General features: G+C 42.7%; 10 protein-coding genes, 1 non-coding gene and 3 pseudogenes across 46 annotated transcripts; 8 read left to right on the plus strand and 6 right to left on the minus strand.

Moving 5' to 3' along the window:
* Window positions 1-6,288: 6,288 nt before the first annotated feature.
* Ptpn18 (protein tyrosine phosphatase non-receptor type 18) lies at window positions 6,289-27,052 on the minus strand. Of its 2 annotated transcripts, XM_052745190.1 has the most exons (15): window positions 26,946-27,052; window positions 23,926-24,034; window positions 23,587-23,663; window positions 23,405-23,500; window positions 23,271-23,309; window positions 14,233-14,301; window positions 12,846-12,908; window positions 12,421-12,563; window positions 11,501-11,567; window positions 11,336-11,413; window positions 11,152-11,241; window positions 10,865-10,953; window positions 10,022-10,233; window positions 9,554-9,628; window positions 6,289-9,355 (listed from the first exon to the last, which is right to left on the minus strand). In XM_052745190.1, exons 1-15 carry the CDS (start codon window positions 27,036-27,038, stop codon window positions 9,288-9,290), a joined length of 1,368 nt encoding a protein of 455 aa, XP_052601150.1. In that variant the 5' UTR covers window positions 27,039-27,052; the 3' UTR covers window positions 6,289-9,287. The 2 variants fall into 2 exon arrangements, with proteins under 2 accessions (XP_052601150.1, XP_052601151.1); XM_052745191.1 differs by lacking the exon at window positions 6,289-9,355 and having other exon boundaries at window positions 10,878-10,953.
* An 8,852-nt stretch (window positions 27,053-35,904) lies between these two features.
* Window positions 35,905-41,050, minus strand: Imp4 (IMP U3 small nucleolar ribonucleoprotein 4). The gene is made up of 9 exons (XM_052745193.1): window positions 40,921-41,050; window positions 40,687-40,795; window positions 38,547-38,630; window positions 37,947-38,056; window positions 37,739-37,871; window positions 37,511-37,665; window positions 37,298-37,392; window positions 37,136-37,209; window positions 35,905-37,021 (listed from the first exon to the last, which is right to left on the minus strand). The coding sequence occupies exons 1-9, from the start codon at window positions 40,921-40,923 to the stop codon at window positions 36,909-36,911; spliced, it is 876 nt and encodes a 291-aa protein (XP_052601153.1). The 5' UTR covers window positions 40,924-41,050; the 3' UTR covers window positions 35,905-36,908.
* Window positions 41,051-41,397: 347 nt separating this feature from the next.
* Ccdc115 (coiled-coil domain containing 115) lies at window positions 41,398-45,198 on the plus strand. Its single transcript, XM_052745194.1, has 5 exons — window positions 41,398-41,625; window positions 41,708-41,811; window positions 41,892-41,974; window positions 42,724-42,855; window positions 44,230-45,198. The coding sequence occupies exons 1-5, from the start codon at window positions 41,515-41,517 to the stop codon at window positions 44,340-44,342; spliced, it is 543 nt and encodes a 180-aa protein (XP_052601154.1). The 5' UTR covers window positions 41,398-41,514; the 3' UTR covers window positions 44,343-45,198.
* A 1,112-nt stretch (window positions 45,199-46,310) lies between these two features.
* Trnae-uuc (transfer RNA glutamic acid (anticodon UUC)) lies at window positions 46,311-46,382 on the plus strand. Its single transcript has one exon. It is a non-coding gene; the product is annotated as a tRNA-Glu (tRNA).
* Window positions 46,383-143,265: 96,883 nt separating this feature from the next.
* Window positions 143,266-580,494, minus strand: Dst (dystonin). Of its 21 annotated transcripts, XM_052745195.1 has the most exons (104): window positions 580,236-580,494; window positions 579,632-579,666; window positions 516,295-516,498; window positions 475,030-475,237; window positions 387,691-387,752; window positions 355,376-355,465; window positions 354,712-354,810; window positions 353,154-353,231; window positions 351,622-351,714; window positions 332,742-332,908; window positions 314,434-314,546; window positions 314,230-314,336; window positions 312,056-312,175; window positions 309,716-309,811; window positions 309,497-309,624; window positions 305,696-305,789; window positions 305,252-305,406; window positions 303,094-303,556; window positions 302,875-303,003; window positions 302,653-302,730; window positions 302,391-302,552; window positions 302,197-302,301; window positions 300,447-300,542; window positions 299,437-299,562; window positions 298,690-298,842; window positions 298,353-298,507; window positions 298,063-298,189; window positions 296,526-296,709; window positions 295,443-295,600; window positions 295,028-295,206; window positions 294,473-294,611; window positions 292,268-292,461; window positions 290,253-290,415; window positions 289,500-289,583; window positions 288,710-288,817; window positions 287,405-287,503; window positions 277,636-277,764; window positions 275,339-275,427; window positions 274,386-274,518; window positions 267,964-273,378; window positions 267,684-267,833; window positions 267,005-267,220; window positions 266,681-266,830; window positions 265,628-265,861; window positions 263,883-264,035; window positions 261,882-262,115; window positions 261,172-261,438; window positions 258,074-258,619; window positions 256,534-256,710; window positions 249,100-249,223; window positions 246,112-246,320; window positions 245,216-245,533; window positions 244,652-244,818; window positions 242,932-243,088; window positions 241,994-242,120; window positions 239,575-239,637; window positions 238,805-239,046; window positions 237,341-237,470; window positions 233,358-233,557; window positions 231,445-231,940; window positions 227,970-229,441; window positions 213,741-213,902; window positions 212,209-212,379; window positions 208,547-208,713; window positions 206,604-206,763; window positions 206,086-206,412; window positions 205,479-205,563; window positions 204,189-204,430; window positions 203,203-203,409; window positions 199,473-199,592; window positions 199,209-199,316; window positions 197,725-197,943; window positions 193,751-193,954; window positions 191,929-192,160; window positions 190,673-190,899; window positions 189,416-189,538; window positions 189,186-189,287; window positions 187,076-187,177; window positions 185,441-185,614; window positions 184,920-185,075; window positions 182,904-183,101; window positions 182,427-182,555; window positions 179,908-180,078; window positions 179,170-179,325; window positions 178,638-178,844; window positions 176,136-176,255; window positions 171,563-171,732; window positions 168,389-168,548; window positions 165,432-165,626; window positions 164,825-164,953; window positions 163,198-163,341; window positions 162,098-162,286; window positions 160,558-160,687; window positions 159,072-159,235; window positions 157,938-158,100; window positions 157,210-157,364; window positions 156,777-156,851; window positions 155,585-155,602; window positions 152,513-152,630; window positions 150,407-150,478; window positions 149,254-149,456; window positions 148,701-148,811; window positions 145,292-145,415; window positions 143,266-144,549 (listed from the first exon to the last, which is right to left on the minus strand). In XM_052745195.1, exons 1-104 carry the CDS (start codon window positions 580,414-580,416, stop codon window positions 144,287-144,289), a joined length of 23,382 nt encoding a protein of 7,793 aa, XP_052601155.1. In that variant the 5' UTR covers window positions 580,417-580,494; the 3' UTR covers window positions 143,266-144,286. The 21 variants fall into 21 exon arrangements, with proteins under 21 accessions (XP_052601155.1, XP_052601156.1, XP_052601157.1 ...); XM_052745196.1 differs by lacking the exon at window positions 150,407-150,478; XM_052745197.1 differs by lacking the exon at window positions 354,712-354,810 and having other exon boundaries at window positions 580,236-580,493.
* LOC128114872 (microtubule-actin cross-linking factor 1, isoforms 6/7-like) lies at window positions 218,117-220,498 on the minus strand. Its single transcript, XM_052745219.1, has one exon. It carries the CDS (start codon window positions 218,797-218,799, stop codon window positions 218,227-218,229), a length of 573 nt encoding a protein of 190 aa, XP_052601179.1. The 5' UTR covers window positions 218,800-220,498; the 3' UTR covers window positions 218,117-218,226.
* A 462-nt stretch (window positions 580,495-580,956) lies between the features above and the next one.
* On the plus strand, window positions 580,957-650,915 carry Bend6 (BEN domain containing 6). 3 transcript variants are annotated; one of them, XM_052745217.1, is made up of 7 exons: window positions 580,957-581,159; window positions 607,856-608,066; window positions 616,650-616,827; window positions 637,877-638,097; window positions 639,488-639,680; window positions 640,536-640,672; window positions 649,537-650,915. In XM_052745217.1, exons 2-6 carry the CDS (start codon window positions 607,947-607,949, stop codon window positions 640,661-640,663), a joined length of 840 nt encoding a protein of 279 aa, XP_052601177.1. In that variant the 5' UTR covers window positions 580,957-581,159; window positions 607,856-607,946; the 3' UTR covers window positions 640,664-640,672; window positions 649,537-650,915. The 3 variants fall into 3 exon arrangements, with proteins under 3 accessions (XP_052601177.1, XP_052601178.1, XP_052601176.1); XM_052745218.1 differs by having other exon boundaries at window positions 640,536-640,627; XM_052745216.1 differs by having other exon boundaries at window positions 580,958-581,159; window positions 640,536-640,655.
* A 36,963-nt stretch (window positions 650,916-687,878) lies between these two features.
* Znf451 (zinc finger protein 451) lies at window positions 687,879-749,332 on the plus strand. 7 transcript variants are annotated; one of them, XM_052745223.1, is made up of 16 exons: window positions 687,879-688,096; window positions 688,633-688,719; window positions 698,150-698,230; window positions 718,346-718,471; window positions 720,794-720,905; window positions 722,020-722,167; window positions 722,847-722,973; window positions 726,229-726,382; window positions 727,181-727,328; window positions 728,562-730,129; window positions 732,642-732,782; window positions 735,245-735,375; window positions 736,214-736,400; window positions 743,045-743,110; window positions 747,816-747,872; window positions 748,642-749,332. In XM_052745223.1, the coding sequence occupies exons 1-15, from the start codon at window positions 688,076-688,078 to the stop codon at window positions 747,824-747,826; spliced, it is 3,108 nt and encodes a 1,035-aa protein (XP_052601183.1). In that variant the 5' UTR covers window positions 687,879-688,075; the 3' UTR covers window positions 747,827-747,872; window positions 748,642-749,332. The 7 variants fall into 7 exon arrangements, 6 of the variants coding, with proteins under 6 accessions (XP_052601183.1, XP_052601181.1, XP_052601182.1 ...); XR_008219923.1 differs by having other exon boundaries at window positions 743,045-747,872; XM_052745221.1 differs by having other exon boundaries at window positions 743,201-749,332.
* Window positions 749,333-756,065: 6,733 nt separating this feature from the next.
* On the plus strand, window positions 756,066-768,481 carry Bag2 (BAG cochaperone 2). Its single transcript, XM_052745236.1, has 3 exons — window positions 756,066-756,255; window positions 765,406-765,515; window positions 766,649-768,481. Exons 1-3 carry the CDS (start codon window positions 756,143-756,145, stop codon window positions 767,056-767,058), a joined length of 633 nt encoding a protein of 210 aa, XP_052601196.1. The 5' UTR covers window positions 756,066-756,142; the 3' UTR covers window positions 767,059-768,481.
* A 111-nt stretch (window positions 768,482-768,592) lies between these two features.
* LOC128114880 (prefoldin subunit 6-like) lies at window positions 768,593-774,276 on the plus strand (annotated as a pseudogene).
* On the minus strand, window positions 772,467-810,270 carry Rab23 (RAB23, member RAS oncogene family). 4 transcript variants are annotated; one of them, XM_052745235.1, is made up of 9 exons: window positions 809,718-810,073; window positions 807,803-807,880; window positions 801,773-801,869; window positions 800,195-800,419; window positions 797,331-797,416; window positions 781,383-781,539; window positions 778,945-779,027; window positions 777,555-777,647; window positions 772,467-775,722 (listed from the first exon to the last, which is right to left on the minus strand). In XM_052745235.1, the coding sequence occupies exons 4-9, from the start codon at window positions 800,347-800,349 to the stop codon at window positions 775,583-775,585; spliced, it is 714 nt and encodes a 237-aa protein (XP_052601195.1). In that variant the 5' UTR covers window positions 800,350-800,419; window positions 801,773-801,869; window positions 807,803-807,880; window positions 809,718-810,073; the 3' UTR covers window positions 772,467-775,582. The 4 variants fall into 4 exon arrangements, with proteins under 4 accessions (XP_052601195.1, XP_052601194.1, XP_052601193.1 ...); XM_052745234.1 differs by having other exon boundaries at window positions 807,803-807,884; XM_052745233.1 differs by lacking the exons at window positions 807,803-807,880; window positions 809,718-810,073 and adding an exon at window positions 810,080-810,270.
* A 198-nt stretch (window positions 810,271-810,468) lies between these two features.
* On the plus strand, window positions 810,469-1,118,958 carry Prim2 (DNA primase subunit 2). 4 transcript variants are annotated; one of them, XM_052745227.1, is made up of 18 exons: window positions 810,469-812,041; window positions 812,983-813,154; window positions 814,424-815,244; window positions 816,614-816,682; window positions 872,993-873,076; window positions 879,048-879,210; window positions 881,063-881,166; window positions 885,514-885,593; window positions 886,852-886,972; window positions 925,616-925,711; window positions 928,474-928,611; window positions 1,018,907-1,018,974; window positions 1,045,673-1,045,745; window positions 1,050,201-1,050,386; window positions 1,080,847-1,080,973; window positions 1,088,517-1,088,599; window positions 1,108,665-1,108,733; window positions 1,118,366-1,118,958. In XM_052745227.1, exons 6-18 carry the CDS (start codon window positions 879,057-879,059, stop codon window positions 1,118,588-1,118,590), a joined length of 1,524 nt encoding a protein of 507 aa, XP_052601187.1. In that variant the 5' UTR covers window positions 810,469-812,041; window positions 812,983-813,154; window positions 814,424-815,244; window positions 816,614-816,682; window positions 872,993-873,076; window positions 879,048-879,056; the 3' UTR covers window positions 1,118,591-1,118,958. The 4 variants fall into 4 exon arrangements, with proteins under 4 accessions (XP_052601187.1, XP_052601188.1, XP_052601189.1 ...); XM_052745228.1 differs by having other exon boundaries at window positions 814,424-815,052; XM_052745229.1 differs by lacking the exons at window positions 810,469-812,041; window positions 812,983-813,154; window positions 814,424-815,244; window positions 816,614-816,682 and adding an exon at window positions 871,679-871,716.
* Window positions 817,860-820,021, minus strand: LOC128114877 (40S ribosomal protein S6-like; annotated as a pseudogene).
* On the plus strand, window positions 913,028-914,532 carry LOC128114876 (pyruvate kinase PKM-like; annotated as a pseudogene).
* Window positions 1,118,959-1,153,433: the final 34,475 nt, after the last annotated feature.

Genomic DNA, 1,153,433 nt, shown 5'->3' on the forward strand with positions numbered 1-1,153,433 from the left:
ATATGTATGGGGACAGTGAGGCATAGGGAGGTGCTGGGCTCAAGCTGGTGACTCTGAAAGTCCCTTTGCAAATTCGGTGTCAACCATTCTGGGCAACTCAACTCAATGGTGCTGTTGTCCAGGAAATGGAGATAAACTGAGAATGTGGGTAGGCTAGTTACAAACACCTTCAAACTCTTGAGCTCCACCTTCCCTTGCAAGCTCAGAGTGACTCCACACAGCCTCATGTAGAGCACCTCCTGCACGCAGGCACTCCACACGTCATCTCCCTAAACTCCATGCTGCTCTGTAAAGTGGGCATGATGGGTGATGAGTGAGAAACTGAGGCCCAGGATAGGACAGTCTGGTGTTTTGCCAAAAGCCACATTTCAAAGGAGTGATGGTCCATAGGAAGTCATCTTTCTGAATATACAGAGTCCTTCTTGCTGTGGCTCCCAGATGGCAGCAGAACAGGAACTGCTCATTGTGGCGTCAGGACAAGGCTGAGACTGGACAGCTGGCAGTGAGTCCGTGACGGAGACAGCTCCAGCAGCGTCCACTCACATGGCTGCTCCCTTGGACAGCTTTCCGCCAGGGCTATCAGGTCAGCACGGATGACCTGGAGCAGGGCTCTTGATCTCTTGCCAGAAATACAGTGTCACCCAGACTTGTCACTTAGCCCTGGTCTAGGAGTGACACAAGAAAGGAAATCTCAGCCTTTAGCTCCTCACTGCTGCTCCTCTGGACACATGCACACACAGCAGGGGTGAAGCTCGGCAGACAACGCAACAGCTCATGTGTGTCATGTGTTTCGTCCAAATGATGCTTCCCTTTCTTCCCCCAGCACCCACTACTTTGTTTTCCTATTACCTCTCTACTTCCTGCCTCCCTTAAGATCGCTCCCTCATGATCACCTTTTTGGTTTCATGACCTACAAACATACGTACATACATACACACACATGTCATTTTAAATGTAGGCTCCACATATGAGATACATGTTATTGTCTTTCTGAGTCTGGCTTCATTCTAGTAATGTAATAAGTTCCAGTCCCAATCACACCCTGCAAATGTCATACCTTCATCTTTCCCTGTGGCGGAATTGAATTCCATTGTGCATGGGAGCCACATTTTTAAAATACATTCATCTGTTGATGGACAGTTCAACTGCTCTAGTTCCTGGCTATAGTACACAGTATGGCTACAAACCTGAAAGCTCAAGTATCCATAATATGTTGACTAAGAGTCCTTCAGGGCCGGGCGGTGGTGGCGCACGCCTTTAATCCCAGCACTCGGGAGGCAGAGCCAGGCGGATCGCTGTGAGTTCGAGGCCAGCCTGGGCTACCAAGTGAGTTCCAGGAAAGGCGCAAAGCTACACAGAGAAACCCTGTCTCAAAAAACCAAAAAAAAAAAAAAAAAAAAGAGTCCTTCAGGTATGTACCCAAGAGTGGTTGGTATAGCTGGGTCATTTGATAGTTCTATTTCCAACTTGTTAAGGTGCCTCACACTGATTTCCATAGTGGCCACACAAGTTTACATTCCCACCCACAGTGGACAAAGAGTTCCTTTTTCCCCTATATCCTCACGGCCACTGGTCATTTGTTTTCTTGATGCTGGACATTCTGGCTGAGACAAGATTAAACTCTCAAAGTAGTTTTAATTAGAATTTCTCTGATAGCTAAAGATGTTGGGCACCTTGTCAAGTATTATTTTGGCTATTTGTGTTTCTTCTTATTTTATTTAACTTAGAGTATGATATGCATCACTACATGCAAAATGTAGAGCCTCCCATGGGCGTATGTTCATAGAAGTAAATATTATCAATACATATGTTTCTTAAAGTGTTGTCTGGTGAGGTGGCTGAGCAGGTAAAGGTGATTGCTTCAAAGCCTACAACCTTAGTCCAGTCCCCAGGACCCACATAGTGGAATGAGAGAACCAACTCCCACAAAGATAGAAGATGGATGGATGGATGGATGGATGGATGGATGGATGGGCGGACGGACGGACTGACAGACAGACAGATAAAGAGAGACCATACCACTGGAGTAACTCAGAAATTCCCCAAGTTGAATATTAAGGCTGACAGATTCATGAATATCCTAATGCAACTTTTTCTTTTTCAAGACAGGGTTTCTCTGTGTAGCCCTAACTGTCCTGGAACTCACTCTGTAGACCAGCCTGGCCTCAAACTCAAGAGATCCTCCTGCCTCTGTCTCCCAAATGCTGGGATTAAAGGCATGTCTACCACTGGCCCTACTCCTAATGCAATTTCTAAGGAAAGAAGAATAAACTTGTATTTGAATGAAATGATACAAATATTTTTATGATGGTACCCGGTACATCACTGGTTCTTCCATGTTTCAGCTTCTGATAGAAGAAAAGTATCTTCCTTTGTCTGTGAGCCATCTTGAATGAGTAACAATTTGGTAAAGAGCGCTGTAAACAGAGTTGAAACGTTTAATCTTCTCTCACTACATTTCCCTCCAGGACGTAGAAAGGCTTATGAAATTTTCTTTCTTTTTTTTTTTCTTTTTTTCTTTTTTTTTTCCTTCGAGACAGGGTTTCTCTATGTAGTTTTGCGCCTTTTCTGGATCTCCCTCTGTAGACCAGGCTGGCCTCAAACTCACAGAGATCCACCTGGCTCTGCCTCTCGAGTGCTGGGATTAAAGGCGTGTGCTACCTCCGCCCAGTTTAATAAATTTTTATTTATTTACTATGTATACAGTATTCTGCCTGCATGTTTCCCTGCAAGCCAGAAGAGGGCACCAGATCTCATTACAGACGGTTGTGAGCCACCACGTGGTTGCTGGGAATTCAACTCAGGACCTCTGGAAGAGCAGTCAGTGTTCTTAACCACTGAGCTATCTCTCCAGCTTATGAAGTATTCTTAATTCCATTATGATTTACATAAGTTCCACAAGATTCCTTTCTCATTTTTAGAAGACATCATGGGAAACTGAATTATGGTGTTCAGACTTTGGCTGAAAATTCTCAGCTGAGAATGATGTCGTGATAGTTAATATTGATTATCAATATGACAATGTCCAGAATTATCTAGGAGACGAGCCATGGGCTGGGGCATCCCTATGAGGGATTATCTAGACTAAGGTAGCCTCTGGGCACCCTTGGGCAGCACCATTCCAGAGCCTGGCATTCTGGACTGAATAAAAAGGAGACAGGATGCTGAGCACCAGCATCCATTGCTCCCTGTTTGCTGACTGATACTGCAGCATGACCAGATGCTGCAAGCCCCTGCTGCCCGGACATTCCTGCCACGGTGCACTGTACACTCACACTGTTAGCCAAAGAAACCTCTTTCTCTCTTAAGTTGTCTTTGTCAGGGTATTTTATTAAAGCAACAGAAAAGTAACTAATATGTGTTTATAGAATCAAGCTCTGAACAGAGTTGAGGGTCCATAGTGGACTTGACACAGCCCTTGTGGTAAATCCATCCTTGAACCTGGTGTACCACATTGCAGTCCTCAGGATAAGAATGGGTGATCACCTCTTGCTCAGCCCAGGAGCCCCTGACAATCTCAAGGGAAGAAGAAAACAAAAGTCCAGTAGGCAGTGTAGATAATGAAGGTGAGTGAGCTCTTGTGTTGTCCTTGTGAGAAGGGTAAAGGGACAACGATGTAGGGGACAGGGTTTGGAAGAAACAGTTTCCCTCACGGGAACCGCTGGACCAGTGTGTGTCAATCACTGGTTTCTAAAAGCAGAAGACTGGAGCAATGGCACAAGAGAAACCCCTGGCAGAAGTAATCTTTGCTCCATTATCACAGGAAAACCCCACGCTTGCTGGAGATGAGGAGAGATGAGATGCAAACAGATGCCGCCCTGCCCCTGTTCTGCATGAGACGACAAGGTGCACCTTTACCTGAGGGATGGAAGTAAGCAGGCAGCACCTGTATTCAGAGAGTCTCCCTGAGTTTTCCCCCAACACCTTCAAGGGGCCTCCCTTTGCTCTGTATAAACATTGCATTTGAATCTCTTGGCTAATGTCACTAGTGGAAAGTGTATAACAACTTGGCTTTCCAACCGACATATCCTTAGAAATCTAATAATATTCTTTGCAGAAAAGCTCCAGCGAAGAAGACCAAAATTGCTGGCAAGTACTGCTTGCTGAAAATATATATAAATAATCAAAGCAAATGTAATGTGTCAGACAAATGTTCTAAGCAGGGACCACACAGTGGGTATATTGGCAAATCTGATGTTTCAACAGAAAAGCACAGCCTATCCACTGGTCCCTCCCCAGACTTGTCTATGGTCTTGGTTCTGTTTTCTGCCTCTCTGTAAACCAATTATTTTCTGCCTTGCGTATTTTCAATCCTTGCCAAATTCTCAACCCCTCTGCTTTCTCCTGATATTTGCTTATAAATCTCCAATTGAGTTTCTACTTTTTCTCACACTTTCTTGACTTGGGGTCACTGAGGATTGGAGACTGAAACCCGTCTGTTCAGGTTCCCATCAGAACTCTGAAGGAAGTGTCCCACCTTGGCTCCAAGAAATAGTCAGGCCTTGGCTAGTGACACCCATATCATCAACCTAAGACCTGTCATTGCCAACCAAGAAATGCACTGATGAAGATCTTCTGCCATCTTCCTTCACCACCCAGAGATGATCTGAGGGGCCTCCATCTGGAAGCCATCCTCACTAGCTATCATGTTGTCTCAGATTTGGATTCCACCATTAAACTTGACTTTCACTTTGATTTTCATAAAAATTCTCCTCCCTATATATCTGACTAGTCATGAAGCCAACAAATACCCTCTTCTACCAGGTCTCAAAAGGTGGATTAATAGTTGCTTAATGAAGAAGGAGGAGGAGGAGAAGGAGGAGGAGGAGAAGAGGAAGAGGAAGAGGAGAAGGAGAAGGAGAAGGAGAAGGAGAAGGAGAAGGAGAAGGAGAAGGAGAAGAAGAAGAAGAAGAAGAAGAAGAAGAAGAAGAAGAAGAAGAAGAAGAAGAAGAAGAAGAAGAAGAAGAAGAAGCAGCTGGATCTTGTGGCATGGACTTGCAATTAATTCCTCTGGAAGTTGAAGCAGAAAGATTATAAACTGAAGATAACCAGGTGTGGTATCGCACACCTTTACTCCCAGCACTCAGGAGGCAGAGGCAGGCAGATCTCTGAGTTCAAGGCCAGCCTGGTCTACAAAGAGAGTTCCAGGACAGCCAGGGTTACACAGAGAAACTCTGTCTGTAAACCAACCAAACAACCAAACAAAAGAACCTCAAGATATGTATGGGCTGAAGAATGAGTTCAAGGCCAGATTGGGCAAACTTACTGAGACTATTTCTCAAGATAAAAAGTAAAAAGTGAGTCAGGCATGATTATAGGTATAAATAATCTCAGAACTTGGGAGATGGAGGAAGAATTGCGAGTTGAAGGCCAGCCTTGGCTATAGAGTAATTTCAAGGTCAATCCAAGCTACATATTTCAAATCACTAACTTAATTGTCTTATTTAGGGTTTCTATTCCCATGATGAGACACCATGACCACAGCAACTCTTATAAGGAAAACATTTAATTGAGGTGGCAGCTAACAGTTTCAGAGGTTTAGTCCATTACCATCATGGTGGAGCATGGCAGCTTGCAGGCAAACATGGCGCTGGAGAGGTAGCTGAGAGTTCTCTATCTTGTTCAGGCAACAGAAAGTGATCTGAGACACTGGGCGGTATCTTGAGCATATATGAGACCTCAAAGCCTACCCCCACAATGACACACTTCCTCCAACAAGACCATAGCCCCTAATAGTGCCACTCCCTTTGAGGGGCCATTTTCCTTCAAACCACCACACTAACTAAATAACTAGGGGCTGGACAGATAACTCAGTGAGTGAAAGCACTGATTGCTCTTCTACAGGACGTGGATTTAGATCCCAGCACTCAATTGGAAGCTAACAACCATCGGTAAACTCCAGTTCTAGGGGATCTGGTGCTCTCTTCTGGTTTCTGCAGATGGTGCAGACATACAAGCAGGCAAAACACCCGTACATATAGTTGTTTCAACTTTAAAAATAAATAAATAGTTAAAAGATGGCTGGGGATATAACTCAGTGGTAAAGCAACAGGCTACCATGTATGTTGCCTAAGGTTTAATCTCTAGTGTAACAAAGCAAACACAAAGTAACAACAACAACAACACCCCCATTTCTTTGGAACAAGATCAAAGAATGCCTAAGACTTTCTTCTGGACCAGGTTTTATTTCCTGTCTCAGTGACTTTTCTAATATTGTGACAAAACACCAGACTGAAGCAATTTAAGGAAGGAAGGTTTTATTTGGGGTCACCGTTCTGGGGTATAGTCCCTGACAGTGAGGAAGTCAAGGCAGGAGCATGGCAGCTGGTCACATTACATCTGCGTTCAGGAAGCAGCGATGAATTCAAGTGCTCAGCTTGCTTTCTTCTTATTACTCAGTCCAGGACCCCAGCCCATGGCATGGTGCTGTCCACACCGAGGGTGGGTCCTCCCACTTTTATTAACCCGATTTATAGACTCTCTTACAAAGGTGTGTGTCTCCTAGGCGATTCTAGATTCTGTCAAGTTGACATTCAATATAACTATCATTCAGGGTTCAAAGCAACAAGCCTAGCAGGCTGGCATTTTATCCTGAGCAAAAGGGAACTAAGAGGGAGGTTAGGAAAGTGACTGCAGAGTCCAGTTGGGAGTGAGCAGCAGTCTGACTTAGGGTAGATTTCCAAGGTGGAACTGACAGGACCCGCCAAAAGATTACCCGGGAGTCTTCCTAGTCAGCTGACGCTAGAGACATGCTCTCTTGTTCAGCACAGCCACTTTCTTTCTACTCAGACCGGGCAGCTAGGACCTGCACAGTGTTCGCTGAGCTCAGAACTGACCCTGTCAACCTCAAACCATCCTATCTTCTGGCCTCCAGGAGAGAACTTTGGTTGGTTTCTCTTCCGTCAGGATGAACTGTTGTTCTTCCTCTTCCTGCAACAGTTCCCTGTTTCCAGGAATGTACTGCTCTCCTTGCTGGTCTCTGGAACTGAGGAAGTCAACAATAGTTCTGCCTTTGAGATTAACCTACATGCCAAATGACACCCTATCACCCCTCTGCCTTTCATTTTTTTACTTCAGGGTGGTCATTCCCAGCCCGTGCTCTGAAAATGGCACCCTGACCCTTCTCTGCTCCAAGCTGCCTCTCAGCATGATCAGCCCAACTTTCCTTAGAGTTTTGATTCAACTGAGGTGCTGAAGGTTCTCAAGGTTTCCCTGTCATCCCTGCTTCCTGTTGGCATAAAGATCTCCCAGCACTTGCCAATAGACACTGTGGCCAAATAAGACACGTTTCATACTTTTTTTTTAACCTGCCCTTCATTGAATTCTCACAATAATCATTTTAGTGATGTGTGCCTAGCTAAGCAAGTTCCTGGTAGGAGCCTTCATCAAATTCAAGACAGCTTTTCCAAGAGCCTGAAGAAGGTACTATGTCAGAAGGCATAACCAGAGTGAATTATTTGCGGGCATCATGGTGGGGGGTGGGGGAGGATCAGGGTTAGAGCATTGTGCATTTATTTATTCATGGCTTTCCGTCTCAGAGAATCTGCTCATCTGCATCTCAAGAAAGGAGGTTTGAAGTTCTGTCTTTCTGGATGGCGCACTATTTATCTGACTGGGTGATCCATTTCTGTGACCAGCCAGAGATCTTTCTAGCTCATTGAGAGTTTACATGGGGGTCGAGCTATAGGTGTCTCTAGCTGGAGGTCTGCATGTCAACTCAGGCAGGCATCTGTCTGAGGGCTTTGTCAAGGTAGGACTCTGGGGTGCACTTTCCAGTGAAGACCTCTATCTCATTAGCCCTTCAGCTCATGACTGATGGTCTGTCACTCTGGGGTTTGGTTCATCTGTCTTATTAGGTCCGAGGTCTATGTAGCTGGCTGCAGGTGTGTCTGCCAAGTGGCAGCCTGGGTATATCTGTCTGTTCTACTCAAGGCTGACTGTCTAGCTACACTCTGAACAATGGTGTTCAGTATGTTGGACAGGTCTTCTGCCTCCCCAGGGTCCATCTAGACAGAGTCTAATTTTTTGGGCCTCCATCTGTATTGCTGGAGATGTATATATATATTCATTTGGGAGGTTTGTTGGTTCATCTAGAGGATCATCATGTCTGACTAGTTGGGGTCCACTTGGCAGTCTGGCTAGCTTTCTGTCTATCTATCTAGCTTGGAATTTGGCTGGCAAATTTTGGCGTGGAATCTAGCTCTACCTGAAGGTAGTTATTCACCCGAAGGTCCCCCTATGGGTTCCTATCTAGATGAAGGCTGGAAGTTCATCAATCTGCTAGCTGGGATTCTGCCTGAGAATACGCCAGGTCAGCTTAGCTGTGCATGGTCTAGACACATCCCACTATCCAGACCATACATGCCCAGCTAGGGATGTATATCTGCCTCTCTGGCAGCTGTCTGACCAAAAGGAGCAATATCAATGTGTCCACCCAAATAGGAGCTCTATGTAGGAGAAACTCCATCTGTCTGGATAGTTGGGAGTTTAGCCATTCTGTCTATGGCTGGAAGCTCAGTCGGTCTTCCCAGTATAACTGGGATGTCTGTGTATTGTTCATCTGGAAATTGTTTATGACTGGAGTTCTGTCTAGCTAGGAGTCCATCTGGCTGTCTACCTGGCAGAATGAGGGTCTGACTTTTGGGGACTGGTGATCACTGGCTGGAACTGGTCTTAAAGGCTATTGGTTGTTTCATTTCTCTCTGGCTGAGGTCCATCTGTTTTGCCATAGACAACCCCTCTGAAGGTGTGGGTATTTAGGGATCTAGCTCTACGTCCAGATTTGGTGAGCCATATCTTTTCCTATCTGGAATCCCCCCCCTCCCCGTCTCTCTGTCTCTGTCTCTCATCTGCTTGTCTGGAGTCAGGTCCATTTGGCTGTAGCTAGGCTTGACTTGGATCTGTCTGAACAGCAAGAGGCCCAACTACCCATCCTCAGAGTCCATCTACCTCATCCCCCTGTGATCACTTGAGTGTCTGGGCAAAGGAGACCCCAGTACTGAGGATACACCTCTCATTCTGTGGAGAGGGGAGCTGCAATGCCCACTTTGGGTGATCTTTCTTAAATTTTCTCAGGTAGACCCACCGCCGGTGACCTCGCACTTACCTCTCCAAGTCTCGGGTTTGATTGCTATAATCACTGGGGCAAAGCCCTTATTTTTTTCCGCCCTGAGAAACTTTTATTTTGATGCAGACCCACAAGTCCCATTCCCAACACAGTGCACAGCAGCATGGTGGCTGCAGAAGTCCAGCCACCACTGAGAGACAGGCCGTAACTGGCACAGCACTCACACCCGTGTCCACTCCGCTGGAGGATCCCGTGGCCCTTTGGGTTTTCCAATGCGCAAGTTGAAGCCTGAGAGAAGAAGGGCGCCATGCAGAAGCGGAGGCGTGAAAAGGAAACCTCTCCCAGACCACCACCACCAGCACCCCCTCCCCGTGGGCGCGCCCCTAGGTCCTGGTATTGAAGGAGAGCCTGAGTCCCGCACTCCAGTCCAAACTCCCAAACTCCTGGGGCTCTCCAAAGCTGCACCCTAGGTTCTAACTGACTTACCTAGACCACCACTCTGCGCTCCATCTATTACTTCTTCATAGGCATCAGGCCCGGGAGGGTTTTGATCCGCAGGAACTGCAGGCGGGAGAACCCCCACGGGTCAACTCGTGCAGCCTTCTCGAGTCCCAGGGACGCCACCTAGAGCGCAGCCACAGACTTCCCTTCCCGAGGTAGCGGGTTGGAGGCGGAGCCATGGGCGTGGCCAAGTCCGGAGGTCTGTCTTTGGGGCCCGACTTAGACAACCCAACCTCTCAACCGAGATCTGACCTGGGGTTCATTTTGGGGCTTGAACCCCGGCCGTCAGGATCCCGGGGACGCGGCTAGACTAGATTGGGAGCTGACCTCCGCGTGGCCGCTTAGACCCCCACCCCACCCCACCTCACCCCGAGCCTTAGTAGGGTGGGGAACGCGCAAACAGGTGCGCGCAGGTCGCCTGCGGCCGCGCATCCCGGGCGGGCCCCGACTCACCATGGCCCAGTGGCGTCGTCCCCCTGGCGTCCTCGGTGTGTGTCATCGGCCGCTGGGAACGCGGAGCCACGTGGCTGTAGAGCGTGGTGTCCGCGCTGCTGGGCACCCGCGTCCCCGGCCCTGTGCCCGCGGGGGCGCCACGCTTCTGCACCACAGCGTACGTGTACGTGTCGGCCATGGGAAGGGTCGGGGGCCCGGGCACCGAGATGCTCCTGCAGCAAGCAGCAAGCAGAGGAAGTGAAACCGCCGAGTACAGGGAGAGCAGGGGAGGGAGCAAGCTCACCCCAGGGTGCGGGCTTCCTTCCTGCCTGCTTGCCCCAGTCCCCAGCGCAGGAAAGGAGGGAAGGGGCGGGCCACCCGAGGGCTGAAACCGGGGTTCCGTGTCCCTAGTACCCCTACAGCAGGGGGGACAGATTGGCAAGTGGAACTAATGAAGACTCATGTAAAGCCAAACTTGGTCGTGTGTGTCTGTAACCCCAGAACCCCTACGTGAGATGGGAGACAGAGACAGGTGAATCTCCCAAAAGCCTGATGTACACAGCGAGACTAGACTGTCTCAGAACATGTGGAAGGTGAGGACCCATACCCAAGGTTGTCCTCTGACCTCTCAGAGTTTACACACACACACACACACACACACACACACACACACACACACACACACACACAGAGAGAGAGAGAGAGAGAGAGAGAGAGAGAGAGAGAGAGAGAGAGAGAGAGAGAGAGAGAATCTAAAAAAATATATTTGCCTAGTTAATTACCGTCTGGAAGAGCAAGGGGAAGGCTAACCCAGAATGTTAGCAGTCCAGAGGAAGAGTGAGCTGTGAGCGGGTCAGCCAGTACCTGAGAACCCCACCTGGTGGGCGGGATGAGGCGGGCAGGGCTGGGGAGGTCCTGAGGGACGAGGCATCCTTGCAGATTGGGGCACAGTTCTGCGGGGAAAGCAGGCGGGGAGGGTCGTGAGGCCATGCCCCTTATGATGGTCACTGTGGGTGCTGAGTTAAGGGGACAGCCTGAGGAAGGGGTCCCGAGGAGGCAAAGGCGCCTTTCACAGTGAGTCAGCTGCTGTTCCCAGGAGGAGTATAAAAGTGGATGACTGACAAAAAAGAGTCGAGTTGGGGGTTCTGTACCTCCTTGAGATTCTGATGGTGGGGGCTGGTGTTCTGGAGAGTACGGGAGAAGAGCTGGGCCACTGTGTGGTACAGGAACCTGTACTGCTCCTGTTGGGGCGAGTGGTCACTGAGAAGGTTAAATGGTGAAATACCAGCGTCTCCCCATGTCCCCGGGAAATGGGAAGACAGGCCGAGCACACACCTCCGTCTGCACTGCGGCAGGCCGCTGTTTCCGCATCTCAAGGACCACATCGAAGAGGCTGAAATTGGGTGGGATTGTCTGGGACAGAGAAGGGGGAGTGTGAACAGGACCTGGTAGGCAGGCATTGGGGCGGGCACACTGCACACGGAGAAGACGGCGCCATACCTGGGTCAGCAGCAACTGTCTCACGTAATCCACAGCACACAGGACACCGGTTCGTCCGCACCCAGCACTGACAAGCAAGAATCAGAGCAGGCTCCATCATGGCGTGCTCACAATGACCCCTTCCCCGTTATTTCGTTCTTGCCCTCCTCCCCTTCCCAAAGGTCTTGCTGTGTTGCCCAGGCTGGCCTAGACCTCTTGATCCTCTGACCTCAGCTTCCTAAGCATTGAGATGTCAGACCTGCCTAACCGTACAGATGCCACAACCCCTCTTCTACGTGGAGAATTCGGGGCTGAGCTGAGGGAGATCCCCTGCAGTCTCTCTTAAATTGCAGGATCCCTAGATTATACTTTCAAATAAAGCCTTTTTGTTTATATATATATATATATACTAGCATGCACCCGTGTGTGTGTGTGTGTGTGTGTGTGTGTGTGTGTGTGTGTGTGTGTGACAGTGTGGAGACCAGAGATCAACATTACATTTGAGACAGGGTCTCTTACTAAACTGGGTACTCACAGATTGGCTTGACTAGCTGGTTAGCAAGTCCCAAGGGTCCACTTGTCTACCCCTCACCCAGCCCTGGGGTTACAGGGGCAAGCCACCCATCCTGGCTTTTCCTGGGTGCTAGAGATCTGAACTCAAGTTCATGTACAGCAAGTACCTTACCCACTGAGCTATTTCTTCTAAAACCTTTTTCATTCACTTAGACTTGCGAAGTACCAGTTAGTTATATGCTTACTCCCCAGTCGGCAGTCTGTGCTCAACAAATGCTAACGATTCCAGCTCACTGTGTCATGAACATACGGCCAGAAGTTTCTCAAAAGAGGCAACTGAAAAGGGAGGCTGGTTCCAAACCATAACCTCTCTCCCTGGCTTTTCTGTCTCACCCTCACCAGATCCCCATAAAGCCTGTTCCCTAAACCTGCAGTGGACACAGAGGGGTCCAGGGCCAGCTCCTCGGAGGCGATGGGCCTCCTCCACCATGGTGAGAATGTGATCGGGATTGCTGGGAACCCCGTGGTCTGGCCAGGACATATACTGTAGCTGGTGCACAGAGCGGGATTCCTGAGACAGGGAAACAGAATAGAAAAGCATACATTTATCGAGCACTGATTACAGTTCTAAACATATCCCATTTAAATCCACCAGATAAGGCTTAGTGGAAGAGCACTTTCATAGCATGCACAAGGCTGTGGGCTCCATCCCCAGCACCACAAAGAAATACAAGCCCACTGCATCATAACTGAGGGGGATGAAAACTGATCACTGTCCCGAGTGTCCCATTTTACAGAGGTGGAAACAGCTCCTCCCACGCAAAAGTCCCTTCACCTTTTGCCTTCTCAGTACCTTCTGGAATGTAACCTGGAGGGTCCTGAGAACGATGTCTGCATTCACTGGTGTCTCCTTCGTCTGAGCATGTGAGAAGAGGAAAGAGAAAACAGAAGAGAAACAGAGATCTTCAGTGACACATTTCATATTTCTAGAAAGCAAAGGTTTGGGTTTTGTTTTTTGTTTTGAGACAGGTCTTGCTGTAGAGCCCAGGCTGGCCTCAAACATGAGATCCTCCTGCCTCGGTTTCCCATGTGCTGGCAGGGCAGGTGTGTGCTACCATGCCTGATGGAAGCAAAGCATTTTGATAAAAATCAAATACTAAAAAAACATTTTTAAGATTCTTTGGCCTGTGGTGCTGTTCTTACATTCCTGGGATCACAGACTTACTTCCCATGTGGCTGAGCGACAATCGAGCTTTCTGGGCATGTCTTACAGTTCAGACTCTGTTAGACTAGCTTACATAGTGTGTCCTTGTCACAATCCCCAATCCTCAGCGTACTTATATTTTCTTGCTTCCTTGTACATTCTCATTACATAGTATTTTCCTTCAGAAGAATACCTTTAAATGGTTTCACAGTCAGCTGGGCAGTGGTGGTTGGTGCACTCCTTTAATTAGGAAGAAGAGGCAGGTGGATTTCTGTGAATCTGAGGCCAGCCTGGTTTACAGAGCTAATTTCAGAATGGCCAAGACTACATAGAGAAACTCTGTCTCAAAAAAAAAAAATTGTTTTCACATACATTGATGATACAGCCATATATTTTTAATTCAAATGAATTCCTGTACTGATAATATTTTTAGATTTTCCTTTGGTCCAATCTTCTCCCAAAGCTTTCAAGGAAACTTTTGTCAGAACAGGGAAAGAGGAAGAACTATACAAACCAAATTAATCCCTTTGCAGTGAACACAGAGAATTTTATTGTTCTGAAATACAATGGTCCACTGCATCTGTTAATGGTTAACTATCTGTAGTTATTTCCTCCAGTGCTCTGGGCATGGTAAAGAAATATGAGTTGCAGAAACCTGAACAGGTACAATTTGGTTACAGAGGTAACAGTAATCATAGTCAAAAGTACTAGGGCCTGGGAAGAACACTTACCCAGCATGTGTGAAGCCCTTGATTCTCTTTCCAGCAAAACACACACACACACACACACACACACACACACACACACACACACACACACGTGAAAATAAATTTTAAAAACTTTAAATTGCGTTCTGACGATCTGCATGACAACCCAGAGAATTCTGAGTTTTCCAAGATGTAAGGGAGCTGTGAGAAAATGACTCATCCTTCCAGGTCCAGTCCAAGGCTTCTCCTTCAACACATCTTCCTTGAGATCTCCCACACTATCCGAGGCCTGCAGAAGCCACCTTGTTCCCATCCCTGCCCCCGCTTACCAAAGTGATGCAGAAGGGCCCGGTCTGCAGTGGCTCCTGATCCTGGGCCCAGTAACGTTCACACTTCTTCTGCAGAGTGAGGGAGGAAAGGCAAGAGTGAATGGGGGAGGTCCCTTCCAGAGTGCCAGGACTCCCAAGTGCGACACATGGAAGGGCCAGCAGCTGTGGCTGGAATGGAGGCCAGCTGCAGAGAACGACATTAAACACATGCACACTCCACAGAAGCAAGCTTTTTTATTTTATTTATTTATTTATTCATTCATTCATTCATTCATTCATTCATTCATTCATTCATTTTGAGACAGGGTTTCTCTGTGTAGTCCTGGCTGTCCTGGAACTCTCTTTGTAGATCAGGCTGGCCTCGAACTCACAGAAATCCACGTGCCTCTGAGGGGCAAGCTTTTGATTATGCTGGGGGGGAGGTAGTTCAGGACATCCTCCTACTGCCCGGAGTTAGAACTAAGTGCATGACCTGCAGCATCTCGTTACAGACACGTGCACTGCAGGGCGTGGTCACTAAGTGGACCACCTGGCCTACTGCCTCGACCTGTCACCGAGCAGGAACTAAGGAGCTCCATGATTCCAACGCGCTAAAGAAGCACAGTTCGTGGCCCAGAGAGGGCAACAAAGAATTCTCAGGGAAGAGAGAGCTGTGCAAACAGAAACCAGGGAAACAGAAAGGGCCGGACAATAAAATATCCAAAGGAGACTTGGCCACCTTCCTAGAAAAGTAAACCACTTGATACACTCTTTAATGAAAGTCAACACAATCTAGCCTGAACTATGGACACTTAAACCATCCAGCATCCAATAAGAATGTCCCTGACATACAAAGGTGTAGTAACACGTGACTTGTTACCAGGGGAATAAATGATCAGGGAGTAGAAAAAGATCCAGAAGAGACAGAGGAAAGAGGCAAAGACCTCAAAAGAGCAATATAAATAGTCAAAATGGAAACACAAATGTAACAAAGGATGAAGCATAAGATGCAAAACCAGCCCTAAACAGAATTCTAAAACACCTGAAATTCACTCATAGCAGGTTAAACTCCGGAAGAAAGAAAAGCCGTGAGCATGAAGATACTGCATCAGAAACAAAGCAATGAGAGAAGACAGGAGAACAAGAGAATCGGGCCTTTGTGGGGCACACCACGTGGCACTGGAGCCCAGAAGAGGAGAGATGGAGAGAACAGAAAAACACTTTCAATTAAAATTTCTTTTAATTTATTATCTTATGTGTATGGGTGTTTTACCTACATGTATGTCTGGACACTAGGTGCATGCCTGGTGCCTGAGGCCAGAAGAGGGCATTGGCTCTCTTGAAACTGGAGTTACAAATCGTTGTGAACCCACATGTCAGTTCTGGGGATTGAACTCGGGTCCTCTGGAAGGACAGCCAGTGCTCTTAACCACTGAGCCGTCTCTCTAGTTCCAGAGAGAAGGGAAATCATACTTGAAGAAATAAAAGCTGCAAGTTCCCCAAAGCTGATGAAACTAGAGATTAATAAAGTCAGTAATCTGCACTGAGGGGGAAATTCATAAGAAGACAATGTTGAAGCACACCACGACCCACCTGATCAAAAAAGGAAAAACAATAATAATAATAATAATAAAGAGAAAAAAATCTTAAAAGCAAAACACAATTTCTTTCAGAAACTCTGTCAGCCAGAAGGCAGTCATGTGATATCCTGAGAATACTGGAATTAAAAGAGAAACGTTGGGCTAGAAAACTGGAGTTATTCCCCAGGTCCCACATGGCCAGAGCAGAGAAGTGACTCTTGGGCAGTTATTCTCTGACTCATACCCCCCCAAAATAAATTAATAAAATAGAAACCTTGTCACACAAAAATTAGACAAATTCATTGCAAGCAAATCTGTAAGAAGCGTCTCATATGAATGGAACAGGACACCAGATGAAGCTTGAATCTACAGAAAACAGTAAGGAACAAAGGCAAAAGCAGATATGTGGTTACACTAAAACAGTTCTCACATTTGCCTCCTGTAAAAAGACAATCTAGCCCTGAGGTGGTGACGCATGCCTTTAATCCCAGCACTCAGGAAGCAGAGCCAGGCGGATCTCTGTAAGTTCAAGGCCCGCCTGGTCTACAAAGCGAGATCCACGACAGGCACCAAAGCTGCACAGGGAAACCCTGTCTAGAAAAAAAACAAAATAATAATAATAATAATCTAGTTACATTTATTGAACAAATAAGGCAGAATTAATACCAACCCTTCACACATCCTTGGGAAAAAAGCTAAAGGCGCATGAACATGACTCAGCACACTAAAGTCAATTATGGTCCTACCCAAACCAGAGATCACAAAACAAAGTATCCACCAATGTCTCATGAACTTAGAGCCCAAATTCTCAAGAAAATACTAGCCAAGTATTATATGCCATGACCAAGCAGGATTAACCCTAGGAATGCAAGGTGTTTTTGACAAAGAAATTCCATCAGAGCTGGGGAGATGGTTTTGGGGGGTGATTTAGCACTTGCTGCGCAAGTGTGGATACCTGAGTTTGGATCCCAGGAACCCATGAAATGCTGCACACAGCTGAGTATGTTTATGATTCTAGCACTCTTTCAGGACAGGAGGCAATGTCTCTGAAAGCCTGCAGGTTAGGAGCAAAACAAGAGACCCTGTTTCCAACAAGGTGGGGGGCAAAGTACAACACCAGAGGTTGTCCTGTGACCTTCACACTCACGCTATGGCACGAGCACACACGTACACACGTACACACACACACACACACACACAGAGAGAGAGAGAGAGAGAGAGAGAGAGAGAGAGAATTAAAAACAACCCATTGGTGTCAGGTATCATATTAATAGATAATATCATATTAATAGATAATAATAAAGCAAAAATACAGGGTCATATGAATAGATGAAGGGGGAAAAAACTTGACAAATCAGCATAGCTTCATGATAAAAACATGAAGAGAATTAGGAGTAGAAAGGAATTCCTCAACAATGCCCAGAGCATCTACGAACTCCACAGAAATGCCTGTGGTGAAATTTGGAAGCCTGGGATGGGACAGAAGCCTGTGAGTTCCACCCCCACCCCAGCCTGCGGCAACACAACTGGGGAAAAGAGAGAATCTGAGTGTGGAGAGGGAGGAAGGGAGATGAGGAAGTGACGGAGGGGGGCAGGGAGGGCAAGGGGGATGTCAGCACACAGCCTGGGAAGGAAGAAACGAAGCTTTGATTATTATATATGGCATGACTCGTTCCTATGGAGAAACTCCTAAAGAATGTGTACCACACACACTAGGCGAATAAGCTCAGCTAGGTTGCTGGAAAAGATCAACGTAGGAATATCAGTTTTGTATCATTACTCAGTATAAACTGTTCGGAGTGCATAAATTAAAACAATCCTGTAACATCAAGTATAAAATATATGACATAAATTTTCAAAACTGTAGTTTTTGTTTTGTTTTGTTTTATTTTTGTGACAGGGTCTCAACTATATAGTCTTGGGTGACTGGAACTCACTGTGTAGATCAGGCTGGCCTAGGACTCACAGAGATTCATTCACCTGCCTCTGCCTCCCTAGGGATTAAAGGCATGCGCCACCCTGCCTGGCAAGTACCATCTTTTTCACTAACCCCTACAAGGCATTTGCTGAAAGAAGAGGTCAATGCAGGTAAGTGGAAAGGCGTCTATGTTCACGGAGTAGACGACAATGTTGTAAAGATGGCGGCGCGGTCCAAACACACAGCCGTGGTGCAGTCAGTCCCTGAGAAAATCCCAGCAGTTTAAAGTATTTTATTATGATGTGCATGTCTGATGGGGCGGGGCATGAGTGCTAAGGCACCCACGTGGAGGTCAGAGGACAACTTTGTGGAGTCAGTTCTCTCCTTCCACCTTTACACAGGTTCCAGGGATCAAACTCAGGTTGTCAGGGTTTTGTGACAAGTGTTTTGCCACTGAACCGTCTCTCTGGCCCCTGGCAGATTTTTGATGTTCCTGAAAAGGTAATCTTAAGATGAACATAGAAGTGTAGGTGTGGGAGGCTATGGAAGAGCAGCTCTGGTGTTGAGAGTTTACTGGGACAGACGGGACTCAGCACACCGTCGTCCTCACGGGCACGACTTGGTCCAGTGAAAGGACACAGAATGAATTCAGCACAGGGAACAGGGATGCGGCTCAAAGCTGCTCGCCCAGGGCAGTTCCCAGGATGAACTTCATTACCCCAGCAATGAGTTGTGGCAGAAATGATGACACGTCAACACAGTGAAGCTTGACAGGGAGTCGGTTCCCTGGGAATTTTACTGGGGACTTGTCAATAGCGTACATATGCTAGGCGTCGTGAGCCTTCCTTACACAAAAGCCTCAGAATTCATCCAAGAGCCAGGTTCAAAGGAAGGCCTTTCTAAACGTGAGCACTATGCTGGCCTTGTTCACTGTTTTACACAAGGTCCATAGCCAAAGCCATCTTCTAGAACAGACAAATTCAGGGATAGGGAGATAGTTCAGAGAGGAAAATGCCAATAGGATCCCTGGGCTCACTGGCCAACCAGTCTAGCCAAAGCAGGGAGCTCCAGATTCAGTGAGAGACCCTGTCCCAAAATAAGGCAGAGAACAATAGAGGAATATGCCTGAGGTCATCTCTGGCCTCCGCACACATGCCCACACATATGCACACATACCCTCCCATCCCCATGCATGCACATAAACCACACAGCACACCCATACAAACAGAGATAGGACAAATCAGAGGACCCACTTCCTTACTGGAAGCTTACAGGGCTATGGATGTAGTCCAGGAGTAGAGACAGGACTTGCCTACTAAGGAAAAGGCTCTGGGGTTTGATGCCCAGCACTGAAAAAAAAAAATCTCAAAACTTGCTACAACAGTACAGTAATCACAACCTTGTTTTGCTAACACAAAGACAGACTAATAGATCAATGGAAGAATTTGAGAGCTCAGAAGTAAGTCCTTATAATCACTTTATTTTTCAATAAAGATGTTGTGGGAGTAATGGAGAAGGCATGGTCTTCACCAATAACACGGAAATAACTGAATACATATGAAAGAACTTTGGATTCCTTTCTTATTCTGTATACAGAAAAATTAATTCAAAAGAATAAGAAATCTAAATGTCAGATAGAAAGCTATGAAACACTTAGAAAATGCAGAAGTAGATCTTTATGCCTTCGACAGTGACTTCCTAGACATGAAAGCAAAACCACTAGCAGAATGACAAATGAGAACCCAAACATGTAAAGCATATCTGTGCCTCAAGGGTCACCGTTGAGAAAGGAAATGACAATCCATTTCCTCCTCTGACGGGAGAGACACTTTGTCAATCATATGCTGATAAGCACTTGTATCCAGAACTCCTTCAACTTAGTAATAAAGACAATAGCCCGGTTTTAAAATGGGACCTGAATAGATGTCTGTCCAGAGAAGACACACAAATGGAGAAATAAACATGAAAAACGAAACCCAAATGAGTGGTTTTCTCTTTTAAAGATTTATTTTTGCCAGGTGGTGGTGGCACATGCCTTCAATTCCAGCACTAAGGAAACAGGGGCAGGTTGATTTCTGAGTTCAAGGCCAGCCTGGTCTAAAGAGTGAGTTCCAGGACAGTTAGGGCTACACAGAGAAAACCTGTCTCAAAAAAAAAAAACCATTCATTTTTATTATTTTTAATTGGGGAGGTCACGTGCATGTAAATGGGGGTACCTTCAGAGACCAGGATTGTCCGGTGCCCTGGAGCTGGAGTTATAAGTAGCTGTGAGCCACTTGGTGTTGGTGCTAAGAGCCAAATTCAGGTCCTCTGCAACAGCAGAGTGCACTGGTAAGCACTGAACCATCTCTCTCTCCCCGGGAGTGGTTTCCTTAACGAGTGGGAAGTACAACCTAACAACCGTTGAGCTGGGGAGATGGTTCGTGGGTAAGAGCGGTTGCTGAACAAGAATGAGGATCTGAATTCAAACCCCCAGCACATGCATGGAAGGACAGGGCTGCACCTATAACCGCAGCACTGTAAGGGCAGAGGCAGGAGGATCGCTGGGACTTTGCCAGCAGCCTAGCTCCAGGCTAAGTGGAAGACCCTGTCTCTAGGGAAAAGGGCAGAAAGTTGATAAAGTAGGATAGCTGACATCCTCCTCTGGCCTCTGTATGTGTGTGCAAGAGCACACCACACCACACACACATGCACACCCAAACACACATACATGTGCACACACATGTACAAGCATATGCACGCACACAAAATAGCAAGTATTGGTGAACACATGGATAAACTGAAACCCCCAGCTGGTGGAATCATTAAAGGTATAGCCACTGTGGAAAACAAACAAACAAACAAACAGCAATTCTACTGCAGATTTATATTCAAAGAATTGAAAAACAAAACAGAGGTGCTAGAGAGATAGCTCAGCAATTACAGGTGCTTGCTGAACAGCCACAAACACTGGAGTTCAGATCCCTGCACCCATATAACAGGCCAGGCGCCCTCTGTATACCTGCAGCCCCAGCTCAGAGGCGGGAAGGGACAGGAAGATCTCTGGTGTTTGCTGGCTTCTAGGCTAGCTAAGAAAATCCAAGCACAGAGTTCAGGGAGAGATTCTGCCTCAAAAGGAGTAAGAGAGCCAGGCAGAGTGTCACAAGCCTTTAAATCTAGCAATGTAGCAGGAGCAAGGGGCAGGGATAGGTGGATCTCTGTGAGTTCGAGACCAACCTTGTCTATGCGTTGAGTTCCAGGCCAGCCAGGGTGACATAGTGAGATGTATGCACACAGGTGCACACATCCATAACCACACGTGTGTGTACACTGACACACAGACACAAGTACACACACTGACACACACACACGAAGTAAAACAAAAACCTAAATCAAACATAACTGTTTACCAGTGTGTGCAAGCAGCATTATCCATAGTAGTCTAAAAGGTAGAAGCAGCCCAAATGTCTACCAGCACATGAATGGGTGAAGGAAATATGACACAAAGCAATGGCACAGTCAGTCTGAAAAAAATAAAATTCGCCGGGCGGTGGTGGCGCACGCCTTTAATCCCAGCACTCGGGAGGCAGAGCCAGGCGGATCTCTGTGAGTTCGAGGCCAGCCTGGGCTACCAAGTGGGTCCCAGGAAAGGCGCAAAGCAGCACAGAGAAACCCTGTCTCGAAAAACCAAAAATAAATAAATAAATAAAATTCTGATACATGTGACAACATGGACACACCTTGAAAACACCAAGTAAAATAAACCAGAAACAGAAGGACACTTATTTTATAATCCCGTTTACATGATGTAAGTAAAACAGGCAATTCATGGAGACAGAACACAGGTGGCCAGGACCAGGGGCCTTATGCCTTTGTGTGTGTGTGTGTGTGTGTGTGTGTGTGTGTGTGTATGCTAAATGTGTGCGGGTGCCCAAGGAGGCCAGAAGAGGGCATCAGAACACTCTGGGACTAGAGGTACAGGCAGATGTAAGCAGAGTTCAGGTCCTCAACAAGTGCTCTTAACCTCCAAACATCTTTTCAGTCCTTTAAACGACAAATTTTATGTTTACATATATTTTTTATATGTTTTAAAAGACCCAATTAAAGACTCCTTCACATTCCCAACAATGGTTACAGAGAGAGAGAAACAGGGAAGAGGCAAGATGGCTCATCAGGCATAGGCACTTGTCATCGCCAGACTGATGACCCGGGTTCATTCCCAGGAACCCACATGGTGGAAAGAGAACCAGTCCCCAGAGTTGCCTCTAACCTCCACCCCCATTGCTCAGTAGGCACGTGCACATGTCCCCACACACAAGAAGTGCAATGTTTTAAAAAAAGAGAACAACAAATATTGGTGAGGATGTAACAAAACTGGAGTTGTCCCGCATATGGGTAGAAATGTAACCTGATGCAGCTACTATGGAAAACAGTTTGTCACTTCCTTAAAATAGAGTTAAAAATAGAGTTCCTCCGTGACCCAGCAATTCCATCCGATATACACTCAAGAAACGAAAGTTCATGTCCACTCAAAGGCCTGCATAGGAATGCTCATAGCAGTGTGATTCACTGAAACCGAAATATGGAAACAACCCAGCATCTACAAACTGCTTAGGGGAATGAAATGTAGAAACATCCAGTGGGGTACTATTCAGCAACAAAAAAGGAGTGAGCTGTGAACATGTCACCACGTGCAAGAACCAAAAACACAGAGAGAAGAAGCCAGTCACAAAAGGCACATCTGCACAATTCCATTTTCCGTGAAACACGCAGAGTAGGCAAATCTGCAGTCACCAAAAGCAGACCAGGGGTTGTCTGTGACTCTAAACATGAGGGGTGACTGCTAATGGGGTGATGAGAATGTCAGTGGTCCCTAAGTTGCCCAGGCTGGCCTCAAAAGTTTTCATCCTCTCACTTTGGCCTCCCAGGTCCCAGAAGCACAGGAGGGACCTGCTATGCCTGGCTAAAGAGGTGAACTGCATTCCAGTAAAAAGGCATTCAAAGGCAGAAACAATAGCTTGTGGAGTATAATCACACCATTGTGATGTGTAGTTCACATTTAGAATTACCCGGTGTGCTGAGGTGGGTAAGAACTGTTGAGGGAGATGAGAAACGGAAAAACACAGGATGGAGTCACAGGTGGGCGTGCTGGGGCGCAGGAAGCCATGTGAAGGTCCAGGGAACAGAATGAGCAACTGGAAAGTCTAAGGCAGAGGATGGCCATGGCACAGGCCCTCTCTGGCTCATCTGAGGAATGGCCAAGACCAGCGTAGGTAGAGGGGAGTGTGAAAAACAGCAAGGGGTACAGAAAGACCAGAGTGGAAACTGTCCAGTACAAGTCCTTGGCCATGTCGTGGGCTGGTGGAAAGCCCGGGCTGCCGGCACTGAGGGGACACCCCAGGATCAAAAAGAAAAGATCGAGGCAGAACTAGGACTAGTGGCTTCGGCAGAGCGACAATGGAGTCAGCCTGGGCAAAGGACTGGGCTCAGGGTCCTAGGGACAAGGAGGAGACCTCCTTGTCCTCCTCTCCCTCCCCACTACACAAGCCTTCCTTGCATTCTGCGGGGCTGGGGATACATACCCGTCCATTCTCTGTCTCTTGACAGGCCATCAGGATCACCTAGACGAGGGGGCAAGGGAGAGGGAGGCCATTGGTAAGGAGAAACAGGAAAGAGGGAGACTCAGAACCACGCCCCTCTGTCCCTGAAAGCTGACCTTGACCCCAAACTCCCAAACCAGGCGCCAGAAGTCCAACAGAGTGTGAGGCAGGGGTCCTTGTGTCGCGATGTAGGCCTGGCTTCCATCTGTGCCCTGGGAAAGGCCCGTTCATTAACAAGATTCTGAAGCCCACACTCCCCACCCCCGAGAGGCAACTCTTCCCTGGTCACTAGCCTGACCCGGATGAAGTTGGCATTGATGTAATCTCCGTGTCCCTCCTCCTGGAGCAAGGAAAGGATAACGCGCGTCTCATCATCTGCCAGTGGGTGAGACATATAGAGAGGTATGTGCCAAGTGTCTGACCACTTCCCCGGGCGAAAGCAAGCAGGGTAACAGAACGCCCCTTGTGGCTTCAGGGAGTAATGCAGCTGCCTCAAGTATGGGAAGTAGAATGCTTTTGGGGAGCTCTTGCCTGCCCCCCCCCTCCCGCCCGCAGTGGGTAGCCGCTGCCACCCGGGCACTGCCACCTAGCGTTTGTGCACGTGGCACCGACTCCCTAAAGATACCCACTGACTTACATGGCACCACGTCTTTGTAGCGGTTCTTCCTCGTGTTCCCAAGCCGACTGCCGACCTTCGTGGAGCACACACCTCCAGTCTTCCAGGCCAATGAGCGGGCCTTAATATCCTAGTAGAAGGCACCACGAGCCAAAGGCAGAGAAGAGGCAAGAGAGAAGAAGAAAGACGCCAGGTCAGAGTGTTGGGACGCTGAAACATGCCGAGAGTTCACCAGACCAGGACAGACTAGTGTAGACCCATCAGCACAAGGATCTGTGTAATAACATCCAGCAACAGCAAGTGAAAAACACGGCTCAGTGCTAGGTGACTCAGTCATCCAAAGTGGAAACTACCCACTGTTCCCATTGTGCAGACGAAAGCTGATGTAGGAAGTGGTGGAGCAAATCGCCAAAGGTCCCACAGGAGACTGACCTCTCAGACCTGCACACTCAACCCACGTTATACTGGACTATAATAATAATAAAATATGCATTATCTGGACCCAAAAGATTGCTCGGTGGGTAAAAGCACTTGGTGTTCGGGCCTGAAGATTTGCACTCCATCCCCAGATCCCACACCATAATAAGGAGTGAGAAGCAACACCGGAACGTTGTTCTCTGACCTCTACTTAGGTGCTGTGGCATGCACAGGACCCTCACCCCCAAACAAATGAAACCGAGGCGAGGGAGATGGCTCAGTGGGTAGAGGCACTTGCTACCAAGCCCGATGAGCTAAGTTCTATCACCAGGATTCATGAGGTAGAGGGAGAGAATCAACTCTCATAGTTGTGCACGCACACACACACACACACACACACACAATTTAAAAAAAAAAGTTCAAAATCATCCTTGGCTACATATTAAGTTCAAGACCTGCCTGAGCTACATGAGATACTGTGTCAAAAAAATTAAAGTGAGCATTGGAAAGATGGTTAAGTGGTTGAGTGCTTTCTGCTCTTGCAGAGGACAAAGTTTGGTTCCTAGCACCAGAACCGGCCAGCTCACAAAGGCCTGCAATTCCAGCTTCAGGGGATCCAACACCCTCTTCTGGTCTCTAAGAATCCCTGTGAGTGTGTGCATGCACAAACACACACACACACACACACACACCCCAAACAAAATTTTTAAATAAATGCTTTGTACAAGATACAACATGACAATACACCATATGTATGAGTTATAACATACAACATATAAGAAGATGCTACAGGTACTTTATAACTGGTACATTATTATAATTAGTGAAGAATATTACTCTTATTATCAGGTGTTCATAATTGCAATGATAATAAACGCCTATCAAGGTGCCATTGTGTTCGGGCCACCAGTCCAAAATGCTTGACTTATGTTGATCAGGTTATTCCAGCCCCCAGAGACACCTTCTTATAGTGGTGTCACTGTTGGAATTTCAATCAGAGGTAGGAAAATCAAAGCCCTGGAATGAGGGAGTGAGGGAGGGAAAGGGAGAGAGGGAGGGAGGGAGTGCAAGATTCTGCATGGAGATCTCAGAACTGCTCTCTTCATCAGCCTGAAAGATACACCACATACATATTTATGCACATTTTCATGTTTATAAACTATATATTTTAGGCCAGGTGGTGGTGGCACACGCTTTTAATCCCAGCACTCAGGAGGCAGAGGCAGGAGGATCTCTGTAAGTTTGAGGTCAGCCTGGTACACAGAGAAACTTTGTCTCAAAAAAAACCGCATATAACACTTACACATTTTTTGTGTTATAGTATTTTACATGTATAAATTATTTAGATTCACATTTAATTTACACATGTTTGTTCTGTATACTTACGAACTTAATAAATTTGGTTCTTATTAATGTTTGTTGTATGTATTGTGGTATTGTCATTCATTTTTTGTTTATTTGGTTATTTTTTTTGTCTTTTTTGAGACAGGGTCTTTCAACATAGCCCTGGCTGTCCTGGAGTTCTGTGTAAACCAGCCTGGCCACAAACTTACAGAGATCTGCCTGCCCCTGCCTCCTGAGTACTGGGATTAAAGGCGTGGGCCACCACAGTGTTGTATTGTTACTGGGTTACATAATGGTCTTTGTGTAAACTCTCTTTTCCTTTCTTGGAGACAGTCTCACTCTGTATTTCAGAGTGGCCTCAAACTCAGGCTGGCCTTGAACTCACGGTGATCCTCCTGTTTTAGGCTACCAGCTGCTGGGATTACAGGCATGTGCCACCATGCCAGGCTGTAAGTGGCCATTTAATGCCTGTTTTGTATATATTTATAATACATATTTCTAAGTTTGATACAGCGTGTTTACGTATTTGGATCATGTCACTGTGTTTAAAATACTTCATTACCTGTTACATGCCATGCTGAGTGCTATTCCCCTCTCACAAGTATGACTGACACTACCTGATGTAACATCTAGAAGTTTTGTAAGCCATGTTAAAGGCACCTATTCCGTGAGTATCCAACATGTGCTAAGAAGTGTTTCTACCAAAACCACCTAATTTCTCAGACCAACTTGGGTTTTAACATTCACATTTTCAAATCAGTTGAAATTGAGGTCAGACCTCCCAGGGCCACAGTTCTGAAAGGCCCTGGGCATAGACTCGAAACTGGAAACTCCGGAGCTCAAAGGCTAAGCTACAAAGCTTCCCTGTTCCTCTTTCTGCGGCCCCAAGCCACTTCCTCCCAGGGATTACAAGGTGACCTAGGAGTGGCCGGGGTCGGGGACTGGAGTCCAGCGCAGGTGTGCCGCCTCCTTCCCTAGCGGCAGCCACCGCCCTGCTAGGGAGAAGGGTCGCTCCGGGAGAGCGACACGGACGCCTGAGTGTGTCCCGCTCCTCCCAGACAGCGGTGTACTTCACCCTCGGGGCACCTGCGGGCAGAGTCAGAAAAGCTGAGGGAAAGTGTGAGAGCGCGACAGAAGTGCTGGGAGAGAAAACCAGAGAGTCGGAGGCGGCAGGAGACGCCCCGGGAACGGAGAGAAACAGGCAGAGCTTTCACGCTGCACAGGTGGACAGCGGTGGGGACAGCCTGGCTGCGAAGCTCGATCGCTGGAGTGTCACTCACGCTGAACTCGCGGGCAAGGATTGCTCCCTCCCGGCGGTCCCGGGCCTCCAGCTGCTCCAGGAAGCTCCGCACCAGATCCAAGTGGCGACTCATGCTGCGAGCCGCCTGCGAGGTCTCTGCACGCCGCGCTCCGACCCCCGAGAGTTTAGACACTGAGGGGCGGGGCCGCCGTCCCAGCAGCCAATGAAGGCCGGTAGTGGCTGGCAGGCCACGCCCCTCGACCAATTGCATTTAGGAGCTCACTCTGCTCCGCTCCGCCCCGCCCACAGGCGCGGGCTGCAGCCGCTGGAGCGCGTCCTGAGGCTGTGGGACTCGCAATTTCTCGATGTAGAGCGTCCTGTAGACGTTCTGCCGCTGTGAGACCCGCATTGCCCCGATGTAGGACGTCCTGTAGACGGTCTGCCGCTGTGAGACCCGCATTGCCCCGATGTAGGATGTCCTGTAGACGTCCTGCTGCTGTGGGACCCGCACTTCCCCGCTGGCGCCTCAGGTGCTTCGGCTGCAGTGCAGTAGCGGTTAAGTCCTCGCGGAAAGCTCGGACCCCCTCGAACCAGTCCCTTTCCCGGTGGCTGGCTGCGCTCTCAACGTCGCAGGCCAGGTTCCTGAGGTTGCACTGGAGTCCAAATGAGTAGCGAGGCCACCCAGCCTGTAGCATGCGGACGTCCACAGCTGCGCCACCGCTGAATATGAGGCAAGTCGGGGAAGGCAGGCTTCGGAGAGAAATACTGTCCTGCCACTGTGCTTTGGGAAAAGGGCTATTCCTGAGGGTCCTTCTCTTTCTGGAACCTGCTGGAAAAGCGGGGACACCAAGATCTTAGTCCTAACATGAGGCTTTTAATTCACACCCCTCTGGAAGGAAGAGAATTAGGGTACTGGAAAGGAATTCGCGGGAAAACGGGTCTCAACACTTGAAGACAACACCCTCTCACCCCATCCCGGTATTCAGGAGTTTGGTGAACAACCGTCACTAAAGATCTTGGGGTCCTGGAGACTAAAGACTAGAAAAGGGGCCGCACTAAGGTTGTAGCTGAATTGGTAGAGTGCCTGCCTAGTATGATGGAAGCGCGGGGTTTCATTTCCAGCACCCCGTAAGTCCCAAACTTCAAAAGGTGGAGGCAAGAGACTCAGAAATTCAAGGTCACCCTCGCTTACATTGTGATACAGGAAACTCTGTCTCAAAGTGAAAAAATAAAAAGGAATGTATTTTCCTTTTAATGATGGGGGACTGGTGAGGTGGTTCAGTGGGTAAAGACACTTGTCACCATGCATGATGACCTGAATTTGATACCTAGTACCTACATGGTGGAAGGAGAAAACTGACTCCAGAGAGTTGTCCTTTGACAACTACACAGGTTCTTTAGTGAGGGTACATCCTCCCCGACACACATAATAAAATAAAAGGGGTGGAGGGAGCTGCCAAAACACAGGCTTCCTTCCGTAGATGGGCTAGTACCACCTGTAGGGTAACCAAAGAATTCCAAGGGTTGCCTTGGGGGAAGGCTCAGAGGAAATCAGCTTGGGGTTGAGTGTGGAAGGGTAGGGCTGAGGGCGGGAAGTGCTTTGAGTCACTGAAAGATCAATGGGGTCATTGGCAATAGGCTGTCAACTTAGCGGTCATCACAGCGTTTAAGTGAAAGAATGGATAGCATCTTGAAAAGCCTGACAGGAACTGGTTTGGGCTTTATTCTTGATCTCTGTCCTATGTGCTTCACTTTGCCAGCACAAAAAGCAGTCAGATACTGTGGGGGCGGGGGCGGGGCATGACTGTATCTACAGAACATTTTCAATGAAAGGGAGAAGGGGCAGTAAGATGGCTCAGCAGGTAACGGCCAAGCCTGTCAATATGAGTTCATCCCTGGGACACGCATGGTGGAAGGAGAAAACCACTTCCATGAGTTGTCCTCTGACCTCCACATGCACAGCCTTGTGCATAAACACACAAATAAATGTAATTAAAAAAAAAACTTAGAGGGGTTGGAGCGATGGCTCAGCACTTAAGAGCACTGGCTGCTCTTCCAGAGGACCTGCGTTCGGTTCCCACCATCCACCTGGTGGCTCACAACCATCAGAAACTCTAGTTCTGGGGCATCCAATGCCCCCTTCTGGCCTCCACAAGCACCAGGCATTCACAAGGCACAGATATACAGGCAAGTAAAACACTCATATACATAAAATGAATTTCTTTTTTAGAGACAGCGTTTCTCTGTGTAGCCCTGGCTGTCCTGGTCCTGGCTGACCAGGCTGGCCTCGAACTCACAGAGATCTGCTTCCTCTGCCCCCTGAATGCTAGGATTAAAGGTGTGCACCACCACTGCCTGGCCAAATAACTTTTTAAAATGTTTTAGAAACTGCATTGACACCAATCCTTGAATTTCGCTACAATTTTTAAAATTTGTGGTTTGCAGACTTCAGTTTGCTGGACCTAGCATAAATATTGAAGATGAGAGTAAAATCAAACTGATTAAAGTACTGGGGCTAAGTGACTATTGAGTGTTCAGGCCTGAAAGGGACATCTGTACGACCCTCTCCACTGCAGGGTGTGGGTGGGGGCAGAAAGAATACAAGAGCCAGAAGATGAGGGGTGCCAGGAAACATTGTCTTCTGGATATGACATAGCAGTTGTATCCATGAGTCCATAACTCCGGGCCCATCAAAGTGCCATCATGGATGAGAAGGGCACAGGAGACCTCAGCCCTCCCTGAGAAGCTATAGGCAGTTAATAGTTGGGGGGGGGGGGTCATATTCCTCAGTGGCACAGCCACTGATAAGTTTCCCTCACTCAAGTAAGTGACCTCTCCTACCCGTGCCTGCTCAGGCAACCCCAATTCACTGCAGTGGGGGACACACACACCAAAGACAAGAAAGTGGGAGGGGGACTTGCAAAGAAGGGGGTTCATAGGAAGAGGAAGGGATTATGGAGGACAGTAAGAGGATCAAAGTACATTACATATGTATGGAACTATGGAGGGATAAGTTGTTTTAAGTCTTAAAAAGCAGGGATCTAGACTATTGTGAGTTACTGGGGAGTCACTGTTCATACTTGTGTGTTCTAAGGGGGTCAGCAGGGATGACTGAGGATGGACAGTAGCTGTGGATTCATTGGAGGTCAGTGAATGTTACTAACAGTGATTGGGAAGTTGGTGTCATCTGGGGCAGGGTGAAGGTTGATGAATCAACTGAGGGGCCACAGAGACTTGGAATATTGGTTCCCAAGGAAGCAGAAAGTGGCCGGTAAATGCCTGTGGGTTTGCTGATGCCTGGGGGATGGACTTGGGTTGCTGGCAACTCAGGGAGGCAGGACATTGGTCTATGGACTTGGTGAAAAGGAGGAGTCACAGAAGCTGAGTCTCCGAGATGACTAATGGCAGTCATTAGTTCCAAGCCAGGCACTTCTAGAACAAACGGAGGGGTGTCACTAAGGGATTGTGAAAGGTCTATGGAGAAGCAGTAGATATCACTGGTGGGCAGCAGTCACTGGATACTCGCGGTACCCAGGAGCAGTGGCAGCACTGAGGTCAATGGGTCAGCTACGGTAATAAGCAGGAGACAGGAAAGCTGACCAGTGCCTGAGGAGTCTCTGCTTTGGTGGCTAGAGATCTGTCCAAGCAGGAGATGAGAAGCCAACTGGGAGGTCCAGAAGGCGGTGTCCTCTCTGGAGAAAAGGAGTATTTTTCTCATAGGCTCAAGTTTGGCTAATAAGTAGGTCTGCCCACCTGAATCCTGACTAGGAGGGTGAGGTGGGTCTCCACTGGGGTAACTCACTTGGTGGAGATGTTTTGTCCTCTGCTTGGCTGGGATTAACCTTAGTCAGCAAAGAAGGGGTGGTTCTCTTTCTCCAGACCACTGACCTGTCTAGATGTCTATCTTCTCATCTGTCCAAAACTCTGGCTGTCCAGATGGGAGTCTGTTCTCTAGGGATTCTGTCTGTCTTGGTGGTTAATCTTGATGATCAACTTAGCACACCTGAGAAGAGGGAACCTCAGTTGAGGAACTGCCTCCATCCCATCAGATTGGCTTGTAGCTATGAATGTGGGTATATTTTTTTAATTGCTAATTGATGTGGGGGTCTGGCCCATTGTGGGTGGTGCTACCCCCGGCAGATAGGTGGTCCTGGGTGGTATAAGGAAGCTGGCAGGAAAAAAATATTATTAAAGAAAGCTAACTGTGCACGAGCAGGAGGAAGCAAGCCAGTAAGGCAGCATTCCTCAGAGGGCTCTGCTTCAGTTCCTGCCTCCGGGTTCTGCCTTGAGTTCCTTATGCAGCTTCTCTCGGTGACAGACTGTGACCTGTAAGTCAAAAACTCTTTCTTCTTCCCTTGGTTAGGGTTTCTATTATGTCATCATCATGACCAAAAGCAGCTAGGGAAGGAAAGGATTTATTTCACCTATACTTCCAAATCACTTTATCATCAAATGAAGTCAAAGCAGGAACTCAAGACAGGAACCCAGGGTCTGGAGAGATGGCTCAGAGGTTAAGAGCACTGGCTGCTCTTCCAAAGGTCCTGAGTTCAATTCCCAGCAACCACATGGTGGCTCACAACCATCTGTAATGAGATCTGGTGCCCTCTTCTGGCCTGCAGAGATACATGCAGGCAGAGCACTGTATGCATAATAAATAAACAAATCTTAAAAAAAAAAAAAAAAAAAAAAAAAAAAAAAAAAAAAAAAAGAACGATTGAAAAAAAAATTAAAAAAAAAAAAAAAAAAAAGACAGGAACCCAGTAGGCAGGAACTGAGCCAGTGACCATGGAGTGTTCCTACTGGCTTGCTCAACTGCTTCCTTAGAGCAGTCCAGGGATGGTACTAGTAGCCCACAGTGAACTTGGGTCCCTCCACATCAACCATCAGTCAAGAAAACAGACCACAGGCAAACCTGGTTGGGGGCATTTTATCAATTGAGGTTTCCTTTTCCCAGATGACTTGGGTTTGTGTCACGCTCATCTAAAACTAGCCAGCACACTCCCCAAGTTGCTTTTGGTCACAATGCAGAAACTGCTTTTGGTAATTGCTACTGAAAACAAACTAGATCAGAAATTGGTACTGGGAGTGGGTTTTTGCTGTGCTGAATCTGACAGTGTTGGTTGTTTGGGGGAGGACTGTGGAGGACTTTGGACTGGAAAAGCCATTGAGTATTAATGGACTGGTCAGTAGGACCTTGGGAGAGATTATGGAGACTGGCTCACAATGTTTCTGAGGGAAGTCTGAGACTCTTTCTCAGTTCCATTTGTGTGGTATATTTGAATTCAGAACCTGGAAGTGAAACCTTCTTTGTCCTACTGGGACAATGGACACTGAAAAAGCAGCAGCAATTAGTAAGAGGCCAGCATCATTGAGGAGAAATCTGGAAATTATTTCCTCTGGGTCAGTGTACAGAAGCTGTGGTCTGGGCTGCTGCATCTCAAGCTGGTAGCTGAACGTGGTAATCTGTAAAAGCCTCCCACATGGAATTGGTTTAGGCACGAAGGGGTCATCAAGAGCAGCAAAGACTTGGCACTGTGGCAGGGTACCAGTCTCTCCACAGAGGGGCTATTGGTAAAGGTGTAGGACTGAAGGGGTCATGGAGAGAAGCTGAAGCTTGGCACCATGTGCAAGAGTCAGAGTCCCTGAGGAGGCTGAGAAGCTATTGGTGAAGGCCCAGTCTTCTTAGCTGCCGTGGAGACTCAAGCATATTGGAGACTATGGGATATGAGTCAAGGACAGTGAACAGAGAGGAGCCAGCCTGAACTGATTAAATGAGCTTGGTGTGCTGCTGATAGCAGAGAAGTGGGGCTGTGTCTTACTGTTGTATTGCTGTGAAGAGACACCATGGCTGAGGCAGCTTATAAAGGAAAGCATTTAATTCAGGGGTTGCTTATGGTTTCAGGGAGTGAGTCCATAACCATCATGGTGGGGACTATGGCAGCAAGCAGACAGGCATGGTGCTGGAGCAGTAGCTGAGAGCTTATATATCCTCAAGCAGCAAACAGAGAAGGCAAGACTGGGTCTGGTATGGGCTTTGAAACCTCAAAGCCCACCCAGTGACACACCTCCTCCAACAAGGCCACACTTCCTAACACTTCTTAAGCAGCCACCAACTGGGAATCAAAAGAGCCCTTGGGAGTCACTCTCATTCAAACCACCACAGGCTGCCCATCCTTTGGGGCTCAGAAGATTGTGAATGAGTATGAGTGAGTACCAGCTGTCAAACATTGAGCTGCAAAATTCGAGCAATACTGCTGGACTTGGGTTTTGCTTCAATCTGATTATAACTTTTCCCTGGTTCTTCCCTTGTGGAATAAGCAAGTATTAACATATACTTTCCATTATACTTGACAGTAACTTGTAAGCCAAAAAAACCCTCTCCTCCTCAAGCTGTTTTTGGTTATGGTGCTTGTCACAACAACCAAAAGCAAACTGAAGCAGAAATCCGTCGAGGTAAAACCAGTCTGACTGGTTGCTGGCGAAGAATGTTAACTCTGACTGGATCTGAGGCACTATAGAGATAGTGCTGAGTCCTTGCTCCACAGGCCACTCAAGAGCTGAGGACTGGGTGCTGACAGGTGGTATGAGGGGCCCAGCCTGAGCTGTTGTTTCAAAGGGGAAAAGAAACCACAGTGGAAAACCTGGGAGACAGTGCTGTAACGGGAGGCTTGTGGGGAGATTCTTGGACGCTGATAGCCCTATTTGAGTATATGTCTTTGAGATTTCTTTTCAGTTTTTTTTGTTTTTTGTTTTTTGGAGACAGGGTTTCTCTATGTAGCTTTGCGCCTTTCCTGGAACTCGCTTTGGAGACCAGGCTGGCCTCGAACTCAGAGATCTGCCTGCCTCTGCCTCCCAAGTGCTGGGACTAAAGGCGTGCACCACCACCGCCCAGCCAGTTAATTCTTATAACTCAAACTTCCACATCTCACCTCCTCCTTTTGTTTCAACCATTCCTTCTTCCACATAAGCCCCCTCCTCCACTTTACAGTGACCTAAGAGTAATTACCAATCTCACTGTGGTCTTTTGTCCTTTTCTCTCCACTCATAACCACAGTAACTAATACACTAACTAGCACACACAGTGCAATTGGTGACCCTTCAGGCCCCCTAACAAGTTGTATTTAAGGAATGCTTGTTTTGTAGTCAACTGACACTCTGTTTTCACTGCTAGACAGTGCCCTGAACAACAGTCTAAAATAAGAAAATGTCACCTCAACCTTACTGGTCTTTCCTGAACTCTGAAAACATTCCCACTAAAAGCAGAAAGGCAACCTGAATTTAAATTTTAAAAATGTAATAGCTGTGTGGTGATGGAGCATACCTTTGATCCCAGCACGTAGGAGGCAGAGGCAGGCGGATCTCTGTGAGTTTGAGGCCAGCCTGGGCTACACAGAAAAACCCTGTCTCTAAATAAAATAAAAATATTAACAACAAAAATACTAACAAACAAGGATGGGTATGTCCCAGCACAAAACCCACCAGGAATGTGAAAGACTAAGACAATTTGTCTCCTCCAAAGATGACCAAGCACACAGGAGTGGCCCCCAATGAAAATGATTCACGTGAAATTTCAGACACGTAATTCAAAAGAACAATAATAAATGTAATCCAACAGCTCAGAAAGGACATGGACATACTTACTCCAAGAGAATAAAAACAGCTGAATGGAATAAGGAAGTCAATTCAGGATGTGAAAATAGAATTTGATGGAAATATTGAGGAAAACTGAACTGAGATGAAGATGGAAAGGAAAAATGCAGGTCAAATAAAGCTCAGTGGGAAGCCTCATAAATAGAAGGGATCATGTATAGGATGGAATTCCAGGGCTTCGAAACGAGGTAGAAGAATTGCTTCACCCAGTCCAGGTCAATGATAAATTTAAAAGAACATGTGAATGGAACATGCAAGATCTTTGGGACATCATGGAAAGGCAAAATTTATAGGCATACAGGGATAGGAATTTCATGCCAAATGAACAGGAAATATTTTCAATAAAATTATAGAAAACATTTCCCAACTCTAGACAAAGAGGTACCCAAAGAGATACAAGAGGTCCACTGAACACCAAATGGGCAGGACCAGAAAAGGAATTCTGCATGTCATATCATAACTAAAAACTAAACACACAGGACAAAGGGTGTGGAGAAAGCTGTAAGAAAGAACAAATTCATATATAAAGGCAGGCTCAGTGCTTAAGAACACTACATGCTGTTGGGTGGTGGCGGCCCACACCTTTAATCCCAGCATTCAGGAGGAAGAGGCAAGCGGATCTCTGAGCTCTAAGCCAGCCTGGTCTACAGAGCAAGTTCCAAGATAGCCAGGGCTACACAGAGAAACCCTGTTTTGAAAAACCAAAAAGAAAGAAAAAAAAAAAAAAGTACACTAGATGCTCTTTCAAAAAGACCGAGGTTCAATTTCCAGCATCCATATGGTGGCTCAAAACTAACTCTAGACCCAGGGTATCCTATACCCTCTTCTGACCTCCTTAGGCACCAGGCATGCAAGTGGTACACAGGCATATATGCATGCAAAATACTCTTACACATAAAATAAAATTTTTAAAAAAGTTAAAAAAAAAAAAAGACACCCTAATTCTTAGAATCTGTAACTATGAGTCCATTTGAAAGAAGGGTCTCTGCAGATATAATTAAGTTCAGAATGGTGTAAATAAGGAGATCATCCAAGATCATGGGCTGTAAACACGGTGACAAAGGTCCTTCTAAGAGAAACGTTGAAGAAATTTGGTAGACAGAAGACGTGTGGAATACAAAGGCTGGCACTGAAGTGCTATAGTCAACAATAAGGAATGCCAAGGGCTGCTGGCAACCATCACAAGCCAAAGAGAAAGAAGATCCCCATCCCCAACACACTCAGCCTTAGGAGGGAGTGAACACCCTGAACTTGTACCATGACCTCTAAAACTAACAAATTTCTGTTAAATTACCTGGTCCACAGTAATTCTTTATGGCAGTTATAAGAAATAAACACAGGATATCACATGATTTTACTTGTTTTAAAAAATTTCAAGAACACACACACAGGTTCATTCTTTAAGATTGGAGCAAGCCATGGCAGGATTCCAGAGGCCTTGCAGAGGGAACTGGATTCGTGAGCTGTAATGGTGGTCTCGTCCCAGACTTTCCCGAACACTGGCCTCCGTGGGTCCTGTTTCCCTTTCAACTATTCTTACTGGACCCCGAGGCCTTTGCCTATGTCATCAAGATGGCTTCTGTTTGGTTTTCATGATTCTATGCAGACATTTGCCTTATCCCATGTCTTGACAGGCTTCCTCAGAGGCCCCCTAACTGCATGATGATCTCATCACCAATTCTCTCTGTAAACTCTAGGGCATTTGCTGGGCCTTGACAACCACTCTACATAAACCCAGGGATGTGGGTACAGAGAGGGCATAAGTTGGGAGAGGCTGGGGCACAGACTTAGAATCTTGAGGCACCTCCCTGTGTGCTGTTGGGCAGGCCCATCTACAAGAGTTAGAGGAATGGTAGGCAGGCTGTTGGCATCACGTCTTCTGTGAAAAGGGAGGATGCACCTGCTTGGCAGAGGGACCCCGTTGAACTGACAAGTTAGGCTGGCACTCGAATGGGGTCAGCTTGCTGCTGGTGAAGAAGACTTACCCTAAACACCGAAATAAGTGTTCACAGGGCCCAACTCCTGAGGAGACAACCATTCACTTCCCAGTGGGGAATCTGCAGCACCATCCCCAGCCTGAGAGGGACTGTTTCTACTCCACACAAACCTAGGCCTGAGGACACTCCACTCCTTAGGTCTTCAGACCACAGACACTCCGTGGGCTTCATCTTTCAGGTCTGGCCTGACAGAGCGTAGGCCCACTCTGACCAGTTAGAGGCAGTTGGGTAGCAAGATGACAGAGGGTTTATTTAGATCCTTCCAGTCCCCACTTGGGATTAGTCAATCTGTCTGTGACAAGGCCCTGCCCCAAGAGTCCAAGTCTGCAGCCTACTGGCCAGCAGCAGCTCACAGTTCACTCAGTGCTCAGGAAGACCCTCTTGCGGGCAGTGTTGGTATACGGGTGCCAGCGCCACTCTACGTCTGCTGTGGCCTCCTGCTCCAGTGTGCCCAGGCGAATCATGTACACTAGGGTCAGGGGAAAGAGACGTCATCCCATGCACAACCAAGCCCCTCCTCTAGCCCCCCCCCCCCCCCCCCCCCCCCCCGCGCTCCCAGCATAAACTAAAGGCCCAAACTCACACTTCAGCTCAAATCGAGGCCCAACCTCAGTCAACTCCACATTGCGGTGGTCTGTCTTCTTGTAGACATGGTGCCTGGGGAGAAAGGAAGAATAGACAGGAATGTGGGTCAGCCAAAAGGCCACAAAGGTCATGATGCCCCCAGTTCAGCCCAGAGACCCACCGGAATGAAATGTAGTCATCCTGGTTTGCAAAGGTGATGACCCGGTGGCTGTCGTCCTTCGGCACAGGGAACAGGTAACGGAGGATATCAGACACCTGGGGCAGCGGAAAGGAGAACGCTGGGGCTGGCCCGATCCTTACTGCCCCTGCCCTGCCCTGCCCTGCCCTGCCCTGCCCTGCCCTGCCCTGCCCCCGCACAGGTTCCCCTACTTACCCGCTTGCCCAACCGTGAGGTAAAGCCATGGGTGATGAGGTGAGGCTTAGCTTCTGACATGGTGCCCAGGTCAGGGATGTCATGCCGCATAACCACATTGCACAGTGTGAAGTAAGCAGTAGGACCGAAGGGCAGATGGCTGACAATGAGCCCCACTGTAGGTGACAGGTTGTCAGACACTCTGCCATGAGAACAGCCCGAGCTCCCTTTCCCTCTGGCAGGCCTTACCAGGTGTGCCTCGGTGCTCATGGACAACCAACAGGTCGGTGACCCCATTGGCTTTGCAAGCTCGCACCAGCGCGCCAACCTCGTGCCGACCTCGGTTCATGCGCTGGGCACCTGGGAACACCAGCTTCAGTTCCTGCCCATGGACCAATGTCAAATTAGAATTGGGGCCTCAGGCCCCGGGCACTCCCTCCTCCCCACCCCCTGGTACCTTTGCAAACATCTTTAGGCGAGAACTGGGGTCTCGGGAGGTAGTGATCATGATTTTAGGATCTTCAACGCCAGCCCATCGATATTCATCGTCTACGTGGCTGGTCACACCTGTTAGGAGAACAAGAGACAAGAAAAATGCTGAGTCTGCTCAAGAACCTTCACTGATGGAAATGCGCCTCTAGTGGCCAGGACAGCTACCGCTGGTTACCAAGCACAATGGAGCAATAACATAGTCTATGGTCCCAAAACCCTGAACTGCTAAAACAAGAAGTGAGAAGACTCCTTTTCCTCACAATAAACATCTATCATATCTGTGATTCCTTTCCTGCCTATTAAATACTGCAATGAATGAGACATCTGGGTACCAGTGCCAAGGACAGTGCTCTGCTCAGCAGGCATTCCAGTGAGGGAGAGTCAGCAAAGACTAAAAGCACTCATTTAGGGAGAGCCCCTGTGGAGCTGGGGACGGGTACAGAAACAGCGCACCTCGACACTTCTGTCAGGTGGGAAACTGCCCAGTGTGGCGGAAGAGGACAAGAAGCCCAGTGAGCGGAGAAGCTGGTTCAGTATGGAAGAGGGCTGCACAGCACAGTTTTACCTTCACCGCCAGCATCGTCAAACTCCAGGGACCCCTGTAAGGCGAGAGCCTCGCGGCGTAGCTCAGTGGGAATCAGCTGGTTTTCTGCAAGGAAAAGACAGGGGGCAGAGTGAGACACAGCAGGGTCCCATCAATTTATAGAATACTGTGTGGTTTACTAGTCTGCACAAATTTGATGGAAAAGCATTGTGCTTCTTTCTTAATGAGTCAGTACAGAAATACAGGAGAAAGAGAAGTAATAAACCAGCTACTTTACTTATTTGAGACATGTGAGATGTGCATGGCTTTAGCTTCTAACTGTTGCGATTATAGGGCATGCCATGACTCCCAGCTACCAACTTCTTTTCACCTAATTGTCAACTTAAGGCACCTGGGGAGCTCATTTTCTAAAATACTTTGTCATTATCAATATATATTATTTTTATAACCAGACAAAAACTTAATGAAGTTTTGGTAACTCAATGGTGGGCAGTTTGCTTGCAAGTCTAAGACCCTGGTGCTAAGAAACACTACAAAAACAAAAGTTGCTTTTTTGAAAGAAACAGACTGCTCCTTATGTAGGAAGGAAGGCCAGTGACCCCGAAGTCTTCACACAAGGACATTAAACCGGGTGTGGTGGCCCACGCCTTTGATCCCAGGGCTTAGGAGGCAGAGGCAGATGGATCTCTATGAGTTTGAGGCTAGTCTGGTGAACATAGTGAGCTCCAAGTCAGCCAAAGCTACAAAGTAAGACCCTGCCTCTAAAACAATAATAGCAAAACAATATAAAAAGAACATTGCTAGTCGTGATGCACTGAACACTTCAAGGTGAGTGGCCTCAGCTGGTTGAGGGTCAGAGATTTCTTCTGCGGACTAAAGTGAGGTAGCGAGGGGCTAAGCTGTGGTGTGTCCACTCTGGAAAAAACACATTTGAGCATGCCATCCACAGGCCCAGTTCTGCTCTCCAGCATGTGGTGGTAGAGGGCAGGGTCCTAGCAGCAGTACTCTTTCTAGCTACCAACTGAAAATAAGCTCCTATCTGCCACAGGAAAAGGATTATCCCCAGGGATACTCACAAGGAATGTCTAGCCATACCTTTTGGATCTTAGAAACAATACTGAGCGCCCCCACCCAAACAAATAAAACAGCCAAACACATATACTAATATAACAAAAATGGTTCCTTTTAATGCAATATTTAATACAGTGATCATTATAAATGTTAATATATCAATCATTTTTTTCTTTTTGTGTGTGTGTGTGCCTGCCTGAGTTTACACATGTGGCTGCTGCCAGAGGCCACTGGAACCCCTGGAGCTGGGGTTATAAGCAGTTGTGAGCCATTCCATGTGGGTATTAGGAAATGAATTTGGGTCCTCTGTAAGAGCAGTAAGTGCTCTTAACCCTTGAGTCATCTTTACAGTCACCTCCATTTTTTTTTTTGAAGTTATGAAGATGGGTCACAGATGCTTAACATTATGCTTATACAGCCCAAGCTGATCTGGAACTCATGCAGCCAGAGCAGGCCTTGAACTCCCGATCTGCTTGCCTCCAACTCCCTAGTTTGGGATTAGAGGCATAGGCTACCAGGCCCAGTTTAGTCAGGCTGGAGGCACAATCCAGAGCCCCCTTCATGTTAGGCAAGCAGTCTAACAACTAAGGTGCAATCCTAGCCCTAACATTATGCTTCTTAACGCAAACTTTACTTAACACATATATACTTTATAGTCATAAATCTTAAGAACTGCAAAATGAAAATTTAGTCAGAGGTACCAGAGGTGATGTATTATCAGATAGGCATAAAGCTCTTTGGATACAGGACCAACAAAATAGGGATAAATATGACATTTCCAATTAAGCCTTGTGATATAGGAACTTCATTTAATGAGGCAAATGGAAGTGTGGACAAAAGAAAGGCCAAGTTTTAAACTTCTGTAAGCAAAACTAACAATCAACCTGTAAACATAGAGGACTGCAGCACCAACAGCCATACCATCATCTGGTGGGACCATTCAGAAACCAGTGAGAGGTCCTACCTAACAGGCAAAGAACGGAACGATGTTCAGCCACACTAGTACACGAAGTTCAAACGCGTTTACACCACTGTATAGTATGCTCTAGTAAGGTCTAGGACCCCACCAGACCAGAGAGGCATTAATTACCTTCAAGAGCACGCTTGACTCGCTCCTTCTTCTCCTGAACCGATCGCTGTGCATCCTCCCGGGCCTTGCGGTACAGGTACTCGCGGCGCAGGCGAGCCTCCCGACGGAGCTGGGGAACAGACAGGGTCGCTATCTACTTCCGACCACCGAGGACCACAACCCAGCAACCCAGTCCTCCATTAGTCCCCGTTCCCTCGCCCCCGTCAAGCCAAAACGCGAACTCAAACATCCTACCATGCTGAGCGCCGCTCCCACACGCGTCTGGGATCTTCAGGCAACTCCGGCACCACGCAGCGCTCACTTCCGCCCTCAACCAAGATGGCCTCGAGAGGCTTCTTCACTCGACTCGACTGCCGTCCAGAGTGCCCCATGTTAAGATGGCGGATGGCGTCGCAAGGCTATTGGTCAGTCAGGCAGCCAATCAAGTACCTGGACGCGGAAGGTCACGTGGTTTAAGACAGCCCAGATGAATGGAGTCTGCCCGCGGCTTCACTAGTCCGTCAGCTGTTCAAACCGTCGTCTCGCGAAGAATGGAAGCGGAAAACGAGATGGATGGCTTCCTGGAGTTAAGGCCCGACTGTTCATAACCATCCGACTCAGAAAATGTCCCACTTCAGGCGCTAGCCGGCGTCCTGGTGCCAGGCGTGCCCTGGCCGTTGATACGGGCGACCCGGATGTCGTAGCCTTTGACTTCCGGGCCACGACTAGGAACGCCCCCTAGAGGCGGGTCTCAGGCGCCGATTGGCTGGCATACACATGCGCTAGCGGTGGTTAGGCGGCTTGGGAGGCGGTGGCTTAGCTCCTCCGCGTCCCTACAGCGGCTGGGCGATGGCGGTCTCGGCCCTGCGAGAGGAGTTGGACTCGATGTACCTGCAGCTGCTCAGCGACCTGGAGGAACTGGAGGCGAAGCGGGCGGCGTTGAACGCCCGGGTGGAGGAGGTGGACCACGGGCACTGGAGGGAGGGAGAGATGGCGGGCCCAGGGAGGGAAACCGAGTCTAAAGTCTCTCCTGTCTCCCCAGGGATGGTTCTCGCTTGCCAAGGCTCGCTATGCCATGGGCGCCAAGTCCGTAGGGCCCCTGCAGTATGCCTCGTGTATGGAGCCTCAGATCTGCGTGCGCGCCAGGTGAGGTGCCCTCGATGTAGAGTGGGGTGGGCAGGACATAGGCCTGCGTGGCCAGAGATCCATCTTCCTTTCTCCTACAGCGAGGCCCAGGATGGACCCCAGACCTTCAGGGTGATCAAAGCTGATGCCCAGACCCCCGAGGAAGTGGGACCCAGCGAGGCATGTGAGTTCTCTTTCCTCCTGTCAGCTCTTAATGCTAAAGGCAAAACTCACTGAACACTCAGGATTACTTTCATCTGGTTAATGGAGCGCGCCTAAGCTGGAGACAATTGGAATGTGTTAGGACGGCTTTTCCTTATACTTTGATAGGAAGTTATAGGTGGGATGTTTTATAGTGGGATAGGTTTTGCAGTCAAAGGAAGTCTCATCAGCTGAACGGAAAATGTGCATCTCTGTAAGTGTTCCTTGGAAATAAACCTCTAATCCTAGTTAATCATTCCTGAGACAAAGAATGGGGAATGATAGGGTCTTCCAGAACATTTAGGGAAAAGGGACAAGGTCGGTCTGTGATCTTGTTACCAGCAGACAGAATCATCCCTTCTGGAAGTCAGTAAACACAGAGTTACCTGGATTACAAAAGGAGAGGTAGTACTATTTCTAGACACACAAAAAGGTTGGGGGAAATTTCTTTTTCTTTTTGTCTTTTTTTCTTTTTTGGTTTTTCAAGACAAGGTTTCCCTGTGTAACAACCCTAGCTGTCCAGGAACTTATTCTGTAAACCAGGCTGGCCTTGAACTCACAGAGATCCACCTGCCTCTGCCTCCCAAGTGCATGGATTAAAGGCGTGCATCACCACACTCGGCTTGTTGGGGGAAATTTCTAACCTTCAGTGTTTTCCAGAACCGTGAACTTAGATTAATAGACTCACTGTGGTCATGAAGACTGTATGGCCTTTAACCTTTCTTTCTCCAGCTCTGCGCAGACGCAAGGGCCCTACCAAGACCCAAGTGTCAGGGACCTCTGTGGTCCCTCAAGATCCCTTGAACTGGTTTGGAATCTTGGTTCCTCACAGTCTTCGGCAGGCCCAGGCCAGCTTCCGGGATGGTGAGTGGACCCTGTTGGCTTTATAGCCATGTACTGAATTCCAACCGTGTATAAATAGATAGGCAACAAATAGACTTTTATTGTAGTTCCAGGCTCTGAAAGTCATGAAAATAGTAACATGGGAGGGAGTGGGCTGGGGAGCTGGTTTATGAAGATGGGACAGGAAAGGCCTCTCCGAGGAGACGAAGAACTTTGTGAGTGATCTGGAGGAACTCTGTTCTAGCTAAGGAGACCAACTAGGCTCTATCTGGTCTAGTTACTAGGGTGGAAGCCCCGGGTAGGGGGTTATGTGGACTGGGGAAAAGCAGAGGAGGCCAGAGGGCTGGAGTGGAGTCAGCAGAGCAGGATACCAGGAGCTGGGGCCAGGGAGCCAGGCCCTAGTGAGGTTCCGTGGGTGAATCTAGAATCAGTAGGAACAACAGAGTAACAAGAATCCTTGGGATGCTGAGTGGGGACAGACTGCAGAGCAGAGAGCAGGCAGGATTGACCAGCCATGGGTTGTAGGTGGAGGCATTGGAAGTGAGGTAAACTGTGAGAACTTGCACACATTTTGAGAATGGAAGCCCCAGTGTTTGCTGACAACTTAAATGCAGGAGTGAAGGAAAGAGAAGAGTCCTCTCAGGACTCTGGGAGGACAGAGCTGTCCCACCTGTGGTGGTGGGCATCCTCCCAGGCAGCAGCTGAGAGAGAGCTGAGTGGCAGTCGTGGGTGGGTTCTTGTGGTTCGGCACCAGTGTCTGCTGGAGAGAGATTCGGAATTCCAGGGTGGAGTGCTGGCGTTTACTTTCCCAAGTTGTTGACAAGGACGCACAGAAAAATTGAGTTGAGGGCCAGGGGATACCCAAGAAGAGACTGCAGGCCAGGACCCACAGACGGGGGTATCCTAGAATCTAAGAATTTCGAGGAAGTGTTCCCTGGAGGACTGGAGACATGAGTCTGCAGTCCTGCTGCCCTGGAGGGTAAAGACAGGACGGCCTGGCCTGCTGGGTGAGGTAGAGGGATAGAGAGCAGAGGTGGGGGTAGCCTAGGGGTGGATTGAGAGGGTGGGTCATGCTCAGGTGCAAAGGAAGGGTGGAGGGGGGCAGCTCAGAACAGTGAGTTTGCAGGACCGAGGAAATGAGACCATGAGGTTTGTGTGATCTGTGAGGTGCTCATTCCTGGCAAGCACAGTGAGTCAAGGGAGGGTTTTTTGTTTTTGAGGGGATGATGGTTTAGCACAGTGAGGTGCTAAGGAGGTGAGGGTATGGGCCGATGTCATAGCTGGAACATTTAGACTGTTGTAGAGGCCAGAGAGGCTGATACTCCTGTGGTCCCTGAGGTGGGGGTGGGTAGGTCCATGTGTCATACCATGGTGACATTCTTCTTCTCTCCCCAGGCCTTCAGCTGGCTGCAGATATAGCCAACCTCCAGACTCGAATCAACTGGGGTCAGGGTCAGGTCCGGGGCCTCCAGAAAAAACTGAAGGAGTTGGACCCTGGGCCTGCCTGATCTGAACCTACTGTCAAAGGCATTAAGCATAGCGATCTTGGGTGTCACTGCCCTACTCAGGCCATCTTTCATAATAGCCCCTGTCTCAGCTACTGCCCCTCCTAGAAATGTCCTTAGTCCGTATTGTTTCCAGCCTTGTGAATTAGGAAGTTGAGTTAGGAAGTTTGTGAGGCAAGCTGAGCAGTGTTGAAAGCAGCTTGTCTGAAACCTCTTCTAGGTGCACGTTCTCATAGGGCCTCCCTCCTTGTGGGCAAGTCAGTGAACAAATGAGGAACCTTGGCAGAGCCAACATGCATGGTGCAGGGAAGAAAAGGAGTCTGCAGACCTAGGCCAGATCAGGACAGTTCCAGTCAGTAAAAATACCTCTGCCTGGGCATGTAGTGCATGCTTATAGTCCCAGCAACTCTAGAGGCTGAGGCAGGAGGATCACTTAAGCCCTGGAGTTAGAGACCCTTTAAAATTATGTAAGACCCCCCCCCACACACACACACACACCAGAGCAGACTGTCAGGTAGGAGGGGGTATTCTATTATAAAAGGAAAAAAACACTTTGACATTCTCTCAAGGAACTTGAAGGGACCTTCCCACTTTTGTTTCTAGAAGTGTAGTCCAGCCTCTTTGCTTCCTGAACTTGTATTCCTGTGTCTGGGAACTGTGTCCTGCTGCACTTTTCTACTGAGCTAACTTGAACAGTGTCTGGAGACTTGTGTTTGAGGAGGGGATGTAACCATTTATAGGGTGTAAATATTTCTTCCTGATTTAATTTTCCTTATATTGGTTTTTCTACTTCTTAATTGTAAAAATATGTAACACTGTACAGAAAAATGGAATAAAGTGAAAGCTAGGGTAACTGTCACCAAGCTCTTTCATTTCTTAAATCAATTTTATTTTATTTGTGTGTATGGGTGCTTTACCAGCATGTATGTCTATGCACCATGTGGTTGCCTCATGCCCTCAGACCAGAAGAAGGTGATGGATCTCCTGGAACTTGAGTTACAGATGGTTGTGAGCTGCCTTATGGGTGCTGGGAAATCCTGAGTCCTCTTGAAGAGCAGCCAGAGAGTGCTCATAACCACTAAGCCATCACTTCAGACTCCCTTAAATCAATCATAATTTATTTGATTTTTGGATCTGGGGTTGTATTAATGCGATAATTTACTGTGGTTTCAGCTGGGTTGTTCAGTGAATCGTGTGCCCAGCTTTTCTATAAAGTTCATGCTGTAAATTTTTCTGGCTGAGTATCTGAAAATTATTTATAAGGTTATTACCAACTTTTAATGATAAAGAGCAAAAAGACTAACAGCAAATTACAAGCCTGTGTGAGATGGGTAGCACCCCCTTCCCCTTCCAGATTCTCTGGTGCCTGTATGCTTGGGGCTATTGTAACTAAAGAGAAAAATGGTTCTCTGCCCTTCGTTTTGTTTTTAATTTGAGAAGGGCAGTGTGTAAACCAGAAGGGGTGTGACCTTACAAGAACTGAACAGTTTTTGCTTTCCGAGTTTTGGAAGCGTTAAAGACATCCACCATCACGCCAGTCGGCTGAGTTTCTTAACAATAAAGCGACATCTCTGCTTGCAGAGAGGACAGAACACAGTTGTGATGACCGTAAATTCTTTCTGCGGGAGGACCTCTCGTGGAATGCTGATCACGCCAGTGTCCACAGGATTGAGTCTAGGTCGAGCCCACAAGGGCGTTTACCGCGGGCCTGGGCTTCGGGTGTGCCCGGCTCCGGTAAGCGCGACACTGCTGCCATAGGGGGAAAACAGTGCTCAGCAAACTGCTGTTGGCTGCTGACTTCCGCCCCATTTCCATGCACAGCGAGGTTCCATCCTTCCGGCCACCAGACTGGGGCAGCCGCGGGATCCCCAGGAAGTGAAGATGCTGAAAGATCGAAGGGGTGGAGTTTGGGCAAACGTCCCTGCTGACGTAGATGACATAGCAGACAAAACAGAGACACCTGCCGTCAGCTCCCATATGGTCTAGCGGTTAGGATTCCTGGTTTTCACCCAGGCGGCCCGGGTTCGACTCCCGGTATGGGAACAGCGTGACATTTTATTTTGTCTCTTTCTTAACACCCCGCACCGAAGTAGCAGTGTGTACTCTAGCTGCGTCCAGAAGGCTCAGGAAACTGTGCTCCATGAGCTCATCAGTCTGCGAATTGACTTCAGCCTTCCTCACAGCACTAACTGCTTATATCAGCTATTCACGTCTGCTATTATCATTCCAGATGCAAAACTATAGATACTGAAGTTAAAAGTAATGTTTAATTTTTTTCGAAATAACATTGTGGGTTGTGGATACGGAGGTTCCTTCTGCGGCCCCTTCCCGGATTTTCTGGCCTTGAGTAGAAGGAAAATACGTGGTAGAAAGAGCAAAGCTGAGATCTGGGGACTGAGGGGAACGCAGGGACGGGAGGGGAGCAGACGCGGCATCCCCCAGCAAGAAGTGCTCCCTGCGCGGGGCTGTGAGCAGCAACTGCAAGCTAGCGTCTTCCTGGATGAGTTTTGTCTGTCTTATCCGTCTGTCGGCCAGTGTTCCTGCTTTCTCACCTGATTGTGCTGGGCGTGATTCCCCGGATGTATCCTAGCCCGGCCTCTAACTCACCGTCCTTTTTTTGTCTTGTTTCCTGATTACAGCTGGGCACCACAGCACTGGGCTCATGTGACCACCACTGGGTCTACACACGCACGGAGGGCCAGACCTACCAACACTCCGTCAGAGGACGACCACCTCAAGTTCCTACCCATTTTCCTTTGTTAATCCGGGAAGGTTTAATGCGGGGTTGAGGTGATCTGCTCCCGGGCACTGGAGATGGAGCTCTCTCTCTCCGGCTGCACTTCCATGAGTTTGCCTCTTTCCACTGCGCCCGCCTGGACGGTCCCTGTGCCCTGCGCCCTCTTCTTGGGCTCCTCTTCTTAACAATCTATTCCCATTCGTTGCCCTCCAAGCCATAGAGCGTCGTGACTTTGCCACCGTCCCAATCAACGTCCCATCAAAGTCTGCGACTACTTTGAGACTTGTTCGAACTGCGCGCTTTGGCCAAGGGTGGCATTTCCTGCCTCTCGCCTGGCTTGCCCTGCCTTTTGGAAGCAGCTGCTGCACCCTCCACACCGTCCCACCCAACCCGCCACCCCCACCTCCCTCCGGGGAGCCTGTGGCTCAAGCTGTCTTGTGCTGGCCTCTCTGGGTCACCTGGCTTTCCTATGCAGCTCTCAAGTGTCCTTTCACGCGCTTCCTCTCTTCCTGTGCTTGGAATATAGGCTGTTTTTCTGACACTGACTCTGTCCTTCAGGACCTGCAGGCAGCTTCTACTCCCGTCTACTCTTATTCTGGTCTGAAGCCGGTGGGTAGATAAAACTCTGGAGCCGCCTGTCTGCCTTTAGCTGCTCTAGGGCCTAAAGCGTCCAAAGGCTTAGGGGTGTTGTTGATGCGGTAAACACACCGAGTTCTTCCAGTCAGGTCAAGCTCAAAGTCATGTATAGGTTTCAGCACTCCAGGCCCTTTGTGAACACGCAAGGCTGTCTGTACTGTGTGTACTTGCTGTCCCAATCATCAGGTCTGCCAGGAGCCCCGTCAAGCAGGTGAGCTTGTCTCTCAGCTACTCTATCTAGCCAGTTTGCTCTGGGGATCTCCTGTCTTCACCTCTCAAATGCCATGTCTACCTAGCGGTTGTGTGGGTGCTGGGGACCCACACTCCGCTCCTAGTGCATAATTAATAATCACTTCTGATATCATCTCCCCAGCCCTCCCCTCACAGTGATTCATTTTTTAAAAAAATTATTTCCATTTTATTTCTCTCTCTCTCTCTCTCTCTCTCTCTCTCTCTCTCTCTCTCTCTCTCTCTCTTTCTCTCTCTCTCTCTCTGTGTGTGTGTGCATGTGCTTGCCATGTACATGCAGGTGCCCTCAGAGGCCAGATCCCCGGAGCAGGAGTTCCAGGCAGTTGTCATCCCCTGAGGAGGGTAGTAGGAAGCGAAGGCAGGTCCTCTGGAAGAGCAGTACACACTCCTAACCACTGAGCCATCCCTCCAGCCCCGCATAGCGATTCTTACTGCAGTATTTACTGGATGTAAAAGGCTTGTTTGGAGCCAGATTAGAGTTGTGTTTTCTTGTCGCATCCATTGAAGTTATTTACTGTAGGTTACCGTTATTTCCGAATTGAATACATTCTCGTTCTTTTAAAAAAAATTGAATTTATTTCATTATTTATTTGTTCATTCTCTCAAAAGTGTCATACACGTATAAAATATGTCTTAATCATACCTGCCCCCTGCTCCCTCTACTGCCCTCAGGATCTTCCCCAACGTATCTCCCTCCCAACTTTGTGTGCTCCTTTTTGCCTTGTTATATGCATACAGAAATTAGTCCATTTCTTTTAGATTTTCCAGTTTAGTGGAATATAGATGTTTTATACACTTATGATTTTCTGAGTTTCTTTGACATGTATTGCAATATTTCCCTTTTCATTTCTAATTTTGTTGATTTGAGTCTTCCTCTTTCTTTTTGGTTATTTTGGCAAAGAACTGTCCATTTCATTGATTATTTGTGTCTTGTGGTTTGTTGTTTCATTTCTACTTCATTAATGTCTACCCTGAATTAATTATTTTTCCTCATCTACTGCTTTTAAGTCTGCATGCATATAAGACCTTTGACAATTAACCACGATTAAATAAATGATTTAAACAGATCTATAGCAATGTATTTAAAACAACAATTTTTTAAAATGCCACTTTAAAAAAAAACTGGACCAGAGAGATTCACTGGCCTTCAAAGAAGAATCAAATTATTCTATAAAAAAAGAAAAGGAAGGAGTTCTTCCAGTCTTCTGTATGAAGCCAGTATTTCCCTGATACCAAAACCAAATAAGGAAAAATATGAATAAAATTGTGTGTCAGTTTTCCTGATGAATATAGACATAAAGTCTCAAAAAAAAAAAAACCACTTGGAAACCTAATTCAAATAACATCAAAAAGATTATTCATCATGATCCAATTGACTTCATTGCAAACATGCCCGGATGATTCAACATACTTATATCAATAAGTGTAATTCATATATATATAGTCAAAGACAGGAATCACATGGTCATTTCAGTAGACACAGAAAAGGCTCTTTACAAAATTTAACATTCTTTCATGATGAAAATCCTGGGGAGCCTGTGCCTGTGACTCAGTTAGGTGATGAGGTCAGTTGCTAACTCTTAAACATACAATAAAGCCCTTTAGCTGTTTTTAGCCAGGTAAGGTGACTCATACCTTTAATCCCAGCACTGGGGAGACAGAGGCAAGTAGATTTCTATGAGTTCAGGCCATCCTGGTTTCCTTTTTTTTTTTTTTTTTTTTTTTTTTTTTTTTGTTGGCAGGGGGTGAGAGTGTGTGTTGAGGGGAAAGACAAAAAACATTTCAATTAATTCTACTTTCCTTTTCTTTTTTCTTCCTTCCTTCCTTCCTTCCTTCCTTTCTTTCTTTCTTTCTTTTTCTTTCTTTCTTTCTTTCTTTCTTTCTTTCTTTCTTTCATTTTGGTTTTTCAAGACAGTTTATCTGTAGCTCTGGCTGTCCAGGAACTAGATCCGTAGACCAGGCTGGGCTCAAACTCAGATATCCGCCTGCCTCGCCTCCCAAGAGCTGAGATTAATGGCATGGGCCAAATTCTGAATATTTAAATTTTGATTTTAAGTTAAATAGCAGGCTTAATAGATGTGGACTCAGGTGGCTGGGTCCTGAAAAATAGGAGATCACAACCTTGTTTTTTTAAAAAAGAGTTTGCCAAGCCTGGTGGCACATGTCTTTAATCCTAGCACTTGGGAGGCAGAGGATGGAGGATCTCTGTGAGTTCCTGGACAGCCAGGGCTACAGAGAAAAACCCTGTCTCCAAAACAAACAAACAAACAACAACAAGAATCCATTCTTCACATAGAAAAACAATTAAAATTTATTTGGAAGAACAAAGGACCAAGAATATCCAAAACAACCCTGAACAAAAAGAGTAAGTACTGCAGGAGGTGTCATCATACCTGATTTCAAACTATACCACTGAGCCATAGTCACAAAAACAGTATGGCGCTGGCACAGAAATAGATGGACTAGAATTGAGGACCCAATAATTCTACATATAATTTTACAGTCACTTGATTTTTGACAAAGATGCTAAAAATACACAATGGAGAAAAGACAGCATCCTTAACAAATGGTGCTGGGAAAAATGAAATTTAACACGTAGAAGAATGAGACTAGATCTTTATCTCTCACCCTGCTCAAAACTCAACTCTAAATGGATTAAGGACCTCAAACATGAGGCTTGATAATATGAAACCATGTAGGAAAGTGGAGAGCACACTTTGACATATAGATAGGTACAGATTTTCTGATAGGACTCCAGTAGCCCAGGAAATAAAACCTAACAATCAACAAATGGGACCCAGGAGACTAAAACACTTCTGTACAATAAAGGAAACTGTCAGATGAGTGAAGAGGAAGCCCACAGATGGGAGAAATTTTTTATGAGGTATTCATCTGACAGAGATTTAGTGTTATAAGATTCAAAAAAAAAAAAAAAAAACTAAACATCAAGAAAACAAACTATGTAATTAAAAATGAGCCGGGCGGTGGTGGCGCACGCCTTTAATCCCAGCACTCGGGAGGCAGAGCCAGGCGGATCTCTGTGAGTTCGAGGCCAGCCTGGTCTCCAAAGCGAGTTCCAGGAAAGGCGCAAAGCTACACAGAGAAACCCTGTCTCGAAAAACCAAAATAAATAAATAAATAAATAAAAATGAATGACTGTTTGGATAAGGGAAGGGTCCCCAAGGTCCCATCCTCATGGAGGAGCTATTATTAGCTGTTGAGGGAGGTCAAGTCACTCTCCTTTGGGACATGGCCAATGGTAGGTCACCCGTGCCCATGCCCTGGTCAATGGACCCGTACCTGTGTGGATATGGGAAACATTAGCTGGTCTCAGGGGGTTGTTAATTACAATGGAGAACAGAAAGAGGACATGAAGACAGAGATAGACAGACTAGGGGCACTCTGGAGACTTAAGGAATTAGTGGTACATAGTCATGACAAAACAAGACAGTAAGACATGGGAAGAGGAAGAGGACATTGGCGGGGAGGAGAAGGGAGCTTTATGAGGACCAGAAGGAGACCATAGAGGGTGGAGGGGTGAGTGTGACCACCATGCTTGGCTACAGTTAAGTTTTTTACTTACATTTATTATGTGCGTGAAGGTTCACAGGCCACAGTGTGTGTGTGTGTGTGTGTGTGTATGTGTGTGTGTGTGTGTGTGTGTGTGTGTCAGAGGACTATTTGCAGGAGTCAGTCAGCTCTTTTATGTGGGTCCCAGAGATACTCTTTAATCATTAATTCATTTCTAAAAAATATAACATTTGGTCTAAAAGTTATTGTAGAGCACATCAATTACTTTCTATCAAAATTACTCTATGGGAGAATTTGCATAATATTTTGCCAAAATAACTTCAAGTATATGGATAAATACTCACCCAGAAGCCTTATTAAGAATGTTTAAAGCTAGCCCTCTGTATGGTACAGTTCAAGAGTTTGAGTACCATCAAACTTTGGAAGTCCAGAGCTGGATTTGGTTCTGTATGAAGCTCCTACTGTGGGTCTCCCTTTAAAATGAACCTCTAGGCCGTGTGTCTGTGATTGAGAAGCTACACCACTAGAGGGCAGCAAAGCCCCACAACACTTTTCCCCAGCTCTGCTCACTAAAATCATAGGTAGTGTCCTGGGTAGTGTCACCACATAGCACAATGATATCATTTAAGGCCCCAGACACAAAGCATTTGTTGCTGGCTATTCTGAAGGAGATATCTGTGAGCACATCCCAGATCCCTACTTAAGAACAGTGTTCTCACTTGTGAGTCATGTTTAAGGTTAATGTCTTAACAGAGGATGGTAGATAAAAAGACTTTTGATTTCAACCAAGAAACCTGTTAAATTAACCTCAATGGTTTTTTGCAAGACTGATGTTTTGTTCCTGGAGGCCAGGAAGCTGCCTCTGAAATCCTAATGAAAGGAAGTGGACGATACTCCTTGGTTTGATTTATGATCTCTTTCAGTGTGGATTTGTTACAAAGTGAGGAAGATGACGTGCCCAGAACATCACTAAGTGATCATTTTATTTGCACAGCAAATAATCGCCTATAGGAGAGAAAGTATGTTGGCGGCGCAAGAGATGGGCAGCGGCTAATAAAAGTGCCAACAGAAGGATAGAGGAATTTGTTATGTTTATCACATAATACTTTGACCACACACACACACACACACACACACACACACACACACACACACACGGGAAAAAAAAAAACTCAGAACTTGAAAAAGCTTGCTGACGTGTATCACAGCACCTGTTTCGATTTGAGACTGGTGTGGTGATGGGGACCAGTTTGAAGGTTACAATAGTGGACATCAGGACTGGACCATCAAACAGAAGCCATGCCATAGATCCAGAGGGCTCGTCATACTGAGGTTACTTCCACCTGCTGACAAACATAAGCAAGCCTTTTATTAAATGCAAACATAACCTATACCACAGCAAAATTCGCAAAGCCAAGAATTCATATCGATGATGTGGCAGCAAGAGTTCCCAAAAGTTAAAAATAAAAAAACAGGAAGTGGGAGAAGACCAGGAAACATCCTGGCGAAAAGTTGGCAGCATGAACTTAGAGGTTCAAATAACAACGGTGTAAGGCTGAAGACAGCAACCTTTGAATAATAATAATAATAATAATAATAATAATAATAATAATAATAATTCTATTAGCACCAGATGGAATTGTTTTTCAAGACAGGGTTTCTCTGTGTAGCCCTTACTCTCCTGGAACTTGCTTTGTAAATCAGACTGGCTTCGAACTCACAGAGACAGATCCTCCTGCCCAGTGCTGGGATTAAAGGTGTGTGCCAACTTCAGATGGAATTCTTGAGTTAGCAACAGCTCCCGTCTTTTTCACACACACACACACACACACACACACACACACACACACACACACACACACTGGTTTTTTGAGACAGGGTTTCTCTATGTAGTTTTGGTGCCTGTCCTGGATCTCACTCTGTAGACCAGGCTGGCCTCAAACTCACAGAGATCCGCCTGGCTCTGTCTCCCGAGTGCTGGGATTAAAGGCATGCGCCACCACCGCCCAGCTCTTGTTTATATTTTTAATATTCTTTTCCTTTGTTGTTCTGGGCATTAAACTCAGGGCCCTGCACATGCTAGACAAGTGCTCTATTACTGAGCTACATCCCTGGATTTAAGAATTGGATTTAAGCCTGGCAGTGGTGCCACACACCTTAAATCCCAGCACTCGGGAGGCAGAAGCAGGTGGATCTCTGTGAATTTGAGGCCAGCCTGGTCTACAGAGTTCTAGGACAGCCAGGGCTACACAGAGAAACCCTGTCTCAAAGAAAGAAAGAAAAAAAAGAATTAGATTTAAATATAAACCAGGTAAAGGGCACAAGACAGGAAGTGAGATGCCTCTGGTTTCAATTACTTGCTTTTCATATGACAGGAGGGGCAATTCAGCTCTGTTGACTGTAAATTTTCTCTAGGGTAGAATAAGAGGGTAAAAGTTAGCTGTGTCCTTCCAACTTAGCCTGTCTGTGGCTGAGTTCCAGCTCATGCCCCATATCAGAAATGAATAACCAAGTCACACAACTATTTGCTTTATTTTGTTTTATTTGGGAGACAGTCTCATATTTGCTGGTGTCAAATTCTTGATCCTGTTCTCTTTGATTCTCGTGTGCTGGGATCATGGATGCATGTCTCCGTGCTCAACTTTTATATTTAACATGATCAATATCACTTGAAACAACCCTAAAGTTGGGACGACACAAAATGTTCAGGGACAAGGATTTCTTTCTCATTACCATGATCTGATCAACGACTCTCCATCTGAAGTTATGTAAATAATCCAGTGGCGCACGGCTTTGTGTGTGTGTATGTGTGTGTGTATGTTGCTGCGGGCCGCAGGAATATATTATAAGAACTCAGCTGGTTATGGCAAAGTCACTACCTGGAGGGATCAGGGAATTCCTCCAGAGGAAGCCAAATCCCAAGGAGTTTTTGGTGTTATTTGGCTTGTTATATATCAGCTGTATTCTGTTATGAAAGTCATGTGTGCCTTCATAGTTTTCCCAATTGACTTCTCCCCAAGAAGGGCTAACAGTGTGGACTGATCACTCTCTGGACATACACATTCCAGGTATTTGGAGAACAGCCTCAGGAAAGGCTTTTTCTGGAATCAGATATCTCCCTTGGCCACTTTCAAGGACCAGCAGTAATAACAGTCCATATGCAAGTCTCCTGATTTAAGGTAAATTCCACAAAGAGACACCACCTAGGTCAGGTGGACGTTAAGTAATAGCTTTACACAATTCAGCTCAGACCCTCCTTTCTTACAGCTTTACTAACTTTATAGACCTCTAACTCCTTACCTAACCACTTCTAGGAATATTTAGATAACCTTTTGCGCTGACAGCTATGCTCAGCCAGAACCGCAGTTCAAGCCTCCCTGTAATTATCATCATTAGCAGCATCCGGCCAGGTCCATCCCCAGATGGAGAAGAATACTTTATCAGAGATACCTCTGTATTCTCTAAGAACAGACTTAACCATCCAGGCTACCTGTTTGAGAAGGCCTGGCGGATGTGCCAATTAAGCCTTACTTCCTCCTTTCCCAAACCTTACCTCTAGTTCCAGATCTCCCTTTAACTATCACCAGAGGCATCTAGCTAGACACAGGTTGCCTAGCGACTGAGCACACTTTCCCCCACCCTGCAGAAAAACGGCAGATAGCTTGGACAGATAGGAGCCACAGGAAAAAAGAAGACAGTTTTATTTTCTCCCATTGATCTAGCAACTTATAGATTCTTAACATTTTCTACCAATCACGTTTAAGATTATAGTTGAGCACATAAGAGCCCTCTTCCTAGATATTACCTGAATTTAGCCTTTAGTTAATTCATTTCCCCATTGGTCACTTCCTTTGGGGTTGCAAATGATAATTAACGGTTATTGCCTCCCTATGTGATTCTTATCACCCCTCCACTTGACCCTGGAAGCCTGGCTTTGCACTGCCAAGGGACTACTGCTTGTAAGTGTATATATACCAGGACTTCCAGGGCACAGGGAGAAGAGAAAAGAGAGTGGAAGAACTAGACGGGTAAGAACTTGAGAGGAACAAACTGAGATGGGGAAGAACTAGGTTGTAGGGCTAGAAGAGAGTACCAGAGGAACGAGATGGAACATGAGGAAGAGCCAGATGAGGAAGAACTAGATGGGGAAGAACAAGTTGAGGAAGAATGAGATGAGGAGAGAGAAGGAGATGGGAGAAAAGATGATATGGGAAGGAACAAGATGGATGAGAACCTAGAAGGGGCAGAACTAGATGAAGGAATTAAGATAGAACCTAGAGGGGACCGCAGACAAGTGTAGAGAGAAATCGGGCTAGAAATGAGCTAAATACAAGAGCAGAATATAAGCTTGTAACTGACTCAGAAGAATAAAGAGTATGGACTAAGGAGTTTCGTGTACATAGATTCATTTCTTCTCATCAAAGATTAATTATCAGCTGGTTGTAGATTCTTCCCGGACCCTGAGAGGGGACTATCGAGGGGCTGGACCCCCATAGTCCCCGATAGTGTGTGTGTGTGTGTGTGTGTGTGTGTGTACACGTGCGCGTGTGTGCTAGGTTGCTATAAGGAGGAAGAAATTCAAAGCACAGTGCTCACACTTTCCTTTTAAGAGATAATGGCCTCATCCGGGCGGTGGTGGCGCACGCCTTTAATCCCAGCACTCGGGAGGCAGAGCCAGGCGGATCTCTGTGAGTTCGAGGCCAGCCTGGGCTACCAAGTGAGTCCCAGGAAAGGCGCAAAGCTACACAGAGAAACCCTGTCTCGAAAAAAAAAAAGAGAGAGATAATGGCCTCAAAATGAACCCTGATGGGTAGTATGTAAGTGAAGAATGAAAGATTTACCTGGCCCGTGCCTGTCTTCCTCAGCAAGGGCTACCTATATAGCAAGACTCAGTTTCCTCAAAACAAACAAAAACCTAGAAGAGTCAGTCAATAAAAATTCAAAAGTCGCCAGGCGGTGGTGGCGCACGCCTTTAATCCCAGCACTCGGGAGGCAGAGGCAGGCGGATCTCTGTGAGTTCGAGGCCAGCCTGGTCTCCAAAGCGAGTACCAGGAAAGGCGCAAAGCTACACAGAGAAACCCTGTCTCGAAAAACAAAAACAAAAAAAAAAAAAAAAAAAAAAAAAAAAAAAAAAAAATTCAAAAGTCACTTCAGTTGTCTTTGATTTGTGGGAAGACTGGTGTGCACGAGTGTGTTTGTGCTTTTCTGCAGCACACACCGTGCAAAGACAGCCGGTATTTTTTAAAGATTGAAAAGTCCCGTGTCTACTGTGAACGAAACTTCCTGGAAGGAGCTGCACTTTGCATTGCGCTTTCTGCAGGACTGGTTAACTGATGAGACTGTCAGTGTTCGGGAAGCGTTTGGGTTTTGCAAGTGCAGAGCTAAGCTGCCTTGGGACAGCTTGAGCCCCGTTACAGACATTCAGTGCCCTTTTCTGTACCGCATCCAACATCTTTGTGAACATTAGGCAAGGCCTTTGGAACGTACAGCGCACTAATTTCTAACCAACCGAAGGGCTCAGAAGGCTCAGGTCACATCTGAGGCTGTAACAGGTTTCCCTGCTTGTTCTAACCCACCTATCTAAGGTTTCCACCAACGTAGGTGGAAAAGTGCCTCCAATTATGACTTTCTTTGTTCTGTTACCATAAAAGCTTCACCATCCCTGGGAGAGGCTAATTCTACCTCTTCTGGCAGTCCTTATTTGCCTGTAACTCTTTGTCGGGGGGGAGGGGGGGGGGTGAGACGCCATGAGCCCTCCCCCTTCTGAGTTAGTGTGTCTTCTGATACCATCATTGTTTAGGTCTTGTTTAGGCAGCCATATTGTTGAGGTATCCTGGATGCAATTTCCCTGTCATTTCTAGGAGACACAATCTCACAGCAGACTTCCTCGTCCTCTGGCTCTTACAATCTTCCTGCTCCCTCTTCCCAGATGTTCTTTGAAACTTGGGGGCAGAAGTTGTGTTATAGATGTATCCACTGGGGCTGGACTCCCCACAACCACCTGGTCTCTGCATTAGGTTGTGGTTTCCTGTGATGGTCTCTGTTTGCTGTAGAGAGAGGCTTCTTTGATGCAGGGTTGAGACCTACACTTAACTGTGGGTATAAGGATAAGTTTAAAGTGGAGGTAGCAGGTTCTCTTCTAAGACTCATGATCTCAGTAGCCCTGCCTGGATAGTTGGCTAGGTTTCTAGTATCAGGCATGAATTTCCCTCTTATTGGGTGAGCCTTAGGTCTAATTAGATAGCTGTTGGTTACTGCCAAGATATGAGTGTCATTATTGCACTTTTAGGGATATCCTGTCATACTAATCATTCCAGGGATGAGCCCCTAATTGGTTATTTAATACAAAATGGTCAGCCCTGAAATCATATACACACAAGCCACATTAAATGGACTCAGTAGGTTGTATTTAAATATTTGCGCGCCCCGCACACATGTGCATATAATAAAGAAAAGGGGCCATCCTGTTGTCCTTTGACTTAATTGTTGTTGCCTTTTAAGCCACAGCTGTCCGAATAAGCAACTGCAACTCTGCTGCTACCAGCAGGGGTCAGGCCATGAGACTCTTTCCAAGCTGTGAAGGAAACTTAACTAAATCTCTGTCCCTCTAAAGAACTCAAGATTCAGAGGTTGAGGTGGAATTCTGCTTCTCAGAGAGGCCGAATAGTAAGTAGCTCACCTCCTCTCCTTCCTGGCATCCTCCAAAAGGCCCTCAATTTCCTCCTCCACCCTCCTTTTAAAAACCCTTCTCCACCTGACTCCTCCCTACCACTTCCTGTCAGCTAGTTGCTGACTCAGCCTCCTGACTGCAGGTGAATTTTATTTAACCAAGCACATCTTTGCATCATTAAACAAATGTTCTTGAGCATAAACAAAAGTAACATACCTTAAAATAATATTCTACAACATTTCCCCTTTTTTGTCTAAACAAAAGAAATGAAAGGTTTTAACTTTAACATAATAAGACTGTACACAGTAAGAACAATTATCAAGTAAAGATTTCATTCACAATGTAATGAATTCCAGTTCATCAGTGTCTGGCAAATTAAAAGAAAATACTCCATTATCTATGCTATCTTAATGAATCTAAAGTTTTGTACCTAATTTACTCTCTATTTTAACTAAAGAAAACTGTAACTATAACTATCTAGTCTCCACCAAAGACTCTAGAAGGATAATATTGAGTAAACAAAAAGTGCATTGCAAACAACTTCCAAAACTCCAGCAATGACAGAGAAATCTGATTGCCTGGACACCATCCATTTGAAAGAGATTGAGGGGGAAGGGAATGAGTGGTGTTGGAGGGAGGTCAGGGAATAGTCAGGGAATGGGGAAATGATGTAATATCATTTTAATTAAAAATATTATCCCATCTCATAAAAAAATAAAACCAAACTTCATCAAACTGTTACCACATTGAAACATGGGATTTGGGTAACCTACATCTGCGTCCCTGGCCTGTGGTCACTCATATTTGGCTCCAGAATCAACTCTCCTATCCTTTCTGAGGTGAGAACTGTATTTTTACACTGAGATTACTGAAAATGGCAAGGAAGTGTAGCTCCATTTCACCCAAGAGCACTGAGCATTGTTTTCTAACAGATGTAACCTTTTCCTTTGTCTCACTGGCTGTTTGTCCTCCCACCAAGAGTCCACCTTCCTGGTCCACAAGCGGATATGAATCAGGTCTCCAGGTCAATAAAATACAATGGGCACTTACTCCTGGAGCTCTGACCCGGCCTGTTTCTAAGACCCATCCACCACCTCTGAAGTCCCTGATGAACTAATGGATGGCAAATTCAGCCAAGCCAGTGAGGTCCCGACAGTATAATTAGTTAATACATGTTGAAAAATGAAAATGATATTTATTTGTATACAAATGAAAAAATGAAACATTTTCATTTACTTTACTTTATTATTTTTGTTTTTGCTGTTTTAAAGAGAGCCTTACTCTGTTACCAAGGCTAGCCCTGAACTCAAAACAGTCTTCTTGTTTCAGCCTCCAGAATATTGAGATTACAGAGATGAAATTACAATTCTCAACTCTCATTTATAACAGTAGCCATGCCGGGGGGCAGCAGGTGATGATTGAAGTTCAGGGTGCTGGCCCACCAGGAGGTAACCCCCTGGTGGATCATTCTGGGGGTAGGCAAGGCCCTCAAGACCACAGACCTCAGAATGTCTTTTGCTTCTGCTGTGCCTTTGAATGTTTTCTGTGGCTGTCTCTCTCTGACATCTGGCATGGTTGAATTGGGTGTGGGGAAATTCCCCACTGCCTGTAAGGTAATGTGTTTATCTCATGGAAACTTTCTGTTCTACTGGGCATTTTAACCTGTGAATCATTATGGAGATGATTTCCTTCCTAAGCTGTACAGTCTAATTGATAATAATATTAGCTTATACAGAGCTTTGATGAATAAAAGTATACACAAGGATATGTTTCACAGCTAAGAACCTCTGAGTTCCACCTAAGGAGCTGCTTTAGATCACAGCTCAGGTTAATGATTAAGGAGAACAATTGAATTCCCTGGAAGCCAGGCTGGCCCTAATTCTCTTAATGCTAAAAAGATACAGTTGAAGATCTCGGTGTGCATGATTTGGCAGAAACAAAGCCTTGTAATAACTTCAGGTTAGAGCAGATGCTTTGACAATAGCTTTAAGGTGAAAAAACCACAGAAAATAATCTAATATCCACAAGGACACATAGCTGAGGTTAAAATACAAAGCCACCCAACTGTTAAGGTTGATTGACAATCAAAGGTGATGATTAACTCCTTATACCCACCCATCCCTGCCCTCAATCTTCTGACATGAGGCTATTGATAAATGGGTATACACCCTTAAGATCTAAAGTACAGCTGACTATGAATGTCTTTTATGTACAAAAGTTTAGGTTTGTGATTCCTTTAGGATTCCTTGTAAGATTAACTTTCTAGATAGACAGTAGAATGGTTGATTCTTTCTTTGTAGCCATGGCTGTGAAAAGATGCTTTCTGTCTGCTCATGCTCTGTTGATCTTCAATAAGCTACTTAGACGTAAATGTATATGGGATATTGGGATGACTTTGTTTTTAATCACCTGGGGAGATGAAAACCATGTTACCTGCACTCTGTGGGAATTTAGCAAAATCACTGTATGGGATAGAGATTAAAATGAACAAATGCTTTTTTAGAAGTACCTTGACCTTGAAGATTCCTTGTGGAAAACAATGATGGTTTTGCTGAGGGAGCCTTGCAGCCATCCCATGACTTTGGCCACAAGACACTTGAGGCATACCTGGAGCTTTTGTACTATTGTGTATTGCACACAAAGATTAATGAAGGACTAGAGTCATGGAGGCATATGATGCTCCCCTTCAGTAAGACATGTAAGTTAAGGTTAGGGACCCATACTTTATGTAACAATCTATAACTATGCTTTTGTATGGCTGTCCCCCAAAGAAGCCAGCCAAACCCAAGCCAGCCAAGTCCAGCCCAGTCAGTCCATCAGAAGAGGCTGGTGAATAAAGAAGGAAGCCTTCAAAAGAATGTGCGTGTCTTTTTCCTAACTCCCTCAGATAGGAAAGTAACAGTCGGGCCAAAGTCATGGATTCCCTTTAAGGCCTGAGCTGCCTAGAGGCTGGTTCCTTTAGACAGCTATGCATTTAGTATTTCTTTTTCGTTTGTTTTGTCTTGAGTTTTTTGAGACAGGGTTTCTCTGTGTAACAGCCCTGGCTGTCCTGGAACTCTCTTTATAGACCAGGCTGGCCTCGAACTCACAGGGACCCACCTGCTTCTGCCTCCCAAGTGTGCCAACACCATCCGACTATTTAATATTTCTTAAATGTATAACAAGAATAGTAATCATGTTTGAAGGATATTCCTCAAAGGGCTAATCATAACTATTTTCTCTATATGGTAGAATTATAAAGTGTGCTTATTTTCACTTATCCATCTTCTAAATTTTCTATGATAACTTTGCTCTCTCTTATAATTTTAAATAAAATGTGTTAATTTGTGAATTTAGCCACCCAATACATTAGAATTCTTCATTTGCAAATGCACGACTACAGCTAAAAGACTGAATGAGAGCAGGGCATGGTGGCGCACGCCTTTAATCCCAGCACTTGGGAGGCAGAGGCAGGTGGATCTCTGTGAGTTCAAGGCCACCCTGTCTGCAGAGTGAGTTCCAGGACAGCCAGGGCTGTTACACAGAGAAACCCTGTCTCAGGGAAAACAAACAAACAAAAAAGATGGAACGAGTTACACTACCTAGACTTTATCATATTTGTTTAAATATGTTTTTCTAGATTTATTCAAGTAATAGTACTCAACGTTTAGTGGAAACCAGTGTTCCCACATCATGCCATCCGGGATTTGTGCAGCTTTTCCAGTCCTTCCACTGAGACACCTTTCTCTGCTTTCCATACGGGACACAGCCTTCCCAATGGGACACAGCCTTCCCAATGGGACACAGCCTTCCCATTCCTGCGGAGTTTTGTGCTCAGCTTACAGGGATCAGGCCTCCTCACAACCACCTCCCGATTCCCTAGGACACCCCTCCTCCCAGCGAAGCAGCTCAGTATCTTAGCTTGCTTTGTGAGTCCCTGGTTATCTGTAAGGTTGAGCAAATACCTCAGGTCAGAGCACGTTCACAGACTTTGTGATTGTCCCACAAGACAGAGCATTGAAAAACAGCCTTCCCCAACACGGTCCCTATTGTCCTCACGACTGAGTACAGTTAGATCTTTCTCCCAACTTCTGGGAAAGTTCTCTGCCCAGAATCCTGCACAATAAAAGGCCAATAAAGAGAGAGAGAGAGAGAGAGAGAGAGAGAGAGAGGACTTAAAGGTTGTTAACTTCTGTGTGTCATTGGTGTGAGAAAAATGAAAGCTTTATATACAGCCTTATATAAACACGGGTCCTACTGTTACCAGGGAAACTGGGGTCCCCTTTTGGGTTCTTAGTGTCATTAATAAAGCACTTCATAATTACTTCAGAACAGGCTCAAGGACAATTTCATTCATGTTTGAGAGAATACACTAGGCCAAGCAAGTTGAAATCCCAGCAGCTGCCCGGGGAAGGCATTTCTGAATAAGAATGGCCCCCATAGGTGCACAGGTTTTCAAAGCTTGGTCACCAGAGAATGGCATTATTAGGTGTGTCCTCTTTGGAGATGTGGACTTGCTGGAGGAAGTGTGTCACTGGGGGCGGGATTTGGGCTTTCAGAAACCCAAACCAGGCCCAGTGGGTCTCTCTCTCTTCCTGCTGCCTGTGGATGTAGAACTCTCAGCTCCTTCTCCAGTGCCGTGTCTGCCTGCACACCACCATGCTTCCCGTCATGCTGATAATGAACTAAACTTCTGAAACTGTAAGCTAGCTCCAATGAAATGTTTTCCTTTGTAAGAGTTGCCTTGGTCGTGGTGTCTCTTCACAGCAATATAACAGTGACTAAGACACCAGGTTTTTTTGCTGATGTGGAAACTGGGATTACTAAGTTTAAACCATTCAGCAAAGGCCACACCACTAGGAAACAAGAGAATGACTCTTAAATCCAGGGTTTTTTTTTTTTTGTTTTTAAGCTCAGGCAGGCGATGTCAGCTCCAAAGGAAATTCCAGTTCCCCAAACTCCAAAGGGTAGTGCATACATCCAGAAATGACAGTCTTGGCCCCATTCAAGCTGGACTATAGCAAGGTATCTGGTTAGGTAAAAGCCAGAATGCTGCAGGAATTTGTGAGTAAGCTTTTCCATCTGCCAAAAGGAACCATTTCCCTTGCCTCTGGCAGAAGGGACATATGACTTTCCATTGATACACACCTGTGGTTGCGTGCCAAAGTCCAGGCCGACTTCCAGGCTGCCTCAGGCCCTACTCACAGTTACGTGTTATATATTTCAAAGCACCCACACTTGCATCCCCGCCCTCTCTCACCCCCTGCCTCTACCTCAAACTCCCAGACCCACTGAAGTCATGGGCTTCCCTGCCAGCAGCTACTCCTCCTCCTCAAAACCTGCTGCTCTCTCTCTCTGCGATTCTTTCTCTCGTTATATTTATTGCTATTCCAAGTATTCTCTCTTCTCTGCTCTGCGAGCCCTGGCCATGGCCCGTCTGTTTCTCTTCCAGTCTGCTCCAGACTCTTCCAGATGCCTCTAGCTTCTCTCTCTCTCTCTCTCTCTCTCTCTCTCTCTCTCTCTCTCTCTCTCTCTCAATCTCTCTCTCTCTCTCCCTGTGTGTCTGTCTCTCTCTGTCTCTGTCTCTGTCTCTGTCTCTGTCTCTGTCTCTCTCCTCTTCACAATAAAATTCTCTCTAATGGAGCAGCCATTTTTGGTAGTTTCTTTCCTGTCTCCCCTCTCAGGCAAGTGACTCTAACTTGGACCGTAGTTTGCTGTGGGAGCTGTTTTGATGTCTGTTACTTTGTGGCACTACCACACTGAATGTCTGAATGTCTCAGGAGGTGTGCTGTCCGATGGGAATATGTGGAATTCCTAGGAGGGGCCAACAAGGCCTGTGAGTTAGACATTTGAAACACGTCTTGGACTCCCCTAGGACATTTTGGGTGGGGCAATGTTTTATGGGACAGATCAATCCTAATGTGTTTCCGGAAGCTTAGAAGGCCTGATTCTTGCTTACTCAATGCCCAATTAAGACAATCTAACATGCTCTCATAAATGTCTCCGGCCCACCCTGGAACAATCACTTCAGGACCCTGAGAACCTCTGACTTGAACAAAAAAATGCCTGTGTTGCTAATAGGTGACAACTCCAAAGGACAATTAGATCAATTGGAAGGTAATTATTGGGGCAGGGGAGATAATGTGAACTGCACTGTCCTGGACTGACTCAGAGTTTGAACCGGGCAGCAGATCTGAGGATTGATGTAATCAGCAGCAGTAAACAGGTTGGCTGCACAAGCTAAATGCATTATGAACATAATGAATGTGGTATGCTTATGCTAGAATGGAAAACCAAATATCTACATCTTTGAAGGAGTATGTTGCTCTCCCCGTTGTCTCTTGGGCTAGCAATGGGGAGCAATTTAGTTGTCCAGACCCTCATTCATGCTCAATTCTTTCTAATTGGCAGAGACAGCCATCCAGACGGTACTAATGGGTCCTGGTAGGCGAAGCCCTGTCAGGTGCTGTGAATGAGCGCTCCTAGGCAGCAACTTTGCAGCAAAGGCTGACTGAGGATTCAGAGCCACAGTGGCTCCTTCACCTCCATGGAAACACACAGCTTCTGTTACCACACACAATGACCTTCCACAAATAGCATCTTCAAGGGCCGTTTTCTCCTGGATGTTGTTAACAGATAAATGAGGCTTTTCTATTTGACTAGAAAGAGGACTGTGTGCTGGACCCTTTGGGGAGACCCCTCCCATAAATCCTACTTATCTGCATCCTTAGACAGCCATCTGCAGAACACAGACCCTGGTGAGCAGGGTTTTATGCAGCTGCTCTCCCATCACAAGTCCTGGCTGGGTCTCACAGCAGAGCTTGGTATCCATGTCTTCTCCAGGCTGCCTCCAGGCTGCAGTTTGCTTTTCTCTGAGTAAGAACTGTAATATAGCAAGAGCAGTTCAGATTCTACCCAGTCTGTTAGACGTGATCTAAAGAGCCTAGCAAGAAGATATCTAGACACTAGACAGTGAAGTGATCGTTTCTCTTATTCAGAAGACATAGTCTATTTTTTTATAGCTATTACTGGAGACCTTTGCAGGCTTATGAAGGGGGATTAGAGAAGTTTCTAGAAAGTGTTCTGATTTCTGTTTTTGTTTCCGAGGCTCCGTAGGAACCTCATAGAGATGTGTAAAGTCCTTCCTCCAGTAGAGGACACTGAGATGCTTGTGGCTTCTCCAGAACTGTGCCTCGTGGTTCTCGAAGTGTCTAAGATCAAGGCAGCTGCCTCCTGTGACTCGCAAATCATCAGACATAAACTAACCAGGGGAAAAGCAATTACAGCCCCTGACCAACCTCTCCCTAGTCTTCTTCAGTCTCAGTCTTCAAGAACTCTTCAAAGTGCTCTTAACGACTGGGCCATCTTCCAGCCACCTTTTACATCATCTGAATCGTCACCGATGAACCAGCCTGTCTCCATCTTGGACTTGAAAGCCATCTTACAATAAGGACAAACTAGGTTCATTCCTGTTTATGATTAAATCTGTGTTTCTCAAAGATTGGGCTATGCCCCACCTGTAACCTTAACTACAAATAGTTCTGCTCTGCCTGTTCCAGGAAATGGCAACCATGTCTTTGCTTCATAAAGTTGCTATGGACACCTTACAACCATGCTTTTGTTTCAGGAGGTCATTATGACAGTCTTCCAACCCTCCCTTTGTTTCAAAAGGTTATCATGACCCCCTGTTGCTATGATCACCTTGTTGTGTTCTGTTTCTGTGACCCCACCTAGCTGACCACCAAATCCCGTTTGGAAACCCCTGTCCCTGAGCTATAAAAACCCTTATCTTGCTGACCTCTTGAACCCTGCCTTAGGGGAAATGCAGCCTGTGTACAGGAATTTTTTAAAAAAAGTTTTCTTTAATTAATTATTTGCTTTAATTAATTTGGCATTGATTATTTGGGTTGGTGGTCTCTCTCCTTCCATCGGTGGGATTAACAGTCACTTCTTCTAACCCCATTTTCATTTTTCAGAAGTTTCCTCTCTCGTAGAGTAGAAAGCCAGAAAGAAGAATGTGAATGCTCTCCGGATGAATTCTCATCTCCAGCAAAAGAAAAAAAAAAACAAAAACAAACAAACAAAACCCTAAAATCAACAACAGAAAACTTTATTGGCATCTATTGAAAACTGAACATCACAATTAGAGACACATAACCTTTGAATTAGATGTTAAATGTAGAACTTCAGAGGGAGGACTAATATACTAAGCATGCACTCCAGTGTGCTCACTCGTGTGAGCACGAGCACACACACACACACACACACACACACACACACACACACACACACACACACGTGTTGATGAGCTTGTTGAGTGAGCTTGGTGCATTCCTCTTCTGAGCCTACCTTTGATCGAAGGGAAGGGACAGAAAGGAGTCCATAGGAAAAACTCAGCAGGAGGGAGGGTGGAAATACAAAAGACCAGACGGTGAGATAATCTGACTCAACGTACAAACCCTTGGATTGCCAAGGCAGAGCCTGTGTGGTGTTCGCATTCCTCCGGTGACTCCCAACCCTGTCAGCGGCAGAGACCGTGGGACCCACGTACAGCTGACTGTTAGCTTTGATTGGCCAGATCCTACATCAGGAAAATCTGACCAGTGTCTGGCTGACTTCAAGTCAGTTCTCAGAATCTGAGAGTAAGGAATGAGATTACAGAAACATCCCAGTGTACAACCAAGTGCAGGCAAGCAGACAGAAGGAAGATGTCATACGAAGTCATATTTCTTTTTTCTTGGGGAACCCATTCCCCCTCCCGTGTCAGAAAGAAAACAAAGGGAGAATTCTCTACTCTTGAGCTTGTGGCAGCAGCCATTCCGTTGATGGCATTTGTTCAGAGCTCAAGGCTCACACCTCTTAAAAGGACAGAGGTGGGTTTTTTCCCAGATAGTGGTTTCCACCATTCTGTGAGTGGAAAATTGTTTCGTGGTAAGAAAATAGTAAAGCACTTCCAACAACATTGGAAGCAAGAACTTCTAAGCTGGATTCAGTCCCAGTGGGCCCGTATGTATGCTCAGAGAACAGGAAAACTGTAAAGGAAGAATGATATTTAAGTGTTTGCGTTGTTCTTTGTGATAGTCAAAACGCACGTGTATGAACGTTACCTTTATTTGTTTAACAAAGAAATACAATCTTTTGTTTTGCTTTGTTTTTGAGACAGGGTTCCTAGTGTAGCCCTTGTCCTGGAACTCAGTCTATAGACCAGGCTGGCCTCAAACTCGTTGAGATCTGCCTCTGCCTCCTCTGCCTCTACTGGGATTAAAGTCCCAGCTAGAGACACACATTTTTTTTCAAATGAAGCATGTATTGGCTCCCCACACCATATACACACTTTTTTTTTTTTTAAAAGACAGTCTTACCATGTAGCCCTGAAGCTCTGTATGTAGACCCGGCTGGCCTCAAATTCATGGAAATCGGCCTGCCTCCGCCTTCCAAGCGCTGGGACTAAAGTCATGCACCACCATGCCTGGCATATTTTTTTTCTCTCTTTTTGAGACCAAGTTGGGGGTCTCCTACTTCCAGGCTAGTCTTGAGCTCCCTCCTCACTTCATCCTGTTCTCTCAGCTACCTGAGTCTAAGGCACAGGCATGCACCATTACATCCCTTTCTTAATTGCTAGTAGAACTTCCATTTGCTTTGCAGGCTTACACCTTCCCCATGTGGCTCCAAATGTGAGCCCTGATTAGTTGAAGTATACCACAGTTGTTTTATTATCTTAGTCATGGATTAGTTTAGGACTCAATGTCCAGATCAGGCCAATGAGGCCTGAGAGGAAATCTGTGGGTGTTCTTGCTTCCTCTCAAATGGGAGATATTGTCAGGTCCAAAGGAAACTCCAATTCCCCCAACTCCAAAAGGCAGTCCACATATCCATATACCAAAAGAAGTCATGGTCCTTATCTTCAGCAAAAGGAACATAGGACTCCCGATTAGCATCCTAGCCCTTCTCACTTCCTCCTCTACCCTAAATTCCCTCCAGCTCACCGGCTTCCCTTTCCACAGCTACTCACCGTTCTTATAGCCCAGCTGTTCTCATTATTCACGCTCTGGCTTTTGCTGTTCTCACTACGCTCTCACTCTCCTCTATTCACTGCTATTCTCCCCTCTCTTACAGGTGTCCCTGGCCATGTCCAATCTTCTGGCCATGATCCATTTATTCCTTTCTCTCTGTGTTCTGGACTCCTCCAGATGCCTCTGGCTGTTCTCCCTCTCATACCCACAATTAAACCTTCCGCGGTCATATTGGCGGTTTATACAGAGATAAAGACATTTCTATCATCTACCTTATGATATTGTGTCTTCCAAGGAGTCTTTGAGATAGTGACAATAGTGGACTATGACCAGTCTTTTCTAAGACTCTGAGAGTACAACCCTGAGGAGCTTACTGATCTAGCCAACAAATTAATAGGCTATGGATCACTTCTGAGCCATACGATAAACAACAAAGACAGCAAATATCCATAGTTCACTATGACTTAGAAGTGAGGTTTACTTAAGGGTTTATTATAAATGCCCACAGATATGTAAGGTATCATTGCTTTCATTAAATAACTATGCAATGAAACCAAACATTTCTAATTTATGTTGGTCTCAGCACTTTAATCGGCAATTACTCAACAATCTCTCCTTTGGTTCAAAGAGAGATAGAAAGGTGGTATTTGTATTTTATAAATGATTCTAAAATTTAAGATAAATTATTCTAGAAGAAATACCCTTGTGAATCATTTCTTAATTTGTTGATTTATAGTGTATGATTCATGGACCAGACAAAAATTTAAACTTAAATATCTGCATATATTTGCACATCAAAATTGGATGGGGAGAGATGAAGGATTAAGATGGTGTGTTTTAAAAATGTTTTTTTAATGGATGATGCTGGAGGAAAAAAGTTAAGTGCTAACTGGTTAGACTAACCTATAGTTACAAGGGGACTGGTTAAGACAGGGGTTCTGGATATACAGGGCAATAAACACTTTGTTATTTGATTAAATTTCCAACTGGTATGAATAAAAACCAAGTCCCCCCCCCCCCACCTACTGGCAAAAAAATATACATTTTCTTCTCGTGACTCCACTAAAATTCGTTTAGTCTTCCTTTGTTTCAGAATTATTTATCTTCAGCTGCCAGGGAAAGTTGTTTATATTTCTTGGGGGCTAAGCTTCAAGGTCACTTCCTGCCATTAATTGCCTGTTAGCAAGTGTTTGGGGGCATTTCCTGTTCCCATTTTCAACCATGCTGACCAGGAGATTCTGGACGATTGCTGGTGCTTAATTCTCCAGAATGGTTTTCATCTGTGACTATTTTGGTAGCGATGGGCCACTGTTATTTCTCCAGAACAAATCCAATGTGCTTTCTGATGACACGATTTGTAGAGTGGTTGAGAGTATTTTCTTCCGTCTTGGGAAACAAGCTGGTCTCAGGAAGAAGAAGAACTGCTCAGTTATCAGTATCTGTAAGTACTAGGTCTGAATCCAGTGTACCCTCCACAGCAGGATATAAGAAACAACTGTGGTGCCCTCTTTATTAGTGAAGGCCAAAGGTGCTTTGATTCAACTAAACAATACTTAATCCTTGGTGGTTTTAATAGAGAAGAAATGTATTAAAATAATGATTATTTTCAATTTCTGGATAGATTTGTTAGGATCAAAAAATGATAATTGAAAATTTTTCAGCAAACATGAGGTATGGAAAGCTTAAAATGTCAATTGTGGTTGATACATCTGAGAAAAAGAATCTTTTTAATTCCTACTTTGATATTGTTCAAGAACAGAAACAATTCCACTCTTTTCAATAAATGCTTAGAGTATCTCAAGAGGTCACAAACTAGTATCAGCTACTGTGTTTTATTTCATCACAGCTGACTTTTGTTTGTTTTTTGGTTTTTCGAGACAGGATTTTTCTGTGTAGTCCCCCTGGCTGTCCTGCAACTGTCTCTGTAGGCGAAGCTGGCCTTGAACTCGGAGATCCACCTCCTCTGCCTCCTGAGTGCTGGGATTAAAGATGCATGCTAGCACCTGGAATCATTGCTGATTTCTTAAAAACATTGTTAATCTATTTCCATAGTATATCACTTGAAGATTTCTATTAGGAAAACTATGAATGTAAATATTTTCAAAGCCATTTAGAAGAAGGGAGATAAACAGGATGCTTCCGAGAGGAAAATTCTCCAAACAGTATTTGATCAAATGAATCTTAAATTAATCAGAAAAACTTAACTAGGACAAACAGCCAAGCAAATTCTGAAATGATAATGAAGAGAATAGATTTACCCAATCAGATAACTACAGCAAGGTCTGATGTTATCTTAGTTCAAACAATCTGACGATGGGGGAAGAGAAGGTAAAACAATTTAAAACATAAGCAAGTTATGTTTTCATACATTTAGAAGTAGTCAAAAGTCACCTACACATCACACAGACAAAGAAACCAAGCCATAGTAGAGTGTTAAATCTAACGCAGTGTCCAAGGACAAATAGGATGACAGCAAGAGGAATAAGTGTCTGATGCTGGGGCCTGCGGTAGTTTGAATGTAATTGGTCCCCATAATCTCATGGGAGTGGCACTATCAGGAGGTGTGGCTTTGTTAGAGTGGGCGTGGCCTTGTTGGATGAAGTGTGTCACTGTGAGGGCGGGCTTTGAGGTTTCCTATGCTCAGGACACTGCCCAGTGTCTCAGTTGACTTCCTGCTGCCTTCTGGTCAAGATGTAGCCAGGACAACATCTGTCTGCATGCTGCCATGCTCCTCGTCATGATGATAATGGACTGAACCTCTGGAACTGTAAGCGAGCCACCCCAATTAAATGTTTTCTTTATAAGAGTTGCTGTGGTCATGATGTCTCTTCACAGCAATAGAAACCCTAACTAAGACAGGGCCCTAAGACATCTCTGGGCACAAACGCTTATAACAATATCAAGAAAAAACCCAATGTATGTAGTTACATATGATTACAAATTTTTCTATTAAAAAAATCCTAGGCTGGGAATGTAGCCCTGTTGGTAGAGTACTTTCTTAGAGTGCACAAAGTCCTGGGTTCAATCCCCCAGTACCTCGTACACCAGGTATGATAGAGCGTGTCTGTAATCCCAGCACTTGGGAGGTGGAGGCAAGAGAATCAGAGATTCAAAGTCATCCTAGGCGATATATCAAGTTCTAGGCCAGCCCATTACTTCATCAGCGCCTGTCAAACAAAATAAGATAATAAAGAGCCTCAACCAAACGGAAAGGCAAACAACCCTAAAGCCTTTCCCAAGATATGAAAGAGAGAGTTGATATGGTTATAACATAGAGATGCCTTTCAGATTTGAAGTCACTAAACACTATCCATCCCCACCAGAGGGTTCCCCCACCAGGTGTTTTGCCGAGGATGTAAAAAGACGCACAACTTTCATGACATCCAAACAAACACAAATTAACCACTATGAACATTTACACAAACATACAACTGTTAAATGTAATCACATAAGCCACTAACACCTGTGCCGCTGGAGTTACAAGCAAGGGAAACATTGGGATATATTTTTAATTTGCAAGAGTACATTGCAAATTAGTTTACAGTGTTTATTGTTCAGAAACAAACACCTTATGTGTAAAAAGTTAGGAAACTTAAAAACTTACAAGAATTATCTTCATGCAGTGACATAGTAGGTCATTTTAAGAGTTTAAATTTTTTTTTTGTTTGTTTTGAGACAGGGTTTCTCTGTGTAGCTTTGCGCCTCTTACTGGAGCTCACTTGGTAGCCCAGGCTGGCCTCGAACTCACAGAGATCCGCCTGCCTCTGCCTCCCGAGTGCTGGGATTAAAGGCGTGCGCCACCACCGCCCAGCCCAAGAGTTTAAAATTTTTTTTTGGTTTTTCGAGACAGGGTTTCCCTGGAACTCACTTGGTAGTCCAGGCTGGCCTCGAACTCACAGAGATCCGTCTGCCTCTGCCTCCCGAGTGCTGGGATTAAAGGCGTGCGCCACCACAGCCCGGCGAGTTTAAAATTTTTAAATTTTACATGTATGAGTGTTTTGCTTGCACGTACGTCTGTGTACCTTCTGCATATCTGGTGCCCACAGAGGCCAGGAGAGGGCGCTGGATCCTCTGGAACTGGAGTTACAGGAAAATGTAAGAGGCCTCATGCGTCCTGGAAATTGAACCTGAGTTCTCTGAAAGAGTAGCCAGTGCTCTTAACTGATAAGCCATCCCTCTGGCCCCCTTAAGGTTGTATTTGTCTCTTACTTTATTCATTAGAAAACAGAAACAGAGTCAGACTCTGTGGTACAGGCCTATAAGCCCAGGTACTTCAGAGGCTGAGAAAGGCAGATTTTGAATCCAAGTCCTGCCTGAGCAGCTGAGCAAGTCCAAGGCCAGCCGTAGTGGCTCAGTGAGGCTATTTTGAAAAAGAAAACAGAAATGCTGAAGACATAGCTCATAGTTCAAGGGTAGAGCACTCACTTAACATTCGCAAGATCCTAGGCTTAATTCTTTGGCCAAATAAGCAAATAACTAAGTAAATAAATATGAATAAAAGCAAGTCCCCAAATCAACACTGTACGTGGAGCCTGCTTTCTGACTCGCCTGCCTTGTTCACCCTTCCAGTAGTGGTCACTTGAGGACACTCAGCCTCCTGCTTTCCACAGTTGAGGCTGCCATTTGAAAACTACGTCTGTTTTTCCAGCTTTCTCAAATGATTCACATGCTCTAGCCTTTGCATCCTCCTCTGAGCATATATAGTAAAAACTAATCAGAGCTTTTCTGTGAAATGCAAGAATTATCTAATACATGAAAACTAAGCCATAAAAAAATTGACACACCAGCTAAATATAAGTGGTGCTAGCTAGCATCCAGTTTAAAATAACTTTGGTCCTCAGTGGAGGCCACTCCGAATGATTGACATGGAATTTACCCAACGGCTAGCGCTAGTCCTGCATTTTTCAAATCCTTCTGCTTTTTCAAAATAGGTCGTTGAGTTGAGCTTTATGTGCTTATATGGCAAAGCTCCCCTGTTTACTGTCACAAGACCGAAGCATAAAATCTAGTTAAGGGCTCTTGCCAAAACATGAATCAGTTGCAGCCTAATATTCTGAACTCTGTTCTTTCTTTCCATTCCCTAATATTTCTTCCATCGCAACCCAAACAATTGCTCATAATTAAACTGAGTAGAGGGAATGGGCCCTGGCAAGAAATGTGCTGGGCAAGGACCCAAAGCCTCTTCATTGTCTTCCACACAGAACAATTACATCAGTTCCTTCCACCGTCAGAGGGGAAAAAAAAAATGGATTTTGCAGAGCAAGAGTTGAAAATAAGGGGAAGGAAACAACTTATTTACATGTTCCTAATCAAGCTAATGCATAATCTGTTTATGGGACAAGGAAAGGCCTTGGAGAATTGAGTGGAACTGCTTTCACTTCCTATACCACAAGCTCATCAGCACTGACCCACCAGGCTCTTGTGTCTTTAGGCTCAGAGGGAAATCCCATCGGTAAGTGTAATAAAACCCAGAGTCCGGAGGCTTCAGGAGAAATGAAACACCATCCACATTGTTTGAAAAGTTAGAGTGCTATTCACTCAGTAGCTCCTCTCCAAATCCTAGTGAAGGTGAGGACCTAGAGTCTAAATTTATAACCTTATAAACTGTCTTAGTTAGGGTTTCTAGTGCTGCGATGAAACACCATGACCAAAAAGCAAGTTGAGGAGAAAAGGGTTTATTTGGCTTACACTTCAACATTGCTATTCATCACTGAAGGGAGTCAGGACAGGAACTCAAATAGGCAGGATCCATGAGGAGTGCTGCTTACTGGCTTGCTCTCCATGGCTTTCTCAGCCAGCAGCCCAGGGAATGCACCACCCTCAATAGGCTGGGCCCTCTCCCATTGATCACTAAGAAAATGCCCTACATCTGGATCTCACGGAGGCATTTCCTTAACTGAAGCTCCTTCCTCTCTGCTGACTCTAGCTGTGTCAAATTGACACCCCAAACCAGCCAGTACATGAGTTGCTCAGACTCGGTTCATCTGAAGACCAGCGATCACAGTGCAGTTCGTTCTTGCACCCTGGTAACATGGTGACCAACAGTGTGTCACTAGTTCACGGGCATTCGAGGTGACTCAGTGTCCAGCCACCTTGGGGGTTACCAGGTGAGCAAAGGTCAACCTCTAAACTAGATTCTTCCATTCACTGGCTGCCCCAGGTCTTTCCCTTTAAGCCCTTTGCCAGCTCTAGGTAACCTGGAACTTACTAGTGTTCCCTAGGAAAGGGGAGTATGGGTTAAGGGATCATTTTCCCAACCCAAGAAGTACCAGAGACTTCCAGACTACATTTCTCAATGACATCAACTGAGAGAATCATTGTCTCCAGGAAGGCTGCAGCCATTCTTGAGAAACAAGTTTTGGACTCTAAGAAGAAATTAGACTTCTCATTCATCCCTTGTTTAGGCTCCCTGAATCTCATTTATTTTCCTGGATGAAATCCCTAAAGGCTGAAGTTCCCTGGGCCATCATAGAATAGGAGGCTGGTGGGCAGGAGCACCTAGCCCCCATGCCTAACTCCTAATCCACAGAGCTGGATGACTCTAAGAAATGGGGAGGACAGAGGTGTCTGGGTGGAGGGGGACAAGCCACAAGTTACTCTGAATTTTTGAAATGAGGGGACAGCTCCAAAATGTTCATTCCTGAAAATAATAAATTACCAAGATCCATCCTAGAGCAGAAAACTAATTATGGGTTAATCTGACCCCACATACCAACTTCTTATATCACATGCTGACCTGTGGTTCTCGGTACCAAGGATACACACTTTAGAGACAAAGTGGCTACCTTGGCATTGCAGTTGGCTTGGAGGATGTTCTGTGTATGCTGTGTTTGCTGACGGTGATGTTCTTTGAAATGCAGGCCAAATGGCCAACAGTGGAGAGAATCTGGGGATCTACACAGGCCAAGGCAGAAGCTGCTGACCAGCAAGGCTGGGGGATGGGCACAGTAGCTCCCCCCCCCCCCCCCCCCCCCGCATGTCTATGTACCAATGCATCAAGAGTATTCAGGAGGCACTGGCATAGAAAACTTGGGAAAAATTCCCTAAGCAAGTAGCAAGAAGGTCTCCACAGGAGTAATATAGCTCCAAACAAGGCAGGACTCTCTTGTTGACATGTGACAGGCAGTCAGCTCAAAGGAGAGTGTGGACTGTGAGCCAAAAATACTGTATCAGCTTATATAAACAGGCTAGGGTTTAAAGACCAAGGCCCAGGGACATGTTGATTCAGAGGTACTATAATGTAATTTGGGCTACATTTCGACTTTTCTTTTTTCTGTGCAGGCTTGCTTCTGTAGGCCAGTTCTCTCAGACACCAAGGCATTGGCTATTGTAAGGGTTGTGGTCATTGTTTTGTTCTGTGGCATCTGGAACTCCTCTCTGCACTTAGGAAATATGTCACCTCCGAAGTTTCTGGAACACATGCCCTCCCAGCATAGAAGCTGCACATCAGCTGCCTGAGATATCAAGCAGGCTCAGAACTGACACGAAAGCAGACACTCTGACCTTGCCCTGGTGAGCTCGCATTCCTGGGGCAGCCGTGGCAGCTACCCTAGGGACTCCATATGCTGCTAAATACCCTTTTAATTAGTTTCCTTTCTAGTGAAACGCAAGCAGCTGCCTAGATTCACACAACTCCCACTCAGCAACCCCATTCAACCAGAGACTTCATTCCGCTAATGTGCCTGCCAATCCAGAATCCCAGCAAGGATGGTTTGGGTTTCCGTTCCTTTTGTTGTTGTTGTTGTTGTTATTTGTTTGTTTTGAGAGTGGAGTCTTGCTCTGTTGCCTCCGCTGGCATTGAATTCAAAACTCTCTTATCTAAGCCTTTCAGTTCGCAGGAATTATGGCCCCATGCTCCTTACCTGCTTCAGCCAGGGACTCTTGTTGATGTTCTGAGGGTACCTGGGTACTACTGAGCACAGGCTCCCTTTCACCCCCAATTTGTCATTCTAGGAAGAAGCCTCTCTTTTCAGTCCAACCTGTGTGAAACGCCTCTTTCTGTGACTAAAGATAGTGGAGCTCACGGAAGACAGTTTCAGAGACCCTCTTATGGAACTGAAGGGGCGCAGCATCCCAAAATAAGCAGAGGTCTACATGACAACCACTTTCATTTCTTATAAAAAAATTTTCACTGGTTATTCACTCATTCCTTTGAAACCCATAAACACTAAACTACAAAGGCTTGAAAGAATAAGTCTTAACTTCCAGTCACAAACAAAACACAAGATCTTAAAGTAAGAAAGCAGTGACATGTGGTGAATAGAAGGGGGTCTCACTGTGAAAGTGAAAGAAAAAGATAATGTTTTCTTGTCTCTAAACTTTGGAAAGCTCATAGAAAAGATTTTCAGTAATAGTCAAATATTATTAAACCATTGCTTCTAGGCAAAAATCTCTATTCTACCCTTTCTTCCAATGAGTGTCCAATTTCCAGGCCTAGACTTGGTAAGATGCTTCTAAATCCTATTGGAAGATGAGTCTCCTGCTGGAAATTTGCCAAGAACTCAGTTTTTACTGAGAGAAATGAACTATCACCTACTAATTAATGTTGCTTTGCCCCAGGAATCAGGAAGCCCAATAAATGCCCCATAGTCCTTCAGGATGCCAAAAATTTGGGGACCTATAAGCTTAACCAGAAGCAGAAGGACAGTTGGAAAGGGAGATGAAGACAGCTCCAAAGGGGAGGAGACGGGAAGAACACTAGGGGTCAAGAGATGGAACGTGTATGAACCTATGTCAAGGGCAGCAAACCTCGGCTGTATTCTTGGTGGAGGAAATCTGTCATGGTGTGTTAGGGTTCCCTAAAGAGACAGAACTTATAGAATGAAACTATCTATCTATCTATCTATCTATCTATCTATCTATCTATCTATCTATCTATCTTATTTGTTGTCGTTTCGGGATATTTGATTGCACTATGAAACCCAAGACTGTTAATAAAATCAACCCTGGATTAGGGTGGAGTCAGCAATTAGTTGACAGGAATAGCCCTGGAGAGTAGGGATGGAGAGAGACACACAGGAAGGAGTAGGAAGGGACTTGGACTTTTTTTTTTTTTTTTTTCAGTCTGTTTGGTTTGGGATGGTTGGAGAGATACTCTCTTGTTGGGTGACCAGCTAGCTAAAAAGGAAGGTCAACTGGTTGCTTCTTGGCTTCTCTGAGCCAGCAGGTTTCACCCCAACATCTGACTCCCAAGTCTTTTTTGGTAAATAGAACAATAGAGACTTAGTTAAAAACTACATTTGGTGGCAACAGCAGAACCAGGACCAGCAGGATCTGAAATCTTGCCAGGCCATGGCCTGAGCAGTGGGGTGCTAACTTCAGGGCCTCAGATGGTAGTTAAGCTGACAGGTGTAGCCACTAAGCTGACCAAAAAAAAAAAACACAAAAAAAACCCCAGAAAAACAGATAGATAGATAGATAGATAGATAGATAGATAGATAGATAGACAGATAGATAGATAGACAGATAGATAGGTAGATAGGAAGATAGATAGATAAAGAGGATTTATTAGAATGGCTTATAGGCTGTGGTCCAGCTAGTCCAACAATGGCTATCTACCAATGGAAGGTTCAAGAATCCAGTAGTTGTTTAGTCCATGAGTCTGGATGTCTCAGCTGGTCTTCAGTTTACACTGGAATCCCAAAGAAGTAGGCTCCAACGCCAGTGATGGAATGGCATTAAGCGAGAGTGAGAGCAAGCAGGCAAAGAGAGAGCAAACTCTCTTCTTCATACCCTTTATAGAAAGGTGTGTCACAGACTGGAGCTCTTTCTTCCCATCTCAAAGACCTGGATTAGAAGTGGTTCTTCCTATTTCAGATGATTTAATTAAGAAAAAAAATCCCTCACAGGTGTGCTCAGCTGCTTGGGTTTTAGTTAGTTGCAGATGTCGTCAAGTTGACAACCAAGAGTTGCCATCACACATGGAGAGTTTCCACTTGGTCTTCCAGGCCTGCTCTCCATCCTTCTAGAGCCAGCTCTCCAATGGTATGAACAGCATCAATCAGCATCCTGTCTTCTTGATTCGAGTGGAGTTCAGCCAAGCAAAGAAAGCGGTGGGAGCTGAAAGGGTGGGAGGGAACTGAGTCTGAGATTTCCCTTCCTTGCTTCCCTCCCACCCAGATGATGACTCTCCGTCAGGCAGGCTTCTCTCTCCAGACACATTCTCTAGGCTCTCTGCTCTCCTAGCAGCAATTGTTTCCATTGCTTTCTGGTTTCTAAATCCCATCCACACTTTATAATTAGTCTTCTATACCACAGTGGGGGGTTAACATTTTATTTATTTAAATTTATGTATATGAATGCTTTGCCTGCATGTACATAGGAATACCATTTACGTTTGTCAGATCTGGAACTGGGAGTTACAGATGGCTGTACCATGTGGGAAGCCATGTCCTCTGTAAAAGCAACAAGTGCTCTTGACTGCTGAGCCATCTCTCCAACCCATACACTGTGGCTTTCATATTTCTTATTCACATCATGTGAGCATGCCATCAAGTTCCTGCTGGGACCATGACACATGCTAAATCATAATATTCTCTGAATACTGTCCTAAACGATCACATGTGACTTGGGGTAGACACAGAAAGGAACAGATGGTGAATTCAAAGGCATGAAGAAAGACAGTACAATGGAAGTGAGGACAGACATGCATTTGTCTCTGCTCAGAAGTGCCCCATGCTCTACCCATATGAAGACGTTTAGTATATGCTTAGGAAGGAAGGTTCATCTTTAGAGATGGAGGATTCCGATCACTCACTAAGAGTCACAAAATCACTCTAGCACTGAATGCAGAAAAAGAATTGCAAGCATGAGGCTAACCTGTGCTACATAAGGAAACCTTAACTTACTCCCAAACTCCTGCTGCACCACCACCACCATCGAAAGAAAAAGGGAAGAGAGAAAGAAAGAGCAAATATACTTCCTGGTTGTGGGCATGAACCCAAGAACAGGTCTTTTAAGATAAAGATTGAAATGTAGCCATTTGCTACAACATTTGAGGAGACAGTTACAGTCTTCACCAGAGCAGTTTCCAACGAGTGGGACTGTGGATACCAAGTCATTGGGAATTCCACAGTGAGGAAAAAGAAGGTATTGAAGCAAGTGAGGAGCTGTGCAGCCAGTCATGTAGGGGAGAAAAGACCAAGGAAGACATGGAGGTAACCAGAGAAATGAGAGATGAAAAAGGATTTTTTCTTTTTAGTTTTTTGAAGACAGGGCCTCATGTCACCCAGGCTGGCTTTGAACTCCTGATCTTCCTGCCTTCACTTCCCAAGTGCTAGGAATGCAGGGGTTTTCCATCAAGGGAGGATCTTTAGGTGAGAAAAATGTGAGAGACCCTGCACTTGGAGGGGGTGTGTGTAATTCTTTAGAGAGGGACAGTTTCTAGCAAAGAGGCAAGAAGACTCCCAGCAGGTTGGAGTTGGGTAGACAGGATCTCTTCCTTGATCTGTAATGGGGACAGCGAGCCTACGTAAACATGTGGATGAGATAGTGATCGAGTTAAGACATTTTACCACCTTGAATTTCTGAAAAAGTTAAGAAGCAGAAACTTTTGACAGAGATCTTTTTTTTTTTTTTTTTTTTTTGACAGAGATCTTTTTTTTTTTTTTTTTTTGGTTTTTCGAGACAGGGTTTCTCTGTGTAGCTTTGCGCCTTTCCTGGAACTCACTTGGTAGCCCAGGCTGGCCTCGAACTCACAGAGATCCGCCTGCCTCTGCCTCCCGAGTGCTGGGATTAAAGGCGCGCGCCACCACCGCCCGGCAAGAAGCAGAAACTTTTATGAGGGGTTGAAAGGGGGTATGAGTCATGAGTTTCAATAGGGACAGAGGAAAAAGATACAGGTGAAAGTACTCTGCAACTGGTCTAACAGGATGAAGATTCAAGGCTTGTGTAATGGAAGAACCAGGCACAGAAGTGTGTGGTCCCCCCCAGCCAGACAAAGACTTCAATAACTAAGCTACAGATGAATATAAATAACCAGACTAGGGCAAGATAATGCATACTTTCTGCCACTCTCCTGCCCTGTCCTGAAATGTGTGTTCATGAAAGTTAAAAAAACGTCAGCTGAGAGAAGGAGGTGGTGGGGGAAAATGCAATGGTGTCAAGTATACAGATGTGATGGTGATATTTTGTGGACGTTGACTAACATAAAATAAACTGGAAGTCCCAAAAGTGTGAAACTTTGTATGTCATTTAAATTGTAAACATATGCACAGCAGCAGCATACTGCATACACACACACACACACACACACACACACACACACACACACACACACACTTAATTACTGAAGACTGAACCCAGGGTCTCACACAAACTCTCTACCACTGAGCTATCTCCCTACACTGGGCATGATTCTGTTGTTGCTATACTGGAGAATAAGGCCAGGGCCAGGGCATGCTGGACATGTGTTCTGTCATTAAGCTATGCCTCCAACCCTACGTACTTAAAAAATTCAACATATTTTCAATATATTTTAATGAGATTTTACAATGTTATATATTGTATAACTTTGTAAACTTTACTACAACTTTCCCCCCTTAAAACAGAGAGTCATTGATTTAGGTATGGTAGTCCATACACGTAATTTTAGTCTATGGGAGGATGAAGGCTGGAGAATTATGTGTTTTGAGTTCAGTATTGTCTAAAACATCAAGTGTAAGACCTACCTGGTCTACATAACAAGACCTTGTCTCAAAAACAAAAAACAAAAAACAAAAAAAACAAAAACAAAAAAAACAGTTGAACAAAGCAGATAAACATTTAGGCTGTTTTCCAGGACCTTTGTCTGTTCGATGATGCTATGGTGAGAAGTGTTGTACACTTGCCACTTTACATGGCTGGGAGGAGGTCGACAGCTAAGACACCTGTACTCGGATTGGTTGGGCAGGAAGTACATTCGATTATTATTAACACCATACCATTTTCCTTCCCATCTCTACAATAAAATGTTTTGAAAACTTTACCTTTGCTTATTTGGTGCTTTTCAAATGTCAATGCAGTAATTTTTAGTTTAAATGCATTGTTCTTAGGAGAAAGATTAAACATCTCCTCTTATAATTAGGAGGCATTTTTCCCTGTTTTGAAATTTCTCTATTATTTGCCTTTCTATTTTCCTATTGGCCTTTTCTACTGCTTTCACAAATTATATACAACTAATACTCATTATGTGTAACTTCTATTTTTAAAAAATCAACCAACTCATTAAGAGTTGTCTAACAAGATCTCAGGAAACTAAAAGACTTTTGTTGTGGAGGTCCACAAAGGTTCCTAGTGAGATCTGAGCTTGCTTTACCCAGCAGGGCTGCATTAGATGATTGCTTGACCACGTGTGTGTTTGGTTACCAGGTGATTGGAAAGGTTCTGCACTTGGTTGTTCTAGGGGGAGGTCTTTTGCTCCACCCCTTGGCATTTCTATAAAAAGCCCTTTAGAAGAGATGGAAGGGGCCAGTAGAAAAGGATCCAGGCCCTCCTGAGCTATCCTGTGTTTCTGTTTCTCTCCCCTCTATCCTTCTATCTAATATCTCTTCTCCCTCTCTCCTCAAGAGTACCCTGTGGTAAAATGTGGGAGCTGGGCTCCCACATTCTGTAAAGCAGAGGAACTGTCAACCAGATGAGACAGTTCACAGAATGGGAGAAAATCTTTGCAACATATCTTATAGAGGATTCATGTCTAGCACATATAAAGAACTCAAAAAGTGTACGTGGAGAGATGGCTCAGCCATTAAAGGCTAGGCTCATAATCAAAAATATAAGAACTCAAATATCAAGACAATAAACAAGCCAATTAAAAGGTGTGCGATGAACGGAGAGTTCTCAAAAGAAGAACTACAAATGGCTGGTAGATGCTTAAATAACTGCTGCGGGCCGCAGGAATATATTATAAGAACTCAGCTGGTTATGGCAAAGTCACTGCCTGGAGGGATCAGGTAATTCCTCCAGAGGAAGCCAAATTCCAAGGAGTTTTTGGTGTTATTTGACTTGTTATATATCAGCTGTCTTCTGTTATGAAAATCATGTGTGCCTTCATAGTTTTCCCAATTGACTTTTCCCTAAGAAGGGCTAACAGTGTGGACTGATCACTCTCTGGACAGACACATTCCAGGTATTTGGAGAACAGCCTCAGGAAAGGCTTTCTCTGGAATCAGGTATCTCCCTTAGCCACTTTCAAGGACTAACAGTGATAACAGCCCACATGCAAGTCTCCTGATTTAATTCCACAAGGAGACACGGCCTAGGTCAGGTGGATGTTAAATAATAGCTTTACACAGTTTAGCTTGGACCCTCCTTTCTTATACAACCTTACTAACAGACCCCTAACTTCTTTCCTAACCACTTCTCAGAATGTAGACTGAGCACATAGATCCCCTTTTTGATATGCTCTCCAGTCATTAGCACTCAGTTGATCTCTTTTATCATTCCCATTTTGGATTGAAAAAAAAAGCCTGGTGGAATTCTTACCTACCTTTTTGACCCTGTAGAATTCAAGCCTTGCTCAACCAGGGGCTTGCTATAACTGGATTCTGGGGAGACTTAGGTAGGACGCGGAGAACGGAGGGCAGAGAAGAGAAAAGAGAATGGAAGAACTAGATGGGTAAGAACTTGAGAGGAATGAACTAGATGGGAAAGAACTAGATTGAAGGACTAGAAGAGAGTACTGGAGGAATGAGATGGAAGATGAGGAAGAGCCAGATGGGGAAGAACAAGATGAGAGAGAAGGAGATGGGAAAGGAGCTGATATGGGAAAGAACTAGATAGATGAGAACCTAGAAGGGGCAGAACTAGATGAAGGAATTAAGATAGAACCTGGAGGGGACAACAGATAAATGCAAAGAGAAATTGGGCAAGGAAGGAGCTAAAACTGAGAGCAGAGTATAAGCTTGTAGAGAGAAAACTGACAGAATAATAAAATGTACAGACGAAGGAATTTCGTGTACATAGATTCATTTCTTTTCATCAAAGATTAATTATCAGCTGGTTGTAGATTCTTCCTGGACCCTGGGAGGGGACTATCGAGGGGCTGGACCCCCATAGTCCCTGATAAATAACTGTTTAACATCCTTAGCCATCAGGGAAATGCAGATTAAAATTACTTTGAGATTTCATTTTATCCCAGTTGTGATGGCCATCAACACACAAATGTCAACAAATGTCAATAAAAAGGGAACCCTTATAGACTGATGGTGGGGGTGTAAAATAGTACAGCCACTGTGGGAATCAGTCTGGAAGTTTCTCAGAAAAACTAGAAATAGAGCTACTAAATGGCTCAGCGGTGTCACTCATGGGCATATATTCAAAAAACTGTGTGTCCTGTTACAGAGATATTTGCATAGCCATGTTCACTGCTGCTCTAGTCACAAAACTAGGAAATGGAATCAGCCTAGGTGCACATCAATTGATGAATGGATAATGAAAGTGTGGTACCCTGGGCGGTGGTGGTGCACGCCTTTAATCCCAGCAGAGGCAGGCAGATCTCTGTGAGTTCAAGGCCAGCCTGGACTACAGAGTGAGTTTCAAGAAAGGCGCAAAACTACACAGAGAAACCCTGTCTTGAAAAACCAAAAAAAAAAAAAAAAAAAAGAAAGAAAGTATGGTACATTTACACAATGGAATTTTATTCAGCTAAGGAAAGTGAAAGTCGCATGAAGATGAATGGAACAGGAAAACACTATACTGAGCAAGGCAACTCAGCTTCATTAAGACAAACACCACACATTCCTTCTCAAATGTGATCATAGCTTCAAATGTATAACTTTGTTTCTTTGACTTGAAATGTCTGCAGAGACCTGAGAGTAAGGCAGGAGCCGTGGTAGACGGGAGAAGAGGCTTGAAGGGAAGTAGCAATAACAGAACACGTGAGTGTCAGCATTTCAACAGGGATAGGGTGCCTTGACTCACATGGTTTAGGAACTGACCTAAAAGGGGGAGCAGGGAACTTAGAAGTGACAGACACACGTGCAGAAAAGCTAGGATCCGGCTGACCACGCCCTCTGATGGACACACACTACCAGCAGCCTGGAAACTCCGTGTGTTTATTGTATACACATGAATTAAAGAGGTGGGTTTACTGTAGACAGCTGACCAGGAAGGCAGGGTTAGCTAATCTGGATCGGAAGTCTTTATGGGGAGAAGTCTCAGGCTGTAAACACCCAGGAGAGGGAAGCTGCAGTGGATACTTTTTGCACATGGACCAGGGATGGTTTTGATGTTTCTCTGAGCCTGACTCAGGGAAGGCTTTGCCATCTTCATAGTCTGAGGTATTGGGGTTCCTGACATGGCTGTCCTCATGGCAATAATACATATTCACTCAGGACTTCATCGGCACCTCACATAGATGTGGAGAATCCGGGAGAAGACAGGGTGAGGGAAGGGTTAATCCAAAGTAGGGAAGTATGAAGAAGCTGCTGTGCCTACTACTTAGGAAGATAATTTTAAAAGCATAATTTAAAAGCATTCAAACAGAAGAACCAGGCGTGGGTGGATAACACCAATCCCAGAGGACATGGGTTCTTATAGGACAGTCCCAGCATCAGTTATGACAGTAGGAGCTGTTAGCCAGAATGGCCTCAGAGATCCCCAAAACAATACAGTCTATTCACATTCCTTTCATTGCCTACTAGAACTGGATGGTAAAATCCTCTTGCTGAAGACGCACATACCTTGGCTTTGGAACACAGAAAACACAGAACTGAGCTGGACGCTTCCTCGTACTGACTAGCCTTCACAGTTCTGGAAGTGGCCAGGTATGCATGCAGCTGGTGAAGAAAAGTCAGCGATGATCTCTCCTAGCTTTTAGTCTAGCATGCTACAAAACTAGTTTTCCAGGCAGAGATGCCTACTGGCACAATAGTGTCATGACATGGCTGTCCTGGAATTTACCCCATAGACCAGGTTGGCCTTGAACTAATCAACTTATTTCTGATTTCTGATTAGATCAGAGGTCCACTCCACAGGAGGGTTTTATGCCCAGTACTGTGTATTTGGTAAAAGGTCCATGGCCATAGACCTTTACCAAAGGCTGTATGGTGAATCTACAAGTGTTTATATCCTAGAGTAGTACTGCTTTGATCAAAGAAACTTCTTTTTGCAACAAACAGCGGTTAATGCAGTTAGTCAAGGCTGGTCCAAGTGCTGAGAACAAGTGATTGCTGAGGGACAGAGACTTTGTGAGGATGAAGGATGAAGACGGGGGTTGGGCAGTGAGATTGTTCAGTGTACAGAGGCACCTGTGGTATAGCCTGGTGGGTTATATCCCAGGGACCAACATGGTAGAAGGAGAAAAACAGCCCTGGAAGTGCACACACACACACACACACACACACACACACACACACACACACACACATAATGAAGTACTGTCTTTAAAACAAAACAAAAACAGAGCGTGGGAGATAAGAACAGTCAGAATGTAATTATATACATGCACAAAATTGTCAAAGAATAAATTAATAGAAATGATTTGTCTTCAAATCAACTCTCAAGGGCTCCCACCATTCAAATACTTGCACACAGCAACAACTGTTAGTGACTCCCATAGACACATCCCTAGCTGAGGTAGATAAGGCATACTCCACCTTTTGGTCTCAATTCTGTCAACAGCTATCCTTTTCACAGTTTGTTTAGTGGCAAATTTCCCATAATTTTGTTCTTCCTTTTAAAAATATTTATTTATTGATTTAACTTTTTGAGACAGGGGTTCTCTGTGTAGCCCTGGCTGTCCTGGAATTTACCCCATAGACCAGGTTGGCCTTGAACTCAAGAGATCCATCTGCCTCTGTCTCCCAGTGCTGGGATTAAAGGCGTGTGCCACCACCATCAGATATTTTGGTACTTTTTTAATTGGTCATTTCATTGTCAGATAGCTGATAAGCTATTTGGGGGCTGACATGTTATTTAGTATTCCTAGAAACAGAAAGACTACAGTGAGCCTTATTGGGGAAAACTAAAATCTGCGTTAGTTTGGCTTTGTTCAGGCATGAGTTTTAGTGCTGTTGGACATCAGTAGGTTAAACAAGATGTCTCTAAACGTAAACACACAAACACAGTGCTATGGACTGATTGGCTAACAAAGATGTTATGAACAAGGGGGTCACAAGAAACTAATCATGTATGTCCCCTAAGCACAAGAGTTCACAGTGATTTTACTGAAGGTAAGAATTGTAATTATTTTCCATTGGTCATTGAATTTTAGTATACACACACACAAACATACACACACCCGTATAAATCCCCACACACCTCTCTCCCATACACCTCTCCATACATACTCCTCCATATCCCCATACACGTGAACCCATATAACCATAAAACTAACCATAATTTATAAGGTCAGTTTTATGGTTATGTTTACTTATAGCATATGTTCATGTTCATGTGGCGTAATTAAAAAGGGATTGGGTATAAAATTAAAAGTTAGCTAAGATGAATGACAGGAATAAACACCTGGATCCGGATCTGGGCAATACCTGCCATCTGGTCTGTGCCCTCTGCCCAAGCAGAAACAAGCTCACATGTCATCTACTCAAATAGAAGCCACCTGGTAGGGAAGAAAGGCAAGGTCATATGACTGTTACTCCAAGGAGAAACGATTAGACTGCCAGGAGTACCGTTTCACTTTATTCTTGAAATATTCATTGGAGGATAGTGCACGCCCCTAGCCTGAGTTACAAAGATACGCTTGGAACCTTTCACTACTCATTCTACAAAGTCTGCAGGGGGATTATTGTTATGTTTTTGGTGTCACATGAGCTATCTGAGTCACTTGGGCAATCACAACAAAACTCACCTTAATCAAGCTTGGCTAGGATCATACCCAGATGAATGAGAATCTTTCTTTAAGTGAAATGAGAGGTACTCTGGCAACTCTTGGGTGAAATAATCCATAGCTGTATTTCTAAAAGGAGCTGAAAGTGGCAATCTAAACCGGAAGTCACACTTGAGCATCTCAGGTTGTCAAATCTCAGGTGGCTGGCTTTTTAAACCCTGAGAGCAACAGTTTTACACAGTGGCACCAGACAAAGGCTTCTTCTGGCCACAGTCCTCAGTGCCAGTTTTGTGACGACTTCAGCAATAGATAGGAATCTGTGACCTACATGCAAATTGTTCCTGACGACACAAACAGTGCACTGTGACGGAGACCACAAGGGAAAGCATCCAATCTGAGAGGCACTAGATTGACCCCTACGGGGGTGGGTGGGGCAGTAAGCAGTTCCCACCATCAGGGCTGGGGAGTCTACTGTGCGTGGTGTGTACAGTAATGCCTTTGAGTAACTGGGCACGTGTGAGCTCAAGTGCTCTGGAACTGCATTGGAGATGCACAAGCCTTCCTATTTAATATACATATTTACTTTATTTTATGTGTATGCATGTTTTGCCTGCATATATGTATGCACACCTGGTGTTCAAGGAAGTAAGAAGAAGGTATTGGGTCCTCTGGAGTAACAGAGGATTGTGAGCCACCATGTGAATGCTGGGACTCGAACCTGGGTCCTCTGCAGGTGCAACAAGAGCTCTAAGCCACTGAACCACCTCTCTAGTGTCAAAGTCTTCTTGTTTTTATCGATGGTTATTCCAAATGCTTGTCCTTATCTGAAACAAGAGTTCTGTATTACCTCTACAGTCCAATAATTTTATTTGAAATGTCAGATGGATATCTATTGTTATTAAAGAGTATTGATAAAGCTTATAGGTGGAGGTGAGTAGAGAAAAGAATTCTCTGCTCTTGTCTCCTTGTCTCTCTGTCTAATGTGGATTAGATGATGATTCTTCTCTCCCAATTTTACATACTATTCTTTGTCTCAAAGCAGCAACAAAATGTCTGAAAAAGAAAGAAAGAAAATTAAGGAAGGAAGGGTTTACATTGGCTTACAGTGAAATGACCGTCTTGTTCTGATCTTACCCGACTCTGTCTTGTCTGCTCAGGTACTTTTCTGCCTCTATCTCCCAAACAGTCAACACATTCAGGACTTCCCACAACTCTGACCATGCCCAGATGTACCACCGAAATATCTGCTGAGTGTACAGCCCAAACAAATGCTACCAGGTCCCCTGGCCTATACCTGATAGTGATGTCGTTTTGGTTTTTGCCTTTACAACTGCTGTACTCCTGATCTTGGTGCCAAGCTGTCAGCCACCAGCTAATAAAAGACTCTAAGTTGGCTTTCTATGCACAGTGGTCTGTAACCTTCTCACCTGGATTACAACAGGAACATAGTCCATTGTGGCAGGGGAGGTATGGTGGCAGGGGTAGGAGACAGCTATTCATGCTGTGTGCAGAGTCAGGAAGCAAAGACAGATGAATGCTTGCTTTTCTCCTTTTTATCCAGGCCAGGACTCCATTCCATGGAATGTTCTACCTACATTTAGGGTGGGTCTTCCCACTTCACTCAACCTAATCTAGACATGCCCACAGATCTGTTTCCATGGTGACTCTAAATTCCATCAAGTTGACAAGCAAGATTAACCATCGCAAACTCCAGAACACTAATCCCCAACATTACTGTGTTTAGAGACAGGGATTTTAGGAGACAGTTAAAGTAAAATAATAGAGGTGTCTTCGTTACTTTTCTAGTGCTGGGACAAGACACCAAGGCAACTTACAAAAGGAAGCATTTAGAGTATTGAACAGTTTCAGAGAGTGAGCATATGACTATTGTGGCGGTAGGCAGGCAGGCAGGCAGGCATGATGCTGAAGCAGTAGCTCATCCGATCCACAGGTATGAGAGAGAGAGAGAGAGAGAGAGAGAGAGAGAGAGAGAGAGAGAGAGAGAGAAGAAGAAGAAGAAGAAGAAGAAGAAGAAGAAGAAGAAGAAGGAAGAAGAAGAAGAAGAAGAAGAAGAAGAAAAAGAAGAAGAAGAAGAAGAAGAAGAAGAAGAAGAAGAAGAAGAAGAAGAAGAAAAAGAAGAAGAAGAGGAGGAGGAGGGAGGGAGGGAGGGAGGAAAATCTCGTTGACTAAACTCCTTTTTCTGCTTTCCACTTTAGTTTGGCTCTTTTAATTGGTTTACTGAGAACGGGCAGCCAGACCCTACTTGGCACCGTTTGTGACCCTCAAGCTTGATAACATAGGTAAGGGCCTCTTCCCTTTCCCTCCTCCTTGGTTTTGGTGTTCATCCTTACTGGACTTCTCTTTCCCACCATCCTCTGCCACAATGTTGCTCTGGCAACAAGAGGCCGCCTTAGAATACCCATCTTAGGTACTACGCGCTCACTTTCCCCATCCGCTCACACCCCTCTCACGTTCCCTCACTGCCAGGTCCCACTCTTTCCCCTAGAGCGCAATGCTTTTATCCATTTATTGATGTTCAACCTCCATTCATATGTTCAACGGTGTGTGACACACAAACTCAGTCTTTCCCTTAGAAGGAAACTGAGTCCAACTCCTTGTCTCTTTCCCTCCGAAGCACCTTCTTAGCACAGCTACGTCAGAATCCAGGAAACAAAGCAGTCCATGAAAACCGGAAGAAACACACTTATTTGGCCAGTTCCTCCGTGTAAGAGCCAAGGACCTTCCTCAGTGGTGCTCTTGGTGAAGGGTTAAAGAACTAAAAACTACAGATGGACTGAGAAACTGGACTTGACTGATAACACCCATGGCTGCTGGATTCCAAGAAGCTTGTGATGAGATCAACACCCCGACCTCTGCTGATGTTTACGTTGAGCCTTCGGGGAGCTGACCTGCCAATGGACTCTCCCACCCTGAAAGTTCCCTTTTCTGCTTTATCAAGACCAAAGTCCCTGGCTTCCTGGTGCAGTCTCCACTGCAGCAGAGAGGATGCTGCCCTTCATAGTTCTGAATAAAGGACAACCTGCTTCTAGGGAGGTCGGTTTCCTCTTTCAATCACATATCACCTCAATCAATCCCAATCTAACACTTGATCTCTCATTAGCCAAGTCTGTTGCATTTCCTTAAAAAAGGCGTCTCTGCTGCATTAGGAGTCAGCGTCTAAGAGAAAACCGCCCTTTCTTCACTTTCCTTCTCTGGGTCTTGCTAATTGCCTGGGTCCTCATGTAGATCTGGAGGGCACGTCATATTTAAAAAAAAAAAGTTCTAGTCCACAAACAACAGGTGCTGGACAGAAATAGATGATCCATTACAAGGCAATTTCCTCTCTGAATCGTATTTGGCAGCTGGGGAGAGCCCATCCGTGGCAGGGCTTTATAGCCTTGAAGGCTACAGAGGAGGCTGTCCACTTATGCTTGACTTTGCACTCCACCTTCCGTTTCCCCGGTAACACCAGAAAGGTAAACACCAGTGTTCCCATTACTTCAAGTTACCAGATGACAAGGAGGACATATCTGGGCTTTGTTGATGTCCATTCAAAGAAGCTATTTCCTTCTAGTCAAAAGAACAGAATCTAAGCCTCACCTCTGGTCCTTGCAGGGATATGCCGTTCTAAGCCACCCAAAGCATTACAAACTGTTGTCTCCTCCCTTAAAGAGACAATCCAATCACCTGGTCAGGTCCAGCCCCCAGAAAGGCAGTTCACCTGTAGACATACTAAGGGCTGATAGCCCTTAGTGAGACAGTGTGCTGGTTCTTCCCAGGAAGGCCCTGCCTTAGGGCAGACACTCAAGCTTTCATCATGCAGCACGGTAGAGCCTGCTGGCCTTTCTGAGTCATTCAGAAAAGGCCTAACTTTTCTTTTCCTTCTTTCTGACTCTTTCAGACACTGGCCCCAAATCCCAAGCACGTTTTCCCTCACTCTGGGCTTTCTTTCTCTTCCGGTGAAGCCCCCTCCTGTAACTGCTTGCCAGTCTCCATTACACGAGGTGTGAGGCACTGTCTGCCTCTTCAACACCTCCTCCAGGCAGATGCCCATCTTAAGAGCTTGCTAGCTCTGTTCTCTCTCTCTCTTAAACTCTAATAAAATTTTCCTTGGGCTTTCTTTGGAATTTGCCTTACAATTTTTTTAAGTAATGAGACTAAGATTCCAGAACACCCTTCATTTTCCTGGTAACACTGCTCTAGAAGCCGCTTTGTTAATCTTACTGGATGAGAATAAGACCACTACTAATTTTTGAGCCAAATTTAAAGCAAGCTTTATTAAATACTGGCCAGGTCCATACCTGGGATTCTCAGAGAATGGCCATCAATTACTTTAGTCAGGTGCTCATGAAGGCAAAAGCCACAATACTACGTACTTCCCACCTTCATCCAATCGGGGGCAAGCATTTATCCTGATGTACTTCCTGCCTACGTACCTCCCACCTATGTGTGATCGAGCACATCCAGTGCAGTTGGGTCAACCAACCTTGTTTATCGAAGTGAAAACGTGGATTGTTATCTTACATGAACAACAGTCCCCAACATTCCAGGAAGGTCCTTGGGCAAGTGGGGCTTATAGGTCAGAAGCATTTTTGTTTTATAGATCTTTCAAGCACTATAATTAAAACTTAAAACATAACTTTGGCTCTCACAATTTCAACTCTCTGGACTAAATTTTTTCCATTTGTTCTTTCAATAAACAGTTAAAGCAGTATTCCATGCAGGTATTTGGGGGGAAATATGGCATCCGTTTGGAGGCTTCAAAGATGGGCCTTAACCTCAAGGAACACAGAATCAGTACACACAAGCAGGAGAAGAAAGCAAAGGAATTTAAAACACGGTTATATTTGTGGGATTACAGAAAAGGGAGTGGGCAAATCCCATCCCAATCCTTACCTAGAAAATGAAAGGCTTGTGTCATTGCTACAGAATGTTCCAGAGCCAACATTAATTTTTAATAGTGGCCTCTAACAGAAATGAGAGACATTTTTCAGATAGAATTTCCTCAGGCGCCTTGTACTTATTAGCTACCGACAGGAATGAACCCCTTCTCACTTCCAGCACAGCTGAGACAGGGAAAATTAACGCCAAAAGAATTATTTAAAAATTCATTGTTAACTCATTTAAGTAATTATTTCTGGCCAAGGTAGCCTCTAAATATTGTCATTCAGCTTTGCATTTCACAAAGACCAGTGCCACAATTTGACACAGTGACTAAGGTTATTACCCTGCCAAAATATGAATAGCACTTCTAACGGGAATTAGTTTGAGAGTTGGTGCAACGGAATTTTGTATAGAGCATAACTCCTGCCTATGAAAGACCAAAGTTACATTAGAATTAAAAGATTTTAACAATATGTAGTTTTCTCCATTCTTACAGAAAAAAAAAATACTAAAGTTGACTTCCTCCAAAATTCACTTTAGACCTGACCAAATTAGAACCCCAACTGTTTGAGCAAGAGCATTTCTTCCAAGTTATAAATGCGTCAATAGAAGCTGCTTACTATACAATTCTCTAAAGTTCAGGGTTGAATTTAATTCATAGAAAAAATTTCGGTGGTATAAAAGTCAACAAGTGAGGACTCCATTTACTTATTAAAAGTAAAAGTGACCAAAGACAGGTGGATCTCTGTGAGGTTGAGAACAGCCTGATCTACATAGCAAGTTGCAAGGCCAGCCTAGGCTACACAGTAAGACACTGTCACAGTTAAAACAACAACAGAGCGGTAGTGTCAGAACGGGGAGGTAGAGGCAGGAGGGGTGTCACTTAAGGCCATCCTTGGGCTACATGGCAAGAACCTACAAGCAGTAACAATGGCAAGGAGACGAACAGGGCTGGTACGCAGCCAAGGAGCTCAGCGCAGAAGTGCTTGAGAACCATGCACAAGGTCCTGGGTTTAATCCTTAGTGCTGGGGAGTGTGGGGAAGCTCAGTTTGTTATCTGTGTTACCGCTAAATAAATGTAAGTTGTGACTTCCTGAGACTTCCAGTGAAGCGAGAGAGGCTAGAGAATGTATTCCATCACCATAACCATTGATTTAGTCAATCCTGTGTGCATAATGAAACCTCACCACTAGACTTCAGAGAGGTTCCAAATGAGTGGGCACATCCGTGATTTGGAAGAATGCACACTGGCCCCTTGGGGATAGATGTTTCTGTGCCCCAAACCTCTCTAGTCCTTGCCCTGTGTACCTCTCTCTTTTGGCAGTCCATTTGAATCTCTTATTTTAAGATTTATTTATTTATTATGTATACAGTGCTCTGCCTGCACATATGTCTACAGGCCAGAAGAGGGCACCAGATCTCATTACAGATGGCTGTGAGCCACTATGTGGTTGCTGGGAATTGAACTCAGGACCTCTGGAAGAACAGTCAGTGCTCTTAACCTCTGAGCCATCTCTCCAGCCCCGAATCTCTTATTTTAAGATGTACCTGGTCAGGAACATTTTGGCTATGGCTATACATACTCATGTTGGGGCCTTAGACCTTGTTCCACTGAGCTACATGTCTGTTTTTTTTTAGTTAGTACCGTATTGTTTTTTGTTTGTTTGTTTGTTATTTTTGTTTGTTTGCTTGTTTGTTTAATCACTATGGCTCTATAATATGTCTTGAAATCTAGAATGGTAATCCCTCCAGAAATTTTTTTTTCTTTTTGCCCAGGAATATTTTGGCTATCCAGGAACTTTTATGATTCTATATGGATTTTTTTTCTATTTATGTGAAGAAAGAGATGGGGAATTTGATTGGGATTGCATTGAATTTATAAATAGCTTTTGGTAAAATGGCCATTTTCACAATATTAATTCTATCAATCCATGAGCATGGGATGTCTTTCCATTTTCTAGTGTCTTCATCTCTTTCTTAAGAGATTCAGAGTTCTCATTTTAGAGGTCTTCACTTCCTTGGTTTGGTTTATTCCTAGATACTTTGTTTTCTTTGAGGCTGTTATGAATGGGAGCATGTCAATGGTCACTTTATCTGGATTTGTATTGGTGGTGTGTAGAAAAGCTATTGGTGTTGGAATATTTCTGGAAGAAACCCTCTAACACCACTGATAATGGAAGAGAGATGTTTATGATTTCTAGAAGTTTCATGGAAGAATTTTTGGAATCTCTTACATATAGTACATCATCTGCAAATAAGGATTGACTCTTTTTTCCATTTATATCCCTTTAATTTCCTCCTCTTGCATTTGCTCCAATTATTGAAAATCACTAAATAAATCAACAAATCAGTATCTAATAGTTGGTCTTTTCTACCTTATTCTATCTATTGCTTTTGCAAGTTGATTCAGTGTTTCTGGAACAAGCCCTCTAACGCCATTGATAGTGGAAGAGAGATGTTACAGGTGGACCAAAGCGAGGGTAGTTCCTGAAAGGCTTCAGTTTGGGGTCCAGTTTGCCTTCTCATTTTATACTCTAAACCACAAGGCAAGATGTGAAAGCAAGAGGGATTTTACAGAAGTGTAAGTGACAGCCAACAGGCTGTTAAGGGCAATGACCCATTGTTTTAGCTAATTCTCCGGGTCATTCTGTCCCAGATAGCAAGTCATGCTTGGCAAATAGGCAGTCAATCACTGCTTTAAGTAAATCACTAAATAAATCAACAAATCAGTATCTAATAGTTGGTCTTTTCTACCTTATTCTATTTATTGCTTTTGCAAGTTGATTCAGTATCCTGCCACATTGCTGAAATTGTTTATGATTTCTAGAAGTTTTATGGTAGAATTTTTGGAATCTCTTACATACAGTACATCATCTGCAAATAAGGATTGACTCTTTTTTTCCATTTATATCCCTTTAATTTCCTCCTCTTGCATTTGCTCCAATTAGTGATTTGAAAAGAAGTGGGTATAGTGGAAAGCCTCGTGTTGTTCCTGGTTTCAGTGGGATTGCTTCAAGTTTGTCATCATTTAGGATGATGTTGGCTGTTAGCTTTTATTGTGTTGAGGTGTGTACCATCTAGTCTTCCATTCTCTAGGACTTTCATCATGAAGGCATGTTGAATTTTGTCAAAGGCCTTTTGCATCTATTGAGATGCTCATATGATTTTTGGTTTTAAGTCCAATTACATGATTTGTTATGTTTATGACTTGTATATGTTGAACTATCCTTGCATTTCAGGATAAAGCCAACTTGATTATGGTAAATAATCTGTTTTGTGTATTTGGTTTACAAGTATTTTAATAAGGATTTTTAGATCTATGTTCATCAGAGATATTGACCTGTAGTTTTCTTTTTCTTTTTGTTGGGTCTTTACTGGTTTTGGTATTAGAGTATACTAGCTTTATAGAAGGAATTGGGAAAGAGCCTTCCTGTTTTACTCTTTTGAATAGTTTAAGACAGGATGGCTGTAGATCTTTGAAAGTCTGGTAGAATTATGGGCCTGGACTTCTTTTAGTTGGAGAGCTTTTTATTATTGTTTCAATCTTTTCGTTTGTTGTGGGTCTGTTTAGGTTGTTGATCTCTTGTTGTTTATTTATTTTTTTTTGTTTGACTGAATTGAAATTGTTAATTCCTTTTAGATTTTCCAACCTAATGGAGTATAGGTTTTTAATATATTCCCTTATAATATTCTGAATTCCTTTGGTGTCTGTTATAATGTTTCTCTGTTCATTTCTGATTCTGTTCATTTGGGCCCTCTCTTCCTTTCTTTTGGTTAGTCGGGTCAAAGGTCTGTCAATCTTTTTGATCTTCTCAAAGAACCAACTCTTAGATTTGTTAACTCTTTGTGTTGTTTTCTTTCATTCTATTTCATTAATTTCTGTTTTGATATTTATTATTTCTTGCCAGCTAGTGAGTTTGAGTTTAGTTTGTTCTTGTTTTTCCAAATTGAGTTGCATCATTAAGTGATTTGCTTGTGCTCTTCCTGGTTTTTGTTTTTTAATGCAGGCACTTAGAACTATAAATTTCCCTCACAGAATTGCTTTTACTGTGTTTTGTTATGCTGTGTTTTCATTTTCACTTAGTTTCAGGAAATTTGACTTTTTTATTGATTTCTTCCTTGGTCTCTTCATCATTCAGCAATGGAGTTGTTTAATCTCCACGAGTTTCTGTGTTTACTACAGATTTATTTGTAGTCAATTTTAAACCTTATTGCCTTATAGTCTCCTCTGCCTCCTGAGTGCTGGGATCAAAGGTCAACATTCTTATTTTATCTTATTTTATTTTTCATGATACTAGAGATTACACCCAGTGTGGCTTATACATCTTGGGCAAATATTCTATCACTTAACCCCAAACTCTTTTGTTTTAAATAAATGAGAAATTCTTAAATTGAAATCTAGATTTGCCCAGAAATTTGTCTCCACTATGAAGGACTAGCCTAAAATTTTAGCCTAAAATCCCAGACTTTGGGATTTTACCTAAGTAATTTCTGAGTATAAGAATCACCTTGAGCCGGGCGGTGGTGGCGCACGCCTTTAATCCCAGCACTCGGGAGGCAGAGCCAGGCGGATCTCTGTGAGTTTGAGGCCAGCCTGGGCTACCAAGTGAGTCCCAGGAAAGGCGCAAAGCTACACAGAGAAACCCTGTCTCGAAAAACCAAAAAAAAAAAAAAGAATCACCTTGGAGTTATCTAAAAGATCCAGTTCTCCCCGAAACCTGTGGTAAGCGTGCAATCGTTGTTTCACTTGATAATGAGGAACCCATCCCGAGGACAATGCTGGTTCAAAGGAAGGTGGGAGAGATTGGCATCCAAAGCAATGAAAGAAAGCCCTGGGATCAAAATCGGAAGCATTTATAGAGGTGGATAATGTCCCCAACGCAATAAAGCTTAACATGTGTGATGATCTATTTTTAGAAATTGTTTATACTCTCCCATCCAAATGTTACTTGAAATGTAACTTGTCTGCTACAAGTTAGCACCACGTGTCATAGGATCTGGCTCTAGATCAATAATAACTGAAAACCAAACACGGATACATTCATAAAGAACTGGACGGCCCTTGGGTAGGGCTTTCAGATGCTGCTCCATCAAGACAGGCGGCCACCATTCTTTCTTGTTTCTGAGTTTCAGGTGATTTTCCTTAATGGGCATCAAGTATTTAGCATGAGTCCTGCTCCATAACAAGGCTCAGAAGGTGGCGGCCCCTTGTTTGTTATTTCTATACTGGCAACTCTGGCGTTGACGCATGCGAACCGGAGGGTTTCTGTCAGTGCGTTCTTTTTTTAGCTCTATATTTGTAAAGCGAGGATAATGGAGATTTTAACCTTATAAGGCTATCAGGAGGCTTACGTGGGATTCCATACACGCTAAGCACTTAGAGTCTGGCGCATGGCGATCACTAAGTTAGTTAAATTGATGCTGCCGTGCTCAGGGTATTTGATGGCACACCGCTGCTGACATTTTTACAATATAAGGAAATAAAAGGAGGAGAAATCTTTGTTGCAATAGCAACAGGGTGGCAGAGACGGTCAGCAAGCTCAAGGACATTTGGCAGCTTGGATCCAAGCTATTTATAGCTAGGCTGGGAAACGAGTCCGCTGTTCCCAAAACATTGAGATGGATGTATTCCAGGCTTCTGATCCCAAAGATAAACTGCACACTCTTAACTGGTTTGGGTCTGCTGTGGTCCTGTGCATGGGCGGTGGTAGATATGTAAATCACCTTCCTAAGGTACTGCAAGAGGAGTCTGATATTTCTAGATCAAATCTAACCAGTTGTGCTCATGATGGCATTTCCCTGGGCAGGAACATGTTAATTCTTTTTGCTACAATCAGCTTTCCCAACTTGTTGGACTGTCTTCACTGATACAGATATATAAAGCAAATGTTACCAACCAATCAGTCTGCATAATCAAAACACAATTGCTTTTTATAATCTCACCTTGCATTATGCAAAATGAACACATGCAATGTATGCAGAGAACACTAAAAATCTTCTGGCATTCATGAACAAGGGACCACATTTTATGTTGGCATAAATAAGACACTTGATATGTATATGTGCATATGTGTGTGTGTGCTGGCTGGTTTTGTGTGTCAACTTGACACAAGCCAGACTCATCAGGGAGGAAGGAGCTTCAGTTGAGGAAATGCCTCCATGAGATTCAGCCGTAAGGCATTTTCTCAATTGGTGATCAATGGGGGAGGGGCCCAGCCCATGGTGGGTGGTGCCATCCCTGGGCTGGTAGTCCTGAGTTCTATAAGAAAGCAGGTGGATGCAAGCCAGGGGGAACAAGCCAGTCAGCAGCACTCCTCCATGGCCTCTGCATCAGCTCCTGCCTCCAGGATCCTGCCCTGTTTGAGTTCTTGTCCTGACTTCCTGTAATGATGAACAGCAATGTTGAAATGTAAACCAAATAAACCCTTTCCTCCCCAGTTGGCTTTTTGGTCATGGTGTTTCATCGCAGCAATAGAAACCCTGACTAAGACAGTGTGTACATGTATATGTATCTTTTTGTGATGTATATGAAAAAAACATGATTATAAATACCCAGATATATCCCAGTTTTTCTAAAAATATAACTAATGTTAATGAAAATAAGTTTAATTAATAGCAATTTTGGAGGGTTAAATTACATGAGGCCATGGGTCTGTCCTCCCCAAGTTTTATTTCCTAAGCTGAGAATGCAGCAGGCATGAAACCAGACAGCACACAGTCACAGAAGGTGCAAATACATGTGTATTTCAGAAGCAAGATGCAGTATATGTATCACCATGGAAACAGACAATTAGAGTTAAGTTTTTATAACCTTTCTCAGAAGTGATTCATCCTTCCCATATTTCCCTACTCAGCTATATGCACACTTATTTCTCCTGTAATTATAGACACAGTGAATGTATCACAGTTACAGATAATCCATACAACACAGAGATAACCCACATCCCCATGGTTCTACAACCTGTAAGTAATTCTGTCAACATATTTTTGTTTTATGCACTTATAACAGCATCATGTACAAACAACAAAGAGAGAGATTATATACATTATATATATGGTTTGTGACCTGCCTAAGTGGTAAGAATTTTGTAAAGATTTGTTCTAGCTACCTAAGTCTGCATAAGAAATCACCTTAAAACTTGACAGCTTTAAAAACAACATTGATTTTATCCCCAAATCTGCAATTTGAGCAGTTCTTGATGGTGACAGCTTACATTCGGTTCACTCAGCATCATGTAGAGCACGAAAGACTTGCCTCAACATTTTCTGAGCTCCCTTGCCACATATCCAGTGTCTAGGCTAGGGCATTGAACAACTGGGATCCTGCATTCTCTTTTGCTTTCTACATAGTTTTTCTTCCTGGTGCAAAGAAGCTCCGAGAGAGCCACACTCTTATGTGACAGTTTGTATGTCACAATCCCAAGGATTGTATGTGACAGAGAAAGAAAAGAGAGGAAGAAAAGACTGTCTCATTTGTGTGTGTGTGTGTGTGTGTGTGTGTGTGTGCGCACGCGCGCGCGTGTGACCTACTCTTGGAATTATACCGCAAGCCTCACTCCCACAATGCTATGTGTTAGAAACAAGCTACAGAGCACAGCCTGCAGGGCATGGGAAACTAGAACCGACCTTGTGGGGACAGCACCAAAGAGGGTCTACTACTGAGCTGCATCCCCAGCAACTCCCATATTATTGTTATTGAAATATATTTATTAACTAAAATGAATACTGTTGCTATCAATAAACATTTGTTGGCCAAATAAGATTAGGAAGTAATGAATGTTTTCTCATGTCAGTAAAGATTTTACAACACACATTTCAAGACTTGAATTATTGATACATCATAATTTATTTGATCAGTTTCATTATTAGATACATGAATAATTTATTTTGTTGTGCAGATAAGCTCTGTGACTAATATTTTGAAACAGAATCTGTTCTTTAAAAGATATATTTTTTTAAAGTAGATTCACAAACAAAATTTTAGGGTTGGGCTGGGGTTGGAGCGTAGTGTTAGATTGCTTGTTTAGCATGCAGGAGACTATTGGCTTAATCCCTAGTACTGACAAGAAAATAATTCTGGGTGAACGGGCACATATTTTTAAGGTTTCTGAGTAGCTAATGCAGAGATGTCCTAGATCTATGGCCAAAGCATTTACTGATTAGCCTGACAAGCCAAGATATAAATACAGAGTAGAATGTCAATAACATTCTGGCAGCTGATACACAGAGACAGAGGTACATTACACTGCATTGCATAATAAAATATTCTTATAGTTGATGGCCACCCTGTTCATTAAGAGAAGAAAAATCATAGAAGTAGAAATGAAATTCATTCAAAAAAGGAAAGCCACAGAATTATATATTTTTTTCTTTTTAACAATAGGCCACCAAATTGACTCATCACTTCCCAAGATGTGAGAAAATGGCAATTATTAACAAAACCCAAAATATCCTTAAGGTAAAGCCAGACTGGAGGCCCAGCAGAATTCTGCTGCCAAGACTTGAGAGAACCTTCTCTCATGGTTTCTGCACAGACACTGCGGAAGCCCATGGAGGACACCTGACCAGCTCTTAACTGACCGCCTCTGTCTCTTCAGCAATATTTAGGTTGGCCACAGAACCCTAGGGTCAGAACTAAATGCCAATGCACCTTAAGGTGATTAGAACAATTCTTGGCACATACATGCTCTCTGCATGTTAGCTATGGCATCAGAGGACAGACAGCAAAGCATTATTAGTTCAGAGACAGGTCCGAGTCACCCTGCCCAAATTCAGATTCTGATCCACCCCAGCCTAATCATTGAATGGCCTCTACTATGAACCCCAAACATGGCCATACCGGCTAAAAATAGAGATTCTATCGGTCATGAAACATTAGCTGTTGATTATGAAGCGTTCCATGGCAAATGTAGGTTTCTCCAGGGCCGCTCTGCAACAGATCCCCGCTGTGAGCAGATAGCATCACAACAAATCCTGATACAGTGAAATCAGTTAGGAAGAAGACAGACTGCGGAGCTCAGGTGTAGAACTCCCTGATAGCACATCAGAAAAGACCCAGAGGTCAAAAGGTGAAAGAGTTGACAGGCATCCAGCCAGAAAGTGAAACCTATACCAAAATTATTCGTGAATGTCACCATTTTTTAAGTCACCAAACCCACAATGCTAACCATCGAATGACCTCTATTATGAAGCCCAAGCATGGCCATACTTGCTAAAATAGAGATCCTTCCACTGTTTCTCAGTGTGCTGTTTTCAATGGGTGAATTAAACTCTCCATTGCTTTCTTACAGAAACCTCAGCTCACAACAGTTTCTTTTTTGAGTGATGCTAATTTTGTTAGTTTTGGCATATTTCTTATTACAAAAAGAGATAGAGAGGGACTGTATCTTGGAAATACTTGTAATTACTAAATATATTACGATAGACTACCTCTATTTATATTCTTGTAAATCATAATGAATATTGCTATACATATTAAACAAACACAATTAAATATTTAGAATGTATTAAAATATTGACTCTACAGCAATAGAATCATATCATTATATATATATATATATATATATATATATATATAGAGAGAGAGAGAGAGAGAGAGAGTCATTCTAACTATATGGTTTTAATTCCTCATCTAAGAAGTCATGAACATTTTCAATTTGCGTTTTCTTGGAATATGATTTCAATCTGATATCCAAGGCAAAAGTTACAGAAAATATGGTTAAAAACAATTTAGAAACACAGAGCCAATGTCAGACAAAATGTTTGTTCTGATGGCATTTCCTATCAGATGTACTTTCTCACTCTAGTATAAATTAATTCTTTTCTCTATTAGCTGCTTTGCTGTAGGTATTTCTTTTTAAATAGTGCATCATAATCTCCAGTACAATGGAATGATTATCAAGTTCATCTAATTTTAATGTTTTCCATCTGTTTCTATTCTTTGAAACAAATCCCTTTCTACTGGTCTGTTTGTGACTTGTTTAAAACCATGGCCTAGTCTTCAGATGTGTAAATATTTGTGCTGGAATTAAAAACTTTGCATCTCAATCCCAGAATTCTTGGACTCTGCTTTCAGTTAAAGTTTACGGTCACCCTTGTTGACCCTTTTGGAGAGGCATCACATGTAACCAAATCTGCACTACAGCCACGCCACAGGTACTTTTAGTTACTTGAATTCTACAATTATTCCTTTGCCCCACATTTGGTGAAATCATGTGATATTCATCTTTTTCTTAGCCTTTCAAATCCCCTGTGAGTTGTTAGCGTGACATAGAAATCACCCTCAATGGCTCTAAAGAGAATTTTATCAAACATTTTTACTTCTGGCGGCAGACGTTCTTGTTATATTCAAATGCGGAAAGTACAAATCTGTATTATTCAGCTTTACTTACTTCTAGAAGCACAAGGGCATTTGTTTATACATAAAAAGGAAGAGGAGGAATGATTTCTTTGGAATTCTTTTTTTCCTCTGTCTCTCATGTATACAGAGAGTGTGTGTGTGTGTGTGTGTGTGTGTGTGTGTGTGTGTGTGTGTGTATGTGTGTGTGTATTTTACTTTATGTATGATCTCTGTGGCCATAATTGCAGCATAAACTAGTTTAAACAAGAGAAAATTTATTTAAAAATTTTTACCCAGAACATACAAGAGAGAGTTCTTTGAGTCATTGATAAACTCAGCATCTCCATCACTAAATACCCCAAGACTCAATCTTCCTGCTCTTCCCCTATTTCCTTTCATTCTCAGGCATTTGCCTGCAAAGGGTCATCACTGCCTTTGGCTTCGGAGCTGACAGTTTAGGGATCACAATGAGACAAACCATTCTTCCTGCAGATGATCCATGAAAGCTCTGGACTGCACTGTACTTGACTTAGATCAATTGCACATCCCTGAAACAACCTCTCTTGTTCATTGCTCAGGGCAAGCCATGTGTAACCCCTGGATCCAGGAGTTGGGTCAGGCCTGCCCAAAACATTTAGAAAGATAATAGAGGTAGAACAGTGGTTCCTATTACTAAAACATGGTAGATGATTTGGGGCAGGTACAGAACATGGATGTCCACTATACTTGCTTGATGGTTTGGAGAATCAAATGTCCCCCAATACAGCTCTGACTCTGCCCTTCCCGCTCAGTTGCTATGCTTAAATAAACAAGATAATTCAGTTAGCAAGTCAGGTTAGCGGCAATCACCTGGAACTTTGCCCTGTGTTGAAATATGAGGACTCCCAGTTTATCCTTTTGAAGAGTTATGTTGTAATTCTGCACACACAGCGCCTGTGAGCCAGTTAACTGTAGTCATCAGAATCGATGGAAGAGGAGGGATAAAGTCCTACCACTGGAGTGACATATTACTCATATCTCAGAAATTTACCATAAGGGCAGGCACTCTTTTTTTTTTTTTTTTTCTTCTTTAAGCCCAAGTTCATTGCTCAAAGGGTCATAGAAAAGATGGCATCAAAAAAATTGGGAAGCTGGAAAGCAAATGTACAAGACTCAAGAAAGCTGAAATCACCAGATAAGCATGGGGAGTCCCAGAGGCAGGGTGTGTGTGGGGGGGGGAGGGGGGGAGGGTGGGGGACAAAATAAAGCAGAAAGGCCTCCAAATTTAGCAGAATCAAGCGCAGGTCATAAAGCTCACTGCCTGTGTGTGCATAGGTGTAGGACCATCCGCTGGGGCGTGGGTGGCCTCTCAGGGTCAGCATTCCTAAATAAAACCTTCTCCCTACCTCAGCAGCCATCACTTTCTAATAGCTCCTCAGGCAGGGGCGGGACTTCAGGAGCCCCTCCCTCATTCAGCCTGTGATTTTGGCTGGCTTGATCTCCTGCAGGTCCTGTGCACGTGCTCACAGCTCTCTGGGAGTTCCTATGCACAGCAGTGCCATCATGTCCAGCAAGTACTGTTTTCCACAGGCGCCCACTCTGGCTCGTTCAATGCTTTTGGCCCATCTTCTGGGATGGTCCTCAAACTTTGAGTGGAAGGGATATGATAGAGCTGTCCTATTTAGAGACAGCACCCACAGTCTCTCATTCTTTGCACGTTGACCAGTTGTAAGTCACCGATTTAGTAACATCTGCTGCAAAAAGAAGCTTCTCTGATTAGGGTTGAAAATTCCACTAATCTATACATATAAGGATAAGACCTTAGGAGGCAGTTTTTTATTATGCCCATTTAACAGAGTAACAGTATTAGGTTCCCCCCCAGGAGGCCTTTGACCTAGCAAGCCACAGGTATTTGGTACAGTTGATGGTATCGGGCATGAGTTCTGTCTTTTAGAGTGGGCTTTAAATCTAATCAGGAAGTGACTGGTTACTCCCATAACACTTATGTCACTATTCTACCAGTGGGTGTATCTTGCCAGGCCAGTCATTATTCTAGCTCATGGGGTTTACAGATGAATAAGATGGTTGATGACTTTTCTCTCCCTGTGGAATACAGAGACCCTTCCAACACCACCAAAGCTAGCCAGCAGGGATGAAGCTTCCAGGTCAGTATCAGCTTGATTTCTCCATGTCCTATGTCTCAAGTTGTGGTATCTCTATCAATAGGAGCTTGCCATCAAGTTCTAGAGGGTAACCAAGGGCAATGATAGTGAAAATCTCAGGTAAATGGATGGAGCTGGAAATAGTCGTTCTGAGTGAGGTAGCACAGACACAGACAAACGCCACATACACTCTCACACATTGATGCTAACTTTGAATGTTTAGATAAGTGTATTTAAATTGGAATATCTATAGAGGTCATCTAGAAACTAGTAAGGAGCCATTGGAGGGATTTCACGATGTAGAGGACGGAGCACATGTAGTATGGAGGGGGAAAGGGGAATAACAGAACTGGAAGGGTTAAATGGGATGGAGGGCAGGGCGGAGGAGTGAGTATGGAGAGGGATACTAACACTAAAGACCTTTGGAAAAGCCATTTGGAAACACACTACTGTAGAAGCTACCTAAAGTATATACATACACATGTATAAGAAGGAGTGTAAATGGAGTTACCCTGTAACTGAAGGACAATGCCTTTCTCAGTCATTAGATGCTATTAAATAACAGGCCAGGTGTGGGTCAACTCCTCCATAGTTGTTGGCAGTGGGTGTCTTAGTCACTTAGTTCATTGCTGTGAAGAGACACCATGACCAAGACAACTCCAATAAAAGAAAGCACTTAATTGGGGTCTTGCTTATAGTTCCAGAGGGTGAGTCTGCTATCAAGGCAGGAAGCATGGAGGTGCAGACGGGCATGGTGCTGGAGTTGAAGCTGAGAGCTACAACCTGACCCACCAGCAACAAGTAGAGAAAGAAAGAGACACTGGACCTGGATTGTGCTTTTGAAAATCTCAAAGCCCACCCCTAGTGACACATTCCTCCAACAAGGCCACACCTCCTTCAACAAGGCCACACCCACTCCAACAAGACCACCCTCCTCATCCTTCTTTGACAGTTCATCAACCGGGACTGAGCATGCAATTATATGGGGGCGTCAATCTCATTGAAACCATGACAGTAGGGTACCGTTGGTCCCCTCAGCATTACAGACTATTGTCATAGCTCTTGGTTACATTCCAGTTGTGAGTGTATGTTTATTTTTTATGAGATTTGTGGAGAAATATTCACCCACTTGGACATGGTTAGTAGCCCAGGAGCAAAAATTTGCTTTTATCTTTAGATGTGTTATAATTCTAGAATGTACCTCTAGCATTATCACTACCACAGTTTTTGTTGGTGGTGTGAGTTTTATATGTCCACTTTCTTTCTATGCAATGGTGAATATCGATTTTCATTGAGCCTTCAGCAAATATTGTTCATACCCAATTCCTTTGAGGTCAGTACCTCTAATTAACTAATTATTGATTAGGACTTTGGATTTGTATAAAGGACAGATTTATTTTTAACTGATGATACTTCCATGCAGGGAATGTCTCCCTCCTGATACAGAAGGGTTAGCTGAGGTGAGGCCAAGGATCACTGCACTGTTATTTAGCATGAAGTCTGCTTAAAGTCTTCCATCCCTTGTTTCTGCTGTGTATGCTTAATAGGGCCCTTACCGGTTTGCTATTGCCAGTCAATGCAGAGAATTTACTAACATATTTCCTTGTTTGCCAGATAAAATAGGGAGAAATGATAGAATGATATATGTGGCTACACTTCAATAGCTTTTAAAAAACCAGTGGCCACTAGAGAGAATAAGTTTAAGAAGTTCTCTTGATTATGTCATCAAATAATTTTAAAATCCCAATTGCAGCAAACTTATTTGCTGTATTTATCTTACATTCTTCCATAAAGTGATTATTCCTAGAAAATTAATTTTGATTAAACTGTATTACAGAGAAAAATAAAAACATACTATTGACATAATTTGCTTAATTCTAAATATGTTGTTTTTTTTTTTTTTCACAGTGCTAGGAATCTGTCTCAGGATCTTGCCAGGCATGTGATGCTCCACTGAGCTATGCTTTCAGCCCCTATGAGAGTCTGATGCACAAAACCAGAGACCAAATAAAAGCATATTGACTAAATTTGAAAGATATGTTTTCTTTATGGACAGTTTTAAGTCTTAATAGGCCTGTTCCAAACCCATTTTAGAGATCAGTCATGGGACTAGAGAGATGGCTTAGCAGGTAGGAGTATTCGTTGCTCTTGCAGAGGACCTGGGTTTGATCCACAACATACACATGGCAGCTCACAACCGTCTATAACTGCAGGATCCGGTACCCTCTCTGGCTTCCATGGTCACCAGGCATACTCGTGATACACATACACACACACACACACACACACACACACACACACACACACACGGGCAAAACACTCACTGTCTTAGAGTTTCTATTACTGTGAAGAGACATCATGACCATGACAACTCTTATAAAGAAAAACATTTAATTGAGTGGTTCAGAGGTTCAGTTCATTATCATTTGCTGCAGGCCGCAGGAATATCATAAGAACTCAGCTGGGTATGGCAAAGTCACTACCTGGAGGGATCAAAGAATTCCTCCAGAGGAAGCCAAATTCCAAGGAGCTTTTGGTGTTATTTGGCTTGTTATATATCAGTTGTATTCTGTTATGAAAATCATGTGTGCCTTCATAGTTTTCCTAATTGACTTTTCCCAAAGAAGGGCTAACAGTGTGGACTGATCACTCTCTGGACATACACATTTCAGGTATTTGAGAACAGCCTCAGGAAAGGCTTCCTCTGGAATCAGATATATCCCATAGCCACTTTCAAGAACTAACAGTGATAACAGCCCACTTGCAAGTCTCCTGACTTAAGGTAAATCCCACAAGGAGCCTAGGTCAGGTGGACGTTAAGTAATAGTTTCACACAATTTAGCTCGGACCCTCCTTTCTTAACTTCCTCCTTTCCCAAACCTTACCTCTAGTTCCAGATCTCCCTTTAACTATCACCAGAGGCATCTAGCTGTACACTAGGGACTGAACACACCTTACCCCACCCTGCAGATAAACGGCAGATAGCTTGGACAGATAGGAGCCACAGGAAAAAAGAAGGCAGTTTTATTTTCTCCCATTGACCTAGCAACTTATAGATTCTTAACATTTTCTGCCAATCACGTTTAAGACTATAGCTGAGCACATAAGATCCCTCTTCTTAGATATTACCTGAATTTAGCCTTTAGTTAATTCATTTCCCCATTGGTCACCTCTCTTTGGGGTTGTAAATGATAATTTAACGGTTATTGTCTCTCTATGTGATCTTATCACCCCTCTGTTTGACCCTGGAAGCCTGGCTTTGCACTGCCAAGGGATTACTGCTTGTAAGTGTATATATACCGGGACTCCCAGGGCACGGGGAGGGAGAAGAGAAAAGAGAATGGAATAACTAGATGGGTAAGAACTTGAGAGGAACAAACTGAGATGGGGAAGAACTAGATTGAAAGGCTAGAAGAGAGTACTAGAGGAACGAGATGGGAGATGAGGAAGAGCCAGATGGGAAAGTCCTAGCTGGGTAAGAACAAGGTGAAAAGGACCTAAATGAGGCAGAATTAAGACGAGAGAATTAAGATAGAATTTAAGAGGGAGCAGTAGATAAAACAGAGAGAAATCAAGCAAGAAAGGAGCTGGGCACGAGAACAGATCCAAAGCTGTGTATATAAGATGTTATGCCAGAGGAATTAAAGCAAGTGGACTATAGAGCTCGGTGTGTTGAGATTCTATTTCCCAAAAATAGTCCTCGCCGTTAGTAGTTCTCTCTCCTGAGCCCCTGGGATGTATAATATTAAGGCTGGTCCCTCTAATATTATACAAGAATCATTATGGTGGGACATGGCGGTGTGCAGGTGGACGTGGTGCTGGAGAAGTAGCTGAGAGTTTTACATCTTGATCCCCAGGCAACAGGAAGTAGTCAGTCTCACTGGGCATGGCTTGAACATATATGAAACCTCAAAGCCTGCCTAAACAGTGACACACTTCCTCCAACAAGGCCACACCTCCTAACAGTGCCACTCTCTTTGGGGGCCATTTTCTTTCAAACCCCACAATATATACATACATACTGTTAGTTTTTCGGCTGTGTTGTGTTCTTACCCTGCAAGGAAATGCCACGAAACACGACAGAATCTGCTAACAAGAGTTTTATTAAAGGTAAAGGGACAGAGAGTGAACAGGCCTGCGGGAAACACGTGTGTGGAGAAGAAGGAGGAAGAAGAAGAAGAAGAAGGAACCGGGAACATGGTGCCGGATTTTAAAGGCTGGGCGTGGACAGATCAGCGTCACTACTACACGCAAGCGCGTAGATCACATGGCCACGTTGCGCGCCTACGTAGCCAATGGAACGTCACGGATCTTGGTCACGCGAGATGCCCTGACCCAGAAATGGCTATCCTGACCTGGAACTGGCTAGGTGGAAGTGTCTGTTGGGCATATGCGAACACGCCCGACCGTGGGGGCGTGTTGTAAACCTTTCACATACATTCAGACAAAACACTCACAATAAAATAAAAAATAAATACATCTTAAAATTCAGCTGCAGCAGTAGACAGTTTGCCTAAAGATGAAGTCTTTGAGTTGCCAGATTTGATTTGCCAAGGCCTTTGCCAAATGGAGCTCTAAGGCCTGCCAGGTCTTCCCAACTGTTCCTTCATCAGACAGCTTTCTGATGGAATGTCATGCATTGCCATTCCTTTCTGTTGGAGTAATGCACGTTCCTCCATGTGCGAAGAATAAAATGTATTTTAAATCAGTGTCAGCTGAAGTCAACACATGCAAAAACAAAAGCCATCCCTTTTCACTTATAGTATACAGAATGTGGGTTTACACTCGTGTCTCTTGTTCAAGATATCTCACTACAGAATGTCATGTGGTGTTGACGTTCAGGGTGCTTGCTCTTCAGACACGCTCAAGTGAGTCTTCAGAAATTCATACACTAAATGGAGAACGGGAGCGGTTAGTTTATTTCTACTTTGACTTTTCATCAATGGGATGAAAACAGTGAGATTTTTCTTGTGTATTGAAAAAAAATCATTTGGTAGAAGTCAACATCGAACAAAAACCATTTATGGGGATGGAAAACATACATTTTAAAATCAAGTTTTGTTTTGTTGCTCAGATTTAGAAATACAAATCTGCTTGTAATGTTGTATTTTGTATATTATTTTATCAAGAGATAATAATCTCTATTTGTAAAAATATATTTCAGAAACATTTGTTTTACATAATAATTTTATCTCCACCAAGTTCTATTGGTAAGACACAATTAGTGGGATATTTTAAAAACTTCAAAAGCTCGGCAGGAAAAACCATTTCAAAGTGCCAATTCTAAAGAATCTAAACTGTTAACAGCTGTTGTTAATCCCACTGGTCACTAAGATTGCTACCATAACTTTGAGCCAAATTTGAAGCAAGCTTTAATTAAATACTGGCCAGGATGATAGACTCTGGCCAGATCTGTTCCGGGATTCCCAGAAAATGGCCACAAGCTACTTTGGCTAGGTGCTTATAAAGGCAAACCCACAAGGTCACATACTTCTGGCCTACATGTTATCAAGCACATCCAGTGCAGTTGGATCAACCAAACTTGTTTAGGGAAGTGAAAACATGTGACCTGTTATCTTTTGGAACAACAGCCTCCAGTATCTTGGGAAGTACCTGTCCTTGGGCGAGTGCTGGTTTTAGTGGCGCTCTTACCCTGTGAGGAAAAGTCATGGAACCCAACAAAACCCACTAACAAGAGTTTTATTAAGGAAAGGAGAAAGGGACAGATGTGTTCAGGCCTGCTGAAAGGACATGTGAAAAGGAGGGGGAGGAGACATGGGATCCGCCTTTTAAGGACCACCCGGGGAATGCGCACAGGAGCCCACATGGCTGCTCCACACATCCGCATAGATCACATGGTCATACCACGACGTGACCCAAAGTCCCGCTGGGGCATTCAAAATCAGAGGGGCGTGGCTGGAATTCCTATCTGCGAGGGGCTTACAGCTTAGAGGCGTTTTTGTTTTATGGATCTCTTAGGTATGGTATTTAAAACTTAAAACATAACTTTGGCTCTCACACTGTGAGTGTAAGAATAATAGGTGCGTGTACGTGTGTGTGTGTGTGTGTGTGTGTGTGTGTGTGTGTGTGTGTGTGCATGTGTGTGTGTATGTTACTTGGGATTGGATCACAGGCCTTTTATAAACTAGCTAAGTTCTCTATCATTGAACTATACTCAACGGCCCGTGACATTTTAAAATGTCCATTTCACAAATATTTATCACCCACATGGCTTTGGATGGGAAGTTATCAGAGACTAAGTTCTAACAAAACAAAGGAACTGGTCAACAGAGGAAGACAGAAATCATCAAGCTTCATCTAGCCAGAAGAGGTCTAAAAGGAACCCACAGAGGCCAATGAAAGCAAATCAAAGAGTCACAAGGTGCCTCCAGGAGTGACTCCCCAAGAAATAACAGGTGACATCTACAAGATGATTTAAATATCAGGAGGAACATTTGGGACAAATTAGAAAAGCTATCCCTGAAAACTATCTTAGGACGCTTTCTAGAACACACACACACACACACACACACACACACACACTAGCTAGCTAGATTAGAAACAAAGATTTAAAAAGAAAACATCATTGCATAAGGTGTTATCTACCCATGAATAAAGTTTACACGGGCTGACCACATACTATCACGCAAATATATCAGAGGAATAGGAGAGCGAAAGTTGTGTGAGTGTGGAGAAATCCATGCGTAAGTATCTGCAACATCTTAGGCCTCTTTGGGAGATGGTTAAGAGTGTTACATTTGCATCTTCTGTAAGTGGGATGTGACCAGAAAATTAATGCTGTAAAACCCAACATGGTATTAAGAGATACACAGATAAAGCCAAATCAGACAGGCAAGAAAGGTGTAGATGAATCACTGCCTATGTGAATCAGAAAGGGAGCCAGGGTACATGCTACACCTTCACAGTAAGCAAAATAACAAATAGGGTAACACTTGACTATGAAAACATAGAATCTTAGTTATAAATACAAGCACTGCTTTGAAAAAGAAAAATGTGAGAAAAATGTTTTCAGGATATACGCAACCTTAATTGCTATTTAATTTTTCAGTTCTACACAGGAGAGAGAAATCTTATAACAGAAACTGAAAATGTCTTGACCATGTGATGTTAAAAGTGGAAATGAACCTGTACAGCTAATCAGTGATGTTTTCAGAACCAGACACCAACTAAAGCCTGTCTACCAAGAAAAGTGAAGTTGAAATTTCATAATTATTCTTCTCCAAACCCATGCACAGAGCCTTCTCACACTAAAGCATAGAAGGCCTTGCTTTGAAGAGAATAATAAATATGCAGACGTAATGTCAAAGCCTGGAAATGGGCTGAATGAAAATGTTTTCTTCATTCATCTGATTGAGGGTCATAACATTGGCTCAGACCGCATCTTTCCTTACAAGTCTGTGGTCCCAAGCAGCTTTCAAGTTAAGCCAGCCTCTGAGATGATTTCCTGCGCTGGCTGGGTCAGAGGACCAATCGGAGGCTGATGTTTCTCTCCTGCGTGGAGCAGATTTCTTTATCTCAAAGTGAAAGGCATCGTTGGAGAGTGGGTTGTGTAGTGTCTCATCCAACAACCGTGCTTCCTTTAGTTAGAAAATAAAGGCTCCCACTTCTATCTCCTGGATGCAATTTACCCATAAAAGATTAAAGAAACCCAAACCAGATTCTTTTCACATTAAAAACGATGAAAGATGCGAGGAATTTGGCATATGAATGTTTGCAGTTAGCATCTGAAAGCCTTCAGAACACGATGAAGACAGATCAGAATTGGCTAGGAAAGCTTATTTTCCTTCCAGATTTGAGTCATTTGCAGGGGTCCGTTTTGTCACTTTTGAGACTCCGTAGAAGACATGCAAAGCAGGAAACCATATTAAGAAGTAATAGTCAAGCTAAGGCCTGGCTGGGAGTGGCCTAGAACTAGTGAACTCTCACAGTGGAATCGGACTTCACCCAATGGCTCCCTTCAGTATCTGTAACTCACATGCTCCCTGCGCCAGACTTAAAGGCTGCCAAGGGACATGAGTTGCACGGTGCAAATGTGACTGTTTCATGCTGGCAAGTCTCCTGACCCAAAAGAAAGAAATTAGTAAGATTTTGCCAGATGCGGAAGGAAAAAAAAATTGCTTGTTCTTGAGCCGTGTTGTAACCTGGCTGAGTTCCTTTTGTTTAGGAGGAGAGGGTGGAGTAATAAAAGACTACCTCAGAAAGTACTAATTTTCCATATTTGGACTTATTCAACTGAATTTCACCAAAGCCTTTCCAGTACCTTCACTCTGAGAACAAAAACCAAAGCAAAAAACAAAACCAAACAAAAACAAAAACAAAAATTTGTTGACAGGAATATTAAAAATTATTTTAGGTTAAGAAGACTCCGTTTCGATGTTTTCCCACACTTAACAAAGTTCCAAGTCTCAAAAATAAAAGTTAGAATAAATGCATATGCCAGCCACACACACATACTGAAAGTATGGGGACGTAATCACCCACCCGACTGAGATGGTAAGACCCAATTGCCAAAGACCGCACACATGGGATACCGCACACAGATAAATCAAGCCACGACTAAGATGGAAACATCCGCCCTGCAGGCTGATGGACTAGAAAAGGCGCCAATGGTCTTACCTGCCTGTGGACCCTGAGTACTGTGGTACTCGGGTTACTTCTAGGCAAGATGCTCCCGCTGGTGGACTAGTGGTACGATTGTTTCCGGGGTAACCAAACACATCCTTATGGGATTTCCTGCTCCTCCCATGAGGCCTGCTTCATGGGAGGAAATACCTACCTGGTACTGCAAACCTGGGTAAAAGCCCATGGGTAGGATGTCACAGGCCCTACAGAGTAACTTCCTGCTGATATTAAACTAAATAGATATGTAGCCTAACTGCCTTCTAAATGTTTTATGTATACCTGTAGACCAGTGCTATTAAAATCTGCTCTTTTCGCAGTGGGCAATAGTTAACACAGAGACCCATCACTAGTCAAAAATGCTAAGAATGGTTGACTATTGAGTGTTCAGCCTAATCAGGACATCTATATTACCCCCTCCAAGATCCAAGGAACACGATGGGAAATGGGGAAAGAAATATTTAAGAGATGAAGAATGGAGAGCATCCTATAATACACTTTCCTCTAGATATGATATAGCTCACATGATCATGAATACATAGCAGCTATTGCTACATGTACAAGATCTGCATAAAAAATAAGACATTCAAGTAAGAGGGGCATTCATTGGGAAGTAGAAAAGGCCCTATATAGTGGGAGAGGAAAGAGATGGTAACAGAATGAATGTATTTATGATACATGGCATACATGAATGAAGTTGCCAATAATTAAATTTAAGAAACAATTTTTTTTTAAATCCAAAAGTATAGGGATGTAATACGAGAGGCCAGATTTTCCCCCACATTAGAGGTGTTTATCCTAACAGCAACTCAGAGGAGAGAGCCTGAAACTAATTCTTACAACTTGCCATCACCAAAATCTTCAGACTTAGCTTGTGACCAGGCTGTTTTCTTTCTTTGGCCTAACTTTTCAGGTCATTTCACCTTAACTACAAGCCAGGCTAATCTAGATAGCCATTTAAAAATTATCAGCCATCTTTTAACTAACCTACCTTCATACCCAGAACAGGATAATTAATAAGGATCACTGAGAGCAGGTATAAATAGTGGGGATGGAGATGGAATACACAGGTTAATTCATTTTTTTTTTCTTTAACTGAAACAAGGTTATGCTATGTGGTACTGTGTAGTTGAGAATAGCCTCAATCTCATAGCCCTCTTTCCTCTGCCTGCCAGCTGCTGGAGTTCCAGATGTATGCACCACTTCCTACCAGGTGAGCTCTTCTCCATCCTTCTATCACTGATCTCACGGCTGTCTCCTGAGAACCAAAAGCTTCCTTGTGTGCCTGTGTACTGGATAGTAACTATGAAATGGAACAGTTGCAGCCCAGCGTGAGTTACAGTTCCCTCCCAGAGAGCACGCCCCCAAATAAAGCCAATTTCAGTCCTGTAATGTCTGTGTTTTAATTCCTCTTTACTCCAGATGTTTGAGAGACGACCACTTTCTGCCCTTTGGGTGCACACTCACCCACTTGGAACAAGCTAAGAACCTAGTTTGGCATTTTTTTACCGTTCAAAAGTCTCCCCTTGACTATCCTTCAGGGTCACAGAGGAAGTTTTGGGTCACCTGCTTTGAAGCCATTGTTCTGGTCATCACAATATTTATCTTGACAATTTACTTCCTCCAGAAGCTACGAGGGTCACCAAGCCACCATGGCCATCCTATCCCACTTGCTATTCACTGGTTTAGGCATTCTCTTCTGATACCATCTGGACCACTCTCCCCTGATGTACATGATGTCTACTCCATTGTAAAGGAGCATCATTCTTTAGCACCAGAGAAGACCCATACATACTTTCTTTGAAGACATGCTCATGCACAAAAGTAACTTCTGCAACTTTTCATTCATTTCCAGCCTGAGAAGAAAGCCATGTTCAAAGTGTGGCAGGGCAAGGGGATCAGAGAAGAATCAAAAGAGAGCCCGACTCAGTGCAGCTGCACACCCCCTCCTGTGGGTGTCACACCCCCTCCTGTGGGTGTCACACCCCCTCCTGTGGGCGTCACACCCCCTCCTGTGGGCGTCTTGCCGTGTAAATAGCGACTCTCTTATGCAGGCCAGCGTAGCACAGGTTTTCTGCACCTGTCAGCAGATGACAACCCAACATTTTCCGACAGTGGATCCTCAGGAGCCTCACGTGAAGGATGCTTTTCTTCGGTCAGCTTGTTTCCTGGCTAGTATTTTCGCAGTCCTACCCAAGAGTGCTCACAAGCCTCGAAACAAGCCGGGAGGGGAAAGACACACAGGACAGACAGAGAGCACTTAAAATGTTCCCGTCCTTGCCGGGCGGTGGTGGCGCACGCCTTTAATCCCAGCACTCGGGAGGCAGAGCCAGGCGGATCTCTGTGAGTTCGAGGCCAGCCTGGGCTACCAAGTGAGTCCAAGGAAAGGTGCAAAGCTACACAGAGAAACCCTGTCTCGAAAAACCGAAAAAAAAAAAAAATGTTCCCGTCCACCATAAGGCCAGATACCCTAAATAGACCCTCAAGATCTGCTTTGAAAAGATCTTAGAAACTGCATTATAGAAATCACTTATGGAATAGAATAGTGCCTTCATATGGTGAGCTTGTGAATGATAACTATTTGATCAATTCTTTCCACTCATGGTAGGGATTTAAAGTAAAAAAAAAATGAAATTTCATAAAACATGCAAAAATCTTACTAAAGAAGCATGGATGAAGTTGGCAGATATAAACTGAAAATAAAAATCAATATTAAATCATACAATAGAGTTCTCCCTAACTATGGGACTTCTGGTTTGCTCAGGAGAGTTCACTTCTTAGTGGTTTATTTTTGTGTTTATGTTTATATGTGTGTGCCTGCATGCATGTCACAGTACATTCGTAAAAGTCAGAGGACAACTTGCTGGAATTAATATTCCCCTAACACCAGTGCATCATGGGCATTGAACTTGGGTTCTCAGGCTTAGCAGCAAGCGTCTTCTTCACCCATGAGCTATCTCTTTGGCCCAGGAGAGTTTATTTCTAAGTAAACCATTTTCTAAAATCACAAATGAAGAATGCTCATAAACGTACTGCCAGTTGCAGTGTCCATATTAAAGTCCATAATTCAGACTCCTTTAAGGGAGTCACTGAACACTGTAGGAAAAAAGAAAAAGAATGAAAGAATGCCAGATATCTGGACTGATATCGATAGGTAAGTTTTTTAAATGAGCTAAACATGTACAGGGACTCACAGTTGGGAGTGCCGGGCCTCTGTGGGCTTTGTTCATGGCTAACGTCACATAACACACCAAGCTAGGCACAAGGGACAGTGATCCTGTGAACTGCCCGTGTCTTCCTGCACATCTGGGTGGATGCCACCCTGCTTTCTTTCAAAACGGCGAAATTGCCTCCTCATATGGGACTGATAGAAACTCAAAGACTGAGCCTAATGTGGTAAGGAACTGTTAGAGGATTAGCACAGACTCTGAGGGAAGAGCAATTACGCTGAATTACAGACACATCTGCCACACACTCACTAAACTATCAGAGAGCCCAGATTTTCCTCACGTTCTACTTCTTGGATGTTTTTCAACTTTCAAATAGTCCACAGTGCTCTACTTAATGCTTACAAGCATTTTCCTTAAATAAACTTAAAAAAAAAAAAAAGCTTAGAAGAACGGAAATTGTTTCCTGGAGACTCCTCTTCTCTTCCTCCAGCCAGTTACCTAGCAGGAAACAAAGGTAACATTTATTCTCTGTAATACTGGAGGATTTATTAAGGCAACTCCCCGTAGTTAAAAAAACAACATGTAATGGGACGCAGGTAAAGTCACGGAACATGTGGTGATACATAGATTAATAGTTATGGGCTAATTAAAGCTATAAGAGCTAGCTAGCAAAAGGATTGAGCCATGGCCATGCAGTTATAATTAATATAAGCCTCTGTGTGTTTACTAGGGGGACGAGAAGGGGAGAGATTTGTCCCAACCACCGGCAGGCCAGGACACAGGAAATCTTCCAACTACACTATAACATTTATTGGTACTTCCCAGAATTCTCTATGGGCATTCATCTGATAAATACTAGGCATTAATACACTTGCATAAATTCATCTGATAAAGAACAATAGACTTGGCAAGCTTCTTTCAGCTCTAGTCTGTAAAGATAAGAGGAGGTGACTTCGCGTCTGCCACCTCATTCATTCAATGGGATTTGATGTCCAATGTGTGCCAATCATGGCTTTAAACTGTGAGAAGGGAAGTAGAGCAATGGCTTGGTGGTGAAGAGCACCAGCTGCTCTTCCAGAGGACCTGAGTTGGATTCCAACTGTCCACACAGCAGCTCAAAACCACTGGTAACTCCAGTTCCGGGGGATCTGATGCTTTCTTCGGGGCCTTAAGGTCACCAGGCATGCACGCAGTGCACTGAATAATAAGCCCAACTTAAAAAATTGAAAATAAACCATGAGAAGGCAGCAGTACGAGAAAGATAAAAATCACCGTCCTTATAGTGCTCTCGTTCTCCAGAACACAATAGAATTTTCTTACAAAATTTCCATCCAGTTATAGAGCCATTGACACCTAATAGCTTTGGGTTTTTGTTTGTTTGTTTTTTTCCCTGCATCAATGTAGAAAGATATTTAAGTAAATAAAGTGTGGCAAGAGCCCCAAATTATGATTTCCCTTTTTTCAGTTGAGAAAGTCACTGTTTCAAATATGGGGAAATTTCATCAGCTTACAATTCAGCAAAACAACCATGCCAGGCTCCTCTTCAAGGTTACTCAAGGAAGAGAGTGGACTCCCTTAGCTATGAAGTGAGGGCATCAAAGTGTTCCTCATATTCAGGCATGGTACACAGTACTCATCACATGCAGAAAGTACCACATGTGTTCTCATCAACACGCCCACACCAACTCCCAAGAATCCAGAACAACAGAGTGAGAGTGTTGTAAAACCGCATATGGCAGCCTTGGAGGTGGCGGAGCACGGTGGAAAGTTATACCACTGCAGACACCACATCCACATGGAAAGTTTTATTATTAAAGGGGGAGGGGAGAGAGAAAAAGAGGAAGAGAGAGAGAAAGTGGAGATACGCAGGTGCGCATGGAAGGAGAGAGAGAGGAAGAAAGAGAGAGAGAAGGAGGAGGGGTTTTTTCTTAAAGAGGACTTTATGTCATCTTACTGGTCAGGACGGTGGGCGGGTCCCCCAATGGGTGGGTCTGAAAGCTAGCATTCCCTAACAGAAAGTGTGCAAAGAAGAGAGCAGAGAGACAAAATACTTGAGTCCAGAAGCACAGATTCTGGTCACTATGGCTGCAGACCCGGTTTTTCCACCCCCGCCTTGCATCTTGCTGCTCTTAAGGACCACAGCAAGCATCCCAGTTTCAAGAAATAACCAGGAGAACATTTTTTTCCCTTTTCACTGGACTTCTGAAACACGCTACCCGAGAAGCCCGACACCTGGCACATCGGGGAGGAGAGGAGGACACGGAGGCTGGGGATGCTTCTGTGTGCTTTGCCTGGGCCTTCCAACTGTTCCTCAGGGACCAGAGCCTCCAGGGGTGATGGAGATAGGACCGTGACCAGAAAAGCTCAGAGACACACAACTCAGGGTGGTCCTGCCTTCCTTCCTCTGTGAGCATAGTCTGTTGAAACCTGTATGTGGAAGCGGGCACAACAGAGGCAGAGAGAATAAACAAGCAGGAAATGAGACTCTCCTTTGGGAGAAAAGCTTGTTTCTATCCGGGTCAGCTCAGCAACTTGGAGAGCTGCTTGAGTCCTATCGTCGTTTCTCATATTTCTCCATAAGGCAAAACTTTAAAAAATTAGTTAAAATATAGCATCATTTCTACATCATTTCTTCCACATCCTCTTCCTTTCCCTGTCCCCTCCCTCCCCCAAATTCATGGCTTCCTCTTCTTTAGCCTCTGTTGTTAACTATGCATATAAACAAATCAACATACAAATATAACCTGCTGAGTCTTTGCAGTGTTATCTGCCTGTAGATGTTTTTAGTTACTAAAACATTTACTATTAGCATTCCCAACACCCACCTAGCCGCTTCCGGAGTTCCACGGCTGCATATGCGCTGTGAGCAAAATGTCTATTTACCCCAGGGTGGTAAATCCCACATAATCTATGTGCATGTATCTGCATAAGCCCCTATACACTTGCCTGAGGTCACCCTTAACCGTGGACTCCACCTGTTCCCTCCCCTCTTTCTGCCACATTTCCTTCAGCAGGCCTTCCCATTCTCCCTTCTTTCCTATCCCCCTAATAAACTCTTAAAGTGGGTTTCATTGTATTGTTATGCCCAGATCACGGGTACCCCCAAAAGACCACCACGGAAACAGAATCCTGTATGTAAAAGCAAAGAGCCTTTATTTTCAAGCTCAGAACTTGGACTCTGTCCCACCCAGCAGTGAGAGCAGACAGCCAGGCAGGGTGGGTTTTTTTTAATCATGGCAAAAGTTGGGGTGAGGGGATTTTTAGGGTCCAAGTCCCTGATTGGCTAACATTTGTCAAGGGGTACAAGGAATGTTTGGAATGTCAGGTATTTCCTCTTAGATGCAGGCACCACTGAGTAGAGTCAGCTTATGGCTTTTCTGGGGTCCAGGTGTTGCCTGCCAGAAGCTGTGTCTGGGCCTCTAAGCCTGTCATGGCAGTTGTGTGGGCAAGCTGTTTTGGTTCCCAACCCCCCCTCCCCCACCCCCAAGTATCTCGAGGTCCATTCTCACGGCTGGTAAATAACATTTACCAGGTCACATGGTCAACAATTAGAGTTTTCACGTTTTCTTACTGACCCTGGTAGACATACGATGCAGCTCCTTTGTATGCATTTTAATTTAAAGGTAACTTCTTTGAGGCTCAGCAATAGGGACATGTCAAAGGCAGACCATGTTCAGGCTTGCAGAAGTCCTGCACACTATTACCCCTTCCCCTTCCAAAAATCCTTCCTGAGAGAATACTTTTTCATGTTTATAGCTGGCTCCAGTTCTGCTAATAGAAATGACCATCTGCTGGGCAGGACTCACTGCTGCCCGGGACCACCCTAATCCTTGATGCTAAAGGGAGTCTTAGCGGCACAATTTGGCTGTCTGGACTGATGGATGTAAATTGTGTCAAAGTTCTGTCTTGGTGTATGATCTGGCCGTTGTCTGTTGGTCTGCAGTCCTCACACTGGAGGGACCTGACAACCATCTTTCTCTTCCTCAGAGCACTCCAGCTCTGGCTCTAGCCCTTCTACTTCTTGCCTGTAGGCTTTCTTCAATTTCCCCATGAGCTGGAATGCTAGATAAACTCTGGATAAGGTGCTGTGTGCCAAGTAGCTCTGACCTGCAGTGTGCATCAGGGACCCGACTGCAACCACAGCCTTTCTGGTTTTAGAAAGGAATCCCGAGAGGAGGCCAAGAAAGCTCATCTGGTGTCAGGTGGGCGGGACCAGCTTATCAGTATAAAGAGCTAATGACAAATGAAGAATTACAAAACCCTCTTAGTCATGGCTTAGCATCCATCAAGGGATAAACGCGTGCCAAACCTCAGGGGGAATCAGTTGCCCATGTCCACAGCCAGTCATACACCCACGTACATATGAGTAACACTAATTGGACTCAGTAGTATATACGAAAACACAAGTTTTAGAAGGGGATGTAGGGAGACATGGGTGGAGTTTAAGGAGTGAGGGAAGAATATGATGGAAATAGATTGTCCGTATGTATAAAATCCTCAACAAACAAACAAACAAATAAACAAACAAACAAACAAATAGGTTTATTGCCCTCCCCAGAGTAAAAGGAGGGGGTGGGCACCAAATAGTCCTAATGGACACTATTTCATAGACAAAGCATTTGCGTTTCATTTTAAGTCCTGGTTGCTGAGCATTTCAGAGGCAAAGGAAGGCAGGCCTCACATGGACTTTGCCCTTATAGAACGGATTCTTTCACCCCTTTCCAGAAAATTCTCTCTCATACGCAGTTCTTCATGGAGGCGTCACCTGGTCCTGGAGAGTCAATTTCCTGGGTACAGTTGGGATTATGACTACTGTACATTTCTGTACCCGCAGGAGCTGTTCAGAAATTAAATCACAAAGGGGATTTCATGGTGTTCAAAAGAAAAGTCAGATGCTGATTACAGAAAGCCTTGGCGACAGCGTTCTCTCCCTGCAACATTCCTGTGCAGACATTTGCGTTGCTGTGGTTTTCTTTGAATTCCCCATGTGCTAATGACAAGCACTTAGAAAGCAAACAATCACTGGATAGGCATCACAAAGGCCATGCTCTGCTCCTACCTCCATCATAAAACCATGGAGTGAGAGGCACAAGTGAAATCCCTCCATTATAGGTCACAAGTCGCCAGAGAGTATTTCATAATATAGTCAGTGCCTGTCCATCAGCTGTGCATTTTCTAGTTAATACAGAGGTGATGGTGGAAAGATTGTCATGAATAACCCCTTCTGAAGCTAACGAACATTAAAACAGCCAGGTAACAGCAAGTGGACCTGAGAGGGTTCCCATCGCCACCCTAAATATTGAAGGTTGATCATCCTTCCTACTGAAGACAGCAGTTAATCCTGAGAGAAGCCCCGGACTCCCTACAGTTCAGTCCTTACATCAGATGGGAGACAGGCAGGCAGCTTCTTTCCCGTAAATGAGATGCTATCTCATCACATCTGTTATTCTTCTAGTCCTGGAGAGGAGCCTTGAACACCACTCAACTCAGTTGTCTCTTGTCCTTTTTTCTTTCCTTCCAAGTCATACAGATGTGGCCGAGCTCTGGCCCCATGACCTACTCCTGGGGTGTGGGGAATTCCACTGTCTCTCTGAGTCTTTGTTCCACTTCTACCGATGGGCAGCAGGACTGTGTAATATTTTGTGCTGAAGGCCATAACTGAGAAGCCAAAAAAAAAAAGCTCCTACTCTTAGGATTCTGCCGTTCCTCCAGCATGCGCAGTTCAGTAGCTAAGTAAGGGGTCTTACATCTTACGTCATCAGTGTGAAGCGTGATTGCACAAATGTGTGCAGTGGGTTACACAATCAGCGCATGCCTGGTGTAGCTCCGTAAACCCTCCTGCGCATGTGCACAGGAACCGTTAAAAATTAGACACAGACTCCTCCTCTCTCTTCTCTGCTCTCTCCTCCCCCACTATCTCTCTTAATCTCTCTCTCTCTCTCTGCTCTCTGCATGTGCTTCTTCCCCAGGCCTGGTTCTTTCGTCCACGCCCACTCCCCAATAAAGCTCTGATACTGGGTTTTGTTGTGTCTCATGACCTTTTTGCCCAGTAACCAGCAGTAACCAGTGCCGCTTGTTATTTTTTTTTTTTTTTTTTTGGTTTTTCGAGACAGGGTTTCTCTGTGTAGCTTTGCGCCTTTCCTGGAACTCGCTTTGGAGACCAGGCTGGCCTCGAACTCACAGAGATCCGCCTGGCTCTGCCTCCCGAGTGCTGGGATTAAAGGCGTGCGCCACCACCGCCCGGCTACGCTTGTTATTTTTAAAACAGCATCTACTGTGAACTTTCTATAATAAAGCCTTGGCCTATCAATTGTCTATAAAACACCATAAAAGCAACTCCTTTTAGACCAGACCAAGAGCAGTTTCCAGGTTACTTGGAGTTTTTCAGAGTTGTCCCCGAGTTTGAAGGGCACTGGAAGCATAGTGTGACGGAGCAGAGGCAAAAATCAACATTAACCACAACCTTGTACCCCAGAGCCAGCTCTGGCCCAGACTTCAGTGTTCACCAAACAAGACTGCCCTCGTTTCTGTGGAGAGAGCTAAGCCTACAAAGTGGGTTCTCCTAAATGGAACCTCCACATTCTACCAGTTCCTGTGAGGCGCTCCGTTCTCTGCCCTGCTGGCTGCCTCCTTGCTGTGTGCTCAATACATCTGCCTTTTCCTATTCTGAAGAAAAACTAACACTCCAATTATAAAAGCCTGTTTTCCTTTGTGAGTCCATCTACCAGCCCAGGGGGGCGAGGCTTTTGGGTTTTTGAGAGGGTGGTACTTGGCTCGTAATCCTTTAGGGCTGTGAGGCAATGCGTGTGCCGAACCTCCTCAAGAACTGCCCCCACACAAAGTGAGCTTCCAGCGAACAGCAGATCTGTAAGGCAACCTTGGCAAAGGCAGAGGAGGGACTGGATGCCAAGTTCAAGGGGTCAAGAGCTGTGTGGTACACTCCACCCCATTGCGATCTATTTGTGGAAGGCATAATTTGGATCCTGTTAAAGGACAATCATACTCTAAGGAGAACCAAACCGCCCGTCCTGCTGCAAAAGACAAATAGAGTAAGCACAGGAGGAAAACTTCACCCGAAGAGAACGGACTTGAAAGCAGATGGATGAGAGTCAAAAGGCAGATTAATGTCGTCAGAATGCTCGACACAGTAGACAAGTCACACAGCTTTCTCAAGTGGAAAATCCCTGAAGAACAGGACCCTGCTCAAACCACCCACTTACTACCCAGTCAGACACAAACGTATCCAGGAAGAGCTAAAACTGTGTCTGGAGATGAACTAGGCAAATCAGTAAAGATAATGCATCACTTTCTGGAGTGGATATCCAGAGCTAAAAAGAGGAAAGATGGTACAGGACAAGCCAGACGCTTTACTGGACGGTGGCTCCAGATGAGTAGGAAAACGACACTGTTAACTTTCTATTTATAGGACTCCAAAAATGTTTAACTGAACCTTTTCCTCACTGTTTGCAGGGATTAGCCAGACAAATGGCTAATGCATTGAGACGTTATGCTTTTGTGCCTTCCGGAGAGGAAAAAAAAAAAAAAATCAACGTATCCAACCATGAAATTGCATCTGTTTTCTGGAAGTATCCAACACAGAACAAAACCACACTGCCTTGGGCTCTCCTCAAAATCACCAACACAGGGCCAAAGCTAAAAGTCTTAATACCTCATTTAATGAGATGCGAGATGCACCATAGTACCCTCTGGAACGAGGTCACCATTACTGCAACACCCTGGCACATTCAAGCTTTCTTCCATGTATATGCGTGTGTCTCAAGGTCCTTGGTCATAAGATATGAATCCTAGCATAACAGAAGTGCTAGCGTGCTCTCGGCTGTGTGTACCCATAACAAAACAGCATTCGGAGCAATCCCGTGAAACACTTTGAAGACCTACTTGCTTTCAAAGGGGTTTGAAAAAATATCATGCCTCTACGGAGACTTAAGTTCAGTCCACCTTTCCTCTTTCCTGGTCCCCCACACTCTCAAGTAGGAAAGACGATGGAAGGAAGATGGATCAGTTCCCGGCCACTGATTATACTAAGCTCAAAGACTGGAAGAGGTGACAGCAATTAAGATTCCTGAAAGATGAAATAAATCGACTCAACGAAGAGCTGAGCTGGGGTAGATATGGAGAACAAAAGGAGGGTCTGTAGCAGCTGGGCTGCGAAGGGCGGATCTGGGAAACAGATCATCGCAACCTCCAGAGTCCATAGCAACAGCTTCCATAGCAACAACTGGTCCCAGAAGGTATTATGGAGATGAATTATCTTGATGTGTGACAATGGGAGGAGCAGGAAATAGCAATATTGGGCTAATTGAAGGCAAAGCCTCTGCTTATGTATTTGCAAAGCCTCGTGTAAGGAATGGGATATCCGTGTCCCAGAAGTTGTCTTGGATGCTGTGGGAGGCAAGCTGACAGATACTCACAGGAATTCCCTCCAGTACAGTAAGAAAGTGAAACACAAGAACTCTGTAAGAGTCCTGGTCACACAGGAATTACGACTGCTGTACAAGCTGAGCTCTAGAATCTGTTAAAACTTCACTTATTTAGGGGCTGGGTGTCTCAGCTGTTTAGGAGCACTTTCTGCTCATCCACAGGACTCAGATTAGAGCCCTGGCATCCATATGGTGGCTCACAACTGTCTGTAACTCCAGACCCGGGGATTTCAAAGCATTCTGACCTCCAAGGGCACTGGGCATGCATGTGGTTGACAGACATGTAGGCAAAACACCCATATACATAAAAAACCAAACAACAAATAATAAAAAATGTTCTCATTCCTTGAAGGAAAATTTCACCAACTTAGCTGGGAACACTTAATTCTCAAAGTAACACATTTGAGACTGAGTGTGACTAGAGCCTCCCAGCATGCATCACAACAGTGCTTTGCGTTAGTAGCTACGTAGGAATAGGTAGTAGTGTTAATATATTTGCTTTATTGCATTCTAATGCTCTCATTCCTTGGTTATATAAAATTTGTGTGTCCTTTTTCTTTAAAAAACCAAAAAAGGTAGGGCTGGAGAGGTGACTCTATTGCTAAGAGCGTTGGTTGCTCTTCCAGAGGACCTGGGTTCCATTCCCAGCACCTACATGGTGCTCACAACTGGGGGGGGGGGGATCTGACACCCTCTTCCGGTCTTCATGGGCATCGTGGGCATGTGGCATACAAACATACGTTCAGGCAAATACTCATATACATAAAATAAAAAAAAGTAAAATCTTCAAAACAAAAACAAAAGAAGAGCCAGATATAGCGGACCATGCCTGCAGTTAGAGCTCTTCTAGAAGTTGAGGTGGGAAAATTATTTGAGCCCAGGAGATCAACACTAATTTTAGCTAAAAAGTGAGAGACAAAGGGGTGGGAGTGGAGGTAGGGGGTGGGTGCTTATCTGCATTAATCAATCAGTCAGACCAACTTTTACGTCTAGAATATTCTTAAATACAATGTCTTATATTTTCTTCTTGTTTTTATGTGGAGAAACAGGGTGGTTAGAGCCAACAGATGCTCTATGTTATTTGTGTAAATCAACATTCCTGCCTCGTAAACCAGATTTCTCTAGGACGAGAATCTGAAGTAATTCTAGAATTTCACTCTTGTTTTTCACAGTAATTTTAAATAGCTTTACTCCAATTAGGAATACATGTAATATTATTTATATTGATGGTGCATTTGGAGGAAAAGTTTCTTTAAACAAATTATTTAATTCTAAAATGGAAGAAAGGCAGGAAGGGAGGGAAAGAGGGAAGGAGAGAGGAAGACAGCTGAACATGTTTGAGGGGCAAGTTCCAGTTTCCTCTGGTCTTAGCTCCAGCGGCTGACTTGGTTCTTGTGTCCCAAAAGAAAATAATTCAGGTAGGACACAGTAGCAGCCAGGCAGCCCAGAGTCTAATTAGAACAAGTGAGGAAGCCAGAACACGTTCTAGAAAAAGAACGGGCTGAGCCAAGCATCACTGCGCAGACCCTGGCAGGCCAGGGGCTCGCGCTTCTCTTCTGCTGAGCCCCCTCCTTCTGCTCCGTCAGGGTGGGCACTTCTGAGAGAAGGCATGCTTTCCTCAGAAGCCATTTCATCCAGCCTGTTGTAAGAAAATGTATGAGATGCAGGACCATGTGTGGGGGTTTAAGCACCCCTAAAGCAGCAAAGCTCACTAGGGGAAAGGGTAGGCGTCTCTGCTCAGGCCCAGGCTCCCCTAGAGGGGGAATCTTGAAGTTACTTGAATCTTATCCAGCTTGTGCTGTGGCCTGCACAGCTCAGTCATATACCTAACGGGGGCGGGGGGGACATGGGGGGATACGGGGGGGGGGACATGGGGAGGGACGGGGCCACGGGACAGGACGGGACGGGAATGAAGAAATGATAGACACACTTGCAGAAAAGGGGGATCAGGTGGGCTGTCTGCTTTGATGAAGAGGCACCAGTAGCAGCCTGGAAATTCAGTGTGTTTATTATATAGCACCGAGCAAGGAGGAAGACATCGGCATGTAGACCAGGCTTTGCCACTCCCGTGGGTCTGAAGCATTGTGGTCCTTGACATGGCCATGCTCACGTCAACAACGTACATTCACTCACTCAGGACTTTCTTCATGTCCCATGAGCTAGAATGGACTACCATGACCCATCGTCCCTTACATTTATTTTGGGGACTCTGAGCTGGCCCATCTAGAGCTGATCACTCCCATCATCATGTTCTTGAACTGTCATCATACCCATTGATCTTTAGGTCCTGTTCTTAGGGTCTACTGGTCAGTCCCTTACAGAGCTAACCTCCTGGCTAACATCAGTTGGTTGTTAGTACAGTGGTACAGCACTTGCCTAGCGTGGGTTTGAGCCCAAATACTGAAAGGAAAATTCACAGTTATCCGGTGAGAGGAGCTTATGGGTGTCGGCCATATGCACAGGGAGTTGTCATCCAGCTTTGTGGTGTCTGAGGATTTGGAACTATTCTGGTTTTCTTCCTGTTCTGAACTGGAGACTAATAAGCAGGATTCCCATCTCCACTGGTCATTATCTGGAGCCATCTTGGTGTCACAGTTGGTAGTTCCGACATTAGGAGGTTCCAATGCAGTAATGCAAAGAATAGTCCCACGTCATATGAGGAAAAATACTAGAAGCCTTGAAGCCAAATTAGCTCTGAATCAAAACAATCAAATGAAAGAAGTTCCTACTGAGAGGGGAGCCTTTCAGACTCCTTGGGGAGAGAGCCTGTGTAAAATTGAGAAAAGCTAATTAGGCCTCGGGGGTGATAAGGAAACCAAGCCCACACAGGACAGGAAAATCGAGTTTAGATATTCCTCGAGTCTGCAGTACGTTTGCCAAGCTGATCTAATTATTGGGAGTTCTGTGGATTCTGTCCTGTTGCTGGCCTGCTGGGAGGAAAAAACTCAATTTCCGTCCACCCCAGAAATTTGGTAAGGAGAACCATCTACATAGCTGTCCTTGTCTACTCAAAAACCGAGGCTGCAAACGAGAAAATGCATTGTCTGAGATAAAGCAAGGCCTCTAAACCCTCGGGAGTCAGACTGTCTGCTCATTAATACCTACCACATCATCCAGGCTAAAGGAAAGCCCATTGACCACACATTCTCTGTATTAGTGTGTGTGTGTGTGTGTGTGTGTGTGTGTGTGTGTGTGTGTGTGTGTGTGTGTGCATGTGTGTATAAGGCTGAGGGTAGCTATCTGGAGAATTCCAAGTCATGCTAGGTTCGATATAAAGTGAATAGGTATCCTGATGTTTTAGGATACTGACTTTTTATTTGAATATGTGCATATATGTGTGCATGTGCATACACATGTGAGGAAGTCAGATATCAATACTGAGTATTTTCCTCCATCACTCTTTTTTTTTTTGAAACAGGGTCTCTACTGAACCTGGAGCCCATGAGTTCAGAAACGCCAGCCAACCAGCAAACCCCAAGGGTCTGCCTGCCTCTGCCTCCCCAGTCCTAAGATTGCAGGCACTTATAACAGCACCCGGCGTTTCACATGGGTGTTGGGGATTCCAACACAGGTCCTCACGCTTGTTCAATGGGGTCTTTATTGACTGAGATGTTTACTAATCCCTGAGAGAGAAGTGTTTCAAAATTATTATCAGGGGTTGTGGGTTGCCTGGTTCTTTTGTTTTGGTTTCATATAGTTTAAGGATACACCCATTAGATATACACACACACATTCAGAATTACGGTTTTTAAAATTTTTTAAATTAGTATACAGAGTAAAGTCTCCATATGGAGTTTTCGTGTTTTAGGGGTTGATTCTCCCCAGGATCCCATATCTTTGTTTCTCTGATCCCTTCCACCCAGAATTCCCTTCTCTACCTTCGTATAGTGTGTATTCTTTTACTTCCCATCCACTCACTCCCCTCCCCTCCGCTCACTTAAAAAAACTCTTTCCACCTCATGAGCCTCTTTCTATTTCCCTGTCTCTAGCCGCATGCCTCTCTATAGTTATATGTGACTATAAAGTAGAAGCTAGGATCCACACGTGCTAGAGAACACACACCACGTGTCTTTCTGAGCCTGAGTCACTACACTTTCCAGTTCTGTTCATTTTCTTGTTAACTTTATTTTTCTTTGCAGATGAATAAAATTCCATTTAGCATATATAGATCACATTTTCATGATCCTTCATCCGCTGGTGGACATCTAGGCGGGACCCATTTCCTGGATATTCAGAACAGAGCGGCATAAATACAGATGTGCAAGTATCTCTGGGGTAGAGTATAGCATCCTTTGGGCGTATGCCGAGAAGTCACACAGCCGAGTCACGTGCTAGTTCTACATTTAGTTTGGAGAACCCTCCATGCCGATCTCTGTATAGTGACCGTACCAACCTATATTCTCATCAACAGTGCATACAGATACCTCTTTCCCCACACTCTGGCCAGATTTTGTTATCCTTTGTTTTCATGATAGTCGTTCTCACCTTTTTCTGTTCATGGTCTTTTGAGTTTCAATATATGAATTTTGGGATTGTTTTTCTAGTTCTGTAAGTAATGTCATTTGACTTTTGGTGGAGATTTAATTGAATCTGTAGATTACATTTGGTGATACAGCCTTTTTCACAATATTAATTCTGCTCATCCTGGAGCATAGAAACTCTTCCTATCTTATCGTACCAGCTTCACTTTCACTTTTCAGCATCTTAAAATTTTCATTGTGAAGGTCTTTCCACTCCTTGGTTAGGTTTAGTCTTGGATCTTTCGTTTTATACATTGGAAGCTATTGTGAACGGGATACTTTTCCTATTTTTTCCTAGGCAAGTTCATTAGCGCTATTCAGAAAAGCAATATTTATTGGTGCATATCAACTTTGTATCTTGCACCTTGGCTGAAAGTCCTTATCAGATATAAATGTTTTCTAGAAAAGTCTGTAGGGTCTTGTAAGTACAAGATAATGCCACCTGCAAACTAGAATATCTTTTTCCATTCCTGTTTGCATCCCTTTTATATATTTCTCATGTCTTATTGTCCTACATAAGACTTTGAGCAGTATTTAATAGGAGTAGAAAGGGGATCTGACCTGAGGCTCACAGGCACAGGCGTCCCCAGCTCCCAGTGGAAGTTACAGACCCACAGAGGAGGCCTGAGATGACCCGGGAAATGGCTCCCAGTGATAACTATTTGAAAAAATCCACAGCAAAGGATCTTAAAGTATAATTGGAGCTATGTCAAAACAAAGGAACAAAAAGCAGACATCAAAACGTGAATGCATCCCAAAGGTAAACAAAAAGAACTGAATAAAATGAAAAAAAAGTCAACCTACGATTTTAAAATTGTATTCAATAGAGAATTGCCGAGGAAAAACCAAATTGAATTGATGCTGCACATGAAACACTTAATATGCCAAATCAAAAGCTCAGTGGAAAGTCTTGTCAACAGAATAGATTATGTGGAAAACGGTATCAGATCTGGATAACAAGGTAGAAGAATTGGATCATTCATTAAAGGTCAGTGAGAAAATTTAAAACTATGTTAATGGAATATGGGAGTGTTCTGGGATACCTTGGAAAGACCAAATCTTCAAGTTATGGGCATAGAAGGAGAAGAATAGCATGCTAAGAGCATAGAAAATACTTTCAATAAAATCATAGAAAAAACAGTCCAAAAATCTAGAGAAAGAGATGCGAGGTAGGTACAAGATGCCTACAGAACACCAACTAGGTTGTACATGAAAAGAAACTCCCCAAGACATATTATAGTTAAAACACTGAAAATAATCTTCCCCAAGTTGTTTTGGTCATGGTGTTTCATCACAGCAACAGAAACCCTGAGACAAGAGACAAAAGGAGGGTATTGAACGCTGCAAGACAGAAAGGGTGAGTCAGACAGGAAGACTAACACCTGATCATTCAACAGAAGACGTAAAGGTGGAAGGTTCCGAGAAGATGCATCCCAAGCTCTCCAACCTAGACTATCGCTTAGAACTGAAGGAAAAATAAAGACTTTCTGTGACGAAAACAGACTGAAGGAATTTATGACCACTGAGCCAGCTCTCCAGAGGATATTGGAAGGGATATGTCAGACTGAAGAGAAGAATAAATACACTAAAGATGTTCTAGTGTTAAGTAAACCATACCAAAACAAATAATCAAAGGAAGTCCGAGAGTATATTACAAATTCAGCAAAATAACAGAAATCCATACACATGTTTCAATAACAACTCTGAATATTGACGGCCTCAATTAAAAAAAAAGTATACAAGGACTAGAAGACTGAATTAGAAAACAAGATCTATGTTTTGACTGCCCCCAAGAAGCCCACCTCACCACCAAAGATAGATACCACCTTCAGGTAAAAGGATGGAAAAAGCCACTTCAAGCAAGTGGAACTAAGAAACAAGCACATACTGCTGTTCAAATGTCTGGACAAAAAAATAGACTTCACACCCAAAATAGAAGAGATTCTTATCAAGGGAACAATTCTTCAAGAGGACATTCAAATTCTGAACGTATCTGTACCAAATAATGGGGCATCAAAGTTTATACAGAAAATACTGCCAGATGCAGCCGGCGAGTCTACCTGATCCTTGGCTTTCCTTTGCAGGCAGACTTAATTATTGCTTCAACTTCACTGCTTGTTTCACATCTAAGTTGTTTGCATATCCGAACTTTAATTTTGGTAGATCATATCATAAGCATTTAGACATTTCCTTCAGGCTTTCTAGATTTTTGTACGTGTTCAAAGCATCCCTTAATGGCTTCTAGATCTCATCAGGATCTATTGTAACTCCTTTTGTATAATTAATTTCATTAACTTTTGTCTTCTCTGTTTTTTTAAATTAGTTCTGTAAGAGACTTGCCAATCTTGTTAATCTTTTCAAAAAATTAGTCTAATTACTCTTATGTATTGTTCTTTTAATCTCCATCTGGCTAGCTTCTGCCTCAGTCTTTATTTTTGTCTTGCCATGTGCAGCATTTGTGTTTGTCTTCTTGTCTTTCTAAAGTCTGGAAGTAAATCATTAAGTCATTTATTTGAGATCTCTGATTTTTTTAGTTAAATTAAATTCATTATTATTATTATTATTATTATTATTATTATTATTATTATATTATTTGTGTGTGTGTTCACACACGTGCACGTGTGTGCACGCATCATGAGTGCCACAGCACATATGTAGAAGCAAGAGGACAAAGATGTGGAGTTGGTCTTCTCTGTCCACTGTTATGTGGCTCCTGAAAGCTGATCTCTGGTCTGGAGACTGAACATCAGGCTTGTACAGCAAGCTTTTACCTGCTGAGCCTTCAGGCCGTTCCCTCTCTGGGTTTTGTTTGTTTGATTGTTGTTTGAAATTAGAGCATTTACAGCTACGATCTTTCCTCTTAGCAGAGCTTTGGCTGTACCCCAGAGCTTCTGGTCAGTTATTATTTTCCTTTGATTACAGGCATTTTAAAATCTCCTGCCTGACTTCTTCAATGATGCACTGTTCACTTAAAAATAACTGTTTGTTTTCCAAGGGTTTGTCTAATTTCTGTGGTTATTCTTGCCGTTGATTTCTGGTTTTATTCTACTGTGGTCTGATGGGATGCAAGGAATTATTTTGATATTTTTGTATTCACAAAAGCCTACTTTTTGGTCTTTAATATGACCAATTTTAGGAAAGGTTCTCTGAGCTGCTGAGGAAAACACACATTCCCTGTATGTCAGGTGGAATATTCTGTTGATATCTATGAAGTCCAGTTGATCTCTGGTATAAGTCAGCCTTGCAATTTCTTTGTTGAATTTTAGTTCAGACTAGAAATGAGAATGTGGTTTTGAAGCCTTCTCCCACTATTTCTGTGCCAGGATGTACGTGGCCTTTTGTACCTTTTAGCATTTGTTCTGTGAAGTCAGGAGTGCCAAGACTGAGTGCATAAACATTTGCAGTGCTTATATATTATGGATGAATTGTTCTATTTATTAATATGTGGTGTCCCTCTTTATTTTGTCCGACTAGCTTTGGTTTGATATCTACCTTATCAGATAAGTAATATCTAGTCCAGCCTGCTTATGGATCCCATTTGCTTAGCAGGTTGATTTCTAACCTTTGACTCAGTTTTTGTTACTTGTGTGAATTTGTGGGAGACAATAAGTAGTTTGGGCTTTTAAAAAATATATCCAATCAATTAGTTAATTGGTTAAGGATAATTTCATTTAAGGCTATTAGTGAGAGGTATTTTCTTTTGCCTATGTTTTTGTTAGTGGGTTTATTAGTATTTCTTTTCTTCCTCTATTGCTAGTATTAGAAGTTTACTGTGTTGGACAAAATTAATCCTTCCCAGATCTCTTCTGTTTATTTCTTTTTGTGGAATGTAGTCTTTCTTGTGTTCTCATGGATGAGACACTCCAAATTCTTCCTCTGTGTACAATGTTCTTAAAAGCACGTCCCATGATCCTTAGTCGGGTTGTCACGCCTTCCTTACTGTTCTGAAATGTTTTTATTTCTCCAACTCGGAGACAGCTTTGCTGGGTATAGAACTCTTAGTGCACAGGCATTTACTTTCAGGGCTTATACACCCTCCCCTCTCCCGGCTGGAATATTGACTGGCCCATCTTGTGCAGGTCTTGTGTAGGCAATTACAAAGTGCTGTGAGCTTGTGAGTGCAGCAACCCTGTTAGCTCCAGAAGATACTGTTTTGCAGCTCCCCTTCCCAATATTTGGTTCTTAGACTTTTTTCTGTCCTCTTTTATATGATGATCCCTAAGCCTTGAGGTGGGGGTGGGGTTGAATATTCCATGGTCACTTATTCTCTATACTTTGAACAATTGTGAGTCTCTATAGTAGCCACCGTCCACAGCATAAAGAGGCTTCTTCGATAAGGGGTATGAGGATAAGTACTTATAAGGTGGTTTGATACTGTCTCTGTAGCTAAATAATAGCAGTAAAATTTCCCCTGGGACCTATGACTTCCCCTACCTACCACAGGTCCTTGGCCAGGTTTACAGTACCAGGCATGAATCCCTTCTTGTGCAGTGACTCTTAAGTCCAACTGAAAAGCTGGTAGTTACCCTCATGGTGTTCATCTCACCATTACACGAGTGGGCATATGCTGCCAGGCTGGTCATTGGTCACTCCTAAGGTTCACATCAGGGTTGATGAGACTGCTGATGAGTTTTCTCAACGAGCAGCCTACCAAGTGCTTTCTGGACCCGTAAAGCTAGCCAACAATGAGGGAGCATCTAGGTCAGAACCAGCTTGATTTTTCCATGTTCTGTGAGGGAAGTGTGAGGTGTTTTCAGCGATGTGGTTTTACCCTCACGTTCTGGTGGCTGATCAGGAGCAATGGCACTAACTAGCCTGTATTGTTTGGGGAGTCTCTGGGACCCATGTGACTGACCAATAACCTGAAGGAGGTATTCAACATCTGTACTGGACTTTTTATTTGATGAGCTTAGCTTCTGGAAGGACCATTGTCTCTCCATGTAAGGTAATGCCAATCAAACTCAGATAGATAGACATTTGGATGTTATAAAGTAGTAGGTTTCTGTATGTGGCTTCTCCAAACATTTTTTTCCTTTTTAAAAAAATTATTGTTACTATTCTTTACATCCCCATGGCAGTTTTTCCCCCTCCTCTCCTCCCAGCCCCTCCCCCAACGACGCCCCTCATCCCCACCCCATCTCACTCCTTTGCCAGCTTTTCGAACCCTCTTTATAATACGAGGGGAAGTGTCTAGTTTAATTGTCACTTTTGATGCCATGTTTGGTTGATTTCCAAGCACGTTTAGTGCTCGTTACCTCTCCCCCACTCCTTTTTGCCTTTTCCATGACCCTTCCCAGGTCAGCCTCCCTACCCCATTATTCCTTTCCTATCACTCATTTTCTACTACCTTCCTGCCTTAATCTCTTTCTCCAAACCCTAATAGTTTCTTTTCAGTTTCCTGGCTTCTACTTGGTGCTCCAAGTTCAACACACAAATCAAAAGAATCAAACATAGGATTCACATATGAGAAGGAATATGTGGTGTTTGTCTTTCCAGGTCTGGGTTATCTTAGTGTGGTTTTTTTCATTTAATCCATGTGCGTGCAAATTTCATTTTTCCTTACAGCTGAATAAAATTCCACCGTGTATGCACAGCCCCTTTTCATTGTCCATCCATTTTTTGGATGGACATCTCAGTTGTTTCCTGGCGGAACAGAGTTTCTGGTGAACAGGGCAGCAAGCAGCATATTAAGCAAGTATCTCTGTAGTAAGACAGAGAGTCCTTGGGGTACGTTCCCAGTAGTGACAGGACTGGGTCTTGTGCTAGATCTTCACAGAGCTCACAAAAAAAAAAGTGTTATTTTTAAATGTTCAACTCCTTAGTAGTGAGGGGAATGTAAATTAACACTGCTTTGAGATTTCGTTTTTACCTCCGTCAGAAGGACTAAGATTAAGCAAACAAATTTAAAACCAAGGCTGTCAAGCACGTGAGGAAAGAGGAACACTTGTCCACTGCTGGTAGGACTGCAACCTGGTGCGGACGCTATCTCTGAACATCAGTGTGTCGTCTCTCTTTTGGTTACTTTGCCTGAGGGTCTGTCAAGCTTGTTTATCTCCCAGAGAACCATCTCTTCCTTTCTTTGTTGTCTTTGTTTGTCTGTGTGTTTCCATTGCATTGGTTTCTGTCCTGATTTGGTCCTCCCTCCTTCCCCATTCCCTCCCTCCCCTTCCTTCTCCCTCCCTCCCCCTACCCTCCCTTCCTTCTAGTGCTTTTTGGGCTTGTCTTGTTCTTATTGTTCCAAACTCCTAATTTTAATTAATTAATTTTTTGTGTGCTTTCTGATTTTGTGTGTGTGTGTGTGTGTGTGTGTGTGTGTAGGCATTTAGAGTCATGCATTTCCCTCAAAGGACTGTTTTCTTTATATCCCAGAGTATATTATATTCTCATTTTCATTTAATTCCAAGATTTTTTTTTTAAGTTTCCTTTTTAATTTCTTCAATGGCCTGTTCGTCATTCAGTAGTTTGTTGTTTAATCTCCATAATTTTTTTGGTGTTAATTTCAAGCTTTATTCTATTGTCATCAGGTACAATACAGGGTGTTATTTCCAATTTCCTATATTTGTTGATACTTGTTTTGTGTCCTACTATGTGATCAATTTTGGAGAAAGTTCCATGGTGTGGAGAGCATGGCCAGTGGGCTGTAAGGTATTCAGCAATCACGATGTTCGCAGAAGATTTATCTTTTAAATATGCTCAGTTTATTCACACAAACATTTCTTCTAATACATCACGTGAATACAAAAGTTAAACATCTCATCAAGTAGGAACAGTTACAGGAGGATCTCTGTGAGTTCGAGGCCAGCCTGGTCTACAGATCAAGTTCCAGGATAGCCGGGGCTGTACAGAGAGACCCTATCTCAAAACAACAAAAACAAAAACAAAACAAACAAACAAAAAATGCAAGGGAACAGTCATTTGGACAGAAAACGCTGCCATAGGCTCCACTTCAGAATCTTCCCCAGCGAGAGTGCTTTAAAAGCTTTACATGCTCAACCCACAAACAGAGTGACGTCCTTCAGCTGTGGCAGGCCCATAGAACGGCACCAGCAGATGTCCAGGAGGTCCTTGGGTATGGCGGCCAGCTGCTAGTGCTGACAGGTGGGCATGTGTGAGCTCAGTAATCATGCTGAGGCTCGGGCCACACACAGAGTCTCAAAGTCCTCTTGCCAATGTATATCAGCAAGTCCCAATAAGTCTCACGCTGTGGGAGAGAGTCTGACTTGAAACCCGATGCAGCAAAACTGTTGTGACTTGTCACTTGTCAGCATGGCTATTTCTTATGGTTGTCATGTGACAGGTCATTAATACCATGTGCTAAAAGCCATCCATTGAAGAATTTTCACAGAGCCAGGGATACAGCTCAGTGGTAGAGTATGTATGCTTAGTATGCAGGAGGCCTGGAGGATTCCTGCAACATCAGTTGTATCCAATATCTGACCAGAGATCTGGCATACCTTCTACCTCAACGTGCTGAGTGAGAAGACAACATGGTTCCCAGCACAGAGGTGTTAAAAGAACGCAGATTCCGTTTAGTCCTAATCAAGTGGGTGTGGGCAGAGGACTCAGAATGCTCCAAATGACTCCATGACTTTTGGCTTTTTTAAGGATCAATAAAAAGTGACAAGCAGCTCAATATGGATGGGTGGTATTTCTAACCTATGAAAAACTCCATCTCAGCGGTCGTTTGTAGATTACCATCCAATCACAGGCAGGCTGTTTCACAGCTGCTGTGAACCCTCATTGCCGAATTTCCTCAGCATTTACAAAAACCCTTCCGATGCGCTTCGAAGTGCACAGAACAGCACCTCCCCATGAAGCGTTTTGTATGCTTCAGATTTCTAGAGAGCACAGTGAAGCGTTTCTCAGAAGAGGAAAGGAAGCCGAGGTACAGCCGGAAACCAGCCAGAATGCGCACCGGAGCAGCAGCGGCCACAGGGGAGCTCAGCTTCATAGAGAAATCCTTGGCTTCGGTGGATAATATGTAAATGCTATTTAGGATTAGACTGACTCATGGCTCTGGGGTTCGGGGGAGCTATCCGATGCCAAAAATCAGCAATCTTGGCTTACGATTAGTCACCTCTTATCTGAGACACAGAACTTAAGCCTCTCAAGATCAAGGATGGCCTTGGTCTGTTTTCTGTCAGCTAGAAAGTGATTCCCAAATTATAATTGTCAGTGCCAGAGGTATAGTGATATACAGGCACATTGAACAACAGCTTTGTGGGCAGAATTCTGTCCTTAATTATGTCATCAGCTTGTGACAGCGTCCCAGCCTAAAAAGCGAGTGGGCCCTCTGTGTGTCTCTCTCTCTCCTTTCCGCTCCTTCCTTCCGCACCCCCCCCCCCCCCAATTAAGCTCTAAAAAGGTAACTATGGCTCTTGACTCTCCTCCAGCACTCACCTCTTTTGGCATGGCCACCGCAGGCAGCAGCCAGCCACGAGCAGCGGCCGTTTAACCAACAAGAACCATCAACGGATTCTAGAACATTTAGAATGCAAGTATGAAAATGAATGGAACCAGAGCTGTGGCTTCAGGAATGTCACCATGTCCCCTTAGTTCCTCCTGTAAGAAATATCAGCTTCAAGTCTTTTCTATCAAATACTACAAAACTTGTGTTTAGGACAGGGAGTTAAAGTCTTTTCATTCCCTCATGTTGGAAGACTTTCATGCAAATGTTTTAATCCTCCCCACCCAGTAAAGCCTGTGTTTACACAAAGGCCCACTGCCCAGGAAAGGAATTTGATGGCTTAGAGCAGTGACTCTCTCTTCCTTCTTCCTCCTTCATTTCCTGTGCACCAATTCTTTTCAGACTAGTCATTTGAATAAGATTGTGAGGTCTGACCCCAGCAGCCAATCAGGGAAAGACACAGCCGCCATCTCCCTGAAAAACCAAATGCACTTCCTGAAGGGACTCTAGCCAGGCTGAGCATGGCAAACATGGCTCTGGCCCTGCCTTTCTCCCCCATTCCCTCTGCCTTGCTGAAAACCATTAGATTGCATTCCTAAAGCTAGCCACCGAGGTCCATTCTCTTATTGGCCACTTCCTCCTTCTGAGGCTGACTACCAAGGTTCAGCTATCAAAGTATTGAAGTCCAGTAAGCAAAAGCCCTATATGGCTCACCTAATTAACATGCCCAACCAAAATTAAACACCTCATCCTAACATGGGATTTCCCCTTTCACCTTCATAAACTGTCATTTTCCTATGGGTCACATATCTGTCTCCTCTCTATCCAGAGGCAGTCCTTTGTACCCCCCATATCCCTTCCCCCTCTCCCTTGTTCCCCTCCCCTTCTCCCTCCTCCTCTGTCTCCTGTCTTCATCTCTTATTCCCTGCCCTTTGTCCCCCTGGGACAAGTAAATCTCCTTTGTGCTGAGAACTTGTCTTAGGGCATGTTGTGCCAATAACGGTCCCTTCACTTCCTGTCTGTGTGTTGGCTCTTCCCAATGCATCCTGAAGTAAATTCTGTCTTGTCCAGATACTTCAATCGGAACGGTGGTCTCTTTCTTTTCGAACCCCCAAGAGAGTGCCACAGTAGTAAAACAAGATTCCTATGAGGCTACAGATGATTTTGCTCAGCACAGAAAGGAAAACCTGTTGGGCCTGCCTTGCCTTGGGCAAACAATTCCAGGAAGAAGACACTATAGAGACACGTGGGCTGGGCTATGGCTGCAACAATTTCCTTATTCCCAAGCCCCTCACCCTGCCTTTATAAAGGGTCACAGCCAGCTTTTTCCCCTGGCAGACCCCTCAAGTTCCCATGGAAGAGAGGCTGTCCCTTGCTGTGTGTGCTAATAAACACAGTCCAGTCTATTTAAGGTCAGACCCTGGCCACCTTCCCTCCTGTTGTGTGACAAAACTTTTCCTGGGAGTGTTGAATTCCTAGTCACTCTGCGAGCAGTGCGATCAGGATCACGTAACTATGCATGTGCGTGGTGTATCTATGTAAATCCATGTGTGGGGGCGGGGGACCTAAAAAAGCGGGTTTCACTATGGTGATATTTTATTTGTGCTGAAATGTGGTTTTATTTGTATGTTAATAAATAAAGTTGCCTGGAGATCAGAGGTCATAGCCATTAAGCAGAAGTCTAACAGTGGCAGCACACGCCCTTAATCCGATCACATGGCAGGCAGAGTCTCTGTGTGTTCAAGGACACAGCCAGCATGGTGACACGCCTTTAACCCCAGTACCAACCATAGAGACCTGGAGGTCTGTATAGACAGGCAGTGATGAGGAAGTCATGTGGTTGAGTTTAGAGCCAATGAGAAGGCAGAGCAGAAAGGCAATAAAAAGGATGCAGGAAGAAGGTCTCTCTCAGGGGAAGGATGGCAGCGAGTGGTAAGATAAGGTGGTCTTAGCTCTTGGCTACTGCTCTAGCTTTTAACTCTGTATTTGGCTCTGTTTTTCATTTAATAAGACCGTTTAGAATTACATCTACATCCCACCTATTCCTTCTCTCTCTTCCTGCAAGGTCATTCCATAGGCCTATGCACACCTTTTCTATTCCCTTCCCTTAATAAACTCTTATAGTGGGTTTTATTGTGCCTCGTGCCTTCTCTCATATGGTAAACAGCGCCGCTTAATAAATAACAGGGAGACGCAACACAAATGTCTACTCACCCCAAATAGGGAGCCCACGACAGACCAAAGTATGGACAACACCAAAGTTCAACTCGGTGAACCATGAGTTTTATTGGGGTTACTTACAGGTATATGGGTGAATGGTTACTTACAGGAGCAGAAATGATTCAAAGACAGATGCATCACCAAAGCCCACCCCAGCATGGGTGACAGCTCACAAAAGACGGGAACCTGAAGCGCACTGCACAGCCTGCATCCAGCTCAACAGGTTGGAGTGTTCTTTCCCAGTGACTCAGTTGGTCTCAACCTCTCCCAGGGGCTGGTTCCTGCTTCTTGCAGGCAGCCGGTCTGGTCTCAGTCTTTGCAGCTTGGCTCATTCTTCTGAGAGGAACTTTCAGCCTTTATTGCTTACGCTACAGAGGGGCCCAGGGAATCTGCCTAACTTCAGGGACTTCCTGAAGCTATTTTAAGTTGTTTACTTTCTTGCTTAAGGAGCTTCCGTGAAAGAAAGAATGTTTCAGTCTTGGAGGAAGCCACAATACAACACCTCCTGCATGCCTCCACCCTCTTATAGAACACCAGATTTGAGAAAAATCCAAACAGGAACATTGAAACATGGATGGACACCAACGTTGTTAAGATAAATGTCACCTTAATGAGACTGGATTAGAGAGCTGATAAAAATGACAGAACTGAAAAAAAAATCTTAGAAGAAATTCCCATACAAATTGTTAGGTAGCTGGGCAGACATTAGCAGGCCTGGAGACTGTTGGGGATGGACCCCTATTTCCACCTGCTTCCCTGGTAGCACCGAACTGAGAAGGATCAGTTTTACCCTTAGTTAAGATTTAAAATACCACACGTAAATGTTATCAGGGCTCCATTAAGGTCCATAAAAGGAAAGAGATTTCCTGCTATACAGAAAAATGGAGTGAGTTCTACCCCTGGCCCTGGGGAGGGGGATATGATATTCTAAGTTGCCCCAAATATAGTCTTCTTCCCCTTTAAGATCCAATTGGGCCTGTCAATTACTTGGTCAGGAGACCACCCCTCAGGAAAGCAAATATACCAAAAGAAATGCTAAGGTGTTGGAGGGAATAATAATCTGAATGAGACAATGCACTTTTTTTTTGGTTTTTTGAGACAGGGTTTCTCCGTGTAGTTTTGGTTCCTGTCCTGGAGCTCGCTCTGTAGACCATGCTGGCCTTGAACTCACAGAGATCCACCTGGCTCTGCCTCCCGAGTGCTGAGATTAAAGGTGTGTGCCACCACCACCTGGCGACAATGTACTTATACATACCAGGAGAACCATAACTTCTCACTCCCACCTCTTTGGGGCAGTTATCTGTTGATGCTCACCAAGTCTCCTCACTTTCCTGACTCAGAAAGTGTAACTTGTCCCCCTCCCTGGCCCTTTGCCATAGTCACTGTTCTATTGCTGTGAAGAGACACCAAGGCAACGCTTACAAAAGGAAGCATTTAGTTGGGGACGTGCTTACAGTTTCAGAGGTTTAGTCCATTGTCGCCAGGGTGGGGAGCATGGTAGCACACATAGCTCGGGAGCAGTAGCTGAGAGCCATATCCCCATCTGATCCGCAGTTGGAGGGAGGGAGATACTGGGCTTGGCATGGGCTTTTGAAACCTCAAATCACACCCCCAGGGACACAGTTCCTCTAATCCTTTAAATAGTGCCACTCCCCCGTGACTAAATATTCCCATCTATGAGCCTATTCTTACTCAAACTACCACACTTCTCTATTTTTTGAATAGTTGCCAAAATCCTAAGCATGCTTGTCTTCACACTCTGGGCATTTGCACTTCCTCTGAGGTACCACTTCGTGAAGGGTTAAAAAAGGCCAGTGGAAGAAAACTCTGGCCCTGAGACCAGAGCCAAAGAAACACACCCTGCCCCTAACCAACTCAGGAATTGAAATTCAACCCAATCACTGAGCATGAAAACCAACCAATCCCAGAGCATGAAACCAACCAATCGCTGAGCATGAAATCTACCAATCTGTGCAAGATCGTTCCAAGCTCAGGAATTGAGATCCTACCGATCCCCCACCCTGAGAATCTCCACCTTGGAGAGCTCCGCCCCTAAGAAATCCTATGTAAGCCCTGTACCTGCTCAGTTTGGGGCCGCACTTTTTCTACCCTGGCAGAGGCAGCCACTCTGCTAGATCCCTCCCTTCCAATAAATCTCGAGTGAGGTGTGTTGTAACGGCTTTCTTTTGCTAGAGGGGAGTGGAGCAGAGATGTAACAACTTTCACCGGAGCCGAGCAGAGTCGTGACGGCTCTTGCTGGAGCAGAGTTACAACAGTAACACTTTGGCTGGGGGAAGCTTTCCCTTGCTGGAGCCAAGTGTCACATTCCTAGAAGCACCGGAAGCCGGAAGCCGGGCTCTGTATTTTGAGGAAAAAGGGAAAATGAAAAAGTAGGGAGAACAAAGAGAAGAGAAGGGCTGTGTGCAGGGGTGTGTGTGCGTGGGGGGGTGTTCTGTGCTCAGGACCAGAGTGCTCAGTACTCTGGGAGTGGCGCAAACTCAGATGGAGAAAGGAAACTCCCAATGGTTTGAGGAGGTAGGATGCTTAAGCCTTCTCTCGACTCCCTTTAACCACCCATCTTCTTCCCAAAGCTTCCCTTACCAGTTAAGAAGACCCTAGCCTTCTTGATTGTTGTTACTTTATGTGTGGAGCGTTTGCCTGCATGTACGTCACGCATGTGTGATGCCCGACAAGGCCTGAGGAAGGCATTGGATCCCCTAGAACTGGAGTGACAGATGGTTGTGAGCCGCCACGTGGGTGCTGGGAACCAAACCCAGGTCCTCTGCAAGAGCAACAAATGCTCTTAACCACTGAGCCACCTCTCCAGACCCAAGACTCCTTACCTCTTTAACAGGGGTAGCTTTCGACAGATGAAAACAAAATCATTCCTTTAAGTCTGTCTTTAAAAATAAAGACCTAATTTGTATAAAACATTGAAGGAACAGCCATTTCAGCTTCCTTTTTAGATGATGTGCGGAATCAAATGCACGAGCTCCCACATCGTCTCATGGTCAGAATTATCTCATCCACACCTTGACAAGGGCAGAGGCACTGTAGACAAGGGACCAACTCTCACGAACGATATAGCAAGCATGAAAAAAAATAAGCCTCTCTCCATGTACCTGAACAGCAACACACTACCCTTTCCTGAACTGTGTTCGGCTAGAGAGGGTGTTGTGATCCGTCATGCCCAAAGGAGTCACCTGTCATCCTTCTAATTATACATCCTCCTGCTGTTTCCTTTTTTAGGAGAACTGTGTAATTTGATTAAAAACAAACAAAAAGCTCACACAGATGGTAGAAAAATATAATACTATTGATAAGATTAGTCATCTTGTTAGATGGCTCACTTCTGTCCATGCTTTTTAGTGATTCATCATGATTCCATGAGGCCAGGACCACCGTAGCCTAAGCATCCTTAACACTAGTGGGCATATAATTAGAGTATATTAAAATACTTATAGAACAGGTGGTTCGAACTCATTCTAACCTCCTTTTACATCTCCAAACCTTCCCTGTCACACTACTGGTATATCCTTTAAAACAAACAGAAAAGCTCACTTTAAATAATCAAGTATTCCATATATTCAAGTGAATATGTTTTATTAAATGCATACTAATATCTTTCTCTAGTATGTGAGTATACATAATAAATTAAAATGCATATTTATTAAATATAAGTCGATATAATACCAGAACATGATTATTCCAGATGAGAAATCAAAATAAACCCACTTTTAAAGTATCTTTTGGTCACTCCAAATGGATACTGTTCATAAAAAAATACACCAGTTTTCCCTGGGGAAAAAAATTAATTCCATAGCAATGAAGTTAAGGGACATGTTTTATTTCATAGCTTTCTTTCTTTCTTTTTTTTTTTGCAAGCGAAATTGCTGTTACAAAATGAGTTCAATGATACAGGGCTGCTGTCCACCCAAGCAAAGCAAACCTCACGTTTATACGAATGCACTTGGCATCACATTCTTACAGTGTAGACGGCTGATACCCAGGGCACGTCTGGCTGCGTTTGAAGCAACGGATCAAGGATGCTGAGAGGTGCTCGCACACCCTGGTTACCCGCGGCTGCTTGGAGCAAACTCCTGTGAGTCTCTGTTGGTTACTGCTTGAAGAACTGGGTGTTGATGTGTTTTTCCTTTGACTTTCCTTCTGATTTACAGTTAAAGCATCTCAAAAAAAAAAAAAAAAAATTTCCCTGCTAAGTCTGTCAGATGCTCGGAATTTTCACAGAGACGAGTGTCATGAGGTATCCCTGAATGCAGCTGTGTAGTGCTGTGGCTGTCGTCGAGGATGCAGACTTACCTGTAGGACAGTAACCGACTTTAGTGTGTGGTCTACACGTGACAGTGCAGGAACACCAGTTCATGTTAAACCCTTTCTTCCTTATCACATATGATGTGACTTTTACCCCCAGAAAATCTGACCAAAAAGTGATACAGATCAAATAAAAAGACAAATACACAAATAAGGCCATCTGTAGAATTTAAAACTCGCCTCCTGCAATATTTCACAGTAATCTCTACATCGCATTTTACATCATTCACTTAAATAATAAATGCTCAGGGAAGGGCTTGCTGGAGCCAATTGCACTATCTCTTTGAAGACTTGTCTAGTTTGCTGGCAGGTGACTTCCTCTGGGGCGTGGGGATTTTTGAAGGCTTGGCTGTGGATGGCCGAGAACCTGCTCGGGGCACAGGTCTGTGCGGCTGTGGGACAGTCTCCACGTCTGAGCACACAGACTGGATTTCGGAAATGTCAAAGTCTGACGCGTCACTGCCTCGGCGGCTGCTGGCCCTACTGCCAGCTTTGCTTCCGGCTCTGCTTCCGGGGCGGCTGGGAGTCTTCCTGGATTCTGAGGAGAGAAGAGAGAGAGAGGAGTCACCTGTGTTACCTGAGTCACCTCCACACGAGTCTAGAAAACTGAACCGTCACGGCTGATCTCAACGTGCTTCTCTTGCACTCGGTAGTCACATAAGAATACTCTGGTCTTGCGGCTTTTCATGATCACACAAGGGTTGGCAGCCTCATCCTAAGTAGACATTAAATATCAACACCGAGATAGACATTCCAAAGGTAAGTCTGGACTTACTCCATTTAAAACTTAAGACACTTCCATTACAGACAGACACAAAGAACACCCCGGCTGCTGGAGGTGATGCTCTCCAAGCGTTACAGGGACCCACAGACTCTCAGGTATAAGTCTTGCCTGAGGGGAAGTGTCTTAAATAATGTGAGAAGTGTCACTAAATTCATGATTCTTTGAAGGAATACTTATGGAAGGCCCAGTAACTGGAACAGTTTCCCCAGTTGCCCAGAACAGCTCCACGTGCGCTCCCTGAGTGACAAAGGAGGTTCCCAGAGTGAAGGTCACCATGCTGGTCTGTTTATGCTTCAACCTTCTCTGGTACTTTCCAAAAGAGATAGTTTAGTCACTTGTTCCTAGGATTCACTTATCTCCTGTCTTTGTTGGAGGATTAGGGCTTCGATTCATTTCAAAAGAATACAGCCTTGTCAAAACATTTCTTTTCAAATCAGGAAGAGAGGGAACTTTAGTCCTGAGGTCACTGTTAAAGAAAGAAATGGCCCGCACTCACCAGCGAGCTGCGTTCGGACTCGGGCAGCTACGGCTGTGATCAAGGCTCTGTCCTCCCCGGAGTGGAAGCCTTTCCCTGACAGATACCCCGGAAGTCGTAGCTTGCTCCCCTGGATTGGAGTTCCCTGTGTGTGACCAGTGCAGAGAACACGTAAGACTTTGCCTGTGTTTCGTGATATTCCACACTGACATACTTTACTCATGGCCGGACATCTAGACACGTCCTCTGGAGGAGGTAGACACGCCTCAGCTAAAGCAGGGCGTGTGGCTCTCTCGTGCTTTCCCCCTCCGGTCTGTTATTATTACTCACATAAAGGAAACTTCTAAAGAAAATGGCTCCACGATGAAAGAGAAAACACAGAACCCGAAGTCCCCCACAGAACACCAAAGCCATGGGCAGGCAAACAAGACAGATTAGGCCGTGGGAGTGTTAGTGTCTCGGACTGTCAGTGTTACAGTGTTAGCTGTCCCCAGGCTGGTGAGTGTGCAGAGAGGGGAACAGAGCGCTGCAAACCCTGCGTGGACCAATGTCCCTCTGTTCTTAAGAAAAGGAGGCAGATGTAAACACAGAGATGGAATGGGGAGGTGAGAAAAAAAAAATACCTGACGATATGACAGCGTGGAAAAAGCTTAAAACTTTCCACAGCCTGTGTTCACTTCCCGGCCTATCCCTTTTCTTCCTTTCCGCTGTTTATTCTTTGTGGTCCTGGCTCAACCATACCAAATTTATAGGCAATACTTTTGGGATACTTGCTTAAAACAATCACTTAAGGAAAATGTACGGGGCAATTTTCCTGAAGTTAAAAAATAAAAAGTATGGGATTTCATATTTGTCAATGAGCACGTACCCAAGGAGCCATAGAGAAAACAAATCTATAAAAATGAGGACTATATATTTTTAAACAATCTTCCCATTAGAGTCTAAAATTCTTAGTAAAGCTATGCACAACTTCTGGTATTGATGTTATCACGTGACATTGCATTTATTGGTGTTAGTATTTGATTCCTAACCTTTATCTACCCATGTGTTCTATACTCATAGCTGGGTGCTGGTAATTTATTTCTGGTTTTAAATAGGCATGTAGCGCAGGTTATCTCAAACTCATTTCGTAGCTATGGCTGGTCTGTAACTCTGATTCTCCTTTTTGTCATACTCCGAGTGCTGGAATGACACCCTTTAAAAAAAGCTCCAGCATAGTCCCTTTTTGTTGTTGTTGTTTTGTTTTGTTTTGTTGATACAGGATTTGTCTGTGTAGCACTGGCTGTCCTGGAACTCGCTCTGTAGACCAGGCTGGTCTCTAACTCACAGAGATCCGCCTGCCTCTGCCTCCTGAGTGCTGGGATCATAAAGGCATGCGCCACCACTGCCTGGCTCCAGCATATCACTTATGCATGCTTTATATAAGTAAACACCTGCTTTTATATACATTAGCCACCGTTAAGCCCCTCCATCACCTCACCACTCAAGATCTGACAATGTGGATCTAGTGAAATTCCTCATTTAAGAAGAATCTCAACTGTCCACAGGGAGCAACCACTGATTGTGAGTGAAGCTATCACCCAGGGTTACAGAAGAGAGTCTTGTGAATGACAGGAGCACCTTCATTACACTCTGGCTGTCTGGACTTCAACACACACACACACTGCTCTACGGAGGCACACTGCTCTTTCCTTCCTTTTTTTTTTTTTTTTTTAAATTTTGTGAGGTTATCCCTTAAAATAAAGTAGACTATTGTGTCAATCCAACTGATGTACTTAAGACTTACATACGGGCGTGAGCATACACATGTGAGTCTGTGTGTGTGGAGGCCACAGGTAGACATTGGGTACCTTCCCCGATTGCCTTTCCCCCTTTTTTTTTTAGCGATTCCCTGGCTCGTTTCTGCCCCCCCCCCAACCCCAAGTACCATGCTTTTAGGTGGGTTCTGGGGATTTGAACTCAGGTCTCTTATTTGCACGGCAAGCATTTTAGCAGCTGAGTCCCTTCTTTCCCCAGCCCCTACTTTAATTGGGGCAGTTGCTACTTTTATAAAAATGTGAACACAGACACTTAGCCCCAAGTATTTAAAACAAAACACTGATCTGTCACTGGAGGTCCGTTCGGAGTTTCCCAGGTTTTACATAATAGATTCCGAACAACTAACAGACCTTTCTAGATGCACTCTATGATGCTAGTGTTTCCCACTTCGAGGGGACAAGTGGGACTCAGGAATGAGGAGGAAACAAGGACTGTTGAAAGGGAGCCTGGGTTTGTCTCACTTCTTCCACTTGGCTACTCAGGGACTGACCCTGAGGACAGAAGACAGGAACTTCCCTCTGCCCAGTAACAGAGTCAGGAAAACCATTAAGGGCTCTAGAAAGTACGGTGTTTCTTTCAGACAGGGGCTTGAAAGCCCTAAGCTGGCTTTCAAATCACTGAGCCAAGAATATCTTTTTATTTCCAAGAAAAGATGTTTAGGGACCCCTCCTCCATTGTTGTGTTTTTTTTTTTTTTTTTTTTGGTTTTTTCGAGACAGGGTTTCTTTGTGTAGCTTTGCGCCTTTCCTGGAACTCACTTGGTAGCCCAGGCTGGCCTCGAACTCACAGAGATCTGCCTGGCTCTGCCTCCCGAGTGCTGGGATTCATTGTTGTGGTTTTAATCAAGTATGTGAAATGGTGTCTTCATCGATCAATTCACACAAGTTTCTTTAACAAATAGATGGTTGACTTTTTAATTGAATGCGGACGATCTGAGATGTGAGTTAATCTTGGCAAATGTTGTCTTAACTATTCTAGATATCTTCTTCTTACACCAGGTCATTTTGAGAAGTACTAAAATGTAGTACAGATACCTTTTGAAAACGACAGCCAGCTTCCTACATTCCTACGCTCGTCCCGATGCCTGCACTGAGAACTGAGTCATGCCTGGCCAGCACGGACGAGCAGAAGTGAATGCCACAGGTGTCCAGAGGGACCGTCCACGGTGAACACTTACTAAAATCTTTAAGTAATTCTCCCGCTAATGCTGCAAAAGACACTGTTTCACAGTCTCATCTAAGGGAATGGGCTAAGCTTCTTGCTTGAATTAAATCTATCAGCAAAAGCATTCAAGTAAAACTTTCATAGGCCTGAATATACACTTTGTGTTTTATTCTTCTAAGAGACACACGTGGAATTAAGTATGAATGGGAACAAAAGCCACAGCTTTTGTTACACAGCCTGATGGTGTGAACGTGCCAAACTGCCGCTAACCCCTCACTCCCATGTCCCCTGAGGGTCTTTTCTGATAACCCCTGAATCCCATGTCCCCCGAGGACCGTTTTCTAGAAGGTGACCGGAAGATGGAATATTATCAAGAGTCAGCAGTGTTAGTAGGTGGCAGCATCAGTCAAGGGAGGCTGTTAAGACTGGAGTCTGGGGCCCGACGATACCTCTGCAGATGACACGGGACAGTCTGAGCACTCGGCTGCTTTACAAGGAGTTGACAGTTTGCTGTTTGTCAACCACGGTTTACCGTAATTGCGTGTTAAAGGGTGGAGAATCTGCGTGGAACAATGGCAAATCAAAGGTGAAGGACAGCAGGTAAAAAACAAACCCACGGGCAAGAGGGGTTCACAGCGGAGTCACGTTACACGGGCAATGAGAAAAAAAAAAAAAAACGGACAGAGCTGACGACAAGTCAGACACAGCAAATTAAAAAAGAGAGAGAGAGAGAGAATGAGGCTTTTAAACAGAAAATTCCATCTGAAAGATGACACGTGAGGCCCTAGACAGGCAACCCTGCAGTACAGACAACTGCTTCATGGGACACTGAGCAAAGCATAATAATAATAATAATAATAATAATAATAATAAAGCATGGTGAGAAGAGATAGAAATGGATGTGGCTGGTCCTACAGATTCCAGAGCGGTAAAGCACCCGACAGTATGCTGCAGTATGAGCGCCTTGGGAGCGGAGAGAGCCCGGCCGGCCCGGAGTCCTACCTTGGGTGTGCTGGCGGCAGCAGGCACCTGTGGGGAGGCTGCCTGGCCAGCATGGCTGGACATGGAAGTGGATCTGTTGGGTGAAGCCCCTCGGGATGAAGGTCGCGATCTGCGGCCTCGTGGCCGGAAGGCAGCCATGCCCTGGCTGGCACCCTCTGCTAGGATGAACTTTTCACGGAGCTCCATGTTGGTCCTTCCTTTAGCTGGATCACACACATGCAGCAAAATGCACATAAAAAAAAAAAAAAAAAAAGAGAGAAGAGAAAAAACACTCAGTCTTTGCAGGGGGGCCGGGGGTGGGGGTGGGGGGTGGGGGCACCTGACACCAGAGAGCACGCTGAGAATTTCGAGGACATCTTTTTGCCATGCCAACTCCAACTCAGCATAACAAGAAGTCAAATGCATTCCTTCACAATGCATTCCTCTCGGATACAAGGCAGCGTGGAGATGGGCAGGGATGTGCTTACTCTACCACTAGACACCAGCAAGAATAACCAGTGTGGAACAAGGTCGGCATGAAAATGGAAAGCTCATGCTCCTGTTAATCCACCAGCTACTGATGCCCACGCACTCGGTCACCCTTACACCACACCGAGTAGACAAGTCAGGGAGGCAGGGCCGTGTCTTTTGCATGTATTGCTGAGGTCCGGAGAATGCCAGTATGTAACACTGGGATTAAACAATTACACAAAATCGGAGATGGCTTGTTAGTCATGAAGATAACATAAAAAACTTCCAGAATTTTCATTGAAGTGAGGAGACTAGTAGTTTAATTTTAGGCCTTAAAAAACAAAACAAAAAACCCAAACTGTTTTACTGACATGCAGAACAAACACCAGACCCAGGAATCCACGAGGCAATCAGTGATGGAGCACTCATACAAACACATATGCACATGGAGAACGCTCCACGGGGACCCGATGGGCAACGTGTTAGCATGTGCTTGATCACTTGTATAAACACTTGCACTTGCGACATACTCGGAGTGTGTCGCATTTTCAGAATTTAAGACTAGAAGCCCCAGCTCGCTGGATGTAAGTTAAGCCATACACGTGAATGAAGCATATTATAGTAAAACAAATCATGGAAGCAAGAATGTAAAGGTAGGAAAGAGAAAAGTAAGAGGGGAGAGCCAAAGAGAGGGGTTGCCAACCTATAGTAGGCTGAGTAGTAGTAATTGAAGAGTTTGATTCCGAACGTAACATTTTACTCCCATGATGATGAACTAGAAAAGATGACACAGGATACCAATCACATTAAAGAATACTGTTAGCAGAGAAAACAAAGTACAGCAGTTGGATATGCAAAGGGTGCTCAGATCCAGCCTCTAGCACACATTTAGGACAGAAGTTGCATCAGGAGAAGAAGCCCTACAAGGTCCGACTCCACCAGGAGAAGGCAGCTGCAAAGCTTGGCCGGTCGTGCTAGCTTGTCCTCTGGGATCCCACAGAACGGTGTGCGTCTGCATCGTCGTTTCCTAGTTACGGCGGCATTTACCTTCGGCTGCATTCTTTTCAGAGTACAGCCGTGCACCGCAAACAGACATTTTGTTTAACAGCAGGCTTTAAGGGAGCTGAGAAATTCCTACCACCTGCCTCATGTTGTAGCCACCTCAAGGGCATGGTATTTGTGGCGATGCTGGTGTGAACAAGCCTACTGCAATACCAGTCAGAGAAAACCATGACACGGTTACAGATAGGACACAACGCTCCAATAGTGCTAACAGTGACTGTGACTCGTTTGCGTGTTTACCATATCATGTTTACTATTAGAGCACGTTTCTTCTACCCGTATGAAGGTTCGGGAGAACAGCACGCTGTGTCAGACCAGCGGCAGCCCGCCCTATGCATCTTATAATGGCTGCATTTCTTGGCTGCATAATTTTATCCTGTGCTCGATTTAGACTCACCTTGCTTTCTTCATCATGGCTTTTGGAGCAACAGGTAATATACCAAACACACACACACACACACACACACACACACACACACACACACACACACACCCCAGATACCCTTGGTGTGTAGGACATTACACCGGTTAGGTTTGTATTAAGTACACTTCATGTCTGTACCACAATGAAGATGCCTGACAACATGTTGCTCAGAACCTGTCCTCAGTGTTAAGCAAGCATAATTGATGGAACAGGAGAGCTTATGCCTGGCTGTACTCCTCTGTAAGCTGCATCTTTAGCTACCAAAGAGCAGGGCTGCTGTGTGGCCGCACAACAGTTCATGTTGGCCTTGTTGGACATGCCTGTTGACACTGATACATCTGTTTCCAGACGCCAGCATTGAAAGAAAGACTTCCTGCTTGGTCTTCCACTGGTAGCTTAACAGGCAAAACTGGAACAGATGTTTTTAGAGGACTATAATAAGCGCACAGATTAAGACAAATCATCAACCCTATTGTTTTCTTGTTTAAACCAGTAAATAACAAATGCTTACTGAGTAGATGGCACCTGATTAGAAACTGTAATCAAATATCCATATGATCAACTAGGAATCAAGTAACTGTAGGACATGAAAATAGGAATATTAGGGCTGGTGAGAGGGCTCAGTGGTTAAGAGCACTTACTGCTCTTGCCAAGGGCCTGGGTTTGGTTTCAGTAGCCATGGGTAGTTCACAACCACCTGTAACTCCAGCTCTGGAGGATCTGTGGACTCTGGCACATACATATACACTGCACACACACACACACACACACACATATAGTAAAAAATAATAGTGCAATCTTAAAAAGAGAAAATAGGAATATTAGAAGCTGAGTTAAAACTTCTGGGCTCGTAGAGGTGAAGAAAGCTACAATATAATATTTACATTTTCAACATTCTGTCGTTCAACTTCAAAGAGTGTTTGCTTTTGTTTTTACGCACCGCTTTTCCCTCCTCTCCCCTCATTTCATAAAAATCTGACTTTTAAACTTTTACTCTCTATTAGTTTCAGACTTTATCATGTGAATTTTCTTTCAACGACAGACAGAAGTCTGCCTTGGTGAGTGGAAATGTTCATTTTGAAAATTGTAGATAGGAGGGTCATACACAGAAATTCTAGACTATATTTCCTACCTACCTGTCTCAAATTCATTCCATCAGTGGAAAAAAAGAAGAAGAAGAAGAAGAAGAAAGAACGTGTTTTATAGCCCATGTAAAACATCAGCTGTGGGTTTCTAGTTGGGCCCAGCATGCCTTCAGTGCGGGTACACTCGGCACTACTGTGCGGTCACGGTGCCGACACCTTGACAAAAGCGTCTCCTTACCCCTGCATGGATCATTTTTCACTAAGAACTCATCCAGAGCCATCCATCCACCTCCAACACGAACCATCACCGTACTCCGCAGGATCCGGACCAGTCGCAGCTGCTGGGAGTCTCCAAACTAGGCAGTGAAGAGAGAGAGGAGCTCTGATTGTCAGGACCGACTCTGAGAGGGAGGGTGATGAGCAGCCTGCGGTGGCGTGAGCAACCAACCGAACTGTTTGCTTAGTTCACAGTGATTCATTAGTGAGCTCTCAAAAGGGGTGTGTAATGATCTACATTAGACTGCCGCATGCCGATTTAGCTCAAAGGAAGCAGTTGGAAAAAAAAAAAAAGATCACAAAGGTTAATCAAGTATAATGTTGAAGCTTTGTTCTAAAGTTACAAATTATTTTTCTTTCTTATAACAGGAAAAACACTCGCAAGGCAGGAACTGAGAAGATCCCTAGACATTAAGCGCAGCCACGAACATAAGCACAGGTCCACTTGCCCAGGACTTACACAAAATAAGGTGTAAGGACTTGACCAAACTGATTTGGAAAAACTACCTCTGAAGATAAAACGACTTTCCTGTGAGACCTGTGAGAAAACCTTAAGCTCCTTCGTTTTCCCTAGGACTTACAATTAATAAACGTTCCATACTAAACTTTCTGGATCCCTAATGGTCTGGTAAACCAATTGGCTAGAGGTTGGATTAACATGCCACTGTATGCATGACTGCAGCCTTAAGACAGGTACTGGAGAATTACTAAGACACAGCTCTCAAACCTACAAGGGCTTTCTTCAAAGCGGTTGGTACTGGCGGTGCTCCCTCAGTGACGCGCCCATCGTGGATGTGCGCGGAGTCTGCAAGTCTTGAACAAACACGAGGCCACAGGTAGTTCTGGTCATAGGCTTACTCGTTTTGAAACTAAGAAATAATTCTGTACCTGGAAATCATTTCTAAGAGGCTCACATCCACCTGTGAAAACCACCACACTGAATCCCGAGCTTAACAACTCAGTGAGCGACACAGAGAAGGAACTGGCAGTTCGTTAGATGCCAACAGATGCCTGGGACTGTTCCCTGCACCTATTACGGTACATAGAAACACCCTGCTACTTCTCTATGATCTTTAACACTGGATTTTAGGGTGAGAACCCTAACAAAGAGTCAGCCAGACTCCATTCAGAAACCGAAGCTCAGATGGGCACAGAAGCGCACCAGCAGGAACTCAGTGTTTCACAATCACATCTCTAGTCAGAGCTCTTGCTAAATTTGATTTTTAAACACTGAAACTTAAACATTCCTGTGGGTGAACTGCCTCTGAAATGTGAATTTAAACATTAAAACCTGCCTTTGTATCGTTAGAGACAAAAACTGAAGCTGCGATTGGTAAGCAAGGGAAAAGAGGGGGTGAAGGCAATTACTCTTAAGGAACCAGATAACGGGCTTGGGCGAACCTTGTTCAAGACCAGGTTCAAAATTAGACTCAAGGAAACAACTGAAAATGCTTCATCAAATGGTATTTTGGTTCTATTAAATATGGTGACTTTGGATGTTACTTTAACAAGGTATTCTCCAGCCAACTAACAGTGTCTCTAGATTCCTCTAGTTTTCTCAAGGCTAAACCATGAGGCAAGAAAAACAGACCCACATTGCTTTGTATTTTTCAGCACATAAAATTTTTGAAGGTAAGAATTTCTCTTATTTTCTCCAAAAATAAAAGATACTACCCTACTTGTTGACTCAGAAAATACCAAGCATGAAAAAGTAACAGTTTATCTGTTATAACAAATAGGTATGTTACTCTGACTTTATCCTTGCACTGTGCATATGTATTAAATTATCACACTGTACTCTCTCTATATATAAAAATATGCATATTACACATATATATTTAAAACTAGTATATAACAATTAAAGTATTTCTAGGGAAAAATCTATTCAAAGTAATGGTGTCATTTTACTCTACACTTTTTTTTTGGTTTTTCGAGACAGGGTTTCTCTGTGTAGTTTTGGTGCCCCTCCTGGATCTCGCTCTGCAGACCAGGCTGGCCTTGAACTCCGCCTGGCTCTGCCTCCTGAGTGCTGGGATTAAAGGTGTGCACCACCGCTGCCTGGCTTACTCTAAACTTTTGATTGAAATTTGCAACTTAAGATCTAGTGTGGGCAGAGAAGGAAGCAGTAAGCACAGGGCCAACCTGGGCCTTACCAGGTCCTCTGTGTATATACTGTAGCTTTCAGTTTAGTATTTTTATGGTGAGAGACAGAAAGGGAGTGGATCTGGAGGGGAGGTGGAGAGGAACTGGGAGGGGAAACTGTAATCAGGATATACTGTATGAGAAAAGAATCTATTCTCAATAAAAGGGGGGAAAAGACGTCATGTGACGTCCGATGGGGCAGTGGTCACTACCTAACATAGTACGTCCCTGACAGAAGAGTGAAGTCAAAAACATCTTCATCATGCGTCCATTAAAATGTAATTTCTCCTGTGCGTAGTTTTAAAATCCCAATCATGCTACAGCACCACTAAGCAGTCCACGTTAACTGAGATGTCAACGTAAACATTTGGCTATGGCAGCACAAGACATGGCCTGGCATGCACCGGAAACTAGTAACTCGGAACAAGCTGGCTGCGGGGAGCACGCATCATCACTCGTGGCTAAGCCCCGTGAAGACCTCTTGGTACTTTGTCTTCCCAGGGTCACTGCTTGATGCTGCTGTAGGCTGTATGACCTGAACAATCAGACACAGCGATGCATGGAGAATCAAGTTTCTGTTCCAGTGATCACTTGCGTAGTCCTTTGTTAATGGTGTTAAGGAGAAATGGGCCTTGGACATTGTGTGTGCAACACTGGAGGCAGCTAATCAGCTGCAGGTCATTATCTGGTCTGCTTAAGAGTAATCTCTTCATTCGAGACACAGAGCAATACAGGAGTCCCGGGCCAAGACTGCGCTGACAGATACAGCACACCAACCAACATTGTAGTAGCTAGCAAGACAGCATGGAAGGACCAGCCATGGCAAGCTTGAATGACTATGAATTAGAGATTCAAAAACTCATTGGGAACTCGAGATTCCACTGGTTTATACCTGATTTCCCAGGAAGAACTGATAAAAAAAAATGAAAAATGGAAGAAAGACAAAATTAGTTCAACAGGAAACTTTCTATATGGCTCGAACACACACACACCACCACACACACACACACACACACACACACACACACACACACACACACTCACACAGTTTCTCTCTCACACCATCTCTCACCTTCAGTTCACACATACAGACACACACACCCTGGACTTCTGGATACAGTATCAAGTTTAGAGATGTGCAGGTACCCATTTGTTCTGATTTCAAACCAAACTTTTTTTTTTTGCAAATTTACTGGAAAAATCTTAGGATTTTGAATTGAAGTTATAAATTTCAACAGGTAGATGAACATCTTTTTAAAACGAAAGTACACTGCGTTTGTGAGTACCCTGCTGTGTATGGGAAACTCAGCATGTCTTCTCCTAGCTGCTAATTAAAAGATGTTTCAAAGACAGAATGATAAAATCACATGGTTCTGTTTTGAACGTGATCCAAGTTCATTTAGATTTTTAATAGAAGCAAAAACAAAAAAAGCTACATAAATGGAAAAATGCATCTTTTTCGTATTTATAAAACATGTCTGTATTTTTAATTTCTAGACAAAAAGAAAAATGTTAATTTCATGATTTTGGAGTCACTATTATTTAGAAGCTTGACGCTTACTCTAATCATCATAAAATAAGAAGTAATGTGGAACAGCCTGAATATATATGACTTGAGTATTTACTTTTAGTCATTTTTCTCCTTAAAAGTGATGGGTGTGTGGGTGAGGTAACTCAGATGGTAAGGGCTCTGCCATGGAGCCTGAGGACCCGAGTCAGTCCCTAGAATGCATACAGCGGAGGGGAGCGGACTCCTACAAGATGTCCTCTGACCTCTATGCATGGTGTGGCATGTGCACACACACACACACACACACACACACACACACACAGATAAACAAATGTAAAAAAAGACTAAAGGTCATGTGCATGTCATAGATGTTACAAGTATAGCCTGCTATTCAAGTGCAAGCTATCTACACAACACACACAGTCTATAAATTTGAAACTTAGTATCATTGACGATGAGAAAAACCGTGGAGTTTCATACACCGTGACATTCTGAGATGATGTGAAAACAATGTCGGTCTGACGGATGCACACCTCAGCGTCTACTCTCGCGTGCAGTCGCCTGGCACACTCACCCTGTATTTGTTGTCGCCGATTTGTTCAACTTGGAATCGCTTTGCACATTTACACTTAGCTACTTGCCTCGTGACCTGTCCAAAGCAAAGGTGAAACAGTCACTTTAATCTGAGCATGTCATAGTGAGACCCTCAGAACGGCTGAACTGGTTGTACGGGTCACACTGACCCCCTGCAGCCCACCCGAGGACCGCTCCCACAGACCCCCTGCAGCCCACCCGAGGACCGCTCCCACAGACCCCCTGCAGCCCACCCGAGGACCGCTCCCACAGACCCCCTGCAGCCCACCCGAGGACCGCTCCCACAGACCCCCTGCAGCCCACCCGAGGACCGCTCCCACAGACCCCCTGCAGCCCACCCGAGGACCGCTCCCACAGACCCCCTGCAGCCCACCCGAGGACCACTCCCACAGAGGGCAGACGGGGAGGAGTACCTCATCTTCGATTTTGTCGGCGTCTGTGACGGGTTTGTACGCGTCTTTGTTTGGATGCAGAGCTGCCACAAACTCATAGTAGTCGATGTATCCGTCACCATCTCTGTCGAAGATGTCTGCCACCGCACTCATCTCCAGGCGACTAGTAGGGAACTCTGAAATGGACCCAACCACGCTGGTAAGGGAGTTTGTTAATTACACCTGAAGACCTATTTGACTGCGTGTTTTTATTCTTAATGGGCCTCCTCGGGGTGATGGGACAGTTAAAAAAAAAAAAAGCTGCCCCATTTGCAGTATAATAAATCAACAATATACAATACAAATTCATCTTCGAGAAGAAGGATGAGGGCTGCAGGGACGCAGTGGTTAGCGGCACTTGCTGCTTCTGTACAACTGCCAAACAAGCTAACAGGGCGCTCGTGTTCAATGAATGTAAACATCAGAATTACGAGCTAAGATGATAAAGAATTCAGTATTTGTTGATCTGCTACTATATGCCAGGTAACACACAAAAACTGTTTAGAATCAAATATTGTTAATTTACTTATACTAATAACACAGCTTGAGAATGGAGGGACATTCCTGTGGCCATACAGAACAGTGACCTCCTCGCCACTCCAGAAGGCAAGGCTTTCTTAGCGACAGGCGTTCATTAGGCCCACAATCTTCAACTGTGCTTCTTTTCTGCACAAATTCCTCTAGCTGCGGTCATCTGTCTTGGGACTTACTTGAGGAAAGGATTCCATCAATAAATTCCTGCCGCGTGATCTTTCCATCCTGGTCCTTATCGATTCTCCTGAAGAAGTCCATCACTCGAGATTTCTTATGATTCATCCACCTCATGTATTTTTTACGCCAGATATCAAAATCGAAGTTAGCAAATTCCCTCAGCTAAAAAGAGCAAACGTTTTGTGCTGAGTCAGTGCTGTGCTCAAGCTACCTTAGAACTTTTGTCTGTACCCTTTATTATAATTTTATACGTGTACACAATGAAATACCATAGTATCAACTCCACATTCTCCCTTTCAACTCTCACAGGCCCCCTAACACGCCCCCTCCCAACTTCATTTCTTTCTTTCTTTTTTTTATAATATCCACTCAATCCGCTCAGTGCTGCCTATGTGTGCACGGATGTGAGCATCAAATTCTATTTTCTATGAGTGAAAAAAGCTGATGATGCCGGGCGGTGGTGGCGCACGCCTTTAATCCCAGCACTCGGGAGGCAGAGACAGGCGGATCTCTGTGAGTTCGAGGCCAGCCTGGGCTATCAAGTGAGTCCCAGGAAAGGCGCAAAGCTACACAGAGAAACCCTGTCTCGAAAAACCAAAAAAAAAAAAAAAAAGAAAAAAAAAAGAAAAAAGCTGATGATGATCTCTCTCCAGGTGATACATCTCTCTCCCATTTCAAAGAAAGCCATGATCTTACAAACGGCTTTTTATCGCGTTTATAATCTACATCAATGATTTTTCGTTGCAAACAAAATCTCTACATTGAAAACTGCTCATGCCACCAGTCACAGAAGTGTGTGTGCCCAGAGTGCCAGTGAAGGTGCAGGCCTTGGCTGTCCTCCTGTCCTTTCACAACATCAAAAATAAAAACCTTCCACCACAGGGTGCATATTACCACATTAGAAAGCCCTTCTTGGGGCTGGAGAGATGGCTCAGCGGTTAAGAGCACTGGTTGCTTTTTCAGAGGTCCTGAGCTCAATTCCCAGAACCTACAGGGTGGCTCATCATCATCTCTAACTGTACTCTCATGGGATCAGATGACCTCTTCTGATGTGCAGACAGATGTACATGCAGACGAGGCATCCATCTACACAAAATGATCAAGCATGGAGATGAAGGCGCACGTCTCCCGACCTCCTCCAGCCGGTCCAAGGCGTCGTTGAGCTTCCTCCTCCTCTCCAGAGCCAGGAGCCACACCTGCTGCCATTTGCCCACCAGCAGGTTAACCCTGGGATTCTTCGTTTCGATCTGTGTCTGCGGTCCAGATGGATACAAGCCTGAGGCTGGGAAGCGTTTCCCTGTGAAAACACGACTCCAGTCAGGATGGCTCAGTGTCCAGTGTGCTGACAGGCTCCCAGCCGAGATGGACTTTAACTACCGTGTACTGCACAGAAAATCCCAACCTAGTTATTCTTACCCACTAAGGTTCACATTCCGATCTTACGCAATGTAGAAATGTGTCTTGATGGGGTCCCTCAGATACTGAAAATTCGGTAAATCTAATGTTTAAAACACTGTCCCACTTAAATTCATGTCATTTCAATGATGAGGTGGCACAGTGAGATGCATGCTAGGGTAGGTGTCAGAAAAGGCACCCGCTCTTCCTAGAGAACAAGGCTGAGAAGTGGCCGTCCCCGGAACCAGAGTCGGATGCTTCACAAATGAGACGCCAAGAAGATGTTTGGGTCCCCCCGCTTCTCCCAGGCCCATTCTCCACTGAGTGTGTGTGGTTCTTCTCCTATGAACACACCCACGCTTACTGAGTCAACTTTCTCCTTTCTGGCTGTTTTTAAGTCTCCACGGCAATGCTCACAACCGCATTTCCCCCATCTAACTAAATGGCAAAATAGGGCCTAGAAAAATTATTGGCCTAAGATGGTATTGCATCCAGTCTCAAATACATGAGGGTAACTACATGCTTGAAAGTCTGCAGCTGCTCCACACGCATCAGCTCACTCGGTCCAAAGAGGTTACAGAGCGTCCCTATTTTGCAGATGAGGAAATCCAATTGAACATGAGGTAAATCATTCAATATTAAGCCTCCTAGCTGGTCGGTGGTGGGGACAGAAAGGAGCCTCAAGTATTCCAGCTACAGTCACCTGGTCTCCAGCTCGGCTCCCACTTAAAAACTAAGACACCATTCAAAAAGACACAAAGTGTACAATGTAGACTGTGCTTTGTAACATTCTCGGAGCTAATTGCTAGCATTCTGAAGGCCATTTTGTGGGCTAGGACTGGCTGTTAGTCGGCAGCCACAGGAGAAGGAATGGTTGGATTCCATTCTTTACCCAGATCATGGTCAGTTTAGACTGCTCAGCTTTAATGCTATTTATACAACAGGAGGAAAGTGAGCTAATGATTTACATTCTTATAACTTTCCCCAATTTCTTCTCAAGTCTGCAAGGTATATTTTAAACAAAGTTAAGGAGAGACACCAGAGTACACCTTTTATTTCACTTAAAAAATTAGCTAAATACTTAAAGCCCACATTTTCGTTACGAAACCCTTTTAAGGTTAAGTGACTCCTGTGGAGTCACTACTTTCTCTCGGATTTCAAAGGATAATCAAAAGGAAAAGGAACTGGCTTGTCCAGCCATCTCTAAGGGATTGCCCCGCTTACTTCCGGCCCGTCCCTTGTCCAAGACTGGGATGTGAGATTGCAGAGCAGAAGGGTCAGCTGCTCTCCTCTTGTAGGTCTTGGTAACTTTGTCGACGTCGGGCTGTTTTCTGGTCATTTCTTCCATGAAGGTCTGAAAGGAAAAAATGACATCAATTAAATCAAGGCATAGATCATATCAGCATTATTAGCAAAGAATACAGGATGACAGGACTATGCTGCCATTTTTAAAGGCTCATCACCATAAACGCCTAAAATAGTGTGTGCTTTAACTGATTTCCAAAGGATGCAAAAACGGTCCACCTGACCAAATAAAAAAAAAGCAAACTCCAATGAAAAACAAAACTGCCACTTTTCAGTTTGAAAACAACGTATGCAAGCGGTCACAACTATCTGCACCAACTCGGTTTGAACTTCCAAGCTCCTCCACCAGGGATTTTCGTGAGCACCTTCCTGATGCGGAACATTCCACCCACACAGCTTCAACACTGGAATGACTTTGCACACCGTGGCAGAAGGGACTTCAAAGGGGCTGAGGTAATGAAGTTAACGCTGACTGGAGTCACATTGAAAAGGCTCACTACACTCTCCTGCCGTTCCTCATTGTGTCTCCCTGGCTTGTTATTACTGACTGGTCCCTACATGTGGGGTATGTGGCAAAGGCTGAGGACAGGCAGAGGCTGCTGGGGAAAGTGATGGGGGAAAGGTGAGGTAGACAGGTAAAGACGGAGGCAACACGTTTTTGAAACAGTTATCATGCTGGAAGACTGGAGCCACTGTGATGCCTCCGACCACAGGGAACATTCACTGAGATATTTCTGGACCACGTAACACTTTTAAATTTTATTTTTAGTTACGTGGACGTGTGTGTTGCTGCTTGTCCATATGCACAGCACCTGTGTGTCATGTCTGCAGCGGCCAGAGAGGGCATTGGAGTTTCTGAAACTGAATTTATAGGTGGTTGTTTGCTGCCCTGTGTTGTTCTGGGAACTGACGTTAGGCCCTCTCCGAGTGCTCTTCACCTCTGAGCCATCTCTCCAGCTCCAATAATTAAACAAACTATGAATCAGAGCTCATAAAACACCAGCACTTCAGAGTTTAAAATGAGTCAGGTACATGGGGTAAATAGTGACTCTGAGGAAGAAAATGCATGCCCTTTTACGTAGGCTGCATCTGGCATATTCGTGACTGGTCATCGGAGGAAACAGGAAATGCAAATATATAACAATAAAGCAGTTATCAGGCCGAGTCACAGGGATGGACGAGGATGCCCAAAGAGGGAGCGGAGTTAAAATACCAGAGCTGAGGATAAAATGGAGAAGAGGGCTGAACTGACAGTTCAGTGGTAGCTCAGGAGCCATAAGAGGCAGAGGAGTACTTCACAAGAGCAAAGGAGAGGTTCAGAGGTCCCGGAAGAGACGTGCTGCAGGGCAGTTAAGGAATAAGAAACCCACTAGCCTGGGGCTGGGAGATACACGGGAGCAGCAGCGTACTGGAAGACATCTGAGGGGATGGCCATGGGGTAAAGATCAGGTTTCTTTACCTGGTGTTCTGCAATGAGGGTTTTCACTTCTTCAATTTCCTGTGGGAGGACTTCCTTATCTTTCTCACTGAGGGTAGTTTCGGCCCACTGCAACCACGCCAGCAAAGTTTCCAACAATTCCTGCTTAGCAATGAGCCCGGCCAGGGCCCCTGCCAACCTCTGCTGATGCTGCTTCGCCCAGGCTAGCACCTGTTGCAGAAGCACATGGTTCACTGAAGTTCTTCCAACTCGGGGAGACAGGTTCATTAACATAAACACATAAGCTATGCCAATTTTAAATGTGAATTAGGATCACGCTGGGCTAGACCTATGAAGTTTTCTTCCACTCTAGACCCGGCAAGTGGCACCAAGGTCTAGCTTGAGGAAGCACCAGGACTCCTTTTAAGGGTGTTTGTCACTACCAGGACGCTAATGATGTAGACAGCATCTGGGGTTACTCCTGTTTCTTCTGGGCGCTTTGTCAAGTTTAAGTATTCTTTCTCTAAAGGACCAAAGGTGCTCATTCCAAGCAGCATTCAGAAACAGTAGAATCTAAAGTGCTAAGATCTTTTATTTATTTATTTATTTTTAATTTTTTTTTGGTTTTTCCGAGACAGGGTTTCTCTGTGTAGCTTTGCGCCTTTCCTGGGACTCACTTGGTAGTCCAGGCTGGCCTCGAACTCACAGAGATCCGCCTGGCTCTGCCTCCCGAGTGCTGGGATTAAAGGCGTGCGCCACCACCGCCCGGCTAAAGTGCTAAGATCTTAAACAGGAATTCTACCCCGCTGTGTTCTCCAGTTCACTCACTCCACAAGCACACACGGCCCCAAACACTCCTCAGTAGTGTGGCATCTCTCAGCAGACACAATGAACAGGTGGGACAAAAGCCTCCAGTGACCCAAACACCTGCCTTTTAGGGTTGCAGGGCCCAGCTGCGGACGCTGGAGCTTTTGTCACCGAAGGCACCTTCAGGGGCTGGTGTGCAGAGGGCAGGCTACAGGGCACTTTCCTGTGAAGGCCTCTCTTCCCACAGCTGTGGTGCACCTCCACTGCGCAAGCTTCCCACATCCCTGCCCTAACTCACAGCCACTGCTACCAGAGACGACGGGAGACACACTGACCTCTTCAAACCTGGCCTGGATGATTGTTATCCAGTGCTTAATGGTGGTAATGGAGTCAGGGTGGCAGATGGCCAGAAGAGCGTCACCCATATCAGTGGCCTTATTCAGTTCGGTTCTTTTCTCGTCCAGTTTCTTCATGAACTCCTGTAGCAGAACAGACACTTCCGTTAGCGGCTGGTACTTGCTGGGCACAAGGTTTTGGTGACATTCATATACTGTCAGGGTTACAAACGTAAGTAAGAGTTTCAGTCTGGGTGTGGGATTTGATGCTGCCTGGCTGTCAGCCCACAGTGATATAAACTAGATTTCTAAATACTGAGCTGAATCTAAAGTTCACCATCAGCTTGCCACCTTTTTCCTACTCTTACAGTCTGGCCTCGCATGGAAACAGTGTACAATGCATTGCACCCCTCCAGGTAATGCCACGCAGGCCTGCACCATTCTCAACAGCAAGGCAATGTTTCCGTGCTGTAGTCAGCTAACCCCTCCCTGAGGAAGGGCAGTCATTACAGTAAGAATCGGATGATGTGATACATGCTGTGCTAGAAGGATGCACGTCCAACATGACCTCGAAAGGCAAGGTTATTAGGTGGTGCTGAAGAAAATCTTGCACGTTAATCGGAAGTGTGGACATCAACACTGCACAGGGTGTGAGCACTGCAGATTCCTGACTGACTGTCCCTGACAGTCAAAGGTTAGAACACATCTGGTATGTGGACCACTCTCGGGGGGGGGGGGGGGGGGGGGGGGGGGGGGGGGGGTTCGGCCAAAGTTCCAAGCACAGCTGCAGAAACCAGCTTAGCTGGGCTTGATAACTCGATGGCCACAGTTCTGCCTGGTGAGTTGTTTAACACTATGAAATCAATGCTTTACATTTGTAATGTAAATGACAGGTGAGTTCTTATAAGAATTTTTCTAAGGCTCTTGATTAAAAATGAGGAGTGGGCCCAGAGAGACTGCTCAGTGAGTGGAGTGGGTGCTGAAGCCTGAAGCCCTGAGTTCAAGCCCCAGACTCCACACGACAGAAGTTAAGAACAAACTCTTTCGAACTGTCCTCTGACCTCCGTAAGCACAGGGTGGTCCATGCAACACACGAGATGTAAATCAAGTCAATAAATAAAATAAATTAAACCCCCAAAGTGGGAGATGCTTAAGAATAATATTCTAAGGCTTTACGTGAGTTGCTTATTTTGCAATATAAACGCCAAAATTATTAATGTACAATTCTAGTGGGATGCTTTGGAAATGCCAAGCTGTTCATTAAGGAAGCTTCATTCTTGAAATACACATAGAAGTGGTGACAAAATGGACTAACTCTGGTCAGAATCCAAATGATCCTCTGGAAGAATCAACGTGCAGCCTAGAGAGAGAAAACGGAGTGCCTAATTCTACAACGACCCCTTTCTTTCAAAAGGGAATCGAAAAAGACAGCTACCTACCTAGGTGTGTGGGTCTATGGACAGGTGTAAGCAGGGAGGATAGGGACACATTCTCAAATGTACCAGATGGTCAATTTCTTCTCAGGAAGGAACAAATTCTTGCACTTCCTATGTGCAGTCGTGGGCTTCTTCTCTTTATCTCCTTCATTTTCTCATGGTGTTTTACTCACCAACTGGAAGTTACTCACTTTATGCTGATCAATGAGAGTCCGGAGAGCATCCTCATCATCCGGGAGAGCACCGTGGAAACGCAGCGTTTGCTCTGCTTCCGCCAGCCACTCGAGGAGGGCATGGACCACAGAGTGAAATTCCTCTGCCTAACAGTTAATACATACACACACACACAAAGCAAGATATCCAATATACCTGTTAGTAACATTTACAGAACTGTAAACATGCCCCCCCATGACAAAAGTCTTAATTATGCACATTATTCCCGTTAAGAAAATAGTGATATATGTCACTGTATTTTACAAATATCAAGAGATATGTGATACACCAAGAAGGCCTACAGGAAGACTAGCTCACCATTCTTGAAGCTTAGCATTAGTTGAGTGGCAGCTAGTCAGGCTTCCAAGCTGAGACATCACTCAAACAGGACTAAGCAGAGATTAGCAGATACCCCTGCTAAGTACTTTAAGTTTTTAAAGTAGGAAGCAGGAAGAAGGGTCCAGACTTCCTTGATGACCAATCAGGAAGAAGATGAGGATGGGACCCCTGGTCTACCAGAGCTGTTCTTGCTGAGGCCCCGGGACTTCACTGACTACACCTAGCTATCGTTTATGTGGACTTTACCTGACGCAGGGCTGCTTCTAACCGCGTCTGCTTTGATATAGAAAGTGCACACACAGTCTCCCAGCGGGTGCTTAATTCCTGCATCTGGACCTTGACCCAGGAGGAGTCATCCCGGCTGCCTTCTATGAGCTCTCTGGCTGAGCGCTTCAGTGCCTGCACGCTGCTGGTCCTCTTCCCCAACTCTTTTTGGAAGACCTAAGGAAACCACATTAACTTTGACCAAAGTTCACTTTTAATTACAGAACCCAAATGGCAATGCACTGTTGTAAGACACATATGTATACAAAACACCACATATACAGGTCTACGGCCTACAGACGTATATGAGCACATTTTTGGCCGAGTCTTCACAAGGTAAGAAGTAACTCATGGCTCCTCTTTGAGGACTTAACACTGTCTCAGATAGACGTTTTTATATCCAGTAACGTTCTCATGAGGGAACAGGATTTTTTTAAATGGCATATATCAGATGTAAATAATGGTGATCTGCCTTCTCAATTTCAATTACACACACACACACACACACACACACACACACACACACACACAAACAAAGCAGCAAATCCCTTTTTTTTCTGAGTCATGTAGTGGAGGATCCAAAGTCCTCTCAGGTCATCAGTGTGGCTGCCACAGCATGCATGCCGGCTACCTACGGTTCTGAGAGACAAGTGACAGAGACAGAGGACAGAGCAATCCTGGTGCACATTACTGGGTCCAGAGAGCACAATGAACCCAACAGAGTCATGTGGTCCTTTCTTCTATAACTAGCCTTTTCCGCATAGCACCTTAAGCATCAACCTATGCTTTCACAGTTTAGGGGACTAAATTATGACCTGTTGCCTCAGTGGGAAGGCTTTGGGGGCTCCTACCTCCCTCTCTTAATTTAGGGATATTTAAAAGTGACATGCCATTAAAAAGCATGGTTTCTTTGGGCCACTCTAGGATGTGAAGTTGAGCCCAGGACTCTTCATTCTTTAATCTAAGTGTCTGTATATAAAACCAGACATTCGGAAAACCAGTTTTCTATTTACAATAAAATTGTTTTACTTTTCAAAAGAAAAAAAAAAATCATCCCCAGAGGGAGCTTATCCAAAGCAATCCAAGCAGATTGCGGTGAACAGTGACAGGCTTCGGTCTGACAGTGTTCAAAGGTATGCAGCTTCAGACAGACATACACATGATCAATACACACAGAAGGCAAATATCTACATATTCACTCAGGACAGGACTATCCAACAGTTTCAAAGTGGACTTTCCAAGGTCCTTTACATAGTTAAACTTCTGGCATCTTCCAACTGCATTACTAATCCTTAATGAATAAATCATATTTGATGATTTTTAATGTGTAAAAAGTCTGGAAAGTGCTTCAGGTAGTAAATATCTAGACAGAAAACTTTTCTTTTTTTTTTTTAATTTTTTTTTTTTCCAGAGCTGGGGACCGAACCCAGGGCCTTGCGCTTGCTAGGCAAGCGCTCTACCACTGAGCTAAATCCCCAACCCAGGAAACTTTTCAATATGGTGTTTATGGAACACTACATCAGTAGTAACAACAGTACACCACTCACTATTCACTGAAGGAATACCTAGCCATGTCTAAATTTATTACACGTAAGAATATTTTCTCCACTAAAAGTATTGTAATTTTTTTTTTAAATTGCTTTTTGTGGGCCTGACCAATGCTCTTTAATTTCTGTATTTGAGATGGTATCTCATGGCAAAAGGTACCCTAGAACTTCAGCTCCTGTCTCTACCTCCCAGGTGTTAGAATTAAAGGTGTGGGCAGTGCCAGGGCTCAAATCCAGCACTAAGCCAGCATCCAGCCAACTGAGGTACACCCCCAGCGTGCTCTTTATTTATTCTGTTATTTCTTGTTAGTGCTAAGTATAATAAACTCTTCCTCTATGGGTATAATCATAGAATAGAAGCAAAAAACAGAATAAATGTGCAAATACATCTAAAAACTTTAAACAACGGTTTAGAAAGACCAAGCATGTCAGAACAGCATAACTGGAGAAGCATGAAGGGAATATTTTAAAAGAAAATACATGTTCTGAAGTAAAAGAATCACAGCAAGGAGGACACATCGGGAAATGAGGCAAAGCACCATTAGCTGTCTGCAGATGAGTTCAACTTTGGTGTCTTAGCCATGCTTCGTGCTGTTCTGAAGGCCTGTCAAGTTGCATTTTATCTCAGGATCATAAATTAAGATCTCGGGATTAGAGGGATAACTCAGTGGTTAAGAAGGCTTTCTTCTCTCCCCTGAGAACCTGAGGTCAGGTCCCAGCACCCATGTTGGGTGACTCACATCCATCTGTAACTCCAGCTTTAGAGGACCTGACACAGTCCTCTGGCCTCTGGGTGCACCCACACACATGCGCATACGTATAAATAAAAATAGAAAAGACCTCATACTTATTGCCAGCTGGAAACCTCAAATATATCCTTAATATACAAGACCATTTGACATATGCATTAGGAAATCAAAAGGAAAGCTATTTTCTTAAAATAAATAAATCTCTGAGCATAGGCTGTTAATTCATGTATTACTACAGTTCAAGAGGATCTATTCAAGACCCCTTGGGAGTGTCCCAGATCTGCACACCTAGGTGATGACTTCCTTCCAAGTCACTAAATAAATGGTTTTGAATTTTATCACATAATTGTTTGAATGAAGATCTAAAAAGGGCCATGAAATGAAATTGCATTTCAAGTCTAAAAGAGACATAGATCAGGTAATTAAAAGAAAAGCATTTCATTGATTAAGCGACTGCTTCCACCCCCATTACTTTTAAAGATGGCTTCTGGATCTGCTCAATCCACACATTTCAGTAGGAAGAGAGTGATGTAGTAAGACACTCTCCCAGTCTGAAAAGGCTCTCTAACTGCTTGTATTCTTTTCAGTACTGTGAATAAATAATCAAACAACAAAATAAAAAGAAAGCTCTGGGTTGCAATACCTTGTGATTATCAATCAGGTTCATCACTAAATCAATGTCTCCATGGACAGGCTGGTCTTCTGCCAGCTGGGGCTCAACTCGATACAGCCAATCAATGAGGGCCTGCAGGGCATCTGTGAATTGTCCAGAAAATAATAGGGCCTCCTCCAGTTTGTTTTGTCTGGGAAAAAAAGAGATAAATTAGCTTTCTGAAGTTCCCCAATGATGGCTGGGGGTCCTGAAGCAGAAGAGTGAGTGGTCTTCACTGTTTCCTCTGTTCCCCTTAGAAAATACTTTTCTCTTTTATTCCTTTAAGTACATGCCTGGCATCTGTTACAGGAAAATTCCCTTAATCACATCACTGTAAATCACCGATCCTTCTAGAGTCTAAATAAACATATGCATTTTAAAGTTTTATTCAAAAGGATTTGTTTATTTACTTGTATGTGTGAAGCTGCCTAGAACAGAACATTCTATTTCCTCTTGATACAGGTTGAAAATCTATAATCCAGACTCCAAAACTAAAAATTCCCCAAATCTGAAAATTTTCATCACCAACATGATACCACAGAATCCCATACAATAAAACTCTGCACCATATATGCTTTTACCAAAAACTTAAAAAATCGGCTTTCTAATTTTAGCCCTGTGGCCTTGGGATCCTGTGAGGAAGAAACATGGTGGAAGATTAGCCTCGGAGATTATGACAAGAATGAGTGACTCCACATTGTGAGTCAAACCCAGGGCTGCTACCTCCCAAAACACATCATCAAGAGAAAGCCACGAAGGAGGCTGTCACACACCACCATAAAAGACACCCATCCCAACAGATGAACAATTCTCAACAGAGAAATACAAGAAAAATTAGTTGGCAGCCTCAGTAACAGATTAGATCAGGCAGAAGAAAAAATAACAGAGCTTGAAGACATGTCTTCTGAATTGTTAGTGTCCAACAGAAAGAACAAAAGAGAAGTAGAAAACCATGGACAGAAAATGCAAGAGCTCTGGGATGCCCTGGAAAAATGAAATATTCCAGTCATGGCATACCTGAGGAGGAAGAGCTACAGGCTGGGGACACAGAAAACCACTTCAGCAGAATGACAGCAGAAAACTTCCCAAACCTTGGCACATAGACATCCAGGTACAAGAAGCATTTAGAACCTTAAATACACATGACCATAGAAGTACATCACTGTAACATATTATATTTAAGTTGTTAAAAGGACAAAGAAAAAATATCATAATCTGCGAGAGAGAAACCTCTAGTCACATGTAAAGATAAATACAGTAGACTAACTGCAGAATTTCTCAGAAGGACTCTGAATGCCAGGAGGGCATGGCATGGTTTATTTTGGGTCCTGAGAGAAAATAACCCACCAACCAAGACTGTTGTACCAGCAGGTTTGTCCTTCAAAGTCAAAGGAGACGTCAGGACCTTCTGTGGTAAGGGAACTCACAACCACTAGACCAGAAGTACACCAGATGCTTAAGGGAATCCCATACCCAGAAACAGAAAGAATTTAGTAAACACTGTCATTGAGAACATGAATAAATCCCGCTAGGAGAAGGGTACGTGCCAATGAGGAAGAAAGTAATACCTGTATACAGTAACATGCACAAGGGAAAGAGGAAGAAATAAGTAAAGGACATTCAAAGTTACTAGAAGAAAATCAGAATGAGATGTAAGTTTATGTGCCAAGTGTTGGAACAGCACCTGATTTTCTAAAAACCAAACACTACTAGACATAAAAAGGAGACTTAGGCCCCATTACAACAATAGGTAACTTTAACACCAAGAATAACTTTGCATAACAGAAGAAAACATCTCCAAATTATATGACAGCACAAAAGACTTCATGTATCCCAGGAAACCTAAGCAAAACCACATTGGAGCCAAAGTAAGCCATCAAGATAAAACACTTCAGGATATTGGCACAGGAGGACTTCCGAGATAAGACTTCAGAAGCAGAGAAAACAAGAACAGACACCTGGAATTAAATCAAAGGTTCCGCCCAGCAAAGCAGACAGTCTTCACTCCCTCACCTACAGAATCAAACAGTATGTACTGGTTTGAATGAGAACAGAGCTCATAGGCTCTTATCTTTGAATACTTGGTCCCTAGTTGGCGGAACTGTTTGGGAAGGATTAGGAGGTGTGGCCTGGCTGGAGGTGGTGTATCACTGGCAGTGGGCTTTGAGGCTTTAACAGATATTCCCAGTGCGCTGCTCTCTGCCTCTTGCTTGTCGTCTGAGATGTGAGCTCTCAGTGTTCCTGATGACACACTTTTGCCCCACCATCATGGACCCTAATCCTCTGGAATTATAAGCCTAATTAAGTACTTTATTAAAAATACAAAAAATAAAAAAAAATCACCTCAGGTTATATATGTAAGGTATATATGAAACAAATGATTTCAAATTTAGACTAGACTCTCAGCCTCAAGACATTTCATGGTATATATTCAAATATTCCAAAATCTGAGAAAAAAAAAAACACTGGAAATCTGAGTATTTCTGATCTCAAGCTTTTTGGATAAGAATACTCAACTTCTCTGACAAAAGTAACTAGAACTAACGATCAATGAAGAGTCTGAAACACAGGGTGTTCAAACTTTTATACTACTATTGTACTTTCTTAAATAGACCTCACAAAAGTCATTGGGACAAAGGAAGGTTGGACATCTGAGGGAATGCTGAGTCAGATCAGCGCTGCCTTGCACACCACCTTACGGAGCCCGTTTTATGTCATATCCAAAAGCAAGTTCTTACAGGGAGTGAGAAAGAGAAATGATAAGGCTCTTACTTATATTTTAATGTAACTATTCTAACAGTTATATGGAAACTAAAGGAGCAAACACAGTCGTTCTGGGAGTCAGGCACAGTGGCACTGCCTGCAATCCTGGCACTTGAGAAGCTGAGAAAGGAGGAACAGTGTAAGTTCAAGGCTAGCCTGGGCTTCACAGTGAATTAAGAGACCACTAGACTATCGTATGGGGCCATCTGTAAGCAAGCAAGTAGACCTAGTTAAAAATAAATAACAGCCTCTTCAGTACAGGTGCTGTGTGAGTGGGTATTTAGGAAAAACAGATATTCCTCACCCAAAGGACTGTGAGGTCTACAAACTACCTCTGCAAACCCCCTACTGTGCATCTGAGGCAGGTCTACAAAGTTGCCAATGCCTGAAGGAACAGCCTACCTTTCCACAGACTTTCCACATATGGTGTCCCATTTGTCCCTGAGTTCACTCAGCATGTTGTCCAACTTCAGGTTGTCATCAGCCAGTGAGGTTTTCTCCTTCAGGGAACGTCCAGTTCGATTGGTGGTATCATAGACAGAATGTTTACCTCCGAGTGATTTCTGAAACTCCTACATATTTAACAAGAAAAGAGTAAGTTTTTGCTTGAACTATTTGTTTACCAGTAGGTAAAAAGTGTTAAGAACAGGATCTTCTTTAAGTCTGGGCATTCGGTCATTTGTTCCCAGCATCATGACCAGTCATGAATCTCCACATTAACTGTCATTCACTGCAAAGAGAAGCTTCTTTGCTCAAGGCTGAGGGCATTGGTAGCCTTTGGGTATAAATATAAATATTAAGGAGGCACTGTGACATGCCCATTTAATGAAACAAAGGTAGTATGTTCATCTTTTGTGTCTTTGACCAGATCCCTACTAAGAGACCTCACACATCAACTCTCAACTCTGCTGGTTACTCCCAGACCTGTCCTACCACTATTGCATCGGTAGGCATACTCTGCCTGGCAAGTTGGTATTGTAGCATGCAAGCTGCATATGACTCCCTCCAAGTCCCCCAAAAAATGGTGGACGAGAGGGCAGAAAGAATATGAGCTGGACAATGGGGAAGAGGGCCATGAAGCATTGTCTTGTGGGTATGAAAAGCCATGGCATGCGTAAACTCACAGCAGCTGCAGTTGCTTACACAGGATTTGCACAAGGCTAAACCCCAACATGTAAATATTTAGTCACAGGTAGGGGAGGGGCCCATGAAGCTTACCCCAATCTAGGGGAGTTATTGGTAGGAGAGGGACACTATTGGGGGTGAGGAAGTCACTGCCTTTAATAATGTAACGATTGAACTGTTATTCATGATCCACTGGCTAGATCTACACTCATGTCCTCATGGGTGGCCCTTGTTAAACCCAGTGGGTCACAAAGCAAAAAATAAAAAGAAAAGTGTGAAGGGGACTTGGTGGGAGGAGGGAGGTTTACTGGAGGTGGGAGAAACATGAGAGAAGGCGAAGATAAGAGTATAACCAGAATGCAGTGTAGAAATGTTCGAAATAACCAAAGGACAAATCACTTTCGTTTAAAGAGGCATCTCTAACAGATGGAGGCCTGCGATGGAAGACATCAGCAGGCAATCAAGCCTGATAACAACATTGTTCTGTGCAGGGATATCCCAGGACAGAACGGAATCTTAAACCTGACAACCCAGGGCTTGCTCTTTCTCTTAGAAGCTCAGGAACCCTAAGAGTATCTGTTATTATCAAGAAAATTTCAAAGCAAAACAAATCCTTTATCTTTTTGTTTGTGGAGATGGAGATTTCTAAAACCAGGACCTTGTGCAAGGTAGTTGACCATGGAGTTACTACATCCTCAGCCCAAATACTTTTGGAAACATAAACCATAAGTTCTGTAATAACCGTGATAAAATGGAACTGCCAATCAATGACTGAAAGGTTGAAAATGTGGCCACCTATGCATGAGTCCAGCCTGGACAGGGAGATCAGATAATGTAAATTTACTATAGGTTTATGTTGTTGGTCAGGCATCCTTGTTACCTAATGTGGATAGTCACAATGAGGATACAGGTAATTTTTTTTTTTTTTTTTTTGGTTTTTCGAGATAGGGTTTCTCTGTGTAGCTTTGCGCCTTTCCTGGAACTCGCTTTGGAGACCAGGCTGGCCTCGAACTCACAGAGATCCGCCTGGCTCTGCCTCCCGAGTACTGGGATTAAAGGCGTGCGCCACCACCGCCTGGGAGGATACAGGTAATTTTGTCTGTGAGCTAGTAAGTCAGAACTGCCATTCTAGGGTCTGATGGTTAGACCATTTGGAAAACCTTTATCTGTTCTCTCCAGCTGTAAAAAGTCTTATCTCCATCTTAAAAGAGTGTTAGATTACTTTTCCAGGATCAAATAGCTATCATGCTGTGGTCTTTTGAATGAAATTGGCCCCATAATCTCATAGGGAGTGGCACTATTAGGAGGTGTGGCTTTGTTGGAGGAAGTATGCCATTGTGGGGGTGGGCTGTGAGGTTTCCTGTGCTAAGGATACTGCTCAGTGTCTCAGCTGACTTCCTGATGCTTGCAAGATGTAGGATTCTCAGCTACTTCTGCAGCACCACGTCTGCCTGAATGCCATGCTCTCTGCCATGATGATAATGGACTGAACCTCTGAAACCGTAAGTGAGCCACCTCAATTAAATGTTTTCCTTATAAGAGTTGCTGTGGTCATGGTGTCTCTTCACAGCAAGAGAAACCCTAACTACAACATGTGCTAATGTAACATCTATTTGGTACCACTCTTTATCTGTTAGTTATGGCTTTCATGTGTATGTATGTATGTATGTATGTATGTATATATATGAGGAAATGAATTATATTCTTTCCACACAACTCAATAGTACTTATAGAACCAGGACTGTGTTTGTGGGTCTCTCAGTACCATTTCCTAGCTAGCAGGTATTTGTAAGTATTTACAAAAAAGAGTAGAAAAATGAGACCACTGCTGCTGAAGATGCACTCTCAGGAATAAAAAGAGAGACAGGTCCACTTAGTGCACACTTTCTAAGCTCATGGGACAGCAAGGTGACACCAGCAGAGTGACTTTCAATGCTGGCAGCACACTGGAATCACACCAGATTGTGAAGTGCTAGGTAATAGGTATCACCATCCTCTACAGCAGTGGTTCTCAACCTTCCTGATGCTGTGACCCTTTAATACAGTTCTTCATGTTGTAGTGACCCCCAACCATCAAATTATTTCGCTCCTACTTCATAATTGTAATTTTGCTACTGTTATCAATCATAATGTAAATATCTGTAATGCAAGACATCATGTGACCCAAAAGTTGAGAACTGCAGCAAATCTCAAGGTTATAACTAACCAGTTCATTTTTATTGCATTTTAAAAGCTACTCTTTAAATGTTTTTAGATGACCAAATTATTTATTTAGTCTAATAATAGGAGGTAGACACATCAAATAAATTTAAGAAAGAACACAATTATAGTATCCCACTATTTTTACAGTTTGCTACCAGTGAAGACTGTGTTTCCATGTTATTCTGAACAGAATGCTTGTGTTTAGAATCAAGGTGTTGACATGGATTGTCTCCACACAGTGGACACATACTAAACAATTTATTTGAGTATAGACAGACTAGAGCTTTCGAATGACAGAAGACCTCCAATGCTGGTTAAGAAAGTTTTTCTTTAAAATTGTTTTTATGGACTGTCTTAGATGTGTCTTGGAGAAATGGTAGACACTGATAATAAATAACGTTGGGTAAAATGGAAACTCTTATATTCTCTGCATATTTTTTTTCTGGGTTTCTCTAGCTTTAAAATGCAATGCCACTTTTGTAAGGTTACATAATATTCACATATAAATTCAAGTAAAGCATTTTATTTTGAGCAGAAGGCTAATTTTTCCATCAGAGGAGTATGTATGATGCTGGTCACTGTGGAAGTTCACAGGAAGACGCCATCAGCAAAACAAGCCAATCATAAAGTCTCATCTGCCAGAGGGCACATGTTTCCTCCTCATCCCCTGATTACGACCCTCTCGGTCGGGATTCACAGTACACATGTGAAGATGATGTCTAGATTTTTTTGAGCAAGATAAATCTTAAACTATCCTACAATTTTCTAGTCTTTTAAAATGACCATGTTCTTCTAAGAAGTAATTTACATGTAGAGGTCTGAAATTGTAAAACTATTCATAGTAATGAGGCTCAGCTGCTCACCTTCACCCATATGACCAGTGGCCACTTCACAGCACACAGGCACAGACACAAAGGAGCTGAGCAGAGGAGGTAGAAACATGCTCTTTGAATGACTCGTGGAAGGAGTATAAAAGGAAAATATTTTTTTGAAACACTGTTTCTACATTCTTCTATCTCATAAAGAAGCTGGTAAGTCTTTGAGAGAAGGAATGGAGTTTTATACACAGGCACGCATGCACGCATTCTTGGATACTGTCAACTTTTCCTACCCGTCTGTTTGGAAGGATCTGTTGACTTACGAGACAAGGCTTTGCTCTGTTCTCAGCCTGGCTCCCTGCCTCAGCTTCCCAAGTAGCTGGGATTAGAGATCCACACCTCTGCACCTGGCTCTGTACACCTTAAACTCCAGATTTTTCTCTAAGGTGGGACTGCTCCATTAAAGAATGGTAAGTTAAGAGGGCCACCCCAGAAAGCTGAGACAGCGGTGCTCAAGCGGTTCTGAGCCATACTGTAAACACCCGTGTTTTCTGACGGTCTTAGCCAATCCTTGTGAAGAGGTCATTTGAGGGGCCGTGACCCACATGTTGAGAACCACTGTCCTAGACTGTAGATGAGACGTCCAGGTTTGACTCCGTTCTTTCTTTCAGCAGCTGCAGCCTGTCTTTTTTTTCTTTTTTTTTTTCTGTTTTGGGGGCGGGTCTTGGATTGGACACACGCACGCACGCACGCACGCACGCACGGACAAGGAAGAATCAGCGGTGGTCTTGAAACGCACACTGAGTGTGCTTTTTAAACGAGAAGCTCACCTTGTGCTGTGCCAGCTGTGTTTTTATCTTGTCTGGGTCATTGGCGATTTCCAGTTCAGAATCCAAACATTTTTCTGACTCGTCCAGCCATTCCATCAGCTTACTCCAAGCTTCGTGGAACTGGTAAAGAGACCCGCGTTTATTCAGAAAGTGGTGAAGTACACAAGGGATGGAATTTAGTGTATTATAAGACAGAAACGGTCACCAATGGATATACTAGAAATCATCAAGTCAGACTTCCCCCTCAAGACACTGGGTAATGTGTCCTTAGCCAACTGCACAGTGGCCTGCTCCACTGGACACGTGACTGTGGCCTGACTGAGGTCATGCGGCTGTAATTCAGTCAGCACACCAGCTTACTGAGTCCAGGAAAGAGCCAGTTAAGGAGCTCTGGGAACCCCACCACCATACTGCCTCCTTTCGCTCAACAGTTAACATAAGCTCTCAGGAAATATCTATTTTGTTTTTTGTTTCTCTGCCTCTTTACATATCTTGAGATTTTTTCTGTGCTAAACTCCTACATTAAAAAATAGAAATAAAAGAAAAAAGTCCAACACTTGTGAATTATTCTTTAAACATGGCAAGAACAAAAAAGGCCATCTCCTTGTAATACAGGAGGCAGACTAACCCCTCACCTCTGCTCTCAGAGCCCCACTCAGCGCTGACGCACCCGTGTGGTCCGATAGACACAACCACTGCCACGCTAGCATTCTACCCATGTTTAATTCTGTTTGCCAACTAGGAGCTCAAAAACATCCTGGGTCAGCACATGTTTGATTCCAGCCAGTTTATCTTCTGCTTATCTTTCAGAAGAGCAATCAGATACAAATTCTGGATACCAGTTATGAAACTGGTTAACAGTATTTCTTATAATAAATTTAAATAAAGAGCTACATAACGAAAGCTAAATAAGCATCACATCCCCGTACACCCAAACCTGATAATGAAGTAACAAAAGCTGCATAACCTACAACAAAGATGTGTGAATTAATGCCACCTCCCATAGCCTCCCAATTAATTTAACTACTCTAACTCAGTGTGGCACGGGTCACATGGACTCACAGGCTGCAAGAGAGCACCAGAGAGCACTCATCACAGACTCGGCCTCCCTGCCCAGCACATCCCTCACATAGCGCCAATCAATTTAAATATGAAGGGGGGGAAAAAAAAAGAGCCAGGACAAACTCATGATCGTCACAGAGCTACAATCAGTACGTGAGTCAAAACTCCGAAGAGGAAAGGCATGAAAGGCACAGCCTGATGGGGTGATAGGTAGTTTGGCTCTAAAACAGGTGTGCAAACAAGCGGCTGAGTGGTGTAAATACTGGAAGCTCACCCAACCTCCAAAGCGATGCCTAAGCCCCAGAAATAGGTCAAAGGCTACCCATTCGCACTGGAAGCAGGAAAACAGAAAGCTGGTCAACAAGAGGAGGCCCTGACATTGGTTAGAGGGAGACATGGCAAGCAGCTACTAGTATCCAACAAGGCTTCGTAAATTAGCTGTTCATAACTCCAGAAATACCTTCGGAGAGGAATATGTCAGGTTCAGAATTAACATTGTCTGGCAGAACCATTAGAGACTGATTCTATTTCAGAGACCAAACTTCTCACTCAGGAAGGGCTTAAGACATTTCTAAAGCCTCTAAATTCATACTGCTACACCAAATGCCAGAATCCTGTAAACACCTTTTGGCATCACCCAGTAAGCTCAGCTCTCCAAACAACACACTCCAACATTACCAATGCCGGACAACAGGAGCCGGATGAGGGAAAGGTAGAAACCACAAAATTCAGCCTCAATATTACATCGTTTCTAGGGAAAAAAATTAATTAAAAAATTCTCTGCCAAATAAGGTGGCTACATCCCCACTGGACAGAAAGATGTGTAATTTTCCTCTTGTCTATGGTTAGTTGGGATGAATGTTAGTTAATGACAGGTTAAGAGAGAATGGAAAGCTCTCTGTGAGGTTTGTGAGAGTCCCTAAATTAAACTAAAAACAGCCCCCAGAGATTCAGATAATTCAAGTGGGATGGAGCTATACCAAAATCTTTGGGAAGAGAGGGACATCAATAAGAGTATGTCCCTCAGGAGGCACTGGGGAGGCCGTAGGTCTAGTCCTCAGCTCTGATGTGACCGAAGCTTGGCTTCCAGAGTTTGCAATAGAAGAGGGTCTGGTGCCCCTGTCTGAATAGGAGACTAGGGGTTGAAAGGAAAGGGGAAAAATAAACATACTGCAAAACAAAAATCTGTAAGTTCTTAATGGGCCTTGATGATCATCTATGAAATTGATTTAAAGCTTCTCAAGATGAGTCCCCATGGCCCAACGTGGCTGCCAGGACGAAAAGGTGATGTTGTGGAGAGTCCAAAGGCAGGCCATTGCCCTTCCAGGAAACGAACACCACGGCTTCTCATTGTTACAATAAAAGCCCCACGATCGCACATTTTTCACAGCTTCAGCTCACTGACTGCCAAGGTCAGAGAACACCACCCAAGTTTACTACCTGCTTGGCCCTCTTCCTCGCGTCGTCCAAGGACCTTCCTCTCTCCACTAACCGCTGGACCACCTTCTCCCACCGACTCTGCACACTGATGAGCAGGTTCTTGATGAGCACCACATCCTGTTTCTGACTGAAGTACTTCAGGTGGGTCCCAGTTTTGTCTAGCTCTATTATCTGCTCACGGTGAGAATTCACCTCATTGGCGAAGACCTTTCCCCACAAAAAAAGGAACATAATTAGAAACAAGGGGAAATGGATTGACTTTGAAAGTGTACAACTGTCACAATGCTTGCGGTAATGGACAAAGAGAAGTTCTCAGGTGGGGAGGGTGAGGGGTGAATCCAGGAGGAATGGGGGGGGGCGCAAGCGCATAGGAATGTGATCAAATATGCTGTGTATCTGTATGAGATTCTCAAGGAATAAAAAAAAAAATACATCAAAAAAGAAAGTTTTCCAATTCCTAAACAGATGCTTCTGACAGGAAGGCAGACTGGTCTCTGGAAGTCAGGAGCTTCCCATCTGAGTTCCCACGTACCTTGTGCTCATCGATTTGAAACAAGATTGTGTCCAAGATGAGACTTGGCCGAGAAGCCACATTCAGGGTTTGTTCGGCCTGGGTAAGCCAGTTGATGAAGTCCTGGAGGGAATTGTGGAAGTCCATCGCTAGGTGGAGGGCCTCTTCCAATTTAGCCTGTAAAGGAAGATGGTTTAGTATTTGGTGCTCGTCGTGGTTTGCGGTGTTTCAGTTTAATCAAATGGCATTCCTGGTGGGGTCGCTGCCCTGTGAGGACATGGCATATGTCCCATCAGTGATGGCTACGATCTATTAGCCAATTGGTTTTTGCTGCATTAAGCAAAATTCCTGAGATTCCCTAGATTATTTTTCTATTGTTTGAAAGAATGATAGAATGCATACAATTCTCATCCGTTTTATGCGAGAGATTATAAAACCTAAGCACAATCCTATCACTCTCTCTCGTTTAATTTGTGATTAGAATACAATTATTTGTAACCTAGAACTTGAGTGGTTCATATTTTAAAAACTGCCAGCGTACAAACTGAGTAACACCTGACCTGTGATAAATCTTTATCTGTACTGTATCTCTGTTCTCCGGGGTTAGAATACTATGTTTAACTTCATGGAACACCGAGTGTGTACCAAATATATGGACACGAATCATGAAAACGCCACTCCTGGTAGCTAGGAATAAAACCCAACCCAAGACCTAACAACAGGCAAACTCTGCTCTGCTGTACCCATCCAGGCACATACTTTCTTCTCGTTGAGTTTGCTCTTCACCGATTCCCATTTCTCTTTCAAGTTGTTTATGTCTTGGTCAATGTTTGTCTCTGCAGATTTGGGGCATCTTGCGAGCATCTGCTGCCCTTTCTGCATCAAACTCTTGTATGTTTCTTCTTTGATGTCAAAGGCAGTGCAGACTTCCTAAAATGAGATGCCCCCATGTCACATGACTTGGCAAAGAACAAAATCTAACAGTTACATCTATTTTTTTTTTTCATTTTTTAAGAAAAGATTTACTTGTGATGCACATGAATGTTTTATCTGCCTGTACGCACAAGCATCACGTGCATGGCTGGTGCCCATGGAGGTCAGAAGAGGTCGAGTGAGGGTGTTAGGTCCCCCGGGGACCTGGAGTTACAGACGCTTGGAAATGGACCCGGGCCCTCAATAAAACCAATGAGTGCTCTTCACTACTGAGCTGCAGTCCTCAGAGTCTTTTTTTTTTTTTTAAGGTCCATTCATTCTAAGCCCCTTATCACATGTTTATCTTTCTGCTTACAGAGCAACCCTGACAGACAGCTGTACTCTACTCAGTACTGAAATAGTATGTATGCTTATGGCCACACCCTGTCTACTGAGAAATCTATCACTGCATGCTGCGTGCTGAGGCCTCAAGCAATGACTGGCATGCTGTCAAGAGGGGTCTTGCTGCACACTAACAAGTGAGATCCGAGATGCTGGGCCAGCAATTTCACTTCTCTGAGTATTTCCTCCTCTGGAAACGGGGGCAAACTTCTGTGTCCTTTTTGCCATGATATAACAACTGAAAAAAAAGTTACTGGTACAGTCTAATCCTGTACTCGGGAAACATGTAATGGACAGAAAAAAAGAGTCAGTACAGAAAGATGCGCACGTTGATATAAAGATTCCCAGATTACTGGAGCCACGTTTGAGATACCATTTTCATTTATAAATTCTTAAAAGTTGCCGATTAGAATGTTGTGTATATCCTCTATGGTGAATACAGGAAAATACTGCTAAAATTCGAAGTATAAAACCAATGAAGCAATAGTTATAATTCGTTAAAAATTAAAGAACTCAATTTTCAGCACACTGATTGAATTATAACGTGGGTTGAATCACAGTTCTCATAGAAAGTTACACACTCCACATCTTACTGATATTTTCAGCTTAGGATTTTTTTTAAAAATCGAGCTAGTTTTATAAAATTAACCATTTGAAGTAGACTATTTAGTGATCTGAGTATAGTTACAATGCTCACTAACTACGTTTTCATATTCCTTCGTCCCTGAACACGTTGACAGTTTCATTTTTACAGGAGCATCACATCCCGAAGCAGCCCCAGGATGTGGCTACTCCACATTTTCTCATCTTCACTGCTAGCACAGCCAGAAGGAAAGAAAACTACTGCCACGGCACTGCAGCTTCAGCACCTGCCAGGAAAGATCGCTTATTTATTTATTTACTTGGTTTTTCGAGACAGAATTTCTCTGTTGTAGACCAGGCTGGCTGGCCTTGAACTCATAGATATCCTCCTGCCTCTTCCTCCCTAGTGCTGGGATTAAAAGCGTGTGCCACCGTGCCCAGCTTAATTTTTAAATTTACGTGTCCACGTGTGGGTGCACGTGCACCACGTGAGCGCAGGCGGCTGAGGAGGCCAGAAGGTGATATCTGAAAGCCCGGAACTAGGGCTACAGGTGGTTGTGAGCGGTCATGCAGGTGCTGAGACATGAACCCTGAGAGAACGGCAAACAGTCTTTACTGCTGGCTTATCTTTCTAGGCCTTCTTCAGATTGTAGTCGAGGGAATCATATAGGGTGGTGATACGGAGTTCATTTTGTATATCCTACCCAGACTAAGTATTTTATACACAGCAGTTTTCTGAAAGTTCTTAAGATGAGCTCTCTGCTTTCAAGTGCTTATTTTTTTTAACTGTAACACTCTGAAGATAGGATTAATTATTAATTAGTTAATAAGTTATGAACTGTGTGAAAGCTCTGTAAGCATTTTCAGGGAAGCAATGAATTACTTGAGTTAGCTGAGCTATTGAAAGTCACTCATGGTTTCACAAAGATGAGCAATCTTAGGTTACGAATCAGTAGGCAAGACAAGGGCTTTGTCATCTAGCAAATGGGTCTCGCCCAGTCGCAAGGAGCAAAACCAAACCATAGGGTCACAGGCATATGCCAAGTCTAGTCTGATCATTTTAGAGATGTCTCTTCATACTGCTTATAACTTGGGGTGTGTGTGTGTGTGTGTGTGTGTGTGTGTGTGTGTGTGTGTGTGTGTGAGAGAGAGAGAGAGAGAGAGAGAGAGAGAGAGAGAGAGAGAGAGAGAGAGAAAGTGAGTGTGTGCTACTCAAAACTGCTAGACTTTTTTAAAACTTTTTTTTTTACTGCTAAACAGTGCTGTTTCTGGCATTTACACACAAGTGATTTCTGCCACAAAACCTAATCTTTTAACCGTATCTTCTTCCGTTACTATTCATGTATTACCAGGAAGAGAGCTGTAGAAAATACTGTACATACCATATGTGCGTTAAGCTGCTCCTTGGCTGTTTCTGGCAAGCCTCCCAGGGGTTTGGATGCCAAGAGATGGCGCTCTGTGTCAGTCAGCCACTGTTGCAAATCTTCAATCTCACCATGGAACCCTTTGGCCTGCAGTGATTGGCAGTTTTAAGTTTGTGTCACAAGAACTATCACTATCACAAGGTCAAAATGGCCCCAGCCTGCTAAGCCTCTCTCTGTATGGAGTAAGAAAGCCAGGTACCAGGACCAGAGGCTCACGACCTGAGCACTCCAACAAGGAAGCTCAGGACCTAAAAGAGTATTATGCTAAGAACTGGAGCGGTATCTTCTTATCGGCTCTATTCTTTATCCCACTTAGTTTTATTCCTCTCTTTAAAGTATCAACATGAAAGCCCCATCTGTGAATTAACGAAGCAGGTCCACAAGACTTTGGACTTGAGCACCAGAACGAGCCCAGGGCTCATTCTCTTCATTCACCTGGCGCAAGGCACTATCCAACTGCTGCTTCCTTCGATCGGTTTTTTCCAAAATATCCTGCCAGCGTTGATTTAAAATTTTGAGCTTGTACTGGAGGTTGCTTGCTTCTTCTCCCGCACTCGACGCAATGAGATCATTTCCTGCTTTGTTGACTGCTTCCACGGTGGACTGGTGGGCTAACACGTCGTTTTGGAGCACCTGTAAATGTTAACAGGATCGTTAGCTGGAAGCACAGTAACGGTACTTATAATGCTTGCTTTCCTTTTTCTTTTTAGGGTGTGGGGTGGGGTGGGGAGAGGGTCTCGTGTATCCCAATCAAACCTTGAACTCAACACATAGCAAAGGATGACTTCGGACTTCTAACCCTTTTTCCACCTCCCAAGTGCGGGGAATACAGGCGTGGAATACCACATTGAGTTTGAGGCACCGCCGAGGGATCAAATCTACTCTTCACGCATACTAGGTAAGGACCCTACCAACTGAACCACACCTCTAGTCCATCGGACTTGCTTTATCTTCTGGTTGTGAAACAGTCTGAAACAAAAACCTCATAACAAAGTTTCAATAGCAAGTTTTAAAGTGACAGACTTCCTTTCCTTCAACTTTGGGGCTTCCTAGACAGACGGACCTTTAGTTAGATACCCCAGCAGCCCCACAGAGACTGTACAAACGCTGTGTGTCACTCACTAGAATGACCTTGTCATTGATGCACTACATACTTTCGTAGCGATTATAATTAGATGATTAAAACATTTTCAGTGATTCAAGTCCATTTTAATTTAATTTTAATGTTTTAAGGGATATTTTTACTCCCATATATTCATTTTCCAAATATAAAATTATCACATACTTAAGACATATATTTCATAATAACTGTTTTGAAAGAAGAAATATATTCCTTTATTCTCTCATTGAAGGGAGGCTAGAACTACTAATTTGAAAGGAGTCCTTTCCCTTATGTTAGTTAGGAGGTCATTAGAGCCCTTCCCTACCACTCACTGATGTATGCTTGGCAGTAATAAAGAAAAGAATGTCATCTCTTATCCTATGCAAGACATCATACATCTGGAGGGGAGTCCAGACCCGGGAGGCTTTCCAGATAAGGGAGACAGCCCCTGGAATACTGCCTTTCTGACTATTCAATCCGTTTCTGAGGTATCCGATGAGTCAGTGTTTTCCAAAGGCACAAGCCCAACTGAATGAGGAGTCACATTCTAGAAAGCACGCACTTTGACATGGTAACATCAGGAAACACTTCCTCAAGGCCCGAGAGTTAAACACTGCCAGTGTCGACGTTTACTGGACAATTGTACAAGATTCCTTCCTCTAATGCTCAGAGGCAGGGAGAGACCCCAAGCAGAGGGTAGAAAGTTTCTGTCAGCGTTGGTTTGGGCAATCCCTAGTCACTACATATCGATCTTTCAAAAACGAAGGGCAAACAGGCCAAAGCGCTATGTCTAACCAGTCAGACGAACAGAGTGCCAAGGTTCCCACAGATCTCCTGATTAAATAACTGGATTGGGTGTCTTAGTTCCCACCCCCGTTACACACAGTTCTGACCACTGATGTAGGCAACTTTTACGACAATTGCCAGATTTCCTACGACGTAAAAGCTTCTATACACTCACACCATGAGAGCAAACATACTGTGTTTTTATGAAGAGTCCTTCTGGCAGGCCACTGTTGGTCAGGGACCAGAGGCATTAAAGGCCACGGTAGAACAACAGCATTTTCAGCCTGGAAGTTTTTAGGCTATTCCTCACCTTAAAAAATATGGGAAGTTAACTCAGTGACAGGCATAATGAGGGACTTAAATCTTTGCTGTTTGCCACGCAGCCCTATCACAACATAGCCTTGCTACATTTGATAACTGTTGTCCCACACAGTGATTAAATATTTTCATTGTACTCTCTTAGGCAGCACATGTCAAGCAATTTAATGCCAAATAATCTCAGTTAAAATCGTAAACTTGAAAAAACTCAAACATAACAAAAACAGGCGGTTAACAGTACGTACATGATGCTTGGCAAGTTCAATTTCAATGGCTTTCGGGTCTCCTCCAACAGGTTTCTGCTCACTCAACAAGCCCTTTGTGTGCGTCATCCATGCCAGGAGCTCATCCAGGGCATGCTGGAACTGACCCAGCGCCAAGAGGGCACCCTCCAGCTTGTGCTGCCAAGAAGCAGAGAAGAAGAAAATCCACTTAGACTCTGCCGTCATGAATGATGTGCCCTTACAAAACAAGGGCACATCACCAACTGTTGAATGCTGTCCAAGTCCATCCTCACGGCTCATGAATCCAGTCCTATCAGTCAACAACTCTAGTTTGAGATACCACACACACACACACACAGACACACACAGACACAGACACACACACACACTTGTGGTTAAATATGGTGCCAACAATTTTAATAAGAAAATTCAGATGCCTCTAAGGTTATTGATACTAACTGCTAATTTCACTTTTAGTGGGTGTTTTACATTACTGTCTGAGAGTGTCCGTGTAAGGTCTGGACACAAGTCTTGCCCTTTACCTGTCTGCTCACGATTCGTTCATCCAGGCTATCCCATATCAGTTTCAGCTCCATCAACGGGTCTTGAACAGTGTGCTTGTCAACCTCCTCTGTCACTTTCTTCAGCAAAAGTTCTGCTTGATGGTTCAGCCTTTCCATTTCTATCTGCTGTTGATAAGCCTCTGACTTAAATTGCTATAAAAAAAAAAAAACAAGAAACATTTGAAAAAAAAATCAGTAACTTTAAACCAAAATATTCTAAATTTCACGTTTCTTACAGAAAACAAAAGAGGTAGGAGTTTCTCTCCTTTATGTAATGTTTTATGAAGTTATCATTTTGATGTTTCATTTTTATTATGTACAATAAACTTTAAAAAATCCCATGGAGAAACTTCTTATAATATTTTATATGATTTTATATTAATGTATATGAAACATGACTTTAAGAAATTTAGTAATTCCTGTTCTCAAAAAAAGCACACACTATGCATTCCCTCATAGTTTTTATGTTTTTACAGCTGTTTTATATTCATTAATAATTATTTCTATGTCTCACTGTTGATGCAAAATAAGTTGTAATTATTATTATTACCACTAGCAATAACTAGTGTAGCTCTGGTTGGCCCTTTACCACTATTTTGCTTAGGCTTGCCTCAAACCCATGGCAATCTTCTCGACTCAGCCTCACAAGTATGGGGGACTACACACCTGAGCCATCACGAGTGGCTTCAGAATAACACCCTTTTCCCTGGTCTTTCCTGTATGACTGACAAGCACTTCATGACCTTTGCTTTGTCAACCAAACATTTTCTCAACAATAGAAACTATTTATTTGAATCTCTGATGTTACTTAATGGCTAATATTAGCGTAATATATCAATATTACAATGGACTACTGAATAACAAAGCACATCATAAAAGCCTCAATAGTGCTAGGTGGCGGTGGTGCACGCCTTTAATCCCAGCACTTGGGAGGCAGAGGCAGGCGGATCTCTGTGAGTTCGAGGCCAGCCTGGATAGCCAGGGCTGCTTCACAGAGAAACCCTGTCTGGAAAAAACAAAAAAAAATCTCAATAGCACAATCCAAATTTGGCCCTCCCCTCTACACACACATACCCTTTTAAGATATGGGGATATTTGAAGGGCTGTACATCACATCCTAGGCATAGTTGCTTTTAAGTATACAGCTTCCGGAGTGAGTTTCAAATCTTGTTCCCCACCCACGTTTTTGCTCATTTGTCATTCTATAAAGAATAGGATTAATGAAAATAAAACAATCTCTCGTTTTTAAAAATAAACACTTCTGTAGATATCCTTCTGAAACAGTTGTAGGGCCTGTGAAATAGCTCGGTGGGGAAGAAGGTATTTGCTACCAAGTCTGATGACCTGAGCTTGATCCTCGGGACCCACGTGGTGGGAGGAGAGGGCAGCCGACGACCACAAGCTGTTCTCTGTCCTCCTTACATGTGTGGCACACTTGCGTGCAAACACACAAACAAATAAATAAATACATGGCATAGAAATAAATAATATAATTTTGAAGCCAATATATAATGTTTTAATTATGTAAATTGAACAAATGTAAGTGAGAAATTTGGTGGATCAGTAACTTAAAAATATAGGCAGGCCTATACCAACCAGGAGCCCCAAACATACCTTCAGCTCTTCAATCTGTTGCTTGACGGTCTCAAGATCCGTTCCAATTGGAGTCATTGAGGCTAATTTATTGCCTGCGATATCAACCCAGTCAAATATTGCCTGAAAGATACATTTCCCCTGTGTTATAACAGTAGCTCTGAAATGGCCGTGGTTCTGGTGTTATGGGGAAAGGCAATAACTAGAAGAAATTACAAAAGGCGCCTACTTTATAAAACTAAGATAGTTCACCTGAATAAAAGCTTTAATATAAGCCAGCTCTTCAAATGCCAAGTAAATGTCACCTCCAATTCTGCACCAAAGCTGGCCAAAGAACCCTATTCTTAAACTATCAAGCACTTTCCGAGAAAAGTTCATTTGAAAAAGTTTATATATTCAGTCACAGAAGTGAAAATTCCCATTTGCTTATATAAAAAGATCCTAAAAGGAGAAGATCCAAATGTATCGACTTATTCAAATAACCAAGAAGGTCACTGCGGGTCACCTAACCTTTCTATTCTACTCAGGTTACCATTAAAATCCTGCACACACATGTGACTATCATTACCGTGAACTGAGACAGACTTCAGAGTCCACTAGTTTGTATATTCTTTCTAGGTTTCTACTCATTCTACAAAGCACACATTTTTTTTTTTTAAAGGTAATGAACCGAATTAAAGGTATAACCAAATTATTTCACATTTTAATGAAGATGACGGAAGAAGAGAAAACTTATAAACTATCTGATATATTTATATAACCATTAACCAAACCTAATTACTTAAGCAGCAACTTGGGAAGAAAATGCATCTTATCTTTTAATCAAGCCTTGACCCTTATGGAGTACCTAGCACCACATTATAATTATAGCTACAGCCATTTAGTAACCCAAGTTGCCATTCATGACCAACAGGACCTATGATGGACCTTATGTCTCTTGCTGTTGGTGAGGAGTGTGTGTCAAATCACGGTGTCTTGCCCATGGCTCCCAAATGACCTCACATAGTAGCAGTACCATCTCTAGCCATGGAAGACAATGCTACCCAGAAGACTTGCCATTCTGACGCAGCCTTACACACAAAGATGGGAGCCCCAAGTGGCTATCATTGGCCATTGGTTATTTAAGCAAGAAATCGTTACTTTGCTTAGGGTGGGGTGTGTGTGCAAGTGTATACACATGTACAGGAGTTATAATAAGGTGTTTTATATCACGAAAAATTTCATGCATTTCCAAAGTTTAAAACCCTTTCTGCTGAGATAAAGCCTGGCTGGTGACATTTATTTTTACAAATATAGGGCGAAACGGCATAATGAAAAAGGAAAAAATGTTCTCATATGAGCTTCAAAAAATAATATTCACTTAAGTGTTATGGAAATACTTAAGAGAGGTTTTTCCATGCGGTAAGAAGTCTGGGAGATTAAACTCCTGCCAACCTGTTAGGAAATAGGACAAGGAGGGAGGAAGGGAAGAAATTCCCCTGAGCTGGCCTCAAGAGAACCCTAATATTAAAAGAACAGTTTCTATCTGGCTAATGAACTGAATGAGAACCTTGAAGAGACGCAAGGAACAACTGTTTTAACAATCACATATATGGAAAAAAGAAAGAAAGCACCTTGATACACCCAGTTATGAGCCAATAAAATAAAAATCTATTTTAGTACACAGAGAAAACACTGGCTTCACGTCAGGTCTCTTAATTCTGACTTCAGTTAAACTTGGTGGTATTTTTAGCCCGTGTTTATTTCTTTCATTTTATTTCACTTTAGAAGAGAACTCAGACTCTGTTCCATGTTACTTCACTGCCTGGTGCTCAACTGTTTTTGAAAAATACTGTGTGGGAATATTTACTTTCACTTAAAGAAAAAAAAATCAGACTACTTCTTTGCAAAGTAAATACCACTGACGTGTGCACAAATCCATGTTTACATGTGCTTATAAATCCGTATGTCTGATAGGTAAGAAATACCTTCTGAAAAGATTGAGTCAAACTAGCTGTGGCATTACAGGAACAGATTTGTCTGCAACCACACATAGAGTCACAGGATTGGGATGGTCCCAAAGCGTCAATGTACATCAATAAGCAAGATTCCTGTCTCCAGCTAAGACGAGAGGACGTGGCAACCACCTTACCTGCAATCCATCTTGGTACTGAACGGCAGCCTGCATGGCCTCTTCCAGTTTGTCAACCCGGTCTTTCCAAGCTTTATTTAGAGAATCCCAGGCTGAATTTAACTATAAAACAAATGGTCCAATCCTTTGAGTGTCAAATTTATAATTTAAACTATTTGTAACACACAGATGTTAGCTGCTAAGTCTTGAGAAAGGTATTCTTATGAAAGTGGAAAACAAGTCATCAGTACCTCGTCTATGCTTTTCTTGACAATGGGCTTATCAGGGTCCCCACAGGCAGCGATCAGCTCAGAGCCCAGTGTGGTGACCAGGTCTAGCTCCTCTTGCAGGCCATCAAATTCCTCTCTTATTGCCTAGAATTCAAAACAGAGCCTCAGAACACCATGTAAAACCAAACCAAATCCAAGAAAAGATATCACACAGAGCTGGCATAGGGATTCCTAGGTGAAATCAGCATCATTTCATTTTCTCTCATTTCTCAAGTTCCTATAGTCATCTTCTCAACAAGAAAACAAAAAAAATACTTTAGAGAAAATAATACCCTCTAATGCCAAATCTTCACTAATAAAGACAAAATACCAGAGAAGTTTAAAAAATACCCCAAATACGGTAAAGCACCGAAAGACACTGTTTTTCACCGCTAGTTTGCCTGTATGTTTTCAAAATAGACACCAGTAAAATATGAGCACAAAGATTTTTATGCAAAGTGATGTATCTGCTGGAAAACTCATGATAAGCGAGCTCTGGAGTTCCTTGTATGTCATCACCTTAGTTATCACCTGGCCAGCTGCTGGTATAGCACAAAAGAAATGAAGTGGTGGCCTACCTTGCTTTTCACTGTCACGGTTAAACACACCCACTCAGCAGTGAATATTTAATAAGCACGAATAAAGCCCTAAACCAGACACTAGACATGGAAATATCGGCCTAGCCTTCTCCAGGGACCCACAGCCCAGCAGGTAGCTCAGGTAAACACACAAGACAGTAGGTGTCTGGGGTGGGTAACAATCGAACCAAACCCTGAAGTGTATCACAGCCGTGGCAGAAAAGACATGCTGAGGTAAGGAGAAAGACTGTAAGGCACCGTGGACACTCAGAAGAGCACAGAGGAGAAGGAAGAGCAGAACGGTGCCTATGGCCACACGGGGACCATCTGGTGTGTACAAAGCCACACACCTGCCCTGCCAAGTCAGGGCTCTTTACCCAGCGGACAGTGGGGGCATCTGAGGGGCCTTATGCAGCAGGACAGAGACAGGAACACGGTCAGAGCCTGGCGACGGCAGACGTCCTGTGCTCCAGGTTACATGGGAGGGCCTGGGTCAAGCATGAGCAGTGTGGATGCAGAGAAGTGGTCTTAAGAACAATCTCCAGGTGGAATCTGCATGTCCATTATATTCTGGTACTCACGGCGAATCCCACGTTCAGAACCGAATACAAATTTCAATGGCATAATTTTTCAGTCACGTACAGAATCGGTGCTATCTTACCTCTGCTGCTTCCTGTTGCTGTTTTACTACTGAGGGATCAATCCCGGGATCTTCCAGGTCCCGGATGAAATCTTGAGTGTCTTTTGTGGTAACAATCAATGACATGTGGTCACACCAGAATTTCTCTGCCAGTTCCATAACATCCAGCAATCTGGCCTCCCTTTCTTCTACCAGCATGTGTATGTTTTCCCAAATGAAAACCATTTGGTCCAGCTTGTCCTGCACGGCTACACAGCAAAACCATGTCAGCAAAGATGCTGGTTATCGTCTTTTCAGCAAAAGCAAAACTGGAGCTCATACAGCGAGCAGTTACTTGATTTGCTGAATACACAGAACCAGGGACCCGGTTTTCACCAACTGTAGTCTATGCGTTACCACTGGGCCAACACCTATCACAGTGCAAAATCTAGGGGTCTGCTCTGGCTGAATCAAGACTTTTCCTTACCAAAGTCAATGCTTAAGGCTACATGGGCTCAAGAAGACCCAAGTTTTCCAAGTTTTAAGTTCATGAAGCTGGCCTTAATCCCAAAGGCAGTAAGTAGTTAACCTAAGACATATTTTCTTATGCTCTCCAAGGATGAATTTGCTTGTTCAGTCTCAGGAATAGGACAAGGATTTGTACTTCTGACTTGCCTCTGGAATACTCTTATTTCTGCTGTCTACACACCCTTCCTTTGACTCACAGAGCACAACTCTAATATGGATGGCTATGGTTACCATTCTGGTGGTTATGGAATAGAGTAGGCATGCTAGATACGATACTAAAACTGTATCCCCAGCCTTGGCTGATTAGCATTAACTTGGTCTGAGAGCCCAAGAGGCTCAGAGGACACATGGTCTCCATATAACCACGTTTTGTCTTCAGCCAAGTGACCTCACAAACTGAGGAAGCCATCAAAGGACTTTTGTACAGGGACACACGGCCGTGCAAACTCTTCGGAGACCTGGCAGTCTGTTACGCAGTCACGTGGGCAGTGAACAGCGTACAAATCTAGAGCTGTTTTAAAAGTCATGTTGAGGCCGGGTGAGGTGGCGTGCCCTCAATCCCAGCACTTGGGAGGTAGAGGCAGATGGGTTTCTGTAAGTTTGAGGCCAGTCTGGCCTACATAGAGAGTTCCAGGCCAGTCAGTGCTACATAGGGTGAGACCCTATGTCAAAAAAAAAAAAAAAAAAAAAAAAAAAAAAAAAAAAATCAAACCAACCAACCAACCAAATAAAGGAAAGCTGAGTTTCCTCCATCACTCCAGAATGACTACCTTTAGCAGATATGTCTTTCTCGGTGCCCTCAGACCTGGCAATCATCTCCTCTCCCCGCTGCCTCAGCGTCTCATACAGTGGCTGCAGCTTCTCCATGTCCACAGACACGCTCTTATTTTCACCAATCTGTTCCTTGATCTTTTCAACCTCTGCGGAGATGGACGGTGGCTGCCTCAGACGCTCCATGATACGCTCCAGGCTCTCGAGGATCTGGTTGATCTTGTCATGAAACTAAAAACAAAAACAAAAACAAAAAACAAACAAACAAACACAAAAAACCCAATGGGGTCATTGTAACGTCTCCTGTAAAATTTCCTTCAGTTAAAGACTAAAGACCCTTTGCCAACAATTCCATGCAAAGTTACATCCAGCTGGTGTATGAAGCCTAAGGTCATGACCTCTGTGCACTTCTGTGTGACATACTTATGAATAGAATACCGAGTTTCCCATCTATAATTGAATGTATTCATTAAGTATCGTTCCTTGGCAGCAATATGAATTTTAACCTGTTGCCTAATTTTACATTTCAACTTTTTTTTTGGGGTGGTGGTGGTGGTGGTAAGATGCACATTTGGCTGTCAAAACTGATCATTTAAAAAGATCATTTTGAAATCCTCAAACATTATACAAGTGTATGCAAAATTCATAGGTGGTTTTGATTAGATTCAAGGGATTCCTTGAGTTATATATTTCTTGAATTAAAAAAAATGTAAAATTAAACAAAATAAAAATATGCCCAAGGTTGTATCCAAAGTTTGTATCTAATTCATGGCCAAAATACAATTAGAGATAGGAAACAATTAATTTTAATTTTATATTTGTAAAAGCATCATCCACAATGTCATAAAACCGTGTTTACTGTTACATTCTCTACTAGCCTCAAAGTTGGGTGAGCCAACACTGTCCCAGGTAGTTTGAACTGTCAACTGACACATCCTAGAGTCATCTGAGAAGGAAGTCTCACTTGAGGGACTTCCCAGATCAGATGGCCTGTGGGCATGTCTATGGAGGACAGGCTTCATAGGTAATTGATGAAGGAGGGCCCAGTTCATTGTGTGTGACACCATTCCCAAGCAGATGGTGCAGGGCTGCAGGAAAGCTAGCTAAGCAGGGCCTCTGAGTAGCCGCCAAGCCGTGTTCCTCCATGGGTTCTGTTTCCAGTCCTGCTAAGCTCCTGCCCTGCCATCCCACAAAGAGGGACTGTGACCCGGAAGTAGAAGATGAAACAAACCCACTCCTCCCCTGTGCTGCTTCTGACCAGAGTGATTTCCTGTGGCATCAGAGGGGGCACTAGAACACACAACAGGATGACAGAAAATGCCACCCCCCAACGCCAGGATCTAATGACAAAAACCAAAACCCTATAGGTATTCAAAGAGTCAATTTCTTAAAAAGTGCTATTTACAAAAACTGTTGCCTACTTAATATTCTTATCTTTATTTATCTGGCTTATTGCTCAGGACTTCCTCTAAATGCCTTCTTGGAAATATTTTACTAATAATGACTGAAATACTTTCTTTTCTCTCCCCAATGTCAAAGACTGTGTTCCACTTATGATGGACATGGGAGCAAGCATCTGACCATTGCTGCAGGTAGGTTTCCTACTCGCTGAAATTTCTTTTTTATTGTACCCTGAGGCAGGCAGAGGAACCCAAGCGTTGGCTGCCAGCAAACACCATTTCTGAGAGAAAAGGCACTATACTCAGAGGCAATATAGTCAATACATCACTGAAGATGAAATTCAATCACAGGGTCCAGGAAAATGCTTTGTGTGCTTGGCTGTGGGGAAGAAATTAATATTTTCCTGGTGTAAAGGGTTACCTGAGTTGACTGGGAAATGGCTTCGTCGAGTACCACGGCTCGCTTTTTGACATCTTCTTTAATTTGGCTGTAAAGGGTGTCGGCTGCCACATACTTTTCTTGGATATAGACGCCTTCCTTTGGGCTCAATTCCAGTAACTGCGGCCCGGTCTTGTTCATCTTATCTATGTGAGGCTTGTGTTCGGCTATCAGTTCTCGCAGTTGCTATAATAAACCAAACAGCTTCTCAGTATCTCAGAGTCACACCTCCATGTTACAACCGATCCCACCTCCAACGCATGCAGCTGACAAGAAACGCTAAACAATGCTCTGCCCGCTGCAGGGCACGTATCCACGTCTCTGCAAGGAGGAGAAACCCCAACACGGGACCGGACAACTGTCCAGTCACGTGCCTTTCGGGACACAGAGGAAACGGCACTAAAGGAAACGGTGACTGTGCACGCCACAGCAAGAGCTGCCCATTTTCACGAGAGCATCATCAGCTGCAGCAGAGGAGTCTGAGCTCCTTGGCGGGGCCATGGCTTAGGTTAGGGTGCTACTTTCTGCACATTCGTAATACATACGGAAATGACTGGGGGAGGGGACGTCGAGACTAGGAAGACCGTCAGTGGGGAAGAAAGACACAATACCAGGATTTTAAAAATCTCAAGAGAGGTATGACAGTGACCTGAGCCCACAGGCACTCCATTCACACACCTGTGAACCAGTATCAGATGGATGCTCATATATGTTACATTATATGACGTATGTATATTAGAAACTATTCCATATATACATGACATACAGACACTAAATGTATCAATTCATTTCCATTAGTTAATTTATTACATTTATTTGTGTGTGTACGTGTAGTTACAGGTAAGGTGGTGAGCTGCCATGTGGGTGCTGAGAACGTAAACCAGATCTCTCTCGGAGCAGCAAGTGCTCTTAACAGCCAAGCCATCTCTCCAGCCCCCTGCTTGTTACTGTAAACTGTAAACGTTTCAAATGTAATGGATTTATCAAACACACAACCATATGTTGAGCATTATTATAAGGTATAGTTAAAGAAAATGTGTATCCTAAGAAATGTCGCTTAATTGAGAGAGACCCGCTGTTTACACTGTGGAGTAGAGCAGTGTAATTCAAGTGAATTGTTGAATTTAAGTGGAGTCACAACTGTAAATCGGCTGAGGTGCTGGGAGCCAGAACAAAGCTGGGACCTCTGAGGAGCAGTGCTTCCTGGGGCCACTCCAGAACCATTCCCACGGGAACCCTTTCTTTAAGAGTCTCTCAGGCCAGCCTCTAAGTGGAGGGCTTCCACTTGGCCCTCATCAGCAGGCCCTTGTCCTTCCCTAGTGTTTCCCCAGTCCGTGTGCGCACAGCCTCTAGAAGGAGCTTCTGAGAGGGCTGACACTCAGGAAAGGCAGTCTAGAGACAAGGTACAGGTGTTTTGCTGCTTTGAAGTTGTTCTGAAAGCCTACTGAAAATATTCCTACACACAAAGTCAATTATAAAAGTCTGTGTGTGGTATGTCTCAGCTAACATGCTGCATGGGAGAGCATGGGCGAGCCACAGTGGCAATCTACCTCATGTGTGTTCTGGTCTAGATCTTATTTTCATTCCATATTCCTTGTGCTGAATCACAGACTGGAGGTGGTAATGGCTCCATCAGCCAAAACGAAATCACACGGTAAAGAGAGCTGACGAAGTTACATGTATGTTCTACTCTTGTATTGCAGAAGGCAATGCTTGGAAAATAACTCTAAACTCAATAGCCAAGACTCTCAAGGGAAATGCAAGGCCCCAGCTGAGGTTTCTTGAACTGCCTGGCCAGCTTGTCTGTGTGGTGCTGCTGAGGTGACTTAACCTGGGGGCAGTGCGATGAGCCTTTTATATGGCATCCTGTGACAGGCCAGAGAACATTTACTAGGTGCCTACTTGGACGTGTGTGTGTGTGTACGAGCAAACAGCCTTTGCCTGGATGTGGTATTACACACCTGTAATTCCAGCAGTCAGGAGGCTGAGGCAGGAGGATGGTGAATCTAAGGCCAGTCTGGATTACATAGGGAGAACTTCTCTCAGGGGTGAGGGGTGGGGAGTGTGGAAACCACATGCCTTTGCCTCACATGTGACCAAATAATTCTTGAGGTCATGATGCTGGAGAAATCTCACATGACTTACAGGCCTATAACACTTGATAACACAGCCTCTGGAGGCCGTTTTCATTTCTAGACAGGTCTTCCCCCTAATCAGTAGATTTGGACTTAGAAAAGAAATGCTTTTTGAGGGCTGCAAAAAACTATTCAGTATGAACAGTTTGGAGACATATAAGGCTATAAAAGCTTTGTCTTTCCCTTGATATATATAACCATATGTTTGCTTTACAAGTTCAGAGATTACGCAAAAGAGAAAAATCACTCTATTTTTAAGATTTTAGCTAATTAACCATTTCTTACCATTAGGTGTTATTCTAAAAGCAGTTATTTAAATCACCTATGATAGAGATGTTTATGGTCCATTTTATACTGAGTCATTCAATGAACAACGACCAGGATTCTGAGACAACACACCTTTATACTGGAACTGAATTCAATTCGACACCATTTGTAAGTCTTTTGCTAGTTGAATGGTTTAGATGAGACTGCAAAAATTTAGTTTGGCTTTAAACTGTTTTTCTAAGCTCTCATCTGAATAAGTGTTTCAGCTACAGACAGTCTTCCATGCCCATGTGTTAAAGAGGTAAAGGAACAAGATCAACGGGCAGGAGCCGGGGAAGTGACTCTGTCTGTGCATAAGAGCATTTGCTGCTATTGTGAGGACCTGGTTTTGATTCTCAGCACCCACATGGCAGCTCACAACTGTTTAGAACTCCAGAACCAGAGGATACAATACCCTCTTCTGGCCTTGGGGCGCCGTACACACGTGGTGCAGGCAACAGACCCAAATATACAGAATAAAAGTAAGCAAATCTCTAAAAAAGTACTAAGTTCATCATATCTTCTACAAGATGTTGTAGCACATCCTGGGTTGATTCCCGCCCTCTCCTGATCAGTCTCTGAATTCATCGTGTACAGATCAAGGACAACTGGGTTCTCAAGCCCGCAAACATGAAGAACTCCAGATCTTTTCCTGAGACTCGAACCCTCTCTCAACCAAACTCTTGTGTCAAGTGATATCAAAAGTTAAGTGACAGCTAGAGGCATGGTTTCATAATGCCAGAGTTCCACTTCCACTTCATATGATTAGGTCACCTCGTCACTGTCTTACATAGTGGAAGTGGTGATGGCCCTAGCATGGACTCGCTGGCCATGCCTCCTAGCCACCAACCTGTGTTGATACCTCAGCCAGTTTCCGTCTCATAGCTTTCGTGACACTGCCGTGTCGACAGATGCATGCCCTTGTACGTTTCCTCCAAACTCAATGGCTGTGTATGTATAATGGCTCTTCTGTACACCTCCACTCTATTTTTTAATTTTTTTTTTTTTTTTTTTTTGGTTTTTTGAGACAGGGTTTCTCTGTGTAGTTTTGCGCCTTTCCTGGAACTCGCTCTGTAGACCAGGCTGACCTCGAACTCACAGTGATCCGCCTGGCTCTGCCTCCCGAGTCCTGGGATTAAAGGCGTGCGCCACCACCGCCCGGCTATTTTTTAATATTTTTGATGGCTCTGGTCACTACATATAAAGCACAGAACGTTTTCAACATACGTACATGGAACACGATTCAACATATGTAACTGAAAGCACCTCAAAAGCTTATGTTGCTAACATTTTCAAATGGTATTATTTTTCCACCCAGACAGGCTGTAGTACACACTACTGTATGAAAGTTGTGATGTATGCAGTGTGTGGCAGCTCACCAGCTGTGAGGGAGTGCAGACATCATCATCATCATCATCATCATCAAAACGCCCTGATTCTGTACGTGTCTAACGGCTCTTTACACACACCATCAACACCACTACCCTGGTTAATGGCTCTCTCTCCAGCTCTCACCCGGTGCTCTTCCTGCTGCCGTCTCAGAGTTTCATATTCCAGGGCTGGGGCAGGCAGCTGGGCGATGATTCTTTGTGTTTCTGTCAGCCACGGCCAGAGTTCCTCGTACGTCTCCCAGAACTGGCTAACGAGGGACTGTGCCCGCTCCAGCTGCAGGTGCCTCTCTGAGTTTATCTGGCAGATGGCATCATAGTTCTTCAATATCTTATCCAGTTTTTTCTAGAAAACGAGATGAGGAAGCATGTTTGCTGGGTTGGACGTTGTAGTTCAGAATGCTTTGACTAGTTCTGAATGTGTGGCACAGAGTAGGGACACAACAAATGTATACGAGATAAATAAATAAAAGGAACCTTTCATATTAACTGTTTCTGTGCACACATCCATGTTAAATTAAAGAGGGCACTCGAATTGTTACACAAGTATCACTGAATTCTGCAGACACAAGAAGCAGAATTCTCCAGTACTCTTACACTGTTCTCAGGGTTAGAAAGTAAGTTTCATACAAGTCTACCAGCATTGACATTATTATCTGGGGGGAAAAGGAAGACCATCTTTTACAAATGAAATCATAAGGACAAAAATCAATTAAAAATAAAAATCAATCACATGCATGGGAATCAACGTAGGCCACTGTGCTATACACTAGTGTTGTGAGGTACAGTTATCTGAGAGTGCAATGTGAGCTCACAATAAAATACGAGGAGGAGAAAGGATAACAGCCTGAGAAACTACAAGTCGAAACGGAAATTCTTTCATGGTGACCTGCATTTTCTATTTCTGAGTTCTTGAAAAATAATACTTAGTTATAGACTAATAACCTGCCCTTGTACAAATGGAAAAGAAAAAGTATCATTATATCATATAATCTGTAATTTTACCTGTGGTCTACCTGAAAAGGAATGTATTTTATCTAAAATGCAATTTAAGGCATGGATGTCTGTATATCATTATTTGGGGTCACACACTTAGCTGGAGGTATTAACACTCAGTCATTTCTTTAAGGTACTCAGATGTCCATTAAGGTTGAACTAACTTCTACCTGTGGATGGTTTTCTACCAATCTGAAGAATTACTAAAACTACATATACCCATTTCTTCCTTAGCCATTAGATCACTGTTCCTATTGGCTTAGAGTAACTTTAGACAGAATGAAGATCTATGTGTTTTGGATTTTATTTCAGCTTAAAAGTTGCAAATGTTCCTGAAGTGTACGGCCCATAGCTGACGAATCTCCTAAGCATCATAAGAGTAATACAGCTAATATTGATTGGATCGATTGAATGCTCAATGTGTGTCTGTGTCAGTTAATCAAGGAAACTTTTAATAGCTCAGATGCATTAACATAGACTGTCCTGATTTAAATGTAAGGATTCTGTCGCTTAAACAGAAGCTGCAGATACAGCGAAGGTGCCCTTCCGGAATTCAGTGCTCAGTGGATGCTATTCATTGGAGGCTCACTGCCTAGCATACGGACAAGGTGGTACCTTCATTGACTGCTTTTCCTCTTCGCTAGATGTGGTCATGATTTTATGTCCAGATTTAACAAGTTCATCAACAATATCCTTGTGTCTCAAAATATCCATGGTGAATGCCTGTGATTTACCAAACAAAGACAAAATACAAAGTTGAAAATAGCAAGTTACCCTGACAGAGTCTTGGGAAGCAAAACCACGTGAATGTATTTTCTAGACTCGGACGGAGCCTGGCGACGCATATCTTGGACGACAACTGAAAATGTATTTCCTCACCTTTTGAACCTGCAGCTGAGCAGAGGTCTGGTCTTGCTCAAGCCTGATGTCACCCAGAGACATTAACTTCTTCTCTATTTCAGTAATCCAGGATAACTCAGCCTCTGCCGCTTGCTCAAACTAAACAAAAGATAATAATTAGGTCAGCAAGTTCCTGTGGCTGGTGCCAGAAAAATTACCTATTTACGTTGCTTCTAAATACTCCCTTTCCTAATTGGAGACGCTCAGTTTCTCTTTTCATAGCATGCTAAAATAAATCATGAGTGACTGAGTGATAGAGAGAACTCTGTCCACCAGTCCTTATGCCCTGCTGTATGGTTAACAGACAAAGCCCTTATGCCCTGCTGTATGGTTAACAGACAGAGCACAGAGGTAAGGACAGTTGGCTCTGTGGCCTTCTGTTCAGGCGTCTCAGTATCCAAACATAACTGTTTTAAAAGCTGATAATAAGATACCATTTTTAAGTTATTTTTTCCTGTGACTTCAATTCTCAGATGGGCAGGTAGCACTGTGCCATCAAAGTCCCTGGCTCCTGATAAAAGAATGAAAGATTCCCATTTCTTTATTGTATGTGCATATACATATATATATATGCATATATAAATGCATGTGCAAATAGTTATATCTGTGTATGAAGAATACACTCAAACAATTCATGTAAACATCTCATTTAATGCTGGACTTTAAACATGCACAAGATCATTCCGAAATGTTCCAGTTTATTTTCCTCGTCGTAACATTAAATCATAGGCATGGCAGAAAATTTCAAAGCATGGAAAAATAAACAGAAGAAAATTAAAATCCAGAGTTCATATTGTTGGCAATTAAGTGGCTGGGAAAGTCAGACTTGTAAAATACCATATGGACACTCCATATCCAGTTTTTCTCATTTATTAGGAATATTCCCCACATTTCGTTTTTGTCCCTTTGTGTTGTCAAAGAGCACAAGCATTCTCAGTATCTTTTTTTTTTTTTTTTTTTTTTTTTGGTTTTTTGAGACAGGGTTTCTCTGTGTAGCTTTGCGCCTTTCCTGGGACTCACTTGGTAGCCCAGGCTGGCCTCGAACTCACAGAGATCCGCCTGGCTCTGCCTCCCGAGTGCTGGGATTAAAGGCGTGCGCCACCACCGCCCGGCGCATTCTTAGTATCTTGCATCAGATAAACTCTCAGTGCTGTTCTGAACTGAGCAGGGATCAAAAGGTGGGTGAGTGATACTGTCACCCCCACAGAGAGATGCGAAGCGCGAGAGCTTCAGCTGGAGGAACGGATGGGATGGACACCTCCTCAGCTGGAGGAATGGACAGGATGGACACCTCTTCAGCTAGAGGAATGGACAGGATGGACACTTCCTCAGCTGGAGGAATGGACAGGATGGACACTTCAGCTGGTGGAATCCAGCCCTGCCCGAGTGTCCTACTTCCCAAAGTGGGAGCAGAAGAGGACAATTAGGTAAGAAAAGAGAAGGGTGGGGCTGAAAAGTAAGTCAGAAAATAATTCTACTTTAAAGAGTCTACATTGTCACAATGTAAACACATGGGAAAATGGAACGGATCAACTTTCCTCATTCCAAGGCAAGTAGAATGCCGGCATGACATATAGAGTGCTCCTGCAACATGAGGAGGGAAGCAGAGCACCTTGGACCTTGGGTCCCGGGGATCAACACCCCAAGGGTGTATTTCTTTGTGCCTCACCTACCCAAGATGAAGCACAGAACAAGCAGCCCCCACACACCAATGGATACAGACGCAGCCCCGGGAGAGTCCTGTTCTCCCTAGCCAGAGGACACAGGCAGGGGAGGGGCAGCCTAGCAAGGCAGTAAACAGACAATACTCCCTCCAAGTCAATCGAATGCCCAGGAGCGAAATGGCAGCCCCGGTCACTCATGCCAAGAGAAGCAGCATGAGGAGCCGAGGATTTCGCTCTTGAGTCTGTGACATTGTTCCTAATATCCCCTTCAGGATGAGGTTAAGCAGGAGCCCAAGTTTTATCCCCATTGACTCAAAACTAAGTTCCCTCCTACAGTGTAAAGGGAGGATGGTACTGTGGAGTCTGGAGTCACTGTCAGGCAGTGATGAGGCACTCTCCTTTGCTCCACTCTGGTGGCGTCATAACAGACCAAGTGAAGAGACAGAGTTCTCCTCACCACTCTGTGTTAGGCCATTATGGCCTCCCTCACGGTGCAGAGAGGGGAATGACCAGTCCCACACGACAAAAATGAGACATGTGCCCTAGAGCCTGAGGGAACCTGAGCTTTCACCTCCCTGGCCGCACTCCCAGTCACTTCTGCCACACTGAAAACGGGTACAGGCAGATGAAATCAAAGTGTAAATCCATATAAAAACTAGGAAGATTCATCTGCCCCTGCCTCCGGAGTGCTGGGATTAAGGGTGTAGGCCACCATGCCTGGTCAATACTGTTTTCTTTAAGGATGGATATTTTAATAGTTTAGGTTTAAGAACAATGACATTAACCTGATTAAGCTTCAATGCATGCTAACTAATATGAACTCAACTTGTAATTCATCCTGTATCTGCTTCATATCACTCAACTAACTGAACAGTCAACTGCTCAAGAAAACAGTGCACCCAAAGGACAGAATATTTGTCTTGTTACTCAGAGAAGGCTTTGGTGCCGGCCCGGAGATGTTCAGATAAATTTTAATGGAAAAAAAAAAAGTCAGTATTTTAAAATAGCTGAATAAACTTCACAAATAAATATACCCACTTTCCTACAACAATGAGGCATACACATCCCTGAAAACTGTAAACTAGGCAGGCCAACACATTCCTCAGGCATGAATGCCCCTCACAGAAACTTCCTAGGCAGGGCCTTGCTATAGCGGTCTGCTGTCAGCCTTTGTGATCCTCGACTATGAAAGTAAGGGCAGAGCATGGAGCTTTAGAACCTACAAATTACAGTTACACAATGCTAGAAAACCAGCTTTGGAGACTCTCTCCCGCAGTCTGTCTGTGCTTCCTGCTTCTGCCTGGTGTGACTGAAGAGGTTAGTCACCCATCTCCCGCTTGAGGTATCCTACCAAATCATATAGCCCCATACAAAGTTTGCCATCCAAACCTGATGACTTAATGTAAATAGCCACAAAGATTTCAACAGAGGCTTAACTATGCACAATCAACTTCTAAGCCCACTTCACGGCCCGCCATTTCCCACAGGGCTGTGGCTAACAGCAGAATTCTCTAAAACTTGGGAGTAGAAACTGCGTAAGCCACAGGCAGGTCAGAAATTATCATTTTTTCCCTTTTAGTCATCTTTGGAAGAAAATTCTACGTCACCAAGAAAACTCTTTCCTTTCAAAAAACAAAGACTTTTTCTTGCTGTAGCAGCATACCAGCAAACAGTTAATACGGACCTACATACTAATTCAAACTATTAACTTACAGATACATCAGGTTAAGTCTAGGCACAACGCTAGTATGAGCCACATGCACATACACAGATACAAAGCATTCGGTTTGGAAAGCAGGGCTTTCCTGTGTGTGGCAGAGTGCTGTCTATGACGTAATGGGGGCAGATGGTTATTGGTCATATGCAGATTAGCAGTGCCCTCGTGCTCAGACGTAGCCCAGCAAAATTATATTAAAATCCCTGAGTTCATTTCTGAAGCACAGTGATCAGAATGGAAACGCAGCACTAGACATGCTTGTTCAGGTAGAGACCCTGGGCAGTTGGAGAATGTCTGTGGCCCAGAAAACAGGGTACTGGGGTCCTACCTGCTGAGACCGCAGAATGGCAGCATCGATCTCTTCCACTTTCTGAGTGATGGTGTCGCTCACCAATCGGTAGCGCTCATTGTCCTCAGCTACCATTTTCTCGAGTCCTTCTCTTGCCCTCCAGGGTACCAGTTCCAACAAAGCGCCGCTCACTTCATTAAGAGAATCCAGTAAGGCTTTGTTGCTCTTAACTTCTTTCTTCAGTTCCTTGAAAACATACGCACATACGGGTAAACATTTGGGCAGGCTCTCCTCTGTTCTTGGGGGTCCTCTGCTGGCTGACACAGCTGTACTTAAACGTTTGGGCAGGCTCTCCTCTGTTCTTGGGGGTCCTCTGCTGGCTGACAAAGCTGTACTTGGCCTGGCTAGTTCATCTGAGCTAAATAAACTTCCATGATTTGTAGCTATTTTGCAAAAATGAAAGTGTTTCCAGAGAAGTTTAGAGAACAGCTCATTTGTCAACATGGCAAGATTGTATCTTTGAAATGGAAAATAAATATTTACAGTTTGGAAAAACAAACCCAAACAAGTTATTATGTAAGTGATCAGGTAACAAAAACAAAACAAGAAAGCCGTTGCTTGCAGTGAGGACGTGTGCTGGTGTCCACCACTGCAGCCTCACTGAGTCCCTTCCACCCCTGTGGGATCTGAAAAGAATGCTTGGAGAGGCAGTGAATTTTTGTGATGTTGCCAGAAAACCCACCCGGGCTACCCATCTCTGATAGAAATGCTTTTCCAACCAAATTACAAATCTCTGAAACAAGGACCATCTTCTTTTTCTGTTTTTCCTTCCTCATCATTCTATCTTGGGCAGGAAACTATATTTCCAGTCACATGAGTGTGACAGCGAACTCCACACTCTGTCTGAACAGTCACCTCACTGCCTGTTTCCACCAGGGCCCACCCACCAAGACAACTATAACTGGAATCCTCACACATCCTCCCCCCATGGGTAGCCGATGCATTTGAGATGCACAGAGGCGTACTTTCTGTCTCTCTTGGACTTGGCTTGAGGCTTCTCCTTTCAGGGCCTGCGTCTCGTAGGAGAGCAACTCCACCTCCACCCTGTCCAGCCAGCTGCACAGCTCCTGGTGCATGGACTGCAACTGTCTGGCGAGCTGCAGAGCGTGTTCCAGAGTCTTGGCTACATCGGCACTCAGTTTGGTGATGTCTTTGTACCTTGCTTTAATGGCTTCCAACTTATCCTGAATTATTAAAACTTCATCACCTAAAATTTCAAAAGACACAGGATTTCTTACAGATAGAAGGATACACGAGGCGAGGGCAGAGGGTTTCTTTGGGCACTACTGATGATATGCTTTGGGGGAAAGAGGAGACATTTTTCTAAAGATGATCTGACCCAAAAGATGTCCTTACTTCCTCCCCAGGATGTCTAGCCATGGTATTATCCCTAAAAACAGAAATGGAAATGGCTACAGAAACTTCGGTTAGGTGCAGTGTTTTATGTACCTTACAAAGCTTTCTGTCTTCAAAGAGTGAGGGCTAAACTTGCCTGCACTCAGGCCACTGATAGCATGGCCTGTGAGTGGGGTTACGTCAGGCAGGATATTTAACCTTCCTGTACTTGCTCATCATTACTCACTTTCACACTCCCGGGGATCTTTATCTGCCTCTACTTCCTTTTCAGACAGACATAAATTACGCCCTAAGCTTCAGACTTCCAATTCAAAGTTCTAGATACTTTATCGCATGTCCTTAGCCACAATGAATGATAATTGCCCCACGCACACACACGTTGCTGAAATAGATAAGGACTTTCCTAAGCCAAGAGAATTGCTAAGCTAACTTATTAGTTTCTCTGAGTTGTTCAAAAGCCTCTCATGGACGTATTAAGCCATGCATCTGTTTTCTTGGTGGCTCAAGCACGGAGAAATTAAACCTGTGGACTACGTGAACAAGCACCACTGCAATGCAATCTACCCTAAAACAAAGCAAACTGTCGAAGCTCATGTCTTCCAACAGTGGAGGATTAATATGGCTGGAGTGCAGGCTTCTCCGACCAGCTCCTATGCCAAGTACTTTATGCTATGAGTAATACACACAGCGTCCACCAAGAACACAAGTGAGATCATGAGAAAAAAGTGAGATCACATTTAAAGTCTCGACTGACCTTGAGAACATTCTGCAGAATGAAGTCTTAGAGCTGTCTCAAAAAGTAAAACTTATTTTGTCTTTTCCCCCACCCCCATCCTTCAAATACCCTAGAAGCACTGTAGGATGCCGTCTGTGGACAACCCGAGCCAGGGGCATCTCACCTGTGGTTTGTTTAAGCAGCTCTAAACCATTCAGCAGTGCCTGATCGACATTCTGTTTCCTGAGGAGGATGTCTTCTTGTAGAGCCTAAAAACACAGGCACCACTTACACGGAAGCAGGGGAAAACCAATTTAAATCAGCAGTAGCACTCATTAGCCTCAGAGAACTTTCACTTGGCTCTATGGACAGATCTACAGAAACACCGACCACTTTTAAATGTCCGTTTACCATCCCCCCCCCCCCCCCCCCCCCCCCCCGCCTCCACCCACCCGTGTTCCACACCCCGGGCTCATCTACTATGATTTGCAGCACTCCCCTTTTAGAAGACACCGAGGGCCTTATAAAAATTGCCTTTGTGGGGGTACTGAGGTACTGGCTCATTATGGGCCCTCAAATACAACAGTAATCACACTGACTAAGCAGTGAAAATGTCAGCTAAATGGATGAATTCAATAATGTGTCATTAAAAGCATCCTGCATACACAAGAACAAGTCTATTGTGAGAATAATGAATCATAATGGACATAAAATAACACACAACTAATAAAAATGAATAACAACAACTGAAATGAAAAAAAAAAAAAGGTAAACGAAATAAATGAAGGTACCCGAAGTTCGGACTGCTGTTTCCATAGCGCCTCAGCGCTGTGATCCTGGACTGAGAGCTTGCTCAGTTTGCCATGCACCTCGTTCAGCCAGTTCATCAGCTCCACTTCATCTTCCCCAAAAATCTTAGCGTTACACAGGGCCTGCTGGAGGAGCTCAGACCTGCTGTGGCTTTTCTCCTGAATCTCAAAGTACCACACTTGAGAGAAGTCTAGTTTACTCTGCACCATATCTTTATCCTCCCTGGAGCTCAAAATCTTTAAGGACTGGCCAATGCTAATAGCCTGGTGTAAATGTTTATTGTGATTGATGATGTCATCTTCTAAAGCCTAAACAAAGTTCAAAAAGGGAAAACAAAACAGAACAGAAAGGAATGGACAAATGAAAACGTAAACAGAACCAAAAGGATGATTTTAAAATGGATTCAGTGTTGCAATTATGCTTAAAATAACAAACACATGACATATAACCCATGAAATAAATGAAAAACGGAGCCTCACTGACACGTGACACGTCTTACTTTGTGCTGTGCGATCTGCTCCTCAAGCTTCGGGGCCTGGGTTCCGATGGGCTCAGAGTTGGCCAGTCTCTTCTCGATGGCCGTGAGCCACTCATTCAGCGGTTCCAAGGTCTCGTGGAACTCCTGCGCTACCACTGAGATACCTTCCAACTGGCGGTTCCTGGACATTCACCAAGACAGAGGTCAGTTGGGGAGGCAGTACATGTAAAATCATCAAGGAATGTTTTCAGTTATGCGCCCTCCAGTCTATTCTAAACGTGGCTTTAAAGAAATCAACTGAGACTAAGCTTTAAAACACAGATTTTTCAAGGACATGTTAAAAGAGTTCTAAATAGCCGGGCGGTGGTGGCACATGCCTTTAATCCCAGCACTCAGCGGCAGAGGCAGGCGGATCTCTGTGAGTTCGAGGCCAGCCTGGTCTACAGAGTGAGTTCCAGGAAAGGCACCAAAACTACACGGAGAAACCCTGACTCGAAAAACCAAAAAGCTCTAAATAAGTAAGATTAAATAAGATATCAAGTACCTGACCATGATAAAGGGTGAAAGCCACCTTCCCTGAGAATATGCATGTCAATTGTAACAATTTTTAAAGGCAGCAGCAACAATAACAATGACAAGAAGCGCTACTGGAGACACACTGTATGCTCGGTCTTGCTATCAGCACTCTGGATATGAATTTCAATAGAAGTTATTCATGGCAAGATGGTCAGAAGTGGATTTTAAAACTTGAAGAATTGTGACTGCTATTAGAAAAATGCAACATCAAGTGTGTTTGTCAAAAGCAACATTTAATACTCTGTGGGCTTAAATGTCAAAAATAGGAGAGTCCCTCGGATTTATTCACCAGGTGAAGTACTTTCAGAAGCACATGGCTGTAGTGGAGCATCCAAGTACCCATTCTGCTCCTGCTGCTGTTTTGCTCATCAGCCAAGCTGCCAGTGCTCTGCTGAGATCTGGCTTCTGCCCTATCTTCCTAACACGTTGACTTTTTCAGGAATAATATTATCTGGGAAATGAACTTCCTATGAAGCTGAGAGGAATTAGAGAAATTGGCAGCGGGGACAATTTCCATATCCTTTTCTTGAGACAGGATCTCATTATATAGTCTCGGACGGCCTGCTATGTAGATCCAGGTGGCCTCCAACTCACAGATACTCACCTGCCTCTGCCTTCAGAGTGTTGGGATTAAAGGTGTGTGCCACCATACAGGCTGCATGTCATTGTATCATCAACTGTTAGCACACAACATTTAAAAATTTAAAAATCGTCCCCCTTTATTCTAGCTCTTAAGAAGTAGGAATTGATGCAGTTATTTTACTGTGAACCCAATCGCTCACTCTGGGTGATTACTCTTTCATGTCGCCATTCCTCGTCAGTTGAAAGCACAGTAGCACCACTGCAGACAGGAGAGGCTGCATTGGTTGCGATTCTGTAGTAAGAGCTGTGAGCAAGAGCCCAGGAGAGCCACATTCCAGCTCTACTGTCTTCATGGAGGGAGAGCATCATCCCGTGCTTCCTTCTTAACTACTTCCACCCTTAAAACAAGGCCATCACTTCCCTGTCTCCAAACTTCCTCCTATTACCTGCGTCCATCATGCCATGCATTTTTCCTTTAAAGCATCACACTTGCCATCATTTTTCAACAGGCTTGGGTCTATTAGTCTGCACCCATCTGGGGCAGAGGTGATCGAGCTCACCCTCATAACCCAATATGTGCCTGTGCCTGACTCATGGTAGGTAGAGAGTGACTGTGTCATACACAAATGAATGCATTCCTCTCAAGGGAAATGCTTTTGGAACGAGTAGGGATGACATCGGAAGAATGAGGAGACGTGCACCATAACCCTTGTTAGACACGACGAACATACAAACGTAGAGACTAGGGGCTCGAAGGAAACCGCTGCCCTCGTGCAGCGCTGCTCTCCCAGGGAACATGGCGGTACCTGGCTTCAGCTCGGCTAAGCAGAGCCTCCCAGCGGCTGTCCAGGAGGCTCAGTTGCCTGCACAGCTTCACTCTGTCTGCAGGTTCGGCCGAAGCAGCGATTTTCTCTCCTTCTCGTTTGATCACCTCCACCGTGGACTTCCGGTCTTCCAGCAGTCTTTGCAGAAGCTTCAGACAAAACATTCAGTATTTTAAGAGGCAAAGAATGTTTAAACAAGTAGAAAGTATTTATATCTTATATATATCATGCACTTTTGCTAAGAAATATATATTTTGTATGGGTCTACATGAAAAAAAATATGAGAATTAGGGCTTTAAAAATCATCCATTTGGGGCCAGGGAGATGGTTCAGCTGGTCAAGGCGGCTTGCCACTGAGCCTGATGACTCGAGTTTGATCCCTGGGACCCACATGGTGGAAGGGAAGAGCCAGCTCCTATAAGTTGTCTTCTGACCTCCATCCACACGCACGCTGCGGCACACGCAGACCATATACATAAATAAATGTCATAAAAAACTTCAAAAAAGGAAAGAGAAAAGCATTTGGTTGAATGATTAGCTACTGCAATGCCAGGCACTGAGGTGTGGCTTTCACAATAGGCAGCTCTCACAGATAAGGCCACTGTAATCGTCACAGAGGATAAGCACACAGGCTAAGCAGAACGAGCCACGGGGAAAGTAAAACAGCCTCCTTACTTTCCTAACACAGGAATGCCCTAAGCATCCAACAGTTATCAACTCTGCCAAAATAAAAAGAGTTCCATAAATCACGAGTGTTTTCAAAACGCCTTCCAACATGGAACAATGCATCACAGGCAGGCAGGTTACCATCAGGTCAAGTCCACAAGTCAGAGGCTGCACGGGAGGCTTCTGGCCTTCCACGGGGCAGAAGCAGCATTTCAAACCCCACATGAGGAGGAAAACTTAAGCAGAGCTCTCAGACACCCCAAAAGAAGGGTGTGGGGTGTACTGGGAATTTGAGAGCTGCCAAAAAGATTAAGATTTCAAGACTTAGCTATTAACAGGAAATTCAGTTTAAATCTAAGTGAAGGCCAGACTCAGGGTCACCTTGCCCTAACTAATCAAAACAAATCATCCCTGAGCAACGGTGTGTATAAGCACTGTGCTCCAGCAATGAGGTGCAGGAGCTCCATCAGACGGGCCTCTGCTTCCTTACTCTGATCCTGAGAAACAGTTAAGGAATAAGAATTCAACAGTTACCCGGAAGTAACATGATAGAAGAACACTATGAGATTCAGACCACCAAGCAGGGCATTAAGGGGAATGCATGCTTCCAAAGGAGAAGGATCACAGACACTCTTGACACGGTTCAGGACACAGCGTAAACAATAATGAAGTACCAGGCTTAGGTAGTCAGGAGAACTAATTGGATACTTAAAAAAAAATTTACATTTACCGTGTGTGTGTGTGTGTGTGTGTGTGTGTGTGTGTGTGTGTGTGTGTCTGTGTCTGTGTGTGCGCGCACATGTGTGCACTTGTAGAGGCAAGGGGACAACCAACTTGGGGAGTCAATTCTCTACTGCCTCCATGTGGATTTTGAGGACTTTTGGTTGTCTGGCTCATTGGCAAGCTCTTTATCCTCTAAGTCAACTTGCTAGCCCAAGTCGGTTACTTTTGGTGAACTGAAATAGCAAAACCTTTGGCAATCAAAAAGACAAAGTCAACAAATGGATTTTATTGACTAAGCATCATTAACTAACCCTGGGAGAATAACTTAAATTAGTTACCAGTAGCAGTTATATAATTAAAAACCAGACAGATACAATGGGTTTCCAGTAGGTTTCCTTAATCCTCCTTTTCTGTTGTCAGGTAAGGAGCCTGAACTAGTGTCTCATGTATCCCAGGCAACTGCACTATGATTACGTCATATCCCCAAGCCACTTGTTCATGTTTAATTTCCAGACAGGTTCTCATGAGCTGCTCACTAGGCTGTATTCCTGCAGGCTGAGAACCTGTGACCCTCCTACCTCTACCTGCCAAGCAGCTGGGATTATAGGCTGAGCCATAAGGCCTGGCTTTATTTCTCATATAACTTTTTAATTGGCTAAAGTTTTCAGAGAGTTTTTAAAGAGCTGATACAGAATACAGAATTAAAGGAAACGGTACATTGTTAAAAATCTGGGGCCAAGGTAAAGGCTTTTAAAAAGTTTAATCTAGCAAACAGTGTATGTATCTACAGGTTACAATATGATGTTTTAGTACATGTGTACATTGTAGAATGACTTAATAAAACTAATTAACAAAGCTAGTACTTCCTCTGCTTACAATTTGTGTATGTGTTGAGAATATTTAAAATCTTATTTTGAAATATACAATAGCCCAGTGGTAAGGCACTTTCCTAGCATGGTTTAAGTCCTAGGTTCAATTCCAAGTAACTCGTGGACACACACACACACACACACACACACACACACACACACACACACAATATGCATTATATTATTATTATTATTATTATTATTATTTATGCCTGCTAACTAAATTAAACCAGGGCTAGAAAGATAAATTAAAACTTGGTTAAAGGGGTTGGGGAGATGGCTCAGCAGGTATGCGTGCTTGTTCTCTAAGTGTGAGGACCTGAGTTTGAATCCCCAGGACACACATAAAAAGGCAGACAGGACTGCATATGCCTGCAATCTGAACATTCCCCAGTGGGTGGTGGGGACAGACAGCAAAGAACCCCGGGCCAGCCAGCCAGCCAGCCAGCCAGGCTGAAGTGCGAGACTCTGGTTCAGTGAGAGACCCTGCGTAGAGGAAACACGGTGAGGAAGATGAAAGGGAGACACCTGATGTCCTGTGCTAGCCCCTCCATTCATGTACTCACTTGCACACCTCACACATACTCACACATAGTTTTGATTAAAATTTTTATATGTAACGATTAATTGAATTTCAAATAATCTACTCCCCATTTAAAAAGTTATACAGGAGAAACCTTACTAATACACCACATGCTATGCCTTTTCTTGTGTGTCATTTCAAATCATAGCTGCTACATCACTGGAAATGTCACTAAATGCTTCATGTCTGACCACTGTACCATGACGAACCCAGTACTGTACATGTTGTCTCAGGCAGCTCGGTGTCCATCAGCATCAGAACATGCAGCAGCACAATTCCCAAGCATGTGTGAACCGAGGATTAGCATCCTAAGTGCTAACCTGTTAGTATTTATTCTACAAAAGGACAACTCGCATGGATAAATCTTAAGTATTAGAGAGCAATGATATTTCTGTCCAAATGCCACCTGGTCAGTGAAGGGTTTCTTGGCTATGGCTCCCAGCATCCCTCTACTCCAGGGCTTCCTGCCCTGACCCCTGGCTCTGTCACTTCCAGATTCCCATCTCCTCATCACTGCTTTGAAGTCCTTCTAGGCGATATATTGACTTTGTGTATTGGCTTTTCATAGCCTTTTTCCCCCTTAGACTTTACGTTCAACAAGGGACTCTTGTTGTTTTCATTCAGGGCTGCATTTCCTGCAGCTCAAACAATGCCTTGACCAGTAGGTGCTGGTTGAGTAGTGGACAATACCCAAAGAAACAAGAAACCGTTAGTTTGACCTCTGATTAGCATAAACAAGGAGGTACACTTATTGTCATTTTAAAGATTTCATACGAAACCACATGAAAACATCACTAATTTACCTTTTGCTCTTGTATCTGGGCCTTCACCACTTTGAACTCGGCTGATGGAGGCTTCTGATTGGCCACAAGTTCCTCGGTGTCTGCCATCCAGCTGAGCAGGGACTCCAGGGCATCCTGGAACCTGCCACAGTGGAGCAGGGCCTCCTGCAGCTGGGCTGCTCTCTGAGCCACCTGCAAAGTTCCAGTTGTTCCAACTTATTTACTTGCTTCATTAAAGGAAGGAAGGAAGGAAGGAAGGAAGGAAGGAAGGAAGGAAGGAAGGAAGGACGAAAGGAAAAAAGAAATCTGCACACTAGACCCTACTTCTCACAATTATTCCCTAACTTGGCCACATACATTTCCCTTCCCTCCCTCTCCACATGTGAATGTGTGTGCAAGGCCAGAGACAGACTTTGTGTGTCTTCTATTACTTTCCACCTTAATTTGTGAGGCAGTGTCTCACCAAACCAACAGCTTGCCATTTAGACGGGATCCGTCAGGATTCCACCTGTCTCCAACCCCCAGGGCTGGGCTACAGGTCAGCGTCACCTGTTTTTAGGTGGGTGCTGAGGTTAAACTCAGGCAGGCACTTTACCTACCATCTCCCAGCCCTTTCTTTTCTTTGTTGTGTGCGTGTGTGTGCCTGTGTGTGCATATGTATCCTATGGCACTTTCCCCTCTGTTCACAACAAGATGCCATTCTTGGACTTTGCCACTGTCGCCACAGTAAGCAGAGCAAAACAATACAGTGGCAGCCAGGTCTATGATAATGGTAATGGAGCTACGGACACTCCCTAGGGAGGCCTGGAGATCCTACTTAGGATCCCTGCTATTATGCCACCCCCAGCTGCAAGTGATCTTGGGTGACGCTAAACTATATAGAAGTGAAAGGTTAATGCCATCCATGATGGGATGGGTCTTCGTGGTGACTTAGCTATTCGGCGGTGTGTGTGTGTGTGTGTGTGTGTGTGTGTGTGTGTGTGTGTGTGTATGTGTGTGTTTGTTATTCATGCTCTAGTAAGTAACCCCTCACTTATACCCTGTTTAAAAAAAAAAACTCAAACTCGTTGATCTCAAAAAGGTGGACTTCAGTGGAATCCCACTTTAGTCAGTTGTTAATGCCTATCTGGATGAATGGATGTTCACATGCGTCACTCCAAGAGAAGTTAACACAATAGGGATCCTGCATCCCTACAAGTCTGTGAGTCACAGGGGCAAAGGAGCTACCATGCCATGAGAGGCAAAGGAGCTACCACAGTAGGAGAGGCTTGAATGTTCTTTCAACACAGGGCCATCCACCATGGCTGCCCACAGTCACACCTGCTGGGGCTGCAGCCAGGTCTCTGTTGAAGTTGAGATAATGGCAGGGAAAGTCCTGTCTCGACCCATCAACTTCTGTCATTCACGTTCCCTGTCTACTGCTATTCAGTGTATGGCAACATGAAAAGAGGAAGCATGCTTGGGCACGTGCGGCTACTAGTACAAATACGACTACTAGTCCCCAAAGATGACAGTGAACAAGTACTGAGGGGTTCAAGGGACCGGGCAATTACCTTCTTATTGAGAGTTTTCCACCGTGCGTTGACATCATCCAGGTCACGCTCCAAACCCTGAGTGCAGGTGTTTGCAGCTGCACTCTGAATGAGGCCTTGACCTAACCAGTTCACATCTTGCTGCTTCACCTGCAAGGGTTCAATTTCTTCTTTCTGGAACACCTGCAGGTTGGGAGAACCATACTGTAAGAATTACATTACCCAACAACCACCAAATGTATAAAGACCATGTTCTTACTCATTACTTAGTAGAAGCTAGCAAGTGTCACTCAAGTGAAGGGAACCACTGTTACCGAGACATGGTTTACTATTACTTTGTGAGCATGAAATACAAACTTGTGACACCTAACAATATATCTTACATACATTTCATAAGGTCACTTACAAAACCAAGATAAGTATAATGGAATTTCCTATCAGCACAATTTAACTCTATGAAAAAAAAAATAGATAAAAAAATGCTAAGGAGCAAAGGATAAGATGCTCCTTTGGAGTCAAGGAATCCTCATGGGGGCAACTGAAGCTTGAGACTCAAGTTACAAGGGGAGAGACTCACTGGCAAGACAGCAAAGTAGGTCAAGAGGCCAAGGCCATGCCGACCCAAAGGGCCCAAATACAAGAGCAGCGAGCAGAGAAGGCAGAGGCATGTGGACACAGGGTACACGGGGTTCCACAACTACCGCAGGGGAGCGCCCAAGGTGACATGGTAAGACCCATAGGCACAGGGTGTTTCATCGCTGCCAGTGGCAGAGAGAAGGCTAGAGCTGACCCTGAACCTGACCCTAAGAGAAAGGGTAGGGTTAGAGCCTCTGGCCTTGAATCTCAGTTGCCCAGAGGAAAATTAGACCTCATGCCTACTATGACATAGTCCTCTCCTGAACATTGTAAACATCTCCATTGAAAGAAGGGGTACTTGAATTTTAATCATAAAATACGAAAGGAAAACTCAGTTCGCCAGATAACTTCAGGTGCACAAGTTCTGGTGCAGAAACAAGGACAATGTGAAAAACCAGGATAACACGTCTCTTCCCAAGACTGCCAATCCGTATGCAATGCTTCCAATTGGAATAGCCTGGAAGAACCCACAGTCAGAGAATTTGAAAGAACGGTGAAACTACGTTCAAACAACTCAAAGAGGATATGATTTACCCCAAAAGTACAAAAACAAAGATCCGAATGAAAAAAAGAACATTTCCAAAATCTGATAACAGAATCTAACAGAGCCATAGAATTGCCGCAGAAAACTCAAATTGAAATGATGCTAGGAAAAAAACAAACAAATCAAAAAGCCAAATTAAGAAATCTTAGTGGGAAGCCTTGCTCACAGAATGGAACATGCAGAAGACAGAGTAGGAGTTCCTGAGGACAAGGTGGAGGAATTAATCATTCAATAGAAGTCAACGACTGAACATGAGAAAGCCTTGGGACACCATGAAAAGACCAAGTCTTCTCATGACAGTGGAGACTGAGGAGGAGAGCTCTACACCAAAGGCACAGGAAAGATTGTCAAGACAGGCATGACTGAAATGATGCCCCCCCCCACGGCCCCTCATCCCTGGATCTGGACCCACACACTGGCTATGGTTTTCTCTCTGTTCGATACTATCCATCAATCTGCTGTCAACAGTTTCCTAGCACTCTCTCCCTACTGTCCATCCTATCCAACATACGGTCGACCCCGCAGTTGCTTGTGGCTTATAAAAGATGTACTATATTAGATTAAAATGCAAATTCACAGAAACGGAAATTACTGTTTTGCGTATAACAGTTCTATACCCTGGGCCTGCAAGGGTACCTAGACAGAAATATGTACTCAAGAGTTATTTGCCAAATGGGTATCAACACAGAAAAGATACACCTATCTTGGGTGGGTGCAATCAACCCCTTTCCAGGTAACAAACCATTTTTTTTAAACAGGTAATATTAATATTTATAGTGTCGGGCTTGGAGAATGCTATGAGAAAAAAAAATCAATTATTTTTAACTCATTGATGAAAATTTTACACAGATATTAAGGAAGAATAAGGTTTGGGATTCTGAGTCATTACACTGAAGGAAGCCAAAAAAGTAATTAATGGCTGGATAAACATAACATATGGAAACATAAGAAAGGCAGATACATTAAAAGAGCACTTCAGGAGAAAATTATAGACAGAGTGTGAGAAATAACTGTGAAGGATGTTGAGGCCAAGGAGACAATTCCCCAGCCCTGGCCCGGTGCTGAGCCCACAGGATACTTCTGTGTTAACTGTAAGAGCGAGTGTATGGGCATCAGCAAACAAACGAGCCATTGTTTCCTCTGGATGTCCCCGGTAACAAAAAGTTCAAGCTGCTTTTTCCACTGAAAATGCAGAGAGACACTTCTGTGCTGGCTAAGGAGTTCTATGTCAATTAGCAGCTTTAAGAAACACATACTGCAGACAGCAGCAGATACCCAATCAGTGTGGAGAAAACGTTACGTTCTCCTAAGCCTCAAAAAAGGTGTGACTCCTCGCTAAGTATGTCAACAGAAAGCTGCAACAGGGCACTGCGATTCTGCTTCTTTTCTATGGAACATTCTAAATTACTTAGCACTTCCAGAAGCTAAGTAAGGGGATGTTCAACAATCGACAAAAATATACTCACAGGGTCAAGAAAAGGATGCACTCTTGAATGTTATAAAATGTTTCAGGGGAAAACTTTTATTTCTATCTCAGTTTTCATGACCTTATTGATACAATGTTCTAGTAAACCGTCTGCAACCCTGATCTTGGTTAAAGCAAGGGTTTGTTATCACAGCAGGTCTCCATGAGTCTGTGATCATTCTCCAATACTCTTCAAGATGACCGCACCAACAGCTGAGTTAGGGGGAAAAGCCCAACTTCACGCATCAGCTATGAAATCCTTTATAGGGAAAAGGTCTTTTGCTAAACCTTTAAATGAGCAGAGCAGTTGCTGCAGGCTCAAGGAAAGGTGTGGACAGTGGGGCACGGAACACACAGTGCTTCTGGTATGTTTAGATTCCTTATCTCTGAGTGCTAACAAATACCCATAAAGACCTGCCCCTCCCACCCCCCACCCCACCCCCTCCCCACTCATAGCACACAAACACAGAGAGCCCTAAAATAAAATGAAGTTAACTCCGAGGCCAAGTTTACCAGCAGAGCTTAGGGGAAGCACCAAAATAGCCAGCTTGAATCTTGAGTGGGAAGACAAAAATTACAGGCTTGATGGACAAGCTCCACTTATTACAAGGCTGCACTCTCTACTGTCTTACCTCATCTGCTGCCCTTAAGAGTGAGGGTCTAGGAGGCCTGAGCAAACACACCAGCTCTTCTCCCCTCCCACACAGGGCCCCTGGAAGCTGGTGGGTGGAGTGCTCTGCAGACCACAACAATGTACTACTGTGCTTGTACCTTTATGACTAAGCCTGTTGCTGCTTAATAGCCTCAAAACAACTGCCCTTAAACGGCACTATTTGAACCCGCAATTTGTGCAGAAACCGAACATTAACCTAAATTAACAGTCGGGGAACTCTGAATGGACTGCAACAGCCACTGTCTGTATCCCCACAGCCCCCCACCCCCAACATCTGGGAATGATCATTCCCCAACGATCCCTAATTAATTTGTTACACCAATGGATTTATCAGTTGCTGGCATCTGGCAGGGTGCTAATCAAAGCCCTCAAATGAGTGACCGAATCTGATCATTATTACAATCATTCTTGACCAGTCTGAAACAGAACCACAGGCAGCTGCCGCTGTGGTTTTCCAATTCCATTAATTACCTGGGCCAACTGGAGGCCATTGCAGACTGGGTCCAACGTTCCTGCCTGGACCCCCGTTTTTCTGGGCCCTGTTTTCTTTTTTACTGGCATGAGCTGGCGGGAGCCTTTCTTCTGGGTCACCGCCATCTCCTGGGCAGAAAAGGGGGCTTCTACGTCACCCCTGGATGCCATGTTGCATTCGGCTGAATCATATTGGGTCGACAGTATCACATTTTCTAGCAAACCTGTGTTACCAAAGTCTACATGCCGCTCTGCTAGGTCTGCGGGAGAGAGTTCTAAACCCTGAAGGGGTTCCTTCCTACATTCCCTACTGTGTGCGGTGATTTGGGACTCCCCTTGTCTGAAAGTTGTCTCCTCTTCTTCAGAGTGGGAAGTCCACTCGTGTTCTCCACCTCTCGGCACGACTAATGCCTTGCACTTTGTATTCTCTCTCAACTGGCTCTGCACACAACCATCTTCACCATGGAGCGCCCTTGGACCATTCACACATTTGTTCCCCTGGAGTGAAGAAACATCCTGCAGAATCACCTGGACATTGTCATCGGGGTGGGGACTTCGACATGAAAGCAGGGGGATCTTCTGCTCACTGATAGAGTTAGCAGAAAAAAGTGGCCTATATTGCTCTGATATACGAATATCTTCAGCAGAAGACAGGCTTCTAATCTGTGGCCGGTCTCCACTTAAAGTGCCCTGTTTTTCTTCTTTCTCTGCGGGGGGACTACACAAACCGGAGTCTTCTTCCTCTGAGGTCTGAGAATTGGTGCCCCCATCTGCCCTTGCCGGCCTTGGTGACAGCATCTGGCACATCAGTAGGATCAACAAAAGGACTTTCACTTTTGTTTGCCTGATCCATAAAATTGGCTGGAACAAACATCCGCCATGACCTCCTGTGCTCTCGCTTTTCTGCTTGAGACTTGGGTTTGGGCGGACCGGTGTTTCGGATGACGTCACTATTGAGTTTGAGGGCATCAAAGATCGCCTTTTCATCTAGTTTGTTAGCTTCCCGACCTCTCAGCTCGAATATACTGGAAGAGGAAAGGGCACCATTGGAGCACAAAGAGCTACCATCCAGTGTCCGGTGACTGTAGGGCAAAGTCCGCTCTGTAAAATGCCTGGATGACAGGCTCCCTTTGGAACCTGAGTCTATCTGTTCATTTAGTCTAACTGTGTCATAGATCGACCGCTGGGGGACGTAACAGTCCTCAATATTCAGGTCCTCTTCCTCCTCACCCTTCCTGACACATGGAGGATTCTGGCGTAAACAGTCTGGTCTGCTGAGTGGCTTCCCCATTTTCCAGAGAGTCAAAACAAATATTGCAGCTTCTGACACCCGAAGGAAGAAATACAGTAAAACGTTTTCCGAAAAGGTCTACTTGTGAATAGAGCTGTGGTGCGTCCAGCATAAAGGCATAAATAACAAGGCATAGTGACTGAGGTGTTCACGGTCATCACCAGTGCATCCCTGTGAAACCTGCTTCTAAGAAGTAAAGTGCAACAAGACCCAGAGTTTAGCTCCTGCCACCTTCTGCAACTCTATCAAAGCTCCCTTCACTCACTCCCAAGCCCATAAAAACAAGCACACAGCTAATGGTGGCTTAAACACTCAGAACATTCCACTCTGAGTCCATTTCTCCTTTCAGTCTAATTTTGCGTGAGGTTTCCAGATTAAAGTTTCCAAACGAGCAAGCATTTTAACAGGCTGAACGTTAACTTCGGCAGAACTCTGGTTGACTGTAATCCACTTAAAAGATGGCTTGCAAAACTCCATGTCCTTTACAGACAAACTTCAGAAACAGACAAACACAAGAGCCATGTATTGTTCAGATTGGAAGGCACAGAACAGATTCTCCGAGAAAAATAAGTTAAGTTTGATGTTGTAAAAAAGTTAAATTTTTCTTTTAAATGGGAGGGGGAGCCATATATAAATAAACTCGACCCAACAGGCAGTCTTTCTTCCCATATTAAGCTTCTTTGAGGTTATCCAGAATTACCCAAAAGAAAAAAGGTCAGGGCAGTAAAATCCAGCAACCATTAAACCGTCAAGAAGCATGTCCAAAGCTTCTCTTTAAAAAAATTTCCCCCGGGACTCTTATCTGGTCTTCCTGAAGAAGGCTTCTTCCACCTGAGGCGGCTGCAGCTCGAGCTCCGGGCTTCCTCCCAGGCAGAGGCAGTTCGTAGGCAGCCGAAGCCCCAGCCGCTGCCCTCTGCCAGGGCAGGCTGCGGCCGCTCCCGCCGGGGCTCGGGCAGCGTCAGGGCAGCGGGGCCTCGCAGCACACCCAGCCCCGGCGGCATCGATCTGATCCGGTCCAGGGCGCGAGTCCCAGGCGGCCGCTCCGCTCCCCGCTACGCCCTCCCGTGACTTAACTTCGCAGTCATCCTGCCCACTCGGCTTCTTCCCCAGCCCAGAGCGGTTTCAGGGGGAGGAATCTCCAGGCCTAGAGGCTGCAAGGCAACAGCTTGGTGACATCAGCGGGGAGCCGGCCGGGTTCTGCAGCTGGGAGAGGGCAGCCGGGTTCAGATATCCCGAAACCCCTCCCGGCTTCAAGTCCCGGAGGGACCCGAAGGGCAGCGGCGGCGGCAGAACCTGACACCGGCGGTGGCTCAGGGACAGTCATTCCCACCGCTGGCTCACGGCTAAATGAAAGTTGGGGGGTGGGCTGGGGAGTGGAGTGGGTGGGGGCGGCCAGGTCCCTGTCCTTCAGCTGAAACCGCTGCTCTCCTGCGGTGACGAATCAGTTACTGAAGCAGGACCAACAGTCCCACTTTGAAGTCGCGTGTTTTTTTTTTTTTATCATTCCTCTTTAAAGCCCAAGTTCAAAACTGACTGTTCTCCGCAGTCATGGACCCCTGAGGGCACCTCGCCCCAGCACTGCTGACATGAATATTTGTAGTTACTAATATCCACACACAAATCTCTTGAGATTAACGCAAGGCCCAGGCACACAGGGAGCCTAGAAACTGACTGGTTACTTAATAAAATCACATCTACAGATTTTTATCTGTTCAACAAATGTTCTTACAAAAATACTGTTCAGCAAGCCAAACCTTAGCCTTTTTGGCAGAAATGACAAGAATTATTTAATAAACTCTATCCATTCTTGTATGAAATAAGCCACGCTGCCAGAAAACTACCTAGCTACAAAGGCAGGCAGACTCTTAAAAAAAAAAAATCTCATAAAATAATCATTCACGAACAAAACGGTGCTGACCCCAAATGAAGAAAGCAGTTGTGGTATATCTCTGGAATTTTTACAGAAATGCTGGGTGGGGGGAACTTCTGTACCTTAGGTATCCCAAAAATATTTCATAAGCCTGTAAGTTGAATTAAAATATCTTCACAACTAGAACTCACAGCTAACAATTACTAGATGCAGCTCAGGATGTGGTTATCATTTTAAGGTGAAAAGCACATTTATGCAGACATTCATACAGAAAAATCAATCAGGTCTAAAATGCCCATCAACACCCCGACCGACATTGATGTCCTGGTCCGGAACTGAAAGGTTTCAACCAGCACATGACTCTGTGGTGTCCAAGCATAGAGAAAGGAAAAATGTGTCCACAGCTACCATGCTGGAACACCGCACTGACTCCAAGGCTGGAAGCGAGTAGAAATCAAGGGCCTTGTTCTCAAACTCCCACCACCTTAGAAGCATAGAATGCTATCTACCCAAAGAAGTAGGGATCATTTCCATGAAATCCGGGACAGTACCTTTCTCCACACTGTAAGGTCCTTATCAACTTTTCATAAAGAATGGTCCTAACTCAGCCCACCTTAGGCTGAGTCATTAGCACAGTATTAACCCATCCTTGTGAAAGGCTAAGCGAAACATATAAATTTGCCTTTGAGACAGGCAGTGCATTGTAAAAACTTCATAGATAATTCATCGCTAAATTCAAGCATTCAAAGCAAGCGCTGGGGAAATGACGTCATGTCATCACGGCCTGTCCCCATCTTAAAGCGTAATGGGAAATAAAGACAATACAATGGGCACAGCACAGTCTGGGAGCAGGAAGCACCTCGGGAAAATGTGCTCTAGCAGATTATGTGTAAGCGTGAATTCTTATCACCTTAGTGATTTCAGCTTATTGTATTCTGGTTCCAGTTAGTCACTGTATCATTTGCAGTGTTTTGAGATGTCTAGCAATAATTCACATGTATGTGTTACTTGAGATCAATGGAAAGCTACATGTAGACTAACAAAGGTCAAACACGGGCTCGTCTTTCACCTTCTCTTTGTTCTATGTAGCTGCTTCAAAAGTGATAGTCCCCACTGCTGATGAGATCAGGACATGTTATGCTGTGCTACATACCAATCATGAATCGTTAGGGCACTCACATTTTCATGAGAGAAAAATACACTGGGTAAGAGGGCTTTTCTAAACAGTCAACACTGATAGCTCACACACAAAATCACAGTGCCGCTTTCAAGATGGAACGTAGCCACGTTACGTCTCGAGACGACCAAGCTAAATTCCCTGCTGTCTACTCAGACACGTCTACAATCAGCGCTAACTGAACCATAAGCCAAACAGCACCCTGCTGTCTCTTCATACTTCTCAAGTAAAATCCTTTCAAGGGAAAGTCTCGCAAGTAATCTTATTACCAAGTGCCACAAATCACTTTAAGGGAAGTCATTAAAGGCTAATTTTATAAACTTAAAACATGGAAATTTTAGACCTGAGAGACTGGAGACATTATGTTTACTATACCACGAAGTGGAAAATATGTAAATACACACTATATTATCTAGAAAAACTGACCAAATTCTCTCTTGGCCCAACAGTTCCTGAAATCTGGTTGAGAAACCAAATGAGAAATAGGAGTTTTGTGCTGTAGTTATGAAACAGGCATGGGGAGAGCAACAATTTTGTATTGTTCTTTCTGAAGTAGACAAGCCACTAGCTGAAGGAAGCTGTGAGTACCCTCCAGTTCCTAAACTCAAAACCGCCACACAAATGACGGCAGTGCTTGAGCACAGTCCTCCAAGTACGCAGCAGCCATTTCTTCCTTGGAAGGCAATTCACGGTTATTAGGAAGCAGCGCAGAGGAGGACGTTGCAAAGCACTAAATGTTTGGTGTCTGATCTGATGCAAACTGTCCACAGCCTCTTTAACAAACACCCATCATCCTTCCCATAACCACTGCAGCACTAACAGCACACATCTGTCCCACCTTCAGTGAGGTTCCTAGGTGCTTAAAAATATCCTGCACAGAAGACAGTCATCTATACATAAATCTTACTAATTGAAATAAACACATGAAATATCTAAAAGCTGATGTTTTCAAAGGCCGTCAAGCAAGCAAAACCAGCACGCACATTAATAACCTTATTCAACTTCCTTCAGAGAGCAAGAGCCACGCAAAATCTGAAAACACTTTCCCTATCAAAACCAGGATAAGAGAAACAATGTAATCTTGCCCTTCAGACGATTACAGATGTGTGTGTGTGTGTGTGTGTGTGTGTGTGTGTGTGTGTGTGTGTGTGAGAGAGAGAGAGAGAGAGAGAGAGAGAGAGAGAGAGAGAGAGAGAGAGTCGGTCCAGACATTTTCAGCTGACATGCTAGGTTCTTTTCTGCTCATTTGCATATCATCTATTAATATTTACTCAGTGATTAGAAGGCTGGAACCTAGGTCAGGAGTACAGGGCTAACCTAGCTTGAGACACCGTACCCAACCACATGATAAAAATTTTTAAAAAGTTTGCCCATCAAAATTTCTTATCAAGAAGCAGATATATAATAATTCCATATTAAAAAAGCAAAAGCATATTTTCTTGTCTCTTGTTCTCCTTTGCACACTTGGATACACACACTCAGACTTAAGCACCTTCCCACTTTAAATACTTATGGAGCTCTCTTTTTATTTAAGGAAGGACTATAGTGACTGTAGTGGGTGGTTTTTATGATCACTTTAAAGTTGGAACAGATAATTCACTTAAGAACAAAAACAGCAAAATGAAAACTAAATCCTGTTCTGGAAAACCCTGTCTGAAACTGTCTCGAAAAAAAGCTGCTTTTTCCCTTCATCTTTAATGAACTGACAGAAGAGAGCCATGTGCACAATCACAGCATCATCAGTAAACCCAGAAGGAGGCCCCTCCCTGCCAAGCTCCTTAAACAAAATTACGTTGTGTGTGTGTGTGTGCCCGCACGGGCATGGGGAAGGGGGGGGGGGGAGAATATGTGATTCAGCATGCACACAGAGGTCAGAGGTTACCCCATGAGAGTTGGTTCTTTCCTTCACCACGTGAAACTTGGGACACCAGGCCTTGGTGGCAAAGGCCTTTCCCAGAGCAGCCATCTTGCCAGCCATCAAGCTCCCTTTGACGGTTTGTCCTGGGTGTTCCTTATGTGGTGGGGGGAAGAGGGCAGCCACGTGTTAGGCCCACTTAGGGTGGATCAGAACATGGAGTTTGGCAAGACTTCATCAGCTTAGACGTGAAAGCGTGATCTCCGCATGGGGACTAGGAGCTTCCGTCTTGCCCACCAGATGTGGTGTTCTTTCATCCTAAAATCCTAAAGGCTGCTTTGATGTGGCTAAAGAATGGGATCTTCCTGTAAGCCCGTTCTTCTGGGTAGTTTCCATTGTGAAAATGTTTTCACCTTTGTAAATACTGAAGGAAGGCACACAGCCTGCTGGCTGACGGTCTATAACAGAAACCAGTCTATCAAGACATGTCCCTTACCCCAAACCTCTCCTAAACCAGAGTTATCTAGTTTCCCTTGTTCTCAACACAAATGGGTAGATTATTCATCTCTGATCTCTACTAACAATGTGAATACTACTATTAAAACACACTTTCTGGACATTTTAATTTTGCCTTTAAAAATAATGGTGACATCACAGTAGTTATATGGGGACCATTGAACCAGTATTTTAAGAAATCTGTGTGCAAACTTCCTGGTGTCTCCAGTGCCATGATATTTTGCATTTTATTTATCCAATATTCAAATACTGCCTGGGTTAGATAATGCCTACACCTGGACCAGACTAAAGTTATTATAGCATAATTGCATGTTCTGGTCTATGTCTCTGACTTCAACTTGACTTAAAAATTCTCTGTTCTATGAAATGTTATTTCCATTTTGAAAACAGAATTGCCAGTTCATATCCACTTGTACCAGAGACACTTGTGTGGAAAAAATGAATTACAAAGGAGGCAGCAAGAGCAGCCAGAATGAACAGGAAGTAGGGTCTAGGTGTATTTTGTTTTATATCATTTTGCCATGGACTAGAGAGAGGTAGGGGTCCAGAGTTAGCTAAGATGGGACACTACATATTAATTGTTCAGTGTCTTTGATCTTCACTGAAATCAATGTGAAATTAACAGTTCATGTGGTGATACTGATTATGATGATGAGAGGATCTGACTGACTGCTAATGACATCACAGGGACCACTGTACATACTGTAGCCAGTTACATAACTGTTTCATTAAACAAAAATGTGAATGCTGGGCAGAGGTGGCACACACCTTTAACACCAGCACTCAGGAAACAGAGGCAGGCAGATCTCTGTGAGCTGGAGGCCAGACTGGTCTATAAAGCGAACTCCAGACCAGCCAGGATGACAGTGAGACCTTGTCTCAAATAGATAAGTAAATAAATTATACACACACACACACACACACACACACACACACACACACACACACACGTGCATCTATATTACTTAACATAGCTTTCATTTGAAAATAATCCCGAGTTAGGGCTCTGTAAGCAGGAGGCCCAAGAAATCAAATAGATAGTTTAAAAATTGGCACTAACTAAAGAGGCATCAGTCTCTTGTCAATTTTTTTTTTGAATCTTCTTTTGATTGAGAGTGGACTGGAATGTTTGATTTAGAATAACAAGTTTTAAGTCATTATAGTTGAGTTGATATTTTTACCATAAATAAATTTTGCCTTTTTAAAAACAAAGTCAAATTAACAGTAATTCTTCAGCTCTACTTGAGGGGAGGGGGCAGGGAGCTCTGTACTTCAGTCTACATTACATGAGGTGAATGTCGGGCTCCCCACCGGCAAGTCATGTGGTAATTAATGACCACTAAGTTTCCGTCCTGCTCTCAAGCAGTGCACTGTGTGCTGAGAAAAACCATCACAGGATTTTATCCGTGACATCAGGGGGAAGGAAAGCCACTTGGTGGATTAATGTCAAACTGGATTATATTTGAAAGTTCATAATGAAAATAGGCCCAGCCCCTCAGTGCTTTTCTGTTTCATTCTTAGACATTATAATGACTGGCTTTTCACGCAATGTAAATTATTCTACTTAATTGGTTTTTAAATTTTCAAGAAATATATTGAAAATAATTCCACAAAAGACTACGACCCAACAGAAGCTAAATTAAGATCTGCATTACAGGCAGGGTCCTTTGCCACTTTAATAGAGACAGAGATAAACACTAAGGGGACAAGCTGTCTGGATCCACCTCACCCCCAGCACATTCACTGGGATGCTCATTATCACAGCCCTCACAGTGTGGACACCACGCCAGCTTCACACACACTGAGTTCACACTGTTCTTAAGTGGGGTTCCTGATGTTTTGGACCAAAATGAACGGTAACGGTGGCTTATTACTCAGGTTCATAACTTAGGCTACAACAAAGCCAATATGAAAATTTTCCAGAGGAAAATCAGGTCTAAAACACAAAGAATACAGCTGACATATGGCATTGTACGACTTTCACCAAAATACCCAGGCTGTGATATTATCACCTGTGTGACTCTGTGCAAATCACCAGCATCCATTGGCCTGTATAATAATTAGGGATGAACAGCATCTACTTTGCATGACTGATACTGCAATGTATTTGACACAGACCAAACCTAAGGTACACACACACCTACTACTTGCTGTCAATTATTACTTTTTTAGGGTACACACAAACAAATGACATCTATGTCTGTGTCTTCTCAGTTTTTAGAATTACAGATTTTTAAATCCCAAGCGGACTGCGCTCCCAAGGCATGTAATAAACTGTGGAATAGTCCTTTACACTGTGTGAATATATGCCACTGTGATTAGTTTAATAAAGAGCTGACTGGCCAAGAGCTGAACAGAACAGGGTTAGATGGGAGAGCCAAACTGAGAATGCTGTGGGGGAAGAAGGGCGGAGTCAGAGAGTTGCCAGCAGACGCAGAGAAGTAAAATGTGCATGCTGTACTGAGAAAAGGTATCAAGCCACATGACAAAGCATAGATAAGAAACATGGGTTAACATAAATGTAAGAGTTAGCTAGTAACAAGCCCAAGCTACTGGCCGAGCATTTGTAATTAATATGAGCCTCATTGTGTTTATTTGGGAGCTGCTGGTAGGACAAAAATGTCTGCCAACAATAAACAGCAAGTAGTGGTTATAGATATTCAAAGTTATCTTCAGAGTTCACTCACTTAAGCCCCATTACTAAAGACAAGCAAAGGTAACAGTATATCAGATGTAACAACAACAACAAAGTTGGGAAGTCCACTTAATTTCTATTCTTTCCATGGGAAACAACTGAACCTGAGCATTGAACACAAGGTCTCTCATATGCTGTACATTGAGAGCCCACCCTATAGTTTTACATATCTTGGTTCTGTCTGGTCTTCCTTTATCATAGAGGATAATGGTGCAAAATCCCTGTACTAGTCTTTGACAGAAAGTAAAACACATCTCATAAACAGAACAAGACCCATGACAACTTCAAAAGGTTTGTGGCACACAAACAGCACATGCTTGATAGTTTGTTAAGGATGCTTGACATCCCTGTTTCCAGAAATGAACCTATCCTTGTACCATGCTTCTGCTTTCATTGACATAAATGGACCCAAGTCCAAAGACACTGAAATAGTCAGTGTTTTAATGTAGGATTCCATTTATTACGTATCATTGAGGCTATGACGTGGCAGACATGACTTGGTCCAATCAAAAACAATTTACTTCTAATCACATCAGGCATGAGCCTCAGATCTGTATAAAACTAGGATTACAACATGAAATACCACACTGCCTTTAAAAATATAAACTCCTACAAGAAAAAAAAGTTTAAAGAAGAAATTAAATTAAGAGGGATGAGAAGACTCATTTAAAAGAGAAAGAATGGGAAAAGACTGCAATAAATCACTAGAGAAAATTCTGGGAGACAAACATCTGAAGCCTAATTCAAAACACAGCTCTGGTCACTACAGATGTCAGCTATAAATGGCATCAGAAATGACTCCACTGAGGTCAGGTCAAGCTTGCCTGGAACTTCTTCAAGTTCTCTTTGACTTAGTGATACCATCTAGGCCTTGGGACCATCCTGCAATATCTGATTATAATCATATATACTCATCCAGGCTTCTATACTATATGCCAGTCATTCTAGAAGGTTAAAATAACAACAACAACAAACCCAGAAAATTGCCTTGCCATACTAATTAGAAGCTTCCTTTAATAATAAAAACATTCAGGGAAAAAAACGTAAACTTCCCTACCTTAAACACGTCAAGCTGCTGGTTAATTGTCTCTGTTTCCGTCCCCACGGGACCTTGTGACTCTTCGTGTTCTTCGGCCTTCCCGAGCAGAGTGGAGAACTCTTCCAGTCTGCGGTAGAACTCCTCAAGCCGCTCAGTGGCACCTTCCACCTGCTCTTCTCTGGCTTTTGCTCGGTCCAGCAACTTGTTGCACTGTTTGCTCAAGGCTTCTAAGTCCCTTTTGATTCCAATGAGGTCAGGAGAGGTTTCTTCTGTGGCCAGCATCATCTTGCAGGTTTTGTTGGCATTGCCGTTGTTTGCTATGAGGGCTTCCAGTTTCTTCAGGAAGGTCTGTATGGCTGCCTTTTGCTTTTTCAGGGTTTCTCTCTCTCTCGCCACTGGAGCCATGCTATCCAGCTCATCGTCAAACTCTGTAAACTGAGAAAACATCTCTCGGATGGTATTCTGGAAGTGGCCAATACCCTGCAGCTTGGTTTCCAGGAAAGAACACTTCTCGTCCACTTGTTGGCTTAGTCTTTCATGCTCTTCAGCTAATGTTTCTGCTTGAAACAGAACATCAGCGGTTCCCTTTGAGGCTGCAGCTTCTATCACGAGGTCCTGGGCGAGCCTTTTTGCCAAGTCTACCTGATGCTTCAGGGTCTGGAGTGACTTCTGCTGAGTCTGGAGCATGGTCAGGTGCTTGTTACTGTAGGCCTGGGGCCCTAGGGAGTGATGGGCATCCAGCTGTTCTTTTGCACACAGGAGCTGCCTTTTGGCTTCTTTGGAGACTTCCTGGAAGTCTTTAAACTTCTGGGCCATGTTCTCCAGGGAGACTTTCTTACTCTGAAGCTGTTCGGTGACCCTGTCTACCTTCTGGATCAATGCCTTATTCTCATCTGTAACCACCTCTTTATCTACCTCACAGACACTGAGTAGGCTATTGACTGTGTTGTTGAGTAGCTCCACCATACCAAAGTGGTGGTCCATTTCCTTCTGCAGAGACTTTAACTCGGCAATGGAGTTCTCTGTCTCAGCAGGATCCAGGCAGAACTTGACTTTGTCCAGACTCTGGTGACATTTGTCTACCCACGGCTGCAGAGTTTCCACCTGCTCTCTGTACTTGAGGGCTTTTTCCAGTGAGTCTTTCAACTTGTCTTCCCTCTCGTTCACCTGTTTTCTGAATCGGTCCCAGTTGGTTTTAATCGTGTTAAGCTGTAACTGTAAGGCTGCTTTCTCCGCCCCCTGTGTTTTTAATAACAGGTTTTCACCTTCCGCAATGGTTTTTTCGTAAATGTTAGACTGCTCAGTGAAAGTTTTGCTGAAGTCTTTCTGAGCTTTAAGTAATGACTCCAAGACATCAAATTTGGCTGATATTGGGGGAGAGTTTCTTTGTTCTTCCTTCTTTGTGTCAAGCCAAGCCTGAAAATCCTTAGACATTTGCTGAAATTGGTGAGAGCTTGCACAGGCTGATTGAAGGTGCTGAACATGATTCTCTGAAAGGGAAACCACAAATGTATTATTTTACATGACATTCTTAACATTATCTCTAAAAAGTCAACGAAAATCTCCAAGTGATGGTATGCAATTATCCTAAAGCAGACTTTAGCACTGACTCTAGGAACTGTAAGTGAACTTGAGCTACTGATCGAGAGGGAAAAGGAGAGACAAACATAGTATGAGGCAACTAGGGAGGGAAGGCAGCTATTGGGTGAAAGCAAAAGCCATGGGATAGTAAAAATGAAGGTACAAGGCGTGGACATGACACACCAGGCCTGTTCTCGGAATGCCTTCTCCATGTCAGCGTGAGACAGATCGACAATGGTACAGCTCTGGATGTCTTAATCACTCACTTCTTTTTTTTTTTTTTTAATATTATTTAAAACACCTTTTCCCCATAAATATATTTGGATTATATTTCCCCTTTCCTAACTCCTTCCAGATCCTCCCCACCTCTCTACCCACACAACTTCAAGTTCTTCTTACTCTCTCTAAAATAATAACAACAACAATAATAAACCACCCAGGAAAAAAGAAAATCAGTAAGACACCCCCCCCACCACCACCACCACACACACACACATTCATTGACTGTTTTTTGTAGACAACTACATCCAGGCATGGGCCCTGCCCTGGAATGTGGTTGATTTACCCAGTAATACTCCGTGGTAGAAAACGCATCATTTGCAAACAGCTTCTTGGTGAGGGGAGGACTGTGTGTACACATCCCCTTCTCAGCACTGGGCTTTTGTCTGGTTTCAACCTCTGCAGGTCTTGTGTGTGCTATCAATAAACTGTTTCATATCAAATACAACTTTCCCCCATTTCTCTGACTTTTCCACATTCTTGGGTTTCAACTCTTTGCCAGGTACTTCAGTTCTGAGATCGAGCCAGGACACCAAGACATGCAGATTCTATCTACTATCCTATGCTGTCTGTGTGTAAAAGAAGTCTGAAATGGTTGCTATAATCAATAACAAAACCGAACCAATTAAAAGACAAGTCAGATCCGACTAGAGGCAAGGCCTAGAAACTAGTGGACTTCTGGAAGAGAACAAACCAGTGAATCTTGTCCTTTGGCAGGACCTTCATGAACTCCACTTTGCCTAGTAAGTGGCCAGAAGTCTGTCACAGAATTATTGCTACAGGTGAGTGAGGAAAATAGAGAAATCCACACATTTCTCTAGAAAAGCTTTCTATGACAGCATCATACAAATTAATAACAGATGAGCTAAAGACATAAAGTGTTGTATGGTATCTTGTTTGTGTTCTGACAAATAAAGCTTGCTTGGAGATCAGAGGGCAGAGCCAGCTACTAGTTAACTATAGAGGCCAGGCAGTGGTGACAGACACCTTTAATCCCAGCACTTGGGAGGAAGAAGCAGGAAGATCAGGAGTTCAAGGCCATCCTGGGCTACATAAGATTGAACCAGTCTAAAAGAGTAGGGCAGTGGTGGTACACGCCTTTAATCCCAGCACTAGGGAGGTGGAGACAGGATTATAAGGCAGGTGGACAGGATCTGGCTGCCCCATTCAGTCTGAGGATTCGTAGAGACAGAATCTCCATTCTGTCTGAGATTTCAAAGAGGTAAGAAGTATCTGGCTGCTCTGCTTCTCTGATCTTTCACCTTTTACACTAATATCTGACTCTGGGTTTTTTTTATTGTTAAGACTAAATTAGGATTGTGCTTCAACAAAGCCTTTCAAATAACTATTCATCTACTTTTCTGATGAAGTAAGACAATATAACACAGTAGAAGTGGCTATGTATTTAAAAGATCAACTGGGAACACCCAGAGCTAGAGCATTTGCTGTGTGTGGACTGTGTGCAGAACATCTCTCTGATGTGTGCGGAACTTCCATGGAACTCTTTTTGTGCACCTGTACCCAGGGGAGCCGGGTCCATTCCCAGTCATGAATTATCACCAAGAGCTCGGGAACAGCAATTCAAGGTACCAATTTCTGACCAGGAAACAGGTATATACAAAGAGGGACAAACCTGTTTTTTGTTCAATATCCTTAAACGATTTCATGACGCCTTCCAGTTGCCTGCTCAGTTCTGCTTTCAAGTAGCTTTCTTTGACCAGCGCTGAGAGGTCCTCACAGAGTGCCTGGGCTGCCCTGAGCTGTGGGGTTTGCTGCTCTATTTCCTGCTTCAGTTTCTGGGCCGCCTCCAGCTGCTGGTTCACAGCATCAGGCAGCGTGCCCACAGTGAGGCTGCTGCTGAGCCTGTCATCCAGCTCACTCAGGGTAGTGGAAAGACTTCTCAGGAGGCCCTGGTACTGTGTGCTTTTGACAATAGCCTGGTCAATCCAGTCACACCTGTCCCTCAGTTGTTCCGTCAGGTTGTCCCACTTCTGGGTCACAGCTACCAGTTGCTCGTTCACAATTCCGTGTAAAGAAGGGTCTTCCCCGGGTCTGCTCAGGATGCCCCGGCCGGCTGCTCTGAGCTGTTCATATTGAGGTTTCCGAGTGTCGAATTCTTGAAGCAGAATCTAGGTTAACCGTAGAAAATAAACAAAGGGTTGTATAATTAGTTAGAGAAAACAAAAATTTAAGCATCCAAACACCCAGATATGGTCCTAACTTTAGTTTGTTTTGAATTTTGTTTAATGTTTTTGAGGACAGTGCGATTATCCGAAACCAATTTAAAGAGCCACGGTACTTCACAGTGAGCAATGTGTTTAAAATAAGAGTAAAAAGAATGACATAAACTGTAGCATCAGCAAATGAACAAATAAATGCTCATTCACACTTTCCAGATACACAGGAGGCATTGCTACTGGGTTCACATTACCAACACCATGTTTATCTTGCCTGAATCATCTTTTCTTTTTTGCTAGCTTAATACTTCCTAGCATTCTACATTGAAGAAAATGCAATGTTAACTGCTTATTATGCTCAAGGGCTCTTGGCTTATGAAAGTTTTTTTTTCAATAGTGGACTTACTGACATTTATAATCTTTATCATTAAAGCTTTAGAGATAAAATTTTATTGCTCAGAATGCAGAGGCTCATCGTGACTGTCATTAGAAATGACCCCCAAATGCCTTCCTTGGGGTGTACTTAATCTTTTATTATTTAATATTTTTAATCTATGTTTATATTTATTTATTCTTTTCAGACCGCTAAGATGACAAGCAAGTATTTCTCCAGATATTTTCCTTTTATCTTTTTGTTTTCTTTATATTATGAACAGTTATGAACTAGAACACATAACTCTAACCCCCTGAGACCTGGCGACACATCTGGCTTAAAGACACTCCTCCTCCTCCTCCCCCCTGCTCTGAGGCCACCCCTCCCTCTCCCTTCTCTGAGACCACCGGCCCCCTGCTCTGAGGTCACCCTCCTCCTCCTCCTCCTCTTTGCTCTGAGACCACCGCTCACACCCATGAAAACACAACAGGAAACACAGCAGACCTTGTGCTCTTCTGTCTGACTTAAATGTTATGTTTTTTTTTCCCCTCTGGGTTTATCTGTGAATGACTAAGACTCTTAGGTCCTGAGGTTCTCTCTGTCCCCACAGTCTCTGTCCTTGTCCCCACTTTGCTCTGTCTCCTGCTCAGGACCTTACTGCATGAGCTTTCAAGTTTCCACCAAAATGAATGCAGCCTCAAAGGATAATTTTATGAACAATACAAAACATCTATCAGCATCACCATCACTCAGGCAATCATGTTCACCCTTCAGAGACCCCTGATGTTTAGTGGGTCTGCAACAACAATATGACCAAATAGTGGGCGGAGGATCTGCCCCACATGCTGGCTCAGGGGAAATATTGTGGCTGTCTCCCTGATGTATATACCCCACAGCAGGAAGATACACACTGGCCACACTGATGTATTTACACTGAAAACATTTGCCTTGCTAAGTCAAGGGGCTGCACCCCAGCTGTTCCCAGATCGCACTCACCTGCACCTGCTGCCTCTGTGTGTTCAACATATTTGGGTCAATGGATAAGGGTCCAAGAACACTGACCATCAACTCTTTCTCCACAAGCCACTGTTTTAACTGGGCCTCTGTGGTCTGGAACTGGGTTAGATTATTGGAGGATTCTTCCAGCTTTTGCTGCCTATCAACTGCTAACTGGTTGAGCTCTTGCCACTTGGTATCTGAAAGAAAAAGGATGACAGTGGCATTTGGTTTTTGTACATTTAATGTCACCACTGGAAAACTGTAATCATGCGATTCAAAATGATATGTAACAGATGTCATTCCTTTTTCCCCTCTTTGGTATTAGGATTTAGACCCAGGGCCTTAATATTAGGCAAGTACATTCCCAGGAAACTACATCTCCAGTCCTTGCCCACATCTTGTAACTCTCCTTCACATTAGTTCTAAGTGTGTGAGACCACACAGCTATTCCGTATTAGACCCTGAGCCTGCCATTCTAGGAAGCTGGTCACTGTGAGATGAAGTCTGGAGACATCAGCCATAACCACCTGCAGTTTCTGCCTTGAGACAAGGACTGACAGCCCCTGCTGGGATCACACAGACCTCAACAGGTTGGCCTGGAGGGGATGTGGGGGAGCAAGCCATAGCGCCCCAAACTGTAACAGTCAAAACATCTCCTTTCTACAGGGGCTTTTTGTCTGAAGGCCGGATTCTCCTTCATGTCGTCCACAGCAGCTCTGAGAATGCCTATAACGCTCTGTCATCTCAAGGTCCTGCCATGTCATGTGGGTTCTTCCCATCTGTTGTGATGTTCAATTCCCTCTAATGCTCTCCCCCACATCAAGGCCTGATCGTGGTCTCCATGGTCCCGAGGCTCTCTTTCCTAATAATGTTCACTCTAAATGATAACAGGTCTCAGCTTCCTTCTCCACAAACCAACCACACCTACTGTTTTAGTCTTTGTTATAACATTATGTATCGAGTAATTGTGTATTAAGTCCAGTATAAGTAAAACAACTTGAACTTATTTTAGAAGGTAAAAATATTAAAATTCCTCAAAACAATCAGGTTCCTGTGATCTCTCATTCTTTCTAAAAGTCCTATACAGTCAATAAAGAGAGAGAGAGAGAGAGAGAGAGAGAGAGAGAATCTCAAGTTCTCTTATTCCTGAGCCACACCACAACCCCAAATCTTTAAAAAAAAAAAAAAAAAAAAAAAAAGGTCCTCAAGTATTTCTAGGCAAATGGCTTCCAGACTTGCATATTTACCCTCAAGCATTCTAGTAAATTCACTCAGTATCAACCAGCTGCTACAAAGGTACAGTACGAGATCTCAGCAGTCCTGTGAAGGCCAGTCTAACCCCATGACTGTGGCATGACACTGACTTCTAAGAAGTTCACACTTGAGGACAGGACAATGAACTGGCAAAGAAACACAGAAAAAAAACCCTCATCATGATTTTGGGTTGTACTGCATTCATAGCCATCACAGGGACCATTAATTATGTCCCTCTAAAAACTGATGCTTGTTCCTGTTCTTGTATTTCTTTCAAAGGCCATCCTCTCTTCCTTTCCACTGAGATGCAGTAATTCATAATGACTTTTAAAAACATCTTATTTTTAATTATGTGTGTGTGTGTGTGTGTGTGTGTGTGTGTGTGTGTGTGTGTGTGTTATGTGCAAGTGCAGGTGCCCTCAGAGGCCAGAAGTGCTGGATCCTCTAGAGTTGGAGTTACAGGTGGTTGGAGCTGCCTGATATGGTGCTAAGAACTCTGAACTCAGGTCCTCTGCAAGAGCAGTCTGTACTCGTAACCCCCGATGCTCCACAATGACTTCTGATGCCCTCTGACCTCTCCTGCTATGCCATCACAGCCTCAAGCCCCTCGTGGACATGCTCAGTGCTGTATTCTGCCATGGTCTACACCATACTTTTCCTAGACCCCAGTGCTTCCCAAACTCAGTTGCTACAGAACCACCTGGAGGGACTGTTAACCCACAGGGGCCTGATGCAATAGGTCTGGAGTGGGGGATCCGAAAGTTCAAATGTCTCACTAGTTCCCAAGTGCAAGTGCAGAGGTGTATGTGGATGCAAAGGGCACACTCTGAAACTACAGACAGAGCTTAGCACTCACGTAACTCATATCCCTGCTACTCTCAGCTACAAGCCATTTAATTCTAAAATACCTTCCCTCGAAAACTACCATTTTTTAAATATATCACTTCCCTACTCAAATCCTTCAATCAATAACTTTTCATCATTTAGGTGAAAAAATCTGAAGACATGTGTCCAAAATTCAGGGCCTGTCACACACAACTTGACCCTGGAACACTCATCTTGTGTTTATATTGACATGAATCCTCTGATCTAGCCCTTATAATCTGAATGTTCTCACCAAAGCAGCTCATGCTCACATAAGCCATACCTGGGCATTTCCTTGCAACATCTCCTATTCCTGTCCATCATTCCCAGTCCCACAGGCTCTTACCTCAGCCAGAGAGCCTTCTTGCTCTCCTAGTTTCTACAGAGCATACCTCTTGAGGTGAAGCATTAGTTATCAGAGCACCAAGTCAAGCACTTAAACCCATCTATCACTCCATAAACAATAACTACGTGGTGTGATCAGTTTATTTCAGGTGTTGTTGTTTCTAATGTGTTTGTGTGGGTACACATGACACATATGTATACGTGTGTGGAAGTTGAGGACAACCATCGCCTCCGTTCCTGGAGCTGTGACCTTTGTTTGCTTTGGGTTTTTCTCTATGAGACAGGGTCTCTCACTGGCCTGGTCCTTGCCCAGTAGACTAGGCTGTCCGGGCAGTCCCAAGGATCTATGTGTTTCTGCCTCCTCAGCACCAGGATTACAAGCTTGTGCTACCACTCTGGTGCTTTGACATGGGTTCTGGGCACTGAACTGTCCTCAAGCTCATATGTCAGCAAGCACTTTATTGACCGAGCTGTTTCCACTAGCCTCAAGAGATTTTTTTTTTTTTTTTTTGGTTGTTGGCACAATATACTAAAAAACAAACTTGAATAGAACACAGTAGGTGACTTTTATTTAATGGCACCCCTCTATATGGCAAGTTCTAATCCAATATAATCTGACTAGGGAGACTGTTAGCAAAAGCAGACAGGGTGGACAATCACCACAAGCATCAGGAGGCATTTTAGGAAACGCACACTCCCCACTCCCACCTCTATTCTAAAATGCCTGGCAACATCCTGCTCAAGTCAACTGGATATCCAAGGACGGCCACCGACTTGGGAGGAACTATGACGCAGAGGGAGTCTTGAGAGCCGGATCCTGTCTACCTCTGCACATTAAGAGCACTATGTTTCTGAGCTCGTGACGACCGACACTGAAGAAAGGAAGGTCTGAAATCAACCTAGCAGAATGACGGCAAGTCAAGTCACCCCTAGGATCCACGGCGCACGCTTCACACGTGTGGCTCCCAGAGAGACAGACCTTAACTTAAGGAAACCTCTGAACAACAGAATCAAGGGAGAAAATTTTCCTTCTTAGTCTTCTCAGTTTTGAAGAGAAGTCTGTTCCGACCAGCAGTTTATACAAAGACAGGCTGGGAGGGTCACACAGTGTTCCTTCAACACTGGCTTGAGAGAAAGAAGAGCTACGAGACAGGGCTGGAGGAGTCCTCACGGAGGGCCTCCCGGAGGAGAAGGGAGCCTGCCTTTTCCAGGTGAATGAAGGAAAGAAAACCTAACAAGGGATACCAACCATGAGCACAAAGCCAATATAAAGAAAATAAGCATTGGTGAAAACGCTCCTCAGTGCATACCATTTTATTATCAACCATCCAAGCCACCTTTTCATAAAAACAACTGAATGCCGGTTCTCAGAACAATGGACTTGGAAGTCACAGTTTTAAATATTCAAAAAACAGATGCGGAACCATTTAAAGATAATCCAAGAGCAAAGGAGATGACTGGATGTTCTCTGAAAAGCACTCAGACATCTGTGAGCTGCGGCACAAGGATACACTCACCCATCTCTGTCAGCGTCTGTTTCCAGGTGGGGGCCTCGGGGGCCTCTGAGTTTTCCTTCAGCAGCTCTGTCAACGTGTCTTTCAGCTCTTGGACCTTGTTTACATTCTGCTTCAGTTCTGCCTCAAATGACTGACAAGAAGGAACAAAAACCATCATTAACTGCACCAAACTATGACATCAAAGACAGAGAGCACAGTTATGATATAACATTTCCTCCCCTCTGGGAAGACCCAGAGAGGAAAAAATCCTAAGTTAAATGCTGGGGTGGGTGGGTGAGGACCTGGATTATGCAGCTGATAATTCTCGTTATTTCTTTGCCCATCTTCAACTGTGAGATCCAGAAAACCCTCAGAGGAACACTCTGACTATGGAGGTAATGACCGACTCTGTTCCTGAAGGGAATTTTCTACTTTCGAACTGCTAGGGAGAAATGCAGGTTGTTCTCAGTGAGACTGTAACTCCAGGCAAATCAGCCTTGGTCAAGGCCTCCAGAATTGGGAGGCCTTGGGAATAAGCACATGGTGGAAGTCAAACACAGGTTGATGATTTGCATACATTTTTGCCATCACAATGCCACCATGGAAAACTACTTTCCCAATTTTGACAGCTACAGAAATACCCGTCCATCAAAGAAGAGGATGGCATTAGCTAACCCATTTTATAATAGACAAAAAAGGCCCTTAATATAGTTAGCCCTTAACTAAATCCCCAAAAGTTAACTAGTTGATATCCCAGACTGAAGTGGATTTAGCAATGGCAAAGTTACTTTTTATACTGTTCAGTACTTTTTATAATGTCAGAGGGCAGGAAAAGTGACTATCAATGGCCCCACTCTACAGAAAGACAGATGTTAAAACTCTCAAGTCCTTTGCTGAAGGGTCTAGGTAGAAAACAGAACAGAGCCCATGACCACCAGGGCTACTTCTGAACTTGAGTCCATTCTCTCTGATGTCTTCCTTCTGTGTGCCTAGTGCAAGCATTACAGCTCTGAAGGGAAAGGTATCCTGGTAGGCGGAAGCCAAGTGTTACTCTCCAGGAAGCTGAGCAGAGCTATAATATTTCTCTGCAGGAGCAGAGTGGGGCAGAGCTGTGGCAACCTTCCTAGGGGAACCCTCCCCTGCTGGAGCAGAGGTACTACACTTGCGTTAGGGAAACCTTTCCCAGAGCCAGGACGGTAACACTTTGATGGGGAAACTGTCCCCCACTGGAACAGAGCTGTAACACTTGTGTTGGAATACATTTGCCTTCTGAGGCATGGGTAATCCTTGGCTGTCTTAGGATTTCTTTAGGATTTCATTTTCAAGGTGGAGGTTTTTCAGGATGGGGACTGGCAGGATTTCTTGCTCAGGGACTGACTGGTTTTTCAATTCCTGAATTGGTTAGGGGCGAGGCATGTTTCTTTGGCTCTGGTCTTAGGCCAGAGAATTCTTTCACTGGCCCTTTTCACCCTACACCCAGCCCACCTTATTCTGCTCGACTTGTATCTTCACAGATTCGGTGTCTGTAGGTGTTGGTGTCTGGTGCCATTTGTCTGCAGTTTTGTTCATTTTCTGTAGCCACTGCATCATCGCGCTTGATTCTTCCTGGGCCTTTTGCAACTTGGAGAGTTTCGTGTTCAGTTCAGCTATTTTATCCTTGAGTAAGAGGCCAAGGTCTTCATAACTGTGGCTTATGTCAGTCATGTCCTTTTTAATAGATGTTAAACCTACGAGCGGGAAGAAAAGTGTACCAACGCATGCTGAGGGCTTTGGAGAAGTTATAGAATTAAATTTATACTACATAGTATGTCCTTCTACTATGTCACTATTAAGCTACAATAAATCACAGACTCTTTTAGGAATGAAGATGAGGTCATACTGCTGGTTAATGACAAATAACTCAGGAACACTATATAATAGTAAAATGTAAGAGGTAGCATAATGGAATTATAAGCTTAAAGATTATAATATAGTTCTTGGGTACCAAACAATAGATTGATAGACCAAATGCTATCCCAAGTAGATATGTATCTTAAATTAACAAGAGGGAAGTAAAACCGAGTACCAGAGTGAAACATTAAAGCTTTATTAATCTCAGATGGACAGTGTTTACAGGATATTGCACCAATATATCCATGGAGACTGTGTCCACTCAATTCAAGTTTAAGATTTCAATATAACTACTGCCCTCTAAAAGGAGTTCCTCAAAAACAGCAAATTCCATTAATCATGGACCAGGTAAAGTTACTATTCACCTTTATTTGCCAAGAAATCCTGAGTATTTGTGTCTGTCCCTTCACCATTTAGTATTACTCCTCCTGCAAAAAACAAATAAACACAAACAAGCAATGAAGTAACCTTAGTCTGCCTTAGTGTTTCTGCCCGCTAACTGTAGAAGGCATTACACAAACCGTCGCGGGGTGGTCATTGAAGAATGCCATTGTTCATTCTTAGTGAGCGGTGTCTTACTTTCTTCTGCTTATCTGTTAATCAAAGTTAATTCCTAAATATTGTAGCTAAGTTGTTTTATGCTAAAGTCATTTTAATGATTAAGCCACTGAAGTTTAGAAGGTCCCAGTATGCATATACTAAATAAACCAAAGTAACCGAGAAGAGACCGTCTGCTTTACCTGATGACTGAAAACTGTCTGTTTACACAATGTTATTAGAAGCTTAATGAAGGCACAGTGATTTAAAGAGACAAGAAGGAAACTTCTGAAAGTTAAGCTGAAACAAGCTAAATCCACATATGTTGAAACAGAGGACACAGTGGTGGTAGTGCTGGGCCTGGGGTAGGACTCCTGAATTTAAATGTCAGCTCTACTAATTCTTTGCTGTGTGCCTAGATGAACTAATAAATAAAGCTGATGGGTACCAAGGTAGCTAACCTGTAAGAGCACCATGGGGACCACAGATAGGTAACCAATTGCCTATCAAGCAGAAACTCCTTAGTGGGTCATAATAGCTACTTGTCTTTTATTATCATATCCATCTGGTATTGGCATGTTTCCATAACCACACAGTTAATGAAATCCAACTTTCTCATGCTAGCAGCCACTGGCTGTCTATCACAGCAGAGATATGCCCATATAAGCACAATCAACAGAACATTTAAACATCTGAATATTGCTCTCTCTCTCTCTTTCTCATATACACACACACACACATACACACACACACACCATGCAAGGCATTTTACATGGAAGTGAAAGCATCCGAGAGTCTCCAAACTAATTCTTAAAAGTCAAGCAAAGAAAACCAAGCAGAGTACAGATTTTATTATAAATAAGAAGACTGGAGGAACTAAGATAAATTAAAGACAACAGAACTCCTCTTCTTAAGAAAAAACAACTTGGCATCTCAGGAAATCTGACTGGGGGTGGGGAAGGAGAGATCACTGCAGCATATATAAGTGGGCATCCCCTGCAAAGGGATTAATAGAGTGGAATAAATGGCTGGTGGAGAAAAGTGCAGCTGGAACATGGTGTCACTCACAATAGGGACAGCTGGAGGCCTGGTCAGACCAGATAAACCAGAGGACACTCAGAAACCCACAACGGAGACATGAGACCAGCCTTCTGTCTAGTCTCCAACTTAAAAGAAAACACAGCCAACAAAGGAACAAAACACACCTCAGTACAGCATGCTTTCCCTAAACACTATACTCGTATTAAATCAGCTTGGGAATCGCCATTTGTATACAACTCCCTTCTCTGGCCCAGGAGGGTGGGGTCAGCCAGGACTCAGGCTGAAATGCACGCGTGCAGGTGAACAGGCTGCAGAACCGACGGCTTTGGGAGCAATGCGCAGACAAGCAGACAGGAAGAGAGAGAGAGAGAGAGAGAGAGAGAGAGAGAGAGAGAGAGAGAGAGAGAGAGAGAAGAGCCCCCCACCCCCACCCCTGCCTCAGTTCTTTTTCAGGAAGCCAAATTCATGTCTTTACTACCTAGTATAACGAGACTAGAAACAGCACAGAGAGAATTTCCGTATCCCCATGTAATGACAGTAAAAGGCAAACAGACTGGAACCCGGCCGGCCCCCTTCCTCAGTATCACCTTCTTATCCTTACATGCCAGTGTGGTTATGTTCCATACGGAGTAGTTAATAAAAGCCAAACATGGGATTTAAAACTGGATTAGAACAGGTATTTTTCCATGACGGATTTGTGTGTGTGTGTGTGTGTGTGTGTGTGTGTGTGTGTGTATACGTGCTCCTACGTTTGTACGTGCACATGTGCAGGTGTACATGAACGTGTCTGTGGAGGCACACAGCAGATGTTTGGTATCTTCCACAACCGCTTTCTCCTTTATTTTTCTGAGGCAGGGTCACTCATCAAAGCCAGAGGTCAAGGGTTCAGTGAGTCCAGCTGGTCAGCCTGCTCTGAGGGTTCCCTGTCTCTGCCTCCTGAGTGCCGCGACACGTATAAAACACAGGTGTGTGTGTGTGTGTGTGCTGGGGACTTGAACTCCCATCCTCATGCCTGCTCACAGTTTATCCACTGAGCCATCTCCCCATCTCTCCGTGACGGATTTCAATGTGCTTTTAAAAGTCATTTGTCTTGCCTCTTTGACTTTGTATTGCTGAGGTGCCTTTTTATTTTATGAATTAAAAATAGACAGAATCAACAGGAGAGCTCTGATTCTTACCGACTGGTCACGGAAACGAAGCACATACCTGATTTGACTGCTGTGATGGCCTTGGCAGGGGTGGTCACTGCACTTATCAGGTTACATAGTGAGACCCCACTGTTGGTGGCTCTCTGAATCTCGGGTGCTTTCAAACTCCACTTTTCTTGTAGTTTCTTTAAACACAAAAACACATTATCCTTCAGTCTTCTGAGGATCTTCAAAGCTGTACATTATAACTGAACTTCTTAAGCATATTTCAAAGCAACAATGACTGTGGGCCCAGGTGACTGTTAACACTGTTGGCGGAGACCGGGGCAATGCCCATTCTGTGTTCTGCCCCCAGCCACAGTGGAAGCCAGGCTGTGTCCTGGTGCTACGGGAATGTTCCAGAGTAACTGCCAACTGTAAGTCTGTAGGACTGTATCAGGTGCAGGCACATCATTAGGTATGTAACAGGACAATAAAAATAAACAAGGGCATACAAAATTCCAACTCACACTGAGTTTTAACTACCAAAATTTCAGTGAAGTTGTAAAGACAGTGACTTCACTCTAAGAAAATCTGACACAATTAGTCATAACTTTTATGACTTAAGTCAGACAATAAACTACATATATACTATTTATGCAAGAGATTCAAAGAACTTGTCTTCCAACACTGGTTACCAAGCACATGAAGAAAAGGGTCTCTCTCTTACTACGTGGAGGGAAGGGATAATAAAAAAATAGAAATTAAGTTGTGATTTGATGAAGAAGGAAACTTCAATATTTAGGGGGGCTAATGGCTCACTAACACATCTTTTTTATAAATCAAATTAACAAAGAGATTATGTCCTTCCTTGAAAAGATCAGTTAATCCCATTACTGATTTGCACAGATCCTACAGGGCATTTCTGAGACGAGCTTACATGACTTTAGACTAAAGGGTTCGATGCTCATTACTAACACAGGCAAGCAGAGCTTAGTATCAGGTCTAATGAGCCACCTTGGTTTCTTCCAGAGATTTCCCCAAGGCCTCTGCACCCAAGGAAGGCTTCACGACGGGAACCTGCTTTGCTGTTTCATTTATCCAGGACTTCAGCGACTGAGCAAGGTCTCGGAAAGCACTCAGCTGCTCCTGACAAGAACTTATAGCTTCTTTTCTAATGAACAAAGGCAAACCAAAAGTTAAGCTGCAAATCCAGATGCTCCAAAAAGCCAATTATTAACCAATGGTCATTATTCCCAAACTTGGCTCAACTTTAACAACCACCTTTGGTGCACTGAGCAACTCTTCAATACCAGGCTGAAGTTTGCTTGTGTGGCAAATGCAATCAGCTGAGAAACTACTTGTTGATTCTTTAAGCAAAGCTCATAGACAAAGAGAGGAAACAGTCAAAAAAACCTGTAACCCATACATAACAATACTCTATAATGCTACATAAATTCTAGGAGCTTTGATTGATCCATTTTATATAATGTTTAATGTCAGCCAGCAAAGACCCAGAAAAACAAAACAAAACAAAACAAAACCCCAACAAACATGTATAACTGCTGACCTGAGGAGAACATAGGTCACGTTAGTGAGTAGACGACTTAACCTAGCACTTTGGACTGATGGCGTTTCTACCTCTCCAGAGAGATGTAACCCAGTGACTGGGGAGTTTTAACAGGTGCTCTTCCACCCCAGCGCACAGGTAGCTCCATTGTAAACTCTATGGACCTTTCTATATGCCAAGCACATGACTTATGAGTGCCATTACACTGGATGGTACATACGTGGATGACTTATGTGCACATATGACTTCGGATGCTGGAGATAAAGATGTATTACGGCTGGACTAATTACGGATGACTATATGGCTTTAATGTTTTAATGGACTAGATATTACCTAAAGTTAAAATTGGAACAGTTAACCTAGATTATGTAAGAAAGCCAAGAATATTTCTGCTATGAGAGGTTCAGAAACAGAACCCAGAAGTTTTAGGTAGAGAATTCTGAGGAAATAAAACTAGATGAAAGAGAAATGACCATTCTAAAACATCTTTTTGGGGCTCTTCCATATAAACATCATAAAAATGGGATGTGTGTTCTAAACATGAGATAGAAAATGAGAAGATGCCGCCCCAGGGCTCATTCCCACATAGACTCAGAGGTCCAACCGGGCCCAGTGCCCTGTTCTTTATAGATTTGTGCCTCATCCACTCATGAGAGCAGTGAGCTGTTATATTAGAAGGGTTACTAAGAACCATACTGAAATTATGCGTAGCTTCTGAACTGAGTCCCCAAGGCAAGAACCATTGCTTTTCAAGGTTATTTCTGTGTTTGCAAATAGAAAGGCAATGTTTGCCAAAGAAACCATAGGCCTTGGTGAGCTTAATCATTTCAGTAATAGTTGACCAGCACCACTGTGCTTAGAAAATGCTTCCCACTTTTACACAAGCAATGTTCAGTTTCCCACCTCAATATTTTAATAAATAGTAACTTGATGTTTTTGTTGTTGTGTTTTGCTTCTTAAGACAGGGTCTTACTACAGCCCAGATTAGGGCCTCAAACTATAGTCCCGCTTCAGCCTCCTGAGTATATTTAAGACACACAAATTCGGCAACAGTCCAAGACTCCACATTTTGGAAATCACCTCAGTCATATACTTACATAAATAAAAGCAACTTAGCTATTGAGTACCACCAAGTGGAATAAAATACATTCTGAATGAGGTGCTTACTTTTCTTGGATAGTATCCTCCAGTTCTTTGAATTTCTTTGACAAATTATTTGTTTTTTCAAACACCAGAGCTTTGTCCCCTGGTAAGCCATGGCTGGATATCTCTTTCAGGAGGCTGTGCAAAGCTTCGAGATCTTTCTTGTGTTCTAAGAATTTAGTAGTGGATTCCTGCAAAGCATTGAGATCGGTCAGTATGAATGTTGCTAGATCTCAGAATCACATTCCAGCAGAGGTGTGTGTAAGAGCAGAATACCTCCAGCTGGGGTTGCATGGAGTACATCTAGTAAAGAGACTGATTATCAATGTACAGGTAGGATGCAGTGAACATCACACTTTAAAATGCACTGTATTTTTGCTTCTCTGTGGTTTGGGCATGCGCAGTGATACTGTAACAGCTATGATATGTGTGGCAAATGTTTTATTTCTATTCAAAAGAAAAATGCTTCAAGGAGAAACAAGTATGAATCAGTTAGAATGATGACTGGTAGGTAGACTGTTGATAAATGCATGAGCTTGTCTTAACCAGTCTCCATGCTTGGCATTGTGGCTAACGAGGAATACACACCTGCATATGCTGAGACAGCTCCGGAACATCTTTTCCCGGCATGTCCACCTCAGTGAGTGCCTGGCTCTGGGTCTCCAGAAACACTTGCAGCTTTTCGGAGAGTTTTTCAAACTGCTCTACTTTGGCCTTCAGCTCCACCATCTTGGCAAGCTTTTCTTTATGTTTCTGACTCGCTTCGGAAAACCGAGCAGACAGGTCCTTCATCTTCGCTTGCAGTGAGGAGGCAGTGGATGGGTCTGTCGTCTCCACAAACATCTTCACTTTTTCATTCATGGCATTCACGCTGCTCTGACGACCTGCAATGTCCTGTTCCAACATCTGAAACACAGCCATCATTGTATGTATTTTCTAACAATGTCTACAAATAATGCCACAGAGTTTTGAAAATGATTCTTCACAGCAACATAAGCTTGAACAACCTGTGACTAAAGGCTAACAGTTGGAAATGAGTGACGTGTTTGATTTTTCCCTCGAGGAAGCCAATTCCAAAGCTCTTTAAGGGAGTGTGGGGAACAGCTGGCTGGCTGCTTGAAGAACCCAGGGGGTTTGTTGCTACCCAGTAACCCCTGGGATCTAATGCAGCCCGGGGATTAGCCATGCTCTTAATTTTTAAAAGGCTTGGCAAGAACATGATTGATCTGATGAACCCCATGAGCAGCTGGCTGAAGTAATGATAAATGAGATAAAATACAGTGTAGGTTTAAAAAGAGCACAAATCCCTTTCTCAGTGACATCACAAAAATCATTTCCACATTCGTTTGTACAAGCGCTGCTTGCTACTTGGTTGTATTCAGAAGCATCTCTTTTCTCTGTCTTTAAGCCTACCTATTCCTGAAGGCAAATAACTTGTTTTTTAACTGCAAGTGGCATTCCTTCCTTTAAAAAAGGGCACTCACGATGTTTTTACTGATGAGATCCTGAAGAGCTGTGGAGTTTAAGGGCACTTGACCTTGTTTGACCAGTGAGCTCTCCACACTTCCCATCCAGTCCAGCATCTCATCCAAGCCATCCTGCACACTCAGAGAGCGGGTCAGTGTTATCTGAAGCTTCTCATTCCGTTCATTCACAGACTTGGACAGGTCGTTGTATCTCCCAACAATATCATCTGCTCCACACAGAGAGGGGACCAGTAAGCACCAAGTTCTGTCTACCCTTTTCCTTTTCAAATGCACTCCAAGGTTAACATTAGGTTTTCATATAAAAAAGTTTAAATGATGCGTTTCCAATGAATAATCAGATCATGTATAACTTTTTATGAAGACACAGACAGTGAAAAACGAGACAGTGAAGCAGAGTCATTTAGATGCCCATCATGTGCAGTGAGTGTCTCAGAGAGATGGAAGCATGGTCTAAAGAGTGGGCCATGCAATCGCTCTTGTGTCTGACTGGTACGTCAATACGTACTGATATCTATTTGGGGGTGGTGAGTGGCAATCCCGGACAACTACTCTCAAGAGACAATACTCTGCCACATACATACTCATGCTCAGCTTTTGTCATAGTCGGAGAGAGGCTTCAAATGCACAGAAGACTCAAATGCATTAAGAAAACAGGATAACAGAGTAAATCCACTTAAAGCCATGACCGTGCTTCTACCATGTAAGCAACAGAATTCACCTACAAGTTTAATAACAGACGAAAGGCAAACAATGTGTTTAGCAGGACAGCTTATCTCCCATGATATAACTTAACTTCCCATTCTAACGATTTAAGGTGAAAATAAAGAAAAAAAGAAAAATGTTACCTTCCTGCCTAGTTTTCTCTTGAATACAAAATTCTCCATTTTGACATTTGGCATTCTATACTGTGGGCCAGCGACAGGTTCAAAGAACAGGGCTACTAAATTTCTGCCTCTCTCTTTGGAACACAACTTCTTGTTGTTGGGTTTTTTTTAATCATGATTTTAAGAACTCATTTATTATACAAAGACTCAAAAAAGCATTTCAGTTCTTTCTGAATGTTTTAGTAGAACATAGGACTGTGTTCTATAAGCTTGTGTTTGGCCTAGGGCGCAGGATTCAATAGCAAAACAATTTCTTTTAAGTTGCTGTAATGCTACAGTATGAGAAAACAGCTTGACAAATTCTCACTGAATTGGAAAGTTTACATGGCTGAGACAATCGGGGCCCTGTTGCTCAAATACAATGAGGCTGGAGAGACGGCTTAATGGAGAGAAGGAGTCAAGTGCCACATTCCAGTGCGACCTCTCTCTAAAAGTCCCCAGAGGCACTGCTTTAAATCCCAGCTTGTGACTGGCAGTGGAGCTGTTCCTCAGGGGGCAGTGCTTATACATCAGCATGATGAGTGATATGGTGGTATCGGTGACCTGCTCAGCTATGACACGTAACTTCCCATGCCAAATCAATGAGCTGCTTTCAAAACTGTAATACACTGTGGGTGTGACTGTTTGCTATGGACTGCATGTCTGTGACCCTTGACCCCCTGCACCCCCCACCCGCCTTTTATTTAGGTCTAAGGCTTAAAATGGTGGAATCTGGAGAGGACTTTGGAATTCCGAGTGCATGCATGTGTATGGTTTGATCAGTTCCCTGTGTACAATTTTAATCTTTTGTAATTTCCTAAGCAGTAAAAGTACTAGAAAAATCTTTGTTGTGGTATTTGTCCTTTGGCCCTAGTTCCTCACACAGAGTTTTTAAGTGTTTAGTAAATCCTTCATGAGTTCAAGGCTAGCCTGGGATACACAGCAAGCTTTTGTTTTTTTTTTGTTTTTTTTTTTAAATCAACAAACAGCCCAATATATATATATTTTTAAAAGCTATTGTTTTTCTTAGAAATAAAAAAAAAGATCGTATGGAAATATCATAAATTGTTTCACACATTCCTAGAAAATGGTGCCACGATCTGAAGCATAGAAGGAATACATGAAATAACAGGCATTTAATATTAGGGAAAGCCCGGCATGGCAGCTCATGCCTGGAGTTTGGCCTTCAGGAGGATAACACGGGAGGACTGTCTTGAGGTCAAGACCAGCCTGGGCTACACAGTGATTCTCAAGCCTACCTGGGCTATAGAGCCAAGATCTTGTCTTAAAAAGACAAACAAACAAACAAACAAAAAACAAATATTAAAAAAAAACATGGAAAACATCAAAAATGCCTCTTCCAATGACAGAACCACAGTGAAGACAGTCTTTCTGCTTCACACTTCCAGACTCAGGTTCCTATGGTGATGGTCTCTAACATGGGCTTATATGATGGTCTATCAGAACAGAAGAACAAAATCTTAGAACAGCACTTCTCAACTTGTGGGTTGCAACCCTCTGGGGGGGGGGTCGAATGACCCTTTTACAGGGGCCACCTAAGACCACTGTAAAACAGATATTTACATTATTATTCATAACAGTAGCAAATTGACAGTTTCGAAGTAGCAACGAAAATAATTTTATGGTTGGGTTCACCACATGAGGAACTGCATTAAAGGGTCACAGCGTTAGGAAGGCTGAGAACCACTGCCTTAGGACCTCCATTCATACTTTCTTCCTATGCTTTGAAGTTTTGTAGTTTCGTGTTTTATAATCAGATATGATAATATAATAAAATGCACATGTAATTCATAAATACATGTGCCTTGAAATGACTTATCGATCAAGGTAGATGATCAAGAACACTTGCATGTCTCTAAGAATAGAGAAGAGTTCACTTTGTATCCAGTGGCTTTCTCCCCACAGAAAACTTTACACAGATTTTAATTGAGCTCTGTTTGGGGGAAACATGAATAGTCACCTGGAAGATTTTTTTTTTTCTGTTCACACATGCAGAGATCAAAATCATACAACATACATCCGTGAACACTTTTTCTCCTTATCTATAAAATACCTCCATTTCAAACGTACCCGTGAGACAGGAAACGAGCTAAGACCTTACCCAGTGTCTTCTGGATGTCGTTCTTGGCGGGAAGGAGCGAGTCCTTGGCATCCAAGAGTACTTCTGCCGTTTTTTTCAGCTTCTCCACGGCCACCTGCTGACTTGATATCTGTCCTTGCAAAGCCTGTGGGATTAAGTCGTTGTCAATTAGATTCAGCAGGACTACCAGATTCCCAGTAAGACAAACAGATAAATTAACTAGGATAGAATAAACTATACAACGTGCAAACTTTCATCGTTGAGTTTCTTCTGGACTTCTGAGAAGAAAGTGATTGGAGAGAAAGAGAGCAGCAACCGACCGGTCCAGACGGCGAGCTCTGACACACGAGTGTAGGCTCTTAACAGTCTTCCTTCTCGAGACTTGGACCCATTGCTGTTTTCCCCTAATTTCCACTTGGATGTTTTGTACAACACCCCTGCCTCCAAATCCCAAACCCCAACACAGCAACAAAACTAAAAACCAGAGAAGCCCCGGGACTATTTCTGACTCCAGGTCCTTGGCTTCGTATTGTGTCATCTGTGTAAGTCAATAAGTGACTGAGCATCTAAAAATTCAAAAAGCTTTGCTACATTCTATAGAAAAAAAAATAGATACAAGAAGGGCGACATCCTGAAGGCCAGAGGAGATGCTAGTGGACGGAGAGCTAGAGGAGGAGCAGCAGGGACGTGAGGACCATTGTCAGCGGTGATGATGCTGGGCCCTGAATAAACTGTAGAAATGGAAAAGCAGAATCTTTCTCCACAGAGCGGACAGAAAGCACAGACACAGCAGAGGGGGGGGGGGGGTGGGATATGATAATGAATGAATAAATATGGCTGCAAAGGCCCCAAATGTTAGGCTTGACATTCTGTCTGTTAGCAATGGAGAATTACTGAAGACAGGCTTTGAAGGACGTGCTAAGGGCATGCATATAGCGATATAGGAAAAAAAATAGTGAGAAAGAAATGAAAAGCCTAGTTGGGAGTAACTTAAGTCAGAACAAGGCAGCCAGGACTTTACCAAGGTCTGAGGCCACTTCCTCTACTCAGACTGTCTGGACCACCAAGTACAGTATGGTACAGGGATGAGAAGAGTCAAGAGGACTTGTTCACATTATCAAAGCCATAACACCTAATACAGTATGACCTAGAGGACTTGTTCACATTATCAAAGCCATAACACCTAATACAGTATGACCTAGAGGACTTGTTCACATTATCAAAGCCATAACACCTAATACAGTATGACCTACTACACGGGAATTTTACACTAGAATCAAATAAAGTGAAAAAACTTAATGCCTCAGCTGTATCAGCCACGGTTCTTCAGTGACGAAGGCTATGCTGCTGGACAGAGCCCAGGACAGAAAGGCTAGTCATCACAGAGGGCAGGCACAAAGGGTGCACGGAGATAAAAGGAAACAAACAGGCTGGGTTCTGCTGAGCTCGGGTAACTACCAGAATGTATCAACTCAGGTGCGAGCAGACTTCAGAGTGCAGAAGACGTGGTTTGGGCGTGCATGCTCTTAGAACAGTGCACAGGAAGGAACCGGCAAGCTGGCGATGGACGGGACTATACAAACGGAACTTTGCAGAAAGAACTGCAACCGTAGGAGGAAACGGCAACTGCAGACAGAGCAGCAACCTCAGAGAAGGAAAATGCATGGAAGAGGTTGACACTGCGATGGGGAAGGGAGAGAGAAATAACGTGATCACGGCGGTAAAAACAGCCCAGAAGAATTCTGTACCCAGAGCTGAAAGAGGGGAGACCAGGCAAGAGTTAAGTGTGATAGGTGACTCACACGATAGTGTAAACTAACAAGCCCTGGGGTGGGGGAGGCTCCTACAGATCTCGGGGTGAACGGGTGCAGCTCCACACTGGGAGTGAGGTAAAAAGAGGGGGTTGGAGGCTGCAATTCCTAGCACCCCAGGTATTTCTGCCCATGTAGACTTGTCCCAGCCTCACAGGTTTGACAATGATTTCAAGCTCACAGAGGTACCACAGCTCTCCTTATAACGCTGCTTATAAGTCTATATCTGAGACTCACATGTCTGGGCTGGGGAGAGGACTCAATGGAGAAGGTGCTTGCTGCAAGCAGGACGGCGGAGCTCAGATCCCCAGGACCCACCTTGAGGCTGGGTTGGTATGGTGGTGACCCTTCTGTAATCCTAGCATTTGCAGAGCAAGGACTGGATCCTCAGGGCAAACTGGCTGTGCCGTCTAATTGAATTTGTCAGCCCATAACCGGACCTCAGAAAGGCAGACAGCAATCCAGGGAGACACCTGACATCAACCGCTGGCATCCAGATGCACACAAAAGAACGAACACCTGCACTCACGTATGCTGTGGAATATTTAGCTATGAAAAGATGTTACATGAGTTTGTGCTGTGGAGTATTACTTTAACTGTGTAAGGGCGTGTTACATTTGTTTCGGCTGTGTTTGTTTAAGGATGTGAGGATGTGTTACACTTGCTTATGCTGTGTTTGTTTGATTATGAAAAGATACTGTTGCTATTTCACCTTGCCTGCCTAAGGCACCTGACTGGTCTAATAAAAAGCTGAATGGTCAATAGCTAGACAGGAGAGGGATAGGCAAGGTGGGCAGAGAGAATAAATAGGAGAAAGAGAGGAAGAAGAAGAGAGAAGAGGAGGAGGGGGTGGGGAGGCGGGAGGGGAACACGACACGCTCAGGGCCAGAAGTCAGGCAGCTGCCAGCCAGCCGTGGAGACAACAGGAAAGTAAGAAATACAGAAAGAATGAAAGTAAAAAGCCCTGAGGCAAAACATCGATAAAGAGCAACAGGTTAACTTAAGTTAAAAGAGCTAGCCAGAAATGAGCCTAAGCTAGCCAAGCATTCATAACTAATAAGTCTCCATGTCATGATTTGGGAGCTGGTTGGAGGCCCAAAGAAAAAGCCTGGTACACATGTAAATACACACATACACATATATACACACCACACACACACACAAAACACCACATCCTAAACACAGAAGAATGCACCCCTGACCTTGGGCCACAGTTTTTAAATGCTCTTTGAATGTTTCACCTGAGTGGAAATAGTGACCTTAAAACTCAAAACAGCAAAGTCTGAAACCTCATTCTCCACACTGGTGCTTCCTCTGGGGCTTACATCTGAGTCTCTGAGTCCTAAGCCCGAGGCTCCTCATAGATTCGAGATGCTCCTGATTCTTCTCCACATGTCAAAATAACCAACAACCCTGCCACTTTCCCCACTTAAAGCTTTTACTTTTTTAAATCAAACTCTGCTCTGTATTTCAGAGCACATGATATTCTGAAAAAAGACTCCCACCTGAAAGCCTGGCTTCCAACAGCTTGTCACACACCCACTCACTTGTTTTACCTAGAACACATGCATGACTGCAGACCCTTGCTTCTGCTGAAACCAAGGGCTAAGACTAGAACACGCCATAGAGGGGCCAATGAAATCTCCATCTTTGGTCTCACTGTTCTCCACTTTCTATCATAGAAATGGCCAACAGCACACCTACTCCTTGCTGTCTGCTGAACCCAGTGCCTTCCGATCTCTACATACAACCTTCACATGCTGCCTTCAGGCTAGCTCCTACTTAGCCTGTACATCTACCTGGGAAGTCTCTGTACCATTCTCCTCATCTAGCCGTGTGAAGCACTACCCTTGGGTGTCTATAAATAAATACCCTGTGGATAGTGTTCATCCACCTGTCTCTTTCATCAGTTTCTCTTCTTGCCCACTTGGGGTCCTTCCTACTCAGCCTTCTACTTTTCATGGCTTGCTCAGTGTTTGAGCATACAGTTGGCCTTGATGAAAGTTTCTGCAATGAATAAGCAAGTGAGTAATAAGTGAGGATGTCAGGAGAAACAGCAGAATGGAGCCCTTCCCATGTCAGCTTTACTTGTTATTGTTACTGAAAACAAATGCCTAAAGTTGATGGCAAGTATTTCCTTGACTGTGATCAGCAACTGTGACTCTGCACAGGAAGCACAGGGATAGACTGGAAGGCCCAGCGGCTAGCACGAGGTCCACGACCTGAACGGCATCCTACAGATGCTCCCACACACGGCTGCATCAGAGTGGATCAGTTAGTTACAGAAACCTGAAGGAATCCTCCAGGATGTGAACTCTGCCCACAGACTGAAAAGTCCAGGACAGCTTATGCACATCACAAGAGATGAAATAAAGTTAAGGGTACCCCACACCTATTTTTTTCTTCCTTTAAATCACGAGTTTCCTGAGAACAGAGTTACAAAACCTAACAATAGGCCCTGGCTGTTTACATGTAAAACTTAGAATAAGCCTATAAAATACCTTGTATCACATATGTCTCTGACTGTTAAGGCCTAGGAATGGATTATGAAATAAGCATTCTCCTTAAGGAATTCTATGCTTTGCTCTCTATAATTATACCCAAGAGAGCTATAGTTATAATGACATCATTATCATTGAATGATAGTGATAATCTATCCAACTTTGAGGCAAATACATAAACTGTTCAAAAGTAGCCTTTTGAAAAGTATACTCTTTTGAGTAGACTTCAATTAAACTCAAGTGGGAAGGAAGTGTGGTTCGAGGAATATTCCAAGATTGTGACCCTGGTCTCCTTAGCTGCACCAGGAAAGGGTAGAGTCTCTATGGCGATGGGCTTTTATTCAGTGCATTGAAGTTTCCTGACTTTGCACCATCCTGGAGACCAGCACAAGCCTTCAGAGGTCCACACCATCAGACAGTGCGATTCAGAGCTGGCTCCAAACCCAGGCCTCCAGGCTGGGCACACACACCCTTCTTCTGTGTCTCTTATGAGGCGGAAGTCTTGTGTAACCTGTGACTCCCTGTGGCGTCCTTATGGCCCACTCACACCAGATGGTCAGCAGCACAGCTGGTGAATATTTGAACAATTCGTGCTAACACTCAGCCACTGGACACAAATGTCCTAAATGCACTAATTAGAAATTCATTTATGACAACAAAATACAACTGCAAGGTAAAAAGTTAATGAAGAGAATGCCGAGTTATATGTTTACATTATTAAAATAAAGGAATTTGAGATAGGGTCTTATCCTATAGCTCAAGCTTGCCTGGAACTCACTATACAGCAGGCTGGTCTCAAATTCCCACCAATCTTCCTGCTTCTGCCTCCCCAGTTCTAGGACTACAGGTGGGTGCCACCACTTCCAGCTTAGTAACTGTTAAACAATTTAATAAAAAGGAAAAAATGAAGGCTACCTAAATCGTCACAGAAGTACCTTATTGCGTACAGAGATCATCTCATATCCAGGGACACGCTAATCTGAGATTTACTCTTTCGTTACACTATGGCTGAGCTTGAGTTCATTCCCTGAGCTGTCTCTGCCTTTGCATCACGGGTTTCTTCTGCAGCACTTACCAGGTAAGCTTTGCTGTTCCAAAACCCATCCCTGTATCAGTTTAATTAAAAGCCACAGGGTTCTTTCAAGTTTCCTTCCCCTCTATTTTTGCTCTAGTTCCTAAAAATTTATCTATATAGGATGCAGCACATTTACACAGATCAAACTTGACATGTTTTATTTTCCTGTAATTAAAATATTTCACTTCCTAATTACATGTAAGTCAATCTTAATAATTATTTTAAACTCCTGGCATTTCTTAGCAAAATCATGGCCCTAAATGTCACAGTATCTCCTCTGATATCACCACGTAGTCTGTCTCTGAATGCCTAACCAAGAGGAACTAAACACCTAATAAGACAGGAAGAGAATAAAGAAAACAAAAGGAAATAAATTAATAACAGAGCCGAAAGTGCACACAGGAAGGCAGGCAGTGGAATGAAGCTGGGGATGCTGGCCTAGCCCTGGTGCCCACTAGAGTGGTGGCCAGCAATGCTCCAGCTCCGGGAGACTGTGCCTACCCTGCTCTGCACTTCCAGACTTCTTCCCTCTCACTGTCCTTGGCTGCTGACCCTGAGAGAGCCTTTGTGGTAAACTAATGACACCTGTACTGTCTTGGCAGGGATGGAGATGTTCTAGAGACGTCTGTGGCTCTCCTTTCAGTTCTGAGACCATTCACACAATGGGCCCCCAAGCATGGGAATTTCCCCAGGAATCTCATGCTGGGAGAAGGAAGAGGCTAGGGTCAAGAGGCAAGCCCAAGAGTGAGCTTGTTTCCTAGAACGAGATCTCACACAGTTCCCATAGCTTGTCAGACCACCTGAGACTGAAGCTAAGACAAGGATGGGCCAGCGATGGGGAGACCACACCCTGACCGGGCGGCTTAGCTGCGAGTATCTCTTGCCTTCCATTAAACTTGAAACCTCAGGTCAAGACCCCGAAGACGGGCCTCTGTTTCCCTTCGCAACGAAGCCACACTGAACACATCTCTGCTTTCACCGTCACTTGGTTCTATGACTGGCCTACTGAAGGTGGTAGCCAAGCCTAGCTTTTTAAGGCTGCCAGGGCTCAGGCTCTGACCCTAGCAACACCAGTGAGTAGCCGCACCTGCTAAAAGAAGCCATTTCTAGATCAATCAAACTTTTAAACTCACATTTTTATTTTATCATACCTAGTAAGAATGAAGAATTTTAAAAACTATCTATCCTTGCCTTCAAAAAGTGTTTAAATATGCTTTGTATTAAAAAAGCTAGAACAGAGACTAACTTGACAGCTGTCAGACCGAGAGCTGGTAATCCCACACTTAGGATGATGTCAAACCTGCATTTCTGAGAAGGCAGGAAGATGTTCTGTAATGAGGCATTAATAATACCTGAAGTTTGCATCTCTCTCCACCGTGAAGGAACATAATAGGATCTCCAACACTGACTCTGAGACACTGAACACTACAGTAACATTCTTCTACACTGTCCATTCTTGAACAAACACTCATTGTGCATCTGGGCCAGGTAATCCTCTAGGTCAGTGCTTCTTGACCTCCCTAATACTGTGACCTTTTAATACAGCGCCTCATGTTGCAGTGACCCCCAATTATTTCATTACTACTTCAAGACTATAACTTTGCTACTGCTATGAATCATAATGTAAAAATCTGATCTGCAGATGGTCTTAGGAGACTCTGTGAAAAGGCTGTTCGACCTCCAAAGGGGTCGCGACCCACAGGTTGAGAACTACTGGTCTAGCCACTGGGAACACAGCCCTGAACAACACAGACACAAACACCCGCCTTCACAGAGCTGAATTCTAACGGAAAGGGGAGAACAATTAAGAAACATAACAGTAAATAAGAGGCCCAGGCCTTGTTGGGGGCAGGAGGTGGGTGCAGTCAATGCAGGCAGTAACAGCAACGTCAGACCAGTTCAGGAAGAGTGGACAAACGGTGTGGGTCTGGTTGGAACCCCCCTGGTGGACAGAATGCTTTCCACATGTTTTGTGGGCCCCAAGTAAAACTACCACACAGGTGCAGAGAACGGAAGGCCTTCGACGGGACTACTGGGGGGCTGTTTCTCCCCCCCCCCCTTTCCTTACCTTGGTCTCTTCTAACTGCCTCTGCAGGTTTTTGGGGTCCACAGCAATGGGCTCCAGCAGATGTTTGCTCGCTTTGGCCTCGCAGGCCTGCAGCCCAGAAAGAAGCCCACATGAAGCGTCTTCGTAGTGTTGGTATTTATCCACCAGATCTTTCAGGTTATTCCCGAGAACGTTGCACTAAAAAAGCCAAAGAAGAGACGGGGAAGGAGACTGAAACCCGTTGGTTTATTACACGTCACGTAATCGCAAGATGTAGGAGCCGTGAGACTCAGGGAAAGAACAGACTTCAACCAAAGCTGAGTTTTTTCCTTCGTGTGGAGAAGTCAAAAGGGAACCACAGAAATAAGGAGATGTTTCTAGACTTTTTTTTTTTTTTTTTGGTTTTTCGAGACAGGGTTTCTCTGTGTAGCTTTGCGCCTTTTCCTGGAACTCACTTGGTAGCCCAGGCTGGCCTCGAACTCACAGAGATCTGCCTGGCTCTGCCTCCCGAGTGCTGGGATTAAAGGCGTGCGCCACCACTGCCCGGCTGTTTCTAGACTTTTAATTATTAAAAAGCAGCATACTGGTGGCTGCTCTTAAACGAGAATGAATCACCGGACGAGGCATATTTACCAGGGCCCATCTCCTGGGCTTTCAGACAATATAGAGAGAGAAATTTAATGAAAATAGTTTTACGGTGCCTTATAAATCATTTCTACATGTTGCACAAGATTAACACAATGAAATCAAATAACTTACATTAAAAGGAAACAAAATCCAAGCCTCAAAGGTGCCTTTCAAATCATTTATACAGGTGGGTTAAATCTGAGAAGCCTATGTAGCAAGCAGGGAAATAGGTTCTTGTGTCCCCTCCTCCCTATTTTGAGACAGGCTGACCCAAATTCACTCTCCTTCCTTAGCTTCTGGAGCATGCGCCACCACTCCTGGCTTACAGTCTTCGTTTTTAATAAGACTCTTTATTTTCCAGAGTAATAAACGAAACAACACAGAACATTCATCATTAATAAACATTAGTTATTAATAATGAGCACATACCGATCAGATACATCTGTATGACAAACAGTTCTGTAATATACGGGAAGGGAATTATCTAGCCTACAAGAAAACTTCAGTTGGCAAGACTAGAGGTTGAGCCCCTTTCTGCTTAGTTCATATACTCCCTCTGGTGGTCACATTTGGTACTGCGTAATCGCAGGACCAAAAACTTCTGGTAAACCTCACTTCTGGTAAACCTCTCTCAAAATTAAGTAACTTGAAGTTGCTCATCTTTAAGAGACATTTTCCAGAAGTAAAGGAGATGAATAAAACTACTATTTTCCCCCATGTCTGTGTATATATATATATACATATATATATGTATATATATGTGTGTGTGTGTGTGTGTGTGTGTGTGTATATATATATATATATATATATATATATATATATATATATATATATTACATATTACTTCTAAACCCAAAGCAAAAGCGAAGAGGGCAGATTGAAAATACATCACACACTGACCTCTACTCAAAAAACAAAAGGAAAATAAAATTACCTTAGAGTAGAGAGACCGGAAGCGCTGTGTAGCCTGGTCGAGTTTGGTCTGAACCTCTCTGTGGGTTGCGGAAGTGTCCACGCTGTCCCTGTCGTCCCTGTGGCCGTCTCTCTTGCCGCAAGACTTGGCGGCTTCTAACACCCTGTTTCCGGAAATGGTGATGTACCTCAAGTCACCTTTGTGTGAGATGACGTCTTCGGAGAAACTCTTCTGCCTGGCCAGCTTGTCCGTTAGCCCACTGAGGTCGTCGGCACCCGCCTCCAGGTTCTCCAGCTCTTGTTCCGACTGCTGGAGCCAATGCTCGAACTCGCTACAGTCAGCGTCAAACTTCTCCAGCTCCTCCTGCAGGGAATGCGTCAGCTTCACCTTCTTCTCGGACTGGGCCAGCGCAGTCTCATAATGCGCTTTCAGCTCCTGCATGTTCGCCTGCAGCTTCTCCCTTTCTTCGGGTGACAGGTAGTGGCCCTGTTTCTCAAGCAGTACCTGCGCAGACTGCGTGGCTAGGATGACCGCCTGGTGCTGAGCCATGATCTTTTCGTGCTGGGCCTGTGTGGAGACAAGTGAATGGCAACTTTAGAGCTGCTGGGAACACTGTGGCCTTAGGGTGACCTTAGGCTTCCAGAACCCAACTCGCTTCTCAATGCGCTTTTCAAGCCACCATATATGTAATCCTCTTTCCGGTCAATTTAAAGACGTTAGCGAAGCAGAGCAAGAGCTAAAGGAGCAGACGTGAGGGAGGCAGGCATTGGAGACATCTGGATCTTACAGTGAACACGGAGGCGGTGACCTCAGGGGGTCACAGATTTGCTTTAAGGACCATCTCAGCTCACATACAGAGAATCCCTCCAGAACCTGGCACATGCTAGGAGTTCAAGGCCACTCCGGGGCAGCAAGGCAGACAGAGTTCCCGGGAAGCGCTGCTGCCAAGAGGTCAAAGGTACACAGAGCCACCTGCGGCCTCAATTTCCAGGGAGCAGGTTGGTCTTAAAGCATCTTAAGTTCCTTCCTCTCCATCTATAAGAAGTTTCTTCAAATATGCTATCCAAATATGGCAAATAAAGGCTAATAAACCTTTTGAGCAATTTTCTAAGTTTCATGGTGAACATGGGCCTGATCTGGTTTACACCTCAGGGCTCTTTCGGCTACACCTGGTCTCTGCTTGCTCCCACTTCTATCCCCACCCACCTGGGGAGGTATGTTGGTACATTTTTTTTTCTCCTTGTGTTTTTGCCCGGTGGCAGTTCCTTCAACAGATACCCACACAGCTTTCTCCATCCCTTTTAAATATTTCTGCATAAATCTCATCAACATGGTTTTGTTGATTACAACATGGTTAACTACTTGATTTACATACTAAAAACAGAACCACATCACACTAAATTACTCTTGACCAGCTCACTAAGATCTCTCTCTCTCTCAGCACTTACTACCTTCCACCAAACTACCTAACTTAGTTACTGTGTGCTATGCTATCCTCTCCCTTTAGTAGGCGAGCACGCAGGTGGAATCCCAAGCACCCAGAACAGTGCTGACACCCGGGGCAGAATGAGAAAGAATAACGGCAGTAAAGTGATGAGGTCCTGGAATCATCGAGAGGCCACGCCCTGCTCACAAGCTGTTCTCAACCAGTCAGCGGAGTGCAGGCCTGTCCACACTTGCATTCTGACTATCCGCAGTAGTGCCCAACATCTTATGTCCCGCTGATAAATATTTTTGTTCAAACCATTTTCTTCCACAAACCGGGTCCTTGGCATTTGAATCATCTTCCTGTGTTTCTCTCCCGCAGGGCTTCGCATCTGACAGGATGCACATACAGAATACCTTACGTCATCAGATCAGTATCCCTCCTTGTCTATAAGGAATCTCAGGCCGATGGGAGGAGAGGGGCTTGGCTGACCTGGGCCCAGCACCGCTGCAGAGGGCGGACATGGCTAACTTGGACCTTCTGGCTACATCCCCACTCAGACAACACATCAGCTCTTAAGGATTCTCAGTCTCAGAAGTAAAAAATATCAGAAGGAAAATGCCACACAATGGTCTAAAGCAATGGCTGGTTTTCATGGCTTTTTTGTCATAACTCATAAACTTCCTTCAGGAGTTCATTTTTTTTCCATTAAAAAAAAAAAAAAAAAACCAGGAAGAGTGAGGTCCTATTCCCAAGCTTTTTGAGAGTGTCATCAGTGAGTACTCCACTCTTTGGGCGTAAGTTACATCTTCTAGAAAGTCTCACCGAGAGTACCCCATTGGACTCTACGAGAGTTAGCTGACCTGCAAAAGCCTCTCAAACACGGTCACCCAGCACGGGATTCCAGGCACCGAGACAAAACCATCCACTCTGGGACACGTTAAAAGAAATAATGGCTACTCCCAAACTGCCTTGGTCCTGCAGTGGCAGGAATGAAGGCTGCCACTGCCGCCATGCACCGGGCTTTCATTCTCCACAACGGCCCGCACTGCCTCAGAGGCTCAGCTTAGAATGGATGTTCAAGGCTGCACGGCAAGCCAGTCTGCGAGCATGCAGTACAGAGATTCGCCCTTTGACCGAAACCGTGGCTGAGGTTAAAGCCAATCTCGAGCTCTCCCACATATACAACAGGGGCCAGCTGCTTTAGGTATGTAAGTTGCCACTGTCTTATAAAATGGACATTTAAAACTTCAAAGAGTAGCCAAGAAGACTAAATGAAGTGCCTCAGGAAGAGGCAGGAGTGCTGGCCAGTCACTGCTCTGGAGAGGTCCACTGCCAGATTCATTTTTTTAAGTTTATGCATATATGTCTGATACGGTTGACCTTGCAGGACAGCTGGAGATACAGGCGGTTGTTAGTTGCCTGATGTGGGTGCCGGGAACTGAACTTGAACTCCCGGCAAGAGTAGCAAGCTTTCTTAGCCACCGAGCCAACTCTCCAGCCCTCTCTCATTTCTTAAACAGGCTTCACCTATGCACAGAAGCTGTGATTTACTCCTAAGAACTTCCACAGTGATTTATATTTGACACACAATGAGCCTGCGGTAGGGAAAGTCTTTCCTCTCTGTGGTTGTATAAAGCTGACTACTGATCTACACACAGAACCTGACAGTATCACTGTCCAAACCGCACACCTTGACTCTCTGGTACTGCTGGTTCAGATTCTCCTCCGTGGTCCCGCCGAGCTCCTCAGTGTCTGTCTCCAGCAGGTTACCATTGACTTTGTCCTCCTCACCAGCTGCTGACTTGCCGTCACCGTCAAGAGAATGGGTTCCGTTCTGCTCCATCATCCGCGTGTGCTTCATGCCTGCCCCCTCTGAGTCCTTCTCCACGTTCGACAACCAGTCCATAAGGTTTTCTATTTTGGTTTTGCTCTCTTCCAGCTGCCTCACAGCTGCAACCTGGGTACGGAAGGTTCGTAAATATTATAGACACAGCCTAGGCTTAACACATTTGAAAAATACTTAGGTAATCCTGAATTATAAAAACTAACACATAGTAGAAACATATGGGAACTAAACCCTAAAGCAACAAGCAGTTAGTTACTCTGGGTCTACACTGCCTTCAAACATATTATTTTGAATTTTTAACTATAACTGACAGCACTTCTCATATCCAAAGTCTCTCCGTCTGCTTCTACTTAAGGGAAGATTAAGCAAAGTCAATTCTGCCAATCTTTGTTTGTATTTGGCAACGACGTGCCCACAGTCTCAGCATTTTCGTTCTCAGAGCTAATCACGGCTCACTACCACCTGATACGCTTAACAAAAGGGAGCGGCTACCACGTTGTGTTAGCCATCTCTGGCAAAGCCACCGTGGACCATGCATGCACTTGGACAGGCACCTTTTCAGCCTCCTCCTTGATGGCGGACGTCACCGCTTTATCCAGCTCCTTTTTCGACTGTTCCGCCTTTAGATTCAGCTGCTCGCACTTCACCTTGGCCTCGCTCAGCTTCTGCTCGATCAAAGCTTTATCTTCTCGGGACAGCTCGTCGCCGCTCTCTTTTAAGAAGATTTCCGTGTTTCTCACTATGTCTGCCAGTGCCTGCGTACTTCCTCGCATCTCTCTCTGCAATTCCTTAAAACACACACGAGGAGAAAGGATGCTATTAGACCATTTCAATTCTTGCAGAACTGTAATTCTAAGAGAGTTACTGTAGGTGGAGACTAGCAAACACAGCTGAAAAAGCATACAGAGTATGGGAGTGTGAGGTTGGTTTGACTACACTTTAATTTCCATATAATTTGGAATCTCAATATTAAGAATGTATGCCGTGCGGTGGTGGCGCACGCCTTTAATCCCAGTACTCGGGAGGCAGAGGCAGGCGGATTTCTGTGAGTTCAAGGTCAGCCTGGTCTCCAAAGCGAGTTCCAGGAAAGGCGCAAAGCTACACAGAGAAACCCTGTCTCGAAAAAAACAAAAAAACAAAAACAACAACAACAAAAAAAAAGAATCTATGCTTAAGAGAAGAATATTTGTGAAACATTGAAAATATTGAGGCACTGAGCACACGGGCCGTACAAATTTGTATGAGCTTTATATAAGCACATTTACAACATAAAATTGGGATGATATTTCATCTATTTCTAAACACCAGTACATGCTTTTTGAGATTGGGTCTCACTATGCGGCCCAGGCAAGCCAAGAACGTGATGATGCTCTTCCTCAGCCTCCCAAGTGTCATGCTTACAGTCATACACTATCCTCACACCCAACTGAACACTGATTTTAATACATACCTATTCACTCAGGAAAGAAAAGAAAATAGTTCCATCAGTAAACTGAGACACTTTCTTTTTCTAACACCAGGTTATATATAATGTAGTGGGTTGTGGTTTGTTTTTTTAATTTTTTTTAAGGCAGGTTTTCTCTGTGTAACCCTGGCTGACCTGGAACTCACTCTGTAGACCAGGCTGGCCTCAAACTCAGAGATCCACCTGCCTCTGCCTCCTGAGTGCTGGGATTAGAGGTGTGCACCACCACCACTTGGCATGAAGTAATGTTTGCATCTTAGCTCCGGCCATTAGGGCACTTGAGGGAGCTCTCCCCTCAGGAGTTAGAGCTTTCCTTTGTCTGGGAAGTGGAAATTTCCCTCCGTGATCTTTCCTCTTAAAAACAAGGGAATCCTGTTTTTATGCATTTTCATTCTTTATAATATACCAGTGCGTCTTAAAAACACCTCTGTTCATACTCTGCCTTGAGGCTCCTCCAGGTTTTGAGTGTATGACTTGCATGATAGCCTGTGTATAACATTAACTGTGGTAGTGACTTGACTCAGTTACTCGGCTTTATTAAGAATGTGGCAAGAGAAGTACACTCAGTTCTTACTGAAGGAAACTGAGACACAGAGGCATGACTAACACTGAATTTGAGTCCAAAGCTACACATAATGAGGCTCTTTCTCTCCCGACATCAAAATACAGTTTTTTCTTATCTGGCATTTTTGTTATTTTATCCCTTTCCCTTCTAAGAAAAAAAAGAATGAATTACAGGAAAAGACCAGAGGAAAAGGAAGAGAAAGTACTGAGTACTGAGAGAGAAAGAACTCAGACTAAAGGCTATTTCTCCTGATTTGCAAGCGAGTCAGCCGGACATAAAGGGTTCACATTGTCAAGTATCATTTACTCCCCTGATGAAGTATGTCACCGAAGAAGTCTGGACAATGAGGTGGCCTGATTTAAGTGTGAGTCTAGCTTTCAGTACGAAGTTTAAAGCTCTTTCTCAGGGCCTCTGGGAATGCCTTGCTTCTGATACACCTGATCTGTTTTCAGCAAGCCCAGGGGCCTTCCAGACACTGTAACCAAACCTAATAGGGACACACAGATGCTGCTCCCACAGGTCTACCTCTTGCTTGGTCTGGTACTTCTTTAACTCCACTGTGCCATCTCCAATCACAAAGGCTTCTTGCTGACTGATTAGGCGGTTTTCGGTTTGGGTGAGGAGATCACACAGTCCTTGGAGTTTCTCTTTGTACTCGTGCTGACGCTCTGCCACAACCTAAGATGGAGAAAACCCAAAACACCTTCAAGGGGTGACCTTCAACTTGCTTCTGACCAAGCCTCTTATCAGAAATCACTTTCCAAACACCCTCCAGTAAGCTTTTTAAGTATGCTGTAAACACGATAGCATTGGAGTGCCAACTGAGCAAGGACAGACAGAGTGTACAGTATGAGCATGTCCCATACACACGGAAAGAGCCTGTTTGGGTGAGGCTGCTCAACAGAATACTGGCCATGCATATGTGTAAGAGATGGAACTTCTGATCGACAGGAAGAAACATCCCATGTTCTTAAGCTCTTGAACCCTGCGACACACAGAATTAATTCTGCAAAAGGACACCAAAAGAGAAGTTAGTTGTGATTGGTCAGTAAACATATGGATATGTATATACAGGTTATCATGCTACACACAATGCCTGGATGCTTCAAGAAAAACAGAAACGTCACATGCATTACTTTGACTCTGTCCTTATGCTCTTTGCTCATGACAGCCACTGCACGTACTGAATCCATGAAATCTGAACGATTAGTAAGTCAAAACTGGTACTTTTATTTTCCTCTTCCCCGGACACACTTATCTAGCTCACAGCGACGGTAAACACAGCTCGTGTTTACTGAAAGCTCAGCACGGGTCAGCACAGGGCTGCTTCATATGAGTCATTTTATCAGTGCTCATAATATTACCAGATAAACACTACTATTTCTAATTTACCAACGAGCAAAGTGAGGGTAAGTCACTTCTCTGAGTCACACAAAGCAGATAAAGTAGAGTATTTAGGACTCAAATTGAGGCAATTCAGCTCTAGACGAGTACTCCAAAGCACAAGCTCCAACTCTGTGCCCCCCTCCTTCTTCCAGGGGAAATAGTGCTCTGAACTCCAGAGCTAAACCATCATCAGTTACTCCTGCACATTTCTGAATGCGTTCTAGTTCCCATTTTCGGGGAGAGAGTTCAGACTCTCACCTAACAAAACACTGCTAGAGAACGATGAAAAAGATCAATGGCATGACAGCATCAACATGAAAACCATGCTGTGATCCATTGCAAGAAATCTGATCTGCACCCACTCAGGCCCGCCCAGAACACCTCCCTAGACCACTGCAGAAGTTAGACTCCACACCCACTCAGGCCCGCCCAGAACACCTCCCTAGACCCACTGCAGAAGGTACACTCCACACCCACTCAGGCCCGCCCAGAACACCTCCCTAGACCCACTGCAGAAGGTACACTCCACACCCACTCAGGCCCGCCCAGAACACCTCCCTAGACCCACTGCAGAAGGTACACTCCACACCCACTCAGGCCCGCCCAGAACACCTCCCTAGACCCACTGCAGAAGGTACACTCCCCACTGCAGAAGGTACACTCCACACCCACTCAGGCCTGCCCAGAACACTTCCTTAGACCCACTGCAGAAGGTACACTCCACACCCACTCAGGCCCGCCCAGAACACTTCCTTAGACCCACTGCAGAAGTTAGACTCCACACCCACTCAGGCCTGCCCAGAACCCCTCCCTAGCAGGTCACTATTTCTGGTTTCACACCGAACAAGCCAAACAGTGAGCCCAGCTCCACAAGACAGGCAGACCTTCTGATGACCGAGCTCCTGCTCTAGGTGTAAGTGAGTCTCTAACCGGTCCGCCTCCGTGGTTACCAGATCCTGCACATCAAGAAAACACTTCTGGGTTGTATTTAGGAGTCTCAGGAGTTGTCTGCTTTGGTTGGGAGACAGATCTTGAGCATGGTCGGAGATGAAGGACTGTATGTCAAAGGCCGCCGTTTCAAGCTGCACTTTGGTGTGCGTAAGGTCTCTTAGCACTTCCTGTGAAGAAAGCAGTACAAGTTGCGGTGTCAAAGCACTAGTGATACAGATGTGTGTTACCCCCCAACTTAACACGGAATCTAGGATTTAAATTCAGATCCTCATGCTCGTGCAAAAAGTGTGGCAAGCCATTTACACACTAAGCCACTGCTCCATCCCAATAATAAAGCATTTAAATATGATAGTAGTTAACATATACAGAGAAGTAACCCCAAGAACAGTCTGTCTTTGGTATAGCCTATTTAAAATGTAACTGACAAGCAAACAAACAAACAAACAAAAAATGAAGATCCCACACAGGTTCATTCATCCTAGTGAAAGGCACATTAACATCACAAAGTAACTGCTCACGTTTCCATTAGCCTTTCAACTGTGATCACACATAACAAGACCACAAACAACACAAAATGTGAATTCGACACACTATAATTTTAGTTTTCTGATTCTGAGACAAGGAACCTAACTGTGTTCATGGGATTGTTCAAGTTAAGAGCATGTAAAAAAAAATTTCACACCAAAATTAATTATCCAAGTATGACTTGTGCTCCCATACTTTTGACTAATTTATAGCTATCTTGTGCTTACACCATTCATTTATAAAAAAGACATACACACAAATGTCACTTTGTCAGTGGTAGTGAGAATTTGGTACGGTGTATGGGATAGCTTCCAGAGTTAGGGCAACTATGAAAGATATCTCTTCAGGCCAAAGACAGGCTTGAAGTCCCTAATAGTCTCAGGAAGGTTGTATTTGTCCTGAACACGTCTTACCCTAAATCTACAGGTCTTATACTTTGTCATACGGACTTTGATACTTGCCTTAAGAAACTTCACACTTTCTTTTACAAGTTCAGTATCTTGGGTGTTCACAGTTTGAATATCCTTCACAGATTTGCTTTTCTCTGATACCCAATCTGAATATGACGTAAGTTTATGTAGGAAGTCTTCATGACAAACTGTGAGTTTAGACTAGAAAACAAAATTACATGTTCATTTCTGCTTGTCCCCAAATTTCAAAGTCCTACAATGATTCTGTTTGAAGAGTTGAGAACTGTAAAACTATAATACTTAAAAAAAAAACCCTCAAAATTTTAAATAATTAATCACATTTTATTCAAAATTCACCCTTTCATAAAAGCCTACCATTTCAGAGTCGATTGCAAGCATAAGCCGTTTCTTTCTTTCTGAGGATGCACTGCTGAGGGATGAGAAGGCACTCTGTAAACCTTCGTGGCTTTTGCTCAGCTCTTCTCGATGTCTTCTGGGAAGGGCACTAGGGAAAGACTTTAAGAACTCTTCTGCCAACTTTAGATCTTTTCTCAAAAACACAGCAAGTGGAGCAAATCCCAACTCAAATGTCTGCAAAGAAACATATCCCACATCTATTCACTGCTCGGCAAAAAGCACAAACCCAAGCCCAAAACATAAGGGCAAAGCATCCCACATTTTGCAAATTGTGCATGAAATGGTACCATCCATGAACCACCCGATACGGCAGCTGGGGTCTGAATGTCTCCCAAGGCTGGTGCTCTGGACCTTGGGTTGGTGCTATAGGGGAGGATTAGAAACTTTAAGAAGTGGACTTAATGGGGGAACTTCAGATCTCAGGGCTTGGGGGACTCTCAAAGGGGACAGGGGCACTATGGACCTTCTCTCTTCTGCCTTTCAGTATGAGGTGATGAACTGCCTTGCCACAAAACTAAAAGTAACAGGACCAAGGGGTCATAGGTTAGAGCCTCTAAAACTATGACCCCATATAAACCCTTTGCTTAACTTGATTACTGATGGAAAGCTGATAGGCACGTCAGTAGATAAAACTTACCTCTAACTGCTTAAGCTGATTCTTCAAGGCTTCTAGAATGTTATCCTCAGACGGCTGACTGTCTAACGGGGGTTTCATGTCTCGAAGCAAAGCCAAATACTCATGCATTTTCTCAGTATGCTGTAAACACTGTTGCAACTCACTGGAACACTAAAAACAAATTTGGATACAGTAATTAATAGCCTTTATGAAAAAATATTAAAGGAAACAAAATGTATGGATTATTCCCACGTATTTGCTGCTGGAATTGTCATGGGAAAAAATGAATATGTCAACTCACTTTTTCCATTGAGCAGTCACCAGAGGCCATTTCTTTTGATCCAGAAACACGTTCTGAATGACCTGGAGGCTCACTGCACAGCTCTTCAAGCTTCTCATCTCCTGCCAATGCTGCTGTGTGCACAGTAGAGTGCTCTGCCCCTGTTTCTCCTACAGTTTGTGGGTTCAGAGAATGGCGATTTCCTTCTTTGCTTTCAAGACCACCACAGATGTATGACTTTTCTTCCACCACCTCAGAAGCAGCATGTGGTTTCTGATTCGAGCCTTCAGCCTGTTCTCTTTCAGCGGAATAGCCATCCAAAAGCAGCTTGTACAAAGCATTTTTAAGTTGTGGTGGAAATAATTCAGATGCAATGCCTCTTTTCTCTGGATCCCACTCCATGTGAGTTAACACTTTCATCAACTCAGATGTGCCTGAGGTTTCTTGGGTCTGTTGTTTTTGCTTCAGTATATCAAGAAGGTCCAACTGAAGACTCGCAATGCAGAGAGGATTCCCTCCACTCTCTGCCTTCGGTTCTGATGAGTTATTCGTGGGGGAAATGCCAGGACTGGGTACACTAGATACTTCATCCGGCAGCTGAGGCAAGACAACTGTTTTAATGAAGCTCTGAATTGAAATTTTGGTGCCTGCGCAAGCTGAAGGGTCTCCCCCTTCTTGGAGATTTGTATGACCTTCTAACATGCTTTTCAAGATGGCCTCCCCGCCATCCCCAAATGCCAGAGACAGCTCGGAAACATGAACCTCTCTCTCTTGGAGTCTTGGAGATAAGGCTAGTTCTCTGGGTGGCTGTTTCTCAATGCTTTCTTTCTCCCTGTTGATTTCTAACGGTGAACAGCCCCCATCTACAGTGTTACTGGAGGCATTTTTTACTCCATTCAGATGGAGCTTAGACTGCTCAGAATTGGTATTTTCTCCACAGTCCTCCATACTTTTAAGAGGTGGGGGTGACAGTGTGGTGTCACTATTTTCTGGAGTGAACTGAAGGATTCCTGTTTTTCCTTCTGAGATACTTTCTTTGATACAAGTAACACTTGGCTGGATTTTTGCTCCTGGAGGCCAGTCTTCTTGGGGAATGAGTGACATTTCCTCTGCATTATTTACTGTCCACAAATCATCCTTCGTGGGAGGAGAATCTATTGAGACAGAGCTTGGGGTGTTTTTGTTTGGTTCTGGTATATCCACTTTTATATGTTTGTCAGAGTTTTCTAAGGAAGTAAGCGGGTCACTCTCTGTCTCCAGTCCTTCTGTGAAGGAATCTTCTTCCACATGGCTCTTTACCTCAGGGGATGTGACATCTGAAGTAAAGTAGGCATGAGTCACTTTAGAAGCTGAGGTGTCAAATATTTCTGCGAGAGTCTCAGATGGAACAGGACTTTCACTGACATTTTTGAGTTCATCTCCAAGAGGCACAGTCGCTGCTTCCAGGCCCCCTCTGTGACAGAGTTCCTCGGCGTTCGTCAGTGGACGGGGAGACTGATTCTTAACCATACTGAGGCTCTCTGGTGCACCTTCATTTGGAAAGGGGCTGAGATACCTTTCTTCTTCTTCTGAGCCTTCTATCGACCCTTCCTCTTTACCCGAGCCCATTTCCCGAATGGATGTCTCATCCACCAGCTGGTCGCTTTTGCCATCTCTACCTTTAACCAGACCTCTTCCACTTTCCTGCTGATCCTTGTCACTTACGGTGGATGACAACTGGCTTTCCCCAGAAGGTCCTCCTATTAACTCGGTTTCAGAACAAATGATTTCCTCCAAAGTTGGACTGATTTGGGGTGATACATTCTCAAGATACTCGTCTTCAGCCTTCAGAATATTTGTAGATTCCGGCCCTTGAACCAACTTGACTTTTGTGCTCATTACATCCCTTTCTAATTCAGAAATCAAACCGGTATCCTTAGATAAAATACTTTCAAAGCCAAAGACTTTTTCCGAGGCGTGGTCTTTAGCATCAGGCAGCGACACATCTTGAGTTGCCATGTGACCAGCCGGGCTGACTTTGTTCTCCTCCTCAGCTTCCGTCGTAAGTTCTGGACGGCTGCTTCTTTCAGTGCCTTGACTTTGCTTACCGGTTGATTCTGGCTGCAACGCCCTTGCACAGGGCTGCTTTCCTAAAGGACTGTCATGGTGCATTTCATCCAGGAGAAGCATGGGACTGATACTTCGGTTTTCACCCCCATGTTCCTTTCCAGTGGTGGCACACAACCGGGTATCTCCAACTTGGTACATGGGCTTTCCACTCTCATCCTCCACTCCTTGTCCCCCTCCTCCTCCGTCACCACTGTCTGCACTGCTGTAGTCCCCACTGGGAGTGTCATCGTCATCATCATCATCATCCGGGTCACTCCCGTCACATACAGAATGCCTGGAACTTTCTCTACTTAGCATGGAACCTACCCGATCAGCATCAGACTGGCTTTCTTGGCTTGTGCCACACTCCTCTCTTCTCCCTCTCCAACCATCATCAGGTGTTACAGAAGCTCCTGAGCTCTCCTTCCTTCCTGTGATTTCACCATCAGTCAATGAGTCAGAATCACTACGGTCAAGGTCACCCGGGCTTTCTCTTTTGGATGTAGGTTCTATTAATTGTTCATTCACCTTGTCTGAGGCCACTGAATTTAACTGTTTCTGGTCAACTAAATGTAATTCAGCGTTCTCGGTACCTACAAGAAATTCCTGAGAACAGTGCGCTTTGTTCTTCACACTTATGCTATCAACGATTCCTCCTTGGGGAAACAAAGGACTTTTCTTCTCTTCTGAAACATCATACAGAGTATCAACAGGAGGAGGGGTTCCATCGTTTTCCTCCTGCAACATGTCATAGTCCTCAGGCTGCAAACCATCACAATCATCACCTTGAAGAACTAGAGAATCGTGGTCATCATCTTCAAACAAGGGGGTATCATAAAAATAATCGTCACTCTCAGTGTCTGTCCCTGAGTCACTCTGCTGATCAGCCAACAGTGATGTCTCATAGTCACCAGCATCAATGGCTCCTTTATGTGACAATGTGCCACAGACAGAGGTGTCGGTATTGTGTGAACCATCCCCAGGGATCATGGTACAGGAGTATTTGTCCACCTCAGACCCACTTTTCTCATTTTCATCTGTTTGTTGAGTATTTTCACTTTCACCTGAAACATCTGACATGTATTCATCACTGTGATATTGTACTTGAGGATCACTACACCCAGGATCTAAAGATATCTGTCCACAGTGCTCCCCCTGGAAGCTGATGTTAATAGCTGCAATTCCCAGAAACTGGTCTTGGAATTTTCCTCTTGTACTTCTATCAGTTGACACACTTTGGTCACTGAATGACAATGGAGAAGCTTCACAAATATATCCCGTGTTCTGTGGGGTTTGTGTGTTACTCAAACTGCTCTGACTATGCCTCAACTCATCATGACTTAACAGGGCACTCAGCTGGGGGGAGTAGTCAAAGACAGACGGGTCCTTCTGCATACTATCTTCATTCTCTCTCTCATTCCGATGACCAAGTCTACCAGTTTCTGATGTCAAAAAATCTTGAGGGCTTTTAGAATGATTACATTCATCTGGATGTGCCTTTGTTTCAAGCTCACTTTGATCCTTACTGTCTTTCAGTATGTCATCAGAGTCATGTCTGAGCATGCTCCCCCCTGCATATTCAGGCTGTGTTGAATGTGATGTAGGTTTGGGGACACACACGCTAGATGGACTGCTGGCTTTATGAACAATTGCTGTTGTATTGGTTAGGTTTTCTGCCCAATACAATTCACTACTGTTGTCATTGTTTCCCGATCTACAGAACTCTTTATTTATGGCACACACTCTGTTTTCAAGAGCCTCTTTATGTGTCGGTTGTCTGTAAGGACATTTAGCAGAACCAGCTGCTGACGTCGAACACTCATCCTTTTCTTTCCTTGAGGCACAATGAGGAAAGGCACCAGGGATGCTTAGGACAGAGAGACTTTCTCTTACGGCTGTGTCGGCTCCAAGTTCTGCACCGCAGCTTTCCAGCAGCATGTTCACAGCCTCGTCCAAGTCTCCATCATAGAGCAAAAGCCTCTGGCCCGTGTTTGCATCCATGTAGCTGTTCACCATTAAGTAAGAGAGGAATAACTTTTTAGTTTGTTCTGAGCTCTGGGTTGCCACTGACTCTTCACCATCAGAGCCATCCTCCTCTTGCCTGTAGTCATGAACTGTAGATGGTTGGAATTTACAAAAAGAGAGCCATCTTTTGGCATTTTTACAAGCTTCTAAATCTCCCAAATCTGGCATTTTGTCTGGCAGGGTTATATTTTTTAAAATGGATGCTGTGTTATTATCTATAATTCCCAGCTGCTTAGCAACATCCAAATCAATGACCTGAGAACTTTCTGGGATATAGAGAGCAGCGATTTTCTGTCTCCCATTCAGAATTTTGTAGGCTAATTCATTTGTAATCAACTCTTGCTGTAAGGAAGAAGATGTGGGAAATATTTCACCGGAGTGGGGCCAAATGAGTCCAACATAGCCCCGCTGAGCCTCCAGAACCAGAAGCGCACTGCTGGAAGTTATCAAGTCACACTGCACTGCTTCGTCTACCGTTAAGCGCTTAGCAGGGTTAGAGTGCAGGATCCCACCGGTCTGAAGCTGATAGGTGAGGATACTGCTTGCAGTGTCCCTGTCAATCATTCCTTCTGCCATGGCTTCTTCCACAGTCATTCTTTGACCAGAGTTGCAATCGATCAGACCACCAGACAGAAGCTGTGCACCTAACAACCTAAACATGGTTTCACGGTCTATGAGCCCTTCATGAGCGGCTCTTAGGACGCTGATGCTTCTTCCGCATTTCAGTGTTATTCTGCCCGCTTCCTGTGGTCTCACGGGTAAAAGCCAAATCCCGGTATTTTCCTGCAAAATGCTTCTTTGGACCATGTCAGTTAAAGATACCTTCTCGGAAGTGCATGGGTCAATAAGATCTTTGCAAGTGTTTTGCCTTTCAAGGACTTTAGAAAACAATGCTGAGGAAATCAAATTCTGCTGGAAAGCCTTTTGTAGCGTCAGGTGTTCGCCTGTGGCTGGAGCCACCAGAGCACCTGCAGAAAGCAGTATCTCAAGAACGCGGATGGCCATGGATTCTGATATCATGCCTTGAGCCAGACAATCCAGCACAGGAATCGTAGTTGGTGACGTAGTGGAAATGATCTGCTTTACTTCATTTAGCTCTTTCAGTTGGCACAGAATTTGTTCATCAATGAGGCCATGGCTTTCAGCATCTTGGAGGTCAAAACACTTTCTTGATTCTGGTGAAATCAAACCAGAAATCACTAGCTGTGCCTCAAGCAACCTGATTCCTGTCTCATAGTCAAGAAGGCCTCTTAAAACCGCCTGGAAGACGGAAAAGACCTCTCCAGTTGACTGAACGATGGTGCCCGCGATCACTTTATCCAGCTGGAAGGAAAATGCAGAAAGCTCAGGTCAGTCTGGAACCCAAGGCCGGTTCCTACCACTTAGGTGGTTTTGTTTTATAATAATGAACTTGATCATAAAAAAGTCCTCTACTTACCAGGGCAGCTTGTGAATGTTAGGCAGCTCAAATGCACAAGTGACCTATGTCAGTGATCTAGTCAACAGCACAGGATGTGATAAAGCTTTTAAAACGACATGCATCTGTGAATTGAAAACTCAATATCTGTGTATACTAACGAGGTTAGTGAGGACACGGAGTACGTGCTGACAGAGAGAAAACAGAACATGTATCTAGAAGGCAAATCATGCTATCTGCATCCAAGTGAGATTAGAGTCTAGTGACATGAAAGAGCATAAAACTCCATGCTACCAATGTTTACAGCATACAGACTTTTCCGAGGATAGTTAAAAAAAAAACTAAGGAGCCAGAAAACTTGTTACATACCCCCTAAACATGACAAATTATGTCAAAGTATTCCTAGGAGTCATGGAATTAAAAATAACACTTTTAAAATATCGGGCATTGTGTTGGGCACATTACTATGAGCCAGACAATTTTTAAATGATTTCTGGTTTTTTTGTTTTTAAGATGTGAGTATTCTCACTTTAAGATGTAGCCTCCCATCCCTCAAATAATTTTCATGGGTATCTCTGACAATTAAAAAACTCCATAGCATATCAACTGCACGGGCTCTTTTCTAACCATATTTTATACTAAAATACCTAACATAACAGTAAAAGAATGGCTTTGAAAAAGAAGAGTTAGAAAATGAATGAGTCCTCTTACACCATGCAAGGCAGAGATTAAGGAGGCAGAGAATGATGATCAGCACATGTGAGATTGTACTTTATAAACACAGAGGCCTCCCAACTCTCCACCTCTCTCCATGTATTTCCCACGTATAAACCTTGAGGTACATTACCATACATTTTCAGCCATGCACAGATCAGACTCTTGAACGAACCTCACATCTAGTGAGCAACGTTACCTTCTCCTCTGCCTTCGTATCTCCGGAGGGCTGCGGTTCCTGCTGTTTCAGGGATTCACTGAATAATAAATTATAACCTTCTTGAAGAGCTTTCACTTGTTTCTCCAATTCCTTTCTTTCTTCATCTGTCAGTCTACAACAGGCATAAAGTATCCAGAGGTAGTGTTAGCCTTCACGTGTAAAAGTTTGTAACCTGCCTCCATGTCCCTGCTTCACAGTCTTCAAATAATCATTTCAAGACCTGACTATTTCTCAGGTCTTGAAATGATTATGTACTGAAGTCAGGGGCCTATATAAAATATCCAAGATTCTTTCCTTTGTCTAAGAAAGAGACTAAAGAGTTAAACTAGTAAGTCAGTGCCCTCCCAGATAAAAGCAAACCAACAACAACAAGAAGACCAGAATAACCACTCCAAGTTGATCAGAGAAAGGTTCTTCAAGGAATAACACAAAATCATTTCAGGGTAGTCATGAAGAGGACACGCCAATAGGATTTAAGACAGGGGATGATGCCTTCTTTGTTTGAACCACTGGTTGAAATATATAAAGTAATTCGTGAAAATCAGGACCAGAAAACAGAGAGATACACCCACTATGCATACATATGCGCGCGCGTGTGCGCGCGCACACACACACACACACACACACACACACACACACACACACACACAGAATTAAAACCAGACTTAGAGCCTGCCCTGCCACTCACTGGCTCCTCATCTTCAACCTGTCTGAGCCAGTTTACTTGTCAGTAACAGATGAGGAGGAGTACACTGCAGAATGGAGAAGACTGGGAGTGGCAGGTTGTTAAGTTCACGTTCTATTAGGTAAAGTGTGGTTTGTTGGTGTTCTACTGTTAGGATGTCAGGTAAGACACGCTGCCTTTTGTCCGCTGGATGCTTTTCAGGATGTGACCCTACACCCAATGAAAGGGTCAGTGAAAGCCAACATACTTGTCTCCATGTTTAGCCAAAAAAAGCTGTGTGGCTTGAAGAGCTTCAGAGAATTGCTCCTTTTTGGTTGATATTTCTTTACTGGAAATCTGTAAAGGTAAGAAGGCACATTCAAACTCTCCACCAACAAAATGAGTATTAAATAATAATTAAAAATATATGATTTTAATCAAGACAAAAGTGACATTTGTATTTTCCAGTGACACACATAGACTATCAGCTGTGAGCAGGGTACAGGCCTGCCTAAGAGGTCAGCTCTCCCCAGCAGACATAACAAGAAGTGCAGAGTCCTCTCGGTGTCACGGTGTTATCATCTTAATGCAACACCACACAGTTCCTGCACCTGTCCTGGCCCGACCACGAATGTACCAAAGGCCAGAGACCGGTGCTGTTTCACTAACATCCTTGTATGCCACCGTTCTCAAAAGGACACTGTGACTGAGGGACACTACTTCCAAAGAGGATCTTCCTTCCAGAAGCTCCTTTTTATTGTGGTGAAAGTAGGCCTGTAGATCAAGAGATAACTGCCCCAGGCTAACACCCTCCATCCCAAGTCATCTGGGGCAACCAGAGAGGAAAACCCATTGATGGAGGGAAAAGGGAGTTCCCCCAAGACTTTTCCTTAACCCCTTTCATTTGATCAAAGCTTCCGTTCTTGTAAATGAACAGGAATGGGAAATACTGGGCCAATGAAAAGTTGCCAAGTATACTCCTTAGTCCAATGACATCTATTCCGCATGGCTGTAGGTAATCATGAAGGTAAATGGAATCTTTGAGCACTCACTCATTATGTCTATTAAACCACTTTCTCCTTTAAAAGAGAGCAAGTGTTCTGGGAGAATTCCAGGTTAAGGCCACAATCTTATTTAAAAGTGTCTGTGTACACTACATCTAAATCTTACTAACGTTTTAGAGAATGTGTAACTATAATGTGAAGACACCAGGTGTTTATAAGTCATGCTTCTGAAGAAACACATTCTCTCAAGACATCTTTGCTAAGGGTTATGTGCCTCTTTTAATGCCTTCCTATTTGATAGTGAGGAAAAGCTTGAGAATATCTTAAACATTTTAGGTAAATTACATGGAAGGGTTTTGGCTTAAAACACACCAAATGTAAATGCTTTCTGAATTCTCAGTTCTTCCATTTGAATGACACACACCATGAAAGACTATGAGCTAACTGGCTCCATTTTTAAAGAATAATATTTTAAGTAAAAACTTTCTCAAGAGAAACCCCAAATCAGATCTATTTGGCCTTATATCAAAAGCAAGATTAGACAAGAGTTGATGCCTTTCCTGACCACCCCTGTGTCAGGGTCAATTGAGCGTAAATACTAAGGCAGAGCTCGAAGAGACACTAAACACTGAGACTGAGTGACAGCTCTAGAAACTACCAACGTCAGGCAAGGGTAGGAGCTGGCCTCCTGTGGGAAAAGTGTTCCTTATGCAAAAGCTTCTCTTGGTGTCAATGTCCAGGCATGATGGCACATGCCTTCAATTCCAGCACTCAAGAGGCAGAGCCAGGTGTATCTCTGTGAGTTCGAGGCCAGTCTAGTCTACAGAGCAAGGGGACAGGCACCAAAATTACACAGAGAAACCCTGTCTTAAAAAAAAAAAAAGAAACTGAGGAGTTCAAGGCCAGCCTGTGCTGCATAGCAAGGATGAGACTAACATCAACCTTGTCTCCCCAAAACAAGCCCAATCCAACAACAAGATACAAACTAGAAGGAGTTCCTACTACCAACAACAGCACTAATAAAATTTATACCTTAATGTCAATGTCCTGAGCTTTAAGCGGTACACTGTGGGGCAAAAACACCACCCTTATGCAGTCTCCCAACTAACACTAAGCAACTATTTGCTTGTGAAACAGAAAAGATTCATGAAAGAACTACTAAACACTCAACCATGTTCACATCCTAGATGGTATTCTCCATGTCTTTCTGATATGGGTGGCATGGAGGACTGGTGACTTCATTGACCACCAATTCTAGTCATTCTAATGGGGGAGTGGATGTATAGAAGATGTGATGGGGGAGAGGATCTACGTAAGTCCTATAACCTATTGGTTTGCTGAGAGTGGGGCCAATGCAAATGGTTCTGGCTGTGGGATAAGATACCCTTTTCCAGCACATTCTAACTATGACTCTTTGGGCAAACTGACTAACAACCCCAACCTCTTGGATCTTCATTGTAAAAGCCTGTAACCCAGGGGGAAATTAAAGTACAGATTTGTGCTTTGCAGACCGTATGATTCAGTGAATTCTTCCCAACAGCATTAGAACCTCTGTGAATACCTGTTGCTTAGAGAAGAGAGGCTTCCCAGCTTTCTCCCCATCTCTCATTGTCTTGCTGATATTTGATACCCATTTCTGCAGTTCTTTAGCTTTTTCAACATGCTGTTTCTTCTCTTCTTCCAAAGACTTCTGACGGGTACAAGTAGTTAAAAAAGAGAAGATACATTCCAGTAAATGACTGATGACCGAGCTTCTCAACTAACCTATCCTTTCTGCTGAATATCAGAATGTAAAAAATGTTTTCCCATCATGCACACGGGTTACGGAGATCTTTTATTCATTCACTTAACCATGTCCACCATGTCACAGCACAGATGTCTAGGGTAGCTGGGGAAGCTTTGACAATCTTTATTCACTGCTCTGACCACCCAGCTGCTTCATGAGTAGGACAAATAAGCAAATTCAACTTTATTCATGAGACTGAGAGACTGGGGAATTGCTGCCTTTACATTAGCATTACAATCGTGAACGCCTCCACAGAAAGCTCTCAGACAACAGGAAGCAAAAGGAGAGAGAAGGATGACATACAGATGATCCCCCTCCTCCAATACACAACGGGCTTGTTAGATATTAATTCCAAAGTCTCAACTAAAATAAGAGATTACAACGGACACTTTAATATGTAAAGAACATCACAGCCTACAGGAAGCAAATCTCCAGCCTCACGGGTCTGGAGCACATCTGCCTGTTCTCTTCAATCCCGCGGTGCTCTGTGAGGTACTCTTTCCAGATGCACATTGTTCCACGTCATTAACATGCTGAATCTATTCAGTGAAAGAACTCTGAAGGACTGAAGAAATGAGTCTGTGAATGTGTGGATGGTCACCATGCTTACACCATTTTCTAGATAAAACCCATTTATTTAAGTGAGATAAGATTTCTTTTTTAAATGTAACTATTTTAGGGGCAGCCAATCTTGTGTTATCTTCTATTCAAGAATGACCGTGTTTTCTGAGCAGGGAGCTATTTCTAGCCTACAAGAAATTCTCAGTGCTTCGAGTTCGGGACACAGTTCCTAGACTGCACATTTAGCAGACACCATCTGCTCTGAACAGATGGCGGGAAGCAGCCGGCATTGCCTCTGCATGGAGTTACTTAAACGCCCTACTGGGAAGAATAGTAGAGGCTGGAAATCCCTGTCATCAAGGGTTCAGAAACTTCTAACAGCTTAAGTCCTGTGTGGAAATCAAAATCAGCTTTCTCTAAGGCTTCTTTATATGTCAATTTTCTTTTAGTCTGAGGACATGTTATATTCCTGACGTATGATTTTTGATCCTTGAGTCTGGTAGCGATGAGGACATCGATGATCCCTACCTGAAGGGCCTCTTCTATAGACAGCCTCGAGCGAACCTGTGGCTCTATCAGGCCCCCTGTCAAGTACTGGAATTCCAGGCATCGGATTCCCATCTCTTTACTTATGATATTTGCATTCACAGCTTCCACCACGGACATCGTTTTATTAGTGACAGGATGGCTGATGCCCGTGATTACTAATTCACACTGGCGCAGCTGCTGGGCAAAGCCCTCATCAACTAGGCCTCTATGCAAAGCCTCTGCTACCCTGTATTTCTTGCCAGTTAGAGGATCAATTATCCCCCCTGTACTGACTTGGGCTTCCAGGCATCTGAGGGCAGTAATCCTATCAACCAAATTTCTCCGGGAGGCTTTCAGTAAGGAGATCCGTTCCCCACTAGCAGTCAGCCAGTAGCCTGCAATGGGACTGTGCAAATCCTTCTTAGGAACTATCTTGCTCAGCAGAGAGTCGGCCAGTTCTGTTAGTGTGGTAAGGCCTTCCTGATACTTTTTGACCAAGGCTTTGTCTAGTGTTCCCTGCTCTACAGCCTCACGAATATTGAACTGCAAGCCAGTTTTGATATCAGTCAGCATGTGAGAAGGATGTCCATAGGAGTCAAAAAATGTGGCTTCCTTCCACTGGTACTGCTGCCCTGAAAGTTCAAGGTAAATACTTTTGTCGATCAGGTTTCTCTGGAAAGCCTCATACGCGGTCAGCTCTGCTCCTGTTTTCGTATCCACCACAGAAATTTTATGAGTTTTCTCTATGTTGAGGTTGGATATGTCCCTTTCCCCAAAGGGCAAGAGAAAGCACTGGCAATCTACATCAAACACACACATCTGCAGCAACTCCGCATAATACAGAGCCTGCTTGTTGTTGGGGTTAGGAAAAACTCTGGTGTTGCTGGACGGCTCGTGCAGAAACTGTAAGATGGCGTTGTTCAGCAAGCCCTGCTGCACAGCAGTTTCTGGAGGGACTCGGATGCCTCTCACAGGGTCAACGATGCCCCCACTGGCAATCTGCGCTTCCAAGATATGTTTCCCTTTCTTCCTATCAAGCATTCTATTTTCCATCGCCTGGAACACTGACAGTGTCTTAGAAGAATGTGGATATCCCAAAACTGCCTTCTCTGCCTCCAGGAGCCTATTCCTGAATTCAGGATCAACAATGCCTTGACGAACGGCATCTTCAACACAGTAAGTCTGACCAGAAATGGGGTCGATTATAAAACCTGTTGCAGCCTGGGCTTCTAAAAAGGCTAGAGCTATCATTTTGTCTATTATGATTTTCTGGGCTGCGGAAGCAAATGACATTTTTTCTTTGGAAGACTCTAGATAAAGTCCTGCAATGGAGGTGGCTTTGGTCAAAAACTTGCTAAGACTTTTCTGAACTTCTTCAACAGTCTTCAGACCGAGTCGCAGCTGCTCGACTGTTCTCAGGTCCAGAAGCTTCGCTTCAGCCAGCTGCCTACCAGACACAGTGTGCCTGAGCCCTTGGAACTGAAACTCATCCTCTCTAACTGAACATGCTTGGTTAAGGCCAAAGCTCTGGGAAGTCTCTGGCTCTACGCTTTTCTTAAGGAAATCTCCCTTGAGTCCACCAGATGTTCTGGACCCTTCCAGCATCCATCCACCAGCACTGGAACCCAGCTTCTTCTCCTGTGGTAAAGTCGTGACTTCTGTATGCATACCACATTGTTTGTTCTTAGCTATCTGCAATAGGAATGTTTAAGATGTTAAAAGTTGCCTAAAGAACAGGATGACATTTTATCAAATGTTCTCGGCCCAAACACAATCCCTTGAATTATAAGTGAGTGAAGAATGGCAAACCAAGGGTAGGGGGTAATATTTTGAGAGACTCAAGTTTTAGCAATTAAATACAGTAAAGTAGTGAATAAAATGAAACCTGGCCACAGAATATGCTAGAAGTTGAAGATAATATTTCCTTCTAGTCCCCCACCCCCCAAAGTGCTAAGACTCTGACCCACATGTGGCCTTGCACATGCCAGGGAATTCTTCTACCACTGAACTGCATGCAACACAGCCATTCTCTAGATTTTTTAAAAATATAATCACCATTAAAATATATACTCCTATAGATATATCAGCTTACTCACCACATTTATGGACAATCTCAAGCATTCATAAATCAGTGGTCATTTATAGTAAAATACAGCCAAACTGATGGAAAATTAGAGTATTATTTTCCTCTCAGGACGACTATACTATACAGCTTAGCATTCAAAACTGTTAAAAATGTAGCCTTGGAGAAAAAAAGAAATAACAGAAGCCTGGCCTGATATAGCTAAGAAGGTCGCAGAACAAGGTATACCTCCAAGGGTGTCAAAAGCTTCACCAGTTCCACTTCGAGCTTGTCATCCTGATACCTGACAGGCGGTCTGGAAGTCCTCAAGGCTTGGTCTCTCATCTTCTCTAGGTCAGTCAGTCTCGGAATCGGGTTCTTCTCATCAAACGTTATCTGCAATTCAGTGCTTGTCTGAGAAAAGTACTCCGAGTAGCATGGTTGGCTGCTCTCCGTGTCCAACAGCGTCCCTGGCTGTCGGAACTTAACCTCCTTTGGGATTTGTTCAGCGACCCTCTGCTGCCATTTTTCTTCTACCTGAGGCTGTGGTTCCTGGGTCCATCTCGACAGTGGACACTTGGCCTTTAGGTTCAGGTGTCCAGAGTTCCCCGAGGAAGTCTCTGCGGGGTGGTGGCACTCTCTCCCTGCCGTATCAAAACCCGATACGGAGGTATGCTCTCTGGCTGTGTTTTTTTCTTGAATTTCACACTGGAGCAGAGCTAACTGGTGCTCATGCTCCTTTATCTGCTGATCCATTTTCTGCTTGAGGTTTTCGACCTCCCGTCTCTGGGCTATCAGCTCCTCCTCGAGCTTCCGGCATTTCTGATAATGACTGGCCTCCCCGTGCTGCCCCTGCTGCATCTTCTCGCGGTAGCACTGCAGCTGCCGCTCGAGCTCTCTGAGGTTTGTCTCCCACAGCTTCGCGTTCTCTTGCGCGCGGCAGTTTTCTCTCTGAAGAGACACGAAGTCATGCTTAATGCCGGAAATGTCATTTTCAGTGATGACCTTGGACTCCATCAACTTTTCCATCTTCTTCCGAAACTCGTCTGCTGAGCGCTTGAACTTGTCTGACTCCTCCTGGAGCAGGACCATCTTCCTGTGGGTCATCTGCTCTTCGATGGTCTTCAAGTGCAGCTCATCCTGCACCTTCTTCAGCCGGTCGTTCAGCTCCTGCACCTGAGCCCGCTGCAGCTGGGCTTTCTGCTCCTCCCGCCGCGTCTCCTCCTTGGAAGCGCTCAGCTCAGCACTCAGGTTCCTCACCTCCTTCTCCGTATTCTGGATGATGATGTTCTGTTGGTCACACTTCTGCTTAAATTCGCTCACTAAATTTTGGCTCTGGGCTAGATCATCCTCCAGGCTTTTAATCTTCCGGTGGAAGTCCTGCTCTGTTTTGGTCTGTTTATGCAAGTGTTCGTTGGTGTTCCGTAACTGATCTTTAAAACCATCGGCCTGAACCTGCAGCACTTGGCATCTTTGCTGGATCGCTTGTTTCTCTCGGACGATGTTCTTGGACTCGGCCTGAATTCTCTGCATCATTAGTTTGGTTTCATTATTCTGCCTCGTGAGCTCGTCGACCCTCTGTTTGAGCATTTCTGCACACTCATTGCTTTTCTCCAGTTCTTCATTGAGCTTTCGGATTTTATCATTATTTTCTTTCTCCGCTTTAATATTCTGAAGCAACTGTGCATGGCTCTTCTCAAACTCTTCTTTCAGATGATCCGATTTTCTCTGGCACAGTTGTCTCCTTTCCTCCGAGAGTTCCTTCTCATTCTGTGAAGAATGAACTTGGGAATTTAAGTGCTGAATGTTCCTCTCAGCGAGAGCGTGTGCCCTGGTGATCCTGTCGACTTCTTTCTGGAGTTTTCCTTTCTCATGATGGAGAGATTCCAGTTCTAACTGGTAGTTGTGCTTTATTTTCTTGAGATCGTTAGCTTCCTGCCTGACCTCTTCAGCCTTGTCTGTCGTTTGGTTCAGCTGCCTGCCAAGTTCTCTGAGCTGTTGGGAGTAGCGTTCCTGGGCCTGATCCTTCCTTTCCAGCTCCCCCTTGAGGCACTTGAGTGTGTTATTCGTCTCATCCAGCTTGTCTTTGAGCAGCCGCGCCTTTTCCTCAGAGGAAGTCTTTTCAAGCTGGACCGCACTGAGTTCGTACTTGAGCTCCCGCATCTCTTTCTCAGCCTTCCTGTTGGCCACAGTCAGCTCGTCCACCTGCTGCTTAAGTTCCTCCTCCTTCTGTCTGTCCTGCTCCTTCTGGGGGCCCACCACTGTCCTACAGGCCGGCAGCCCGTTTTCTCTACACGAATACTGAATTTCGGTTATTTTTCTTCTTGCTTCCAATTCGATCTTTTGCTTTTCCTTCAGCTGCTTCTCGGCCACCTGCTTCTGGAACGCCAAGTCCCTCTCCATCTTCTGCACCAGCTTCAAGAGTTCCTCCTCGTGGTCTCGCTTTCGCCGGAGTTCCTCCACTAACGCCTGTTTCTGCTGTTCCAGATCGCTGAGGCTCGAGTCCTTCCTCCTCAGATGATCTTCGAGGGTTCTTCTCGTGAAGGTGTGCTCCTCCAGCTGACTCCGGAAGTTGCGGAGGTTCTCCTCCACCGCGGCTCGCCGGGCCTCGGCCTCGGAGGTGAGCAGCCTCACTCGCTCCAGCTCCCGCTCGGCAGCTTCCTTCTCCCTCACAATGGTCTCCAGCTCCCGGCGGTACTGCTTGGCCTCGCTCTCCGCCCTGAGCTTCTGCAGAGCGATGTCCTCCACGTTCCTCTGTTGCTTTCTCAGTTCATTTTCTGCAGCCTCCTTAACTTTTGGAAGCTCTTCCTCTACCCGAGATTTTTGCTTCTTTAGCTCAGCTACCATTGTTTCCAACTCACTGATCTTTCCTGTAAGTTTGCTATTTTCAACCATGGTTGCTTTCTGACGCTGCAGCAGATCTGAATACGCCCCGTGCTCAGAATTCTCCTTAGACCTTTTCATCTACAAGAAACATTTAAAGTATCATAGCCGTTCTACTGAAATAGATTCTGGAGTCTCTGAAGTAGTGCTCATGTACTCACGAGACCAAGGGAACTCATGTGCAGAACAAGCAGTGGCCACCAGCACCAGCACCAGTTTCTTCAGAGCGGAAACCTCAGAAAGCCGGCAGGGAGGAGACAGATCACCTACAGGGTGTGCTTCCCAAAGGATCCCTTTTGCCCCTCAGGAGTAATTTCATATAGAAATTAGCTGGCTTGCGGTTTTGAAGCAAGAAGAGACTACTGAACATGAAGCAGAGCCCTGAACTTTTATAGATGTAAAAACTAAGCTTGGCTCATAATGATATCCATCCACTCTGCTCTCACAACTCAATCACGTCAGCTTAGAACAAAACCACCACGCAGGAACAAAGAACACAGATTTAGTTTGCAATAACAAGCCCAGTGGAAATTAAACATGGTACTCACAGAGCCATGTTTAAGATTAAAGAAACAGAATTCCAGAACAGAGAGCCGGATTCAGAAATAACACTTTTAACAGGGGAAAGGAGAGTTACATGCATCTTGACATTTCCAAGTCACTGTTTCCGATGGCAAGTGTGACAATGATAATGATGGGGATTGCTAATGTAAAGGCAGCTCCGGTCCCTGGCCTTAGAGAAGGTGATGCTGACGCACTCCCAGACTTCACTGCTGCTGACATTGGCATGCCTCAGCTGAAACCCATTTTGTCAAGTACCTTCAGATACCCCAATACAAATGTTTTGAAGGTATATCCATCTTATCAAATAAAAATAAGAACACCTTTTAGCAGCTGGGAGGCCTGAGAAACTGAATATTAACTGAAACTCTACATGCTTGGACTGGCTTCCAGACATAGCCTAGTTCTCTTAGTAACACTGTGGTGGTAGCTTTGTATCCACTCAGAGTAACTGCAATAAGAATTCAGTAGGAATACAGAAATCATTCCATAGAAATGATTTATTTTCACGGGGATATACATGAGTTTCAAGAATTTAATTAATAACAAAGCTTTTTCTTCCTCCACTTTTCTGATCTTTGATCATTTGGGGCTTAAAAAGCTCAGCTTGCTCCATTAACCCACCCACGGTTGTTAGCACAACTCCATGGGTAAGAAAGCCTCATCACAACTGGTATGTTTCTTTGAATTATGTGTCACAGTCAACCCTCTGTCACACTGCAACGTTCTGTATGTTTAAAGTTCTCTCAGGGCACAGACCTGCACCCCTGTGATCCCAGTACTCAGACAGGAGGACATGGAGTTCCAGGCCATTCTGGGCTACCCAGAGAGCCACCATCTCAAAAACAAAAATGCAAATTTTAAAATTTAATAATTCTTTCTAAGAACCAGATTTCTTATCAAACCTTACTTTGAAACATAGCTTAGCTTTGGCCAAGGTATTTTGAGCCTTTTTCTCTTGGTCAGATTCTGCTTACCTCAGCAAAAAATTAAAATTAAAGGTTAAAATTTATTGATGAGTCTTCAATATCTTAATTAGAGTCATTTTGGTGCTTTATTAGTAATTCTATGTTATCTGGTTGGCTAGGATTTTTTTCACACATGCTTAAAATTACTTTAAATAGTTTAGGTCAATTACTGATTTTTCACCTTGTAGATAGCAAATGTACTCATAAAAAACCACTCCTTCAAAGGACCTCTTTATGCAGTGAGAATCCATTTCTAGAGATGGGTCTTTGCATCGGCTAGGGAATTCCTTCACCATATCAAATGTAGAGATAAGCCAATGTTCTAGATTTCTTTAACATATCTGGTTACTTCTGAAATTTACACAGATCTTTGCTTATATGCTGATTATGAAAAATTCTGCTCTCAGGGCAGTTTATTCTGTGGATCTTCAAGACTGTTTCAGAATTACTATTCTCTGGGGTCTAAAACTCCGTATCTTTTGAAGGACAGTTCATTAATATGTCCTTAAACAGAAGGGTATTAAATTTTATTATAAATTATAGTCTGTGTGTGTCTTCAAAATTATATTGTTTGTGTTTTCAACTCTCTATAACTCTTCAGTGCTTCAGTACCAATTAGTATTGAAGTCTTTGAAAATCTTTGTTTCTGTCATCTTCCTTCTTATTGCAAGAATTGAGCTGAGTGGCCCACATACATACAATTAGATATATACCGTGAGAATAGAAAAGGACTTAAATGATTTTATGTCTAACAACTGCATGTAAGATTTAAAAGGCATGTACACTATTTAAAATGGAATAACATCTCTCAAAATGTAGTGAAAATAAGGAAGTTCTTTCACACATAAGTGCATTATTTTTACTAAAGGAGCTACAAGCACTCTGGGCTCTTTGGAAGCATAAGGGAGGTGGTTATAAATCTTTACGTATATACCTTAGTGGGTTAGTGCAGAAAACGGTTGACTCCCAACAGACTAAAATAGTCACAATTTCAGAAGCTAAGAAAGTAAGCACCATCTCCCAGGCACTGGTGATCTTTTGTTCTTTCAATACATAAGCAACACTCTATCAGGTAGCAACACCTGTAGAACTTCAACAGTCCAATTATGATGGCCAGGCCTCAAATTTAACCATTTACACATTTTAGCATTCTTTTAACTATTTTTGTCTGTTCTGGGATGAGAAAAAGAAAGGCCATCCAAAGAATCGAGCACAGAATAATCCCTTCAAGATCAGAATCAATGGGCTTTTAGGTTATATACTTTTACAGCTAATTTCTTATTCTTCCTATTACTCAATGCAATTTTAAATTCCGGATCGAAGCTGCAGGAGTCCTTCAAATCAGAACCATACTTACCTTTCTAATCACGTATAATTTTTGGGCAAAAACACAAAGGGTAAAACACCACCAATTCTTAAAATGTCCATTCTTTTGTATAAGTATCTACTACTGTTTTTCTTTTTAATTAATTGTAATAATCTTAATTCTTAAAGATGCGTATTAGTTCAAATGCGTAACACACATCTCTACATCTCTACATCCTCCATATGAGCAGCAGGTGCCATTGAAGGAAATAATTTCTCAGCTGTTAGGAAGATGAACAAAATTCTGCCCAAATGCAAACATCTTCCAGTTGAAACGGAACCATTTATGACTCTAATTCTATCATGTTAGGGTTCTGAAGGAACTGCTTTTGAGGTTTCAGGGATCAAACCCAGAACTAAAGCATGGTTAAGCAAATACTCTAGTCCACCCAAAGTAAAAATTAAAAAATGCTTTTCTGTTTTGGAGAATCTAAAAAATAAACAAACAAACAAATGTCCAAGGCTTTCCCTCTTTCCCAGTGTAAGCCTCTAATTAACTACTGAGTATTAGCTATCGACCATGTTGGAATGAAGCCCATTTTTGCCTTCCCCAAACATTACAGATACTGCTCCACTCTAGTTCCTGTTTCCTTGCATGTCCACTGTTGATGGTTACCTCCTCCTCTTCCAGCCTTTTCAGTGAATCACCAGCAAATTTAATATACTGTGTCATGAGAGTGACCAGGGCAGTGTATCGAGTCCGCAGGTCCATGAACTGCAAGGCAGAAATGATACGATTGTTATCTCTGTTCCTAGTGAGTTGAGTGAACTCTGAGTGATGCCCACTACCACCTGGACTTTGGAGAATAAAGCACACACTTATCCAACAGTAAGAGGCATTTCAGGAGTAATGAATGAGCTTGCTACTCTCTTGTATACCACATTAAGCCATAACTTGTAAGTTTAATCATAAAGTACATTTTTTTTATGCATTAATAAATGATCTTTAGCTGGGCAGTGGCAGCATACACCTTTAATCCCAGCACTCAGGAGGTAGAGGCAGGCAGATCTTTCTGAGTTTGAAGCCAGCCTGGTCTATGGAATGAGTTCCAGGACAGCCAGTGCTACACAGAGAAACCCTTTTTCTACCCCAACCTCCCTGGCAAAAATTTAAACAAACAAACAAAAAATCTTTATTTTAAAAGGTTTTTGTTGTTGTTGCTTGTTTTTTGTTTTTTTCAAGATAGGGTTTCTCTGTGTAACAGCCCATAGAGATCCGCTTGCCTCTGCCTCCCGAGTGCTGGGATTAAAGGCATGCGCCACCACCACCCTGCAAAAGAGTTCTTTTTAAAGAGCGTTAATAAAATGTAGTGTTGCAGCACTTTCTATTGTAGAATATCCGTTTACACTATGTGAAGTTGTGTCATTGTGATAGGTTTAATAAAGAGCTGAATGGCTAATAGCCAATGGCCAATAGCAAGGCAGGAGAGAATAGGTGGGACTTCCGGGCAGAGAGAGGAACTCAGGATGAATCTAGGCATGGCAGAGACTCTAGTGAGACAATGAAGAAGCTGGACATATGGTTCAGAGAAGAGGTTAACTGAGCCACGTGATAGAATGTACATTAACAGAAACAGGTTAATTTAAGTTATAAAAGCTAGTTGAGAAAAAGCCTAAGCTAAGGCCAAGCTTTCATTAATAATAAGTCTCTGTATCATTATTTGGGAGGTGGCGGTCCAAAAAGTCTAACAAGAAAGTCCAACTACAACTTTCTGTAAGGGACGGTTAAAAAAAAAAAAAAGTATTAGAAGTGAATAGTGATGAATGTACAAAATTGTGATATACTATAATTGTATTACATCACTTAAAAATAATTAAGATGGCCAATTTTATATAAGGTATGTTTTACTGTGATAGAATAAACTGTTTTTAAAGTGTCTCTCTCTTTTCTGGCTGACCACTGCTCTTCTCCATGTGTTACCTCCTGAACAATGAGGTCTGCTGAGCTCTGGGTCCGCCGGCGTTTCACTGGAGACTTCTGCTGTGAATCCACCATGGCTCTGTAGGTCATTGTTTGCAACTCATAGTCCTGCATCCAAGAGTCAATATGAGAAAAATTAATTAAAGCAAAGCCTGAATGCTTCATTCCACAGGGACTGACCCCAGAGAACTGGAACGTAGCTCACTGAACTAAGTTTAAATAAAGACATAAATGATGAAAACCAAATCTTTAAAATCTCTTTGGTCCTAGAGATACTTGTAAGGTGGTGACATCAACAGAGACATGTACAATGATCAGCAAAGACCGCAACTGTCTTTAGAAGCCACAAAAGCATTTACTTTCGAATACTCTTGGTAGAGGCAGCCTCCACTTCTTCCACATCAACAACAGAGCTATGGAGCTGGGAAGCTAAGACTGTCAATAATAGCCTCTAAAAACATGACAGCGTCTCTCAAGTACAAGTTAAATGTTCGCTCAATTTTAAAGGAAAAAAAAGGAAAAAATAATAAGCAAGTTTCAGAGCTATATGTCTAGGGTGTGTGTACATTTTCATGCATTCATGGAGACAGTGAAAATGAGCCAGTCAGGGCTGTCCCGGGACTCATTTCATAAAGAATTATTAGCTAAGTATAAAAAGGCCTGAATAAGGTTTGAAAAAGATCTAAATGCTCTTTTAACACAGGATGAATGATTTGAATTGCTTTAAAAATATGCTACAGCACCATATACCTAAATACTAAATTTGCCTCAAGTAAGTGACTTTACTCACCTTTACCACGGCTGAGTACTGCTCGGAATATTTCTGACATTCATCCATTTTGCTCTGTTTCACCTCTATTTCTGACACCAGCATCTGTAAACACAGTTTAGAGGAAGAGAGATGGGAATTCTATACCATTCCCCCTCACGCTCAGGAACTGGAAGACGTCCCTGTCACTCCACGCTGTATGTCTCGGTGCTTCAGACCTCACATGTGCCTTGACATACTGATAAATAACATACTTCCAGAATAAGACTCCTAGCGGTTAGCCTCGTGAGGCTTTCAGAGCAGAACTGAGAATCATGCAGAGCAGATGCAGTGTCCTTCACTACACCCACCCCAGATGAAAACAGGGTTAGATGTTACTGGCTCCTAATGATGCAACAAAAAAACCTTAAAACACTCAATTTCCCATCAGGTGTGACTGGGCTTCTGTCTACTACCTCTGGCCACGTTTATTAATTCAGCAAGCATTCAACTGTGTTGCCAGAACAGTGCCAAGAAAACTAGACCCAGCCTATGAAACCAGGACGATGAGGTATGTAAAAACAACCCCAGCACACTGTTCATTTTCTATGCCTTCAAAAGTGACCTCCAGGAAATAACAACAAAGGCAGGTTTGGGGTATCGAATCCTCATACACATTGTTATTCCCTATGGTTGTCTAAGTAATTGCCCTTTTCTTCCACACAGGAGAGAAAGATGAGGCTCATGGCCAACCAAATGCAGACAGAACCTCAGCACAAGGATTTCTTTGTGTACCTTCTGTTGATTCAGCTGTAAGGCCAGGGCTTTGCTGTTTTCTGGCTGGTTTTCCTGCATCTTTCTCTGGGTAGTTTCAATTTGCTGGATCCAATCATCCAGAGGGTGATAGGAATCTCTGTAGCACTTCAGTGATTTCCCAATTCCTTCTAAGTCCCGAAGCCTGCAAGAACAACCAACAGTCAGACTGCAGCAGGAGGGGTGAAGAAGGGTCTGGGAAGAGAGAACCACGAGGTGAGACCCAAGAGCCACTAAGCACAACAGGGGAGATGTGCTGCAGCAGCTTAGGACAGACTCCTGGGGCACCCCAGACAGCATCAGGGCGAACAGAGCCGCTCTGCTCCGGGAGCTGTGAAGTTCACTGGTGCTGCTGCCCTACTATAGCACTAACACTAAAAATGAAAAAGAGGGAAATTAACCATCATTATAACCAGTTAACACGTCCTGGACAGCTGAGGCTTGCCTCAAATCATAGTTCCACCTTTGGAAGAAGAATGAAATTCAATGAATGGTTGGTTCAACATGGTCTCAGAGAGTGTCTTCCAGGAACTGAAATTAAACACCCATTTCTATGATTTTTAAAGTCATCACATTCAATGAATTCATTGTGTATCTCCCAGAGAAAAAATACATATGAATACAACTTCATTTCTTGAATGGTACTCTATCATAAAAGCATTTAATTTGTATTAATATAAACATAAAATGAGTAAGAACAGCCATTATTTATTTCTTTTAAGATAAAGCCTAAATCAATTCCATTTTCTTCTGGGTTTTAATTCTCATTGAACAAATGATTCCAGTTGTCTTACAATGTCAAAGAAAATGAGTAACAGGTCACTTCAAGTCCTTCACTTCTCTTAGGTCCAGCAGAAATTGCTATGCAGAGCCCAAGAAATAAGCTTATGATTTATTTTGCTAATTCATGGTTATTTGAACACTGTAAGTTCATAATAACTTTTAGAGCATTGTATTATTGTCTTTTAAAAAGACAGATTATACAAACGTGAGGTATGGTAGTATAAATGTTATTGGTCCCCATAAGCTCATAGGGAGTGGCACTGTTGGGAGGTGTGGCCTTGTTGGAGAAAGTGTGTCACTGTGAGGGTGGGCTTTGAGATCTCCTTAGCCCAAGCTACACTCAGTGTGGTCCATAGTTTACATCCTGTTGCCTGTGAATCGAGATGTAGAGCTCCTTCTCCAGCACCATGCCTGCCTGCATGCCACCATGTTTCCCACCTTGATGATAATGGACTTAACTTCTGAAACTATAAGCCACTCCAATTAAATGTTTTCCTTTATAAGAGTTGTCATGGTGTCTCTTCACAGCAATCGAAACTCTGGGACACCAAGATACATCAACATTTTTTGCCGGGCGGTGGTGGCGCACGCCTTTAATCCCAGCACTCGGGAGGCAGAGCCAGGCGGATCTCTGTGAGTTCGAGGCCAGCCTGGGCTACCAAGTGAGTCCCAGGAAAGGCGCAAAGCTACACAGAGAAACCCTGTCTCGAAAAACCAAAAAAAAAAAAAAAAAAAAAAAAAGATACATCAACATTTTTAATTATACATAGTTGAAAATGTTATTTTTCTGGAGCTGGAGAGATGGTTCAGCATTAAGAGCACTGGCTGCTCTTACAGATGATTTAGGTTCGATTCCCAGGACCCAAATGGAGGTCCACAACTGTCTGTACCTCCAGTTCCAGTGATCCAATGTCCTCTTCTGGTCTCTTCAGGAACCAGGTATGCATGTGGAACACAGGCACACATACATGCAGGCCAAACACCCATACACACAAAATAAAAACAGAACTTAAAGAAAGAGAAAAGATAATGTTTCTTTCAAGTTACATGTGTTGTTAAAGTGCATATGTAAGAAAGAAATATAATTAGGAAACAGTCTTGCAATTAACACATTAGCTATGGAATGTCAGTTAAAGTCTGTTAAGTTTAGACTTTGCCCTCTGTACAGAAAGGGGATCCAACCCCCATAGCCACTGAACAGAAAGGGGACCCACCTGTTGTCAATCTGTACATGGACATTCTGCCACCTTTCAACCAGCTGGTCCGCCTTTTCTTTGTGCCAGTCAAAGTCAAGGTCCCGCTCTTTGTGTGCCTTAAACATCTCATCACTGATGGCTTTTGCTTTCTGCAACTCATCCTCCAATGCATGGAACACCCCTCTCTTTTCATCTACTTCTGATCGCCATTGCTAAAATACACGCGTCGGTGAGCATCACGAAATGTATCCACAAGTCATAGAGTAAACACATAATTTACCTAATGTTACAATTTATTCATAACTACGTGATGTACAACCAGATAAAGAAAAAACCTATGATATTGAAAATGTATCAGGTATAATCTTATACAATGACAATTATCTAGCTGTGCTTTGATCTCTGAAAAAATAACATGTTACTGTGAGAGACACTTATGTCACTTAATGGGGAAAAGGAAGAAGAGGGAGGGGTAACATTTCATAGAGATATGTCAACACACACAAAAATCAAGCATGCTTAGCCGGGCGGTGGTGGCGCACGCCTTTAATCCCAGCACTCGGGAGGCAGAGCCAGGCGGATCTCTGTGAGTTCGAGGCCAGCCTGGTCTCCAAAGCGAGTTCCAGGAAAGGCGCAAAGCTACACAGAGAAACCCTGTCTCGAAAAACAAAAAACAAAAAACAAAACAAAACAAAAAAAAATCAAGCATGCTTAATTCATATTTCTCAATTAAAGATTATAAAAATCTAAAAGAAGTCTATAAATCCAGCCTAGTAGAATTTATGTGTCAACAAAATTCAGAGTATTTCATAAGCCAGGGAGTTGCCACAATAAGAAAAGCCTTTTATTGTTTTTAAATGCTTCCAATTCCATTGTTTAAAAATTAATACAAGCTTAAAATGACTGAAATAACTTGAATGTTTTTGCAACAGCCTTGCTAAGCGCTTTACATACAGAAATATAGATATAGGGACCTGTGAGAGAGCTCACTGCTTAAGGGTGCTTGATGCCATGCCTTACGAGCTGAGTTTGATCCCCAGAACCACATGGTGGAAAGCGAGAACTGACTCTTGCAAATTCTCTTCTGACTTACACAATCATGCATCATGGCATTTGAGACACACACACACACACACACACACACACACACACACACACACACACACTGTAAATTTTTTAAAATAAAAAATAGAGAGTACAGTAGTAAATATTTTTTTCTTTCTCAAAATAACTTCTGAGGCTGGAGAGATGACCAAGTGTTTCAGACCACGGGCTGCTCTTCCAGAAGACCCAGGTTCCACTTCCAGCACCCACGTGGTGGTTTACCACCATCTTGTAGTTACAGTTCCAGGGGATCCCATGCCCCCTCTGGCCTCCATGAGACCTGGCTCACAGACATACAAGCAGGCAAAACACTCATACAAATAAAATAAAGTTTTAAAAATATTAATAAAATATTCTTTTACTTCTTTGTTATCTTAGAATAATAGCCCCTTTTAAGCAAGTCAATCGGCTACAAGCAATTTAATTTTTAGTACCAACTCATCTTGCTGGCAATATGAAGCCACTCAGAAAAGCTACTGACAGAGGTTCAGATCTCAAACAAGAACACCTCTTGGGTGGTCTGAATAAGAATTACCCTTATAGATTCAAGTACTTCCATGTGTGGTCCTCAGCTGGTAAAACTGTTTGGGAAGGCTTAGGGGGCGTGGTCTTGGAGGGGGTGTGTCACTGGGGGTGGGCTTTGAGGGTTCAAAAGGTCAAGCCACACCCAGATGCTCTCTCATTCTCTCTCTCTCTCTCTCTCTCTCTCTCTCTCTCTCTCTCTCTCTCTCTGCCTTGGGCTTGTGGGTTAGATATAACTTCTCAGCTACTGCTCCAGCGCCACGCTTGCCTGACGGTTTGCTACCACATTCCTCACCATGATGATTATGGACTCTACTCTCTACAATTGTAAGCAAGCCCCCAAATGAATGCTTTACTTTATAAATTGCTTTGGCCATGCTGTCTCTTCATAGCAACAGAACAGTGACTTATGATAAAATGACTGAATATACTTATTTACAGGAAGTTGTAGAATTAGGAATACGAAATGGAGATGGCACATTCAGAAACATATTCTACGTCAGATGCTTAGTGTTGGGTGTTTGGAACTTGGGCTCTGTGCTAGAGAAGTATTTAGAACTATGACCTTGAAAACATGTCCAGAAGTGAGACTCTTACCTTTAAAGTACTCATTAGATTCTCAATATTATTCTTGTCAGCTATTAATGCTTCTTCTTCACACAGTTTGGTTTCATAGAGTTTGACGAGGGCTTCTGCCTCTTGAGTGTTTTTTAATACCAAATTAACTGTTTTCAACCTTTAAAAGAGAAATAAATATTAAACCATGTTGTTTAATGCTTTTCCTTTTTTCTTTTTTGCATACTGTAGTCTTAAAGCATCATTATAACTCATGACATGGGAACACTGGCTGGTCTCCTGTAAGTCTGGCATTCAGTTGACTCTCTTCCTAGTAGACACCACCCTATGCCCCACCCCCAGGTAGTATTTACAGATTCCAACAGAAGACAGTTCCTTGGTCACACTACCCATGAGAGGAAAACCATGAAGACTACCAATAGTGAGCTACAAAACAGAAATGTGGGGGACAGTAATCTGCAAGGTAACTCCCCCTTGACATGAGAAACATCATCAGTCCAGTTTCTGATGATGAAACACTCTGTTCATAAAAACCAGTCAGAGTGACGGTGGCATAAGGACGTCATGTTAACATACTTCTCTATGTAAGTGGAAGACATGGAGTAGATCTGAGTCATGCTCTGAAGGACCACACTGAGCTCTGACCGCAGAGTGGGGACAGATGGAGAGTCTGCCGCTTGACTGAAGAATTCTTCACACTTGTTAGTGATCGTTCCCAAATCATCTTTAAGCCGTTCCAGCTCTTTCTTTAGTTTCTAGTCAAGAGAACAAATGGAGATTACAGGTTATCGCCCCCAAGTGGGTATGTTTCTAACAGCTGCTTAAAAATACATTTTAAGTCATGGCCAACGTAACATAAACATCCATAGAACTTTTCTTTACTGAATAAACAGAAGTATGACATTCCAGCATTAGAATCAGTAATGTCTTTATTTTTCATTCCCTTGACCTAAACCTCCAACTAGGGTTTTCTAACACGTGTAACTCTTACCTCCTGTTCCGTGATTCTGAACATGCTTTCATGCAAGTCGTCTCTTTCCAGGGGAGTCCGTATCTGCCGAATTAAGCGGTCTTCACAGCTCTCCAACCGAAGGCGAATGTTCCTCACTTCCGAGATGTAAAGGTTATACACTGACTCCTCTTGCTCCTCTGTGAAAGCAAACATGTTCAGCAAGAGGCCTCTCCTCCCTAGGGAGCTCTTGTGCAAGGTTCAATACAACAGCTTTATTCTTCCTGAGGCAAACCACTGCTACCACTGTTCCTATTAGCAGAAATCCTAAAGATATAACCTTAAAACAGAAATCCTAAAATGTGAATTTTAAAACTTAAAAATTACTAATCAAATTTCCCAAAGGCCATTTAAAGTACCAAATTATCATGGAAATATCCCAAAGAAGCAATATATTATTCTGTTTTATATTCACAAAAGTATGAATTATATGCTATCAATTAACTATTAAATTGAACAAAAATCCAAAAGTAAAAAGCAGGTAAAGAAAGTGTTACTGTTTTAAGATTTTAAAAGACTAGTACTAATAAAGTCATTTGCTTTTAAATAGTATTAAGAGTTCAGACTAAGATTTATACTGAATAAAAGTTAACTAAATAAAGTATTTATTTACTAACTAAATAAAGTATTTAACTACTGTGTAAAACTGAACTGAGAAAATAATCAAATCTTTTATGAGCCTTAAGGACCTTAATTCTGAGTGTTGCCCTGTAAAGCAGGACAAACATTAAAACTCAGATGAGATAAGAACTCCTCATCTGTTCCACTGCTTGGCTGGCACTTTTAGTTACTTCATCATTTAGAGATTAATAATCTCTTCTAGCATCTTCTTACCTCAAAAGCTTTGTTTGTTATTAGGGGTGCTGGGGACTGGATTCAGGGCTTCACACAATCCTGCTCCTGAGTTATATGCCCCGTACACACACGTTTCTATAGTGCTTAGTAATCTTGCTTACATATCACAGCCCACTGATGCAATATACCTAAGACTGAGATTTCCAATGAGAGTAGAAAAAAGTCTAGATGAAACTCCTGCAGGGAAAATAAACAGGCACCCCTTTTTACCTCTTTCTGCAGACTTGAGAAGCTCTTGATAATACTTCCTACATACATTCACCTCCTTTTCTAGCTGAGATACATCCGAGACTGAAAATATTTGGGATTCCTGGCTATCCTCCAGAAAATCTTCCAAACGGGATTGCAGATTACTCAGAACCTGCTGGTGTTCGCCAGGCAACATTGTCTTGATCTGAAAGAACAAGGATCCTTCGATTAATGACGCAGTGCCCAGGGTTACATCTGAATGGGTCAGATCACAGTTGATATCATGGTATACTTCAGTTTATTCACAGGTAGAGGAAACATCTGGAATTAATATTCTATTTATTTCAGGTTTGCACCCTACAGCAGAGAAATGGAACCAACCTAATTTTCCATCAGTAGATGAATGGATAATGACATCTGGTATATATATAAAATGGAATAAAAAATTGGCTGGGCGGTGTTGGCACACGCCTTTAATTCCAGCACTCGGGAGGCAGAGGCAGGCAGATCTTTGTGAGTTCAAGGCAAGCCTGGTCTACAGAGCGAGATCCAGGAAAGGCGCAAAGCTACACAGAGAAACCCTGTCTCGAAAAACAAAACAACAACAAAAAAATTGTACAAAATGGAAAGACATATAATATTAAGGGAAGTCACACAATCTCAGAAAGATAAAAGCTCTCCCTCATGTGTGGGGCCTATCCTATAATACATATGTAGTTAAGAAAACAAATGTGCATGTGTGTACAGTATACCATGTAGAAAGTCGAATAAGAAAGGGTAAATACCACGAGTGAGTGAAGACTGAATGCAGGCAAAGGACACTGGAGTCAGGAAAGAAGACATAAAGCTGCTTGGTTTTCTGTTTCAACTCTGTCATGGCTTCTTTGGTTTTATGATGGGTAAGTAAATACAGAATGAGTTTGATGGTAAAGAGTGAAATTCAATGTGAAGTTCCACAGCTTCAGAATGGCTATTCTAACCATACAGAAGTTCCTTGAGATGTATAGACTTTGGGTGTGCTAATTTGGGGGTATGACTTTTTTCATTTGCAATAAAGTTTTAATGAAAAGAAGACAAGTAAAAACATTGATAAAATTCAATAAATGAAATTAAACTATACCCACTCTGTCTGTCTGAACACCTAATTCTAATTATTATTTTTTTCTTCCTCCTCCTCCTTTTTTGTTTTTTTCAAGACAGGGTTTCTCTGTGTAGCCCGGCTGTCCTGGGACTTGCTCTGTTGACCAGGCTGGCCTCGAACTCTCAGAGATCTGCCTGCATCTGCCTCCTGAGAGCTGGGATTAAAGGCATGTGCTACCCAGTTATTTCTGATTTCTTACCTTCAGTAAGCACCAAGCAGAACATGAGCTCCAGATTTCCCTCACCTGTAGATTGTGTCTCATCTACAACAGACCCTAACAAGAACTCACTGTCTGCCTGAATGTCAGCATCTGCTGGGCCCCATGCTTTTCCAGAGCAAATGCCAACTTGACACCACATATGACAAGGCACCCCTCATTTTTAGATACACTGGGTTAACGTGCACACTTGTACTCACCGAAGCCACGTTACTGGCTCGAATTCTGTCAATCTCATTCACTAGATAATGCCAGGAGACTACACTCTTCATGTTTATGTGAGATTCATGCCAAAGAGTGAGGACATTCTGATACTGCTGCTCAATTCTGAAAGACATGCAGGGGAAAAAAAAACATTTTAAGCCTTTTTACTCCTTCTGAAAGCATGCTGCCCCCGATGGACCAGCTCTAGAACTTTCCGGTCCTGTGGGTCCCTGACAAAGTACTGATTGCTTCTTTAACCTTCAGAAAGACCCCGAACCATACAAACCTGTTTGCAAAGTCAACTGCTTCTTTGTTTGGCGGGGGAACAGTAAAACACACCGATGGGACCATGGCCTCGTTCCCAGTAGGACTGATGACCTTCCACTTGGCGCGATGAGAATTGTTCGCCAGAACACATTCATCGTCTTTGTAAATGGTTATCTGGTTTCAAATGAAAGAGACAAAAACTGAGGTCACCACTCACTCATCTTCTGTACACAATCTTGGGAATTACTGCTTTTAGGAGGCAGAGAAAAGTCTTATAACTAGGAAGCATTATGACCTCCTTTTTAAAACATGTGGATTAATGGCAGAATCTGGCCTGCTTTAAGAAGGACCAGTACCTCAATCTGTCTGTAGTCACAGATGGCTTTGATCGGAATGGAGGTTTTGAGTAGATTGTCAGGACTCCTTGGCTTTAGCTGTACTATGGTCTTTGCTCTCCCCATGAGGCCGGCCACCGAGCTCCGGTACTGCAGAAGCTCTTCTTTTTCCTCCTAGTCAGGAAACACAGCGGGCTTTTAAAATGAATGATTCAAACTCTCCATTCCACAGGGATTTACACAAATGAAACTTCATCACCAAAGTATGCCCTGACCACTGGGCTACACTCTCTACATCTCGTCACCCTGTCTTGAATCCCTCAAATTTGTCTGGTCAAAATCCTCATTTTGCCTGGCTACATTTTTTCCTCTTTGGCATTATTATTATCTAACATTCTACATACATTTTGTTTACTACCATATTACTGTGCAGCTACCCTTTCACATCTAGGCACCACAAGGGAGAGCAATTCCTGCCTGTTTTGTTCATGGTTACATCTCCAGAACTGAAAACAGGCCTGGGCAGACACAGAAGGTGTCTACCAAGGATCTCCTTATGGAATTACTGACTACACACACCACTGCTAAAGCAGTTTAAACAATACCACATAAAGTACACTACTATTATCAAAAACTAAACCAACTAAAGGCTTAATTGAATGAGCTACTAGTGTTGATGAAATATAAATCTGCACATACAGACATATAATAAATTACTAATCTACTCAGTTATATATAGGACACAATCTACAGGTTCCACATCAGTACCATGGACTCCTGAACGAGGTCTTCTAGTTTGTGAATGCTGCTGGATCGGTCACAGCTGTACTTGCGGTGAATGGCATCCTTCAGATTCCTTAGGTAATCAGTGGCTTCTTTGGCATCATTGAAAAACTAAGGAAAAATAAAATTTGACAGCTGAACTACACTGAATGCCAGGAAGGCAGAGATTTGTTCAATCTGGGTGCTCGGGCCCTCTGTGTGGCCCTGACTAGGAGGAACAGAATCTAGGAGGAACAGAATCAAAGCACAAAGGAACTTAATAGCAACATCCTTTTTGGAACTGAAAATAACCTTTGAACTTGAATGGCTACAGATGAATATTAATTATCCAAACTGATTGGAAGTCTGTTTTACTTTAGGGCTCAACCAATCTTTTAAGTAGGTGTGGACTTGCAAAGAATACATTAAAATTTCTAAAGAATAAAATGAAGACTTTATTTGGTTGACTATAATAACTTCCCTTAATACAAGAAAATTTTTCAGAATTATTTTTACAATATTTAAGGTCTTATAAAAGATTCGTTCTGTATGTGCGTGCATGCGTGCGTGCGTGCGTGCGTGTGTGTGTAAATCAGATGTCAACAACTGGGAGCTTTTTTCACTTCTCCCCTATTTTTTGAGATAAAGTCTCTCACTGAACCTAGAGCTCTCTCATTTGGCTAGACTGGCTGGCCAGGGAGCCCCAGGGACCCTTCTGTCTCTACCTGCCCTCAGCACTGGGCAGCTCACTTTTTTTTTAAAGTGTGGTTTCTGGGGGTTGAACTCTGGGCAAACAATGTGCCAGCCGACCCGTCTTCCAGCCACAGGATCTCTTTCTTAACAGCTAAACATTCTCCTCTAAGACCAACCTGGACATCCTGTAAGGAAAGTATTGGTTCACGCCCCCATGTATTAGGCGCTTGCTTCGTGATAGTGAGATTTCTGCACCTCAGCCCATAGGACAGTGCGGTCTATGCAGGCTGCGGTCTATGCAGGCTGCAGTCCTACTCACACACCTCAAAATAGGCAGTGTTTTCCTTGATGTGCTGCTCCACACACTGGCAGAGCTGTAAGATCCAGCTCCACTGTGTCTGCATCGCTGCTCTGTATGCCTGAGAGAGAAAACACACACTGAAAGTCAGGGCAGAGAACTGAGGGACAGAGGGCTAGTCTGCCTCAACAGCTGAGCATGCACCTTGCATGCGGAACATCTGTGGTGTGATACCCTGCATGGAAAATACTGATGCATTTATTTCTTTATTTTTAGCTTTTTTTTCTTTAATTACTTTTTTTTTTTTAAGATTTATTTATTATATAAACAATGTAATGTCTGCATGCATCCCTGCAGGCCAGAAGAGGGCACCAGATCTCATTACAGATGGTTGTGAGCCATCATGTGCTTGCTGGGAATTGAACTCAGGACCTCTGGAAGAACAACCAGTGCTCTTAACCTCTGAGCCATCTCTCCAGCGCCCCCCCCCTTTTTTTTTTGAGACAGGATGTTATTTAGTACACAGCCTGGGTTATCCTCAAGCTTGTAGCAATCCCCTTGCCTCAGCTTCTCATTACAGGCTGGAATTACAGGCAGGAGCCATCATATCCAGCTCAGTGTTGATGGCTTCAAATGACAAAACACGCTACTATCCAAACAGATGGAAACAATTTTTAATGGATGTGAAACTGGGGTACCAGATTTTCTTATATGAGAGTCTTCCTTATGAAATTAGTCTTAAAATTTGTACACAATTTTAAAATTAGTCCAGATGAATTTTCTCAAATTTCTAATTTCTTGTTTCTTAGAATGAGGAAAAATTATGGCTATTTCATATGAAAAATTTACATCTGAAATAAATGCAAGCTACTCCCTCTATTTATAAAATTCACCCTTTTCTTTACTCTTTGCTCACTAACCCTGACACCTGATTTTTAAAATACTAAGTATACTTTTCTCTATGGCATCCCCAAACTCCCCATTTCTGGAGTTTTATATTACTGAGCCATACCAGGTGTGTGTTAACACAGATACACAGAAGCCATACCAGGTGAGTGTTAACACAGACACACAGATCTGTAGCTTCCTTCTGTGTTTTGATGAGGGAGACTTAGGGAGGGTAGAGAAGGCAGTATATACTCTCACATCAATGCAACTATTGGGTTTAATAACATTATAATAACAAAAATTAAGACACTCATCTATTTGAATGTTTATTATTAAGTACAAGTATATCTTTCGTGAAGGAAACTGTAGAAAGCACACCTAGATCCTCATGAATTATGAAACTCAGTTTTATAGAAGGTGCAAATCCCTGCCTCCCAGGAGAGGGAGCTCTGTGTCCATGGTGTGTTCAGCCTTTCTTCCTCCTGGAATGACCCCAGGGCTTCTGAGTTGTGCTCAGGCAGGCTTTCCTGCAGATGTGCAGTTGCCCCTGGGAATCTAGCAACATGCGATATTATTTGCTTCCTCAAGCTAAGCTACATTTCTGTTTGTTACACAGGGCAAGTACACACTCTACCACGGAACACCCTTTTAGCCTCATCGGATGCATTTACTCAAAGCAGCTTCACGGGCCCTAAAAAAAAACAGCTACTACCTTGATCCTAAGGGATGATGAAGAGAAGCAGCAGCAGGATTCACTGGGAAAGTTATCTCTGAGCTAGACTCTAGTATAAAGACTTAGTAGTTGGATTTTTTTTTTTTAAAATGAGTGAAAGAGGTTTAAGCTGACAGACCTATGAGAACTCAGTCTAGACCTCTGACTTGCTTACCTCTATAGTCAAGCGGGCTGGGTGATTTTCTAGAAGCAGCTGCTCTGCGATCTCCTGTACGGCTTTAATACTCTCCTCTTTCTGCTCGAGTTCTCTCATGAGCTCCTAGTGAGGAAGCATCAAGAAGTGTGTCAGAAGACGCGGGCGGCGAGCTCCAGGTCCGGCTCAGGCTCCCGAGCGCGAGGCCGACTCACCGCGTGGTACCCTTTCTTTCGAGCCACACCGGTGTTTCTCTCGCTCCAGTCATAAGCAACTTCTTCCTCTTCCTTCTCGTTCAACCAGATAAGCTCATTAGTTGCCCGTGTTACAAAATTATGGAGCGTATCAAGGTGCCGCTCCTGATTTCTGGATGTATTCTGTTTAAGAAAAACCATTGTTGAGCATCCGATGGGCAGTAAACAGACATGATGGAAAGGGAGAGTTTAAAGAAAACAAATAAAAAAAAAAAAACCTTACCAAGAGTTTTGCATATTGACTCTGTAATCTGTGCAACTTATCTGTGTAAGTTAACTTAAGAGGCGCCGTCATCTGAATCTAAAATAAGGTAGGAAAGCATGGATGTTAGGAATCTTAAGTTCTGACTAACACTTAAAACATTAATCATTGAGTTATAAGGTCTTTATGTAAAGAGAAAATAATACTCAACTACAATAAAATATTTTTAAAAATTTCACAGACCTCACTAAGTTTAGCTTCCTTAAGGCTAGTTTCAAATTCTTCAATGGCTCGGTGAACATTTTTATGGTTTTCTAAATGGCTTTCAACACTTGGCAAGTCTGAGCCCCATTCAGTACGGTCCAGCTGCACCTTCAATAGCAAAATACCAGTTTAAAAAAAAAAAAAAAAGAGAGAGAAGTTGTCGCAAGAGTAAGACTGGGAAACTTCGATAAACCTTACCTGCATCTCATCAACCCAGTTCAAGAGATCCTGAACGAATTTCATATTGACTTCCTCTTCTGTCAAATTCTGATCCAGCAAAGACGACTTCAGCAGGGGCTTTCTGATCTGCATTAGCTTCAGAGTCTGTAATGAATTTGGCTCTACTCCTAAACTGAAATTTGGAGCTACCACTGATGGGAGGCCAGGCGTATAAGCCGGAGTAACAGATGGAGTCAGACGGGAAGTCATCCCTGATGACAAGCCAGAAGTCACACTAGAAGAGGTCAAGGAAGGTGTTAAACTCTGGGTTAGCCCTGAGTTCAGACTGGGGTGTAAGGTCTGTGCAAATCCTGAGTTTAAACTTTGACTGATTCCTGATATCATGAGTTTCGTCTGCTCTGTGGTCAGCATGCGTCCTTTGCTGTACACTGAGGAACACTCGTTCCTTAAGGCCATAATTTCATCGCGCAGCTTTGCAACCCTGCAGAAACATGGAGAGGGATAAGGCATGATTGAAGAGGTAATGTAAACTGCTGGCTGTAGCTGATGTACCAAGACTGGCTTTCCAGTGGAATTAGTCATGTACCACTACTGCAAGCCTCTAACGGTAGGGGAGCCCAAGCACGCATACAGGAGTTCTGCTTTCAGCTGTCATTCTGCAGACCTACACTGCTCGAGAAATACCTATTCGGTTTTAAAAACATCACTGAAACCATCTTGGTAAAATTTTGCTTGATGTTTTGTTTTCACTGAATATCAGACTATAAAAACGCTCCACATTATTAGTCTTTATAACCATTATTTATAGGGAACATAATTATGTACCATAAGGTGATGGTTCTATTATTTGATATTAAGGATAATAAAATTTCTTATAAAATACTCCTGGCGTGAACATAAAGTTTTCCAATTGTATCTACTTATTATCCACATAGAGAAGAGCTCCTAACTCCTAGAAGTGAAATGATTGGCTCAAACATGATGTACAAAGTTTATTTCCTTATGTTCATAGAAAGACTACAGCTTGCCAAGTTCTATTCACTCTGCCCCCACAAACTTCTCAGAAATGTTTTCATATTTGCTGTTTACTTTTTCCTCCTTGAGACAGAGTCTTGCTATGTAGCTCTTGCAGGGTTGTGTATTTGTGATTCTTTTACCTAAGCCTTTGGAGAGCTCAGAATCCATGTGGGTGCCACCATACACAACTTGACCATTTTTTAAAAAAAATTTTAAATTTTTATTATTAGGAAAATTTTTTCATTCATTTTACACATCAACCAAAGATCCCCCTCTTCCCTCCTCCCGTCCCCCCAGCCTCCCCGTCCCAAACCACCCCCCACTCACCCCCACAAGAAAGCAAGGCCTCTCATGAGGTGCCACATCCAGTAGAGGCAAGTCCAAGCCCTTCCCCTTGCCTCAAGGCTGCAGGAGGTGTCCCATCCTAAGTAGTGGGGTCCAAAAAGCCCTCTCATGCACCAGGGATGGATTCTGATCCCACCGCCAGGGGGCCCCCAAAAAAATTATTTATTTTTATTTTTATGTGCACTGGTGTTTCGCTCGTGTGTATGCCTGTGTAAGCGTGTCAGGTACCCTGGAACTGGAGTTACAGACAGTTGTGAGTCACCATGTAGGTGCTGGGAATTGAACCCGGGTACTCTGGAAGAGCAGTCAGTGCTCTTAACAGCTGAACCATCTCTCCGGCCTCCATACCTTTACCATTTTACACACATATATTTTTCTAATATTTGGTCCTGACCATGTTTACAATAGAATAAACACAGAACTAACTGAAGATGAGAACTTTTCTTACATTTTTCCCTTTTCTAATGTTGCAAATTGTTGTTGTTGTTATTATTATTATTATTTATTGTGGTATTGGTCTGAGGATCAAACCCAGGGCCTTAACTATGCTTAGTTAAATATTCACTCTGCCTCTGGGTCACATCGAAAGACCTACATAAATATTTTACATACTGGGAAATATAGACATTTAAAATATTCATTTTAATGACTCCAGTATTTACTATGACAGTAAATATTATATTTATTGCAGATATTGATTCTACTTATTTTTGTCAAAATATTACAACTCACAAATAAAACTTGATTTCCTACTATACTTTCCCATCATGCTCTCAGGAAACAGTTCCTGAGAGGAAACAAGGAGCAGTCTTACCTCTGCACCAACTGGTCTGCCTGGTAATACTTCCCATCGATCAGAATCTGTACATCAATCACATGCTGGCGTAAAAGGTTCTCACATTCAAGTATGTACCCGGCAATTTCTGCTTCGTTCTGAAACTGCACTCCTGATTCTAATCTTTTGGAATCCTGTATTTAAAAGAACTCAGCATTAATTCTGTAAAAACAAATGTCAAGACTAGCTTTAAACTCCAAAATATTAGAAGAGAAGCTTATTTGGTCTTTATTTCTTTTGGTTCAAATACATGTTTTTCTTTCACTCACTACCTCCCAAGAGAAAAAAAATATCAATCATAATCTTTCAGAGCTTCTGCAGGGAGTGAGTACCAGGAATTGATCAAATGATGCAGAAGGTTCCGGTTTACCCAGGCACACACCATCCCTCTACAGCAAGCCCTGGCTCCTGAAACCAACTTACAGACTGGAGAGCATTTCGGGCTAGGATCAGTTTGTCTTCACAGATGACACTGTCCCTCTGAACTCGGACAGCAATCTGTTGCAGCATATCCAACCTAAAAGAGACAAAGGAAAAAAAAAGTGCTTCTTTTTGAAGTCAAAGAGCTCACCAGTCGTGAAAAAACGACCCTGCCAAGGAAGAAAAGACTGGGTCACACCGTTGACTCCATACCTGTGTCCATCAAAGGACTCATTGCCGAAGCTAATGCAGGAGTTGATCAATGTGGGGCCACAGTGAACAGACAGAAGATTGTCGTTCGAATCTAGACTAGTCCGAGTGCTGGTCGTGTTAGTAAACACAGAGTCACTGCTACGATAACTGTAGCTACTGCTCTGCATTTTCAGCCCTGGAATGGTGTCCTAGGACCATGAAAGTAGGACTGGAGAAAGTTCCACTTCTACCCGGTGAGAAGTGGCCTCGGAGGAGAGTCACGGCTTTAATGGATCCTTAAATATGCTTCAACATGCATATGCAATACACTGCAAATACTATCCTGATCGCTATTCAGAAGAATCACGCCTGAAGCCATTCATTTGCTTGCTGAGGTTTGCCTTTTGTAACCTGCATTAAAGCCTTGCAAGTAGAGACAGATCAGGATGATTGGGCGTCACTGGAAAAGATACGCCAAATATTTTCACTCAAGAGTCATCCAGCTGCAACCACCTAAAAAACAACTCCGGCACCAGGAACCCAGGAACCATCACCAGCGAAGGTAATTCTATCAATACCAACCACCAGCCAAGAGGACACAAAGATTACATTACAGCCAGACTTCTGCAAAGAGATGCCGTGTGCTGGATAACACAAGGCAAAATGCTGGAACCATCACGAACACACAAGCAAGCGGAGTTAATGAGAAACAAAATCTACTTCCATCTGACCGTCAGGTCATTTGTCCACCATATTAAATTAACTGGGAAAACATTCAATGACTTTTCTCTGTAGGATGGACTCCCTCAGTAACCTTACTTCTAAACTACTGCAGTTCGCATTTGAAAAGACAAAGAATCCAAGTAGAATATTGGCTCAATAACTGCAAATGTGTCTAAACTTGCTTCCCCTTCACACAGACCAGTAGAGGGCCCAATTCTTTCCTGTCTGTCTTCTCCACACTCCAAGCCACATCGCTACCATAATTTACAACACATAGCCAGGGCCAAAAAAATCTGTGTCAAGAAAAATAGAACAATAAAAAACAGGAACAGCTGCACCTTACACTTACTATACAGTTGTTATTTCCAGGAAGTTAAACATTTTTACACACATAACCTCACCTCATATTCATAACCACTAAATGTGGTAGGTATTGTTACATTCGGTCACAATTGAGAAAACAGGCCTAGATATTTAAGAACTCTTCTAAGATCATGTGACTTCCAAGCTGAAGTAACAAACCTAATCCAGAACAGACTGGCTCCTGAATCTTGAACTCTCAACTGCACTCTTTCAGCATACTGTTGTGGTTGGATGTATTCGTGTTGGAAGCATGATCCCCGGTGAGAAGTGCTTAAGAGCGATTAGATCATAAAGGCTCAACCCTCATGAATAAATTAATGCCATTATCACAGGAGTGGCTTGGTTACTATACCAGCGGGTAGACGGCCATGCTGCATCAGTGAGCGCCTGCTCTCTCCCGTGCCTGTCTGGTTCCCTAGCCACCATGAAGCTCCTCCACTTTCCTCCCCCTCAAGGCCTGTCCTCCACCTACCAGGGGAAGGCCCTCACCAGGTGCCAGCACCAGCATTTCTCAACTTCTACAACTCTGAGTCCCCAGTTTCCCCATCTCTTTTTCTTTCCTCAAGCACAAGACAGTCTTTATATAGTCCAGGCTTTCCATGCCCCTGCTGTCACTTCCCAAGTGCTGGGCTGACAGTAGCCATGTACCACTGCACAACCCTCGATAATAGCTTCTTTATGTTATCCAGTCTGTAGCATTCTGTTGCAGCAGTACAAGACGATTAAGACAAATGTTAAAATTCAGCTACTGATGCAGTGACTAAAATTCTTTATATTTTCTCTGTATCTTTAATTCAAATGATTCGTTTAACACCGTGTTTTAATCATTAGGAAGAGCTGCAGCCCATGCATTTAAAGCTCATTTTGACTCTTACACTCTGTTTATATAGACATGGTAACTTTATGCTTTAACAAGAGTGTAACTAGTAATAAAGGGTTGGCAAGCTGAACTTGCCTTTGTATCTTAAATACATGATTCTGTGTCAACTCTGAAGTCAGTGTGGGAGACCATAAGAACACAACTACACTGGGTTTCCTCTGTCATGTGCCTGGCACTGTGCGAAAACACTGGTAAGGGACACAAAATAACAGCTTGTCTCCACGTTATTAGAGCTACTATCTAAGAAACAGGTGGCTTGAACGAAACATGAATAAATACGAAATTACCACCAAGGCAAGCATTCTTGAAAAATACTTTATATAAATTATTAGTCATAAAAGAAGGCAGGTAACTCAGCCTGGGACACTACTGGAAGGAACAGGGAGGCTGAAATCTGAGAAGGATTAGGAGTAAAGAGAAACAGGGATGTGAATGGATTCCCTGCCAAAAGAGCAGACTACACAAAACCCCTGTGAACAGAGGGTGGAACACAGCCCAGGTGAGCTCCTAAGAGACAGCCCGAGCACCGCCTGACCACACATGCCTTCAGCTGTGAGGAGGGACACAGAGCACAAGTCTCACACACTACAGCAGGGCTGCAAAATAACGACCATATGAAAATAAATCCATACAACATGGCGGGGCATGTAGCCCAATGGTAGTGTACTTGGCCTAGTAAGTTCCAAGCCCTGGCTTAGAACCCCAGCCCTTGGGTGGGTGGGTGGTTCCTGAAGATTGGGCAGTGGGGTACAGTTAGAGCAATAGAATAATAAGCAGTCAGTGATATTTTCACGGACTAAATACACAGTAGAAAGGGAACCCAGACTGACATTCACTGTCTGTTTCTGCTGTTGTTGCTACTTGAGACAGGGCCTCGGGTGGCACAGGCTGGCCTCTTACAACATTGCAAAGGGGAATATTCTTGAACTTCTGCCTCCACTTCCCAAAGGCTAGAATTACAGGCATGTGCCACTGCACCCAGTTTTATATGATGCTAGGGATGGAAGCCATGGCTCTGTGGATGCTAGGTGAGGGCTCTACCAACTGAACTACATGCTCAGCCTCCATTGCCTTTTCAATGGAAGTACTTCTGCTGCCTCAAGAGAAGGAGGCCATTTTAAAAACTTTAGTAAGAAACAAAACAGTTAATTTCTAACTTACGAGCTTCCAAACTTGGGTCCTGGTAACAGGGTTATTTTAAGAAAGACTTCTGGGTGCTTTTTTGTTTTAAATAAACACGTTATTAGATGAGACTCCACACAGCCATCCAACCTACCAGGTCCTTTATGTAGTTACTAATTTACTCTTTAAGAGTTCTTGCTACCATTTCTAGGTAAGGAAACAGAGGAGTAAAAACACTAAGAGACTTATCCAGGGCCATCCAAACAAGTAAATGGAAAACATAATCTGTGTGAGTCTTAGGTCCCAGTGAAGACCATGTCTCCTAAAACATGGTGGGCAGTTCCTGAGGAAAGACCAAGGTTGAACTCTGACCTCTACATCCACACAAATACCCAGGTAGACATGAACACATCACAGGAAGAACAAAGTAACCAACAAAACAAAACCAACCAACAAAACAACCCAAAAATCAAGTTCTAAGAGGAGAATGGAGACTGCCTTGCCCGACGGGCCAGCTTCCCTACCTCTCCACCTCTGGTCGGAGCGCCTTCTCCCGCTCAAGCATGGCAATGATGAGCTTGCCCCACTCTTTTTCAATGTCATTTGGATGATAACCTTGAAGGAGTTTGATGCGTCCAAACTCTATCCAAATCTTAAGGAAACAAAATAATTCATATATAGTCAAGACTTGAAAGCAGTTCAGAAATTATGCTTCAAAGTACCACAGAATAATTTTGGCTTACCTCTAATAATTTATATAGTCGTTTAATTTTTGATTTCTCTGTCTCCTTTGGTGGGATTTCTTTTTCTTTGAACTGTAAATACTGATTATAAAGTGCCTGTAATGAAAAAGAAAATAAATTACGGCCCACGTTCAAAGCCTGCTCTCATCCCGTCACCAGCAAAGGCTATTTCCTGTGCCATGAGCACTCAGTAGACTTCCTTTATGGATGCAACGATCCAGCTGCCAGGCAGCTAGCTGTGTGCTGGGTTGCATAGGACTAGATGAGGGTTGAACTGCTGATGTGAGCCATGATTCAACATGTGCCACACAGGAATCTGAACAATAAATGATGACGAATGCCCAGCACTCAAACACAAAAGCACATCCTTGAGAGGCTGAGCTTCCTGAACATCACACACTGATTTTTAGTTTCGAGAAAACAGTTTGATGGAAGGAAAAGACTTGCTCCCTTCCATTCCATGGCTCTATTCTGGAACCCCATAGCAGCTAGGTAGGGCTAACATGTGCCCTTACCATACCACTGTCAAGTTCAACAGCTTTTTTTTTTTAACTAACAAAGGAAAGCAAAGGAAAGTGGATGTTATTAGTTGATATTACTATTACAGACACTCCAATCATGTAATTATTATCTCATTTGTGAACCTCTTAAAATGTTATTATATTCATTTTACAAGACCTTTCTAAAAATTGCATAAATAAAACACTTTCACATTTAATAGATGTATACTAATCAATTAAGCTTAATTTATGCTACATTAAAATAGACAGCACATTTCTACAAGATTCCAAAAAGGTTTGTGAACTTGTAGAAATATTTGCTAATTCCTAAGGATATGTTTTCTCTCCTACATTACCCACTTGCAAGTAACCTGTGTGAATACTCAGACTCCTACAACTTTTAAAGAGCTGCAGAAGTCAGACATCAGCACAATTTGCCCAATGGTCAAACAAAACCAAAACAAAACTAAACAATCCCACCTCAGGAATTCATTTAGAAATAAGTGTATTTGTACATGAAATCCAAACGCTGTATTGAACCAAAAGCAAAATCTTGTGGGTTGCTATTGGTCATTAGTCACCAAAAGTCACCATGTGCAAAACACTGTGACACCATGTTGCAACAGAAGGGGGCAGACTTTGGTGCCCTAGAATAGTTCATATCCACATAGGGAGGCATCTTATAATAAGACCCTATAAAAAGCTCCTTTCTAAAAAAAAAAAAAAATCAGCCAGGCGACAGTGGCACATGCCTTTAATCCCAGCACTCGGGAGGCAGAGCCAGGCAGATCTCTGTGAGTTTGAAGCCATCCTGGTCTACAAAGCGAGATCCAGGACAGGCACCAAAATTATACAGAGAAACCCTGTCTCGAAGAAAAAAGACAAAAACAAAAACAAACAAACAAACAAATCAACAAATACTAAGTAACTTTGTGCCAAGGACAAACACCCTGTGGTAATGAGAAACAGAGCCATGCCACAGATGTTCTGAACAGATGTGTGAGAACAACAAAGAACTTTCATGGGGCCTATGCTGTGCTACTACAGCTTTTGTGATTCCAGTCTGAGAGCTGAAACAAAGCTTATTAAGTCAAAGAAGTAAGGGTACTCTGCATTAATATTCATATTACTGATATTCATATTAGTGGTTTATTAAAAAGAAACTGCTTTTGCTATTTCAAATACAAATGTACAAAATGAGACAGGTTATTCTTGGAAAAGCTGTGTATTCATAATGACCTTATTTTGCTGTGATATCTCCATCTCAATGACCTTACCTAAGATCAAAGTATTAGCAAAGATTTGCTAAACGTTGGCCATGAACACCAGGCTATAAGCACTGATTTCAATTCACTTGCACTACAGTTGGATCTGTATTTTGAAATTCATAACATACAGGATGTGCCTTGTACTCTACAAAAGAAGTCCTCGGGGCAGTTTCTCACCTGACTCAAGCAGAGGCATGTTTCTGATCACTGTTCTGTGTGTAAGCGTCCCACTGATCTTCCTATTCCAGCATCTGGTGGACTCCTAGCACTTCCCACTCATCGTGTAAGACTTGGCAATGTTAGTTTCAGAAGCTCTCAATTTATACCTTTACTTCTCAACAAATTAAAGCTTGGGGAATGTAACTTCGTAAAGATGCTGTTGCTATAACTGTCTTAATTAATATTTACCTCTACTTTCTCTTTATATAAGGAAACAGATATTAAAAACTTTGTCTACTAAAATGCTTGGCTTGCCAATGTCAATTTATTTTGAATGCTAAGATAATGGAATTAACCTAGCATTAGTTTAAAGTTTTTGAGTCAACCCTACTGAACTTCTACGATATACCAACCTTTAGTTCTACAGGATTGTTAGGAAATGTTCTCTCAGACATTGTGACCACGTGGTGTCTAATCCACTGGATGAGGTAGTTCACCATATTCTGGTATTCGATCCACTTGACTTCAACATCCTAGGTAATGAAACAGAGGGGAAAGTTTGTGTCATTCATAATGACACTCATCTGCAACACAATGTGTCAGGCGCATTCCTGTGAATCCAGATAACCTGAAGCTTGACAGAGAGAATCAGGTAAATGTTTTCTTAGTTTCCACTCAGCTACAATTCTTTCCATACAAACAACATTAAAAACATGCTATTAACATTTGGCCACTAACCCTGGCCCAGTGAGTGTCAATTCTGGTCCCAAAACAGTGGTTGTCTGGGGCACTGCATCGAAGATGCTTCTGAGGTTTCAAAAAATGCTGTGATCTGGGAGGTTTTACAGGGCTCAACTTAAGGGGAGTAACAGCTTGCATATGGCAGGCTAGTCATCTCTGCCGACCACTGTACATCTAATTTCCCTAATATCTGACACTCAACAAAGTCACAGAGGATTTAGGGACCAGACAGGGAAAGGTTGGATATGATGAGATTTTCAAGTACTCGTTAAACAAACTCTCGTAAAATGAAGGAATCGGAAGGCTGACAAGTGCTGTGTAATTAATCTTCTGAAGATTGCTTGTTAAGTGGCAGGGTTACACTCACTGTTACAATAAAAAGAGAAACTTTCAAAGCATAGGATCTGTAGTCAGGAGTCACTGTCTTTCTAGGGATCAGAGAGAATCACTTTACGAACAGTTAAGCGCCATGGTGGGCAGTACCTAATTAAGTGTTCCAGTTCTAATTAAGTGACTGAAATGGGCAGCATAGTCTAAGAAACAGAGGGAAGGATACACACGTGCCTTGTGCAAGGGGCACCAGAGACTTCCTGGGAAGAAAGGTGGGCCCTGAGCAGTACTGCAATGAACAGTAAGCAATAGTATGGTAGGAGCAGGCTGCAGAGAGCTGGCATAAGATAGGAATCCCCAAGAATGCAGGACACTAACAGGAATGCTCTACCTATAAGTAATTGATCAATACTACAAAACTGTAGATGGGATTGTCAATAGTGATCATTAACATGCAGTTCTGACTACCAAAACACCTGAATGAATTCAACCAGTCAACCCGCAAACCCTAAGACTAAAGACGCCACAGCCTACAGAAATTAATTTGGCACGTGCAGAGTTAACGCAGAGATGGAAAAGCATAAGCTATTATCAAGTCCAGTTCTACACGGAGAAAGAAGGGGTGAAACCAGGGTGACTGTGGCAAGAAGGAAGAAGGAAGGAGGAAGGAGCCAGAGGAACCATTCTGCAACAGCAGTCAGGGGAAGGGAAATGGAAGCACACTGCCAGGACCTCCAAAAGGTTAAGATCTTCTTGTGGAAGGCGAGGGGAAGGAATAAAGCTAGATCTAGAAATAATTCCACAGAGAGGTGGCATAAGCCATCGGAAAAGGGAGCACAAGGCTTCCAAGTAATGCAAATACATCTGTGTCTATCTATCTGTGAGAAAGAAGGGAGTGGCCTGAGGTAAAGGGGCATCCCCCTCAAACAAACCGCTGCCTGTTCACTTCTAGACATAGCGTTTGTTCGGCACAGCGGGGTTCAATTCCACAAGCCTTTGAGAAACGGTGATTCTAGGGCGGTCACAATAGCCAGAGTGTGTGTCAGAAACCTAGCTCTGGCCACCTGGTCAAACACAGAGACCTTCATCTAGACAAGTCAGAAAACAACTATCTAGTCAGCTAACTTCACGGGGTCACCTGAATCAACTTTAACTTGCGTTCTACAGAGAGATGGCCTAGCTACACAGAAGGACAGGAGAGCCAGCGGTTGTAAAAGGGCAGCAAGTTAAAAGGGAAAATATTTACATTCTGGTCACTCATTACTTTCGTTCACAGATGTGCCGTGGCTCCCAAATAGTTTCTTTTATTTGTGACACAGGACAACTTAGTGACACTTCAATTTCAGTGGTGGAACGATGCTGTGAGGTGTACGTACGGTCAGAAAAATGGCACATTAGCTCAGATATTTAATTGCATTTAAAATCTATTTTTAAAGCCCTGCACTAATGAGCAAGCAGTTCAACTGCTGGTCATCAACGACCCAACAGCTTTAAGTGCGGGACAACCAATACTCACGTTTGCACCAATGCCTTCACCACCTTCGGGGACTTTGGGAAATGCGTCATACAGGGAGGACACATAGGTTATTACTGACTTCTCATCAGGCGAAGAGACATCCACATCTACAAGCAGCAAGAGACGAATTATTTCACGACGCTAATGTGACTTCTGGTGAGATGTGCGTGGCAGCGCAGGTTAAGAGTCAAGAAAATGACTCACCTTCGGGGTCCAGAAGTCTTATAACACCGATTTTTTCAGCTACATAAAAAGCATGCTCTAAATTTGCAAGGTTGCTTTGAACAGCAACAGTATTCATGTCTATCAGGTCCGGCCTAGGAAAAAGTGCACTGTGTTAAGTTTCTTCCATGCCAATTCAACAGGACAGGCGCACGTATTAGCACGTATTAGCCACCTAAGTAACGCATCTGGCAAATACTAGTACAATACCGATATTAAAACCGAGGCCTCCTTCAAACACTGGCATTGCTTGTCTCAGAGGCTTGTATGGGCCAAAAGAAACACAAGAAAAATATAAAAAGCGAGCATATGTAATTTCCCAGAATCTATAAATGCCCTATTGATGGCATCTTAGGACTCTACCTGTCCTACTCAACTGACTGAAGCTCCTTTCTTCCCATGTCATCCTTCTAAAGCAGCCAGCATCCTCTCAGATTCTCCTCACATGCCAAAGTTCTGTGCATAGCTTAATGGCATGTCCACTGCTCCCTCTGCTTAGGATGTCCTATGTGTTGGTGGTGGTTACAATCCTTTCTCCTTCCAAGCGGAGTTGGCCCACCTCCTCTACAGGACACTCGCTAACCTTCCCAACCCATCCTGTCTGAGCTCCTTGTGCTCCTAGGCTGTACTCCGAGTAGCAACAAGGGTATTTTAGACTTCTTTACCCTAGCAATCTATGGTTGGTTTTTCTTTTCTTTTCTTTTCTTTTCTTTTCTTTTCTTTTCTTTTCTTTTCTTTTCTTTTCTTTCTGTGTGTGTGTGTGTGTGTGTGTGTGTGTGTGTGTACACTTTGTTTTGCTCAATGGTTAACTCCAAGATAGCAAGGACCAAGTCCTAATAAACTTCTACAGTTTATCCTCCGACTGAAACATACATCCACTAGTAAATATCTTCAGGCATGTGAGTGAGCAGATTGGTTAGTTAGTAATTTGACTTGCAAAATCTCATTCATCTGTGCACTATAACCTCCCTCATAATCAGTCTTTCTTCTAGACACACACACACACACACACACACACACACACACATGCATGCACACACAGGCACAGACATACACGTACACGTGCATGCACACACATACACAAAGACATACATGCACATGCACAGACACACACACACACACACACACACACACATGCTCACACAACTTTATCCCTTTTTAATTTGTAAGACATGCTGCCCTATACTAGAGGGATACTCTGAAGCTAGTTCTATCTACATGAGGAAAAGACTTCTTAAATATTCTTTGTACCAAGAATGGTGGAACATGATGGTCAGAACCTCACTGAGTCTGAGCCTTGAATTTTGAACTCAAGAAGAAAGCTTTAAAAGAATATAGATAAATGTGGAAACAACAAAGTCTTCCCAAGAGCAGAAGCACATTTTCCCTCCCCACTCTCTGCAGCACCCACCCCTCACTCTCTGCAGCACCCACCCTCCCCATTCTCTGTAGCACGCTCACTCCCTACTCCCTGCAGCACCCACCCCTCACTCTCTGCAGCACCCACCCCTCACTCTCTGCAGCACCCACCCCCCACTCTCTGCAGCACCCACCCCTCACTCTCTGCAGCACCCACCCTCCCCATTCTCTGTAGCACGCTCACTCCCTACTCCCTGCAGAACCCACCCCTCACTCTCAGATCTCTTCAGAACTTTCCTATTACTTTACAGAGGAAGCCTTTCTATAACCCCACAGGCTCTCAGGGACACACACAGTGTGCTCCAGGTAATGTGGGAGGAATGAGTAGTAAGTTACTTGGAACACTGTTTAGCGGCCATTTGCACAAGAACTCAAGTACATCATCAATGTTCAGAAGAAAGGCAAACACAAATGTGTACCTCTGTTTTGTTTGTTTCCTTTTTATACCTAAAGAAAGGCAGGATTCCATAACACCCCCCGCCCCGCAAAAAAAAAATCTATGCATACTTTTATTAGGGCTTGGAAGGGAGTGTTCATGAACTGGAAATGTAGCTCCACTTCCTATTTGTTCACATTCCAGAACGTCCTCACCAACTTCTCACTGACGTCCACATCTACCAGTGTGATCACCACAATTTACCACTGACAGCATTCCAGGTAAGGGGCATCCCTCTACAAATAATACTTTAAAAAAAAAAATTCACAGACCCATGACATCTACTGATGTCAAGAATACTGAACAGGTATGTACAAAAGTCTAGACCAAGTATCTAAAGTTCTCCCAATAAAAACATTGTTTTGCTTCCACAAAATTCAAATTTCCTGGAGAAATAAAAACCAGACTCTGAGTCTGCCAATCTCTGAACAAGAAACAGCATGCTATTATGAGAACCCTGCCATTAGCAAAGAGCGTAAACACTGAGTAATCCCAAAGGGAATGAATAAAGTCATTGAAGAATGAAGTTTTTTGACCAAGAGAATAAAACACAAAACTTCCTTTAGAATGATGTCATTTCAGAACAGAAACAGCTGCACAGTACAGTGAGTCTGAACAAGCCCCCTCTTCTATCTTGAACTTAACACTTTACCACAGCAGTAACTACAGTGCTTGGCCCCTACCAAAAGTGTGAAGTAGACAAAGTAAATTAGGTAAGCAAAAATAGAAAAAAAAACACTGGGAAAAACAAAGACCTTAGGAGTCTTCAAAATTATACTGCTACCCTGCTTCATTGGCCCTTTCTAGTCTTTCAGTGGCCTTCTTCCTCTGCCCGGAGCACCCAGAGGCCTGTGCTGGGTCCTATCCACCTCCTCCTCTCTTGGTAATCTCATTGGGATAACACAGTCCTTAAAAATGTCATCTGTTTGGGGCTAGGGAGATGCCTCAGTGGGAAAAAGCATTTGATTTGCAAGCCTGTGCTGTGTTCAAATCCCTAACGCCCAAATAAAAGCTGGGCACGACTTTGTGTGTCTGTAACCTCAGCATTGGGTGGCAGAGAGAGATGGATCCCAAGAGCTTGGCTGGCCAATGGTGAGCTTTAGCTCAGCTCAGCAGAGACCTATCAAGGCAATAAGGCAGACTCCAATAGAAGATACCCAAGATCCTGCTCTGGCTTCTATATATGGCTCAAGGGCACACACCTGTATACCACACACATCATGCATGCATACACATACACACACACACACACACACACACACACACACACACACGAACGCCATACACACTAAGAAATTCAGATGCTTTTCACTTATTGGCGATACTTAGTCCCACTGTAAAGCTAACATCTCACTTTTGTGGACTGTTAGCAGGAATTTCATTTTCAACCTGGTTTAAGTACGAAACTTAGCATCAGACCACACTGCAGGCACATGGAGGCTCTATGTCCCTACATTCCACTGTAAGGTGCTGAGCACTAACTATTATAATTCCCTTATTTTATAGAGGATTTTCCTAATCATATAAAGCAATCCTGGCAAAAATATATGCTAGATTTTTTTTTTCTATAGGAAAGTGTTGTTTTATGGACAAGCTCTTGGTTGTTTTTATTACCTTACGATAATTTAATTTTTCCAAATGACCCAATCACCATAGACTATATTTTTTAGCACCATACTCCATCTTTTCTTTTAGAAATGATTACAATCAAAGTGAAGATTTGAGAAAATTACATAAATTTTAAATTGAAAATATAAGCTCAAAAGGACATAAAGTCAAGTTGAAAGTATGACCAGAAAGTACAAACCTGTCAGATGTGGTGTTACACAACTTAATTTCTAGCAAAGATGGGAAGATCTCTTGTAATGAAGCCAGCCTGGTCTACGTACAGAGTTCTAGGCCAGTCAGGGCTACAGTGAGACCCTGTCTCAAAAACAAGGGCAAACTACTACACATGCTTAACAGCCCTAATGTACTGTGAAAATATAAAGTAAAAATGTATGTAAAAGAGAGTGCTGGTGAGTGAGTTTGTTTCCTTGACACAAGCGAGAGTCATCAGGGGACAGGCAATGTTAACTGAGGAACTGCCTCCATCGGGCTGGCCCGTGAGTAAGACTGTGGGAACATTTTCTTGATCAATGATTAATATGGGAGGGCCGAGCCTCCTATGGGTGGTGCCATGCCCGTCAGGTGGTCCTGGGTGGTGTAAGAAGTTGAGCGGAGCGGGCCATCGAGGGCAAGCCAGAAAGCAGCAGGCTTCCCTGGCCTCTGCATGAATTCATTCCCTGAAGTCTCTCAATGCTGGCCTGGAAACTGTAAGATGAAACAAACCCTCTCCTTCCCAAGTGGCTTTTGGCCATAGTGTTTAATCCCAGTAACAGAAATAAAAGGAGAAATAGCTATTGCCATAAGTTTAAGTGTTTGAATAAAATTAATATTTAAGAATCTGTATAGTACCTACTTTTAAAAAGCACCCACTTTAGACAAAAATGTTTACAATCACACACACATGCGTACACATATACACACCTGAGACTTACGTACATGTGGGAACATATATGGACATTACATAATTTCAAAATATCTCTAGTAATAGCCAAAGCTATCTGAACACTAAAATTCCACAAGAGATTTTACTTGGGGCAAGGGAACAACCTCAATATTATTTTCCAAACTCCAGACACTTTGTTAGTATATTAACTCACATGAGAATTAGGTAGGATACCATGAAGAAATTTCCAATGCAGGGCTTTCTACTTAAATAGCAATTTCCTCTGAAGCTCAGGAAGCGAACAACACAGAAGTTTCAGGAAGTCCTGAAACTGACCAAATCCTCTGCTCCCCTCCCTCCCCGAGGTTTCACAAACAGAAAGAGTAACTAAAAGGACAGAGCAGCTGAGGAGCCTGGAAGGATGCAGACCAGCCCACCTGCTTAAAGGCACTCTGCAACCTGTTGACCTGTTTGCATGCCCTGCATTGAGCTGCAGACTTCAGCTTTCATAAGCTGTCACCATGCTGGGCTGGGCCTTCTGTGATGCAGCTGTCTTTGAGTCATTCTTGACTCTGTGGGTAACCTCTCACCCATACTCTTGTTGGTAGTTCCAGTGTGTGTGTGTGTGTGTGTGTGTGTGTGTGTGTGTGTGTGTGTGTGTGTGTGTGTGTGTGTGTGTGTGTGTGTGTGTGTGTGTGTGTCTGTGTGTGTGATCTCTCCCCAGGACAGAAAACCTCTCACCCATACTCTTGTTGGTAGTTCCAGTGTGTGTGTGTGTGTGTGTGTGTGTGTGTGTGTGTGTGTGTGTCTGTGTGTGTGATCTCTCCCCAGGATAGAAAGTCTCTCACAGAACGCTACTCAATCTGGATTAGGGTTCTAACTATTCTGTCAGCGAGAAGCACTGGTATAACTTCCTTTATGCAATAAGGTTTTAGCCTAAGGTGGCCTTCCAGTCCATTCTCTGTGCAGTCAGACTATGATCGTCCTTTGCAGTTATCCTAAGAGGCAGAAACCATCATGCTCAGCTTTATGTGGTGCTGAGGATACTAACCAAGCACTTCTTCTAGCATAGATTCTCACTGTGCGATTCTTAGCTGAGGTCCGAGAACTACACCATGTTAGCATTGTGCATCTCTAGTAAGTTTAATTTTCTTTTGAAGTTACAATCTTTCTTAAAACTTATGTCTTATTTTGTTCCTTTAAAATAAAATCAGTTTATTCCCATTAACTCAGAAGTAAAAACAGCAGATAGCTGTTTTAAGGAAGCCCTTCAAACATTTCTTTTAATTAGCACAGAACAGTAGAAATGCAAACATAACCAGGCGGTGGTGGCGCATGCCTTTAATCCCAGCACTCAGGAGGCAGAGCCAGGCGGATGTCTGTGAGTTCGAGGCCAGCCTGGTCTACAGAGCGAGATCCAGGACAGGCACCAAAACTACGCAGAGAAACCCTGTCTCGAAAAACAATAAATAAATAAATAAATAAATAAATAAATAAATAAATAAATAAATAAATAAATAAATAAAATTATAAAAATGCAAACATAAAGTATACACCAATACTTTTTTAATCTCTTCCAGTGTTTATTTTTATTGTTTAAGTCAGAAGTGAACATGCAGACTATTGGAGAGGGATGTGGGTTGGTCTAACTCTAAAGTACATAGTAAAATTAGAATTAAAAAAAAAACAGTTAAAACAGTGGTTTGCAATGATATGATCATCTGAAAAGACAGTAGGGAACGATTTCCTCTACCAACTTAAAGTAGCTACTAGCTGCTGGGGGAAGATCCTTTACTGGGTCACATGCAGTCACAATGACGGTTCCTTTTAATTGTCAACTTGACTCAAGCTAGAATGACCTGGGTAGAGTCCCAGTGCAGACTGTCCAGATCAGGGTGGCCTGCGGGCATGGGGGGAGCATGTTGTCTTGACGGCCTTAACTGATGGGGCAGGAGCCAGCTTAAGAATGTCCCGAAACTTGAGTGACGTTCAAACTAAAGCCAATGGAACTACTTACTGGCAAGTCAGGGAGCGTGCAGGATGTGGGGGCATTTAGGCTGAACTTAGAAAGTAGCTGTGAGAGCTCAGAGGGTCTGGAGAAACCCTCTGTGCTGCGCATGGACAACAGGAGGGATATCCTGGGCAAAACCCTATTGGAGGCTCCACTTGGTGAGATATGAGATCCCTTAAAGGAAGAAATCCTGAAGGGTTCCCTGCTCCTAGAAGGGCTCAGCACACAAGCTGATACGACTGTGGTCTAAAGGGGGCCAGGCTACATCTCAGGCTGACATCAGTATTTGGCAATCTCAGAAGCACAGTCCACCTGGTACTGACTTTAAAGGCATAAAGGACATAAGACTGAGGATGGCGGTGGAGAGCAGCCGAGGCCTGGGGCTGTTGGGAGTCCCTGAGGAGAGTCCCCGAGGGACTGTGACATGGAGCTGTGAAGCGAGGCTTCTGTTGGAATGGAGACTCCAGGACATTGCAGATGCCAGGACTGTGGGGTTCTGCCAGGGGGAAGTACAGGTGTTTTGGAATGGGCCGCTGTACATGCTGCAGGTGGGCAGGGGCGGAGGGACACAGTCACCCAAGCCCTCTGAAGCCCTGCTGACTACATGATGAGCCCCAGCAGCCTACAAAACAGCTGCGGGCAGACCTGGCATTTGCACGTCTCGATTTTACTCTTGTGTTGATCTAATTGTTCCTATGTTCCTGTCCTTCACTTCTGGAATAAGAGTGTTTACTCTGGGCCATGACATTTTGGAAGTATGTATCTTGTTTTTGATAACAGGAGCTCACAGTTATGAGACTCTGAACTTTCAAAGTGTTGAAATTTTAAAGACTTCAGGAACTTTAAAAGGTGGACTGTATCTTATAAAAAACCAACCAACCAACCTGAGATGTGGAGTATTGAGGGTGAGAGGTTATAGCTTAAAGTGATGTTTTATGTGCCAAGTTGACAAGGGGTGGAGTTACGATACTTTTATTTGTCACCTTGACATAACTGAATCACCCGGGAAGGGAGTCTCCATGCAGGGTTGGCCTGTGGGCAACTGTCTTTATGGCCTTCAGTGGTGTGGAAAGACCCAGCTGAAAGGAACATGGTACCATTCCCTGAGTTTGGGTCCTGGCTTGTACTGGAGTGAAGAGCAAGCTGAGCAGCCAGGAGGTCTGCATGTATTCTCTCTGCTCTCGACCACAGATGTGATGTGACTGGCTACCTCAGGGGCCTGTCCCTGTGGCTTCCCTGAAATGCTGGACTATAATCTAGACGTGTAGGCTAAAATCAACCCTTTCTCCACCGATGCTTCTGTCAGGGTGTTTTATCACTGCAACAGAAACAAGCCGGTCGTACAAGAGGCTGTGTGTGTGTGTGTGTGTGTGTGTGTGTATACATATAGTGGTGATGGTCACATAACAATGTACTTAATGCCACTCTCACTTAAAAGTGGGTAAGATGGGGCATTTTATGAGTCTCTTATCACAGGTTGGTCTTTTACTCATTGAAAGACAGTTTTAATATAATCAAGAGAGAAGGCCATGTTAAGGTAAAACAATAACGACAACAAAACACACAGAGCTTCGATGCTGCCGTCCTCTGATCTCCCCCTGATTCGTTCTCTGCTTCCTCAGGACCCAAATGCTGCATGACTCTGCTAGTGCGACTGGATATCAGGAGCTACACAAGCCTGGACAAAATCATCTAGAATTCCAGTTACACCTATGGAGCATCGGTAGATGTGGTGGCTGTGGCAGGTGGGGGATTCCCATCTGCCGCTGGGACAAGGCTCAAGAACAACCCATGTGGGTTTCCCAAGGTCTCAGGATGATTTAGGAGAAAGCAGTTGTAAAACCAAGCATGAAGGATAATGTACACAGGCTAAGATGTACCTAATGTCACAGAACAGGGCCATGGAAATGCAACCAGAGAAGAGGTAACTGGATGCTTTTGGTATGCGAATATACAACTCTTCCCAACAAACAAAGCGGCACGTCTACTCCTTCACACACACGGCACTCAACGTGAACTACCACCTTCCAGGCAACAAGATGCTGAGAACAGTCACGGGGTATGTGGAGAACTAGAGGACACCAGGAGGTCCTCACCCAGCAGTGAGAACGCAGGAGAAACCCCTTCTGTAACTCTGGTGGGAGGAAACATGAGTGCAGGCGGCCCAGGGAGGGCAGGAGCAGCAGCTGGGGAGCACGGTGAGCAGCAGCTGGGGAGCACGGTGAGCAGCAGCAAGGCTGGCACTAGCAAGGGGCCAAACTGAGGCCGACTCCCAGGAACTTCCTACTGGATTGCAAACTTTCTTCCCCAGGAACTACAGAAAGCCATTAAAGTGCATTCACTAGGATTCTAAGAGATTAAACGATCAGATCTGAGATCAGACAGGGAAATTAAACTGGTTCAGATATCCTCACAGAATTTAGGCTGGAGACCATGGCGGTGTGCAGGGGAATAGCAGCAGTGGAGAGAGGAAGGGGGACCAGCAGAAGACCATACCCACAGTCCTGTGTTCTGTGATGCAGCTTGCAGAAACCAAAGCTGTAAATATGGCTGAGACACAAGGGGAAGGGAGAGGGCTGGACCCACAACAGTCACACACTTCAATACAGCAGCTAAGAGGGAAGAAAAGAACGCTCAAGAGGCCAACGCTGACAAGGGAGACCAGGCCTGCCACTGTACAGATTCAGCCACGTGGAAGTCACCAAGGCCCTGCACATGTTTGAGTGGATTATGAAATCAGAACCAGAGCAAGCACGGCGGAGAAGTAAGTATTAACTGAAAAAAAACGAAGACTCAGCTCTTCCAAAAAGACTAGTCGTGAATGAAAGAAGTACGCCCCCTCCGCCCCCCATGCTGGTGTGTGCACATGCTGACACACACAAACCATGGGGTTGGGGAAGAATATTTCTATAGATTCTTTAATTAGCAGAAACTACCATCGTGCTTAAAATCCACTGAGAAAGCTCTCCTGGAGGGAATAGTGGAACACCAGGAGAACGGAGGTGAGAGGAGCCGCAGCATGGCAGCGGGGGCTCTGGACAGGCGGAAGAGGGGTCTGTGCTGCACAGGAGCAGAAGAGATGAAGACGGATGCACGGAGGTGGGTGAGAGGGTACCCGGGAGAGAGAAGAAACTCTTTATTCCTGCTGGTGTCCATTTCCCTGAGCGCAGACACCAGCTCCTCCGTTAGGGGTAAGGAGGAGAGGGGACAAAGGAAGAAGTACACCCTACGGGAAGGACACCAACAGCCAGACATCCCAGCCTGCTCCCACTCAGGCTCCACCCTGATGTGTGACATTCCACGGTGTGCATCACAGCTCAGGGACAAGCACAGACAAGGCGGACGGCTGAGCTCAGGCAGGAGCAGGCTTCGCTAGGAAAAAAACCACACAGACTCAGCAGTCTGCAAGGAACTATAAAGGGATTCATTCTATGAAGTTTAAATATAAAGACAAAGAAAACCCCACTCCAATTACCCAGAGTCCGGTCTTAACACAAACTCTGCTCGAGAACAGAGGCCCCACACAAAGACACGTGCAGCGGTGTATGTTACATAACATCATCCTTTCAACAGATCACACAGTAAGAACACACATTCCCTATGCCTCCCTCACTCCTCCCGGGACGGCACAGCAGTTACCATAACAAATTCCTGAAGATGACTGTTTGGATCAAATCATGTTCAGACTTCACATTCTCTAACTGTTCTTATTGGCGCAAACAAGCATCTCATCTCCCTCCCTCCCCACCCCCAAAGGCCTGAGAAGCTGTTTCTTCCCCTCCCCTGTCCCCCAGCAAATAAATATGGGCTTGCAGAAGAACCCCACAGAGTTATGTAACAAGGGTGGAGGCATCCCTTTAGGCTCATATTTGGGCACACATATTATTGAGAATCAAAGCCAAGAACCCCTAGGTAGCAACAGGATTATGAAGATAATTTTCTCTTATTCTCAAAACTAGGTGGCTTGGAATTTATTTCAAATATTCCTCCTTTTCTCCCCTACAAAGTACCACTCCATTGACAAGGCGGAGAACAAAGATCAGAGGCACTGTAATTTAGTGCAAGCTTTCTTGGTGCTTCAAGATTAAAATCTAACAATTGTAATAATTAAAAGGCAATTAAAGAATTAGGACTTTCAACTTACAAACAATAACTCACTTCCACACTGTCTCCTAAACCTGAGTAAATCCAGAGAAAATCGCTGGCTTTAATCCAGAGGGACCACCTTCTAGTACCTGCATGTTCATCCTGAGTGAACTGCTAAGATCTTAATCTGTGAACGATAAAAAACAAAAAAACCCAAACCTCCCACACACAGGGAGGTGAGAGTCAACTTTTTTTCACTGTGCTAAAATGAACAACTTCAATTACTTTGTATCACACAACAAGATGAGAATATGAACCTATAAACAAGACAATATCAAAGAAGTTCTGAAAGAAACCAATTGGCCTAGGGAAGAACAGACATGCCGGGCCCTGGCTCCTCTGGTGTAAGAGGATGAGGAAGGGAAAAAGGATGAAGAAAAGAGTTCAGAGGCAGTGGGAGGTTTGAATTGGCATCCATCTGTGGCTCCAGTCAGTGCTCGATTGTTACGGGCTCCACAGCAGCTCACAAGGAGAATGCTGTCGTCACAGGCTGCCTAAGTCACAGTCGGCACACTTGTGTTGTATCGTGACAGCCTCCGCTGCTGGTATTCGTGCGTGCGTGTGCGTGCGTGTGTGTGCGTGCGTGTGTGTGTGTGTGTGTGTGTGTGTGTGTGTGTGTATGCACACGCACATGTGAAAGCGAAGAGGACAGTGGGAGTCTTCCCCTACCCCATTCTACCTTGTTCTCTAAGACAGCGGCTGTTAGTAAGCTGGAAGCTCACCATTTCAGCTAGGCCGGATCCAGGATTCTCCCAGGATTGACCTGTCTCCATCACCTAATGCTGGGGTTATTGGCACATGGAGTCATGCTTCACTTTTATGTGGGTGCTGGGGATTTGAACTCAGGTCATCTTGCTTTCACAGCAAGCACCTCTGCCCACCAAGCCCCCTCCCCAGTCACAGTATTCTAACTTTTGAAGTGATCCCTCTACTCTGAAATCTGTCTACCTCACTTTCCTTCTCTCGACCCCTAATATACCTGCGTTTTGATGAACACCTTGAACACCAAACACAGAAAAACGTGCCTATGATTTCAGCTTCGGGGTGTCTTTAAGAAGCCAATATAATAAAGAATTTGGTGAGTAAAGGGGTAAAGTAGAGAACAGGAGGAAAGGTAGTTAGACCTATGTTTCTTTCTCAGAAGCCTCATGAAGAGAAATGATGCAGACCTAGGTCCTTATTCTACACAGATCCACACATTTGCCCAAAACACAAATTAAATGCAACACGTTGATGGCAAAAACCAAAAGGGTCCATTAACTATGCATTTTAAATACATTAAGTTCCATTCACAGAACAGAACGCTGTGTGGCACCTTAAAGGAAATCACAGACAGGAGACAAGGGGACGGTGTCAGGTGTGTCTACTGCAGACTGCCAAGGCTTGTCAGGCTTCTATGTGGGCAGCGGCACAAGCCACCTCCTGCGATGGCAATGAAACACCTCAGTGTTCTGCCTCAAGAATGGAAGCCGGAGAACTAAGGTGACAGCTTACTTCACATCCCCGAGGATCTCTTTTCCTTCTAGTCCAAGGCTCATCACTGGGCATTTCTGTGAATTCATCTCGGCAAGAGGGCCAGGAACACAGAAACAAAATACAACAGGCTGGAATTTCCTCTGATACTTACTTGACAAACTGTAACCCCCAAATTATGTGTAAAAATAGATGCAATAAAAATGGCAACCAGATTTATGTCACTAAGCCATATTCCTTATTTGGACACAAATGAATTCCCTTCCAGGCAGTGCACACTGGCCCTTTAAGGGCTTTAAATGTGTTAACAGCAATGACCAGTTTCTTTGAGCACAGCCGTTCTGAGTTCATTTGTATACAATTCGGGTGGCTTTACAAAATGAAATACTTTTGTTGTTGCTGTTGTTTTAGCATTAGTAACCACCCATGTCTATGGCCACAGGAACCAGAGCCTATAATGCCCAGGTGTGTGCACATGTGGATACACACCCTCCTGTATCAGGACTCTGCAGCCCGAGGACAATGAGAAGGAACTAGCCAGTCAATACCAACCCACCTTCCTCTGAGAACATTCAAACCCCGAAGGGCCTCCTCCCAGTATTAAACCAATCCAATCCAGTTCAGCTTCTAAGTGGGAACAGAATCCAAGACTGAGAGTGACTCACCAGCCTGCAGGTCATATGATTAAACAAGGTGACTCTGACCACAGACTTCTGGGAAAACTTACCCAATTAAAACATTGTTAAACTTTTATTATGATGAAGCACAGTGGTCCCAATAAATTCTAATTGAAAATGCAAATTATGAGCAAAATAATTAATACTAAATTATGTCCCCCTTAATAAGAAAATAGTTTCAACTATTGCCTAAAGTTCCCAATCTTAATTGGCTAATATATTTAAAACATGCCCATGGAAAGAATGCAGAGACTTAACAGGAGACTGAAATAAATGAGTGGATGAATTAAAAACAAGAGCAGGACAGGCAGAAACTAGTTAGCGGAAATAAGCTCTCCCAGAAATGCACCCCTACACCTAGCTTTCTAGTCCTGAGTTTTTCCCTAGGGCCCTGAAATGTCTCAGGGCCCTGCGGCACTCCTCTACGCTAGCTCCGATCTACAGATTTATAATCATTCTCATGCCTAGGTGGCTATGTTTTCACACCATGAGGCCAGTGAGGCCATGTGGAACCTGGCTTTCAGGAATTCTAGGGGAACTATCCACGTGGAGAGACTGACTGAAGGTAGCTCAGGAGCAGAACTTCAAGCACACAGTCAGAGCTTTATCTCCCTTGGACAGAGCCAGGCAAGCACACCTATGACAGGAGCAAGGCTGAAGCTCTCCTCAAATATCCTCCTCTGAGGAACAGGCAGCAAGGTCAGCAGGGTACTCTGCGGCCTCCACCCTAACTCTCATCCAGTTAGAGAACACTCCCAGGATGCCCTGGCTAGAGGCTCCTCCCCAGTCTACCTCAGCCCCTCTTGCTAGTAAGCTGACTCATCAAACGTTTCTGTGACACTCTTTTGTCTAAACCCATCAAACCCAGTCAGTCTTCCCTGATATTCTTTTGAGTGACAAAGTTCTGAGCTTATTAATGGGGAGGCATGCTTCAAATCGCTCAAGATTTTACTGTCGATCAAGGAGCGTTCCAGTTATCTGAACGGAACAAACAAAACAAGCAGGCATGTGACACTTTCATTATTTCAACTCTTTCCCCTGAGAACCGAATGCAACAAACAGAAGTTCCTAGAAGGAACTGGAAACAGCAGCAAATTCTAACAAGATTTAATTGGGGAAATTAATTGACCCGTAATTCACTTAAACAAAACCCAAGAGCTGTTCTTTATAATCTCCCTACCTTTTCATTGTTATTACCTGGACTATAATCCAGGCTCTTTATCTCTTCCAGATAATGTGACTGACATATTAACACTATAGAATTTGTGATTTTGCTCTTACTTAAGCTAAGAATTTTAATATGCTTTAATTTTTAATTTAATCACTTTTAACATGTTACATGTTTTTCATTGTTACCCAATCCTAAATTAAGCAACTAACATTGTCCATCAGTAATTCATGAGAGGAAACAAAGCCCTGGGCTGGCAGTTACGTACGCACATTTTCAGCTCCCAAGTTCACCAAGAGTTCCCACGGATCTTTGCTAACTGTCATTAGTCTTTAGGGACGCAGGACTGCACTGTGCAGGTCAACACTTCCATCTCTTAAAATCGTTAGCAGACAGAAATCATGTCAGTCATGGCAAAATCAAGAACAGTCACATTCATTATTTCTTCAAAGGCATATGATGTTGAGGATATTAATCAGCATCTGAAGATTTTTTATTATTGATAAAAATGAAGGCACAGTCTATTTCATGAGACTTTGTTTATTTGTTTGTTTTCTTTGTTTTGTGTAGCCCTGGCTGTCCTGGAACTTGATCTGTAGACCAGGCTAGCCTTAAACTCAGAGATCCACCTGCCTCTGCTTCCTGAGTGCTGGGATTAAAGGTGTACGCCAGCATGGTCCAGCTGAATTTTTTTTTAAACTAACATATTTATTTTCATTATAATACAGATTTCTGCTGGAGCAGAAACATCTACCTACATGGTTAACATTCTGTGTGTATTTTAAACTAACATTTATTTTCATTATAATACAGATTTCTGCTGGAGCAGAAACATCTACCTACATGGTTAACATTCTGTGTGTGTTTGGTGAGTGCTTATCTTCTAACACTAAATCTTTCTTACCTCCATGGATAATCTGAATTTACATAATCTATGTTAAAATTCCTCTTCATTTAATTTCACATAATAGTTCTTTGGAGATAAAAATTAGAAAACTAAACTATGTAAAAAATACTGAACTGCTAATAGCATATTGTTTACTTAGTTTAGCAAACCTGTTTGTTTTCAAATATTCTAGGTACAAAACTAATCAAAATTATGGTAGGCTATCCAAAACAATTTACTTGATCAATGGCTTTTCATAAAGTAGCTCTTACTAATCCAAAATTTTGAATACTTGTGTGCCGTGTGTGTATATGTGTGAACAGAACCCAGCCACTGCAGCCATCTACCCCAGCCACTGCAGCCATCATCTACCCCAGCCACTCACCCATCTACCCCAGCCACTGCAGCCATCTACCCCAGCCACTGCAGACATCTACCCCAGCCACTCAGCCATCTACCCCAGCCACTGCAGCCATCTACCCCAGCCACCGTAGCCATCTACCCCAGCCACCGTAGCCATCTACCCCAGCCACTCAGCCATCTACCCCAGCCACTGCAGCCATCTACCCCAGCTACTCACACATCTACCCCAGCCACCGCAGCCATCTACCCCAGCTACTCACACATCTACCCCAGCCACCGCAGCCATCTACCCCAGCCACCGCAGCCATCTACCCCAGCCACTGCAGCCATCTACCCCAGCCACTTATCCATCTACCCCAGCCACTGCAGCCATCTACCCCAGCCACCGCAGCCATCTACCCCAGCCACTGCAGCCATCTACCCCAGCCACCGTAGCCATCTACCCCAGCCACTCAGCCATCTACCCCAGCCACCGTAGCCATCTACCCCAGCCACGGCAGCCATCTACCCCAGCCACCGCAGCCATCTACCCCAGCTACTCACACATCTACCCCAGCCACCGCAGCCATCACTTTCTCTAAAGGTACCCATTTGTTTAGAAAACAGGCCCATGTGCCAGCTCAGCTAAGTTTTATTACTGAAGCAAAATGAAATCCAATAAATAGTAAAGCTTCTTATCTAAATAAATACAAGAGACGAAACCATACTAAATAGAGGTTTCCACAGAAAACTCCACTACATTAAAATTGTATGGGAATAGATAAGTAAAACCAACTATAAAGGAAACAATGCTCCTAAGTTATCATGACTGTTAATATCTAAAACCCCACTTACATTGATACTCTACTGTTTACGGCTTTGTCTTTTTGGTCTTTGGAGTATATTAAGGTTTTAAGAAGTAAGAAATATGTGCAAGTCAAGCCTATCTGCTTAATTCTTACACACACTGGAAGAAAAGCACCCAATTGCTTTATTAAGAAAGGCCCGAAAGCTTTACAACACTTTACAGACTTAAGGCTTCTTTTGGCAAGAGAAATCAAGTACAGGACACAGAACACTGTAACAGAACTTCAGCAACAGAAACCCTGCATGCACTCAGAGCTGGAATTCAATTTTACCAGGAATTCTAGAGAAGGAAAAAGCTACAATTCCAACTTCTGGGCTGGAGAGGACGGCTCAGTAGCTCTGAGCAGGTGCTACTCTTCCTGAGGAACTATACCCACACAGTGGTTTGCAACCCTGTTCTGATCTCTGAGGGCACCATGCTAGTGGTATACACACACACACACACACACACACACACACACACACACACACACACACACACAGGTAAAACACCTATACACATAAGTTTGTTTTTTTTTTTTTAAAGATCCCATTTCTCACCAAAAGCAATGACAGTGGATTTAATTTCTCTTGAAAACTGTAGGATCTCTGGTGTACAGTGACTTATTTAAGTACTTGGGAAAAAATACATATATGTATGCCAATTAGCTCATATAATCCTTAATGAGTACTGAAGAGACAGTTTTTAGAGAGCAAAGAGGGAGACAGAAAGGGAAAAAGAGAGAGAGAGGAAGAGAGAGGGAAGAGAGGAAGAGACAGAGAAAGAGGAAGAGAGAGAGAAAGGAAAAGAGAGACAGAAAGACAGAGGAAGAGAGAGGGGAAGAGAGAAGAAGAGACAGAGAGAGAAAGAGGAAGAGAGAGAAAGGGAAAGGGGAGAGAGGGAGAGAGAGAGAAAGAGAGAAAGAGAAAGAGAGAAAGAGAAAGAGAGAGAGCGTGCACACTTATTTATCCATCATCTATCCATCTAGCTACCTATTTATTTATAGACAAGGTCTTGCTATGGAACCCAGGCTGGTTTCAAATTTGTGAGTCTCCTGTCTCAGCTTCCTGAGTGCTGACATTACAAGTATGGGCTACCATGGTCAATACAGATATCAATAATTTTAAAGCAGATGATTTTAGAAAAGCTAGCCTCTAAAAATGTTTTTATGTACCTAAAAGCTTTCCAAGAAAGAGCTCCATAGTCTTCCAGTGTTCAGTCCCAGGGACACGCAGGGTAATAGTGGACATGTCTGGGTTACTGTGCTCAGTATCTGCACTGGGCACTGAACAAGGGCAGGTAAGTTGACCCAGGTTTTCTTCTTAATTCAGCAACCTCTACCGACCTCTATCTAAAAGTTGTCCCATAAAGGAAGGAGGCTATCAGACTATTTAAAAATAGGGGCTGTTGAGTGTGGATACATGAAGAGTCCATTACCAGTTTTGTATAGTTTTTATTATAGTCAATACCTTTTTCAGTTTAATAAGTTTATAGCTTACACTTAATCTATTTGTGGATATATTTGGTTCTTCAATATGACACAATCTTCATAAAATCAAGGCAAATAACCGAGGTTAAACCCATAGTTTTCAATAAACATTTTCTGTGGATTTAATTTCTAGTGAGATAGCAAAAGTAAAAGCACAGACCCAAGAGCCAGCCTGCCAGGTTTGCATCCCAAGTCCACCGCCTGCTAGTCTTGTGACTAGGCAAATATTTACCCAGTGTCTAGGCTTCATGTGTAACTAGGGATGACAAGAGGGAATGGTGTGAGAATTAAACTAACCATTGCTTAGAACAAGGCTAGACAGTGTTAGCTCAAATGTTAACAGGAAGACTTGATTTTCATAGGAAAACTGCTCACCAGGCCCAGATCAGCCTTATTTTATCAGTCACTCTTTATTTTGGACCTGGCAATCCCTGGGTTGTTAAGTCTGTGAACTACAGACCTTTGCCTCTCTACTCATCATTTCCCTATAGATAAAGTCTAGATCACTGACCTACAGATTGTAGGCATCAGAGCTTAATGCCTGTGAGGTTGTAGAAAATAAATCCAGACATAATACAGCTCTGTCGCCCTCTGTCTACTGTCATCTTCCTGCATGTGTGCCTGCCTGCCTGCCTGTCTCTGTGTGTGTGTGTGTGTGTGTGTGTGTGTGTGTGTGTGTGTGTGTGTGTGCTTGCACGCGCACACACGCACATGTATTACAGTTTAGAGTACTAACTCAGGACTGGACCTCTGCTGTCATTCATTTTATCTGGAATTTCTCTCTGCACTGCCCATGGACTGCATGTTGTGCTTCTTCCACAGTAACATGTTACTTAACATGTTAGAAATGAAAGGATGCCCGTATTTACATGAAGGAAAAGCGCACGCGCACACACACTCCATACCTGTATTTATGAATGATGGCGTTGAACAGTTTCCCATCTCTCCAGCAGGTAGTGAAATTTTCACACCGTACCCCGGCATAGCCCTCCGTTGCCTGCTGTGTCCACAGTAGCAACCTCTCTTTCGCAGACATGTCCTCGGACTCTCCAGTTACATGGATGTCAGATATCTAAATATAACGGAAGCATTAAACCATTAGGAAGGAAGCAAGCTGAGAGAGTACAAGTCTACTATGTGCCAAGTAGTTACATCCGATTTCCCTTAATCCTTATAACTCTTATTTTTATACTAAATATATTTCTCCTGTTTTACAGAGGAAAATTGAATTTCAAACAGGCTTTCAGATTTGACTTATCTGTATCCAAGTTAAAAGCATCCAATGTATTTTTTTTAATGTAAAACACACTAATTTTACAATCTTAAAAAGATAAACAACAATAAAATCCTGACAGGCAAAGAGATCCAGACCACTCCAAATTTAGGCAGCACAATGAATTGGTATTGTAAAAGAAACAAGTAAAACAAAATTCACAGAGGTCTTCATGGAACATGAAGCATGCTAACACACAAAATACATAAAATACTGTTTGGGCTTTTATTCTTGTATTTGCAATAAATTATTGAACTTCTGTTTAATGCATTTACTGTAATAAGCTTTCTCTGTTTAGCAGATGTCAGACAACTACATACGCGCTGTTACTTTACCCTGAGAGTTATAGTTCTCATCTCAAATCAACACCTTGCTTTTTACCAACTCTTCTATATAGTTGTTCCCAGAAACAGTATCTTTCAAGTGGTTCATTTTAGTCAACACAGAATATTTTACAAGCATGACTTATATATATATAAGATGAAGCTTTTATATATATATGTGTGTGTGTGTGTGTGTGTGTGTGTGTGTGCGCGCACACACACACACACAATTTAGGGTAACTATACTGTACTGTTTAAATTTATTTAGTGGGGACACCATGAACTAGGTGGCCCAGGTGACACAGCACGCTGTGGTGACCCTCATGCTCACCCCACCGACGCTGCCTTGCAGATCTGTCTGCATGCCAGGAGTGGCAGTACTAACCTGCTTGTGTATTATACCAAAACTTAGCAGCATTAAAAAGTCTACATTCTTTGCTAATGAGGCCTCTTAAAGCAACTTAAGTGAATTTTTTTCCAGATGAAAACAGATCAGAAGTAAAAGCTATAAATTACTCTATGCAGAATTTGATCCAACAAGTATTCCATGTCAAGAATAAGAGAACAGTGCCCTCTCTCATTTTTAACTATATTCTGTAACATTTTTGGCTAACAGCCTATAAATGTTTTGTGACTCCCTGCTCAGTTTTAGTAGAATTTTCATGTGTACTTTATTTGTTTGTACAGTTCTGAGAACCCCTTCCATTGAGTGACAGAAAAGAACATGGATCTCCATGGTGTGCACTGTCCCAAGAGCAACTCTTCCATCTGGGTCCTTCTTGGCCTGATGCTAACTACACAGGGTGCAAAGTGACTTCACCAGGGTCTCCTCAATAGTTCCACAGCTGGGATTAACATCAATATATAACTGTTTCCTCCATCACAGCAATGTTTGAAACCAAGAAATGATGAAGAGCAAGCAAGCCAGGACCTGGAAGAGATCTGCAAATAAGGAGGTGCGTGTGTGTGTGTGTGTGTGTGTGTGTGTGTGTGTGTGCGCGCGCGTGTGTGTGTGTGTGTGTGTGTGTGTGTGTGTGTGCGCGCGCGTAAGTATAAGGAGAGAGGGGGAGGTCACAAATTGTGGGATATTTGTACACTGTGTGAAAATGTTGCCGTTATTGGTATTATAAAAAACTGAACAGCCAATAGCTAGGGAGGAGGTCTAGGTGGGATTTCTGGGGAGAGAAAGGAAGAGGAGGAGAAATCTAGGCATGCAGGAGAAGCCAGGAGACATGGAGAGGAAACAGGAGGTGCAAGATGGAAGAGAGGTAATGCCATGTGATAGAACATAGAATAATATAAATGGTTTAATTTAAGTTATAAGAGCTAGTTAGGAACAAGCCTAAGCTATAGGCCGAGCGTTCATAATAAAAAGTCTCTGGGTCATTATTTGGGAGGTGGCTGGTGGTTCGTCACAACAAACCCCCTGCAACAGAAACAAAGGCGCAGACCAGAGCAATGAGATCTGCTTCTGGTCTGAGAGCCATCTTCTTTATTTATAAAATGAGGAGGTAGGAGGCTGTTGACAGGTTTAAGGCCTCTTTCTATATAAAATCTTCCTAAGACACTATAAATACAACAAAGAACTCAGAGGTCAAATACAGTCAAACAACTGAAAGAGAAGAACGGGGCAGTGCCAGACTCGAACAGGAAGCCCCTTGTTCTTCCCAGGGACCACAAGAGCCAAGGACCTGAGGCAGAAAGGCTGAGTACAAACCCTCTTCCCAGGCTGGCAGATGCTACCATGTCTGCTGTTGTAGATGAAGGCGGGGCTCACTCCCTCTTCACCTAGGGTCCTACAGAGGCAGTCAGTGCCCGGTGGAGCTCCAAGCTGAGCAAAGTCAGAATCACTGGCCTTAAAACGTCTTGGATTTGAAAGAGAAGCACTGTCTCCATTTTAATCATCTTCCCTAGGAATCTGTGCTAATCTCCACAGCCTGGGAAAGAATTATGTGCATGGACAGATCACATAACATACAGATGAATGATGTTTTTATTTTTCCATGTGGAACACAACTACTGCTCTTTTCGACTTAACTGCTTCCAAGCATGTTGAGACATAGTTCTGTTAGATGACTAAGTGACACTGCCCACACAAATTTGCTTCTTCATGATTACGAACTCAAATCATGTAGCTGCTTAAGTACGTCCCCTCCCTTGTAACATTATGAGAGTTATTACATTGCGTACGAGAATTCCAAATTAGCATGGTGTGATCATATCGTGCACACAGGAAATCCATGGTCAGTGTCGCTGGATGTTTTATTCAGCATTAACATGGTTTATTAACGTTTGGCACACAGGAAATACACCTTGAATATATTTTATTTGTCATGTTATTCCTTTTTACAAAGGGAAAAGCAAAAACCTGCACTTCATATTTTTTTTCCCAGTTCTCGATGTATAGAGGATTATTTCTGCTGTCTCTAGCTGATTCCAGAATATTCTGGGTCAGTCTGGTTACAAGAATAGTTGTCCATTAACTAGGAAAGACAGCACACTTCAGTGATGAGGTGCCAGTGTAAAAGGTGGGAGTGCTGGTCTACCTGAGAGGTGTTGAGGTTGAGTTCACAGATCTGCGACAGTTACAGAGGAAGACAAGGTCTGGTTATTACATCACTTCCAACACGTGAACTCTAGATTGCCACTCACACACATACTAGTTCAGACTATCACACACATACACACTATTTTTTAAAACTCTAATTAAAAACATGCACATTTAGGCCGGGCGGTGGTGGCACACGCCTTTAATCCCAGCACTCGGGAGGCAGAGCCAGGTCGATCTCTGTGAGTTCGAGGCCAGCCTGGGCCACCAAGCGAGTCCCAGGAAAGGCGCAAAGCTACACAGAGAAACCCTGTCTCGAAAAACAAAACAAAACAAAACAAAAAAAACCATGCACATTTAATTATGTCATGAGCCACGGTTTCCATCGAAGACTAGCACACTGGCTTATTTCCTGCTCCTCTGGCCATTGGCAGTGAACTGATCACCCAGTTGCTGAGCGTCTCCACCTGCGCTGTGTGTTCGCCTCACTTCTCCTGCTCTGCCTCCCACAGCTCCAGACTTGCCAGAAATCACATCCCAAGTAGCAACTGCCATCCCCACCACTCTACATGTACCCCTTCTCCAGGATGTACGATCCTAAGTTGGAAAGAGGAGTCTTCAGGAGATCTCCATCAAATACAAACGCTTTCTGGAGCCCCAGCAAACGCTGGGTTAGAAAGACCACCACCCAGTTACTAAAATGCCCACAGATTAGTTAACAGCTGTCCAACTATACTGAGCTCGCTTTACCCTCCCTGAGTGAGCACTGCAGTTTATTTATTTATTTTTTTTGTTTGCTTGTTTTTTGTTTTGTGGGGCGGGGTCTCACTGTGTAGGCCAGACTTGTCTTGAACTCACAGAGATCTTCCCGTCTTTGTCTCCAAACTGCTGGGATTAGAGATGTGCGCCACCATGCCTGGCTTAGTGTACTCTTTCTTCTACATCCACAGTTAGCCTCTGCTGAACTTTCTAGAATCAAGTGATGCCCCTGACTCTCTGCGGACGAAACTGCATGAACGCATCTGGCTATATGCATGACCTGCTCCTTTTCTCTAGGTTTGTAAGTGACGTCTACCTTTAGAACATTCTCTCCCCAGTCTGCCTACCACAGACCCATCAGGTACTCAGTAAATGACTACTGAGTGAAAAGGCATGGATGCAGGGGGTGGAGACCAGGTGTACATCGGAAACACTGCGTGTTGCCCTTTGAACCTCTGCAAACCTTGCCATTGTAGGAAACTGAGTGATTATAGTCAGCACTGCTTTCCAGGAGAAGCAGACAGACTGACCGCTGCCCCGCAGGGAACCAGTACCAAGTAGAACTTCACCTTCATCATTGAACTTCTTTAAAAACAAAACAAAACAAAACAGTCCCAAACTTGACAGGACATAACTTGAAAATGAAAGAAACTCCACTAACATATTGGGTTCTCGGATTTCATGGACAGTTGATTGCTCAATGGCCCATTTGCTGGGAAATGAGTAACAACAGTATCAGTGTGCAGTCAACGGGATCTGGAAATGAGAAAGGCCTCTGAGCAAAGTCAACACCACCAGACAACTGGGAAAGAGGGACATCCCATTTTTACAGATGCTGTCACCATCATGGCATGCACATAGCACAACTGATTCCAAAACTCCAACACTCCCTGAAAATTTATTCACATTCATTTAACTTTGCTGTGGTATGGGAGACTGAGCCACACGCGTGTTATACAAGCATTCTGACACAGAGTTCTATCCTAGCCTCAGGTATATACATTTAAAACACATGTGTATTTAATATTCCACACAAAAATCCCAGTTTTTATTTTTAATATTTAAAAATAATTATGTCATTTCAAAAGTTTTATCAAATTGATAATTACTAAAGTGTACAAAAAGTAGAAAAGTCAATCTAAGCTATTTCTTGAAGGTGAGGCTATAAATAGAAAGATCAAGGAATCACAGAATTCGAACTGACAGAGCAAAGACACTTCGGGAAATGCCATCCCTTTAGTGGCCCCCAACAAACTCAAAGTAAAATAAGACACTGTGCCCAGGGTCTAACATCTTGCTTACATCTAGGTTCCCTAAACTCTAGCTCAGGGTTTCTGAGAGTGAAATACCTCCCTCATGTTTGGAAAAATAGATTATCACTGTAACAGATGAATCTGTTTTCCTCAGCAGCCACAGCGCATGCCACTAACTCATGGCTTTGTTTATTTACACCTTGGTAGGACTCCCTTCAAAGGCATGAAGCCCCTAGGCTATGAGAGAAAGTTTTATTTATTAAAGCTATGGCTTTAACTAGCTTCACCTTCCAGTATTGACAGATACCAGGCCCCTGTTGGGGAAATGACTGTTTCACAGCCACCAGCCTATAGGGACATCCCTTTGCTCCACCTCAACATCCACTGCAGAACTCTCCTTCAGGGGAGAGTGTCAGCTTCAACAGGGATGGTGGAGCTAATACATAGGTATCAACACACATTGGCTCTCTCCCATAAATAGGAGACAGAGGGTTCATTGGAAAAAACATCTTCCAGTAAACTGGGTGTGGTGATATGTGATGACTCAGGAGGCTGAGGCAGGAAGATCACTTGAGTCCAGAAAGCCAAGGCCAACTTGGAAAACATTCCAAGAGATTCTGTCTTAAATAAGTTGTTCCAAAAGATAAATAAACATGTTGTTACCCTCCCTCACTGGCAGTCTAACTCCCCACAGACCTGCCTCTGGGATTGTTTTCTTTCTCTCATAGCCTAGGGACTTCATGCCTTTGAAGGGAGTCCTACTAAGGTGTAAATAAACAAAGGCAACCTCAAGAACCAGTTTCTCCCAGGAGAACTTCTGTTTGAGTAAGTTGCAGCTTGGGCTAACTCTGGGGTTTGAAGATGAAAACCCACTGATCTATGAAGAAAGAAGTGAGAAGATGGGAAATGAGGAGGAGGGGAGGACACAGCATCCTTACTCTGTTATGTAAAGCGCTTCATGACTACAGGACAGCAGGAAATATCTCGGTAAAACTTTTGAGAACTCAGAGCTCTTTGCTCACAGGATGGTTAGAAGGATTTCTGCATGTCCACAGATGATGAATAGATAAAGGTCATAACACACTTTGCATCCAGTCTACTTCTCCTACTCACCTCATTTAATACAAGAAGGCACACCCATTTTAGAGATGTGGATAATAAAACTCTTAAGTTTTCTGACTGAAGGTCTCTTGTGTGTTCTTTATTCTACCACACCTGCAGGAATTCTACAATTTCCTAAGAGTTTTAACCAATGAAACATCCCATTCTACTAATACGGGGCCTCACATCTGAGACAGACGGCGAGGTGGGAATGACAGCTAGTCAGAGCATCACCTATGTAGAACACAAAGTCCTTAACCCCTTAGACAGTTTTTGCTGACCTTTTGTCTTTTGTCATTTTGACATGAGCTAGAGCTATCTGGGAAAAGGACAGCCAATTGATAAGCAGTGTTCCTCCAGGGCTTCTGCTTCAGTCTCTGCTTCCATGTTCCTGCCCTGACTTCCCTAAAGGATGAACTGTGAGGCAGATGTGCAAGTCAAACAGACCCTTTCCTCTCCAGGCTGCTCACCGTCATCATGTTTTTTATCACAGAAACAGAAGAAACCCTAGACAGGGTTAGATGGGAAAATGTTATCAAACAAAAATTACATTTCTTAGCATGTTGTATTAGAATAAAGCATTCCATGTGAGAATTTAGGTAGTATGAAGAAGGGAAGCCACCGCTGGAGAAGAATGAGCACACCATGGTTCTTCTAACCCAGGAAGTTTTTCACCCAGGTACTCACCTAGGCCGCAGCTGCAGCGCCGGGCAGCATGCAGCCTGTCTCGCCCTTCCCACCCTGTGGCTTCTCTGGGCATCAGTTTCCTTCTGTATAAACGAGGAAACAGTAGCATCTCACAGAGGCCTCAGGACACAAGGTGCTCCAGGGTAAACTGAGGTCAGTGAACAAGGGGGAGTGCCACTTAAACTCTGATTTACACCACTTGCAAGTCAGGCAAAATTCGATTCCACACTGAATCGTCAACACAAGCACATAGTTTCGAGTTAAGATGTTGCTTCTAAAGACAATTCTTTCAGAAAGAATTTGACTATTTTGGCAGAAATAAGTGTAATCAACACATTTTCAGTGGCTGCTTCCAAGTTAAAAAAAATATGTGTTAGAATGCTCTACAAACTATTTTAAGTGAAAATGTTGCTCAAACATCATGAAACTGTAACAATTACAAACCGCCTACATGAAAGAAAGGGCGGAATGAAAGACACAAGTGATTTAAACATGGGCAAAAAATCAGGCTGGGGTCGTAGGGCAAAAAATCAGGCTGGGGTCGTAAGTCAAAAAAGAAAACCTGTGAAGAATAAAGTGGGAAAGCTAAACTGAAAACCACTTCAGGCAATTCCCTGATGTTCGCCCAAACATAACAAACTACCCGTTTGTCTGGTAGAAGAAAAAGAGGATTTCAGGCTTTTAGAGGTCCTCCATCAAGTTTAAAAACTAAAACATTGCAAAGCTGATTGGGGTCCAAATTCCATTACATTTTCATTAATTAAATAACTATAGTCAGTCAAAAATCAATAAATACACTTGCATTAAAAAGAGATAAAATGGTTCAGAAAGAAACAAATTACTCAGCTATAGAACAGATGACCTATAGCTTCGGGATGCAAAGTTACCCTATCATAGGCCAGAAGATAGACACTCTGAGTTTCTAACAGTCCTATGAATTCTGAAGAAACAAATTACTCAGCTATAGAACAGATGACCTATAGCTTCGGGATACAGAGTTACCCTATCACAGGACAGAAGATAGACACTCTGAGTTTCTAACAGTCCTACGAATTCTGAAGCTGAAACATAAAGAAAAATAACAAATGCCCTTCAGTGTGACTGATGCTACCGTGTTCCTCTCACACTTTGGGGTTGCTCCTAATTATTTTTAAAGCATGAAACATAAAAGTTAATGTACTAAAAAGACTCTCTCTTCATTTATCTGGAGACCACTAGTATCTCTAAAAGGGTCACTTGGCACTTTTCATCCTTCCTTCAATGATGACTCACTAAAGTCTGTCCCACTGACTGGCAATCCATCAGTGACAGAAAGGCACACGGAAGTATTACTTTCATTGGTTAGTACATCTGGCTTGTGGGAAGGAGGTTCAACCCCACTGCCATCCAGAAGCCTGCGTTTCGAGGACTTAGGCTAATCCCCTGGTCCCCATTTGTGGCACACAATGGGCTGTAACACGCAGAAAGGGTATTCTACTCAACTTGGTGTCTTATTTTAATCCAACATACAATACATAGTGAATGTTGGATAAAGGAAGGAAGTGGGGAAAAAAAAATCACTGAAAATCAATGAGTACATTTACACACGAGAATTCACAGACATGTAAAACTGGGAAAGGCGTGGGCAGGAAAAGGAGGCGTGTATCAGGCAAATAGCTCGGCTTGGACAACTTCAGGTCAAAGTGAAGTTCTCATATGTGCTAGTCAAGTGAGTTGAGCAACCCTCCTGAGCCTCACCATAACCACTTCACAGGCGTCCTCTGAAAATGAGTGCTGTGGGGGAAGTGCCTAGTGTATGGTAGGACCCAAAGAATGACATTACGATTAATAGGAGAACCATGATCTGCTCCAATAAATGAAATTACAGAACTGATAATGCCTAAGTCATACTATTTTCATTCTGATGACTGTAAGAACTCAAGACCTTCACACTCACACACACACACACACACACACACACACACACACACACACACCCCTTTATTTGCTGTTCTGACCACTAGAATCTACTGTAGAGTACAACAGCTATCCTCATTTATTATATGGGAATCACTGAAAATGACATACAGGCATCCATATTTTCAAAATCTTTCCAGATTCCTCTAACATATGATCAGGTTAGAGAATCCAAGGTCTCTAAATAGAAAAGTGAACTTTCTTATTGGCATCCACCTAACAAGACCGGGAGGAAGTGGGATTTGTGAAATTGAAGAAAGAAGAATGTTGTGGGAAGGGCTAAGGGGTGAAGGTGGAGGCCATGCACAGCAGGTACCATGCCACAGACTATACAGGACACATGAGTGTGCACAGCAGGTACCATGCCACAGGCTACAGACACATGAGTGTGCACAGCAGGTACCATGCCACAGGCTACAGACACATGAGTGTGCACAGCGGGTACCATGCCAAGGACTATACAGGACACATGAGTGTGCACAGCAGGTACCATGCCAAGGACTATACAGGACACATGAGTGTGCACAGCAGGTACCATGCCAAGGACTATACAGGACACATGAGTGTGCACAGCAGGTACCATGCCACAGGCTACAGACACATGAGTGTGCACAGCGGGTACCATGCCAAGGACTATACAGGACACATGAGTGTGCACAGCAGGTACCATGCCAAGGACTATACAGGACACATGAGTGTGCACAGCAGGTACCATGCCAAGGACTATACAGGACACATGAGTGTGCACAGCAGGTACCATGCCACAGGCTACAGACACATGAGTGTGCACAGCAGGTACCATGCCAAGGACTATACAGGACACATGAGTGTGCACAGCAGGTACCATGCCAAGGACTATACAGGACACATGAGTGTGCACAGCAGGTACCATGCCAAGGACTATACAGGACACATGAGTGTGCACAGCAGGTACCATGCCACAGGCTACAGACACATGAGTGTGAACAGCAGGTACCATGCCAAGGACTATACAGGACACATGAGTGTGCACAGCAGGTACCATGCCACAGGCTACAGACACATGAGTGTAAACAGCAGGTACCATGCCAAGGACTATACAGGACACATGAGTGTGCACAGCAGGTACCATGCCACAGGCTACAGACACATGAGTGTGCACAGCGGGTACCATGCCACAGGCTACAGACACATGAGTGTGCACAGCGGGTACCATGCCACAGGCTACAGACACATGAGTGTGCACAGTAGGTACCATGCCATGGGCTACAGGACACATGAGTGTGCACAGCAGGTACCATGCCATGGGCTACAGGACACATGAGTATGCACAGCAGGTACCATAGCACGGGCTACAGACACATGAGTGTGCATAGCAGGTACAATGCCAAGGACTATACAGGACACATGAGTGTGCACAGCAGATACCATGCCACAGGCTACAGACACATGAGTGTGCACAGCAGGTACCATGCCACAGGCTACAGACACATGAGTGTGCACAGCAGGTACCATGCCACAGGCTACAGACACATGAGTGTGCACAGCAGGTACCATGCCACGGACTATACAGGACACATGAGTGTGCACAGCAGGTACCATGCCATGGGCTACAGGACACATGAGTGTGCACAACAGCTACCATGCTACGGGTTACAGGACACATGAGTGTGCACAGCAGGTACCATGCCATGGGCTATAGGACACATGAGTGTGCACAGCAGCTACCATGCCACAGGCTACAGACACATGAGCGTGCACAGCAGGTACCATGCCACAGACTATACAGGACACATGAGCGTGTACAGCAGGTACCATGCCACGGGCTACAGACACACGAGTGTGCACAGCAGAGTCCCTCCAAAAGCAGACACAGAGACAACCTGTCCGCCAGGACTACCTATGCGTTCCTTCTTGTGTGCATCATCCCCACCCCTCATAGACGGTCTTATTTGCGCCAGCCCTTGCTCTCGTCTCTTGGAGTTTTCTTCAGTCACTTTGCTTTAAATGAAAGAACTGTGGTCTCACTATGCTGCCCAGGGTAAAGGGCGGTGGCCACTCATGGACACGACATGAGTTCTGATCAGCTCCATTTCTGTACCGGGCTGGCTTATTGCTCCTTGTGCCATGCGGTCCACATCCGCATTTGGGCATGGTGGACTGTTTCCTGGAATTCCTGAGCTCAAGCAGAGCTCCTGTCCCAGCCAAGTAAGCACTTAGGGCTATAGACTGACAACCATGCCCAGGCAGAACTTCTCTGACAATGAGATGTAACAGATTGCCATGCTACTGTCTAAATCAGCTAGTCATAATAACTGTGTTACCTTAGAACACACTGAGTTATAGAACTACTAATGAGCTTTCTTTTCTTCACTCTGTATGAGAACCACCTATTTTCACTATTTCATATCATTACTGGGGGTGATCCAAAGCCACCGCATGTCCTAAAGCATTTTCCAATTTAGGAGCATCATACAAATCTGTTACCCACCCACCTCCTTTCAAATTCACCCACTTGTCCCAATACATGTGTGTATGCTTATGAGACATACTCATCAGGCATGTATGGAAGGGGGGCCCTCAGGCTGGGCTGCCTCTCGGCATATTACTGCAAGGATTTAAAGGAGAGGTAGGCTGGTCATCTGCACGGAGAATGACCAATGTCACAAGACCAAGGGAGTTCAAATCAGGTTAAGAGGAGCTCCAAGAATTGTACCATAGTCTACTTCAAAGCTTCCTCAAAAGCCCTCAAGGCCAACCCTGCATACAACAGGAGTAAGGAGACAAACAAGAAGAATGACTTGAGGCAGATAAATAATGGTTGTGTGACTAACAAGCTATTTCTAAGGGGAAAAAAATACTAGTAAAGGGGCTGGGGCCTGTCACCTACATCTAATTATCCATGAAAAGTGGAGTCAGTCCACTGTGACACAGAGTTCGATAGACTGTTCTAATCAAACACATTTAAGCAAACTGAGGCAGGAAAACACTGTAATGATATAGGAAGAAGGATCTCAGACAACAGCCGAGCGGCTGGCTCTCTTTCTGTATCATAAACTGAGCTACTCAGATAAAAACCTAGCTGCCTCCTCCTCTGATCTACAAGACACTACACTTAGTTACACACCGCCATAGCATAATCACTTAACAAACCTAAGCGGCAGGTTGATGACTTACTTCCACGTGTATTTTCCAACAAAACTTTAAAAAAACGCATTTTATATAACAGACCACAATATACTTGGCATGAAGATAACAAAAAAGGCTTACGTACACTTAAAGAAACAGGTTTTAATGGTTTTCAATGACGAAAAACAGCAATAACAAAAACACATAGAGCTTACTTGAAGCCAAATTATGGGGGAAATAAATCTAAGATACTAAACCACGCTACATTCTTAAGCACAGGGTGGCTGATTTGCTTTCTGCTGCACTGGCCTTTATGCCAGATCTACACAGATAATGCCACAACTGGATGCTTTCTTTATAAATGCAACCGCTGCAAAATATAAACAACTTCATGAGGCAGAACATTGCTTGGCAAGGTCTGTGGTGAACATAAACAGGAACTCAGCCACCAAGGTCAACGATGACTATGCACACCAACCCTACTACAACTCCTTTCTGCCACTGTGCACTGATCTAAACCAATGACACAATGACCCGCCCGTGAAGCCAGGCATCACGAATACCACTTGCATTTGGATGTTTTGGGGTAAAAGATAAAGTTAGGAAAAATTTACAGAAAAAAAAAAATAGACCCTGCATCAGTAGCACGGAGAAGACATTAGGTAATGTACTTCCCAGGGAAATAAGTCACACTGATCCAATTACATTTGAAAGACAAGTAATTTGTCCAAAGCTAAATATCAATATTAGGGGAAAAGATCTCAGCTTCCTGGTAGCCTGGGTCATATCCCAGTCCCAATGACATGCTGCCCCAACAATTTCTGATGTCCAAACAGGGCCATGAAATTTGGGTAAGTTAATCTGTGCCTCCACCTTCAACACACAGAATAGCCGAAAGCAATTATGTCAATGTTTTGTGCATGAAAACTGATAGAGTACTGGAATTTGGCCTCTTGGACTATGGAACAGAAAGTCAGAATGAGCAGAGTACTGTACAGTGTCCCACATTGTCCTATCACTACTTATTCCTTATAAACAAGTCTTTATATTTTAATTGACACACAGTCATTGAACATATTTGGGAACTATAGTATATACATGCATAACTATCGATGATTCAATAGGCATATTTGGACAATCTATTATCTCAAATATTTATCATTTTTTTTGTGTGTGTGTTAGGAACATCAAAACCCTCTGTGCTATCTACATCGAGATACTCAGCTGTCCTAAACTGTTTTCTAATTTGACTTTTACCTACCACAGAGCTAAGTTTCTGCAGGCTATTCCAAAAGAAAAATCAAGAGCCATGAACTGGAGAAATTAAAGCGAAGTACTCTGTTAAACCAGGGCTTTCCCAAGTTATGCGACAACAAAACGTTTATGTTACTGAAGTTAAAGTGAGGCTAAGAATAAGCGACGTGGCTAACACACCAGATAAAGCTTCAGTGTTGACCTATGAAAACTCTTAACTTTCACATAAGCTGGTGTGAAGATGGCATTTTAGAAAGACACACTACAACACTGAGTCCTGTGTGAAGGGGGAGCTTTCGTCACCCTCGCCTCACTTACCTCACATCCATCATTCCCAGGTGCATCCTTGGAAACGGAGGACACACTGCCCCTGGGGGAATGGTGCCTCCTTTTTGTACACTGAGGACGGTGTGTTTCATGAGGGTGAACTCTCTCAGTCCTGTGGTGCTCTTGGATACTGCTATAACTCTTTGATAGGTTTTCCACAAGCCCATTGTTTCCGAGTGATTTCTCCGGGACACAGAGAACGGAACTTAAGCTGGCTGCCTTTTGGACAGTAGAAACATCGTCTTTTCTCTGGAATGCTCTCTGTGTTGTGTTGACATCATCTAAATGTCTCTCCCTCTCTGTGCAATATGGAGAGCTATCTTCTTCTGAAATCGTCTTGTCGGGGGCACTAACTTGTCCTTCTGAGTCGTTGTTCTGGGCAGAGGAAACTGTCACTGGGCAGGAGCCACTGTCCACAGCACTAGGCGGAGGTTTCTGTTCCCTGGGGTCCGCGGCCACCGTCCTCCCTGGCTGCCCACCAGCCTCCGGCGTGGGGCTTGGGACGGGGTCTTCTGGCACCAGTTCTCTGGATGACACAGTGGGCTGCTCCCTGGCAGGCTGACCGCCACCCTTCTTGCCTTCTCTTCCACTGCTGTGCCCCACAGGATCAGTGTCACCTACAGCTTTCTGGAACCGTTTTCTTCTGAAATATTTTCTTCCGGGAGAGGATTTCTCAGGGCTCAAGGGAGTTTTGGCAGGATCAAAATACTGTTCTTCTTTCTCAGCCCGAACACAGCCACAGACATTCCCCATTTGATCCACAGGCACTCACGGCTCCACAAACTCACTCATTTCAAAATCCGGGGCTTCCGGGGCCGGCTCCACCAAGTCCTGAGTGAGATTCCACTCTGACCCGTAATCCCTAGCAGACCGGGTGACCATCCTCTTCAGCCTGAAGCCATGTTGCTTGTGAGAAAACCACTTGCAAGAAATGCCGTGGCACCCTGCCAGCTGGTCTCTGTGTCTTATTAGGCACTGTGGCTTATTCCTGGCCACCAGTCCTCCCAGACAAACATGACTGCTCCCAGTCAAATCAGACACCAGTGAGCTTCCAAGGCAAACCCCGAGACTCACTCCAGAGACCACGGCCCACAGATTAACACAGCGCCTTCTGAAATGCACACACACTATCACCACTTGCATTAACCTCTGAGGCTGAGCAAACGGAAAGTAAACACAGCCAGAGACTTATTGGTAAAGTGTCCTTCAAGCTCCGGCCAAAGTGCCTTTCAAACTCGAGTTCCGAAAAACCTCTCCTGTGTGACTCCCCCTACCCCTAAAACTCACCAACTAATTTTAGGGCTTACACACAAAGCTTAAGAGTCTATGTTAAAACTAACTCAGAAGAAAAAAGGAATAAAACTAGGATTCCACAATTGGTTGAAGGGAAGACAAAACACTGCATGCCAAAAATACTTTAATCCTCTCTAAAGCCAGTCCTTTAACGGGGCAGGAAACAGTTTCAAATAATAACTCTCTAAGGTATCTGCTCACTGGGACTGTCACATGAGCAGATGAATACATGGAGTGATTTAAAGGTGGAACCCTGAGCCAAGGGAAGTGCCCGCACACTGGACACATACATTAGGGCAGTTAAACTTTATGCTCTGTAATTACACTTGGGTTACATATTAAACAGCTTTAGTAGGGTCACGGTGGAACTGAAGGAATCAGTGTGGAGACTGAGACTTTGAGCTGTGCATATTTCTGACACTGAGTCATCGACATGGTGCAGAGAAAATCAGTGGCTGACACACAGGCCAAAGTCACTTGGAAAGTGGACGACTGCCTTTCAGAGGTAGTCTTCCACCAATCAAAGCCGGAACTCACTGTATTTCCCTGAGGAGGGCTATCCACTGAAATGGTCAAGTTCACACAGATGGTGCAGATGTCTGTCAGTAACACAGCTGTATTGTAAGGGTTCTCTTAATTATTTAAAAGGGAAATTAAACATTATCCAGTGACAGTCTTGGGTTGGTATGTCCTTTGGTTTCCAATGTCTTCAACGGCAATGGATCAGCATTTAAATGTAGGATGGCTGCTATTTGTACTGACAGGGTGGAGAAGCAACCCGTGATTGGCACTCCCTCCACCCTTCCTCTGGCCCTGCCAAACTAAGCAACTGTCCATGGTTAGGTCACATGTTCCAAAAATGGCTCCACTTTTGTATCTGCCTGGTAACTGGTACCTCTCACTGTCTTCTTCTCTAATACCCTGCCAGGCCTGGAACTGCCTCTCAACTTCTCTTCCTACACTTCAGCTTGTATTTTTATTGCCAATGGATGCAACCCCCTTGATTACATTGAACTTAAAATAATACTTTAACAGATAGCACAACACACCTCATCATGATCTAGCATACAGTGCTTTAGGACATGAGACTGTCGGGAATATAATTCCTACCTTCCAAACGCCAGACTAAAAAACAGGTTCAATTTGTAATGCTCAACAGCAGTATTTTTAAAAACAGACCACTGGTTCTTCTGAAGATTTTGCCTTATTTATGCAGCGAGTATAGGAAACAAGAGGCTGGGCCACCCTGGGCGAGGGTGCTCACCACTCTTCTCTCTGGGCACAGCCAGAGGTGTTCGAATCTTCGATTAGCACAGCACTAAGAAAAGCTTTATTTCATTTACATTTTACCCATACAACCATATTCAAACCCTTGATCCTCCTGCCTCTGATACAGGCTGAGATACAAGCAGTACCACAATGGCCGGCTTAACATGTAATTCTTCTTAAATGACCCCTTGCTTTAAGTTCCCTCAAATACAGAGTCTACACATGCTGCTTCTAATTCCTGCTTGCCCACATTCCCATCTGTTATTTTCTTGTTTCTGCTGCAAGCAGCTGGGGAATGTTTTCCCCACAATCTCAGGTGGCATTTCAGACTGTCAACTACCCTTTTCTCCTCTTGTTCCCTTCCATGGTTCCACCAGTTCATTTCCTGTTGCTTCGCACATCTCCCTGAATAGTCATTCCTGTTCTGTTTCCTCAGCAAGACCTGCTCCCGCCCGTCATCAGGGGCTCACCACAGAGGGGACCCTTTCTCTCCGACAGTCAACAACCACTTTCGTGTCCATAAATCCCTGCACCTTGACTTCCCAGGTCTGCTCTGCTCAGCGGACTGGCACACAGGCTAGCTCACTTACCCTTCAAACCCATACAGAAGGTCAACCATTTTTCCCCTACTACCAACCCTAGATCTCACAATTTGTTTTCTGATGTCTTAAAGAGTTTAACCTGGGCCCTTGTCTCCATTTCCTATACCCTGTGGCCAAATGTCTTTCTTCCTTTTTCAAATTGTCACCTCTTGGATACACTTTTCACCGCCACCTGGCCGATATCCCTCCCTCTGAAATCACTTCTGTTTCTTGGCTTTTCTCCCTCACTCTGACTACCTAGTGCATCCCCATCTATTTTACATAGAATTAGAGATTTAAAACATCATTACATTTTCGTTCTTTTTCTTTTTTTTTTTTTTTTTTTGGTTTTTTTGAGACAGGGTTTCCCTGTGTAGCTTTGCGCCTTTCCTGGAACTCACTTGGTAGTCCAGGCTGGCCTCGAACTCACAGAGATCCACCTGGCTCTGCCTCCCGGGTGCTGGGATTAAAGGCGTGCGCCACCACCGCCCGGCTACATTTTCTTTCTTAGAGGGGGTACACCTGGAGGTCGGGGACCGCTGACTCGACTCAGTTCTCTCCTTCCACCACACGGGCTCCAGGAATCAAAGTCAAGCCTTCGGGTCTGCCAACAAGAGCCTTCACTCACTGTGCCATCTCGCTAATCTATCAGGTTTGATTTATTAAAACATTTCTTCCCTCAAGCCCAGTCAGAGTGGCCATGACAAGAAAGAGTAAAAGAAGCCAAGAATGAAATTCTGTTTCCCTCCTGTGAAGTCCTTTCGACTGCCCCATGGCGACCACTAGAGTGCTATTCACCTTCAGACACAGCCTGCCTTATCAGCTCGTGATGAAGTACCTGGCCCCCTCCATCAGGGCCGCAGACTTGTCCACCTGGGTCCTCGCAGTTTCAACCCTAATTTTAAAAGTCCTGGACCTAATGCACTGAGCTCTAGGAGATAACAGCCAGGGCACTCTCCATGAAAATAATTCTCGGGTCACTTCTACTTTATATAATTCTGGTAACACGGTCTGGCTTGTGTCCCACATGCAAAGCCTTGCCTTGGTTTAGTGCTGAGGATTCTTAGTTCTTTTCAGGGTGGGCTCTTCTGGTAATGACGACCCTTAGCGCTCTGGAGTCTTGGCTTGCACTGAGTTATTTCCTGGGTTGCCCTGACTTCACAACCCAGGTGACTGGACATCTTCATTAGCAGTCCTATAGGCAGGCTGGTTAGCACTGTCCCCACTTTCCCAGCTGCCTCGATTCCCTACTGCTGGGACAGTTCAGCTGCCTATCAGGCCCTGGTGCTTCCCTCCTAAGAAGGCTACTTCCTCTCTAGAACTTTTCATATGGCTCAGATCCATTCCCAAATGAGCTCCTTTATTTCCCATTATTACTTTAATACATTTTACCTGTTCCCCCCTCAAGATTTAATTTAAAATCCCACTTCCTTTCTGAAGCTAGTAAGCTGTTTATTTTCTTCCTTTAAGATCCTTTAAGCACAGTATTACCGAGGGTTGACAAAAATTTTGTGAGATGAGCAGCTAACGAACTAAAGCAAGTTACAAAGGTGAGTCACCGAGAATCCAACTACAGGTTTCTTTCAAAATGTTTCAGATCTCAGATCTACATAAGGCATGGCTGCTATGTGATACTTTTCTTCTAATCTGGCTTTCTGGAATACCTCTACTGCCATCTAGTGTCTACTAGAGGAAATTTGAATTTATTTACAATATGGATAAAATTATTTTAAGTAAGGATTTGAGTCATAAAATCTTTACATAGCTAAAATAAGAAATACTGCCCAAAGAACAAAAGAAACGTGTTCATTTAGGAAAAAGAGATCTCTACCCCTCAAATCTAAGATTACAAGAGAGGGCCTTTACAGGCAAATATGGAAGCTCCCAGAGACCAGGAGACAAGCCGCCAGGCTCACGGTGTTACTAGGAAGAATAACTGTAGTGCTGCTATGAAGTTTGCTTTCCACTCAGAGGACATAAAACACCTTCCCGAGAACCACCTGAGACCCAGCCGCAAGACACAGAAACAGCGACGGAGACAAGCGGGACTTACCTGAAAGTGCAAAATTATTGTCCATATTAATCCCAAAGTCAGCTTAGGATTTCCATCTGTTATGTCATCGTTTCTAATATTCACTAACTTCACCTGTTTTATTGAAGAAGGAGAGAGAAACAGTTTATTACACACTTGTCACGAGCTCTCTTTACCGACAAAGGAAATGCGAAATCATGCAAAGAGTGCAAAGATCACTGAATACTGTTCACCCTCCCCTTCGGTGGTCTAGAAAACAAACCAGTTTAAACTGGGTATTGCTGTGGTTTTCTAGAACAAGTGCCCACTTGTCAAAAATGCAATTCAAACAATGGGGCCTGGGTAAAACTCTGTGACCTTAAAATCAGGGGGCACTTTCTTTTGAAATGAGCTTACTTCACCCTTACCATCAAGCAGAAAAAGACCCGAGCCATCAACAACTTCAACAGCTAGTATGTCTACGATAGAGGACTTTTTTTTTTTTTTTTTTGGTTTTTCGAGACAGGGTTTCTCTGTGTAGCTTTGCGCCTTTCCTGGAACTCACTTGGTAGCCCAGGCTGGCCTCGAACTCACAGAGATCCGCCTGGTTCTGCCTCCCGAGTGCTGGGATTAAAGGCGTGTGCCACCACCGCCCCGCTGATAAAGGACTTTTAAAAACTACTTTCTAGCGTAAGAATTTAAATCGCTGAGCGTCTAGAAGCTGAGCAAACATAAAAGAGTAGTACTACACTCAGAAACGAAGCTCATCAACTGCTCAACCGGGACATTCAGGTACATACATGTAATGAGCTCAACACTGGCTTCTTACACAAAGAGCTAAATACCAAGACACGCCATCATGTTGAACATTGTTTCCTTATTTGATAGAGAATGATGAAGCAAGGGAGATACTTTTCCACCTCTCTGTCCCTTCTGTCATGTGAGAATACAGGCCACCCTTGCCAGCGCCAAGTGTTATTGTCTTGACCTTCAATATCCAGCCTCTAGAGAGTCTAGAACCACAAGGGATGAATTCTGTTCTTTATGAATTATACAGCTACTCTATGATGGAAGCACAAAGAAGGCCGAGCCGGTTCTCTACTTACAACGAATAGAAGATTGTTGTACCACTAGTAAGTAGAAACACCACTAGCACTGTTTCTAGAAGTAGGGTATAAACGATGAAAATATTCTAATATATGCAGTGTAAAAAGTCAAGTGTTGCCTCACCCCTGCCTGGAACTGTCGCATTGACAGGCATTCTTGACATCCTGTTGCTACTCAAATGTCTCTAATTGCCTAGGCAGAAGCATTCTAATGCCATCAGGGAGAATCGGTCCTCCTTATTCAAGGGGAAATAAAGCACGCCCCACTCTTCTGAGCTTACACTCAATACTAACTTCCTTTCCTTAGGAATAGATGTTTGAAAACACCATTAAACATTGGCCTCAGCAACGGGCAAGATGATTACCATAGTTCAGGCCCAATTAAACCTTTACATTCCCTGACATAGTCCTATGTAGATTTATTTGATCTCTTATGTTCACGAGGCTAGAGTCTAGAAAACATCATACCTGGCGTCTTTTCAAATAATCCAGTGCAATCTGTACATTCTGCAGTCTGTGAAAGCGCATCCGACCCTTCTCTCTGGGCTAAGGATAGAAAATTGAAGGCGTAAAAATACAACAGTTTACAACACCTCTGACCATGCTAATTTAAATATATTATCCGTTCATCTTAATATTTTTAAACTATTTTTTTGGTAGGCTTGTCCTTTTTTTTTTTTTTAAAGAAGTTTTAAACTCTTCTCTATCATCTTGGACTGAATTTCAAGTCTGAGGGACTTTTTCTAAATATGTTTTAAGCATATGCTTTATTCTAGATGCTTCATTTAAATAAGAGGAAAACCACAGACCAGGAAGACCTTCTGTGTTCACTAACAGGACAATCTTGGCTAACTGGGGCCTAACTATAAAAATAATAAGTAATAACTCTCCATTTTACCTTCTTAATACACACTATCAACAAGACAGTTTTTCTAATTGTATTCATGGATTTATGAAAATGAGGTAAAACAGCATGCAAATTAGTATTAAAAAATGAAAAACCAAAACCACCAAGGAGAAAGACAAGAGGAGCTGTGACTGAGGAGAGGAAAAAGCAACTTACACTATGCGATACTTTTCCTCTGTATTTATTTCAGCTTTTACACAAAGGTGGACTTAATATTAGGCAGAAAAGACCTGTACTTTTGTGTTTCACTGGATGTGATGCAATTGTTTTCCCAGTGCCAGAAAAAGTGTCAAATCATAGTTATTTTTTTTAGTGTCCTTTTCCTTAGGAAATGGTACACATTATCAGAGAGAAGAAAAAAGGAACAGACCTGGAAAACCCTTAAGAAACATACAAAGAATGGGGCTGAAATTTATCACATGAAATAGTCTAAGAGCAAAAAGGGAAAAGAAGCCAAGGGCTGTCTTCACTTCTGAAATATAGGCCACTGACATCCAAGGTGCCATGATAAAAGAGAAAAGATAAACGGGAAAAATCATTTTGGCATCAGGGTAGAAATGATGCTGAAAATTCACAAATTTGACACTATAGAAGCATGATTTCCAAGGAAATCGGGGGTGGGATGCAGATGACCAGAGCAGTTCAACTGTCTCTGTGAAGGTAGCTGGCCCATGTCAGCTAAGTGTCGGTTAGATGGCCCCGTGATTATATGGGCTACAAGACTTAAAATCTTGCCCCTCTGCATCCCACAAATGGGTATGATTTAAGGAAACTGATAAAAGTCTCCTTATGCCACCCCCCAAAGTTGACAAGTTTGAAATATCAATTCCAGAAGGAAATGAATGTGCATAAAAATTAGTATACTAGTTATCAGGATTCTAAATTTATAAACAGTGTTTAAAAAAAAAACAACCCTAACATCTAAATAAGTCAGTCATTTCAGCTCTGAAGATAACTTTAAAGAGAAAATATTCCTTTTGTCCAGTTTCTTCACACACGTCTGCCCTGCTCTAGGGTTGGGTCCCTGTGTTTCCTCTCCAGGAGCTGTGAGTCACTGGCCTATCCTGTTAGCGCTGCACGCACCGCCTGGCAGGTTAGTGAGTTACGGGGGACACCTACCCCCTTGTCCTCATCCTCCACATCCTCATGCTGCGCACACTCGCATGCTGCTGTTGCACTCACCAACCGTAAGTTCTTCAAAAAGTCTCGCTCCCTTGGCTAGTGAATATAACAGACAGAAGACAGGACAGCAAGGAGACAGACAGACCGGGAATGAAAAGAAGAGCATGAGCAGAACGGAATGAGGGAGAACGGATAACCGAGAAAGGGAGTAATGGTCACACAGGAGGAGGGAGACGACACCTGGGTTAGCCCCCTTCTCAGAAAGTGAAGTTGGGTTCCTTGCTATGTACGAGTCTTTCCATGTGTGGTTATATTGTGCATCTGACTTCTTTTAAAGCAAAAATAAAACAAACAAACAAAAAAAAAACAAGAAAAAACCCAAAGGTATTAAAAAAAAGAAGAAGAAAAAGAAGCAGCACAAAGACCAATAGTATGTTAATTATTGAACCTATCACAAAAACAAAGACATCTCCAGGTCCACATTCACATCACGTGAAGACGGGATGCGGCAGCCACTGGCCAGAACGCTTTCCTTCTGGTTGAAGTTCATAATTTGAAGAAAAAAATGCTACAAAAACCTAACATCTATGCTGCAAACGCCTGGTCACGTGTGTACAGAATTATAGGCTCCGCAAAATAAATTAGGAAGCTTCTAACTCACCAAGGTGTCTCCAGAAAGGACCTCCAGAAGGGAGATCAAATTGTGCCCGTCCCTCAAGTCTTCATAGAGATCATTCACATGTTTCCGAACCTACAGGGAAAAACAACGCTTTAGTCCTGGAGCTCAGAACCAACCTTCCCATTCCTAACCAAGCAGGGCCATTCACAGAAACATGCTTCACGTGGTGTTCACCTGTGCACCTATTTTTCATTTTTATTCCCCCATTACTTAATTTAAATGAAAATTTAATTTAAATTTAAAACCTTAAAAAAAAGAAACTAATAGAGTAACAATTCGTAAAGATGACCGGAACTACTAACTTCTTAACACCTCAGACTAAACATCATCATGAACTACTATATGGGCTTACCAGTTTTAAATGCAAATCATATCCTAACTTTATTCATGATCCCTGACACACTGGTACTGCCTTAACAGACTTGTGTTTTTACCTCCACTTGCTCTTCATACAAACACAGTAGTTCTCACCCTTCCTAAGGCTGCGACCCTTTAATACACTTCCTCATGCTGTGATGACCCTGGCCATAAAACTATTTTCCTTCCTACTTCATAACTGTAATTTTGCTACTGTTATGAGCTGTAATGTAAATATGTGACACGCAAGATATCTGATCTGTGACCCTGCAGGTTGAGAACCGCGGACCCAACACGCAACCAGTCAAGGGGCACTGTGTAAAAACCATAAGCTGGAGGACCGTATACAGAACTCTGTGTGCTGTGTCTACAGCCTTCTCTCAGCCTCTACTTTAAATAACTAAAAAAAATAAATAAATAAAGGATAGATTAGCAGGCCTCTATGCAAATCATTTTCACAACGTAAATTTTGTGGCGGAGAATATAAAAAACCCGAGCATGAACTTGGCATTCAGTCTGTAACGGCTTCCTCTATTCCCCAACCTGCCCAGAGCCTGTGACTTTAGAACTAAAGGAGGTGGCAAAGGATCCAGGAACACCCTGGCTGACTCTCCATCTTTACAAACTGGAGCTATATAGTATGATCTCCTAATTCCCATGGAACAGCACTGGTATCGCAGATCACACCACATAAAAGGAAGTATTGAAATATTTTCTCTTGTGCAGAAAAATGTGACTTGAAGATAACTTTAGGTAATATTCATTTATAAAACCTGTAATTACCCAAAGCAGTTATAAAAGTGTTACTGTTCTGTTAACATATTGACCTCAAGATGTCTTTGACAATCCCCTTAGGGTCTTAACTATAATTCAGAAATGACCCTTATTCAAGGGCCTTTTCAGGAACATACATGACACATACATGATGTACACACATCACCCTATATGCCACACACACACATCAAGGACTTTTGTGGGAACATACATGATACACACAGGCACATCCCTTAATGAAATGAAAGCAGTGTATTATTTTCTATTTGCACATTAGAGCCCCATAAAGATTCTCAGTCTCCTTCCAACGTAGACTTGGTTTTGTAAGGCCTACTTGGTGCTCGGCCTGCCCACTGTGCATCTAAACCTGGGCATTTTCACTGTATCTCTGGTGTAGCCAGGAAGCAGCCTGACTATAAAGAGCCTGACCAGGGCCATGGAGTGAGCAGAGTTACACAGTAACATCATATAACTACTGATGCTCAGCCAGTTCCTTCAACTCTCAAAATAAATGAACTTGTTGTGCAGATCTGACATCCTCCGCCCACAGGACAGTGGTAAACACGCATATCCTTGGGACAGAACTCCCAAGGGCAGTAACACAGTGTGCAGGGTCCTGCTGAATCCTGCCAGACTCAGGATCCTCCTACATTCCATTTCCTGTCCTCCTCCAGGACAGTTTAAGCCGGGGTGTGATTTTGACACTTCTCTCATAGAAAGGCAATTTCACAACTTGCCTTGCTAATAGACTGCACCAAGCCCTCCTCACCAGAAAACTTCTCAGAATTAAAGGTCTCACTATTTTATTTATGCTACAATAAAAAAATTGAACATACTTCAAAAGGAAAATATTGTATCACATAAAACCAAATTAGGAAAAGAAGAAACTAAGTCTGAAGGAAAAGAAAAATTTAGAACTTGCATTTTAATTTTGCTTCTCATTCTGACCCCATGACCTTGAACCCATTGCTAAAGCTATCTGGGCCACTTTAAGATAAGCAGGGAACTAAACAGTTAAGTATAAACAGAAAGCTTGACTATTTTATTTTGTCCAAAACCTGAGTCATGGACATTTGGCCTGGTAACTTCACGGACAGCTGCTGTAACTGCCGATACTCTTCTGCTTTCCATTTAAAATTAAATGGAGTTTCTCCTTTCTTTGGATAGTTTTCCCTAAGAGGCAAAAATCTGTCTGAATAAGTAAGAGTCGAGGAAATGATGAGCAACATAAAGGCACTGAGAAGCCCTGAGGGCAAGTCATCCAACCCGAGTTACATAGCTAAAGGGAAGAAGTACCTTCTCTGCGTTCCACACCATCTTCCCAGAATTTCCCAGGGCTCTCTCTCTCTTTTTTCTTTCTTTCTTCCTTTCTTCCTTCCTTTCTTTCTTTCTTCCTTCCTTCCTTCCTTCCTTCCTTCCTTCCTTTCTTTCTTTTTTGTTATTGTTGTTGTTTTTTGAGATAGGGTTTCACTGTGTACTCCTGGCTGTCCTAGAACTCACTCTGTAGACCAGGCTGGCCTTGAACTCAGAGATCTTCCTGACTCCCAAGCACTGGGATTAAAGGCGTGTGCTACCGTGCTCACCCGGCTTCCGGTCTTTCTACAATGTGTGTACTGCCTGGAATCTATTACGTACCCACAGGGGTCAGTCACGCTGATCTCGTTCTAAAGAGACTAACCTAAGGAAGGAGATAGACAAGTAGACAAGAAAACAGTAAAAGGGAGAAAAACTCAAGGGGCTGGAGGTGACCTAGGAATGAACAGAGGTAAACATGCCAGACCTGTGTTAGCCACACAGGGATTAGCCAATAAAAAGGCACAAATGGAAAAACAACAAGGCCGGGACTCAAGAGCTCCATGTTGTTAAACTTCCACATAAATTAAAACTCAAGTCCAACTCTGGAGAGAAGGCTCTTCATATACCTGCTTATTCTGTATTCAAAAGGGGCTTTCTCAGAAGTCTGGCGTTGTATTAGTTCTTGTTAACGAAAAACTCCACAAGAATTTTGAATCTCATACTTGTCAACACTTTTGTGGCTAGGAGAAACACACAAGAGAAGCAGTGAAAGGAGCTAAGATTTGGGATGGAGACATGGCTCAGAGACTAAGAACACTGGCTGCTCTTCCAGAGGTCCTGAGTTCAATTCCCAGCAATCACATGGTGGCCCACAACCATCAGTAATGAGATCTGGTGGCCTCTTCTGGCATGCAGGCAGAACACTGTACACATAATAAATAAATCTTTTTTTAAAAAAGGGGAGGGGGAGCTAATGTTTACTGTTACTTATGGTCTTGAGGCTATAGTTCATCACAGCATGGAGGGTGTGGCAAAACTAAGCACGTGACATCATGAAAGCCAGACAGCAGAGGGAGAACATCTATGAAGGTAGGGAGGGAGGCCATGGATGGGCTCCAGCCTTTTGGAATGGGCTGCCCACAATCAGAGCTAGTCTTCCCCCTTTGTCTCTGGAATTGCCCTTATGGATACACACAGACTAATACGGTAGGTATATCTCAGTCCAATCACCAGCTCGTCAAGATGAACCATCACAGCATATGTGCAGCTGCAGTTCGGCTCACTAGGCATGCACTGGACATTCACCACAGGCTAAGACACCCTGAAGATGGAGAGAAGCACCCAAGAGAGTACCATCTCCTGGAGTCTACAGTCTGAGAGGACACAGTAAAGAAACTGCAGCTCAAATGGAGAGACTCGCATTACATGGAGTCCCGTCCTGCCCCGGCTCTAAGACCTCTTAGCAAAGGAGATGGAGTGTGTCAGGTCAAGAAGAGAGAGGGGAGGGACAGGCAAAGACGTTCAAAACCGTGTAGTAGGTACCGAAGAAAGGAGGCAGCTGCCCACTCAGAGAAATGTGAGGTGGAAGTTAAGGCAGGAAGGGGACCACGAGACCTGGCAACTTCATACTTTACACATTAAGAAGCGCTGAAGGCCATTAAGCAAATTAGGGAGCCAGAAAGCCTGGTCCATACATGTAAGGGACACTGAGCTGAGGACAATTAGGGCGCAGCAGAATCATGAACGATCTCAGCCTCCCTTATTTGAAGCCTAAAAGCAGGTCACAGAGTTATAAGACAAAAAGCATCTCCTAATTCAACCAGAGAGAAGAGCACTGGCCACTGAAGACTCCTGCACCTTACTGTGGATGGTAACCACAAGTTGCAACAAGAACAAGTGTCAATAACTAGCCTCCGCCTGTCACTTATGTGCTGTTCCTGAGGTGCCACCCTTGAGACCCAGGGATTTATGTCTGTCTTGTCACTTTAAAAATCGACCCTTCTCTGCTGAATATGCTCGACAAGCTGGAATCCAAGCTCCCTCACTCCCCACCCCATGCATACATGAAATATGTCAATAATTTTATTTCTTCTTAATCTTTCGTTACAATGGTTGGTTCCAACTAAGACCCACTGAGAGTTATTCTTCCCTACACCATTTCTCATAAGTTTCCTGTAAACTGTCATCTTCAGTGAAGTCAGATCACAAAAGCCAAAGGCCAGATCGTTCAGCCCTGACAAGGGTCCTTCGGAAAAAGCAAACCAGAAAGGACATTGAGTCAGTGAGCCCTGGATACAGCGCACACAGCCCAGAAGCGACCATCACCAGATAAAGGGCCCAGTCTTCCCTTAAAGGACACAGGATCCTCAAACACAATCGGCCATCTTTCAAAGGGCATAAATGATAAAAGAAGGCTTGTCCCGAGAACTCTTGGCTGCCTTGTACCAACTAGTGAAAAGGAGGGGCCGGTTGGCTTTAGTGAAAACTATCAATTAAAACGCTTTGATTCCCTTTTCAGCTTGCACAAATACATGAGAAATGGGCCAACCAGTCCTCCCAGGCCAGCTCCTTTAAAACCCTTGTCCAAAAGAATTTTAAATATTAATATTGCTCTATGAATTATGGATCCTTTTAAAAATACACAGGAGGGCTTAAAAATATTCTCAGGAAGTTGTCTGAGTTGTTTTGTGAATTACAAATTTTAGTGTTATTTCTTCAAGAATTGTGAAAGAATAAAATCAACACCCCCCCCCCGATTTTCCCTGTTATTATGAATTCTAAGTTGGTATATTTAGGTATTATGAGGAAATATCCCATTTGATGTCATGCAAATTCATGCTGGCAGTGAGACAATGGAGACAGACAGCACAGTTACATCATAGTGAACTCAATTAGTTCTTTGAGGGGAAAGGTTTCTTTTTCCAACTTTCAAGTGCAGTTATCAACTAAACAAACAGACGTCTTCTCCTTTCTCACCACCAGGTGGAACTGTGGTAGTTAAAAGCATTAACAGCATTGACAAATGCTAAGATTCAGGGAATTTTAGCCAGTGTTTACAGCGATCACGTACATGTCAAGAATATCTCTCAATAGTTTTACTGTAGTCTTAGAAAACTTAAAAAGAGATGCTTCTTTTTTTTTCTTTTAATCAAGTAACTCTTCTGAACCAGGATGGGATTTTTTTCTGTAATTTTGACTCTGGTTTTTGTTTGGATTGGGTAGTTCTTCCTTTTCCTCTAGCTTTTTCTTTTCATATATAGGAAAGCTGACAAAAATCTCCTTTGCATGAGTTTTCCCCTAGGTCTATATATCTTTTACATAGCTATGTGGACCTTGGTGATGAGAAATTTTAACTGAAAGGGAAAAATCAATTCAGAAACCAACATGCTCTGCAGACTAGCATCTTTCCTGGTCCCTGTCCACTTTCTCTGGAATTGACATATATTACGGATATGTTCTGAATGTGCTGCACACTTCAGTGTGAAACACACAAGCACTGCTTCACAGAGACAGGGAGGGGGTGGGAACAGGGGTGCGGGTAATGGTCAATCAACATGATTATGTTGTAATAATACAGAAAAGAAGTAGAGGACATTTTAGGAAAGACAGTCCAGCATTCTGTGCTGAAGACTGACACCCCGCCATATTGGGCAGGAGGCTAGGTTCTCAGCTTGTAACTGTTTCTTCAGGCATCTTCCTAGCCCAGTCCCCCTACAGATGTTTCTGTCAAGTGCTTCTGTCCAATCACCATGGTGAGCGCTACTGTGTCAAGCTCAGTTTTAGATGACCACTTAAGGGATTGATGAGGACTCAATTACTGGCATGTTTTGTAACGTCTTTCACATTCCTCCCAAGTTCTTACAATGCAGACCCTAAAAAGAAAAGGCTGAAGAAAGGGGAGCCACGATCACTTCACACTCTTAATAAAGAAACAATGTTACTCAGCGAAACTGGATTTTGCTATAGAAGCAATCCTGTGGGCACAGTAACATGACAAGACAAATGAGGACAACCTAGGAGAACGCTGTAAGAAGAGCTAACGTGCTCTATCTGTGTCCTAGAAAACGACACTAGAAGGTACGTGGGGTGGCACATGCCTACAGAGCCAAGAGCAGCCCGAGCCCCACTGTGAGAAATTTCCCAGATGAGGAAGAGGAGGGGGAGGAGGAGGGGAGAATCACCGCAGTGTCACAGCCCTGTCATTGAACACAAACTTTTCAAACAGATCCCCTTGCAGTTTCAGATATTCGCTCTTACTGAATTTTTTTTCTGAAACAGAATCATCAAGTTTTACAGTAAAAAATCACATAAAAGCGAAAGAATTTAAATTGCTTTTACTTAAAATATACTCACGACCAAAATTCGAAACTGGTTAATAAAACATGAATCTCTTCAATAAATTCCCATATTACTCAGTAGTAATAATACATCAACTTTATAAATCGGGTCCAAATTAATCACTAGAAATTAGAGGTGAGCTTAGGCAAGTCCACTCGGTTCTTCTCTGGTGAAATGGGCAGCTTTGCCTCTTCATACAAGGTCACTTTACCAGCCTGCCTTTGCCCTTTACAACTACTTATCAGAGAGTCAAAGAAATCCGGCTGGCACCAAGGTAGGATAATGCAGAGGAGAAAACATGGCAGTGCAGGGCACGGTGGGACTCCAGAATAAAGGAACCCAGTCCGAAGATTCCCGGCAGCTGCCGAGTGGGCCCTAAAGAGAAAGAGCTTGAAAAAAACGGGTCATAATCACTTTATGTTCCTAATACGCTACTCCACAAACAAAGCTGATATAAACCAATTTTGTGATCTCGGCACAGGAGAGGAACATAGAGAAACAAACAGTAAGGATTCTAATTAAGCAGCAATGCCCGTCACAAAGCTGAGGTTGGTAACTGTCTGAATACTGCTTAGCCGAGTCACCTCTAGGAGCTTTGTCAAAGGAGCCACAGGATGTGGATGTCTACCTGCCACACAGGAATTCAACAGTGAAATGGATCCTTATCCCATGTAACAATCTTTATAGGTGTTATACGACATCCAAGGGAGAAATCTTATCACATATCGCACACTTGGAGATTAATAAAGGTTAATAATCGCTTTACTATAGCTCACGCCCAGCTCTGGCTAATGCCCAAAGAGGAGTTGGGCATGAATAGAAGATTTCAATAACTTACATACACTTTAGGCTTAGGCATTCCACATACGCTGCCATTCTTATGTCCCTCTCAGGGTTCAGGCCCAGTTCACACTTTGAACAATTTAAACATAGACCGGAGCCTGCAAGTCTGGCCACTTGGGCAAACAGGAGATTTATACAGCAAAGATACTGCCAGAATGATTTCTTACGTATTGCTCTTTTTGAATAGTTGCTACTTTGGCTCATCTTGCCTGTGGCAGAATTAATGATTTTTCTTGTAAGAGCACAGGGGACTAAATGACAGACCAGGCAGGACTCAAGTCCGTATGACCTTGAGCTGCCCTTAGAGGCTGGTCCTTTGGGAATAGTCCTAATGACTGGTTATAGGTGAGAATTGTCTCCTTTTGTTACGGGAACTGAGCCTAACTGGAGGTCAATCTTCATGAATAAACAGAAACTTTCTCAGCTACTCTAAACTTAGGGTACAGAAGTTTCTTTCCCACAGTTTCTAACAAGCCTGGTCATTAGCCCAATTATCTTCCGGTCATATGTAGGCAGTGCTCCTTTAGCTAAATTCTACTGTGGATAACAATATTTTCTAGGCAAGTTTATTAGCCAATCCTTTATAGTACCTGTTTTACTACTTCCAGTTTCTCCTGCATCACTTGTACTACTTAAGTCCTGACCTGGAGAATGGCAGATCTAAGTGAAGAGGAAGCCTTATACACTGCTATCGGGAGTACAAACCAGGGCAGCCATGAGGGAAATCAGCACAGAGACTCCTCAAAAGATGAACAATAGAGCAACCATATGACCCAGCTACACCACTCCGGAGCATTTGCCCACGGGACTCCACATCCTACCACAGAGATACTTGCACATCAATATTCATTGCTCTTCTAATAACAGTAACAGGGGAATGGAATTCACCTAGACGTCCATCATCAGATGAGTGGATAATGAAAATGTGGTACATGTAGATTTTATTTACCAGAAATAATAATAGAATTTGCAGGAAAATGGGTGGATGGGAAAAATAGTAAGTGATGTAACTGAAACTCAGAAAGACAAAAACCCATGTTCTTTCTCATATGTAGATCATAGCCTGGAGAAGGTGTGTGTGTATAAATGTGGATAAGGCCTAAAACACTGAAAAAGACCAAAAGAAGGTAAAAATAGGTGCTGAGGAAGAACAGGCAAAGGGACATATGACATGAAAGAGGAAAAGAGACTGGGGGTTATACAAGGGAGAAGGAAAAAATCCATAAAAACACAATTTCATTAAAAATGCCACAATGATACCAAATATCTTGTGTGCTAATTTTAAAAATGAAAAAAGTTCATCTACTATAGCACAGTTGTTGATGGTGTAGGGTAAGCTATACTTTCAAGGCACCCCACAACAAACCCAACTTTTCCTGAGCCCTTAGAAGTGAGCTTCATGTACAACCTAGATGATGTGGAATGGGGATGCTCTGTTGGTCTTCCTGCACACGGAGCCACCAGCTGGGATGGCTGCACAGTGACTCCAGGCTCAGGAGGAAGCTTGCCCTCACAGAAAAGGCAGACGCTGTGTAGACAGGGCTGAAGAATGGCATCTCTAGCCACTGCAGGGGACACTTCCCCAAGAGGTGACTTCATCTCTCTCTTTCTTTCCATTTTCAAGTCTAAAGCATAGAAAGACTAGAGCCCCCTGAGCACCATCACTGATGACTTCCAGGCCTTCTTAGCATTGACGCTTCCTGGTATTTATATTTGAACTGAACTTATGCCCATTCCTCCGGTCCTTACAAATAAGCAGCTAAGAACAATTGGATACATCTTCTTAGTAAACCTATTAAGTACCCAGGACTACGATCAGGACAACTGGTGCAGGGAGATGGACATGAGAACTACTTTTAAGGAATGTCCAGATAACAAGATCCCATGGCTTCTGCTACACACAGCTCCAGTGTTTCAGTGACCTCTTCTGGCTGTCAATTTTCTTTCCACAATGAAGCCAGCAACCCAGAAACTCAGTTCCATGATTTACATTTTCTAAAGCTGTATCTGAGGAACTGATGTTTGGAATTATATGTAAATGTATGGGTTTTTTTTTAATTCCTTTTTCAAAATGGTAGATGTGTATGTGTGTGCTTGTGTGAAAGAGCGATCTTATTAAATGAATTAGTCTCCGTGGTAGACATACCCTTTTTGTAGCAGAATCAAAACTGAATTCAAAGATGCCGTGAACGTCTTTGACCTGATCTCTTCACAGGTGACATCCCAGCTATAACAGCTTTCCAGACTCCAGTCGGCTTAACAGAACCCACAGGTCACAAGTGCTTGCCAACTAAGTCTTTCAGTTGTGCGGAGCTGAGTCAGAAAGGATATGCCTTTGGTCCTATAATGAGGCTTAAATCTTAATTCCTCCCCTGCCCTTGTTCTGAGTGCACCCCGCCCCCCCCCCGCCCCCCCCCCCCCGATTTTCACAGGAGCAAGTATCCCCAAGGGTAGGCTTGAACTAAGTAGCACTTAGCAAATCAGAGACCACACTTCCACAAGTGAACCACGCAACATGACCATGGCACACTCTAAGACCCTTAGCCCCATTGGGACAGTAGAACTTCATTTCCAATCCTGAAGGCTAGGACCATTAGAGAAGAGAAACTGCCTTGCTGAATAGCTAAGCTGCCGCTCTCCTATGAGTAGACTCATGCATTCCTTTCTTCACCATGGATTCTGTTCCCACTTCCCCTCTGGCTCTCCAAATTGTGTCTTCATTCAAGTTCTGTACTATCATACTCCTTGGTTCAGGATGTTTATCATTCTCCTTTTAGAACAAGTTTTATGTTCACACTATACATTAATGTGAACACCTTAAAAGAACAGGATTCTAATTCCTGACATAGGACCTTTCAGAAACACAAAGAATGCTAGTTGAATAAATAAAACATCAATCATTGGCACTTTGCAATTAACTTTGGCTATGCTCTCAGCTGTGAACCTTGGGTGCCTGCTCAGCCGATGCAAAAAAAGAGAAACTCAAGAAACAGATGCACAACCTACCAAGCCTCTTCCATGATGCACAGGCCTGGTGTTTGCTCCCAGAACCCATCATGGCATCCAGAGTGGATCTGTATAAATGCTGCTGAGTCACTAACTTCGCAGAGAAAAGTGTCCATGTTTTCCTCTGCATTTTCTATTACCTATCTACACTATTTTAACAAATGATGAGCAAAGAGGTGTTTAGAAAGGGTCTGGAGACAGACCTCAGCAGTAAAGTTAAACAGAATAGAGCCTGACAGTAATCTTTAAAAATATATTATATATGCAATATGACATATTTTTAGTAATATGATAATGGGTTTTCTGATAAAATAGAAGCAATTTAGCAGAGGGCATTCTTTTCAGCAATGATGCTTAGACAAGACTCAGTGAGTAACCACATGCAAAAGGATTCATTTGAAGCTTTTCCTCAGACCGAACCATACACTCAGCTGCAGTAGCTAAAATTACATAATTACTAGATTAAATTACAGCAGTGCATTTGGTTCAGGGAAGACTATTTATTTATTTATGATAAGGTCTTGCTATCATGCAGCCCTGAATGGCTTCATACTCTTGATCCTCTTGTCTCAGCATCCCAACTGCTGGGATTACAGGCAGCGATCACCATGGCCAGCTCGAAAACTGCTTATATATGCCAAGAAAAGCACAGATGGCAAAGAAAACCCCACCGTAAGTGTGCCTGCCTCCAGTCACAGGCAAATAACGTGCACAAGCACTTTGTCAGAGAACAGAGACAAATGGATAAGAAGCACATGAAAAGATGTTTAACATCATTAGTCCTTAGAGGAAATACAAATCAAGATCACATGGAGACAGCAACACACACACACACACACACACACACACACACACACACACACACACACACCAGAAGGACAGTGAAAATGAGAATGCAGAGTAATTAAACCCTCACACATTGCTCACGGAAATTCGAAATGCTACAGCCAGCCACTCTGGGAAACCAGTTCAGCAGCTCCATAGTTGCTAAATTAGATTTACAATATGACCCGGCAATCACACTCCGAGGATTGAAAACATATCATTCACAGGATGAGATACACACTTATGTTCACAGTGGCATATTAGTGCCAGAAAGAGGAACCCAAATGTCTGTCCGCTATTAATGGGTAAACTATGCCACACATACAGGTTGGATTACTATTCACAAACAAAAGGGAACAGAGAATTTATAACACGGCTGACCCTCAAAAACTGTCACTTGAGAAAAGTCAAATACAAAAGATATATTACTTTATGTATTGGCCAGTTTTATGTCAATTTGACACAAGCTAGAGTCTTCAGAGAGGAGGGAACCTCAAATGAAAAAAAAAAATGCCTCCATAAGATCTGGCTTTCTAAGCAAGCCTGTAGGGCATTTTCTTAATTAGTGATTGGTGGGTGAGGGCCCAGCCACTGTAGGTGGTTCTATCCCTGGGCTGGTGGTCCTAGGTTCTATAAAAAGAGCGAGTTCCAGGACAGGCTCCAAAGCTACAGAGAAACCCTGTCTTGAAAAACCAAAAAAAAAAAAAAAGAAAGAAAGAAAGAAAGAAAGAAAGAAAGAAAGAAAAAGAGAAGAAAGAAAGAAAGAAAGAAAGGCAGGCTGAGCAAGCCATGGAGAGCAAGCCAGTAAGCAGCACTCCTCCATGGCCTCTGCATCAGTCCCTGCCTCCAGGTTCTTGCCCTGCATGAGTTCCTGTCCTGTCTTCCTTTGACAATGAACAGTGATGTGGAAGTGTAAGACAGATAAATGCTTTCCTCCCCAAGTTGCTTTGGTCATGATGTTTCATCACAACAATAGTAACCCTACCTAAGACATTCTATTTAGTCAAAATGTAGAAAGCAAATCTAAAAAGAAAGAGTGTCAGTGATTGCCTGAAGCTCAAGCCAGGCAACCCAGGTGGGTCAGGGCAAATGGATGTAGGGTTTATTTTTCCAGGTGACAGAAATATTTTTAAATTGGACCATGGTGGTGGCTATACAATTGTGAACCTATAAAAACAAAACGAAACAAAAAACTCCACCTGTCAAATCACACGAGTTCAAACAAGTAAATTTCATGAATGTAAATTATATCTTATCAAAACTATTTTTGTGTATTAAAAAGTATGAGAGCAATGCATTCACACATATATACATATGTGTATGTATACATATCAATATATGTATACATATGAGTGTGTGTGTGTGTGTGTGTGTGTGTGTATCAGAATCCAAGAGCAGTAACAGCAGTACCTAGGATGTAATGAGGTTCATAAAGCACATGGACCCAAAAGGAACTACATTTTAAAAAACACATGATTTGAGCCAGGCATGGTAGTGCACGCCTTTAATCCTAGCACTTGGAAGACAGAGGCAGGTGGATCTCTGTGAGTTTAAGGCCAGCCTGGTCTACAAAGTGAGTTCCAGGACAGCTGGGGCTATTACACAGAGAAACTTTGTCTCGAATCCCCCTCCCCCCAAAAAAGAAAGAAAGAAAAAAACCCACGATTTGGTTTACTGAAAAAGGTGCCATGTTTACACAATAATACTTAAAAGGTCAGATCATAATATTGATAAAAATACAAAAGCTGTGTCAATCACTATAAACATTCAATCTAGACCTAAGAGGGGTCTATGGCTCAGAGTGAAAGTAAAGGGACAAGCTGTGTCTACAAGGTACCAAGGTCTACTTTAAGTAAAGGGGGAAATGTCTGCTAAGGTTTGTTCTGCAGACTCCAAATCTTGATGCTTGCTGAAATCTTAGTTTAGAGCCACTTTTCAGAGATTCTGCACAGGTAACCATGCATTCTAGCTTGCTTCCTCGACGGCTATGATAAAACACCAACCCAAAGCACCCTGAGGAGGAAGGGGTATTTCATCTTACATTTCTAAGTGACAGCCCAGCACAGATGCATACCAAGACAGGGACTGAAGCAAGACCACGAGGAACACCGCTCACTGGCTTGTTCTTCATGGCTTGCTCATTTTTCTTTCTTTGAGAATTTTATACACTAGTACTCTATCTCTCTCCCCACTTCCAATTCCTCCCATGCCCACTCCTCCCTCTCAAATTCATGGCCTGCTTTTCCACACACACACACACACACACACACACACACACACACACACACAGCTGAATCCGTTCAGTGTTGTACATACACCTATATGTCATGGGGCTTGGCCCTGGAGGAGATTGATTTTTCCCTCTCTTAGCTGCCAATAATTCCCTGTAACTCTTCCTCTGGTGGGGCTTATGGTATTTCTCCATTCACTTTGGCAAGTCAACTGGTGTCATTATTCAGGTTCTGTTTAGGAGACTATGTCGTTAAGATTTCATTAGTGCAGCTTTCCTGTCTCACAGCAGACATCGGGTCCACTGGCTCTCACAACCTTCTGCCCATTCTGTTTCCAGAGCCTAATGTATAAGGGTTGTATTGTAGATTATCAACTGGGGTTGGGCACCCCATGGTCAGTTGTTCTCTTCATCTTGACCAGTTGTGGGTTTCTGTAAAAGATTGCTTGCTGTGAAAAGCAGCTTTTTTGATGAAGGGGGAGAGCTACACTTATCTGAGTATCAGAATGCAACTGAGAACTATAATGTTGTTAGTAACTGTTTCTCCCCAGGTTGAAGCATTCCATCCTTCAGGGAAACTTTGTAACCCCCAGGTTGAAACATTCCATCCTTCAGGGAAACTTTGTAACCCCCAGACTGAAACATTCCATCCTTCAGGGAAACTTTGTAACCAGAAAGATAAATAATTCAAGATAGCGTCAGGAAGTCCCTGAAATTGACCGGATTCACTAGGCCCCTCCCTACCAGAGTAAGCAGTAACCACTGAGCATCCCCCAGATGAAAAGATGCTGAGCTGCAAAGAAGACTCTCAGAGGAGAAAAACATGCAAAGAAGACTATGAGACCAGCTTCCTAGAAGCAGCAGAAACCAGCTGAGCTGCCTGGAAGAGGTTTAGACCAACTGAGTCTCTTGTAAAGGACTCTCTCCAACCTGTTGAACTGACTGCAAGCTGTGCAGCACTGTGCTGCCTGCAGGCTGTGCAGTGTGCTCCAGGTTCCCAGCTTTGTGAGCTGTCACTCATGCTGGGGTGGCTTTGGTGATGCAGCTGTCTTTGAGGCATTTCTGCTCCTGTAAGTGACCCCTCACCCATATTCCTGTAAGGAACCCCAATAAAATTCATTGGCTCACTATTGGACTTTGGTAGCTTCTGTACTTTGGTCTGTCATGGGCTCCCTATCTGGGGTGAGAAGACATGTGTTTACCACTAACTTATTCTGTCACACAACAAATGATCTAGTGGTAAGTAGTAGGTTCTCCTCTGGGGTCCATGACCTTGCCCATGGGTAGCTAGCTTGCTTCAGAGTACCAGGCATGAAGTCCTCATATTGAGCAGGCCTTAAATGTAATTAGATGGCTGTTGGTTACCCCTGAGATATGTGTCACCATCATACCTTTGAGGATATCTTGTCATGCAGGTCATTGTAGTGGTTCACGGGCATCACAGCTGGGTAGGACTAGTGAATGCTTTACTCCCTAGGCAAACTGCATAGCACCGTCTGATATATAACAGCAACAGTCTATACTCTTTTGAGAGTCTCTTGACTAGCAACTCAAAGGAAGAGAAGTTTCCTATTGGGTCGTTACATGGTCTATGGTTCTTGGTGAGAGCATTATCACTTAATGTCATTGAAGCTGTATGTATATAGTTTATAAAACTATGTGTACAGATAAAACAGATATATACATATACACTTACATATTATTTTAAGTAAATATAAAATAGTATGTTTTCTGAAAATCTTTAGTGTTATTTACCCTCCTTTCTCCCCTTCCTAAAGTCCCCCCACCCTGTGTTTCCTATTTCCCCTTCACACCCATGTTCTATCATCCGCCTCTCTAGACCCTACACATATGACCCCACACACACATACCACCACCACTCTAGCTTGGTTTCTTATACAACCCCAAACCACCTGCCCAGTACTGGAACTACCCACAGTGAGCTGGGCCCTGCAACAGCAATCTTAATCAAGAAAATGCTCAACAGACTGGGCCACAAGCCAATCTTAAGGAAGCAGTTCCTCAGATGAAGCTTCCCCCTTCCCAGGTGACTCAAGTTTCTGTCGAGGTGACAAACACTAACCAGCAGACCATACCTTGTCTCAAAGGTGATGACCACAGAAATACACTTTTACCTAAGCAGCAAACCAATGTATTGAACGGCATATGTAAGGAGAACTCTGAAGTAAACCAAAGAAGAAGGACTGCCCAGAAAAGCAGCCGCAGTAGAACTTCACATTCTCATAGGAAGGAAGTCTCCTTTACGAAGGAGTTCTGGACACACAGAACGTGATCCCTTCCTCACTACAGAAGCAAATGTACACATAACCCTGTCCCAAATCTAATACAAAACCCTATCCTGAGACAGGGATCCAGGCCAGGCATGTAGTTAGTCCAGTAGAGAGCTTGCCTGGCATGCACAAGGTCCTAGGTTCAATACCCAGGGCTATAAAAAAGAGAAAAAGAACAAGACAAAAGTCAGGAAACTCACTTTATGAAAAGTCAGGTTGGAAGTGTTTGAGGGGTTGAGGATAATACAGTATGACAATTCATAATGAGTACTGCGCTGGGGTTTCATTTTATTCATGAACACTATTCTTCAGATTTTATAAATTTTTCTCATGCATCATAAAATACTCTTCAATTTGTTTTCAATTGTTTGAAAAGCTAAAAACTATTCATTATTCAAGACCCATATCAGAAAAGAGGCTGTGGCAGGCTTTGGTCCACAGTCCATAGCATGCTGACGCCTCTCCAAACAGCCTTGGGTTGAAACAACAGACAGCACGTGAATCGTTATCAGTTCTTACCTCCATCAAAGCAGATGAGCTTTCCCATTGTTTTCTAGCACCGTGGGAAAGGCAGAGTGAAAAAGACCAAGTTTCCACAAAATAACAATAAGAACACAATTTTGTTCTTTCCATGTGTGTGCACACAGACACATACGTATGTATGTATGTATGTATATAAACATACATATTCTTTGTAGAGTGAATGAAGAATAGTTAAGTCTTAAGCACTGTCTAAAGCATGGCAAAACACTTCCTAGTGTGAAAAGTCAACAGCTCCACATGGGTGGAGGTAGGAGGATGAAGGCCAGAGAGGAGGATGAAGGCCAGAGATAACAGGATTAGCTGGGGTCACTATTCTGACAACTTCCTGGTGCTCTGACCGCACGGCTGACTTTCCTTCAATCTTAACTTCAAGTGAACATGAAAACCAATGGAGAAAATCTCATTAAAATGATATAAAATGTTTTATCACATGTAGAGATTCTGTCTCAAAAGTAAGCAGATTGGAAAAACAACAAAATAAACAAATGTAGGCATGTCGGGGAAACATCAAAAAATAGATGTCCAGGTTAAACTGTGGGGCAGAGAGGGGTGCATTTCCAATGCGGAGAGATGACAAATGTGTCATAAAGTGTCACTTTGATCACAGCATGTGTGGACATGTCCTGAAATGTCACACTGAACCCCTACGTACATATACTTACTATGTGTCGACTAAAGATGAGAATTATTTTTAAGATAAAAAAGATCACATGTAAGTGAAACAAAGGAGACAGAATTGCTTGATTCACAAGGGGCAGGGGACGGCGTCTTCAAATACTGAAGAGCTTGCACAGAGGTCTGCTACCATTAACGGGGTCTGGGATCTGCCCGAGAGAGGGAGGAGAAGGCAGAAAAGGCAAATTGTAAACAGTGGAAGTAGCTCAGTGACAGTTCAAGTGCGAACTACAGTAATGAACCACAAAAAGGGCTGCGGCACAGCATGGCCGCAATGACTGTCAGAATAACCACCCGCAATTCCAGACTCTATTCCTTTACAAGCCATCACTTTAAAGCTCTCCCAGAGCCTTTCCCAGAAGGATGTTCACAGCTCCCATCAGACAAAAGTAAAGCAGGCTTGAGAAACCCTGGGTTCTACAGTTTGTCTTCCCGAAGAATTCGTCAGTCTTTCATATGCTAAGATGGAGCATAAGTCTTTCAACTGGAAAATGTTTCTCTCCAAATTCCTCTTCTGCAAATGACACCTTTTTATCTCCTCCCCCTGCCTCCCCCACCTGGCTCGCCCAATGCTGGTTTCACTGGGAAGGTGATTTGGGAAGGGCTGCTCATGGGTATGTGCACTTGCACTTGAGTGCTTGGTTGATTTGCCAACTCTGGGGGGCGGGGTGAGGGAATCAACAAAGTAGTCATCAGAAATTAAAAAAAATTGAAGACAGAGAAGATTGAAATTCAATGCAATTACCTAGAAGAAACAGTAAATCGTTACACACAGTGCTCATTAAAACCAAAACGTGAGCAGAGCTTAAGTTTATATAAAATACAGATGTTTTGGAAACCAACGCAAACCGTGATAAACTAATACAAATTATTAACTCCCGTTAACTCAGACAACAGAGCAATGACAATTGTTTCTACCTTTAGAGTACACAGTAACACCTACTGGTATTTAATCTAACATTATTTAAGAATTCAGAAGGCTGTGTGTGATGTTTTCAGAGATCTAACACACCAAATTGGCAGTGGGGAGTGGGGAGACTCAATTTTTTTTTTTAACTGGCCGGTGGAAACCCTAACTCATGTAGGAAATCCTAACTACACCACACGCCACAGTCTCTGCTCAGGCAGGAGGCCAACACAGCCTGCATGCTGTGGCTCTCCTGGGCTGTTACTCTGAGAAGTCTGAGGCTAAGCTCAGCCGTGACACCATGGCTCACAGCATCTCACTGCAAACCATCACAGTCACGTGATGGGAAAGCAGTGTTACCACAGGCCTTGTCCAGACTATGGAAGACACTTTTCTAATTTAGAACCCACCATTTAACTGGTATGATTGACTGCAGGGTCATTATAAAACCACCATAGCTGGGCATTATGAGCTATGAGCTCCTAGTTCAGTATCTAAGCAACAGTACTCAAACCCATTAAAAAAAATATTAGGACCACAGCTGCCATTGCTATGGAAAATAGGAAAGTGTAAAGCTTTTGGGAAGATGAGTTTAAAGATCAACAGTTAAAGGGAATAAATCAGCTTGTTTTACATGAGTATACATAAAACCTTACTATGTATCAGACATTGGGTTCAAGACGTTACTTGCATTATTTTATTTGATATCTTTTTATAACTATAGTAAGAAGAAATGGTTTTTAATCTTTGCTTTACAGATAAGAAAATGGATGTCTACAAAGGGTCCAAGATCCTACCACAAAAGAGCAGTCTAGAGCAGTGGTTCTCAATCTTTCTGACGCTTCGACCCTTTAATACAGTCTCTCATGTTGTGGTGACCCACAACCAAAAAATTACTTCATTGCTACTTTATAACTGTAATTTTGCTACTGTTATGGACTGTAATGTAAATAGCTGATATGCAGGATGGTCTTAGGTGACCCCTGTGAAAGAGTCATTCAACCCCCAAAGGGGTCGACACCCACAGTTTGAGAACCACTGGTCTAGAAACTGTGCTCATAACTAGTACACTGTACCACCTTCACTGGGTTCTGGGGCATAGTGAGAAGAGATGCTACACAGAAGTAGATACCAGCTCATAAAACAGACTACTGGGGGGCTGGAGAGATGGGTCAGTGGTTAAGAGCACTGACTGCTCTTCCAGAGGACCTGAGTTCAATTCCCAGCAACCACATGGTGGCTCACAACCACCTGTGTAATAAGATCTGGCACCCTCTTTGGCCTGCAGGGACACATGCAGGCAGAACACTGTATAAATAATAAATAAATAGATAGATAGATAGATAGATAGATAGATAGATAGATAGATAGATAGATAGATAGATAGACAGACAAACAAACAAACAAACCAGACTGCTGGGGCCTATCCAGCTGGCTGGCTATGCCCAGGCTCCTTCTAACCCACAGGTGCCTTTTCTTCTTGCAATGTCTGAAGTTCCACCAGAGATATGCTTTCCAAGAGGATAGCTAGAGTGCTCCACAGAGACTATGACGGATGGATTAGGTTCCCCTCACTGTTTACTATCAAGTCTAAGACCGTACTTGAATTCAATATGAACTCTCTGAAAGAAAGGCTCAGGAGGAGAGATAGATCCATGCAGGCAAAACACCTGCCATGGACCCCTTCCAAGACAGCAGTGCTAAGAAATGGACCAAGAAGTGTAGTGAAGCATTTGAAACCTGAACCTATTTAGAGATGAAGGGATGGGACCTGTATTAATTAGAATTTTCTAGTGTAACAAAATAGATGTAATGGAAATATTTATCACAAAGGGAGTTTATCAAGTTGGCTCATATAATTTGTCATGTCCAGCATGGCTGTGTGCACTCTGGCTGTCTGCACACTACCGTAAGAACCTAGTCGCCCCTCAGTCCAAGGCTGGGTACCTAAGCACTCCTGTTGTGGGATATTTGTACACTTGTGAAGGTGTATTGCAGTGATTGGTGGAATAAGAAGCTGAACAGTCAGTAGTTGGGCAGGAGGTATAGTTGGGATTCCGGGAAAAGAAAGGAAGAGGAGGAGGAATCTAGTTGTGTGGAAGATGCCAATGAGACATGGCGGGAGCTGGACATACAGAATGAAAGAAAGGTAAATAGTCACATGGTAAAATGGAGATTAATAAAAGCAGGTCAATTGAAGTTATAAGAGCTAGTGGGACAAGCCTAAGCTAAGGCCAAGCTTTTATAATTAATAAGAGCTGGTGGCCCAAAGAAAAATTCTATTACACATTCCCAGTCTGGCAACTGAGGCTAGAGCAGCAGGGTCACCTGAGACCATCAGAAAATACAGATGGTACGTTACAATTCATAACAGTAGCAAAATTACAGTTATGAAGTAACAACAAAAATAATTTTATGGTTGGAGGTCACCACACCATGAGGAACTGTATTAAAGGGTCTCAGCGTTAGGAAGGTTGAGGACCCCTGGGCTGGAGGGTTCCTAGAGAGCCAGAGCTCTTCAGTCCATGGTGTAAGTTAAGGAAGACAGGCTCCATGCCAAAAAAGGATGGCAACAGCGGGGGCAGAACAGGATAGATACACTCACCCAAAAGGACTAAATTCAGGAAGCCAAAGGAAGGCCTCCTTTCCCCTCGGACTTCATTCTATCTAGGCCAAAGGCCGAAGATCTCTTCCATGGTGAACATACATACATGCAGGCAAAATACTCACCTGCACAAAATACAGTAGATAAATCTGGGAGAAGACAAAGAGAATCTGAGCACTGAAGGAGGGTGTAGTCTCTCCCTTCCGTTACTCCTTCTAAGAAATACCCTCACAAGGGCCAGAGAGACGGCTCCACAGTTAAGAGCACATATTGTTCTTGTAGTGGACCTGAATTTGGTACCCAGCAACCATGTTGGATGGCTTTCAATCATCTGTAAATGCAGTTCTAGAGGAGGTACCACCTTCTTCTGGCTTCTGTGAGCACCCACGCCACATGTGCATGCACACCACACACACACACACACACACACACACACACACACACACACACACACACACACTCTCTCTCTCTCTCTCAATTAAAAGAAATATTTTTTAAAAAGTAATATCCTCACAAAGCCATCTAGAGGCGTGTCTCTTAAAGTGATCCCAGTCCCATCAAGTTGACAGCCCAGATTAACCCTTACTAGACTCCTTTTTATTTTCTAGGACATGGTTTCTTGCTCCTAGGGATTAAGCTCTTAACATGTGTAAAACATAATACGCATCAAGTAAGGTCAAATGGGCTAGCCTGTAAACAAACCAGTATTAATTTTACCCACTGAAAGAAATGAAAACTGGGGCCTCTAAAAATGACTTATAAAAGTTTCCATTCATATATTTAAGACTATATATTCAGGAGCAAAACCTCTACTGATTTTTATCATCATATTAAAAGTTTCTCCTTTTAAGCTACAAACAAGAATCTCCAAATAAGTGTGCTTTAAAAGCACTCTTCAGCCAACTATCCGTCAGCAGCCTCAAGCCTCCCTGACCTCTAGCCACACTCTACTTTGTCACGTCTTCCTCCATCAACTCTTCTTGTGCTACTCTCTGAGGTCTCCTGAAGTCTGCAGTACAGCAAACCCTGACTAGAAAGAGCCAGGAAACACATGCGCATTTGACTGTATGGAAAGGAATATCCCAGTCTTTGAAAGAAACTCGGCTCCATCTGCAGTGGCAGAGAACCTGCCAGATTTATCTATTCAGCAGCAGAGAATTTCCAAATAAGAAGAATTTAGTCTTGCAAATATTTTTCTAAATTCAGAACTAGTCACAAAAAAGCAAGGCTCATTAGTAACTGTAGACAAAGCAAGTCACCACATGTGTGAAGGAGTGAAGCTGGAGACCCTGGAAAGTTCATGGAAGGGGTCAGACCTCCAGGTTGGTCCTGCTGCCTTGACCTCCTTCACTCCAGTACTTGGTTTCTTTTCAATTTTTCCCCTAGGTTTATTCATTTTTATGCATTTGAGTGTTTTGCCTGCATATATGTATGTGCACCATGTGTGTGCAGTGCCCACAGAATTCAGAAGCTGGCATTGGGTGTCCTGGAATTGGAGGTAAGGATGGTTGCTAAGTCACCATGTGGGTGCTGGGAACTGAACCCAGGTCCTGTGCAAAAGCAACTACTGCTCTTAAGTACTGAGCCAACTCTTCAGCGCCAAGGGTGCTCAGTTTCTAAGCTATTATGACTTGGACATTAAAATATCCCCGAAAGTTCATGTGCTGAAGTCAGGACTACTGAGCGCTGAATGGCTCTGTAAGAAGCAGGCCACTGCCTCTGAAGGGTTTATCTTGTCCCAGCTCCATCTTCTCCTGTGGTCTGCCCTCCTCTCTTCTCCTCCATGATTATTAGGAAGGAAGGAAGCAGCTTTTCTCCCCCATGCCCTCCCATCATAATGCTTCTGCTTTGCCACAAGCCTAAACGCAACGGAGGGAGCCAATCATGGGCTGAAATCTCTAAAACCATGAGTCCTTTTACGTTGATTTTCTTGGGAATTTTGTTCTAGCAACAAAAATGTGACTAGAGTGAAATGAGCTTTTTCAGCTTTAAAAGAAGGAACTCATCATGAGTTGGTCTCCCGGTAGACTCTGGGCTCACTCCCAGCAAACCAACCCTCATAATTCCGTGTTGTAACAGTTCTACTTCATAAACTGGATATAAGGAGGATTAATTTGGTTTTTCCTTCATTCATTAAGCAAGACATTCTTTAGTGTAGGGGAAGGGTAATGGCAGTGTATCTAGCAGTACACTAAGTGTTGGGGATGCATGCACTGTGAAATGAGACAGCAGTACCCCATCTTCAGGCAGTTTAGAGTCCGGCATTAATAACACGCCAAGTCCTCTTCAGTTCACTAACTACAGAGTGCTCAGACTTCCGGTGGAGAGGGCTGAAGAACAAGCTTTGGGAACGGCAACACCATTGATCACAGTATATTTTTTCTCGTCTTTGAAAATGTCTTGGTCATTACTTGTCTCTAGCTAGAAGACTGACCTTCAGGAATGCTGCCTGGCTTCTTTGCATACTTCTATCTATAGCTCTAGATTCTTGTAAAGTATACTGATTAAAGAAGAATGCAAACAGAAGTCACGGCCTTGCAGAGTAGCTCTTTGGAGTCGGAAGAACCAGCTACATTCCAGCTGGGACACATCCTAGCTATGTCATGTCAGATAACTAACTAACTGTCTTCTCCCATGAGCCTCAGTTTCCTCGTGGTACAATGAAGACTGAGTGACATGTCTACTGCATCCTAACCGATGCAGCATCTGGCACTCAGCAAGGAGAAAGAGCAGTGGTAATAATGACAATAATGAAAGTGAAGAAAAGGAAAATTAAGATCGACAAAAATGAACTAAAATTATCTGACTACATCATGGAATAAAATGTTGATGCTCTTAGTTTAAAACAGTAGTCTACAAATATTATACTCATTTAAAAGTTCTTAAATCACCCTAATAGACAAAAAGGAAAAGGCAATCTTCATGTTAAAAGATGATTTTAAATTCAGAATGTATTTTATAATTCACACATTTTCCATACTATAAACCTCTAACAGGATTCAGAGCAGAGACAGGTCCCGGGGGCTTCCTGCCAGCAGGCAGCTTTTCTTTGCACAGGCCCTGGCTCAGTGGGCTCCCATCCAAAGGCCAAGCCTGAGCACTGCAGGGCGTCCATACCCTGATACATACTTTTAGCCTAATCTGTTCCCCTCACAGAGGTTAGGTCTGTGACACTGGAGCCACAGGAACACGTAAGACTGGCATGCAGACACAGATACTGATTAAGCCATGGGTCTTCTCTTTGTCCTAAGAGGCCCTTACTGAAACCTATATTCTATAATACACTTAGACCTGTTTGATGTCTACACAAAGGTTATTAAACTATTTCTGGTTAAACCAAGTTAAAGGGAAGTGACTAAGCACAGTCTCAGTGTTGAATGGATCCTGCCCTAAGAGAAAAAGCTACAAAGGATCAACCAGCAGAAGACAGCACTCAATATGATACCAATGTAGATTCACATAGTTGATTACCATGTGGCTACAAAGACAAGTTCCCAAATACTTTCAAGTGTTTAGAGGTAAACAGCCAGGATGTATATAACTTTTCTTCCAATGATTCACATTATTGGAATACACACTGGGGCTAAAGAGGTGGCTGAGTGGCTAAGAATACCCAAGTTCAGCTCCCAGAATCCACACAGAGGCTCACAACCATTTGTACCTACAGTTCTAGGAGATGTGATGCCCTCTTCAGGCGTTTTATGGCATTGCGTGCAAGTGTTACATATGCATACATGCAGACTGACTATTCATACACATAAATAAATAAAATGTTTAAAAATATGCTCAAAACACAAGAGTCAATAACAGACAAAATAATGTGACATTAACAAAAGTTTAGGTTGCGTAGAGTGTACCAGTGTTACTTGCATGTATGTAAGTATATGTACATCTAAAGGGCAAACAAGTTGCCCAGACTCCATTCATCTTTCCATTTCTAGCTTTGGTCACTCAACTCCAAATTTATCCTCAAGTATTTAGCATGGTAGAAAGAACAAAAGACTCAAGTTACAATTTTCACTTTTTTTCCAGCCCTTTGGACCCCTCTTAGCCTTATTTTTTCACCATCCTGTGGATTACTTGGGAAATTATAGGGTCTCCCTGTGTATCAGTTTACCATCTGCAATACAAGGGTAAGGGCAATCACGGTGTCCACAATTACTATCGTGAGAATGAAATACAGTAAGACATGAAAATAACTGGCTCTAGCATGTGGCCTCAACCAACATTAGATAAACTATGACTAATATTGATAATAATGTGGTAAAGCATCACATGGACAGCTGTATACCTCTACTCCTGGGATTCGATAAAATATAGTCATTATTTCTAATATATATTAGCTATTATTTCTAATATAGCTATTATTTCTAATAGCTATATTTTCTAAATCAAAGTACTTATGAATATGCCAAATGTGTCCATGTATGCAGTTTCTCAATACATTTCATAATGAAGACTCTTGATGGGATAGTATGACGGAAAGTAAAAGAGGAAAACACTCACTACTCCTCTCAGGCCCTTGCAAACATCTGAATAAGCATGCACACCCACACGCTCACACGGTCATTTGCATACTGATCCATTTATCCATGGCAGGTTCTAAAAGCACAGCCCCAGCCCGGGCGCTGCAGCATTTGGTTAGCAATGGACATTCAGCAACTTGCTAGAAATACTATTTTTCAGGCCTCATTCCAGGACTAGTGATTCATCTATTTTAACTGCCTAGTCAGTGAGTCTGGGGCAGTTGGCATTTAGGAACAAAGGGTGTTGAAGAAAATCTCATTAGTAGATTTTAAGAATCAAAATAGTGTAGTTGCTGTGTTTTCACTGGCCCTTCATAAAGTCAGTGATTAAAAAAAAAATCTCTGTCTGTCCGTTGCCTGTCTGTCTGTCTCTAGGTAATCTCTCTCCCTCTCTCCCCCCTCCCTCCCTCCCACCCTCCCCCCCTTCTCAGCTTGGGGGTTTAGATGGCCTTCCTTCCACCAGACAATATACAAAGAGTAGACAGATTGCTTCCGTGGAGCCACAAAATCACTGACTTCTCTGTGGCAGAGGACATTCTTGTGTGAGTGAATTCAGCTCTGCAGAGACATGACAGAAGAGAGGTGAAAATATGCAGTCACTCGCCTGTGTCCCACGTAGTATCCCAGCACATACAAACAACACACAGTGTGGCCCAACCCTGGAATCCAGGGGCTCTTTTCCAAATAAACCAATTAGTTAGGTATCAATCAATTAAAATTGGAAAAAAGGCATTCCAACAAGCATCTTTCGCACAGTACTGCAGCAGAATAAACACGGTTTAACTGTGGATCCTGAGGAACCCGTGTAACTGGCAGGGTTGTGGACCTTAGAGAGGGCACATTGCATGGAGCGCGGGAGACAAGTCTTCTGAGAACTGTTGCCCCTTAAAGGAATCCTCCAAGAAACATCTGCTCTCTCCTGGCTCAGGTTCTACTTCTGGGGCCAGGTCCACATGTAAAGGGAGCGATGTGACCTCTGAGACAGCTACATTGGGAACGAACGGCTTCCTTCTTTCCATAGGCAGAACTAAACCGTATGGAGCTTGAATCTCTGGTGCTGTTTCTCAGATTATTGTCCTATGAGCTGCTAGATAGCAACATAGCAAGTGGACTTGCATGGGACCAGTAATTACATGTAGTTATATGCGACTTCCAGGGTATAAAAACACAGAGTACCCTAGACAGGGTGGTCACAGACAAAAATGTATTCTTAAAAGAATGCCAGCAATTCTGCATTTTAAAACAATCCTCCAGGTAATGTAGCTAAATAAGGCCACAGTACTTTCAGGAACGACCATTTTACTCATGTTACAATGCTGAAGTTTAAATTATGCTAAAACACAGATAACTGCTCCCTAAACAATTACAGTAGACAGGAATGTGCTGACCAGATTTTGTTCCTTTAAGTGTTTGAAAGGATGGTGAATCAGAAGGATACACTCTTACCAGAATAGTCAGTGAGCATCAGACATGGTCATTCACACAGTGAGGCATGAGAACTCTAAAATTCAAGTGTATTTGAAAGAAACTCCAGAGACAAAGACACTGCGCCCCAGCAAGTAAGCTTCACCTCATCTGTCCATTTACTTTAAACAAGAATCATTTTAGTTTGGGTAAATACAAAAAATAAGCCTAAGAAAAATTACTGGGGTAGTCTGAATAAGAATGGACCCCATAGGCTCATATGTTTGAATGCTTAGTCACCAGGGAGTTGAACTCTTGGAAAGGATGAGAAGGATTAGGAGGTGTGGCCCTACTGGAGGAAGTGTGTCACTGGGGGTGGGCTTTGAGGATTCAAAATCCCATGCCAGACCCAGCCAGTCTCTCCCCACCTCTCTGTCTGTCTGTCTGTCTCTATCTTTTTCTTTCTCTTTGATGATGAGGATGTAGCTCCCAGCCACTTCTCCAGCACCATGCCTGCCTACCAACCACATTCTCTATCATAGTAACAGACTCTGCCTCTGAAACTGTAAGCATGCCCCTATAAGAAAATGCTTTCTTTTATGAGTTGCCTTGGTCATGGTGTCTCTTCACAACAGTAGACTAAGACAATTACTTTCTTCAGAAAACATTTTAAATCCTCATCAAACGTCATAAGGAAAAGACGTCTCACATATGGATGCAATAGTAACAGGCATCATCAAGTAAAGCTCCATGACGCTTACTTTCTCAGTATCACAAGCTTCTGAAGACTGACCATGCCAGATAATTTCTATCGTCTCATTTTTAATATTTGCCCTTTTCCTTAACACTTAAATAACCTGATTTGATTTTTATAAAATCTTCTCAAATAGTATACTTTTCATTAATTTAAGGGAAGTGAAGAAAGCAAGAATAACACAGGGCCTCCCAGCCCCCACCCCAGTCCTACCCTGAGCATCCAACATGTCCAGTGAAGAAAGAAGAAAATCAGCAGAGGACTAGTTCCCCAATACCAACATGTCTTTCTAAACATTTTATAGCTCCTCCTAACTAAATTATGATCACACAGCCACCTCAAATAGCACTCATTCCAATGACAGAAACAGGTTCATCACTCTTGCATAATATTAGAGGGACCAGCCTTAATATCATACATCCCAGGGGCTCAGGAGAGAGAACTACTAACAGTGAGGACTATTTTCAGGAAATAGAATCTCAGCACACCGAGCTCTATCGTCCACTTGCTTTAATTCCTCTGGCATAACATCCTTTATACACAGCTTCAGTTCTGTTCTCATGTCTATCTCCTTTCTTGCCTGATTTCTCTCTATACTTATCTATTGCTCCCTCTAAGTTCTATCTTAATTCTTTCATCTGCCTCATTTAGGTCCTTTTCAGCTTGTTCTTACCCAGCTAGTACTTCCCCATCTGGCTCTTCCTCATCTTCCATCTCGTTCCTCTAGCACTCTCTTCTAGCCCTTCAATCTAGTTCTTCCCCATCTCAGTTTGTTCCTCTCTAGTTCTTACCCGTCTAGTTCTTCCATTCTCTTTTCTCTTCTCTGACCCTCCATGCCCTGGAAGTCCTGGTATATACAGCCAGGCTTCCAGGGTCAAACGGAGGGGTGATAAGAATCACATTGAGAGGCAATAACTGGTAATTATCATTTGCAACCCCAAAGGGAAGTGACCAATGGGGAAATGAATTAACTAAAGGCTAAATTCGGGTAATATCTAAAAAAAGGGATCTTATGTGCTCAACTATTAAACTCTTAAACGTGATTAGTAGAAAATGTTAAGAATCTATAAGTTGCTAGGTCAATGGGAGAAAATAACACTGCCTTCTTTTTTCCTGTGGCTCCTATCTATCCAAGCTATCTGCCGTTTTTCTGCAGGGTGGGGAAAAGTGTGCTCAGTTACTAGGCAACCTGTGTACAGCTAGATGCCTCTGGTGATAGTTAAAGGGAGATCTGGAACTAGAGGTAAGGTTTGGGAAAGCAGGAAGTAAAGCTTAATTGGCACATCCGCCTTCTCAAATGGGTAGCCTGGATGCTTAAGTCTGTTCTTAGAAAGTACGGAGGTATCTCTGGTAAGGTACTTTCCTCCATTTGGGGATGGACCTGGCCAGATGCTGCCAGTGGTGATAATTACAGGGAGGCTTGAACTGGGGTTCTGGCTGAGCATAGCTGTCAGTGCAGAAGGTTATCTAAATATTCCTAGAAGTGGTTAAGTAAGGAGTTAGAGGTCTATAAAGTTAGGAAAGGAGGGTCCAAGCTGAATTGTGGAAAGCTATTACTTAACATCCACCTGACCTAGGCGGTGTCTCTTTGTGGAATTTACCTTAAATCAGGAGACTTTCATGTGGACTGTTATTACTGCTAGTCCTTGAAAGTAGCTAAAGGAGATATCTGATTCCAGAGAAAGCCTTTCCTGAGGCTGTTCTCCAAATACATGGAATGTTTATGTCCAGAGAGTGATCAGTCCACACTGTTAGCCCTTCTTGGGGAAAAGTCAATTGGGAAAACTATGAAGGCACACATGATTTTCATAACAGAAGACAGCTGATATATAACAAGCCAAGTAATACCAAAAACTCCTTGGGATTTGGCTTCCTCTGGAGGAATTCCCTGATTCCTCCAAGTAGTGACTTTGCCATAACCAGCTGAGTTCTTATGATAAATTCCTGCGGCCTGCAACACACCACCCTGCACAGCATTCCCCTCATCCGTCCACCTTAGGTGAAACCCAGACAAGGTGGTGGAGACAAACTGCCTCTACTTAACGGGCCAGAATGTTTGTGGTTATTTCTTTTTCTTCACTTCAGGATAATGATGCGACTTTTAGAGAGAAATAAAAGTGTATGTGTGTATGTGTGGGTGGGTGTGTGGGTGGGGGGGGGTTGTCTTGAGGCTGGAGTTTGGCATCCGCAGCCTCAGTTCATAGTTCTCAGGACTCTAAGAACAGCCCAGCATGAGCTGCTCGAAAACCAGTTGATGGTGAGAGTCAGCCAAGGCCACATTCCAGCTTCCCACCTCCCCAGTGTGACTCTACATTAAATAGGAGATCATTTCAATTTAATTTTGTTTTGTTTGTGAGCTTGAGCCTGAGCCCAAGGTCTCGTGTGTGCTCAACAAGCACTCAACCATTGAGCTATACCCCAACCACGAGTTAATTTCAAATCCTTACCTCTAACGGACTCCACCAAATAAACTAGCCTGCTCTTACAGCATGAAGTGGCTGGACAGGCATCAATCTACCAGCTGTGTAAATTACTTACTTTACCATGTAAAATGCTTATTTTGTCAAGTGTTACTATATAGAGCACAATTCAGTCTTAAATCTTTGAGATTTTCATTTTATATACAAGAAAGTCAAATACTCTAGCCAAAGTTAAATATTCTAGGAGAAAGCCCAGGTTAAAAAAAAAAAAAAAAGGATTCTGAACCCTGGTGATGTATCAAATTCTAAAGGTTATGTATGTGAAATCAGGAGACTAAGTCACTCGCAGGGCTTTCTGCAGAAGTGAATGATTTAATACATACAAGGATTACACAAAGGATACATGTTCTAGCCACACACAATGATGGGGCTTAAGAATGAGTCCACAAAGTACTTCACTAATATTTGGATACTTTTAGCAAAATGTTCTTATACGTAATCATCTAGCTCATGATGAGTGCTCATCTGTATGATGAGTAGCCCCAGTGCAGCAGGGCTGGCACACATGAGCTCCCCAGAATGACCTGTCTAGTGCCAGGCTTTGGTCCCCTTGATAGTCATCTTTGTTTGTACTTCTCTCTTGACACTGGTGTGACTTGATGATCAACATGGAACACCTCCCATAGCTCTCTGCGTTCTGGAAGATCTGGGGAAACCTTCTATTGCCCTCTACTCGCTTATCCATCCCCAGATCACCACACCTATGGAGAGCCGCGTCCATGGCAACTGCTCTGAGATGGGAAAACTGGTCGCTTGGATGAGAATGGCACCCATAGACTCGTATGTTTGAATACTTGGTTCCTAGTTGGTGGAACTATTTGGGAAGGATTAGGAGGGTATGGCCTTGTTGGAGGAAGTGTGTCACTGGGAGCAGGCTTTGAAGTTTCAAAAGACTCCCAGAATCAATCAATCAATCAATCAATATCTCTCTCTCTCTCTCTCTCTCTCTCTCTCTCTCTCTCTCTCTCTCTCTCTCTCTCTCTCTCTCTCTCTGCCTCATGGCTGTCTGAGGATGTAAGCTTTCAGCTACTACTCCAGCACCACACCTGCCTGCCTGCTCCCAGGCTCCCTGCTATGATGGTCATGGACCTAACCCTCTGAAACCCTAAGCTCCAATGTAAAAGTTTCCTTTTACAAGTTGCCTTGGTCATGGGGTCTTGTCACAGCCAACAAAAAAGTAACTAAGACAGAAATCCTCTTGGAGCTTAAGCTCGAAAGTTCCATACCCTACACCTGACTGACTGCAGCCCATCTCCGCCCTGTCCTACGGAAAAGATTACACACAAACTTAGTGCCTGGTACACACAGGATGAGTCGAAACCTTGGTAGATGGCAGATAAAGCTCCTGGTCTCTTTCACCAGCCCGTGATGCATTTCCTCACAAAAGTATCATAAAGCAGGTCTCCACCTCTACTCCTTGTCAACACAGCAGGTTCCCTATGACTCTCAACTAGACATCGAGTGACGTGCTCACTCTGAAAATGATCATCAGACACGGGGTGCTGCTGGGTAATGGGAGAGGAGGCAGTGACTGGTAAATCTCTCAGGTAATTCAGATATGTCACTGAAATTAAAATTATTTAAAAAAAAAAAAAAAAACAACAACAGGGTTCCATTATGCAGCCCTAGCTGGCCTGGAACTCACAACGTACAGGAAGGTGCCTTGGCATTTATAGAGATCTGCCTGCCTCTGCCAGCAAACACAAATTTACGAGTGCTGGGCTCAAAGGTGAGCTAAAATCACTTTTTATACTGTTGTTGCCTCTGTTACACTGTATGATAGTTTAAATGGTAAAACTCGTCCCACCCAGAAGAGTTTCCTATTGAAATTCCAGAGGTCCTTAGAAAAATAGGGGGGAAAGTGACCAACAGTGCATTTTAAAAGCACATAAGCTTCAGTGGAACTCAACAACTCTGCAAATAATGAGGAAAATTCTGTGTGCTTTTCTGGAGTGTCTATCAAAGTCTCAAGGTGACACATAGCTCACAGATAACATTAATCTAAGAACCACAGCTATTTCTCAGAGCAATAAAGATACAATGCCGAGACACAAAGAAAACGATTCCCAACTTCTCTTCACAATCCAATTTCCTTATCACCTGACCCCCTACTATCCAAAAAAGTCTGATTCCAGAGCTGAGTCTTGAAAGAGAGACAATTTGTTCCAGAATGCAGCTTTCCCAATCCAAATAAATGATATGAAAGACTCCTTGAACTGCTAATATTTTTTGCATCTAATAATAAGAGGTTTTACTAATGTCACAAAATACGCTGTCGTCGGGGATACGTACCTTCCCACCTCCACCATCATCACCTACAAGTCACATCCCAGACAGCACAAGTGCCTCAGATGCCAGGTGCCGTGGGCACACATTAGCAGTGTGTGACATCCACAGCTCTGCCCAGTGCAAAACAGCTCCGGGCTGTGAGCGAATAACTCACCTTCATGAGGTGCTGATTTATCCATTTTGTAAAGGTTTTCTTTTGAACTTTGTCCCGCTCATCTGGAAGATAAAAAAGAAAACATAAAGTAAGGTTGGTATGACCCATGCACAGGAAACTTCAAGTCTTAGAGTCAAACAAAAATGGGGTATACGAAGGATATCCTCCTGTGCTCACACTACCTCAAGGTGCTGGTACCTTTCAAATGGAAGCCAAGGACTCACCCCAGCACCAGCACAGACAATGCACTTGGGAGAGGGGGTCCTGCAGGGCAAAGTGAATGATGGACAAATTACAAACTGTAGAGACCCTGCATGGAAGAGCAGCTCTCACATCACAGGATCTGCTGTCTCTCTCAGCCTCCAGCAGCAAGAGAACAGAGGACATGACGTTCAGATCCAACTGGCAGCCTGGGACCCTAATAGTAAGCCCTCTAGAAAACTGTTTTTAAATGCCTTTTAAAAAATCTGGGGCTGGGAGTGTGGCTCAGTGGAGCAAGACCCTGGCTTTAAACTTGAGCACTGCAAAAACAAAGCTCAAGGTTCAAGAAAAGGAAGCTTCCATATTACATTACAAAATGAAAACTTAAGGAATTCCTGTAGCTCTCCTCTAAACTGTATTGATTTACCTAATCTTCACATAACAATAGGAACTCCTACAATACCATTAAAGTCAATGTACTATGTGTTTCATCTTAAACTCTTGTTCTCTTGGGTATGAATGGTGACCAAAATGGGATATTTAGTTTTCTAAATTAAGCAAATACCAAGCATACAGGTTAAGAAGCATGAACAGGAAGAACCTAGGTCCTAAAACTGGACTGGCTGACTTCTTACACAAATGGTCTACCCGGAAAGGTAGTTTAACCAAGTACTTTACTTAGAGACTATAACCATCACCAGGGGCTGGCCCTAAGTGCTGCACGGTTGATGGCCAGGCTCAGAAGCACCACTGGAGACCGAGATAATGCTAAAACCTCCAGGAATGATCCACAATGAAACGCGCTCGAAAGAGTGAAGGACCAAAGCTCACCTGGTGACGTGTACCACCTGGATTCTGCGGCCATCCTCTAATGACAGAAGCCCAAACCTTGTCTTAAGTCATGGTAAGCCTAGATGCGCCTTGCAGTACCCACGAGACCCTCACCTAGAAAGCCCCTGCAGCAGCTTTCTTCAAGACAGTAACTACCCTGCAGTCAGTGAAGAACTTAAGCCTGGGAAGAACGGGCAATTTTACCACCTTATGCATTATTTCAAAAGGGAATCATTTTAAAAGGGAGTATGCCGGATTACACCATCTAATTTTCCAATTACAAGTCTCATGGTGATTTTCCTCGTTTTAATCAGGGATGCTTAACACTGAGATTTATATTTAGGGCACTGTTGCCATGACAACAAAGAGGAGGGCCATCATTCCTATGTATTAGCCAGATCTGTTGGTTTTATGCACTGCCCAGTTAGTACTCTAAATCAAGTTTTATAGCATTCCTCTAGTTAAAATTATCTTATTTACAATCAGCCTTAAATGAAAACATACATTTATGCTCAACTTATGAAGTACAAAGTAGCTGGAAATATACAAAAACACCTGAATACAAATAATAATCATAGAATTTAAGAAAAAAATCACATAAAGAGCAGTTATTACAGCTCACCCTGTTCACATTTCCCAGGAATGAGCAATCAAAGTTAAAAGTACTTAGTACCACACACAGCAAATGTCAGTGCTACATAAAGACTTATCCTATGCGAAACCATACGAAGCAAAGTCCTCCTAGGCAAGCAAAAAGATGATCCAGAGTCTACCCAGATCCCTCAAGGCACTCCACCATCACCGGCTCTGCCCTGCAAGCCAAAGCTGGTAGCACAACTTTCCTTTCCAGGTTCCAGAATATGCGAGAGGCGGGGTGGGGCGACTGTACTAACCCATACAGCACATGAGTCCCACCAGCTGGGCGCTCCAGTCCTGACCACTTTTCACAAGCTGCCCCATCATTCTGGGGGAATCGGTGCAGACGGGTCCTGGACACTCTCGTCCCAAGTGTGATGGGTCGGGGTGCTGCTAACTTTCTCCGCAGAAAGGAAAGCTCTGACTAGACACTCCTCCTTGCAGTGGAAACTAGTCAACACCCCTTTTTAAACAAACATTAGCAAGCCGGAGGACTGTGCAACTGTGACTGCAAACAGGCTAAATTGTCTGTTTCTCTCCGAAGGGAGCAATCAGAAGTCTCTTTAAAGACGGAGTCCTCGGTCTCCTCCCCCCACCACCCCTCTTTACTCTTTCAGAGGGGACAGTGAGGCAACTAAGAGGTTGTTCGATTTTGCAGGAGAAGCAACTGAATACTGCTTTCTAACCCGGCAAGCAGGATTCCCTTAGAGTCAAAAGCAACACGCAGCTGGCACACCTCACCTTTGCTACACACATGAGATTTGGAAAGCTCGCCTTTACAGGCCAGACATACTCTTCAGGGAGAAATGTCACCATCAAGAATTCCTGTATGTATTCACTTGAATGTCAAAGCAAGTCTCCTAGTGTGTGTGTGTGTGGGGGGTACTGTAAACTTTAAAGCTGCAGAAGCAGACTCTGTACGCCCAGTGCACACCTATGATTACCAGTCTGAAGCCAACCAGTGGGATAGAACAGAGAAGGAAGGAAGGCAGCAGAAAGGAGGGAGAAAGGGAGAGAGGGAAGGTGGGAGGGGGAGGAAGGAGAGAAGAAAAGAAGGGAGAGAAAAGGAGAGGCCTGAGGGAGATCTTAAGTTTGATCCTAAAGCTTACTTTTTTCTTGGTCAAACAACAGAAGCCCTAACCTTACAACTCAAGAAAACATGGAATTCCCAATTTCTCAGAACCTCACTTCTAAGCATGAATAAATAATGTCAAGAGTCGGGCGGTGGTGGCGCACGCCTTTAATTCCAGCACTCGGGAGGCAGAGCCAGGCGGATCTCTGTGAGTTCGAGGCCAGCCTGGGCTACCAAGTGAGTTTCAGGAGAGGCGCAAAGCTACACAGAGAAACCCTGTCTCGAAAAACCAAAAAAAAAATAATAATAATAATGTCAAGAAGTGAGAACCCTTGTTCTGAACACACGAGAGATCATCAGCACCTCCATGTTTATGTGAAACATCAAAACAATTTTCCCAAACAGAAGCTATACAAACAGTAATTCCAAAATAAGTAAAAGTGATCACTCACTTACTTATTTTCAACAATAGGGAACAGCGAATCTGGTCATGAAAAGACACCCCAACATTGCTAGACTCCTCCTGGTGAAATGTTCTGAACATCCTCAGATGCTGTCTAACTCCATCCTCATCAGACTGCACAGGATAAATGGTGAGGGCTGCCGCTGAGAGTTCAAAGCACCTGCCCAGAACACAGCACTTTACTGTTTCTTCCCTTTTCCAATAGGAAAAGAGGCCATCTTCCTGGACAAAAGGCGTATGGAGATAGAGGTCATTTCCCTAGACAAATGGCATGTGGATACAGGTCAGAGGATCCTTCCAATAAAGATATGGGGACGTAGTCAAGTACTCTGCTACTCAAAAATGAATATAATGATCATTTTCTTTTCTTTTTTTAAATTTTGTTTTCTTTGAAATGGAGGGTCTCAAGTAGCCCAGGCTGGCCTTGAACTACTCATCCTCTTGCCTCCTTTTCTGAACTGCTTGGGTTACAGGTATGTGCCACCACACCAGGCCAAAATAAATAGAGAGACATACAGATAAATAAGCAAACTTTATGCTGGCCTAAATTTATGAGAATGATTAACAGCAAATGCAGAGAAATGGGTAGTGCTTACCCTACTATCATACAGATAGGTAGATTATAGCATTTACTAGGATAATTTGGTAGTTTGTATCATATATTTAAATGAATATACTTTCTGAATCAATAACTCTACTTGCAGGAACTGGTAATGAAATACTTGTGTAGAGTGTGTGATTGGTTCACAAGGATGTTTACTGTGGCCTAACATTTGAAACAGTTTTAATTAATAGGAGACTAGATAAATGAGTCATAATTCACTCATGCTTTGAAACTTCAATTTTAAAAACTGGCACATACTGACATGAAAAAAGATTTCCAAGACAGAGACAAAATGAAAACTAATCAATGTTGAGATGCATGTATCTATAGAAGGCAAAACGTCATCCGAAGATGTGGAAGATGCAAGAGGGTGCTGGTATGCTGTTCCTCATGTCTCATTCCAAGCATCTCTGCATTCCGTGATGCTTTTATAAGAAAGACATTTCTGCATCGTCACTGATACTAACTGCGAGGAAAGGGTGGGAAGCTCCTGTACTCACTCATGTATTGAACAGCCTAGCAGACGGCATAGAAGACACAGGAAAAAGACCAAGGCCAGGCCCCAGTGCCCTGTTCAGGTTTAAAGATGGAGCGGCACAACAGGTGTGCCGGGCTTGTGCCTACGCTCATGGCTGAGGAGAGGGCAGGAGGAGGAGGAGATGAAGGCTTGCACAGAGCAGCAGACAGCAGGAGTGGGTGACAAGGTCCTCAGAGAAAGGCTGCCCATCAGGGATGCAAAGCTGCAGAAGGCCTCTGCAAAGAGGATCTGGAACTGAGAACATATGCAGACATCACCCTGCTTGGAGGCTTTCCTTGTTTGAAGTTTGGTTACCACATACTAAAATACAGTATGGTTGCACAGGCCTTTGTGAGGAATCCAGAAACAGGACATAGAATGTGCTGTGTAAGCTGAGATGCTGAACAGAAGCCTAAAGCTCTCTCTACAAATGCTTTTGTGTTTGCCCTCTCCCGGACTGATGATCAGAACACATGCTTTCCTGTCGGCGCAGTTCTGGCCCCACGGTACTAGAAGCCGGAACAGAGGTATTAGGCTCTGTTCTGAAGAGGGATTTACTGGTTCATATTTGTTCTTATGATTGACCAAAAAATTAATACAAAATCTGCTCTTCAATCTTTCTTCTCCTACCAGGGCAGACTTTAAACATATGAGCACAAAGGGACTTCTAATTACTGTTACATTGCTCCATTTAACTGTCACACAAGATCTCTTTGCCATGCCAGCCCATGTTAAGGACAGAACATGTTTACGACTCTTTATCTGTGTTATACTAACATTAGCTAACACAGTTTGCTCTAAAATTCAAACAACGTAAGAGACTACAGGGTAAAACCCAGGAACTCATACACAACATGAACACCAGGACTCCAGTACACCTCGAGAGGACAGCATTCGCCGATCAGGCTCCAGGCACCAAAGTGCCATGCTCTGCAGAATTTCACATTGCCACCAGTAATCCTGCTACTATACTTACCAATCTTCATTGTACCAATTAAAAAACCAAAACCTAAATTTCCAAGAACTTAGTCTGGCCAGAGGTTTCTGTCAGTGAGAAAGCAGAGCAGCTGGGGGCTTCCAAGAGTCTCCACTGCCATTCCCACTGTTCAGGAACAATGTAACACCCATGCGTGTAACGTGGAGAAACCAGGATGGACAGGGAAGTGCTTAATTCTTCACTACACCAATTCCAGAGATGAAGAAAAACAAAGCCTTCTGCCTGGGAAGGAATCCATCTTTCACCAAGCTGAATACGGAAAGTGGGAAATGATACCGAGCGATTCTTCACTCAGCTCCAGACGGGAGTGCAAGTCTGACAGAAACTGAGAGCTCTTGGTTCTAGTGCAGCAGAAGCCTGCACAGCGGTGCGCTCCCCTGGTTTCCCTGAGGATACTTTGTCTTTCCTGGTACTAACGGGTGCCATGAATTTGTCAAAAGAGCCAAAAGAATAAGTCCTAATAGGCTTCAGTTCGTGGTCTACCACTCACTCACTCATCTAATAGATTTTCATTTTTCACAAGGCATACTGACATGGAATTCCTAACAAATCCTTTCAAACTGTTGTGGCCTCTTGTCACCAGGTTGTGACAAAGTTCTCAAGGCAGCAGAGGTTACAGCCATGAGTCATATGTATAGCACTTTTCACTCCAATAAACACAAAGGCAGCCACAGAGTGAGTCAACAGCAAGGATACAAGGGTGGGAACACCAAAGACATCTATCTGAACCACTGGAAAAAGTGATGGGCCTGGGCTTGCTTCCTAACGATAGCCTCCCACCCAACATTTCTTATGTAAATGCAGTTTGTAGCTGGCATCGACAACTGCCTACTTGTAGAATCACCAGGCATGCCCTTGTGCCACAGAAGCCAACACCCCAGCTCACCCAACCCTATCCCAGAGCCCTGTCCCAGCATTACCTCCATTACTGCACTCACCCATGAGCACTGAAGGGAAAATGCAAAGGTGCACAGACTAGTTAGAGAGATGCCAGGTGCCGGGGGACATCTTTCTGGGGCGCACTTCCTCTTGGGAAAAGAGATCTCATATGTCCATCCAGAGACTCATTCTCCCAACCAAAGTATGAGATGTAAAACAGATCAAATCAGAGCTCTGATCAGTGACAGGATTTCCCTGTACATTCACCCTCTAGAGAGTTTAAGCTAAAGTCAACTGTCTACACAGCTAATGTTTTAGAGCAGTAGTTCTCAACCTGTGGGTCGCATCCCCTTTGGGGACTGAACGACCCTTTCACAGCAGTCACATATCAGATATCCTGTATATCAGATATTTACATTACAATCCATAACAGAAGCAAAATTACAGTTATGAAGTAGCAACAGAAATAATTTTATGGTTGGGGGGGGTCACCTAAACATGAGGAACTGTTTTAAAGGGTCACAGCATTAGGAAGGCTGAAAACCACTGTTCTAGACAATGCTGCCCTTGTCTACTTGCATTTCATGAAAACTAGAGGCAAATTTTAAAGAAGTGGATACCCTGCTTAGATATCTTTCCAGGCATTTCAAAACACCTTAGGTACCTCTACTAGATGAGTGGTCTTAAACTAAAATTCTATGACCACCCTGGTTATCTTTGTGAGTACACACGTATCACCACCTAGTCCCTAAAGATTACTGATGACTAAATAAGTTATTCAATAAAAATAAGAGCTAGGAAAGCAAAGAAAACAGACTGGTGATGTGTATAAGGGAAGCTGCATCTGAGGAAGTTTTATTAATGTCTTGATGTGTGCAAAAATGGGCACCTTGAGATAGTGCTGAAGCAGGATGGGGCCATCATTGGTACAACTTCTGGGAATTTGCCATTTAAAATGCTCATGTGTTGGCTATTGACAATACTTACCATTCACTCAGCACTTAGACACACAAGGCTTTGACCTAACGACCGCACGTTTTTAATATAGGTTTTACAGATAGAGAAACTGATGCACTGAGAACTATTTGTTCAAAGTTAGAAAACTAATAACTCCACCATGTGGTGGTGGCGCAAGCCTTTAACCCCAGCACTCGGGAGGCAGAAGCAGGTGGATCTCTGTGAGTTCGAGGCCAGCCTGGTCTACAGAGCAAGATCCAGGACAGGCATCAAAACTACACAGAGAAACCCTGTCTCAGAAAAAAAAAAGAAAAGAAAAGAAATGCACTCATATATACCATACAAAGAAAACTGATAAGTCAAGCTCCAGGATTCAAATCCAGGGAAGTAGCCCAAGAACCTGATCTCTTTATCCTAAAACTAGCAACTCTGGGGCAGAGGCTAAAGACAGCCAAAGTTCAGGGTAAGTAAGATTCACAAAAGAAAATGTTCATATGGACATTAAACGCAATTCTTAATGATCACACTCAATATTTATTTGCTATTAGGTACTAGTAGAAAATGTGAAATAGGGGCTGGAGAGATGGCTCAGAGGTTAAGAGCACTGGCTGCTCTTCTAGAGGTCCTGAGTTCAATTCCCAGCAACCACATGGTGGCTCACAACCATCTGTAATGAAATCTGGTGCCCTCTTCTGGCCTGCAGGCAGACATGCAGGCAAAACACTATACAAAATAAATGGGGTAAAAAAAAAGAAAATGTGAAATAATCAAGATAAAGACAAATAGAAAAGCATTCAAGCCATTCACAGTGTAGTCACAACAATGAAATGGTTCACACTGGAAAGGAGTGAATTTACACAAGTCCTGGTTTGGTTTTGTTGTTTCCTGAACTTCTCAACCATACAGACTTTAAGATGTCTTTTACTTCCTGGCTTCTACTGGTGCTACCTTGAAAATCTGGGATTCCAGGCAGTCATTCCAAGTGCTGAGGAGTCAGGAATGTTTGCTCATGTGCTTGGTAGGCAGAGGCCATGAATTCTATTCCAAGCCAATCAGAGCTACAACTCTCAAAAAAAGCAGTGTTAGTATATTTCCTGAGAGGCATGCTGTTGGGCTCTTTCAGAGACAGGGCACCACCAAGTGGCCCATTAGCCCTAGATGAAATGGGTATTCAACAATCTTTACCGAAATGAAACTTGTAAAATTTTTTTTTTTAATAATGCACTGAGGTCCTCTCAGGTAGGACTAGAGGATCTGATCTAGTGTAAATCTCTTCCAAAGAAAAGATGAGGAAGGAGGATGGAGTATGAAATTACACAATTTTAAAATTCATCTAATTTTATGTCTGACATCTATTGTTTGAAAACCTCAATGCAAATCTCCAAAACCACATAAGCTCATTCTTTGTTTTCATATAAAAACTTCTGTAAGTTAATAATGGCTCAGACTGCAAATCCTGTGGAAGCTTAGATTTATATATACATGAAAGGATTAAGCAGTTTTATGGATGTATGGGCTTAGATGTTTGTGTGGGTGTGGGCATCTGTGTATGCACATGTGTGTGTGCAATCATGTGGCGGTCAGAGGTCAATGTTAGTTTATTTCTTTGGTTGTTTTCCACCTTATTTTTCTGATACAGGGTCTCTCACTGAACCAAGAACTAATCAACTCTGCTAGACTAGCTAACCAACAACCCTCAGGGATCTTCCTGTCTCTGCCTCCCCAGCACTGGAGGTTTAGATACATGAGCTAACTTGGCCAGATTTTTAATTTGCATATTGGGGAGGTACTTTACTGATGGTGCCTTCTCTCCAACCCCTCATCATTGTTCTTTGAAACAAGCCCATCTTTTTAAGAAGGCAGCATGCCACTGATTCATCAAGGCATATGCTGAGAACTAACTAAGGCAAGAGCTAAGCACTGACCATGCAGAGAATAAACCACACATCTTGCTCAGTCCAACAGGAGAGAGATCTAGAAGCCATAGTTTGCATGACTGTATGACATGTGTACAGGGGACTTGAAAAATGGACGCTACAAGCCTAAGAGATTGCTTGGCATACCGTGAAATTCCCTCCTCATGCGCCCTGATGGGCTGGAACGCACGCATCTAACCCAGGCCATGGCAACATCAGAAGCATCTATGAGGGCTTCAGCTAACTCAAAGTACTCTACTGATGACATGAAAATAGATCAACGGGACTTCCAGCAACTCATTTTCCATTAAGTTTACCAAAGTCCTCTAACAGAAACTTTTTAGGACACACACACACACACACACACACACACACACACACACACACACACACACGAGGACAACTATGAAAACGAGAAAGCAAGAACAGCACAGGTGCCAGGTATGCACACTCACAAGCCAGACACTTGTCACAATCCCCCGCCACTAACGGGGAAGACGGAAGTCTGGTTGCCCAGCTACAGTAACAGACGAGCAGCGGCAAGAAGCATGGCAACCGGCTGCACCAGGGCACTCTGTTCACATGACCTAAGTCACCCAACCCCACTGCTGAGGACACGGTCAGTCCAACAGGACTGTCTGCTCACCTCAGCACGAGGAACGAGAAAGGAACTATGAAGGGATTCAGTACGAGAACCGTGCAACCTGTCTGTAAATGCTGACCTTTTAAAAAGGGTAGACAAAACTCCCTGACCTCACAGTGACGGAGGGTTTCTATCCGACCCGGGACAGCTTCCTACACAATCTTAATTTCTGTAGATGCGGTGGGTAAAACCGACCCTTCTAAAAGTCTCCTTCATTTGCCTTTTGTACCTCCTACTAGGGTCACCTGATCTGAACATGGACCATGCTTCTTCCCACATGATGACCTGTGAACAACCACTGCGCTCGCGCTCGCGCGCTCGCTCTCTCTCGCTCTCTCTCTCTCTCTCTCTCTCTCTCTCTCTCTCTCCATATATATATATATATATATATGAAATCCGAAATGGCTTAAGTACAATACCAAAGACACAGCCCCCAAAGGTCCAAAAGCTATGACCACCCAAATAAAAAGGACCATTTGCTAGATTTTTTAATTTAAACAAATTCAAATTTTAATTTAAAAGATGCACTGAGCCATGAATATTTGAGTGTGATCAAAGAAATGATTTCATACTTCTAAGATAAATTTCCTAAATATAAAGATTACGCCTAGAACTAGCTATGGAAGAAGTATTTAAATTAAAACTTATGTTCTTTATTTCATAAACTTTGAATAATTTCAGCTACTTGCAAGTTAGAGGATAAATGCTTTTCAGAACCAGAAAAAGATGATAGAAAATAAGACTAAAGTCAAAACAGTTGGAAAAAAATATCCTTTCTATTTTATTAGAGTACAGTAGTGCCATGCAATGCTGTTCTTTCCTATTCTTAAATACGTTCCAGAGCTACAGAAAAGCACTAAGCATATAAAAGCACTACAGACCCACCGCATGGCCTTTCACACCTAAGAGAGATGCCAAGTGGGGCTCTCCTGAAGGCTGGGGAAGGGGACCCGGAGAAGACTGACAAGACAATCCTGAGAACCAGGACAGCCTGAGGGGCACACGGGAGGAGCTATACACCCGAGGGGGAGGGAACAGTAGGATCACACACAAATGGAATGAGCATGACAGGAAATGGGAAGCCAGCGTCAGCAAATCACAGGACATCCCATAATCACCCAGCTTTCTGATCATGTGTACTTTTGACCTTTATAGATGAGGAAGATAAGGGACTTGTAATTGAGAACAATTTATCCAGCACCTAGCGGGTGAACACAGGTCTATGGATCACCCATCCTTTTCTTGCTAAATAATATCAGCAGGAAACTGACTGCAGAGATACAAAGCTCAAAAAGATAAGCACGTTGGCTCACCTTGAAGTACACATAATGATATTCTGAACTGTGTTCACATATTGCCTTTGGCTTTCAGTATAACTACATGAAAAGGAAATTATAGAAATGTCGCAGAAGAGACGGGCAGTGGTGGTGCACGCCTTTAATTCCAGCACTCGGGAGACAGAGCCAGGCAGATCTCTGTGAGTTCCATCCTGATCTACAGAGCGAGTTCCAGGACAGGCTCCAAAGCTACACAGAGAAACCCCATATCGAAAAAAAAAAAAAAAAAGAAGAAAAAAGTCACAGAAGATAGAGTAATTATTTATGATTTCAAAACAGAATTATTCAGCAAGACTTCGAGCTGTGCTGTGGGAGAATTTCCCAAAGTGCTTCACTCCTGCCTCCCCTCACTGCCTCTACTGATGAGAGCCGTGATGAACCTCTCCTCTAGGTCTAAAAAGATATCCTTTCCTGTTCTGACAGAAGAGCCATGGTGCTTGCAGAGAGCAGCAAATGATCTGGAGAAAGAAGATAAAGGCGTTGGCCCCCAGCACACTGCGTGAATGACAGAAGAGGGCCCTTGACTCTGCTTCCTATTTGGTACCCCAGGCAAGGGCTCAGGTACCTGGCTCTGCCTGGTACAGACTAAACACAGAAGTGAGTTTGTCTGAGGCATCTGCCCGATGGGTCTTCATAGCAGGAAATGGGTTCTGGAGCAAGCACAGGCCACCGAGCAGGTTACCTGGTTCAAGGGCAAAGGAGCCTCCAAGTCAGACCTGGGAAAGTGACTCAGAATGGGCTTGCAGTGGTTAATTTTCTTATTGCTGTGACTACACACAAGAGACAGCTCAAGAGAAGGGTTCATTTCAACTCATCTATTTCAGGAGTAGTCCATCATGATGGGTTGGCAGGAGTGGTTCTCCCCTGTGGAGTCAGGAATGTGAGGTAGCCCCCTACTCTCACAAAGATGGACCAGGAAGCAGGGCTGGACTGCAAACGTGAAGGCCAAGCCCAGCAACCCACTTTCTCCAACTAGGCCTGAATTCCAAAGGTTCCACTATCTTGCAAAACAGTGCCACCAGCTGGGGACCGAGTATGTGAACGCTCACACAAGGAAAATCGAATATCCAAACTATACCGCTCCAAGTTTACTGGGTGCTGTCTTGAGAACCAGTGAACCAGGAAGAAATGAGGCAGAAGCCACCCAAGGGTACTGAAAGGCAGAACGGGATGAAGACCCGGAAGGCAGAAGTACCTCGACTTTAATCAGAAGGGCACAACCACAGAAGTCACATTCCTCCCCCAGATGCCTGGAGAAAGAAGGAGAGCAGGCCACTAGGAGGAACCAAGCATTTCCAGCCCAGAGACATAGAACAACCATGAAGACCTCGATTCACATCATAGGCTGCCGTACCATTTCAGTATGTTTTCTCCATGCCAACCAGAGGCTGCGACTACTCTAGACAAACCAAAGGAAACATTCCTGCACATTTCTAAGTTCATCAGTGAAACCTTTCAGCGCAGGACAGAAAAGCTGGTGGAACACAAAGAAGAGTCATACCTTTTATCAAGAGACTCAAGTTCTACAACAACTGGCATGACAGGGAACAAACCATGCATTACAGCAAACCCCAGCTCTTCCAGGAAGGCAACATTCGCCATGGGCTAGCTCAGTTATAAAGTGAGAAATAAAAATACTTCTGGGATCCAACCTATGTATACTTTTAGAAAAGCAGATCCTCCACCAGGCAACAGTAGCAGATGGCCCTACTATGCATGTACCAGAAATGGAACTGCAATTGCCCAGGAGAGAGTTTGAGCACTGAAGCTGAGACACTGGGTACCTGTACATAGCAGTGGGTCTCTGCCAGCAAATAGCAAGTGTTTCTTACAAACCCAGGAGCTTACAATAATTAAGAAAGTGGAGCTTATGTTAACATACGTAGAAATTACTTTCTTAAACCTACATGTAATTTCTGGGTATTGTTGTTGTTGTTGCAAACAAACAAAAGACAAAACTGAACTCTCTTCAAAGCAACAGTGTGGCACTGCTGGCTGAGCACTCTGCCAGTCCTCAGGACAGAAATGCTCACTCTCACAGGGTACGGGTGAAAATAAAAAGCACACTTCGGCCATGCTGTCAGTGAGGTATGGCCAAATGACAACACTCGAGCAAAGGAAATCCAAGGTGAAGCACTGTGTGGCACTTCTTAGAACCTTTCCTTCTCCTGCTTTCCTTCTTCCTCTTTTCTACTGGCCAGGAGGCAGGCCGGAGAGATGGAGCCATCCTAGGCCACAGGTGGCAGCTGAGAGCAAGCTGTAAAGAGCCTAGGTTACTCCTGATGGCGCGTCTATCCAGGCTGGCTTTGCAGTGCCTTCTGCTGGGATTTACTGTCTTTTAAGATGCATCGTGTGTGTGTGTGTGTGTGTGTGTGTGTGTGTGTGTGTGTGTGTGTGTGTGTATACACATATGTGCACGCACACAAGAGGGTATTAGATCCCCTGGAAGTGGAAGTTATGGGTGGTCGTGAGCCACCTGATGTAGGCACTAGGAACTAAACTCTGGTCCCTCACAAGAGCAGCAAGCATTCTTAATCTCTGAACCATCTCTTCAATCCCTGAACTTTATGTGAAGGAAAACATAGGTGAACGTTCCCTTTCAGCCATTATGATTTGGTTTTACATTTCACACTAGTATTCTCATTAGACAACTGTAATCCTACCCCGAATATGATGTTTTCCAGCAAACCTGCCTCTGAAAGCTTGGGAGAAACGCAGACACCATTTACAAATCAAAGATAAGTAACTTGCTATTCTCAAGCCAGCACAGGAACAGAAAGCACACGCTTTACCCATGCATATCAATTTCCCTCTCTCAAGGAAACAAACTCTCTAAATTAACTAAAGGAATGTTAGCAGGATCATACACATGTTTCTCAGCCTTCCTTGAGCAGACATGCTCTGCCTGAGTTCTGACTCCCATGGTGTGAACAAAAGTGACAGTATGATTTCAGAGAACCGTTTTCACAGGGAAGGACAGTCCCTTCCTTGCATGTACTCTCACCCAGGAGGGCTGGCACGCAGTACATCCAAGAACCATGTGGGGGCAAAGCAGCAGGAGGGGGGGCTTGGGTTCCTCCAGTTACTACCGCTGTGTAACAAAACACCCCAGAACTTAACTGTATAAAGCAACCATATGGTTATGAATATAAATTCTGTATATCAGAAATTCAAACAAGGCATAGTGGGGACAGCTTGTCCCATGCTGTCAGAGCCTCAACTGGTAAGGCTCAGGAGCTGAGAGCTAAAATCCTCTGCAGGCATTCTGACTCACATGTCAAGTAGTTGACACTCACTATCAACAGGGACATTGGGGGCAACAGAGCACTCACAATTTCTGTGTGGCCTGACTTCCCTAGACAATGAATGGCAGCCTCAGGGACCTCAGCCACAGGTATCAACTACAGGAGCTTTCCCGACCTTTCCTGACCTAAGCCTGGAAAACATAGAATGCCACTGATCCTCTATTCCACTAGATAGAATGACGGAAATACTTTATCAAATTCAAGGGGAAGGGACAGCAAAGACACTCCACACATTTAAAAAGCACAGGCCTCTCAGTGTGAGCATCATGCCCCCGTGATGACAGCATGGGCTGCATGCGACCCTAAACTCCCTTCTCTGGACTGCTCCGTGAATGGAACCTGAAGTGATCTTTTTAAACCACCCTTACTGTGGGTCTCTGTAGAAAATTTAAGTATCTATACAACTCCAGTATTTAACAACAAATCATCAAACAAAACTAGTGAACATATTTATCCCAAGAAATTAATTTTATAATAGAAGTGACTCTGTGGTCACAGTTTATTTTAATATGTCAGCTGCTGGCATATTTCCTCCATTCAAAAATTATTAACGAGTATCAGAAATGCCTAATGTAATAATATAATCACTTTACTAGTCATTTGCATGCCAGAGACTTCCCCTCCCTGGCTTAGTACACCGAAGAGATTTCTGAGTGGAAACAATAAATATGCTGACATGGCCAAAAAACCGCAGTACAAAAATTAACACTCCAGATGTGCTGTGTGTGCATCTAAGTGGATATGCCTGGGACCACTCATGTCACAGCAATGTCCCCCCCCAGACAAAGTGCCTGAAGCTGTAAAGTGAAGAAGCTAACACGCTCACAGCACAGTTCCTGTCTCAGCACTCACAGTGCACTGGACACATCATCCTTTCTGGTTTTTAAACTAACACACAGTGCGGTTTCTACTGCCTCACACCCTGTCACAGTTAAAACACGGAGGATCCTTAGTTCCTTCAGGCAGTAGAAATCGGTTTGAGAGCACACAAAACTAACAGAAGATTGTAAAAGATTGTGTCACACATCTCCAAATACATTCAAAACCTGAAATCTATTGAGTAACACGCACAATTCAGGAAAATAAGGGCTTTGGAAACAGAGAAAGTCAAAATTCAAGTTCTAGAAATAACCAGCTTCATAAGCCAAGGAAAATTACCCTTCCTCAATAAGAGTCCACAGTGGAACCAAGAGCCAATAACCACCACAAGGATTAAGTAAAATACCTGGCCCCGAGCAGATGTGGCACACACTGCTTCTCTGTGAGTTGAAAACCACTTGACCACTCAGTGGGCCTGTGTGCCACCCAATCTCTCTGCAGATCTCTCCACACATCACAAAACCCCCACTCTCACTTCTCAAAGGCTGTACAAGACTGTGGTGGAATTTTAACAAAGAGACGACAGGGCGTGTTATTTAATTATTTAATGAGAAGAAGCACGGGTTCCCTGCTAATAGACCATCCCATAAGCCCCTGATGGCAGGGAAAGCATCCTCAAGAGAAAGAGCTTTCTCTTTTCTGTCTTCCAAACTACAATCAGGGCCTGACACTGTGCAACACAGTTTGATCTGCAGGCTGGCATGGAGCACAGTGACGGCCAGAGTGTGGTGACTGGGATTAAAAAGGTCCTCAGTACAGGCTTGTATTTGGACACTCAGCACCCAGTTGGTAGCGCTGTTTGGGAAAGTTATAGAACTTTAAGAAGTAGAGCCCTGTTGGAGGAAGTAAGTCACTGGGAACAGACTGAGAGTATACTACAGCCTTGCTCCACTTCCTGTTCCCCCTCTCTGCTTCCTCCTGTGTACATGGGGAAAAAAAGTGATGAGCCAGCTTCTTGCTCCTGCTGACATGCTGTGTCTCCCCGCCATCAGGGACTCTACCCCTCTGCTGACATGCTGTGACTCCCCACCATCAGGGACTCTATCCCTCTGCTGACATGCTGTGTCACCCCACCATCAGGGACTCTATCCCTCTGCTGACATGCTGTGTCACCCCACCATCAGGGACTCTATCCCTCTGCTGACATGCTGTGTCTCCCCACCATCAGGGACTCTACCCCTCTGGAACTGCAGGCCAAAGTGAACCCCTTCTTCCTTGGGTTGCTTTAGGTCATGGAATTTGACCACAGCACCAAGGGAACTAGGCCAGGTGGCCAGGTACTGACAGCACGGCTCTTCTAACGGCGCTGTGGTTTCCTGGATGACCACACCTGCACAGAGCAGGGAGAGTGCAGGTTGTGATTGTGGTCACCACAACCCCACCTGTGAAGGAAGGGCTCACCTGCAGGGGAGATCGCCGCATACTTAGCAGCTTAGGAAAGGTCTTAACATTACTCTTTTAGGGAATTTCTTATTCTGGAAGAGCTCAGCAATTATCAATTTATAATCTTCTATTTCTAGCTCTCTTCATTTTTCCCTGCTGTAAATTGTTTGGAAGTCAATCACAGACAGCTTAATGTGTCACAGCAAAAACTGCTTCATATCATGGGCAAAGTGTCTAATCTCCACCCAGTAACCTATTCTACTTGTGGTATTTGTTTGTCTCTGCATCCCAATGGGTCAAATGTCTCTAAGTTAACTGATGCATCTCTCTAGTCTCTTTCAAACTACAGGCTCCCTTCCCCTCCCTCCTCTTCACCAACTCTCGTTGCCGTCTATTTGAGATACATTTATGCTATAGATCTCAGGCTAGTCTTGGAGTCTGATCTTCCTGCCTCGGGCTCCCGAGTGCTGAGACTGCAGGGGTGTGCCAGCATGCCCAGCTAAATCACATTGATCCTCACGCTCTCTCTCTCCCTCCATCTCCACTAGCAATCATGGCCTAGATAGCGTTAAATATTATAAAATAGTAGGTCCTTTGTTTATCACTCTTTCTTTGCTTAACACTAGACTATTCTGTAAGGAGAACATCACATCTTTTCCCTCCACAGAGCAGGTTCAGCTCACACAGGTAAATGTCTGATCCTTCCCTTTTCTTCCCAGTTTAGAAAATGATGAGTTGTTTTCTGAAATCCTCCAGTCTAGAGAACAAAAGACAGTGGGGAGAAAAAATAACAACAGTGGGGGACGCCTGAGACTCCCAAATTTCTAGACTGACAGCCATGTTTTGAGTTGAAGAAAACACAGGAGAGGAAATAAACAGTATGCTTAATTATTAATATACCAAGCTTAAATAAAATGATATAGTACTCTAATTTTCTCTTTTATATTTCTGCTTCTTGGTTCTGGTATAATTCCTTTGGCTTGTAACTTAAATCTTTGATAAAAATGGACGCTGTTAAAAAAAAAAAAAACTGGGAGACTTGGAGAAAAACAAATTTTTTCCCTTTTAAGAAAGAACATGTACTGTCCACGTTAGAGAGAACTCCATAGCATCAATAAGAGAATGATCTAATATAGTAAGCAAAAAGAATTCTTTACAGAACCAAAATAATCTTATTTTTCAAAAAAAAAAAAATGAAAACACAGAAGCACAAATACATAGCTGCATATGTATGAAGAGCACAGAGAAAGGCCGGGATGCATATGTATGAAGAGCACAGAGAAAGGCCGGGATGCTGAGTAACAAACTGCTAAAGCTGATAGGAAAGGAAGAGGTGAGATGCAGAGGAAAAGAACCAGCATCAGTTCGCTGTCCCAGGGTATCTGTGCTGCACCCTAAGTTGACTGATGGCCGGAAACTCACAGCTCCTTTACCTAAGTGAAACATTCCCAAGGTCCAGTGAAGATTCGGATTCCTCTGTTCCTACCCAGAGACATGAAGACATGGCACAGCAGCAATGATGAGGCAGAGGAAGGTCACATGACAGAGCAAAACTGAACACGAAGAAGAAGGTCGCCAAGTCCTTGTCGGGCACTTCTGAGGGAATGATTACCAGGAAGTGAGAAGACTACAAAATCATGCCCTTAGCCATGAGCGGAGCAGGCTGGGACTATTGATTAGTTAATGCCTTTTACGCTCTCCCTACAAGCCATGGAAGGAATAACAAGCTTGGACTTCTCATTCTGCACACAGTAGCCATGAAAGGAATAACTGATTTATTTTAGGAAGGCATCAGGATGTTTCATTACCAAAAAGTATGCACCACAGTTCTGGAATTCTTCTGCTCATTTACATTGTTATACCCTTAAATTACTAAGTGATTTTGGTAACTTATTTCAATTTTTAAGGACAGAGCATTTCATGACTATCTGACTCAGCCAGAAAGCTATAATCACTGGTTTTGAGCCACTAAAGAAGAGTGTTACAGAGGCAAGGCAATGCCAAACCATGGTAATACAGGCTGATGAGGCCACACAGGGCCCGCCACCCTCCTGGCTCAGCATCTGTGAGAGGAAGAAAAATGAGGAAAGAATATAGCAGTGCATCAGACCTTCAGTTATGACAGTGTGGATATAAAGGAAACTTTACTATCAGAAAGAAAAGGTGAATATTAATTCTGAGCCTTCCAACATGAATATTTTCAATGAAAGTGTACTAATAAACAATTCAAGTGTAAACACAGCCTGTAAAAACAAATTCAGATTTAATCGTATAATGCTCACTAACAGATCTATTGAGCGAGAGTGCAAACGGTACAAGGTGTCAGCCCCTTCCTAAAGAAAACAGTCATGACTAACGAAATACGGGTGACGTCCCAGGAGTGATGTGTCAGGAGCTGTCCACTAAGTCCCGCCCTCTCTGTGTCCCTGGTCTTTCCATCATAGCAAGAGTCTTTAAGTGAAGGACTAGCCTTCCTAGAAGCCACAATGATTCCTGTTGGGTCCCAGGAGCCAAGCTACCTGTGGATTTCCACAGAAAATAAAGGCTAAGGGACTGGATATAAAGAAGCCAGGCACACAAGGTCACTTATGACACGATTCCATTTATATCGATGTCTAGAACAAGCAAATCTCTCAGAACAGGATATAGACAGCTCAGTGTTGGGAAGAACTAACAAAGGGTGTAGGGTCTCTAAAATGCACTGTAGGAGCGGTGTATAGTTCTGTGTCATCTGAACAGCTCTGTAAAGTTATAAGGGTATCACTTATTAAGTTATAAAGGTATATCACTTATTAAGCCATTTTTACAGACTAGAAAATGTGCTGCATACTTTTCATGTACCAAGTCAATGAATCCTCCAGTAACAACATGGAAGGGTATTATAACTGAATCTCTCTTTTGTGGATGAGGAAACTAAAGCACAAACATTTAATAAAATTAGTCAGGCATAGTGGCTCATGCCTGTAACCCTAGCAATCATGAAGCTAAAAGAGGAGGAGCCCTGTGAGTTTGGGGCCTGAACCTTGGGACTACAAAGTGAAATCCTGTCTGAAAAACCAACCCACCAACCAAATAAACAAAAAAATCCATAAAACTTAATATAATACACACAAGTGGTGTGTTCCTAAAATATGTCCATAAATTGATATATCTACCTTCAAAGAGGATTCATTCTAATCCCCAGGAGTGTGGGGGCTGTGACCGTGAAACAGGGCTGATGTGACACCCTGAAATAACATCCCCAAAAGCAGTGTGGTTTCCTCTTGCTCTCAGGGCCATTCATTCTGAAAGAAGCCAATCACAGAGTCTTGAAAACACTTAAAACAGCTCTCAGGAAGGCTCAAAGAAAAGGGTCCCTCCCTGCCTGTGGTCTGTTCATGAGTCATAGTGGAAGCAGATCCCCTAACCACAGTCAGTCTTCAGATGACTGCAGACCTGGGTGACATCTTGGTGTTAATCTCACTCAACTTGCTCCCAAACTAGTATGTATGTATGTGTGTATGTATGTGCGTGTATGTATGTGCGTGTGTGTGTGTGTGTGTGTGCGCGCGCGTGTATGTGTGTATATATAAACATAGATAACAGACAGATGATAGATGATTGATAGAAGATAGGTATATCAATAGTTACTCTAGTGCTATAACCTTATGAAAATATTTCAATCTCCAAGAGACTGGAATTTTGGCAGACCTCACAGCAAAGTTAATAATATGCTGAGAGATCACTTAAGGCTTTACCTCCTATGCTAATGTGTACTTTTAAGTTTAACCTACCTTTAAGAGAACAATGCAACCAGCCTTCCTTGACTTGGATTTCCTATGCAATCAGCATTTATAATCTAAGCTAATGCAAAATCTTATGTGCTCCTGATCTGGAGTAATGCATGTATGTGTTGTGAATATCCACCGAAAGCTGCCAAAAGGTAGAAAACAACCTTACACGACAAAAACATTCCCCATAAATGTTGAAAACAACATATGGATATAGCTTGGTAAGGAATGTCCGCTGTGCTGTTTGCTTTTTCTGAGTGCTGCAGAGTCAGTCGCAGTCAGCACAATGCCTTTCCTTGTAAAACTCTGCTAAAGATTTCTGTAAAGCATTCCTCATTCCCTTCCCATGCCATACTTTCTGTGCTGTTCAATAAAAACAGAGCACAGCCTTTTGTTAGAGACAGAATACACAGACATGAGACAGCATTCAGACAGGCACAGGCACACACAACACACAGACTACACACCGTCCAGTAAACACAAGCTACAGATGGATGAAGCCACAGGGAGAGAAGTGCAGAATTTGTTTTCACTCCTTAATGCATTAATCAATGCAAGATGATTAAAGTTTATCATCGACAAAAAAGAAGGCGGGCAGTGTGGCTCATGCCTGTCACTCCACCTGGGTGAGAAGCTATGGTAGGTCCTCGGTCCTGGTGAATATTAAAATCAGTTGTAATTGGTTGTATAACTTCTGGAAAACCAGAAGCCTGGAGTTCCTTCTGACAACTGAGGATCAACCAATCTTCACGGGTTGACCACTCAAGTCAAAACCATACGTCACAATCGCTTTTTAACAATCACACAGAAACTGATTGGTCAGTTTGGACTTTGCTTTTGGTCAAATTCTCTTGTGTTCCCTGCTTGCCTTCCCTGAGCCCAGGGAAGAACGCAGCAGAGGTGAGTCTCATGGGTAGCTCACCCAGATCCCAAGATCCCTGTTGTGGAATATTTCCTTACACAGTGTGAAGATGTGTCACTGTGAATGGTTTAATAAAGAGCTGAATGGCCAATAGCTAGGCAGGAGAGAATAGGTGGGATTTCCGGGGGGAGAGAGAACTCTGGGAAGAAGAGAGGCGGGAAGACCCCAGGGGAGGCGGAACAAGTTAGACATAAGAAATGGAGAAGAGGTAAAAAGGCTATGTGGTAGAACGTAGATTAATAGAAGCAGATGAAGTTATGAGGGCTAGTTGGGGACAAACCTAATCTACGGCCAAGCTTTCATAATTAATAAATCGCCATGTCATTACTTGTGAGCTGGCGGTCTAAAGGAAAGTCTGACTACAGATCCCCGCAGGTGTTGCCCCCTGGCCCCTGGACACAGCTGCTCCAGCTGTGGGTGCTGCAGCCCTGGACACTGTATGCACTTCTGCCTCCTCTTCTTATGAACTTCTTTAAAACTGAAACTCCGTTGTTCTCCCATTCTTCTACCCCTCTCCCTAATTTTGTTTCGTTCCCAGCACCTTTCTGCTACACAAGTCCTCTCCCCTCACCTCTGTCTCATTACATACTTTCTCTCTGAGGTTTCGGCCTTTTTAATGTGAGACTTTTTGTTGTCCGATGAGTTCTGCTGAATTCATCCAATAAAAGAACAAGGATGTATTTAACAGCTACTGTGAACAGGAACCATGAACAACGCAGGTTACTCTAAGATGGAGGTTTCTAGAGTTTACCTTCGGAATTTGCTGTTCATAGTCACATCTTCCCATTACATATTCTAAAATATTCACATAAAGGAATGCAGGCTCTATCTTTCTACACACTAATTAACATGTCAGCTCTGTCTGCCTCAATCCATCCCATCATATCCTACTTTTTCTCTACCATCAATTAATGGGGGAGGGGTGAGAGATGGAGCGGAAATGGGGGGATGGGGGAGAGAATGAGTATCTGAATGAACTAGGAGAGGGAAAACAGAGTTTCTCTGAACAAAGTACCATTTACCTCAAGGAATGGTAGTCCAGCCTCACAAGGCACTCAGGTGACTTAGCACCTATATTTTCTACTACTGAACAATGTGCTTAAGGTGTAGTGCCTGGATACCTAAAGCTCAGAAACACTTTTGTGACCTGGCTAACAAGAGTTCCCACTAATAAAATGGTACACTATAAACAGATTAATATATAACTCAGCATATCAGCATAGCAGTAATTATAGCCTAGTCATTACTACAGAATAAGAAGTGTCCAGGAAAAAAGAAAAGAAGTATGTGTTCCTGAGCACCCTTCTTTTATAGGCAAAACCTTCTGTAGACAGACAGACAGACAGACAGACACACACACACACACACACACACACACACACCCTGAGGAAGAGGTTGTCTCTGCACCCGGAGATGCTTAGATGCTTTCCACCTCCAGGGGCCTCTGAGAACTTCACTACCCAGCGTTCCTATGCTCCCAAGTGGCTGAAGGGAAAACTGCAAGTCACCACCCAGTCCTGTAGGATCACCTCCTCCCAGAGGTCCTCTGGACAAACCACTTTAACGCAGATATCATTCATTAGGTTTTCTGGCAGGTAGCCTTTGGTTCCTCCACCTCCTTTAGTGACTTTGAATATTCTGGTCCTTGTGGTTCCCCTAAGACAGTTTGACTTCTCTAATACACGTTATATTGGTACTCTGTCATGTGCTGTTTAAGCTTATTAAACGTGAACCTGGGAGTAAGAAAGCCCTCCTCCTGTCTCCTCCAAAATTCCTGTCATAGGCTGGTCCCCTAACTCTGTAACTAGAAAGGAAAACTGCTAAGGATATTTAAAAACCAGATCCTTAAAAACAGCTAAAATGTAAACTGTTCCCAACTGAGGTTACTATTGTTCATCCCATGATGGAACAATGTCTGCAGTAGGATGGACCAGGAAGAGGGAAGTCCAGCCAGGAGCTCATCAGTCTGGAACTCCAGCTGACTGCAGCTTCCTGGGTCAGACTACGGACGGATGACTGCAAGCGCCTGGTATGAGATTACCTTGCTGCTGCTGTCTGTTCTGTTACTGGGAAGTCTCATTGGAGAGGATGCCCTGAGTTTATTCCAGAGCTCCAGATAACAGCCGCAGTGAGGCTTCCCGAGACATTGCTGGATGTTTGGAGTCTCTGATTTGGCAGTGTTTTGCTGTCTGTTACTCTCTGATTATTCTTTTACTTACTTAATAAACTCTCTCATTCAAAACCAAAACCATAGCTATTGTAGACCATTCTCTAGATTAAGCAAAACAACTTATGTTCCCATGGCAACAGCAGCCTAAGATCCCAGGTTGCAGGTCAATTTCTCTGCAAGAGTCCAACAAGCAGACGACCCAGAACAATTCAACACCAATTACCCTTTTTTGTTTCTTAGCCTTGCATTCCTAGCAATGAGCATGCTACCTACCAAAGAGAAGATATGCAGAAGTTTATGAGGGAAAAGGAGAGGAGCAGAAAAGGAAACACACTGGGGAGAAGGGTATTAAAAGGAGGCCTGGAAAGAAGCAAAAGACACTAAATTCGTAATCAGAACACTGGCATGGAACTACCGGCCACTTGCTAGCTACATTAGCAGAGGACTCCAGCAGCCCGACTTTACCATCTGTAATACAAAAGCTTCAGACTTGTAAACATTTCACTGTCCATATGAACATCTGTCATGCTTGTAAAAGGCTCTGTGCTGGCTAGACTTCTGTCAACTTGACACAAAACAGAGTCATCTGAGAGCAATTAAGAAAATACATCCCTAAGATCTGGCTGCATGCAAGCCAGGAGGGCATTTTCTTAGTGATTAACGGAGAGGGCCCAGTCTATTGTGGGTGGTGCCATTCCTGGGCTGGAGGTCCTGGGTTCTATAAGAAAGCAAGCTGAACAAGCCAGTCAGCAGCACTCCTCCATGACCTCTGCATCAAACCCTGCCTCCAGGTTCCTGCCCTGCTTGAGTTCCTGTTCTGACTGTGGTATGGAAGTGTAAGCCAAGTCAATGTTTTCGCCTCCAATTTGCTTCTGGGTCATGGTGTTTCATCACAGCAACAAAAACGCTAAGTAAGACAGTACCTTTCCCCTACTGTGGTGGTCTGAATGAGAATGGCTCCTATAGGCTCACAGATCCGAAGGGTGGTTGCTCCGGTCTTCTGCCTCCAGGTTGCAGCCCTGTTTGAGTTCCTGCTCTGGCTCCCTTCAACAATGGACGAAGACATGGAAGTGTAATCAAAATAAACCCTTTCCTCTCTGTAGCTGGTTGTTTTTTACTCTTTTGCTCTTTTGGGGGGCCTGCCACCCAGCTCCCAAATAAATACACACATGGAAGCTTATTCTTACTTGTGAATGCTCAGCCTTAGCTTGGCTTGTTGCTAGCCAGCTTTTCTTAAGTTATCTTGTTTACCTTTTGCCTCTGGGATTTTTCCTTCTCTTTCTCTTATATCTTACTTTCACTCTTACTCCATGGCTGGCTGGGTGGCTAGCAACCTCCTCTCCTTTTCTGGCTCCTTGATCCCTCTTCCCAGATTTCTCTTATTTATTCTCTCTGCCTTCCAGCCCCACCTTTCCTTTCTCTGCCCAGCTATTGGCCTTTCAGCTCTTTATTAGACCAATCAAATGTTTTAGACAGGCAAAGTAACACAGTTTCACAGAGTTAAACAAATGCAACATAAAAGAATGCAACGTGGGCTGGAGAGATGGCTCAGAGATTAAGAGCACTGGCTGCACTTCCAGAGGTCCTGAGTTCAATTCCCAGCAACCACATGGTGGCTCGCAACCATCTATAATGAGATCTGGTGCCCTCTTCTGGTGTGGTGTGCAGGTATACATGCAGGCAGAACACTGTGTACATAATTAATAAATCTTTTTTTAAAAAGAATGCAACACATCTTTGCATCATTAAAACAAATGTTCTAGCGCATAAACAAATGTAACACGTCTAAAAATAATATTCCACAACCCCTCCCCAGCTTGTTTTTGGCCACAGTATTTCACTACAGCAATAGAAACCCTAAGACTAATATGAAACCCTAAGGCCCTATATCAAATGCTGTTTTCAATGAGGTTTTCAAATGAGAAGCTTCTGTCTCCTTTACTGTTTGGCAGTTTCATTTACCATTCCTTTTCTTGCCTAGAATTCCTAGACTCAGAAACTCCTCCTGTCTCAGCCTCCTGAGTAGCCTGGACTGCAGACTTAAGCCAACACTAATTGCAGGCTTCGGGGTGTGTTTAGAGTTCGTTACACATGGACTTTAAAGGGTAGTGACTAGAACTTGCCAGCGCTTTCTTCAAAGCGCATTGGAGAAGACAGAAAAGTCACTGCAGGAGAAAGTCCAATCTGAACTCCACCTTCAACAGAAAGAATGAGTTCTACACATTTAGTAGACATGACTCAGGAAACAGGCACTAAGGGCATCACCAAGGTGCAAGCATGTATCATGTGGGGCCGTGAGCCACATAGATGCCAGGGTAGCTATGAACATTTCAGATGTCAAAAGGCTGAACACCCCTGTTAGAGAAAAGCACAATACACAGATTAGGTGTACAAACATTTCAGTCTGAATCCTGAGGTAGATGAAATGAAAGCCAGGCATAACCCAGGCTCTGGCTCCTGCCTGTCATGTATCCCAAGTCTGCTAAAGTTTGTCCTTCATCATGCATGGATGGACTCTCTCCGTGATTGTTGCAGTACCTTCAACAGCCCGGATTCTGCAGGAAAACTCCAATTCCCATAACCTATAAGCACAAACATACATTTTAAGAACCTGGTAAGGGCTGATGCTGGGATGTGGCTTGGTGGGAGGGAGTGTGCTCAGGCAAGACACCAACTCCATCCACCATTACTACACAAGTCCAGAGTCAGTGTTCTGCTTTGTTTCTCCTGTTTTGACTTGGTTGGTTCCCTTAAGCTATTCATCAATAACAGAGTGAGGAAATCTATTAATACCACCACATTTAACTTACCAATAAATCAATCTATTTTCCAAAGCATTACCTAGGCTTGGTTTAAATTCTGACTCCATCTTATAAGGTCTTATGTTTAAAGATGAAGTAACGTATAAAGCTCAGCACCCAGCACGGCATCCTTCCACACTATTAACCCTCTGACAGTCACCAACTCTTTCGCTCCACTATTTCGTTTATCATTTGGGGGACTTGGGTTGGGGCTGAAACAAGGTCTCATTATATGGCCCAGTGTTGGCCTCAACTCACAGAAACTCCCTGGTCTCAGCCTCTCAGTGCCAGTATAAATTATAGCACACTGCGAGACTCCAGCGATAGGGCCCTCTGGAAGACACAAAACCACAAAGGAAGCAGCAAAGAGCAGCCGGCGCTTGCCAAGAGGAAGACGAAGGACAACTGGGTTCCTCGTCTGGAAGAACCTCGGGTATTAGTGAAACTCTTCTAATCTGTTCTGTAATGGGGGAGGGTGGGTAGAAGTACGTCTGCCAAGATCTGGAAAACAGTGCAACACCCTAATATAAACCATGCATTCCCATTAATAATGATGTATGAGTATCAGTCCTTACTTAAAAACAATGTTCTGTATCTACTAAAAATGCAAATAACAGAAACGACAGAGAAGAAACACAAAGAAACCTTTTTTTCTAAACTTTTTGCCCAATTTTTCTATAAACTTAAAACTGCATAGAAAGCATGCTAATCACAAAAAAATTTTCCTACCCTCGCAAAGCTTTTATCATCACTATGTCTTAGCTAGGGTTTCTATTGCTGTGAAGAGACACTGTGACCACAGCAACTCTTATAAAGAGAACATTTAACTGGGGTGTCTGGCTTACAGTTTCAGAGGTTCAGTCCATTGTCATCATGATGGCTTAGTGATACAATGACTGCCACTGAAATGAAGCCATCCCTCCCCTAGGGACACCTTGGGTCAGAGTGTTCTATCACAGCAGCTAAAGGAAAGTAAAACAGCAGGTAAGCTGGAAATCAGCTTCCCTTACCCCAAAGGGAAGATCCTAACTCTGTTCATTTCAAACCACTTAACAAGTTAGAAGTCAAGAGCAGAAGACTTCCCATTTTATTCAGTGCAAAAACTATTATAAAAATACCTCTTTTGGTCAAGCTAAACACAACCTATGGGCTAACCATATCCCAGAGTAATACAACTGCTAAAAAGCAAACCGTTTAATTAGGAGGAGGAATGTTTGTTTGTTTGTTTGTTTGTTTGTTTGTTTGTTTTGTGACAGGGTTTGTCTGTTTTCCCTGGAATTCACTCTTAGGCCGGGCTGGCCTCAAACTCAGAGATCCTCTGCCCCCTGAGTGCTGGGAGTAGGAGGGCTCTCAACCATAATTCCTATCTGAAAACACGCAATCTGCACATTACCTGAAGACACCAAAAATCACTTTAAAAGTTCACAAGCTCCTTAAAGTGGGGAGGAGGGAAGCTGACCTAGTAAAGCTGAGCCTCGCACTGGAACTGTCTGCAAGGGGCAGGTGCTCCAGGGGCATCAGAGCGAAGCGGCATCATTCGAGGGGACATTGTAGCTCCTGTGTTGAACGCAGACTATTACAATCATGCTGCAAAGCTCTTGCTTCTGACATGACTAAACGTACATAAATCACCAGCAAGTAAGTATAAAGTCCTGGGTCAAAATACACAGGCCTACACAAGTCCATGAGAAGGCCGCATCAAAGAACTGGTGTCGTTGAATATTAATATTCCAGAAAGGGAAACAAATGCACAGCAGTGTTATTAATAAAATGCACTCCGAAAGGGCCACGGCGACGGCAGGAGGGAAGAGAAGCACCCTTCACGAGGACACAGGCTATTCCAGGCATCAGGGCTGAGAGCGGCAAGAACGCTGGCACGTCAAAAACTCGACTTTGGAAAATACGTATATTTTTAGCCTATTTTTTGGCAGACTTCTGTTATATAAGTGTTTCATCATCTGGTAAAGCCCAATGTCAAGTTCATATGTAAAATTACATAATGGGGGCTGGAAAGTTGGCTCAGCAGCTAAGAGCACATATTGCTCTTGCACAGGGCTGGAGTTCAATTCCTAGCAACCACGTCACCAGCTTACAACTGCCTGTAACTCCAGGGTGAGTGAACACCTCTGGCCTCTGAGGTTACTTGACCTCAGGTGTATATACACATACACACACACACACACACACACACACACACACACACACACACAATGAGGTTACTTGACCTCGGGTGTACACACACACACACTGTAGCTGAAAGTTTTCCTATGTCTTGCCGGGTCCACATCTGCTCAGACCCAAGTGAACACACAGAGGCTTATATTAATTAAAACTGCTCGGGCATTAGCTCAGACTTATTACTGACTAGCTCTTACACTTAAACTCAGCCCATTTCTGTTAATCTATATGTTGCCACGTGTTCCGTGGCTTTACATGTGTGCCATTACATGCTGCTCCCTAGACAGCAGGCTGGCGTCTCCTGACTCAGCCTCCCTCTTCCCAGAATTCTCCTTGTCTGCTTATCCCGCCTATACTTCCTGCCTGTTACACGCCAAGCAATCTGATATACAAGGTATAGCAGGGTGTCAACATGGGGACTCATACCCCATGTGGTTAACTTGTCAGTCACATCACTCAGTCTGGTCACAGATGAACTCATAACTTATCTCCATTCAGAACTAATGCTGCACCGTCAGTGACAGCTTCATTCGGGGATGGACCCGACACACAAGGAGAAAGGAAAGAAGTTCCTACAGGGACCAGTGTGGAGCTTGGGAGCAAGGACGTGTGGTCCCAGACCTCCCAGCACTTATGCCTGGACCAGCAGCGAGCTACTGTGAGAGGAACGCTCTGACTGCGACTCGTCCAGAATCAGGTCGCTGCAGGGCTGGGGTGGGCCTCTAGGGAGATGGTAGTTGTCTACACAGTACATTCCCTTCCTCCAAAAGGTTTCTGCTTAATCAGTCAGAGAGGATCTCTCATCGGCATGACAAGAGACGCAGTTGCAGAAGGCAAATTAAACACGAATTCACAAGCCAAACTTCATTATCCCCTAGCCAGCATCCACCCATCCAACTCTAAGGAATCTGACAGCACAAGAGAACAGACTTCAAGATTCTGTCCCAGTAGAATTGCCAGGCAAATTATCCCGAAGGGAAGGGAGGAGCTGATGAACACACCACACTGAGCACCCACAATTCCCTTTGAAATGTGAGTGCAGTCAAGAAAGGACACTGAGCAAAGCCACTAATGTGAAGAGCTAAGACAAATAACAGAATTTTCACTAAAAAGTCATTTAAAGAAAACAGAGCTGAGAAGGCAGATAAAACAATAAAAATAAAATTAGACCATGCCCTCATAAAAATAAGAACAAGATGCATATAGTGCTGTGTATGGGGCTCGATGGGGGGGGGGGGGGTGGGGGCTCTTGCCTAGCCTGCACAGGCCTGGGTTCCATCAGCACAGCAAAGCACAAGATGCATAACACAGAACAGAGGTAGGCAGGGTAACACACATATGCCCACAATGCCAGCAACTAGAGCACAAAAATTAATCCTTGGAATGAAAAAATAGGAAAGTCAGTAAAAGGATTCAGAAGATTAAAATCATTCAGAAAACAAACAAAATAGGTTTAAAATGCAGACAAGAAAAGACAGAGGAGAAAAGTAGAAACTTTTAAATTTAAGATCATGAATTCCTAGGTTACAATGGATTGAGGGCTTACGTCACGGGTGAAAAAGACCCACATCACAGCGCACCATCCTGAAATTTCAGCGCACTTCAGACCAAGACCCTCAGACAGTGTATTTCAACTCTGATTACATGTTGAGATTACCCAAGGAGCTTTTCAGAAATATCTCTACCTGAGTTCCATTTCAAACCAATTACTTCAAAATCTCTCATACCAGAATTCGATCAATATCATCTCAGATGATATTAAGGTGAAGCCTGGGTTGAAAAATCACAAGACTAACAAAATTCTAAGAAAAGGGGGAGGGGTGACAGGAGAAGCAATGACTTTGAGATTTCTTAATGGCAACACTGAGAATCCAGAAGAGAATAAACTCAACGTTCTGAAAATAATTACATGTAATCAAAATGTTTATGAATTAATTCTTTATTTTTTTCCTCTGTGTAGCTTTGCGCCTGTCCTGGATCTCACTCTGTAGACCAAGCTGGCCTTGAACTCATAGAGATCCGCCTGCCTCTGCCTCCCGAGTGCTGGGATTAAAGGCGTGCGCCACCACCACCCGACTTATGAATTAATTCTAAGGAATGTTATTTTTCCAGAACTCTGATAGCTCATGTGATTTCTTTTCCAGAAATCTTTCTCCAGGGTGCCACATGAGAAGGTAGTTTACCAAAACAAGGCTACAAACTGAGAAACAGGAGGCCATAACATCAATGAATAGGGGTCTAGCATGCAAGAGGATGAAGAGGATGGTACCCCCATAGCAAGTCACCTGTCCCAGGAATGGAGAACAGCCACTCAGCAGCCCAGCTCCAGACCCCCAAATGTAAGCACTTGATCTATTTGGGTACTCCTAGACAATGTTCACAACCTCACAACCAGGACTACAGTTACAGTCGTGTACAGGAGACTCAGCAAAGAAGCAATAAGATACTGACTCCAGAGAAGGCACCAAGTTGCAAGAGGAGAAGACATCATGGTACAGTCACGTCTAGACTGTGAAGAGCATTTGACAAATGGCAACAATGTAACACGGGATACAGCTGTAGTCACATGAATGACACAACCACAGTGTGAAGACAGAAGGCGGGAAATGTGACGAGGGCTGAAAGGGAGCTGCACACACATCTTCTAAAGAAGGAGGCAGGCGGACAATCATAAAACAGACTGTTTAGAATTGGCTCTAAAAGTAGCTGTAGTGATGACTTCAACACCAAATGCCACAGCCCAAGTCTGTAGTGAGTAGAGAGGCTGGAGCTAGGGTGAGGACCAGTGACGACTGCTGCTTCTTCCACTTCTTAAACTATTCATGTGAAGACCTTGAAGAACATTCCAACTACACCACCACCAAAACCAAAACAGTGTAATAACGTAACAGTATTGAGACAGATTTTTTTTTAAAAAAAAATAAGTTAAGTGGGGTAAATCCTCCTCTTTTAAAATTACAGTACAGCTGTTTTAGAGAGAACAAAGTGACCACCATCCACATGGCCCACAGGAATAGGCTAAGAAATGGGGAAAAGTGGAAAGTTGCTTATTTTTTACTAAAAAACCTTCACTGTCATCTAATAACTGTGTATAGACAGTATAAAGTTTCAAATTTCCAAATTTGAAATGCTTTGAGATTTGGAAAAATTCTAAAAATTCAAAGATTTGTGCGTAACTTGATATTTTTACTAATACTTTTACTTAATTCTATTGATACAATTCTAGTTTATGCTTTAAAATGACATGGAGTACTGACTGCCCAATTTATCCATTATGATACTGACTTGGCATTAATGTCTAAAGTTTCTCTGATTAAAAGCATGGGGCAGGGGGCGGCAGGATAGCTCAGGCAGGCAAGGTACTTGTCACCAAGCCTGCAGACCTGAGTGAGAATCCCAGAACACATGAGGTGGCAGGAAAGAGCCAACTCCTGCATACTATCCCCTGACCTGCACAAGTATACGCTGGCATGCATACATGGCCCCTCCCACAGCCACAAACACACAAAATAAGTAAATTAATGTAAAAAAAGAAATTGTTAAAGTACTCTTGGGACTGGAGAGGTGGCTCAGTAGCTAAGAGCAATTGATGCATAGTACTGAGGATTCAGATACCAATACCCACTTAACAAGCAGGGTATGGCACCCTCTTCTGCCCCACGCACATACACACCCGTTTTTGCTCACGTGAATGCACATGAAGGAATAACATAAATATATTTTAAATACCTTTTTCTACTTCTACATGGGACAATTCTTCTTCTGCCTTCAAACTTTTTGCCTTATTTTCCAATAAAGAACTTGTAGCCCCTTACACGTGCATAAAATTAAACTGCGGACTTAATCTGGATTTGACCAGTTTCTCCATTAACATCCTAGTTCTGAATGCAGCACATTCACACTGTCACATTCCTGCAGTCTCACAGACTGTTCCGTTCACACGCAGAAGATCCTTAAAGCGGTGTCAGCTGCAGAAACTTCAACAAAACATTTTCTTTAAATTACTAGTGCATATTAATTTCGCAGAGAAGTTCACAGTGGCGTTTTCACACGCGCAGTCCTTGTGTTCCCGTTGCATAGGCTGTCTTCTGGCCTCGCTGGCTTTCCCCTCAAGTCTATTCCCATCGATGATAAACATTCTTCTACTTTCAGGTTGAGCCCTTTTCTTTTCTTTTTCTTGTTTCCACAGAGGGGTGAAAACAAAGCCAGGCACATTACCTGCTCTACCCAGTGATGATAACAGCGGAGGTTCCTTGTCCGGGAATGCGGCAGGATGGGGGCGAGACGGGGCCCATCCCTTTGCCTTCCTTGTGGAGTGTGTGCGCTTTCATTTGTATAATGAACTAGCTAATCCACGACCAGAAATGTCTTCTCTTACAAGACACAGCAAGAGAAGTAGAACTCTCACTCAACCTGGAAAGATGCAATTTTCTCTTTGTAATTACACAGAAAATGCCAGTTCTTCACGTGGTCATACACAACCTGCACATAAGAATGTTCGAAAAAATCTTGCAGAAAATTCTAAGTTCACAGAGGCAAAGACATAAAGTTTATCATATGCTCTGACCTTATTGATGATTAGGGGAAACCAGCCTGGTTTCTAATTACCTAACACCTCCATTTCCACTTATTTATTTTCCATTTATCTATTTAATTTCTAATTTTAGGAAAGGATTTAAAGACAGCATTGTAAGCAGACCGAATGGAATTAGTTCATAGTACAATGTTACAGATTTAAAGAATAGGAGTATATCATCATTAAAATTATATTTTCAGACCTCTGCCAACAACGAGCAAACATTCTCTTGTCTTTACAGACTTATGGACCACTTTCCTTCCAACCTTTGAGGGAAAGATTTCAGCCAATCTTTTAAACTTGGAGGCAACAGGAACCTCTTAGCAAATACCACCTTAACAAAACACAGATGGAGAGTCTAACATACATTTTTATATGCACTTCTCTGCTACTAATTTTTTTAAACAAATTTATAACATCAGATAGACAGGATTCAACTACTGAGAATTTTATTAAACACTGATGCTTAGTGCTAGCTACCCTCTTTAAGAGGGCCTCAAGACAAAGACATCTTTTAAACAAAACATGAGCTCATGGGAACATACCGATTCATCTTACATAGCACAGTGCCCTACTTTTTAATAGTAAGACCTTTCCCTTGCTCTACACACATAACACCCATTGATGTCCATGGGAGCCTGATGTCCATGTGGCCTCTTGTAAAGAGAAAAATTTATGTCTGCTGCTGAATGCTGCTTGCACCTGGCTGCCAGCCAACCCAATATAAACATCGGCATTCATCAAGTGTTGGATAATTCCTTGTCTTCCATGAATTCCAGACTTTGGAAAAGGTCAAAATTCAATTTGAGAAAAGAGAAATCGTTATACTTAAGAAGGCACAGAAGACACAAAGCATTTCATACAGTGAAGCACGGTATAATACTGGAAAATATTCCAGTGTAGTTGATGTGGAAATCTATGGACTAAGAGCTGCCATTTAGGGTTGTTTTTATACACTTAGTCCTGAACTACACATCGTCCCACTGCGGTCTCAAAAACTCCTCCAAAGAGGCACTATTTCTTCTTTACAGGTGGGGAAAGTGAAACCACACTGTAAAACACTTCTCTCAAGCCAGATGGAAGAAAGCCTCCTATTAACCTGAGAACAGGGCAGCAAGGGTGACTGGGAACAGCCATCCTTGGGAAATTACCTTCTAAACTCAATGGTAGTGACACTATTATTAAAATACACCTTCTGTCTTCCTAAGACATCAGGGGAATGCAAACTATAACAAAGAAGAATTGTAGGGAAGTCTCTGGACAATCTGAATGTCTTCTATAAAGATAAAAATTTTCACCATCTTTTGATATAATGACCAAACTTTCACAGAACCATTTCCCTCCCTGTCAGAAGCTGAGCTCCTTCCCCTAAGAATGCTGTGAGCTGCTGCCATGTTCACCCTGGCCTGCCCCTCTGCCCAGGGCTGTAACCTCATTTCTCTGATTCTCCAAAAGTCCTCAATACCAGCATCTACACTTTAGCTAGCTTATTTCCCACACGCACTGGAGTAGGCATCTTTTGGAGTTAATGGTTTTCACTGATGAAATGGAGATACAGTTCTGTGTATCTACACATCAAAGCATTCCAAGCCCCCAACCACAGTCATATTTCACAGCTGGATTTTTACTGAGATGCCGAATCCTTGGTGATTGGATCATCTGTGATCCTTCCATCAGAAGGACATAGACAATTGATGATTCTGAACACCAAATCACTGCCGTGACTTTGAGTTCTGGAGGAAAAGGTGAAATTAAACAAGATTTTAAAAATTAAAAAAAAAAAGATAGGTAAGGCCACAGTTAATCAGATGAGGATAAACGATCTGATACAATTGAAATTTCTCATTGACACACCAAGAGAAGGAATATTATATTTCTTTCTCTTAAAAACTCTCCATTTCCCAGAACTTTTAAGTATTTATTTATTTATTTATTTATTTATTTATTTATTTATTTTCCTTTGAGTCTTTTGAGACAAATTCTCATTCTGTAGTCCAGGCAGACCAGGAACTCATTGTGTAGCCCAGGATGGCCTCAAATAATGGCATCCCTCCTGCCTCAGCTTCCAGAGTGCTGGAATTACAGGCTTGAGCCACCACACCTCACTAATTTTTTAGTCTCTTTAGACGATTAAATTTTGATGAGGCAAAATTCATCTAAATTTCCATTGCAATGATACATTTCTTTAGGACTGCATGATAAAACAGCCAGTGTTCTCCGATGGCCACACCAACCTAGCTCGGTTAAACACACTTTCACAGCAGACAGGAAGAGAACCTAGTAGTATCAAACTCAGCCCTGCCCAGGTCCTGTCAGAGTAGGCCTTTCGTCCATCCAGTGAGAGCCATTACCAGTAACTCCTTACAAAAGAGTGTGTTTACCATTCCGCACAAATGCTTCAAAAAAAACAACAGAATGAATGCAGGTGTAGGGGCTCACACCTGCAATCTCGGCCCTCTAGAGGCTAAAACCGGAAGATCTCAAGTTAAAGATTGTCTGAGCAACAGTGAGCTGAACAGTGAGTGAACAGTGGCCGGAAGGCCAGTGAAGGTGGGCTACAGACCGAGAGACTCTGTTTCAGAAACAAGAAAATTAATTAAGAACTAAAGTTAAAAAGTTCTATTGTTAGCCAGGCAGTGGTGGCACACACCTTTAATTCCAGCACTCAGGAGGTGGAGGCAGGCAGATTTCTGTGAGTCAAGCCAGCCTGGTTTACAGAGCTAGTTCCAGAACAGCCACAGATACAAAGAGAAACTCTGTCTCAAAAAACAAAAGTTTTATTGATGCACTTTTGCATGTAAAAACCAAATTTTGTTTCTACCCTACTGCCCTACTGCCTTTCAACTTTTCTTTGTTAAATGTTTTATGCAACAGCATTATATTTTACACTGTTACTTTTTCCCCAAAATCTTGGGTCCCAAATGTGTCTGATCTGCTTGTCTGATGGTCTTTGGTAAACTGCAAGGCTTTAGCCCAAACACTGCAAGCTGACACTGACCAACTGAGTTTTAGTTCACTGAACAAAAGCAGAAACCGTATGGACCATTTTAAATTCTCATTTTTTTAAAGCAAACTTCCTTTGTGGCACGTTCCACATTTTTAATGTTTTGATTTTAAAGTCTTAAGTACATAATTGATTAAATTAAGTAAATATCTAATAAATACATACTTATTATTGAGTATTTGAGTCACTGACATACTCAATTACTTTTCCAGATTTGAAACAAGTTCCAAACAAGTGATGGAGTTCCTGTGCTAACTTGCCCATAATTCATAAATAATGTACATTATACAGTTTCTAAGGAAACCGAATCACCTGGGACTGAAGAAATAAACCAGGAGGCCAAGAGTCTTGATTTCCTGTTTAGCTTTGCAAATTGAATACCTTCCTCCTGACTCGGATCATTTATATAGAAAGATGTTAAACACAGGGTCTCTGGAATTCAGATTCATTATTTTACAATAACATTTCCATGTTTGAGGGTGAGTTTCTATGTTTGAAATAGAGACTGTGTGCCTATGGAACATGGAGGCTGGCCTCCAACTTGCACTGATCCTCATGCTCTGCCTCCTAAATGCTAGGACTATAGGAACAGGCCATGTAGTGTTTAGACAGGGCTGAGGATGAGGCAAGGGCCTCTGGCAAGCTAGGCAAACACTGGACCACTGAGCTACATCTCTATCCTCTCCCTGTTTTGTTGTTGGGCTTTTGGGGGTTTGTTTTGTTTTGTTTTGTTTTTTTAGACAGGATTTTTCTGTGTAGTCCTGGCTATCCTGAACTCCCTCTGTAGATCTGGCCTTGAACTCAGAGATCTGCCTGCGTCTGCCTCCCAAGTGCTGGGATTAAAGGCATACAGTTCTATTCCCTGCTTTTCCATGTTACCTTACAAAGCAAAACTCGGTGGACATGAGGGGTACTTGGAAATTTTTATCACCACAGAGTCACAATACTCTCTCTGGGCTACAATAGTTTTACCACCTCTTAAGGAAAAGCATCTCAATTTTACACACACACACACACACACACACACACACACACACACACACACACATCATAATGATAAAGGATGCAACAAGTGTGAGACCAAAACAGGGAAAATATACCTTGCAGATTAAGAGTTCTGTTCGCAGTTAAGAATAAGTTCCTGTTTGTTTGACCCATCTGCACTGAATGTGCTTGATCATATGTGGGCAGGAGGTATGCGGGCAGGAAATATGTCAGATTGTACACTTGCCCTTGGCTGGATGTAGGTGGGAGGTATATAGGCAGGAAATAAGTCAGGACATATGCTTGCCCCTGATTGGACCTAATGGGAAATATGGTGACCTTGTGAGGCTGCCTTTTTAAGCCTCTGCAAGGCGTGACTCGTAGCCATTTTCTGGGAACCCAGAGATGGACCTAGCCAGACAGCCCATCCTCCTGGCCAGTATTTAATTAAAGCATGCTTCAAATGTGGTAGTGGTCATATTCTCGACCGGTTGGATTAACACTAATTTAAACTACTCATTGGCTAAATGATTTGTATAAAGAAGGGTTATAGGCTGTCACTCTTCAAAGAACTAGAATAAAGTAAGCTGCTCACATTTACTCAGTACTATTCTAGGGTATCATTCCCAGGTCAGATATAAGGAAACTGATACATACACAGATGGGACCATGCTGTGCTCAGGGCTAATTGAGTAGGAAGCAACATATCTGTTCTAAATCCAAAATTGAATAAAATGTAATGGCTGGTGATTCAGAATAGAGAATAATTTTAGTGTCAAATGCATTATACTCCTTCTGAAGCCAAACCACAGCTATAGAAAAGTACAGCCGCCCTGAAGACAGAGGAGACCCAAATCCTTCCATTTGGTATTTCCTTGCAGATTCCGAGAAGGACAGTCTGATCTGCAAAACGGGGCCACCAGAGAGGGTAAATAAAGGCTGTGATTTCAGAACTCTGGACTTTCTGAATTCCTAAGACTGGGGACAACAACAGAAGCACAAGCAGATTTAGGCAATACCACATTCTTTTCACATCTCATCTTCACAGAATTTTAAACCAAAAACATCGCTCAGTTTAAAAACCAGGTCCTGTGTAAGCATTTAAAGCACACGGTCCTAGTCAACCTGTTCCAACCAACAAACTCCCAAAAATGTGTGACTGTAAGGCAGCCTCAGATCTCCAAAGTTGCACTCATCAAACAAATAGAAAGGACGCCAGACTTGCAAACCAGCTCTCAGGACATCTTGCATGCAGGAGGAGGCAAGATTGGACACCCAGAGAACAGACTGAACAGGAAGGGAAGCAGCGGCTCCCCAAACCATGCTATTAGTGCAAAGTCTGCTTCAAGGAACAGCACAGCTGGAAGTCGTTCCTATGGAGGAGAACAAAAGGCACAGAAGGCAAGAGCTGGGTGGTACTCAACCAGGCTGGCCAGAAAGGGGGCTCTGTGCAGCTGTTGCAACCCGTGTGGCTGGCCAGACAGGAATATGTATTTGGCAGAAGCAGAAGCAGGCTTCAGCAGGGCTGAAGATGATGATGAAGGCCATGGCAAGGACGGTGACTCCTACTGTGCACTATATTTTTTTCCAGACATAGTACAGGGTCTTTACATACAGTATTTCACAACCCTCACACACAACCAATGAGCTATATATAATCCCTATTTGATGGATGAGAAAACTGCAACTCACAGACTTGAAATTAACATGCCCATGATCACTCAGAAAGTAAGAAGCAAAGTCATAATATGAACCCAGATCGGAGTCCAAGGCTGTGTTCTACTGATCACTGCAATAACATACCCACAAAGGTTACGATGAGGAATTAAAGGAGACCTAAATAAGTTAACAGGCTCCTAGACCAGAAGACTCAGTCATAAACATGTGGCTTCTCCCCAAATGATCTCTGGCCTGACTACAGTCACCACCAAAACAACATCAAAAGCCTGTACAAACCAATAAGATTGATTTTAAAATGTGCATAGAAAAATTTAAAACTAGAACTGTCATGGCCATTTTTGAAAAGAGCAGTAGGGCTCACGTTATCTGACTTCAACGCTAGAAGCTATAATCATCCAAATGGTAATAATATAAAACTAGCTGCATGGGTCAAGGGAACAAAACGGAATCCTGACGGGCCAGCCTGTGACCAGCAGATACTTAACAAAGGTACCAAGGTAACTCGATGGGGGAAAGACAAGTCTTTTCAGTCCCAACTACTAGACTTCCATCTGTAACTAACATGGGAACCTAGCATCACAGACAAAAACTAAAGGAAGATGGCTGACAGTCCCGAAATAAAAACCTCTAGAGGAAAATAGAGGTAAGCATCTTCTTTACAACCAAGTTAGGCAAAAACTCTGAGACATGAACCACAACAGAAAGAAGAAACTGGCAAACCAATGGATGTCACCAAAATGAAACACATCTCTCTAACTCCTACTACCATGCACAAAATGGCTTCTTGAACAGGTTTTTAAGGTGCAGCAGGACCGTCCAGTCTATTCAGCTGGTGCGTTCTTCTCAGTGTGTGTGACAAATCAACATTATGGCTAACACATCGGTCACCTCAGAAATTGTTTGCTTAGTAAGGGTCAGTCTCCCTAAGGGAGGTATGCTAAAATGACTCAGCTTCTTGGCCCACGAAGCAAACCGGCAGATCCTGGGCCACCACAACTTTATCTGAAGGATGGCACAGCAACTCTTGGGCCACCTGTACAAATCCCAGCAAAGTCTCATACCTATTCAAATTTATTTAGGAAACCAGTACCACACTAAAAAAAAAAATTAAAAATTCAACTGTGGCTTCATATTGATTAATTTTCAAATATACATATCATTTGGGGGGGCTCCATAGGAACAGTATTTACTTTACTGTGTACTTCAGTATAAAACTTGTATACAAAATGAACCATTCAGAAGCATGGTTTGAAATGAACTAATGATGAAAAAATCAAAACATTATGTTTTTAAATCTCATGAACAAAAAAATTTCATATAATGATGTGCATTTAACTAATTGTTTATCATTTCATAAATTAAAATGAAAAATACATATATATATATATATTTAGGTTTCATCAACTTCCTTTTCAATGAAGAAACGGATGTGGCTACTGATAACCAACAGGAAATGTATTAATTGCTATTCAAATTAAATTTGGTTGCCCATAATCAGTGATAACTATTCTATAATTTATTTTCTCTCAAAAAAAGCTTCAACTGAGAGTTTCAAGCCAGTGAGCTACTAATACTTCTACAATTAGCAGACGGAGCACAGTCTAATAATAGCACTGGACAGCACTCTCCACCACCTGCTGGTTGCCAGTGTTCATTAGTCATTGATGAGGATTTCCGTAATTTCTGAATACTGGTGAGCTAGCAGCTCCGTCACAGAAGGCTTAACATGATGATGGATGCAGACTGTCTGATGTGGGTCCTGTGGTATTGCACAGCTGTCCCAACCACCCACAGCCCTGCCCCTCAGCCCTGCTCCAGGGTTTCCTGTGATGTTCATTCACTCAGCATCTGATGCTGAAGCAAGAGCTGAAAGGCAAGCCTGTGAAAGGACACCCCCCACCTCCCACCCTGTCCTGAGGCTGCTGGGGGTGGGATGGGGTGGGGTGGGGGGTGGGAGGCTGGAGGGTGGCTCCCCACCTGCTTTTGATCCACAATCTTTTGCCCTGTGATTTGTTTCTGTGTTCTCCCCCAAGGCTCCACATACTGCCCCACCCCAAATTCCTTCTTTCTCCAACCCCAATTCAGCCTCATCAGTCACAAATATTTAAGGAATGGAGTGGCCATCAGGCAGCAAATCTTGGCTGCCCCTCCCAGCATGGAGCTTCTAGATCTAGGGCTCATAATTTCTTTTTCTGTCAGAGTGTGGGTGCTGCCCAGAGTCTGAAAAGGAATAGTCAATGGCACTAAAGGATCCCAGGCCACAAGCCAGCTATGTGGGTGGTGGCATACGTTAAATGTTTTAAATGAATATTGCAATATCAGAAGTGTTATAATTAGTGTGCTGTAAAACATGACAAACCTCAGACACTGGAGCCTTCAATCTGCCATCCCTTATAACTTAGTTCAAAGAAAGTATAATTAAAATACTTTAAAGTTGGTTGCCGGATGTCACCAAAAAATTAAAAACCCCATCTTCCATGTAAATATATGATAAGCATAAATCACAGTAAATGCTTCCACTAATAAACTGCAGTCAGATATTTAAGAAAGCCAATTAATTGCCTCCTAAATTGAACTAAAAAAGAAAAAGACTGATGTGTTTTAGATTTTGAATCATATGTATAATTTTTTTAAAAAAAAAAACTTTCTTCTTCATTTTAAAAATAAAATACTCCAGTTTTGACATACCAATGATTAGAAATGAGCTTCTTGTTGTTGTTGTTTGTTTTTGAGATAGGGTTTCACTGTGTAGCTTTGACTATCTTAGAACTAAGTCTGTAGACCAGGCTGGCCTTGAACTCACAAAGACCTGCCTGCTTCTGCTTCCTGAGTGCTGGGATTAAAGGCATGCGCCGCTGCCACCTGGCTTTTTTTTAATAGAGCATTTTAACTTATTAATAATTACTTCACTTCCTTGAGCTTCTGCTATGCAGTGGCACTTGTGTTAGGATATAGCAAATACAAGAACAACCTGTACTTTCAATAAATAGCCAAACAGCACATTTTAGGTGCGATATTATATTTAAGCATAACATGACACCAGCCCGCCAGATACTGTGACACTTTGTTAATAATACACCGAGATTCTAATGTCACTTATTCATAACTCATCTAGTCAGAAAACACCCTAGTTGTAAGGGGTTTCTTATCCAATTATAGGTAAAAAGGTTTTTTATTTTGTTTTTTGTTTTGCATATACTAATTCTGTTTTAACTTTGACTTTATTGCTACAACTTTGCTACTTGAAGCTGTAGCTTCATAATTTGATCAGCTGTGATCATTTGAACAAAAAATGTCCCCACTGCTCAAGTGTTGGAATGTCTGCCCCCCACCCCCGTTGGTGGTCCTGTTTTGTCAGGCTATGGGGAGGTACACTTGCTGGAAGAAGTATGTCAACAGGGGCTTGAGGGCTCATAGCCTGTCCCACTTTTAACTCCTTGCTCTGCTCCCTACTTTCTGTTGAAGATGTGATCTCTCAGCTTCACATTCCAGCCACCTGCTGCCAGCCATGCCTCCCACACCACAGTGAACTCACCTTCTGGAACCAGAAACCAAAATAAATACTTCTGTAGGATCCCTTGCCCATGATGTCTGTCATAGCAACAGAAAAGTCACTAATACATCAGATAGCAAGTTGCTGTAAATTGCTTGTTCAGAAGTACTCATCAAACCACTCTGAAAGCAAAGTCAGGATCAGAAACACTTGACTGACCGACAGGTTTTATTCACTAAATGAACTTGGAACATCCTAGGGATGGCACAGTGTATTCTCAATGGACAGCAATACAGGGTGATTTTTGTCACACAGACTAGCTTCAATTTAGTTAAGTATTTCGGGCTGTCTCAACTGAGATACATGTGTTTACATACAGAGCTACACTTGAGCCTTCTTTGGGAGCAGCCTTAGGTCTGCAGTGCACCAGACAGTTGTCTCTGTTTCCCACTCTGCAGAGATGCTCTGCACCAACATGCTTCTCGACCCAGCTTACAATGTCTTCCTCCTTCTTTTGAAGCACCATGTCCTGCATGAACATGATATTCCAGGCAGTTCATTGCCTTCTTACATACTCTATGCAGCCATCCCAATAAGTGACCTCTGACACCATGGCAATATTATTCCTCTGAACATAAAAAAGGCAGTGGCACTTTTGACTCAAGAGTCTGCAGCGATTTCTCCAATTCAGTCTCTTCCCAGATTTGTTTAAGGGGCCCTGCTTTACTTCTAGTTGCATACTGAGAACTCTTTGGCTTACTGAGCTCATCAATAAATTCTGCAACAGGGGCACTGTACTCTTTAATTACTTGACCACTGACCCTACTACTAATATGGTAGAGAAGGTATCTGGGATAATCACATCTTTCTTTAGATCGACAATACATGATAGTCCCAGTTCCAAGGGCACAGGGTCCTATTATGTTAGTTTTAGAATAAGAGAACTAAAGAATTCCTCAGGAATCAGCCCAAGATGTATTTTTCCCCCTATTCAGGAGGAATGGTAGAGGGGTATGACCAGGCTTGTCAAAGCTCCCTACTGTCTGTAAAACCCGGGGTCCCAGGATAGCCATGACTATACTCTTCAGACTTGGGCCACCGCGTCAGTCACAGGAAGCACCATCCAAAAGAACATTATCAGTGAAGATACAGGTACTGCTCCTGGCATCCTTGTGCAGGAGTCTTTATCTCTTTATCTTATGATAACCTAACCACAGAGCTGGAGAAATGGCTCAGCTGTAAGGGGCATGTGCTGCTTTTCCAGAACCCATAGTGAATGATGCATAATATAGCCTATAACTCCAGCTGTCAAGGATGCAATGTCCTCTCTGGCCTCTGTGGGTACCTGCACTCACATGCCCATACTAACACATGCACTCACACTATTAAAAAATAAACCCTTCCTTTAAAAAAAAAAAAGAACTGATCATTTTTATTCCCTCCCTGTAAAATGTGTGAACATTTTATATATAATGTTAAGGAAATGATGAACAACAGAGGTAAACAATCTTATGCTATTTGCCATAGTTATCAACGTCTCCCCATCCCTTCACAAAAATAAACAACAAGCTGATAAATAATGCCCAGTGTGGCACAGAAAGGAAAGTGCAGCATCAGGCTAGCTCTAGATACTCACACTGCATGTACATTGCTCCTACTATACCATGTCTTCACTCAACAGAAGAAGTTAGTGTGGTGGACATGCACCGTGACAGGACTGTACATCACTCACTAATGGAACACTGGCCTAGAATGTTCAAGGAGCTGAATTCTAGCCCCAGGACTGCAAAATTAATGAAGTAAGTAACTCAGTATCTTTAGCCAATATAATTATATTGAGACTCCACCTCACACATCAGAATGGTCATCATCAAGAAAGAAGGGGCCAGAGAGGCAGGTGGCTCAGTGGCTAAGAGCACGCCCATCAAGGACCCAAGTTTGGTTCTCAGCACACACATAGGGAGGCTCACGAATGCCTATAACTCCAGTTCCAGGGGATCCACTACCCTCTTTTGGACTCAACATGCATGACTACAGAGAGGCTGGAATGCTGTAGGTCCAGCACCTAATTATAATTTATCTTGGGCTATCTTTTGAAATTTTAATAGCCGTTCCTTGCCCACCTCTGTGTCTAACCTAACATCTTTGTGACTAAGAGGTAAAAACCTTTCAGAATGCATCAACAGTTGACCACTAGCTTCCGCCCACTAGAAGTCTAAGAATGCGGTAAGGCAGCCTCTAGGACCTTTAACAGCAGTTCCGCCACTGTAACCTGGCTCACCTGATGTCACGACCAGGGGACTCAAAATTTGCTTTGGTTGATGAATTTCTCTGTTCTGTTACTATAAGAACATCAGGAAGCTAACACCTCTGAAGTTGAAACATGGAATTTGGGGGTAATCTGAATCTTGGTTCCTTGGTCATGGTCATTCATACTGGGTTCTAGAATAAACTCTCTCTTAACCTGTTTGACATAAGAATTGTGTTTCTGAATCCAAAGGGATATGGAAGTGGGGAGGGGAGAGAACAGGTATAAGAAAAAGAAACAGGGGCCGAATGTGATCCAAGTATGTATACACATGGATGGATAAGAGTACAAGGAAACCTCCTATCTGTACAGTTAAAAATAAAATATACTTTTTTTAAAGGGAACAAGAGGCAGACCCCCTCAGGCTGGAAGACCTCTCACACAGAACCCTGCCCAGCAGGAAGCCCAATTGCCACTGCTGAGGACATGTGACCAGGCACAGCAGACCAGGAGGTGGAGGCAAGTGTTTCCCAGTCCCTGGTGTGTGGCAAGATCTCATCTCAACACAAGGGAGGGCCCCAGAGAAAAACCAGATCCTCCCCCTGGGCAACCAGAAGTGCATGCTGCATTTATCCAGATCTCTCTTTTTCTGAAGGAAAATGGAGGACACATCTTCCCCACAGAAACAAAACCATGGAGGGGAGGGCACTTGCTTTCTAACAGCACAGGCTAATGAAATATGCTGTTAGGAGTCCAGAAAGTTAATTTTAAAACTATGGAACAAATCCATCTCTACACCGGATATTATTCATCACTTACAATTAAGAAAATCAAGAAAAGAGAAAACAAAATAATGAAAAAGAAAAAGAAAGCTTAAAAAAAAAAAAAGAAAAAAATGTAGAGATAAAAACTTTCCACGTGAACTACTGTCGCTTTTCTGTCTGCGTGGAGGAAACACACTCCTGACCTGTCAAAAGCCTTCACTCTAGCAAGCCACGACCCGGCCGTATGCTTTAGACACCTTGATTTAATTTGGCTTTCCTTGTTTGCTTAAAAGTGAAATTGGTCTCAAATATTGTTAAGAACATATGTGAAACCATTTTGTGTAGCTTGAAAACCATTTTCTGTGACTGAAAATAATTCAGGGCCTGCCTCAAGGCAGGAGGCCCCAGAGGCAAGCTCTGGTAGTTGATGAATCAGCCACAAGGCAGCTCAGATGAGTCAAGTCCAGGCCCTGATATAATAATAAACTAACCTTAAGGTGGCACTGATAGGTTAGTGAACCAGCCCTAGGCTGTGAGCTCCATTACCAAAGCTACCTCCCCATGAAATGATATAAACATCAGAACTTTGGAATGAGCCTAGTGCCATGCTCCTGAGATGCAGCACCTGGAGCCTCTATGCTCATATCCATCAGGACTTTGAGACTGGCCTCTGTGTGTGGCCCTGGCTTCGGCAGCCTTCAACTTCCACTATTACCCTATTATCTAAACCACACAAAGGTTCAACAGAGAGAGAGAGAGAGAGAGAGAGAGAGAGAGAGAGACAGAGAGACAGAGAGACAGAGAGACAGAGAGACAGAGAGACAGAGAGAGACAGAGAGAGACAGAGAGAGAGAGAGAAAGAATTATAGACCAATACCTCTTAAGAATATGGTCATAAAATTCCTCAATATAATTCTTGCAACCTAAAGCCAAAAAGATTATCCACCATGATCATGTTGGCTTTATACCAAAGATGCATGGATGGTACAACATATACAAATCAATAAACCCAATACATCACATAAACAGACTGCAAGACAAAGACCACATGATCATCTCATTAGATGCAGAAAAGGTCTTTGACAAAATCTAACACCCCTTCATGATAAAAGTCCTGGAGAAGACTAGGGAAACAAGGGACATACCTCAATATAAGAAAGGCAGTTCACAGCAAGCCCACAGACAACAGAGACAGGAAGAAATTCAAAGCATTTCCCCTTAAATAGGGAACAAGACAAGGATGTCTACTCTCTCCATACCTATTCAATATAGTACTTTACGTCTTAGCTGGAGCAGTAAGACAACTGAAGATCAAGAGGATATAAAGAGGAAAGGAGGAAGTCAAAGTATCTTCATTTGCAAATGATATGATTTTATATATCAAACACCAACAGGAAACTTCCGCAGCAGATAAACACTTTCAGCAAAAGTAGCAGGGATACAAAATTAACAGGCAAAAACTAGTAGCCTTCCTGTTTACCTGGAAACTCCTCCTCAGCACCACTCCTTGCTCTCCAAACCCTGCCCCCTCAGAAATACTGCCAAAAGTCCTCCCCCCGAAGCTCAAGACCCCGCCTACAGGGTATTTAAACTCCTATGTAAGCTCTAGTCCCTAGATCTGCCAAGTGATTTCTCTCCAGCTCCTTTTCCCGAGAGTCACCAGGTAGTGCTTTGCTCAGGTTAAACCTGGCCCTTTACTTTTTAATTCAGCTTGATCTGGCTTACTGCATGGGCAGGGAAACCTATGACCAGATAGCTAAAATACCCATCACCTCCTATGTACAAATGACAACCAGTCTGAGAAAGAACAGGAAAAAGGTGTCTCAAAACAAATAAAATATCTTGGGATAACGCTAATCAAGCGAGTAAAAGATGAGTAAAATAAAAGTTTTAAGAAACTGAAAAGGACACCAGAAGAAAAGACCTCCCATGATCATGGATCAGTAGGATTAATGTTGTGAAAATGGCTATCCTACCAGAAGATTCAATGCAATCACGTTGAATTCCAACACAATTCTTCACAGAAATTTAAAAAAAAATCAACCTCATATGGAAATAAAAAACAACAATAAGTAAACATTAAAAAAAACACAAGATAGTTAAAACAATTTCAAGTTGTACTACAGACATAATAAGACAGCATGGTATTGGTGTTAAGATACGTTGATCAATGGAATTGAATTGAAGTGCCAGACATAAGTCCATACAAATATAGATGCCTGAATTTTGACAAAGTGGTAAAAAATATACACTGGAGAAAAGACAGCATCTTCAGCAAATGGTGCTGGTCACATTGGATGGTTATATGTGGAACAATGCCAAATAGATCCATGTTTATCACCCTGCACAAAACTAAACTCCAATGAATCAAAGACCTCAACAAGATACCCTGAATCTGAAAGAAGAAAAAGTAAGGAATAGATTTACACTCATGAGCCTGGACAAGAACTTTTCTGAACAGGACATGGTAGCACAGGCACTAAGACCAACAATTAATAAACAGGGCCTAACGAAGCTAAAAAGCTACTTTATGTCAAAGGAAATCATCATTCAGGCAAAGTAGCAGTCTACAGAATGGCAAAAAGTCTTTACCAATTATGCATCTGATAAAAGGTTAGTACTAAAGTACAGAAAGATGGACATTGCACGCCTTTGATCCCAGCACTCGGGAGGGAGAGGCAAGCAGATCTCTGTGAGTTTGAGGCCAGCCTGATCTACAAAGTGAGTTCCAGGACAGCCAGGGCTACATAGTAAAACCCTGTCTCAAAAAACAAAAACAAACAAACAAAAAAGTGGACATTAAGAAAACAATCCAATTTAAAATAATGAGGTAGAGAACTAAGCAGAGAGTTCTCAAAAGATAAAACACAAATGGCTGTGAAACACTTAAATGTTCAACATCCTTAGTTTTCAAGGAAATTCAAATTAAAACCTCTTTGAGATTACATCTTACACCAGCCAGAACAGCCAAGATCAGTAAAACAAACAAGAGTTCATACCAGCAAGGATGTGGGGAAGGGAGAATACTCATTCGGCACTGGTGGGAGTGCAAACTTGTACCATCACTATGGAAATCAGTGTGGTGCTGCCCCAGGAAGATGGGAATAGATCTGCCTCAAGATCCAGCCATCCCACTCTGGGACATATACATAAACACCCTACTACAGAGACACTTGAGCATCCATGTTCATGGCTGCTCTACTCATAATAGCCAGAAACTGGAAAGGAGCCTAGATGTCTATCATCTGATGAATGGATAAGGAAAAGTTGGTATAGAATACTGCTCAACAGTTACGAAAAATGAAATTCACAGGTGAATGAATGGAGCTTTAAAAAAAAAATCATCCTGAGTAAGGTAATCCAGACCCCAAAAGACAAATACTGTATATTTTCTCTTACATGCGGATATTAGCTTTCAAGTCTTAGATGTGTGTACTATAATCTGAATTAACCACAGAGGTTATATACAGGACTATATAAGGGATTAGGGAAGAGGCGAACACAAGGAAAAGGAAATAGAACATCTTGTTATAAAGAGACAAAGGGGAAACTAGGAGGATTAAATAAGGAGGAACGAGAGAGAAGGGTAAAGAAGGAAATATCGGAGAGACAACCAACACCAAAAGCATTTGGAAAACCATATAGAAACCTACTACTGTAAACACTCCCTAAAATATATACATATATGAAAGGAATTTAAATGGAGTCACCAAATCATAGGGGAGACCAAGACCCAACTAGACATCTTCTGCCCCCAAGTAAAACATCCAGTGCCAGATATGGGTAACATCTTGTTGAGATGTTGGCCCCATGGAAATCCACCAACAGTAGAGGCTTTTGCTAGGCTACTGGTTACTCTCTACAACCTGAGGGATAAGGCCTTACTGATGAAGATATTAACTTAAATTTGTCATCAAACAAAGAGAAGTCAAGCCAGGACCTAACTAGAAGCTTCGCTCCTGTGGTGGTATTGTGTTCCCCAAAATATTGTGTACCCTAGTAAACTTATCTGGGGTCAGAAAAGCCACTAAATACTTAGGATAGGCAGTGGTAGCACACACCTTTAATCCTAGCATTCCAGAGGCAGAAATCCATCTGTTCAAAGATACAGCCAAGCATGGTGACTCACACCTTTCATTCCAGGGAGTGGTGGTAGAAAGCAGAAAGGTATATAAGGCGTGAGGACCAGAAACTACAAGCATTTGGCCTGGTTAAGCATTTGGCTGGTTAAGCTTTCAGAATTACGAGCAGCAGTTCAGCTGAGATTCATTCCGGATAAGGACACAGAAGATTCCAGTCTGAGGAAACAAGACCAGCTGAGAAGTTGGCCAGGTGAGGTTAGCTGTGGCTTGTTCTGTCTCTCTGATCTTCCAGTGTTCACCCCAATAACTGGCCTTAAGTTTGATTTTATTAATAAGACTTTTAAGATTCCTGCTACACACTCCTACTGACCAGTGCTCATGATACTGGAAGGTACTTTGCTTGCTACCAGAAAAGAAAGATAGTATCTCTCAGCTACAATCCCTGTGACCTTCAACAGTAACTGGCCTGCAAGACACACTGGTGCAGTAGTAACACAAATATTACTGGAGTAACCAACCACTTTCTGGTTGAATGTAAGGCTTACTCCATGAGATGGAACCCATACCTAACACTGCTAAAGTAACCAAGAACCTGAGACTAGATAGGTCATGACCTCGGAAAAAACTAATACTATCACGCTGCTAAGGAAACACAGGATGGAATGACTCCTACTGACACGGCTATATTCACAGATCAGTGCCTCACTCAGCCCTCATCAGGGACGCTTTCAGCAGTAGCTGGGAACTAACATAGAGACCCACAAGCAGACAATGTACAAAGAGTGAGAGCACTCAGTCCTACATGGGATGTCTTCCTCACAGCCCACCCCTCAAGGCTCAGAGATATATGAGGAAGAAAAGGATGAATGATTTTTAGAGTCAGAGGTGAAGGATGACTCCAAGGATGTTTCCAACACAGCAGTACTGATGCACACAGGAACTCACAGAGACTGTGACAGAACACACAAGCCAGTCTGGGTCCCCACACTGAGAAGAAGAACTAGCCATGGACTCCCACACCTAACCAAGAAACTATCTGCAACTGATACTCACTGGCAAAGGCAAAAGCAGTTTTCTCCAATAGAGTCTTGCTGGGTATGTTCACCGCATCTCAAAGCAGGACTCACACCCAGGAGTTGTGGGCCAACATAAAACAAATTCAATGACATTTCTGTAGGTATTTTGCTTTGGGCATTTTTGTCTTTTACTTGTTTATTTTGACTTTCATTTTTGGGTGTTTTTTTTCTTTGTGTTTCTTGTTTTTGTTGTTTGGGTTGTTTTGAGAGAGAACCTAAATTTGGGTGGATAGGGAGCTAGTGAGGATCTAAGAACCGGAGGAGGAGGAGGAGAACATGATGAAAATATTGTATTAAAAAATCTTACTTTTTTTGTGTGTGGGGGGGGCGTTTCAAGACAGTTTCTCTGTGTAGCCCTGGCTGTCCTGGAACTCAGTCTGTAGATGAGGCTGGCTTTGAACTCACAGAGACCCACCTGCCTCTGCCTCCCAAGTGCTGGGATTAAAGGCATGCACCACCACTGCCAGGCATGGGGGGAAAAAAAACTTCCAATAAAAAAGTTTTTTGAAAATAAAACCCCATAGTATAGCTTTAAAAAAAAAAAAAAGAGTAAGAATGCAATTCATTAATGACTCTATTTTACAAACAACCATATGTTCACACAAGGAAGGAACACTCCTATGTGGCTTTATTTTAAAGTGCAAAACTCATGGGTCTGAAAACTAAGCAGAAAAAAAAAAAACATTTCACTTTGTTAAATGTTATTTTTATCATTACAGAGTATTTCTGTATGAAATATGATACTATGCCTCACTAAATAAACACGAAGCAAAACAAAGCTGATCAAAATCCTTCCCCAGATGGGAAGAGTCAGAGAATGTCAGAATGCTTCTATTTGGAGAGGTCACTGCACTGAAAATTAGCAGAGACCATCCTGCTAACAAAAATAGTGCCTGCGGCGACCAGTCCTTCCCAGCAGGGCGAGGCCTGCAGAGCTAGGACAGACCCAAGGAAACCCTTAAGTGACACAGATCTCTGCCCCTGCTCACCAAGCGGAGGAGCGGACTCCCCCGGCACATCCGTCCAGGGGATCTTTACAGTCTAGTTCACCACACAGCAGAGTCATCAAAAGAAAATCCTGCAATCTGGCTTCTCCTCTCTCAAGAGTTTCCCCAGGACTTCAAAGCGTTGCAAAGGTAACGAGATAGCAGAGTGCCAAAATTGACTTGAAGGGACTGTGGTATGTGTCCTCTGTGCCACCACTTCCTCCTCTGTCAAATGAAAATCGTGACAGCTACCACGAGGTTATTGTTCAGATTTACGGAGCACGCACAGAGCATTTAAAACAATACTTACAAGTAGTAAGTTCTATAGAATGTCAGGCAAAAAGGAATGGCAGAGTGAACAGAAGGCAGATCAGTGTTCAGAGCCCTGTGATGACGCACGATACACAGGTTTGGCTCTTACATTATTGGTGGTGACCTATCACACATGCAAATGGAAATATAAACTAAGTGTCGATGCCCATTCTGTTCTCATAAAAAGGACAACTTTCACTTACGTGCCTGCGTTGGTCAAATTCATTAAGCACTGCTGTGGGATGTTCTGTATGTCAAATGTGTTGCTAATTAGTAAATAAATAAAACACTGATTGGCCATTGGCTAGGCAGGAAGTGTAGGCGGGACAAGGAGGAGAATAAAGCTGGGAAGTGGAAGGCTGAGTCAGAGAGACACTGCCAGCCGCCACAATGACAAACAGCATGTGAAGATGCTGGTAAGCCACGAGCCATGTGGCAAGGTACAGACTTATAGAAATGGATTAATTTAAGCTGTAAGAACAGTTAGCAAGAAGCCTGCCACGGCCATACAGTTTGTAACCAGTATAAGTCTCTGTGTTTACTTGGTCGGGTCTGAGCGGCTGTGGGACTGGCAGGTGAGAGAGATTTGCCCTGACCCTGGGCCAGGCAGGAAAACTCAAGCTACAAATGTCGCCCAACGTGGGGCAAGAGTTTCCACCTAAAAACTAAAAAAAAAGATTCTAAAACTGAGCTAAAAACAGTTCCTAATTGTCTCTCTCAAATGAGCGGCAGCTGCCGGTTTGAGCTACTGGTGGATTCCTTGCATGCGTGCTCGACCTGCCCTATGGCAGGAATGAAGCCTCTACAAGTGGTACATTAAGCCGCATGGTGGATTTAGCCTTTGCTAGTACAAAACAAAAAAAGAGGTTTCTGGGCTACACGCTGCTTGGATAAAAACATAGACCCACGATAGCTCCCAGAACTGGCAGTAAACATAGCCATGTTGGGAAGCTGAGGTGGGTGGAGCCAGCAGCCACAGCTGCTGCAGTTTAAAGCAACAGATTCATAATAAGACAGATTCAGATGTAATAGTTTACAATGTGTGTAAAATATACATAGGCTTAAAAGAGACAAAAAAGGTGATATATACAGTTATAGAAACAAATACATAGTTTTAAAAAGTAAAGTCTTTAAAGAGACAGTAAAATTAATATAAAAAATAAGCCGCATAAAGATAAATATTACACAGAGAATCTGGATTGTGTTGTCTTTGGGATTCTTAACTGCAGAGAGATATTTGATTGTAAAGGAAGCTGAGTTAAACCAATATGTATACTTTAAAGATACCTTAACTTCAAAATTTGGATATAAGGATATGTTGCTTTGGAAAAGAGTCTCTGCTTTTGTTCCCACAGAAAGCCAGAGGCTATGGATTTGTTCAAGATTAAGATACATCAGGTTTGACCAGCCAAGACCCCCTGAAAGGTCTCCGATGACACCATGGCCCAGATGATCCAACATCCAGAATGGTTTCAAGGCAACTGGCTCAGATGATACAGCCTCATGGACTACTCCATGATCCTAAAATTTTCTCTGTGTCCCCATAAGATACAGCGCCCCCCTCCAGCAGAAAGTAGTAAGAAAAGCTACGCCCAAATTCCCAAATTATATGTAATTTTACTTTGTTAATGTTAAAACCTTCCTTTTTGAAAAAAAAGGGGGGAAGTGCTGTGGGATGTTCTGTATGGCAAATATGTTGCTAATTAGTCAATAAATAAAACACTGATTGGCCATTGGCTAGGCAAGAAGTGTAGGCGGGACAAGGAGGAGAATAAAGCTGGAAAGTGGAAGGCTGAGTCAGAGAGACACTGCCAGCCGCCACAATGACAAACAGCATGTGAGATGCTGGTAAGCCATGAGCCATGTGGCAAGGTACAGACTTATAGAAATGGATTAATTTAAGCTGTAAGAACAGTTAGCAAGAAGCCTGCCACGGCCATACAGTTTGTAACCAATATAAGTCTCTGTGTTTACTTGGTCAGGTCTGAGCGGCTGTGGGACTGGCAGGTGAGAGAGATTTGCCCTGACCCTGGGCCAGGCAGGAAAACTCAAGCTACAAAGCACTGTGCTTATCTTGCAGTGGCTGTTGCCTCTTTCCAAGGAGTAGGACCAATCCAGGCAATTCTGAAACCTCAGTAGAGGTGCTCCGGTTTTAGAAGTGGGTGAAAGGTCTGTCTGTGTGTGTGCCCTTTAAAGATGAGCCCCATGAAGAGGATGGACGAAACCTCTGAGGCCAAAACCCCAGCACTCCGCCTGAACCCCCACCCCACCCCGCCATGATTCGGAGCCTGACATCAGTAGAGCAAATGAGGTAACAGTCAAACAGTTGACTTTAGCAGCAGATTATAAAATACCATGAATATCTGATTGCCTACCTTATCATTCAAAGATGAGTCAAACGGTATCGATATATAGAATGAAAAGCACTATAAGGCATGAAATTTGTATTCATTTATCAACGAGTGCTTGCTGGCATCTAAATAAAGAAACTTTGAAGACACAACAATTACTTCATACAATAATAATAGTAAGTATAACGAAGTTTATGGTTTCACATTCTGAATGAAAAAACTAAGAAAAAATAATTTACTTCATTGTTCTTTCCTCAGCTTTCTAGGAAGATTCAGGACTGGGACAGAACGTTTGTACAGCCTGAATTCTAATCAAAGGGACTGCTTGACTCCCTGATACCACAATCCTCTCTCCCTTAAACTGATGGATGTGGCAGGAGCTCACCCAGAACAAAGGGAGGCAATGTGAAATCTATGCATGTGTGTGCACATGGGACTCTGTCATGACCCCGACACAGACCACCCCACAGGAGTGTCTCTATGAAGGGAGGCAATGAGAAATCTATGCATGTGCGTGCATATGGGACTCTGTCATGACCCCACACACAGACCACCCCACAGGAGTGTCTTTGTGTAAGGGAGGCAACAGGGCTCAACTTCGAAGGGGAAGTAAGGAAGGGCACATGAGGGAATGTCCTGTAGTGCTTGGGGCTCAGTCTTTGTGTGTGAACCCTCTAAGCCAGGGTTGGCGCAAAGAAATGCTGCTTCCTGGCTGAAAGCCTCCGTGTCCCATCCCGCTATGTGAGTCTCTCTCAACACTGTCAGCTGACTGGTTCCACTTTTATGTCCCCACTTAATGGATTCAATTAAAAAATATGAGGTGAATATAATCACAGGAAGTGAGCTGTTAAGGAACTGAGGAAGGTCCACGAACCTACAGAAATTGCTCAGGAAAAGCACGCGCACACGCGCGCGCACACACACACACACACTGTAAAAGCACACTAACGCAATAGTCCTTCAGAGAATAGTGATACCTGTGTTTCCACAGCTGCCCTACTGTGCCCCACTGTACACTGAGGTGTTTGTGGTCACGTCATGTGGATCCAAGAGTCAGCAGAGCACCTGTACACAGCCACACACCTACATCCCTAACATATTACAAGACTGTCTCAGAAGTCCATTAAAAAGCCTCATCTACAGACAAGGCAAGAAGGAACCCCTGTCATGTGTATGGGTGAGAGTCTGGCAGTTAGCAGGCAGGCCTTGCATTCCCAGCTGGAATAGTCTATGTCTCCTTTAACTTAAAATTCCAGATGTTCATAAACTTATTCTCAGTAGGAGAAAGCTCCTGTAACAATAAACTTTTGTTTTGTTTTTGTGCTTACATGCTTTTCGGGGTCTTCTGACCACATGTAAGTGTGGCTTGCTAGCAATAATGTTCATATTTAATTTTTAAAATTCTCTCGCACCAAAAATCTTATCCTCAGACTGTTCTGAAAACCAGTGCTCATGTGACTTGAGAAACCCTGTGCAGAGACTGGTCTACTGAGCATGTCAGACGCCTGCCCTGCAGAAAGTCCATGTGAGGAAGTGTGGTTTAATTCCTTTCGCCAGCGAGGACAAAGAATCGACGAGATGGATTCCTAAACGAAGGTCACAAAAGAGAAGCTAAAACTACTTGATAAAAACCGTTGCAAAGACTATCAAGTTTTCACTGAAGATGGCATCCCTTCGGGAGCTTTCCTGCTCTACTCAGCTTGAAGGAACAAGAGCATAAATGGTCCTAAGACAACTCCACAATGGAAATCATCTCAGAAAACAGGACAGACAGTTCCATAAGAACCTAAGAAAGGCCCCACCCCCAAAATTTAATCTTACCTTCTTATCTGAGGAAGACAAAACAATGTTCTTTCTATCTGTGTGAGACAGCTATCTACAACACAGCCATTTATGACCTTCCGTGGAATACTGTGGGGGAAAATATTTGTTCTTCCCCATAGCTTTAGTGTTTTCTTACAAAGCTGCATTGAAAATCTCTAAGCATTATTTCTTTGAATATTTTCTCCCTTTCTTTATTCATAATAGCAAAATACAGATCTGTCAAACTTGTCCTATTTTGTTAAGTCGATGTTTACAGACTGAAGGAAACCATGGTGATTTCTCTAAAGGGCTCTGATAACACCTCTGGTCTCCACGAGAAGCTGAATGGTGCTTCACCAGAAATCACTATGACACTCTGTGGCAGGTAAAATAAGTTTTCCTAAGACCTCCAAACCTTAAATCCAGAGGACTTACAAACATGTGATCTTTAAATGGGTTACTACACATGGCAAAAGGGTCCTTGCAAATGCAATTAAAGTTAGAGATCTCTTAATGGGGAGACGCCTGGAGGATCCTGGTGGGCCGAAAGTAATCTCAAGGGTCCTCATAAGAGGAAAGGAAGAAGGTACCATGAGCAAAAGTCTGACAATGGGGCAGAGATAGAAGATGTGACCATGAGCCAAGCAATGAGTCATTTCTAGAAACTAGAAAGCCAACCTGTACCGTGCAGAAGGAACAGTGTGCGGACACCTTACTGTAAGTGCATATGGCCCATTCTGGACTCTTGCCTCTAAACCATAAGACAATGAGTCTGGGTTGTTCCAGTCACCAGGGAGATGGCAAGTGGTAGCCACAGCAGTAGGAAGCCAATACCATTTCCTTCTAGAGAAACCTACCAATTTTAAAAGAACTGCTGCTTTTATGGAAAGAATAGAAGGAGGAAATTAAAATTTCAGTATGGTGTTATTAGGTAAAACACCGCATTTTCATCTTTCAGGAGACAGGTCCATAGAAAAACAGTGTAGTCCAGCTTTTCCTTGGGCAGCCAGCTCACAAAAAACAACATGGAGACTTATTATTAATTCTGAAAGCTCGGCTGATAGCTTATGTTTGTTTCTAACTAGCTCTTATAACTTAAATTATTAATTGACTTCCTGCCTTGTGGTTTTATTACCTCATCTCCACAGTGCCCATCCTGCTTGCTCTGTGTCTCCTGGAATCTCTGCCATCTTCTTCCCAGCATCCTCCCTGCCCTAAAAATCCTGCCTAGCTATTGGCCATTCAGCTTTTTATTAAACCAGTCAAAGTGACACATCTTCACAGGATACAAAAAGATTATTCCACAACAGCTTAGGCTTGTTCCTAACAAATTCTTATAACTTAAATTAACCCATATCTTTTAATCTATGTTCTTTTATATGGCTCCATTACCTTTACTCTGTACTCCCATCCTGCTTCCTCTCTGTCTGGCGACACTACCTTTCTTCTTCCCAGAGTTCTCTCTATCCAGAAGTCCCTGTTACACCTCCTGCCTAGCTACTGGCTCTTTAGCTTTTTACTAAACCAATCACAGTGACACATCTTCATACGGTGTAATGGAATATTCCACAACTGAACAGAATACTTGAAACAGCAACACACTTCCTCTGTCTAGGATCAAACACCCGTGGTAATTCCATCTTCATGGCTCCCATGGTTTGAAAAGTGTGCCATCTCTCAAATTAAATGCATTTAGAAGGTGACAACTAATTCTCCCAGATTAATTTAAGACATACTGCACTGTCAATCAGACATGCTGACCCTCCTCCAACTCAGAATTCACTAATGCAATTTCAGCCCAAACCAGAAAAAGTTAATATTCTGGCTAACTTTCTTTGGGATGCTTTTATACAGAAAGGAGTCCTTATCCTAGAGGTTTGAAACACTCATATATATAAAACTACTGACAGCAATGTGACTGTGTCTTAATGAACGGCTAGTTTTGTAGGTTCACTGCCAACTCCCCCAACCTCTTCTCAATTGCATAAGAAGAACTCATGTACACACAGTACTGGACCTGAGGCTGGTCAGCATCTAATCAATGACTGCTACCTTCTCTCCTTCCCTCTTCAGAAGGAAATACGACAGTGGTCTTAACTATCCATACCAAAAGGTGACAAGTCCATTAACATGACTGACATACCATTGTCAGAACAAGTTGGAATGTCTCAGAACAGGACAACAACACAGTTCAGCTGGGTTTGTTTCTCCAGGTGTGGGAGGCATGGTGGTCTTGCGCTCACCGATGAGCACTAGGGGAACCAGAAATGTTAAACACACAAGATTGTCCCTTCAAAGGGAAAGATATCCACCCAAAGGCTGGGAATGGATACAGTTAATAATAGCCTGACCTTTGTTCTATCTGTGTGGCTGAGACCACACCAGATCCTCTCCCAGACCCTTATGGTGAGCTTGTCAATCTACAGAAACTATCTTTATGGAAGGTGTCACATATAGGCAATCTATAGAATCCATGTTTATGGAAGATGTCATATGTACTTTACAAAGAGTTTCAATGGAGTCACATCTTAAGCTTTATTGTGCACACAGGCTTGAGATAATTACCACTAGGAAAGTTTTCATCAAATTGTGCTGTGCTTAACTCTGCCTAAAATAAATTACTCAGGCTCCCAAAGTTTGAACCAACACTAGCTACTGAACCGAACTATCTTCTTGCCTCCTGAGGACCTTTACTCTGCTGGCGGTGGTGGTCGCAGAGACCCCTGCATCCAGGTAATTCACAAGATGCATCAAAAGCACACGTAAGTTCTAAAGGGGCCGAAACAACATCTACAGGGTAGAGGAGGAGATGGCAAGCCACGCAAGCCACAGAGAAGTACCAGACTCTAGGAGACACTGCTACTCAAGGAGGGTGGTAGTGAACAGCTCAGGGCACTAAACTGCCACTGCTTGTGACTTAAAAGCTCTCGACCATACACAGAAATTCTCATTGCTCTCTTAGTTTCCCGTTTACAAATACAAATTTTACTTAGTGAACTGTATAAAATAACATATACTGATACTTGATTATATGTAAGGAAGAAAACAATTTAGACCCCTTTTTCTTGCTTGAATTTAGGATTGTTTTAATAAATATCTCTAACAACACAAGTTACAAAAAAATTTTTTTTTTTTTTACAATCAATTCTTTAAAAACTACATTAGCCTTTAATCCCAGCATTCAGGAGGCAGAGGCAGGAGGAGCTCTCTGAGTTCGAGGCCAGCCTGGTCTACAGAGTGAGTTCCAAAACAGCCAAGGTTACACAGAGAAACCCTGTCTCAAAAAAACCAAATAAATAAATAGATAAATAAATAAACAGATAAATGCTCCATTAGAAAATAGTCTAAGAAAGGGGACAAGAACTCTTCACACAACTCTCACTAAGTGTGGACTAAGCTGTGGGCACTGAAGTCGTGTTGGGAACCTCTGCTTGCTGTGTACCGGGCCTTCCTCGAGGGTTGGGTCAATGTCTGAGCGGACAATATGAACACTGTCCTTGCCTTCAGTGCTCACAGGCCATTGTTAGTTCTTCTCTATGAACTGCCTATTGAAGTCCCTGGTCTGTTTTTCACCAAAGACAGAATCACTATTCTTGCAGATGTATGTAAACACTTCCTATACTGAGGACACTAACATTCTATTACGTTAAAACTGAAACAAGTCGCAAAATAATTCTAAAAAATGAGTAGTTTGCCTCAGTTTGTCATAGCTACTAATGTTTCATACTCCATGCACTTGAAAGGCAGGGTGGCTAGGTGATTAAGAGCACAGGGTCACCAGGCAGTGGTGGCACACGTCCTTAGTCCCAGCACTTGGGAGGCAGAGGCAGGCCAATCTCTATGAGTTCAAGGCCAGCCTAGTCTACAAAGCGAGATCCAGGACAGCTAGGACTGTTACACAGAGAAACACGTCTTGAAAAATAAATTTAAAAAAAGCAAAGGATCAAGCCAGACATGACATTAAACACTAAAACCTTAGCACCTAGGAGGCTGAAACAGAAGGATGGCATGTTTGGGTTCAGAGTGAGCTAAATAGTGGGTTTCAGGTAGCCTAGGCTAAATAGTAAAACTATATATCAAAACCAAACATTCAAAGCTTACTGGCCCTAGGGAGCCTTGTTTTGGATCTCAGCTCTCAATTCTCAACTATGACCTTGGGCAAGTATTTAAATGCTGATGTAACTCAATTTATCAAGTGCAAAATGGGGATAAGGATATGCTAAGGGCGGAGGAAGACATAATCTATAAATAGCACTTAAACTATGTCCAGCAGGTAATGCATGTCCAATAAGCATATGTATTTGCAGCGCAATGCTAGAGCCAGCCCTAAAAACTCCAGAAGCTCGTCAAAATACCAGAACCATGTCAGCCCCTTGTTAAACACATACATCATTCAAAACCAAACAACACAGACTTATCCTTAATGAGCTACATCAGAAACGATGATTCAAGTGCAAACCCACCTGCTAACTGTTTTACTACCTGTCACCTCTGTTCAGGTGGCATCTATCTGTCCTATCTGTATGCTAAAACACTGCATGGCAGCACCCTACTCTTAGTTGGTGGCTTAACTGAGCTGTCTGAAATTGGCCACAGTAAAAACACTTACACAATAAAAATGAGCAAATGCCATACATCGAGATGATTTTCCTTGAAGAGGTGGCTATCAAATATTCACCAGCACAACACTGCCTATCAAAGTGAATATTATAATAAATAAATTGTTTTTTTTTAATTTCTCTCTTTTTCACAAAGGAAAAGTTGGTAGAGGTGAGGGCAAACGCAGATGTTATATTGACTGACAACTAGAAGTTTCATGTTTTCCTGTGTTAGTTTTGCCTTGTTTTGAGACAGTTGGCATAGTCCAGCCAGACTCTGGCTCCTTCTGCCTTGGACTTCCGAGTACTGGGATTACAGGCCTACACCCCCATGCCCAGCTAATCTCAGATTTTATTTCAAAGCCATGTCCCTAAAGGACCACAGAACTTTGCCAATAGCTGCACCAGACAATGGCTTTGCCTATTTTTTATCGCCAAAGTCTGAGACATTGGGTATTCCTTATAAATAACAAGGCCAATCAGCCAGGAATCAATATGAATGCCACCTTAACAAATAAAAGATCAATGCTAAACTGTCATTAGATATAGTCTACATATCTCTCCAAATCGTTTGGACCTTCTGACATTTTTTTTAAGAGTCATGTTTTTCTTTTTTTTTTAATTAAAAAAAATTTTTTTTATTCATTTTACATACCCACTACAGACCCCCCTCTCATCCCTTTCTCCCGCTTCCTCCACCCCACAATCCCCGCCCCCAACCCATCCCTCATCCCCTCCTCCAAAAGGATAAGTTCTCCCATGGGGGGACAGGAAAGCCTGGTACAGTCCGTTGAGGCAGGACCAAGCCCCTCCCCCGCTGCATCAAGGGTGAGCAAGGTGTCTGACCATAGGTAATGGAATCCAGAAAGTCAGCTTGTGCACCACCTTCTGACCTTTCTTAACCCACGTCAGTATCAAACAGGCCTGTAGTTACTCCAGCTGAAACACAAGATTAACTTTCAATATTGGTCAAGCAGCCAGCTGCCTTCCATTGGCTGGCTGCACGTCCTGTCAGGACCTAATACAACGCATGTGTGAGGAATGTGTTCAAAGTGACCAGCTAAATGAACACTTCAGTTCACAACACAAGTGTGGTGTGACAGCGTTTCTAGACTCAGAATGAAGCCTGAAAGGAACGAGCCAGCTGGACCTTCCAGACTTACTGTATTTATTCAGAACCAGGGAGATAAGATAGTACAACCATGTGGCTGGGTGCTTCAGGGGTGCAAGGACTGAGGGCCGCATAATTACGTACAAAAGCATCACCCTGGAGATGAAAACACATGGGCTACAGTTACAACTCTGGTACCAACAAGTTCTATGAGCTTAACTTTCTGACCCAAGAATGCAGGCGCTAAAACACGTGACCCCAGCACTGGCTCTGCTGCGATCTGAACAAATGTACTACCACCACAGTCAGAATTACTGCTCTGCCTGCCCTACTGTGACAACAGAGTTTTATTAAACTGACCCAAGTTTAATGATCACACAAGTAGAAATATTAAAATCAGTTGTATTTCCTAACCTAAAGCCAAGGTGAACGCACACACCCCTTACTGCGTCTTTGCCAATATCAGTTCAGAGCATCCACTGAGCTGAAAGAGCAGCTAGAGAAATTATATATTGAGGGCTTTAAGATCAAATCAACATTTCTATAACCCACCTATTAGTGAAAGAATATCTGCTAGGTGAGTGGTGGCGCACACCTTTAATCTCAGCACCAGGGAGGCAGAGGCAGGTGGATCTCTGAGTTCGAGGCCAGCCTGGTCTACATAGTGAGTTCCGAGACAGCCAGGGCTGTTACACAGAGACTCTTTCTCAAATAACAAACAAACAACAACAAAGTAAAGAAAATCTACGATTTTATGTGTGTATGAGCCTGTTGACTTTTTAAGAGCCTTTTTTTAGGAAGAAGGGGTGCTTCTTCTATCATGGGTAAGACAGGGTAGCAGGTATTAAATTGACTGTTCTTTAAACAGCTATGAATGCAGGCAATATACATGGAACCATAAACTTTGGACAGTGGACAACAAAAAGCACAGATGATCTCTTAGAAAAAGGAAACGGGCAAGCTTGCCCTGCTATTACCCCAGCTGACTCTCTGGGGAAACTGAAACTCTGGGGAGTTTCCAGACTCCAGTGGACAGGAAATATGGGGTAAGGACACAGCAGGGGACGGGAGTCTCCCTCAAGTGAGCAAGACAGTTCATCTGAATGTGCCAGACAGAAAACAAAACCAACTGCAAAAGAGTCAGCGTCACAGACTTGAGAGGAGCTGTGTCTTCCACACGGGAAGACGTGCACAAACCTGCAGGCAGTGAGAGAACCACCTCGCCATCACCGGCAAGGGCCCTACAGGGAAAGGGGAAAGCTCAGAGCAGCAGCAACTTCTCAGACCCTCTTATTAAAGTGGAAGAAAGCGTATGAAACTTCAGTTTCTAGGCTGCTGGGTCTGCTCTGCCCCACGCACCACAACTCCAGACCTCCCATGTTTAAAGGAGCCAGAGTAATGGGCAACTGCTTGACAATGCTAAAGGACCTCCACACAACACTGCTGGATAACAGGATTCTCTGCATTACCAACAAATGCGTAAAATGTGTGAGCCAGCTTGTCCATGACCTTGGCTGCTGTTTAAGGGTACGCGCCCACTCAGAGCCGATACTCAGAAAGTTTTCTGTGATTGCGGCATTCTGTTATTTCTATTTAAATCAAATCTATCCTCACTTCCACTGTGGCAGTGGTTCATTTTGCTTATCTTCCTATATGATAAAATTATGTAGCACAAAGTGGCACAAAACTTATGTGCAAAATGTATTCACCAAGGGAAGTAATCTGTAGACTTCCTACAAGTTCGAGAAGCTGCTGCGTATCTGAACTTGGCAGCTTTACAGTTGACAGTTTAGTTACTGCACTTAAAGGCAGCTATGACTTAAAGCAAACTGCGTTAAGAAACCTTCATTAGAAGAGAGTCACCCACTCAGCTTTTTAAAAATATATATTGGACATTTACAACAGACCAAAGACTAAGGTAGTAGTGGACACACTTAAGTGATTTACATATTTCCCATGGTTTCTCCAACTTCAAAAGTATCCCATCCTCTACTTCATAACACAACTTTTAAGTGGAGAATGAGTTTTCCCCTCTCCCTTCTATATTTCTACATCATCTCTTAAATCAGGTACCTTCCCTACAATTCTGGGGTTCATCTCTATTCCAAAGGAATACAGATCTTCTAAAATTCTTTCATTCCTTCTCGTGAGAGCAAAGCTTTAGGAAGCTAGATATGGGTACAGACACACTGGCCCCACAAAGGGTCACAGAAAGTTACTCTCGGAGTTTTACTTATTTTTGCTTTTTCCACTCTGCATGTTCAGCCCTATTACTGTCCCACTATTTAATCTGCAGGCTTCCCCAGAAAACCTCATGAGATCTCCTAAGGAAAAGAAACATCAGCTTTGTCCATCTCTGTGGCTTTTGTGGTGCTCCAAAAATGACTTAGATAATTTTTAAATATATAAATGAAAAATAAAGTTAAATAAGCAAAATAACCAAGCATTTTGAGGATGGAGTATCTTAGAAACAACATGACATGTGTCTGCTTCACTCAAGTCAGCATCATCTCAGCATCCTAGATGACCTCAAATAGAGCAAGAGAGCGTGTCACCGAATCAGACCCTAACCATAACAGTCGAGGCCACTGACAACCACCTCAGCTGTAAACAAGCACACAAGCCAGAGGGTGGCAAACTGTTGATGAAGGTGCCAGGTGGTCTCTTAAGTCAATGTCACTTAGCACCATACCCTGCTTACAAACTGTACCTATCAGAGTCACATGAAAGAGGGTGGGAGATGCCTCAGTTGCTCAAGGGCTTGCTCTGCAAGCATGAGAACCTGAGTTCAGACCCTCCGCACCCAACTATTAACAGTGGTTAGCTCGGGGATGAGAATATTTTTTAATCTCTGTATTTGACATTTTAAAAAATGTTATCTATTACTTACGGAATAAATATAAATACCATTGCAAATCAATTAGGAAGTTTAAAAGAATTATTATTTATGTACACATGGCTAGCCATCAGCAGATTCCTTCGTGTGATTCTTGTGTGTATAATTAACGTGTGTGTGTGTGTGTGTGTGTGTGTGTGTGTGTGTGTGTGTGTAAGCTGGTGGTGTTGGGTGTCCTCCTCAGCCTCTTATTTTTTGAGGCAGGGCTTCTCACTGAACCCAGAGCTCATAGGCAAGGAGTTCTGAGAGTCTGCCTCTTTTCGCTCCCTCAGGCCTGGAGTTACAGACATGTGCTGCTGTACCTAGCTGTTAAGAGCTTAGTAACACTTAAAAAAATACTGTTTCCATTTTTTCCCCTCAAAGTCTGTGAAGTTTTTCCTAAAACTTCCCACTGTCAAAAACTTGCCTGTTGCAATAAAAAATAAAATGGAGCCATCATGAACCTTTGAAGGTCTTTCTCCCAACTACCACCCCGGAAACAGCAGGAAATAAGCTTCCTTCCTTCCCACCCCTTCTGTGCTTGCTTTTCCTCTTTGTGCTCCACCCTACCTGCACACACACACACACACACACACACACACACACACACACACACACACACACAGCACAGGCACATCTGAAGTGAGCACCAATCCAAATCATCACACACTTCCCCGATGACCCTGCTCTCTGCCGTGTTGGGGTTCAGGTGAGGGATTATCATATTCCTCTCCAACATCCTCCTCTGTCCAGTCCTGAGCCAGAGCAGATGGGAGGCATTCAGGTTACAGCAGGTCCTCAGAAGGCAAGCTATGGGGAGGAGTGACATAATGGGAGTGGCCAGTGCCCTGGACACGCCTCCTGAAGCCTGGCTCTCAGTTGGAATGGGAACAGCCACCCCCATCAGAGAACTACAGACAAACTGCCACTGGGTCGTGCAAAGTGGGAGTATTTTTAATTGCATGTCATAATTTCTATTTATATTGAAATACAATCTATGCTTAGGGCTCCAAAACACTGATAAGCCTGCTGCTTGCAACTTGTCGCCCATGGTGCCTTAACCACATCAGCATCCCATGGACGCTGAGCCTCAGTGCTGCTCTCCCAGCACACAGACAAACACTGAGAACAGCATCGTCTTTGCTACTGCAACACAGCTCCGCTCCTTCCCTCTGTATTCTTTCCTGCATTAAGGCTCCACTAGTTCTGGGTTTTCCATAAGTAGTGACTGAGAGATATCTAAGAAAAGCACCTCTTCAGAGAAAATAAGAGAGAGGACAGGGTTGGGGTGAAGGGAAGAGGGGAGGGTGGAAAGAAAGGATGGGAGAGGGGAGAAGATGGGAGAGGGGAGAGGCTGGGAGAGAGGAGGGAACAGGATGGAAGGGGAAGGGAGAGAGGAGGAGAAATGAAGTAGATTCCAGAAGAAAAAAGGCTGAGTTGAAGATCTGGAAACAAGGAGACCTCAGCTTAGATTTTGTTTTTTCCTTTAGTAAAATTTCCAGGTCTTTCCGTGTTCTCAAATGTAAAATAGTAGGACTAAAAATCACCCACACAAAACACCACATTTAGATAACATTAATGCATATAATGAGAGTTGGGGAAATTTTTAATGTGACTTTTCTCTCAAAGTTCCACTTCAGTGTTACAGATAAATCTAGTTCCCCAAAGTACTCCTTGATTCACTAACATCCACTACCTTGAAGACTAAGGAAAATAATGAAAAATAAACTTTTTAACACCCCAGAAAACCTTTTTTTTTTTCCGAGACCGGGTTTCTCCTTGTAGTTTTGGTGCCTGTCCTAAATCTCACTCTGTAGATCAGGCTGGCCTCGAACTCACAGAGATCCACCTGTCTCTGCCTCCTGAATGCTGCGATTAAAGGCTCCAGAAAACATTTTAAAGGTCTCCACTCTCCTCTCTCTGCCTCCTCTGTCCTCTCTCCCTTCCTCCCCTGTGTGTGTGTGTGTGCGCGCGTGCACGCGTGCGCGCCTGCCTGTGTGTATATGTACATTATGTGTGTACCTGGTGCACCCCCAGGACTGTAAATGCTGGTTCATCCTGGAATCCCAACATTGCAGGAGGCTGAGGCAAGAGGATCACTGAAATTTCAATGCCAGCCTGGGCTACATGAGAGCCTGTCTCAAAAACAAAACAAACAAGCTGGGTTTCAGAAGAAATCACTTATAATTTCTGGTGGAATATTTAAAAACCAAGGCTGGAGACTTGGCTCAGCAGTTAAGAGCGCTGGCTGCTCTTTGCCTGAGAGCCAGGTTTGTTTTTCAGCACATACACGAAGGCTTACAACCATCCGTAACTCCAGTTCCAGGGGATCCAATGCCCTCTGCTGGCCACCACAGGCACAACGCACACACATGGTGCACATACATATGTACATGCAGACCAAACACACATATAAAATTAATCGAGGGGCTGGAGAGATGGCTCAGAGGTTAAGAGCACTGTCTGTTCTTCAAGAGGTCCTGAGTTAATTCCCAGAAACCACATGGTGGCTCACAACCATCTGTAATGAGATCTGGCGCCCTCTTCTGGCCTGCAGTCATAATAAATAAATCTTTTTAAAAAAATAAAATTAATTTAAAATATTTTTAAATATTAAAAATCATGAAGCTATATGGAAGCCTATTACTTTATACATTTCATATATATGTATTTTTCATATAAAAACATTTAATTGGACTTTCCCTACACAAAAGCTTTGCTCCACAGCTGTGAGTTGACAAATAAAATGCCCAGTACTGGATGTGGGATATCTCCTCTTGGTTGTTGGTCAGAGAAGTCCCTGAGACCCCTCCCCACCTCTCAAAACAATACAAGCTATTGCCACTGCCCTTGGACACCCACTGGAACTTGATAAATAAGATCCTAGTGTTGAACACACCACATAGATCACAGAACACAAATCAAATTGGTATTGTACAGGAAGCTTACACTGTGCTGCTGGGTTCTCATGGTACCTAAAATGCTAAGCAGATCATGCACACTCTTACACAGTGGTAAACCCTGCCAGCTACAATGACTGGCATGGCTCTATATGCCCATGGGTGCAATACTGGCAAAACTATTATGGGGTAAGCAACAGCTTTCTGACCAGATTTAAGACCCACTCCATAGGAGGAAGTGCATGTCTAGCATTGTAAAACTGGCCAAGACCATGGCTGGGGAGCTCACAGGCCGCAGGGGGTGAACTTGCTACTATTATTTTTCTAAATGGACATCGTATCAAACTGCCCTCTTAATTTATATCTCTATATTCACAGGGACTACAGCCTGTGGAGGGCTTCATCGAGAAGTGTCTTTGTACAGTGGACAATGGTTAAGAGAGAAACTCAAAAACTAGACCCTCCAGTGCAGCACAGATTGGACACAGTGAATTACTTTTTTTAAAAAAGGAACATGAAGTTAGGGCTAGTGGTAGAGGGTGGGGAAGAATCTAAAATACACTGTGTACAAGGATGAAATAAAAATATTACATTACAAACAGGAAGATAGTACACATTTCCAAATGAAAAATGAGGAGGGCATCGCAAATAACGAATGCAAAAGTTATCTCTAAAATTGATACCAAAGATAACTAAACAAGTCATACTAAAAGATCCAAGAAATGAGTAAATTCTAAAACAACTAAGGCATATAGTATACATTAAGAACCTTAGCAATCTTTCATTGGAATTTGTAAGCCACCCAAGACTAATTAGTTTGTAGATAAGGCCCAGAAATAAAAAATCAGATCTCCTTTTTATTAGCCACAGTATTTTTTTTTTCCAGAATTCAAAGGGGTCAGAATTTCTAAGCTGAACATATAACTCAAGACTCTACTCAAGGCTGGAGAGATGTCTCAGTGGTTAAGAGCACTGACTGCTTTTCCGGAGGACCGGGGTTCAAGTCCCAGCACCCACATAGTGGCTCACAATTGCCTATAACTCTAGTTCCAGAGGACATGACACCCTCTTTGGGCCTCTGAGAGGACCAGGTGCACAAATGGTGCACAGACATACATGAAGACAAAACACCCATAAACTTTGAATAAATAAATAAATAAATCTTTTTTAATTTAATCAATCCTGAACTAGGCAATATTTTATTTAAAAAAAATCAATGGTTAAATGGCTTACATAATCCACATGACTACTCTCTCTCTTGATAAAGTTTTGTTTCTGAAGCATGTAATTAGATGAAAAGATGACAGACAGTATCATAATATTAAGCAAAACCATCAGGACAGGAAACCATTTCTTAAACATTCACGGCACTGTTTATTAACAGTACATAATGAAATGCATGCACCAGTTGTTAAAAATGTTTTGAATTAAAATTTTACAGTAATAATTTACAATATGTGAAGCTCCATGATGCACTAAGGGGACAAACAGGTCAGAGAACTTCATATACAGTGACCCAAGTTGTTAAATGTTACATCTAAAGGACAAAAGTGTAAAAGGAACACTGTCAGGAAGTTAATTTGCATATCCACAACAGAATTTCAGAGCGCCTTTTACTCCCATTTTTTGTGTACACCCTTGTTTTCTAAACTGTTCCAAGTATGGGCTTCGGGTTTCTTCCCACATTCCCCCATGTCCTCAGGCAGTTCCTCCTTTAGCATCGAGGACTACAGAAATGACACCTTTAGTCAATGGGATCAGGTTCTGTGTAAACATGAAGGTCTACCACTTGAAGGGCTGCCTCAATGAACAACGGAAAGAGGACATAATGAAGTCTTGAGTAACTAGATTCCCAGCAGTCAGCAAAAAATTTTCACTTAAGCATATAGATTCCAGTAGCCAAAATCACATTAAACAAAGAGTAAGCCATACTTCTTTCTTAAACATGGGCCCCTAGCGACAACTCCAGAACATTCAAATGTCATTTGTTTAAATGGAAGCTATCCACCCTACACGTTATTTACAATCTATTACTAGTAACAGAATAACAACTTTGAGTGTAGATAATGATGGGCCACGATTACTTACAGGGAGAAAATGACCATGCAGCCAGAATCCTAGTCCCCAGCTAACCACTCAGTCAGTACACTTGACAGGAACCCAAGTCCCTTGGCTCTGAAATTTGGGCACTTGCCCCAAGGCGCTCCTGTCAGGGTTAGGATACACCATTTATATACAGTGGCATGGTAAGTACGGAATATGCTACTGTTACTGTGTTCATGAATTCAGACAGACAAAACCAAGTTAAAATGCCTCATGCCATCTCTGTTTGCTGCACCACGACTAACAGCTACTTCTCATTACTAAAGCCTCAGATCTGTTCACAGATCTGTGGCATAACAGCATCCTTTAAAATGGAGCGTATTCAGTTCAATACTGACTGACAAGCAAAATCTTCCTGCTTTCATAAAAATATTGACAAAAACACCAGGACATTATTTCCCTACAATGGAGGAGTGAAGTGTAGCATCATTCTGTCCAAATTAAATGAGGAAAAACTTCTGTGCCTACAACAGCCCCGCACACAGGCAACACAAAGCCTCTCCTGCCCACTGATATTCTGCCTTCCTTCAAAGATCAGCTCCACTATGGAACCCCAAGATTCTCAGGTCCCACCCCATGTGGACCTGGCCCCTTTCTCACCAAACTCAGCTCTGCGAAGAGGCCCCTGACCTGTGATCCCCTTCTGTGGACTCCCCTTCCTTAGCACAGCCTTTAAGCTTAGAAATGTAAGTATCAGAATTATTTGCAGGCTCCTGTTTGGTGAGCAGCTCTTGCCCTGTTCCAAGTGTTTTGTTTCTTCCCAGGCTTTCTACGGAAATATCAAGTATAAAACAAAATGCATTAGAGAAGGGGTTCTATTATATGCTAATTTGTTCACATGAAGCATATAATCAATTAACTCCTGACTAGAATTAGGAGAAGAGTTGGAAGCAATGTTCACTGGCTGTTTTCAGAGGAAGACTAATTATAAAAGTCACTACATTTATCACATCATTTTAATTCTGCTGAAGCACAGATTTAAATTTATAAGCAGTTTTCTAAATTAAAAGAGATTGGTATTTAAGTATGCATGTATTTCTCCATGAAATAGTTACATTATCGCTGTATCTTGGTTCTTGTAACTTTGTTTCTTCTTTTGAGACAGGGTCTCACCACCATGTAGCCCAGGCTAGACTCAAACTCAGGATCCTTCTGCTTCAGCCTCTGGAATACTGGGGATTATACAAGCATGGGAGGGGGGGATCACATCCCGGACAAATTAGACTCTTCCAATCCTGCTTTACACCCACCAAAAACATGCAAAGGCAAAGTATAAAGGTCACAAATTATCTGAACAGCACCCAAATAACACTGTAAAATGCATTCATAACGGTAAACACTCACTTAAAGATCATACAGCAAGCAAAATCAAACCCTAGGGCCAGCAGGACGGATCAGCAGGAAAGGGTATCTGCTGTCAAGTCCAAGAACCTGAGTTCAATCCAGAACCCACAGGACAGAAGGAGAGAACCAACTCATACAAGTTGTCCTTTGACCTTTAGAGTACTCGTGCAGTGGTACACACGCCCACACAAAATAATATAAATGAGCAATAAACACACAAATGAGTGGAATAAAATCCTAACCTTCACTCAAGCTTCTCATGCACTATTTCAATATCCTCGCCTGTCATATGTCACCACAAAGATCACAAACGAACACCCAGATACTGCTTTGATTGTTCATCTTTTTCCCAGCAGTTCCAACATTGATAAATACTTAAGGACCAAGGATCTACTCAAACGTGTTACCGGAAAACTATCATATCGTTCTCTATCTCAATTCAGATCTTAAAAAAAAAAAAATCAAACACGATCATTACTGAAAAGCATTATCAACTGTAAGGGGCAAGAGCATGAAACTCTGGGTTCTTATGACTCTTCGTATATTTGTGCATACATATGAACACACACACATATTCAGGCTATTATCTAGTAACAACAATGAACACATTCCAAAAAAATAAAGCAAGCTCTCTTCTCTACAACTCTACCTCTGATTACATTTTAAAAGCAGGAATTCGGTATCCCAAGAGGTGAACATTCATGTTTCATAGGACAAGGACTGCTAATTTCAGTCTACCCTTAAAATAGAACAGTTCAACTAATATTAGACTCAAGTGTTATACGGCATCAGAGCTGCCAACTAACTGGAGATCTGAAGCGCTCGCTGCAGCCGCATACGTGGATACCAGAGCAAACTGTCAGAGTGCTGAGCACTGAGCCCACACACGCTCTCTGAAGTAGGCACAATGCATAGTGTCCTTAGCAGAAACATAACACCCAGTGCACAAAACACTGTGGCCACACGAAAAGAAACAGACGGCCCTTCACTCACTTTAAAAACACCTCCTATAAAACAGTCATTCCGAACCATCGGAGGGGGCTGGGGAGATGGCTCGGCGGGCAGGAATGCTTGCTATGCAAGTACGAGGACCTGAGTTCAATTCCAAGCACCCACATAAAAAGCTGTGTGTGGCTTGTAATCGCAGTGTTGTGGGCAGCAGAGACAGGGGACCACTGAAGTTCACTGGCTGCCAGTCTATTTCCAGATCAGCGAGACTCTACCTCAAGGGAACAAGGCAGAAATGACACAGGAGAACACACAACACCCTCCCCTGACCTTCACATGGAGGTGTGTCCACCTGCACACACACACACACACACACACACACACACACACACACACACACACACACGCATGCATGCATATACCACATACATACACCTCACATACACAGAGAGGTGGGGTAAATAAAAACACTTTTTTAAAAAAAGACATGGAAAAGAGATTAGGATGTAGGGGCCACTGATCACTGCAAAGCACTGGTTCCCAGAACAGATAGGAAGATCTCTTAAAACCACATTAAGAAAATAAAAACAACCTAAGAAGAGAGTGAAGTACTGCGGGCGGGGTCAAGGTGCAGCTACGTGGTACAGAGTTTACCCGGCACAGTAAGCCCCTGGGTCTGGTCTGATTGCCTGTACCAGAGTCCCACCCAAAGAAAAGAGGGAAAAGTTGTAAACCGACACATCTTTAAAGGAGATGTAGAAGCAGCCAGGAGATACATGGAAAGATGTTCAAGGTCATCTGTTAATGGAATTGCAAAACCAAAACCAACAACGAACAGAGCTCGAATATGAAAGCGCAGTGGCACCACTGAGGTTTGAATACAATCCTGTCGAAGCTTCATTCCCAGCACCACGGGGCCGGGAGGTACAGGCCTTGCAGGTGAGGAGGCCACGGGCCACTACGCTCACTGGTGGACGAAGTACACTGGGTCACTGCCCTGACCTTCTTGAACAGGTCCTCCCTTCCCACTGCTCTGCCATGATCTGAGAGAGCATGGAGCCCTCTCCACAGACAGATCAGATGCAGCTGCCGGAACTTGGGCTAGAACAATGAACCCAAACAGACCTCTTTCTCATAACTTATCCAGCCTTTTGCTATGGCAACACAAAATCAACTAAGACAAACATCGAATGTGGATGTGGGCCTGCAATGGCAGGTCCATTCACGGCTGGTGGAAACAGAAAATGGCACAGCCATTTCAGAAGAAAGCTTAGCTGTTTCTTACAAACCCCAACTGATACCTTAAAATCCACCAAGATCCATCATTCCTCTACTAAGTGACTGAACATTTAAGTCATCCACACAAATGTTTATAGAAGCTTTTTATGTTTTGTTTTGCTTTGTTTTGTTTCTGAAACAAGGTTCCTGGAACTCACTCTGTAGACCAGGCTGGCCTCGAACTCAGAGATGCACCTGCTTCTGCCTCCCTAGTGCTGGAATTAAAATCCACCAGCAGGCTGTAGAAGCTTTTTTTCAAAGTTCAGAAAAACAAAAATGGAAAGCAAGCAAGATGCACTCCATTGGGTGAATAGATTTATATGATGGGGCATTAAACACGGGGCTATCACTCAGCAATAAAAAGAGATGATACATTAGACGTGCACCAGGCCTGGCAACCCACACCTGTAGTCTCAGTGCTCGAAAGAAGAGTGAGTCTGAGGGCCAGCCTGGGCTACATGCTGAGCTCTTTTATCTGAAAGCAAAACCAACCAACCAACCAAATAAACAAACAGAAGATATGGGGACATCACAGAGTGAAAGGTGCTCATACGAACAGAATGTACGCCATATGATTCTAACTACACTGAATTCTTAAAAAGGTGAAAATAGAGAAAGCGGAAAGATGAGTGTTGTCAGGGCCTCGCAAGAATTTTTTTAAGTAGTAAACCTAGTCTGCATTGTTCTGTAATGGTAGACACATCATATGTTCATCAAAACCTGCAGAACAAAAACAACTGTAACTATGGATCACAGTTATAACACATGTAATCATACATGTCAACCAAGCAAACTCTGGAGGAGAGGGCAGCATGTGCAAAGGTGTATTTTCCACTCAACTTTTCCTTAAACCAAAATCTGCTCTAAAAGCTCGTCTAGTGATTTTTATTTTTAAAGTTACAGGCCCAGGACTAGCCAAAGACTTGAGCTTTTGGGTACACTTCACCCACCACTCTGCTGTCAGAATATTTCACTCTTTTATCTTCCCTGCTGGGTTAATAAAGTGGGATAAGTAAACTACAAAGGGCTATTTAGGCCCCAAACCAAGAATACATATAGTCACCCTGGCCTGAACAGCACAGAAAACTGGAACACTGAATACATAAGAACATGTTTTTAATTCTCTGACACAATAGGAGCTTTGTACAGGATATTTAATACTGGGATCCACTGGGAATATTTTCTCCCACTAGGAAAAAGAAAATCAAGACTTTGTCAACTCTCTTAGACAATTCTATCCAGGAAACATTTCAGGCATGTATCAAAGCAGCCACATGTAGCGTTGGCATTTATCAAAACTTAGTGTTTTCCAGTGTTCCTTCAATCTGAGCATACACTAGACACACATTAAAGGCTGTATTAAAATTTTATCTCATTTTCATAGATAACTAATAATTAGAGTTTATAAGCTGAAATAAAACAATTCAAGTTCTAAAATCTATTTAGCATTTTAATTGAAGTAACTTCTACATATTTAAAACTACTGTCATTTCATGCCAAGTAACAACACCTCAGAAGTTCTAGCTTTACTCAAAATCAGATCCTCAATAAAATATTTCCATAAAAACTATCTTGTAACACTTCTTGTCAAGGTAACGACACTCAAAATGCACAGGTTACGTCAAATGTACTCTTGATATTCAAGTGTCAATGCTATCATGATAATGCCATCTCATGGGAACTGACTCCACTAAGCCTGTTTTTTATGTCTGTGAAAGGGCAATGTTTGTAAACATTGACCTGTGGGAATTAGAAATTCAGAGACTCCTAGTTTAGAAATCATAACTTTACAGCGCCCTCTCAACCTTTCTCCCCTCCCTCTTTGTCATCCAATCCTCCACCTTGCTGTCACTCACCTGGTATGTGGCTGCTGAGGATCATTAGGGTCCTACTCTCTATCTACAAAACTGAAGGAAATACACGGTCCTTGGTCCAGCATCCAAAACCCTCTTCAATCTGATCCACACAAGCCTCCCATCAATCAAAATTCCCTTCTTGGTGGACTCCAGAGTCATGTCCATGGCTACCCCTCATTCCTCCCTGATGATGGTACCTTGCCCAAGAAGAGCATCTCATCCGACCTTAAATATAAAGCTTTCCCTGAAACACGCTCTTCTGGGTTGAGGTGATGGCTCAGTGAGATAAAGTACTTGCCTTGTATCCTCGTTAGCTTCTCTGTGGCTGTGATAAAACACCGACCAAAACCAACTTGGGGAGGGAAGGCTTTGTCTGGCTTAAGGGTTTCAGTCCATCACTGGGGGAAACCAGGGCAGGAAATCAAGCAGGAACTGGGAGACAGGAACTGAAGCAGGGACCACAGAGGGGCGCTGCTTTCTAGCACATGTTCAGCTACCTTTCTTATACAACCCAGGACCACCTTCTCAGGGGTGGCTCCTCCCACAGTGGGCTGGGCCATCCTCCATCAATCAACAAAATACCCCACAGACATGTTTACAGGCCCATCTAACAGACGCAATTCCTCAAGTGAGGTTCCCTCTTCTCAGGTGTCAAGTTGACCAAAACTAACCAGCATGTCACTCAAGCACGAGGACCCAGCACCACATGAAAAGCCAGGTCCAACAGCATGTCTCCGTAATCCCTGTGCTGGGGAGGGCAGACACAGGTAGATTCCTGGAGCTTACTAGCCAGCCAGCAGCCTAGCTGAATACAAGAGACTACAAGGTGGACAGCACCATAGGACGACCCCGCCCTTAACAAGCACGCACAGAAACACAGGTGCTACACACCAAAATAACAACAACAACAACACTCAAGAGAGTAGGGGGAAGAGGGCTGTTTGTTCAGTCACCTGAAGCAATGCTGGACCTCAACCAAAGTCTGAACCTCGTCTTTGGAAGCTGGGAAAACATAATCACAGGATTACTAAGAGCTGGGAAGTGGACACAGAAGTCTGTCCTGGGTTTGTCCTCCCAGTCCTTACAGAGAGAAGTGTCCATGTGTGTCACAGAGGTGCCTGGGTTCTTTCTAATTCGTAAGAAATCATAAGCACTCTAAGAGACAAATCGTCTCATAAAGCTAGGGACTGTGCTGCACACTCTCCCTTTTCATACTCAGCTTTGGAACTAAAAGCAAGTGAATGGACAGCCGGGATACTCCATCTGTGTGCGGCCTCCATGACTTCAGATGTTTTCATAATCTCCAATTTCATGATGGGGCTTTGGTCCAACACTTGAGCTCCTCAAACAGCCCAGCTCCTGGGACCCATCAGACCCAAAGGCAGAAATACAAAGGCTTCATTGCCTCACTGTAAAACAATGAGGCAATAAACTGTCCTCATCACTTCTCCTCATTGTCACTGCCCACATAAAACTTGTGGGCCAGAAATTAAGCGTGGCCAAACTGCCCAAACATAAACAAAGAACCTAAAAGGTCTTAAAAGCATGAAGCGTTCTTTTTACAGTACTTGGCTATAAATGTTGAGATCACCGTTAAGTCGGAACAAAAGAAACAAAACCAGCCAGTGTGATGGTGGACTTTCAAAGTTCAATTTATTAATAATATCTAATAGGTCCTTACATTCCTGAGCTGATACACATTTCTCATGTCGTAAAACAACAGACAAGTTCTCTGACCAATTCAAATACGCTTTCATCCATGTGACATCATTTTCATTTCATCTTAAAAATCCTCAGAGTTCAATGACGCTTTCATATATTCCCACCAACTTTGCTGACGTCTAATGTACTGTGTCACGGTTGATAACACGGACCGAAACATCGAGTGTCCAATAGCACAGACATTTTACCCTGTGTACTAGACACGGCCAGCGGTAAAAGCCAGTTGCCAACTGTACAACTATAACTTCGATTTTGTTCATGGCACTAGAGGAATTCGGCCAAAACAACAATAAAAAACACCTATGTTTCCTTACTTGCAGATAGGGGTGGCTGGCAGATGAAACTGAGACAAGAGGGCTGGAAGAGGAGTAACCATATTGTAACTATTAAAGAATCACATAATAGACTCTAAGTGGCCAAGCAGCAAGGGACAATCTGTATCCCTTCTGGCAAATGGAGATACTCTAGCCCTGACCAGCCTGACTTGAAGCTCTTGGTATCTAAAGAGGGAACACTCAACAAATTAAACCCATCTTTTAACAAAACACAGACTAACACCAACTAACTCAATGTTACACTGTCAAGGTGTAGCATAAAATTCACTTATTACATAACTGTATGCCACGAACTTAGCATGAACACAGGAAATCTGAAATCAAGGTTTGTAGAATCCTGAAGCCATTTGAAATCTACTGAGCAAGACCATCACAGAATGTGCTGTACACAGCGGAGAACTTCCCAGTGCATTCGCCCTAACATTCACTTTACTGGAGTACCAGAACTGGTCTCCAGAAAAGAGAGCAGATATTTACCAATCACGTGTCTCTGTAAGATGTCAAACTAAACTGAAATCAACAACTACTCTACTCTCACTTCCTTCTGTCATGATGAGAACAGTAATTGTACAAATACCTATGGAAGACAGAAAACTTCACCTGTGGTCCAAATTAGAAAAGGTTTTCTTAGCAACGCTGTAGGTAAGAACCAAACTGTTCACCAGTTCTCACAGAGAATGGTGTTCCTGCTGCAGTTGTGTGGGGACAACAAACAAATTCCAGATCATTGGAAGAATCAGCATCATGTTAGACCAAGAAACTTTAACAGTTTCAAATTAATTCACAACTAGACTGGCAAGATGTCTCAGCTGACTCTGACAGCACCAAGCCTGGAAACCTGAGTTTGATCTCCAGAACCCACACAAAAAGCCAGCTCTGAGGGGAGGTGGAGGATGGGAAAGAGTGTGATAAAAGTACACTGTATGAGCCGGGCGGTGGTGGCAAATGCCTTTCATCCCAGCACTCAGGAGGCAGAGGCAGGAGGATCTCTGAATTCAAGGCCAGCCTGGTCTACAGAGGTAGTTCCAGGTCAGTGAGGGACACAGAGAGAAACCCTGTGTCAAAAATATAAAAATAAAATAAAAAATTACATTGTAATGAAAGTCTTTAAGAATAAGTAAAAATATAAATAAGTAAAAAACTAGATGCCATACTACATATCTGTGATCTATGCTCCTTTTGGGAGATGGGAGGCAGAGACAAAGAATGCCCAGAAACTCAGCTGGCCAGCTAGCCTGGAGTAGGCTGCACAGCACACTGCCAGCGTTTGCCTCAACGGGGTGGAAGAAAGAACTGACTCCTCCCCAAAATTGTCTTGTGACCCTCACACCTCCACAGACATAACAGACACAAACACACATCACATGCATACTCACACACGTACATACATACACACATCACACACATAATTAAGTAAAAAATACATGGAATAAAATATAATGATTCACATTAACATTTTCACACTTACCATCATATAAAAGTATCTGTGTTGGGAAAACACGATCAACAACGACTCGAACAGCAAGCAGCACTTCACAGACTAATGTGACAGCTAGCTGAGTATTTATTTATAACATTAATTTCACTATACTTGAGAAGATGAGATCACTCATCTACCTTTTATACTAAGCTACTAAAAATCGTTCGTATCATACAGGGAATATATTGGATAATTTACTACAGATAGAAAGGTGCTGACAATGGGCAGTTTCAAATATAAACAATATTAAAGAATTACGCTTTTTTTTTTTAAAAAAAAAATGTCTTTATTTACTCTGATTTGTTACCAAATGAAATAACCCAATTTTAAATTCAGGAATATTTTAACCCGGAATGTTTTGGGCACGAATCTACTTCACAAATAACCAGATGAGAATATGATCCAGAGAACACGGCACCCTTCTTTGCAGCAAATAAATCCTGGTGTTATTCCTGTTCAGTAAACAGTTGCCTATTTTTACTCTGACTTAAAGGACCGAGGCCATCCACAAGAACAGAGCACACCCGAGAACGAGAAGCTTGCTCACCACTACCCTTGTCTCGGGAGGGCCTGGTGTCAAGTCCTTCCAAGGCTGCAGGAGGACTACAGCAAACAAAGCCCTCGACTTCCAAACCCTTCTAGTTCCTCACGTTATAGACGACTGCAATTCTATACTCTGACAACAGGCTTGTTTTGAATTGGCTCCAGTTGACGCCACCGCTTACACCACTCAACAGCTGGGCATACGCTTGGCAACCCAGCCACACGGCGGAGGAGAGCAAACGCACTCTGGAACCAGGGACTTCGACAGAAATAAAAGTCAAAATAACCTCCCTTCAATCTGGAACATAAAGTGTGTTGAACAATGCATTATTTCAGAAAACTGAACTTGGAAAGTTTTGCAAACTGGCACTCCCTATTCAAAGCAGACAATTCTTTTCTGATTAGATCAGCCCCTATAGCCAGCCATTGGGATAAGTGTTGTAGTGAAGTCATCGTATTGGTCGCTGATGGGAAATCAAAACTGGCTTCCAAACACATCAGGAAACAATGGGTTCTCCAGGTCTCCAGCTTTTCATAGAATACACGGGCCCAGAAGCTTCTTTTCCTCTCCAGGACTAAGTGAAATTCAGAACATCTGTACAGCCAAATGCAATCTGATGACCTAAGCATTTCAAAACCACAAAGAATGAGGGAAATAACCCCCCCCCCTTGATTTTTGTCTGTGAAATCTTGGGCAAAATGTCTTAAATTTATGTTTGAGTGCATTACTGGCAGTACTATTAATATCAAAATGAAATAATGAGAGATGTACAGTGGTCACATATATTCAGTTTTCTGTTATTTACTAGGACAAATAAGACAAGCTTTTAAACAGGTCTGCTTCCTCAGGACTGGCCAAAATCAGCATCCAGTTACTTCTTTTTCAGTCACTTGAAATTACCCACTAATCACTGATGTTGAACTTGATTGGACAAAAAAAAAAATATTAAAAGCTATATTTTCTTTCCTAAGTATAAGACATATACATTGTAGCCCTTCTTGATTTTTTTCTGAAATTATACAGCTTATGGGTCTATACTGCAGTATTTCTCATTTTTAACTTTCTAAAAACAACTGAGCAAGAACATCATTTTAAATGGGAACACAGAAGCAAACTTCAGCATATTACATACACAAGCAAATGCCCACCCAGATAGGAATTAGCTTAAAATATCAGTGCACTTGCTCAGAGTGGTATTATTCACAATAGAGCTTTGGCACAAAGGAATTCCAGTTGTGTTTACAAAATGATATTCAGAATCTAAGAATCCCAGTTACAGAACACATTCTAGAAAGGGATAAAACATAATTGCAGGAAGACTCTGAGCTACAGGGAGCATGAAAATTCTGTTAGTTTTAGATTTATATCAGTAACAGAAAACTGTATGCATTTTATTTAATTTGCAGAAACTGAGTTACTAACCCAAGGCAAAATATTCAAGACTTGGGTCCATCATATGGAACACCACTATTCACTATTACTAATTACACACATCTGTGAGCCATCGTCACACACATGTGAATGTGAAGCGTCTGTGAAGTCACAATAACATCGGTCTAAGCATACTTAAAATGTATTTCTGGAGACATAAAGACTCAACGTGGGAAAGTATAATTCGCATTTTAGCTTGCATGTTTAACTTTAAAATCAAAGTAATCGTAACACTTAGATATCCACGATAATCAAGTTAGCACAAAATTTCCTGGACCTAAACGATCAGTAGAAAAGCATCTCAAAATAGACTTCTTTATATTTAAATATACAGCCAACTCTCTGATTAAAGTCTTCCTTTTATCATAATATGAAATAATTTTGGACTGCATCAGTTAGAATATAATCACAAGTGATAACTTCTTCAAATAACTACAATTTTTCGAGAAAAAAAAAATGATGTTGTGGTGGTGTGCTCAATACAAGAACCTTTATAGGTTGGCCAAGCCTATCTATGCCAGGCTTGGAAACCTCACAGAGAAGTAATGGTATCCACCCTCCCAGGAAGAATTATGGCTATGCTTGGCGCTTAAGAGCTTCTACAAAGGGAAAGAAAACGCAAAGTGCTTCTTGGAAACAGACCTCCCCCGCCCTCCATTCCACCGCCTACCCTTAGGGCGTCTCCGAACCCTCTCCCACCCAGCTCTGCTCTGGGGTAAAGGATTTCATCCAGAGCACCCGGCGGTCCCCAGAGCTGGCTCTGGCTGCTGTTTACCTGTACCCACGCGGGGGTGGCTCTGTTTTGGGAAAGGTAAAACGGTTCCCATGGGCCCTGCCCCGCCACGCAGCCCATCACAGGGACCTCGTACCTTTGTACCTCTCCAGGACGTCCTCGTAGGCCTGGAGGTACTCTTGCTCCTCCACGTACAGGTAGGCGGCGGGGGACAGGTACCCGGCCATGCCGGGGTCTGGGGGACTGGCCGCGCCCGTGGGCCCGCGACCCGGGAGGAGGCGTCAGCAAACCCAGGCTGGAGGGACAGCGCGGCCGCAGGCCCGGGGCAGCGTCCCCAGGGAAGGCTTCGGGTGGCCGCGGGCGGTGGCGCGGGGCAGGCAGCCTCCTGAACCTGCGCCCCGGGCCGCGGCGCTGCGGAGGACAGCGCTGCCCCGCCGGGATGCGCCGCGCTTCTGCAGCATCTCCCGGCTGCGCCGCAGACGCCCGCCCGGGAGGAGGAGGAGCAGCAGCGCCGGGCTCCGGCACCGCCCTCCGGCCCGCCCACCGCCCGCCGCCGCCGCCGCCGGTCCCAGCGCGGTTTCTATTTGGGACCCACAACAGGTGCGGGGGAGACAAAGCCCCGGGTCTCACCCCTACTAAAGGGGCTGGAGACTTTCCCCCGAGGAAGGGGCATCGTCGACCATGTTGGAAGTACTTTCCCCAGACCATCTTAGGGCATCAGAGGACCAGCTCACTGTAACAGGGCACGGAGGGGACAACCCGCGTGCCATGAGGACGCAGGGACCTGGCAGCCTCCGGAGGTGGCAGGGTGCATCAGGGCCTGAGAGCGCCGCCAGGGTCAGAGCTGCTGTAGAGCAGCCGGCGGCCCCTCCCTTCTGCCCCCCAGAGCCTGCTGGTGCATCTGCCGCTGCTCTAGGAGGGACTGTCCATTCACCACAGCCCAGATGACTGTCACCTCCTCCTTCCTCCTATTATTCATTGCACATAGTATCCATATCCACTGAGTAAAATGGATATGGTTCTCTTAAATTTTGTTCGTCATATGCTAAAATAAGTAACTTTCAAGGACCCCGAGATGAACCAACTGGTACTCAGGCTTGTAAATGGATGTTTTTCAAAACACTGACTGGAGTCCAGCGGCTGTGGATGGAATCTTGGATCCCCACTGTGAGTCACCAGCAAGTAACTGATTCTCTTCATGGGCAAAGGGGAGATGGTAACTAAATGAAGTTCTGAGTATAAATGGGTCTTTTAGTGTTAGCTACCACTATTTCAACTCATTAACAACCATCTGGATAGATGGCATTTGCCTCTAAATCTTCCATCCCGTTTCCTCCTTCTGTGTCTACAGGCCTCTCCCTGCTTGACTTTTCCTTTCTTTGTTGATGTTTAATGTTGTGGAATTGGAACCATTTTCTATCAACTCTGTATGAGGAAGAAATATGCTTGAAAAGTGATCTCTGTTAGAATCAGGGCAGGTAACTCCTCCTCGGCAATTGACCTGCTTTTACTTCCCCAAATAAAGCAAGACTTCATCTCTCTTCTCTAGCTTGATCACTGGTCTATGGTCTGAGTTTGACCCCTGCATATAAATAAAACTCAATGTGCCACTCATGTGGACATTAGTTTACGTAGCAACCTTGGGACAACTTCTTGAAATGAAGAGTTAGCAACGAGTTCCCATTTACACACCTCATTCATACAGACGGGCCTCTCTGAAGACGCAGAAAGGCCACTGAGTGGGGGCAAAGTCCAAGTCTTCATCAGAAATTGACACCCAGTAGCATCCAGTTTTATGAATACAGTCAGCGCATATTTTAGTGTTTTTTAAACTGTCTGTTTAAAGAGCCAGTCAGAATGAACAAAAGTAGCATCTGGGGTTCAGCCTTTGCCCCAAGCATTCTGGAAACGGTAACGGTAGATGGATATGCTAGTAATAACAGTATAATCCACAGGGCAGCAACAAAAGCATAGTAACAAAGAGCCTGGCTTTGGAGCCATGACTGCCTGAATCCAGATCCTAACTGATGGCCTTGGGATGCTTCTACTCACTGAGAAATCACAGTTCCTATTAGATGGGGTGCTTGCAGGCCTCATGAGATGTATTTGTACCTGCTTAGAGGACACCTCACTATACACATAGCTACTTAAAGAGCGTTTTCCGCCGAGCGGTGGTGGTGCACGCCTTTAATCCCAGCACTTGGGAGGCAGAGGCAGGCGGATCTCTGTGAGTTCGAGGCCAGCCTGGGCTACAAAAGTGAGTTCCAGGAAAGGCGGAAAGCTACCACAGAGAAACCCTGTCTTGAAAAACCTTTAAAAAAAAAAAAAAAAAGAGTATTTTCCATGTTGCAAAACGTTTTATGTTCTCTGTTTCTACTTTACATGTCTCTCCCTATCCTATTTATCACCACAGTCATGACCCTTCAATTAAGAAACTGGAACTAAGAAAAGTTCAGTAGTTGTCCAAAACTCGGGGATAGTGGCAGAGAAGGAATTAAATCCAAACTTTTCTACATTCAGAATCTGATCCCCCAATCCAGTGATTCTCAACCTTCCCAATGCTGTGACCCATTAATACAGTTCCTTATGTTGTGGAGACCCCAGCCATAAAATTATTTCATTGCTACTTCATAACTGTAATTTTGCTACTGTTATGAATCATAATGTAAATATCTGATGTGCCGGATATCTGACATGCTATCCCAAGAGAACCACATGTTGAGAACCACTGTTCCAATGAGCCAATCCTAACTGTAAAAATTTTCCTTTTAGGAGCAGGAGAGATGGCTCAGAGGTTAAGAGCACTGGCTGCTCTTCCAGAGGTCCTGAATTCAATTCCCAGCAACCACATGGTGGCTCACAACCATCTGTAATGATATCTGGTGCCCTCTTCTGGCCTGCAGGCACAACACTGTATACATAATAAATACATTTAAAAAAATTCTCATTTTAAAACATTATCACTGAAGAACCATGTACATTTACAAGTAATTTCAAGATGGAAAACCTAACTGACAATATCCTACAGCTAAGGACAGCAGATCTGTACTAGTCACATATAAAATGCATTTATATAGTAAGTGTTACAACCCCTCCCCCTTACCTATTACTCAATCTCACTGTGATCCTGGGAAAGAGAAAGTGAATTCCTGTAACTGCAGATTTTAATATAATGAAGCTATAGTAAATATTTTTTCAGTACTGTGCATCAAACCAAGGCCTTGGGCAACCAAGGCAGATGCTCTACCACTGAGCTCTCTGTAGACAGAGATTAATAAAGTATCAAAAACATGTCACCATCCCCGCTGACTTCCTTGCACACAAACCTGATTACATCACAGCGCTGCTTCCAAACCTTTCAGAGATTCTCCACTGTGCACAGCAGGAGCAGCCCCAGGGGCTCAGGCCAGCACCAATGTACTTTCTACCACCCCTTGCAATCCCTATGCTTAGCTAGCTGCACATTTACACAAGTCCCCAATCTTTGTCCATGAAGTCCCATCCCTTTGAAGTGGCCTCCCCTGTCACCCTAATTCTATCAAGCTCTTTTGATCTCAGATCAAGTGGTACTTCCTCTCAACACCCTTCCAGGAGCCTCCCACATCTCCCTTCTCCCCAAGGTTAATTAGACTCCTCCGGGTTCTTTTAATATTAGGTGCGTCCAGCCATGAGGGCTAATCTCTGCAAGCACGTTGTTACTGTCTGGCAACACATTTATTTGTCACATTCACTATGACTGTTTAAAGGCACAACTGTGCTACATTCTGTGCTTTCCTGCAGAAGCTCAACGACTGTGCTAACTACAGAATTAAGCTATCCTGCAGCCCACGTGGCTTTTTGACTCAGGGGACATTTCACAAACAACTCTACCTTTTTAATGGCCTTAAAACATACGGTGAACTCTTACCTCTTTTACTACTAAAATGAGCACCACAGACTTCTCCCTGTTCCTGAACTGCACTTGAGTTTCAAGAAGAGTGTAAAATGTGTTGTAAAATTAGAAGTGGACGTCTTAATGACACGCTTTCCAACTCTCCTTACCACCCGGTTCCCTTGGATAGACTACACCCTCACTGCCATGGGTACACGGTGGCCAGTCTGATACATAATATACCTGAATCTCCTCATTTAGACACACAAGCGAGTAAAGAGACATTGTGGTCAGGCCTCCAACTCTGTCCTCCATGTGGAATTGTCATCTATGGTTTGGAGAGCAAGCGTAGTTTATCAATATTTTAAAAAGCAGTCCTATGTCTCTACACTTCCATACTGTTTGTTGTTCGTTTTGTTTTATTCTATGTTTGAAGAGTTTGTGTGATTTTAGAAGCAGACACTTTGAGGCCTCAGGAACCCACCTCAGACTCAGTGGGCACTTCACAATGAACAGCACTGGCCTCTGCCCTCAGGTCTGCAGCACTACTGTCCCCAGCGCCCCCATGCCTTCTCCACCCTCAGTGCTCACTGGTGGGTAAGTGACAAAGGCCTGGTAATTAGTTCTGCAGTATACGTAATCACGTCACCATGGACAAACACCTACCTGCTTCTTTCTATCTCATAAGCTCCTTCCTCACGACACAAACGAAACATCCACCTCCCTGCAAAAACTACATGGTGTCGGGTGTGGTGGTGCATGACTTTAATCCCAGCATTCAAGAGGCAGAAGCTTGCAGATCTCCAAGAGTTTGATGCCAGCCTGATCGACATCCAGAGTCCCAGACTAGCCAGGGCTATACAGTTATCAAAACAAACCAACAAAAACAAACGCACAAAAACCAAAACACCAACAGAACTGCACAGAACAGGCATCCTGCTCTGGTGCCCTGGGCTTGCCACAGGCCCCAAGAGCTTGCACACACCTTCCCTTCACCTCTGTCCTTTGGTTGAGCCACAAGTCTGGGTCTGCCAGTGCCCCTCCTCTCCCTTGAGTGTCAGAGCTGCAGGGGGCTCTCCACAAGACAGAGGCAGACCTGATGACTAAACCCTTCCAGACAGGAGAGCAGGACAGCCCAGGCCCAAACCACCTCTCTCTCTAGCTTGGCTTCCAGCTGCCATCCTCCCCCATCCTCTTCCCCTTCCTGCTCCACCCCTCCTCCTCAAAGGCTGGGTGACACCAGCCAGCATCTCACAGCAGAAGCCAAAAGAAGCTCAGGGCTGTTGCCCCAGAAACCCTGACTACAGAGTGCCTGGCCAGGCTGTTTGTTTTCATTATAATCAAAAAATCCCACTGGGGGGACCCTATGGAGGCTCTAGGCTGCCGGGGCGGCTGAAATCAAAGCCCCAGTTTTGCATTACCTGGGAAGGAAAAGCAGAAGAAACTATGAGCGCACAGCCCCCAACTCCTGCCTAGTTATAACTGGGGACGGTGGTGGCGGGGGGGAGACCTGAACATCTGGCCTTTGGCCTTTGTGAGTCAATCTCCAGAGACATACCCAGTCCATCCAGCCCTATTACCATTTCCAAGGGAAAAAAAAAACTGTTAAAGGAATGCAGAACTATCCACCCGGAAGCCACTCTCCTGCCTGCGGACCCGTACATAAGCACAAGCCCCATGGGAACCACAGGGCCTGAAAGCTGCTTTCCTTGGTGTTCTCAGTTTTCAGCTATGTAAAACAAGCTATCCCTCTAGTTCGGCTTGTATGGCCAATGCAAGGGAACACCCCACAACACAGGACAGAAACACTGGCATCTCCCCATGCATTCATTAACCCAGAGTACATGATGGCCCCCTCCCAAACACTAAGGACACAAAGCCCCTATGGCCACATGATGCTCACAGAAAAGCTACATTTAAAAAAAAAAAAAAAAAAGACATCCAAATTGCCGGGTTGTGCTCGGCATCCTAGGTACCAAAATCCATAAGACTTGAGTTAAACCTGCGTAGCTCCGTGCCCTTGGGCAGGAAAAAGGAAACCAAGGCTGGCCTCCCACAGCCTCTAGCAAAATACTCCACAAAGTCAATGGTATTAGCACTCTCAGGTTGCCTTGATGGTTAGTGTACATCAACAGCAAACTTGAACACAGATACCTGTAAATATCTGCTTGCTTTTAGAATCTATCGATTCATCCAACCAGAAAGCACAGCCAAACAGCTTAGTCACCAGCGCAGGCAGGCAAGGCGCTCCGTGAAGTAAACATGGTCAGTTCCTCCCCCACCTGAGACAAATTTCTACCCAGTGCATCAGCTTGCAGATACAGCGCCGGGGAACAGATGGGTGAATTTCTGTCACCCCCCATCTCCACTCCATCCCCTCCCCCACTTACCTGCTATCCGAAGCACAGCCCTCTCAGCCGGGTCCAGCACCGAGCCCCCTTGAATCTTTCTTTTGGACCGCTCATGTTTAGGCAAATTCCAGGGTAAGGTGTCTCCAGGAGCTGGAGATGCTGAGCCAGATTTCTGGCTGAAATCATCCTCATCAGAGAAATCCGCAGAAGAGGACATGGAGCAGCGGTAGGACGCGTTCCCGGAGCTCTGAGGAGGATGACACAGGAAAAGCATTAGCGACAGAATGCTCACAGACGATCCTCGCTCACAAACGATCATCAATTACGATAACTCGGCCCCCTCCCCGCCTGCAAACTGCTCTGCCCCCCAGAGAACACACACGCAAATAAAAACAAGACGGACTCCGGGGCTCACCATATTTTCTTGGCCAAGTCGGCTCCAATACAAACAATAAGCAAGCAGTCCCGACGCATGAAGACCAGAAGGAAGAAGTGTGTGGCCTGCGCTCCAGCCACCAGCTCAACAAATGACTGGCCCAACCAACAATGAAGCCAGAATCAACAGCCTTCCTGTGACAAATCTACAGTATCTGGCTCCCCCACCAGGACGGGAGAAACATTTTCCATTACTAGCCTTCTGGTTAATTCATTACGGCAACTAACTTTAAGTTTCAAAAACAAAGCACAAATGCAGGATGTTGGGTCCCACCTCCTTTCCGTTTCAAGCCGCTGCCGAGTCGCAGGAACCTCCTTTTAACCAGTTTTTGATCCCTGGGTCCTCTTTATTTAATTTGCTGCATGAGACTGAAGCAGGTTCCCAGAAAAGGGCGAGGAGGGAGGGAGGGCTGATTCTGAGAAGAGCCTTTTCTTAAGACTGGGAGAACACAAAAGCCTGTTTTCAAAAGCAGAAGGCAACGCCAATAAACAAACATCTGAACTCAGTTTAGAGTTCTTGAGATAATTTAAACTTCCAGCAGGGAACAACTGCCAATAATGTAAATGAGAAGGACACAGTGCAGTGACAGGAAGCCCAGCTCTTCTCAGTTGCAGCCATCACAGAGTAAGATGAGAAACACAGACTTTTACCAAAAACACTTTGCCTAAAGGCTATCCCTCCCGGATTCAGCAGGAGCTTGGTACCCTCAGGCTCGGGATTTTTCTTCCATAAAAAGGCCCATGGTGTTATTCCTTTTTTATTAGATTGTGTCTGTGACTGTTTAGACAGCCTGCAGCTCCGGGAGAAAAGGAGAAAAGATACCGAATATCTGGGCTGTGGACTAGATTAAAAAGTCTAAAAAGTACTGAAGGGGAAAGTGTTCATTTGCCTCTTTGCTGAGGCTCAAGGTGAAGAAGATGCCAAACTCGCATAACTTGAATTCCAAGAGATGCAAGCTGCAGCCATGGATTCCCAAGCAGCAAGCGGCAGGCGGAAATCAGCTGGGTGCAGCAGGCTCCAAGTTGAGGCAAAAACACTAGCAACTGCGCACCAATGGGCTGTGTGAGCAACTTCCAAAGCACCCACACACAGCTTGTGAAACAGACTATCACCGAATCAGGACCACTGACCTGACCGCCTTCCATTCAAACCACAGCTGTTCATGGCCAAAGCTACTATTGCAAAAGTTCGTACAGCCCTACAAAACGAGGCATGCTAAGATTTCTTTAGTTTATGTTCACTTTCCTAGTAATAGGCAGGCAGTAAGCAGACCTGAGGAAACTAAATAAATAAAGCTGAATTTCTGTATTTTAAGCTACAGTCCATGGAGAGCTGTGTGTGGCCAACCCAATTTATTTCCCCAAGCTTCTCTGAAAATTCAACTTGAGTTAGATATCTGGGGTTTGCTGTTGGCGGAACCTAAAGGGAAGGGTGACATTCTTAAGGACTTTGCGGGGATATTGGGGTTCTTTGGTGGCCCCGCGGGGATATTGGGGTTCTTTGGTGGCCCCGTGTTCCTCAAAACGGCTTCCTACTTGTCCTTTCTTAAGGCCATCCTTTATCTCTGAGATTCTACGTCCGCACTATCTAGTGAGACCAGTAATTGGTTAATCTCTACTGAGGTGGAAGGGATAACTGCTCCTTTCCAAAAACCACTGGTTATTGATTTTTGCAGAGTAAATTTTTTTAATGGTCAGAGTCTCAGCTGACTGAACAACAAAATGTGATTTATGCCATGACACCAACACTATTAATCACCTACAGCCAGATGGGAACAGTTAGTACCCTGGACCCAAGGGTGTTGACTGGCACAGCCTCTAATCTGCTCCTGTCCTTGATAACTAGATGGAAGAGAACAGTAAGAAAAGAACAGCCAGGACCCAGTCTACTATAGGGACATGCAGACCACACACATTTATGTCAGACATGTTTAGAAGCAGTAGTGTCCCTTCTTGTCTACAGGGTTCAAGACTTTTAACAGTTAGAGTATTATACTTTTTTCCAAACACACACACACACACACACACACACACACACACACACACACACACGCAAAATCACTTTTAGAACTGGAGGTGCACTCTACAAAATTAAAGCCCACTTGAAAGCTGAAAATTGAGACTATTTAAATGAAGCTACTTCAAAGTGGAGAGCTCATATAAATTTTTATATTCCTTATTGATCTGCAGTGACTTGCCAAATCATGTCACTACCTTGGGGCTGGAGAGAACAGTGTGAGAACGAACATTACTGTGTTTTACTCGTTTGAGGAAAAGTAAAGAGTTCTCTGACCCAACCCTAGAGCCTGACCTTTGATGGGGACTTCAAACAGTAGGACAAAGGACAAAGGCTCCCAGGAGCAGCAAAAGCCCCAGGTTCCGATTTCTTATTCTACTGGTTGCCTAAAGATAGACTCCTATCAAAATACAAATATCCATGTGCATCCAAAGGGGATTATTAAATATACTGTATCTATCCGATGGGTTACTCGGCAGCAAGTAACCAAATATGTTCATCTACATTTAACAAAGAGGAAATAATTCATATATAATGAAACTTTTAAAAATCCATACACATATGTGCACCCATTTGTGTGTATAAAGACTGATGATATAGTACTATTAAACAGTGGTTATTTCCGCGCAATGAGAAAGCAACATGTTTCATTTGTTTCTTACAATTTTTAAATTCAAACAAATAAAAAAAATCACCAAAAGGAAATGTCCAGAGAAAATATCAGATATGGAAACTCTTACGTTTGGGGCTCATGAGCACCACTAAAAAGTAAGCGGAGCCCACTGAAGCCTCCTCCCAGGGCAAAGCAAACAAACACTTACACTGAACCACATTAGCAAATGTATAGGATTCTCTGGCCCCCTGACCCTGGGGTTAGGACTCCAATTCACAGCCCCTCTGTCATCACCATTTGCTGATAACATGCAGACTAGGAAGGAAGTGGTTCACCAGAAAGGGAAAGGGTGACTTGGGCGGGGAAGACAAGGCTGACATTTTGTCACCCCCTCCCCCAAAAATGGGTGTGCACACTACCTCTGTGCTCATGTTGAGTCACTATAACCAAAATAAATAAAAACACCAGGCTCTGATAACCAACCCTGAGCTGTGTCTTCTACAACCTGGGAAACTAAACCAATTTTAACAATCAAATTAGATCACTAAATGATTCGCTCTAACTTTCCTGATAGTCAGTTCATTTACGTGGTACAAAAACAACCCAAATCTCCTAATGCCAGGATAATTACATAATGTGACATTTTAAAATGAACAATAACTTTTTAATTGAAGTCCCAGGACAGTGGGACTGCCTAACTGGATGCGGCCCAGCCTGCACAGCCTGGTCTGTGAAAAACTGCCAGGAAATTGTCTTGGCACTGGGTACCCTCCAAAGGCAATGGACTATACAGCAAGAATTACCTCAAAAGACAAAGGTATGGAAATACAGACATCAAAGACTAGTTTGTATTTAAGTATCTACAAATAGACTTTTTGTAGGAAGAACATTTTAAATAATTTACCAAAGAGAAAAGCAAATACATCTCTGAAAATAGCCCCACAACACAGAAATCAGAACCACAAATAAAATACCGAGACACTTCTGTAACTAGACAATACTTAATCTTGCACTTTACGGTGATGTTTGTTTATGTCAGTCAGTTAAAAATCTATCTTACCTATCTATAGGCTCCTTCCTTGAAGGAATCTGAAAGCTGCCGGAAGTACAGAGGGATAAAATAGCAGACTTACAAGGAAGTATCTGTCCTTACAAATTCAGCTTCAAATGTATCTTCTGGGAATACTATAGCAACACTCATACAGTAAGTCAATTACAAGGGAATCATGGACTCTGACTGGTCCACCAAACTGCAGCAATGGCACACCTCTGGGAGAACACTACCCAGGATTGCCAAGGGCTGGCAAAGGTTGGCGTAAGTGGGGTGTACTGGGGTCAGCCTGGCAGGTTTTTTGTTTGTTTTTCTTTTTCTTTTTTCTTTTCTTTTTTTTTTTTTTTTTTTTTTTTTTTGGTTTTCCGAGACAGGGTTTCTCCGTGTAGTTTTGGTGCCTGTCCTGGATCTTGCTTTATAGACCAGGCTGGCCTCGAACTCACAGAGATCCACCTGGCTCTGCCTCCTAAGTGCTGGGATTAAAGGCAAGCGCCACCACCACCACCACCACCACCACCGCTAGCCTGGCAGTTTTCAAAGGCAAATTAATTGCAAATATTTAACACTAAGGAGACTTCATATGAAAATTCAGGGGTGGAACACATGCGCTCTTCATTCTGACACAGTCTTCATCTGGCCCTTTTCCTTTCTTTAATGATACACTAGTATGAGAAGCCTGTCATTAATTCATTATACTCAGAGAGTAAAGGAAAGATAAAGGCTGGAAGGAAGGAGGCACAATGCTAGCAACAGAATGGGAGAAAAGCGGTTTGTTTCGTTTTGTTGTTTGTTTGTTTTTTGAGACAGGGTTTTTCTGTGTTGTTTTGGTGCCTGTCCTGGATCTCACTCTGTAGACCAGGCTGGCCTTGAACTCACAGAGATCTGCCTGCCTCTGCCTCTGAGTGCTGGGATTAAAGGCGTGCGCCACCGCCACCGCCCGGCTCCAAGTGTTTTTAATGAAACAGGAACTATAGAGGACGGACAGAAAAAGACAAAAAGGAGGCAGCTATCGAATATTTTAGTTAAATGGGTATCCAATAAACACCAGGTGACATGACCTTTCTCTAAGTGCTGAGTTAATCTCCTCTATTACAGTAAAGATCTTTAATTCCAGGAAATGTTAGAGAACTGTGTGAGACTAAGGATGCTGGCTCATGCTTCCCAGGAATCTCCCTGGACACCTACTGACTTCCTGCTGGTTTGAATTCACCTGCATCTATCCACCTACTCAATGTCACGAGAGAGACTTTGACTCTAAGTACTACTTCATAACCGGGATGTGGGTACTGTTCCTGTTAGGAAGGAGATAAGGGCTCTGGTCACATCTTGTGTACACCCTGAGGTATAAAAGCAGCCCCTTGGCAGAGACCACAGCCCATCTGCCATCTACGCTGTCTCGTAGAAATCTGCAGTTGCATATATTAGGGCAGAGTGAATGCTGGCTAATACCCGTGTGACCTTGAGGAAATTGCCTGGCTCCTGTGGGCTTTCATTGTTTCATCTGAGAAACAGGAAACACAGCAGTGCTAATGCATAAGTTGTAACTGCAGAAGAAACGGCATTCTTTACATTTTAGCTATTAGGTGATGCTACCTACTCCTGCTTCCTTGATCCAAGAGCAGAAGACTGACGGCGGGGACCAGGATGACTATGACTGTTGCTGTCTCTCAAGAGACAAAGTCCATCAAATTCCCTGGTCTCCCCTTTCCAGACTTAGCAGTTAAAACGTTCTGCTGTTTGGGGGAACCCTTGTGTCTTTGCAACATACTCCTTTTTTTGTTTGTTTGTTTTTAATTCACTGTTTCCACTACTAGAGATAACAGTAAAAGACTAAATGTACCAGCATACCAGCCTTTTTAAAAACTGTAGATGCTTAATTGTTCCCTCCTGACATGTAAGGAAGGTTGTGTCTTTATGGGTCCTTATGCTTCCATTTTCATTACCTGTTTTCCTTAATGAAATGGCAGAAAATTGCTTTTGCTAACAGCTTTCACAAACTGATGCTCTCACGTCCAGCAGTTATTAAGTCAAGAATTACTTCTTCATGAAAACACACACACAACTTTTGCTATTGCACTGAAACAAAGCCTGAAACTTTAGGACTCAGGAACCTCACTTCCCATTCAGAAGAAAAAGCTGCCACATGTGCATTAAGAAGACAATTCTGCCACTTTAAACAACACTTGACTGGAACCTAGTAACTAACCATGGCTGGGCACAAGGAGACACACTGCCTCTGACCTAGCAGGGGTGCTGAACTCTAGGCCAATCCAACCACACACAGCACCACCACCAAGCCCACCAGGGCGTTCATGTTAAGCGCATTCTAAATCCCTTCACCAACCTTTAGTTTCTCCCTAAGACGCGCCAGTCAGATCAACTCAGAGATCCAGCCAGAACCACTATGGCTGGCTCAAAGCCTCTGCATCCAGAGGGCTGCCTCGTTTCTCCACATCTTTGCAATAGATCTTTCTCTCATGAAGTAACATGGGCTCCTCCCTTCCTAGCTGTCCCTATAGAAAGTATCGGACAGGGCAGGGAGCAAGATCAGCCTGCAAGAGAACACCTGTTTTTTAATTTTCACTAACCTTGACCTGTTAAGACTAAAACTGTACAAAGAGGTGCAGGTCTCTAGATGAAAACAGATTCCCCAGCCCCCTAAAAATCATAAAGGCACCCTTGGGCTAGGGGGAGCATCTGTGGGGCCTCAATTGAGAACTTCTTAAGTCCTAGAAACGGATCTACAGAGGAAGGGCTATTAAGTGGCACAGAGTCAAATTTTCAAAGGCTACAGGGATTAGATCATAACCCAGAAGCAGTCTAAAGGTTCTACGGAGGAGGTCACGGGGAGTGGAGCCAGGGAATCAGGCACAACCCGAAGCCACAAATGTCCCCTCCCACTCCTTTACACTTTGGCATACACCTGATGGGACATTACAACCCTCCACGGAGAAGTGGAAGAAGTGGGGGCCATTTAGAAAGCCATAGAGTTCTAGAAGTTAGAACTTGAGTTGAAACAACACCAAAAATGAATAATATATCTCACACCACAGTGTCTCACTGTCTAGACCGTAGCTGCTTCTCGTGCACATTAGAAGCCCGGTTCTTGCAGCCTGGCTTCAGCAGCTGGGACCCATGTCCACTGGGATTCAAGGAGGAACACTTTCCAACCAGGGCTAAAAACGCCTCTTTTTCTCTTCTCTCGCCCCCTCGTCCGCCCCGCACTATTTTTTTTATTTTTTAAGGTTACTTTGGGGCCTGCAAGATGGCTTAGCAGGTAAAAGCAGTTGCTGTGCAATTTTGACCTGAGTTTGATTCTCAGAACCGAGGGGACGGGGACCAACGCCTGAAAGCTGTTCTCTGATCTCCACATGCACACCATGGCAGGAGCACTCATGCACGAACAGTAGTAGCAGTGGTAGTAGTAGTTTTTAAGGTTATTTGGAATTATCCTAAAGCCAGGGAAGAAGAGAATGCATTTGTGTGCTGCTCACTGCCACCTGCTCATTACCAGGTATTAAGATAATTACAGAAGAGTAATGAATAGACCCATTGGGCAATAAATAATGAAAGCTTGAACTATATCCCCGAGATTAGCGATGGAGGGGAACGATGGATCTGAGAAATATTTAGAGAATAGAAAAAGAGAAACTGAGTGGAAGGCTGGCCAAGCTGTGGCCGACAGGGTGGTAAGCGAAGGAATTTCACGATGGCCAGTGAGAAAGTTGGAAATTAAGCAGAAATGATTAAGTACGGGAGTCAGAGAAGAGAGGTGAGCAGGCGAGTCCCAAGCAATCCACACAAGGAGCAGTCTGGAAGCTGGAACTGTGAAGGCACGTGGTCATTCTAACTGCCTTAAGACAAGGTTAGGAAGACAGAGACCTCCAAGGGACCTGCATCAGCGCAGTGACCGGCCCATGGCGAGCTGTGGCTTACAGAAGCCGGAACAGTCAGCAGCATGCCGGGCCTGGACAGGTCACAGCACGCTGGTGACAGTCTCACTGAACCACTCCGTCCTTCCTCTGTCCTCTGCTCACGGAGACAGAGAACCAAGTGCATAAACCTTTTGTGCACTGTCACCTTTCTCACGAGAGCTGTATCACTGACCATAACAGATTTGTCACGTTAATATTAGTCTTGCAGCAACTTAGGAGCCATGACAGTATTACACTTAAAAACACAAAATAACAATACCATATTTCTTCTGACCCTTTACTGATTCCTTTGTGCTCATAGAGCGGATTCACTCGTTCATCCACAGTGCCCAGAGCCCAGCCCTGCTCACTTACAGCCCTCTGCTCCAGCTCGGACCCCCTGGCTCTCCTTGCTTGTTCCTACCGTGCATGGATGAGTTGTGTGAATTCCAATCCCCAGACCTTCCTCCCCTGCCCGGCGGCCCTCCTGAGCCTGAAATATTGCCTGTTTTGTTTTTAATCCTCCTTTTCTCATCAAGGGCTTTCCAGCTGGTGTAAGGCTCCCTCTAACAATAATATAAGCAAAGAATGTGTCCAAACACATGAGGACTGATGAGCTCACAGAGCCTGTGGCCCAGGTTGAAGCAAGACAGGATCCCAGTGCTGAGAACTCAGAAGCTACCCGCCACTGTCACCTCCTCGCAGAGGAAAAGCTAGTTTTCTCCAACGGAGCCTCACTGGGTATACAAACCATGCCCAGCTGGAGATGCCCAACACGAAAGGAACTCAATGGTACTTTCATCTCATATTATTTTATTTATATATATATATCACTTTGCTTGGGCATTTTTGTTGGTGTTTTGCTTGTATATTATGGGTTTTTGAGTTTATCTTTTTATGGGTTTTCTTTATGTGTGTGTTTCCCGTGCTTTTTCTTTGTTGTTTTGTTTTTCCTTTGGTTTGTTTAGAGAGAGAGAAAGAAGGCATGAGAGTTGGGTAGGAGGAGAAGTAAAGAGAATCTAGGAGGAGTTGGGGGATGGAAAACTGTGATCAGAACGTATTGTATGAAAAAATTATTTCTTCTCTTTTCTTCTTTTTTTTTTTTTCCCCCTGAGACAGGGTTTCTCTGTAACTGCCCTGGCTGTCCTGGAACTCGCTTTGTAGACCAGGCTGGTCTCAAACTCAAAGATCCACCTGCCTCTGCCTCCCAAGTGCTAGGATTAAAGGTATACACCACCACCACCTGGCCATATAAAAAAAAATTATTTTCAATTAAAAAAAAAAGAATGTGTCAAAATGTATGGCAACATAAAAAAAAAAGAGTGATGAATTTTATCTGAAAAACAAACACTGCACAGAATGAATGAAAAGCTGTTCACTCATGCCTCACTCCATTCTCTCCACTGAACTGGCCCTGCGTGTTCATAAAGAAAAATGTGTGATGTGGCTAGGCCACAGTACCCAGTTTTGGGCAAAACATCAGTGTAGATACTGTTCTCCTATCACTTAAACCAGCAGACATCAATCAGAAGGAGGTCTTAGGAGCACACACTCAGGTTCCCAGACGTTTCCTGAGGGCTGCGACACAGATGCCTTACTTGAGTCTTCAGTGCGATGCAGAGGTTGGGCTCACGACTGTTAGGCCAGCTCTCTCCTGAGTTTCCAGGCCGCCAGCTTGCCCTACAAATTTCAGCGCGGCCGTTCCCACAGTCTCTTCAGCTAACTTCTTTTTTAAAGATTTATTTATTTATTATGTATACAGTATTCTGCCTGCATGTGTCCCTGCAGGCCAGAAGAGGGCACCAGATCTCATTACAAGTGGTTGTGAGCCACCATGTGGTTGCTGGGAATTGAACTCAGGACCTCTGGAAGAACAGTCGGTGCTCTTAACCACTGAGCCATCTCTCTAGGCCCAGCTAACTTCTTAAATAAGTTAAGTCTGTGGATACACTTGTGTGTTTGCATGTGCATATGCACAGGCATGTGTGTTCCATAACCAATATGTCTAACTGGCTCATCTCTGAAGAGCTGAACTTGGACTTGAACTGGCTTCCCCACGATGCCGCCAGGTGTTTACGAATCCCCTCAACAACGTTTTAGAGACGCACAAACACTTGCTCAGGTTCCTGTTTTTCAATTGTAAACAGTCTGCAGGAGCATCTACCTGCCTGAGTTAGGAAGCCACAGTGCTTCCTCTCCTCAACTAACTCCCACAAGGGAAGTGTTTGATCCCTCCCTACAAGCTCACACTCTGAATGAGGACAACCACAATCTTCACTGGATATTAGACATTATCAAAGTGATAACGATGAGCCTCTAATAAAGTACAACACTAAATATGTTTCTCGGCACTTCATTTGAAGATTAAAAAGGTAATATGAAACCCAGGCAAAGAACTTGGAATATCAACGATTATCAAAAAGGCACCTTCAGGGCAACATCTATCTACAATGATGTTTTACCAAAAACTATGGAGGCTATGGCCTCACCAAAGAAACACACATTAACCTTCATTCCACAAAATAATGATTTTCAATGCAGACTTTTAACTAGGAAATTTTTAAAAATCTACCTCCCTTCATATCACATTGCACAGTATGGCCTTTATTCCAGCAATAACAATTCATTCTTTATATGTAAAGCTTTTGATTTCTAATCAAACATTAAGAAATATGAGTCATTCGTATTTGAGGGTGAGGTCATCAGACTATATCCTGGAAAAATATCTTGATAGAAAGAAAGGGAACCGAGGCTTGTTGGAGAAAAGGAAGAAAATGTTGCCTACTTCATATTTTTCCCTAGAGTTATTTTTCACCAACACAGAGACAGAATTTATAATGACAAGTTAAGTCCTTTCCTAAGAGAAACCCAGGCTGGCTCAAGTCAGAAACTAGAGAAGACAATGTTCTTCTGCAGCCTGGAGCACCAACTTTGAATATGTGGGTGAACATCACCCTTCTGCCCTCCAGTTCCCAGCACTCATCATCTCTGCTCCTTGGGCCCAGATCATCTCACCTGCCCCTCCAGTTCTCCAGAGGGAACAGGATCCTGATGTCATCTGACAGTCAGAAGATCTGCTACCACACACTGGTGCCACCACGTCTGAACTGCTCCATTAGAGTGCCTCTTTCCATGCTCCCCTGCCGGTGACAGGCTTATAAAATGCACACACTGATAAGAGGGATAAATAAAGTGTGGATGTGCATCTTAAGTAATTAGTAACTTGTCAGCAACTTCCTCCAAAGAGGAGGTGTGAACCATCTGAAAGGGATTAGAGGAAGAAAGGGCAAAAGAAGTACAATTTCTCACCATTTTATAAAGTCTTTGTCTTCTCATTAAGTAAGTGGGTCACAGTAAAAATTCTCCCTGCCAGAATGGAAACCACAGGAAGAATTCTGGGAAGTGTTAAGGTGTGACAGGAAGAAGAAAGGCTTTAATACGGGGTGTTTACAGGGTTTCATTCCCAATTCTGGCTCATACTAGCTATGTGACTCTGGTATACATAACTCACAAAAATGTTTGTGAACCCTGAATTACTCATCTAAAAATGAGAATAATGTCTCCCGTCAGAGTAGTGATGCAGATCAGATTAATATATTCAAGCGTTAAGATCAAACCTAGCATACAATGGAACACTTTAAATGACACCTGTCATCTTAAAAGCTGTGCCAAAGCTGTCAGTTTCATAGAGCACTCCTACACTCTCAGCTGTGGACCCCCAAACCACTTCCTAAGCCACTGGAGCCGTTAGTCCTGTTAAGTGGCACATAGGGACAGTTGGCCCACTGAAACTAATAGGAGGGGCACACATAAAGTACACAGTGGACATTCAGCAAGTAAGAGCCACATTCCTCTTCTTCCAACTCATGTCTAAATTCCAACTGGTCTCCTCACTTCTTTCCTGGTCCCCACAGTCATTCTCACAGAAGCTAGACTGAATCTTTAAAACATAAAACGCCAGACAGCCCTGGCTGGCCAGAAGCCACCCGAGCCCCGCCCAGGATACGCAGCCCAGGGTGGGCGGGCGCCACTGCAAAGAATAAATATGCGACAGAGAGGTGAAATATAGAAAACTGGAGCGGAGCATGCGCTAGGGAAAGAGGTAGAACTGGAGATGCGCTGGCAGTGTCAAGAGAGAGAGGGCTGAGGTCCACACGCTGCTGGGGCCCAGTGGGGTCGTCAAGATTGTGTAACAGCCTGGAGCTTATGCAGATATAGACTCAGCCCCCTCACCTGCTGCCCAGTTGCGGGATCCCCCTGACTCTGGGCAACTCTGGACGCCGGAGATGAGGAAAGGTTCACTTTCTGGATTGGACCTCACAGAAGGACCACCATGGACCATGATACCACCGGAGGCCATGTAGGTGTCAATGGTCCCTGCTGCTGCCCCAGGACGTACGCAGTCTGGCACCGCTGCCCAATGCCTTGGTGATGTCCTCGGGTTTTCTACCTTGGTTAGCCAGGCTGATGTGAGTGGCATGTGTAACCATCTGAGACCATCCTGAGGCTCATGGCCCGTGCAGCCACTGAAGGTCATGAGTGGGGTCAGTGGTCCTGATATGGCCAAGGGCCATGTTGACATCTGCTGCCCGTGTTACCATAAAAACCCATGTAGATGCCCACAGTCGGGGCTGCCACCTGAATCTATGTTAATGTCCATGGGTGGGAAGATGTGGCCCCGCCCCTCTCGGGAGAGCTAGCCCCGCCCCGCTCTGACTACCTCAGGCTCTCCTCAGCTGATGGCTTCTGGTGCAGATGATGGCTGGCTGAAAAAGACTCATCCTCCCTTAGGGGGCTGGCCACTAGGAATCTGCCCATGTTCCAGTGAATATATGGGCAACACAAAATGAACTTTTTTGGGGGGGCGGAGGTCACAGGAGAGGAGGGATGGACATGGGAAGACTGGGAGGTGAGCACAATAGGGCGCATGATGTGAGATTCCCAAATAATCAATTAAAAAATAATTTTCAAAAACCAAGTTAAAACGAATTCATAATCATGCATACGCTAAGGTTGAATGCAGCCCGAGTTTGGCAGAGCTATGTGCTTCCTGGCCCAGACTCACCACTGACCAGCAAAGCGACTTGGAAGCTATGAACAGGCTACTTAGGTTTTTTGAATGTTGGTTTTTCTAATGCAGAAAGCAATCTACCTGTTAAGATTAGACAAGCAAATCCTGTTACTGCCTAAACCCAGTGCCAAACTCACTGTATTTACTAAATGCCAGCTGCCATTATTATTACGGGCAGCAAACGGAAACGCTGCTCACACGATGTGATGATCACATTTCTTTCTCAGTCTCATTTCTAGACACCTCTGGAGCTTCAGGGAGCTAATCGGGTTTCCACAAAGTCTTTAAATTTAAAAAGAGGAAACAGTGGTGGTCACTGGCTTATAAAAAGCAGTGCTCTCCCTTCAGAACAGGCTGCTTCTCACTTCCTTAGTATCGAGATTCACCTCCATCTCAGACTTCCTTACCTTCACTCTAATCAACAGAAAAATCTGCCTGGAATCACAGTGATTGCCCGCACATTAGAAATAAATTTCAGATAACTGTGTTGCCTGCTCAGTACTCCTATAAAGGCCAATGGTTATTAATTTTCTAATATAAAATGTCTGAGTTTTATAAACTAATTTTGACTCTGTCAAGGTTATTTCTTTTTAGAAAGCATATACATAGAATATATATATATATATATATATATATATATATATATATATATACTTTAATTTACAAATATAAGAAAACTAGGTGTGTTTGGCTAAACACAGTCTGAGGGCAGGAAAACAGCGTGCGCAGAAGCAAGTGTGCTCAGCCAGCAGGTCGTGTCACACTGTGTGGCATCACTGTTCATGGCCCTTCAGACTGTTCCCTCACAGTGACAACCAAGAAACCAGTGCTGTTTTTAAGGCTCCGGAACCACTCACAAAGCCTTTACCTTGAAAGGCCTTTTGATGTCCAGATTTCATATCAGTAGTATTTCCGCTTCCAAATAATAGTCTATTCATATACTGATTCTGAGTTAAGTTTAAATGCTAATAAATTAAAGATAAAAATAGAACTATGTACTGAATAGTACCTGTACAAAGGGAACAGCAAATATCCTCTTAATCCCAGCCCTCAAAAAAAGTAAATAATTTAATTATTTTTATTTATATGGATGATACTACTTTTTACAAAGTTGTCCATTGCCAAAAGTAAATAAAAATCAATGAATAAAATAAAGGTAAAATAATTTGGTGACCACACCTACTACTTCTTCATTATCTCATAAAATACTACATGAACGTTTTCTTTATTTAAGGTGGTTTTATGTTCAACCCAGACCATAAAACACTGTGATTGGAAGGCTGATCGGCTTCATTTATGGATGGCATATGCTGGAAGTTGGGACTTGAAAACCAGCAGCTCCAGGCCTTCCCCGTCCCCTGGGCAGGCACGCACACCACTCTACATGGGCAACAGAGGGGCTGTGCCATCTGTTTAAGACGAGGGGATGAGGAGCAGCTGGCCAAACGGACGGCACGGCCCACACGGAAATAAAACCACACCGGGACCCAAAGCAACATCTTGGCAGACGGGAGCTGGCGTACTTTGACACGATGCCTTTTTTTTTTTCTTTTTAACTAGAGTAGTTCTAGGAATGGAAGCCAGAATTTGGGGGGTACCACGGCTTGACCTGAGCTACCCATTTGGGAAATGTCCTCAGCCATACAAATACAAAATGAGGATTTTTCAGTTGTATTAGACTTAGCATCCTAAGAGGCCCCCCTAACCTATCGCATAATAATTAAAAATGATGGATAAAATAGCAGTAATACGTTTTTAAATGTGGAGCAGCGAGAAGGTATAGAATCTATAGGCTAGAAAGAGAAACGCAGGAGCACAAAAATGTCATGGTTACCCCTGGCTTTCTCTGAGCCCAAAGCTTCGCTTGACATCCAAGCACCTGTTTGGTGAATAGAAGACCAGGCCAAAATGGTCTAATTTTAAAAGCCCGGACAAAGCCAGGGAAAACATGAGCCAGAAGAACAAAGCAAGAGCATCCTGGTGTACTAAGGATACTTGTCTGCCTCCACTTTGAAGCCAGATAGAGCAGGAAACAAAAACTTCATAGCCTCAGGCTGGTCCTCACATGCCCTCCATGGCCCGCATTCATGCCCCCATATCATGAAAAGCTCTAAAGTTAAGAGTTTATTTTTAGACTCCTCTTGACTAATTGAGGTCTGGCAAAATGTAGCCTCTTTGGAGAAATGTACCTTCAGTCTGAACCTCAGAAAATTACCCCAGATGAAACACAATCAAACATAAGCTCCTAACAGGGTCACCAAAGACACAGCGGAACGAGTGCCCTGGTGTGTGAAACCAGAGCCGCAGGCACAAACACCCATAAAAGCCTCGTGTAAATAAGCGCCAGATATATAACACAAATTATCCAATAATAAAAGTAAAAGCCAGTGAAAGGAGAATGAAGAACTTATACAAATCCGTTAGACAAGCCGGAACAACCATCTAGAGAGAAAATGAGATGGAGAGGCACCTGTGGAGGTAACACGCTGGGCTAATGGCAGAGCAACACACAATGTACGTGGGAAATGTTCCATACATCTAGGTGAAGTACGAGAACACTCTGTGCTAGGTTAAGACAATGAATATGGAAGACTGGAGCTTTTCAGGAATAAACAGAGATGCGGTGTAATCTGTGGAAACAAAAATGTGTATGCAGGAGCATGCTTCAGACGATAGTCAACCAGAATAAGAAGACAGGCCCCTGGAAAGAAGGAGGCCAGGTGGGTAGATGTGGCTTACTGACAAGATCCTGGCTTTTGTTTTAAATAGGGGTTGGAGGAGGTGGAGGAATGGCTCAGTGATTAAGAGCACTGGCTGCTCTTCCAGAGGACCAGGGTTCAATTCCCAGCATCTACAAGGCAGCTCAAAACTATCTGTAACTGCACTCTTCCAACACCCTCTTCTAGCCCCTGTGGGCACTGCATACACATGGTGCTCAGACATGCATGCAAAATACCCATAAACATAAAAATAAGTAATAAAATTAAGAAATAATAAAATAAAGGAGACAGAAAACATATCATGTAAAAATAAATGAATGAATGGAGGGTTAGGAGCTGGAGAGACAATTTAGTGGTTAAAAGTGCTTGCTGCTCTCACACAGGATCACAGTTCAATTCCCAGCACCCACATCAGGTGGCTTGGAAGCATGTCTAACTCCAGCTTCATGAGATCTGACATCCCCTTCGGGACTTCATGGGCATCCTCACACATGTACACATAACCACATGTGCACATACCCATACATGAGGACACACACACACACATACCCACACACTTTCACAGAAACAAAATAAAATAAATGGAGGCTTAAACGTGTTCTGACACCCTCTGCAGGACTTCTTGGGCATCCTCACACATGTACACATATGCACACATATCACACACACACACACACACACACACACACACACACACACACACACTTTCACAGAAACAAATAAAATAAAATGAGGACTTAAGGGTGTTAATCGCCTGGATCGTCAGGTGGTAGACAAAGAAGTAGATTTATAAGAGCAGGTAATGCATGAACCTTAAGCCCATCATAACCTCTTTCTTCAACCCGCTTACTCTCTACCCTGCCACCTGAAAATTACCAACCATAACTACATTCATAGCTCCTAAGTCCTTGTCAAGGACATTACCTCAACTAGGTGTTTATACTTCCAGATACCAAGAGGCTGAGACAGGAAGATCACGTGTGCCTATGAATAAGAGGTTACCCTGGATGATACAGATATAAAGGCAGTGCATCTACCCCAGCCCTCATATATCTCAAAATGTGATATTTTAGCAATCTCAAAGATACAATAAAATCCGGCCTCAAATCATCAAAGGTAAACACCAAAATTAATACCCTTGAGAGAGGAGATTCCCTGAGAATTGCTGATCCCTCCAGAACCACCTAAGCAGGTGTACGTTAACCTTTACTAGTACCATCTTCAACTGCACACAAATACACTCCTCTGAACAACTGCTGGCTGAAGACCTATCTGCAGCCCACACCAGAGATGCTTTAAGATGCTCACAGAGCCCTGAGCATCTTAAATCTGTAAGATTCCCTCATGTCACAGAAGACATGTGATGAGACGTACTCAGTACCTTTTTCCATTAAGTGTTTAAGAGGGCTTTTATTAGCTTAATTTTAAATCTTAAGATTATTTTTGAATAATTTTACACTTTGATCATGTACAATTACATAAAAATTCAACTGTAACTTCTCACTTGGAATGATACACTTTGTAGTCATTTGATTATAGGTCATTTTAAAAATTTAAACTCCAAACTTCTTTTGAAAGAATACTAGTTTAGGTCCTAGTCACCCCTAGAGGCCATTGGGGAACTCATGGACTCTAGTACAAGCCAGGGTGTCTAAGGAGACAGAACACCTGGCTAGAAGCGTATCTGCGAAGGAAGGATCCAGGGCTGCCTTAGCAGTCCTCAGGATCCATCCCTAGACTTGCTGGGATGTTCATGGAGACAGGTCCATCAGCACAGCACACATCCAGCTATACTGCTAACTTGAACTCTCTTCACAACCATACCAACCTGCTGCTCCGTTCCCCTCCTCCTCTGCTGTGCTCTCTGCCTCTCTCATCTCCCTGTCATCGTCTTGACTGCGTGTCTTACATTAATCATTCCACACACACCAACACTTGCTCTCCAAGCCTCGGCATCCCTCCCACAAAGACTGAACCTCCTAGTGTACATCCCAGGAAAGGGATGCCCAATGCTGCTCCCTTCTTCCCCTGAATGGTTACTGCCTGACCACACAGCAACTGGCTGGGATGTTGGCTGGCCAACTGGCTCTGACTCACTGCTTTTTCTTTATTTTGAAGGCTGTCACCCAATGCATCTGTTTTCAGCTTCCATCAGCCACTCCAGGCTTCACTCCTGATGATGACATCATCTGGATCTGAAAAATTCCAAAACTGTTCTACCAGTCCAAGAATGTGACCACCAGTGTGATCTCTGGCTCTCCAGTTCTCTCCTCTTCAAGCTAATCCTGGCCTCCAATCCTTTGTTCCTTGGCAGATCCACTACTACCGTTAAGATTTCCTGTCCTTATCCTCCTCCACCCTCAGGCTGCATTACTTCAGCCATTCTCTTGACATCAATACCCAGCAGAAGCTATCAAGTCCACCCTCCATCTGGTACCAGCTGAGACATTCACCTTAACTCTTAATCCTAGACTGTTGGAATCTGCATTAGAAGTATCATCGACCAGTCAGCTTGACCCTCAACAAGTGCACACATACCACGTCTCTGTCAAATGTCTCTGTGAATCCTATGTCCTCTTTAGCTTGTTGACTATGTTTCTTAGAACCTTTCTGAACAAACTTTAGAAAGTGTGTGTGTGTGTGTGTGTGTGTGTGTGTGTGTATGTGTGTGTGTGTACACCTTGTGCGTGCATGCAACAGAATGCATGTGACAGTCAGAAGACAACTTTATAAGGCAGTTCTCTCTCAAACACAAAAGAATATACTTTCTTCTCTGCACCTCATGGAACTTCCTCCAAAATTGACCAACCACATACATGGACACAAAGCAAGTCTCAACAGATACAATAAACCTGAAATTACACACTGCATCCTATCAGGCCACCATGGACTAAATGGGGGATATTAACAACAAAGGAAACAACAGAAAGCTTGCAAACTCATAGAAATGGAACAACTCTCTACTGAATAAAAAATGGGTCAAGGCAGAAATAAAGAAAGAAATTAAAGACTTTCTAGAATTCAATGAATCCAGCATAAACTTATGGGACACAATGAAAGTGGTGCTAAGAGGAAAATTCATAGCACTAAATGCCTACATTAAAAAAAATTGGAGAGATCGCATACTAGCAACTTAATAGCATACCTGAAAGCTCTAGAACAAAAAGAAGCAAGCACACTCAAAAGGAGTACACTGCAAGAAATAAACTGAGGGCTGAAATTAATAAAATAGAAACAAAGACAATAATAAAAAGAATTAATGAAACAAAGAGTTGGTTTTTTGAGAAAATCAACTAGATTGATAAATCCTTATCAAAACTAAGTAAAAGACACACAGAAAGAGAACATCCAAATTAACAAAATCAAAAACAAAAGAGGAGACATAACAACAGACACTGAGGAAATCCAGAGAATCATAAGGACATACCTTAAAAACCAGTGCTCCACCAAATTGGAAGATTTAAAAGATATGGATAATTTTCTCAATAGGTACCACTCACCAAAGTTAAATCAAGATCAGATAAACAATTTAAATAGACCTATAAGCCCCAGTGAAATAGAAGCAGTCTTTAAGTCTCACAACAACAACAACAACAACAAAAAAAAAGCCCAGGGCCAGATTATTTTAGTGCAGAATTTTACCAGACTTTCAAAGAAGAGCTAATACCAATATTCCTCAACTCTTCAAATTATTCCACAAAAGAAAAACAGGAGAAACATTCATTTTATGATCATTCATTTTATAAAGTTATAGTTACCCTGATAACAAAACCACATAAAGATACAACAAAGAGAGAGAATTATAGACCAATTTCCCTTATGAACATAGATAGATGCAAGCCACTGGAAAATGTATGGAATCCAGGTACTATGACAAAAGCTACTTCTTGTAAAGGTCAAGGACCTTTCCGAAGGTCAAGCCATGCCTTAAGAAGTCTTGGTGATATTTTAGCTTTTGTATATACATTAGCTGGTTCCTACAGTGATCTTGTATGCTGTGTGTGCTTTCAAGAACTCCTAAGAGTGTATTTATCAAAAATACCTATCAAGCATCCAAGGCCAAATGATCTCCTGAACTAAGGTAACACCCTTATGGAAACAATCCTTGTCTCCTAGGTCAGGTGGATAGCTTTATTTCTTGTGCAATTTAAGCTGAGACCCTCCTTTCTTATACAGCCTTACTAACATTATAGACTCCTAACATTTTTACCTAACCACTTCTAGGAATGTAGATTGAGCACATAAATTCCCTTTTTGATATACTAACTGATCATTAGTTCTCAGCTGACTTCCTCCTTTACCACTCTCCTTTTGGGTTGTAAAAGAAAGCCTAATGGTCACTACCTGAGGAAAATTCTTATTTGCCTCTATGACCCTGTAAGAATTCAAGCCTGGTGACCTTGCTCAGCCAGAGGATTGCTATTGCTTGGGTTTATAACTGAACACCTGAGAGATGAGAGAACTAAGAAGTATAATGAGACTGAGGGGAGGATTAGAAGAGAGAACTTGAGGACAAGATAGAAGATGAGGAAGAGCCAGATGGGAAAGTACTAGATGGGTAAGAAAGAGATGAAAAGAACCTAGATGAGACAGAATTAAGACGAGAGAATTAAGATAGAACTTAGAGGGGACAGCAGATAAAGGTAGAGAGAAATCAGGCAAGAAAGGAGCTAGGAATGAGAGCAGAACTGAAGCTGTGTAGATAGGATTTTATCCCAGAGGAATAAAGTAGACAGACAAAGAGCTCAGTGTACTGTCTTGAAAAATCCTGTCTTGAAAAAAAAAAAGAAGTCCAAGTATTGTTATTTGCATATGATAAGACAGTAAAAATAAGTGACCCTAAAAAATAATACCACCAGGGAACTCCTACAGCTGATAAATGCTCTCAGCAAAGTGGCTAAATACAAGTTTAACTCAAAAAAAAAAAAATCAGTAGCCCTCCTATATAAAAATGACAAACAGAGCCGGGCGGTGGTGGCGCACGCCTTTAATCCCAGCACTCGGGAGGCAGAGCCAGGCAGATCTCTGTGAGTTCGAGGCCAGCCTGGACTACCAAGTGAGTTCCAGGAAAGGCGCAAAGCTACACAGAGAAACCCTGTCTCGAAAAACCAAAAAAAAAAAAAAAAAAAAAAAAAAAAAAAAAAAAAAAAATGACAAACAGACTAAGAAAGAAACAAGGAAATCAACACCTTTCAGAATAGTCTCAAAAAATAAAAAATATCTTGTTATAACTCTAACAAAGCAAATGAAAAACTTGTCTGATAAAAACTTTAAGACACTGAAGAAAGAAGTTGAACAAGATATCAGAAGATGGAAAGATCTCTCATGCTCATGGATCAGTAGGATCAAGAGTAAAAATAGACATCCTACGAAAAGCAATCTACAGATTCAATGCAATCCCTGTCAAATTTCCAACACAATTCTTTTTTTTTTTTTTTTTTTTGGTTTTTCGAGACAGGGTTTCTCTGTGTAGCTTTGCGCCTTTCCTGGGACTCACTTGGTAGCCCAGGCTGGCCTCGAACTCACAGAGATCCGCCTGGCTCTGCCTCCCGAGTGCTGGGATTAAAGGCGTGCGCCACCACTGCCCGGCCCAACACAATTCTTTACAGACTTCAAAGAACAATTCTCAACTTAATATGGAAAAAAAAAAAAAAAACCCAGGACAGCTCAAACAATCCTAAACACTAAAAAACTGCTGGAGGGGTGTCACCATCCCTGATTTTCAAGTTGTACTACAGAGCTATAGTAATAAAAATTGCATGGTATTGGCATTAAAACAGGCATGCTGATCACTGGAATCAAACTGAAGACCTAGACAAAATCCACACACATATGGACACCTGAGTTTTGATAAGAAGCCAGAAATACCCACTGGAAAAAAAGACAGCATCTTCAACCAATGGTGCTGGTCACACTGGATGGCTGCTTGTAGAAGAATGCAAACAGATCCATATTCATTGCCCTGACAAAACTAAAGTCAAAATGCATCAAAGGCCTCAACATAAAACCAGATACACTGAACCTGGTCGAAGAGAAAGTGGGGAATAATCTTGAATGCACTGGCACAGGAGATGACATTCTCAACAGAACACCAACAGGCACTAAGATCAACAACTAATAAATGGGACCTCATGAAACTGAAAAGCTTCTGTAAGGCAAAGGACACTGTCAATAGGACAAAACAGAAGCCCACAGAATGGGCAACGCACTTCACCAATACCACTTCTGATAGAGGACTAAGATCCAAAATATATAAAGAATTCAAGAAACTAAGTATCAAAAAACCAAATAATCCAATTAAAAAATGAGGTATAGATCTAAACAGAATTCTCAACACAGAATCTCAAATAGCGGAGCAAAGCTTGAAGAAATGTTCAACATCCTTAGCCATCAGGGAAATACAAACCAACACTACTTTGAGATTCCATCTTATACCTATCAGAATGACTAAGATAAAAAATACAAGTGACAGGTCATTCTGATGAGGATGTGGACCAAGAGGAACACTCCTCCATTGCTGGTGGGAGTGTAAACTTGTACAGCCACTATGGACATCAATATGACGGTTCCTCAGAAAGTTGGGAATCTATTTACCTCAAAACCCTGGGCATATACCCAAAGGACACTCCATTCTACCACAAGGGCACTTGCTCAACTATGTTCATTGTAGCTTTATTCATAATTGCCAGAAACTGGAAATGTCCTAGATATCCCTAAACCAAAGAATGTATAAAGAAAATGTGGTACATTTATACAATGGAGTATTACTTAGCTGTTAAAAACAATGACATCATGAAATTTGCCAGCAAATGGATGCAACTAAAAAAAAAACAATCATCCTGAGTAAGGTAACCCAGACCAAGAAGGACAAATATAGTATGTACTCACTTATAAGTGGATATTAGCTCTTAAGTAAATGATAACCAAGCTATAATCCATAAACCCAGAGAGGTTAGTAAAGAAGAGGGCTCTATGGCAGTCCTTTCACAGGGGTTGCCTAAGACCACCAGAAAACACAGATATTTACATTATGATTCATAACAGTAGCAAAATTACAATTATGAAGTAGCAACAAAAGTTTATGGTTGGGGTTCACTACAACATAAGAAACCGTATTAAAGGGCCATAGCATTAGGAAGATTGAGAACCAGTGCTTTAGGGGGCATGCATGGATCTCCCAGGGAAGGGGAAATAGAATAGATTTTGGGGGTAGACTGAAGGCAGGTGGGGACAGGAACAGGAGGGATCAGGTGTGGGGGATGCAATGGAAGGAGAGAGTGTGGGGGAAAATAGCTGTAATTGGGCAGTGTTTGGGGTCAGTGTGGAAACCTAACACAGTAGAAACTTCCTGGAATCTAGGAGGGTGATGCCAGTAAGAACTCCCAGTAATGAAGATAAGAACTGTGAAATGGTCATCTCTTGTAGGCAGACAAGGTTCCCAGTGGTGGGACTGGGCTGCATTTGGTAGAGCTGTTGGCCAAGGCGTCTCTTAGAGATCTCCAAACAACTCAGACTAGTGCTAGGTCATAGGGCCACTCTCAGCAAATTGACAGCAGGGTCTCCCTTGCTAAGGACAACACCCACACAGCTCATTGAACATGGAGGGGTACAGCTGGTACCTGAATGGACCTTTGCCCCTATGTTCTAATCTCTTTGATCCAGGAAGGTACTCTGAAGGCTATCAGAAGAGAAGCAAGGACACCAACCCAGCCACAAAACCTTTGACCTACAATCTGTCCTGCCTGCAAGATGTGCTGGGCAATGGTAGTGCAGAACTTGTGGGAGTGGCCAACAATGTCTGATTTAACTTGAGGCCCACTCCACAAGGAAAGAACCCATACTTTACACTGCTTGGATAGCTAGGAACTTGAGACTGGCTAGCCCAGAGACCTATAGTAGAACCAAACAAGACTGGTCTAAAACAAACAAACAAACAAATAAAAAACAATGAATTGTTTCCTAATGATATTCTGCTATACTCATAGATCAGTGTCTTGTCCAGTCACCTTCAGAGAGGCTTCCTCTAGCAGCAGATGGGAGCGAATGCAGAGACCCACAGCCAGACATTATGCAGAGACAGAATCTAAACTGAAGGTCTCCACTGGATCTTTCCCAGTGAAACTCAGGGAATCCCATGGAAGAATGAGAGGAAATATCGTAGGTGTCAGAGGGGATGGAGGACATTAGGAGAACATGGCTGACTAAATCAACTAATCAGGGAGCACATGGGCTCACAGAGACTGAAGCAGCAAGCATGGGGCCTGCAGGGGTCTGCACCAGATCCTCAGCATATATGTTGCTAGCTTGGTGTTTTGGGGGAGACTTCTAACTGTGGGAGCGTGTGTGTCGTTGACTCATTTGCCTGCTCTTGGGACCCTTTTCCTCCTGTTGGGTTGCCTTGTCCAGCCTCGGTGTGAGGGCTTTTGCCTTGTCTTAACTGTATTTTAGTTTGTCATGTTTGGTTGTTGTCTCTTGGAGGCCTGTTCTTTTCCTGAAAGGAGATGAAGGGTGAGTGGACTGGGGGACAGGGGGGTGGGGGTGGGGCAGCTAGGAGAAGTGGAGGGAGGAGAAACTGTGGTCGGGATATTTAAAAAAAAATAGAATAACTGGATATTGTCCTAGAACTACAACTGGTTGGTACTTGCCTCACTGAAGAGACCACTGCAGGTGGTGCTGAACTCATGAGTCAAGTCGCACAGGAAAGGGCTGTGCATAGGCCTGTGGCAGAGAGGAAAACTCGGGAAATCTTTCTCCCCATAGTGTGTGGAAGCACTGTGCTAAGCCCTCTGTGAAGACCAGGTTAAGTGAGTGTGGCACCAGTGGAAGAGCAAGCACATCACCCTGCAAAGGAGGAAATGCCTGAGGAATCGGGTTGCACTTACTCTGGCTTGAACCAATGGAGAGAGCACAGGAGGACCTCATGAAGGGTCAAGCCTGTCTCCTCCGGAGTCTAGAAGCTGCAGGACTAGACTCTGATTCTTATCCTCGGAACCCAAAGGTAAAGCCTGCCTGGAATTGACATGCCCTTCCACAGTGGGCAAAGGACACGCTTCAGGGAACCCCAATTTGAATCCTGAAGAACACAAGCCAGGGCACCTTCCCACAGGAAGGAACCAACACACTGTTAAAATATCAATGCCAAGTCCCCAACATCACCATATGAGCTGTGTAAAACTAGGCTCTTGTCACCCAGTGCCCCCCCTCTCCTTACACCTGACAAGGACTAGCCAAAAACAATGTCTGGAGTGCACAGGAAGAAACAGGAATGTCCTCTGCACTTGAGCCTGAATCCGGTTCCAGGGAGAGGAAATGTTGATTCTGAATATGGAGCCACAGCGACACAGAACACCAGGCTGAGAGTGCATTATTACACCAGGCTAAAGTCTTAAGACTTGAAAGTAATTGCAAAAGTGTCCACATCTAAGAATACCAGTAAGGAACCTGCCTTGAGATCAGAGTGAGTTAAATGACAACTGATGAGAAAGAATAAAACTGACTTCTCCTTGTTCCCCAAAGCAAAACTACTGGTCATACGAAAGAGTGTGGTCCTCTGACACTTTTCATCACATACACAGATTCAACCATGTTCAGTCCCATTTCTGAAGGAACTTGTCTTTATAATCCTAAGTAAAGTACACTCTAGCTAGTCTATAGAGTTCCCAAGATAATAAAAACTATATTCTCTATATGCTTTTTGCTTAAACCCACGTTTTGTGATTTCATAATGCCATATATGATTCACTGATGAATTCCTAGCATATGAAAACCCAGAAATACATTAATCAACACTGTAACAGAAGTTATGACCATATTCCCATAGCAGAGGAAGTTAAGTCATAGATTCCCCAAAGCACTGGGCTTTTGAGATCTGAGATTGGAGTCACAATCACTTCAGGTGGTGTTGCTCTGGAATGCACACTCAGCCACAGCTAAGTGTCCACCACAGTGCTCAGGTTTGCTAAAAGGTTTGGCTTGGCTCACTGGGCCTAACGGTTGAATATACAATCACTGTACTACATGTGAACACAATTTAATTTCCAATGCCATGGTAATTGCATAGCATTCAAAAGAATACCAAGAAAGATATTTGGAGCCTATAAAATACAACTGACCTTGGCAATCTGTCCCCACAGTTGAGTTTCTAATTTTCCTTCCCACTCACCATCACGCTGTCTTCTCACCTTACAACTTTCCCTTACTCCATAAAAGCTGGGCAGTAACTATTCAGAAAATAGATAAGAGACTCATGATTAAATATTTATTATAATCCCACAAGTCCTTGGGGCTAAAGTTTAGAAAACAAAGCAGTCTCTCTCCTGTAAGATGAAAGTGGGAAGGAAAGAAAGAAGTATGATGAAAAAATGAGTATGGACAAAACAACTTCAGTGTGTTTTTAAAACAGCCATGCTGCTACGTTTTCAACTCACTTGGCTCTGTAATTGGCCCAAAAGACACTGGAAAACATCAATAAATGGTGCACTTACTCAATGCCTAGCAATGCAAATACTATCCTACTCAAAGTTTCATACACCTAAAGAACAGAAAGAGCAAATATATAGCCCCCCAAGACTGTAGAGCAACAGTAAGTAACTTCCAGAGCTGGCAGAGGATGCCGGGCATCCAACTGACTACTCATCTTTACATTCCACTTCCTACCTTGCAGACCCATTTTTGTTTTGTTGTTTTCAAGACAGGGTTTCTCTGTGTAGTTTTGGTCCCTGTCCTAGATCTCGCTCTGTAGACCAGGCTTTCCTTGAACTCACTGCGATTCGAGGGATTTAATCCAGAGCGCTGGGATTAAAGGCATGAACCACCACCACCCACAGCAGACCCATTTTTAAAAGCAATCCAGGTGTGGGTTTTTTTTATTTGCTTGCCTGTTTTAGTTATTTTGAGACAGTGCTCACTATATAGCCCAGGCTAGCCTAAAACTCATAATGCTCCTGACTCAGCCTCCCAAGTGCTAGGAGTACAGATTTGCACCTCCAAGACCCAAGCCTACATATTTTTTTAAAATAGGGTTCAAAATTCTACTGTTCAATCATATGCAAGAATTTACTCCTAAGGAGGAACAATGTGCTGCCTCAACAATCACGTAGATAACCCACGTGGCTTCTCCGTGAGAGGACCACTGCTTCTCTAACTGGTCCCCAGTGGAAGAAATCAAGCCTGACTCTAATCAGACCGGATTAAATGGGTGGTGGATTTTCATGTTTCGGAGGAAGAAAAGGGTCCCACGAGAAGGGGGGTGAGGGAAAAAGATGGCAGAATCCCAACTGATGTTTCAACACCTTTTCCACGAAGCTGAAAGAAGCAGAGAACTCCACTTTGAGGTGTGGATGCAGGGGGAATTTTTGACTTTGGAGCACCTGAGACAAAAGTTGATGCTCCATAATTTTAATTTCTTTGGGATATGGAATGAGGACAAAAAGCTGAAAATGATATGTCACAACAACTGTCACCACAAAGGAAATGGGTAGCCAAAAATGGACTCATTTTCAACACTTAGGCTGCCCTTTTTTTTTTTTTTTTTTTTTTTTTTTTTTTTTTTTTTTTTTTGGTTTTTCGAGACAGGGTTTCTCTGTGTAGCTTTGCGCCTTTCCTGGAACTCACTTGGTAGTCCAGGCTGGCCTCGAACTCACAGAGATCCACCTGGCTCTGCCTCCCGAGTGCTGGGATTAAAGGCGTGCGCCACCACCGCCCGGCAAGGCTGCCCTTTTTAAAATGATCTTTTTTTTGACCAGGCACTGGTGGCGGCGCACGCTTTTAATCCCAGCACTCTGGGGGCAGGGGCAGGCAGATCTCTGAGCTGGAGGCCAGACTGGTCTATAGAGTGAGTTCCAGGAGAAAAACAACAATAACAACAAAAAAAAAAAGATCACTTTTATTACAGCATGGTGGAACACGTTTAGTCCCAGCACTGGGGAGGCAGAGGCAGCAGATCTCTGTGAGTTTGAGGCTATTCCGGTCTACACAGAAAGTTCCAGGTCAGCCAGGGATATACATAGTAAGATTCTGTGGCTGCAAGTCATGAAAATTATAAAAGCCCATGGCCTGCAAGCAGCTCACTGTTTCTTAAGGACCAACACACAACTATTTTGTTTTAGAGAGGGTAAACGCATCTGGAAAAGCACCTAAAAAATGTGTGTGTGTGTGTGTGTGTGTGTGTGTGTGTGTGTGTGTGTGTATAAAACACTCAACTATTCATGCCATTTCTAATAAAGATAAATAATACAAATAAAATTCTCAGATAAGCATTGGGATTTTAATTAAGCTTTAAACAGAGCTTTAAAAAGAAGTGTGTGACTCATTCTCCGGCCAATTGATCAGCAAAGGACATGTAGAAATACGAGCAGTGAAATGTAAGGAAATAATCCACCCTGTGAAATCGTCTCCTGAATAGAGCCGCATAATGGACGCAATGCCAATATTCAAGATAGGCTCGGATTGATTAGGCAACTCAATAGCTTGCATTTTAGGCGTCATTAAATTTTCATGCGTTCTGTGGGCAGAGGGAAATACAATCTGCAAAGATAAAGTAGTATGGGAATACAATAATTCTACTTAATAGGGAAAAAATTTGTTCAAACAGGTATCATCTGCCTTTTCACTAGGTTTTCTGAAAGTGCACCACGCACTGTCTTCCAAGTTTGTTGGTTTTGATAATACTTTTTAATTTTGTAGTGGTAAATGTGCCAAGAATAAAAATTCTTTTTGGGGAAGAATTCATTTTTAGATATTAAAATAGAAATACCATGCTTACGCAACTCCTTGTTTATTTACATTATTCAAGTTTTAAATAATACACACATTCTATATGCCATTTGCTAATATGTTGTTTAGGCTTTTCCTAAAGAAAAAGTTAAATAAGCAAAGAGTTCTTGGTTTGAAGAAAGTAAAACTCTTCAATGTCAAAGGACAGCAGTGATAATAGTGTTCCCTCTGTTTTCTAAAACCTCGTAATAAGAATCTGAAATGTGGAAGGTTCTTCAGAGAGTCAGGCTTACTTTAAGAAAAAAAAAAAAACCTTGCTGAAACAGGGAGCACATAGTATAAACTACAAATAAAGGGGCTGTAAGCGCTTGTTGTGGTTTTATTCCAGTTTACTTATGTCCTGAGACCGCCTGGCCTAGAACTGACTTTGTAGTCTGGGCCAGATGTCATCTCTCAGAAATCTGACCTGCTTCAGCTCCTCATGCTGGGATTACAGGTGTGAGCCGCCACATCCAGCTTGAAATTTTCCATGTGAAAAGGTTTAAGATATTAGAAACCAGGAAACTTTTGTATGAAACCAGATACAGATTGTTTCAAAGAACATCACAGGGGTGTTATTTCATTAGTAAATATTTTAGTAAACATCTCTAAAACAGTTTTTGTTTTCTCCAAAATCTCAATACTGTGGTTAGCAAAACATATTAATTCAAGTGTAAAAATGTCTGTACCTCCCTAGATTTCTCAAGAAGTCCTTTGTCACATAGGTGTGTTCATCCACACATTGCATGCATGGTACATATGGTTGACAGATCTTGGAGTCTCTTTCTCTGCAGGTTAATAATTTATTGGTTGAAGTGACTAGGGGTTTGTTGTAGAACTTTCTGCAGTATGATTTTGTCAACTATATTTTCAACTGTAGCAAATAACAAATGCTTCTGTCCCTGGATTTCACGAATTGAAACTACCAGTTTAAATCAGGTATGCTGAGACCTCCCCATAGTATTCCTTTTGTTCTGAATTGTCTTGGATATTCTTGGCCTTTTGTATTTACACATACATTTTAAGGGTTTTTTTTTCTATGTCTGTGAGGCAACCCTGGAATTTTTTATTAGGATTGCATTAAATTATAGATTGTTTGGTGGGATGGTAACTTTTACAATATTATTTCTTCTAAGCCATGAGTATGAAAAAAATTCTTTGCATCTACTAGTGTTTCCCTAGTTTCTTCCTTCAGTGTCTTGAAGTTTTTTTTATCATAAAAGCCTTTCATTTACTTTTTTCAAGGGTGTATTAACTTATTTTTATGTGTATGAGTGTTTTGCCTGCATATTTATATGTGCTGGGAATCAAACCTGGGTCCTTTGAAAAAGCAACAAGTGCTCTTAACCACTAGGCTATCTCTCCAGCCCCTTTCATTTCTTTGACTAGGTGTTGGTCATTGAAGCCCTAGAGAACCCCAAAACAGTACTGATCTTACCATTTCTCTTGTTTGCCCACCTCAGTTAGATTATGAGACTGCATTCATTACAAGACACCATGGTTGCATGAAAAAGAGAAATTAGGAGGATCCTGAGCATAAGCTTCTCCCTGCTAGCTAGCTTTCATAGTACCAGAAGGTACCATACACGCTGCTGGACAAGAAAAGGCATCGCCAATCCTACCCAGCTGTGAACTATAACCACCAACTTATCAGGCAAGATGGACTCGCTGGTGTAATAGTGCCATGGCTGTTACTAGGTAACCAACCACTCTCTGGATTTAAGGCCTGTTCCACAAGAGGAATTCCTGCCTAGTATTGTCAACCCAGTCAAAAATGTACAGCAGAGGACATCTTAGGGGGAAATTTCCACAGTTGTTTAGCGAAACTGACGTAGCACCAATCTGCCTTCTAGATACTTATATTTACCCTCAGACAAATGCTACATGAGGCCTTAATTAGAGAAGCTTCTCTTCACGATGAATGGCAGTGAATGCAGAAGAGGTATGGTTGCTAAAGATGCTGAGAACAGTGATGGTCAAGGGCCTCAGCAACTCAGTACATCACAGAAGAAGGGGCAGATATGGCATAAGAGCTGGAAGAGAGGGAGAAGGGCAGTAAAATGATGACATCCAGCAGAGTCAATGCAATCCTGATCTCATAGCAGCTGCACTTGCCTGCAATGGACCTGCCCAAGACTCGACCTGTCAACAGTCAATCACAGTGAAGGAGTATTCCCTACTGAACACCGGCCACTGATGGACTCTGGAAGAGGGGCAGTCATCCTCTTCAGTTGTCTGCCTATTGATGAGCCTAGCCGGCTCCAATCGATACTGCCTAGCATTTCAACTGAAAACAAAAGCAAAATATAACACAGCTAGCTACTTGTTCAACTAATTCTAAATCTCATGCCAGGCAGAACAGAAGTGAGGCTCTCCAGGTATGAATGCTTGGATTCCTAAGGAGCAGCAGCCAGCTTGATTTCAGGAGCTTTTGGAGGGTGAGCTACAGAAATAAAAACTATAATAGGTTTGCTCCTTTTCAAAAGAGTAAAAAGAGGGCTGAGGAGATGGCTCAATCCATAACACACCTACTGTGCAAGCATTAGACCTAAGTCTGGATCCCCAGCATCCACATAAAAGCTGAGTACAGCCATGAAAGTCCATAACCTCGTTGCTTAGAGGGGTGAACACAGAAAGAGCTCCATCTCCGGGACTCATTAGCTAGCCCGTCTAGGAGAATCAGTGAGCCCCAGGCTCAGGGAAATCTTGGCTGAAAAGAGAGCAGGTGAGGAAACAGCCAAGGAAGGTGCTCTGTATCAACCTGTAGCCTCGACATGCATGTGCACACACCCACAGACATGTGTGCACAGACACACGTGCTCACACCCACAGAGATTTCATGGGATATCAGATTGTGGGGATGTTAGAGAATTATTCATTGTTTCCAAATGTTCAGTGCACATTTTTTTAAACAAATTAATTCTGTGTTCAAGTTGTTATTTCTAATTCAAGCTTCGAATTATAAGGATTCTTAAAAAATTTCTGATTTTGTATCTACATTTCCTTTCCCCTGAAAAACCTCATTCCTAATATCTCCTTACCTATTTTTCTAAACAAAATCTTTCAACTTTTTTTTGCTGTAAGAATATAGCATGATCATGAAATAATATAATCTTTTGAACTGATATTCAAATTTAATTGTTTTATTAATATTTTATGCTATACGCTTTAACTCATACATAAACAGCACTATAACACTTAAAACTTCAACTAAAAGTTTACTATAAGTAGATTCTCTTGCTTTATTGGTAATAATAACATGCCAACTATCATTTCATTCATATCATTTCATACCATGTCTTTTCATATGTGGTTGTTTGAATAAGAATGGTCCCCATGGGCTCATATATTTGAATACTTAGTGTTGAGTTGGTGGAACTGTTTGGGATGGATTAAAAGGCATGGCCTTGTTAGAGATGTATCCCTGGGGTAGAATTTGAGGTTTCAAAAGCCCATTGCATCACCATTTAGCTCTTTCTACCTAGTACTTGTAGATCAAGGTGTGAGCTCTTGGCTACTACTCCACTGACTTGCCTGCCTGCAGCCACACTCTCCTGCATTACGGTCATGGACTCATCCTCTGAAACTGCAAACCTAACAAACTCTTCCTTTTAGAAATTGCCCTGGTCATCATGTCTTATCACAGCAATAGAAAAGTAACTGAGACATCATCTGCTATTCAGTCAGCCATGCCCACACTGGATGCAGAAGGAAGTGTCCTCCAGTAGCAGTGGCCTATGACTTAGCATTTGCTTCCTGGAATGACTGCTTGTACAGTCTAAGCCTTTTGTGCTTCAGAACAGTTTCATTTTAAAATAAGCTAAGTGTGTATCATCGTGTTCTTACTATTTGCGATCTTTATTCAGCAAATGTCCTGACTCCTCTGTTATAGTTGTCCTAATTAAATGTAATTTTCTTAAATTACAGTAAAATACACACAACAGAATTTAGCTTCTAAGAATAGAATTCAGAAGTGCTCAGTATATTCATATTTTTGTGCAAACAATCTCCAGAACTCTTTCTCCCTTTCAAAACTAAAACCTCACCCATTAAACAACTCCCATTACCCATCTACACATCTTGTGTCTTTTGTAACTCAGCATTATAGCCTCAAAGTATGCTCATACTGCAGCATGCCTCAGAATTCCTGTACCCTTTAAGACTGGTGTGTGTGTGTGTGTGTGTGTGTGTGTGTGTGTGTGTGTGTGTGTGTGTGTTACACCATATTGGATTCATCCATGAATCCATCAATGGACACAGAAGTTGTGTTACTTTTTGGTTACTATAAATGACGCAGCTACAGGCATGAACGTACACTACCTCTTTATAACCTTTTGATTCAATGAGGTATAATCTAGAAGTGGATTACCTTTTCTTCTCTTTTTTAAGACCTGTCACAGTTTTCCATAGCTACTGTACCATTTGACTTTCCCAACAACAGTGCACAGGGATTTAAACTTAATTTTAAGATCAGATTAACTTAGGTACCTGATCCTCCCCCATCTTGGTGATGCAGAGCTGCACAAATGGACAGATCAGTGCTGGTTCTGTGAGTCTCGCTCAGTGCCACCCCCAGCACCGGGGATGACTGTATACGTTACTATGTGATATGTGAGTGTGATGATGTGTGGAGTCTGAAGCATGCCCCTCACATCCTTCAGCAGAGTGGACTTGCTAATTCTAGAGTGTCAGCCCACAGTAGCCCTGAGTGGCCAGCACAGATTATGCAGGCTGTGATCTGGATCTCAAAGATATATAGGTAGGTACTTCTCAAGAATGAGTCACATTAGAAGATGACTAATTGCCCTACCCCCATCCATCTACACTCTTCTCGCCTAAATCGCTCAGTCCCAATTTCCCAAGTCTTATCTGAGGGAGAACTCCTGAAAACACATTACAAGGATGGGAGCTGTCTGCCTCTATCTGGCAATATGACCTCTGGCCATTCCCTACTCAGTTTTCTGAAGTCAGTAAATAATGTAGTCTACCCAACGTACAGGGTGACTTCAGGCTAAATAAGATAATGAATATGAATAGATTTCGAAAACAGCAACTGCTACTTAACTACCAAGAGTTACTGCCAAGAAATAATTTTCCTGAAACACTACTGTCATTTCCAGAACTGACCTCTGCTCTCCCGGGGCTCATGCTAAATTCTGTTTGGATAAGTTCAATTTCCATACTTTGATTTTCTTGAACCACATTATCACCCCAGAACTGGACAGGGGTAATACTGAAAGAAGTCAGCCCTTTCGAGTGGTTTAGAGGTGTTGAAGTAGGTAATATATGAAAAGTTAAGAAATAGACATGAGAAAAAAGATCCAGAGATATAAAACCGAATGCAGAAAGGACAATGCCTTGTTATGCAGCACGGACACCTTACACTAACTATAGCTCTAAGAGGGTAGGTACTAAGAGACTTCTGTGCCTCAGGTCCTGGGAAGGAGAATTTGGAAGTAGGTGCCAACCAATCCGAGGACCTCTCACATTCTCCCGAGCTCTATAGCTTTTGCTTCATGAGAACCAAGAACACCACAGAGGGGCTAAACTTCATCCACTTTACTGTAATCCAAGAAATTATCCTAATCTTTAAGAACCCAGTATGACCAAATCTCAGGTAAGGATGGCTATTAAGCCTTTAACAGCAAGATAAAAGAGAATCTCTGGCTATCATCATTTAAAAAGGGGGGGGGGGTGAGACTCCTCTTCCCAGAGCAATTTGCCAATCATTCTGCCTGGAGGTAAAATGATGAACCAGGTCAGCTTTGAAGGGGCCTTTCTTTTTAGCCTTTTGATCACAAAAACTGAAGTGTACATTGTTTGATCACAGTTATCCACAAAAACAGAAGTGTACATGACAGGGTGTTCAAAGTTTATTTTGCTTAGCACTTAAGGAATATTTTTTAAGGTAATAGGTGGCCCCGAACACAAGGAAAACAAACGAACTAAGGACAGGAAGCCTTGCCATGGTCAAAATGTTCCGAGAAGTAGGATTTCCAAGCTATGACTCTGGTCTCTAAGTGAAGCACGTGAATCCCTTTACCAAGAGCATTTGGGTTTCATGAACAGTTTGGGAGACTAAAGAATGTATTTATTTACACTGTTGATGGAGTAGAACTTGCTTGTCCTGCATGCTGTGTATGGTACAGCAATTATTTACAGACTTTTGATAGCATATTCAGATAAGTGAAATCTCTCAGAAATATCTATTAATTACGAACCTGAAAAGACTAGCATAGTAATGAGCGACAAAAACTTGGTAAACTGATTGGGCATCATTGAATGAGATTATTTTTAGGCTCGGTGGCTAAGAGCACTTGCTGACAGGATCAAGGTTCAGTTCCCAGCACTCACATGGTAGGTAACAACCTTCTGTAACTCCAGTTCCAGATGATCTGAAGCCCTCTTCTGGCCTGTGCAGGCACTGTACTCACAGAGTCCACAGACAAACATACAAGTGAAATGCCCATAGGCATAAAATAATTAATAAATAATAAATAAATCTTTAAAATGAAAATTCTTGTTAGGCCCTTACCAAAAGAAATTTTGATTTCTCCCCATAAATGCATTCCTTAGAAATGCAAAAAGGCATCCGGGCGGTAGTGGTGCACACCTTTAATCCCAGCACTCAGGAGGCAGAGGCAGGTGGATCTCTGTGAGTTCGAGGCTAGCCTGGTATATAAAGTGAGTTCTGGCACAGCCAAAGCTATTACACAGAGAAACCCTGCCTTGAAAAACAAAACAAACAAGAGAGAGAGAAAGAGAGAGAAAAATGCAAAGAGGCAAAGTAAGCAGAACCCTGTACTTGCTGATTAATTACCAAAGTATGGACTGAACAGTCAGGCCTCCACTGAAGCGGAAGTGTCCTGAGGTTATGCAAATAAAGCTGCCCAGTCCTGTATATTTGAAAAGGAAAGGGAAAGGGAAGTCCACTTAACATAAGCAGGAAAAGAACAGAGAGACGACACCCAGCCACATTTCTAACACAATATAATAAAGATCAAGAACTGTGCTTGGTCGGCAAGCCTGACCAAGACGTGCTAAAATCTTACGAAAGTTTGAGACTATGCAATGCTCCAAAGCACCCGGTAGCCGACAACCACCCAAGGCGCAGTGCAGTCCAACAGGAGGAAAACATCCTGAGGCGTCACAGAAAGCCACAAAGAGGAGAAGGCAAGGACGGGTTCTCAGCGGACACAGACGGAGGCAAGGAGTAATCAATGTGCCCGGAAATCCTCTCCTGCCACGTGGTCTCTACCTGAACGGCCTTTCTTGATCTAACACGATATTCTGAAATCAAAGTCAAGAGCCCTGGATCCATCCCTGCTTAAGCTATTTCTGTTGGGGGGGAGGGGGGGGGGGGATGAGAGGTTTTCCGGGAATCACACTCCTGTTACAAGAACAGAGTAAACCAAATCTCCCCCCCGCCCCCCCCCCCGGGGGGGGAATGCATAAGATCTCACTATGTAGCTCTAGCTGTCCTGAAATTCATTACACAGACCAGGCTGGCCTCAAACTCATAGAGATCCCCCTGCCTCTGCCTCCCAAGTGCTGGGATTAAAGGCGTGCACCACCACCACCCGGCTAAGAGCAAAGCAAACCAAACCATAAAAAGCATTAATGGCAATTCCAGGGCCAAGGTGCCAGACAGAACTGATTCATGATGTTTCCCTCTGTCACATGTTCAGGTTCTACTTACAGCGGAAGAAGCGAGAATGGATACAGAAAGGAGAGTGAGGTACAGGAACCAGCAATTACCTTGTTTGCGTCTGATCTGGAAAGCTGGCTGCCTGTCACTTCCTGGAGCTCCTCTGTGTGACTGGCTGAACTCTACTTCTTACAGGGATCTCTCCACGTAAGCTAAAGTGAAAGTTCACTGTGTACAGAGAAGCCTTTGAAACCAACTGAAAACGTATTCGGAAGCAGCTTTCGGCCAAGCTTAATTCAGTTTAACAACTCTCTTCCCAAACTCCCACATCAGACACTCAAGCTTCAGCTTGTCCTTCTTTCTCAGCGTTCACTTCCTGGGTCACCTAATCCAGGTCATGCACCTGATAGCATCTTTGTACAATGTTTCCCAGATCCAGACTCACATCTTCTAAGACAGACATTCATTAGGGGATCCTGCAGTCAATGCAAACTTAACATTTTCTCTTCCCCTTGGGCCTAAGCCTGCCTGTTTCTACTCTGTATTAACCAACCTCTGAATCAAAATGTTCACACTCAGTAAAGCAGTTTCTGGCTTGTGGTAGGAGCTCAGAAGTAAGAACACCAACGGGAGCTCCTAGCTGATATTCCTGCCAGGTGGGGGAAGCAAGCTACAGCTTAGAGGAAGAAGCAGGAACATCAGCAGCTAAGGGCAGAGAGGTCTAATTCTAAGCCAGAAATTCAGGCACTCCTGTTGCAATACTGAAAAAGAACTAGACTCTGTGGAATAGACTTTTTTTTTAATTCCAGACTCTTTATGTCCCTGTGACTGAGAGTGGTCATATCTCTCAGAACCCATTTCCTGGGTTCCCTGCCACAGGAAGAGCAGGCCAATAAGATGCACAGCAAAAATGAGGTTTAGGGCTTAGTAATTGCTTTTAGCATCATTTAACAATAGGTTTTGGCTGATGCAATTGTCTCTCTGTCTGTCTGTCTGTCATTTAACAATAGGTTTTGGCTGATGCAATTGTCTGTCTGTCTGTCCATCTGCCTGTCCGTCCGTCCGTCCGTCCGTCCATCCATCCATCCATCCATCTACCTTAGAGACAGGGTTTTTCTGTGTAGCCCTGGCTGTGCTGGAACTCAACTCTGTAAACCAGGCTGACTTCGAACTCACTGAGATCCACTTACCTCTGCCTCCCGAGTGCTGGGATTAATGTAACTGTTTAAAATCCAAAGATTTCGTGTATAAGCATCGGTCATTGTGCCGCAGAAACACTGAAACTCGCTGTGGTTAAAATATTCAGGGGGGTTGATCAGAATGTGGACATGCAGAATTTCTCATTTTTTCCCTTCAACACTCTCAAGTCCAAAGGACCTGGGGTTACATGTCAGCCCTGCTTTCTACCAGGTGCATAAGCTTGGCAAGCTTCTTCCTCCGGAAACTGAGCACGTGCCCAGGGACTGCTGGGAAAATTAAGTGAGAAGAAAAGCAGGGAAGAACTCGGGGAACACAACCAGGAACCAGGAGGCAAACATGGAAGGATCCAAGTCTCCCTCGGCATTACAACAATGGAAACCGCTTTGATTTGAATCTGGACCGTCCTCTACAGAATCCTATGTTGAAAGTGCAGTGCCTTGCCTGTGGCTCTGTCTGAAGGCCGTGAAGTGTAGGAGGCAGGGCCTGGCTGGAGGAGGTGGCTCACTGGGGACTAGCCTTTGAAGGTGCTGCCTGCCCTGGCTCCAGCCTGCACTCTCCTTCCTGCCTGAGCTGTGTGAACATGCTGCCACTGTCAACGACTGGGCTACTCTGCTATGCCTCTCCCAGCAATAGAGCTCAGGCTTCTGAAACCCGGAAACAAACTACAGCCTTCCCCTCGTTTCTATTGGATACGTGGTTCACAGCAACGAAAAAGTGACTCGTGCAGTACTTAAGGACTCTAGCATTTAGAAATCAAAAGGTGTTTTGTGCTGTCAAAAATATTAAAGCACAAGAAAGGAGCTAGATCTAATTGTCTTTCCTGCTCCAGCGTGGTTCAAGATCTCTAAACATGCCAGTGGCAGACCCTAAGATAGACAATAAATCTCAAGACACATCTATGGAGAGAAAATCAGGATAAACTGGCTGTCTACTGAGCTTTAGAGACATCTAATTTCCCAAAGGAGTGGCGTAAGAAGTCCATGTATTATTAATTAAGTTTCTATTAGTGATCCCCATTATACAGCTTATAGGCACACTTAAGTATAAATTATGAATTCAGAATAAGCCAGTCTGTTATGCAGTCAAAGGCCATGAAGGGCAAATGCATTCTACATGACAGGTCATCAGGAAGGCAGTCCTACCACAAGCTGGCAGAAACGGCACAGTCATGGCTTCCTTGCCTCCTCCTTGCATGCTGGAGATCAAACCCGTAGCCATGTGCAAGACAGGCAAGCACCTGGCCACTGAGCTATACAGCCTCAGTCACCGTCACATTTTCCGGTTCTTCTTTGAAGTTACTTTGCCCGTCTTTCTCATTCACAGGTCTTATTAAAACTGCTACTAGAGCCGGGCGGTGGTGGCGCACGCCTTTAATCCCAGCACTCGGGAGGCAGAGCCAGGCGGATCTCTGTGAGTTCAAGGCCAGCCTGGTCTACAAAGCGAGTTCCAGGAAAGGCACAAAGCTACACAGAGAAACCCTGTCTCAAAAACCCAAAAAAAAAAAAAAAAAAAAAACAAACAAACAAAAAAAAAAACCTGCTACTAGAAAGGCCTTGAGTGCTTCACCTAAAGCCACCCAGATAATCCTGGATTGCTAGGCAACCTCATCTGAAAGGATCTGACTGTGTAATCAATCAACCTGATGCAATCTCATCCCACCTCCAAGCCACAGCTAGATTGTTTGGGCAGCGACATGTAGCAGCACCGACTTTCTCCAGACGTAGAAGTGAGAAGAAGAAGAGGTTTGGGCCCGCGGTGAGCAGGGTGGCTGTAGCAGGTACTGCTGACTGCAGCTAACTAAACCCATTAGAGGACACGAACCATTCAGTCTACAGGTGACATGAACATGGGGAAATGTTAGCAGTGGCCAGCCTGTTTCAAAAGTTTGCACAGAAATCATATGAAACAAGGAGCCAACAGTCTCCCCACTGCTGCCTGACAATGTCTGGTCTCCGAGACAACTTATTAGAGAGGTAATCAGATGGGGGAGTATGCATCACCTGCTCCCAAGAACGCACACCAGGCTGTGGGTAGCCTCCCCTATTCACTCACTTCCCCCTCCTCCAGTCTCCCTCCCTTCCAGCTGCTCCTGCAGAAAAGAGCCCAGTAAAGGCCATCCTCAGGTTCCCTATTATTCACAGCGGATGTTGGATGTCGGAGTTGAGGCCTAACACCTAGACTTCTGAGGCAGTCACTGATCTGCCCCAGCCTGCTGCCCATGCTGCACATTTTTAATCTTCCTAAAATCATTATACTCACCTGGCTTTCTCTGTGAAGCACAGTAAATCGAGTTTAAACCAGTGGTTGGCTGGAACTGTTATGGCCCCAGTTAACCTCTCCAGTTTCCGTTGGTACGTGTTTCTCTTATGAAAATCCCCACACATCCAAATAGTTCTCTGTACTCCTTTGTCTCTTCTTGATAAACACATCATCCCCCGCCTAACAATCCTTCTGTATGTTGTAATCACCAATAACACATCCCTGTCATTAAGCAGTGCGCTTCATGCTTCAGTTGCAAATGATTCATTAGAAACAGGACCCTTCTGCCAGCCTCGTCACTAAGCCGATTTCCACATGTGCCTGCCACCCAGTGACCCCTATGGAATGGCATCTGTGTTTCTATGGTTTGCAGAGGCATTATCAAGTCAAAACTGGACGGTTCGTTTAGGTTGTCAGCACAGGAAATGGTAATAACAGGCTCAACATAACGTAAGGATGAACCACGAGAACATACCTTTTAATCCTAAAACAATATAAATTTATTGCAGTTAAGAAATATTTTTACTTTTCAAATAGCATTTCCCATGGCTCAAATCCTTAATTATCACAGTGTTGGTCAGAAAAAAATCCATGTGTCAGAACCCGCCAAGACAAAACCATCAGAGCACCTAGAACAATGTGCTCAGAAAATGAGGAGGAGATCAGCCTCCAGCTGAGTCCCAGCACCCCAGGGAAGGCAGTGCTGATGTCCACAGACATACAGGATACCTGGTTAGTGTCTTAGTTACTTTTATATATTTAAATAGTGACAAAACATCATGACCAAGAAAACTTATAAAAGAAAACATCTAATTTGGGGTTCACAGTTCCAGAGGGTTAGTGTATGATCACTGCAGGGAGCACGGCAACAGGCAAGCAGGCAGGAACTACACTGAAGTGGCAGCTGAGAGCTCACATCCTGAGACAACCATCACCAGGCACAGAGACAGCTAAACAGGAACAGCTTAGGCTTCTGAAACCTCAAAGCCCATACCCAGTGACACACCTCTTCCAACAAGGCCACACCTCCCAATCTTTCCCAAACAGTTCCACCAACTGGGAACCAAGCATTCAAATATATGAGCCTATGAGGGTTATTTTCATTCAATCCATTACAGTTAGGGAAACAGAGTGCCTGCCTTCTACAGGTGAAAGGCCATAGTTAGAAGGTCTTCCAAAGTTACCCTGAGCTGGCTTTACAGGCAAGCTGAACCTTCCCAGCCCTAGAGACTCCTGGAAGGGGATCAGCTACCTCCACAGAGTCCAGCTCCACCTCCCCTTCGGTGCTTCTCCTGTCCTGATGATCCCGGCTCTACTGTTGCTCTGATGTCATTAACACACCTCAGCCTGCTAACTCTAGAGCCCCCATCCTCACTTTAGACCACGGCTTCAAGGGCACCGGGAATCCCCTAGGTTTTAGATCAGGTCTGTGTGACACTGACCTGTTCTTGCCTCTGGCAAGGCTCTCTCCAACACCTTCCCGGAAACCATATCCCTTCCTTCATGTGAACACACAGTCACTCCGTGGGGGTAACAACAGACTAGCCTAATTATTTGAGAGAGAGTAACTTCTCCATTTGCGTGTGTATTCAACACTCTTACAGAAGACAGCTCTCTACTTACAGGCCTCCTGGTGGAAGCACCTTGAACAGACTGATAAAATTCTGGCTGCACTCGGCTGTTTTTCTTGATCCTTCGCTTCTTCACAGACGACTCCTGTTCACTCTGGTGGTGAGCCTCCACCACGGGCTTCACTTCTTCTAGCCGGGCAGCTGCAGCAGCGGCAGCAACTCGTCTCCTGATGTGCCGAGGGCTCGCTCGGAATCCCTGTGGCAGGAAACACACACACATGAATTTAGATTTTCACCGAATGTGTATAAATATTTTCTGCAGTTAGTTAAACTAAGTGCTCCCAAGTCCCCCTGGTCAGTGAAATCATTTACGTTCTACTGTAGAATAACCCTTCTGTACACTGTGAATATGTATTACTCTCATTGGTTAATAAAGAACTGACCGACCTATAGCTGCACAGGAAGAGCTTAGGCGAGCCAAACTGAGAATGCTGGGAAGGAGAAGGGTGGAGTCTGGAGTTGCCAGCAGACGCAGGGAGAAGCAAGATGAGCAGTACTGAGAAAAGGCACCAAGCCATTTGGCAGAGTGTGGATAAGAAATATGGGTTAATTTAAATGTAAGAGTTAGCTAGTAACAAGCCTGAGCTATTGGCCAAGCATTTATAATTAATATTCGGCTTCTGAGTGGTTTTTTTGGGAGCAATGTTGGGACAGGAAAACTCCACTTACAACATTCCCAACTAAGTGTAAGAGGTTCAACATGCATGTAAAATTTATCCACAGGGCTCAGGGAACATCTACCTTAGAAAATGGTCTTAAGATCCAGTAAATCTATGGAAGAATGCAAAATGAGCAATGGGGACCCTGCTCTGCTTCTATATTGTTCAGATGAGTTATAAATACATCTGATTAAACATGGATCAGAAAATGGTATAGGAAATAGAATGCCAGGCCAGGTGGACAGTTAGTTTTAAATGACACAATCTCAAATCACCTGGGAAGAGAGTCTCTGTGAGGAACAATCTAGAGCACATTGGCTTGTGGGCATGTATGTGAGGAACTGTCTTGACTACATTAACTGAGGTGGGAAGACTTGCCCATTGTGGGCAGCACTATTCCCTATGTCTGGATCCTGGAGTATATAGTATAGAAAAGAGACTGAGCACAAGTAACCATGTATGTATTCATTTTCTCTCTACTCCTGACCGTAAATATAATTAGATGCTTCAAGTTCATGCACTGACATTCTCACAACCATGGACTGTAAACCAGGAATTATAAGCCAAATAAACCTTTCCTTCCTTAAAGTTACTTTTGTTGGGGTACTTAACTTACTACATCAACAGAAATGATGGGGAAAGAACCCCTCTGCACTCTTGAGAGCAGACTCTCTTTGGAGAGGAAGTAGGAATGCAGAGCATCATTACAGCACACACAGGGAAGATCCAGAGGTAAAGCAGAGGTCGTGTCGTGAAAGGAACGTGGACTTGGGAGTGATAGGCCTGGGTCCAAATGCTGACTTACTATCTAAAGCCACACAATGTATTAAACATTTCTGACCTCAACTGTCCTAATCCAGAAATGTCTACATTCTGTTCACCAGACTTTTAGGTTCTAAATAAAAGGTATATGTCAAATTCTAAGTAGCATATCTAGAAAGATGCAGTGCTTGATAGAACGGTCAGGTGTGTTCTTTAAGTAAGGTAAACAAAACTCTTCAGATAAGGACACAAGTTCAAATAAGCCACATTGCGAAAACAATTTTGGAAGGTATCAAAGATGGTCTCAGTCCTCTCGTAGCAGAAAACAAAAAGTAATTTGCCAGAAAACAAAAAAATGTTACAAAAGTCATTTACACTGAGTACACACACACACACACACACACACACACACACACACACACACACACACAGAGGCAAAAGTGGGCAGGCAGTTCAGTGCCCTCGGTGGTGGCGGACCTCAGGGAAGGAAATGAATGGAGCTGAGAACACTCTATATTTGGCTTAGTTTGGTGGGTGGCAGGCAGTTGAAGACTAAATAGTACTTATGTCCCAGGCAAGGCAAAGAACCAAGGAATGAATGAATAAGTAAAATGGCAGGGACATGCATGAAATATTTCCACGCAACGCAGATACTCTTTGATGATGTGTCGGCCAGCAGAGTGTAAGTCAAGCATGGATGGAAATTAAAGGGGTAAGCAACAAATGTTCCAAGGGGAGCCTGTGTTTGTGGTTTGTCTGAATTCTAGAAGAGACAGAAAAGACTTGAGACTACAGTGAGGGAATACTGAATGGGAATTAACAACACCAACGAAAAGAAGCAAGTTTTAAAGGTCTGATTGTGTATGTGCAGAGTTCAGGAAGACTGGTGTGTGCAGGGGACTTCCCACTGAAGAGCCTGGAGACGGGCTGGCATTTGATTGTGGAGACCTTGTGCACAAACTGGAGGATGTGAAGAAGAGGAGGGTGAGTAAGGGAGGACTCACAAAGTCACTCCAAGGTCAACAGAAATAAACAAGGAGGAAATGTAAACAGATTTTCAAAACCGGCATCATAGTCTGGACTGGCTCTTCTCACATCAGCCTGCTCCCACCCCACCCTGTGTGAGAGCTCAGCTGGCCCTCTTCAACTCAAAATAGTCCCGGAAGATCTCTGCAGCCCCCATACAACCCAGGAGGTATTACAGCAGCTGCTGGGGAAGAGATTAGGGACAGGGAGCTGGGGGTCACCTGCAAAACATAGTTGAAAGCAGAGGCTGGGTCACTCAAAAGAACCAGCTATCAGGTGACCATGCACATGCCAGACTCCAAGCACACTCTCTCTTCTTCCTCTGAATTAGACTCACTGAGGATAGTTTCTACAGTTTGCAGACTAAGGTACCACAGCTTATTATAACCACTAGGTGGCATTAACTATCACTGCTAGCTCTTGCAGTAATGGAGTGAATCGAATGCTTATTTGATTAAATTGGGAATTCTCTCCTTATGAGTAATAAGTAGCTGTCTTTTGCTTGGTTCTCATTATTACTAACGTTCTTCAGTGTTACAAATTGTAGAAACACTTAGGAGGCGAACATTGCTTAAAACTCTCTTAAAGTCACACACACACACACACACACACACACACACACACACGATTAGAGCATAATTCTGCAGCCCTTCTGGAGAACAAGAATCCATGCACTCCACCTCCCTCTATCCAATCTACAACAACCAAGACTGCTCAAGAAGACACTCGATGGAAAATTTGGATCTTTATTTGGGTTTTTGTTGTTTAAAATGTATTTGTGTGTATGTGTGTGCATGTGTGTATGTGTGTGTACGTGCACACATGCGTGCACGCACACACCATGGTGCAACTCCAGAGGTCAGAGAATAACTGCAGAAGCTGGCTCTCCTTCCACCACATGGGTCCAGGACTGAACGCCAGTTGTCAGGTTTGACGACAAACATCTTTATCTCCCGAGCCACCTTGTCAGCTCACAGAATTGCTTTTGATACCCAAAGTAGAAATCAACTAAAGTCGTCTTTTCCTAAGCTTTCATCCAACCTGAACAGTTTTTTTTTTTTTATTGATCTTAGCTCTGCCACGCAGGTCTCTGTAAATTGTATTCTGTCTAAACATAATGGTATTATTTTAGAATCAAATTTTCTAAAGATTAGAGTATAGCACACAGATTCTACATCCAGACTATCTGGGTCCATTACACAGCTTCCGTTATTCCCTAGTTGTGTGCTCTTGGCTAGTCACTTAACTATTTCCCTACCTGTAAGATGAGCATTCAAATTAATTACGCCACAGGCTTGCAGAGGCAATAATGATTTCACTTATGCAAAGCATTTACAAGAGTGCTTGGCACACAACAGGATGATTACTACATAATACTTGTATAAATAAAATATATTCTTGAATACAGCCAGGTGTGACAGGAAAATGAGTGACGCTGCCAGTGTGTCTTCCTGAAAACAGGAGAGGTGCTGATCACTGGGTGAGGGCTCTTGGCTTGGTGAATCTAACTGCTGTGCTCAACTGCTAGTCCTATTACTCAGCATATGATACTGCCTATTGTTTTTCTGTGTCGCAATGTTTGCATCTGCCAAGAGTATGTGATACAACTCGTAGAAAATCATGTTGTGTTTTAGAAGGAAGTCCACACAGGGTACTTAGAGGAGGACATTTCACATAAACAGTAATTACTTAGCATCATTATTACTATATCGCTTACTTTCTGGCTCTTGCACCAGCAAATTTCATGCAGTTCAGAGCTGTGATGGCCAACACTATAACCACGAAACCATCACCCGGTAGTCAGCTTTATTTCTCCGAGTCACTGCGCAGTTCACAGTCCTTGGTTTATGATATACACTGTCCTAATCACAGTAAAATATGAGCCGTGACCTAACAGAAGGAAGTTTTATTTTAAGACAGCAGGTGGTGCTAGAAGCTCTTTTTGGTGTTGGAATTAGAGGGATATAGTCCTTTTCACTCTATTCATTTGACCTTGTCTAGGTACCACTGGGAGATGGAAAGAGTCCCAAGAGGCTGTTAGGTACTTTCACGCACTAACATTTCATCAAGGAATTCTTAAACCGCCTGTTACTGCTGAGTTAAAATGAACTAAATAAAAGAACAGCTTGGGCCTTAACCTGGCCACACAGAGAAAGGATAAACGGGTGATAAGACAGTTAGCCGTCCCCTCCTGACCCTAAACTAAGAGAAGGCACACAACTAAAGGATGACAGTAAGTGCCATGAGCTGTGCATCTCTACCACAAGGCTAATGAAATCAGAAGTGTGAATGGTCAAATCAAACTCCACTCTGTGTGTGTGTGTGTGTGTGTGTGTGTGTGTGTGTGTGTGTGTGTGTGTGTGTAAGTGTGTGCAATGCACTGTCTGTTTTGTTTTAAGAGGGAGCAAGAACATGGAGTTGTGTGGGTAGGGAGGTGAAGGAGGAGCTGGGGTTGTTCGGGGAGGCGAAGGAATATGATCAAAATGGATTGTATGAAACATAAACAAAACAAAACAAAGAACTATAAGCTGAGTGGTGATGCACACCTTTAATCCCAGCACTCAGGAGGCAGAGGCAGGTGGATCGATGTGAGTTCAAGGCCAGCCAAGTCTACAGAGCAAGTTTCGGGATAGTTAGGGCAACACGGAGAAACCCTGTCTTAAAACAAAACAACTATGATTGGCTCTCTCCTACCTCAAATACCCATCCTGAGTTTGTGGTCACAGAACATCCCTTCACTGGACAGTACAGGAAGGACAGTCATAGAATGCAGTTAGTTATTCCTCAGTTGGCCTGAGGAGACAGAGTGCAATTTACACACGTTGATCATGTCATCCTGGGTAGACTTAATAAAGCCACAGGAAGCTGCTACGTCTATGTCTCTCTGGTCTGCCCACCCCCTCCCCTCACTGACCTACTCTTTCCCTGAACCCCAGTTTTGCATCTTTCACCTTTTTATTCACGTTTGGTTCTCTATGGAAGGTGTTTTACAGGAGGCTCTCTACCCTTAGGAGGCTCCACTCAAGCATGGAGGCGATTTCCTGTTCCCTGGTAAGGATACCTGTGTTGGGTGTTTTTGTCAACTTGATACAAGCCTAGACCTTCGGGAGAAAAGGGAATCTCGTTTGAGGAACTGCCTCCATCACACTGGTCTATGGGTATGTCTGGGTGGGGGGAGATTTTCCTGACTGCTTAATTGATGCAGGAGGACACATCCCTGGGCAGGTGGTCATGGGCTGTATAAGAAAGCAAGCTGAGTAAGCCAGGAAAGCAGTGTCCCTCTATCCCTCTGTCCCTCTGCCTCTGTTCTTGCCTAGAGCCCCTGCCCTGGCTTCTCTTGATGATAGACTATAACCTATAAGCCCACTTTCTCCAAGTTGCTTTTGATCTGTGTTTTGTCAAAGCAAACTAGAACACTACTATATTCCCTTTGAATAGGTGGTGGGCATTTAGAAGTCTCTGCTCTCTATGGGGACTCGTGCTATTTTTAAGGCCATTCCAATTTATTAGCACTTTCTGGGTAACAACTTCTCAAGACACAGTCTTCAGTGTGTATGTGTGTGTAAGGCTGTGTGAGTTCTGGGGTAAAGACTGAACATGAGATAATCTCTCTCAGACTTTAATTAAGTGCACAATAGAACATTGTTAAATGTAGGTATACTATTGGACAGGTCTCTACTCTATGTCTAGCTTCTCTGGGCTCTGTCAGCCACTGTTTCATTCTTTGAATCTGGATTTCAATCCAGTACTTATCTTTTTGTGACTACATTACTATAGTTAGCATAATATCCCCAACATTCATCCATGTTGGATACACCATATGGATTTCTTCTCTTTAACCTGATAATAGTCCACTGTATCTATGTGCCATATTTTTTATTCATTCTTAGGGTGATTGACATTAGGTTATTTCTATATCATATCCATTTTAAGAGATGTGTATAAAATATGGGAATGCAGATATCTCAAGATCTTCATTCAATTCTCTTGAATAAATAACCAGAAGTAGGATCATGGAGTTAGCTGATGATTCTATTTTCATTGTTTGAGAATCACTTGTTTCATAGTTTGCCATAGTTACTCTATTACTTTGCACACCTCAAAACAATATAGGGCTGTGATTTGCCTACATCCTTAACAACACCTTTTAAAACAGATAATTATTATTATTAATTATTATTACTGTATGTACATATATATTTGTGCATGTGAATGCACTGCCTGTGGAAGCCAGGAGAAGACGTAATAGCCCCTGGCATAGGAGTTATAGGTGATTGTGAGCCACCTGATTGGGTGCTGGGAACCCATCTAGGTCCTCTGGAAGAGCAGTACAGGATCTTAACCCACGAGCCATCCCTCCAGCTCCTAAAAATGTGTTGTTCTTAGGATAATCATTTAACAGGTAATACCTCACTGTGATGTCTTGATGATTGGTGGTGTCTCAATACAGAATTACACTAAGGTGCTTCACAGTACCTACAGCTGGCCTATGAATAATTTGATATAGCTCCCAGATTGGCTCATGGCTACCCTCACTGAATTAAAGGCCCTGTGTGTGGCCTTGGAATATTAAAGAGGGGCACATAAAGACTGAAAAAAAGTTAAGAAGAACTCAGTAGTTCCCGTATCTAAAGACCTTATGAGGCTGCCTAGTTTTTGTCTGATTGAAGCAGTGAGATTTGACTATAAATTCTACCATATATTTGTAATTGCTTTTGGTTCAAGTCAGGTCTGTTATCTGTAAACAAAAACCTTCAGTGTAGGTCTGGGGGAGACTGTCTTTATTCACTTAACTGAGGTAGGAAGACCCACCCCCTCAAAGTGGCGCCAACTCTGGGCAGGGGATTCTGGGTTGTGTAAGTGTGGAGAGGACAAGCTGAGTGCTAGCATGCATGCATTCATTCACTGCTCTCTGCTCTTCAGTGTGGACATCATGTGACTCACTGCTTCAAGCTCCAGCCGCCTCAACTTTCCCACAGTGATGAACTGTAACCTGGAACCCTTTCTTTCTTAAACTGTTTCTGTAAGGGTATTTTATTACAACAACAGGAAACAAAACTAAGACATGCATCAGAGCCCCTCCTTTGAGAGTCTGATGGAGAAATACTGGGGCCTGGGAGTCTGTATTTTTAACAAGCTGCCGGGGATTCCAATCCTGTAGGTCTGCAGAACAAGCTTAGAGTAGCAATACAGGACTGACAGAGGCTGCATGGCCCCTGTCATAGGCTGAGGACATTGGCACAGAGATTGTAAGAGAAAAGAGCAAAAACAACAGCAATGACTGGTCCGGTCCAGGCGGGTTCTGCCCATGGCCACTCATGACTCCAGTGTGGCTGTGCATTTAGAGTTGCATGAAACATGCCCCTGTGAATCCAGAACCCAGCGTCGCTCTTAGAGTTCTATCAAATCACTCATGCAAAAGACCCTGAAATACAGTATGTATCTGATTCTGCACCCCAAGACCACCTGAGACAAAAAGCATAGATTACACAGCTTAAGATGTAAAAATTAAAATGCTAAAAGGAGATGTTTGAGTTTGGAATTACTTGAGACATTGCATCTTCTTCTCTAGAGACACAAAGTGCTTTGAAATTATAAATACAAGGTAAGCTGTAGCAGGGATCACAGGGTGTTCTCACAAAGCAACCTCATTTCTCTCATGACTGACCTTTCTAGTCCACTTGAGGGTTTAGTTTACTTCCAGAATCTTGTGAAAATTTTCTAATTTTTCTAGTCATCGTCAGGTAACTAAAAGTTCTCTATTTCTATTTACAAAAATAGCCAGGTGGTGCTGGCACACACCTTTAGTCCCAGCACTCGGGACTGTCTCTGCCTTCTGGAATCATCACACATGATCTGGGACTAGCTTTGCCACAGGTTTCATGGATGGAGGCCAAGTTTTCTCAGTGGTCTCTCTAAAGTTGCTCTCATTACGGTTAAGAGGCTTAGGGTGGGGCACAGTGCACTAAAAGAAAATTTCCTAATCTCTGTGACCTACCCAACACTATAGCTACTAATCATGTGTGGCTATTTTTATTTTTATTTTTTATTTTTTGGTTTCTCAAGACAGGGTTTCTCTGTGTAATTGTCTTGGCTGTCCTAGAACTTGCTTTGTAGACTAGGCTGGCCTCAAACTCAGAGAGATCCTCCTGCCTCTGCCTCCCAAGTGCTGGGATTAAAGGCATGCACCACCGTCTGACGCCGCCACCGCCACCGCCACCACCACCACAACCGAGTTGTGTAACTATTTTTATTTAAAATTTCTTTTTCTTTTTTAATTTTTTTCAGAATGTTATGAATAAGTACTGTATTTATATCATTTCCAGTTCTCCTTCTCCTTCCTCCAATTCTTCCTATGCCCCCTTCTCAAATCCATGACCTCGCCTTCAATTATTGTTACATACACACACACACACACATACACACGTATACATGTATAAATCCGCTGAGTCCATTTAGTGTTCATCATATGTGTATTTGTTTATGGCTGACCACTTTGGATTATATAAACTATCTGGGGCTCTTCCCTGGAGAAGAATGATTCTGTCTTAGGAAGCAATGACCACCTGTACTCTTCAGCTAAGGGTGGAACCATGTGAATTCTGTTGTTATCTGTTGTAATGTCTCTCTGTTTATTTCTAATACTATTAATACGGGCAATCATTTTCTTTGTTTTAGTTAGCTGGGCCAAGGGTTGGTCAATCTTGCCTATCACCTCAAAGGACCAATTTTTAGTTTCACTGATTCTCTGAATTGTTTTCTTCATTTCTACTCTAATAATTTCTGCTCTATTTTTTATGTCTTGCCATCTACTGGATTTGGTTTTATTTTGTTCTTGTTTTCCAAATTCTTGAGTTGCATCGTTAAGTCATTTATCTGTGCTCTTTTAACGAAGGCACTTAAGAGTTGTAAGTTTTCCTCTTAGGGCTGCTTTTGATGTGTTCCAAAGGTTCTGCAGAGGTTTTGTGGTGTTGTATTTTTCTCTTTTGTTTAATTCCAGGAATTTAAAATTTTCTTTCTTGCTTTCTTCTTTGTATTATTTAATATTCGTGAGTTCACATAGTTACTAGAGATTCTTCTACCATTAATTTTAAGTTTTATTGCACTGTGGTCAGACAGGACACAGAGTTATTTCAATTGTTCTGAATTTGTTAAGATTTGTCTTGTGTTCTAGTAGGTGGTCTATTTCACAGAAATGTCCATGGGCTGCTGAGAAGAGCCCATGTTGTTTAGGTGGGATATTTTATAGATATCTGTTAAGTTTATTTAATGTAGTTTGGTGTTTTCCTGTTTAGTTTTTGTTCAGGTGACCTGTCTTGGAGAAATTGAGCACTGAAATCACTCACTGTTATTGAATCAGAGTTAATATGTGTCTTAATGGAATTAGGTGTGCCAGAATGTGATGCATGTTTATGATTATAATATCTTCTTAGTTAACTGTTCCCTTAATTAAAATGATGTGCCCTTCTTTAGTTCTTCTGCTTCATTTTAGTTTGCTGTCTATCTTGTCAGATATTCGGATAATGAGAACTGCTTGCTCCCTGGTTCCATTTTCGTGGAATACTTTTTTCCATTCTTTCATGTTAAGGTGATTCCTATCTTTGAAGGTAAGATGAATTTCTTTTACACAGCAGGAAGGTATATTTTGCTTCTTAATCCATTAGGCTAACTGGCATCTTCTGAGTAGGAAGTTGAAGTCATTAATATTTAAAGTTATTGGGAAGTGTGTGTTTATTGGTGTTACTTTGCTGTTTCCCTTTGAAAGGTCGTTTGGTTTTTGTTAAGCTGTCTTATTGTTTGTGTTCTTAGTACTATGTTGTGTTTTAGTACGTGTAGAAAATGCTAATTCCTCTCTTCATTCAAAAGTATTGCTTCTGGTACTCTCTGCAGGGCAGGTTTGATGGACATGGGTTCTTTTAATTTGTTTACATATCATGGAAAGGTTTGCTTTCTCTTTCAACTATGGAAGATAGTTTTGCTCGGCACAGCAGTCTACATTGGCATCCATTGCTCTAGGTTCTTCTGGTTCTTAAAGCTTCCATTGATAAATTGGCTGTTATTCTAATAGGTTTCCTTTCACACTCAACTTGTGGTTTTTCACTTTCAGCTTTCAGCGCCCTCTTTGTTCTGTACAGTTAGTATTCTTACAGTAATATACCATGGAGAGTTCCTTTTCTGATCCGGTGTGTTTGGTGTTCTGTGTGTTTCGTGTATCTTCATGGGTATGTTTTTCCTGAATTTGGGGAAGTTTTCTTCTAGGATCTTGTTGAAGATCAAGTCTACTTCTGTGACCTGGGATTCTTCTCCTTCATCTATGCTTATAATTAGACGATTTGGTCTTTCTATGGTCTCCCATAATACTACATGTTCTCTGTGTGTGTGTGTGTGTGTGTGTGTGTGTGTGTGTGTGTGTGTGTGTGTGTGTGTTTTCTCCATATTCTATGTTTGAATGTTCTAATTCCTCTACTTTATCTTCAAGTTCTGATGTCCAGCTTCTCCTTGATCCCTTCTACTTGTAAGGCTTTGATATGAGCTACTTTTCTGTTTTTGTGATAACACCATGACCAGAGCAACTTATAAAAGGAAAAGTTTATTTGAGCTTATGGTCCTAGAGGGATCTGAGTCCATGATGGTGGAAAGAAGACACAGCAATAAGATGTTCCTGGTGGCAGGAACAGGAAGCTGATACGTCACATCTTGAATCACAAGCATGAATCAGAGAGTACCAACTGGAAGTAGTGTGGAATCTTTTAACTCTCAAAGCCTAACTCCAGTGACATGCTTCCTGCAACAAGTCCACACTTCCTAACCATCCTCAAACAGCACCACCATCTGGGCACCAAGTGTTCAAACACCCGAGTCTATGGGGAACATTCTCATTTAAAACACTACAGCTTTCCCAGAGTTTTCTAACTGGCCTATTAAGTCTTTCAATTCCATCTTCATTTCATCTTGAGCTATCTTCAATAATTCTATCTCTTTAACCCACTTTTCAAATCCTATTTGCCTTCATTTCATTCAGCTGTCTATTTCTCTTGTACATTAATGAGGCATTTTTGCAATCCCCTTAAGTTCATTGAGCTGTTTCTTTTTGTCTTCTTTAAACTCCCTTGATGAAGTTTATTATTGTTCTCTTAAATTCTGTGTCCTGAGGTTCATAGGTAATTCTCATCCAAGAACCTTTGAATAGGATTAGTGGTTTGGGGTGACATACTATCACAGCTTTTCATATTGTTTGTGTTTTTATGACATGGTCTGGACATCGTAACTTCTTTCCTTGGTTGTGTGTCTGATACAGGATTCTAGACTGCCTCAGGCTGGGTCAGTGAAGAAGCTGTGTGACCAGAGCTAGGTTTAGGAAGTTTGAAGAGGGTACAGGTGGCTTTCGTTCTGGGGGAACTTACTAGGGAATGGTGGTGCTTAAGCAAAGCCATTGCTTAAACTGTGGGTCCATAGCTAAGCCTGGGAATGTGGGAATGGTGTGTGTAAAAGGGGGGTAGCTTGGTTCTGGGTGGACTCACCCAGAAGCTAGGCCTAGGGGTATCATTTAAATTTTAATTAATGTACATTTAGCTTCACATTCATCAGGCTTCTTCCATCTGTGATTCTTTAGGTCCTTGATGTCCTCTCCACCTTGCTGATTTATGAAAAAGAGCTAGGATTATGGATGGATGGTTTGGGGGAACTATAAATGATATACATAATTTCTCACAATTACCCAGTTACACAGCCCATCACCTATACTTGCAAGAAAAGAAAAAGAGAAAAAAAAAACAATAACAAGGCCTCATACCATGAAGGATATAACATAGATGTTATATAAAAGCAGAGGACTACTGGACTCTGGGACAAGTCCCATGTGGGAAACCAGCTCCCCTCCCCAGCAAGGGGAGCCTTCTGACCACAACTCTTAGGGCCTCAGACAAAATCAAGACAAAATCAACTGCACTTGCACAACTTACTACACAGCCAAAGGTAATCTGAGTTGTACTTCTCCAACATTTCTCTAGCACTGTTCAGCTTTGAATTGTACCCAATTCTCTCTCCATATACAGTAACAGGGCAACATCTAGCTCTCAAGCATCTCCAAAGGTCCAAACACTGTGCATGAATTATCTCACTCATTACCTAAGACATGAATGCTCTTTTGATGCCCATTTTTACAGGTATGGAAATACTCAGGATTTTGCTCAACACTTAGAAAAGTATCTAATTCAGTACTGAAGCTCAGGCAATCTGACCAACAGGCTGTGGTTCTCCAGCTATTTTTTTTTTTTTCAGAGACAGGGTTTCTCTGTGTAGTTTTGGTGCCTGTCCTGGATCTCGCTCTGTAGACCAGGCTGGCCTTGAACTAACACAGATCCACCCGGCTCTGCCGCCTGAGTGTTGGGATTAAAGGCGTGAGCCACCAACGCCCGATACGTCTGTCTTGTAACACGTTGTTGAAAATGTTCATTGGAATGCAGCCATGTCTACCCGTTTGCATATTATTTATGGCTTCTGTGCTTAAAAGCAATGGAGATGATATAGCCTGTAAAGTCAGAAATGCCTGCTCTCTGGCCCTGGACAGTGGGGGACATGCTGCTAATCCCTGTTCTCCAGCATCTTGAAGGGCCTTGAGCACTTCTACCATAAACTGAAAAGTAGTTCTGCCTTGATGTTTTGATTCGCTAATCTGCATTCCAGTCTGTGAAATATAAGGTCAGTGAAATTTCCCTCTGGCAGCCGTGTCTGCTCCATCTGTTTGTAGTTGCTTAGGCAGATTAAACAGCATCTGTTAGGATGTTTTTCCAAACACATAGATGGTACTACCAAAAATGCATTTGCATTAGTTTTCTAAAAATGATTACACCTAATCCCTGGTGAATTGTTAGACTTAGATTATAATACTGAGAAAAAAAAAGTTTGCTCAAATTAATCAACATGACTGCATTTCACAGGTTTTAATCACTGGCCTTTCCTACCCCGGCTTTTTTGGTTAGGTCAAAAATCATCAGCCACTGAAAGACAGGGAATTTTTCTGGATAGAACTTCTCCAGTATGGCTTAACTGTGCTATTTTTAAGCTTAAATTCATCAATTCTATGTTTCGTTTTTGTTTTTAAATTAAAATGAGCCAAAAAAAAAAAAAACAGAGAGAGAAAGTAAGTATTTTGGCCTTTAAAGACTCTTGAATATGGGGCTGGAGAGATGGCTCAGAGGTTAAGAGCACCGACTGCTCTTCCAGAGGTCCTGAGTTCATTTCCCAGCATCCACATGGTGGCTCACAACCATCTGTAATGAGATATGGCGCCCTCTTCTGTGTACATAATAAATAAATAAATCTTTAAAAAAAAAAAAAAAAAAAAAAGACTCTTGAATATGGCACTAATACTGCGTTGCTACTGAAGTTAAGAGCAGAGTAGAAAGTGCATGACACATAAACTAGACAGACAGGAGTAGCTCTCTGGATGTTGTGAGACTCCACCCAGATTCCCACCCCCACTCTACCGGGAAATTCCTTCAGCCCACTAGCTAGCTGCAGGGCTGATAGCACACCCTTCCTCCTGCCTTCACCCCGCCCAGGCCGGACCAGTCAATGGAGAGGGGGATGGCTTGCTTCCATCAGGACAACTCTTGATATCTTCTATGAGATAAGTGGGTGTGGACCATAACTCAACTTCCCTCTCACTCTCTTAAGAGTACTGCTCCTCAGAGACACTCTCCAGTAAATCTGCATGAAGCTTCCATCTCAAATCATGGTCTGTGTTCTCCAGAATCTGCCTCAGACATATGAAATCCAAGTTCCTTAGGGACCTTATTTAATAGTCAAAGACACAAATAATCAGCTTCTTCAAGGACAGCAAATCTATTAATACAAAGAATAAGAACACCCCCAGTGCCAGGCAGTGGTGGCACAGGCCTTTAATCCCAGCACTCAGGAAGCAGAGGCAGACAGATCACACTTAGTTTGAAGCCAGCCTTCTCTACAGAGTGGAGTACACATGTGGGGGACATGTGTAGTTTTGGTGCCTTCTGACCAGAAGACAACGATGGCTACACAGAGAAACCCTGTCTCGAAAAACCAAAAGAAAAGAACAAGCTGAATGTGATAGTGCACACCTGTAATCGTAGTGCTTGGGAGTCTGGACCAGGAGGATTGTGAGCTCAAGGCTAGCCAGGGCTACATTTAGGAAGACCCTATTTCAAAAAAGAAAAGAAGAAAAATGAAAGAAAGAGAATAACTATAACATTGGCCAAAATATACATCTCAAGCAGGTCCCAATATGCTGCAGAAACAGTAGCCATATGGAATAGCAAAGTGGGTCACAGATGAGAATTCTAGAAGCCTGCTAAGATGCCATGCAAAGTCGAGGACAGTGAGGAGGGAAGGCTGCCTGCAGACTAGGAACAGAGTCAGTACAATCTGCTCTGGCAGCAGCTAGGTCTCACAGCCTCGGGCCCAGACAGTCATGCGCAATGACAGGCTCTATAAATAGCCCTGCCACAAGCAAATCATAACCCAGCCTTGGTAATTACAGATGAATACGAGTGCAATCTGTCTGCACGAGGCCCTCTTCAGATTTAAACACTCCCTGACAATAATCCCTAGTCTACAAATAAAAAGTCACAATCGTAAAATGTGTACATAAAAAAATCCTTTCCAAGACAGGAAACCAGGAAAAATGAATGAAATAAGCATATTTTATGCAGGGTTTACAACTTCCCAACTCTACAATCCAAGGAGACAAAAGCAGTATTTCTACGGTGAGCTGTGACTATATATGACAGATGATACTTAGAAAAGGACACGTAGACCAGGCAGGCAGTCACAAGAGAGAAGGCAGTGAGAGAGGCATTATGGGAAATAAAAAGGATCACGGGAGAAGCCAGGGAGGAAAGACAAAGAGCAGGAGGGGGCTTGGGAAATTTAAGTCATGGTCAAGTCTTAAGTGCCTCTTGAGTGTCTCAGTGGCAATCCCTACAGCTTTTCCAATGGCCACTATAAATTCAAAGTTTTTAAGACACACACAAAAAGTAAGTTGATAAGGCAGTGCATAAGAAACAACCCAAAATAGAGGAGAGGACATGGGTTAAGAGATAGAGATCAAAGAAAAGACCTAAACAGAGATAAAAACTCAACTGCTAACATATACAGGGCAGGGGTGGGGTATGTGTGTGTGGATAAACAATCTCACAACTACAACTTTATCAATAGCACCCTCCAAAATCTGTTCTCAAGGAACAGCCTCATCTGGAGGTCCACCTATTTGTGTTCTAAAGTACTGTTTCTGTAAGAGGTTCCTGCGAGGCAGGCGCAGCCAAAAGGCGGTAGATGAGACCGCAGAAGCCCACGCAGCAAACAGACGAGGGTGAGAGGACGCAACAGGTAAGTCTGCACATGCCAAAGGGTCCCTGGGTGTGCACAGCCACCGGGGGCATCTCTACATCAAATACATGCCAGGACCTGGGCAGTAACATGAATAAAAGTCCCGAGACCCCTGCGTGCCCTCCCGCAGCATCCTGCTCCTCAGTGCTCTGCAACCCTCCCCAGATCTAGCAACTAAAACCAATCACTCAATACGTCAACAACTGCTGGTTGTTAAACATTTTATACGTCAATATCTCTACCAATGGGATGAAGTCAATGCTACTGAAGTTAGGTGCTGGAGCTCCACTTAGGACTTCAAATCCCAAAGCTAACCAACTTGTAAGAAAGCAAGGCAGCAGGAACCAGGGGTAGGTGTTTGCCAAGACTCCCTATCAAGCCCCAGCCTGGCTGCCTATACAGAAAGACTAAGAAGGAACCGGAGAGCAGAGGTCCCCTCCTACACGGCAGTGGTCAGAAGTGCCTCCAAACAGCCCAAGCCTCCACCCCTGGGCACAGAGCAGGAAGGACTGATGCTCCTAACCACATTATGGGAGTGAGCTTTGGCCTCTGCTGAGATGATGTGTACCTTTGGTCCATGTTCAAGACTTTAATGCTTTTCTGGCTGCACATTCTCTTTTAAAATCTGCTTACCCTGGAAGTGTTCTTACCAGAAAGCAGCAGGGCAAAAAAAAGTTCCATGACCTCAAAGTCTCTGATAATGTATGCTAAGTAAAGAGAGGGAACAGGGCCCAGGATCCCAGGAGTCAGAGGTCAGGGAGGTTGGTGAGAAACGCTGTGCAGGCAGTTTGTGGTCACAGCATCTTTCGGTGTCCAGTTCTCCCTGCGTTCTTCCTGGCCCATCCTCACCCCTGCAGAGCCTGCAAAGGCGTCAGCATAGGCTGCATCAGGGTCACCTTGCACTGACTCCTACCCTGGGAGGATGCCAATGAATCTGGAGCAGCGGCTAAAGCTTTGATGAGGTGGGGTTACGGTCCTTTTCCTCTCCCAGCTATTGGGGCAAGAACTATGGACTTTCCAATCTCCATCCCTGGATTCTGGCTGACCTCCCCAGTAGGTGAACCTGAGTGGAGTTTCTGTAGCATTTATCGGCCTGACTTACACAAAATTCATTCCTGGCCATGAGGACTCTCCCCGCCCCCCCAACTGCTGGGTCCTGTTTCTCCTACGCATGGTGAAATGTTCAGAAAATACTGATCAGAAACATAAGTACTCCTATAACTGTAATTTTTTTTAACTGAAAATGTGTCTGAATGCCTCTGCTCTGCCCTTCTAGAAACATCCTTCCAGATCAATCACTAGAGTTAATACAGCTCATACTCATCTTCCCGTATTTACAGAGACTTAGCAAGAATTCAGATAGTATTTCAAATGCACATTTTTCTACCATATGATTGTTCCATACTTTATTCTATTACTAACTAAAACTGACATATTTTAGGTTTTCTAATTTAATTTTTAAAAAATAATTGCATGAAGTACAAGAAGCAAGATATATATATGTATGTTTACCTATGCTACTTCTCTCTCCTCTCCTCTCCTCCCCTTCCCTTTCTCCCCTTTCTCCCCTCTCTCCTCTCTCCTCTCTCCTCTCTCCCCTCTCCCCTCTTTCCTCTCTCCTCTCCCCTCTCTCCTCTCCCCTCTCCCCTCTCCCCTCACCCCCCCCTCTCTCTTTCTTAACTTGGCCCAGGCTTGAGTCACTGGGGAAGAGGGAACCTCAACTGAGAAAATACCTCCATCAGATTGGCCTGTAGACAGTCTTCAGGGGCATTTTCTTGGTTAATGATTGATGTGGGAGGGCCCAGCCCATGTGGACAGTCCTGGGAGGTATAGGAAGGGTAGCTGACCATGAACCCGATGAGCAATCCAGTCAGCGGCGTTCCTTCAGCTCCTGCCTCCCAGTTCCTGTCCTGCTTAACTTTTCCCCTCAGCTTCCCTTTAGGGTGGACTGTTCATTGGAACAGGTAAGCCAAATAAACCCTTTCCTGCCCAGGTTGCTTTTGATCATGGTCTTTATCACAAGAATAGAAAGCAAACCAGGACATCACCTAAATCTTTTTTATTTAGAAGTAGAGTTACCATACCATTAAAAGTTCGCTGGTAAGATGGTTCAACAAGACCCACAAGGTGAAACTGACTCCCACACATCTGTCCTCTGACCTCCATAAAATGTGCTGTGACATGCAATGCACTCTCACAAAAATACACATATGCACACTAAATAAATAAATGTAATGGAAAAAAAATAAAAATTACATTGCAAATTACATTGTGAAAACTACCATTATGAAAGCCCATTTTAATTCCATCTCATCAACACTGAATAGTGTGACTCTTTATCTGTTGCCATTCCTAGAAGCAAAACACCACTCTTCCCTGGTGACTGTATATCGGTAAATGCAGAAAGTCTCTCATGCTGATGTAAACCATTTTGATGGTTTTAATTATGCACTCATACCCTCTTTGCTCATTTTTCTACAATTTATACACGACCCTCACTTACTTTCTAGAAGACTTGTATGTCTTGAAGAAAAGTACCTGCCACATATGTAGCAACTTCTCTGGCAACCCTATCCTTTCAGTCTCCTGTACAGGAATGGAGAATTCTTCGGTGCAAACTACCGCTCTTTCCCTTTACGGCTCCCAAATATTTTTTCCTAGAATACTTCTTTAACTCAATGGTTTCCAGTGATCTCCCGTATCTCCTTCCACTCCTCTTTAAGACTTATAAACGCCACTTGACATGGCGAGGTAGCAAGGTTAAGAATTCTCCTTTACTTGTGGGGTGAAGGAGGGGATGACATGATGGTTGATGGTGATTGTCAGCCTGATCGGATTTAAAATCACCGTGGAAACACACAACTGGGCATGTCTGAATTTCTAGAACAGGCTGCGGTGGGAAGAGGCCGCTGCAGTCCTGAACGGACTAAAAGGGAAGTTCGCTGAGCAGCAGCAGCAGCAGCCTTCACCTCTCTCTGCTTCCTGTCTGGGGGCGTGAAGCGGGACCAGCTACCTCATGCCCCTGTTATCACACCTTCCCTGTCTTAATGACTGGAGCCTCAAACCGAGAGCCAATGCCAACCCTTTCTTAAGCTGCTCTGTCAGGAATGTTATTGCAGCAACAAGAAAAGCCACCGACACAGACGGCCGCTCTTTTCGGTTCCTCTAGACCAGTCTGCCTTGGCCTGAATCCACTGGAATCTTCCCTCCCTTCAGCTGTTTTGCCCAGGCGCTTTGGTCACAGCGATGAAAAATGCATGCATGCATGTATGTATGCATGTATGTATGTATGTATGTATGTATGTATATATGTATGAACATACACATACAACCCAGTTCTTATGAAACGAAGAGGATTCTACCTTGCTGACATGATTTATGTTTTTTTAATGCTCCAATCATCCTGCACTCACAGTTCACACTCTACTCCACACAGGCTTCATGGGACAGAGAGGAAGACACTCACACTGCTGAGCACAGGTAAGAAAGAATGACCCTTCTCTATCATAACAGTGTATTTTATCTCAAATACCTATCAAGCATCCAAGGCCAAACAATCTCCTGAACTAAGGTAAATTAAGCTCTGACCCTCCTTTCCTATGCAGCCTTAGTGGTATTTATACTAACATAGACTCCTAACATTTACCTAACCACCTCTAGGAATGTAGTTTGAGCACATGAATTCCCTTTTTCTGATATATTAACCGATTTTAGCTCGTAGTTGACCTCCTCCTTTACCACTCCCCTTTTGGGTTGTAAAAGAAAACCTGACATTCACTGCCTGAGGAGAACTCTTGTCTGCCTTTATGACCCTGTAAGAATTCAAGCCTGGTGACCTTGCTTTAGCTAGAGCACTGCTATTGTGTGGATATATATATATATATATAGAGAGAGAGAGAGAGAGAGAGAGAGACACTGAGGGAGGATTTTAATTGGAGAACTAGATGGAGAACTAGAAGAATGAGATGGAAGATGAGGAAGAGCCAGATGGGGAAGAACAAGATGAGAAAGACCAAGATGGGGCAGTACTAAGATGAGAGAATTAAGATAGAACTTAGAGGGGACAGCAGATAAATGTAGAGAGAAATCAGGCAAGAAAGGAGCTAGGCATGAGTACAGAACTGAAGCTGTGTAAATAGGATTTTATCCCAGAGGAATAAAGTAGCCGGATAAGAGCTCGGTGTTCTTAGATTCTTTTCCCGAAAATAATTCATGCTGTTTGTAGCTTCTCTTCTGGGTCCCTGGGAAGAAGATTAATAAGGCAGGTCCTTAATAACAGTCAAGACTTACTAAAAGGGATAAACATTTCTAGGGTAAGGTTATAAAATCAGCAAACTTACTTTGTCATCGTTCATATTTCTCAAGTTGGGAGTGGTGTGAAACTCATAAAAGTAATTTTAACTATTCATGGGTCTCAAAAAAATCATAAACGTGTATACAAAAATTTTAAATTACCCCTACCTACGTAATACAGCATAACAAAAACACAATGGTTTATCAAGAAGAGAAAGAAAACACATATAAATTATCTATCTAGAGCCAGGTGTAGTGGTACACACCTTTAATCCCAGCACTTGGGAGGCAGAGGCAGGTGGGTCTCCGAGTTCAAGGACAACCTGGTCTACATAGTGAGTTCCAGGGCATCTAGGGCTACACAGAGAGACCCTGTCTCAAAAAACAAACCAAAATACCTATCTAGAGACAAGATGGAGAATGCACACATGAATTAGGATGTGTTAGAGGTGGGTAACATTCTTGGAGCAGTAAGAATGGACTGTAAGGATCACAAGGACTCAATGCTCATAGCAGGAATGGCTTGGGGATTCTGAATTCCTTCTTTGTCATCCACAGACGGCCAGTTAAATTTTTTTCCACAGCTCAAGATGGGGAAACATTCAAGCCAAACATAATCACAGCTGCTGCGGGTAGGGTTCATAATTTGCAGGTAGGGGCCTGGGAAACAGTCCTTCTTATCTAAAACCTCCCATTTAATCCTCTGGTTTCAGACCATCTGCCCTCAAGCCAGCAGATCTAATTTTAGCATCCTTTGTGAATCCCTTTGATTCCCTTACTTCTGCTCTCCTCATTTCCCAGAGGAGGAAGGATAAGCACACACTCCCCAATACAAAAGCTGAATTATTGTGAATCTACTAGAGTATTTCAGACTTTCTCGGCTTTGGAGATGGTGCGTCTGAGTTATTCTGAGATGCATCTTTGATGAGGCACATTTAGACAACGTGGTGCCAGAAAAGAATCTACAACGTGAACATAAATCAAATGTAAATTCAACTACTCTGAGCGAACCATCACGCTTATTTTTCACACAAGATTTTCAAACCTTCCCTCGAGATGTGGGGTGCTGCTAAGACCCCTTGGAAGGTTATTTATCCATTCTGTACTCATCTTTGTTATTTTCTATTTTTTTTTTTTTTTTGTTGCCAGGTGGGAGGAAGGGTTGCTGGCCTGGAACTTGTGGTGATCCTCCGGCCTCAGCCCCTCAGGTACTAAAATTACAAGTGTGAGCCACCACACCCAGTTTCTGGTGCTCAGTGTTCACGTGGGTTTCACATATTCAGTAAGTCAGATGTTGTTCTTGAAATCATGTGGCGCTGTGGGCAAGCACTGGAAACAGGACAGAACAAAAGAGAACTCAGACTTTGGAGTAACCAGACAAGTGAGGGACACAGACCTGTAGCAAATGGCGCAATAATAACACGAAGGAAGTCAGCTCAGGACACATCCCAGAGACACCAGCTTTATTAGAGGGAAGCCAAGGTCACTGCTTAAAAACCCAGTGAGGAATCAACAAGGTCAAAGACAAAGAAAGAGCTGCTGGGCCAGGTGAAGAGGTCGTTTCAAGGTAAGCACTGAAAATCCAGCACAAGGCAGAGAAAGCAGAATAATGAGGCGGCGCTGGCCTTTCTCCACACTCTAAAAAGAACTACGCAGAGACCCTGAGTTTCCCCCAAGGGCTTTAGGTACAAAGCTCTAAGGCCTGCACTGGAGTACTCACTATGCTTCAGCTCAGGCTAGCTCAGGAGCTCCCAAAAGGCAAGACAGAGAGGGAACAAAGCACAAAGACCCTATGATAGTAAAACAGCGCTGGGGGGTGGCGCTGGTTACCAGCGAAAAAGTCACGGGCCATGGCCATGACTACCAGAGCTAGAAGGAGCTTTATTAGAAAGAAGCCAGGCCTGGAGAGAAAGGAAGATGGCGTGCGCGTGTGCGTGTGCATGTGCGTGTGCGCGTGCGCGCGTGTGTGCGTGTGTGCGTGTGTGCGTGTGTGTGTGTGTGTGTGTGTGTGTGTGTGTGTGTGTGTACCAGCAAACATAACCAGCAGCCTACAAAAAACGTACAACTTAAGCAGGAAGATATGTTACAAGAAGTCAAGAGAACCTTCTGTTATAAAGGAAGCACCAGGAACATTGCTAGGAAAGTCAGGAACAACAAAAGGCAGCCTACACTACCCTTCAGTGTCTACCGGGTAAGCCAGGAGCGAGCACTGAAAACTGCCACAGACAGTACATACGGGAAGTAAGGTGGAAGACTAGAGGATTGAGGGAACGAGACTGACCTCCACACACAGGAATCCCACACAGACGGTGTCACAGACTCACCTTTACTCATCAGCAAGAAGGTACTAGAAATAATCACTACAAGACATGGAAGAACCACACGAAAAGGCTTCCACGGAAGACACACAGAACAATTAGGAAAGCATTTTCATCTCACAAGAAATCTAAACTAATAAACATTCGAGTTCCTCTAAGAGAATTCACATTTAACACAGTCAGGAAAAAAAACACTGTTGTTGTTTTTTTTTTTCCTTTCCATTAGAAACACAATTGGAATAATGGTTATTGTTATCAGAAAAAAAAATAGCCACACTAAAGAATAATCCTGCTGGGCGGTGGTGGCGCACGCCTTTAATCCCAGCACTCGGGAGGCAGAGCCAGGCGGATCTCTGTGAGTTCGAGGCCAGCCTGGGCTACCAAGTGAGTCCCAGGAAAAGGCGCAAAGCTACACAGAGAAACCCTGTCTCAAAAAACCAAAAAAATAAAAAATAAAAAAAAATAATAATCTTAACAGAAGAGAACTATGGCCTCAATAACGAAAACACCCCATTATGAAGGGTCACACAACAACATTTACTCAAATGAAAAAACACAAATCCTGGATCTTATGACTCTATTTCTGGGAGGTGATCTCAGACATGGTGTTTGCACACATGTGTGACTAAGACAACACATTACTGCACTACTTGTGATAATAAAAATTAGGAAATCGTAATACATTAAGAAGCAGTATTTAGTGTATGTACCCAAGCAATGCTATGAACTTGGATAAATAGAACATGCTCTATAGACAGTTGCTCAAGTGAGTAAGACACGATGCAGGAGCATATACAGTTTCGCTATCCATGTAAAAAAGGACAGAGAATCAGATATTTTTATTTCCTCACATAAGGAGACATGTATGACAGGATTTGTAAGAAACTAAGAAGAGTGATGACTTAAGCAATCTCTTGTTCTAAAACAGGGAATAAGAATGTGATGAAGAGTTCCCACGGGTGGATGTTCACGTTAACTCTTTAATCAACAGAATGCTTTTTGCCTTTTCAAAAAAAAATTTAATGTAATCAATAACAGAAAATGCTCCCAACCACACCTTTAGTTCCCTGAGGTAAGAGCCACCAGCACACAGTCAAGTGTTTCCACTCCCATTTTCCACTCCACAATTCCATTACTAAAACCTTATGTACAAATAATATAAAAATCAGTTGGAAGATTAAAGAATTGAGGTAATAGAACTGACATCAGAGCCAAGAGAAAACACAACAAAACATCAGCAAACCAAATTTAACCTTCAGTTTTTCAAAACGAGTATAGAAAACTCTCAGGGAAATGCAAGCTTATAAATGTCAACCTACTGTTGATAACTTACAAGCTTACCACACGTCACTGTAAGCAAGTGGGGTGGCGCCCCGAACATTATTTAATTTGGCTCTACTCCATCTGCACGTCTGACAGATAGGTCTATGTCAATCAGGTGTGCAAGGCAAGCCTTCAGAACAAAGGTCCAGGGTGAGTGCACTACGTCTCTAGAGAGGCAAGGCCCAGTCGTGAGAACTGGCCACCAGGGCCATATCACAGCAATTGCCCAAGCTGGAACACACAGGCCTTGGTGCTTAAGATCCCCTTAGAATCCTACAGGTGAGGAAGGTTTGTGGAGCAGCTGCCCTCACCTCAAAGGCCTTAGAGCCCACTCGCAGTGCCCAGGCTACCCCCTAGTTTATCAGGGCCCTTGACTTGCAATCAAATTTGCACCAGGGCTCTCGGCTCCCTGCCAAGTGCTGGGGGGAAAAGACACAAGAACACCAGAGCAACACCTTGATGAAAACCCAGGTGCATTTTCTCTACACAAAAATGTTTCCTTAAGGATACCAACAACAGGAAATGTGCAGAAATCTCATGTGAACCTGGCTTTCAGTGCCCAGAAACTAAAGTAAGTATAGGATGTCTCCCCTAGTGCATATAGTTTGAGGGTAACAGTTTCAGAGTGTTTTGCATGTCCCTTGCGTCTGGCTTTCTCTCATATCTAATAAAAATAGATTCCAGGTGAGCTTAACTTCAGTGAGCATCCACCTGAGACTAAGAATTTCTCCTTTTGGCTCACCCAATTTTTTAATATATTTATCTCAGGTGAGCTGCTGTATCAGACTTATTTTCCTCATCACCAACATTAGCAGTCATTTCTCCAATATTCATTCAATTATATAAGATATAATGAAGCAATAAAATATTCAAGTTATTATAAAAACACTGCTGAACATGAACCAATGCTGCTAAAAGCTGGCTAGAGACACATAGCTCTCTAAATAGTCCTTTGTCAAGACTGAACAACATAACCCAAAATCTTGGCATAAAAGCTGATTTAAGATGGCATTAACATACTATATGGAAGAAAAATTTCAGGATCAAAAACTCAAAAACCAAAATTTCAAGTACTTCCTACTGTTTCCCTGTTATGGGTTTGCAGCCTGCCTCCAAACTAGTTGGAGTGTTCATTCCCCAGTAACAGTTATCTCTTGAGGGACTCATTTCTTGAAGCCACTGGCATCCCTTAGGTACCAAAAGCCTAGATGCCCAAGTACCCTCTACAATCTCTCTCTCTCTCTCTCTCTCTCTCTCTCTCTCTCTCTCTCTCTCATATATATATATATTCTGATTCATCCTTCACTTACTTACAATACTAAACAGTATACAGTGTAAACACTATGTATAGCTCTGCTGTACTGTTTAGGGATCAATGACAAGGGAAAAAAGTCCACATATGTTCATATAGACCCAAGTTTTTTTTTGACTTGGAATCACTTGTTGCACAAATCCTAAATGGTCTTATAATGAAAACCTAGAGCCAGATATTGGGGTAAATGCTGAAAGATCAGAGGAAAGAAGCCACAGCCACTTCTCACCTCCCCAACTCCACAAATCCTCAGGCTGAATGCCTCTGAGTCCTCAGCTGAAAACCTCTAGTTCTCCTCACTGGGGTTAAATGTGTGTGCCACCACTGCCTGGTTCTGTTTCTCTCCTAGACTGGATCAATCTCATGTAGCCCAGTATGGCTTTGAGCTCAAAGAGATCCAGATGAATCTCTGCCTCCCAAGTGCTAGGATGATTAAAGGTGTGTGCCACCACTGCCTGACCTCTATGTCTAATCTAGTGCCTGACTCTGTCCTCTGATCATCAGGCAAGCTTTATTTCTTAAATTACAAATATCATCACAACCACTGATACCAAGAGCCACCTAAAGACAGGATGGCACCATTTCTGCTTGGAAAGAGCGTTTTGAATCTGGAGTTGAGGGTAGGATTTGGAAGAAGAAAGAGTGTTTTAAGAACTCAGGAGCACTTAGGGATAAGTAAAGCCTAGGTAAGGGCAGAGCGCTGGGGATGTCTTTCTGTATGCTGTGAATGTGATGCTCTGATTGATTGATAAATAAAATGCTGTTGGCCAGTAGCCAGGCAGGAAGTATAGTATAGGCAGGACAAGCAGGGAAGAGAATTCTGGGAGGTGGAAGGCTGAGTCAGGAGATGCTGCCAGCCACCACCATGAGAAGCAAGATGTAAAGTACCGGTAAGCCACAAGCCATGTGGCAACTTATAGATTAATAGAAATGGGTTAATTTAAGATATAAGAACTAGATAACAAGAAGCCTGCCACGGCCATACAGTTGATAAGTAATATAAGTCTCTGTGTGTTTACTTGGGTCTGAGTGGCTGCGGGCCCCAGTGGGACTGAAGAAATCTCCAGCTACAGCTGAGGAAGGTGTTTGGTGAAGTATAAGAGCAAGTGTGTGAAGGGAAACCAGCCTACTTGAGCATGTGGCTCTGGCAAGCCTCACCCTCCTCATTCCCTCTCCCTCGCTAAAGACCATTAGATTACATTCCTAAAAGTAGCCCAGAGTCTATTTCCTTATTTGGCCACTTCCTCCTCCTGAGGCTGACGACCAAATTCACCTAATTAACATGCCCAATTAAAATTAAACACCTCATCCTAATATGGGGTTTCCCCCTTTACCTTTATAAACTTCCATTTGCCCATGTGCCACGGCTGTCTCCTCTCTATCCAGAGGCTGTCCTTTGTCCCGCTGGGACAAATATCCCTGCCTCTTTCCCTTGTCCCCTTCCCCTTCTCCCTCATCCCCTATCTCCTTTACCACTGCATCCTAACTCATTCTAACACAGACCTCCCCTTTTTTTCTTTTTAAGAACAACACCTGCAAGGTCATTTGCTGCTGTTTTTCCCCCCCGAGTCAGAAAGCGGCCACTTTAACTTTTCTTCCCCACTTAATAAAGGATCTCTCTGTGAAAACAGGTGTTTGAGGGTGGTTTGTGCCTCATCGTGGTCTGTAAGGGAGTCCCCCACTGTGCAGGAGTCCCCTTCAGTATGAGAACAATCCAAATGGGCAACAGAAAATGAGAAAAGGACAGCAAACAGCAAAGACACATTTCAACCATGTTGTGTTTTCTCAAATGTGCCTGGTGACTCCAGTTATCTTACCCACATCATCCCATCAATGCATTCATCCTGTGTTTGCCCAGCATCAAACATTCAGCAAAGAGTTAAGTATCTCTTCCACACCAGGTGCCACACAAGGTTTTGGAAAGATGACAAAAATTATTAAGTACCTGCCGTGGGAAGACAGATACATATCTAAGTCCCCACCCCACATCCGTTGCCCTTACCCAGTCTCAGAAGACCAAAGTGTTTGTATAAGGATTATGGGTAGACTGAGAGATAAAAGTAGAAAAGAAAAAATGTTTTACTCTGATTTGGGAATATGAGCAGAAATTTGTCACACATAAAAAAAGTGGAGTGGAGGAATTCCAGCCTAGGGGATGGCATGAAAACAGAAGGGGACAAGGGAGGGTGAAGAGCTGATTCTGCTTTGGGTCAGGGTACATGCACATCAGAGACGCACATCAGAGATGTGCTGGAGCACACACCGAGGCACTCCTCCTGCATGAAAAGGAGGCCGTTAAACAAGGAGAGGTTCAGACCCGACTATCCACAGGGAGCTCTCCCAACGGCTTACTACAGGAGGAACTGCAAGCCAGACCCAGGAGACACAGCAACAGGCACCCCAGTAGTCAGCCCTGTACTGTCCCTGGCTAGGAGCCTTTGTATTTGTTGCTGTTCCTTTGTACTTTGTATTTCATTAGCCGATACTTGATTTCCTATGCGCTGCCCTTACCAGGTAACTGTGCATTTCTACTCCACACGGAGGCTTTTCCGAAGCCTGAACAGAAGCACAAGTCAGATGGGATGCTAAAACAAAAGGCATAAACTCAAATTCTTCTAGGCGAAAAAATGAACAATAAATCTGCCCATGACTGGGGGTGGCTGACACAACACACACACTACACACACACACACACACACAAACACACACACACACACACACACACACACACACACACACACACACACGTATGCACAACAATTCTTGTTTTTCCATTTTGCTTTTATTTTTAATTTGGAAGGCTTAATATAATAAATTGCCTTTTGCCCAGTAATATATTAAACTGCTTTAAAAATGAATTCTAGTATGCTGGTTTATAAATGCTTCAGCTCAAGAGGGAACTAGATTACTAACTTATCAGTCATCAGGACCAGTGTGGCAGACCAGTTGATAGATGTCAGACAGATGGATAGATGGAATGAACACATACATGAACCATCATCCTATGAGCATCCTCCCACACTGGCTGCCTCCTGCAATTGAGAGTTCCTCTGGGTTAATCCTTAGACTCATCAGCTAACACGTACATTTTAATATTAACCTTTAAAAACCATAATGAGGTACCTATATCACACAACCCAAAGCCAAATGGCAATATCCACTAAACAGCTTATCGTTTCTTTTAAAAATAGAGGTAACAAAGAGATATCAAATATATCTAAAATGAACACTTTTTTTGGTTTCTGAATTATGTTCATGTACTCGCCCTATCCGTTGGCAGTCTCTCTGTGTTTCTCGAAGCTACACGCACTACTTCAGCTTTAATTAAAAAGCTGGTTGCCATAGTTTCCTAGAGCAGCTCGAGGCATGCTTGAGTCTGTTATTTTCTTGAGGTTTCTAGAGAACCTGTTATCGATATAGCAGTAGCTAGCCAACACTGCCCAATTTTATTTCCCATTTACTACAGACAGACATACAGTGAGGTGTTTAGGGGAATTTAAAGGCGTATAACAACCAGGAATATAACTTAAAATTCAGCATTTGGCTCTTCCATCTTGGCACACTGGTGATGTATCCAGCAGACGGTGGCTTAGTCAGACAGCAGACTGGGGTCGGCAACAGCTTTGCACACACCCTGACTGCGGCTGTGGAAAACACCGGCAAACTCTTCTGTCTGATACAGTGGGGAAGACACGCTGTACTTCTATATAATACATGATGCATATTATTATGAAATAACAATCACCTGCCTCACAAGATCTGACTCAGAAATGTGAACACTAGGAAATGTTTGAAAAGGGAACAGCCAGATAGAAATTAAACAAAGGAGATTCATTCCTTTAAGGATTTCAAAACATTTTAAGTGATACCCAAAGAATCTTACTCCTCAGAATTAAGACTCCATTCCATGGAGTCCTAACTTGCTTTTGGGTGACAATTACCACCACCTCCCAGGCCCAAGGAGCAAGCTCAAATTCTGTTTTGAGTTTGCAACCTCCAAGAATGTAACACTGATCCCTACCTGTTAAGCTTAGAAAGGCAAATGCCAGTCCAGCTAGTCGTACCTCAGCTTCGTTCTCTGCTCTCAAGTGCCTACAAGCATGGGCTGCACCAATGGGAGGACTAGGCTTTGGCCAAGTGATGATGAATGAGATGGGCCATAAGGGAAGATGCCTGGCAAAAGGAAGTGCTCAGACAATGGCAGCTTGTATCGCTTCCCTGTAACTAGGCCATCTCCGGACAGGATGTAGGGCAGGGCAACATCTCACCGTTCTCAGAAGCGACTGAAGTCACCCTGCTATCATTCACAGACTCTTTAATAACTAACATAAGAACACTCAATGAGTAACTTTTCCAACTTTATTAATACACAGATCACTTGACTTCTTTGTATTCTGCATGACTCAACTCTCTCTCAGCCTCCCTTTTGTAGACAAGATGAAGAGATTCTAAAAAGCTTGAGATCTAGAAGGACTGTATATCCAGCCAGCCACAGAGGGTAGACAGGGAATGTGAGATGCCATGAGCCTGCTAGATTTGAATTATTCGCTAACAAATGAAAGTATGACGTATAAACAGTTCCTGCTTTGTGTCAGCTATTAGGCTAGATACCTATATTATCTCCTAACTTGATAGGTATTCACAAAGGGAAAAAGACTCTCAAAAATTAGCTCTTTGGTCCATCTGGTTTATGCCTCTACCACCATAGTTCTGCCCGGTCCTCTCGGGGAACCAGTCTATATCTCACCAAAACAGTAACACTCTTATGTTTACAATACAAGATGTGCAAGGTCCCCACCAGAACGCTCCTGATCAACTTTATTTGCAACCCAAAAGGGGAGTGAATAGAGGTGGAGTCAGATAATGGCTGGAATAAATCAGAAAAGGAATTCATGTGCTGGAAATATATTCTTATAAGTGGTTAGGTAAAGAAGTCTATATAAGTCACTAAAATAAAACTGCCTCTGTTCTCCTATGCTATGGTTTTTCAGGGCAGGGGAGGAGTACTCAATAGTCAGGTAGCGTGTCACACAGCTTGAAGCACCTGGTATGAAGAAAACCTTTTTGTTCTAAGAAGTTGCTCTAAGACTGTGAGAGGAGGGGAGATCTGAGCTTGATTTGGCACAAGAAGCAAAAGCTATGCACCTAGGAGACAGGCTGTGTCTCTGAAAGGATGTTTACCTTAATTCAGGGGCCTCAGGGGCCTAGCTGGAGTTCTGACCAGCTATTGTCATTTGTCCTTGGATGCTTTGTTTGGAGCTGGCCCTACCTTTGGATGCTAGCTAAAGGGGATATTTGCAGAAGGCAGATATCCAATTCAAATGCTAAAAAGGGAACAGGGAGCCTGGAGGCAGAAAGCCTCATCTATGTGACCTTATCCAGGTACATTAAACATGTATGCCCAAGGAATGGTCCATTCGCATTATTATAAGTTCTTTGGGAAATTATGGGAGCACAAGAAATTCATAGCAGGAAACAGCTGTACATTAAAAGCCAAATAACACCAAATATTCCTTGATATATGGTTTCCTCCAGAAGGATTCCTTGATCCTTCTAGGTATAGCTTTATCATATACAGCTGAATCTCTATTTCATATTCTTGTGGCCCATGGCAAAAGACATGGATTATCTCACTGATACTCAAAGGGTGAGGAGAAATGTTGCATGTTCCAGTTGATCAAAAAAGAATGATCAACATTTAAGTGATTTACCCAAAGTAAGCTAAGACCCAACCTAAGTTAGGATCCACCTCAAATCTCACATGGTCCCATCACTGTGTGTGGAGAAGGGAGGGTGAGAAACATGCCCCAAGACAGTCTCTATAGCTCCATCGAATTCCTGAATACATGCATATTCACTACTAAAAGAAGCCTTAGGCCTCTGGGCCTAAGCACCTTCCACTTCCACCTCATATCCCCCATATGGGGCAGGAAGAAGGTCTGACTTGGGATTTCAAGCTAGAGACTAATTAGTGAGAGTATGAATTTCTATGTCTCCAAATGTAATAGGTAATTAGTATACAGTTATCTACAAGGTCACATACCTGAAGCAGAACAGTAACTTAACCCTAAACTGACCTACCTAAAGCATTTTCTGGGACAAATTTTTACCTGGTAGAGATGTCTTTTTAATTTTTTTTCCGTGTGTGTGTGTGTGTGTGTGTGCGCGCGTGCGTGTGCGCGCGCGCTATAGTGAGTGTAAGTTAAAGATCAACTTGCTGAAGTTAGTTCTCTTCTTGCACCATGTGAGATCTGGGGATTGAACTCAGGGTGTCAGGTTGGGCAGTAAATGCCTTTACTTGCTGCGCCTCCTCATCAGCCCCAGGTTGAGGCTTTTTAAACAGATTCCAGGACCTGGTATAGGCAGCTGGGTATAGTAGAACAGTACTTGGTTCACACGTATCAGGCCCTGCGTTCCATCTTCAACACCCCAAAAGAAAAAGGAACCTCTAGTCTACTTTGCGTGTACAGATCTGTCTTTCCTGGACACGGATATAAGTAGAGTGGTGCGGAGTCTTTTCCACTGGGCTTCTTCTTTCATACAGCTTCATGGTTTGGTTTTGTTCTGTTTGGGGTGTGTGTGTTTGTGTGTTATAAGTGTGCATATGTTATTTGTGGACACGTGTGTGTAGAGGCCAAAGACCGGCATTAGGTGTCTACTTTGCTTGCATTCCACTTGACTTGGTAGAATTTTTCCCTGAACCAAGAGCTTTCCAATCTGGCTAGTTTAGGTAGCCAGTTTGCCACTGAGACACTGTCTCCACACCCCAAGCACTAGGATGACAGGCAGCTGCCGTTCCTACTCTGGTCCTCACATCTAAACAGTTTTATCTACTGTGCATCTTCCCAGCCCCCACTTCAGGTTTTTGAGGCTCATCCACGTTGGACATTGCCAGTTGTTTACAATGAAGATTATCTCAGCTTCTGAATGCCTCATTCTTCATTTTCACTACATGGTGACTGCTAGCATTTTCCCACAACTGTGCCATCATGCCAGCCCAGATGATGAACATCCTTCATGCACTTACTAGCTGTTCACAGACCACCAAAGGTTTGCCCATTTTAAAATTTGTTTCTTTTCCTCTTAACGAGTTTTGTGAGCTTTTAACTACTAGATACAAGTCTTTTAGTGGATACATAGTTCCCAATTGCTTTCTCACCATCAGTGATTTATCTTCTCCACTTATTTAAAGATGGGTCTTCTCCTGTCTTTTCTTTTGTCAAACTTGGGGTCAAACTCATACATGCCGGGCAAGCCCCATGTCCCCCACTTAATGGTGTTTCTCAAGTGCAAAAGTTGAAAACTTCTAATGATTCCAATTTATCCTTTTGCTGTGAGTGTGTGATTTTTGGCATAATATCTAAGAAATCTTGACCTTGCCCAAACCATGAAAAATTTTTCCCTCAAAATTTTAATATGGGTTTACATTCTGTTTATGACTCATTTCAGTTTTCATTTTCCAACTTTGTGAATTATTGATATTAATTTTTGACATATTTGATAATAGTTCTCCAGTGAAAGCCATTTGGGGCTGGTATTTTCTTTGTAGGGAGATCTGAGTTATCTGTTCAGTTTCTTTATGCTCTGGATGTCTCCAGATTTCCTTGTGGAGCTGCTTTGGTGATTCATGTCTTTCTAGAAATTGTTCCTCTCTGCTGTTCAGTTTGCCAATTTAAAAATGCTTACACCACTCGTTTTGCTCCCTCTGGTTTCTGGGAGGTTGATAGTACTTTCGGACTCCTCTTCCGTGTGTGGATCCCCCAGATTGGGTCTTTCATTCTCCTGTTCTGTTACCTACTTCTGTGATGCAACCATTTTCATCAGGGCCAACCGGCAGCTGATAGACATAGAAAACAGTGATGAGAGTTTGTTCTCTTGAGATTAAAAAAAAAATCAAGTTTTGGGTTTTTTGTTTTTGTTTTTTTTTTTTTTTTTTTTTTTTTTTTGCTTCTTTTGGGATCTGCCTGTGGTATTACTTGAGTCTTGGGGATTATGGAGAAGAAAAAATGAAGAGTTTCTGCATCTTCTGAGTCTCATACATTACTCTTTACTTCTCCCCTCAAGACAGAATCAGGTGCTTCTCTTGGAGTTCAGTACCCACCCCCAGGATTTAGGTTACCTTGCTGTATACTGTCTTGGGTCTGGGGATGCTGTAGATAAAAAACAGCAAGTTCACGGACAAGGTATGGTGTTTAGGTTTCTGACTTAGTAGCTTCAATCTATCTGTTACTGTGAACGTTTTCTTAAAATTCACCAGTGGATATTCAGCACATTCTGCCCTCTTTTCAACCTGTGTTCAGTGGGAGGAGCGTTTATTTTCACTTTTATGATAAGCAGCCCATCTCCCTACCAACGGAGCCTATGTGTGAGATGCTGCAGAGGTGCACACTGCTCCACAGAACCCACACTACTACAGATTCTTATTTACCAGTACACAAAGTTCTCAGGAATCTCACCTCCGTGTGTTTTCCATTCAGAAAGTTCCTACAACTTCTGAAATCAATCAGATTGAAATTAAAGAACTCCCTGAAGACTTTGGAGATAACGATATACAGTCTGTCATGATGACTGATGAGTTTACCCAGGGTAGGTGAACAGTCACACAAGGAAAAAAAATACAGAAACCCAACACTCAGAAGGGAGAGGTAGGAGGACCAGAAGAAGCTCATGGTAATCCTTGGCTACACAGGAAGTTTAAGGACAGCTTGGACTATAAGACAGACTATTTCAAAAAAATAAAAATAATTAAAAAGTAGTCGACCATTAACAAGTTTCACGTTTTAAGTAAGCTACTGACCAATTCCAGACAGTAATTTCAAAAGCATTCAATAAGTAAACTCTTCAGTCTTACTGTGTAACAAGCCGCCTGAAGAGGCAGCAGGTGTATGCAAGCGTCACAAGTGGATCTCACTGTTGAAAGTCGTTCCAATACGGAGCACGGAAGTCCTCCAAATTTTGTAAAATGCTCAACCTTTTTTTAAAAAGTTATCTTATTTTTAATTAGTTAATCAAGTTTAAATAAGCAAATGTTAGTCAACGCTGCCGTTTTGAAACGAAGTGTGTTTTACGGAATCTCCTTCCTCCCATCTCCTCCACTCCCTGCTCCCTCTGGCTCCTGTGCATCCCTTGCCCGTCTCCCTCCTCTTTCATGCCCTGTGTCCTTTTGCCCACCCTCTACCCTTCCTCATCTTCTCTGAGTCTCCTTTCTGGAGTTTTAGATTTTACTCACATTTACACACGTTTATTTATGCTTTGTTTGTTTGTTTTTTAATGATACAGTCACAAATAGAAACTTAAAAATTGTTAAATTAAGAAACAATGAGATCCCAGCACTCAGGAGGCAGAGGCAGGTGGATCTCTGTGAGTTCGAGGCCAGCTTGGTCTACAGAGTTAGTCCAGGACAGGCCCCAAAGCTACAGAGAGAAACCCTGTCTCGAAAAACCAAAAAGAAAAAAAAAAAAAAAAAAAGAAACAATGAGATCTAATTTCTACTACTCTTGAGAGCTTTCAGAGAATCTCATAAAAGCCCTGGTTCACACTCTGGGAAAACATAACAATACATGTTTGTGTGTGTGTGTCTGTGTGTGTGTGTGTGTGTGTGTGTGCGCGCTCATCTGTGGGCATACAGGGTACAGACAAACCTAATTAAGAACTCTGATAGTAAGATGACACATAATTTTGTCTAGCCACATGATTCTACTTATGCCAATGTCCAGGAAAGGCAGACTTATACAGACTGAAAGCAGATTAGGAGTGCCAGGGTGAGAACAAAGGATGAGTGCAAACATAAATAATCTTCCTGGAAATATGAAAAATATTATAAAACACAAAACGGAATGCTGTACCTCAATAAAATTGGATGTGGGATGAGATAAGCATTCATTTTTATTAATTGTTAGTGTACAAAATGATGGATTTTATTACTTAATAAAAATTTTAAATTGTTAGGTCTAAAAGAAAAAAAATCGTAGTAATTTCCCTGTATGTAGAAAACAGAAAATTAGAAAACATTGTCTAGGAGAAAAGTAGGAAAAGTTTGTCAGTGATAAGCCTGTATCTAAGAGGTCTCCTGAATTCAGCTCTTTCTCCTTTTTGCACCCAAATTTAACCATGTATGATCCAAACTGTCAGCTTGCCAGCAAATGAGGGGCTATGTGGAAGAAACCCGAGTGGGTCACAAGTAGCTCAAAAACACATGAATGAGCAGCTGCTGAGATCAGCCAAGACTGACCCAGGTAAGAACAACTTCCTGGCTCAGCACTGCCCAGACCACCAGCATACAGCTGGGAGCCGAATGGCTAACTTCCAGAGCCACTGTTTTAAGTGGCTCATTCAAGTCAAGCTAGGTGCTAGCCTGTGAGCATGGAGATGACCGCTGGATAACACAGGGATCAGCATCCGCGCAGTGTGCTGTTGTCCGGTGCATTGCGGTCTCCCGTGCACCGGCCAGAAAAGGAATCAGTGAGGCCGGCCCAAGTCTAGTCTCTGTCACAAGTCAGAAGAACTGAACTTAGAGAGGGTTAAGACTGAGAAAGTTTTTCTGCAAGAGCAACCTAAGGGTCCACATTGAGAAAGACGGGGAGTTTGGAACTTAACAAGGTCTACATGGTAAAGGCTTGGTACTCAGCATGACGCGACTTGGAAGTAATGAAAACTCTGGTGTGGGGTCCTAGGACTCTTGTATCTCCCCTGCCCTCCCTCTCCTTTTTTATGAGCATAGGTGAGCACTTGTCCTCTGACACACACCATTTCCAAGATGTGCAGCAAGGGCCCAAAACAACACGGCCAACTAAGGAGCTGGAGCCTCTGAAACTGTGAGTCAGAGCAAATCCTCTCTCTTTGTAAGTTGATATAGTAGCTGTGAGCCAGAGCTAACCCTCTCTCTTTGTAAGCTGATGGAGTAGCTGTGAGCCAGAGCTAACCCTCTCTCTTTGTAAGCTGATGGAGTAGCTGTGAGCCAGAGCTAACTCTCTCTCTTTGTAAGCTGATGGAGTAGCTGTGAGCCAGAGCTAACCCTCTCTCTTTGTAAGCTGATGGAGTAGCTGTGAGCCAGAGCTAACCCTCTCTCTTTGTAAGTTGATGGAGTAGCTGTGAGCCAGAGCTAACCCTCTCTCTTTGTAAGTTGATGGAGTAGCTGTGAGCCAGAGCTAACCCTCTCTCTTTGTAAGCTGATGGAGTAGCTGTGAGCCAGAGCTAACCCTCTCTCTTTGTAAGCTGATGGAGTAGCTGTGAGCCAGAGCTAACCCTCTCTCTTTGTAAGCTGATGGAGTAGCTATTTTTCTTCTTATTGCTAGGACAAGGTACTTGAGAAAAGTGACTTCAGGGAAGAAGGGTTTGTTCCGGCTCAGTGTTCAGAGGAATGCTGACCATCAAGGCAGGAAAGGATGGAAGCAGGAGCACCTTGGTCCAGGGTACCAATGAGGAAACAGAAAGAATGCTAGAGTTCAGCAGGTTTCCCCTTTCTCCATTTGCTTCAGCGAGGATGGTGCTGCCACATCAGGGTTGGGTTGATCTCCCTCCTGGTCAGTCCTCTCTGGAAACACCTTTACCTTCACTCCAAAGGTGCCCTATGGTAATATTTTATTTGTGCTGAAATGTGATTTTATTTGTATGTTAATAAAGTTACCTGGAGATGAGAGCTAAGAGCAAGCCATTTAGCAGAAGTCTGGCGGTGGTGGCACAAGCCCTTAATCCAATCACATGGCAGGCAGAATCTCTGTGTGTTCAAGGATACAGCCAAGTGGTGACCCGAACCTTTAATCTCAGTATGAACCATAGAGACCTGGAGGTCTGTATAGACAGGCAGTGACAAGGAAGTCATGTGTTTGGGTTTAGAACCAATGAGAAGGCAGAACAGAAAGGCAATAAAAAGACAGGACACAGGAAGGTCTCTCTCTCTCAGGGGAAGGAGGGCAGCGAGTGGTAAGATAAGGTGGTCTTAGCTCTTGGCTACTGCTCGATCTCTGGGCTTTTAACTCTTTCTTTGGCTCTATGCTTCTTATTTAATAAGACGGTTCAGAATTACACCTACAGTGCTCCTCACTCACGGCCCAGGTATTTACTACTCCAATCAAGCTCACAATAAAAATTAACCATCACAGTTGGCTCTCTCAAGCATTTGTTGTACTAATACAAACCAGAATAATACATTCATTAAGAGCCCAGGATGTCCCACAGAATCAGGAGAGGATGTAGTCAGAGGTCAAAAGTCAAGACTGGAAGAGTTGGAGCCACTCTGAATCATGAGGAAATACGAGAGAGGGAGGGATACAGAACTATGGACAGATACAACTCTCTAGAGAAGTGAAACTATTGATAGAAAGATTAGGTAGCTATTCCCCACTTACATCCAGGCTTTGTCTCCCGCCCTTCCAAACGGGATGAGCCGTTTTCATTACTTTTGCCCTTCATTTGTATTTATTTTGTTGCACAGCTATTTCCTCCGAATTAAACAGTCCTTCCTGGAGTGAGGAGGAAGTTTAGAAGACTCAGGAAATAAGTAAAACTTACAAAGCTCGGAAAGTTCCTGAAACTTACAGAATTTACAAGGCCCTTTCTCCCCTGTATTATATAAGCAGTAAACAGTTGCTGGGGACAGAAGGCTGCTAGAAGCTGCCTGCAGGTCAATTCATGAGTCATCATCTCCCTGGGATGGGCTTTAGGTGATGAAGTTGCTTTTGAGAGTCACCCAGGCTCCTGTGAGTATCTTGAACAAACTCCCTAAGCTAACCATGTGAAATCATTGCTTTGGTCTGTCTTTGGTGTGCCACCCGAATGAACAGACAGTTGTTACATCTCCTCAGAAAAAGTCACACAACAATTCCACAAACTTATTTTTACAGATGTTTTCAGATCTCCTAAAATTAAGAAAGAAATATGTGCCGGGCAGTGGTGGTGCATGTCTTTAATCCCAGCACTCAGGAGACAGAGGCAGGTGGCTCTCTGTGAGTTCGAAGCCAGCCTGGTCTACAGAGTGAGATCCAGGACAGGCACCAAAACTACACAGAGAAACTTTGTCTCAAAAAACCAAAACAAAAACAAAAAAACAAACAAACAAACAAAAAAAGAAATATGTAAGTCTTAACAAAAATGTAATCGGGTCTGTAGAGATAGCTCAGAAAATGAAGAGCACTGGCTGCTCTTACAGAGGACACAGGTTCGGTTCCCAGCACCCACATGGTGGTTCATAACCACCCATAACTCGAAATTCAGGGGATCCAATGCACCCTTCTAACCTCCACTGGCACCAGGCACAGATGTGATGCAATGCACACAGGAAAAACACTCTTACATGTATAATAAACAGATCTGAAAAGCTTTAAAAAAGAAATGTAATAGAAACTTTCAATCGCACTGTCAAAAATGCCACAGTCTTATGAAAGAAATAGTCAGAAAATGCTTTTCACACTTAGAAATTTTTTAAAGAAAAAAAGTTACAGTCATACATACATATGTATATCTGTATTTACTATCACATTTGCTGAGCTACAAAGGTGCATAAAATGCATCTATCTAAAGTGGCAATTCTTAAAGTGTGGTTCATGGACTCATGGCTACGAGATTCTTGGTGAGGGGGTAGGCTTTACAAGCGAAGAAACATGTTAATAAAAGCAAATCTCTCCAGGGCTGGAGAGATGGCTCAGAGGTTAAGAGCACTGATTGCTCTTCCAGAGGTCCAGAGGTCCTGAGTTCAATTCCCAGCACCCACATGGTGGCTCACAACCACCTGTAATGAGATCTGGCACCCTCTTCTGTATACATAATAAATAAATAAATTATTAAAAAAAAAGAATGGATAGTCAAGGCCTTCCTTTAAAAAATAAAAATAAAAAATACATAAATAAATAAAAGCAAATCGCCTTAGTATTGGCATTTTTTTATTTTATCATTTTCAACAAGGAATTTCTGAAGAATTTCATTGCATCTAAGTTCCGAAGTCCTTGGCATGAACGAACACAGTATATTGGCTCTGTCATATCCATGGGTGCTGTAACTATAAAAGGAAAATCCCCTTCCCCTAAAACTAAGGGCTCAAAGGTCTAGGAAGCCAGCTATTTGTACAGTTCCCAGAGGCTGCAAAAGAAGAGCAGCTGACCCTAGACACCCTGCAGCTATACATCTGCGCCGCCCGCGCCGCCCCCCCCCCCCCGCCCCCGCCCCCGCAGTTCCAAAACCAGTTTAACCAGAGAAAACAGCTCATTTTCCAATGCTGGCCCTAAGAAAACCCTCTTCCCCCTTCTCTACCTTTAGCAACACCCCCCATCCCACCCCACCCTACTCAAAAGTCCTGCAACCCATATTCTCACACTCTGGCCACCGTGCCTCTGGGTTTGCACCCTGGTCACAGTTTAGCCAAATCTTCTGGCGCCCTTCTTAGGCAAAATAAAGTCTGTTCCTGCTGTTAAAGTTGCCCTAAATTTTCATTCTTCGTTTCCTTCTACAAATCTAACTCTTAGAACCACAGTCCCCCTTTCCTTCTGTCATATCTGAGTGATTTCATCAGCACAACCAAACATTATAAACTGATCTTCTCAGAGAATCAGCTTTCCCTTCACTGCTTTTACTGTGTCTTTTCTCTCTCGTCCACATCGGCTCTTCTCTCCTTTCTTCTTTTTCTCTTTGGATTTGCTTTGCTCCCCACTCCCCCACTTCATACTATTGAGCAGCTCTGGACTAATTTTAGCCCTTTCTTGTTTTCTAATATAAGCAAATTGAAGCTGAATTTTCCCTCTAAACATGGCTTTGGCTATACCCCACAATTTTAAGATACCGTGCTTTCATTTTTATTTAGCTCAAACATCCTCTTATCTCCTTTACAATTTCTATTTTGATGCAAGAATTACACAGAAGCATGTTATTTATTTTATAAATATTTGGTACTTTTCTAGAAATCCTGGTACTGATTTAAACTTGTTATGAACAAAAAATAATCTGCAAGATTTCAATTCCTTAAAATTACTACATGTCTTAGATGGGCGTGGTGACACACATCTTTAATCTCAGCACTTGGAAGGCAAATCTCTGAGTTCGAGACCAGCCAGGACTACAAATCAAGTTCCAGGATAGCCAGAGCTGTTACATAAAGAAACCCCATCTCAACACCCCTACCCTATCCCCAAAATTAATATATGTCTTAAGGCCCCAAATATACTCTTTTTTTTTTTTTTTTTTTTAAAGTTGGGAAGGAACAGGTTTATTCAGCTTATACTTTCAAGATTGTTGTTCATCTCCAATCAAAGCCAAGACAGCAACTCAAACAGAGCAGGCTGCTGGAGGCAGGAGATTTTGCAGAGGCCATGGAAGGGTGCTGCTTACTTGATTGCTACCCCTGGATTACTGAGCCTGCTTTTTATAGAACCCAGGACCATCAGTCCAATAATAGCACCACTCACAGTGGGCAAGTGCCTCCCCCATTGGTCACTAGTTGAGAGAATGCCAGACAGCTGGATCTCATGGAGACATGTCATCAACTGAGGTCCCTTCCTCTCTGAGGACACTAGTTTGTGTCAGGTTGACCAGCAAGTCCCCCAGCATAGTGTTCACTCTTCTCCACAGTTTTGATAAATTCAGGGAATCCAAGAAGCCTGGGCTCTACTTGGCTTGAAGCCATTTTTGTTACCAACCACATCTGTGGCTTATGACTCAAGTTTTTAAGTGTTTTTCTTTTATCTTATATTAATAGTCACACACGTCTATATGTTCCTTTCATACTTTATAATTTCATGGGGTCTAATAGTTGAAACATCCCTGAAAGATCCTCAGGACTGTAGTTTGCTTGGGACATAACCTCTCATTTTCTCCCTTATAAGTTTTTATCTTCAATCTCTTGATCAGTTTGGGCCAGGATTTTTCATTTGGATACATTCTTGAAAAATGCCCAAATCATTCTATCTCTGATCTCAGACTTTTTCTTTGCACATGTACATCAGTAATTCCATATTTGATCTTTACTATGATTCCTCATCTCAAATATACTCTTTGTGAATGCATATGTGAGTGAGATTAACTCAGCCATCTTCTATGTGGATATTCTACCAATTTCTGAGAGTTTATTAACCTTTTTGATGATTACCTATTACACATCATCACCTATTATTTCTCCTTTTTTTTTTTTTTTACACTTACTCCAAACTTGTAGAGGTTGTTACTGGGTATGTACACATTTAGGATTATGTCTTCCTGATAACTATCCCTTTCATCTTTATGGGACATTTCTTAACCTCTATTAATATTATTATCCTTGATAAATCTATCTAATCTAACACTTTTAGAGCCATTCCAATCTTATGCTTAACTCATGCACTTTCAATGTGTTTTTGTTTTTCTTTTCCATTTTTCTTTCATACATAGTCTCATTTAGCCTAGGCTGGTCTCCAACTTGTTATGTCATTGAGGAGGTCATGCTTCCATCTCCTGGGATTATAGGCAGGCACCATCGTAACCCAACTTACGCAGTGTTAGGGGTCCATGCATGCTAGGCAAGTAGTTTACCAAGGCCCTCTGTATCACCAGGCCCTCTATATTTATTATATTTATTTATGTAGAGTGTGTGAGAGAGTGTGTGCGTTCATGTGCATATGTCACAGCTGGCATGGGGAGGGCAGAGGAATCTATTCTGTCCTTCCACTATTTGGGTCCCAAGAACTGGGATTAGATTTGATGGCAGGTTTCTTTACCACCTGAACCATCTCACCAGCCCCTCTCCGCCTTTACTCTTGAAGTCTATTCCTTCTAAACAGCATATAGTCAGGCTTTGCTGTTTATCTGTTATAAGAATCTCTGTCACAATTAGAGTATTTAGTCCACTAATATTGAATGTAGCCAAACGACATGTTGATTGGATGTCTGTATTTTATGATGTTCAGTGTATCTTTTCCATAGTCTTGGTTGATGGGTGAGTTGTTGGATATATTTTTTTCGGGGCAGGGGGTTGGTTTGGTTCTTGAGGTAAGGCTTCACTTTGTTGCCCGCGTGGGTCTATAACTCAGGAGCTCCAGCCATCCACCCACCTCAGCTGTCCAAGCAGATGGACTGCATACATGCACTTCTATGCTCAGCTCTAGCCTCTGATTTTTTTTTTTTTGTTTGTTTTTTTTTTTTTTTTTTTTTGGTTTTTCGAGACAGGGTTTCTCTGTGTAGCTTTGCGCCTTTCCTGGAACTCACTTGGTAGTTCAGGCTGGCCTCGAACTCACAGAGATCCGCCTGGCTCTGCCTCCCGAGTGCTGGGATTAAAGGCGTGTGCCACCACCGCCCGGCTGATTTTTTTTTTAAGTGTGGCCTCTGCCCTGACTTCCTCAGGTCATTTAGACATGGTTTTAAATTCTACTTGGATTTACCTACTGACTTCACATTATTTTCTGTTGGTTTTTCTTGGGCTGAAATCTGCATCCTTAACTTTTATTGTACTTTTTAAAATAAAGTCTACCCAATCATAGATGGAACTCATTGAATTTATTTTCTATATTAATCATTATATCCATATACATCATTAACTCTGCAGGAAGGTATTATAATTTGTGCTTTAAACAATTATTATGTATTTTAAAGATAAGAGTAATAAGGTGACATGTTAAATTTATTTTGATATTTGCCATTTCTGATGTTCTTCATTCAAATATCTCAACATACCTCTCAAAACTATTTGAACAGATTACCAAAGCATAGCATTGGGCTCTCAGCTAGCATGGATGTACATAATGTGCATAAAAATTATCCCTCATCATCTCTCTTAAGATCACATGTAATACCCCTTGGCATGAACATGACTATAAACAAAACCTAAATCCAGGTACTGGAACTGAATAATAATAATATCAGCTAAAAGACAAATTGCTTAAAAGACAAGTCAGTATATGATATAATATATACTTACATGGGTTTTTTTTTTGAGATTACAGTTTAAAATAAAAGCATTACATACTAAGCTTTCTTTTCAAAATTCCTACAACATAAAAATCCCTCCAATTAAAAAAAAAAAAAAAAAAAAAAAGTCTGGGCTTCTCAGGTGGACACTGAGTAGTCTGTCACATCATATCTAGTGGCTTCAACAGATTATAAGACAACATGGCAGCCCAGAGGAAGTGGATCCTAGAGAGAGGAGATCAAAATGGTGTTATGAGGAGCCATTTGAATGAGGTTACTGATAAATCTGATGACATAATTTAAAGGAGTCAGGGTTAATCTCAGATTAACCATTACAGATTAATCTCAACCTAGCTATGTATTCCAAGGCTGGCCGCTACATCTTCCAGCTCTTCCTCGATTTCTTTCTTATGTGTTTTGACGTTTTCCTTGTAGAGCTTCTTCTCTTCTTTGGTTAGGTTCATTCCCAGGTATTTTATTTTATTTTGAAAGTACTGTGAATCGGTTTATTTTCCTAATTTCTTTCTTGGTATACTTGACATGGGTATATAGGAAAGCTACTGATCTCTGTAAATTAACTCTGTACCTGGCCAACTTGGTTGAAAGTGTTTACTAAGAGTTTTCTGGTGGAGTCCTTAGGGTTTCCTAATGTGTAGAGTCAAAACACGCCCCCCATGAGGATACCATGACATCTTGCTTTCTCATCTGTATCCTTTTTATTTGCTTCTCTCATCTTATTGCTCTAAGACTTCCAGTACTATACTGAGGAAGAGTGGAGAAGTGGGCAACCTCGACTTGTTCCCAATTTTAGTGGAAATGCTTTGAGCTTTCTCCTACTTAATATAATGCTGACAGTGGGTTTTTCATGTGTAGCCTTCATTATGAAATATGTCCCTTTCCAAGTTTCCTCAGGGGAATCCCTTCCTCATGAAGGGATACTGGATTTTGTCAAAACCTTTTCTGTGCTTATTTAGATGTTATTTCTTTCCTTGAGTACATTCATGTGATTCATTATAATTATTGATTTACACATACTGAACCACACTCACATCTCTGGAATAAGGTCAGTTCTCTCATGGTGCATTGTCTTTTAGATATTTTCTTAAAAACTTGTGTGTCTATATTTGACAGAAAAAGTGATCCCTGATTTTCTTTCTTGTGGTGTCTTTATTTGGTTTTGGTATTAGTATAATACTGCTTCATAAACAGTTAGGTAGCATTTCTTCCCTTTCTACTTTATGGAATCTTCTGAGACTCATTGGTGATATTCTTCTTTGAAGTTATGATAAAATTTACCATAAGCTCATCTGGGCCTGTGATTTAGTCAGAACATTTTAAATTACTGTTTTAATCTTGCTGCTTATTATAGATCTTTAAACAAATGTCTAGTGGTTAATTTTGGTAGGTCATATGCATCTAGAAATGCATTCATTTTTTTAAATTGTCCAACCATTTTTACAATTCCATTGGCATCTGTGGTAATGGCTCCCTTTTAATAACCAGTTTTATTAATTTAGCTCTTCTCCTTTGTCCCAGCATTGCTGTTGCTGTGATAAAATACCCTGTCAAACAGCAACTTGGGAGAAGAGGCTCATTTTAGCTCACAATTCCATGTTACAGTCCATTATAGCAGGAAAATCAACTTGTTTGTGCTAGGCTCAATCAGGACTTCCTGACTAGGGAATGGTACTGCTCACAGTGGGTTGGGTCTTCCCACTTCAATGAACTCAATTAAGATGATCCCTCTGGACAGGCCAACACGGTGTAAGTAATCTTTCATTAAGACTCTCTTCCCGGGTTACTCAAGGTTGTGTTCAGTTGAGAACTAAAATTAATCACATTTGTTCTGGTTAACTGAACTAAGTGTTTGTTGAACTTATTTTCTTTTCAATGACTAACTCTTTCTTTTGCCAGTTCCTTATACTGCCTTGTTTATTATTTCCATTTCACTTATTTCTACACTGATTTTCATGACTTCTGCCTACTGACTTGGTATTGGAGCTTGTTCTTCTTTTACCAGCGACCTAAGGTGTACCATTAAGTTATTTATTTGGTATCTTTGTGATTTCTTGATATACACATTTAGAGCTATAAACTTCCTTCTTAGGGTTGTCTTCCTTATATTCCATAGATCTCTGTGTATTGTCTTTTAATTTTCAATTCATTGCAAAAAAAAATTTAATTCCCTTCTTGGCTTCTCCTAGGACTCATTCATTATTCAATAGTGATGTATCTAATCTCCATGTGTTTGTGTTTGCGCAAATGTTTCTCTTTCTGTTTATTATTCCATTGCAATAGGATAGGATCCAAATTGTTTTAATTTTCTTGTATTTGTTGAGACTTACTTTATGTTCTTATATATGACCTATTTTAGATAAAGCTTCATGGGCTACTGAGAAGAATATATATTCTCTAGTGTTTGGGTGGAAAGTTCCGTAGATGTCTGTTAGGTCCATTTGATCAAAAATGTCATCTAATTCAGATATTTCTCTATTTATTTATCAGGATGGCTTGTCAATTGGTAACAGTAGGTTATTGAAATTATTCATTAGTATTGTGCTGGAGGTTAATCTGCTCTTCTGTATCTGGTTTTCTAAATACCTCTTGCATCTGAGTTGGCATTTCTTCCTCTAATTCTGGGATCTTTTCTCTTAGGATTCTTTTGAAAATGTTTTCTATGCCTTTAGAACCAGTTCTTCACATCTTTTTATACTATTACCTATAGAGTTGGTCTTTCCATAGTGTTGTGTATGTCTTGTAATTACCACTTGTACATTCTTATTATTCTGTCTTTATCCTAGACAAATTGATGAATTGTTTCAATTACTCACTTTGTCAAGCTCAAATATTCCATCTTCTCCTTGATCCATTCTTTTGGTAAGACTTTTCAAGAACTTTCTAATTTGAACTTTTTTTCTTTCATTTCCAGCATTTCAGATTGGCTTCTTTTTTTTTTTTAAGTTTACCTTTATTGATTTTTCTTTTATATTACCTTCCTTATTTCACTTAGCTGTTTGTTCATATTCTAGATCAGTAATTATTTTTTTCTTTGATTCCCCTGAATATTTGAATAATAATTATTTTGAATCCTATGTCTAGGTTTACACATTACCCACTCCCATTGGATGGCATTAATATAGGATTAGTTACTTTTGGAGGAGTTTATATTACCTTGGTTTTGATCCTAATATTGCTGCACTGGGATTTATACATCTGGGTTTTTTTAACTGCTTATGTTTGTTTGGATCAGGTATGTTCTTTTAGTTGAAGTGTTTTCACTGTTCAAGTGAAAGTTTGATGTAGTAGAGTTGATGTGTACAGTTCACAGTTCAGAAATTAGTTGTCTAGGAGCTCAGGGTGCCTGTGCCTGGTGCAACATGAAGCACACCACAGCTACTGGATATTGCCACTATGCAAATGTTATACTAGCCAGTTAACAGCAGTGGACGCTCTGGCTTAAACAACTGTTGGAAGAGAAACAACAAGTATACATTGTTAAAAACGTTAAAAGTGGCTGGGCGGTGGTGGCGCACGCCTTTAATCCCAGCACTCGGGAGGCAGAGGCACGCGGATCTCTGTGAGTTCGAGGCCAGCCTGGGCTACCAAGTGAGTTCCAGGAAAGGCGCAAAGCTACACAGAGAAACCCTGTCTCGAAAAACCAAAAAAAAAAAAAAAAAAAAAAAAAAAAAAAAAACGTTAAAAGTATAAAGTATGACGTATACTCTAGCTACTAAACTAAGATGTGAGGGGTAAGTAGGACAGGTGGGATACAGGGGAGGAAAGTGAGGATATAGTTAAGTTCCACAGATTTTAGAGATTGTTAAAGCTATGGAAAGTTAATATGTAGAGGTAAAAAGAGGAAATGGGGATGAGAGAAAGAGCAAAAGATGTGAAAATCAACGGGAGTTATGAGATGTGAGTGAAATAACCATCACAGCGATGATGTTGATAATAAGAGGGGGTGAAAGAGTACCAGAACGAGCATCGGAGTGCACTGGTGAAGAAACAGACCTAACAGCCCTAAAACCTAACAGACCAACAGAGAAACAAAAGCAAAAGGATCACGTGACAGTTATGCAACGGTGGAGATTGAACAATAGAAAATAGGGAACATTTTGAAGAGAATTGCTGGCACGACCGTGTTGAGATGAGATGAAATTCTCAGACCCTCTGGCTCTAACAGCTCCACCTGGTACTAGGGGAAGGGTGGCCAGTGAGAACCTGGGTCTCTGGCATCTGGTTGGGGAGGTTGTAAGTCCTTTGCTGATGATTTCTTCTGACCCCTGCCCTCCACACCTTGACCTCTTCTGATCCTGAAGACTCACATGAGGAGCAACATTTTCCATGCTTTTTGTTTGTTTGTTTGTTTAAAGTTAATGTACAATATTGCCGGGCGGTGGTGGCGCACGCCTTTAATCCCAGCACTCGGGAGGCAGAGCCAGGCGGATCTCTGTGAGTTCGAGGCCAGCCTGGACTACCAAGTGAGTTCCAGGAAAGGCGCAAAGCTACACAGAGAAACCCTGTCTCGAAAAACCAAAAAAAAAAAAAAAAAAAAAAAAAAAAAAAAAAAAAAAAAAAAGTTAATGTACAATATTTAACATTCAGATTTCATCAAAATATGTATAAGATGGGAATTTTACTGGTAATAAACCCTACCTGTGGTTGCTTGCTGGAGCAATAGGGTCCAGCTCATGTTTAATATTAATTAAATATTTTTTCCTTCAAGACAGTTCTTATGTATTCCAGGCTGGTCTTGAACTTTTACCATAGCTGAAGATGACTTTGAACTGATCTTCCTGCCTCTTCTTCCTTCACTCTGGGATGAGAGGCTTGTGCCACCACAGCAGGTTTATGCAATGCTAGGGATGGAACTCAGGGTTTCATACCTGCTGGACAAGCCCTCTACCCACTCAAAAGAGCTCCTGGCTAATGCTTCTCTGTTATCAGAATCTGTATTTCTAGTCTGATGTGTGCACTGAGATGAGATTCAGATGACCACAGAGAAGCACGGTGAGTGCTGGGATCCTCTGTTCAGCAAGAGCAAGCCTGCACTCAGAACAGTTCACTGCACAGATGATATAAGGTTGGACGCACTCACAAACATTTCCTCTACTGTATTTCCAGAGAAAGTCTCCAAGTCACAAAGACTCTTGTTTTTATCAATAACACAGTTTACTGTCACACCTTTGTCCCATATTGATATCCTCTGGAAGTAAATGGTTTTTTATGATTGATAGGTGTATTAATTCTTCAGGGCATATGGGATCAGGCTTGACCCTACTGGACTCTTTCCATCACACCTCTCTCCTTCTTGGGCATTTCACAATGCATAGCAGAAACTGAAGACACGGTATGCATTTTTTTTTTTTCAGTGAGCCAGTCCACTGCACTTTTAAATGAGAAAAATAATAGCTTTAGTAATAGTCAGAACCTTGTATAAGCCACAAAGTGTGCCTAAATTCTGTTCCTCTCTTCCAACATTAATATAAAATTGATCCTTTCAAGGGTTAATTCTTCTGTATTCACTAGAATTCGAATTCTTTCATCTATTGCATTACTTTGCATTGTGTTAAAAGCAACAGAACCTGAATACTTGTATTTAACTCTGGAAGAATCTCATAGGCTTGAGCCTTAAACCCCTGGCTCACTATTTTACGTTCTGCATCTAAAGCAAACACTTGGATCCATTTTGGATATTCTGTTTAAAACATCAATTATTCTTCCTGACCTTCTAGCAACAGTATATGGTGCTTCATCCTGTAGCTTCTGAATTTCATTTCATCATTCCAACAATTCAGATATAACAAGTAGATTATATATAGTCTCCAGAATTACAATTTGAATCTTTAATATATGAAATAACAAATAGCTTTCTGCTGAGTGGCTGAAGGCATCTCAAAACCATATGTATACAAACTGTATGTGGTAATCCATGTCTGCAATCCCAGCACTCTGGAGGATGAAGCAGGAGGTCCTCCCATGCTCATAAATTAAGAAGGATCAGTTCTGAGAAAAGCAATCTACAAGTTCAATTCAATTCCAATCAAATTGCAACTCCATTCTTTGAAGAAATGGAAAAACAACCAGATATTCATGTAGAAACACAAAAGACCTTTTCACAGCCAAAGCAATCCTAAAAACCAAGAGTGCTGCTGGTGGTATTACCATATTTGATTTCAAGTTACACTACAGAATCATCATCATAATAACAGTATGTTACTGGCACAAAAACAGAAACATGTATCAATGTAATAGAAGAGCCAGATAGTAGACCATTTTTTATTAGACTGCTTTTACACAGAGGCCCAAAATATAGTATCTTCAACAAATGGTGTTGGAAAAACTGGTTATCAACATATAGAATAGTAAAACTAGATCCTTCTCTATCACCCTTCACCTAAGGAGGGTAGGGGAATCTCCAAATGAGTCAGATACCACAACATAAAAGGGGTGTGAGACTCCAAATGTGCTAAAGACCACAACATAAAACCCGAAACTCTGAAACTGCTAGAAGAAAATGTAGGGAACACACTACAAAGATATAGACATGACAGCTATTTCCTGGTTGTCAACTTGACTATATCTGGATTAACCCAAGCTCCTGGGTATATCTGGGGGGGCGGGGTTCTTGACAGAATCATTTGAGATGGGAAGACTCACTTTAAGTCTGGGTCACCCCTTCTGGTAGCAGCCTATGCAAATAACATGAAAGAAGGAAGCTCTTAAAAAAAAAAAAAAAAAGAAGAAGAAGGAAGCTCTTGATCTTGGCCTGCTTGCTCTCACCCTCACTGGCAAGGTTATTCCGTCACTGGTATTAGGGCCTATTTAGTTCTTCCAGATTCTGACATATGCTGAAGACGAGCTGAAACAGCTAGCCTTGAGGACTGAACAACTATTGAAATTTTTCACTTTCCATTGGGAGACAGACATTGTTGAAATAGTTGGATCATAACCTGTAAGACACTCTAATAAATCACACATACACACAATCAGCTGTGTTTCTCTAGAGAACCCTGACTAAAACGTATGTAAGACTTTCTGACTGGGACTCCAGTTGCTCAGAAAGTAAGTAATGAACACATATGATCTTAAGAAATTAAAAGGCTTCCTTATAGCAGATGCAACTGCATTTCAAGTTAAGAGGCAGCCTACAGAATTGGGGGTGGGGAGGTGGGGAGGTGTCTCCCACATGTATCCCACAGAAGATCAATATCTAAAGACATCGAGAAACTAAACATCAAGAAAATGAACAACACAATCAGAAAGTGAGTTATGAAAATGAACACAAGGGCCTCAAAAGAAGAAACACAAACGGCGAATAAGCATTGCAGAAAGAACTCAACACCATTAGCCACCATGGAAATGCAACTTAAAACTACTTTGGTATTCCAGTTCCCCCTAGTCAGAAGGGCTATTGTCCCCAAAGCAAATGACCCTGTGGTGAGAGGGCTCTGCAAGAAAAAGTTCTTGTTATGCAAACCTGAGGGTCTGAGCTTGATCCCCATAACGCATCAAAAGCCAGATGGGGCTCACATCTGTAACCTGGCATTGATACAGCAAGATGGTAGGCTGAAACAGAAGGATTGCCTGGAAGCTTGCTGGTCACCCTGGAATACACAGAACAACAGAAGCACAAGAGACCCTGCTTCAACAAGGTGAAAAGAGACCGCCACGCTGCATCACAGCCTACACAACATCTGTATGCACACACCCAGAACACCAAACAAATGAAAAAAAAAATGCTTCTACAAGGATGTGGGAAGAAGGAACCCTTATATATTACTGGGATGTGTCAGCCTGTGCAGTCACTAGGAAAATAAGTGTGGAGGTTCTCAAAAGCTAAAAATAGAAGCACCATGTGACCTAGCTCTACCACTCCAAATCATACACTCAATGTACTCTTACTACAGAGATATCTGCTATCCATGTTCACTGTTGCCCTAGTCACAATAGCCAGGAAATGCAATCAGCCTCAATGCTCATCAACAAACGAATGGATGGTGAAACTGTAGTACAGATGCATAATGGAACATTATTCAGCTTTAAAGAAAACTGAAATAACTGAAATTTCTGGGAAATGGATGAAACTGGAAACCATTGAGTGAGAGAACCCAGGACCAGAAAGACAATGTCCTCTTTCATGTGCTGACTCTAGCTTTGAATTTTAGATTTTTGTGTTTAACTTGGAGTGTCTATAGAAGCCAGGAAACTACAAAGGGGCCCTGAGAGGGGAGGACAGAATGAGCCTTCAAGAGGGAGGGGACAGCAGAACACATATGATATCAGAGTGGGAGGAGGGATACTCAAAGTGGAAAGGTTTAAGGTGAGACAAGGAGAAAAAGTGGAGGAGAGGGTTAATCAAAAACTCAAGATGGCCGGGCGGTGGTGGCGCACGCCTTTAATCCCAGCACTCGGGAGGCAGAGCCAGGCGGATCTCTGTGAGTTCGAGGCCAGCCTGGGCTACCAAGTGAGTTCCAAAAAGCCTTATGGACACCTACTAATTTGTAAACTAATTTGATAAAACTGAACAGAGATCCCTTTTACCAAGAGACAATGCTGCTCCCAGGAGTCACAGGTTAGTAAGTGGGAATCACAACACCAGGTGTGGGATAGTTCCCTCTGAGCTGCTGGGCAGGAAGGCCCCACACAAGTCCAGGCTCTTGCATTTCACTTGGTTGCCCACCAGAAATAGACGGTAAGACCCTGTTGCTGAACAAAACACACACCTTGGTTGCAGGACACAGGGAAATCAAGGGAAAACTTAGCAACAAGCTTCCTCTCTGCTACCTAGCTTTCATAGGGCTAGAAGTTTCTATGCAGGCTGATGGAGAAGAAAAGGCATCAGTGGAGCATCCATGGTCTTTATCAACCGTGGACCCTGCATACTACAATACCAATGATGTATCAGACAAGATGTGCCCACTGCTATAATAATGGAATTATTATATTATTTATTTATCATTATGGAGGAAACCAGTCCCTTTCTGACTGAATTTGAGGCCCACTCCATAAGAGGATTTCATGCCTGGTTCTACCTACCTCGACAAAAGCCCATGACTAGAGAGGCCCTAGGCCCTAGGGATGGAGCTATTGTTGTGTAACGGAATGAGCATGCTGTCAGACTGACTTCTAAATATTGTTTATACCCACAGACAGTGGTCAGAGAAGCGTCACTTTGCAGTGTGCAGTGGTTATTGAAAACATTTGTAATGGGTCAAAGTGCTGAGAACTGGTGACTACTCAGTGCTCGGTTCCCAACCCCACCTTTAAGGTTGACAGAACATATGGAAAGAAGGGCAGGAAGAAATTGAAGACTGGAGTGTTGCTGATTATTTTAACTCTTTGGGGACCTGACACACAGCTCCCAAATAAATCACACAGAGTCATATTCTCTTTTATGAATGCCCTGCCTTAGCTTGGCTTGTTGCTAGCCAGCTTTTCTTAAGTTATCCTGTCTATCTTTTGCCTCTGGGCTTTTATCTTTTTATATACCTTTCTTTACTTCTTACTCCACGGTTGGCTGTGCTGCTGCTGGGTGGCCAGCCCCTAGCAGCCTCCTCTCCTCCTTTTTTTCACTCCTTGACTCCTCTTCCCAGATTTCTCCTCCTATTTATTCTCTCTGCTTTCCAGCCCTACCTGTTTCTCTCTCCTGCCTTGCTAGTGGACATTCAGCTCTTTATTAGACCAATCAGGCATTTTAAACAGAAGTAACACAGCTTCACAGAATTAAACAAATGCAACATAAAAGAGTGCAACACATCTTTGCATCATTAAACAAATGTTCCACATCATAAATAGATGTAACACATCTTCAACTAATACTCCACAACACTAGAGGATTGAGAACACTGTGAAATGCTGTTCTCTGGCTATGACATTATCCTTGCACTTGTGAATTCATAGCAGGTGCAATTAACTACAAATACCTGCAGAAGATGGAGCTTGGCCAGGCTTGTCTCAGCAATAGACCACTTCCTGGTACCAAGTTCCTCCTAATTATTTTTTTCTTTCTTCTTTTTGTTTGTTTTTCGAGACAGGGTTTCTCTATGTAGTCTTGGCTGCCCTGAAGTCCTGAAACTCACTCTGTAGACCAGGTTGGCCTCCAACTCACAGAGATCCACCTGTCTCTGCTTCCTGAGTGCTAGGATTAAAGGTGTGTGCCACCACTGTCTGGCTTTAGTTACTTTTCTATTGCTGAAATAAGACTCCACACCAAGACCAAGGCAACTTATAAAAGAAAAGTGTTTAATTTGGGCTTGTATCTTATAGTTCACGATGCTGAAGCAAAGGCATGGTCATAGGAAGAGCTGAGAGCTCACATTCTAATCAAGTAAGATGCAGAAAGAGTACACTGGGAAAGGCATGAGTCTTTTGTAATCTCAAAGCCCAGCCCCCAGTGACATGCTTCCTCAAACAAGACCACACCTCCTAATCCTTCCCAAACAGTTCCACCACCTGGGGACCAAGTGTTCAAACATATGAGCCTACAGGGGCCATTCTCATTCAAACCACAATATATATGAAGTTGTCAAAGAATACATTTTATTAAAAATGCTAGAGACCACATTCAGCTATAATTTTGAATGGTCTTAGAGCTAAATAAATATTCTATGCTAAATAAAATCTGGGATATGGGGATGCTAGGGTATATTTTCAACTTACTTTTAAAAGTACCTGAAACTATATACCCTTGAATTAAACAGATGTTGACTAAGGCCCAATTGTATGCCTAATTTTTTTTAAATGGCAAATATTTGTCTCTTATCCTTTAAGAAAAAGATGATATAGAATAAGAATTTAAGTGACTTACAGAAAACCTCAAATAGTCACTCATTAACATTTAGTGAATTTCACCATGACCTGGACACTGAGCTATGAAGTAGAATTTAGACTTTGAGAGCCTTAAAGTACTGTTAGGAGAGACAACAGAAAGCTCCAGCAAACGCTCACCAATTATTCTGAGGGAGAAAAAACAATTTCCTGGAGAGATGACCTTGGTTTTGAGGAGTTATGAACTGGGCTTGAAGAGTGGTCTTTTTTTTTTTTTTTTTTTTTTGGTTTTTCAAGACAGGGCTTTGCGCCTTTCCTGGAACTCACTTGGTAGCCCAGGCTGGCCTCGAACTCATAGAGATCCGCCTGGCTCTGCCTCCCAAGTGCTGGGATTAAAGGTGTGCGCCACCACCGCCCGGCAAGAGTGGTCAGTCTTTGTTGGTTGAATGATTTTGTTTCTGTAGGAGTCAGAGAACAAAGGAAATGGAAAGGTTTTTTTTCAACTGGAAGTAATATGAGCAATAACTATAATCTTAGAGAACATGGCAGGAAGTATAGACTGGAAGACTAGAGCTTGAAGAAAATGGTTTTAGATAGGGTTTATCCGAAAGTCTTCCTTGCCTGCCTCAGCGGCAGATGCTATAAAGGAATCAAAGTTCACATCCAAGCATCTTTCACAGGAAGAGGTAGCCTTGTAAGAGTCTAGCCAGTGAAAAGCAACAGCAAGCTAACTGAAGAGGGTCAAGCAAATACCTATTTCCAGATGTACAATGTTGGTTGGTCCCGTTCCCTTCCTTCTTCCACATCTGGAACTCTTTTTCCATGGTGCAATAATGAGGGAAAGCAAGTTTGTCCCAAAGAACCAGCAAATACAAAGTAGAACTGAAGTAGCCCTGAAGCCACCCCTAAACTTCTTGCTAAGAATATAAACATGCTCATTAATACTTCATTTTGTGTGGGCTTTTTATTACTGACTGTAACTGTCTCCAAGACAGATAAGAGTTTTAAGAATTAGTTTTTTAGAATGATCCTTATTCAATTAGTATAAGTAGATTATAGAAGGGGTGCAAAGACTTTGCCAGAGGCTTGTGACAGGGCTCAAGCTAAGGAATCAGCAGTGGTGAGGGTAAGGAAGCCAGAGTCTAGAGTTATAACTAGGATAGAGTGGAAGAGGAAGCATCTGAGCAACAGTGGGCTGGAAGTGGTGTGAGTCTCCCAAATGAAAGGAAGTGTAGATACAGGGATGACTTAAGATATTCAGTTCCCTTCATACTTAGTTTCAACAACTTATGGGGCATTCGCATGAAAATAAGCAAAAGGAAAGCTGACTCAGGGTCTGGGGGCTGGAAATAAGGCAGATGAGACACCAGTTTCCAAGTGACCATCCCATGAAGATAAAGTCACACAGCACACATGGATTAAAGTCCACAAAGAAAACGTGAAGAGAGAAGAGAAATGAGGCCCAGGAAATCTACGACAGAAACTAGACTGATGGCTTCCTAAGGTTGAGAGGAAAGAGAGCCAAGAGGACAGCTAAAGGAAGCTAACTGCCCACACACATGGGTTTCCCTTTGGGGTGATGAACACTGAATGTTTAATTGTGAATGACTGCTCAACCTTATGAGTTCACTGAAAACAATCACACTTTGAACAGATGAACTATACGGTGTGTAAATTAGGTCTCAACGAATCAGTTTTTAAAAAAGCAAGTAGGAAGAGATTCAGTGCACAAATAGAGGGAACAAGGGCAAGAAAAGTGTGTGTGTGTGTGTGTGTGTGTGTGTGTGTGTGTGTGTGTGTGTGTGTGTGTGTGTGTAATCATTAAAGGGATTTTCCGAAAACAAGAGGAAAAGTTGTAAGAAGGAATGAGTGGGCAACAGTGTTAAATACTAGATCCACCAACTAAACCCAAAACTGAAACATCTGATTTAGGGATTTAGCAGTCCTTGGTTAGCTAAGTGTGTGTGATTTCAAGGAGTAATGGCAGAAATCAGACGATATTGAGGAGTGAGAAATAGGAGGTAATAAACAAAGGGCTGGTGTGGTTTTAGTAAGAATACCCACCATGGGCTCATGCATTTGCATGCTTAGTGCCCAGCTGGTGGACTGTTTAGTAAGGATTAGGAGGTGTGGCCTTGTTGGAGGAATGTGTCACTGGGGGTGGGCTTTGAGGCTTCAGAAGACTCAGGCTATTCTCAATACACTCTTTCTGTCATCCTGTTTGCTGCTCAGATGTAAGCTCTCGGCTACCGTTCCAGCAGCACGCCTGCCTGCTGCCACATTCCCCACCAGTAACAGAACAGTGATAAGACACTTCCCAGAGTGAAAAGAAGAGCAATGAACATAGGTGTGCAAGTGTCTCTGTGGTGGGATGTGCAGTTCCTTTGGGTATCTGCTCAGGAATGGTGGAGCTGTGTCATACGGCTGTTCGATTTTTAATTGCTTGGGAAGCCTCCGCACTGATTCTCTAGTGTCTGCACACACTCCCAACAACAGTGGAGAACGTTTCCTCTTTCCTCACACCTTTACCAGCATTTGTTATCATTTGGTTTTCTTCACGGTGGTCATTCTAACTGAGGCAGGATGGAAATTTCAATGTGGCTTTAGTTTAGATGATGGCTACAGATGTTGAATACCTTTTAAAGTATCATTGGCCACTGGTATTTCTTCTTTTGCAAACGGTCAAGATCACTAGCCCATTTATTGGGTGGCAGTTTGGGGTTTGGGGAGTATTTAATTTTTGCAGTTCTTTATATATTCAAGATAGTAACTCCTGGTCTGTAGTGTAGCTGACAAAAGACTGTGACAGCTGTTCTTGGCTGACCCCATATCACATCTGGAATGAACTACGTTACAGAAACAGAGTGAGATTTTCTGATTGGTTTGAAGTGGGTGAATCAACTTCTAGTCCGGACCTTCGAAGTAGGAAGACACATGTCTTTAATCCAGATCTTGAGGCAGGAAGACACACGGTCTGTGCCACACCTTCTGCTGGAAGCTTATATAAGGTCACTGAAGAAGGAAGCTTTTGCTCTTTGCCTGCTTGCCCTCGTCTTGCTGGCACATCCATTCCTTCACTGGCAATGAAGCCTGATTCTTCAGGATTCCAGTGTATACAGAAGACCAGCTGAGACACCCAGCCTTGCAGACTGAGCAACTACTAGATTCTTGGACTTTCCATTCACAGCTAGCCATTGTTGGATTAGTTGGCCTGCAGCCTGTAAGTCATTCCAATAAATTCCACATACATTATATATGTATATAGTGTGTGTGTGTGTGTGTGTGTGTGTGTGTGTGTGTGTGTGTGTGTGTGTAGAGAGAGAGAGATTCATTCCATAAGTTCTGTAACTCTAGAGAACCCCAACTAACACAAAGACTTTGAGAGGAATCTTCAAGGGAGAAATTGAAGAGCTGAAACATAAATTTCAGGTACTTAAACAAACAAACAAAAACTGTAATCGAAGGGACACAGGGGAGGGAAGTAGAAGCGGGGCATATTAGAACCAAGTATATTGTTAAATATATATGAAAATAAAAATGTTCTTGGATGTGATCAGTACTGACATTTTATGCATTCTGTATTAGAATTTGTAATGACACACCGAACACATGAGGAATACAGCTCAGTGGTAAAGCAACTGCCGAGCATGTATGAGGTTCTAGGTTCAAATTCCAGCATCACCACCATCACACACACACACACACACACACACACACACACACACACACACACACCTTAGACAGATGGTATCTGCAGTTAGAACATAATCCAACGATACCTGATCCTTGGACCACAAAGCAAGACACTTTTCCAAATCTCAGCTTCCTAGCAAGCAAAAAGGCCCAAACCCATGTTTGTTCAAGGGCTCTGCAGCACAGACCACGGTTTGTAATTCTCCCTGAAGGTGAGAAAGGAGTGATCAAACGGCTCTGTTATAGCTGCTTGAAAAGAAATTAAAAAGTGATTTTTTTTTTTTTTTGCTTCTCTTAGAAGCTCATGGCAGGCACCCTCCTAAGTGTTCAAATCAAATAATTTTACCAAAGCTGTACAGTGTGGCATACAAAACTCATTTTCACTGCAGTTGGCACTCACTCACCTACATTCCCAGCTCCATAGTCCTTTAAAATCCCAAGAGCCCTTTACTGTAGTCAGGCACTGAGGAATGAATTCAGGGTGTGCTGCGTCTGCTCTCGCTCCTGCTGTCTACCGGCTACTACCTCACCGGTGTACTTCAGCATAAATGTCACCCCCCCCCCCCCCCGGAGGACACCTCCAGACACTCCACCATCTGCCATTTCAACACCACTAGTCCAATCACTCTTTATCTGCACATAATTTGTTGTGCCTTTTCCCCTCTCACCTGGCCCAATGCAGAAGGCAGAAGCCATGTTTCCCATGATGCCTTGGCAGTGTGATGCTCTGCACACTGTGGACACACTGCCTGCAAGGGAACTATGCTGCCAGTGAGACGCTGAGAGGCTGAGCCTTGATGGGGTGGCAAGGCGGGGCAGTGGAAGAGCTTGTGAGTTCTGTACAGCGTTGGGAACTTCCACACACACACTCCTCTCAGTACTCCAGCACTTACTGTCAGACTGGTCCTGTTCTACCATCTAAACCGCGGGCTCATTCTTCAGTCTAAAGGTTGGACCAATATTCGAACTCAGAATATGCTTTTGCTTAGACACATGAAAAGGTGGGTGTTACCTTATTTTATATTTTTTTTTTGGGGGGGGGGTCTGTTTTGCACTTAGCAGTCGTTTATAAGGTAAGAGTTGTGTAAATGGCCGTGTTGAAATGGTAAGATCAGATCCTTGGACAGGACCAATCTGTTATTTATGCATATGCATTGGCTGCACATTTGCATGCCACAGTCTCCGATGCTTTCACTGCATTGGTGACTCACAGTTGGGAACAGCACAGCAGTTCACTTACTGTAACAGAAGAACCAGTAGCTGTTAGGTTTCGGCAAGGATGCTGGGGTGACTTAGAATACTATGGGCAAGGCTGCACCTCAGCATCTTCGTCAGGCCTGGTGTCTAACACAGCACTTCATAAAGAAAAGATTAATGTGTTTACTTTGAAGATAATTGGGTCACACTAAATGAACATCGCATCATGTATACAGTTACTACTCATGACTGATTTAATTAGTATAAATTAATCTAGATCTAGAATGACACTAGATAAAAATGTATTTATAACAATAACCTAATTATAAAGGATGGCTCAAGAATAAAGCATTATTTTCCCCAATCCAGAAAACTGGGTAATTCTTTTATCACAGTTTTTAAAAATATAAACTTATTTTTTAAACCACTCAAAACATAAAAGTTATATATATTTACATATATATGCACCATGTGCTCTTTATGCATATATCTTGAAATTGGGTAATTCCTAATGAAACATGTGAGCTTAATGAGAAACTATGTAATATGGTTATTTTGCTAATAATCCTCCAGAATTTGGAACAGGGACATTTGGGCATCTAATGAGGCCAGAGACTTTGAGTAGACCATATAGTACATTTCATCCAGAAGACCTCGGATAAACATGGGTGAGGGGAGTAAATAACAAATCTGTCTACCAGTTTTTATAGAAAATATGCACTAAAAACGCTCAACTTGACTCTTCTCTTTCATTGAGAATTTTGGGCACATTTCTGAATGGGTTATGAGTGACACGGGTCAGCACCAGAAGGAGACGAAATGTAGTTGTGGTTCTTGTCTTACCACCCTGTCTCTTACTGTGTGACTCTGCAGAAACTGCTTAGTCTGACTCAACTTTCTTGTTGCCTTTGCCTGAGGCAGGAAGAAAAGGTACTTATCAGAGCCTGATGGAGGGAAAGGACCTTCTCCTTCCTTAAACAAACAAGGCGTCCCTTATTCTCCTGAGCTGATGAATAGGGATCATTCACCACCATTCACTTGGGACTCTCGAAGGCATTATCATTGTCTTCATTTTGTGAAGGACAGTACGCCAAGATTCTCCTTTATAACAGGACAGTGCCGCAAATGCCCTTATCACTCTCTAAAATTTCCTCTGAAACAGGACTGTCACCGCCCAACTTTCACCACAGGAACCTAGGGTGACAGTTCACCCCTGTTCACAGTCACAGCGCAAAATATTACTAGTCTTCGGGAAAGTGCACTTCGGAGATGCTAGACAGCTAGACACCAGAAGGCACACATGGTTTCTAGACTATCTTACATCAATGGGAAATCGTTTCACGAATGGTTTACAATGAAGTCACACACACACACACACACACACACACACACACACACACACACACACACACGAGTGCAAGCTTTAAATAAGCAAACAATATTCCACCCAACTGAACCTTTCCATCTATAGTTTCTAATGTCAGGTAAAATTGTAGGCTTTGCTAGAGGGGTTAATTTCACTTTCTCATATGCTATTATTAAAATTTAAAGGCTTGTTAAAAGCTCATAACTTTGCAAGTACCTGAAAAGAAAGTGCCGGTGGTGCCTACTGACCTAAAGCGCCTTATGAACATCATATTACTGACTTCTAGTGTCTCGCAAAGAGCTTGGATTGAAGAAACGTGCCATTAAATACAGACGAAGAGAAAAAGGATTACAGCCCCTCAGATTGGGGAGCTGCCTTCATCTCTTTGGTGGAGCCTCAAAACCGTGTTTTTCCCTTAGGAAGTATTATTCTGACCACCTCAGACAGAACACCTCGGAATTCCCCATCCACGCTGACTCCCTCCAGGAGGCGTGAGTGGCAAAAATAATGTCCTCTGCCAGATGAAACAGCAAAATGTTTTCCAAACTTCATCAGTCCCAGTATTCTATTGCAGCTTGTTCAGGTTTCAAAGTGAGTCAGCAGATCCTACATCATGTTTCTCATTTGACCAGGGCAGAAATGCTGAAAGTGAATTATCCACTTACTGAGATTGGCAGGGGGAACAGCAAGCACTAGAAACTTAGCCCAGTGTGATTAGGACTTGCCAGAAAATCAAAGCATTCGCTTTGATAATATTTTGCAGCAGCTGCAAATTAAAAAAAAAAACAGCAGGAATAAATATTCATTGTGTCCACTCTAACTCATTAAATATGCTTCAATCCAAGTAAATTCGGAAGTCTTCCTTAAGGAGAAAAATCTTGGCAGAAATAACGTTCTAAGAGGGAGAAGAAAATATATCCTGTGTTTTGCTTAAGGGGAATGTTATGTTTGTGGTAAATATAAGACAGTGATGAAATATGACATTCTTGTGCAACAGACTATGATTTCCACATACCAAATAACATTCCTTGCCTAGTTTATCATGCATCAGCAAATTAAGCTGATATTACATTTTATTTTATTGGGGGAGAGATTCTAACAATCTTTTTGTTACAGTGAATACCTTAAATTTTACTATAAACACCAAGGTAATTTTTTTTTTAAAGCTTTGGAAAAAGCCAGTTACTCAAGAGACCAGGACAGGCAGATCTCTGTGAGTTCGAGGCCAGCCTGATCTACATAGTGAGTCCTGGGACAGCCAGAGCTACACAGTGAGACCCTATTTCAAAAAATAACAAAATAAAATGCTATTTTAAAAGCCTGGGAAAAGGTAAATAAACGCTGCTAAATTCTAAGCCATGTTCCAAGAATGCATTTTTCTCTTCTGTCCAACTCTGAGTTCTATTTGCCCACCAAGAGACTGCTCTCATTCGTGCCATAAATATTTATTAAGAACCCATTCCACACGAGGCACTGGGCCAGGCAATGGCGTCACGAGAGACCTGGGCTCTGCCCTCAGGAACTCACAGGCTAACCCATAAAGAAGCAACAAGTATACACAAAGATTTCAAATGACACCGGCAATCTTGCAGAACAAGATAAGGCACTGGACAGCTGTTCCCAGACTTCTTAACCAACACAAGCTCAAGACGAGATTTGAGCTGAAAAACTGCAAACAAAGATGTGGGCACATCCCACGTGTCCCAGGGTGCCTACGCTGAACCGTCTGAGGCTAGTCCCCAGCAGTGTCTCCCGACTATCCTGTATGTACACAGAGCTGGTGAGTCTTTTCCAAGTCGATCCGCTACGTCTTAACGCTTGTATCCTGTCCACCATTCACCGTTTGCTGCATCTAAATGAATTATTGGACTTCATTCATCTGTTTCACAACAGACCCAGTTCATGTTGTAGTCTATAAACCTGACCTAATTTTCTAAAGACTCCATTACAGACATATCTTAATGTTTTACATTTTTTTTTTCTTTTTCTTTCTCTTCTTCCTTAAAAAAAACAGGGGTCTTACAATGTAGCGATGTAGCTCTGGCTGTCCTGGAACTCACTATGTAGACCAGGCTGGCCACAAAACTCATGGAGATCCCCTGCCTCAAGCCTCTGAGTGTTGGGATTAAACGTGTGTGCAACCACAATTGACAATTTTCAGTTCAATTTTACAAAATGTACGATGGCTACCCCAAACTAAATACCTCCTCTGAGCTAATTATTTTTTACATAACTTTAAAAATAATTTTCCACATACAGCCCTGCAGGGTACTGCTGGCCCTGTTTTACAGATGGCAAAACTTGTGTTTCCAGCCCCCGAGAGCTAGTCAGTACAAAGCTAAATACAAGCCTGCTGACTGTTGACAAGTTATTTTCCCACGAATCTTAACTAGACGAGTTCTCACTTCCAGGGCACATGCAACAGAATTACTCAGTGTGCAACACAGTAACGTTACAATGCAGTTGAGCTTAAAGAATCACAATCCAGCAAAGCATCTGCGATGCAATAAAACCTCCGAGGAACAAGCAACACAAGATGTGAAGTAACTTCAGGTAAATAACGAGGTGGTAGGAGAAGGGATATACACAATACTTTGCAAAGCTGTGTCGCCAAGCAGCCTCCGCGCCTGGGTACGAGCAACTTTCCCCCAAAGAGAGAAAACTGTCTTACTGCAAGTGGGCCTCTGGAAACTAAAGAAATCCAATGGGTCAGGCAGAGCTTGTATCTTGTCCTAACTGGAGCTGGTCCTACTGCCGTCTCACATACTGGCAGCGTCCCGTCACCTACTCTAGAGGGACAGTCTAGCACAAATATCAAGTACATACTCCCTGGTGTATCTTCGCCAACACCACTATCGTGTCCTCAATACCATCGTGGAAGCCAGCTTTCTGAGACAGCAGGACTGTCACCTGGAGTCTCAGCTGGAATGCATAGGGTTCAAACCATTCTGCGATAACGTCCTAGGAGTTTTACCCCACGGTTTATCTAAGTGCACAACTACCGACCTCTGTGAGCACCCAGGAAGTGATTGCCCCATAGATACAGACTGTAAGCTAAACTGATAGCCATTCCCCGGCTAAGTTCTCTAAGGCCTGCTGCACTTTTAGGGGCTGCTCCTCCCACCTCTTGTAAAGCAAACTCCACACAAAACTACACACACACACACACACACACACACACACACACACACACACAATCTGTTACCACGCTCTCTGGGCTTGACTGTGGAATTGCTTCCAAAGAAGCATGCCAGTTTGGGCTTAGGGTCTGCAAGCTTCCCAGCCGGTGCCCTACTGGCTTCTCAACACGCACATGATTAATATTGGTACTCGGGAAAGAAAGCTACTTCTGACCTTGAGAGTGTGACTACATAAATTACCTCAGAGCGAAAGTGATGAGATCTCAGAACAGCATCTGGGGAGAAAAGAGGGGAAATGAGACTTCATTAACTCCTTGTTCTCAGCCTGCAGAGTTGCTCATCACTTACCTGGACTCAGGAAAGCACATTCTAGATGTCTCTCTCCAGTTTGGTGGGCATATTTGGGGCGGGGCGGAGGGAGTATTGGACCATCTGTCTCTAAGGTGATTTCTCTGCAAGAAGTTCCAGCAAAGTTGGGAGGGGAGCCCCCCCAATTATCACGCCTTACTTTTTTTTTAATCCCCAAGCTCCAGCAAAGGCTGTGTAAAGAAAGGTAAGAGTGTCTCAGCCCGGGATTCCACTACAATTGCCTTCTGGGCTTTAGCAAACCTAAGAAACGGAGTCTGATCCTTCCTCCCAGGACCTCCGAATCTCCGAGGTTATCCAAAGCTGGTGATCTGGGGACGGACTTGAGGGCAAAAGGCCAGGGCTCGTTAAATAAATAAATGCACGTAGCTTGAGAAGTGGGCAATGACGGTGGGCAAAGGAGCGGGGCAGGGGCGGCAGTGGAGGAGGCTTCAACCTCCCTTCTAGCCCAGAAGACACCGGTGGCGGCGTGTCTCACCTCTGCTTCTGGAACGCCCCGAAAAGACCGATTTCATCGGATGTCTCCCTTTCTGGAGCTTGCGGTGCCAGCAGCAGAAGAAAATGATGGTGGCGATGGTGCCCAGCAGAAGCAACAAGAGGAAGAGAGCACATTGGATGCTGTAGGGTCTCAGCAAAACGAGGAAAGCCGCGGCGATCATGGTGCGGGCGAGGCGGGGGGCCGTGCGGTGCGGTGCGGTGCGGTGCGGTGCGGGGCTGAGGCGGCAGAGCGTGCTGGGCGCGGGGCGCGGGGCGCGGGGCGCAGGGCGGGCGCGGCGGAGACGGGCGAGCGCGGCTCAGCGCGTCAAGCCCGGCGCTCGCGGCCCCGCGCGCGGCCCAATGGCTGCACACCCCGCGCCGGCCCCGGAACGACTGCTGGAGAGCGGCGGGCAGCTCTCGCCATGACTCAGCACACGGCGCGCCGGCGGGAGCCGCGCCCCTCCCTCCGCAGGCGCCCCAGCCCGTGCGCGGCCCTCGGGCTCAGCCCCGCCCGGGACGCAGCCGGCCGAGAGCATCGTCGGATGGCCGCCTCAGGCCTCGGCCTCGCGAAGCCGTCGCACGTGGGGCGGGGCGGGGCGCGGCGGGAGAGCGGGCGGGGGGCTCGGTGGGTGACGTCACGGGCGGCGGCGGCGGCGGCGGCGGCGGCGGCCGCGCGCACATGGCTGCAAGCCGGGCCCGAGCGGCGCGCCCTCCCGCAGGACGGCTCGGTGAGCGCGCGCGCGGCCCGCCAGGCCACGCGCCAGGCGGCGGTGCGCGGGACCCCCGGGCTTCGCCTCTGCAGCCTCCGTGGACCGACCGACTGCTGGAGGCCGACGTCAGGGGGCGCCAAGGAGCCGGGGGGGGGCACCCGGGCTCCCGCCTCCCTGCGCCCGCCCGGAGGCTGGGGCTCGGAGGATGCAGCAGGGTGAGCTATTCGGTTTGGGGGCGGGGGTAGTCCTTGCGCACTGAGGCGCGAGCACCTGGAAGGGCCATCTATCTCCAAGCAGGTCCCAGCTAGCGGCGCTCAGGAACGGCACACCGGGGATCTGCGGACTTGCACTGTCCCACCCCCAAACTTGGTGCTGATCCTCAGCCCAGACGTGAGCTCGTAGGTCCTCTTGATTCCCGGCGCTGGCCATAAAACCCTGCTTCGTTTAGCGTCTTTGGAGGGAGAGGTGATTTTAGATGTGAGCATCTAACCGATGAAGGAAGTTGGTGATTGATTGGCCTGTAAATACTGCGGGAGAAAATTCTTAGGCACTATTAAGCCAACGGTGATCTGTCACATGTGGGCACACACTCACCCTTCTCCCCTTCGCCGTTTCTCAGCCCCCTTACATCCCGTTATAATTCGGGGGAAAAAAAAAAAAACTATATCGTGGTTGTCTGCTGGACACTTGACAGTGGTCGCTGGTCCAGTGCCAAGAAGGCAAGGCGTGAGCGCTGCGGTGTGCTCTTCTGCAGAGGGCCTCTGCCACCTGGCGAGAAAACTAAAGCTGCGGCAGCATCCTGCAGCGTGTTGCGGCCTTGGCGGGCCAGTGCAGTGCTCTGCCCTGCTGCCCCTCAGGCATGCTGGTTTTCTCCCTCGGTGGGGCTGGGTGATTTGTTTTGTCTCATTTACTCGCGTAAGAATAAAAACCAAAAGACCATGCAATTATATGCTATATGACAAATGATACATTACCACATTTGGGCCATTTCTAGTAACTAGGTTGGAGACTAAATAATTCGTAAAACTGGAATGCTTGCATTGTTTTCTAACTATATAAAACCAATTTGCAGTTCTGCAAAAATGCTTAGCCATTAGCTGCTGTGAAGGTGGGTGTTATCAAGCGTGAGCATTAAAAGAAATTCGGAAAGATATCGCTTAGTCCTAATGCCAGGCTCCTAAGTATGGAAATGCTCTTATTTGCATGCTCGTTTCCTAACACAAATACAGACTGATATGTAACTCAGTTGTTTGGGGCTGAGAATGGAAGGGACCTTGCTTTCAGACACTGAGTAAGGTGGACTCTGGAATGTCAGACTGCAGGGTGCATTGCGTGCCAAACAGGCCTCCCAGGTCCCTGACTGTCAGAAGAGCTGCCTGGAAACACTGCACCATGTGCACATAGCTGAAGGATTTCTGATACTGCAGCCCACTGCAGTAAGAAACTGCATCCCTATCCATTATGCAGGGGTTGCTGAAAAGAATCCTGAGAGCTTGCAAAGTATGGCACACCAGAAAAGGAAGAATTCATTCACACTGACTGAGCAGGGGGCATGAGAGAGTCGTGTTAAACTGTACTGGAAAAAACCTGCAAACAGTGGGTAGAAATAACTAATGCTATTGAGGAAGGTCATCCTCGTGCCTCTCACTGACTAAAGCTTGTAAGTGAGCTGAAATGGCATAAATACCTTTGAATGGAAACAGGTCTAAGACTGTAACCACAGCAAAGTAATCAGTTTGCCCCCAAATTCTGCATTTTTAACAACAAAAAGCAAGTAAACAGCAATATGGTTCTCTGAGCTATTACTTTAGTGCAATTGTTATCATCCTGAGCCTTGCTACAGCCATTTACAAGTTTCAACTGCATACAGGAACATCATTTATTTTCCTTCTCAGGCAAATGCTTAAGTAGCATGCAATAGGATCTATAAATACTTCTTTTTATATGTATTCATTTCTGTTCTTGTCTGGGTAATCTTAAGGAGACATACAATAAACAAACCGAGTCCTTGAAAGAGTTTAGTCTGTGAGTCCATTAATTTCTGATTGGTTGCTGATTTATCATTTCCTTTCCAAGTAATAGCATGTTAGTAATTGGTTTTTTTTTTTTCTATGTGTTTGTGTGGCAATGCATTCTGGAGTTCAATATATATCAAATTAGCCAATCTGTCCTTTGGTGAAATTAATTTAGTAGTATTTATGCCTTCTCTTCCTGCTGGGTTCTCATTTAAAAGAGAATAATTGGTGTTATATAAAAGTCATAAATTTAAGATTAAAGGTAAGGGTGGAAAAAGAATGCTCATGACACAAATCTCTCGTACCACGAAATGAAAAATCACAATGGGAAATGTTGTGATTTATTGTTTTCATGACAGAGAATTACCACTGTAACCCCAGTGGGCAGGGAGTTAAGGAGAAAATTGTGTGCAGTGTGTTACATGGGAGTGATCCACCGCATAGCCCTTCTTGTCTTTGGATTCTCCGCCACATTAGTGATAAACTTGAGGATCTAAAAAGAAAGTAAAATATTAACTTTATTTAGGGTAAAGTCAGATTAAAGACCATTGCTTAGACTCAAGACCAAATGGGGCACCTTATCCACATTTCCCTAAATCAGCGTGCCTGCCCCCATCACAGCTAAAGAAGGATCTCGCTAACGCTAGAGCAGGCCAAACCAGTCTATACAAAATCACTCAGAGAAACCGGAGTCTGAGACCCTGACACTTTCCCAATAAGGAACACACTAAGTGGACAGGAGTCTAGTTCCTGTATGAGAAGGGAGTCTTCACTATTTAGCAGGCTGTGACGGTTAATCTTTTTGTTTGTTTCGTTTTTATTTTTGTTTTTTGAGACAGGGTCTCTCTGTGTAGCTCTGGCAGTCCTGGAACTCACTCTGTAGACCAGACTGGCCTCGAACTCATAGAGATCCGCCTGCCTCTGCCTCTGGAGGGCATTGATCAAAGGCATGCACCACCACACCTGGCTTGTGATGGTTAATCTTGATGGACTAGCAAGATTATCTGATCAAACGGAGAAGTGCCTGAGAGATTAATGAAGCAGACCTCTAGATTTGTTTGTGATAACATTTTCAGGGAGGATTAAGTGAGTGGGGAGACTCACCTTGAATATGAGCAGCATTACCCCATAGGCTAGAAAGCCAGCTAGCATGAAAGAGGAATAAAGAAAAAACACAACAGGGGTGTGCTTATATCCATTACGCACCCCTCTGTCTCTGTCTCTGTCTCTCTGTCTCTCTCTGTCACTGTGGTGTGTGTGTGTGTGTGTGTGTGTGTGTGTGTGTGTGTGTGTGTGTGTGCATTTTGGCTGCCATAATCTGAGCAGTCCACCCATGATGGACTGAAACCTTTGAAACCACAAGTTTCCAAGGCAAACTTTTGACCTTTAATTTGCTCAAGTGTGTCACAGCAATGAAAATCCTACTAAAAATCAGTCCTTCCTCAGTTTTTCCCGGTACTAACTCTACCGCAAAGTTAAGAGTAAGTTAAGTGCAGGGATTCAGGGGGCCAGGAGAAATTGATCAGTCAGTAAAGTGATTACCTTGCAAGCATGAGGACCCATGTTAAAAACAAAAACAAAAAACAAAAACTGGCAAGCCTGTATTGAGGAGGTGGATCCCTGGAGCCCTAGCCAGAAGTCCTAGCCTAAATATGGAGTTACAGGCAACAAGTGACCCTTTCCCAAAAAAGGAAGGATTGCCACTGTGGCGCCACACCTCAGGTTAGCCTTGGGGTGTCCCCACTCATATGCACACATGTGTTGTGAACCCTACCAGAAAGTAAGTGGTTTTAATAAAGCAGAATACGGTATCTTGTATATGATTTCCCTAGAGTCAATAGGTGTGGCTCAGTTTCCTAATTAATAGGTCAGGAAGAAATACTAGGAGGAAGCAAAGTTTCCAGCCCAGGCTGTGTAGAGAGACTAACGGAATAATGACTCAGATTCTGAGCCAGAGCGGAAACAATGAGTTTTGAAGGAATAACAAGGCTGACAGTGTGGAAAGATCCATGTAAATATGGGTAGAGAAGTCCGAACCACAAACGGATGTGGGAAGAGTCGTCACCTAGACTGTAACTGAAATCACAGAAACGGAAGACGTGGACTGAAGAGGAGAACTGGAGCTTGGGAAACAGCTCCTGTTTGTGGGCTGGGGAAGGGCAGAAGGCAGGACTGCTCAGTGGGGAGCGTCCCAGCCCCGTGGCTTGCTGGGGCAAACAGAAAGCCCTGAGGAATGGGCAGGGGCAGACCTCAGGAGATACCCCAGAGGACTGAGTGGGTGCGGTAGGAGAGGCTAAGCCACAGAAGAATGAGTTACAGAGGGAATAAGTTAAAAGGGGGCTCCCCAGAGACACCGTCCACAGTCTTGGGAGAAATTTAACTGAAGGGAACGAATGAAAAGCAACGAAAGTCTTTGAGTAAAGCCTGGTGGTTCTCAACCGGTGGGTCATGACCCCTTCCACAGGAGTCGACTAAGACCATCAGAAAACACAGATATTTACATTAAAATTCATAACAGTAGCAAAGTGACAGTTATGAAATAGCAATGAAAATAATGTTACAGTTGGGGGTCACCACAACATGAGGAACTGTATTAAAGGGTCGCAGCACTAGGAAGGTTGAGAACCACTGGTCTAGATGGAAGTTTCTAGAAACTTGAATGATGGACCATGGTTGGTTGTTTGGTTGTTTCCTTTTGCTGTGGTAAAATGCTCTGCCAAAAGGAACTTTGGGGAAATGGGGTTTATTTCAGCTTTCAGGTCAAAGTTAGAGTTCATCTTACCAGAGAAGCCATGGCCGACCGAGCTTGAGGCAGTTTGTCACGTTGCATCACAGTCGGAGGCAGAGAGTGTTAAATGTAGGCTCAGCATCCTCTTTCCCTTTCACGCAGTCTCAGACCCTGCCCATGAAATGGTGAAGGCCACTCTTCACACTGCAGTTAACGGGCAGCCTGACTAGTTAGGATGCCTCCCTGTCCGTGGTTTCCTTTCCAGCAGCTCTGACTATGACATTAGACTTGAAAATTTATTTTTAAGGAAAGATATGGGGGTGTGTGAGGGGGGGTAAAAGAGGATAATGAAGGGTGAATATTATCAAAATACATCATATACGTGTATGACATTGTCGTCATTAAATAAAAATTTAAAAGGTGTGGGGACTTACCTTGTACCTTTGAGGGACAACCAAGGACAATAGCAATAGGCAGTATGCTTAGGGAGTCTCTTGGACAACCCTGACCAACAACTTACTATCAATGAAGACAGCATGCACTTCAGACCCAGGGCCCTGAGCCAGAGCTGACCTGAATGCCTCCTCCCTGAAGACTAGCTTTCACAGTGACAGAAGACACCATGCAAGCTTCCACAGGAGGGAAGCAACTGACAGTCCTACCTAGCTATGACACCTACAAACCACAACCATGACCAACAAAGTGGCACACATGCCTTGCCAGTAACCAACTCTCCTCTGGTTGGCCTTAAAGCCCACTTAACAAGAGGGAAATCATGCTTGGTGCTGGGAACTTCTCAAGGCCAGTGAAGTCACGTATCTTGGAGAAGAATCTATAACCAGCGCTTTATGAAATCAGCAGAGTCCCTAGCTACATTCTAAATCTGTGTCCTTGCACCCACAGAGAAGTGTAGTCCTCACCTCTCATCCAGGAAACTTCTTTGGCAACAGAGAGCATTGTAGAGAACCACAACCAATCAAAATGCAGCCATGTGGGTCCCAGTGGGTACATTTACAAAACACTCCCGCACCTAAGGCTCAAGGAATGTTGCAGAAGAGGGGGTGGAGAGACTGTAAGAGCCAGAGAATCAGGAAGTTTGCTGTGATCGTGTGCATCCCAGTAATATCAGAAACTACACCCATCAAGTCTCAACAGCATGACTGCCTAAACATCACCTGAATAAGGACAACAACAGAAATGCCAAGTGGATGGGGAAGGCCCAGGAGACCCTATACAAAGAACTGCAGGCAACTAAGGAACACTGGGAGTGGGAGAGGTGCTCTTCCCCAGGGAAGAGCACACCAATTGGATATCCAATACCAAATGGTTAGCCCTACAAACATATATACAAGTAACATTACACAGACTGAGCAGATTATATATAGGAATATATATATACAAGTATGTAACAATAATTAATGAAAAAAAGAGGCTATGAATTTGAATGAGAGCAAGGAGGGGTATATGGAAGGGTTTGGTTGGAGGAAAGGAAAGGGGAAATGATGTAATTATAATACCAAATAGAAAAGAAAAAAAATTTTTTAAAAGATATGAAGGCCAGTAAGATGACTCAGCAGGTAAGGTGCTTGCCCATGTGACCTGAATTCAACCCTCAGGATCAACATAAGGCAAAAGATGAGCACCTTCTCCATAGCTCCTTCCTCTGAACACATGTGCTACTTGCCCTGTCTGCACCCACACACGTATACCTCATGCACATAAATGTGCACACACAACAATATAATAATAAAAAGATACGGGAGGCTGGAGAGATGGCTCAGCAGTTAAGAGCACAGACTGCTCTTACAAAGGACATGAGTTCAGTTCCTAATGATTTATAACCACCTGTAACTGTAGCTCTAGCAAAGATTAGATGCCTCTGGCTTCCAAGGGCACCTGGACTCATGTTCACACAGGCACATAAATATACACATAATTTAATAATAAAATCTTTTTTAAAAAAAGATAAGCCGGGCAGTGGTGGCACACGCCTTTAATCCCAGCACTTCAGAGGCAATGGCAAGGGCATCTCTGAGTTCAAGGCCAGCCTGATCTACAGAGCTGCAGAGCTAGTTCCAGGATAGCCGGGGCTACACAGAGAAACCCTGTCTTGGGGAAAAAAAAAAAAAAAAAGATAATAGGGGATTCTTTGGAGTGTAGTAAAGACTTCTAAATTATCCAGTTGGTAATCATAAAAGAATAATACCTTCAAATATTGCTTCCTTGAAAACAAACAAACTGCATAAGAATTACTTTAGCTAGCAGTATATTACTCATAAATCACATTGGACAAGTCATCTACTTGTTCTTAGGTGAAGTACTTTTCATGTGCTTATAGAGAAAGGCAAAGAAGCTACATCATTGGGAAGAATCTAATTGGTATAATGTAACCTTGACTATCTGGTGATTTCAGTCACCAGGATCAGGAAGGCGATCATGCAATGGCTCACATTTGATGTGAGTTTGGGGAAATGGTTGTCATTTTCAGTGATATCAAATGTTATTTTCAGCAAACATGCCCTCAAAAGGACTTCCTACACATATTATAATAACATCATTTAAAATAATACAGAGGCATTATTATAAGAGAAAATGTTTCTAATAGAATCGCTTCAGATTGTACTTTTAACAGCATCAAGATTGATAATAATGCTGTGGAGGGAAAAAATGTGTCTGAGCTTACAGAGTTCCAAAAAATGTCCGAAGTTTGGTAACTTAAAAACCTCCAGAATACTGGAACTCATCTACACAAAAACACTCCGCAGATACTTTTGAGGAAGTAGTAGTATCCACAAGCAACCAGAACTCATTTATGTAGCTTCCACATTGCACAGAGCATTGAGTCATGCAGCAAAATACTGAAGCATTTGGCCAGATGATTTACTCACAGTTGTAGGAACTGCTGGTGGGAATTTTAAGAGCTTTTCATAAATCGAGTCATGAAGCTGTTAGAGTCATAAATCACAGAGTTCATTATTATCCAGATGGTGTAAAACACCTCTAGCATTTCTAAGAATGTACAATTTACAAAGACAACTTGAAAACTGAAATTCATTCCTGGGTAGTTTCAATGTGAGGTTTGTCATATGATTTCTGGCATTCCAACATTCTTTTTTTAGGGGGCGGGAGGGGTTGTTGGTTGGTTGTCTGGTTGGTTAGAGACAGGGTCTCACTGTGTAGCTCTAGCTGGGCTGGAACTCAGTATGTCGACCAGGATGGCTTTCAACTCCCAGAGATCCGCTTGCCTCTGCCTCCCAAGTGCTGGGATTAAAGTAATGTACCACCATGCCTGGCACTGTAAGATCTTCACAGTCGCATAATAAATTTTATAAATGAATAAAATATTAATTAGTATTCATTAGTTCAATTTAATATCTCCCTGATAATAAAGCTACAGCCACGTGTGAAATACAGTTTTATTTTTAAATCTTTAGGACTTTCACATTAATTTTAAAATTTATTTTCTGCACTAAATATTTTATGTTGCTGCATCAATTTGTTCATTATCTGAAAGAATAGTATCACTTAAAAGGGAAGGAATACTGTGTACCAAGAAAACTGCACGAGCAGTGATTGTTGAAAGCTTTTTCATTAACACATCGTTTCAGAGGTTTTTGAAATGATCCTAGTGTAAGAATATCCTAAGAATCCTCGGGATCAGAAAGAAAAGTGCATGAAAATGTCTATGTAGCCCCGGACACTTGTGGAGCAGACTAGGAAAACACACATTTCAAAACCTACAGCCTTGGCAGCCCCAGCTCTACCATAACTCTCCTGTAGGAGTTCGCAGCTTGGAATCTATAGGGAGTTTCTAGGGATCTAGTTAATATGGGAAAAAAAAAATCTCAGCTCCGCCTACTCATGATTTCCAGCCTTCCACCAGAGGCAGAATGCTGTGGCTTGTAATTTGTCCCTTCTGAAGTGCGTGTTTAAATTTGATTGCTATTATGGAGTATTGGGAGATAAAACTCTGAGTAGAACGCTTGTGAAGGCTTATGTGAAGTTAATGTCCCTATCTTAAAAGTGGGTTATAAAAGGGCAAGTTCTGCTTCTTCCTCTTTCCCTCCCTTCTTCTGCCTTGAGATGAGGCAGCAAGAAAGCTCTAATTACATGCTGACACTTCTCAGACTCCAGAAGTCTGAGTGTGTGTGTATGTGGTGTGTGTTGTGTGTGCATGCATATATATGTGTGTATACAGATGATAGATAGATAGATAGATAAATAGATAGATAGATAGATAGATAGATAGATAAATAGATAGATAGATATTTGAAGTACTGGGGATTGAACTCACGGCCTTGCCCATGCTAGGTGAGCACACTATCACTGAGTTCTAGCTACAGCACAAACCAATACAGTTCTGTTCTCTGTAAAGGGCCAAGCCTGTGCTTTTCAGTTACAGCATCCCAGAAGGCACTCCTTTGAGATGCTGCTGGGGCATCCTTGTCGGCCTCAGTTCTTCCTCCCTGCCATATGCCCAGATAACAGGCCTCGGTATTTCATCAGCATAACTACATTCTGTCACAGCTTCTGTCATGAGACTTTTTATTTCATTATGTGGCTGTCAAACTCCAGATTTTCCGATCTAGTATCCTGAAGAACCCTTATCTCTCAGTCTTAAAAGTTCTGTTTCCTCCAAATTCCCTTCTGCCTGTCTAAATAGTGAGGAGTGGACACAGTGTTCATCCCTCCAGTCAGCGAAGAAGGGACAGGGTGCTCATTCATTCCACACAGAAGTGGACTTTGACTCATCGTCCCTTAAGGGCCTTAAGATGGCTGATTCATGTGGGCCTAGTAGTTGCCTGCTGTTCTTTGCAACATCCCATGGCCATCTGGCATGAGATAGTGATCTACCGTGAGAGGATACTGCAGGGCTGCGGTTCCTGTCCCAGACTTCCTGTCGACCTGCAGCCTGGTAAGCTAGTCTCAAGCTGAGGCATGGTGGAGCACTCTTGAAATCCCCCCACTCAGAGGGTGGAAGCAGGAGGCTTGCAAGTTTCAGACCAGCTTAGGCTGTGAAATGAGATGGTTAGCCAGAATGTCAAGTTGAGTAGATCAGGAACTGCCTAGGAGACACATCTCTAGGTGTGTTTGTCAAGGTCTTTCCAAAGAGATTTAACGGAGAAGAAAGGCCTGAACACAAGACTGAATGACTAAGGAAAAGGGAGGCCTGCTTCCTGACCTCACACTCTTACCATTGTGTCTTCTCCACCAGGACGGACTGCCTTCACTCAAACTCAGCCAAAATAAACCCTTCCTGAAGTTGAAGTTTTCAGGGATTCCATCACAGCAATGGAAAAGACTAATACGAGAGGCCTGCCTAAAATAAACCTGGCTGTTAGTGCCTGGATTGTGGAGCACCATAGCACGCTGGAAGTTGCCTGGCAGAGGCATGGGACAGCATGCACCAGTCCCCTTCAGTACTGAACAGCTGGCTACCTTGATACAGACACCCTGGTTATTTGTGATCATAGCTAAAATGCTTTACATACATTTATTTATTCCGTCCACACAGCAACCATGAGTTAGGGCTACACTTAGACTTGTCTTCCATGAGTACCCCAGAGCTTAGAATGTAAGGTATCTGCCATGCCTCCCTCCAAGGACCATACAGCTAGCAAGTGGAATTAAGAACTCCTTAGCCCTTCAAAAAAGTCCTGTTGTATGCTTTCATCCTCATGGCCTCCCACCCACTGCAGCCCCTCACCCGAAGGAATTCCTCCTAGGGATTGCTGCGTAGCAGCTACTCCAGTTATTTTTGGAATAAGCTCTACCCAGATTGTTGAGGACTAAACTGACGCTTGGGCAGAGTAGCTGAGGTTTCCCAGCACACAAGGTATATGCTTCTCTTTTTATTTAACTTGGGAGAAATTTTCCTGGTCCACCTCGCAGAATCTTTCAGTCTAATAAGATTCCTGTCATTCAAATTTTATCATTTCCATTCTTAGTGTTTCAGTCTCATGTGCCCATTCCCATCCCTTGGGTAAATATGAACTAGCACCTCCATAGGGCTAAGCAACTTGGGAGGAACCAGACAGATTCATTTTTGGAAAGCAGCTGCTAGTTATCCTTCATTAAAAAAAAATATAGTGCTGATAACTTTTTTATTTACGGGAAGTTGAGCTTTCTGTCATAAACATCTTAGACACTGAGATTAATCAGGCATGTTTTTTGAGTCCTGTCCAACCTCCTCTATTTTAAAGATCCTTCCTACTACCACATATTTAATCTAACTTTATATGAGAGGAATCAATTAATAATTAAAATATTACTGTTAATGAGTATAATAGTCATCTAACTAAGACGGCAAGCCAAACGTGGTACTGTTAGCGTCTCCACTTTACAGATGGGCAGCAGGCACAGGAAGGCTACAGCAGAGTGGAGACTGAGAGCCAGGGCTGTGGACCCGGATGGCTTGGTGCTAGAGATGATATTTATCACCCTGCATGTGGCCCTGCTTCACCATCTAGTGTGTCCGGATGAGGTTTAAACTGGAAGATTAACACCACTCACAGACACTTTGCTTCTACTTAGAAAAAGTTTCTACATAAGCTTTCCTGCCATTTCTTACAAGGATGGGTTTCCTAAGGGCTGGCTTCTCCACACTAGAGAATTAACAGCTCACAAACTCGTTCTCGAAAGACTATCAACGCTGACTCTCCCGCTCTTGGCAGCCTTGAACACTCCAGAACCCTGAGGTTAGGTCACATGCTTTGCACCTACTGCCCCATCTATTGTCCTTCCTTGCTTTTGTGTAGCTTCCTGGAATTATATACATCATTTCCTCTCCTTTGGGCTTCTGTTGATCAGCCAGTCATCTCTAAGGAGGATTGCCTTAGAACAGCAAACCCCACAGAGGCTTCACAGCCTCCTGCACACAGCATAGTGTTTTCATACAACCAACACACATCCACACATGTGCTTTAAGTCGACTCTTGATTACTTATATTGCATAGCCCAATGTGGTTTTGTCTTGTCTTTGTTTCCTAAACAATATAGGATGATAGTCATCCTGTTGTTGGTTTGTTTTACAAACTGTATTCCTAAATAAGGAATAAAGGCAAGAAAAACATCTATCTACAAAGATTGTCAGGACGCGATCTTTCCCCGACACCTTCTATCTGTGCGATCAGTTGAAAGACACGTGGAAAACCCTGTGGATATGTGAAAGCAAATCAACTGTACCCTCATTCTCCACTCTCAACTTTTTCTGGTTGTGGTTTTGACAAGCTGTCACAGCCTTGCCCGCACTCCTGTGGGAAAGAGTGTTCCTTCCTGACGTTCCCCTCCACTTTCACTACTCTGATGAGTTTATTGATAGTAGAAGACTCTGCTCATAAATGTGTATATGGATATATTATTTTTTTTCTTGTGAATGTATTTTTCTTAATGACATCTACCTAGGAGACAGGGAAATAACCTGTTAGGATGTATAATGTAGCTGATCATTTTATACAATTTTTAATTTTAATGTTGCTTCAAGGTGGCATGAATATTAGAATAAGAAGAGGAATTTATTAGTAGTGGATGAAGGGGAAAACCACTTAAGATGATTTATTAAGTAATTATCTGAAATACGTGTTTAGACCTAAAATATAAAAGTTTAGAAAACACAAAATTAATGGAGACATTGATAAATAGGAACCAGTTATTTCATTAATATATGCCATCAATATAGGATAGCTATTTCAAAGAGAACTAGCTTGTCCTTTCATGTCTCAATTGATTAGATAAATTAGTGTTTAAGAGTTGAATTATGTCTTGTTTTTATGCATAAGCATTGATTCTGGTATCAAAATTATTACATTAGTGAATTTAAAAATTGATTTAAAAGTCATTAAAGTTGTAGAATACACTTACTTAAAAAAAAAAAAACAGTAATCAGACCTTACTCTGAACTTTGAAGATGAATAAGATGTTCTACAAAATAAAAAATAAATGTGAAGCTGAGGACATGACTTATGAGGATGCTGAAATGGAACTTTTAGTTGAATTTACTCCTCTTAGGCTGAACGCTACATCTTTGTTTTTTGGTGACTGGAGTGGGTATAGCACCTGAGTATTAGGAGGATGAGTAGTAACAGAAGAAAAGCCAGGGATAAAATCACTACAAAATCTGGTATTTCTTAGACAATATTTAAAAGGCCTTGAAACCACAGGAAACTTTGCTCTGGGTCCTTCTGAGTTGCTTGCACAAACTCTCAAGTGGCTTCAGCCATAGCTGCTGACTTCTTGTTGACAACTGATGGAGAAGGATGCCATCATGGAGCAGAAGAAGGCCTTCCATTGTTGGTAGCCTCTGGTTTCTATGCTATCCACATCTGCTGTAGAAGTCTCCTTGAATACATCAAGATGAAGGTAAACTGGTTACACTGTGTAAAGAACACAAATACAGATCTTAGTTCTCAAGCCAGGCAATGCCAGACGTGGAACCAGAAATACTATCTGTCTTACTTAGGGTTTCTGTTTCTGTGAGGAGTCACCATGACCACGGCAACTCTTATAAAAGAAAACATTTCACTGGGGCTGGCTTACAGTTCAGAAGTTTAGTCCATTATCATCATGACAGGAAGCAAGGCGGCATGCAGGCAGACATGGTGCTGGAGAGGTAGCTGAGAGTTGTACATCTTGATCTGCGGGCAACATGAAGTGAACTGTGTGCCACACTGGGCATAGCTTCAGTGTAGGAGACCTCAAAACCTGCCCCTCGCCGGGCGGTGGTGGCACACGCCTTTAATCCCAGCACTCGGGAGGCAGAGCCAGGCAGATCTCTGTGAGTTCGAGGCCAGCCTGGACTACCAAGTGAGTTCCAGGAAAGGCGCAAAGCTACACAGAGAAACCCTGTCTCGAAAAACCAAAAAAAAAAAAAAAACCTGCCCCTCCACAGTGACACACTTCTCCAAAAGGCCACACCTAACAATAGGGGGCCTCTTTCTTTCAAACCACCACATTCCACTCCCTGAGCCCCGTATGTTTATAGCCATATCATAATGCAAAATTGCATTCATCCAACTTAAAAGTCCCCATAGTCTATAACAGTCTCAAACTTGCAAGTCTAAAGTTCAAAATCTCTCCTTAGATTCATGCAGTCTCTTAACTGTCATCCCCTGTAAAATCAAAATCAAAAAACAGATCACATACTTCCAACATATAATGGCACAGGATATACATTACCATTCCAAACATAGGGAAAGGAACATAGTAAGGAAATACTGGACCAAAGTAAAACCAAAACCCAGCTGGGCAAACTCCAAACTCTACATCTGATGTAATAGTAGTTTGAATGTAATTGGCCCCCATAAGCTCATAGGGAGTGTCACTATTGGGAGGTGTGGCCTTGTTGAAGTAGGTATGGCCTTGTTGAAGGAAGTGTATCACCGTGGGTAGGGACTTTGAGGTCTCTTTTGCTTAAGCTTCACTCAGTGTCACAGACAGTTCCTGTTGCCTTCTGGTCAAGATGTAGCCAGCACATGTCTGCCTGCATGATACCACGCTCCCCACCATGATGATAATGGACTGAACCTCTGAAACTAAGCAAGCCACCCCAATTAAATGTTTTCTTTATAAGAGTTGCCTTGGTCATGGTGTCTCTTTGCAGCAATAGAAATCCTAACTAAGATGTCAAAACACTTCAGATCTCCAACTCCTTTCAGCTTTGTTGACTGCAACACACTTATTTCTCTTAGGCGGGTTCCACTCCTTGTTAGCAGCTCACCTTGACAGGTATCTCATGGCTCTGGCATCTTCAACATCTTGGAGTCTCCAAGGCAGTTCAGGGTTCATTTTTCATAGCTTCACACAATGGCCTGTCGTGGCCTCCATACCCCTACATTTCTAGCCTCAGTGGCTTTCCTTAATCTCAAAGGAAGATTCCATAATCCCTTTCTTCTTTTACTTTATTTATTTATTTATTTATTTATTTATTTATTTATTTATTTATCTATTTATTTATCTATCTATCTATCTATCTATCTATCTATCTATCTATTTATTTATTTATTGTTTTCAAGACAGGGTTTCTCTGTGTAACAGTCCTAGCTGTCCTGGAACTCACTCTATAGACCTGGTTGGCCTTGAACTCACTGAGATCCACCTGTCTTTGCCTCCCAAGTGCTGAGATTAAAGGCGTGCACCATCACACCCAGATCTGAGCTTTTCTTTAATCCCTTTTCACAAACTGGAAACTTAGCTGTGTGGGATCTTGCCCTGAGGTCACCCCTCCCTTTATTCCATTTCTTAATCTGTTTATCTCCTTGAACACAGGACTTGACTCCATTCTACTTCCTGGTGCTCCTTTTCTCCTCAAGTTTTATATTTTGTATTTTTCCTTTCTCAGATTACTCCGTTTCATTATAAATATTCGTTAAAGTTAACACTAATAACCGCATGACAGAGTCGATACTAGACTGTTTTGAGATTACCTTTGCCAACAGAATTAATCTAAAACTCTTCACTTTTTAGCTTCAGGCAAACTTTTCAGACAAGGGCAAAAAGTAGCCACATTCTTCACCAAAATATCGCAATACTGGTCTGTAGGCCACATACTAAAATTCTTCTCCTTTGAAACATCTTGAGCCAGGCGCCCACCTTTCAAATTGCCCTCCGCGCCACTGACTTCCATGTTCCTACTAAGATGGCCCATTAAGCCCTACTTAAATCATTCAACTGCTTTTCTAATCCATAGTCCCAAAGTCCATATTCCTACAAATGAAAACATGGTCTGGCCTGTCACAGCAATACCCCAGTTTCTGGTGCCAGCCTCTGTCTTAGTTAGAGTTTCTATTGCTGTGAAGAGACACCATGAGCATGGCAACTCTTTTTTAAATTTGTTTGTTTTATTTTTTGAGACAGGATTTCTCTTGGTAGCCCTGGCTGCCCTGGAACTTGCTTTGTAGATCAGGCTAGTCTCAGACTCACAGAGATCTGCCCGCCTCTGCCTCCCTAGTCCTAGGGTTCAAGGTATGCATCACCACTGCCCAGCAACCATGGCAGCTCTTACAAAGGAAAACATTTAATTGGTGCTGGCTTACAGTTCAGAGGTTTAGTCCATTGTCTTCATGGCAGGAAACATGGCAGCATTCAAGCAGATATGGTGCTGGAGAGGTAGCTGAGAGTTCTCCATCTCGATCCTCAGGCAACAGGAAGTGAACTGTGTGTCACACTGGGCTTAGCTTGAGCATAGAAGACCTCAAAACCTGCCCCCCACAGTGACATACTTCCTCCAACAAGGCCACACTTCCTAATAGTGCCACTCCCTATGGGGGACATTTTCTTTCAAACCACCACACTATCTTTATTCAATATAGCAGTGGTACTGCAGTAAACAAATAGTGTTGGCCAAGGCTCATGGTTGATAGCAGATGTCGACACATAGAGAACTGACAGCAAAAGGAATCTAATAGTTCACAGTAAACAGACACCCAGGCAGCCAGAAGGTGAAAGATCCCTATCATGTCAAACCAACTCACTAAAATTGCAAAGTTTAATATAGACAACTCTTTCAGATGTTGTCAACTAAAGACAACGAAACATGAGGACTGTGATGTCCCACAGGGCTAGTCCCCGTAGGAATGATGCCAGCTCTGGACACAAGTTACTGCAGTAGTAAGCTGGGAGAGACTCATAGACACAGGACTACTCTGCAATGTGAAGAGACTCCATAGAACAGGGCCCTAGAGATACCTCCTCCTCCCTCTTCACTGCTCCCTGGAACTCCCCTGGCTGAACTCACTTCTACAGAGGACAACAGAGCTAGCTCAACTGTTCTAACCTTAGCAGAACAGAGAGGGTTAGGGATGGGATCCAGCAAGACAGAGGACTCCAGCCTTGGTGTCTGCGCAGGAATACAGTCATGTGAAGCATTTGATGAGCGTTCCGTGACTCCTATCTCTGAGAGACTAGAACCACAGGGTAGTAGCACCTTAGACAAGGAGGGACTTCTGGGGTGGTAGTTACTGGCTTTGACAGCCTGTTGCAAAGCTGCTGCTGAAAGTCTTCAGTTTGTTGGCAGGTCAGCAGCTGAGGGCCATTGCCAGGGTCTCCTGGGGATCTCAGTTCTTTCACCCTTAAAGTATAACTGTCCTTCTCATGTACTCCAGAGGATTCAACATGTTGATGCAGATTGAATGCTTATAACAGTTATGTATATTCATACACACTTCCACACACACATACACAGGAGGAAAGAACTCAAATTCTAGCTGTGGGCTTATTATTGCAAGATTGGAAAGATCTGAGAGTATCATGCATGGTAGTACAAGGAGCTAAAGGAAGTCTTTTTATAAGTAATGGTTTCATTCGGGACAAGGCCTAACATCGCTGTATAGTCTTCAGTGTAGCCTCAATAAAAGTGCATCTACAGACCCTAATCAGAGTGGGTTTGGGTTCTTTCCTTTCCCACCATGGAAAGCTTGAAATGATTCAAGTCTATAGACCCCCCCAACAATACTTAATGATTTTTAAGCTCACACATTCTCTCCAATCTAAGCTAAATAGCATCATAGTCTGGCAGCATGTTGACCCATTCTGAAGCATAGTGAAGGCTAATAAGATGGCTCAGTAGGTAAAGATGCTTATGGCCAAGCCTGATGACCACAGAACCAGCATGGGGAAAGGAGAGACTTGACTTCCTCCCACAAGTGTGTGTGTGTGTGGGGGGGTATTTATATCATATATGTATTCATGTATATTGACCATCTTCTTATTCAAAATATAGTAGCAACTACTTGAGAATTTTAAATGTGTCTGATGCCACTTGAACATGGAGAAGCAAGTCATGGTCCCCACAATGGACACTAGTGAAGCTTCATAATCTCCCAATAGAAGCTAAGCACTGGTAACTCTGTACTTGGTTTTACTCTGGCCATTGCTGCTCTACTTGGAGCACTGGAAGAGCCCCCAGTGGAATCCTTCCTATCTTGGCTTCTCTCCCTCTAGTAAAGAGATAGCTTTCTCACAGTTGTAGGAAACATCCCACTTCTCCATGTTCTACGTTGTTAAAAGTCTGGGCTAAAACTATAGACCTTTTCAGACCTCTCTAGGCTAACCATGGACTGTGTAGAATGCCATCCCACTGTTTGGGGGTCACATAGGATGAGTACCCAGTTCATATTCTCCTGAGCATGACCAGGGAGCAATGTGCATGGACCAAGCTTCAGCTTTGTGTAATGCATTGTTCATGGCTCACATTTTCATGTAATTCATAATGCAGATTTTCTATCACAAAGGAAGATGAGACAACTGAAGCATCTCTTGATAATCATTTAGTTTGCTTCTCTTTGGAGACTTTTGTTTCTTAGAATTTCAATTAGCTTTTGAATTCACGCATTAGTTATGTCATTGGTTTGTTAAATGTAAGCAAAACTGCATTAAAATTTCATATTTGTAACTGTATTTGCTTTCATGTTACAAAACCTCCCTTTTGTCTTTTAGATAATTTTTTTTTAAAGAATTTGGTTGTCTCCCTTTAATCCCAGTACTTGGGAGGCAGAAGCAGGCGGATTTCTGTGAGTTCGAGGCCAGCCTGGTCTACAGAGTGAGTTCCAGGAAAGACGCAAAGCTACACAGAGAAACCCTGTCTCAAAAAACCAAACAAAAAAAAAAAAGAATTCGGTTATCTCTTATGCTATTGTTCTTAACTTCAGGTTATAAGACCCTTGTGGATCCTTGTCCTGGTTGGTTGAAGATAAAATAAGCCCTCTGCTCCTAGAGTTGCTTTTGGACATAGTGTTTATCACGGCAACAGAAAGTAAACTTGAACAATTGTGAAATCAATTTTACTGTGTTCTTATCAAGATATTTTTAAGTAAAATACAGTGTTTAGTAAAGATAAATGCGTCTCTGAGGTTTTACTTTCCTGCGTGCACACACCAGTGAGTGAGTGCATGTGTGTGACTTCTGAACTGCAATGTGTGATTTTATTCGCCCCCCCCCCCCACACACAAAATGTATTTTTTTCTATAACTTGCAGTGAAACACAAATTGAAAGCCACTGGCTTAATGATATTCATACAACCATATATCTTGGGTATTATGTGGCTGTGATTTAATTTGATCAGCTAAATAATAATAAGAGATTCTCTAAGGAGTCGTTAAGTGTTGTTGTGGGGAGTAGAATAGCACTGCCGTGGGAATACACGTGACAGGCATGTTCAAGGCATCTGAGCCAAAGCGATGTTTCTAAAAGGCAAAAAGGGAAGACTTGTGTAAGATAGCTTCAAACAATAATCTGTTAGTACAATATTCAATAACAATGGTTGCACCACTCAAAGACTGAGAAGACAGTTGTTGGGCAGATGCCTGGGGTAGATTTCATGTGTGTGTATGTAAAGCTGCAGCGACTTAAGTCCAGGCGGTGATTTTGGTAGAGAATTTAAGAATCCTGTTTTCAAGCATCTGCCAATGGTGCTTGCCTTTACCTTAACTCCCTGGCTTTATTCCTCTGTTGAGGTTTTTTAATTCAGTCTCTACAATAGTGGCCATAAGATAGTGCATAGATATGTTTTTGTATGGTAGATTGTTTCTGCTTTTTGTTGTGATAAATGCACATTAACAGGACTGGAGAGATGGTTTAAGAGCACTGGCTACTCTTGAAGAGGACCTGGGTTTGATTCCCAGCACCCACATGAAAGTCCACAACTGTAACTCCAGTTCCAGGGGATCCAATACCCTCTTCTGAGTCATGGGGGCACCAGGCATGCATGTGGTGTACAGGTTCATATGCAGACAAAATACACATACACAGAAAATGAAAAGTAAAATTAAATTAAAAATTTTAAAGTGCACACTGACAAAAGTTGCCATCTTTACAATAGGTAACTATAAATCAGTGACAATAATTACATTCATATAGTATAACCACCATCATCCCCCACTTCCAACTTACAAATTCAGCTCTTTACCCATTCAGTAGTTCCCAGACCCTTCCCTACTTCCCAACCCCTTCCACTCAGTATTCTACTTTCTGTCTCTAAATTTGGCTGCTCAGTGTACCTCATATGAATGAAGTCATTTTGCATTTGTATTTTGGGAACTAAGTCCCATGTATTCATTATTATTACATTGCTGTGACCAAACAGCTAATGTAAATAACTTAATGGAGGTAGACTATATTTCCGCTCATGGTTTCAGAGTTCTCATCCTATGGCCACTTAGCCTGTGTATTTAAGCAAACCGTCATGGCCGTGAGAACAAGTGGCAGGGAAAGTACCCACCTCATGGCAGACAAGAAGTGGGGAAAGGGACAGCAAGGTGCTTAGGGATAAAACATCCTCAAGAACCAGCCCCTCCCAAGGACCTACTTCCTCCAGAAATGTCCTCCCTCTTTAAATGTCCGTAACATCCCCCAAACCACTACCTGGACTTTTAACACATGAGACTGTAGGAGATGGTGCTCTGCATGGCTCTAGGGATTGACCTACCTGGGACGGTGAGGGGATGAGGCAGTGGCAGACAGTAAAGAAACAATATACATACCAACACCAAGGAGCTGGGATCAGGTGGTCTAGGCTCTCGGATGGGGAAACCACAGCACACCCAGAAACTCAGCTTCTTGATTGTGTACAGTTGAGCAGGGAAGCGAGATTGTTTCATACAGCTGAACAAGGATTAGCCTATCTAGGTAGGAGCAGTCTCTATAGGGGAGCAGTCTTCAGGCTGTAAACACCAGGAGGAGAAAGTTATGGTAGACATTTTTTGCATACACCATCAACATCTGCGCTTAGACCCAAGGAAGGCTTTGCCATTCCCATGGCACTGAGGCATTAGGGTCCTCAACGTGAATGAGCCTATGCCAACAATACACAATACTCATTTACTCCCTACAAGACAGTTTACAGTTGAACCACACCGCCATCAAGGTTCATCCATACTGTAGCATATGTTGGAAATTCTTTTCAAGACCAAATGACATGATGTATACATATACTCTTTTTGCTTGTCAATTCCTCTGGTGATAAGACACCTAGGGACCTTTAGCTACTGTGAACAATGCTGCAGTAAACATGGGGACACACAAATCTCTTCAAGATTCTGGTTTCACAGCAACTGCACTTTATTTATTTATTTATTTATTTATTTATTTATTTATTTATTTATAGACAGGGTTTCTCTGTGTAGTTTTGGTGCCTGTCCTGGATCTCGCTTTGTAGACCAGGCTGGCCTCGAACTCACAGTTCCACCTGGCTCTTCCTCCCGAGTGCTGGGATTAAAGGCATGCCCCACCGCTGCCCAGCACAACTGCACCATTTTATATCACCACCACAACATGAAGTTTCCAGTTTCTCCATATTGCACCAATACTTGAGTTATTAGTTTTCTTCTCAGTTGCCATCCTAGTGAGTATATGGTAGTGTACTGCGATTTTTACTTACATTTACCTTCATTATATTAATTTTTTGTTTTTTTCTTCCATTTCTTTGAGGGAATTTTTCATTTCCTCTTTAAGGGCCTCTATCATCTTCTTCAAGTCATTTTTAGGATTGATTTCTTCTGCTTCTTCTGCCTTTGTATGTTCAGGTCTTGCAAGTGTAGGATCACTAGGTTCTGATGTTGTCATATAGGTCTTTATGTTGTTGCCTGTATTTTTGCACTGGCATCTACTCATCTCTTCCTCCTCTCGGTACAGGCGGTGTCTGTGTCTGAAGGTGCCTCTTTTGTTCTAATTGTTAGTCTTGGTTCACTAGGAGTTCTTGGTTGAATCGGTGCTGTTGGGCTCTGTTTCTCTGGGAGCAGCTTAGTCCAGTGTTAGTGGTTTCTGCCTCAGGGCAGTTGTTCCCAATTGGTGCAGGGTGGGCTTATGGCTCCAGTGGTTGTTGGGGGCTGGTTTTTTTGTTTGTTTGTTTGTTTGTTTGTTTGTTTTTGGTGAGGGAGCAGGGAAAGGTAGCTGCCTGGTCCCTGGGGGCTCCAATGGCTGGGTCCTTGGGGCTAGAGACCTGGTCTGCCCATCTGGAGATGGGGCCTTACCTGTTCCCAGTTGGTATAGGGTGGGCTTATGATTCTGGTGATCTGGTTCGGTGGGTGGACGACAGCTCCTTCTCTTGAGTTCTCAGGTCGCATTTTGCTTGCTCGCCAATTCCTCAGCTGATCTTGTTTCCTCAGACTGAAGGCTGCTGGCTTCTGAAACCTCTCCCGAATGGATCTCAGCTGAACAGGTTGATCAGTAGGGCAATCTTACCAACACCTCCAAGTTGTTGGGGTTCACAGGATCAGCAGCTGGGCCCCTGGTTGGCCTCGGGCAGAATGTTCGGGTCCGTTCTTGTCACATCCCACGCAGATGGCTTGGTTATTGTTACCAGACTTAAAGATGTTTTCAAGATTAGCCTGGACAACTCCTCAACTGATCCTGTTCCCGTGAATCCTCAAACTGAAAGCCTGAGTCCTCACCCTTGAGTTTTCAATCATAGCTATTCTGGCCAAAGTGAGATGAATCTCAGTGTATTTTTAATTTGTGTTTCTCTGATGGTGGACAATATTGAATGCTTTTTAAAGTGTTTATTAGCCATTAGTATTGTTTTGAGCCTTCTTTATTCAATTACAGAGCCCTTTTTTGTTTGACTGGGTTTTGTTTTGTTTTGTTTTATGTGCATTGGTGTTTTGCTTGCATGTATGTCTGTCTGTATGAGGGTGTCAGATCCCCTGGAACAGCTGTTACAGACAGTTGTGAGCTGCCATGTAAGTGCTGGGACTTGAACCCCAGTCCTCTAGAAGAGCAGCCAGTGCTCTTAACCACTGGGCCATCTCTCAAGCCCTTGGCTGTTTTCTTGATATTTTTGTTTTTTTTTCCTCTTTACTTGTTTAGTCTAGATATTAGTCCTTTGTCTGGTATATACTTGGCAAATATTTTCTCCCATTCTGTGGACTGTTTCTTAACAAAATCAGCAGTTTCCTGTTTTGTATCGAAACATTAGTTTTATGGAGTGTGATTTGTCAATCGTTGGCATTTTCTTTTTCCTGGGTGGCTGTGGTCCTATTTTGGAAGTGCTCGCCTACACCTGTATCTTTGTAGTGTATCCCTACGTCTTCCTCCAGCACTCTCAGAGTTTCAGGGTTTTTTTTTTGTTTGTTTTTTTTGTTTTTGGGGGTTTTTTTTGGTTTTTCGAGACAGGGTTTCTCTGTGTAGCTTTGCGCCTCTCCTGGAACTCACTTGGTAGCCCAGGCTGGCCTCGAACTCACAGAGTTTCAGGTTTTACACAGTGATCTGTGATGCACTTGGAGCTGATTTTTTGGTCAGAGGGAGAGACAAGTATCTAGTTTCATTCTGTCCGCATGCTGATAACCAGTTGTTTGTTTGTTTTTTCCAGCACCATTTGTTGAAGATGCTGCCTTTTCTCCAGTGTGCATTTCCCCCCCTCATTCTAAAAACACAGGCTGCTTTGCTTTCATGGCCGTATATCTGGCTCTTCTTTCTATGCCATTGATCTATGCATCTGTTTTTGTGCCAGGACCATGCTGTTTTTATTACTATGGGTCTGTAGTGTAACTTGAGATCAAGTATGGTAACACCACTAGTACCATTCTTGTATTTCAGGATTATTTTGTACATGCATTGTCTTTGTGTTTCCATATGAATTTTTGGATTTCTGTTTTTGTGAAGAATGGAGTTGATATCTAAATGGAATTGCATTGAACCTGTAGGTTGCTTTTCATAAAATACGCATTTTTCCAACATTGAGTCTTCTAGTCCATGAGCATGGGAAGTCTTTCCATTTTCTAGTGTCTTTCTCAATCTTTTTCTTCAGTATTTTAAAGTTTTACTTGTCTTTCACATCCTTAGTTAAGTTTATTCCAAGGCAAGATTTTTGTTGTTATTGTTTTGTTTTGTTGTTTTGGATTAAGAATAGGATTCCCCCCTGTCAAATTTTTTCTTTGTATGTTTGTCCTCGGCATGATTTTTTAAAAATGGGAATATTCTTTTTTTTTTTTTGGTTTTTCGAGACAGGGTTTCTCTGTGTAGCTTTGCGCCTTTCCTGGAACTCATTTGGTAGCCCAGGCTGGCCTCGAACTCACAGAGATCCGCCTGCCTCTGCCTCCTGAGTGCTGGGATTAAAGGCGTGCGCCACCACCGCCCGGCCCATTTTTTTTTTTTTTTTTTTTTTTTTTTTTTTGGTTTTTCGAGGCAGGGTTTCTCTGTGTAGCTTTGTGCCTTTCCTGGAACTCACTTGGTAGTCCAGGCTGGCCTCGAACTCACAGAGATCCGCCTGGCTCTGCCTCCCGAGTGCTGGGATTAAAGGCGTGCGCCACCACCGCCCGGCGCGGCCCATTTTTTTAATAAATGTATTTATTTATTTATTTTACATCTCAGCTGCAGTTTTCCCTCCCTCCTCTCCTCCTGGTCCCTTCCCCCAGACCCCCTCTGTTCTCACATCCCAATCCACTCCTCTTCCCTTTCTGTTTAGGAAAGGGCAGGTCTCTCATAACTTTTGTGTGGTAATTTTGTAGCCTGTCACTTTGCTGAAGATGTTTATCAGCTGTAAGATTTTATGGAGGAGTCTTTAGGATCTCTGTATAGAATCATATCATCTCCAAGTGAGGAGACTTTGACTTCTTCCTTTCCTGTTACAACCCTTTTGTTCCTTTTCTTCCTGCTGTAGCTAAAACCTCAAGCACCATGTTGAAATGGAGTAGACTGTTGGCTACAGGCTTGCTGTGATGGCCCTTCCTATGCTGGGATGTATTCCCTCTATAACTAGTCTCTGTGGGGCTTTCATCATAACGGGATGTTATTAAATGCTTTTTTCTGCATCTGTTGAGATGATGAGGTGCTTTCTGTCCTTGAGTCCATTTATGTATTAAATTACACTTATTAGTATTCATCCATTGACCCGCACTAGAATGACATAGACATCATGGTGGAAGATCTTGATGATGTGTTCTTGAATTCAATTTGCAAGGATGTTATTGACAGATTTTATGCTCTACTCATCAGGAAGATTGGTTTATAATTTTTTTTGTGTTTCTTTATCTGGTTTAGCTGTGAGTGTAATAATGCTGGCCTCACCACGAGAATTTGGAAGCATTCTTCCCTTTTCAGTTTTATGGAGTAATTTGAAAAGCACTGGTTTCAGTTCTTTTAAAGGTCTGGTAATATTCTGTTCTGCACCTGCTTGGACCTAGGCCTTCTTTTGTCTTAAGTTTTCTTTTCATTCCTGTTCCAATCTCATTGCTTGTGATGGATCTGTTAGAATTCATTATCTCTTCTTGGTTTGACTTTGGTAGGTCATGTGAACGTAGAAATTCATCCATTTGAAGAAATTTTCCCTATTTCTAAATCCATTTTACTGGATGGATTTTATGTGAAGAAATTTTCCCTATTTCAAAATTCATTTTATTGGGCCATTGAGGAACTTTTCCTTAACCTGTTCTCAGTTAAAATTTTTATTAGCTTGTAGGTTGATGTCAACACATACCAGTTTCTATCAGTGTGAAAGAAGGGATACATAAAATGTAAACTTTGCATGAAAGGTAAATATTTGCACCTGGGTCTGGTGGCTACACTGTAAAGCTAGCATGTAGGGGGCATTCGAACACTGGACAGGTAAGGCCAGAGAAGACCCCACCATGCTGGATCAATACTGTGAAAACGGCTGTACTGCCAATATTAATCTGTAGAATCAAGACAATACCCGTCAAAATGCAAACACCAAGAAACCAAACAGCCTCGTCAATAATGGGGGAAATGAAATGAACAGATACGCCATTAAAAACATGAAAAAAAAATATTAAATCTCACTAGCTGTCAGAGAAATGGAAATTAAAGCTACAGTAAGATTCCATCTCAACCCAGTCAGAATGCCAGTCATTAAGAAACCAAGCGGTGGCACCCACCTTTAATCCCAGCACTCGGGAGGCAAAGCCAGGTGGATCTCTGTGAGTTCAAGGCCAGCCTGGTCTACAGAGCAAGATCCAGGACAGACACCAAAGCTACACAGAGAAACCCTGTCTCAAAAAATCCAAAAAAAAAATAAATAAGTAAAAACAAAAAAAAAAACAAAAACAAATAACCACACAAACCTGGAATTCTGAGTTTAGTCCCTTGAACCCACAAATTGTTTTGTCCTCCACATGCACACTATGGTACATGTGTCCCTTCACACACACACACACACACACACACACACACACACACAACATTTGAAATTGTTTTTATGAACTCAGACATTCCATTTGAACCCCAATTAAGCCAAATGCTATCCTTCTGTTGTTTTACTTTTTTGTGTATCTTATTTTGTTTCATTTTATTTTGGAATTTTGAAAATGGATCTCACTATGTCACCCAGGCTGGCCTTGAACACAAGATCCTCTTGCCTTCATCTCTAAAGTACTAGCATTACAGGTGTGCATCCCCATGGCCAACTTTAATGTTATCTTAAAACTCCACTCTTTACATTGGAAAATATAGCTTCCAAAAAGTTGTACTCTGTGTTTATTATGAGTTTTGTGAATAAAAAAAATCTGAGTAATGTACTTGCTAGTGTAGTGATTTGATAAACATAATATGACTGTTTGCTCAATACTCTACGTATTTCATGAAGATTCATATGCTCCATCCCTTTCCAAAGCTTTATTATTTATAATTAAATGCTTATGAAAACAAACCAATTAAAGCAGGTACTCTGAAGATTAAGTGAGACCTAATGTGCCGCTCCAGCTATACACAACCGAGGTTAAATATCATCGTTGCAACCTCACTGATAGAAACACTTAGTTTCCAACAAGGGAGGGGACTTCAGAGTTTTCAGGAAGAAAAACACCTTTTAAAGCAAAACTCAGTTCTAAGCAAATCTTACTGATTTCTCAGGAATACTTTCGTCTTTGATCCTGGTGCTGTGTACTACTATTAATATATTTCCCTAGATGTGCATAACTTCAGTACTCTGTGATACTGTGTATATATATTTATAATTTAAAAAATCGTTGATTCTTCATAGCTACTTGACAAGAACAACAGATGGGAATTGTTTTTATACTATTTGATTTTTTTTTTTTTTCAGCCAGATCACAACATGAGTATGTTCACGGTGATGCCAAAGCTGAAAGCCTTTTGAGTCAGGGGACAAACGTCTACTAAATTGGCCAGTGGGTGACGCAAAGGCAGGAAGCATCCTGTGGCAGCCTGAGCAGGCAGCCCGCTGAAGCATGATGCACCCTCTGTTTTGTGGTTGTTTTTAAGGGGAAGCATTAGCTGCATGCAGAAGAGCAGCACCTACATGGAGTCTCTGCCTTGGATGGTTGCAGAAAGCCTCTGCTGAGTAAGTGAGAAAATGCAGACGAGTTTGCAGACAGATGCCGTTACCGATAACCAAGTTCTTGGAAGAAGAAAGAGGAAGCGGACAGAGACGGTGAACTCCGAAGATGCGAACAGTGCCGTGGATAAAGCACAGGTTGGTTTTCTGTGGCTTTGATTTCATCTCCTTCTCTAGCTCAAGCACCGTCTACAATCCCTGCCCTGGCTTCTTGGCACTTTCTCCCCTTTTCTGGTAATTTGTGTTTATTCTTTACTCAGCTGAGAGAATATAGTTTCTATTCATTTTAAGCTTGAGTTGGAAACACAGTCAACAGGCAGTCTTCCTGCTTCATTTCAGCCAGGACCAGGTATGTCATTGTTGAAATTTCGTTTGCTGTTCTGTACAGCAAAAAATCATCAAACTGTCTGAAAATATTTCCCCTCCCAAAGTACTTTGCAGAAATTGGTATATTTCTCCATTAAGACGTACTCTTTGCTCTTCAGTTTAGAACCTAGATCATGGCCATCCTCACCATCCCATTCCCTTGTCCTATACTTTGGACAATTAACCAACATGTTCACTTTCTATTTTTATTTATATGTCTTTATACAGTCACACATTTGTACACGTTTTGTAATACATGTAGCGTGCTACATTTGCATGTTCTTAATGTTTTAAATATTGCACTCTGATAACTTAAATATTTTAAGAGTGAACAGTGATGTCTCCCTCATATGCGTGTCTCTGATCCACGCTCTTTGTACCCACTCCACACCCACTATTGCTTCCCTGACCTGCCTGCATTTCTTTATTTATAATGAAGTGTGACTTCCCATATGCACTGCCATGGGCTTTGCTTTTCTACTTACCATTACAAGACCTTCCCGTGGACAGGCAGCTTTTCCTTTTACAGACTCCGTTCCCCTGCTGTCTAAATGCACCATCCCTGAGGTAGCCATCATCTGTGGAGTGGTTTTCAGAATTCTTCATCTTGCAATGCACACTGCGCTGCAGAATACTACGTGTATGTCATGTCGTGGCACCTGGATATCATTATATGAATCTTAATTCACTTCTGATTTTTCAATAAGCACTGCATTTTCCAAAAAATACTATAAGACTTCATATTATGAGAAACATATAAATCATAAAACGTGTTCTGTAGAGAAACAAATTAACATTACCATCAGCTTATATGGTTATCCATTTTGGGTTTTTTTTCTGGGGCTAGAACAACTAAAACCCAATGATTTAGCATAACTATCCCCCAGCAGTTGGTCCTATCTGTATGAAATACACAGGAGGATGACTTGTGGCTTGGGAATTGTGTGTTGGTTTCTATTCTTTTCACTAGACATTATAAGACTGCATGGATTAAACACATTCGTGGACAACTCGACGTCACCAATAATGCACTGGTGTCTCACTGAGAAAAGGAATAAGGCATTTCCTCCCCAGGTCGTTTAACCAAGAGCGAGTCCAGATCTGAAGTCTCTACTTCATGCTCCCCCTGTCACCTGTCTGGATGTTGTCTGAGCCCGAAGGCTGTTTTGTGAATCTGTCCCTGTGTCTGTCCCTGTGTGTCTGTCTTGGGCATCTGTCTTCTCTGTGTGTGACTGTCAGTGTCTGCGTATGTCTGCTGTGTGGCTGTGGTGTGGCTCTGTCCCTGACAAAGGGCTCTGTCTTTATGGAACTGTAGCTGGAGTTTTCCTGTGTCCACCCAGCTCCTGCAGCCGCTCAGACCCAAGTAAACACACAGAAACTTATATTACTGATAAACTGTATGGCCGTGGCAGGCTTCTTGTTATCTAGTTCTTATATCTTAAATTAACCCATTTCTATAAATCTATACCTTGCCACATGGCTTGTGGCTTACCGGTATACTTACATCTTGCTTCTCATGGTGGCGGCTGGCAGCATCTCCTGACTCAGCCTTCCACCTCCCAGAATTCTCTTCCCTGCTTGTCCTGCCTATACTATACTTCCTGCCTAGCTACTGGCCAGTCAGTGTTTTATTCATCAATCAATCAGAGCAACACATCCACATCATACAGAAAGACATCTCCAGCAATGGAAGAGCATAGAAAGCATCACAGGGGTAAGAAACAGGACACTTTACAGAAATATTTGACAGAGTTTTAAAGGGATAAGTCACTGGCTCCAGCTGATCCCAACTGACCCATGTCAGTGTATGCCACCATTTTCTGTCCTCTATGTCTATCTAGTGTCTGTTCTGTTCTCTGGCCCCAGCACGAATCTTAGAAGGTCTTGTTAATAAAAACAAACCGGGAGCCAGGTATTGGGGTCAACAGTGGAAGATCAGAGAAGCAGAACAAGCCACAGCCACCTCACCTTGCCAACTCCTCAGCTGATCCTGTATCCTCAGACTGGAAGCCTCTCAGTCCTCATCCAAATGGATCTCAGCTGAACTGTTGCTCAAAAGCCTAAAAGCTTAACCCGCTCTAGTTCCTGGTTTTCATGCCTTATATACCTTTCTTCTTCCTGCCATCATTTCCTGGGATTAAAGGCGTGTGTCACCATGCCTAGCTATTTCCAGTATGGATTTGAACTCACAGAGATCCAGACAGGTCTCTGCCTTTGGAATGCTAGGATTAAAGGTGTGTATGCCACCATTTTTGGCCTCTATGTCTGTCTAGTGACTGTTCTGTTCTCTGGCCCCAGATAAGTTTATTAGGGTGCACAATAGTTTGGGGAACACAACATCACCACAGACCCAGACTACAAACAACTACACACGTGGTTTATCAACCAATATCCATAAACAGAGGCTTTCAACCTTCATGGTAGATTTTAGAAAGTTGCTTCCAACCTCTATATTGGCTGCCTTCAGCAAATGATACACATACATTACTCCAGGTCAGAAGCATGAAAGAGTACATAATGTAAGACGACAGCTATGCATTAGCTTAGGTCAGGAAATCCAGCTAATTCCCATGTAAGCTAATCCAAGGCAAGTAAGGTTGACTGTTACATTCTTCTCTTAAAGGTAGTTTTTTTTAATTTATTTTTGTTTGTTTTTGTTTTTGTTTTGTTTTGTTTTGTTTTTGAAAAAGGCAAAGTAGACAGTTAGCAGTCTTTAGTCTTAAGTGACCTCAAGGTATATTATTAACTCTGGCTGTGAGGTCCAGCAAAAGCTTTGGTCAGGTAGACTGTAAGAGATATTTTCACAATACTGCATTGCCACAGAAGATGGTTTTCTGAAGCCTCCCCATCCACCCAGTCAACATGCCCAGGGGCAATGCACAGGCCTTTTTGCATTCATACTTTATCAATATCATCAGTATTAATATTATCGGTATCAGCATTAATATCCGTATTTCTGATTTTCATCAGATCTCTTATTGCAACTTCCTAGCGTGGGCTTGAAGATACGCAGGGGTAAAATAAGCACATGCTCTTGAGGCCAGCCTGGTGCTGTCTTTGGAACTCTCCTGTCCTCAAAATCTTAATACCTTTCCAAACTACATAATTCTGTTTGTTTCCATTGCAATTCACTCCAACCAGAGATCTTATTTGGTCAAAGATCTTGGGCCTGAAAGCCCTTATTACATCTGTGTTCAGGCTCTTTTCTCTCCAATTGATAGCAGTTACCTAAAGGCCTTATGAAACAAAATACTTGAAGGTATCCCTTGACTCCAAAGCATCTCATGTGGGCTGGATTCCATCATCAGAGCTCACACAGGAAGGCTCTTGAGAAAACAGGGTTAAAAATCTACCTGCTGTTGACCTGGGGAAGTAATTGTGGAATGTTCCTCCAATCTTGAAGATTAGCCTGACATGGAAGCTTCATGGTGCTGAAGATTCTCACAGTTGATCCATCTTCTTCCCCAACACACAGCTTTGTCTCTGAGTCTAACAACTAACTCCTAATGATTTCAGGAAAAAGATTCAGGTAGGAAGCTTTTCATTCCTTTAAGGTTGTGGGACAGTCATGGCACATATTGTTTCTGATCATGTAGGAACTTAGATGTGGCCACAGTGAGTAGCATAAGAGTCTGGGAAGTGAATTCTTCAGCTAAGAGCTGTGTGCCCCCCTCCCTACCTATTTCCATGAAGGAGTGAGAGAACATAGCTACTTAGACACAGTGAACACTCTCTTCCTCTGCCAACTTTTCTTTGGGGTTCTGGCTCCATTCTGGTGGATTTTCCCATTCAATTCTCATTGTTTTGCCTATTTAGAAATCAGTCTGTTGTAATGAAGTTTGAAAGATAACAAATTCTTCCAGTCAATTCCGCATTGTCTTCCTTCCTCCCTCCCTTCCTCTGGTGATCTTGCTTGAATTCCTTTCTTTCTTACAGGAACTTTCTAAAAGTTGCTAATAAGAATAAGACCAATTACTATCCATAGAATTCTTGTCTGAACAGGCAGTTTTCAAACTACCTTTCATTTACATTTAATCAAATGCATCGTTTCCCCCCTAAGATTTACACTTATAATAAGAGTACATTAGCTATGGTAATTTTCATTGCTATTGTATATATTGCATTCATATATATCTACACAAACTCACATATAAAAATGAAATGCATATTTATGTGTTTGTGAGAACTGAATATATGTATCACAAATCATACAAAGGTTTGGTTACATTTTCCTGTGACTGATCTCATCAGGCTTTTGAGTCTCTGTTCCTGCTTGAGAAGACCAAACCAAAACTCAACTCAAACAATAAAACCTAAGCTTCTCCATTCACCATGAGACATCCCCTTTGGGCTGTTGTTAATACTGTTTTAGTCACTTCACGATTGAAGCTTCAATCAATCCTACATTCTTCTTTCCCTCCTTCACTCCACTGTTTTCCTCGGGAAGTGATCCAGGTTTGGGGAAGGCTTGCATATCATCTCAGCATTTGGGGAGGGACGTATCTCTTCTACCAAAGTTCTTAATGTCCCTGACTAGTCCCTAGGTATCCATTAGTGTTCCGCCCTTCCAGGCCCTTTGGGGATTCTGTTGGCTCCACCCCCACGCTTTGCCAGCTTGGCACCCGTGGCCACCTTCCACACTGGCACTTTGTGTAGTCTCTCGCTACATGCTGTCTTTTATCAGTTCCCTCAGACACTTGCCTATCTCCCGACTAGGACATCAGGACCCTTTGGATTTTCTAGCTGCTTGGCATGAGCTCTGGAGAGTCTGGATGCTGGTTTTCACCCACTTGTCTAAACACTGGTTTGACTGTTTCCATCTATGGCCCAGAGAGGCCATGTGCTGCCCTGAAGTTATGCTGGACCACGAGCATAACTTCTTTAGAGACTGTAGAGAACGCTGATAACAAGCAGGGAGGTAGTCTGTGGCCCCACTGGCCCTCCTTACATGGATGTTCACCTCCCACGTTCCCACTCCTGAAATTCTGCCAAAAGAACCAGTGAAGGAGGAACACAGACACTGGACTTTGATTTTCTGAAACTTTTGTTCTTTATTCTCCAGGCTCCCACTCCAAGCACCAGAATGCCTCATAGCATGAGCTTTCCCTGTGCCATGGCCTTTCTCTTTTCTATTCTCAGGCTCTTTTTTTGTTTCTTTGTTTGTTTGTTTTTCAAGACAGGGTGTCTGTGTAGCTTTGGTACCTTTCCTAGAACTCACTCGGTAGCCCAGGCTGGCCTCAAACTCACAGAGATCCGCCTGCCTCTGCCTCCTGCATGCTGGGATCAAAGGCGTGTGCTACCACTGCCAGGCCTCAGGTTCATTTTTTTAAAAACCTTCATGCTATATGCATCTGAATTTTTGTGTTTATACATGGCCTTAAACACTGAAATTTCCAGTTATGTGTACAGACACACACACATAATGGCTCTTATATGTGTATTTGCATGTATACATATGTGTGTGTACACACACACCAGTTTAGTAATTTGTGGTTTGGTTTTTTTTTTTTTAAATCTCATCATTGTTTGAAACATTTCTAATTATTGTCTCACTTTTGACCTCAAAAGCTATTTGTAAAACTTAAAAAATAAACCAGAGCTTTCTTTTGGGTGAATCTGTACTTTCTTTTCTCTGAGACAATAAATCAAAGAATTAGCTTTGTGGCAATCCCAATAGAGAAACTCTGAATGCAAAGTAGAGAGAAGGAAAGGATGGGAATGAGCTACAGGGGAAGAAAAGCCTATCACATCTTACCACAGTAACAGAGATGGCAAAATGCCTACTGTACACAGCCTAGTATTAGATTTATAAAGATCAAATCCCAAGTTCCCTAGAGCAGTGGTTCTCAACCTTCCTAATGCGGTGACTCTTTAATACAGCTCCTCATGTTGTGGTGACCCCCCAACCATAAAATTATTTCTGTTCCCACTTTATAATTTTGCTACTGCTATGAATTGTAATGTAAATATCTGTGCTTTCTGATGGTCTTAGGGAATCCCCAAAGGGGTCGAGACCCACAGGTTGAGAACCCCTGGCCTAGAGTCTAAGCTTGGGAAAAGAAGCCTGAGAGTGGAAAAGGAAAAGGTTCTAAAACAAAGAAAGCTTCTGATACACACAGTGATAGCAGCACTGCTGTTTGGACAGGGAGACTGAGGAACAAGTGCTCTCTTTTCCTATGAATGTGTTTATTTAAAGAGAAATAAACTCCAGTAAAACCACTTCCTTTCCTCAGATAACCCCCAAACAATCCCTTCCCTGTCAGTCTTGCCTGTAATGTATTCAGTTCCCTCCCTCCCCACCACAGGGTTTAAGCCTTGCACATGCTAAGCAACCACTCCACCACTGAACTACGTCCCTAGCCTGCTTTTCATAAAAAAAAAAAAAAACACACCTATAGCTGGGTGGAGGTGGCGCACACCTTTAACCCCAGCACTCGGGAGGCAGGGGCAGGCAGATCTCTGTGAGTTCGAGGCCAGCCTGGGCTACAGAGTGAGTTCCAGGAAAGACTCAAAAGCTACACAAGAGAAACCCTGTCTCAAAAAAAGCAAAACAAAACAAAACAAACAAACAACAAAAAAACCACACACATATATAAAACTGAGTCATATATAAATATCTATTTCATATTGTAGATTGCATATTAATGTATAATACAAGTTTCTAAATAATTTATCATTCATTTCAGTTTCTCACTTCTGTCTTTTGAGGAGGGTTTTCACTATGTTGTTTAAGAGTGACCTTGTTTCCTGGAGTCAAGTGATCCCCCTGCCTCAGTCTCCTAAGGAGCTGGCAAGTGTGTATGCTACTCACTGGCTTGTTTACTTCTTAACTGTCCAAATGATACATTGTACGTTTACCTCTGGAACTTGCTTGTTTCACTCTGCATTGCACTAACAGTGATTCTCTGTGGCTCTAATTTATCCACTGTCAGTGCTGGGTAAATCCCACTGTCTGAGTCCAGCCCAAGTGCCCTGTCCCCTGTCATGTGACTTATCACTGTCATGCTGTGTAAATCCCACTGTCTGAGTCCAGCCCAAGAGCCCTGTCCCCTGTCATGTGACTTATCACTGTCATGCTGTGTAAATCCCACTGTCTGAGTTCAGCCCAAGTGCCCTGTCCCCTGTCCTGACAGTAGATACTTGGATTGCCTTCAGATTCTCACCATTATTAATCTTGCTTCTGTTGGAAGTCTTGGACATGTTTTCCTGTATGCACACACAGATCTGGGGATCATTTGCAAGAGCACAGGAGGTAAATTTTAAACTTCACAGGAGAGTATCACAGTGTTTTCCAAAGTGGTGGGCCAAGTTCTCTTCCTGCAGCAACGTATAGAGAATTTCAATGATCCATGCCCACTCTGTTTAGTTTTGTCAGATTCCATGGTTTTTGCCCAAATGGTAATTGATGATTTTGACCTTATCTCTGCTCACTGATGAAACTGAGTATCTCTGTGTCTACTGATGAGCCATATACGTTTTCTGTTCTGTAAAATGCCCCCTTCATATCATTTGCTCACTTTTCCATTGAGTTTGTTTCGATTAACAACACTGCAGATATGACATTATATTAAAGGTAACATATATAATGTATTACATATAACAAGACCACAAACATCATATTATAACCAATTTTCAATTGGTTCTTATTGTCTTTTTCTCTGTTTAGTGTGCCTATGAATAAAAGTTCTTTTTAAATATTGCAATTAGAGATTTTATATCTAAGAAATGCCCACTCCAAGTTTTAAATACATACATTTATGTCTTTTGTATAATTTTTGCATTTTACTTTTGATGTATAAATTATTAATGTATGCAGGGATTTGTATGCAACTGTGTGTATATATGTATAAATATGTATGTGCATGTGTGTGAGTATGCATGTATATGTTTACACATGTGTAAGCACCTACATGTGGGTGTATGTGTGTATGAATCTCTGTCTGTGTGTGAGTGTGTATGTGTGTTAGTGCATGCATGTGTTTAGAATAAGGCAGGGACCCATTTCTTTACCTGTTTTTCCAAGGCTGAATGGGCCAGCAGCATTCTAGCATCCTTGGTTGAGTGGATCTCACTTCCCTGGTGAATTGACAGCCCACTCTATCATACAGCCCACTCTATCATACATCCCAATTTTCAGGCTCAGGCATCTATTTCTTAACCTCTCTATCCTATTTCTTGGCAATGTTGTCTATGTCTGTCCCAGCACCAAACTGAATTATTCTGTGAGACTTCCTTGGCAAGTTCAAGTTGTTTTTAAAAATTCACAATAACTCAGTTTGGTGCTGGCATACAAGCATGGGGTAGCTGTTAAAGGAACTGCAAGGTGTCTTTTGTTGTATGTGCCTTGTGTTTTAGAGAGACCCATATTCTGGAAATGCCTTCCTGCCTGGCGAGAGCTCCAGCGATGATGAAACTCCCTTAGCAGAACTGTCCAAGGAGGAACTTTGTACCAAAATCAAAAACCTGAAAGAAAAACTGACCAACATCCGGAAGGAGAACAGTCGGCTTCGACAGTCTTTGGTCATGTTACAAGGTAAACCTTAAAGGGATTGGCATTTCAGATAAAAGGGACAGTATGTGATTGGGGTAAAACATTGGATTACTGTAGATCAACAGTTAAAAATGGAAAAGAAAAATCAGTTCCTGAGAGAGAGCTCCAAAATTACATTTTAAGAAATCGGTCCACAGCAAAATTTAAATATGGAAGCATTAAGTCATTGCACACATAATTTAGATTGTCTTGCAATGTCCCAAATCTTGTATTCATTTAGTAGTGTTCAGCAGCTATTTACTGAATTTAACTTAAGGTGTTTTACATGCTGGGCCCCAGAGGGGGGGAAAAAAACTATTCAGGCCAAACAAACATGCCGTGGTGTCCACAGGGACTCCTTCCGCTTTTCCTTCAGGAAGACCCTACAAAGGGGACTGTTGTGATCGGCTACGAGCCACTGATGCCACTGGCTCCATGCGCTGCACGCGAGCTTTGTTTTGGGAACAGTGGCTTGAGAGCGTGACTACAGGCTAGAAGCAAACAGAAGAGGGTCAGTCTAAGAAAATTAAGAACAAAAAATAAACACACAAACAAACCAAACCCTGCCTTGATGCTTCTCTCTTCTCTGTAGGATCTGTTTGTGTTCCGGTTTATTTTACAATGGTGTTGTTCTTTGGGTATTTGATATATGTAGACAATGTATTATGCTCATATACCCACCTCCATTTCCTCCCTTCAGCTCCTCCCAGGCCCTCCCAGCATGCCCCCCCCCCCCGCCCCAACTTCATATTTATTTTTCAAGGATGATATGGCTTCAGGTCACAGTTCAGCCCTCTGGGCATTTTGAACTGCTGAGGATCTGGCAGGTCTCATATCTTCAGCATCATGATGTGAAACTCCAAATACACAGAACGTTTTGACAGTGTGCTTCTGGGTCCAGAACCTGGTACCGGTGGCACAGGAAAGGAGGTGAGGACCAGCCACCAGGAGGTGTCACGGCCATCCTGACTAGCCTGATAGCAGCTACTCTAGGACAGGAACAATGGAAATGAAGTGTGTAGTTCCACAGAAGGCGTGGGGACAGACAAGATGACAGAGGCTGGAACATGAGTGAGGTCGGAGGTTGACAAGTGAGTCACTTTTGCCTAAGATATATATCAAATTTAAGAATTTCATAGCTGTAAATACAACAACCCAGCCGGGCGGTGGTGGCGCACGCTTTTAATCCCGGCACTCGGGAGGCAGAGGCAGGCGGATCTCTGTGAGTTCGAGGCCAGCCTGGGCTACCAAGTGAGTTCCAGGAGAGGCGCAAAGCTACACAGAGAAACCCTGTCTCGAAAAACCAAAAAAAATAAAAAAAAAAAAAACAAGCCACATGTGAGCAGAAGTGTGTTTATTCCATTAGTAACCATCAGCCCTTTAGTTCTTTGCTTTAAAGATTGTGATTTTTGTAATTGTTGTTTTCTTTTGGTGACATTTTCAGAGAACAGAATTCCTGTTGTGATGTAATCTGCTCTCAAGCTTTGAATGTGCTGGAAAGCAAAGACAAAACATTAGTATAACTTGCTGGTCGAGCTCTGATTTAGGGTCATACACTCTGATTTTGGTCCCGAGTCTACTGACTAGCTATAGCACGTTGGTGTGTCCTCTTTCTCTGCCCTCTCCCCCAGTTTCAACTTCCTCATCTACAAAATGGGTCAAAATGTATTGTTTCCTTGTTACTATGGGAATGAGATGAAACAAAGATAACTTCTATACCCAATGCCTAGCACAAGCTGGGAGATTTGGGAATGGTAACTTATTATTGCCTTCATCTGTTTTTTGTTTGTTTGTTTGGTTGGTTTTATATTGACTGCAGAAGCAGAAAGAGGGAGGGAAGGAGAGAGGAAGGAAAAAGAAAGCTATAGTAACTCAGACTATGGGAGGTCCAGCCCCTCTATAGCCCACTGCCAGGGTCCGAGAAGAATCTACAACCAGCAGATAATCTAATCTTTGACAATATTAACTGAATCTAGGTACACGAAACTCTTAGTCCATACACTTTATTCTTCTGAGTCAGTTCTCTCTCTACACAGCTTCTTTGCTGCCCTCATGCTTAGCTCCTCTCTGTCCCTTCTCTTCCTGTCCTCTCACAGCCCTAACTAAACTCTTATGCTCTTGATCTCATCTTCATCCTCCATTCCTCCATCTCCCATGTTTCCTTCCTCTCCTCCTCTCCTGACCTCATTCAAATCCACCTACAATCTGCAAAAACTTTTTCTTGCTCCTCTCTTGTCTGGCTGTGCCACATTCACCCTACCATCTACAGAAAACTCTGCCTTATTCCTCTCTCCTCCAGCCATGTGACTCTGTCTGGACCAGGAATTCTGCTCCAGTCTTTACTGTACCTGGTTGTGCAAAAAACTCTTTTGTCCTGAGTCAATAGCCCTGGAATGCCACTAGGCCTGAAGGAAAGAGATGGTCAGAGCTTCATTTGCACAAGAAACAAAGATATGCATCTACATGCCCACATGTCTCCTAGGCTCTGTAGGGGTGTTACCTAGTTCAGATTAGCAGTAGGTCTGAGAAGCTTATACTTTTACTGGTAAGGTCTAGTAGTATATGAACGCACAAGAAATTCATAGCAGAAGACAGCTGATATATTAAAAGCTGAATAATGCCAAATATTTCCTGAATATGGCTTTCCTCTAGAAAGATTCCTTGACCTTTCTAGGTACAGCTTTATTATATACAGCTAAATCTCTATAATTTATTCTTGAGGCTTGCAACCCTATAGAGGGCTGAAGAGAGAACTTAGCAGTTAAGAGCACTGACTGCTCCTCCAGAGGACCCAGGTTCAATTCTCAGTATATACATAGAGGCTCAAAGCCATCTGTAACTCCAGTTCCAGGGGATCCAGTGCTCTTTTCTGGCCTCTGAACACCAAACACACACATGACACAGACATACATGCAGGCAAACACTCATACACATGAAATTAAAAATAAATAAATAAAAATAAAACTTTTAAGTCATTTGATTCTCCACCTTCTGCCCTATTTTTCTCCTTTTATCCATGGAAAAACTCCTTAAGTCGGGCGTGGTAACACATGCCTGTAATCCCAGCATGTAGGAGGCAGAAGCAGGAGGACCAGGAGTTCAGTGTCATCTTTGACCATATTGAGATGCTGTCTCAAAAAGAAAAATTTAAATTGCCTTGGTCGCATATGTTGATGCTTGAGACCAGTTCCTTGGCCACTGGAGGGCTTTGTTCAGAAGTGCTTGCTACCCCCAATATCTTGAAGTGTTCCCTCTATTTTCCAATAGCAATTTCAGTGTTTTGGATTTTGAATTAAGATATTTGATTCATCTTGAGTTCATTTTTGTGCAAGGTCAGAGTTAAGAAACTAATTTCATTGTGCAGTGGTGGAATCCAGTTTTGCCAGCACCATTTTATTGAATGGGTTGTCTTTTTCCCGTTACATGTTTTTACCACCTCTGTCAAAAATTTGATAACCTTGGTGTAGTTGGTTCTTTTTGCTCTTTCTACTCTTTACTCCTTTGCTCTTTGGGGGGAGGGGGGGCACCACCCAGCTCCCAAGTAAATCACACACACGGAGGCTTATTCTTTCTTATAAATACCCAGCCTTAGCTTGGCTCATTTCTTGCCAGCTTTTCATAGCTTTAAATTATCCCACCTACCTTTTGCCTCTGGACTTTTACCTTTCTCTTGCTTCTGTATATCCTGCTTTCACTCTTACTCCGTGACTGGTTGGGTGGCTGGGTGGCTGACCCCTGTAGTCTTCCTCTTCTCATTTTTATCATTTCTTGTTCTCATCTTCCCAGACTTCTCCTATTTGTTCTCTCTGCTTGCCAGCCCTTCCTATCCTTTCTCCTGCCTTGCTATTGGCCCTTTCAGCTCTTTATTAGACCAATCAGGTGTTTTAGACAGGCACAGTAACACAGCTTCACAGAGATAAACAAATGCAACATAAAAGAATGCAACACATCTGTGCATCAGTAAGCAAATATTCCATAGCATAAGTGAATGTAACACACCTTTAAAAAATATTGCACAACACCTTAGCTTTATCAGTCTGTTTCCAAGTCCCCTGTTCTGCTCTGCTGTTGTAACTGGTTTTATGCCTGCAGCAAGGCTCTGTAGCATAGTCTGAGGTTAGGATCTGTGATACTCCCAGAAGAGTTCTTTCTCCATGAGATTGCTTTGGCTATTCAAGGTCATTTCTGGTTCCATGTGAATACTCCTGTTGGTGTTTTCTAAATCTGTGGAGTACAATATCTGAATTTTAAGGAATATTGCACTAAATATGTAGGTCAATTTTGGTATATAGCCATTTTTATTACATTAATTCTACTAATCTAGGGATGTGAAAGGTCTTCCTGTTGCCTAGTGTCTGTGATTTGTTTTTTCAATGTCTTGAAGTTTTTTCAATTTGGAAGTCGTTCACTTCTTTGGTTTAGTTTATTCCTAGTTACCTTATTTTTTGGAGCTGTTATGAATGAGATGTTTTTCCTAATTTCTTTCTCTCAGAGTTCATTGTCAGTATACAGTGGGACTACATGAAAATTAAAAGTTTCTGCACAGCAAATAAACTATTAACAGAACCAATAGCCTGCAGGATGGGAGAAAATCTTTACCATATACTTCAGACAAAGCACAGCAAAAATTAAACACCAAGGAAACAAAACTGCCAGGCAGGAAATGGTTTAATGAAGTGAACACCCAGTTCTCAAAAGAAACACAAAGAGCTGATAACTATTTTTTTACAGTGTTTAGCATCCTTATTTATGAGAGAAATGCAAATTAAAACAACTTTGAGATGTCACCTCACCTTATTCAGAATGACTGTTATCAAGAAATCTGACAAAAAATGCCAGAAAGAATGTGGGGAAGAAGGTCCCTTATTCACTGCTGTGGGAGTAAAAACCAGTGTAGACATTATGGAAATCTGTTTGGAGGTTCCTCAAAAAAATTAAAAACAGAACTACTATTATGACCCAGCTATTTCAGTCCTGGGTGTAGACACAAAGGACTACATCCTACCACATAGATGAGCCCACACCCATGTTCACTGCAATGGTAAAGAAACAAGCAGTCTAGATGTGCATTAGCAGAAAAATGGATAAAGAAAATGCGGTGAGTGGATATTATGGAATACTATTCAGCTGTAAAGAAGAATGAAATGTGTAGGGAAGTGGATGTGTCTGGAAAATATCATGTTACATAATGTGACCCAAACTCAGAAATGACAAAAGGAGACCAGAGAGGGTCATATTAGGTAATGAGGAAGGGTGGGGTATAGGCCCGTCCCCCTGCCTTAGAGTGGATATGTGAATTCAACATTCAGTGCATGGAAGTAGTAAGAACCATTTTGCCATCCAAAAGAATCCCACATTGTTTCTCCTCTGAGACAGTACTTGGGAAGATTGATCCTCCTTTTTATCCCTCTGACCATCAGTGCACTAGGAGTTAGACATAATGTCATGAACACATTTGCCACAATGACCAGCAAAAAAAAAAAGAGAAGGGTTTTATAACCTCATACTTCTCCCTTTCTTCTATTGAAAACCATATCAAATGAGTCTATTAATAGTGTTACTTCATATGTAAATTGTATTGCTATAACTAAGATGAAATATAGGATTTTTATAAAAGGAGGAAAACCAAAAAAAAGACAAAGAAAGGAGAAAGATGGAGGAGAGAGAGAAAGGAAAGCCCTTAAAAGGTGTTCGTATACATACTCCCTTCGGTTTCCCATCAGATATTATTTATGGGCCCCATTTGAATCAAGTTCTTTTAATCCCACCAGGATCACTGTCCTCCGATCACCATTCCCTGTCATGCTGTAGTGTTGAGTGCAGCAGGTACAAGATGCCACAGCCTGAAAGGCTAAGGACACAGGAAAGTTTTTTGATACAGTTCCAGAAGCTAGAATTCCAAAATCAGGTTGCCAGCAGAGGTGCTAAGGGAGGCTTTCCAGGCCTTTCTCTAGCTTCTGGGTAGTCATGACTCAAGGCAGCCATCTGATGCCAGTCTTCCCGTAATGTTCTCTGTCTGTAATCATTGGGTATTAAAAAATCCATCCATGAGCTTTGATGCTCTGCAGTTAATCAGACTTTCTGTTACTGAGAAATTCTTAAATCGAGAAATTCCGTTTAAGGGAGGGAAGATTTACTTTGGCTCACGGACTTGGAGGTGTCAATGCACAGTCAGATGACTCCATCGCTTTGGGCTCAAAGCAAGATACAACACTTCAGCAAAGAGAGCATGGTGTGTCAGAGCTGTTCATCTTATTAGCAACCGGAAGAAAAGAGAGAAAGGAGCAGGGAACAAGACCCATCCTTCCATAGCATGACCCAGAGATGACCTACTTCCTCCATCAAGGTCCCATCCTACTGTCCACCACCTCCAAAAAACGCCCCATGACACATCAAGGAATAAATCTACTGGTGACATTAGAGCCCTCATGACCCAGTCACTTCGCAAAAGGTCCAGGTCTGAACATGCTGCATTAGGGACTATGTCTTCAATACATGATTGATGCCAATGTGGGGACACTTCATATCCAAACCACAACACGTGCCTAGACCTTCCCAACTCCTTGTTCACCAAGACTCTTTGTTATCACAAACAACTCAAGAGTCTCTCCTGACCCCCTTCCTGTCTCTCTCCTTCATGTACATTCCAGTTCTCAAGCCAAAAGCCACAATGTCATCCTCTGTGTTCTATATTGCTTTCACTGTTTACACTCAAAACAGTTCTAGAACTCAGTCTCTTTTCTCACAACCACTACTGCTGACCGTTGTTAAAAAAACACTTTTATTATTTTGTGTGTAAGGGTGTTTTTCCTGCTCTATCTGTGCACTGTGTGTGCAGTGCCCAAAGAGGCCAGAATGGAGAGTCAGATCCTCTGGAACTGGAGTTACAGACAGTTGTGAGCCGCCATGTGGGTGCTGGGAATCGAACCCAGGTCCTCTGGGAGAGCATCCAGTGCTCTTAACCACTGTGCCACCTCTCCACACAGGTGGTGCTCCCCTTTTTCAAGCTACCATTATCTCCCACACAGAGTTTATGGCAGCCTCCTAATAATTCCCCGCTTGCTCTCTTGCTCCTAGGCAGTGTATCCTTAATACAGCAGGAACAGCTCTGTTAGTTATACATCCATTCATGTTACTCCTCAGCTTAACTACCGCTGACTCCCACCCACTACCCCACAACCCCATCCCGCCACACACACACACACACACACACACACACACACACACACACACACACACACACACATACGTGAATTCCTAGTCACTCGTAGAGACATGAAATTCCTTTCATCTTTGAAGAACAGGGCACTTTCCTCCCCTCAACTCTCTGGCTTTTTTTCCCCTCTCTCTCTCTTCTTGGTGTGATCCAGCCGTACTGACCCATTAACTTTCCCTCTAAGAAGAAATCAAGCTTGTCTTCACCATCTTTATTCCCTCTGCTCAGAAACTTCTTCCTGGTACCTCTGGCTTGAACCTTCCTTTGCTGTAGGTCTATACTCGAAACTCCCCCTTTATTGGGCTCCTTACATCTAAATTTCAGTGTCTCATTTTCCAGGGATTTTTCCCCTCCTCTTCTGCCCTCTCTCCCCTTGGACAGTTATGCAATCATTCAATTGATTATGTATCTAATACCATCTGCTCATCTCTCCTTGCCCCACCAGATACACACTTACCAGAATGTAACACTGGAAACAAAGTAGTAAAGTTGTCTGTTGGGCGGGCTCTGGGCAGCTGGAGAGGCAGGAGCTGTCGAAGCCTCCTGCGGTATGTTTTCATGTCTTCACTCTACAGCAATGTTGTATCTCAGCACTGTGCGAAGTACCTAAGATAGTCAGTGGAAAAACTAAGGTCCCCGCTGCCTTGGAGCCAGTGTTTATATGTGTCATAGTCATCTGTGTGGAAGGAGAGCAGGGACACAATAAAAAACACAATATAATAAGTTATTTAATATTTTAGATAGTATTAAAACTCATTGAAAAAATAAAGTGGTAAAGAAAGATTAGGATTTAAGGGAGGGGAATATTTACAATTTTAAATAGCATGGTTATAATTGACCTCCTTGTGAAGATGCCTAGGAACTAGAAAGACACCAGAAGATTCAAATCCAATGCACAGTCCTCCTAGAGTGTGGATATAGAGCATCCTCAAATAGGTTTGTGGGTTGAAAGCTTCTTTTGTACCTGGTACTGCTGCTAAGAGATGATTGGCTCAGGGGAACACTAACTTTATCAATTAATTATTCCACTGGTGAATTCATACTGAATGGGCTATGTCCCAGCTAGTTTTATATCAGCTTGACACAAGCTAGAACCATTTGGGAAGAAGAAAACTCAACTGAGAGTATAACTTCACCAGACTGGCCAGTGGGCAAGCTCATGGTGCATTTTCTTGATTGATGATTGATGTGGAGGGCCCAGCCCATTGTGGTTGGTGCCACCAACTAGTCAAATGGTCCTGGATGATATTAAAAAAACAAAAAAACAGGGTGAGCAAGCCATGGTGGGCAAGCCAGTAAGCAGCACTCCTCCCTGGTCTCTGCTCCTGTTCCTGCTTCCAGATTCCTGTCCTGAGTTCTGTCCTGCCTTCTTTTTATAATAGACTTATAAGATAATAAGGTAAAATAAACCCTTTTCTCCCAAAGTTACCTTTGCTCATGATTTTTATTATAGCAATAGAAACCCTAGCTAAGACAGACTATTAGTGGGTGAGGCCTGGTTGAAGAATGGAGGACATTGAGGCTGTGATTGAAGGGTGTATGTGAGCCCTGGTCCTTGCTGTTCCCTCTACTGCCTGGATGCCATGAGGAGAGCAGCTTTTTTTCCGCCATGCCTGTCTGTTACCATGTTTCTGCAGTGGCTTAAAAGCGACAGGGCCAGCTGACTGTGGGTGAAAATCTCTGAAACAGTGAGCCAAAAGAAATCTGTCCTCTCTTTAACCTGTTTGAGTCAGATACGTGGTCACAATGACCAAGATTTAACCAACTCAGATTCTAATAAGGGAAGGGTCTGAGAAGAGACCACATGTCATTTCACATGCAGTAAGTTTCCCAGCAACTCTTTAAAGTTAGAATCAGGTCAGGCAGTGGTAGCGCACACCTTTAATCCCAGCACTCAGGAAGCAGAGGCAGGTGAATCTCTGTGAGTTCGAGGCCAGCCTGGGCTACAGAGTGAGTTCCAAGAAAGGCACAAAGCTACACGGAGAAACCTTGTCTCAAAAAAAAAAAAAAAAAAAGAAAGGAAAGGAAAAGAAAAAAAAGAAAGAAAATAAAGTTAGAATCAGGGCTGTTTGTCGATGGATCCCACTAAGAAGACTAGCAGAATATATATGCCATTGTGGAGCAGCAAATGTGAGTGTGCTATGCGTGTGTGAAACATTTGAAGCATCCCTATTCGATACAACTGGCAAGCGCATGCCATGTGAAAGACAGTATGCATGCCATTTGTGCAGCCAGGAAATAGTCCACCTAAAACCCAACTCTTCTAACAAAGGAGATTCGGGAAAGCCTCATAAATCACACTTTTTCTTAGCACTTAAATATCTCAGAAAGCTTAAGTTAAACATTATAATCCCCCTCCCATCTTGAAATGCAACCAAAAGTAAATGTAGAATAAACAGGAGCATAAGAATCAAGAAAACTCTAGAAAAGATCGCAGATATAAATGTTGTCAGTGAAACTTTAGAAGCTGAAAAGAAGATGATAAATGCTGACTGACTTGAGCTAGTGAAAAGTGAAAGTTCTCAACACCATGACCGAGGTTGTGGCCAAGGACAGCAGTGGACAGACTAAAATAAAATAAGCCAAAATCATGCTGCCAAATTGATAAAAGCTATAGGAATTGCACTTCTGAGGAGGTAACGGCTTGAAAACCAAAGTACACTATCATTTCTAGACCACATCAGAAGAAAGCGTTTTCTTTCAAGAGAGGCTGAGCCAGAGCTGTGGACTCAGGGACATTTGGCGCATCTTAGTAAAAGGAGTGTATGATTATTTGAGAAATTATGTTGGCATAGGCTGATAACATAACTCAAAGGGTTAATGTATGTGCCACAAGCCTAGTGACCTGAGTTTGATCCCCAGAACCATGTGGTGGAAAGAAAGAACTGACCTCTGCAAGGCTTTCCTCTGACCTTCACATGTATGCACACATGCGTGCACATGCACATACAAAATAAAGTGTAAAAAAACTGATACATGAAAACATTCTCGCATGGGAAACAGAGGAAATAAGTGTGAGGCAGCTATTAGAAGAAAAGTCCACTATGGAAAGGTTCTGTGTCCATGAAACAAGAACAGAACAGTTCTAAAAGTGAATATTCAAAGAACCAGAATTTAGAACCTCAGTAGGCTATCTGGAAGTGAAAGTTAAGAGAATATTATGGATATTAGAGCAAGAAGACAAAGAAAAAAGAAATAACCATTACTAAGCAAATACAGAATTAGTCCTGACACCCAAACAAGGGACCTTAAAAAATAGAAGGAGTAGAAATTGTTTTAAAGAATCCATACAGTGTCTTTCTGGAACTGAAGGGTATGCATTTCTAGATCAAAGGACACCACCTGAAAACAAATACGTTTATATACTTGAGCTACAGATGTAGCTCAGTGATAGAGTGCTTAGCCTGCACAAAGACCCAGAACCAATCCCTTATACCGTAAATGAAAATGAATACCTATTTTCCCGTAGTAAATTGTACTCTCAATTATAAATATTGATTCGCAGTTATGAATATTAATGATTTTAACTTTAATAACATTCACATTTAAATTTAGGCATATTTTTAAACATTTCATGAGATTACAAACCACTCAAATCCCCATATAATAAATTAAAATAGTTGCCCAAAGCTTTGTGAAATTTCAGAAAAAGCATGTCCGAGGCTAAGGACAGGAATCAAAATGGCCTTAGATGACTCACCAGCAATCCTGGAACCTCCCCAGGGGCCAAGCAATATCTTCAATAGTCTAAGGGAAATGACTTCATTCTCTATCATGTGAAACGGTGAACCCAGTAAAAGGGTAATAGAGCAATATTACATAAAATCTCCAAAATACACCCTGCAGACTTTCTACTTTGAGAGCCAAATGAGAGAGTCATCCCAGAAAGGGGAAAAACTATGGTACCTGACAACTGTGATCCATCATAAGCAGGGTATTTGTTAAACCAGCCATCCTGTTAGAGTATGCAGGGATGGCGGAGGAGAGTGCGGATATGTTTGTATGTATGAACTCTGTGTGTTTCCGTGTCGGAGGAAGAATTTAAAGGAGGCTACATTACATTATTACACAGATGAAATACTCTGAATCTGAAAAAAATCAAGGAATAGTTGCATATGTAAATTACAACAATGTAAAGTTGTAAAGACTAATCCATAATTAACAAGTAAATGGATTGGTGTAACAGGAGTAGGGAGGGGAGGGTGGAGGAATGCTGGATGTTAAGCCTGATCTTATTTAAAGAGTAATAAATCCTTGGCAGTGAGATGGCTCAGTGGGTAAAGGCCCTGCCATCTGTCAGCTTGGCAATCCTGAGTTTGATCCTTGTAGCCCACATGGTAGACGAGAACCAGTTCCCACAAGTTGTCCTCTGACCTCCACACGTGTGTATACACACACACACACACACACACACACACACACACACACACACATTGAGGGGGAGAGATTAAATATATAAAATAAAAATAAATTCCTGGTAGGAAATAGACATCCAATATTTAGAACTACCATTTTTTAAATTATTTTCTTATATGCCAGAAATTTAGTACGTCCTTAAAAAGAGACAAAGAGAAAAAACTAACTCCTATCGATCACAAGTAGCTTTAAGTATCGACTGTTACCCTAGCATAAGTGTGTGGGATGTAAATGAAAACATACAACTGAGAAATATACAAACCTATATAAACTGAGAGACGTGTCACAGTCAAAGACAGGAAGAGAGATGCCAGTTCGTCCTGAAGAAGCTAGTAGCTTGATTCCTCAGTCAAAATGCCAATGATCATTTTGTTGTTCGTTTGTTTGTTTTTGAGCCTCCTGAATGCTAGAATGGCTTGCTTGATGCACCACCACAGCCCAGGGCTTCATGCGTCCTAGGCAGACACTATGCCAACTGAGTGACAGCCAGATCTTATGTTTGCTTTTAATAATTGGCCAAACTATTCTTAAATCAATCTGAGGGACTAACAGCTTGTGCAAGGCTACACAGAGCAGATGGATGGCAGGACAGGTTACCACACAGTTAGAGGTGAGGGAGAGTCAAGAGCTAGCCATTCGGTGGGCAGAATGCACATCCCCGTAGAGCCTAATCTAGAAGGATCTGAACACAGAGCTTAGGAGGATGCGTTTGAGGGAGGGCTAATACCACGTTCGTAACCCCGGCTCCATGTCAGGCTGCTGCTTCTTCCTCTTGAACTGGTTTCCTCCCCGTGTTCTGGTTTTGTCCCTGCAGGTTATAAGCTAGAGAGACTGAGTTACTTGTCATCCAATTTTTCTCTCAGTCTGGATCTTGCTGGCTTTAGAATCTTTAACACATTTTCCTGTCCTTCTGTTTGATGTAGATCTGAAGGCTCACTCAGGCACAGATGCTTTCTACCAGGTGGGGGTGGTTTCCACCTGACGATGACTACTCAGATTCGTTGTGTTTTAGGGGACTGCTGAGCCAGGATGCGTGTCTTACCCACCTACTAGCTCGGGTTCTTCTACCAATTCTTCTCATTCGCTCTTTGGTTCATTTTTGCCACAGTGGTGGGAGGGATGCATCTTTGGACACACGTTGTTGGCTTTCAGAGTAATAAGTTTTTCCACTGCATTCTTCTCCTGTCCTGAATGCGAATGTGAACTTCTGCACGTTCGCCTCAAGAGTATGTTTCTGTCTGTTATGGTTACCACACTTCTGCGACACTCCAACTGTCCCATGTTTGGTCTGTAGGAAGCTCCTCCAGCTGACACCTTTGCCCTGTCTCTGCTGGACTTTCTTGCTTGCCGATCTGACATTCAGGCATGTCTTCTCCCTGAAGCTCTAGAAAGTCTTATGGTGTGTTTACAATACCTAGAACTGACCTTTTCCATAAGAAACTCTGGGGCTTTTAGTGGCAGCTAATATCTCTGGACCACATCTGGGTGTTAGGAACATCTGCCATTGGGTTCTTGCTTCCAGGCCCACACATGAATAATATTAGGAAACATATGCAACTTTTTTTTGTTAGTTATTTTTAGACAGAAGCTTGCTAGGTAGCCCAGGTTGGCCCTGAACACAGTGTACTGCACAGGACTGCCTCGAACTCACAATCCTCTTTAGCCTCCTCAGGTCCTAAGATTTTAAATGTGAACAACTGCAATCAGATGAGATTACTTAATAAAAATAAATAAAAAGATTTATTTTTGTTATTTTTAAAAGTGTGTGTGTGTGTGTGTGTGTGTGTGTGTGTGTGTGTGTGTGTGTGTGGTGTGTGGTGTGTGTGTTTATACACATAAATGCAGGTGCTGGTGAAGGCCAGAAGAGAGTATCAGATTCCTTGGAGCTTTTCATATGGCCCTTATCAGACCTTAGTCAGATCAACTGGAGACATAGACACAAGATAACCAGAGAAATTTGAACATTGACTAGCTTTCAAATATATTATTTAAGAATTAGTGTTAATTCTTTGGGGCCGTGGCAGTAGTAGTATGAGTTGATAGTTCAATATAAAAATGTGTAGAGGTGTAAAGTGTTTGCCACCTGAATATGAGGGCCAGAGTGTCGATTCCCAGCACTCACAAATGGCAGAAGGGTGTGGCACCTGAATGGTAGCCCAGGAGAGCAAGCTGGCTAGCTAAACTGATTGGGTCTGCAATCTCTGGGTTCAAGTGAAAGACCCTCTGTTGACATGTAAGTGAAGTGTAACCGGGGAGACCAGATGTAAACTGCTGACCTTCATGTGAACATGCACACACACATGATCCTACACATGTGAGAAAAATGCACAGACTTTTATACATACATAAATGTTGGGAATATATAGCCTGGGAAAAAAGTTTATTTGTAAAAAAAAAAAAAAATTTAATTTTACAAAGTGTGATTTACCATTTAATTGATCTTAATGATGATAATTTTTAAAAGCAAAGCATACAAAAGTGAATATTTTACCAAGAAAATACTAATACTTAAAAATAAAACTGTGTGTGCACGTTTTTATCATATTTATTTAATTACAGCACCAAGGGCCAAGCCCAGAACTTTTCATGTAAGGCAAGTGCTACACCATCTGTTTATTTAGAAATGGGTCTTCTGTGTGGTCAGGCCAGGCTCAACTCCGTCCTCAAAACTGTAGGCACATGCCACACCCTGCTTTGTGTGTGTGTGTGTGTGTGTGTGTGTGTGTGTGTGTGTGTGTGGTGGTGGTGGTGGTGGACCAAAACAAGACACAGTTCCCAAGAACATGCCCACAGTGACCTACTTCATCTAGGCCCCATCTCTAAACGTTTCTGCTACCTCTCAATAATGCCATAAACTTATGAACCCTGGGATGGAGGGATGACTCAGCAGGTAAAATCTCTTACTATTTGCTCTTTCAGAAGGGCAGAGTTTAGTTCCCAGCATCCATATCAGTCCCTCACTCTGATCTGAACTCTGTCTAGCTCTGGAGAACTTAGCTCCCTTTTCTGGCTCCCTTGGGCACCCTCAAACACATGTTGACAGAGACTCACATAGACCTACACTTATACATGAATAAAAATATTTTAGTAAATCTTTAAAAAAAAAAAACTTAGGACTCCACCTGTAGATTAATACATTGACAAGATTAGAACTTTCAAAACCCAGTTTCTTCTCAATGATTGGCCCACCATCCAGGGACCAAAACTTCAAGGTGTGCAAAACACAGCCTTGAATTAAAGCAAATAAAAATGTTAAAATGCTTAATAATTTAAAGGAGTTAGTAATAATAGCTAACACAGTATGCACTAGAGCAGTGGTTCTCAACATTCCTAATGCTGTGACCCTTTAATACAGTTCCTCATGTTGTGCTGACCCCCCAACCATAAAATTATTTTCATTGCTACTTCATAACTATAATTTTTCTACTGTTATGAATCGTAATGCAAACATCTGCATTTTCTGATGGTCTTAGGTGATCTCTGTGAAAGGTTCGTTCAACCCCAAAGGCATTGTGGCCCACAGTTTGAGAACTACTATAAGTATTTTCTAGAAGCCCTGTCAGTTCTTAACAAGTGAAAGAAAAGGAGAAAAGTTGAGCAGGCTATTTGCTTACCTGTAAATCCCAACACTTGAAAGATTGAGACAAGAAAAACAGGAATTCAAGTCCAGCCTCAGCTACATAGTAAGCACGAGGCCGATCAGGGCTACATGAGACCCTATATCATAACAAAGTAAAGTAACAACAAAAACATCAGCATCCCAGGGTCTGATGTGGGGGTCCTCATTCCCTCTCAGCCTGTTGGCCACCAGGTTGACAGGACAAGAGGCAGTAGCAGTGACTGAAAACTTTGTACTGCAGCCCGTGAGCATCAAAGGAGACAGCTCTCCGGGAGACAGACTTCAGTGCATCAGCCCCACTTTATTCCAGAGTATAAGAAATATACAGGATTGAGGAGCCTGGGGACAAACGCTAATTAGCATTAAGTGCACACTCCTATCATAAGTGTGGCAGTAAGGTCCTATCCAAATGGCTAGAGCACTTGCCTAATTACTATGTGGGTCATCAGGGGAAGAGTGTTTGCAGGTAACTGTGACAAGGGTCACCCTTGAGATAAGTCAGGCATCCTGGGCCTAAAGACATCCTCCAGATAAGGCTGGGTAGAGAGCAGGAAGCTTTGCTGGGGAAGGAAGGTGTTTCCATAGCTTCCAGGCTACGATAGACTGCGACCTCTACCAGCCAGCAATGTCTTCCAACAGTCTGACACGTATTTGTGAAAGAAATTCAAATAATCAAAAATCAAATGCACATATGTTTAACCTTATAACAGTTATAGTTTAAAGTGTACTGAAACTGTGACATTCAAGGAAAGGGGCTTCTGTGAATGACAAATGTATAAATTAGAAAAATCTTCCTTCAGAGTAGTTTAACAGTGTGATCTGAGTCTTGGAAACATTTGTTCTTGATGACCTGTTATGCCCTTGGGACTCTTCAGCAGCGACATAATTAGAGACACAGATAAAATGTGTGTTCTGGGTTTGTCAGGGTCTTCTCAGAAAGAAAAGCAGGAAGCAAGTTTATTCAAAAAGAAAAAAAAAAAGGAAGCATTACAGCATCTTAAAATGTGAGGAAATCATCACAATTATGCCTTCTAATGGCAAATAATTTATCAGTAGGTGAGCTGATGATTCATCACAGAGTGTAAGCTGCAGAGTAGTGGAATATACTAGTTAGCAAGGAAAAGTAATCAATTGTTTATACACACGATGTGATGAATTTTAGAGTATAGTGCGGAGCAAAAGAAGATTAAAATGGAAAATGAAGGAGGGTATATTTTTGAAGCTGCATCTGTTGAATTCTAGAACAAACAAGGCTTGTCTGTGTCTAAAGAAGTGGGTACCTCCGAAGCAGGGGGTTTTCTTGTTTTTCTTTCCCTTTTTTTTTGGTTTTTCGAGACAGGGTTTCTCTGTGTAGCTTTGCGCCTTTCCCGGATCTCGCTCTGTAGCCCAGGCTGGCCTCGAACTCGCAGAGATCCGCCTGGCTCTGCCTCCCGAGTGCTGGGATTAAAGGCGTGCGCCACCACCGCCCGGTGCAAGGGGTTTTCTTACAAGTTCGTGAAGAACTCGCTCTGGCTCAAACTCATCCCCTTCGCTTACTTCATTTCTTCTTTTGACTTCGTAAATTAGACTTCAAAATCCATGTGTTCCAAGAAGAGCTAATGAAACAGCGAAACATTCACCCGACAGCCTTAATCGGAAAGAGAGCTGGGCTGCAGTGCTGTGTGTCAGCAGGTCTCTACGTGAACACCAGCAGAGATAAGAAAGTAGAAATGAGAAAGGCGTACGCTGAGAAACATGGACAACCTTTGTGTTAGAGAAACCCGTAAAGATCCCTGAAGCCTCACATCGGGTTTGGCTTCCCTATTCTCTGCCTCCCAGCTCTGGCCCTTCGGGGCTTCAAGTGCGGAGTGGGTGGACCTCTGTCTCTGATGACCTCGCTCCTGCTCTGTGGCTGTTAATTCCTGCTTCACCCGCAGCTCTCAGCTCAGTCTTGAGCTGTGTCCTCCCTGTGCTGGATTAGGTCAAATCCCTGTGCTACCTGCTTTCACTGTCACTCACTCTGACGTACCTAGTAGAAGCAGCTTACAGGAGGAGAGATTTCCTTTGACGCAGAGCTTGAGAGGGTTAAGTCTGTGGGCAGCTGCTTCTGTTTCTGGGCTGGGCCTAGAGTGAGTGTATTGTGTGGAGACGCTGCTGCTGTCAGAATAGACAGGAAGCAGAGAGAGACACGCAGGAATCGGGGACCAGGTGGACTGTTCAAAGGCATGTTCTCTGGGGCCTCTTCTTCCAGCTAGCCCTGCCTTCTAAAGTTTCCACAACCAGCTGGGGTCCAGCCATTCAACAAAGGAACCTTCAGTGATGTTTCATAGAAAAGCCACAACATACATTATCCCTCTTACATTATCCTGGCGCTTACACATTTTCATTTCTTTGGGTCTACAAGTTAGCCTCCAGAATGGCAAATTTCCCTAAGACTTCTGACGCCAACTGTAAAGTTGATAATTTTCCCCAAATCACCCCCACCTTTGAGAATTTGATAGAGAAAACTCACTGAAACCCATTACAGTCACAGCTGTATTTATTTCGGGGATGGGGGTGGGGATACAAAGTAGACTAGAAAGAGAAAGAGGGCAGAGGCTGGGCTACAAAGTTGTTGTGATGGACACTTTGCTCCACTGTGTGACTATGGGCAGGATATTGACCCTTAGGAAGCTCCCCAGAGCTCTGGTACCCAAAGACTTCTTGAAGCTTCTTCATGTAAGTATGATGGATTGATTGATTGCCCGTGTGTTTGAACTCCGTCTCTGTCATACTGTCTGTGTCCAGCCTCTACTTCAGACTGATTGGGTATGGAGGGCTCCACTCCCGGTGACCTCATTTAAGGATGACTTAACATCATCAGTTATTGTAAAGATTATCGTTCAGCAATATGCGTAAATAAACTCTTAGGTGTGGTCTCAAGGGTTCACCACCGTTAGCAGACACTCCTGCCAGTTTAGGAAAATCCAAAGGTTTACCTTGTTCAATAAGTAATTACTGATTAAGTGGCAGCACACAGGGAGTGTGTAATGTACTTACAGAAGGAACAAGCAAGGAGATTCTCTTTACTAAATTTTTCTGTTGCCTTTGGGACCCTACTCTTCATACTGGGTCGCCTTGCCCAGCCTTATACACGGGAGGTGCTTAGTCTTACTGCAACTTGATATGCCATGTTTTGTTGATACTCATGGGAGACCTGCCCTTTCCTATACAGAAATGGAGGAGGAGTGGATTGTGGGGTAGGAACAGATGGGAGATGGGGGAAGGAATTGGGAGGAGACAAGGGAGGGGAAATTGCAGCTGGGATGTAAAGATAATATAAATTTATTTTAAATTTTTCCTGTTAACACAGCACGCATGTACTGATTTGGATACACCATCAATTGTGTAAAAATTGTAGTTCAATGATATGCATAATAAAAATGCTCCCCCAAAAGAGTTCAGGATCTTTCCCTCTATAACAAGCTGATAGATTCACAACACGCCCCCACGGTTGGGCATGTCTGATGGACCTAGACACTTCCGCCTAGCCAGTTCCAGGTCAAATTAGCCATTTCCGGGTCAAGGCATCTCGCGTGACCAGGACCCAGTGGCCATGTGATTTAGTGCATGCGTGGAGTAGCCACATGGACCTGTGTACGCATGTGCCACCCAGCCTTTATAAGCCGGCGCCATATTTCCGGCTTTCTTCTTCTTCTTCTTCTTCTCCACACACATGTCTCTTCCGCAGGCCTGAGCATTTGTCTGTCTCTCTTATCTTAATAAAACTCTTGTTAGTGGATTCTGACGTGTTTCGTGACATTTCCTCGCAGGGTAAGAGCGCCGCCAAAATAACACAAGCAGCACCCTCAACCACTGAGTGAGGGATTAAATTGAACAGAATTCAAAGTCTCTTCCAGCTCCAACGACAAGCTATTTGTCCTTAGGGAAAAAAAACAGGCTGTAGCAAAAAGACTCGTTTACTATCACAGACTATGGGAGGTTCAGCCCCTCGACAGCCTGCTCCCAGGGTCCAGAAAAAATCTACAACCAGCTGATAATCTAATCTTTGACAATATTAAATGAATCTATGTACACAAAACTCTATAGTCCATACACTTTATTCTTCTGAGTCAGTTCTCTCCCTACACAGCTTCTATCTGCCCTCATGTTTAGCTCTTCTCTGTCCCTTCTCTTCCTGTCCTCTCATACCCCTAACTAAGCTCTTATGCTCTTGATCTCATCTTCATCTTCAGTTCCTCCATCCATGCTCATTCCTTCCTTTCCTACTCTCCTGACCTAAGCCAATCCATCTACCATCTGCAAAAACTCTGCCTTGTGGGGCCGGGCGGTGGTGGCGCACGCCTTTAATCCCAGCACTCGGGAGGCAGAGCCAGGCGGATCTCTGTGAGTTCGAGGCCAGCCTGGACTACCAAGTGAGTTCCAGGAAAGGCACAAAGCTACACAGAGAAACCCTGTCTCGAAAAACCAAAAAAAAAAAACTCTGCCTTGTTCTTCTTCTCTGGCCATGCAACTCTGTTCCAAACTAGGAATTTTCCCTCAATCCTCCCTTACCTGGTATGCAAAAAGCCCTTTTGTTCTGAGTCAATTGCTCTGGAATGCCATTTGGCCTATGTGGGGAAGGAGGGTCTGAGCTTCATTTGCACAAGAAACAAAGCTATGCACCTACACATCTGCCTCTCCCCTAGTCTTATGAAACAGGCTCTGTTTCTGTAGGGGTGTTACCTAGTTCAGATCAGCGGTAGGTCTGTGAAGCTTATACTGTTTGTTGTTATGGCCTAGGAGTATATGGGTGCACAAGAAATTGATAGAGGGAAACAGCTGATATATTAAAAACTGAATAACATCAAATATTCCTTGATATTTGACTTCTCCTCCAGAAGGATTCCTTGATCCTTCTAGGTATAGCTTTATCATATACAGCTAAATCTCTATTTCATATTCTTGCGGCCTCCAGCAGTTTACATTGGCTGCATGAAACTTGGAATATGTAAGTTTTCAAGAAACAAAACAAAACAGAGTAGTTCAGTTGGTCTCCAAAACTCATCTTTAGTATGTGACAACATAGGTTTGAGTCATAGCACTGCAAGTTTATTAGTTTGATGGAATTTGGCTCCTGCCTAAACAATCACAAATTTTTTTTTTTTTTTTTTTTTGGTTTTTCAAGATAGGGTTTCCCTGTGTAGCTTTGCGCCTTTCCTGGAACTCACTTGGTAGCCCAGGCTGGCCTCGAACTCACAGAGATTCGCCTGGCTCTGCCTCCCAAGTGCTGGGATTAAAGGTGTGCTCCACCACCGCCCGGCTACAATTTTTTAAATCCATGGTTAATTGTATCTTGGCACTTAGATTACCTAATATGGGTCTTTAGGATGTGACTGATAACAGTATCAGTTATGTCTCTACACGAGAGCTTCCATGCCCTCAAATCACAGTCCTAGCAGAGAAGAATCAACTTTCGAAACATTGTTTTTGGCTTGTTTTGTTTTGTTTGAGACAGAGTCTATCTCTGTGTATCCCTGGCTGTCCTAGCTCTATAGACCAGGCTGGTCTTGAGCTCAGAGATCCACCTGCCTCTGTCTTTGGAATGCTGGGATTAATTAAAAACCTGTGTCCCCACCACCCAGCTGAAACATTGTTTTTAATTCAAAGTGATGCATAGACATTCAAATATAGCCAACATTTCAAAGCTCATCATCCAGTAGATTATTACAAGAAGTAAAATGTTCTAAACACATTTGCAACACACACACACACTAAAAAAACGTGCAAATGCCACTGCTCCTGACGTGTTTGTGAAATGCTGCTTTCTCTGGCCGTTTCAGTGTTACCCCAGGCCGTCACCCAGTTTGAAGAACTGGTGGGAATGGCAGAGACCCTGCTTAAGGGCGGAGGAGTGGCGTCCACACCAGCATCTACCCTCTGGAGAGCAACCAACAACTCCTCCCCAGACTCCTTTGCCTCTCTGTGCAGTAATTCCAACTCCAGTTCCAGCTCCCCAAGTTCCCTGAAGGCTGAGGAAGAGCAGCATCCTGGTGAGAAGCAGGTTGGTTGGAATACTGCCCCCTCAGGTTCTCTGAAAACATCTGGACACACACACACACACACACAAAAAAAAAAAAAAAACCAAAGGAAGGGTGAAGCCCTGGGGTCTCACTGCAGTAAGTGTAAGTGGATTTAGTATCTAAAGGTCCCGACCATTGGTTCCCTATTGCAAAGAGTCCTTTTATTTTAACAGTGGGAGTTAATGTTTGTGAAATGGACACCAAATTTAGAAAATTAAAAGCAAATACTGGCAATAAATGCAGCTTTTGAACTATTAAAATCCTTGCACCAGTTATAGAAGTAGACATGTGAATCTTTGTGTCACTGAGAGAAGTGTGGGCCTCTGCATGCTTCATGTGCACAGCCATTCATGTGTTCCCTGTTCCTCTTGATCAAGAAACAGAAACCAAAAATGAAAAACTTTTGTTAAAGTCAGGTGTAAGCCTAAGGAAATAGCGCTTCCGAGGTGGTGATGAATGAGTGATCTAATATCAGAGTATCTGAATCTTGGTATGTAATTTCCTGTTGCTATGCAACAGATTAGCACAGATTTAGTGATTTCATTTACATGAATTTGTTTTCTCGGAGTTCTGAAGTTCAGAATCCAATACAAGGCTCACTGGTGTGAGGTCAGTGTGCAAGCAGGAGCATTCTTTATGGGAGACTCTAAAAAGGAGTCTGTTTCCTGCTCCTTTGAGTCCCTATGGTAGAGTTTGGTTTCTAGTGGTTGTAGAAATGAATTTCCCATTTCTTTCCTGGCTGCAGCTCGGTCATCCCTGTTTCTAAAACCCCTAATGCTTGGCTTAGGGCTCCACCCACCATCTCACTTCACAAGGGCTTAGGGCTCCATCCACCATCTCACTTCACAAGGGTTTAGGGCTCTGTCCACCATCCCACAGTCAAGCCCCTCACTTCACATCTTTCCTCCTGTCCCCCCCCCCCCACACTTTTTTTGGCCTCCTCTTCTACTCACATCTTCGGCTTTTAAGGACTCATTGAGCCAACCTAACTGATCCAGAATAATCTCCCATCTACTACATTTGTAAGTCTCCAGTGAGGTAACATATCCACAGGAACCAGAGGTTAGGAGGGGGCATCTTCTGAGAGCCATGATTCTCCCAAATATAAGTAGGATAGGTTGATCTTAAGGCATCACGTTTAGAATACCTGAGAAAAATTTACATATATTCCAAGCAAATACCTCATAAAGGCTGACAGACATGTCAAATACTACTATTTCATCTAACTGAATGTAAAATATACATTAAAAGTACAAAATACTACCTTAAAAGTGCTGACGTTTTGTGGTTTGTCTTAATTAGCATGTTTATTTCTCCAGGTATCATCTCTTTTTCTAATTTCAGTTATCATTTCTTATTTTTTTTTTTTAGTTCAAGATTGAAAAATGGCAGATTGCCCGTTGTAATAAGAGCAAGCCTCAGAAATTTATTAATGACTTAATGCAAGTACTTTACACAAATGAATACATGGCCACACACAGTCTGACTGGAGCAAAATCCTCCACTTCAAGAGACAAAGTTGTAAAACCAGCTATGAACCAGAATGAAGTTCAAGAAATCATAGGTGATGACCGGATTGCATTGTATTTTCATACGACCGCTTTTTTCGTTAAGACAGTTATTAAATCTGGGCATGGTGGTACATCCTTGTCATCTCAGCACTTGGGAGGTAGAGATGGGAGGCCCAGGAGCTGGGTGTCATTCTGGCTGCATAGCAGTTGCCAGCCTAGGCTGCATGAGACCTAATCTCAAAAAGAAAAAAAAAATGGATATCCAACCAAAAGTAAAGTGTCTATAACTGAGAAGTTTGAATTAATAAAATTCAAAGCTTCAGGAAATAGCAACTTCACCATTTTCAAATTTCAGTAACAAATTGTATTGTCTTCTCTTAGATATTTCCCTCGGGTATTGTTTGTTTCTGGAAAGAGATCATTTTAACCACATAGTTTTAAAATTAGTGAACTGCCTTAAAAACAATGATCTACCTTTCCCGGTTTTTGGTTTGGTTTGGTTTTACAAACATCAAAAAAAAAAAAAAAAAATTTGGAGCACCTCTGACCAAGCTCTTTATATAACTAAGATCACTCTTAGTTAACAAGTGATCTATTTATTTTGACTAGTGTTAGAAATGAATAAGAATCAACCCATGGCAGCTTGGAGCAAAAAGCATGGAGTTGATAACAGAAAAGTTAAAGCTGAATGATGTCACAGGAAGACAAGCATACATGATGTGTTTATAATATCTCCTTTCTGTTAGCTTTTGCTATGCTTTGAAAACCCGAGTATATCCATCTGCTTAAATATGTCATGACAATTTGGGCTGCTTTTGTAAATCTGAGCCAAAGCTGTGTTTTGCCTCCGTTCATAGGATGCGAACTCCTCACAGAGTGCTCTTGTGTGTGGCTGTGATCTTTTGCAGGAATAACAAAGCAGGTATTTCCCAACGCAGATGATGTTTCAATTAGAAGGATGATAGGACAGAAACTGAATAACTGCACCAAGAAGCCGAATGTGAGCAAAACTCTTAACTCTCAGGATAGTAAGTAGATCCGAATGGTATGTCTTTCAAATGTTCACGCTCTTCAATGGAACAGACTCTCTTCTGCTGCTGTCTGTGGACTGGCATTTTCCAGATGCTTAGCTGGGGGACACACTAGTGCCCCTGTGGGTATGAGGAGGACTAGCGAAGGATCTAAATTTGGGAAGTGCTGAGTTCTGTCAGAAGTGTGTCTCTTTCCCTGGCTGAACCTCTAAGATACTGGGATGGGTATTAGTAGGTATTAAAATCAGTAGTTACAGTTTAAAGGTTTTGGGGTTTTATTTTTCTTTGTTTGTTTTGTTTTTTAAGTAAGGCATTGCCCCATGCAAACAGGTGAAGTGGGATTTTGGCCACTCCAGCTTTGCAGTGAATCTTTCTGCTGTAATTTATATTTGATGTACCCCCAAAGGCCCATGAGGTAAAGGCTTTGTCTCCTGGTTAGTGCTTTGGGGAACTGTTAGGAACTCTGGGAGGTTGGCCGTATGGTTATTGAGGTGTGCCTCTGAAGGAGACTGAGAGATCCTGATCTCTTTCTCTTCCTTTTTTGCCCCTTCTTTCCATGAGGTGATTCACCACACACTCCCCTGGAGCTGTGCCTCACCACAGGCCCAGGAGCCATGGGGCCAATCCATCATGGACTGAAATGTCCACAACTAAGAGACAAGATGGACCTTTTCTCCCCATAAACTGGTTGCCCTGATAGTTGTCATAATAACTGATAACACTCTCCTCTACTTTCATGGAAAAAGTGTAAAGATAAAATACCCATGCTGTACTGTTCATGTTTTCGCTGACTCATGGAGGTGTGTAGAACCAACATTATAGTAAGGTTCATTTGACATAGAAAAGTTTCCCCCTTTTTTATTTACATCTATTTAGTGTGCATACACTAAATGTGCATGTACATGATCCCATGTGCCCACTGTGAGGCAGCTGTAAGGTCAGGGAACAACTTTCGGGAGTTCTCTCCTGCCACTATCTGGGTTCTGGGGATTGAACTTGGGCCATTTGATCTGGCAGCAAGCGCCTTTACCTACTCACCTCTCCATTCCACTCCCATTTTTCTAACAGTCTATTTTCATTTCGGGCAGTTCTGAGGATCGAATCCAGGCCTTGCATATGATAGGCAAGTGCCGCACCACTGACATAATCCTCAACTTTCCTTCTGTCTTTGACTGGTTTTGCCTGTTCTTTGCCTAAATGCCACCTTTTATACTACTTTACCTGTCTTCATTCCTTGTGACTGTATTTCACAGGAGATATGGAACTCTATATACTGTGGTAACTCCATCTCCTGCCCATGACCATCCCCCCATCATCCTTGAGGGTCTTGTTTCTACTTTGTTACACAATAAGGCCAGCTTTGGTAACAGTGAGCTTTTTTCCCTAAAATTAGACCAAAAAAAAATAAAAGCCCTACATATAATAGCAGCAATGGAGTTATGTCTTTTAGCTCACACACACTAGTAGATTATCTTGAAGAGTTATAGCAAGTAAAGATATCTGTCTCCTTTTTATTCCTCGAGTGTTTATAACTTTCACCATCTTGTGAATTTTATCTCTTTCTAACTGTGAAATTATTGCTTATGCGTGCCCCAGAACGTCTCATTTTGACCTCAGGTGACTTAGTGTCTTAGTTAGAGTTTTATTGCTATGAAGAGACACCATGACCACGGCAACTCTTATAAAGGAAAACATTTAATTGAGTTGACTTACAGTTTCAGAGGTTTAGTCCATTATCATCATGGCATGGAGCATGGGGGGGCATGCAGGCAGACATGGTGCTGGAGAAGGAGCTGGGAGTTTTACATCTTGATCTGCAGGCAGCAGAAGGAGATGGGCATAGCTTGAGCGTATAAGACCTCAAAGCCCGCCTCCACAGTGACACACTTCTTCTAACAAGGCCACACCTCCTAATAGTGCCACTCCCTGTGGGCCAAGCATTCAAACACATGAGTCTATGGGGAACATTCTTCTTCAAACCATGACACCTGGTTTCCCTGGTGTATAACAACCAAGTTTCTTCTAAATGCTACATACCCAGCTCTTGAGGTTCATATAGTTCTCTTTTGGAGCACATTATTATATTTCAGAATTCCATAAAATATTTTAATGGCCCATTCTATGCCATTTTAATACCATAAACTGCCAAGCAGAGACACAACAGACTCCCTGACTGTGGCAGCCACCAAAGAGAATGAACATTAGACGATTTTCAGATCAGTTCTGCTTGTGCTTGCCAATTAAGTCACCTTGGTCTGCATTAATGCCAATCAAACCAAAGGAGCAGGACATAGTGCTCTGTGCCTGTCATCCAGCAAACAGGAGGCTCTTAATCTAGCCGGGGCTCCATAGTGCTAGACTGTGGTGGGCTTTAAGGTAAGACCTTGTCTCATTAAAATTGAAATAAATGACAGATGTTGTTTGATGAACAAAATCTGTTCTTTTGCCCCCTGGGCCTGGGCCTGGACCTTGTGTGTGTGTGTGTGTGTGTGTGTGTGTGTGTGTGTGTGTGAGAGAGAGAGAGAGAGAGAGATCCCAAGTTGCCTGGACTAAGAAGGAATGTGTATTTTGAGTCAGAATTGGAAATCAGCAGTAGAATGGAAACTTTGTTGAAAGTAGGAGAGATCCTTTATTTGAAGTCATTCAAATTACGTCCTGAAGACTTGGCAAAAGATGCTGCTGTTAAAGAGGATCACACCAGACGTTTCTTGGTACACAATTGCTGAATTAGCCACAGCACCATCTACTGGAATGCCTGTGTAATTTTCTCTTCTGGGTCGTGGTTTGACTCACAGGAACCTAAATGTGACAGCATTTAATTAGGCAAACTGTAGCCCTGCCCTGCCTCACACCCCAACATCCAAAGTATTCTTCAGGAAAATGGCTGTGATGGCCATTCTTGGTAGTAAACTTGACCACATATAGAATTAACTAACACCTAAGCAGCTGGATCCACCTTTGAGGGACTTTTTTCTCAATTGAATCATTTGAGATGGGAAGACCCACCTTAAATCTGGGCCACACCTTCCGGTGGCAGCCTATGTAAAGGACATGGAAGAAGGAAGCCCTTTGCCTGCTTGCCCTCAGTCTCAGTGGCATGTTCATCTTTTCACTGGCATTAGAGTCTACTTTATTGGAATTCCAATGTAGGCTAAAGACCAGCTGAGCCATCCACCATTGTAGATGGAACAACTATTGGATTCCTGGACTTTCAGTTGGTAGACAGCCATTGTTGGACTAGCTGAACCACAACCTGTGAGCCATTCTAATAAATATATATTCATTCATTCATTCATTCATTCATTCATTCATTCATTCATTCAATCAGTTCTGTTCCTCTGGGGAACCCTAACACAATGACTTTGCTAACATTCTCTTCAACAGAGAAATTCAGATGTCTATAATTCCCAGACTATAACAGCCTGCCATTCTCTCTGTGTGTCTGTGCTTGGCTCCCAGGAGAGAGCTCAGGTTGTCATTGGTTGGTGTGATCTGAAAGGATAGCTACTTTCCAGCTAAGTTTCCTTTCTTTGAGAGAAAAAGCTAAATCCTGTCTTCCTTTTGAAAAATCCTTTTGTTCTCATCCCATGAGTGCCCTCTAGCGGCCTACTTGCTAAGAGCTCACAGACCTCATAAAGACCTTTTCCTAGTTCTCTTTTGTTTCTTACGTGAGCTAGAGAATGTTTGATTTTTAAGGATTGAAGAATCTTAGGCTATCACTTCTGTACCATCTAAAGGCCCAAGAGCCTTTCTCTTGAATTTCTCAAAGCTGTCTGTCTCTAACAGGATATTTTTTATGCTTCTGTTATAACAAAAATGATTTCATACAGTGTTGTTTAAACAGAGGGTCAGAGGTTATTTTGTCTTCTTGCTCCCATCGGAAGATGTTTTGAAGTGTCTGGAGGTCTTTTGGCTTTCACATCTGAGTGGGACCCCCTGCAATTCATGGGAAAGCTTCTCAACCCCTGCTCTACCCACCAAAGATTCTCCCAGGTCAACACTGAAGCTAAGAAACCCTTATGCACACTATCGTATCATCTGCAAATAAAGATATTTTGATTTCTTCCCTACCTATGTGTGTCCCTTAGTCTCCTTCAGTTGTCTTATTGCTCTAGCTAAGGCTCCAAGTACTGTATTGAAGAGGTGTGGACCGAGTGGACAGCCTTGTCTTGTTCCTGATTTTAGTAGAATTGTTTTGAGTTTCTCTCCTTTTAAGTTGATGTTTGCTATGGCTTGCTATAAAATGCCTTATTATGTTTAGGTCTGTCTCTTGTAGCCCTAGTCTTTCCAGGACTTGTATCATGAAGGGGTGTTGGATTTTGTCAAAGGCCTTTTCTGCATCTAATGAGATGAGCATATGGTTTGGTTTTTTTTTTTTTTCAGTCTCTTTATATGGGGAATTACATTTATCGATTTACGTATGTTGAACCATCCCTGCATCTCTGGGATGAAGCCTACTTGATCTTGGTGAATGATCTTTTTGATGTGTTCTTGGATTCAGTTTGCAAGTATTTTGTTGAGAATTTGTGAGTCTATGTTCACGAGGGAAACTGGTCTGTAATTCTTTCTTTGTTAGGTCTTTATTTAGTTTAAGTATTAGAGTATTTGTAGCCTCATAAAAAGAATTGGCAACATTCCTTCTGTTTCTCTGTTGCAGACTAATTTGAGGAATATTGAGGTGAACTCTACTTTGAAAGTCTGGTAGAATTCTGTGTAAAACCATCTGACCCTAGACTTTTTTGGTATGGAAACTTAATGACTGCTTCTTTGTTCACTAGGGGTCTATTTGAATTGCTCATCTGATTCGGATTTAACTTTGGTAAGGTGGTATATTGAGAAAATTGTCCATTTCTTCTAGATTTTCCTATTTGGTGGAGTATGTGTTTTTAAAGTATGTCCTTGTGATTCTCTGGATTTCCTCAGTGTCTGTTACGTTCTCTTTTTTGTTTCTAATTTTGTTAACCTGGGTCTTCTTTCTCCACCTTTTAGTTAATTTGGATAAGGTTTTGTCAGTTTTATTGATTTCTTTCAAAGAACCAACTCTTTGTTTCATTGATGCTTTGTAATTTTTTCTATTATATTGATTTCATCACTGTTGGATTATCTCTTCCTATCTACTCCTTTTGGGTGTGATTTTTTCTTTCTGACATAGAGTTTTCAAGTGTGCTGTTAAGTTACTAATATGATATCTCTCCGACTTTTTGTTTGTTTGTTTGTTTGAGACAGGGTTTCTCTGTGTAGCTTTGGAGCCTTTCCTGGAACTCACTCTGTAGCCCAGGCTGGCCTCAAACTCACAGAGATCCGCCTGCCTCTGCCTCCCGAGTGCTGGGATTAAAGGCGTGTGCCACCACTGCCCGGCTCTCTCCAGCTTTTTCATGTAAACACTCAGTGCATGGAATGTGCCCCTTAGGACCACCTTCATCGTGTCCCATAAGTTTGGGTGTGTTGTGTTTTTCATTTTCATTCAGTTCAGAAAGTTTTTTTATTTTTTCCTAATTTCTGTCTTGAAAATTTTCATTCAGTTAAGAGTTATTCAGATTCCATGAGTTTGTAAGATTCCTGTTTTTTTTCTATTGTTGTTCAGCTTGAATCCATAGTGGTCAGCTAGGATGCAAGGTGTTATTTCAGTTTTCTTGTATCTGTTGAGGCTTGCTTTGTGTCCAAGTATGTGGCCAGTTTGGGGAAAAAAAAAAAAATCTCATGAGCTGCTGAGAAGAGAGTATATTGTTTGGTGTTTGTGGTGAAATATTCCGTAAATATCTGGTAGGTCCATTTGGTGTGTATCTGCTCCATCATTTTTCTGTTCAGTTTTTGTCTGGATGACCTGTGTATTGTCGAGAGAGAGAGAGAGAGAGAGAGAGAGAGAGAGAGAGAGAGAGAGAGAGAGAGATGTCCTTATCACTGTCTGAGGGTCAGCATATGATTTAAGCTCTAGTGGTGTTTCTTTTACACCCAACAGTGCCCTCGTGTTCGGTACACAGATGTTAAGAATTTCAATATCCTCTTGGTGGACTCTTCCTTCTCTGTCTCTTCTGATTAGTTTTATTTTGAAGTCTATTTTGTCAGATATTAAAATGACTATACTAGCCTGCTTCTTAGGTCTATTTGCTTGGAATACCTTCTTTCCAACCTTTACCATGAGATAATGTCTATCCATGATGTTAAGGTGTGTTCCTTGGATACAGCAGAAGGATGGATCCTGTTTTCACATCCACTCTGTTAGTCTGTGTCTTTTTATTGGGGAATTGAGACCATTGATATTGAGAGATATAAACAACCAATGATTGTTGATTTGCTGTTATTTACACAGGCTGTTTTAAAGTCTTTTTCTTGTGTTTCAGTTTTGTTGGAATATTCAGGGCCTTCTGTGGTAGGATTGCTGGCCTGTAGTGGAGACATAATGTCCTGGCTGTGATTGATTGTTTTTTTGCACTGGGGTCTAGGCATCTGGGTTTGGGACGATTGTAATTCTAGGGACTGATATCTGGTCTTGTCTTTGCTGAGTGGCTGTTTTGTTCCTTGGTTTCTGTTGCCTCTTCTGGTTCTTAGGAGAGTTTGGTGACTGTGGGTTGCCTGGTAGGGAATGCTTCTGAGATCCTGCTAGGTGTGGCCTCTGGGGGACCTGATTAGAATGTGTTTCTTGCCTCTTCCTATTCCCATGATGTCCTCATCTATCATGGTATCTTCCTCCCTGCCTTCCCACTCTGTCCCTGTTCCAGCTTGACCCTCCCATTTCCCTATGTTCTCATTCCCCACTCCTCGCCCTCTGCCACCCCCCCACACCCTGTCTGCTCATGTAGATCTCATCCACTTCTCCTTCGCAGGGTCATCCATGTGTCCCTTCTAGGGTCTTTCCCTGTTAGCTATCCTCTCTGGAGTTGTGGGTTGCAGTCTGGCCATCCCTTCCCCCATATCTAGTATCCACTAACGAGTGAATACATACTATGTTTGTCCTTCTAAGTCTGGGTTACCTCACTCAAGATGATATTTTCTAGTTCCATCCATTTGCCTGCAAATTTCATGATATGATTGTTTTTTACTGCTGAATAGAACTCCATTGTGTATATGTGCCACATTTTCTTTATCCATTCTTCAGTTGAAGGGCATCTAGGTTGTTTCCATGTTCTGGCTATTACGAATAATGCTGATATGAACATAGTTGAGCATGTGTCCTTGTGGTAAGATTGAGCATTCCTTGGGTAATCCAAAAGGATGACCCCACCTTGGTCTGCTGGCAGTGGTCCAGAAGGTGCCTGGACTGGTCTACTCTGGTAACCGGTCTAGCAAATAACCTAGCTGTCATCATAGAGCCTTTGTCCAGTGACTGATGGAGACATATGCAGAGATCCATGGTCAGGCACCAGGCTGAGCTCCGGGAATCCAATTGATGAGAGAGAGGAGAGATACTGCAGGCGAGGGACATTGAGATTATGTTGGGAGGACGTGCAGAGATGACCAGTCACACAAGTGGAAGCCCATGAACTGTGGACTGGAGGCTGTGGAGGCCCCATGGGACTGGACTAGGCCCTCTGGATACGGAAGACGGTTGTTTGGCTCGAACTGTTTGGGGGGCACCCAGGCAGGGGGATCGGGATCTGTCCCTGATGCATGGGCAGGCTTCTGGGAATCCGGTGCCTGTTGTGTGACACCTTGCACAGCCTTGGTGCAGTGGGGAGGGGCTTGGACCTGCCTAGGCTCAGTGTGCTGGGCTCTGCTGACTCCCCATGGGAGACCTTGATTTAGGGGATGTGGGGATGCGGGGTGGCTTGGGAGAGAGGGCTGGGGGGTGGGAGGAGGAAAGGAGGGGGGACCTGTGGGTGGTATGTGAAGTGAGTAGAAAATTTCTTAATAAAGAAAAATGAAAAAGAAAAAAGAAAGTGTCTATTGTATTGGGAGCTGACATTTAGAGATAGAGATTGGCTAGAAGAGGGCAGCCTAAAGGGTCCACAGGAGAAAAAGCAGGGTGTGCCACCAGGATCTGTTTAGTCCCCTGGGGATGGGAGCAGAGAATGAGGAGAGTGTGCTACAGAGCTGGGAATTAGACGGGTGGCAGTGGGGGGATAATTGGGTTGGAGGAGCCAAGGAGGGAGAGTAAGGGTCTGAAGACGGTCTGCCTGCTTCTCTGGCAGAGGCCAGCAGGTTCCCAGGGAATGCCTGAAGGACTTGGAGGGTGACACGAAGGGACAGGGTGGTGAGGGAGGCTGTAGGAGATCTGTGTGATCTGCTGGGGATGGGAGCAGAGAGGAAGGAGAGGCCACCGCAGAGGGTCTGCTGCAGAGCTGGGGTGAGACTGAGGGAGTCGATTTGGAGTGCAGTGTGTGTGTGGGGGGGGGGTGACTGTCCAAAGATCGCCTACCTGCTTCCTTCTCTTCTGGGTTTTTTTTTTTTTTTTTTTTTTTTTGGTTTTTCGAGACAGGGTTTCTCTGTGTAGCTTTGCGCCTCTCCTGGAACTCACTTGGTAGCCCAGGCTGGCCTCGAACTCACAGAGATCCGCCTGGCTCTGCCTCCCGAGTGCTGGGATTAAAGGCATGCGCCACCACCGCCCGGCCTCTTCTGGGTTTTGAATCAGGTAAACCAGGTTTGAAGAACTGCTAACTAATAAGCAACCAATAAACATCACTGAAACATGTTATACAGAATTGTTGGTAATTTTTTTTAAATGCTTCATTGGTATAGGGGGTTCATTTTACCTTGTTTTAAAATTTAGCTAATACAATTTGTCTCAAATAAAAATTAATATAAAATATTTTAACTGTTTTCTCTGCTGGAATTCCTCTAAATAAACTATAAAATAATTCACAGGACTTCTCAATAACAATAGTTCTTATCTTTCACACAAATTTGCACCTCTTTGAAATTTGCTTTTTTATTACTACAGGTGTCTTAAAATAAAGCATGTTTGGTTTTTACGTCAAACATTGGATTTTGCTGGAGAATCGGAGACACATCAGAGACCAACTATCTGGCGTCTGTGGTACCCATGACTTTCCTGGTGGAAGCAAAGAACTGGTTGAAGAAGCTGCATGCAGAGTCCATACTACTTACTAGTGACGCATCAAACCAGAGAATGTCTGTCAAACAAGCATGCAATATGGTTTCTTTGGAAATATGCATTTCTCATGGCCCCCAGTACTTCCCTGTACAACTGACTTAAGATAATAGAATCTCTTACCATAGCAACCAAAACATCTACCCTCCAGATCAGTCCCTGTCCTCCACAGACATGGTGCGTTATCACTCTCAGTGATTCCCCAGGTCATGCTGTTTGGTTTTTGGATTTAGCAAGCACATGTTTGGTAAAACTACAATTGAAATAATACATGTTTACAAATGCAAAAGGAATAAAGTGAGCCTCAGCGATGATAACCAAGTCTCACCAAGTAATGATGATGCAACATTAAAGTGAAATAGAATTATGGAGAAAAAAAAACATAAAAGTCTTTTCAATTATTAAACTATCCCAACACAATCCTAAAAAGCCCCAAATCCAATTTTTTTTGTTAAAATGATGCACCGATTTTTATAATAGACTCCTAGTTTGCAAAGCAGACATTACCTCTCAATATTCATTGTCCAAAGTGTGCTAGATTAAGATGCATAAGGTTAAACAGAAATATCCCCTAAAGTGCACGCAGGACATAACATCATGTTTGATCAGCTGTGATGCTACACTGCTTAATTTTAACATGTTTGTTTCCACTGTGACAGAAGGAAAATGAATTGAAAAAAAAATACTGGCTTAAAAATGGCACAGAAAAAAATGTCATTTTGTAAATCAACAGAAGATAAAATATTCTTCAAAGACTTTTCACTTGACGGCAGATCACCTGACTACTTTGCAATGTGAAGCTATGTTTTTTTTTTCTTTCCTTTTGTCTTTTCCTTCCTTCCTTCCTTTCTCTCTTTCTTTCTTTTTTCTTTTGAGGCAGGATTTCTCTGTGTAGTTCTGATTGTCCTGAAACAAATTCTGTAGACAGGCTGGCCTTGAACTCAGAGATGTACCTGCCTCTGCCTCCCAAATGCTGGGATTGAAGGTGTGCGCCACCATGCCTGGCTAAACTCTGCTTCCTAAGTGTGTAAAGCAGTGCTGAAGCTTGGAGAGGGGGATTCCTGGAGGGCAGTGTAGTGGACACAGGGAGGACTCTGTCAAGGTTGCTTGATAACAGTGCAGTTGTACAAAACAGATCTTCTCAATGAAATAAATTATGCAACATTTGCTACTTTTAATTAAATAAAATTTAACTCCATTGAAAACTACTGCACTTGCTTATTGCTCTTTTTATTTCATGATGGATTATAGTCAGGGCAAAACAAATTTTACTCTTTTAACCTTTCTTAACCTTCAGAGTATAAATTGTCTGATGCTGTGAATGAAGTTGGCTATTGCATGAGGTTTTAGACCACCTCATTTGTTGGCTCCATTCTCCCAGGTCCCACCACCTCTGGAGGGATAAACTAGTGGCACCCAAACAGGGACCTAAAGTTGGCTACAAGATAGCACTGTGGAGCCCTCACAGAAGGAGGTGAGTAAGAACAATGGGGCAGAAACCAGGGAAGGCTTCACCTTAGGTTGAGCTATTGCATCACTTTTTTTAAAAAGAAGGAACATAAGTATCAAAATCACAATCATTGGATTGCTTGCCAGTTATTTATGATTACAATCTCTGGCTTCCAGAAGAAGGAAACTTGCATGAAGAAGTATGGGACAGAGTCAGAAACTGAGTATTGAAAATGCATATAAAGGGGGCAGGAGAGAAATCCCCATTCAATTTTGGGTCACTTGGCCATTAATCAGAGTGTTATTAAAAATGCTTAAGATAAAGAGGCTATTAATCTTGAGGAAGAGATGATTAATTCCTTGAATGAATATAAACAGGATGATCAAACCTTAAAATTGGTAAAAGAGGCAAAAAAGATTCCCCCCCCAGTCAGGAAAATTAGGAAGTAGTCACCAACATCTATGCTGGGTAGTTCCTTCAGCTTCCTTATTGGAGCCTCCTTTACATGTGAATCCTCCATTGTCCAGAAATGACCCTGAAGGTGTGGGGTGAGGAATTTGATAGTCAATCTAATCTTGAATTCCCTCCACTTCCTAGTGAGGATTTAGGAGAGCCTATGAAAATGCTAAGTTTACAACCTAGACTAGCTAGGGCAGAGCAGAAAAAAAGAACTCATTTACCAATTCCTCTCTAGTCCCATGAACTATGCTTGGTATTTCTAGTGAAATTTCAAGGATCAAAATCAAAATGTTTATCAGGGATTAGACACGGATATATTGAAAGATTTTTAAAAGGCTTGTGCTTCTTATGAACCTACTGCTCCATATTGTGATGAGTATCTTTTTGGTTGGAATGATAATGCACAGTGACTGCCATATAATTTTCATGTAATCGCTAAAATGGTTCTCAGCCCTTCCCAATTTCTTCAATGGCAAATGTGGATTGCAGAATGAATCCCCTTCAAAAGTTCAACAGCCAGGACTAAGGGTTGATCCTGGAAATGTAACATATGAATGCTGACGGGGACTGGTAGATGGGTATCAACAGATCATAATATACCTCCTGCAACCCTCCCACATGTTAGGGACATCGCTATGGCTGCTTGGATGAAAACTGATAGGGAACCTGATTTCAGGTCTAAGTGTATTAAAATTATACAAAGTCCCTCTGAGGGCTGGAGAGATGGCTCAGTGGTTAAGAGCACCGACTGCTCTTCCAGAGGTCCTGAGTTCAGTTCCCAGCAACCACATGGTGGCTCACAACCACTTGTAATGAGATCTGGTGCCTTCTTCTGGCCTGCAGGGACACATGCAGGCAGAATACTGTATATATAATAAATAAATAAATCTTAAAAAAAAAAAAACAAAGTCCCTCTAAGCCTTATGCTGATTTCATAAGGAGACTCAAAGATGCTATAAAGAAACAGCTAAAAGAGGAACAAATTCAAGAGTTATTATTAAAACAGCTGGCTTTTGATAATGCCAATGAAGATTGCCAAAGAATAATCAGACCTCAGAGAGAGAGGAGAAATGTTATGGACTTTCTGAAGTCATGTAGCAATATGGAAACCTACAAATAGAGGAAAGAAACAAAAACATAGAGCTTTAGAAACCTATGCTGTTCATAGACAAATGTCAGCAAAATGTTTTGTTTTTTTTTTTTTTTTTTTTTTTTTGTTTTTTTTTTTTGGTTTTTCGAGACAGGGTTTCTCTGTGTAGCTTTGCGCCTTTCCTGGAACTCACTTGGTAGCCCAGGCTGGCCTTGAACTCACAGAGATCTGCCGGCCTCTGCCTCCCGAGTGCTGGGATTAAAGGCGTGCACCACCACCGCCTGGCTAGCAAAATGTTTTAATTCTGGCTGACTGGCCACTTAAAGAAACAATATAACTTGCCCTTGCAACAAATGAGTGCTCAGACTCAATGAGTTCCTGGCATATGCCCTAAATGCAAGAAAGGAAAACATTGGGTTAAGGAATGCTGATCTAAACATGATAAGGATGGCAATACATTGCCTAGCAACAATAACAATACCAGTAAACAACAGGAAAACAGATTGTGGCCCCTCCCCCTCAGACCCTGCAAAATTAGGGTTTAAGTCTAACAACAATAGCATTTGTACCAGCTTCAGGTTGTAATCAATCCATTCTTACCTTACAAGCTGCTACTCAAGAAGTACTGCTATTCTTATTCCTTGCTGTAAAGATGTTGCCATTTCAACTCTTTAATATCCTTTTAAGTTATACACAGTATCTTGGGGACCTATATTGCCTGGAACAGTTGGACTTTTATTGGGTCACAGTAGTTTATCCATGAAAGGAATCATGGTTTGTACATGTTAGGTTCCTGGAGAAGTCCCACAAAAGACCACCACCCACGTATGTAATCAACATGAGTCTTTATTATCTCAAGAAAGTTTCCATCATGCTGGGGCCAGCCATCCCACACAAAGGCAAAATTGTGACGACACTGAGAGGAGTTTGCAGGCTCCTTTTAAGCACAGCCCAGGGGAATTCCTAGAGCAGTTAGGTCACTTTAGATATGATTGGCTTAGGCAAGTGGCAATCATATCAGTACATTCTAATTGGCTAGGGCTAGTTAGGGGCTGGTCAGGGCCATAGTTTTCCATTTTGAGGCAGGCCTGGACCAGTCCCAGGCTTTGTCCATGAGCTGCTATGGAGGCTGGCCTAGTACGCACTGACTGTGGGGGCTGGCTCAGTGACCCAGGCTTGGTGCGTCCATTTCCCTTGTCCCTGTGCCCAGGGGCACCAGTGATTAATTGTCCTTTGTTCGTGGCTCTTTCAGAAACTGCTTGCACAGTCTCAGGAAACTGAAATTGAGGCCTGATCTCTGAGAGAAGACCAAGCAGCCTGTTATGGTGTCTGCTCAGTCCTCTCAGTACAGGACTCATTGGTAAAGATTATGTAGGGGAAATTACAGTCGTGATCACAGTGCTCACTGATTGACAATTTAAAGCAGGAGACAAAAATTGCAGTTACTATTATTGCCTTATAGAGTCCTTCATGGGACAATGCAGTTTTGTGAGGGAAGATTTGGTAGTACAGATAAAACTGCAGCTTTGAGCACTTCTTTGGAGGAAAATGATAAACCATTATTGGATTTAAAATTAAAAGGAAAAACTTTCCCAGGATTAATGGATTCTGGAGCCCATGTCCTCTAATTATAACCATAGAAGAATGGCCCTCCAAATGGCCTGTTGTGGAGGTAAATCCAACCCTTGTAGGGTTGGGAACTATGAACTATAACAAGATTAAACAAAGTGCTGCAAAATTAGAATGCATAGGTCTTTGTTCTGTATGTTTAGTGTTTTGATTATTATGTAGCAGGGGGACTTTTTTTTTTTAACCTGGTACAATCTATTTGGTAAGCTTTTTGTATCTTTCTAGGCACCTCCTTCTTTAGGTTAGTGTCTTAGAGTTTGCTACTGCTGTGAAGAGACACCATGACCACAGCAACTCTTATAAAGAAAACATTTAATTGAGGGGGCTTAGTTACAGTTCAGAGGCTCCATTAATTATCATCATGGCAGGGAGCATGGCAGCATGCAGGCAGAGGTGGTGCAGGAGCTGAAAGTGCTACATTTTGCAGGCAACAGGAAATCAACCCATACACTAGGCGGTACCCTGAGTATATGAAACCTCAAAACCCACCCCCAAAGCGACACACTTCCTCCAACAAAGCCACACTTCCTAACAGTGCCATTCCCTATGAAATTATGGGGGCCAATTACATTCAAGCTACCACAGTTAGGAAAATTTTCTTCTATGATTTTATTGAAGTTATTTTCTTAACCTTTGAGCTGGGATTCTTCTCCTTCCTCTATTCCTATTATTGGTAGGTGTGGTTTTTTTCATAGTGTCCCAGAGTTCCCGGATGATTTGTGTCAGGAATTTTTTTGGTTTAACATGTTCTTTGACCTATGTATCCATTCCTTCTATCTTTTCTTCAGTGCCTGAGATTCTCTTTTTCATCTCTTGCGTTCTGTTGGTGAAGCTTACCTCTGTGGTTTTTGTTCAAATTCCTAAATTCTTTTGTTTCCAGAATTTACTCAGTTTGTGTTTTCTTTACTGCTTCTATTTCCATTTCCAGGTCTTGACCAGTTTTATTTGTTTCTTTCATCTATTTGTTTTTTCTTGGCTTTCTTTAAGGAATTTATTCATTTTCTCCAATTGTTTGTTTATGTTTCCCTGGATTTCTTTAAGGAATTTTTTCATTTCCTCTGTAAGGACCTCTACCATCTTCATACAGTTGGTTTTGGGGTCTTTTTCTTATGCTTCAGCTATGCTGGAATATTTAGGATCTGCTGTGGTAGTATAGCTGGGCTCTAGTGGAGACACATTGTCTTGGCTGTTATTGATGGTGCTTTTTGCACTAGGATCTAGGCATCTGGGTTTGGGGTGGTTGTAATTCTAGGTACTGATATCTGGTCTTGTCTTAACTGGGGGGGCGGGGGAGAGGGGATGTTTTGTTCTTTGGTTTCTGTTTCCTCTCTGGATTTTCAGAGAGTGCATTGACTGTTTTACTGCCCTGCTTGTCTGGTGTGTTGTGGGGCTGGGGTAGGATATGCTTGCTGGTGTTGAAGGCTGGATGAAGGGGAGGCCAGGGGTAGGTCTGAGGGATCCACAGGAGGTGTGGAAAAGGGGTAGGGGAAGCTGCAGCTAGTATTCTGTTGCAGCACTAGGGGTGACCCTGAGAATAGGGTCTGAGGTAACAGAGAGAGTGGGGAATTTCCTGAGGCAGATTACCTGGTCTTCTGGCAGGCGAGGCCTGTGTCCTCTTGTTTCTGTAATTAAAAAGAAATCTGATAAATGGAAATTGTTTATTGATCTGCAGAATGTTAATGCCACCATGTGGCCAATGGGAGCTTTACAGCCTGGTTTACTAAAGATTGGCCTTTAATAGTTTTGAATTTAAAAGATTGCTTTTATACTATACATATTCATCCCGATCACTGTTCCATAAAGACCCACTGTTAGAAAAATCATCAGAATCAACAAAGTCCTACATTCTCCAAAAGCAGTCTGGTGTGATGAAAGGCAGACAGGCAGGATTCACGGGTCTCTTTCCTTGCTTATGTTGGAAGTGATTGGGTGCATTTCACCTTTTCTGTTCCCTCTCTCAATCATAAAGAACCTCAGCTCCACTATCAATTGACTGTAATACCTCAAGGTATGACAAACTCCTCTACTGTGTGTGTGTCAATGTAGGAAAGGTTTTAGAACCCGTGAGACAAGCCTTCCCTCATGCTTATGCTATTCCTTATATGGATGACATCCTGTTAGTCACCTCCAAAGAAGAGCTACAATCTATATATGACACAAATCAGGATATGCTACATAAAAATGGGCTTTGTACCTGAAAAGGTACAAATATCAGACACGGTACAATATTTAGGACAACTAGTTATTAGAACAAATGTTAAACCACACAAACACACACACACACACACACACACACACACACACACACACACACACACACACACAATGTCCATTAGACAAGACAACTTAAAAACACTTAACATGTTCAGGGGGCCCCCCAGGCAGCAGTGGGATCGGGACCTGTCCCTGGTGCATGAGCTGGCTTTTTGGAGTCCAGTGCGTAAATGTGGGACACTTTGTGCAGCCTTGGCTTGGACCTGTCTCAACTGAATGTACCAGGCTCTGCTGACTCCCCATGGGAGACCTTGCCTTGGAGGAGGTGGGAATAGGGGGTGGGTTAGAGGGGAAGGCTGGGGGACGGGAGGAGGGAGGAGAGGGGAATCTGTAGTTGGCATGTAAAATGAATAGAAAATCTCTTAATAATAATAATAATAATAAAACACTTAACAACTTTGAGAAATTGTTAGGAGTTATTAATGGGTTCTGTCCTACTTTAGGAATACCTAAGCACTAACCAATCTGTTTAAGACTCTAGAAAGAGGGCTGGAGAGGTGGCTCAGAGGTTAAGAGCACTGACTGCACTTCCAGAGGTCCTGAGTTCAATTCCCAGCAGACACATGGTGACTCACAACCATCTGTAATGAGATCTGGTGCCCTCTCCTGTATACATAATAAATAAATAAGTTTTTAAAAAAAGACTCTAGAAAGAGAAATGACATTGGATAATCCTCATATATTGTCTTGAGAGGCAAAGGAAGAACTATATCTATTTGAATCCAGACTAAAAGAGGCATTTGTGTATCGTGTGGATTTTTCACTGCATTTAAACCTACTGATTTTCCCCACTAAATTGTCTCCTACAGGTGTGAGAGCACAAGAGGACAAACCTTTGGAATGGATTTATTTTCACCATAAGGGCCAGAAAATACTAACTGTTTACCTTACTCTTCTCTCTCAATTAGTAAATCAGAGGAAGACCCGATGTCAACAATGATATGGATTTGATCCTTGCTGTATCATATTACCCTTAACAATCAGTTTTAAAGAGCATTGCAGAACTCTTTGGGTTTTAAATTTTCATTTGCAGATTACTATGAAAGGATAGGAAATCATTATCCAGCTGGCAAGCTATGGGATTTTCTCATTCAAACTGAATTTGTGATGATAAAAATTGTCCAACCTTCTCCCATTCCACAGCAAATACTTACTTTATCAATAGTTCTTCTGGGGGGTTAGGAAGGATTCATGATCTGGATATTCATCAATCTACTGATACTTTTTTTCCCCTCAGCCGAACAGATGGAACTCACTGTTTTATCTATTACGATCAATTCATAAGCCCCTAAGTATCATTTCAGATTCTGCTTATGTTGTAGGAATATTCCAGCAATAGAAACTACTTTAATTTTGTCTCCATATCCTGATATGCTCCCATTATTACAGGAGCTACAACATCTGGCTAAAACCTGAACACATCCTTTGTGTTTTTTTTTTTTTTCTTTTTTCCCATGTAGGAGGTTTATGGAGGGGAGGGGAGAGAAGTGGCAGAGAAGGGGGCAGAGACCAGTCCCTGGGGACAAGAGTGAAGGAAGAGAAAAAGAGAGATGAGAGGTGTACAAGGCCCACCTTTTATAAGGAAACATAGCACATGTGCACATGGGGTGCTCTTCTTAGTGGCTACAGCTGAGGATATATCCTGCCAGAACTCTAAGGGCAGGCCACATCCTTTGTTTATTACTCAAACTCACACACACTCTAACCTCCCTGGTTTTACTGCGGAAGGAAATAAGGAAGTTGACTGATGCATTAACCTGCCCTATTTTTACTTCTCCAGAACAGGAACATCAACACCTACACATTAATACTAGTAGACTTCATGTACAGTGCCCCGCCCCACTTAGACAAGAGACACAACTTGTGCAGGAATGTCGTATTTGTGCTGTCACAGTCATGACATAACTATATATACTATAGTCATGTAGCTGAAGTTAATCCCACAGTTAAAAATTCTAATCAATTATGGCAATTGGCTGCCACGGGCTTTGCTCTTGGCCCCCAGATGTTGTACCTGCACACTTGCATTAATACATATTCTAAGTGTCTGTGGGCTGTGCCTCGTCCTCAGAGAATGTGCTTCTCTGATGCAAACTTTTGCAGTTAATGGGAGTGTCTACTTCTAAAAACCGAAAATAGACCAGTCTATAGTAGTTAAAAATTTAAGAATCTCTATAAAGAGTGGAATATTAATCATATTACAGGCCTTCCTTATAAATCTCAAGGCCAGGAGGGCATAATTGAATGAACACATAGAACATTAAAGCAAAAATTATTAAAAAAATAAAAACCAAAAAACAGGGGAGAACCAAGGGATATCCTTGCACTTTCCTTACTTACTCTTAATTTTTAAAACTTGCCTCAAGGTGATATATGTTCACGGGCTCAAAAACTTTTCTCTACAGAACAATCTGAACTGCCTTTAGATAGGCCTGTGTGGGTTAAACAGTTTGAGACTTGGAAGCCCAGTTGACCGAAGAAAATCAGGAAGGGGTGTCCATCTGCCATTGCAGATGGATCCATTGGAACATGGATTCCTCTTCAGCTCCTCCAGGCCCCGGCCATGAGGATGACTGTAGCTAGAGTTTTCCTGTCTGGCTCACAGTCAGGACAAATCTCTCTCACCCGCCAGTCCCGCAGCCTCTCAGACCACAGAGACTTATATTGGTTACAAACTGTATGGCCGTGGCAGGCTTCTTGCTAACTGTTCTTACAGCTTAAATTAATCCATTTCTATAAATCTATACCTTGCCACATGGCTCGTGGCTTACCGGCATCTTCACATGCTGTTTGTCATCATGGCGGCTGGCAGTGTCTCTCTGACTCAGCCTTCCACTTCCCAGCTTTATTCTCCTCCTTGTCTTGCCTACACTTCCTGCCTAGCCAATGGCCAATCAGTGTTTTATTTATTGACCAATCAGCAACACATTTGACATACAGACCATCCCACAGCACTTCCTCCCCCCCCTTTTTTTTTCAAAAAGGAAGGTTTTAACCTTAACAAAGCAAAATTACATATAATTTGGGAATTTGGGCGTAGCTTCTCTTACGGGGTGTCCATCTGCCATTGCAGATGGATCCACTGGAACATGGATTCCTCTTCAGCTCCTTCAGGCCCCGGCCATGAGGATGACAGCAGAGGGTGAGGAGACAGTGGAAGTCACCAGAAAGATAGCAGACCTCCAGCTAAAGGCCAAAAGGAGATGTTGACCATATCATCAGGAATCAAGTCTGCCCACCTGGGGCTAAGTTAAGGCCCCATGTACCAAGGGAGAAGTTATTCTGTGAGACACACTGAGCCCTATGTCACCTGGGAGTGTCCTTTTGGTGATGCTAGCTGCTTTGACCTGTGCATCTGTGGTGAGTGCCTCTGAATGTGTGTTTTTATCTACCTTCCTCATCGTCCTTTGCTTCAACATGTAGACTGGATGGATCCAGTGCCTGTTATCTTTACTAATGACTCTGTGTTTATCACTGGACCTCGGGACCATAATAGATTTATTCATTCTTCTGCAGAAGGGACTGTGCGTCATCTTTTCCTTGCATAGGACATCATAACATTTGTATTACTATTAAAGGCAAATATGGGCTTATGTTCTACAAGATACCAGAACTTCTAACCATATGGGTCTCTTTTCAAGCTATTCTCTAGATTTTTCTGATCAATATAATAATGTTACCCATAGTACTGGACATAGTTTGGATCCCTGTTCTTGGTGGCAGAATATTACACACAATGTTTTCACTGTCCTAATATCATTCATTATGTTTATATTTGCTTGCTTATAGGATATTCATGCATCAAATGACAATTAGATTTATCTACTACATCTCAAACCAAAACCACTCTGGATATCCTGTGTTTAAAAATAAAAAAGTGGAGATGTCGGAACATTGTCTAAGAATAGAGTTGTGTGAGGAGAATTCTGAGAGTGCTTATGAGAACACTCCAAGGAACAAAGACAAGATCTTGTCTTGTGACCTCAGTTTCTTCAAAACACAAAATGGTTCTTGGACTGTGTTTTCGTGCTTCTCCCAGGTGTAGCAGAAAGGAGTGAGTAGACTTCAGATTACCCATTCTTGCTTGCTGTTGTTATTCAATTAAATGCTTAAGCTATCCACTTTGCCTCTGTGGGAAAACGTGTTTTTGCCACATGTGGCTTGTCCTTGGGATTGTCTACAGCTTGAACTCATGAGAACTTTTCTCATGTGACCTTTATGAACCCTCAGAGTATAAATTGTCTGATGCGCTGAATAAAGCTGGCTATTGCATGAGACGGTAGTCTACCTCATTTATTGGTCCTGTTCCCCCAGGTCTAACCATCTCTAGAGCAGTGACAGTCCATCATCCTGGGAAGTCAGGGCAGGAACTCAAGGCCGGAGCTGCTGCAGAAGCCATGGAGGAAAGATGCTTGCTAGACAGCTCATTTTGCATTCTTTTTTTTTTTTTTTTTTTTTTGGTTTTCTTTTTTCGAGACAGGGTTTCTCTGTGTAGCTTTGCGCCTTTCCTGGAACTCACTTGGTAGCCCAGGCTGGCCTCGAACTCACAGAGATCCGCCTGCCTCTGCCTCCCGAGTGCTGGGATTAAAGGCGTGCGCCACCACCGCCCGGCGTTGTCACAGTTTTTAAATCAGCTCTGTAAGGATCCTTTTTCCATTTAATGGGAATTTTATTTAGAAACCAGTAGCTGGGTGGAAGATGAACTGATTCCACTGAGCTCTTACAAGGAATCATATTCTGAACTGTCCTGACTGCCTGCTCCCAAATAACTGACACGGAGGCTTAATATTACTTACAAATGCTCGGCTGATAGCTCAGGCTTGTTACTAGCTAACTCTTACACTTTAATTAACTCATATTTTTTATCTATGCTCATGGATTGTTACCTCATTTTCTACATGTCCTGCTTCCTCAGCGGCTGGCTGGCGTCTCCCCTGACTCCGCCCTTCTTCATCCCAACATCCTCAGTTTGACTGTCCTGCCTAACTTTATCCTGCCTTGCTATAGGCCAATCAGCTTCTTTATTAACCAATGAGAGTAATACATATTCACACTGTACAAAAGGATTATTCCACAACACTGTACACAATCATACCTTAAATGTGATCGTGAAGAAATATCAACAAATTCAAACCAAACAACATCTGATAAAATAATGGTCTATACAAATTCTTGGAAAAAATGTCATGAACAATGAGAACAAGTTGGACTGGTGCTGTAGCTCAGTTGACAGAGTACTTACCTAATATTCATAAAGACTTGGACTCAGTCCCCAGTACTGCATAAAATCATGCACCATGGTGCATGGCTGCAACCCTAGCACTCAGAGGATAAAGACAGGAGGATTTGGATTTTAATACTATCATCACCATCTAGGGCATCCGAGACCACATCAGGCACCATAAAAGCCTGCCTCAGAATCAGAAAGATAAGGTAATTTATCTCCTCTGATAAACTACCAGAGGAGAGGCAGAAGGAACTCCAGACACTTGCAAGGGCCACTTACTCAGCTGAGTTCACTCAACCCAGGGCCCTGATGAAACCACCAACCAAAAGCGTGACCTGCTCACACAGGTTAGATGATGACTCCTTACCAGATTCCTAAGGCAGCTGAAAGCTGCAGATGGGGAAGGACACAGAATCTTCTCCAGCTTTTTCTTCTGTGCCCATTTATTTGATATGTTACCTATTTAAATACCTCTGAGCTCAGTAGTTGAGGAATTATAATCTTTGGGAGGGTTAATGTTGCCTTGTTGGTTTTTTTTTTTCTTTCATGTTTCTTGTACTTCTGTTTTGAAATTTGTGCATCTGTTGATGTGGCTATCTCTTCCTGTTTTTTGTGTGGATCTCCTTATTATGACATATTTTATGACTTTCATTTGTGTTGCATGTGAGTGCAGATGCTCATCGTGATCCTGATCATGATGGATCACCCTGACGCTGGAGTTTCAAGCAGTTGTCAGCTGCTCAGCTTGGGTGCTGGTAACCAAACTTGGGTCCTCTGTGAGAATAGCATGCACTCTAAAAGAAAGAAAATGAGCCGGGTGGTGGTGGTGGTGCACGCCTTTAGTCCCAGCACTCGGGAGGCAGAGCCAGGCGGATCTCTGTGAGTTCGGGCCAGCTTGGTCTACAGAGTGAGATCCAGGACAGGCACCAAAACTACACAGAGAAATCCTGTCTCAAAAAAACCAAAAAATTAAAAAAAAAAAATTTTTTAAAGAAAGAAAATGAATTATAGGGTGAAAGAATGAGTAAACTAAAGGAAAGACAGAAGGCAGGAAGGCAGGAAGGCAGGAAGGAAGGAAGGGAGGGAGGGAGGAAGGACAATTAAAAAGGGTAAAGTTAGAGTTTCTACTTTCTAGGGCCTTCAGAACTGGAGACTGCCAGTTATACAGTGAGGGGGGGGGGGGATGGGGATGTTGTTATTTGACCTTGTGATGTCCATCTTTCCTGTGGTTTATGCTGTTGCTGAGCCTGTACAGTGCAAGGGTCCAGCATGGGCCAGGACCGCATTCTCTTTTGTAGCTTTCCTTCTCTGCCTACCCAAATCCTCTGGTACTCACACTTGGCTTTGCTGCACGGGTCCTCTCACCCTCCTGGAGAGTTCCCCAGTTGTTCTCATGTTCTAGCTTGGACCTGTGTCTCCTAAATGTATTGAGAGAACGGAAAACAACCAAACACTAAGATCTGTGTAGGCCAGTGGTTCGCAACCTTCCTCACGCTGCGACCCTTTAATACAGTTCCTCGTGTTACATTAATAATAAATAAAAAAAACCCATTATTTTTGTTGCTACTTCATAACTGTAATTTTGCTACTGTTATGAATCTTAAATGCAAATATCTGTGTTTTCTGATGGTCTTAGGCAAGCCCTTTGAAAAGGTTGGTCAACTCCCAAAGAGGTCGTGTGTTGGACCCTGCCCCCCCCCTCTTTGGTAGCTGTTGCCTTGCTGCCTGACCTTGATCAGGTGTCCTCCCATGCTAATTCCCTGCCAGTTTCCTTCCTCCTAAACAGCTTACCGGAGGTTCCTTGTTTGTGTACCCTGCATTTGGTGTAAGCAGCTAGGATGCAAGATTGTAAAACATCTGTAGCGAACTTCTGCCCTCCGGGGTTCTCCCATTGTGCTGTAAGCCTGTATATAAGGCCTCCTCCCTCCTTCAATAAATGGCATTCGGCATTCTACTGAGCCGAATGACCCGAATGACCGGCTGTCTTGTCGCTGTTTTTAATCCTCAGCCCCTCTCTCGGACACGGTGAATGGGTGGTAGCCCGGGCACTACCGTCGCGACCCACAGGTTGAGAACCACTGGTGTAAGCAGAGTATCTGTGTTTGTACTTTCAAGACTTCCTAGGCTAGAGTTACCTAGAAGAGGGAACCATTGAAGAATTACTTCCATTAGATTGGCCTGTGCGCATGTCTGTGGGGCATTGTCTTGATTAGTTATTGATGTGAGAGGGCCCAGCCTATTGTGGATGGTGCCAATCCTGGTCGCGCAATCCAAGGTTGCATAAGAAAACAGGCTGAGCAAAGCATAGGGAGCAATTCAGTAGGCAGCATTCTTGCATAGCCTCTGCATCAGTTTCTGCTTCGGGTTCCTGCCTTGGACTTCTGCCCTGACTTCCATGAGTGGTGGATTGTGACCTTGCAGTTGTAAAATGAAATAAAGACTTTCCTTACCGAGTTGCTTTTGGTTGTGGCGTTTATTACAGCCACTGAGAGCAAACTAGAGCACTTCATGATTATTGGTCCCCCTGCTGGTGGGGTGCAGCTGTTGGACACTAAGCAGCCTGCAGAATCCTTGGGACGCACTGCAGGAAACAACAGACAGACAGATGGCTCTAGAGTTTGATCCACTGACAGACCTCAGGCTCAAGGGTATCAGACTTGAGAGTTATCTCAGACGATGAGACCTGTTCTTGGCTACACAGGACAGGCTGTCTTTCTCTGTCTGAGATGAGCCTCCTGCTGAATGGGCTCTGGTTTGTCAGAGTCCGGACACTCCCGCCACCCCTACAACTCCGTCCCTAGGCCTCCAATCGTCCACAGGCTGTGGCAGACCACACTGAGGCTCCCTGACATATAAAATTGTTCCTTATTCTTAGTCCCCCAGAGTAGCTCATCTTTTAAAATTAGTTTATTCTTTTATAATCTCATATATGTATGTAATGCATTCTGGTCACACTCTACCCTCTCTCACCCTCCTAACCCCGCCAACTTTCCCCCCTCAGACCAAGTCCCAGTTCCACTTCCATGTCTTTTTGTTTTTGCTTCACGGCCTGCTGGATTTAACCAGGACCACTCACATGGGCATGGCTGAGAAGCTAGTCACTGGATGGCTCAGTTTTCAAACAGAGATTTTTCTCTCACGGTGACATATGGCCACTGAGTAGCGTAGTGTGAGATGATGGAATTCTTCTCCACTGCAGTCCCACTCATTAGCTCACCAAAACCTGCAACTGGCTTGAGATCAGTTAGATTTGGGAGGGCTGTGGCTTGCCCAGAGCACAGCATCATCCAGTTCCAACTGTCTTACCTTTGGAAGCAGAGCTTCTCTTTCCCCCACCAGGAAGCTGTGCAGCTAAAGCCCTGTTTGACTCCCTGTAATGGCTGTCTTTTTTTCCCCTTCATTTCCGGTGGAGTCTTCTGAGCCTTTTAAGTATAGGATCGGGCTTTCTTTAAGTAGGAATTCTTCGATTTCCTCTTTCCCACTTGGATCCATTTTTAAATTTCTCGTGTCTTGGTTGCTCTGGCCAAGGATTCGTGCATTCTATGTAGTGAGAACAGAGAGAGTACACTCGCCTCATTCTTTTTATTAGAGGAAATGCTTTCCGGGCTTTTCTCATCTAGGATAATGTTAGCTATACGTTTGTCAGAGATGGTTTTTATCATGTTGAGGTATGAACCTTCTGTTTCTAGCTTCTTCTGAGGGATGTTGAACTTTGTCAGGGACTTTTTCTGCGTCTCTTGAGACAGTCATTTGATTTTTGTTCCTAGTTCTGTTTTAAGCTGAATTGTGATTACTGACTTCTCTGTGATCTAACATCACTGCTTGCCTCGGTGGAACACAACTTGACCGTGGTGTATTGTCTTGCTAATGTGTTGTTGGACTTTGTTTGCAAGGGTTTTTGAAACTGATTATGTTGGTTAATTATTTTGTGCAGACGGGAAGGGGACCTTACACAGTAAGTGTGAAAGGCAGAGGACAGCTTTGGGGAGTCAGTGCTCTCCTCCTCCCACTCAGGTCAGCCTGCTCAGCAGCAATCCTGCAGGACCATTGTGTTGCTACAGGGGGAAGGTGTAAAGGGATGTTCTGGGTGAAGCCTTGGCTAGAACTCATCTTAAGAACTCCATCTTGGTTAAACGACTCCAAGGGGAAGTGCTTTATTTTTCTCCTTCATGTGACATTGATGTATTATTGGTGACTTGGAATTAGTAAAGAATGCATTTAATCCATGCAAAAAAAAAATGAGAAAGTAAAGTATAGAAAAGTAATGCCAGGGGCTAGAGGGGGCTCAGTGTTAGGTGTTTTTGCAGAGGATCCAGGATCAGGTTCCAGCACCCACATCAAGCAGTTTACAGCCATCTGTTAATCCCAGATGAAGGGTGCCTTCTGACCTCCAGTGATACCTGCATGCATATGGTACACATGCGTACACTCCAGCACGTGGTACACATATCTGCATTCAGGCACATGCACATATACATGCAATTAAAGTAAATATTTTAAATAGCAAGACTAAGCATATGGCTAAAAGAAACAAGACTTTCCCGATTAAGAAGATTTCTCCAAGCCGGGCGGTGATGGCGCACGCCTTTAATCCCAGCACTCGGGAGGCAGAGGCAGGTGGATCTTTGTGAGTTCGAGGCCAGCCTGGTCTACAGAGCAAGATCCAGGAAAAGGCGCAAAGCTACACAGAGAAACCCTGTCTCAAAAAAAAAAAAAAGAAGATTTCTCCAGGTCTCATATTAAAACATGCCAGGTCTACGGAGCTGGGAGGTTTTCTTTCTCTGTTTTCGCTCTGTGAGTTAGTTGGTGCTGAAAGCGGACTGAAGGCTGGACCCATCTAGAGTGTGTTGCCGGGTTGGAGCCTCTCTTCTTTGCATATGGGAAATCACTTTCGACACAAAAGAGCTCTGTAGCCTGTAGGTCAGGCAGATTCCTTCTCACTCTAGATATGCTAAGATTAGGAAATATCCAAGGCGAGAGGTGTTTCCTGGAGAGGTGTTTCCTGAGTGTACCAGAGAGTGGGGAAAACAAACCATGGTTCGTTCTGCACTGGGTAACACTAATCATGGGAACCATCCACTCTGCCCACTGATCTCAGTGTGCTCAGAGCCTGCCCAGCAGGACACCACCCTATGGGATTACTTTGAATAATTATAGTTTTTAGTCTCTCCAGAAACAGAGAGTAGGGAGGCAGCTATGGGTCCCAAGCAATCCACGGACCAGGTGGACCATGCGTTCACTGCTCACCACAGAGACGGGGCCAGGGACCCTCCACAGTGCGAGCTCTGCTAACTCAAACTTCTCAGCAAGTCTGTGTCTGACCTTGCCCTCTTCCCAGACACCGTGGCAGAGTCCTCAGTTTCCCTAACTTGATTGTTCACTGTTTTTCTGGTCCCCAAGATAACCCAGTCTCAAACAATAGGCCTTCTCTCAAAACGCTGCCTGCCTGTAGCATTCTGTGATCTGAGGAGTTACAAGTGGATTTCTTGAGAACAAACCCCACACTAAATTTAAGTTGTTTGACAAGCAGAGTTCCTAATATGGCTAGCTAGGAATTCCAGTCTGTTGTCAGCAAGGCCGCCTAGCTTATCAAACCACGGCTGTTTCTGGTTCCATGTCCCAGGGGAGTAGGGATTGGAGTTGCAAGATACTTGCCTGTTTTCTTTGTGCCTGCTTTGATCTGGGATGATCTTCTTTCTCTGGATACGGTTGCTCCTTTGTTACTCTGGCTCTCCTCCTTCACAGTCACACTAAAAAAAAATTGTAGGCCACCGTCCTCCCCAGAACTCTCACTTTTTTCCCCCGTCATTTATGATGGTTCTCGGCTTCCTGTGACTTTTTCTGTTTCATCCAATTTGATTTGTTTGTGTACAACTGTTCATTATATAGCCTCTAAAAATTATTTTGGTAAATGTGATGTAATGAGCCCTGATTCTTTCAGAAGCAGTAATTTGAGTCTTCTGTTTCTTGGCCAGTTTAGCTATAAAGGTTTGTCTATTTATTAATTTTAAATGTATTTATTTTATTTTATTGAGAACTTTGTACACAGGCTCCACGTCATTTCCCGAGTCTATTTAATGTTGCTCGTATGTACATGTGAACAGGGCTGACAGCATTGATTGCATAAGCTATATGGCAGTTTAAGCTTGTTCATGGAGAAAGCAGATTCTCGCTTTCTCAGCAGCCATTGAAATTTCTCCTGACCATATTGGCACGTCAACTGGCATTGTAATTAGGCAGGTCTTGTTCGGACAACCGTATTGTGATTTTATGAGTGTTGCTTTTCTGTCACAACAAGAAGATGCTATCTAGCAGCAGGCAGCCTGGCTCTCTACTCCTTACAGTCTTTCTACACGTCTTCCACGATCTTCCCTGAGCCTCGGGTGTACGGGTTGCTTTGCAGATGTATCAACTGAGGCCGAGTACTGCATAGGTATTTATTTTATGCATTTGGCCATTTATGGATCTCTGATAGTCTCCACCTGTTGCAAAAAGAAGCTTCTTTGATGAGGGGTCAAAACAACACTTCCATGATGATATTAAGATCACGGCAGTGGTATTTCTTTACTTATTCACTATATTTCTGCTCTACTTTTCAGTTATTTTTTTCTTTTCGTTTATTTTAGGTTTACCTTTTTTCCTCCAAGAATTATGGATTATGCTTAGCCTACTGGCTCGAGGTCTTTTGTATTTCTTCAAAATTTTTTATTTAGTTAAGAAAGTATTTCTGGGTTATGGAACACGTGTACCGTACAGTGGGAAGCTGGAGCCAGCTCCTACATGCACTTTATATTCTGAGAAGGTTCCATGTATGGATAGAGACATCCATCTAAGCACTCTTCCAGCTGCTACCGTCAGTGACGATGTACCGCATCTTTCCACTAGTCTCAGAGTTTCCTGAATCACTTCTGCCCTTTTCCTGGACTTCCTGATACAGTCTCATTCACCATCATTGTCTCCAGAGTCGTGCGTCTATCTGTAACTGTTTGTTTATGGACATGTCGTGTGGCTCCTCATTCCTGTCTTTCTCCCTTTTGCTTTACTGTCAGATTTTCCAATGTAGCATTTTAATGATCTTTTCACGCCTTTAAAAAAAAATGGTTGCTGAATGATTTGTCAAATGAATCAACTTTAGATTTTTAGTAGGATATACCCACTCATTAAAAGAACTGTTACTCATATTGTTTTGTTGCTTTTTCTAAAGTGTTATTGTTATGCATCATACACCTGTTTACAAAACCAATAATATATTTTTTACAAACCAATAATATATTGTTGTAATGATAAATTTAATACCAGTTATTTCTTTAGCTCAATATAATTTTCTCACAATTTTTACTAATATTGGCAAATACATTACATATATATTTACATCTCTATATGTTACATGTATGTGCATTATTATACATTTGTACAATTGATTTCTGAATTAGTTCAGAGGAGGAAAGTATGCATTAAGTCATTATTGAAATTATGGAGCTGGGAAGATGATTAAGAGTACTTCCTGACTTTCTGGAGGACTGGAGTTTTCAACACCTACATCACACTCACAACTTCCTGTAACTCCAGCTGCAGGGCATCTGGTACCCTCTTCTGGCCTCCAACAGTACTTGTAAACATGTGGCTGGCACATAAATAAAAATAAATCTTTAAAAGGTGAAAATTACATAGTCATGAGTTAGGGATATATTTTAGTGGGTGGTTCAATCCCCAGAATCCACACGGTGGAAGAAGAGAACTTCTTCCATGGATTAGCTTTAGCTCTCCATGTGTGTGCCATAGCAACAGGGTTATACACAAAAATTAACAAAGAAAACAAAACAATCAGATAGTTACCTTTATGAGTGCTGTGGTTTTGTTTGTAGACTGACCTGATACTCACTTTGTGCCTTTAATTTAATGTGTGCCAGGTTTGATAGCAATATATTGTATTTTTTAGCTACATGAGAAAAATTTAATTTCTCTATAATTCCTGAAAGGAGTTTTGTCATGTGTATGATTTTTGTTATCATCATTGTTGTTTGTTGGCTTTCAAAGGATTCTCAAGGGGCAAAGCTGGCTCGGATGAATCTAAGGCTGGCTTTGAAATTATTATCTTCCCACTTTCCTCTCCAAATGCTGAGATTGTGGGCATGTGCCACCATGCCTAGTTTAGGGTTTAGATATGACTCTTTTTAAATTACAAAAGTAGGTTTACTTATTTTATATATTTGAGTGTGTGTTTGCATATATATATGTATACCACGTGCATATCTGTTGTCTATAGACATCACAAGAGAATGTCAGATTCCCTGAAACTGAAGTTACAGATGGTTATGAACCCCATGTGGAAGCCAAACCCAGGTCCTCTATAAGAGCAGCAAGTGCTCTTCACCACTGAGCCATCGCTCCAGACCCAGATGCAAGATTCTTGGTTCAGATTTGGTTTTACTTTCTGAAAATTATAATTATGCATATTTGTCATACGCAGACAGTCCAAGAATGAAGTCATGTGAGGAGAATTCTGAGTGCTTGTGAGAAAACTCCAAGAAAACAAGACAAAAGTCTTGTGACCTCAGTTGCTGCAAAGCACAGAATTATTCTTGGAATGTGTGTTTTCATGCTCCTCCCAGGTGTAGCAGAGAAGAGTGAGTTTACTTCAGATGACTCATTGTAACTGGCCGTTGTTATTTGCTCATGTGCCTCTATGGAAAAACATGTTTTTGACACATGAAGCTCGTCCTTGTGATTATACATAGCTTGAACTCATGAGAACTGTATTCGTGTTGTTCTTCTTAGCCCTCAGAGTATAAATCGTCTGATGCACATTGGCTGTTGTGTGAGTCTGCCTCATTTACTGGCTCCATTCTCCCAGGTTCCATCACTTTCAGAGCAGGAAACACATATCGATTGTCATATTAACACATTTTACTGTATCGTTTCTATACTTGCTATACTGGCTGGTTTTGTGTCAACTTGACACAAGCTAGAGTCATCAGAGAGGAAGGAGCTTCAGTTGAGGAAATGCCTCCATGAGATCCAGCTGTAAGGCATTTTGTCAACTAGTGATCAATGTGGGAGGACATAGCCCATTGTGGGTGATGTAGTGGGTAGCTGTTCTTCTATGACCTTGAAGCACTGTCCCTAGTGAGATAACAGGTAACTGTTTCATCTGCCTATGACCTTGAAATACATACCCCTGGGGCGTGGCTGCTCGGAACCCTTAAGACCTGGGATGCACATATGCAGCCCTTTCTTCGCTCCATGGTTTTGGATGCTGGGGCAGACCAGGCAGATCTCAGGTGGAAGAACAGCATGAGACTGTGCCTCACCTTTCCAGGATCCTGTGACAAATTCCTCTATTCTGTCTTTTGAGTTTTTTTTCCCAAATAAATTCTTTTGCCCTTAAAGCAAACTCTGTGGATTTCTCCCATTAGGGTGGTGCCATCCCTGGGCTGGTAGTCCTGGGTTCTATAAAAAAAACTAGGCTGAGCAAGCCAGGTGAGCAAGCCAGTAAGCAGCACTCCTCCATGGCTTCTGCATCAGCTCCTGCCTCCAGGTTCCTGTCCTGCTTGAGTTCCTGTCCTGACTTTCTTTTGGTGATGAACAGCAATATAGAAATGTAGCCTGGATAAACCCTTTCCTCCCCAACTTGCTTTTTGGTCATGGTGTTTTTTTTTTTTTTTTTTTTTTTCGAGACAGGGTTTCTCTGTAGTTTTGCGCCTTTCCTGGAACTCACTTTGTAGACCAGGCTGGCCTCGAACTCACAGAGATCCGCCTGGCTCTGCCTCCCGAGTGCTGGGATTAAAGGCGTGCGCCACCACCGTTGCAGCAATAGAAACCCTAACGAAGACGCTTGCATAAACTGTGCTTTTAGCATAGCCCCCTTTCTGAATACTTCCTTATCTAACCCCCTTCCCCCACTTCTCCATGTCCTTTGACCCCTCTATACTAGTCCCCCTACTAAGTTCAGTTCATTGTAATCTTTTTCTGGCTGTCACATAAGAGTGAAAACATGTCACACTTGTTTTTATGCACCATGATGTAGCTAGAGTTTTCCTGCCTGGCCCACAGTCAGGATAAATCTCTGTCACCCGCCAGTCCCCTAGCCGCTCAGACCCAACCAAGTAAACACAGAGACTTATATTGGTTACAAACTGTATGGCCATGGCAGGCTTCTTGCTAACTGTTCTTACAGCTTAAATTAATCCATTTCCATTCATCTATACCTTGCCATGTAGCTCGTGGCTTACCGAAATCTTCACATGCTGCTGGTCATGGTGGCGGCTGGCAGTGACTCCCTCCGCCTTCCTGTTCTCTCCTTTCTCCTCTCTGTTAGTCCCGCCCATACTTCCTGCCTCGCCACTGGCCAATCAGTGTTTTATTTATTGACCAATCAGAGCAATTTGACATATAGACCATCCCACAGCACCATGATTTATAATTTCATCCATGTCTTTGCAGATGGCATGATTTCATTGTTCTTCATGGTTGAATAATGCTTCCCCTTTAATACATACCACACTTCCTATACTCATCTGTTGGTGACCATTTAGGCTAAGTCCATAGCTTGATTGTTGTCAATAGTGCCACAGTAACCATGTCCATACAAGTACCTTTACATATGATTTTGTTGTTGTTTTTTAATTCTCTGAAGAGAAAAAAGATATTAGAAAATTAAAATGCATCTTATGCTCATTGGTTGGTAGAATTAATGTTGTGAAAATGGCCGGGTGGTGGTGGCACACGCCTTTAATCCCAGCACTCGAGAGGCAAGGTAGGTGTATCTCTGTGAGTTCGAGGCCAGCCTGGTCTCCAAAGTGAGTTCCAGGGACGGCGCAAAGCTACACAGAGAAACCCTGTCTCAAAAAACCAAATATATATATATTGTGAAACTGGCCATTCTACAGACAGAAGATCCAGAGGACACAAGGTAGATTTGACTTGAAAGCCTTCTCCCTGAGGACTAACTTCCACAGTACCAGAAGCTGCCACGCAAGCTTTCAAGGGAAGGAAACAACCAATATTCCTCCACAGTTGAAAACCTTGGAACTACAAAATGTCCATGTGGCACAATAACCCACTTAACCCAGTAACAGTGGCATTCTTATCTTGGTAGTAACCAACAGCTGTGTAACTAGACTTAAGGTCACTTCAATGTAGGGCTCTGGCCCCCATTTTGGGTAGCTGTTGCCTTCCTTGCTGGCCTTGACCTTGATGTCGTCCCTATGCTGATTCCCTGCCGGTTTCCACCCTCCTGAATGCTTAAGGGAAGTTCCTTGTCTGTGTATCCTGCATATTGGGCGTTAACAGCTTAGATGCAAGATTGTAAAACATCATAGCGAACTTCTGCCCTCCCGGGTTCTCCCATTGTGCTGTAAGCCTGTATTTAAGACCTCCTCCCTCTTTCAATAAACAGCATTCGGCATTCTGCTGAGGCGAATGACCCTCTGTCTCTTGTCTCTGTTTTTCTATCCACAGCCCCTCGCTCGGACATGGTAAACGGGTGGTGGTAGTGCAGGCGCTACCGATACACTTCAATAGTAAGGAAATAATGACTAGTACTAGAAACCTAGTCAACTCCTTGGGACAAGTGAGGTCATAGATTTTAGAAGAGAACCTATTATTGCCACTTTACTAGACCAGCGTAATTCACACCTTCATTCTAAATATTTATCCTTATACCCATAGTTAAACCCATAAGTGTAGCTCACACTCCTAATCAAAGAAAGTTCTCTTTGCAACAGATGGAGACCATTAACAGAAAAAAAAAAAGCACAACTCATCAAAAATGTATAGAAAAAGTGATCCTGTGTTGCCCAGTCCCAACTAAGACATCTACAACCCAACTCCTGCACTCAGGGCTGAGGGAACATCATAGCAGAAGGGATGGAAAGTTGTAAGAGACAGAGATCCAGGAAACCTGTGAGATTGTTTCTGTAGAAATGACAGGGAAGTGCAACTCAAGACACACCCACAATATGGCTACCTAAACAAGACTGGAAAAAGCACACCACCAATAGATGTGCTAACACAGGAGGGTGGAGTCTCACGGAATCCCGCCCCCAGAAAAAGAGCTACATTCGATTAAGGATCGCTGAGAGTAGGACGTATAGTTTTCTTCAGGGATGAGCCCTTCACTCATTACCCAATTCCAAGTGGTCAGCCCTGCGCTCATGTACACACAGGTAACAGTAAATGAACTGAGCAGGTTGTATTTCTATATTAGCTGTATATATAACAATAACAAAGAAAGGGACCATAATCTCAAGAGGAATCAAGGAAGAAGGGCATACAGGTATACATAGGAGGGATTAGGGGAAGAAACAAGAAATGGTAGAGTTAAAAAATACAATTAAAAAACAGTTACAAATTATTTGAGGAGAAATAAGGTGAAACCTAGTCTCATGGGACCTCAGTACCACTTGACTACAAGGCCCCTTCTTCATCTCTGACCTGTTTCAAATACAAATACTCTGTCCCATCTGTCAAAGCTGGCCTGAACAACAAGCCTCTTGTTCAGTTTGCTGTACTGGACGCACTCTCTTTTCTTCTCCTTGACACTCCTACTCAAAAGCAAATACTTTACCCTCTCTCCCAGCTCTTCTTTTGAGCAGATGTCTTTTGTATCTGAAACTGTGATTACAGGGTTAGCATGTACTGATTGTTGGCTCTTTGGGTATTTTATCTTCCTTCTGCTTTTGCCTATGCTGATATGGTTTTACCTTCAAGGTTGCTGGAAGATTTGTAATCTTGTTCAATTCCTGCAGAAATGTTACATTCTGTAACTCCCAAAGTCATGAGAAGCCAAGAGAAAAATGTGTAAGAAAGGTTTTTAGAAGAAATCCATGCAACAATAAAATCTGCCTGGAAGTGGCAATATACATAAGCTTGTAATTAATACTGTATGATCAGGTAGTATTAATTTGTTATATACTAGGTTACAAGTATAATTTGGACTCAGTTTTATTTTAAATGATTTGCTAAACTTGTTATGTTACTTTGTCATGATATTGATGAAGGAAATAAAATAAAGGGAAAGTAGCAGGAAGGAGAAAAATTAAAGTGTGAGGATATATGTTTGGTAAAGAATGTTACAGTGAAAGACTTTCTAAGATAAGAACTATGTATAGCAAAATAAAGTTTTGTCCTAGGGTAAAATGATTAGATTTTTCCAAAACAGAGAAAGAAAGATGAAGGCCAACCCAGAATGCTTAAGCACATTGCAGAAAGTCCAAGTAAGTCATCAGAGGTTTGTGGAGAATAAAGTTAAAGTGATGTCCATATACACACATAACACATACATATGTATACACACACACACACACACACACACACACACACACACACACACACACACATTTATTAAAATTCCTAAAGTCAAAATCAGTACACTGATATAAAACTAGAATATAGTCCACTGTTAAAAATAATGAGGTTTTCCATCCACAACACTGCTTCCTAGAGACCTTGAGGTATCCTGGGAGCCTGTTCTCCAGTAGGGATGCCCAAAGAGCCAGTCTGTTTGCCTCCCTGTTAGTCTCCCCACCAACCACACAACCAAGGGACCAAATGGCATCCTGTGAGCCTGACCTCAGATAGACCTTGATGGAGGAGGTGGGCCACTGGGGTGGGCTTTAAGATTTCAAACACCCACACTATTCCAGTTTGCTCTCTGCCTCTTGGTTGTTGTCTCAACGTATAAGCTCTCAGCTGTTGCTTCAGGGCCATACCCGCCTGCCTGCTGCCATGCTTGCTCCCTGCTATGATGGTCATGGACTCATCCTTTTGTTGCGGTAACACCCGCACTACTGCCACCTATTCACCATGTCCAAGCAAGGGGCTGTGGATTTAAAAAAAAAAAAAATGATGCCATGGCAATCATCATCATACTACACTTCTTGCCAGAATTTCAGACAATCTTACCCATTACTCTAAGACTTGCTGCAGAACCTACAGTTAGTCTAACTGAGATTTAACTACCTGAGCTTTCTCACAGTACCCAACAGAGATAGCATCACCCCCTAAACATCAGGAAACAATTCTAAGAAAACGACACCCCTTCTCCCTTAGGTTTCATAATTCTCAGGGTTATGGATGATGGTTATAGGGTTGGGGTGGAAGAAAATATTAGACTCAGTATTCTAAAAAAAAAAAGGGAAAAGAAGAAATGGAATGGATCGGTATAAGATATTATGGTAGATTATTGTATACTAGTAAACAAATTTAGTAAAATAGCAGCCTTAGATAATTTGCACTGTAATTTGCACTGTTATGGATTCTTATATGTTGATACAAATGTAAACTATTTTTATATTCCTGTTTAAGATAATTTGTATATTGATACAAATACAGAACTATATTTGTTATAATGTACATATATTTCTACTCTTATTTGAAATATTTATATATTGATATAAATGTAAATTTATATCTGTCATACTTTATGTATGTTCTACTTCTGTTTAGGATATTCAGTATATTGATATATATTTAAGATTATTGTCATATTGCACTATACATTCCTACCTCTGTTATAAATATCTTGCATATTGTCACAATTTTGAAGTCATTGTTCTTTACCATACATTTGCTTATAGACTGTTTACCTTGTTTACATGAAGCCTTAGTTCTTAGGTTATTTCAGTAGCTAAGACTTATAGATTTATAGTCACCTATGCTTGTCATCTCTATAGTTACATTAGTTAGGTTATCCAGATTTACAGATACATAGGTCAGATGGACAGGTAATCTTCCAACACTTCATAGACCTAGAGAATATGGCATTTAAATAACTTAAAATTCTGTTGAGGGCTGGTTTTTGTTTGTTTTCTATTACTTGTGTGCTTGTGTGTAATAATTAAACAAAAGGTTATAAATTTGAAAGAAGTATAAGGGAGAACACAGAGGGCCTTGGGGAAGTAGAGAGAGATGGAAATGAGGTAAATACAGTGTTCATATATGATATTCTCTAAGTTAAAGAAAAAAACCAATGACAACAGATCCTTCAAGGCTGTGAGGAAAGGGAAACACTTACAGCTGGTAGGAGTGTGAACTGGTACAGCCACGGTGGAAATCAGTGTGGAGGTTCCCCCCAAAGTTAGAAATAGATCTACCACATGACCACTACACTACTCTTGAAGATATGCCAAAGTAAGACTGTGCATCGTACTACAGAGATATTTGTTCATCTGAGCTTTATTCACAATAGCCAGGAAATGGAAACTACCTAGATGTGTGTGTATCTGGTGATGATAATGATAACGGATAATGAAAATGTTATTCATATTCACAATGACTATTATTCAGCTGTTAAGAAAAATAAATATTAATGAAAATTTAAAAGTAGAAGGTGAATGGATAGAAATTGAAACAATCATCATGAGTGATGTAACAAATCAGGAAAGACAAATGTCACATGTCTCGTCTTGTGCGGATGCTAGCTTTGAATCATAGATATGTGTGTTTCATTTGAAAATCTTTAGCAGTCAGGAGACTAATGAGGGATGGGGGAATCCTTCAAGAGAAAGAGAAAGAATATAGTGAAATAAAGGAGGAAAAGGGGATAATGGCACGGGAAGGGTTACCGTGGGGGACGACAGAGAGACAGAAGGGCAGGATAGAAGAGAGGATGGGGAGGGAAAATTAACTCGAAAGGCCCTTTGAAAAAGTCACAAAGAAACCTAGTATAGAAGCTTTCTAAATTACATACACACATACGTGTATAAAAAGTTTCAATGGGCCGGGCGGTGGTGGCGCACGCCTTTAATCCCAGCACTCGGGAGGCAGAGCCAGGCGGATCTCTGTGAGTTCGAGGCCAGCCTGGGCTACCAAGTGAGTTCCAGGAAAGGCACAAAGCTACACAGAGAAACCCTGTCTCGAAAAACCAAAAAAAAAAAAAAAAAAAAAGTTTCAATGGAATCATTCTATAACTGGCAGTGGGGGGTGGGGAAGGGTGGGATGACATTGCTCCTAACAGATACTGTATGCTGCCAAACTAAGAGCCCAGTGCCGTGTTGTGGAATATTTGTGCACTGTGTGAAGGTGTATTGCTGTGATTGGTGTGATAAGAAGCTGAACTGCCAATAGCTAGGCAGGAGAGGTAGGGGGGACTTCCAGGCAGGGAGAGGAAGTAAGAGAGGAATCTAGGTGTGTGAAGGAGTCGCCAATCTGATGCAAAGGAAGCAGGACATGCAGGAGGAGAGATAAAAGTCATGAGTCATGTGGCAGCACATAGAGGAATAGAAATGGGTTAATTTAAATTATAAGAGGTAGTTAGTGTTAGTATTCTGACCCACCCCTTGGAAACCAGCCCCTTGGGGCCGCCTGTGTCCTGAGGTAAAAGTCTAATTTAAGGAAAAAACCTTCCCTTCTTCCCTCTCTTCCTTTCTTTTTCTTTATTCCCATGAGGTGTGCACCCTCTCTCTCTCTCTCTCTCTCTCTCTCTCTCTCTCTCTCTCTCTCTCTCTCTCTCTCCCTATCGCTCTCTTTCCCTCTTTCTTGCTCCCCTCTCTCTTCCCCCCACCAAATAAAAACTCTTCACTGAGTGCTATCTGCATGGCATCTCTGTCTCTCACCTGCCGTGAGGCACCTTGGCTCTACCCACCAAAGCCTCCCATGCACCGTAGCATAGCAGTTAGAAACAAGCCTAAGTTAAGGCTGAGCTTTCATAATTAATAAGAAGTCTCTTTGTGTCGTTATTTGAGAGCTGGCTGGTGGGACAGAGAAGTCTTCCTTACAGTGCCAGGAAGAGGTTATCTCTTTTTGAGTTATTGTCCAGTAAGGTCTCATATATCCCCCCACACACACACATACACACAAATATTATAGAATATCACTGTTGTGCTTGGTGACCCTCCTGAACCTTTATTGCTGAAGGCATCATATACTTGAGTTGTAGAACATGAAGAAATCAAGCTGGTACTGACCTGGAAGCTTCATCCCTACTGACTAACTTTCATAGTGCTGGAGGGAGCTATGCATGCCAAGCAGAGGAGGAAAACAATCATTGTTCTTCCTCAGTTGTGAGCCCTGTGAACTCCAGGGACAACCTGCCTGGCAAGATAAGCCTGCTGTTGCAAAAGTGGCATGAATCTTGTATGACTAAGCAAACACGTTCTGGTTGGCTTGAAGGAGACCAAACCACAAGAATGAACCAATACCTGACACTATTATTAGGGCCGATAGCGTGGGCTAGATAGGTCTAGGAGAGAACCTACTTCTACTCTGAGGAATGGGCACAGGATTTAATCAACTCCTAATGTCTTATCTCTAGATTCGTAGATTGGTGCATCTCTCAACCCCCCACAGAGAAGCTTTTTTTGCGATGCATGGTAATTAACAGAGATTCAACAACTGGTTCGTGTGCAGAAAATGAGGCTTCTGAGTGCTTAGCCCTGACATGGTACATCAGTATCACATCTCTTTCCCCAAGACTCAGAGATCATCATGGAAGATAGGGCAGAAAGATAGTAAGAACCAAAGGAGGTGTATGACTCTAAGGAAATAGTGTCTTCCAGACACAGCAGGTCATTCGCATATTTGAACGGTTGTGACAGCATGCACGAGACCTGTGTAAACTCACCCAGGCAAAATCCCAGCATGGAGGTGGGTGGTGGGCAGGAAGTCATACCCTCAGCTGAGGAGCTTTTGGCGATTGATAACTGCTGGGAGAGTGAGAATGAGTCGGTTTTCCTTAAGTCTCCTGATAGACTGATCATGCTCCTGGGGTTAGACCCACATCCAACAGTATTTGGGCAACCAAAGATGGACTTGGTGGACTTAAAAAAAAAAAGTACAGGAAGTTGGGTGGGCACAGAGGTGAAGGCCGAACTTGGAGGACGTGAATATGAACAAAATACATGGTATGACATTTTCAATGAATTAATAAAATTATTTTTAAAAAATTAGTGAGGTTCTCTTAGGATATTGAACGGCTCTTGGTAAAACGTGTAATAAACTGGGTCTAAAAACAATAAAATATGTTTAATCAAGATAATACTCACGTTTTCTTTTAAATTTGTCAAGCTTTTAATTGCTTGGGAAAATGATTTAGCGTTTATTTTTAAGCTTGTTAACTTGTCAAAATGTGACATAAAAGTTCAAACTTGCCGAGCGGTGGTGGCGCACGCCTTTAATCCCAGCACTCGGGAGGCAGAGGCAGGTGGATCTCTGTGAGTTCGAGGCCAGCCTGGACACTACCAAGTGAGTTCCAGGAAAGGCGCAAAGCTACACAGAGAAACCCTGTCTCGAAAAACCAAAAAAAAAAAAAAAAAAAAAAAAGTTCAAACTTATGAGTGGTAAAACTTTAGAGTGGTAAAACTGTCTTTCTGGGTACTCATCAAAGCATGGAGGCCTAAGCCACTGAGGACAGAGGCTCAAAAGGCCAGGCAAAATGGTGGTCTTTGCCCTCCAGTGTAAACCCAAACCCAGAGGACAATGGGATCATTCTAAATGTGTTGTCTAATTCTGGTTAATAACTTGTCCTCTTAGCTAGAGTGGCCAGGGAGATCCCAGAAGATATTCACTGAAGGGAAAATATTAGTTCACATTCTGAAAGAAGCCTTAGTCAGCAGCTAGCTCCCTGACCTATCTGTGCATATAGCATCTCTGGCAAGGAAAATAAAGGAACCAAGAAGCTCCCCGTGAATCCCCAACAGTCACCCCTACAGAGTCCTGGCTAACCTTAACAGTCAAAGGGGAGAAAATAGGTAATTTTTTAAAAATAGCATCGATGGTCTTGAACATCCAACAGAAAAGGAATTACCTAGAAGTAAAATAATATTATAAAACAAAACTCCACCAAGCACTGGTCAGGAATCTCGTCCTGACCTGATTTAGCTTGGGGACCGGAGCACCCAAATACCTACAAGATGGTCGATCAGATGACCAGCTGCCTTCAATTTAAAGTGGGAAGAAGTCCTCCAATAACCGTCAAACCACGCAATTACTGTGTTCACCTGTGCAGAATAAAATTCTATTTTCCAAAAAAAGCACGCCAGGTAAGCTGCAAGAGGGCCCCGTGGGAGCACCAAATGGATCAAGAGCTGACACATTCTCTTCAGTGGGGAGCCCGAGAGCCAACTCCTTAGTATATCTATGACCCAATAGTGAGTCTAGAGCCTTATTTTAGATACCATTACTTGAGTCCCACCAAGCAAGTCCTTTCCTAATTGGGATAACAACCTCTTCTGCAAAGATCTCCATCACCAACAGGTCTGGCATCCTCATCTCCAGGCTCAACCTATACTGCTTGTACTTTAGCTATCTTCAAAACATATCCCATAACTACTACAAGTCTCAGACTCCACAGAACTTATCCAACCCAGCCTCCCATCTCGATTCTCTCCTGCCTCATGAAGGCTTTTAGAAAACAAAACAGTCCCCCGCCACCCCTTTACAGCGCAATCAGTTTATGCCTTCTTGCTGTATTCCCTGAGGAGTATAATTTCCTCTCATTCCAGGCTTTGCTGATGTTCATTTGTCTTCACAGCAACATTTGCAATCATCGTTTATATGTGCATGGCCTGCTTGTCCCCTCTAATGACCATAGGAAAATTTATTTTGTCCTACATTTTCCAACCCTATCTCCTTCAATGAATAAGCAGGTTTATTTCTGTCAGAATAAAACAAATACAACTTCAAATCATTAGGCAATCTAGATATTGGCTCATCTCTCTTAGATCGGATCCTGGGACATTAAATTGGTTTTCCTGAGCTGCCTATCATGAGCTAGTCATAAAGTAGGATGTCACAGCAGGGATCTATTATCCAATGGAAGTGGTATACATGCAGGTCCTGAAGTCACAAGCAAGTTACGTGAAGAAGTTGTCCAAATGCCTATGATTTCTACTCTCGTAAAAATGCTGCCAAGTATGTTCCTATAACCCCATGGTGTGTGCCCTGTGATCTTAATTGGGGAAGAGAAAACTAGGGCCTCATTTGCTGATGGTTCTACACGTTATGTAGGCACCGCCCAGAAGTGGACAGATGCAGCATTACAACCCCTTTCTGGGACAAGGACGACCCTAAAAGATACTGGTGAAGGGAATTTTGCACAGTAGGCAGAACTTTGATCAGTATACATGGTTATACACTTTTTGTTTGGAAGGAGAAATGGCCAGATGTGTGACTGCTCACTGATTCTCAGGATACAGCCAGCGGATTGGCTGGGTGGTCAGGGACTTGAAAAGAACATGATTGGAAAACTGATGAGAAAGACATCTGGGGAAGAAGTATGTGGACAGATCTCTCCAAATGGGCAAAGGATGTAAAGATACCTGTGTCCCATGTAAATGCTCATCAAAGGTGACCTCAGCAGAAGAAGAGTTCAGTAATCAAGTAGGTAGGATGACCTGTTCTGTGGACAGTCAGCCTCTTTCCCCAGCCATTCTCATCATTGCCTTATGGGCCCAGGAACAAAGTGGCCATGGTGTCAGAGATGGAGGCTATGCATGGGCTAGACAACATGGACTTCCAGTCACCAAGGCTGACCTGGTTATAGCTGCTGCTGAGTGCCAGGTCTGCCAATAGCAGAGACTAACACTGAGCCCCAGATATGGCACCATTCCCCGGAGTGACTAGCCAGCAACCTGGTGGCAGGTTGACTATGTTGGACCACTTCCTCCATGGAAAGGACAACACTTTGTCCTTACTTGAATAAATAATTATTCTGGTTATGGATTTGCCTTTCCTGAATGTAATATTTCTGCCCAAACCACCATCCATGGACTTACAGAATGCCTGATCCACTGACATGGTATTCCACACAGTATTGCTTCCGACCAAGGAACTCACTTCACAACCAGAGTCACAATTATGAAGTCCACTGGTCTTACCATGTTCCCCACCATTCTGAAGCAGCTGACCTGATAGAAAGATGGAATGGCCTTTTGAAGACACAGTTACAGCATCAATTAGGTGGCAGCAGCCTGAGGACTGGAGCTGGGTTCTCCAGCAGGCAGTATACGCTTTGAATCAGTGTCCAATATATGGTGCAGTTTCTCCCATAGCCAGGATCCACAGGTCCAGGAATCAAGGGGTGGAAAAGGAAACAGTTCCACTCACTATGACCCCTCGTGACCTACTAGGAAAAAATTTTGCTTTCTATCCTGCAACCTAAGTTCTGCTGGCCCAGAACTTTGCTTCCAGACCGGGAAGAGCTCCTGCCAGGAGACAGCAAACATTCCAGTGAACTGGAAGTTCAATTGCCCTGGCCACTACTTAGTTTCTGATGCTCTTAAACCAATAGGTTAAGAGAGGAAGTTCAATTCCCCTGGTCATCACTAGTTTCTGATGCCCTTAAACCAATAGGTTAAGAGAGGAAATAATAGCCGGGCGGTGGTGGCACACGCCTTTAATCCCAGCACCCAGGAGGCAGAGGCAGGCAGATCTCTGTGAGTTCAAATCCAGCCTGGTCTACAGAGCGAGATCCAGGACAGGCACCAAAACTACATGTAGAAACTCTGTCTGGAAAAACCAAAAAAAAAAAAAAAAGAAGAAGAAAGAAAGGAATAACAGTGTTAAGAAAGGTGATTGATCCACATTACCATGGGGTTATTAGATTGCTTCTCCACAATGAAGGTAAGGGGGATTATGTCTGGATTACAGGAGACGGAGATCCCTTAGGTTGTCTCTTGATGCTACTGTGTGTCCCCTGTGATTAAAGTCAGTGGGAAGCTACAACACCCAAATCCAGGCAGGATGACAAAGGGCACAGACCTGTTTTTGTTTGTTTGGTTGTTTTGTTTTGGTTTGGTTTTACTCTTTACTCTTTGGGGGCCCACCACCCAGCTCCCAAATAAATACACGGAGACTTATTCTTTCTTATGAATGGCTGGCTTATTTCTAGCCAGCTTTTCTTAAATTATCCCATGTACCTTTTGCCTCTGGGCTTTTATCTTTCTCTATTCTATATATCTCTCTTTCCTTCTTACTCCATGGCTTGCTGTGTAACTGGGTGGCTAGCCCCTGGTGTCCTCTCTTCTCCTTTTCTCTCTGCCTCCTCTTTTTCTCCTTCTATTTATTCCTCTGCCTGGCAGACCCACCTACTCTCTCTCCTGCCTAGCTATTGGTCATTCAGCTCTGTATTAAGCCAGTCAGGTGTTTTAGACAGGCAAAGCAACACAGCTTTACAGAGTTGAACAAATGCAACACATCTTTGCATCATTAAATAAATATTCCACAGCATAAACAAATGTAACGTATCTTTAACTAATATTCTACAACACAGACCCACCAGGAATGAAGGTATGGGTAACTCCTCCAGGAAAAGAGCCAAGACCTGCTGAAGAGCTTGCTGAAGTTTGAGGAAATACAGAATGGGTAGTAGAGGAAGGTAGTTATAAATACTAGATAAGGTCATGAGACCAGTTGCAGAGCCGAGCATTATAATTGACTTGAGTGCTTGTCTTGCTAAAAATATGTTTGTGCAGATTTGTTTTTTCTCCTCGATTTCTCCCTCTCTCTCTCTTTTTGTTTTTTCAAGACAGGATTTCTCCGTGTAGTTTTGGTTCCTGTCCTGGATCTTGCTCTGTAGACCAGGCTGGCCTCAAACTCACAGAGATCTGCTTGGCTCTGCCTGCTGAGTGCTGGGATTAAAGGCTTGTGCCCCCACCACCTGGCTCTCTTTATCACATAATGATTTCTTTATCACATAATGTAACATCAATTAAGAGAGTATCAGTGGTTATCATATTTTAGTTTTGAGATATCAAAAGAATGTCCCTCAAGAGACATTGTCATCTATTCTAAAATTTATAATGCATTTGCATTAGTATGAGGGAAAGTTTCTTGGGCTAGCTGGACTACAGTGAGGTTTTGCAGTCAACAAATACATCTGGTATTTTGATCAACAGGCTGCCATCCTTAACTTAACCAGCCTTAGTTACTCCACTAACATACAGAGCAAGGACACTGGACCCATAAGGAGAATCTGCATTCTTTTTCAACCTGAAAAAGTTACTAAAGAAAAAGATTTCTGGGTACTTCTTCCCTTATAAGATTGTATTCTTTCCATTACGGGGACGGGGGGCTATATTCCTTGTGAAAAGAATGATCTAGCTAGGAGTTAGATACAGAGTAGCTCTGTTTCCTGATATTCAGAAAGACCTTTTAAAGTTACACTCCTCTGAAGCTGGAGTTAGGCTGTTCCCACTGTATTAGAGGCTAGAAGGCCAATGCACTTTCCCAACTGCCCACACATATGACTAAGGAAGGAAGCTGTGCATCCTCAGAAGACCCTGACTTCATTTCAACACCACATACATTGTGATTTTCAGCCTATCCTGGGCTTTTCTAGATGATTGTGGGAAGAAATAATGTAGCAACCAGACTCAGTACACCATGACTTGGAAGGGAAAATGTTTTATCCTATGACTATGCTACCCATCTCATAAATATTCATGAAAATTTCTTTAAATTCTGCAATGCAGAACCTATTAGGCTGTTATACTTCCTTTGAGAGGGCCCATTTAATTTTTCTTTGGAATGTGTGCTTTGTTGTGGTAAATAAACGTCTGCTTAACTATTGACTTTCTTTCCTTCCTCCCTCCCTGTCTCCTTTTTCTTCCTTCCTCCCTCCCTCCCTCCCTCCCTTCCTTCCTTCCTTCCTTCCTTCCTTCCTTCCTTCCTTCCTTCCTTCCTTCCTTCATTTCTTTCTCTCTAGAAAACAAGAATGGAGACCCTGTAACAGAAACAATTTTCCACTCTCAGACAAGACTGACTATAGAACCACCCAAGACTTTCTTAATTTCCTAAAACAGATCCCCAAGTTTTGTCCATAATGTTTATGTTTTTCTTTTTCCTTTGCTTTATCATGCTAAATAAAAACCGGCTTTGATTTAACCTTCTGTTAGGTAGCTTCCAAGCATGTTCTTATTAAACAGGGCATCTAGAAAAAAATCACATTAATTTTTATGTAGGTTTTCTATTATGTACATGGTTTGTTTTGACGTTTGGGTTGGTTCTATTTATTCAATGTTTCTCTTGCACTTAAAAAAAAAGTAGACAGAAATCGTAGGTAAACATTTTCAATGGAGCTAAGTCAGTCTACAGTATTACTTTTGTAGAGGGCATCACAATTTAACTTCATCTTGTCTTGGTTCACCTGGAAGATCTGGTACATCTAAAGACCTACAAGACAGTCATTCACATGACCAATGTAAGTCACTTAAAAAGAGGCAAACTCCAATAGCTGCCAGACTCCAAGAAATTACTTATGTTCACCTGTCCAGGATGAACCCCTCTTTTTCAAAAAAGTAAGATGTGCCGGGCGGTGGTGGCGCACACCTTTAATCCCAGCACTCAGGAGGCAGAGGCAGGAGGATCTTTGTGAGTTCGAGGCCAGCCTGGTCTACAGAGTGAGATTCAGGAAAGGCGCAAAGCTACACAGAGAAACCCTGTCTCAAAAAACAAAACAAACAAACAAACAAAAAAAAAGTAAGATGCAAGAGAGCCAAGCTTCAATCACTAGTCAGGTATTTTTCAATGTTTTCTAGTCTAGGCAAACCCATGACGTAACCTTTGGGTAAGTTATTGCAACTATAGTTAATGAATAATAAGAGCATTTTTCTGCTCTAGTCACAAACTACTTATATTTTCCATGAGTTTGACCCTCCAATTCCTACCAGAAACCAATTAAATGTTCCATTGAACTTATCTTCTTACCGTCTGGTCTACACACTTAGGTTTAGAAATATTCAATTTACATAAGTAGGGCTTTTGAAAAATGCATACAATGGATCTTTGGTTCTCAGTTGGTCTATATAAGTCTCAAACTTATTAGGTAGAAAGCAAAAGAAGTTACAGAGCACTTTGTAATACAGGTAATACAGGAAACAAACTATTAATTACGCATATCTCTGTGAGATGGTATTTTTGTATACAAACGAACGATGTTAGGTGCCACGGACATAATTTTCGTTCTTAAATTCTTTTCAAAAAGATACGATTTTTTAAAAAGGCTTTTGTTCCAAGTCATTATTTAAAAAAAACTATTAAATACCATAGTTGTTTTGACTGATGCAGGAGTCAAGTGTTACTTTTAGAAGTTCTGTTTTATTTTATAGAGCCTGAGAATATCTTCAAAAGCTACATTATAATACCACTGCTCTAGGATTTCGTGACGAAGGTATTCGGGCTTTGGCGGCCATTACTTTCCTACTGAACCCTGGATCCAAGCTTTGCTCCTCTCTCTGGTCCTTCAGTGAGATTCAGTACTTGCTAGCACTGGGAGCTATTTAGACGTGAGAAAGGCGACTAGTTAAGTGTTCACATCTTGGACTTCACCTAAACCTATCCATCCCACTCCTCCATCCAAAAAAGGAAAAGAATGAGAAAAAAGGCAACAAATTATTTCCGGTCACCATCCTTCTGGCCCGAAACAAAGACCACTGAGCTTTGCTTTCCTAGCAGTTATGGCCATTTCACTAAAGGTCTGAACAGGTTAACTGACACGACCAGGTCTGTTTTCCACTGGTCCCCTTTTGCCCGCACCTCTGTGTCCCACTTTCCAAGTAATTAATCAACCAACTCAGCCTAGCCTGAAAAGAGCAGGCGAGAAAGATGAAAGACCACGGGCAGCCCCATGGGACCTAGGCAGTAATGCTTCTTTTAGTTTACAGGAATCATGGGCCGTCTGGAGACTGTGAACAACAAGGAGGCCACTTTGGGAGACAACTGCAAAAATTAACGACCTCTCAGAAACGCCATAGACTAGAAGCTCTTGCATCGGCCACCCTCGCCAAGATGTAAAAGGGAAAAAAGTCCTCCATTTTTCCATCCGCCCCGTTTGTTGCCAGGGGAGATCTTTCCCTGCCAGTGTCTCCCCAGTGCAAGGCAGCAGCGGGACGAGGTTTTGCGTGGACTCAAAACTCTATCAAGACCCTCGCCACCTCCTCCCCCATCTTCCCGAGCTGCAGGTGAGCGGCAGGCTCCGGGTCCTCGCCCGCTTTCCCTGCCACGCGGTCGGCGGCCTCGAGGCCGGTGGGAACTACAACTCCCAGGATCCCTCGCGGGGCGGGAGGAAGGCGGGGGGGGGCTGTGGGGCGTGGGGGAGCGTACAAAGCGGCGTTGGAAGCTAGCGGTAGCGAGGCCGCGCTTGGGGTCTAGCGGCTCAGCGTCCCCGCGGCCTGAGGCGTCATCTAGCGTGGGCGCTCACGCAGGGTGGGTCGCGCGGCGCAGGGCGAGAGGGAAGTCGTGGCGGCGGCGTCGGGAACAGCAGCAGCGGCGGGAGCGTGGTGCTGACAGGCCGTGGGGAGACATGGGAGACCCAGGGCCGGAGGTGAGTGGTGGCGGCCCGGGCCTTGGCTCGGCCGAGCCCGACCCCGAAGGGTTTGTCTTCTAGGCCGAGGGCCTCCAGCTGGGCCGCGGCCCGGGGCGATGGCCGGGCCTCCGGGCCTGGTGCACGTCTGCGTGGAGCCCTCAACAATGGCTGTCCGGGCCGCCCCCAGCCCCGGGCCGCCCTGGCTGTGGCCGCCGCGGTCCCCAGGGGTTGAGCGACGACTCGAGGCAGGCTGTCCTTGCTTTATTTACAGCCTGATCCCGGAGGTGGAGAGCCTGCATCCCTGCCCCTGGAGAAGGCGGGGAGGGGAATTGTGGCAACTCGCCGGGGAGACTAGGTCTCCCTGCAGCTCCAAGACGCCTTGGCAAAAAAACCCGCCTCCATGCAGTTCTGTGGGCCGGGTTTGTGCGTGATCCTGCTGTTCCCCCAGGGGGCTTTTGTCTTAACTCGTTCCTTTTGGGAAAGAAAAAAAAATTTTTTCTTCCTACCAGTGTGTGTGGCTGAATAGATAAGCGTGTTTTGGCTTTTGTTTATAGATAATAGAATCTGTCCCACCAGCTGGGCCTGAGGCATCTGAGTCGACGACGCCGGATGAGAATGAGGATGACATTCAGTTTGTTAGTGTAAGTAGAGACTGACAATCTCGGTTTTCTGGAGTGGAAGAGTAGGTAAGCCATTGTGTGGTGAAACCACCAAATGCTTCATCACCCAGCAGATAGTCATGAATGTCGAATAGCTGCCACACAATGGTGCACAGGACATTTACCTAAAGAGCTACCTGGATGTTCACCTGAAGGGATACCGGAACAATTACAGTAGGCATCACAGAATGGGTGGCTTAAAGAATTGTTATGCACGTCATTGCACCTCCCAGATCTTTCCTGAAGTCTGTACATTTTGTACTTGGGACAACATTCTGGTCTCTCTCTCTCTCTCTCTCTCTTTTTTTTTTTTTTTTTGATTTTTCGAGACAGAGTTTCTCCGTGTAGTTTTGGTGCCTGTCCTGGATCTCGCTCAGTAGACCAGGCTGGCCTCCAACTCACAGAGATCCGCCTGACTCTGCTTCCCCAGTGCTGGGATTAAAGGCATTCGCCGCCACCACCGCCCAGCTACATTCTGGTCTCTTAAGACTGCTTTTTTTTTTTTTGTTTTGTTTTGAAATGAGGCAAGAATGCCTTCCAAATGTAGCCACACAGGACTAGTTAATTTTCGAGGAGGTAGGAAAGGGCTGTAAAGAGCATAGCATTTTAGTGTGTGTAGCTTCTAAGATAGCCTGAGGACATCCCTAACTTCTGAGGTCATCTTGTTACATATAATTGTTGGTCACAATGAGGAGTCCTGCATCACCTGGAACATTGCTCTGTGTTTCTAGGTTTATTCCTCTGGGGACAGTTAGTTTTCCAGCATTAAGTGTGAGCAGGCAGATTCTTGGGCCCACTCCAGATCTGTTGAATCAGGAATTCAGGGTGGAGCCTAGGTATTGTCATTTTGGAATACAGCTGGGGACATTTGGATCTCTCAACACTTCATAAAGTGATGATTAAGGGGAGACAAGCGCTGTGGGTGATGGTCACCTGTAGTGGTTAAGTTTGTATGTTGGCTCTTCTTCAAGTATTAGCCAGCCAGAGGACATCTCTGCTCCTTACAGCTCTCCTGAAATGCTGTAGTTGGCTACAATTTGTTATAAAAGCTGTATAGTTCTTTATTGTTCATCCAATACGTATATGGAAGCTTTGGCTAACTATAAAATAGTGATTATTAAAGTTTATCCTACCCAGCATTAAGACAGTGTGGCATTCCATTGTGTATGGTGTTTTAATGGGCTCTTGTGAGGGGAGTCCTCATAAAACTGTTTTCTTAGTTTTTCCATTACACTTTGCTCTCCATCCTTTGCACTTTGAACTTTGAGGATCTGGAGTGAGGTCTTGGGGATACTTTGTGTCTTGTTCCTTTCTTCTAGCAGACTGAAGTGTTTTGGAGAAAGCAGAATTAAGTAATTAATAAAGGGTAATTAATACTACCCCTCCAACATGTATGTGTTTGATAAAGGTTTTTATAACTCCTTAGGACAAATATTTCAGATTCTTTCTGAATCACGATGTATTTGTGAATGGAAAATTTACCATGATGTTTCATGCAAGAGTAAAAGGAGTAACTCTTCATTATAAAATATGGCCTTCTGAGAAATTGATAGAATATGTAAAGAGTAAAGTTCAAAAGTCGGGCATTGTGGCCCACGCTTTAACACGCCCCCTCCTCAAGGAGGCAGGAGCAGGTGGATCTCTTGAGTTCAAGGCCAACTTAGTCTACAAAGTCAGTTCCAGGATAGCCAGATCTGTTACATAGAGAAACCCTGTCTTGAAATCCCCTCCCCCCCTAAAAAAAGGTAAATTGTTTTTGTCTTATATCTTGTGAAATAATATACCATTATAACTTGTAACTAGCTAATTCAGGTGTTTATTGATTGAATTTTAAAGTAATACTTAAATTTTATTTTAAATGTACAAAGGTACTTCTATCTTTGCATTAAGAATAAAGAATGTATAATGTATAAACCTTTACCTATGCCTGTAGGTGCTACCACTTAAATGATGATTAGTGATAGCTTCATGTTGTTTTAAGATACATTTAAAATCCTAGCACTCGGGAGGTCATAGTAGAAGGATCCTGGATTGGAAGGCAGTCTGAGCTGCTGCTTAGGAGGTTTTAGACCTGCTGTGTGCAAAAAACAACACTGCTTCAAACAGGACAGAAGTGTTCAGAAACAGAATCTTGTGTTCTTTGTAACATAATTCTATTTCTCTGGTAGTTCTTATCTAGTAAAGATGGACACCAGGTTTCTGTCTGAGTTTTTCATACAAACTACGTTATAATGTAACGTCTTGATTTACTTGGTTCTGATTATTAGCTTGTAATTTGAAACAAAATTATGTTACACATTTATGTGTGACACAGTTGCACAGGAGTAAGCTACCATCGGACAGGAGACTTTTCTGTGTCTCCTGGATGTAGACTAGCCACACACAGCATGCTGAAAGGAGTAATACAGATACAGACATGCAAAAATGAATCCATTCGTTTAACTTTGGTTGAAATATTCAGGGAAGTACATAGTTCATCGGTGCCCTTGTTTGATATTTGCAAAGGTAATAAATTTAGCAAATTTTAAAAAGTTGTGTTTATGTGTGTGACTGCTTTGCCTGTATATATGTGTAGCACCATTTGCATGCCTGGTGCTCACAGAGATCAGAAGAGGACCTCTGATCCCAAGAACTAGAGTTATGGATGGTTGTGAGCCACACTGTGGTTGCTGGGACCCAGATGTGAACCACCACGTGGTTGCTAGGAATGCAGTCTGGGTCCTCTGCAAGAGTAACAAGTGCTCTTATGGGCTGAGCCATCTCTCCAGTTGTCTCAATGCAATGTATTTTTATAAGTGGTGCTTGTACAGTAAGTTTTTATTGTCTACTTGACCTCAATTAGTCATGTAGGAAGAAGGAGCCTCAATTGGGGATTTGCCTAGATTGGACTGGCCTGTGGGCATGTCTGTGGGGGCATTCTCTTGATGGTGGATTGATGTAGGAAGGCCCAGCCTACTCTGAGTATTATGTCTCTAGGCAGGTGGTTATTTGCAGGATAAAAAAGGCTTAACTGTACATGAGCCAGAGAGAGAGAGAGAGAGAGAGAGAGAGAGAGAGAGAGAGAGAGAAAGAGAGAAAGAGAGAGAGAGAGAGAGAGAGAGAGAGAAAGAAAAAGAGAGAAAGAGCGAGCTCTTGAGCAAGGGTCAGTAAGAGCATTCCTTCTCAGTTCCTGCTTTGAGGTTCCTGCCTGACTTCCCTCAGCTGGGCTGTGACCTGGAAGTACAGGGTGAACCAAACCCTTTCCTCCCCAAGTTGATTTGGTTTATGTGTTGATCACAGCAGCAGGAATGCAGATCAGGACGGTGCCTAAGTCTGGGAACAGACTAACACTGGTAGAACTTTCTGTTTCCGCCTGTTAGTTACGTGCATTTTCTGTTTAGCAATGTGGCCCTTTATTCAATCTTTACCTTCATGTTTTCTTTTGAAATAGGACATCTTTTATTGTAATTATTTCCTTCCAAAAAAAATTTGAGCTAAGTAACTGTTAACAGGATTGTTCACAGTACCACTTTAGATATAAAGGCATACAAACTGCTGGGAACCTATCTTAATCTTCATAACAAGACAAGAGGTTCAGAAATTTTTGTTTTAAGATTTATTTATTATGTATACAGGGCCAGAAGAGGGCACCAAATCTCATTACAGATGGTTGTGAGCCACCATGTGGTTGCTGGGAATTGAACTCAGGACCTCTGGAAGAGCAGCCAGTGCTCTTAACCTCTGAGTCTCTCCAATCCGAGATTCAGAACTTGAAGACATAATTTCATAAAGAACCTGAGCACCCAGATTGAATATTAATATTTCTTGCTGAAGTAGAAAGAATGCATACAGAAAGCATCATTAAAAAATAATATATTTAACTCTGTGTGTGTGTGTGTGTGTGTGTAAAAATGTAAGTAGCTGTTCGCCATGTGTGTAGGTGCAGAGACCAGAAAAAGTGTGTTTGTGCTCCTGGAACTGGAGTTACAGGTGGTATTGTGTCATCAACATGGTTCCTGGGAACTGAACTTGGGTCCCCTGGAAGAGCAGTGAGAATGTAACCACTGAGCCATCTTTCCAGTTGGCCAAAAGCATCTTTTGACCAAGTTTCTTAGAATATCTATAAATCACTCATTAAGCAAAACAGTATTGAAGCTTAGAATGTGCGAAGTTGTGCATTCTGAATGTTAGACCTATATATTTGATTGAAATATATCCGATCCTTGACTGTCAGTGTTTTAGTGCAGCAATGAGAAAGAAAAAAATGGTCCCAATAGAAAAATGCTTCTATAAAAATCACAGAATGTTAAAAAAAAAAAAAAAAAAAAAGACACAAGGAGTCCAGGGAAATGGCTTAGTGAGTAAAAGCACTTGACCTGAATTCTATCCTTGAAACTCCCATTAAAAAATAATAAATAAGTAAATGTATGTATGTATGTAATGGCAAGCGAACATCTGTAATCCCAAGTTCACAGCCAACAAGAGTGGAGGAACCTGTACAGCTGCAGAAAACAGGGACCTGCCTCAGTAAAGTGGAAGATGAGAACTCCTGGAAGGTGTCCTCTGACATGTGCATGCTTGTAGTGACACATGTGTCTGTATTCACACATGCACACACATACCATACACATACACAGACAACGTACACGTACAGGAAAGGCATAAGACTTTATAGTTTATTAGTTTGCTATAAATAGTGGTTGGTTATTCATACTGATTTTGTGTGTGTGTGTGTGTGTGTGTGGTAGCAGAGACTGACTTTAGGACCTTCTACTTGATAGTTGAGTGCTATGTCCCAGATATTTGAATATTTAAAATGGCATTTTTGAATAGAAAAAGGAAAGGCATGAAAATGAAAGAACAGCATTATGTGTAATTTTGAAGATTTTTTAAAAATTTTCTTTAGTTTTTAAGGTGGGAGAGAGAAAGAAGGGTCATATGACACAGATCTTGAGTGAGGGACTACATTTGAACCAAAACGTAGGCAGTTGGAAACCATTTGAAAGTTTTGAACTAGGCAGGACTGCAGAAGTAAGGTACAACCCTAACTTTTCTTTCTTTGAAGTAAAACGGCTGTGGATGATATTTTAATGTATTAACATCTCTTTCTAAGTAGAAAACTTGGTGGTTTTCATTTTGAGAATTAGTATTACAGGAATGCAAATAGTTTATTGCAGTATATTTTAAAACTTAGAATATCCTTCTATGTTTCTAATATATTCTGCATGAGCCTCTGCTGCCAAATTATAGTGGCATTTTTGAGTTGAATCTTTTATTTTGTTATTGGTACAAGAGGAGATAAGACTGATTTATTAATTGGTGGTATAAGTTCAGAAAAAATACCTTATAATTGAAGGACCACATGCATTTGTACTTAATACAGGCACAAGTAGTCATTATAAATATTGTAGGAGATAATCTTTTTCTTCATATTTGTATTATGAACATTACTTCCTGGGGAATTAGTAATTTATTTGATTTGGGCAACATTATAAATATACAGGCAGTAGTGTTTTTTATGTTTTGTTTTTTACTGAATGAAAGAACATGTTAACTTGGAAACTTAGGTAATAAGCAGTAATTTTTTAAAATTTGATTTATACTTTAAAGCACCACCAATTGTGTGTATGTCACTCAGTTTTATTATCTGTATGATAGGGTGATTTCAATAATTAGAATCTCTGTAAAGCAGTTATGGAAATTGGATGGTATAATTTAGAAAGCTTAGCACAAGCCTAGTAAGGGACTCAATAAATTTTATTGATTAGGAGTAAGAATAAGTGGAGTACTAAATGCTTTGATTCCTCAAATTCAGTATGGCGGACAGTTTTAAGTAAAGATAAAATATGGGAAGTTGGTCTTGGTGAGTGCCTGAAATCCAAGCACTGAGGAGATTGAGGGTAGCAATTGATATAAACAACACACAAGTAATTCCTGGTCAGCCTGGGCACTGTAGAGAGTGAGATCCTACCTATCTCAAGACAAAACCAAACCAGAGTGTTATGGTACACACCTGTAATCACAGCACTCAAGAGGCTGAGGCAGGAGGATTACTGCTAGTTATTCTGTATCTGCAGTGAAAATTAGTTAAAAGTGTACCCTACTTTATATGTAAGTATTTTTCTTTGGCATGCTTATAATTTTCCTTTCAGTCTCTAATGTCTTCTGTATTAATTACTTTTCTCATTGCTGTGATCAAATACTTGACACATACCTTAGGCAGTGAAGGGTTTATTTTGGCCCACAGTCCACAGTAGAGAGGAAAACATGGTGACAGGAATATGGAAACAGTTGGTCATGTGTCTGCAGGCAGGAGGCAGAAATTCTGCTCCCTTTTACCAGCCATGGGTGGTCTGCTCAGAGTAGGGGTGGGTCTTCGCAGTCCTGTCAAGTAAAAGCCAAAACTAATCATCACATTCTTGTCTCATTCTGTCCCTTGTACATGAGTGATTAGTTGTTGCATGAGTAAACTTCTCCCGTTTTGTTTTCTTTTGTCCTGGTTGTTTTTCATTATTTTGTCTTAATTACTGTAAATCATATGAAATTATCTTTTCTAGTTTAACAACACTTGCATCTCATGGAATGATTTAGTAGTCAAGTTCTGATAGTCTTGCTTTATCTATCTCTTCTTGTTTTTGGCCGTCCTGTGTATCTTTAGCTACATTTTAAGAATTGTTAAATTTTTTTGTATTTGAGCCAACATTTTGCCTGGGTTGGTCTTGGGAACTTAATAACCCTCTTGCCTCTGCCTCCTGAATGCTGGGATTTTAGATGTATGCTACCACACCTGACTTAAGTCTTTTTATTTCCCCTAATGCTGGGGGTTGAACCTCAGGGCCTTGTGCATGTTAAACTCTCCACTACCAGGTTGCACTACCAGTTGCTTGCAAACTACATTTTAATTCTGGCCTTGAACTTGTAGCAGTTGTCCTGTATTACGGGCCTGTGCTGCACATGCCCAGCTCATTTTTGTTTTCTTGAGATGATTCTGTTGTGTCCAGCTGGCCTGCAATTGCCTGGCTAGCCTAGAACTAACTATCCTGCCTCTTCTTGCTGGGATTATAGGTGTGTGCCAAGACCAACTTCTCTTGGGAGGCTGAGGGGGACTGAATTTGAGGCCAGAATGGGCTGCATAAAAAAGTTCCAGGCCAGCCCAGGCTACATAGACCTTGTGTCAGAAACAAATAAGCCAGAAAGTAGAATATAATAATACAGTTTAACAAGTTCCTAGATAATATTGCTTGAAGAATCCAAACTATAATATGAATGGTAAAAGCATATGTATTTTCATCTTCCTACTTTCTTCTTGAAGTAGAACATATGACCGAATGATTGGACAATATCAGTATTAAGGGTAGGCTGTAGTCTTAATGTAGATGATACAGCTCTGTTGACCATGTGATTTGTGCTATTTTTTTCTTTTTTCCCTCTTGAACAAATGTTCATTTTAACAGCTTGAGCAAAAATTCCAGTTCCTTTATTACATTTCATGGTTTTATAGTTTTGCTCACTGGTTTTATCTTGATGTCTGGATCACTATCCAGAAGGATGGTAATTTATAGTTTATTAAAACCTAAGAAAAAAGCAAACAATGGAAGAAGAGAATCTTGAACTTGATGGTCTTACTTTCGGTCTACAACAAGCTGCTTTCTTCAGTCTACGAACTCTTAACATCGGTTGTGCTTTTCTCTTATAATCCCCCGCCAATTACAATGTATTAGATTTTAAAATTTTGAGACAAGTTCTCACTTCCTAGCCTAGTCTGGCCCCAAACTTCTGCGCTAACCCCCAGAGTTGACAAAATAGGCATATACTAGTCATACCTTAGATTTTAGACGTTTTTGTTGTTGTTTGTATTTACGTTGCTCTCTTTGTCTTTTACTGTATTGTTTATGTGCCTGCTGCTTTATTTAGTGTTTCTCTTTCAAAAAATCTTTCTTGACTGTGTTTGGAAGACTGTAGTAAGTAAGACGACGTAGTTAGTATACTATGTAGTCTAGGTGCTCGGTGTTTTTGTCCACGTGCAGCACTGATGACTTTTCATTGGTCTGCAATCACTTCTGTTTAGAGTTTAGTAGTCTTCTAGGGGTGGGGGCAACTCCCAGACCTCACTCCCAAATGTTCCTAGCTGATATTACAGGCCTGCATGTCCAGTTGTTGGCCAGGCACCTTTGTGCATATCTTCAATGCTGGCATTAGTATATTAGTGATCTTCTGGTCGATTGAGCTTCTTTGAGTTCTTGATTTTCTTTTTTGTTTGTTTGGTTTTGGCTCTTTGGGATAAGATCTGAATTTTCTCATCTATTTTTTGTCCATTGTACCCTGATTCTCTTAGGTATACTTCACTCTTTTTACCATCACCAGTATTAGTTATACATTATTATGTATCTGTACTCATTATCTTGCTTTCCTAGTTTTCATATTTTTCTGTGGTATTCCTATATTAATATGTTATTCCTATTATAATGTTATTTATTAATTCCTTTTTGCCTATAGAATTGAGATCTGAGTTTTTTTTTTTTTTTTTGGTTTTTCGAGACAGGGTTTCTCTGTGTAGCTTTGCGCCTTTCCTGGAACTCGCTTTGGAGACCAGGCTGGCCTCGAACTCACAGAGATCCGCCCGGCTCTGCCTCCCGAGTGCTGGGATTAAAGGCGTGCGCCACCACCGCCCGGCTAGAGATCTGAGTTTTTAAGCTTGACATAAAAATAGGAAGAAGATTGGAGAAGAATCTAGGTTTGCTGTTTTATTCTCTTAAGTTTAGGGAAATGAAGCTAAGTTATTGGTCAAAGAGCTCCATGTTTTGTGCTGTATACTCTGGGGTTCATAAACTTGGATATCTTAATAAACTGTTGATACTCATCCAAGATGAAATGCCCTGGATCGTAGTATCTGTGTCCCTGGGGATTTAGGCTCTAACTTTTAGGTACCTTTTTTTTATTTTTAAAAGGTGGTCTGGAAGTTGCTGTGCAGTAGCCCAGCTGGTCTAAAACTTGTAGTTCTCTTGCCTAGGTTTTTTTTTTTTTTGGTTTTTTCGAGACAGGGTTTCTCTGTGTAGCTTTGTGCCTTTCCTGGAACTCACTTGGTAGCCCAGGCTGGCCTCGAACTCACAGAGATCCGCCGGCCTCTGCCTCCCGAGTGCTGGGATTAAAGACGTGCGCCACCACTGCCCGGCTTTATTTTTTTTTTATTTATTTATTTATTTTTTTTGGTTGCCTAGGTTTTAAACTGCCTAGCACTATAGGCATGTACCATCATGCCTAGCTCAGTCAACTTTTTAAAAAAGGACTCTGAATAGTTTACTTTTGTTCATTGTTTTTCCTGCTCCTCATATGTCTTCCTTCTTAGATCCAGTCCCAACAAAGAACATTGTTTAAAATGCTGGTTTGGTTTAAATGATGTTCATGATATGAATTTTCTCAATTCCTTTTATAGGAAGGACCATTAAGACCTGTTCTTGAATATATTGATCTGGTCAGCAGTGATGATGAAGAGCCTAGTACCTCTCATAGTGATGTAAGTACATTATATTTGATTTAAACGTTCACTTGTGTCAGTTAAAGAGTTTTTTTCCTGAAGAGTGAGGAAAGCACTAATAGCTGTGTTTAAGAGCATCAGTGCTCTAAAAGACTCATTTCTCTTAGGATGGGCCAGCAGAGGTAGTTTAAGGAGTCTTTTACTTCTGTCAGCTCTTCCTTAAGTTTGCAGGAAACTTAACGCTGGAGCCTAATGACTGATAAAAGGGAAATTAAAAACCACAAGCTTTTTGCTTACCCCCTTCCTCCTCCCCTTTCTTATAATTCTCATCTGGTACAACTGAATTCTTTACTTTTTGAACTATGTGGCCACAGAAAATTTATCTTGGGAGAAAGTATGTGTGAAGATCCTTTAGGAAATGGAATGTGGAGACGTATAACTGATGAACAATTCCAGTCTTCTCTCCTTATCTTTTTCTCTCCCCTATTCTTAGAAGTGGTACGTGTGACTTGCTAATTGTAGGGTTGACCTTTAAAGCAATGCCTTACTCGGAGAGTTAGATTCCTGGAGCCCTTCATGGCTGTGTTGGTTTCCATTTGTTACTCACATAGCCCAAATTTCGGTTAACGAACTTTTCTTGATGGATTAGAGAATTCCTGGCTCTTGCTTGCTTATGGTGGCCAGGACCTTCTTGTTATATGACATAGGGACTTGAGACTTGGATCTGTGGTCAGAATGGCTCAGTTGGAGAATGTTCTCACTTCGTCTTAGCCTTAGTGTTGGTTGTGTTGCTTTATTTTGGTTTTTGCAATTCAAATGAGAATAAGTCCTACCTCACAGGGTTGTTGTGAGGATGAAGTGAAGTAACAAATATGTAAGTTCCTACAAACTACAAACTGTAAAGTAGAAATGTACAACTGGAAGGCTATTCATGGGGAGTTAGTAACAGTTTTAAGGAGATTTAAAATGGCCCCACTTGAGGGAGGTTTAAAAGTTTGTTTTTTTTCCATTTCAGTAGAACTTTGTTCAAGTTTTCTGTGCCATCGTTATCTTCCACTTGCTGCCTTTTATATATTGAACAGATTTTTTCTTTTATTAGTTGTTATTACAAGTGGCCTTACCACAGCATCTTATCTTAGCCTGGGATCAAGCAGCAGATCAAAAGTTTGGTTTGTGTGGCTCATGTGTGTGCATGTTTGTATGGATGTGTGCAAATGTATGTGCAGGTGCACATGTGTGCATGTGAAGGCCAGAGGCTAACATCTGGGGTCTTCTTCAGTTGCTTTCTACCTTACTTATTTTTACTTTATTTTTTGAGGAGCTCTCATTGAACCTGGAGCTCACTGATTGCCTAAGCTCTCTGGCTAATGAATTTGGGATTTGCCTGTGTCCATCTCCCCAGTGCTAGAATTACAGATGTCCAGTTGTGTGCCTTGCTTTTATGTGGGTACCTGGGATCTAAACTCAGGCCCTCATACTTGTGTGACAAGCACTTTACACTCTGAACCATCTCCCAGCTCCAAAATGATTTTATTTTTAATCATGATTTTTTCTTTATGTTCAGCATTGTTTATAGTTTTTATGGGGTAGAGGGTAATGAATCCTGTGCATTTGGCTTCTGTTATCTTTTGCCGACCTAAAGTGGATTGTTTCTGTCATTCTTATTTATAATAATATAAAATTTGAATTCTACTTACTGGACATGCATCTCTGCACTTGAAAGTTAACATATTAAAAGCATATTTTTTTTCTTCCTTGGTTTTCTTGTTCATGTGGATAACCCAGAGAATGCCTGAATCTAAGGTGCCACCCTCTGAGAATCATCGCCCAGAAATGTGCTCTAGCTGCAGTGTTCCTCTTCCCATTGGAGACAGCAGCTCCTCCTCTGGGAGTTGTGCCAACAGTCCGCAAAGAATGGTTTCTCAACCCTCTTCTGTTGAGAACCAATTGGAGAACCAGAAAAATGATCAAAATAATTCAGATATTAATATCTCTGAAACAGAGACACTTAAATCACAAAATTGTCAGACTCTGCCTTCATCATCACTTCTGGTCCCCCAAGAGTCTTTGGCTTTTTCTGAGGTCAAAGAAGATTTACCTATCACGATGTCTTCAGCTTCACAGAATGGACAGGATGCCATCCTGTATCTCCAGACACAAGTGGCTGAGATGTCCCGAGTCATACGTGATCTGCAGTCCAGGAGTTGTTTTAGATTTCATCATTCTAGGCCAAGTGAGAACTCGTCTGTTCCTTGGGATATCTCCACCTCTAAGGAGGACAGTTTATCCACAGTTGAAGAAGAGACTGACTGCAAGTCTCCATCAGCTGATGACAAAGGGCAGCCAGCTGACCCCATGCAGTCGAGTTTCACGGGTCTTTTGAAGAGAATGGAACAAAGAGGTGTTATAAAGAGGGTGACATTACAGTCTGAAGCCGACACATGTGAGGGGAAGCCTGATTGGATGACCTCTAAAAAACGTTTGGTTCCTCCTTTGCATCCACTTTTGAGAATTGCCACCACTGAAGTTTTTAAAGACCCTGCTGATTGCCATCCTTCTTCCTTCATGGGACACAGGGTATATCCTGTGGCCAAGGACACATCTCCTTTTCAGCCAAATCCACCAGCTGAGGGACCCATTATAGATGTACTAGAACATAGCAAAAGAGGAAACACAACATCTCCTTTAGACTCTACCTCAAAGGAAATGGAAGTCATGGGCTGTAGGTTCTACCACGCTGCTTCCATTGCAGCCCGAGCTGCCAGCTATATGGCCTATATGACTCAGTATCAGCGTAAACTCTGGGAAGACATGGAAGATCTGGTTCATGATCCAGAGTTTGATCGTGGAAAAGCAAGGTGTATAATATCTGATGGCATGGATGCAGGACTTTGGCAGCTTTGTACCACCAGGGACATAATGGACTCTGTAGTCAGAGTTATGGCCATGGCAGTAGACTATAGAAGACAAGCCTGGCTTCGACTCACATCTCTCACTAAGAAAACCCAGGAGAAGATCTTACACTTGCCCTTTGATGGTACATCTCTTTTTGGACAAGATGTGAATGCTATTGTTGCAGAAGACAATAGTATTAAAGAAAATGAATATAAAGATCACAATAAATACTATACTCAGCATCGATACTTTTATAGTCATGATCAGAAAGCACATTATCACAACAGAGGGTACTCCAAAGGGGATTGGTACAAACCCCGGAATCACCCTTATAGATACAGAAAAAAGGGAGACTCTCCAGAGCGACATGGGTATAAAAATTAATACTCTGGATGTTTAGCAGATTAGCCTTCCAAGATACTATTTTACCTGTTCTTCCCCAGGTTGGGGGTCATCTCAGAAAATGAGTGCATGTCTGGAATAATCACAGCTGATGTTTGAGTTCTAGACTTTTGGAATGAAGTATATACTAAAAAGACTTAAGCTTTATTGGCCAAATGGAGACTTTGCTCTAAGGAGTATTGGACAGAGGTTTGCCCATTATTTTTGTTCCAAAATAAGTCCAGAGAAAGGTACTCAGGAATCTGAATCTTCTGGAATTAAAGGAAAATATGTAGATTCATGCCTCAGGAAAATCTTGTTGGTAAACTGAGGACTAGCAGATTTTGGATCTGGAAACAATTTGCTACTAGATCAGTGTTTACTAAGACTAAAGTGTAAAAACCTTCATTTTTAGATCATCAATGCTTCTGGAACTTTGGGCTTCAGCTTGATGGGTCATCAAAAAGTGGTAGATTTGTTACAGTCCCTATGTTAAGATGATCAGCTCACCATAGTTCATACTATTATCAAGGTCTGTGAGACTTCAGAATTAGCCATGAAGCTATATGTCTGCTGGAATTCATTAAAAATTTTGCCAAATCCAGTTTACTTCTAACTGGGATGATTAAATGTCACAGGTCTACTTTTGGACTCAAAATGGAAAAAATATTTTCCTACCTGTAACATCACTGTAGAAAAGTTAAACTATCTTCATCCTGACTATGATGGCTACCACACCATCACTACTCATAACGCTGCATGTGAGATAGCTTCCTTGGCCATCAATCCTAGTAGTCCATGACTTACCAAGCTCTTATATCAACTACCCAGAGACTCAGGCATCAAAGTCTCTCTAATGTGGGCCTTTCAATGAGATGGCCTTCTTAAACTTGTCTTCAAAACCGTTGATTCTTTTGAGCTTGGTAGTACGTTACATTCTCAGTACAATAGACAAATGCATCATCATGGCCCTGGAAATACAAAATATTATTCCCATCATCCAGGCATGCAAATCTGAACTCTTTAAGAGCAAGAATTCCAAACATGCCTGACAATCTGTTCTCTCTTGAAATAAAGAGGGATGTCATTAGTCTAGACTTCGTTGAGAAATCCTTGAGATGTAAAGTGTGACTGGGTGTTTTCAAGATACACAGCTGTTTCTGGATATCTAGATGATAATATCTTTTTATTGAATTCTTGAAAGGTTGGAATCAAGACTTCAGTGACATATTCTTGGTTAACTTGGTTAATTTGTCATGTAATCCAACTGGACTAACTGTTACTAAGAGATGATTTACATTTTGCTCCCAATAATGAATCTCCATCTTTCTGGAGCTGGCAGCAGATACCTCAGTTATGTTAGTGTCCCACAGTGTCATCTTTAATCTCAAGGCAATGGCTGTATAATATACCAGCCCCTGTGTCCTTCTCTTCACAGCATGACTTTTAAAGTAGAAAAAGTGTCAAGTTTGAGGAGGTCTGAACACTTCACCTGATGTAACTTGGCAGCCAAAAAATAATTTTTTCTCAAAATGTAATTATGTAACTTCTTGGTTGTTCAAACACCTGCTTTTTCTTAATTTTTAATCTGCTTGATCAAAATGTTTTAGGTATACTATTAGTGGAATATAGCACTGTCTTAAGAATTTATGTGGTTTCTGTTTCTTACCATGATTCTTGCATCTTAGTGGTTGACATTTTCTGTGACGCTCACCTTTTTGTAATTCATTAGACAACTCATTCCTTCATTCATACCTATATTCAGCACTCTGCTTAATCTACATTTCTTCCTCTTGTTTTTGAGACAAGGTCTCACTACATAGACCTAGCTGACCTAGAACTTGATATGTAGACCAGGCTGGCCTTGGACCCATAGATCTGCTTGGCTCTGCCTCCAGAGTACTGGAAATAAAGGCATGTGCCACCAGGCCCGGCTGCCTCTTTTCATTTGTGCCGTATAGATTGAAGGCACGGATTTCCCAACTTGGAAGAAGTTACTTTGTCAGATAATTTCAGTGTACTATATTGGTCCTATTTGTTGTCTTTGTAGACTAAACCTGAACTAGTTATTATGATCATTTAGCAAATTTAACCGGATTGTATCTAGGGTTAATATTTACCTTATTTTTCTGTGTGGTCAACAAAACTTTACTTTGACTTCCTTAGGTTCGTACCAGGGCTCTCTAAGGTGTCTCTCGGATGAACTCCAGAAAAACAGACTTTTGTAGCTTCTCATAAATGCTCTTCGAAGGGGTAGTAGGCTTAAGCCCGGACTGGTAGCAGTGCAGTGTCTTCTGAGAAAGGAGTAGCCACTCAGACTTCACCGGGGAAAGGTGCACGTTTCTGACTAGTTGAGGCTGCTTCAGATTGTTCCTTCTTTTCCATCTTGCCCTGAATTAGATGCTATATATCACATACGATTTATGAGATACTCCTGTTGTTCAAAATGAAACAAAAATCAATAATGCTTGACGATGTATTCTTTGAAACTGTTTTGGCATTCCTACCTAATTTATTTGTGCCCATCCCTGCTTTAAATTTTAGTAGACAGCAAGCAAAAAAGCACATAAAATTTAGCACTTTAATAATTTTCACATTATTATACACTCTTAAAATTTCAGGACAGCCCTACCCTCATCTGAGATGTTTATATTATTCATTAATGAGGTAAAAGTAACGTTGCTTGAACCACTTATTGGTAAGCCCAAGCAACTCTAGAGAATTCAGTTTTCCTGGAAGTGAAAAGTGTCAGGAAACCACCAGATTGGTGATCAAACAGACAAGCTAAGAAGTATTTGGCAGTTGAGTCATTTGTGGACAGAGTATGGTAGGGTGGGAGCACTCTTAGCTGTAGCTACTTGACTCAGAACTATTCCAGCATCCTTCACCTGCTTATCTTTTTTTTTTTTTTTTTTTTTTTTTTTTAATTTTAAACCTCTGGCATACTTGAATGTTGATGATGGTGTTATAAAAGTAAAAGTTGGTACTTGGTCTAGTGAGACAACCCCAGTAGACAGTCCAGTAGAATATAGCATTTAGGTTTAACCAGATAAACATTTAGATTGTGTCTGCCATGTGCAGAACCTGCAACAGAATTTCCTGTTAGATTGACTTCTGAGTGAGAATATCACTAGCTTTTTTAGACACCTTGAAATACTTAAAAGTTTAATGATTTGGTTTTTTCAAAAGAGATGTGTTTAGTGATCTTTTCCTTCAAAATGTCATTTCTTGACTAGACATAAGATGTATTTGAAGACAATATGTTTTTTGTAGTTACTATGTATAGAGAAATACTATTTCCATTTATTGTTATATAAAGTGCCTTTTTAAATTTCACTCTTCTGTTTAAGACCTAACCCTTGATGTGGTATTTATGTGACTTCTGTACAGTGATTTACTTAGTTTATTATCTTTATTATCTGTACAATTGCACTATTTAAATGTACTTCTGAATGCTAATTTGTTTTCTTTATAGCACTGTTGCTAATTTCAGAAGGTTATAGAATAAATCTCTATTTAATTAATGTCACAGTTCTTTTTAGGTTTTAGTGATTGGCTCTGTTTCTAGACATAAATGTAACTCTTTTTTCTTTGCATGTTCTAGATTTTCTGATTGAGTCGTTTGTCTCACATCTAACCTTGTTCATAGCCATAGTAAAACAACTTTTATGTGCTTGATGTGTTTACTGGGATAGAAGAAGCAAGGACATTTTAGACAGTAAAGTTGATGGCACTCTATACTCATATATAGTAGTCTGTGGCAGCTTCCTTGTCAGTATAATTAGTTTTGTTTTTTTTCCCCTTTTTAAACTGGCAGCTTCTTTATCAGTATAATTGCATTTATTTACTTAGCCTTCAAAGTGCCATTTTGAGGGCAGTATATATTCTTTCAGGCTACTTTACTGCATTATACCTAAGTGACCTGATTGATAATGTCCTTAAGGGCCTGATATATACATCCAGGATATATACCTCTCAGGTATTGTAAGCAAGGAGGTTGAAAAGACAAAGTCCAGAATTCCCGCTCACTGTAGAATTGGATACTAATAAGGGTGAACATAAAGGTTAGCAACACATTCATCATTCTTGAAGGTATAGTTTAACTGGGATTCTGCTGAAGGCTTGAAATATTATGGGTTAGATCTTTTTAGAAGTAGAAGATTGCAATAACAAATAACTTTTCTTTCTTCAATGTGAGGCATATTTTGCCCCAGTTTTGCACTGTCTAGTTTCCCTGTTTTTGAAATTTACCCTGATGTACTTAATGTTGGTGGCTAGACCAATAACTGATTGTTAGTGTGGATATATCTTATGCATGTCATTCGGTTGGTCAGATTGATTCTGTATGGTTTTTAGTGGACATACAACTAGTCAGTTCTTTTCACTTAAAATTTAAAGGAGGAAGTTATCAGTAAGTGAATGTTGATTACTGTATTGAATGCAAATCTTTTTTTTTCTTCATTATGAACAAGTTTTATAAACCATTAAAATCTATGGAGTTTCCTGGATGATTGAGAATGGTATTTTATTAAATTTGTTTTCTCTTGTTAGTGGAGTCCCTTTTTGTACTCCTGTGTCATTATTTAACTTTATTATAATGCACTTTTGTAATGCTTGAGATCTTAGTACTGGAGTTTATGTTCACTTCCTGTAGGATGTAGAGGTGGTCACAGTTCAGTTGTGTCTTGAGAGGGCCTTTTGGTAGCTGCTCAAGCTGCCACAAACATGATTCTCCAGCTTTCACCTCCTGGGGACAGGGACTTCAGGGGTATGACACCATGCTGGGCTTTTATCATGTGATCTTGGTGAGGGTTTTTGATACTGATCTGTCTTTACCCAGAATCTCTTTCCAAAAGGAAGTCTTGATTTTCTCTTAATCTTCTTGATGATATTTTTAATTCTGCCATTGTATACTTAGCAGAAATGTGTGTGCATGGTATATGTGTGTGTGTGGTGAGTGTGTGTTCTTACAGCATGTAGAGGCCAGAGGTTGATATCAGATGTCTTCCTTATTTTCACTTCTTTTTCTTTCTTTGAAACAGGGTCTTTTACTGAACTCTGAGTTCACAGGGTTGGCTAGACTAGTTAACCAGCGAGGTTCAGGAATTCTCTGCCCACTCCACCTCATGCTCTATATTCCAGATGCGTGCCACTGTGCTCAGCCTTTTACATGGTACTAAGGTACTTGAGTCCTCATACTTATGTGGCAAGCACTTTATCTATTGAGCCATTTCCCCACCTCTCTCTGCCTTGCTTGCTTGCTCAAGTTTTCCTCCCCATCTCTCTCCCGTCACCTCCCTTCCTTCTCTCTTTTTTCCCCCCAACCACCCTACAATCCTATTTCATGTTCCTAAGTGCTGGAATTACGAAGTGTGAGCCACTTTGTCCTTCTAGCCAAGATTTTGATGTTCATTTGTTTTAAATGTTATTTAATTTGTATGTTTAATAGTCATAAGCATTTGTGGTAAGAATGTATTTAGTTTCTCCTAAAATCCTTAAAAAATACAGGGGCTGAGAATAAGCTCTGTAGGAACAGTACTTGCCCAATGTGTGGGATGCCCTGGGTTCAGACCCCAGTACTGCATCAATCGGTAATAGTATGTCTTTAAACCCAGCACTTAGAATGTAGGGCAAGAGAATCAGAAATTCAGGGTCAGTCTTAGCTATAGAATTAATGGCCCTCATGGACTACATGAGACATTGTCTCAAAAAGAAAAAATATCCCTTAGCCAGTCCATTCTCAGAAGTGCTTCTTGACTATTGAACTTTCATTGATTTTTTTTAAAAAAATGTCTTTTGTTTAATGGCATTTTCTTAATTCAAATGTGTATATGTGTATATATATATATATATATATATATATATATATTTGTTGTTGTTTTTGTCTTTTGATATAGTGTCTCTATAGTCCAAGTTGGCTCTGACTTTAAGACAATTTCACCTCACTTTCCCAAGTACTGGAATTACAGGAGTGAGCCATTGTGTATTCTTCACAGATGCATTCTGTATATATTGTTAATGGTTAAATTTATTATCATAAAATTAATTTATAGTATAGCTCTGATATGTTTAAAGTTAGCCAATCTTTGGGTTTTAAGGGCTTTACTGGTTTTTTTGATGGAACTATTGCAGATGGTTTATTGGATTTTTCAAGGTCAGAGTTCTCAGGTTTGTCTTAGAACTTTGAAGACCTTAGATTTTGTTTTTTTGAGTATTACAGTGTGTCTAGTATTCTTGACGCTTCTCTTTGGTATAAGTGAAAGTAAATGTATATTTGGTGATATCTTTTAAAAATTCTACTTTAACTGTAAATGCCTCAAGTGTTGCTCTGTTAGCGATTCTGTTAGTCCTTCTACAAGGCTAGCTTTTCATGTGCTTTCTTACCCCATGAACTATATGCCATGCCTTTTGTTTTCTTTCATTGTCTGTAAGAGTGGCTTTCACAGCATTCGTTGGGAAGGGACACAGAACTCCCACTTTTATCTGTGATGACTGATTCACACTCTTTGCATTTCTAATTCTCTGTCTGTGTTAAGTACCTTACTGTGCTTTCAGTTCAGTGAAGCAGCACTGACCTGAATAATAATGGAATGAAATTACCCTTGGTCTTTAAGACACAGGATGTGTTGTTGTCACTGATGTTCTTAGTGTGTGTGGCGGGGGGAGGTTCATATATGGTCTCATTGTATAGCCCAGGCTGGCTTAGAACTTGTTACAGTCCTCCTGCCTTAAGTGCTAGGATTCCAAGTCTTGTTTGAAAAAACATTTCATTGCTAGCTAGGTGTGGTGGCCCATACCTTTAATTCCCAGTATTATGGAGGCAGACGTAGGCAGAAGATCTCTATCAGTTTTAGGCCAGCCTGGTCTATATGGCTAGTTCCAGGCCAAGTTAGGCTACATAGTGAAACCCTGTATCAAGAAAAAAATTAAATCAACAATAACAAAACCCTATTTCTTTGTGGCAGTTTTCCTGTTTGGAATGCAGCCCATTCCGTATTATCTTAAGTAAAATATATTTAATATGTAAATAGACTCATTCAGATTCTTAGCACAGAATTGTGTGTGTGTGTGTGTGTGTGTGTGTGTGTGTGTGTGTGTTTATATTTCTTGTGTAATAGCTCTGTGTATTGTGAGTGGTTAGACCACCTTAATCTTAATTGCAGTGGATTTAATTGTCAGCTACCTGTCTGGAAAGAAAGGCAAGGACAGAATGTGTATCCTGTATGTACTAAGCATTCTTTAGCTACCTTCATCTCTGTGCAGATGTGTCATTAAGTGATTTGTTCAAACGGTGTGCCTCCACTTGGATGCAGACTCCCTCAGGTCACATGCTGCTGTGTCTTTGATGGGCAGATCCTTTCCTGTTTATGGCTATACATGCACTCTTGTTAGTACTTGGTACTAATTTCTAGTTATTTCACCTTTCAGATGAGAGACAGTCTTCACTTTTCATCAAGGTTCTGGACCAAGGTTATTCTCACAGTGCTCACAGCTTCTGCTCCACACTTACTCATAGCCCAGTCACGTGCAGCACTCGTCAATTTCATCATAGTTCTTAGCACTCACTTTCCTGTACTGTTTTTGTTTAGTGAAACAGGTAGAATGGTGCAGAGGATTTGATTTTTAAAACACTAAAGGCTCTGACTTCAGTGTTAGCAAGTCACCTATTGTCTCAGCTTCCGTTTCCCTATTTCAGGGTACTATCTGGGTGTGGTGGCACACACCTTTACATGCCAGCACTGGGAGGTAGAGACAGGCTAGTCTACATAGTGAGTTCCAGGACATCCAGGGCTACATGGACCCTGCCTCCAGGTAAATAAACAAATAAAGTAATAGCTGCAAACACTTTGAAGAACACTAAAGCCCAATGCGGAGTTCCAGGACATCCAGGGCTACATAGACCCTGCCTCCAGACAAATAAAGTAATAGCTGGAGATAATTTGAAGAACACTAAAGCCCGATGCAGATTTAATTTTATAAATAATTTTGGTGTTCTGCATTCTTAGATTTCCCATGAATGGGATGATACTGGGTATAGAAATGCACTTTTTCTTTTTTTTATTTTGAAAGTTTCATACATGTATACCATGTATCTTGATTCTATTCACCCACACTCCCTCCTACTTTCCTGGACCTCCCTAAACACATCTCCCTCCCAACTTAATGGCTGTTTTACAAAGTCCCACTGCCTTCATTTAATGCTGCCCATGGGTGTATATGCCACCATGTACATAAGTGTGGGGGCATCCACTGGGGCATGAGCAGCAGCCCATCAGTCACACATCAATAATATCCACTGTGTGCAGGCAAGGACTGAGAAAGATTTGGGTGTACTGAGGGCTGGCTGTGGAGTAATTCTCACATGGGACTCTGTCTCAAAACAAAAGCCAAGAAAGAGCCAGGTATTCTTTTGAGTGCCAATACACTGTAGTTGCTACTTTATTCAGGAATGCCTGTGGTGACATTGTAGGGAAAAAGGCCACCTAGAGAGGTCAGGAAAGCCTTTCTACCAACTGGCTCAGAGGAACTTTGGAGGATGTTAGTATAGCTGGTCTGCTGGAGAAACAGACATTCATTTAGGCAGAAGAACTGAAAGACGCAAAGCTAAGACTGTCATGAGGTCTGTCTGGCTTCAGACCTGTAAAGAGCAGCCTGTAGGGGACAGAAATGAAGGAAATTAAACTACAGAGAGGGTAAGTTATGCATGAAGTTGTGTTGATTCCTGTGACTCAAAAGTATATTGCTTATGTGGCCATCACCTGAAGGTTATGGCAGTAGACCAGAAATTATCGAAATAATTTAAGCCCAAGAAAGACCTCAGCATTGCATTTCTTTCCTGGGGCAGCTTAAACAGTGAGAGAGACCTTGGGACTGGTGGAGAGCACTGGAGACACAGAATGTGGTATCCTTCATGGCTAAAGCCACATAGGGTCCTTTAGCCAGTACCTTCTTCAGAGCAGCTAAATGTGAAACAGTTTCCTGGTAGACTTGCAGAAAAGGAACATTTGTAAGAATGTTTAGGTGGCATCTGCAGGTGTTTTGTGCTCCTGGTAATTCCAGTAGCCCCCAAACACTTTATCAACCTTGTTTTCTTCTCTTTTCTTTTTCCTTTTTATTTTTCTGTTACAGGATCTCATGTAGCCCAGGCTGGCTTTGAACTCACTGTATAGCTGAGGATGACCTAGACTTTTTGATACTCCTGCCTCCACCTCTTGAGTGCTAAGGTAACAGACATGAGCAACCATGCTTGGCTGTGCTGTGCTGAGGCTCAAACCCAGGGCTTTGTTCAGTGGTAGGCAAGCACCTTACAGTTACATTCTAAGTTCTCTTTACATTTGGAGACAGGGTCCACTCTATAGCCCAGGCTAACCTCAGATCTGCAGTGGTCCTTCTGCTTCAGCCTCCTGAGTGTGGGAATTACTGAGCCACTGTGCCTAGTCCTGCTAACTTTTCCTTCCCTCTCTCTTTTCCCTGGCTTCCTTCCTCCCTTCTGTCCTTTTCCTCTGTCAGAGGCATCAAGTGGCACTCAGGGTTAAAAAGTAACTCTCCTTTATCACAGTTTCACATAGTCAAAGGTAGTTAGAAATCCTCCTTAAATTCCAAAGTTGTATAAACTCCTGTGAGCATGCACATAAGTGTTTCCTGTGCTAAGAGGGTCTATCATTAGAAAAACAAATATAGAAAGATACTAACAGTTTACTCAAAAGCTATGAGAGGTAGAATCTTATTGAAAAGATTTGGTGGTACAGCTTTCTTGATGGTATAAAGTACATAATGGGGCATATCTGCATGTTTGGTTTTGACTTTGTTTATATAAAGCAGATATTCTGTGTACTTTGTATTTGTGAACAATTAACTGGAGTGGGAAGGAGATGGCTTTGTAAAAAGAGGGTTTCTTGATTTCAAAATTATTGCTGGGGTGTTGAATATATATTGTACTGCATTGTGTTTATCTCCTGCTTTATCTGTATTTGGATATAAAATTCTTGAGAAAACTTACTGCCTTTCAAACTGTTTTTTGGGATGAGGCTTGAATCATAAATTGGGCAAAAGGGTCTTCTGGTACCTGGAATTTTGGGATTACAAATTGCAAACCAACCTCGGAGCTTTAGAATGGTGGTGCTAAAGGCTTTAAATTTGGTAATACATTTGTTGCAGGACTTCTTCCCAACCAAGTGTGCTACCCAGATGGTTAATGTATAATGAATGCTTTTGCAGTTGGTCTGATCTTTCAGCTTTTGAACTTGGGGTCCTTTACGTAGACGTTAAAGGTGATGAAACGGAGTAAACCCTTGCCTTGGGTCATTTTCTGTGCACCCGTTACCTCAACCTCCTGTAGCCAACAAGTTTTTATTTCCTTTTTAGTATCTTGTCAAAAGCCAGAAAGTGCCTTTGGTGAGTGAGATAGGAAAATGGTTGTTGAGAGCACTTTTTTGAGCGGTGCTTTTACAGAGTGCTTTTCTCTTAATTTCTATTACCCTGTGAATTAGAGTAGTAATCATTACAGAATTACTTGAACTGAAACATGGATATAGTTTACTTATGTTTCAGTTCAAGTAATTCTGTAGGAAATAGAAAATTTCCTAAGATGTTAAAAATCATCTTTTTAGAGATGAACAATGATTTAAGAATTTATTTTTATTACTTAAAAGCCACTTAGATAATACATCAAGCTGTTATTCCTTGATTTCATTCATAAAGTCCTATGGTTTTCAACATTGTGTTTCTAGAACTTGTCAAAGCAGACCCACTTTTTTAACCTTACAGTTTTATTGAGTTAATCTTGGCAAATATTTCTGAATAACTGATTCAGCTAGTGACAGCAATAAAGAAAAGGTTGGGCTCAACTTTTGGTGAAAGTTGTATGAGAACTGAAAGAATTTCTGGCCTGGGTGTGGTGGTGTACACCTGTAAGCCCCCACTACACCCCCACTACACCCCTGCCAAAAAAAGTCTATGTAGCTCACACCTGTAATCCTAGTATTTGGGAAGCCGAGGCTGGAGGATTGTTTGGTGTAAGTTTAAGGCCAGCCTGGACCACATAAAATGAGACTGTTTCCAAGAATAGTGGGGCAGGATGCCGAAAAAATCCTAGGTGACAGTTTAGCCCTAAACTGGCCTCCCCACTGCTGAGATTACAGGCAGGCACGCTGCTACCACACCTGACAGGAGTTCTTACTAAAGCCGATACTTACGTCTGTCATCCCAGATGTCAAGAGGCTGGGCAGGGTGATTGCCATGACTTTGAGGGTAGTCTGGGCTCTGTTGCAAGGCATTGTATCAAAAAGAGAAAACCCAACAGGACTTAGATGCGTTGTTCTCAACTTTCAGTGTTAAGGACAGTTCTTAATTACTAGGGGAGAGTTGGCAAGCCTGTGGCACTCAGCTTGCTAAACATAAATAATTTTTAGAAATTGAGAATACAGTGTTCTGAGAAGCAGGCATTTGTAAATGAATTTTAAAGGAAAGTTCACCTGTTAGTTATTTATGTGGGCATTATTGGAGATTAGTCTGGGAGAAATTTAACTGTTAATAATTTTTGGGGGGATGTAATCAGCTTCCTTTTAAACACATTGTGAAGTGACCTACCTTTATAATTAAACAAGCTTTTATAATTGGGCAAGTTTTCTGTTGCAGACAGAGGAAAGTGGGCTCTAACTTAGTCAGATAAGGAAATACTTAAACATTTTAGCCTTTACTTTGGTTATGTGTACTTTTAATATTTAAAATACAAAGTTAATACATGTGCTTTGGATGTTTTCAGAAGTACATGTGAACTGTGCGTGATGTTTCAGGGTTGCTGTCCCTCCACTTGGGAAGCTTAAAAAGGTGTGTCACTGGAGCCCCAGAGTTGGAGACTAACATGGGAACTCTTTAAAAACAAACGTATACTAGAAAGGTACATATATACGTAAACAAAATAATGCTAATTGGTTTTAGCCAAATAGTTTTTTGCTTTAAATGACAATGGTACTTGGTCTCAAAGCTGTGGAAATATTTTCCCAACAGAAGCCACTGTGCCTTCTGTCTATAAATAAGACACTTACCTTAATTCTTGGATTTTGAAGACGTCTACTGTATTGTCGGGCTGGTATCCATGCATGGCCTTAAGCAAGCTTCTCACCACTGCTCAGGTAGCTAGGACCACAAGCATGTGTACCACTACACCTAGACTCAATTAATATGCTTCTGTTGGGCTTAGGGAAATTGTAATCTAAATTTTATCTCTAGGGTATTTCTGAGCAACAAAAGATTGAAAGCCTTAACACATTGTCTTCATCTACTCTTGGTCATCAGTAGGTTTGTTAACTATTTCATTGCATGTACTGATTGTGGGAAAATTAGGAAATAGGTATGAAAGGAAGAGACCCTCCAGACAGACATGACTACTACAGACATTTTGATTTATATACATTTCTAGATTTGCTGTGTGGGATTATTTTCACATATATGTATATGTGATAGAAAAGATATTGAAATGTAAGTTTAGCATCACTTTATTGATTAGTAGGATTTTGTGTCAGTTCATTGTTTGCCCATTTAATGATTGTACTTCATTGCACAATTTGCAGAGCAGATCACAATTTCTAGCAATGTTGCAAGTTCTGATACTTTCCAGGGGATCCTTGTACATTAAATTTGATCAATCTTTTGGTGAAAATTTTATCAAAATGATAGAATTCTCATTGGAGGTAATTATTAATGAATCTCTCGCCATCTGAGTTAGAATTTAAGTTTATAGTCTTAAGTGGTTTCTGGTGAAATGGTTATTGATCTGCAACAAAAAGAAAAGGATAGTGTAGTTAGTCTGTCACAAGGCTAAAATTGTTAATCTAGATGTCATAAAAAGAGTCCCCTTTCTTTCCTCCCCAAGTGATACACTGTTTGTAGATTTGCAGAGCTACTTTGAAGAGTAAATTTTGTTGTTTTTGGGAGTTGAGAGTGAACTCAGAGACTTGTGTATGCTAACCAATCACACTCTACTGTGGGGTCTTAATCTAGCCTGTACTGGCTCAGACTCACTGTGTTGCTGTGACTGGTTTTGGGTTCTAGGTCTTCCTGACTCTGTCTCTGAAATGCTGGGATTATGGGGGTCCTTAGATGAAAAGTCATCCTGTCATCTGCCTCTGCTTAAAGTCCATGGGCGTGAATAGTCAGATTTAACTAGTACCCTGAATTTGATTAACTAGTACCCTGAATTTGATTGCCGTTTCTAGGATGCCCAGATACTTTGTACACGTTTAATCTCAAGTTTAAAAGAACAGCATAAGAAGTTGGCCAGGTATGGTGACTCAGACCTGAAATCCCAGCATTTGGCAAATGGAGGCAAAAGAACCAGGAATTTAGGTTCATCTTTGACCGTGGCAAGTTTGAGGACAGCCTAGTCTGTAGGAGACCCTCTTAGGAATAGCAAAATGTAAAAAAGTGTAAGAATTTTATACTGGCTAAATGATGTGCCTGCCTTTTAACCTCTTGGCTTTGTATTTTGTTAATTCTGTGCAGTTCTGGATATAGAAGAGACTGAGAGTGGTCAGAAGCACAGATAAGCCAGGAGTGGGAGTGCATGCCTGCAGTCTCGGTTCTCAGGAGGTCAAGGCAGGAAGATTGAAAGTTTGAGACCAGCTTAGGCAAAATGGAGGAAGGAAAGAGGGCCTGGGTGTTGCTTAGGTGGTTAGAGCACTTGTCCAACATGCAAGACCCTAGGTTTAATCCCCAGTACTAGGGGAGGTACATTGTTGCTTACCTACCTACCTCCTCACCAGAATTTTCCCTCCTAAGGGTTTCCTGTATTATCCCTACCACAAAACCTTATCATTTGTTGTCCATATGGACCCTTTAGTTGTACTTTATATATACAGAAGTTAGTACAAGGTGACCTTGGTGAGTACTTGAAGATGTGTGGTCCTGGAGATGCTGTAGCTGCTAATATTCCAAATATTAGCAAAAAAAAAAAAACAACTAAAAAACCGTGAAATAATATTAGGTAATATTCCAAAAAAAACTTGAAACCTATCATTCTTATGTGGATTCAGAGTTAGTTTAGTATGACCTTGGTAAGTTACACATGTGAAAACCTGATCTTCGAAAAGATCCAAGAATATAAATGATAATTCAAGCAAAAGCTAATGGCAAATCTAGCCTGAGTGTATGGGAAGTTCTAGAGTTTTATTCTGTGACTTCATATTAAATCACAATAGCATTTTGGCATTAGTGAATAGTAAACATTTCCAGTCCTAAGAATTGAGGGCTCCTTTATCTTAGTTTTATAGGAAACATTTAAGAACTTCCATCTGACCTGAAATTGTTTTTAAGTTGGACTTGTATGTAAACTACTTTCCTCATCTCTGTAATGAAGGAGTTGACAAAGGCAACCTAAGAAAAGAAAGGTTTGCCGGGCGGTGGTGGCGCACGCCTTTAATCCCAGCACTTGGGAGGCAGAGGCAGGCGGATCTCTGTGAGTTCGAGGCCAGCCTAAGTCTACAGAGCGAGATCCAGGACAGGCACCAAAACTACACAGAGAAACCCTGTCTCGGAAAACCAAAAAAAAAAAAAAAAAAAAAAAAAAAAAAAGAGAGAGAGAGAGAGAAAGAAAGGAAAGGTTTATTTGGCTCACAGTTTGAATGTACAGTCCATTGTGGCAGGAACATGAAGCAACTGTCGTTGCACCCTCTGGTAGGACTTGGGGAGTGAATGGTTAAACTTTACTGGGAACACCTTTGTAGACATTCTCAGGGGCATTTCCATGGTGAGTCTAGATCCGTTCAAGTTGACAGTGAAGATGAAACCACCATAGTCGCTAACAAAGTGATGGGAAGTTTTTCTTTCCCTGGCGTTCTGATAACTTAAAATTTGTATCCAGTTTCTTTGATTCCTTGGATTACCTGCTGTGTTGCTGTGCGGAATAGGGGTTTCCTGTGATCTCTGGGCAAACTTTCTCACCCCTTTTCCAGTGCCAGTGTGTTCTCCTGTAACCACTGAAGACTATAATCCAGTGAGGTCTAGTGGCCTTCCTCACTTTGTACCTCTAGCAGTGGGATTTGTCATTCTTGAGAGAGTGGTAACATCACTCATGTCTGGCTTTAATTAGCAGCTTGCCTTACCCTGTTTTGGCAAGTGCTTTACCATTGTGCCATGTCTTAAGCCTTAGCTGGCTCTTCTGACGTTCAAACAGAAGATTTGTGGTGATTAATAATAATAATAATAATAATAATAATAATAATAATAGTAGTACCACGTAACTATTTAACCTGCCTCATGTTACTTAATTTCCCTCAGTTAAAGAGAAAATACTTAAAATATTTTTCCATTTTCAAATTGCTAACTTCAAAAGTGGGCAAAGTTTTCAGAGTTAAAGTGTGTGCTTGCTTCATTTACCACTTTTCCCCAGTTTCCAGCAGTGTCTCTCAGTTTACTCTCAAGATGGTAGTCAGAGTTCCTTTTGTTTATTTTTGAGAAGAAAAGAATACCCAGTGAGTTGCAAACAAACAAGAAAGCAGGAGGGGAGTAATTGGGAAGAAAAAGAGTCAGAAGGCTGTGGAGGGAGGAAGGACAGGATGGGGTGTGAAAAGGCAGCTTGGAGGTGACTGTGATCAAGTGTGTTCTGTACTTGTGTGAAATTGTTAAAACAAAAAAAGGTAGGAAGCAATTGAGACATCTGAAGTCAGCCTCTGACCTCTGTGTTAGCAAATCTCTCTTCTTTCTCTCTCTCCCTTCCCTTTTCTTTCTTACCTCCCTCTTTCTCTCTCCCCACCTTCTTTTGCCTCTGGGAATTGAACTGAGGGCCTTGTACATGCTAGGTAAGCACTCTACCACTGAGCTAAATCCCTAGCCCTTAGTGAATAATGTGTTTTCTCATTCTTTGTTTTTAATTTGTGTGTGCCTCTGTATTTAAAGGAAGATTACTTATAATCAGCATATAATTGGATCTTGCTTTCAATTTTTTAAAAATTTTGCATATATTTATTTTGTGTGCATGTGTATGTCTTTGTGTGAGTGTCTTCATGCTCTGGGGCATGTGGAGGGTAGAGGACCACTTGTGTGAGTCAGTTTCTATTTCCACCATGTGGGTTCTGGGTGAATTTGGATGCTCAAGTTTGGTACCAAGAGCATTTACCCACTGAGCAATCCCACTGGCCCTCAAAATTTGTTTGTAAGTATTGGACAGTGTATCTTTCGATTGGTGTATTTAGATTGTTGCCATGTAGAGTGATTAACATAGTTGGGTTAATACCATATTTATTTTATTTTTTCACTGTGTATTTGCTGCCTTTCTTTTGTCTTCCTTTTTGTTTATTGCCTATTAGTGTTTTCTCTTTTTTTCCCATTTGTAGTTTTGAGTTGCTTGTTTATGTGTATGTATGTGTTTTGTTTTTATTTTATGTATATAGATGTTTTGCTTGCATGTATGTCTGTACACCACTAGCATTCCTGATGCTCTTAGAGCCCAGAAGAAGGCATCATCAGTCCCTTGGAACTGGAGTTACAGACAGTTGTGAGCCATCATGTGGTACAGGGAAGCAAGCCAGGTCCTCCAGTCCCTTAATTGTTTTATTTGATTCCATTTTTCTCTTCTGTTAGCATATCAATCACAAAATACCACAATAAAATACAATATATATTCAGGAGACAAAGGCAGACCCCCCCTTCCCTCCCCTCCTTTTCTCTCTCCCTCCTACACATACACACACACACACACACACACACACACACACACACACACACACACACACACACACACACACACACCAGGAAGATTTTTAGAACTATAACAGAAGTAAATGGTTCTTGAATACAATAACTGTTTGGTGAGTAAATATTTATTGTCTAAGTGCTAATTTTGTATTAAGTAGAATGAAAATTGTTTTGTTTGTACTATAGGAGAATTTTAAACACAAAGACTATATAGACCATCAGAAGGATAAAGTTGCTTTAACATTGGCTCGCCTTGCCCGTCATGTTGAAGTGGAAAAACAACAAAAAGAAGAGAAGAATAGAGCATTCAGGGTATGTTTCTACTTTAATTAGGATTTATTAACTTATAGAATTATTGATAATAAAGGTGTAAAGATATTTCAAAAAAATAAATAGAATTTTTGAATAATTCTAGTGAGTGATTATTCTACTTAAAAACATACAGAAAATGTCTTGTAATTATTTTTGGTGTTTGAATTGTGGTATTCTATAACTTATGTGTGTGTGTATGCATGCCTGTGGAGAACAGAGGTCAACCTTGGGTGTTTCTCCTTAGGAACCATCTACTTTGTGTTCTGAGACAAGGGCTGTCATTGGCTTGGAACTCGTGGATTGGATAGGCTGGCTGGAGGGTGTTCCCCAGGGATTCGCCTGCCCACCTTTCCAGCTCTGCAGTTAGAAGCACATGCCATTGTGCCTGGTTTTTATGTGGGTCCTAGGGATTGAACTCAGGTCCTCAGGCTTATGTGGCATGTTACTCCCCGAGTCATCCCCTTAGCCCCTGATGTTATTACTAAAGAAGATTTTATTGCAGTGGTTGTATAGTAAGAAACTGGTGGCTTGTGAAGTTGAGATGCATGCTTTGTGTATTGAAAAATCATATTACTACATTAGGGCTTTAGAAGTTCTGTATGAAAGATACTTTAAAATTTTTGTATTAAAGCCAGTATTTCTATGTTTACTTGACCATAGAAAATTTAAATATGTACATGTCAACATTCTTGAGACTTGTTTATGGCTGTCCTTTGGAACAATATTTTATAAATGGTCTTCAGATTGAAATCTTGGTCAATTTTTTTTTCTCTTCACATACTCTTTGTCTTAGTTAGGGTTTCTATTGCTGTGGTGAAACACCATGACCAAAAGCAAGTTGGAGAGGAAAGGGTTTATTTGCCTTACACTTCCATATCACATTTCATCATCACAGGAAGTCAGAACAGGAACTCAAGCAGGGCAGGAATCTGGAGGCAGGGGCTGATACAGAGGCCATGAAGGATTGCTGCTTGCTGTCTTGCTCCTCATGCCTTGCGCAGCCTGCTTTCTTAGAGAACCCAGGACTACCAGTCCAGGAATAGCACCACCCGTGATGGGTTGGACCTTCCTCCATCAATCACTAATTAAGAAAATTCTCCAGAGGCTTGCATACAGCCTGATCTTAGAAAGGCATATAAAGAAGCCTGATCTTAGAAAGGCATATAAAGAAGGCTCCCTCTTCTCTAATGACTCTAGCTTATGTCAAGTTGACATAAAACTATCCTGTACACCCTTTCTTATGGAAAGTCTCATGATATGGCTAAATAGGTCATTCATTATTCTCTAGATCCTGAAGAATCCAGACTTACTGACTCTGGTTAATTATCATACCTAGTACAATATAAATGCTATGTAATAGTTGTTACATTATGTTGTTTAGGGACTAAGAAGAAGCAAGTTAGTACATGTCAGTACAGATGCAGTTTTTCAGAAAATTTGGTAAGAGGTTGATCACATCTACATACATATGAAACGTGGATAGGAAGAGCTAAATACATATACATATTTTCAGGAGTCAAAATGTACCTGTTTGTAGATTTTTGTAAATAAAGCTTTATTGGATACTGCCATACTTGTTGACATGCTGTCTATGGCTGCTCTGATGGTACAGCAGCAGAGGTGAGAGGTGGTAGTGGAGACTACACAGTGGGCTAAGCCTGACATGATTTCTATTCAGGTCTTTTTAAAAACTAACTGTAGATGGTAACAGACACTTTGTACTGCCATGTAGTAAATGCTACTGAATGTCTGATATTAATATTATTCATTGAACAAGTATTACTAAGCTCTTTTGTATAGAAAACTAAAAAAACTTGAAAATGTCTAAAATTTTAAAGATGAAGTCAATCCTTTATATTTCCATTACATATTGCCTTAGTAATACTTATCTTATTTTTAGCCTTTTTGAAAACCTCTTCAGATATAGTTTATATAATTTGAAATGAATGACGCCTTCATTTTGTCCTTATTTATTTCACACCATTTGGTAACCCACAAAAATACGTTCTCACAACATGGAAAATATTTGGTCATTGTTTATTGACTTGTGTCCAATGTTTGTGCTATAGTTTACCTCCCTATTGTTGGAGATGTAAATATGTAGCAAACTTTGCACAAACAGCTGTGGGCTCACCATCTTAGTGTAGTACACATGACTTTACTTTGATGTATGTATGACCTTTGGTATAAATTTCTAGATGAGGAGTTCTTGGGATAAAGAGTATTCAATATTTTCTATCCCTGATGCATCAAAGTCTTTTTACCCAAGAAACAGGAGTTATCGTAAGTCAACTGAACTAACTTTTTTCTTGTTATCTTTAGGAAAAACTTGATTTTCAGCACGCTCATGGTTTACAAGAATTGGAATTTATTCAAGGACATTCAGAAACAGAAGCAGCAAGACAGTGTGTGGACCAATGGCTAAAAATGTCAGGTATTCCTTAGAGATCACATTTCAATTCCTAAGCCTTTTGGGAGCCTTCAGGTAGAAAGTGTGTGGGTTTGATTCCATTGCTAGTGAACATAGACAGGACTGAAATCTAGTGTTAGGGATGGAGTGAAGGTCAGGTGGGGGCACAGGGACCTCACATCAAAAATGCCAGGCATGTCAGCATGTATTTGTAGTCCTAGTGCTGTGGAGCCAGGGACAGGAGCTCCCTGGGGCTCACAGGCCGGCCAGCCTAGCTTAGTAAGTTCAGGTAGCTGAGAGACCTTGCCTTCCACGAAGGTATATGGCACCCAAGAAACGACACATAAGGGACACCAGGCTTTTCTTGCCTCCACATATGGTGTGCACATATGTGAACATGTACGTACACACACACACACACACACACACACACACAGATTTAGTTTTACTGATACTAATGTCACTCCACAACTGTGGCCTGCTTTACAGTGGCCTACTTTGCTGTTGACTTCTTTGGCCCAAGTATATTTTGAATGTGAATAAGATAGGTCATCCCTGAGCTCTTTAGATATTTATTAGACATTGTATAAAGTAGTCCATGTGTCTCTGGACAGTGTGACAGTTGGAATTCAAAGTGAGATCTGGTGGGTTCCTCTTTCTTTATCCATCAGTGTGGCCCATGCTGACACTTTGTAGGAAGTGTTCCCATGAGACTGTTTTAAAGTTCGGCTAGCCCTTTTTTGTTGCTTTCTTTGAGTTCCCTGGAAGGACCGCTGTGGAACAGTTTTTCTCCAGGTAAGTAATCTGGAATTTTCAAGAGCTAGTAGCAGAACCCTACTTTCCATGTCTTTTCTATCGGGAATTTTCTAGAAGTTAGTTCAACCAGTTGAATAGTTTAGGTTAAAGAGAAAAGAAGAATTCAAGGGAAGAGCCTTCCCAACTGAGGGAGCTTGATGGTGCTTGCACACACACGCACGTGTGTGTCCTAATAACTATTGTGAACACCTAATTATAAATAGGACCATTTACTTGATACTGTGCTCTAATTTCTATTGTTCTGTCATTATTCTGAAGACCCCAGTCCAGTGCACAACTATCTGAAAATAGTAACCTAAGAATTTATGTCATGATGTTGTAGGACTCAAAACAAGTGCAATTAATTCTGGAAAAAAAAAATTCCAAAGTGGAGGCAGAATGGGGAGGTCTGAGAAGCCAATTCTGTGTCCTATAATGCACTGTAACAGGGAATTTGACAATGGGCACCTTCTCTTAGGACATTTGAAAAGGTAAGTAGGATGCTCCCAATTCAGAGGTTAGTTATCTGGAGGGGAAGTGGTTTTTGTTTTCTGTGGGGTTGGAGATCCAATCTAGGGTCTTGTTTGTGTGTAAACAGTCCTCAAAATGATTTTTTAAAATGAAGTTTGATACCTTTACCAATACAGTTTTAGCTTAATATTTGAAACTCAAGTTGTTTTGTGCTATTTTGATATGTTACTTGTAAGTTATATTTAGGTTTTCTAGAGAACTAGGTGAGATTTTAGATTGTCCTCTAGTATTATAGTGCAGTAGAAATAGTTGTAGAGAAATCCAACCTATAAAAGTAAATTTCAGGAGACAGCATTTACAGGTATTTTGACTATCTTACATAATCTGATATAGCATTCCAAAGAATGCACAGAATTACAGTGCACAGTCTGCTGTTGCTCATTTACTGATTGGCTGAGCTGCTTTCTAGTAGCTCCCGAGAAAGCAGAGGGTTTTTGTAGTCTCCTTTTCAGGTAGAGGACAGATGGGAAATTGAGAGTTTGGGGCTTCCAGCCATTTCCCTTTCCCGATGTCTCAGAGAGAAGTACAGAAAGTTTTGTGTGTCTTTTGTGTTCATGTGGATTAGCTTCACAAGCAAAGCAAACTGGTTTATCTTCTGGAGAGTAGAATCTTTCTGACGTTACTTCTCTTGGTTGTTAGGTTTGATCACTCCCCATGTGATCCAACAATTACATTACATGGACCTCTCGCCAATTCCTTTGCTTGTGTTGTATGTTATGAACATTTTGTTACTCAACAACAGTATAGGGATCACCTTCTCGCTAAGGTAAGAGCATGCAGTATGAGTAGATACTCTTTCTCTAGGAGTTGGTACAGTTTTTTTTCATGTTGCTCTTAATCTTGCAATCACTATTAATGCATATAAAGATAAAAAATTTAAATATTGAAAATAAAATGACTTGGGGCACTTAGTTTATTAGCTAAACTCCAACAGTACTAGAGATTATCATTAAACTCTTCCTTCTGTGGTATATGAATTTACCTTCCTCAACATGCTCTATGATTTTGGTCATATGGTAGGAAATTACATCTTGTTCTCTAAAAAGAAAACCGTGTGTGTGTGTGTGTGTGTGTGTGTGTGTGTGTGTGTTGAATTCCCTGGAGCTGGAGCTGGAGCTGGTTGTGAGCTGCTCAGTGTGGGTGCTGAAAATGACCTTGGGTCCTCTGCAGGAGCAGCACACTCTTAACCACTGAGCTGTATCTCCAGCCCTCAAATTCTGTTATTCTCTCAAGTTCACATGGTTTCCAGGGATCAAACTCATGTCTCCAAGTTTGTGTGGAAAAGCACCTTTACCCTCTGAGCCATATCACTGTCCCTTGTATGCTATATTATTTTAATGTACCAGAAACATGATAAAAAGGAATTTTTCTAGCTTCACTTACTGGACATTCTATTTCCTATTCCTTCTTCCAATTTTTAGATGGTTTCTGCAAATATGCCATTCTTTTTTGGGGGGTGGGGGTTTTGAGACAGGAGTTCTCTGTGTAGCTCTGGCTGTCCTAGAGCTCATTCTGTAGACCAGGCTGGCCTCAGACTCCTAGAGAGCCTCCTACCTCTGCCTTCTGAGTTCTGGAATTAAAGGGGTGTGCCACCACCACCTGGCAGATATGCCATTCTTTTGTAGTGGATATAGCATAGTAAAATTTTATGTACAATAGTTTGATTCTATTGAGCAAATCTTTTAGACAGTTTTTACTTTGGATCTGCTTATAACCTGGAATTGAACTAAAATTGGTTTGTTCACTTAAGATTCTTAAATTGGGAGAAATTTGTAGATTGATAGTAAATGCCTTTATTGCTCTTATCATTGAGAAAATTGTAAATGTAATTCAGAATATCTTCCTAGGTTTTTCTCCTCTGTGGTATTAGTCACATTGAAACAGATCTAGGAATATGAGAGAATAGTGAAAAGAGCATAGAACCAGAGCCAGAGGTACAAAGCTAGCTTTAAATCTCAGATTTGTCTCTTTTAGGGGCATAACTTGTTTATGAGATGGTGGTAGCAGTGGTGATAACTGAAAAAGAAAATGATGCCTCATGGGATTGCTATAAGAATGGTTTGGATAGTGTGGTCTTGACATGTTTTCAATGTAAATGCGAATTTCCTGTCCTTCCTTTTGTGTCTTGTGTGCGTTGTACATTTGTTAAGTTCCTAGTTTCACTGGGAGTACATCTAAGAAGACACAGTGTACATTTTAAGATTATTACTGTAAAGATGGTTAGTAGGAGAGGAAATTTACACCAAGCATACACGTCCTATTCATATAACATACAATTTTTAATTTAATTTTAGAATAGAGGAGGCTCTAAACCAAGTTTAGAAACTTAGATGCACAAAAACATCTAACCAGGCATGGTCGCGAATACCTGTGTGCTCTACATCAGCTTTGGAAGAATAAAGCAAAACAATCTCTTGAGTCCCTGGGTGTTTGACAGGACACTGTAGTGGGACTCTGTCTCAGAAAACAAAAGCCCTGCCTATTTGACTATTCAGAACTTTTCAAGTGGCCCTAAGCAAACAGTAATAGATGTTTGGGGAAATATTTGCACAATGAAGAGTACATAAGAGAATTGATTCCAGTAACAAAGCTCTGCTAAAGAAGAGAGAAAATGCCAGGAGGTGGTGGCACACGCCTTTAATCCCAGCACTTGGGAAGCAGAAGCAGGCGGATCTCTGTGTAAGTTCAAGCCCAGCCTGGTCTACAAATAGAGTTCCAGGACAACCAGAGCTGTTACACAGAGAACCCCTGTCTTGAAAAACAAAACAAAGAACCGAAAACAATTCTAAGGGACATGGGTGAGAAGGACACATCCAGATTTCCCAAGAAATGTGTGAGTACATGTTCAAGCTTAATTGTAGGCAGGGAATGCAAATTAAAATAGTAATGGGTGTAAACCTGCTTGATTGAGAAAAATAAAAAAGATCTCTAATCCCTATAGCAGCTAGGTTCATTCAGTGCTAGGGGATACATACATCGATAGAGCCTTTTTTGAAGAGCAATCATACAGTATCTTTCAGTTTTCATATATGCATACTTTCTTGCTCTTATATAGAGCTGCCCAGAATAATGAGGACAAGTAGGGGTATATTTGTAAGGTTGTTTACAGCATGATTGTTTATAGTGTGTGGTGGTGGGGTAGACAGACCTCAAACCACAGAAACTCAGAATGAATGGTTGACTGAATCAGAATAGATCTGCACCGTCAGCTAGTTCATAGCTAGTAAGAAGTATGGATTCAAGTGATGCCAGTAAATTTTTGGAAATTCCTATTTATTATGGAATGAAAGAGCCAATAAAAGTTTATAAGATGATAACATTTGATAAAACAGTAGCATTCTTCTTCATAAATTTTTCGGTATGATTATAAATCATTATACAGAAAGCATTATTGAAAAATACTTATAGTCAACAATTAAGTTCAGCGTAGAGAGAAAAAAGCAAAACGTTAGAAAGTGTGTACTGTAGTCACATTTGCGTATTACTGTGTTATACATGACTGTATCAGAAATGATAGGGGGCTGAAGAGATGACTCAGAGGTTAAGAGGACTGAGTTCGGTTCCCAGCAACCACATGGTGGCTCACAGCCACCTAGAATGAGATCCGGTGCCCTCTTCTGACACGCAAGAATACATGCAGTCAGAACATGTATACATAATAAATAAACAAATCTTAAAAAAAAAAATGAGAAGTGTATAGGAAATAAATGTTCTTTAGTAGTAAAAGAAAGATATCTATAATTTGATTTTGAGGAAAAAGTTAAATTTCACCTATGGTATTTTGTTATATAATTCATACTCAGGGAAGAAAAGTCAAAATTTGGTATGAAAATTTCCAAATAAATAAAATTGGAAGTTTTAAGTTAACTAAAAAATGTATTGAGTATTGATTTTAGTTATAACTAAAATTGATATGAAAATTTTCCAAATACTAAATTGGAAATTTTAAAGTTTTTTTTTTTAATTGTATTGTGTTCACACACTGATTTTAGTTGTGACATGGCTTTCCCTTTTACTTCAGGCAGCTGCAGCCGATGGACATAGCAGTAGCCTTCTTCCTCAGATTATTCAATGTTTTGCGTGTCCACATTGCTTTCTTTTGTTTAGCACCAAGGATGAGTGTTTGAAGCATATGTCTGCAAAGAATCATTCCCATCAGAGTTTTAATCTGGGCGGTATGTTACCCTGTCACTGTTACATCTCCTTAAATGAATTACATCTTTGCAAATTATCATACTTTTCAAATGTTCTTGAAGTTAGCTATGCTTGTCAGTTTAGAACCACAAAAATGCTTTTATTTAAATTCTTATTTTAAAAAAATGTTTATTTGGCCGGGTGGTGGTGGTGGCACACACCTTTCATCCCAGCACTCGGGAGGCAGAGACAGGTGGATCTCTGTGAGTTTCAGGCCAGCCTGGTCTACAGAGTGAGTTCCAGGACAAGCCAGGGCTGTTACACAGAGAAACCCTGTCTTGAAAAACCAAAAAAATAAAATAAGATAAAATAAAATAAATGTTTGTTTGTATCTGTAGGTTTTAGCCCCCTCCTTTTTTTTTTTTTTCCCTGAGACAGGGTTTCTCTGTGTAGCTTTGCGCCTTTCCTGGAACTCACTTGGTAGTCCAGGCTGGCCTCGAACTCACAGAGATCCGCCTGCCTCTGCCTCCTGAGTGCCACTGCCGCCCAGCTATGTTTTACCTATTTTGAGGGATGAAAAGAGACTTTCAAGGAAGAATATGTACTGTTTTTGTTATCTGGGAGGTCTGGGAAGTTGGATCTTTCTCTGCATTTAAAACTCCTTTTCATCTGAGTAGAAGACACTCTGTATTTCAGTCTAAAAAATGGTCTCCCTTCTATTATTACTAAGTACATAACCATCTTTTACTTAACTGATGTTCAGAAAGGGAAAGGAGAGGAAGATTAGGTTACTCTCTGTTCCAATTACCTTGCAATTTATAGTTGATTTTGTCTTTCAGATGGTAAGGCAACAGCTCATCCAATATCCTTTCCATCTTTTGCAAAGAAACTTTTGGTCTCTCTGTGCAAAGATGTTCCATTTCAAGTGAAGTGTGTGGCTTGTCACCAGACTCTGCGTTCCCACATGGAGCTCACTGCTCATTTCAGGTTTGTGCAGGTCTAACCTTAGGCTGTAAGGAAATCCTGGTGAGTTCTTCAGTAGTGGAAGGGGTCAGCAAGGTTTTCTATTCCAGTGTCTCTCCTTTAAAACAAGAAGGTAGTTTTCCTGGAGAGTAACCAAATCTAGCATAGGGAGAGAAGTTGGATATGTGCGAGAAGTGTGGTTGGGAAGCATGGAGATGCAGAATGGGAGCCAAAAGGCAGAGGCTTCTTCATGTGAGGCAGCATCCTCAGGCCGTCCAACCTTATCACCACGTGGTCATCTTCTTTAGCAGAAAAGCAGACATGGAGAGAGCATATTCCTGACAGAAGTTAATCAGTTCTTAACAAATAGAGCTGGGAGTTGTGGTGGCTACCTAGAACCCTAGCACTGGGAGGCCGAGGAAAAAGGATCACAGGTTCAAGGCTAGCCTTGGTTATGTGGTGAAACTCTATCCAGGGCGGTGGTGGTACACGCCTTTAATCCCAGCACTGGGAGGCAAAGGCAGGTGGATCTCTGTGAGTTTGAGGCCAGCCTGGTCTATGAATCAAGTTCCAGGAGAAACAGAGCTGTTATACAGAGAAACCCTGTGTCCAAAAAAAAAAAAAAAACTAATAAAAACAAGGCAGGAGGTGGGGGGCAATGACGACGAGGACAGGGCGGGACGACCAAACAAAACAAAGGCTGGAGAGATTCTCAGTGAATAGGAGCACATTGGGACTGTTCTTCCAGAAGACCCAGGTTCAATTCCCAGCACCCACATGACAGCTCGTAACTGTCTGTAACTGCAGTTCCAAGGGGTTAGATGCCTCCACAAACACCAGGCACACAAGAAGTAAACAGTCATGTAGACAAAACTCCCATACATGTTAAATAAATTAATCAGTTAACCCACAATAAAGCCAGAAAACAGCAACAAACAAGAGTGGAATATTGTCTAGAATTTTACAGTGTTCATTCATGTATTTTAATGACCTTGGAGAATCTAATTTGTTTCAGGGTCCTCCTTCAGTACATTTGATACTGATTGAAGTTTTCTAAAATTTGCCTTAATATTTTTAATCTTCTGATTCCATTAGATTAGAAAGATAAAATAGAGGTAATATAAAAGTATTTTATGATTAGAGTATCACTTAACTGCTTTATCGAAAAATATCTTTTAGTATTTATTTGTATTGTTACTTTACAAATCTTACCTTTAAAGCAAAGAAAACTTATACTTTTTTTTTAATTTAAATTAGAGTTCGTTGTAGAAATGCTGGACCTGTAGCTATAGCTGAGAAAAGCATTACTCAGGTTGCAGAAGAATTCATAGTAAGAGGTTATTGTTCAAATTGCAACCAAGTCTTTGTGGATGAAGCCAGCATCGAAAGTCACAAGAATTCTGGACACAAAGTCACAGTTGCTAACTCGGTGGAAGAATCAGTTTTACTCTACTGCCACATCCGCGAAGGGAGTAAGCCTCCTTGTGATTTGCATTTATTCAATCAACCAAAATTTTCATCACTTAAACGGGTTATGTCTATTAAAGAGTCCAGCCCAGAGGACTGTGTCGTTCCAAAAAAGAAGCTAAATTTAGGAGGCGAAAACCATGGAGGACCAGCCTGTGTGCAGAGACAGAGTTCAGCAGTTACAGCCTGGTGTTGTGAGTGCAGTCGGCGGTTTCCAAGTGAAGAGGCAGTAGAAAGACATGTCTTCTCGGCAAACACAATGTGTTACAAATGTGTGGTCTGTGGAAAGGTGTGTGAAGATTCAGGGGTCATGCGCTTGCACATGAGCCGGTTCCATGGAGGGGCACATCTAAATAACTTTCTATTTTGGTGTCGGACATGCAAGAAAGAGCTAATAAAGAAAGACGCCATCATGGCACACATTACTGAGTTTCATAATGGGCATAGATATTTTTATGAGATGGATGAGGTAGAAGACGAGGCCTTGCCGTCATCCTCTGTGGTGAATTTGAATGCTGACAATCCACCTTCACCCATTACTGTTGTCGATCATTGCCTGACAAACAGTCCTCCAAGGGGCAGGTGGCAATGCCAGATCTGTGAAGATATGTTTGATTCCCAGGAATGTGTCAAACAGCACTGTATGTCCTTGACCAGTCACCAGTTTCACAGGTACAGCTGCGCCCATTGCAGAAAGACTTTTCATAAAGTAGAGACTTTGTACCGACATTGCCAAGATGAGCATGACAATGAGATCAAGATTAAGTACTTCTGTGGGCTATGTGATCTTATTTTTAACACGGAAGAAGCGTTTCTGAGTCATTATAAGGACCACCACAGCACAGACTATGTGTTTGTGTCAGAAAAAACTAAGCCCTCAATTAAAACCGAGGAGGATTTTAAAATAATAGAGACCAGTAATTTGTTAAGCTGTGGGTGTCATGAGAGCTACGTCTGTAAAGTCAACAGAAAGGAAGATCACGATCGATGTCTTCAGGTCATGCTAGAGAAAGGGAAACTGTGGTTCCGCTGCAGTGGGTGTTCAGCGACAGCACAGAATTTAGCTGACATAAGTACTCACATCCATCAAGTGCACAGAAAAGAAAAAAGTGATGAGGAACAGCAGTATGTGATCAAGTGTGGCATCTGCACCAAAGCATTTCACAATGCCGAGAGTGCTCAGCAGCACTTCCACAGAAAGCATGGTACCTTCCAGAAACCCAGTGTGACTCATGTTGGATCGGACAGAGGAAGCGCGTGCAAGTTTGCTGCCAGTGTGTCCCACACTGAGAAAAAACTGCAGAAACATTCTGATGTGGAGAAAGGAGCTGAGCGTGACATGAGCTGCCAGAATCTAGGTACGGCTTTACAGCATGGGGCAAGTTTCACACACACACTGGATCTTCCTCATGTGTGCTCACCAGCAAAGGCTGAGTGAATGCTGAACTCAGGAGGTCAGCTGGTGACTGCAGCCAGTGTGCACTCAGTAGAGTAGAACTCTTCTTTCTTGGAGTTTTGAGAAATGACAGGTGCTGCTACTCTTTCTTAAAGATTTGGGAGTTATTCTGAACCTTAAAATCGTATTTTTCTTAAAATATGAAGGTTCATTAAAAAGCAAATGGTTTTTTCTATGTGTGTGTGTCTGTGTGTCTATCTGTATCTTTCTCTGTGTGTTGTGCTTAACGTTGTACATGCTAAGCAAGTGCTGTATCACTGAGCTACATCACCAGCCCTAGATGAATTGCTTTTGTATCTCTTTGGCCTCGTTCTTATTTGTTTGTTTAAGACAAGACCTCACGCTAGCCTAGGTTGGCCTTGAGCTGCTTTTGTAGCCTAGGATGGCCTAGAAATTGTATCTATTCTTCTGCCTCATAAGTGCTAGGATAACAGTCACAAGTTATCATGCCCGGCTTGGCCTTATTCTTTACATATGAGACATCATAAATGGAGTTTAAGATTACTTTGGAACAAAGCTTTGTAATAAATAATTAAAATAGTGATTAGTAGAACTAGAAATGAGGGTGGGGAGTTGAGAGGTGAAGTCCTTCCTTTATACTTACTTTGAACTTTCCCTCCATATGATTGGATTAAGTAAATAAATAGTTCTTTATGTTATTTAAAAGTTTAATTATTTTTTACTACATAGAGTAAATCTATCAACTTTTGAATATTGACCTGGTGAATTGTAAAAGGTAGAGTAGAAACAGCGAATGAATTTTGGCTACTAGAATACAATCACTGTGGTTCATGTTTGAGTTTTTAAATTGTTTATTTATAAAGTAGCATTACAATAATATTTCAAGTAATAGTTTTCAACATCTGTCACAATCTCTCCACCTGGTGTAAGAGCTCTGTAGTAAGGGAAGGAGGGCCTGCAAAGCCCTCTGCAGTGGGCCTGTGTACCTAGAATCTCCTGGTTTCGGCTGAGGAACAAAGAAGCCCCTTGGTTCTTGCTGCTGCCACAGCACCTGCTGGACTCCAAGACATTTGTAGAGTTTCAGCCTCCTGGGAATACATAGCCACTGCTGGGCCAAGAGCTAGCCTAGGCTCAGAATCGGCTGGGGGCATGTGTGAGGCCCGTCAGCTGAGGGTGGGGTTCTGGTTGGGCTTTTATTACCTGCCATTGATCTGGTTTTGACATGGTGTCTGGCACTGTTACTTGGACTGCTCTCATACTTGGGGGCTCAAGTGACCCTCCTTATCTCAGCCTCCATATAAGCTCAGATTACAAGTGTGAGCCACCACACCTAGCTATAAACCATTGACTTTTTACAGGTTTGCTCTGTAGTGTACCTAGGTCTCAATATTACCTTTAGTTGTGGGTTTTCAGTGAAAAAGCATTAAATCTTTCATGGTCTAATCAATTCTAGTTCCAAAAAAGTAAAACAGTAGCCACACCATATTCTCTTGTGCTTTTCCTTTGGTCTTCTCGTTGCATGGGGGAATGTGTGTGTGTCTGTGTTTGACAGAAGATGACTGCAGTGTCTAAGATTTCTAAGAGCCAGAAGACAGATCATGGCTTGAAGTAATTCACTGAAGAGACCTCCATTAGGCCTGCTAGGAACTAGTCATTGAAAACCAGTCCAAGGTTTACATGAATACCACTGGACACTATAAGGCCTTGTCAGGGGGAGAAGCTTTAAAGGGGAGGTAGGCTAAGAAGTGGAGAATGGGAAATGAAAGAAGAACCTGAGAGAACCAAGAAATGTACTTCCTGCCGGCACCTATTTCTCATACCTGTGGGATCAGGTTCTGAAGTTGCCTGAGTTGTGCCCTTGTGAGGGTTTAATCCTCAAGTCAGAGGGCTACTAATAAGTCTAGATTAAGAGAAGCAAGTTCTTGTGCCAAGAGCATTCTTGGTAAATAATCTTGAAAATTAGGTTTGTAGGATTTTATTGGGTCACTCAGGCTCCTATTTTCAACAAAAAAAATTTAATTTCTATCACAAATGACTCTTTTAGAGAAAAGCCTTAGCTGGTCATGGTAGTGCATGCCTGTAGTCTTAGCATTTGGGAAGTGAGGGTAGAGGAGTCAGAAGTTTGAGGCCAGCCTTGATAACATAGTGAGCTTGAGTACGTTCTGGACTAAATGAGATCCTATCTCAAATCAGAACAAAAACACAAAGGCCTTAGAGACAAAGGGAGACAGTATAAGAAGGATATATGACCAGGTGGAAATATCCTAAGTATTACCTAGTTTAAGTATAGGCAGATTTGGATTTCTTGAAAAGGTTTCAGTAGAGATGAGGAATAGGAATAATGAACAGTTTTGCATATTGGACCTCTAGTGTCTTTTAGACTTGAGGAGTTAGAATATTTATGGACCATTCTTACTTAATTCATGTTGTGTTTTTTTTGTGTGTGTTCTTAGAGGAGGAAGTTGAGCTTCCAGATGTGGACTACCTGCGAACCATGACTCATATAGTCTTTGTAGATTTTGATAACTGGTCGAACTTTTTTGGTCATCTACCTGGGCACCTTAATCAAGGAACGTTTATTTGGGGCTTTCAAGGTATGGTTAAGAAGGAAAGTGTTAGAGGTACCTCTTCTGAGAATCTGATTCATTTGAAAAGGTCCCTTTGAGCCTTCCTGAATAGAACATGAAAACGTAGTTTGAGTATTATTATTATGCATTACTCTACAAGGTTATGTGTTCACATTTATTACTTTATGGATATATATGTGTGTGGAGGTCAGAGGGCAATTTGTGGGAATCGATTCTCTTGCTACATTATGTAGGGTTCAGGGATCAATCTTAGGTCATCAGTCTTAGTGACAAGCATCTTTACCCATTGGGCTATCTGGACTCTGGCCCTAGATTTTTGTTGTTAACATATTTCTATGGTAAGTATTAACTCTGTTAACCCAGAATTCATGTATCTTTTATACACATTGAAGAATTAATTATTCAACACCTATAATGTGTCAAGACTTTTAAAATACAAGAAAGCAGGCTGGAAGGATTGTATATGATTAGTCATGTGTGTTTAAAAACATAACACTAGCTTAAAAACAAAATTCAAAAGCTGGAGAGATGGCTCAGTGGTTAAGAGCACTGACTGCTCTTCCAGAGAACCTGGGTTCAATTCCCAGCATCCACATGGCAGCTCACAGCTGTCTGTAACCCTAATTTCAGAAGATCTGACATCTTTGCACATTCAGGCAGAACTTCAATGCACATAAAAATAAATAAATCTTTAAAAAACAAATAAACAAAACTCCTCAAATTCAAGGAAACAGACTGAGAAGCTTGTGTTTTGTTACAGTATTACTAGAAAGCAGAGTTATCTCTTGCACTGTGGTCTCCTAGCTATGGGACTGTAGTTATTTTCAGTGTGCCACGATTGCCTCTTCAGTCATTGTTGCTGCTTATGAAGAACCGCTTCACTAGATACTTCCATAAACCACTGACCAGACCTATGGGAAGGAATTCTCTGACTTACTAAAGTTTAGTGTACTGAGTAGCTGATAGTTCATTTTTCAGAGGAAATGGCATACAAAGATAAGGATTGGTATTAAAGGTAGAAACATAATGATCTGGATAAATTAGCCAATCTAATGTTTTATTAAATCCAGCTCTGCTGATTGTCTCACTTTTTTAATTTTTAAAAATTCTTGATAATTACATATACACATACATACGTGCGTGCGTGCGTGCGTGTGTGTGTGTGTGTGTGTGTGTGTGTGTGTGTGTCAGTGTCATATTCACCCCCATCACCATCTCACATCTCACTTCTCCCACTGCCACTGAACCTCTTCTTGGTATATGTGCTCTTTCTATTCCTGTCTGTGTTTTTGCTTGCATGAGTATGGGTTGGAGGTTATTTAGTAGAGCATGGGCAGTTTAACAGTGACTGTACCACTGAAGCCAATGGCCCCGCCTCCAGCGACCATGAGCTCCTCGACAGTCCATTATGGGATGTTGATGGCCCACCTGATGTAGGACATCATGGTTACAGTGAGTTCACAGTTGTGGTGCCCTGATGTGTCCAGAAGACAGTGTTTCGGAGTACTCCTCCATCCACTGGCTCTTACATTCTTCTCCTTCGTCTTTCATTGTGTTTTTTGGGCACTGGAGGGAGTTACAAAGATGTGCTCTTTGGGGGCTGATCATTTGACCATCAGTTACCTCAGGATTTTAACTAGTGTGAGTCTGATTTAACTTGAGCCCACACAAGAGAAGCCTCTGAGGAAGATGAAGAGCAGGAGTAGCACTAAGCTATGCTTTGTGTCTTACCCACTGATTCTGGCAGACTTGTAAAACCCACCACATTTTGAATTTATGTAGAATGATACCATTCAAAGAATGTTAACATTTGTTTGTTTTTTACTCAGCTCACTATCCATGTGAACTAAGAAAAGTTACTTTTTATGTGTGTGGGCATTTTGCCTGTCTGTATGTCTATGTACTACCTGCTAGTGCTCATGGCAACCAAAAGAGGGTGTCAGATTCCCTGACTCTGGAGGTACAGACAGTTGTGAGCTACCTGTGGGTGCTGGGAATCAAACCTCAGTCCTCTGTGTTTTTAACCACGGAGACATCTCTCCATCCCCTCACCCATGAACTTGTACATGTGTAGGCAGATTAAAGGAGGCGGTCTCCATCCCCAAGACTGTAAAGCAACAAGATGGTGATCAGCCTCTGGTGGGACTGAGACAGTGTCTCATGTAGCTTCAGGCTGGCCTCAAACGTGCTTTGTAGCTGAGGCTTTCCTTGAACTCTGGGTCGTCATGCCTCCACCCTGCATTTGCACCACCAGGCCTGGTTGATATGGTACTGGAGGTCAAACCCAAGGCTTTGTGCATTCTAGGCATGCACTTTAATAAGTGAGTTACATCTTCAGGCCAGTTATCCCACATTGTGATTTATAGTACTTTTAAGAAAAAAAAAAAATACTATGTTTTATCTTGAAAAGGTTTTCAGTCTTTTTCTTTCCCTGCTTGACTATCACTTATGTTTCTCTAAAATTATAGGAGGAAACACCAATTGGAAGCCTCCACTCAGCTGTAAGGTGTATAACTACTTGAATAGGATTGGATGCTTCTTCCTTCATCCTCGCTGTAGTAAAAGAAAAGATGCTGCTGATTTTGCCATATGTATGCATGTAAGTAGGTGTCTTATTAAAAACGTGATGTCAGTCAGGATCCATTTGGATTTCTTCCCACTTGAACAGTAATGGCAGCATAGTTCATTATTCAGTGCTGGTTTTTATGAAACTTTCTGTATCAGGTTCTCCTTACTGCTGTATGGTCTGGCAAGGACCCACCCACCACATACTCAACTACTGCTTATGTCTGTCCTCTAGAAGATCTTCATCTGTCTGTAGCAGACTTAGTCATTTATGGAATAAATAGTTGAGGTGGTACTGTACTTGCTGTGTACTAATACTTTCACATTTTAATATCTGAAATTGAGATGCACTGTATCAATCACTGTAGTCCTAGATGGACTTTGCATTTGTATCTGCCTCTGCCAGTCACCCGGCGAAACTCCTGAGCCAGGACTCCCTTTATAGTATGTGCTCTGCTTGATGCTTTGTGTCACTCATGGAATGTGAATGGATGCTTGTGCAAACATGTCACTTGCTCTTTCAACCTCAAGAGAGTCCTTTCTCCTTTGATTGAGTCGCACAGCTCACCTTGTACATCTTCCCTGGGAGGGTCTATTTGCCATGGTGGCCTTTTAGGTCCCTCCTTCAGGTAGGTGCCTCTTTTGTACATGTACTTTGGCTGATCCTTTTTCCATAATGGTACATAAGTAGGTTATCTTGTAATTATTGGCATCTTACATTTGATTAAATGTATATCATATTTCATTTATGAAGGCTGGCTAGGGAATGATTCTGACGTAACTTTACTAGATATGTTCTCATTGTGAAATAGATGTTACTTGATTTGAAAGTTACAGATTTTTAAGAATCTCTGCTGTTTGTTCCGACTTAGGCTGGCCGATTAGATGAACAACTGCCCAAACAAATTCCTTTCACCATCCTCTCGGGAGACCAAGGTTTTCTGGAGCTAGAGAATCAATTTAAGAAGACTCAGAGGCCGGCTCACATACTAAACCCTCACCACTTAGAAGGAGACGTGATGTGTGCCTTGTTAAATAGCATATCCGATACGACCAAAGGTATGCAGCGGCCGTCACAGTGCAGACCACCCAAGAGGAGGAGGTTCCACTGCTGAGAGAAGCCAATAAACTGCTGTCTGCTTCCTCAACCTTGGTGCTTTAAGATGTCTGTCTTATTATCCTTTCTTGTGTACTTACATTCTTGTTTGTTTGTCTCTTAGAGCTCAGGCTAGCCTCGAACTTCTGTCTGGTACAGGCTGATGTAACAGAGGCTAACCTCGAACTCCTAATCCTCCTGTCTCTTCCTCCCAAGTGCTGAGATTATAGACCATCATGCCTGGCATTGTACTGTCATTCTTTAGTATGTCAGAATGAGGGTAATTCACAGTAATTTTCCACAGCCTTTTTTATTCTAGTATATAAAATCAGTATCCTCTTGTATAAAATATATATTCATGTCTTAAAATGTGTTAAAACTCAGAATTGAGATCTTTACTTTGTTTCTGAAAGTGCAAATGTGTCTTCAGGTTTTTAGAAAATATAGTCTGCCACCTGAATGCATCCCATTTTGTCAGAAAATGAGGTATTAATAGATAAACAAGAAAGCAAAAAATAAAACAATACCTAGAAGAAAGGTTGAGTACTCTGAGAGTCTGACCGTGACACAGTGAAGTGTTGATGAGCCTGTAAATCCTTGGGTGGATAGGCACCTCCTACTTACTGCTGTGGTTGGTACTTTCCTGTTCACCTTTGGGAGTTTGTCCATGGTTAGGAATAGTGACGTTCCGTCTAACCGCCCAATATTATAAAAAAAGTAATTACAGGAATTCTCTTGTTTTTCCTAATTTCTGACATAAATAAAGTAGATAGCTGTGGTGATTCACACTTGGTACTTCTAGCATTGAGAGGCTGAAGCAGGAGCATAGCTATGAGTTCCAGGACAGCTTGGGCTACAAAGTGAGACCCTGTTTCTGAAAATAGTAATAATAATAATAATAAAAGCTCTAGTAATGAGATATATGAAATCTTTGTCAAATAAAGCAAAATGAAAAAAGATTTGAAGATTTTGGTGAATGGCCTCAGTGTTATTGTATGGTTTAGCATTTTCCAACTCTGTCTCTAGCTATTTCCTTTTTTTTTTTTTAAAGATTTATTTATTTATTATGTATACAGTGTTCTGTTTGTATGTATGTCTGCACACTAGAAGAGGGCACCAGATCTCATTACAGGTGGTTGTGAGCCACCACGTGGTTGCTGGGAATTGAACTCAGGACCTCTGGTAGAGCAGCCAGTGCTCTTAACCTCTGAGCCATCTCTCCAGCCCACTATTTTCTTTTAATATATTTAAAACTATATTTTTATTGAAAACTCATAATGAAGAATGTTACTCTCATCAGCAGTTACAGTGTATCAGTTGACTGTACAAATTATGATTTTATTTAACCCTTTGAGAAGAGTGCGGTTTGAAACGGTCTCCATGGCTCAGATTGATCTGAGCTTCAGATCCTGTGGCCTCCACCTCTGAAGTGCAGGGACTAAAGGCGTGTGCCACCATGCTTAGCACTCAGCTACACTTTTTGAAACGGTAGTGAAGCTGGGTGTAATGGCACATGACTATAATCCAGCCTTGGGGACCGAGACGAAGAGAATTGGGAGTTGACAGCCAGCTCTGACTAATGTGTGCAAAAAGTCACTGTAGTGGTGCAAAAAGGAGAGTGAGCTCTTCCCTGTTTATACCATTCCTTAGTTCTGAATTTTATCTTCCTATTCTCTTATTTTTATTTTCATCCACTTAATTTCTCTATCTAGGGCTTCTTTTAAAAACAAAACCAAAGAATACCAACCAACCAAAAACACCCCATTCCTCTTTGTCGTCACTCCTGTCCTCCGCAACCTACGTTTTTGCCTTGGCCACACTAAGTCAACCTCATTTTTCCTCTCTCATGCTCTAGTTTTGGGACTGTTTCTTAAAGAATATAGAATGTCAGACTGTCGTAGATCTGCCTGTGTTGCTGTTATCAGGAGTGAGCACTGTGTGAGTAGGTTTGTGTGGGTGCCCTGGAGGTAAGCAGTTTCCTGGCGACTGCGGAGGGTGCCTCATGAATACTCTCATGCTTCAATAGTCCTTTTCCATCTTGCTTGTACTTAGAATTCATTTGAACTTACTGCTTTGGGAGGAACTTTGTGAAATGCTAAGATTGTGCCCCAAATAGGGAAAACCATGGGCTTCGAATGAAGGCAAACTTTGTAGCTTCCTAGCTGATCTCAGACAGGTTACTCCACTTTTTTTCTGAACCTTATTTTGATATCTATTAGGTTATAAGAATTGGTGATTTGTATAAATGTGTCTAGCACAGTATATATAAAGCACTTAAAATGTTCAGAGAATCATACTATTTTTTAGATCTGCCATAGAAAGGAAATATTCCTAACCACTGTGTTTTTAAAGTAATAAAAGTAACAAGGATCATTGCAGAAGAAGAGGCAGGATGAGTGTCAGAGCCAGAAGTGGTGGGTGACTAAGGGAACTCCTCCAGACACAGCAGAGCAGCTGCACACATGAACTCACAGCTGTTGTGGCAGATGCACAGGGCTTGGACAAGCTGAAGCCAGACCAAATCCCAACACGGAGACAGGAATCAGCATGGAGTCCTGCCGCTGGCTGGGGAACTACTCAAAATTAATAGCTGCTGGGGGAAGGGTGCTTCTATCTGTAGATTTCATGGCAATTTTCTTAAGACTGAAGTTTTGGGATAGGGGCATTTCTGTTGAATGCTTTCTCTCAAATGTGAATGTATAGTATTACATAAAAGTCTCAGATTTGTCTCCATACTAAGCACTAACCAGCAAGCAGAACTCTCATTTTTAGGATACAATAAAAGTGCTTTTGCTTTCTTTGACTGTGTTGCTGGGATTTGAAGCTAACCTTGTGCATGCTGGCAGACACTCTTAGCAGTTAGCTCTACCTCTCACCCTGCAACAGCTTGTTCTGTAGGTAACATAGCAAGAAGTTCTCAGAAAATAGAAGTCTCATTCTCAGAAACTTAACATTGCCAAGGTTGAACATGGTATTTATTAAACTGGAGAGTCCTGTATAGTCAGAAACAACCATTTGAATAATGGCATGAGGATCAGTGACACATGGTATTTCCTTTTTTTTTTTTAAGATTTTATTTATTTATTATATACACAGTGTTCTGTGTGTGTGCTTGAATACCAGAAGAGGGCACCAGATCTCATTACAGATGGTTGTGATCCACTATGTGGTTGCTGGGAATTGAACTCAGGACCTCTGGAAGAGCAGCCGGTGCTCTTAACCTCTGAGCCATCTCTCCAGCCCTACACATGGTATCTTATACTTGGAGACCTATAGCTGTTGTTAGTTATTCAGTTAATCAGAAAGTCTTCAGGAAATATTTAGCATAGTAAAAATTAGAAATAGTTAAAAAAAAAAAAGAGAGAGAGAGAGAGATTTAGAGTTGCTGGTTCCATGTATTAATGTCCAGCCTTACATCAGTTTCTACTTCTGCAGGGCAGGAGGAGCTGGGTAGCTTTAACCAGTAGTTTTTTCCTCCAGGTCTCTGAAAATCAGTTACCTTTTAGGCAAGGTGAGCCTTTAAACTAAATTTGATCGTATCATGGTTTTGCCTTATTTGACTTTACCTCCATACAGTATATGTAAAATCCTTATTGAGACATGAAAAATCTATGCACTTTGTCCTAATTGACCCTTTGACAGCCTTATCATTCATCAACTCTATTTCCTGTTGCATTCTTTCTTAAAAGGTGCCAAGAAGCCTGGAGTGGTGGTATACACCCTTAACTTCCATAACTCGGAGACTGAGACAGGAGAGTTATAAATTCAAGGCTGGCCTGATAAGACCCTTGCTCAAACAGTAAAAAAAAACAAAAAACAAAAAAAACTTAGCAAAGTATTTCAGTCCAATTTTCCTAGTAACCCTCATCAGAGGTGCCACAGAGGCTGATCTTGGTCCTTTTACATTTCATTCAGAAATCTCTTAACACAACTTTCATGTGTCAGGAATGAACATAACACTTGTCACCTGAGTTTTCAGTAAACTAGCTTTAAGTGTATACTCTTTTTGTTCTTGGTTTTTCGTTTTTGGTTTTTCGAGACAGGCTTTCTCTGTGTAGCTTTGCACCTTTCCTGGAACTCTGTCGACCAGGCTGGCCTCAAACTCACAGAGATCCTCCTGGCTCTGCCTCCCGAGTGCTGAGATTAAAGGCGTGCGCCACCACCGCCCGGCGAAGTGTATACTCTTATAACCAATATGCTGGCTACTTTTTTTTTTATAGTCAACTTGTTTAAACATTTAACAAGTTTAGATACATTTAAATAACTTCTGAGGTTTACAAGTCCTCTTTTTTTTTTTTTTGTATGCTATGGGATAGATGTATTGGATTATAAATCTCCACCTTAGAGGCAAGGCAGCAGTGATTTAGAAAGTTTAAAGTACCTGCCTGTGGCCACTGTGCCTTCTTTTCCTCAGTGCCGTCTGCTGTGGGTCAGACTTTTTCTGGACAAGCCAGATCCTATGATGGAGAGATTCCCCCCACACCCCTCCCACACACTGGAAGGTGCTGGCTGTAGACATGTGCTTTAAGAATGAAGAGGTGATATATTTGCTATAGAGTAATGATGCTACAGTTTACTGAAGGTATATATCAAATTTTCTCTTTTTGAAGCAATATTCAGGGATTTTCTTTATTTCTGTCAGAAGATAGAAATAGGTTGTGAGAGTTCTGCTGAACAGCCAAGGAAAGCAGGTACGTTATAAACACCCTAGCATCTGCGTTGAGCAGTTACTCATCTTCCTCTTTCCAGGCCCCTCAGACTGTGTAGAACGTCAGGCATTGTAATGGGCTGTGTGTGCATAGCCTGCAGCTCCAAGAAGTGCAGTAGTAACCCTGGCCGGTTGTCCATCCACCTTCCCTCTGCTCTGTGTTAAGTGTAATTGGTGTCTGTAGAGTGAAAGTCATACAGATGCTGAAATCCATCTTAAAAGTGGATATAAAAGCTCACCTGTGCTGTGACTGTAGACTATTGAGGCCATAACATGGCCTATAGAATAGGCATTATGTTAAATAACTTTTGAATCAAGTCAAAAGGCCAGTCTGCTTATTGTTTCCCTGGTCTTTATAGTACAGTTAATCTGTGCAATGGACTGAAAGTAGATTGTCAGTGATGTTCTCAGTTGTGCGGATGGGTTGGTTGAGGCAAAAGAACCTGTTCTAAGTCTTGCAGCCTGTGCATGCTATGCATGCTATTCAGACTGACAGCTTCATGTTTTTGGACCTAAGAGGTGAAATGTTAGGGTCAGTTTGGACATGCTGCTCTTGGAAGACCTAGACTTTACATTGTGGTAGCAGAAACCTGTTGAGACTTCTTTTTTATTCTTTTGTATTTGTTTTGTTCATTGTTTTTTTTTTCTCTCTCTCCCTTTTGCTGTCTTTTAAAGTAGACTTTATTACATTTATTTATTTACTTGTGGTTGTGCACACACACACACACATATACCACTGCACACTTACAGAGATCACAGAACCACATGCAGGAGATGGTTCTCTTCTATGTGGCACCAGGAATCAAACTCAGGTAGTCAGGCTTGACGGCAGGTACCTTTAGCAGCTGAGCCATCTCATCAGCTCTTTCTCTCTTTGTTTTCTATGTCTGTTCTCTAGACTCTAGGGGCTGGCTTTGGTTTTTAAAACTAAATGAAATGGGCAGGTGGTGGTGATGCATGCCTTTAATCCCAGCACTCGGGAGGCAGAGGCAGATGGATCTCTGTGAGTTCGAGGCCAGCCTGGTCTACAGAGCAAGATCCAGGACAGGCACCAAAACTCACAGAAAAACCCTGTCTCGAAAAACCAAAACCAAACCAAACCAAAACTAAATGAAATGAGAAATATACTGCTCGAAATATGTGAAGCATTTTACTTAAATAGCAAAATTTCTGCAATAGAAACATGTAATGAAATACAAAAACTTAATTTTTATTCAAAGACAATTGTGAACTTTTTTTATATTTTTGCAGAAGCAAGTACTACTTATATTTAGTTATTTTTATTTTGATTCAGCTACTATGATATTCATGTTATTCACGTGCATGTCTTACAGATAATTGTATGTTGGTACATTGATATATGTCTATTTAAATTTGATTAAAAGTGATTAGCCAAATAAATAACAAGGTCACTGATCATACCAGAAGTGATTTTTCCCATAGCTGGTTAATCATGGCAGTTTATAGAAACTTGAGGCTCCTTATGAAAGTCTGTATGACACTAGATGAGTTTGTGCAGTGTGGTGCCATTGTCAATTAGGGATTTTTATTATCTTTATAAAGATGAGTACCAATGATTTGAAAATATAGGAGACTTTGTCAATTTTTAATATTACTAGGTAAGCATTAACAGCAAGCCTGTGGGGCTAGCTGTGTGGTACTAATGAATAAGCTTGGTTTGAGGAAAGTCTTTGAAAATACTGTTGTTTGGCAAGCATTGTGGTTCACACTTGGGACAGGAGAGTTGCTGTAAGTTTGAAGCCAGCCTTGGCTACAGAGGGAAATTCTGCTTTTTAAAAAAATCCAGTAACAAGATAGAGGAAAAGAGAGAGTACTGTCTGAGAATATGCAACGTAGGACACAGTTCTTGAGAAATGTATTTGCACTTCTCTTTTGCAGAGTGTGACAGTGACGACAGCAGTGGTGTGAAAGGCACTCCCGTAGAGGAGCTCAGATCCACAGAGGGTAAGAGCTCGTCCCTGCCGCACGGGGGTGTGCGCTGTTAGTGGTCTGTGATTTCCTGTGCCTTCACTGTCTCCTTATTCCTCCTTGTAGACGATTTCCTCAGTACATAAGATGACTGAAAAGTAAACCTGTTTGTAGAAGACCGGAGCACGTGAACACACTGTGGCCATTTGGCCACATCCAGTCCAATGCCTCACTTGCAAATAAACTATTGAGAACTGTCTTAGTTGGGGTTTCGAATGCTGTGAAGACATACCATGATAATGGCAATTCTTATAAAGGAAAGCATTTAATTGGGGTTCGCTTACAGTGCAGAGGTTTAGTCCATTGTCATCATGGCAGGAAGCACGGTGGGACATAGGCAGACATGGTGCTGGAGAAGTATCTGAAAGTTCTACATCCAGATTGGCAGGCACCAGGAAGAGAGTGAAAACACTGGGCCTGGCTTGCACATCTGAGGCCTCAGAGCCCACCCCCTAGTGACACACTTCCTCCAACAAGGCCACACCTCCTAATAATGGTACTCCTGTGAGCCTATGGGGGCCATTTTTATTCAAACCACCATAGAAGCACATTTTTCCTCCTTCAATGAAAAGCTCTTTCCTTCCATAGGCTAGGGAGCTGTTTGTGTGACTTGGCATTCTGCCATTCCTTGTCTAACCATTTTTTAAATTTATCCTTTCCATTATAAACTGAGTTTTTTAATAATCAGGGAAGAACAGTCAGTAGATCTTCGCAAATACTTGAGATTGCACTGATAATGTTGAAAGTGTAATAGTATCTGTTAATGAAAGGAGAATCTTGTTTACACTGCATTGCAGTACTGTGGGTCCTGAGGCAGGAGTGGAGGCTGGGAAGTAGGAAAGGGAATGTGGCTGAACACGGAGACGAAACAGCCAGGTCATTTGTTTCCTACGCATTTAGTCAGTCTCTCAAGAGCAAACTAGAGCTGTATGCTGGAGGAGCTTTGGAATTTGAGTTTGGCGATGGAATTGATTTTTTTTTCTTTCTTTTTTTTGTTTTTTGTTTTAATAAACTCAAACTGTGGTCTTTTCCTCTTATAGCCAAGTCACAGGCTAACGAGGTTGGCAGAAAATATACAACCTAATTAGAAGCAAGCGGCTTGCCCAACAGGTTTTCCCAACATGATCTTTAAGGTCTACGTCTGTGCTTAGCGTTCTCGTAATGATGAGGTAGACAGAGAAAGAGCCTTAGTGGAGTTGAAACAGAAAGTACCACCACGTTGCTTGCCGAGACCACTGAAAGATAAACACCACGGAGCAGGAATTCAGATTTTTGCAACCTTTATTCAAAAACCTATGACTAATTCCAGGAAAATGACAGCCAAAATTCTAAATTTTAGCTACCCACATATTGGATTCTTCAGTTTTGTGGACTTCTGGCTAACCTGGTAAATCTGCATTGTGTACAACTGAGTATGTTTCAGAACCTACCCCATTTTGTTGTTTTTGCAATGTGTTTTATAGTTAGGAAATGGAATATTTTTTATAGTTCTTAGTTTGGGGAAAGAATTACTGTTAAAAATTCCAAATAACATGCTGGGGACATAGGTCAATTGGTAAAGTGCTTGCCCACTGTGCCGCATAAGATCAGATCTGGTGGTATGTGCTTACAATCGGTCATTAGGTAAACAGACAGGAGAATCAGACATTTGAGAGCATCCTTGGCTATCTAGTGATTTGGAAGCTTGGATGGTTACATGAGACCCTCTCTCAAAATTCTAACAAATGAGAGGTCATCCAAAAAGATGGTGCCTTCAACTGTTCACTGGTTCATTTGAGGTGGCAACATGAAGTCCATTCCTAGAACATCCAAGGGCCATGGAAGGTGGTTTGTTTGGTTCCTGCTGATGCCTTCTGTGCTGACAGCATTCAGTCCGCAGTGTATCCCTGCAGAGGAATGGATATGACATCTCTCCATTCTCTAGTCACTTTCCCTCACCCCCTTTCCTCTACACAATAAGTAGCTCAGATGTCATTTCTGTTAATTTTCTGGTTTTGTTTTGTTTTGCTGAGATGGGGTGTCCATACTGTTTAGGCAACCTTGAACTCATAATTCTCCTGCCTCAGCCTCCCTAGTAGCTGAGATTACAGGTTTACACTATGCACAGCTGAATTTCTTTGGTTTGGGACTAAGCTGTGGCTACAGCTACTATCTGTAGAAAGCTGTGACTGTGCCATGCCAGGTGCCCTTGACATAGCTCTGTCCACATTCTCATCTTTGCTGAGCTCCCGGATGAGTTCATATCATGTTTATTTCCTTCCTTCATCAGAACCTAGCATGGTGTTGGGCATGAAGTGATTGCTTGGAATAGACATTTAATTTCTTTATTTTGACGGAAGTGATTCAGCTATGTTCTTTCTCATGCCATACATAATTCTTGGTGTATATCTCTTCTTATTTCTGGGGATATATACCTAGGACAGGAATTGCTGAGGTTGAACTTGACATATTACTAAAACGTTTTCCAATGTGGTTGTGTCACTTGTCACTAATTGTAATAAGACAACTTCACTATTGGTCAGGCAAGTGGCTTGGAATTTATTATGTAATCCAGGCCAACTCTGAACCTACCTATGGCAATCTTGCCTCAGTCTCTTGAGTGAGGAAACAGGTGTGAACCACCACACCTGAGTCATTCAGTCCTTTTAATCTTAGTTAGTAAAATAATTGTGTACTACTGTTTTTTTATTTTTATTTTTTTGCTGAAGGTTTTTTTCACCTTTGTAGGTTAACTTACTTTTTTGATCAGTAATAGCATATGTGGTTATTTTGTTGTTGTTTTGTAGTGTGTTTCAGTACTAGATATCAGACTCAGGGCTTCATGCTTCATAGGCACACCACTCCTACCCCTCATGAGTAATGTTTGCTAACTAGATAAATATTACCTTTCCTGATTCCCTTTCAAATATCGTTTTCTATTGGATCAATTTGATATCTATGGGTTGAAGATCACTCCCCCCCCCCCACTAGTTTTGTGTATGGCAGATACTTTCTCTCACTCTGTGACATTGATTGGCCTTTTTTGTTGTTGAATGGTTCCATGTGGTCTATCTTGTTTTATTTGGTTTTTTATCTTTTTAAGATCTATTTTATTTTATGTATATATGTGTACTTTGTACATACCTCATGCCCGTGGAAGTCAAAAGTGTCAGATCCCCTAGAACTGGAGTTGTGGGCCATCACGTGGGTGCTGAGAACCAAGACCAGGTAGGTCCTCTGAGAGAGCAGCAAACCCTGCTAACCACTGACCATCTCTCTAGCCTGTGAGCTTTTTGTCAGGACTGACTGCTCAGGCTCCAGTCAACTTACTCTCTTATCTTTGGAGTGCTGTGGTGCCTTTGACTGATAGAAGGAGTTTGTTTTTGTTTGTTTTGTTTGAGACAGGGTTTCTCTGTGTAGCCCTGGCTGCCCTGGAACTTGCTCTGTAGACCAGGCTGGCCTGGAACTCAGAGATCCACCTGCCTCTGCCTCCTGAATGTTGGAATTAAAGGAGTGCACCACCACCACCCAATGATAAAAGTAGTTTTAATTCAGTTCTATTATTGACATTTTCCATGATCTTGTGAATTATACTTCTGTCATTAATATACATATCCTTGCATTGTTTTTTACTTTTACAATTGGCTATATCAGGAAATTACTTTTGTATATTCCTTAAAATAGGAGTAAATCTCTATTTTCCTACATGGCCTTTTAGTTTTTTTTAACCTCCTTTTACTGAAAAGAGCATATTTTCCTAGGTTACCTTTATTTTAATCATGGTTCTGTGTCTGGGACAGTTCTGCTGCTCTATATCAGTAATATCACATTCTTAATTACTGTAAGTTTATATAGAAGTCTTGACAGTCTGTGTTTTGCTAAGTGTCATAGCTTTCCTTTGTGTTTAATTGCCTTCTTTGAATTCATCTTAGGGTATCTCACTATCCCTGAGTATAGCTGTAACTTAATGCATGGTGTAGACTAGCTTTCAATATTTTAAATTGCAGACAACATAACAAGCCAGAGCTCCCGCTCAGGAAAATGCAGCTCAGGAAACTTCTTAGAGGTGCCACTAGTGCCTGTCCATCACAGACCAGATGGGGAAAGATGTTGGTGAGAAGCTAGTACAAGCTGATGAGTTGACTCCTAATCCCACCCCCCTGGAGTTTAGCCTCACTCTCAGTGGGAACACAGAAAAAGACCTGTGAGCTAGTGATGCTTGTCCTGTTCACTGCTGTATTTATTCTCTGTGTGTACTGCATGTATGTGCACAGGTGTGTGTGCTCATGTGTGCATGGGTGGAAGCCAGAGGGTAACATTGCACTTCTTTTGTTGTTGTTGGGGTTGTGGTGGTGGTGGTGTTTGTTTGATTGTTTGTTTTTTGAGACAGGGCATCTCACTGAGTCTGAAGTGAGCTTGCCGTCTTGGCTGCACTGTCACTGTCTCTGCCTTCCCAGCACTGGGGCTACAAGCTCACACCACCATGCCTGAATCTTATATGTGTTATGGGTCCAAACTCATATCCTCATGCTTATGTGGCAGGAATCATGTCCCTATCCCCAGTACTGTAGTCTTGTTCCTGGTATATCGTGTGCATTTCATAAACATTTGTGATAGGTGCACATGCATACCTGTGTTCTCTCTCTCTCTCCCTCCCTCCCTCTATCCTTCCCTCTCTGTCTCTGTCTCTCTCTTTTCTTAGATGCCATGTAGCTGAGAGCTTCATTCTGCCTTAGAATTTTCTCTGAGCCTTATTGAGGTATAGTTGACAAATAGTAAATTTCATAACCATTTCATAGTATTGCCTTGCTGTTTCTATCCACCTCCCTCCTTCCCGCTTCCCTTCTTTCACCTCTTCCTTTCTTTTCGTTTGTTTTTTGGGATAAGATCTCACTGTAGCCTTGGCTAGCCAGGGACTTGCTCTGTAGACCAGGCTGGCCCTAAACTCAGAGATCTGCCTATTTTTACCAGCTTTCTTCCCCCCCCCGCCCCCCCCCCCCCCACACACAGGTGAGTGGTGTCTCACTGTGTAGCCCTTGTTGCTGGTCTCACAGAGCTCCCCTGTCTTTGCCTCTCACATGTTGGTGTTAAAGGCCTGTGCTGTCACATTTGGATTCTGTTTCTTTAAAGTTGCATCAGGCTTGGTGACAAGTGCCCCCGAAGCCATCCCAGCCAACCTACTGTTTGCATTTCTTATATGTATCATCCTGAGTCTTTCAGGAAATAAATGATATTGTTCACTGTTGAAGTAGGTAAATGTCAATGCTACTAGAGTCTGCTGAGTTTCTACATCTCTGAATAGAAATAACTTACGTGTTCCTTGGCACACTAAGTGCATGTGTAAAGTTGACTGGGGGTCATATCCAGATTCTCATATTTCAAAATACTCAGATTTTATTGAGGAACTCCATTGCATTGTAAGTTCATTGATTTTGACTTTGCCTTTGGAAAGAAGTGTGTTAATAAAACTCATAAACAGCACATCATTGGTTGTCTATCCTGTTTTAAAATTCTATTTTTTAATGCAGATGTGGAATTAGAAGAAGCTATTAGAAGAAGTCTTGAGGAAATGTAATTAAAGTTATTACCACACAACATCAAGTGGCCTTGAAGAGACTCAGGAAAATGAATTCTTGACTTTGTATTCTAAAGGAGACCAGAAATCTACTTGGATAAATGTTTCTAAAAACAAGTTTTATTCGTTCCTCTGTTCAGAATCTTGGATTTGCTTTGTAATTTGTGCTGTTGTATAAAATTGGATGAAAGGAACAGAAAGCATACCAATGCAAGCATAAGTCATATTCTAGAAATGGGTGTCACGTTTTTCCAGCTAACTTAGAATCCATGCATTTAGGTTAAAATCATCTTTTAGAAGGAAAAACGTGTGTGAAGCTCTTGACTGTTGTGTGTTTTCCCTGTAGCATTGTGTCTTTAGTTTATTTGTACTGTATAAATGGCTCTAGTTTATTTTTTTAGGAATGAAAATGAATATAAATAAAAGGTGCCATAACTCAGTTTTTTCCAGAAATTCTGTGTGTTATGTGACCCTAATGTATGCTATACCTTTGAGATCATTGTTTATGATTATTAGAAGAGGGTATTAGAAGTTGATTATAGAAACATATTAAAGCCAGCAAGGTTCTATGTGCTATCATGCAGCTGTATGCGTGCTCTAAGTAGAGCTGCACATTGCTACAATAAAATCATCTTTGAAACTTTTCCCATCCCTTTCAGCCTTTTGTATGACTTGAAATATCAAGGTATATACATAGAATTAAACTTATTTTTTTAAAAGATTTATTTATTCATTATGTATACAGTGATCTGCCTGCATGTATGTCTGCAGCCCAGAAGAAGGCATCAGATCTCATTACAGATGGTTGTGAGCCACCATGTGGGTGCTGGGATTTGAACTCAGGACCTCTGGAAGAACAGCCAGTGCTCTTAACCTCTGAGCCAGCTCTCCAACCCTGAATTAAACTTATTTTAATTTTAGTTCTTTTATATATTCATGCAAACCTATTTTTAAAAGTTTTCTGATTTTGCCGGGCGGTGGTGGCGCACGCCTTTAATCCCAGCACTCGGGAGGCAGAGCCAGGCGGATCTCTGTGAGTTCGAGGCCAGCCTGGTCTCCAAAGCGAGTTCCAGGAAAGGCGCAAAGCTACACAGAGAAACCCTGTCTCGAAAAACCAAAAAAAAAAAAAAAAAAAAAAAAGTTTTCTGATTTTTAAAAAAAATATATATGCTTTTCAAGAAACAATGTTGAAGGTCTAGTCTACTCAGGAATAATCCTTAACTCTTAAAAAATTCAGTTTCACTGGGCAGTGGTGATGCATGCCTTTAATCCCAGCACTTGGGAGGCAGAGGCAGGTGGATCTCTGTGAGTTTGAGGCCAGCCTGGTCTACAAAGTGAGTTCCAGGACAGCCAGGGCTATTACACATAGAAATTCTGTCTAAGAAAAAAAACAATCAGTTTCATGTTGTGTAACATGAATTATACCAGATGTAAGTTGAATGTTAAAAGGTCTTTTAATAAAAAACCCGGAGCCAGATATTGGAGTAAATGCTGAATGATCAGAGAGACAAAGGAACAAGCCACTGCCATGTCTTACCTCTAAGACTCCTCCTCACATATACCTTTCTCCGCCCTGCCATCACTTCCTGGGATTAAAGGCGTGTGTGCTTCCCAGTACTGGAATTAAAGGTGTATGCCACCACTGCAGGGCTCTGTTTCTCTCCTAGACTGAGTCAATCTCATGTAGTCAAGGGTGGCTTTGAACTCCCAGAGATCCAGACAGATGTCTGCCTCCCAAGTGCTAAGAGAAAAGGTGTGTGCCACTACTGCCTGGCATCTATGTTTAATCTAGTGGCTTGTTCTGTTCTCAGATCTTCAGGCACATTTTATTAGGGTATACAACATATCACTACATTTCCCCCTTGTTGTCTAAAATAATAGAAGAAAGTTATAACTAATATAAGAAAAACTATATACAATAATTACAATAACCATATATAATATATACACTCAAGAATTACATTAACAATGTCCAGACCATAAACATTTGACAAATTTAGAGAAAATACTTTATTATCTATCCTATTTTGGTGAGTCCAAAATCACTTTCTATCCTAACTTGTATTACCAACCCAAAACTATATTTACATGTCTTTCAAACTTATACACTTTACACCTCTTTAGTGAGTTTCTGAATTTCTTAGCAAGGAAAACTATATAATTATCTAATCTTCAACTCCCTCAGAAACCCGAGAAAGAAATAATATTAACTTGAGTAAGCAAGAAGTGCAAACAAGCGACTTCCAAAAACTGAGTTATGACAGAAACAGCTGGCTGCCTGGACAGTCACCCAAGGTTCCTCTGTAACATTGGGGCATCATCTTCGGCCTACAGGCCTAGCTTATCTGACAGACTCATCTGTGAAGCAGGATTTTCTGAAGGGCCTTTCTACCTTGTCTTGGCAAGGTTCGACAGTCCTTTCTTTTGTGTCCTGCTTGTCCATTTGGACAGCATACTGTCAGCAGTCGAGGCAAGGGCATTTTCCTGCCCAGTGGCTAACTTGCCACAAAGAAAGTAAATTCCATAAGGTGTTTCTTCAATGCCCATCATCTTCTCAGAAGTAGATTGGTGCTGCCAGGAGCAGACATGTCTCATTGTCATTAAAAAAAAAAAAAAAAAAAAGACTTATTAAAACATCTTAAATGCCATATTCTGTAGATCTCTGAAGTGTTTGAAGATGACCTGTCTGTCTAAAATATATTTGTTTGACCTTGAAAACATACCTAGTGTGACTGCAAGTTCGATTGTAATAACTACTACCTTTCATTTCTTTGTATCCTAATTGGTAATAATAACTTTCAAAGACTGTTAAATGAACTGTATAGGTACAATCCCTTAAACAAGATTAGAAATGTATGTACAGAATGTTCTAACAAAATCAATCTCAAATTTGTATCAATATACAAAATTTGTATATAATTACAAAAATCCAATCCAATGTAAAATATTTAAAATTAATAGTTGCTTTTTAAAAGTGGATTCAATCATCTGCCTTTTTACCTTATCATAGCTGTATTCTCCCTTTTTTCTTTTCAGAGTAGATTCCATAATCTACTTTTTATCTTATATCTATATCCTTTTTTCCAGAGTAGATTCCATATTCTATCTTTTGTCACATCTATCTCTTTCTTTCAGAGTAGATTCAATAATCTACCCTTTTATCCTGTCATTTCTATATAATACATTTCTATATCATGTTGACTCTCTTCAGTTTAGTTATTCATTGGGTTACATCTGGTATGACATATTTAGTTCTTAAGTATGGAAGCTCCATTGTGAGTAAAAACCTGTATCAGTGGAAGAATAAGAATCTCCTCTTCTCTTGATAGGTATATTTCATGTTATTTGGACAGAAATGTCATATAAAATTTTTGAGTCATAATTTGTCAATATTAAAAATATTTCTCTTGTGCTCACTTCGGTAGCACATATACTACAAATATTTCTCTTGCTGGGCATAGTGGCACATGCTTTTAATCCCAGCACTTTCAAGGCCAATCTCGTCTACACAGTGAGTTCCAGGACCGCATAGTGAGACCCTGTCTTGAAAAAAACAAACAAATTTCTCTAGCTGGCCATGCCTGTGATTCCAGCACTCAGAAGTCTGAGGCAGAAGGACCACCCTATAGTGAGAACCTGCCTCAAAAGACTAAACACAAATTTCTAAGTATTTTGTTGTTGTTGTTGTTTTTTGATTCAGACAGAAAGATGGGACTTGAATTCTCTGCGATACTGGATCGTTTAGTATGAAATAGAGTCTCTAGTATTTTCAATGCATACTAGAAATCATTTTTTTTTTAGTGTCACTTTTTGAGCTGAGTATGTTTCTTGGTCCTTGGGTACATGAGGGCAGAGCTTCAATCCCAGGGACTGCTTTAAAAGCAATGCTTCTCCTCTCTGCCTACAGTGTTCTGGTTTTTGCAGAATGTCTTACCATGTTCCTCAAAGCTATCCTGGAGGAGCTAGTAAGCACCAAGAATGGCCTCTAGCTATCACTCTCTTCTGCTTTGAGAGTTGTGGGCTTCAGGGGTTTGCCACCATGCCTAGCCCTACTTAGATTTTTTTAAGTAGCTATTATAGCTTGAGAATTTGTCGTTTATATTGCAAAAATCAACCAGACTGTGCTTTATTTTTCTTCTGTTTTTAAGATGATGTCACGCTGCAGCTCAGGCTGCTTTGACATTTTATGTTAAAAGTGTCAAGCAAGGCTACAAAAGGCAGGCCTCATGGTTGACCTTCAACACATTTGCAGGAGTTTGCTAAACAGCAAGAAGTGTGACCTTGAAAGTAGCTAAGCAGATGTAGAGCAAGAAGAAACTTTCAGAAAGTCCACGGCCAAGCATGGTGTGTCCTGATAGTCTATTAGGGAGTTTTGTGTTGAGTGTGTGGTTCAGTGTTTGTCCAGCCTGCCTAAGGCTCCCACAGCATGCACAGCAGTCATGGGCTGTAATAGACAGCAGCTGTACCTTTTGGTTTGACAAGAAAGGCATTTCACTGAGGCTCTTATGAAGAGGTAACAGTGTTCTTTAATGTGTTGACATCGCTCACCAAGTGATTTTAAAACAAAACTGCTTCATGATTTGAATTTAAACAAGAGTCATTAATAATAAAGTTGTAGGTTATCCCAAGTTTATTTCTAATATAACAGTTTTTTCATTTCATCATTAATTCATTTGTTCACAAACTACTGTGTATCTACCAAGTGACAGCAACTGCTTGAAGTACGTGAGATGTGACAGTGATCCTGAGAGCTTCTGTCCCTCTGCTGCTCAGACATGGAGAGAGGGCAGCATGGATAGTATTGGATAACAAATACACAGACAGATAAAACCATATCTCTAAGGGATGATGTGGTAAATAGAGAAGGGAGAAGCATAATGGTGCAGGATTCAGACTGGGTTGCAGTACTGGGGATCATCAAACCTGGGGCAGCACACAGGCTAGGCAAACACTCCACCACTCGGCTGTCTCCAGCCCTAGAATTACACCTGCTGTGTAGCCTGGGTTACCCTCCAATGCCGGGTCCTACTGCCTCTGCCTTCTGCCTGCTAGGATTACAGATAAGCACCCATTGTGCTCAGCTCAGGCTTGATTTTTTTCTTTTTTTCTTTTCTTTTTGGTTTTTCAAGACAGTGTTTCTCTGTGTAGTTTTGGTGCCTGTCCTGAAACTCACTCTGTAGCCCAGGCTGGCCTCGAACTCACAGAGATCCGCCTGCCTCTGCCTCCCCAGTGCTGCGATTAAAGGCGTGCACTACCACCACCCGGCCAGGCTTGATATTTTCAACAATGTTCAGGAAAAATTGCACTGGTGAGTGAAGTTAAGCAAAGACTCAAAGAAGGCGAAGGAATGAGCCATGCAAAAAACGTACAAGGTGGCCCCTGACTTGTGGTGTGATATAGGAGCTTGCAAAAATTACACAGACTTGAGAGAAATGGTGCTTTTCTTGTTTACTCTGTGGTGAGCCACTGGAGGTTTCTGAGAGTGTGTGGTATGGTCTACTGTATTGAGGATTCACAGGAGAGGCAGGATAGATGCTGGGGGGACAGATGGGATTCCGAAGTCACCCAGGGAAGACTGGCCAGGTGATGGTGGGATTGGAGGAATCAAGATATATTCTGAAGGTAGAATTGGGACTTACTAGTGGGTTCAGTCTAGGATATGAGAGTGAAAGAGTCCAGGGTGATTCTAGTCTGGGAACTTGAAGATTACCAGACTTGTGACAAAATGCCCTGCTAGTTGTGAAACCAAAATAAGCCAGCCAGGATGTAAAGTACAAAGATTTGCAACCTGTACCCAGCAGGAAGAGCATGGGAGCGTTACCAGAGCAAAGCTCTTCACAAATTCAAAAAGCACAGAGGATTTTATTCAGGGAGCCTATACATATTCATATGGGAGCCTGCCCATTCGAAAGCATGCTCAGTTTAAGGTCACAAATCACAAGAGAGTAGACATCTTCAGACAGGAGCATACACACAGATTATAGTCTGAAAATGCCTCTGCATGCTCAACTTGTGACAAAAATAGAATGCTTTGAAGATGTCTGCTATATCCCTTAGTTCCTTTTCTGTGATAAAACTCCACCACTAAGGCAGTTGATAAAAGAAATCATTGAATTGGGCACAGTTACAGAGGGTCAGAGTCTATGATGGCTGCAAAGACAGATTCTGAAACACTCATCTCAAACCCAAGCAGGAAGCAGAGAGACACTGGGTGGGCATAGCTAGTCTTTTGCAACCTGTCCCCAGTGACATACTTCCTCCAGCAAGGCCACACATAATCCTCCCCAAACAGCCACCGACGACTGAGGACCAAGTGTTCAAATGCCAGACAGCGTGAGAGACATTGCATTCAAACCATTACCTCTCTGCCTTAGTTAGTTGCTAACGTCGACAGAGACAGATGCTGTATCACTGGGCCATGTCTGCAACACCTTTTATTTCTTGAGACCTTGGGCTCTTGCCAAAGCTACCCAGCTTAGCCTTGAACTCACTCTGGCCCCAAGAGACGCTGCTTTGTCAGCGTCCAGAGGAGCTGGCATTATACCTGAGACCTGCGCAAGCATAGATTTTCAAGACATTCACAAAACGTTCCGATTTCACGTTCGTGTCGTGAAATGACAGTGTTTAGTGAAGCCAGATAATTCGCTGTTCATTAGTGTTTAAAATGAGCTGGGGCGCGGGGTGGGGTGGCGGCTGGGGACCTGGGAGTCAGCCTTACTTAAGGGGCTTGACTCTGTTGAGTCATGGAAAGGCTCTGAGTTCTGATTCAAGGTTGTAAATCAACTTCAAGTTTCCCTTTTTCCGTGCTCTGTGCATTGAGACGGCAAAACGCAACTTTAACTAGACACGGCTTTCTGTTTCAGCCCTACTCCATCCATCTCTTACTGACATTTACAGCTTCTGACACGGGCGCCTAGTGACTGTTATTCACAGAGGATTTAAATAAGTTGAGTGTGAAAGTAACAATCCTCTCATTAGAAAGGCGAGACAGTACAAACGCACTCGGCGTCTCCTTATTTGGAGCACGGTGCTGTCCCGGCTCTCCCGGTTCTCTTAGGAGCCTGCCTGGTAACCGGACAGGTCGGGCAAGCAGAGACTGCCCCTGGGGCACACACAATTGTCTTCTGCTCCACAAGGGGACCTTCGCTCCCCACGCCACGGGGCTGCACGGTTTTGCCCTTGCCGTGAACTGTGGGTGCTGGGAGACGCGGCAGGAGCCATCGTGCAGCCCGCCCGGGTGGGAGGCTGGCGACCGGCGCCGGGCTCCGGGGCAGGGTCCCCCCCCACCCCCCCGCCCCATCCCGCGGGGCCGGCGGCTGCGCCCGCCCCGCGCCTGCCCTTGTTTGGCCGCGCGGCCTCGGGGGCGGCGCCGTCCGCGTCAGCGGCGCCCGCGGTGACGGCGACGTGCGGCCCGCGCCGCTGCTGCCCGCCGACGCCGCGGACCCCCGGAGCTCATGGCCCAGGCGAAGATCAGCGCCAAGGCCCACGAGGGCCGCTTCTGCCGCTCCTCGTCCATGGCCGACCGCTCCAGCCGCCTGCTGGAGAGCCTGGACCAGCTGGAGCTCAGGTGAGGGCGGGCGGGCGGCGCGGGCGGGCGGGCGGCGCGGGGGCGCGCTTCGGGTAGGCTCCCCTCCCCCGGCGAGCGCGGGCCTTGCCCAACTTCCAGCACCTTCTGCGTGGTCCCCGCTGCCTTTCACTTTCACGTTTCCAGTGATGCTCTCTGGAGGGAGGTAGCAGTGTAGTGTGGGTCCCTCTCCCTCTCTCTCTCCCCACCTTCCCATTGTAGTAAGTTTCTTTGCCCCAAACCACTTCATAGTAACACGAGAGTAAGGAAAATGCCAGACTGCCCCCTCCCTCCCGCGGCCGGCGGGAATCAGACCCACGAGGGGCCGTGGAGGGGGGTGGGTGGGTGGGGGTGCCGAAGTTGGATACCGTCCTTCCTTCTCTTAGCCACGTGCGATGTCCTCCGCAGTCTGTCGGTATCTTGTTGTGCGTTTAGAAGATACTGGTGACACCTTGGACGTGCCAGCCACAGGCCTGGAAACACGAAGGGCAGGAGTCACACTCCGTCTGCCCGAGATTCTGTCACGGGATCAGCCTTGTAGTAAAACTTCTAAGTACTGAGTACTAGCAACTGCTGTAAACACTGGGTTGTCCGGAACAATTTGAGACCTTATGTGTCTGGTGGAGACGTTAATGTCTCCAGAGCTGTGCAAGTTCTGATTGTGTGCGGGTGCTGTTCGGTGGAAATCTTATCAAGGCACCCCTGAGCCTTCTGGAACTGCGAACATTTTGTTCCCTAGTTTTCTCCAGGTTCTGCATAAGCAAAAGAACAGGAGCCCAAACCCTGAGTCTGGTGTGCCTTTATCTCCCTCCATTCGTCCACCAAACACACGGAAGTGTGTTTGCACAGAAAACTACAGCAAGCAGCTTTGTTACGAGTGAGGCATTCATTATTATTACTGTTAGGAGCAGAGAACCAGAAGGCGAGACATTTTTCACCATTTCCTGAGTAGCCACAAGAGAAGCCTGAACCATATGTGTGCCCAGCCCGGGCCCTTCGGAGGGGCTGGGAATGCTTCCCTCTACGAAGCAGACGCTGAACTTTGACAGTATATTCTCAACTGCTCAGATTTTTTTTCCTTGAAAGGGCTCAGGGAGTTGTTACTCTTCAAGCTGAGTCATTGTCCTGAAACCTGAATTAATGCCTCCCGAGTGCGAGAGCGGTGAGGGGTGGGGTGGGGTGTCCCGAAAGTCTTGGGTTTGACAGGTGTTGCATTCTAATGTCTGATTAATGTGAACGGAGTTCTGATTATTGCACATAAGCAATTAAATTCTGTTTCTTAACAGTTATGCTGAGGGGGAGAGTTTGATGAATGTGTGTTTAATGGCTCAAGGTATGGGGGGTCCTTTTTAGAAGCCACCTTGACAGTGCCATAGAGCACTACGCTATTAAAAATTAGACTTTTAAATATGGGGGACAGAGAAAAGATGAAGCTTCTGTAATTTTCCTTTACCAGCTTCCTTAGTGTACATAATATTAGTCAAGCAGTGGATTTGGTACTGTAAAACACTGGCTTGTAGCCAGTATACATTTTCCATTCAGTGGTACGGATTCTGTTGACAGTGGGAGTCACTTTTCCCTCAGGAAACTGAAACCACACCAACGGTGTTATGTCCTGGAGGATGCACTGACCTCTGGGATGTCTAAAACGCTTTAAAAACGTTCAGCCCAGTTTTACAAACTGTTAGTGGATTGCCATTTGTTTCTAATAGTTTATAATACTAACTACACTATCTTACATCAAAAAAATAGTTTCTACTACATCTTCTCTAAATAGGTAACCCTGTCCTTTCTTGATTTTTTTGCGACCAGTTCTGTTGGGATTCTGCATTTGTCGTGGCTAGATACCTTACTTCTTACTTTTTAATGCTGATTCTAGTTTATAAATAATGCGTGCTAGCATCTGTCTGTATGCTAGGCCCCCTGTCTCTGTGGGAGTTACCATTATCTGCATTCTGCAGATGAGAAATGGAAGCTTAGAGACAAACCACGTGCCTCGAGTTGCAGTCGAGATCAGTGGGCTTCACATTTGAACACAGGAAGACTGGCTGGCTGTGCAGATCAAACACCATGTGTCCCAGGGCTGGATAGATCATTTTCAGCTGTCCAGTTGGCATAAGAATGTGATTTTACTAAAAGAGAAGAAAATCAATTTAGCATTCAATCCAGTGAATATTGAACACCCAGTGTGTGCCGGAGTATCGAGTAGCTTCTAGAAGCTGTGGGTGATAAAGACGCTGTCCAAGGGCTGCCTTTCAGAGATTGGCAGAGGAGGAATGAGTGATAGGTAGGACTGGGAGACTGGCTGTTCATACGTTTCCCAAAACCGATCCCATAGTGAGTAGTTCCTTTCCAATCCCCCCAGGCAGGAAACAGTGGTCACTGCAGGGGCCAGGGACATGCGCTGTTCCCCCCGCCCCACCCCCTCAGGTTTCTTCCTGCTTAAGGTTCCTGTTAGGATGTCCCAGTGTTCCAGGACTCACAAAACAGGTTGCCGCCATATTTAATGTGGAGTAATAGTCTGTAATTTAAAAGAACACTTTTCATATACATTGTAATTTGAAACTTCTAAAACCCTTGAGGGGGAGGATGTTATTATATCTTTCAGCTGTGAGAACACCGGGCTGCCATGGGAGCTTAGTTGGTAGGATGCTTGTCTAGCATGTTCAGAACCCTATTTGATACCTGGCTTCAGAAAGCCAACAGGGTGGTCCCAGTCCTAGAGACGAGAGGATCGGAAGTTCAAGGTCATCCTGGGCTAGGTAGTGAGTTCTGGGCCAGCCTGGGATACGTGAGATCCTGTCTGGAGAAAAAAAAGAAGAAGAAGAAGAAGAAACCGAGGGACTAGGTGCCTTGCCTTAGGCTAACGTACTGGTGAGTGGTTCAGACAGTGAATGGCAGCTACATTTTGGTGACGGGGAGAACCTGTCTTTCCTGACAGTATCAGGAATTGCAGCAGACGCCACGGTCTCCCGTGGAGCCTCGTCTGTGAGTCTGAGAACTTGTTTTGGAAAAAGTTCCGTTCACATACACCCACGGAAGGGAACGTTTGCCGACTCCCTGTTTGTGGAAGCACATATTTTCGTTAAAAAGAGCTTGCGTCGGTGACCCTAAGTCTAGACTAACCACCGTGAAGCGCATGCGTGCTGGCGTCATAGGGAGCGTCTGACTTCTGCTGAAGTTTTCCGCCGGCGCTGACGGTCGCCCTGTTAAACTCTGCTCCTCCTTTGCCTCCTTCGGTCACAGCCAAGGTCTCCTTATCACTGGTGTTGAGGGTGAGGAAATTCCCGCCAAGTCGGCAGCAGTTCTTCCCGCAGTTTGGGTTTTGTGAGCTGCTGTCGGGTGACATCCTCGCCTGCCCTTCCACCTCCGCTGCAGGCTCATGAGATGCCTGGGGGCTGGGGACCAGGTGAGGATGCTCCAGTTCTGGGCTCATGAAAATTTTTACTACGCTGTCCCTGCCAAAGCCTGCTTAGCGTAGAGCAGCTTTCCACGCCCAGGCAGCTGTGATGTGAGGGCGCTTCCTTTCCCCGATTTGGACATGGAGCTGCTCCCTGGATCCCAGTCCATGCAGATATGCCCCTTGCCGACAAGAGAAGAATCATCACATTTTTATTAACATTATAAGATTGAATGTTTATATCGGTCTATCGTAGCGTCTCAAGAAACTAATAGGAAGGGAGAGAGGCAGGCGGTATTTAAGGGTCAGTCACTAACCTCAGACTAATGGAAAAGCTACATAGACAGAATTCTGTGAATCGAGTTTAAGTCCAGCAATAGCTGATGAAGAGTACAAACATAATTTAAACAAGCTGAGTAGTGAGGAATGCTGGCTTAGTGCACAAGAAGCCCTAGGTTTCATCCCCAGTACAAATAAACCAGGCATCACACACGTCTGTAATACCAGCACTCGGGAGGTAGAAACGGGAGGATCAGAAGTCCAAGTGTGTTCCAAGCCAGCCTGGGATACATGAGGCCCTGTCTCACAAGGAAGAGGGCGGGGGTAAAACAAATGAACAGTGCTGTCCTGGCTAGTTTTAAAGTCGCCTTGACACAAGCTAGAGTCATTTGGGAAGAGAGACTCTCAACTGAGAAGATGCCTCCATAAGATCAAGCTGTAGGCAAGAAAGCCTTTTTGGACAGTGGTTCTCGACCTTCCTAAGCTGTGACCCTTTAATACAGTCCCTCATGGTGTGGTGACCCTCAACCATAAATTCTTTTCATTGCTATTTCATAACTGTAACTTTGCTGCTGTTATGAATATGTGTTGTTGGTTTTTTACTCTTTGTGGGGCCTGCCACGCAGCTCCCAAATAAATTCACGCATGGAGGCTTATTCTTACTTATGAATGCTGGGCCTTAGCTTGGCCTTTTTCTTGCCAGATTTGCTTAACTTAAATTATCCCGTCTGCCTTTTGCCTCTGGGCTTTTCCCTTTCTCTTACTCTTATTCTGTGGCTTGCTGGGTGGCTGGGTGGCTGGCCCCTGGAGTCCTCCTCCTTCTCTGGCTCCTTTTTCTTCTCCCAGATTTCTTCCTCTATATGCTCTCTCTGCCTGCCAGCCCCGCCCATTTCTCTCTCCTGCCTCACTGTTGGCCATTCAGCTCTTTATTAGACCATCAGGTGTTTTAGACAGGCACAGTAACATAGCTTCACAGAGTTAAGCAAATGCAACATAAACAAAAGTAATAGTCTACAACAAATATGTAAATATCTGTTGTTTTCTGATGGTCTTATGCAACCTCTGTGAAAGGGTTGTTTGACCCTCCACACACAAAGGGGTCACTGCTCACAGTGACTACTCACACTGCCTTGGTTTTTTTATTTTTTTATTTTTATTTTTATTTATGTATTTATTTATTTTAATTAGTGATTGGTGCAGAAGGAGCCAGCCCATTGTGGGTGGTGCCACATCTGGGCCGCCATGAGGGAGCAAGCCAGTAAGCAACATTTTGTGGCCTCTGCATCAGCTCCTGCCTCCAGGTTCCTGCTCTGTTTGAGCACCCAGACTGCCGTCACTGATGGACTGTGGTATGGAAGAGTCAGCAAAGTAACCCCTTCCTCCCCAAGTCGCTCTGGGTGACGGTGGTCTGTCTCAGCAATAGAAACCCTGACGAAGACAAGGGCCAAAGAGAGTATTGATTTCCTTAAGGGAAAGGAAGGGGGGAAGTGGTGAACAGTTCCTGCCCAAGGGAACCAGAATTCTTTAAAAGATCCTAAGTATTAGGAAGGAGGTTGTAGGAAGGAAGAGCAGCAAATGAAAGGCCCATGGCAAATGGATAAATATATGTAGATGTGTATATTGCTCTGGGAATTTCTACTATGTATAAAGAACTCTTTCAGAAAAACAAAAAAAGCCTCCATCAATCAACATCAGTCAATCAGCCTCCTCTCTGTCTGCTGGAGATCAAACTCAAGCTTTTACAAATCTAAGCACATTCTGTACCTCAAAGCTGCATCCCTAGCTCAAAATGGCTCCTTTATGCACAGATAAAAGGTGGTTCCCCCCCCCCCCCCCCTTAGGATGTTTCCTTTTTAATCTGTTTCATTAACTCCACAAACTCACGGCTGTACCTGATTACAGTAAATGAGCCCTTTTTAGAACAACGTCCGTTCCCTCAGTCATATTTAATACACGTGCACGTGTTAAAATGTAATCTGGTCCTTCAGAGCCTGCACATCATTTCTCTGAACACTGGAGTCATAATTAGAGTTTCTAATTATAAACATTTCACACTGGTGCCAGCTGGGCCTCTTTCATACCTACTGGGCTCTCATTTTTCAGCTGAGGATGCTCCTATAATACAGTCGTACCCGAAGAAGCCTGTAGCCCTACCCATACTTGTTTGTTTTCAGCCAGATTGGTACATACAATTCCTGCCTGCTTCTGCTGGCTCTTTAGAGACATGCCATAAGCGAAACACCTCATGGTGCTATTTTGGGGTTTGACAGGTGGGTGACATGTGGACGGGGTGAGAATGGGAGGTCACGGGTTGATGTGTGCTAATAAAAGGTTGGTGGAATTGTTCCCTCTCTGGCTGCTTCCACTAGTGATCTGGGTTGGAACGCCTGTCCCTGGCCTCACATTCTGGGGTCATCTATCACTCTCTCTCTACAAAAGCTGGAAATGTAGTCACTGTGACCTATAGGAAAGTGACCTGAAAATACATAACTTTTAAATGTGTGAGATGTTTTTCTCTTGCTTTTCATGACTCAACACCCTGGTTTTGAATGGCAGGGTTTGTTCGCCTGTATGTGAAGTTAAGTGTGTGTGTGTGTGTGTGTGTGTGTGTGTGTGTGTGTGTAGTTGGTGGAGGTAGGGGATGAAGTGTTCTATGGTATGTATGATAGGGGTTTTACACCAAAATCTGAAAGAGCCTTTCCCTTTAAATTTGGGAAAAAGCAAAAACCCCATCACTTCCGCTGTCTAATATAGTACCAAAAGACATTAGTCAGTACTGTAAAGGAAAAACAACTGGATGAAAAAGAGACAGAGACTCTTTCTTTTCCCAGACAGTATGAGCACGTTAACTCAGAAGAAATGGTAGAAGTGGTGGGCCACCCATTAAAATTTAACACAGGCAAGGTTGCCAGTTGTAAGCCGAGCCCATAAAAAGAGCATGTCTCAAGCCAGTAATAATTGTCTAGAAACATAATTAAAATGATCTACAACAGTATCCATAAGGTTTCTGGAACACTCAGAAATCCATAAGGTTACTGTGAAGAATATTTCAAAGCTAATAATATATAAAACTGAAGTAAACAAAGAGATGTAAATTATACTACATTGTCAAGAGGATGTCAAATTCCCCCATTTTTTTTTTTTTTTTCTCGAGACAGGGTTTTTCTGTGTAGCTTTGGAGCCTGTCCTGGAACTTGATCTGTAGACCAGGCTGGCCTTGAACTCACAGAGATCCACCTGCCTCTGCCTCCCGAGTGCTGAGATTAAAGGTGTGTTCCACCACCACCACCACCACCACCACCACCACCACCACCACCACCACCACCACCACCGGCCCCGCATTGTTTAAAAATTTCAAACATACAGTTTATATGGAGGAATGAAAGTATATAAATATCTAAGTTACCGGGGGCTGGAGAGATGGCTCAGAGGTTAAGAGCACTGGCTGCTCTTCCAAAGGTCCTGAGTTCAATTCCCAGCAACCACATGGTGGCTCACAACCATCTATAATGAGATCTGATGCCCTCTTCTGGACTGCAGGCACACATGCAGGCAGAACATTGTATACATAATAAATAAATAAATCAAAAAAAATCTACATTACCTTTATAGAAGATTTTGGAGGAGGCTATTCTACCAGTTAATTGTACAGTACAGAGCCCATGATGCTGTAGGAGTGTGGGGGAGGGGAGCGAGCACACTGACTGACGGGAGCCGTCTCAAAGGTACATCTCATGTAGGTAACACAGGATTTGGTGTAAAGAATTTTAAGGAAAAAGGCTGTTTGGTTGTTGCCTAATGCCAGAGCGTATTCTGGTGGACTAAAGAAGTAAATACCGGGAAGGTAAAACTATAAATAGAACATGGGAAAATAGTATGGCCAGGATGTCAGAAAAGCACTTAAAACTTCAAGAGGATAAGCCACAAGGCAAAGCCACGGTAAGTTAACCGCATCAGAGTGATCTCTGTTGCTCAGGAGTCAGAAGCAGGAAAGCCAGGCTGAGTTACGTCATGAAACCGGGTCTCCAAAAAAATAAACGAAGGGGCTGGAGAGATGGCTCAGTGGTGAAGAGCACTGGATGATGTGGTAGAGGGTTGAGGTCGGTCCCCAGCACCCTTCATAACCATCCATAGCTCCAGTTCCAGGGCATTCAAAGCCCTCCTGTCCTCTATGGGCACCAGGCACATATATAATGCACTTACATGCATGCAGCCAAAACACTCAGGCACACAGACCTACAACAAATCTTTTTTTTTTCTTTTTCTTTTTTTTCTAGAGCTGAGGACCGAACCCAGGGCCTTGTGCTTGCTAGGCAAGCTCTCTACCACTGAGCTAAATCCCCAACCCCAACAAATCTTTAATAAAGAGGAGCTCTTTACCGGTAGGCTAACACATGCAGGTGATCCCAGGTGCTTGAGGCTGAAACAGAGCCCAGGGCACCCTGGGTAATAGAGTTAGTATAAGTTTATCTCAGGGGACGGGGCAGTATCTATTCAGTGAGGGCCATCCTGAACGAAGCTCACAGGACAAACGACTTCCATGCCTGTGGCCAATAAGGAGTTCATGTCTTGAGCGTGTAGACGCCAAGTCATGCAAGTGAATGTGAGTGGTCAGAGTGAAGAGAACCAGACAGAACTTCACATGGTACAGAGTGCAGCACGGATACCCAGGAACCAGATGGTCCTGAAGAGTGAGGTGGAAAAAGAGAAGCGGATATACATTGAAAATGCACATATACAGGGCTGGAGAGATGGCTCAGAGGTTAAGAGCACTGCTTGCTCTTCCAAAAGGTCCTGAGTTCAATTCCCAGCACCCACATGGTGGCTCACAACCATCTGTAATAAGATCTGGTGCCCTCTTCTGGCCTGCAGGGATATGTGCAGACAGAACACTGTATACATAATAAATAAATAAATCTTTAAAAAAAATGCACATATACAAATACAGATGTTAAAAGAACAAGTCCACACAGATGAACATGGTCTCTGGTTGCCCCGGGCAAGGAAACAGAAGCTCAGCAAGCTGAGGAGCCAGAGGGAGTGGCCGTGCTTGCTGCCCCACCACTGAGACAGGAGGATTGCTGCAAGTTCTAGGCCTGCCTTTGAAATCCTGTCTCAGAAAACAAGACAAACACACCAGTTAGAATTTTTTTTTAAAGGAATGCTTTTTTTGTTTTTTCCTAAGACAGTGTTTCTCTGTATAGCTCTGGCTGTCCTGGAACTTGATCAGTAGACCAGGCTGGCCCCAAAACTCAGAGATTCACCTGCTTCTGCCTCCTGAGTGCTGGGATTAAAGGCGTGCGCCACCATGCCCAGCAATGCATTTTTGCAGTAATGCATTTTTGCAGTAATGCATTTTTGCAAAGCTTTCTTCGGGTCATTTAAACTTGGGCTGATCTAGATGGCAGCTGAGGGAAATTAATAGGAAGGACACTGTTGCTGTAACAACTGTTTTGTTGTGCCAATTCATGCAGGGTTGAAGCTTTGAGAGACGCAGCTACTGCTGTTGAACAAGAGAAAGAAATCCTTCTGGAGATGATCCACAGCATCCAGAACAGCCAGGACATGAGGCAGATTAGTGACGGTAAGAGCTGTTTCCACAGAGGGGTGCTTTAGACTCCCAGGGAGTCTCCGATAAATGTGAGGCCATGCTTGCCTGACTGGGGGGGCACCTACCCCTGTTGAGCATTAATAGCAGCGAGCGAGCAGCGGCAGCTGCCAGTCGGCGGGCGGTGGTCATTGTGTCGTTGTGTTCCCCACGCCCACCCTAGCCTGCAAGCTCCGGAAGGGCAGGCAGGCAGCACAGCCATGCAGCCTACCTCAGGACCACAGCGCTTTACAAGGTCCTGGACCTTATAAAGGAACACGGTGGGAGCGGAGACTTGGCGAGATGGTCTGAGGTGTGACAGGCAAAGGAATTAATGTAAAACGCACTGCCACGGTCATCTGAGGACTGTGGCAGCCCAGGGGGGAATGGATCACCCAGTACAGTGGGCTGGAGGGCTGGGGAGATAAGCGGTTGAACTCCAGACCCCAAATGCTGTCCATCCACAATGGGTCCTGCCTAGTCTGTCCCTTCACCATCACGGCAAAGGACCGATGAATTAGGGAGTTCTGGAACTGGAAAAGAAGTTGTTGACGGTTTTGTGTATATCTTGAAATGTTACCAGAGCCCACGGCCACCACAGTTTCCTGGAGTCGCTGGCCAAGACTCGCACCCAGGGCCAGCTTGAGTATGTCTGCAGGGGAGAAGGCCAGGGCTTTCTCGGGAGCCCGCTGGTCCTACATTATCACTGCTACTTCCTGGCCGAAAGTGTGCCATGTATTCTGACAGACACGCGCATCCTGTGTGCAGCATCGAGCCTCCACTGTGCCCCATCTCGAACCCTAGCCATCCTCCTAGCTAAACTCTGCTTGCTCTGAATTCACTTTATTTTCATCTCAGCTATAAATGCCTCCACCAAACATGCAGACATACAGACTTGGGGTGGGAGCTGGCCCTTACTGAGTAAAGACTTAGGGCAAAGGTGTTCTGTGACCTAGCTCTGTAATCAAAGACTTCCTCAGTTAATCTTGCACGTGGTAGTGTTTTTGGCTTTTACCTTTAAAAAATTCACAGAAGTGCTTGTACAAAATAAAGGCAGCCACAGATGAACGCCTTGGCATTGCTGACATGGTTAAGTTTCTGTCTCCTACTGACTGCTGTTTCATGTTTAGGAGAAAGAGAGGAATTAAACCTCACTGCAAACCGCCTCATGGGCCGAACTCTCACTGTTGAGGTCTCAGTGGAAACAATTCGAAGTCCCCAGCAAGAGGAATCCTTGAAGCACGCCACGAAGATTATAGATGAGGTGGTCAATAAGTTCCTGGACGACCTGGGAAATGCCAAGAGTCACTTAATGTCACTCTACAGTGCGTGTTCATCTGAGGTGCCCCCCGGGCCAGTTGACCAAAAATTTCAGTCAATAGTAATCGGTTGCGCTCTTGAAGATCAGAAGAAAATTAAGAGGCGACTAGAGACTCTGCTGAGGAACATTGAGAACTCCGACAAGGCCATTAAACTATTGGAGCACTCTAAAGGAGGCGGTCCCAAAAGTCTGCAAAACACTGACGGCAAATTCAATTAGTCTTCAAACCCACAGGCCCTTCCAAACGATGTAACAAAGAAAAACCACTATTTTAAATAACTAGTTCTTTATGTTAGGCATAACCACTTATACCTCATACTGATAACTGTTTCAGATGAGGAAGTATTCCAGTGTTGGTAAGGTACACACATAACACTTAAAACTAGCAGTATTTCAGTCGCCCACTTACAAGTTTTGGACAGCATTGCTGTCTTGAACTGGACTCTAGCCCTGGATATTCAACTTCTGAAGATGCACACATGGTCTGTGGGAAAATAAATAAGGGGCAAATGCATCACACTGCTCTTTCCTTAACCTCAGTACAGATGCACCCAGCCTCTAGAGCAGTGCACTCACACCACAGTGTGAACAGAGCACCCAGCCTCTAGAGGAGTGCACTCACACCACAGTGTGAACAGAGCACCCAGTCTCTAGAGCAGTGCACTCACACCACAGTGTGAACAGGGCACCCAGCCTCTAGAGCAGTGCACTCACACCACAGTGTGAACAGAGCACCCAGCCTCTAGAGCAGTGCACTCACACCACAGTGTGAACAGGGCACCCAGCCTCTAGAGCAGTGCACTCACACCACAGTGTGAACAGGGCACCCAGCCCCTGGAACAGTGCACTCACACCACAGTGTGAACAGATGCACCCAGTCCCTGGAGCAGTGCACTCACACCACAGTGTGAACAGATGCACCCAGTCCCTGGAGCAGTGTACTCACACCACAGTGTGAACAGATGCACCCAGCCTCTAGAGCAGTGCACTCACACCACAGTGTGAACAGATGCACCCAGCCTCTAGAACAGTGCACTCACCACAGTGTGAACAGATGCACCCAGCCCCTGGAGCAGGTGCACTCACACCAGTGTGAGCAAAGGACCCAGCACCCGAAACAGTGTACTCACACCACACAGTGTGCCTAGAAGGATAAAAGGAAACACATCAGAACCTCACCCTGCATGTTCTCAATTTTTTGGGCCATCTGTTTTTATGCATCTCATAACATGTATTTTTATGTGTGTGGAAGCGTGATATGAAATGTGAGGAAAAGGCCTTCATTGTACCATGGTGAAGGTCTGTATCCACCAGACTGCTACGGCCTCTCTCCAGTGTCAGTGTTAATGGGTTTCACCATGGGCTGCCCTGGAGTCACCGTGTGCCATGGGAGCACAGTGTACTGACCCAGTCACTTCTCCGAGAACATGTGGGTGGTTTCACCTTGTTGCTATGACTACGACATGTTCATGTCCTTAGAGCTTTGTTCTGTTCTTGGTCTTCTTTGTATAAAATTCCATTAATGAGTTCACCAGGCCAAAAGATATATGCATTTTCATGGCCGAAAAACAGATTTCTGAATTTTTATAAGTTTTATCAATTTGTACTGCCTTCGGTAATTAAAAGAATCCATTTCACCAAACTCTCTAGCACTGGGCATTGCGTTTTGACCCTCAGACACAGAGCCCTTACTTGTCAGCCCCTTGTTTGCTGAGAAGGCTGACCAGCCCAGTCTTTTCTGTGACTCACAAAGCAGCCACGGAACACGCGTCGTGCCGGCGAGGCACCAACCCCTCCGCAACTACTCCGCGTCATTTGAAACTCAAGTTTTATTAGGATGCAGACGTCTTTCACACCGAAAGACCAAGGTCCACGTGGATCGTTCTCTCTCAGCACAGACCCGGCTGAGCTGAGCCTGCTGGGCCGCAATGCTAAGTCAGTCTCTGTGGAAGAGCCCCACCCTCGGCAAAGCGTCTGTCTGCAGACTGATGCCCGCCACCAGGCTCGCCATCGTGGTGTTTCCTGGCACCTGGCTCTTTGACAGCTTCTTTTTGTTATTCGAGACAGGGTTTCTCTGTGTAGCCCTGGCTGTCCTGGAACTCGCTCTGTAGACTAGACTGGCCTCGAACTCAAGAGAGCTGCCTGCCTCTGCTTCCAAAGTGCTGGGGTAAAAGGTGTGTGCCACCCATGGCCTGGCCTTTGCCAGCTTCTTTCTCAAATGTCAGCCTCTCTGATTCCTTTTTACCCTGGGAAGATATGCCCACCTCCCCCAATTCACTCACTCTGTATCTGTCCAGAATTTCTGTCATGAATTCTGGCTATCTCCTTGACCTTTGTATTCTTTGCATTATTTCCTTCTCATTTAAAAAAAAAAAAAATTTATTACATATACAGTATTCTGCCTGCATATGCGCCTTCAGGCCAGAAGGGGGCGCCAGACCTCATTACAGATGGTTGGGAGCCAACATGTAGTTGCTGGGAATTGAACTCAGGCCCTCTGAAAGAGCAGCCAGTGCTCTTAACCTCCGAGCCATCTCTCCAGCCCTCCTTCTCCTTCTTGACAGATTTTATTTGTGTGTATCTGTGCATGCACTCACACCCACAGAGCCAAAGGAGGGTGTGAGATACACGCCCTGGAGCTGGAGTTAGATGTTGTGAGTTGCCTGAAAACAAATGCTGAGAATTGAACTCCAGTCCTCTCCAAGAGCAACAAGTGCTCTTAACCACCGAGCCATCTCTTTGGCCCTCGTGCCCATTTCTCACAATGGAATTTTTTGGATGGTCACTGATTGCTTCTCACAGACTTGACTGTGGTCCCCCACCTCCATGACTCTTGGGGTTGCTGATCTGTAGTGTCTCCAGGGTATGGGTCTTCTAAATACATCCTTTCCTCTGTCTCAACGGCATGTGACACCCACTTTAGGACAGCCCCTCTGCTCTCTGAAGCTGCTGTCCGCCTTTCCCTTCAAGGGCGGGCTCTGTAGTGTGGAGCCCGCATGACCTGCAGAGGTGCTTATAGCAACCTACTCAGATCCATCCCACTAAGGGCAGAGCCAAAGTGCCGCCCAGTTAAAAACCACTAAGTACAAAGCTGACATATGAGTGATTTAACTTATGGACCCTTCCTTGAAAAGTGTCCCTGAATCTTTGAAAGTATGGAAAGGGGAATACTTTCCATGATGAATGTGAAGCTTGGCTCCCCAGCTGAATGCGCCAGTGATTTAAAAATACTAGTTTTTGAAGATTTTTAAGTGAGAGGGCTTGGGTTGGGGATCTGGGGTCTTCCTAGGGAGGGGCTAGTCTGGTTGAGGAGAGGCTGTGGGGCCTCAAAGGGCTGCCAATAGAAATGCTGTCCTTCCTGCGGGGACAAGATGGGGAGCTTGAAACCCAGCGACCCACCCCCAGGAGGCCTTTACGGGTGTCATGGCAGAGCTGATCCAAAAGAAGCTGCAGGGAGACGTGGAGAAACATCAACAGCTGTGGGAGGGACTTGAGCAAACCCAGGTCAGGGAGGCTGAGGCTGGAGGCACAGCTAACAGAAGATCGTATCGTGAAGAGGGAGCTGGCCTTGCCGCGTGGATCCAGCGTGGTCTGTAAGCTTCTGCGTCCGGTGCTTGTCACACAGGAGCTGGGGGAGGCTGAGGCCACAGTGGGAGAAAAGGCTAGACTGTAGCACAGTGGAAACGAAGTGCTATAGACCTCAGCCTCGGGATCCTCGAGTGGCAGAGCAACAGAGGAGACCCTTGCTCAGCTGCAGCAGGAGTCCCAGCAGGCTCCGGCAGCAAAGGCAGAGGCTCCGAGGCACGGCTACTCCATGGTGTGTGTGTGTGTGGGGGAGGATGAGGCAGATCCAGGGTCTACCCTAGAGTAGATAATAAAATATAAACACCCCCCCCCCAAAGTGTTGTGTACAGGGACAGAAGTATAGGCTGGAGTTCTGTCCACACCTCATGCTTAGGCTCACCCTCAACGAGTGATCAACTCGTGGGGATGGTGGTCCAGGCCTTCCTTCTCAGCTGTGGGATGCAGAGACAGGCAGACTTCTGAGTTCAATCAAGGCCAGCCAAGGCTACACAGAGTTCTGTCTTTTAAAAAGAGAGAGACAGAAGTGTTCCCATTCTTGTAGAGTTCCATAAACTTTTTCAATTACCGTTATTTTGTGTCTAGGTGTTTTGCCTGAATGTAGGCCTGTGTCTTTGGAGAGCACTGGGTCCCCTAGAACAGGCTTTACAGACAGCTGTGGGCTGCTCCGTGAGTGCTGGGAATTGAACCTAGGTCCTCTGCAAGAGCAGCCAGTGTGCTTAACCAGTGAACCATCTCTCCAGCCCAAGTTCCATTTTAAAATTGGAAAATAGGAAAGAATTTACCGGTCACTGGAAGCAACAGCGTACTTGATGAACTAAAAAGCACACAAAGATTTGAAGACCAAATGTTTGTCCTTTTAAAATGACTGATCCTGACAAATGTAATATATCTGAAGTCCATCTCTATGATGATGCTGTTTTGAAAGCTGAACAGCACAGTATGTAAGGACACAAAATAAGTCAAAAACGGCTGCAGATGTGGAGGAGGCGGCAACAGGGCGTGGATGAGTTTAAGCTTAGCTGTTCTCTGCTTGTGTATGTTTACTCGCACAAGGAAATGATACGGAATGGACAGGGGAGGGCCGTTCTACAGAACGGTCAGCAGGCAGCTCCACCTTTTGACCGGCAGAGGGCGCAGCGGGGCGGTGGCATCATTCATGGATCAGAGTCTGCCCTCCTGCCTATAAAAGTCAAGGTAACGACGATCTGAGTGAGGGAGTGTAGAGGAGGGAGTGCCTGAGTGGGTTGTCCAACAGAATGAACTAAACTATATAGTTACTTTACACCCAAAGACGGGATAAAGTTGTTTGGGGTCCAAGGCCTCAAAACATGAAAATAACTTTCTTTAAAAGACTAATAGTCGCCGGGCGTTGGTGGTGCACATCTTTAATCCCAGCACTACGGAGGCAGAGGCAGGCGGATCTCTGTGAGTTCAAGCCTGGTCTACAGAGTGAGATCCAGGACAGGCACCAAAACTACAAAGAAACCCTATTTCGGGGGAAAAAAAAAAGACTAATAGTAGCCAGGTGGTGGTGGTGCACGCCTTTTAATCCCATCACTCGGGAGGTAGAGGAAGACAGATCTCTGTGAGTTTGAGGCCAGCCAGGTTTATAGAGCCAAGGCTACACAGAGAAACCCTGTCTCAAACTTCCCCCTGCCCCCAACACCACCACCACCAAAAAACCAAAACAAAACAAAACAAAACCAAAAAACAAACCAACCAACCAAACAAAAACCCTACTAGTAATTACAGAGTTAGCTTCTAGAGAAAACCCATTTAAAGCACACTGCTATTAAGTTACATTAAATAATGGGCACCCAGACTATGCGCATATTAGTGAACGAAGTAGCTAAGTGTGAAATACTTCTACATTATTTTGGTATTTAAAGAGACATTGTCAGTCGCATCTGCCTATTTATTTTTCATTCATTCATTTATTATAAATGGACCATGTAGCCAAGGATGGCCTTGCATTACCACATCTAGGTCCTTTGAGCATTCCTCTCCATCCTGGTGGTTCACACCACACATACCACACAACATTCTAGCTTTGAAATGTTTTATTGTGTTGGTTATTGGAATTCATCTTTGTTAAAACTGTAATCAAGTAGCACGTTTTTAAATTAATCCCAAAGGCATAAGTACCACTCAACAGGAATACATACAAGTCGTTTCCCATTCCGATTTACAAAAGCATTATTTATTAGTAACAAAAATATAGAAGGGGTTAAGTTATTCCTTTGATCCAAAGATTTTATTTTTAAAATACCATTTATCAACATCCTACGATAGATACTTCAAGAGACTACAGGAGTAGTTACAAAGAGTCAGGGGCCAGATCATTCCGTTATCTGGGAGCTTGGTGCCTAGGTGTCTCAGACCCCACGGTGGTTTATTTACCTGTATGCAGGTAACTTCATTTGTATGATAGCCTTTTACGTTTCATATGTGAAACCCTGAAGAGTAACAAGTTGTTGATGTAAGGGCAGAGGAAACTCTCACCCGGTGGCCCCCTGCAGCCAGTCAGTGAGAGCGAGCTGCTCTAATGAGGGCTCCCGAGCACCTCACAGCAGGGACCAGACTCACTCCAAAGGTTAACAACGGCTCACATTACAAGGGCACAACACTTCTGGGTGAGACATCAGGTTCTGTGGCCAACTCATCCTAAACCTTCTGACAAGGCCCCAGGCCCCTGGCAGGCACCGTGGGGGCCCACACTCCTGAGTTCTCAGCAAGGCCTGACTTCACTCTGCAGGGAAGGGTCACACATCCTCTCTGCGGTAGTGTTAGCTTTCATTTGAAAAGGATGTGGGCTGTCACTTCGAGGGGATAGAAACAGTTCGACCTGCTTTTACTTGTACTGCCTTCCATGGGCTGTTTTATATACTATTGAATTCATAGGCAGACACTGGAAGAAGAAACCTGAGGAATGCTTAGATATGGCGATTATTCCGCAACTCTGTGCCTGACACTAAAAACCGGTGACGATGTATGCACAAAGAGTCAACTGGAGCACAGATGGACAACGGCCCGGAGTCCTGGACAGGGTTCTCTATCGTCACCAAAGGGCTTTCACCAGAACTCCGTATTGAGTTCTTGAAAGTCACAGTCACAAAAGAAAACAGTATGACCTCTGAAGGTTTCAGAATTGAACACACTGATAAATTAATATTACTTGTGGCTGATTTTAGACCTTTTATAGTTAAGTATAAAATATAGCAATGCAAAGTAAAAATTCAAATGTGTAACAAAGGCTTCCGTTAAAAAAAAAGGATGAAACAAAGTACATAAAATTCTGTTACAAATATTAAGGAACCAGCAGCCATCATCAGACTGGGTCATTATTTTATAGAGAAGTATTACACTTCTCTTTACCACACATTTAGTGACTATGAATGAAGCGACAATGTTCTATAATGAAATCTTCCAATTTAATTCTGCCCATTAAAAAAATGACAATTAAGATTATTTGCCACCAAATACACTTTGGGCAAAAACTAAAGAGACTGTATTTGAAGAGAGAAAAGACATGACTCCCGCAGGTACCTCGGTACTGGTTAGGAACCAAGTTCCCCCCACTCTTACTCCACTACCAGCACTGGGGGTGCTAACTGACTAACACAAAACAAACATCTTTCCTACTTGGGGATGGATGACATCGTTTCAATGTTGTGAGAAGCAAGCAATCGGTCTGGATTACGTCACAAGGGCACCCAGTGATTTCTACTATGCTCTCAACATTAATCTGGGCAGGATAAGGGTGGTACAATGCGGGTAAACTTAAAAAAAAAAAAGGAGAGAGAATACATAAAACATTTATATATTTTAGTAAAAATAACAGAAACGACTTCATAGCACATTTTCCAAGAAAAATCATTTTTTATGTATTTTGAAATCCCATGAAAACCAGTAATGTGGAAAGATGTTTATACTTTAAAAATGTAACCACTGATAAAAAAAAAAATCAGTTTTTAAGAGAACTCATGGAATTATCTCTCTTTGGCAGGCTAGTGTCCCGACGTGCAAGTCTGCAGCCATCATTGACACACTGGGTCATTTCTTTACAGACACTTCGGGACTAACAGCTCTTGATAGGGTGCCATGTAAACCAAAGGCCACAGAAAATTTTAAGCAATAATCTTAAAACGCTATACAAGGTTTGTAAACAGAAGAATGCTTTAGAGTTGCAAGGCTTCAGAAAATCCATAATCTGGGTCAGGACCAAAGACTATCCTTTGTATATTCTGAAAAAATGGTTCCCTTCATCTTCAAAGTTCAGAGCTGTGTGGACCTGGGGACGAGGCTAAGCTTGTGGCAGCAGGAACTCGCCATGCCTACCGAGGCCTCGGAGAGACTCCACAGAACTTCACAGGGGAGAGGCCCTGGCACTCAGATGTTTACATTCCCTTCCCCCACACTGTCGGAGAGGAAACTGCCTTTAAAAGATGCCACAGATACAAATTCCAGTAGTAAAGCACTGTAAAAATTAGGGGGCTGTTTTGGCACATGGCACATTTAAGTTCAAATTCGTTTTATGAAATATGTCTTGAAGTTCTTGTGTGAGACCAAAAAGATACACAATGTATAAATGGTTGTATGAGTGGATTACTTGGAATCTACAAACCCTTCACTAGTGCACAGATCTCCGCTTGCTGGAACCAGGTGTCCGCATGCACACTCCCACAATCTACACTTTACAGACATTGCACAAGTACCATGAGAGCACACACTAGTGCAGGCTGACCAGTCTGAGGTCTTCCTTCAGTCCTTTCCTTAAGCATTCAGAATGAACGTTCCAGAAAAAGAACACTTGCTATCTCTCCTTGGTCCGTAAGAGTAAAACTGGTACCAATATATTTAGCCGTTTCATTTTGTTCTCAGCATTTAAAATTCAGCAAACCTGTTTTTGACATGTCCTATGGTGTCCCTTCAAAAACAGGAGATGCTTCGTCTAATGGGAAAAACTAGAAGGAGTCCACAAGGCGGTCATCCTCCAGCAGAGGGCTGGAGCTACATTCCGACAAGCGTTGCAGGCATCATTACAATGTCAGCCTTCAGAGCGAGGTGCAAGGTCCGCTAAGACGCTAACACACCGCGACGCCCGGCGGGTCTCAGTGAACTGCTAACGCAATTCTGCTCTTCTCCTCCCCGAAACAATTTAGGGTATACTACAGCTGCTAAAAGGATTTCTCGTTTTCTTGGTCCTTTGTTTGTTAGGTCTAAGATTGATGATGTCTCCACCGTTGAGGGTACTTGAACTCTGACCCAAGTGACTTCCGACGGGCGTATTAAAGACACCTGTAAAAATCGGAGGAAAACAAAGTAACTGATACACCTCAAAGTCACCTTTATTATTTACTATACATATTATTTATTAGTAAAATTATCTCTATAAACAAGCACCCCCAGTTGTTTCCATTTTTTATTGTACCGGAACAGTACATTTTAAGCAAACAGCTCAGCTTTATTCAACTCTGTGCGGCACCGCCACCCCCCCATCTCCATCACCTCTTTGCATCCTGAGGCTAAAACGTCATAATCAAAGTGGCCTGCAGGTAACGTGACAGATGAGTGACAGAGAAAGCTATTCTACTTCCACTTTGAAATGTGCCATGTACAAAATGGAACTGCTAACTTACAAACTGCTGAGCATCTAGATACCAGAAACTCTGGGCATAGACACCATCAAGGAAACAATCCAAGACCCGTCCCTGCCCACGAGAGGCTGCGGTCTAACAGATGATACACAATACACAGTAATGCTGTACGACAATGCATCGTCTTGGTTTTGGGTTTCTAGAGACAAGGTCCTTTTATGTAGCTCAGTCTGATCCTCCCTTCGCCAGGCCTCGGCAAGCCACACTATGTTCAAGGCCAGTGAGTAAACAGACCCAATGCATGGTTCAAGGGAAGCCCTAACTGCACAGTTCCTAAGGAAGGAAGAACTGTACAAAAGGTCAAAGGGCATACCTGACAGTGCTCTACCCATGCATCCAGCGAGCCACTGAGGCTAAAGACAGCAGTGAACATAACCCAACACAAAGCCTTCAACGTATTTAAAATATGAGAATAATTTTTGTAACTCGACTGCATGGTTCTCAAGCATGAACTCTGTGATGACAAGTCCAAATGTCAAAGGGTCAGAGAAGTCTGCAGTCTAGCCTCGGATTTCATTGTGTTAGAGGAAAGGCCTGGATCATTGGGAGCTTTCTACACAGTCCCTGAAGAATGAATGGTTCCTTGACATTAGATGGGAGAGGTAACCCACAGACTAGACAACGGCAGAAGAGAGCACTGGGCATGCTCAGGAAAGAACACTTTGGGAGCCAAGAATTGGGATGCTTACAGAACTTGGGGGCAAGAATCCCCCTCCCCAACACACACACACACACACCCCACAGAGGAAGAACTACTTCTATATGTCAGAAGAAAGAAAATTTATTGGTACCCAGGAAGAACACAAGAGCGGGGCCAAGGAGAACACCTCAGACAGGTTGACCGTGCACAGGTGCCATCTTGTTTCAATGGCTATGAGGTGTCCATGACAGGTACGTGAGCAATAACAACGGCAAAAAGAAAAGAAGCCAGACGCCAGGAAAGGTCCGAAGGAGGTATTTATGTGCATGGAAGGACAGAAGTGGATACAGCGTGTCGACAGAAGCCTGGGAGTACCAAGCATGGCTCGCGTCTTTGTGGAAGAAGCCAAAACCCATGCTCAGTTACTGTGAAAAGAAGATAACAATGTCCTCTTCGGGGACGGCTGAACTTTTGCTGGTGTCTAGCACACAACGGGAAAAGAGCAGTAACGAGTAGTGAAATGGGAGGGAGAGGCAGGAGTGCGGCAGACTCAGAAGAGAGGATGCCTGCAGCCTGTCTGTGGAGACACGGCTCTTCTAGAAGCTCTCACGTGCCTGCTGCCTGCCTGCTGTAGGAAGCGGAGACTCAGCGGTAACGGAACTCTCGGAACAGGAGAGTGCCGACTCACTGAGCTTGGCAATCCCATTCCAACAGTTTGAACTCGGATTTCTCAATGACATGAGCACGCTGCACATCAAAAAGGTAAACACAACCCAATAAACGACCTGGAGCAGGTGCCCGGCAGACACGTGGCTGGAACCCCAAGCACTTACCGATTTTGTTACTGCTTGACTGTGTCTGCTCTGGTTCTTCCGTTATTTGTTGTTTGAGTTTCTGTAGATGTTTCTCAGCCAAATACTTAAAAACTAGAATAGACACACACACAGTATGACTATGCAAGTAAGTCAACTTTCATATGGCAATATTTATAACTACATAAATTTTAAATTACATTACATTAGAAGTATACAATTTAGTTAAAAATACAATTTTTAAAAATTACTTGGGCACTCTCTGAGAGATACAGTGATGATACCAGTAAATGTAAAATGTGTCCAGTGAGGAGATGGAAACACACTTGTACACACCGGCTCTGCCACTGAAAACCTTGGATCACTATGAAGATCCAGCTGACAATAACTGGGCTCATCCTTTTCTGTCTTCGAGACAAGGCCCAGGCTGGCCTGGAACTCCTGCCTCGACTTTCCAAGTGCTAGGACCACAGGCACCCACCCACGCCCCGCTTAAACTAGTTCAGTCTCGAGAGAAACATGCACTTTCTTCGGCTGAAGAAGCTCTACAGAATATAGAGACCCACGTGACAACCAGCTGCAATCTAAAAATGAAAATTCCAGAATGAGAAAAATCTCCAAATTTTCTTTAATCTTACTTTCTTTTTTTTTTTTTTTGGTTTGGTTTTTTGAGACAGGATTTCTCTGTATGCTTGGCTGTCCGGGGATTCATTTTGTAGACCAAGCTGGCCTTAAACTCAGAGATCTGCCTGCCTTTGCCTCCCGAGTGCGGGAATAAAGGTGTGTGCCACCACTGCCCAGCTAACCTTTTTTTCTTAAACTAGAAAATATTGAAGAACTTTTGCTGTCTGATGGAGTCTCTACTGTGGTGGACTAATAAAACAATTCAGTAACTTTAAAAGTTATGCACGAGAGCTACACAGATGTCTCCATTCACACTTACACCTTAGTGGTTTTAGAATGTTTCTTTCAGTTATTTATGTGTGTGTGTGGGGGGGGGGGGGGATGAGCGTGCGGAGGCAGCTGGTTCTCCCTCTCCTCCCACCCCGAGGGTCCCAGGGGTTGAGCACACTGTCAGAGATGGCAGTGAGCACCTTCACCTGCTGGCCCTATGGCTTAGATTTTAAGAGACAGAAAACAAAAACAGGCAAAAAAAAAAAAAAAAAAAAAAAAAAAGTAGCCTCTTAAGACTCTCAGGAGTTTCTGGAAGAGCAACAAGTAATCACAACTATTAGCAGATAATTAATTAAGAACCCTGGAACAGAATACCTTCAAAATGAACAATGTGACAAGAAGACAATTCTGTTCTCAAACTGTTTTGAAATCCAGTTTCTAAGCATGACAGAAGGAGCATTTAGACAGACCCCACCACTTTCCTGTTGCAATATGCTTTAAAGACGCTGCACTTCACCTTCGTTCACATTCAGGTCCTCCTTCACAGACGTCCTGTAGAACCTTAACTTCAGCCTTTTGGCCAGGGCCTCGGCTTCCTCACTGCACAACAAACACAAAGCCAGTGAAGGCGTCTGTCTGTCCGTCCGCTGAGAGGCTCTCCCGAAAGTTACTGTTCAACTGTATTTGATAAGTGATATGGGAGCATGGGGGTAGGGTGGGGGCGGGGGCTAGGAGGAGGGGCGTGGGGTCCTTTCTGAGAAGCTTGACAGGGCCCCCCTTAACTCAAATGCACGCGTCGCTGAGTGCTCATCACTTGAGGGGACTTCCATCTTGCCTGCTCATGTGGGACAAATGCCAATCATTTACCATAACTGTGAACAAAGGCATTTCTATAAGGTCACAAAACAACTGGACATTACTTTTCTTTAGAGAACATCTCAGTTTGGGGCTAGGGACATAGATCAGTTGGTAGAGTTTTCACATAATGCCACAGGCCTGTGAATTCCAGCACTTCAGAGGCAGATAGAAGGGTCAAGAGTTCAAAGTCATCCTCAGTTACAAGAACTGGATATGAGACCATGTTAAAAGATTATTTATTTTTAACATTACTTGAATTTATTACACAGTAAGTTGCTTATTTACTCTCATTGCCAAGAGCTAAAGTGAGCACATTCATGGCCACATCAGTAAGAGTAAATTTTAGTTTCATGAGGACTCTTCGGTTTGTAGAGGTACTGGGACTGTAGTCTCCCTGTGGCCCCAGCCTCCGGTTTTGCATTCCCCCGGTAGTGCTCCCCACCCTGTAACCAAGGCTGGCCTGTGTCCACTAAAACACTTCTGAGAGGTCATCAAAGTCATTACGGTTCCTCTCTAGGAAACGGCTGCCATGTCGAGTGGACGTGTGCAGGACATGAATACAGCCCTAGCATGTACAAGGCCACCTGGGTAGAGAATGCGCTGACGCAGCCTAGGCCACAGAGATACACACTCTCAAACAGCAAAGCAGGAAGAGAGCAAGAGAAAGAAAAATTAAAAATAAAGCACGTGTTTAAAAGTTATCAAAATAGGCCGGGCGGTGGTGGCGTATGCCTTTAATCTTACCACTCGAGAGGCAGAGCCAGGAGGATGGATCTCTGTGAGTTCGAGGCCAGCCTGGGCTACAGAGTGAGTTCCAGGGCAGGCTCCAAAGCTACACAGACCTGTCTCGAAAAACCAAACCAAAACAAAACAAAACAAAGTTAGCAAAATATTATTAATAATGAAGAGTAGATATGTGTAGGTAAAAATTATCTGGATGATTAACTAAGAAATTTGAGGGAATGGAGAGATGGCTTCCTGAACCACCATGAGGACCACAGGAAGAAGAAGCTGGATGTGGTCTCATATGCACCTGAAAGTCTAGAACTGGTGGGTATGGAGACGGGAGGACCACTGGTGGGTATGGAGACGGGAGGACTGCTGGTGGGTATGGAGACGGGAGGACCACTGGTGGGTATGGAGACGGGAGGACCGCTGGTGGGTATGGAGACGGGAGGACCACTGGTGGGCATGGAGACGGGAGGACCACTGGTGGGCATGGAGACGGGAGGACCACTGGTGGGTATGGAGACGGGAGGACCACTGGTGGGTATGGAGACGGGAGGACCACTGGTGGGTATGGAGACGGGAGGACCGCTGGTGGGTATGGAGACGGGAGGACCGCTGGTGGGTATGGAGACGGGAGGACCGCTGGTGGGTATGGAGACGGGAGGACCACTGGTGCTTACCACCTACTAGCCTTGGCCGCCTGCTTTGTTTTGTTTTTTCAAAAAGGCTGGTAGTGGCCTCCATATTCATGTGGAGACCCTGGTTCAAATAACATGGCCTACATGTGAGGGGCTGGCGCTCTCTCTCTCTCTCTCTCTCTCTCTCTCTCTCTCTCTCTCTCACACACACACACACACACACACACACACACACACACACACACATACGCACAGACGCGCACACACACATATTTTTAAATTTTTTAAATTAAGCTAACAGTTCTGAATATGGACCCAAACTTCCCTTAGCCCATCGACACAGAACATCTACTTACTATAACCATTAAGCACCTAGAGATCAAGAGATGCTTTGCTCTCTTCCTTTCCCGTTTTTAACTTTTCTTTTGTTTTGCTTTGAAATTGGGCCTTCCTGTGTGGGCTACGCCCACCTCAGCCTCTGAAGTGCTGGAATCTAGGTGTGCACCACCTCTGAAGCGGCAGCACACCAGCCCGTCCACTGTCGCCTGTGGCGACCTGCCGAGTTCTTTTCAGGCGAGGCCACAGTTTTGTATGTCCACCACAGAAAGAATCTCAGGACAAGTCAGTATGAGAAACGTTTCAACGCAGACTTAAGCAAGGGGTCTGGGGGACAGACACAGAGGACAGGAAAGAGTGTGCGGGGGAGTGCAAGAATCGTAAGTCATCTTACTTTTTGATACAAGAATCGTCCAGCAGATCGATCTTGTTTTGTACAAGCACAGTTGGTATATCTCCAACTTCTGCGACTACCTTTTCTCTCCAGCTGGAAATGGCCTCAAAAGATTCTCTGTCTGTGGTGGAGAATACAAGCACACAAGCCTGGGCTCCTGCAAACCATGGAAAGAAACTGTTACCAGATCAGCAAAGCAACCGTGTACAGGGCACAGACAGCTTCCACCCACTCAGATCGAGTTCCCGCGGACCAATACTGAACACGCTTCGCCCATCTGCTTGTACTTCAGTGGACTTTCTAACTAAGAAGCACAGGTTGTTAGGACGAATGAACGGCCGAAGTGTCACCGGAAACGCCGACTGAACATGTTAGAGTTAGCACACCACAGAGCATGGCTTAATTCCAACTGAGAGGCAGCAAGGGCAGCGAGCTAAGAGGGAACGGCAAGCTTCTGCTAAAAGCTTCATGGCAGATTTGACATCGGCTTATAGCACAGATCTCAGAAAACTCCAAGAAAGCAAACAATTCACTCAATCTGTTTACTTTCTTTTAAATTGTATATTTTAGTCAGAATATCAGTGACTGTCTTAGTTAGGGTTACTACTGCTGTGATGAAACACCATGACCAAAATAAAGTTGGGGAGAAAAGGCGTTAATTTCACTCACAGTTCCATATAACAGTTCATCATCATAAACAGGGAGGGCGGGAACTCACACAGGGCAGGAACCTGGAGGCAGCGGCTGCTGCAGAGGCCATGGAGGGGTGCTGCTTACTGGCTTGCTCAGTCTACTTTCTTATAGAATGGAGGACCACCAGCCCAGCCCAGGGATGGCACCACTCACAATGGACTGGTCACCGCCCCTCCCCCCCATCAATCACTAATTAAGAAAATTCCCTACAGGCTTGCCTACAGCCAGATCTCAAGGAGCATTTTCTCAATTCTCCCTCCTCTCCAGTGACTCTAGCTTGTGTCAAGTTGACATAAAATTAGTTAGCACAGTGATCTAAAAATTATCATAACCAGTGCCCTGAGCCCACACACTCACACCACACACTCACTTACTGTTCTTTCGACCAAATTTTAGCTATCAACTTGTCACATTATGCTAATGATATCGAAGACTGGAAAACAGAGCTGGGTGTGGTGGCACACACCTTTAGGCCCAACGCTAGGAGGCACAAAGAGGAACATAGCAAGTTCCAGGCCAGCCTGGTCTACAGAATGAGACCCTATCTCAAAACAAAACAGAAGTAAATAAAGAGCAACCTCCCGGGAAAAGCCGTGACTCCTGTTGGTCCTGACACCCTGGTACAAAACAGGTGTAAAGATGTTGGGTCCCAAGTGCCCCTCCCCCTCCCCAGCAGCGCTGGTGACAAGGTCCTAAGAAGGACTCTGACAGGGTAAACGGAGAGATTGCTATTGGCCTTAAATTCAGCATTCTTCAGGATCCTTCTGTTTCCCAGGAACCTCCTTATCCACCCCAACAGTCAAGCACCTTGGGCATCTACTTCCCGGTTAATCCGCCTGTAACTGCTGGAAACCCCACCCTGCTGACTATGTAAGATCGGCGTGCTTTCCCGCCAGGTGCTGTCTTCTAGTCTCCAAGGCAGACCAGTAGTTTGTTTCTCCAACAAGCTTTTCCTTCTACCCACAGAATGGTCCAGTTCAGTGGTTTTACTGTGCCCTTGCTTACAAAAGTGTAGAACACGGACCTCGGGCTCAAGAGAATTTTCTGGAATCACATGTTTTATTTATATTCCTTCCAGGTCCCCCTTCTGTGAGTTTCCTTCTAAGACTCAAAACCCTCTAGCAGGACATCCTAAGACTAAACCAGTAATTGTCTATCGCTGGAGGGAATAGTGAAGAACACAGAGTGAAAAATGGCAGCTGTGTGTTACTACTACAAATGGTGAAAACCAAACAACTACATGGTATCAGAGCACCCCGAGGTCTTGGACTTACAGAGAAATAAAGTGACAGACCACATTGCTACTATGACTGAATAATTCATATTTACGTGACTTGTAATATGCACTAAAACTACAAATAAAACACTATTTAATCACTTAAGAATATACTATAAAACTGTTACCTTTAAGCCTACAATTTTATATCCAATCAACTGTCATTTAAACCTCAAGAAATGGGGTGTTTCTGGGTATATAAGACCAAAGACTCTTAGAACTAAAAACCTTAGAGGAACTGTAAGATAAAAATGAAAACCACAGCAGATACTTCGGAGGCAGGGCAGAAAAACAGGAAAAGACACAAGAAGGTGAAGGAGCCGGTGCTCAGGAGTCCAGCAGGGAGCTGACGTCCAGCACATGTGCCCCGAAGGGCGGCAACCCAGAAACTGCTTCTTTCTGCAGAGTCTTCCCAACTAAGAATGTTAAGGCAGCAATAAAGTAAGGCCTGAGCATATGCCCTCTTTTGGTAGGGCCTCACACCTGTTGGGGACAGTTTCTGGACTCTCAGAAAAGACTCCCCCCATTTCCTCCATCTCTGCGACACCCTGTGATCTCATTTAGGTTCCTCCAAAAGCCTTTGAAGGGAACAGCTAAGCCCCCAAGAAGGAACGGATGCCACCTCTGTAACGGCAATGAAGCAAGACTCTTCAAGATGCTCACCCGTATCCATGCTGTTATCTCTTTCCCAGAAAGAAAGTAACTAACTCTCTTCATACCGGCTCATCCTGAAATCCTTTCCCACCATGTGATCAGGGATCTAGTTCTGCCTGAGGTCCCCAAAAGATGAAGACAATGCCTTAAGCTGCTGCTGGGGAGAGGGTGGGACAAAACCTCCACTCCTACTTCTGCTAACTGTGCCAGATAAACCAGGAAGAGAGAGAAAGAGCTCAATGCCATTGGAGAAATGAAGGGCCAAAGAAAACGGAGCCTCCCTCCATCTCTTAGGTAGACGATGGTGGGGAGAGGCCAAGGGGATGCCAGAGACAGGAAGCTGGAATGCTGATGCAACCGGTGGAAATAATTAAGCACCTGGTGGACACTGGCCCAGACAGACACTGGCCCAGGCACACCCCTCCCTGTGTCCCCCCGCCCTGTAGGGCAGCCGCAGAGGCCCATTCGGCACTGGTTTACCACCACCTCAAGCAGGTTCCTCTTTGTTGTGCCTCAAGGGATTTATGTTTTTATTTGTGGTTTCCTGGTTCTGTGGAGCCTTGGGTTTCTTAAGACTTTCCCAAGGGGACCTGCTCTTTAAAGAGACTGGCCCCAAGTTTCCCACAGTGATAATTAGCTTCTGTGTTCAGTACAGTAGCCTCAGGTACTGAAGCTCCCCGTTCCCTGACACTGACCCCCTTCCAATCCCCACCCCATCTTCTATTCCTTTCTAGGATAACACCCCAAATAAATCACGGGGTGGGATGGGGCTTAAGGAGAAACTGTTGAACTTTTCAGACAACATAATAAAAAATTATCTAAAAGCTGGGCAGTGGTGGCGCACGCCTTTAATACAAGCACTTGGGAGACCGAGGCAGGTGGGTTTCTGTGAGTTCGAGGATAGCCTGGTCTACACAGTGAGTTCCAGGACAGGCTCCAAAGCTACACAGAGAAACCCTATCTCAGGGGATTGGAGAGATGGCTCAGAGATTAAGAGCACTGGCTGCTCTTCCAGAGGTCCTGAGTTCAATTCCCAGCAACCATATGGTGGCTCACACCATCTGTAATGAGATCTGGCACCCACTTCTGGCCTGCAGACAGAACACTATGTACATAATAGATAAATAAATCTTTTAAACAACAACAACAACAAAACTGTCTATAGAGCCGTAGGAGAACACTGGAGTCAGCCTGTGTCAAAAAGGAAAGTAGGCAGAACACAACGCTCACCATAAACGCTCCGATACAAGCAGAACCACCATCACTAACGTGAGATAACAAGAGTAAATCCTAAAGCCAGCTTCGGTCTCTGGAAAGACTGACGAGTAAGCAGAGCTCCAAGCACAGTGCTTCACCCAACAGTGAGCCGGGAGGTCAGACACACATCTAGCTTAATCTCACTGGGACACGGACAACCTACCCTGAGGGGTAGTGACTGACGCCCACACTCAGGAGCCAGCCACCCAACTCTGTTGGGGTGGTGGGTCCCGGGCCCCTCCCTCATACATGCTGGAGTTTGAACTGGCTTGATGGACCACAGGTCTTGAGCAGCTCAGCACAGCTGCTGTGGGTGGAGCACACCAGCCATGCTGTGCCCAGCAATCAGTATTACACCGCCCTTTCCCCACTCTGCCAGCTCTTAACTACTTTCCATCCCCTTTCCAGTGATGTCTCCCGCACTTTGCTTGAGGGGAGGGTGCCATAGATGATTAACCCACAGCTGAGCACTCGCCCCAGCACTTTGTCCATTTATGAATGTCTGTATTAACCGCTACTCACTGAGAACAGAAGCGGGTTCTGACTACGGTTGACAGTGACACAAACTTAGGGATGCACGCACAAATAATTAGAAGGCAATTTGATAGCACGCCATTTAACAAGTCACCAAGGACCCAAGACCCCCTCAGCCATGGCTTCTCAGGTGTACAGTACCGGCGTGCGGTCGCTCCTGTGAAGCAGTTCCACACTCAATCAGAAAGAGTTGCTCACCCCCGTAACTGTCAGGCCACTGCTGCACCAGCGGGCCCATGTTGCCAGGGATGTCTGTCGAACTGAAGCATACAAGGTCCAATGCTAAACGAGACCGCTGATGTCTCTTCTCCCCCAAGAGCCTGCATATGCCTTCCAGCTCCACCAAAGCCAGCCATCTGGGAGAGTCTCCTGGTCAGGAGAGATTGACTCCTTTAGGTCCTTTTCCCGAAGGGAGTGGAGGCTTCAGCAGTAAGGGCTTACCATTTGGAGATGGTGGGAAACCATGAGAGATGGCAACAGCCTGTGTTGTTTTCGGTTACCACTGGGGCATCCCTGACCTTAGGGAGACCTTGTGTCTGGCACTGAGATTTTTCATTAATAAAATTCCCCGGAGGACTTACAGAACAGAGTGGTACCTTGTTAAATTCTGCACTTATGGAAAGCCTGGAAGAGTTGGTCCTTCGGTCAAGTGGAATAATACAGCATGGGCCTCACTTTGCACAGATGCCCCTGTCACTGATCAACTCACTGCCCAAATTATAAGCTTGTAATTAAAATCGTTAAGCTTCCTGACAAAGAGACCTACTGACTCCTCCCATCTTGAGACAAGGCTACTTGTAACTACTGCAAAAGGCCTGGACATTTCAGAACGGTAAGAAACTGCAACTGATGCTCTCCCGAAAGGAACAGCAGGCCTGAGAGACCTTGAAAGAAAACAGGCTGGATGGAATACGGCTGCTCTGGGGGAACCTGGAGTTTTTCCTTTTCTGTTAGTAATGCCTTGGGAGAAATGGAGATAATCATTAATCAAGAGGAAGCAAAGGCCCTGCTGGGTAGCAGAGCTACTGTCTGCTTTAAACCCCACATGTTTAAAAACTTTCTCCCTCACAGTGAAAATAAGATTCGAATGGTGGATGCTTCTAAGCTCGCCACAGCTGCCTCTAAGACAAACTGTAAATTCTCAACTGGAGAAATGGCAGGGTGTCAGCTCTTCCACTGCTGATTTGTGTCCCTGTCCACTGCCAGGACACGACTTTTTAAAACCACAAAATATTCGGAGCTCCTCTCTCAAAAGAGAAAGATGACTTTAAACTTGGAGGACACAGAAAACCTCTTGCCCCTGCTGTCTCCACAGCACTTATGAAGGAGTCAGATGATCCCTACAAGAGGAAACAGGCTTCTTTCACAACTACCATGGGAATCATGGGCAAAATCCTCCACAGACAGAGGACCATGAGATCAGCTCCCTGGCTGAGCTAACAAGTAAAATCAGACCCTAATATAAATGACGCCCTTTGAGGAAAGGAGGCCTAATGGGACTCAAACCCCCATAGAGGAATTCGGAGAGAAGGTCTTTGAACCCCTTAAACACCCCAGTACCAACAAGGAAGCCAAAGGGAAGAGAATGAAGGTTTGTGCAGGAGCTCCAAGCCATACATGAGTCAAGCTCGCCCTCGCCAGCCAGTGGGCCCGGATCCCCTCACCTTGTTACCTAACCCTCCTCTAAAAGCAGCCTGTTTCTCAATCTTAGCAGTGTCTTCTGTGGTTTCCCACGAGTCCAACAGTGAATACTTGTTTGCCTTCACGTGGGAGAATCAGCAGTATATGTGCACTGTGATGCACGGGGATACACTTAAAGTCCACACTGTTTTCTCAAATTCTTAAATCGGACTGACACTGTTTTCACACGTCTACTCTGACACAGTAAGTCAGCGACCTGATCGTGTTCTCTCTTATACGACAACTCTCAAAGATACGATCTCATCACAGCAACGACTAGCTACGGAGGGCCACCAAGTGTCAAAACACAAAATGCAGTTTTGCCAACAGGAGGAGGAACACTTGGGTTACATTGTGACTTCTTCAGGATTTCTCTTAACTCTTGAACTGTACTCCTGATACTGTAAGAATTTTCTTACCCCCAAACAAAAGCAAACACCCAAACAATTAAGAGGATTCTTAGGACTAACCACTTATTAATTGTCCAACTCTATGTAAATTAAACAGGAACAACCAGAAACCACACAGCTGGAGCTGAGGAAAAAGAGCAGCTGAGGCCGACCAAGCCCTGCATTAGGGCACCCCAACTATAAACCTCTCTGTCCCCCTTTATTCCTGAGAAACAAGGGGATCCACTGGGCATGCTGACTCAAACAATGGGAAAAGACAGGCCCTGGGTATGTCAGCCAGCAATGAGACCTGGTAGCTGGAACACATGGCCCTGCCTGAGGGCCATCCTCCGTCACCGCTGCTCTGTGAAAACAGATGAGGAGGTCTCTTTCCCTCTCATACCATGCATGGGCCCCCATTACATGAAACTTCTGCTAAAGTCACATTAGATCCAAGATTACTCAAGGAGTTGCCTAAATTTTTTTAAGATTTATTTTATGAGTATTTATGCATGTTTTACATGTATTTATGAATTATGCATGCATGTATGTATGTATGTGTACTACATGGGACCCTGGTACCCTTGGAGGTAGAAGTGGGTGTCAGATCCCCTGTGACTGGAGTTACTGATGTGGATGCTATAACTCAGGCCCTGAGTTGTTTAGGTTCTTATGAAACATCTCTAGATTTTTCCTGGTGTACCGCATCTCTCTCAATCCTCTGCCTTGCTCCTTGTATCAGATGAACTAGAAGGAGAAACAGGGCTAATCAAATAACCGACACACATCATTCTCCTAAGACACCTACTGAAAACACCTACTGGAAATGCAGAATTATTTTATTTATGAGATGAGCAAGGACATTTTCTGCCATGATATTTAATTACTTCCATTCTTGATATAAACTGAGTACTCATTGCCTGAAATTAAATCTGCTCTAACTACTAAACTCATTGTCTTAACCAGAGCATGCCGTTTCCCAGAAAACAAAACAGCAAATATTTATATAGATTGTAGCAACGTATTTGGAGTGGTACATGACATGCTAAAGAACTATTTCTGACTTCCTCTGGCCAGCCTATTCAAAAGAGTCAACAGAACTCAATTACTAGATCCCGACCAGTTGCCCAAACAATTACCCAGTATTATTAAAATCGCAGGACATTCTAAAACAAACAACAAGGACATAATACTCAGGCTGGTAGAGCTGCAAAAAGGGCTTCACTATATGCAACCACACACAGGAAAGAATCTATCCAGTTCATGATGACCACTCTGCCTCTGAGCTCCTTCTTCACTCAAAAGAGGGCACCACCGTGAGAAAAACCTTGGCAACAGAAGAGCTACAGTCTCAACTCCCAGAGTCACCTATGATTAGGTCCTATTGGCAAGCCCCTAGTACCCAGTAAATGCCCAACTCCCCTTCTGAAATGATCACCCATTAATTTATTGGGCCAGAAAAAATGATGTTCAGGAGTAAACGGTATTTTTGGAAGCCGGCCCCAACAATAACTCACAAGGTATACTCAAGATACTCTATTTGTCCAAACACACACAGCCTTATGAGACACTTCATGAGACACAAGACATACCTCTTTACCAAACGGGCCATTTGAAGCCTAGCAGTTAGACTCTATTCAAATGCTTCCAATCCAAGGATATAAATACAACTCAGTACTAATCTTCATGTTTTCCCATTTTGATGAAGCTTTTCTTTGCTGGAAAGCCACTGCCTACCAGTAGGAAAAAACTCTGTCACAAAGAATTGTTCCTGGAGGCATTCCTCAGAACTGTGCAGTGTGACTATGGAACTCACTTTACTGTAACACTTGGCCTATTATCCAGCATTCTCTATGCTTACCATATTCAACCCTCTGGACTTGCTGAGCAAACACTATAAAAACCAACGGGCAAAGTTAAAACTTGCTCTTTGCCCTTGGCTAAAAGCTCTCCTATTTGTTCCTTTTGAAATAATCACAGGGAATCCTACAAAAGTCATGAAGGATTAAATGGGTCATCTCTGCTTAAAGGGAGAGACATTACACACTACTGCAGTGGACTTACAGAAATGATAATTAAAAATTCCTAATTGGTCACAAAATGTCTCCACCATGGGCTCCCAGGAGATGAAAAACTGAATGAAAATTCTGACTATCAGAACAGATAAGAAACCACATCAATAACTCCCTTCCGGTGCCAACAGAGAGGGCCCTGTCAGGAGAGGGCCCTGTCAGATACTTGAACGGCCTCTGGTGGCGTAACACTTCGGGATGAGCTCGGATCCCTATTTCCAGCTCAGACATGTACCTCCTCCTCCTGAGGTCACATCTGGACTCCAAGAAGGCTGCATGATCCTCATCCTCAACTGTACCATCAAATAAGGGCCACAGTAATAAAACTCAAAACCCATGTCCTTTTAAAAATTTTTTGAAAAATTTTAAGATATACTTTGGTATTTTTCCTTAAAAAAAAAAAAGTCGATATTGAAGACTTGGGTAACATCATGTACCTAACGAAACCTACCAATCACGTGATCTCTGATCCATAGGAACCAACTTGGTGACCTCAAATTCCAGACGACATTCCCAGCACCTACATGGTGGCTCATAACCACCTATAAATCCAGTCCCATGGCATCCTCAATGCCCTCTGCTGGCTTTCAGGAGCACTGCACACATGTACTGCACATACAGATATGCAGGCACACAATTGTGCATATAAAATAAAAATGAATTTTAAAAGAAGTGGGGGAAAGATGGGAAACTCTTGTAAAGGGAAATGACATATTATAAGAATGGGTTAAAAAATACTAGACAACTTTCCAGGACTAACTCAAAGCCAATGGTGGGAAAGAGCATGTACTTTAGCATACATGGACTGTCAACAATGTTAATACAGATGGAACCTGAGGAAGCTATGGGGAAACGGCCAAGCTTCTGAATGCAGAGGTTAAGACAATGGTCTATGGAAAGTAACAGATGGAGTTTGTAACTTAATACAATGCACTGTAAGAGCCCACGTTCCCGGATTAAATGAACCTTCAAGGTAACTCATGATACAGTTAGCTAGGATTAGAAAAATGCTAACTAAAACTCACAGTCTGCCAACAGGAAATGGATGGATATGACTACAAAATGACTCCTCCTGGAGTCCACTTCCCTCTGTGGAAACTGAGAACTAAGATTCTATTATACCCACGAAGCTTCCTTCTCACAGGTGTGGATTCCTGTTCCTGCCCTCATCAGAAATATTTGGCACATGAGGAAAGGACATTCTGCCGAGAAGGAATTAAGAAGACACTGTATTGTTATCTGATCTCTTCTGTAATCTAACTTTCCCAAATTGGAATCTTGTTCAATACTAAGTTAATAGGAAAAATCAGGTTATTATCCACAAATAAGAGTTACTATAGCTTAGATACTAAACATCAATCTCTTCTAAATTAGAGCTAGCTACTCCACATGAGGTAAGCTACAGAGTCAAACTGGATAGGAGACTGGGATTAAAAGATAATGAACTATTTCAAGTGTTCCAAACATCAAGTAAACTGTTCCATGAAGTACCAATGACTGTAGACAAAGGGGAACATATAATTAGCCTAATTAAGGGGTGTGATGACACATACAAAGGATTTTTTTGGCTTGTTAGGGTGTCTTTCCTCACCTGCTACCTTCACGTCATGAAGCCCAACTGATGATTATAGCATTCCTATTATATATCACATGTGATATAGTACATAGCATTCCTATTATGTATCACATGTGATATAGTATATAACATTCCTATTATATATCACATGTGATATAGTACAGAGCATTCCTATTATGTATCACATGTGATATAGTATATAACATTCCTATTATATATCACATGTGATATAGTATATAACATTCCTATTATGTATCACATGTGATATAGTATATAACATTCCTATTATGTATCACATGTGATATAGTATATAACATTCCTATTATATATCACATGTGATATAGTACAGAGCATTCCTATTATGTATCACATGTGATATAGTACATAGCATTCCTATTATGTATCACATGTGATATAGTACATAGCATTCCTATTATATATCACATGTGATATAGTACATAGCATTCCTATTATATATCACATGTGATATAGTACATAGCATTCCTATTATGTATCACATGTGATATAGTACATAGCATTCCTATTATATATCACGTGATATAGTATATAACATTCCTATTATATATCACATGTGATATAGTACATAGCATTCCTATTATGTATCACATGTGATATAGTACATAGCATTCCTATTATGTATCACATGTGATATAGTACATAGCATTCCTATTATATATCACATGTGATATAGTACATAGCATTCCTATTATGTATCACATGTGATATAGTACATAGCATTCCTATTATGTATCACATGTGATATAGTACAGAGCATTCCTATTATGTATCACATGTGATATAGTACATAGCATTCCTATTATATATCACATGTGATATAGTACATAGCATTCCTATTATGTATCACATGTGATATAGTACATAGCATTCCTATTATGTATCACATGTGATATAGTACATAGCATTCCTATTATGTATCACATGTGACATAGTACATAGCATTCCTATTATGTATCACATGTGATATAGTACATAGCATTCCTATTATGTATCACATGTGATATAGTACATAGCATTCCTATTATGTATCACATGTGATATAGTACATAGCATTCCTATTATGTATCACATGTGATATAGTACATAGCATTCCTATTATGTATCACATGTGATATAGTACATAGCATTCCTATTATGTATCACATGTGATATAGTATATAACATTCCTATTATATATCACATGTGATATAGTACATAGCATTCCTATTATATATCACATGTGATATAGTACATAGCATTCCTATTATGTATCACATGTGATATAGTACATAGCATTCCTATTATGTATCACATGTGATATAGTACAGAGCATTCCTATTATGTATCACATGTGATATAGTATATAACATTCCTATTATATATCACATGTGATATAGTACATAGCATTCCTATTATGTATCACATGTGACATAGTACATAGCATTCCTATTATGTATCACATGTGACATAGTACATAGCATTCCTATTATGTATCACATGTGATATAGTACATAGCATTCCTATTATGTATCACATGTGATATAGTACAGAGCATTCCCATTATATATCACATGTGATATAGTATATAACATTCCTATTATGTATCACATGTGATATAGTATATAACATTCCTATTATATATCACATGTGATATAGTACAGAGCATTCCTATTATGTATCACATGTGATATAGTACATAGCATTCCTATTATGTATCACATGTGATATAGTACATAGCATTCCTATTATGTATCACATGTGATATAGTACATAGCATTCCTATTATGTATCACATGTGATATAGTACATAGCATTCCTATTATGTATCACATGTGATATAGTACATAGCATTCCTATTATGTATCACATGTGATATAGTACATAGCATTCCCATTATATATCACATATAATATAGTATATAGTATTCTTATTATATATCACATGCAATATTATGTCAGATACGGAAGACAAAAAAATGCAGCTCAGATAATAAGGCTAATAGATTCAATATGATCCAGGAGTTTCTTCCTTAATGACTTTACCTGGCATACCTTTCTCTTTCTTTTTATCTTTTTTTTGAGACAGGGTCTCTCTACATAGCCCTGGCTGTCCTGGAACTCACTATGTAGACCACACTGGCCTTGAAGTCACAGGGATCCTTCTCCTTCTGCCTCTAGAGTGCTGGGACTAAAAGCTGTGCCACCATTCCTTTCTCTTAAAGACTGCTTTTTTGCCTACTCAGCCTCATCTAGATCAGATGCTAGGAATGACCATCCTAGTGATGGAAGACAGTAAATATTTAATAAAGTATTTGACACCTGCCATGTGTACAAAGGGGGGAGGGGACTGTGGACGAGACCCCAGAAAAGAAGCCGTGACTACACAGGCAGACTGACTGATTAGAGCTTCAATGATGTGGAGAGGGTGGAATGTTACAGGTCCAGAGCCAAATTATCTTGGCTACCTTCAGCTCTTTTATGCCATTTATTGCCCATCTCTATATTATCTAACATCCTTGTGGCTATAAGGTAAATCCTTGGGAATGTTTGGACAGATTCCTAGCTCCTATTACCCCCAAAGCTAAAAATGCTGTCAGCATCTGCAGCCTGTATCAGAGAACTCCCCCACTTGCTGAATCTGCCAACCTGATGTACTCACCCATGTATCTGGAAGGTATGATTTATACTTTTTTTTGTTCATGTTACTTTATGAAACTGATGTCACATTAGAACCCAATAGGAACAACCCGAATCTGTGTTCCTGGGCCACGGTCACTGGTATTTGGCTCCAGAATAAACCACCTCCGTTTACTTTGAGGTACTGACACCATCTTCTTCATTGCGGGCCTAGTGTGGATGTCCACAATGTAATGAGGGACTTGCTGTTTTCTCAGCTGGAAGGGGACAACCCTCTGGACAGCTGGTACTTGAATTCAAGCCTGGGAAAGAGTGGCTGAGAGCAAAGTGGACAGGTCTACATGGAGTAGGGAAGTGGGCGGGATAAAGGACAAGACCCACATGGGGTGGGGCAGTGGGCAGGACAATGGGCAAGAGTCACCTATGAAAGGACTGCATCTGGGAAGGAGCCATGCTCCGCACATAAGCACAACAAAGCATGCACATGAATCTCAAATGCAGAAGAGAAGTAAATTTCAGAGACAGCAATGGAGGAGTTCAGAACATGCGACCCCAGAACACAGCACTGCACTGTGGAGAACTTCCCCTGGAGCAGATCACAAAAACCAGGGTCTCCGGTCTTTTTCCTAAATGTGGGACCCAAGACACTCAAGTGGGAAGGGACCACTGTCTCTGAAGGTTGTGGGACACAGAGATGGATGTCAATAAATCACCTTGCCCGCTTTCCTATCGTCTGTTCCCAGGACTCCTTCTTCATGAACTCTACGACCAAAGGCACTAACGTTTAACTGTTTCTTTGGGTTTTCATGAAAGTTCCTGTGTCACATAAAACATAAATGTGCACGCTGTGTAAAGCTAAGATCCTTGAAGGGCAGAAGAGATGGACATTTTCCTCTCTCATAAACTAAGTCACAGAAGGAGGACGATGAGGAGCATGATTAAATCTACTCTGTTGCACACCCCTTTCTGTGGGGACTGGAAGCACTGTGTGCTACCACCTAGAGCACACCTCCTCAAGAGTCCTGGAGGGATTGCACGGGATCCCAAGTGGCTTCCCATGTGATTCACGCTGTTGTAACCTACATACCAGACAGCACGTGGAGAGACGGCTCAGCAGTTAGGAGTGCTAGCGGCCCTTCCGGAGGATGTAAGTCTGGCTCCCAGCACGCACGGGGTGTAACTAACAACCACCTGTAACTCCAGCTTCAGAGGATCCACACCTTCTGATCTCCCCAACACACACACACACACACACACACACACACACACACACACACACACACCCCAAATACTAAAGGGGAACAAAACAACACTGGGTATATCAACCTTCATCTAGGGTAAGCTCCATTTTTTTGGAGACAGGGTCTCTCTGTGTCTCTATGTAGCCCTGGCTGGCCCGGAACTCACTATGTAGATCAGGCTGGCCTCAAACTCAGATACTGTCCTGCCTCTGTCTCCTGGGTGTTAGGATTACAGGCATAAAGCACACCCAGCTAAATCTTAAAAACTAACAGCTAAAGGATATGCTACTTCCAGACTTCTCTATTAATCAAATCAATACAGCTTGTTTGTGACTTAAGCCGATTTTAAATCGCTTTTCTGTTTTCCGTGATCTTACGGAACCCCAAAGAAACCACAGAGGGATGCTGAATAAAGCATCTCTCAGATGGAAGTAGAGTTGCTACTGTTTCTTCCTCAATTCAGTCTGTTCTGTGACTGTAATGTTCACCTTTGTAACTTACAAAAATTTACAAAAAAAAGAAGCTGAAACAGCGGAAGACCCACCAATTCCCTGCCCTCCCTGCTGTTTTAACATAACTAGATGAACAGTTAGTTACATTATTATGACGATCTTTTCACAGGATTCTATTTATAAACTTATGGCCATTTTAAGTTAAAATGATAAATTTACAGAAACCAAAGCTATTTAAAGCCTTTTTATCCAAGGGAAACAGTAGAAAGGAATTTAAACACCATGTTCAGAATGCAAGCAACAACATTATGGGCTTTATTTAGTTCTGGCAAAGAACAGATTTTATAAGCATATTAAAGAGAAATGGTATGATTGGTGATTACCCAAAAACTCGTAAAGTAGACAGGCCTTGTGGTATGTATAGTGCTGTAATCTTAGCACCCAGGAGGCTGAGGCAGGAGAATCTAAGAGTATGTGCCTGGCCCAGGCTTCAATCCCCAGCAGCACCAAAACCATAAAAATAAATACAATTATGGAGAAGAAAATAAACCAGATGCCAATGTTGTCTGGAAGGAGGCATGAAAGAAACTGATGGGCCAGTTTGTGGCTGATTCTGTCTCCATGACCTATAGGCATATTATGACTTTATGGTGGGACAATCCACCTACAGTACAAAGATGTGCTTCTTCATAAGATCTTTAGAAGGACACTGAACAGGAGCTTTTGAAAATCCTCTCAAATTAACTTTCTTTTTTTTTTTTTTTTTTTTTTTTTGAGTCTCCTATATATCATTAGCTGGCCTGGAACAGACCAGGCTGGACTCAAAACTTGCCATAATCCTCCTGTTCTACCCCTGGTTCTGCCTCCCTAGTGCTGAAATGATGCCAGGTGTGTGCCACCACACCTGGCCAACACCATCTGTGTTATTGTTGCTGTTATCTTCTGGTTCTGGGGATTGAACTCGGGGCTCAGTGCACGTCAGGTAACCACTGTAACAAAGGGCTACACCCCAGCCTATTTTGTTCTTAAAAGAATAAAATAAAAACAAAGTGTGCTGGTCAGTACCGTCAACTTGACACAAACCGAGCCATGTCTGGGAAGAGAGAACCTTAACTGAGGAAATGCCTCCATGAGACTGACTGGTTGGCAGGCAAGTCTGTAGGGCATTTCTTAATTACTGACTGATGTGGGAGGGCCCAGCCCACTGTGGCGGGTGACCCTGGATGGCAGAAGAAAGCGGGCCGGTAAGCAGCACTTCTCGATGGTCTCTGCTTCAGTTCCCGCCCTGAGTTCCTGCGCTGACTTCCCTCTGTGACGGAGTGTGACCCGAGCACTGGAAGAGGAAATAAACCCTTGCCTCCCACTGTTACTTTTGGTCATGGCATTTTATCACAGCAACAGAAACCCTAAGTAAGACACCAAAAAAGCAATGTTCTTTATCTAGCCCAAAGAGTAAGTTTTGCATTTTACCTCGATAGTACGCCTTCGTGATTGCATCAAATTCCTCCTGGCCTGCGGTGTCCCATAACATTAGCCTGACATCTTCATCGTTAACTCTGAAACAAGAGATGAATTTATTCCAAACAAAATGAAAAGGATTTATGTACGTTTTTATTTTTCAAACTAAAAAAGTCAGAGCGAAATCATTTGAAATGATGGGGCTGTTCCCAGTAGTGCAAGTACAGCTAAGACATCATTCTCTGTCTGCCAGTGTTTTCTACAATGGCTTAGTGGCGCTAAGATCAGCAGAACTGGGAAGGGGGGATCCTTGGGTCGGATCATCTCTCCTCTTACGACGCCATTCTAAATGGGGTTCGGCGCCCTATGGAAGGGATGAGAACAGGGAAGGAAGCAACCTGCTTGCGGACCTTTGCTTTGTCATGGAGGTGATTCTCACCTCAGCAGCTGTAGTCTGGACCACTATGTGGTGCTAGAAGTCAAACCAGGGACTCTGCGTGCGAGTCAACGCTAGTCATGTGCTTTACCACTGAGCTATGCCCTCGGCTTTCAAATGCTATGGTGAATATGAAATTAGCAATACAGAGCCATCCTATTCCTGGAGATGACACAAGGTCATGTTCCTGGGCACCAGCGTGATGATGCACACCTGTCATCCCAGCACCGGGATTCCGAGGCAGGACAATCTTGAATTTGTGTTATAAGACATTGTCTCAAAACAAAAAAGGAACTACTGGTTTTTTTTTTTTCATTAATTGATCAACATCTGACCTTGTTTTTAAGTGTTTCTATTTAAAGACACCTTATTATATGTTATTCATTGAACTCGTGCCCAGCAGCAGCAGCAGCAGCAGCAGCAAAGAGAGCACTGTAACTCCTGTACGAACAACACTTAGCTAACAGTGGTCTTCTCCATAAGGCACACATAGCTTTCCTGTGCTCAGAAGCACCAGAGAGAGCTTCAGCGCTACAGCTGGAGGCCATGTGAGACAGCCCACTACTCACCAGAATGAAGGAGAGCGTGAAAAGGTAGCACCACACAAGACAAAACAGGACATGCTGACTGTATAAGGGCTAAACCGAGAAGTGCCGCCTTGTTTGACCACAGCCGGCAAAGTGCATGGTGGACCACTCCAATGATTTTGGAGTCCTCTGTCTATCCAGTAAGTGACCACTAAGCAGTGACTCTGGGGTTACAAATAATTTTTAGCAAGGAGGAGAATTTGCAAAAAAGAGCCTATAAGGAAGGGCAGGAACGATGGCTCAGTGTTAACAGCAGGCACATATTACTCTACTCTTCAAACTCCTATCAGGCGGCTCATGACTGCCTGTAACTCATGCTCCAAGGGAACTGGTGTCTCTGGCCTCCGCAGGCATCTGCACTTATGTGTACAAGCCCACCCCCCCACACACAATTAAAAATAAATCTGTTTTTAAAAAGCCTATGAATAATGAAAATCAACTAATATCCAAAATACTGACTTTTGTTTCAGGTACAAGCACAAAATACAAATATCAAGACAGAATGAGTCTCCTTAAAGTAAGTGTTAGGGAAGCAGACCAGAGTCAGCGATGACCATTATCTCTGCTGCAAGCTAGTAAGTGGGCAGTGAGTCAGGTACAACCCAGAGGAGCCTGGAAGGTTCTCAACATCAGTGCCAAAAAGCATCACTCCCAAGGATTTTAGAGTCCACTTGGACTTACTGAAATAGGCGTTCCTTTCTGTGGGCAAGTTTAATACTCCCAAACCCGTCTTCTTTCAGTTCTTTAGGATAAAGGTATGTTATTGTATCTTTAACTTCCATAGAGTGTTGTTCAGTTTTTTAAAGGAAATGTTTGGTGAGCAAATGTAATTCTGGACACTGAGAAAGTGGAGGCAGGAGGATCAGGATTCAAGACCAGCCTTTGCTACAGATCAAGTTCAAGGCCCCACTCAACCTACATGAGACCCTGACTCAAAAAAATAAAATTAAAAGAAAGAGGCGATCTAAACAAAAGGAGCCTTTCAAATGAAAATTATAAGACAGCTGAAATGCTCCGTCTAAACAACCCAGCAGGGAGAAATCAGTCAGGGCCGGTTTGTGTTTATCAAGTCCCCAAGGTGTCACTAATAAATATAAAACATACAGAAGGGAGAGGGGAAGGAGTGAAGAGGGAAATGAAAAACATTAGAGGAAAGGGGGGAAAATTACAAGAAGAAAAGAGCCAAAAATTAAAGTATATGATAAAACAAACAACAGACAAACAAAACAAAACCCACCTGAGAGCACCCCCGGCCCGGTGTGATGGCACACACCTGTAATCTGAGCACTCAGGAGGCTGAGGAGGAGGAGAGCAGACGACTGAGGCCAGCTTGAGCTACAACAGTAGGAACCCGTCTCAAAAACAAAAGTATGGGCAGGTGTGGCAGCAGAAGCCTGTGTAATACAAGTGCCTGGGAGGTAGAAGGAAGAGGATCGGGAGTTTAGGGTCATCCTTGGTTACAGAGCAAGTTCAAGGCCAGTGTGGGCAACACAAGGCCTTGTTTAAAAAACTGGACAAGCCGGGCGGTGGTGGTGCACGCCTTTAATCCCAGCACTCGGGAGGCAGAGCCAGGCGGATCTCTGTGAGTTCGAGGCCAGCCTGGTCTACAGAGTGAGTTCCAGGAAAGGCGCAAAGCTACACAGAGAAACCCTGTCTCGAAAAACCAAAAAAAAAAAAAAAAAAAAAAAAAAAAAAACTGGACAAAACCAACAACCAACAACAAAACCCAATACCACTAACTGCTGCATGAGCCACTGACCCCTGCTGCCCGGCTTGGACAGGAAGTTTCTCATTCCGGTAGAGTCTCAGACACTTTATGAATCAGAACGAAGGATAAAAGGCCAAGTACATACTGAATCTGTCGCTCCAAAAAGTCGACACCAATGGTTTTCTTGTAGTCTTTTGTAAAAATGCCTTTGCAGTATCGCTGAATCATGCTGGACTTTCCAACTGCTCCGTTTCCTACGACCACCGTCTTGATGGCTACTTCCACATCTTCCTCCAACATTTTTGCAACAGAAACAGTCTCTGGACCAGCTCTAGTTCCAGGTGATCAGATCACCTCTGCAAACCTACAGCTTAAAATAAAAATATTTTTATCAGGAAACAATCACATTACATTGCAATAATCTATCCAAAGGTCGAGACTCCCAATCCACCTTTTTCCTTGTTAACCTTAGAAAAGTAAACAATGACACCTTAACCGCACAATTCTCTTTCAGAGGCAAAGACTAGGCGTTTGAAGTACTGAATTTATTACTTAGCCTCTCCAAGACTCAGTTTCCTGGCAACAATATTCATCTCACAGAGTTGTTGACCAAGGAAGGATACATGTGAAAACCTTAGCAATGTGTGAGTTACACATGCAAACATTCATTTTGTGTAATACAATCCCACACAGTGTAACAATAAATGCATTATTAGAAACAAGCCTGAGAAACATGCTTTTCAACTTTAGAGGTGTCTTTTTTAAAAAGCACCCCAAAGAAACGTTTTGTGTAATGAAGTGCAGTCAGGTGTCTCACTGAGCTCTTGGTTAACTGCTCAGTTCTCACGTTACAATGAGTGCCGCACAAATCATCTTTGGTTTGAGACCAGTTAGAGTTTACCCGACAATCAAGGTAATACTTTACCATAAAAAGAATAGAAAGTCAATTTCCTATAGTTCTTAAAATGACATACCTACTTGGCTATTATATTTCGGCTCCCTTAACTGAAAACCCATTACTACACGACTGAACCTGAAATGCAAAAATATTCCTGAGCCTTCAGAACCACCCCAGGTACTTCATAAACTTGTATGGTCCTAAGAATCTTCTAGAAGTACTTGCAGAGATCTAGCCATACATAATCAGAAACCTCAGAGACAAGGTTTCTCTGTGTAGTCCTGGCTATCCTGGAACTCACTTTGTAGACCAGGCTGGCCTTGAACTCACAGAGATCCCCTGCCTCTGCCTCCCGAGTACTGGGATTAAAGGCCCGCGCGGCACCACTGCAAGCCTCCTGCACTGCTAATTCCATTCTGACATTAAAGAGCCCAGATGGATACGCTCCCCTATGTGATTTTATGCCAAATAAATGTTAGAACCATGAGTCTACGTCAGTGCCTCTGGCCTGTGGCTGATGCTGGAACCGAGGAAAACTTTAAAGGGCGGTGATGTTTGGATCCCGTGCTCTGAAAATACGATTTCTGTGTTCTAGAATGAATCCAAGAGTTCATCTCCCAGCTTTTTACTGTCCTAAAGCTTCGGTCTCCAGAACGCTCGGGAGCAAATCTAAACCTAGCAGGTGAGGTGGCAAATGTCATTCTCCCAGCCCTCAGAAGGCCCACTCAGGCTGGAGGGCAGCTGCACGTTCCAGGCCAGTATGGGCTACGCGGTGAGATAGCATCTCAGAAAACAAAAGTAACAATACACAGCTCCGGTTCTTACCCAGAGCTGACCTCCTTCATCCAGCTGTAGTGCACACTGGCTCAGTTCTAGGACGTCAACTTCCTTTCCTCTACCTCACAATTCTTCACCCTAGAAGCTGTGAAGTTCCAAAAAGGGGGGAAAAATCAATAATGTCTACGGCAAAATTCCAGCAAGAAAAACCTTGTATTTTATCCTTTAAACATATATACTCAGCTAAGCAGTGGTGGCGCACGCCTTTAATCCCAGCACTCAGGAGGCAGAGGCAGGTGGATCTCTGTGAGTTTGAGGCCAGCCTGGGCTACAGAGTGAGTTCCAGGACAGCCAGGGCTACACAGAGAAACCCTGTCTTGCTGTGGGATAGTCTGTATGTCAAATGTGTTGCTGATTGGTCAATAAATAAATCACTGATTGGCCCGTGGCCAGGCAGGAAGTATAGGCGGGACAAGGAGGAGAATAGAGCTGGAAAGTGGAAGGCTGAGTCAGAGAGACACTGCCAGCCGCCATGATGACAAGTCGCATGTGAAGATGCCGGTAAGCCACGAGCCATGTGGCAAGGTATAGATTAATGGAAATGGATTAATTTAAGCTGTAAGAACAGTTAACAAGAAACCTGCCACGGCCATACAGTTTGTAACCAATATAAGTCTCTGTGTTTATTTGGTTGGGTCTGAATGGCTGTGGGACTGGCGGGTGTCAGAGATTTGTCCTGACTGTGGGCCAGGCAGGAAAACTCTAGCTACACTGTCTTATATGTATATACACACACACACACACACACACACACACACACACACACACACACACACACGCATACACACACAGTCTCTCTGCTACAGAAATGACTCAGTAGTTAGGAGCACATCTTTCCAATCATGGGGACCAACCTTGAGATCCCAACACCTGTGTAACAAAGCTGGGTGTCTCCCATATACCTGCGACCCCAGATACAGGGGGGTTAAAGACAAAAGAATTTCTGGGGCTTGCTGGCTTACAGTCTAGCCAACAAATGAAAGTCTCAGGTTCAGAGAGAGGTCCTCCCTCAAAGTTACAGGTGGAGAATGATACAGAAGTACATCCGACGCCCTCATCTGGGCCTCTGTGCATGCACACAGACACTTGAACATACACTCCCAAGTGCACAGACACACATGCATAAAAATAAATAAATAATATAAATATATAGACTTCAGAGACACTTCTGATAGTCTGGACATTTTTTGTTCCATTCTCCAAGCATAACTACAATCTCTGCGCATTACATAAAGGGCACACAGGCCTCTGAAAAACAGAAAGGACAACTGGCTACAAGCTGCAGACACAGGAACAGAATAAATAAAAGTGAATTGACTTTGAGTTCTTTTTCTCTTCGTTTCTCAAACTAGATTATGAAGAAGTCAAATAATCAACAAACAAGAAAACCTCAATAAAAGGCTACTCTCTTTAGCCAAAGGACCAGGAAAGGGGCAGCTGAGCAAGAAGCCAAGACAGGAAACACACCCTCACGACGACACCGCAGTGCCAAAGGCCAACTTACAACTCCGATGGGAGGAAAAGCAGGTAGTCCCTTTCCACCCACACCATCACCCTGCATCTTAGAGACCACGCAGGGAACTGAGATGCCCACTCTATCCACCAGGCCTTTACATCTCTTTCTTTTGGGGGGGTACAGAGGAGGCCTATTAGAAAGCTTCATCTTTCACCATCCCTCAGAGGCGACGAGGCCATCTTCCCACCCACTGCAGCGTAGGGGACCACAGGAGGAACAGTACTACAAAGTGCCTCTCCTCCTCCCGAAAAGGACAAACCCGGTGCATGCCATCACGGGTGCCTCTTAATAAGGGATCCCTTCCCACCCTCAGTTTCAATGGAAGACAAGTCTTAGTTAAGACAGATACAGAGACGAATCCAAGTTTACAAGTGAAAATAACTGCAACAGAAGACTCAGTAGAGAGACTCAAGGGCAGAACAGGGAGAATGGAGGGAGGAAACGTAAACTTGATCATACAGTAGAAAACGGCCAATCTGAACAACACAGCACACTACAGGAAAAAAAAAAAAAAAAAAAAAAAAAGACAGAGCATCAAAGACCCGAAGAACTAAGAGAAAAAAAAATCTATTGGTATCACCAGAGTTAGGACAAGGAAGAGCAAAAGGATAGGGCTCAGGGGCAATGGAAAAAATAAAGACTGAAATACCCCAAATTTAGAAAAAACACAAATTCAAAGAAGCTAACTGAACCAAGGCAGACAAACCTAACAAAATCCAGACCCAAAACATACCAAATATTTGCCAACTGAAGACACACCTTCAAAGCACTGAAAGACAGTGAGTTTTGTTTTTTATCAAACTGCGTGGGAGGGAGGGAACTTTTAGGGCAGAGGTAGGGGGCATGTTTTTTTTTGTTTTTTTTTTTTTTTTTGTTTTTCGAGACAGGGTTTCTCTGTGTAGCTTTGCGCCTTTCCTGGAACTCACTTGGTAGCCCAGGCTGGCCTCGAACTCACAGCGATCCGCCTGGCTCTGCCTCCCGAGTGCTGGGATTAAAGGTGTGTGCCACCACCGCCCGGCAGGGGGCATGTTTTTACACACAGGCCCTGGGCTCAACTCCCCCAGCATCTCACCCTCCTGCCTCTGACTGGGATTAGGAAGTGTGGCTTTCTTGGAAGAAGTGTGCCACCATACCTGACTACAGAGATATCAAATAACAAAAGAAAGAGCACATCACTTCATGGGCGCTGAAAGAAATGATCTGTCAGCATAGAACCACATCCCAATGAAATCCTTCAGGAGTGAAAGAGGATGCAGGCCAGTTTCTGATCAGGAAAAACTGAGACCATCTGCAGTCTGCCCAAGAGAACAAAAAGAAGTTCCTGAGACAGACTTCAAAAGGATGAACATGGTAGATATAAAAATACTGTGAAATGCAACAGTCTTCTTGTCTCTTTCTTTACAATGTATGTGAAGAAAATAATTAAGATAATTATAATAAGATAAAGGAATATAAAAAGAGGATCTTATACTGGAACTGACAAAACACTAACTCCAATACGCTTTGACTTACACACATATATGTGTACACACACACACACACACAGTGTAACACCCAGAGCAAACATTCAAAAGCTCCTACAGATATACTAACGAGCACAGATAGAAAAAAAAAAAAATAGTTACCGAATCAAACCTATATTTACAGAACTTTCCCCACAACAGAATATACTTCCTGTCAAGAATGCACTAAGAGGGGTTGGGGAGATGGCTAAGCAGTTAAGAGCACTCACCGCTCTTCCAGAGGACCCAGCTCAATTCTCAGCACTCACACAATTCACAACTATCTGTAATTCCAACCCCAGGGGATCTGATGCCCTCTTCTGGCCTCTAGGGGTACCAGATGCGCACACGCGCGCACACACACACACACACACACACACACACACACACACACACACACACACATAGTATACAGACATATGTGCAGGCAAAGCACTCATTAACTTTTTTTTTTAAAGAAAGGATTAGAGTGCACCGAGTATATATTTTACCAAGATAGAGCGTATTCTGAGCCATCAAATACTGCTGTGAGACTGCATCTCCTCAGAATGTCAGATGACACATTCATAGAATTTCACCAACATGGCCGCCTAAAGATGATCGAGGCACCGGCAGCACCGGCAGACACGCTAACACAGACTGAGAAAGCTCACACGGCGTCAACCCTACACGGAGAACTACTGGCAACTAAGGAATGCCGGGAGCGGGAGAAACAGTTTCACCGAGAGAAGAGCACACCAACCGGTGATCCAACACCAATGGTCAGCACCGAAAACAAAGACATACCAGGGACATCACAGGGACTGAGCAGGTTGTAGTTAGACACACGTAACACTAGTTAAATAAAGAGAAGCCATGAATTTGAAAGAGAGCAAGATGGGGTACATGGGATGGTCTGGAGGGAGGAAAGAGAAAATGGTAAATGATGTAATTATAATCTTAAAAATAAAAAATATATATATTTTAAAAAGTGTCAACAAATCTAAAATACTGAAATCCATACAGTGTATTCACTGAACATAATAAACTCACACCAGAAACCAGTGACAGAATGAATATTTTGAAATGAAAAACACGTTTCTAAGGGATTCAGGGATCACAGAAGCTTAGAGAGAAGTAAGTAACTGGGTGTGGCCTGTAATCCCAACACTTGTTGGAGCTGAGGCAGGAAGAGCCTGAGTCTGAGACCAGCCTAGGCTATACGGCTAGACCCTGTCTCTCTCTCTCTAATATATATATAGTATCTAATATATTATAAATATGTAAGCATAATAGAGAAGTCAATGTGGAACTCTGTGGGAAGCAGCTACGGCGGTGCAGAAAAAAGCTCCACTAGGTAAGAGTGTTCGTCTTAATAACCTAAGCTCTTAACCCGGCGGGGCAGCCACAGAGCTAACCACTCACGGCCACAGAGCTAACCACTCACAGCCACAGAGCTAACCACTCAGGAGGCCACAGAGCTAACCACTCACAGACACAGAGCTAACCACTCACGGCCACAGAGCTAACCACTCAGGAGGCCACAGAGCTAACCACTCACGGCCACAGAGCTAACCACTCAGGAGGCCACAGAGCTAACCACTCACGACCACAGAGCTAACCACTCACGGCCACAGAGTTAACCACTCACGGCCACAGAGCTAACCACTCAGGAGGCCACAGAGCTAACCACTCACGACCACAGAGCTAACCACTCACGACCACAGAGCTAACCACTCACGGCCACAGAGTTAACCACTCAGGAGGCCACAGAGCTAACCACTCACGGCCACAGAGCTAACCACTCACGGCCACAGAGCTAACCACTCACAGACACAGAGCTAACCACTCACAGACACAGAGCTAACCACTCACGGCCACAGAGCTAACCACTCACGGCCACAGAGCTAACCACTCAGGAGGCCACAGCAGGACAGCAAGCTCCAGGCCTGCTTGAGACCACCCCAGCCACTTACCAAGACACTATCTCACAATAAAAAGTAAAAAGAAGGCTGGGTATGCAGATCAGGGGCACAGCACTTGCCCAGCAGACCTAAGGCCCCAGGATTAACCCCCAGAATCATCATAAAATAAAGTCGGAGGAAACGGCACTAATTTTAAAACAGTGTAATTTGAAATCAAGAAGGTTCGATACCAGCTAGAGGAGATCCACACGCCCGAGCGGCAGAGGAGAAGGCTCAAGGCAGAGCCTCCCAAATGCAAAGCTTCACCTTATGCAGTTGACTTAAAAATGCACCACCACATAGGCACCGTTACAACTTTTAAGAGCAAGTCTATAGAAGAGTATATTCCTGAGTGGGTTTAAAGAGTTCTTAGTCAGGAAACCAGAAGATACAACACGAGTGGGAAACCAATAAACTAGATACCAAAATTTAAAAAAAAAACCAGCAACACAGGGTGCTCTTCAGTGGTTCTCAACCTGTGGGTCGCGACCCCTTTGGCACACTTCTATCTCCAAAAGCATTTACATTACAATTTATAACGGTAGTAAAACTATAGTTATGAAGTAGCAATGAAAATAATTTTATGGTTGAGGGTCATCACAGCATGAAGAACTGTACTAAAGGGTCGCAGCATTAAGAAGGTTGAGGACCACTGTACAAGCAAGTAAGAGAGCATGCTACACAAGACTGATGACTTAAATTCAATACCCGGATGCCATGGTGGAAGGAGAGAACTGGCTCCCGGAAGCTGTCTTCTCACTTCCACATGTGCACGTGACATGTGCACACTCCCCCCCCCCCCCCCCCCCCCCCCCCCCCCCCCCCCGCCATTTCATCACAATAATACAATTTCAAGACGTAAAAACATTAACCAGGCATGGTAGCACACACCTGTAATCCCAGTATTTGGAACGTGAGGCAGGAGGATCAGAACCTCAAGTTCATCCTCGGGCCAGAGTGAGTTCCAGGCCAGCATGGGCTAAAGAGAAAGTCTCAAACCAACCAAACCAAACCTAAACAACAACAAAGAAACAGCCCAGAAGGTGGTCACGCTCACCTGAGATTCCTGCACTTTCGAGGCTGAGACAGGAGGGCAACACGTTCAAGACTACGCTGTGTACGTATTTGGAGGACCCTTTCTCAAAAGTAAAGAAATAAATATAAACATTTGTTGTTTCAAACGATGACGAATAAGGAAGGCATTGAACAGACAAGACACCGTCTAGGAGAAAACACTTTTAAAATACGTATCTGACATGACTGGTATCCAGAGCTTCAGAAGGAACCCTCAGGCTCAACACAAGAACACGCAACCAAGTTAAAAATGAGCAAAAGACACAGACAGCAGACACACATGCGTGTGCATGGCACACGAGTACACAGTCAGACATTCAGTAACTGTGGCTATGAGTTAAAGGCACATGATTCCCGATGACATCCCAGGGTGTGTATGGGTAAGCAGAAAAGAGGAGGAGCGACTGAGCCGGCAGGAATGCAAAGTGACCGGGCTACCCTGGAGAACGGTTTTCATCGCTGAGGATACTACAACTGAAGAGCTGATGTCCTGTATAATCCCCAAACATCACACAACTCAATACCCTACAGAACTAAAAACTGAAGTTCCACACAAAACTCTGTAGAATACACACACACACACACACACACCAATCTATGGCCATACCATCCTGATCATGTCTCATCTCAGAAGCTAGGCAGGTTGGATCTGGCTAGGAGATTTGCTTGCTTTCATTTTAGTACATATTGATGTATTAGTGTTTTGCCTGTGTGTCTGTGTGAAGGCATCACCAGATTCCCTAAAACTGCAGCTATAGGCAGTTGTGAGCTGCCGTGTGGGTGTGGGAATCTACCCGAGGTCCTCCGCAAGAACAGCCAGTGCTCTTAACCAGTGAGCCATTTCTCCAGCCCTATCACATCTATATACATAATCACCTAAAACTGAGAACTACCCAAATGTCCTTCAATGGGTGGTTAATATAATTAGATATATTTGGCACATCCACCTAATTAAACACTACTTAGCAATAAAAAAGGAGGGGGGATTATCCATACAGGAAACAATGTGGGAACAGACAATTGGCTCAATAGCACAGTGTTTGCCTAGCTTGACAAAGCCCTGGATTCCATGCCTAACACCACACACACCTGGCATGGTAGCACATATCTGTAATCCCAGCACTTGGGATGTGGAGGCGGAAGAATCATAACCTCATGGCTATCCTTGGCTACCGGAGCAAGTTTGAGTCTAGTGTGAACCACCTGAGATCTTGTCTCAAAGATAAATAGATATAGATAGATAGATAGACAGACAGACAGACAGTCTCCAAAATAACCAATATGGATGCATCTTGAGTCTCAAGGGCATTATATTTAGTCAGTGAAAAAGTTATCAACATCCCAAACTGTTACACTTAAATGACATTCTGAAAACATCAGTAACTCCGAGGAATCAAAAATAAGAAGTATGATATAAAGAGACAGCGTGAGGTTTTAACATATAATAGGACCGGCTTTATAGCCTGACTGCATTGGTGGTTACATGAAACTAAAACTCCAAAAGTTTTTTTTTAATCATATGAAAGTTAAAAAATAATAAACAAAGACGTGAGAACAGTTTATAGCTCTGGGAATTACTGCTGAGATTCTCAGAAACTAGAGTTAAAACATTGCATCCCAGCATGCAGGAGGAAGAGGCAAGTGGATCTCTGGCTTTGAGGCCAGCCTGTCTACATAGCAAGTTCCAGGCTGGCCAAGCCAATATGGTGAGACCCTGTCCCAAATTACACACATTAAAAAACAAAAATCCAAAAAACTGCATCAAAATAATTATGTTCTTAGAAGGGCACAATTCTGAATCTAATTAAAAACTGACAGTAATTATAAATATCCTTCCCTCTCAAATCACTTGGCAACCAATACAGTCTTTCGCGTTAGCAAAGGATGGGTCAACTTACTAAGTAACGGGTGGCTGGGTTTGGTTTTTACGTCGTGCAACTGCCTGGACGTTTGCAAAAAGCACAGAATTGCTCTTGCCGCGCAGCCCGGTGCGGACCCTGCCTCGCCCGCCGGAGTGAAGAAGTTCTTACACACTCGAGTTCCTGCTCCAGGGAAACCACGGCGACGGACCGAGCGGCGGGCGGCGGCCGGGAGCGATGGCACGGAGCGGTCCAGCCCGTCCGCGCGCGGGCTGTCCCCACGAGGACCGGGGAGGAGAGCACCGCCCGCCGCAGCTCCGGTCCCCGCCCACAGCGACTTCCCGGCCCCGCCACCCGGGAGCCCGCAGCCCCCGAGCCGAGGCCGCGCAGGCCGCACTCACCTCCTGCCCGCAGCCCGGAACCCTCGGCACCGAGCCCGCAGCCCGGAACCTGGAACCCGCAGCACCGAGCCCGGAACCCACAGCCCGCAGCACCGAGCCCGGCTCCTCCCCGCGGACGCCTCGCACCCGCTCCGCTCTTGCAGAACGGTTATGATTTTTCTAGCGAACTTTATTAGGAATCCCGATGCACGGAGACACTCGTCGCCCACTCCAGCTGGGATGAAGGGCGCGCCAGGCTACCGCCCGCCACGCAGGAGAGCATGCGCCACCTCGACTGCGCATGCTCCCCCGCGCCGGCCCCGCCCTGCGCTGACCGTGAAAGAGCGGGCTGGGTTTGCAGAGCCTCAGGCCTTTGGTACCCAAGGAGACCAAGGTGAGCAGGATGTGCAAACCTGCTGAAGGAGTTCTCCGTTTCCTTTTCAGGAGCCCCACAAGTCTGCCACTAACTGGGACGCACCTGGTAGCATCGGAGTGGTAGAGTGAGCCAAACAGTCTTGAGTGAAGACGAACTCATGCAGCTCGCAGGGTATGACTGGACAAAATAGAAGCCTGAGATCCTTAACCATCTAGAACCAACCGGCAAATGAAAAGGCCCTGCAAAAAGCAATCCAAATGGGCTTCAAACGTGGTATGAGAGAACATGTCTGTGACCCTTGGACCCCAGATCATGGGAAGAAGATCAGGAAGTCAAGGCCATCCTGAATGACAAGAGACCCTGTCTCAAAGAAAATAAACGTGTTTCCATTGCTTCTATATACCTCAAAATAAAACAGAAAATGGTGATCTAAAATACCAAGTGTTGACAAGAATGTGACATAACTGAATTTGATTGTGGTGCTGGAGCAACTTCTTTGAAAAACAAGGACAGTTTGTTACAGTTGTGCACCCTGTGACCCACAGGTCCTTGGTCACACAACTGATCGGAACTGTACTTATGATGTACAGGCAGACAGGTGTCAGAAGACCCATGGCTGCTCCTGTCTTAATAGCCCTCAAATGGGAATAACCCAAAAGACCATCAACAGACAATCAATCATGACTAGACCATCAGTATTGTGTAATGGAAACACTGCACAGGAATGCAAAGGACCCTCTGAAACTGTAGACAACAACACAGAAAATGACAGAAACTTACAGTTGAACATAAAATGCTAGACACAAAAGTACATGTTACACGTTAAGTCCATTTTTTTTCTCCTTCCTTTTTGGTTTTGTTTTGTATGTGTGTATGTTTGTGGGGTTTTGGTGTTTGTAGAGACAGGGTCTGGCTACATATCTGAGGCTGGCTAGATACTTGCAGCTAAGGCTGGATTTTAGCTCACCATCTTTCTGTGCCAAGCTCTTAAGTGCTGGAATTACAAGACTGTGTCATCATGCCCAGTGTCTAGTTCATTTCTGCTGTCAACTCAAAACTCTGGACACTAAAAGTTCTCCAGACTGAAAGGGTTTGTGCATTACAGATGGAAAAAAAAAATGAGCCCCACCACTAGCAGCAGAGCTAGACAAAAGTAGGGACCTCCAAGTCAAAAGCATTAAAACGAAATTTTGACAAAGAAAACCTACATGAAAGAGCATTAAAACGAAACTTTGACAAGGAAAACCTACATTGGCCATAGCTAGACAGCCTGTACAATCCATGTTTGCTTCAGGCACGTCCTAAACAGAATGGTGTGGGCATTGAGCCCTACGGTTTTGAGTCAGCATTTCAACTTTCATTCAAGAATGAGGAAGAGCCCTGGCTCGAGCCCACAGCAGTTAGCTATTAACTTCCCTCACTGCCACTTGCCCAGACCCGAACCTCCTCCATCATCCAGCCCTTGTAATTAAATATAGGACATCCTGCAATTTTTTTCACTATAAAGAACCAAAATGGAAAGATCGAGATGCTGGAAGTTAAGGTAACAGTCCTGTGATGTGCAAGGAATTGTGACCGAAAGAAAGGGCTTCCCTGGTGCTGGGAAGGTAATCTCTGTTAATCTTGCTGCTAGTAATGTGTGTGTATATTTGTGCATTTGTGAATGTTCAAACTGTACTTTCTATAAACCCAGGGCCTCATTCATGCTAGCCAAGCATTCTACCTTTATGCAATAATGAAACTCAAGCTCTACTCTCATCCATTTTTTTTCTGTATGAGAATTGTACTTCACATATAGTAATTTTGAAATGAAAATTTTCAAATTTAAAAATGAGAGATTATTTATCCATGATAAAAATCATTTTTGAGCCATAAATGTCAAGCACTGGTAAGTTTAGCTCTAGGATTTGGTTGGAAATTTTTAACCTTTTTAAAAAATAATTTATTTAACTTTATTTTATGTACATTGGTTGTGAAAGTGTCAGATCCCCTGGAACTGGAGTTACAGACGGTTGTGAGCTGCCTTGTGGGTGCTGGGAATTGAACCCTGGTCCTCTGGAAGAGCAGCCAGTGATACTCTTAACTGCTGAGCCATCTCTCCAGCCCCCAGTTTTTACCTTTTTTATGAAGTAAAATTGGAATTTACTAAGAAAAGGTTTTAATATGGATGGGCATTAAAGGAGAGAGAAGCTTAAGGAAAGGACAGTGTGACAGGTAGTGTTAAGTGTCAGCTTGACAGAACCTAAAATTGCCTGGGAGATGGGCCTCTGGGCACATCTGTGAGGGATTGTCTTGATGATGTTAATGAGTTGGGAAACCCCACCCACTGTGGTGGCACTGGTCCCTGGCTAGATATCTGCACTATATAACCAGAGAAAGGGAATGGAGCAGCCACATAGCATTTTCTGCTCTACATCCCAGATGGTTGACTCAGTGAACCAGCTGCTTCAACTCCTGCCTTTGATTTTTACCACCACCGTGGATTATATAGCCTTTAACTGTGAGCCCCAAATAAACCTTATCTCCCTTACGTTACTTCTATCCCCAGCCACAGGAAAAGAGACTAAGACGATACTACAGGTCACGGTGACACACTACTGTAATCCTAACTCCCAGGAGGCAGAGGCAGGAGGATTGCTTCAGATTTGAGGCCAACCTGGTCTACATAACAAGTTCCAGTCCAAACAGGATTATGTCTCCAAAAGTAAAATAGTAAACGAGTGAGTAAATAATGAAAGAAAATGATAGCATTACATGCCCTAGAATAATGAAAGACTTTTCAAAAAGGTTTTGAAGTTTTGGTTTAAGTGTCATCATAGTACACATATATGACTTTGATGTCCTTGAAGTCGTGTTGTTTAAATCATTTAAAGGATTAGGCTAAGTGTTTGGGGTTCTTTGGTTTGGGTTTTGTTGGTTTTTGCAAATGAAATCCCAGGGTGGGTTCAGGGGTGCTTTGGATTACATTACAGAGTGAGGAGAGAAGAGACGGGCAAAGGGGTCCAAGAAATCCTCACTACATCATGATCACAAGTGGGAGAACAATGAGCCCCACTTCATAGTAAGAGCCCTGGGACTCACGGTAGCGAAAGTGAGTTTATCTTCCAAAGTTACAAGGCTAGGCATCCGCCTAGAACGGCAGGTACACTGATTGAGTGCCAAGAAGGGTTTTTGAACACAGATAATCCTTCCTCCCTGTCCTCTCATTGAGCACTCAGGAAGGCACAGTCTTACAGATCATGGAGAACTCACCATTCACTCCTACATTTCTCCCTTCCTCCATAAGATCCGTGCATTGATTTCCTCTCTCTGTTTTACATCCTGTTCGTTTGAAAGCCTCTCAGGCACACGGCATTGCAGGCAAGCTTGGCTATTAGTCATTTTCTACTCTAAGCCCCTAGTTTAGCCGAGTGGGGTAGCTTAGTAGGGTTTGGGGTGGAGCATAACTAGTCTAGGAAGCATTAACAGGGAATGTTCTCTGTTCACTTGGAGCTGGAGCTAAGATGGCTCAAGGCAACTTTGAAAACAAACCATCAGATTTTATTTTACAAAAAGATATTAAGACATATTTTCACTGTAAAGAAGTAATCTTTTTTGTGAAATTTTATTCATTGTCAGCCAATCAGGGTGAGGGAGCCCTTTCCTGTCCCATGTCAATTTTCTTCTTTTTATCTTTCCTTGATTTTTTCTAAGATTTTGATCCCTTGATCTCAAGGATTGATGAGGGCCAGCATTCTTTTTTCTAAAACTTCTTCCGGCTGAATAGGAATGTAGACCTGTGATGATTTGAATGAGAATGGGCCCCCTAGGCTCATATGCTTTAATGCTTGGTCCTCTGTTGGTGGAACTGTTTGGGAATAATTAGGAGGTCTGTCCTTGTTGGAGTAGGTGTGGTCTTGTTGGGGTAGGTGTGACACTGGGGATGGACTTTAAATTTTCAAAAGATGAAGTGTAATTCCCAGGGATCTTTCTCTGCATCCTGCTTACAGATCGAGATGTGAACTCACAGCTGTTCCTGCCATCATGCCTTTGCTCTGCCATCATGGACGCCTAACCCTCTGAAACGATAATCCCACTTCAACAGTTTCTTTTGTATGTTGCCTTAGTCATGGTGCTTTGTCATAGCAATGGAAAAGCAACTAAGATAGTACCCTATGCATGGATCAAACACTTCAAACTGTCTGATTTCAGGGAGACACAGGAAGGTCTTAGCTTGGAAGTTAGAGGATTATGATTTGAATGGAATCGGGAAGAAAAGATGTCATTCCTGAGGATACCAAGCCACATGAACAATAAAGTTTACAAAGATTATTCTGTTAAATCCTCGGAGTAACACCTCGGAGAAGAGGACTTTTCCTGTCATGAACTTCTTGAGAACTGTGATGCTAGTGAATCGTGACACTATTCAGTATGCGCTGATCCAGCTCTTCTTATTCACAAGCTTCACGGTGCTTTCTGCCACCAGGGTGACAAACACAATATGGAGCAGTCAAACCTGAAGAAGACAGAAACACAAGAGAAAAATCTTCTGCCCTCACAATAAGCAATGGACCAGGAGAAATGAGCAGGGGAATTGTGACGAGGAGGGAGCTCTGATATGCAAGACTGCCTTCTTCTGGTAATCTGGTCCCCTATTTAACCTTGTAAAAATGTAAAGAGCAGGTTTAGATAGCTGTACAGCCCCTTTCACATCATCGAGACCCACAGACAACGAAGGGTCATGCCTGCCTCTACCATCTGCCGGTCTGTGTGACAGGAAGACTTCCACATCAGTAGAGGAAGAACCTGGCCAGAGGTGGTGAAATCTAGAGTAAGATCTAAAATGGTCCAAGATACCTTACCAGCAGCAGAATGCAGTTTAATCAGAGTGTCATTTTTGTTCAAATGATTTTAATTATTGGAATGCAAAGATTTTAATATGCAAATTTAAAAACCTGTAAAAAACTTAAGGCATAATCTGTCAATGGTTTAATTTGGGTATCAAATCTTGAAGGACTAAGGACACATTGCCTGAGTTGTCAGGTGTATGTGCACATCTGTAACAGGCTTTTTCTTTTGGGCCACCACCGGCTCCCAAATTGTGACATGGAGACTTATTGTTAGTTATGAATGCCTTATCTTAGCTCTTATTTTAATCTGTTTCTCTTTATCTACATTTTGCCTCAGTGCTTTTTACCTCCTCTGTCTCTCTGTCTCTCTGTCTCTCTCTGTCTCTGTCTCTGTCTCTCTCTCTCTCTCTCCTACTTTCACTGCTTCTCATGTCTGACTGGCAGCTGCCTGGCTGCTGACCCTGGGCATCTTCCATCTCCCTCTCCTTTTCCCTCCATCTCCTCCTCCTTCTGTTCTCTCTCCGTCCGCCAGCCCCACCTATCCATCCTCTGCCTAGCTATTGGCTATTCAGCTCTTTAAGAGACCATTCAGGCCGGGTGGTGGTGGCGCACGCCTTTAATCCCAGCACTCGGGAGGCAGAGCCAGGAGGATCTCTGTGAGTTCGAGGCCAGCCTGGGCTACCAAGTGAGTTCCAGGAGAGGCGCAAAGTTACACAGAGAAACCCTGTCTCGAAAAACCAAAAAAAAAAAAAAAAAAAAAAAAAAAAAAAAAAAAAAAAGAGACCATTCAGATGCCTTAGGAAGGCAAGGTGAAACAGCCACACATCTTTACATAATTAAACAAATGCAGCATAAACAAATGCAACACATCTTTGCCTAGTTAAACAAATTTTTTTTTTTTTTTTTTTTGGTTTTTCAAGACAGGGTTTCTCTGTGTAGCTTTGCGCCTCTCCTGGAACTCACTTGGTAGCCCAGGCTGGCCTCGAACTCACAGAGATCTGCCTGCCTCTGCCTCCCGAGTGCTGGGATTAAAGGCGTGTGCCACCACTGCCCGGCCTAGTTAAACAAATGTAACATACCTTTACACAGTTAAAGTAATATTCTGAAACATAAACAAATGTAACACACCTTTACATAGTTAAATATTCCACAGCACACATCACTCTCGTTTTGGGCTTTTTAAACGTTTGTTTGTCTTTCTCTTGCATGGCAGAGTCTTTACTTTTAAAGGATATCATTAGACCAAATAATAACAGGTAACAAGTTCTTGAGTCATATTATATAATAACTTTAACATAAACGGTGAGACTAAAGAGAAGTACTCATGTTTATTATTCTAATCCTCAACAGGTATGGACCAATTTTGAACTGGCTGCTGCCTAATGCAAGATACAATAACTATTGCTACCACTTCAGAAAGTAAGTATGGTGGTTAAACTTTGTTGTCAACTGATGGTATTTGGAAACACCATGGAAACAAATCTCTGGGCATGTGTGATGGTTTATATTGATTGTCAGTTACACAGGATATAAAATCATTTTGGAGACAAATCTCTGGGCATGTTTGTGAGAGATTTCCTAGAACAGGTCAACTGAGTTTGAAGACCTAGCCTCCTAGTCAGAATTAAAAGGAGGAAGTGAGCCAAACATCAGCCATATCTCTTCCTCACTGCAGATGAAGCATCAGTTGGATGTTATCGAGCTATCCTTGGGGCTGGTGTTCTCCAAGATACATGATTTTAAGCTCTAGATTGTAAATGTTGAAAATTAATAGCAGTGAACTCAGGGCCAATTGGTCTTATTATGTAATAATAAGTAGTAATCTGTGTCTTGTGTACTTACGTTAATTTATGTGTTAGGGGTGATGATGGATGTTGATCTATAAAAAAAATCAACTGCTTGTAGAAAACAAAGTGAGGAGAGTGCTGAGATTTAGGACTGAATTCACCAAATTAAAAGGCCGTTGTTCTTATTGCAAATATATTGTCTCTTTAGTGTCTTTGTGTAAGTGAAATAATGCCCTACACACAAAGATCACATCCTCTGTTCCTTAACACCTGCGATTAAGTTACCTTCCATGGCAAAAGGGACTTTTCAAGTGTGGGTAAGGGTCATGAAATGAGAGGGTTGCTCTGAGTATCTATGTAAGCCTTGTATAATTACCAGGACCCTCATAAGAGGGAAGCCGAGGGTCAGAGATAAAGAAGACGTGTATTGGGGTGTGAAAATAACGTGTCCCCCACAGGCCTACGTGTCACCACCTTGAGGGGCCAGCCTCCAAGGCTGCGCACGGGGCTTGTAAACTAAGACTCTAGGGAATCAAGACACCCACACACCCTCTTCGTGTTTCCTTTCTTTATTCTCCTCTCTCGTGTCTTTTTACAGCGTGTGTACCCCAACAAACTCTTCCAGGCAATACAGGAGTCATACGAAGGTTACATTCCATTTTTAAGTGGATGATTGTAGAACCCGCGACTATGTAAACATTTTGAACTAACACCCTGGAGTCAGAAGTCACAAATCCGCATGCCCTCTCCTATCTCAGAGGCCAGGAGAGTCTCAGGACATAAATTCTCTAGTTCGGGCTCACGTCAACATTCCTGAGAGAGCATGTGTGTATATATATATATATATTTAAGGTATGATCATTTATTTGTTACCCTTAAAGACTTATTTTTGGCTGGACTCAGATTTGGAAGTAGAAGCTCTCAGCGAGGATAGTCTACGTCTCTTGGCGATCTGTTCTTGGCCCTTTTCTTGGGCTTCCTTCATTCTCTTGGACAAAAGTTTAGCATATTCTGCAGCCTCCTCCTTGTTTTTCTTTGTTCATTGTTTCTTCAGAACAATCTGCCAGCATTTGTGTTGCAGGACACGTGGGGTAACAAGATGCTGGATCTTGGGTGTTCGGTCCTGGGCTTCTTACCTTCTTTGTTCAACGACTTTCTGACCACGTATTGGTGGACATCATCTTCTTTAGAGAGATTAAAAAGCTTTCGGATTCTGCTAGCTTCTTTAGGTCCCAGCCGACGAGGCACAGTAGTATCTGTCAGTCCAGGAACATCCTTCTCTCCTTTTTTTACAATGGGCAGGTCGAGAACACTCAGGTTGGCATCCACATTGCATCCTCGAACAGACTTGCGCTTCCTCTCTCCTGTTCTCCGACAAGAATGCCCCTTACTCAAAAACACACTCTGCCATGGGTCAAAACGCCTCGAATCATGGGAAAACCTTGTTTGTCATTCCCGCCACTGAGTGGGAGCACACAATCCTTCCACTCTCCACCCAGAGCATCAGCAGCCACTTCTGTGGCCATGGGCTTCTCATAGAACATGCGAAGCTTGCATCATCGTCCACTTCGATGAGTTTCTGACAGCCGGTGGCAGGGAAGGAGATATTCAGTTTCATCTTGACACAGCCAACCGCCTAAGAGGTACCACGAAAAAGAGCACGTATATCTTTTAGTATCAGCTCAGTCGGCACTTTCTGAGATACTGTGGCACCATGACACTTAAAGCTTAAAATGTACTTTCTGCCCTGTGTGTGACTCCTGACTATCAAAAGAAACCTGTAGTCCTTTACTGGGGCTACAGAGTCAAATTATTTTCTGTAGCCCTGACTAGTCAGAATTTATTTTCACAAATTGAGGTCAGGAATGGGTGCAAGGAATTAATCATTCGTCAGGCTAGGAATAATCAGGCTGTTTTGTACTCATGATCCTAGCTATGTGTCTTTGTGAACTATGGACTGCTTTCCTGGGAATGTTTATCTTAAAAACCATTAGCAAGGCATCTGGTCTAATCTAAAGCTATTTTGAAGCTTTGTGTCAGCTAATGATTCACATGAAACCTGTGATTGCATTTCTCAGCATTAAGATTAAAGGAATTTGAGCCAGCCTGGCTCCTGGACTCAGATGTTTTCCTAAATCATAAATCTGAGCTGTGATCTAAAGCAGAGTCTAAGTGGAACTCACAGGCCTTAGTTATGAAACATATCCTAGTATTTATTTTTATTCATCAAAACTCTGTATCAGTTAGACAATACAGCTTAAGGAGGAATCATCTTCCTGACAATCCACAGATATAAATGCCCAGTAGATTGAGATGTTCTCATGATATAAACACACTATAACACAAGTAGGGAGGGGCTCCCCACATCCATTGCCAGATACCGGGAAAGATTATAGCAGCAGCATGTAAAGGCAGAGCAGAAGCAAAAGACATTCCAGGGTCTGTAGTCTTGTGACCTTGCTTTAACGAGATTTATCCATCAGAGAGTTTACCTCCTGGTGGACTGCCACCTTGAATTTCAATCGCCATGTGCTGCTCTGACATGGCTGTGGGCATCGATATGGTTATTGGCACTTGATGTGTTTTAACTCGCTTCCAAGCTGGTGGCTCTGTCTGGAAAAGCTATGGAAGCTTTAAGTGGAGCTCTTTGAAACTTAAGTCCCGATTCCAGACATGGATCTCTAGGGATTTAGTGTTTGTTCTACTGTGTTTTGCTCCTGCTTTGGTCTAATATTTCCTCATAATGCCTGTATTCCTCCCTTTAGGATGAGAATGGATATATTCTGTGCCATTGTGTGTTGGAATTATGTAATTAAAAAAAGTTTTACATGCCGGGCGGTGGTGGCGCACGCCTTTAATCCCAGCACTCGGGAGGCAGAGCCAGGCGGATCTCTGTGAGTTCGAGGCCAGCCTGGACTACCAAGTGAGTTCCAGGAAAGGCGCAAAGCTACACAGAGAAACCCTGTCTCGAAAAACCAAAAAAAAAAAAAAAAAAGTTTTACATGGGGTTATATAGCTAAAAGTCTGCCTTGAGTCACAAGAGAGGCTTTTCACTTTGTGCTTTTAAATAGTGTTGGGACCGACAAAGACTGTGGGTACTTTTGAAATTAGTCTAAGTTCATTTTTCATCATGCAATGGCTATGAGCCCTTCGGGGCTCCAGTGGAATGTTATGGTTTGGATATGGAATGTTTCCCATAGGCACATGTGTTTGAAAACTTGGTCCCAAGCTGGTGACTCTGTCTAAGAACCTTTGGGAGGTTTGGGCCTTGTTGGAGTCACTGGGGCAGGCTTTGAGGTTTTGTAGCTGGGAGCCACTTTACTGTTCTGCTTCCTGATTGCAAGGCTGGCCTCATACTCCTACTTGTCATGACTTCTCTGTGTGGTGGGAAGAGCTGGGTTCTCAGGATCCAAAGCTGCAGCCCCCTGAAAGGCCCTGGCCCTAGGCCATTACTGGCTCTGTCAAATCTGGTCCTGGTTTTGAGGAGGATCTATGCCCCTTCCTCATACATCAGGGCCTCAGGGAAAGGAAAAATCTGTTTCCCCAATGGAGTCTCACTGGGTATATTAGCCACACTTCAGAAGCAGTTGGCCAGTACAAAAGTAAACTCAATGGTATTTTTGTGGACACTTTGTCTCATTTTACTTTGTTTGGGCATTTTTTTTTGTCTCATTGGTCTTTTGCTTGTTTATTTGGATATACATTTTTGTGGTTTTGTGAGGGCGTTTTTTGGTGTGTTTTTGTTTTTGTTTCTTTAAAAAAGAGAGGGAGAAAGAACATAAATTTTGAGGATGGGGAGGTAGGGAGGGCCTGGGAGAAATTCTGGAAGAGGGAAAAACATAAACAAAATACATTTTATGAAAAAAAATCAATACGTGTTGAGGGTAGAACTGATGAACGGAGGAGGAAGCCAAGCTTGTACCCAAACACAGCAAAATGTCCCCATGACCAGGGCACTCAGTGGCTTCAGCAATAGGATCTCATCTAGTTCTGCCGGGAAACCACACGCCTTATCACTATCCGTGTTATTTGGGGGACCTCAGGGCCTACCCTGGCCCCCAAGTCATAGGGAGGTAGCCTGTCTTTTGGTGCTGGGTTTTCATTAGCTACCCTTGAGGTTTCTGAATGCTCTTGCCCATCCGCTCAGGGTGCCTTTTATGTTTAAACTCTTTATCGGCTGTTTTTATAGTTCTTCCCGGTGCTTTCCCAAACACCAGCCACTCAGAAGTGACTACATCACTCACATAGTGAAAGTTTTTTTTTTTCCAGGGGCTGGGGGTTGCAGTAGCTCTGGGGGTTCACAATGTCCTTCTAATCACATACCCACTGGTCATAGGAGTCAGCAGCTAAGGGGAGACCAAAGGAAAATGTTAGCAAGGTCCTATATAGCATGGAAAGTTTCCATTGTATGGCAGCTCTTCCTGGAAAAGATCAGCTTGGGACACAGTGGTATGGATGGGAGGCACTGCCTCAACCCTCCACAATGTACAGGCTTCATGAGCAGTCTGGCTTCCTCGTCTTGGGGTGCAGTCACTGGCGTCTTGAGCATCTCTTCATTCCCAAGGAGCTAGGAGGGCTGACTTAGTTCCTGGGATCTGTGTCGGGCCAATAGGGAGCAGACTCATGTTCTCACCTGCCTTACTGAGTGGCTTTCCTGAAGCTCACAGTCCGTGAGCCAGCTGGTACATTTCCATTTTCTACACCTGGTCCTGAAAGGGCGCTTCGCTGAGTAAACAATCTCCGTCCCCCAAGGAGAACTGTACACAACATACTCAGGGGAGAAAACTGCCCATTTCTACAGAAAGCTTAGCAACCTGGGACTCTGCCTGGCTTGAGCTACATATGTACCGCTTTCCTAACAATGCCCTTAGCAACATGGGTCATCCACCTACACCCAGTCACACATACACCGCATTTCAAACAGTGGAATAAGTTACTCCTCCCTATCAGCCCTTTAGTAACTCCCCCTTTTGTGGTTAGTTTCCATTCAAGCATGCTTTGAAACACATCCAGGAACTCGAGGCAGGAAGCTAATCCCTCTTGGACTGGTTTTGGATGTATGTTCAGTAAGACAGCCTGTGCCCTTTGAGTGAACTTTGGTGGGGAAAACTATTTGTCATAGGATGGCTCTGGGGTCAGGGATAGAGGGTCACGAGGGTCTGGGAAATTAAAGAAGATGTGCAGAGTGTGGGCACTCCAGGAGAAGGTGCATGCTCTTGGGTTCGAGGATATTTATGCAGAATCACACCAAAGTGGCATCTTGTTAGAACCAGTTATATAATGAGTTATGTAACAGTCACATTAATTGCTTACTCATCTTTCCTAAATATCTAGTAGCGTAGTTGTCAGCTTCATTAAGTCATTCTGGATATCTACAGAAGAGCAATCTTCTTTATTAATCAGGGTTCTCTAGAGTAACAGAATTTGTAGAATGAAACTCCATCTGTCTATCTATTCATCTATCCATCCATCCATCCATCCATCCATCCATCCCTCTATCTATCTATCTATCTATCTATCTATCTATCTATCATCTATGTATCTATCTATCTATCTATCTATCTATCATCTAAAGGAAATTTATTAGAATGACTTGCAGGCTGTGGTACAGCTAATCCAACAATGACTGCCTATGAATGGAAGGTCCAGAAATCCAGTAGTTGTTCAGTCCATGAGGCTGGATGTCTCAGCTGGTTTTCAGGATATGTGGGAATACCAGTGAAGGAATGGGTTTGCTAGCAAGGCGAGAACAAGCAGGCAAAGAGCAAAAGCTTCCTTCCTCCATGCCTTGTATAGGCTTCCAGCACAAGGTGTGGGCATGGCCCAGGTTAAAGGTGGGTTTTCCCATCTCAAAAGATCTGCATTAAAGGTGTGTCTTCTTGGGTTGGGCAGTGGTGGCACACGCCTTTATTCCCGGCACTCAGGAGGCAGAGACAGTCAGGTCTCTGTGAGTTCGAGGCCAGCCTGGTCTACAGAATGAGTTCCAGGACAGGCTCCAAAAAAAGGTGTGTCTTCTTACTCAATTAGAAGTGTATCTTTTTACTTTAAATTAAGCAAAAATCCCTCACGGGTGTGCCTCTCATTTTGAGATTTTAGTTAATTCCCGATGTAGTCACTTTGACAACAAAGAATAGCCATCATGGTTGTCTAAACATAAACTGGCCCTTATGGTCCTCTTGTTCCCTATGCCATTTTTATGCCTACATGTGACTGAGCTTGCATTTGATTAAATCAGATGCATCACGAGAAAGGCCATTCACAATGAAGATGCAGGAAAGCCTGCCATTATGTACCACACAGAGAAGGACGGCCACACTGTGCTTGCCCTTGCAGATGATCCACCTCAAAAAGCTTAGCTTCAGTTATCTGCCATCATCCATAGCAGGGCAATGCATCTGCCCCTTCCAGATTCACCAGTGGTTTATTATGTTTCTGCTTGAGTGCCAATTGTTGTATGAACTTTTCCTGGGAAAATGTGACAAAAAAATATCTACTCACCCAACAAGGCAGCAAAGAAGAGAAAAATAATTATTCCACCCAAATGTAGGTTAGTGAACCAAGAGATTTATTGGCCTTACTTACAGGAACATTTGTGATCTTCAAACAACCATGTCACTGAAAAATCTCATCCCACCATGGATGATGACATCTCCAGCTCTGTCAAGGTGGATCCCCATTTCAGTTAACATTCCAGGTATTGTATACTCTAGAACAGAGGTTCTCAACCTGTGAGTCCCGCCATCAGAAAAAACTTATTTCCAGTGGTCTTAGGAACCCCCAACCATAAATTTATTTTTGTTACTACTTCGTAACTGTAATTTTGCTACTGAGTGGTGTCTCAGTTCCTAAGACCATCAGAAGTATGTGTTTTCTGATGGTTGTGACCCACAGGTTGAGAACTGCTGATCTAGAACTTCCCCAAGACCATGTGCATTTAGGGCAGAAGTTCATACAGCTGGCAGGGAGGTGCAGGATGGAGTGGCTGAAACTGAAGTGTCTTAGTTACTGTTCTGTTGTTGTGAAGAGACACCATGACCAAGACCACTCTTATAAAATAATTTAATTGAGGGCTTGCTTATAGTTTCAGAGGATTTGTCCATGATCATCATGGCAGGAGCCATGGCAGCAGACAGGCAAGCATGGAGCTGAGAGCTTATATCCTGATTCACAGACAGGCAAGCAGGCAGCGAGACTGGGCCTGGGGTGGACTTTTTAAAACTCAAAGACTATTTCTCCTATCTGGATGGACACCTAGTGTTCTAGTTTCATCTCTGTTGTTGTGATAAAAAGACTCTGACCAAAAGCAACTCAGGGAGAAAAGGGATTCTTTGGTTCACACTTCCAGGTCACAGTCCATCACTGAGGAAAGTCAGGGCAGAAATTCAAGCAGGAACTGAAGCTGAACCCATGGAGGTACACTGCTTCCTGTCTCACTCCAGACACATGCTCAGCTAGCTTTCTTACACATCCCATCTGTCTAGGGATGGTGCTGTTTGCAGTGGGATGGTCCCCTTCACATCAATCACCAATCAGAACAAGTCCTCACAGATGGCCACAGGCCGATCTGATCTGGGCGATCCCTCAGTTGAGACTTCCTCAGACGACTCTTGGCTGTATCAAATTGAAAAGAGCCAGGGCAACTAGCCTTGTTCAGTCAGGCTAGCCCTCCTTCACTGTTACCTCATCCAAGGAGACATTGATTGAATCATATAAAACTAAGCATCACCTCTGTAGCCTGGTTAGATTGTAGGGCTTGTCAAATTTCAAAGCTCTGTTTCATACCAAGGGTATTGTTTGGAATTTGAAAAGTGCTTAAGAATTATATATCAATGAGTAAGCGTTGAAGGAAGACAAAAAAGTATTATGAAATAAATTACAGAGTTATAATTGATGCTTATTCAGAACAAAATTATTTTTGGTATGTTTTGAGCACTAGATAAATGTCAAAGTCCTCAGTAAGAAATAGCAAAAACTGATGAAATAGCATTAATTCTCTCTTAGAGCTGTGATAGATGAGATACCAATGTTCTTTGTAAGGCTTGGTCTGTGTGAGACCATGCTATCAAAATACTGTCTCAGGGGACTGGGGACACAACTCAGTTGATGGAGTACTTGCTTAGAATGCACAGAGCCCTGAGTGCAATCTCAAGCACTGCTTAACTCAGATGTGGAGGTACACACCTGTAATCCCAGCCCTTGCAGCAAGATCAGAAGTTCAAAGTAATCCTCAGGCTACATATTGTGTTCAAGAGCAGCCTGAGCTGGTGGCCTATCTCAAAACAGTAGGAAAAGCAGCCGCAGCAGTAGCAGAAGCAGAAGCAGAAGCAGCAGCAGTAGCAGCACCACCACCCACCATCACCACCCCACCCCACCACCACCCACCACCACCACTACCACCACCACCCACCACCACCACCCACCACCACCCACCACCACCACCACCACCACCACCACCCACCACCACCCACCACCACCACCACCACCACCACCACCACCCACCACCACCCACTACCACCACCACTACCCACCACCCACCACCACCACCACCACTGCTGCCTCTGCCACCACCTTAGTTCCAGGAAGTCATGTTAACAAATAGTTTTCAAGTAGTGCTTGAGAGAATTTTCACTTTCCTTCTGACATAACCGAAATGCTTTTGGACACTAATGCATGCATGACTCAAAGGACTTTTCCTAGAAGGGGAATCCTAGCATTTGCACTTTCAAAAAAATGAAATCTGGGGCCCAGCAAAATACCTCAGCAGATAAAAACGCTTGCACGTAAGCCTGAGACCTAAGTTTGGTCCCTGTAACCCACGTGATGGACGGAGAGACCCGATGCCTCAAAGCTGTCCTCTTTGCTTCCACACACGTGTGTGTGCATGCACACACACTAAACACACAAACAAGCAAACAAACAAATAAACTCTGTCACTCTGGATGACATAGCCTTGTTTAGTGTCTGAGAATAAATGTATCCATTTACTTTATATTTAAGTTTTCATTCGAGTATGTACTATATGTGGCGCACATGCCCCACCACACCCCACCCTTCTTTTCTCTCCTCTTTCCCATGTCATCCTAGACAGTTCCACTTCTGTTTTCATGCCACATGTATGTACACGTTTTTAGATGTCTAGATACAAACTGAGAACACACACGTCTTCCTGAGACTGCTTAATTTGCTTAAACATGGTTAGCTCCAGCTGCATCTGTTTTTCTGAAAATGACACCGATTTATGTCTTTAAGGCTGAAAGACATTCCACTAGGAACACATCACATTTTCCTCATCCATGTCTCAGTTGTTGGGTATCTGGGTTTGTTCCATGTCTGAGCTCTTGTGTATAGCGTTACAATAAATACTGATGTGCAGACATCTCTGGGGTATGCTAATTTGAAGTCCTTTCAGTAAATACTCATCACAGTGGTTGTTTTAGTTAGGGTTTCTATTGCTGTGAGGAGACACCATGACCGTGGCTAGGTGGTCATGGGTGGCCTACAGTTCCAGAGGTTCAGTTCATTATCATTATGGCAGGACATGGAGGCATGCAGGCAGACATGGTGCTGGAGAAGGAGCTGAGAGTGGAGAAGGAGCTATATCTTGCTCCTCCAGGCAACAGGAAGTGGTCTGAGACACTGGGTGTGGCTTGAGCATGTATGAGCCCTCAAAGCCCACCTTTACAGTGACACTTACTCCAACAAAGCCACACCTCCTAATAGTGCCACTCCCTATGAACTTATGGGGGCCAATTACATTCAAACTACCACAATGGTATAGCTGTGTCATATGGAAGATCCCTTTTCAGCCTTTTGAAAAACCCTCATACTGGCTTCCGTAGTGACTGGAGTTGTTCACATTCCCACCAGTTGTATATAAGGATTCCTTTTATCTGCATTCTTGCCTGCATTTGTTGTTGTTTTATTAACACACACTAATCACAAATAGTACTAAGTTTCATTATGGGATGGTCAGACATGTATATAATGTATTTTGATCATACCCCCTCTTCTGTAAACTTTTCTGTCCTTTCTCTACCCTGCTGATGCTTTTCATCTTCCCAGATAGTTCCTTTTCTATTCTCGCTCCCTCCCTGCCTCTCTCTCTCCTTCTCTCTCTCTGTGTCTCTCTCTCTCTCTGTCTCTGTCTCTCTCTCTCTCTGCATGTTGTGTGTGTGTGTTCCAACGAGTTTAATTAGGGTTGCCTACAAGAACGTGGGTGACAAGTTATTTATAGGAGCATGGGCAGCTTACTGATGGATATACCACCGAAGAAGAGCTCTCTTTCCCAGCAAACATTAACTACCTATTGGTACTCAGGGAAGAGGGAACCCTCATGAGCCCCCCTTCCTCTATGTACAATCTTGACAGGTCTTGTGTATGTTGTGTGTGCAATTACGGTTGCTGTGGGCTTTGGTTTGTTTTTCCAAGTTCATATGCTACACAAGTTATCCAAAGTCCATATCTCTTGGGTGTTTTTACATTTATTCATTGATTGGTTGATTGACAGCCCCTCGTGTGTGTGTGTGTGTGTGTGTGTGTGTGTGTGTGTGTGTGTGTGTGTGTGTAAGTCAGAGGATGATTTATGGGAGTCAGTTCTCGCCTTCCACCATGAGGGTCTCAGAGATGAAAGTCAGATGCCAGGCTTGGTGACAAGCCCCCTTTCCCACTGAGCCAGCCCACTAGCCACTTTCTGGTTTTTAAATGTAGGCACTTGACGTTATAAACACACTCTGATAACAACTTTCATTTACCCAAGGGTTTGGTATATTGTGTTTTCATTTCCATTTAATCCCAGGATTACATATATTTTAATTTCGATTTCTTCAGTGTCTCATTCACCATTCAGTAGTGTGTTCTTTAACCTTCATGTGTTTGTGTTTGCTCCATAGTTTCTCCTGTTGTTATTTGTTTTTCGTTTCCAGGATAGTCAGGCAGAATAGAATAAGTTATTTCAATTTTTGTATGTTTCTTAAAGACTTGTTTTGTGTCCTATTATGCCATCTCCTTTAGAGAAAGTTCCATGGGTTTCTGAGAAGAACGTGTATTTTGCAGTGTTGGGATGGAATAGTCTGTGTATATTGTTCAGTCCATTTGATCTATGGTGTCATTTTACTCAAGTGTTTCTCTGTTTAATTCGTAAGGATGGCTTATCTAGTGATGAGAGCAGAATACTGAATTCACTTACTGTTATTGGGTTGGGATTAACTTATGACTTTACACTTATGCATATTTGCTTTATAAAATCGAATGTAACTGGGTTTGGCATGTATATGTTTAAAATGGTAACATTGTCTTGATGAGTTACTCCCCTAATTAGTATGAAGTGCCCTTCTTTAAAAGTTTTTATTTCATTTTAAATGTTGTATATGTGTGTGTGGGTACACCTACATGGGTACAGGTCCCCTCACAGTCCAGAAGAGGGAGTGGGACCTCCTAGAGCTAGAGTGGCATGTGGTTATAAGCTGTCCTACATGGGTGCTGAGAACTAAACTCTTGCCCTCTGGAAGGGCAGAGTGTGTTCCTAACTGCTGATTCATTTCTCCAGCCTGAGAGCCTCTTTTCTATGTATTCCGACAAGTTCTGTTTTGAAGTCTGTTTTCTCAGCTATTAGGATGATGCCACCTGCTTCTTCCTACTTCCATCTGCTTGGGTACTTTTTACAACCTTTCATCCTGATGCGGGTGAGGCACATTTGATGGAGACACAAATTTCTTGGAGGCAAAAAATAGATGGATCCTATTTACTGGTTTGAGTCTTTTATTTCAGAACCGGGACCATCAATTCTCTGTTAGCACTGGAAGGTGTGTGTTAATTTCTGTCATCCCTGTGGATTTTTGTAGTGCTTGGTATTTTCTTGTTCCCCATTTACATACCTACTGTTCTAGCATTGTCTGTTATTTCCTGTGGCATCGTGGGTATGCTTATTTTGCTTTTCCATCTGGAGAATTCTTTCCAATATTTTCTGTAATACTGACTTAGTAGCTATGAATTCCTTTAGTTTGTTTTAGTCATGGAATTTTTTTCTTATATTTCCCACACATACATATAGTGGTAGAACCATATTATCCAAGTAGATTTTCTTTAAAACATGTTTTTTTATACAAATGTATATTGTACATTTAGCCTATGCCCCCAACTCCAAGTAGTTTTTTTTTTTTTTTTAATTTTATGTGACTTAGGGTTAGAACTGTGCATTGGCCAGGAAAGAAAAATAACTAGGCACACAGCAAGTGAACACTGGAAACAGATGGTAGGAGCAATTTGATACTGAGCCAAGCTCTCTGAGTTACAAAGCATCCTTCAAATTCATTTTGCTATTCATAGAGAATGATGAATCACACTATTAACTTACCTAATTGTCCTTAGCTGCGGCTCTGAGGTTCAGCTTTACACTCCTTTAACTCCCATTAAATAATCATTAGATGAAATGTCGTGTTTTGAAGACACCTTACACCGAGTTAGTGACTTTCATTCAATATCCGTTGGTATTATTTGAAAGTATCAGAGCTCATTGACTCGTATACACTTCAACTTGCCCAGTACGTTTCCCCCTGTAGACTCACTGTAAAATGGTCACCTCTTCCCCTCACGTTGGAAGCCATGTTATTGTGCTGTGAAAATAGACGTGATTAGCTCAGAATAAAGAACAGGTATGAAAACATATGAATTTGAAAGGCTATAGGCTAACCACACAGATTTCAAGTGCGTGGCCCCCAGAAACATTTATAGCATGGATTGACGTGCCTGGGTAAATATGAACATTTTATAATAAGTAACAGTCTAAACAACTTCTTCCTTTCCTTTTCTGCTTCTAGAAAAAAACCATATTTCTCCCACATATTTTATAGAAAATTTTTCTTTATCATGAAAATTGGGTCTGTTGAGGAAAAAAAAGTCTTTTTCTAACTAGATCAGTTGTTTTGACACTTGTTTTGACCTATACTAAGAACTAGACTAACACTAACTGAACAATCAGGGCAGAACAGGTGTGTCAAACAGGATTAGACTATCTCCAGGAAAAAAAATCACTACTCCCAAAATAGCAATATTGGGGCCGAAGATGGCTCTGAGGTTAAGAGCACTGGCTGTTCTTCCAGGGGACCTGGGTTCAATTCCCAACACCCACATGGTGGCTTACAACATAATTGCCATCATTTACAGAGGATCCAACACCCTCCTCTGACCTCCAGGGAATTTCATGCATGTCTAAACATCTGTACACATAAAAGAAAAATAAATAAGAAAAATAAAAATAGCAATATCTAAGGAAAATTTACAAAATAAGTAAATAAAAATCAACCTGTGACTTGGTGTGTTGATCAAAGGCTTTGAGCCGAGTTGGCAGTGGTGGTGCACACCTTTAATTCCAGCAGAGGCAGGTGGATCTCAGTGAGTTCGAGGCCATCCTGGTCTACAGATCAAGTTCCGGGACAGCCAGGACTACACAGGAAACCCTGTCTTTCTAAAAAGATAATAATAATAATAATAATAATAATAATAATAATAATAATAATATAAAACAAAGGCTTTGAACCAAAACTTGGACAGAGACTAGGGCCAGCACACTGAGTCTGAGAATCTAGACCGGGTGCAAGGCTTTGAATGGGGAGTTACTGCTATAGAGGTGGGACTGTTTTGTTAAGGGACTGACTCCTAACATTCCTATTTCTTGACCTTCTGCTGTAGGAAAGACAAGTGCTTAAAATCCCAGTCTTCTGTTCTTAGTGCAAGATCCGCTACAGCTTAAACTGTTCATTGGGGACCGAGAGCCCAAGTCCCAAGAGATGAAGGATGGCACTGTGGTTTGTTAGTTGACTTGCTCTGTGTGTCCAGACACTGTGACAAACAGTGAAAACAGCAGCAGCAACAACAACAACCAATAAAAACCCCTGAGTTTTGCAGAGGGTTTTGCAAAGAGTCTCGGTATGTAACCCAGGCTAGCCTCCAGCTCATCAAGTAGCCACACCTGGCTTGGAACTCATGCTCTTCCTGCTTCGGTCTCTGTGGTGCTGTGACTACAGGTGTGCAGCATTCGGACTGGCTGATTAAAGACAAAACAGGTTGGTGATTTGGGTTCATACGCTAGATTTGCTTCCACTTGAAGATCAGCTAGTCTTTCTGATCATGTGCTGAATCTTTCCTTGAAAAATGTTTCCTGCTTTATCAGAGCTATACAATCTAAGTTATGCTGCCTTATCTCCTTCCCCTCTAAGATCCAATTCCAAATGTTCTGCAATTTTTCCCTCCTCTATGAAGAAATCCATAATTCTGTGTGTATGTACATGTCATTGACCTATATCTTCAGCCTTTTCCTTCTCCCTTTCTCCTTCCTTCCCTCCTTCCCTTCCTTATCTTGCCTTCCCTCTTCTGTCCTTCTCTCCTTCCTTTATTCTCAGTTGGGAGGTCTTACCATGTGGCTAGGGCTGGCCTTGAACTTGTAATCCTCATGCCTAAGATACCTATATAGCTAGAATTATAGGTGCGCATCACTGTTCCTGGCTTAACACCATTCATTCCTTTATGGCTTAATCCACCCACTCAATCAACACTTAACCTTGCTTCTACTGTTGACAAGTGTTCTTTACTTTTGAAACTCTGTGGCTTGTCCCATTGAGGATGAAGACCATATCTTCTTCTTATGAATTCATCCCAACACAGTGCTGACTATATTCCTCCCTGGATGCTATCCAAAGACTTAATAATCTTTTCCTTCTAAAGGGTGCTTTAGTGTTTATAGAAAACAATTCTCATCACTGTCCTCTGCAGTGAACATTATCCTTTAAGTATCTCCACTGCCGCAGGCTATATAGCTTATTCCATGAAAGGTAAAGCTATTTTATTTGTTGAGGTTTATCATGTACTGAAAACTGTTAGGTATTTTTATGTGTGTTTCTAATTTAATCTCACAGGTCTCTGAGGTAATTCCAATCCTTATGTCCAAGACCACTCAGCTAATAATAGGCATGACTGATTCAGAAACTCAACCGTTTGATAAATTCTCAAGCTCTTGCCTTAACCACAATTCTAAAAGGACATGCATGTTTAAAAAAAAGGAACACAATGATGTACTTTCTCAGCCCTGGAACTTTTCATTGTGGAGGCTTCATTCTTCCTTGTCTTATCCAACATGGATTGTACTTAAAATACATTCTACTGGATGAAAAAAAATGCATTGGGTTTAGCAGTCAATGGAAATCAACTGCATTAGCTCAGGAAATTCAGAAGCAATATCCAAGTTGCTTGGGCTTCAGGATTTTCTTCTCCTTTCCTTAATAAAAGTACCGTGCAATCTGAGTGTGGCTGTGTATGCATGACATCCCAACACTTTGGAGGCATGGGCAGGAGGCTCAAGTTCAAGGACAGCATTGGTTACATAGAGAATTAAAGGCTACCCTGGTCTATATGAGACCATGTCTCAAAATTTAAAAAAAAAGGAAGGAAGGAAGGAAGGAAGACAGACAGACAGAAAGAAAATCAGTAAGTGAAGTCAACAGTAATAATGTGCAATACTCTGTGCACTTAGGGCTGAAGGGTCTTGTGGCATACTTAGCAATTTATGTTTTATTCTTTCATGTGTATGCAATACATCTTGATCATAGTTGTATCTCTCTTACCCCTCCAACTCTCCCCAGGGCCCTCCATCACATCTTCTTCCCAACTTTATGTGCTTCTTTTTAATTAATCAATTAATTTGTAAACATGTTGAGTCCAATTAATGCTACTCATATGACATGAGTATGGAGTCATCCACTGGGTCATAGGATCTACCTGTGGCCACACTCAAAGAAAAATGACTCTTCTTCCCCCAGCAGCAATCAAGTACCAGTAGCACCGCAGCCGGAGGCTGGGCCCTGGGAACCCCTTCTTCTTCTGTGCTGGGATTATTTTTGCATGTCTTTTGTATTTTGAGACAGAATCTCAGTCTGTAGTCTAGGTTGGCCTAGCCCCCGTCATGAAACTCTGGTTCACCTCCTGCATGCAGGGACTACAGATGTGCACTGCCATGCTCTGCACGGTAGCTTTTAGGGAATGATCTTGATTGTAGTTTTGGAGAGACCAGGGAAAAAGAAGCAAAAGAAAAGACCATGAGGCAGGACTTGGTCTATACATCAGGACATTTATACTAATTCCATGAGCTTTCATGCTTATCGGGTACTGTGGATTTAGTGATAAGCTATTGAACTAATTTCCCTGGCTCTGTGGCTGCTCCTACGTCAACCTTGAGAGATCCCAGAGCTTGTTCTGTTGTGGATTTTATAACTGAAACTGAATAACAGTTCCTAACCATATGCAGTTATTAATAGTATCCATGACATAGACCTTCGTGGTACTGGTGTGATGATTACTAATCCAGCTAGTTGTCCTGAGCCTAGTCTTCCATGATAGAAACTTGGGAAGAGACTCAACATTCAGGGCCACCTCTGGGTCTCCAATGTCATTGTGAACAAACTGTTCCTCCAGGCTTTCTCCTTAATACTCCCACTGTTTGTGGACATTAACTGAAAACCAAATCTCACAGAACACCAAGGAAACGTAATGGTGGGATGATGGAAGAATGGATGGTGACTTGCTACGCAGCTGCCTCCACTCCAGCTTTAAATTAATGATCACCCTATGTGAGCAGCATAAGCACTTGAAGGGCTTACTTAGACAGATCTTTGAGTCCCCTCCTGGCTTCTAATTCAGTAGGTCTGAGACAAAGCCTAGGATTTGTGTTTTGAGGAAATTTCTGGATGATGGTGGCTGCTGCTAGCCTGAGAGCCATACTGTGAGAACTGCTGATAAAAATGTTCTATTCCATACTGAAAATGCTCTTCTTTATGATCTTTGTCAAAGAGCTGTCCGATGCTCTCCCTAGCTTATGGCTGTTGTCTGTTGACACTTGGTCACCAACAGACCCTCTTGAGAGCTGCTAGGGCAGGAAGTACACTGTTCTCTTCGCTACTCAGACTCCTGAATTTGTCCTCAGAGTTTCAGCCCCCGAGGGACTGACTAGCATCCCATCTCTCAGAACTGTGTTGCCTTTTTCCATATATTTTGACCTCACCATCTTCAACCCCACTTCCTCTGTCACCATGCAGTCCTTACCACATCAGTCTTAGCTTCTGCACACACAACGTTAAATTCCACTCTTCTCTCTGTAACCTTTACTTGCTGTCTAGGCTGGCCCAGTATACCCTGGACTCCAGTGATTCTTCTGCCTTAGCACAAATGGGCGTACAGACATGTGTCTGACATATCTATCATCAATCCCTTTCTTTAATTCATTTTGAAATTACCTCTTGGTCCTAGACCTTTTTCTACAGCCTAGAATGCTAGTGACCATTCAAATTACTCTCAATGTGCTTGTGTCTGCATTCCCAGCACTCTTTCCAATTACACACTACTAGCTCTTTCCGACACACCTCTATTGGTGGAAGTATTAAGGCAATTCTATGTAGTGAAAAGGAAGGTTTATTTTGTGGGGTAACTTTCAAGTAAAGGGATAGGTTACAGGATCCGGGAAAGGTGTAGTGCGGTCCAGCGGTGTTCTCTGAAGAACTCTGTTCGGTCTACCTCTAGCATCCAGGGTCCAGGCATCAAGAGAACTGGCACATCCAGATCTTGGGTCTTAAGGGCTCCTCTCTTGGCCTGCCTCGGAGGTGTGACAGTTACCCGAAGCCTCAATGGGGGTAGTACTTCCAGGTCAAAGCTGGAACAGCTACCCACTACACACCTCTGTTTATATATTGGGGGTCAGGGGTGGTAGAGATGATCATATATAGATATAAATAATTACTGTATGTACAATGTCTCATGAAAGTCATAGGCATGTTATAAAACCTGTGGGCCTGTAAATATGTGAAAGAAGCCTACTTAAGACACCTACTTAAGATGATCATAAAAATATCAAGGCAATTATGGGAGCCCTAACTATGAATAAGATATCACCAGATTTGAAAGGTGCTTAAGTACAAGGATGCTATAATTTCTATTTAGTTTACTGACACCATCTAGCACTTAAAAAACAATTAATGAATTGTGTCTCCTCTAGTGTGACAGTCCATTACACAGTGCAGTGAAATACCCTAAGGGTGCTCAAATGCTAAATAAATTATTTTAAAAAGTGACTTATCACTCTTTATACGAGAAAACACATACATGTTCATTATATAAGCATAGAAAATTCTGAGAGAGATAAACATTGGCATCAGCACATAGTAGCATCTACGATGAGGCCAAGGCCCCTTTTCTCATCTGAGAGTTTGCAGTAAAAATCAAAACCTTATCTGGGAAAAGATTACCGTGGTGGTCTGACTTCGATGCCCTCGTGATCTTGAATAGTTTGATATCTGGTCCCCCTAATAAACTCTTTCCTCTATAACACCTTGGTCAGGGTGTTTTTTATCACAGCCACAGAAAAGTAACAAATGTAGTTACTTTTGGCAAAAAATAGCAGAAATGATCACACATTTTCCGTTCCTGAGGCCCTGCCCTGAGTGAACCGTGTGCCTCTTTTTTTTACCTCTAACCATTACTCCAGGGAGTGTATTATTACCTTCGTTTTGTAAACAGGACTCTAAGCGTTTTGTATTTCATTGGCCACAATATTAGAAATTAAAAAAAAAAACTTTAAAACTGGTAAAAAAAAAAAAAGTGGTGGCAGGCGTGGTGTGCTGCACGCACTCGGGAGGCGGAGGCAGGCGAGTCTCTGAGTTCAAAGCCACCCTCATCTGTAGAGAGAGTTCCAGGACAGCCAGGGCTTACAAAGAGAAACCCTGTCTCAAACAAAACATTTTAAATCTTTGAAATTTGTATGAGCTTTATAACTTTATTATTTACAATATCATAAATTGGATAAATTAGGTAAATTGAACTGCTGTTAAGTATTAGATATAATATTTTAAGTCTTTTTTTTGAGACAGGGTTTTTCTGTGTAGTCCTAGCTGTCTGGGAATGCACTCTGTAGACCAAGCTGGCCTTGAACTCACAGAAATCTGCCTACCTCTGCCTCCTGAGTGCTGGGATTAAAGGCGTGCGCCATCACTGTCCGGCTTAAGACACGGTTTAATTGGCTCTGAATTCTGTACTTTTGAATCATTGCATTAGTTTTTTATTTTTATTTTTTCATGTGTATGGGTATTTTGGCAGCACGTGTGTCTACACACTGTGTGTGTAAATTGTACTAGTTAACAAAACGCACTTCTGTTCCTTTTCCAAGTTCTCGTTCCTCCTGAAGACACCCCTCCCAATCACAGTCTTCTCTCAGAACAAACTGAAAACACCCCACTGATCCGATGTTCTTTCCGTGTTCAGACCTGATTGTAAGTCTAGCTGTGATAAACATCATCTGTCTACCTGGTGTTAGGCGCCTTTCTCTTGGGAACTTGCTCAGTTGGTCTACCCTGTTCGTTTTCTTTTCTGAGACAGATCTTGCTATGAAGCCAGGGCTGCCCAAAGCGAACAATCCTCCTGCCTCTGCTTCCCAAGTGCTGGGATTTCAGGCCACCCTACCCACATGGACAAAGTAATTCTGATAGGAATAATAAGGGTCTTGGAATTTTTTCTTGAAACAGTTGGCTGCCTCACACCTGTGCTTCTCAGGTTGCCATGGTACAAGAAATGCGGGGTGTCTAATTCTGGAAGCAACAATTTCACTTGATGCTTTTAGTTAAGAAGAGCAATTGGAAAATGTGTACAACTATCTCGGTCAAACAGTAAAATGGTACAAAATCATCCTAGTTTGCTTTCATTTTTAAAATTTATTGTATTTATTCTGCCCCATTCTTCCCAGTTCCTCCCCACTTCTTCTCCCATTCAGATCCCCTCTTTCTGTTTCTTATTAGAAAACAAACGGGCTTCTAAGGGATAATAAAATAAAATAAAAAGATAAAGCAAAACCGAACACATTGGGATAGGAAAAAACAAATGAACAGAAGGAAATGAGCTCAATAAAGGCACAAGAAATAGATGTAAACGCTGAGGCCCGCTGATTCACACACTCAGGAATCCCATAAAAACATAAACCAGAAGCCATTGAGTTCATTTTCTGCTGGCCATCTCCTGCTCTGCATGCAGCCTAAACTTAAGAGTAGTTTGTTTCCCAGTGAGACTCCCTTGGAGGAAACTACAGTTTCACTTGGGAGTGGTTGTCAATTGGAGACCACTCCTGGGTTAGGGATGGGGGCACGTGTCCACTTCTTGCAGCTCCAGGACCCCATCTGGTGCAGGTCTGTACAGGACCAGAGCATGTTGCCTCAGTCTCCGTGAGTGCACGTGTGTGTAGGTCCTGCTGTTAAGAAGGCCTTGTTTCCTTGGTGTCCTCCATCTCTTCTGGCTCTTAGACTTTCTGCAGGGCTTCCTGAGCTGTGGGGGAAGGGATTTGATGGAGACATATCTTGTAGGGCTGAGTGTTCCAAGGTCTCTCACTCTCTTCACAGTGTCCAGTTCTGGGTCTCTGTATTTGTTCCCATCTGCTGCGGGAGGAAACTTCTCTAATGATGTCCAAACAAGGCATGGATCTATGAGTATAGAAGAATGTCATTAGGAGTCATTTTATCACGACATTTTTTAGACCAGGGTTACTTGGTTTTACTCTAGGTCCCTGGCTATCTAGTCTCAGGTTCTTGGTCTCCCAAACAGTGTTGGGTACGGGTTCCATCTCATGGAGTGGGTCTTAAGCCAAATCAGATATTGGTTAGTTACTCCCACAAGCTTTGTGCCTCCAGTACACTAGCATATCTTGCAGGCAGGACACCATTGTCAAAGGGTTTGTAGCTGGATCGGTGTTTATGTTTCTCCATGGGTAGTATGCAGAACACCTTCCCATGTCAAGAACACCAGCATGCAGGGGTGAGGGCTCCGTGTTGGCACCAGCTCGACTTCTTCATGTTTATAAGGTGTGTAGGTGTTGTCTTTGGCAACAGGGCCTTGCCTCAGTTTGTGGAGATAACCTACAGTGTTGGCAACCGCCTGTGTTGTTTCGGGGTTCTCCTGTGGCCCTTTTAGCCAATAACTCAATTAGGTATAACCCATCCCCCCTACTGGAAGCTTCATTTGGTGTCAAGAGATATCCATTTGGGGCTTTGTCTGCTCCGTTATTTGGTGATTTCATTTAGATCACCTTCATGTATGTATGCATTTTACGAAGTGTCTACTGTATTCGGTTTTTAGTTTGCTTTCTATTGCTGTGATAAAACACCATGACCAAAAGTCACTGGAGAAAGGAGGCTTATTTGGCTTATATTTACTTCTACGTCACAGTCCATCACTGAGGGAAGACAGGGTAGGAATGCAAGGCAAGGGCCTGGAGACAGGGACTAATGCAGAGACCAAGGAGGAAAATTGTTTCCTTGTTTGCTCACCATGGCTTGCTCCATTTGCTTTCAAATAGAACTTAGGACCACTTGCTTGGGGGTGGCAACTCCCACAGTGGACTGGGCTCTCCTACATCAACCATTAATCGAGAAAATGCCCCCACAGACTTTCTCACAGGCCAATCCGAGGGATGCATTTTCTCAGTTGAAGTTCTTTCTTTCCCCTGATCCTCACTTGGGTCAAGTTGATGAAAAACTAGTTATCACAGAAACAGAATGATATACTCGTATGGACTGTTCACTTCCAAGCATGCAGGTACAGAAAGCAGAAGTCGACATTGAATGGTTTCGTATATCACAGCTCACGTTAATTTTTGAGACAGGATGTAGCTTGACTCTTAAATGGTCTTATTAATAAAAACAAACCTGAAGCCAGGTATTGGGATGAATGCTGGAAGATCAGAGAAGCAGAACAAGCCACAGCCACCTCACCTTGCCAATTCCTCAGCTGATTCTGTTTCCTCAGACTGGATGCCTCTCAGCTGAACTGCTGGTAAAAGCCTATAAGCTTAACCAGCTCTAGTTCCTGGTTTTCATGCCTTATATCCCTTTCTGCTTTTTGCCATCACTTCCTGGGATTAAAGGCATGAGTCACCATGCCTGGCTGTTTCCAGTGTGGCTTTAAACTCAGAGAGATCCAGGCAGATCTCTGCCTCTGGAATGCTAGGATTAAAGGCGTATGTGCCACCATTTTCTGGCCTCTATGTCTATCTAGTGGCTGTTCTGTTCTCTGACCCCAGATAAGTTTATTAGGATGCACAACATATTGGGGGACACAACATATCACTACATTTCCCCTTTTTTGTCTAAAATAATAAAAGAAGGTTACAGTCAAGAATTACATTAACAATGTCCATTATCATTTGACAAACTCAGACAAAAAAATTTTCATTACTTATCTTATTTAAAACAAGTAATTCCTTTTTAAAAGTAGATTCAATGATTGACTTTTTATCTTATTATATCCAACAGGATCTCTCACTTTACTTGGAGCTCACCAATTTATCTAGGCTACAAGCCCCAGGGATCTTCCTTTCTCTACTTCTCAGCACTGAGAGGTACATGCCATCATGCTTGGATTGTGTGTGTGTGTGTGTGTGTGTGTGTGTGTGTGTGTGTGTGTGTGTGTGTTGCTTGCATGTGTGTATGCATGCAGGGCCTTCAGTTGTGAGCAGCTGTATGGGTGCTAGAAATCTAACCTTTGGGAGAGCAGCTGGTCCTCTTCACTGCTTAACTGCTGAGCCATCTCTCCAGTCCCAGGCCTGAATTTTCCCATGGTGCTGGGCCTGTGCTTGCACAGCACCCACTTTACCCACTGAGCCACCTTCCTCAACCCCCCCCCCCATACGAATTTTTAAGGGGAAACTTTAACAAAGGTTTAAACTGATGGGAGACTATTCATGGCAACTTGCGTTTGCAACCTCGCGTTTTGTATCCTGCTCTTGCCTCTAGTTACGTGTCTTTAATCAAGTTGCTACATCTCTTTGTGTCTCAGTTCTTCAGTTTTCTCACCTATGCAATGGGAATAATATTTCCACCTGCCACATGGGATAGCCCTGAGAATCAGTGATTGGTTTTGCTAAACAATGGAAGAGTATGAGGCACCCAGTGAGGTCTCACTGACGGGAGTTACCTTTATTTATTTCTATTTCCAGATATCCCAGGACTTGATCTTTGGTTATCTTCTTATAGTGTCACTCTGTCTCCTATTTTTTTTTTTCTTCTCGAGACAAGGTCTCATTCTGAAGTCACTATGTAGCGCAGGCTGGTTTCAAACTTGCAGTAATCCTCTTGCCTTTGACTTCACATGTTAATTTGTCTTAAAGGAAATGTTCTGGGAGCCCCGTCAGTAGCCCTTCCACAGATTTCCATCACTATCTTGCAGCAATTCCCTTCTGCTACTCTTTGCTAATGTCTCAGGAATGTAGTGTTTTTCATTTCTCTCTTCCGTGGGTATTCCCCACCCCACCCCCCGCCCCATCAATACCACTGAGAATTAAGAGTGGCCGTTTTAGGAATCTGGGACGTGAGGGAGATTAGTTTAGTTTCATTGGGAATGGTGTGCTACGGATATGATTTCAGAGAAAGCAGAACATTTTTTCCCCCTAAGTCTCAATTTCCTCTGAGCCAGGGCTTGGACCCACTAATCTCAAAATTTGAAGTCAGCTCTTTAACTGTTTCTTGTAAGCCACAGGATATGAGCAGTCTCACTGAATTATGGCTCATCTGAAGTGATTTTTTTTTCTGATGCAAATAAATATTTAACAACAGCATAGAGTCAGCCTATCTACTGTTTGTTTTCTGTCCCTTGTTTTTTCTTGTTAGCTTTCAAAGGAAATGAGAGCAAAGAAGTCTGCCAAGCTGGACAGTGGAATTTCAGAGAGAGAAAAAAAAAATCTTTGCAGCCATGTTTGAAAGAGTTGTTCAGGAAGAGCTTCACAGACATGGCATACCAGAGCATCATCTCATGCCGAGAACCTAGAAGTCACAGAAAAGTCTAAAGTGAGGTGTAAGGAGCCCTTCTCTGTTTTCTCTTTCCTCTACCATCTGACAGAGTCTTTGGCTCAATAGTCCAGAAACTCAGAGGACAGTTACTGCAGTGTATCACTGTCATTGTTGGATCCAACTCTGCCATTTCTGAAACCTTCGCTTGCGGGAAAGGGGCAAGATAAAAGAAGCCCGAAGGACTGAGAGTGGTCCAGCTGGTGAATCCCTTATCACTCTCGTGTTGGCAACCAATGGCTTCCGGATGTATGATTTCGGAACCTAGAAGGAAAAACATGAATATTGATGATGATGCATGTGGATTGCTTCTAAGTTTCCCACAACCACATTATTAAGCATACATTATAGTTTTTCTGTCAAAGGTGAACTTTAGATTTAGAAGAAAATTTGGATCCACTGCTTAAGGTCAAAAAATAGGTCATGGGCTCTAACAACCTAGAATTTGAAGGAGTCTCCTGAGGAGCAGCCTTGTGTTGTTGACTTGCTACAGACTCATAACAAACCAGATACAAGGGCGTGTATCTACAGGGTATATTCTGGATTGGATCATCTAAACTGAGTCTGGCTGGGTGGCTAACCAAGGTAGCTCTTTTCTGTATGCCCCTCGTCTTCCTTCTGAGTCCAGCATGGCTAAAAAGAATATGTGTAAGAAGTAAATTTGGAACATGCCAAGTCTCATAAGGACTAGGCTTGGAGCTGGTTCACTCTTTTCCACCTCATTCTCCTGGTGAAGGGAAGTAAGTCCCAAGGCCAACTCTACAGTCAAGGAGCAACACCACCTAGTCCGTCTTCATGTGAGGTAATGGATGCTATGGTATGCCACTGCTATATTGCGTCTTCTTTAACATTCTTCCATTGATGGCCACCTCAGCCGACTCTATACCTTGCCTCTTGTAAGTAGTGCCACGATAAACAATATGCAGCTCTCTTCATTACAGGCTGACTTGTGTTGCTTTGGGTATATAACCTGAAGTAGTATAAGTGGGTCACATGATATTGAGCTATCATTTCTACAACGGGTGGACTGCTTATACAAGGGCTCGCCACTTCCCTGCATCCATATTAGAATTTTTTTTTATGCTCTTGCCATTATGACTGGGGAGAGATGGAACCTCAGTACATACATACATACATACATACATACATACATACATACATACACACATAGATAGATAGATAGATAGATAGATAGATAGATAGATAGATAGATAGATAGATAGATAGATAGATAGATGGACAGGGTCTCATGTAGCTCAGGCTGGCTTCCAACTGGCTCTGTAGCAGAGGATGTCTTTGAACTTCTGATCCTCTTGTTTCCATTTCCCAAGTGCTAGGATTATGTACTACCATGCTTGGTTTATGTGGTGCTAAGGTTTGAACCCAGGGCTTAAGGCATGCTCGGCAAGCACTCTACCAATTGAGCTAAATGTCCAGCCACTTAGTGTATTTTTTGATTTGTGTTTTCCTGATGGCTAAAGACACTGACTTCCTTAAAGTTTATTGGTTGTTGTTATTTGTACTGCTTTTTTTTTTTTTGGTAAGGTCTGCCTTTGTAGCCAGGTTGGACTGGAATGTGCTGTGCATCCAGGCTAGCTGCAAACTTCCAAGGTATCTTGAGTGCTAAAGTACTTAATTGAAAAGTCTATTTTCACTTCATTTTTCCATTTATTTATTGTATTATTTGCTTTCTTGATGCATAATTTTTAAAATTCTTTTATATGGGACATTACTTTCCCATTGAATGAAATATTGACAAAACACTTCTCTCTTTATGTGTGCTGTCTCTCCTCTCTGCTGGTTTCCTTTGCTCTGCAGAGATTTTTAAAGTTCACGTCATCATTGCGTGTGACAACTCTTGCTATTATGTTCTGGCCTGTTAGAGTCATTTATAGAAAGCCCTTGCTCTGCCGACAGGCTGACATCGTTTGCCCTGGTGGCTTCAAAGTTTCAGGTATTACTTCAAGGTCTTTGTTCAGTTTTGAACTGATCTTTACATGGGGTGCAAGATTAAGATCAGGTTTCATTCTTCTACATCCAACCCTTCAATTTTCCCAGCACCATTTGTTGAAGAGGCTGTCCCTTCTCTTATGTACACAGTTTTGACGTCTGTGTCAAGAATTAGATGTCTCTGGCTGCATGAGTTTATTTCTGCATCCTCTATTACATTGGGTTTGTTTCTGGATCCTCTATTACATTGGGTTTATTTTTGGATCCTCTATTACATTGGGTTTGTTTCTGGATCCTCTATTACATTGGGTTTGTTTCTGGATCCTCTATTACATTGGGTTTATTTCTGGATCCTCTATTACATTGGGCTTGTTTCTGGATCCTCTATTACATTGGGTTTATTTCTGGATCCTCTATTACATTGGGTTTGTTTCTGGATCCTCTATTACATTGGGTTTGTTTCTGGATCCTCTATTACATTGGGTTTATTTCTGCATCCTCTATTACATTGGGTTTATTTCTGGATCCTCTATTACATTGGGCTTGTTTCTGGATCCTCTATTACATTGGGTTTGTTTCTGGATCCTCTATTACATTGGGTTTGTTTCTGGATCCTCTATTACATTGGGTTTATTTCTGGATCCTCTATTACATTGGGTTTGTTTCTGGATCCTCTATTACATTGGGTTTGTTTCTGGATCCTCTATTACATTGGGTTTGTTTCTGGATCCTCTATTACATTGGGCTTGTTTCTGGATCCTCTATTACATTGGATCCCCTGTATGTCTCCCTTCTGTGCCGGTAATCTGTTGTTTTCGTTATTTGAATTTGAAATTGGTTTTAGGATGCATCCAGTATTGCTGTCTCTACTGAGGATTGCTCTGGCTAAAGAGGAGCCTCTGTGAATGAACATGAACTTTAGGATTTTTTTTCTGTGAAAAATATTATTGGAATTTTGGTGTGGCATAAATTATTTTTAAGTTCCAAATGCACAGTAAAAAATTAGATTTTTGTTATGCGCGTGAGTGTTTTACCTGCGGGCATGTTTGTGCACCATATTCATGCTTGGTGCCCAAGGATGCCAGCAGAGGGCATTGGATCCCCAGGAACCAGAGTTACAGAGAGTTGTGAGTTGACTTGTGGGTGCTGGAGATTGAAACAGGGTCCTGTGGAAGAGCAACAAGTGCTCTTAACCACTGAGCCATCTCACCAGCATCCCCAATTTTTCTAAAAAAAAAAAAAAGAATTGTTAGCATTTAATAAACTTTCTTGTGTGACTTCAAGATACCATGAAGCTGGTGTCCCCAACACGTCTTCTCCTCGGAGCTGCTGTTGAAGACTTTGGCCTGATTGACAGGCTGCTAGGGGAGCATTCCTCTTCCCCGGAAATCTGTAGTAGCCCTAGAAGAGGAAAACAATTTGCAATGAAGCACAGCAGGTACCAGTTCTCTTGTGGACACTAGTAAAGAGGCATGTCAGCCTGGCTCCCTGGGATCCAAGGAGGGCAAGTTTCTGCTCTGGGCTCTGATAGGCCACCAGTGGATCAGACCAGCAGATCCTCTTGAAGAACACCAGTGTAGCAGGACAAAGGCCCCATCAGGATGTGATTGTGGTCTCAGCAGACATCCTCTGAAGTGAGAACTGCCGTGAGGTAACTCAGGAGCAATCACTTCAGTACCTTCCTAATTTTCTGTACAGTGACAGTTTATTCTGTGACATGATCCCATTCTTTTTTACTGTATTTGTTTATTTATTTTTTATGATTCCATATGTATGAAGCAGAGACAAAATGAAGAAATACACTGGTTTCTCTCTACATGTCCTCCCTTCAAAGCCTCCTATTGGCTAAACTGACCCAGAAACCAGAACCCCGAGGAAGCGGTGCTCCGTGATACAGAACAGGGCACACACAGCAGGGTAGAGACCAGACTAGGGCGGGGTCCCTGCTCCCCAGGGAAGTGTCTTTCTTCCTCCTATGCTATCTCTGATGCTGCCTCTGCCTCACCCAGCCCCCCTACACTTGTGTACAGGCGACAGGTGGCACTGGCAGGACACGGGAAGGAAGTGCATTGTCCTACATTGGGAGGACACGGGAAGGAAGTGCATTGTCCTACATGGGTAGGACACTGGCACTGGAAGGTACAGAAGGGGTTACATTGCTTTCTCCTCCCTGCTCTGGCTCAGTCTTTCTGGCTTTGATGGTGACCTTTCATAGTTACAGATCCTAATCATAACTCCAGTTCCACAGCTCTGGGACTCAGCGGGTCTCATAGATCTCACTAGGAGACACCATTTTCTATTGTTGGGCCTTGGGCGCCTCGATATGGCTTTGTCGATTCCTTGAATCCTGCCCCCACCAGAATAAGAGTGTTCGGTTTGAAGTCCTTTCATTTGAGCAACTTGGATTGAGTTCCAGAGCCTCCCTTCCTTTGCTCCTTCTGAGTGTCACCTCTTCCCTTCTGCCTAGAACAGCGGTAGGACACAGTCAAAAGACTATGGCTCCAGGGGCAGGTACACATGGCTCTACTTTTGACTCAGCGGCAGTAATTCACCAAGTTATTGTCTGGGAAAGGCTCAACAGCATATTTTGTAAATCTCCATCCATATCCTTGCTAGTGAAGTGGAAGAGGGTCTCATGATGGGTTTCAGTTGGCTTATACTGGAAAATCAGCCTCTGACCCGTGTATTCCAGGCCCTGTTACTGTGCTGTCCGAAAACAAGGTCTCACAGAACAGTCTTTCCCTTGTGTCCTGTTTTTCAATGGCACAAATCTCCTTTCTATTTGACTAAAGGAGATTAAGTGCCTTTAAACCGTCCCCACTCACTTCTAGAAGTTTCTTTAAACAATCTTTCTTTTATAGTCGTCCCAGGCTACTGCCCTGACATTTTTCTCCTGCCCCAGTTCGCACATATTTATCTTCTGTTTTCAGGGCCGCTTGCTGAGGCTTTGCCAAGGCTGAAGCTTTCCCGGCGTCACCGCCCATCTGTAGAGTACGACTCATGCCAAGGGTGTGGACTTCTGTGCTCCTAAAGAGTCTAGTCCTTGGAAGGCTTCCTGGTGACCTAGGTTGGTGGGACTAAAGGGAGAATGGCCACCTTGGCTCCCAAATGTCCCGGGCTTATGCCTAGACTCTCTCATGTCATTTCACACACATGAACGACACACCTCTCAGACTTATTTACCTAATTTACTAAATGTATCAACTATCACAGGATGAAAGGGGCAGGGGCATTCAGAAATCCAGATGTCATCTGTAGATGAGTCAGAGGTCAGTCCAGATGTAGAAGAATAGTTCCTACTGCCATGTATGGCGCACAGCAGATTCTCAATAAATCTTAAATGCTATTTTCATGAAAATGGGAAAACCCATTTCCTGACATTCAGATAGCACAAATATAAACATATATACTGAGATGGCATCTTAGTTTGGGTTACTAACGCTATGATGAAACACCATGACCAAAAACAAGTTGGTAAAGAAAGGGTTTATTTGGCTTGTGCTTACACATCTGTAGTCTGTCACTGAAGGAAGTCAGGACAGGAACTCAAACAGGATGCGAACCTGGAGACAGGAGCTGATGCAGAGGCCATGAAGGGTGCTGCTTACTGTCTTGCTGATCATAGTTTGCTCAGCCTGCCTTCTTATAGAACCTAGCAGGACTATCATCCCAGTGGTGACCCCACTCACAGTGGGCTGGGCCCCGCCCACATCAATCACGAATTAAGAAAATGCCCTGAAGGCATCTTCTCAACTGAGGCTCCATCCTCTCTGACAACTACAGTTTGTGTCAAGTTGACTTAAAATTAGCCAGCACAGATGGCCTCTCATTATGTTACCGAGACTACCCTGGAACTCGGGAGCTTAAATGATTTCTTGTCTTAGCTTTCTGAGAAGCTAAAACCACAGGCAGGTGCAGCATGCTTTACCAGATGGTACAAGTTTTTTAAAGTTTAATTTATATGTTATTTCTTACTGGAAGTCTGGTTTGCTCCCCTTAGCACAAAGAAATCGAGTTTCCTAGGGCTGGTTACAAAGTACCCTAACAGGGTGGCTTGAAACAGTAGATGTTTATTCTCTCACATCTCTGGAGTTTGGAAGTTTGAAACTAAGGTGCAGAATCCTCCTTTCCTCTGCTAGGGCAGTCTATGTTGTTCTTTGGCTTGGCTTACAGATGCATCCCTCCAGCCTCTGGCTCGTCCCTAAGGGGACTGGTGTCTCTGCTTTTACATGGTATTGTTATTTATATAAGGATAGTAGTAGACCAAGGTTCTCCCTAAGGGCCTCATTTTTACTTCATTATACCTGTGAAGACTGTTTCTTAGAATCTTTTTTTTTGGGGGGGGGGGCGAGGGGACAGGGTTTCTCTGTGTAGCTTTGCGCTTTTCCTGGAACTCACTTTGTAGACCAGGCTAGCCTCGAACTCACAGAGATCCGCCTTCCTCTGCCTCCTGAGTGCTGGGATTAAAGGCGTGCACCACCACCGCCCGGCTATAATTGATCATACTCATTCTTAATTCTCCCCATCCCTCCCCTTAGAACATCCCTCAACACACCTTCATCTTCCTTCCACATTTATGCCCCCCTTTAATTTTTGTAGCCCATGGAGTCAAATTAGAGGTGCTTGTTGTAATGTTAACTGATCTTATTGCCTTGACCTTGTGCGGGTCTTATGCAGGGACCCATAGCTGCCGTGAATTCACGAGTGTAGTGGGCATACGATACCCAGAAGATGGTACCTCACACTCCTCCCCATCTTCCAGCTCTTATAGTTCTTTCCACCTCCTGTTCTACAACATTCCCTGAGTCTTGTGATGTGTGTGAGGGGGTGGTGGTGTAGATGTCCCGTTTGAGCTGAAAATTCAACAGCTACTTATTCTCAGGATGTTGACCAGTTATGGACTTCTGCACTATTGCTCACTGGAGAAAGAGGTTTCTCTGGCTAAAGTGGAGAGCAATACTAAGCTATGAGTACAAGCATAAATACTTAGAAGCCAACTTGACAATGTGTCCATTTAACAAAACAACAGTAGTAGATTCCTTCCAAGGTCTTGGACCCCTTGAACCAGGGACTTCTGGCTAGGTTTACAGTACAAGGCATGAATTCCCTCTGGTTGAGCACCCTCAAATCCAACCAGAAAGTGATTGTTTACCTGTACAACCTTCATGCTACAATTGCAACATGTTGGTACTGTATCATCCAGGGTCAAGGACTGAGAAAGGCCACTGACATCTTTTCTTCTCCAGGGCCCTGCATAGCATCTTCCAGCACTATGAAAGCTAGCCAGCAGAGAGCAAGTCTTTAGGGCACTTCCAGTTGGATTTCTTTATGTCCTGTAATCCGAATGTGTTGTATCCATAACAATAGGGTCCCATCATCCAGTTATAGTGGGCAACTAAGAACCTGTGTTGTTTTGGGGAGTCTCTGGGGCCTCCCTGACCAGTACACATGGGGAAATACTGCAAGACTGAGGATCACATTTTGATATTACGGAAGAATTAGAGTTTCAACAGATGTTCTTGGGGGATACAATTCCATCCACAGTACTTTCCAGAAATAGTGTAAAATTTAATAGGTGCAATCTTACCTCTCCTTTGACAATTGTCACAAGTAGCTTATTTATCCTCCCCCATACATTCCAAGGGAGGAAGCTATTTTGGATTCACTCTTGTGTCTCTGATAACACTTAGTAAATGGCTGGGTTGGGACTCACGCCTCCCTTCTCTGACTCACAGCCCATCTACTAGATTATAACATGCAGTTTTCTCCCTAGTGTGTGCATCAGGGAGTTAGCATGTGTTTTCTGTTCTTCGGTGATTTTTTTTTCTTTAAAAGAGTATATATCAGAAAGATGGGTTTGACAAGCTGAAACAGCTGCTCATGGTGACTTCAAGTGACTCGATAGTTAGTGAAATTGAACAGTGGGTTTCATTCTACCAGAGAAGCAGCCTTGTTGATGTTCTTGGTGACAGTTGCTATGGAAGTATTGCCTATAGTGTTGGCTGGTGCAGTACCTGGAGCAGTCACTAATTCAGATTTATGATGATGCCTAAGTTGCAGATTTAAATTTTGTGCTAGTTTTCTGGTCTGGGAACTGGTTGTGAGTGGAGAAGTGATATGCATTTATTTTTCACAGTGTGACTTACCTACCACATGGAACTTTTTTTATTGTCCTGATGTGCTCCTTTTGGTAAACATGTGTAATTCCTTTGATGTCAATATGATGGGGTATGGCTTAAGCCAGTGAAAGCTATAATAGTGTGTGTGTGTATGTGTGTGTATGTATGCACGTATGTGTGTGGTGTATATGTGTGGTGTGTATGTATATGTGTGTGTATGTATGTGTGTATCTGTGTGTGGTGTGTATGTGTGGTGTGTGTATGTGTGTGTCTCTCTGTGTGTATGTGTGTATCTGTATGTGTATGGTGTGTGTATCTGTGTGTGTAGTGTGGTGTGTGTATATGTGTGTGTCTGTATATGTGGTGTGTGTGTGTGTAGTGTGGTGTGTGTGTGTATGCGTGTGTCTGTGTGTGTGGTGTGTCATATGTCTTCCTTGATCCTCTCCACCTTTTATTTGGAGTTATGATCTCTCTTTGAGCCTGAGGTTCATCATTTCAGTGAGACTGGTTGGCCAGTGAGCCCCCAAAGTCCTCTGTCTCTGCCTCAGCACTGGGGTCCAGGTGCATACCACCATGCTCAGCTTTATATGTGAGCGCTGAGACTCTGAACTTAGGCTTTCATACCTGCACAGGAACACTCTAGCCACTGAGCCATATTCCCAGCCCTAAGCTGCAGCCTTTCAAGAATATGTAGTTTAAAGAATGAGACTAAATAATGGGTAGAAGATAGAAAACCAGGTTGTCTGGAGTCTTAGGTCTGGCTTCTTCTATAACATGGGATTAGTAGTAGTCATATAGGTCTCATGTACTTGATTGGACTAATATGAGGACCACGTGATTGAGGACTGTATTTGTAAGCTATGTGATGCTATACAGTGCCCAGAAGTAGCAATCTTAACAACCCCTAGAGTCTTAAGAGTCCTGACTCTGCCTTTCATTCAGGTGTTGATGGGAAGCAATCTCTTTTCTGGTTAAGACCTCAGTTGTCTCTACTGAATCACCGTATTGCAGTATTCAAGGTCATCAGACTCTGTGTGTTTAGCTATCCCATCCTTCCACCATTTTTTTATTCAGAAGAAGGGAGAAGTTTGATTTTAATTACTAGGCTAACAAGGATTTTAGTTATTAGCTTGATTTCTTGAATATCTTAATTTTTTGAGACAGATGCTTGATTTGTAGCCTTGAATTCTCAATTCTCCTGCCTCATCGTACCAAGAGCTCACACCCAGCTTCAGATTATTGATTTGATGTAACGTCTCTCAGATGCATCTGTTGCCCTTTTGGAATGTGCCTGTGGTTTTGCTGCTGTGAAGGTTTCTGTGTTTGCTCCCACTGTGGTTTGGTCAACAGGCCACTGTCAACCGTGGGTAACACATAACCGCTTGCTCGGGTAGAGCATACACAGGCGTGGGGATGGTGACAGTTCTTCGAATAATTTGGAACGCATTTAGTGATTGACATATTTTAGTTTGAAAAATGGTCAATTTGTCCCACAGATGCTCCAGAAACTGATATCATTGCAATTGAATGAAACTTGTAATAAGTAATTCCTCACTTGACAGCTCTAGGTATTTTTATTTTGTAGATTCTCTTGAAGAACTTTCAGTTTGCTCATTTGGAACAAACTTTGTGAGTTCAGTGCAGTTAGTTCCTAGACACTGAGTCACTTCCCAGCTCTTAGTTCATTTTTCCCCAGTTGACATTCCCCTGCCAGCATTTTGGTCCAATTTCTCCGATGTGCTGTCAGAATACACTTAGCTCATCGTTAACAAGAAACAGGCTTCCTGTCCACTCAGAGGAAAATAGAACGGAGTCAGATAATTTAAGTTTTAAATGATAAGCAAAGGGGAATTAGAACATGGGCAGTTAGAAGCCTAGTTTTCAGATTCAGGATTATTATGGGAAGGAACCCGAACTGATGACACATCTAGGAACAAAAGGAAAACCTACAATTTTCCTGGTTTTAAGTAGAATACAGTTTCTCTTTGCTTTAAATATCATGCAACTGAAGGATGAGTCAGTTTAAGTAAACCAAGAAACTAGGGCTTTGGCAGGGACAACAGCAGTTTCATGTGTTTGAGCATCTCCACACGGACTGCTGGTCACAAGCTCAAAGTTATTTCTCTGTTTAGATTTGAGTATCAAGTCTGATTCTGCTTCTAGAAAACAAAAACAAAACAAAACCAGAAAGCCTACAGAACCAAGAGTGACTATGACGCCTTTTCCTAAAGGGTTAACAACATTAACTCTGAATATACCAAATGTTCAGCTTTGCCAAGTCAAACAACCAGCCAGACAAATATTGCAGCCACAGCTCCTTTATGGGACTGACCGAAGGGACTGTTTAAAGCCAAGCCTGAGTTTAGCCAAGCACAAATTGCGTAGATTTGATTCAACTGCGTGGCTAATATACCCCACATGTGGTCTTCATGCATTCCCAGGGAGCGGGGAGAGCAATTTGTCGCTGTTGAATTATTTGTCTTAGGTATATGTACATGTGTGTGCTTGGGAGTGTGCATGCATATATGTACATGTGCACATTGAAGCCAGAGGTTGATGTTGGTTGTCTTCCCAATCACATTCCATTTTCTTCTCCTCCTCCTTCTGTTTTTTCTTCTTGTTCATCATCATCATCATCCTCATCATCGAGACAAGATCTTACTGTGTAACCTTGACTATGTGGACTGTCATCATCATCATCATCATCATCATCATCATCATTGAGACAAGGTCTTTCTTACTGTGTAGCCTTGACTATGCGGACCATGCTGGCTTTGAATTCATAGAGTTTCGCCTACATTTGCCTTTGGAGTGCTGGGATCAAAGGCACACGCCACCATGCCTGGCTCCATATTATTTCTTTACAGCACCTCTCACTGAATCTGGAGCTTACTGACTTGGGTAGCTGGGCTGGCCAGCAAGCCTCAGAGATCCTCCTGTCTTTGCCTCCCCAGGGATTACAGACATGTGCCACCCCCAGGTAGGTGCTGAGGATCCGGACTCAGGTCCCAAAGCTCTCATGGCATGCACTTTACTGACAGAACCGTCTCCCCAGCCCCTGGATTCTCTTACTTTTGCATTTTTCTATGGGTGTGCATGTCCTTTGTTAGATTAACATTTTTGCAGGTCACAAATTGTCTCTACTTCTCTTTACATTTTTTGGTGTCAGGTTGTATTGATTTCTTTTCTTTAAAAAAAATTGAGACAGCTTTTTAGTATGTAGGCCAGACTGGTGTGGAACGTAAGTTTTTGCTGCCTCAGCCTTCATAGTTGAGAATACAGGCTATGTCATTATCCCTGGCTTAAGGATCCAGTTTTATTTTTCAGACAGGGTCTCATGTAGGTCAGGGTGGCCTTGAACTTACTATGTATCTGAGGGTAACCTTGAACTCCTGATTTACTTTCTGAATACTAGGATTAAGATGTATGCCACCACACTCAGATTACGTGATGCTGAGGATAAAACCCAGGTCTCAAAGAATGCTAGGCAAATGCTCTACAAACTGAGCTACATCCCCATCCAGGTTGCTACCGATATCTTTAAGCCTCAATTTTTTCATTTGTTGAATGGGTATGGTTAACACCTCTAATTAGTGAAGGGTTCGTGTGATACATGTTTATGCAGTGAATACTCAATAAATCATAGCTATTTTTACTTTTACTGTTAAAGATGTAAACATAGACTGGGCTGTGGTGGAGCATGCCTTTAATCCCAGCACTTGGGAGGCAGAGGCAGGTGGATCTTTGTGAGTTCTAGGCCAGCCTGGGCTACAAAGCAAGTTCCAGGACAGCCAGAGCTGTTACACAGAGAAACTCTGTCTCAAAACAAACAAACAAACAAACAAATACACACACACACAAAACCAAAAAAACCAAAAACGAAACAAAAAAAAAGATGTGAACATAGAAGCACTTAAACAGTACTCTACATGCGTGCGACTCTACATGTGTGTGCGCGCGCGCACACACACACACACACACACACACACACACACGAATGCATATGTTCATTCATGTGCATGTTTGTGTGTATGTACACATTTGTGCATGCTTTGGAGTGGATATTGATGCCCAGAGGCTCAGTTTACTTGAATCTTATCCTTCCTTCTTCTTTCCTTCCTTCCTTCCTTCCTGATTTTCTTCCTTCCTTCCTTCCTCCCTCCCTCCCTCCCTCCCTTCCTTCCTCCTTCCTCCTTCCCTATCTCCCTCACCACACCTCTCTTCCTTTCCTTGTCATTGTCTGCCACAGTGTGATAAGAATTGAATGATGAGTATTGTCATGTATTTGGAGGTCGTTGAAGCAAGCACGATCAAGTAGAAAAGAGAAGACCTACAAGAGAGGAGCACTGCGACAGTTTAGGGTCAGCAGGCTATTCAAGTGGACAGCAGGTTTGGGTCCACTGATACCTGTCAGGGTGGGCTAGGGGTTTTTCAGGCCATGCTCACCTGTAGCAGCCTCTTCCTCTCTACCCTCACAGCTGCTGTTGTGAAAGCAATGATAGGCACTCTGCTGTGACTACCGATGAGTCTGTAATCTTCCTGTCTCCCAAGAGTTCTGCATAGCACCCTGATACCCAGCTGCCCGGAAACTGACAAGCACCCCACTGTGAGTCTGTAGTTCTCACTTCCCACAAAGGAAGCTTTACCAAGCTCACCAAACCGCAGTCAGGAGCTGCAGGTGGCACATCCCATGTCATGGACTCGTATTGACTCAAGGGCAGCCTTTGTTCTTCCCCTGCCACACAGACGTCAGAGGCAACATGACTGCAAGCCTGTGCTATGGGCTGCTCATTAACTGCATGGCACAGGATCCCCTTCCTGAAAACTGTGAGAGAGATCTTTTACTTTGTTGTATGGGGTAGACTCTCTTCAGTACCTCTCCTGTGATCCGGTCTATGACACTGGGGAGTCTCTTTAATAAGTCTCTTACCCCCAACGACAATACATCTCAGTATCTCTCTTGATCCTCGAATCTAGGAGCTTTCAGTGTCCTTTTGAGACACTACATAAAACCTATGAGCTTTGAGCAACCATTCATCCAGCCTCATTCTGTATTAACATCATTGCTTTCTGTGACTATCACCACATGAAAATTGGGGGCACCCTTGCCATAAAGAATAGTCAATATGCATGGATGTGGGTAGTGGGATCAGAGGGGTGAGCACAGGAGTCGGAGGCTTAGGATCTTGAATAATTAGAAGACCGTAAGTGGGGGGGAGATTCAAATCAGAGCCACGTCAAAGGGTAGGAAACACAGGAAGGCAAATGGAAGCTTCTAGCCAGAGTTTCTGAAAGTGAAGCAGCAGCTTTGCAGAGGACTGTGCATTAGCTCCTTCTCACGGGGGCACGTGAGTGGGAGCTGGACTTTCCTCTCAGTGGCCCTCCTTAAGCTCTGTCACCAAGGATAAAATGTAAGTCTCAGAGTTTTTTGTTAGTCACCTTGGGTCACAAACTGATAAATCACAACTGGGAAGATTAGGGTTTGAGTTTGGTTGCTGGGCTCCATTTCATTTTCTGTGTCTTAGGCAATACTCTTTTCTTTTCTCATAAAACGTTCAATGAAACTAGTTAACTCTGGAAATGGAGGAAGGATTGCTGTACCATGGTACACAATTTCCAAACTTTTCTCTATTACCCAGTCCTGTAATAATAATACTGTGTGATAATTGTCGTATACTAAGCCCTCAAAGGGTTTCCCACTTATTTTAAGAACCCAAGAGCAGGCATTCATTTCTCACTGATTTTAATGAGCATTAAATGCTTGTGAATAATTCTTAGCTTGATCCTAGTCAAAGTAGTCTTGTTGATTGTTTAAAGTGGTTGTCATTGGCATCTCTCTTTAGTTAGTCTTGAGTATGCTGTCTAAGTGATAACATCCTAGGAAACCAGAGTTGATTAAAAATAATTTTTTAAAAAAGGAAAAAGAGGCCGGGCGGTGGTGGCGCACGCCTTTAATCCCAGCACTCGGGAGGTAGAGGCAGGCGGATCTCTGTGAGTTCGAGGCCAGCCTGGTCTACAAAGTGAGTTCCAGGAAAGGCGCAAAACTACACAGAGAAACCCTGTCTTGAAAACCAAAAAAAAAAAAAAAAAAAAGGGAAAAGAGTTGTAAATAAATAAAGGCTAGAGATGGAAGGAAAATGCAGTCCAGTTATAGAAAATGGAGAAGATATGATTGCACTTCACTGTTGCCAAAGATTTGAGAGTCATGAGAAAAGAAATCTTTGCCCTGCTGATGAAGGAGAGGTCACTGTCCTGTGGCAGCTGAGCTAGAAACTGAGCACACAGGAGCAGTTTACTCCAGTCTACTCAGCATGGATCGGGCTTGGAAAAATAGGACATTCTGGTTTTTCAGTTTGGCTGAGGTGGATTTAGAAGAACCCTGTGAAGAATGTTGAAGTTGTTTTGTGGGTGGGTAGAAGGTTTTCTGGATTATGTAAGCTCTTACTTCATCCACCACAGACAGGGAGGGATGGTGGTCTGCAGGGACCTCAAGAAAGCACTTAATTACCATTCTCTCACATCAGGAATGCAGCCAGAATACCCACTAGATGGTGCTCATATTACTGTGCATAGTTCTGTGATCTGTGGACTAAAAGATTATAAAATGTTAGAGCAAACAATCACACCACTACCAACTGTGTAGTAAGCTTTCCTGTCGGGACCACCAGCCCACAAATATTGACATGGAGACTTACTGTTAATTATGAAAGCTTGGCCTTAGCTTAGGCTTGCCCCACTAGCTCTTATAACTTAAATTAACTTGCTTCTATTAATCCATATTCTGCCAAGTGCCTTGTTACCTCATCTCTGCACTGCATGTCCTGATCTCTGAGTCTGCTGGCAAAATCTGTGCACCTCAATTCCTCCTTCTTTTCTTCTCTTTCCTTGGAAATTCTACTTTCTTCCGCCTAGCTACTGGCTGTTCAGCTCTTCATTAAACCAATCACAGCAACACATTTTCATACAGTGTACGAATGTTCCTCAACACAATTGAATGGAAAATAGTATTTTATTCAGCATTTAAGATACAAGTATTTCATATGTTGAAAGAACTAACATGGCTTGTGAAATTTTGTGTCCTCAAAATATCTTTGCTTGGCCTCAAGGAAATGGTGCACGCCTTTAATCCCAGATCTCTGAGTTCGAGGTCAGCCTGGTCCACAGAGTTCCAGGACAGCTAGGGCTACAAATAGAAACTCTGTCTCAAAACATTCTTGGTAGGAAATTAGATTGCAGTTGTGCTTTTTTACTTCTGTTTATTATTTTATGTATATGAGTGTTTTGCCTGCATGTATGTTACAACATGTGTATCCTACTGCCTAGGGAGGCCGGGAGTTGGAGCCCCTGGAACTGTAGTTATAGACAGCTATGAGCTGCTGGGTACTGGGACTTGAACTCAGGTCCTCTGGAAGAGTAGCCAGTGCATTTAACGCCTGAGCCACCTCTCCAGCCTCATGGTATTTTTTTTCTACTGAGCTTTAAAATAAATTCTAATGTGGGGAATTACAAGACTGTTCATTTACAGTATTCTCCTAGTTAGCGTCAGCTGTCAACTCGACACAGCCCAGTGTTATCCGAGGAAGCCAGCAAGTAAGCAGCATTCCTCTGAGGTTCCTGCCTCCAGGTTCCTGCCTGGGGGAACTGCTGCCTGGCTCCTTTCAAAGGCAGACTGTGGCCTAAAGCATAAATGCAGTCAGTAAGCCCTCTTCTCCCCAGGCTGCTGTTGGTCGTGGTGTTTATCACAGCAACAGACAGCAAACCAGGACAATTGCCATACTTGTGTTGAGATTTTCCCCACGTGAATTTTTAAGACTATCATGTTGAAAATAGAAAAATATAGATTAATAATTCTGTCAAAGTAGTGATTTTGGAGACAACAGGCAAAATAAAGCAAAAAAAAAAAAAAAAAACCAAAATCAATTGTTGAAAGCAAGACTTGGGTGTTTTCAGTGGTACCTGAGATTGAGTCGAGGCCTTCGTGGATGCTAGGCAAGAGCTCCCCCATCGAGATGCAGCCCACCCCCCAGACTAGATAAGAGTAGGTCATATAGCTCTTCACCGTCTCCGGACTGCATACCGTACACTTTTTAGCATAAAGTTTCCCCAGGCCCGTCACTAAGTGAGTTGAAGTGAAAGTTGCCTTCTCTTCGCTCACACTTGTGCAGCCAGGGTCCCAGAGAACTCACATCTCACAGCAGTTTGGTGCCATTGTCAAGTTGAGGTTTGACAGAGTTCTTCACTTCCGCTACACCTCCAGTGCAGCCGCGGCCCTTCTGCTGTAGACTGCTGTGCAGGCACCTGGGGCGCCGGCTCTGCCGGCGTCTTTCTAGAATTGAACTTTCTCCCCAGAAGTTAACTGCAGTCCCTTTTTACTGCTACCAAAAGGCCAACAAAAGTGTCCGCAGGGATAGTGTTTGCAAAGGTAAAATTATAAAGCTACCTACATGTCAACTAGAAACATGAGTTAACCAATGGCCGCAGAGTTGAATAGTATACAACAGTTGACAGGAAGGAAAGTTTAAAACTGGAACAGTTGGACCTGTTGCTTCTGCTTGTCAACTCAGCACTCAGGAAGCTGAAGCAGGAAGGTTTCTGTGAGTTCGAGGTCAGTTTGAGCTACATGGTAACTATCAGGCCAATCAAGGCTACATGGGAAAAAAAAAAATCTGTCTCAAAAAAAAATTCAAGAAAACAAACCTTGTAAACAGCCATATAAAAGAAAGGATTCAATTAGAATCATAAAGGAACTATCTTAATTTGTAAGCTGAAGGGTAGGTAGAGAAATGATCATGAGAATATAATCTATTGTTTTGAAAGGACCAAGCAGACGCCATAACAGGCTGCTCAGTCTTCTCTCAGAGATCAGGCTTCAGTTTCAGTTTCCTGAGACTTGAGCAAGCAGTTTCTGGGAGGGCCATGAACAAAAGACATAGTCCTTGCAGTAGCTCCCTTTCTGCACGTACTCTGACTGCTCAAGGTTCAGCCAATTGTTTACTGCCTGGGACCCCTCACCAACTTAGAGTTATGCGCATGGTTCAAGGACAAAGCCTGGGCCACTGAGTCAGCCCCCACAGTCAATACAGGCTAGGCCAGCCAGCCTCCATGGCAGCTCAAGAACAAAGCCTGGAACTTGTCCAGGCCTGCTCCAAAATGGCTAACTGTAACCCCCAACTAACCCTAGCCAGTTAAAAGTTACTAACATGATTGCCGCTCACATAAACCAATCCTGAGTCTTTTCCTATGTAGTCTGTAGACCCCAAGCCCCCTTGCTTTAAAAACCCTGCCCCATTGCTACTCAGGGTCTCTTCTGCTCTGCTGCTGCGTCAGACAGACGGAGAGTCCCGAGTTAACTTGTAACAATACAAAGACTCTTTGCTTTTGCATCAGATTCGGTCTCTTGGTGGTCTTTGGGGGACTCTGGGTACAACACTTTCAGATAGCATCTGAACTGGCCTGGAACTCAGTATGTAACCCAGGTTGTCCTCAAACTCATGGTAATTCTCCTGCCCCAACCTTCTAAGTGCTGATATTACAGGTATGAGTCACCGTGACTGGGTTATTTATATTTCTTCTTTTTGCATATCTCAAAGAAGTAAAAGGAGAATAGGGAGGAGCAGGGGGAAGATGAGAAAGAGAATAAGGAAAAAAAAAAGACTGAGGAGGGAAGGACAAACATGAAGGTCAACATGGAAATATGAAGAACAAGGCACATGAGTTTCAGGAGGCACACAGGCAGGCAGGAAGCCGTGCTAGATCTGGGTGTTGTTCCCTAGTGGCCTAATACATCATAGGCTTGACTCTCAGAAGATGGCATTGTTGGAAGAGTCAGCGCTCAGGGGAAGGAAGGCAGATTCTAAGGGGAATGTCCTTGAAGGGCTCTCAGAGCCCCGATCCCTTCTCTCTTCATTTCCTGGCCACCATGAGATAACCACAACTCATTGCCTTTCATTATTGGTCCAAACCCTGAGCCCAAATAAAACTTTCCCTTATCAAGTTAATTATGTATTATGTCAGGATGATAGAATGCTAGCTCAGTCACTGTTAGTGAGATGCAATGGTGAAAGGGGAATGCTGGGAGGGGGAGTCTGAGGTCAGACTGCTAGGAAAACTAGATGAAATAGAAAGACTCGGGAGGCAGGCTTTCAAACGGGCAGATTCAGTCTACATATGCTTATTAACCGCAGTGTTCCGCACTGTTCTGGGACACCCATTAGCAAAGCAGCCCTAAGTCCTTCTCTGTGGAGCTTAGACATCTGATAGACAAGCCGTTTCTGTGTCTAGCCTTTCTCTGTGTAAACTTTCCAGCAAGGACCCCAAGAAGGAGAGACATTGATTTGCTGAGCAAATATGTGTTGAATATTTTATATATGTCATACAATGCTGAATGATGGAGTGCAGGAGTCCCTGTCCTCAATGAGTTCAAAATCTTAGATCTGAACAGTTCGGTGTCTTGGAGGTATGTACAGGGTTCCCTTGAAACACAGAGATGAAGGTACAGTGGTGAAGACTATTGGGAGCCTACTTCTATTTGGGAATAGAATTGATGATATTCAAGGTTCATGGTGAGAATTCAGAGCAATCAGTTCACTAACCTGCATTAAAGATTCTGCCTGGGGAACCCATGTTTAACGTTAGCCTTGTGCTCTAGGGGATTGGGAAGAGTGACATCCTAGACCATCTTCTTCTTAGTATCATGTTGCTATTAGAAATCCATCCCATGAGAGCTGGTGGGTTGACCAACCCTGCAAGTACCAGGCCCAGAACCAGGGTTATGTGTGGGCTCACCCCAACATCCATCCCATCTGTGATCTGCTGGAGCATCAGGGATCAGTCCTGTGGACCCAGGGCTGCAGGATCTCCATGACACAGGGCAGCAATGGAATGTCGAGGAAAAGTCCCAGTGAGGGCCCAGCATCAATGGTGTGGTGGGGACCAGGGGCCTCCAACCAGACCAATGATTCTTTTCGATAAACACATGCATGTAAAAATAAATGGGCTGGGCAGTGCATGCCTTTAATCCCAGCACTCAGGATGCAGAGTTAGGCAGATCTCTGTGAGTTCAAGGCCAGCCTGGTCTACAGAGTGAGATCCAGGACAGGCACCAAAACTACACAGAGAAACCCTGTCTTGAAAAACCAATAAAAAGATTATATATATATATATATATATATATATATATATATATATATATATATATATATGGATAAAGGGGTTTACTTCGAGACTCACTGTGTTACACTACTCCTTTTTTTCTTTTTTCCTCTCTTTTTCTCTTAATTTTTTTTGTTTTATTTTGGGGTGGGAAGAGAGATGGGTGGGATTGGGAGGCATGATATGAAAGACACGAAGGCTAAATAAAAATATTTTTAAAAAATCTAAAAAAAAAAAAAGAAAGAAATCGATCCCACCACCTCACCATTTTATTGTTTTGAACAACAGGCTATTTTCCGAAGAAGATTATTTATAACTTAATTTTTCAGTTTAATGTTTTGACAAGAGCCATGTTCCAAAATAGGCTCATGCTATATAGCCCAGTCTAGCCTTGAACTTTCAAACCTCCTCCTGCTTCCTGAGTGCTGAGATTGCAAATATGCACCATGATCTCTGTCCCTGGTGTGTGTGTGTGTGTGTGTGTGTGTGTGTGTGTGTGTGTGTGTGTGTGTATGTGTGTGTGTGTGTGTGTGTATTGTTTGTTTGTTTTGATTGATTTCAAATAAACACACTTTTCTGTTGTTGCACTAAGGATAGTCTTTAGGGCCTGTACAAGCTAGGCAAATATTAAAGCAATGAGCTACATCCCCGGAATGTCCCTTTAAAAAGTAAACTTTCGCCGGGCGGTGGTGGCGCACGCCTTTAATCCCAGCACTCGGGAGGCAGAGCCAGGTGGATCTCTGTGAGTTCGAGGCCGGCCTGGGCTGCCAAGTGAGTTCCAGGAAAGGCGCAAAGCTACACAGAGAAACCCTGTCTCGAAAAACCAAAAAAAAAAAAAAAAAAAGTAAACTTTCTTCCTTCTGATGATTGAATTTAGGGCTTCATGAATGGTAGGTAGTCTATTAGCTGAATTGTATCTTACTATGCAGCCTAGGCTGGCCTTGCACTTGAAGCAATCCTCTTGTATCAGCTTCCCAAGTGCTGAAATTACAAGTGCTGCTATGAGGACCAGACTTCAGCAGCTCAGGAACTGAGGAGGAGCCATGGAGTTGGCAGAATAATCGATCTATCTGACTTTTCTATCCGAGGGAGTAAAAAAAAAAAATTTTTTTTTGGTTTTAAAAATTTAATTCTCTGGGGCCATCACAAAAGGGAACACACACACACACACACACACACACACACACACACACACACACCTTTAGTGTCTTTCTATCATTTCTCTTCTCTGTTTATTTCTTTTCTTACCTCTATCCAGATGTATCCCTTCTGTATATCATTATTTTTTCCCTTACAGCTTATACACTCCAGCAAAATCTTTCAAGCAGTATAAAAATTACAGTGTGGTTACATTCTATTTTTAAGTGAATAGTTACAATGAATACAAGTGAAAAAACAGCATGTTTTCCGTATCCCTAACATGATTAAACATTTTCTGTATCACAGGTGAAAAACAAATTATCTCCAAGAACCCATATACATTCATGTCCAAGCAACTTGTTATAGATTAACAGAGTGTAAGCAAGCAAGGCATTTTTATCAGCTAGTTCCTTTACTGGCAGGCTGCATTTTGTGGTTACAAAGAAAAGATCACTCACTTTATTATTTATCTTAAAAGATAATCTTACAAAAAATCCTAAAAGAATCACAAAATCTAAGCTTTTATATATGAAAAACAACCAATCAGCTCTACCTTAAATCCTCGGTGTGCATACCCATTCACCAACAGTTTTTTAATGTCAGGAAGCTGAGACCAGAAATGGGTACAAGGAATTCATCATCACCCTTGATCACCAACCCATCTTAGCAATAGCCAGGCTGCTGTAGTTTTAGTTTCTTGACCTCAATGAGTCCCTCACTCAACTATGTGCCTTTTTAAATTTTAAATTGTTTCCCAAGATTTTCTACCTCAAAGCCATTAACAAAAACATCTTAACCTAACTGTAAGTCATTACTTAAAGCTTTGTTTTAGCTATGATGCACGCTGAAACCCATGAACACATATCCCAATATTAAGATGAAAATTCTGGAACACAATTGTTTTTCTTAATCATTAACATAAGTCACAGTCTATAATACTCCTCAAGAGAAATTCATGTCCTTGTTCTTTTTTCTTTTTTCTTTTTTTTTTTTTTTTTTTGGTTTTTTTGAGACAAGGTTTCCCTGTGTAGCTTTGCGCCTTTCCTGGAACTTGCTTGGTATCCCAGGCTGGCCTCGAACTCACAGAGATCCTCCTGGCTCTACCTCCCGAGTGCTGGGATTAAAGTGTGTGCCACCACTGCCTGGCAAGTCCTTGTTCTTATTTTCTGTCCTTTGCAGCCCCTGCTTTATCAGGGCTCAGGGCAACACATATTCTGCTTTTACCTATATTAATTTTCCCTCTAAACTAACCTCTATCACAATCCCATACTATATTTATTAAAAAACCTCAATCATCAAATTCTATTTAAGCTAAGAACTATGATTGTATAAAATCACTGCTTCAGTTAAACAGTATCGCTTAAGAGAAAATCAGCTTCATAATAATGCATAGGTAAAAATGCCCAGTAGAATGGGATATTTTCATGAGGTAATCACACTATATTAAAGGCAGTGGGGACTCCCACACTCATTCACACCGTGACAGATACCAGAGAAAAATGGCAGTGGCAAACATGTAAAGGCACAGCAGAGACATTCTGGAGCCAAAGCCCTTGGAATCTTGACTATCCGAGATTTACCCATCAGTGCCTTGCATGCTGGTGGGCCAAACTCCTGAAACTCAGGTACCACTTGCTGCTTCTCTGACATGGTCACCTGCATACAAGCATTATAGCAACATGCCCAGTTTTTTTTAAACCCTATTAATTTTGAAATAATTTCATATTAACATAAGTGTTTCAAAGACAGTATAGAGAGATGCTGTGTGTCCAGCACTTGCTTCCCAAATATTAACATCTTCTTTTCTCCTATAGGTCTGTTTCTTTCTTTCTTTCTTTTTTTTTTTTTTATATAACAGCTGCTGTTATTTCCAGAGAAATTTGGAATTGTCTGCTCACTGGAATGGATAACACCACAATACTGGGATTATGTGCACATTCCCAGCACAACTGTGCTTGAACAGAGGTCCTCTGGAGTCAATACACTCACCTGGGGAAGTGGAAATCTGGAACCAAAGCATTATGCTAGACAGGGCAATGTCCTTCCCCATGGGACTTTCAATGTCTTAGGTTTGTGTGGGAGCAGCTGTGTGAGCAGCTGTGCGTACTACTTCCGATGAATCCTTACTCACCAAGACATTGATAAGTGGCTGCTAAGTCTTGTTCCTCATGAGGAAATAGCCTTATATGACTTTGGCCAATTTTGACTCGAGTTTCATCCAACATTTACTGACATTACTCAAAACCAAGATGAGTGATGCTAAGATGTAAAACCCTGAGCCGAAACCTCTAGTCCTCAAATATCGCCCAAGTTCTGCAACAATTACTCTGATTGCTGAAGACTCGGCCCCAGCCTTGCTCATTTCTTTTGAAGACACTTCAGTGATTTTTGTCCTAAAGCATTCTCGTGTTCTGCTGTGTTGGGTTTTCTGTACATATTTCTTAACATATTGTATATTTCTGGGGAATGGAACTGAGCTCAGGGCCTTCTGGTGATGTTTTAAACAGAGTCTGCTCATTTGAACTTAATTCTTCATGTCTTTCTCTTGAGAGGAGCCCTGGTACCTCGTAGTTTTGACTAGTACTTTTTTATACTTTAAGACTCTGGGTGTTTCTCAACTGTTATCTAAATGGTTCCACTTCAGTGACATATGTTTATTGCAAATTCCAATGATATTTCCTATGTATCCCATTAACTAGGCACCACAATGAATTGTGTTCACCATCATATTCATAAGTTGAAGTCCTGACCCCAGTGCCTTAGAATGTAAGTATCATTGGAGATAGTATTTAATAAGAAAATTAAAGCTAAAATAAGGTTGTATGGATGGGCCCTAGTCTAATATGATGGGTTATCTTTTGAGAACCCTTAAAGTGACTACCCCTTTTAGTTCCTTAGATATTTTTATTTCTTTATTTTGTGATAGGGTCTCGCTGTGTAGCTTTGGCTGGCCTGGAACTCACTGTGTAAATCAGGCTTCTCTTGGACTCATAGAGATCTACCTGCTTTCTGCCTCCCCAATGCTGGACTAAAGGTGTGCCACTAAACCCAGCTAGTGATTTTGGATTTCCTTGAAAAAAATCTATTTATTTCATTTTATGTGTATGTGCATGCGCCTAATTGTATGCATGTACATCACATGTATGCAGGTGGCCTATGAGTCCCGGAGAAGGCATTGGAATCCCCAGAACTGGAGTTACAGAAGTTTGTGGACTGTTCTATGTGGGTGTTGAGAACCAAATCTAGGCTCTCTGAAACAGCAACAAATACCCTGTTAACTGCTGAGCCATCTCTCCAGGCCCCGATAGTGTACCTCTTATCTCCAGAATCATGAAAAAAAAAAAGTCTGTTGTTTAATGACCCAGCACTTGCTATGGCAGCCCAGCTGGCTTCACTTTTACTGTTAGTGGGCCTCCCCAACCATCTGTGTGTTTCTGGTCCTTACTAACATTCTCTTGGGCATCAATGAATGAAGGTCTCTTTCCACCACTCAGCATCAGCGCTGCTTTCTTTTAACCCCTACATTAACACCGCTGTTACTTTGTCTAGTCCACTCCTGTTTCGACTCTCACTTGATAACGTCAGTACGTTTTCCTCAAAGACAGTTTGTCTGCAGATCTCAGTGTCTGATTTCTCTTCTGTGATGCACTCCACATGTATTCTGAGTGACACTTGTACAGAATGATGGATTAGTTGACCCTGGCTTTGCCCATATCATTCCTTCTGTTGGGCACACTCTTTCTTCCATCCTGTGAGGGCTGCTAATGTGAGGGTCACGACCCACAGTGATGGAGGTGCTTCTTGCTGATGAGTCATCTGACTAGACTCTGATTTTTGCTTTTTTTTTTTTTTTTTCCGAGACAGGATTTCTTTGTGTAACAGCCCTGGCTGTCCTGGAACTTGCTCTGTAGCCCAGGCTAGCCTCAAACACACAGAACTCCTCCTGCCTCTGCTTCCCTAGTGCTGGGATTAAAGGTGTGCACCACCACACCCAGCTGACTCTGATATCTGACTTCCTTGGTTTCAACCTCCAAAATGGTCTCTCTGCTTTTATCTTATACTTGTAGTTTAAAACATTAATTTTATGTTGAGTATCACTTATAATCAAAGAGGTACTATTTCAGGAGCCTTTATCAGGGCCCTGTGGCGAGGCCTTTTATGGAAAGCTATTTCTTTGGCCTGGTTGGAGACATAACATTCCCACCTACCCAAAACATGAAAGAGTTAATCCTGTTGCCGCTGGCCACAGGTACCTCTCAGGAAGGCAAGTTCATGCTAAATAGTTGGGAGGAATAATTATCCCTTTAATGAGATTCTGTACTTTTCCTTCCCAGAATCCACCCCCCCCCCCGCCCCCCCCCCCCCCCCCGACACACACCCCTTCCTGGTGCAGAGGTTTACAGAATCCCTGTCATACAGCTTCGTAAGTCAGCCTGCTTTTCTGAATTGCTCAGAAAAAGCCTGGCTTTCCCTTTCTGTCTCTGCTCTAAGCATGTTATCCCTGACGCTTTGGGAGTTACTCCTCTCTAAAGCTCCCCTCCCCATCATGTGCTCCCCATCATTTGATCCCCATCCTGGCTTCCCTCCATGCCAGCTCAATAAACAGTACCCGCCTTTCCTCTTTCCCTACTCCTTCCTCCTACAGGCAGCTGCTGAGATGTAGAGCTTGCTTGTCCCAAAGATTTTCTTTCACACTCTAATACGATTGTCCTCTCGATTCCACTCTTAGGTTCTTTAATTAGCAAGACTAAGATCCTCAAGAGTAAGTTAATGTTTTTAGTTTAGCCTCAACCTTTTGTGCTCTGTGCTTTTAGCATTGTCCTGTTACTTTTTCATACTCAACTCTGAAGTTAAGAAAATGAGATTTAGTTTCATTAAGTATTTATTCCAGAAAACAATAGAACAAGCATACACTAGACCTGTACGGCATGAAGAAAACTCTCTGTGGGGTTTTCTGTTGGGTGGAGCCTTCCTGATGTTTCCAATGTAGTCTTTGGTTGCCATTGGTTCTGTTTTCCCACATGTCAGTAAACTCCTAAAGGGCCCAGATCATGATTGAGATATGTGTGTATTTTCTGACTCTACAGCACATAGTGATTGCTTAAGAAATATTGTAAAATCCACAAAAGCCAACTCCTAAAAGCACACTAGTGGAGAGTCTTGAGTCATTTGTCCAGTCTACTTGGAAGAGATGGTTTCAGCTTAGCCAAGAATCATCATTCAGGCACCCCGATCCACTCTCAGTCATGTGCTTTTGTGGACAATAAATCAATATCATCAGGTTCTCCATGAATGATCCTGAAAAACAAGGTGGAGGGGTGGTAACCAATGTGTTTCACTGAGGTAAGTGGACACAGATGAACTTTTCTGAGGGGGAAACCACTCTGAAGATAGAGAGTTGAATCCAAAAGTAAGGGTTCCATTCGGGAGAAGTTTTCAGTGAATGGGCCTTATAAGGCCGAGACATAAATGTATTGCCCTTAAACATTTGGACGTCAGATAAAACAAGTAGCTGTAACATTTCCAAGTTTTGTCTTGGACAGTTGTGCTTGGATGTTGGTCAGTCCTAAAAGCTATTAATCACAGTGTTGCAATGTGTTGTTAAAGGTTAAAGAAATTGTCTGGGTTTGTTGTTGTTGTGGAGATAGAATCCAGGGCCTCCTGTCCCAGCTCCCCGACTCTGGGGGGTTTGTTCTTGTTTTCTGTTTTATTTTTTCTTTCTTCTGAGGAACTTTCTCACTGTATAGCACAAATTGGATTTGTATTTGTAATTCTCATGACTCAGCCTCCCAAATTCCGGAATAAGTCTGATTTCAAATAATTTTTATTACTGTCAATTACGTAGGACATGAATGCATATATATATATATATATATATATATATATATATATATATATATAATTGTGCCTAGGTAAGATGACATCAAAAGATAACTTAATAATGGTTATCTTTGGGACTAGAGAGATGGCTCAACAGTTAGGAGCCCTGGCTGCTCTTCCAGAGGACCCGGGTTCAATTCCCAGCACCTACATGGCAGCTCACAACTGTCTGTAACTCCAGTTCCAGAGGATCTGACACCATCACACAGACATACATGCAGGCAAAACACCAATGCACATAAAATAAATAAATAAATCATTTTTGAAAAAAAAAGTGGGTATCTTCTACCATCTCCTTATCCACTTTTTCATATGTAAATTAATTTCAGGACTCTGGACATAAATCAGTGGTAGAGTGCTTATTTTGGGGATACAAGACCTTAAATTCTGTACCTGGCAAAACACACACACACACACACACACACACACACACACACACATCCCAAAGCACAGAATAAAAATCTTGTATGAATAAACTATAACTATCATGACATTACTATAACCTTTGTAAAAGCAGGAGGCTGAGGGGTAGGATCTTCATGTGTTCAAAGCCAGCCTAAACTATTTAGTGAGGCCTTGTTTCCATACAAAACAAAGCAACAAATTAATAAGTTTTTAAAAAGATTTATTTTCTTAATTATGTGTATACTCGTGTGTTTGTGTATAGATATGTGCATGTTGAGTACAGGTGTCTACAGAAGCCAGAAGAATGCACTGGATGCCCTGGAGCTGGAGTTACAGATAGTTGTGAGCTGTCTGAAATGTGTTCTGGAAATGAACTCGGGTCCTCTGTAAGAGTAGCACATATTTTTAACTACTGAGAAATCTTTCCATCCCCTAAATTCATAATGTTTATAAATTAGCCAAGTATTTCTAGAGGAAGTATTGACATAATACATTGACATGCCAAGCGCACACATTCCTTGACCCAGCTACTTCAATACAAACAGTTGGAAAAGATGCCAAGATATATGTGGGTAGTTATTGATTGCACCATAGTTTGTAATAGTGGAAATGTGAGCACAAGTTAAGTTCTCATTAGTAAGAAGTTGGCTAACATACAGATCCCATTAGAATCCTGCAGTAAAAGACTTTGGAGCCATTAATTAACACAGGGGTCTACGGTGTTCTGTGGACAGAAGCAGACATAAAATGGTTTATATAGTAGGCTGACCTATGTGTATATATAATACTGAAGAACAGAGCACAGTAGATTATCATTTGAATAACTGCCATTGCCCTTGCTGATTATTTATTTCAATTTTAAAAAGCAACTATAGGCCAATCAACATAGTTGTTCACCTGAAAATACAAGGGAGAAAAAATACAATTGAAAAAAAAAAACTCTCATTATATATTCTGTTGTATGTATATACTATTTGTACCTGTGGTAAGTTAGGATATCCAAAGACAGAAATCAAAGCAATATTTCTGCCTCTCAGGCTGGGCTGGGTGGGCCCTCTGCATTTCTGAATTATCTACCCCTAAAATCTCCTTTCCTATCGCAAATTTCTATTTCAACTGCTGTGAATTCTTAGTTTCTTTACCAATGTATCAGTGATCATAATTGGCTCCAATATTTGAGTTCCTCTGCATCAATTTTCATATCACTAGTACCCTAGTTTTCTAATTGGGTTCATTTCCTAATATCCAGACAAACTTTGATTAGTTAAAAGAAAGGCTAAGAAACTGAAGGTTTCTTTATGAAAGTGTTTCAGAATTGAAAATTATTGCTCAATAGAAATGATGGAGAATTAATTTTCTACACCCAAATTGATGTTGGTGATTCAAGACAATGACCTAATGATATTTTGTTGGGTTATAGAGAGAGTTCGCTGATTAAGAGACTTGCTAATTTTGCATCAGATCCAGATTTGGTTCCTAGCACCCACATGGCAGCTCATAACATCTCTAACTCCTGTTCTCTGGAATCTGATTCCCCCTCTGACCTCCCTGGGCATCAAGCATGCACATGGCACACAGACACACATGCAGGTAAAACACTAATGCATATGAAGTAAAGTAACTCAATTTTTTTTTAAGAAGACATTTTGCCTTTAGAGTCTTAACATCAAGAATGTTTAGACTTGCTTGTCAATACATTGAAAGACAAACTTTGTCACTTCACTTAACCATCTGGCACTAAAGCAATTGCTTTCATGGACAGCTCATATATGGCACTATTTGGAAATAGCATAGCCTTCCTACTTAAACATTTAAAGCTTACCATATAAGTAGAAGAGAATGGAATGGGGGAAAAGTAGCATAGTTAAATAGACTCCAGAGAGTCAACTGATCATATAAACAAAATTGTCTGAAAACTGTAATGTGCTTTGTAAATGCCAACATCATCATTATTATGAAAATTATAGTTGGCAAAACCTGGGTTTAGTATTCTATACAAAATGTTGGATTATATCTGCATAACAGAAAGAAAATCCCACAGTGAGGGCCGCTAAAGGATGGGCGAAAACCAACTGTTCCTGTCACTCCACCGCAGAAAGCACAGACCAACCTCTTTTCTTCACAAGTGTCCTCAAAAAGGTGACCATGACTCTAAGAGTTGCTTGTGTGGCCCGGGCATATGTGTGGATTGGAATAAGGCAGCTTTGAGTGAGGAGGGGAAGGAGCCAGTGTCTGTGAAAAAGGCTGGAGCATTTGACTTGGGTGGTGGCCCCAGCCCCATGGGTCAGACAGGCTTGGAAAGAGAACAGTGGGTGAGGAGCCCACTTAGGGAAGAGTTTGAAGCACATACCACACCCTTTGGAAGCATGGACCTAAAATATTTAACCCCATGGGGAAAATCATCTTCACTGTAGAAGGATGGAATTTTTTACCTCGTAGATGCTTACGGATGGGCAATGTTTTATTGCTCAAAGATGAGAAATTCAGAAGAGGTGACTCCATACAAGTCAGGAAGGTAGGGCCCTTTCCTCTCTGTAGCCAGTACAGACCTTAGCATTTACCTTCAACTGTTTATATTTATAAAAGTTAGACAGATTTAGTGCATGACGTCTATGTTGTGAAAAGTTAAGATAATTCTCCCAAAAAAGGAACACTAACTTTTAGATGTGACTATCAATCAGTCAAGTTGGAATGAAATCTTGGCATGATCACAACATCATATTTACACCTTCTTCAGTTTCCAAAGCTCAGCCAACTGAAGGAAAATATTTGCATCAGGAGTTCCATCGGAAAGCCCAAATGGAGAGTGAAAACAGATCTTCAGGGAGGATTACATCATATGGCACATGAAAGCCCATCTGGAGTCGGGGATGACTAGGAAGAAGTTCAATTCAGTTCAGCAGGCCACTGTGGAGTGTCTGCTCTGCGTTAGGGATGGGCTTGAGGCAGAGTGCAAAACCCAGCGAGAGGGTCTTACCCATCTCAGGAATTAGACTTGGATTTCAAAAGTCAGATATTTAGAGTAGTTTGACATCAAATAGCAGTTCAGTGTTGCCAGGATCTAGCTGGATTCCTGTGAAATGACCCTTTCATGTTGGAAGTTCTCACTGGGGAGGTTACCTGGACAGTGCATCAAAAATTCCCTCAGTGCTTAAGGTCAAACTGGATTCAAGGTTAGTTCTTAGATTTTCTTTTTTAGGCAGCCTTTTTTCCAAGCCAATTCCTTTAAATGTCACTAACTAAGATGATTTGAGGTAGGTGTGTCTTGCGCTGCGGAGTTCAGTCCACCGTAAATTTAAATAGAGAACAGAGTTCTACTAAAGGCTTAGGGATAAATTGGAGATTGCTGTAACCAGGCATTCTCATAATCTTTGGATGCTGACATTCCTATTTATTATAAGATGATTTCTCCCTAAAAGTTACTCTGTCCAGAGATTTGAAGTGTTTGGTGATATGGTGCCGATAGCAGTTATCTATAAGATGTAGGGTTCAGAAACACTAATATTTAGAGTTATTTTCACACAACTAAGCTGAAGGCAGAAAAAAAATCCTGTCTCTGGTATCTAAAAATAGCCTCCCAAGTGAACAGTTTTGCTGTTCTTGTGGTTGGGGTGAGGTTCATCTCACTTCAATCTTCCCTTTACCAGAAAGATATTAACCTAGCTTCAGGATTCTGTGCCCAGCAACACTCTTTGCCAGTTTGAGGGAGAAGGCTAAATTAATACATGCACCATATACACCTTCTGTTTGTAATTGGGGTGCTGAGAAGGTCCAGGCAGGACAAATTGTGTCTCGGAGGCTTAGGTGATCCCTATCAGGTCATTACTGCAAGGTGTGTGTGTCTATCTGTCCATGTCTGTGTGGTGCTACTGGCAAGTGGAGATAAGAATTCAGGCAAAGGTGGTGGCTCACTAAAAAGAATCCTCATGCCATGCCTCCCAAGGGATGCAGAGACAAGGTGGACAGATGAAGAGGAGAGCAGAGATGGAAATCTCCCTACTGAAACTTTATGTATCCATTTTCTGAACTCTCACTTTCTTTTACAATATTACAAGGTCTTCTTGTGCCCACAGGAGAGAGAAGGGAGATGGCAGAAAGGTCCCACTGAAGCATGCCCCTTCTCCTGAGAGCAACTAGTGTCTTGAGTTGAATCATTTTCTACAGTGTGTATTCTTCAATACTCTATTGATTAAATCCTTAAACTTTTATGTAAATCCTGAATAGTCTCCTTAGAGTCCAACAGAAGGTCGATGGCATATTAAACATTGGCTAACTCAAAAATCTGTGTGTGCACGTTCGTGTGTGTGTGTGTGTGTGTGTGTGTGTGTGTGTGTGTGTGTGTGTGTGTGTGTGTGTTTGAGATTATTAATGAACATGTAGGAGGAGAGTAGTTTAGGGACAGCCACAGAGGACTCACTAGAAGTCAGTTTGTGGGGTTGGGGATTTAGCTCAGTGGTAGGGCCCTTGCCTAGCAAGCGCAAGGCCCTGGGTTTGGTCCTCAGCTCCAGGGTAAAAACAAAAACAAAACAAAACAGTAACTGTCATTAATTAAAAAAAAAAAAAGAAGTCAGTTTGCTCCTATTGCTAGTCCTGTAGAGGGACAGGGACTGTTTCCTGACCCAGAGCCAGAGAATCATTTAGCATCAGCTAACTTGAGATGTGCAGTGACATGTTGAAGGACACAGACAGGCCTGCAGGGAGACAGCTTAGGATGCACCACACTGACCTCACTTCCTTCTCGACTTCCCAGGTCCTTTTGGGAATGAATCTACCTGTAAGCACATAGCACAGAAAACTGTTTATATCCCATGAAAGTCCATATCAGAAAGCAGGGATAGAATGATTTTTAGGTGAGGATTGTGGGAAATGAAAAACACACAGAATATTAACATATGCTTCAGTGTCCTGCTTCCTTGTATCCCAGAGTCATTCATATTTCTGTACTTCAGCTGTAACTCATCTGTTTACATCATGCTTTAAAATATGTATTTCATCGGGTGAAAAGACCACAGTTCATGTACCCATTTCCCTAGCAGTGGACAGGTTCTGGTGTTTTGCTATTTTGAGGTTCTTATGAATATTCTTGGTAGTGTTTTTTGATGTATAGGCACAAAATTTCTCTTGAAAATATGAAGCACTTATATTAGAACTCTTGAGCTGGGGCAAACACACCAGGATTGCCAGATGACACTAACTTGATTTTCAAAGTAGTTCCAACTATCTGTCTTTTTCTGGGGGCATGTGAAAGCCTTCACGATACTCGATACTTTCAAACTTTGCTGGTGGCTTTGCTGTGCATTTCCATTTCCCTAGTGGTTATTGTGGTTTGATATGTTCTCATATGTTTAGTCATCACTGTTTCCCCTGCCCTGAAAATACTTGCTTAGATTTCCCTCCATTCTTTTCTACCATGTATTTATTTATTTACTTACATTTCAGGAGACAGAGTCTCAGTGTATACAGCTGACCTTCAACTCACTATACACGTGCTGGGGATTGAACCCAGGGTTTCATGTATGCCAGGTAAGTATCCTACCAGCTGTGGCACATTCCCAGACCCTGCTTTTTTTTTCTTAGTAGTTATATTTGGATAGTAACCCTGTGTCGGTTATAGCCGTTCCAATTTTGTGGATATTAAAATGCACATATGTGCCGGGCGGTGGTGGCACACGCCTTTAATCCCAGCACTCGGGAGGCAGAGCCAGGCGGATCTCTGTGAGTTCGAGGCCAGCCTGGGCTACCAAGTGAGTTCCAGGAAAGGCGCAAAGCTACACAGAGAAACCCTGTCTCGAAAAACCAAAAAAAAAAAAAAAAAAAAAAAAAAAAAAAAATGCACATATGCTTAAATTATTTAAATTCTTTATTCCAATGTACCCCAAATAATCAATCCATCCTTTTTATATTCACCCTCATTATCCTCTCTTGTGACCTCTTCATTTTGAGCTTGTGTTTGCAAAGTGGTTAAAATACACAAAACACAGAATTTGTCATTTTAAATGGACGGTTCACTGACAGTGTGTACATTCAAATTATTGTGCGCCCATCATTGCTCTCCACCTCCAGAACTGTGTTACTCTTTTCCTCTTGGTAAATTTATTTTATAATTATATGTGTGTACCTATGTGTGGGCATGTGCACGTGAGGCCAGTAAAAAGGGGTTTGGGTCTCCTAGAGCACGAGTCACTGACAGGCAGTTGTGGGTTGTCTGACATCCGGCTGGGGACTGAACCTGATCCTCAGAAAGAGCAGGACACACTCTTAATTGATGAGCCCCACTCTCCAGCTGCCTATGCTTTTAATTAATGTCTTCCCCCCACCTTTGCGATGTGATCTAGCTATGTTGTTCTGAATGGCTCCCAACTCCTGGGTTTAAGCCGCTCTATCACTTTAGTCTAAATAGCAGCAAGTACAGGTGCTTGCCACTGTGCCCGTATCTTCATGCATCATTTAAGGACTTCTTGGGCGCACAAACAACATAAAGACCATGCATATATTCATTCTGAAAGTCTTATGATTTTGCCTTTCTGGAGTAGGGCTTCAACTAGCTTGAATTGATATCAGTGGATAGTAAGAGATAGAGAATGAAATTCCTGTCCCACAGAGAGCCATTTGTCCCAGTGTCATTCAGAGTTGTCCATCTTTTTTCCATTGACTGGAGCAGTGGATCTGTCACATGCTGGGCTTCTCTATAGACCTGGGACCACTTCCGGGTTCTCCATTCTGTTCAATTAATTTGCTTATTCCTGTTCCAGCATCACTGTATTTAAAGTACTATAAGTTGATATCAATCTTTCCGTTGAAACACAGTCCAAAGTCACAAAGATGCAATCTCTAATTTTCTTATCTTCTTTGCTTCAGAGTCATATTCTTATCCAGCCTTTCCCAGCCACTTTTTCTAGAATTTCTAAGACTTCTCCAAGAACTGTTCATACTCCTCTGGTTGAACTGTTTATGGCTTGGCTTATTTTACATAGTAATGCATTTATTTATTTATTCATTTCTCTTTCCTACTAGACTATGAAGTTTAAGAGGACAGAGATTTGGGGCGCTTTCATCGGAAAGCACTGCCTGGCACTTAGCCGGGCTAACTGACATTTCCAGAATGAAATAAGCCATGTTGGTCTTTGGGAGGGCATTTCTTCCTCCCTGTACTACCTCCGAAGGGTGTGTTTTCTCTCCTGCTCTTTTGACCTTCACTGCTAGATGAATGGAAGCAAAGAGAGAAAGAATGAGATGTTTGTTTTAAATTTCTCCCATAGCCAACTCTTGGAAGTAGGAAATGAAGTCAGGAGGGTGGAGCGGGCAGAAGGTGGCCAAGTTCGCCTTTCTTCTTATGGGTCAGGCACCCTGTTGGAAAGGCTTCTTTTCCTGTGCTTTCCATGGTGAGGAGGGCCGCCAGGGCACAGAGGTCAGAGCACGCTCACTTTGCAAAGAACTTTAGCACATCCTTGGGCTTTAGGGTAACACACCCTAAACCAGGGAAGAACTTACCAAGTATGGCAACCAAACTCTCAACTGTGTAGGACAGGCGTTCTGGAGTGGTGACGTCAACTAACAGTGAATGCCATGTGGGTTAGACTGTCTGCTGCTGGCATTGTCCAGCACAGGCACTGCATCGAGCCGCGATGATTCATGGAAATTATGCCGCAAAAGGTACTCTGTGCTTTATTACAGGGCAAACTGGGGAGCCAAATCACTCTGGAAGGAATGTGTCTAAAGTTTTCAGATGAGGACTTGACGTTTCTAAGGCCAGAGGTGCATTTGATTCAAACCATCTGTTTAGTGTGAAGCCGAACCCCGCACTTTCCTTATCTGTCTCTCCAGTACTCATCAATCTTGTTTCATAAATATTTATCGAAGGCTCTTGGGCTCCAGGAGCCGTGGTTACAGAGATGGCATGGTAGTCCCTGGTTTTGACTTCTTATGGTTTAGCGAAAGTAAAATTGTGTTACAGAGATGGCATGGTAGTCCCTGGTTTTGACTTCTTATGGTTTAGCGAAAGTAAAATTGTGTTTGCATATATATTTTTTCCCCTTTGTGAGGTCAGTGTCTATAGTTTCCCGGGAGTCCTGTTTGCCAGGGCTGACAGTATTATATTAATCCATCACTGTTGATGAAATGAATGCATGAGAAAACATGAAAGCATCTCGTTCACTGAAAGCACCTCTGAAATGTCCTCGTCATTATGTGTTGTTGCTGCTGTGACAGGGATGTCTGCCTTTCAATTGCCTCTGGGTATAGAAAACAGTTTTTACAGTGTGTAGTGACCCACATTGATATTAGAAAATAATAGTGCCGGTCTAGCTGATAAGACTCAGGCTATTTTGTTCTCAGAGATCAAATACAGGCTTTTAAGGGGCCAAAGAGATGGCGTTGCAGTCAGGAGCGCTTGCTGCTCTTCCAGCCCTCAGGTTCTAATCCCAGCCCCCACAGGGTGGATTACAGTAGTCTGTAACTCCAATCCCAGGGGATCTGATGCCCTCTTCTGGCCTCTGTTGTCACTGCATGCAAGAGGTGCATAGAAGCCAACAAAACATCCATATACATAAATACATAAATTAAAAACAGGGCTGGAGAGATGGCCCAACCGTTAAAAGCTCTGGAGGCAGAGCCAGGCGAATCTCTGTGAGTTTGAGGCCAGCCTGGTCTACAGAGTGAGATCCAGGACAGGCACCAAAACTACACAGAGAAACCTTGTCTCAAAAAAAAAAAAAAAAAAAAAAAAAAGCTAGGTTCACAACTAAAAACAAATTAAAAACAACAACAACAAAACCCCCAAAACCAAAATAAGGTTTTGATATGATGTAAAGACATCTATTACATGACAGTAAGATTTTGGTAAGGTTAAACATATTTTTCTAGTTCTTTATGAATTAATCATACAATGTCATTAGTTATTTCATATTTTAATTTTGAAGGTAGGCATTTAAGGGATCATATAAAGTGACACATGATGACAAATAAAAGGGGCTGTCTACAAAAGAGCTTAAGATCAAGTAGCCGTGGAATTCTTGACAAGCCACAGGTGATGACCATGAACCATTTGGAACAGGGTACAAAAGTGGCCTATAGGTGTGTTTTTCTTAGGAGACAATTCATCATATGTTTTAGCAGTTCATTTCCCCAAACGTGAATGCCTGTACTAGAGGGATATAAACATATAAAAATAAATCTGGCATGGTGGCGCATGCTTTAGATTCTAGCACTGGGAGGCAGAAGCAGGTAGATCTTTGCCAGTTTTGCAAGGAAAATTGCTGATAGTAATAAACTTCATACATATAATTAATTTCTTTATGAGCTGATTTCTTAGTTTTTGTAAACTTTTTTTTCTAATAAATTGACTTTCTTTCATTCCTGGTGGTATTAAACTTTTGTGTTATATTTATGGTAAACCTTTTCTTACTGCAAAATAATTCTGTGAGCTTTTTTAGATGCACAATTTTGTTTTTATATAGTCAGATCTTTAGATTTTTTTTATTCTTTTGTGATTTCACTTCAATTTCCGTGGTATCCTCAGACTATTCACGTATGTCTTTCTTCAGTGCTTCAATTTCTTTTTTTTCCCTTAAAGATAGTTCACAGGTCTTAGGAGTTTCTCTGGATTTGGTGATGTCCATTGTGTATATGCCACAGAGGGGAAATGTGAACCCCACGCTCATATTAGTGGAATTAGGACAGCGATAAGGTTGGCAGAGGGGAGCTCCCCAATAGTCACTTCAGCTCTATCATTTGTGAGGCAGCCTTTGGAAGTCACTGTTTGGTTTTTGTTTTGTTTTGTTTTTGTTTTTGTTTATGTGTAAATTGGAGCCAATACTAGCGCTTACTTTGTGTGGCCTGAGAACAAAAATTGACATATAAACTGCTTACAACAGGTTCTGCTACAAAGGGCAGCCACCAATTTAGTCCATCTTAGGTGGGCAAAGTTTTACGCATCTCTAAAGCCTCTTTGCCAGGGCTTCTGCCTGAGGCTTTTGTTAGGCAGATACGCCACCTAGGGGCCGCGGCCTTGAACACACTGTAGACCGCAGAGGGCGGTTCGTGCTCTAAAGCTCCGCGGGAGGATGCCCACCTATCCCGCCCGCATCCCCGTGGTCCCCGGATTTAGATTTCAGGTAAATCATGCAGGTTCCTCCACTCCCTCGATCCTGTGCTCTCCGGTTACCCTGCGAGGGGGAAACTGAGTGCCCCGCACGTGGATGCGCAAACTGACATTATTCTGGTAACTTTTCTCATCACAAAAAATGAAGGCAGCATTGCTAACAGAATGAGAAGTCCTAGTGCGTCAGGGCCAACGCTTGACACAAGCCGGCTCTCTCCACCTCCGCCAGCGTGGAAATGTTTGCCCTTAGCATAGCGGCACTGAGACCCAACTTCGTCTCCACGCACCGAGGGACAGCCCATTGTTCTGGAAAACAAATGAACAGAGCCCACAGACACTTTTTATTTAAGATGTTTTATGCCGGGCGTTGTTTCTCATCCCGTAACCCCAGCATTTGGGAGGCTGAGGCAGGAGGATCGCCATGAGTTCCAAGTTAGCCTTGGCGGCAGTGGGAGACCCTATCTCAGAAAGATCAAACGTCCGCCAACAAAACAAAACAAACACCAAAAGAAACAGCCACAAAAAGTCTCGCAGCAAGCCAAACGCACGCAACACGTTGTCCTTTCAGCTTTTCCCACGGATCCGCGTAGTACAGCGGAGGGCGGGGCGCCAGGGGGTGGGATCTGTGTCCACACTTCCGCTTCCGGTCCCAAATGAACTCTCCCGCCACTGGGAAAGAGCAGCTGTCAGCGCGGGTATTTCCTCCAGTTTGGTTGCTGGCTGGTTAAAGAAAGTCTTGCGCGTTTATTTGGGACGGAGAAATCGTGGAGTTGAAAGTTTGCAAGTTGACCTGGTGGGAACGAGTGACAGGTGATGTTTGGGGAGGTGGGGGACGGGGGGCGGGGAGAGACGCGGCCCCGGAGGGCGCTGGGGCCCGGGCGGGCGGGAACTTGAGGCACTTTTGAATGTTCTGGAAAGTTGGATTCAGAGGATAGATTTATAAATCTGTTCCCCAGAGTTATAAGATGAGGACTAAGCTTCTCATCCAGGTAGAATCTACTTTTCTTTCCCTTGATTTCACGACTGCCCCTTCAGTAAAACCCCCTTTGGTCTTGGCTTCGCAGATATCTGAGGGTGGCGACACAGACCTAGTGAGCAGACAGCATCATTTGACTTCCCTCTTGCTGGAGGGCCACCACCTGCATCTTTCCTAGTTTAACCCTTCCCTTCACTCACCCCGTTATTACAGATGTATGTAGAAAATAGGGCATCGCCTAGGTATAATCACTTTTAATGGTCTGCATGCTGTCAGTATTGTGTGTGTGTGTGTGTGTGTGTGTGTGTGTGTGTGTGTGTACACGTGTAGTCTATTTTGTTGTTTTCAACTCTCCCGTCGTTTTAACATTTCCCCCATCATTTAAACATTTTTTTTTTTTAATTCACTACTTTCAAAAGGTGGTCAAGATGCAGTTCTCAGGAAGGATTCGCAAGAAGCTGAGATTGGCAGGTGACCAGAGAAATGCTTGTTACCCTCACAGCCTTCAGTTTTACCTACAGCCACCTTCTGAAAACATATCTCTGACAGAGTTTGAAAGCTTGGCTGTGGACAGACTTAAATGTAAGTGGCATTTCAATCCAAACGTTTGTATGCTTGGGAGGCGCAGTTATGATTTGTGGCAAGGAGTGAAGGCAGTGTGTCTTTATCCGGCAGTTCATTGCATACACGCTGGAGAGGGTTTGTCAGTCTGTTCAGTGCTGTAGGCATTTGGAGGACTACTGTTTCAAGGGGCAGGGACTTTGTGATGAGAAACATAATTCAGTTCTTTGTTGAAACTGTATCTACTATGTAGAGAGAGATGTGGAGCACAAGTCATAGGTCAGAGTCCCTTCTGCTTTGGTAGAAGTAAATATGAGTGCTCCTGGAGCGTAAAAGTGAGAGCAACTAGCTTAGTCTAATCGAGTAAGGCTTCTTAGAGAAGTTGGTCTGGTTTCTGAAGAAATGAGTACAAAGTAGGAATTTTCCAACAGAAGAAGTGAAGGGCTTGTCCAAACTGAGGTAACGGTCTATACAAAGGCTTGGAGCTGTGAACGAGAGTTAGGATTTTCAGTGACTGGCTCAGGGTGAGTGGAGAAGTGTGGGGATCTGAAGGCATCTTAGATCATGCAGGATTTGAGTGTGAGAAGGATGTGGCCCCTGAACTGGAGGCCTCTTATCCTTTGTGTGTGGATGAAGAAGCGAATGAGCTAGACACGCCCTGAGACAAATACTAGCACTGTCTTCGGAGTTTAGGTTCCAGAATATTCTTGCTGGACTATCCAGGAGACCGGAAATTGTTAGTTTTTCTTAGAGCAGCAGGGTAAGAGCTGTAAACACAGGAGACAGCGCTCATTACTGTGCAGCGTGAGTGAAGGCCGTGGAAAAATGGTCATAGAAAGCTTAGCGGTGCCAGATGTTTCGTAGTGAAGGGCGCTGCTTGGCTTTGTCACTTAAGGGGTGAAATGGCAAGGGCCCAGTGAAGGTAGTGGCATTGACAATAATAGGAAGGGAAGACTTGAGAGATGAAAAGGCGGTGTCAGTAGCAGGATTTGGTGAGTGGTCGGATGTGAGGACTGAGGAGGGAGCGGAGCAGGGGCCTGACGTGCTTGCTTGGGTAGAAACTGCAGATGGAGATGGCAGGGGGCTGACGTGCTTGCTTGGGTAGAAACTGCAGATGGAGATGGCAGGGGGCTGACATGCTTGCTTGGGTAGAAACTGCAGATGGAGATGGCAGGGGGCTGACATGCTTGCTTGGGTAGAAACTGCAGATGGAGATGGGTCCAGCAGGAAGAGGAGCGGGAAGTGGAGAGGATGTGGTTTGGACACCTTAATAGGATGGACCAGAGAAACCTGGGTTTGTGTTCAGGAGGCGATGCAGAAGATGCTCATGTCTGGTATTAAAGCATGCCTTGAGGAAATTTGCGAGGAAGGCTGGTACATGGCTTTAGGAACCTTGGAATAGCTGAGGCATCTGTTCCGGATGGCTCCTTGGTCTCTGCATCACCAGGGAAGGAAAGCCTTTTTCTTTTTCATTTTCTTCTCCTTTTCATCTTGCTCCTGTGCTGAGTGAGTCAAGGTAGACTGCAAAGACTCCAGACTGCAAAGCTTTTCCTCAGACTGACACACAGACCTTTTCACTTCTCAGCCTTGGTGGCTTGGTACAGCTGGAAGGATCATCCATCATTTTTCCATCTTCCCTGGTTGAGAATCTCAAAAAAAGAGATTATTTTGAATTTTCGGCACATTGGTGGGGTTTATCCTCTTACAAACACAATTCATGTAATGTGCTTGCAGAAAACAAAATTGTTAATACTGTCATGTTCTAAGAACAGATAATTAGAGAATTGCTGCCTATAGGTTTTATCTTTGGATTTATTTATTTATTTAAATTATCTTGGATTTATACTTTAAAAAAAAATTTTTTTTCCCCTAGTGCTGAAAACAGTGGAGAATCTTGGTGTGAGCTATGTGAAAGGAACAGAACAGTACCAGAGTAAGTTGGAGGCTGAGATTCGAAAACTCAAGTTTTCCTACAGAGTAAGTAATAGAAAGGTGTGGTCCTTTCAGGTCGTATGTGTTTCTGTTACTCAGTGTAAGTTATGGGAACAAAGGTCTTTTGCTAGGCTTGGGTTTTTATAAAGATGAATATAGTTTAGACTGTTTGAAAGAATACACAGTCTGTCGAGGTGATTGACATACAGTTAGATGATTATAATATGGTAGTTTCCTTACCCCCAGGACTGCTGTCTTGCCTTATTAATTTCCTGTTGCAGGACTGTCCTGTACATTGTCAGGGTGGTTAGTAGCACCCTTGCCTTTTACCCACTGACTGACTATAGAGATTGCCTGCATTCTGTCTCATACAGAGTAATGCATGCTGGTTCTTTCTGGTTACTTCAGGAGCGTGTACAGCTGCTTGGCTCAGACGGGGCTGTTTAGAAGGCTTTCCAGAGGAGGAGGTTCTGAAGTTCTGGAACTGTGGTTTTTTTTTTTTTTTTTAGGGAGTTGTTCCACAGTCTAAGCTTTCCTTGATCTTGTGATGTAGTCCAGGTCTGCCGTGCCCTAATAATCCTCAGCCTCTACAGTGCTAAAGTAGCAGGCATGCAGCAGTACCACTGTGTCTTGACAGATATCATAACATTTTTATTTTGGAAGGATAATTGCCCACAGCAGGTTGATAGGGTCATTTTGGACAGGAGAGAACAGGAGCCTGAAATGATGAGAGTCTGAATTTATGAGAGATGGGAATGATTGAAGAGATATCAGTGTAGACCGAGAAGATATTTTTTTCTTTTGACTGAAAAGATTTTAGTGGCTTATCACAAGGGGAAACTGGAGAGAACAGTTACAGTACCCAGGTTTTTTCGTAGGACAATGTATTAGTTAATTTTCTTATAGGATCACAAAATAACTTGTGGAGATAACTTAAGGGAGAGAGGTTTTACTCAGGGTTTTAGAGGTCATACTTCATCAGAATGGTCAAGGCGTGGCAGATTTCATAATGGTGGGAGTGTGCAGTTGGGGTTCCTCACCTCATGGTGGCATACAGAAAGCAGAATATAGTTACAACCAGAAGTGGGCGTAGCCTTCGTCGGTCTGTCCCTAGTGACCTACTGTAGTCAGTGAGGTCCAGTGTCCAAAGGTTCTACAACTGCCAGACTAGGGCCGCCAGCTGGGGACCAAGTGTTGGAACACTGGAGTCTGTGGGTGACGTTTCAAATGGTGGTACTCTTTTAAGGTGTGACATACAGTAAGAGAAGCTAGTCCTGGAATCAAGATGCTGAGTTTTGTTCTAGACATAACTTGGACACAACTGTGACAGTATCTTGTGGACTTCTTCATATGTGAGTCTGGACTTAGGGAAGGCGTGTTTGGTGGGAGTGTAGGCTTCCGAGAAGGTTGGAATCAGCAAGACTAAGTGAGACTGCACTAGGGAAATATTAGAGAAGGAAATGGGGACAGGATGGGTGATTACTAGTATCTAAGGTGAGTGGAAAGGAGGAGTCTGGGAAGGAGACTTCATGAAGGAGCTTCATGAGAATTAGGCGATGAACTGGGATGGTAGTGTCACAGAAGCCAGAGAAGGTTGGCACTTGAATACTAGTGGTCATATTAATAATGGCAACACAACAAAACAACATCAGCCGTTTGCATTATGCTTATTTTGTGCTGAATTTGGCTGTAAGTGTGTTACTTATATTGTTTTAGGAGCTGGGTACTGTGACCAACCTATTTTATAGGTGAAGACACTGTTTTCTTATGCTTCATAATGGTAAATGGTAGAGCTATGATTTTACTGGGGCATTTACTGGGTACTGTGACCAACCTATTTTATAGGTGAAGACACTGTTTTCTTATGCTTCATGCTCATAATGGTAAATGGTAGAGCTAGGATTTTACTGGGGCATTTTGTTTTGTGATGGTATTTTTAATCCCAACAGTTTCAGGAACTTAAGCAGACCATCTAAGATTAGTTGTACATATACATTGGAGTTAGCATCTGGCTGCGCCCTTGGAGATAGGGCAGAAACCACAGTAGTGGTATCTGTTGGAGGAGAGAGGTGGTGAGATGGGTATGGATACTCTTGTAAGATGTTAGTTACAATTATAGGGGCGAAGTAGGGCAGAATGTGGATGTTTTGGGGGAAAGAGAAGATACAGACATCCACTCACAGATGTACTTGATACACGCATGTTAATTTTATTTTTTATTTGTGTGAGTGACAGATGCATGCATGCGGGTATGCTCACCCATTTTACTGCATGTGGATTGACCAGTTGCCAGAGATTGACACTAGGATATCTTTCAGAATCATTTTTCTACCAAGGGCCACCAGAAGCAATAGCAAATGAGTTGGAGGTTTTAGTTATTGGACAAAGGAAGGAGAGATGCTGTGTCCATGGAGATGGTAGGGAAGGCAACAGATGCTGTGTCCATGGAGATGGTAGGGAAGGCAATAGATGCTGTGTCCATGGAGATGGAAGGGAAGGCAACAGATACTGTGTCCATGGAGATGGAAGGGAAGGCAACAGATGCTGTGTCCATGGAGATGGAGGGAAGGCAGCAGATGCTGTGTCCATGGAGATGGTAGGGAAGGCAACAGATGCTGTGTCCATGGAGATGGAAGGGAAGGCAACAGATGCTGTGTCCATGGAGATGGAGGGAAGGCAGCAGATGCTGTGTCCATGGAGATGGAAGGAAAGGTGTAACATATCATGTGGATACACAATCTTTTTTTTTTTTTTTTTGGTTTTTGAGACAGGGTTTCTCTGTGTAGTTTTGCGCCTTTCCTGGAACTCACTTTGTAGACCAGGCTGGCCTCGAACTCACAGAGATCCGCCTGCCTCTGCCTCCCGAATGCTGGGTTTAAAGGCGTGCGCCACCACCGCCCGGCGTGGATACACAATCTTAATGCTGTTGGGAAGGTACTGCAAAAGGGGCCTTGTGGTAGTTGGTGAAGACTAAAGCTGCTTTTCTTTCTTTCTTTCTTTTTTTTTTTTTTTTTTTGAGACAGGGTTTCTCTGTGTAGTTTTGGTGCCTGTCCTGGATCTCGTTCTGTAGACCAGGCTGGCCTTGAACTCAGGCGTGCACCACCGCCGCCTGGCCTAAAGCTGCTTTTCTAAGTGAGGAAGGGGATGATTATGTATCAATCCCAGTTTTGCTGTTTATAAGCTTTGTGCTGTTGGTTGAATCTGGAATGTCTCCCATAGGCCTGAGTGTTAAAAAGCTTGGTCCTCAGCTGGGTGCATTTGAAGGGAGGTGGAATCTTTAAGAGGGAAGAGTGAGGCCTAGCGGGAGGTTTTGGTCCTTGAGGCATCTACTGAAGGGTATAGTGAGACCTTGCTCACCTGCACTCTTGGCTGCTTCCCTACCACTCCTCTGCGCTGAACAGCGCTGCTTCAGCGTGTGCTCCCTCCCATGATACTCTGCTTTGCCACAGACCCCAAAATAGTGGAATAAATGACTGTCCTAAGTCCTCAAATCTGTGAGCTAAGAGTGAACCTTCCTCCTTTTAAATGGCTTGTCTCTCCTGTTTTGTTAGAGTAACTGAGAGCTGACGAACTCTGTTCTGAAAGTTATTTGACCTCTTAGTGCCTCAACTTCCTCATCTTTCAAAGAAAGGCACGGGAACCTTCGTTACACAGCTTTAAAAGTGTGTTTGTACATTCTGAATGCCTCACACAGTGCCTGTACCTAGTTAAGTGCCAGGCACGTGTCCAGTCTCGCTAGCTTGAGCTTGGATAAAAACTCATTGGCATTGATAATTGTATGCTTCCGGTTAGAGACTGAATTTTGTACTTCACATTCCTGTAGTTGTGTATTTTTTTCCTCTAAAAGTTCTCAGCATTTGGAGATAGGACTGTAGAGTGTGGATATAGATTTTAATTTAGAATTAAAAAGTAGTTTTAATTTAGAATTAAAAAATATATATAAAATTTAGAATTATATATGTATAATTTAGAATTTAAAATATAATTTAGAATTATGTATATATAATTTAGAATTAAAATATAATTTTAATTTAGAATTAAAATACAGTTTTTTTCCTACCCAGAACAGTCAAAATGAAAGAAGTTGAGGGTTGAGTTTTAGAAAACTGACTGAGAGGGTGAACACCTTCGTGTAAGCTGGGTAAGAAAGTTAGCAGGAGTGACTGATAGGAAGAAAATAGTGGGGCCCAGCCCAGGAGCTTTCAACGAGACAGTGTAGTTCTCCGTTTTACCTGGCTGTAGTTGAAGTAAAATGATAATTATCTTGGAAAGCATATTAAGCAATGCGTTTTTTGAATCTCTCATTTTACCCTGGGCTGTGTCGAAACAGCATTTCTGTACACCTCTTGTCATTCTAATGCATTCATTTATTTGTGTCGTTTTGATTTCAAGGAGAACTTAGAAGATGAGTTTGAGCCACGAAGAAGGGACCACATCTCCCACTTTATTTTACGCCTAGCATACTGCCAGTCGTGAGTACACACTTCAGTCCTCGTGCTCAGGTTGATCTCGGGTTATACACTGGTTCATGTGAAGTTGGCATGTTTTTGAACTGATTGCAGGGAACCAGCATGTCAGAGGCTGGACATCGTTGTGCAGTCTTTGAAATAAGCTGTTGTACTGGAAAATGCTGAAAAAAGTTATTGCAGGTTAAACACGTTTTCTCTGACTGAGAGAGGCCCTAGATTTTGGGATGCAAATTTATAAGGAAGATTTCATTAGGAAGACAGCTTCTGATACTTTTCCAAGAAAAAAAGTTGTAATATTACTATGAAACGTTGATTCAAACATGCACTTGAATTTGATAAAAGTTTTCTGATTTGAGATGTAAGAGCCTACCTATTATATTTTAGTTGTTTTCAGTCTGTAGCTGGTGTCTTGTAACTCAATGCTGCCACCCAGAGGGAGAAGGAGCTAATTGCTGATTAATTTTTGGTCAAATATCAGAGCTATGGTTGCTTTTTATTATTAGGTTATGAGTTGAGTATTTTGAATTGTTTCTTCTCACAAGATCCTAAGTGATAGCATGTTTGGCTCAAAGCTTGAAATTTAAGAGTTTTGGCTTTCTAGAAAAACATATGTAGTTTATGTAACCCACACAGCCACTGAATTGCTGATAGTCTTGTCTATAAAAGTCACCTCACAAAAATGAAATTATATCGTACATGCAGTAGTTATTTCATAACATAGCATGAATACCAGCGCTGTGTTTGTCTTATGGATTAGTATATTTCTATTTTGGCTTTAAAATATTGAAGTTTACTGTAAAGCATACCCTTTTAATTGACAAAGTTTACTCATGTTAAGATAAAATGACTTTTAAGATTTTGGTGTTTACTTGATGTGGACAAAACCACCTCAGAGAAAGGAATGCCTCACTTCCCAGGGACTCTGTGAAAGTCATTTTACATGCAGTGAGCTATTTTTTATGTTATTCAATAATTATACAGGTTTTCTCAAAATATTCGGTGTTGAACCCTTTTTGTGATACCCCTGGGCCTCACACCCGGCGTCCATGTGGAAGATGGCGGTTTGCTCCCACTCTGTCTCAGATGAGACCGGGTGCACACGGGCGGTGATGCTGTGGACTCCTTCTATACTGCAGAGGGCTGGTCTGCTCTTGACTGCTCTCTTGGTGGCTGACTTGCCTTGAATATTGTGTCAGAAAAATCTCTTGAATCCAATAATCGTTGGGTTTTTAACTTGTATTCATTTCTGTTTCCATTTCAGTGAAGATCTTCGACGATGGTTTATTCAACAAGAAATGGATCTGCTTCGATTTCGATTCAGTATTTTACCCAAGGATAAAGTTCAGGATTTCTTAAAGGATAGTCATTTGCATTTTGAGGCTGTAAGTGTGTATATATAAATATACATTTTTTTCTACTTTCCCCTCCGTTCATTTTAGCAAGACTGAGTCTTACTATGTAGTCCTGACTTAGATAGAGGGCAATCTCCGTGCCTCTGTCTATGGAGTACTGGGATTACAGACATGTCATCATGACCGGCTTTTAAGTATAGTTTTATAGTTATTTGAAATGGTTCCCCCTTTTATCTTCTTTTCTTTTAAGTACTGATATTGGTAAGTGGAGTCCAGGCTCTTTATGTTCTTTTGTTAGGTACCTGGCTCAAAGAATAGCTGACATCAAATGCCATTTAAAAGCATGTGCAGTCTAGAGAAGGTTGTATTTCGTTTTGAAAATCAGCTGTTTGGAAAATCTGATTGGATAGTTTGAAGAAGTCGTGTTTTGCAGGTGAATCTGAGTGAACTACATTTTGCAGTTATACCGACCAGAAATGTTTGGGAAATTCAGCCCAGAGAAGTAGTGTGGATAGAAGTAGAAAGTGTGTCCCAGGTGGACCTGTGCTGCTGTGAAAGAAAGATTGTTTCTGGAAAGTTCCAGCAGTCAAGTGGAGTGGGACTGGTTGGCACCTTGGTGTAGGTGCAAGGTCCTGTTTGCAGACACCTCCTATGGCAAGGCTTCTCACAAGTTAGTGCCACGGAGGACAGAGGTGCTTGCTTCTTCAGAACTTCAGTTTGCTCCGAATATCTAGTTTGCATTTGAAAACTGTTACCCCTAAACGGGTTTTCGATGCTTTCAGACTTGAGGCAGAGCCAGGGTTCGAGAACAGTTATGACCATTTGTCATCTAAGATAGTCTGGAGGCCATGGAACTTGCTGCTCTAGGTCAGGCACATGGGAATGGTAGAGAGCAAAGAGCCATGGGGCTATCATAGTTTCCTTACGGACACTGCCTTCCTGGCACACTTAGAGTCTACCTGGATTTGAGTGCTAGTGTTCTTTGTATGTATTTCTTGTCCTTATTTCTCTAAGGCTACAGTGACTTCCACCTTCACCCTCGTCTCTAAGGCTACAGTGCTTTTACATTAGGAGGAGATGCAGTAATATAAATTACGTGCTCGCTTTGATAGAGAAACATGAACAGAAAAAAGTCTCATTAATTCTTTTGCACAGCCTTTTCTCTTAAATTTTGTTATTGTTTAGATTGCCATGCTGATGCTATTTTATTGGGTAAAAACATAAGCTGGTTCCTTAACCTGTCTCATACTCTGAGCTTTTGATCCATGCAGTGTGCTGGCTCCTCTGTGTATTTGGTTTAAACTTGAGTTTCAAGTGGATAGCAGATTCTGAATCTTTGTGACATAGGACATGAAAATGTACAAAGAAGAGAAGAGCTGATATGTTTTATCCTTTGCCTTAATAGCTTGGATGTTAAATCAGATTTCTAAGAAGGATTAGAGATGATGGAGTATTGTCGTCTATGAGGATTATTTTGGATTTCTCATAGCTGAGTTGATTGACTTAACCTTGAGTCATAACAAAGGTGACTGGGCATCCTTAAACAGACTCTGGCATTTTCTTCAGTTGGTCAGATAGGGAAAGGTCAGGCTGTGACAGCTATCAGCCTCATAGATGAAGGATCTCTGTGCTATTGCATGCACCCCAGAGCCAGATAACTGTATGTAAAACAATTGGCTGTTTTTAAAACTTCCTAGGAAAATTCATTTGAAATACCAGTGGATCTAAAGCCAGGGTACTTTATTACAGTAGCCGAATGTCAGGGACAGTAGATAGGACAGTGTTCTGTGTGCCACAGACTAGATCTAATGCATCCTAGAAAGAGCTCGTGCTGTTCAGTAGCCTTTGTGTTCAAGGAAGTGAGAGTTTTTGGGAGAAGGCACGTAAGACTAGTAACCTCATTGCTTGGCTTTCTCAAAACAAGTACACATACAATTTTGGATGGTTTATTTTTGCTTAAAATGAGTTTCTTATCCTATACCTGGCACTTAGAATTTCTTATCCCTTATTTAGGATACCTTTTTATTTATTTACTTTTATTTTACTTTAGAAAATGTTTCATGTCACGTTTGCTGGTAACATTAAGAAGGAACATTTATTTGTGTGTGTTTAAGCATGTATGTCGGTGCCCAGGCCACGGCTGCACACATCTGAAGGTCAGCGGACAACTTACTTGAAGGAGTTGGTTCTTTTCCTCCACTCTGTGGGTTGCTGGGATCAAACTCCGGTTGTCAGGCTTGGCGGGTGAAGCTTGATTTGTTACTTGTTACTGAAAATGTCATTTTTGAATTTTTTAGGAGCTTTTGGATGCTTTCCTCCAGGTTAACATTGCAACACTGGTTTAGTCTTTCCGTATACGGAAACTGATAATCTTCTTGTCATGTGCTTGTCATTGTTATATAGGTATTTGCAAGTTGGCTTTGACAGTCCTGGGTTTCTGGCCATTCCTGATCCCTGTTGTATTGTCTACCTTATTAATTGGTGTATTTTAGGCGGTTCTGTTTCTTTTGGTACGTGTACTCATCATTGCGGTCAACTTCATTCCTTTTACTTAAAATATGGGATGCTATTTGCCTGGTATATACCACTCTTTTGTCCTCTCTCTATAAACCTAGATTAATAACTTTACTAGTAATTTCAATGTGGTACACACAGACTGGCAAGCTCTGTTCAAATAAATATGCCTTTTGACACAGTGTGTCTCCGTGAGTCACAAATCTAGTGATCACATTGAGGTAGAACATGCAGAAGTAGAAGAGCACGCAGGAGAATGCATGTCTTCCTTTAAGAAGTTTTTTGAAAATTAATTTTATTTTATGTGAATGAATGGGTGTTTCCCTGCATGTATGTCTGTGCACCACATGTGTGCAGTGCCTGCAGAGACCAGAAGAGGACTGCAGATCCCCTAGAACTGGAATTATAGACAGTTCTTAACTATCTAGTGCTTGTTACCACTGGGCCACTGAGATAGCCCTTTTAAAATTTTTAAAATTTAAATTTAATTAGAAACTGTTCATATAATATGTTTCTGTCATATTCTCTCCCCTTATTCCTACCCATCCAACTTCATGTTCTTCTTTCTCTTAAGAAGAGAAAAAAGAAAGCATACAAAAAAAAGCACACATATAACCTCAAACAAAATCCCCACAAGGAGTCTGTTGTGTGTTGGCCAACTACTCCTGAGCATGCGGCCTGCCCTGGACTCGGTCACTCCATTGAAGAAAACTGATTTTCCCTCCTCCCAGCAGATACCAATTGCAAAATAGCTTCTTGGTTAAGGCGTGGGACTGTGTGCCAACTTCCCTTTTTCCTGTATGTGCTATTGTGTGCATGAGCCCTTGGAGCTCAAAAGAGGCATCATATACATTGGAATTGGGGTTACAAATGATTGTGAGCCGCCATGTGGGCGCTGGGAACTGACCTAGAGCCTCAGCATTGATTCATCTCTCCAGTCCCCAGGGCTTTCTAGAAGTCAGCTTGACTAACACAACCCTTTTGTTCTCATAGTGGTCTGTAGCATTGAGTAATTATATAGACCAACCTTATTTTATGTGTACTAACTGGGCAGATACAATGTCGATAACTTGTATTTGAGGAATAGGGAAAATGTTTGCTGAACTTTCAGCTAGTTGAGACCTATTTTTTATATGTATATAATTATGAAAAATCATGGCAGGTAGTCCTTTTAGTAATATTTTAGAATTCATAGAATTTGGGTTTCTTTGTAGAGTTACAGAATTAGATTCTCTTCATAAGGTAGCTTAAACCTAGAGACTGCTAAAATGTGGAACTTCAAGCTGAATTAATTACCCTTGAAGACTAAAATTAACATATGCAAACATTTTCAAACTAACTTGTGGAAGTCACTTATTTTAAAAGTTTTTATGTAGTTTTAAAATATAAAATTCCTTAGAGTTGCATTGTTGATAACTAGATCTACAGCTCTGCCCTTGGAAAATAAGACTAAATTAACTGATTTCTCCCATATACAAAGTAACCTATATGTGTATCTGTGCATAAAAGAATGAAATTAACCTTACTAAATATCATCTCTAGTGTTAAGTATTAATTAAAAATATTGTCAGATATTGTTCATGTTTTCTGAAGCTATTCTGAAACAGATGCTGAAGTATATGTTATATTTTCATTTCATAATCTTCGTAACCTTCCTCCTTTTCTCTAGATGCCCTAAAAAAACAAACCTTTTTGGTTGAAGTCACGTGTCATATGTAAGTGTGAAGTCTAGGTCAGATTGACTTATTCTAGAGCATTTGGGTGAGAATACGGACCAGGGTTGTGCTGTTGGGTGTGATGGCACATGCCGGTCACCCCAGCATTGAGACGGAGGCAGGAAGAAGACAAGAAGTCAAGACCAGCCAGGCTTACTGTGAGTTCTAGGGCAGATAAGGCTACATAGTGAAACCTCAAAACAGCAAGAATTAGGGATGTGATTAGTGGCTTGTGAAAAGTGGGAAATAAAGGTTGTGTTCTCAGTGATCTTTTAGCCAATCTTGGTTACAGAGCACAAGGACGTAGTCATAGCAGCAGCTATCGGCTTACCCTGGTGCTGAGAATTTGTTGTTCTGCTCTGCTTACCCTCCGAAGGTGTGTGAGAGCAGGCAACTGTATCCCTGCTTTAGTATACCTCCACTGCTTCTTTACCTGCTGCTGGATGGAAACGTGCCTTTCAAGACTTCACGCCTTCCTCTTGCCATTGGTCCTCTGTGGCTTTGTTCTCTTGCTTATCTCTGTAAGTCCACTGTCCCCAGGCCCCTGTTTTGAGCAAGAGAATCCTGTGCTCTGTTGGAACTTAACCTTTCATATACCTCAGCTTCTTTGGGTGATCCATGGGTTGAGATCACTTTGTAAGTATTAGAAAAAGAACTGTGTCCAGCTTGCATGGAGTCCTCATTTCCCAAAGAAGGGTGCTAATGACTGAATAGAATCTGCACCCACTAGGAGATGTGAGGAGAGGAAGCTAATCCCTGACAGCTAATGTTTGTTGTGTCTGCTGAGTACCAGGCACTTGGCTAAATGCTTTAGGGCATATATGATTAATCCTACCAGCAGCTCTGTGAGGAGCCTGAAGATCAGAGAGGTGAGAACTGCCCCCTAGGCAGACTAGAGGATATATTGAGATATGTGATTATAAAACATGTTAGTAAATATGGATCAGATTTTTTCTCACAGATTGTCCTTAACTAGCACCAAAAAGAGGTGACATTTAAAGTGACAGAGCTCATCAAAAAGGTTATGTAAACACAGGTGTGAGATTAGAGATTTACATTAATGTCAGAAATTAAAGCATTAACTGTAATTTAACTAATAATTCTTGTCAGAATTAGAAACTATGTAAAATAAACCACAGGAACGTTTCCCAACCTTTGTGTCTATGTGTAACATTTGTTGGGGAACATACAACTCAGTTGTTCAGAATTTCACTTTGTGTGTGGTTATGGGTGTGCTTGTGTGGAAGCTGTAGATCAAAGTTGGATGCCTTCGTTTATTGCTTTCCACTTTATTTTTGAGACAGGGTTTCTCACTGAACCTGAATACATTGATTCATCTAGACTGGCTGGCCAGCAAACCCCCAGGATCCTCTGTCTCTGCCTCCCTGGCCCAGGATAACAGACGTGTGCTCCACATCCAGCTTTTTCTGTGGATGCTGGGGATCTGAACTTAGGTCTTTATGTTTGTGTGACAAACACTTTCTCCTCAGCCCTCTCTTTACCTTTTTAAAAACATTTTTGGATGTGTTAGTTCATGATCAATGGTTTACTCATGTAATATTCAAAGATCATTGTAAATGAAAATCCAAGCAGTAAGCTTTGTGTTCCAGTTGGGAATAATTAAACTTAATTCGTGAGGCACAGAGCAATTAAGGACTTGGATAGATTTTTCCTCTTAGTCATGAGAAAGAGGTCTTAACAAGGGAGGCTTACTTATTGTTGCACACTGGGCTTTTTTAGAGTGGCCTGCTAGCTAGTCCAGGGGTTCTGGATCATACAGAATACTGTCTCCCCAGTAGATCATCTAGACAGCTTTATGGAATTTTCAGTGGGTGTGATTGGCAGACACTTCAGACATTTAGGAGACATGATGCTGGAGTGTCTGCAGTGTACTAGATAGTTCTGTGTAACTGAATTTTCCCATGCCTTCCTCGATGTTTTATGTTTATGTGGCCACCTTTTCCATTTATTTATTTGTTTGTTTGTTTGTTTATTTATTTATTTTGGTGTTTCAAGACAGGGTTTCTCTGTGTAACAGTCGTGGCTTTCCTGGAACTCGATTTGTAGACTAGGCTGGCCTTGAACTCACTGAGATCCACCTGCCTCTGCCTCCCAAGTGCTGGGATTAAAGGCGTGTGCCACCACTGCCCAGCCTTTTCCATTTATTGAATTGAGTACCAAGCATTGTTTTATAAATCAACATGAAATGCTCACCTCTGTATTTTCCTTTGGGATTGTAGCTAGTTTTGTAGTATATCTTAAGTGTTAATGCATTTAAAGAAGGGCAGCTTTGAGTCTGATAGAGCTGAGAAGTACCTAGGCCTTGCAGATCTCCAGTGACTCTCTTTTGTACTGTCTAATTGAATAACACTAGTGAAGCTGTCATCCCAGATGTGTTGTTTTTATATCATAGGTTCTAGATGGAAGCTCTTCTATTTCTTGTGAAAAAGAATCTTAAACTCCCAGTATCATATCCTTAGAGTACCCATAAGAAAACATGACTATGTTATATGAAGAGTCAAAAACAGCATGACAATAGTATACTTTCTTGTGCTCTCCTTCATAAGCAGGCGGCAGCTCTTCATTGTGGTGAATGTATCATGTCCCACAGAATCCCAGTGGGGCAGGTGAGCCAACTTCCTTGAGAGAAAGTATCAAGATTGGCTGTGTGTTCTCAAGTCCTTTGGAAGGATAGTCCTTCTGTCCTTCTGTTCTCCTTGGAGACATCTCAATGCATATAACAAAGATGCCTGGGATTATGCCTTCCATAGAATGAGGCTTCTGGTCTTGAGGTCACTTTTGTAAACTTTTTTTGGGTCATAGGGTCTCTTGTACTCCCCATGTAGCTGAGGATGACCTTCAATTTCTGCTCCTGAGTGTTGGGATTACAGGCACACACCACTGTGGTGGAACAATCTTTGTATTATGTATTACTTTCATTGGTTAATAAAGAGCTGACTGGCCTATGACTAGGCAGGAAGAGATTGGGTTGGAGAGCCAGACTAGGAGGATGCTGGGAAGAAGAAGGGCAGAGTCGGGGAGACGCTATGAGATGCAGAGTGAGTAGGATGGACAGTATGTACACGAGTTATGCAAGTCTCGGGGTAGCATATAGATTAATAGAAATGGGTTAATTTCAATTATAAGAGTTAGCTAAAAACAAGCCTAAGCTATCGGCTGAGCATTTATAATGAATATTAAGTCTCTGTGTGGTTATTTGGGAACTGACTGGCGGGATAGAAAAGCCGGCCAACACACCTCCGTACTCAGTTTTACACACTGTTGGAGACTGACCCCTGAGCTTCATGAATGCTGGGCAAACACTCTAGCAACTGAGCTAGATCCCCAGACTATATATCCTTAAAATTGTCTATTTATGGTTTTGACATAAAATAGCAGACTTGAAGAATACCAACTGTAAAAAGGGTTTCAAAGTGGTTTTGGCCAGTGAAATGGGTCAGTGAGTAAAAGCACTTGCCACAAGTCTTGACGCTGAGTTTGGGACTTACCTGGTGGAAGGAAAGAACTGCAGATTGCCTTCTGACCACCATGCATGCACCATGGTATGCATGCCACCCTGCAGCAGATAACCAGATAAATGTAATTTAAAAAAGATGATGTGTGATGGATTCTTAGAAAGCTGTTTTTTATTTCCCTTTCAGATGATGATGATGATGATAATGATAGTGAGCTCTAGAAGGTCCTCAATCGTTATAGACCATTGAGGACTTTGTGTTTGGAATAGGGTGTCTCAAATTTGACTTGTCTGTAGGCAGGTCCTGAAGATGAACCTGAGGGAGGCCTACTGATGGTTTGGACTGAGATGGATAAATTAGGGTTCTCTCTTGTTCCTCGGAAAAGGCTCACTGGTCTCTGAAGCTGGTTTCTTTCCCCTCTAGTCCTCATTAACAATGCTGACTTGAACATTTCCAGCTTGAACACAGTCACAGTTCCATATCTCATTTCAGAGTATAACATCTTTATCTCTCTAGAGGTCACCTAGAGGGCATATATGCTGTGGGATGTTCTGTATGGCAAATGTGTTGCTGATTGGTCAATAAATAAAACACTGATTGGTCATTGGCTAGGCAGGAAGTATAGGCGGGACAAGGAGGAGAATAAAGCTGGGAAGTGGAAGGCTGAGTGAGAGAGACACTGCCAGCCGCCACAGATGAGAAACAGCATGTGAAGATGCCGGTAAGCCACGAGCTACGTGGCAAAGTATAGATTTGTGGAAATGGATTAATTTAAGCTGTAAGAAAAGTTAGCAAGAAGCCTGCCATGTCCATACAGTTTGTAACCAATATAAGTCTCTGTGTTTACTTGGTCGGGTCTGAGCGGCTGTGGGGCTGGCAGGTGAGAGAGATTTGTCCTGACTGTGGGCCAGGCAGGAAAACTCTAGCTACACATATACTTTATGATTCACTGTTTAGTTTATGTGCATTGGTGTTTTGCCTGTATGTATATCTGTGTGAAGGTGTCAGATTCCCTGGATCTGGAGTTATAGACAGTTGTGAACTGCCATGTGGGTGCTGGGTATTAAACGTGGATCCCCTGGAAGAGCAGCCAGTGCTCTTAACCACGGAGCCATCTTTCCAGCCCCACTTTGTTTATTTAATGTTATTTTAATGCTACATTCTTTTTATGTGTCCCAATGTTAATCTTGGTTCTGGCATTCAGTCTTATGACAAGGAAATCTGTTATAAATTATGGAAAAGAATAGAAGATGAGGTTAGCTAGATAGAAGAAGGGCAAGGGGGCATTGTGGACGTTTTTTTGAGGAGGAGCATGACACAGATCTCTTTGATGCAGATAACCACAGCAGCCTAGGTTGAGACTTACGAATGCAAAGGAATAGAATGCTGATGAGGCAGGTTGTTTCAGGAAGACATTATTAGTGTCTGTTAATGTAGGTAAGGAGGATTGTTTGTTGAGTGAAGAACTGAGCAAGTGAAGAACCGGGAGCTTGAATTAGTGCAGTAGCTGTGAGTCTGTGGAAGTAGCCTGAAGATTGCGTGGTTAATGGATATGAAGTGAGGCTGGTGCCAGATCTCAGTGTGGACGATAAGGGTAGTATGATGTTGGTGATAGTGGGGAATGTAAGACTAGGAGGTTGGGACAAGATAGTGTATTTGCTTGTGAAAATACCACTTGTGAATGCCAGTCGGCCAGTGGAGATGAGCGGTGGCAGTTCAGAATGCTAGGCTGAGGTTAGGAGGTCAAGGGTGAAGACAGTGGAGCCCAAATCCCACACGCTGTTGTGAGACTGTGGGAAGGAAGACTAAGGGAGCAAGTGGGAGAGGTCTGGGAAATTAATTCTGCAGACTTAGGCTCCTGACCAAGTTACCTAACTTTTTAGTGCCCTGTTTTCTTTTGCTGAAATATAGGATTATTGTAGAATTGAATGGAATCATCTACATGAATTACATAGTCCTTGGCAAGTACATGGTAATACTAATCTTATTTATTAAGCACTTGATTATGCATACAGAAACTGAATTGATTCTGAGACTTCTGACTCTAAAATGCCAGGTGTGGTGGACTAGCCTTTAATTGTGGCACTCAGGAGGCAGAGACAAGTAGATCCCTGAGTTCAAGGCCAGCTGGTCTATGTAATGAGTTTTAGGCCAGCCAAGGCTCTGTCTCAAAAACAAAAAATAAAATCAGACAGGGAATCTTATAAACAGTGATACTTTTATTCATTCAGTTAGACTTTTGGGTTTCTGAAGATTGGCCAGTTTTAATCTTGGCGCTAATTTGTTTGATAAATATATATTTTACTTTTGGATGTTTCTTACATAAAGGCTTCCTTTAAAATATTCTAATTAGCATCTAGAATGGCTTTCATTGTGGCATTTTCTTTTTTTTTTTTTTTTTTGGTTTTTCTGTGTAGGGTTTCTCTGTGTAGCTTTGCGCCTTTCCTGGAACTCACTTGGTAGCCCAGGCTGGCCTCGAACTCACAGAGATCCGCCTGGCTCTGCCTCCCGAGTGCTGGGATTAAAGGCGTGCGCCACCACCGCCCGGCGTGGCATTTTCTTGCATATGTTATTGTACCTTGGTCATATTTAACCTTACCCTTCCCAGTCTCCCCTCCTTCCTTTTGACCTCATCACCGGACTTTACAGTCCCCTTTCTCCATTTATGTCACGGGAGTGCTTGTGAGTGTGTGTGTGTGTGTGTGTGTGTGTGGTTGAGATTAAATCTAGGTTGTGTATATTTGAGAAAACGTGCAGTATTTTGTCTTTCTTCCACTGACTACCTTCTGGCTTTTAAAACACCCCCCACCCCCATCCCATACAGACTCAGTAGTTCACTTTCATTTTTTCTCTCTATTTCTTACTTATGAATTCCTTCTCCTTTTGGGACTCAGAGGAACGGTTTTGGTTGAAATTAAATGTTCTTATTTGATGAGACTGAGAGTGGGGTAGGTGAAAGGTGATGATACTAAAACTGAATATATTTCTGACACATTTTTTCCCACCGAGAAAATGGGCTTCAAGGAATCCACGGTATTTGGTATGCCTTTCTTCCTTGGTTGCCAGGAACTACTGTGTTCCAGAAATGTCATGTGGGGGAGCCAAAGTACTGTTGGTACCAGTGGTCCATTCAGTAGAGAAGAGAAAATAATGAAAGGAAGTTCACGCTCTGCAGGTGTGTGTGTGTGTGTGTGCTCGCACGCGTGTGTGTGTGTGTGTGTGTGTGTGCACGTGTGTGCGCGCGTGTGTGTTTCTTCCTTCTCCTTCCATCGGAAATGGTTAGAAGGTTATTAAGTAGTGAGTGAACGAAAGGAACTGTTCAGCATATGTGTAACTGAAGTTTAACTTGTCACCCTTGCTTTTTGGTTGTCCTGTTGATGCTGTCTTAAGAGTTGGGAGAGGTCAGTGTTTTCAGATGAGTAGAGTAAGTGTCACGTCCCATCAGAGCCGCCGGTGCTCCGAATCGGTCTGTGGATTCCCTGTCTCGTCGAGGCTCGAGGTAAATACTCAGCAGTCCTTAGAGTTTTTCTAGTCAGGGAACAGACTAATATTTGCCAAGTGTGTATAGCGGAGCATTGTAAATTGTATTCATTTGCCACTTGAGTAAGTGCCTAGAATAGTTTGGAAGTGTTTGGTTGGTCAGTGGACACCGGAGCGTGGGCTGTGGATCTGAGTTCTTCAGGGGCGTATGTTGTAGACTGGAATTCGGGCTTAGAAAGTAGAGCATTCATATCTAGTCCTGTCTGCCCTGGCTTTCCTTTAGCTTGTATATTATTTAAAATAGGTTATATTTTCTTTTCTTTTTAGTATGTCCTCCAGAGGATTATATTTCTTTTAGTCTTGCCATGTCTTTTTGATTAGGTACATGAGTGTGCACAGACACGGGTCTCCACAGTTGGGGCAGTGTTTTATAGCCGATTAATGACATCATTATTTCAGTTTCTCATAGGTTGCTGTCTGTCGTGTGGAAAATTTGTTTTTTAATTTTCTTGTTTCCGTCTTCGGTAAGAGGTTGGATTCTAGATTAGAAGTTCTATGTCAAAGAAGGGACCCCATCTTTATTAGAAACGGAGCTTCTAATAAAGCTCCCCCTCCCCTTCCTCCTCCAGTCTCCCCTGCCCTTCCTCCTCCAGTCTCCCCTATCCTTCCTCCCCCCTTCCTCCTCCCCTCCAGCCCCACCTTCTCTTTCTTTAGGAATGCCGGTTGATTTTATTGTGGCAGAAGTTGACTCTGGAGAGTTGATAAAAAAAAAACTGAATCTGTTTTTCTTTAGTTTTCTATTAATTTGCCCAGATGGACAGAACTAGCCTAAATTTTACAAAATGCTAGATTTCAAGAAGTGAAGATTAATTTAAATTATATTTCTTTGTTTCTACTGTACATGCTATAAAATTAGATAATTAATACAGTTTAAAGGAGATAATTAATCAAGATTTAGAGGAATTCTAACTGATGAATTCTATTTCACGTTTTTAAAACTAAGGAGGATTTTCCTAAATTATGTAAAATGCTAATTAAAGGGCTTCATTTTTTAATCATCTCAGTTTGATTAGAGGCAGATGCTGATTATCTAAGTGGACCTTTCAGAGATGACTTTCATTATTTCAAATCAACTTGTCAAACCTATTAAGACATGAACTTAAGGAATAGTACATATCAGTAAGCTACCTGTGTACTGGTTATGAGTGTAAGGCATGGGGGGTTATTACCTGCATGCTAGTTGTAAGTGTAAGGCATGGGGGGTTATTACCTGTGTACTAGTTATGAGTGTAAGGCATGGGGGGTTATTACCTGTGTACTGGTTATGAGTGTAAGGCATGGGGGGTTATTACCTGTGTACTGGTTATGAGTGTAAGGCATGGCAGGGGTTATTACCTGTGTACTGGTTATGAGTGTAAGGCATGGGAGTTATTACCTGTGTACTGGTTATGAGTGTAAGGCATGGGGGGGGTTATTACCTGTGTACTAGTTATGAGTGTAAGGCATGGGGGAGTTATTACCTGTGTACTGGTTATGAGTGTAAGGCATGGGGAGGTTATTACCTCTGTACTGGTTATGAGTGTAAGGCATGGGGGTTATTACCTCTGTACTAGTTATAAGTGTAAGGCATGGGGGGTTATTACCTCTGTACTGGTTATGAGTGTAAGGCATGGGGGGTTATTACCTGTGTACTGGTTATGAGTGTAAGGCATGGCAGGGGTTATTACCTATGTACTAGTTATGAGTGTAAGGCATGGGGGTTATTACCTATGTACTAGTTATGAGTGTAAGGCATGGCGGGGGTTATTACCTGTGTACTAGTTATGAGTTTAAGGCATGGGGGGTTATTACCTGTGTACTGGTTATGAGTGTAAGGCATGGGGGAGTTATTACCTGTGTACTGGTTATGAGTGTAAGGCATGGGGAGGTTATTACCTGTGTACTAGTTATGAGTGTAAGGCATGGGGGGTTATTACCTGTGTACTGGTTATGAGTGTAAGGCATGGGGGAGTTATTACCTGTGTACTGGTTATGAGTGTAAGGCATGGGGCGTTATTACCTGTGTACTGGTTATGAGTGTAAGGCATGGGGGGTTATTACCTGTGTACTAGTTATGAGTGTAAGGCATGGGGGGTTATTATCTGTGTACTGGTTATGAGTGTAAGGCATAGCGAGGTTATTTGCAAGTTATGTGCACCAAAGACTTGGAGGGTAAAACACCATGAAGAATTTCACTAGTCTCAGGCCGGGGATGTAGAGTGCTCACCTAGCATGCACCAAGCCTGGGGTTCCATCACAAGCTCCTCATAAACTGGTGGGTATTGTACCTGTGTCTGCAGTCCTAGTGAGGATAGGGAGGTGGAGGTGGGAGGATCAGAAGGTCAAGGCCAGTCTGTGCTACAAAAGCAGTTTGAGGCCAGACTGGGTACATATAATACCTGTCAGAAACCAGAACGAAGAAAAGCATCAAATAGAGGAGTTGAACTCTTTCTTCCTCCCTTCCCTCCCTCCATCCTTCCCTTCTTCCTTCCTTCCTCCTTCCTTTCTTTCTTCCGAGGATATTGGATTTCATTAGATTTTCTTGTCTTTCTTTTGTTAGTATGTGGGACTCTGGTTTCCTTCCTGTTACAAGGCAGAGCAGCACAAAGAAGCAAATGTTATCTTATACATGCACATTGAAAGTATGCATAGAAAAGGAGGAATGCACCACACATGTATTTCAGCCTGTCTTTACTGGTGGTCAGATCCTCTCTTCCAAAGCTAAGAGGTAGCAGGAAACAGAGGTCAGAGGTCAGTGTGAGCCGGTGTCAGTCAGGGAAGCAGGACCGCGAGCCACACTCCAGGTTCTATATTCTTGGGGTTGGATGCCACTGCTGTGCTTATCAGCTGTTCTTCTTCCTGATGTTTTCCTCTTCTATATGTTAGAGAATACAGAAACATTAGCTCTTCAGTCAAAGGCCTCAATACAGTTTGCAGAGCATTTAGACCAGTGTCTGGTACATGGTAAGCACACAACAAGTCATTATTCATCAACTATTATTTTTTACTCTTCCGGCTTTTGTATAAGATTTGTCTAAGATGGGGTGTGTGTGTGTGTGTGTAAACATTGGATGAAATTCAGTGTGCACTTGAATCATTTATATGTGCTACAGGTATGTGTATGATAAATTATAAGAACTTCAGGAATAAAATTAATAGAATTTGAAATCCTTCAGTTTTACAGCGAGTGAGCATAGATTATATTTTGACTCGCGCTTCTTTGCCTGTAGTGTGAGGGGGTTAAGGATGTGTGTGGAGGAGTTCTGGACTAATAGTTGGACAGCTGGAGGACCTTGGTCATGAACACTTTTAACCGTGGGATCGTAAAGGTACAAAGGGGAGTTTCATTTAAGGTCAGCTACGCTTTTGTTCTTAGAATATGAAACAGGTTACAGTGGGCTAGGATGAGGGTGACCTGAGTGTTCCCTGTTCTTTTCTCTGGTAGGTTAGTAATCCAGCTGTCCATTCTCTGCCCAATGCCTGTTAGAGTGTGTCCACCTCCATTCGGCTTCATTGTAGTTTGGGCTATCATGATTTCTTACCCAACCCATCATTTACTCTGAAGTGAGAGTGTGCATATCTGTTTAGCCCCTTTACAATCCTGTGTGTGTGTGTGTGTGTGTGTGTGTGTACACACTTGTGGAGGCTATAGGAGGGTGTTGAATGTCCTGTTCTATAACTCTGCACATTATTCCTTTGAGATAGTGCCTGTATGTATATTTATTGGAAGGACTTACGGGCTACAATCCAACTAATCCAACAATCCTAGCTGTGAATGGAAAGTCCAAGAATCTAGTAGTTGCTCAGTCCCACAAGACTGGTGTCTCAACTGGTCTCTGTATATGCTGGAATCCCGAAGAAGTAGACTTCAGTGTCAGTGAAGGAATGGATGTTCTGGCAAGGTGAGGGCAAGCTGGCAAAGAAGAAGGAGACTTTCCTTCTTCCATTGTTCTTATATAGGCTTCCAGCAGAAGGTGTGGTCCAGAATAAAGTTGTGCCTTCCAGCCTGAAGGTCCAAATTAAAGGCCGTATCTTCCTGCCTCAAGATCCGGATCATAAATGTGCCCTCCATTTCTGCATTGCAGTCCATCCCAGATGTAGTCAAGGTGATACCCAAGAATAGCCATCACAGAGCCTCTTACTGAGCCTTAAGCTAGGCTGGTGACAGCAAGCCCAGGCAATCCTTGTCTCCACCCCTACCCCCCAATAATGCTGGAGTTACAGTGCTTACAGGGTCACAGGGCTGTACCTGGCTTTTTTGTGTGGGTACCAACATCTGATTGCAGGTCCTCATGCTTGTACAACAGACATTCTTAAGTACATAATATATACATAGAGGCCTGTAAGGTTAAAAAAATGCCCTGACTTAACAGTATGAGACAAAGAACTTCCAAGGGTGCATTGAGTTTGTGTGCTGTGTGTTGACCATCTCTCCAGCCCACTCATCTGATTTTTTAATCACTTTCTTTTAATTCTATGGACTCTGTAATGAATGCTTTTAGTTTAGGAACTGTTTGTCTCCTTTGATCTTAACTATTCTTCTTTCTGTTCCACCTAATTCTGACTCATTAGTCATGCCTTAATTTGCATAGATTGTCTTTCATTACACCTCTTCAAGATTGTCTTAGAAATCTCTCTGTGTGCTCTCCAAGTATTCTGTACTGCTCTGTCAAAGATTTTATACCTGAGCATCATCCCCATCCTGCCAGTGACTTGTCTTCTGAGAGCATGAACCTTGTGTCTTACTTGTTAGCAAACACAATGTCCAACCTGTAGGAAGTACGTAATATATGCTGGTTTAATAAGGGGTAAGTACATGGATTAGCCACTTTCCAGTCCAGTATGTGCATGTGTTTGTACACTTGTGGAGGCCAGAAGAAGATGGTAACAACAGGATGTAGATTACTGTAGCTTCCTAGAAATGATTTGGCTTTTGAGTGTTTATTATGCACTTATTCAATAGTCTGTAGTTTATTCTTATCTTAGTGTGTGTCAAGAGCTGTGTTAGATGGGCAGGTCAAGTGTCAGTGTATAGTTTTCGAAGAGAGCCTAAAACCTCAAGATTTGAATTACTTTTTGTTAATTGTGTATTTGGGGAACTCAGAATGATCTAGCTGCATTAAAACTTCCCAGGCAGACTTTTGGGTGGGGGTAGAAATGTTGTGATTCTGTAAACATCAGAGAAGTTTGGGTGCATTTGGGATCTTCAGTGTTCGCATGTATTATATCCTGTACATGAAGGGACGTTCTAGAAGTTGCTAACTTATCCTGGGTTTCAGGGTAAGAGGCTTAATACCTAGTCTAGGTGCAACCTAGGTTGTCTGGAATTTGCAAAGTAGGTTTTTTAATTTTACCTCATCTTGAAGCTTTCATGTGCATTTAACAGTTTCTCAAAGTGACTGAGGTAAATGTAGGTTATTGCTTATTATTTTGAAGTGTCCAATGAAAGAAGAATGCCTATTTATAAAGTCAATTATGGTATTATAGGCTAGTTTGTGTTAGGAATATAGTAGCCAAGTGTTCTGGAAGCAGTATATATGTTTGCAACTAATGGACATTTTGCTTCTGACAGATCACTTTAGCTGGTGTAGTGGATTAAGGATGGCTGCACATTATATTGAGCTATAACTGAGAGGTTGGGGTACGTACATGGAATGTTGTGGCACATTGCACACATAGAAATACCATAAAAATATAAAGCCAGAAGCCATAATATATACACAAAGGACCTGTAAAGTTTTTAAAAAATTGCCCTGACAACATTATGTGACAAAGAACTTCCAAAGGTGCATTGAGTTTTGTTGTGTTGGCCATCCACTGCTGGGCATGAGAGTCCTGACCTTAAGAGTAGTTTGTTCCTTCAGTGAGACTCCCTTGGGGAAAACTAAACTTTCTTTCGCAAGTGACTGTCAATTGGATATAGCTTCAGGGTTAAGAATGAGGGGCATGCGTTCACTTCTTGCAGCTCAGGGACCCCATCTGGTGCATCCTGTGCAGGCCCTGTGCATGCTGCTACAGTCTCTGTGAGTTCCTGTGTGCACCAGCTCTGTTGTGTCTAGAAGGCCTTGATTCCTTGTTGTCCTCCATCCCTCCGGCTCTTTCACTCTTTCTGCATCCTTTTCTGCAGAGTTCCCTGAACCCTGAGGGGAGGGATTTGATGGAGACATCCCTTTTAGGGCTGAAAGTTCCAACATCTCTCATTCTGAGTATTGTTTGGCTGTGGGTCTCTGTATTTGTTCCCATCTGCTGCAGGAGGGATCTTCTCTGATGATGTCTGAACAAGGCATTGATCTATGAGTATAGCAGAATGTCATCAGGACACATTTTATTGCTATGTTCCTTTAGCAAACAGTATTATTTGGTTTTACTCTAGGTCCCTAGGCTACCTAATCTCAGGTTCTCGGCCATCCAAGCAGTGTCAACCGTGGGTTCCATTCATGGAGGGGCCTTAACTTAAACCAGATATTGGTTGGTTATTTCCATAAGCTTTGCGTGACTGCTGTAGCAATTGTAACTCTCTTTTTAAAGAGGCCGGGGATGCCATTAGGATGTGTAACTAGAATGGCCCAGACAGATGCTGGAGAGGGTGGTACTCTGAACAGCATAAAGAAGCAGCTGATCTGGAGAGGTCAGGCCCACAGTTCTTGCTGAGCCTAGCCATTTAGCCGTTCCCATCAAGATGTGATACATGTGAGTGGAACCATCGTGAGCCCCTTAGCTTTATTTGGTCATCAGCTCAGGACCAGCAGTGACTGTCTCATGCCATATAGAGTAGGTGGATTGCTAGGTTCATCATGTTTTGAATACTTGGGATCTTCAACAAAAATGTGATCTTCAATAAGATGGATGTTATTTTAACTATTAAATTTTGGGTTAGTTTGTTACGCAGTAATATGTAATTGAAGTTGATAGCTAAGCTAGAACTTCAAGCTTCTTAATTTTGAGCTGAAAAGAAAATAGTTCACCCTAGGTGTCCCCAAATAACTCTCCCGTGATTTGGAAAGGTACTATGAAATGTAAGGAAAGATGTAACTCAAGACTGTTGGTGTGGAAGTTGAAATTCCAATAGTGGCGAGTAGAGAAGATAACCTTTAGGGAAAGAGCCAGAAGTGGGAAATTGCTGACAAATACTTTTGCCTTCTAGAAAATGGTAGGAAAGGCTGCTTAGAAAGAATTAACTGAAGGGCTGGAGAGGTGGTTCAGTAGGAGCACTGACTGCTCTTCTGGACGACTCAGGTTCAATTCCCAGCACCCACATGGCAGCTCACACCCCTCTGTTACTCCAATTCCTGGGGATCTGATGCCCTCTTCTGGTCTCTGTAGGCACCAGGCACACATGTAGTGCCCAGACAGACATGCAGACAAAATACACAGACACATAAAAAGTAAAATAAACAAGCTAGCTGGGAAGTTGGTGGCTTTTTCATTTTGAAGAAGAGGTTTGAGAATCTTTTCGAGGTTGTCTTTACCTCCAAAGACAGCTTTTTCTGTTTAAGGATGCTGCGAAGTCAGGTACGAAGTATCAGGCTTGCATAATGAGGTTTATGTTTTTTTTTAAAGATTTATTTTATTTATTATGTATACAGTGTTCTGCCTGCATGTGTCTTTGCAGGCCGGAAGAGGTCACCAGATCTAATTGCAGGTGGTTGTGAGCCACCATGTGGTTGCTGGGAATTGAACTCAGGACCTCTGGAAGAGCAGTCGGTGCTCTTAACCACTGAGCCATCTCTCCAGCCCGAGGTTTATGTTTTTATGTGGTATTCTTAGTCCCTGAGAGCTTTCTAAAATGTGAGATAGACAACATGCTTGTTTTATAACATGGTTGTGGATAGTTCTTCTGCTTGCTAGCTACAGTTCTGTTAGGACATTAATACGTTCTGTATTATGTTAACGGAATTATGCAGATGCTGGTGGGGCATTTAAAATAGAAAGAGAGATAAGTGAATGATAAAAGCAATTCTAAGTTGTAGATGCCGCCCTGCACAGCCCTACATTTTTGTGTGGCCTTTGCAGTGGTTGTGGATCTTCATCCTTCTAAAGGTCTTTGGCATTTGCTGCTGCACCAGTTCTTGAGAGGATGAGGACTTTGGTCATCAGGTAGGGAGTATTAAAGTTATATAGAAACTCTTTGGGAATAATTTTTTATTGAAAAACTAAAAGTGCAGCCAGGAGGTGATGGCTCACACCTTTAGTCCCAGCACTCGGAGGCAGAGGCAGGCAGATCTCTGTGAGTTAGAGGCCAGCCTGGTCTGCAGGGTGAGTTCCAGGATAGCCAGGACTACACAGAAAAAATCCTGTCTCAAAAACCAAAAAAAAAAAAAAAAAAAAGGAAAGGAAAAACTAAACGTGCGTATATACAAAAGCAAACCTATTTCCTGTGTGCAGGGAAGCAGAGTAAGTGGCCCATTTACATTGTCAGACACTGTGGCAGTTCTTGTGATACTTTGCTTAAGGACAGGAGAATCATGGGTGAATAGAGACACTTACACAGCTGTTTGAGTCTGCTGCTCAGATTTTGGATTCCTTAAACTGCATCTCTTTTGGATTTTAATAATCTTTGTGGAGGTGCAAAACAAAATAATTGAGATGTAGCATTAAGGTTCTTTTTTAATACTATTCCCTTGGGAGACTGAGGCAGGGGAGCTTCATGTTCAAGGCTAGCCTGGACTATATAGTGAGTTCAATGCTAGCCTGGACTACACAGGAGGACCCTGTCTCAAAAACATAAAAAGTTTTTCCTCCCTAAGGTCCTTTTTTTTCCCCTGCAAAACGCAAGTAGTAATTCCCACTTTCTTTTTCCTTTGTCAGTCAAAACTAGCAGTAGCCTGGGAAGTGCAGAGAAGGATCAAGTGATGGGTACTGTTAGTAAGGATCAGTGTCACGATTGTACCAGAGAGCAGCATAATTGATCGAGAATGCAGTAGTCTGGTACTTGCTCTTTCATTTTGTGGGTGTTGGGACATGGCATGGCTCCATATTCAGTAGAGTAGGACATGATTTAGAAAAAGAAAGTATCGTCTTACAGTATAAATAAAATATTCTTGGGAACATTATAGGAATGTTAACTGATCTGGGGGGTTCACGTTCGTATTATAAGCGACTTGAGTCTTATGTGTCCCTGATACAAAGAAAGGGTGGAGGACTGATGTGGGCAGTGCGGTAGTTCTTTTGTCACCTTCTGTAATGAGAAGACTTGATCCCTGAAGCTTTATCCTCTCAGCGTGGCTTCACAACCTCTTATATTTGAATCTGTGTTTTAAGTGTCAATAAAGCACTTGAGCGTTGAAGGAATGTGATTGGGGATGTAACTAGTTTAGGACAGGGAATAGCCAAGGGGAGGAGACTGTTGCTGGACCGTGAAGTTAAGTGTGTGTGAGGCAGATCAGAGGGACCTACCTGGCCTTTTCTAAGGACATTTGCTCAGCATCAAGTACTGGTAGGTACTGTTAAGAATGCTGATTTCAGGCTGGAGAGATGGCTTAGCAGTTAGAGTTCATACTGCCCTTGTATAGAAACAAAGTTCTTTCCCAGTTCCCATATCGGGTGGCTCAAAATGCTAGCTCACAACTGCCTTTAAGTCCAGTTCTGGGGGAGTCTAGGGGTATACATCTGACCTCTGCGTTCACACACACAAAGGCATATGTACCCACACACAGATGCAGACACACATAATTAAAAATAGTCAGATACATTTAGAAAAGAATGTTAATTTCATGGTAGCTCTTTATTGTTAACACCCTTAGATGTTTTAAATTGACAAGAGCTGTTGGATTGGGCTAGTTGACCGTTTGGTGGCTGGCAGACCCTTCCCTACTAGCTGGCTGCTCTGAGTGGAGAGTTCTTCAGCATTCTCTGTGACAGTCATCCTAGCTGTTTTGAACATGGAAGAGTGGCTCTGAGGAGCTTCATTCTCACCTCGAGGCCCATGGCAGCCATGGCCAGTGCGGAAAGCTGTAGGTCCCGACTCAGGAAGCCTGCTCCAGTCATGACTGTTTCAGACCTGTTGCACCAGCTTTAGAAGACTCTGCTCTGCGAGACAAGCCTCAGTGAAGTCCAGATGACCCGACTCACTCAGGAAAGGAAGCAGCCTGCCAGTGACTCAGCACAAATCCTGTCACTCATGCAGTCCAAGACTTGTGATTGGTGGGCACTGTTGGCATGTGTGGCTGTGGACGTGAGCACAAGCTTGCCACATGCTCCTGTTCTGCTTATATGCGCAGGCTATTTTGTATTAGTCTTACTGAGTGAGTCCAGGAGATTCACAGTTATGTTGCATGTTATAGAAAGTTTACATTGACATGTATATGTAGCCTGAGAGACTGAAAATACTATATTTAGGAAACAATAGGATAAAATAATTTGGTGCTAGAGTGTTTGATCCAGTCTGTGAGTTAAGAAAAATAAAAGGTATTCTGTGTGCTGGGTTAATCTGGAGTGTAGCATCTCACTGGCAGAAAGGAGGTAGAATTCTGGCAGATGGCATGTCATCCATCACCTTTAAGTGTTTGAGGTATTAAAGCGCTGAATTGGGTCAGCAGATAGGACACCATTGTCAGGACAGTAAAACTGGTTTCTAATGTTTCCAGTGTCAGTGTGCACATTTGGACATCTCTTAAACACTCTCTTCCCTTTGCCCAGGTATAAGACAAAGTTAGTGTTCTATCCATTTTAATTGGAATCCAGTGGAAATGTACATTTAATAATTCCCAACTTACTAAAATAAATTGACAGAGATTTGATTTATCAGAGTTGGTAAGAGAAAGCAATAGCAGACTCCTTAATTTTTTCTGGACTTCTTTTCCTGTGATCTTTTGTTTCATTTTCTATTTTCTCGAATCAATGTGGTCGCAGCAGTGGTCTTGGTTGACAGCATTTCCCACATTTCCTCCTCTGTTAGTGACGCGATACTCTCAGTGTCCTGATAACTGGTGCACTTGGTGACTTCAGACATCATCATGCTTTCCATTCGTCCGAGCTTGTCTGTAGCTTGTCCAAGAAACTTGAAAATGGCCAAGCTGCTCTATGGTTTAAAGACAGAATCAAGGAGAGTGGAACAGTTTTCTACTGGACTGCATTGTAAAAATGGGGAAAGAAAATTACTTTCTCTCCCTTTTTTTTTTTTTTTTTGGAAAACATTTGCCAGTTGGAGCCTCAGAGAAGATTGAGTTTGGAGGGTTTTTAATTGTGTACCAAAAGGTTATTTCAGAAGATAACATAAGGGAGTGTCATAAAGAAGAAAATGAGAAACTCAGTAACAGAGAACTGTGCAGAGAAACAGGCAACCTGCCAGTTGACTGAGAGCTTGGAATAGCTTGGAATTAAAGAAACAGTTACAGATTTCAAAGACTTTGATTCACTGAGTTTATTAGTAAATGTGTGAGAATCAACTTCAAGTGACTTGTAAAGCATTAAACCTTTCATTAAAGTTTTCTCGTAAAATATTTACTTATTACAAGTTTAATGATTTAAGATCAGAGGATTTGTTAATGAACAATTTATATTAAACTATTGGAATATAAATGGGCTAAAATGAATCATGATATTGCAGTTTAGTCTCTCAACTCCTGACATTGTGTTAAATAAAAATTTTCCAAACAGGATAAAGTGTGGGTGTGAGTGTGCAGGCAGGCGATCCAATAAAGAATGTAAATGGGTACTTGAGAGTTGACTCAGTGGTCAAGAGCACTTGTTGCTCTTTGAGAAGACCCAGGATTGATTCTCAGCACCCCCACATGGCACCTACAACCATCTGTAATTCCAGTTCCAGGGGATTCGATGCCCTCTTGTGGCCTGTATAGGCACATACATAATTGCAGGCAAATAATATAATAAATAAACATCAAAAAGAGATGTAAGTGGTCTCTTACCCTTTCATCTACTGAGGAGCCGGGACAGTTATGTAAATAAGGCGTTAGTAACTCAAAAATCATGTCTTTCCATCAAGGGAATTTACAGGGAAGTGCCAAGTGTTCTTCTTTGCACAGATGCCCAGGTGTTCTTAAGCTGCGTAGTTTGAAGGATATTTTTAGATGTTATTAGTGCACCTTGTTTGTTTTAATCTGGAGCGGGGGTTGGATGAGAATGCCTTTTTACTCAAACCATGGAAACAGATGGTACTCTTTATTGGAAGGTGTCTTATGTAGAGAGTGCTGTGTTGGCAGATGCTTTCAGTTAGCACATTAAAGTCTGCCATCCAGCTCTCTGTGTCATTCATGTGTGCCATTGGCAAGTGGTCTGTCTTTGATAAGAGCCACTCTGCTCTTTGTTTTTTGTTTTTTTTTATGTCTGTGACTATTTTGCCTGCATGTCTGTACCACCTGAGTGCCTGTGGAAGCCAGAAGAGACTTCTGGGAATTGGAGTTATAGATGGTTGTGAGCCGCCATGTGGGTCCTGTGGAAGGACAGTCAGTGCTCTTAGAGCCGTCTCTCCAGCCCTACTGTGCTCTTTAAAACTCCCCCGAAGCCCCTTACAAGATTTGGTAGGTTCACTTCTGTTTGATTTAAGTAGCCTCAGCCTGAGTAGAATTCGTTCTAATTATTCTGCTTAGGTTTCGCTAGGCTTCTTAGTTATATAGATGGTGTCTTGTATAGAGCTTGGAAAATTCTCTGCCATCATTACATTGAACTCCCTATTCTTTTGGCTGTCTGGGCTGCCAATGAGGTGTTTTATAGATCATCTTATTTTTTATATTTCTTCTTGCTAGCAGTGGTTATCTGCTGAGTTACAGATAGTTTCTTGTGAACCATTATCTTCCAGTTTGATGGTTCCCTAGCCTGTTTTTTTGTTTATCCTACTCTCAGTGAGATTTTAATTTTGAATATTGTAGTTCATAGAAGTTTTTTTTGAGGGTGGTTCTGGAGATTGGACCTAAGATCTCTGTACATACTAGGTACACACTCCACTACTGAGCTATACCCTGAGACATTTTTGGGCTAATTTTTAAATTTATTTTTATTTTTTATTTATTATCCAGAGTGTGTTTATTGGGATTGTTTCTCACACACCCTGAATCAGGTGCTTTCGGTGTTTGTGCTGGTGAGTTTTTGCCAACTTGACACCTATCTTGACATGCCTGTATCTGGGAAGAGGAACCTCATTGGAGGAAAGGTCTCCATCAGATTGTCTGTAGGCACAGCTGTGGGAGATTGTGATTGGTGGGAGAGCCTGTCCCACAGAGCGGTGCCACCCCTGGGCAGATGGTCCTGGGCTGGGCAAGCTGAACCAGCCATGGAAAAGCAAGGTGGTAAGCAACCTCCTCCATGCTCCCTGCTTCAGTCTCTGTCGTCTCCTGCCTTGAGCTCCTGCCCTGGTGTCTCTTGATAATGGGCTTCAAGCCACAAACCAAATACACCCTCTGCTCCCCAAGTTGCTTTTGTCAGAATGTTTTAGCAGAGCAGCAGAAGGCAAACTAGAAAAGCTCCTAGGTTCCAGAGATTACTTTCAGCTCACTCACTCACCGGAACCCCGACCCACTTCACTCGCCTAGCTCCCCGTTCTGCCTGTTCCCTTCATGCCTGCTGTCACCATGCGGTGCCTTATACTTTTCTACTTTCACCTTTTTGTCAATTTTCAGGGTGCATCTTCTCTCCTCTGAGACAGGGTTGGCTTCTGAGAGTATTCCGAGCCAGGGACTCATTTACTACCATCTCCAGTCTCAGGAGTGGTCTGCTCACACTATATAAATGGGGTGGCCATGCTTTCTCTAAGTCTAGAACTTTGTTTTTCCTGTTCTTTCTTAACAGCATGTTTTTTCCTCCTGGGATTGGTGATCAGTTCTAGTTTACTCTTCCCCCAAGGGGTGTCCTCTGGGGTCTCAGTTTATTGTGGAAAGGTTCCCTTTTGTTTAGCAGGCCCTAATCCTCATCTTTTGCCACTTTGCCTGGTGAGACTGGGGACTCTGAGAAGAGGGGGGATGACCCTGTCTGTAAGAAGAATTGCTAAACGGTCTTATTGATAAAAAACCCGGAGCCAGATATTGGGTGAAAACCAAGAGATCAGAGGAATAGGACAAGCCACAGCCATCCTCACCTCACCAACTCCTCAGTCTCTAAAGAGAGCTACTTCCTGTATACCCATGCCTATATGTCTTTCTGTGCCTGACATCTTACTTCCTCTCTTCGCCCAGCTGCATCACTTCCTCTTTCTGCCCAGCTCTATCACTTCCTTTCTGTCTGTACAGACCTCCAGACCTCCATGGTTAGTGCTGGGATTAAAGGCATGTGCTGCCATGCCTGGCTCTGTTCCCAGTGTGACCTTGAACTCACAGAGATCCAGATGGATCTCTGCCTCCCAAACACTAGGATTAAAGGCATGTGCCTGACTTCTGTGTTTAATATAGTGGCTGGCTTTTTCCTCTGATTTCCAGATAAGCTTTATTAGGGTGCACAATATATTGGGGGACACAATATATCACCACACCTATCTGTTGTCTTCAGGGTGAGAGTGGTTTTGTTTCTTCTGAGGTTAGGGTTGCCTCAAAATTTGTCCTGGCAGTCCCTAAGTTTTCAGTTTGATAGTGCTCTTAAACCAACACACTTTGTAATGGCTTGTCTAAAACTTTTGTTGTTGATGTTGATGTTGCAGTGGACACTGAGCTGAGTAACTCAAGCTTAAGAAACTGCTTCTGGCCCCAGTGCTGGTGCCTCTGATGCTGCATTGTCGGAGATAGTTTTGCAGACTGTTTCCTTTTCCCCACAACATAGTATGTCCAGCCGCTATCAGGAGAGATTCCTGGGCAGGAGAGAGGGTGCTGTGAAGATTTGAAACACAGCATAGCAGCTACGCATCCTGACTCTCCAGACCTCCCTCTGACTTAGGTATGGTAGCAGGATCCTCAGTATACCCAAGGACCTCAGGAACCATGCTGAAACCACACAGTGAAGCAGGGACTGCCTTCATTCAGGCCCAGCAGCTCCAGGCTGGCTGACACCTTCCTGGAACACATGTGCTGCCTGGACATTGACTCCACTCCCATCATGGCCTGCAACAGTGGCATCATTTGTACTATTGGTCCTGCTTCTCGATCTGTAGAGATGCTGAAAGAGATGATCAAGTCAGGAATGAATGTGGCTTGTCTGAGTTTCTCTTAGGGAACTCATAAGCACCAAGTCGAAACCATTAAGAATGTGCATGCAGCCACAGGAAGCCTTGCATCTGACCCATTCTCTGCCGGCCTGTTGTCATGGTTTTGGACACCAAGGGACCTGAGATCCGGACTGGACTTACCAAGGGCAGTGGCACTGCAGAAGTGGAGCTGAAGAAGGGAGCCGCTCTGAGGATCACCCTGGACAATGCCTACATGGAAAAGGGTGATGAGAACATCCTGTGGCTGGACGGTGAGAGCATCTGCAAGGGGTGGAGGTGGATGACGGGCTCGTGTCACTGCAGGTGGAGGAAAGGGTGCTGACAGGTGGAGGATGGTGGCTCCTTGGGCAGCAAGAAGGGGGTGAACCCCCCTGGAGCTTCTGTGGACCTCCCTGCTACGTCAGAAAAGGACATCCAGGATCTGAAGTTTGGAGTGGAGCAGGATGTAGACATGGTGTTTGTGCCTTTCATTCATAAGGCAGCTGATGTGCATGAGGTTAGGAAGGTCCTGGGAGAGAAGGGTGAGAACATCAAGATCCTCAGCAAAGTTGAGAACATGAAGGCATCTGCAGGTTGATGAGATTTTGGAGGCCAGTGATGGGATCGTGGTGGCTCATGGCGACCTAGGCATTGAGATTTCCTGCAGAGGTAGGTGGTCTTTCTGTCTCTGAAGATGATGATTGGACGATGCAACCAAGCGGGGAAGCCTGTCACCTGCACCACACTGACGCTGGAGGGCGTGAGCAAGAAACCCAACCCACCGGTGCTGAGCGCAGTGATGTGGCCAGCGCAGTCCTAGATGAAACAAACCGCTTGCTGTCAGGAGAAACAGCCAAAGGAGACTACCGTCTGGAGGCTGTTCGCATGTAGCACCCAATGCCTGTGAAGCGGAGGAACTCTGCCATCCGGCGCTTATTACCGACGACCCCACAGAAGCTGCCGCCGTGGGCGCTGCCGAGGCCTCTTTCAAGTGCTGCAGTGGGGCCGTTATCTGCTCACCAAGTCTGGCAGGAGTGCTCACCAGGTGGCTAGGTACTGCCCACGTGCTCTCATCATTGCGGTGGCATACAATCCCCAGGCAGCTTGCCAGGCCCCTCTGTACCGTGGCATCTTCCCTGTGCCGTGTAAGGATGCGGTACAGGATGCTTGGGCTGAGGAGTTAGACTTCCATGTGAACTTGCCCGAGGCTTCTTCAGGAAGGGAGATACAGTCATTGTGCAGACCGGGTGGTGCCCTGGCTCTGGTTTCACCAACACCATGAGTGTAGTGCCTGTGCCTTGATGAACCTCTGGAGCCTCTCTTCTAGCCCCTGGCTCATCCCCTCCCCCATACCATCCATTAGGCCAGCAACGCTTGTAGTGCTTACTCTGGGGGCCATAGTGTGGCGCTGGTGGGCTGGGACTCCTGGGAAAATTAATGCCTCTGGAACATGGACTAGAGCCCAGCTGTCTATCATATGGCCCTACCCGAGCCAGGGGTGAAAGAGGAATGCAGAATTGGAAACCCTCTGACTTTATCATGAAAGGGCAGCAGCATCTCTGTGTACTTTGCTCCTGTAGAAAGTTGCCCCAGAACTCCCAGCTCTGGCCTGGAGTCAGGAGACCACAGGGGTGGGGGCTGAGGGCACGGGGCCCAGGTTCCTGTGTGATAACCTTTGGCTCTGGCCCTGACTTGCATCCCCAACAGCTTTGGCCTCCCCCTACTCCTTGTGCACTCCTCAGCTGTCACTGCAGACACACAAACTCGACTCTCCACCCTCCATTCCACTGCGGCAGCATCTCCAGGCCTGTTGCTATAGTGCCCACCTGAATGTCAATAAACAGCCGCTGAAGAAAAAAAGATTGGAAACAAGTGAAAGCCAATACCTTCTTAAATTGCCTTTATAAGTTAATAGGACAGTTATACTATAGCTCTAATTGTTTAACTCCCCATGTGTCCATTAAGTATGGAAGGGTGTCTGGGAGATAAAAATGTATGTTAAGTCACAGGTGAAAGGCATGGTGTGTTATAGGAAGTGCAGGGAAGTTGCTAACTTGTGAAGGAATACTTTTATTTAAGGGTGCTGCTGTTTATGTTTACATTGACCCAGTCATGGCTTCATAATGTTTAACTTATTTTGTGTGTATCTTTCTTAATTACTCCTTTTTTGTCTCCGTTTCTACCACTGTCTTCTAGTTCTAGGTTACTTTACTATGATTTGTGGTGCTCTTGGTCCCCCTGATGTGCTTTCTAATTAGTATAGCTGAACAGTTTACATATTGGACTATTTCTGTTCTCTTATGTGAATTAATGTTTTAACTTTTGATAAATTATATATTTTTCATAATCTCCCACTGATAATCTTAGTCTTTTGGTATTTCATTATACAGCATTTTTTTCCCTCTTGTTCTATATTTTCCTGCATTTCTTAGGTTGAATGCCTAAAACTACGTTCAGTAGTTTATATATTTTAGGCAGGAAACATTTTGTCATGTATTGTAATAAAAACTGGGAATATAACAGAACACATTTATATTTAGGTTCATGTTCTAGTAAAAACACACAAGTATAAATCCCTATACTCTAGTATAAATGTACTGCAATACTCTGAGTTGAGGTGTATGGCTGTATATAGGCATAGAATAAGAATAATGCTGGTTGGGGATCTGTGGGAAGCTGCAGAGATGGTGTGTGAGATGTATAAAAGTCTTCCAGGAGAAATACAAGGTATGAAGAGTGTTTCAGAGCTGGAAATCTATGTGAAGTCACAGGTGTGTAGGGAAATTGGTTAACAGAGGACGCGATGTTTCAGGGAAAGAAAAGTAAAACCAGGAAGAATTTAAAGGCCTGAGAAAACGGCCTTTACTGGACACAGGCAGCCTGTGTAGTGGGGATAATAATGGAGAGGGGCAGTTGTCAGAATACGAAGTTGATTGGGAAGAATGGTAGTTTGTGATGTGGGCTGCGAGGAGGAGGCTGAGCTATGCGGGGACTCTGGCGGTAGGCTGTAGAAGCGGAGTGTGCCTAGGTCAGAATGTCTTCCTAATCATCCAAGGACTTCAGTCATTTTGAGCAGCCGCAAAGGTGTATGGCATGATGTTGACAGGGTTTGGATTTGGACTGTATCTGTCCAGTTGTAGTGCTGAACATCCCACCTCCTGAGAAGACTTTTTGCATAGAGAGGTACTAGAAGGCTTACTGTCTCCTGAGGCGTTGAATGTTGTAGAGCAGCGATCTAGGTGAAGGGAATGTGTAGGTTAGTGTTTGCTAGGGTATGGTGTCTTTGAGAAAGACTGAAGCGGAGGACTCAAGAGGGTGAGCTGTGTGAGTGGAGCTGGTCAGTAGAGGACTGAATGGAGAGTGTTCTGGAATGAGTGAGGTGGACAGGTGAAGTCAGGGTGGATTGCATGAGAATAACTAAGGAGCAGAGGGATGCCAACTGAGGGGAAAGAAGAGGGGCACAGAGATGAGAGCAGTGTAGCCGGAGAGTCAGTGAGAACTTCAGTAGAAGACTGTTTCCGTTTTCACCCCAGGAGCCTCCACGCTTGGCTTCCTGGGTGGCATGGAATGGCTGAGTATTGCAGTCTAGTGCCTTCTCTTACTTCTGTATGATTAGATACTGTTACATTTAACTCATTTCCTTCTGTCATATACTTTTACATTTGGTCTCAGGAAGGGACCGAAGTTTTGAGTGGTTAAATTTTCTTTTAAAACTTTTAAAAATTGCATTTATTTATTTACGTTGTGGTGTGTGTTTGTGTGTGTGGTACACATGCCATGATGTGTGTATAGGACTCAGAACACAACTCGTGGGAGTCACTTATCTCTTTCTTCCATGTGGGCCCTAGGGATTGAACTCATGTCACCAGGCTTGGTGGCAGATGCCTTCATTCGCTAAGTCATTTAGCTGGCTCTTGAGTCAATTAGGCTTTCTTCATACTGCTGAAGTCTAGATAGTACCATTGATTACACAATGCTTTATTATTTACTCATTGTTACTTTATTGATTACTGTATTAATAGTGTACTTATAGACCATATTGGCTTAAGAGCAATTCAGCGATGGATTGAAGAGAGGTGGACATGGTTACGAATGTATTAGTTGATTAGAAATAACTTCTGAGTTTGATGCCCCACATGGGCTTTCTAGACTCCCAGCTCCTAGACTCCCAATTTCTTAGGGTGGTATAAAGCGTATCTTACTGGGTATTGCTGCCTGGATGCCTTTGCATGGTGGTAGGCTGTGTTTCTTAGTGAAACCATTGCTTTAGCAGTGCCATTGTGACTTAAATTATTTTATGTGTAGGAGGGTACCTTAGTATATGTATGTGCACTGCATGTGTGTGGGAGCCTGCAGAGGTCAGAAGAGGGCATCAGATCCCCTGGAATTAGAGTTACAGGCAGCTGCGAGCTGCCGTGTGGGTGCTGGGAACTGAATATGGGTTCTGTAAGTTCAGCTAGTACTCTTAACTCCTGAGCCATCTCTCCAGCCCCTCCATTATGACTTTTAAATCTCATTTCAGCATTGGTTGCTTGAATAAATAGTTTCTGGACTGAGCTCTGGAATTAGTTTTCTGGTATAAGTCATCTCATGTCTCTTTGTGCCCCCCCCCACCCCCACCCCATGCCCTCTTCTAGCCCAGGCAAATGGCTTTCTGACTTCTGTGGCCATTTTTGATGTTATTCAGGAAGTACAGGACTTCCCTCCTGCTCTCTGTAGGGCTGGAGGGTACCCCCTAGCCCAGCAGAGCTTTTGTTTTTCAGGTGAGTGCTGGCAGCCAAGCCTCTTCCTCTCATGAATGGTTGCTGCTTTCAGATTTCCTTGCTGGTGGGCCTCCTTTTGTTATTTCTTAGCCTTTGCTAAGGTCAAATTGAAGAGCAGTCAGCTTATGAAGTGGCACTCTGCTTTTGTGTGTCTCTGTTGGCACCATGCTGCAGTCACAGAACATGCTGAAGGAGTGCTGTGGGATGAGTGGAGAGGAATGCATACCTTCCATAACCAGTCAGATCCCAAGGCCTAACTTGTACCTGCTCCTACTGGTATTTTGGCTTGCTTAGGAGACTTAAGATCTCTGGTATGAATTAATCCTTGCTGTTTGGCCCTGACTGGCCTGGCATTTGCTATGTAGCCTAGGCATCATTGAATTCATAGATTCTTTCCTTAGCTTCTGGTGCCATTGTCACCTTTGTTATTATTATCATTATTAGAAAAGTAATAGTAATTATCATTTTCTTTTAAAGAAGTTTGTTTTCCTATAGAAGAGAAGGTTTGTGCTCTAATAAAAAGGTCCTTTTTATTATAAATTTTAGTACATTCCATATGTGCACATTCTGCCACAAAGGAAAACAGCACTAGTGTAACCAGGCGAGCAGTCTTTACATTGGCCAGCTTGGCAGTATTACAGAGACATCAGATGCTTATTAGAATGTCAGGACATTAAATTATCACTCATCTAATTTTAATGTTTCAAATGATTATAAACGACACATGTGACTGAAGCACTACAGCATTCTATAAATTTTAGTGAACATAAGAACTTAGTGATAACTATTTCCTTTCTTTTTGATTTTGTGTGTTTGTGATTGTCCAATTAAAATATTTCCCGAGCCTGATAGCAGTAATGTACATCTTTAATCCCAGCACTCAGAAGGCAAAGGGAGGCAGATCTCTGTGAATTTGAGGCCAGACTGGTCTACAGAGTGATTTCCATACAGGATAGCCAAGGCTACACAGAGAAACCCTGTCTCAAAAACCAGAAAAAAACAAAACACCCCTCCCAAAAAAAAACCCCTCAAGAATGTGACTGTCTTTTTTACATTAAAATGAAGACATAATAATTCAATTGATAATGAGTACTATGGTTATAATATCTATGTTGCAGCTATAACACAAACAACAAACAACCCCCCCCCAAGAAACAAAACAAAGCAAAAACCAAAACATAACCCAAAGCTTAAAATAATACCCATTTTGTTATGTCTCAGTTTTGAGGTTCAGGGATTTGGATTGGGCTCAATAGCATTGTTATACTCCACATGGTGGGTGTCACGTGGGGTCCCTTGGTTTTTAGCTAGTTTGGTCTCTGATGTCCATGACAACTTCCACATCCCTAGTGCTCAGCTGAGGACTTCTACAAGGCTGTCCTCAGCTGAGCCTTTCCCTCTGGCTCCTCAGACAAGAGAATGATGATTGAACTTCATGACTTGATGACCATGGCTTCTAGTAGATGAGCCTTTGAGAAGACTGCTGTTCTTAGAGACTAGGCCTGAGGCTGATATGACATCGCTGGTGCCTGGTCACAGGCCAGCCAGATTCCAAGACAGAGCACATAGATCTCAGCGCCCAGTGGGAGGCATGCCAAAAATTCTCCAGCTGTTTTTCATGTCCACAAGTGACATTAAAGGTCACAGGGCATTTGGGAAGCAAGTTGCCTTTTCTAGATCATCAGCAAAGATGTGTTCTATATTTTAGAAGTAGTACTAGCAATATTATACAGTATACATTAAAAGCCTTTGCTTTAGGCACACATTTTAAATCGCATGCTAAAATGCTCAGTGGTTTTATTGATTGTCATGTTTGAGTGTTCCCATGTACAGTGCCCTTTACTTGTATCTTTAACGCTGGCATCACAGGTCTTTCATCTCTAGTACAGGTTTGCTTCACAAAGAATCCCGAGCCTTCTTCCTCCCAATCATGTCTCTTTCTATAAGGGATTCCAGGAAGTTGGAACAGGATATAAATGTCCAATGGTATACAAATAGCAGTAGATAACCAGGATCTGGCTAAAGCCCCAAACATAGGAATCTCTTCCACGCCGCCTTCATTTGTAACTCATCAGTAACCACCTTTAAAGTGCGTCCTGAATCTCGTCACTTTTGCTGCTCTCTCATCTCTTTTAATTCAGGCTGACATTGTTTTTTGATAACCACCAAATTAAGTCTCTTTTCTTCTAACCCCTCTTACAGTCCATTCTGCATTCCGCAGTCATCTGGTAAATCAGATCTTACTTTCCCCTTCCTGGTGCCTCTGCTGAGTGCAGCCCAGGTCACCCCACGGGGCAGGCCTTGTGTGCTTCTTCAGTCAGCCCCTCCCCGCAGCCTCCCACCAGCTTTGCCTCTGTTCTCTCTGCTTCCTGCAGGAGATGCCATCGCCTTGGGTTTGTGTGACAAAGACTTGTCACTCAAGTTTCTGCTTGTCATTGCTGCAGAGAGGCTTCAGTTACTCACTTGAAAGTGTCCATCTGTCCGTTCTCGGTACTTTCTCATTTTTGTTTTCACCATAGACTGTTAATTGATGGTTTCTTAGTCTTCTTTCTCCCAAGCAGCCTTGTTTGTGGCTGGTGTGTCTCTTGTGGGTAGGTACAGAGTGGGTCTTCTGTCGGAAAGAGAACGATTATTTCAGAAAATAAAGCTGGGTAGAGAACGTTTTCAGGAGTTCTTAAGTTGATTTTTAGGGAAAAGGATTCTTTTTCCTGGATATGAGTTTTAGACCAGTGATGTGTACAGAAAAAAATCACTGCTGGAGAACTGTAAGGAAAGACAGTGAGGACTTCAGTTTAAAGGTCTATGTGAACCTGGAATGGTAGTTTAAAGTGCTCCGCTGGCCAGGCTGATAGGCGTACTTGTTTAAAGTCTGAGACCTGAGAGTGAGAGCTGTGTGAACTCAAGTAGAAGACTTGTGGTCAAACCAGATGAGCAGGATGGAGTATTGGCTACTCACAGAAACTTCAGTCTTTGGGAAGCCTTATTTACAGCTTTACTTGGGAGGCCATTGTAGTAGACTACGGTTTCCAAAGTGGTCCACTCAATGTTGTCACTTTGGATGGTAAGGAACTAACTAGTACCATCTGTTTACATATATGGTATGTATGTAAAGCAATACATTTATTTATTCCTTTTTGTTTTTATTTTCTTTTGTAATCCACACTGGTTGAACCTTCTCAAACTTACTCTTACCCTAATCTCCTGCCACCACCTCCCGAGTGCTAGTGTGACACCACACCTGACTTGTTATCATTTTTTAATGTGCTCAGTTTAAATCTTAATTCTATTTATTTATTTATTTATTTATTTATTTATTTATTTATGAGAGCAAGTAGGACATATTTTAAGGATACAGTATACAGTACTACATGCATGTAACCTAAAATAAGTCCAGTTGGGCCTAGGGTTTCAAACACTTTATTGATGAGAATGTGTTAGGCAAACCAGATGGACTCGGTGCTTTGGTCAGAAGAGTCTGCATTGACAGCAAATGGCCTTGCTACAAGAATGCTGACTGCTCATGCTGCCACAGTGGGCCAGCTGCAGCCTGCTCGGCGTCAGTTTGACTCAGGACTTCAGCTGCTCTAACAGGAGAGAACCAGGTCACCCATGGGCTCACAGAATTTTTGCTACGATTGACACATAACTTCTGCTCACACTTTCATTGGCCAAAGCAAGTCTCAGGGCTCCACCTGGACAGTCCTTCCGCAGGAGGAAGCTGTGCGTGGGTCAGCAACAATGCAGTCTACACACATGTGCCTCTACTTCCCCGGTTATGGTGCTGATGCTGGGCGATCTAAAGTTCTTAATCCTCTTTCAGAATCTCCAGCAAGCCGTTTTCCTAGTTTCAGATTTGATGAATATCAAACCAAACCAAACCAAACCAAACCAACAACAAACTAAAACCATCCAGTCAAAATTCTTAGTTCTGTTAGGAAGGCAGCATGCAGAGATGCCGGCTGTGGGGTCTACCTCTAGGGCAAGAGCTGCAAGCAGTTAACATCTGCAGATAGACAGAGAGTTAGTCTTCCCTAGGGATAACCTTGCTGGGTGATTATCCAATACCAAGTGGCCAGCCCTAGGAATGTACATGCGGGCAACACTGGACAGACTCAGCAGGTTGTATTTATATGTTTATTCTTTTATATGTTTGTGTAACAACATGGTTAAAGAAGAGAGGCCCTGTAAATTTGAGGGTGAGGGTAGGGGAGGAACATGGGAGGGCTAGGAGGAAGGAGAGGAAGGGAGCAAATGATGTAATTCTATTTTAATTAAAATGAAAACCTCATATACTTTGGCTCTATTACTGTTCTTTTTTAATGGTTCCGCTCTATCATTTTTTACTTACAATTTCTGGTAGCAGAAAGCAGGAAGGCAAACTTAATCTTGTCTTGCTCTTTCAGAGGGCGAGTATGTTTTATGATTGCTGTAGGTAATCTCTTTAAGGAAAACTTGAGCAGATAAAACATGCTCACATTTCCCAGGAGAGAACAGGAGAAAAGACGATATGCAGGGTTATTTTAGAAATTTGAAATAATCAAGTTAATAGTAGTTTATACTAGCTAGTAAAGTTTCAGATAGTCACTTTGCATTTTTAGTGAGAATTTTTTTCTTAAATTTTAGTTGTAACTAAGTAGATAAATGAAAGTCTAGGGTATGGATGACAAATGGGTGGACTTAAATATTTTATTAGATTATTTTACTTTATATATTCAACTGTTTTGCCTGCATGTATGTTTCGTGTATGTAGAGGTCAAGAGAGATCATTGGGTCTATGGGAACTGGAATGATGGATGGTTGTGAGGCACCATGTGGGTGCTGGGAACCAAACCTGGGTCCTCTGCCAGAGCAGCATCTCCAGCTCCTGAGTGAACATTTTAATTCACTGAGGAAAATGTGATATTTATTCGTAACAGGAAATGACATGAATTAAATGTGTTTGATTACTTTGAAAGGGTGCATTATTACTTTTATCTTCTTTCGTATACTGGAGAGTGAACTTAGTGCCTTGGAGGTGCTGGGATGTTCCTGATTTCCTAAGTTCCAATAAGAAAGATTAGACAGCTTTCTTCCTTTTGGAGCATAGGTTTCAGTGAAAGGAAGTCTTATTCCACTCTTTAATCACTTTATCTGGTTACTTTTTAAAGTTCTAGAGTTCATTTTTAATTGTCTGGATTTTGTTTCTAAGGCAGCAGTCAGTCTGGACAAGTAAAGTCTCTTGTAACTGTAGCCTTGTTTCTTGAGGCCTCTGAACACTGATGTGCGCTTCCCTGGCGTTTTCTTTGTAAGCTAATATAGCTGCTAATATTAGAAGGTACTGTATTACACTATTAGTGGATCCTATGCACTGATGTGTCCAGAAGCTGCGTCTTATCAGGACAGGAGCCTTCTTGTGTGTTCACGTCTTTCTTGGTTGCTGTCACAAGCCGTTGTAAAAGAGCGGGCTGGTGCCCTTGTTCCTAACTTCAGTATGACAAGTTATTTTGGTGAACAACAGGCATCTAAGCAGTTGTTACTGTTCATAGTGGCGACATCAACGTGTATATTAAAATTTCAAATAAGCGTAGGAGAAAGTAGGATTTAAATTGGCTCTTCACTCTTGGTCAAGGGTTACAGTGCCAGGTATCAGTTTCCCCTGTCAGGAAGCTGCTGGTTACCTTTTTAACAATGATGCCACAGCTGTAGCACAGGCGTATACTGTCAGTCTGGTCTTTACTGTAGCTCCTGAAATTTGCAGTAAATGGATGGGACTGAAACACATTATACAAAGTGAGGTAACCCAGACACACAAAAACATGTTTTTTTGATTTGTGCGTCTAAATTTGGTATTTGTGGAAACCTGGCAAGTAGAAAGGGGCCATTGCAGGGGGAGGAAGAAGGAAACTGAAGGAAGTGGGTTCATAAGTGATGTGGAAAGGACAGGGAATGATAGGCAGAGGATTAGAGCGAGGGCAAAGCAGGAGGGGGGTGAGGGGAGAGAGAACTAACGCTAATTTAAATGGCTGAATAAAATTGCGTTAAAATCTCACATTTCCTGTATCCATTCATCAGTTGATGGACATCTGGCTGTTTCTGTTTCTAGCTTGTATGATCAGAGCAGTGATGACCATGGATGGACGTGTGTCTCTGGTAGGCTGTAGGCATATGCTCAGGTGTGTGCTCAGGGGCGGCCCAGCTGGATCGTAGGATAGTTCTGTGTCTCACTTTCTGAGTCCCCTCCACAGTGTGTACTCCTGCTTGGAATGAGTAGGCTTCCCCATGTCCTTGTCACCACTTGTTTTCTGAATCTTAGCACTGGAGAGGCTGGCGGAGAACAGCTGAGGGACGCCAGCCTGGGTCACACAGGAAGACACTGGCAAACAGACCAAGTACAGGTTAGAGCCTGGTGTTTGTTGCTTACTCATGACTGCTGGCTGCTGTGCCTTACCGTCTGAGGTGTGGGCTAGCACTGCGTGTGCTTCTGGAGAGGAGTGACGAGGGTGTCATGTGATGTAGTACTCTAAGTACTTCTGTACCGTATTCTTCTTCTTTCTAATTGGGAGAGATTTGCTTTCTCTTTTTAAAAGATTGAAAAAAAACTACGTGTATAGGTGTTTTGCCTGCACGTATGTCTGTGCACCACATTTGTGCAGTACCCGTGGAGGCCAGAAGAGGATGTCAGATCCCCTGGAACTGGAGTTACAGATGATTGCAAGACACCACATGGGTGCTAGGAAGTGAACCAGGTCCTCTGGGAGAGCAGTCAGTGCTCTTACTGCTGAGTCATCTCTGCAGCCCCATCGTCTTTGTGTACAGAAGTTCAGAATTTTATCTACTCAGTCCTGTCAGTCTTTCTATGAGGACACAATCAGCACATGATAATAAAATGCTAGTAATAAAGTTTCAAGTATTGTATGTGACTAAAAGTCTGAGAAATACGCTAACCATTCTTAACTTTAATAGATATTTTAATAAATAGCATAACTCTTGATTTGGTTAATGCTTACATTTAGTCTTTGTTTGTTTAAGTTAGTATCTCACTATGTAGATTAGCTTGGCCATGAACTCATGTCATGGTTCTCAGCCTCCCCAGGTCTGAGATGATAGACGTCACTATGCCTGGACTTATCCTGAACTTTTTTCTTTTCCTCCGATTATTGCACTTTCCTTCTCTATTATTTTTATTTTTAAAGGCTATTTTATGTAGCCCATGCTCATCTTAACCTCACTGGTCAACAAGAGTCACCTTCAATTTCTGATCCTCCTGCCTCCACCCCTGTGTGCTGGCATAGAAGCATGCCTTCATGCCTGGGTTCATGTATTGCTAGGGTCTGAACCCAGTCTCACCAAGTAAGCACACTACCAACTGAGCTACAACTATAGGCCCTTCGCTGCTGTTCTTCCTGTGAATCTCTTCAGATATTGACAGAAGGAAACCTGGGGAAATATTAAAGTTAAATTTTCTTCCATATTTTGCCTTCACTAGGGGTAATAATGATTTAGCAATCAATGAAAATGGCAAGATAATTAGTATATTAACATGTTTTTATTAAAGTGTGGAATAGTCTCTACAGTAGGAAACTGCTTTATTGGAACTGAGGAAATGTAAGTTTCGAGGCCTCATCAACTGTGTTTCCTCTTAGATAAGTGATGAAGAGAAGACTCTCCGAGAACAGGACATCGTTGCATCCTCGCCAAGCCTAAGTGGGGTTAAGTGGGAATCGGAGTCAGTTTATAAGGTATGTAAAGATTTACCAAAGTGTCACATTAGCTTTTCCTGCATTTTTAACTCACATCTATGTAGCCCCTCCCACTTCCTTGTGTGAAGAGATCTGGTTGTCACACTCAGGAAACCCCAGGCCATTGTGTTGAAGGAAAGCCTTCTGGGCATTGTTGGGCTCCTGCATATGGTGCGGGGCTGCCTCCCTCTTCTCTCTTTGGTCTAATACTCTTTAATACTCTCTGGTGCTTTGCCAGAAACTACTATACTGGCTGGATTTGTGTCAGTTTGACACAAGCTAGGGTCATCAGGCAGGAAGGAGCCTCAATTGAGAAAATGGCTCTGTGAGCTCCAGCTGTAAGGCATTTTCTTAGGGTTCAGTGGGGGAGGGCCCAGCCCATTGAGGGCGGTGCTATCCCTGGGCTGGTGGTCCTGGGTTCTATAAGAAAGCTGGCTGAGTAAGCCGTGGGGAGCAAGCTAGTAAGCCACACCCCTCCATGGCCCCTGCATCAGAGGAACCTCCAGGTTCCTGCCCTGCTTGAGTTTCTTTCTGTCCTGACTTCCTTTGGTGATGAACAACAGTGTGGAAGTGTAAGCCAAATAAACCCTTTCCTCCCCAGCTTGTATTTTGGTCATAGTGTTTTGTCTCAGTAGTAGAACCCTCCCTAAGACAACTCCCTAGGCAGTTCTTAGACACACTTTGGCTTATGGCTTTGTGTCATCTGGGCTCTGACACTGTGAGACTACTTGGCTTTCCTATGGGGACGCCTTCCTGAACCTAGGCCAGCTTCTGTGCTGGGCCACCTTGCTTTCCTCTGTCCTCTCAGCAGAGACCTTCTTTCTGTGAGCCTACCAGATAACTTGGGAATAAATAGTTGTGAAGGGGAAGAGGAAATCCGAAATAACTGAAAACTTGATAACTGCCTTTGGAAATGATGTATAGTCACAGCAAACTTGGAAGTACAACTTTTTTACTTACCTACTTACTTAATTTTATACACAGGCTCCCCTTCCCCCTTTATTCATTTTTTTATTTTTTATTTTTAGTTTTTGAGGCAGTGTCTCAGCAAGTTGACCAAGTTGGCCTTGCCCAGGCAGGATGTGAATTTGTGATCCTCCTGCCTCAGTCTCCTGAATAGCTGGAATTAAAGGCCTGGGTTCCCATGCCCAGGTTGAATGCTTGAATTCTTGCCTCCACATTAGCTCTCTGTACCTTTTTCTTTTTCTTCACATTGAGCTATCATCCAGCCTCCTTCCAAGCTTAGTGTATGAGGATCGGTCTTTGACTCACACCACACGTTTCCATTGTTGGACCATCACAGCTTCTATTGCTTCCGCTTGGGCGTTTTTGTTTGTCCTGTGGTCACAGTAAGCTGGAGGCCTAGACTATTACAGCAAAGGACACAGGAGGGTCATTTAGCTTCTCTTCCTTTCCTTTCTGAGGTTTACAGATTTGTCCTCTGAGGTTCAGAGGACTTTATTTCACTCACTAAATCACAAGCCAGTAGCAGACTAGAATAGATTCTAGGCTTGGACTAGAGCTTGCTTCCAGATGCAGCCCTCTGCTCTTGCCTGCATTGCGCTGACCCTTCTGCCCTGTGCCTCTGCTGGGTCTGGTGAGCCACCTGTTGCAAGCCACAGCACCCATGGCTCCCTGTGGAGCGCTTTGATGTTCCACAGGTGTTTCTTCCTGTCTTTAAATAAATTATTAACTCTTTGGGGACAAGGACTGTGTTGTTTGTAGTCATGGAAAGCAGTACCTTTGTCAAGAGCTTTCTAGTTAAAAGACATGTGATTGTAGGCTGGAGACATGCTCAGTGGATACGAACATATGTTATTCTACCAGAGGACCCAGGTTCGGTTCCCAGAACTCATATTTAGTAGCTCGCAACTGCCTGTAAGTTCAGCCCCTGGGGATCCAACACCCTGTCTAGACTCTAGACAGTGTACTAACATATGCTCATACCCACACACAAACACACGCATATAAACATCATTTTAAATAAAATAAAAATATTCCAATGACACATGATCTGTTCGGAGAGTGAGGTGTCGTCAGATGTACTACACTGCAGACGGATTTCAGTGTCTCCCAAGACTGGACGAGTAGACAGCGTGGGAAACTTTTCATTGAAGTTTTTGCTTCATTTTCAAAAGAATGAAAAAAAGATTTTTCAGAATAATGATTTTCACAGTCAACTAAGATCACATTATGTTTCTCTCTTAAGTGGTGGGACAATTCATAGGCCTTAATCTCTGTTTCATTTTAAAATAAATACTAAATGCTTCAGGCAGATAGTTAACACAAAACTGAAGGGTCATTATTTTCAATGTCTCGGTGTTGAGAGGCTTTTCAAATATGCTTCTCCAGTGGAGGAATAGAAACTTAGATGAGCAGATTTGGAATTGACTTCAATTACAAGTAATTTTTAGCACTGGATACTTTTTAAGGAAATTAGAAAAACACTATTTGACACAAAATTCTGAATCTGTCATGAGGTGATTATAACATGTTTAGAGACTTTGAAGTAGAAATTTGAAATTTTGGGGTTTATAATTCAGAAATTTGTAGGTTATAACAAAAAGAAAACATTCTTTTTTGGCTTTTTATTATTGTTGTCACTGTCTCTTAAAACATGTCCTCTAAAACATGTATTTATATACTGTTAATTCTTCCTAATGTGAGCTGCTGGGACTAATGGATTTTGACTGAACGTTTGAAGTCTCAGAACCATCTGACAATAGAGACTGATCTGTTTCTCTGTTTCACTCTGAACCCAGATCCCCTTTGCTGACGCTCTGGACCTTTTCAGAGGAAGGAAGGTCTATTTGGAAGATGGCCTTGCTTATGTGCCGCTTAAAGACATTGTGGCCATCATCCTGAACGAGTTCAGAGCTACGCTATCTAAGGCTTTGGCAGTAAGTGTTCCAGTTTATTTCTTTATTTGACATCATTATAAATCCCTGATGATTTTGTTTTGTGCTCATTTATGGAGTAAGTTAATTTAATTTAATTTTCGTAGTGACATTTTGATTGCCTGTGGTATTATGTTGTTAATTGTGGAATCCTAGGTTTTGATGTGTTAATCTCCACACATGGTTTTGTTATTGCTCTTCTAATAGCACTAAGGGGTAACTGACTAATTATGGCAGTGGCCTCTCTAGGTTAGTCATCAAATCATTTCTGTTTGGAGATGGATTTTATATGTGGTTCTTAAAAGCACTGTGGCCGTTGGTGGAAATAACCCCTAGGTTTCTATTGTGAATTGTGATGTTTTTATCAGCAGAGGGCATTGTAGAAGCAAGTTTGGGTTTTCTTATTTTGTAGTGTTGGAAGTTGAAACCTAGGGCCTTGTGCTTGCCAGGGAGGCATCTACAACTGAGCTGTGTGCCCGCAACCCTAGGAGAAAGTGTTTATATTTAAGTCCTAAAAACAGTGACAGGCTACTGCTGAGGAAGTAGCCCAGGATCACGTGACATTCGAAGAGCTGTGTTGAATAAGTGACAGTATGTTCAGTTTGTTGAAATCTTACTTCAGAGCAATAATACTTGGCTTTTAATCTAGGTCAGTTTTTTATGCTTTTTTGTTCTTCATGTGGAAGAGTACTTCAGAGTCAAAGGATAATCGTGAAGCTCTAATGACAGTTGTATAAGCGTGTGATAAATTTTCCCTTTAAGCCAAAATTGTAGTGTTTTCTGGTATAAATAATTTTTATTGTTAACTCTCTAGGGTCACTTAAGCATGTATCATTCAGTTCTATTAGCATTTGAGAAGGCTAAAATATTGACTATTTTTATTAGGTGGGGCAGTTTATGGAAACATGTAACTGTTTTTCCATGAAAATGTGCATGTGTGGGTATGTGGTGTTAATGATGGAACCGAGGGCCTTTATGTGCTAACACATGGTCTACTGCTGAATTATACTCTCCACTCTGAGTAGATAGTTAGCTGTTAATATTCTTTCTTCATCTGTAATTACCATCATGCGTTATAAACTTTTATTATGGTTGATATTCTTAAATTTGTAGCCGGAAGTTTTCCTGTGTCCCACCTGGTCCCGCAGCAGCTTGGTCCCAAGTAAACACACAGAGGCTTATATTAATTACAAACCATATGGCCTATGGCTTCAGCTTCTGGCTAGCTAACTCTTTCATCCTAACCCACTCCTATTAATCTACATGGTGCCACGTGGCCGTGGCGTTACTGGTCTGCTGGCATCTTGTTGCTCCTTCAGTGCAGCTGGCGTCTCTTCCTCGACACCTTTCTTCTCTCTGCATCTCTGCTTGGATTTCCTGCCTGGCTGTAAGCTTTTTTTGCCATAGGTCAAAACAATTTTATTTATTATCCAATTGGAGCCACACATATTCACAGTATACAGAAAGACATCCCACAGCATAAATTGTTTGTTCATTTCTCTGTGATGTACTCTGTCCTACAATGTATTTATGAATAAGAATAGTGACTTCACCACTATGGACCTGTTTGTCTGTTGGTTGCCATTCTCTTTCTTTTGTGGCTCTTGTTTTTCGATCTGTCGATGTTTTGGACAGCACTTCTTTGTGTGAAATAGGTACATTCTTTTCACATTGACATTAGACAGCAGTGAATGCTGTCTACTAAATCCTGGTAGTGGCCCCTATTCTCCATAGTCACCAAAATCATTACCACGTTTCTGAAAGCTTTGGGGATGTGGGCACCAACCTTGAGGCAGGTGGGGCTCCTTCCTCAATTCTGTTTACAGAAAGTGTCCTGATACTTCCCTGCTTCAGAGGTTGGAGTACATACTATTTTTCACTCCAGCTCCCCAGTTGCTGGTCATAGAAATGGATCTGTGGTATCTTAAACAATAATAGAGTGTGTTAGTTCATAAATTCAAGAAGTCCAGAAGTTGTATGAGTGACACTAGTGTCCCCATTAGTGTTCCAGCTGTTTCTCTACAGTTGACTTTACCTGTGTGCACGTGCATATGCTTTGTCCTTGGTTTGGTTTTTCTCACAGTAGCAAAAGTGGGTCAACCATCATATCCCTGTAACGTACCATCCACACAAGCTTCTCTTTGTGTCCTTGAATTCTGTTCTTCATCTTAGTATTTATTATGCTTGAAATGGCTTAAAGGCATAAGTTGTATCACTTTCTTAGGGCCACTCTGTCAAAGTACAATAAACTGGAGGTCTCAGAAGAAGCATTCATTGTCTCCTGGTTACATAGGTTAGACATTTAGGATTGAGGTATGAGCAGGCCTGTTTTTCTCTGAACTGTTGGGAAAGGCCTTTCAGGTCTCTCTCCAAGTTATTGGCATTTGGTTTGTGACAGTATAACTGTAGTCTTCACATGGAACTATCCATATGTGTCCCAAATTTCTACTTTTTACAGTAATACCAGTTACATTGGATTAAGGCCCCTTGCTCTTGTATGTCTGTAGTAGCCTCATTTCCAAATACATTCACATTGTGAGGGAATATCAGTTATAGCTTCAACACATCCAAATGTGGGGGGCATTATTCAAACTGTATTGTATACCTAGCCAATTATCATGGCCACAAGGATTGCCTAGCCCAAGGCTGTGATTACAATGCTTTCTTTGGTGGTTCACGGGATCAAACTCTGCATGTTCCCAAATTGTAATATCCTCAACAGAAATGCAAGATCAATTGTGAAGAGTGAGCAGAGGAGAGGATACTTTGGAGGCAAGCCAAGAAACACTTTAGTGTTTCAGAGCTAATTCTGACTAGTGTTTTACAAGACTTAAACACACTTTAAAATCTTTTACCATTCATTTTATAAATTTGCCTTGAAGACAACTTTTGTGGGGAGCATTTGCTGACATTTGTCTTTCATACAGTTCAGAGTGTTACATGACTATTTGCTGTTTATCGTCCCGATAATACAATGGAAAGAAGATAATGGATAATACAATGGAAAGAAGACCACAGGGTAGATTTTTACAGAAGTTTACTTTTTCTCCCTATTCTCTGGGTAGAAGATGGAGAAATCTGACTCTAGGAGAGGAGAGGCAGAATTCTATGTGTTCCTAAGTTTGTGATCGGTACCTTTCCAGCGGATTGCGCCTAGCCTTGTCTCTTGGTGGCCCATGTAGCAGAGCATGGCGATGTGTCCTCTTTTCCCTCTGTTCATTCTTCCTACATGAAATTCTTCAAACATTTCAAATGATCACCACCTTATAGGAAAACATGTTTAAAACAGCAGCTGTCTGTAAATGGAGAATGAGACCCTAACCTGGTGTCTTGTGACTTCTGCACCTTTCGGTGTGAGTCCTACCAGGAGCACATTCTTCCACATGGGCACAGTTCAGCAGTCACTGTCCCATCGTTTATTTCAAGAGTCCGAACCCAAGTCCCTTATGCTCTTAGTTGTCGCCTGTAGCCTCCCCGGGACTGGACCCATTCTTACTTTCTCCTTAACTTTTCATGGACCTTTTTACTTTTGAATGTTACAGAGTAGACATTGTATAGAAGAGTTCTCAGTTTGGCTTTGTTTAGTGTTTCTGTATGGTTAAGTTCAAGATATGTATTAAACAAAAATGTCACAGAGATGGTAGGTACTGCATTCTGCCAGGACATGATTCATCCTTATTCTGAGGCCTTTATCAAAATGTATCACTATTGGTAACTGTATTGTTCCCTGTTGTGGTGGATTTGGTTATGAATACTGCTGTTCTGACATGCTCTGGTATCTTTGGCAACCATTTCTGATGGCTCTATGCCTTGGAGTAGACTTGTGGAGTTTATTTTTAGTGGATTCACATTTACTTGACATAGATATGTTCCAATTACTGGTGGATTGTGCAGTGTCTTGGATTCAGTGGAGGAAGGAGTTGCTGTTTTAGACAACACCAGGTATTCTTCCACACATCTGGGTCAGGTCTGGTTGAGAGGAGCTATAGACAGCCCTTTGCAGGAAGGTGGGTGAGATGTTGTCTTAGTTAGGTTTTTATTGCTGTGAAGAGACACCATGACCACAGCAACTCTTATAAAGGAAAACATTTAATTGGAGCTGGCTGACAGTTTCAGAGGTTTAGTCCATTATTGTCATGGCGGGAAGCATGGCAGCATGCAGGCAGACATGGTGCTGGAGAAGGAGCTGAGAGTTTTACATCTTGACCCACAAGAGGAGACTGTGTGCCATAGTGGGTGTAGTAGCTTGAGCATATGAGACCTCAAAGCCTGCCTCCACAGTGATACAATTACTTCAACAAGGCCACAGCTCCTAATACTGCCACTGCCTATGGACCAAGCATTCAAATGAATAAACCTATGGGGCCCATTTCTATTCAAACCACCACATATGTACTCCATAGGAACCTGTCCTAACTTCTGTGGAAGGGAAAGACAAGGGGGCTGCCTTCTAGATCCTCTGGTGAGACAGCTATATGAACCTGCAGCTGTGGTCTCATTTGATTATCCTCTCTAATGAAGATGCTTTGGCCTTGAAGTATGTTAACTAAAAAAAAAAAAAAAAAAAAAAAAAAAAGCCGGGCGGTGGTGGCGCACGCCTTTAATCCCAGCACTCGGGAGGCAGAGCCAGGCGGATCTCTGTGAGTTCGAGGCCAGTCTGGGCTACCAAGTGAGTTCCAGGAAAGGCGCAAAGCTACACAGAGAAACCTTGTCTCGAAAAACCAAAAAAAAAAAAAAAACAACAAAAAAAAAACCAAAAAAACAACTCAGCTTTATAAGTGGAAATGTAGGATGGTAAAAAAGTACCCTAAAGTGGTTGTGAAAAGGCATTTAAATCTGTGGTCCAGGGTGACATAAATGGCTCTGAGGGAGTTGTAAATTGACAGATGTCTTGTCCAGATGATAGCGGGAAGCTTGTTTTGAACTTGTGGCCCTGTGATTTTTGTAATAAAGCTTATCTACCTTTTGGGTGTTCTTGAGGACTGTAATAGGGTAGACATTACCCTCTCCTGTGATAGGGACCCTCTTCTCACTCTCCTCACTTTGAGACTCAGTAGAGGTCCCATTTCCCTCAGTAGCCTCCCTGCTGCCACAGTAGCACATGCTCACACAAACCATGATGAAGCCATTTTCATTGTGTCTTTCTCCCTCACTGAAGTGTAAGCTCTTTGAGAGTAAGGGCTGTGTCTGTCTTGATGAACCTTCTTTTGAGTTTAGTATCTGGTACTCGGATCATATTGAGTACAATTCTACAGAACTGATAGATACTGTAGAAGAAAGGAACTTTCTTTTCCCCCCACTATTTATTGTGTACACTCTTTGAATATTATTTACCATCTCTTTGATAGTCACTACAAACTTCTGACAGACAGGGATTGTAATCCACATCACACAGATGAGGAAAATGTAGCCAGGCACACACTGGCTAGCAACTGGTATAGCCAGGTTTGTGTTTGTAACTTTTAGGAATGGTGGGTGGTAGCCGTGCTATTGTAAGGGATTGTATTATGGGGGGATTTATCTCTTTAAACTCTGAGAAAATATACTAGTTGCAAAGTAGGTGAAATGTGTGAGATGTGATACGGCAGATGATTAGAAGTTAGGCGAATGATGGGAGAAGGATATTTCCTTGTCTCACCCAGCAATCTAAGAAGGTGTAGCCCCTCCCATAATGATTTATTTCTTAATAACATTTTACTTATTTATCTATACATTATTTTATATACCACAGATCTTAGATAAACATAATTTATTTTCTTATAAAGCTTATATTCTAGTGGCAGATAGATAATTACTAAACATACACACACACACACACACACACACACACACACACACACACACACACACACACAGAAAAGTATATTGTTGGGGAGGGAGCACTGATGTTTTCTCAGTTGAAAGGCCAGTGCTGTAGAAGCATGGTGAGCTAGAAGTGAGTGAGGTAAGACTTCAAGGGCTGGATGTAGAAATTTGAGTGAAACAGGGCAAAGAATTTGTGTTTTTATCTTACTGTAGGCTATGAATTGGTAGTTTGGGATAAGGGATGATGTGGCCTGATAATTTCTGATGTAGGTTACTTTGGAGGTATGGGACAAGTGGAAACAAGAGGACTCATTTGGAAATTTCTCATATTAATTCAGATGAGTTTATTAATTTATCTATATCAAACTAACCTTGCCTTTCTTGGATAAAGCCAACTTGGCCATAATGTATAATTTTCTCAGTGTGTTGCTGAATTCTGTTTGCAAGTATTTTGTTATAGATCTTTCCATCTGTCTTAGTCACTATTCTATTGCTATGAAGAGACACCATGACCAAGGCAACTTTTATAAAAGAAAGTATTTAATTGGCAGGTTGCTTACAGTTTCAGAGGTTTAGTTCATTTTCATCATGGCGGGAAACATGGCAGCAGGTAGACATGGTGCTGGAGAAGGAGCTGAGAGCTACATCCTGATACACTGGCAGAAAAGCTAGAGTGGGTCTGCATGGGCTTTTGAAAATTCAAAGCTTACCCCACCCCCAGTGACACACTTCCTCCAACAAGGCCACACCTTCTAATCCTGTCAAACAATACCACTCCCTGGTGACTAAGCCACCATACCATCTGTGTTCATCAAAGACATTGGTCTGTAGTTTCCTTCCTTCCTTCCTTCCTCCCTTCCTCCCTCCCTTCCTCCCTCCCTCCCTCCCTCCCTCCCTCCCTTCTTATATGGTATCAAGATGATACTGGCTTCATAGAATGAATTTGGTAGTGTTCCTTCACTTTCTATTTAATGGAACAAGCTAAGAATTGACATGAGGTCTTCAACAGATGCATAAAACATCGCAAAGCAATACAAAGAATATGCCATAACCACTACTCATGATCCATCCCTGATAAGGGAATTCAAAATTACAGAAACTGAAATGTCTGAGAAGGAATTTAGAGCCTTATTGTTCAAGAGAATTAACCATCACTTAGAAGAGTCAAATAGATGCATCAATTAAGGAAATTTATCCATGACCTTGACAAGATAGTGTCCAAAATGAACATAACAGTTAATAAATTGGAAGTGAAAGTTCAAAATATGGAGGGCAAATTTGGCAAGGAGATTGAAACACTGAAGGAGATACTCAGATAAAAACTACAAGAGACATCTTTAACAGATAAGACCATGGAGAAGAATGTATTTCAGGGATGGAGGACAGAGTCAAGACAATAATACAGACAGACATATATAAGAAAAAAATTAAGGCATAATTCATAAAAAAGAATAATATTTCCAAGAAGTCTGGGACACATTCAGATGGCCAACTCGAGTATTGATGGTGTGGAAGAAGGAGCAGAGGTAAACTGAATGGAATGGACAGACTGTTTGGTGAAATTACAGGAGAAAACTTCAGAAATGTATAGAAATAGGCTTTTAAGCACACGATGCTCATAGAACTCTCAGTAGACATGACTAGAGAAGAAATTCTCCGTGACATATTATAGTTAGGGTGTCAGAAATACAAAGTAAAGAAATAACCCTAAAAGTAGGAGAGACACCAACTTCTAAACAAATGCAGAAATATCAGAATTGCCCCAGGCTTTTCATCTGCAAGTGTAAAAGCAGCAATGAATGAGATGTTTCAGGCTCTGAAAGTAAACAACTGAGAACCAAAAATGTTATTTACTGCAAAGCTATCTTTCAAAACTGATGGAGAAATAAAAGAATTTCAAGACAAACACAAATAAAAGAATTCATGACGACCATGCCAGCAGAAAGTTCTTGGTGGAATATTTATAGGGAGGAAGATAGCATAACTTCAGACAGACAAACCAGATTTGGGGAAAAAACAACTGTATCAAACACAAGAGCTCAACAAACCCTTAAAACTAATATGGGAGCAGGAAAAGAAACAAGAAAAGTGCAGCAAAATAGAATACCACCTGTTTTAACTAGAGTTTCTCTTGCTGTGGTAAAACATCATGACTAAAAGCAACTTTGGGAGGAAAGGGTTTGTTTTGCTCACACTTCCATATGCAGTACATCATTGAAGGGAGCCAGGGTGGGGACTGCAGGCAGGAACCTGGAGGCAGGAACTGAAGCAGAGGCCATGGAGGAATGTTGCTTACTGACCTGCTCCTCATGGCTTGCTCAGCCTGCTTTCTTATAGAACCCAGGGCCACCAGCCCAGGGCTAGTGCCACCCATAGTGAACTTGTCCCTTTCCCATCAATCATTAGTCAAGAAACTACACCAGAGACTTACAGGCCAATCTGTTGGAGCACTTTTTCAATGTAAGAAGCTTCCTATATTGTTTATATAGGTTTAATATGGCTTCCAAACTCATAGAGTCTGTTAGTGAAGGATACAGGTCTCTTGCCTAGGTCTACTGTAACATCTTGAGTTCAGTGCCTTTTTAATAGTCTGTTGCCTTTCCTAGGTCCAACCAAACTTCTCTATACTGCTTTCTGGGATCACTCTCAAGCAGTATTTCCGTGAACATTTTAAATACTTTAGTGGCTGTAGGGTAAAGATTATGCTGGAATCAACTTAATTATCTCTAATGCCCAATACCATGCTTTATGAAGATTAGCTACCTAGGTCTGATGAATTGTCTGCGAGAACTGTATGTTTGGATGCATTTTGTTGTTGCTATTGTTGAAAAAAAGAAATCAGAATGGATGTACTTCAGTTGTCTACAAAATGAGAACAAAGCACCGGATATATGTGCCCAGTGTGATATATGTAGAACTGTCTGAACTCTCAATGACAGTTATTTCTGACTTCACAAAGCCTACTTCTGGGTTCACTCTTGTGTTTTTCTTTCTCCCTCATTTCTAGTAAAAGTCAGTCCCACATTCCTTTGTAAGTACTCCTTTTTTTTAAGATTATTGATCATATAAAGAATTATAATTACCCATTTGAAAGCTTCTGTGCAGACTGCTCGGAGAGTAATGGGTAGTTTTACACAGTGTCTTGTTTCTTTTTTTTTTTTTTTTTTTTTTTTTTTTTGGTTTTTCGAGACAGGGTTTCTCTGTGTAGCTTTGCGCCTTTCCTGGAACTCGCTTTGGAGACCAGGCTGGCCTCGAACTCATAGAGATCCACCTGGCTCTGCCTCCCGAGTGCTGGGATTAAAGGTGGTGGCGCACGTCTTGTTTCTTTTAACTGAGTCTATACTAACGCGTTTGTGAAACACCAATTTTATTCCTGTTGCCTACTTGTGATGAGAAAATGTCAGCACATTCAGTTGCTAGGAAACACCTGATTACTGAAATAGTTCTATGAAGGGGTACTTGTAAATCCAATTCTTCGACAATTCTGCTCTCATAGAACAAAAATTTATTCAGTCACTACAAAGAAAGATGCATCACCTGTTGGGTTTTCAATTTAAAATTTTTTGAACAGGGGAGCTAGTAATATGAAAAGTGGTACAGGATTGATTAAGTGTTGAGGGTGTAATTTTTTAACAGTGACTGGACATCGAAAAGTAATAATTATCTACCTGTATGAGTTTGAGTTTCAATTTTCTGCTTCATCATTAATGAGAGTAAGAAGAGCTAGAGAGGAAGAGAGAAAACCTAGTACACATGGCACATTAGAATTAACATAAAAAGAAACACTGTATTAGTTAATTAAATCAACTTTATCTTATAGAAGTAGGATTGACCATATAGTGGATTAAGTCACCTATGTTCCTTCTTCACTTTGGTTGCTTAATCCGTGCCAGAGAAAGAATATTGAAAAGGAGTGTTTGGTTTTCTTTTGTAACTGATTGGCATTTATTTTTGTTGTAACTGTAATTTTATATTTTTGAACCCAAGGTCTTGTGCACACAAGGAAAACACTATGCTCCTGACTTTTTTCTCTAGCCCCTAGCTAAAGGATGTTTATTTCATATCAATTCAGTAACTTTTCTTAAGTATTCATTGTGCCAGGCAAAACCACTGCTGGGGAGACAAGTGTGATTGGTCTTTCAGGACACAGCAATGGGGGAGGGATGTGAGCAGCTGCATGTTGTGGTTGGTGAAAAGAAAAGTGTGTATGAAGTAAAGAGACAGCAAACACTATACAGCGATGAACTTGATCTGTGCCTTAACTGTGCAGAGGCTTCAAAGATGTCAGCTTTGGCTTGAGTTTGGCTCTTTCTGAGCTGCAGGTGGTGCCCTGACCTGTCTCTTGGAGGGCAGGGAGTGGAAGACAGACGGCTGCTGGTTTCCCTTTAGTCTTTTCTTGTCTATACTCTGGACTGAGCCTCGTCGCCAGCCTGCCCACTAGCTCCATTCATCAGTTCAGGTTTCTAATCCTGTGTGTTCAGCTTCACTGCTTGTCTATTTAATTGCATGTACACACGTAGAACTTTTTCAGGGAGTTCAGAATCTGTCTTCTGATTTACACATGTTGAAAAATTTGTGTCTTAGAAATAAAATCCCTTGGAAGCTTTTTCCCCTTATTTAAATAACCCTGTGAGGTTAGGCTGGCAGCTTGTGTTTTAGAAGGTAGAGTGAGACAGAAAATGTTTCCTCTGATGTGCTTGAGTAATTGGTAAATTCAAGCTAAAAATCAAAACAAAAAAGGAAGTTATGTCTAGTTGATTCTATAGCTATCCAGGAGAGAGTGAACTGAGGGTAATGTGATGCACAGCTTGACTCCCACTAAAATTCACAGGGTCAGAGTTTTCTGTCTGCAGTCTATTTTTGTTTATTTACTTTAATGATGAAAAGCTTTGCATATATGGGAGTTTTGATTGCATATGAGTGCCTAATGATCGAGGAGGCCGGAAGAGGGTGTTGGATCTCCTGGGACTAGAGTTACAGGTGGTTGTGAACAGCCATGTGGGTGCTGGGAACTGAACTCAGGTCCTCTGCAAGAGCAGAAAGTGTTCTTAACCACTGAGCCAGCTCTTCAGCCCCTCTTCTGTATTGTAAAATAGAAACTTACCTGTCTTATGTATAATTTTTAGATAAATATAAAATAATAAGATCTCTTTAGGTTTGTCAAACAACCTTGTTATTTGTCCTTCCTTCCTCCTCCTCCTGTATTGATCTCATTCCTCCATCCCCCATTGGTACTCCCTCCCCAGATTTTTGTTCCTCTGTCATATCACTTGTTTTGTATAACAATATATTTGTATGCATATTGTTGTGTGATAGACTTTTACTGTGGAGATGCAACGCACATATTCTACTCACCCCAGATAAGGAGTCCATGACAGATGGAAGTATGGCTACCACCAGCGTCTAACTTGGTGAACCAATGAGTTTCACTGGAGTTGTTCACAAGAATGTGGGTGAAGGGTCACTTACTGGAGCAGAAATGACTCAAAGACAGCTGCATCACCAAAGCCACCCCAGCATGAGTGACAGCTCACGAAAGCTGGACATCTGGAGTACGCTGCATAGTCTGCATGTAACTCAACAGGTTGGAGAGTATCCTTTCCACGTGGCTTAGTTTGTATAAACCACTTCACTGGTTTCTGGGTCTTCCAGGCAGCTGGTCTGCTCTCAGCCCTTTTTGTAGCCTGTCTTGTCCGAGAGTGACTCTCAGTGCTCTTTATTGCTTACTCTGGGAGGGAGGTGCTTACTGAATCTGGCCAGTTTCAGGGACTTCTTGAAGTGATTTTGAGTTGTTTTTTCCTGGGAGATGGAAAGTTTCAGTCTCAGAGGAAACTGCTATACAACTAACTCTCTCTCTCTCTCTCTCTCTCTCTCTCTCTCTCTCTCTCCCTCTCTCAGAGAAAAAGAGGCTGTCAATTTGAAAGTTTGGGGGCCATGAAAGAGACTGGAGGGAGAAAAGGGAAAGGAAGGAATGATGTAATTATATTTTAATTAAAAATGTAAAAATTTCTGAAAAGTAGAAACTTATCGTATAGGTATGCTATTTTTAGAAATATTATGGAAAGAACTCAAGTTATGGTTTAAGAAGTTATGCTTGTCCTTTGTGATACTGTGGTTTCAGTTCCATGTACAGTTGCATTTGTTGTCCTTTGTGATACTGTGGTTTCAGTTCCGTGTACAGTTGCATTTGTTGAGTTGCAGCACAGTGAGTGAGCTGAGGTGTCAGTGGGGTGGTGATCCTGAAAGTAGAAAACGGAACCTGGAAGATCACTTGTTTGTCCACTGGAAGCAGAACAGTGAGCCAGATGGGGAACCAGAATATCGTCTTTGTCCCTGTCCACCCGAATCTCCATGGTCTGCACCGACTGTAGGGCTAAAGCAACAGAGGATGGTGATGCGGTCTTGGATTTTGGCAGGGCAGCTACAATCCAAACAGACAGAAACAATGTGCATTTATAGACTTTCCTTCCCAGTAGCTTAAAGTTTCATTAGGATGTTCTCATTAATCTTTTATTTTTTGCCGCAATTCTGCCTTTGCCTCCCAAATGCTAGGGTTATAGGTGTGAGCCACTTACTAAAAGTCATAGACACTGTTTCTCTGCACTGTTGTTCACAGAGGTTTATGTTCTTTCTTTACGTTTATGTTACGAGATCTGTTTATGCATTAGCCAGTGTTTCTCAGAGGGGCATATGTGGACATGGGAGGGGAGAATTTGCTTATTTCTTCTTTAGTTTCATGTGATGTTAAACCACTCTTTTAATGTCGAGAACTTGACTTTCACTGGTGTCTGAAGGGTTCCTTTGCTGGATAGCGGTGGTAGTGAGAAGCAAGCATTCTTCATAACCTGAGTTTGAGATGGGTTCCCAGTACTGTAGTGGCTCAGTAAAGTCCTTTTCCACTTTTCCCATGGCCAGCGCCTCTCAGTTGCAGTGATAACGATCCTGGCTTCTTGTCTTCACTTCTCATGCCGGCGTTTGGAAGACCAGCTGTCTGCCCCTCTTCATCAAGGCAGCTAATGCTTTCTCAGAGTTGCCGCCCTTTACCTATTCCCCTGCAAATCCTATCTATGTCCCTGTGGGCAAGACTGTGCCTCGTGACCCTCTTTGTTGGGAGAGAGTAAGTATTTTATGTCACCAACCACTTTTGGTAGAGACAGACAAAGGGTTATGGTGTTGGGTCTGGCAACTGTGTATTTGCTAAGGGGTGGTTGGTTCTGCCGAATGTCGGTGAGTTGTATCTAGTGGACATGCATTCCCTTCCACTCAGGGATGCACTGTTGGGAGGGGCACTTCTCATGCGTTCACACACAATTTACTTGTGAGTTAATGGAACATGCTTTAAAGTTTGGACAAGTGGGGTGTTGGTCCTTACCATGTTCAAAGAAGGGATGGGTTGGAGGCAAAAGGAGCCCGACTTTCTTTTCTTCATTTTCTTTTTTTTTCCCAAGAGAAACTGGGTTGAGTTAGAAACTAAAAATCCAGACTGTGTTGAATCCAAGATAACCTTATGTGATTCAGGGGCTCAGTGGTAAGGGACTAGTCAGTCTTTATTTTTTTTTCTGTTTTTAGAATGATCTGGTTGATCTTGCCTTTATCACTTAAGTTACTAAATTCAGATTGATTACTCTTAAGAATTGAGAAGAGTCAACTCTTGGGAATGGATGTTTTGCGACTTTGCCTTCACATATCTCAAAGTTCCAGAGCTTGGCTGTGGGAGGTAGCAAGGCAAGGTGAATAACAACATCTTTGTCGAAATATAGAACCCTTTCAGTTGGCTAAGGCTCAGCTGTCTAAAGAAAAATCTGCAGAGAGTGAGTGAACGATGTTGAAACAAACAGGTTATTTCTCACTCTGTCTGGGTGCGGGGAAGGCTGTCACAGTAGTCCTTCACTGTAGGCTACCCAGTTAGAATGCTCTCGTTTAAACCATCAAGTCTGTTTCTTTATGATTCCTTCCTGCTTTTGTAGCTGAGGCCCATTAAAACACTGTATTTTAGAGGATGGACTGAGTAGTTTAGAATAAGTGGTTTTCCCCAGATATGGGTCTTATACGTTATTTGGAAGTACATTTCTCTTTTGGGCTTTCATAGCCACACTTCAGGTTGTATTCTTCTCTCTTTTCCTTATAGCCTCGTTTGTCTTAAACTTTCCTTAGTGATATAGCAATTCAAAGGATAAAGAGGTAAATAATTAAGTGGGATTTTATTAGTAACAGCTTTAAATTTAGAAAATGAAGACATTATAATAAAAATAGCTTAGAAAAATGAACAAAAGTCTGTAGTGCATTTAATGTAGAAAATGCTGCTGGGCTATATCCTACCATATTTTGTTTTGGGACTCTATTGCATTAATTTATTTACATATCGATCACACTTCCTTATACTTCTCTTTGTTTTCCCAGTGCTTCTTTTTTATTATTTATTTGTTTATTTATTTTTTAAGCTTCTTTATTGACTCTTTGGGGGTTTCACATCGTGCACCCAATTATGTTCACCTCCTGTTCCCCCTATATCCTCTCCATTCCTTTGCATCCCCCCCAAAAGGAAGCAAAACAAAGTAAGCAAGCAAAAAAAAAAGCAAGAACAAAAACAAACAAAACAAAACAAAAAAACCCAAAAAACCCCAATAAACCATAACAGAACAAAAACCATACCAGAAACAAAAATATCTGCTTCTCTTTCTCTCCTGACTTTCCATCACCTCTTCATCGTGCTGATGGCATTGGAGGCGTTAGTATATTTTGCACAATAATGTATACTATTCAAGATCACACACACACGCACAAAAAAAGGTGGCATTGCAGGTAAATTACATAGTGAATGTCTAAGAAAGTGAACTAATGGTGTGGAGTAGGTTGGTAAGTCAGAAGGCTTTCCTGTTCACATGTAAAGTTATAAAGTTAGAAGGGAAGCCATGGCTTATCTCCACTGTATTTTCTTATTGAAAATATAATTGACTTGTGAAAACATGGCCAACTCCAAGTGGGAAAACTGTACTCAGTTTTGATTTTCTTGAAGTCAATGCTGGTGAGGAAAGCTCATTTGCTGGTGTGGGTCTGTGGGTCTGTTGAGTCACAGTTGTGATCTCAACTTTTCTCTCTCTCTCTTTGTTACCAAAGTCATTGTGAAGTTCAGTTTGTAATACCTGCATGTACCATTGGTGAAAATACACAAATGATTTTTTTTGCATATTCCTTGCTGTAGGCCTAACCAAAATTAGACATTTATATTTACCTTCAAATAACTCAGGGACATGCTATGCCTTAGATCAGTAGGTGTTTTTTTTTTTTTTTTTTGGTTTTTCGAGACAGGCTTTCTCTGTGTTGCTTTGCGCCTTTCCTGGAACTCACTCTGTAGACCAGGCTGGCCTCGAACTCACAGAGATCCGCCTGCCTCTGCCTCCCTAGTGCTGGGATTAAAGGCGTGCGCCACCACCGCCCGGCCATATACTTTTTATGTATTTTTTTTTATACTGATAATGCTGGCCAGTATATCTGGCTATTGAAAAACAGTGAGGTTTTGCTTTCTTGCCTTGTTCCTGACATTTTTTCACCAGTTCTTTTTTTTTTAAAATATGTTTTTAATTGAAACGGAATTGTGTCACTTTCCCCTCACTTCTTCCTCTCTCTAGCCCCTCCCAGCTGTCCTTCCACACCCCCTCAAGTTGACAACCCCCTATGGTTATTATTGTATTGTTGTGTGTGTGTGTGTGTGTGTGTGTGTGTGTGTGTGTGTGTAAAATACAAACTGCTGAGTCTGTTTGTGTTGTGTCTATATGGTTTCAAGAATGACCACTCTGCACTGGACAGTCAGTAAGAGGGCTCATCCCTGGGAGAGGCTAACTCTGCACCTTCCAGCGGTCGTTGGTTGCCTGCCGTTCTTTGTCTCTGGGTGGGACCCGACAGCGTTTTCCCTCTTTCATGTTAACATGTCGTTGGCATGGGCATTGCTTACGTCGCCACTTCTAGAAGAGACTGTTGCACAGCCAGCTTCCTGGTGTTGTGGCTCTTAGAGTCTTTCTGTTCCCTCTGCAGTGCTGTTCACGAGCCTCACAGGCAGAGCTGCGCTGCAGGTGTAGTTGTTGGGGCTGCTGATCTTGCACTGTCTCCATTTGCTGTAAAGAAAGGCTGTTTGATGAGGCTGGGGAGTGGCTCCTGTGCAAAGAGAATCTGTGGATCAGGAGTTAGGTGTGTGGGTTTGACTGTCACGGGTCTTGGTGGTAGGAGTTGGGTGTATTTGTCTTTTGGTGTTAAGTATGGTAATAGTTAATGTGTTTTTCAAAGATCTTCTCTCATCAGAATTAAGAAAACAGCTCCCTATTTCTAGTTTGCTGAGTTTCCTGGGGTGACAGAATTTAGGTTTAGGAATGCATATTGAATTTTGTCTGGTGTATTTGTTTATTTATTGAGATGACTATGTGGTTAAACAAAATTTCAGTTTATTAATGTGTTTGATTAGACTGATTTAAAAGCATTAAACCAGTTTTGCATTCATGGCATAAACTTACCATGTCAAATTTGTTGCTAAATGTTTTCTTTATTTCTCACAAAGGATTTGGTCTAGAGTGTTGTACTATAACACCCATCAGATTTCAATACCCAGTTGGTTCTGGCCTCATGAAATGATGTGGGAGTTTTCTTCTCTAGTCATTTTATGTGATATTATAGTAAAAATCATACAATTTAATCATTTTAAGGATGGAATTATTTAAGTTGTCAATTTTCCCCCTTTCCTTAGATCTTAGATCTTAGCTCATATTGTGCTATAATCTGGTTTGGTACTTTATAATTAAATGAGTATTTTTAATATTGAGGATTTTTTTTGGGGGAAAACTGATTAAAATGTTTTATACTAATTTTTGGTTTGTAAGCCATCCTGTAGAAAATTTGTGAAGTATCAGAATATGTGAAGATAGAATTACATAGTTTATATTGTTGATAGTATGGCATGTAACATTTAGAACTCATTAACATTCTTTCAGAAGTGTTTTCTTAAAGTATCACAGTATTTCTCTCTCTCTCTCCTTCTCTCTCTCTCTCTCTCCCCTTCCCCCTCCCCCTCTCCCTCTCCTCCCATTTCCTTTCTTGAGACAGGATATTACTGCGTAGTACAAGCCGTCCTGAACTTGTTATCTTCTTGCCTTAGCATCATAAGTGTGGGTATCACAGGCATGAACAACCCCACCTAACTTAATAGCATTAAATGACTGTATTATCTGTCATTGAGATGTTATTAAAGTATTTTGTTTTATGGGTGCTTTGTCCACATGTTTGTACATACAATGTGTTCCAGAAGAGACTATTGGGTCCCTGGGACTGGAGTTAGAAATGATTGTGAACCACCATGTAGGTGCTGGGAACCAAACCTGGGCTCCCTACAAGAGAAGAAGAGCTCTTGACCACTGAGCCATGGCCAGCCCCATCCTGTATGTTTTGGTAACTTGTTGATCCATCTCAGTGGCATTGAACTTTATCATCTCTGTTGTGTTTGCAGTCACATGCAATGGTGGATGTACTTCTTATGGAAACCTTGGTCTTTATTTTTGGCATGTTCATGTAAATTTAGAAATTATTGAGTCAGAAAGTCTCTTTTGTTGTTTTTTTTGCTTGTGTGTATGTGTGTGTGTGTGTGTGTGTGTGTGTGCACGTGCGCGTGCGTGCGCACACGCGCGTGTGCAGGTGACAGCATGTGTGTAGACTCCAGGGGTTGATGTCAGATGTCTTCTTCAATGGCTCTCCACCTTATCTCTGAGACAGGGTCTCTCAGTGAACTCAGAGCTCACCAATTTGGCTAGACTTGCTGGCCAGCAAGCCCCAGGATTCTCTTTTTTTCTGCTTTTTTTCCAGGGCTAGGATTGTAGGTTCATGTGCCATTATGAAGGTTCTTTAAGTAGGTGCTGGGGAGGGTGGGGGAGCCCTAAACTCCAGTCCTCATGCTTACATGGCAAAGTTTTACCAATTTCTCCCCAGCCTAAGTTTAAGTAGTTTAATGCACTCAATACTTTATGGACCCGCCTTTTTAATGTGGCCCATCAGCCTGTACTTATGACAAAGTCTTTAGTTCTTTAATATGTGGGATTTTAGAGTTAAAAAAAATCCTGCCTATTGTGTTAGGCTAGAGTAGTATCTTAGTACTTTTAGCTTTTCTTTCTCTAATAGGAAATATTTAAGAAGTTATTTAGGAAGCTTTAGATTAGTCTGAAAAGTTATGCAACAGACTTGTTCTGAGGAAATAAATTTCTAGAGTCAAACAAAAATGGAACAGTAACTACATTAGGCTATGCAGCTTGTAAGGGAAGGAGTCTTCATATGTTTAAATGATTTGTTACTTTTCTTGGAAATGAGTAGAATGATATGGATTGTAAGAGCCATGGGTCTTATGTCCTGATTTCTTTAAAATGCTCCAATTCTTCTTTCACTAAGGAAACCTCAATAGCTCTGGGTATGCTTTTCATGGCTTATACCATTGATGGGAATTTTGGGGAAACAGAAGCTTATTATCAGAAAATAGGTGTCTGGAGCATTTGGAGATAGACCACATTTCTTACAGCTGTGATACTGATCGGCTAAAAAACAGTAATTTGGAAGAAGTGAAAGAAAATGGCAGCGAAACTCAAACTATTTGAAAGTTCAGACAAAAAATTTGATAGACAATACAAGAATGTGATGACTGGCAAAAATTTAGCAGACAAGAAGAAACAGAGAGGACAGTCTTAAATAAAAGTATGCTTTGGTAAATAAAGTATGTAAACTGTCAAGTGAAATCATTCATTCATTCATTCATTTATTCATTCATTCATTCATGGTGCATTGTCTGAGTTAGAGTTTCTATTGCTGTGATGAAACACCACAACCAAAAGAAGCTTGGGGAGGAAAGCGTTTATTGGTCCTGAATGACAGTCCATTAAGGGAAGTCAGGGCAGGAACTCAAACCAGGTGGGAACCGGAGGCAGGAGCTGATGCAGAGGCCATGGAGGGGTGTTGCTCACTGGCTTTCTTGGCCTGTTTTTTTTTTTTTTTTTTTTTAATTTATTTTGCAATACAATTCAGTTCTACATATCAGCCACGGATTCCCTTGTTCTCCCCCCTCCCGTCCCCCTCACCTTCCCCCCAACTCCCCCCCCCCATTCCCATCTCCTCCAGGGCAAAGCCTTCCCCACAGACTGAGGTCAACCTGGTAGACTCAGTCCAGGTAGGTCTAGTCCCCTCCTCCCAGGCCGAGCCAAACAATCCTGCATAGGCCCCAGGTTTCAAACAGCCAACTCATGCAATGAGCACAAGATCTGGTCCCACTGCCTGGATGCCTCCCAAACAGATCAAGCCAATCAACTGTCTCACCCATTCAGAGGGCCTGATCCAGTGGGGACCCCTCAGCCATTGGTTCATAGTTCATGTGTTTCCATTCATTTGGCTATTTGTCCCTGTGCTTTATCCAACCTTGCCAAAGGAATCCTGTACAATAACACAACTTCTGGAGGCATCACGATCCCTGACTTCAAGCTCTACTATAGAGCTACAGTAATAAAAACAGCTTGGTACTGGCATAAAAACCGACATGTGGACCAATGGAATCGAATTGAAGACCCTGACATTAATCCGCACACCTATGAACATATAATTTTTGACAAAGAAGCCAAAAGTGCACAATGGAAAAAAGAAAGCATCTTCAACAAATGGTGCTGGCAAAACTGGATATCAACATGTAGAAGGCTGCAAATAGATCCATATCTATCACCGTGCACAAAACTTAAGTCCAAGTGGATCAAGGACCTCAACATAAATCCAGCTACTCTGAACCTGCTAGAAGAGAAAGTAGGAAGTAGTCTTGAACGCATTGGCATAGGAGACTACTTCCTAAATAGAACACCAGTAGCACAGACTCTGAGAGAAACAATCAATCAATGGGACCTCTTGAAACTGAGAAGCTTTTGTAGAGCAAAGGATACGGTCAACAAGGCAAAGCGACAGCCTACAGAATGGGAAAAGATTTTTTGGTTTTTTGAGACAGGGTTTCTCTTTGTAGTTTTGGTGCCTGTCCTGGATCTTGCTCTGTAGACCAGGCTGGCCTCGAACTCACAAAGATCCACGTGGCTCTGCCTCCCAAGTGCTGGGATCAAAGGTGTGTGCCACCACCGCCCGGCTTTGGCCTGCTTTTTTATAGAACTCAGGACCACCAGCCCAGAAGTGTCCCCACCCACAAAGAGCTGGGTCCTATAAGAAAATGTCCTACAAGGCTTGCTTACCTCTAGCCTGAGTTCATGGAGGCATTTTTCTTTTTTTAATTGAAGTTCCCGAGTCTCTCAGGTGACTTTAGCTCGTGTTAAGTTGTCATAAAGACCAGCCAGGACGTCTGTATGTGAGTTATTTTGTTGTTGTCATTGCTGTGACAGAGGGATATCTGACAGGGAGCTTGAGGGAGGAGCTGCTTCTTTGGGTCCATGAGGGGAAAGCAGGATGGGGGACTCTGGTCGCAGTAGGGTGGTGAGATGGCACATTAGAATGTTTGGGCTGGGACCATGAGTGGGCCCACAGTGACCCAGTTCTAGCTAGGCTGTAGTCTCACAGGTTCTACCACCTCCACAAACACCACCGGCTGTCACCACCAGTGTCCCCGCATATGAGCCTATGGGGACATTCATGTTAAAACTGCAAGAATGGATACATTCACTTACATTCTGTAAACCATTCCTTAGCTTACAACAAAATACATTGAAACACTAAAGGAAATAGAAAATGAGAACTACCGAGCAAATCCCAGATCCTACTTGTTGGCTGTTCTGATTGGACTTTATAGTTCTACAGTGGACTTTGTTCCTGGGAGTAAAGGCAACGGGGACACCAGTCACTACATAGAAAGGAGAGGCGCCGCCACTTTGTGAAATTTCACTTTTAAGAACTGTGCTATGCTGGCTAATTAAAAAGTTTTACTAATAGAAAATACTCGAATGAATATCAAAACCAGTGTGTTGCGAGTGTTCAAATCTTCTATCTTGAGATCTTGGTAAACACTGAAGTAGTCTCTGGGTTTTGAATGTATCTCCTTGACTATGTATAGTGTCTATTAGAAGGCACACGACACAGCATTGTTACCATGGCCTTGAAGGATATGGATGTACTTAATATTGTCTCATAGGCTCTAAGCTCTATGCAGGTAGATGGAAATTAGTGTGAGAGTGGAAGGCACTGGCTGTGAACGTGTTGTTGAGGACCACGCAGAGGACGTGATTAGATCTGGAAGGGTTTGGAAAAGTGAAGAATGGTCTCCAGGACTGAGTGGCTGTTAACTGGAGATCTGCTGTGGCAAGGACTGAGGTGCACCTAGGCTTCAGCTCAGAGGAGTACTACCAGAGTGAGACTGTTAGGAAGCCACTTTTCCTATCTGCAAAGGATGATCACAATACAGATTTGAAGGTGAATTGCCTACTATGGTTGAGAACATAGAGACAAAGGGATACATTGTTCCTTTTCCAACTTGGTGTTCCTAGTGTTTACTGTGCAGCATTTATATTTTAAAGGTTCAGTAGTGCCTAGTCATTGAGCATATAAAATAAATAATTGAAGAAGAAGTATTTTGTATTAATTTGTAACATAAAACATTGCTCAAGTATAAGAGAATTTTTTAAAAAGAAAATTCTGGATGACGAGAGCTATTTACTTTTCTAATAGAAGTCTGATGACAACTTGTCAATATTGCTTTCCTAAGAATCTAGGTTATCTCCAGTGTTTAACTGAGATAATAGTAATTTATAGGAAGTTTATGTTTCTGTAGAATAATATGTATTGATACATTTGTTATGAACTTCAACTACAAGCTTAGAGCATCTGGATGCCAGTGGCTGTTGAAGCTTTGCTACTCGACAGTAAATGTCTGCGACTGACTTTTCCTTATTAATTTCCACTCAGCTTGCTGGGGCTGTTGTATGGTTGATATTCCTAGTATGCAGCCTAGTATCCTATCAGTATTTGCATGAACAGATATTTCTTAAGTGTTTCTGCTACATGAGGTGTAGAATAGAGGCTGCTTAAGTCAGGATTCTTGTGTTGAGTACTAATGTTCTCCTCTGGTCAACATGAGCAGATGCTACGGTAGTGATGAAAATTATCACTCTATAGTTAGCTATGCATGCCAGTCCAGAGAAGGAAGAGATCACTAATTGTTGAATACCATAAAAGCAACAGTTTTATTCTTGAAAATAGAGACTTCACTAATGTACTCAGTTTTCACTGCTTAAATGAAAGGACTCGTGCATTTGCCATCATGTGTCTAGCCATCCTGCTACTTATTGATCAGTATATACAAAAATACATGCAAATCAGTGTTTTAACAGGAATTTGCCCTCAGTAGAGATGTAGCAGGAATCTTAAATGGTCTTATTAATAAAAACAAACCCAAGCCAGGTATTGGGGTGAATGCTGGAAGATCAGAGAAGCAGAACAAGCCACAGCTTCCTCACCTCGCCAGTTCCTAAGCTGATCCTGTTTCCTCAGACTGGAAGCCTCTGAGTCCTCATCCAGAATGGATCTCAGCTGAACTGCTGCTAGAAGCCTGAAAGCTCATACTCCTTCTGTAGAGGTGAGGCTCCGTAGATTTTAGGCCATGGGCACTCAGTACTAGATTGAACTTTGAAGGGCATTGGAAGAGAAGTTTTGGTGAGAACAGGTCTGTGTGCACAGTGGGAGTCCAGGAGCAACACTTTCAGATGTGGACATGTTTGGCTTACAGTGCCATACAAATAGAGACCTGTGACAACATCTGATATATAATTGGAAATCAGTCCCAGTTTTCAGAAAAGAAGCTGTGGACAGAAGAGAGTAGTCAACGATGTGTTGACATTGGGTTGGACATAGAATGGGGTGAAGAGTTGAAGACATACACTAGGGACCATTCGTAAGGATGGAGCAGGTGTGGAAGAACAGCCTGAGGAAACTGGAAAAGGAATGTGCCGGAAGGAGGAAGTGAACTTAGGGTATAGTCTCTGAGGAGATTAAAGACGTAGTGATTCAATGAGCCACTAGTCAGGAGTATCTAATGCTGCAGAGAAGATGGAGAAGATGGAGCAGAGGCCATTGTGTTCTTGTGATTTGGGGAAAATCTGTGGGAAGGAACAGACCTTCTGTCAGTGAAGAGGACTGAGGTGATGTCTGGAGCAGAAGAGATGAACTGCAGAGTCTGTTCAGATTTTACGGTGTACATTTGGAGTGTAAGCCATGAAGTCTAGAACCAGGGGCACAGCCTTTCTCTTGAGATTTTCCTCAGCTTCTTGTTATGTTTGTCTGTTTGGATAACTTCACTCATGTTTCAGATTCTTTTGTTTTAGTGAATTGACAGCTCTTTAGTGTGGAAAAACTTGGGTGAATATTTTGCTTTACAATTTTAGTGTTCATTAAGCATTATTATGTAAACAGTAAGCAAACGCTAGTGAATCTGATCGTTTGTGGCATCTGTTTTTGTTGTTGATGTGACTGTTCTGTGTGAGAATGATTATTGTTAATAGTTTGACTGTCACATCTTAGCCAGACTGTTGAAGAATAGATATTTCCATTCTGTTTTTCCCCGCTTCTAGCCTAGCCTTTCTTATATAATTTGACTTCATTATTGCCAGAGGAAAAGCTTGAGTACTGATGGGGAGAGCCCCTGCCACTCAAGATTTCATTTTCCTGTACTTTTGAAGTGCTGTCTTTTACATTTTCATTTTCTCTATTTAGGGAGCCATCTCTCTGCAGGTGAGATGCTGATAGAATTTATCTGCTGAAAATGAAAGTCTGTGCTCTTGGATTTCTGGCTTCAAAATAATCAGCTAGAGTACATATGAGATGTAAGAGCAAGATGAAAGATACAGAGATGCCAGTCTTAATTTACAAGAGTTTCTTATCAGCAAGACTGGATCGTGACTCATACCAGTCTTCAAAATGTATCTAGATTGTAATCTGAACTATGATATTTCATCAAACATACAGCTTGAACTTACAGAACTCTGGTTTTCTTGTTGAATTTATATAGTCAATATAAGATGCTAAATCCAAAAAGTATTTCTTATAAAAGCTGTACGTTTGGGCTGGGGAGAAGGCATTGTTGATAAAGTGCTTGCTCTGCAGCTGGACCTGAGTTCAGATCCCCAGGACTGTAACCGTAGTGCTGGTGCTGTGGAGACTGGCAAGTTCTTGGGGTTCATTGGCCGGACAGCCTAGCTCTAGGTTCAGTGAGAAACCTTGTTACAAAAATAAGTAGGCGAGTCACTGAGGAAGAGACATGACATTGACCTGTGGGTCCATGTACATGCGCACACATGTTGTGCACAGAACCACCCACATCTGCATCACAGGTACACAGATGCTTTACATTTTCTGAAGTCATTTTTGGATAATGTTTAAAAAGTCTGTTTATCTTCAGTTTGTAAAAGATCTGAATATTATTACATTTCATGAGAGCTTTAGTTAACAACATACCAACGGTGGTCTCATTTAGAATTCTTTTAAATAACTGTTCCATTTTTTGGCTAAGATCAAATGTAATTATTCTTTTATGCAAATGGAAGTTCCTTTTAGGTAGTTTTTATTGTGATTGAGTTACTTTCCCTTGCTGTGATGGAATAAGTTAATAAATGAAACTTTGGGGAGAAAGGGTCTCTTGGGCCCACCGAGGGCTTCAGTCCATCATAATGGGAATACGTGGTAGCCGCAGGGAAGGCGTGGTGTTGGAAGCAGGAGGCTGGCTGGGCACATTACATCTGTGCTCAAAAAGAGAGACTGGGGCCATAAGCTCCAAGGTCTGCTCCTGGTGAGCCACTTCTTCCAACCAGGCTCCACCCGCTAAAGGTTCTACATCTCCTCAAACAGCTCTACCAGCCGGGGACCAACTGTACAAACACCTGAGCTGTGGGGTGAGCTCACAGTCAAAGCATCACGGTGACACAGTTCCAGGCAGCGTACCCAGTGAAGACGAGATCCGAAGCTCAGCCAGGTCGGCTTGTGTCTCATCAGAGGCCCAGGGAAAAGTAGGTGTTGTCAAGGCTTTGGAAATCCTAGCCTGATCTCCAGTTTATTTTAATAATTTAAGAGGTGTTTGTAAAGTGAAAAAATTAATACTCATTTTTTTCTCTTTAGGTAGCTATGTTGACGACTGAAATTTAGAATTTACTTTAGAGATTGTTACCATTAAAAAAGGACTAAAATAGCTTTGTTAGATCTGTCAAAGTTTCAATGGTGGTAGTAATGTTTATATTTTTCTTGATGAATTATTTTTTTCGTGTTGTGTGGCTAGTATACAAACGGCAGTGTTTTATGCTAAATAAGATTTTTTTCCCCCCGAGATACAGCAGCTCTCTGTTTATACTGTGACCTTTTAGAATAAATTGGCAAGTATGTCAGGTTTGCTAAGAGGTGGGATGGAAAATGCATTTTGCAGGGAGATCTTTGGGATGCCCCATTTACTTGAAATTTTAAACAATGAGATGAAGGACTTTATGTTGAAATATGAATGTTTCAAAATGATGATTAATGAGGAGCTTGTCACTTGGAATTCACTTCAGGTGATGTGTTTCCAGTGTCAGCTCAGAGTTCCTCCTTGTGCCACAATGGATGGTTTTATAATAAGCACACACAAGGTTAGTATGCTGTGGTAATAGTGTAGCCAAGTAGTACAAAGTCAGTGTCCTTTTTCACTTCGAAATCGACTTATTAACCTGTCCAAAGCCTGTTTTCATATCTTCATTAATATTTTGCCTTTGTATTTTTCTGATAACCTATAGCCCTTAAAAAAAAAATCTGGGAACTTCTGGCTTAGGAGCATATTTTAACAAACTTCTCTGTGCTTTCCTATTGTGTCTGTTTTTTTCTGTTACTTTTCAAGTATGTTTATATATAAACTTCCTTTTAAGCATTGACCTTGACAGTTGAAGTAACTGCAGTAGATAAGGAGATTGAAGTTGGGAAGCTTGTGAGAAGCCCGTTTAGTATTCAGAGGGTAAGATGAAGTCGTGATCCGTCTCTTGAGGTAATTTGTGTGAAGTGGCAAACTGACCTGCAATGTGAAAAAACAAGGGAAGCTTCATATTGTCTCAATACACATTTCTTATTAACTTAACTTTGAGGGGCCAAGGGCTGCCTGGTAGTTTCAGCCCTGAGAATAGTAAGCACCATGATTGCTATGGTCAAGGCTAACTGATCATCATGAGGTGGTACGTCGTCTAGTCAGTTCAGGAGCCTTAAAGGTTCCTCTGATGAGTTGAATAAGTGGCTTATATTTAAAATTAAATTAAATTATAAAATAAAAAAAGAATGCCCCATAGGCTTATATATTTGAATTCTTAATCACCAGAGATAGAACTGTTTGAAAGGATTAGAAGGATTAGGAGGTGTGGCCTTGTTGGATAAGTTTGGCCTTGTTGGAGGAAGTGTGTCACTGCAGGTGGGGTGGGCTTTGAGGTTTCAGAAACCCACACCAGGTCCAGTGTGTCTCTCTTTGCTTGATGCCTATGGACCAGTATGTAGCTCTCGGCTACTGCTCTGGCACCATGTGTGCTGCCATGCGCCCACCATGATGGACCGAGCCTTTGAAATGTAAACGAGCTCCTAGTTGACTGTCTTCTTTTATAAGAGTTGTCTTGGTCATGGTGTCTCTTCACAGCAGTAGAGACCCTAAGATAGTTCTTGTCTGAAGGTGGAGGCATACCTTTTAATTCTATATAAAATGCCTTGTATGTGCCTGCACGCGATGGTGGTGAGTGCATGCCTACAGGAAGATGTAGGGGTGTGTGTGTGTGTGTGTGTGTGTGTGTGTGTGTGTGTGTGTGCATGCTATGGCACACATGTGGAGGTCAGAGTACAACTGGGAGTTGGTTCTCTCCTTTTGTTACAGGTCCTGGGAATTGAAGCTCAGGTCACCAGATTATTATGAAAAATGTTTATATCGTCTGCATGATCTCACTGATCCCATTCCAGTTCCTACGGTGAATTGAAACTATATTTTTCTTTTTTGAGACAGGAGTCTATGTAGGTTGGGCTGTCCTTGAATTTACTGTGTAGCAGAGGATGATCTTGAATTCTGACCTTCTTGCTTCTATCTCCTCAGAAATGGGATTTCAGGAATGCATCCTGAAGACTTGCTTATGTGATTTGGATCATAAGCCCTTTATTCTTTTTTTCTTTTTGCCACAGAATTATTTCTTCAGTGAGGTCTAATGCATAATAGCATTAGATATTTGAAATGTTAGTCAAAGATCCGAACTCTTCAAGCATATGAAACATGCTTTGGTCAACACAAGTTTAATGGTCTCTTTGAAGAGTAGTCTCTTTGAAGAGTAGATAGATAGTTCTCCAAAGCCAGGAATTCTTAACAGTCTGAGAAACAAGGAGGACTGTTGTAGGATGCAGTTTATCCAGATTTCTGAAGGACAGAGTGGCAGAGAGGTGGGAGTTGTCCCATTTGTCCGAAGCCATGTATGTTTTCAGTAGTACATCTGTTCCTCAATGGCAGTGCCACCATGGTAAAATAGGTGAGAAATCAGAATGGCTTGCTTGTGCCTGGGCCCTGGATGGATTTAGGTCACATACTGGTTTGCAATTATGAAGGTGTTTTAAAACTTAGGTAGACAGCTAATAGCTCAGCCTTTATTTTCACATAAGAAATGAAATACAATTATATTGTATAAAAAGATATATAAGGGCCGGGTGGTGGTGGCACACGCCTTTAATCCCAGCACTCGGGAGGCAGAGGCAGGCGGATCTCTGTGAGTTTGAGGCCAGCTTGGGCTACAAATCGAGTTCCAGGAAAGGCACAAAGCTACACAGAGAAACCCTGTCTCGAAAAACCAAAAAAAAAAAAAAAAAAAAAAGATATATAAAGTAAATCATGTATAAATATTTACACAGATGTATACTTTACCTATACCAAACTTCACAAAATTTAAATATACAAGTCTCTAATTTATGAAAAGGCATACACTGTGTAATTGCTATCTAAAATAAAATGCAAATATTCCATCTTCTATAAGCAACTTGTGTTCTCTGCCTGAGGCAACCATTGAGTGATTTTTGGTATTATAGATTAGTTTTTCCTTTTTTCGTTTTAGGGTTTTGTAAACAATTTTGCTTAGCCAGTTGCCTGTATAGTTCATTCTTTGGTGGGTTTGATTCATTTCTCTATCTGAATAATATTCCATTGTATGATTATCCCAAAATGAGGAAAGTATTTAAGCAGATCCTTTAGAAGGAAGATGTATTGATGTTCTTAAAACTGTAAAGAAGATTCTCATCGTGATTGGTCTTCAGGGAAAAGGAAATCAAGTCAAAGTTAGATGCAGCTATCTACCAGGAATGGCTGAGTTAAAAATACCACCAATCTAAGGGTTGACAACCACGGTGTATTCTCTGATGCTCTGTGATTGTCAATGATTTCAAGCTTCCAAGGTAACCATGTTTCTTCATCACTGGTAGGAACCCAACCGGGACTTGGGATATGGCCTCGTAAGGATCTGGTATTTGTCTCTCTTCAGCATTGTGATTGCTCTTGAGAGCAATCATTATGATGCCATGGAAATGTCTCAGAGCACCTTATGTGATTAAACACGCCTTTACTATATGATGCAACATTCTTACTCCTGTATATTTACTCAGAAGAAATGAAAGTATGTGTTCATAGCAGCTTTATTCCTAATAGCTCCAAACTGGAAGTAATGTAGTACTCACCACCAGGGAGTAGATAAAAACATTCTGATAGGTTTTAGAGTTTAATTCATTTTTATATTACTGTTATTTGTGTATGTCCGTGTGTCAGTATGGGTGCATGTGTGACGCAGTTTGTATGTGGGGTTAGATGACAGACTTCTGGTGTTAGTCCTTGCCTCTGCACCGTGTTTGAGAGAGGATCAACCTGTGTCAGCCTGTGTCAACCAGGCCAGCTTCTGGAGCAGCTCCTGTCTGCCTAGTTCCTGGAGGCACTCTGGGATTACAGGAGCTTGTGCTACTGGGTTAGCCTTTTACACAGGTTTGGGACTCTAAACTCAGGTCATCAGGCTTGCCTGGCAAGTGTTGTACCCACCAAGACCATTTCCCTACCCTGTTCTTTTTTAATTTTTATATTTCTTGTACTTGAGTTGAGGTTTGTTCATGGCTAATGTACAAATATCTAAAATTTAACTAATTTCAGGATTGATAAACCAATACCCAGGTCTGTGACAAAAACTGTACTACAATCCTACTCATTTTATTCAGTAGCCCGCCCCCCCCAACAAAACAAAAAAACAACCCTCCCCGAAAACCAAAAGCCCAAACAGAAAGAAAAAAAAAAAAAAATCAAACCAGCAAGTTTCTGTGTGGTGTTTGTGATGCTGAATAAGTTAGGGGAATCCAGCTACAAATGTGCTGTGGTCCTGCTCTGGTTTTTGAAGACATCTACCTTCTAAGTGTGGATTAGAACGGACTCCTTTAGGAAACAGGGCTGTGGTGACAGCCTGGCACAAATGAACATAAATCATAAAGCTGCTGGCTTTATCTCTTTCTGGAGTTGTTTGCTCTTAGTTTTGTTGCTAAGTTTTCTTTTAAAAATTCTCTGTGTGCGCCTGCGTGCATGTCTGTGTGAGAAGTGTGTAGGCCAGAGGTTCAGGGATGGGGGTGGATTTTCCCCTTCTGTCCTGTGGGCGTGTGGGCTCAGGCAAATGTCTCTACCCATGGAACCATCTTGCCAGCCCTATGCTATGCTCTGAGCTTTTTTTCCTTTCTTTTCAGCTTTACATATTTTATAACTATTTGATGAGATATTGAGAATGGATATGTCAAGATTACATTTTAAACAAAAAAACTTTACTGAAATTATATTTATTCTACTTAATTCTCATCCTCGTCGAATAGTGAGATTTATATCACTATTGCTTATGTTACAGTTTTTTGGGGGGGTGTTGTAGTTTATCTCTAAAGGACATAATGCTGTCTTGTAGGAGTGTGCTAAGGGGGATGACTTCTGTTCATGTGTGAGTGCTTTCCTGAGCCCTATACTCACTTGTGTGTGTTGTAATGCTACTTTGCCTTGAATTAAGAATATTTTAATTTGAATTTACAAATGTAATTTGGGAGATTAATAGCAAGTTTCAAGCTGTTTCAAGTTAATTTAAATTTTGATGGGAAACTCAGATAGTGATAATTTCCTAAGGGGATGCTAGGGATCCTGTGGCTGCTTCAGACTGGAGAGAGCCTAGATTAAAACTGACTTGTGGGGGTGGTAGTTATAAGTGGGCATGCAGCTTAATTTCAGGCATTTATAACTGATTTTTCTTTAATAATTCAAAGTTTATTTACACCCTGAAAATAGTTAAAGTTTCTTTAATGGACAAAAAGTGTTAATCCTTTCATTGTCTTATTGATGAAATACAATTTTTGAGGCACGTTTGTAAGAAATTGAATATGAATCAACACCAAGATGAAAGTTGTTCTTATCCCTTCTTCATCCCCTATCTTATTTCTGAAATCAAATTGAGGAAGAATAAAATTAACAAGCAGAAATATAGTGTGGTATTGCTCTTGATGTCCCACTCTGTGTATTTAAATCATTCCCGTCTCCAGGCCAAGAGAGTATGGAGAAAGAAGGAACGAGGCTGTTGATAATCTTTGCCTAAAGCGTTGATTCTCAGCTATTATCTTCGTATTTATTCAGATTTCTTCTCCCTGGGAAAGCCCACATAAGTATTGTGGTGGGGTGAGAGTGTCTGGTGGGGAAAACCTAATGTTGTAATTTTTAATTTGGGTTTGGGGGAATGAACCATGTCTGGCAGTGTAGCCTCTCATTGGCTCGTCATGCTTCCCTACAGAATCTGTGACTTTTCCCTAAAAGTCTCTGTCAAGACTTTCCCGTAATCTTTTATTTGGCAATGGTTTTAGACTAACCCAGATGGTAGAAAACAGTGTAGAATATTCCTACAGTACACTTGGCTTTCCTAAGTCTCATTCGCATAACTGGCGCCGTTAATGGTAAGCTTTGTTCAGATCTCACCAGGTTTCAGGTTTTATATTTCTTTTGCGTGTGCTCATGTGACTATTCTGTGACACCTATAACTACTGCCGTCAGCTTTTGTCTTTCCCAAAGAAGCTTACCACTTCATGGTAACACCGTCTCACCCTTGGGAAGCAGAGCCTGTTCTTTATCCTCATCATTGGGTTATAGCTAGAGTGCTGTATCCATAGAACCATATTGCTGTTAAAGAAGGAAAGATATTCAAAGGAAAGTCTTCAAAGGGCTACTACATTTGTGACTCAACTCTGGATCTAATGAGGACAAATAGAGACTTATAACCAAAGAGCAGGTGAGACTCAGTGGATAGATTGTTATTGAGATTATTATCAAGGTTAATGTTAGGTAGGGGCTCTTCCTAGACCAACTTCACAGGATGCTTGCTAAAGACAGGTATTAGTGGTATGGTGTTTAGAGCAGATGATTCTTAGTAAACAGACTCAGCAGGATTCTTAAGGCTGGACAAAGTGTGTCAAAGGGCAGAGACCCAGTCAGAGAGGACACTTAGAGGGGCTCTGCTCAGGCTGTGTCAAGGAGAGAACTTTGTTACTGTTGTACACTGCACTGTGACATGACCCTTCAACAATCGTATGTTGAAGACCTAATATCCTGTACCTCAAAATGTGTTAATAGAACAGGACCTGAAAGGACTGATTAAGTTAAAATGGGGCTATATGGGGGTGGGGGGTCCCCGTTCTTATCTGATTGATGTTTTCTAGGGAGACAGAGAGATCCAAGGCTGCAAGTGCAGAGGAAAGACCCTGTGAGGTCACCGTGAGAAGGTGCTGTCTTAGTCTGTTTATATCTTATGAAAAGAAATCCCTTGTCTGGAGCCTGGGGTGTGGAAGGTCAAGTGCTGGCAGATTCTGTGTCTGCTCTTAGTGCCTTTGCTGTGCCTTTACTTGGGTCTCTCTAGGGACCCTTTGTGAAGGGTACTAATGCTATTTGTGAGAACTCCGTCCCCATGAACTAATGAACTAATGACTTCCTAATACCAGTCACCACCTTGGGGAGGGATGTTTAGGATTTCAACAAATGAATTTTGTGGAGAAATTTACATCCAGTTCATTGTAGCAGCCACCTGCATGGAAAATAGACTTTTCAGAAGATGTCAAGCCAGCAGACACTGAACTTTGGCATGTATCCTTTGAACTCTTTTTGCTTTTGTTTAAATTTGTTTAGATTAGTTTATTGTATGCACATGAGTGCCCTGCCTAGTTGAATGTCTGCACCATGTACATGCCTGGTGTCCTTGGAGGCCAGAGGAGGATGTGAGATCCCCTGGAACTAGAGTTACAGGTGGTTGTGAGCCACTGTAGGTGAACCAAATTCGGGTCCTCTGGAAGAGCAGCTAGGGTTCTTCACCAATGAACCATCTCTCCATCCCTGAGAACTTTCTTGTTTTAGTGATAAGGTCTGTGATCTTTTAGGCAGCATTAGCAAAATAATAAAATATAGTATATTATTTTTCAAGAACATTTAAAAACAACCCAATTCTCCATCTGATGGTGTATTCTAGTTCATTTCTTTTCATTGCTGAATAGTATCAAAAATATGCATGTATCTGCATGTTGGTCTGTGTGGGGTTTGTATTGGGAGTGCAGTTGCTTGAAGAGACCAGAGAGGATTTCCCCCAGAACTCACAGAGATCTGCCTGCTTCCACCTCATGAGTGCTGGGATTAAAGGTGTGCACCACCACCACCCGACTCTTTTTTTTTTTTTTTTTTTTTTTTGGTTTTTCAAGACAGGGTTTCTCTGTGTAGTTTTGGTGCCTGTCCTGGATCTTGCTCTCTAGACCAGGCTGGCCTCGAACTCACAGAGATCCGCCTGCCTTTGCCTCCCGAGTGCTGGGATTAAAGGTGTGCACCCCCGCCGCCCATGACTTGTTTTTTAAAGGCAGGAATGTGTTTGTTTGTCTAGGGCAATATCTGAAATAAGATTGTTGAGTTATGTGGTATCTGGAATGGCGGGTTGTTTGCATTCCTCCTGGCAATGTGTGTGAATTTCTGTTGCTCTGGATTCCCAGCAGGACTTAATATTATTCATATATATTTAAAACAATTTTTATCATAGAAACTTTCATAGGCTTATCTCATTGGGCTAGTGTCTTGTCATGGATGGCTGTAAGCTGTTTTCCATGGCTTTAATTGTATTTCCTTAATAGTCAGCTTTATGTGCACCTTTATTTGCTTGTTTTCCATCTCTATCTCCTTACCGGTAAAGGCATTGTTTCTTATTGTGGTTCAGATTCAAAGCTTTGCAAACCTGGATCCCAGCCAGGACTTTGAAATTGGGGATGGGAGTAAAAGTCATCTGTCCTTGGGAGAATGGGAACAGTTAGGGGCTGGAAAATTATTTCAGTTACAAATAGCTCTTTGAATTGAGCTCTGCAATTGGGGTCCCTCTTTGGTGGTGTGTTTTTTAGTAAGAAAATCTGGCGCTTGAGTGAGGCATTTGTTTTTGCCAGACTGTTAATATGTTTGAGTGTTTCTCAAGGAGAGTGATAGGAAAACCGATTTCTGCTCCTTTACACATTTGTTCATAGTATACTATGGCTTAGGGGGCAAGAAGCTAATGAAAACTAAAATCTGGAACACACTGGATTAAAGTCTATCCATAAATAGGTAATGGAAAACTGAAAGCAGTTTCTATTACCCCCCATATCTCCTCTCTGTCTCTCTCTCTCTGTCTCTCTCTGTCTCTGTCTCTCTGTCTGTGTGTGTGTGTGTGTGTGTGTGTGTGTGTGTGTGTGTGTGTGTGTGTTGGGGGCAGGGCCTGGGGGAAGGCTCTTACGTGTTGGAGGCTGGTCTTGAAGTTCCTTATGTAGCTGTGGTGACTAGTTTTATGTCAACTTGACAGAAGCTGGAAAAGAGAACCTCAGTTGAGAATCAGACTGGCCTGTGGGCAAGCCTGTGGTGCATTTACTTGATTGATGTGGGAGGGTCCAGCTCACTGTGGGCAGTGCTGAGATGAAAGTATATTCTTTTGTGTTTGGGTGACACGTTCTGTAAATGTCTATTAGATCCATTTGATTTATGGCATTATTTAACTATTTAGTTTTTGTCTGGATGACCAGTCTATTGGCAAGAGTATTGCCAGTAGTGGTATACTGAAGTCAAAAGTGGGAATTGAAGTCATCCACTATCACTGTGTGAGGATCAACATGTGATGTTAGCTGTAGTGTTTCTTTTATGAAGTTGGGTACCCTAGTGTTTGGTGCGTGTGTTTAGACTTCCAATATCCTCTTGCTGGATTTTTCCTTTGAGTATGTAGTGTCCTTCCCTGTCTTTTCTGATTACTTTTGGTAATTTAGCTTAAAGTCTGTTTTGTCAGATATTAACATGACTATACCTGCCTGCTTCTTAAGTCCATTTGCTTCGAATACCTTTTTCTACCTTTTTATGTTGAAGATGTGTCTATTTTTGATGGTGAGGTGTGTTTCTTGGATGTTGCAGAATCCAGTCTGTCAGCCTGTGTTTTTTTTTTTTTAATTTTTAAAATTGGGGAATTGAGACTATTAATATTGAAAGTTATCAATGAGCAGTGTTTATTGGTTCTTATTATTTTGTTGTTGTATGCGCCCCCCCCCCCTTGACTTACTATTCTGGGGTTATTTATTCCTATGTCCTCTTGGTGTATAGTTAACCTCTTCAGACTAAAATTTTCCTTCTAGGGCTTTCTGTAGAGCTGGATTGGTAGATAAAAATGGCATAAGTTTGGTTTTATTGTGGAATGTTTCTTTTTTCTCTGGGGATTTTGACTAATAGTTTTGTTGGGTATTGGTCTGAGCTGACATTTATGGTCTCTCAGAGTGTTGGTGTGCCCAGTCACTTCTGGCTTTTAGAGTTTCCATTGAGAAGTGAGGTGTTATTCTAATGGGCCTGCCTTTATATGTGACTTGGTCTTTTTCTCTTGTAGCTTTTAGTATCTTTAGTTTATTCTTTTCATTTAGTGTTTTGATTATTATGTGTTATGGGGAATTTCTTTTCTGGTCTTGTCTATTTGGGGTTTTATATGCCTTCTCTACTCACTAGTTGTGTGCACGTTAGTCATAATTTTCTGAGCTGCAAAACATAGGGCCTGATTCATAGGGTTGTGCGATTGATACATGCCCAAAGTACTTAGTGGTATGCCATGTGGTTGTCAGTGTGGCCTTCTTTTATAATAACATTGTAGGAACTACTCAAACCACAGGACATCTTCTATTAGTTGAAAGCTGTGTACTTGGATGAAGTCTCAAGAAAATTCCTAAGACTTTATCCCCAAGCCTAGTTCTTTCTGTAACAGTAACAGACAAGTGATGCAGCTAATGAGCTACTTATCAAGGAGGCTGCGTTTCTGACCCATCTAGGGCAATCAGTTTGAATTGTTGAATAAAAGTCTTCAAAGCCAGTATTTCTTCTAAGTTTTTCCTTCCACTGTACCTTTTTAACTATTCTTGATGAGCCTTGCTTTCTGAAAGCATGATGTTGTTTTTATTAGAACAGATTCCAGGATCTCTGTTCTGCATAAAAAGTCATCTTTGGGCCTTAGGGGAGATTAAGCACACTAGAATATGAGAATCAGAGTGTTTGGTGTTTTCTGTATTTTGCCAAGTGGCCAGATAGTGGAGGGGACAGAAACGCTTGATAACAGTAGATTTCTGTGAGCATTGCAGACTTCCCTGAGGTTTCCTAGTGACAGAGGAAGACGGACAGGAGGAACTGTCTTCTAGTCTCCTACTTTGCTGTCCTGTCCCGGGGACACTCATCTTCTGCCTGGATTACCCCATTCCTTGTAAACCCCTTAGACCTTTTTACATGGACTAACCAGGTGGGAAACAGCATGATGGGGTGGGGTGTTTAGCTCGCTTGTTGACAGTATGCTTCGCTTGTGCCAGGCTCCGGCTTTGATCCTCAGCACCAAAATAAAAGAGAGACAATAAAAACAGCTTGATAAACTGCAAAGAGTTTTGAAAACCAAGGAGAAAACAAATAATGAAGATACCATAAAACGTGTCCTTCAGCAGTACGGTGTCTGCTCCTGAGAATCAGACTCAGGCCTGAAGAGCTTTGTGAGCTGCAGATCTTTCTAGCCGCAGAGGAGTGGGCGGAACTGACATGGCTGAACTTCGCCTCCCCTCTTCACTTCAAGACTCTTTCTTCTTTATTGCCGAATGAAAGCCTCTGTCTGCCAGGGCCGAACACAGCCAGTTATTAGCGAAACTGGTGGAAACGTCGTATTTGGTAACTGGCGACAGCAGGGCAGAGCCGAGCTCCATTTTGACATGTGTCAGGGTGCTTTGGGTGTTTTAAAGACACTTCCTCTTAGTGTGCCAGTAAGCTATATAACGTTTTGTGAGGATGCTTACTTATCATTTTAAACTTAGGAATCTTTCAAATATCTGATCGATTCTCCTACTGAGCATTTAGAAAATAAGATTTTGGGAAAATTCAACCATCTCCTTTTCATTAATAAAGTTCCCTGTACCCTGCCTTTTGTCCAGCCCCCTCTTTTCTTCCCGTTGTCTCCTTTATGGATTTTGCACTTTCCTCTCATGTTTTAAATTCGAGAGCTTGCCGAGTTTGCCAGCAGCTCTATTGACTGGGTTGTAATTTTTAAAACCATCAGAGCAGCATTATTTTGGTTGAAGGGCATTTAAATGAGTGAAGGGGTGAACAAGCCACATCATAGTATAAATCCTTAGAAGGACCTTAAGTTTCTTCTAGAACATGATGTGATTTGTCAGTTGTCATCCTGTGTGAATTACAGATATCATCAATCATGAGAGAGAAAAATTCCTATTTAAATGTTTGATCATTTGTCTTAAGAAAATGTGATTTTCCATTTTTTTTAGAGTCAGAATCTTATAAGCAATAATGAGTTGGATTCCCACTGGCAGTACTGACCACTGGGGAATGTTCCTGAGTGAAAATACAGGTTGACTTGTTTAGAGCAGATACTGCTTACACAGCCCTCAGGGCCCTGAGCTCTGCATCAGGCTTCAGTGTTGATATGCAGAGGACTTGTAGTGAAATACATTTCTGTGTGCTGCATTTGGTGTGAAGGTTTCACTGCTTTGTTTTGATAAATAGATCTTTTCTTGCTCTTGATGAGAACTTAAGTGAAAAAGTAAAGTGGGTCTTTCTTCTGTAGGTTCTTCTATTTAAATGAATTGAATAAGCCCTGCCTGTGAGACCTGTTCATATATGTATCCTTAAGAAAAAATACTATTTTGTAAATTGCCTTTTAATTACTTTTAGTTTCTTGTTATTGTGGTGTTTATAGGAAACAGACACCTTATAATGAATAGCTTCAATAAATTTACCTGCTTAGAGTTAAAGCTCATCTTGTGATGTCACTTTTATGTGTTCTTTGTCTTTGATTACTGTTTTCACTTGGCCGACTGTTTTTGCTCAAGCTTTCTCCCTAGAACCCATTTGAAGAGCGCGGATGTGGACTGATAGGCTTGCAATGGTAGGTTCACAGAGGTACAAAAATGTCTTTTTGGGTAGGACCCAGACTTTATTTTCAGGGTGGAATTTTTTGAGATTAAAGTGATTGAAAGGTGATTTATTTACTAGCAACTACAAGCATCCTTAAAGCTTTCCTTTTTGATTTTCATTTAGATAGTTCTTCTTCTGCTCCTCCCCCATACTGGGACTGAATATTAGGAAGAATTTTTAAGTCAATTTTCCCCCTGGTTCCACTCCATATTTATGTGGTGTCTTTGGCTACTAGAAGCAGGATTAGATTTTTTTCCTAACAGCATTATTAGTTGGCAAGAGGTTGGTTTTCAGCCTTGAACCATCTTTTGTGCAGTGCTTTAAATTATGTTGATAGCAAGAGAAACATTTACGGAGATGAATTGACTTGGTTTAGGATCACATTCTTTTTTATTTCAAGTGTGATTATGCGTTGATTTCTTTTGAAGCATATTCGTGTTTATATTCGCCTGTGCTTTTGAGTTGAGTTTTCTCTGGGTTTCAGGATCTCCCATGTTCTTACTAATCTAATCATCATAAAATCTCACAACATTGAGGCGATACTGCCGAAGTTTGACTGGCAGGATTTGAATTACTGCCAACTACCAAGATTTTGCCACAACTATATTTGTTTACCAAATTAATTTGCATCCTCACAGCCTTGTTTATTTGTTCTTTGTGAAGTTCACTTTATGTTTAATCTTTCCCTTATCAAAATTCCCAGGGAAAAATCTTGACGTGAGGCCTTTCTATTCTATGTTAAAGCAAAATCCCAGTAATACTTCTATGGTGGTTTGAATGAGAATGACCACTGTAGGCTCATGTATTTGAATACTTGATCCCCGTTGGGAAAGACTAGGAGGTGTGGCCTTGTTGGAGGAGGGGTGTCACTGGGGGTGGGCTTTGAGTTTTCAAAAGCCCACATCATTCCCAGTTAGGGCGCCCCTCCAGTGTCTCTCTGACTCTGTCTTTGTCTTTGTCTCTTTCTTTCTGCCTTGTACTTGTGGAGCAGATGTTAAGCTCTCAGCTACAGTACCATGTCCGCCTACCTGCTTCCATGCTCTTCATCATGATGGTCATGGACGCTAATCCTCTGGAACTGGAGCTCCAAATTAAATGCTTTCTTTAAAAGTTGCCTTGGTCCTGGTGTTTTTTTCACAGACAGACAGACAGGTGGGGTTTGGGGACAGAAGGGGAGAAAAGGAGAGAAAGAGAAATAGCTTTGGACTTGTGCATGTATGTGTGTGTATATATCTGTGCGTGTGTATATACACGTGAGTGTGTGTGTGTGAGTGTGTGTGTGTGTGTGTGTGTGTGTGTGTGTGTACATGTGCAGTAGGCTGAGTAGCTCTGTTCTAGTCCAGCAACTTAGAGTTGTCTGCCATGCCTTCTCTGGCATTACAGTTCTCACATGTTCTCTGTATGAAAAAAGGATCACACATTTATCTTCAATATATTTTCCCATTTGCTTAATGAAAGGGAATTGACTGTGAAAGGCCTCCCAGTCCTGTTGTTGCTTTCTCTGCTGCTTGCTGGTCCTGAAGCTGCCCAGCACTCCTGTTGCCATGGCTCTGCACAGATCCCTAACTGCTGTGTGTTTTCAACCGGCGAGCCATGATGCTGCTGACATCCATGCTGAGGACCGAGAAGGAATGGCAGAATATAATTATTTGATAATCCACAAAGACTACTCTCAGCCTCATTACATTTTCTTAAAAAAGAATTACTTTTAGTGACAGGATCTCTCTCTTGTAGCCCAGGCTGTCCTTGAACTTGCTGTGTAGCTGAGGATGATCATAAACTCTGATCTTCCTGCTTCTACCTCCCACATGCTATGATTACCAGCATGTGTCAGTTTATTTCATTTGTTTTTATTTTTTATTCACATTGTCCCCCCCAAACCCCTAAAGATAGGTCTTGCTCTGGTACTCAGGTTGGCCTTGACCTTATGATCTTCCTGTCTTTGCCTACTGCTCGAATTACACATCTGTACCGTTACTTATGCATCTATGTTAGTATGGAGGAGCTTGAGACTCCTGAATTTACTCATCCTGGAGTTGGTCCTGGTTATTATTTTCATAGAAGAGAAGCAAAGAGGTCATATTCCTTTCCCAAAGAGGCCATTTCCTCCTTTATTCTACCGTAGTCCTTGCTTTCTAGAGAGCAGAATGTGGTTCTCCCAGCTCTAAGAGCAGCTTGGTATCTATGTGCTGCCATTGATGGTCCCATTTATTTCTGCCAGTGGAGTGAGGTTCAGATACTGTTTGGCTCCTTTATTGCAGCTTCTTCAGCATGCTCAGACACACAATCTTTTTCTTGATATTCAATTTCTTAGCATCAGGGTTTTGGGCAAGAAAAATTTACATCCTTAAATGCCTTGTAAAACTGAAGCATTCTGACCCTTGATAGAGTCCATTTCCTTTCAGGGTATGGTCTCACAATGTTGCCCAGGCTGGCCTCAAACTCAGCAGACCTACGGCTCTGTCTCCTAAGTAGCTAGGATTATAGGCATGCACTGGTGTGTTTAGCTTTGAGTCCTCTTGGCTCTCAAATGTCTGGTATTATGCTTTTTTGTGCCCCAGATTGGTGAATAACCTTTTATTTTTGTTCCAAGTAGTAGAAAACTTGCCTAGAATAGTTTGAACAAGAGCAGTTTTGAGCCGGGCAGAGTGAGTACCAAGCTACCCTAAGCTGTAGTGTGAGACTCTTAGAAACAAACAAACAAACAAACAAACAAACAAACAAATAAACAAATAAACCAACAGGCTTTAAAAAAAAGAGAAGCACATATTTGAGGGTGGCAGTATGATGGACAGGGGAGGGAGTTCCAAGTCATGTACTTGGGTCTAATAACACTTTGGAAGAATTGTTATTTAAGTTGGCATTTTGTGAAGAGTTGTTTTAAACTGCCCTAAAATAAAATTGAATTTTATGGTTTCATTTTGACCAACAGGGATTAATTTGGAAAGTAAACAATAATGGGCTGATATATATGTAAATTTCTATCCTAGAGATGATTATTTAGCTCAAGGTGCTGAATTTATGTCAAAGAATTATGATCAAATAATTTCTCATTAAATAGGTAAACATTTGCTAGGAAATGTCTTTAAACAGTTCTCTTGAACAATTAAAATAACTTTATTTTATTTTTATGTCTGATACTAAACTTGAAAAGCTCAATCTTACTGCCAGGGGAAAGAGATGACAAAATGTCAGGTCAGATTGTACAATTATGTAAATACAAGCCCATTTCCCTCAAGGAGAACCACATACCTTTTAAATGAGGTCAGTCAACACCTCTCTTACAACTGCTTTCATTGAGCTAATGAACAGATATTTTTATGTTTGAAATACTGCATTTTTATTCACCTTATTAACAGCCCTCTCTACGTGAGTAGATAAATCTCGGGGCTGCTGCTAATTCTAAGTGCTCGTAATCACTAAACAAAGGGAACTGTAGCATCCACGTGCTGTAAACTATACATGGAAGCAGTACCTTTTTATCATCTGTATCTTTAATGGAAGGAAAATGTTAATTTAGGGTAATGAAGTAGACCTCTAAGTATGATTGGTGAATAGACCATTAGGTTAATTAAAATGAGGATATGTATCACTGCTGTGGTGGAACTACCAGTGTGCAGGAGACAGATTCATTTAGTGCTTGAATAGTCAAATCAGAGCTAGTCTCTCTGAACCTACACTTACTGCAGACGGAGCAAGATCAATGACAGGGCCTTTCCTTTTTGTTTCATTTACCTTTACCTGTCACACACTTGTCATTAGAGAGCCTGCCACGTAAAGGTGAAAATCTGTACAGTCTTTGAAAAAAGTCAGTTCAATCTAAATTCCTCTGTGCATCGTACCAGATGAATTAACTACAAAACAAGACTAAGCTGTTGTGAAGAAGTCAGATTTTGTAATGTAGCACTAAAGAGGTTAGCATTTAAAACATTTATTGGTTTGATAGATTAATGTGTGACTCAGTCCCCATCAGAGATGTCTCGTTGTGCAGTGGGTGTCAGTCAACACAAAAACTTACAACAGACTGAACTGCAGAGAATAAGTATCTGTGGAATGCTTAGCCACAAATTGAGCAGGCGTGTCCCGTGTCATATGTCATCTCCTCACCCCCTATCCCCCATCCCACCACATCCTGAGGCTCAGGGATTCTCATGGAAGAAGGAATGGAAAGATTGTTCTTACAGATGTTCCCAGATGTCAGGGAAGACTGGAACAAAAAGTGTCTTCTAGACATTTTGGAGCCACTACACCCATGGACTCACAGCAGCTGTGGTTGTCTGTGCAACATCTTCACAGAGATCAAGCCAGTCAGTATTCCATAGAGGAGGGGCGGTCTCGCTGGCAACCATCCTTAGCTGAGACTGTTGACAGATGATGGTTTCCTGTGGGTGGGGGAGAATCAGTTTCTTTAAGAGTGTAGTCTACACTCTGAAGTATATGAGTAGTCCAAATTATACTTGGTGGTTTAAAATAGGTCACAAAATTGGGTGGGAGGAAAAGGGTGGATGGTTGACCAGGGGAAAGGGGGGTGAATATGATCAAAATTCATTGTATGAATGTATGAAATTCTCAAAGAATTAATAAAATGTGTTATATTAGAATATTTATTAGTTTGTAAAAATGCAATTGGGATGACCTGTAATCTCATAGTTATTAGTTCTTTTCTGTGTCTAATATTCATAAACTAGCTTGAGACTAATTTGGTAGCTTGTTGTCTAGGTGAACAATTTGTTGGTTGAATTTACTAAGAAATTCAGTGTTTCCCTGTAGTATATATTTTATGAAAGAGCTCTTGAGTGCTCTTTGATTTTACTTATTTAGTTTTAATTTTTTATATTTTGGTCTTTGATTCTCTATTCTCAAGCATCTTAGTCCTGTGCTGGTAGGAAGCAGCTTTTCAGTGAATGCTTTTTGCTTTGATTAAGAAGGTTTGGCATGTGTTTAAACCGGTCCTGAGCTCGGTATGGTCTTGAGTTATCATGAGTTATCATCCACTTCTGCAGCATATGCCTAACTCAGTGTGTTAATTCCTACTTAGGTCTTTTTCCAGAATTAATCATGTTGCCTAATAGTCATCCAGCTTCACCTTCCTTATTTAGCCTTTTATCTGCCATCAGAGGATGAGTAAATGTTCTGTCAAGGGTGTCTCATCTTCTGAGACTGCTGTGTGATGTTGTCTACAAAATATGGTAGGCCACATCCAGGACATGTGCAGCCCTCAGGTTGGACATCTGCATGAGCGATTGTAAAGCAAATGATGATAAACCTTATGATTTGTATGGTCAGTTAAACAAGAACTTGTTCTGAGCCCGGCATCTCACAGACACTTTCTGCCTGTTAGGCTTTCCTTGGAAAACTGTGGAGATTAATAATGGAGTCAGCTCCTCCGACTTTGTAAATCAAAATTTATGAAGCTGAGATTCTCTTTTTCTTTGTTCAGGCACTTAGTTTTGAGAAAGTCTTTTTTCTTATTTTTGCTATACTTGTCTGGCCATTTTCCTGAATTCCTAAATGATATAGCAGGCATTTAATGGCTTTACATAAGGATATATATTTAATATGATATATAATATTAATTTAGGAGAGCTTGATTCAGTAAAAATTTAATGCTTATGTTAGGAAGTGAATGCTTACTCTGTATACACATTCACCTTAGAATTTTGATAAATCATTGATTTAGATATTTAGCAGGTCTCATTTTTGTCTTTTTTTTCCCTCTCTCTTTAGTGTGTTTAACAAAAATGAAGGAGTTGGAAAGATCCATTAAACCCAACTGGGTCAGAACATGTTGGCAGTGAAGGCAGGCATTGTAATCTCTCTTGTTTTCAGGATTATAATCTTTCTTTTTTTTATGTCTCATCTTATTTCCTAAATATTAGTCTTTCATGTTCTCAAGACTGTTGTTTGCTTGAGGTTGAATGTTGCATGTCTGAAAGTCTTAGGTTCAGGCTTGGCACTGTCTGTTGTTGATGACCTAGTTCTTCCTTGTGTTTGCATTCTCAAGGTAATGAATTGGGTTGATTTGTGTGTCAATCACAACAATGTTGAAAAAACAACTACCTGAGGCCCGTACTTTCCCATTCACGCTACTTTCCCATTCATGCTATGTGTTTGTCTTGGGTTGGTTGGGAGCTGTGTTCTGTGTTGTCTTTCTCCTAGAACTCAGACTGCAGCCATCCTTTGAAGCATTTCTTGGATAAAAGGTGTCAAATTCTATACTGACTGGTACACCTTCTATTCAGAAAGAATATATCACTTTAGCTCACTTTTCATTATCAATCACAACATCTGATTAGTGAAACATAGAAATATACTCCTTCCATATTAGTAGGCAGCACTAATGAGTATTAGACTTAGTTCCTCCAGTTACCTCGCTTCACCTCTTCTTTCCTCCATGGAATACACACATCTTTTCATAGGAAACAAAGTCTGGCAGGAGGAATTATATCTCCATTCGTTTACTCATGTGACTTCTGGTAACTTCTGGTAGGCAGAGTGTACTTTCCCCACAAGGTAAGCTATATGGCTTGCTTGGCTCCTGGAATATATATAGGCCTGAAGTGTGCTAGCCTGGAATAGGATCTTTGAATGGAGTTGAATTTTTGCATTTTTGTCCTCTGCCAAGCATACATAATATTCTAGCTAGAGACTGCTCCTTTAACCTGGGTCTCTCAGAGAGCATTGCTAGCATCATTCAGCCTTTAAGTATCATGTGATATGACCATTTGATGTGGCACACCTGTAGCTTGAGTTTTCCTGCCTGGCCCACAGTCAGGACAAATCTCTCTCACCCGCCAGTCCCACAGCCACTCAGACCCTACCAAGTAAACACAGAGACTTATATTGGTTACAAACTGTATGGCCGTGGCAGGCTTCTTGCTAACTGTTCTTACAGCTTAAATTAATCCATTTCTATTAATCTATACCTTGCCACGTGGCTTGTGGCTTACCGGTACTTTACATCTTCCTTGTCCTGATGGCGGCTGACAGTGTCTCTCTCACCCAGCTTCCTGTTCTCTCAATTCTCCTCCCTGTTAGTCCCGCCTATACTTCCTGCCTGGCCACTGCCAATCAGTGATTTATTCATTGACCAATCAGCAACACATTTGACATACAGACCATCCCACAGCACACACCACTGAGATTCTAGAGATGTTGTTAATAGCAAGAGTTGACTCTATACAACAGTGAGTTTTGGAGTAAGGCATCCAGGCTTGAGTATTAACTCTGCTAATTTTGTGATTTGGGGTAAATTTATTTAAGTTTTCTGAGGTTGGGTTTCTTGTAAAATGAAGATAGTAATGCCTTCTTGACAGTTCTGACATGAAGATTAAATTGGATGGCTTTAACAAGGTGTTTAAGATGGCACTCAGTACACTGAAGAGTTCACAACAGGTCATTTCCTTTCCCATTAATTTCCTCCTTACTGTCTCTGTTAAACATTTAAACACATGGTTGTGGAAAATCCTGTAGTAAGCATTTCATTGTGAGATTAGGAGTTGGCTAAGATGGTCTTCATTTGTGAACCTTTTAATCCAATTTTAAAAATGTCCTTCTAATGCAATTCAAGACATTCTAATAACTGTTCTTTTTCACAAATCATAGAATACTGATAATTAGTTTTTATAATTGGCAAAATTATAAACCTTTAACCCTTTTAAGATAAACTTCTTTACTTCTTGAATAGTTAGGTTTTGTGGAGATGCCTACCATCATCACCCATAGTTTCCTCCATATAGGTTGGCCTACTGCTCTGGAATGAAGAAAACACACACATGCACACATGCACACATCTGCATAAATGAAAAGGAGAGTGGTACAGGGAGAGAGACAGACACACAGAGGAGAGATGGACAGAGAGATGACTGAGAGATTGAGGACACAGGAGATTTGTGAGGCCTGTGCGATTTGGCATGTTGTCAAATGTGAAATCCATAGGCCAACTGGAAATGGAGAAATTGCCATCTTGAGCCTAGAATTTGTCGGGGAGGCTTCCTTGCTGGAAACAGAATTCCCTATTACAGTCCTGAGACAGAATTCTTCCTTTTCTAAGACACTTGCTTTTGCTCTTAAGCCCTCAGCTTATTGGCGGAATTGTCCACCTAAAGGGTCCTCACCTTTACAAAATGTGTTCACAGCAGTCCTTAGGTTAGTGTTTGACTGACTGGGTACCATAGCTTGTCCAGCTGACACGTAGTTGGGCATCCAACAAGGGAAAAGAGATCTGCTGCTGTGGAAGAGAGGGAGTGATAAGAGACCTCCAGCCTCCTTCCTTCATCTGTCAAAGTGCTGATGAATGCGATGGTTTATTCCCAAGTGTGTCCTGACAGGCTCCCATGCTTGTTTTTTTTTTTTTTAAATTTAAAGAATATTTCATTTTTTTTTTGAGAATTTCATATACTAATACAATGTATCTTGATCATATCTACCCTCAGTTCAACTCTCCTACTCCATCTGGACACTCCAAATGTTCCTTTACCTTTGTTTATCCTCCCTACTTTTAAAATAGTCCACTGAGCCCATTAGTGCTCTCCCTGTGTACATGGGTATTGGGCTCTTCACAGGCAAACTAACATTAGCCACACTTCTGAAGAAAAATGACTTCTCTCCATCCAGCAGCCATCAACTGCCAATGGCCCCTCAGCTAGGGTGGGGCCTTAAGCCCCTCCCTTCATCTGTTTGGAATACTTACTGACCTTGCTTTTGTGCAGGTGATGACATCCCCTACCTCCTCCATTCTTGCTCTCCCTCTTCCATGATGTTCCCTGGGCTTGAGAAGGTTGATATAGATGTCCCATTTAGGGCTGAGCATTCACACTCATTCTCAGCCATTTGACCAATTATGAGCCTGAATTAATTGCTGCCTATTGCAAAAGGAAGCTTCTCAGACCAAGGTTGAGACCAGTACCAGTCTGTCTCTGTCCTAAAGTATATTCTCTACTTTTTCCTCTACCATTTTCCAGTGTTTTAGGTCATATATTGAGATCTTGATCTACTGGGGGTGTGTTTTGTATAGGGAGAGATAAGGAGCTGGTTTTCAGTCTTCTATGTGATACACAATTTCCTAGAACCATTTGTTGAAAATACTGTGGTGGCTGTAGCTGTGTGGCCTTTACCATGCTGTTTTTATTACCATGACTCTAGAGTATAATTTAAAATCAGGCATAGTGATACATCTAGCAGCATTCTTTTTGCTCAGGATTGCTTTGACTAGCTAGACTCATTTGTACTTCCATATGAATTTTAAGATTGCTTTTCTTTTTCTGTGAAGAGTATCAATTGATATTACATCGAATCTGTAGATTGCTTTTGGTAGGATGGCCATGTTGACAATATTCCCTCTTCTAACTTCCTCAGCATGGGAAGTCTTCCCATATTCTAGTATTTCTCCCAATTTCTTCAGTGTTTTAAAATTTTCTTTCTTATGGAGTTCTTTCATCCCCTTACTTAGGGTTATTCCAAGGTGGACTTATTTACTTGTCTATTTATTGAGGCTTTTGAAAATGGGGTTGTTTCTCAGTCTGGTTGTCATTGGTATATAGGAAGGTTACTGATTTTTGTATGTTAACAGTTTATTCTGCTATTTTGCTGAAAAGTGCTTATCAGTTCTAATAATTTTCTGGTGGAGTCTTTTGGTTTCTTATTTCAAATCATACCAGCAAATAGAGATAACTTGACATCTTACTTTCCTATTTGTATCCCTTTTATTTCCTTCTTCTATCTTATTGCTCTAGCTAAGACTTCCAGTACTATATTGATATTAGTAGAAAAAGTATCTTGTTCCTGATTTTAGTGGAAATGTTAGCTATAGGCTTACCATACATAATCTTTATTGTATTGAGATATATTCCTTCTATTCCAAGTTTCTCAGGACTTTTAATATGTTGGGTTTTGTCAAAAGCCTTTTCTGCGTCCGTTGAGATGACCATGTGGTTCCTGTCTTTGAGTCTGATTTATAACATTTATTAACTTACTTATATGGAACCACCCCAGCATCTCTGGAATAAAGCTATCTTGATCATGGTGAATGATCTTTGTGATGTGTTCTTGAGTTGGTTTATATCATGTGTTTGTACATTTGGTGTCTACATGGAATACTACTTTGGGAAGTTGTGACCTTTGGGGATGTTATGCTTAGCTGATAGATGTAAGCCTCTTGTCTTAAGGGTTATAGCTTCACTGTAGCTCTAACCTCAGTTCTCTACTTCCTTGTCGGCCATGATGTGAGCAAGCTGGAACACCATGCTGTCTTCACCATGATGGACATTGTTCCCTGAAACAGTGAGCCCCAAACAAACCACTGTTGCCTTAAGTAGCCTCTGTAAGGTATTTTGTCACAGTGAAAGTAGCTAATGCAGATGGCCTTGTTACTCATAGTTCCAGTGTAGCTGTTCTCTCAGACCTGAAGGAAAAACTGAATACTTTGCTGATAATTAGAATTGTAAGTAACTTGTAGTCATCACCCCACCAGGATGATGGGGATAGGAAAAAGAAAAAGAAAAAAAAAAAAGGTCTACTGTTTGCCAGTAGGTACCAGCAGAGCAGACAAGGGTATACTTCATGTATTTAGTGTTTAATGTATTAAGAGTTGATGAGCCTCTGTAAGGGCTTTGATAGGGATTCAGGAACATCCCTGGGTCTTAGTCAGCTCTTCCTTTGAGAGCCGAAGGCTCTGCAGCCTTGAAGATGGCAAGGCTTCTGAAAACCACTGAGTGGATAATATTTTCAATGCTTGTTAAGTTCTGTCTCTTTAACAGGTTAAAGATGCTGCTGACTGGTTTCACATCTCTCCCATTCTAAAAGATGCCTTTTAAGAATCTGGTAATTCAAATTGTTGGATAGTCTAGGCTTATGGCCCACTGGCTGATTTTCCTTAAAAAATAAACAAACAAATGACAACCTTTAAATTGAACTTTGCAGTTGACTTATAGGTGTGACTTCTGAAGTCTCTATGATTTGTTTTACTACCAAAGTGATATTGTTAATTATATGAGTGCTCTTAAGCTCTGTTTTCATTGTTCTTAGAATTTCTCTATGAAAAATGAAGAATGACTCTTTAGCCAAATTTTATTGGGATAAAGATCAATTTTATGAGGCCTGATGACTTCATATTCTGAATTTTACCAGCCTTCCTGAATGGTGTCTCATATTGCTTGACTCTCTCATCAGCTCCTTTATTGATTAATGACACAGATAAGAAAGATGTACTTTGTTGCAGGGGTTAGAACAGGAAACTACAAGTCCTTCATATCTCAAGACAGCTAAACATCTGTATTTAGTAGGAATGACATGATGCATGAAGGAGAGGAGACGTCCAGAACTTAGTTAAGACTGGGAGAAGGAGGAGGGAGAAAGAGAAAGCGCTTGTGGTGATCTAGTTTTGAAAGGGGAAGGACAGTTACCCGGGCAGCCAGCAACCCTTTCATGATGGCACGTGAGTGGCCGTGCATAAGCACAGTTGCTGATTGTCTTACAGAGGAGATGGTGTTGCTGCCCACGCCTGCGCTCATGCACTAGCTCACTGCTCCATCTTACTAAGCTGGTAAACCTCCTGTCCAGGACTGTCAAGGGCAGTGCACTTAGTCCTGAATCACGTTGCCTCTGATAGGTTCTGCCAGCAGAGGCTTCTGGCAGATGTGTAAGTGCATTGCCAGTGCTTCTGGGTGTCTGGATGACAGAGTAGAGTGCTCAGCATGCCAGGTATGTTAATCTAATAGTGGATCTAGTCCAGGCTCCGAAGAGAAATTTTAGAAATCAAGATGGACTGTTGTTTTTGCTAATCATGAGCAACTTTGGACAAGCTTGAGGATGTGCACCTTTCATAAGATACCAGGAAATTCATGTTTCTTCAAGAATCTCCAACCAGAATCTGTGCATAGAATGTTGGTGTGCTTCAGATGCAGTCTGTGCCTGCTGCTTTCTTTCTCTGTATTGAATTAGCTGGTTCTGGAATGGCACATAAATGATAGGAATAGAAATCCATCCACAAAAGCATATTGGCTAGAAAGTGAGAAAAGATTCTTGGAGAACTAAAGTATTAAGGATTAAAAAATGCTGCTGATAGCAAAAGACAGAGTGGCCAAAGCTTGATATCAGAACATGTGCATCTGACCATCTGCCCCCTCTTGCCAGGCAGGCTCTGCAAACTACCATTCTTGTGCTTCCTGAGGACAGTGATAGCAGGCTAAGTGAGAGAGCAAGTGCTTGGCAGCTGGCTGGTCAGTGGACATGATCCTCATGGTGGTGATGAATGTGATGGCTTCCATTTTCAAGCTTAAATAGATAAAACAAGTGCAGAGTGGTGGAGATGTGTGTGTGTGTGTGTGTATGTGTGTGTGTGTGTGTGTGTGTGTGTGTGTGTGTGTGTGTGTGTGTGTGTGTGTATGTGTGTGTATGTGTGTGTGTGTGTGTGTGTGGCGGTTCTGACAAGAATAAGATGTCCATGATTAAGATAAAACCCATGCAAGTATCAAGAGCTGAATGTAGCAGAAATCTACCTGAAAACTGAAGGATGAAGAAAAGTGTCCTGTGCTCTTTGAGAGTGACCTGTCTCTTTAATGTTCCAGTTCTGTTTGTTTAGATCTGTGATTTTGGTTTCACCAAACTTTGAGTTAATGCTGTCTTTTTTCACTACTGTTTATCCTCTTTGATTGAAGGCCATCGATCTTCACAACGCAAGGAACAGAAGAAAATTAAGACTGACCCCTTTCTTACCAGCTGCTTGAATTCTGAGTAACCCTTTGTTGTTTGGCTCTGCCCTGAGAGCATTTGGTCAGGGCATCTGCAGTTCCCTCTCCTGGCTCTGCTCTCTGTGAGCTGTCCAGACCTTGGTAGGTATTTGGTCTCCATAGTCAGCTTCAGGAGGGGACCTCTGTGTTGTAAAGTTTCCTTTGTCACCTGAGAGAACCCTACACCTCCTCGGAACTGCCATCCCAACCATGTCGTCCTTCTGTGATGCAGTTCATTGATGCTCCTCAGTGTGCTGGGGAAGTTTTGTTCCTTCTAATTATGCTTTAAGCACAAGCATAACTCTGATGTCAGTTCTTTCTTAACACCTGCTTCCTCCTGAAAGTAAGTCTTTAACAAAAACAAAAGAGGGAGCTTCTACTTAATCAAGATTTAGCTGCTTCGGAGAACAGCTGACAGTTGTTAAACAAATGTAGTCTGACATCCTCTGCTAAGATATCCTCTCCTTTCTGGTTCGTTGTGCTACATGCTAGTATTGTCTGGAGTAAGCGGGCTTTTGCTCAGCAGTAAGAAGCAACTAGCCTTTCCAGGCTGTTAGGGCTGCTTGGGACCTCTGAGGGGCACAGGAGTAGGAGACACATTGGGTTCGAGTTCTGCTTGTGCCACTGATCACTGGTGTGTTTTCCTCAACTAGAAAATGAAGGTGAATATGCCAGATGAGATCTTGGTTCTTTCAGACTTTAATTTACCCTTGTTTCTGTGAATCAAAACAGTTTCTAGGAGGGGGAAGGCAGAGGTGCTTCTTCTTGCCTTTTCATTGTCGGAGATTTCAGAGCTGCCCAGGTCTTCACACAAAGCCGCAGCGTATACAGAATCCCTTGGTCCTAAGAGCGTGCCCTAGCCACTCATCCTCTGCCTCATGAGTGAGATCTGACAGCACTTAAAGAAAGCAGCATGATGCTGTTGTCTCCTCTGCTCTGGGAACTGGCTCAGCATCCATTATGTGGCTTGGCAGTCTCCTCCAACATGGTCTCTGCCTCTTCCTTTCAAGTCACATTGCTGCCTCCTTGCCCTGGGATGCAGGGCGTCCTTTCTTCACTGTCTGTACTCTTTGATGGGCCTGCTCTCTGCTCGTCTCTTTTCTGTGGGATGCTCTTTGCTGACCCACCTCTGCACCTTTCTGTTTAGTCTCCAACTCTTCTCTTCTGCATCACTTAGAAGGGACGCTCCTCTGACCTGCCTAGTCAAAGGTCACTTGTCCTTACACACCACAGTACCACATACTTCTCCCCTGAGCAGCTGCCACAGTCACAATATCATATTTATTTGGGTTGTCATTTGAGCAATCATTTCTTCCCAGATGTCCTGTAAGCACCCTGAGAATGATATAGATCATGCCCAGGTTTGTGGTTTTTGCTGTTTGTTTTTTGTTTTATGGTAGTCTTTTGTATTTCTAGTGCCTAAACTTAGTGACAGAAATATGAATATGCCAAAGATATGAGCACCGTTTGACTTGGAATTAATAATGGTAATAGGAGTAAGAACCACAAGGGAGTTCTGTATGCCAGCCACTGCTCTGCCCTGTCTCTGTGTACGTCATTTTCAAAGTTATCACTACCACAGTTCTTGAGAAATTATTGTACTCCTTGTGCATTAAGTACTTCATGTGTTGTTTAACTTAATTTTAGTAGAATACTTGAAGGGGATCTATTAGCCATAGGCTTCCTGGTCCCTGATGCTGTTGTGTGCCAGTAGAAACTCTGAGATGGCACCGAGTCAAACAGAGGCAATGTTTGGGTGGAACAGGAGCTGGCATCTGATTGCATTTCCTGGGATTCTCTGAAAACAAAATGTTGCTGGCTAATTTGGGGTCTTCATTTGCTCAGGGAGAGGGACTCCTGTGGAGAGACATCAGGACAGGTCATGGGATAAAGCTTATCTTGCTTGTTCATCTGGAGAGGTGACTCTTGTTCCGTTCAGATTGGGGGTGTCAACATTATAGTCAGGCGGGTTGGAACCTGATGCCGTTTTGAAGGGTACTGTTTTTGCTGTGCTATACAGTTTTATATTCTGACTGTAGCTGAATCAGTCAGCCAATCACAGGACTATGGCCAGTGCCTTCACTTTTAGCGTCTTGTTGAGCCCATGGTTATTAATTAAGTGAACCTAGCCTGTCAACAAAGACACTGAAACAGGTGACATCATGACAGTTAGGTGAGGCGGCTCTAGGCTCTTCTGTCCCCTCAGGTTGGTTCTCTTATGCCAATGTTTCATTTGAGGAAATCTAGGAGCAGAGAAATTTAGTAACTGAACTGTTCTTTTGACTCAGGGACCCCGTAAACCCCATCACTGACAACTGTGCTTTACAGTTGGGAGTGGTACGGGGAAAGATCAACAGCTTTTGAACAATTGTTGCTTAGAGCTGTGCAACACATTGCTTACTTGTTTGTGTCTACTACCAGTGGGATAGATAGTGTGTTTGGTATTTTCCCTCTTATTTTGGTTACCATGCATCTAACTACCTAGGAAAAGTCTTCTGTGTTGAAATCCTCCCTCCCTTTCACAAAGTCAGTCTCTCTGCTACTATCTAAGGGGAAAGTGGAAGATACATGCTATTCTTATGTAGCTAGGATGTGCATACATGATCCATTTGCTCCAGTTTGGGGATCAGGACACAGAAAAGGTGCCAATAGGAGTCCATTTTGCCGAGGACTGGGCAGGGGCAGTAGCTATACTGGATGTTCAGAAACAAGTGTCCAGGGCCAGTTATGTGGGTGATAGACTGTAGAGACTGTGCTCAGAAGCAGTGGCTTTGAGGGTGAGAGACAGGAAATAAATAATGGCATGTATCTCAGGGTCATTGAGACACATTTAGAACTGTCTGGCTTGTTGGAATAGTCTCTTCTGTTACTGTTGTTTGACTCTGAATATTTTGTTAAGTACATTTTTCTTTGTTTTTTAAAGAGTCTTTTCTGGTGATATTTGTCAGTGATCACAACTCAGAACCCTGAGTAAGATACATAGGACACACTGGCTAAAAACTGTGTGTGCTGTAGTTGGGAATATAGCTCAGTGGGAAATCCTTTGCCTAGCAATCATACATCCTGGATTTGATCTCTAGCTTTGCAAAACAAACATATTGCAATATAATCATGGGGCTGTTTTTGTGAGAAGGGTTGCCTCACGTACACCCCAAGTCAAGACTTCTGTTATTTATTAAAAACATTAACTTATTTGCCACATGATTACTTGCTTCATTCTGAACCCCAGATTTGGATGCTCGGTTTATTGCAATATTTGGAAACCCCGAAGCAGAGGTGGAATAGTTTTGAGGCAAGTACCTCATGGAGAGTACACTGACTAACCAGGTAGTGATTTCATTATCAGCAACTTTGTGATTATCATGGTATATGTTTATCATGGCAATCAATAGCCTCTAGAAAGAGCCTGTTTAACTACTTCTCATCCCAAAGTGAAGAGCCGTGAGCCCGCGTTTCCTTCTGGAAATCTCTTGTGTTTCTGCAGAGCTCAGTCTTCCTAGCACATTCCTTTTCAGCCTGTGAAAGTAGAGACTTTGAAATGAGAAATGTCATGCAAGGTGAACTATTGGTATTTTCACAGCAGGCAAATTTTACCATCTTCTTTGTAAAAACACTGTTGAATCACATTTATGGTTTTGTCACCTTTACAATGAGAACAGATAGTGACATTTAAGCCTAGGAAAATCCAGTCTCTGATATTGACTATTTATATGGAAAACTCGAAGAAGCAGGTAGAACATTGTGACCTTATGATGTGAATTCTTTAATTAGAGCATACAGATCAGTCAAATATTTGACTTATTGATTTTGGGAGAACCGAACTGTTTGGTGTGCAAGGTAGGAACATAATAGGAGATGTTGCCCTTGATTCAGAATAAGCAGTCAGGGTCTTGTGCAGTGTAAGTAGTATGCATTTCCACTATTTTAATGTATACTGACAACAGGTATATTCGGTTACCTCATTTATAGCCACATATTTAAAGTGATTGTGTTTTTAGAGTAGCTTGTTTAAGTAGTGTTAACTGATAAAGATACACAATTAAAAATATAGTATATTGGCCTTTCTAGCTCATCTCCACTCCTTTTATGTCACTCACTGACACACAGAACCACTTTCTATGAGGAACTCCTAGCAGCCACAGTGGGATGGGGTCCAGGTAGGTGATTTTTGCTATGCTCTCTGTCCTCTAGTCCGGTCTGCAGAATTACTCCTAGTCCTGCAGCAACCTACTTGCAGGAGCCCCTCCTCCCACCATATAAACTGACTGAAAGACAAAATCCCGTAATTATCTCACTAGATGCTGACAAGTTATGACAAAACCCAACATACCCTCATGATAAAAGTCCTGGAGAGACTGGGGATACAAGGGACATACCTCAACATAAGAAAGGCAATTTACAGCAAGCCCACAACCAATATCATCCTAAACAGAGAAATTTAATGCATTTTCACTAAAATGAGGAACAAGACAAGGATGTCCACTCTCCATACCTATTCAGTAAAGTATCTGAAGTCTTAGCTAAAGCAATAAGACAACTGAAGGGCATCAAGGGGATGCAAATAGGAAGGGAGGAAGTTAAAATATCTTTATTTGCATATAGTATGTTTTTTATACATAAAAGACCCTTGTAACTCTACCAGGAAACTTTACAGTTGATAATATTTTCAGCAAATGGATGTGTTGGTACACAACTTTAATCCCAGCACTTGGGAGGCAGAGACAGGCAGATCTCTGTGAGCTTCAGGCTAGCCTGGTCTACATTATGAGTTCTAGGACATCCAGAGCTACATAATAGAGAGACCTTTTTCAAAATATGTGCACACACACACACACACACACACACACACACACACACACACACCTTAGCAAAGGATCAGGATATACAATTAACACACAAAAATCAGTAGACTTACTATATACAGATGGCAAACACACAGAGAAAGAAATCAGGGAAACATTTCACAATAACTAAAAAAAGAGGAAGTATCCTGGGGAAACTCCAATCAAGCAAGTAAAAGACGTGTATAATGACAGCACTGAAGAGCCACTGAAGAGGAACCCTGAAGCAGAAGATAGGAGTCCTCCCATGCTCGTGATTGGTAGGATTAATACAGTGAAAACAGTTGAACTGCCAAAAGCAACTACAGATTCAGTGCAATCCCCGTCAACATTCAAACACAGTTCTTCACAGAAATTGGCAAAACAATCTTCAACTTCATATAGAAACACCAAAATCACAGGATAGCTAAAACATTCCTGAGTAATAAAAAAATTGCTGGAGGTATCACCACCCCAGATATCAGGTTGCATTCCAGTTATAGTAATAAAAAGAGCATGGGATTGGCATTAAAAGCATGTATGTTTGTCAGTGGAATAGAATCAAAAGCCCAGACATAAATAAACACACCTATGGATACCTGGTTTTTGACAAAGAAGTCAAAAATACATGCTGGAAAAACCCTCTCAACAAATGATGCTAGTCAAACTGGATGGCTGCAGTTGAAGGATGCAAATAGATCCATTATTACCCTGCACAAAACTTAGTTCCAAATGGGTGAAGGAGCTCAGCATAAGACCACATATCCTGAATCTGGTAGAAGAAAAAGGGAGGAATGGGCCTGAACTCATCAGTATAGGAAAGAACTTTCTGAACAGGGTACCAGTAGCACACACAGGTACTAAGACCTGGTACCTCATAAAGCTGCAAAGCTTTTGTATGACAATGGACACCGTTATTCAGGTAAAACAGCAGCCTACAGGATGGGAAAAGATCTTTACCAATAAACTATACTATAATTATAATAATTATATATTCTAGATATATAATTACTATATATATCTAGAATATATCTTTATATATCTGGAATATATAAAGAATTAAAAAAAGAACATCAAGAAAACAAACCACCTGATTAAAAAAATGTGTTACAGATGTAAGCAGAGTTCTCAAAAAAATGAAACTTAGATGACTAAGAACACTTAACATCCTTACCCATGAAGGAAATGCAAATCAAAACTGCTTTGGGATTTCACCTCAGCCTATTCAGAATGGCCACAATTAAAAAACAAACAAACAAAACAGACAAACAGCTCATGCTGACAAGGATGTGGGGTAAGATAAATACTTATTCATTGCTGGTGGGTGGGTGGGTGCATGAACAGGAACAGCCACTATGGATAGTGAAAATGTGGTACATTTACACAGTGCAATAATTTTCAGCCATTAAGAAACATGAAGTTATGAAATTCACAAGTAAATGAATGGAGTTAGAAAAAAAATCATCCTGAGGCAACTGAGACTTATAAAGCCAAATATTATATGTTTTCTTTTACCTATGGATGTTTGCTATTGAGATATGTATTGTTGCAATCCAAATTACCACATAGCTTAAGTACCTAGTAAGGAACTAGGGGTGGGTGGGTTGGGAAGAAGAGGCTTTCCCAAGGAAGAGGAAAAAAGAATATGTGTTATGAAGAGACAAAAGGCAAACTAAAATGGATGATTAAATAAAAAGGGGTTTGGGAGAGAGGATCAAAGGAGGAAATGTGCAGAGGGACCACTAACACAAAAGGCCATTTGAAAAACTGTATGGAAACCTATAACTTTAGCATCTTCCTAAAATATACACATATATGAAAGGAATATTAATGGAGTCACCATAATAGGGAGACAATGTTACAACTAGACATATCATGCCACCAAGTAAAACCTCCAGTGCCTGGAATAGATTACATCTTGTTGAGTCATTGGCCAAAGGGGTCTTCTAGACCCTCCCTCCCCCAAACATCATAGACTATTGCTAAGGCTATTTATTGATTGCTGTCCACAACCTGAAGATAAGGCCCTGTCACTGAAGACACCTTTTTGTTACTGAAGATGGAGAAGTAGAGCTCACACTTAGCTAGATGCCTTACCCATACTGACTAATATTTATGGTATTGTAAGGTACTTTGCATGCTACTAGAAGAAAAGGTAGTCATCAACCCAGGTACAAACTCTGTGACCTAGAATGGTGACTTGAGTGCAAGATATACTGATGCAATAGTGGCATGAGTGTCATGGGAGTAACCATACATGGTTTTTTAAAAACTGGATTTATGACCAGTCTATGAGATGGAATCCTTACCTAACTATTGAAGTAGCCTAGAACCTGAGACTAGACAGCTTATGAGCCTATGGGAAAACCCACTACTATATTCTGCTAAAGGAGCATTGTAATAAAATGACTGTTAATATCACACTGCTATACCCATAGATCAATGTACTCAGCCCACATCAGGGAAGGTTCTCCTAGTAGGTGGCTGTTAACACAGAGACTGGCAACTGGCCAGTGTTCAGAGAGCGAGAGACTTTGGTGCATTCAGTCCTACTACAATGGGTTATCTTCACCAAATTCCTACCCCCCAGGCTAAAGGATTTATGTGGAAGAGGAAGCAGGAGGATTGTAACAGCCAGAGGTGATGGTTGATGCCAAGGAACAGCATCTTCTAGACACAACTGGACTGCAGCAATTATGAACTTTGAGACTGGGTGCATTTATCTCCCCCTTTCTAGTACTTTGGAGGCTAAAATAGATTGAGCTACCTGGATGCAGTAAAAGACCCTTCCATTTTCATTTAAGCCCACCTTAAGAAATACAGATTTCCTTTAAACAAATAATAGTTAAGAACATTGGTTGCTCTTCCAGAGGACTCAGGTTCAGTTCACAACACCAAAAGGTGGCTTATAACCATATGTAATTCCAGTTCCAAGGGAGCCAGTGCCCTCTTCTGGCCTCTGATGCATTGCATGCATATGGTGCACAGACAGACATGCAGACAGACATTCCTACATCTAAAATAAAATTTAAGAGATTTTTGTTCTGATAGGTTTTTTGTTTTTGTTTTGTTTTGTTTTGGCAAAGGATAATCTTCAGGTAATTTCTGCCCAAGACTGAAGTGTGAGCTTTTCTGCTTTGTTTGGTTAAACAATGTGTGGAGAATAAGTAGGAGCTGCCATGTTTCAGAGTGACTGTGGGAAACCTGAAATCCCAGAATTTTGCTGTAGTTGCTAAGTGCAATTGAGATTTAATACTGAAAAAGTAATTAACAAATAATTTATGTAGTTTTTTTTTTGCTAGCAGATGTTAACTAATTTGTTAGGATTAATGTATTAATATACAGTAAATAAAGGCTTAATAAAGGCTTCCACGATTTCAGTTATAGTCTGTTACCTCAGGCTTCCATTTTTATGGTTCAAACGGCGATAGATAATGTTAGATATTAGGGATATTACCTTTTTTTCCGCCCAGGGTCTAGTTTTCCTAGCCCCCTGGAGTTTTAAATCTCACCCTTTTTCCGGGGAGCATCTGCTTTAGGAAAGGTAAGTGCTTGTGGAAATGAGACCGGGACAGAGAAGTAAACACATTGTGCAAAGTGGTGTTCAAGCAGAGGTCAGAGCTGTGGAAAGCACAAGCCCAAACAATGAGAGGGATTTGTGCAGAAGGCAGCAAGGAGCTGAAGGAGAGCAGCTGTGGGAGAAAGGGAAGTAAGTGATGAGTGAGCAGAGCTGAGAAACTGGTGACCCAAAGTGGTAGAGGACCATCAAAAATTAAAAGAGAGTAGCAGGAGGTTAGAAAGACAAGGAAGGAGGGAGACATGGCTTAGTCTTCTGCCTAGGGCCCTGCTCTGCATGCCTCTGTCTAGATGGCCGCTTGATCTGCTTCTGTTGAAAGTGAAATCCTAGCAATGCAGGGCAGACCAAGTGGCTGTTCAATGGACCCAGCATCAAGAGCTGAATAGGTAAACGCCGGCTGAAGTGTTGAATCAGATTATATTGTTTTCCTTTGAGAAAGCCAGTCACACAGTTTGGTGAGGCAATTTATGTATCAGTCACGGTTTACTGCATACATGAAAAGGTGGATTTCACATATTTTATTCAAGATATAAAAGAAAACGTATCTCTAATGAAAAACTTAAAAGTTACTAGAAAGCAGCCGGGCGGTGGTGGCGCACGCCTTTAATCCCAGCACTCGGGAGGCAGAGCCAGGCGGATCTCTGTGAGTTCGAGGCCAGCCTGGGCTACCAAGTGAGTCCCAGGAAAGGCGCAAAGCTACACAGAGAAACCCTGTCTCGAAAAACCAAAAAAAAAAAAAAGTTACTAGAAAGCAAGTTTTGGTAGCATTCGTTGCAGAGCTGGTGTTGAGATACGCTGGTTTTCTGGAGGACTGCCATGTTGACCACTTTACCTGGAAACAATATAAACCTACTGGTTTTCTGGAGTCAGCTGCTATTTAGATGGCTCTGGTGTGGGTCAGAGGGAGAAGCTCTGGTTTGTACTTTGTCATAGTGGGCAGCCACAGCCACAGCCTTTGTGTGCATAGCAAAGTCCTATCAAGGGCTGGCCCTTCCTTCCTAAGTGAAGGTCTGGTGTAGAGTCATGTCCACCTTCCTATTCAGTCATTATCATTTGGTAGCTCTTGGCAGGGTACTCTCCATGCTTGTAGAATCCCCCCAAATGGTGCCTTTGGGTCCACCTTGATTTGTAGTTTTATATTGGAGCAATTTTACCTAATGTATCATTCAGTTCAGATAATAGAGGAATTTAATCAGCATGAAATCTTCAACTGCTTACATCTCTGAGTAACTAATTAAATATAAAATAGGCAAATGTGAAAGCTTGGCCTTTTTTTTTTCTATGAATATAGCAGGGTGGGGGGGCAGACAAAGAAAAGTTATTTTGCTTAAAATAAAAGCATACTTTAAAAAGTTTGCTTTGGAGAACAGAAAGTAATTGTGTTATAAGTATGTGTAATTATTTGCATCCATTTCCAACCTCTTTGGTATCAAATTGGTTTTCTCCAGGAAAGGCAATTACATGCAGGAGGCCACTTTTTGTTGAATTACTGTGTGTTGCATGCAGCGCACCCCACAAACCTGAAATCAGAGATGTACTGCTATGATTTATAATGGCCATTAATTATGGCTTTGTAGTAAAGCCTTTTAGTTTTCTGCATCAGTTAACCTACACTCTCCTTTGAAGAAGAATTACTTGCACTAGGTCTCATGCTAACTAGTGAATCCTGTCTTTAGCATCTCATCAAAGGCCTTGGATGCACTTCTCAGCTAGCTTGAAATGCGATTTCCTAGAGTTGTTTAACATTGTATATTGTTGAGATAGCTGGGAAGATTCCATTCTGCTGAAGACAATGCAGCCCAGGGCATGGCTCAGAGTATTAATAACAAAAGGCCTACTTAGCACATTTATCATCCTTTACAGCACCATGCCTGCCTCTGTGCTTTCTAGTGTACAATCTTCAGGTCTCAGCTCCAGCTCCTCAGCTTCCCCAGTGGTCCTACGAAGTGCTCAGGTTTTCCCTCTGAAGAATACAGTTACTAGGTTTGGGGGTTTGTAAAGGCTCCTTGTGGAATGTAGTGCACAGCAGAGATTGGAAACACAAGTCTTTCGGTGAATTTTCATCTGAAAAGCCAGGCTTCTCTTCCCTTTCAGAAGTAAAGAATATCTGTAAGCCAAACAAGCATGCGGAGCCAGGTCCCAGCGTGTGTCTTGGGCGTCTTTGACAGTATCTTTCTATACGTGGGGACAGGCAATTCCCTTTCATGTGGAGGACCGCCGCCTCCTCAGTTTGATGTATGTCTAGCTGTGATTTCTTTGCTGACCTCAACTGTTTTATAACTTTGTCCGAGACCTGCCTCTTGGTGCTGCCTTCCTGTGAATAAAGCCACATTTTGATTTAGAAAAAGTCTAAAATTAGGATAACATTTAATCACATACTTCTTACAAGTTACTCATTGGACTTCATTTTCTTTAGATTTCATATGCCTGAGAAGCTTCATCTATCTTCTTTCTCTTCCTCTGTACCTCTCTGGCCTCCCCTCCTTCCTCCTCTTTTTTTTAAAGACAGGGTCTTGCTATGTAGCCTTGAGCTCCATTCCTCTGCCTCTCCCTACTGAGTACTGTCTACCTATTGTTTAAGAAATATATTAAGCATGTTTAATCTTGCAGGTTTGACTTAATGCATGTTCTTCACTTCTATTACTTTGCTGTGTTTCATCTGAATATATTTGGAAAGAATTATTTTTAGCAAATGTTCCTAAATAGTGTAAGAAATTATGAAGGCAGAATAATTATGCCACTGTGGTTTGGATGTACTGTGTCCAGAATTCAGATGCTGTTAATATGATAGTGTTCAGGAGTGGGGCCTCTTAGAGTTGGTTAGGGCACATGGGCTCCTTCTGTGCTGGTGGTCTTAGGTGCCTATGAAGTGACTTGGTGTTGTGTGGTACTGTTCCTGGGGAGACGTGAGCAAATGTCTGTCACCCCACATGGGTACTCAACGCAAAGTCTACCTTGGTGAACCAGTTAGTTTATTGGGGTTACTAAAAGGTATATGGGTGGAAGGTTATTTACAGAAGCAGAAATGACTCAAAGACAGCTTTATTACCAAAGGCCACCCCAGCAGGGGTGACAGCTCACAGAAGCTGGAAACCCAGAGCACACTGCACAGCCTGCAGGCAGCTCAACAGGGTGGAGGATGGCTTTTCCAGGTGCCTCAGTTGGTCTAGCCTCTTCTAGCAGTTCATCTGGTCTTTCCTTTTTCCAGACAGCTCAGCTTGTCTGAGGTGTCTCTCAGTAGTCCTTACTCCTTGTATGTGTTTGGGAGGGAAGGAAGAGGCCTAGTGCATCTGTTCATTTTCAGGGGCTTCTGGAAGCTCCTGAGTTGTTTACTTCCTTCCCAACTTAATAGTCTTCCTGGTAGGATGGAGTGATTCACCTCCCTCTAAGCCCTTGTGTCTTATGGAGCTTCCCCCTTAAAACACCCAGTATACAGACTGTCATGATGCCAATTTGATGTTTGAAATAGTACTGAGTGGTGAGAACAGCACATTTGTATTTATTTAAAGGTAGCATGAGGATATCTTGAGTATTCATAGTATCAGATGTAAAACTTGTCTCCTTGACGTCCACAGACAAAGTGTGTGCATTTAACATCTGCAAATCTCACGAAGACTAGGACTTTATCACTCTACAAATGAAGGTGCTGAGGCCCAAGGTCGCTTGAATTCAGCCAGTCCCACTCTCAGGGGACTGTTGTTATTCTACCTTTAAAAATTGTTCATGTCTTCCCTTGAATTATGAAATACTATGCATGTGAGAGAGAAAGAGGGGGTGTGTGTGTATGCACGTGTATGTACCAAGTTGAGCAAATAAGAAATATATTGCCTCTTCCATGTACATCCCTTGATACATGTAAACACATGGGATAGACATTAACATATTTTACTAATGTCATTTGACTTTTACTTAGTAAATGCATTAGTTTTAGCTTGAAATTTGTAAATGAACTTTATTTGGCAAATGTGCCAGAATTTGTCTCACTTTGTAGTCTAAAAAAATCTGGCCTAGCATCTTGGCCTGCGGGCCGCTGTGTTCACTGGGGTAAACTCTTAACATCTCTGAGAATTTCCCCACCTGTGAAGTTATCCGTGTTCCTGTGCTTCTATTGATGCCTTTGAGAATAAAGATGCTCAGTTAAATCCCAGGTCAATCATTTCATTTCTGAAACTTTTTAGCCGATGACCGAAAATTGGGACAGAATCGTATGCGTTAAGAATTTACTCAGGACTAAAAATGTGGGTGGCAGTGTAGTAAGGTAGCTCAGTAGCCAGGAACTGAGATTGTGTTTACCATTTTCCTAAACCCTCACGGAATACATGCAGGCTCCAGTCCCCCTTCTTTTACTCCTCACTATTGTTTACAGCAGGAAGGAAGGATCATTTTCATCTCCTGATACAGTGAAAGTTCTGAGAATCTAGTTACAATTTCCCTTAGCAAATGGAGTCCCAGAGTGGCTTCACGAAGCTAAAATGCACATGTGTCCCCGTCTTGTTTTGTTTTTAGACAATTATCTGCTCTTTAAGCTATCCCATTGCTTTGCAGAGGAAGTATTAATTACATGACTGCAAGCATAGATCAAATTGGGAGGTAATTACAGGGCTTACTTTGTCTCTGTTGTCCAACAGAATCAGCCAGGAAACTTTCACGATGCCAGCAGTAGAAGGTGTTTTAGAGCCTGTTATGCCCTGGGTTCTTTTAAGAACTCAAGCATGGATCAAGTGACATTTCTGCTGTTTTGTCTGAGAAAACATGAAAGCAAGTATTAACAAGTACATTTTTATAAGTTCATGGTCGTACATTTTTAGAATATGTTATATGTAGCAGTAAAAACTTATTAGTCTGTATCATCATTCTTAATGTTTGATTATCTTCTTTTTGTAGAGGTGTGAGTGTATTCCTGACTGTACATTTAGCTATCATGTTAATAAAAAAGATGGCTAAAGTGATAAATAGGTGTTTGTGTTACATAGTTTTATTTTTTTTAGCAGTACTTCAGCTTAAAATTGTTTTTCTTAAATGTCTGATTGCATATCAAAATTCATAATAAAAGCACCTATTTCACTTCTTAAAAAAAGGTTTGCTCAGGGAGTAAAGCAAGCACCTTGCAGGTGTGAGGACTGGAGTTCCGACGCCCAGAACACATATGAAAACTGCTGGGCAGAGCGATGGCCCCTGCAGTCCCGGCTCTTGAGAGATAGAGATGAGACTCCTGGGGCAAGGCGGTTCAGTAGGCCAGTCAGAATCAGTTAGCTCTGGGTCCAGTTAGAGCCCCGCTGCAACAGATGAAGTGGGATTGATGGCCACACACGGAGAAATCAGCTTCATGTTGCTGTGTGCATGCACACATGCGTGCACATGTTGCTGTGCCCCCAGGTACACACATAGACACATTCATGCACACCATACACATGCTCCCTTCCGCTTCTAAAGTATGTCACCCGATTTCTTTGAGGGCTGCTGACTCAGAACATTTACAGATAGTCTGTTTCATAAAACAAGCTTTGGAAGTTATCCACTGTTGCTTGGTTAATGTGTTGTAGTCTGCTAAAAAAAAAAATTCCCAAATTAAAATGATTCTTTTCAGAATAACAGGAACAGGAGAGGTTTCAGATAGACCACTTTTATTTGGTAGCCTTTCATTAATCTTTAATGACTTTTCTCCTGTCTGAGCACGGATAACTTGCAGATGTTCCTTGGAGGGTTTTAAAAGACACACGTTAAAGTGTAATCCACTATGCTCTGATTACGGTTTTATAGAGGGGAAATCCTCTTCCCTCTCTCTTGCAGCTGGATATTTTGTCAAATATGCACATGGCCTTTAATGACCATTTTAGCATCCTCACTGTACTAATTATGTGGTTAATAGGGCTGAGGAATATTTAAGTGTGTGTGTGTGTGTGTGTGTGTGTGTGTGTGTGTGTGTGTGTGTGCATGTGCGCACTCCATTCTCTGATTTATAAAGCACTTTGCCTACTGAAAATTCAACCAGCATTTATTATTGTTTCCCCTGCTAGATGCCCAGCAAGATACTGAAAAGTTAGTAGCTATATATACAGAGAACCATCAAGTCTAAGGGGAAGCTAAACCTAGGAACTCTTATTAGGTAAATACAGTAGTTCCTGTAATAGACCAACAAGTATTGTGTTGTGCAGAGGACAGAGGGATCCTGTGTGCATGAAGGAGGCAGAGGATGTACTATGTAGACGAGGAGCTTTGGAATGTACCTGAGGGATGAGCAGTGTTTCTTAAGGTGTCAGTACATTGGCAAGAGTTAGACAGATGTCAGGTTCTTTCTTTCTTTGTGTGTGTGTGTGTGTGTGTGTGTGTGTGTGTAAGTGTGTGTATGCAAGTTTCACTGCATTGGTAGATTTGTTTAAACACCTCCACAGGGCTTCCTTTTATGTCACTGTCTTTTATTCCCTCCCTAAGCCCTGCCATCCACTAATCTGTTCTATATTGCTATGACTTTATTTAAAAATATAACATGAAATTATATGGTATATCACTTTAGAAAAATGTTTTTGAGGTAATCGGAGGAGTTGTAGATGTGGTTCAGAGCGCTCCTTCCCTGAGTTTGCCCCATGGAAGCATCTCACACAACTGTGACTTCAAAACCAGGAAGTTGAGATTGCTGTGTGTATGTGTACAGTTGTGTGCTGTCTTCTCATGTGAGGATTTGTGTCACCACCTATCATGAAAATGCAGTATTAAATTCAACTCTGTACAGCCCTGCCTATTCCACCCCAGCCCCATTCCTAAACACTACCCACGAGTAGTCTGTTTCCCATAGGACATTATCATAACCAAAGAGTTACATGTCTGCACTTGTACAGTGTGTGACCCTGTAAAATTGGCTCTTGTTGTTTAGCATAAGGTTCTTGAGAAACATCACAGTTGATGCACATATTATACATCACTGGATAATATTTGTTGGTTCATCTCTTGAAAGACATTTTGTCTTCAGTTTTTTGATAACATGAACGAAGCTGCCATCAGCATTTGTACCATATTTTGCATGAGTGTATGTACTTTTTGAAAATTTGTAACTACAGAGCACTAGTGCTGGGCCATGTGGTAGCCCAGCACTTGCTTTTTTTTTTTTGTTTGTTTGTTTTGTAGACAGGGTTTCTCTGTGTAGCTTTGGTGCCTGTCCTGGATCTCGCTCTGTAGACCAGGCTGGCCTCGAACTCAGAGACCCATCTGGCTCTGCCTCCCGAGTGCTGGGATTAAAGGTGTGCGCCACCACCGCCCGGCGTCCAGCACTTGTTTTTTAAAGGTACTGTTAAATGGTGCCTTTACTACTTGTATTCCTGCCAGTCTTGTGTGCTTTCTGAATTCTTGCCAATATTTGGTATCATCATTATTTTTCTAATGTTTTCTCTTCTGATAGTCTGTAGTGATTTCATTATGTTTTAATTTGCCTGTCCTTAATGGCTAATGATATCAAACACATTTTCTATCAAAGTCTTTTTGAGTTTGGTATATTTTAGATTATTTTTCCCCTGGCTTGGAGAGGTGAGAAAAGAAATAGCATATAGGGAGATTAATTGGAATGTGTCTAGCTAGTCCAAGTAGGGACCTCGGGAGACTGCAGTGGTGGCCAATGTAAGGACAGAAAGGATGGCTGATGTGTGCATGGAAGTGAGCGGGAGGGATAAAGGAGAAAAAAGCAGGGTGAAAATATGGCTGTTGAGGCTTGCTGACTGTTACAGGTGACAAAATAAGTAACCCAGGAATTTCTTAATAACTTAGAGGAAAACGATGAGTTGGTTTGTACTGTGGTTCTTTTGAGTGCAGGTGGAATATTTAGAGAGTTTATATAAAGACACTGTAAATCTGAGGCTGTCACTTAGAAACCCTAGGGGTACAGTGACCTGAAAATCAAATTAGACAAATGATATTCTCATGTAGCTCAAAGAGTAAGCCAAATAAATGTATGTCAAAATGTAAAAGAAAAATTTGGAGTGACCCAAGTGAATACATATTAAGAGTCACCTTCTATACAGGAATGAGGTAGAAGTACAATCAGTACAGTGTTGGTCCAAAGTCTAAATATCTTGAGACTGAGGTATAAATGAGAATAATAAGTTGGTCTCATTCTATAGCTGGCCTGGCCTTTACCTTGTGCTCCTCCTCTGTCTGTTCTCCAATGCATGAGATTATGAGAATGTACCAACCACACGCAACTCGTTATTTTCTTTTTAACACAGGAAAACAAACATGTTATGCCAAGCAAAAAGAGACAGCAATAAGAGCTCGAGAGGTATAAGAAGTGTAGGGGACAAACCATCTCACAGCTGGGGAGCCAGTGCTGGATCGACACACACGAGACATGAGGGCAGGGAATGGAGGCAGTGTCAAGCATCAGCTTTCTGAAGATCCCAGGTGGTAGCAAGAAAGAAGATAAATTACTCATAGTTTTTTGAGGGAGGAGCCTGAGGATCAGCATCACATAGCAACCTTGATCTTATAAAAGTTGATTGTTTATGTAAGACATTTTAGATGATTCTAGGTTATTTTTAAGACTGTGGCATTAATTAGAGAGAGCCTCAGGGTATAAGCTCACCACAACCTTTCATTAAAATACTGGAACAGCAGCAGCAAAAAGAAATGCTCGTAGCATCAGCACTATGTCTTATAGTCCCATCAATGGACTTTGTTTTGAAAGGGGCATATATGTTTACCTAGAGAAAGGAAATATCATTGAAGGGTCTAGAGAGATGGCTCTGTGGTTAAGAACACTTGTAGTTCTTGCAGAAGACCCAGGTTTGGTTCTTTGCACATGCATGGTGGCTCACTACCACCTGTAACTCCAGTTCCAGGGTATCTGTAGCCCTCTTTTGACCTCTGTGGGTTCCTATGAATACATATATACCCATAAAATAAACACACAAATGAATTAATATTAAACATAGACTTTATCATTAAAATATGATGGAAGACATGAAAACACAAGGGTGATCTAAGACTTGTAGTTACAAATCTGTGTCAGGTAACCTAGAAGCCAGGCCTTTTACTTGGCTGATAGTGGCTGTTAACTCATGGAGCAAGCAGACCATGGGAAGTGTGAAGGTAGATTCCAGTTGTATTTCATGTATGCTTCTGAGTGGGAGAGGCTCCTTCAGTCTCTGAGACTTAGTGTTTCAAGTTAACAAAATTCCGTTGTTGTAGAGTGAGTGCTGATTTCTTGGAAATGTAAGTTTATGGACTAGTAGTGAAGTGTGAACCAGTACTAGTCTACACTACACAGAGGCGCATGATGAGGGCATCTAATGGTGAGGTAAAAGTCGTTGTTAGTCTGAGCATCAGCTGTCCTTCTCTGGGTCACGTGTTAAAGCTTGGTCCTCAGCAGCTGGTACTGGTTGGGGAGGTTCTGGAAACTGGAAGGGATAAGTCCATTTGAGGACTTTGTCTCAGGATACATCCTGTCTCTCTCTGTCCACAATGAGGTAAAGTACTTCTTCCAGAATGCTTCAGTTCCAACCAAGCTCGGACTGAACACTGAAATTGTGATCCTACACAAGCATTTTTCTTGTTGTCTTTCTCAGGGAGACGACAGAAGTAACTGGAAAAGCAAAGTGGCCTAAAATTGGTCTTAAATGATTAAGACATGAAATCATTCTGCTATCATTAAAAAACTAGGCCTCACTTGTCTCATTTAATCTGTGGATTCAGTAGTATGGTATTTCATATACTTGATCTTACACTTTCGGTTTCCAACAATGCTATTAGCTTTTCCTGCTTGCTCAAGAACACTATTTTGACCTGCTCTCGGCTTTATACCTTTAGATGAGATTGAGTATATTCAGGTGGCGTGGCTACAGACAGCTTTACAGATTTGAAAGTTTGGCGCATGGAAAATTAAACCATGGCTTTTGTCTGGATAGCTGCACAAAATCTCTTTATACCAGACTCTAAAACCTGATCCATGACTGTGTTTATATAGATGCTCACAAAGTTAGTACAGGAGTTCACAGGGTTTATACCACCTTTAGCTATTAGAGTATTTTTTGTAGAATTAGAAACTGAAAGCAGTTTGGAGTGAGGAGACTCAGGGTTTTGTTGTTACATCCCTATTGTAAGTCTTGGTGCAAAGGCCTGCTCTGACTCCTGCCATGGTGTGCTATCATAAAACCATCTGTGCTTGTTCCAGAGCCTTCTCCTCTGGTTTTCCTTCACCACAGCTCACTTTTTGTGTGCGTGTGTGCGTGTGTGTGTGTGTGTGTGTGTGTGTGTGTGTGTTTGTGTGTGTGTGTGCGTGTGTGTGTGTGTGTGTGCGTGTGTGTCCTTTGACACTGGCACTTTAGGCTCTTGGTCTTTGCTTGTTCGTCTCACAGTGTTTCCCCAGGTATTTGTGTGGTGTGAGCATCTACTCTGAAAATGTTTGAGTCTGAAGTATTCTCCACAGGCTCCAGGTGTGAACACTCAGTTCTCAGCTTGTGGCCTTGTTTTGAAGACTGTGGACCTTTGGGAGGTAGGACCTGGCTGGGGGAAGTAGAACACTGGGGGCAGCCTTGGATGGTTGTACCTGCCCTGGTCTGTTTCCACGGTTTCTGCTTCCTGTCTGCTGCCATGGCAACAGCTGCTTTTGCAAACTCTTCCTGCTATGAACTGAGCTGTTCTGATGTGCTCCTATGGATTCCCTTTTTGATGGGCTGAGATGTCCCTCAAGATATGACCCAAATAATGTAGCCTCCCTTCAGTAAGTGTTAGGCATTCTGTCACAGGGTGCCACAGTGACTAATGCACAGTTTATTCAGGTGTCTCTCCTCAGATGGCGCCTTCAACATAACTCTTCTTACCAGACTGTACTAATTATAGCACAGTTGTCTGTTTCCATAGAAAACAGAGACTTTTCCTTATTTACATATTTATGCTTAGCGTCTAGAACAGCAACTGAAGTTGGTGCTGATGAAAGACAAGGTACTGCACAGCTGGTATTTTGGAGGTTTGGAATAGTGGGTGAACTCTAGCAGGTGAGTAGAGTGTGGGAGGTATTTTCACTCAGGAGGCATAGTGGACTGGCAAATCATAGACTTACCTGTGTCCACAATGGTTAGTCTAGAATATCTTGTTCCGCACGAACCTGGTGGATAGGAGCATCTGGATTTACTCTGCCAATATTCTGTTTTCCTGGAGGCATGTTAGCAACTGCTGTTTTTGCCCTTTGGGTTTTAGAGTATGGGTTCTGTTCTTTGATTCTGTAAGAATTCTGCTTGATACCTGTGAGCAAAGACAGCTTATGTGAATCAGTTGAGAGTTTAATGTTTGCAACTACTAAGCAAGTGTCAGTCTATAGAAAGGCATTTTCTTGCCCTTCTAGTTTTGTACCTCCAAGATTACAGAAGTAAGAAAAGGCATTTTATATGTGCATGTGGGGAGCTTTTAAGATATGGGAAGTATGAACCTGTATTATTATCCATGTGTTATTACCGACAGCCCTAGACTCTATTCATCAAGTGAGTAGATATTCAGTGAGTCTTACATTTGTGGGACCTTTTTCTTCCTTATAGAGGATATTTGACAGAGACATTTATCAAGTGAAAACTGTGCTGTTCTCTAGAGAATCAGAAATAAACAAGTCTTGGCCTCTGGAGGAACTTAAAGTCCAGGAGAAGGAATGCTGCTGTAAACAGATTGGTGCAGAACAGTGCAGGAATGCTTTGGGCATGTCAAGAAGGACAGAGCAGTGCAGGAATGCTTTGGGCATGTCAAGAAGGACAGAGCAGTGCAGGAATGCTTTGGGCATGTCAAGGAGGGAGGACAGAGCAGTGCAGGAATGCTTTGGGCATGTCAAGGAGGGAGGGCAGAGCAGTGCAGGAATGCTTTGGGCATGTCAAGGAGGGAGGGCAGAGCAGTGCAGGAATGCTTTGGGCATGTCAAGGAGGACAGAGCGTGTGGAAGAACTGGAATTCCAAGAGCAGAGTGGTAGGGAGCAGTGCTCCAGAATGGCTGGAAGCTGCAAGTTTGGGGAGGAAGACAGATGAGATGAGAATGAGGAGGTAGGACAGGAGCAGATTAGATGAGGGCCTTAGACCTGCGTCTTGAAGGCAATAAGGAGGCACTTAGGTCATTTAGTCAAAGAAGAGTACAGTGTATTTGTATCCTACTGGGACCCTGGGCATGGCAATGGAGTATGTGCTGGATGAAGGGGGACTTCAGAGAGCACATAATGTGGAGCCTTGTGTTCTTAGACACAAATTTATCCTTAGGGAACAGAGTCCTACTCTGAGCAGAGGCTCTAGATGGACTTTCTTGTAGATGTATCCAACCTTCTTATTAAATAAGAAACACAGAACCAATGCAAAGAAGAAAGCCAAGAGGTCAGAGCTAAGAGCTAAAACCTTACCCTTCCTCCTGCGGTGGTCCTACCTCTCCGAACCAGAGCTACCCCTGTGTTAAAGTCTTTATATAGAGTTCCTGTCCTGCCTTCTCATTGGTTGTAAACCCAACCACATGACCGCCTCCTCACGGCCTGTCTGTATAGGCCTCCAGGTTTTCCATGATTGGTATTAAGATTAAAGGCATGTGTATCCAATAATGGCTGTATCCCTGAACACACAGAGACTTACCCAGCTCTGCCTACCAAGTGCTGGAATTACAAGCGTACGCTACCACTGCCCTGCTTTCCTATGGCTTGCTAATAGCTCTGACCCCCAGGCAACTTTATTTATTAACATACAAATAACATTTTAATACAAATGAAATATCACCATACTTTCTCAGACTCCACAGAGGACTGGGCACAGTAGACATATTCCTACATATCCATTTCTCCCAGTAGTTTATTACATAATTCAGGTAGTCACATTCACATTAAATAACACATACAATCTTGGAAAACATCCTGGCCACTCTCACTGTGCTAGTACCTATTGTGAAATAAATAGCCTTGGAGAGATGGATGTTTGGGGAAATGGAGAAAAGTTAAATACACTCCAAATGAGTGTTTCTCTGGGTGGCTCTATAATCGTTAATCTTCTTCTTTTACATAGTGTTTCTATTGACTTATATTGTAATGTATGAGGATTTTACTTACATTAAATATAATTTCAGAAAACTTGACACCATGTGGCAGATGCATATAGATTTTATTTTTGGTGGGTTATTTACCCCTTCAATTTTGATAGCCACTATTAGGAAAAAATTGTCTAAGATTGTTCATCAATTTCTAATAATTCTTCTAGAAAGTGAACAAGGAAATAATGCCTAATAAGCTTGTTTAATACTAAATTTTAATTGAAGCATGCACTTAATTTAGGTTTGAGTTGATATCTTCAAGTGTACCTTATATAATATTTATGTAGGTAGCTGTGGAAATATATAAAAAGATGACGTATAACTGGGTTTTGAATATTTATTTGTATACATTTATATTTCTTTGAGAACTATGTGCTTTTCACTATTTTAAAAATGTAACAAATTTATATATTTTGTTTGGAGTTATGTTTGTTTGGAACTGTGATGACTAACTTTAACTAGAATCATTGAGGAATTGTCTACATTGGGTTGGCTTGTGTGCATGTTTGTGGAGGGCTGGCCAGATTAATTGATATCGGGAGACCCAGCCCACTGTGGGCAGCACCATTCTCCAGGCACAGACTCCTGAGATGTATAAGATTGGAGGAAGTGAGCTGAGCACAGCAAATGAGCATGCACACATTCATTTCTCCCTGCTCTTGACTGTGATGTGACCAGCTGTTTAAAATTCTTGTCACCTTGACTTTAGCACAATAATTGACTATATTGTGTAATTGTGATCTAGAATAAAACCTTTCTTTCCTACCTTGCTTTTTCTCAAGATCTTTTATAACAGCAATGGAAAAGAAACTACAACAGGAATAAACTTATTTTATGGTCATATAAGTAGTATATTTAGACAGTGAGACACAAACATTCAACTCGCAGAAATACGATTTTATTAAAAATCATGAATAATAAATAATTTGATTTTATTCCTCTTGTGCTGGGGATTAAATCCTGTATCTTGTTCCTACCACTCAAGTGCTCTACCACTAAATTAAATCCTCAGCCAATAATTTGATTATTTTCAAAAGCAGATTGGACTAATTGGGAATTGAAGTAATTTGAGAACTCAATAGATGTACTCTTACGACAACTGTGTCATAGGTAAACACACTGTTTCTTCATGAGGCCTAGTCAGTTGATTCAAGTGGAGGTGATAATACTGCAGTGGAGTTTTATTCTAACAGGGTTAGCACCATCACTGGATCCAACATAGCTTGCTGCTTTGTACAGCACATGCTGACACACAGGTGACGGACGCTATGTGTGTCTCTTTCCTTTCTCAGTTTTAGTTCTTACGTGTAAATGGGATGAGGGATTGAGGCACTGAGGAATGAAGTTGTTATTTCAGGGTCATACAGGTAATAATGACTAGGATTTAGACCCAGGAGAGAATGGCTTTGGAACTCAGGACACATAGTTGGTCTGTTCTCCCTTCCTCTTGCTTTCTAAGTTCTCCATGACATTGCTGTGGATAAACTGCAAAAGAGGACAGTGTAGATCCAAAGGAATACCTGAGTAGCTATGAAATTCTGCTTGTGTCTTGGGCTGTGTGGTGGTTTAAATAGGAATGGCCCCCATAGGCTCCCATATATATGAATGCTTGGTCATCAGGGAATGGCACTACTTGGGAGGAATTAGGAGGTGTGGCTTTGTGGGAGGAAGAGTGTTACTAGAGATGGGCTTTGGGGTTTCAAAAGTCCAAGCCAGTTCCAGAGTTTCTCTTCTGCTCTCTGTGGATCCAGATGTCGAACTCTCATCTACTTCTTCAGCACCATGCCTGCCTATGTGCTGCCATGTTCCCACCCTGAAAAGAATAGACTAAAGCTCTGAACCTATAAGCCAGCCCTAATTAAATGCTTTCTTTTATAAGAGTTGCTGTGGTCATGGTGTCTCTTCACAGTAGTAGAACACTGACCAAGACAGGCTATTAATGAATAGATGAGATTGTGTGGGTGTCTTAGCCTGTAGTATAGCATGACCTGGGCGGAGGCAAAATTTTCTAAGCTGTTTTTCCTTTAAGTTCTGATATTGAGTTTTCTCCAGTATCCTTGAGACAATAATTGCTTGCCCTGCTACTAAAGAAATAGACGTCTGTAGGGTCATGTCAGGGCAACATAAAAGACCTGCTGGGGTGAAGAGCTGAGGTGAATGGGTATAAGCTACCAGCTACGGAGGGCGGGTGTCTGCACATGGCACCCCACAGACTGTCTTCTCCCAGTGCGGTTTCTATGGCTTTACAGTTAGCCCTGCCATAGGGGACATCTTGTGTCAGATAGCAGGCTCACTGGTCAGGAGGTACCTGGGACTCATCCTGCATCTTTCTCAAATTTGCTCAGAGGGATGACACCAGGATTTGTGTTTGGGCCATTTTTATATACACTTCTAGACCTAGTAGGTCATATCCTTGAAGATCAGAAACACACAAAGGTATAGAAATGTGACGTTTAGCCACTGCTGAAAGCAAATAAGCAAACACCAATACAGTAGGACTCCCTTATCCTGGGTTTTAGTTATGTGTAGTCAACCACAGTCTGAAATTATTATTGTATCTAATGTACTAACTTTAACATAGATGTGTGTGTATGTATATATACATATATATAATATAACCATGTAGTTATGTGTAGTCAACCACAGTCTGAAATTATTATTGTATCTAATGTACTAACTTTAACATAGATGTGTGTGTATGTATATATACATATATATAATATAACCCATGTAGTTATGTGTAGTCAACCACAGTCTGAAATTATTATTGTATCTAATGTACTAACCTTAACATAGATGTATGTATGTTTATATATATTATATATATATATATGTGTATAATGTAACCATGTAGTTATGTGTAGTCAACCACAGTCTAAAATTATTATTGAATCTAATGTATTAACCTTAACATAGATGTGTGTGTATGTATATATACATATATATAATATAACCATGTAGTTATGGGTAGGGCTTGATATTATCCATAGATTCAGAGATCCACCAGAGGTCTTGGGACGTGTTCTCTGTGTGTAAGGGGAGACTACTGTACCAGACCTCATGAATGGATTCATGAGGACAGAGGAATCAACACAATAAGCATAAGTTACCCAGCAGTAAGGACAGTAGTGATATAAAGGAAGACATTATAAAATGAACAAATTGGGAAAATAAACTATGGCAAACATAGTATTGAGGTGAGGAACTTAATGCATCAGATGACTAAGATGGGTATAGGTAGAGTGAATTATTGAATATCATACCGAAAAACTGTCAAGGTGAGAGAAAAGTACAGGAAGCAAGTCAATATGGAGGTAGTGAAATGGCGAGTCTAGCACTCCAATGACTACATCCGCAGAGCAGGAGAGGATACTTGGAAGTGATGATGGTGAATTCCTCAGGATAAAGAAAGAACAGTGGCACCATATATAGAAAGAGCCCTAAATGCCATGCAGGAAGGGTGAAAAGACCCACACCATGGCAAGATATTGTGAAATTTCAGAATCTCAGCACCAAGAAAATCTAAGACCATCCACAAAGGAACACACGTCAGGTAAATAGCCTTTCATCCTGAGTCCTCAGTTATTTTGCACATTGAGGTGAAGCAAATCATCTGAATAGTATATAATAGAACTTCATAACTCATAAGTTCATATTCTGTTTGATTAAGTATTTATCAATGTAACAAGGGCTGTATTTTCTGTATAACTTTTATAACTGAAAAAAAAGCTATGGGGTGGTAGATCATGATACATGGCTTTAAAATAAATATTTAGAAACTACTATTATTTTCATTAAATGTACTTCTTTTTACTCTTGGGGGCTTTGTGTGTTCTGTTGTCTTTGGAGCACATTTTTTAGAGTTGTGTTTTCAAATCTGTATATGTGAAATAGATTTTTTTTTTTTTTAAATAGGACATAGCACAGGTGTTTTTGGCAGCCTCCCAGACTCTGGTGGGGGTTGAACCCATGTTCTTACACATGGTGCTAAGCTCTCTGCCACTGAACTCTATCTTCAACCCTGCAAGTGATGGTTTTTTAAATTTACTTCTTCATGCTCCTGCCATTTATGTTCTGCTTGTATGGTGGACAGACGTCATATTCATTGATGGTTCAGGAATCCTCTGTCTAATAGAAATACAACACAGGCCATATTTTTCTACTATCCACATGAAAAAATTAAAGGATAAAGTTATTTAAAATATTTTAATTAGCTCCATATGTAAATATTTCAGTATGCCAGTGTACAAAGCCATTGAGGTATTTTACAGTCTTTATGTTAGAGTTTTGACATTAGGTATATGTTTTATACCTTAACATGACTGGATGGATATGTTTCAAGAACTCGTGTCCACATGTGTTCAAATGATACTTGGACCACTTTTAATAGCTGCTTTCAAACCATTCATTTTATTCAGACTTTTGGACTTGAATAACCAGTGATACTTGTCAGTTGATGCTGATAATATAAAGGAGCACCGAGGCTGCAGAATGTCATTGGATCATACTAACTCTCAGTATAGAGTTTATGCTAAAGCATAAAAGCCTACAGACTTTTCTGATACTGATTGGAATTTTGGTTTTATTTCATGAGCCCAGGTAGTTCTGCCTGGATATCTGATGGGCGGTTCAGAGTAAACTGAATGCCTCCCCTTCCCTTCCAGGTTTGTTCTTGCTTATGTTAGTGAATGTTGTATACAGTCTTGCCTTGTACATGCCAAAAAGTCAGCTGTCGTCTGACTTCCGCTGTCTGACTTCTAGGTAAAGCATAGTGAAAAGCCAGTCTGCTGCTGCAAATGTCAGTTTCCTTTTTTGCTGCCTGTATGTTTACAGTATGTGTTTTTAATAACAAATGTCTGCTGACTTTTGGATGATGCTATCATCTGTCTGCCTGCCTGTCTGTCTGTCTCTCTATCGATCTCTCTATATCTATCTATCTATCTATCTATCTATCTATCTATCTATCTATCTATCTTTGTTTTTTAAAATAGGTTTGTTTTTTTGAGGCAGGGTCTTACTGTGTAGCCCTGACTGTCTGGAACTGGATATGTAGACAGTTTTGTCCTCTAACTCAAAGACATACCACTGCTTCCCAAATGCAGAGATTAAAGTTATGTGCTACCGCACTGAACTATGAAAAATAGCTCAGTGGCAAATAGATGTTTTTGGTAAATGACTCTAAAATTTTGTGAAGTGTTTGGTATTTCATGTGACAACATTATTGCAGTTTCTTAGTAGGGCACATTCCACTTTATGCTGATGTTCTCTTATATTTGATTAAGATACATAAACTGAGGGGCACACATAGCGGAATAGGAAAAGTCAACCTTTATAGTCAATATCCTAGCTAGCTGCTTCTGTCTAGTGCACACAGCCCAGAGTCATCTGAAGGAGTTTTCCTAGGTCACTCTGTGAACGTGTCTGTGGGGCATTGTCTTGATTGATAATTGTTCCTAGCACACTGTAGTTCTTACTAAGCACGTGGTCTTGAGTTGGATAAGAAAGCTAGTTGAAGCAAGGTGTGGTGGTGCATCCCGGCACCTGGGAGACAGAGGCAGGCGCGTCTCTGTGAGTTTCTGCCAGCTTGGCCTACAAAGCGAGTTCTGGACAGCTAGGGCTGTTAAACAGAGAAACCTTGCCTTGGGGAGTAGGGAGGGAGAAACAAGCAAGCAAGCAAGTTGAGGAGGAGTCAGCAAGCATGCAGCTTTCCTCCATGGTTTCCACTTCCATTCCTGCTTGAACTCCTGCCCACACTTGCTTCAGTGATGGACTGTGACCTGGAACCCTCTCCTCCCCCAAATTGCTTTTGGTCATGGTGTTTATCATAGCAACAGAAAGCAAACTTGAATAGTTATATTGAGCTTTTTGTGCAGGGGATCTTGTGTCTCATTTGTTAAAAAAGTGTTATCAGAAGAAGCAGAATGTAAAGAATGTGTGATGCAGGTATTTTCCATAGTTGTAATAAGGTGAACTTAGGGGTAGTGAGTGCTTCAAATATAAATTTTGGAGCTTTCTGTGTATGGTAAAATATCTTGGAACTAACATTGCCTATGGATTTTTTTTCCATTTTCTCTTTTCTGAAAATATATAATAAAACATGGAAATGTCAGCTATAAAGGATGGCAATTGCTCTGACTTGTCCTTTGCTTGTCTGGCTATCCATCAAACACCATCAAATCTCTTGTGCCAGGAAGTATGAAATAATGTCTTTGGAAAGTAATCAGTCAAATGTGCGTCAAGGTCTTTTAAAGTCTCAACTAGCTGTTTTGGTATCAGAAGTTTTACAAATACAAAATGTTTATTCTCAAGGCAGTTTATTTACTTCATCCCCATTTCTTGATTTTATACTGTGGGTGGATGGGTAAGTGCTGCTAGAATATGTCACCGAGGCCCAGAATTCACGCCTGTGTTGCCACCAGGAGTGTCCAAATTCTGCTCCATTCCACCATTAAGAAGGAAATCACTAATTTGGGTTATTAGAATATCAAGTACATTTTCGTAATAGCTACATCATCATTATTATTATTATTATTATTAGTATTATTTTGTAATGCTTGAACTAGCAGGTTAGGATTTTTTTAAAAACCTTTTCAGACTAACATTCCTCCTCCCATCTACCATGGAATTTATATATTATTAGACATAAAATAGAAAAGGGTCATAACCTGAAAACAAGAGATAAGAAAAAGATACCTACTTTCTCTAAGAAAGTGGAATTTTGTGTGCCATTTTGATTTACTAAATTGCTTATACTGGCATTGAACTAATTATTGTATTAGTGTCAATGCAATAAGTTCAGAAGCTTGGGTATGTGTTACTGAAGAGTTACATGTCATTGCACATGTTCTGGAGTTTAGAAATGGAAAACTGTGCATGTTTCAGGTTGCTACTTCAAAATGTGAATCTTTTTGAATATTATGTCATTACTCAGACTCAGAAACTAAGATTTTAAGTTTGATAAAAATCTATTCAATATTCTAGAATGTGAAAACTGAAATCAATCTTAAACATTTTACTTTAATATAAAAAGATGAAGAAAACAGGGAAGGAAGAGATTCTTTCAATCCTTATGTGTTTGTTGAAACATTCAAAATATGCAGTTTATTCATATTTTTTTCAGTCATATCTAAAGACGTTACCTCTAAATGTGTAATGAAATAAGGCCTTTTTGAAAGTCTTATTTAATGGTACATAATAACACAGGATTGAAAAGTCTAGATGGCATTTTATCTTCAACAGATTACAGTATACTTTTCTATCTTCATTTGTTTGTATATGTTGACCTTGGCATGTGTGTATTGTATACAGTGTGTGTGTGTGTGTGTGTGTGTGTGTGTGTGTGTGTGTGTGTGTGCTTGTGTGCGTGTAGGCCGGACATCGATGTTGGTTGTCTTTTCTCTATTAATCTCTAACTATTTTTGAGGCGATTCATCTTTCACTGAACCAGAAGCACATAGATGGTGCTAGACTGCCTGGCAATATCTGATTCTATCTGGATAGAGGAACAAGCTGTGAGTGAGATGTGCAGGCACACTGGGCTCTGTTTATGCTCAACTGAAAGCCTTCCTACATCTGCAGAGGCAAGGTCTCATTAAGGAGGTGCTCTCTGAGTCAGAGGAGAAAGCAAGGGAAGCAGCTGGAGTGCTGAGGAAATGAGTCCTCCCAGCAGCATCCCTGAGCACGAGGACCAGGGCTTTGTTCTAGTGACCTGAATTGCACATTGGGAACAGTGGGTGAGGTGTTAGCTGCAGGGGAAATGGGAACCCCTCTGTATCCTTTCTGATTTTTTGTTTTTTAATCACCCTCAGACTCCCCAGTACTTCAATTGCATGTCTAAGGACTTTGCTTTATTGAATGCCTGTTTCCAAGGCATTCATACAAATCTTATCCACCAACTTGACTTTCTTCTCCATTGCCCTGTCTCTACTTCCAAGTGTTAGTGGAAATCCAAGTTAGTGGGAAATGAGGTTTTACTTTTATTTATTTGTAAAAATAAGTAAGTAAATAAATAAAAAGTTAAAGCATGCATTTACGCATGCATATCTCTTCTCTGTCTCTTCACTTTGGTAATTAAATGTAATGGTGGATCCTTTGGTGTTAATTTTAGATTATTTAATCGAGAGCATGTTAAGTACAGGGCAGAACAGGGTTCAACATTACAAGCACAGTACACTGCATGGAGGCATGCCAGTTCAGTGGGAACTTAGACCGACTCTTTGGACAGGCTAGAGATCCAGCAGGACTAAAAGAACTGTTGACTGCACTCAGAGAAGACGAAGGACATGCACTATGAAGGCCACTGTTCTCCAGAAGTCTGTAGTGGGTGTCTTTAGTGCACTCAGTACAGTCTATGTGATTATTTAGGAAGCTTTATGAGTAACTTCCAGCTAATGCAATTTAGCTTAATATTCATGCTTGGGGAACAGTTTAGATCTGCAAAACTCAGGAAGGGCATTTTTTTTTTTTTTTTAGTATGAAGTAAGAAATAACAAATTTATATTTAGGTTAGTATGGTATGGATACTTTAAAAGGAGATAATGAATGAAAATATAATAATGAATTTTAGTTTCTTTAGTTATTGTTCCACAAATTTATTTTTATTTATTTTTATTCATTCATTCATTCATTTGTTTATTTATTTTAGGGTTTCTCTGTGTAGCTTTGCGCCTTTCCTGGAACTTACTTGGTAGCCCAGGCTGGCCTCGAACTCACAGAGATCCGCCTGCCTCTGCCTCCCGAGTGCTGAGATTAAAGGTGTGCGCCATCACCGCCCGGCTCCACAAATTTATTACATGACTTAACATCTAAAAGCTTAAATGGTTTGTAATGTCTTTGAATATAAAATTTTTTTGGTTGAAACAAATGTTAGCTTTATCTCTTAGTAGTTGTGATGAATACCAGACCCAGAGTCATCTCTGCCAACTCTCCATCCCAATTGTATCATCAGGGACTTCTTTGGTAGGAGCCTATAGAAAGTGAAAATATAGAGCCTATAGAAAGTGAAAATATAATGTTATGTTTTTTTTAAAGTAATAAGATGTGTAAAATCTACAAGAGACTAAGTCACCAAAGCTGTCATGGTGGCACCGTTTCCCCAACGATGTTCTCGAAGCAGTGTAGAATGTTTATCTGTATAAAGATTGCGGCAGTAGACTGAAGCAAAGTTGTTGTTTTTGTTTGGCTTTGCTGGGGCTTGAACCCAGGGCCTTGTAGATGCTGGCAAGTGTCCTACTGCTGAGACAGATGGTGATTCGGCTACTAAGAAGTTCAGTGACCTTTGGTGGACCAGTTTGAGACACTACCTTCTTGGGGAGTGTCCTACATATGAAAAAACAATGAGCGTTACTTGTGTGGTTCTGTCCTTGTTCCGTAAGAAGAGTCTCTTAGGCCACTAAAAAGTGGACAGTTCAGCCTCTTGGTTGTTGGTAGGAAGAATGGGGCATTCTGGATTTCATGTGCCAAATTCTTCTTTTGTTCTTGAGGAGTCTGGTGAGAATAATTGTGAGCTTAGTGGTTGAGTACTGCCTAGCAAGTACCAGGCCCTGGGCTTACTCCACAACTAGAAAGAAAGGAGGAGAGGGAAGAGGCAGGAAGAGAGCATCCGAGTTCAGCAGAAGTTCAGCAGTGGGAAAACTGCTTGCTGTAGCTTAAGAATTTTGAGCCTAAATTATAGTTACTCTCAAAGTTGAAAGAGTTCTATGGGGGAAAAGTGCATGACCCATGTGTGCCCTCTCCATGTACCTCTCCTGTCCTTTCTCTTCCCACACAAGCACTTGTTTTATAGTTTATAAATGATAGCAACATGCTGCGGTGCTCAGGGTAGCCCCTGATACCCATTTTCCTCTCACACTAGGCCCCATGATCAAAACCGAGAGCTGGAATAGCTGCTTGCTTGGGTCCTAGGCTTACTTCCCTCAGTCTGTGTGTGTCAGCCAGCCCCCTGAATTGGAAACATCTTGTTACCTCTATAGTGCTTACTATTCTTTGGAAGTTGAACTATTGGCATGTTTAGAACCCAGATGGAATCTCTTTTGCTCAGCAAGGTCATTTGCCAGTTTTGGAGCCTTGGTATTGAAAATCATGTTGGTGACCAGCAGATAGGGAAATTTCCAGGTGCTGCTGCAGACTGATAAGCTGCCTCTGGTGTACGGATCCATGAGATAACCTGTTCACAAGCACTGTGAAAACCAGTAAATTCTGTGGGCGTTCGAGTACTAGGTGTCCTGATTAGCAAGGAGCAGTCTGACCTGCCAAGGAAGAGTCTGAGATGGGAGAGCAAACTTGGCTCCAGAAGAAAGTAGAAGTAGAACAAGGAAGTTCAAGTGTAGGCCCTGTAATTGGGATCCATTGCTGTTAGAAGAGAATGTAGTTCAGAAGGACACAGGATTTGCTCTTGTTAAAATCAATGAAGTTAAAAGAGCAGCTGCTTGTAAAAGTTAATTTTCTTTGACATCTGCTTTGGTCCCAGTAATAAAAACAATAGCTCTGTTGAACAGCCTGTCTTTTCTAGCCCTGCATCTTCTTTGTTACTGTGAGAACTGTTTGGAAAATTGTTGCCTTTTGGTTTCGGAAAATGAACAATGAATTGTTTGTCTTTTAAGATCAATGTAAAGCATAGTCCATGCATCTTTAATTTAGTAGAAAATATTTTTAGTTGGTACTCGTAGGAAATAACAGGATGTATAGGGCCATTCCAGATCTGTGATTTGAAGAACATGTGACGATACTTTGATAAGTATTTTCTGTTTTCTTTAGTTAAAAATTTAAACTTGATTCTTTTTGTCATTTGTAAAGATACTCCAATGCCTCTGTCCTGTTTCAGTGGTGCAGAATACTGTTCTGCTTATTCGAGTAGACAATGTTAAATGACACACGGTGCTTGACTTTGCGTCATCCACCTCAGGTTTCTGTCTGGGTACTCCTTTGATAGTAGGTATTTTCATCTCTCTGGAGTTTTATAAGAAAGCAGAAGTGACTGGTAGAGGGTAAAGACACCAGAGAACAAAACTGAGCAATATTTCCAAGTGAGCTCCGTTTTCCTGTCATTTTTATGTGTTTTAATTTAGCCAGTATTAGGTGAGCAGTTCAGGGAGGAGGGATTTATTACTTTACAATGGGCTGCCTTGTTCTTTATTTTCAGCTGATTGAACCACCTTTGGTTTTAAAGTTCCTGTTGTCCCTTTAAGACCCACTTACTAGATTTGACCATGTGTTTGCACCTCATTTATTCATGTTCCCTCTTTGCATGCTTATCTTTTGAAAATCGTGAGAAATATGTTCTTTTGACAGGCTCCTTAGGAGCCCCTTGACAGTTGTCTTGAGAAAAGATTTGATTGATTTTCATGAGTAGGTGAGTACCTGCATGTATGCAGTTGTACCATGTGCATGCCTGGCACCCTCAGGGGCCAGAAGAGGGTGTTAGATCTTCTGGAACTCGAGTTACAGACAGTTGTGAGCTCCATGTGGGTGCCGGGAACCAAACCTGGGTCCTCTCAAGAGCAGCCAGTGCTGGCTGACACCAAGTCCTCTCAAGAGCAGCGGTGAGCGTCAGTGTTGCAGGCGAAGTGCTTTCTTTACCCAGAGTGTTTTTCCTACAAGGTAGAATTCACTTACTCAGATTCAGCCTCCTCCTCTAAAATGTGCTGGGAGTGCTGGTTTCACGTTCCCTCTACCAGATGTAATTGCTTTTCATTTGTGTTATAAACCTTAAATCCATTGGAGCACAAAATTCATTTCTTTTATTATTCAACTAAGGATAGCAGATCTCTAATCTCCCATTCCATATCCAGAGCAGGTACTAGTAATAAATCATATTTCCTGTATATGGTTGGAGCGGATGGGGTTTAGAACATTTTACTCCAAAACATGCTACCTTGGCATTTGGGGAAACAGAGGGAAGAAGGTGATTTGCTGTCCCCCACCCCCAGCAGGCCATAACACTATCATTTCTGAAGACACCCCCCCCCCCCCCCGTAGAAAAGGAATGTATCTCTGAAGACCCAGGGACACAGTGAAGAATCTACAAGTCTATGTTACTAAACCTCTCTCTCAGTCATTTCCATTGTAATTCTCCTTCTCCTCCAGTTATTTCTGAACAGCTACCCATGAAGCCTCTCATTTTGTATAAAATTTACATTAAAAATAAACTCACACTTTTCTCTTGTCAATGTGTCATTGGTTATAGTGGTCTTAGTCACAAAGGTACTGTTCCTAGGTAGTGAGTGACAGTTGTAAGCTACAGTTTTACATCCCTGCTCCATCTCTGGTCTGGGAGATCAGGTAGTCCATAGCCTCTAGTGCTGTGTGCTTGCTGGTGAGATTTACGTCTAAGTCTTTAGCCCCATAACCTTCACTGGACTGTGGGTCCATGCTATATTTGGTTGTCTCCAAGATACTTTTAAATACTCATTTTATGTTTATGACTATTTTGCCTCTGTGTGTGTGTGTGTGTGTGTGTATGTATCACATACATATAGTGCCTATGGAGGCCAGAAGAGAGTGCCCAGACTCCCAGAACTGGTGTTACAGAGGGTTGTGAGCCACCATGTGGGTGCTGGGAACTGAACCTGGATCCCAGGCAAAGAGCAGCCAATATTCTTAAATGCTGAATCATCTCATCAGTGCCTTAGATTTTTTAAAAATTTTAATTAATTTTAATCTTAATTAAATATTTTTTAAAAAATTTTTCTGAATTCAGCTCTTTTAATTCGTTTGTTTAATTGACTGTTTTGAGACAGGCTATCATGTATGCCAGACTGGCCGTAAACTCCTGACCTTCCTGCGTCAAGCTCCCAAGTGCTGTGACTAAGTGTGGACCACCAGGCCAGCTCTAAAAGGCAATCTAGCCACTGTTTTACCTGCCTGCCCACTTTCCTGGTGTCCTCCACGTCCTTAGCCACCGAGTTCTGTGGTGCACACTTGCTTCATTTCCCGGGCTCACACCCTTCTTTCTTCCACAGTGTCTCAGCCAGTTTGGCTGTTTGTCTTGAGTCGCTGTGGGTGCCACACTCTCAACTGCTCTCCTTGTTGCTGTTTAAGCTTGCCCTGCTCAGTTCCTTTCACTACTGGAAAGACACCTGTCCTGCCTTGCCCTAAGTGTTTCAAACACAGATATGTGCAGAACTCACCTCCAGGAGACACCCAAAGTTAATAGACCGTCAGTGCTTTGGAGTGTTCTCAGGATTGAGGAAAGGGAGAATGTCACTTAGAAAACTTCTCTAGTGATTTGTGCCCTTTCCTTCCCCCTTTCCTAGATAAATATCAAATTGCTTTCCGCACAAAAGAATTTAAAAACCTACTATTGCTTAATTCTTTCCGTGCTGACCAACCTCTACTTTGAGCTATATTGAAGAGATTGTATCTAAGTGGAAGGTACACTTACATATTATTCTGTGTTTTCTGTCACTGTGAGTTTTCTGTTTTCAGCGGGGAGGTGAGGTGTCAGGTTCTCACTCTATAGGTCAAGGTGGGCAGAACTCCCAATCCTCCTGCCTCCCCCTCCCTAGTGCTGAGATTAGAGGTGTGTGCTGCCATGCCCCACATGTGTTTAAAAGACACGTGTGCCAAGCATGCTTTCTCTCCAAGGTTTCCAATCCTTGAGTAAATTAATCTTCTAATTACTATTTACATTTCAGTTTCCATCCAATTCAGTGTCCTTTGGGGATAGGGTTGTTCTGAGACAAACATTTTGGATTTCCTTCAAAAAGTTATTGTGTAGCAGAAAGCACACCAACCACACCTTAGGAGATGTTTAAATACACACTTTAAATCTGACACTGCCGGTTTCCATGCAGAGCCTGGTTCTTTACTTGAGTCTAGCTGACCTTATTTCAGAGGTGCTGTTTGCACTCACTCTTACTGTCTGACATGCCTTCAAGTTGTCTCAGCCTTCTCATTTTATTTTCTAAACTTAGATGTACATGGGTGTGTCAGTGGGCAGGGCATACACACTTGAGTTCAGGTGCCTAAGAGGGTGGGGAGAGGGCATTGGATTCCCTGGAGTTGGAGTTATGGGTGGTTGTGAGCGACCGGATTTAGGTTCTAGGAAATAAACTCAGGTCCTCCGGAGGAACAGCAACTGCTCTAACCTCCGAACCATACCCAGGTTTTTGTTTTTTTTTAAAAATTGTTTTTATTCATTGAGAAAGACTTTACACTTTTAATAATGTCTAAAAAAAATTTCTTCACTTGATAGTTCTCTTTTATCTGTAGCAATTATCTAGTGACCAAAATCCCCCTCAGTCCAAACCAGGAAGTAAAAGGAAAGAACTATGGTAGTTTCTCCATAGTGTATGATGTATTTTACATTTCTGTGCACTTAGATAAACACATACTGAGGTTTTTTTGTTTTTTTTTTTTTTTTTTTTTTTTTTGGTTTTTTTTTTCGAGACAGGGTTTCTCTGTGTAGCTTTGCGCCTTTCCTGGAACTCGCTTTGGAGACCAGGCTGGCCTCGAACTCACAGAGATCCGCCTGGCTCTGCCTCCCGAGTGCTGGGATTAAAGGCGTGCGCCACCACTGCCCGGCTCATACTGAGGTTTTATGAGTTTACACTACACCCATAATTTGAGTTTTGAACCTGAAAGCCACAGTTCCTTTGTCTTAGCTAGGGTTTCTATTGCTGTGATTGAAACACTGTGACCAAACCAAAAAGGAAGTTGGGAAGGAAGGGTTTATTTGGCTTACACTTCCATATTGCTGTTCATCATCACAGGGAGTCAGGACAGGAACTCAAACAGGGCAGGAGTCTGGAGGCAGGAGCTGATGCAGAGGCCATGGAACGCTTACTGAATTGCTTCCCATGACTTGTGCAGCCTGCTTTTTTATAAAACCCAGACCACCAGCCCAGGTATGGCAACACCCACAATGGGCTGGGCCATTCACTAATTAAGAAAATGCCAGATCTTACAGCCAGATCTTTTTTTTTTTTTTTTTGGTTTTTCGAGACAGGGTTTCTCTGTGTAGCTTTGCGCCTTTCCTGGGACTCACTTGGTAGCCCAGGCTGGCCTCGAACTCACAGAGATCCGCCTGGCTCTGCCTTCCGAGTGCTGGGATTAAAGGCGTGCGCCACCACCGCCCGGCTTTTACATCCAGATCTTAAGGAGGCATTTTCTCAAGTTTCCCTCCTTTCAGATAATTCTAGTTTGTGTGTCAAGTTAACATAAGACTAGCCAGCGCCTCCATCTATGGAGCACTTGCTGTATTTAAAGAAGGACTTTAGATGTTCTATTGAGCTAGAAATGGAAGGGGAAATGTATATGACCCTCTGAGTAGTAAGTTACATTTACTAATGAAGTTAGAGTACAAGGCCAACAGGATCATTGCCTAGGGCAGACTTTCTGAACTACTGGCCATGTGGGGATGGGTCAAGATGGATGGTGTGGCAGAGAAGAGTGTTTTGTGTTGTGTGTCCACATCTTGGGTGTTCACATGGCTCTATGAGAGATTTGCTCAATAATACCAATCTTTAAAAATTTCATTTTTATTATTTTTAAAATTATGTGTCTGTTTGTGGGTATATGCATGTGAGTGCAGGTGCCCATGGAGGCTAAAGATACGTGAGCTCCTGGAACTGAAGTTACAGGTAATTGTCCTGTTGTGGGTGCCAGGAACCAGACTCATATCCTTTGAGGAGCAAGCAGTATGTGCAACTGCTGAGCCCTCTCTCAGCAGTATCAGTCTTTTAAAACAAAATTTATCTAAGCATCACTGAGTCCAGTTGTAATGGCGCATTCCTGTAATATTAGCATTCTGGAGATGAAGCCAGGAGGGTTGTCTCAAGTTTGAGACCAGTCTGATCTATAGAGCAAGTTTTAAGCCACCCAGGGCTTTATATGGAGACCCTGTCGCAAAAAAGCCAAAGGGGAGGAAAATCAGTCCCTTGTCATGCTTGCCAAACCACAAAAAGCTTCACCATCCCAAACTCCTCCCTACTACTTCCGGGTCGTCTCTCTGTCTCTTCCAGGTGCCCTCTGATGGTCTCTGATTACTTTCTGTCAGCTAGTTGCCCTCTCAGCCTTCTGACCCAAGGTTAATTTTATTGAATTAACTCAAATGCTAACTTGGGGATCACAGTGTGATCAGATATCCCCCAACAATGAATCCTTTGAAGTAGGCATAATTTTGGGATTCATACAGAGCATATTTTTGTGTTTTCTATAAAAAAAAACCCCACCAAATTTATAAATAAAATTTATTAGCTTGCTATTCACTTTAACTTGTAGAGAAAATGTTTAAACTGTCTAATAAACATCTTGGTCTGATAGGATATTGCCTTCTGGGAGGGCTGATCATTGTCATTTAGTTTTGATTTAGATTTGATTTTCATGAAAGCAGGGATTTGAAAGCCTTTACCTATCAAGAGCAGATAGAGATATACTTTTCTTTTTCATCAGTTAATAGAGTGAGTTGCATGATCCTGTCACCATTCTGTAGCTAGCTCTGTTACACATCTGTTAGTTATTATTGCTAGGGCTGTGGCAGCCTCATGGTGGGATGGAGGAAAGAAGCCAATATAGTGCTTTAGAAGTTTGAAGAGCGTCTCTGAAGCTGGCAGCCCCTTAATGACAGCTGCAGTAGTCACTTGAAGTCAGTGCATGGGTCTACCACCAGTTTGGGGGTAGGTTCATTATCACCCCTCCTTAACCCAAAACCACGCACTGTTTTTGAAAATGCTAAATGTTTTACAAGTTGCAAAGGATAGCCTTTGGAAAACATTTTGATATTTGTCCAAGTTTGCTTTCTGTTACTGCATGGCCAAAAGCAACTTGGGGAGGAAAAGGTTTATTTCATATTATAACTTACAGTCAATCAGAGCAGAAACTCAAAACAGGAACCCAGAGGCAGAAACTGGAGCAGAGGCGGTGGAAGAATCTGCTTACTGGCTTGCTCCCTCTGGCTCATGTTATGTTGTGCTACCTTTCTTATACTACCAGCGCCACAGTAGCAATCAAGAAAATGCCCCTCAGGCATGCCCATAGGTCTGTTGGATGGAGAGAGTTCTTCAGCTGAGGTTCCTTCTTCCCAGATTGCTCAAGTTGACGGCCCAGCTTCGCCATGACAGTTAATTAAGTTCCTGGTAGAGAAGCTCAAAATCGAATTGCTCTATTCTAGACACCTAGCTGTGACAACTTCCTACCTGGGACTCTTTTGTGTATCTTGTGTAGCAGGTTGGAACTGGAGTTGGTCTCTCACTTTTGGTTGAGTGTTTCACTACTGTGGCCCCAAGATGAAAATTTTGTAAAATTTCGAGTGTGAGATCATTGCAATAACTTTAACCTGAAAGCCTAAGAGAATTCTTGGCAGATTTTAGTTAGAGAGGAAATTAACTCTTAATTTAAAAACCTCAGTCTTTTAGTATGGGATAAATTAGAAGAAAAGCAAAATGGGAGGCAGATACAGTAGTGAATGGAATGCATTAATAGTTCAGGGAAAAGCAAGTGGAGGATGGAATTGAGATGAAGGACTATTTAAGGAATTCCCTCATTTGGCGTGAACAGCTGTCTAGGAAATGTGGTGTGGCGGAGAGGTGTCTGTCTGTTTTCCTTTAAAAAAGATGGTTTAATTAGGAAGCATGCTATGGAAATTGACAAGTGCTTGGGAAAGTCCAGCCTGTCTGCTTTGTTCTTAGAAAATTGGCTTTTAAAATATCATTTTTAGAGAATAGCTTAGGATCTGAGACATGACATCTCTTTAACAATGAAAGTGGTATTTTGTAGAGGGATTTGACATTAAAGATTCCATGATAGGATGTGCTAAAGGTTTGCTTATAAAGTTTGATAACTTTTCTGGTGATGACATACTAGGCAACATTTTTTCATGAATACTAAAAATCTTTTTGTGCTAAAATTGTAGCATATTATTGTGTCACAGTATTGTATTTTAATTTAATAACTGTTGATTGTTGACTTATGTGAAACTCAGAATGCTTGCTGTTCATTATTAGACATTGTTTAGTTAAATATTTTCATACAGTGTTTTGGTCTTTTCTTTTCTTTTTTGGACTTATTCTGCCATTGAGTTACAGCCCAACTCTAAAACTTACATTAGAATATTTTAATATTTTCAATTATAGCTGTTATTCATACAGTATAAGAAGTTGGTTTGATAAATTGTTTTCTGTTTTCAAGAACTCTTATATGAAAACAGTAGAGTGAGGATACTCTACATAGTACCAAAGGATGTCTTTAGTCCACTACTTTTCCTAAGATTCCCTTCTGTGAATTGTCAGATGAGTTCCTTTTAGTAGAGTTTGCCTTTCAGTTTTGGTCTCCTAGATTAATTTGAGGTCACATTTTAGTATTAAATACTTTTAGTTGGTTTTGAGTCTTAGAAGATGTAGTTGGTTGTTAAAATTAAGGAAATTATGAGGGAGAGTTTGTGTGTATTCCACTTTCATGATTGCTTAGCCGTAAGTGAAAGTCCCCCTCCCTAATGGCATCATTATCTTAGAATCATACTGTAAAATTAGGTTTTATACATTTTAATGTTTAGAACTTTTTCCAGTTTATTTACAGAGATAATGTGCTTGTGAGTAGAGGCTTTTGCACAGACTCAGACAGGGCCCTTGGCTTTCTCTTCATGCAAAGCTCAATAACGTATTCTGTGTCCTCAAGACGTTGTAGTTTCTAAGACAGGCTCTCTCTGGGTAGTAAAGGCTGGCCTTGAGCCCTCCATCACCTGCCTCCACCTCCTGAGTGCTGGAGACATGTAGTTATTTAATCCCGATGAATGACTAATCCCTTGATTTTAAGGACAGAAGTGCCCCCGCCCCCATGTTTGTGACCGCTTGATTTTCACCCAGCTCCCCTTTGCTTACAGTGCAGCCCGCCCTTGCCGCATTTCTGACCCTTTTCTCTGTTTCAGCTAACAGCCAGGTCCTTGCCTGCTGTGCAGTCCGATGAACGGCTCCAGCCTCTGCTCAACCACCTCAGGTAACAGTCTTGTCAGTGCTAAACCAGTTACAGTTCCTTATTTGCTTGAATTCTGTTAATCAACTTGAATACTTGCTATCCTTGGTTCTAGAATGCTGAGCAAGTTTGTTTCATTCAACAAAAATGTATAAACTATTTGTTACATTTAAATCAAGCTGAGTACAGGTGACCAACTTAACGGAAAAATATAAAATTAATGTGCTTTTTACTTAAGCACAAAGCTAAGGTATACTTTTATTTGGAATTGATGAATGGATGAGGTTTCTTTCTAAATATAAAAATAACATAACTTCAATATTTATAAAACAAACAAACTATAGGCAAAGGAAAAAGTCTGTTATTACTATTCACAAATAATATTTCTTCCTTTTATGCTCTTTAAAAATGCAGTATTGAAACAATGGCTTTATTGAATTTACTTCTTCTCATTTACCAGACATGAGACTTGTCACTTTATTGAAGTCATTCTAAAAACATCATTCTTAGTGATTGCATTAAAGTTTTCTTTTACAGTTGTATTATAGTATATTTATCACTATTGATATTGAAGATATTTAGGCCATCTCTAGTTCTTTTTGCCTGCAGTAATGTCATTGAAATGATCCACATGAGATAGTTAATGACACCATACTGGTTAAGCCAATTAAAAGTATATGAGTCCTATTAATGGCCAAACTAAGAGTGGAGTTATGCCTCCAAAATGTCTCTTGGTGCCCAAGCTCAGGGGTACAGTGTTTTTAAAGACAAACCCCACAATACATTAGTACTCAAGGTGGGGTCACAGCAATGAGGGCTTTGGAGTTGCCTAGTAGCATCTATTTTCTTACAAAGCTCAGCCATATTATCCACACACTCCATGACAATTATTTTTGATTTATGCATTATCTTAGTTATTTTGGTTTTATATTTAAGCTTGCATACACATCATTTATTTTGGTTAATATAGCTATTAATATATTAATGTAACCATGGTCAGGGTCACAGACATTCCCAAAAGTATTGCCAAGGTGGATGTGGCTGTTGAGGGTTAGAGGACTGAGAGGTATCCAGACAGACACAAAATAAAGTCAGGACAAGATGGTGTCAGCTTAGTCATTTCACCTTATGTAAACCTTTGCCTTTATCTGTATTTTAGGTTATTTCATCAGAATAGTCTTTTAGAAGCAGAATTACTTTGTCATAATGTATGGACTACTTTGAAGATTTCAGAATATATGTATTTCTTTACAAAATGTTATTCTGCTTACATTCTTATACTGTACACGACTATCCAGGCTGCTTTAACCTTGAACGAGGCAGATCAGCCACGAAGCTGTTGCAGGATAATTCAGTCAGTCATAAAAATGCTACTATGGCCACCTCAGTTCTCATGAGGAATGGCTTTTAGACATTTTATTATCCATTTCTGTTTTAGGGTGAGATTAACAGTCTGTATTCTTTACTCAATTATTGATAGCATCTCATGACTTTATTTGATCTCAGGTACTTAAAGTATAAAAGATTGTAACTCAGCTATATTTGATCCAAGCAGTTTTCTCTAAATTTTTATTTAACCTACTTACATTTACAACACTTGTATAGTCAACGCGAATATTGCTTCTCTTTAGGGTTTCTAATTTTTAAGTTTTTAAAGATTTATTTATTGTAGTTTTAGTTATATGTAGTTTTATGAGTATTTTGCATTTCTATGTGTTTTGCACCATGTTCCTGCAGTGAGTGAGGAGGTCAGAGAGGGTGTCAGATCCCCTGGAACTGGAGTTACCCAAGGTTGTGAGCCTCTGTGTCAGTGTGGGAACCGAACCCTGGTCCTGTGCAAAAGTAGCCATTGTTCTTACCCACTGAACCATCTCTCTCTCAAGCTTTCCCCTCTCCTTTGTCACTGAGAAAGTTTACATTCTGGCATTTTTTTGGTTTTCATTCTTTGCTGCCCCCTTTCCTTTCCTTTTCTCCCTCTGGGTCAGTAATTTTCATGTAATTGATTCTGGGGGTTAGAGGTGTGGGATGTGACTAAGACTAGTGTTTCTGGTGCCGAGAAGCAATGCATCTTGTACATATTTGTTTCATGTCCTAGAGCTGTGTTCATGGGTCAAGAAACCTAGACCTGGTTTGAGTGTGCTGTCCAGTCTCACTTCTCTGACCCTTCTAAATCTTTTGGTTTTCTCTCCAAAGCATCTCTTACTTCACTAGCTTGTGCAGTGTTACTCATGCTTTCTCTGCTCTGATTCAGTTTGCATCACCTCCAGAGGTGATTATGTTCTTGGCTTTAGCTCTTCTATGTCTGTCCCCCGTCCCCCCCACAGCTTGGTGCTGCTCTGGATGTCCTGCTGGTAAGAGCTGTAACCTGGTGAATGATTGATTGTTCTTTAGTTCAGGTGTCATGTTCTCTGGTCATGTAGTTCCCTTCTTAGTTTGGCCCAGATGCCTTCCGATAGGTAGTTTCTTTATCCCTGGCTACCTCTGTTAGAGAATTGGATGCTGTTATTGTCTTCCTATGGCCCAGTAGCCAGGATGATAGCCCACACTCAGGAGGTAGGTACTATGTGTTTTGCAGAGTGAAGTGGAAGTTGTGCTGTTTATCCTTTCTTTTTTCTCCTGAATGAAATTTTTTATTTGAGAAATAAATTTCCCCCAAACATTTTGCTAGTTCAAAATATAAGTGAAAGAGATTGACTCTTAGCTCTAGTGAATACTTGATTCTGGGCAATCATGATAGATTCTCCTTCTATCTCAGTATGGTAATTGTCACCTAGAATTTAGATTAACTACTGAATCTCTTTGAGTCCTTGAAACTTGCACAGACTGTACGTTCGTTTAGGGCTTTTATTCTCTGTGGAGTTCATTCATGACTGGTTGCTAGGCAACCAGGACTGGATGTTGCTTTTTTATTGTTATTAAACCAAATGGCTTCTCATTTTATTACTGTGTCAGAGACATCTGTAGGTAGGGTGGCAGCTGGTGTGCATAGCTTGGCACTTCCTGTTCTACAAAGTAATCCTACGAAATGTGTGCCTTTCAAGCATATTGGGTTGTCTTTTGGCTGTCAAGTATGTGATGATTTTCTTTTATCTTCCTTTTTTTTAAGGTCAAAGTGGCAAAGAATTGAGCTAGGCTGTAGCTCAGTTGGTAGAGTGCTTTAATAGTGAGCATGAAACCCTGGGTTGATCTCTCCATTGTGACATCAACAGGGTGTGGTGCCGTATTCCCTTGGCAGATAGAGTCAGGGTGATTAGAACCTCAAGGTCATTCTCCACTATATAGTGAGCTGAAGGCAGGTCTAGGGTGCATTAGACTCAGCTTCAAAAACAACAACAACAAAAAAAAAATGATGAGAAAGATGATCACTTGCTTTGAGATATTCTAATGACAATCTTGTTAGGAAAAAATAAATTATCATTGATTTATGTGAACTTTATAATTTAAGTGTGACCTAGAGGAGGTAGACTTTAGAAGGTGTTATTGAAGTCATTATTTGTTCTAACTTCGGTGCCTCTAATGATCAAAGATGAAAGATGAATAGCATTTGAAGAGCATTTTAATTAAATTTGTCAATAAATCTCATTTGGGAGATTATCTGGTTACCTGTAAATATTGAAGGAACAGTGTAGAGGAATTGCTAAATTCTTTTGCAGCATTTAGTCACTCAGAATTTTCCAACCTGATAATCTAGGCCATTTCTTAACTCTATGTATATATATATTTTATTGAGACTGAAGATGTAATATATCAGTATTTTTTCACTGAGTTCAGTTCTCTTATTAAAACTTAAACACAGAAAAGCACATGCCTCAGTATCTTGTAGAAGTAAGTTTATTTTTACTCGTTAGTAGCATTTATTGGTTACTGATTGCCTGCTATGTGCGTCAGTAAAAGTGAGGCACAGTTTGTTATCCAAGAATTCCCAGGTTTGGCTTCATCCCACACTGGCACATTAGCGGCTTACAAAACTGGCTAAGCTTTTGATTATAACTGGGTACCAAGGCACACAGCTTTATTAGTTAACTTGTTTCCCCATGGGGCAGTTTCCTTAAATGATGGTACCAAGGCTCGCTTCCTTTTTAATGTTTGTACTTTCTAGCTCAGTAGTGTCTCAAGTTGGCAGCTCAGATTGGAGGAATCCTTAATCCTACTTGCAGAATATTGTCTTTAACAATAGAATAGAGGAGAAGGAGACTATGCCTCTGTCAAATTAATAATTTCTGACAATTTAGTCTTGAAATGATTGTAAGACATATGTAGAGAATATGTTTAGTGAATAGCTAGATAAAGACCTACAATGTAAGGGTGATTTTAATGTGAGAAATGTTTGCTGGTCACTCTCTATAGGTGATTGTTACAGTCAGGGACACGGTTGAGCTAACTGAGGCAGAGAGAGCGAAAGAGGAGAGGAAATGACTTGAGTCCACAGCATATTGGTGTTTGACCCCTGTGGGGCAGCGTGGGAATAGGAGATAAGTTAGGAGAGAAACTAGTAGAAATACCAGGGAGAGATCTCCTGAATGCCTGGAGCACACAGAGAGGATATTGTTTCAAAGGCACTAAAGCAATGGTCATAACCCCTCTGGGGTTGCATATGAATATCCTGCACAGCAGCAGGTTCATAACAGCAGCAAATTACAGTTATGAATAGCAACAAAATAACTTGGTGTTTGGGGGTCACCATAACATGAGGAACTGTATTAAAGGGTCACAGCGTTAGGAAAGTTGTGAACTGGTGGGCTAAAGGAAAGCTTAGAGCACTGTCACACACCACAGGGAAGTTAGGCAGGAAGTAAACAGTGCCAACTGAAGTAACCCAGAAATTAGCCACAATGTTATAGTAGTGGTACAGCTGGGAATGCGAGTCCTACCAAGGAATAAGTAAGAACTGAGGCTGTGGAGACAGGACATCCACACTCCTCTTGCTAGGGCTTCATTCTAAGGGCAGGAAAGGAAGAAGGGCTGCATTCATGGGCTTCTTAGTTGGAGATAATTTTAGTTTAGTTTTGTTTTTGTTGTTGTTGTTGTTGTTGTTAAGATTGCAGAGGTAGACACATTTACAGGATAAGGGGAAAAGGATTATGGGAGTTAGAGGGAACTAATCAAAGGAGAAAGGCTGAGAGGGTACAGAGTGAATAGGACCAAGGACTCAGATTGGTTGGCATTTGCAAAGTGCTGATCAACATAGTATGCCAGTTCCTGTTCAGAAGAGCTTTCTGGGAATAGCAGGTGGACACTGTTGTTTCTGTCTTTAAAAGTTGACAGAACTTTAGAGAAAGTTCTCTTCATGAAAGCTTAGTTTCTTTAACACTACTGCCCATCTCTCTTCTCAGAAGAGAGAGACACAATGATGGTCCCTGGTATTTCCAAGAATTTGGGAGATTGAGGCAAGGGGATGACTTAAACCATGTGATTAACACATCAAGACCCTGTTTTGAAACAATGAAGAAGGGTGATCATAAGATACTGCTTTTTTTTTTCTTCAAAATTCCTATTAGGAAAAACTCTTCAGTTAGGAAAATTAAACTGGTTTTGACTTGCTGAGAAATCAAACAGAATAACCAAAGAATCAACAACAAAACCCCCCACAAAATTCTAAAATGGGGGAGAATTTGTATGAATAATTTGTTTTCCTTAAGCCATGCATCATTAGCTCCCCCATTAATGAGCTGCATCTCCTTGTGAGTTCACTGTCACCCTGTACTTCTGCCGTTGATTTTCCAGCCATGGTTGCTTAGCACACAGGTTTACTTTTGAGCTGTACAAAGATCTTTGGTTATGAATCTACACACTCATCGTAAATAAGAATCTTTTACTGCTCTAACCCTGCTACTCCATGGGGTAATATTTATAAAGTAGTAGGAGTTTTTTAAATTACGTTTATTTGATTATTCATGTATGTGGGTAAAACAACACACAAGAGCTGATTCTCTCCTACCTGTGGTCCTGAGGACCACACTCAGGTTAAAGATGGTGGCAAGCACCTTTACCCACTGGCCCATCCTATCAGCCCTTCAGGCAAGCATGGGTGTATAATAATAATCACTATTTCCACTTATTATATCACTTAGAATTTAAAGTATGAAAGCTTGAGATTAAAGAGAAAAACTTTATACTGGTTTTACATATAAGAATTTGCATGAGAGATTTTATCCCCTTAAATATACTGTAGTGCCTCTCCATAATGTATGTATTTCTCCTGTGTCCCTCCACTTTAGCATAGGGAATTTGTGTGTGTGGAGGTGGGGTGGGTGGGGAACAGGTTGTTCCTAATCATAATGACTCTCTATGTGTATATATTTCTCCTACATCCTTCAACTTTAAGATAAAGAATAGGGAGGGCAGGATGTTACTAATCTAACAGTTATTCTTATTCAATGTCTTGTCTTTAATTGAAGAATAAATAATTTTAAAACTGTGTAGCTCAAATTGCTAAATGGTTGTATTAATAAAAACCCAGATTCAAGTATTGGGGTAAATGCTGAAAGATCAGAGAGACAAAGGAACAAGCCACAGCTACTTCTCACCTCGCCAACTCCACAAGTCCTCTGAGTCCTTAGCCAAAAGGGGCTTCTGCCCAAAAAGCTCTCAGCTGAAAGACCTCTAGTTCCTGTCTCCTCACGCCTTATATACCTTTCTCCGCCCCGCCATATTACTTCCTTCCTAATGCTGTGATTAAAGGCGTGTGTGCTTCCCAAATACTGATAGCAGAGGCATGAGATCTCAAGTACTGGGATTAAAGGTGTGTGCCATCACTGCCTGGCTCTGTTTTTCTCCTAGACTGAATCAATCCCATGTAATCCAGGGTGTCTTTGAACTCACAGAGATCCAGACAAATCTCTGCCTCCCAGTGCTAGGATTAAAGGTGTGTGCCACCACTGTCTGGCCTCTATGTTTAATCTAGTGGCTTGTTCTATCCTCTGATCTTCAGGCAAATATTATTAGGGTACAACAAAATCTCACCACAAAACTTTGTTTGCTATATACTGTTTCTTCTAATTTGATCATCCTGTTTCAGTTCAAGAATTAATCAGAACTTAATACAACATAGTAGAGAGGAGTGTTATGTGCAAAGGATTAACTTTTAATGCATCCTGAATTCATAAGATAGTTATACAGATCTTTTAACGTCATTTAAAGTAATGAAATCATCTTCCTTACACTGTATTATCATGTCATATTATTATAACTGCTTGTATAGGATTCCTGTTCCTACTGCAGTACATTTGCTTAATGCGGACATGTTTCCATTTACTCCTTTAAAGAATGCACTGTCACTAATCTTATGTCAGACAGGCAGCTTCTTCAGAAAGCTTTTCCTAGTAGGCATAGCGATAAACTGAAGTGTTTTCTCTTCGAATAAGCTCTCATTTTCAAATCAGAACATTGCGTTGATATTCATGTCAATTGTGGGAAAAATGAAAGTAAATGCTAGAAAATGGTTTAGTAGATTAGGGCATACACCAGTCAGAGTCTGAAATAAAAACCTTGTTACTATGATGCACACAAGCACCAGTTGTTTGCCAGCTCTGTCACCTGTTCTCAGTCTCTGGCAGAACCTTGAACTATTTATTTCCTTTAATCATGCATCAACACAAGCTTTTAACTCACTGATAATTACAAAGGTCTGTGTAATAAACTAATAAGATTATTATAAGGTTATTTGGGGTCTGTATAAGAAATTAATAAATTAGAATGTATACTTTTTAATTTATAACCCTAGAATATTTTTTCCATATCTGTATCAATAATAATCATATGTTCGTAAGAATATATTTGCTAAAAGTTGACATTTTGTTAGAAGTTACCCATTGTATTACAGGCACTATAATAGATACTCTGGGTACAAAAGAGTTACTAGATATGGCCCCATAATTCCAATATATTTTCTAGGGGGGAAAGAAGCAAAATTGATGAACACATACATGTGCACATGCCTAATCAGGTAGAGAGAAGGGAAAGTGGAAGGTCTTAGCAGAGGCCCTGTGTGCACATGGCTCTCTTTAGGAAGGTAAGAGTTGGAGAGATGGCCCAGCAGTTAATCACAGGCGCTGCTCCTCAACAAGTCCAGCATTTCATGTTCAGGACTTACATCAGGTGGTTCATGTCCACCTGTAGCTCCAGCTTCAGGGCTCTTAAACCTTCCTCTGCATATGCGCGCACACACACACACACACACACACACAATTTTAAAAATTAATATTAAAAGAATTTAATGCCATTTAGTGTGTTCAGTAAAATATGTAGTTATAACACGGCACGTTTGAAAATCAACGGAAGAACTCATCCTTGCTCCCCACTGCAGCCATTGCTGACTTTATTGTAACCTGTACAGATATTTGTATGTGATTGTAAAGGGGCCACACTTTCAACAGTTCTTTCACATATGTCATGATAATATAACAAAGTAGAAACTGATTTTCATGGCTCTGATGTTGAATTCTACGTATTGTTCAATGGAGGGCAGCTTTATCTTTTGCTTAGCTGTTCTCCTTTTCTCGGGTCTTGAGGCTCCTCTGTGTGTGTAAGAAAAGAACTTTAGTTCCTGTGTGACCAGGGGAAAGGTACTGTGGAGAAGAAACACTAACAAATCTCCTCTTCTAGAGTTTTTTTCTAATATTGGCCTCTAGTTAAATAATAACATGCATTCTCTTCTCCTGGGCCAATCCAAAGCTCTCTAACCAAGTCTGCAGTGATGAGGATAGGGGAAATGACTTTCCGAAAAGGCTTGAGAAAAGGCTTTACAGAGCCTACACATTAATTAGCAACTGCAAATAAGGTACCTGCTAATCAATTCAAGTTTCTAGGAAGATGTTCTGTACCTGTGCTGTTCATTCCAGCAGCCAGTAGTCACATACAGCTATCTAGTGCATGCCTTTGGCAATGGAAGAACTGCATTTTTAAATAGTGGGGCTGAGAGTTCTTAGTCTAAAGGTATGGCTTGCTCTCAGTGTCTCTGAAGGACTTAAGTAGTTTGGCCCCAACATAGCAGTGTTCAGAGGAGATGGACCACAAGGCTTATATAACATTGTCAATAGCAGAAGCCACTGCTGGGTTAATAATTCAGTGTATTGTTGGGAGTTGGAAACTCGGGAGATGGGGCCTAGTTGGAAGAAGTAGGTCACTATGAGGGTGCCCCAGGAGGCTGTATGTTATCCTAGGCATGTGCCTACACCCCATTCTCTTTCTTTCTTGGTGTGTGTGTGTGTGTGTGTGTGTGTGTGTGTGTGTGTGTGTGTGTGTGTTGTGTTGTGTTTCCTGGCCACCACAAATAAATAGCCTTTCCTCTCACACTTCTGTCTCCATGACATTCTGCTTCACCTTAGGTCCAACGCAATGGAGTCAGCTGACCCTTCTGACACCATGCCCCAGTATAAGTAGCTCCTGCTGTAAGGTGATTTTCTAGGGTGTTGTCACAGTGGAAAGATGACTAACGTGGGTGAGCTTGTAAAAGCTCCTCTTAAAGGGCTGTGGTAAGACAGCTGGGTAACTAAAGGTCATGGTAGCCATGAAGGAGGGTGGGCCCTTTACTTGGTGTAGGTTTGGGCTCTTTCTCCCCCTGAGTTGTTCACCTGTGAAGGACTATAGCAGAGACTGCACAGATGAGGAACACTTGAAGCTACCCAGTTGACTAGCAGCCTCCTGCCTCAGCCAAATGCTAAGATGGCAGGTGTGTGACTCCACCCCTGGCTCCTGAGTTCTTCATGGCAGCTGTGGAGGTTTGAATGGAAATGGCCCCCACACATATTTGCATGTGTAACCTCCAGCTGATGAATTGTTGGAGTAGGTGTGTCCTTGTTGGGGGAGTTGTGTTCCTGGGGGTGGGCTTTGAGGTTTCAAAAGCCCCCCACCCGCCTACCTTCTTATCCCTCTCCTACCTGCTGCCTGTGGATCAGGATGTAAAGCTCTCAGCCACTGCTCCAGTGCCATGCCTGTCTGCTTCCTGCCATGATAACAATGGATTAAACCCCTAAAACCGAAAGCATGCCCCTAATTAAATGCTTTCTTTTATGATTTGCCTTGGTCATGGTGTCTCTTCATGGCAATAGAACAGTAACTAAGACAGCCACAGCAACTAGAAGAACAGTTATTTTTATTAATTATTTGTTTGTGAACATCACAATAAGACCCCAGTGACCACGTGAATCTAGTGGATGGATGGATGAATGAATGATAGAAAAACACTTTGAGCTCTAAACTTTTGCCATTCATCCATTCATTCACTTTTTTAAAAGTTGCTAAATATTGAGTCTGAACGAGATGGTAGTTTGTTGACGTTATTCTGAGTGTCAAACCCAGAACCTCACTCATGCTAGCCAAGTACCTGCCCTAGCCCCTGAGATGATAATTTGGACCCAAAGTCACAGAGCTTTTTGTCATTTCCAAGGGGATGCGTCGTACTTTACCTTAGCTGGAGTTGTGTGTTTGTTTTTGTGACTTAAGACTGTTGTATGGATGCAGGACTTTCTATTCCTGTGACCACAGAAGATAAGTACTCTGGGACTTACTGAGTCTCATAGACTGTATTTAAGTAACAAAACTGTTAGGAGTTTAATACCCAAAACAACCCTTAGACATGATGATACTCCAGTGACTGTTTTAAGATTAAAGGAAAGTGTATTATGTGATTCTTTAAACTGTGGCTTTTAGTAAAAATCTCATTAGCTGTCTCCATCCCTGTGCCTGACCACCCACCCTTACTAATGTGGGACAAACAGAGAAACCTACACAACTTCGGGAAACATTGTATCCTTAATATATGCAAACAACTGTGATGGGATAGCCCTAGAATGCCATCAACAGGAGACCAGTTTCAGAAACATTCTGTACTCCGGGAGCTAGTTGCAAGGGAATGGAAAACTAGCCATCGATTTTATGTGTTTGTTTTTGCTGAGACCTGCATGGTTTAGGGATTGACCTAATGGGGGTGATGGGGAATGAGGAAATGACAGACACAGGTGCAGAAGAGCTCGGATTGGGTGGGCCATGTGCCCCGCTGGGGCCCAGCTGTGGCAGTGGAAACTCCATGTGTTTATTATGCACAGCACACGGGGGGTGGGGTGGGGGTGGGGGGTGCGTTGGCTAATCTCAGTAGGGTCTCTGTAGGGAGCAGTCCCAGGCTGTAGTCATCCAGGAAGAGGAAGCTGCTGCTGATGGTTCTTGCACACTGGTTTTAACTAAGGGTCAGCCATTGGCCAACAACTGTATTCCAAGCAGGGAACGACTTTGCCTTTTCCCTGAGCCTTATCTGTGGAAGGCTTGGTCACACCCACGGGTCTGAGGCATTGGGGTCCTTGATTCCAGTTCCATGTCAGTGATACACATCCACTCAGGACTTCATTCATTCAGCCTCTTAGTTTTCATTATTGCCCTAGTCTTGAGTATCCTGAACAGAGCCAGTCTGTCTCAGAGCCTCAGTCCTTACATACACCACCAGAATATCAGCAAGAACAGAGGGAGTGGAAGAAGTTTACTGGTGGTGTGTGTTAGTTTTTCGACTGCGTTGTGTGCTTACCCTGCAAGGAAATGCCACGAAACACGACAGAATCCGCTAACAAGAGTTTTATTAAAGGGACAGAGAGTGAGCAGGCCTGTGGGAAACACGTGTGTGGAGAGGAAGAAGGAACCGGGAACATGGCGCCTGATTTTAAAGGCTGGGCGTGGACAGATCAGCGTCACTACTACACGCAAGCGCGTAGATCACATGGCCACGTTGCGCGCTTACGTGGCTAGTGGGACGTCATGGATCTTGGTCCCGCGAGATGCCCTGACCCGGAAATGGCTATCTGGACCTGGACCTAGCCAGGCGGAAGTATCCGCCAGGCATAGGCAGACACGCCTGACCGTGGGGGCTTGTTGTAAACCTTTCATTCCTGACTCTTTCTTTTTTAAAAAAGAAAAAATTGTGGTTGGCTGGGTATGGGGGCGACGTTTCTCTCAAAGACTGCTTCCAGCTGAATAGTGGGCGTTGGCTGGCTCTTGGGGAGCAGGGGGATGAGAGGGTATCTTGTGAAGTCCTGGGATGGTGGTGGGCAGGTCCTGGAATGAAGTTCTGCCGTCCCCTCGTTCTGCGGCTGTCCATCCGTGCTGTGGCTGGGAACCTTCTGTTTGACAAGATACTGTTGACATAGAAAAGGCTTAGAGAGAAAGAATCATTATTATTTTATTTTGGAGTTGGCATTTGTCTGAGGTAGATCTGGCCTGTCCAGATAGAGACATGCGATATTTACCTGAGGTAGATCTGGACTTAGTACTCTGCTTGATCTCTATCTGAGACAAGCCTTATTAGAGGTAGTTTATTTAAGGCACCTGTTTCCCTTATTAGGTTAGCATTTAGGAAACGCAGGTGATCAGGTGCTGAATATTGAACAATGATAGATTATTGCATTACGTTATTCCTTACCGCCTGGATATTTTTGATGGTCCTTTTTGCCTCCGGCTCTGTGTGGCCCTGGTTGGGAAATGAAGGGGTGATACCTTATTCCTCTGGAATTGGTGACAAGGCAGTGGATCCTGGTGTCCTCTGGAGCTTGAGAGTGAGAGGCCCTGTTTGTTTTACTGTATATGAAGAGAGATTTTTCTGGGATGGAGGTGAGATAAAAGGTTTTAGATGAGACAGGTGGACCCAGTGAGGAAAGCCTTCGAGTTTAGCAGCTGTAGGAGTCACAAGAATTACCTTGAAGGGTCCCTGCCACTTAGGGGAAAGGGGTGAAGGGCGCTGGCCTGGAGGGAAAAGAAGGACCTGATCCCCAATCTGTATTGGAGGTGGACAATTATTGTCACACGGCTGAGGTAATGAACAGTCTGCGTAGCTCCATAGAATAGACCTTAGGTGACATAAAAGAGGAGTTAACAGGCTATCTGGAATAGTTGGAGGTTTGGATAAAAGACCTGGTGTTAGAACTGGCCTTCCATACATTAGTTCAAACGGAGAAATTGAAAGAGGCTTTTTAGGAAGAGCCCTGAGCCTGAGGAGAGCTAGAGGCAATAATCTTACCCAGTCGAGATGAAGTTCCTGTGACATCTTAGTAAGAATAGTTTTTAAAGACCGGTTGGTACGCTCCACCTTACCTGAGGATTGAGGACGGTATGGGATATGGAAATTCCAGGGAATATTTAACGCCTTAGCTAGTGTCTGAGAAATCTGAGAAGTAAATTCTGGGCCATTGTCAGACTGGAGAGAAGCAGGGACTCCAAACCGAGGAATAATTTCTCGGAGAAGGAGGTCTGCAACTGTCTGAGCCCGCTTATTAGAAACCGGATATGCCTCCACCCAATTTGAAAATGAGTCCACCATCACGAGGAGATACTTAACTTTCCTGACGGTGGGCATATGGGTAAAATCGAGCTGCCAGTCACTCCCCGGAAGGGAACCTCTAGCCTGGTGGGTGGGAAAAGGCTGACTCCTGTACTTGGTATTGGGATCTGTTTTTTGGCAGATCTCACAAGAAGCAGTAATAGTTCTTAAGAACTGTAAATCCTCAGAGGTGGGCTGCAGGTGAGCTTTTACGAATTGAGACAGAGCAAGATTATTAGGATGAAAGAGCTGGTGTAGATAGGACAGAATTTGTCTAGTGTCTGGAGTTCCCTGTGAGGGTGTAGGCTGTACTGTATGGATTCCCTGTGGTGGGTGAGGTGAGACTTGGCCCTGGAGGGCCGCTGTCCTGGCTGCCTGGTCAGCCCGGTTGTTTCCCCTAGAGATGATGGAGCTATCCGTCTGATGAGACCGGCAGTGGACAATTCCTATAGCTCTGGGGAGGTGGGAAGCCTCCAGCATGGCCATTATTTGGCCTGAGTTAGATATGGATCCCCCTTTTGTTGTGAGAAGGCCACGCTCCCTCCAAATAGCAGCATGGGACAGGAGAATATGAAAAGCATATTTGGAGTCTGTGTAAACATTTAAAGATTGTCCCTGTGCCAATTGGAAGGCACGAGTGAGAGCTATCAGCTCAGCCTGTTGGTTGGTGGTGTGTGTGGGTAATGCCTGTGCCTCTATTATCTCAGTATCTGACACTATGGCATAACCCGCTTTACGGGTCCCTTCATATAAGAAGGAGCTGCCATCTGTGTACCAAGTATAAGTAGCCTGAGGCAATGTGCCCTCCTGTATGTGTGAAGGGTGAGGTAGCAGCTCTTCTAAAGTTTCAGTGCAGGAATGAGAAGGAGAATAGTCAGCGTTAGGTTGAGGAAGGAGGCTTGAAATATTGAGAGGTGGACAGGTCCGGAAAGTAAGCGTCGCATCCTCTAGTAATGCCACCTGGAGAGAAAGAACTCGGGAAGGAGGTAAAGTTTGCAAGCCTTTATAAGTTAAAAGATGGGACAGATTATGGTGAGAGAAAACAGTAATAGATGACCCAAAACTTAACTTCTTTGATTCCCGAATAAGGAGCTCTGCAGCTGCTAAGGCACGGATGCAAGGTGCCCAGCCCTGACTGGTAAGGTCTAGCTTCTTTGACAGATAGGCTACAGGTGCAAAGGAGGGTCCCAGCTGATGTCCTAGAGTTCCCAGGGCAAATCCCTCTTTCTCTGCTACATAGAGGGAAAAGGGACGGGTTAAGTCTGGGAGATGGAGCGCTGGAGCCTGAAGAAGAGCCTGCTGGAGCCTTTGGAAAGGTTTAGTGACAGGATGAAGGAGGGGCTCGTGCGGTGAGCCCTGAGCTGCCTCATATAAGGGGCGAGCAAGGAGAGAAAAAGATGGAACCCAGGACCGTACAAAACCCGCTATTCCTAGGAAAGACAGAATCTCCTGTTTAGTAGAAGGGACTGTGAGGGACTGGATTAGACGCTTTCTGTCTACAGTAATAGCCTTGTGAGTTGGAGTAATGGATAGGCCTAAATAGGTGACCTGGGGAGTTGACAGCTGAACTTTAGAAGGAGATACCCTGTAACCCCGGCTGGATAAGAAATTTAGGAGAGCAGAGGTGTTAGTTTGGCTAACCTGTAAGGATGGGCTACAGAGTAAAATATCATCTACATACTGTATTAGTTTAGAGCCAGGGAGAGACAGAGAAAGCAGGTCAGAGGCCAGAGCCTGACCAAACAGGTGTGGACTGTCTCTGAATCCCTGTGGCAGAACAGTCCAGGTCAGCTGTGTGGACCGGTGGGTGTCAGGGTCAGTCCAGGTAAAAGCAAAGATATTTTGAGACTGAGGACTGAGAGGGATAGAAAAGAAGGCGTCTTTGAGATCTAGAACTGAGAAGTGAGAGGTTCCTGAAGGGATAGTGGACAGGAGAGTATACGGGTTAGGCACTACAGGATGGAGAGGGACCACTGCAGAGTTAATGAGCCGGAGGTCTTGAACCAGGCGGTAGGTTCCGTTAGACTTTTTAACTGCAAGAATGGGAGTGTTAAAAGGTGAAGAGGTTAGGCGAAGCAGCTTTTTCCTGAGAAGGTCAGAAATGATAGGCTTAAGTCCTCTCAGGCTCTGGAGTGAGAGAGGATACTGAGCTTGGGTGATATACCTTGTAGGATCTTGTAGCTGGATAATAACAGGCTGATGGTGTCTAGCAATAGAAGGGTTCTGGGTATCCCAGACTTTTGGGTCTACCTGAGAGGCTGGTAGGGGAAAAGAATTGTTAGAGTCAGAAGAGTGAATGGCTAGAAGTAAAAGTAAAGGAGCTGCTGGCGCGTCTGGGATGGAGCGAATGTGTGGAGCGAAAGAAATGGACGCTCCTACCTTAGCTAGAAGATCCCTCCCCATTAAAGGTACAGGGCAGCTTGGCACCACTAAGAACGTGTGTGTGAGAGGGATGCCTCTGAAAATGCAATTGAGTGGTGGTGTCTGATGAGGTAGATAAGGCTGTCCCCCAACCCCGACAATAGGGAGACGAGCAGGAGAGGTGGGCCCCCAAAACTCTCTCAGGACAGAGTAGGTAGCTCCGGTGTCCAAAAGGAACGAGATGGGGCACCCATTGACCTTTATAGTTACCCTAGGTTCCCTGTGTGAGATGGGAGTGGCCGGGGCGGAAACCGGGCAGCGTCAGTCCTCGCTGTAAGCCAAGCCTACAAAGTCAGCTGAAGGGTGGTCTTCATCTGGCGTTCCTACGTCACTTGGGACGTTAGGACAGTCAGCTGACCAGTGACCCTTTTGGTAACAGTTTGGACAAGGCTTTGTTGGTGCCCTTCGTGGGCCGGCGGTGCAAGCCCGGGCCCAATGGCCTTCTCTCCCACACTTGAAACAGGGACCAGACGGCTTTCGGGGAGCCGGTCGGACAGTGCTTGCCAGCATCTGGCAGCTCCTTTTATGGGCTTTTTCATCTCTCCCATGGTACACCTTAAATGCTATCGCCAGCATATCTGCCTGTGGAGTTAGAGGGCCGTTCTCCAAACGTTTAAGTTTATCCCTAATGTCAGGGAAGCTCTGTGAGACAAAGTGGGTCATTAGCAGCTGCCTGCCCTCAGGGCTCTCTGGGTCTAAGCTAGTGAACTGAAGTAGAGCCTTGGTGAGCCGCTCTAGAAAATGAGACGGATTTTCGTCTTTATCTTGAATAACCATTTTTAGTTTTTCATAGTTTACTGGTTTTAGGGCAGCCTTACGGAGACCTGTCAGGAGACAGGTAATAAACCTATCTCTGGCTAGACAGCCACCCTGGGTGTTATAATCCCAGTGTGGCTCTCGGTCAGGAACCGCCTCAGCTCCTGGCGGGTGTGAGAGGTTAGTTTGATGAATTTCGTCTGCATGAATCCTAGCCTGCTCCCAAACCCGCCTGCGCTCCTCAGGAAGTAAGTTATTAGAAAGTATCATGAATATATCATGAAAGGTGAGACTATAAGATTGAGTTATATATTGAAACTGTTTAATAAAGGCAGCAGAATTAGAAGTATAAGAACCCAGCTTACTTTCTATCTGAGAGAGTTCTGCTAGAGAGAATGGAACATGAACTTTAATCAGTCCATCCACACCAGCCACCTCTCGCAAAGGGAGAACAGTGGAAGGTTTTGGATGGCTGGTATCCGGCAGTTTAGCAGCCCGAGAGCGGGTGGTAGGAGGAGTGAAGTTTGGAGCTAGGGCAGGGCCTTTGGAACCGGCCGCTGCCGAGGAAGGAGCAGCTTTAGAAGAAGAAGAATCCGGAAGGGGAGCGGAAGGAACAGTTGTTCTAGGAGTTGGAGCTGGAGGTCGAATAGGTGGAGGTTCGTTAGCAGGATCTAGAGTCAGAGATTCCGGAGTCAGAGAATCCTCCGGTTCAGGCATAGCCAGGAGCACATGAGCAGGAGAGAAGGAATCCAGAAGAGACGGTTTAGCACTGAGAAAGAAAAACGCTATGACATAGGGCAACTCTTGCCATCTGCCTGAGCGCTGACAGTAATTAGATAACTCCCGTAAAATATCGGGATCTAAGGAGCCGCTCGGCGGCCATTTTTTGTTGTTTTCTAAAGAATACTTTGGCCATTTTTTAGAACATAAACGAGTTAACTTAGGAATCTTTATGTAAGGCATTAAACTGAGAGGTTTTAAAGCTTCAACAAGACAGCCTAACGGAGAGGAAGGACTAACAGGGTTGGAAGCCTTGTTTCCCATGTCTGCAGCGGAGAGGCAGAAAAAAATAAAAAAGAAAAAAAACAAACGTGATCCGGAGCCAAGGCCCCAGGCGTCCCCAAGGCCAAGGACGGATACCGGGCACAAGCTGTTCCTTAGCTCGTCAGCCACAGAAACAGGGGCCCTCGCCACGTGAGGAAAGGATTCCCCGGGAACCCGGACAGCGTCTGCCGCTTCGTCAAGCCGGATGAACGTGTCGGCCCCACGTGGCCCCCAGGACGCACCCAACGGCGGTGGTCCCAACGCGAGAAATATCTCAGGCTGCAGACGTGGGAGAGGGCTAGAAATCTGAGGCCTGCGATAGGGGCCAACCGTAGCCAGTGAAGACCGTGGTCGGGGGTTCCCCCGGTCTCAAGAATACTGGTGAGGCGCCGGACGATCAACGGTCGTTCTCACAGATTCAGGAAACCGTTTACGCTGGCCGAAAATGGGGGGACTCACCAATCGGAGAAAGCGGTGTTGCATGGAATTTTTGCGGTCAGGCGAAATGGAGAGCGGTCTGTCGCGTACGGAGCAGTGTTGCAGTCCCCGGTTTACGGGTTTCCAGGCGCCAGGCGCCGGGCGCCCGGAAGCGCCCGCTCGGTTTCGGCACCAAAAATGTTAGTTTTTCGACTGCGTTGTGTGCTTACCCTGCAAGGAAATGCCACGAAACACGACAGAATCCGCTAACAAGAGTTTTATTAAAGGGACAGAGAGTGAGCAGGCCTGTGGGAAACACGTGTGTGGAGAGGAAAAAGGAACCGGGAACATGGCGCCTGATTTTAAAGGCTGGGCGTGGACAGATCAGCGTCACTACTACACGCAAGCGCGTAGATCACATGGCCACGTTGCGCGCTTACGTGGCTAGTGGGACGTCATGGATCTTGGTCCCGCGAGATGCCCTGACCCGGAAATGGCTATCTGGACCTGGACCTAGCCAGGCGGAAGTATCCGCCAGGCATAGGCAGACACGCCTGACCGTGGGGGCTTGTTGTAAACCTTTCAGTGTGGGCCTCATGGGGAAGGCGGGGCAACTGAAGTGAAGTAGCAGCTGTCCTGGGGTACTACTTACCTGCAGTCTGCTTCCCATTTTTATTATTGTGTCTCCTGCTACCCACAAATACAGATTATACTACACATTGTCTGATGAGAGTTTTCTGAGGAGACTTCTTAAAAATCAAATTGAGTAAAATTCATGCTAGTGGAAAAATAATTTATATTCAATTTTGGCAGGATTTTATTGATTGTGTTCTCCTTTGGAGTCATTGCCAGGACAATTACCTGGACTGACATAGTAGATACCTTTTCCCAGGGATTTAGCTGTAGAAAGAATCTCATTTTGGTTTCAGTGGTGACAGCTGCTGAGTGAGTTTTCTCGTGATGTCCTTCGCAGTAGGAAATGATGTGTCCTTACTCACACCAACAAATCCACACTGCAGGGGAGTCTGCTTTCTAAATGGCCGAATAGCCTAGCTTAAGTGATCATAGTGTTTTTTGTTTTTTTTTTTTAAATATCCAAAGTGGGTAAAACTGTGATTGAAAAATGGATATATGTGTACTGTGCAGAGACCCTCGTCTCCTCTTTGGAAACTGCTTTCCATCTGTGCCATGATGCATGTGTTTTTATCTGAAAAGGTCAGACTGGATCTTGGGATACTTTCATATAATGATCCAAGAGATTGTAGTTTATTTTGAAAGATGCTTTAACTTACTTTTTAATGGCCCAAATAAATATGATTCCCTGATGCACCAATCACTTTTGATTACTTGAGCTTTCTCTGCTGTTTTCATGTTTTATACTGGCATAAAAATACTATTAACTCAAGCCTGCCAGATGGAGAGGGGTAAATAGTGGTACCCTCTTTAGGTTCTGTGGTACTGGGAATGCTTGACAGAGACAGGCAGTGTATTTTATATATTATTGTTTTATGGACTTCAGAATCTATCTGTTGATGAAAGACATTTTTGGAGGATGGGAGACAAATCCTCTTACTGTAGTTTAGAATCACATTTGCACTCCATGGTTTCTTATAAATGAAAGAAGGATGAATCATGGCAGTTGCATGTTGAGGTAGGCCAGGCTATCCCAGATCACAAGTAGCAATGTGTTGAAGCTTGATTTTTCTCCAAAATGAACCTTAGTTTAGCTTACCTCCAAAGTAATCCCAATCCAAGATTACTTCAGGGCGAACTATGTCTAGTACCTAGTTCCCAAGTAGATATTTTAGAAACAAGCTTCTTTGAAGTAGGCTGGAAGACTTTCTGTATTTGGCCACACTGTAGCTTATGGTATGCCCATAACGATTACGAATTTTAGTTTGGCAAGTAGAAGTGAGGGCAGGCTAATGACTGTTCTGTAGGTATGCCTACCTAGCCTTCCAAAGGATCAGTGCCATTAGTAAAAGCACAATGGAAATCACGTGTATACTTTTATATTGCACACATGAAGATAATTTTAATGACACCTTCATACCCAAAATATGATTTTAACGTGTAATTGACATGACAAAGTATTGATGACATATTTTACATTATAGCATTATAAGTGTTTGAAATCAATGAACACATTATACTTATTATTAAACATCTTAACTGAGAATAAGGCAAATTTAAGAGCTCAACAGTCATTTTGCCTGGTGGGTCCTGCTTATATGGATAGAGAAGTTCTTTTTTTTTTTTTTTTAAATGTCTGAGGTGAGTAAAACTTACTGCATGAAGTTGTTCCATTTAAATCTCCTGCATTGGAAGCTGAAATTTTGCCTTTGAAAATGTCCCAAAGAGTAAATCTTGTTTATAATGATAGATTCCAAAAAAAGGCTTCCAGATAGCAGACATCAAAGGACATCTAAATGCTTCTACCTCAAGGTTAAGCATAAACCTTGGTATAAAAAAAGTAGATAAAAAAAATCTCCTTCTAGTATTTACTGGAAGAGATTAGGAAATGCTAAGAATAGAAAAACAAAACAGAACAGTAGAGGGGATGGTGAGCTACACCTTTATGAAGGCAGAAATAGGGTCTCTGTGAGTTCAAAGACAGCATGGTCTACATTGTAAGATACAGGCCAGCCAGGGCTTTTAAAAACAGAAGAAAACAACCAAGCATGTTTAGGTCTAATACATTTAGGCTTTGGTGAAGATGATTACAGTTAGATAAAGGTACAGTGACGCAGTCTAGAAATCTCCTGATCTTCGTGGCAGCCTTTGATGGCACCACCAGGATTCTGTTTTTAGTCCCTGTCCATCACAGAGATAGATGAAACCTGGGACTACAAGATTCTGATTGCCCTGCATAACCATCCTTGAAAAGCTGACCTTCACCTCATGTTTGTAGTGATGAGGGGTGATGTTCATCTTGTACTTGTTATCAATGCCACAGCATGAGGAGATTCCCCCCCGCTCTTAATCTTAACCAGCTGACCTTTCTGCGAGACCCACAAATCCACTTTTGTATATTCTTTGTTGTTTTTTTCCAGCTCTCAGTTCCCACATTCTGACAAAAGTCCCACCAAGGGTCTAAGTGTACAATTGCTATGTATGTGCAACCAACAGGACTAACATTTCTGTTGCTTCTGCGAAGTCCAGAAGGTCTGCCTCTCACTTGGGATTCACAGGTGGATGTGTGCAGATGTGTTTTCTAGATTTATCATTTTAGATAGTCAATGGCTTATTTACTTAGATATTCATATTTTCTGTAAGCTAGATATTTGTATGAGTGTTTGGAAAAACTGTACTTCATTGTGAATGGATTATCTGTCTTTTTGTCACAGTCACCCATCACACCTAGATTCCTCAGTATTGCATTGACTTAACAGAGTTAAAGGTAGTACCCTGTAAACTTGGTTTATAGAAACACACGTTTGGGATTGTGATAGTTAGTCTTGATTGTCAACGTGATAGGAGACAAGTCTCTGGGCCTGCCTGGGAGGGGTTGTCTAGATTAGATTAGCCCCTGGGAATATCTGCTGGGAATTATCTAGTTAGGTTAACTGAGGTGGAAGAGCCAGCATGAATGCCTGTGGCAACAGTCCTTGGCCTGAGCAGTGGTTCTTGTTCTTTGTTGTAATTTAATAATTAGGATATGTTATAAAGGACAATAACTGAGCTGTAGGGAGAAACCTATTTGAGTCTTGAGTGTCTAATAGCATTTTAATTAATTAATTAATAACTTTTAAGACAGGGTTTGTCTGTGTAATAGAGCCCTGGCCATCCTGGAATTCACATTGTAGACCAGGCTGGACTCAGACTCGGAGATCTGCATGCCCCTGCCTTGCAAGTGCTGGGGTTAAAGGTGTGCACCACCACCTGACTTAAAAGCATTTTTAAAAAGGAGTGCATCCTGCATTTTGTGCACTGGTCAGTTTTGTTGAGGTAGTGACCAGGTTTGTTTTGCTGGCACACAGCACTGTCATATTTTAGCAAAAGGGCACTCTGTCCTTCTACAACCCAGTATCTTCAGAACATATTCTAGTGCAACTGAATAATCATGGAGTCACATCCTTCCTGTTTTTGTTACTTTTCTGTAACCCCAGAAAGCTCTTGTAGTTCACCCTTGGTGCCTTTTACAGGCTGCTCCCGCAAGTGAAAGGTAATTTATGTATAGAAAGCACACATAAATTGTTGGAATTCCTAACCTTTACCACTTGTATTTATGAACGAACCAACTGGTATACAGTTTGTCTATTCCCTTTTATATTTATGGCAAATTGGTGACTCAACTAAGAAATAAAAAGATCCATTTTCAAGATTCTCTGACTAGTTAATCAAACATTCCTCTTTATAGTTGGCAAGATAATGATTAGAGATACAATATGAATTTAGTGAACCATTAAAATGATTTTTATAATCTGTGTTTGGAAGAAATGACATAGTATGATATAAAGGTTAGGAATAAAATAACTTCTATGCTCATTGATTCTACCGTGTTGAAAACTGAACAGTGGTGACCATGAATCATCCTCAGATGAATATTTTCTTTTGAGTATTCATGTGTGCCTCCTATTAAAGTTATTTCTAACAAATTTGCTGTTATTCAACAATTAATGAAAAAAACATGAATTTGAAAGAAAGCTAGGAGGTAGATATAAAAGGATTTGGAGGGGGGGCAAGGGAAGAGGGAAATGATGTAATTGTGTTATACTCTCAAAAGTTAAAAAATAATAAAAAAGGAAAAAATTCCTGTTATTATTTCTTCTTATCTAATATAAGCACTATGACATATTTATAAATGGATACATTTTAAACATCATAAAATAAGAATACACAGAGTTACCCAGTGTAGAGTCTGCTTTCATTTAGAAGCATTATGATAATGAAGTTGATAGCACTGATAGGGTATCATAGCGATGCGCCTCCTCACATTTCTTGGTTACCTGCAACAGTCTCCTTCAGAAGCATCACTTTGGCAGTCCTTGTAAAAGCCAAGGTGCTGTTTCATGAGCTAGTGTGGATTGTTGAGCATTTTTATTCTTTGTGGCAGCATTGCTTGCTTGTTTTTTGTTTGTGTCTTGATCCTTGGGTTGCTGTCAGTGTTTTATAATAAGGAAACAGGAAAACCAGTCCTGGAAATGCTCTCATGACCTAAGCAATGAAGTTAGTTACTTTTCTCTCTTGAGACCAAAAATACCCGACAGAAACAACTTCACAGGGAACCTTGATTTCAGTGTGTCAGAAAGGCAAGGCGGAGAGCTCATGGTGCCAGAGCATGCGGGAGAGCTTCCTAACATCCTGGTGAACCAGGATGCAGAGACCCTGAGCAGGACACAGAGGTGGGGAGGTGGGGAACTGGGGAAGTGGGGAGGTGGGAAGGTGGAGAAATTGGAAGGTGGGGAGGTGGGGAATCAGGTATAACCTCCCCACACCCACCCTTAGTGATGTATGAATTCCAGGCAGACTCTCTCTACTTCTTCAAGGTTCCATAGTTTTCAAAACAGCACCACGATTGGAGACTGGGCATCAGCAGTTGTCCATTTGTTTGTTTAGTGTCTGTGTGTGTGGCAGAGGACAACTTTCAGGAGTTAGTCCTTTATTTCACCCTGGGGGCCCCAGAGGTTGAACTCAGGCCATCAGGCCTGAAGCCATTTGCTCTTACTGGCTGAGGAGCTACCTCCCTGGCCTAGATGTAATATTGCCTAAAATAGGAAGAGTTTTTTGTTGTCCAGTTCCTCTCTTTCTGCTCATTTCCTCTCTCCGCTTTTTTAAGTGTGAACCTGATGATGTCAGTTCGATCCTCAGATATTTTCAAGGTTTTTCATTCTGGCCTACAGAGCTTGAGATCCAAGGCTTTCTCATCCTTTGTCTGGATGCAGTAGCTTACACTTTCCATGTCAACTCTATTTGTCACAACCAGCTTCAGGGGTACTGAGTATCTGGGGTCCTTTGTTGTGGAATATTATTTTAAAGTGTGTTACATTTTTCCTACTGCTTTTGTTAACAATGCAGAGATGTGATACATTTGTTTGATTGAATAAAATTAACCTGTGAGCAGGAGGTTGAGTCAGCAAGTAGCTGACAGGAAGTGGTAGGGAGGAACCACAGTAGCTAGGGTTCTTAAATGGGGACTAAACAGAAGGACTGTTGAGTTTTTTGGAAGACACCTGCAAAGGGAGAAGGGGAGCTACTTGCTATTCAGCCTCTCTGAGCAGCAGAATTCTGCCTCAAAGAGACCTTGCCTCTGAATCCTGAGTTCTTTGGAGGGATGGAGATCTAGATAAAGGTTTCCCTTGATAGCTTTGAGTCAGTGCCTGAGGAAATGGCAAATGTGTATGGTGTTGTGTTTGTGTTGTCCCCCCCACCCCACCCTGCACGCGCGCTGGCTTCATAGCTCAGAATTGCCTCAAATCCCAAATCCCCTCAACCCCCTAGACTGCAGGTGTATGTCGCTGTGTTCGCTCTGTGTTTCTTCTTTATGTATTTTTTTAAACTCATTATGCTGCAATTAATCTGGCCAAGACAAGTTCCTGAGGTGAAGTAATTATTTGACTGTGTTTTATCAATAACCATCTATAATTATGTCTGTACATCATTTTACCACTACGTGTGTATTTGTGAATGGTTGGTTTGAACAATTCTTTTAGATGGTTGCAGTCACCATTTTCATTTATGCATTTGGATACTGAGGTTTACAGGAGTCAAAGGCATGGCCGAGTACAGAGCCGGGTGATGTCTCCTCTAGGCTCATACTGGCCGCCTTACTGTCTGCTTTCCCCCTGTTTACTGGTTAAAGTATGTAATTACTCCTTTGTACTAGAATATACTTCCTGATTTTAATTAGCATTTTTGAATAAGCCATATTATTTGTTTCCCCAGCATGTCTAGTCTGGCATCAGTGCTTCCATTTACAAATGAGAATGATGGCAAAACAGGATAATTGACTTTTCCAGTTGTGTAGCTAGTGACTTAAAACCCGAAACAAGAAAGGTCTCCAGACTTGCAGCCTTCCGCTAGTTCTGTTACCCTGTGGGGCTTCTTTGTTCCATGGTTAGATGGGGAAGTAAAGTCGTTTTTCACCCCTGTGATTTTACAGAAATAATGGTCTTTTAGGCCTGTATGACAGTGTGAAACAGGAGCCGGTGGTTCGGTGGATAAAATGCTTGCTGTATAAGCCTGAGGATTGGGGTCCAGATCCCAAGCATCCACATAAAAAACATGGCATGCCGGGCCTGGTGGTCACCTGTAATCCAGCACTGGGGGAGTGGAGACAAGCACTCCTCAGAGTAGCCTGGCTAGCTAGCTGAATCAGGGAAGTCCAAGTTCAGCGAGAGACCTTGCCTCAGTAAATAAAGTGGTAGATATGATAGATAGACAGCTGACATTACCTCTGGCCTTCACACATGTACACACATACTCAGGAGGATCCTCACATGTGTGAACCTACATGCATATACACTCTACATACATACCTACATACACACATGCCTGTCCAAACAGTGCAAATCATTAAAATAATAGCTGTGGGTTTCACTTAGCATGATCTATGTATGCATCAAGTTAATGTCATTGATGGACTAAGTCAGAGCAAATGGCACATTACCTAACAGAAGAGGGATACTTAGGCTTGACGGTCTCATAGGGTACTTGCAGCATCCCAGTGCACTACTACAGTCTTGTTTCATAATTTGTATCTGTTGTTTAATCAATGAAATTAATCGACTGTGGAAACAGCAACTTCTTAAAGAGCATGTGTGTGGTTCTGCAGGAAGAGTCTCTTCCTAGTAGATGTGAAATAGAGAGTCTGGAATTCTTTATGATTAACTTGACTCTTCTCTCCAGAATTTTCTTTAGTTGTATCTGTATAAGCCATGGGTTGACTGTATACATTTTTCTATGTAATATAGCAAACTGAATGCAATGGGATCTTTGTTTATGGGGTTGGACATGGAGAGTAGATTTTGTCAAGGATATGAAAAATTGTAAAGATGAATGGCTTTAGATAGTGCCTGTCAACTTGTTTCCAGATTTGTGAATAACACCACAGAGACATTTATTATAGGAGGAGGATGTCAGTGTCATAAAGAAATGAAATGAAGAGACAAGTTTGCATTTGACCACAGGACAGACTTGGTGTTTTGATTCTAACACATTTCTAATTTCCTCATTTGATAAATGTAAATTAAGTGTTCTCCCAGAATGGATGTGAGGATTTAATTAGAGAATGTACATGGGGATTCCTCGCACACTAAGCACTGTTAAATATTTTAATGAATGGCAACTGCTACTATATATCAGGCCTTTAACAGAAATGATTTTGATTTGGGTCCTTATGTTAGTACGGCAGGTCGATATCATCTTCCCCATTTGATGGAGAAGGAGCACAGCATGCCCGTAGGCTGATGACACGCCCAGGGATCTGTGGTCCAGGGTGATTCCTGTTGAAGCTCTCCCTTCGTTCCTGCTCTGTTGCAGTGCTGTTGATAGGCTTAAGTAGAGGAGGTTTAAACTTTTACTGTATGGATTATGCTTGTAGGAAGTGAAAGCAGTGCCCTGGGGTAGGATTCGGGAAATCCAGCCTGGTGCTATGTTGTGTGTTACTTGTAAGTAATTCATTGTATATGTCTTATTAAATACATTCAGAGTACTTGGCTTTCTGCTGAGGTTCATGTGTAAAATGTTTTCTTATTATAACTTTGATCTTAGAATAAAAATTCTCTTTAAAGAGATGAAAGCATTTTACAGATCCCATTTTAGTTTTTGTTCTGCTTTGTTTTTCAGTCATTCTTACACTGGTCAAGATTACAGCACCCAGAAGAACACGGGGAAGATTTCCTTAGATCAGATTGATTCGGTAAGCACCAGCCCCTGTTAAAGCAGACGTGATTCAACTAGAGACCCTTGGTGGGAAGATGGGGGAGCAGTACCTTATTGCTTCTGATCATTTTAAGAGGAAAGTCTCATATTTTATGTATGTGATTTTATTTTAATTGGAAGAAAACCGAATTTAAGGGGAAGTTATTTGCAATTTTTAAAAAACAATTTGATTATTGGAAAATGGAATTCTTTTAAATGACAACCACTGTGTTTATGTGTTTACACTTAAATACTACACACATTTAGAAAAGGAGAAGTGACGTGTATTAGTTAGCTAGAACTGTTATAGCAAAATCAGATTGGTGACTTAAATACCAGAAGATAGTTCCTCGTAGCCCGAGGCTTGAAGTGTAAGCTCTGTTTTCTGGGGCCTCTCTCTTTGCTTTATAGATAGCTGCTTTCCTGTCTCCTGAGATGGTTTTCCCACTGTTGGTCTACAGCCTGGTTGTGTCTTTCTCTTCTTGTATGTACACTAGTCACCTTTAATGATATAATGACCCCATGCAACTTAATCACCTCTTTTAAGGATCTCTTACCCAGTCAAACTGGGTACCGGGTTAAAACTTCACTCTGTGAGTGTGGGTGCGGTTCCCCAGGAGCATTCACTAGCATTAAGGAAGGCTGCCATCCTGCACTAACTCATGGTTCACGTCTGCCTTGTTTGACTTTGCACTTCCTCAGCAAAAGCACTTTGTTATACTTCAGTTTCCAGAATTTCTCTTTAATGCTCTGTAGTGTGTGCACTTTATCCCACAAAGAAAAAATTAAGCCTGCTAGAAATAATCTGTATTTACAACTACCACTTTACTTGCAAAAAATTAAAAATATAACAGAGTTTTAATGTTGGAATATAAGAATTATAATAAGGTTACTGGGAACAGATCAAAATGAATAGATAAGATTATCTTATGGCAAATCATAATGTAGTACTTAGCAGTTAATATCCCTGGAAATAATAGGATTGTCTGCACTACGTAGTTGATTTCCAATTTGCTCTTAAGATGTCTCATCTTTCAATCTCCTCTAAAGAATTATTTCACCTTACTAGTCCCTTTCTTGCCTTTCCATTTCTCCATGTGTTCACTTTATATTATATGAATAGTTGAAGTTAATTCTATTCCTACCTCTAGCCAAGTGATTTCTCATCACCAGCAAGTGTGAACTGTGGGAATGCCAAGAACTGTACTCACTGATTCATGTAGTGAATAGAAACTGAGCCCATCAGTTGTGTACCAGTTAGTGGTGTGAGTACAGAACTGAATATAATAGAATATCTATACTTCTTGGACCTTACCTGGGCGAAACAGACAACATAGCAAATGAGCATCATCCTGTAAAATTGCTTGAGACTTAACTTTATCTGGAAGCTCTTCATCCTTCTAACACCATGCCATCAGTGTATCTCTTGCTATCTGCTGGTCATGGACTGCGTCTTCTAGGTTGTTCTATAACTGAAGTCTGTATCTGTCAGTGGCACTATTGTCCCTGTGTTCCTCTTCAAATGGGGACTGCGCCTTCCCTTGACCCTCTGTAGGTATGGAGTGAGTGTCTGTCTTAGTTTACATGACCTCTTCTGAATCTTCCCTGTCCCAGCTCTAGCTTCTTTAAAGCCCGGGAATCAAGATATAGAGTGGATACCTCCCTAGATGCTGACCCCACCCTGTATCTTTGATGGTTTTTATTTGCACAGCACTGCATCTGTTGTTGCTGCCCTCTGCAGCATCCCATAGCCTGTCCTTACACTTTCTCTGTCAGCTCTGTTCCCATTTCTCTGTCTTACTGTGGCCAGCCCTGTGCACAGTTGTCTTCATTTTCACTTTGTGGACAGCCATTAGGTTCTCTTAAGCATTCTTCCTCCTTCCATTCTTACTGGTTATAGTCTTTCTAGAGTGTAGTAGCCCGAGTTCCTTATCAAATCATCAAACCCTCTGGTTTTTATGGCCTGTCTTCTACTTCATCGTGGTATACTCATTATGTTCTAGTACATGATATTCATTTCTTCTTGGAGTTTTTAATTTTCATAATATGAATGATATTCTTGGGTCCTCACATGAGTAGAATCAAGCTTGAAGTGTATGTTTTAGTTGAAGTGTAATTTCCTTAGAGACTAGTCTGTTTCCAGAATTCTCTCCCAATCACAGTTGATCCCTCTGCTGCTTTACTCACGAGCTTGGACACCGTTTTTACCCTCTTCATGCTCATACCCATTGTCTCTGCATCCAAGTGTCAACTGCTCCGGGAGGGGATCTGTGACCTCTCTCTGTACTGGTAGCTGTGAGGGCTGCACAGATAATAAATGTTCAGTAAATCCTTGTTGGTTGAGAATCCAGGAATTGGAGAATTGTAGTAAAGGAAACAGAGGTTGAATTGTGTCTTGAGGGGCTTTGCCTGCTGTAACTAGATCGCATGGGAGTGGGAGGGCACACCAGACAGTGTCAGCAGAGTGGGACTATGTAAGCAGGACTCAACGGTGGGAAGGAACTTCTTGTTGGCACAGTGACAAATCAGCTCCCAGTCCGTACTGGGCTTCTGTGGCATTTGGCACGTGCCCCTGCTGCAGTCCTCATTGTTGAAGTCATTATACAGACTTGGTCCGTGTAACGGGGGTCATAGTTTCATACAGCCACCATTGACTGAGTGGACTGTGCTTCTGTTTCCTTGTTTTCTACAATCCTGGATAAAACCTGTTCTGTTAAGTATTGAAAAGCTGATGGGCCTTAGGGGATTGTGTGGGTTTACACCAAGGACGTTGAACATTCACTAAGGTTTGTTTGTTTGTTTGTTTGTTGTAATTAAGAAATAACCAAAGTAGTCATGTGAAAATGAACTGAAAGGCTTTCTATTCGTCACTCCCCTGGAAGATAGAGGTCTATGTGGGTTAGTTTTGAGGATGGAATTCAGTTGTTCTTTACAGACAGACATTAGATGGTCACTAGAGGGAGCAGCAAAGTCAAACAAAGCAAGTCTAGGCCCTCCTGACTGGGTGAACTGGCAAGTCTGCCCTGGTGAGAACTCACATCCTGGGAGGAAGGATGCACTCTGGGAAGTTAGAGGGAGCAAGGTTGAGATTGTAAGTGAAAAAAATGAACTGAAAAACAATCAATGATACTTCATTTTTGATAGAGATTGTAAGTGAAAACAGTGAACTGAAAAACAATCAATGATACTTCATTTTTGATGTTAAAACAAAGAGCTGCATTTTTAAACTTGGTTAAACATGTATGTTTGAATTTTCTCTTTAAAACTCTTTCTCTTAATTTTGTGTTCTACTTTATGTCTAATTTATGTTATGAATCAATTTGCTACTCTGCAATTATATTTTCAGACCTTTTTTCTTAGAAAAATGGAATATTACGTTCACATAAACCCTCTAAGAATATTCAGAGCAGTTTTGTTTGTAATAAAAAGGTTAAACTGCAGCACATTCAAGCCATAGACTGTGCCTGTTCATTGACCTTCCCTGAGTTGTCACAGGAGAACCTCGAACCAAGGATGAGGAACTAGCCAGTCCTCAGACATGGCACACTGTGTGATTTTGTTTAGTTGATTCTCTTGAAATGACAGAGTTACAGAAATGAACAGATTAGCTGTTTCCAAATGTTAGGAAAGAAGGAGGATGGGGTGGAGCAGGGTGCAGAAAGCAGAAAGTAGGCAGGAAGAAGAAGGGTCCTGAGATGGCCAGTGGCTAATATGCTTGCTGTGTATGAGCACCTGCATTTGGATCCCTGGCATCCGCAGAAAAGGCTACATGTGGTGGTGTGGGCCTGCAGCCCCAGCACTGCGGAGGCCGAGACGGAGAATCCTGGAGGCTTATGCTGGACAGCCATCTAGCTGAAACAGTGAACTCCATGCTCAGTGAGAACAGCAGAGGAAGACACCCAGTGTTGTCCTCTGGCCTCCATATGCAAATGGTGCTAAATAAATGCAAGCAGGAAATAGGGATCCTTGTGGTGATGAAATCATTCTGCATCCTGAGGTGGTGGAAGTATGAGCCTCCACGTGATGAAACATGCACATAGAAGTAGACGTACAACTGTGGGAGTCTGAGGAAGCACAGTGCGATGTATCTGTGTTGTATTTGCCTGTCTTGCAAGATTTTATATGTGAGGGAAACTGGGGACATGCCACCTCTTTGTGTTATTTCTTGTAGCTAATATGTGCATTATTAGCCATCTAAAGGAAAATGTAAAAGAGAAACAGGGAAACTGACATTATTATTATTATATAATCTGGGATGGTCAAAGTGTTACCTGTTTGATTTCTAATCACTATAAAACAATAAGACAAGTCACATTTACAATCTATGTAATACAACAATGCTTTCTATGACTTATGTTGTTTATTCTGATTAAATCAAATTTACAGTCACAGCAGCTATAATGGGGACCTAGTATATCTTCAGTATTACCTAAACTTGCTTTTTTTCTTGTAGCTTTCTACCAAATCTTTCCCACCTTGCATGCGTCAGTTGCACAAGGCTTTGAGGGAAAACCACCATCTTCGTCATGGAGGCCGGATGCAGTATGGGCTGTTCCTGAAGGGCATTGGCCTGACTTTAGAACAGGCATTGCAGTTCTGGAAGCAAGAGTTTATTAAAGGGAAGATGGACCCAGACAAGGTAACGTTTAAAGGGCAGAGCAATAGCAAATGAAATTTTGTTAGCCTCAAACTAGAAGATCTGTTTGTAAAACATGCACCAAAACACAGCTGAAAAGTATAAAAGATACATGTGTCTTAATTTCTGTAAATAGAAATTTATATGTTAATCTAGCAAGTGCCAAGCAAAAGTTGGGAAAGGTGTCTTCTTAAGTAAGCATGTTGTCAGCAGACTGAACTTGCTTCCTGCGTTGTGTTTCTCTAAGGATATATATGTGTACACACACACATACAGACAAACACACACACGTCCACACACACACACGTGTGCACACACACACACACTCACACACACAACGCCATTACGAATGCATAAGGAGAAGGCAATGAAGATGTGCTGTGGGATGGTCTGTATGTCAAATATGTTGCTGATTGGTCAATAAATAAATCACTGATTGGCCCGTGGCCAGGCAGGAAGTATAGGCGGGACAAGGAGGAGAATAGAGCTGGGAAGTGGAAGGCTAAGATAGAGAGACACTGCCAGCCGCCATGATGAGAAACAGCATGTAAAGATACTGGTAAGCCACGAGCCATGTGGCAAGGTATAGATTAATAGAAATGGATTAATTTAAGCTGTAAGAACAGTTAGCAAGAAGCCTGCCACGGCCATACAGTTTGTAACCAATATAAGTCTCTGTGTTTATTTGGTTGGGTCTGAATGGCTGTGGGACTGGCGGGTGTCAGAGATTTGTCCTGACTGTGGGCCAGGCAGGAAAACTCAAGCTACAAAGATGCTTTCGTCCAGGCTGTGTGCAGTCCCGACAGCATCTCAACAGCAGTCACTGTAAATCCTCACAACCACTTTTAATCAGTCTATAGCATCATGTTCTTAGACCCATTCCTCAGTTCTTCTTTTCTACTAATGTCAGGTGACGAGATTTTGTCTAGAAATGTGGGTTTTGTCCCTTTTATATCGTGTACTATGCAAGGAAAAAAAGTTTATGTTGTATATTTCTTAATTTGTTTCTTCTGGAAAAAAGGATAATAAGGAATGAAGAATGTTTATATAAATAAATACCATGTGTTGTTGTATTAACTTTCTAGGGCTACTGTAACAAAATTCCAAGTTTGCTGGTTTAAGCAACAGAAACTTAGTTTCTCATGGTTCTTGAGTCTGGAAATTCAAATCAGGGTGTTGGCAGATTTTTCCACTTCTGAGGCCTGGCCCCAGGACTTGAGGTTTGGCCTATTCATGCGGTCTCTTCTCTGTGTGAGTGCCATGCTGCTACTGCTGCTGCTGCTGCCGCCACCGCCGCCGCCGCCGCTGCTCCTGCAAGGACTTCTGTTGTGTTGTGTTAACTACACCTGCGACATCTTTCCACCTTGCTTCTCCCTCTTACAGGCACTGTCTTGGAATACAGTCACATTTGGGACTAGAGCTTCAAAACAGGAATTTTAGGATAACATGACTCAGTATATAACATGTCTCTCATTGTATACTTTATTCCAACTGTGTGTGATTCTGTGCATATGTGTGTGTGTGTGGTGTGTGCCATAGCACACATGTGGAAGTGAGAGAACAACTGGATCCACCTGAGAGTGTGAAGCTTGTGGACCAATCACCTATCCCTGCTGAGGCATGCTGACCAAACTGCTTACTGAACAAGGGAAGGGCAAGTGTTTTATTGATTTGTTACAGTGAGTTAATCTGGTACTTTCCACTGGTCATGGACACAATTTCGGAAGGATTTTGCCGTCTTGTGAACCAGCATCCTGACTCTGAGGTTTTCATTCTCTTGGTGATTGACATAACCCAGGCATGCCGAGGCTGCTGTTGGCACCATCTCCTTGCAAAAACGTCCTCGCACTGTGGCTTGGCCTGACTCTATCACAGGGCTGAAGGGCTGTAATGCTTGAGCTGCGTAAGAAGCCTCGGAGTAGAACAGAAGAAACAGTGTAAAGCTTTTAGAAGAACCAGGGACAGGGCTCTGAGCTAGCTTGCCTTTTGGTCATCCCTGTCTCATGTCTGAGAAGGCCCACGCAGCAGCAGCAATGTAAAGTTTGTGTTGAACCCATTTATTTAATTTTTTTCTTATGAGATCCCCCCCAATTTAAAATTTAGTGTAAAAACAAATTAGTGGATAATTTTTAATTTTATCTGTAAATAGACGAGAGTTCATATATTTTTATTAGCTTAGCAAATATACTATTTTGACTAAGAGATTATGTTGCACTTAGGTTCTGTTGTTACACAGTCTGCACTTGTAAATAAATGGTCATGTTTTTCTCAGTGTTCTCTTTTCTTACATATACAGAGTATAATAAACTGAGGTATGTTAGATTGTGGTACCTTTTCAATCTAATGAGCTTTTTGTTAGTTGAAGAGGTGTAGAAAGTGTTGACTTACAGTACTACTTGCAGTATTTGGTTGGATAGATATGGAGAATGTTCTAACAGAAACTTTTTTTATGGATGTTGTGCTGGCTAGTTTTATGTCAACTTGATACAAGCTAGAGTCTTCTGAAGGGAGGGAACCTCAATTGAGAAAATGCCTCCATAAGAGGAACTCTAATCCAGAAAATGAACCAACCATTCCTCATCTTGGACACCCTATCCATTGCTCAAAACTGTGGGAAGCCAGCCCCCACCTTTTAAAGGGTTCCTATGAGGAGGAGAGAGGAATAAGAAATATTAGGTAGGATGATAGGCCTAGCCGAGAGGAAGAAAGACAGAAACACAGGATAGCTTCAGGAGGACCTGGGTCAATACCCAATGGCCCAGAACTTTATTCAAAAGCTTTTTATAACAATGCCATGGAGCAAGGCAAAAGACCACCTCCTTGCTAGATACAGCCAAGTATAGACCCTTCCAATCACCTGGTACCCAGGCCCATGGTCCAGTCATCCTCTTATGCAGCCCTGCTGGTAAAGCAAGCTCAGATCTCACTAGGAAACCTCTGTGGGCTCCCCCACAAAACCAGGGCGATAATGTGTCTGGGCAGCAGGTTTGGGAGTTGAGCATGCACAAGCTCCAGGCTGCTGCACCCCACCCTGTGGTTGGCCCTGCTCAGCAAGACATGGTCCCCTGTCCACTGTAGCCTTCTCTCACACCTGTCACCACCATTGCACACTGCTATATTCCTCCATCTTTCCTACCTCTCCATTGCATATTTGTCTGTCATATTGGCATTGCATACTGCAGTGTGTCACACACTATATTTTTTGCCCAAATAGCTTTACATCAATATTGAGTCTTTGGTTTGGTTTCTGAAGCACCATAAGCATTGGATCATTGCCTAGGCTAGTCTCATATATTCTGCTGTTGCCCAGAGTCAGGGTGATGTTGCAGGTAGGCAGGATGTTGGGGGCAGGTTCCATGCAAGTTCCAGACTGCTTTAGCTCCTGGCTCCCACACACCTCCCTACCCTCAATGTCAGCCACCCCTGTTGCTAGAGTTTTCCTGCCTGGCCCACAGTCAGGACAAATCTCTCTCACCCGCCAGTCCCAAGCCGCTCAAACCCGATCAAGTAAACACAGACACTTATATTGGTTACAAACTGTATGGCCATGGCAGGCTTCTTGCTAACTTCTTACAGCTTAAATTAATCCATTTCTATTAATCTATACCTTGCCACGTGGCTTGTGGCTTACCGGTACTTTACATCTTCCTTGTCCTGATGGCGGCTGGCAGTGTCTCCCCTCCCAGCTTCCTGTTCTCTCAATTTTCCTCTCTGTTAGTCCTGCCTATACTTCCTGCCTGGCCACTGCCAATCAGTGATTTATTCATTGACCAATCAGCAACACATTTGACATACAGACCATCCCACAGCACCTCCCCTTTTCTTTTCTTAAAAAGGAAGGTTTTAACCTTTACACATCTCCAAAGTCAGCTTGGTATATTTGGGAATTTGGGCGTAGCTTCTCTTACTACTTTTTGCTGGAGGGGGGCGCTGTATCTTTTGGGGAAACAAAGAAAATTTTAGGATCATGGAGTAGTCCGTGAGGCTGTATCATCTGAGCCAGTTGTCTTGAAATGGTTCTGGATGTTGGATCATCTGAGCCATGGTGTCATCGGAGACCTTTCAGGTGGTCTTGGCTGGTCAAACCTGATGTGTCTTAATCTGGAACAAATCCATAGCCTCTTGCTTTCTGTGGAAACAAAAGAGACTCTTTTCCAAAGCAACATATCCTTACATCCAAATTTTGAAGTCAAAGTATCTTTAAAATATACGTACTGGTTTAACTCAGCTTCCTTTACAATCAAACATCTCTCTGTAGTTAAGAATCCCAAAGACAACACAATCCAGACTCTCTGTGTAATAGTCATCTCTACGTGGCTTATTTTTTATATTAATTTTACTGTCTCTTTAAAGACTTTATTTTTTAAAACCATGTATTTGTTTTTATATTGTATATATCATCTTTTTTTGTCTCTTTCAAGCCTACGTATATTTTACACACATTGTAAACTATTACATCTGAATCTGTCTTATTGTGAATCTATTGCTTTAAGCTGTAGCAGCTGTGGCTGCTGGCTCCACCCACCGCAGCTTCCCAACATGGCGGCAGTATGCTTACCGCCAGCTCTGGGAGCCATCGTGGGTCTATGCTTTTATCCAAGCAGTGTGTAGCCCAGAAACCTCTTTTTTTTGTTTTGTACTAGCAAAGGCTAAATCCATAATGTAGCTTAATGTGCCATTTGCAGAGGCCTCATTCCCGCCATACTGCAGGTCGAGTGCGCACGCCAGCAACCCGCCAGTAGCTCAAACCGGCAGCTGCCGCTCATTTGAGAGAGACAATTAGGAACTGTTTTTAGCTCCGTTTTAGAATCTTTTTTTTCAGGTTTTAGGTGGAAACTCTTGCCCCACGTTGGGCGCCATTTGTTGCTAGAGTTTTCCTGCCTGGCCCACAGTCAGTACAAATCTCTCTCACCCGCCAGTCCCAAGCCGCTCAAACCCGATCAAGTAAACACAGACACTTATATTGGTTACAAACTGTATGGCCATGGCAGGCTTCTTGCTAACTTCTTACAGCTTAAATTAATCCATTTCTATTAATCTATACCTTGCCACGTGGCTTGTGGCTTACCGGTACTTTACATCTTCCTTGTCCTGATGGCGGCTGGCAGTGTCTCCCCTCCCAGCTTCCTGTTCTCTCAATTTTCCTCTCTGTTAGTCCTGCCTATACTTCCTGCCTGGCCACTGCCAATCAGTGATTTATTCATTGACCAATCAGCAACACATTTGACATACAGACCATCCCACAGCACACCCCGAGGCTTATTGGGCTGGACCTTTGTGCTTGTAGCCTATGGGCAGCACCACTGCCTTGCACTTTCCCTCTCCCAGCAAGGCAGCAGGCAGAGAAGGCTGCAGCCACAGCAGCTCCAAGTTGAGGGCAGTGAGCCTAGGACAGGCCCTATTCAGTAATGAGCCTAGGACAGGCCCTATTCAGTAATGTTTCTGTAGGAGCTCCAGGCCACTGTTGTGCTTGTAGGCTGTGGGCAGTGAGTGCTGCTGCACTGTGCTTTCTTTCTGAGCAGATGCCAGGCCTAGGGCTGGCTCTATTTAATATTGACCTGTTTCTGTGGGAGCTCCAGGCAATCTCCCTGTTGTTGGTACTGGCCACCCAAGGGGTCATCAGGCATGACCTTTGTGCTTGCAGCCTGTTGGCTGAGACACGGCAGTGAAAGGTATAGATTCATCATTCTCCCCCATGCATGACTCTGTTCTGCCATCTTTATTTCCAGTTTCATGAGTGTACTTTTTAAAAGCATCTTCCCATAAGACTTGCCCCTCTTCCCTTTCTGAGTTGTTCCAGAGCTACTTCAGGCTCTGCAGATGCCTTTTCTGCCTCTGCATCACCCTTTGGAGCTTCCTTGGGTCTCTCAGACTCCTTGGAGCTCTGAGGTGAATGCCAGTGGCCACTGCCATCTTTGCGTTCCTCCCTCAGTCTCAAACTTTTTTATTAATGTGTGAAAAAAAAATCACTAAAATATTTACTTACTTGGAACTTGGTTATTAAATCTTCCAGTCACTAGAATGAAATTAAACTGGATAATTATAAAAAAATTCATGGCATAGTGTCCTCTCACCCAGATTGGTTGTGTTGGTGTTGGTGTTGGTGTCAGTTGCCTTCTGGTTCTACTAGACTTTAAGCACAACATAGAGCACTTAATGGCTGCAATTTCTGGTCCTTGCATGCCAAATGCAAGGTCAACTCCATTCTGTTGTAATTGAGTCAAGGAACATTTAGGACTATTTAGAAAGCTTATCTTTTGTCCCAAAAATTTTCAGGTGATGACATAGGGTAGACTTGAGTTGTTCAACTTATTCCCAAAGAAGAAAATATTTTTGCTCATGAGGTGTGACTATACATATCAAGATCTGGGGACAGGGCCTGGTACTTTGTGTTTTCAGAACCTTCCACGTGAAGCTGATATTCACTCAAGATTTAGAAAAATTGTTTTGTGAACGACCCTTAAAAAAAAAAATAAGTTCCTAACTGGCTTATCCAACAAATAGGCAATGTAGGTCTTCAGCTCTTATTTGCTCTTCTGTCCGCCTCTGTGGGCAATTTAGGCATAATGATCTGTTCTTTGTCAATAATCCATACATATATTTAAAGGCCTGCGACATGCCAGGGCCTAGTAAATGCTAAATGAATATGTACAGCAGAGTGTCTCAGCTAATGTACTGCTAATGAATCTCCAATATACTCCACTATTGATCCCATGAACCCTTGGGGAAGCTAGGCCAGACCTGGAGTACTCATAGCTCGTTACCTTCAATTGTAAGTAGTGCTTTCTTTTTCCTCTAGAATATTTTCTAAACATTGTTTTATATGTGCTAAGTGACATGAAAAGGACAGGGATGTACTGAGAGAGAGAGTGCAGACTTGAACTTGGGCATATTTTTTCTGCTGTTTATAAGTTATACAACTATATTAGGGTTCTCTAGTGGAAAAGTACCAGTAGAATGAATATATATTATAAGGAAATATGTTAGATTGACTTATACAGTGCTATCTGGGTAGTCCAATAGTGGCTGTCTCAGTCTGGAGAGGCCGAGAACCCAGGAGCTGTTCATTCCACAAGGCTTTATGCTTCAGAATTCCCAGCCTGGTGCTGAGGGCTGAGGGGATTCCCAGAGAATCTTTGGTTTTCAGTCCACATTGGAAGACTGAAAACTCAGGGTTCTTATACCAGCAAAAGGATGTCACAGCAGTTGCAACGGCAGCAACAAGGTGGATGAACTTGCTAACCAGAGTAAAAGATTTTTTTTTCCCAAGACCTCTTTTTATCTGTGTTGCCATCAAAAGATGCCACCCACATTTAGGTTGGGTCTTCCAAATTAAAAATAAGATTAAAGTAAAACAAAAAAGCCATGACATGATATTATGAGACAAGGAGTCTCCAAAGATGCCATTGAGTTCACTTTCTGTTGGCCATCTACTGATGGGCATGTAGCCTACCCTTAAGAGTAGTTTTTTTTCCCAGTGAAACTCCCTTGGAGAAAATTAGATTTTCATTTTCAAGTGGTTAACAATTAGAGATAGCTTCTGGGTTGGGGATTGGGGGCATATGTCCACTTCTCTATTTAGCTGTTGGACCCCATCTGGTGCAGACCCATGTAGGCCCTGTGCATGCTGCCCCGGTCTCTGTGAGCTCATATGTGCATTGATCCTGTTGATTTAGAGGACCCTGTGCCCTTGGTGTCCTCTGTCTTCTCTGGCTCTTATATTCTTTCTGTCTCCTCTGATCTCTGAGGGGAAGGGTTTGATGGAGACATCCTTTTTAAAATGTTCCAAGGTCTCTCACACTCTGCATATTGTCTGGCTGTGGGTCTGTATATTTATTTCCATCTGCTTTAGGAGGAAACTTCTCTGATGATGACTGAGCAAGGCATTGATCTATGAGTTTAGCAGAATGTCATTAGGCGTCATTTTATAGCAATGTTCCTTTAGTAAACAATAGTATTTGGTTTCACTTTAGGTCCCTGGACTATCTAGTCTTAGGCTCTTGGTCATCCAAGCAGTGTTAGATACAGGTTCCATCTGGTGGAGTGGGTCTTAAGTCAAATCAAACATTGATTGGTTAGTCCTATAAGGTTTGTGCCACCATTGTACTAGCATACCTTGCAGGCAGAACACCATTGTAGATCAGAGGGTTTGTTTTGTGGCTGGCTTGGTGTTTACGTTTCTCCTTTGGTAGCAGCAGAGCACCTTCCTGTTCGAAAGACATTAGTACATAGGGAGGAAGGCTCTAGGTAGGCACCAGTTTGACTTTTCCATTTTCAATGAGTTGTGTAGATGTTGTTTTCAGTAATGGGGCCTTGCCATCCATTGGTGGGGAGCAACCTATAGTCTTGGCAACAGGCTGGGTTGTTTGGGGGTTCCCATGGGACCCCTTTGGCCAACAACTCAATTAGATGTAAACATTCTTGAATACTGGAAGCTTCATTTGGTGACAAGAGATGTCCACTTAGGGCTCTGTCTTCCTCATTATTTGGCGATTTCATTTAGATCACCTTTATACACACACACACACACACACACACACACACACACACACACACACACACACGTTTTGGCAACTTTAATATATTATGTTTCCATACTACTCCTTAATTTTAGCCATGTCTCCCTGTATTTCCTCCCTCATCCCCCTCTTCCCTCCCTCTCCTCACTTGATCCTCTCAATCCACCCCCCCCCCATCCATAACTATTCTATTTCCCCTACTTAGGGACTTATGGAAATCAAATGAAAAGTAGATATCTTTAACTTACTTATTTTATTTATACATTCTGGGGATTGAATTCATGTCTTTGTGCATGCTAGGCAAGCCCTTTACTACTGAGCTATGTTCTAACCCAAGATTTCCACTTCAGGTGTTTGTTCATGCCAGTGGTACCTTTGGATTAGACTGTTGATGAAATGGAACTGGATCTAACCTATTAAGTGGAGAGTCAGTTTTGTTAATGTATCTGATGCTCTTAGAGAAAGATGGTGGTTGAATATATAGCTTCTTAAGAAAAAAATCAGTTTGATTTCATAGAGTATCTTTATTACTTTTGTATATTTATTAAAAATGACAATTATGTAATTGTCATTATATATGTGTGTATATATATAAATACACACAGACATGTGTTACTGTTACATAAAGACATTTCAAACAAGTATTTACTGTAAGTTGAGCATATTCTCTTGGTAACCTTATCCTTCCCATTTTCACCCTCCTCCCTTCCATTAGTCCCCCATGTTTCCCTAGTTTTGTGTTCACATAATATATGCAAACAGAATTTATATCTTTCTATAAAATCTAGGATTATCTCAATTTGCATCTGTTTTCCTGAAAATTATATAAATTCATTCATTAGTTGAAAACCAGGTAGACTGGGATACATAAGACAGGTGAGGAAGGGGGAGGATGGAGGAGGAGGGGATTGGGAGGGGGAGAGAGTATGAATATGAATATGTGGAGGACATGGAATACAAAGTCTTTACCATTTTGTTATGACTCTTGAATTACCTTCCAGTTAATTGTAAGCTCTCTGAGAGGCACAGACGTTTTGATTTTATAATCAAGTAACATTTATTGAGTCCTCAGACATGTTTTTCATAGTTTAACAAACACAAGTCTCTTGAGTAGGGTAATTCAGCTTGATTTGGATGGCAGCATAGTGCAGTTGGGAGAATGTATACTTTGGAATCAAATCAGAGCTCAGACTCATCTGCTCATTATGATCTGTGTGACTTTGTGTAAGTCTGCTCTCAACTTCAGTTTCTCATTCCTTGGGTAAGGATAATGATGGAATTTATATGGTGATTGTATATGATACTATTCCTCCTATCCCCCTTATTAACTATGTCTGTTATTTAGCAGAGAATCTAAATTGCTTGTCCCGAAGTTCCCATTTAATGGGAAGTAGAATGTGGTACTAACAGCATGAGAGCAAGCTCAAGAATGAAATGTATGTTCACCCAGGAGACTCAGAGGGCTTCCTGGGGAAGTTAGTGTTTGAATTGAGTCCCGAATGATGGTAGTGTGTGAGCATGTAGAACTGGGAGACAGTGTTTTCTGAACCATGGTATGTTTCTATTATAAAGGCTGTTGGTAGCGTCACAAAGAATCTTTTAAATGGTGTTTTGGTTAAAGATATAAAATCATTACTCAAGTGAATGATTCTTATGTTCAATCTTTGTAGAAGCTGGATGTTATTAAGTCTCATGAAAGCATTCCTGCTGGGTGCTGAGAAATTACATGTGGGCTTCATTGCTTTGCAGTCATCTGTAATGGGGGATGGAAGGTGATTCTTTGAGACATGGAGCTTCTTTTTACAGCAGCAAATGTCCAAAGAAGGTTGGTATTTTCCTTGTTGCAGCGATTTCATAGTCTTGCCTTGGCTTTATGTCAGCGTTCCTGTAGTTTGTTTTTAATCTGCAAGTTGTACCTTTCTCAAAAGTGTATCCTGAGATCTACTTAGCTTATGGTCCCTTCTGACGGGCTTTCCAGAAGTCATCTTTTCATTTGTAGAAAACATAGCTTTACAGAGTGATGAAAAACTGAAGAGCTGGGTGGGCTGAGTTCACAGGACACTCGATGGGCAGATCCTAGATGACACAGGTGCCGCTGGCGCTCAGTATCTGGACAGAGCACAGTTCTTCTCAGATATATGAGGTTTCTGGGGGCATGGCGTTCAGTATCTGGACAGAGCACAGTCCTTCTCAGATATTTGAGGTTTCTGGGGGCATGGCGCTCAGTATCTGGACAGAGCACAGTTCTTCTCAGATATTTGAGGTTTCTGGGGGCATGGTGCTCAGTATCTGGACAGAGCACAGTCCTTCTCAGATATTTGAGGTTTCTGGGGGCATGGCGCTCAGTGTCTGGACAGAGCACTGTCCTTCTCAGATATTTGAGGTTTCTGGGGTGTGGCTTAGGTCTTGAGTTTTATGTCTAGACAGGAATCTCATTCATTTTACAAAATTAAGTACATATATAAGTTTATGATTCCTAATTGTATGTATTCAGCCTAGCATTTTCTCTGAGTCCGAGACCCTACTATCTAAGAGTGTATTTATTGTCTGTGTTCTGAATCATATAAATGCAGTTCACAGATCATCTCAGGTTTCTAAACCTGACCTCCTGGTCTGTGGTGCAAACCACCCCGTCCTTCCCAGTTCATCTCAGGAAATAGCAGCTACATTGTTTTGATGGGCTCCTACCCAAATCTTGATGTTTTCAGGCTGTTCTTTTCTTTTGTACCTGTGCAGTCAGAAGAGGGGCTAACTTAACTTTACATGGGTACCCTTGCTTTCTGTGGATATGGAGCATCCCCGACGTGCTATTGGAAAGTGGTGAAGACTTAACACTTACTAGCAGGAGGTCTTCATGCCCTGGAAGAGGATCATGGGAAGCTACCCTTTCCTCTTCTTGGTCAATTGTTTCCTAGTTGCCGTGAGGTAGCCTTGTTCTAGCACATGTTGCTTTCTATAATAGTGGCCTCACTGAAGCCCCAGAAGCATGGTGCCTTAGTAAGTGCATCACTGACTGGAACATTCAGGCTTTGAGCTGAAAGAAGCCTTTCTGTCAGCTGATAATCTCAGGTATTTGCTATGGTAATGGAAAGCTGACCAACGCAATTCCTGTCCCTTCAGTCCCTACAGCCACAGTGCTCTACACCGTCACCATCCTCTAGACCACTGTGAGAACTTCAAAGCTGAGTTCTGGCTCCTGTCTCAGAGGACTTCATCAGTTTCAATAGAAGCAGAGAAGTAGAAAGGCCACCACACGCTAGTCTTTTCCAATTCCTACAAGTCCTGGGACTGAACCTTTAATAACATTCTCTACAGCATCCGGCCCCAAATTTTGAGGGAGGTAATTATTTCACTGATGCATAGTCAATCAACTATACTATAAGAGCATTCCATTAGCGCAGCTGATTTGAGTATAGCTGTTTCTTGTTGGACAGTTGTCCCATATATCCTAGATATGTTACTAATCTCAAGATAATGAGAATATAATGAAGTGCACTCACTACCGAATGTAACTGATCATAATTCCATATTTTAATGATTTACAATGTACTTCAGAATTGGGAAGTGCTTCAGGCTTATCACTAGGAACGTCAATTATCATTGCACAGTGAAGGAAATACTGGTTAGTGGAGATTTCAAGTTGAGTTAGTATCAGAAAAAGCAGCTTCTGTCTTCAAAACAGGAAAAAAAAATAGTCTTACTTTTCCCTCAGAAATTTGTGGCAAAAATCTCACCCACTTCTATTCAGATAATGAATTTGTTTTAGAGTAGTGATGGTTGACAGGTTGGCTTTATTTAGTGCTTTTAAAAGTGAAGTTCAACCATTGAGTTCTGCAAACATTTTATTTGACCTAACTTTTACATTTTATGTTTATTTCCTGACCGTGTAGGCATGAGACTCTGACTTAGTAACAAAGTAGAGTGTGCTAATGAGGATGTCTTGGGGACATAATTGTATAGATTTAAAGGAGTGACATAGTTTTATGCCCTTCAGCTAGTGTGCTTGTGTGTTAAATTCACCTGTGTCTTTATGTTCCCTCCTGCACCTTTGTTTTTCTCAGGCCCTAACTTGCTAATGAGCTCATAGGTATAACCCCAAGTTGTGTATGGTAAGCCGAAGGCTGTCAAAGAATCTTCAGATTACCAGCTCAAAACATACCGAAGTTTGGGGTTGGAAAAGAAAGTGCCTTCTGGGTCTACAGTGTTCTTCGCCAGGTTTCACAGGAAGGAAATTGCAGCCTCTCTCTCTCTCTCTCTCTCTCTCTCTCTCTCTCTCTCTCTCTCTCTCTCTCTCTCTCTCTCTCTCTCTCTGTGTGTGTGTGTGTGTGTGTGTGTGTGTGTGTGTGTGTGTTTACCTTGCTCCCAAATAAGAAGCATCCCTTGGTTGTAATGTGTTGAAGCCAGATGAGACATTCCTTCTCTCGGGTTATTTTGTTAGAGTTGGGGAACTTGAAATAAAATAACGGTATTTCAGAGTTGTAATTGCTTCTTTGTGTAGTTATTTTTAACTCTCTACTGTTTTGACTTTGTTTCCTTTCACACAGGCTCTCAGTTTGGCAAAGAACTACCTAGAAGCTATGAAACTATTTGTCCATGTTAGGTGAAAATTATGTTTGTTTTTGCAAGAAACTAGATTAGCAAAAATCCTCAGTAAAGTTTAAAATGAAAAAAGACCAAAGAATAAAACTCTAAATAATTATTATCTTCCATTTGAGACAGGGTCTTACCTAGGACCTACTGGCCTTGAATTCACCTTTGTTGTCAAGAATGACCTTGAACTTGTGGTCCACAGGCTTCGGTTTCCTAGTGTCAGGCTACCGTGAAAATACGGGATTTAAACTAGAGGCCAGATAGTCACTCTTGGCTTCTGTTTTGGCTGCTCTGCTGCTATGGCAGGAAGCCACCACCAGGTGGGACCTGTGCGATTGGACATGACTTTGTTACCCATAAGCCAGGTGCCCAGCTGGATTTAGCTTATGTGCTGGGTGTAGTGTGCCAGCTCCTAATTTAGAGCATAGATTCCTAATTTTTTTTCTTTTTCAAACTGACATTCATCTTGTACATGTATGCTGTAGCTGCTTTTAATCAGTGGTCATTATAATAGTTTATGAGACAGGGTGATAACATTTCTTAATATTTTAACATGAAAAATTACAAACATATGTAAACACAAATCTCCACTTATCCATCATATGAAACAATTACCTCTCCTTTTCTACATTGAATTTGTCCTTTATTTTGTTTTAGCTGATTTAAAACAAAACAAAACAAAACCCAAAAACCCAGACTTGTTCCAAACAATGGTTACGTGGTTCTGTGTAGATCAGAATCCTCTAAAGAAACAGGGTCACTAACACACAAGTGCAGGGAGAATAGTGTGCAGAGAGAGGGAATGATTATGGGGAGTTGTGTCATGGGATTATGGAGACTGAAGAACACCAGATCCTGCTGTCTACAGCTGGAGACTCAGGAAAGCCAATGGTGAAGTTTAGCCTTAGCCAGAGGCCCAAGAGCCAGGACAGCTAGAGGCAAGAGCAGGACACTGTCCCCAGTCAGGTTGTGAGGGAGAAGGGAAGATTCTGGCTTTCTTTAACATCCGGCTTAGGCTCCAACACACAAGGTGCTGCCCGTTCACACCAGAGAGGGAAAGCCGCTTTGCCCAGCCTGTTAAAACACCCAGACATGTACAGAAATGTCAGGGACCCCATAATCCAGTTAAAACACACACAATTAGCCATCCTAAGTGTCTGTGCACTTCAGCAGGCTCTCCACACTGCCCCCCATTTGTGTTTTTAATTTATTAACTTACAAATGAGCCAGTTTTATAAAATGTTTTGTCTGTCTTTGTTTACATCCTGCTCCATTTCTCACCCTTCCTATAGGTAGCCAGTTCTGCTAGGTTCAGCCGTTTCATCAAGAGTCCTTCCTAAGTGACTCACCCTTACATTTCACTTTCTGTCACCTGAGGGGGCGTTGGTGGCCATAGCCTTCACCACTGGCCTCTTATTTGATGGTTTGGCAATAGAATGGTCTTCTCAAAGCTATTATGCTAATGTTTTACTTCTAAATTTATCAGCCAGAATTCGTCTGTAAAGAACCTTCCCCAGGTCATCCTGAAGATTGATTTCCCCTGAGATATAATTCACAAGGAACAGAGTAGTTTTAAATCTCACTTTATAGATTGGGTTGGGATCTCAAAAAGTTAGGTTAATTGCCTAAAGTCACAGGCCTCCTGACGGGTCTCCCAGAATCAAGCCCAGGATTGACACACTAGTGCTTTTTTTTTTTTTTAGTGCTCAATAACAACTCATTCTTTGTTGCTCTGTAATCTCAGTGAGAATAGCATGGTTTTAATTGTCTCTCTTCCTCTATTTCTTTTTCTGAATAATTAAAAAGGGAGTAGATTTTTTTTTTGATAAACTAGAGATAATTTTTGAGAATACGTGAGTACTTGTGTTCAGACTCTGCTCTATCAGACAGCAGCTGTGTGCTGACTCCGGGCAGATTGCTTACTCTTACCATAGTCCAGTTTCCTCATCTATGACATGAAGATCCTAATAGTACCTGCCCGAAGGGCTTCATGTAAGCATTAAGTGAAGTTAGCATAAGAAAACTGCTTAGACCTGTTCCTTACCCACAGGAGTTACTCAATATCATTTTTGTTTTCTGTAGTCAGACTGTCCCATCGTTTACCTTTAATTCTATCAGCCTTCAATCCAAGCATTAGCAATAGTATGGTACTTGTTAGGAAACGCTATGACGACACTGTTGACTGTTACAGAGGGTGAAGGTCGGTCAGCCATGGCTGACAAGGTGAAGACTGAGAGGTGGCACCGCCCTGGAGCGTGAGAGCAGCAGAGGCTGCATTTCTCTACCTCGTGATCACAGAGGCAGGTGTCTGAAGGTTTCAGTTACACCTGTAGGGTTATCTTGTAAACTTAGAGACTGTGCTTGAAAAGATGTATGGAAACTGAATGTTTTGCCCTTATAATTTTCTTGTGTTGGAGTCTTATCAAAGAGGGCTGTTGGTTCTGTTTTTGTTTTTTCATTTTTGAGTTTGAACAGTTGCTACTCTGACAATAGGACAAGCTGTCAAGTGAACGTCTGTCTGTTCAGCTGGACATGAAATACTTCTCTCTACACTAGGTGGAAAAGCAAAATGCCTTCTGCCCTGTGCTATTTCTCATTCCTTACTTGTTAGAGGTCCAGATGGCGGTACTCCATTGAAATTGTACTTCTAATCTTTATCTGTTTTATCTGTGAGGAAGTTTGGAATGTATTTAGCAGACGCTTGTGGTGAGGGTGATTTCCATGGCCTTATGAAACAAAGGCACTGCTCTCCAGATGAGCTTCAGCGAGGAATGCTGCAGCTGCCACTCTGCTTACTGCTTCTGTCTGAAGCTAGGATGAAGTGTGTATGAACATTTGGTCTCATCCCTAGAGTTTCCTAGTTGCTCCTTTGCATCTCTTTTTTATTTTATTCCATTTTATCCATTCATTTTACATCCCTACCCACTTCCCCTCTGCCACCCTTCCCCCCTAATCCTTTCTGTTCAGAAAGGGGCAGACCTCCCATGGGTATCAACAAAAGGTGGCATATCAAGTTGTGGCAAGACCAAGCACCTCCCCCGTAATAAGACTGGTCAAGGCAATCGAGTATGAGGAATAGGCCAGCCAAAGCATTAGGGATAACCTCCACTCCCATTGCCAGGAGTCTCATAAATAGACCAAGCTCCACAAATGTCACATATATGTAGAAGGCTTAGGTCGGTCCCATTCAGGCTCCCAGGTTGTTGTTCAGATTCTTTGAATTCCTATGGGCCAGTTAGTTGTTTCTGTGGTGTCCTTGACCCCTCTGGCTCCTCTAATCCTTTCTCCCTCTCTTCAGCAGGATTCCCGAGCTCAGCCTAATGTTTGGCTGTGGGTCTCTGCCTCTGTTGCCATCAGTTACTGGATGAAATCTCTCTGATGACAATTGGGGTCATTGTCATCCTTTGCACTTCTTATCTTTTTCATTGTATTGTATTAGCAAAGCTCGTCATTGTATTTTTTCTTGAATTATCAAGTATGTTTTGAGCCTTGTTTGAAAGGGAACCTGTGTTATAAATGATTTGTACTGTTTATAACCTTTCTGAGAATTTGAAAGAACTTTGTATTTGGCCACGAGACGTGGAACACTTGCATTTAACACAATATTCTAGGTGCATAAGTAGGCAGATAGGCAACAGTGATGCCATTTAGTGTGTCGTGGTCCACATGGAGTGAGTAATGTGACTTTGTCATTGTAAAGATCAACATAGGTTGTTCTTTATTAGCGTTTCCACCTTATTATTTGTGTGAAATTAAACCACCTAGACCAAGGAAGGAAGAAGCATCATGTTCAGTAACTGCAGCTTTGTGCTGATGTTTTAGAGAAGATGATATTACTTATTTAAAACCACATTGCCGCCGGGTGGTGGTGGCGCACGCCTTTAATCCCAGCACTCGGGAGGCAGAGCCAGGCGGATCTCTGAGTTCGATGCCGGCCTGGGCTACCAAGTGAGTTTCAGGAAAGGCGCAAAACTACACAGAGAAACCCTGTCTCGAAAAACAAAAACAAAAACAAAAAAACAAAAAACAAAACAAAACAAAAAAAAACCACATTGCCAGTGTTATTTCCTTATTATAAGTCTTGGGGTTTCTGTATTTACAAATGAAACACTAATGTAGAATTAAAGATGGAATTGAATAAAACTGTTCTATTCCTACTTTTATATTTCAGTAGATTACTTTTCATCCAGTAAAGGAAAGTATATGTAAGATTCTGTTTCATATTTATCAAGGGGATAGTGAAAATGAAGAGCTTGGGATACAATGGAGTGGGCCGAGCTACAGTCTATAGGTGTGTATCTGTCCAGGTGCTTGGCAAAAACTGTGGTGAGCCACAAGAATATGTTATAAGGAGTTCAACTGTGTATTGAAGCTATACTTTGACTAGCCAAGGGTCTGTCAAAAGGCAAGCCATTTATTATGAATATTTGGTGTTATCCAGCTTTTAATATTTCAGCTGTCTTCTGCTATGAAATTCTTGTGTGCCCAAATATTCCCAGACCATTTGGCAAAGGGTTCAGCTCCTCAGACCTGCTGAATTTCTAGGTAAGTAACTCTCCTGCTGAGCCTAGGAGACAAGCTAGGGGGAGACACAAAGCTTTGTTTCTTGTGCTAAGGAAGCTCAGACCATCCCCTTGTCTTAAGGCCTAGTGCCTCTCCAGAGCAATTGACTGAGAACAAAAGAGATTTTTACATATCAAGGTGGAAAGTAGGGTGGAGCACAAGGAGGCAGAGAACCACCTGGCCAGGGGAAGAAGAGACAGGTGTTTTCTGTAGAGGTAGGCAGAACAGCATGACCAGGGAGAAGAGAAGAACACAGAGGTTTTGTAGATGGTAAGGCAGAACTCTTGTAGAGTTCATCAGAACCAGGAATAGAGAGCAAGTAGAGATGGAGGGCGAAGAAACAGGACGAGGACGAGGCTGGAATAGAAGAGCTTAGTCGTTAGCAGGACTATGAGAGGGCAGTAAAAGAGGACAAAGAGGAACTGAGAGTCAGGACGGAACTGAAGCTATATAGACAGGATTTCATCCCAGAGAAATAAAGTAGACGAACAAAGAGCTTGGTGTATCTAGATTAATTCATGCCCTGAATGCCTGACGGAGCTGTAGCTTTAAAGATAGAATTTTGTCTTAGAGGAATACACGCATAAGAGCATAGTGTACGCAGATTTTTTTTTTTCCTTCACATTTCCCACACTAGACATAGTGACTTCCCTGGACTCTGGGCTCCCTGGGTAATCCATAAAAGACACACATCCTTTCAACTCTGTCTTACCAGTGAAGCCTAAATGTTAGAAAGAACCCTGGGTCTAAAGCCACAGGACACAGCCAGGTCCTCACACCAACTCTGAAAAGCTGTGCACACCTTTCTTCCCATCAAATTGAAGAAATAGCATCTCGTGTGTGTATGCTGCTCCAGAGTTAAGTCAACTTTCTGGGAATGAAGTTCTTTCTAGCCTGGCTGCTGTTTCGAACCTAGTTCAGAAGGAGCCCTACCAGTTCCCGAGGGAGCGTAGAGAGAGTCGATTGTAGTTTGCTTCTGTTCGTTCACGGTCTTGGTCAGGTCAGCTTTGCCTCACTGGGGTTCGTTCTATGTCCTCATTCGGATATGGCAGCTGTCATCTCAGTTTTGGGCGGGTTCTTGTGAGGAGCAAGGATAACCTCTGCCAGGTGTGGAACACTGTCAGGCATGTGGAGGAGCTTTGTGCATGGTAGCTTTGTCATAGCTTCAAAAGTTACTGATCTTTAGTCAGTGCGCATGTGCACATTAAGATGAGAGGAGGAGGAAGTAGCAATATTAGCAGGCAGTGTTTGTTGAGAACATTGGTTTTTTATTTTCTTGTTTAAGTAATGGACTAATTAGAAATGAGTGATGCAAAAATATAGTATTAATTATTCTTAAAAACAAAATTTGGTGAGTAATGAAATTTTCTAAGCCCCAAATTTATATGTGGGTTTTTCTTTTCCTTTTTGAATGCTTACTGTCTGTAACTCAGGCTTTTTTGAAAATATAACTTGAATATAAATTTGTAGGAGTAAAAGTAAATTGAATGAAAAAGCTTACATTTTAACATTCATATTTAATGTGTAATTCCAAGGTGAATCCATTGGCCTTCAGTTCTCACGTCAGCTGTCTTTTTACTTTGGTTAACTCTCTTAGTTATTCTTGCCCATCCTCTTCGTGAGGATGTAAAAGTGAGTTATGTGTGCATGAGAAATCATCTTTTTAGTTCGTTAAGTCAGCCCAGCAGCTGCTGAGCCACAGTGACATATTTAAGTAAAGGTAATAGAAGCTTGTCTGGGAAAATGTTAGGAGTCAGAGCTAACTGGTGTGACAGAGCTGTGCTGGAAGCCTTGTGAGAGCTCTCTGGCTTTATACAGGTTGATAATGAAAGCCAAGTACCACTGTCTCAACTGTTTGGTTTGATGATCAGAGTAAATGTGGTTTTCACTGTTTTCTTTTGTGACCACCAGTTTGCTTTTAGAGTTGATGAACTCGATGACTTTTTCCCACTCACCATCATTAATCCAGGCCATCCCAGTGAGTTCTGTGTTTTGCTGGTTTTATAACACCTACAAGCAGTATTGCTGTTGATCACTTTGGTCATTTTTCTGCACAAACCTTACAAAACACTTGGGTGCTGAATGCTAAGAGATGGAGTCTTAGGATTCTGGTGAAGGGTTGCTGGCTTTGCAGCATGTCACAGGTGAGTTGCAGAGGTTCTTGTCACCCTATCTGTGGAGCTGCAGGCTGTTGGGGCGAATGTACTATTCACTTTGTTTGCAAGAACGAAATTGTCTGGTTAAAACTAAAAGGGGTTTTTGTTGAAAAAGAAAATGTGTTTTCCTGTGTGGTAGTTCAAGCCTTGTATGCCTATATGATGGCATTTCACTGCAGCTACCAAGCATACTGTTGGAAAGTTAAATCTCACAGCACTTTTACACTTTCATAGGATGCTGTGAAATACCGTAGTATCTGTTGGCAGAATGGCTTTGATTTTTGTACCTGCACAAGGTGAATCTAATCATATAACCAGCAACTTTTAATATACATCTCACACTGCACCACATGCATCTCAGATCAGTTTATTTGTTCTACAAGGAAGCACTTGGCTATTGGGTATTTATTTTTCGGTCTGAGAACTGGGAAGAACAATAGTACTTTGAAAGTATTATTGGGTACTGTTTCAGTTTCACATTCAGTTAGTAACACATTAATACAGTGTTGAAAATGAACATCTCAGGGTCAGTGAGACACCTCAGCAGGTAAAGGCTCCTGCTGCCAGTGACATTTGTAGGTACATAGACTACATGTGAGTGCAGCTTCAGTTGAACTAGCTCCCTGAAGGTGCAGACCTCAGGAGGTAACTTTATTGCTCAGAGCCCCCATTCTCTTATGTATAAGGTGAAACTGGGTTCATTTCATAAATGCAAATTTAAGCAAAATAAATACTAAAGTATAAAAATATATGTAAAATGCTTCCCTGGACAAAGTAAATGAATGAACATCCATCATTATAGCTAAAACAGCTTTGCTGGAAAGTAAAGATTTGGAACTGTGAACTCAAGGTTATCGTTAATTTGAGTTTAGTATCATTATTTCATGACTTATGAAGAGGCATATTCCCACTGGTCATCAGTTTTTAGTGAGACATGTCAGGAAAAATTATAGTCTCCTCAGCTTTACAACAAGAAAAATATTTTTTATTAAAGTTACCATCAAATTGATGTTATTTCAATAAATTTTTTGAATCCAGGATATGCATATTGGCAGTTTTCTAATAGAATTTTTGTGTGTGAAAAAAAATCTACTTGATTTGTATAATGATAAAACAAAATGAATGCCTGTATTCCTCTAGTTTCCCTGTATTGAGGTATCAAAGACTCAAAAATACATGAAAGGTATTTTCTCGTTTGTTTAAAGCCTTTGGATCTCTCCCCTCTAGAAGATCTATTGTTTGTGTCAAAAGACTTTTTTTTGCATAAACTTGTATCTTATTGCATTGCTATTTTGAGTTTTAGGCTGGCAAAGTTAGAGGTGACATGTACACTTTAAATCCTTATTGAAGCAAGAGTCAGTGAGGAAAGGATTAAGAAGTGCATTGTCCTTGTCATAGCCCACCCTGTTACTTAGACAGAACTAATCCATCAGGAATGTATTCACTTCTTCTGTAGGAAATGCAAGGAACCAAAAATAACATTACTAATTAGCTGCATTGCCTTGAAGACCTGAGTTCATAACCACACCTCAGATCTCTTCAGAACTTGGGGAATGTGCACAGGTTGTTGAAGCACCAAGGTGGAGCCGAGTGTTGGTTAATTCATGTACAACCTGTGGGAGGAGTCTCCGCGCACCTGTTCTGTGTCTGTGTCGACCTCCTGCTGTCTTACCTGGTGAAATGCCCATCTTCATGTGCTTTGTCGTCTCTGAATACTAATTTGTATCTCTGAGCAGAATTTTGAAATAAAAAAACCATCCTTTTTATTTTCTACCTTCTTTCTCCAGTGTCCGATATAATGCTCTGCCGTCCTTTCCTTGAATGAAAAAGTTTAATTAATGAACAGGGTGCTGTCAGTGTTGCGCAGCAAAAAGAAAAAAGACAGAGTAAAGCTCCTTTTTTTTGGCTTTGTTGACTCCCCAGGTGAATGGAATAGTGTTGAGCAGCAGCCAAAATGTGGAATTTGAGGATACTTGTTTCAGTATTGAATGGAAGCACAGTTGAGGGACAGAGGTTTGGGTACAGTGTTTCCCATGGTGGAACTAAGGTGACATTCTTTACATGCCATGTTACCTTGTCCCCTTCAGGAGCCACACAGCTTTCACATCTTGAACAGGCACATGCATTTGGCAGGCTTTTGGTACACGATGTTTTCATAACAGAACGAAGGAACAGAAAATGATGATATGAACCAAGAAAAAATTGAGATCAGGAAAGCCACTGTATGTTCATGTGCACACTTACTGCATTTAGTTCATAATTTTTAGAAGATTTTCACTGTGGAAAATAGTGGGCATAGGAAACAGAGATGCCCCTGCATCGCAGGCCTGGGTTGGATGTAACCCAACTCAAGTAGGGAAACAGAAGCCTTTTAACTGGTTATATTTGTGCAGAAAACAAATCTGAGGAGCAAATGTTGTCAATTGTGAAGGGTGATACTGAGGGAAGATAAATTCCTCAGCATTTATGTAAACCGTCTCATGGAGTTGCTTGGTGAGGGCCTCGGTGTCTGCTATTACTCAAGTTTCAAAAGTAATATTGTGCTTGTATTTCTTTAGAGACAAATTGATTTGGGGATTATTAGTATTCAACAAATTACTCTTTAAAGCTGCACATCAAAATATTAGTCCTATAACTTTACATGTGTTTCTCATTATGATTCTGCTCATTTGTATGCCTTCAAGGACATCAGAAGCAGCTTTTGAATTTCAATGAAAGTTCATCTACATATGAAGAGGCTTATAGGCTTGTGATCCCAGAAGCTGTCCAGGCAGAGCCCCATTCTTACATTTGCAGTTATCCCTGGCTTTCTTTGTTGTTAGTATCTCACCATTTAAATGATTAAATTTGAATGAATATAAAAAGTTCTTTTTTTAAGGAACATCTTTTCTTGAAAACAGAATGGGAAATAATTTCTGTTAATATTGAGTTTATGACACAGTAATCTAAAAACCTACAACAGAAATTTCAATAGCAGAATGGTAATTTGGAACATTATTCATATGTATATATTTAAAGATAATATGCATGTGTGTGCTTCATGAAGAGAAGTATTTTGCATAATAATATATTCACATAAACTATTGACGTAAAATTATAAGCAATTGATTTTTTTTTCTTAGTGTATCCAAGTGTAATGTAGCATAGAGAAACAATTAAAACAGTTATAGTAAGGGAAGAAATCTTTTAACATAATTAAATACTGTAGGAGAATGTTAATACCTATACACATTTGTATATTTCTATATAGCTGGAACAAATTAAATAAATCTAGCACAAAACTGAACTTGGAGACTTAGTGAGATAATCATATTACTCTGTTATCTTAGCTCTAAAATGGTGATCAGAATAAGAGAATGCTGTTGTAAAATACTGCCTATTATGATTTGAGTGACTACTTTTAGATTTCTTTTCAAAATAATTCTTTGAGAGTTTCATAATGTATTTTAAACACATTCACCACCCCCATCTGCTTCCCTTTCCACCCTCCCATCCCTTCCCATTCAACTTTGGGATGTCTTCTTTTTTTCTTCTTCTTTCCCCATCAAGTGCAGCATGTGTTTCCCAGCTAGTCTTGGGGTTGAGGCCTGCCCTGGTGTGTAGTTCACCTATTAGTGGTCACATCGTTAAAGGAAACTCTCTTGTTCCCAGTACCTATCAAATATCAATAGTTCCTCAGCTACTGGTGGGATTGTGTCCATCTTCCTCTTCCTATGTTGAGATTTTTGTCTGGCTGGAGCTTCTGAAGGCCTTACACATGCTGTCACAATTGCTATGAGTATATTTGCATCTCCCCTGCTGTGTTTGGAAATCATTGTTTCCTTGATGTTATCCACCACCTCTGGCTCTTACAATCTTTCTGCTCCCTGTTTACCAAAAATCCCTGAGCTTTGAGGGAGGGCTGAGCACTCCATGGTCTTTTTTGCTCTGCATTTTGACCGGGTTTAGAGGTAGGATCTCTGTGTTAATTGCCATCTACTTCCAGGAGAGGCTTCTTTGATGAGGATTGAGAAATGGCTCTGATTTGTGGATAATAGCAAAAAATCATTACAGGTCATATGTCCATTTAGAAGAATATGTATTGGGTTCCCTCCTAGGGCTTATGACCATAGGTTCTTATCTCTGTTGACAGTGCCAGGTATAGGTTCCATCTCATGGAGCAGGCTTTTGTTCCAGTCAGAAAGTGATTGGTTACTCCTATAACATTGTGCCACTATTAGACCAGGCCGGCCTTGAACTCACAGAGATCCGCCTGACTCTGCCTCCCGAGTGCTGGGATTAAAGGTGTGTGCCACCACCGATGGCTTAGCCGTTAAAGAAACACTTTTTTAAAGCTTAGTCCCATAAGAGAGGTTGTAGAATGAGAAAATATTACATTTTTCATTATTTCAACAAGCATAAGTAAATGAAACTTGCCAATTGTTTAGATTAAAACAGTATAATACAGCAAGTCCACGTGGCCCTGGCTGTTATTTATAGAACTATTACTTACGTGCCAAGTAGGTACAAATGACACAGAATTTAACAAAATGCCCAAAATCTCTGTCTTCAAGGGGTTTTTGTCCTCAGGGTGTCTCTCCTTCGTCTAGACTTTGTCTGTCCTATGCTGATTCTCAGTCTCTCCTGAGATACTGAGCAGGATTTTCAGTCACAACACATCCCAAACCACGTCCAGTATTCTACTTGTCCTGTGAACAAAAGCCATCCCTAGAGAGAGTGTGAATGTATGACTCAGCCCCAGTTGTCTCCTCCTCCCCTCAGCTCGCCCTCTCTGAGAACCCATCAATAAGGCAGTTGCTTCTCTAGTACCAGTGGCAGTTTTTATCTATTGAGGTTTTAAACGCACCCAGACATGAAAGTGGAGTTTGGTAGATTGATAAACACAGCTAAGATATATTTGTTCTTTTTAATATATTGGGACAAGCTCATCCACGTCCTTCACCACACATGGTAAAGAAACAGTTGAGAAGTTTTGTAATTCAGTGAATGAGCTTTGCACAGACTGGAGGTTCATATTCACTGCTGAGGAACTGTTACTCAGATACCTACCAGCAGATATAAGTCAGCTAACCAGTCCTGTACACAGTCATGCACCAGATATGCGCCACGTGTGTGACAGTGGTTCTTCATACTGTAGTGTCGCGCTCACAGGTTTGTGGTTAACAGTTGATAAAAGCATAGCACATATAATTGTGCACAGTTTATAATACATGATGATGATGATTGCTTATGCTTATATATTTATATTTACTGTACTGTCTTACCTCCAACCCCCAGTTCAGGGATCAAAGCAGGACCCTGTGCATGCTGGGCAAGCACTCTACCACTGAACTGCATCTTCAGCCTTAGCCTTACTCTTTATGATGACTTTTGAGGGTTCTCTTACGCATCTATACCACTGGGGATATAGCCCAGGAATAGAGTGTGTGCCTAGCATGTCCAAGGCCCTGGGATCGATCCCTAGCACTGAACAAAAACAACACCAAACTGTAAAAGCACACTGTGTTATGCCAGCGACAGCCCCATATGTTTCCTGTCTCTGGGTTGTGTCAAGAGACCACAGTGGTCGATTGTCTGTGCACACTACCGTGCAAATACACACTTTCCTTTCACAGCTCCACCTAATCTGTACTTCTCAGAAAGCATCTCCATTGTTAATGACACGTCTCTACTTCAGGGATGCTGTGAGAGTAGTTACCAAGTGGTTTGAAAATTAACATTGAAAGTGAGAATTGATATGAAATCTAGGTATTTTTACTATTCATAGTTTAATGTATGCTCTGTGTGTGTGTGTGTGTGTGTGTGTGTGTGTGTGTGTGTGTGTATGTATGTGTGTGAGTTTTTTGGTTTTGTTCACTAATGCACTAAAACTAAAGCATAAGAGTCTATATTCAGCAGTCAGTTTGCTATTTCCTGGCTGTTCTTTGGACATGTTCATGTTTGACGAACTTACTGACATTTTAATTTTACATTAAGTTCCTATGACTAAATGAAAGATTTATTATAGTGTCCAGAGCACCTGTAACCTGAGATATTGGTTTCCTTTAAACATTACTAGGGTGGTAAAACTGAAGGACAAAAAGCATTTTCCTTCTTTCTATCTTTTCCTGTTCCATGTCTCCTGTGTGTAGATTGTTTGAAAGAATAGCATGGCAACATAAATCCAGTGTCTTAATGAGAAACCACATTGATGCTGAGAAGCTAGCAGCTCACCTGAAGCCAGACGCTGAAATTTACATAGGCCTCCCTGGGTAGAGTCGTCTTCCTGCATTGCTGAGAACACAATCTGTCAGTAATTTGTGCTTTGGTTACAAGAAGGCAACCGCTTTGTTTTGGGGCTCTAGTCCAGAACCTCTATCATAATCCACAGGATGAAATCACCTATCTAGGGTGGTGCCGATAACACACCACTAAGAGGGAAAGGGAGAAGAATTTCTTCCTTCAAACATTGCATCATTTCTCTGGACTTGACATGCTGCCCCTTTGCAGTGACTCATGTTGTTTATGTAAGTAGGTGGTGCAGTGTGCTAATTGCAAAGAAAAACACTAACACAAACCTGAACATATAACCTTTTTATACAAGATATATTTGAATCCTGTAATTAAACATTTACACCCATTGAGGCTAGTGAACTTGTTATTCAACCTTTCATCCCTCTCACTGGGAAGTGTTGTAGTGTTATAATTTGTATTGCCTAAAAGACATACTGTGGCTTACAGTGACTTTATGCAAACAGACATGTATGATCCTTAATGCTGTAAGACAGAAAACCTTTTTTGGTTTCCCTGATACCGTGGCCTAAAATGACCAGACCCCTGCTGTGGGATGTTCTGTATGGCAAATGTGTTGCTGATTAGTCAATAATTAAAACACTGATTGGCCATTGGCTAGGCAGGAAGTGTAGGCGGGACAAGGAGGAGAATAAAGCTGGGAAGTGGAAGGCTGAGTCAGAGAGACGCTGCCAGCCGCCACAATGAGAAACAGCATGTGAAGATGTCGGTAAGCCACGAGCCATGTGGCAAGGTATAGATTAATGGAAATGGATTAATTTAAGCTGTAAGAACAGTTAGCAAGAAGCCTGCCATGGCCATACAGTTTGTAACCAATATAAGTCTCTGTGTTTACTTGGTCGGGTCTGAGCTGCTGTGGGACTGGCAGGTGATAGAGATTTGTCCTGACTGTGGGCCAGGCAGGAAAACTCCAGCTACAGACCCCCCCCCCAAAAAAAATAGGGAGACTGTGGGGGGAAAATGGACAGAAGCTAAATGTGGGTAAAATGTAGACAGGATGATACTAACCTGCGGACATTTACTCTTTGGAAGTGTTTGTAAAAGTTATTATTGCTTTATCCCGGAGGAGAAATTCTAATCATCTTCAGTTTGATCTCATGGAGGAGCTGGCAGGGCAGTGAGCTATGGTTCCGTTAGCCCACAATCAAGGGTCAACAACTAACCACTCTGGGCATGTCCTGCTAAGTGGTGACATTTGGTAGGTTAGGGCTATTAAGTGCATTTTTCATGTTCAATGATTGGAGTTTATGATGAGCTTATTGAAATGACCCAGTCCATAGGCATTTGTGTTCAGAATCTTAGGAATCAAATCCGCCTTCATCATGCATCAGTGGACTGTTATCTAGACCTGCATGAGATGGAAATAGAGGTTCAGTCTGGGTTGTTAGATTGGTGTTTTGTGAGTGAGGGACCTGATGGCAGTCAGATCTGATTGTGGTTCCATAATGTTGCTCAATTAAAAGCCAAGCTGGACAATAATTAAAGGAATATAAACAGATTTTCTTTAGGAACTGCTAGAGGAGAGAGAATGAGGCCTTATTGTGGAACGGGGCACCACATCAAGTGAAGATTTATAGCTAAAGAATAAGTGGAGTCAGTGGATGTAAACTTACGGAAAAGAGACCTCAGGGGTATGGCATGGATTCAGAAAGATGAGAGTTGAAATCACACCCTTTGTAAGTTGCCTCACTGACTTCAAAGCCCAGAATCTCCAACACCCTGATATTTGCTGGGTTACTTTCATAGTGAACCTTAATGGGGAGAAAGCGGCAACTCTGCCATACTTGTGTGCCCTGTGCTCACTTAATGCAGATAAAACTTAGACCTGTCCTGCCCACTCAGGTTGTCAGTTTATTGCCCATTGTCACATCTGTTTATAAGCTCAAAATAACATTTTTATTTCTATCTGTGTAATACTTTTAGTGTTATGCTTAGTAATTTCACATAAAAATTTGCTCAAGAACTCTTTCTCCAAGCTTTCCAGAATATGCGTTTTATTTAAAGAAGCATGGAAATAAAAATATGACCTTTTATAGACATTTTATTCTGAACGTTAGATTCAGAACTCTGAAGATTTTGCCCTTTGGAAATGACTCGTTATGTGTGCTCTGTGGCTTCTCCCGACTTAGCAAGTATTGCCTGGGTGTCATGGAAGAACATTTGATGTGCTCTCTGAAGCTCTTACAGCTTCTGAGAATTTCGTTTTGAAAGCTTGTGAGATTACTGCGTAGTAAAAGCAGGGCATTTCCCTCCTATTATTTAAAGACTCTTATGGTATGCCATTTGCTGATGTCTGATAGTTATTTTAGAAACTTGGTTTTTGTTCTCACAGGTTTTTGTTGTTGTTGTTTGTTTGTTTATTTATTTATTTATTTATTGTTTTTTTGGGGGGACAGAGTTTCTCTGTGTAACGTTCTAGTTGTCCTGGAACTTAATTTGGAGACCAGACTGGCCTGGAACTCAATGAGATCTGGCTGCCTCTACCTCCCAAGTGCTGGGATTAAAGGTGTGCATCATCATGCCTGGCCGTTCTCATAGTTTTTACCCAAATAATTATGTGAGAAATTTACCATAATTTATGCTCCTCTGTTAAGTTGGGTTTTGCTAATATTCTGTCATATCCCTCTAATCAAACATATTCTCAGTGGTACATTGTCTGTCTTTGTTTGACCAATGGCCTGTGGACATCACCTAGTAAAGGAATTAGAAAATCACCAACCATCAGGCACTGGAAACATTTCATGGGAGCATGAAAATGGGATGATGCCCTTTCAAATGCTATAGTAGACCAGGGAGTCCTTCCACATGCAGTGAGTTCATTTTCTTGCATACTAGTGGAGTGCTGGATAGCCCAGGAGCAACTGATCACCTCAGTACAGAGTAGAAGCTAACAAGCCATAAGATAAACACAGGCAAGCATGATGGAAATCAGATATGCAGCAAAGAGAACTATCCTGGAGGAGTATAGGTATTCATAGGGAAATGCTACTGAGGTGCGGAAGAAGAGGCTGCTCCCGACTCCAGACTCCAAGATGAAGTATCATTTGAAAGAAAGAAGTTATAGCCTAAAATGATATATTGGAACCTATAATCTTTGAATATCTTATTATTGAGGAAGAGCAGTATTATGCAAAGAACTTGGGTTTTGGAATCAGACTTTTCCAATTCCACATGCTTTTCAACTCTGCTGTTTATTTAATGTCTGTGTTGTATTACATTACTTCATTTCTTTGAGCTTCAATTTCCTCTTGGGTACCATCACAGGGGGACCGGTTATTTGAAATGATCAAATGGGGTTGCACTTTAAAAAGCACATAACAGGATGCCTGGTGGTACCTAAGTGCCTTTCAATGAATGTTAAGTCCCTTTTCCTCCTCTTATCTCATTCATTCCCATGTCCCTTCCACCCCATTAGCTTGTTTTATGAACGCCAAGGCAGGAAGGGATTCCAAGTAGGCAATTGTAGTGGCTCATCCACTTATCAGCCATTTGCCAACAGCTTGTTTTCTGGAGTGGAGATGCAGAGGACGGCATTACATATTTTAAGAGGCATTTCATAAGTGCAGTGAGTTAGGATGAGACATTAAAGTTCAGTTTAGGAGGCGGACGGAGAGGTTAAGCTGGTTCCCACCCAGTATAATCTCTGGAATCAAATGAAGGAGGACGGATTGATTATTCTCGTCTGCCACAGATTATCCCCACCCTTAGACTAAACAGCTGGCCCTCCATGGCTTTGGGTTTTTCACATCCTTAGACTCAGTGAACCTTAGATTGAAGTGTTTGGGGGGCAAAAAATCTTGTGTGTGTACTAACCACGTACAGACTTTTTCATTGCTATTATTCCCAAACAATGACAGTGTAACAACTATTCCCATAGCATTTGGATTGTATTACTTGTTGTAAATAATTTGGAGATCATTTAAAGTAGGTGGGAGGCTGTAATAAGTTAGATACAAACATTACACCCAGTTGTGAGCTATTGGACATTGACTTGTAGATTCTAATATCCCTGGGATTGCTGAGAACAATCCCCATTAGATACCAGAGACAGAGGGATGATTCTAACCTTTACTGTCTTCTACCTGAGAAGGTTTTTATTGTTTCTTTAAAAAGTGTGTTTAGTACACTGCAGAGACAAGTGGGTGTGGCAGTAATAGAAAAACCCTGTTTCTGGGTGTGTATGTGCGCGTGCGTGCGTGTGTGCGTGTGCGTGTGCGTGTGCGTGTGTGCGCGTGCGCGTGTCATAGGGTGTACAGGTCCATGAACGCTAAATTACTTAGCTCTCTGATCCTAGCTGGTGTTAGTACTGTATTGACTGACTTGGTCTCTTCTTTTTTCCCTCAGTTTGATAAAGGTTACGCTTACAATATCCGTCACAGCTTTGGGAAAGAAGGCAAGAGGACAGACTACACACCTTTCAGTTGCATGAAGATTATCCTAACCAATCCACCAAGCCAAGGGGATTATCACGGTAAGTGCTTGGGCTGGATGCTGGTGAATGGCGCTTTGCATTGCTGAAGGACCTAGCTTGTAGTAGCTTCTGTGTGTGTCAGTGTCAGGTTGGAGCCCCGTTACTCTGACAGTAATTTGTCTTGTTACTCAGCTCCCTCAGCCGCGGTCAGCTTGTGCTGGAGCAGGCTTCCCAGTTCTCTTTCATCTGCTGTTCTCTGTCACGTGTTCTGCAAGGGTCTTAGAAGATAGAAGTGTTTTAAAGCTGTTTGAGGTAGGAAAGCCCTAGTTTCAGAATAGTACGTTTTGTTAATGTTCAAAAGGCCACATGCTGAGGAACAGTGTATTTTTTTTCTTACTACTGTCATCTGATTAACAGAGATTAAGTAAGCAGTTTAACAAGTCCCAGTGTCAAATGTATATATCAGTTTGCTTGAGTTGTGTGTGCACACAACTTATAATAAATTTTAATTTCTAAATTAGGCATAGTAAGAGATTAACAATACTAGAATAATTATAGTGATATACTATGAAAACAACTGTGTCAGTGTACTGTCCTTGCTTTTATATGATATGAGCTGATATGGTACATTTTTGGTACAGTGAAGCCAAGGTGATGGATGTAACCATTGTGGTATAGTGTTAGGAAGATCATGTCAGGTGACCCTAGACCAACGAGCTTGGATGCTGTGAATGGATGGATGTCATGGCCAGGTGATAGAACTGTTTACAGATACTCAGTATTTGTAAGGTTTTCTTCTTTGTTCTGTTGGAGGACATTTTTTTGTGTGTGAAAATTATAATAAAAAGTTATCTCTTTTTAGTTTTCATATTACTGCCCCAGCATCGTGATCCTTTAGAGGTCATGTGGGAGATTTTAATGCTCTGTGCATCCTGAGGACTCCATACCTTGCCCTTTTATGACTTTAAAGCTGGGTGTAGCAGCACAGTGCCTTTAGTCCAGCACTAAGGAGCTGAGCAGCAGGAGGCTCACTTGAGCTCAGGAATTCATCATATGGCATGAGCAATATAATGAGATCTCTCTGGAAACAGTAATTCAGCAAATTTGAGAATGTTCCACTGCTGGTTCTGCCTCAGTTTTCTGTCCATTTCCCTCTGTAGGGGTCTCAACAAGTTCTTCCAATTGTCTATCTGTTAATCTGATGTTTGCTCCATTCCTTCATGAGCGTGCTAGCAAATTCATACCAACTTGTCTTTCAGTACAAGTGTTTTCCCTATTCCTTTACTGATCCCCAGGAAGCCTTTGAAGTCGTTCCTGGCTTCATGCTGGACATTCTTCCATCAGGCATTTTCAGTTCTGGTTTTCAGTGTAGCCTTGGTCAATGTTCCTGCTTCATAGGCGTCAATCATTTCCTACATTGTGCTGTGTCTAGATTAGGACCTATATCAAGTGATGCTTAAATGCAATTAAAGCAGGTAAGTTTTTATGGCCTTGGCAGATCAGAAGGGCTGGAGTAGTGGGATCTTATTAGGATAATAATAGGATAATTATTATAATAAATAATAATAAAATAATAAATATTAAAATAATAAAAATGCAACTTCAAACTTGTATTTCCATAGCAAACCAACTCAGGATGGCCAGGTATATGGTCTTCCATCAAGAAGACCTTCAGTTTCAACCCTTTTTCCAAGTATTTTTTATTTCTTGGAGGAATTATTGGTCATAACTTTCTATTAACAAGGTGGCTGTCACCCCGACTCAGATCATGTTGCCAGACAGGAACGGATCGTCTTGAGTTTTGAACACTCATGGCTTCTTTACACCATGCTGGCTGTGTCGCATGCCCGGCCCTGCTGCTGCTAGAGGTGGTCTTTCTCCTCTTGTGCTGGGCCCTGGTGCTTCCTGAGCACTTCACCGAGTGCTGGTTTTATCGTGCATGCTCTTCTGGAAGAGGCTGCTTCCTCCTGACTGAAGGTCTGCTTTAGACAGCATCTTGTCGCCTTAGTCAGCTTCCCAACCCTGTAGGGTGAGGCGCAGCTTCCTCGGGAGGTGTGGCCTGGCTAGTGATTTTGCTGTTTTTCTTCTAAAACCTGTTGCTGGGCTGGGTTAGTTGTAGAATGCTCGCCTACTACGCACAAGGCCTTTAGTTTGATCCATAGCACCATAAAAAAAAAAAAAAAATGAAACAGGACAAAGGAACTCTACTCCTGAACCTATATAAAAACTGCGTGCCGTGCGTGGCTTGTCACTCTTTAAGGAGCCTCACTGGGGGGTGCGTTTGTAAACTCAGTGCTTCTGACACCCCCAGAACACCTTTTCTGTTCATTCTTTCCCATCCACAAGTTAATGTCTCTGCCGTCTTAACTAAACAATTGTCTCATACTGTTCCTGCTTCTTCTGCAGTTCCATTTCATTTTGACCATTTCACAATTAGAAAGTTCATTCTTAATTTAACAACTTGAGCCTCCTGCCCTCCTTCCTTAACCTTTCACTTAGGGGAAGCACTTTACAGAGTTTTTGTTGTTTTATTTTGTTTTGCTTGTTTGTTTGCGTACGTGGGTTGCCATAGGCAGTACTCATGTGCTGTAATCTAAATGTAGAATTGTGTTATCATGACAGTTGATTTTATAACTAAGTGACCAACAGGCAGTCATTGTGTTCAGCTGGACACATTAAACTGGGGTGGCTCACATCCTAAAATTTCTGTCACACTACTCATAATGCTGCACACATGAAACACCTGTGTAAAATTCTATTAGTGTATTTTTGATCTTTGGTAATCGAAACTACAGAAAGTAAAACCTCACATAAGGGTGGGTTCCTGTACTGTTCTTCACAAATACTTGGTGAATGAACTGTTTGCTGCACACATTTATTGATCACCCGTCTGTCCGTCCATCCATCCATCCATCCATCCATCCATCCATCCATCTATCTAATAAATCATTTTAGAGCTGCATTGGGTTCACAGGAAAACTGAACAGAAACAGCCTCACACATGATGACTTCCTCCATCAGTGTCTTGTGGCACAGGGAATGGTTACTGAATGTTGTTTTTGTTCAAAGCCTGTAGCTGAGATGAGGGTTCTCTCTTGGTGTCTATAGTCTATGGATATGGACAAAATTATGACACTAATATATATAAATAGAGAGAGAGAGAGAGAGAGAGAGAGAGAGAGAGAGAGAGAGAGAGAGAGAACAGTTTTACTGCCTGATAATCCCCTGTGTATCTCTCCTTCCCCCAGTCTCTGACATCCACATTTTTTGACTTTCTGGACATCATTATGCTTCCTTTTTGTTTATTTTCAAAATATTATGTCTATAGAAAATTTGAAAATTATAAGAAAATTTGCCCATTATCTCACATTTAATCATGGTCACTATCAACATTTTAGTCTTTCTCTTAAGTCTAAATAGCTAACTCCTAACTAATTGCCTCACATTTTTAAACTTGACATTATTTTTTGATTTTTTTATGTTATTACTAGTCTCTGAAAGATTATTTTAGTTTGTTGCATAATATATCCTTTGAAGGTTATTTTAAATCACTCCCCTCTTTTTGGACAGTTGATTGTGTTAATGGTTGTGTTAATGTATACATTGTGTCTCTGTACACATGTGTGCATATGTATGTGTAGATGTGTGTCCATGTGTGTGCCTGTGGAGGCCAAAATGCGATGTTAGGTGCCTTTCTCTATTACTCTCTGCCTTCATTTTTGAGACAGAGCCTCTCACTGAAGCTGGTCCTGATGTTTCAGCTGCCTTCTCTTGGCTTCCCAGTGAAGGCTGGGTGGGGATCTGATAATAATATTCCATTGTCTGGATATATCACAGGTTATTTTTTTCACCTGTTAAAGAACATTGTTTTAGTTAGGGTTTCTATTGCTGTGAAAAGACACCATAACCATGGCATTCCTTATAAAGGAAAACATTTCATTGAGGTGGCAGCTAACAGTTTAGATTCAGCCCATTATCATCATGGCAGGGAGCATGGCGTCATGCAGGCAGACATGGTGCTGGCTACATCTTGATTAGAAGGCAACAGGAAATGGACTGTGACACTGAGTGAAGTTTAAGCATTAGAGATCTCAAAGCCTGGCCCCACAGTGACACATTTCCTTCAACAAGGCCACACCTACTTCAACAAGGCAACACCTCCCAATAGTGACACTCCCTATGAGCTTATTGGGGCCAATGACATTCAAACTACCACAAACATTTTGATTGTTTCCATACTGTATATATGAATCAAGCTGCTATAAATATATGTGGTCTGTTTTTGAGCAGGCTCTATGGCTGCTTCCTGGAATGTTTGTTCTCTTTCTGCTGGGTGGAATAATTTGTCAATATGTTACATGCATTTGAGATGTAGTTTAATCTGGAGCTTCTATGTTGGTTTTAGGGTTTGGTAATCTATCTTACAGATGAAAGTAGGAAACTAGAGTTATTTTATTTTGACCTATTGACCTTTATGTTCATCATTGTTTGTTTTATAAAATTGGGAGTCTCAACATTTGGTGCATATATATTTATAATTGTATCTTCTTGATGAGTTATTCCCTTCTTAATATGTAGTGACCTCACTTGTCTCTTCTGACTACTTCTGGTTTGACGTCTGCTTTTTCAGACATCAGAATAGCTGAGCCAGCTTGTTTTTCTATTTGCTTCCTAGGTATTTTCCATCACGGCATTCAGTGTCTGTATGAGTAAGATGTGCATCTTGGAGGCAACAGAAAAGAAACCATTTTAGTTAGGGTTTCTATTGCTGTGAAGAGACACCATGAGCATGGTAACTCTTATAAAGGAAAGCATTTAATTGAGGTGGCATACAGTTTCAGAAGATTAGTCCATTATCATGGAGGGACATGGAGGCGTGTAGGTAGTCATGGTGCTGGAACTGATAGTGCTACATCTTGCAGACAACAGGAAGTAGACTGAGTGTCACAATGAGCAAAGCTTGAGCAAAAGAGACCTCAAAACCTGCCCCCAAATGACACACTTCCTCCAACAAGACCACACCTACTTATAAAAAGCCACACCTCCTAATAGTGCCACTCCCTTTGGGGCCCATTTTCCTTCAAACCATCATGGAAACTCTTTTTAATTTCTGTAGTGTTTTTAATCTGTAGCCTTTAAAAATGCATAGGATTAATGTCTCTGGTTATTCTAGCATCTGTTCTTGCGTGCTGTCTTTTTCTAACATCTGAACCTGGTCTCTTCATTCCAGCATCCTTGCTGTTATAATTCTGCTGCTTGTTCAGCATTTTCACACTGAACTTCTCCAGTGCCATGCTGACTTTCCCTCCTAGAGTGACATGAGCTTGCTGGGTACCCCTCTTCCCCAAAAATGTCAGGCTGTAATAGACCCGGCAGGGCTCTGCTCAGGTAGTCTCTTCTGGAGAACAGAAAGTGCTAGTGTAGTTAACCTTTCCCTTCCTTCTACAGAAGCTTGACTTATCTATTCATTTCTGTTTATTTATATGATAAACACTGTGAGATGCTGGTAGATTTTCTGAATGTAAAACTCATAACAGTGTAAGAGTTGCCCTAACAGTCATCCCCTGAGCTTCTCTTAGATGCGTGCACACTGTGACTCCAGTCATGAGCCAGTCGGTTGGGTTTGCCCAGTGGCGCCGACTTCTGCTCAGGGATTTCTCTGCTAGTCAGTTATAAATCTCTGCATTTACCTGCTTCTCAGAGTTTGCCTTGAGACCCTATTTCTTTGTTGGTGGCTTTTCAGTTTAATTAGCTTTTTTTCTTATTTAGGGTAGAGCTGAGCTGCTCAAGCAGAAACTGGATATGTGTCCTTTTTCATTCTGTTATTTGTAAAATTATTTAGTCCCCTACACTGGTTTTCTTTCATCACCTGATGCTCCTAGAATAGTTGATTAAGTAGTTAGAATCTGTGCAGGTCTAACTGTATCTGGCCGTGGTCTCAAACAGTTCCATTTGTTCGTTTGTTTGTTTTTTAAATGCTAACGTTAGCTGTAAGAGCAATCACCCGTCTTTTGTTGTCTTGTTTATTCAACCCTGAAGATCATTCTCTTTGAGGCAAAGAAGGGGAACAGAGAATGTGTTTATATCATCTGTTACACCAGCTTGGCCGAGTTCTGGTTTACTTCCTCTTTTCTTCTGAGGAGCCTAGCTCAGAAAAACCTTTCTTGGAGTTGTTCTCTGGTTCTACCTGGCTTTGTCTTTTGGGCCTCTTATAGGGTCCTGTCCATCATGTCAAGTATAATTTGTGTGACTCTGTTTAGTCTATCTCACTTTTTTATGTACCTTAGTTATTCTGGAAATAACCAATATTTCTCATGTGCACCATCATTTCTTTCTCGTTGGAATTTTTCTGTTTTCATTGCTGTATAATGATGATAACTAACATATTTTCAATACTTTGTGTGTGTGTGTGTGTGTGTGTGTGTGTGTGTGTGTGTGTGTGTGAGTCCATATTTCAAACCCAGACACTCCAAAGCTAGGTTGTTTTTTTGAAATTCAATATGATATTACCGCTCCTCCAACTTCTCCCAGATCCACCCCTCCCCATCTTACGACTTCATCTCTCTGGTTTTTAATTTAAACAACTCACCATGTTCCATTTGTACTGCTCTTTTGTCAGTCTTGTGGAGAGCCACCCACAGGAGCATGGTCGATCTACCAGGAATGCCAGACTCTACTCTGTGGTATATGTTTTCTCAAGATGTCTTCTGGTACCAAAATGTGTTTGTTTCAATCTGAATAAAGGATATGCTATAAATTTTGCAGATTTCATAGTTTATAGAAATCCATAGTTTTACAATGGAGGCTTTATTCATAGTCAAATTGTTTGATAAATGCATTTGTTTGGCTTCTTGGCCCTTTTCCATTATATTTTTCATCCCCTAATTTCCACTGATTTCAAATAAAATGTGCAGTTACTCCCAGTTAGCTTGTTGATTTATTATTCTGTACTTAAATAGTCTCTGTTCTTCATGCAAATATTTCTCATTGTCCATCCTTTTATTTTGCTCATGAAATACAGTGATGAAACAAATATATTATATGTGGCTTTTCTCTGAAACAATTACTAATTGTCTACATTGTTTACTGCCATGATTCTTCAAAGTTTATATGAGTTCTGGTCTTCAGGAGATAGGCATAGAATTTATGTCTGAATCTGATATGATATGTTTATGTTTCTTAGAGTTTGGATATTTTTATTTCTATTATATATATCCCTTCTCTTTTAGGTCTTTCTGCAATGTTTTTAGACTACAGAAATGTTAGAGTGTGTAAGTTTTAGGTACACTGTTCTGGCTGCTTTGTGATTTTCTGTTCTGGTGAGAGAGTGGCAAGGTTCGGGCTGTTTTCTCTTCCTAGCGAACGGCCGTGTGAGTCTGAGAGTGCTGTACTGTTTTATGTAACTCTTGAGCCTGTAGTATCCTGATAACCGAGCAGCTAAATCCTCGTTTAGAAGGAAAGGAAAGCAGTTGCACCCATGGGCAATTGACTTTTGTTAATAAGCTGTTCGACAGTTAAGAGCTTCGGCAGCCTCTCAAGTGTGGCGCTGTGCTGAGCCCTGGTAAATAACCTTGCTGCTGTGTGGCTTGTGTTCTGTTGTCAGGGTGCCCATTCCGTCACAGTGATGCAGAGCTGCTGAAGCAGAAGATGCAGTCCTACAAGATCCCTGCCTCAGGGATCAGCCAGGTAGGTCCAGTGTTCTGCTCAGGATCTTCTGTAATTCGGCAGCAGCTATATGCTCTTGGATTTGTTTACAGAAATGATGCTGTGTACTGCATCAGGAATCCCACCAGACTTCTGCTTCTGGGTAATTAATCCAAAGCCTTGACTTTTCAGGTCTTGAGTCCTTGGAAATTCCAGTTCTTCCATCTGCTAGGCTACAGTTTTATTTCTCTTGGTGATAAAGGAACATAGAAATTCCACCACCAATGTATTTTTCTCTGTCAACTGAGGGCCTTATTTAAAAACACAAATGTTTAATGTATTGAGGTTTATTAATGAAGCTGAAAATTCATGACAAAGTCTTTCATTTTCGAAAATTGTTTTTTGAAAAAATAAAATATACCTTGAAGTCAGTGTTCTGGTAGGCATCAGTTGTTGCTAGGTTTAATCTGTGTAAGTCTGATGGTAGCCTATTAGGTCTAATACTTTTTTGAAATACTTTGTTTTATTAAGAATTCAAGTAAAAAAAAGTGTAAATTTTTAGCCATGTATTTAAAAGGATACATCTTTTAGTAAGTCTGTCTTTTAAAAAGTATCATGGTGTTAGACCACTGTCTACAGTGGGGTTCTGACTTGCCTTGGATTCTGCAATAGCTGAATAAGCCTCTGGCCCCAGAGGATGCTGGGACATCAAAGTCATTACACATTCTTAAAAAGTTTTTTTTTTTAATTTGAAAAGCATCAACATACTGGAAAACCCTACTGTCCAAAGTGGAGATTTTAGATTGAGTCTGATCAATTCAGCTTCTCCTATAAAGTTCTCAGGTGCTTACTCTAGGCAGGGTGAAGCAGTGTTTAACAAAGGAGAACATCTTAGCCAGTCAAGTCTGGAAGGCACTTTCTAGAAGAGTTGATCATAGGATGAGGACTTAATAGAAAGTTGTGAATTATAATCCAGAACGCATAAATAAAAGGCAGGAGTGTGTAGGGTCACTGGCCTTCAAGCTACTGGTAATAATATATCCAGTACATAAGCAGTGATGGGCAGCTTAGAAGTAGTAGTTGGTTTGGGAGTTGAATTTTAGAGGTAAAGACATTTGAATGGCAAAGAGAAGGTGATTTTGCATCCAAGTAGAGAAGTGAGGGTAACACTTTCCAGTTACAAGTATGAGATTGGAAAGACCATAAGAACACTGAGGAGTCCTAGGTGTGACATCCCATGAGAACATTACTAGTGTGCTGGTGGTGGTGCCTGAAGTTGAAGCCAGTCTTTCTAAGACCAGGGATTGGTTGGTTTCTATTCTAACCTACTCTGATTGGAAACTGGTTGTCTGGAATGTGTGATGGGAGAAGGGGGGTGCAGTAGAAGCCAAAACAGAATCCTGGCTAGTGCTTGCCAGAGGTTAAGAGTTGGATTAATAGAGCCTGAACAGAAATGGGAGCAGAGGGACGAAATATACCCAAGAAGAGTATTCCACAAAATACCTTGTAGAGAAGAGCTTTTAAGATGATTGTTTAAAGTAGCACCTGCATGTACTAAGTGCGTTCCTCATCCTTGGTATTGGTAGAAGGGTCAGTATAATGGTAGAGACCAAAGCAAGAACATGTTTATTTAAAAGATAATGAATAAAAGTGAGTGTTAGTTACTCAGAAAATGTTCTAATAAAAAGGTTGTCAGGTTAAAGGGATGGTTTACGTACGTATTTAAACATAAAGAAGGGGCCAGGTCCCACCCTACCTGCAACCACCCACTGGTCCCTTCTGCACTGCTTTCAACCACCCCACCCATTCAGACTTCCCATTTCCTCCTCCAGGTGAGTCTCTCTTATCTCCCACTATTCATGCCTTCTTCGCAACTTGCCAGATCTAGCCTGGGTTTCACATCCAGTGCCCCAGCCTAGTCTGCCCACCTGGGCCTGTAACATAGACAACTTCTAGGTTTCCTCCAGGATCCACTCTACCCACAACCACCCACAAATTCCATCTTCATTGCTTGCAACCACCCCATCAAGCCAGGTCTCCCACTTTCTTCTCCAGGTTCTAGCTCTGTGAGTCTCCTTGATTTTCCCCATCCATGCTTTTTGCACAATCCACTAAATGTAGCCTGGGTCCCACATATAGTACCCCAACCTAGTCATCTGGGATTGCAGCACAAACAATTGTAGGCTTAGGCTTAGGATCCCCCCTACCTTTCTGCCCACCCACAGGAACCTCCCATGCCATATCCAACCTGTCCATCCAACCAGATCTACTCGTACACCCCAGGCTTAAACCAGGAAACATCCTTTCCACCAGCCCAGTCCTCTCTCCATGTAACTTCATTCTACCCAAGCCACTTCTAACATCTAAGCCCAACACATTCACACATCCTGTCTTCAGCCCCAACCTGCTTTGTCCATGTCAGACTCAGATGCCCAGATCTCATGCAAAAATACCAACAATATGAAAGATCAAGCCAATATCTTCTCTCTAAAATCGGTCAGTACTATAGAATGTTTGCCAATGAATTGGATAGACCCCAGGACCCCAAAATTGAAAGGACAATCATAAACTTCATCAAGGAATTCAAGGAGGTTAAAGAAGACACAAAGATACAGCTCAATGGAATGAAGGAGAAAGAACTCCAGGAGAATAACCGCCTGAGTGGTGGTCAAGAAAACACAAACATAAGATAATGGAAATTATGACGACAATCCAGGATTGAGATGGAATTTAATCAGGAGATGGAAACATTGAAGAGAACTCAACCCAAAATAAAGATGTAATTGAAAAGGCCAATAACTCAACTAGAACCCTCCAAAGAAAGCCTTACACGTAGAATGAATCAGACAGAAGATACAATAGCAGATTCCAAAGATAAAATAGAGGCTCTAGACTGAATAATCAAGAAATATGAAAAATTTCTAAACACAGGAAAGGAAGACACAGGCAATGTGGGACACCATGAAAAAAAAAGTTTACATAGATGAGAGAAAAGAATCCCAAGTCAATGGCATAAACCAGATCTTCGACAAGATCATAGAAGAAAATGTCACCAAACTGAGGAAACACATGTCCACACAGATACAAGAAATACACAGAACACCAAATAGACAAAACCAGAAAAGAAAATCCCCACACCATGTCATAGTTAAAACACTAACTATACATAACAAAAAAGTGTAGTGAACGGTGCGAGGAAAAAAGAAGAACCAAAGTCACATATAAAGGAAAATCCATCAGAACAACAGCTATTTCTCATTGGAAACTCTGAAAGCTAGAAGATCTGGAGGAATACATTCCAAGTCCTAAAAGATTTATGAAGGCCACCCTAGATTAATGTACCCAGCAAAAATAATTGAAGGATAAAGGCAAGAAAAACTTTCCATGATATAAACAGCCACACACACATACACCCAACAAACCAAACCTAAAGAAAATACAAGAAGCAGTATTTTAGGCTCAAGAGAGGAGTGAGGATAGCAGATTTACTATGAAAAGAAATATGAGGCCATAATTATTAAAACACAAAATACCACTGAGAACACAAACAAAAGCCAAAACTCAGCAACACAATGATGACAACACACACATTTCAGCAGTAGCTTTAAATATCAATAGTCTCAGTTCTCCAGTTAGGACAAAGGCAGATTGAATAGATTAAAAAAACAAAACCAAACAAAACCCCCCAAATCCATCTACCTATTGTCTATAAGAAACACATTTAGTTTTAAAGATAGGCCCCTCCTTAGAGTAAAATGATGGACAAAATACTCTAAATAGAACCAGGAAACAAGCAGGCACCACTATCCTAACATCTGAGAAAACAGACTTCAAACTGTAACTAATCAAAAGAAATAAAGAAGGATGCTTCATTGTATCAAGAGAAGAGTTAATCAAGAAGACATTACTATCTTAAACATATATGCACCAGACTCTGGGCCCCCGGTTTCATAAAATAACTACTGCTTGATTTAAAAAAGCAGATTAGGCCGGGCGGTGGTGGCGCACGCCTTTAATCCCAGCACTTGGGAGGCAGAGCCAGGCGGATCTCTGTGAGTTCGAGGCCAGCCTGGACTACCAAGTCAGTTCCAGGAAAGGCGCAAAGCTACACAGAGAAACCCTGTCTCGAAAAACCAAAAAAAAAATTAAAAAAAAAAATAAAAATAAAAAAGCAGATTAACACCAATCCATTAATCTTAGATGATTTCAATAACCTGCTTTCTCCAATAGACAAATTATCTGGATAGAAAATAAACAGAGAAACATTAGAATTAATTGATATCATACATCAAATGGACTTAACAGATATCTACAGGATATTCTACCCAAAGACCAATGAGTACATTCTACTCAGCAGCCCATGGACCTTTTCTAAAATAGACCACATCCTGGGACACAAAACAAATCTTTACAATTTCAAAAAGTTTGAAATCACTGCTTATATCCTATGTGACTATGTTGCAGTAAAACTTAATATTGACAGCAAACAAATTCACAAACTCATGGAGATTGAACAACTCATTACTGGATGATGAATGAGTCAAATAAAAAAATAAGAAAAAATAAAGAACTTCCTAGAACTAAGTGAAAATCAAAAAAGTACCACAAAAATCTCTGGGACACATTGAAAGAAAGCAGTTGTGCAAGGGAAATTTAGAAATCTGAGTGCTTACATTAAAAAATCAGAAAGAGCACAAATAAACTGTTTAATGATGTACCTCAAGAAGTTGGAAAAGTAAGAACAAACCAGATCCAAACTTAGATGATGGCGTGAATCAATAAAAAATCAGAGCAGAAATCAGTGAAACAGAAACAAAGAAAAAAAAATCAAGTTGAGGAGCTGGTTCTTTTGAGAAGATGAACAAGATCAACAGATTCCCAGCCCAGCCCAATGAGACAAAGTAGAGGACCCAGATTAACAGAATCAGAAATAAACGGAGAACCATTACAGCAGACACCAAAGAAATTCAGAATATTAGGAGGAAGTGTTTTAGAAACTTATTCCATTAAGCTGGAAAATCTCAAAGAAATGAATAAATTTCCAGATTCAACCAAACCACCAAAATTAAAATGAGAAAGTCAATAACATAAACATACCCATAACAAATGTGATTGAAATAATAATAAAAGGCCTTCCAGCTTAAAAAAGTTCAGGGCCAGATGGATTCTTAGCAGAATTCTACCAGATATTCAAAGAGGATCTACAGCCAATCCTTTGTAAGCTATTCAAAACAACAAACAAACAAACTGAAGAAACATTCCCAAACTCCTTCTCCGAAGCCAGTATCATGCTAATGGTAGGTAACAACACATGCACAAAAGAAAACTACAGGCCAATATCACAAGTGAGCATAGACTCAAAAATACTCAGAAGACATTTACAAACAGAATACAAACATCGGAAAGGTTATCAACCATGACCACATTAGCTTCATGCCTGAAATGCAAAGATAATTCAACATTTGCACTTCAGTAAATGTAATAAACTCTGAAAATAGGCTTAAAAGACAAAAATCCCCCGATCACCTCAATAGATGCTGAAAAAGTCTTTGACAAAATCCAACATGCCTTCATCACAAATACTCTAGAGAATGTAAGGCCAGAGAAAACATGCCTCAGCACAGTAAAAGCTTATATCCAAGAAACTTAGGGCCACCATCATTCTAAACAGAGAAAAGCTTGGAGCATTCATACTGAAGTCAGGAATGAGACAGGTATGTCTACTGTCCCCATGCCTTTTCATTAGTGTGCTTGAAACTGGAAAACCAAGGCAAGAAAAGAAAATTAAGGAGATACAAACAGGAAAGCTTTTCATTTCCTTCTTGATTTAGTCCTTGACCCAATAATTACCCAGTAGTGTGTTGTTTAGTTTCCATGAGTTTATGGACTTTCTATTGCCGTTGATATCCAGCTTTATCCTTTTGGTCAGAGAGAATGCAGGGTGTTGTTTTATTTTTCTTGTATTTCTTGAGACTTGTTTTGTGGTCTGTTTTGGAGAAAATTCCGTGGCTGCTGAGAAGAATGTGTATTCTGTGCTTGGGTGGAATATTCTGTCAACGTCCATTTGGCCTAACACTTGAACTTCTTATGTGTCTCTGTTCCGTGTTGACTTTAGTGTTGATGTGTGAATGGGATGCTAGAAGTCCCCGCTCAACTAGGGCTAGGTTCAACTACAGAGCACAGGAGCAAACCAGTAGAGTTGGAGAGCTTTTGCTGAAGACCCTCAGAAGTCTGGGGAAGGCTCACATGGTTGTACAGGTGTTACTTAGGTGGCAGGGGCTGGTGTCAAGTGGGAGTGTGCAGTGTCACATGGAAGAGGTACACAATACTCAGGTCCTCAGGGAGCAGGGATGGGACCTACTACCTGTAACAGTGTGCCAGGGTACAGGGGTCCTCAGGCAGCGAGGGTGGGGTCCCTTCCTGGGAGTGGCGTGCATGGTGCCAAGGTGGAGCTGCAGCTGGAATGGGGGTCATGATCTGGGGTGGGCCACAAGGTGCAGTCCTGCTTACTTATTTTATATGTGTATGAAGGCCCACGTATCAGAGTGTGGATTCAGAGGCAATTTTCAGAAAAAAGTTTTCTCCACCATGTCTCCCTGGAATGGAACTCATGTTGTCAGGGTTGGTGCAAGAGCCTTTAGCCGCTGAGCCACTTGTGAGCCCAATTTTCAGATTTCCTTCGAGAAAAAAAAAATTCTATCATGAAAATATTATGTTTTGAGATACCAACATGTTAAGAATATGTGATCAAAATATTGAGAATAAAACCTCTGGTCGTAATGTTTTATTAAAAATATATGAATTTTCAAGTTGCTTGTTTGCTCACTCCCACAACCATTGTATATGCACAGAGCGGTCTTTGCTTCACCAAGTCACATCCCTTGTACTGTGGCTATGACAGAGCTTCCACACAAACAGCAGCCATTGCACTCATGTGGTAGTCATGGCAGTCTAGGCCACGGAAAAGGAAGTATCTTTTGTTTTAATTTTTGAGTGCTTCTAGTCCATGGTAGTTCTTTCCTGTGTAATAATTCACAGTGTGCTTGACCTTTGAGCAGGAACCGTGAACACCACGGCGTTTTTCCCTTTCTCACTCCCTCTGAGTCTTCTGGGTCTCACTCATTCTTCACAAGGCATTGTCATGATCCCTGTCTCCTCCATGAGAAATCTGAGACTTGGAGAAGGACCAGCCATGGCACAGAGGTACAGGAGGCCAGACCTCACACTGGCAGGCACTGGAGGAGATCAAGCTCCACTTCCTTCCACGCCGCCTTTCTGCTCCTTTGACAAAAAGTTGAAATTTTTCTTGGTTCCTTCTTTCATTGAAGGCCTTTGCTATGAAATGATGCAGAATATTCCTTTACACTGTGTGAAATATATTACTGTGACTGGTTTAATAAAAAGCTAAATGGCTAATAGTTAGGCAGGAGGTATAGGTGGGACTTCCAGACAGAGAGAGCTCTGGGAAGAAGAAGGCGGAGATGCCAGCCAGATGGAGAGGAAGCAGATGGGCAGTACAGAGTAAAGGTAACTGAACCATGTAAACGAATGTAGATTAAAAAAATAAGGGTTAATTTAAGTTATAAAAACTAGTTAGGAACAAGCTTAAGCTAAGGCCAAACATTCATAATTAATAATAAGCCTCCATGTGTTTTTTTGCAAGCTAGTGGCCCAAAGTAAAATCCATCCACAATGAAATGAATGCAGTTTTACATGCCTAGATTTTGGAATAGCTACTGCATTATTTAAATACCAGCAGATGAGAAATAAAGATGAGAATAATACACAAAATGTAAATTACAGGTGAAAACAAGGTTTTAAAAGATCTGATTGTTTTTTTCATTAAAATTGCCATCATATACAGTTAATCATTTTAAGTTGTGTAACTCATGTATTCATTATATTACAAGATTGTGCAGTCACCACCTCTGCAAGTTTCTGATTTTTCCATCACCTCAGAAGACAACTCAGGATGTATTAGTCTCCAGCTCTTGGCAGCCAGCAGCCTGCTGTCCTCTGGGTTTGCCTAGTTGGGTATTTCCTGAAAATGTAATCTTCCATTCTGCATCATGCATGACGTTCTCCTGAGTCTTCTCACCTGTTCTCCTTTGTGTCTTGTGTCTGTCCTGTGATCTCTGGTCATGAGTCACATTATATCAGAGTCCACCGTAGTGACTTTCTTTTTTTATCTCTATAGATAGGCTGGTTGTATGCCATCTTTAAGGAGGTGTCTATTCACTTGTTTTGCTCACTTCAGTTGGGTTGATATTTCCTTGTTGACTGTAATAGTTCTTCTTATGTTTCATATAAGAGGCCCTTATTAGACATATAATTTAAAAGTGGGCTTTCCCTTTCTATAGGTTATTAATTTCTTGGTAATGCAATTTGATGGAAACAGATTTTAATGTGAGTGAAGTCCACTGTGTATTCTTTTGTTTCTCATGTCTCTGGTGTTATATCTAAGAGTCCATTGCCAGAATTGAGATCATGACGATTGGTACTTAGATTTTCTTCTATCAGCTTTATAGCTTTGGCTTTTACATTTGGTTCTTTAATCTGTTTTGAGTTAATTTTTGTGTGCAGTGTGATGTTGAGAGTCACTTTGTATTTGTATGTTGATGCCCAGTTTTCCAAACACTAGTCATTGGAGCAGTGGCTTGCTACTTGGTGGTCTTGTACTCTTGACAAAAGTACTCTTTATCTAGAGATGTAGGTAGCTCAGGGGTAGAAACTTCAAAATAACACATAGTAAATTGGATATAGGTGTATAATTGTTTTGGTCTGTGTGTCTGTCCTGATACTAATACTACAGTTTGGATATCATAGCTTTGTACTAGGTTTTGAAGCCAGAGGTGTGAATTCTTCGATTCTATCCCTCCTTTTAAATATTGTTTTGGCTATTTGGAGCCTGTTTTAATTTCCTCTACATTTCAGGATTATCTTTAGGACTTGGATGGATAACATTGTGTTTGGGTAGTAATGACATCTCAGCATTGCCTGCCGGTCCCTGATACAGGACATCTTTCCTTTACCCAGTTCGTTTACTTCCTTCCTTGTGTTTTATACTCCCCAGCATACATGTCTTTTCCTCATAACTAAATGCATTCCTGGTACTTTATAATAGAAATGTTTTCTTCTTTCTCTGGCCATTCATTACTGGTGTTAGAAATACAGCTGATTTTTATTCATGTATCTTCCAGCATTGCTAGGTTAATTTATTGTAGTAAGTTTCTGTGGATTCTGTAAGAACAGGCCTTCTGAGAATAGACGCAGTATTACATCCTTTCCATCTGGATGCCTGGTATTTCTTGTGTAATTATTTTCTCTGACTAGAAAGTCCAGTACTGTGCTGAACAGCAAGGTAAAGGCAAGTATCTTGATCTTGTTCCTACTGGTAGGGAACAGCTTTCAGTCTTCTCCAAGGTGTACTATTACCTGTGGATTTTCATAAGCATCCTTTATTATTTTGAGTAAGTCTCTCCTACTTCTTGCTTAAGTGGGAATTTTTGTTTGAATTACCAAAAGACAGTGGATGTTTCAGGTGCCTTTTCAGCATCAGTTGAGGTGAGTCACATACTTTTGTTTAGCCTCACTTTATCAAAGTGCTGTATTACCTCAATTGATTTTTGTATTTTGAACTGCCTAGTATCACTACGTTAGCACTTGATCATGCCTTTTAATCCTTGTAAATGTGGATTTACAAATCCTTGTAAGTGTTGCTGGATTTGGTTTACTGGTGCTGTGGTTTTGTTGACTTTTTCAGTATGAGGGACTGAGCCCAGGGCCTTGCTGATGCCAGACAAGCGCTCTCCCACTGAACTGTGACCACAGCCCAGACATGCTAGCTTGTTACTGAGGACTTTTGTCTATACATTCATATGGGATCTCCATCTGTTCTTTTCTCATGATATCTTTGTTTAAAGTTTGACTATCTTTGCTGGGAGGTTTTTAAATTTTGATTTGATATTTTTCTTGTTATGGTTTATTTGGGTGATCTATCTCTTCTTGGATCCATTTTGACAATTTTTATTTTTAAGAATTTGTCTCTTTCATCTAAGTTGTAACAGTCACATAATTGCAGTTTTTGTTTGTTGTGAGATCTTCTCGGTTTCTTGTAACTCTGAACATATTTAAGATGTCTCTGTGTTACCTGTTGTGTATCCCTCCTGTGAGCAGGTCATACTTTCTAGTTTCTTTCCATGTTTAATTTTTTCTAGGAAACTAGAGAATCTACTGTGAAGGTGTCTAAACAGTAGTAGTTCAGGTCTTTTGTGTGACCTGGCTTTACTGTTTGGTGTAGCAGATGGTACTACATGTACTACAGATGTAGGACATATGACTGACTGGCATGGGGCTGACTAGCTCTTGAATTGTTAATTTATCCGATTTGGGGTATCAAAAGGCAGTGTGTTAGGAAAGCAGCTCTCGGGAGGCTGTGTGTATTTACTCAGTACTCTTATGTGATATCACTCATCAAACCAGCAGTGGTATGGTGCCACATCTGTTCTGTAGAGCTTGGCAGAATTAGCTCTCAAGGTATGGGAGTCTCTCTAATATACCACTGTCTGTAAATGTTAAACACACCAGCTAAAAATTCATAGAGAAAAGCAGTGTAAAATAGCTTAGTAATAGTTTAGGTTAATTACATGCTAGAAATGATAATATTTTTGACATATTTGTTTTAAAGTATTAAAAGTAATTTTATCTATTTTGCTTTAACTTTTTCTTTGTGACCATAGAAAATGTAAAATACCATTATCATTACAACATTATAGGAAGGATCATATGCTAGCCTGCACAATTCATAGGCCTTTCTCATCAGACCTAGCCTCCTTCCCTGGGCTCTGCTCTGGCTCACCTGGCCATGGGGTCCTCACAGCTGGCCTAGGCTTTTCTACAATGTTTCGTGGAATCTTAGCTCACAGAATCCCAGTGGTAACATCTATGGGAGTCTCTTGCCAGAGTTACCTAAATTTCTTAGTGGTAATACTTATCAGAATGGTGTTTGCTCCCAGAACACACCTCTGACCCGGTCTCCTGAAGCTCTCATTCTGGCCCTTTATCATGTTGTAGTTTACTGTCTCTACAACACTCACTTGCCTGTCTGCCCGCTGCAATGGTAGCTCCACCAGGGAGGTCTCCTTAGTGTCACCTCTCACAATATCCCTAGTGTCTTCAACAGCACCTCCAAATTATTATTTAAGAGTTTGGAAATAACTGTTTGGAAAAGGGCATGTGTTCAGGTTGCACACGAGGAAGTCAGAGGGCAACTAACTGTGGAGTTAGGTCTCCCTCCACGTTTTATGTGGGTTCTGGGCATCAAACTCAGGCTGCCAAGCTTGTCTCTGCCTGCTGAGCCACTGTGTCAGCAGACAAACGGCTGTTCACTAATGTTGAGTGAATGTGGTTTTTGTTGTCTCGTATCCTCACTTCCTGCCACTGAGAAAACTCCTACACTCAGTATTCAGACCTAATTCAAACACTATCCCCTTTGTAACGGATTCTCTTCTGTTCTGTGACACTCCATCACAGGGACAGTTACTAATTACTGCTGCTTTGTATACCCTTTGTCCTGATTTAAAAAAAGCAAGCTAGTTCAGAACTACTATGCCCTAACATCTTTATAGGCACGTGAAAGACACACTGATTTCATTATTATTTTTAAAGACCTTATAAAAAGGAATTGTATCTAGTAAACATGCCAGTGTGATAGAAAAAGAAGTCATGCTTAAAGCCTGCCACTTAACTGCTTCCCAAGGGTGAGGGGATTAAAAAGTGTATATGCACTATATGCATGTATATATGTACTGTATAACATATAGAAACATGTAATATATACATTGGAAGAATTATCTCACAAGAAATGCATTGTAAAATTGATGGTAAACACCATAGCTCTAAAGAAGCTCAGAGCTGAGAAGATTAAAAATCTGAAGTATTTGCCTTATGAATACAGTTACTTAATTTTCTATTAAAGTCTGTTTCTCCAAAAGGGGTGGGGACTTTGACAAAATCATCTATAAAAATAGTCACAAAAAGAACTAAGTTAGATAAGTGGTTTAATGACTGACTACAGTAGATAGGCTGCATTTATGTGAAAAGTACCAAACACCGTAACTCAGTGAAATTTCTGTCGATTAGTGAATATTTTCATCAGCAAAGGCAAATCTTACTCAACTTCATATATGGTTTTTTTCTTTTTAAAGATTTATTTATTTATTTTTAAAGACATGATTTTTTTCTTGAACTATATATCTTGAATCATATTAAAAAATTTTAAAATAACTCTCTGTGGCCTCTAAAAAGGAAAATATATTTTAAAGATCCAGTTAAATGTTTGATGATTTTGTGAGTAAGCAAAAATACAATCATGGCTATCACATATCTCCTCTAATGAAATTACTAACTTACTAATGAAAATGCACATCTTCACCTACACCTCAAAGAAAAGCCCCGAGTGCTGTTGTCGAGCCAGAGGCAGTCCTTACAGCAGACACTGTTCCCGCAATAACGGAGACTGGGCGTCATCACCCATTGGTGAGTAGTCCTCACATGACAAGATGACAATGTTCTTCGGTAGTGCAGATTTATACACACAGCAAATAAGGAGTCATGAGACCTTACCGGAGCACTTGTTCTCAATTACTTTTAAGCATTTCAAACTGTCCATTTTGAAGGATTTCTTCATTAAAAGGCACTTACCAATTTAGATTTAATATGGCCAGTAATTGCATGAAAATTTTTGGACTGTGAAAAACAAATTCACTAGCCCCCAAAAGTACAAAAAACACACACTATTTCACACTTGATGGTGTTGACATCACTACTTAGCTTCTTAGAAGCACTAATTAGATCCACTTTAGAAATAATTATTAATGGTTATGCTGAATCAAAATTCCAAAACAAATATTTCTTCTCTATTGAAAAGCACTAAAATGAAAATGAAATTAAAGACATTGGTAAATAACACAATTTCTATCAGCAAACTTGCAAATGAGTAGTTTATTTCTACTCTTACAGTCAACCTGTAAAATTGTTAGTTGTAGAAAGTCAAACACAATTGTAAGCAGAAGCAAATACTAAGGTCCATGTAAAAACCCTAATCACTCTGATCAGGAAATGTCTCCAGTGCTCAGATTACTAAAATGGGTACTAAAATGCAAAGTTGGGGTTGGCTTTTAGGAGTCACTCTGGTGGGAGTGTGGCTGTTGTAAGGGGAAATCAAGAAGTCTTATGATAAGAGAGAGAATGATGGGGGGAGGCTGAACAGTAGAGAGGAAAAGGGAAGTCTTAAGGACATTGGAATTAAAATCAACTGAAAACTATATTTATAAACAATCAAAAATGAAACAGTAAAGTTCTTGACCAACTATGACGTTCTTAAGCAAATGAAAGTGCATTTTCAAGAGAGGGGAAACCTGGCCTTGGTCTCCCTGATGAAGGTCACAGCAGAGGTCTGAGGCATCTATTGGTTGTGTCATGCCAGGCATGGGAGAAACAAAAGCAGAGCAGTGTGTGCAGATGTATTCCACACTTTGTACTCTACCAAGCTTTTCTTTCACTTTTGAAATAAGGAAGCTCAGGAATGGAGTGGAAAGCCTGTGTGGAGGCTAGTTTTGAAAAGTTGAGCTACTTAAGAAGAAGCAAGGCTGTTCTTCTAGATTAAGACAGACGATGACCTTGGATTGGAGACACACACACTAGCTGTATGTGTGATTGGTGGGGGCGGCATATGTAGCTGTGCATGTGCAGCACACCACTCACCAGAGCCAACGGTGGGCAGGTGGCAGCTTTCTGCTGCCAAGCCCTCCTTGAGCATCATTGGCAGGCACTGGAGTGAGTGGTGGCAGGAAGTGGCATCTGCTCTCCAAGTTAGACTTGGACTGTGTGCTCTGCACTGATAGTTTATGTTTATTTCTGTTGCTGTGTGGCATTTCCCACTGGTGTTGGTGACTGTCATACGTGTTGATTGACGGGCCAAGATCAGTCTGATAGATCACAGTCATTCAAATCCTAAAAACAGTTACTCCGTTTGTCTTTAAAGACAACTTGGTTATGCCACTTTATTAGAATTCCTTACCAGATGTGGTGGTACGCGTCTGCAGTGCCGGCGCTTCGGAGGCTGAAGCAGAAGGCCATGAACTTGAAGCTAGCCTGGTCTACAGAGACTGTGGCAGCATGCATAACCTTTGCCCAGGTTCATACCAGAGAAATCCTGGCCCTGAGAAAGGGAAGTGAACACAAAGTCCCACCCCTAACCAAGAAGCTATTTGCAATTGATATCTGCTGGGAAAAGGAAAATTTATTCTCTCCAAAAGTGTCTCACTGCTTAAATCAACCATACTCCAGGATAGGCACCATGCCCAGGAGTACTTACCCAACACAAAAGAACTCTGTGTTTAGTTTTTTGTTTTTTGGGTTTTTTTTTTTTTTTTGGTGGAGGGGGTTGTTTGGGTATTTTTTTTAATTGATTTTTTGTTTGTTTGTTTTGGTTTTCATTTGTTTGGTGGTTTGTTTTGGGAAGGGGTAGAGACAGAGGGGGAGAGAGACACACAAGGACATGACATTTTGTGGGTAGGGAGAAGACCTGGGAGGATTTGGAGGAAGGAGAAACATGATCAAAATATAGTATATAAAAGAAATTTAAGTAAGAAAGGATAATGATTAAAAAAGAGAAGGGAAAATAATTCTCTTAGGGAAATAGCCAGTAACTTGTCTTGAGGGTAAAATATAATTAATTTCCTTTACTAAACATTGTAAATACAAATTGATGAACTTTTTTGTAAAGATAAAAAGCTGAATTATTTCATTTTTAAAAGTTTAGAATTCTTCTTGGTGGACTTTAGTCACCTAGTAGAGAATAACTAAAGTCGAGAGAAAAATCAAGGAATATACATGACATAAGCATAGTCCTTCTGTGTTATTAAGAGCCAGGCTGCCATAATGATGCTCTTGCATCTCAATTTTACTCTAAATCCTGGCATAAGAAACTAAAAGTCTTACTACCATTTGAGAAATATCCTTCGAGCTTCATGGAAATTTTTTCCTTGATAGTTTTATGTTTTCAAAATTGGTGATTGTTTAGTTTGATTATATTTTTCTGAAACATGGTTAGGGAACTTGTTAGGCAAGTATTGGCGTTACCTCTGCCTTATTTCCCTCTGGCCTTGGGGGAGCTGTTCTTTGGAATTAGTGCTGTCTGTAAGAGGAAGTAGGGTTTGCTGAGGACTTTCAGAATGGAAGAGAAGACTGCAGAGTCCTTGTTACTGCTGTTGAAGGACCCTCTGTGAGCTACAGCAGCCACAGGAGTAATGGGCAGCAGACTCCACGGCCCTTCCCTTATTCCTGCCCCTGGTTCACTCTTCCTGCTATCTGTTTCTTTATGTCTTCATGACATGAGTTCCCACCTCTGTATGGTATGTGTTTCCCTGACCCATCATGTTACCGGATCCTTACTCTAGGTCGGTCTCTGCTGCCATCCTTTGAAGTGCATGTCTGGACATGGTTTCAGTGTTTGCACAAGCCTAGACTCACTGTGGTGAGCATGTCTGAGTGTAGCTTAGTGACCTCTCGGAGAGGACTAGCCGTTCTTAGGACCCTGTGAGATCGGGCTGCTGTGGTTTTGAGTCCTTTGGCTTCCTTTCTTGCCTTGTGGTAGCTTCCTTTCATTTCGGTCATCCTCAATAGAGGGGAACTAATGGGACTTCACTATCTTGGACTTCCATCCTTCAAAATTGTGAGCTCATAAACCTTTATCAACTCAAGTACCTAATTTTCAGCAATTTGTCATGGCAACAGAAAGTGAACTAATACAGGGAGTGATCTTTCTGTGGTCCTAGACTCGACGCTGGAAAAACGACAGTTAGGAAGTACCGTCTCCTGGCTGCATCATCTTTTCCACCACTTCACCCTTGGGAACACTTCGAGTCTGGCCCGAATTCTGTTCCTCCGAGTCTGTCTCAGGCATCTCCCAGCCTTTCTTGGATTCTGGTGTGTGCTGAACTTATAATTGTGCTTTTTATCACAAACTTAGAGTATTCTTGAGCATATCTTGATTTTCCTTTCCATTTCTCACTTTATATTTCCTGCCTTGGAGTCATTCTGTCCAAAAGCAGGTTGTTTCAGTGCCCATCTTAATACAGTGTTTAATAGTGATGTTCATTCGTATCAGACAACTCAACAAAATTAAGAGCAGATAAGATCAGTTCGCACTACATAGGCAAATGCCAGCACTTTAGAATCACTTGTAAAATTTCTGAAGTCAGCAAAGTGGGTCTACACACACAGTGTTAGCATTACGGCTCTACGTGCCATAACTCTGCTATTGCTTAAAAGGCACTCAATTAGCTGTGTTTAGTGACTAATATATGATATTTTGTATTTATCTTATATGATAAATAAGTGCCAATATGTAAGAAACAGCTGAATCATAGAAAAAAAATACTGTCATGTCCAGATGATTGTGAGAACCACAGAATCAGGAAGTCAGCTAAGAGGTTGCACCTTCCGTGTAAGACAGGAAAGCTGTGCTCATGAAACCTTAACAGTATGGCTGCTAAACAAGACCTGACCCATGACAACACCAGCTGACATGCCAATGTTGATGAAGGAGATCTCACAAGTCCCCACCCCTAGATGAAAAGCTACAGGTAGGTAATGATTGCTAAGAGAGGAAGAATCGGTGTCCCCGGGATAAGCCCCCTAATTGGTTTATCCAATACCAGGTGTCAGTGCTAAGAACATATATGTAGGAGCAACTATAAATGGACTGAGCAGTTGTATTGATAAATTTATAGGTGTGTGTACATGTAACAGTCATAATTAAAGAAAAGGGCACAGTGCAGATAGTACATGAGAGTAGGAGAGGGGTTTAGAAGTAGGGGGAGGAGACCAGTGGGAGTTAGGAGCAGGACAGGATAGTAAAGAACTGAAGATGACCAAGTGTGGTATGTGCATGTATCAAGTGCTGTAACGAAACCCATTAGTTTGTACAGTTAATAAATGAAAATGAAAAGACTTTATGTGTGCCTTGAGCCCTGTTGTTGAATAGTTCATCTCATTCTCTTAGAGAATAAGTTCTTTTTACAAACCTAGTTCATGATATTTGAGAAGGGGAGGAGTTGAGGGTGAGTAGTGCATTGTTTCAAAGCATCCGGACAGGCTCGTTGGTCATTTCACGGAGAGTGCCTGCTTCTAAGAAGCAGTGTCTGACTGTTAGGGAACACTTCATCTCCAAGTCTGAGAACTTCCCACCACTGCCTCTGTTCTCATCCTGCTGAGGCCACCAGCTGCCCTAGTCCCTAGTCTGCCCTGTGCAGTTAGGAGTAAGTAAGGGCTCGCTTCACCCCTGCTGAGAGACCTCCTGTCCCCTGCATTTCTACAATACACATCGTAATCTGGACTCTGAGTAATTGTGTTCTTCTGTAGATGGACATTTTCTTTTTAATTTTGAAAGATATAAGTTGTTTCTATATTCGTCTATGGAAAGCTAGAGTAAGCTACACATGATTTCTTAATTCTTTTTAGAATCGATCCTGTCCCTAATGAGGCCTCCAGGCATCTTTATTTGGACAGGATGCATTTCTTGTCTTAGTGAAGATAGTATCTGACACTGCTACCTAACTGCCTCAAGCACTGTCTCTTGAGTTCTCCTTGGTTCGCTTTTCCCCTGCGTGTTCTCTTTTACCTCCTCTGCTTCATCTCCTGAATTCTAAGTTGGTCAGTTTTTCTTGCCAGAAAACAGAACAACAAGAAAACCCACTATTCTTTATTTCCATCATACCTTCACAGTTATACAAATATATTATCTCAAATATACTGTAGTATGATTAGTAAGAGTCTTTTAAAATAGATGGGCGAGTGATTTCAAATCAAAACATTTTTGTTAAAGAAGAGCCGGCTCTGTAGGGTAGGGGTAGAAATGACTGTGTTCTTTTTGCTTTTTCGAGACAGGGTTTCTTTATGTAAAGAAAAGACTTTATGTGTGCCTTGAGCTGCCCTGGAATTCACTCTGTAAACCAGGCTGGCCTCGAACTCACAGAGAGCCACCTGCCTCTGCCTCCCGAGTGCTGGGATTAAAGGCCTGTGCTGCCACCGCCGCCGCCACCACCACCACCCCCGGCATTTTTTTTTAATAGCTGTGTTCTTAATCTGGATTTAATGAACAAACAAACAACAAGGAAAACCACTGGCATTTTCAATGAAGTCCGCACTTATATTCTGTGTCTTACTTGTCACGTTAACTTTCTTATGTGTGTATAGTCACCTGTGCTGGGTAGTTTTAACTGACAACTTGACATCACTGAGGCTCACCTGGGAAGAGTCTTAATGGAGGATTATCTGGATCAGGCTGGTCTGCTGGGCATGTCTGTGGGGGTTACCTTGATTGTTCATTGATAGCAGAAGACCCAGCCAGTGGCGGCCCGCACCATCCCCTGGTTTTGATTTCACATAAAAGGAACATAAATATACCACATGGTTCTTGAGCTTTACTTCTGTGAGTTTATTTCATCTTCAGATAATTTATGGCATCAAATCTTAGATTTGTGTTTGAAGTCTTCTTTGAAATGACAACTCATATGTCAATCTGTTGGTTTTTGTTATCTAGTAATTAATTTCAGGTTTATCACTACACAGCTTTAATGGTTATGTGGAAAGTGTTGAGGTATAAGCTCAAAGTGTTGGCATTACTTAAAAATTTTGTGACTTCATTCATGTATTGTCATTTATTTTTAATGAATTTGTTTTTCATTTTTTCTAATTGAGGAACAATGAGTCGTAGAGTTAGACAGAATCCTGAGTTCTGTGACAGGTTAATATTTACCCAAATCTTTTAGATAAAAGTTAATTGAAAGTGATAGAAAATTTGGATAGAAGACAGTCAGAAGAAAACAGTCCTTTAGCAAGTCCTTGCTGGTGCACACTGCCCTCTACAACTGTAACTTCCTTCTGTTTGTCAGAACTGTAAGGCAGTATTCTGTGGTGGGGACAGCAGGAATTCAGGACAGTGCTCATCTCTTTGTGGCAGGAAGGTTAGCCTTTGGAAGGTGGTACAAATGAACAATTCTTTAGAATTCCATTTCCTTTCATTTGAGGTTAACTCTTTTTTTTTTTTTTTTTTGGTTTTTCGAGACAGGGTTTCTCTGTGTAGCTTTGCGCCTGTCCTGGAACTCACTTGGTAGCCCAGGCTGGCCTCGAACTCACAGAGATCCACCTGGCTCTGCCTCCCGAGTGCTGGGATTAAAGGCGTGCGCCACCACCGCCCGGCGAGGTTAACTCTTAATTCCAGCATTTTTCTGTGCTTGATAAATGGGTCAAATATGTATATTTTATTTATTTGGAAGTAGCGTAAGGCAATGAAACTTTACAAGTTTCAGCTACCATTGTGCTCTCCTGATAAGGATGGGCGCTTATGCCACTCAGAAGAGATTACATGAAGTACAATTGGAAGGGAAATTGTATTTACAAAAGATAGGATGGCATGCGTCCCTAATAGGTGCTCAGAATAGGCTATTCACTCACACGTTATGCTGGGTTTTACTAGAAGTAACTTCATTACAGAAAAGACAATCTGATTGAAGGTAAGTTGTTGCCTCTCTATGCTGGTCCAGAGGGTTTGGGTTCAGTTTTCCTGATGAGTTCACAACAGTGTTTAGCGCTGCATCCGTATAAACAGGTAATGTGAAAGTAAGTCTAAAGAGTATATTTTATTGCTTCATGCCTCTACTATTGGATTAGTAGATTTATAGGTACACGTTTTTAAAAAGACGCTGCAATGTGATATGCCGACAGTACCATCAAAGTCAAACACCAGGATCCGCTCTCATCATGCTGTCACAGTAACGTTATTAAAATCCATGGTGACAGGTCAGAAAGATCACTGGCTATCACTTGCCATCTGTGTTTTAATGCGGAGCTAGATCACTTCTGGATAATCTCAGCATCATTGTAGTGTCCGGGCTGCACAAGCATAGCACGCTACATGATTTATTTATTGAGTTTCCTTTTTGGAATGGAGATTATGAGAAGGCCAACAACTGTGACCACAGTGGCTTAGAAGAAACTTAACTTGTGTTTTTTCTTTCTTACTTTCCCCCATTCATTTTAGATTTTGGATTTAGTAAAGGGGACTCATTACCAGGTAGCCTGTCAGAAGTACTTCGAGATGACACATAACGTAAGTAAATTGTTTACATTTATAGATTGATGTGTGTGGTGGTTACTCTGTGTTTTGCTCAGTGCTTTTAGTTGTAGTAGTGAAAGTTACTCTCCATATTTCAACAAAAAAGATTTATTACATGGTATTAAGTAACTTACAAGATTTATAAAAGTGCCAGAGAACTGAGATGGGTCCTGCAGAACCAGAAATATTACGAGGAAGATACATCGTAAAAGGATCTTACCATACTGCACCCACCACTCCCCATCTGGGTTCAAGAACCAAGGCTGTTGAGGTTTTTGGTAAAGAGGCTTTTTGATGTCTGTTGCAACATTGCAAAAGCTGCCATAGAAAATATATAAATAGTCATAGCTGTGAATTTATAGAACTTTGTTTATAGAGCAGGTCACAGTTGACCTATAGGCCTTAGTCTGCCAATCCCTGAACTAGATTAGAACTGGAACCTTGGCCAAACCTGTCCAGATGAACCAGTGGCCTTTGCCATCCTCCATGAAGAAAGTCTGATGTATTTGTGGGTGCCACTTGATAGTAGTTTAATCTGCCTCCCAGGTTTCATATTTTGCATAGTAGAACCGTGGTTTATGTGTGGAATCGGTAATTGCAAGGAAATCAGGGAATTGTGGTGATTATCTTGCTTGTTTCCTTAGCACTGAAAGTCCTAAAGGGTAATTAAGATGAGTGCTGAGCGATTCCATCTGACATAGAAGGGCTTGAAATACACAAAGCAAGACTCACAAACTCAAGAGGCCTGCAGTGATTAGATAAATAACTCAGAAAGGTGAAGTTGGCTGCAGTTGGGAGAAACGCAGTCCAAACTATGGTGTACTGAAGAATGTATGCACTGCTAGAGGCATTCATGTGGACAAAATTGACAGCTCTGTGCAAGCCAACAGAAAACATCTGTAGGACAAAATCAGCCCACTGACCCCTCATTCACAACCACTAATTTGAATGTGGATTCCTAACCTGGGACACACATCTAAGAATGGGCTTTGGGGGGGTCTGTGCACCTCTTAAAATAGTTTGTCGCCGGGCGGTAGTGGCGTACGCCTTTAATCCCAGCACTCGGGAGGCAGAGGCAGGCGGATCTCTGTGAGTTCGAGGCCAGCCTGGTCTACAAAGCGAGTTCCAGGAAAGGAGCAAAGCTACACAGAGAAACCCTGTCTCGAAAAACCAAAAAAAAAAAAAAAAAAATAGTTTGTCACTGAGTACTTATATGCAGTGGATTGTGATATTATCCTGTGTCTCCCCACAAAGATACTGCATTTCTTGAATTCATTATCAGCTACTATGTTAATATTAGGTTGTCAAAAGATGACTTTTAAAATGCTAACTATGTAATTGCTTAATTTCTTTATAAGTGTTCGTAGGGAAATTGTCTTATCAAGAAAGCCTTTGTGGGACCCTTGGTGCGTGTCAGGCATGCCACTAAGTCCATTGACCACATTGGCTCATTTGAGCCCTCCAGCAGGTACTATAGTAAGCTATTCATGAATATAACATAGAGAAGCTGAGCAGCCTGGGCAAGTTGTACTTGGAATGGAACTTAAATTTGAACCTGGGCTAAGTCATCACAGCCTGGTAGCCTAGTCATGTTCTGTGTCTGGTACTAGATTTGGAGGAATGTCAGCTGAGGTGATTCTAGACAGGAAATGTTAAACACTGAGGCACTGTTGAGGTTAGATGATCTACCTCCTAAACGATAGTTTATGTATGGAAAACTGTGAATCCAAGCAACTCACTCAACCTGCCTCAGTTGGCCAAAGGAACACCTCGAGCTAGAGATGGGCCTACCATGAATCCCGTCTTCTACATCTAACTGGAAAATATGACTCTTTATTTTGAAACGACTTATTTTTATAAAATTTGAAGTATTTGTCATAAAAAAAATTAGTAAGCAACAACAAAGTTTCTTTAGTTTGATCATGACAGGACCTACAACAACATCCTGTGACTGGGCTTCTCAGCACCAGCCTTGACTGCCCTGCTCCATGAGGACGTGTGTGATACTGTTCCTGGGAATCACCCAAGATAGGGCACCAACAAGAGACCAGTGTACAGATGCCACCAATTTGGAGAACTAATGAGTTTTAGTGGGGTTGATTACAGGAGCAGGAATGACTTAAAGACATGCACCACCAAAACCCAGCCCCAGCATGGGTGTGCCAGCTCACAAAAGCTGGAAATCCAGAGCATACTGCACAAACTACATGTAGCTCAGCAGGTGAGTGTGCCCTTTCCAGGTGCTTCATTTGGTCTGAACATTTTTAGGTACCTTGACTGGTCTTTACTTCTTCCAGTCAGCTTGGCTTATCTGCCTCTTCCAGGAATCTTAGCTTCTCTGAGAGTTTCTGGTAGAGGAAGGGGGCCGAGTGAATCTGGTCAGTTTCAGGGACTTCCTGAAGCTATCGAATTGTTTACTTCCTGAGTTTAAGGAGCTTCCCTGCAGAATGGAATACTTCACCTCCCTTTTAACATCTGTGTCTTAAGGAGCTTTCCCCTTAGAACATCCTGTTGTGCACCCCCACCTTGCCATCCTTTATCTTACAATCTTCCATCCAACATGGGAGATTTTGACCTCAGAGGAAACTACTACACAACAGGACTGCATTTCTTACTTTGCTGGCTCAGTTTGAGAGTTTTAATTTCACATATGCTCTCAATCATTTGTGATCCTTTTAACTAAAAGGCGTCCAAACTTTCAAAATTTGAGACCCTCTGTCTAATCTTTAATTTTAATAAATAAATCAGGGTTAAAGTTGAGCTGTACTAAGTTATTTTCCCTTCCCCCCTTTTCCATGTTTTTTTTTTTTTTTTTTTTATAGTGTAGCTCAGACTGGCCTCAGAGTCATTATGTAGCCCAAGCATGACCTTGAATTCCTCATTTTCTTGCTTTCACCTTCTGGGATAATAGACAAGCACTGTACCAAGTGAGCCACACCCCAATCTAGTGAATTTTTTTTTTTTTAAGTTTTTCAAAACAGGGTTTCTCTGTGTAGTTTTGGTGCCTGTCCTGGATCTCTCTCTGTGGACCAGGCTGGCCTTGAACTCACATTGATCTGCCTGGCTCTGCCTCCTGAGTGCTGGGATTAAAGGTGTGCACCACCACCACCACCACCACCACCACCACCACCACCACCACCACCCAGAGGTTTACTGGGGAGGGAGACAGGATGGCAGAAAGTGGGTAATAACAATAGATTCCTAGTGTGCTTTTGTGGTAGCCAGCACAACTAGGGCTATGATTTTCCAGTTTCAAACCCAGCCTTAGTTTACTGAAGATGTGTATCTAAGTCCTTTCATCCATGAAAATAGTGTAGCTTAGACTGCATGTAAATATTTGTATTCATTAGATCTATTACTATAGATTTTTAGATATGGATATCTCCACTTACTACTTTTCTAGTGTAAAAGTAGAATCTATTGTTATTACCCACTTTCTGCCGTCCTGTCTCCCTCCCCAGTAAACCTCTGGGTTCATTTTCCTCAGGCCTCTGTGATGAAATTCACTTAAAGCAAGGTTTGAGAATGAACTTGTGAATTGACACCGTTTGCCGCAGCACTGTGATAGCTCCGTATGGCTGTGTGGTGACACCAGCTGCCTCATTACAGGCTGTCATTGCAGAACTTCTTGATCAAAACCTGAATCCCCCATAGGTAAAACAGTATTGCTTCCATTCTTCAGATCTACATTTGCAGTGGCAGAAATAGGAGAAGGTCATGTGGAATGTATTGGTTCCTGCAGTGGGTGTCAAAAGCTGACCTACTGAGAGCTGTCTGCCTCAGTATTTTTAAAGGGCAGTGTTCAAAACAGTTAATTGTTGCTGCACCCCATCATTTGCATTCTTGAATGCTTTGACTGTAAATGGAAACACCAGGCCTTGTGTTAATCTCTAAGTCTTAATTGAAAATGGTTTCTTTAGAAATAGATCCCTTTGAATATTGACTGGAGACTTATTTTCCAAGTAGTTGAGCGTAATTTCTTCCCCATCATCTAAATTGCTACAAAAGTCTTGTGGAAACCCATCACATTTTTCTGAAATCTTACACGGGGTATAGGAAATGCACAAAAGTGTCTTTACTGGTGTGGGATCAGCCTTACAGAGAGCAGTTGACTTCTGGGCTAGAAGCTACGCCCACCGCCATCTCATTTCAAACCCCATCATAGCTTCCCAACTCATGTCTCAGAATCTACACATGCCCCATTCCACTTTTTCCCCCCCTCTTCACACAGCAGGGGGTGATACTTACAGTAATTGAATTTGATTATTTCGTTAAGACCTATCTGTAGATTCCCAATTCTCTGAAGATAAATTTTGAAATTTATAATGTGTCCTATAAAACATTATCATCAGCTATGCTGACCTGGTTCTGATCCTTACCCATTCTCTGAACCTTCCAGGTTAGTATGTTACATGCTTCACCTCTGAAAACCCTCTCCCTAAAGACCCATTCCCAGCTCATGGTACCAAAGGGTAGAGTAGAGCCTTTGGGGGTAGGATCTAGTGGAAGGAGGTGACATCATGGAGACCATGCCCTTGACATGATCATTGCTCTGACATGTTCCCTCTTCGTGATGCACCTTAGCACAGGGACAGGAGCAGCAAACACTGGACAGACCGTGTATTGAAATCTCAGAACTGTGAGCCTGAATAACCTTTCTCCCTTTAGAAACTATTTATCTTGAGTATTTTTTCACAGTAACACAAAAATATGTAAAAATGAAAATGCACCACAGTGATTCCCTCTCCCAGTACCATGTGCAAACATTATTAAAATCAACTACAAAGAAACCTTCACTAATAATAGCAGCCAGTAGAAAGGGGGAAAAGAGGGAATAGGAGATGTGTAAATACAACAATGAAAAGTCCCAACACAGATGTTTCCATCCAGGCAAGGAATCAAAAGTAGATTTGTGTGTTTGTTTTGGTGAGTAATAAAGAAATAGCCACTGGCCCTTGGGAATTGCAAAATGAGGAGTTGGGGTGACTTCCACAAGTTGACTTTAAAGAGTGCTTACTGTCATTTTTGGTCTGTTTTATATTTGTACCTTCTACCTAAACAAACGTCAAGTCTAATTTTCTGAGCAAGATGGAAGACTGCACAACCATATATACTTTCTTCAGAATGAGAGGGAAAGATGGGATTTACCGAGAAGTGCAGTTCAGTCAGAACAAAGTTCATCACACCAACAGGCAGCTTCCAGACCACAAGTTTAGCAGAATGAGGCAGGGCCATGCGTGCCTGAGGGATCTAGCAGGGGCCCTGGTATCAGCCTATCTCAGTGTCCTGGACTCTGCTGTAAATGCTTAGTAAAAGTATTAAAGTGGACGTTCAGAAAAAGTACAGTCCTTAAATATATTAGAGTTAAGATACTTATCTGCCCTTCACTTGCTAACCTTTGCTGTAAAAAGCAAAGAATTGTTGAGTATAGTTTTATGGTTAAATTCATTTCTATCTTTCTTTCATACCTGTAATATACAACCAGTTTCCAGTTTGGGTTTCTTTAAAGTGGAAAAAAAAAAACCCATAATGATAACTTTATTCTTTTGGGAATTCTACATCATTTTTAATTGGCTTACCTTTCTTGACTCTTAGAACATTTGATTTGGATTCCATAGAACCACAACTTTTTTAAAATTCATATTCCATTAGTTTCCCTCCACAGCAACCTGATGTCATAGCACTATTATTATGCCCATTCCATAGCCGAGAAAAGTGAGGCTTAGAAAGGTTACTGTGTTTCCTCTTGCTCACACCTAGTTCTGAGATGTCAGTTTAGTTCAGTTATCTTCTGTAAGGATGGGTGCATTGAACACTTGAACAAACTTGAAGGAAGGTGCAGAAAAGTCCCTCATAGTAAATAAAGAAAATCCTCCCTATATTACTGTTTCCAGGGTTAGATTATTTTTCTAAGAGTTTTTTTAAAAAGGCTTTTTAAGAATCTTTAAAGGGGCTGGAGAGATGGCTCAGCAGTCACAAGCACTGGTGGTTCTTGCAGAGGACCTGGGTTCGGTTCCCAGCTCCATTTGGCATCTCACAACTGCCTGTAACTCCAGTTCGTCGGGATCTGTTGCCCTCTTTTGAGGATGCTTGCATACATGCAGGCAAAACACTCATACACACATTAAAAAAAAAAATCTCTAAAAAATAAAATTTAAAGCCAAGTTTTATAAGACTTTCATCGTCAGTCGATTTGACTTTGCATAAAGCCTCTTAATATAGTTCCAGAGAAATGGAAGTGCTCTAGTCCAAAGGCCAGCATTCGGTTTTGTTTAATTCCATCTGTATGTGGTATTGTGTTACAGAAGGACATTGTGCCGTGCAGTGTGTTGAGCACGTCTCCTCCCCGTTCTCACCTGTGTTCCTCTCGACAGCTCCGTTTTTCCTTTCATCTACATATACACGATTCTAACGCACGTAGAAAATCTGAGGAGAAGCACAAATGAAGGAAAAGGGGATATTGGTCTTTTCAGACTGCCTCTGTTTACTTACTATAATTACCTCCTATTATATCCATTTTCCTGCAGATGACATACTTCATTCATAATGCCTAAAAGTATTCCGTTGTATATATGTACCACGTTTTCTTTATCCATTCCCTGTTTGCTGGATGGCTAGGTTGGTTCCATACTTTCCTATTGTGAATAGTGCTATAGTAAACAGTGGTGTTTAACTATGATATGTTGATTTCAGTAAATATGAGTGATGTAGCTGGAGATGTATTTGAGTTCACATAAATCCAGTTACTAGCTTGATGACCGAGTAAACCATAACCTCTGGAAGCATCAGTTTGCCAATCTATACCTGGAGGGACTTCAATTTAAAGGAGCTGTAGTGTCCTTCAGGCCTCTATTTTCTGTTTATAAAATGTGATGCCTTCTGATTGAAATGTTTAACCTTCTCATGAAACATTCCAAGTTCTTCAGAAATTGGGTGAAATCAGATAAAGAAGTTCACAAATTATGCCATTGTTAATAAAATTATAAATTTATCATAAAATGTTGAGGAAATATTTAAAAGTTAAGCAGCCCCATTGTTAAAATGATAAAGATGTTTTTTTTTCTTGGTGATCTGTGGAATAGTTCTTAAACTTAAATATAAACAACCAGTCACTTAGCACAGTAATATAACTACAATTACTGGTCCAAGGTTTATTAATTAACTGACTAAAGAATCGGGACATCTGGAAGTGCTGACTTAGCAGGAAACGCCCCTTTTTTCTGGCTCATGTTCTACACATTGAGTGTTCATTCTGAGTCGCAGTGACTCCTTTTCTCCCTAGCAGTCCAGAATAATCTACCATAAGATAATATATAGATCTAATCACACCCCTTTCCTCCCTAAGGACTCTTACGATTCCAGTTCCCTCGCATCTAGAGAGTTATGTCTAGACAGACCCTGGCTTTCTGAGATCTCCGAGGTCTGGTCCCTGCCGGTCTTTGTAACCTTGTTTCTTCTAATCTCTTCGGAGCCTTTTGTACCAGGCCATGGGAACTGCAGGCTCCCAGTGCCCTTCCTCTTCCCTCTCCCCTGTGCTGCCGGCTGCTTCCTCCTCCCAGCCTTTGCCCTCTGCACCTTGCCAGCCCAGCTCAAAAGCGCTGCCCCACCAAGCCTTCTTTGATCGGCCAGAGTAATGGACCTTTACCTGTACCCTCACCCTTTCCATTGCTGGAAATGATTTTTCAGCTCATGAGTTCCAAGGCTGTGATTTTCTTTAGCCTTAGTTTTAGTCAAATGCATTCTCATGTTCTGAAAAACTACTGATTATAACGCAGCCATGTATACAATAAGGCATGAAATGTATGATAGGCTGGTTCTGGGCTCAACTCAGTAAATATTTATTAGATACCTATTGTGTACAGGCCAGCTCAAGACAGAGTGAGGTGCTAAAAATGGTAAAAGCCAAAAATAGGCCCACAAACCTGTAGCCTTGGCTACTGATGAGCCCGAAGCAGGAGAATTACAAATGCAAGGCCAGCCAGGCTATAAAGACATAGAGACACTGTCTTTAACAAGTAAATAAATGAATAGTAAGATAGATAAATAAGACATAGCAAAATGGTTTCTGATCTAAAATACCACGTTTTTAAAACCAAGCAAAGCTCAAGCAAAGCGGTGTCTGCTGTTACCTCCAACTGCAGGTGAGAAGGTCAGGGTTTGTGTGAGGCTGTGTGTTCCAGAGAAGTGGTAGTCTAACCCATTAATGGAATGTGAAGACAGTGACTTGAAGATTCCCATTTTAAATCAAAGTTTCCTGTTATATTATGCCACATCTTTTAGGAATCACTGAAGCAAAAGTCTGCAGTTTGCAGGAAGGACTCTTGTATGTGTACACAATTGACCTTGGCCCAAGGACAGTCATTCATGTCCATCTTCATCCTTGGCAGTGTAACCTTGGGCAAGATCCTTAACCTCTCTTTTTCGGTTGTGTTACCTAAAAATCCTGAAAAACATTGACACTAGCTGAGTGCATGGAGGAGAGTGTGTTTATGACATCTGGCGCATAGTGGACAGGAAGTACTTGCTGCTTGTAAGAAAGATGTTTTCATTCACCATCAGTAAATTTTAGGGTCAAAATCTGGGAATAATACTCTTTGCTCCTCTGTTCTCGGTGATACAGAGTAATGAGAAATATGAGATACTACTCGAAGTTCAGTATTTGAGGAAAAGAAGTAGCACTAAGTCACAGTGAAGATTTAAAAAGATTTCCTACAACAGGACAGTTCACAGGATGCCCCAAGTTCACATAGAGAAGTTGCCTTAAGTAAGATTGCTTTTTCAGCCTTTTAATTATACCAAATGAGATTACATATGCCAGACCTAAGCTCTGAAATGCACTGGCACCAGGGACCAGTATCAAATGATCAAAGTTGATTTTAATACCACTTGAAAAGCCTGGCCAGAAATGTGCTAAGCTTTTTGCTTAGGGCTAAGGATGCAGTAACCTGTGTGTCACTAATGGCCATTTTAACACAAAGGCTGGCCCAGGTGTGTTTCCCAAACCCTGTTACTATTGTGCAGGGGCCAGAACCCAGGTTGTACACATGCTGGGGAGGGGCTCTACCACTAAGCTGCATTTCCAGCCAGACCTGTGGAACATACTTTTTATCCTGAGTATTCATCAACAGACATTGAAATGATGTGGATAGTCTTAAAAATGGAGGGTGCAGTTGGTATGTAAAATGAATAAAAAATTTCTTAATAAAGAAAATAAGTTGAGGGTGCATTGGATGTGGAGGGCAGAATTGTTGTCCAGAATGTCACAGAATGGTGCTCAAGTTCTGTGAGCATGGTGTGTGTGGGGGGGGGGAGTAATATGTTTGCCAAGGTGTTTCATCTGTTTTGAGTCATCTGCTTTGTTGAGAGTGGGTAGTTGGCAGGAATTAGAGCCAGCTGCATAGGTTTGGACGGAGCACACACATGTACTAGCTCTGGTGTTTGTGGGACCTTCAGCTGAAGCTCCGCTGGATGAAGTGGGGTAAGTAGGGGGCTGTGTATTCCAGGTGAGGATAGCTGGGTTCCACATCACAGGCGTTCAGCTGTGAGTGAGGGTGGCGACAGCCTTCGAAGCTTTATTTCTAGTGTTGCTGTGTGCTAATATGATTTAAATGTGCTTCCTTGGACAGGTGGATGATTGTGGCTTTTCTTTGAATCATCCGAATCAGTTCTTTCTTGAGAGCCAGCGGATCCTAACTGGTGGCAAAGACGTCAAGAAGGAATCCAGCCAGCCAGAAACACCTCAGTCCAAACCCAGTGTCCAGAAGACCAGGGATGCCTCCTCTGCTCTGGCCTCTCTAAACTCCTCCCTGGAAATGGAGCTGGAGGGACTGGAAGATTACTTTAGTAAATGATGTGGCCACTTCAGTAACTCCCTTCCCCCCAGTGAATACATTCCTGTTTGTAAGGTTTGCCTTTTTAAAGCCTTCCTGCTGAGCAATTTCCTCTACCCACCTGCTTCATGTATACACATTTATTAGCAAAGCAGACTTGCTTCCATATGACATATGAAAGCATAATGAAAAAAGCCAGAGTTCCTATGAAACATTTCATTGAATATTTTGATTTGAATCCTGTTTCAGAGATTTCAAACAGTACTTTGAGACTAAAGTCCTCAAGCAGCAATACAACTAAAACCAACTTTTAAAGTTTCACATGGTATAATTTTGACCCAGTCCTCTTTTGGAGTATTTTTGCTAATAAATATCAACATGAGTATGACTATCTGTGTAACTGGGAGTCTTATTTCACAGCAGATTAGGCATTACTTATTTGAAATGGCATTTGAAATACCTATCACTGTCAGTCAATATGGGGAGCAGAGGAAGCTCCGAGTGAATGTATAAGGAGTGGATGGAGTCCTGAGTGAATGTGTATTGTTGACATGGTCACGGCCATGGGAAGGACACCAGTGTCTGAGACTCATGGGGATGGCAAAGTCTTCCTCCGGTCTGAGTGGGAATGCTGACAGTGTGCAAAAGATCCCAAGCACAGCTTCTTCCTCTGGGGTGTCTGCAGCTCGGGACTGCTATCCTATGGAGGTCACCTCCTGAGATCAGCTGAACTGCCTCCTCACTTCGGAGGTACTGAAACAGTTTCTGGTGGTTGCTGCAGTCAGTGCGCTCCATCAAAGCAAGCCCGGCCTACCCAGTCCCGTGTTCTCTGCCTGTGTGTCTGTGCCCTGCTCTTTCTGCATTCCCTCATCGCCCCATTCAGGTTTCACACATGAAAACTGGGAACATTTCTTTCTTTCTTGGCCTACTTGTTATTCATTAGTAGCAAGGAGAAGTCCCATTCCCATGAGCAGCAGCAGACTCACTGAAATGAACGGCGACTGGAGAGACAGAATTACTGCTGTTATTCGTCAAGGGACCCGCTGTTAAGTAAGTCATGGTGCTCTGCATCTCTATCATTTTCCACCTGCTTCTTACTAAAGCAAGAAGGCTTAAAGTCTAAAGTATGAATTCCAGATGCTTTGGTAGCCAGTATTCCTTTCAGTGCAAGCAGTGGGACTTAGCAAACACTGTGAATGACCACAGACCTGCAGCATCTGTTCCCGATCCTGGCTTACCTCTGGCCAGGAGGTGAGGTGGGTCTGGACAGCCCAGGAGAGCAGTGTTCAGCAGAGCCATCTTCTAATGGCCTGATCCCTTTACTGCGTCTCCACTCACCCAGAGGACCTGGGTCTTTTATATATGAGAATGGATTATTTTCAACTGTGCGAAAAATACGAGTCCATTAATCCATTTCAGTCTTATGGTAAGGGGTTGGGGGGATTGGTCCTTTTTCTTTGTGAATCAGAATCTAAATCAAAAAGACATTGTATTTAGAAAACTGGACTGTTCAGAGCAGCACAGTTTCAATCTTAGGATGTGCTATATCCTTATGAAAGGATTGAAATAGGTACCCATTTGTGGTGGTATTGTGTTCCCCAAAATATTGTGCACCCTAATAAATTTATCTGGGATCAGAGAGCAGACAGCCACTAGATACAAAGGCTAGAAAATGGTGGCACTCACACCTTTAATCCTAGCATTCCAGAGACAGAAATCCCTCGATCTCTGTGAGTTCAAGGCCACATTGGAAACGGCCAGGCATGGTAACACACGCCTTTAATCCCAGGGAGTGATGGCAGACAGCAGAAGGCTATATAAGGCATGAAGACCAGGAACTAGAAACATTTGGCTGGTTAAGCATTTGGCTGGTTAAGCATTCAGGCTTTCAAGCAGCAGTTCAGCTGAGAGCCATTGGGATGAGGACACAGAGGCTTCCAGTCTGAGGAGACAGGATCAGCTGAGGAACTGGCAAGGTGAGGTGGCTGTGGCTTATTCTGTCTCTCTGATCTTCCAGCATTTACCCCAATAACTGGCCTTGGATTTGATTTTATTAATAAGAACTTTTAAGATTCCTGCTACACCCATTGGTACCGTGCTCCATGGAGTTATTTTTAACTGCAGAATTAAATTAGCTTTAGAACATTGAATATCCAAATGTAGGTCTCTTGTAGTGCAGTAAGGGGACATTGGACACAATCTCATCATGTAGTTCAATGAGGAATCTCAAGATCTCTGTAGGTGACAGTGCTGTGTGGGGCCATCTTTTGTTGCTGCCCCATGTCCTTGTTTCACGAGGCAGAAGTCCACGGACAGAATGGTAGATATGTCTTAGTGCCTATTTTTTTTTAATGGCAGCTTAAAACTGTATGTCATCTTAAATGTCTTATATGTTTCTAGTCAAATTTCAGAATAATGCTAGTGTAGACCCTAGTCACAAGTGCAGTGTCTTAGTAAGAAGTTACACAGAAAAATAGGTAAAATTTTGTTAAGTATGCAGATCAAGAGTGCAGAAGTTAGAGGCTTAAACAAAAAGAAATTAATATTTTTCTGCTGCTTTGGGAGGTTGGAAAAAGCAATTCATTTTTTTATGCTTCATGGGTCTCGACAATTTGGATTTGTTTTCTTGAAGGCAGACTTGGTTGAATTGGATGATGTAGGAGAAACCTAAAAGAAAAAAGATCCAAAAGATGGTGGCCTCTTCAAAGAGCAGCTGGTGAAAAAGAATGAGTATTCTAGATCGTCACTGTGAAAAAGAATGAGTATTCGGCGTGGCTCTCGAAGACAAGATGAAACAGCTGGAGAAAAAGAAAGAAGATGGGGCTCTGTCGCTGCAGCGATGGCATTGTTGGAGATGCTACTGGATTTCTTTTTATGTTGCTCAGTACTTTTCATCCTGCCCAGAGGATACAAAGCTCTTAGTTGTCATGCACATAAAAGAACACTAGAAGAGTTTAAGTAAATTTTTTGGGGCTAATTGTAATATTGTGGTCATAAGAAAGAATAGTTACAGAATTTCAATGTGTTGGGAGTGGAAGAAAGCATTTGGGGAAGGTCTTTAATTCATACAGATTTATAGTGAGCTAGGGATCTGTCAAGTCACGCGAGGGTGTTTGCTCACTCTACCCCGCTTCGACACTGATGCTCAGCACCGTCCATGCAAATTTCTGTCCTCCTTTGCCGAGAAGGAAACGTGGGGTTTCAGCTCGGAAGATGAAATGAGACAATGCTAAAGTTTTCTTTGGGTTAGGCTGCAGTTTGCAGATTTAATCAAGGGCTTCTCCCACAGGCATCAGCTTGACATTAAATGTAAGGGCCCATTAAGTGAGAGCTTGACAGCCGCTCTGCTTGTGACGCTGTCTTTGCAGCTGGGAGGGAGAAGATGTCGAGAGGCCTCAAACTGTTGGAACAGCTAGACCCATTTGTTAGCTGCTTTCCTAAAGGTGGCCGAGGATGGGGTGAGAAGGTGGACAGGCTGGCCCTCCCTATGGATTCTGGGGTAAACAGGGGGCTCTGTGTCATGGTGATAAATATCCCAGCTGACAAAAGAGTGAGACTGGGAACCTATTTCAGGGACACAGTTTGGTGTGTCTCATTTTCAACACAGACAGCACCAGGGTGGAAGTTGTGTTTTCAGCAGGTCTGACTTGAAAGGTTTAGTTATTCTGCTCCTGAAAACCCGAAGCATCATTTGGGAGTTGGGCCTCCAGTGCGACATGATTGGCTCAGAGTGTTTTCTCACACAGTAGCCAGCTTATATTCGGTAATCGGTATTTACCCAAAGCGTCTGGCTGCCTTCTCAGTGTTGAGTCCTTTTATGACAGGTCTTTGCCCTCATCTAAGCCTTCTCACCATAATTGGCATTGTAGACAATTAGCTTTGTGACTCTATGGAAATCACGTCACCTGTAGGAAATTATCTTCCCACTTATCTGACCTTCCTGCCAAAGGCAATACCATTTCCTGTGATTAGATTTGCTTTCTATCTGGTAAGCTCTTTTGTCTGTTGCTTCCTGACATTTTATTTTATCCAAGAATTGTCACTGCAGCATCTTATCAACAGCTGAAGAATCTGTCTCCATATAAAGCATCTGCATTTCCCCTGAGCCTACCTTTGCAGTGCTGTGTTTGAACATTGATGACAGGGTAGTGAAATAGTACTGCTAATAAATGCATGCTAGGATTTTCAGTTCAAGGTAATAGAATTATGAAACTCTTTAAGATTTTGCCTTATTTTGTTTTTACTCTGAAAGCATAGAAAGAAAATAAATTCAGCAAACAATGCATTTAAGGCTGTTTGTAATGAGGGAATGAATCAGCACATACTTCCCTGACTGCTTCCCTGCACATGGTATATTTGTTTTTAGTCTCCACATGGGCCATAGAGGGTACTGAGATTGCTTATTTAAAAAGACATTGTGATGTATACTTCTCTTTGATCTTCCCTTTCAACTCATTAAATACTTATTTAATAATCTGGTGCTACTCTTGGCTTTCAATTTTCTATAGAGTTTCTGCCTTGTCCATACGTCACTCTACCAGTCTCCCTGAGTGAATCCATCCACTCCCGTGGTATTACTTCCCATATATGTGCAGATGATTCCCACTTCTTAACCTCCAATGAAATCTCTCCTCTAAGCACAGACCCATCCATCTAAGTACATGTGCTGTGGATATCGTTCTGTATAAATAAAACACTGATTGGTCAGTGGCCAGGCAGGAAGTATAGGTGGGACAAGGAGAGAGGAGAATTCTGGGAAGTGAAAGGCTGAGAGAGGGAGACACTGCCAGCCACCGCCATGACAAGCAGCATGTGAAGATGCCAGTAAGCCATGAGCCACGTGGCAAGGTATAGATTTATAGAAATGGGTTAATTTAAGATATAAGAACAGTTAGCAAGAAGCCTGCCATGGCCATACAGTTTTTAAATAATATAAATGTCTGTGTGTTTATTTTATAAGTGGGCTGTCGGACTGCCGGGGCTCGGCAGGACCCAAAGAGAAGCTCTCCAGCTACATACATGTTGCACGTATTTATTAGATTAGTATATCTCATACTTTATCTAAAATCAAGCCTGTTTTCTTTCTTCCTAAGTCTGCTTCTTTCTCCCTCCCCAGTCACCAGACATCCAAGTCCTCCTGAGATTGTGGTTTAATATCAGAATTGTTTTAATGTCTAAATCATTGGGTCTCACCTGGGGCCACCTTTGCCTTCAGGGTTATTTGGTAATGTTTGAGACATTCTTGGTGCTTACAACTGGCAGGGACCTGGTTCTGTTACTTAGTGGAGGATGGAGGCTAAGGAGACTCCCAAGCATCCTACAAGATACTCCTCCACAACAAAGAAAATGTCTGGCCTAAGACGTTATTGGTCCTATGACTGGGAATCCTTCTAAAGTTTCCTCTCTCCCTTCTTTACATTGAACTGCATTAAACTATCCTTACTACCGTTAGCAGCATGTTTACTGATACCCAGAATTATCATGCAGCACATTATCAGCTCAACATAGTCCTAATTATTAGAATTTCAAATATGAACACACACACACAAGCATATACTGTACTCAATGATTTTATAGTCCAATGAAAGGGAACATAAGTAAATAGATGATTAATTTTCTAAGTATGATAATAGCCATGACATGTTAGGTAGTCTAATGGGACATCATCTTATATCTGAATCTTGTCCTCTTTCCATATCTTTTCTCAAAATGTAACCTAAGTACTGTTCTTCTCAAGCATTCTTCTTCCCATGATTCTTTATCACCTACATCAGGAAATAAATTGCCTGTTGCTTTGTATATGGGGCTTCCTTAGATACCCTCACCTGCCTCTCTGGTTCCGTATTGTCTCTCCTCATTCTGTAATCCAGTGCTGGGATTCAGGCCTTCCAAATCAGCCTCCTTGGTACCCACAGTACTTTATACCCTTTAACCCTATGTGGACTCCACATCATATTTTAAGCCAACTGACATGTTTATATTATATGACAATGTATATATTCATTTTCACCTGTGAATTCCTAGCATTTAGCACTGCTTCTTACGCAGACGCTTGATGATCTTGGGCACCCAGTAAACATGTAAATGAGCCATTGCTTGCTTCTTATCCCTCAGGAATCTCAAATTTGATGTTTCTAAAACCTACAAGTAAAAACGGACTGTGGAGGGTGGAGATATGGCTCAGTACTCTTGGGCATACTGCTCTTGGAGAGGACTGGAGTTCAGTTCCCAGCACCTGCTTTGGGTGGCTCACAAGGGCTGTAACTCAAGCTGGGTCTCTAATGCCCTCTTCTGACCTCTGTGGGCACCACATGCACATGTACAAACCCACACTCAGACATCCATATGTGAATAATTTTTTAAAATGAATGAACTTTGACTCCTGAGTCAAGCCACCGTTAGCTGTGACCTTGTCAACTTCCCTAGTTTCCTGCGCTTTGTTGCTTCTCCTGTGAAATGGAGATGCTTGCACCCATTTTAAGCATTGTTGGTTAAGTGTTATTCCATGTACAGCACAAAGAATGCTGGCGAGTGGAAACAGGAAGCGTTAGATGCTACAATTTGATGGCAATCTCAGGAAACGTCATACATAGATCCTCCCTGTTTTGAGGAGTACTGTGAAAACCTGTAAACCTTCCAGGGTAACACATGTTCACAGGGTACTGCCTGTTCTTAAAGGGAGAATGGAGGTATCAAGAACATCACTGTTGAGAAAGCAGCTGTACATTTTTCTTGGGGCTCTCATGTATTCATGACTTCCCCGAGAAAGTGATACCTTCCTACCTGTGTGGTACCTAGTTTCTAAGCACTTAAATAGCAAAGAAGTTTGAAGCAGTTTCATCATATAACCCAGGCTGGCCTCGAGCTAGCTGTCAGCCTTCTGAATGCTGTATAGGTGCATGCCACCTTGCCCAGGCTTAAAGAGTCCTTCACAGTAGATTACCACCATGGCGCTTCTGCAACAGGGTAAGAATAGGAGCCATCTGCATTTTCCCTAAAAAGGAGATTCTGTGAACTAAGCTCCCTGATCTGTGACACTGTGGCTGATGTCCCCAGTGAGAGCTGTCAGGAAGCTGGAAACTCAGGATCACATGAAGCAAACTCTTCAATCTCTCTAAAAATGAGATCTGTGCATCAAAATAAGAACTAGCAGTTACATACAGCTTTTGTCTTCACCTAAACGTAGGCTGCCCCAAGGCAGAAGGGAATAAAGAATAACTCAGACTGCTTATTTTTCTGAGGAGAACCAGCCTACTTGTGTTAACTGTTATTTGAAACAAAGTCATGAAAAGAAGTTTCCCCAGATTCCTACCACTTATACTAGGCGATATAGCCCACTTCAGTCCTGGTGCATTCCTTTCTTTCAAGCTTAACTGTTGTTGGTTGTTTTTGCTTTTTTGTCTCTTTGCTCATTGGTATTTTGGGGGTCCACCACCCAGCTCCCAAATAAATCACACACAGAGACTTATTCTTAATTATAAATGTCCAGCCTTAGCTTGGCTTGTTTCTTGCCAGCTTTTCTTTTTTTTTTTTTTTAAAGATTTATTTATTTATTTTGTATACAGCATGTATGACCAGAAGAGGGCACCAGATCTCATTACTGATGGTTGTGAGCCACCATGTGGTTGCTGGGAGTTGAACTCAGGACCTCTGGAAGAGCAGTCAGTGCTCTTAACCTCTGAGCCATCTCTCCAGCCCGCCAGCTTTTCTTAACTTATCCCATCTACTTTTTGCCTTTGGGCTTTTTTCCTTTTCTTACTTATGTATATTTTACTTTAACTCTTATTCCGAGGCTGGCTGGGTGTCTGGGTGTCTGGCCCCTAGCATCTTGTCCTTTTCTCCTTGTTTTCTTGCTCTTTCTTCTTTTCTTGTTCCTAGATCCTCCTGTTCTCCCAGATTCTCCTTTTTTAGTCTTTCTTCCTGCCAGCCCCACCTATCCTTTCTCCTATCTTGCTACTGGCCGTTCAGCTCTTTATTAGACCAATCAGGTGTTTTAGACAGGCAAAGTAACACAGCTTCACAGAGTTAAGCAAATGCAACATAAAAGAATGCAACATATCTTTGCATCATTAAACAAATGTTCCACAGCATAGACAAACGTGACACACCTTAAAATAATATTCCACAACACCTAACAATAGACATTTATTCAATCTCTAAACCAATGAATAAATATTTTATGCTGTGGATCCTGCTATCTCTCTTGTAACTACTCAACTCTATTATTATAATGAAAATCAGCCATATAAAACATATGGACAAATTAATGTGACTGTTTTGAGCATGAAATGTGCCATATTTGACCTTTGGGAAACAGTTTGTCAATGCCTGACCTAGATGAAGAGCAAAATACTTGAGGGATACAAATTAACAAAAATGACTAACACTTGAATGTGTACATCAATTCATAATGGAACATATAACTTAAGACCTTCCTTCAAGAAATAGATCCAGATGGTTCCACTGGCAAATCCTGTCTAACACTGAAACAAATAATACCAAATTCTACACAAAAACAGGAGAGTGATGACTGGAACTTTCCCAACATATGCTCTGAAGCTGGCATTGCCCTGCAACTAAAACTAGGCAAGAAAACAAAAGTATAGGTCAGTATCTTTCAAGCATAGAAGCAACAATTCTTAACAAATGAACAATAAATTCATGGCCAAATGAAGTCTATTGCAGGATTATAAGGTCAGTTTAATGTGCAAATGTCAGTGTAGATGACCACGTTAGCAAAGAAGAAAAACGCCATCACTTAATGGAGAATAAGCATTTGACAAAGTAACATCTGTCCATGATAAAAATTCTCGGTAAACAGTAACATAGAGACTCCTTAATCTAGCAGAGGCATCGATGAACATCCTGGAGGTGATACAGCACTTAATGATGGAAGGTCGTTACAAGGACACACATTCTCTTCACCATTGTACTAAGAGTTCTAACTATTGTAATGAGGCCAGAAAGAGAACTAGCTAGACAGCCAAAAAAGCTAAAACATTCCATCACTGGTGATATGACTCTATCAATTAGAAAACCCTACTCACTCTTCAGAATGAATCGGTGAGTGCAGGAAGGTCCTAGGAGGCCAAAACAAATATCCCTAGCCATCATACAAAGTTGAAAATTTTATAAATTCCATCCTGATAGCCTCTAAAACATGGAATACCTAAAAGTAAAATTTAACACAACGTGTAAGACCTATGCACTGTGTACTTCAAAATGACTGAAAGACAGATTTAAGATGGCGGCAGAGTGAGACCATGCCATGACAGCCTCTGCACAGGTACCCATGTGTGCAGCTCCTAACACCCAACCATCTTCCCAAGAGCTAAGGGACCAGGGTGAGAGCACAGCTCCTGATTCTTAGCATAATTAAAGCTGTGCTGAAGGAGGCAGGAGAGAAAGGGCTGCTGGCCTTTCAGCCTCTTCTTTAAACATAGCAGTGCGAAGAGAGATGCCTCCTACTTGGGGGAAGGACAGATAATAAACTGCAGGCCTGGACTTAGTCCTGAGCACATGATAGATGCTCACAGGCCATAAATGGAGCCTCTGCAGTCACATTAGCCTGATGTCTTAGGACCCCTCACTCAGCCTCAGGCAGTACCATGTGGAGAAAGAAACCAAGTACTAGGGTATTATAGGTCAGAGAAGTACTCACAGATTTTGGCCTTGGAATTCAGTGCTAGGCCAGGCCCACCCTGTTGAGACGCAGCATTCAGCAGAGCCCAGTGTCCCTGGCCCTGAGCCGGTGCTCATACATGAGGCCCCTGTACCTGCTCCGGTGTCACAGGGAGCCCCAAATGGACATCTGTATGCTCTCCAGTGTTGCTTTCTAGGCAGCCGCAATGATCTTGACCATGAATATGCCTGAGCACCAGGCGAGCATAGCAGTGTGGGCCCTGCTTCTGCTGTGTGGGAGCTGCCGGTGTCTGTGAGCCCTGTGGGAACTCAGCCTTGGAGTACTGTGGCCACATAATAAGGCAGATTCCCACAGTGCCTGAGCAAGGCTACTGCTGCCTGTTGACTCTCAGGCCAGGCAGAGGTTTTGGGGGATGGACTGCTTCCGAAACCATCTGGAACAGCAAAGTTGCCGGTATGACAGACTACTCTCTGTGGCTAAAGCAGTGAGCACAACGACCACAGACTCGGTGCAGACCTCATGGGGTACCATCCGATGAACTATCAGCAGTGGCCACAGGCTCGAAAGATATACAGCCTGTCTAGAATTTCTGAAAGGATGGGAAAAATAAATAAATGATCATGACTGTATTCCCAGCACTGGTAAATTTAAGACCACAGGCCAGTCTGGGCTACATGGACCCTGTCTCAGAAATGAAACAAAAGCAAAACCCAAATCCAGATTGTGAAGACTGGAAGGTTCAGGTCTCACCACCTGCTAATGCACCAGGAACTTTCGAGGAGCTGTGACCTCACCAAAAGGGCAAAATAAAATCTCAGGGATTGAACGATGGACTGTTTAAGTAGACAAAATGAACTTTCACAAACAGGAAAAGGTACGGTTACAAGAGAAACTTAACAGACATGGATGAAACTTGCAAAAAAAAAAAATCAAATAAGAATCCTCATAGCGGGGCCATCAAAAATGACTCCGTAGGTAAAGAACTTACTGCACAAGCCTGGCGACCTGAGTTCAATCCCCAGAACCCACACAAAAGTGAGTGGAAAGAGGCAGTTCCACCAAGTTGTCCATAGACTGTGGCATGCCCCCTTCCCAATAACAATTGTTTAAAAAAATCCTCAGACTGGAAGGTATAGTAAATGGAATAAGAAGTGTCTAGAAGTCATCGCTAGCCGTCTAGGTCAAAGGGAGGAATCAGCACAAAATGGGCAGCTTGAAAACACATTTGGAGAAGAAAAATGGAGAAGGAAGGAAGGAGACAGCGTCTGGGAACCTTGACATTAAATTAAAAAAGCAAATATCTTGAGGTTACGTGAGAATACCAAAGAGGTAGAAAGCTTGTTCCAAGACACGACAGAGAACATCCCAAATCCTAGAATGAGATGAAGATATCCAGGCAAAACACAGTTAAAGGTCACCAGTCACATTTAACTCAACCAAGTCTACCCCAAGATATAATCGGGCTTTCAAAACACAGAGAGGAGTCTCAAAGCAGGAGAAAAGAAATAACGTGTCTTAATTTACCTGACAGCAGAGCTCAGCAGAAACCTTATCAGCCAGGAAGGAGCAGGGTGAGATAAAGTATAAATAGGTGTGGGGGTAGGGAGCACCTTCCAAGCAAGAATGCTATATTCACAGAAGCCCTTTGCAAGTAAAGGAGATTATAAAGAGAGCCCCAGACAATTTATCACTACCAGATGTGGCCTGTAAGAAATGGTGAAGGAAGTTCTTCAAGCCAAAAGTAAAAGGCATCGGTGAGTAAGAAACAATCAACCAACATGGGAATGCATAAAACTCATGACTGGTTATAGAAAAATTCAGAATGCTCTATATTATAAGCATAGCAACCAAACCATTATAACTGAAGTATAAAGACTAAAAACAATGTTAAAGTAACTATGCTAATAGATAAGTAAGATAATGTTGAAAATAGAACAATTCAAAATATGTAGAGCAATGGAATATGAGTGTAACTATTTCACATTTTGTGTGTGTGTGTGTGTGTGTGTGTGTGTGTGTGTGTGTGTGTGTGTGTGTGTAGGGATGTGCTATAGCATCCATGGGGGTGGTCAGAGGACAGTTTGCAGAAATTGATTCTCTCCTTTGACCATGTGGTTTTGGGGATCAAGTGTAGGTTGTTAGGCTTTGTGGCAAGCACATTTAAAACTCAGAGAGACATTTTACAGACCCAGAGTATATGTTTTAATTATTATTTTCCCTGTCTCCTTGTTTCTCTTCCTATACTTATGATCAATGTTAAATTCCCTCCTGTCATTCATAAGCTATTGGACTGACGAAGCAAAACCTGTAATAGGCACACTGAAGATAATGAGGCAGGAAAACAATCAGAAAAACAACAACATGTAACATCAGTGGACAACTACAAGAAATGAAAAGAAGGACTAGAAACGAATTACAAGAACAAAACCCAGAATACTCGTGAAAATGGCAATAGTAAGATCTAACCCATCAAAGTAACTGGTTTGAATCCCCTAATAAAAATCAGAGACTGAAAGAATAATAACAAAAGACCCAAATTGAGTGTTGTTTGAAAAAATTTGACATCTCGGCATGTGTGATGAACAGTGGAAGTTTGGAAGAGTCTATTTCAAGTAAATGGAACACAGAGGAATGCATGAGTAACCATACTTACACTAGACAAAAGTTGCATAAAGGCAACTTAAAAAGGAAACAGGGCAGGTTACTATACAATGATAAAGGAGCCAGTCAGCCAAGAAAATAATGTTTTTAGGTACACTTACTATGGAAGCATCTACATACACAAAGCAAATATAGTAGACCTACAGTGAAGGACAGGCCCCATACAGTGTCTATAGGAGAAGGAATTTAATATGCCTGAGTGATGGCACCCAGTGAAGTAGAATATTTCAAGGTGTGTTACTTTTGTTTATATTGCATTTGTTTAACTCTGTGAAACTGTGATACTTTGCCTGTTTAAATACCTGATGGTCTAATAAAGAACTGACCAACAGCAAGGCAGGAGAAAGGATAGGTGGGGCTGGCAGGCAGAGAGTATATATAGAAGGAGAAATCTGGAAAGGGGGATAGATCTAGTAGCCAGAGAAGGAGGAGGACTCCAGGAGCCAGCCACCCAGCTACACAGCAAGCCACGGAGTAAGAGTAAGATTTACAGAAGTAAGAACGGGAAAAGCCCAGAGGCAAAAGATAGATGGGTTAATTTAAGGAAAGCTGGCTAGAAACTAAGCCAAGCTAAGGCCGGGCATTGATAATTAAGAATAAACCTCTGTGTGTGATTTATTTGGGAGCTGGGTGGTGGGTCCCCCAAGAAAAGACCAAAGACCAACCAGCAACAACCCAGCACTGGATCCTCCTCCACAGAGAACAACAGAGTAAAAGACCTGTAGCTGCATTTGGAAGGAGAACATTGAAGAGAGAGTGGAACATTGTAAGATTCAGACAATAGTATAGAAAAAGAGGAAATCTGTATATCCCAGCAATTGCCACATTGGTCTCCCAGCCCAGAGAGAGGGAGAATCACCTTTGTAGAGTACCATTGAATGGGAGAGTCCCAGCACTGTGTCAGCTTGGCTTCTGGCAAGCCTAGCTATGGGACAGTTTCAGTCTGTGCTGGCTTGCTGCTCAGGTAAACAACCTGAAATCTGTACAGTCTTTGCTTTGGAAAAGGATGCCCCATCATCTCTGTGGTTTCCCAGGCTACCATTGCCAGAAGCCTTCTGCAGACATGAAACAGTATCTGAATTGATGCTGTTCTGTGGGTCAGGACCCCTTGCAGATGCTCAGATCTGGGATTCCACAGGTCAGGACCCCTTGCAGATGCTCAGATCTGGGATTCCACAGACATTCATTGCACTGACTTAAAGGGTCTATGCTTTGTGAGTGACTGTAGAGGACAATTGTGTGGCACAGAGGTGAACAGAGTCCACCATTCTAGGAAGCCAGGAGATATTAAGTGCTTTGATTCCGAGACCTAAGGCCAACCATATGTGTACCAATATCATCACTAGGACTGAAGACAGGAACCCATGCAGTTTCCACCACCCCCTCCCATATCCACTCCAGATGCCTGTGGTTGCCAGTGCTAGGGGCAGGGAGAGGTGAGGTCGTGGTTACCACTGGTGTCCCACGGCTGGTACATTCTGAGACCCTGAGTGACTCCATAACTGCAGCTGCTTCTCCATGCCTAGACACTATGCTAAAAGGACCAAAAGAAATGCTAGCTGTCCCGCTGCACCCCAGATGTGCACTGCTGCCAGAATTGGCATAGAAGAATGCTGCAGTTCCCACTGTTAACCCCGAACCTGGTGTCTTAATTAGGGTTCCTATGGCTGTGATAAAATACCATAGTCCAAAGTCACCTGGGGAGGAAAGGGTTTATTTTACCTTACATCTTATAAGTCCATCACTGGGGGAAGCCAGGGCAGGAAGCCAGAGGCAGGAGCTGCTGGAGAGGTGATAGAGAAGTGCTGCTTACCGGCTTCCTTGTTATGGCTTGCTCAGCCTGCTTTCTTATAGAACCCAGAACCACTTGCCCTGGAGTGGCACCATCCACAACTGGCCAGATCCCCCCGCCCCCATCAATCACTAATTAAAAAAATGACCTATAGGTTTGCCTACAGTTGGATCTTATGGAAACGTTTTCTCAGTTGAGATCCCCTCCTTTCAGATGGCTCTATCTTGTATCAAGTTGACATGAACACTAGCCAGCACATCTGTCACATCAGAGCGGGCTTGATCACCACAGAGGGGTTGCTTCAGATCCTACAGTGTCAGGGTCTGTACCACTGCCAGTTTAAAGGAGACATGCTTCAGCCTCCTCACCACTGCTGCGACTCCCAGTACCAGAGTGCCTTCTAATAGTAGAGTTAGAATTTACACTGCCCAAGATATCCTGCATGGCCCCATTAGGGCCATTGTTCCCATTATATAGACGTTATTAAACCATAAGTACTCCACACATCCAAACCCCACACCCCCTGCTGGGTATACCACACCCACCTAAACTGGTAATGTCCCTGCTTGAATGGACCATAAAAAGGTAAGAACTGTGCCCAAAGTCATTAATTACAACCCAAGAAACTAAGTGACCACACTGCGGTACCTAAATGGAAACACAGCCAAATGCATAGAATGTTGGCATTCTCAAGACACAGTTTCTGAAGAAAGCCACTCAGAAGGCCACCTCATAAAAATGAGAGAGATTATTAATTCACCAGAGGCACATACATGCTCTCCAAGTCAATATGGACAAAATAAGTAAAGAATTTAAAAGGATGTGAATGAGAAGTTTAGCAACAAAGCTCTGAAAGGATAGGTAGGAAACAAGAAAAATGAAAGGAATTGGAGCACTCAAGATAGCTGAGGCACCATCAAATGAACAAGCTTCTATATCACCAGAATCCCCAAGGGACCCCATATAGAAAAAGTGTTCACTATAGCATATTGTCAAATCATCACAAGTATATGAAAAGGGATAAATTGTAAGCTCTGCAATATAAAAGCGCTGTCACATTTAATAGCATCCCTGTGGCACTAAGAGCAAATTTCTCAGCACAAACCTGATGGCCAGGAGGGAATGGAACGACATAGTCTGAGTCCTAGAGGAAAAGAACTGCCAGCCCCAATACAGTATCCATCATGGCTGTCCTTCAGCAGCGAAGGACACACAAAGACCTTCCTAGGCAAGCGTAATGGAGGGAACCATGACAGCCAGACTGGCCTTGGCAGAGATGCTTATGAGAGTTCTGTATCCAGAAGTAAAGGAAAGGCAGCTACTGTAATAAAAGCAGGAGATAGTACAAATACTATCAGAACAGCAGATATATAAAATAAAAATATAAAATAAAGTATTGATACAGAAAATCATTAACATGAATATAAGAAAAAGGATTAATATGAAAGGACAACAAAGGTTATAATAATTAAATAAATATAATAAATATAAATATTTACAGTCAGAGTTGTCATGTACCAGTAATAACTTGCATGCCAATGGATGGACTATGTACTCTGGTAAACTGACTGGAAGAATTCGTAAGAGGATGAGACCAAGCGATGATTGACACCAGGAAAAGCATGCTGAACCTGAAAGTGAACATATATAAATAAAATTCCAAGCTAACACACGCAAAAAGTGAGCAGAAACATCTGCACTTACACCTCATAAAATGGACTTGAAAAAGCTGTATGAACTCGAGAAGTCACCATATAATGAGCAAGGGACCGACGCAGTAAGATAGAATGGATGTATGTCTTTAAGCACTGAATACCTGAGAGACCTACAATTATGGGTTCTAAAAGGATAAATGGGTTCTAATATAGATGGTAGAAGAACATCAACACCCTGCTTTAATCCAAGGACCCATTTTTTTAAAACTGAGAAATAAAAACAGGTGATTCTTGATGTAAACATCCTTTAAAAAATTCACTAGCAACATTAAGAAGATTATCCACTATAATCAAGCAGGGTTCATCACGAGTACAAGAACAATTCCACATATACAAATTAAGAAATCTGATAATCTACACCAATACGACAGAGGACAATACTGTATGGTATCTTCGTACCTGTAGAAAAACATTCAATAAAGTCATCAACATGGATGGCAAAACCTCTCAACAAGTTGATATAGAAGTTTACACACGTGGGCATGATAAAAGGCCATATCTAAGAAGCTCTGAACAGCACCAGATTGCAGCAAGAAGACCTGACCACTCTCTAGGACATGAGGCATGACAAAGACACAATGATAATCCCTTTCACAGCTCACTTCGCATAATCCGGGACATCCTGGACAGAGCAGTAGTGCTAGAGACAGAACCAAAGGACATGCAGGTGGGAAAGCAGGTGGCAAGTTGTTACTGTTTCCAGACAACGTTATTTTATATAATAGAAAACTAGAACACCCCTATGATGAACTAAAGTTTATTAGAGTTAACATAGTGATTCAGCCGAGTTGCAAGACATAAACATCGACAGACAGAAACTAAGATGATTTCTGTGCATTAAGAGCAAAACAGCTGAAAAAAAAATCAAGAAAGCGACATAATTACAGTAGCTATGAAACAATTGTATATGCCATTGCGATTCTAAACAGATCCACAACACAGGGAGACTCAGTTTCATGGAACCAATACTTGTGAGTATAAAGTCACAATCAAAGGGATGTCTGGACATCTTTGATCACTGAAAAACTATTCATGATATTGGGAAAATGGAAACAGTAAGAGTGCCCTTCATCTGATTAATGAATTAAGTAAAAAATTAATGAAAAGGTACAGTGCCCATATACAATGCAATGCCATGAAACTTGAATGCCATAAAAAAGAATGAAAATGTATAATTTGCATTAATAGATGCAATTAAGGCTCATTAAGTTAAATTAAATCAAACATGCTTGGAAAAACAAGTTCTGCATAATAGCATTCACACGTGGAGTTGAAGAAAACAACCACAAAAACAAAAAGACGTGATGTCATAGAATTTGGAAAGTAGAACCGTGGTTAGCAGAGGCTACAGGGAGTGGAAGCTGAGGGACGTCAAAATACCTCTAAGAAAGTTCTGATGTGTGCTTAGCCAGTACAGTACTAGTAGATATGAAAACTTACCAAGAGCTGCCAACATGTAGATGGATTTTCAGTTTTCAACCTAAAGAAATGAAAAATATTTTAGATGATATATTTAACCTGAGCTAAACAGTATGCGATGTAAATGTGTATCAAAACATCGCATGGTACTCCATTAATTTGTGTACTTTGTATGTTTTTATGTATCAATTAAAACTAATTTTAACTTTTTAATTATGTATATATGTATATTTGTGGGTGGGTTTCTGCAGGCAAGAAGAGGCCATTGAATTCCCTGGAGCTGGAATACAGGTAATCAATCATTAGCCACCAGATGTGGCTGCCAGAGCCAAATTCAGGTCCTCTGGAAGAGCAGTACGCCCTCTTAGCCACTGAGCCAGCTCTCCTGCTATATACATTTTAAAGTAAATAAAATTTTGAAAGGCAAAATTTCTCAATACATTCAGGCTGGCTCACTGTGTTAAGTTATACCACGCTAATCTCCATCCGACTGTTTGGCCCTTCGGTATATTGAAATTGAATTGTTTTACAGGACTCCCATATCCAATTTATTTTTCAGTTAAATCAAAGAGCATGCTCTTGGACCCCAAAATTTAACTTAGAATCATTCTTAGAATCATTTAAATTCTCTAAGAAGTTTCATCACGTAACAACAGCCTGTGAACATCTTGAGAAAGTCATGCAGCAGTGACTTTATGTGAATGATCCTTGTGTCAAAGCAGAATGCAAATGATTATGAGTCACTTTGTTGAGTAAGTGTGCTAGTCCTATGGACTATTGATGAGTCGAACGAAGAGGTCAGTCGCCAGATTGCGTACACTGGGGTGAAGATTCTCCTTAGCGTTACATCTCTGAGAGCTTTGACCAGCCAATACATCTCCATGAGAAGATGAAGAAAACCAGAACTGAAGGTTGCCTTTGGGAGACTAGTGGGATGACAATAAATGACAAGATTCTTAAAGCACAATTCCCTGGGAATAGATTGTTCAGGTTCAGAGTGCTGCATTCTTTCATGAAGCAGTAATATGCAAATCTAATGGTGGACAAAGCATCTTTTATTGCAGGCTATGAAGGTCAGCTCAATAAATGTAATTATAAAAACACAGTGACTGTCATTATCTAGTGGGTAAAAGTCCTTGGAACCATCTTCAATCCTTTCTTCCCCTCGGGTCCTATATCCACGCAAGTTGCTTCTACCATTGAAATACATCCACGGTGTGATCATTTGTCAGCCAGGACCACTGTTTCCACGGTCTTGCCAATTCCTTCCTCAGTTATTGTGATATCTTTAACTAGTACAATCCTTTCCTAAATTAGTTGATCTAATGACAACTCAAGGGAAAAAACACAATCAAAAATTTGCTTATACATAGTAAAATACCAAATTCAAAAGCTTTTTTTCTAAGTCTCTCTTTCTAAAGAAGAGGAAAACAGTTGGGGATGGAGGGAGGCTACTGGACCAATTCCAACCTGCTGCTTCTTTTTGTAAATAAAGTTTTGCTGGAACACAGCTATGTACATTCATTTATGTATAGCCTCAAGAATTAATTGCAGGAGACACACACACACACACACACACACACACACACACACACACACACACACACACATAGTGGAATGCAATAAGGAGGTGAACACGGGGTGTGAAAGTGTAAATCAAGAAAGATAGGAATACTGATCAAAAACCAAACTGAAATACTTGAGATGAACCATGCAGTAGGTCAAGTAAAAGCTCTACAGAAAGTGTTACCAACAGAATGATCAAGGGTAAGGGCAGAAGATAAGTTGCTTGAAGACAGAACAGGAAGTTGAACATTCAGACAATGACAAAGATTAATTAATAAGAAGGTGCAAACAGAACATTCACATCAGACCAGCCAAAATTAAATCAAAATTAGGTAAGAAATTTAAACACCAATGAGATTGCTATAACAATGAGATAGGAGTTAGGATTACTATTTAAAACTTCCCAACCAAAACAAGCCCAAGCCCAGAGAGATTCACCACTGAATTCTACCAGATCACAATAGAATTACATCATTTTCCTTTGTCTTTTCCTCCCTTCAACTCCCTCATATACTCCTCATTCCCTTTACAATCATACACTTTTTTATTAATTGTTGCTATGTGCATATATGCATATATGTATACATACATACATACATATACATACATGCATATTCCTAAACACATAAATACAGCATGCTCAGTCTATATAATGTTATTTGTATGTATGTTTTCAGGGCTGAACATTTGGTATTCAATAACCAATTGGTGTGCTCTTCCCTGGGAAAGACTATTTCTCCAGCTCTCATCATTTTTTAGTTGCCTACAGGTTTTGGTGTAAGGTTGAGGTCTTGTGTGTTTCACCATCCACGTTAGCATGTCTATTATAGTTGTCCTTGTTCAGCTCATGTTTGAGTAGTCATGTTGGTAAGACTTTATGCGTGTAGCTTCTTCCATTACTAGGAGATACAATCTCACTGAAAACTCCCTGATCTGAATCTTTCTTTCCTTATACCCCATTTTCTGCAATGTTCCTTGAGCTGTTTTGTAGATGTATCTATTTGTGCCGGGATACCCACAGCTCTGCATTTTGACTTGTGGTTTTTGTGGTGGTTTCTGTCTGTTGCCAAGAGAAGTTTCCTTGATACGGGGGTGAAGACCACACACACTCCTTTGTGAGTTTAAGAACAAATAAACAGAATGTGGTTCAGAATTGGGCTGGTTTAATGAAATGGTAGTTGTGGGTTCACTTTCAAGATCCATGACTTCACTAGCCCTGGGTAGTTGGCTAGGTTTTCAGTACTAGGCATGATTTCCCTTGTTGAGTGAGTCTCAAGTCCAACTAGAGAGTTGTTGGTTACCACCAAAGAATTTGTGCCACTGCTCACCCTGTAGAGTTACCATGCCATGCTGCTGTCGTGGATGGAACTCTTGGTTGTTCTTTCCCATTGAAAGCTTTCATGATGCCTTTGGTACTATGAAAGCTATTCCTCAGGAAGGAGGCGTCCTGATCAGTTTCAGCTGGGTGTTGTGTCCGATGTATTTCTGTGATAAAACATCCCAGTAGAGAAAGGGCTTATTCTGCTGTACAATTCCGAGTTATGCTCCATCACTGCAGGGAAAGTCAAGGGAGGGAGGAATTTGAAGGAACTAATCATTTCCACAGTGGAGAGTAGAAAGAATTAAACATGCATGCTTACTCCTGCTTACTCCCTTCTCTATACTTACACAGCCCTGGGCCACATGTCTAGTGAACGGTGCCCCCTCTCTGGACTGGGCCTTTCTATTTCAATTAAAAATCAAGAGAGTCCCCCAAAGACATGTCCACAGGTCAACCTGATCTAGACAATCTCTCAATTGAGACTATCTTCCCAGATGATTCTACCTTATATCAAATTAATATCTAGAACTAACCATCACAGGAGTGTTACTTCTGTATTGGCAACCTTCACAGAAAATGATAATTGTTCTGGGATTTTTTTTTTCTTCTGAGCTGGCAAGAGGCTTCAAATCAGATTTCAAGGTTAAGGGTCTCCTTTCCCTTACCGTGTCCCTATAATTTCCCTGTGTATTTTGTCCTAATACACCAAGCCATGGTAACAAGAATAGGATGCAAATGACACAAAACAGATACATAAATCAGTGAAAGGGAATAGAATATATAGACACAAACTCACACATGTATAGTCACTTGGTTTTTGACAAAGATGCCAAAAATATACCTAGGAGAAAAGACAGCATCTTTAATATGTGGTGCTGGGATCACTGGCTAACCATATATAGAAGAAGAAAGTGGATCCTTATTTCTCACCCTATACAAAAGTAACTCCAAATCAATAAAAGAATTTAACATAAGGCTTGAAACTTCAAAACTGTTAGAAAAAGTTGTGAAACATTTAAAAGTAGGCAAGGTCTTTCTAAATAAGACTCTGGTTGCTCAGGAAACACAAACAATCACTAAAGTGGATCTCATGAAATTAAAAAGTATCTGTATCGCCAAGTAAGGCCATAACTTACAGAATGGGTGAAAATCTTTGCTGGCTCTACAAAGGACAGAAGACTAATATCTATAATATGCAGAAAAATAAAAAACTAAATATCAATGAATCAAACCACATAATCAATAAATAGTCTAGTAAAATGAACAGACAGCTCTCAAAAGATGAAATACAGATAGCCAATAAACACATGAAAGAATGTTAATCTCACTAGGCATTGAATAAGTCTGAATAAAGATCACATTGAGATTCCATGTTCCCCAATCAGAATGGTAGTGATTTAAAAAAAAAAATCACAACAAATGCTAACAAAGAGTGGGCAGAAAGGAACCTTCATAGACAGCTGGTGAGAATGTAAGCTTGTCCTGATGCTAAGGAAATCAGTATGGAGGCTTCTCAGAAAACTAAAAATAGACCTACCATTATGACCTCGCTGCCACTCTGGGATTTTTTATTCAAAGGACTCCAGTCATTGTTAGATCACAGACCAGTGACTTTAAGATGTCAAGTTCTCTGAGAAATCAGATCTACAGCCTGGGGAAATCAGGCCACAGTTTCCTGTAATTTGTTCTTTAATACAATGACATTTCTTACTATGATACAGATCTTGGGTGGATGGTGGGACAAAACCCAGCCCCCCTCAAAGATATAAAAGTCAGAATATCTGCTTTGTTTGGAGAATTTCTCTGCAAACCTGATCTTTCCTCCCCTGCCATGCCATCCATGACAACTATCTCTCCTAATGTTTCTATAATGTCTGTAATACTCTTCCATCTCAAGGCTTGGTCATGCTGCCTCTGCTATGATACATGGTCCTGTCCTGCAATTGCAAGGATCTCCTAGAAAAGCTCAATTATGAAGGAAAAGTTCAGGTCAGCTTCTTTTCTGAGCCTGCTGCTCTGATTTCTGCAAAGCACATCACAGAGACATCTGCACTTCAGTGTTTACTGCAACACTATTCAAAATAGCCAAGGAATGGAACCAACCATGATTTCCAACAACGAGGGAGTGGATAAAGAAAATGCAGCAGAGATACATAGTGGCATTGTTTTCAGCCATAAAGAATAAGGTTATGCCATTTGCAGACAAACTGGAGATGGACATATAAATTAAGCTGGTTTCAGAAAGGCAAATATTACATGTATTTTTCTCATATGTGGTTTCTAGATTTTACATAGATACAGGGAAAAAGAGGATGAGAAGGTGGTATGGGGGGATATGCACCACTTAAAACCTAGATGAATGGAAATGGACGGCAGCACCATAAATAATTAAAAGGTCAGAAATAAGTGAAATTAAGAAGTTAACATTTTCTTTTTATCCAAATTCTATCAGTCTATGAACCAAGTACCAAAATTTTAGTGAAACTTTGTCAACCTCCATTGTACCCTGTAAGTCAAATCAGTATTCATCTCTCTCCTTTATCTTCTGGTTTGAAAAAGTAACGAATTTTAAGTTATGTCTTGGAATTCTAAACTCTGCTGCTTCTCCAAGAGTGGTGCATGTGTTTTAGTGAAGTCATATTGTACCCCATCCTACTATGTCAATTTTATGCACAGATGATTATTTCTTAAATGTATTTTACTATCTCCTCTTACGTATCCAATTATAAGTAAGTGTTTGCTTAATTTGAAGAAATGGGTTTTTCCCTCCAAAAGGTATTTCTTCATTACGTGGGTTCCCTACCATTTTCAACATGTCTATTCCAGGAACATATTTTAAAGTATGGGTTTCATCATAATTATAAAATAACCTTTAAAATGCATTCTTTTATATATCCTCATAGAAAGTTGGCTTACTATGTATGGTATTTGTTGTGGAATTTATTTTAACTAGGCAAAGATGTGTCACATTTACTTATGCTGCATTTGTTTAACTATGTAAAGATGTGTTACATTTGTTTATGTAAAAATAGGTTGCTTTACTTGCCTAAGGCACCTGATTGGTCTAATAAAAAGCTGAACAGCCAATAGCTAGGCAGTAGAGGGATGGGGGGGGGGTGCCGGAAGGCAAAGGGAATAAATAGGAGGAGGAATCTAGGCTCAAGAGAGAAGAGAGAACAAGGGAGAAAGAGAAGGAGAAACCTGGGGCCAGACAGACAGACACAGAAAAAGCCTACTTTTCCTAAGTAGGACATACAGAATGAAAGAAAGGTAAAAATCCCTGAGGCAAAACATAGATGAAGACAAACAGGTTAAAATGAGTTGTAAGAGCTAGTGGGACAAGCATAAGGTAAGGCTGAGCATTCATAACTAATAAGAAGTCTTCATGCCATGATTTGGGGACTGGTGGTCCAAGAAAACCTGTTATAGGTATTAAATCTTTTAAAATTAAATCTTATGAAGTAATTATTGATTTCCATACTATATTTTCAACAAGCTTGCTGAGTAACTAAGCCATTCCATTTTATATCTAAAATTGTACTATTTTGTCTGTATAATAGTTTAGATTTCATTTTCTCTGAGTGTTTTTTTAAAGCCTTCTCTCCCTCTCTTATGGAGTCTCAACTGGCCATCTCTTGTAGCCAAGTGAGGCTTCCAGAGGCTTCCATAGGTTGCATTCAATTGAGTTGTTGGCCAAGGAGATCCCATGGACATTCCCAAACAACCCAGGCTGTTGCTAAGACAAAAGAGTACTCTCTGCAAATTGACATCGGGAGTGTGTGTGTATTTCTGAGGACAACACCCATACAATTCATTGAACATGGAGGAGTCAAACTAATGTCTACATGGAGCCTTTACCCCTATGTTCTAGTCTCTTTGGTGAGGGAGGGCACTCTGCAGGATACCGAAAGAGAAATGTGGACACCAACCCAGGCACAAAATCTTGCCTACAATATGACCTGCCTGCAAGATATGCTAGGGCAATGGCATAGAATTTGTGGGAGTAGACAACCAACGTCTGGTTTGACCTAAGGCCTACTCTGCTAGAAGGAACCCATAGTAACAAAGAACCAGAGACTAGATAGCCCAGAGACCTAGAGTCAAACCAAACACTGTTGATCTAAAAAAAAAAATTATCAATAAAATAACATCTAATGACATTCTGCCATACTCATAGCTCAGTGCCTTATCCAATTGTCGTCAGAGAAGCTTCCTCCAGCAGCAGAGGGGAACAGATGCAGAGACCTACAGCCAGATATTATGTGGGGGGAGAGAGAGAGTCTAAATGGAGGTCTCCATCAAGTCCCTCCCCTCAGAACTCAGGGAATCCCATGAAGGAGGAGGCAGAAAGAATGTAAGAACCAGAGGGGATGAAGGACACCATGAGAACAAGGCCCTCTGAATCAGCTATGCAAGGCACATAGGACCTCACAGAGAATGAAGCAGCATGCACAGGGCCTACACAGGGCTACACCAGGTCCTCTGTGTATATATTATAACTATTAGCTTAGTATTTTTATGGAACTTCTGACTGTGAGAACGCGTGGGTCTCTGACTCTTGTGCTGGCTCTTTGGACTTTTTCCCTCCTGTTGGGTTACTTGTCCAACTTCGATATGATAGTTTTTGCTTTGTCTTATTATATTTTAATTTGTCATGTTTGGTTGCTATCTCTTAGAACCCTGTTCTTTTCTAATGAGAGACAGAAAGGGAGTGGATACAGAGGGGAGGGAAAATAGGGAGGAACTGGGAGGTGTGGAAACTATAATCAGGATATATTGTATGAGAAAAGAATCTATTTTCAATAAAAGAAAGATATGAAAATAAGCAACACACACACACACACACACACACACACACACACACACACACACACACACACATATATATTAAAGTCTTCCTTCTCTCCTCTGTTTCAGGGGTGTTCTGCTTTACTTATGGGTTTGGCTGTTTCTGCTATTATTTTTAGGGACTGACATGAAATGACATTAACCTATTGAGGTGGTAAGTGGTTCACATCCTTTCATGAAGGGCCAAGCGTGGTTTGGTGGAGCATCTACACTTTAACTCCTGCTTTGAAATTTCATTTAGTCTGGTTTGATGATCTTACTTCAGCTTTGCTTGAAAATGCAAAGCTGCCTGTCGATATTTGGCTGATAACTGAGGTGTGTTCCAGTTTTGCCACTGGCATTGACCTTAGACAGGTGACCAAGAGACCCCTCTATTCCCTTTTATCAGTGTGATAAGTGAAGACAATGCCTCTGTTACAATGAGGGCCTCAGTGAATTTTGCTTTTGTGGAGCATTGTGAGATCCAAAGGCAAAGGATGCTGAGTGGAGCTGGACTTCTACAGAAAGCTAAAAATACCATTATGTTTCAGAGCTGTTCTCTCAGGGTGACAGCCACATCTCACCAGGGTTTGGAATTATTGGTATGAACAGGAAGTGGAATTCAGCAGGAAGAAACTAGTAACGTTGAGTCAAAGTTTTTCCTTAGACCTGGACTTCCTGAATACGTATGTGATTCTCAAACTTAATTAGTTTGGCTATTCCCCATTAAAAGAAAATTGTATTTCTAACAGAATAGCATATCCGTATCAGGATGTCCACAGCTCTGGCAAGGCTGGATCATGACTGTGTGAGACATCTGATGTGGGAAGGTGCGCTGGGGACACAGGGGATAAAGGACTGTAGCAAAGCATCAGTTGTGTAATGAATGCTGCTGTTTGAAACCTGTCAGCACTGTTCTAGGGAGTCAACTCACTTCTGGTACAACTTCCAGAAAGCCTTTCTGAAGTTCAGTATCTACCGCTGACCACATCAAAAAGGCAAATACAATACTATGTACATATGATTTGACCCCATCCTGCCAACAGCCCGAGTGGGGTGAACCCACTACTTGCCTTGCAGGTGCCTTGCTTGTGGTTCACGTCAGTCATCCCTCCCTCAGACTCTCTCATCCATCCTCTGTGCTGCTTCCATCATGGGTCCTCCTGGAAAGAAGTCCAAGTCCCCCAGTTTCCTTCCCTGCTAGAGGATTTCCTGACCCTGGCTGTGACACATAGGAGTCATTCCAATGTCCCCCAACATGCATATGGAGCTATTTATTATTTGACTTCAGCCTAAGCCACCCCTCTTATTCTGAGCTACCATATTCCTGTGCTTCAGGAAATTGTCCGCACTCCTTCAAATAGCATTACCCCTTGCTCTATCATTACTCAAACTGTTCCCTACCCTGATGACAGTCTGCAAGTTACCTTGCACACACTCATCCCTCTTCACCTGTTCAAAGACTGTGCAGCCTCCTTTGCAGCTATATCCCTCTGTGGATATGTCTTCCACTCCGAGTTAGGAGGTCCTCTGCTCTCTATAGGGTACAGGTGAGGCCTTTCATCTTCTTACCCCTGTTTCTAAGGCTGGACCCTGGTATTTGCACTTCTGTGAGAATAGATTGTATTCCAGGCTTGCAGCTTATATGCAAGAAGCTAAGGGAGAAGAAGCTTTTAGGGAGAAGCAGCTTCCACAACTGAGCTGGAGTAGATTCTTGTTCCAAGTGATAGTTTTACAGGAAACTGAAGGCTCTCTTGAGGTTTTTCTACCTCATTTAGTGAGAGATGCAATGGGCTTAACCTCTCACTGATGTTTTTTGTAAGTCTAGTTATGTTAAGGCAAAACTCTGGTCAAGAGATGCTTAGCAACTGTTCCTGTAGGGTGTTAGGACTGGAAAGGACCCTGTAGATATTCTGGGTAAAATTTCCTAGTAGACTAGGAAACAGAGGCAATAATACATTGAGCAAGGCTAAGAGTAACACAAGTTAATATCAGAACACAGGTTTATGCCTCGTCTTACTACGTTGGGTCCAGAAGCAGTATGCTGCTTCCTATGCACAACTCTAGCTCCACAATAGAACTCTCTCTGCTACTGAACAAGAACAGGGGCCCTAGGTAAGAGGGAGTGATGTGCTAAAACACTCACTTTAAATTCAAACCTTTGGACATGGAATTTTTTAAAATGACATTTCTTCCAAACTGGGTCAATTGCTGCATCCGACTCTTCTTCCAAGTCCCTCTTCATGAGCTACTTTGTCAACTTAGTCTGTATGAGGGAGGAACTCTGATCTTCTCTCTGTTGCTAATCTTTCTTGTATTGTTGGATTCTCACATGTGCCTTTACTAATTCAAAATTCTGGTTTTCCTGCACCCCACACCATTCCTTGCTCTCAGCTTTTGGCTATTTCAGCATCAAGGATTTAATGGAAGCAGAGGAAGCCAATCACTTTGCCCTTGGTGGGGAATGACATGAAAGAGAAGGAGATCTCAAAACTGGAAACAGACAGATAAGCAAGCAGTGGCCACATAGATGATCCACACTACAGTTAGGAAGGAGAAATGACAGAGTGTGATGATAATTGATGGAGGTAGACAGGAAGATATCTGGGTTTGACTTGTTCTACCAAATACTGGCTATGGCATTTTCTGAGAAGGGGAAAAAGAGAAAAGAAAGTAGGTTGAAGCACAGAAGCTAAATTATGGATGTTTAGCATGCTAAAATAAGTTATCTGTGAAACAGATAAGTTTCGTCAGTAGAAACCTTTACAAATCTGAAGGTCAAGGAGCTGGGTCTGGCTAGAGATAGGAACTTGGAACAGTTGTCTATAGATGGCAATAAAGCCGAGGTAAAAAACAAGGAAGAGCATGCAGGTTTACATCAGGGTTCCTGACAGGATTCCAAAGAGCAGCAAAATACATGGATGCCATGGCAGAAGAAGAGTCTTCAGAGGAGCCTGAGAATGTTAGCAGGGAGAGACAGAAAGCCAGGGCATAGAGAAACACCAAGAGAGACAAGAATTTCACAATGGAGAAACTAGCCAAGATCGTATCATCTGCTGTTAAATGAAGGGGGATGGAAATGCCACCTTAGGATTTCATCAGTAAGTGAAGATGTTCCAAGAATTCACGCTGAGAAAGTGATAAAGGAACAAGCTGATTTAGGTGCGGCTCTGAAAGACAGAATGAAGGCGCTCCGTGCCTAAGATGGTCAATGTAAGGAGTTCAAATTACAAAACAATCTTCACTTGACGATGCTTGCTTATTTATGTGCACAATAAACTGCTTGTGTGGTGAGTAAGAGAGAAACGCTCTGTTGCTGAGGACAAAACAAGTGGATGTTTCTTGGTGTATGTGGCAAGAGAGACTAACAGCACGTGATACCAGAAAATGAAGAAATGGGTGAGAATCTGACCATGCATTGTGGTCGGCAGAATAACATAAGAATTAAGGTTGTCTACCAGTTTACTTTGACATGGCAAGATTACCAGGGTGGGCCCAACAGAATCAGAAGAAATAAAGACTCAGGACAAAATGAGGAGAGATTGGTTTGATGTTTCGGACTTTAAAGACAGAAGAATGGGGTTACAGGGCAGCCAAGAACCTGGTTCCAAAGCTGGGGAGGAAATAGAATCTCCTAGATCCTCATGAACAAATAGAGACTTATTAACACCTTGATTTAAACTCAGTGAGATCCATGCCAGATTTCTGACGTACAGAACAGTAGGATGGTAAATGTGCATTGTTTCCATACACTGAGTTTATGGCAATTTATTATATTAACAAAAGGAAACAAAATATTTGTCTTCAAATATTTTTACAGAAAAATAATTTTTTTTTTACTTTTTTTTGGGGGCCCTCTGCCCAGCTCCCAAATAAATCACACACACAGGCTTATTTTTAATTATAAATGCTTAGCCTTAGCTTGGATTGTTTCTAGCCAGCTTTTCTTAACTTAAATTATCCTGTCTAGGTTTTGCCTTTGGGCTTTTTCCTTTTCTTACTTCTGTAATCTTACTTTCTCTCTTACCCCATGGCTGGCTGTGTGACTGGGTGGCTGGCCCCTAGCATCCTCCTCTCCTTGTTCTCTTGTTCCTCCTTCTTCCTTCCTCCTAGATTTCTCCTTCTATGTATTCTCTCTGCCTGCCAGCCCTACCTATCCTTTCTCCTGCCTTACTATTGGCTGTTCAGTTCTTTATTAGACCATCAGGTGTTTTAGACAGGCAAAGTAACACAGCTTCACAGAGTTAAACAAATGCAACATAAACAAAAGTAACACACCTTAAAGTAATATTCAACAACAAAAAATTTAGAGATGTACATACTCTTTTACATATTTTTATGCTAGCAGCTAAAAGTTTTCCACAAGTTTTAATATTTGAAAAGTAATTGATTTTTGTGCACAGACAAATTACATTTATAAACAAAACCACTAAGAATGAAGAATGCAGAAAGCCTATGAGACTTTATAGGATAGCATCAAAGACTAAATATTTGAGTTATATGAGCTAAAGAGAAAAAGGAAGACAAAGAGATAAGTATATTTAGAAAAATAATAGCCAAAAATTTCTATATCTGAAGATGGATCTCTTGTTGAAAGATAGATAGATAGATTGATAGATAGATAATAGATGATAGATACTAGAAAGATAGATGACAGATACATGATAGCTAGATGATAGATAAACATATATTAGATGATAGATACATGTAAATAAATAGATAGATGATAGATAAGTGATAGATGGATAGATGATAGAGAATAATAGATGGATAAATGGATAGATGGATACATACATACAGAGCGACCAGAAGCTCTATAATAAATTTATATGTATATTTTTCAGATAAGAAAAACTGTACTTCTTTAGTCCAACTCAAATACAATGGTCAGAAATCAAAGACCAAGAGAATTTGAGAGTAGCAGGAGAAAGGAAGTTCCTATCATACCCAACCTGCCCCAGACCAACAATTAATAAGAGTATTAAATTAGTAGCAAAACATCTCAGAAAAGCCTAGAGCTTGATGCTTTGTGATCAAATTGTACCAAACATCTAAAGAACCGATTCCAATGATTTTCAAATTCTTCTAAAAATTTAAGAGAGGGGATACCTCTACAGACCAGCCATTACCTTGATGCTAAAATCAAAAAGAGATGCCACAAGAAAAGCATAATTGTTAAACCAAATATGCATAAATGCAAAAAACCTCAATCAAATGCTGGGAAGTTGAGTCCAACAGCACATGAGGTGGATCACCAGAACCAAGTAGACATCATCTCAGGATATGAGGCAATTTCAACACAGCAAGGTTAATAAGTATGATACACCATATGCACAGAACTGAGGACAAAATCATATGACCATCTCAGTTCATGTAGAAGAATTTGACAAAAATCCAACCTTTTGCACAAAAAAAACTTGTAATAAATTAGGTATTGAAGGAATGTGCCTTAACACAATATAAGCCATACATATGTCAGGCCTAGAGCCAAGGTCACATTAGATGGTGAAAAGTTGAAAGTGTTCCCTTAAAAAAGGAACAAGAGAAGGACATCCGTACTCCTTTCCCTCCAATAGTATACTAGAAATCCTGGTCAGCGTGATTATGAAGGGGAACTAACAGGCATCCAAATGCGTGGAATGAGGTAAATGATTCCTGTTTCCAGATGACATGATCTTATATGGAATATCTCAAAGACCCCTGAAGAAGAGGAACTGTTAGAACTGACAAATTTAGCATTGTGGTGGAACATAAAAACCAACATACATAACCCAGTAACATTTTTACACATGACTTTGTCAGTTACTATTCTAAGACCCCAACAAAAGCACTCAACAGGCAGAAATAACGGGTGGAAAGGTTTATTTTGGCGCACGATTTCAAAGGATTTCAGTTCATCACTGTGGGGAAGGTATGACAGAGTGGCTCCCTGGTGGTAAGAAAGAATGCTGGAGGCTAGGATCAGGAAGCAGAGAACACAGGGCCAGTGTCAGGAGCAGATACAGCTGTCCAAGGTCCATCTCTAGTTACTTCTACCAGCCATAATCCTCTTCACACCCCACAGACAGCAACAGTGGCAGAAGCCAAGAGCAGGAGACCAGCTGCTTCCTTTCTCCTAAGCATTCTCTCCTGTCTACGTTAGGTTTCTCCCTCAAATCTCATCTTTCTGTTGTCGGAGAAACTCATTCTTTAAGTTCTCCAGCCCAAAGACTCAGAAGCCACTGACTCGGGTCTCTTTATTGGCTATTGGTTGTCCGGCAATCTAGCCCCCTAAATTATTGCTCACTTGAGCTGAGAGAGGCTCCATCAGACTCAAGGACCCCGGCTGGCTTTCCCACTTCTGAATTACTCACTTTGTCCTTCATCTAGAGGCGGCTTGGTTATGGATCAAAGGCTGGAGGTTAACGGAGTAAAATTCAGTCCACAAAATGGAAACGTGCATTTAAGGGCCTTTCCCACTGGTTGTGAATGGAAGCTCAGATATTTCGGTAAATTTAGGGTCTCTAGGTAATCTCTAAGTGCTTTAGAATGGTCTGACGTCAGAGAGTCACACTTTAGTAGCAGTATGCATAGATCAATGGTTCCTTTTTGTAGTTTGAGATAGATAACTGCTTGTGCACTTGAGGGAATTAAAATTGCTGCCTCAAAGGTGAAGAATACTACTGATTAATTTTCAACTCGAGGCCTTATATATCTACGCTGATTGGGGGGATTTTTTTTTCTTGTTTTCATGCCCAAAGAAACGTTTTTATTTAAAAGTGAAGTTCAACTTGCTTTGGGATATTTGTAACAGTAGCAGTAGAAAGAGAGGAAGTATGCAGCCCACAAGAGAGGAATTAAAGACTTTTACCTATTTACAATAAGCAATACATTGCTATGAACTGAATATATATCTTAGATATTAGGAGCAAGCTTGCAGAAGAGTGAGTGACAGAGGGCTGTAAATACATCAAGAAGGCAAATATGGATTCTGACACTTCAGTAAGAAGCTAATGAAATCGTTTCTCCGATAGTTATGAATACACAGTGAGATATAAGAGGAAGTGCTAGTTTTAGATGCATGGTCCTGGCACCCAAGGAACTTTCCACTTCCTTGAGACCAGGACTGCCTGTGACTGAGTTCAGGTATCACCAAGTGCTTTTCACTGGAACATTCAGAGGTAGTTCTCCCAGCCCGCTGGATTTCCAGAGGTGCCTGCCACATCTCCGGAACACTTCATTCTGAGACAGAGTCAAGGGTATGGACAGAACTTTGCTTGGAGTTCTGGCCTGGGTCAAATAAAGCGTTGACACCTTCCTCATTTCTCTGACTTTCTTGGGAGTTTTCCTATGGTGACGTATTCTTTGGCAGTGGTTCAAAGATGGAAGAGGGAAAGTCGTTAAATGAAATCATTATCACTCTGGCCCCATCTTACACATGATCTGAATTTCAGACACTCCAACTCTTAGTGAAAGTGTCCCCAGAGCAGAGCCTGAGACACAGACCTGTGTGCTGCCAGTTGTGAAGCAGATGACGGACAGAAAAGAGAAGGGCTCAGAGCAGAGCAGGGAGGCTGTCTCTAGCCGCCACGCTGCAGATTGGTATTGATCAGGGCAAACGAAGAGCATCTCAGGACCATCTCTGAGTGAAATGAACTCCTGGGGCCCCCAGGACTGTCCTAAGGTGGTCCTTCTTCTATGTCTGCCTGGATGGCATCTGTGAGTCCCTCTAGCATTCTATTGCACCACAGAGGCAGGACCACAGCACTGTGCAAAGTGTGTGTGTGTGTGTGTGTGTGTGTGTGTGTGTGTGTGTGTGTGTGTGTGTGGTGGTGGTGGTGGTGGGGCATTGCGGCTTGCCACAGTGGTCAGGGGAAGGAAAACCGCATTCGAGAGTCATGCTTTGCCCTGAATAAGTGCACAAGATTGGGAAGGCTTCAAGACACAGCACCAGTCCAGGAACTTCACCGGGATCATCGTGAGACCCTCCACACTGGTCTTTCTGTTTCCATTCACTACAATGCCCCATTCTGTACCTTAAGGTACTTCTCCAAAATGATTTCACTAAAATGCAAATCAAAACACCTTATTGTGGTGTTTAAAATTCAATGAGCTTCTGTTACCAGCAGTATAAAATTACAGCCGCTTAGCATGACTTAGAAGGGCCTTCATCATTGAACCCTGACTACCAGTGTTACTCAAAACAAGCAATTATGTAAATCTAGTCTTCCTGTGGAAGCCCCTTGTAAATATAATCAAGCACTATTAATACTGCACTGTGTTAAGGGGGCCATTTGTCTGGTTTTTGTCTTTTAGAGGAATAGAGTGTTTTTATCATCATAAATATTTCATAGTTATAGTAATGTAGAGAAAGACACTGAAAACTACTGTCTGGCTTTGCTACATCTTAACACCTTGATACATTTCCTTCAGATATATTTTCTTTCTTTCTTTTTTTCATTTTTTAACATCTTTTCTTTATTGAAAAAATTCGAAACGAGAGAGGCCAGTCAGTTGTGAGGACACTGAAGGGAATTCTAGCGATGATGCTGGGAACCAGCCTCCCTGGGAGAGACAATTCCTCCAAGAGCATCACTGCAGAGCAAGCACAACTCAGAGTGTAAATTGTTCTCTAGTCCTTTCCCTGGGTGTGTTGCAAGTTTATCAAAGTTACCGTTTGGAACTTGTTTTCTAACATAAATCAGAATTAATTAAATCACTGGTTCAAATTTTCTGATATATACATGTTAAGTAAAATAAAACACTGACACAAGATAACAATTCTATTTAAATTTTTTTATTTTACATACCAACCACAGTTCCCCCTCCCTCCCCTTCTCCCTCTCCCCCCCCACATCCCCTCCCCACCTCACCTCCCATCCATTCCTCAGAGGGGGGTAAGGCCTCCCTTGGAGAGTCAAAAAAGTCTGGCATACCAAGTTGAGGCAGGACCAAGCTCCTCCCCACTGCATCAAGGCTGAGGAAGGTATCCCACATAGGCAATGGGCTCCAAAAGGCCACTTCATGCACCCAGGATAAGTCCTAGTCCCACTGCCACGGGCCCCACAAACAGATCAAGCCACACAACTGTCACCCACATTCATAGGGCCTACTTTGGTCCCATGCAGGTTCCCTAGCTGTCAGTCTAGAGTCCAAGAGCTCCCACTAGCTTGGGTCAGCTGTCTCTGTGGTTTTCTCCATCATGATCTTGACCCCCTTTCTCATATAATCCCTCCTCCCTCTCTTCAACTGACCTCCAGGAGCTTGGGCCAGTGTTTGGTTGTAAATCTCTGCATCTGCTTCCATCAGTTACTGGGTATAGGTTCTATGATGATAGAGTCTTCACCAATCTGATTACAGGAGAGGGCCAGTTCAGGAACCCTCTCCACTATTGCTAGGAGTCTTAGCTGGGGTCGTCCTTGTGGATTCCTGGGAATTTCCCTAGCACCATGTTTCTCCCTAACCCTATAATGGTTCTATCTCTTTCATTGCTCTCTCTCTCCTTCCCTGCCCCAACTCAGCCATCTCGATCCCTCATGTTCCCATCTCCCATCCCCTCCCCTCTACCACCCTCCTAGTTTAACCAGGAGATATTAACCATTTCCCCTTCCTGGGGCTATCCATGTGTGTCCCTCTTAGGGTCCTCCTTTTTAACTAGCTTCTCTGGCATTGTGGATTATAGTCTGGTTATCCTTTGCTTTACATCTAGTATTTACTTAAGAGTGAGTACATACTATGTTTGTCTTTTTGAGTCTGGGTTACCTCATTCAGGATGATATTTTCTAGTTTGATCCATTTGCCTACACATTTCATGTTGTCATTGTTTTTTTTTTTTTTTACTGCTGAGTAATACTCCATTGTGTAAATGTATCACATTTTTTTTTAAATCCATTCTTCGGTTGAGGGGCGTCTAGGTTGTTTCTAGGTTCTGGCTATTATGA

Source organism: Peromyscus californicus, unplaced genomic scaffold (genome assembly GCF_007827085.1).
Source record: "Peromyscus californicus insignis strain IS unplaced genomic scaffold, ASM782708v3 Scaffold_19__1_contigs__length_69161282, whole genome shotgun sequence".
NCBI classification, from domain to species: domain Eukaryota; kingdom Metazoa; phylum Chordata; class Mammalia; order Rodentia; family Cricetidae; genus Peromyscus; species Peromyscus californicus.

Excerpts from the sequence above, each read along its gene's own strand:
- Ptpn18 (XM_052745190.1), bottom strand. The coding sequence starts at position 27,038 with ATGAGTCGCCACTTGGATCTGGTGCGGAGCTTCCTGGAGCAGCTGGAG. Across the intron at positions 11,414-11,500 it reads GACAGTTGCTGCTGACCCAG|ACAATCCCACCCAATTTCAG; the intron begins GTATGGCGCCGT and ends TCTCTGTCCCAG. Across the intron at positions 10,954-11,151 it reads ACCATCAGAATCTCAAGGAG|AACTGTGCCCCAATCTGCAA; the intron begins GTACAGAACCCC and ends CTTTCCCCGCAG.
- Imp4 (XM_052745193.1), bottom strand. Across the intron at positions 38,631-40,686 it reads AGTCAAGCGTGCTCTTGAAG|AAAACCAGCTGATTCCCACT; the intron begins GTAATTAATGCC and ends TTTTCCTTGCAG. Across the intron at positions 38,057-38,546 it reads TGACGATGCTGGCGGTGAAG|GTGTGACCAGCCACGTAGAC; the intron begins GTAAAACTGTGC and ends TTCTCCTAACAG.
- Ccdc115 (XM_052745194.1), top strand. The coding sequence starts at position 41,515 with ATGGCGGTCTCGGCCCTGCGAGAGGAGTTGGACTCGATGTACCTGCAG. Across the intron at positions 41,975-42,723 it reads AGTGGGACCCAGCGAGGCAT|CTCTGCGCAGACGCAAGGGC; the intron begins GTGAGTTCTCTT and ends TTCTTTCTCCAG. Across the intron at positions 42,856-44,229 it reads CCAGGCCAGCTTCCGGGATG|GCCTTCAGCTGGCTGCAGAT; the intron begins GTGAGTGGACCC and ends TTCTCTCCCCAG.
- LOC128114872 (XM_052745219.1), bottom strand. The coding sequence starts at position 218,799 with ATGGGGAAGCCACTCAGCAGACCAGACTGTTTACGCCAGAATCCTCCA.
- Dst (XM_052745195.1), bottom strand. The coding sequence starts at position 580,416 with ATGATCGCCGCGGCTTTCCTCGTTTTGCTGAGACCCTACAGCATCCAA. Across the intron at positions 312,176-314,229 it reads GTGAAGGCATTGGTGCAAAC|GATGTTGAAGTCAAGTGGAT; the intron begins GTGAGTATTGGT and ends TTCATTACCTAG. Across the intron at positions 179,326-179,907 it reads GCAAACTCAACGAGAAGAAA|GCTAAATTGGAAGAGGCCCT; the intron begins GTATGTGCCTGG and ends CTTCCTTTACAG.
- Bend6 (XM_052745216.1), top strand. The coding sequence starts at position 607,947 with ATGCAGACGAGTTTGCAGACAGATGCCGTTACCGATAACCAAGTTCTT. Across the intron at positions 616,828-637,876 it reads GTCTTTGGTCATGTTACAAG|TGTTACCCCAGGCCGTCACC; the intron begins GTAAACCTTAAA and ends TGGCCGTTTCAG. Across the intron at positions 638,098-639,487 it reads AGCATCCTGGTGAGAAGCAG|TTCAAGATTGAAAAATGGCA; the intron begins GTTGGTTGGAAT and ends TTTTTTTTTTAG.
- Znf451 (XM_052745220.1), top strand. The coding sequence starts at position 688,076 with ATGGGAGACCCAGGGCCGGAG. Across the intron at positions 727,329-728,561 it reads GAGCTCACTGCTCATTTCAG|AGTTCGTTGTAGAAATGCTG; the intron begins GTTTGTGCAGGT and ends AATTTAAATTAG. Across the intron at positions 732,783-735,244 it reads GTTTATTTGGGGCTTTCAAG|GAGGAAACACCAATTGGAAG; the intron begins GTATGGTTAAGA and ends CTAAAATTATAG.
- Bag2 (XM_052745236.1), top strand. The coding sequence starts at position 756,143 with ATGGCCCAGGCGAAGATCAGCGCCAAGGCCCACGAGGGCCGCTTCTGC. Across the intron at positions 756,256-765,405 it reads CTGGACCAGCTGGAGCTCAG|GGTTGAAGCTTTGAGAGACG; the intron begins GTGAGGGCGGGC and ends CAATTCATGCAG. Across the intron at positions 765,516-766,648 it reads CATGAGGCAGATTAGTGACG|GAGAAAGAGAGGAATTAAAC; the intron begins GTAAGAGCTGTT and ends TTTCATGTTTAG.
- Rab23 (XM_052745233.1), bottom strand. The coding sequence starts at position 800,349 with ATGTTGGAGGAAGATGTGGAAGTAGCCATCAAGACGGTGGTCGTAGGA. Across the intron at positions 781,540-797,330 it reads CACGAAGGCGTACTATCGAG|GAGCCCAGGCTTGTGTGCTT; the intron begins GTAAAATGCAAA and ends CATGGTTTGCAG. Across the intron at positions 775,723-777,554 it reads GTCAAGCAGTAACAAAATCG|GTGTCTTTAATACGCCCGTC; the intron begins GTAAGTGCTTGG and ends CGATTTTTACAG.
- Prim2 (XM_052745227.1), top strand. The coding sequence starts at position 879,057 with ATGCAGTTCTCAGGAAGGATTCGCAAGAAGCTGAGATTGGCAGGTGAC. Across the intron at positions 928,612-1,018,906 it reads CGCTATCTAAGGCTTTGGCA|CTAACAGCCAGGTCCTTGCC; the intron begins GTAAGTGTTCCA and ends TCTCTGTTTCAG. Across the intron at positions 1,088,600-1,108,664 it reads CTGCCTCAGGGATCAGCCAG|ATTTTGGATTTAGTAAAGGG; the intron begins GTAGGTCCAGTG and ends CATTCATTTTAG.